The 1,153,433-nt window shown below is 43.8% G+C and overlaps 1 protein-coding gene, 1 long non-coding RNA gene and 1 pseudogene across 3 annotated transcripts; 2 read left to right on the top strand and 1 right to left on the bottom strand.

The window, feature by feature from the left end:
• Positions 1-92,355: 92,355 nt before the first annotated feature.
• Positions 92,356-93,200, top strand: LOC134970163 (uncharacterized). Its single transcript, XR_010189705.1, has 3 exons — positions 92,356-92,441; positions 92,909-93,005; positions 93,101-93,200. It is a non-coding gene; the product is annotated as an uncharacterized LOC134970163 (long non-coding RNA).
• Positions 93,201-155,121: 61,921 nt separating this feature from the next.
• LOC134969443 (cadherin-8) lies at positions 155,122-727,450 on the bottom strand. Of its 2 annotated transcripts, XM_063945395.1 has the most exons (12): positions 727,053-727,450; positions 716,094-716,545; positions 496,323-496,617; positions 369,934-370,053; positions 328,628-328,795; positions 286,915-287,102; positions 272,475-272,728; positions 265,955-266,091; positions 207,904-208,025; positions 199,252-199,369; positions 162,107-162,358; positions 155,122-157,161 (listed from the first exon to the last, which is right to left on the bottom strand). In XM_063945395.1, exons 2-12 carry the CDS (start codon positions 716,376-716,378, stop codon positions 156,668-156,670), a joined length of 2,433 nt encoding a protein of 810 aa, XP_063801465.1. In that variant the 5' UTR covers positions 716,379-716,545; positions 727,053-727,450; the 3' UTR covers positions 155,122-156,667. The 2 variants fall into 2 exon arrangements, with proteins under 2 accessions (XP_063801465.1, XP_063801466.1); XM_063945396.1 differs by lacking the exons at positions 496,323-496,617; positions 727,053-727,450 and having other exon boundaries at positions 716,094-716,179.
• A 4,494-nt stretch (positions 727,451-731,944) lies between these two features.
• Positions 731,945-732,063, top strand: LOC134971478 (5S ribosomal RNA; annotated as a pseudogene).
• Positions 732,064-1,153,433: the final 421,370 nt, after the last annotated feature.

The raw sequence follows: 1,153,433 nt of genomic DNA on the forward strand, positions 1-1,153,433 counted from the left end.
GCTTTACATATGTTTAATGCAGCCAGTGAGAGCATGATGCAGATTGTCACACTGTGCAGTATACTGCACATATATTTTATGAGGAGGAGGGCACAATTTATGGTGGAGAGGGCTGCTAGTCGCCGCCAGTATTTGGCCGGAGGAGAGGCCTCAATATCATCCAAAATTAGTACCATCCTGAGACTGAACACGGGGACCAACCGATCATTGTGGTCCAGAGATCGCCGGCACGTGGAAGCCTTTATGAGGACCGTAGAAGCTTACCAGGATGAAGAGTGGATGACTAACTTCCATATGTCTCGTGCAACCTTTGATTACATCCTGGACTTACTTACCCCAGCACTTGACATGCAGACCACCAGGCTTAGGAGACCCATCGGGGTACGCAGGAGGCTAGCCATTGCATTGTGGTGGTATGCTACCCCGGGAGAGTACCGCACAATCTAGTGCTTGTTTGGTGTTGGGATTTCCACAGTCTGTGTTATAGTCCACCAGGTGACTCAGGCAATGGTGTCTACCTTATACAAGCACTTAATTTCTTTACCACAAGGACAGCGCTTACAGGATACCATAAAAGGATTTGTGAAGCGAGGCTATCCGCAGTGTGCATGAGCTATTGATGGGACACACATCCCCATTATTGCCCCATGTTACAACCATGCAGACTATTTTAACAGGAAAGGATGGCACCCAATCACATTACAGGCTGTTGTGGACCACAAATATTGGTAAGTGGGTTTTTTTGGGGGTGGGATGTGTTGCATGTGTGTTTTACAGTATCATTTTTTAAATTTAACTGTATTTTAGTTTTGTAGATGTGTTTATTGGCTGGCCAGGACAATCTCATGACTCCCGAGTTCTTGCCAATTCAGATCTATTCAACATTGTAGAGGAGAAGCAGGATGGCTGGCTGTACCCCAAAGAGGTAAACATTTTTTACATTATCTCCTATGTGCTGTATTTTAGCTGTAATGGTTGCATATAATTGCCTACATCATTTTTTTATCCCTATCTTATTATACTTTTGACTGACTCTTCTGCAATATATTCTTTTCCCCATTTTAAAACAGTATTCTAAGATCATGAATGGGGTGGAGATTCCTGTTCACATCATCGGGGATGCAGCATACCCTTTACGCCACTGGATTATGAAACGCTACACCCAACAGGTCCAGTTGAGCCCTGAAAAACAAGCCTATACACACACACTGAGTTCGGCAAGGATGGTGGTAGAGAACACCTTTGGCAGGTTAAAAGGAAGATGGCGTTGTTTGATGAAGCAGAATGGAGTTGACCTAAAGATCATGCCTAATGTAGTAGCTGCGTGCTGTATATTGCACAACATCTGTGAACTTAAAAATGAACTACTGTATTTCTTCCTGAGTGGACTGTGCAGGACCCTGAGGTTGAAAACCAACTTGGTGATTGTGGATTTTTTGGTGCTGACACAAACTCCACAGCAGAACAAATCCATGACACTATTATGGCAAACCTTGCGCACTGTTACAATAGTAGTTACAACATTTTCATCGTTATTAGAAAAGTTGAGTATTATAAAAGTCATCACAACATGTTAGGTTAATTATATTATGTTTATTTTGTTTACCACCTGTTTGTTTTAGGTGCAATTTGTAGGCACAAAAATAAACACATAAACTGCATGTGTATATATGGTGAAACAATAGTTTCTATATTAGTTCCCAAACAAAGAAAACATGGTATACTGATACGCACATTTGGGTACATTATGCATATAGTTTCACATAACTTTTGAATTCCAAAAATAAAAGCACACTGGTAGGCTTATAGATACAATACACCAATGTATAGCCACAGTGTCCTTGCAGTATATTACTGTATAAAATACAAAAATAAGTGTTTGTTTGGAGGTTTGGACACACTATACAAAATAAACATTAGAAACCACCATATAAAACATTATAATTTAACATAATGCACAAACAGTTGTGCATAAACACTTTGTTATTAACCACACTGTGGTTATTTATCAATACGTGATAATATCCACCTTAGTTGGTAAGGGTGTAGTATGAGTGGCTGACGCACGGGATCCCGGTGCCCAGCATACCAGCGCTGGGATCCAGCCTGCCGGAATGCCAGCGCAAAAGAGTCCAGCGGGGCAAGCGCAAAAGAGTCCCTTGCGGGCACGCTGCTCTCGCCATACTGCGGGCTACACGCACCACGTTATTTATTCTCCCTCCAGGGGTGTCGTGGACACACCAACAGGGAGAAAAGTTGTCGTTATACTGGCTGTGGGAATTCCGGCGTCGGTATGCTGTGCGTCGGGATCCCGACAGCATGTATATCGAGTGCTACCCGTTGGTAACTCCTAAGATCAGGTCAGTGCATCCCTCCTATTGGAAAATGCAACACCTGGTCCTGATCCTTTATATAATCACCAGTATTTTTATATATATATATATATATAGCTAATTTGCATAAAAATAGCTACATAAAATCGCAAAGGAGATTTGTGCTGCAGGTTAACGCAATTGCGAAATGGTCCTTCTAATCTACCGTATTCTAATTTCTAATTACTTTATGAGGCTGAATAATCAGCAAATTGCAAAACATTTTAATGCAAGATAAAGAGAAACCATCAAGAACGGATTCCACAGACCTTGATCCAGAGCTCCCCCCCCCTTCCCCTGACATCAACACATTCTAGATATTGCTAGCCTACATGTTAGTTTTCATTCAAAAATGATCATATTGTATGCATCCAGCTGTACATATACCCCACAAGCCTTCTCACCAGCGAAACAATTTTAACCAACAATAAAGATAACGTAACTATGTAAACAGCATTGTGTTATTTGTACTCTAAAGCACAGCATGCACCTGAAGTGTATCCAAATTAATCAGAAATTATGTTGCAATGCCCAAACAGACTGAGGTTCCGAGCCAAGTGGAAGAAACCAGAAATGAATAATGTATATATAAAAATTTCTGAGACTAAATGTGTTTCTATCTGTAGCAGATCAATATTATATAAATTTCACAGTGTTATGCAGAATGTGAATAAATAATTTAGAGTAAATCCTAGTGTTTTATTGGTGAGGATATTGTAAGTAACCTGCAGTGTGAATTATATAACAAATTCAGCACCTGAGGTCTGTTTATATTCTAAGGGATAACATTTCCGTATTGGCTTTGAAAGCATTACCCCATGCACATATTATTGTTGCTGATTTCTCAAATTTGAGAAAATAGGAGTTTATCAGTTTCATCCCTTCCCTTGGTGAACAAATAATTTTAACACTGCTCAGACATCAACCAAACAGCACCAGCTAATAGTTATTCTTATCTTCTTAAGCACAGGCAACAAAAAGCACTAGCGGTAAAAAGCTGCAAAATTCATAAAACAATCAATATTATACTATATGGACAAAACAGGTTTTTATGTTTTGCTCAGTTTATTAATCTATGACGTTTTCTATAAAACACCATATACAATTTTCCATTAGGAAAAGCACAGTGAACTAATGATTTGAAATGAGGGAACTTTTCAGTCAACCTGAAATTGTATCGGGTGCAGAATCTTAGAATGGATATGATATAGTGTTACGCATAGGATTATGGGGTATTAAATATTTATGTGACACACATTTGTTTATTAGTATATTTATGTTGGGTTATATAGTATATGGAAAAATATAAGTCCTACAATGACAGAAAGTTGGACTTTCCACTACTATACATAATATAAGGGTCACAAATTCCAAGATGATGTCTAAGAAACATTTGAAGACATCTATGAAAAGGTTAATGAGAAGACCATAGTATGTTTAAAAATGACTAAAATTCACCAAACTTTATTGTCACTCTCGCTCATAACAAAAGCCAAATTCTGCTACAACAAGCATTTAGTTTTAGATGCTTGTAAGTCTCTATTCGGTTGCAAAATTATGTATCCAAAAATGCTATCACAACTTGAACCAATCACAGCTACTGTAAACAGTCACCTGCATAAATGTAGTATTATAAAAGCCAAGTCTTTCAAATATTCTTTAAGAAAACAAAAACAGAATGTTTTTCTGATTCCTTTGGGAGATACATTTTACTTATATTTTCTTTATGGGCTTAGTATATTCTGTTAGTATATAAAGTTAAAATGGTTGTTGAAATAGTGGTTAGCATTATTGCCTTAAATCACTGATATCTTGGGTTAGATTGTCTCCAAGGCCTCAACAGGGTGCAGCTTGTATGTTCCCTTGTGTTTTTGTGGGTTTCCACAAGATATTTTGGTTTCCACGCACAACTAAAAAAACATATGATTAGTTATTTGCAGTGCTTAAAGTGGTCCTAAAGAGGTGGTGGAACTCACCCCCCTCTCCCCGGTGCTCATGTAATAAAGATATTGCTCGTGCCGCAGACGCGCTCCCCAAAAGGGGTGTGGACTCAAAAAATGGGTGTGGTCACACAATAGTAATAATTCCCACTGTAGTAGCACCCCTAATACACATAATGTCCACAGTAGTAGCACCCCATAATACACATAATGCCCACAGCAGTAGCGCCCCTTATACAATGCCCACAGTAGTAGTGCTCCTTATGCAATGTCCACTGTACTGGTAGGGCCCACAGTGGTAATGTCCCTTATATAGATCCCATAGTAGTGGTGCCCCTTATGCAATGCCCCCAGTAGTAGTGCCCCTTATGTCCCCAGGAGTGATGCACCTTATGAAGTGTCCCCTCTACAATGCCCTCATTAGTAGTGCCCCCATCAGTAATGCCCTTAATGGTAATGCTCCTGTGTAGTATTGCCACAGTAGTAATGTCTAGTTAACCTCTTGCGCTATTGAATTAAAGGTAACATGACTTGAAGACACTTAATTAATGATTGAAATAGATTTAATATCCATAAAATAAATTATAAACATAAAAATGAATAGTTAAGTATGCGCATACACATAAAAAGATAAATACTAAACTTTACTAATGAGCATAAGAGGTGGATCATATAATTAATTGTGACCATGTATGACTAATCAGTATTCATACGTTGACAGTGTCCTTTAATTGGTATTTTCAACATGGAACAGTCCCATTAATTGTGCTCGTAGAAATGAGTTTAGGTGTATACCAAGTGGGTAAACCGAACCACTATATCAGTTGTAAATGGTCCTTTTGTACATGGAGAAAATCTCCAAACAGCACGGAGAGGATAAATGTCACCTGGGGTTTGGTGCACAGCCAGCACCTATGTGAAACTCCCGGTTACCACTGTCCGTGGATGGTGTACTCCGTCTTCTGCTGTGTCAGGTTATCACACACACACACCTTACTTCGCATTAGGGGATGGAGGTCGTATCCGGCTCCCGGAGCTTTGCGCACTGCAGGTGCTGATTAGATGATTCCGCTCCCGTCTTCAAGCCGCCGCATATAGCGTCCTCCCGTCTCCCGCTTATCGGTCTCAGGCAGTATTGTGCATCAATAGGACCTACTGTCAATTGTCCGTTAGGTCACACAGGGCTCCTTCTCTGACGCGTTTCGCTTCTAATTGAAGCTTCCTCATAGAGTAATTACTCTATGAGGAAGCTTCAATTAGAAGCGAAACGCGTCAGAGAAGGAGCCCTGTGTGACCTAACGGACAATTGACAGTAGGTCCTATTGATGCACAATACTGCCTGAGACCGATAAGCGGGAGACGGGAGGACGCTATATGCGGCGGCTTGAAGACGGGAGCGGAATCATCTAATCAGCACCTGCAGTGCGCAAAGCTCCGGGAGCCGGATACGACCTCCATCCCCTAATGCGAAGTAAGGTGTGTGTGTGTGATAACCTGACACAGCAGAAGACGGAGTACACCATCCACGGACAGTGGTAACCGGGAGTTTCACATAGGTGCTGGCTGTGCACCAAACCCCAGGTGACATTTATCCTCTCCGTGCTGTTTGGAGATTTTCTCCATGTACAAAAGGACCATTTACAACTGATATAGTGGTTCGGTTTACCCACTTGGTATACACCTAAACTCATTTCTACGAGCACAATTAATGGGACTGTTCCATGTTGAAAATACCAATTAAAGGACACTGTCAACGTATGAATACTGATTAGTCATACATGGTCACAATTAATTATATGATCCACCTCTTATGCTCATTAGTAAAGTTTAGTATTTATCTTTTTATGTGTATGCGCATACTTAACTATTCATTTTTATGTTTATAATTTATTTTATGGATATTAAATCTATTTCAATCATTAATTAAGTGTCTTCAAGTCATGTTACCTTTAATTCAATAGCGCAAGAGGTTAACTAGAATTATTTTTGCTACACCTGGTTTTAATCAGGTGTGATTGTGTTGGCCATTTCCACAGGCCATTTCACCTTGTTTGCGGCTATTTAAATTGTATGAACTGTAAGAGAATTATCTATTTATTTATACACTATTTATAACTGTTGATAGCGCCTGACATTAGTACTAGTATTTACAGTAGTAATGTCACCTGTAAAAATGCCCCCAGTCATTTAGCCCCAGTAGTTATGCCCCTGTAATTATGCCCCCAGTAGTTTAGTCCCCAGTGGTAATGCCCCTGCAGTTATGACCCCAGTAGTTTATCCCCTATTAGTTTAGCCTCCCAGTGGTAATGCGCCCAGTAGTTTAGCCCCTATAGTTTAGCCCTCATGTAGTTTGCCACATGTAGTTTAGCCCCCCCCTGTAGCTTAGCCCCTATTGGTAATGCCCCCTGTAGTTTATCCCCTGCAGTTATGCCCCCAGTAGTTTAGCCCCCCAGTTTTTTAGCCCCTGTAGTTTAGCCCCATGTAGTTAGCCCCCATTAGTTATGCCCCCTAGTAGTTTAGCCCCCAAGTAGTAATGTCCCCAGTGGTTTAGCCCCTGTAGTTATGCCCCCAGTAGGTTAGCCACTGTAGTTATGCCCCCAGTAGTTTAGCCCCCTTTAGTAATACCCCCAATAGTAATGCCCCCCTGTATATGCCCCCATGTAGTTAGCCCCCTGTAGTTTAACCCCAAGTAGTAATGCCCCAGTAGTTTAGCCCATGTAGTTATGCCCCCAGTAGTTTAGCCCCCCTGTAGTTTGCCCCCTTGTAGTTTGCCCCAAGTAGTAATGCACCCTTGTAGTTTTCCCCTTGTAGTTTGCCCCCAGTAGTTTGCCCCCTTGTAGTTTGCCCCCAGTAGGTTGCCCCCTTGTAGTTGTTTGCCCCCTATAGTTTGCCCCCAGTAGTTTTCCCCTTTGTAGTTGCTTGCCCCCAGAAGTTGCCCCTTGTAGTCTGCCCCCAGTAGCTTGCCCCCAGTAGAAGCACTCACACACATAAAAAAAACAAAAAACAACACACCATACTCACCAAGCCCAGCTCCCGCGTCCGACCGCAGCTGTCTTCCTGGCGTCCGCTTCTCTGCACTATGGGAGAGACATCATGATGTCTCTCCCATAGCGCACACTGACAAAGCCGGGAGCTGGAAGCCGGAGCTCAGTAGTGAGCTCCTGCCGCCGGCTTCCGCTATGGAAGGAGAGCCGGGTGCCCGCTGGTAACACAATCTCAGCAGGCACCCAGCATCTCCCTGTGTGGTGCCGGGCACACATAGGGTTAGGTGAGCCGGAGGAGGCAGAACTGCGTTACGTCTCCAAGTGGAACTGGTGGAATGCAGTTCTGCCCCGTTCTGGTTCACTTTAACCCCTGGTTATTTGGATTCTGATAAAAAATAACCCTAGTGTATTTACGAGTACATGTGGTAGGGAACATAGATTTTAAGCTCCATTGTGGGCAGGGACTGGTGTGAATGGCCAAGCATTCTCTTTAAAGTGCTATGGAATATGTGTGCACTGTAAAACTAACTAAATAAATACATTAATTAATTAATTAATTAAATAATTTGGCTAATTTTACAGGTAACTAATTTATACAGAGGTCAAACATGGTGTCAAAGTCGAAAAATATCCTGATACGTATGCCTTGTACTAACCTCTCATGCACATGCCCGCTGCACGTGCACACGCCCTGTCGTGCGTGCACATATCCGCAATTTGCGTAAGATCGCTCCGGCGATCACGCGCGGTGTATGCGCATTTACGGTAGAGTTTGTAAGCGTCTAGCGTGCGACTTGATCATAACATATTTTACCCACATAGTGTGTTTTATAGTGAATATTCCCCTTAACAATGTCAGAAAGTATGTTTAGTTTAAACGGTTCTTGGACAGAGAAATTCCTCTTTGCATGATAGGAAGGGTCAGATAAAGGTAGAACGGTGGTGTCTAGTATCCAGCTGTAGAGTATTTTATTGGTAACATTTCGGTGTTGGTTAGGAAGAGAATGCTCGCTCCTGCGCATAGTTATGTACAAAAGTAGTTTATAGATATTTACTGTATTTGCTGTTCATTACCCATGCGGTGGGAATCCTAAGGATACCTCCCACCTGAGCAGTTGGAGAAAGGCACAGCCCACCTGTTAGAACCCACCTATGACCTTTTGTTATAATGCAGAGACACATTCCTGTGTCCAATGAACTATGAGATTATAGGGACCATTGTATTGTTACTGTATGTTGTGTATATAAAGACCACCATTGCCTGTACAGTCACTCACTCCCTCTGCAAGGTTTTCACATTGAAGGCTGAGGGCTGGATTCAGGACGCGCCTGCGAATCATTCCCATGTGTGTAAGTTCTCTGTAGCCATTTTGTTATCCTCTGTGTTTGCCATTTGTTCTCATTGTGTACTCATTCTGTTTTCTTATATTGCGATCGTTCGCTATTGTTCATATTATTCCTCGTTATTCTGATTAGATTTTGATGTTAGTTTTGTAGTGTATAAGCTGTACTGTTTTTCCCCTTTTTATACTAAAAGAATTATCCACTGGGTGTTAGAGCCTAAGTGGTTTTTAAATCCTAACCAGGTCTTGTGTTTTCACTAGTTACTGTAAAGGGTTTTCTGAGCGTCTCAATCGCTCAAACATCTTTTCATATTATCAAGGTTTATAAGCATTACATCGTTATAATATCTCATTGCCAAGGTTTAAAGTGTAAGCATACCCTTAGGTGTGTTGTTACTAAGGGTTACTGTGTAACATTCCGTGAGCGTGCGTGTCGCTCGTGCGTCGCGCCCACGGCCTAGCGTCTGCTACGCTAGGTGCGTACCCTTATGGTACTCAGTGCACCAATAGCGTACTTAGTCCATAATAGAATATAGCTTAATGTTTTTAGGTAATAACTGACTTTATCAATGGTTTATGGAAAGTTGTGTTTTGATATACTGTATTATGGGGGTAATTCAGATCTGATCGTAGCAGCAAATTTGTCTGCAAAAGGGGGCAAATATAACATGTGCAGAGAGAGTTAGATTTGGGTGGGTTATATTGTTTCTGTGCAGGGTAAATAGTACTAGCTGCTATATTTTTACACTGCAATGTAGATGTCAGTTTGAACACACCCCACCCAAATCTAACTCTCTCTGCACATGTTATAACTGCCCTCCCCCCCCCCACCCCCTGCAGTGCACATAGTTTTGCACATTAGCGAACAAATTTGCTGCTGCGATCGGGTCTGAATTAGGCCCTATGTTTCTTATAAGGAATATACATTGACTTTTCAGACAGATTAATTTCAAGCTTCTGGAATCTTTGGACTGTACAATAAACAAATGGTTTACACACAGATAATCACTGACATTTCTGATGTAATACAATAGAAATAGTGTGGTTGGTTGAGCAAGATCTAGTGTATCTTCTGTAGTTGGGCTTATTCCCCCAAAGAAACAGCCTCTTGATGTACAAAGTGCACACAGAATTCCAAATCATATTTTCCTGTTATAGCTGGGAAATATTAATTAAGTCATCAAATTCAAATGAAAATCTTCCATTTTGCTGGATTTGTTTTGTACACAACTGCCCTCCCCCAAATCATTGCCTTATGTACCATTGCCGCTTCATCTGTGTAGCAAAAACCTTTATAACAGGGGGAGATATCTTAATTGCTCACAGTGGAGGCCATACTCTAACAGCGATTCTCTATCTAACATGGTGCTGGCACAGGTTTCAATGATAAGACCAAAGGTTGTGTCAAAAGATGCACCAAGCAGTATTACCAAGCTCAATGTGGCCATCTCAGCCCATGCACAGTCAGATGCACGCTTGTACACCAGGAGAAGGGCTAAAGCTAGTACTAGCATAAAGTTGGAGACTCGACTGTGGCAAAAGACACTAAAGGGGTCGCAGCATGGGTGTGATGTGTATGTGCATGCCTCTGTGACTAGACAGAAGAGGAATGGAAATGGCGGTGCAAGAATGATGAGATAGGAGGAAGAAGGGTGGAGACTGGAGGGGAGGTTGTAAAGTGGCAGAGATAATCAAGCAGCTACCAATTCTATTTATTTAGTAGTCTCTCTGTATAATCTATCTATCTATCTATCTATCTATCTCGCTCTCTATATGGCATTGTATTTAGTTAATTATATGGCAACAATAAGAGTGTAACTTTGGATGAGAAACTTATATAATTATTAGTGATGTGCACCTGAAATTTTTCGGGTTTTGTGTTTTGGTTTTGGGTTCGGTTCTGTGGCCGTGTTTTGGGTTCGGACGCGTTTTGGCAAAACCTCACCGAATTTTTTTTGTCGGATTCGGGTGTGTTTTGGATTCGGGTGTTTTTTTCAAAAAACCCTAAAAAACAGCTTAAATCAATTAATTAATTAATTTGGGGGTCATTTTAATCCCATAGTATTATTAACCTCAATAACAATAATTTCCACTAATTTTCAGTCTATTCTGAACACCTCACACCTCACAATATTATTTTTAGTCCTAAAATTTGCACCGAGGTCGCTGGATGGCTAAGCTAAGCGACCCTAGTGGCCGACACAAACACCTGGCCCATCTAGGAGTGGCACTGCAGTGTCACGCAGGATGGCCCTTCAAAAAAATACTCCCCAAACAGCACATGACGCAAAGAAAAAAAGAGGCGCAATGAGGTAGCTGTGTGACTAAGCTAAGCGACCCTAGTAGCCGACACAAACACCTGGCCCATCTAGGAGTGGCACTGCAGTATCACACAGGATGGCCCTTCAAAAAAATATTCCACAAACAGCACATGACGCAAAGAAAAATGAAAGAAAAAAGAGGTGCAAGATGGAATTGTCCTTGGGCCCTCCCACCCACCCTTATGTTGTAAAAACAGGACATGCACACTTTAACTAACCCATCATTTCAGCGACAGGGTCTGCCACACGACTGTGACTGAAATGACTGGTTGGTTTGGGCCCCCACCAAAAAAGAAGCAATCAATCTCTCCTTTCACAAACTGGCTCTACGGAGGCAAGATGTCCACCTCATCATCATCGTCCGATTCATCACCCCTTTCACTGTGTACATCCCCCTCCTCACAGATTATTAATTCGTCCCCACTGGAATTCACCATCTCAGGTCCCCGTGTACTTTCTGGAGGCAATTGCTGCTGGTGAATGTCACCATGGAGGAATTGATTATAATTCATTTTAATGAACATCATCTTCTCCACATTTTCTGGAAGTAACCTCGTACGCCGATTGCTGATAAGGTGAGCGGCGGCACTAAACACTCTTTCGGAGTACACACAGGAGGGAGGGCAACTTAGGTAGAATAAAGCCAGTTTGTGCAAGGGCCTCCAAATTGCCTATTTTTCCTGCCAGTATACGTACTACTTGGATACGTGCCTACTTGGATGCGGTCACTCATATAATCCTCCACCATTCTTTCAATGGTGAGAGAATCATATGCAGTGACAGTAGACGACTTGTCAGTAATCGTTGGCAGGTCCTTCAGTCCGGACCAGATGTCAGCATCAGCAGTCGCTCCAGACTGCCCTGCATCACCGCCAGCGGGTGGGCTCGGAATTCGTAGCCTTTTCCTCGCACCCCCAGTTGCGGGAGAATGTGAAGGAGGAGATGTTGACGGGTCGCGTTCCGCTTGACTTGACAATTTTGTCACCAGCAGGTCTCTGCACCTCTGCAGACTTGTGTCTGCCATAAACAGAGATCCAAGGTAGGTTTTAAATCTAGGATCGAGCACGGTGGCCAAAATGTAGTGCTCTGATTTCAACAGATTGACCACACGTGAATCCTAGTTAAGTGAATGAAGGGCTCCATCCACAAGTCCCACATGCCTAGCGGAATCGCTCTGTTTTAGCTCCTCCTTCAATGCCTCCAGCATCTTCTGCAAAAGCCTGATGAGGGGAATGACCTGACTCAGGCTGGCAGTGTCTGAACTGACTTCACGTGTGGCAAGTTCAAAAGGTTGCAGAACCTTGCACAACGTTGAAATCATTCTCCACTGCGCTTGAGACAGGTGCATTCCACCTCCTTTGCCTATATCATGGCCAGATGTATAGACTTGAATGGCCTTTTGCTGCTCCTCCATCCTCTGAAGCATATAGAGGGTTGAATTCCACCTCGTTACCACCTCTTGCTTCAGATGATGGCAGGGCAGGTTCAGGTGTTTTTGGTGGTGCTCCAGTCTTCTGTACGCGGTGCCTGTACGCCGAAAGTGGCCCACAATTCTTCTGGCCACCGACAGCATCTCTTGCATGCCCCTGTCGTTTTTTATATAATTCTGCACCACCAAATTCAAGGTATGTGCAAAACATGGGACGTGCTGGAATTTGCCCAGATGTTATGCACTCACAATATTGCTGGCATTGTCCGATGTCACAAATCCACAGGAGAGTCCAATTGGGGTAAGCCATTCTGCGATGATCTTCCTCAGTTGCCGTAAGAGGTTTTCAGCTGTGTGCCTATTCTGGAAAGCGGTGATACAAAGCGTAGCCTGCCTAGGAATGAGTTGGCGTTTGCGAGATGCTGCTAGTGGTGCCGCCGCTGCTGTTCTTGCAGCGGGAGGCAATACATCTACCCAGTGGGCTGTCACAGTCATGTAGTCCTGAGTCTGCCCTGCTCCACTTGTCCACATGTCCGTGGTTAAGTGGACATTGGGTACAACTGCATTTTTTAGGACACTGGTGAGTCTTTTCTGACGTCCGTGTACATTCTCTGTATCGCCTGCCTAGAGAAGTGGAACCTAGATGGTATTTGGTAACGGGGGCACACTACCTCAAGAAATTGTTTAGTTCCCTGTGAACTAACGGCGGATACCGGACGCACGTCTAACACCAACATAGTTGTCAAGGCCTCAGTTATCCGCTTTGCAACAGGATGACTGCTGTGATATTTCATCTTCCTCGCAAAGGACTGTTGGACAGTCAATTGCTTACTAGAAGTAGTACAAGTGGTCTTCCGACTTCCCCTCTGGGATGACGATCGACTCCCAGCAGCAACAACAGCAGCGCCAGCAGCAGTAGGCGTTACACTCAAGGATGCATCGGAGGAATCCCAGGCAGGAGAGGACTCGTCAGACTTGCCAGTGACATGGCCTGCAGGACTATTGGTTTTCCTGGGTAAGGAGGAAATTGACACTGAGGGAGTTGGTGGGGTGGTTTGCACGAGCTTGGTTACAAGAGGAAGGGATTTACTGGTCAGTGGACTGCTTCCGCTGTCGCCCAAAGTTTTTGAACTTGTCACTGACTTATTATGAATGCGCTGCAGGTGACGTATAAGGGAGGATGTTCCGAGGTGGTTAACGTCCTTACCCCTACTTATTACAGCTTGACAAAGGCAACACACGGCTTGACACCTGTTGTCCGCATTTCTGTTGAAATACTTCCACACTGAAGAGCTGATTTTTTTGGTATTTTCACCAGGCATGTCAATGGCCATATTCCTCCCACGGACTACAGGTGTCTCCCCGGGTTCCTGACTTAAACAAACCACCTCACCATCAGAATCCTCCTTGTCAATTTCCTCCCCAGCGCCAGCAACACCCATATCCTCATCCTGTTGTACTTCAACACTGACATCTTCAATTTCACTATCAGGAACTGGACTGCGGGTGCTCCTTTCAACACTTGCAGGGGGCGTGCAAATGGTGGAAGGCGCAAGCTCTTCCCGTCCAGTGTTGGGAAGTTCAGGCATCGCAACCGACACAATTGGACTCTCCTTTGGGATTTGTGATTTCGAAGAACGCACAGTACTTTGCTGTGCTTTTGCCACAAGTCTTTTCTTTTTTCTAGCGAGAGGATGAGTGCTTCCATCCTCATGTGAAGCTGAACCACTAGCCATGAACATAGGCCAGGGCCTCAGCCGTTCCTTGCCACTCCGTGTCGTAAATGGCATATTGGCAAGTTTACGCTACTCCTCAGACGCTTTTAATTTTGATTTTTGGGTCATTTTTTTACTGATCTTTTGTGTTTTGGATTTTACATGCTCTGTACTATGACATTGGGCATCGGCCTTGGCAGACGACGTTGATGGCATTTCATCGTCTCGGCCATGACTAGTGGCAGCAGCTTCAGCACGAGGTGGAAGTGGATCTTGATCTTTCCCTATTTTTTTAACCTCCACATTTTTGTTCTCCATATGTTGCGCACAACTAAAAGCCACCACAGGTATACAATGTAGATGGATGGATAGTATAGTATTATATTACTTATGGACGACGAGTGCACTGACGACACAGAGGTAGGTACAGCCATGGCCTACCGTACTGCTGCTTATATATATAATATACTGTATAACGGACCTGGTGGACACTGTCAGCAGACTGCTAAACTAGGATGAAGAAGAAAAAAAACAACACAGGTATACAATGTAGATGGATGGATAGTATAGTATTATATTTCTTATGGACGACGAGTGCACTGACGACACAGAGGTAGGTACAGCCGTGGCCTACCGTACTGCTGCTTATATATATATAATATACTGTATAACGGACCTGGTGGACACTGTCAGCAGACTGCTAAACTAGTATGAAGAAAAAAAAAACACCACAGGTATACAATGTAGATGGATGGATAGTATAGTATTATATTACTTATGGACGACGAGTGCACTGACGACACAGAGGTAGGTACAGCCGTGGCCTACCGTACTGCTGCTTATATATATAATATACTGTATAACGGACCTGGTGGACACTGCCAGCAGACTGCTAAACTAGTATGAAGAAAAAAAAAAACACAGGAGTGTTTTTCAGGCAGACAAACGTATACTGGACTGGTGGTCACTGTCAGCAAAACTGTGCACTGTACTCCTGCTATAACTGCTCCCCAGTCCCCACAATTAGGCAGTGTGAGCAGAGCAGTGCACTCAGCACAGATATATCATGCAGCAGTGCAGCACACTGAGTGAGCACAGATATGGTGGAGCGTTTTTTTCAGGCAGAGAATCAAAGGATTAAACTCACTGGTGTGGTATAATCAAAACCCTGCACTGTACTCCCTAACAGCTGCTCCCCGTCCCCAATCCTCCCCACAATTATAACTAACTAAGTCACTCTGTGTTCTACTATAACGGAGAGGACGCCAGCCACGTCCTCTCCCTATCAATCTCAATGCACGTGTGAAAATGGTGGCGACGCGCGGCTCCTTATATAGAATCCGAGTCTCGCGAGAATCCGATAGTGGGATGATGACGTTCGGGCGCGCTCGGGTTAACCGAGCAAGGCGGGAGGATCCGAGTCCCCTGGACCCGTGTAAAAAAAAGGTGAAGTTCGGGCGGGTCGGATTCCGAGGATCCGAACCCGCTCATCACTAATAATTATAATAAAAAAGTGAGTAGGAACAGGGTTACACTATTTTAATTTTTAGTTGGATGTCATTAGGTAAACAAAATGATTAAGATTGTTGACTATGCCTTTGATGGAGATAAAGTAGCAGCCAATCAGCACCTAACTGCCATGTCACAGGCTGGGTTTGAAAAATGACAGGAGCTGGTTGGCTGGTACTTTGTCTCCATCCACTTTACCTCCATCCAAGCCTTAGTAAATAGACCCCTTAATATCTTATTGAAGCTACCTAAAGCTAGGTAATATACTACATGTATTATATGAATGTCTGTTCTAGTTAATGTTGACAATATGAATATTTTTAAACATTTTGATACAGAAATGACAATATACTTCACTCTACATTCTGGATTTACCAAGCACAGCCATGTCCAGCCATGCACTGCTTACTAAATTGCAATGCCTGAAGCAGTGAAAAAATGTCTTCATGAAGTTTGCCGGTAATTTTGCATCTGAGCCCTAAAGCACAGATCTAGCTCATCAAATTCTTATATGTGTTAGAATCTTCCCTGAGTGCTCAGCTTACAGCCTTCTGCGGTTAACGTGTTTAAACAGTATCTCACGGAAGTAGCAGACTCACTATAGCTTTTATTGAAACCATTTATCTGCTGTGATTTACATGTTAATAAACATTTGGCTTATTTTCATCACAAATACGCTTTATCTTTTATCATCACAAAGCCAGACAAGGTAAGATGGTTATTTCCCCTAGTTAAAGAAATGAACAGAAACACACATCAACATGTTGTCATTACAAATTAAATTAAAGCAACTTCTTGTTACTTAAAAAGTGTATGTGTAGTTAAAGATTTAGATGTTTAGAGGCTGTAATAGTGGGAGATAGTTACCGATTGAGGATGGAAGACCATAAATAATTACAGCTGCCCTTATCCATGATAGCTTGGAAGGACTAAATAATTAAAGGAAGGTTAACACTAGATGTGTGACACTGATAAAATTAAGGGTTGTAGTGGGTCTTTAAAAAAAATCCATTGAGATATCTATAGCTTGAGCACTTTTCATCTATACACAGTTATATGGCTTGACCCAATATACAATCAATCAAATCACTAGAAAGTACTGAGGCATGAGGTACCCATTTCTAATAAAATAGTAAACTAAATATTGGTTCAGCTAATAAGATGCTTCTGTCCTCTATGGAGGATACTTGAATCGGAATTTCACTCTTTATGGAATTGCCAATTGCATCACTGTCTTGCAGTCAATGGCAACGAGCCATAATAGTTTCTGCCAGTTGAGTGAGAGGACACTGGACATGTTGCCAAAGTAAATTGTAATAATTAAACATTCCATAATATTAAATCCAAGTGCCTGCTCCCTATTTGTAACATAGTCTAGAACATCTTCATTAAAAATTGCTATTTACAGTAAGTGCTTATATCATTAGTGGTGAATGAAATTATGTTTCCTATTAATGTTCTAAACTTGGGATTTCACACATTGTGAGAGTTGTAAATGACACATCTCTTATGTAAATATTAGAGATGAGCGGGTTCGGTTCCTCGGAAACCGAACCCGCCCGAACTTCAGGTTTTTTTACACGGGTCCGAGCGACTCGGATCTTCCCGCCTTGCTCGGTTAACCCGAGCGCGCCCGAACGTCATCATCCCGCTGTCGGTTTATCGCGAGGCTCGGATTCTATCGCGAGACTCGGATTCTATATAAGGAGCCGCGCGTCGCCGCCATTTTCACACGTGCATTGAGATTCATAGGGAGAGGACGTGGCTGGCGTCCTCTCCGTTTAGAGAAGAGAGTGAGACAGTAGAGAGAGACACAGTAGTAGTAATTTTGGGGAGCATTATTAGGAGGAGTACTACTATACTACTACTACTTGCTGAAGTGATATAGATTAGATAGTGTGACTGTATTAATTATCTGACTTGTGGGGGAGACACTGACAGTGGGGAGCAGTTAGAGTCTGAGAGCAGGACTCAGGAGTACATATAACGTACAGTGCACACTTTTGCTGCCAGAGTCAGTGCCACACTGCCATTGTGACCACACTGACCACCAGACCAGTATAATATATTTTGTGATTGTCTGCTTAGGAGTACTACTTGCAAGTTGCTGATAGTGTGACCAGTGACATGACCACCAGTTTAATAATAATCAATCACCACCACCAGTTTAATATATATATATATATATATATATAATTGTATATAATATATATATATATATAATATTGTATACCACCTACCCGTGGTTTTTTTTTTTTTCATTCTTCTTTATACATACTACTATAGTAGCTTACTGTAGCAGTCTGCGGTGCTGCTGAGCTGACAGTGTCCAGCAGGTCCGTCATCAGTCATTACATAATAAATATATATACCTGTCCGGCTGCAGTACTAGTGATATTATATATACATATATATTGATTTCATCTCATTATCATCCAGTCTATATTAGCAGCAGACACAGTACGTTAGTCCACGGCTGTAGCTACCTCTGTGTCGGCACTCGGCAGTCCATCCATAATTGTATACCACCTCCCCGTGGTTTTTTTTTTCTTTCTTCTTTGTACATACTACTATAGTATAGTAGCTTACTGTAGCAGTCTGCGGTGCTGCTGAGCTGACAGTGTCCAGCAGGTCCGTCATCAGTCATTACATAATAAATATACATACCTGTCCGGCTGCAGTACTAGTGATATTATATTGATTTCATCTCATTATCATCCAGTCTATATTAGCAGCAGACACAGTACGGTAGTCCACGGCTGTAGCTACCTCTGTGTCGGCACTCGGCAGTCCATCCATAATTGTATACCACCTCCCCGTGGTTTTTTTTTTTTCTTTCTTCTTTGTACATACTACTATAGTATAGTAGCTTACTGTAGCAGTCTGCGGTGCTGCTGAGCTGACAGTGTCCAGCAGGTCCGTCATCAGTCATTACATAATAAATATACATACCTGTCCGGCTGCAGTACTAGTGATATTATATTGATTTCATCTCATTATCATCCAGTCTATATTAGCAGCAGACACAGTACGGTAGTCCACGGCTGTAGCTACCTCTGTGTCGGCACTCGGCAGTCCATCCATAATTGTATACCACCTCCCCGTGGTTTTTTTTTTCTTTCTTCTTTGTACATACTACTATAGTATAGTAGCTTTCTGTAGCAGTCTGCGGTGCTGCTGAGCTGACAGTGTCCAGCAGGTCCGTCATCAGTCATTACATAATAAATATACATACCTGTCCGGCTGCAGTACTAGTGATATTATATTGATTTCATCTCATTATCATCCAGTCTATATTAGCAGCAGACACAGTACGGTAGTCCACGGCTGTAGCTACCTCTGTGTCGGCACTCGGCAGTCCATCCATAATTGTATACCACCTCCCCGTGGTTTTTTTTTTTCTTTCTTCTTTGTACATACTACTATAGTATATTAGCTTACTGTAGCAGTCTGCGGTGCTGCTGAGCTGACAGTGTCCAGCAGGTCCGTCATCAGTCATTACATAATAAATATACATACCTGTCCGGCTGCAGTACTAGTGATATTATATTGATTTAATCTCATTATCATCCAGTCTATATTAGCAGCAGACACAGTACGGTAGTCCACGGCTGTAGCTACCTCTGTGTCGGCACCCGGCAGTCCATCCATAATTGTATACCACCTCCCCGTGGTTTTTTTTTTTCTTTCTTCTTTGTACATACTACTATAGTATAGTAGCTTTCTGTAGCAGTCTGCGGTGCTGCTGAGCTGACAGTGTCCAGCAGGTCCGTCATCAGTCATTACATAATAAATATACATACCTGTCCGGCTGCAGTACTAGTGATATTATATTGATTTCATCTCATTATCATCCAGTCTATATTAGCAGCAGACACAGTACGGTAGTCCACGGCTGTAGCTACCTCTGTGTCGGCACTCGGCAGTCCATCCATAATTGTATACCACCTCCCCGTGGTTTTTTTTTTTTTCTTTCTTCTTTGTACATACTACTATAGTATAGTAGCTTACTGTAGCAGTCTGCGGTGCTGCTGAGCTGACAGTGTCCAGCAGGTCCGTCATCAGTCATTACATAATAAATATACATACCTGTCCGGCTGCAGTACTAGTGATATTATATTGATTTCATCTCATTATCATCCAGTCTATATTAGCAGCAGACACAGTACGGTAGTCCACGGCTGTAGCTACCTCTGTGTCGGCACTCGGCAGTCCATCCATAATTGTATACCACCTCCCCGTGGTTTTTTTTTTCTTTCTTCTTTGTACATACTACTATAGTATAGTAGCTTACTGTAGCAGTCTGCGGTGCTGCTGAGCTGACAGTGTCCAGCAGGTCCGTCATCAGTCATTACATAATAAATATACATACCTGTCCAGCTGCAGTACTAGTGATATTATATTGATTTAATCTCATTATCATCCAGTCTATATTAGCAGCAGGCACAGTACGGTAGTCCACGGCTGTAGCTACCTCTGTGTCGGCACTCGGCAGTCCATCCATAATTGTATACCACCTCCACGTGGTTTTTTTTTTTCTTTCGTCTGTGTACATACTACTATAGTATAGTAGCTTACTGTAGCAGTCTGCGGTGCTGCTGAGCTGACAGTGTCCAGCAGGTCCGTCATCAGTCATTACATAATAAATATACATACCTGTCCGGCTGCAGTACTAGTGATATTATATTGATTTCATCTCATTATCATCCAGTCTATATTAGCAGCAGACACAGTACGGTAGTCCACGGCTGTAGCTACCTCTGTGTCGGCACTCGGCAGTCCATCCATAATTGTATACCACCTCCCCGTGGTTTTTTTTTTTTCTTTCTTCTTTGTACATACTACTATAGTATAGTAGCTTACTGTAGCAGTCTGCGGTGCTGCTGACCTGACAGTGTCCAGCAGGTCCGTCATCAGTCATTACATAATAAATATACATACCTGTCCGGCTGCAGTACTAGTGATATTATATTGATTTCATCTCATTATCATCCAGTCTATAATAGCAGCAGACACAGTACGGTAGTCCACGGCTGTAGCTACCTCTGTGTCGGCACTCGGCAGTCCATCCATAATTGTATACCACCTCCCCGTGGTTTTTTTTTTCTTTCTTCTTTGGACATACTACTATAGTATAGTAGCTTACTGTAGCAGTCTGCGGTGCTGCTGAGCTGACAGTGTCCAGCAGGTCCGTCATCAGTCATTACATAATAAATATACATACCTGTCCGGCTGCAGTACTAGTGATATTATATTGATTTCATCTCATTATCATCCAGTCTATATTAGCAGCAGACACAGTACGGTAGTCCACGGCTGTAGCTACCTCTGTGTCGGCACTCGGCAGTCCATCCATAATTGTATACCACCTCCCCGTGGTTTTTTTTTCTTTCTTTCTTCTTTGTACATACTACTATAGTATAGTAGCTTACTGTAGCAGTCTGCGGTGCTGCTGACCTGACAGTGTCCAGCAGGTCCGTCATCAGTCATTACATAATAAATATACATACCTGTCCGGCTGCAGTACTAGTGATATTATATTGATTTCATCTCATTATCATCCAGTCTATATTAGCAGCAGACACAGTACGGTAGTCCACGGCTGTAGCTACCTCTGTGTCGGCACTCGGCAGTCCATCCATAATTGTATACCACCTCCCCGTGGTTTTTTTTTTTCTTTCTTCTTTGTACATACTACTATAGTATAGTAGCTTACTGTAGCAGTCTGCGGTGCTGCTGAGCTGACAGTGTCCAGCAGGTCCGTCATCAGTCATTACATAATAAATATACATACCTGTCCGGCTGCAGTACTAGTGATATTATATTGATTTCATCTCATTATCATCCAGTCTATATTAGCAGCAGACACAGTACGGTAGTCCACGGCTGTAGCTACCTCTGTGTCGGCACTCGGCAGTCCATCCATAATTCTATTCCACCTCCCCGTGGTTTTTTTTTTCTTTCTTCTTTGTACATACTACTATAGTATAGTAGCTTACTGTAGCAGTCTGCGGTGCTGCTGAGCTGACAGTGTCCAGCAGGTCCATCATCAGTCATTACATAATAAATATACATACCTGTCCGGCTGCAGTACTAGTGATATTATATTGATTTCATCTCATTATCATCCAGTCTATATTAGCAGCATACACAGTACGGTAGTCCACGGCTGTAGCTACCTCTGTGTCGGCACTCGGCAGTCCATCCATAATTGTATACTAGTATCCATCCATCTCCATTGTTTACCTGAGGTGCCTTTTAGTTGTGCCTATTAAAATATGGAGAACAAAAATGTTGAGGTTCCAAAATTAGGGAAAGATCAAGATCCACTTCCACCTCGTGCTGAAGCTGCTGCCACTTGTCATGGCCGAGACGATGAAATGCCAGCAACGTCGTCTGCCAAGGCCGATGCCCAATGTCATAGTACAGAGCATGTAAAATCCAAAACACCAAATATCAGTAAAAAAAGGACTCCAAAATCTAAAATAAAATTGTCGGAGGAGAAGCGTAAACTTGCCAATATGCCATTTACCACACAGAGTGGCAAGGAACGGCTGAGGCCCTGGCCTATGTTCATGGCTAGTGGTTCAGCTTCACATGAGGATGGAAGCACTCAGCCTCTCGCTAGAAAAATGAAAAGACTCAAGCTGGCAAAAGCACCGCAAAGAACTGTGCGTTCTTCGAAATCCCAAATCCACAAGGAGAGTCCGACTCCAATTGTGTCGGTTGCGATGCCTGACCTTCCCAACACTGGACGTGAAGAGCATGCGCCTTCCACCATTTGCACGCCCCCTGCAAGTGCTGGAAGGAGCACCCGCAGTCCAGTTCCTGATAGTCAGATTGAAGATGTCAGTGTTGAAGTACACCAGGATGAGGAGGATATGGGTGTTGCTGGCGCTGGGGAGGAAATTAACCAGGAGGATTCTGATGGTGAGGTGGTTTGTTTAAGTCAGGCACCCGGGGAGACACCTGTTGTCCGTGGGAGGAATGGGGCCATTGACATGCCTGGTCAAAATACCGAAAAAATCAGCTCTTCGGTGTGGAAGTATTTCACCAGAAATGCGGACAACATTTGTCAAGCCGTGTGTTGCCTTTGTCAAGCTGTAATAAGTAGGGGTAAGGACGTTAACCACCTCGGAACATCCTCCCTTATACGTCACCTGCAGCGCATTCATAATATGTCAGTGACAAGTTCAAAAACTTTGGGCGACAGCGGAAGCAGTCCACTGACCAGTAAATCCCTTCCTCTTGTAACCAAGCTCACGCAAACCACCCCACCAACTCCCTCAGTGTCAATTTCCTCCTTCCCCAGGAATGCCAATAGTCCTGCAGGCCATGTCACTGGCAATTCTGACGATTCCTCTCCTGCCTGGGATTCCTCCGATGCATCCTTGCGTGTAACGCCTACTGCTGCTGGCGCTGCTGTTGTTGCTGCTGGGAGTCGATGGTCATCCCAGAGGGAAAGTCGTAAGCCCACTTGTACTACTTCCAGTAAGCAATTGACTGTCCAACAGTCCTTTGCGAGGAAGATGAAATATCACAGCAGTCATCCTGCTGCAAAGCGGATAACTGAGGCCTTGACAACTATGTTGGTGTTAGACGTGCGTCCGGTATCCGCCGTTAGTTCACAGGGAACTAGACAATTTCTTGAGGTAGTGTGCCCCCGTTACCAAATACCATCTAGGTTCCACTTCTCTAGGCAGGCGATACCGATAATGTACACGGACGTCAGTAAAAGACTCACCAGTGTCCAAAAAAATGCAGTTGTACCCAATGTCAACTTAACCACGGACATGTGGACAAGTGGAGCAGGGCAGGGTCAGGACTATATGACTGTGACAGCCCACTGGGTAGATGTATGGACTCCCGCCGCAAGAATAGCAGCGGCGGCACCAGTAGCAGCATCTCGCAAACGCCAACTCTTTCCTAGGCAGGCTACGCTTTGTATCACCGCTTTCCAGAATACGCACACAGCTAAAAACCTCTTACGGCAACTGAGGAAGATCATCGCGGAATGGCTTACCCCAATTGGACTCTCCTGTGGATTTGTGGCATCGGACAACGCCAGCAATATTGTGTGTGCATTAAATATGGGCAAATTCCAGCACGTCCCATGTTTTGCACATACCTTGAATTTGGTGGTGCAGAATTTTTTAAAAAACGACAGGGGCGTGCAAGAGATGCTGTCGGTGGCCAGAAGAATTGCGGGACACTTTCGGCGTACAGGCACCACGTACAGAAGACTGGAGCACCACCAAAAACAACTGAACCTGCCCTGCCATCATCTGAAGCAAGAAGTGGTAACGAGGTGGAATTCAACCCTCTATATGCTTCAGAGGTTGGAGGAGCAGCAAAAGGCCATTCAAGCCTATACAATTGAGCACGATATAGTAGGTCGAATGCACCTGTCTCAAGCGCAGTGGAGAATGATTTCAACATTGTGTAAGGTTCTGATGCCCTTTGAACTTGCCACACGTGAAGTCAGTTCAGACACTGCCAGCCTGAGTCAGGTCATTCCCCTCATCAGGCTTTTGCAGAAGAAGCTGGAGACATTGAAGGAGGAGCTAACACGGAGCGATTCCGCTAGGTATGTGGGACTTGTGGATGGAGCCCTTAATTCGCTTAACAAGGATTCACGGGTGGTCAATCTGTTGAAATCAGAGCACTACATTTTGGCCACCGTGCTCGATCCTAGATTTAAAGCCTACCTTGGATCTCTCTTTCCGGCAGACACAAGTCTGCTGGGGTTCAAAGACCTGCTGGTAACAAAATTGTCAAGTCAAGCGGAACGCGACCTGTCAACATCTCCTCCTTCACATTCTCCCGCAACTAGGGGTGCGAGGAAAAGGCTCAGAATTCCGAGCCCACCCGCTGGCGGTGATGCAGGGCAGTCTGGAGCGACTGCTGATGCTGACATCTGGTCCGGACTGAAGGACCTGACAACGATTACGGACATGTCGTCTACTGTCACTGCATATGATTCTCTCACCATTGAAAGAATGGTGGAGGATTATATGAGTGACCGCATCCAAGTAGGCACGTCACACAGTCCGTACTTATACTGGCAGGAAAAAGAGGCAATTTGGAGGCCCTTGCACAAACTGGCTTTATTCTACCTAAGTTGCCCTCCCACAAGTGTGTACTCCGAAAGAGTGTTTAGTGCCGCCGCTCACCTTGTCAGCAATCGGCGTACGAGGTTACATCCAGAAAATGTGGAGAAGATGATATTCATTAAAATGAATTATAATCAATTCCTCCGTGGAGACATTCGCCAACAGCAATTGCCTCCACAAAGTACACAGGGAGCTGAGATGGTGGATTCCAGTGGGGACGAATTGATAATCTGTGAGGAGGGGGATGTACACGGTGATATATCTGAGGATGATGATGAGGTGGAGATCGTGCCTCTGTAGAGCCAGTTTGTGCAAGGAGCGATTAATTGCTTCTTTTTTGGTGGGGGTCCAAACCAACCCGTCATTTCAGTCACAGTCGTGTGGCAGACCCTGTCACTGAAATGATGGGTTGGTTAAAGTGTGCATGTCCTGTTTATACAACATAAGGGTGGGTGGGAGGACACAAGGACAATTCCATCTTGCACCTCTTTTTTCTTTAATTTTTCTTAATTTAATTAATTAATTAATTTTTCTTAATTTAATTTTTTGCGTCATGTGCTGTTTGGGGAGGGTTTTTTGGAAGGGCCATCCTGCGTGCCACTGCAGTGCCACTCCTAGATGGGCCCGGTGTTTGTGTCGGCCACTAGGGTCGCTTATCTTACTCACACAGCTACCTCATTGCGCCTCTTTTTTTCTTTGCGTCATGTGCTGTTTGGGGAGGGTTTTTTGGAAGGGACATCCTGCGTGACACTGCAGTGCCACTCCTAGATGGGCCCGGTGTTTGTGTCGGCCACTAGGGTCGCTTAGCTTACTCACACAGCTACCTCATTGCGCCTCTTTTTTTCTTTGCGTCATGTGCTGTTTGGTGAGGGTTTTTTGGAAGGGACATCCTGCGTGACACTGCAGTGCCACTCCTAGATGGGCCCGGTGTTTGTGTCGGCCACTAGGGTCGCTTAGCTTACTCACACAGCTACCTCATTGTGCCTCTTTTTTTCTTTGCGTCATGTGCTGTTTGGGGAGGGTTTTTTGGAAGGGACATCCTGCGTGACACTGCAGTGACACTCCTATATGGGCCCGGTGTTTGTGTCGGCCACTAGGGTCGCTTATCTTACTCACACAGCTACCTCATTGCGCCTCTTTTTTTCTTTGCGTCATGTGCTGTTTGGGGAGGGTTTTTTGGAAGGGCCATCCTGCGTGCCACTGCAGTGCCACTCCTAGATGGGCCCGGTGTTTGTGTCGGCCACTAGGGTCGCTTATCTTACTCACACAGCTACCTCATTGCGCCTCTTTTTTTCTTTGCGTCATGTGCTGTTTGGGGAGGGTTTTTTGGAAGGGACATCCTGCGTGACACTGCAGTGCCACTCCTAGATGGGCCCGGTGTTTGTGTCGGCCACTAGGGTCGCTTAGCTTACTCACACAGCTACCTCATTGCGCCTCTTTTTTTCTTTGCGTCATGTGCTGTTTGGGGAGGGTTTTTTGGAAGGGACATCCTGCGTGACACTGCAGTGCCACTCCTAGATGGGCCCGGTGTTTGTGTCGGCCACTAGGGTCGCTTAGCTTACTCACACAGCTACCTCATTGCGCCTCTTTTTTTCTTTGCGTCATGTGCTGTTTGGGGAGGGTTTTTTGGAAGGGCCATCCTGCGTGCCACTGCAGTGCCACTCCTAGATGGGCCCGGTGTTTGTGTCGGCCACTAGGGTCGCTTATCTTACTCACACAGCTACCTCATTGCGCCTCTTTTTTTCTTTGCGTCATGTGCTGTTTGGGGAGGGTTTTTTGGAAGGGCCATCCTGCGTGCCACTGCAGTGCCACTCCTAGATGGGCCCGGTGTTTGTGTCGGCCACTAGGGTCGCTTATCTTACTCACACAGCTACCTCATTGCGCCTCTTTTTTTCTTTGCGTCATGTGCTGTTTGGGGAGGGTTTTTTGGAAGGGACATCCTGCGTGACACTGCAGTGCCACTCCTAGATGGGCCCGGTGTTTGTGTCGGCCACTAGGGTCGCTTAGCTTACTCACACAGCTACCTCATTGCGCCTCTTTTTTTCTTTGCGTCATGTGCTGTTTGGGGAGGGTTTTTTGGAAGGGCCATCCTGCGTGCCACTGCAGTGCCACTCCTAGATGGGCCCGGTGTTTGTGTCGGCCACTAGGGTCGCTTATCTTACTCACACAGCTACCTCATTGCGCCTCTTTTTTTCTTTGCGTCATGTGCTGTTTGGGGAGGGTTTTTTGGAAGGGACATCCTGCGTGACACTGCAGTGCCACTCCTAGATGGGCCAGGTGTTTGTGTCGGCCACTAGGGTCGCTTAGCTTACTCACACAGCTACCTCATTGCGCCTCTTTTTTTCTTTGCGTCATGTGCTGTTTGGTGAGGGTTTTTTGGAAGGGACATCCTGCGTGACACTGCAGTGCCACTCCTAGATGGGCCAGGTGTTTGTGTCGGCCACTAGGGTCGCTTAGCTTACTCACACAGCTACCTCATTGCGCCTCTTTTTTTCTTTGCGTCATGTGCTGTTTGGGGAGGGTTTTTTGGAAGGGACATCCTGCGTGACACTGCAGTGACACTCCTATATGGGCCCGGTGTTTGTGTCGGCCACTAGGGTCGCTTATCTTACTCACACAGCTACCTCATTGCGCCTCTTTTTTTCTTTGCGTCATGTGCTGTTTGGGGAGGGTTTTTTGGAAGGGACATCCTGCGTGACACTGCAGTGACACTCCTATATGGGCCCGGTGTTTGTGTCGGCCACTAGGGTCGCTTATCTTACTCACACAGCTACCTCATTGCGCCTCTTTTTTTCTTTGCGTCATGTGCTGTTTGGGGAGGGTTTTTTGGAAGGGCCATCCTGCGTGCCACTGCAGTGCCACTCCTAGATGGGCCCGGTGTTTGTGTCGGCCACTAGGGTCGCTTATCTTACTCACACAGCTACCTCATTGCGCCTCTTTTTTTCTTTGCGTCATGTGCTGTTTGGGGAGGGTTTTTTGGAAGGGACATCCTGCGTGACACTGCAGTGCCACTCCTAGATGGGCCCGGTGTTTGTGTCGGCCACTAGGGTCGCTTAGCTTACTCACACAGCTACCTCATTGCGCCTCTTTTTTTCTTTGCGTCATGTGCTGTTTGGGGAGGGTTTTTTGGAAGGGACATCCTGCGTGACACTGCAGTGCCACTCCTAGATGGGCCCGGTGTTTGTGTCGGCCACTAGGGTCGCTTAGCTTACTCACACAGCTACCTCATTGCGCCTCTTTTTTTCTTTGCGTCATGTGCTGTTTGGGGAGGGTTTTTTGGAAGGGCCATCCTGCGTGCCACTGCAGTGCCACTCCTAGATGGGCCCGGTGTTTGTGTCGGCCACTAGGGTCGCTTATCTTACTCACACAGCTACCTCATTGCGCCTCTTTTTTTCTTTGCGTCATGTGCTGTTTGGGGAGGGTTTTTTGGAAGGGCCATCCTGCGTGCCACTGCAGTGCCACTCCTAGATGGGCCCGGTGTTTGTGTCGGCCACTAGGGTCGCTTATCTTACTCACACAGCTACCTCATTGCGCCTCTTTTTTTCTTTGCGTCATGTGCTGTTTGGGGAGGGTTTTTTGGAAGGGACATCCTGCGTGACACTGCAGTGCCACTCCTAGATGGGCCCGGTGTTTGTGTCGGCCACTAGGGTCGCTTAGCTTACTCACACAGCTACCTCATTGCGCCTCTTTTTTTCTTTGCGTCATGTGCTGTTTGGGGAGGGTTTTTTGGAAGGGCCATCCTGCGTGCCACTGCAGTGCCACTCCTAGATGGGCCCGGTGTTTGTGTCGGCCACTAGGGTCGCTTATCTTACTCACACAGCTACCTCATTGCGCCTCTTTTTTTCTTTGCGTCATGTGCTGTTTGGGGAGGGTTTTTTGGAAGGGACATCCTGCGTGACACTGCAGTGCCACTCCTAGATGGGCCAGGTGTTTGTGTCGGCCACTAGGGTCGCTTAGCTTACTCACACAGCTACCTCATTGCGCCTCTTTTTTTCTTTGCGTCATGTGCTGTTTGGTGAGGGTTTTTTGGAAGGGACATCCTGCGTGACACTGCAGTGCCACTCCTAGATGGGCCAGGTGTTTGTGTCGGCCACTAGGGTCGCTTAGCTTACTCACACAGCTACCTCATTGCGCCTCTTTTTTTCTTTGCGTCATGTGCTGTTTGGGGAGGGTTTTTTGGAAGGGACATCCTGCGTGACACTGCAGTGCCACTCCTAGATGGGCCCGGTGTTTGTGTCGGCCACTAGGGTCGCTTATCTTACTCACACAGCTACCTCATTGCGCCTCTTTTTTTCTTTGCGTCATGTGCTGTTTGGGGAGGGTTTTTTGGAAGGGCCATCCTGCGTGCCACTGCAGTGCCACTCCTAGATGGGCCCGGTGTTTGTGTCAGCCACTAGGGTCGCTTATCTTACTCACACAGCTACCTCATTGCGCCTCTTTTTTTCTTTGCGTCATGTGCTGTTTGGGGAGGGTTTTTTGGAAGGGACATCCTGCGTGACACTGCAGTGCCACTCCTAGATGGGCCAGGTGTTTGTGTCGGCCACTAGGGTCGCTTAGCTTACTCACACAGCTACCTCATTGCGCCTCTTTTTTTCTTTGCGTCATGTGCTGTTTGGGGAGGGTTTTTTGGAAGGGACATCCTGCGTGACACTGCAGTGCCACTCCTAGATGGGCCAGGTGTTTGTGTCGGCCACTAGGGTCGCTTAGCTTAGTCATCCAGCGACCTCGGTGCAAATTTTAGGACTAAAAATAATATTGTGAGGTGTGAGGTATTCAGAATAGACTGAAAATGAGTGTAAATTATGGTTTTTGAGGTTAATAATACTTTGGGATCAAAATGACCCCCAAATTCTATGATTTAAGCTGTTTTTTAGTGTTTTTTGAAAAAAACACCCGAATCCAAAACACACCCGAATCCGACAAAAAAAAATCGGTGAGGTTTTGCCAAAACGCGGTCGAACCCAAAACACGGCCGCGGAACCGAACCCAAAACCAAAACACAAAACCCGAAAAATTTCCGGCGCTCATCTCTAGTAAATATGTGTGGCCTTTGGAAACAGTTTAAATAGATTGAAACCAGGTGCTAAATACTACACCAGTTGTGTTTAATAAAACACAATCTTTACATTTCTTTGTTACCAACTGAAAATAAATCTAATAAGTATAAATTAAATGATATCCGCATTCACATTAATGGAGTGGATGAATGAGGTTACTTAACAAGGGATAGCAAGAAAAAAGTAAACAGTTATTTCATAAGGTGCATTAAGGAACTCTAGAAAACTAAATAATTAATGTCAGTATATGCTTTTGTTTGTGAAATACAGTATACAATTGCTTGCACTCAGCATTGTATGCATAGCACCTTACTAACGTCATAGGTAGCCATGGTAATAATTATTTCACTCTTAGGGGCATATTTACAAATTATCAGGACTTAGACCAGATAATTATAGCTATTCGCTGCAATAAGAAATTATAACCTGCCAGCATGTATCGTTAATCACAAGCAGAGACAGTGGCTCTGAAATTAGCCCACCACTGCTATGTGTAGGAAATTAAATGATTGCTAATGCAATCATTCCACATCTTTCTGAAACTCGCAGCGCTTCTCCGCATGCATGGTCTACAGACCAAGCGTGTGCAGTGGCCATTGCTGGGTAGGGTACCTGCAGAACCCTCTAGTGGTAATTTCTGCGGTAAGTAACCCAAAGGCTACAGCGGCTAATGTCGTCTGAAAATGGGGTTAGCTGCTGGGCCCAAACCCTTGAATACTTTACTTTGCGAAGACATCTGCTGCGGTCCCTCCATATTACATTAGGGGAATACTTACAGACACAAAAAAAAATCTATGTTCGAGGAATATCCCACAAATACTTGAGAAAATAGGTCACATCACCCTGAGGTACCATCAATGCTTTAAAGACTTTGGGGGAAATGTAATGAACAGTGATTTGTAAAAAAAAAAACAAAAAAAAAAACAGTTTTCAGCATTTTATGCCAGATTTTTTTTTTATTTTTTTTTTAAAGGCAAAGCTTGCCTGGTTTTGCCTTTAAGATGACCTTAAAATCTTGCAGTAAACACAGCGAAAGATCTGTGATTTTTGACTTATTGCTGTTCATTACTGTGGAAATCTTAGATATTAAGGAGAGAATATAAATATTAGGAATTGTAGTTTACGTTTCTTTTAAGTCTGAGTAATGAACATGCCGCACACTTGTCAATAGACTGATTTATTTAGGCTCATGGCTTTGTTAACTATCAGAATAGACCTCTACAGGAAAACTTAGCACCTATGAGGTTACCATTAGCATGTCAATGCTAATTCAGTCCTAGGAAGGCTTCTAGGTTGATGTCAGATCATTACATCAAAGATAATTGAATTCAGAGGAAAAGACCAATTGCCTGACAGGACACAGACCTTTCATATGTGTTGGCATCTACAGGAAAGCAAGCCGGTGGGGTGTAATTAGGCCACATTTGTATTGTGACTAGTGATGAGCGGGTTCGGTTCCTCGGAATCCGAACCCCCCCGAACTTCAGCCTTTTTACACGGATCCGAGGCAGACTCGGATCTTCCCGCCTTGCTCGGCTAACCCGAGCGCGCCCGAACGTCATCATCCCGCTGTCGGATTCTCGCGAGGCTCGTATTCTATCGCGAGACTCGGATTCTATATAAGGAGCCGCGCGTCGCCGCCATTTTCACACGTGCATTGAGATTGATAGGGAGAGGACGTGGCTGGCGTCCTCTCCGTTTAGAATAGAAATAGATAGTGAGAGTGAGACACTTGATTTACTGGAGCTTAGGAGTACTCAGAGAGTGCAGAGTTTACTAGTGACTGACCAGTGACCACCAGTGCAGTTTTATTATATTATTATTTAATATAATCCGTTCTCTGCCTGAAAAAAAACGATACACAGTGACACAGTAACAGTATACCATATCTGTGCTCAGCCTCAGTGTGCTGCATCATCTATGTATATCTGACTGTGCTGAGTGCTCAGTGCTCACACAGCTTAATTGTGGGGGAGACTGGGGAGCAGTAGCAGGAGTACATATTATTTAACAGTGCACACTTTTGCTGCCAGAGTGCCACTGCCAGTGTGACTGACCAGTGACCACTGTCTGACCACCAGTATATTGTGATTGTCTGCCTGAAAAAGTTAAACACTCGTCGTGTGGTGTTTTTATTCTATAAACGCATTCTGCTGACAGTGTCCAGCAGGTCCGTCATTAATTATATAATATATACCTGTCCGGCTGCAGTAGTGATATATATATATATTTTTTATATCATTATCATCCAGTCTATATTAGCAGCAGACGCAGTACGGTAGTCCACGGCTGTAGCTACCTCTGTGTCGGCAGTCGCTCGTCCATCCATAATTGTATACCACCTACCTGTGGTGTTTTTTTTTTTTCTATCTTCTTGATACTAGTAGCTTACTTTAGGAGTCTGCAGTGCTGACAGTGTCCAGCAGGTCCGTCATTATAATATATACCTGTCCGGCTGCAGTAGTGATATATATATATTTTTTATATTATTATCATCCAGTCTATATTAGCAGCAGACGCAGTACGGTAGTCCACGGCTGTAGCTACCTCTGTGTCGGCAGTCGCTCGTCCATCCATAATTGTATACCACCTACCTGTGGTGTTTTTTTTTTTCTATCTTCTTGATACTACTAGTAGCTTACTTTAGGAGTCTGCAGTGCTGCTGACAGTGTCCAGCAGGTCCGTCATTATATAATATATACCTGTCCGGCTGCAGTAGTGATATACATATATTTTTTATATCATTATCATCCAGTCTATATTAGCAGCAGACGCAGTACGGTAGTCCACGGCTGTAGCTACCTCTGTGTCGGCAGTCGCTCGTCCATCCATAATTGTATACCACCTACCTGTGGTGTTTTTTTTTTTCTATCTTCTTGATACTAGTAGCTTACTTTAGGAGTCTGCAGTGCTGACAGTGTCCAGCAGGTCCGTCATTACATAATATATACCTGTCCGGCTGCAGTAGTGATATATATATATATATTTTTTATATCATTATCATCCAGTCTATATTAGCAGCAGACGCAGTACGGTAGTCCACGGCTGTAGCTACCTCTGTGTCGGCAGTCGCTCGTCCATCCATAATTGTATACCACCTACCTGTGGTGTTTTTTTTCTTTCTATCTTCTTGATACTAGTAGCTTACTTTAGGAGTCTGCAGTGCTGACAGTGTCCAGCAGGTCCGTCATTATATAATATATACCTGTCCGGCTGCAGTAGTGATATATATATATTTTTTATATCATTATCATCCAGTCTATAGTAGCAGCAGACGCAGTACGGTAGTCCACAGCTGTAGCTACCTCTGTGTCGGCAGTCGCTCGTCCATCCATAATTGTATACCACCTACCTGTGGTGTTTTTTTTTTTTTCTATCTTCTTGATACTAGTAGCTTACTTTAGGAGTCTGCAGTGCTGACAGTGTCCAGCAGGTCCGTCATTATATAATATATACCTGTCCGGCTGCAGTAGTGATATATATATTTTTTTTATATCATTATAATCCAGTCTATATTAGCAGCAGACGCAGTACAGTAGTCCACGGCTGTAGCTACCTCTGTGTCGGCAGTCGCTCGTCCATCCATAAGTATACTAGTATCCATCCATCTCCATTGTTTACCTGAGGTACCTTTTAGTTGTGCCTATTAAAATATGGAGAACAAAAATGTTGAGGTTCCAAAAATAGGGAATGATCAAGATCGACTTCCACCTCGTGCTGAAGCTGCTGCCACTAGTCAAGGCCGAGACGATGAAATGCCAGCAACGTCGTCTGCCAAGGCCGATGCCCAATGTCATAGTACAGAGCATGTAAAATCCAAAACACCAAATATTAGTAAAAAAAGGACTCAAAAATCTAAAATAAAATTGTCGTCGGAGAAGCGTAAACTTGCCAATATGCCATTTACCACACGGAGTGGCAAGGAACGGCTGAGGCCCTGGCCTATGTTCATGGCTAGTGGTTCAGCTTCACATGAGGATGGAAGCACTCAGCCTCTCGCTAGAAAAATGAAAAGACTCAAGCTGGCAAAAGCACAGCAAAGAACTGTGCGTTCTTCGAAATCACAAATCCACAAGGAGAGTCCAATTGTGTCGTTTGCGATGCCTGACCTTCCCAACACAGGACGTGAAGAGCATGGACGTGAAGAGCACCATTTGCACGCCCCCTGCAAGTGCTGGAAGGAGCACCCGCAGTCCAGTTCCTGATAGTCAGATTGAAGATGTCAGTGTTGAAGTACACCAGGATGAGGAGGATATGGGTGTTGCTGGCGCTGGGGAGGAAATTGACCAGGAGGATTCTGATGGTGAGGTGGTTTGTTTAAGTCAGGCACCCGGGGAGACACCTGTTGTCCGTGGGAGGAATAGGGCCATTGACATGCCTGGTGAAAATACCAAAAAAATCAGCTCTTCGGTGTGAAAGTATTTCAACAGAAATGCGGACAACATTTGTCAAGCCGTGTGTTGCCTTTGTCAAGCTGTAATAAGTAGGGGTAAGGACGTTAACCACCTCGGAACATCCTCCCTTATACGTCACCTGCAGCGCATTCATCATAAGTCAGTGACAAGTTCAAAAACTTTGGGCGACAGCGGAAGCAGTCCACTGACCAGTAAATCCCTTCCTCTTGTAACCAAGCTCACGCAAACCACCCCACCAACTCCCTCAGTGTCAATTTCCTCCTTCCCCAGGAATGCCAATAGTCCTGCAGGCAATGTCACTGGCAATTCTGACGATTCCTCTCCTGCCTGGGATTCCTCCGATGCATCCTTGCGTGTAACGCCTACTGCTGCTGGTGCTGCTGTTGTTGCTGCTGGGAGTCAATGGTCATCCCAGAGGGGAAGTCGTACTCGTAAGACCACTTTTACTACTTCCACCAAGCAATTGACTGTCCAACAGTCCTTTCCGAGGAAGATGAAATATCACAGCAGTCATCCTGCTGCAAAGCGGATAACTGAGGCCTTGGCATCCTGGGCGGTGAGAAACGTGGTTCCGGTATCCATCATTACTGCAGAGCCAACTAGAGACTTGTTGGAGGTACTGTGTCCCCGGTACCAAATACCATCTAGGTTCCATTTCTCTAGGCAGGCGATACCGAAAATGTACACAGACCTCAGAAAAAGACTCACCAGTGTCCTAAAAAATGCAGTTGTACCCAATGTCCACTTAACCACGGACATGTGGACAAGTGGAGCAGGGCAGGCTCAGGACTATATGACTGTGACAGCCCACTGGGTAGATGTATGGACTCCCGCCGCAAGAACAGCAGCGGCGGCACCAGTAGCAGCATCTCGCAAACGCCAACTCTTTCCTAGGCAGGCTACGCTTTGTATCACCGCTTTCCAGAATACGCACACAGCTAAAAACCTCTTACGGCAACTGAGGAAGATCATCGCAGAATGGCTTACCCCAATTGGATTCTCCTGTGGATTTGTGGCATCGGACAACGCCAGCAATATTGTGTGTGCATTAAATCTGGGCAAATTCCAGCACGTCCCATGTTTTGCACATACCTTGAATTTGGTGGTGCAGAGTTATTTAAAAAACGAGAGGGGCGTGCAAGAGATGCTGTCGGTGGCCAGAAGAATTGCGGGACACTTTCGGCGTACAGGCACCACGTACAGAAGACTGGAGCACCACCAAAAACAACTGAACCTGCCCTGCCATCATCTGAAGCAAGAAGTGGTAACGAGGTGGAATTCAACCCTCTATATGCTTCAGAGGTTGGAGGAGCAGCAAAAGGCCATTCAAGCCTATACAACTGAGCACGATATAGGAGGTGGAATGCACCTGTCTCAAGCGCAGTGGAGAATGATTTCAACGTTGTGCAAGGTTCTGCAACCTTTTGAACTTGCCACACGTGAAGTCAGTTCAGACACTGCCAGCCTAAGTCAGGTCATTCCCCTCATCAGGCTTTTGCAGAAGAAGCTGGAGACATTGAAGGAGGAGCTAACACAGAGCGATTCCGCTAGGCATGTGGGACTTGTGGATGGAGCCCTTAATTCGCTTAACAAGGATTCACGGGTGGTCAATCTGTTGAAATCAGAGCACTACATTTTGGCCACCGTGCTCGATCCTAGATTTAAAACCTACCTTGGATCTCTCTTTCCGGCAGACACAAGTCTGCTGGGGTTCAAAGAACTGCTGGTGACAAAATTGTCAAGTCAAGCGGAACGCGACCTGTCAACATCTCCTCCTTCACATTCTCCCGCAACTGGGGGTGCGAGGAAAAGGCTCAGAATTCCGAGCCCACCCGCTGGCGGTGATGCAGGGCAGTCTGGAGCGACTGCTGATGCTGACATCTGGTCCGGACTGAAGGACCTGACAACGATTACGGACATGTCGTCTACTGTCACTGCATATGATTCTCTCCCCATTGAAAGAATGGTGGAGGATTTTATGAGTGACCGCATCCAAGTAGGCACGTCAGACAGTCCGTACTTATACTGGCAGGAAAAAGAGGCAATTTGGAGGCCCTTGCACAAACTGGCTTTATTCTACCTAAGTTGCCCTCCCACAAGTGTGTACTCCGAAAGAGTGTTTAGTGCCGCCGCTCACCTTGTCAGCAATCGGCGTACGAGGTTACATCCAGAAAATGTGGAGAAGATGATGTTCATTAAAATGAATTATAATCAATTCCTCCGTGGGGACATTGACCAGCAGCAATTGCCTCCACAAAGTACACAGGGAGCTGAGATGGTGGATTCCAGTGGGGACGAATTGATAATCTGTGAGGAGGGGGATGTACACGGTGATATATCGGAGGATGATGATGAGGTGGACATCTTGCCTCTGTAGAGCCAGTTTGTGCAAGGAGAGATTAATTGCTTCTTTTTTAGTGGGGGTCCAAACCAACCCGTCATTTCAGTCACAGTCGTGTGGCTGACCCTGTCACTGAAATGATGGGTTGGTTAAAGTGTGCATGTCCTGTTTATACAACATAAGGGTGGGTGGGAGGGCCCAAGGACAATTCCATCTTGCACCTCTTTTTTCTTTAATTTTTCTTTGCGTCATGTGCTGTTTGGGGGGTGTTTTTTGGAAGGGACATCCTGCGTGACACTGCAGTGCCACTCCTAGATGGGCCAGGTGTTTGTGTCGGCCACTAGGGTCGCTTATCTTACTCACACAGCTACCTCATTGCGCCTCTTTTTTTCTTTGCGTCATGTGCTGTTTGGGGAGTGTTTTTTGGAAGGGCCATCCTGCATGACACTGCAGTGCCACTCCTAGATGGGCCAGGTGTTTGTTTCGGCCACTTGGGTCGCTGAGCTTAGTCATCCAGCGACCTCGGTGCAAATTTTAGGACTAAAAATAATATTGTGAGGTGTGAGGTGTTCAGAATAGACTGAAAATGAGTGGAAATAATGGTTATTGAGGTTAATAATACTTTGGGATCAAAATGACCCCCAAATTCTATGATTTAAGCTGTTTTTTAGGGTTTTTTGAAAAAAAAAAACCGAATCCAAAACACACCCGAATCCGACAAAAAAAATTCGGTGAGGTTTTGCCAAAACGCGTTCGAACCCAAAACACGGCCACGGAACCGAACCCAAAACCAAAACACAAAACCCGAAAAATTTCCGGTGCTCATCACTAATTGTGACACCCAAAAAAAATAACTACACCAGAGTAAATATATTGGATATGGTTTATGACTTGAAATGATATGTTCATAATAGTGTAGCTTGTGGAAAATAATATGACACAAAGCTCAGGTGGATTCAGAGGTTGTGTACATTTTTTTATTTCCCTCAGAAGTACGGTTTCCAAGAAATTAAGTATTTAGGCCAATCTCACCTCACAATGTATCATATTTAGTTGCAATTTTGTAGCTAAAATAGCAGAGAGTAACATGGACTTGGTGGTACACCTGTCAAACTGTAACACAGGAGTCCTAAGGTGAGCTCAATGAGGGAAGAAACCACCCATGGAGCAGAAGGGCTAGATTCTCGATCATCATTTCTCAGGGGAAGTTATGCCCAATTATGTGAATTTAAGTTAAAAGTGAGTTGAGCAGTTCAAGGCGTATCCCAGGCATAATTATGTAACCAGCCAATTGGCAGGTACTTGGATGACCTCCTGGAAGGTGTGATAGTCTGCTGATAAAAGGTATGACGAACTTTGGAGAATCTGGGTGGAACGTAATGTCCTCCAATTTGCCGGCTGAACTTGGACGTTTTCTTTAAAGCGACAATCATTTACAAGTCATGGATTTGCCTTGTAAGTGATTGTAGCTTAAAAAAAGAACAACCAAATTTGTCCGGCAACACGCACCTACAACCAACTCAGATGGCATTTCATCCTACCCTCTACGCTTGGCATTGAAATTTGCAACTTGCAGTCTCTGCAATTTACTTCCGTTTCTCCTGAACGCATCCTGATTAGCTGTGTTTTAACTAGTGAAGTGCACCCGACATTTTTCGGGTTTTGTGTTTTGGTTTTGGATTCGGTTCCACGGCCGTGTTTTGAATTCGGACGCGTTTTGGCAAAACCTCCCTGAAAATTTTTTGTCGGATTCGGGTGTGTTTTAGATTCGGATGTTTTTTTTTTCAAAAACCCTCAAAAACAGCTTAAATCATATAATTTGGGGGTCATTTTGATCCTATAGTATTATTAACCTCAATAACCAGAGTTTACACTCATTTCCAGTCTATTCTGAACACCTCACGATATTATTTTTAGTCCTAAAATTTGCACCATGGTCGCTGGATGGCTAAGCTAAGCGACTCAAGTGGCCGGCACAAACACCTGGCCCATCTAGGAGTGGCACTGCAGTGTCAGACAGGATGGCACTTAAAAAAATAGTCCCCAAACAGCAGATGATGCAAAGAAAAAAGAGGTGCACCAAGGTGCTGGATGGCTAAGCTAAGTGACCCAAGTGGCCGAAACAAACACCTGGCCCATCTAGGAGTGGCACTGCAGCGTCAGACAGAATGGCACTTAAAAAATAGTCCCCAAACAGCACATGGTGCAAAGAAAAAAAGAGGTGCACCGAGGTCGCTGGATGACTAAGCTAAGTGACCCAAGAGGCCGGCACAAACACCTGGCCCATCTAGGAGTGGCAATGCAGTGTAAGACAGGATGGCACTTAAAAAAAATTGGCCCCAAACATCACATGATGTAAAGATAAATTAAAGAAAAAAGAGGTGTAAGATGGAATTATCCTTGGAACCTCCCACCCACCCTTATGTTGTATAAACAGGACATGCACACTTTAACAAACCCATCATTTCAGCGACAGGGTCTGCCACACGACTGTGACTGAAATGACTGGTTGGTTTGGGCCCCCACCAAAAAAGAAGCAATCAATCTCTCCTTGCACAAACTGGCTCTACAGAGGCAAGATGTCCACCTCCTCCTCATCGTCCGATTGCTCACCCCTTTCACTGTGTACATCCCCCTCCTTACAGATTATTAATTCGTCCCCACTGGAATAAACCATCTCAGGTCCCTGTGTACTTTCTGGAGGCAATTGCTGGTGAATGTCTCCACGGAGGAATTGATTATAATTCATTTTGATGAACATCATCTTCTCCACATTTTCTGGAAGTAACCTTGTATGCCGATTGCTGACAAGGTGAGCGGATGCACTAAACACTCTTTCGGAATACACACCGGAGGGGGGCAACTTAGGTAAAATAAAGCCAGTTTGTGCAAGGGCCTCCAAATTGCCTCTTTTTCCTGCCAGTATACGTACGGACTGCCTGACGTGCCTACTTGGATGCGGTCACTCATATAATCCTCCACCATTCTTTCAATGGTGACAGAATCATATGCAGTGACAGTAGACGACATGTCAGTAATCGTTGGCAGGTCCTTCAGTCCGGACCAGATGTCAGCACTCGCTCCAGACTGCCCTGCATCACCGCCAGCGGGTGGGCTCGGAATTCTTATCCTTTTCCTCGCAGTCCCAGTTGCGGGAGAATGTGAAGGAGGAGCTGTTGAAGGGTCACGATCCGCTTGACTTGACAAGTGTCTCACCAGCAGGTCTCTGCACCTCTCCAGACTTGTGTCTGCCGGAAAGAGAGATACAACGTAGGCTTTAAACCTAGGATCGAGCACGGTAGACAAAATGTAGTGCTCTGATTTCAACAAATTGACCACCCGTGAATCCTGGTTAAGCGAATTAAGGGCTCCATCCATAAGACCCACATGCCTAGCAGAATCGCTCCGTTTTAGCTCCTCCTTCAATCTCTCTAGCTGCTTCTGCAAAAGCCTGATGAGGGTAATGACCTGACTCAGGCTGGCAGTGTCTGAACTGACTTCACGTGTAGCAAGTTCAAAGGGTTGCAGAACCTTGCACAACGTTGAAATCATTCTCCACTGCGCTTGAGTCAGGTGCATTCCCCCTCCTTTGCCTATATCGTAGGCAGATGTATAGGCTTGAATGGCATTTTGCTGCTCCTCCATCCTCTGAAGCATATAGAGGGTTGAATTCCACCTCATTACCACCTCTTGCTTCAGATGATGGCGGGGCAGGTTCAGGAGTGTTTGCTGGTGCTCCAGTCTTCGGCACGCGGTGGCTGAATGCCGAAAGTGGCCCGCAATTCTTCGGGCCACCGACAGCATCTCTTGCACGCCCCTGTAGTTTTTTTTAAAATTCTGCACCACCAAAATAATTGTATGTGCAAAACATGGGACGTGCTGGAATTTGCCCAGATGTAATGCACGCACAATAATGGTGGCGTTGTCCGATGTCACAAATCCCCAGGAGAGTCCAATTGGGGTAAGCCATTCTGCGATGATGTTCCTCAGTTTCCGTAAGAGGTTGTCAGCTGTTTGCCTCTTATGGAAAGTGGTGATACAAAGCGTAGCCTGCCTAGGAACGAGTTGGCGTTTGCGAGATGCTGCTACTGGTGCCGCCGCTGCTGTTCTTGCTGTCACAGTCATATAGTCCTGAGTCTGCCCTGCTCCACTTGTCCACATGTCCGTGGTTAAGTGGACATTGGGTACAACTGCATTTTTTAGGACACTGTTGACTCTTTTTCTGAGGTCTGTGTACATTCTCGGTATCGCCTGCCTAGAGAAATGGAACCTAGATGGTATTTGGTACAGGGGACACAGTACCTCAATCAATTCTCTAATTCCCTGTGAATTAACGGTGGATACCGGACACACGATTAACACCACCGCAGCTGCCAAGACCTGAGTTATCCACTTTGCAGCAGGAGGACAGCTGTGATATTTCATCTTCCTCGCAAAGGACTGTTGGACAGTCAATTGCTTACTGGAAGTAGTACAAGTGGTCTTCCGACCTCCCCTCTGGGATGACGATCGACTCCCAGCAGCAACAACAGCAGCGCCAGCAGCAGTAGGCATTACACTCAAGGATGCATCGAAGGAATCCCTGGCAGGAGAGGACTCGTCAGACTTGCCAGTGACATGGCCTGCAGGACTATTGGCGTTCCTGTCTAAGGAGAAAATTGACACTGAGGGAGTTGGTTGTGTGGTTTGCAGTAGCTTGGTTACTAGAGGAAGGGATTTAGTTGTCAGTGGACTGCTTCCGCTGTCACCCAAAGTTTTTTAACTTGTCAATGACTTCTGATGAATGCGCTCCAGGTGACGTATAAGGGAGGATGTTCCTAGGTGGTTAACGTCCTTACCCCTACTTATTACAGCTTGACAAAGGCAACACTCGGCTTGACACCTGTTGTCCGCATTTCTGTTAAAGTAATTCCACACCGAAGAGGTGATTTTTTTTGTAATTTGACCAGGCATGTCAATGGCCATATTCGTCCCACGGACAACAGGTGTCTCCCCGGGTGCCTGACTTAAACAAACCACCTCACCATCAGAATCCTCCTTGTCAGTTTCCTCCTCAGCGCCAGGAACACCCGTATCCTCATCCTGTTGTACTTCAATTTGACTATCAGGAATTGGACTGCGGGTGCTCCTTCCAGCACTTGCAGGAGGCGTGCAAATGGTAGAAGGCGCCACCTCTTCCCATCCAGTGTTGGGAAGGTCAGGCATCGCAACCGACACAATTGGACTCTCCTTGGGGATTTGTGATTTAGAAGAACGTACAGTTCTTTGCTGTGCTTTTGCCAGCTTCATTCTTTCATTTTTCTAGCAGGAGGATGAGTGCTTGCATCCTCATGTGAAGCTGAAACATTAGCCATGAACATAAGCCAGGGCCTCAGCCGTTCCTTGCCACTCCGTGTCGTAAATGGCATATTGGCAAGTTTACGCTTTTCATCAGACGCATTTAATTTTGATTTTTAGGTCATTTTACTGTACTTTTGTTTTTTTAAGTTTTACATGCTCTCTACAATGACAATGGGCATCGGCCTTGGCAGACGATGTTGATCGCATTTCATCGTCTCGGCCATGATAATGGCAGCAACTTCAGCACGAGGTGGAAGTGGATCTTGATCTTTCCCAATTTTACCCTCCACATTTTTGTTCTCCATTCTTTAATGTGTGGAATTATATGCCAGTAATATATCAATAGCAATGGCCAAATGTACCGTACTGCTATATATATACTGGTGGTCAGCAAAAATCTGCACTGTCCTCCTACTATATACTGCGCACAACTACAATGCAGCACAGGTATGGATGGATAGGATACTTGACGACACAGAGGTAGAGCAATGGCCTACTGTACCGTACTGCTATATATATACTGGTGGTCAGCAAAATTCTGCACTGTCCTCCTACTATATACTGCGCACAACTACTATGCAGCACAGGTATGGATGGAGAGTATACTTGACGACACAGAGGTAGAACAATGGACTACTGTACCGTACTGCTATATATATACTGGTGGTCAGCAAAATTCTGCACTGTCCTCCTACTATATACTGTGCACAACTACAATGCAGCACTGGTATGGATGGATAGTATACTTGACGACACAGAGGTAGAGCAATGGCCTACTGTACCGTACTGCTATATATATTCTTGTGGTCAGCAAAGTTCTGCACTGTCCTCCTACTATATACTGTGCACAACTACAATGCAGCACTGGTATGGATGGATAGTATACTTGACGACACTGAGGTCGAGCAATGGACTACTGTACCATACTGCTATATATATACTGGTGGTCAGCAAAATTCTGCACTGTCCTCCTACTATATAATGCGCACAACTACAATGCAGCACAGATATGGATTGTATACTTGATGACACAGAGGTAGAGCAATGGACTACTGTACCGTACTGCTGTATATATACTGGTGGTCAGCAAAATTCTGCACTGTCCTCCTACTATATACTGCGCACAACTACAATGCAGCACAGGTATGGATTAATAGTATACTTGACGACACAGAGGTAGAGCAATAGCCTACTGTACCGTACTGCTATATATATACTGGTGGTCAGCAATAATCTGCACTGTCCTCCTACTATATACTGCGCACAACTACAATGCAGCACAAGTATACAGGTATACTTGATGACACAGAGGTAGAGCAATGGCCTACTTTACCGTACTGCTATATATATACTGGTGGTCAGCAAAATTCCGCACTGTCCTCCTACTATTTACTGCGCACAACTACAATGCAGCACAGATATATATTGTATACTTGACAACACAGAGGTAGAGCAATGGACTACTGTACCATACTGCTATATATATACTGGTAGTCAGCAGAATTCTGCACTGTCCTCCTACTATATACTGCGCACAACTACAATGCAGCAGAAGTATAGATGGATAGTATACTTGACGACACAGAGGTAGAGCAATGGACTACTGTACCGTACTGCTATATATATACTGGTGGTCAGCAAAATTCTGCACTGTCCTCCTACTATATACTGAGCACAACTACAATGCAGCACAGTTATGGATGGATAGTATACTTGACGACACAGAGGTAGAGCAATGGACTACTGTACCGTACTGCTATATATATACTGGTGGTCAGCAATATTCTGCACTGTCCTCCTACTATATACTGCAATGCAGCACAGATATGGAGCATTTTTAGGCAGAGAACGTAAATATTTGCAGCACACTGAGCACAGATATTTGCAGCACACTGAGCACAGATATTTGCAGCACACTGAATACAGAAACTGAGACAACGCATCCACGTCCTCTCGCTATCATCTCCAATGCACGAGTGAAAATGGCGGCGACGCGCGGCTCTTTATATACAATACAAATCTCGCGAGAATACGACAGCATGATGATGATGTAAGGGCGCGCTCGGGTTAACCGAGCAAGGCGTGAAGATCCGAGGCTGCCTCGGAACCGTGTAAAATAGGTGAAGTTCGGGGGGGTTCGGATCTCGAGGAACCGAACCCGCTCATCTCTAGTTTTAACTCTTTAAGGTTTTCTTGAGTTCTTTTAATTGCTTGCCTGTATGTACTTTTTACCACTTCTTGTTAACATTCTTTTCTAAATAAACATTATACCCTTTTTGTAAATACATTTTTTCTTTGTTAGCTAATGCACATATTCTCTCAGAACACAATCCTTCAAATAAATTGTAGACTGCTAGACTATGCTATAGACTGTTATTGCTGAAGCAGGTGGCAAACCATGTACTGCATAGACATTGGGGTTGTCGTGCCCGTACAGTTGGGGATATTAATAATACACTGTTATAAATAAAGTAGGGTGCAATACCACAGACTGCGTGGATGTGCAGGGGCAAACGCAGGATTTCTGGAGGGGAGTTTCCAAATGTTTGATTTTAGAGCGATTGTAGCAAGCTCATGAAGGATGTATAATTAGCATGTAACAAGGTATAGTCTGCCCAAACAAAGTACAGTTTATGTAATATAGTACTTCAGAGATCTGCAGGTCAGGCTGTCGGGAAGGGTACTGATGCTAGCATTTCATGTGCTTCTGTGTACGACTCACAGTGGCGTCACAAGGGGAGTGCGGGCAAAACCAGGGTGTCAACTGCCGAGAGGTGACACCAAAGTTCCAGCTCCTGCTCATTGACAGGATCTGGGTGCTGCACTGTGCAGCATCCTGGCTCCAGACACCCTGTAGAAGCCAGCACAGCAGGTACACCAGCCTCCAGGGACAGGCCGCATCTACAGGATCATGGAGTGACAAAACAGGGATCGGGACGCTTAGCCCTGCCCCCTCCTGCGAAGCCCTGCCACCACCCCACAAAGCAATGCCCCTTTCTCGGCTGCTGCTGCACTGGGTGTAATTAGATTTAGTGACGCATCTGATGACTCAGTTACTATTTTGGGTAAAAAGGCAAAACACAGTGTTCCAATATGAGTTAAATGCACCCAGTCTTGTATCACATATCATTATACTTTATCTGTGACTTCATACCAAATCTTTTGTCACAAAAGTACTAATCAACTGTGTCAGATACACTGTAAGCAACTTCACATACAGCTATGGTGTGAATAAGATGCAAAATCCAGGAAAAAGTACAAATTACATACATGGTGGTGTGTTTAAGTAGTGCACAAGTGTCTTGTGCCATGTTGCACAAAAATGCAAGGTGAATGAGGTCACATCTGTAGGTTTAAGTAAAAACAAATAAAAATAAATTCAGACCCTAAAATGCCACTGATTGGCTAACAGACAGGACACTCACAGCCAATCAGAGGCCTGTTTACAAGGTAGAGGGTGCTGATAGGCTGGTGGCCTTACAAATTATGAAAAAAACGTAGGTTTCTGTCATTTGCATGGAGAACAGCTATGTGTGTATACACATACAGCAATTCTCAGTCCAGATGGATTGGGATTGCATTTTGTTTTTATTTTTGCAGTTGGGGATGCACACAGCAGAAGAGGAGTGACCTGCACCTAGGATTCCAACTGGAGAAGGGGACAAACGGACACAAGGTCACCGTGTATGGTGTGTGTGAATATGTGTGTGGGTAAAAGTGTATTAAAGAACTTTGAAAATTCAGTGTACTTGCGGTTCTCCAACTACCAGCATGTAGGGGAGGCTTGCTGGGACCTGTAGTTCCCCTGTAAAACACAAAATTCATATTTAAAATCTAAGTTTCCTGAAAGCTATCAACCCTGCATCCAATACTCAGGGGTTCAGGAGATAGCCCCTGGGCTTCAGGCCAGGCCTGGGGTAAACTGGTGAGAGGGACCCCTTTATTGGGGATTCCCACTTCTCCAGGAATCCCTGGCCTGGGCTGACTAGTTGGACAGATGTTAATACTTTGGCCGTTTCGACCCTGTTAAGTGTGTCCCCTGGTTGTGGCGTTACCCCCCTGCTAGTGGAACCAGGTGTGGGATCAAAAAGTATGAGGGACCCCTACTTATTTTTTTCCCATATGTCTAGAACCATGGCCAGCTTCAAGAGCCCAGTGCTGTTTTGTTAAATAAGGGGGAACTCTACTCATTTTGTGCTCTTAATTTGTTCAACCAGGCCCGCCCAAAGAGCCCGGGGATGGTTATGCTGGGGATAGGGGGGAGGTTGGGGGGAGGGGGGGATCCTCACGCATTTTTATTTTTCTTTCAATTACCAGAAAAGCATGGCACAGATTACACTGATCTCAGCAGGCTTCTGCAAACACTATTCAGAGGACGTCTTTTTGCAAAGTGTATTTTGGTCCAAGTTTGATCCGTGTTTATAAACATTTCTTAGTAAATTCCATGCTGAATTATTGTCTATTGAAAGTACTGTACTTGTGAGTTGGTGTATTGGATTAGAAGTCACTGACCTAAAAATAAACCCAGTCATCTGGTCAGACCACTACTCCCTCTGGTTCTCAGTTGCAACCCCTCAATTAAGATCTCTGCCCGTGGAGTTGACCAGGTATCGTCCAAGGAGGGGTATGACTCCCCAGGCTCTTGCAGCAAATCTGGATCTCTCTGCTATACTGGGTGCCTGTGAAGATCCCTGTTCCCTAGTCCGTTATTATAATAGGGATGTTATGGCTGCAATTGATATTATCGCCCCTGTGCATTTAAGACCTCGTAAACCACAACGTCAAGCTCCGTGGGTCGACAACAGTGTTAGTGAGCTCAAGAAAAGGGGGCGTAGACTGGAAAGACGATGGAAGAAGACTAACCTAGTGGATGACAAAATAAAACTAATAAAGCATAACGTAGAATATCAATCGACAATCACTCGTAAGAAAGCACAGTTCCTGTCAAATGAGATCACAGCAGCAAACAATAGGCCAGCTCAACTTTTCCGCACAGTGGAGATGCTTTGCAAGCCAGCATGCCTGCAGACTGATGAGACCCTCTCCCAGGCAAGATGCAACGAGTTTGCAAACTTCTTTGCAGATAAAATATCCACCATCCGGGCTGGAATCTCCACAGTGCCATCAAAGGAGTGCCAAACTACAAAACCTGCCAATATAAGCTACCTGCCTTCATGGACCAGCTTTGATCCAGTGGATGTAAAGGACACTGCTGAAATTGCTCAGATTTTACGTCCCACCACCTGTGATCTGGACCCAGCCTCAACCAAGCTTCTAATAGGTTGTATGGATATAATTGGTCCTGTCTTTACAAAAATTGTTCAATGCTCTTTGCAGACAGGCATTTTTCCTGGACCCCTAAAGGAAGCAATTGTTAGACCGCTTCTTAAAAAACCTAATTTAAATCCCGACTGCATGACCAACTACAGACCGGTATCAAACCTTCCTTTCCTAGGAAAGGTTATTGAGAAAGTCGTTGCAAATCAACTGGAAACCCGTATGACAACCCATGATATTTATGATCCATTTCAATCAGGATTCAGGAGAAGACATAGCACTGAAACAGCCCTGGTGTGTGTGTTAAATGATCTTCTGATGGCAAAAGACAGAGGTGACTGTTCAATATTAATCCTTCTGGATCTCTCGGCAGCATTTGATACCGTGGACCATGGGCTTCTGTTTGAGCGACTGATACATTTCTGTGGTCTGGATGGCACAGTCCTGAGCTGGTTCAAATCATTTCTCACAGGCAGGTCACAGAGAGTATCATCTGGATTATACTCATCACCACCAGTGCCATTGCCATGTGGTGTCCCACAAGGTTCTATACTATCCCCCATGCTTTTTGCAGTATACATGCTCCCATTGGGCGAAATAATCAGGCGCCATGGCCTGGTCTACCACTGCTATGCAGATGATACACAACTGTACTTGTCCTTTGCTCCGGGCACTGATAACCCAATAGCAACCCTAAATGGCTGTCTAGCTGAACTACAGGAGTGGATGAGCGCCAGTTGGCTGCGACTGAACCCGGATAAAACAGAGGTCCTTATGATACGACCGCAACATCAAAGGACAAGACTGCAGCATAGCCAACCAACTGGACTTACACTTGGGGATTCAGAATTACAGACCAGTGATCGTGTGCGGAATCTTGGCGTTGCCCTGGATGGTGGCTTGACACTTAAACATCAGATATCAGCCACAATCAAATCCTCATTCTTTCACCTGAGGAACATAGCCAGAATCAAGCACTTAATTCCCTCAGATGATAAGCCAAAAGTCATACATGCATTTGTATCATCTCGTTTAGACTACTGTAATGCCCTCTACCTTGGTCTACCAGCAAAAGAATTGCAGCGCTTACAGCTGGTGCAAAACACAGCTGCCAGGCTATTAACCAACCAGCCCCTTTCTAGCCACATAACACCCATCCTCTACTCCCTTCACTGGCTGCCTGTACGATGGCGAATCATCTTCAAGATTGGCTTACTGTTTCAAAGCATTACATGACCAAGGCCCAAGGTACCTGAAACAGCTTCTGACCCCATACTGCCCCACTCGATTACTGCGATCTGTAGATGAAGGACTTTTAGCAGTACCTAGAATCTACCGTAATTCATCTGGGGGTCGAGCTTTTAGTCATGCGGCTCCGACTCTATGGAACTCACTTCCCTGCACAGTGCGAGAGGCCCCAACTATAGAATCCTTCAAAAGTAGACTCAAGACTTTTCTGTTTACTCAAGCATTTCCATAATGTCCCTTTTAGTATCTTCATGCTTCTGTATTTTCTGAAAATGTACTTCATTATTTTCTGTACTATATTATGCTATGTATCTGTTAAGCGCCTTGGGTCCTATTGGAGAAAGAGCGCTATATAAATAAAATTATTATTATTATTATTATTATTATTATTGATGTTCGTTTGTAGATTTGGATGTGTTTTGCAGTTCAAATCATTATTATTTGCAGTTAATAAATCACTGAGTTTGAAAAAAAAAGCCTAAACATGTCCAAGAGTGCAAACTAGGGCAAACATGATTGTTAGTAAATTTACCCCTTAGTGTGTATACACAAGTTCTCAAAATGGATTGTAAACTCTGTATAATAAAATGTAACCAAGCCTGGAATACATTTTACTAGTGTCTTTCATAATATAACCTGTTGTAACTAATTTTCACTCTTTGTTGTTAAATCTTTATAGTTAAGTACAGTAAATTTGTCTTAGTTCTCTGAAAAAGCAAAGTTAATTTATATTTTGTATATTATTCAAATTGAGGAACCTATATATAACTCCTTCCTGGTGAATATATTGTTAAAGATATGGTTTATAGCACAACATTTTTTTTTTCTCAGAACCTTTTGATGCAAAAAATATAAGCTGTTTAGAAAAAGTGAAGGCCCTTTAGCATTACTGTAAAAGGATTTCACCCTTTGTCAGGGTTGTTCCAAGGAGCCATAGCGTCCTCTATTTACTTCCCTTGTAGGGTGCATAACCAGTGTACAATGGCAAAGATATCCTGCAGAAGAAGGGTATTTGATAGACAGAGGACATGTTGAACTGGGTGGTCTCTGGATGAACAGCCATGACAGCCATCCTTTGAAAACACTGCTGTTTCGGATGGTCATGATGGTCATGATTAACCAGATTTTCCCTTTCCTTAATTTTTTTTGGCAGTCTATCTCACCGTTTCTCCTTCTTCAGTTAAAAAGCTATATTCATGACAACTATCCTAGAATCTCTGGGAGAACTCTGAATTTCGGGGTGTACTCCTGTACTACTGAAAGAGTGTGCCAATCTCACTAATGTGGCCACTTTCTTAGCAAAGTGGGAGGCCTGATGATTTTTTATGCAGGCTGCATTGAACTTCATTATTGTGACCACACCCTCCACAATAAAATGCTGTGAATTGTGGCACCACACCCTCCTTGCACCTTTGACTGGGTTGTCCTTTCCACAAGGACATTTTGAGAGAGGAAGGGACCCTTGTGCAGCCTCTGTTGCAGCCCCCCTCCTCTCCAGCAGCTAGTAGACTCTGGCATAATGCCAGAGTCTACTGTGCATGCGCAGGTCTCCGGGAATATCTCACCCACGCTTTGTTCCCGGGGACATATTCCAATGCGCTTGCGCAAATCACTCGCAAATGGCCATGGTGGCCATTTGCCAAGTAATTTGTGTTTATGCTGCAGGGCTGATGCCGCCATGGGATTCTGGAGGGGTGACCATACTATATGGGTGCAGAGTGTGCGTTGAGGATCCCACTGGACCACACACTTTGCACCTATTACAGAAACGCCTAAGCCTTTCCAGGATGTTCTCATGGAGGGCTTTTTAAAACTAAGCAAATACAGTATAGTTACATTCCTCTCACACTATCGTCACCACATTATTTATTTTCTCTTTAATTTTATTTATTCTGCATATTTATTTGATTCTTCTATGCTTCACTACTTTCTCCCTTAACAACTCTGTACTATTATTATTATTATTATTATTATTCTTTATGTAAATGTTGCCACAAGGGTTCCACTGCGCCTATCAAAGTACATAAACAAATGAACAAAACAAGAAAAACAGTGACTTACATTATTGGACATGACACTGAAATATGCATAAGGGTGGCTGAAACTGAGTGCTATGTGCCGCTGTAAGGAGTATGGTGTAGGAGATAGTTTAAGTAAGAGAAGGAAAGCACAAGATGAGAGGGGGTCATGCTCGTGTGATTTTACATTCTAAAGGGGATGGGCAGACAGACAATGGTGACACAGTTGCTAAAGAGAATGAGCATGCAACAGAGGCTTAGCATGAGAGATGGCTGAGTTTGATAAAGAAGTGGGTCTTGAGAGTCCATTTGAAGTTTGTAGAGAGGTGGAATGTCTGATGGGGAAAGGTAGAGAATTCCAGAGATAGGGAACAGCACATGAAAAATCTTGGCGGCAGGAATGGGAGGAAGCAATCAGTTGGAAGTAGAGACATTTGTGGAGCAAAGAGGACAGCAGAAATGCAAAGGGCGATAAGATCAGAGATATAAATGGGAGAATAATGGGTAAGAGTCTTATAAGTGAGTGTGAGAAGCTTGAGTGGGATTCTGAAGTGGAAGGGGGGCCAATGTAGGGCTTTTAAGAGAGGGTAGGTGGAAGTAGTGCATTTGGAGAGGTAGATGAGCTGTGCAGCAGCCTTGAAGATAGATTGGAGTGGAGAGAGGCATTTGTTAGGGAGACCAGATAGGAGAAAATTACAGTAGTCCAATCTGGAGATGACCAGTCAATGTATGAAGGTCTTAGTAGTATCCATGGTGAGAAAGGGTCTGATCCTGCAAGGAAAACTCTACGGCAGCATACTTGAGGGCTAAAGGTGATAGGTTTGTCATCAATAGATAATGAACTAGTTGGAATTAGGTTATGCAGGAGGGTGGGAAGATGATCAGTTCAGTTTTCAACATGTTAAGTTTAAGAAAATGCTAGGACATTTAAGAAGAGAGAGCAGAGAGACAGAGATGAGAGTGAAGAGATAGGGGAGAGGTCAGAAGAGGAGAAGTAGATTTGGGTGTTAGCATCATAGAGATGATAATTGATGTCAAAAGAGCTAATAGGTTTACCTGAAGAGGATATATAGATAGAGAACATGTGAGGTCCAAGAACAGAACCTTGAGGTCACGGAGGAGACAGAAAAGAAAACATCATAGAGGTAGGAGGACAGTCATGAGAAGGCAGTATCACCCAGTGAATGAAGGATTTGTTGGAGTAGAAGGAGGTCCACAGTGTAAAAAGCAGCAGAGAGGTCAAGGAGAACTGCACAGATTATGGCCCTCATTCCGAGTTGTTCGCTCTGTATTTTTCATCGCATCGCAGTGAAAATCCGCTTAGTACGCATGCGCAATGTTCGCACTGCGACTGCGCCAAGTAATTTTACCATGAAGATAGTATTTTTACTCACGTCTTTTTCTTCGCTCCGGCGATCGTAATGTGATTGACAGGAAATGGGTGTTACTGGGCGGAAACACGGCGTTTCAGGGGCGTGTGGCTGAAAACGCTACCGTTTCCGGAAAAAACGCAGGAGTGGCCGGAGAAACGGTGGGAGTGCCTGGGCGAACGCTGGGTGTGTTTGTGACGTCAACCAGGAACGACAAGCACTGAACTGATCGCACAGGCAGAGTAAGTCTGGAGCTACTCAGAAACTGCTAAGTAGTTAGTAATCGCAATATTGCGAATACATCGGTCGCAATTTTAAGAAGCTAAGATTCACTCCCAGTAGGCGGCGGCTTAGCGTGTGTAACTCTGCTAAATTCGCCTTGCGACCGATCAGCTCGGAATGAGGGCCAATGTTTCTGCTCCTGGGGAATAGATTTAAGAATACATAAATAAAAAAATATGTTGTCAAAAACAATTTTACTATGGTACAAAGACAGAAAGATATATTACAGTATATATCATATTTAGCTATATAAAATTTAAATATACTTTTTTTTTGCCCATGTGTATAACAATATATAGCCAGATAGGTGGATTTCATTAAAATAATATGATATTAATCTACACATAAAATATATGCACAGCAGCCTTGTTTTATGCTGCCTGGTGTGACTCAACAAGCAACTGCCATCCAGTGTGCTGCCTATTCATGTAGTTCAAGCATTATGCTGAGCTTAATGACCCACAGGGCATCTAGAACCCAAAGCAGTTGCTCCACTTATGCTCCACCTTTGCTATTTGTGGTAAAGTCTATATCATTATTAGCAAAAAGTTTGCTCTTAATCCTTCAATGATCGTTATATCAAAGAAAACATAACATTGTGCATGAAAACATATCTAATGGATATAGATACTGAAAAATAAATGATTGGACTTCTAAAAGTAGGATTTTAATTACCTGCTGTAAATCCTTTTCTCGTAGTCTGTAGAGGATACTGGGGTCCACATTAGTACCATGGGGTATAGATGGGTCCACTAGGAGCCTTGGGCACTTTCAGAAATCAATAGTGTGCACTGGCTCTTCCCTCTATGCTCCTACTACCAGACTCAGTCTAGAAACTGTGCCCGAGGAGACGGACATACTTTGAGAGAAGGATAGTTAAGGATAGTGCTGAGATTCCGAACCAGCACACACAACAAGAGGAAAGCCAAGCTAACCAAACTTGAAGCAGGAACAGAAATGGTCGACTCAAAATTACTTAACCAAGTAACAGTGCAGGAAGAACGAAGCACTGGGCGGGTAATTAAAATCCTATTTTCTCTTACATCCTAGAGGATACTGGGTTCGACATTAGTACCATGGGGATGTACCAAAGCTCCCAAACTGGGTGGGAGAGTGCTGAGGTCCCTGCTGAACTGATTGACCAAACTGAAGGTCATCAGAGGCCAAAGTACCGAACTTGTAGAACTTAAGAAACGTGTTTGAACCAGACCAAGTAGCTGCTTGGCAGAGCAGTGAGGCTGAGACACCCCGGGCAGCCACCCAGGAAGAACCCACCGACCTAGTAGAGTGGTCATGTACAGATCTAGGAACCGGCAAACTTGCTGTAGAGTAAGCATGCTGGATAGTAAGCTTGATCCAGTAAGCAATAAACTGCTTTAAAGCAGGACACCCAATTTTCTTGGGATCATAGAGTACAAACAATGAGTCCAATTTTCTGTGATGAGCTGTCCGCTTGACTTTGAAGTGGAAGAGGTTGTTAGGCGCCGGGGTCCGCCCGTCCGTGCGGCCCGGCGCCTAGCAACTAGGGACGCCGCAGGCAGACAGCCGCCGGCTCCCTAGCAACGTCAGACGCCGGGCGCACGGAGCCGCTCTGACCATAGCAACGGGGACGCCACAGTCGGACCGCGTTCCCCGTTGCTAGGTCTAATTATCAGTGCAGTGTTTTCCTGGCCGTGCAGCATGCAGCTGCACGGCATATAGATTGATTGTCCTGTCTGGATCCTGATTGGAGGGGTCCTAAATAAAAGCACTCTTTGGACTCCTCTCAGACGCCGGTGATAGCTTCCTGTTTGCCTGATTCTGCTGCAGAGAGAGTTCCCAGTCCCGGTCTGTTCGTTTGTTCCTGTTCTCAGTGATCCTGTACTCGGAAGTTACCATCTGTTCCTGGAGTCTGACCGAGCACCTTTAACATCTGGTGGTGTTCGTGAGTCGCGGCTCTGCCGTGTGCTGCGGCTTGTCCGCTACTATTTATTATTGTGTTTATTTTGAGTTCTGGAGCTTTGCGGAGGATTCCGCTTCCACAAGATCCACTCTGGTGTCCAGCGGTGCCGGATAGGAGTGTCGGATCCGTGGATCTTTGGTTGTCCTTTTCCCTGGCGGCTAGTCCGCACATACCTTTTGATTTAGTTATTTAGCTTGTAACCCCTGGCTTGGTTGCTTAGTCAGAGGGCCCCTTGTTATCACCCTGTCTCGGACTTCCCCTTGTCTCCCATTAAGACCTGCGGGGGCATCGGGGTTGGGCAGACATAATCCGCCCTTCGAACGCGGCTGCCATGGGCTCAAGCAACCATAGTCTCGCAGGGGATTTCTGATAACACGGGCGAGACAACGGAGTTAGGGCGCCAGGGGTTACTAGGCTCTTCAGCTCCCACAACCTGTATTTCATTCCTGTACTCAGATCTCTGCCATTAGATCTTCTCCAGTCTGGAGTACAGGAATCGTAACATTATCACCGGCCCAAAACAAAAGAAAAAAAATTCCAACAGGAGTTAATTTTTTCACTTATCCAGTTGGGAGAATTTTGTCGGCCTCATGAATCCCACCGGTGTTGGGCCAAATCCTGGCCAGTTTTTGGTTAGTCAGATTCAGGAACTTACCCAGATGGTTCAGGATCTGTCCCTTCGGGTGAGCTCACAGGAAGATCTGTTACGGACTTCCCCGAGGGTCATCCCTGAACCAAAAATGCATCTGCCTGACCGTTTTTCTGGGGATAGAAAACAGTTTTTTAATTTTAAAGAGTCTTGTAAACTGTATTTTCGTTTAAGACCAGTTTCCTCAGGTACGGAGGCACAGCGGGTTGGAATTATAATTTCTCTGCTTCAGGGGGATCCTCAGACCTGGGCTTTTGGTTTAAAGACAGACGATCCGGCCTTATCGTCTGTAGACGCCTTTTTGAAATCTTTAGGGCTATTGTATGACGACCCTGATAGAGAGGCATCCGCAGAAAGTCAGTTGCGTGCTCTAAGACAGGGTAGGAATCCTGCAGAGAATTATTGTACAGAGTTTCGCCGTTGGTCGAACGACTGTGGCTGGAATGATACTGCCCTGCGCAGTCAGTTTCGCCTCGGCTTATCTGAATCTATAAAAGACAGCCTCCTTCAGTATCCCGCTCCTGAGAACCTTGATAAACTCATGGAGCTCTCTATTAAAATAGATCGTCGGCTCAGAGAGCGGAGGACTGAAAAAGGGGCATCAGTAGTTTCTTTTCCCTGTGTTTCTTCCGTTCCGGTAGACATGGAGGAGCCTATGCAGATTGGTCTCTCCAAATTGTCTCCGGAAGAAAGAACCAGGAGGCAAAATTCTGGTTTGTGTTTGTACTGCGGAGGTAAGGGACATTTTGCCCGTAGTTGCCCAAACAAGTCGGGAAACTTCCTGACCAAGTGAATAGTGAGGGGGTTCACTTTGGTCTACAGCTCATCTCCTCAAATAATTCACTATTGGTTCCTGCTAAAGTTTCTTATGACAGCCTCTGTTCCTCGGTCTCTGCTTTTGTGGACAGTGGAGCTGCAGGAAACTTTATGGACTTAACATGGGCCAAGGCCTTAGGTATTCCTCAGGTAACCTTAAGTAGGTGTATCACCATGCATGGTTTAGATGGGAGTCCCTTATCCAATGGGGTTATTTCTCTATGTACACCTCCTGTTTTGCTCTCGGTGGGAGCTCTACATTCTGAAAAGATTGAGTTTTTTCTTACCCATTGTCCAGCAGTTCCTGTGGTTCTGGGTCACCCTTGGCTGGCCTTTCATAATCCCATCATAGATTGGCAGTCTGGGGAGATCCTACAATGGAGTACCATCTGTGATAAAGAATGTATTACACTTCCTATCCGAGTAGCTACTGCCAGGTCCGCACATATTCCTGGAGAATACCAGGATTTTTTGGATGTGTTTTCCAAGGGCAATGCGGATATTTTGCCTCCCCATAGGCCTTATGATTGTACCATTGAGTTAATTCCTGGTGCCACGTTGCCTGAAGGAAGGTTATATGCTTTGTCTGGTCCTGAAACTGTGGCCATGAATGAGTATGTGAAAGAAAGTCTTGAGAAAGGGTTTATCAGGCCATCTAAATCCCCTTTAAGTGCAGGTTTTTTCTTCGTAGAGAAGAAGGATGGTTCTCTCAGACCCTGCATTGACTTTCGAGCCCTGAATAAAATCTCAGTAAAGAATACTTACCCTCTGCCTCTGATCTCTGTCCTCTTTGATCAGCTACGTTCGGCTGTTATTTTTTCTAAGATTGACCTGAGAGGAGCATATAATCTCATTAGAATCAGATCAGGGGATGAGTGGAAAACGGCATTCAGTACTCAATCAGGTCACTATGAGTATCTGGTCATGCCATTCGGCCTATCTAACGCTCCGGCAGTCTTTCAGGATCTCATTAATGATGTGCTCCGTGAGTTTCTGGGAAGATTTGTTGTGGTCTATTTAGACGACATTTTGATTTATTCTGACTCTATAGAACAACATGTTACCCAGGTGCGTCAGGTACTTAAGAAATTACGTGAAAATCACTTGTATGCCAAACCGAGAAGTGTGAATTTCACGTCACGGAGGTATCCTTTTTAGGGTACATTATTTCCCCTCGGGGATTCCGAATGGAACCTAAGAAGCTCCAAGCCATCCTGAGTTGGGCGCAACCCACCAACTTAAAAGCAATTCAGCGCTTTTTAGGGTTTGCAAACTACTATAGAAGGTTTATTCACTATTTCTCTGACATAGTTGCTCCCATTGTGGCACTCACTAAGAAGGGAGCAGATCCTACCAATTGGTCATGTGAAGCTAAAGTATCTTTTCAGGCTTTGAAACAAGCCTTTGTCTCAGCCCCTGTCCTTAGACATCCCAACCCAGAATTACCTTTCATCGTTGAGGTAGATGCCTCGGAGGTTGGTGTAGGGGCTATCCTTTCTCAGAAGGATCCAGATTCCCTTGAGTTACATCCTTGTGCCTTTATGTCCTGGAAATTCTCATCTGCTGAATCCAACTACGATGTTGGTAATCGGGAGTTGCTGGCTATTAAATGGGCTTTTGAGGAGTGGAGACATTGGCTTGAAGGAGCGACCCATACCATTTCTGTTTTGACGGATCACAAAAATCTTCAATACATTGAATCAGCTAAGCGACTGAATGCCCGACAGGCTCGTTGGGCTTTATTTTTCACCCGTTTCAAATTCATTATCACCTTCAGACCTGGTTCCAAGAATACCAAGGCAGATGCCCTCTCACGCAGTTTTCTTCCCGTTCAAGACAACAGTCCTGTTACACTCATACTTCCGCCTTCAGTCATTCAGGCAGGTCTCACACAGGATGTTTTTTCTCAATTGAAGCTGCTTCAACATCAAGCTCCGGGAAATACTCCTACTGGTCGTCTTTTTGTTCCCGAGTTTTTGAGAGCAACTGTTTTGGAGGAATTTCATGATAGCAAAGTTGCAGGGCATCTGGGAGTCGCTAAAACTTTTGAATTGGTGTCCCGCTCCGTGTGGTGGCCTGGTCTTTCTAAAGACATTAAAGAGTTTGTTTTTTCATGTCAGGTCTGTGCACAGCATAAAGTTCCCCGTTCTTTGCCTATTGGTCAACTTATGCCATTGAATGTTCCTCTTAGACCATGGTCGCATATCTCCATGGATTTTGTGGTGGATCTCCCTCTGTCAGCTGGATGCACAGTCATATGGGTGGTAGTGGACCGTTTTAGTAAGATGGCTCATTTTATTGGTCTTCCCCGATTGCCATCTGCCCAGGGATTGGCAGTCTTGTTCCTCCGTCATGTTTTCAGACTCCATGGGTTACCCACTGATATTGTTTCTGACAGGGGTCCACAATTCATTGCACAGTTTTGGAAGTCTTTTTGTGCTTCGTTAAAAATGAAATTATCATTAACCTCCGGTTATCATCCACAATCAAATGGACAGACTGAGCGAGTGAACCAATCCTTAAAACAATATTTGCGTTTGTACTCGGCCAAACTCCAAAATGACTGGTCTGAGTTCCTTCCATTGGCAGAGTTTGCTTATAATAATGCCTGTCATTCCTCCACCAATGTATCTCCATTTTTTGCAGTTTTTGGTTTCCACCCCAGAGCTAATTCATTTTTCCAACATTCCTCTGTCTCCTCTCTGGCCCTGACCTCTCATCTTAAACTTATTTGGAAAAAAGTGCACATAGCTCTCAGAAAAGCAGCTTTCAGGGAAAAAGATTTTTCGGACAGGTTCCGGCGGCCGTGCACTTTTAAAGTAGGAGACAGGGTGTGGCTGTCGACTCGCAATATCAAACTTCGACAAACCTCAGCCAGATTGGGTCCTAGATTTATTGGACCATTTCTCATTATCAAAAAAGTCAATCCAGTTGCCTTCCGGTTACAGCTACCAAAAACGTTACGGATCGGAAATACCTTCCATTGCTCTTTGCTCAAGCCATATGTTTCATCTAGCAGATTTCCTCGTAAAAAACCTCAGGGGAGATCACCAGTTAATGTACAGGGTCAGCAGGAGTTCGTGGTTGAGAAGGTTCTCGATTCCAAGTTGTCCCGGGGTCGGCTCTATTTTTTGGTACATTGGAGAGGTTATGGTCCTGAGGAAAGGTCGTGGGTCCTGGATGAGGACCTTCATGCCCCAAGACTCAAAAGGGAATTTTTTCAAGAATTTCCTCAGAAACCCGGATTTAGGGGTTCCTTGACCCCTCCTCAAGGGGGGGGTACTGTTAGGCGCCGGGGTCCGCCCGTCCGTGCGGCCCGGCGCCTAGCAACTAGGGACGCCGCAGGCAGACAGCCGCCGGCTCCCTAGCAACGTCAGACGCCGGGCGCACGGAGCCGCTCTGACCATAGCAACGGGGACGCCACAGTCGGACCGCGTTCCCCGTTGCTAGGTCTAATTATCAGTGCAGTGTTTTCCTGGCCATGCAGCATGCAGCTGCACGGCATATAGATTGATTGTCCTGTCTGGATCCTGATTGGAGGGTTCCTAAATAAAAGCACTCTTTGGACTCCTCTCAGACGCCGGTGATAGCTTCCTGTTTGCCTGATTCTGCTGCAGAGAGAGTTCCCAGTCCCGGTCTGTTCGTTTGTTCCTGTTCTCAGTGATCCTGTACTCGGAAGTTACCATCTGTTCCTGGAGTCTGACCGAGCACCTTTAACATCTGGTGGTGTTCGTGAGTCGCGGCTCTGCCGTGTGCTGCGGCTTGTCCGCTACTATTTATTATTGTGTTTATTTTGAGTTCTGGAGCTTTGCGGAGGATTCCGCTTCCACAAGATCCACTCTGGTGTCCAGCGGTGCCGGATAGGAGTGTCGGATCCGTGGATCTTTGGTTGTCCTTTTCCCTGGCGGCTAGTCCGCACATACCTTTTGATTTAGTTATTTAGCTTGTAACCCCTGGCTTGGTTGCTTAGTCAGAGGGCCCCTTGTTATCACCCTGTCTCGGACTTCCCCTTGTCTCCCATTAAGACCTGCGGGGGCATCGGGGTTGGGCAGACATAATCCGCCCTTCGAACGCGGCTGCCATGGGCTCAAGCAACCATAGTCTCGCAGGGGATTTCTGATAACACGGGCGAGACAACGGAGTTAGGGCGCCAGGGGTTACTAGGCTCTTCAGCTCCCACAACCTGTATTTCATTCCTGTACTCAGATCTCTGCCATTAGATCTTCTCCAGTCTGGAGTACAGGAATCGTAACAGATGTGTCAGTAAGATCCGGAACCACAATAGGCTGGTTGATGTGAAATGCAGACACCACCTTTGGAAGAAATTGCTGACAAGTTCTGAGTTCAGCTCTATCTTCGTGAAAAATCAAATAGGGGCTCTTGTGAGATAACTCCCCCAATGCTGCCACATGTCTTGCCGAAGCCAAGGCCAGCAATGTGACAGTCTTCCACGTAAGAAACTTTACATCAACCTCCTGTAAAGGCTCAAACCATTTAGATTGTAAACACTGCAACACCACGTCGAGATCCCAAGGTGCCGTGGGAGGCACAAAGGGCGGCTGGATGTGCAGAACACCTTTCAAGAATGTATGAACCTCAGGGAGGGAAGCCAACTGTTTTTGGAAGAAAATGGACAAGGCCGAAATCTGGACTTTTATGGAGCCCAAACGTAGGCCCACATCTACACTAGACTGCAGAAAAAGTAGAAACAGAACCAGTTGAAATTCCACCACAGGGTTTTCCTGTTTTCACACCAAGACACATATTTGCTCCAAATCCGGTGGTAATGTTTAAACGCAACCCCTTTTCTAGCTTGGATCAGGGTAGGAATTACCCTGTCCAGAATTCCTTTCTGGGCTAAAATTTGATGCTCAACCTACATGCCATCAAACATAGCTGCGGTAAGTCTTGATAGATGAACAGCCCCTGTTGCAGAAGATCCTCTCGGAGAGGTAGAGGCCACGGATCCTCCAGAAGCATGTCCAGTAGATCCGCATACCAAGCCCTTTTTGGCCAATCTGGAGCAATGAGAATTGCCTGATCCTTTTCCCTTTTTATTCTTTTGAGAATGTTTGGGATCAGTGGAATTGGCGGAAACACATACACCATCTGGTAAGCCCATGGAGCCACCAGAGCATCCACCACCACTGCCTGTGGGTCTCTCGACCTGGAACAATACCGCCTGAGTTTCTTGTTGAGACGAGAGGCTAGCATGTCGATTTGTGGAGTTCCCCACCGATGTGTCACGCACCTGAACACCTCCGGGGGAAGGCCCCACTCTCCTGGGTGGAGGTCGTGTCTGCTGAGGAAATCTGCTTCCCAGTTGTCTACTCCCAGAATAAAGATCGCAGACAATGCCACAGCGTGTCTTTCTGCCCAGAGGAGAATCCGTGTTACCTCTGACATTGCTGCTCTGCTCTTCGTTCCACCCTGTCGGTTTATGTACGTTACCGCCGTCACATTGTCCGACTGAATCTGGATGGCCTGATCTTGAAGAAGATGTGCTGCCTGTAGAAGGGCATTGTATATGGCCCTTTGTATATGGCCCTTAGTTTCAGAATGTTGATTGGAAGAATGGTTTCCTGACTTGACCATTTTCCTTGAAAGTGTTCCCCCTGGGTGACTGCTCCCTAACCTCTGAGGCTTGCGTCTGTGGTTAACAAAATCCAATTTTGAACCTCGAACATCCGGCCCTCGGTCAGGTGATAAATCTGGAGCCACCACAGTAGAGAAATCCTGGCTTATGGCGACAGACGAATCCTCTGGTGCATGTGGAGATGCGATCCGGACCATTTGACCAACAGGTCCAGCTGGCACTGCAATAAGGAAGGTTTCAAGCATGACCCAGCTGGAAGGGTCTTGCGTGAAACCTTCCTCATTGCAGTGCCTCGTAAACGGCTACCATCTTTCCCAGAAGGCGAATGCAGATATGCGCCGATATTCGGGTTGGTTTGAGAACATCACGCACCATGAACTGGATCACCACTGCCTTCTCCAATGTAATGAATACCTTCTGTACTTCTGTATCCAGTATCATCCCCAGGAACGGAAGCCTCCATGTTGGTTCCAGGTGAAATTTCGGTAGGTTCAGAATCCACCCGTGATCCCAGAGAAGCTGAGTTGAGAGGGCAATGCTGTCCAACAAACGCTCCCTGGATGGTGCTTTTATCAGCAGATCATACAGGTACGGAATTATGTTCACTCCCGTTTGTGGAGGAGGAACATCATCTCCGCCATTACATTGGTGAACACCCTTGGAGCTGTAGAGTGGCCAAATGGCAGAGCCTGGAACTGGTAGTGACAGTCCTGTAAGGCAAACCTGAGATAAGCCTGATGAGGTGGCCAGATCGGGATATGAAGGTATGCATCCTTGATATCCAGAGACACCAAGATTTCCCCTTTCTCCAGTCTCGAGATCACCGCTCTCAGAGACTCCATCTTGAATTTGAACACCCGTAAATACGGGATCAACGACTTGAGGTTTAAAATGGGTCTCACCAAACTGTCCGGTTTCTGTACCACAAACAGGTTGGAATAATACCCTCTGTTCCGTAGCTGAGGTGGAACTGGAACAATGACCTGAGTCTGTTTCAGTTTTTGAATTGCATCTTGTAAATTTATACTTGCCTCCTGAGAAGCTGGTAAGCCTGACTTGAAGAATCTGTGAGGTGGGAGGTCCTGAAACTCCAGTTTGTATCCCTAGGCGATGAGCTCTTTGACCCAGGAAACCTTGCATGATGTTGCCCATACGTGACTAAAATCTTTTAACCGGGCTCCCACCTTTTAACCGGGCTCTTTCAGGCAGAGAGGTCCACAGTCATGCTGAAGGCTTTGAGGAAGCAGAACCAGAGTTCTGTTCCTGTGAACCTGCAGTTGCTTGTTTTCTGGGTTTACCTCTATTGCTTTTGAAAGCTGTAGAAGAACCTTTGGCTTTATTTTAAAATTTTGCTGTCCAAAAGGACTGCAGAGTCGGAGCAAAATAGACCTTCCTAGCTGGAGGGGCTGCGGAAGGAAGATATATAGACTTACCCACCGTAGCCTTGGATATCCAAGTATCCAGTTCATCACCAAACAGGACCTCACCTGTGAAAGGTAGGCTTTCCACCCCCTTTCTGGAATCCACATCTGCTGTCCACTGACGTAGCTATATGCCCCTGCATGCAGACACTACCATGGCCGTGGTGTGTGCATTGAGCAATCCGATGTCTTTTACGGCTTCCACCATAAAATTTGCAGAGTCCTGTATATAGTGCAGGAGTAAAAGTATCTCAGATCTTGGCAAGGAATCTAACCCCACAATTAGGTTACCAGACCATTTTGCAATGACCCTAGTGATCCAAGCACAAGCTACAGTGGGTCTCTGGGCCACCCCTGCAGCTATGTATACAGACTTGAGAGTGGTCTCAATCTTGCGGGCAGCTGCATCCTTTAAGGAGGCTGCCTCCAGGACCAGTAAGACTATCTTAGTGGACAATCTAGATACCGATGCATCAACAATCGGTGGGTTTTCCAATTTTTTCATATCATCCTGAGGAAAAGGGAGGCATGTCAGTAACCTTTTAGGGATCTGAAACTTCTTGTCAGGATTAAGCCAAGTTTCTTAAAATAGGGAATTTAATTCCTTAGATGGAGGGAAAGTAGCTGAGGATTTCTTTTTTACAATAAAATAAGATTCCTCATCTTCCTCTGTCACTTTGTCAGGGATGTGCAGGACATATCTAATAGCTTCTATTAGGGCCTGTATTACCTGTGACAAAGCTGCATCTCCCCCTCCCGAGTTCACCTCACCTTCCTCAATGTCTGATACATCATCATCAGTATCAGCCAGCAGGATTTGGGCCAGTGTATGCTTTTGTGGACAAATGGCAGGGTTCTGAGACACCAGAATGGCCACTGAATCTCTATTCATCAAGCCATTTACAGACTGTCTTAAGTATTGCGTCTCCTTTTAATTTTGGAATAATTTATGGGAAATATTCAAAATCATCCGTTTCAATAAATCTAACCATACAGGTTCAGTTCCACTAGCCTGAGAATGTGTACTAAACTGAGTACACTGCAGTGATCCCCCTGAGTGAGAAAAACACTCTGCCGTGCATGAGACACACTCCTTTAATATAGTAAAATGTAAAATAACCCACACACACAAGACAATAGGTTAAAAGCACAGTTAACCCACACAGAGCCCCCTAGGGAGACACAGAGCATGATGGAGCCAGCCACACCACGCCCCTATAGCTAATTTCCAAGTTTAACTGGGTCGCAAACTAAGCACCCTTAATAGGGGCTTAGTATACTATTATTGTTCCACTTCCCTTGCTATGACTCCCTGGTACAGCTGAGGTGATCTGGAGTCTTTGTGGAGGAGCAGCGCTTTCCAGCCAGCCTGTCTGTGTATAGCTACAGAGGGAAAATGGCGCTGGTGAGCTGCTGGATCCACTTATAGTAAAGCCCCGCCCCCTTAATGGCACACGGTCTTCCCATTTTTTTACACTGGCTGAGGTAATATTTCTGCTATACAGTGGGTTAAAACCCCTGTAAGATGTACTGCCAGTGTGGGTATTAATAGTTATGGCTTCAGCTCGCCCCTCACAGCGGATCACGCAGCACCCTGCATGTTTCTGAAGCCTGGAGCTGCAGCCTGCTTCTCAGCGCTGCGCTCCAACCCTTGTGCCGCCATTACAACCGGCGACCCGCTAACCAGGACACTGGCCACCTACTCACCACTCTTCTTACTTCTGGCTCTGTTAGGGGAGGCAGCGTGCTGTGGGTCTGTACGCTCGCCGTGGTGGAGCTTGCGAATAGGACCCTCAGGAGCTCAGTGTCCTGTCAGCGGGGAACGGGACCATTAACCCTAAGGAGGTTGGGCCGCTTTCCCCCCTAAGTCCCATGCAGCAGGCAGTCTGGTGCCAGCCAGACCTGCCTGAAAACAACAAAAAAGAAAATAAATGCAGAAAACTCTTCAGGAGCGTCCCAAACGTGACCAAAACCTTCGAGCACATTTTCTAAACTGAGTCTGGTAGGAAGGGCATAGACGGAGGAGCGAGTGCACACTATTGATTTCTTAAAGTGCCCAAGGCTCCTAGTGGACCCGTCTATACCCCATGGTACTGATGTGGACCCCAATATCCTTTAGGACTTAAGAGAAAGATCATTATTGTTATCTTTTATTTATACAGTGCCACAAGAGTAATATAGTGCTGGACATAGTGATGCAGCATACAAGATTATTTAGCTACACTGCGAATAATTTAGACAATTACAGACACAAATGAAAAACATGCATAATGTCATAGGTACATAAAGCAAACAAAAGGAGAAAAGGCTTATGATTCCGAGAGCTTACATTCTAATGGGGAAATGGGCAGACCTAAAGAGGTGGTGAGGTGCAGAAGCGGGAAAGGCCAATTTTGATTGAGTTTGGAAGGGCATTCCAAAAGTTGGGGACAGCTGGATGTAGTTAAAATGCTGGCTGTCGGGATCATGGCATTCAGGATACTGACGTGAAATCCCGCCAGATGACAATGCCATTAGCTGGAATCCCGGTGCAAAAGGGTTATTCCCACTCATCACTTGTCCTGCTGCCGGCATTATGGTGGCCAGGATGCCGCTGTCGGGATAGTGACAGCCAGCATCTTGTCCGTCGGTATAACGTATCACACCCGGACACCACCAGAGAAATACTGAAGTTAGGTGTGGAAAGAGGAAATTAGAAAGAAAGAGAGCAAACTTTTGTTGCTATCAAAGTAAGCAAGAGGTAGGGTGTGTGTAGATGAAGTGAAATATGTAGGGGGGAGGAGTTTTTGAGTCTGTATTGGATAAGTAGAGACAGAAGAGTGACTGACAGAAAGCGGCAAAAGAGATTGAGTGGTGTTGGTATTGAATTGGGCAGAAGGTGGTATTAGTTGGATTAAACAGTGGCAATGGAAGAGTGAGGTAGATCAGATAGGCGTAGAATACAGTAATTAAGGCAGGAAATAATAAGGATGACGTAATAGCAACATTATCAGGAGAGGTAGTGATTATCGGGGGCGAATAAGAGGGAGGTGTCAGAGGATCACCAAACTGGACATGGACGATGGAGGAGTGTGAATGTCATGCACTTGTAAGAATAAAATTGTTATTGCATTATTCAGGACTAGATCACAGGTCATGTGATTTCTGGACCAGTGATCCTGTAGTGACTCTCCTACCATTTTTAGTGAATGTAGGGAGAAGAGTATTCCTATTGACCAATGACTGGTAGAACAAGAGGGATCATGTTTCCGTCACTGTCCAGTCCATGCCTGCTGTTAAGCTGAACACATGGCTCTAGACATATGTTTCAAGGAAGAACCTATATAACAACAGATGAGAAGTAGTCCTTTGCTTCTTCAGGACATTTCATCCGGAAATGCAGTCCAAAAACTTACCAGTAATCCACCTAAGAAAAAGACTGCTGTAGATACAACTTCCAATAATATCTGTGCCTTCCTTATATGCCTGTAGTGTGCTTTTAGAGCCCAGAGACAACGTTTTAATTTAACTGTGAAGACCTAGAACTTAATCTCAGCTTCTGTAACCCGTTTGCAGAATCTAAGATGACTTCTGGTTTCAGTAAACATTCAAAGGCCTTTCAAACCAAGAGTAACACTTAGTGCCCCATGCTCCGGCACAGTGCTGCACTGTAATTATGGTGGTTTCCAACTCAATCTATGATTCTTGCTAGCAGTTTTGAAAATGAGCCCATTCACTCAGATAAATAAATGGTCTTGTACAAGTACTTGACTAAGAAAGCATGGACACCTATGATTCCTCAGTATAGAGAATGCTGTACTCCTTTATCCTAGAAAAAATACTCAAAATAAGAAAAGTTGTAGGAACCTGCATGGGTCATTGATCCTTATCCTGATAAACCATGACTTGAGGTGCTAGATAAACTAATGATACAAGCTCATGTATTAAAATAATAGTGGCACCTGTGGAAAAAACTAGGTTTAGTAAAATAATACCTACAGCTCTTCTTTTGGAGATTTTTGTCAGAGACGATAATGTGCTTAGTAAGTTCCAGCTGGTTAAAAGGTTAATATAACTCACCCTGTCTTACACTACTTCTGCATATTTTAGTCCTCTGTGACCAGCCTCTGTGAGTCTGTGAGTGTGCCTGGTTGCGTCCGGACATTTGCAATGATGTCACTCTGATCCCGGAAGTTTGTCACATGTGGTGATCGATAGTCATGCTTCCAACATGTTTCGTGCATCAGCACTTGGTCAAGGATGCCTGTAGTGGGCTAGCTTGCTCCTTTTATACTTTAGTTTATTTCAAAAACCCCATTATTGATACAACTGTAAAAAATGGAAGTCAGTCTGGAAGTATCACTGCAATTGCGGCAAGCATATGTTTCCTCTATAACAAGTCTTCTTCATAAGCAAATTTAAATAAATAGTTATTAAAATTACTTTATATATACATAAAAGGGTGCAACAATAAATATATATTAATAAAAAAGGTATGTGATAATCAATAACATAGTGTGTAAACAATGCAGTTTTAAAGGGATTATCAGAAAACATTGAGCTGTATTTCAATATTCAATCCTGAAGGCTAAAGTTTATTTAATTCATAGATCCATGTGGTCTCTTGTTGTTTTACGTTTGCAATCTTGTTTACTCCTCTCAAGTTCCGTGTTCCTTTCTGGATAGCGATGAAAGTCAGTCCTGTGGGATCTTCATTTTGCGCTTACAAAAAATGTTTTTGAGAATTCTCCTTTGATTATATATATATATATATATATATATATATATATATATTAGTGATGTGCACCGGAAATTTTTCGGGTTTTGTGTTTTGGGTTCGGTTCCGCGGCCGTGTTTTGGGTTCGAACGCATTTTGGCAAAACCTCACCGATTTTTTTTTGTCGGATTCGGGTGTGTTTTGGATTCGGGTGTTTTTTTCAAAAAACCCTAAAAAACAGCTTAAATCATTGAATTTGGGGGTCATTTTGATCCCATAGTATTATTAACCTCAATAACCATAATTTACACTCATTTCCAGTCTATTCTGAACACCTCACACCTGACAATATTATTTTTAGTCCTAAAATTTGCACCGAGGTCGCTGGATGGCTAAGCTAAGCGACACAAGTGGCCGACACAAACACCTGGCCCATCTAGGAGTGGCACTGCAGTGTCAGGCAGGATGGCCCTTCCAAAAAATAGTCCCCAAACAGCACATGACGCAAAGAAAAAAAGAGGCGCAATGAGGTAGCTGTGTGAGTAAGCTAAGCGACCCTAGTGGCCGACACAAACACCTGGCCCATCTAGGAGTGGCACTGCAGTGTCAGGCAGGATGGCCCTTCCAAAAAATAGTCCCCAAACAGCACATGACGCAAAGAAAAAAAGAGGCGCAATGAGGTAGCTGTGTGAGTAAGCTAAGCGACCCTAGTGGCCGACACAAACACCTGGCCCATCTAGGAGTGGCACTGCAGTGTCAGGCAGGATGGCCCTTCCAAAAAATACTCCCCAAACAGCACATGACGCAAAGAAAAAAAGAGGCGCAATGAGGTAGCTGTGTGAGTAAGCTAAGCGACCCTAGTGGCCGACACAAACACCTGGCCCATCTAGGAGTGGCACTGCAGTGTCAGGCAGGATGGCCCTTCCAAAAAATACTCCCCAAACAGCACATGACGCAAAGAAAAAAAGAGGCGCAATGAGGTAGCTGTGTGAGTAAGCTAAGCGACCCTAGTGGCCGACACAAACACCTGGCCCATCTAGGAGTGGCACTGCAGTGTCAGGCAGGATGGCCCTTCCAAAAAATACTCCCCAAACAGCACATGACGCAAAGAAAAAAAGAGGCGCAATGAGGTAGCTGTGTGAGTAAGCTAAGCGACCCTAGTGGCCGACACAAACACCTGGCCCATCTAGGAGTGGCACTGCAGTGTCAGGCAGGATGGCCCTTCCAAAAAATACTCCCCAAACAGCACATGACGCAAAGAAATAAAGAGGCGCAATGAGGTAGCTGTTGGAGTAAGCTAAGCGACCCTAGTGGCCGACACAAACACCTGGCCCATCTAGGAGTGGCACTGCAGTGTCAGGCAGGATGGCCCTTCCAAAAAATACTCCCCAAACAGCACATGACGCAAAGAAAAAAAGAGGCGCAATGAGGTAGCTGTGTGAGTAAGCTAAGCGACCCTAGTGGCCGACGCAAACACCTGGCCCATCTAGGAGTGGCACTGCAGTGTCAGGCAGGATGGCCCTTCCAAAAAATACTCCCCAAACAGCACATGACGCAAAGAAAAAAAGAGGCGCAATGAGGTAGCTGTGTGAGTAAGCTAAGCGACCCTAGTGGCCGACACAAACATCTGGCCCATCTAGGAGTGGCACTGCAGTGTCAGGCAGGATGGCCCTTCCAAAAAATACTCCCCAAACAGCACATGACGCAAAGAAAAAAAGAGGCGCAATGAGGTAGCTGTGTGAGTAAGCTAAGCGACCCTAGTGGCCGACACAAACACCTGGCCCATCTAGGAGTGGCATTGCAGTGTCAGGCAGGATGGCCCTTCCAAAAAATACTCCCCAAGCAGCACATAACGCAAAGAAAAAAAGAGGCGCAATGAGGTAGCTGTGTGAGTAAGCTAAGCGACCCTAGTGGCCGACACAAACACCTGGCCCATCTAGGAGTGGCACTGCAGTGTCAGGCAGGATGGCCCTTCCAAAAAATACTCCCCAAACAGCACATGACGCAAAGAAAAAAAGAGGCGCAATGAGGTAGCTGTGTGAGTAAGCTAAGCGACCCTAGTGGCCGACACAAACATCTGGCCCATCTAGGAGTGGCACTGCAGTGTCAGGCAGGATGGCCCTTCCAAAAAATACTCCCCAAACAGCACATGACGCAAAGAAAAAAAGAGGCGCAATGAGGTAGCTGTGTGAGTAAGCTAAGCGACCCTAGTGGCCGACACAAACACCTGGCCCATCTAGGAGTGGCATTGCAGTGTCAGGCAGGATGGCCCTTCCAAAAAATACTCCCCAAGCAGCACATAACGCAAAGAAAAAAAGAGGCGCAATGAGGTAGCTGTGTGAGTAAGCTAAGCGACCCTAGTGGCCGACACAAACACCTGGCCCATCTAGGAGTGGCACTGCAGTGTCACGCAGGATGGCCCTTCCAAAAAATACTCCAAAAACAGCTCATGACACAAAGAAAAATGAAAGAAAAAAGAGGTGCAAGATGGAATTGTCCTTGGGCCCTCCCACCCACCCTTATGTTGTATAAACAGGACATGCACACTTTAACCAACCCATCATTTTAGCGACAGGGTCTGCCACACGACTGTGACTGAAATGACTGGTTGGTTTGGGCCCCCACCAAAAAAGAAGCAATCTCTCCTTGCACAAACTGGCTCTACAGAGGCAAGATGTCCACCTCATCATCATCGTCCGATTCATCACCCCTTTCACTGTGTACATCCCCCTCCTCACAGGTTATTAATTCGTCCCCACTGGAATCCACCATCTCAGGTCCCCGTGTACTTTCTGGAGGCAATTGCTGCTGGTAAATGTCTCCATGGAGGAATTGATTATAATTCATTTTAATGAACATCATCTTCTCCACATTTTCTGGAAGTAAACTAGTACGCCGAGTACACACTGGAGGGAGGGCAACTTAGGTAGAATAAAGCCAGTTTGTGCAAGGGCCTCCAAATTGCCTCTTTTTCCTGCCAGTATACGTACGGACTGTCTGACGTGCCTATTTGGATGCTGTCACTCATATAATCCTCCACCATTCTTTCAATGGTGAGAGAATCATATGCAGTGACAGTAGACAACTTGTCAGTAATCGTTGGCAGGTCCTTCAGTCCGGACCAGATGTCAGCATCAGCAGTCGCTCCAGACTGCCCTGCATCACCGCCAGTGGGTGGGCTCGGAATTCGTAGCCTTTTCCTCGCACCCCCAGTTGCGGGAGAATGTGAAGGAGGAGATGTTGACGGGTCGCGTTCCGCTTGACTTGACAATTTTGTCATCAGCAGGTCTTTGAACCTCTGCAGACTTGTGTCTGTCGTAAAGAGAGATCCAAGGTAGGTTTTAAATCTAGGATCGAGCACGGTGGCCAAAATGTAGTGCTCTGATTTCAACAGATTGACCACACGTGAATCCTTGTTAAGCGAATGAAGGGCTCCATCCACAAGTCCCACATGCCTAGCGGAATCGCTCTGTTTTAGCTCCTCCTTCAATGCCTCCAGCTTCTTCTGCAAAAGCCTGATGAGGGGAATGACCTGACTCAGGCTGGCAGTGTCTGAACTGACTTCACGTGTGGCAAGTTCAAAAGGTTGCAGAACCTTGCACAACGTTGAAATCATTCTCCACTGCACTTGAGACAGGTGCATTCCACCTCCTTTGCCTATATCGTGGCCAGATGTATAGGCTTGAATGGCCTTTTGCTGCTCCTCCATCCTCTGAAGCATATAGAGGGTTGAATTCCACCTCGTTACCACCTCTTGCTTCAGATGATGGCAGGGCAGGTTCAGGTGTTTTTGGTGGTGCTCCAGTCTTCTGTACGCAGTGCCTGTACGCCGAAAGTGGCCCGCAATTCTTCTGGCCACCGACAGCATCTCTTGCATGCCCCTGTCGTTTTTTAAATAATTCTGCACCACCAAATTCAAGATATGTGCAAAACATGGGACGTGCTGGAATTTGCCCAGATGTAATGCACTCACAATATTGCTGGCGTTGTCCGATGTCACAAATCCCCAGGAGAGTCCAATTGGGGTAAGCCATTCTGCGATGATCTTCCTCAGTTGCCGTAAGAGGTTTTCAGCTGTGTGCCTATTCTGGAAAGCGGTGATACAAAGCGTAGCCTGCCTAGGAACGAGTTGGCGTTTGCGAGATGCTGCTACTGGTGCCGCCGCTGCTGTTCTTGCAGCGGGAGGCAATATATCTACCCAGTGGGCTGTCACAGTCATGTAGTCCTGAGTCTGCCCTGCTCCACTTGTCCACATGTCCGTGGTTAAGTGGACATTGGGTACAACTGCATTTTTTAGGACACTGGTGAGTCTTTTTCGCCTGCCTAGAGAAGTGGAACCTAGATGGTATTTGGTAACGGGGGCATACTACCTCAAGAAATTGTCTAGTTCCCTGTTAACTAACGGCGGATACCGGACGCACGTCTAACACCAACATAGTTGTCAAGGCCTCAGTTATCCGCTTTGCAACAGGATGACTGCTGTGATATTTCATCTTCCTCGCAAAGGACTGTTGGACAGTCAATTGCTTACTGGAAGTAGTACAAGTGGTCTTCCGACTTCTCCTCTGGGATGACGATCGACTCCCAGCAGCAACAACAGCAGCGCCAGCAGCAGTAGGCATTACACTCATGGATGCATCGGAGGAATCCCAGGCAGGAGAGGACTCGTCAGACTTGCCAGTGACATGGCCTGCAGGACTATTGGCTTTCCTGGGTAAGGAGGAAATTGACACTGAGGGAGTTGGTGGTGTGGTTTGTGCAAGCTTGGTTACAAGAGGAAGGGATTTACTGGTTAGTGGACTGCTTCCGCTGTCGCCCAAAGTTTTTGAACTTGTCACTGACTTATTATGAATGCGCTGCAGGTGACGTATAAGGGAGGATGTTCCGAGGTGGTTAACGTCCTTACCCCTACTTATTACAGCTTGACAAAGGCAACACACGGCTTGACACCTGTTGTCCGCATTTCTGTTAAAATACTTCCACACTGAAGAGCTGATTTTTTTGGTATTGTCACCAGGCATGTCAATGGCCATATTCCTCCCACGGACAACAGGTGTCTCCCCGGGTGCCTGACTTAAACAAACCACCTCACCATCAGAATCCTCCTTGTCAATTTCCTCCCCAGCGCCAGCAACACCCATATCCTTATCCTGGTGTACTTCAACACTGACATCTTCAATTTCACTATCAGGAACTGGACTGCGGGTGCTCCTTTCAACACTTGCAGGGGGCGTGCAAATGGTGGAAGGCGCAAGCTCTTCCCGTCCAGTGTTGGGAAGGTCAGGCATCGCAACCGACACAATTGGACTCTCCTTTGGGATTTGTGATTTAGAAGAACGCACAGTTCTTTGCTGTGCTTTTGCCGCAAGTCTTTTCTTTTTTCTAGCGAGAGGATGAGTGCTTCCATCCTCATGTGAAGCTGAACCACTAGCCATGAACATAGGCCAGGGCCTCAGCCGTTCCTTGCCACTCCGTGTCGTAAATGGCATATTGGCAAGTTTACGCTTCTCCTCAGACGCTTTTAATTTTGATTTTTGGGTCATTTTTTACTGATCTTTTGTGTTTTGGATTTTACATGCTCTGTACTATGACATTGGGCATCGGCCTTGGCAGACGACGTTGATGGCATTTCATCGTCTCGGCCATGACTAGTGGCAGCAGCTTCAGCACGAGGTGGAAGTGGATCTTGACCTTTCCCTATTTTTTTAACCTCCACATTTTTGTTCTCCATATTTTGCGCACAACTAAAAGCCACCACAGGTATACAATGTAGATGGGGGGATAGTATAGTATTATATTACTTATGGACGACAAGTGACGACACAGAGGTAGGTACAGCCGTGGCCTACCGTACTGCTGCTTATATATATAATATACTGTATAACGGACCTGGTGGACACTGTCAGCAGACTGCTAAACTAGTATGAAGGGAAAAAAAACAACACAGGTATACAATGTAGATGGATGGATAGTATAGTATTATATTACTTATTGACGACGAGTGCACTGACGACACAGAGGTAGGTACAGCCGTGGCCTACCGTACTGCTGCTTATATATATAATATACTGTATAACGGACCTGGTGGACACTGTCAGCAGACTGCTAAACTAGTATGAAGAAAAAAAAACACCACAGGTATACAATGTAGATGGATGGATAGTATAGTATTATATTACTTATGGACGACGAGTGACGACACAGAGGTAGGTACAGCCGTGGCCTACCGTACTGCTGCTTATATATATAATATACTGTATAACGGACCTGGTGGACACTGTCAGCAGACTGCTAAACTAGTATGAAGAAAAAAAAACACCACAGGTATACAATGTAGATGGATGGATAGTATAGTATTATATTACTTATGGACGACGAGTGGCAACACAGAGGTAGGTACAGCCGTGGCCTACCGTACTGCTGCTTATATATATAATATACTGTATAACGGACCTGGTGGACACTGTCAGCAGACTGCTAAACTAGTATGAAGAAAAAAACAACAACACAGGTATACAATGTAGATGGATGGATAGTATAGTATTATATTACTTATGGACGACGAGTGCACTGACGACACAGAGGTAGGTACAGCCGTGGCCTACCGTACTGCTGCTTATATATATAATATACTGTATAACGGACCTGGTGGACACTGTCAGCAGACTGCTAAACTAGTATGAAGAAGAAAAAAAACACAGGAGTTTTTTTCAGGCAGACAAACGTATACTGGACTGGTGGTCACTGTCAGCAAAACTGTGCACTGTACTCCTGCTATAACTGCTCCCCAGTCCCCACAATTAGGCAGTGTGAGCAGAGCAGTGCACTCAGCACAGATATATCATGCAGCAGTGCAGCACACTGAGTGAGCACAGATATGGTGGTCGGAGCGTTTTTTTCAGGCAGAGAAACAAAGGATTAAACTCACTGGTGGTATAATCAAAACCCTGCACTGTACTCCCTAACAGCTGCTCCCCGTCCCCAATCCTCCCCACAATTATAACTAACTAAGTCACTCTGTGTTCTACTATAACGGAGAGGACGCCAGCCACGTCCTCTCCCTATCAATCTCAATGCACGTGTGAAAATGGCGGCTACGCGCGGCTCCTTATATAGAATCCGAGTCTCGCGAGAATCCGACAGCGGGATGATGACGTTCGGGCGCGCTCGGGTTAACCGAGCAAGGCGGGAGGATCCGAGTCGCTCGGACTCGTGTAAAAAAAAGGTGAAGTTCGGGCGGGTCGGTTTCCGAGGATCCGAACCCGCTCATCACTAATATATATATATATTAGAGATGAGCGGGTTCGGTTCTCCGAGATTCGAACCCCCCCGAACTTCACCTATTTTACACAGTTCTGAGGCAGCCTTGGATCTTCCCGCCTTGCTCGGTTAACCCGAACGCACCCGAACGTCATCATCCCGCTGTCGTATTCTCGCGAGATTCGAATTCTATATAAAGAGCCGCGCATCGCCGCCATTTTCCCTCGTGCATTGGAGATTGAACGGAGAAGACGTGGCTACGTTCTCTCCCTGAAAAGCTCCGTAATCTGTGCTCATTGTGCTGCAAATATCTGTGCTCAGTGTGCTGCAAATATCTGTGCTCGGTGTGCTAAAAATATCTACGTTCTCTGCCTGAAAACGCTCCATATCTGTGCTCAGTGTGCTGAAAATATCTATGCTCAGTGTGCTGCATTGTGGGGACTGGGGACCACCAGTATATAATTATAGTAGTACAGTACAGTAGGCCATTGCTGTATCTCGCAGCTCTGTGTCACTGCAAGTATCCATTCCATATCTGTGCTGCATTTTTGTGAGCAGTATATATAGTATTACAGTGCAGCATTTTGGTGACCAACAGTATATAGTTGTACAGTAGGCCATTGCTGTATCTTGCAGCTCTGTGTCACTGCAAGTATCCATTCCATATCTGTGCTGCATTTTTGTGAGCAGTATATATAGTATTACAGTGCAGCATTTTGGTGACCAACAGTATATAGTTGTACAGTAGGCCATTGCTGTATCTTGCAGCTCTGTGTCACTGCAAGTATTCATTCCATATCTGTGCTGCATTTTTGTGTGCAGTATATATAGTAGTACAGTGCAGCATTTTGGTGACCAACAGAATATAGTTGTACAGTACAATAGGCCATTGCTGTATCTTGCAGCTCTGTGTCACTGCAAGTATCCATTCCATATCTGTGCTGCATTTTTGTGAGCAGTATATATAGTAGTACAGTGCAGCATTTTGGTGACCAATAGTATATAGTTGTACAGTACAGTAGGCCATTGCTGTATCTCGCAGCTCTGTGTCACTGCAAGTATCCATTCCATATCTGTGCTGCATTTTTGTGAGCAGTATATAAAGTATTACAGTGCAGCATTTTGGTGACCAACAGTATATAGTTGTACAGTACAGTAGGCCATTGCTGTATCTTGCAGCTCCGTGTCACTGCAAGTATCCATTACATATCTGTGCTGCATTTTTGTGAGCAGTATATATAGTATTACAGTGCAGCATTTTGGTGACCAACAGTATATAGTTGTACAGTAGGCCATTGCTGTATCTTGCAGCTCTGTGTCACTGCAAGTATCCATTCCATATCTGTGCTGCATTTTTGTGAGCAGTATATATAGTATTACAGTACCACATTTTGGTAACCAACAGTATATAGTTGTACAGTACAGTAGGCCATTGCTGTATCTTGCAGCTCTGTGTCATTGCAAGTATCCATTCCATATCTGTGCTGCATTTTTGTGAGCAGTATATATATAGTAGTACAGTGCAGCATATTGGTGACCAACAGTATACATATATAGTACAGTACAGTAGGCCATTGCTATTGATATATTACTGGCATATAATTCCACACATTAAAAAATGGAGAACAAAAATGTGGACGGTAAAATAGGGAAAGATCAAGATCCACTTCCACCTCGTGCTGAAGCTGCTGCCACTAGTCATGGCCGAGGGGATGAAATGCCATCAACGTCGTCTGCCAAGGCCGATGTCCAATGTCATAGTAGAGAGTATGTAAAATCCAAAAAACAAAAGTTCAGTAAAATGACCCAAAAATCTAAATTAAAAGCCTCTGAGGAGAGGCGTAAACTTGCCAATATGCCATTTACGACACAGAGTGGCAAGGAATGGCTGAGGCCCTGGCCTATGTTCATGGCTAGTGGTTCAGCTTCACATGAGGATAGAAGCACTCATCCTCCTACTAGAAAAATGAAAAGACTTAAGCTGGCAAAAGCACAGCAAAGAACTATGCGTTCTTTTAAATCACAAATCCCCAAGGAGAGTCCAATTGTGTCGGTTGCGATGCCTGACCTTCCCAACACTGGACGGGAAGAGGTGGCGCTTTCCACCATTTGCACGCCCCCTGCAAGTGCTGGAAGGAGCACCCACAGTCCAGTTCCTGATAGTCAAATTGAAGATGTCACTGTTGAAGTACACCAGGATGAGGATATGGTTGTTGCTGGCGCTGAGGAGGAAATTGACAAGGAGGATTCTGATGGTGAGGTGGTTTGTATAAGTCAGGCACCTGGGGAGACACCTGTTGTCCGTGGAATGAATATGGCCATTGACATGCCTGGTCAAATTACAAAAAAAATCACCTCTTCGGTGTGGAATTATTTTAACAGAAATGCGGACAACAGTTGCCAAACCGTGTGTTGCCTTTGTCAAGCTGGAATAAGTAGGGGTAAGGATGTTAACCACCTAGGAACATCTTCCCTTATACGTCACCTGGAACGTATTCATCAGAAGTCATTGACAAGTTCAAAAACTTTGGGTGACAGTGGAAGCAGTCCACTGACAACTAAATCCCTTCCACTTGTACCCAAGCTCCTGCAAACCACACCACCAACTCCCTCAGTGTCAATTTCCTCCTTAGACAGGAACGCCAATAGTCCTGCAGGCCATGTCTAACTGGGATTCCTCCGATGTATCCTTGAGTGTAACGCCTACTGCTGCTGGTGCTGCTGTTGTTGCTGAGAGTCGATTGTCATCCCAGAGGGGAAGTCGGAAGACCACTTGTACTACTTCCAGTAAGCAATTGACTGTCCAACAGTCCTTTGCGAGGAAGATGAAATATCACAGCAGTCATCCTGCTGCAAAGCCGATAACTCAGGTCTTGGCAGCTGTGTTGGTGTTAAACGTGTGTCCGGTATCCACCGTTAATTCACAGGGAATTAGAGAATTGCTTGAGGTACTGTGTCCCCGGCACCAAATAACATCTAGGTTCCATTTCTCTAGGCAGGCGATACCGAGAATGTACACAAACGTCAGAAAAAGAGTCACCAGTGTCCTAAAAAATGCAGTTCTGCCAAATGTCAACTTAACCATGGACATGTGGACAAGTGGAGATGGGCAGACTCAGGACTATATGACTGTGACAGCCCACTGGGTAGATGTATTGCCTCCCGCAGCAAGAACAGCAGCGGCGGCACCAGTAGCAGCATCTCGCAAATGCCAACTCGTTCCTAGGCAGGCTACGCTTTGTATCACCGCTTTCCATAAGAGGCACACAGCTGACAACCTATTACGGAAACTGAGGAACATCATCACAGAATGGCTTACCCCAATTGAACTCTACAGGGGAATTGTGACATCGTACAACGCCACCATTATTGTGCGTGCATTACATGTGGGCAAATTCCAGCATGTCCCATGTTTTGAACATACAATTATTTTGGTGTTGCAGAATTATTTAAAAAAACGATAGGGGCGTGCAAGAGATGCTGTCAGTGGCCCGAAGAATTGCGGGCCACTTTCGGCATTCAGCCACCGCGTGCCGAAGACTGGAGCACCAGCAAAAACTCCTGAACCTGCCCCGCCATCACCTAAAGCAAGAGGTGGTAACGAGGTGGAATTCAACCCTCTATATGCTTCAGAGAATGGAGGAGCAGCAAAAGGCCATTCAAGCCTATACATCTACCTACGATATAGGCAAAGGAGTGGGAACGCACCTTACTCAAGCGCAGTGGAGAATTATTTCAACGTTGTGCAAGGTTCTGCAACCCTTTGAACTTGCCACACGTGAAGTCAGTTTAGACACTGCCAGCCTGAGTCAGGTCATTCCCCTCATCAGGCTTTTGCAAAAGCAGATGGAGAGATTGAAGCTAAATTGAAGCAATTCCGCTAGGCATGTGGGACTTGTGGATGGAGCCATTTATTCGCTTAACCAGGATTCACGGGTGGTCAATCTGTTGAAATCAGAGCACTACATTTTGGCCACCATGCTCGATCCTAGGTTTAAAGCCTACGTTGAATCTCTCTTTCCGGCAGACACAAGTCTGCACATGTTCAAAGACCTGCTGGTGAGACACTTGTCAAGTCAAGCGGAACGTGACCCGTCAACAGCTCCGCCTTCACATTCTCCCGCAACTGGGGCTGCAAGGAAAAGGCTAAGAATTCTGAGCCCACTTGCTGGCGGTGATGCAGGGCAGTCTGGAGCGAGTGCTGACATCTGGTCCGGACTGAAGGACCTGCCAACGATTAATGACATGTCGTCTACTGTCACTGCATATGATTCTGTCACCATTGAAAGAATGGTGGAGGATTATATGAGTGACCGCATCCAAGTAGGCACGTCAGACAGTCCGTAGGTATACTGGCAGGAAAAAGAGGCAATTTGGAGGCCCTTGCACAAACTGGCTTTATTTTACCTAAGTTGTCCCCCCTCCAGTGTGTACTCCCCGAAAGAGTGTTTAGTGCAGCCGGTCACCTTGTCAGCAATCGGCGTACGAGGTTACTTCCAGAAAATGTGTAGAAGATGATGTTCATCAAAATGAATTATAATCAATTCCTCCGTGGAGACATTCACCAGCAATTGCCTCCAGAAAGTACACAGGGACCTGAGATGGTGGATTCCAGTGGGGACGAATTAATAGTCGGTGAGGAGTGGGGTGTACACAGTGAAAGGGGTGATGATCAGACGATGAGGAGGAGGTGGACATCTTGCCTCTGTAGAGCCAGTTTGTGCAAGGAGTGATGGATTGCTTTATTTTTGGTGGGGGCCCAAACCAACCAGTCATTTCAGCCACTGTCGTGTGGCAGACCCTGTGGCTGAAATGATGGGTTTGTTAAAGTGTGCACGTCCTGTTTATACAACATAAGGGAGGGTGGGAGCGCCAAAGGACAATTCTATCTTGCACCTCTTTTTTTTATCTCTGCATCATGTGATGTTTGGGGCGAATTTTTTTAACTGCCATCCTGTCTGACACTGCAGTGCCACTTCTAGATGGGCCAGGTGTTTGTACTTGTTATGCACACCAGTGCCTGCAGGAATGTACTGGTGTTTGAACTGTTATGCAAAACAAATGGACTCACAGACAGACTGGGGAATATGACATAACGTACACAGAAGGTGATAGGGTAACAAAATACACACAAAGTGAACAGAGAAGCCCAGAGGCTAAGGAACTGGGTGTCTCCCTTGTATTAGTAATGCTCAGATGAGAAAAGCAAGATGTTGTGTCTTAATACGTAGAGAACCCGAAATGCTGTTGCTAAGGGCAACAGCAAAACCCTAAAGGGTTACCAACGGGTGTGGCAGTAAACTCCTTGGTCAGAGATGGAATGATAGACACAAGGAGAGTCTCCACAATCCTAATTCTTACTTGCAGTGCACAGGTTCAGCTTACTGCCACTAAACTGACCCCTGACACCTAGCACAGTGAGACAGGATTAGACAGGCAAGTCTTAGAATACAGCCGCAAACTTGCTAAGTTCACAGAGTAGTAACAGAACCCCAGCAAGCTAAACGACTGACTCCAGTCTTACTGCTAGGTCTGGATTGGCAGAGTGTAATACCAAATCCCCAGGCCTATTTGCAGTAAGCAACAAACAAATACAAAGCTACACAGTACTGGCTAACTTTCAGGAACTGACTAACCAACAAAGATTCAGCAGCATCTGCTTACCCTAAGAAGAGGCCTTATAAAGCAGGTGCTGTCCACGCCCCACTCAGACCTCACAGACTGTGAGCACAAAAACCAGCACCGGATCCCCTACCATGCACAGAGCCTGTAACCACTGCACAGCAAAAGACCCGAACCGGAGTATCAGCTGCGCTCAGGTTACTCTGCTAGCACTTGTCTCCCGGTTGCCATGACGACGTGGCAGCACAGGGCAGGAGACCCTAACAGTACCCCCCCTCTGACGAGGGGTCAAAGAACCCCTACCACCGGGTTTATCGGGGAACTGCGAGAAGAAAGAGCGTATCAGTCTGGGGGCATGAAGATCACAACTGCGCACCCACGACCGCTCCTCCGGGCCATACCCCTTCCAGTGCACCAAAAATGACAGCCGACCCCGAACCACCTTGGAGTCAAGAATCCTTTCAACAACAAACTCCCTCTGGCCACGTATCAGAAGAGGGGAAGGTCTTCCACTGGAAGAAGGATTACTAATCGCCCGTTTTAAAAGGGAACAATGAAATGTTTTATTGATACCCAAAGAACGGGGCAGATCTATCTGAAATGCCACCGGATTGATAACCCTGGTGATCTTATAAGGGCCGATGAACCGGGGGCCTAACTTATGAGATGGCTGTCTCAACTTCAAATTCTTGGTAGACAACCAGACGAAGTCTCCTAATTTGAAGCTGCAGGGTCTTTTCCGCTTATCAAAAACCCTTTTGGTCACTAATGACACAGACACAAGGGCTTTCTTCACTTTCCGCCAAATACCTCTAAGGACCGAAACCACAGAGGAACCACCAGGCGTGGAGTCCAGGGGGTCAAAAGAATTGGCCTTAGGATGATGCCCATACACACAAAGGAAGGGAGAGATCCCTGTAGCAGAGTGAGCCGCGTTGTTATAGGCAAACTCCGCCATGGACAGATGAGCAACCCAGTCAGTCTGACACTTGGAGACATAACACCTGAGGAACTGCTCCAAGGACTGGTTCACCCTTTCAGTCTGCCCATTAGACTGCGGATGGTAGCCTGACGACAAGCTGACTGAAATCTGGAGATCGGAACAAAATGCCCTCCAGAATTTGGCCACAAACTGGGATCCGCGGTCAGAGACCACATCAAGTGGCAACCCGTGGAGACGCACAACATGCAGCATAAATAATTCAGACAGGCGTCTGGCCGATGGCAGCCCAACCAGTGGAACGAAGTGCGCCATCTTCGAAAACCTGTCAACGACAACCCAGATGGCTGTCATCCCCGAGGATTTGGGCAAGTCCACCACAAAATCCATTGAAATGTGGGTCCATGGCTTAGATGGGATAGAGAGTGGATGTAATGGGCCAACAGGAACCCCTCTAGGAGTCTTATTTCGGGCACAGATGTCACATGCCCGAACCCACTGATCCACATCCTTAGCCACCGAGGGCCACCACACCGCCCTAGATAGCAACTCCCGAGTTCTGGCAATACCCGGGTGACCTGCCGACTTCTTGGCATGGAATTCCAGGAACACTCGCTGTCTTAACCTAGGAGGCACAAACAAAAGACCTACCGGAAGGTCTGGAGGAGCCTGCTCCTGTGCTCTAAGGACTAATGATAAGAGGTCCTGGGTAATGCCCACTTTAATACATGATGGGGAAACAATGGGCAACGGCTCCTCGGTGGTCTCCTGGATTGGAGCAAAACTCAGCGAGAGCGCATCAGCCTTGATGTTTTTTGACCCAGGGCGATATGTTATCAAAAAATTAAAGCGAGCAAAAAACAAAGCCCATCGTGCCTGCCTGGCATTGAGACGCTTCGCTGACTCTAAATATGCCAGATTCTTATGGTCAGTGAGAATTGAGACCACAAACTTAGCCCCCTCAAGCCAGTGTCTCCACTCCTCGAGTGCATCCTTAATAGCCAACAATTCCCGGTTACCCACGTCATAATTCATCTCGGCAGGCGAAAATTTACGGGAAAAGTAAGCACAGGGATGAAGGCGATTATCAGACACTCCCATCTGAGAAAGCACTGCCCCAATACCCATCTCAGAGGCATCCACCTCCACCACAAAAGGACGCTCTGGATCTGGGTGTCGCAGCACCTTGGCCGAAACAAATGCCCTTTTGAGACGGGCAAAAGCCGCTTTAGCCTCACAAGACCAGTGAGCAACATCCGCCCCTTTCTTAGTGAGTGCCACCAAGGGCGCCACTATAGACGAAAATCCAGCGATAAATCGTCTATAAAAATTCGCAAAGCCCAGGAAACGCTGAAGCGCCTTCAAACTAGTGGGCTGCACCCAATCCAGGACTGCCTGTACCTTGGAACCCTCCATTTGGAAACCTTCTGGGGAGATAATATATCCTAGAAATGCGATTTGCTGAACTTCAAATTCGCACTTCTCCAGCTTCGCCCCAAGCCGGTGGTCTCTGAGTTTCTGGAGGACTAAGCGTACATGCTTCCGATGTTCCTCCAGGGAATGGGAGAAGATTAGGATGTCATCTAAGTATACAACTAAGAATCTATCCAAATATTCCCTGAGCACATCATTCATGAAATCCTGGAAGACTGCCGGGGCATTACAGAGCCCAAAAGGCATCACCAAATATTCATAATGCCCTGAGTGGGTATTAAAGGCAGTCTTCCATTCATCCCCCTCTCTTATTCGGATTAGATTGTATGCACCGCGTAGGTCAATCTTAGAAAAAATGGTGGCAGTACGAAGCTGGTCAAACAAGACCGAAATGAGAGGCAGTGGGTATGAGTTTTTAATCGTGATACGGTTCAATTCCCTGAAGTCGATGCAGGGTCGCAACGAACCGTCCTTTTTACCCACGAAGAAGAACCCCGACCCAACTGGAGACTGTGAAGGTCTGATAAATCCCTTAGCCAAGTTCTCCTGAATGTACTCTGCCATAGCCTGAGTCTCAGGACGTGACAGGGAGTACAACCTGCTCTTGGGAAGCTTAGCATTTGACAACAAATCAATGGCACAGTCATAGGGGCGATGGGGAGGTAGTACCTCTGCAACTTTTTTGGAGAACACGTCCGCAAAATCTGCATAACACCCTGGCAATCCTGGCAAACTTAGCTGCGAGAGCCTGACTGGAAGGCTCAAGCAACTCCTGAAACAATCAGTACCCCAACTAAGAATCTCCCCAGAGACCCAGTCAAATTGAGGATTGTGGGCCCTTAACCAGGGTAACCCCAACACCAATGGGGCAAAAGTACAGACAGTCACATAAAAGGACAATTTTTCAGAGTGTGTGGCTCCAATAAACAAAGAAATCTGGCTAGTGCAAGAGGTAATTTTACCTTGGGATAATGGTTCCCCGTTTAACCCACAAATCTCAATTTCCGATGCCAAGGGTACTAAGGGAACAGAGTGTTTCAGGGCGAATTGGCGGTCCATAAAAACCCCGTCGGCCCCACTGTCCACAAAGGCCTCAGTCTTGACAGTTTGACCGAGGATCTTCAAGGTCACCGGAATGATAAAAGTCTTCTTGGGAAATTCTGACTTCTGGCCTGACAGGATATTTCCCATCACCCTCAGGCCCTGAAGTTTTCCGGCTTTTCTGGGCATGATACTACCACATGACCTTTATTCCCACAGTACAAACACAACCCCTGCTGTCTCCTCCGCGTCTTCTCACGCGAGGAGAGGCGGGTAGCCCCAATCTGCATAGGCTCCTCGGAAAATTCCTCAGAGTCTGAGGTTCCCTTGGGAAGGAAGGAAATCTCAGTCTCCCTTTCAAGCCTACGCTCTCTCAGCCGTCTATCCACCCGGATGGATAACTGCATGAGCTGATCCAAGCTATCAGGCAAGGGATATTGTACCAGTTGGTCCTTTATCTGGTTAGAAAGACCTCTTCGGTACTGGTGTCTCAGGGCTGGGTCATTCCACTGGGTATCATGGGCCAACCTCCGAAACTCCGTACAGTAAACCTCAACTGGCCTTCGCCCTTGCTTAAGGATCGAAATCTGAGCCTCGGCTGAGGCCGTCTTGTCAGGGTCATCATACAACATGGCCAGTGCCGTAAAAAAAGCATCAACACTTTTAAGCGACGGACAGTCAGGCTGCAACCCATATGCCCAGACCTGTGGGTCTCCTTGTAGCAAGGAAATCACTATGCCCACCCGCTGAATCTCCGACCCAGAAGACTGAGGCCTAAGCCGGAAGTATAGCTTGCAGCTCTCCTTGAAACAAAAGAACTGCGAGCGATCTCCAGAAAAACGATCCGGGAGATTTACTTTCGGCTCCTTAACCCCTGCAGGTGCTGCTGCTGCGGGAGCTCCGCCAGCAGCCTGGGAGGTGTGCATTTTAATGGACAAATCATTAAATTGTCGAGTCAGGACCTGCACCTGATCGATCACCTGTTGCAACGTATTTTGAGGGGTATGCTCCATATTCCCACAAAATTTCAACAGGAGTATTAGGCTGCTGAATATGTTATGCACACCAGTGCCTGCAGGAATGTACTGGTGTTTGAACTGTTATGCAAAACAAATGGACTCACAGACAGACTGGGGAATATGACATAACGTACACAGAAGGTGATAGGGTAACAAAATACACACAAAGTGAACAGAGAAGCCCAGAGGCTAAGGAACTGGGTGTCTCCCTTGTATTAGTAATGCTCAGATAAGAAAAGCAAGATGTTGTGTCTTAATACGTAGAGAACCCGAAATGCTGTTGCTAAGGGCAACAGCAAAACCCTAAAGGGTTACCAAAGGGTGTGGCAGTAAACTCCTTGGTCAGAGATGGAATGATAGACACAAGGAGAGTCTCCACAATCCTAATTCTCACTTGCAGTGCACAGGTTCAGCTTACTGCCACTAAACTGACCCCTGACACCTAGCACAGTGAGACAGGATTAGACAGGCAAGTCTTAGAATACAGCCGCAAACTTGCTAAGTTCACAGAGTAGTAACAGAACCCCAGCAAGCTAAACGACTGACTCCAGTCTTACTGCTAGGTCTGGATTGGCAGAGTGTAATACCAAATCCCCAGGCCTATTTGCAGTAAGCAACAAACAAATACAAAGCTACACAGTACTGGCTAACTTTCAGGAACTGACTAACCAACAAAGATTCAGCAGCATCTGCTTACCCTAAGAAGAGGCCTTATAAAGCAGGTGCTGTCCACGCCCCACTCAGACCTCACAGACTGTGAGCACAAAAACCAGCACCGGATCCCCTACCGTACACAGAGCCTGTAACCACTGCACAGCAAAAGACCCGAACTGGAGTATCAGCTGCGCTCAGGTTACTCTGCTAGCACTTGTCTCCCGGTTGCCATGACGACGTGGCAGCACAGGGCAGGAGACCCTAACAGTACTGCCCACTTTGGTCGCTTAGCTTAGTCATCCAGCGACCTCTGTGCAAATTTTAGGACTAAAAATAATATTGTGAGGTGTGAGGTGTTCAGAATAGACTGGAAATGAGTGGAAATTATGGTTATTGAGGTTAATAATACTATGGGATCAAAATGACCCCCAAATTCTATGATTTAAGCTGTTTTTGAGGGGTTTTTGAAAAAAACACCCGAATCCAAAACACACCAGAATCCGACAAAAAATTTTCAGGGAGGTTTTGCCAAAACGCGTCCGAATCCAAAACACGGCCACGGAACCGAATCCAAAACCAAAACACAAAAGTAAAAAAATTTCCGGTGCACATCTCTTATATATATATATATATATATATATATATATATATATATATATATATATAAATAAATATATATATATAAATATATATATATATATATAAAATGTATGCAGTCAGCAGCACTCCACTTCCTATGATGTATATAATTAGTAATGGCCAGTGCCATTACTAAGTGTCAGCTAAGCATGTTGATAAATATACATCACCAGGCAGCGGCACTCACGGCTCACTTGAAAGACAGACCACAACCACGGTTGCTTATATCAACATTTCAATGTTCATACAGACATTTTCATCAGGACAAATACAAAATACAACCACTCACCTATAAATCTCCATCCAACTCATCAAGGCGCACACCGCACGCCACATCCCGCTCAGTTAATCATGATGTCATCACAAGAACATCGGCGTTGGGAGCAGCATCGGGAGCAGCGTCAGGGGGAGGGACCGGAGCATCTGTGTAATTATGTATTACATATTATGAGTCTACAATATAAATACGTAGAAACACATTAATGACACATTTAGTGAAAAAACACATATACAGTATATATTTTAAAAAAATAGAAAGTTACAAGGAGTAGCCACATCAAAGCACGTACCGCTGAAAGCTGCACTTTATCAAGTATGGCAACATTATAACCTAAAGTTAGTATGAAAGCCACATTATTACCACACTAAACAGCCTACACGATACTTATCAAGATAGTAATCCGCAACATACCAGTCATATTAAAATCCGACATCAAGACAGACATAGCCATACTCTCAGCATATAGACAAGAACTATAACAATGTTTCCCTCACCGCACAGAAACACTGACAGACCAGAATGCTCATTTAACCCCCTAGGGGAGAGCATATCTAAGAGGAAAATCCACTTGGATTCCGCTTTGCGGAGTAACAAACCACGGCCACCTCCTCACCTTAATGGGGGTATATAATCGATAATATGATTTCTGAGTACCGAAATAGAATGATAGGCATTGAGAAAATGTTGAACCACAGGCTGATCACTATGGGCTGAGCCAAGAGCTGATCTCATCGCATGTCTATGTCCTGCCATTCTTTCCTTCAACATACACTTCAACATACACTCCGTCTTACCGACATAGTGCAGGCCACATGGGCAGTTCAATAAATATACCACAAACTTAGTGGTACAAGTGACTCAGTGACGTAATTTTAATTCTTTGCCAGAATAAGGGTGACAAAAGTTTCCCTGATTAACATCTGGCTGCAAGTGATGCAACTTAGGCATCTAAAGCAGCCAGGACGTTGGGGAGTCAAACCACTAAGTTTGTGGTTTATTTATTGAGCTGCCCGTGTGGCCTGCACTACGTCGGTAAGATGGAATGCATGTTGAAGGAAAGAATGGCAGGTCATAGACATGCGATCAGATCAACCCACCCACATAACCTTCAGTGCTTCCCTATCTAATTACATCCTCACTGTACAGTGCACATAACATCACATATCTTGTCTTTCCTAACTCTCACACCCTCCTGACACTTGGCCAACATTGCTCGGTGATCATATCATACAACCCATTAAGAACCTAGCATTCTGGTGGACCATTATGCAATAGGTAGCATCTATCCTTGTGCATCAATGCCTATTTCCCCATAGATTGTAAGCTTGTGAGCAAGGCCTTCCTACCTCTATGTCTGGCTGTTTTTACCCAGTTTTGTTCTATTACTGTATTGTTATAGTTCTTGTCTATATGCTGAGAGTATGGTCATGCCTGTATTGATGTAGCATTTTAATATGTCAGCTATGTTGTGGATTACTATCCTGATAAGTAAAGTATAGGCTAAGTGTGGTAATAATGTGGCTTTCATACTAACTTTAGGTTATAATGTTGCCATACTTCATTAAGTGCAGCTTTCAGCGGTACGTGCTTTGATGCGGCTACTCCTTGCAACTTTCTATTTTTATATAGGTTTTTTTTTTACTAAATGTGTCATTAATGTGTTTCTGTGTATTTATATTGTAGACTCGTAATATGTAATACATAATTACACAGGCGCTCCGGTCCCTCCCCCTGATGCTGCTCCCGACGCCGGTGACATCATGATTAACTGAGTGGGACGCGGCGCCATGTTGAGTTGGATGGAGATTTATAGGTGAGTGGTTGTAATTTATATTTGTCCTGATGAAAATGTCAGTATGAACATTGAAACGATGACATAAGCAACCGTGGTTGTGGTCTTTCTTTCAAGTGAGCCACAAGTGCCGCCGACTGGTGATGTATATATATATATATATATGTATATATATATATGTGCGTGTGTGTTCTGCCTAGCGTACTTTCTTTCTTATTGTCTGTCCTATGTATATATATCCACATCTACATTCCATACAATCTAATAAGTAAATGGCACCATCTGTCTCACATGATATACTATATTTAATTTTATTAACATTTTTTGCTGCCACTAGAACTCTTTTGTTGGTTTTTTGCTTTTCTTCCCCTGGATTTTACATGCTGCACTGTTTATACAATAATAGTGTCCATTTTTCTGGAACACTCCCTTGAATTTTCTTTTGGGATATAGCTTCTTTCCAGTTCTTGCTTGAGGTTCTTTTATTTTTATGTAAATGATTCTCAGTTTATTTGGATATTTCTTAACTCATCATCCAGGAGCAGTATGTTCTAATTGTTTTGCGATATGGATTATGTTGTTTCATGTTTTCCATTAAATTGGTTGATGAATGACGTTCCATGGGTTTCTTGGTTGTTGTTTTTTTATTTATTCTTGTATTGTATAAGTTCTCTTCTGTAATGTTTTGCTGTATTTGTAATTTCTTCTTCCAAATATTGTTTGTTGAATCATTTTTTAAGAAATTGATCTTTCATTTCTTCACTTTGTATATGGTAATTCTCATCTTCCATATAGTTACATCATACTCTCCTGAATTGTCCTCCAGGTATGTTTGAAACCAATTTTCTATGGTTATTACTGGTTGTTAGTAATACTGCATGTTATTTCCATCGACCTACTTTGTATGTGTTTTCGTGTGTATTTTGTTATTCTTGATGAATATCTCCAAATCGAGGAAAGTTACTCTCTTTTCATTTGTTTTGGTCACAAATTACAAAATATTTTCATTGTTGTTTATATATATATACAGCCTCCCTTTGTCCAATTTCTGCCCACCGTACACAAAAAAGAGGTCCAACTGGGACCCCAACTCCCTAGTATGTCTTCTGGGATCCAACCAACATGTGGACAAGTTCAGCTTATATGTTGATCTCAATAAATATGTCCGTAATTTAACCTTGTAGAGACACTATTTGAAAAACCCAGTGCGGAAATTGGACTTTGAACCAAGAAAAAAAACATTAGTAGCACCACCTTCAAGGTACTACCCGGTGGAATCTAGAGGTAACCATATAGACTTCTTCTTTGACTCAGTCAAAGAAGATTTCAGGAAACTAAAAATCAAGGATGACAGATTTTGTGATAACCTTACTCCACAAGAGAGACTCGCGGTTAAACAACTCAAGAATAATGACGAAATAATCATCAAAACTGCAGATAAAGGAGGGGCGGTGGTACTACAAGAGAAGTCGGCATATGTCAAAGAGGCTTTGAGTCAAATTAATGATACTAGGACCTATGAACAGCTTATAGGTGATCCTACCGAAAAGTTTGCAGAGGATCTTTACGATCTTCTACACACCGCTAAAAACAGAGGTATCCTGTGTAAGGAAGAATTTGAATATCTGTACAATAAGAAACCGAGGATTCCAGTTTTTTACCATCTGCCTAAAGTGCACAAGGGCACGATCCCTCCCCCAGGAAGACCCATAGTGGCAGGGGTTAATTCCTTGACATCCTGTTTGTCACATTATCTGGATTTAAAACTCCAACCATATGTAAAAAAAACAACTGTCCTACTTGAAAGACTCCACCGGTCTACTGAATTCACTCAGGGACCTCCAATGGCAATCCACATACCGGTGGGTCACGGTGGATGTACAGGCACTTTATACATTCATCCCCCACGATAAAGGATGTGAAGCAGTGAGTAAGATCCTGATTTTAGACCATAATGTCAGCAGAGAAGAGAGAGATTTCCTTGTGGATAGTATTAGGTTTGTCCTTAACCATAATTATTTTGAATTTCAAGAAAAATACTATCTACAGAAACAGGGTACGGCGATGGGTACCAAGTTCGCCCCTTCATATGCAAACATCTATATGGACTGTTGGGAAAATGAAATTCTGTATGTGGATGGAAATTTTAGATGTACTAACATCAAATTCTACAAACGATACATTGACGACTTGATCTTCATCTGGGACGGTGAGGTTGAAACCCTGATGAGTTTTATATCTGACATTCAAATTAATCATTATAACCTAAAGTTTACTTACAAACAACACCCTGTAGCCATTGACTACCTGGATGTTCTTTTGAAAATTGAAGAAGATGGCTCTTTAAGTACTAAAACCTTTTTCAAGAAAACTGATGCCAATAGTTTCATTCCTTCCGACAGCTGCCACCTTTCCCGGTGGAAAACCGCGGTACCATATTCCCAATTTATACGGATTAGGAAAAACTGCAGCAGTATGGATGCATATTGGGAACAGTCATCTTCATTAGTTCTTCAGTTCATAGATAGGGGTTACAGTGAAAAGACTCTACGAATAGACCAAGCCCGTGCTTCCGAAATTGACAGGAACAGCCTCTTTATGACGAGAGATCGTATACAGGATGGACACCAGGGAGAGAGACCATTTGTAACACAGTTCAATCAAGAAAACAGAACTATCAAACGTATTATGAATAAACACTGGCACCTTTTACTTAAAGATCCAGTTTTAGGGCCTCATCTACCCAGTAGACCAAGTATTGTCTTTAGGATATCTAAGAACCTTAAAAGTATCCTTGCTCCTAGTCAATTACAGACAGAACATCGGAAAAAAGAAGATAATTCCAACCAACACCCACTCATGAAGAGAGCAGGGCTGTTTCCCTGCAATAAGTGCAATTGTTGCCGCTTCATCGACAAAAAGAGTTTCTGCTGGAAAGATGAGACTAAAAGGGTTTTTATACTAAAGTCCATTGTTACGTGCAATACCAATTACGTCATCTATAAGATAGATTGCAGTTGCAAACTCTCTTATATTGGTAAAACAAAGAGGTGTCTCAAAATTAGAATACAGGAACACTTACGAAACATCAAGAATAAGGTCCAGAATCATAGCCTCCCCAGTCACTTCCAGGAAAAACATAGGTCCGAAATTCAGGGCTTAACATTTAATGTGGTGGAACATGTACCCGAAGATAAGAGGGGAGGAGATAGGGACCTCCAGCTTGCTCGAAGGGAATCTTTCTGGATTTATACTTTAAATACACTTATACCGAAAGGGTTGAATGAGAATATCGATATGATAGCATTCATTTGAAGTAGATAAAGTGTATTTAGTGTGTAGAGATGGAGATATTGTCAGTGTAGTTAATGGCCAGTACTGAATTTTCATACTAATGTAACGTAGTTTCATTATATATCATGTGCACATAGAGGAATTGAATGTCAGATGATCTTTAAAAAATCATAAGATTTCCCCGGTGTATTTATCATTGGTTATTAAATTTTACCACTTGACATATAGACGTGTACAAGTGGGGCCATTTTCAAGTTGATAACTCTTCATCTCATTCATTTTTTTCATACATACATTTAAAAAAAAAAAATTTAATTTTCATTTATTTATTTATTTATTATCGCTCCAGCGTCATGCAATACGATCAAGGGGAATTACCCACAGGGGATCAGTCAAATATCTAGGACATGAAACTGAGTTAAATGAGATGGGGTGTGTCCAACATCATTCCTGGCATTTAGCCAGGTTTGGTTTCCCTAAATAGTAACCAGAGAGACAGTGAAAAGCATTATGGGTGATATTAATCAATTAGGTATTTCCTCCTAAGGAGTTATTCTCATAATAATACCGTTAATACACTTAGTTTGATTATTTGAAAATTATAAATTTATGCACTTTTGGTTAAGTAATCTCCATTCTAATATAGTAAATGGAGCACATATATATAGAGCACCAATCACTTTGCAAGGGAAGTGATGTAATCACTTTTCCCTTTATAAAGGGTGGTTATCAGGTCCAATGCCTCATTATACAGAGACTTGGCTGTCAGCACTGCACTACTGGAGGGTAAGGTTTTGTTTTTGTTTTTACAATAGTATATTATCTGCTGAAACATCAACTTTGAAAGTTGTCCCATTTATTAGTATACACTTTGTACCAACTATATGTATTTAATTGACTGGTTAACCACCAATCATTTATACATGTAATTTTTTAAAGAGTATATGATATGCACTAATTATATATATTCACTATATAAATATGACAGATTTATTCATGAATATGAAACTAAGTTGTATGAGTTATACACTCACTTATATAATTTTTATAGTTAATAGATCTTCCCCTTACTAAGTGAAAGGAGTATTTGTTTTTCCATGGGGTGGGAACTCTTTGTACCATACTGGTACTTTAATGGATGGTCTAATTGATATCAACCCAATTAATTTACCAGGTCTACTACGTGTTCTAAATTGGTTAGACATTATACCCATTTGAATTGCCTTCACTCCTGAGTCTCTGAGTGTCAGGTTCAAGCTGCTGACCGATGAGGTATGTGCTATATTATAGAGATTTCTTTAATGATTGGCACTAATGAACTACACCCCCTGTGGGTAGCACTTAGAGTAATTTGTTTGAATTATTCGATCATAGACCAGTGATACCGTCCATAAAGTATGGGTTTCCCGAATAAAGATATCATGTGGGTTCACTATACTGATGGTTAATACAATTACTCCTGGGTTTTCCAAATATGAATAAATGGCTGGTTATAATCAGATCATTTAGTAGAGGATCGTTGTATAGTGGTAACATTGGTGTTTGTTATAGCCAATTCTGTCGCTTTGTTCTGTATCATATATAGAAACCACACGGGTTAGTCATGAGATCTGTTCATTAGTGATCAGACATTAATGATACCAGAATTTTTATAATTATGGGTGTCAAAATAAAATAGGGGTCTATTTATGAACTCATAGGTGTTCTTATAATTAATACCCAATTAATCAATTTATTAGGTTCCTTATGCTTGTGAACCAGTTAGATTCTATACACATATGAATCTTCCCCATATTCGAATATCTGAATGTCAGACTCAAGCTGATGATATATGAGGTATGTGCCGTTCCATTGGATTAATCCCAATCTCTGCCTAATTGAACAAAAAGTGTCCTTTAATTAATAAAGGTTATTAAACGTTTTTTAATTAGGTATGGTCATCGCTGTATCAATCAAGTCCCATTGAAATATTGAAACGTTGTTCATACATCTTTGAATGACCTTTTATGTGCTGACAATATATTCTGAAATGAAGAGGTATGTTTTTCACAACCTGTGCTTTTTGGTTCTCTTTTTTCCTCTTTCTTCATGTTATTTATTCTGTTTTCCTCCTCATGTTGCTATGTCATGTTCTTTTGATACCAATATGTCATGTTATATGTGAGTGTAAGATGCTTATTGCTATGTATTTGTTTTGACTTATTATTCTACAATTGTAGAGTTTACCCCTGATGAAGTCTTGGAACAAGACGAAACGCGTTGGTTTATTTATCGATCTATTATCTGATGTTACCTCCGAATCTACAATAAGGAGAAGGAGGAAATCGTAGTGATATATCTACGCTTTTTCCTCATCACTACAAACTGATTGTTCAAATTTTGCGAAAAATTTAAATGTATCAACTCTGTATACTTATGAACATTTGTGTCGGGTTTATATGTTGTTTTAATAAATTTTTATGTTAGTATTTGTTATCTGACGTAATTTATCTGGAGAGTACTGTAAGGGTCCGTTTTTAGGTAGGGCGTTGATATAACTCCCTTGGCGCCATCTCCTCTATTTCGTTTCATATATATATATATATTTATTAGAGATGAGCGGGTTCGGTTCATCGAGATCTGAACCCCTCCGAACTTCACGTGGTTTACATGGGTTCGAGGCAGCCTCGGATCTTCCTGCCTAACACGCAAAACCCGAGCGTGGGAAAACGTCATCATCCCGCTGTCGGATTCTCGTGAGATTCGGATTCCATATAAAGAGCCGCGCGTAGCAGCCATTTTCACTCATGCATTGTCGATTGAGCGGAGAGGACGTGATTACGTTCTCTGCCTGAAAAGCTCAATATCTGTGCTCAGTGTGCTGCATTGTTGTGACCAGTATATAGTAGTACAGTGCTGCATTGTCAGACTCAGTTCTAGTATCCTGATCAGTGCTCAATATCTACTGCACTGTTGTGACCAGTATATAGTTTTACAGTGCTGCATTGTGGTGACCACCAGTATATAGTAGTACAGTACAGTAGGCCATTGCTGTATCTTGCAGCTCCGTGTCAGACTCCGTTCTAGTATCCTGATCAGTGCTCAATATCTGCTGCATTGTTGTGACCAGTATATAGTAGTACAGTGCTGCACTGTGTCAGACTCAGTTCTAGTATCCTGATCTGTGCTCAGTGTGTATGCTTTGTTGTGACCAGTATATAGTAGTACAGTGCTGCATTGTGGTGACCACCAGTATATAGTAGTTCAGTACAGTAGTCCATTGCTGTATCTTGCAGCTCCGTGTCAGACTCAGTTCTAGTATCCTGATCAGTGCTCAATATCTGCTGCATTGTTGTGACCAGTATAAAGTAGTACAATGCTGCATTGTGGTGACCACCATTATATAGTAGTACAGTGCAGTAGTCCATTGCTGTATCTTGCAGCTGGCATATAATTCCACACATTAAAAAATGGAGAACAAAAATGTGGAGGGTAAAATAGGGAAAGATCAAGATCTACTTCCACCTAGTGCTGAAGCTGCTGCCACTAGTCATGGCAGAGACGATGAAATGCCATCAACATCATCTGCCAAGGCCGATGCCCAATGTCTTAGTAGAGTGCATGTAAAATCCAAAAAACAAAAGTTCAGTAAAATGACCCAAAAATCTAAATTAAAAGCATCTGAGGAGAAGCAAAAACTTGCCAATATGCCATTTACGACACGGAGTGGCAAGGAACGGCTAAGGCCCTCTCCTATGTTCCTCATGACTAGTGGGTCAGCTTCACATGAGGATGGAAGCACTCATTCTCCCGCTAGAAAAATGAAAAGAGTTAAGCTGGCAAAAGCACAGCAAAGAACTGTGCATATTTCTAAATCACAAATCCGCAAGGAGAGTCCAATTGTGTCAGCGGTTGCGATGCCTGACCTTCCCAACACTGGACGGGAAGAGGTGGCTCCTATCACCATTTGCACGCACCCTGCAAGTGCTGGAAGGAGCACCCACAGTCAAGTTCCTGATATTCAAATTGAAGATGTCACTGTTGAAGTACACCAAGATGAGGATTTGGGTGTTGCTGGCGCTGAGGGGGAAATTGACCAGGAGGATTCTGATGGAGAGGTGGTTTGTTTAAGTCAGGTACCCTGGAGACACCTGTTGTCCGTGGGATGAATAAGGCCATTGACATGCCTGGTCAAAATACAAAAAAAAATCACCTCTTCGTTGTGGAATTATACCAACAGAAATGCAGAAAACTGGTGTCAAGGGTAAGGACGTTAACCACCTAGGAACATCCTCACTTATACGTCACCTGGAGCGCATTCATCAGAAGTCATTGACAAGTTCACAAACTTTGGGTGACAGCGGAAGCAGTCCACTGACAACTAAATCCATTCCTCTTGTAACCAAGCTCCTGCAAACCACACCACCAACTCCCTCAGTGTCAATTTCCTCCTTAGATAGGAAAGCCAATAGTCCTGCAGGCCATGTCACTGGCAAGTCTGACGAGTCCTCTCCTGCCTCCTGCATCCTTGAGTGTAACGCCTACTGCTGCTGGCGCTGCTGTTGTTGCTGCTGGGAGTCGATCGTCATCCGAGAGGGGAAGTCGGAAGACCACTTGTAATACTTTCAGTAAGCAATTGACTGTCCAACAGTCCTTTGCGAGGAAGATGAAATATCACAGCAGTCATCCTGTTGCAAAGCGTATAACTCAGGCCTTGACAACTGTGTTGGTGGTAGATGTGCGTCCGGTATCCACCGTTAGTTCACAGGGACTTACAGAAGTTCTTGAGGTAGTGTGTCCCTGGTACCAAATACCATCTAGGTTTCACTTCTCTAGGAAAGCGATACCGAGAATGTACACAGACGTCAGAAAAAGAGTCACCAGTGTCCTAAAAAATGCAGTTGTACCCAATGTCCACTTAACCACGGACATGTGGACAAGTGGAGATGGGCAGACTAAGGACTATATGACTGTGACAGCCCAGATAGATAGATGTATTGCCTCCCGCAGCAACAACAGCAGTGACGGCACCAGTAGCAGCATTTTGCAAACGCCAACTCATTCCTAGGCAGGCTACGCTTTGTATCATCGCTTTCCATAGGAGGCACATAGCTGACAACCTCTTACGGAAACTGAGGAACATCATCGCAGATTGGCTTACCCCAACTGGACTCTCCTGGGGATTTGTGACATCAGACTGTGCGTGCATTACATGTGGGCAAATTCCAGCATTTCCCATGTTTTGCACATACAATTAATTTGGTGGTGCAGAATTTTTAAAAAAATGACAGGGGCGTGCAAGAGATGCTGTCGGTGGCCCGAAGAATTGCGGGCCACTTTCGGCATTCAGCCACCATGTGCCGAAGACTGGAGCACCAGCAAACACTCCTGAACATTCCCAGCCATCAGCTGAAGCAAGAGGTGGTAACGAGGTGGAAATCAACCCTTTATATGCTTCAGAGGATGGAGGAGCAGCAAAAGGCCATTCAAGCCTATAAATCTGCCTATGAGATTGAAGGAGGAGCTAAAATAATGCGATTCCGCTAGGCATGTGGGACTTGTTGATGGAGCCCTTAATTTGCTTAACCAGGATTCACGGGGGGTCAATCTTTTGAAATCAGAGCACTACATGTTGGCCGCCGTGCTCACTCCTAGGTTTAAAGCCTACGTTGTATCTCTCTTTCCGGCAGACACAAGTGTGCAGATGTTCAAAGACATGCTGGTGAGACACTTGTCAAGTCAAGCGGAGCGTGACCCGTCAACAGCTCCTCCTTCATTTTCTACCGCCACTGGAGCTGCCAGGAAAAGGATCAAATTTCTAAAACCACCCACTGGCGGTGATGCAGGGCAGTCAGGAGCGAAAACTGACATCTGGTCTGGACTGAAGGACCTGCCAATGATTGCTGACATGTCGTCTAATGTCACTGCATATGATTCTGTCACCATTGAAAGAATGGTGGAGGATTATATAAGTGACCGCATCCAAGTAGGCATGTCATACAGTCTGTACGTATACTGGCAGGAAAAAGAGGAAATTTGGAGGCCCTTGCACAAACTGGCTTTATTTTACCTAAGTTGCCCCCCTCCAGTGTGTACTCCGAAAGAGTGTTTAGTGCAGCCGGTCACCTTGTCAGCGATCGCGTACGAGGTTACTTCCAGAAAATGTGGAGAAGATGATGTTCATCAAAATGAATTATAATCAATTCCTCCGTGGAGACATTTACCAGCAATTGCCTCCAGAAAGTACACAGGGACCTGTGATGGTGGAATCCAGTGGGGATGAATTAATACTCTGTGAGGAGGGGGATGTACACAGTGAAAAGGGTGTGGAATCGGAGGCTGATGATGAGGTCAACATCTTGCCTCTGTAGAGCCAGTTTGTGCAAGGAAAGATTGATTGCTTCTTTTTTGGTGGGGGCCCAAACCAACCAGTCATTTCAGCCACAGTCGTGTGGCAGACCCTGTCACTGGAATGATAGGTTTGTTAAAGTGTGCATGTCCTGTTTATACAACATAAGGGAGGGTGGGAGGGCCCAAGGACAAATCCATCTTGCACCTCTTTTTTTTATTTATCTTTTCATCATGTGATGTTTGGGGACAATTTTTTTAAGTGCCATCCTGTCTGACACTGCAGTGCCACTCCTAGATGGGCCAGGTGTTTGTGCAGGCCACTTGGGTCGCTTAGCTTAGTCATCACTAATACAATAGAGATGTGCACCGGACATTTTTCGGGTTTTGTGTTTTGGTTTTGATTTCGGTTCCGCGGCCGTGTTTTGGATTTGGACGCGTTATGGCAAAATCTCCCTGAATTTTTTTTGTCAGATTCGGGTGTGTTTTGGATTCGGGTGTTTTTTTTCAAAAACCCCTCAAAAACAGCTTAAATCATAGAATTTGGGGGTCATTTTAATCCCATAGTATTATTAACCTCAATAACCATAATTTCCACTCATTTCCAGTAGAGATGTGCACTTGAAATTTTTCGGGTTTTGTGTTTTGGTTTTGGGTTCGGTTCCGCGGCGGTGTTTTGGGTTCGACCGCGTTTTGGCAAAACCTCACCGAATTTTTTTTGTCGGATTCGGGTGTGTTTTGGATTCGGGTGTTTTTTTCAAAAAACACTAAAAAACAGCTTAAATCATAGAATTTGGGGGTCATTTTGATCCCAAAGTATTATTAACCTCAAAAACCATAATTTCCACTCATTTTCAGTCTATTCTGAACACCTCACACCTCACAATATTATTTTTAGTCCTAAAATTTGCACCGAGGTCGCTGGATGACTAAGCTAAGCGACCCTAGTGGCCGACACAAACACCGGGCCCATCTAGGAGTGGCACTGCAGTGTCACGCAGGATGGCCCTTCCAAAAAACACTCCCCAAACAGCACATGACGCAAAGAAAAAAAGAGGCGCAATGAGGTAGCTGTGTGAGTAAGCTAAGCGACCCTAGTGGCCGACACAAACACCTGGCCCATCTAGGAGTGGCACTGCAGTGTCAGGCAGGATGGCCCTTCCAAAAAACACTCCCCAAACAGCACATGACGCAAAGAAAAAAAGAGGCGCAATGAGGTAGCTGTGTGAGTAAGATAAGCGACCCTAGTGGCCGACACAAACACCTGGCCCATCTAGGAGTGGCACTGCAGTGTCACGCAGGATGGCCCTTCCAAAAAACACTCCCCAAACAGCACATGACGCAAAGAAAAAAAGAGGCGCAATGAGGTAGCTGTGTGAGTAAGATAAGCGACCCTAGTGGCCGACAATTATGGATGGACGAGCGACTGCCGACACAGAGGTAGCTACAGCCGTGGACTACCGTACTGTGTCTGCTGCTAATATAGACTGGATGATAATGAGATAAAATTAAAATATATATATATATCACACTAGTACTGCAGCCGGACAGGTATATATTATGTAATGACGGACCTGCTGGACACTGTCTGTCAGCACTGCAGACTCCTAAAGTAAGCTACTAGTATCAAGAAGATAGAAAAAAAAAAACCACGGGTAGGTGGTATACAATTATGGATGGACGAGCGACTGCCGACACAGAGGTAGCTACAGCCGTGGACTACCGTACTGTGTCTGCTGCTAATATAGACTGGATGATAATGAGATAAAATTAAAATATATATATATATATCACACTAGTACTGCAGCCGGACAGGTATATATTATGTAATGACGGACCTGCTGGACACTGTCTGTCAGCACTGCAGACTCCTAAAGTAAGCTACTAGTATCAAGAAAATAGAAAAAAAAAAAACCACTGGTAGGTGGTATACAATTATGGATGGACGAGCGACTGCCGACACAGAGGTAGCTACAGCCGTGGACTACCGTACTGTGTCTGCTGCTAATATAGACTGGATGATAATGAGATAAAATTAAAATATATATATATATCACACTAGTACTGCAGCCGGACAGGTATATATTATGTAATGACGGACCTGCTGGACACTGTCTGTCAGACTCAGCACTGCAGACTCCTAAAGTAAGCTACTAGTATCAAGAAGATAGAAAAAAAAAAAACCACGGGTAGGTGGTATACAATTATGGATGGACGAGCGACTGCCGACACAGAGGTAGCTACAGCCGTGGACTACCGTACTGTGTCTGCTGCTAATATAGACTGGATGATAATGAGATAAAATTAAAATATATATATATCACACTAGTACTGCAGCCGGACAGGTATATATTATGTAATGACGGACCTGCTGGACACTGTCTGCAGAATGCGTTTATAAAAACACCACACGACGAGTGTTTAACTTTTTCAGGCAGACAATCACAATATACTGGTGGTCAGCAGACAATCACAATACTGGTGGTCAGTGGTCACTGGTCAGTCACACTGGCAGTGGCACTCTGGCAGCAAAAGTGTGCACTGTACTTAAAATATGTACTCCTGCTATAACTGCTCCCCAGTCTCCCCCACAATTAAGCTGTGTGAGCAGTGAGCACTCAGCACAGTCAGATAATGATATACAGTATTACATATGATGCAGCACACTGGGCTGAGCACAGATATGGTATGTGACTGTGTCACACTGTGTATCGTTTTTTTTCAGGCAGAGAACGGATTAATTAAACTGGTGGTCACTGGTCACACTATCAGCAGCAAGTAGTACTCCTCCTAATAATATGCTCCCCAAAATTTGTGTCTCTCTCTAGTACTCTAGTCTAAACGGAGAGGACAACAGCCACGTCCTCTCCCTATCAATCTCAATGCACGTGTGAAAATGGCGGCGACGCGCGGCTCCTTATATAGAATCCGAGTCTCGCGATAGAATACGAGCCTCGCGAGAATCCGACAGCGGGATGATGACGTTCGGGCGCGCTCGGGTTAACCGAGCAAAGCGGGAAGATCCGAGTCGCTCGGCCCCGTGTAAAAAAAACCTGAAGTTCGGGCGGGTTCGGATTCCGAGGAACCAAACCCGCTCATCTCTAATTTCCAGTCTATTCTGAACACCTCACAATATTATTTTTAGTCCTAAAATTTGCACCGAGGTCACTGGATGACTAAGCTAAGCGACCCAAGTGGCCGGCACAAACACCTGGCCCATCTAGGAGTGGCACTGCAGTGTCAGACAGGATTGCACTTAAAAAAAAATTGGCCCCAAACATCACATGATGCAAAGATAAATTAAAGAAAAAAGAGGTACAAGATGGAATTGTCCTTGGGCCCTCCCACCCACCCTTATGTTGTATAAACAGGACATGCACACTTTAACTAACCCATCATTTCAGTGACAGGGTCTGCCACACGACTGTGACTGAAATGACGGGTTGGTTTGGGCCCCCACCAAAAAAGAAGCAATCAATCTTTCCTTGCACAAACTGGCTCTGAAGAGGCAAGATGTCCACCTCCTCCTCATCGTCCGATTCCTCACCCCTTTCACTGTGTACATCCCCCTCCTCACAGATTATTAATTTGTCCCCACTGGAATCCACCATCTCAGGTCCCTGTGTACTTTCTGGAGGCAATTGCTGGTGAATGTCTCCACGGAGGAATTGATTATAATTCATTTTGATGAACATCATCTTCTCCACAGTAACCTTGTACGCCGATTGCTGACAAGGTGATCGGCTGCACTAAACACTCTTTCGGAGTACACACTGGAGGGGGGGCAACTTAGGTAAAATAAAACCAGTTTGTGCAAGGGCCTCCAAATTGCCTCTTTTTCCTGCCAGTATATGTACGGACTGTATGACGTGCCTACTTGGATGCGGTCACTCATATAATCCTCCACCATTCTTTCAATGGTGACAGAATCATATGCAGTGAATGTAGACGACATGTCAGTAATCGTTGGCAGGTCCTTCAGTCCAGACCAGATGTTAGCACTCGCTCATGACTGCCCTGCATCACTGCCAGCGGGTGGGCTCGGAATTCTTTGCCTTTTCCTCGCAGTCCCAGTTGCGGGAGAATGTGAAGGAGGAGCTGTTGATGGGTCACGTTCCGCTTGACTTGACAAGTGTCTCACCAGCAGGTCTTTGCACCTCTGCAGACTTGTGTCTGCTGGAAAGAGAGATACAATGTAGGCTTTAAACCTAGGATCGAGCACGGTGGCCAAAATGTAGTGCTCTGATTTCAAAAGATTGACCACCTGTGAATTCTGGTTAAACGAATTAAGAGCTCCATCCAAAAGTCCCACATGCCTAGCGGAATCGCTCCGTTTTAGCTCCTCCTTCAATCTCTCCAGCTGCTTCTGCAAAAGCCTGATGAGGGGAATGACCTGACTCAGGCTGGCAGTGTCTGAACTGACTTCACGTGTGGCAAGTTCAAAGGGTTGTAGAACCTTGCACAACGTTGAAATCATGCTCCACTGAGCTTGAGTCAGGTGCATTCCCCCTCCTTTGCCTATATCATAGGCAGATGTATAGGCTTGAATGGCCTTTTGCTGCTCCTCCATCCTCTGAAACATATAGAGGCTTGAATTCCACCTCGATACCACCTCTTGCTTCAGATGATGGCGGGGCAGTTTCAGGAGTGTTTGCTGGTGCTCCAGTCTTCGGCATGCGGTGGCTGTATGACGAAAGTGGCCCGCAATTCTTCGGGCCACCGACAGCATCTCTTGCACGCCCCTGTCATTTTTTTTTTATTTTGCACCACCAAATTCAATGTATGTGCAAAACATGGGACGTGCTCGAATTTGCCCACATGTAATGCACGCACAATATTGGTGGCGTTGTACGATGTCACAAATCCCCAGGAAAGTCCAATTGGGGTAAGCCATTCTGCGATGATGTTCCTCAGTTTCCGTAAGAGGTTGTCAGCTGTGTGCCTCTTATGGAAAGCGGTGATACAAAGCGTAGCCTGCCTAGGAACGAGTTGGCGTTTGCGAGATGCTGCTACTGGTGCCGCCGCTGCTGTTCTTGCTGCGGGAGGCAAAACATCTACCCAGTGGGCTTTCACAGTCATATAGTCCTGAGTCTGCCCTGCTCCTCTTGTCCACATGTCCGTGGTTAAGTGGACATTGGGTACAACTGCATTTTTTAGGACACTGGTGACTCTTTTTCTGACGTCTGTGTACATTCTCAGTATTGCCTGCCTAGAGAAATGGAACCTAGATGGTATTTGGTACCGGGGACACAGTACCTCAATCAATTCTCTAATTCCCTGTGAATTAATGGTGGATAGCGGACACACGTTTAACACCACCGCAGCTGCCAAGACCTGAGTTATCCGCTTTGCAGCAGGATGACTGCTGTGATATTTCATATTCCTCGCAAAGGACTGTTGGACAGTCAATTGCTTACTGAAAGTAGTACAAGTGGTCTTCCGCCTAACCCTCTGGGATGACGATCGACTCCCAGCAGCAACAACAGCAGCGCCAGCAGCAGTAGGCGTTACACTCAAGGATGCAGGAGGCAGGAGAGGACTCGTCAGACTTGCCAGTGACATGGCCTGCAGGACTATTGGCTTTCCTGTCTAAGGAGGAAATTGACACTGAGGGAGTTGGTGGTGTGGTTTGCAGGAGCTTGGTTACAAGAGGAATGGATTTAGTTGTCAGTGGACTGCTTCCGCTGTCAACCAAAGTTTGTGAACTTGTCAATGACTTCTGATGAATGCGCTCCAGGTGACATATAAGGGAAGATGTTCCTAGGTGGTTAACGTCCTTACCCCTACTTATTACAGCTTGACAAAGGCAAAACACAGCTTGACACCTGTTGTCCACATTTCTGTTAAAATAATTCCACACCGAAGAGGTGATTTTTTTTGTAATTTGACCAGGCATGTCAATGGCCATATTCGTCCCACGGACAACAGGTGTCTCCCCGGCTGCCTGACTTAAACAAACCACCTCACCATCAGAATCCTCCTTGTCAATTTCCTCAGCACCAGCAACACCCATATCCTCATCTTGGTGTACTTCAACAGTGACATCTTCAATTTGACTATCAGGAACTTGACTGCGGTTGCTCCTTCCAGCACTTGCAGGGGGCGTGCAAATGGTGGAAGGCACCACATCTTCCCGTCCAGTGTTGGGAAGGTCAGGCATCGCAACCGACACAATTGGACTCTCCTTGGTGATTTGTGATTTAGAAGAACTTACAGCTTTTGCCAGCTTAAGTCTTTTCATTTTTCTAGCGGGAGGATGAGTGCTTCCATCCTCATGTGAAGCTGAACCACTAGCCATGAACATAGGGCAGGACCTCAGCCGTTCCTTGCCACTCCGTGTCGTAAATGACATATTGGCATGTTTACGCTTCTCATCAGATGCTTTTAATTTAGATTTTTGGGTAATTTTACTGAACTTTTGTTTTTTGGATTTTACATGCTCTCTACTATGACATTGGTCATTGGCCTTGGCAGGCGACGTTGATGGCATTTCATCGTCTCGGCCATGACTAGTGGCAGCAGCTTCAGCACATTGAGGAAGTGGATCTTGATCTTTCCCCATTTTACCCTCCACATTTCTGTTCTCTATTTTTTAATGTGTGGAATTATATGCCCGTAATATATCAATAGCAATGGCCTACTGTACCGTACTGATATATAATTATATATATATATATATATATATATATATATACTGGTGGTCAGCAAAATTCTGCACTGTCCTCCTACTATATACTGCGCACAACTACAATGCAGCACCGATATGGATAGAATGCTTGACGACACAGAGGTAGAGCAATGGACTACTGTACCGTACTGCCAGAGCCGGATTAATGGGGGGGTCCCGGGGATACGTACCCCGGGCCCCCCTTTCTAAAAGGGGCCCCCTTCCACAGAACGGATCGCTTTTACCGATCCGCTCTGTGGTGCTGCTGCGCTCCCGGCTCCCCGCAGTGGCGCTGCATAGCAGAGAGTATAGGACAGCTGAGCAACGGCTCAGCTGTCCAATAGCGGTTTAAGCAGCAGCCTGCAGCTCAGTCTTTGGCTGGGCGCGCAGGCTGCAGAGGGGAGGAAGGAAGAAGAACCCGAACCCTGGCAACATGTGGAGCCAGCCCAGCACAGGAAGCCTGGAGCTCTTAACGGAGACTAGAGGCAGAGATGATCGAACTCTCGAACTCCCCTGTCTCAGCAGACACTGACAGCAGCCTGAGCAAGTAAGGCAGACTATCTTTCATTGTTTTTTCCCTGCTGCTGAAAATGAAAAAAATGTAGGCTCTGGGTTATATATATATATATATATATATATATATATACATATATATATATATATATTTATTATATATAGTATATATATATATATATGTATATATGTATATATGTATTTATATATATATATATATATATATATGTGTATATATAAATGTAGTAGTCAGCGGCACTCACGGCTCCCAGTCAGGGAATGAAAGAAGACACAGGCGTTGTATAGTCAGTCAACGTTTCAATGTTATTCAAGTGAACATTTTCCTCAGGATGTTCACTTGAATAACATTGAAACGTTGACTGACAGTGACTATACAACGCCTGTGTCTTCTTTTATTCCCTGACTGGGAGCCGTGAGTGCCGCTGACTACTACATTTGTTTATGGATATCCACCACATGGATATTACTGGGAAGGCACCGGCCTTACTTTATCACTTATAATTGAATGGAGTGCTGCTGATTTCTACATTGCATATGTAATTAATCTACTTCCTCTTTAGTAAGGGCCCCACACTCTGAAGTGCCCCGGGCCCCCCATAGCCTTAATCCAGCTCTGCGTACTGCTATATATATACTGGTGGTCAGTAAAATTCTGCACTGTCCTCCTACTATATACTGCGCACAACTACAATGCAGCACAGATATGGATAGTATATTGACGACACAGAGGTAGAGCAATGGACTACTGTACCGTACTGCTATATATATATATATACTGGTGGTCAGCAAAATTCTGCACTGTCCTCCTATATACTGTGCACAACTACAATGCAGCACAGATATAGATAGTATACTTGACCACACAGAGGTAGTGCAATGGACTACTGTACCGTACTGCTATATATATACTGGTGGTCAGCAAAATTCTGCACTGTCCTCCTACTATATACTGCGCACAACTACAATGCAGCACAGGTATGGATGGATAGTATACTTGACGACACAGAGGCAGATCAATGGAGTACTGTACCGTACTGCTATATATATATACTGGTGGTCAGCAAAATTCTGCACTGTCCTCCTACTATATACTGCGCACAACTACAATGCAGCACAGATATGGATAGTTTACTTGACGACACAGAAGTAGAGCAATGGACTACTGTACCGTACTGCTATATATATACTGGTGGTCAGCAAAATTCTGCACTGTCCTCCTACTATATACTGCGCACAACTACAATGCAGCACATATATGGATAGTGTACTTGACGACACAGAGGTAGAGCAATGGACTACTGTATCGTACTGCCATATATATACCGGTGGTCAGCAAAATTCTGCACTGTCCTCCTACTATATTCTGCGCACAACTACAAAGCAGCACAGATATGGATAGTATACTTGACGACACAGAGGTAGAGCTATGGACTACTGTACCGTACTGCTACATATATATATAGACAAGAAAGAATGAGCGGCACTCAGCGTCTTAATCAAAAGTTGAAAAAGTGTATTGACATCACCAACGTTTCGGGACGCGCAGGTCCCTTTGTCAAGGTGTATAACTGTTATACAGTTATTTCTTGTCTGTTTATCCACTATTGCTGAGAGGGCACCAACGCAATCTATATGCTGTTAACGGAGTGCCGGTCCACAACCAATCCTTGTATATATATATATATATATATATATATTGGTGGTCAGCAAAATTCTGCACTGTCCTCCTACTATATACTGCGCACAACTACAATGCAGCACATATATGGATAGTATACCTGACGACACAGAGGTAGAGCAATGGACTACTGTACCGTACTGCTATATATATACTGGTGGTCAGAAAAATTCTGCACTATCCTCCTACTATATACTGCACACAACTACAATGCAGCACAGATAAGGATAGTATACTTGACGACACAGAGGTAGAGCAATGGACTACTGTACCGTACTTCTATATATATACTGGTGGTCAGCAAAATTCTGCACTGTCCTCCTACTATATACTGCGCACAACTACAATGTAGCACAGATATGGAGCGTTTTCAGGCAGAGAATGTAGATATTTGCAGCACACTGAGCACAGATATTTGCAGCACACTGAACACAGAAACTAAGAGAACGCTGCCACGTCCTCTCGCTATCATCTCTAATGCACAAGTGAAAATGGTGGCGACGCGTGGCTCTTTATATGCAATACGAATCTCGCGAGAATACGACAGTGGGATGATGACGTTCGGGCGCGTTCGTGTTAACCGAGCAATGCGGGAAGATCTGAGGCTGCCTCGGAACCGTGTAAAATGGGTGAAGTTCGGGGGGGTTCGGATCTCGAGGAACCGAACCCGCTCATCTCTATAATATATATATATATATATATATATATATATATATATATATATATAATATGCAGCTTGTATATAATGTTTTGCATACATTCCCAGGAGTTTTCTTAGATTTCATGTAATTGTATTTTGAAATCTAAATTGACATATACCTGTATACAGATGTAACCGTGCTTGTTGCCACGATGGCAGCGAAGGCATGGTAAGTTTGCCCACGTCTGTGTGTGCGCGTGTCAGTACACACACGCACCCACTGAATCCTATAGAGGGAACACCAGCTGTGACCAGTCGAAGCCAGGTGCATTCGCTCTGTGCCGCGATGCATATGCCTCATGTGTGCAGCAGCAGTTTTCACAATTGTCTTTATGGATCGTAGTGCTATTTGCACCAGGATAACCTATTTTCTTCACCAGAACAGACTCCTGGGGGTAAATTTACTAAGATGGGAGTTCTATTTAAGATGGGATGTTGCGCATAGCAACCATTCAGATTCCTAGAAGGTGCCTGATAAATGAGAAGTAGAATCTGATTGGTTGCTTTGGGAAACATCCCATCTTAAGTAGAACTCCCATCTTAGTAAATTTACTCCCTGGAGTCAAAATTCTGCCCTGCACTTTCTGCTGTGAGGTCCAGCCGGGACCCTAACCCCCCTAAAACATGTCCAGGATTCAACTGGACTACCTCCCCCTCCCCTGTATAAGTTCAGTGCAGTGGTGCTGTGCTGTATTAGTCCAGTGGAGGTGTCCTGTGTTGCCATAAGTCCAGTGCTGCTGCCGTATAAGTCAAGGGGTACTGCTGTATAAGTCCAGTGGTACTGCCATATAAGTCCAGTCCAGTGGTGCAGCCATATAAGTTCATGGGTACTGCCGTATAAGTTCAGTCCAGTGGTACTGTATTGTGCTGCATCAGTCCAGTGGTGGTGTCCTGTGCTGTATATTATTTATTCCAAATAAAAGTGTTATATACTGATATTATTATCCAATTAATTTTTACAGGGTTTGCCCTGTGTGGTGTAGGGGTACACTCACCTTTGGTGCATATTATTATAATAACTCCAAATAAAAGGGTTATCATTATCCAAATAATTTTTACAAGCTTTGCCGTGTGTGTGTGTGGTTTAGGGGTACGCTCTCCTATGCTACCAATATTGTGCGTGTATTACATCTGGGCAAATTCCATCACGTCCCATGTTTTGCACATGCAATTAATTTGGTGGTGCAGAATTTTTTGAGAAATGACAGGGGCGTGCAGAAGATGTTGTTGGTGGGCCGAAAAATTGCAGGCCACTTTCGACATTCAGCCACTGCGTGCCACTCCTAAATGGGCCAGGTGTTTGTGCCACTCACTTGTGTCGCTTAGCTTAGTCATACAGCTGTCTCATTCACCTCTTTTTCTCCTTTGCATGATGTGCTGTTTGGGGCCTAGTTTTTAAAAGTGCCATCCTGTCTGCCACTGCAGTGCCACTCCTAGATGGGCCAGGTGTTTGTGCCGCACACTTATGTCGCTTAGCAAAGTCGTCCAGCAACCACGGTGCAACGTTTTGGCCTAAAAACAATATTGTGAGGTGTGAGGTGTTCAGAATAGACTGGAAATTAGTGGAAATGAATGTTATTGGTGTTAATAATACTGTAGGATCAAAATTACCCCCAAATTCTGTGATTTTAGCAGTTTTTGTGTTTTTTTCAAAAATCATCCAGATCCAAAACCAAAACCAAAAAGGGTGGTTTTTTGGCAAAACCAATCAAGTTCCAAAACACAAGTGATGATCCAGATCCAAAACCAAAACACAAAACACGAAAAGTGCCCGCAGCACATCTCTAATATATATATATATTATATGGCCCTGGCCCTGTAAGGGGTGGACCAGTATTTTAAGTTGAATAATGAAGGGTATGTGTACCAAGTTTGGCCCAGACCCATCAAGCCATGAAGGAAACCGATGGAGAACAAACATCTTTTCACTTTTAGTATATAAATAGTTATTTTCAGTTAATTACATAATTGATGTGATATATTTATTTATTTAGTTGTTAATCAAGAAAATTAAAGATGGTATTTTATAAAATATCAAGCTGATTACTTCTTTTAATACATTGTCATTAGATTCTATACTATAACTGTATACTATATCGACAGTCACAGAAGATACACTTTATACTTGTATGAGGTATTTTGTTGATACGATCCAGCACTGTTCTATCTTTGTGTCCTTTGAGTTGTGGTCCATGGAGACCAAGCCTTTTCCATACATCTTTTCTATATGCTAATGTGTAGGAAATTTCATACATCTTATGCACATAGGTGAATAGTAATATCAGCTACACCATTCATGGTGAGTCATTGTGCTTTCAAATAAAAGGAGAAAATCAATCTCTGGGAGGTTATTAAATGGAAATATGTTGTGAACCTTTCCAGATATCTTGAACTGGGACATTCTTATGAAAGACAATAATGTCTAGAGAGTAAGAGGTTGGAACTTGAAACCTTCATTAACCCTTTAAATATCACAGACATTGGTAAGCTGGATTTCCAAATACTAACACGCATAAACAGAGCCTTTTCTATAATGCTTGGAATCCTGTTAGCACATCCTAAAACATATTTTTATTATTATTATTATTATTATTATTATTATTATTATATTATGTTTTCATTTTTTAATAACTGATGGCATAGAGAAACACCAAGTTATAAGATCAGAGCAATAAATTTGTAACAGAAGCTGAAATTTATCTTGATTTTATTGCTGAAATACACTTCAGTGCACATTCTGGGGCAAGCTTCAAATGTCACAGCCACAATCCTTCACATTAATGGAAGGTACGAGATACTGATCTATCTGAATGGTGAACCAAGAGACATGATGTAACACAGTCTGCCCTATCTGTTAATGTTTATGTTATACTGCAGTTCCTTTACAGTGAGCTGGATTGTATATGTCTGTAGCCAGACATTGTCACTTTAACAGTCATCATCATCATTGTCATATACATACAGTATATATATAGAACATATATATTCAGAACATCTGAATTATTGATATCAAGTTAAAGTTGGAGTAGGAATACCAGGTTCCTAAGAGTTGTTAAAAGAAAATCACGTGCAATGAACGTATTTCAAGTAAACATCCAAAAGCTCTCACATTTAGGCAAAAAAGGTCAATCTGTCAGCAACCCTGTCTCTGTATATGCCGCATAATGATGGTATATATAATGAATGAGAGATATTACTTAATGGCCCTCATTCCGAGTTGTTCGCTCGGTATTTTTCATCGCATCGCAGTGAAAATCCGCTTAGTACGCATGCGCAATGTTCGCACTGCGACTGCGCCAAGTAACTTTACTATGAAGAAAGTATTTTTACTCACGGCTTTTTCTTCGCTCCGGCGATCGTAATGTGATTGACAGGAAATGGGTGTTACTGGGCGGATACACGGCGTTTCAGGGGCGTGTGGCTGAAAACGCTACCGTTTCCGGAAAAAACGCAGGAGTGGCCGGGGAAACGGTGGGAGTGCCTGGGCGAACGCTGGGTGTGTTTGTGACGTCAACCAGGAACGACAAGCACTGAAATGATCGCACAGGCAGAGTAAGTCTGGAGCTACTCTGAAACTGCTAACTCGTTTGTAATCGCAATATTGCGCGTACGTCGGTCGCAATTTTAAGAAGCTAAGATTCACTCCCAGTAGGCGGCGGCTTAGCGTGTGTAACTCTGCTACATTCGCCTTGCGAGCGAACAACTCGGAATGAGGGCCTATGTTATAAACAGGTATTGCTTGTAAATTCATCATTTAAATACCCTGTTAGTTCAGCCAACATACAGATGGATACAGGGCTCTTTAAAATATAAATAACTTGACAGGCCAGAAATGTAACTTTTAAGATGCTGTAGAAAATTATTTCATACTATGGGCGGGATGTACTAAAGGGAAAATGCTGTAAAACCCCGTTTTACCGCATTTTCGTATGTACTAACCCCCGACCGCCGCGTTTTTGCCCCATAGGGTATCGCCATCTTTTTATGGCGATACCCTATAAAAGCCTATGGGATTCTTACCGCCGCATCCCGACGCTCCCCCCCGCGCCGCACACGACGACCCTTCTCCCCCGGCATACCTGTGCTGCTGCGGCCCCCCTCCTCCTTTCTTCCCCGCAGCACAGCCTTATCTCCTTCGGGCTACAGGGGGGAGGAAGAGGAGCCCGGGGACTCCCTGAACACGTCACCTCCCGGGTCTGGGAGGTGACGGAGACCCGTGCTGACCCCCAACGACCCCTGCACACATCATCGCGGGGGCCTCCTATACCGCATTGCGATACTAATCGCATATGTTAGTACATATGCGATTAGTATCACTGCGGTAGGCGGCGAGGGGCGGCGATGACGTATAGTACATCCCGCCCTATATGATAATTCATAGTTTCCTTCATATTGTGGGTTTTTTTATATAAAAAAGGTATCATACTGTATATTTATACATGATGTGATGTCTTTGTATAAACACTTATCTATATATATATAAATGTGGAAGCCCTCACTGACTGAATGACTGACTGACTGACTGACTGACTGACTCATCACTAAATCTCTTACTTCCAGATATGTCAGGAAGATGAAATTTAACATAAGTATTCTGCAGGTGGGAAATAGGAAAACTACATAATTCAAATTTTAATAAACCTCCCTCAAGAGGATGAAAAGGGGGTTAACATCATGATGTCATTACCGAAGCGTAGCTTGCGTTTCGTGAACGATAACGCCCAAACGGACAATCAGATCTAAATTTGGATTGCACCTCCAATGTGTAGAATCTAATAAACTACAAAAATGTGAAAGCCCTCACTCACTCACTCATCACTAAGGGGTATATTTACTAAGCCTTGGATGGTGATAAAGGCGCTAGAGATAAAGTACCAGCCAATCGGCTCCTGTCATTTTTCAAACACAGCCTGTGACATAGCAGTTATGAGCCAATTGGCTGGTACTTTATCTCCATCCAGGGCTTATTAAGGGGTCTATTTACTAAGCCTTGGATGGAGATAAATTGGATGGAGATAAAATACCAGCCAATCAGCTCCAAGCTGTCATTTTTTAAACCCAGCCTGTAACACGGCAGTTAGGAGTTGATTGGCTGGTCCTTTATCTCTTTTCACTCTATCTCCATCCAAGGCTTAGTAAATAGACCCCTAATTCTCTTACTTCCAGATATGTTAGGAAGCTGAAATGTAACATAGGTATTCTGCAGGTGGGAAATAGGAAAACTACGTAATTAGAATTCTAATAAACCTCCCATAAGGGAATGATAAGGGTGTTGACATAATGACGTCATTAATGATGCGTGGCTTGCGTTACATGAACGATAATGCCCAAACGGACAATCAGATAAAAATTTGGATTGCACCTCCAGTGGGCAGAATTTAATAAACAACAAAAATGCGAAAGCCCTCACTGACTGACTGACTGACTGACTGACTGACTGACTGACTCATTACTAATTATTTTACATCTCTATAGATTTACCAAATTTGTAACACTCATTTATATTTACTAGCGTGTCAATCAAAAACTCCCGTCCAAAGAACGGGTTGAACAGCTAGTACTATATATTATTGATATTGTTTTAACAAAATGTAGTATTAATTACAGTAGGTTGCTACTTTGCATAAGAGGGATTATACAGTATTTATTATATAATGCTTCAAGGGGTGTGTCTAACAGCGGTGCACTAAACAGCTGCAGGGAGGCCCCACCCCTTCCCTCTAGTCACTGCTTTCATTGGCTGCCCAGAAACCACAGTCTCATTTCTCAACCAGCTAACCAGCCCTGCCCCTTTACACCACTGAATTTCCCATGAAGCATTACCCAAAAAGTCCCCACCACTCCATGGACTGAGGATCAACTAACTTAGCACCACACCCACGCAGCCAAAGGTCCTGTGCATCAGCATCTCCCACAACTCAAACCATCAACAGAGGCCATGTGAATTGGCACCAACCACAACCTTGTGAATCAGTACATCTCACACAGGTACTGAAAAAAACAGCTCCTCCCAATACCTACCTGAAGGATCCAGCCTGCTGTCACCTGGCTTAAGAAATAAGATATCAACCTACTGTACAATTAACCACTACCGTCTGGCTGTGCTGTATAGGATAATGTATAGACGTTGGTATAGAAATAGTGACATATAGACTAATTTTACTTCAGCTCAGTGCATTTCCAATGTTTAAAAACGACATCAGTTGCATTGACATCACTCAACTTGCATGGCACTCAGGTGCTTCTACAGTTTGAAAGCGATGTAGATTGATTTATTGGGATTGGTTCCAGGTAGCTTTATAAAGCAGTCAGCAGCACACGGTCATTGACTGTTATAGCAACAGCTTGCTTAGGCTCGGTGCTCTGTGTCTGTTTGGTTATCTGCTGGATTTTTATCCCTGCTCGTTTATGACATTCCTGTTAAGCTGCTTGCCTTGATCACAGTTTGTGACTTCATATCATTCTTCTCTGCCACAAGCACTGACCTTAGCCAAATTATTGATTATCCATGTCTGCCACCTCCCCTGACCTCGGTTTGTGACATTCTACTATTCTGTTTGTTGTATGCTGCTCTTGTATTACAACTGCCTATGCTCGGATACAATTAGTAATTTCATCTGTGCTATTCAAAGCCCTAAGACTAGTATTCTTTGTATGCACTGCAATAGTGATATAAACTCATACTATTGCACCAGAAATTAAAGCATCTGACTAACAGTGAGCAAATACAGTTTTATGGAAAAAGCAGTTTCTTTATGTAAAGACCTATTATTTTATTCTTTATGTTTATTATATAACTAGGTGCTTCATCGCGCCCTACGGGCGCTCTTCACACCATCGCAAGGGGCTACGCCCCCTTAACCCTTGCATGCCTTTCTGGGGTTCAATATTTGTTTTATATGGAGTATTACCTGCATTCCTTTGTTAGTGTTTAAATATTGCACAATGAAAGGGCGTGCGATGGTGAAGGAGGCGCAGCCCCTTGCGACGGCGTGAACAGCACCTGCAGGGCACGATGTACAGAATGTAGGGGGTGCGGGGGGGACTACGGATGGGGGAGGGTGTCTGTAGATGTTGCGGGTGGAGAGGGGCGGAAGCGGGGGGCACGGACAGGGAAGGGTCGGGAGGTGCTACGGGTGGGGGAGGGGCAGTGGAGTGGGGGCTGCAGATGGGGGTGTCCAGAGGCACTGCAGGTGGGGGAGGGGCAGGGGTGCCACGGGTGGGAGAGGGGCAGGTGTGGGGATGTTGCGGATGGGTGAAGGGTTCCGGAAATGCTGTGGGATGGGAAGGGGCTTGGGTGCCAGGGGTGGGGTAGGGGTCCGCAGGCGCCGTGGGTAGGGGAGGGGCAGGTACGGGTGTCTGCGGAGGATGGGGAAGGAGGTCCGGAGGTGCTGCAAGTGGTGGAGGGGCAGGTGTGGGGGGGCCATGGGAGGGGTGGGTGAAGGGGGGACCGTGGATGGAGGAGGGTGTCTGCAGATGCTGCGGGTTGAGGGTCGCAGGTGTGGGGGGAGACATATATGGGGGGGTGGATGGTGTAGGGGGTTTGGAGGTGCTGTGGGTGGTGAAGGGGCAGAGGAGTGTTAGCCGTGGGTGGTGTAGGGGGTCTGGAGGCACAGCGTGTGGTGGAGGGGTGGAGTGCCGCATGTGGTGGAGGGGAAGGTGCGGAGGTGTGGTGCATTGGGGAGGGGTCTGGAGTCGCTGCGGGTACTGTATCTGCCAGAAAGGTAGTTGGAGGGTATGCAGTATCAGGGCCAGGACAGGGGTGACAGGGTCAGAACAGGGGTGACGGGGCCAGGACAGGGGTGACAGGGTCAGAACAGGGGTGACGGGGCCAGGACAGGGGTGACGGGGCCAGGACAGGGGCGACGGGGCCAGGACAGAAATGACAGGGTCAGGATAGGGGTGACAGGGCCAGGGTAGGGGCGGCAGGACCAGGACAGGGGTGACAGGGCCAGTATAGGGTTGACAGGGCAAGCACAGGGGTGACAGGGCCAGGATAGGGGTAACAGGGCCAGCATAAGGGTGACAGGGCCAGGATAAGGGTGAAAGGGCCAGGATATGGGTGAAAGGGCCAGGATAAGGGTGACAGGGCAAGGCCAGGGGTGACAGGGACATGACAGAACACAGGGCACGGGAGAGATTGGTATTAGGGACAAAACTGTGATGACAGACAGATGTGTCTAACCGGAGTCACTGCTGCTGGCTGCTGCTGTTCCACTCCAACCTGTTGGGATCTGCTGCTGGTGGAGACTTGGCATGGCTGACTCTCTTAGGCTGGAGTCCTGCTTCCTCAGCCCGTCCGCATCCCTTCCCCCCTCCTCAGTCACACACCGCAGACCTCGTGCAGCTGCCGGGCACTGTGGTAAGGGGAGACTGGGAGTGACTGGTTAGCCCCCAGGAGACGCTGCGGCTGGAGGGATGAGGGGGTCATAGCATGCACGCGGCGTGGACCTCGCGGCTGCTGGGCACTGTGGTAAGGGGAGACTGGGAGTGACTGGTTAGCTCCCAGGAGACGCTGCGGCTGGAGGAAGGAGGGGGTCGGAGCCTGCAAGCAGCTCAGACTTCTACAACGCTACCCGCCGGCTAAAGTTTGTGAAGGAGCTGGGCGCACCTCACTGCGGGTGGCAGCGCTGCAGCTAGCGGTGGGGTTGCCGGGGCTGGAGATAACAGAGGCAGTACGGAACCTGCACAGCGGCAGGTGCCCACAAAACTGCAGCTAAGAAGCGTGGAGTGTGCCAGAAAGTGAAGCTCCTCCACGCCAGAGAGCCCCTGCTGAGTATGCTGATGTGGGGGGTCAAGCACACAGTGAGCCGGTGCCCTTCTGTCTGTACGGCATACCTCCTCACACACCCCCATACCTCCCAACTGTCCCGATTTTCGTGGGACAGTCCCATTTTTTGGGGTCTGTCCCGCTGTCCCACCCGTGAGTCGCAGTGTCCCACGGTGGGGGGGGGGGGGCAGTTGGAAAGCTCCTGTACTCGCTGTTCTGCTTAGCAGAGCAGCGGTGAATAGTGGAGACAGAGGGAGAGGGGGCATCAGGGGGTACGGATTAAGGAAGGGTTCCAGCAGCAGAGCCGGATTAAGGGGGGGGGGCAGGGGGTACGTACCATTGGCCCCACAGTTTTAGGGGGCCCCTGGCTGGAGTAGCTCTGTCCCATCTCAGAAGCTCCCCCGTCCTGCCAGCAACAGCGGCAGCATTGTGCTACAGTCAGCACACGCTGCTGCGTATTGGTAGGTCTGTGGTGTTGCAGGGAGGCAGCAGTCTCCCTGCTTTCTTCTGCCTGTGCGGGTGTGTAGGGGGGCGCGACAACCTCCTCTGGATTTAGCCCTAGCTGAGGGGCCAATATTCCATGAAAAAAAAATATCCTGGAATTTGCATAAGGGGCGTGGCCTCACATCCCGCGATTAGGCCACGCCCCAGCCCCACAGCAGGCACAGCAATGAGATAGGGCTCCCCTGTCTCAAGTGCCCTGGGCCCCCCGGACTCCTAATCAGCCCCTGGGGGCATGCCAGCAGCTCACAGAGCGCTGGGCATGCCCTCTCACTGACGAAAATGGGGGCCCTCCCGTGAAGCCACGCCCCCTTTTGTTGACCACACCCCTTTTCACCACGTGTGTGTCCCTCCATCTTCCTGAAGAAAGCTGGGAGATATGCACCCCTGCCTGTGCCATGCCCATACTATCTGCTTCTGCTCCTGGTCTCCTATAGATTTGGCCAGATCTGTGACTCATTTGACTAACTCCGACCAGTGTTGTGACACCGCCCAGCGTTAGCAAATGAGTCACAAAGTCACAGATCTGGGCTATTATATAGGAGATTGGTGGCATGCATTACAAGAGACCACTTTTCATAACATCGGAAAAGTTTCTATTTGCTTATTTCCACAACAGCTAAAAGTTCCATAAATTTGCAAAAACCTAGCATAATCTATTTTTTTCCCTTTATGTTTACCGTCTTTAAGTACTATAATGACAACTCCCTGTTTTTCAGAATTCTGTTATTGTAATTCTACTGCCTGTCACAGGAACCCTTTTGTGAAGTTTCTTCATTTTCTCTACTACCTCTCTATCATCTTCACCTCCTCTAAAATTCACTGTCAGATTCGCTCAGCGCTCTTCTCTGAACTGCTCTGTCAACCTACCTGAACATACAGCGTATAACTCTAATCTCTTTTCCCTGGCAGTTTTTCTCAGCAGTCAAGAAGTCTGTACTGCATTACTAAACGGCATGCTAGTGTGATTACGCAAGGGTGAAAACAGCAAAACTGTAGAAGAAATAACATGGCTGCTTACTGAAAGCAGCATAAGGGAAATGTCATTTATTATGATAAAGCAAAATAATCTCACGCAATATGTTATTTAATTCACTCTAAGTTACACACAGTGAATAGATTACAAGTGCCTACTACCAGCCTCATCCTCTTCTCTTCACAAAACGTATCGACTGTGAACTCCCTTTTCAATATTCTCTCTCTCCCATTGTCAGTGTGTGATCCTGCTACATAAATAACTGCTGAAAGCCTTCGATGAAAGGCAGCTAAACATTTGTGAAATAAGATCAATTCTGTCTGCTACATTTATTGGATTTTTGGGGTTATACAGGGAAAATGACATGAAATAAATTAGATACTATAAATTGTATATTTTTAAAGATCAGACACACAGAGGCGAGTACGCAATGCTAAGACAGTAGAAAGTATTTCAGATTCTATCCAATCCACACTAAGGTATATAAGTCTACAGGGTCACAGACAAGCTCACTGACATTTGATTGATGCATAAGGAATTAATGATATAATGTCCTTTGTTTTCTGTAGATCAAAGGGATTTGCACAAGCTGAGCTATGTAAGTAGCAGTGGCTGTATAATGCAGTGTATATGAAACAAAAGAGGAAGGGATTTCTTACACCCGATATGCTATTATGTGTTAGATTCAATTAGTAGTGTGTGAAGTTAGCTAGTGCAAAGTGGGTATTATCTAAAAGGTTTTTCAATAAATGATTCATTTACTTAACAGATTTAAAAACCTGTAAGAAAAATGTATGCTTTAAGTAGTCTCTATTAAATAATATTATATTATCAGAAAGAGCTACAAAACACAATACAGTACAGAGATGAGAAATATTAAACTAAAAATTGTATTAGTTGTTTGTATAGGTACGTGTTGTTTGCTGATTACTTCTGAATGTGTTATACCCCCTTTACACCAAAATTCCAGGTTATCTATTGGACACATGTTAACACTCTGGGATTGGCGGGTATGTCTAATTGGTTAAAAGATGTATCACAGGTGTTGGGTGGCTATGTGACAGACCTTTCCCCTTGAAAGGTTCTTCCCTGTACCTTGTTTTTTAGTAGCTTGCTCAGAGAGGTAGGATGGATTGATACAAAACAGGAGTGTGTCAGCAATTCCAATAAGATGTCTTTTTATTGAGCCACAATGAACGCTGGATTGAAGATGATGATTTGATAAATCTGCAAAAATATTAGATAATCACAAGAATAATATAGCAATAAAAGAAGATAAAGCAATGACAATTGGCTACAGTTCACACCACATTAAAAAATGCAGATGACAATCAATTAAATCACGGATATTGGCATATTACAATCACAAACTATAATGTGATGAGAAGAGTAATGAAAAACACAATTTTACAAGCAGAGTTGCTAAATTCCTAGCTTTCCCTACACAAATTGTTATAATCTTCACCGGCAAGTAACATTGGAGCTCTTTTTCAATCCTGTGGTGCCACAGTTTTGCAATAGGGGAAGGGCCCATGTGAACACAAGTAATCATGGGTTAGTAAGAATGTCACTGCAACTCAGTCTTATTCAAAAAGGATGTATCTAGTGAAGGTATTGAAATATCTCTTTACAAATACAGCTCAGGGTGTGTACACACAGTAAGATATTTTCTTTCGATTTTGACTATATAGTCAAAATCACAAGAAAAGTTAGTGCAGAACGCAAGATGAAAGTCACCTTGCGATCCCGATTCGATCCCGATGCGAGGTCCCGCCAGGTCGGCATCGCAAGAAAAGAAAGACTGTGCAGGCAAGTCAATCCTTGCTAGATCGGTGTACTATATCTAGTTCATCTCACATGTCAATGACATCTTATATAAGCCAAAATCTCACATAAGCCAAAATCGTAAGCACACATAGTCCATATCTCAAGAAAAGTTAGTCAAAATCAGTGGTGCTGGGCTCCAGGGAGTTCAAGGGAAATCGCAAGTGAAAATCAGGCATAGCAAGGATCTCACCGTGTGTACACACCCTTACTTAGTAGTAACGGTTCCTTGGGAAAATAAATGAGTCTTTACCAGATAAAGTAACTCACTGTAACTTGCATAAATGACTCAGTCTCTTTCTTTACCACAATCATTAACCACTTAACTGACGATTTTTTCCCCAAAAATTGCTCAGAAACTGTCATGTTTTTTTTATGAGTGAAATAGGTGAAGAATATGAATTTAACCCTATCCAAAATGATTTTAGTAAAAAGAAAAGAAAAAAAAATATATTTTTAAATTTTTCAAACATCAAAACATCGATCTGGAAAATCGCGACCATCGGAATATCGGAAACATCGCAACCATCCCGGCTTTCATTTTGAAAGCTGGGACAGCCTCTAGCTACACAGGTGGGGCTTGAGGGGGTTAATTTACACTTCCCCAGCGGCTGCTATTGTCTGCAGCCACTGGAGATGGGGGTCCTGTCGTGCTGACTGATCAACAGTGATCGGCAGCATGGCAATCAGTAGGGGAGAGTGAAGGGAGGCAGAGGGACCTTCCGGTCCCTCTGACAGCCTTAGTGGAGGGAAGTTTCCATTTCCTGCCACTGCTAACACAGTTTATCTGACTGGTCACATCCTCTGTGACCAGGTCAGATAAAGCACTTGCTGGCATGGTCGCATCTGATGTGTCCCTGCCAGGCAAGTGGTTACTATATCTTCCAACAGTACCTAAGCATGGAGCAGTTGATTTGTAAGATGTTGTGCTATAAGGCTGTATTACACTGCCTGCTCCCTTTACACTGCAGCATGTGACAAATTGGATATTTGGGCTTGGTACTTGGTTTGTCCATGGTTCATGACAATAACAGTCTCTGTAGTATCAACTTCTGTAGTAAAGGTGTTCACTAGCTGGACCTGTTTCAGCGGTTCCTCACTGCACAAGATGGCTGCAGCGTCTGTGCCATTCAATAGGCCTGGCGGTGTCTGGTCTCCGGCTGTGACGTCTCACACTCACTCACGTGGCTCTCTGCTTTCTGGTAGCACCCTGCTGCTTCTGCTCTGCAACGCCGCTCTCTCCACCCAGCGTGACCATGCTGTTCTCATCTATTACTCAGCTCCCGCTCCGCTCTTCACTCAGTGTGTCCAGCACCTCCAATCACTTCCATCAGACTCATCCTTCTTCCCACAGGGTTCCTCTGCTCCCAGACTGTCTTCTCCAATCCTCATTCAGCATTTGGACCATGTGATTTCCTTAACCCCAGCTGTACCAGCACTTCACCTTAACTGCACAGATAGCTTTTAAATGGACACACTTTCTGGGGTGCTACACATGGTTCCAACCTGGGTCAGACTTGGAACAGACCCTTATCCCCGGCTTGGCACCTTTTACACTGCAAATGGGTGCAGTGTTAAACACCAGGTGTCTGGCTCTTCTTTTGCTGCACCTTAACTTGGGTCCTACCATGTTGGATTTAACGGTCACTGGACATGGGTTATTTTTCAGGGGCCCTTTTACACTAAGTTGTATCCCAGGTTAACCCAGCAATAAATCAGGTTATTACAGTGGTGTGAAATCGGTATATTGTTTGCGATGTACTGTAGAACTTATGTCTAATTTTTTTACCTGTACAGAAATCCCAATCACGTAAATTACTATTTTATTCTGAAGTTGCTGACTGAATATGCCATCCCACACCACTAACAAAGTTCTCCACCCACTAAAAAAGTTCTCCACCCAAGTGAACACTTGCCCTCTCCTGCATTTATGACCTTCAAATAATGGTATTTTTTTTAATTAATACAAAACTATTAGGTGATTCTGCATACTGTTACTGTCACTTAGCTACCTGGTCTCTGTTGCCATGGAAATCATTTGGCCATACCTCATAACCTTCCCAATTTTATCAGGACAGTCCAGCTGTCATGATCTGGACTGTAATATCCCACTTGCTAGAAGTTGGAGATGTACTGTATGTTTGCCCCAGATGCATACCTTCCATCATGACACATTCTATTAAGTACAAAATGCTTTGTTCCAAGACTACCTTTCCAGTGGCAGCTCCAGAGGTGGGGCTGTAGTGCAGTCCAAAATTCAAATAGGGGAGCCACACCAACTGCTTGTGAGTTCCGGCTGGAGATGCTTGGTAGCGTTTGGGTCATACTGGAGAGTATGCAGATGTCGTATGCACATACCACTAATGCGCACAACAGTTTAAGGTTTGCAGGAGTGAGACTAACACAAGTGAAGGGGCAGGCTTGCACTGAAAAGCAGAAAAACAGTATTTGTGGCTTTGTGAAGTTCCACCACATGCTCTAAAGGGAAGTTCTTTTGTGCCCTTCAACCAAGAGCAGATCAAGGGGGATGTGATCAGTTTAATCGCTCCCTCAAGCACAGCCAGAGGAGACTGCTGCTGCTGCACAGCCCAGCACATAGCAGCATGTGCTGGACTGAGGAGACTGGCAAAATCCGCTGGCAGGTAAGGACTTGGCAAGCAGGATTCCCAGGTAAATAGTACCCACCCCCCTTTAGGCATCACTGTGTGTAAGGTACTGGGAGGTTATGTTTTTTGATGATGTGTGGTGCTAGTTAGGAACACGGGTTCCTCAAAGGACTACAGACACACTGCTGAGTTGAAACGTTGTTATATTGCATAGTCACAGGCACTTGTAACAATGGACCTAATTTAGACCTGATCGTAGATGTGCTAAATTTAGAACATATATGATCAGTCACACTGATTTGAGAAGGGACGCCCAGCACAGGGCTAGTCCGCCCCGCATGTCAGGCCCGACCCCTCCGCACAAGTACAAAAGCATCACGCAGCAGCAATGCTTTTGTGTTGGAAGAGTAGCTCCCTACCAGCGCAGCTCCTGCATGCTGGCAGGAGCTACTCATTGCAGTGAGGGTCGCAGTGGCTGCATGTGACATCACGCAGCCAACGCAGCCTGCAGCCCCAACGATACAGGCACGCCTGCGTTACCCAGACCACGCCCCCTAAATGGCGGCCAAATGCCGCCGACCCACCCCCTCCTGCCCAGCGACCGCCTTTGTCTGTCAATCAGACAGAGGCAAACGCAGGGCTGAGACAGCCGTCGGCGAAGACGCACAGCAGCGATCAGGTCTGAATTAGACCCAATATGATGTAAACAGCAGGTCATCAGTTCCGCATGATAAATAATAGGTGGTAAATGTTGAATGGGTTTCAATGAGAGACCATTCTAATGCAGGAGTAATTACTGAATATCAAAGTTGTAGTCTTTGCTTTTTTGGATGTAGACAGTGAAGAGAGATAGCTCCACTATTGCAGAGAGGAACACTGAACATAAAAATCATATAAAGTTTTTAACATTCCAGGACGATGCAGTTCAAGACAGGGAGTACTTTCAGTTTTATTGCTTGGTTGTGCATGCAAAAAAACAAAATAAGCTTTCTAGTACAGTAAATAGTTGCTGGTGCGGGACCTCTTTCAGCAAGAAGGCAGTACTGTTGTATGCAGTGGGGGGAATCTGTTTTTGTAGGTGTACAGTATCATATGGGTGTGGAGTAGATTTGGAGAGATCATACTCCAAAATGCCAGTGGTGTTATTATTGGCTCCCAATCTGGAATTTTATGTTTACCTGACCCCGTGGGGTCCTTAATAGTTAAGTGATGGTGCACCTGAATTCTCTCTTTTCCAGGTTGTAGCTCTTTGATCTGGGTGCCCAACTGCTCCTCTAGGGATCAGGTTCCAAACTGTGGTGTTGAATTATACATGAAACATATGTTACCTTACACTACAAAGGACTATGGTGTGTTCTCTACGGGTGTAGTAGGGTATGCCGGCGGCCGGGCTCTTGGCGGCCAGCATACCAGCACTGGAATCCCGACCGCCGGCATACCAACAGCTGGGTGAGCGCAAATGAGCCCCTTGCAGGCTCGCTGTGCTTGCCACGCTGAAGGCACAGTGGCTACGCGCACCACGCTATCTATTCTCCCTCCAGTGGGGTCGTGGACCCCCAAGAGGGAGAAAAGGTGTCGGTATGCCGGGTGTCAGGATTCCGGCACCGGTATACTGTGCGCCGGGATCCCGACAGCCGGTAAACTGAAGACCACACGTTCTCTACAATGCATTGTTGTTATCTGGTATATTATGCATACGCTAGCAGAAGATATTTATTTATAAAGGGGCCCAGATCATGTACAGAAGTTAGCAAAGACTCTGTGGCAGTTGGCCACACCCCTTCTGAAGACTGGACACACCCCTATACATGGGCCCCTACTACTACATCCCCAGGTGGGCCCTTCATGCCCCAGTCTAACGCTGGATAACAGGACTTGAATCAGGAGCAAACTACACTTTTAACCATATGCAAACTACTAACCATTGAAGATCAAAGGCAATATGTAACAACCTGCAATGTGCTGTTCAGGAATCCCTGCATTTGTAAAGTGGCAATCATTTACAATGTAAAACCAGATCGGATTTGCTTTGTTAACGATTACCACTTTCACAATTTGGGCAGACTCGCAGAAAATCCTGAACAGCCTGCACATCACAGACTATTAAATATTACACCTGTAGCTGGAACACCACCAAGTGCTGCTTAGCACTGATGTACAGTAACTTGTTACAGAAACAAGTGCAGAATCTTAGAGCAAATAAAAATAGTGCTGACACAATCCCGGGCTTCTAGAAGCAGTGAAAGGGCTGAGATCATGAACAATACAAAGAGGCTAGACTCCAGGAGCCAAGCTACTGATCATGTGGAAAGATGAGTGTATTGGCAAAGGTCTGATCCCAGCTCAGGGTGTAAGCAGGGTGCCCTTGGATGACCAGCACATGGGACTATGGGGCACATGTATTAAGCCTGGAGAAGTGATAAAATAGTGATAAGTAGAAGGTGATAACGCACCAGCCAATCATAACAGGTTTGAAAAATGACAGGAGCTGATTGTCTGGTGCGTTATTGCCTTCCACTTGTCACTGCTTTATCACCTCTCCAAGCTTAATACATCTGCCCCTTTAGTTGTCGGCACCTGATGTCATCCAAGATGGTGGCATGCCTGTCCCAGTAGCACAGGGAATGATAAGAAGAGAATGCAAACAACACTTGCTCTATCCAGGCTTCTGAAACATGGCACTGCCAAGTATAATCTTTAGAAATGCCTTCTGTGGCCAGGAGAGGCATGGATATCCATGATTCGACACAGACTAACCAGATAATTGGGACTTGAACCCTGATGAGTGACAAAGGTGAGAAACAGAGGAAGAACTCTAGTGGTGATTCCAGCATGGATAGTTGTATGTATGGTGGTCAATGGAGGTACAGAGTGGCTGATGGCAGAGAATATACATTAGTTGGTTGATCTCCAGATCTTAACGCATTAGATAGCCAATACCTTGTTCAGATACAGATTTATTCATTCAAGTTTACATACTCCTTCAAAGCCTTTGGAATTTCTAGGCTACATATTCCATGTGCAGTTGGTTGGAGATGTAATGTTGTCTTCTTATTGCCACTCTGCACTGATGACTCAAATTACATGGGTCTGGTATCGCCTCACACCAGTTGGTAATTATGGGAGACATTCCGTACTACTGCTGCTCCTTGAAAAAGAAACTAAACTGGGTTTATATTTGAACAAACCTCATTCTCAGATTGTCTCTATTGCAGTATATCACATTATGTCATATATAACCAGTGCTGAAAGTAGGGTGGTACGGGGTGGTATGGAGTAAGAAATATGGTGGTGGTACTCAGTACCACCAGCCCACAGCTGGGGCATAATTTATATGGGGCATTTTTGTGTGTGGGACATAAAGTGGTGTCAGTGCCATAACTCTGTGTGGCATAATATGTAATAGGAATTACGGTGTGTGGTATAAAATGTAAGGCACTATAGTGCGTAGCATAATGTGTAATGGGCATTATGGTGTGTGGCATAATGTGTAATAAGCATTACGGTGTGTGGCATAATGTGTAATAAGCATTATGGTGTGTGGCATAATGTGTAATAAGCATTACCGTGTGTGGCATAATGTGTAATAAGCATTATGGTGTGTGGCATAATGTGTAATAAGCATTACCGTGTGTGGCATAATGTGTAATAAGCATTATGGTGTATGGCATAATGTGTAATAAGCATTATGGTGTGTGGCATAATGTGTAATGGGCATTACAGTGTTTGGCATAATGTGTAAGTGGCATTATGATGTGTGGCATAATGTGGCCATGCCCCTAATGTCATGTAGCCACTCCCCTAGTTTCATGTGACCATGCCCCCATGACACATGGCCACGCCCATTTTTTTTATATCAGTGCCACTCAGAAAAAAATTCTACTAGCAGCACTGTATATAACACACACTAACTTTATCACTATGTACCAGTGAGCACATAGGTACTGTTACGGAGTCACACATAAAGCGGCCAACAGTTCGGGCATTTCCAGTGATATGTAGTCTAATGTGACCAACTGCCTGTGATCTGAGCTGGCTAAACCTAGGTGACCATCTGCCAGTACTCTGAGCTGTCTGTGCCTATGTAACCATCTGCCTGAGCTCTGAGCTTGCTGCACCTATGCGACCATCTGCATGTGCTCTGAGCTGGCTGCACCTATGTGACCATCCAATTGTCCTGTGCTCTGAGCTGACTACATCTATGTGATCAACTGCCAGTGCTCTGAACTGGTTGCACCTATGTGACCATCTGTCTGTGCTCTAAGCTGGCTGCACTTACGTAGCCATCTGCCTGTGCTCTGAGTTAGTTGCACCTATGTGACTGTCTGCCTGTGCCCTGAGCTGGCTGCACCTATGTAACCATCTGCCTGCGCTCTGAGCTGTCTGCACCTATGTGACTGTCTGCCTGTGCTCTGCGCTGGCTGCACCTATGTGACTGTCTGCCTGTGCTCTGCGCTGGCTGCACCTATGTGACTGTCTGCCTGTGCACTGAGCTGGCTGCACCTATGTGACCATCTGCCTGTGCTCTGAGCTGGCTGCACCTATGTGACCATCTGCCTGTGCTCTGAGCTGACTGCACCTATGTGACTGTCTGCCTGTGCACTGAGCTGACTGCACCTATGTGACTGTCTGCCTGCGCTCTGAGCTGTCTGCACCTATGTGACTGTCTGCCTGTGCACTGAGCTGACTGCACCTATGTGACTGTCTGCCTGCGCTCTGAGCTGGCTGCACCTATGTGACCATCTGCCTGTGCTCTGCGCTGGCTGCACCTATGTGACTGTCTGCCTGTGCACTGAGCTGGCTGCACCTATGTGACCGTCTGCCTGTGCACTGAGCTGGCTGCACCTATGTGACCATCTGCCTGTGCTCTGAGCTGGCTGCACCTATGTGACCGTCTGCCTGTGCTCCGAGCTGGCTGCACCTATGTGACTGTCTGCCTGTGCACTGAGCTGGCTGCACCTATGTGACTGTCTGCCTGTGCTCTGAGCTGGCTGCACCTATGTGACAATCTGCCTGTGCTCTGAGCTGGCTGCACCTATGTGACCATCTGCCTGTGCTCTGCGCTGGCTGCACCTATGTGACTGTCTGCCTGTGCTCTGAGCTGGCTGCACCTATGTGACTGTCTGCCTGTGCTCTGAGCTGGCTGCACCTATGTGACCATCTGCCTGTGCTCTGAGCTGGCTGCACCTATGTGACCATCTGCCTGTGCTCTGCGCTGGCTGCACCTATGTGACTGTCTGCCTGTGCTCTGAGCTGGCTGCACCTATGTGACTGTCTGCCTGTGCTCTGAGCTGGCTGCACCTATGTGACCATCTGCCTGTGCTCTGAGCTGGCTGCACCTATGTGAATGTCTGCCTGTGCTCTGAGCTGGCTGCACCTATGTGACCATCTGCCTGTGCTCTGAGCTGACTGCACCTATGTGACCAACTAGTGGGGGTATGGAAAATACAAAGAAATCTAGTGTTCATTCCAGGATGTACTGGTGCTTGAGCACTGGATATATACATATAGTCATTTTGGACTTGAGGAGCCAGCACACATGATGCCGGAACTAAGAGACAAACCAAAATCCCCCCCCCCCCCCCCCAAAAAAAAATATCTTGTTTCCATAGTTCATACACAGGGCGATATGTATTAAGCGGAAAATGCGGTAAACTCCCTGTTTACCGCATTTTCCTGATGTACTAACCCCCAGCCGGCAGGACAGCGCCGCGGCGGGGTACGCCAGCTTTAGCTGGCGATAGTCCATAGAAGCCTATGGGCTTCTCTCCGCGGTGCTGTGTGAGGGATCCGATCGGATCCCTCCCAGCATGCCCTGCGGCCGCCGCCGTCACCCCGCGCATGCGCAGTCTGACTTCTTTGGCCGAATCCCGGAAGTCAGGCTGCCGCTGCGCATCGCGGAGGACAGCTCTTATCGGAAGAGCTGTCCTCCGCAATGCTGATCGCATATGTTAGTACATATGCGATCAGCATCGTGGCGCAGGGTGGCGATGGGCGGCGATGTACATTAGTACATCCCGCCCACATCCCAAGTAATATATTTCTCAAAAAAATGTTCTATGTACAGACACAATCATTACAACTTTATTATGACTTTATATAATGCAGAAACATTTTTTTGTCTCCATAATTTATAAACAGTCCCTAGCAGTACTGTATATTTCACAGAAAAAAAATGCTATTTACAGACACAGCCCTTAGAGTTTTTTTTATACAGTTTGTATAGCTATCACTTTTGTGTAAAGGGCCTTATTCAAATGTGGACATAGTATGCACAGCAGCTGCATTGCGTATATATGCTAATGCATACCCGGGAGTGGAGAAGGAGAGTGATTTGTGAGAACGGAAGGCTAACTACATGGGACCGAGTAGGGCTGCTGTCAGAGAGAGAGGTGGAGCTGCTACAGATCCCTGACCAGCCATAGAGTGACAGAACTACTCTGCTGCTTGTTAGTTAAGTGTGTGTGTGTGTGTGTGTGTGTGTGTGTGTGTGTGTGTGTGTGTGTGTGTGTGTGTGTGCAGTAGAGGGGAAGATGGCAGTGTGTGGGATAGTGATGAGCTAGTGAGGTGCGATTGGAGCAATGTAAGCAGTAGGGGGCATTGAGGAGTCGGGAGCAGTGAAGTAGTAGGGGGGGCAATGAGGGATGGGGGGAATGGTATATGAGCAGTGAGGTGTGATGGAGTAATGACTGGGGGGGGAGGGGGCAGGACCAGTAAGGTGTGAGGGGGGAAAGTGTGAGCTGTGGGTGGCAATGAAGTGTGGGGAGATCAGTGTGAGCTATGGAAGGGGGAGGGCATTAAGATATGGAGGGAACTGGAGAGAGCTATCAAAATGGATAATAAGAACAAGGGGGCTAATTCAGACCTGATCGCTAGGGTGCGTTTTTTGTATCCCTGCGATCAGGTAGTCGCCGCCTACAGGGTGAGGGGGAAATCGCTGTGCAGGGGTGCTATCGCATGTGCAGGAGAGCTGCACAAACAGAAGTCTGTGTAGTCTCTGCACCACCCAGGACTTACTCTTCTAGTGTGATGACCGGGGCAGGAGCTGACGTCAGAAACCCTCCCTTCAAACGCCTGGTCCCTCCTGTGTTTCTCCGGACACTCCTTAGAAACTGTCAGATGCCACCCACAAACGTCCCCTTCCTGTCAGTCACCATGCGATCGCCCGTGCAATCAGTTTTCTTGCACCATCCCGTCACTGCCCGTCGCTGAGGGCCGATGCCCCTCCGCATTGTGGTGAATATGCATGCGCAGTTCAGACCTGATCGCAGGCTGTATGAAAACGAAGCCTAGCGATCAGGTCTGAATTAGGCCCAGTTTGTTTGTTTTTTGGAGTGTGAGGTTAGCGGCCAATAATGTTGTGCCTAGGGACAGCCTGACCCCTAAATTCACACATCCCCGTGAGTCCTATTGCACATGCGTGGCCACTGGCAAGCACATCTGCAAGCCACAACAGGAACAGAGAGGTAATGCATCTGTCAGATGATGATCCCTCTCTACGGATCTGTGTGGAAAGGAGCTCATAGGCTTCTATAGGCAATACCATCTATAGCAGGCATTCCCAACCACGGTCCTCAAGGCACACCAACAGTGCGGGTTTTAGTGATATCCAGGCTTCAGCACAGGTGACTTACTTAGTAGCTCAGTTATTTTGATTTAATCATCTGTGCTGCAGCCTGGATATCACTAAAACCTTCACTGTTGGTGTGCCTTGAGGACCGTGGTTGGGAATGCCTGATCTATAGCATTGCCTGTAGAGTACAAGTTCCAGAAAGTTTAGCTTTCCGGATCTTGAAACTGTACATATGGGGATTGCGACAAACCTTAGAAAATTACTTTTAGTACATCCCACCCTGAGTGTAAGAACAGATGCTCTTATATTTTTCAATATTGTCATAGCCATTACTCAGCTATTGAATAGGAAATACTTATATCAGAACCATAGCAACTTTTAGTGAATGGATGGAATGAAGACTCTCTTGTCAGCTGCCTGTGATATCTCCATCAGCCATAAGTGACTCTAGTCTGATTACACAAAGAAATGCTGTATGTCTGATGAATATGGCTGTGTGCCCGTACATTTAAAGAGAATGTGTTTCTAAATGAAGAATAGGATTAAATGGATGTTTTCAATAATACATTGCTCCTGTAATTACCACAGACTGAGCGTTAAGTGAATATAGTGAGTGTGGAATTGAAATGATGAAATGATGTGTCCACCTTTGTGAACCCTTTTTATATTTTAAATAAATGAAATACACTTTTTTCACCTGTTTTCTGATTATAACCTAATGCTTACCTTTAGTTCTTTGCTAGACACACTCTCTGATAGGTTAAGTGGACTTTTATTTTGTGCCTTAGCGATGTCACCAGTACCTACAAGGAGGTCTAGAAAGTCTCCTAAAGAGCGGACACGTTAGAGACAGTGATGAATTTCCTATTAGGCATGGCATGTGAGCAGGGGCAGATTTAAGGGAGAGGGCACCCCTCTAGGCACAACAGTAACGACTACCCCCCCCCCACCTGCCTAATTTTATTATTTTCATTGATTGTTTATAGGCCCTCATTTTATGATCTCCAATTTAACAGAATAATAAATATTAATTTTTATGTATATATATATATATATATATATTTTTTTTTTTTTTTTTTTTTTACTAAGTAGGACAGCTTAGAGAGGCAGTATATGCATGTCCTATTCAAGATGTCGTATGATACAGTACAGTGGAAATATTTTGCAGTTATTGGTGCTTTTTGGGCTGACAGTACCAAAACAAGTGTCCAAGTGCCACTCCCCGATAAGTGCCGCCCCTAAGCACATTCCTCACGTGCCTAATGGGAAATTCGTCACTGCATGTTAGACGTACCTAGGGGCGGCACATTTTGGGGGCAGCACTTTGATGCTTGTTTTAGTACTGTTAGACTGAAATTTACCGGTAACTGCAAAATATTTCCACGCAACTGTACCATATGGCATCTTGAGCAGAGTGTAAATGTGTAAGACTGAACCTGTAAGCTGTCTTACTTAGTAAGGATTCCATATAAGGAGCCGCGCGCCGCCGCCATTTTCACTCCAGTCCTGGAGAGTGTAGCAAGAGGACATGTCTCCTCAGTGTCTGTCTGTGCAGGAAAGTGGTGTTGCGACCTGCTCTTATGTGTCATTCCAGTGCTGTCTTGTGCTGCATCAGTCCAGTGGTGGTGTCTTGTGCTGTATCAGTCAAGTCACAGTGGTGTGTCCTGTGCTGCCTGCCATAAGTCCATAGCTGATGTATAAGTTCAGTGCAGTGCTGCTGTGTTGTGCTGCATCAGTCTGGTGGAGGTGTCCTATGCTGCCATAAGTCCAGTGGTGGTGTCCTGAGCTCCATAAGTCCAGTGCTGCTGCCGTAAAATTCCAGGGGTACTGCCGTATAAGTCCAGTCCAGTGGTGCAGCTTTATAAGTTCAGGGGTACCACTGTATAAGTTCAGGGGTACTGCTGTATAAGTACAGTGGTACTGCCGTATATGTCCAGTCCAGTCGTGCAGCAGTATAAGTTCAGGGGTACTGCCATATAAGTTCAGGGGTACTGCCATAAAAGTCCAGTGGTACTGCCGTATAAGTCCAGTGGTGCAGCCGTATAAGTTCAGGGGTACTGCTGTATAAGTCCAATGGTACAAGGGGTACTGCCGTATAAGTCCAGTCCAGTGGTGCAGCTGTATAAGTTCAGGGGTACTGCCGTATAAGTCCACCAATATTGTGCGTGTATTATATCTGGGCAAAATCCAGCACGTCCCATGTTTTGCACATACAATTATTCAAGTGGTGCAGAATTTTTTTTTAAATGACAGGGACGTGCAGGAGATGCTGCCGGTGGCCTGAAAAATTGCGGGCCACTTTTGACATTCAGCCACTGTGTGCCACTCCTAGATGGGTCAGGTGTTTGTGCTGCACACTTGTGTCGCTTAGCTTAGTCATCCACCTAACTCATTGCACCTCTTTTTCTTTTTTGCATGATGTGCTGTTTGGGGCCTAGTTTTTTTAAGTGCCATCCTGTCTGCCGCTGCAATGCCACTCCTAGATGGGCCAGGTGTTTGTGCAGCACAGTTGTGTCGCTTAGCTTAGCCATCCAGCTACCTCATTGCACCTCTCTTTCTTCTTTGCATGATGTGCTCTTTGGGGCATAGTTTTTAAATCTGCCATCCTGTCTGCCACTGCAGTGCCACTCCTAGATGGGCCAGGTGTTTGTGCCGCACACTTGTGTTGCTTAGCTTAGCCATCCAGATACCTCATTGCACCAGTGCAGTGGTGCTGTGTTGTGCTGCATCAGTCCAATGGTGGTGTCCTGTGCTGCCATAAGTCCAGTGGTGGTGTCCTGTGCTCCATAGGTCCAGTGCTGCTGCCATATAAGTCATGGGGTACTGCCGTATCAGTCAAGTCCAGTGGTGCAGCCACATAAGTTCAAGGGTACTGTGGTATAAGTTCAGGGGTACTGCCATATAAGTTCAGGGGTACTGCCATATAAGTCCCGTCCAGTGGTGCAGCCGTATAAGTTCAGGGGTACTGCCGTATATGTTCAGGGGTACTGCCGTATAAGTCCAGTTGTACTGCCATTTAAGTCCAGTCCAGTGGTGCAGTTATATAAGTTCAGGGGTACTGCCGTATAAGTCCAGTTGTACTGCCGCATAAGTCCAGTCCAGTGGTGCAGCCATATAAGTTCAGGGGTACTGCCGTATAAGTCCAGTGGTACTGCCATATAAGTCCAGTCCAGTGGAGCAGCCGTATAAGTTCAAGGGTACTGCCATATAAGTTCAGGAATACCACTGTATAAGTCCAGTGGTACTGCCGTATAAGTCCAGTCCAGTGGTGCAGCCGTATAAGTCCAGGACTACTATCGTATAAGTTCAGGGGTACTGCCATATAAGTCCAGGGGTACTGCCGTATAAGTCCCGTCCAGTGGTGCAGCCATATAAGTTCAGGGGTACTGCCATATAAGTCCACCAATATTGTGCATGTATTACATCTGGGCAAATTCCAGCATGTCCCATGTTTTGCACATACAATTAATTTGGTGTGCAGAAGTTTTTGAAAAATGACAGGGGCGTGCAGGAGATGCTGTCGGTGGCCTGAAAAATTGCGGGCCACTTTCAAGATTCAGCCACTGCGTGCCACTCCTAGATCGGCCAGGTGTTTGTGCCACACACTTGTGTCACTTAGCTTAGCCATACATCTACCTCATTGGACTGCTTTTTCTTCTTTGCATGATGTGCTGTTTGGGGCCTAGTTTTTAAAAGTGCCATCCTGTCTGCCACTGCAGTGCCACTCCTAGATGGGCCAGGTGTCTGTGCAGCACCCTTGTGTCGCTTAGCTTAGCCATCCAGCTACCTCAGTGCACCGCTTTTTCTTCTTTGCATGATGTGCTCTTTGGGGCAAAGTTTTTAAATCTGCCATCCTGTCTGCCACTGTAGTGCCACTCCTAGATGGGCCAGGTGTTTGTGCTGCACACTTGTGTCACTTAGCTTAACCATTCAGCTACCTTATTGCAACAGTGCAGTGGTGCTGTGTTGTGCTGCATCAGTCCAGTGGTGGTGTCCTGTGCTGCCATAAGTCCAGTGGTGGTGTCCTGTGCTCCATAAGTCCAGTGCTGCTGCTGTATAAGATCAGGGGTTTTGCCGTATAAGTCCAGTCCAGTGGTGCAGCCATATAAGTTCAGGGGTACTGCCGTATAAGTACAGCGGTACTGCCATATAAGTCCAGTCCAGTGGTGAAGCCATATAAGTTCAGGGATACTGCCATATAAGTTCAGGGGTACTGCCATATAAGTCCAGTTGTACTGCTGTATAAGTCCAGTCCAGTGGTGCAGCTGTATAAGTTATGGGGTACTGCCGTATAAGTCCAGTGGTACTACCGTATAAGTCCAGTCAAGTGGTGTAGCCATATAAGTTCAGGGGTACTGCCACATAAGTTCAGGGGTACTGTCGTATAAGTCCAGTGGTACTGGTGTATAATTCCAGACCAGTGGTGCAGCCATATAAGTTCAGGGGTACTGCCGTATAAGTCCAGTGGTACTACTGTATAAGTCCAGTCCAGTGGTGCAGCTGTTTAAGTTCAGGGGTACTGCTGTATAAGTCCAGGGATACTGCCGTATAAGTCCAGTTCAGTGGTGCAGCCGTATAAGTTCAGGGGTACTGCCGTATAAATCTAGTGGTACTGCCGTATAAGTTCAGTCCAGTGGTGCAGCCATATAAGTTCAGGGGTACTGCCGTACCACCAATATTTTGTGTGTATTACATCTAGGCAAATTCCAGCACGTCCCATGTTTTGCACATACAATTAATTTGGTGGTGCAGAAATTTTTGAAAAATGACAGAGGCATGCAGGAGATGCTGTTAGTGGCCTGAAAAATTGCAGGCCACTTTTGACATTCAGCCACTGTGTGCCACTCATAGGTTGCCAGGTGTTTGTGCCGCACACTTGTGTCGCTTTTCTTAGCCATCCAGCTACCTCATTGCACCTCTTTTTCTTCTTTGCATGATGTGCTGTTTGGGGCCTAGTTTTTAAATCTGCCATCCTGTCTGCCACTGCATTGGCACTCCTAGATGGGCCAGGTGTTTGTGCCGCACACTTGTGTTGCTTGGCAAAGTCATCCAGCCACCTCTTTACAACCTTTTGGCCTAAAAACAATATTGTGAGGTGTTCAGATTAGACTGGAAATGAGTGGAAATGAATGCTATTGATGTTAATAATACCGTAGGATCAAAATTACCCCCAAATTCTGTGATTTTAGCTGTTTTTATGTTTTAAAAAAAAAATCATCCAGATCCAACACCAAAACCAAAATCCAAAAGGGTGGTTTTTGGAAAAACTAATCCAGATCCAAAAAACACGAGCGAGGATCCAGATCCAAAACCAAAACACAAAACACAAAAAGTGCCTGCCGCACATCTCTAATATATACAGTATAAAACAAAATAAACTATACCACATAAAATCAGTAGAACTAACTGTGCCAGTCTGCATTTCTTTATTTTCCAATAATTCATTCTTGAACAATGTCACTTGTAATGCACTTGGATTTTAGGCTATAGCAGCAATCGTACACTATTGCATATATTTAGGATGGGATGTAATGCCGCCCCAGTTCGGCAGCCGTGCGGGATGACGGACGAAATTGGATGTTTTTTTAAAGGGGCAATCCCTTACAAGGCATGGGTTTGCCTTGTAAGCGATTGCGCCTTTTAAAAAATGTCTGCATTTGTCCAGCATCCCGCTTGGCCACCGAATTTGTGCAGCATTACATCCCGCCCTTATTATGTAATTATCATCAATGTTTCTATTTGATATACAGATGTGTCTTCATTTACCCAACTTAGACTCTGTCATGGGTAGCGATTCTTGCACTTTCATACCTACTGTATTTCTTAATTTAGCATCATATAGTAGCATATCGTAGCTACAGTACATCCAAAGTCTTTTGCCCAGGTTAGTGTTTGAGTTGCACATTTCTACGGTATGCAATGCCAGCATCAGTGTCTTTTGTCGCATCACTGAAGAGACTAGAGATTTGCGGAGGACACTTTTTGGGTTTTGGGTTTTGGTTTTGGATCTGGATCTCCGCTCGTGTTTTGGATCTGGATTGGTTTTGCCAAAACCACCCGTTCGGGTTTTGGTTTTGGTTCTGGATGGTTTTTGAAAAAAAAACATAAAACAGCTAAAATCACTAAATTTGGGGTCATTTTGATCCTACGGTATTATTAACCTCAATAACATTCATTTCCACTCATTTCCAGTCTATTCTGAACACCTCAAACCTCACAATATTGTTTTTAGGCCAAAAGGTTGCACCAAGGTCGCTGGAAGACTAAGCTAAGTGACACAAGTGGACGGCACAAACACCTGGCCCATCTAGGAGTGGCACTGCAGTGGCAGACTTGATGACAGTTTTAAAATCTAGGCCCCAAAGAGCACATAATGCAAAGAAAAAAAAGAGGTGCAAGATGGAATAGTCTTGGGCCCACCCACCCACCTTATGTTGTTTAAACAGGACATGCACAGTTTAATTAACCCATCATTTCAACAGGTGGTCCCCATGGAAAAAGCTTGCCAAGTTCTCCGAATCATAGCTTGCTAAAAACATGCCACCTCCTTCTTTGATGACCTTTCACATTATGAGAAGAGGCAAGAGGAAGAGGACAGTGTCAAGAAGGTGATTAAAAATTAGAGAGGCACACGCAATCTGGAACAACACACAGGCTTTCCCGTCCACTCCTATATTGAGCCCACAGCATGCCTCAGCCTGGCAAGCCAGACATCTTCCTGGCTGTAAGCCACCATGATACTCCATACTGGGCCTTATTCAGTAACTGTGCCACACAGGAGCTCCTGACACATTGAGTGCTGCAGTGCAATGGAAAGCTGATGCAATGCAAGATCACTGAAACTCTGTTCTTCTAACACCACAAGGTCTTGCGATAACCCCCTTCGGAAAAGAACCCTGTACAACAAATGTGCATCTTGTAAATAAATAATCCCAAAATGTGGAACATCAATAATAAATCAAATCAAAATTAAGGTTGACTTATTGAAACCATTCATTTGAGTGAGTGCCTAAGATGAAATAATTGAGAATAACCTCTCTCTAATGCTCCGGCAGACAATTTCACTTTTACCTCTACAGAAGTTGCGCTGGATTATGATTCAGTCTCTAATAAATCACATTGACTTTGGCCACAAATATGGTCTCATTGGAAAACACTTTGTCAAAATTGCAATTTCCCTTTTCACCTTTAGGGCTATGTTTTCACAAATCTGTTTGTGGTGTTGAAGCTTGTTTCATATCTGCTCTAGGCTTTAATTAAAACCTAGGATCAACTACAGCAGCACCCCTGGCTTATACATCACAGGCAGCACCCCTGGAGAATTACACAGCATAGCAGACAGGCAACAGCACCCCTGGACTTAAACAGCAGTGGGGCAGCACCCCTGTACTGATAGGGCAGAGGGGCGGCATCCCATATAAGGCAGCACCCCTGGAATGATGTGCCAAAGAAAAGATGTGCAAGATGGAATTGTCCCTGGGCCCTCCCACCCACCCTTATGCTGTATAAACAGGACATGCACACTTTAACAAACCAATCATTACAGCGACAGAGTCTGCTACATGAATGTGGCTGAAATTATTGTTTGGGCCTACACCAAAAAAGAAGCAATTAATCTCTCATTGCACAAACTGGCTCTACAGTGGCAATATGTCATCTTCATCCTCCAATTCCCTACCTCATTAAGAGTTTACATCCTCACAGAGAAATAATATTCAAACAAACCACATAATTTAGGTGTCAGTGGACTGCTTATGCTATTACCCAAAGTTTCTGAACTTGACAATGACATATGATGAATGCGCTGTAGGTGACGTATCAGGTAGGATGTTCCTAGGTGGTTAACGTCCCTACCCCTACTTATTATGGATTGACAAATGCAACACATGGCTTGGCACCTGTTGTCCAGATTTGTGGAGAAATAATTCCACACTGAAGAGTTGGCTTTTTTGGTATTTTGGCCAGGCATGACAATGGGCTTTTTCATCACATTGCAAACAACTGTCTCCACTGGTGCCTTATTCAAACAAACCACATCACCATCAGAATCCTCATTGTCAACTTCCTCCTCAGTGCCAGCTACACCCATATCCTCCTCATCCTGGTGTACTTCTACAGTGATATCCTCACTCTCTATATTAGCAAATGGACTGGTGGTGCTCCTCTCAGCACTTGCAGATGTTTTGCAAATGGTGGTAGGAGCCACCTCTGCCATACAGTGTTGTGAAGGTCAGGCCTAGACATCACAACCGTGGACAGTACCAGCACTCCTGTTTTTTCACAACACCCCTGTAATTTAACAGCATACAAGACAAGGCCAGTGTACATTTCTTTTCACTGCACATCTGTATTTTAAAGCATACAGGACCAGTGTAGATTTATTTTCAAAAGCAGCACCCCAGAATTTTTACAGCATAAAGGGACAGTGTACATTTATTTTAACAGCAGCACACCTGTATTTTTACAGAATACAGGACCAGTGTACTTTTATTTTAACAGCAGTACCCCTGTATTTTTAAAGCATTCAGGGCCAGTGTACTTTTATTTTCACAGCATCACCCCTGTATTTTTACAGCATACAGGACCAGTGTATTTTTATTTTAACAGCAGTACCCCTGTATTTTTAAAGCATTATTTTATAAAGCATTATTTTAACAGCATCACCCCTGTATTTTTACAGAATACAGGACCAGTGTACTTTTATTTTAACAGCAGTACCCCTGTATTTTTAAAGCATTCATGGCGAGTGTACTTTTGTTTTAACAGCAGCACCCCTGTATTTTACAGCGTACAGGACCAGTGTAAATTTATTTTTTACAGCAGTACCCCAGAATTTTTACAGCATAAAAGACAGGGCCAGTGTACATTTATTTTCACTGCTTCTCTGTATTTTAAAACATACAGGTCCAGTGTACATTTATTTTAAGAACAGCACCCCTGTGTTTTTATGGCATACAGGACCATTATATTTTTATTTTAACAGCAGCACCCCTGTATTTTTACAGCATACAGGACCAGTGTACATTTATTTTCACAGCAGCAACCCTGTATTTTTACTGCATACAAGGCAGGGCCAGTGTACATTTATTTTAACAGCAGCATCCTGTATTTTAAAAGCACACAGGACCAGTGTAATTTTTATTTTAACAGCAGCACCCCTGTATTTTTACAGCACACAGGACCAGTGTTCATTTATTTTTACAGCAGCACCCCAGAATGTTAACCGAATACAAGACAGGGCCAGTGTACATTTATTTTCACTGCACCCCTTAATATTTACAGCCTGCACCTCTGTATTTTCACAGTATACAGGAGGACAGTGCCCCTGCCTCCTTTACAACATAGTGACAGCCATGACAGCAACACCCATGTATAGCTGCAGCACCCCTAACAGCACATGAAACACCAGTGACAGCCAGGACAGCACCCCTAACAGCACAGGGACACCAAAGTGACAGGAACAGCACCCCTACAGAGCACACACTGACCCCACCCGATGCCACCACCAACAGAAAGAGACAGAGGTCTGTCTCCCTCACTCTCCAAGTCCGGAGTGAAAATGGCGGCGATGATTGGCTCCTTATATGGTATCCAAAACCCGCAAGAATCCGACAGTGGGATGATGACATTTTGCCTCATTCTGGTTTCCGAGTCTGGCAGATCTGGGTTCGGAGTGTGAAGTTCCGGGGGGAAGGGGGGTTGATTATATGAAAACCGAACCCGCTCATTTTTAGACTAAGGGGTCTATTTACTAAGCCTTGGACGGAGATAAAGTATTAGCCAATCAGCTCTTTACAGCCATGTCACAGGCTGGGTTTGAAAAATAACAGTTGGAAGCTGATTGGCTGGTATTTTATCTTCGTCCACTTTCTCTACATCTAAAGCTTAGTAAATAGACCCCAAAAGACGCATATTTGGTACAAAACTGTGTGGTGGAGTTTAGTCACATAATTTGTGGCATGCAACATGAGGCTACAGATGTGTCCTCCATGGTTGTTGCAGTCATGTTTAACAGCCCTTCTAGTCGAACATGAGTTTACTAATGCTTTTTGTACGTTTTTCCCAAAAATATTTGTCTTTTTGCAATATGATGCTAATAAGACACACTAGCAGACTGTGCTGATTAACATGATATGCAGACACACAAGCAGACTACGTTGCTTAATATGATATGTTTATAATCTGTACAGCGCTGCGGAATATGTGTGCGCTATATAAATAACTGGTAATAATAATAATAAATAATAATCTGTGTGACTGCAGATGAATCTGCATATGAAATGCTACGTTACAGTTTCAGTGTGGAAAACGGTAATGTAGCATTTCCTATACAGATACAGCAGCTGTCATACAAAGAACATACACATGCAGCAAATCATATTAATCAGCATAGTCTGTGTGTGCATCTTATTAGCATCATATCGCGCATAAGATGCATTTTTGTGAAAAAAACATTGTCTGGTGCTGACTCAGTCACATGGGAGCAAGCCGCTTTCATGCGCCCTGTGTAACGCAACTCATAATGTATGGAGGCTAGAAGGACGCATCTGTATTTGGTATGATTTAATGACAGGGTAGTATGGAAACATCTGCAGTATATAGCAAAAGTTAAAATGTATTGACTGCAGTTTGACGGCTGTAGTCAAGTACATGAGAGTGGCTTTTGTATCAATCATAGGCGAGAGGCAGGTCGGGGCCAACAAGTAACCCTCCATGGTGTCAAATATTAACCAGAGTAGTTTTGTATCTTTGGTTCTCCTTCTGGAAATTATATTCACATTATCATTGTAGCAGGTGAAGACATGAATTGATAGAGGTGTCTTTTCATCAGTTTGACTATAAACCCATAAAATAATACTGTGCACAGAACTCGACTACTGTCAGATTATTCTAGTGTTCTGTCCCTTAATATCGTCTGAGCCTTCTACGTAAGGGAAATTTTGTCCAACCATCTAATGAAAAGGTTCTCTATAATTTTCCTCCTGCCAGCCCATTTGCACGATTTGTGCCACCAACATTTGCAAAGTAATACACCTCTAATGAATATAATTGCTATTAGATAAAGGGGGAGCTGCAACAAGCATTGGAGATAGATAAAGGGGAGCAGTTGTCTAAAGTAACCAATCCTCTTACAGTATAACTGTCATTTCAAAGTCTGTGCTAGATAAAATACAGTAAGAAGTGGATTATTTTCTTTGGTCAACTATTCCACTATATCTCTATTTAACGGCCTAATTCAGACCTGATCGCCAGGCTGAGTTTTCTCACAGCCTACGATCAGCTCTGAACTGCGCATGCGAATACACCACAATCGCGCAGGCACGTCGGACCGCAGCAACGGGGATCGCCGGGCAGAGACAGGATGGTTCAAAAAAAGCGATCGCACGGGCTATAGCAAGGAGATTGACAGGAAGAGGGCATTTGTGAGTGGCAACTGACCGTTTTCTGGGAGTGTTTGCAAAAAAGCAGGCATGTTCAAGTGTTTGCAGGGAGGGTTCCTGACGTCAATTCTGGTCCCGGACAGGCTGATGTGATCGCAGCGGCTGAGTAAGTCCTGGGCAGCGCCGAGACTGCACAAAATCTGTTTGTGCAGCTCTGCTACACATTCAGTCGCACATCTAAAATACACTCCCCCAATAGGTTGCGACTATCTGATCGCAGGGCTGCAAAAATCACTGCCCAGCGATCAGGTCTGAATTACCCCCTAAGTCTTAATACATCTCCTCCCAAAATGTGTGGGTGCACTATTAATATAAGTAATAAATGTGCTACAAGCTCGATTTAAAATAAATGACACAATAATAGAATGAATTTCTCACAAATTCTAATTTAATATTGACAAATAAACTATAGCCCACATATCGTATGCTCTATCTTAGAAAGTTATAGGTATAGACTTTTCAGTTTGGTATTAGAGCCCTACTTTAATGCATGGGGCTAGAAATCACTAGGACACTACTTTTCTACTGTCTAGATGTCCCACGTTGATAATCATTGGCCTAACAGAACAGGGGAACTCTTCAAGTTGCCAGCCACTACTAGTCTATGGGACAAACTAAACAGATGGGACAAAGGCTGCGAGCGAGACATGAGAAAAGATAAGTAATGGAGGAAAGAGAGTGGGACAAGGATGACCAGGTGGAGAATGAATTGAAAATGGAACGAATAAAGTGTGACCATGGATTTCTTTTTCTTTTTTTAAGAACTAAAATAAAAGGTCAGTGGTGCTTCAACAGATTCTCTGCCATGAAGGCTGTTCCTTTGTCGCACACTGCACCCTGCTCTATCAAATACAACTTATTAACAAGCTCACCAAGTTTACATTGATGAAATGACATTTGCCCGCAGCCAGGTTATCGTATCCACACACCGTTGGGTAGTGAAATAATGCTCGAGAAGGGATTGTTTAAAGACAAATCTATCTGTTTGTATGCTGCTAACAGCAACATTTTTTTTCCAAAAGTGATATCAAAAGGTGACCGGGGTCATTGCCTCATTTAAAAAAAAAAAAATTCAGAACTAAGAATCCGCTTTCCACCAGCCTTTCCTTTATTGTGATTTTTTTTGTGTGTGTTTAAAAGCTCTATAAATACACAATTTAGAATGACACTCGCGTGTAGTGGTTACCTTATCCTTTTGACTAACAATGATGGGATTGCTGTCATGCTTTACCTCTCCTACAGAGCCTCTGATGGGATTTTTTGAAATCCTATTATTGGTTGCACTGTCGTGGTCTCAGATGGGACTTTCAATCAAAAAGGCAATCAGAAGGTTATGCATCTGTAAGCTCAACGACAAAAAAATATATAAAAAAAAGAAGAAAAAGCCCTCAGCAGCTTCCAAGCACTCCAAAATTACGCATGATAACACCTGCTGGTTAGAGAAACGGTGTGCAACCTGAATCTATCAGCTGTTATTAAACGAAAGTATAACATGAATTGGAAATCATAAATTCAAGCCATTAGCCGTATTAGTTATCTGTTGGTTTTTTTAGTTTTGTTTTTTTGGAATGTGAAGTAATGAGGTCATCATTGTCAGCAGGTATTACTACAAAATAAATGATAATAATTGAAAACTGTACTGTATATTTTACAAAAAGGTAAGCAAACATATATTATATAGGGATCTGAGAGGCAAATGAAGAATATGAAGAATTGTGATATGCATTTCTGAATATTTTTCCCTTATATATTGAAGAATACTGTATGAAGTAAACATTCCTGATTTAATCATATTTAGTGTTACCTATACTGTAACTTACATAGTTAATTGTTACAGAAATGTGTATTTCTTAATTGAAATCTACATGCAAATGAAAGGGAGAATCTATATTCAGCAGCACCCTACTTGTGTAATATATATATATATATATATATATAGCTGGTTATGCTACTGGGTCTCCGCCGCCTTGTCCTAGCTGCTGGCTAAGTCCCGGCACCTGTATGTACAGTTCACAGATGCTGTGACCTGGCACATGCGCAGTAGCGGTGATGGTACTGCGTGGTACTGCTCATGCGCAAAACCCAGCTTCCATTAATTGTATCGGCTGCAGCCCATAGAAGCCAGCTTGGGCTAATGAGACATGGAGCTGGTTTCCTACAGGAAACAAGTTTTCTGCCTAGTGCAGCCCGGTCTGGCAGTCCCGGTGGGAGGAAAAACCTCCCAATGGGACTGCCTGTAGTGTCTGTGACTGGCAGGTAGGACTTCCAATAGGAAATCACTGCCAGTCTCAGGCAGTCCCGGTGGGAGGAAACACCTCCCAATGGGACTGCCTGTAGTGTCTGTGATTTGCAGGTAGGACTTCCAATAGGAAATCACTGCCAGTCTCAGTGAAGCCAGTGCAGTCTCATGGACTGCATCTGGCTTCACTGACAGGGTGCTGGGTGGTGGATAATACAGGGGGGATGTTGTAGTACAATAGGTAAACATTGTCACTGTAATATATTTATATATACATATATATATTTATTATTGAAAGGTCTTGACCAGACTACAGGGTAGACGTATGAACCAGTGAAAAGAGTTCAGAAGTGTGCCAGTGGAGAAGTTGCCCTTCAGCTTTGAAGTAAATGTTATCAAGTGTTTTCTATAACTTATAGGTAGCAGCTTATTGGTTGCCATAGGCAACTTCTACACTGTCTCACTTCACTCTTCACTGCTTCATACATCTACAATCTGAAGAATGGGAAGCCTCGTGACTGCAACTTGTACTCCCAATTTGTGCTGGAAGAAATTTTTACATTCTGTGAACCAGAGTGAATCTTGCATGGAAGACCCCAGGAGCTATAGAGGGCAAAGTTAATGCCTCTTTTACCCCTCTCCCTCAGAGAAAATGAGATATCAGCCTAATCTCATGTTTTTACTAGTTTGGGAGATGGTCATTATTTTAATGGGGGACAGCATAGTGCTCCTATCCATGTTATACTGAAAATCAGCACAGGCTGCAGGGGTGAATGCAGGATTTCTAAAGGAGCAGAGAGGGGGAGTTCCATTTGCTTTCCAATCCTGGCATGGCTGAGCCAGTCTGAAAGGTGTAGTATACCATCCTTTTCTTTACATTTTGCGTCTTATTCACATTGCAGACACAGCAAAGCACCGCTCACAGTGCACAAGAGACATTGTGCTGCAACTTTAACTGCACAGCAGTTAGAGTGTAAAAATGCTCCAAAGTGGCAGATGTAGCACAACGGAACTTGGCATGAGAAAAAGTTGTGGTCGCTGCATCATAGCACTTTGTATACAGATTCAGACTCATTCACACACAAATGTACAAGTATCACGCATCACATTGATCAGTGCAATCTAGCAAAGTAGTTTTGTATTTTTGCCCAGCTGTTTTGTTGATTTGAATAAGATGCAGATTTTGAGCAAGGATGATGCTTGGTGTGGCCGAGTCGCCTGGGACTGCGAGGGGCTGTTTAGCATGACAGCAGCCACTGTGTATTAGGACACACCTGTATGATGATAGACTCTATGAAGACTGTTAGACCTGGGGATGATGACAAGCACACAACGACGACCATGAGGTAATGAAGTCAGGACGTCTTCTCAACCGGTAGTCACTCTAAACCAATCCTTCCTGGTCATTAAATCATAACCTAATAATGGGATTGACATTAGGCTAGATCTAAGCAAACTGACAAACAAAAATACCAAAAGGAGGTTGATACAGGCTCTGATGTGGTTAGTTTCCTCCTAGCAGGTGCTTAATGGAGATAGTCTCCTACATAAACAAAAACACAATACTTGGAGCAGCACTGAATATGTATGATAGATGTACTGTATAACACATGGATGAATATAAATAAATGTTTACTAATAAAAGCAATTAAAATTATACATCAGATGATCTTCATGCAGGTATTAATAAAATAATTAAATACTGTACATGATGTCATGTATTACAACATATTAAAGAGCAGATACCCTACCTATGGGTTCACTACGGCTGGCCGGCGGTCGGGCTCCCGGCGACCAGCATCCCGGCGCCGGGAGACCGACCGCCGGCTTACCGACAGCGTGGCGAGCGCAAATGAGCCCCTTGCGGGCTCGCTGCGCTCTCCACGCTACAGGCACGGTGGCGCGCTACGCGCGCCACACTATTTTATTCTCCCTCTATGGGGGTCGTGGACCCCCACGAGGGAAAATAAGTGTCGGTATGCCGGCTGTCGGGCTCCCGGCGCCGGTATACTGAGCGCCGGGAGCCCGACCGCCGTCATACAGAAGACCACCCCTACCTATAAGGAGTTCATATATGGAATAGTCAATCAGAGTCTCTGATAAGGCCTGATTGAGTCTCTGATAGGTATTCCAATGGATAGTTATAGTAGGTATGCTCTATTGGACAGCATTGGTGTACTTATTATACCTACCCATTGGACTACCAAGCTGCATCTAGAAGGACTGAACCAGCTCCCAGATATATCTAAAAACCTTAATATGAACTGTACCAGCTTCCCAGTTGCTTGATGGAACAGTGTTGTGGATAGAGACTGCACTAAAACAGAGGACTTCAATATAAGTGTTGTCTCTTCATCAGTGTTGGACTGGGGCATGAAGTGACCACAGGGGCCCATATTTAGGAGTGTGGCCAGCCTCCACAGAAGCTTGGCTAACCATTAGGGAGTGCATGGTCTGGGCACCTTTATAAATATATTCCATGCACGATAATTTACCATATTAATGCACTGTAGAACATTCACCATATTCCTGTGCAGCATAAGGTAACATGTATAATGTATAATTCAAGTGCACAGTCTGGAACCCGATCCCTAGAGGAGTAGGTGGGCCCCCAGGCAGTGGGACCCACCGGAGGTTTCCCCTGTCCCCCTACGGGCCAGTCCGACACTGCCCTTCATGCCCAGGAGAACATCCCTCTAGAGTGAGCAGAAAGGACACACCATATTCAACATTGTCTGGGAAATTCAGGATAAAAGTTTTACCTTAAACAAGAAGAAAAACAGGAACAAGCCTTGTCAGAGACTCTGATGGACTTTTCCATATGTGAAATCCTTATAGGTGGGGTATCTGCTCTTTGATATGTTATGCATGAGCATCATCTGGTGTGTAGTTTTAAATGCTTTTGATTAATAAACATTTACTTATATGAAATCCATGTGTTATACATCTATCATACATATTCATAGCTTGCTCAAGTCATTGTGTTTTAGCTCTAGGCAAATAAGCCTGGCCTTCCGGTAGAGGAAAGCCCCACTGCAAAAAAAGCTTTTTTAAACCCATTTATTAACAAATACTGAAGCTGAGGGTTACTGGCATTACAGTAGATATCCTGCCCTGTTAAACAACATTGTCACTTTGTCCTTTAGTCCTGTTCCTGCCATTTCCTGCTATGTGCTACAGGGAACACTGAAGAGATGGGAGTACCTCCCTAGAAGCACCAACACCAGTCAACACACAATAAAAGCAATGACATAAGCACAAGGGTGTTTTGGCCAATCAGAATCCTACATCTGGCAGCTAAGTGTTAAGGCAACACATCATGAATTGACTGCCTGGTCAGACAAGTTGGCGACAGTGCAAGGACAGTAGCAGGCAGTGGATGTGGGTGGTAAGAAGAAGACTTCAGACTGTAGAGTGAAGTAGCTGTGACACTACTCAAACATAGAGCCAGCTCTGCAGCCACTGTACTTTCTCTTTAATGGCTGAAACAGAGCATAAGGTTTCAATCTGTATGCTAGGAAAGTTGTTTGCAGGCAACTGGAAACCACACCTAGATGTGTATCTGAGCAATCCTTCTCTGTAACCAGTTTCTGATCATATACTTTAGGTATGCAACCATACAGTATGATATGTTTTCATAGCATTATTTATTTTTATTATTCTCGGGTCCTATGTAGATGGCTCCTGTGACGACTGTATTCAGTAATCAGGAGATATTTGTGATACCTACTGTTTCAATCATGTTACAGTACATTCTGTTTATACTTATTTGTGTACTTTAACGTGCAGAAAGAACAATTTTCGCAGATTGTGAGGGCAGAAATAGCTTAATAAATATTCCATGAAGAGTAACTAGACATCTAATGATATTGCTACCTTCCAATATATTTCATAATTGTGTCCATATTCTTAAAGCATGTCATGTTTTGAAACTGATTTAAGGTAATGACTTCAAAACAATTAACTCCTGACTATATGTCTTAATCTTAATTAATACAAAAAACATTTACATGATACAGTAAATCATTTAAAAAGACATAATGGAGGAACATGTGTAATAAGACGTTTCTATGTCTAATTCAACTGCTGAGATAAATGGTATTTAATAGTGGACATTTGTGGAATAGTATGTATACTATGGGCAAGTGCATGAAAGCCAGTGGGGTAAGTTCACCTAAACAATTAATAAAATATATAATTTACTCTCTATTTACACTTTGTTTATGGATTTGGCAAATCGGAACATTCATTACCTACGCTGACGAACTGTGTCCTGAAGAGTTCACAAATCTAGTAAAGAAGTGATGCTATTGGCTGTAGAGTACCGCAGGTCACACAATGTAAATTGCAGTAAACTCTGCCCTTCTTTAACATCAGGGAATATTTAAGGAATGTATTTTCGCACCTCTTCCATCATCACTTTGATATTATACTCTTACACTTGGAGCAATGCTTAAATGGGATGTTCACCTCAATGCAGCTTTCTTCTTTTACAAATTTCTCTCCCATAAAGGTAGTGGTCTGCAAAGTTGAAGTCTATCCATATACAATGGTTCTCTTAGGCACAAGTGTTGTTTTATCAATGTACAGTATTATTGGTGATATTGTTCAAAATGGAATGTGACCATCTTATGAATTAGTACTGGGTTGAGTCAGTGATGTCATATTCACCTACCTTTCAATTAGGTCAATACTCCTTGTCCAATCAAACTCCCAAACATTATATTGTCCACTTAGATAATTTTGGTGGTCATAGGCTGTGAAATCATACTATTAGCGTTGGTTATGGATTTATATTCAAAAACATGATACAGTAGCTTACTACTTATACTGGTTATAGGCTGTAGATGTATACATAGAGCAGAGTGGTGTTTTTGAACATCAAATCCTTAGCAAATAGATCTTAAACCCAATGAAAAACATGGGAGTTACTTCTATACCACAGATAGGCCCAAATGTATTAAGCCTTAAAAAGTGCTAAAATGGAGAGTGACCATGAGTGATAAAGTAAGCACTGATTAGCTCATGTCATTTTTAAAACACAGCCTGTAACAGGGCAGTTAGGAAGCTTATTGGCTGGTACTTCATCACTCTTTTATGTATTGTATACTATCTCTTTATCAACCAGTCTATATTAGCAGCAGACACAGTACAGCGCGGTAGTTCACGGCTGTGGCTACCTCTGTGTCGGCAGTCGGAACTCGGCAGGCAGTCCGTCCATCCATAATTGTATTACAATATATACCACCTAACCGTGGTATTTTTTTTTCTTTCTTTATACCGTCGTCATAGTGTCATACTAGTTGTTACGAGTATACTACTATCTCTTTATCAACCAGTGTACAGTGCGGTAGTTCACGGCTGTGGCTACCTCTGTGTCGGCAGTCGGCAGGCAGTCCGTCCATCCATAATTGTATTATTATTATAATATATACCACCTAACCGTGGTTTTTTTTTCATTCTTTATACCGTCATAGTGTCATACTAGTTGTTACGAGTATACTACTATCTCTTTATCAACCAGTGTACAGTGCGGTAGTTCACGGCTGTGGCTACCTCTGTGTCGGCAGTCGGCAGGCAGTCCGTCCATCCATAATTGTATTATTATTATAATATATACCACCTAACCGTGGTTTTTTTTTCATTCTTTATACCGTCGTCATAGTGTCATACTAGTTGTTACGAGTATACTACTATCTCTTTATCAACCAGTGTACAGTGCGGTAGTTCACGGCTGTGGCTACCTCTGTGTCGGCAGTCGGCAGGCAGTCCGTCCATCCATAATTGTATTATTATTATAATATATACCACCTAACCGTGGTTTTTTTTTCATTCTTTATACCGTCGTCATAGTGTCATACTAGTTGTTACGAGTATACTACTATCTCTTTATCAACCAGTGTACAGTGCGGTAGTTCACGGCTGTGGCTACCTCTGTGTCGGCACTCGGCAGGCAGTCCGTCCATCCATAATTGTATTATTATTATAATATATACCACCTAACTGTGGTATTTTTTTTTCTTTCTTTATACCGTCGTCATAGTGTCATACTAGTTGTTACGAGTATACTACTATCTCTTTATCAACCAGTGTACAGTGCGGTAGTTCACGGCTGTGGCTACCTCTGTGTCGGCAGTCGGCAGGCAGTCCGTCCATCCATAATTGTATTATTATTATAATATATACCACCTAACTGTGGTATTTTTTTTTCTTTCTTTATACCGTCGTCATAGTGTCATACTAGTTGTTACGAGTATACTACTATCTCTTTATCAACCAGTGTACAGTGCGGTAGTTCACGGCTGTGGCTACCTCTGTGTCGGCAGTCGGCAGGCAGTCCGTCCATCCATAATTGTATTATTATTATAATATATACCACCTAACCGTGGTTTTTTTTTTCATTCTTTATACCGTCGTCATAGTGTCATACTAGTTGTTACGAGTATACTACTATCTCTTTATCAACCAGTGTACAGTGCGGTAGTTCACGGCTGTGGCTACCTCTGTGTCGGCAGTCGGCAGGCAGTCCGTCCATCCATAATTGTATTATTATTATAATATATACCACCTAACTGTGGTATTTTTTTTTCTTTCTTTATACCGTCGTCATAGTGTCATACTAGTTGTTACGAGTATACTACTATCTCTTTATCAACCAGTGTACAGTGCGGTAGTTCACGGCTGTGGCTACCTCTGTGTCGGCAGTCGGCAGGCAGTCCGTCCATCCATAATTGTATTATTATTATAATATATACCACCTAACCGTGGTATTTTTTTTTCTTTCTTTATACCGTCGTCATAGTGTCATACTAGTTGTTACGAGTATACTACTATCTCTTTATCAACCAGTGTACAGTGCGGTAGTTCACGGCTGTGGCTACCTCTGTGTCGGCACTCGGCAGGCAGTCCGTCCATCCATAATTGTATTATTATTATAATATATACCACCTAACCGTGGTTTTTTTTTCATTCTTTATACCGTCGTCATAGTGTCATACTAGTTGTTACGAGTATACTACTATCTCTTTATCAACCAGTGTACAGTGCGGTAGTTCACGGCTGTGGCTACCTCTGTGTCGGCAGTCGGCAGGCAGTCCGTCCATCCATAATTGTATTATTATTATAATATATACCACCTAACTGTGGTATTTTTTTTTCTTTCTTTATACCGTCGTCATAGTGTCATACTAGTTGTTACGAGTATACTACTATCTCTTTATCAACCAGTGTACAGTGCGGTAGTTCACGGCTGTGGCTACCTCTGTGTCGGCAGTCGGCAGGCAGTCCGTCCATCCATAATTGTATTATTATTATAATATATACCACCTAACCGTGGTTTTTTTTATACCACCTAACCGTGGCAGTCCGTCCATAATTGTATACTAGTATCCAATCCATCCATCTCCATTGTTTACCTGAGGTGCCTTTTAGTTCTGCCTATAAAATATGGAGAACAAAAAAGTTGAGGTTCCAAAATTAGGGAAAGATCAAGATCCACTTCCACCTCGTGCTGAAGCTGCTGCCACTAGTCATGGCCGAGACGATGAAATGCCAGCAACGTCGTCTGCCAAGGCCGATGCCCAATGTCATAGTACAGAGCATGTCAAATCCAAAACACCAAATATCAGAAAAAAAAGGACTCCAAAACCTAAAATAAAATTGTCGGAGGAGAAGCGTAAACTTGCCAATATGCCATTTACCACACGGAGTGGCAAGGAACGGCTGAGGCCCTGGCCTATGTTCATGGCTAGTGGTTCAGCTTCACATGAGGATGGAAGCACTCAGCCTCTCGCTAGAAAACTGAAAAGACTCAAGCTGGCAAAAGCACCGCAAAGAACTGTGCGTTCTTTGAAATCCCAAATCCACAAGGAGAGTCCAATTGTGTCGTTTGCGATGCCTGACCTTCCCAACACTGGACGTGAAGAGCATGCGCCTTCCACTATTTGCATGCCCCCTGCAAGTGCTGGAAGGAGCACCCGCAGTCCAGTTCCTGATAGTCAGATTGAAGATGTCAGTGTTGAAGTACACCAGGATGAGGAGGATATGGGTGTTGCTGGCGCTGGGGAGGAAATTGACCAGGAGGATTCTGATGGTGAGGTGGTTTGTTTAAGTCAGGCACCCGGGGAGACACCTGTTGTCCGTGGGAGGAATATGGCCGTTGACATGCCAGGTGAAAATACCAAAAAAATCAGCTCTTCGGTGTGGAGGTATTTCACCAGAAATGCGGACAACAGGTGTCAAGCCGTGTGTTCCCTTTGTCAAGCTGTAATAAGTAGGGGTAAGGACGTTAACCACCTCGGAACATCCTCCCTTATACGTCACCTGCAGCGCATTCATAATAAGTCAGTGACAAGTTCAAAAACTTTGGGTGACAGCGGAAGCAGTCCACTGACCAGTAAATCCCTTCCTCTTGTAACCAAGCTCACGCAAACCACCCCACCAACTCCCTCAGTGTCAATTTCCTCCTTCCCCAGGAATGCCAATAGTCCTGCAGGCCATGTCACTGGCAAGTCTGACGAGTCCTCTCCTGCCTGTGATTCCTCCGATGCATCCTTGCGTGTAACGCCTACTGCTGCTGGCGCTGCTGTTGTTGCCGCTGGGAGTCGATGGTCATCCCAGAGGGGAAGTCGTAAGCCCACTTGTACTACTTCCAGTAAGCAATTGACTGTTCAACAGTCCTTTGCGAGGAAGATGAAATATCACAGCAGTCATCCTACTGCAAAGCGGATAACTGAGTCCTTGACAACTATGTTGGTGTTAGACGTGCGTCCGGTATCCGCCGTTAGTTCACAGGGAACTAGACAATTTATTGAGGCAGTGTGCCCCCGTTACCAAATACCATCTAGGTTCCACTTCTCTAGGCAGGCGATACCGAGAATGTACACGGACGTCAGAAAAAGACTCACCAGTGTCCTAAAAAATGCAGTTGTACCCAATGTCCACTTAACCACGGACATGTGGACAAGTGGAGCAGGGCAGGGTCAGGACTATATGACTGTGACAGCCCACTGGGTAGATGTATGGACTCCCGCCGCAAGAACAGCAGCGGCGGCACCAGTAGCAGCATCTCGCAAACGCCAACTCTTTCCTAGGCAGGCTACGCTTTGTATCACCGCTTTCCAGAATACGCACACAGCTGAAAACCTCTTACGGCAACTGAGGAAGATCATCGCGGAATGGCTTACCCCAATTGGACTCTCCTGTGGATTTGTGGCATCGGACAACGCCAGCAATATTGTGTGTGCATTAAATATGGGCAAATTCCAGCACGTCCCATGTTTTGCACATACCTTGAATTTGGTGGTGCAGAATTTTTTAAAAAATGACAGGGGCGTGCAAGAGATGCTGTCGGTGGCCAGAAAAATTGCGGGACACTTTCGGCGTACAGGCACCACGTACAGAAGACTGGAGCACCACCAAAAACTACTGAACCTGCCCTGCCATCATCTGAAGCAAGAAGTGGTAACGAGGTGGAATTCAACCCTCTATATGCTTCAGAGGTTGGAGGAGCAGCAAAAGGCCATTCAAGCCTATACAATTGAGCACGATATAGGAGATGGAATGCACCTGTCTCAAGTGCAGTGGAGAATGATTTCAACGTTGTGCAAGGTTCTGATGCCCTTTGAACTTGCCACACGTGAAGTCAGTTCAGACACTGCCAGCCTGAGTCAGGTCATTCCCCTCATCAGGCTTTTGCAGAAGAAGCTGGAGGCATTGAAGAAGGAGCTAACACGGAGCGATTCCGCTAGGCATGTGGGACTTGTGGATGCAGCCCTTAATTCGCTTAACAAGGATTCACGGGTGGTCAATCTGTTGAAATCAGAGCACTACATTTTGGCCACCGTGCTCGATCCTAGATTTAAAGCCTACCTTGGATCTCTCTTTCCGGCAGACACAGGTCTGCTGGGGTTGAAAGACCTGCTGGTGACAAAATTGTCAAGTCAAGCGGAACGCGACCTGTCAACATCTCCTCCTTCACATTCTCCCGCAACTGGGGGTGCGAGGAAAAGGCTCAGAATTCCGAGCCCACCCGCTGGCGGTGATGCAGGGCAGTCTGGAGCGACTGCTGATGCTGACATCTGGTCCGGACTGAAGGACCTGACAACGATTACGGACATGTCGTCTACTGTCACTGCATATGATTCTCTCAACATTGATAGAATGGTGGAGGATTATATGAGTGACCGCATCCAAGTAGGCACGTCACACAGTCCGTACTTATACTGGCAGGAAAAAGAGGCAATTTGGAGGCCCTTGCACAAACTGGCTTTATTCTACCTAAGTTGCCCTCCCACAAGTGTGTACTCCGAAAGAGTGTTTAGTGCCGCCGCTCACCTTGTCAGCAATCGGCGTACGAGGTTACATCCAGAAAATGTGGAGAAGATGATGTTCATTAAAATGAATTATAATCAATTCCTCCGCGGAGACATTGACCAGCAGCAATTGCCTCCACAAAGTACACAGGGAGCTGAGATGGTGGATTCCAGTGGGGACGAATTGATAATCTGTGAGGAGGGGGATGTACACGGTGATATATCGGAGGGTGAAGATGAGGTGGACATCTTGCCTCTGTAGAGCCAGTTTGTGCAAGGAGAGATTAATTGCTTCTTTTTTGGGGGGGGTCCAAACCAACCCGTCATATCAGTCACAGTCGTGTGGCAGACCCTGTCACTGAAATGATGGGTTGGTTAAAGTGTGCATGTCCTGTTTTGTTTATACAACATAAGGGTGGGTGGGAGGGCCCAAGGATAATTCCATCTTGCACCTCTTTTTTCTTTTCTTTTTCTTTGCATCATGTGCTGATTGGGGAGGGTTTTTTGGAAGGGACATCCTGCGTGACACTGCAGTGCCACTCCTAGATGGGCCCGGTGTTTGTGTCGGCCACTAGTGTCGCATATCTTTCTCACACAGTCAGCTACCTCATTGCGCCTCTTTTTTTCTTTGCGTCATGTGCTGTTTGGGGAGGGTTTTTTGGAAGGGACATCCTGCGTGACACTGCAGTGCCACTCCTAGATGGGCCCGGTGTTTGTGTCGGCCACTAGGGTCGCTTATCTTACTCACACAGCGACCTCGGTGCAAATTTTAGGACTAAAAATAATATTGTGAGGTGTGATGTGTTCAGAATAGGCTGAAAATGAGTGTAAATTATGTTTTTTGAGGTTAATAATACTTTGGGATCAAAATTACCCCCAAATTCTATGATTTAAGCTGTTTTTTAGGGTTTTTTGAAAAAAACACCCGAATCCAAAACACACCCGAATCCGACAAAAAAAATTCGGTGAGGTTTTGCCAAAACGCGGTCGAACCCAAAACACGGCCGCGGAACCGAACCCAAAACCAAAACACAAAACCCGAAAAATTTCAGGCGCTCATCTCTACACTCTTTATCACTCTCCACTATATCACTATTTTAGGCTTAATACATTTAGGCCTAGGGGGGTATTCAATTACCTGCAAATAAGTATTCAGAGCAAAAAACAGATTTTTCCTAATGTTTGTTCGCTTTTTTTTTTTTAGACGTATCCAATTAGGTCACCCGAAAAAAAATCCAATTTACCTAAAAATACACAGGTTCAGTGAAACCTGTGTGTTTTCAGCAGAAACAGCCCCATGGGGAATTTGCTTTTCCTGCCTCAGGCAGGTGAAACAAAATCCCTGATAAGCCACGTCTCATGCCAGTTTATCGGGGCTAATTGAATTGCCCCCGCTGACACAATTACCTACGATCAATGATTGTGGGTAACTGAATACCCCCCTTAGTGAGCTAAATGTTGCTGATCTTCTATCCTAATAGAACATAGGAAGCAAAGATGAATACATATCTTAATTACTTCAACATACAGAATAATGTTTTTGCCTTTCAGAAGTGCGAGCTGGTTGAAACAAATATTAGATAATAGCGTCAAAATATTTAGATCTTTAAAAGATATTCAATTAAAATGTGTTACACATACAGTACATCAGATGCATAATTGTTATTAAAAAAAACAATTTTCCTGAAATTCATTGAAATTACTGGAACCCAAATCACTGTTTACACAATTTTGTCATTTAGAAAAATCACACAACATCCATTTTTAACACTTCCAATCTACAAGGAAAAGAGACCAAAAAGATATTTATAAAAATATATTTCACCATGTAGTAAACAATACAGGAATTTTTCAATACATGAAGTAAATAAACAAATGATAATATAGCCTCAGAGCAAAGTATAAAATTAAAATGTTCTGCATGTGATACTTCAATTTATAATACAATTTCTACTTATAATTGCAATTTTATTATGAGTGCAGCCGCTGGTGCTGCCAGATTTTATGTGCAAGAATCCCTGTGCATAACTACCAAATATCATAGAAAGAAATGCTGACAAAAGCACTAAAATTATATATACACTGATTTTTGCTCTAGAACACTGGATAACTACAAGCGCGATTTCTGTCACTGTACAGTGTAATGTGTAAAACTCTAAAATTCTAAAGTTTAAATATTCACATGAACCTGTTTACTTCCAGATGTTTGTGCTTGTAATAAAAAACACCATATATCATACTGTAATTTTGAACAAAATATAAAAACTGACAAAGTCCTTCGGAAAAAAAGTTTTTCTCCTATCAGCCTTCCATTAAAATTCAACTACTGCAAATATACATTCCCCCTTTATTAAATTACCTCTTGCGGTGGTAAAAGCCGCATACAATTTTAAAGTGTATATGAATTTTAACATTTAATATGTGCGTACAAAAAAATAAATGATCAATTAATTGATATAGATTACATATATTTTTTTAAACATATTTCTTTCTTCCATAAATAAAGACATGAAACAAAATAAAGGCAATAAAATAGCAGTTTGAGAAATTAACAAATAAATAAGGTTTGAAACAACATACAGCAATTACATATATATATATATATATATATATGTATATTTAATTATTTCTTCTTTATTCAAATTTATTTAGAGGTGCTTGCAAATTCTTGGCAGTAAGGCTCAGGAAAAGCAAGCCTTATTAAATTACCTCTTGTGGGGAGATGTCCGTTCACCTAAACACCATAGTTGAACTTTATAATTTTTTCATTAGTGATAGGACATGAGAATCTTTTAAGGCTCAAAAACATGTAAGGACGATGTGTAGTTGGTGGCTTGTTGACCACCAAATATGTACAATGTATAGTCATCGCACAGTGGAAGTCAGTTGGGAATTAGTAAGTTATCAAAATTCATCAGAAGACCAAATATTGCTTTTGTAAAAAGTGGTTAGTTCCTTTTTTATTTTTTTTCAAAATGTTGCAGTAGACTTTATTGGTAGAAGACATTATCACAGAGCAACAATCCACTTGCCTGAAGTTCAAACTTTTTGTAAGTGCTCTGTTTTCCAGACATCCCAGATGCCAAAACTCCACTCTTCATGGTGGTCCAAGTGAATATTGAACATCCAATGACTTGACTTCTAGATACTTCACAAACTTTACTCCACAAGACTGACCCCCTAACGTACACAATTTTTGGTTCAACATTACAATGTACTTGATTTTTTCTTATAGATGACTGGTGCTAAATTGTCTCTAAAACATGTTGGCCATATTAGTCTTGACTAACAATGACCCTAAAATATTACAGATTTGTAAAGTCCAGGATGCAAAAGTGTTGATTCATTGTCAAGTTTCTCTGTCACTTTCTCCAACTGAGTAAAGTTCTCCAAGTCTTTTAAAACGAGGACCCCAATCATTGAGGTAGTCAAAATTTTGATCTGAGTCTGATGTTGAAGACTCCAAGGAACTTAGAGAACCAGCCACTGATCCTCGTCCTTCATAACCATAAATCTGGATTGAGTCATAAGGAGGTGCAGTGGGATCATTGTCAGCCTCATGCAGCCTTACATTAATAAATTCATCCACGTCAACGCCATTAGGAGTAGATGTATGACCTTGTCTGGGCATAAACTGGAAATCAGGCTTGATATCCTTACGAGGTAAGTATCCATTAATTCCATCAGGATTTTGCAGAGTTGCAATATCAAATGCCTCTGTATCTTCTTCTCCCCCCCCTTCATCATCATAGCGTATTATATTTTCACGAACATCTTCGTCATCCTTTATTATTAGTGGCTCATTTTTGTGTCTTCGGAGGGTGACAAAGAGCACAACAATCACTGAGGAAAAAAATATATTGTGAGCCAAACAATAATGATGAAGTACTTATACTGTGTTGTCCTGTTTATTTCTACTACAAATTACTTGCACAGTTAGATTGAATATATCAAACCCTTTCATAACGTTGACATGAGAATGTAAATGCTGATTGTTAACATGAAGTCAGTGATAAAAAAAATTGCCATTTTAGAATGTCAACATTTCAGCTTGGTGGCCCAGCGGTGACTTACCTTCACGTGACAGCTGCAGCAGCTCCAGCGGTGTCTTCCGGGTCCTGGCAGTCATGTGACCATTACTTCCAGGTCAGAGCTCCGATCCTCCCACTTTCTGGTATTTCTCCCTAACCCTAGTTCCTAACCCTCCCTCTAGTGCCTAACCCTTATTCCCCTTGCAACCTAACCCTAACTTCCCCCCGCAGCCTAGCCCTAACTCACTCACTCACCCACAGCCTAACCTTAATGTCGACATTCTGAATGTCAAAATTGCACCTGTGGCCATTCTGAGAAAGCTGATATGTTACTTGTTGAGATTTTAACAATGTAAACATCATAAATGTAATTGTCGTCTTTTTGTCTACATCCACTTTCTGATATCTCCCTGTTTTCTCTATGCTATCCTGTGGCTTAAGCATACACACTTGTATGTATGTGGTAGGCCTGGTACAAATGCTACTCTGCTCAAACTGGACACACCTTCATATTCAACATATGCATTTTAATTCCTCTTTTCCATAATACACATGTTACTTTACCTCCAAATGATCCCCATTACAGTAGATCCAAAGATGTTGCAATGTGAATACGGTTTTGCTTTACATCATCTTTAAATAAAATAATTATCTGACTAAATAAAACTGTTTTAGATTTGTTTCTAGAAGTTAGCGTTTTGTGGCGCCACCCCAGAGTGGCTTACTTTGATAATATAGTAGCAGGGAATATATCAAGTATGTTCCATTTTTGTCTACATTATTTTAATTCATTGGTTGGTTTTCATTAAACAGTGTGAGGCTGCTTAAAAGTTTTATGCTCTTTTATGCTCTTACGTTCCCCCAGCATGGGGTCCACCTACAATAAACTTCTGTACAAATGCCGGATTCAGAGAAGCATAATTCAAAGCTCCCAACATCTTTCCTCTATTGTATATTTCTATGTACAATAGATGAGAGATATTGGGAGCTTAGAATGACGCTCTCATCTTGCAGACCTATGTTTTTTAAATAGATCATTTCAATAAATTTCAACACTTTTAAGAAGAAAAATCAGCTCTTTTGTTTTCAAATAAAAGTTATATATTTAGTTGTTTTGCCCTATAAGTAATATCGGGCAACAAGATAAACAAGCACATTTTTGCTGAAGGAAATACCTGTCATATGCATTCTGTTCTATTGCTGCCTCGATAAAACAAACAGTCAAGGAAATACAGTTAAAAATAGGAAAATGTTTTGACCTGGCTTATTTCCTGTCTCATATAGCAGCTCAGCTTACAGAGGATAATCTATGATATAGTGAGAGTTCTATTGTAAGTTCTATTGCACACATTGGTCTCACAAGAGGAGAGTTCTCAGCATGCACCATTGAACCACTGCATGCTCAGTAAAGACCCCTGCTCTAGCTTACCAGTGGTATCTAGAGAGTGACCCGGAGACCTATTGTTGGGTCCCCCTTAATACTTGGCCCCACAGGGGCAGTACCTGCTCACTGAAACACTGGCTAGGAATAGGGACATTTCTAAGCTACACTCTTTACATGCTTAATGAAGACCCCTGCTCTAGCTTAGTAGAGGTATCAGGAGAGTGACCCAGAGACCCACTGCTGGGCCCCCTTTAACTCCTGACCCCATAGGGACAGTCCCTGCTCACTGAAACAATATCTAGGATTAGGGCAATTTCCAAGCTACACTATCTGTGAATATAGTATGCAAATAAATATATTTAGCTTGCAAGTATGCATCCCTGCAAGTTAACTGCCCCGGTCTGCATGTCTGAGCTGATGCCTATAATCATCATAAGTAGATACTTGCATTAGCTCTGTAGCTCTATCCTTAATTCAAAATATCTATCTGAAAACAGGCATATTTATGTATACACATAACTGTATGCAGCACATATACAAATGCCATGCTAAGTTCTGCAGCAATGTAACATGTAAGAGGGGGATGTAGTTGGCATCTCGACGCATGAGAAGCTAGTGGTCCGGAAACCGGCACCAAAATCCCGACGTCTGTAAAAATGCCAATGCCGGAATCCTGAATGCAAGTATCTGGGGGAGGCTAGGGTCAGGCAGTGTGTGTGTGTGTGTGTGTGTGTGTGTGTGTGTGTGTGTGTGTGTGTGTGGGGGGGTTATGGTTAAGCTGCGGGGGTAGGGTTAGAGTTAGGCTGCGGGGGGGAGTGTTAGGCTGTAGGGGAGGCTTACGGTTAGGCTGCAGGGGAAAGATTAGAGTTAGCCTGTCGGGAATATAACAATCAGGATGCCAGATTGGTATTTCGACCACTGGCTTCCTGACTTCCAATCTCCCGAACCTAACCCATACGAGGATATGCTACAAACTCTTCATCAGGCCCATTCTTGTTTGAGCTTCTCAGTGAAGAGTAAGTGGCTCTGGTCAGCATGTGAATTGCTACAGAGAGGGATATTATGCAAATGGTATTACCGGGAAATCCATTTCCTATAGGAGTGGCTTATTTGTACTGTTGAATAGACAGGTTCTGTTGTACACAGTGTGACAACTGCAAGATAGGTGATGCCACAATAGCTTCTACGCATTCATATTCAGGAGTTTTAGATGTTCCCACCATCATTTAAAGGGTGTTTGGCCAACCCAGAGCTCATAAAGCTCAGATAAGAATGTGGAGCTATAGTTGGCCATGCATGAGGCATCATTCTTAAGAGAGAAGTTGCAGTGTAGACCAGGATATAGTGTTAGAAAGAGAAAAGGTCTGTTCTCTAAGGAGCAGATTCAACTAGCCACTTAGATTTTACTGCCCTGACCTTTTTAATTGTAAGACCATTTACTGTACTTGCATGATAAGTCCATGCCTAACAACTGTTAACCCATGGATACCACATTGAAGTAGGTACACACTGAGCAATATATATCAGCCTTTCAAGCAAACAGCTAACATATTGTGAGCCCGATGGTGGGTGTACCCCCGATATGTTTGAATGATGTCGTTCAAAGACATATTGGTGGTCATTCCGAGTTGTTCGCTCAGTAATTTTATTCGCATCGCAGCGATTTTCCGCTAATTGCGCATGCGCAATGTTCGCACTGCGACTGCGTCAAGTAAATTTGCTATGAAGATTGGTATTTTACTCACGGCATTACGAGGTTTTTTCTTCGTTCTGGTGATCGTAATGTGATTGACAGGAAGTGGGTGTTTCTGGGCGGAAACTGGACGTTTTATGGGAGTGTGTGAAAAAACGCTACCGTTTCTGGGAAAAACGCGGGAGTGGCTGGAGAAATGGAGGAGTGTCTGGGCGAACGCTGGGTGTGTTTGTGACGTCAAACCAGGAACGACAAGCACTGAACTGATCGCACTGGAAGAGTAAGTCTCGAGCTACTCAGAAACTGCACAGAGAAGTCTTTTCGCAATATTGCGAATCTTTCGTTTGCAATTTTGATAAGCTAAGATTCACTCCCAGTAGGCGGCGGCTTAGCGTGTGCAATGCTGCTAAAAGCAGCTTGCGAGCGAACAACTCGGACTGAGGGCCATTGTGTCAGCTCGATGGGCGATATATCGGGGCATATGGCTGTGTGTGCATGCGGTCCGCTGACCGCCCAGTAGAGTATCTATAATGGGTGCAGTGTGTGCGGTGGCCCACACCGGACACCATGCACTATTTTTTTCAATACTTATCCCTCCGGCGATCCACATCGGTGGCAGCAGCACTGCAAAAATCACTGGAAAATGACAGCCATTTTCCCAGTTTTTCGCTCACGTGCAGTATATCACCTGGAATATGCACTATACTCTGTGACAGAGTTTCCAAGTATCCATAGTGCTTGAGTCAACTTCTCTGCCAGATACAGAGGAGGGGGCCTGGATGGAGGCTTCAGATGGTCACCTCCTTTCTAAATAGACTCCTGCGACCGCCCTGATACTTGTTGCAGGAACAGCCAGTGACTGACATCTTAACTGGGTGGGCACATTTAAATGCCTGCCCAGTTATGAGGTCGGGCACAACATATCAGACAGACAATTGCTAAGTGTGTACTTATTTACAATCATCAGATTGGTTGGCGGATAGGCCAAATTGTACTCTTCAACTGCAAGGCAGATCTGGACAAGCAGTACCGAATGTGATGGATAGGACAGAGTGCTCATATTAGGAGAGTTTATCCAAAAACTGGGACAGTTTCGTGGTATGCATTACCTGTGTTGGTTAAGTCTGTAACTTTCCTATAAATGGGTCTTTTTTTTTTCCTTTCTTTCTTTCTAATACAGATGAATAACATTTATTTGTACCCAGCACCTACAACTTATGTGTGCCATACATTTATGGCCTGATTCCCCATTCTGCTGATTCAACATCGATGATCGGCGATCCCTCAAGGAATTGCTAAAAAACAGAATTGACAAAAATCCTAGACTCGTCGATCCCGATCATTTTTCGGTTGGAATCAGCGAATTGAGGATTTCCAATAATTTGAATTTCCCCAATCCACTGAGGCAGGCATCAGCAGAATGGGGAATTGCCCCAATACCTCGATGATGTGCTGTTTGGGCCCCTTCTGTCACTTCCCAAAGACTGCAGCCTTTGAGGGTCACAGTTAACTAAAGATAATATTAATTTATTCCTGAAGACAATGTTACTGTCATACTAACTCTTTAAAGTTCTTGGAGGAATTTTATTATTTTTATTTTCTCCTGTCAATAATAAAGATATGTGAAAACATATATTCCGTGTGGCAGTGCTTTCGGCATGCAATAAGAACATTACGTACCTAGAAGCAGAACAATACATGCCAAAATGGCTATCAGTGCTCCCATGCTGAGTCCAATTGGCAGAACATATGCTTCAGCGTTACATGACTGCACTATGCCATCACTACTACAACCACAGACCCGTATAGTAAGGGTACTGGTGCTGCTCATTGGAGGGTTACCGCTGTCACTTATTATGATTGGTAGGAGGTATACTTCTTGCTTCAAGCGGTTAAATCCATTGTGCCGAGCCAAGATACTGAGGGAATTATCTAGGAAAAGGAAGAAAAAAACAACAAGACAATTATGCAGTAATAAATAAATGCACAAAAATACATTTTAACGACAATAGGAGAGATAGTTATTGTTTATAAAGGGAAATCAAGTCTCGTATTCACAGGTGTGAGTTGCATTTATGGATAATTTGTTTGTTCATTGCCAGCTAACCCTGAGTGCATAGATAAGCACAGAGCAATACCCAAATCTTCATTCTGGGGAACATTTATGAATCCATGATTACTGCTGGTTCTTTAAGCACACTGGTAGCGCTAGGACTCCTCAGAGATTTAACTAACATGCCTAAAACGTAACACAAACAAAGTTGTCTTACACGCTGATCACATGTCTAAGCCCTTTAGGATTCTCCCATTCAGATTATATTATTGGATGTACAGTGTTAATTCTTCAGTCAAGATCCTTTGTATGGAATAATGGGCATTTTCACCCATATAATGCTGATCCCATCTCGTGATGTCTATTCCTCTTTATTGGCGGCATACAGTATGTGGCTGGTTTATGACAAGACATTGGCCCTCATTCCGAGTTGTTCGCTCGCTAGCTGCTTTTAGCAGCATTGCACACGCTAAGCCGCCGCCCTCTGGGAGTGTATCTCAGCATAGCAGAATTGCAAACGAAAGATTAGCAGAATTGCGAATAGAAAATTCTTAGCAGTTTCTGAGTAGCTCCAGACTAACTCCTACATTGCGATCAGTTCAGTCAGTTTCGTTCCTGGTTTGACGTCACAAACACACCCAGCGTTCGGCCAGACACTCCCCCCCGTTTCTCCAGCCACTCCCGCATTTTTCCCTGAAACGCCTGCGTTTTTCCGCACACTCCCAGAAAACGGTCAGTTTCCGCCCAGAAACACCCACTTCCTGTCAATCACTCACCGATCAGCAGAACGATGAAAAAACTTTGTTACGCCGTGAGTAAAATACCTAACTTTTGTGTAAAATAACTAAGCGCATGCGCTATGCGAACCTTGCGCATGCGCAGTAAGCGACTAATCGCAGTATAGCGAAAATCGGCAACGAGCGAACAACTCGGAATGACCCCCATTATTATCAGTGTTTATTTGCACCTGATCTCTAGCAGGTAAAAAAGAAACTCCTCCTTTCAGGAGTATACAGTATGTGTGTTTCTACAGGTCTGCATGAGCCCTGTTTGCATAAATATGCCATAAATGTACTCTAGCTATGTCATCATGCCACCTTCGCTGCGCCCACATGACTGTAACTAGGGGTGTGTGAGCACTATCATCACACAGGGTGCAAGGCCATGGGGGTGACAAAGTGGCTGCTCCATGGTACCTTCATGTGGCTTTCAGGGTGTCAGGAATGGCACTCTGTAGCCAATGATACTAATGCAGAGCCAATCGTAGTGTCCAAGGGAACTCTGCAGTTTGTAGAGATGCCTGTGTCATTCTTTGGATGCTCTGTGCAGTTCTCTTCAGCCTAGAGCCACCCCATAGGTATGGTGTCATGATATCATGGGCTTAGGGGGTAGAGTTGGCACAGGTGGCATAGAACCAAGTTCCGGCCTTGCCATCCCACCACTCTGGATGACATCATGCAAGATACCAAATGTAAACTGTAAAGGGCCCCATACATGATAATGCCGATTTCATCCAATTTCAGGCATTCGGGCCAATATATTGGGTGAAATCGGGCAATTTGGATGTGTTTTCGATCCAATGCACATTCCCAAGAGGGTCAGATCAGCTCCCCTAGATCGTTAGTGCTGCACTCTTGGCTATATACTGTTACCAGTGATGCTGCTACATACTGTTACCAGTGATGCTGCTACATACTGTTACCAGTGATGCTGCTACATACTGTTACTAGGGATGCCGATACATACTGTTACCAGTGATGCTGCTACATACTGTTACTAGGGATGCTGCTACATACTGTTACCAGTGATGCTGCTACATACTGTTATCAGTGATGCTGCTACATACTGTTACCAGTGATGCTGCTATTTACTGTTACCAGTGATGCTGCTACATGCTGTTACCAGTGATGCTGCTACATACTGTTACCAGTAATGCTGCTACATACTGTTACCAGTGATGCTGCTATATACTCTTACCAGTGATGCTGCTACTTACTGTTAACAGTAATGCTGCTACATACTGTTATCAGTGATGCTGCTATATACTGTTACCAGTGATGCTGCTACTTACTGTTAACAGTGATGCTGCTACATACTGTTACCAGTGATGCTGCTACTTACTGTTACCAGTGATGCTGCTACATACTGTTACCAGTGATGCTGCTACATACTGTTATCAATGATGTTGCAACATACTGTTACCAGTGAGGCTGCTACATACAGTACTTTTACCAGTGATAACTAGCATATACAATTATACTGTTATCAGTGATGCTGCTAATTACTGTTACCAGTGATGCTGCTACATACTGTTACCAATGATGATGCTACATACTTTACCAGTGACGCTATGTGCTGTTATCAATGATGCTGCAACATACTGTTACCAGTGATGCTGCTACATACTGTTACCAGTGATGCTGCTACATACTGTTATCAATGATGCTGCAACATACTTTTACCAGTTATGCTGCTACATACTGTTACCAGTGATGCTGCTACATACTGTTATCAATGATGCTGCAACATACTTTTACCAGTGATGCTGCTACATACTGTTACCAGTGATGCTGCTACATACTGTTATCAATGATGCTGCAACATACTTTTACCAGTTATGCTGCTACATACTGTTACCAGTGATGCTGCTACATACTGTTATCAATGATGTTGCAACATACTTTTACCAGTGATGCTACTACATACTGTTACCAGTGATGCTGCAATATGCTGTTATCAGTGATGCTGCTACATACTGTTACCAGTGATGCTGCTACATACTGTTACCAGTGATGCTGCAATATGCTGTTATCAGTGATGCTGCTACATACTGTTACCAGTGATGCTGCTACATACTGTTACCAGTGATGCTGCTGCAGGGCCCACTCCCCACTGAACATGCGCCGGTCTGGTCCACCTATTAGAGGCTCTGCTCTCATGAGAGACCTGTGAGGCTAGAACGGCATGACTGGGCCCAATCCCAAATTTTGCTATGGAGCAAGGTGATGCTTTGTTCTGACCCTTTAGCCCCGTACACACGGGGAGAGATGTTTGGTGAGGGATCTGTCACAGACAGCTCAGCACACATCTCTCCCCTGCTCAGCACACCCAGTGGTGAAATGAGCAACCTGCTAGATGCAGGCCAATCTAGTACCAGCGATAGCGAGGCACGGGGCCACGCATCGCTATCACTGTGGGGCGTACACACGGTGAGATCCGTGCCTAACTTCTAAGCAATCTAGTCAGATTGCTTAGAATTTAAGCACAGATCTTTCCGTGTGTACCCTCCTTTACTGTTGCTAAGTCCATCTGCTGTCATCACTGAAATATACTGTGTTATATAGGCAGATCATGCTGAAATATACTGTGTTATATAGGCAGATCATGCTAATCTCAAATGTCTGGTAATCGGGCCCAGTATATTTCGGCGGGTTGAAACAGTCTATAAGTGATGATTGATGAGTGATGTCCTGTATTTATGTCATTGTTTGTCTTTAGGAACAAACTATGTGTTTCTTATTTTCTGTCTGTATGTATTTTGGAAAGATGTACAGGAGAGGGTGGAATAAGGCATGTCAGAGCCTGCAGCACACAATACACAGGACGCTATGCTCTGGTACTCCAGTATATGATGAGTCACAAAATGTCTCTGCACTGCTTAAAGATCCTCTGTCACCTACACACAATTTGGACAGACAGTTCGTGGGCTGAAGTGATGTTTATGTAAATCATATCAATTCACTAGCAAACAGCAGCTCGTGCACTTTGGGGCTAGATCAGAGGTGAATGCAATTACAGCCTGGACTGTATCTTTTAATTAATGCTGTAGCTGAAGGTCTCTTAATGAGACACCCAACGGCTTGGGTACTAATCCACCATTCTGCACATAGAGAAGCACAATCAGTCGCACCAATACTTGCCTAATCTCCTGCTAGTTGCAGAAGGCTCCCCATTTTTCGGCCAGTCCCACGCACCCACAAAAGAGTGTCCAGATCTCCTTTGAGCAGGCAGGATAAGGAGATTTTACAGATAATTGTGGCGCCACTTTGGGGTGGGGCTTAATAAGACGCATTCACATAATTTAGCATTGCCCCCACCCTGTGGACTCACGAATCACTGCATTTTAGGGGCCAGGCCTGGTGACTCCTCTCTGGGCTTCTACCATGGACTTAAAATGTGGCAATTATGGTTGCACCAGCCCTATGAAGACGCAAAATCCCAAACTGGACATACAGTAGCTGTCGTGTTAGTGCAACTGCCTCTTTAGAAGTAGCCACTGACCACCCAGGAACGTACAGCAAAAGTGCATGGTTATGTGTGCAATTTGGATCTGTGTCTCAGATCGTTAATCATCATGAAGCATGGGCGAACTGAAAACATCGTCCATTTGTATCCGATGCTGTCCCAGCATCCGCCTGTATCAATGATGGCATCAGTTCCTAATTGAGCATTAAATTACATTTGAATATTGTCTCACCCTACTTAACCCCGTACAATATTGCTGCCTCCACTGGATACCTCATAATGGGATCCTGTAAGGTTACTAGTTCCTAGTGAATTAAGAAGTAGCACTTTAAACTCACAAAATGGCTCATTCAAATGTGTTTAGGAGACAGTTGCAAATTACCACTGTGAAACTGTATAATAAAATTGCCAAGAAAAGGGTGAAAATGTGATCTTCATATGTTTTTAAGACACTCTATTGTTGCCTCAGTAATGTCATTCAGCTTTGGTGCTATCAGCCTCAGACATAGAGAATTATCGTACAGCCTGGAGCTTTTTTAATGAGAATGTAAAAACATTTCTAATAAAATTTCAAATTGAGATGGTTCATGGTAATGTAGTAAAGGTTATGTTGCTGGCTTCTCAACAATACACAAGAAGAATGTAATATCATTAAATTGATATACAGTCGTCCAGTTGCAATATTAAGTACATTTTAAACCTTTCACTGTAACCTCGGAGGTGACATACTGAATGTTAGAATATTAACTGTCAATGTGTTTAGTAACAGTACTCAGAGTTCCACTTGACAATTATTATATAGTTACTAAACAAAACCACTCAAAATTTTTATCAGTTTAGCACTCAGGTCCAGATTAACAATGGGCGGATAGAGCTACATCTCCAGGCCTACATATAAAAATAGGACCATCATCAGGACAGCACAGTGATGAACAGCCACCAGCTGGCCACACGGTTGACCATAAATCATAAGTACTAAAATAGTCGTTTTATTCTCCTCACACACTAATGCAATTTTTAGACTTTTACATCTTTAGGGAGACATTGGGGATAATAGAGTAGGGGTTGTACTTGCCCATATGGCACTGGCCACCTCCACACGGAAGTAGTCATACCCACATGGCACTGGCCACATACTGTAGTGTTGCCCCTGCCCCATAACATTTAATGTCCCAACAAAACACTGGATAGGACGGTCCACCGGTTACCAGGAAGAAAAGAACTGCCTGGAGTGTCCTCTGAGTGGCTCCAGAGGCTCCACGGTGAGTGTCCAAAGTATCATTTGGATGCTCTGGGCAACTCTTCAGCAGTTATACTGATGCTAGGCTGCAATTCAAGACACCCTACCAGCCAAATGAAGGTGCCATAGGGCAGTCACAGTGCTGCCTACAGGGCCCTGCATCTGTGTGGCAGCACTGCTCACACACATATTTCTGGTCCGGGTTGTACGACCATTGTTTGACTGTCATTGTTAGTGTTCATTTGCAGACACTTAGGACAAATTGAACACCAGTGTGAAGATATTGGGTTTCAGATCACTCATTCATGGTGATAGATGAGAACCAATGGTGGTTTATTAAACAGAATGGGTGATAAATAGCTCAGCACACCTATTATCTTAACGTCAGTGACTCTTTATAGCCCTCACAGTAGCCCACCTTTACTATACTTCTATTACCACCACCCAATGGGAATGCCCTACCCAGAGGAGTTATATAGGTTGAGTATCCCTTATCCAGAATTGAAAATCCCCAATTTTTGAACCCCCTACTGAGATAATGACATATATATTATATACATAATATAAATTTATATACAATTTATATATATATATATATATATATATATATATATATATATATACAATGCTCAAAAAAATAAAGGGAACACTAAAATAACACATCCTAGATCTGAATGAATGAAATATTCTTATTAAATACTTTTTGCTTTACATAGTTGAATGTGCTGACAACAAAATCACACAAAAATTATCAAGTGGAAAAACACACTACAGGCTGATCCAACTTTGATGTAATGTCCTTAAAACAAGTCAAAATGAGGCTCAGTAGTGTGTGTGGCCTCCACGTGCCTGTATGACCTCCGTACAATGCCTGGGCATGCACCTGATGAGGTGGTGGATGGTCTCCTGAGGGATCTCCTCCCAGACCTGGTCTAAAGCATTCGCCAACTACTGGACAGTCTGTGGTGCAACGTGGCCTTGGTGGATGGAGCGAGACATGATGTCCCAGATTTGCTCAATTGGATTCAGGTCTGGGGAACGGGCGGGCCAGTCCATAGCATCAATGCCTTCGTCTTGCAGGAACTGCTGACACACTCCAGCCACATGAGGTCTAGCATTGTCTTGCATTAGGAGGAACCCAGGGCCAACCGCACCAGCATATGGTCTCACAAGGGGTCTGAGGGTCTCATCTCAGTACTTAATGGCAGTCAGGCTACCTCTGGCAAGCACATGGAGGGCTGTGCGGCCCCCCAAAGAAATGCCACCCCACACCATTACTGACCCACTGTTAAACCGGTCATGCTGGAGGATGTTGCAGGCAGCAGAAAGTTCTCCTTGGTGTCTCCAGACTCTGTCATGTCTGTCACATGTGCTCAGTAAGAACCTGCTTTCATCTGTGAAGAGCACAGGGCGCCAGTGGCGAATTTGCCAATCTTGGTGTTCTCTGGCAAATTCCAAACATCCTGCACGGTGTTCGGCTGTAAGCACAACCCCCACCTGTGGACGTCGGGCCCTCATACCACCCTCATGGAGTCTGTTTCTGATCATTTGAGTAGACACATGCACATTTGTGGCTTGCTGGAGGTCATTTTGCAGGGCTCTGGCAGTGCTCCTCCTGTTCCTCCTTGCACAAAGGCGGAGGTAGCGGTCCTGCTGCTGGGTTGTTGCCCTCCTACGGCCTCCTCCACATCTCCTGATGTACTGGCCTGTCTCCTGGTAGCGCCTCCATGCTCTGGACACTACGCTGACAGACACAGCAAACCTACTTGCCACAGCTCGCATTGATGTGCCATCCTGGATGAGCTGCACTACCTGAGCCACTTGTGTGGGTTGTAGACTCCATCTCATGCTACCACTAGAGTGAAAGCACCGCCAGCTTTCAAAAGTGACCGAAACATCAGCCAGATAGCATAGGAGCTGAGAAGTGGTCTGTGGTCACCAACTGCAGAACAACTCCTTTATTGGGGGTGTCTTGCTAATTGCCTATAATTCCCACTTGTTGTCTATTCCATTTGCACAACAGCATGTGAAATTGATTGTCAATCAGTGTTGCTTCCTAAGTGGGCTATTTGATTTCACAGAAGTGTGATTGACTTGGAGTTACAGTGTGTTGTTTAAGTGTTCCCTTTATTTTTTTGAGCAGTGTGTATATATATATATATATATAAACACACACACATATATATATATATATATATATATATATGTCATTATCTCAGTATGCAACCTAAAAATCAGGGATTTTGAATTTTGGATAAGGGATGCTCAACCTGTAAAAGGTTTAGATTGGTAGGGTTTTTGCAATATCCAGCCCCCACTACATCCCCCAAGTGTCATCTGTCAGGTGACAACATGCTGGGTCTGACTCCTTGGTGTCTGGAATAGCTCGCTGTTGGACAATAAGGAGTAAACAGAAGTGACAATGGTACTTTATATCAAACAATCTTTGAGTGCCCCCTGTGGAAGATTGCTTCTTTTACATAATAGCCTGGTCTGTATGACCTGAGAATCTAATTATTGGTGTACACAGACCTGTTCCATTGGCATAGGTAAAAAATAGAAAACTAGGGCTAACACGAGTACCTCACTTATAGTACAGATAATGTAACACAATTGCTTATACAGTATTACTAATATGGTGAGCAGTAACATACTATGGGGACATGGGTATCAAAAATAAATATTCAACTGGTTTTGTTACAACCTCCAAATAAGTAGATTCACACTTCCATCCAACTCAGCATAACCTACAATTCCGTTGACAAACCCTACCAGAATTTAGCCCAGTTAAAACTAGTGATGTGCACCGGAAATTTTTCGGGTTTTGTGTTTTGGTTTTGGATTCGGTTCCGCGGCCGTGTTTTAGATTCGGACGCGTTTTGGCAAAACCTCCCTGAAAATTTTTTGTCGGATTTGGGTGTTTTTTTTACAAAAAACCCTCAAAAACAGCTTCAATTATAGAATTGGGGGGTCAATTTGATCCCATAGTATTATTAACCTCAATAACCATAATTTCCACTCATTTCCAGTCTATTCTGAACACCTCACACCTCACAATATTATTTTTAGTCCTAAAATTTGCACCAAGGTCGCTGGATGGCTAAGCTAAGTGACCCAAGTGGCCGACACAAACACCTGGCCCATCTAGGAGTGGCACTGCAGTGTCAGACAGGATGGCAAATTTAAAAAAATAGTCCCCAAACAGCACATGATGCAAAGAAAAAAAGAGGTACAATGAGGTAGCTGTGTGACTAAGCTAAGCGACCCAAGTGGCCGACACAAACACCTGGCCCATCTAGGAGTAGCACTGTAGTGTCAGACAGGATGGCAGATTTAAAAAATAGTCCATAAACAGCACATGATGCAAAGAAAAAAAGAGGTGCAATGAGGTAGCTGTGTGACTATGCTAAGCGACCCAAGTGGCCGACACAAACACCTGGCCCATCTAGGAGTGGCACTGCAGTGTCAGACAGGATGGCAGGTTTAAAAAAAGTCCCCAAACGGCACATGATGCAAAGAAAAAAAGAGGTGCAACGAGGTAGCTGTGTGACTAAGCTAAGCGACCCAAGTGGCCGACACAAACACCTGGCCCATCTAGGAGTGGCACTGCAGTGTCAGACAGGATGGCAGATTTAAAAAATAGTCCACAAACAGCACATGATGCAAAGAAAAAAAGAGGTGCACCAAGGTCGCTGGATGGCTAAGCTAAGCGACCCAAGTGGCCGACACAAACACCTGGCCCATCTAGGAGTGGCACTGCAGTTTTCTAGCTAGAGGATGAGTGCTTCCATCCTCATGTGATTCTGAGCCACTAGCCATGAACATAGGCCAGGGCCTCATCCGTTCCTTACCACTCCGTGTCGTAAATGGCATATTGGCAAGTTTACGCTTCTCATCAGATGCTTTTAATTTAGATTTTTGGGTCATTTTACTGAACTTTTGTAGTATACTTGATGACACAGAGGTAGAGCAGTGGACTACAGTACCGTACGTATATATACTGGTGGTCAGCAAAATTCTGCACTGTCCTCCTACTATATACTATGCACAACTAGAATGCAGCACAGGTATGGATGCATAGTATACTTGACGACACAGAGGTAGAGCAGTGGACTACTGTACCGTACTGCTATATATATACTGGTGGTCAGCAAAATTCTGCACTGTCCTCCTAATATATACTGCGCACAACTAAAATGCAGCACAGGTATGGATGCATAGTATACTTGACGACACAGAGGTAGAGCAGTGGACTACTGTACCGTACTGCTATATATATATACCGGTGGTCAGCAAAATTCAACACTGTTCCCTCCTACTATATACTGCGCACAACTAAAATGCAGCACAGGTATGGATACATAGTATACTTGATGACACAGAGGTAGAGCAGTGGACTACTGTACCGTACTGCTATATATATACTGGTGGTCAGCAAAATTCTGCACTGTCCTCCTACTATATACTTCGCACAACTAAAATGCAGCATAGGTATGGATGCATAGTATACTTGACGACACAGAGGTAGAGCAGTGGACTACTGTACCGTACTGCTATATATATACTGGTGGTCACAGCAAAATTCTGCACTGTCCTCCTACTATATACTACAATGCAGCACAGATATGGAGCGTTTTTCAGGCAGAGAACGTAGATATTTTCAGCACACTGAGCACAGATATTTTCAGCACACTGAGCACAGATATTTGCAGCACACTGAGCACAGATATTTGCAGCACACTGAACACAGAAACTGAGAGAACGCAGCCACGTTCTCTCGCTATCATCTCCAAAGCACGAGTGAAAATGGCTGCGACGTGTGGCTCCTTATATAGAATACGAATCTCGCGAGAATCCGACAGCGGGATGATGACGTTCGGGCGCGCTCGGGTTAACCAAGCAAGGCGGGAAGATCCGAAGCTTCCTCGGAACCGTGTAAAATGGATGAAGTTCGGGGGGGTTCGGATCCCGAGGAACCGAACCCACTCATCACTAGTTAAAACCCCACTACATAATTCAGTTCTAGGTGGAGATGTGGTCTAAATCAGAGGTTCTCAAACGCGATCCTAAAGACACCCCAACGGTCCAGGTTTTAAGTATGTCTATGGCTCAGCACAGATGCTTAAATCAAATTGACTGAGGTACTAATAAGTCACCTGTTGCCAAGCATGGATAAATGTAAAAACTGGACCATTGGGGTGCCTTAAGGACCGCATTTGAGAACTTCTGCTCTAAATGCTTACTCCTTTGCTTTGCATAAACTTCCATACTATTGGTTCTAGCTCATGTGCAGTGTGAAAATATAGAAGATACGTTTTGCAAACAGCTCTGGAATTACATCTTCAATTAAGATTCAAGGGTTAGAGAGGGTTAGGTGGTTACATTTTTGTGTGGCACTGGTGGGTGAGCGGATAGCTACAGAGTCTTTTTTACTGCAAATAGTCCTGCCTTTTGTTGGTGCACTGTAGTGTTAAGGTACAGGAGGGAAACATTCTTCAAAGGAAGAGAAGCATTCAAACAAGAGGACATGCGCTGAAACTGGAAGGAGACAGGTTCTGAGGACATTTGAAAAACAAACTGACTTCACAGAAAGAGTAGCGGACAAGTGGAATAGGTCTATCAGAGGTGGGAGAGGCTAATATGAGTAGATTTTAAACATGCTTGGAATAGACATAAAAATATTTTAAAAAAGAAATAAGGATCAAATAGGGTTTGATGCTATTATAAGGTTAAAAAGGGATCAGACTAAATGGGCCAAGTGGTTCCTGTCTGCCATCATATTCTATGTAACTAATAGGGAGTGATCCTATACTTTGCATATTTTGCATTATGGACCTTCTAGAAGGTAAAATAATTTTTATGTAGACAACACTGGTGTATATATAATGGGTGCAAGATGTGCGGTTCACACGGTCCCCTGAGCCCAGGGGAGACCAACACTGCACCCATTTTATTATACTTACCCTTCTGGAGTCCTGTTGTGGTTGGTGCTGCAGACAGAAATAACCAAGAAAATGGCACAGCGGCCATTTGCCTGGGGATTTGAGTATGCACGGTACAGACGTCCTGGGAAGGAAGAAAAGGGGCCATGTTCCCAGAGACCTGAAATGCACAATAGACTCTGGCACAAAGCTAAATCTACAGTGCTGCAGCCACTCCAGAGAGAAGGGGACCTGCACAGACACTGCTAATGGTCTCCCTCCTCTCCTAATCTTTCCCTGGTAGACAAGACAGAATAAAGGGGGTAATTCTGAGTTGATCGCAGCAGCAAGTTTGTTAGCAATTGGGCAAAACCATGTACACTGCAGGGGGAGCAGATATAACATTTGCAGAGAGAGTTAGATTTGGGTGGGTTATTTCGTTTCTGTGCAGGGTAAATACCTGCTGCTTTATTTTTACACTGCAATTTAGATTTCAGTTTGAATACACCACACCCAAATCTAACTCTCTCTACACATGTTATATCTGCCTCCCCTGCAGTGCACATGGGGGGTAATTCCAAGTTGATCGCAGCAGGAAATTTTTTAGCAGTTGCCCTGCAGGGTAGGCAGATATAACATGTGCAGAGAGAGTAAGATTTGGGTGTGGTGTGCTCAATCTGCAATCTAAATTGCAGTGTAAAAATAAAGCAGCCAGTATTCACCCTGCACAGAAACAAAATAACCCACCCAAATCTAACTCTCTCTGCAATGGTTATATCTGCCCCCCTGCAGTGCAAATGCTAAAAAATGCCCAAATGCTAAAAAATTTGCCCAAATGCTAAAAAATTTCCTGCTGCGATCAACTTGGAATTACCCCCATGGTTTTGCCCTACTGCTAACAAATTTGCTGCTGCGATCAACTCAGAATTAGGCCCAAAGTGTACAAGCACACAAAATCAAAGTGCCAATGTCATGTTAATGACATAATTTTTCTTAATTTATAAATTAGGCTTAAACACAAAAATGTAAAAAAAAAAAGAAATTGTAAGTGGGGTGGGTAAAAAGTAAGAAAATGTAGGGCTTAATAATGATATTTTTTACATTTTTGACCATGTTGTTTCTCAGTTCTGCTGTTTAAGATTAGAATGACAACCATTAAAGTATGAAAAATTTAGTGAAATGAATATATTGTATGCTCACATGAAATCAAACCGGTGCGAATGCTTAAAGTTATATATACGGTGTGTGTTGTTTTGTTGTTTAAATGACCTTATTTATAACAGTCATAATGTCTTTTTGTATTGATTTAAACTAAGAACTTGTCAAATCCCTGTGCTGATGAAAAAGACATTAAAAGCCATATAAAGCTATTACAATAATAACGTATTTTCAAAACACTGTTCGAGCAACTTAACGGCAGGTATTACTATCAGTGGAAAGAGCCTGAGGGAATTTTGCTGGGGAAAAAAATACAATTAAATGCATACGGTATAATGAAACACATACACACATGTCAGCATCTATTGCATTCCTGTCTAATACAGTAAATGATTGCTCATTTCAAAGCTGGAATATGAATATAATAGTTGCTGCATTTGAATCTTTAAACTCAGCTGCAGACACGGTTTAAAATGCATTTTGATTAAATGGATGCAGTATGATACTTTTGTTAATAATACTTTTGGTCGATAAACTGATATCTACCTGTCACACTTTCTTATAGACAGGAAATACAGTATCTACCTTTCTAGGTCAACAAGCAATAGGTCCACACCAAGTAATCATTTCAAATGGTCGACATGTTCAAAAGGTTGACAGGTTCAAATGGTCAACATGACAATGATCAACACATGATATGGTCGATATGAGTTTTTTTTGGCTTTTTTAATTTTTTGTTACTTTTTCATACTTTACAATCCACGTGGACTACAATTCAAAATGGCAACATGTTCCGAGCACAGTAGAGCAAGGCACCTTGCCCGAAGCGAGGGGACGCGGTGCACTAATTGGGGGTCCACATGCTGGAAGGGCAATTTTGACACCAAAAAACCCTCATGTCAATCTTTTCATGTGTCGACCATTTTGTGTCGACCTTTTTACCATGTCAACCATGTGCAAGTCGGCCATTTGGTGTTGAACTCCCGACTGTCGACCCTTTGATCCATAACTGTTTCTGAGGTTTGTGACTAGGAATAAAGCACCTATGGAACACAATTTTTTAAACTGGTTCAGGAGAACTGGGTGGCACTAGAACAACACACAGTATAGTTTGTTATACCATTTCATTGTGTGACTGCCTAAAATCCTGAAGGGGCTTGACTTTTAGCTAACAGCAGCACAGAGAATGATGTGTACTGTTAAAATGGAGTATGAAGAGTCTGCTAATGGTTAGAAATGAGTTTATAATAAAAGTATTTGCAAGAGCATGTATCATTAATGTACACACAGATCTTACAACACATAAAAAGCTACCACTGTAAGTTACACAAATCTAAATGTATCTATGTTGTCAAAATAATGGGAGCGGATGATGGGGGATGAGTGGTTACATGCAAAAAAAAATATATGTATACTGAATATATATATATATATATATATATATATATATACTGGACAAATCGACTGGCACTCCCCCGTGGGCTATTTGAGCAAGGCTCACGCTCCGGTGCCCTCCCAGACTGGGCAGTCTGTGTATCTATAGCATCAGAAAAAAGAGGCGGCACTCTGGAGACTCAGGTAAAGCGGCAAACTCTGTCGGTTGAGACTTTATCAACGTTTCGGGGTGCAAGCCCCCGTCTTCAGGACACACAGACTGTGTGTCCTGAAGACAGGGGCTTGCACCCCGAAACGTTGATAAAGTCTCACCCGACAGAGTTTACCGCTTTACCTGAGTCTCCAGAGTGCCGCCTCTTTATTCTGATGCTATATATATATATATATATATTAGACCATTTTTGGCACATTATAGCACTGTAGCACTTTTTTGCACGATTACTGCACCTTTTTTGCAGTATTAGCACAGTAACACTTTATATTTTGATCTGTGCACTTTATTGATATACTGTCTTCCATCTCACATCCACATGAAACACCACGTAAATATCCGGATGGATATAAGAGGAGGAGTCTAACGAGGTGGAAGACTGAGATGAAAAGAAATCCTTTATAAGCACATATTCATGTGCATCTGGTACGCATATTTGGTTATTATTTGAGGACACTGTGTTGAGTCACTTTTGAGAACACTGAAGGCGCGTGGCTGATTTACTTTTAGAACATCAATTAGAGTTCATCTTTTTGGTAATTGGACTGTTTTGAAATTTGGCGGCTGCCACTGAATATACTGGAGTGTTTTTATATATTTATATGCTTGACTAGCTATAAGCTAGTGTTTATTTGTTTTAATGCACCTGAGTTCTTTTTGAGTATAAGGTTGTAGCGCTACTTGCACCTTCCATATATATATATATATATATATATATACTATCGCTGAGGTCCCTTAGAGAGGGGTAAGCATCGGCTCACTCCCTATGTTTGAAGAACCAGGCGGCACTCTGAGGACTGCTGTAGAAATGATGTAGGTTTTAGTGAAAAATCACAAGTGAAAATGGCATAGCTTTGCCGATGTTTCAGCGCCGCACAGGGCGCTTTTTTCAAGGCTGTGTGCTGTGTTTGTTCTTTGTCTCACAGCTTACAGCCTTGAAAAAAAGCGCCCTGCGCGGCGCTGAAACGTTGACAAAGCTATGCCATTTTCACTTGTGATTTTTCACTAAAAACGACATCATTTCTACAGCAGTCCTCAGAGTGCCGCCTGGTTCTTCAAACATAAGGAGTGGGCTGATGCTTACCCCTCTCTAAGGGTCCTCAGTAATAGTGTATCTACATAAGGAGGGCACCGGGGCAGTTGTCTTATTTTTTGTAGTGCCGACCTATTCAGGTCTCTCTCTCTCTCTCTCTCTATATATATATATATATATAAGATAAACACCTCCAAATTTTTACCCTTAGTACATGCCACCCAGAGGGACTAGAAGATGATCAGGAGTGTATGTTCCTGGTAACATATCAATGGTTTCATTGCTATAACCTTGGGTCAGTCACGTTTCTTTTCCTACATAATTTATTGTGATATTTGAAATGAAACAATGTAAATATAAAATATTAAGAGATTTAAATGTTTTATAACAAACTGAGTACATTTCCAGTAAACAGTAAATAGCGTGAACCGTACAGTATGTGTGTTTGTTGTATGGCTATCAGCAATAAAGTGTTCTTTTGTTACCTTCAATTACCTTCCAGATCTAGAACACCTCTATTGACCAAGATCCACAGAAGCAGTGGTGCTCCTTAGGTATTTATCTCACGTCTGAAAAATGAATAAGCTCTAAGTTGACATTCACCCACTGTGCAATTGATTGACCCTCTCACAGTAATGCCAGCTTGGCTTTGTTCCCATGTGAAGGTAAATGAACGTGCAAAATGTCAGGTTATGAAATAGCAAAGAAATCCTTATCTTTTGCATCTCATTTTCCTTGGGGAGCTGCCAACAGACAACTGGCATGTGAGCCGCACTATTAGAACTGTATTACATAACGGATCCCAGGTTCCATTGTTAGTAACAGCCTCGCAAGAAGACACATACAGTATGACTAAATCAGACACTTCAGTATTTGCTGAGTTTAGATGTTTTCAAGTTGAAATATGTTTTTTTAATTAATATGCACAAAAGATACAAGTGATAAGATTGAAGAAAACAATGATGCAAAGCCATTGTACATTTTGTCAGTGAATTTTCATTAATGGACAATTAGTTTCATTTGTATTTATTTGATTATTATTGTTATAGGATGTTGTGAGAAGGGCTGTAGCCATGTGATAAGTTCCAGGAGCTGTAGCTTAACAGCTTCACGGCACCCTTGGTCAGGGCAGCTAAATCAGATTTCTGTTTGAGCCTCCTTGAGTGGGCTGCAGCATGCTATAAACGCACAGCCCTGGCAGATTAGTTAGCGAGCGGTAATTAATCATGGATAATTGAATTCATCCCTAAGTGTACATTGGTTCAGATTTAGTATTTGGGCGGCTGTGAAGGCGATATCTTTTCTTATATTTTCTAAATGGAGGTTTTGGACAATTGCACCAAACAAATATGCCCAACCCCAGTCAACAGTGCGTTCATGCCATATTGCTGCCTGAATTATACAATCTGTACATTGCATACTGTATTGTACCCCATTTACTATGATGTATTGTATCTGATTTCACACACACACACACACACACACACACACACACACACACACACACACACACACACACAATTTCTGCCTTTAATTCTCATGGATCATACTCATTGCCTTATCAATCATTAGGCTGACTAGGCTGTAGCCTAGGGTGCCAGAACTTGAGGGGGTGCCATGCAGTTGGCAGCCGAGGAACAAAATGAAGATCATTGTTGAGTATTTCATGTTGGTGGCAGCTGCACACTTCAATAAATAAGCTGGCTGCCCTATGGCAGTGGCGCCAAGAGAGGAGGGGAGAGGGTACAAATGACCTGTGCCCAGGTCTGATGAGGGGCCCAGTGAGGGCTCAGGTCCTGCCCCCCATTCCTGGAAGCAGCAGCTGCAGCTTTTCTTCTCAGCCCAGCACACGCTACTATATGCTGGGCTGCAGTGTGACCAGGAAAGTGCTTAAAATACAATTTCTTCTGTATTTTTTTCTAAGGGTGCATGGCCACGCCTCCTGTTATTACGCCATGCCCCATGAAAAGTAACTGGTCCCAGCCAGGCTTTCTATTGCCCTGGCTAGGAGGCATGCCATGCTTTTCTGAGTGGGTACGTCTCATGTGCTAGACATGCCCCCAAAGAGTTGTGGCCAGGCCCCCAGCATGCTGTGGTCACACCCCCACCATGGGGGCCCAGGAAGTTGTTGTACCAGGGCCCAGGATTCTCTTAGCAGCCCTGCCCTAAGGTGGTTTTGAGGTGTTAGCTCTTAAAGTGACTGCCAAACAGCTGTTGCAAAGTAGCCTTCAAGTATATTGTGCTATAGTTCCATCTAGGCAGCACAAAGAGCTGCAAGGGAATATCTTTAGAGTCTCCCTTGCATTCTCCAGAAGCCATATTCTCCTTTACACTCCGCAAATTCTTGAGAGTAGATGTGAAGTTCAAACATTTCCGTTGTATATAACCTTCATTACCTGCTGCACATGTGCAGTATGAACGGTAACTTCCAGAGAATGCACTCACTGTGCTCTGTATTTAGCAGCATTACAGGTGGCACTACAAGTGGATTAGCCTAGGGCATATGGAAGGCATGCAGTCTATAGATCCACAGTGTACAGATAGACAATCAATAGGTCGACACCAAATTGTCATGCATTAGGTCAATAGCGTCATTAGTTTGACCTGTAAGCAGTCAACAGTGCTTATGGTCAACAGGTGCAAAAGGTCGACAGGTTCAATGGTCGATGTGTCAATGGTTGACAGAGCATATGGTCAACACAAGTTTTTTTTTCTTAACTTTTTCATACAGTACTTTACCATCAGTCTACAATTGTTATGTCAACCACACTTAGATTGACACTATTGGTCGACATGCATTTGGTTGACCTGGTTAAAAGGTCAACATTGACTAATGGTCGACATGGCAAAGGTTGACACAGGAAAAGGTTAGCATGAGTTTTCCACATTTTTTTCTTTTGTGGAACTTTATGATACTGTACAATCCACGTGGACTATGACTGGGAATAGTAACCTGTGCTGGGCGCAGTGAGGCACCTTTGCTGAAGCTGCAAGGGGACACAGTGCACAAATTGGGGTTACTGCTCAATTTACGAAGTAAACGACACGAAAAAGTGAAAAAACTCATGTTGGCCTTTTTCAGTGTTGACCTTTTTCATTTACGCCATGCCAACATTTTTCCTGTGTCAACCTAGTGCATGTTGACCAACAGTTTCGACCGAGTGACTGTTGACCTAGTTAGGGTTGATCCAATGATCCACACCCCTGCCATCCATGTGGATTACTATTGGGAATAGAAATCCTGCCCACAGCATGGCGAGGGATGCGAACCATGCAAGAGGACTTTGTAGACTAATTGGGGGTCAACATGCTGAGATGGCGAAAAATGGCACCAAAAAAATAAAAAATGTTGTGTAGACCTTTTTTGTGGCAACCTTTTTAAATGTTGACCTTTTCATGTGTCAACCTTTTATAGGTTGACCTAATAACCATTTCGACCTAATGCAAGTCGACAATTTGGTGGCGACCTATTGACTGTGTATCTAGACCTGTGTTTCCAAACCACGGTCCTCAAGGCACACTAACAGTCCTGGTTTTGTGATATCCAGGCTTGAACACAGGTGACCTAAAGAGTACCTCAGTTATTTTGATTTAACCATCTGTGCTGAAGCTTGGATATCACTAAAACCTGCACAGTTGGTGTGCCTTGAGGACCGTGGTTGGGAATGCCTGATCTAGACACTGTAGATCTACTGAACCGAAACCCATATGGAACCCCTAATCAGTCCCTGTTCATATTGGTGCAACCAGAATGTGCTTTTGCCCACAATAACGAATCAGAAATTGATTTTTCAATTAGTGTAGTAAATACTAGATTAATAAAGGGACATATCTGATCAGTAACAAACTGGGGCATGAAGGGCCCACCAGGAGGAATGTAGTGATAGGGGCCCATCCTTAGGGGTGTGGCCATCTACCACAGAGGCTTGGCTAACTATTAGAGATTGTATGATTTGAGTCCTTTTATAAATAAATATGTAGTAAATAATGCTAGTACATGCATGATAATGTACCAGACTAATAACAGCAATGCATTGTTGTGAATGAACCATAGTCCTGTGCAGTATAATGTAACTTATGTATAATGTATAATTCAAGTGCACAGTCTAAACACTGATCCCTAGAGGTGGGCCTTCAGGCAGTGTGGCCTAGGGCGGGTTTCCTCTGTCCCCCTATGGGCCAGTCAGACCCTATCTCTGATTGGTTACTGTGGTTTGGTGCATATTGATGATATATATATATATATATATATATATGAGTTATTTGTTTTATGTGTATTCTAATGTAGCATATACTGTACTATAAATTAAAGATATCTATCTATTTTCAAAACTGTTACAATAAAACTGAATGTATAACACATAAAAGGTGAAAATAAAGGGACAGAGAGAACAGTAAATGCAGCTTGGGGAAAAAAAAAACCTTATAAAACTTAGAATAAGTAGATTTAACAAAGGTTTTTCAGCAGGATGCTAGAAAACAGCAGGAAAACCATTGTAACCTACAATTTAACTTTTGCATTTTTGAAACGTTACACATTGGTTCTTTTGTGTTTCCGAGAGCAATACAGTTCAGAAAATGTGTCCATTGTAAAAACACTAAGTGGGGTTGAAACCATAAAACAATTATAAAGCGTGTACATACAAAGTATGTTTCAAGGTCTATTCTTTTTGAAAGCCAAAATATACTCTTCAAAATACAATCACTTCACATGACTTTATATAGCAAGATTGCATCGATGCTGCCAACACCCACCAAATTGGCACATCCTATTTCTGATCTCGTTACCCTCAATTCTGCTTTTTAAAAGTCTTTCCAATATATTTCTATGCAGCAGTTCCAATTGTATGGGTGAAATTTAATAGCCTGTGAGTTGCAGGCTGTGCGGAACTTTGTGCAAGTCTGCCGTATTTTTACAGCAGCAATCATTTACACGGCAAAACCAACCTAGAAGTGACTGTGGGAGCCTGCAATGCCAGTGCATATGCCCTCGTCACTGATCCCTCTCCCACAAATACAGACAGAGCTGGACTGGCCCACAGGGGTAACCACCGGTGGGCCCTACTGCCTGACGCCCCACCCACTCCTCTGGGGATCAGGTTCCAGATTGTGCTGTTACTAATCTAGTACATTATCTTGCATGCATTACAGTATTTACTGTATATATTTATCTAGGGGACCAACACTTGCAAAATGGTGAGGTAAACCAATGTGGTGGCTGGGCACACCCCCTCTAGAGACTGGTCACACCCCTAAAAATGGGCCCCTACCATTGCTTTCCCCCGGTGGGCCCTACATGCGCCAGTCCAACACTTAATACAGATATTGGAATTGGTTCCTTTGATGGAATGCTACGTCTTTAGATTATGCATATATTGTACAGTGAGAATCACAGTAGGAAATAAACCTTGCATCATTTTTGTAGAACAAGAAAACTGGGACTATATTGTTTTAAATATGGACAGAATTAGTGAATAGTCTATACCCCTGCACCCCATTGATGTGCTGTGCTTTTATTATTAGGCCCTTCAACAGCAAAAAAGCAAGTCAGAGATACATGAAAAATTAGTGGTACAAAGAAAAAGAGCTTGCTGTCAGCTCTGCTAGTAACCACAGCTATGTATTATGCTTTATTAATCACAGTTATGTATTATGTAGAATACTTGTAGGATTCATACTTTACTTTGCTGTTACTGTCAAACTTTTCTGCAATCTAAATTTTGAACATTATTTGGATTTATCCGAGCCCAAATTATTTAATCTGTTTTCCACAGTCAAATGATTATATGTATTCAGGTACAGGGCAAATTGACATCACTTCAAATGAGCTGTTTATGGTCCTGATTCAAACATGAATATACCCCATACAGTAGCAGCTGCTACTGTGAAAATAATGCAGGAAATGTCTTGTGTGATCCACTGCTGCGTCCGAGAACACAGCATTAAATTACCTACATGAATATTGGTCATATGAGTAACATTTAGGTCGTTTTGGATGCCTATTAATAGAGATCAGCGGTACGGATTCCAAGGAATCCAAACCGCTCCGAACGGGGATATCCCCGGGTCAGGTGTTCCCGCCAGACTCGGATTCCCGAACGAGGCCAAATGTCATCTTCCCAACATCAGATTCTCGTGGGACTTGGATTCTATAAAAGGTGCAACGGCTGGGACTCAGCAAAATTTCCTGGAGATACTGTAGATGGTAGCACACTTCAGTCTGCCGCATGTATTTTACAAGCTTGAGGCATAAAGTGTGCATTGCAAACTGGATTAAATTAAGGGGGACAATATTTACTGCCAGCTCAGTGTACAGTATCTATCTTTTTATATATATATATATATATATATATATATATTATGTAGGGGATGCACTGCTGCTGCCAGCCTGCAACTGCTATGTGAGTCTCGCAAGGGGCTGTACTGTAGCTGTAGGGGGTACACTGTGTTGAGTCTGCTGTTAAAAATTGACTTATATAACTGTGCTGTGTCCACTCCAGAGACTCAGGGTCTCACAAGGGGGTGTGCTGTACCCTAGTGCGCTTTCCTCACATGCATCTAACCCTGTGATTTACAGTTTCCCTGTTACTGAAGTGCTAGGTTTGTTAAACTGTGCATGTCCTTTTTAATATCCAACATAAGGGTAGGTGGGAAGGGCCCAAGGACAATACCATCTTGCACCACAGCAAGTGCCGTGTGTTTGTGCAGCTGCTCTCTCGCTTAGTAAACCATGAAAATAACATTGTGAGCTGTGCTGTGGTCAAAATTGTCTGCAAATGATTGGAAATTAACGTTATTGAGGTTAATAATACTCTAGGGACAAAAAAAAGCCACAAATTAATTGATTGTAAATCTAGCCATGGCAATTTGGCAACTCCAAAGATGGCCGATGAATTAGAACCAAATCCAGCAAAAATGTCCCAGCGCTCATCTCTACCTATTATATTCACGCAGCTTTAGCCAGTGAAGCTGCAGCCAAGGACACAGCAACTGGCTTCAGCACGCCCAGGAAAAGGGGGCGACACAATCCAATTTTCTCTAATGCTCACCATCACCACCCGCCAAATAGCCTCGCCAAGTCAATCATTCTGGGGCTTGGGAGCACTGTGTTTGATCTCGTAGAATGAGAGCTGCACATGCGCAGAGTGGCATCAGAGCATGCACTGATTTCACCATCAAATATGTAAGCAAACCATCAGGCTTTGATGTTACAAATAAGAGTTAAATATTGATGAAGTAGCCATATGTCAATAATAAAAATACTGGAACGCTCAGTATGAAAACATCTCTATGGCAGAACTTTACTTCAATGGCGTTGGGTTTGTCCTGTTCCTTGATCTTTTCAAAATAATTAAAGGATGTACAATTTCTCCTTATGCTTTATTGCAGAGCCAAATCAATTTGGCAGGAGGACACTAGTTATAAAACTCACAATACATGGGTGAATTAAGTCATTCATCCCTTTAATTGCATCAGAATGAAGTTAAAGGACCTCTAAACTTACGATAAAAGTGGATCCAATTTAAAAAAAACTCATAACATACACAGATACACACATAGAAGTCAAATAACATCACAGAGCTTGAAATATTTTATATTATATAGCATTTCTTGTGCAATGGACAGAAGCTATTTCTCTCTGATATCAGTCATTTTAGACTAGTTTTGTTACATTTTCAGTAAAAACTGTCACCTACAAATAAGCTTTCTCACAGAAGTGGAAGTCTAAAGGGCCCCATACACTAGGACGATGATGCTCGATTTCATCCGATTTCGGTCATTCGGCCCAATATATCGGATGAAATCGGGCATTTTGGAGGTGTTTCCGATCCGATTCGATGTGCGATCCCATGAGCATCGGATCCTCCAGATTGAATGTGCTGCACATTCAATAATGTCCGACCCCGCAGGCATGGCTCGGATCACCCAGGATCACCCAAGATACATCGTATGCAAAAGGAGGACAGCATACAATGTATCTTGGGCGACCCTGCCCTCCGGGAGGCTGCTGGGGTGATTACCCGCGACTTGTCAGACGGACATGTCGCGGTAGTGTATGGGGCCCTTAAGCTATATAAAAGTATGCGCATGCTTCGCCACATAGTGGGGGACTTTGAAGGTGGAATGACATCCACTGAGCTTCCAGAAATGGAAATAAAATGTATGTAGACTGCACCGTAGTGTGGAGACTTCCTGCCGTGCTTACAGGACGTACTGTTTTCCACCACTTGCAGAGGTATGAAAAGTGCAAATAGTGATAAATAGAATATCAGTGTTGTAAGCCATAGCACTGCAGAGATACACATAATAGGGCTCAATATTTATAAATAGGGCTGTTCACTGTATGAGTAAGAGTGTAAAGGTGGGTGTGGTCTGGGAGGGGCATGGTTATAATTGCAAGAAGTTAGTTTATAGTCTGTGAATACAGATGTACTAGTTCGCACACAAACTGTATGAGTTGGAATCCACTTTGTACTTGGGAGCAGCATTAGTAATGAGGTGTCTAATGATCATGAACACCATTACACACATGTGGTACACTTGTGGGTAGTGACGGATCACTGTGTGCACCCTGGTACTCTGTAATAGGATAATGGTTGTGTAAATGGGTGGTGTGTGATGTAATGGTGTAACTCAGCTTCTAATGACTGCAGTTTAGAATTGTAGTAAATGGTCCTAAGATGATCCAATTGATAGTGTCAAGTAAATAAGTCCTGAACTTTAAATTATTCCCATAAATTCCTTTTATTAATGTTCAAACTAATAAGGTACCAGACAGTGTTTTGCAAAGCTGTATTTGCTGTCCATGTACAGTATAGGAGGTGCTTGATGTAATTCTGGTGGAAGCTTTTTATGATTTTTGATCCATAAGAGTGATGTTATTTACATAATGATTTATATTTCTTATCTTCCCTTTTATCACTTTTTCAAAATAATGCGTACAACTAAGCCTGCACAATTAGGGGACTTGACTCGACTGTTATTAATAGTGATATACATTTGCTATACTATTCTAAATGTAAAAAAAAAAAATTCAAAAAGACTTCCTGGGTCCATCTTAGCTAAAGTCACTTAAGGTTAACAATCTTTCGGAGACTGTTCCTTGCTCTGAGTGATGTTTTAAAATAAAGTTCAGCTGTGTCAGAATGACAGTCAAAACCATGTGGTGTTGTTAGAAAAGAATCCAACATGTCTCTGCCACTGTAAGGCCTTCCTCAGGGTTGAAAGTATATACATGTAGAAGCAGTGGTGCCGAGAAGGGGGGGAGAGCGTATGTGTGGGGGTAAGCGATCACACCCACCCCTCCCACCCCCTCTACCACCACCTCCTCCTCTGCTGTCCATTGGTCACGCCCCTATGTAGCGTCCGCACTCACTTTGCGGCTGTACAAAAGCTACCAGTTTAATATTTCCTTAGTGAAAGGGGCTGGCCTCACCTCACCTTGTTGGCCACACCCCATTCCCAGTACCTGGGCCCAGAACAGCTGTCAGTGTCCGCGTGTAGAAGGACATGGCTTACATATTTGAAGAACCAGCAGACTGGCCCCTTATACATAATTCATGTTAGATAATTGGCCTAATTGTTGATAGACAGATTTCAGGATGTTTGTTCCCATAGTGATGATTCTTGGTGCTGTTGCATTAGGCTAGCATGTATTTTTAGTAATACGGTTAGCCATACCACCCAACATCGGGGGGGGGGGGGGGCAATTGATCAGGTGGTGGCACGCAAAGAAAAGGTGGCTGTACTCACCTAAAGGTGATACATGATTTCTCATGTCTCATCTACTCTGGATAATTGTGCAGATGTTTTTTTCATTTATTGAATTATTGGGGTAAAGTGGTCCATTACCCTCTACAATTATTTCATCAACCACTGATTTCATGTTGTACAGAAGCACTGCTAAACAATATCTTGGTTTCTCTCCTTGATGTTGACATTTTGTAAAAACAAAAGGTCTCCATTCTGATTCTTATTGACCTTTTATTTGCAACTGAACCTTTTTCATTGCATCTTCTTTATTATAATATGAGCGTATTTACTTCCACTTACAAGAAATACTACAATTTCCATAGAAACTTAAAATGTATATGCTATAATGTTATCTAAACTAGAAGCTGTAAACATTTTCTTACTATATCATAATAAGCTCATTTTATTTGCATCATATGTAATATACAGTAAGGGGTGATTTGGATGTGAACGCTAAGCAGTAGAGGCTGCGACTTTTGTACATTTCAGTAACAGACCCATTCAACATTGCCGCAACGTATGAGACATCATGGCTATCGTCTGCGTACAGCACTGACTTGTATTACATGTCAGAACAATATATCAAGCTCAGGAAACTTAAACGTGGCATCAGCCCTCTGCACCCCACTGCTTCCTATAGGACGGAAACCTGATTTGCAAAGAGGGATACAGCTCTCTGCTTCCTCTAGCCCATGCAGTGCGCATGCAAAACCAAAGATTGTACATGCTCAGTAACAGAGCTGGGACAGAACCCGGTAGTGAAAACCTTCGCTTTGTTTGGTAATGCGGGGAAAATGCTATTCAGAGTAGCTTTCCCGGCACAGAAATTAAATTGTTCCGGCAGACTTGTCTCTGCTGCCACAAATTGTAGCTGATTAGATCCTTAATTTGCATGGGGCCACTGGATTTAATGATGAATAGTCACCTATATGAAAAATCACAATGTCTTATGCAAATTTTATATTGTATCCAGGGCCGGTGCTAGGGTGTTCGGTGCCCCCCTGCAAACTTTACATTTGCACCCTCCCATACTTTACAATGGGACAGCGCACATAATACCCCCTGTAGTGGTGACACTTACACACGTAACACCCTCTGTACTAGTGACGCTTACACACGTAACGCCCCCTGTACCAGTGACGCTTACACACATAACACCCCCTGTACCAGAGACACTTACACACATTACGCCTCCTGTACCAGTGCCACTTACACACATAACATACCCTGTAGTAGTGATGCTTACACACGTAACGCCCCCTGTAGTAGTGATGCTAACACACATAACACCCCCTGTACCAGAGACACTTACACACATTACGCCTCCTGTACCAGTGCCACTTACACACATAACATACCCTGTAGTAGTGATGCTTACACACGTAACGCCCCCTGTAGTAGTGATGCTAACACACGTAACGGCCCCTGTAGCAATACCGCTTACACATGTAACGCCCCCTGTACCAGTGCCGCTTACACATGTAATGCCCCCTGTACCAGTACCGCTAAGACACATAACGCCCCCTGTACCAGTGCCACTTAGACATGTAACGCCCTCTGTACCAGTGACGCTTAAACACGTAACGCCCCCTGCATCAGTGCCGCTTACACACGTAACGCCCCCTGTACTAGTGCCGCTTAGACACATAACGCCCCCTGCACCAGTGCCACTTAGACATGTAACACCCCCTGTACTAGTGCCGCTTACACACGTAACGCCCCCTGTACCAGTGCCGCTTACACACGTAACGCCCCCTGTACCAGTGGCGCTTACACACGTAACACCCCCTGTACCAGTGCCGCTTACACACGTAACGCCCCCTGTACCAGTGCCGCTTACACACGTAACGCCCCCTGTAGCAGTGCCACTTACCCACATAACGCCCCCTGTACCAGTGCCGCTTACACACGTAACGTCCCCTGTACCAGTGCCGCTTACACTCATAACGCCCCCTGTACCAGTGCCGCTTACACACGTAACGCCCCCTGTAGCAGTGACGATTAAACACGTAACGCCCCCCTGTACCAGTGCCGCTTAAGCAGATTTGGCCGCACTCACACATACACACACAGATACACACACAGATACACACACCAAATACACATATATATATATATATATATATACATACTGTACATACATTACACACGTACGTACACAGTCACACATATATACATTATACACAGATACTGTATACACATACTGTACACACACTCACTCTCTTTCCAGACACTTACCAAAGGAAGTCTGGCTGGCCAGAACTGTAGCAGCTCATCCTCCTGCTGCAGCCTGGTCCCGTCAAGCCCAGCCCCTTATTATCATCTAGCTCTGCCCCCTTTAGATCCCGCACAGCCACTGAACTGTCACACAGGGGAGGGGAGGGGAGGGAGAGAGGAGGCTTTGTGCTGCCGGCGCTGAGGGGGAGAGGAGGCATTGTGCTGCCGGTGCCGATGCATATCATAGAGTGTGACAACAGCTGGCAGCAGCAGGGACAGCAGCAGCAGCTCAGCACAGGGATGCAGAGCAGGGAGAGCGCCTCTCCAGTCTGGCGCCTACCTGCATTGCATCCCTTTGCTGAGCTGCTAGAGCCGGGTCTGATTGTATCTGTGCTTTACAAGAAAGACTGACAAGTAGTCGCTGTATCATTTATGTGTTAGTATATACTTTGACTAGATGTCACAAGCTGTTTTTTAGTTTAGCATATACACATATACATATACTTATTTCTCTGGTGCTGGGGGGTGGAGCATATTGATTTGTTGTCATAGCGTCACCTAATTAGAGATATAACTGGGAATTGGGCCTAATTCAGGTTTGTTAGCAAAGCAAAAAAGCACACAGCTTTGCAAGACCATGTTGCACTGCAGGTGGGACAGATGTAACATGTGCAGAGAGATTTAGATTTGGGTGACTTATATTGTTTCTGGGCAGGGTAAATACTGGCTGCTTTTGCAAGTAACCCACAAATGTTAAGACAGCTTTATTTTTACACTGCAATTTAGATGTCAGTTTGAACACACCCCACCCACATATACATCTTTCCGCACATGTTACATCTGCAGTGTAACATGGTTTTGCCCAGTTGTGTGCTGTTATTCTTGCTAACAACCCTTAGTCAGACCTATAATGGACATGATCTAATGTGTTGCAATGTATCCATATTGAATATTTGTTTGACTTCCAGTAAATCAGACAAAATGTTTCACTAATATAAGACAAAAAATATTTATTTCATACAATCCTACAGTAGCTAGCAACATGTGAATGAGTTACTGTCATGCTAGCAGACTTCATTTACACAGCATACAGTGCTTTAGTGCATATTTTCCCAACATTAATGGCAGGTGTCAAACAGGCACTAACAGTCTGACATACTGTAAAGGTTCTACTGCCAAAGTACTGCATGTGTCGTTTGGACAACACGATCATTGCAGTATGACTGGAGAATAGCCATCCTCCTTCACTTTCATGATACACTGATTTCTCTTTAGGACACTGTGATTTCATGGCCAGAAAACTGATGTATGCCACAGCTCTCGCCTGCCACTCTACAGGTCATGGCCCTCATTCCGAATTGATCGCACGCAGCAACTTTTTGCTGCTCGTGCGATCAACTTGACGCCGCCTATGGGGGAGTGTATTTTAGCATAGCAGGGCTGCGATCGCTTGTGCATCCCTGCTATGCTAAAAAAGTTTCCTGCAAAACAAGACCAGGGTCAGACTTACCATGTGCGACGGATCCAGCGACGAAGGACGACTTGAAGAATTGACGTCAGACATCTGCCCTCCAAATGCCTGGACATGCCTGCGCTCGCCTCACCACGCCTGGAAAACGGTGAGTTGACGCCTCAGAACGCCTCCCGCTTGTCAGTCTTCTTGCAATCGCCGCTGCAATCACTTTTTCCGCTGGCGGCATCGCTGCCCAGCGACAGCTGTCGTCGGGCAATGATGCGCATGCGCAATGTGTCTGCCGCACATGCGCAGTTCCGAACCGTTCGCACCGCTGCGACAAACTGCAGCGTGCGAATGGGTCGGAATGACCCCCTATGTTATGATTATCTCTTTTATTATTCTCATGCACTGAAACCAAATTAGCTCCCACAAAGCAATCCTCAAAACATTCCTACTGGAGATTCTTGGTTGAGAAACTATCATTTTAACTGAGGAAAATGACCAACCTCCCTGCGGCATGAGCAAATTGAATAGTCTCAACCAAGAATCAACTACTGTACGTTTCTGTTGATAAGACAAATTGTAATTGTCTAACCTAATTGACTGTACAGATCAGCCCGATTCACCACTCAGCAATGTTGGTTCTTGATTCTTCAGTTAACAATACATTATTTTGTACCTGAAGCTGCAGCTGATTTGCTCATCTATTATGGATGGAAGCTGGACATACAGTACTCATTTTTTTTATGTTTGTTATCTCATAGAATGAGACTTGTATCATACGGTACAGTAATCAATACATAGTGAACAATAGCAGATGGGCTATTGATCACTGCTTAAAGAAAAGATTATTGATCACCACTTCAAGACAGGAATAAATCATTTAAAGGATGGATGGTCCCTGCAAATCAGAGATAGTTGGCATCGCCAACTCTGGGTTAAATTTAGCAAGTGGTGATTCTTAAAAATCAATGCTTATTGGGGTGATGAAATTGCTAGCAATTTGGGGGTTTCAATCCCACTGCATATCACCAGTAATTTTCATTTTAGGCAGGTTTGGACTTGCCCACAAAGGTACAGGGGAAACCACCGGTGGGCCCCACGACCAAGAAGCCCACCTCCTCCTCTAGGGATCAGGTTCCAGACTGTGCACTTGAATTGTACATTATACATATTATCTACAGTGCATTGCAGTTATTAATCTGGTACATTATCATACATGCACTAGCAGTATTCAATATATATATATATATATATATATATATATATATATATCTCATGGGGCCCATACCATGGTTAGCCAAACCTCTTTGGTAGCTGGCCACACCCCTAAGCATGGGCCTCTGCCACTGCATCCCCCTGTGGGCCCTCCTTGCCCCAGTCCGACACTGATTGTAGGAATCTAAATTGCTGGATAATAAATCTGGTAACTTATGGGGACATTTACTAAGCAGTTATAAGATAAGTTAGCCAGGGGAGAAGTTGCCACATCAACCAATCAGCAGCTCTGTATAATTTTATAGTATGCAAATTATAAATGTTACTTCAGTGCTGATTGGTTGCCATGGGCAACTTCTCCACTGGCTCACTTCTCTGCTCTTATCACTGCTTAGTAAATGTCCCCCTTATTAGAGGTTTAAATCACTGGTGATTTTAAGCTGTTTAAAATCATTGGAAAAATTGCCCAATGTCTATTGTACCCCTATGTTGTAAATGTGAATTACAGGAAAGTTGTACATTACAAAAATGATCATAACGACTACCATAATATAAATTGATATTGTGAACTTTTAGTAACCATTATTTATAGGAATACTGTCTAGGAATTGTGTAGAGAAATGTAGAGAGGAACTTGAAAGAACATTTATGGCATATTGGTTCCCAGTCAATTTATTTATTCTTCAAATAATGGGGAAGCACACAAATGGCTGCCTTTGCTACATTAAGGGGAAAATGTACAAAGCCTTGGGGAGTGATATAGAGAGAGATAAAGTATCAGCAAATCAGCTCCCAACTGTCATGTTACAGGGGGTTGGGTATGGGATACCGGCATTCGGTATACCAGCGGTCAGAATACCTACACCGGCATCTTAACTGTTTGAAATCCAAACAGGAGGCATATAACCCTAATCCTCTCCCTCCAACTAACCCTAATCCTCTCCCTCCAGCTAACCCTAACCCTCCCTCCATGCAGCCTAAACCTAACCACTTCCTCTCTACCTCAGCTTAACTCTAATCTCCCCTGCCCGCAGCCTGACCCTTGCCCTCCCTTCCTGCAGCCTAACTTCTCCCGTCCCCATTCGCAGCCTAACCCTAAACTCCCAGGGATACTTTCATATGGGCCGGCATCAATGTTTCAACAGGTGTCGGGATTCCGGAGTCGACATTCTGACTTCCAGGATCACGGGCACCGGGATCCCAACTACATCCCGTTACAGGCTGTGTTATAAAAAAAATGACAGGAGCTGATTGATTGATTAATTGATTGTTAGTTTATCTCTCTCTCATTGGTTCTGTCACAATATGGCTGGCGCAGCTTTTTGTTGGTACATCTGTGTTTTCTGCCTTTACCCACTCACAACACTGTAATTAATATTATGGTTTTTACACACAGTAGAATTTTTTTCACACAGTACATAGAATAAAAGACACAAGTGGTCCATAAAATAGAAAAAAGGTATTGACAATTTATTACAAATTACATTGACAATCAGGTAAATTCAGCTGTTGCCCTTCTAAACTCAACGATCTGTAAATTGCTTACAGTATAAGCTGCAAGTGTTAACATTTGTGTTTGACTAGGAAAAGCATATTAAGTGCTGTAATGTAGTTTTAAGGCCATTAAATTTTAACGAGAATAAATTTCAAAAAATGTAATCAGATGTAAAATACTTTTCTGCTTATTCTCATGTAAATGTTAATATGTCGAATGTAAATGATACATATAACAGATGGATTTTTATTTCGGATGCCTTAATTCTATTCACAGAAAATGTTGGCATTGTGCTAAAGTTGCTATTAAGGCAATTAGCATTGCGGTGCATTATTAAAGCTAATTGTTTAAAGCTTAATGTTAGGGTGAAAGCCACTCTTTGACTTTTTGTCTTGAAAAATTTGAACTTTAGATAATTGTCTATATAATTACCAGCCAATTCCTATTGAAAAAAATGAACTTTAGACAACACTTTGAATACTCTAAAACTTCGAGGTGACCTTTCAGACTATATAGTAGTTACCCAACCTTGTCTGTTAGAGATGGTCACTAATGCTTTAGAGCAGGGGTGTCAAACTCAAATTCATCGGGGGCCGCATCAGCAGTTTGGTCCCCATCAAAGGGCCGGTTGTATCTGTAGGTCTATGTGTCCACTCTTTATTATCATAAATTAATGTCACTGCATTCAATTATTACTGTTTTTTGTAATAATGTAAGTAATAACTAGCTCTGAAAGGGGGAGACGCAGAGAGAGAGCGCGAGGGGGGAGACGCAGAGGGGGGAGAGACGGAGAGAGGAGCAGAGAGAGGGGGAGACAGAGAGGGGAAATGGATAGTGAGGAGATAGGGATAGAGAGGGGGGAGAGACGGAGAGAGAAAGGGGGGAGACAGACAGAGAGCGAGAAAGGAGGAGAGACGGAGAGTGGGGGGAGACAGAGAGGAAGGAGATGCATAGAGGGGGATACATGAAGAGAGAGGGGGGGCAGAGGAGCGAGAGAGAGGAGGAGCAGCACTTTCCACTTGTACAACAATAGTATTGCATTTTCCTGCCTGGCATCAGTAGTGCTTACAATCAGGGGTTGTCACTGTGCATGGAGATGGCTGCCAGTGACTCTATGCATCCCTCCCATGAACTTTTGGCGCTGGTGACAATCAGGACCAGGGTGTAACAGCCAGGTGTCCGTGTGAACAGCAATAGAGAGAGGGACTTGGAATAGTTAAACAAGTCGGGCACATGCAGCATTTGAGTCTATGGTGGAGGAGCTGAAAGCAGAGCATCTCCTTCTCCCCCTCCGGCCGGGAGTCGGGACCCGAGTCACTGACTGTCCAGTGACTGTCTTAATGCACAGGGCTCCGGGGCACTGGTGGTGGGCAGACAGGCGCAGCGTTGGTGGCGGCATTAAATGAGTCAGTGAGACTCATTGTAATGCCGGAAGCTCGGGGACCTGAACCAGCCCCCACCGCGGGAACAGTCAGCCCCCCTGTCACCGCTGATTGTAACAGCTCAGAGCTAAAGCAGCATCACCACCCGGAGCTGGCCGCGGGATCACGGAGTACCCAGCCCCGATCCCCGGCTGCGGAACACTGGCAGCTCTCAGACCCCAACACCCTCCTCCAGCCGCAGGTTATCCACTGTCCGAAGCACAACTCACCAAATCGAGGAGAGCTGCGCCATCAAGTCCGCACTGGCAAGGCTCCACCTCCTATTTTTAAAGTTTGCAGCCGGGCCACAGAGCCATCAATCAATCTGGCAGGCTAGGGATTGGCTGCAGCGAAGCGCGTCCCACGGACCCACCCATGTTTGAAATGTGAGTCCGCGGGCCATCAGACGAGGTCTGGCGGGCCGGATTTGGCCCGCGGGCCTTGTGTTTGACACCCCTGCTTTAGAGTTTAGACATAATAAAGTTAGTTTCTGTACGTCACTTCTGCAGGTCACATAATACGTTGTTGACTGTTAAGGTCTTTGCACAGTGTTTTTCATTTTTTATTTCATTAAGGCTCTCAAATTAGAGTTACCAGGCCTTAGGGACCAGTTTTTCCCAACTTTAGGATGCCTCTAATTAGTTTGCAACCAAATGACGGGCTTTTTAAAGTATAACAGCAGGAGAGAGGTCTGATCAGATGTGTTAATAGCGCTAAATGGGCATTTGCCTTGACCTCTGTTATACTTCCTATTATAGAAAACTTGGATAGTAGAAACTATAAAAAAACTTCTAACTAAGGCCCTTTGTATCCTTAAGATATCAAACATCTTTGCCATAAACCTTGCAAAGTCCTACACTTTAGTCAACGGCCTAGCAGGATCTCCTGGAGGCTTAGCATGTCATCTAAAATTAGTCCAAGCGCCCAAACCAAATCTGTCCTACTTGTTAGTTTAGGTCAGGCTCTAACATTATCTTACTTTACTTAAAGTGTATTGCTTCACTGCCTTTACAGCCCTGGGCCATAAAGTTAAAAACACTGTTATCTGGGTAGAGTTTGTATGTCCTCCAACTGTTCATAAACATAATGGTAGGTTATTGACTTCAATTCTAACTACATTGATCTTGGTGTGTATGCATCTATGGTAAGGAAATTAGATTATAGATTGCAGGAATTGACATGAAAATATTTCTGGTACAATGCTGAGTAATATGTTGATGGCAAACAAAAAAAACGGGTGTGGTATGCTTGACTGGCGGTCAGCATACAGATGGCGAGATCCCGGCGGGAGGGCAAGTGCAGCAAGCGGTTGCCACAGGTTCTATTACCACTCTCTGGGTGTCGTGGACACCCATGAGTGGAAATAGGCCCAGTTGGTCGGCATGCCGACGGTCGGGATTGTGAGGCTTCGGGATGTAGGGGGAGGTCATGTGACCGCTGGTCACATGACTACATCCCTTAAAAAACACAGTATTAATAATGATAAGAAGAGCAATTCTATTGATGGACTATTTTATTGCAGTAATCACAGCTTGATCATGTCATATAAGCGATAGTTGAGCTGTATTTTTTATTTGATACTCAACTTAAGTCCTCCTTTTAATTAGCATATCAGTACTCCATTTTGACAAACTTTCAAGTTAAGCTATCTCCATGAACTAGCCTTGAAATCACCTGTGTGTTAAGTTATATTGTTCTAAAAATGTTCCCATTTTGATTTATTTTATTTCTCTTAGTTTGATAAGAGCCCCTCTCCAGAGCAGTTGCATGTCATGCACATTACAGGGAAGTTCATTATATTTAGCAAAAATTCTGGTGGCAAAAAAGAAAGTTATCCCAGACACATTTTCTATGTATAGACAAGTTTTGCAATGAAAGCTCTTTTCCAATCCACAGTACTCTTCAAAACAATATTAGATGTTTGATGTTCTCATTATAATTTTGTAAAAACCCAGTCATCTTCCCCCTATCCCTGCTGTGGTGTGTGGGCAATGACACCTGCAGCTGTCGAAATCATCAGCTGCAGGTGTCGGAATGGCTGCATCCCTGTCACCTTGCACACACCACCAGTGTCATACATGGGGGAGTTGATACCGCTTCTCCCCCATGATAGAGGATCCTACATTCACCCCTAAATGCCCAGCTCCGCAGACACTGCCTTACTCTGTGATTGGCTTGAGTAAGAGTAGGAATTACAGCCGTAGCATTGTGTAACTAATTATAGTGCCTGATTCTGATTTGAAAGCAGAGCAAAAAAAAGCAAGTAACTTTATACTGGGAACAAACCACATTGCAATGCAAATGGAGGAAATACATTTGTTCAGTATTTTGTCTGTACAGGATAAATACTTGCTGCTTTTGCAGGTAGGTCACAAATGTTAGACAACTTTGTTTTTACAATGCAATTTAAATTTCAGTTTGGACACACTCCACCCAAATCTAGCTCTCTCTGCACATGTTACATCTGCCCCACTTGCAGTGCAACAAGGTTTTGTGTAACCTCTGCCTCTGAATCCCCTTTTTTTCATGGCATGTGGAGCTCTGCTTTTGAAAGGTATTAACCACTTAACTGACGATTTATTTCACCAAAAACCGCTCCAAAATTGTTGGGTTTTTTTTTTACGAGTGAATTAGGTGAAGAACATGAATTTAACCTATCCAAAATTATTTTAGTAAAAAAAAAAAGAAAGAAAAAATTATTTTATTTTATTTTTTAAAAATATTTTTCAAATATCGAAACATCGACCGGAAACATCGTAACCATCAGAACATTGGACATCGCGACCATTGTGGCCTCCAGGTATACAGGGGGGACTGGGGGTGGCTTAGGAGGGTGAATTTACACTCCCCAGCGGCTGCCATTGTCTGCAGCCGCTGGAGGGGGGGATCCTGCCGTGCTGACCAATCAGCAGTGATCGGCAACACGGCAATCAGCACGGGAGACTGCAGGGAGGCAAAATATATCCATACTGTATGTGTACTATTGTCTTAATATTTTTGCTTTGTTTGTTTTTAATTTAAATTGCATTTCTGCATTTACACTAAGGGGGTAATTCAGACCTGATGATAGCAGCAAATATGTTAGCAGTTGGGCAAAACCATGTGCTCTGCAGGGGGGGGGGGCAGATATAACATTTGCAGAGAGAGTTAGATTTAGGTGGGTTATATTTATATTGTTTCTGTGCAGGGTAAATACTGGCTGCTTTATTTTTTACACTGCAATTTAGATTTCAGTTTGAACACACCCTACCCAAATCTAGCTCTCTCTGCACATATTATATCTGCACCCTCTGCAGTGCACATGGGCCCTCATTCCGAGTTGTTCGCTCGCTAGCTGCTTTTAGCAGCATTGCACACGCTAAGCCGCTCTCCCTCTGGGAGTGTATCTTAGCTTAGCAGAATTGCGAACGAAAGATTCTCAAAATTGCGAATAGAAATTTCTTAGCAGTTTCTGAGTAGCTCGACACTTACTCTGCCACTGCGATCAGTTCAGTCAGTTTTGTTCCTGGTTTGACGTCACAAACACACCCAGCGTTCGCCCAGGCACTCCCCCGTTTCTTCAGACACTCCCGCATTTTTCCCAGAAACGGCAGCGTTTTTTCACACACACCCATAAAACGGCCAGTTTCCGCCCAGAAACACCCACTTCCTGTCAATCACACTCGATCACCAGAACAAAGAAAAATCCTCGTGATGCCGTGAGTAAAATACCTAACTGTTGAGTAAAATAACTAAGCGCATGCACTCTGCGAACATTGCTCATGCGCAGTAAGCGACTAATCGCAATATAGAGAAAATCGGCAACGAGCGAACAACTCGGAATGAGGGCCATGGTTTTGTCCAACTGCTAACTAATTTGCTGCTACGATCAGGTTAAAATTACCCCTTATGACAGTGCAAAATATTCAGTAGATAGGGAATACAGTTTGGTATATTTAAACCAACCAGCTCGGCACATTAATATTCACTTAATCATTTGATTGACTTGTTCATTAGTTCACATAATTACCTTCATTATTTTTGATGGTGAAGTTTGGGTTATTGACCATTTCAGGTAGAAGACTGTAGAAGAAGAAGTGGCCATTTCTTGGGTCATCCTTGTCAATAGCGCTGACTGTCTGAATAATCTGCAAGGATAGCAAAATTGTAAAATGGTTCACTGCTATATATTGAAAATTAAGACTTCAATACATCAATAGAACAACTAAAAGGGCTGATAAAGCTGTACAATCCATTAATGAAACAAAGTTTGTTTTAATGTGTAGAAAACAGTAGAATGCTTGCCTTTAAATCAATTTAATATATAAGAAAACCTTATAAGATTTACAGCTTATAAGAAAGCAGTTGAATTAAAGGTTAAGGCCCAGATTTATCAAAGCCTGGAGAGAGATAAAGTAGAGAGAAAGAGAAAGTACCAACCAATCAGCTCCTAACTGCTATGTAACAGGCTGTGTTGGAAAAATGGCAGTTATGAGCTGATTGGGTAGTACTTTGGGGGAGATGTACTAAGCCTTAAAAAGTGATAAATTGTAAGGTGATAAAGTACCAGCCAATCAGCTCCTTATTGTCATGTCACAGGTTGGGTTTGAAAAAAGACAAGAGCTGGTTGTTTAGTACTTTATCACCGTGCAATTTATCACTTTTCAAGTCTTAGTACATCTGGCCTTTTATCTGTATCCACTTTATCTCCAAGCTTTGATAAATTTGGTCCTTGCTTTTTTATTACAGTGTTACCAGGCTGGATTTAACACTGTATACAAACTGAAGTAATGCACTTTTTGACCTTCCCAATGGTTCAGTACAGTTAATGGGAATGAAACATCTTTATCTTACATGGATGGTTTATAATAACCCCACATTCGCCTTTGGGATGCATCCTTATAATTCAGGTTCACTATAAGATGTTCCTAACATATCCTTCCTTCCATCACACTAACAGAAATATGATGATTACTGTCCTGCTATTCTCATTATTCCCGAGATGCAACCCATACACTTCTCACAAATGACCATGGTGGTATCTATCTCGGGAGATTACAGGATGTTATTGGACGTGTAATATCACTAACAATTCACCACTGTAGCATCCAATTGGATCTCTCAAGTTTTTACAATGTATCTGCCTAGTATGGGGGAGGGGGGTAGTAATCTCTGTCAACTTTCAAATGTTCCCCTCATTTGGATGCAGCCGATCACTGTGTGTCTCGCCATTAGTTTTAAATTATGCAATTCTCTGAGAATCGTAACCCCCCCTCCCTTCTTGACACATTTAACTAAGAGACTATGCAAGATGTATGAAGGTGACCCACTGTTATGGGGACAAAATTTTAGAGAGTAGATAGGTATGCCAGGAGCAGCAAAGTATCAGTGATGGGACCATTACCTTTTCTCTAGACTGGTAGATATGTTAAATACTCTAGTACTGACATTCCTTGTTATTATAAATACAACCCTGTAGGTCTTTATCTGAAGCACTAGTTGTAGTTTTACTGAAACAGGGTGAGGTTGCTCTGGTCCCTCACTCTTACCGCCCTACCGTCCTATCTCCACAGATGTGAAAATACTAGCTATGGTCATTGCTCTTCGCTTGGGTCAGGTCATAACTTTGATTGTCCATCCAGATCAGACAGGTTTCACGCCGGGAAATTCACGACCATTAACCTGTGGTGCTTATTTTTCCATCTTCAAGCTTTCTATGGGGATAAAGTCAGAGCGATTGTTGTTTCTCTTGATGTTGCCAAAGCATTGATTTAATCAAGGGTCCCTTCCTCTGGGAAGCACTGATCCAGTTTGGTGTGTTGACCCAGTTGTTACTTAGAACATTTCCCTGTAATTGGAGTATTTAAAGTATAGATTGCATGGCTGGCACCAGCTGCAACTGGTAAGGTGACCCTTATTCAAATGGTTATACAACTTAAGTTATTATAAGTCTTTCATAATTCCCCAGTTTTTCTTCCTCTACGTATATTCCCACAAATTGATCCTCTCTGATATGGATGAACCATCGCCCTCACATTAAACTACATACTCTTAGAAGGCCCCATGCTTCTGATCATGATATAGCCTTACCTAATTTTAAATAATACTATTTTGCATCAGAGTTGGCACATCTCCAGGGGTGGGTGCAGGTTGGGGAGTTCATTATTGGTTGCCGAAAGTATATAATCCCAGGTAGCGCTTTATAATACATATGATGACAGTGAGTATAGATTAATGATATTTAATGAAAATGTATAAACCTCCCGGGGGAATATATATAAAAAATGCTCTTAACAGACATATAAAAATACCACGGTGTAATTCACAGAATAAATTCAAGAAATACAGAATTAAATAATTTGGCGCCTGGTTAGTAGACTACTGGGCTACTCTGCTTTAAACTTAGACTCTGATACTCCTTTATCGATAACAGACAAATTGAGGGAGTTGCGGAATTTGCAGATCGATTTTGCCTGGGGATATTGGTGAGTGGTGTCCATAGGGAAATTATACAGTATGAAGATGGCATTTTAAAATGTTTTTCTAATCTAATCTGAGTTCAGAATTTGCACTACCCTGGAGTAATTTTTTTTCCATTATTTGAAGCTACGTCATGCCGTACAAGTCCAGTTCCCTGAAGGCATGCCTGCTTTGTTGGAATCTCCCATAAAGAAATTTCTATGTACCCTGGGCCCTAGGCAACTGATTTCTTGCCTATAATTATCTATTGGTTTCCCTGCACTCTGACCCACTGACTATGCTCTGGGATCGGTGGGAGGTAGATGTGGTCCATTTAAGTGATACTGATTGGGATTTAGCACTAGGTGGTCCCTCAGAGGCCACTATGTCTGAACGTTTCCTGCAAATTCACACTTCCCTTTTTGCTTCATTTGGCACAAAATGTTTAACATGGCTAAGACGCTACACCATGAGTAGCCATTGGATGGATTCTCAATTTCTACTTTTTCTGTCACAAAACAAATTATATAAAGTAGCAGATTAAAGTAGCGTATCTTAAGAAAAATCATAGCAATACAGCTTAATTGGGGAAAGGTGTATGTGGACACATCTTTATCTCACCCCAACTCTATTATTTCGATTTGGCGGGAGAGACTCCTCTATATGTCCCAAATGCACAGCAGTGGAGGGTACATTTTGGCATCTCCTATGGACCTGCCCACAGGTTTCTGATTTTTGGGATAAAGTAACCAGGGCTATTTCCTCCACAGTAGTGTCTCTCTCACTGATGGATCCTTTGATGTGTCTTTTGGGTACCCTAGATGACCAACAACTTGATAAGTTTCTCAAACTATATATGTGCTTAATAACCTAGCTTTGGCAGAGGTTGCATCAAAAGGGTTTGGATGGCCTCTAGAGGTTCTGTCTTTAATAGCTGGGTTCTCCTGGTAAATAACACTGTCGCTCATGAAAAATGTATATATACCAGTCATAATACTCCATCAAATTTTGAGCGCACCTGGCTCCTTGGTTAAATTCCCCATATAACGCTGTTGTGCAAGTAGGGCGCTTCCTTTCACGAATCCCTGTCCACAGCCAGTCCCCTAATATGGCCCTTTAACACTGATGCTATTGCTAATCTTTAAGTAGGCCCACTGGATATTGCAGTTTCTTAAGTTGCTAATGTAGAAACCCTGTCATGTTTTCACTACTTTTTGACTTGTACAATAATCTGTATTTCCACTTTGTTCCTTGCAACAGTAATTCCTCATGTTTGGTATGTTATTGTTCTTTATTTCTTTTCTTTTTTTCTTATGTATTTCCTTACTAGGTTTATGTATAAAGTAGTGATGAGCGGATTCGGTTTTACTCGGTTCTTAAAACGGCATCTTATTGGCTCATGGATGTCACGTGTTTTGGATAGCCAATAAGATGCAGTTTTTAGAACCGAGTAAAACCGAGTAAAATCGAATCCGTTCATCACTAGTAAAAAGACAAAGGGGGTAATTCAGAGTTGATCAAATTTGTTAGCAGAAGGGCAAAACCATGGCCCTCATTCGTTTGCAGCGCATTGATTAGGTAAAAAAGCGGAACTTCTGCGCATGCGTATAGGGCGCAGTGCGCATGCGCAACGTACTTTCACAAAAGCCGATGCAGTTTCACACAAGGTCTAGCGATGCTTTTCAGTCGCACTGCTGGCCGCAGAGTGATTGACAGGAAGTGGGTGTTTCTGGGTGGTAACTGACCGTTTTTGGGGAGTGTGTGTAAAAACGCAGGCGTGTCGGATAAAAATGCAGGAGTGGCTGGGGAAACGTAGGTGTGGCTGGCCGAACGCAGGGCGTGTTTGTGACGTCAAAACAGGAACTAAACAGACTGAAGTGATCGCTAGCTAGGAGTAAGTCTTGAGCTACTCAGAAACTGCACAATCTTTTTTTGTAGCAGTGCTGCTATCCTTTCGGTCGCACTTCTGCTAAGCTAAGATACACTCCCAGAGGGCGGCAGCTTAGCGTATGCACTGCTGCAGAGAGAGTTAGATTTGGGTGTGGTGTGTTCAAGCTGAAATCTAAATTGCAGTGTAAAAATAAAGCAGCCAGTATTTACCCTGCACAGAAACAAAATAACCCACCCAAATCTAACTTTCTCTGCACATGTTATATCTGCCTCTTCCTGCAGTGCACATGGTTTTGCCCATCTGCTAACAAATTTGCTGCTGCGATCAACTCTGAATTACCCCCAAAGTAATAATCTTCCTGACTATTGCTCCATACTTAGGATTGCCAAACTATCGATTTAATCAGGGACACTTATGTTCAACACAGTATCTGTGGCTGGCTTAATACAAGCCTGCCTTTTGCCTGGTTTTAATCAACCACAGAAGGTGTGTAATACCCCTTTCACACCAGCACCTCTGAACATGGGTTTTTGGCACATGAACGCGCATAACCCGTGTTCATGTGCGGTATGAAAGGGTGCTTGGGTTGAAATACCGGGTCCAGTGACCCGGTATTTCAGCCCGGCTCACTGTGCGGTGTGAACAGGAGCCGAGTCTATGCGACCCGGCTCCCGTTCATTCTCTATGTATAGGCAGCGCTTGGAGATCATGTGAACTCTAGCGTCGCCCCCGCCGCATCACCGTTGATGTCAGCAACCCGGCAATATGCAAGGCTGCTGACTGCGGTATGAAAGGCGCCTAACCCGGGAATGTCCCTGAATGATCCCAGGACCGTATTCTCGGGTAAGTTCCGCAGCTTTTGGTATGAAAGTGGTATTAATCATAGGTGTCCAGAATTAAAGGGATAGTATGGCATGCCTACCCATACTTGATATGCTGCCGATTTGGCTATACTCTTAGGGGTTTATTTTCTAAAGGCCAATTTTCATCTATTTGAATTGATTTCAAATTGATGAAATTCGATCTCAGTTTATGTTAATGAGTTTCATGGGCTGGAACTAACAGATGATTTGTGTTACTAATTTTTAAATGTTAGTAAAAGTGTGTTTCAGCCCTGGAAATACAACATCGATTTAGGTTGATTTCTTTGATTTGGAACCGATAATCGACTTTAAGTAAATGGATTGGTAACACAGGGATCCTGGGATTGAGATGCTCCGGAAGGGGAGCGAGCGAAACAAAGCTCCTTGCGGGCTCCATGGCAAGCTGCCCTCGCCACAGGTTCTATTCCAACTCTATGGGTGTTGTGGACACCCAAGAGTGTGAACAGTCCCTGTTAGTCAGCATGCCAACTATAGGGATTGTGAGGGTGCGGGATCTAGGTGCCGGTATGGTGACTTGCAGTCTCCTGACCGCCGGTCACATAACTACATCCCTAAGTAAATATACCCTTAGAATCCATTGACATTTTAACGGATAATAGATATACACACAGGTCTCTGTTTCTTTGCAGAGGAAGAGGATTTAATTCTTAATGCTTGGTAGGAATTATAGAGCATATATACAATATGGGTTCAGTGTTCAAGCAGATACCTTTTAGTTGGTATACATTAGATGCATGTCAATGATTTACAGCCCTTTCAAACTCCCATAGGTTGCCTGTTTTTCGCTCTAGGTTGACCACATGAAGTATAAGCCTAAGGGTGTTTTGAAAGCTCTATAAACCAACAATATAAAACTACTGTATTACATCATCGCACTAAAAGGTACCTCAACCTACCAAGTTCATAAAAAATGTAATACATCAAGAAATGAGTTCAGAGATGAAGGATGTGAAGATTCCTTGTGTCATATCCAGCTTTAAAGCATTTAATCACAGTGAATACAATGAATGGATAGATAAGATGAGTAAATAAAAAAAAAAGCAAAATGTACACAGCTGAATGTTTTTTCATTGTTTGATTTTTAATTGTACCGTCAGCCTGTGTCCCTGTCTGGTAATTGGTTAATAATTATTACAGTCACATCGAGTATTTCCCAGTACATTTCACTGCTACATCAGTTTATGGAATGTAAAGAAATAGGAAAAAAATGCATATGTACCCATTAAATAACCTATGTCAATGAAGCACAAGCTGACACAATTATTGGCAGAGCTATTGTTGTGATTCTTTGTTCCGTTGTTAGGACGCTGGAAAGCAGTGGGTTAAGTAAGCTCTTATGACCACTCTGTGTAGCGCAAGTAGCTGGAAAGCTCATATACAAAACATTCTATGGCCTTTAAAAGCATCATCTCTACCTAAGAGTTTATTGATTTTCTCTTGACAAATTCTATTTTATACTAGTTAACATGGAATTTTTTCTCCTTCTTTGAATTTTAATAGAAATAACTATGAGCTCTCTATTTGTAGGAAATAAATGGAATGAAGTAGTCAAAACTCCCTAAATGTGACTTGTAAGTTTGCTAGATATGTAGTAGAGGGAGGGTTGGGAATATTTTGTTTGTGTGGAACATCTCCTATTATAGCAATGACATATTTTTAGATGTTTTATGATACAGGTTGAGTATCCCATATCCAAATATCCGAAATACGGAATATTCCGAAATACGGACTTTTTTGAGCGAGAGTGAGATAGTGAAACCTTTGTTTTCTGATGGCTCAATGTACACAAACTTTGTTTAATACACACAGTTATTAAAAATATTGTATTAAATGACCTTCAGACTGTGTATATAAGGTGTATATGAAACATAAATGAATTGTGTGAATGTAGACATACTTTGTTTAATGCACAAAGTTATAAAAAATATTGGCTAAAATGACGTTTAGGCTGTGTGTATAAGGTGCATATAAAACATAAACGCATTATGTGCTTAGATTTAGGTCCCATCGCCATGGTATCTCATTATGGTATGCAATTATTCCAAAATACGGAAAAATCCGATATCCAAAATACCTCTGGTCCCAAGCATTTTGGATAAGGGATACTCAACCTGTATCTCTGAAAACACTAAAAAGATCACAGAAATCGAAATATGGAAAAGTCTGTCTTCTATCTATTTGCCTGATGTTATAAAGTATATATTACTTATTGAGTGGGTGGTGCAGTGTCGAATGAAAGTAGTTTGTGTGTGTGTGTGTGTGTGTGTGTGTGTGTGTGTGTGTGTGTGTGTGTGTTGTGTGTATATATATATATATATATATAGAAATAACAATGTCCTTGTAGAGAGGGATTCATCCACTCCCAATAGTGAAGGAACAGGCGGCACTCCAAGGGTCTTGTGAAAGCAAACTTGTATTCAAAACAAATAAATTAAGTAAATGGCATATTGTAGCCAACGTTTCAGCACCGCGTAGGGCGCTTTTTTCAAGGCAATACGCTGTGAAACTCGTTATCGCTCTGTTTACTTTGCATTCCCAGCATGTTCTGTCACTGTGGTGTTCAAGTTACCTTGGTAACGTCCTCACGTTGGTGTGATGACGTCATCAGCGGGCGCCAAGCTCCGGAAGCTGCATGTGGCGCCGACGAGCGGGCTCTCTCCTATTCATGTGGTGGCGGGTATATAGGTAAGTCACTTGTCTATGTATGTTTGTGTATCCTGATGACAAACCAATAAAGGTCTGAAACGTTGATCTATACATTAGTATCGCTGTGTCTGTGTCCTGAGTGCCGCTTCCAAGTCCTGAGTATATATATATATATATATATATATATATAATATAGTGAATAGAAGTTTTGTATACAGTATTTTTAACTGATGTGGTAGTGTATATATGCTGTATACAGTAGGTGTTTTATGTACAGTACAGCATAAATCGGACATGGGTGTAGAACTGCAAGGTTGTGGCTGGAGAGAATCCAGGTCAGGTATTACTTGAGGCCATTGTTGAGTAGCAGCTGATTGCAGGCACCTGTCAGTTGCTGGTACAAGGGCTTCAGACACAAAGAACATTGCTCCTGATGGTGGGCAAGCTGCCCAGGTGATAGGCCAGAGGGAGGTTACTGTTAGGTGTCCTGGACCTTATTGTCTACTGAAGAATTGTGTTTGTTGTATTTGAAGACTCTGACATATCTTGGATTTTGCTCTGGTCTGTGTGATACCTGTCACATTATGCTATGTGTGTGTACAGCAGTATAGATGTAGAGTGAATAAATGCAATATACTATAGTTGTGTGATGTGAGTATGCAATGTTATATACTGTAGGTGTGCAGTGTGTATATGCCATATAGATGTACTCTCTGTGGATGGTCTAACGTTGCATACTGAAAAAGGAACACAATAGAAACTCACACATGAAAAATTTAGATATGGATTTTTTTCTACTTACTTGCCCAGGTTTGCCATTCTCACACAAAAATGCTTCATAATCTGTTGCAAATTCAGGAGCATTATCATTGACATCAAGAACCTTAATTGCAACTTGCACCCTTGATATTTGACTGTGGTTTCCTAAAGGGAAAAAAATGAGCAAAACATGTTAAGCTCTAAAGGATGGCAACGATTCTATATCAATTTAAATCAAATACATATAAAACATGTTTAACTTAAGTGAATTGCATTAGCTGTTAAATATCTGGAGTTAAATTGAAGGAATGAAATGAGCCAACATTTCGAATCCTCTGCATAAATCTTTAGTGCAAGCAGCGTTTATTTGGGTTGCAGTTGATGAAGACCTTCGAGGAACAAATAAGACATTTTTACGTGATAATATTTACCCTGTTTTACTGATAGTATTCATTATGCATCCAATTTGTTTAAAAATAAAATGAATGCTTTTTTTTTGCTTTATTTTTAGCACACTGCACAGATTCAATTTGAAAGTTGTTTTGACTGAACATACCTTATATTATATTAGCATAGCAAATAGCATTATGGGTAGTTGTTTACTAAAGATTTTTAATGAGTGATGAAAAGTTGTTTTTCTTTTTTCGAAGTGACAATAATGCCATGCAACACTAAAATCTGGCAACAACTCAGTTGATGTTTATAAACACTTTATTGTCTTTTTAAACATTTGAATTTTCCAATACAGTCAATTTATTATTGAAGATTAAATGGTTAACTAACAATACTGCGGTTATTAAAATAAAACACAAAACTAAAAAGTGTGGTCTGGTGTTTAACAAACTTATGCCCTTATTTATCAATGAGGGATAAATTTCAGTGTGAGCGATAAATTGCACCAGCCAACCAGCTCCTGTCATTTTTCAAACACAGCCTGTGACATGGAATTTAGGAGCTGATTGGTTGGTACAATTTGTCACTCACAGTGAAATTTATCACTCATTGATAAATAAGGGCATTAATGAACTAAGAAAAAGTAAAAAGTCTAAAGTTTTGTAAACCTATCACCTCTGAAATATACTGTGCACATTGACCATGCTGAATGCGTGCACGGTGCAGTGCTAATACTGTACTGTAGGCAGTGTCGGACTGGCGCATGAAAGGTCCACTGGGGAAATGCAGTGCTAGTGGCCCATGCTTAGAGGGTTGCCCTACCATTAGTGCTTCGCAGGGCCGGTGCTAGGGGGTTCGGCGCCCTCCTGCAAACTATAAATTTGCGCCCTCCCATACTTTACAAAGGGGCAGCGCACATAATGCCCCCTGTAGCAGTGACACGTATACACATAATGCTCCCTGTAGTAGTGCCGCTTACACACGTAACGCCCCCTGTACCAGTGACGCTTACACACATAACGCCCCCTGTACCAGTGACGCTTACACATGTAACGCCCCCTGTACCAGTGACGCTTACACATGTAACGCCCCCTGTACCAGTGACGCTTACACATGTAACGCCCCCTGTAGCAGTGACGCTTAAACACATAACTACCCCTTTAGCAGTGATGTTTACACAAGTAACGCCCACAGTACTATTGACGCTTACACACGTAACGCCCCCTGTAGCAGTGACGCTTATACACGCAATGCCACCTTTACCAGTGACGCTTACACATATTATGCCGCACAGTCACACATACACACACACACAGATACACACACACACACACACACATACATACTGTACATACAGTACACACATATACAGTCACACATATATTACACACACACACACACACACACACACACACACACACACACACACACACATACATACACACATACTTTCACTCACTCACTCTTTTTCCATCCTATTACCTAAGGAAGTCTGGCAGGCCGGAGCTGGAGCAGATCATTCTCCTGTTCAGCATGGTCCCATGAAGCTCCGCCCCCCAGTTCCATGTAGCTCCACCTCCTTTTAGGTCTGCACACTGCACAGACACAGGGGAGGAAAGAGGAGGCTTCATGCTGCCGGTGCCGCTGCCTGTCATAAAGTGTGACAGGCACAGCAGCAGCCGGGAGCAGTAGCCGGGGGACATCAGCTCAGTACAGGGATGCAGCACAGGGAGAGCGCCTCTCCAGCCCCTCGCGCCTCCCTGCACTGCATCCCTTTGCTGAGCGGCTTGCGCCGGATCTTGTGCTTGGTTTGAGCCCCTTGATAAACATACTGTATATAGTAAATACCTCTAGTGCATGCATGAAAATGTACCAGATTAACAACAGTAATGCACTGTACAATAAACCATAGTCCTTTGCAGTATATTGTAACATATGTATAATGTATAATTCAAGTGCACAGTCTGGAACCTGATCCCTAGAGGAGGGGGTGCCCTCCCCTCCCTAGGGTGGCGCAGGGCCCACCCTCTTCCCACCCCGGCAGTGGGGCCAACCGGTGGTTTCCCCTGTACCTCTGAGGGCCAGTCCGACCCTGACTGTAGGTATCTCACCTTCACTGTGCAGCTACGAATGCATGTTAGAAATCAATGCACCGAGGAAGCTGTATGCATCATAACTGTCATGTTCTCTGTTATTTTACAAGCCTTTTTAATTTTTTTTATTGAGAAGGCTATAAATCAACAAAACAATACAACAGTGTAAGAAAGAAGTACCAAAAACTACCAGCTCTGGTTACACCCCTGGCCTGGACTGCAGATTTGATAATTTAGTGTAGCTGACGCCAAAGGCTACCTGATTAAGGTAATTCAATCTTACCATAAGTCATCTGTAATAACATCAGAGTTCAACGGCCGTGCGGAAAAGCGCCCGAACATGGAAAAAATTTTTAAAGAGGCAATCACTTACAAGGCATGGTGTTGCTTTGTAAGTGATTGTACCTTTAAAAAAATGTCTGAGTTTAGCCGGCATCCCGCACGGTCGTCGAACTCGGGCGTAATTACATGTGGCCCCCACGAGTCTACACAGAGAAGGCCTGGGGATTCATTTTGAGCAGAAACAGTAGGTTGTTCCACAGAGGCTACAGTGAAGCTGTTCTGGAGAGAAGATGGTGAGTAGTTGTTACAACATCCCACGAACAAAAGAGAAAGAAACCACACAGAAAGCTAGTATAATATAATTGACTCAATATCCAGGGATGGAGTTAATACTGTATGTGCCATTATATATTTGAATATATGATATACAGATGTGTCCTCAAACATGCTGCAGTCATGCTAAACAGCCTTTGAAGTCACACCATGCCGTGGCAGAACTTGGTTGCGCCAAGCATCTTTTTTTGCATTTTTTTCTGTGAAAAGGCGTCTTAGATTCACAAGCAGCTTCTGCCGATTAAAATTATATGCGGCATGCCTTTATTCTTTATGTAATTGTGGCTCTATCTGCATCCGAAATGCCACGAATCATTGTATAGTATTTTGTATGCAAATACAGTTGCAGCCACACAAAGAATATAGGCAAGCTGCATATCATTTGCATCCTATTACATTACTTTGGTTCTAATACCCATTTTCATGAGAAAAAGTGCAAAAAAAGATGTTTGGCGCTACCGAGTCATACAGCACTCACGCGTTATGTGTAACAGCACCAAATTGAGTCTCGAAAACAAACTGTATTCCAAAAGGGCATTCTAGGTCACAAATAATGGGAAACCACTTAAAAAATAACTTTTTATTGAATGGATGTTAAAAAATAACACACACACATTATGCTAGAACACGTGGCATACGGCACAGCGAAATATCTAATGTGAATGAAATGTGTGAAAAATTAAAATAAATCAAAGTGACACAGATAACACAGTATATAATAAAATCACATACTGTACTATAGTAATAAATGTCTATTCCAGAAATAACTACAAAGACCCTATGTTTTTGTATTTGCACCAATTGCTTTGCCACATGCTTTGCTCCAGATGCTGTCAAAGTTCCTGTATTTTTTCTTTTGCTACAAACTTAGGGGTAAATTTACTAAGGTGGGAGTTTTTTTAGAACTAGTGATGTTGCCCATAGCAACCAATCAGATTCTACCTAACATTGATCAAGCTGCTTCTAGAAGATAATAGATAGAATCTGATTGGTTGCTATAGGCAACATCACTAGTTCTAAAAAAAACTCCCACCTTAGTAAATTTACCCCTTAGAGTCAGCTGTTTGTTTTTTTAAAGTACCCACATGTAAACATTTAGGGAACCATTTAGGGAAATGTTGGTCCAGATGGATACGCCCATGGCAGAAGAAATAAAAATGTAACTTGAAACGTAAGTCTACTATTCGCTCTTAATTGCCTATTGGTTAATTCATTGATTTTATATTGTTTTAAGGGACAAAAGGATTATCTCATAACATCCATCCGGATGATGCAAAAGAAAATGTCAATAAAAGTATTTGCAAGCAGAAGGAACCTGATGCAGAGTGGAATTTACTGTATGTCTGTTTGCAAAGTGTATCATGAGTGTATTCACATTGCGCATGCTCCTGAACTGAGTGTTTGCAAGTAAGGACAATGCAGAGCTTTATGCATTTCGATTGTGTGTCCACTTCTGAAGGAAGATCAGTAACTGGGCTGTAACAGGTGAACTCACATAGGCAGGGCCGCTGATACGCCTTGCAAGCCTAGGTGATGTGGGGGGCGTAGCTACAGGAGGGCCGGGGTTATAGCCCCATCTCTTAGGGGTCTATTTACTAAGCCTTGGAGAAAGATAAAGTGGATGGAGATAAAGTACCAGCCAATCAGTTGCTAACGGCCATGTCACAGGCTGGATTTGAAAAATGACAGATAGGAGCTGATTGGATTGTACTTTATCTCCATTCACTTTATTTCCATCCAAGGCTTAGTAAATAGACCCTTACGTCTCTTAAATGTTTAGGTTAGACACCTCTGCAAAGTGGCATGGGCACAACATTGCAGGGAAACCTTCATGTCATAGTGAGGGTATAGCTACGCCTCTCTGCAATTCCCAGGCCCCTACAGAGATCAGTACCAGCATAGCTCGCCATCTCAGTGCCACCTGCACATAACTGAAGATCAATAAGGCTGTGTTAATGGAATTACAGGCTATGCAGAGTTGGGTGTACAGTAACATGCGCGTTTCCAGGAGCATCTTATGCATCTAGTATAGCGCAAGTGTGATCACATTTATTGATGACTAGTAATAAAAACCTGTTTGAACAGGGGAAAAGGAACCGAAAGACAACTCTGTATACCGGTGAATAAACACATTTGTTTCTGTGCAAGATATGCAGGGGCACATACAGATGTGTCTTCATAATATACACATAGCATCTATACGCCATGGGTGGTCTTCAGTATGCCGACTGACGGGATCCCGGCGCACAGTATACCGGCGCCGGGATCCCGACAGCCGGCATACCGACACACCGTGCCCGTAGCGTGGCGAGTGCAGCGAGCCCGCAAGGGGCTCATTTGCGCTCGCCACACTGTCGGTAAGCCGGCGGTCGGGCTCCCGGCGCCGGTATGCTGGTCGCCGGGAGCCCGACCGCCGGCATATCGTAGTGAACCCATATGCCATACGGCATGAAATGCCCGAGTAACACACTGTATATTTCTTTATAATTTACATCTCAATCCCAGTTGTTTTATTAATGCGAATACGATGCACATTTTGAGTGAGAAAGACACTGGCGCACCGAGAAGGGCTATTTGCCATGACTTAAGCAACTGTAAATGAGGACACACCTGTATGACTGTTTTTTTTTCAACCCCATATTAGGCCGCCAAGTTACAATCCTGTGCGCTGCCTGCATACAGTATATATCAGGAGAAAACATATCCGTCCTACACAATATCTACCTTGCTGTATTTGCACTGCAGGATGCAAATGGTATCCGGATGATAGGTTGACAGTTAAAAGGTTGACAAACAATAGGTCGATACCAAATTGTCGACTACATATGGTTGACATGGTCAAAAGGTTGACAGGTTCAACTGGTTGACATGACAGTGGTCGACACATCATATAGTCAACATAAGGTTTTTAGTTGTTTATTTTTTAGGACTTTTTCATTCTCTATCATCCACATAGACTACAACTGAGAATTGTAAACTTGCCCAAAGCATGGCGAGTGTAGCCAGCCATGTGAGGGGACGTGGTGCACTAATTAGGGGTCCACATGCTGGAAGGGAAATTTTAACACAAAAAAACTCATGTCGACCATTTCAGGTGGCGACCATTTCCGTGTCGACCCTGTCGACATTTTCACCATGTTGATCTTGTGCATATTGACCATTTGGTGTCAACCTTCTGACTGTCGACCCTTTGATCCATAACAGATGCAAACACAGTGCCAATGAGTAGAGAGCCTTAGATAGGCAACTTACGAGTTGCCGGCAAGCTTATACAGCTTACCACAAGTAGAAAAAAATCTAACAACAATTGCATAGTAATAACATAAAAAGACGTAATAAGTGTACCCTATGCTGTTTGTCATGAATAATATTTTTCTTTTTTCCAGCAAACAACAGGACAGTTTTGAGATTAATTCCATGAAGTACCTTTTTATCAATCTATACTTTGAATGCAATTTCCTTGACATACTCTGCTAAAATTGAGACGAGTGACTCGGATCATTTTTGATCTTAGTCATGATTCATTCAATGATTTGATCCAAGGTCTGCTCCCAGAATGAATAGCTTCTCCGAACAAAATATGTTAGAGACTTTCTTTTCCATAATAAAAGACACAAAATGTCAATAGTAATGGCTAAAATGGATCTCTCTTTTGATTTATGAAGCATAGGAAGCATAACATGAGTTTGAGTAATGTATACGACTAATTTGGTCCATTACACTATCACATTTTTTCCTTGGCATACTGTGCTTAATCCATTTTCGTTGTATTGATAGGATACAAGTTGTGTTAAAGCTTTTGCATTGCGGTACCTCTTTACTAGAGATTTGTTTCATGGTGAGAAATTTGGCCTGTAGTATTGTCAGATCCAGTCCCATAATGACTTGCCCAACATCATCTCAGCTCTTGTTCATTTCACATAATGCATAAGCTACAAATACAGTGTAAAATGGCAAAGCAAAAAAGAAACCCACTTTATCCAATGTCTGTAATATAGACTGGAAACTAAATATTTGCAGAGTTTCAAATCATCTGTACTGTCTACTATATATTTCCATTCATAAATGTCTTTTTGTGGTCTTTCTCAATGGACTCCCACCCAGGATGATCCATCTTTAGTTTTCACTTATTGTCCTTCCCACTCTTCACAACTTCCTTTCCTTCAGACTCACCTTCCCTTCATACTCCCCCCCCCCTGTACCTAGTTTCACACGCCAACAGTAAAAACCAAGTGCTTTACTTCACTCATTTAATATCCACTCAATCTTCTTATTCCCAATGTCCCTTTATCATCTCCAATGTATGTGTCTTCTTACCTGCCCAATTACTTCATTTCTCTCTCACACCATAACATTGTCATTCTCTCTTGTAACTGAGAACAAAGTCTCATTAACATCAAACATGATCCGCCAATCATATTTACACCCAACCTCCCCACTCCCTCTGCCTGCTATTTGCCTTCCTGTAGCTCACCTGTCCAGTGGCACATTCTGCTGTGTTCTTATTTCAACTGCTGCCTGTGTACTCTGTCTCTGCTTATTGTCTGCTGTCTGGATCATTTGCTATACAGTACATGTTTACCCCACCTCTGCTTATTGTGTGCTGCCTGGGCCATCTGCTTACACTTTACTTTCCTCTGCTTATTGTCTGGGCCAACTGCTACTCGTGTACACCATCTCTGCTTACTGTCTGATGTCTGGACCAGATGTGACTTGTGTACACCAACTCTTCTTATTATCTGATACCTGGACCAGCTGCTACCTGTGTACACCAACTCTGCTTACTGTCTGCTGCATTGACTGACTGCTACCTGTGTACACTAACTCTGCTTATTTTCTGCTACCTAGACTGATTGTTGCCTGTGTACCTAGACTTTTCTTACTGTCTGCTGCATAGACCAACTGTTGCTTGTGTACCACTATTATGCTTACTGTTTGCTGCCTAGACCAACTGCTACCTGTACAACCTACAATAATATACTCATTCTCTTCCACCTGGATTGACCCCTTGCTGTGGTACAGTAAGTGACTCTGCTGACTGACTTTTGGTTATCACTGAAATTGTGCCCTGCACATTATCATGGTCAGTCATCTGATGTTATATAGCAGTCTATGTACAATGCCGTGGAGAGAGGTAAAGTGGATGTACAGTAGATAAAGTATAAGCCAATCAGCTCCTAGCTGTCATTTTCAAACACAGCCTGTAACATGGCAGATTGGCTGGTACTTTATCTCTGTCCACTTTACCTCTCACCAAGGCTTAGTACACAGACCCCATAGTCTTCTACTTATATCTCAAATAGCACTTGATAAGTTGACACTGCCTCTAGTTAAATTGCTGTGGACAAACAAGTATCAATAGACATTTATGCCTTTATTTATCAATGAGTGATAAATTTCACTGTGAGTGATAAATTGCACCAGCCAATCAGCTCCTAACTTCCATGTCACAGGCTGGGTTTGAAAAATGACAGATAGGAGCGGATTGGATGGTGCAATTTATCACTCCCAATGAAATTTATCACTCATTGATAAATAAAGCGTTCTATGGGAATTGGGATTTCTACAACTGAAGGCTTAATCAGCATCGGTTCCGGTGACTTATCAAGTGCAGGTTGTTTTGTGACCATGAGATATAGAATTATTTTCTATAGTTAATACTTTGCTCTGATTTTACATTGAGTATTGTAACATGTACATTAATAAGTACAGCTGACAAAGACTGCCATTGAATACATTAATGTCAGTAGGTGAATTTATTGGTACAAGCCTGCAGAATGGTCTTTCATAAAAATATGGAAGTATACATTGAGCTTTTGAATTACTTTATAAGTCAACAGAGCTAATCTAACATCCTTGGACAAAGAAGACAATTTTATCCTCCTCTAAAGCATGTAAATATATTTTCCATATTTATCACATTAACTCTTCCAGTGCTGAATCTGACCTTCACTCAATATTTTAGAGATGGCATAAAAATTTTCACCATTTTTTTCTATTTTAAATTGAATATGAATTCACTTTTTGTAAACCTGGATAATAGAATATATTAAAGAAAGAGACCAGAGAACATTTAATAAGTAACTAGGAAACAATGAAGTCAAGGTTATAGTTTATTCCTGATAATGTCCACCAATCATAACCTTCAAAAGTAAATAAAAATAGTTCCAATTTATTCAATACAAATACACATAAGCATTTGTGTAACGTTACTGGGGTACCTCCTTGTATATCTGCACCCTTTCACCATTGGCTAGGCACCTTCTTTTCCGTAGTTGGTCCGCTACAGTCTGTCCCAGTTACCACCAACGCGCTTCAGCTCCTGAGAGCCTGAGGCATCTTATGACACCACTCGTATTTTGGTACGCACACTCAACCTAGAATTTTGGTGGATTTATATTTAGAACTGATTTTATTGAAGTTGTTCTTCTTCATTTTATCTTTATTACAATAAACTGTACTTCACTATTATCCCCTACCTTTGTTTTGTTTGAGGAAAATGGATATGGGAAATAATAGCCTAGAGAAGAGCTGACTTCATTTTGAGATTGAACGACTCTTGAAGATTTTCCAGTGTTTATATATTGCAAACTATTCCAGAAGGAGCGCGCATCTGCAAAACTGTGTATTTGTATTGAGGACTTTTGGGAGTGGAGGTGACCACTTCAGCAGCTACTGCAGCACCATTGAGTCTGAGCACGGGTTTGAGACTATATCTTTTATACAGTTCCAATTTATTATTTCTACTATTGTTAATTATTAATATTATACAGTATACGTATCTGATTAGTGCAACTATGATAACTTTGCATGTATGGGATTGTATAGTTCATCATTGTTATATTGTTCAAGATGGACCTTACAAGGCTAACTTTCATATAATGCAACAACAAAGATGAATTTGGAATAATATTATGTTTTAAACAAATGCCTTATCTGATGGTTGTACTGTAGGACACAAAGAAGGTAATATGAATCATTTTGACTGCTCTGCTACGGGCTGCAGGCTCTGCTCGCCGTTAAAATTTGAATGTCTGTTTAACCTTTTGAAATGTAAAGGATGAATAGAAAACTTCTGTATAACAATAGAGTTTAAAGCCAACACAGATTCATTTGTGTGTGTCGCTGCCCTTCACATTATACCCATTCACTTATGCTATAGCTTGGGCTTCCAAATTAACTCAAGCTACAGTAATTGTTCTTGACAGCTGATGACACCTGGGCTTCCATGAAGGTTGTAATCTCAGTGATTTAGTAGTTTAGCCAGAATGGGCCTGATTCATAGATGTATGTTAATACCACCCCTGCTGCCAAAGGGAGTCATTCAGGTGCAGTTGCAGTGAATGGGTCCTGCGACATACGACTCAGAGCGGCAGCAGACTGTGAGTGAATGACAGTCTGCTGCCATCTGGGGGGTGGAGATGGGGGTGGCGACAGCCTCCGTTTGTGAAAACGCTGCCATTTAGAGGCTGGGAAGAGGTCAGGAATTTCTGTTGTTGGTAGCAGCAGTGATCGCAACTCTATCCAAATCTGAATGACCCCACATGTGCGAAAATATGCAAATGTCACAGACTCCGAGACTTGTATTTGGAGACTTAGTAGATCCAAAGAAGTGCGTACAAAGACTCGGCACCTGTTGCATATCCTTCGATAATCTGTCATGTGAGTAACCTTTTGGTCATGTAGAGTGGCTACCTGCACTGAGACACTGGAACCATTTTTATTGCATATGGGTTCACAGATACAGGATGTGACACTTCCTCTTTGATGCTCTAGATCAGTGATTTTCAATTTTTTTTTTACTTGCGGCACACCGAACAATATTTTAAAATTGCCAAGGCACACTATAAGTTCCCCACAGAAAAAAACAAAACACACACATTTGCCCTCACAGCAATAAAAAATCCACACATGCATTGGCCTACACAGAAAAAACAATCACATTGCTCCCCACATAAATCATGTTGCTCAATACATAAATCCTATTGTTCCCCACATAAATCAATTACATTGCTCCCCACATAAATCATGTTGCTCACACATAAATCAATCACATTTCTCCCAACATAAATCCTATTGCTCCCCACATGAATTATTCACATTGTTCCCCCCATAAATCCTTATTCTCCCCACATAAATCCTATTGTTCCCCACAGGGGAACTAATATAACAAATATTAGCCCCTACCAGTCAGCTGTCCTCCTCCCTGTCCCTCAGTGGTGGGGGCTGTTCATAGTGGATTTCTGCGAATACTGAGCAGGGGGCGGTCGGGCAGGTGTTTATGTGGGTGGGCAAGGAAAGTTGTGTATGCAGGCGGGAACTGGAAGATGTGTATGCAGGCTGGTGGGTTGGCTGGGTGGTGAGATGCGGCGGACGTGACCTATGATATTACACCGCCGCATCTTAAAGGCACAGGTCACAGCCGGAGCACGACTAATCCTCTTTGAAGAGCCCGGGCCAACAGTTCACTCCGAGTGTGCAGGAAGCTGCTCTGGCTCCGCGGCACACCTTGCAACTGGTCTTGTGCCACGGCACACTGGTTGAAAAAGCCTGCTCTAGATATGCAGTAGGAACACGTGTGATATAAAAAGCCGACATTTAGAATGTTGACATTCAGAATGCTGACATGGTCAGCATGTTGACATTCACATGTTGGTAATATGTCGACATTCACATATTCTTGCCATTGCTAGAGTGTTGATATTTTGAACGTCAATAGTCAGGATGTCTATATTGTGAACGTCAATAGATGGCATGGCTAACATGAACCCCAGCCTATCCCTAACGGCAGCCTTACCCTAACTCTAATCCTAACTCTGAGCCTAAATTGTCTGTTGACATTCTGACAATGTTAACGTTCTGTCAGTGTTGACATTCTGCCTATGTTAACATTCAGAATGTCAACACCCTGAACAAATACCGTCGGAACCTCTTAATCCGGATTTCCCAATATTATAGAAAGAAGGGGGTTGGGGGTGATCCTGCACCAGACTTTGAAATGTGTAAAAAATAAATCATAACCAACAATACGTATGAAATTAGGTAAGGAATTATACCTTGTTTAATTGGTATTAGTTGGTTGTGCTCCCAGAGGTTTCGTAAACTGACTTAAAAGAAGAAAGTCTTTCGCTGAGGGCAAAAGCCAAAAATGTGAAGCCTCTTTTTGAGGGCACGCTTATTGGTAAATTATAAAAAAAAAAAAAGAAATGGTTAAGAACTTGTATGAAATAATACAAGGCAAAGGGTATGTACATATAGTGTATTGGAAGTAAAAAAAGAGACATTCTTCTTCATAAATAATATCCTCCTATTTAAAATTCTCCCAATACAATATTTGTACATACAATACCATAAATAATTTACCAATAAATCTGCTCCCTAAAAGAGGTTTCACTTCTTTGGGGGGTATTCAATTAGCTACGATCTGTTTTAGGCAGGTGAAAATGTATGGATATCGCGATTAATGGCTGATGGTCATTATCATGGTATGCAATTAGGGTACATTTTCATTGACTGAAAACGGACCGCGATTGCGCAAAAACACAAGGGATTGGGGATAAGTCTCCGATCCAATGTGTTATTGCGGCTCCGGCAGCCACTTAGCATGGATTATGATTTCCTCTGGTGATACAATTAGCTACAGATATCGGCCGCAGGTAATTAGATACCCCTTTGTCTTTTTACCATAATATATGACACATCATCCCCAAATTATCAAGGTCTTGATTACTTAAAGTGCTTTCAACTGGTGTAGAGATATCAATCATAGTCGCATTCATAGATATTACCCCTATGATAAATACAGATACATCCAAAAGGATTCAGTTTATAGTGATGCGCTTTACTGTAATTAATAATAAAAAATACATATTAGTAAATGAAATCTGTATGTGTGTGCAATCATCTGATAAATTCACTTTGGGATAATTTCTGCCCCCAATATAATTATAGATATTTAACTATTTAAGATTACATGGTGCCTTCTTACACAATACTTTTTATATTACTTTTTCCCCAGAAAGAAGTTTTGTTGAGATAACCAATGTATTTATAGATTTTATGTGCACTGCTTTTGGGAAAGTGATATTTTGTTGCAAGATAAATATAGCTAACGTCAAAATGCATAATCTATCAGAGCCATGACATACTGCTCCTTAATATTATTAAAGTTCTTCTGTTCTTTAGAGGTGTACATTGTTTTTTAAATCTTTGAGTGCACTGAAATGTATTTAACTGCACGGATGCCAAATTTCTGGACCCTCCAGTTGCGCCAATCTTTTGAGACAAATCAGCCAACCATGCAATACTGCAATACTCTTTACCACTATGGCCAAGCTGATGAGTCTCTAAGAAGGATCAGTCTGAAGGTTTATTATAAATTACTACAATCCTGGTGGTTTTGAATGCATTCGCTTTATGTGTCAGCCGTGCAGTCATGCAGCAAATAGCTCTTCAGATTGAAAGTACAGAGAGTTGATGTGTTACTTAGTGTATTCTTGCTATAGCAAGGCTGCTGCCAGTATTCCTACATGAATAGGCTGTGGTTTGGAAGCTCATAGTACCTCGTAGTACCCATCAATTTTGAACCATGTCTCAAGGGCAAATTGATCGACCAGATAGAAGTACTTAGTGTAAAGCCTTATATAACACATTAAAATATATGTCTTGTGGAAAACACGGACAATGCTGTTTAATGTCTATAATTACAGTGCACTGATGATTATATCAGGTAATAAATATAATTTATTAATAATAAACATTTCCTGTTATCACATTTCTCTTATGCTGATATATGAACCATGGGGGTCATTCCGAGTTGTTCGCTCGTTATTTTTTTGTCGCAACGGAGTGAATAGTCGCTAATGCGCATGCGCAATGTCCGCAGTGCGACTGCGCCAAGTAAATTTGCTATGCAGTTAGGAATTTTACTCATGGCATTACAAGGTTTTTTCTTCGTTCTGGTGATCGTAATGTGATTGACAGGAAGTGGGTGTTTTATGGGAGTGTGTGAAAAAACGCTACCGTTTCTGGGAAAAACTCGGGAGTGGCTGGAGAAACGGAGGAGTGTCTGGGCGAACGCTGGGTGTGTTTGTGACGTCAAACCAGGAACGACAAGCACTGAACTGATCGCAGATGCCGAGTAAGTCTGGAGCTACTCAGAAACTGCTAAGAAGTGTCTATTCGCAATTCTGCTAATCTTTCGTTCGCAATTTTAATATGCTAAGATTCACTCCCAGTAGGCGGCGGCTTAGCGTGTGCAAAGCTACTAAAAGCAGCTTGCGAGCGAACAACTCGGAATGACCCCCCATGTTTTATAAGTCAACAGCAATGATTTACTAACCCAGTGCAAATGTGCAGTAACGCACTGCAACCCATCAGCCTTTAATGTATAACTTGCAATCAATTGATCACAGGCAATTCTATGTAGATACTATATAGGGCACACCACAAACATGGCATGACCTGCCCATTTTACATGTCATACAGTATTACATTCTACTGTTCTATATAGATATATTGGGGAAGCAGTTTGCTTCCCGACAGATGGGATCCCGGCGGTCGATATACAGATAGGTCCATGTTTATCTTGGCCTTTAATAGGATTAACTGAAACTGGGCAGTCGGACTTAATCCCCTGCTTTAATAATTTCATCCCCTGCTGTATTGTTCTCTGTATTGTATTGCCGCTGAGAACAATAGATAAAGGGTTTATGTAAATAAACCATGGTGTGCCTAGGCGCAGCAGAGAAGCCAAGATAACCGTGAATCTATCTGTATCGACGTCAGGATCCCAAAACAGGACTCAGTGCCGGCATCTAGATACCGTCGCCACTCGGGATGCCAGTGTCACAATACTGACAGCCTGTGTCCCGATCGTCCTACCAGCAGGACGTGCTGGCGTCCTACCGTGCGGGGTGGGGGTGGGGGGAAGTTAAGTTTAGGTATGAGAAGCGGGGTTAGGATTACAGTGCTGGGCCGGGAAGGTTAGGGATAGGGACCGGGGAAGGAGGGTTAGGCACATACAAGCAGAAGTTAGGGTTAGGCATCAAGCAGGGAAGGTTAGGCTTAGGCAGCGGGGAAGGGAGGGTTAGGGTTAGGTAGCGGGGAAGGGAGGGTTAGGTAGCGGGGAAGGGAGGGTTAGGGTTAGGCACCAAGCAGGGAGGGTTAAGGTTAGGCACCCACACGGAAGGGTTAGGGTAGGGGGTAGAGGAGGGTTAGGGGGTTACTGCTGGCCTGTTGGGATTATAATGGATGGGATGCCACTGTTGGTATACTGACAGCCGGCATCCCATCCATTGGCAAATCATACTGATCCCATGTAATGAACTATATACCGTACTGCATAGCTACACTGCACCTCCCTACATGACCTGTCTACTGGACATAATTATATTACACTTCTATTATACTCTATACAGAAATAGTACACTACCCCCCCCTCCCTGCATATGACCTGACTACTCTGAAAATGAGTGTCATGCCACTCTATTACACTTTGAACAGACATAGTACACTATACCCTCCAATATGGCCTGACCTACTGTACATGATCATAATATTACTCTATTACATTCTATACAGAAATAGTACACTACCCCTCCCCCCCCAACACCTTTCCCCAATATGACCTGACCACTCTGAAAATGAGCATCATGCAATTCTATTGCACTCTATACAGGCATAGGACACTACCCCCCCCCCCCCCTCCCCAATATGACCTGACCTGAACCACTGATAATAATACAATTCTATTACACTGGATACAGACATATGGCCCAACTACCCAATATGACCTGACCACTGGGCATGAACACAATACAAATCTATTGCACTCTACAGACATAGAACAATAAACCCCCAACATGACATGAACACTGAAAATTAGCTTTATGTAAATCATTTGCACTTTATACAAACATACAGTAAAGGCCCATACACACTGGGCGATTTTGAGCTGAAAGCAGGTCACTTTTGGTGTATTGAGCTGCTTTCAGCTCAAAGCCGCCCAGTGTGTATGCCCAAACGATGAGCGCTGATGCGTGCTCCCGCTTCATCGCTGGTGGCCGCCGTTCATCTACTGGTATTTTCAGTAGATGAACGGCGGGGTTAGCGGTTTTCCATAGCGTCCTGCTATGGAAAGCCGCTCACCCCCGCTGACATCGCTGGCCAGCGGGGAAAAGCGCTCAGTGTGTATGGACCTTAAGACACTACACCCCAATATGATCTGACCACTGGACATGATCATAACACAATTCTATTACACTCTGTACAGACATAGGATACTGCACCCCCTAATATGACCTGACCACTGGACATAAATAAAACCAGGTGAAAATATTAAATGCCAAGATCAATCCCAGGATAAATTATGTACTGTATACAGCATTTTTAAAATGTTTATTTATTACCAACTAAGGGGGTAATTCCAAGTTGATTGCAGCAGGATTATTGATAGCAATTGGGCAAAACCATGTGCACTGCAGGGGAGGTAGATATAATATGTGCAGAAGGAGTTAGATTTGGGTGGGTTATTTTGTTTCTGTGCAGGGTAAATACTGGCTGCTTTATTTTTACACTGCAAATTAGATTGCAGATTGAACACACCACACCCAAATCTAACTCTCTCTGCACATGTTATATCTGCCTCCCCTGCAGTGCACATGGTTTTGCCCAATTGCTAACAAAAATCCTGCTGCGATCAACTTGGAATTACCCCCTAAATTGACTCTACACAAGTACATTTTGAGTTTTAAAACTGTAATATAAATCTTATAAATTAGAGCTCTCCATTGTTTATTTAAAAAACAACAACATAGCAACAGTAATAATAATGAGATATACTTTGTTCTGTAAACCGAGGTAACAACTCTTCCAATTTTGACCTATTTAAAGATAGTAAGAGCATACCGGATGGAGAATTCATAACATATAAATGAACACAATTAAATGTAATATGAAATTCGTGTTGTAGCGGAACCTTTTAAAACTCATCAATACTATCTAAAACCACCAGCCATTAGTGCCTTTGTGAAAGCATAATTAGATGAAATTGGGGTTACCCTTGAAAGGGTCTATAAATCACTGGGGAATTTGTATTTACTTTCAATATCTAACCATTATATATTTCCATAGCTCATGGACCAGGTTATGCATTAAGGTAAGCTTGTAGATAAACTACTTAATTATTTGGGGCACTCCAGAGCTTCCACTACAGGTTTCGGCAACTAGAAAAATGGTCCAACTATTGCATTTTCTGGCCTTGGAAGCGTATCAATTAACTAGAGTGTTCCAAGGAGTATGTATTATTTTCAGACAATTACCATTTCTAATAATTTGACAGATTTTTGACATGCTTTAGAGTTTTTTATGATTTAAACACTGTATCTGGGGAAATGAATTGGCAAGAATATTTATAATACTGTTCCTAAGGGAGTGAAGCAGCTCCAGTGAAACTATTTTTTATTTCATTTTTTTTATAATGAGAAAGAAAATGTATCTTATGTTTAAAGCAGAATGCCAGCCAGCTGCATTTATCTTCCCTTCATTGTAAGGCTGTGTGGCATCTTGCAAAATGAAAACCAAAATAAGCATATTGTCGTTAAATTGATCTTCTGCTAAATCTTATTTTGCTTATTGTAACATATTACTGCTATAGATATCATAGGCTCAAAATAACTGAACTTCTGTATTGTGTTATAGGCCTATAGGTGGAAATGTAGGTATCCGGACTCTGGGTCGACACATACTTAGGTTGACACCCATAAGGTCGACACCCTTTGGTCGATAATGAATAGGTCGAACTAGGAATAGGTCGAAAAGACCATTAGGTCGACATGAACAAGGTCGACTTGCAAAAGGTCGACATGAGTATTTCACTTTTTTTATTTTTTTGAACTTTTTCATACTTTACGATCCACGTGGACTACTATTTGGAATGGTAACCTGCGCTCGGCACCTTGTCCAAGGCATGTCGCGCGAAGTGAGCCATGCGAGGGGACACGGTGCAGTAATTGGGTTTCCCGGTCACTTTACGAAGAAAACGACACCAAAAAAATATGAAAAAATCATGTCAAACTTTTTTCATGTTGACCTTGTTCCAGTCGATCTAATGGCAGTGTCAACCTATTTCTAGTGTCGACCTATCCACTGTTGACCAATAGGTGTCGACCTAATTGGGTGTCGACCTAGACACAGTTGACCCTGAGTCCCATACCCGGAAATGTATACTATATTATGGACTATAATTTATTTCTCTCTCTCATCTCTATCTTTCCTCCTTAACTCTCGCTCGCCTCCCCTCTATCTCTTTTCTCCTCCTCCTCTCTCCTCTTTTCCTCTTTCTCTCCTACTTCTACTCTTTTTCATCTCCCTCCTCTCTCCTCTTTTTTTTCCTCCTTCTCCTCTGTCGCCTCCCTCTCCTTTTTTCTCTTTGTCAGGATGAACCTAGGCACAATATTATTGCTGCCCCCCTTCCCCTTTCACAACTGCCCTCAACCTCAGTGGCCACGATAGTTAAGCATAGCTGCAGAGCCACCAACAGCAGCAGTGGAAGGTGGCTCTGCATAGACATAATGAAAGTGTCACAGCCAGCTCAAACACAACCCCCTGGTCCTGAAGTTGAAGCATCCAGGTAAAGAGCAATTAGGCAGGTAGCCACAACATCTTCAATACCTACTACATGTAAATCACCCCCTTCTCTCCCACAACTCCCCTTTTCCAGTAGGTTCTATATAAAAAATGGATTAGTTGTTCTTATTCATGGGGGTGGGGTGAATAGACTGCTGTGCCACACCCAGCTGGTGGCTCCCCTAGGCACATGCCTCACATGCCTAGTTGGAAATCTGCTACTGCTCTCTGCACTCACCTCCCTCTTCTCCTGCCCCTCCCTTTCTTATCTCCCCGCTCTCCCTTTTTTCTCCCCTCTCATTACTGTCACCCACTAGCTCTCACTTGAAAACTTTCTCATAAGCAATTTCTTACAGTAGTTCTCTTGGTGGACAAAAAATATGTTATTATGGCAGGCATGGTGCTAACGTGCTGAAGGGATGGCTGCGGTTTAAGTATTTTTAAGTATTTTTCCTCCCCTGATGTCATCACTACTGCCCCTATGAAAAAATGGACTGTCCCAATTTATGTGGGACAGTCTCATTTTGATGGGGATTGTCCTGCAAGCTACAGTAGCACACTTTTCCCTACTCACAGAAAGATTGGATATTGTACTGCTAGAAATTTGCACTAAATATGTCCTTTTCTGTGTGAAATGAAACTGCAACTTTGATCATCTCAGACCAACAGCAACCAGATATTTAAACTACTAATGGTTGGAGTGTTTGAGCCACCAGCTACTTAATTAGAATGGATTCAAATTCAATAAAGTGCATAATGCATGGATAATATCATGAGATTAAAAGTTACAGATTGTGGAATCCAATGACAAAAAAGCTTGTCAAGTCATTGTATTAAAGAGACAATACATGTTAACAGAAAGGCTAGATTTTGACATCTAGAGCAAATATGTGTCATTGGACATGCCAGTAACTGGAAATAAATCTGAACCAGAGACTACCAGCATGGCAGTTCAACCACAACAAAGTAATCTGCCATATAAAACAATAGTAACTAACTAAGCCACTCAGATATGATGATGAATTTGCATACATTGCATTCTGTTTATCTCAGGAGATCCAAAAGCCAAAGTCAAAGACTGGTTGATGTGAATGGAAGACTACAATAGGATAAAAGACCTTTCAAGAGTTAGGAATCCAAAAAGTACAAAAGACATCAAGGATCATGACAGTGATAACAGTAAAAAGACTATTGCTGAGGCCTATGTTGCTAGTGAGATGGACTTTTCTAAAGTTCCAGTGAAGAATGCCAAACCAAAGTTGTCTGATATAATGATGTTCATTTGTGTGCCTAATCTCACATTTTTTTTACAGGTTATGATGTGATAGCTTCATTTGTAAATTTGTGTAACATTGACAAGCTAGAAGCGAGGGGGGATGTTAAAAGTGTGATACTTCATTCCTGTACCAAGATGGCCACTGGTACTATATTTGTGTATGCACAACACCATCTAGTTTACTGTGTATGAGTGAAATAGTGGAGGATGACTCCCCTTAGCTCCTGAGACCAGCAGCTTCATTACCGATATTCCAGAACCCTGCACCACCACCTGATATCAGAAGACAGTTACCGACTGGTGAGCTGTCTGCAACCCGCTCCACTACAAACTCTGCTTTATCAATCAAGCAATTTAACAGTGAGTATGGCTATACTATCATTTTTGCTAAAACACCACACTGCCTGGTTCAGCCACTGGATTGGTTTTTGCCTAAATTACAAACCGCTGGTGTTTATAGTACTCTGCTAAACCACCAAACTGCACACACATTTCCAACACAAACAGATGTAGCAAAATGTAAGGTGGCAGAAAGGATGGTCAGCCCTACAGTACAGCATGTCTGACTGTGTGCACGGTGATCCACCACCCACCTGTACACTGGCTGCAGGGACCGCCGACATGGATGTCACAGCTAGGTGGTCAAATTCAAATGTCCGCCCAGCTGTGATGTCTGGTCTGACATAACAAGCAGCCAATTGGTAAGTGTGCACAGCTTACCTAGTCGGCTGCTCAGTCGGCATGACAGTGGGTAAACAGATTTTTTTTTTGCAGTACTGTACTCAGCCTTAGGGTGGTGGTGCTGCCATGTAAGTGTTGTACAAACTTCAGATTAAAGTGAGTATACCTAAGCAAAAACATCTAACAGGCTAACAACCAAACATGTGGCCTCCACACAACACCCCCCACCTTGTGGTTTAACCCACATAATGCTTACTCAGCCTCTGTTAACTTTTAGGGGCTCATTTATCAATGAGTGATATAACTCATTCCGGCCCAGATTTATCAAGCTTAGGAGAGTGATAAATAGCACTGTGATAAAGTACTAACCAATCAGCTCCTAACTGTCATTTTTCAAACACAGCCTGTAACATGGCAGTTAGAAGCTGATTGGTTGGTACTTTATCACCATGCAATTTATCACTTTCCAAGACTTGATAAATCTAGGCCTCTAAGTGATAAAACTCATTTCATATGATTAATGGCGCTTCAACCAATCAGCTCCTAACTATCATCACTTGAAGATTGAATTGTCAGAACTTCGTTTGACTCTGAAATGGACTATTTTGCCACAAGTTCCTCAGAAAATTGTCTCTTTTGCAATTCAAAGTAAGCTTGCTCTGGATAATGCCACTTGTTTCCCTTTTGTACCAGTTTTCACACTTGTCCACCAATGTGGGGGAGCTGAGAGTGAAGACTAGTTCTGACTAGTGCTGAGTAGCTACAGTACTTTACTTATCAGATATACATAAAGCTAGAAAACACTTCATTAAATTATATTTTACAGCAGTTTTTTTAGCATCATATTTTAAATTCCTCACAGGATCTTAATGCATCATTTCCTCTCCTCGGGAGAGAGATATCATACTGAGATGCATCCCCAAAGTCACTTAAATTCTTCTTCCTTGATTACACACAGGTGAATCCCATTAGCTTGGAAGGAATAGTACAGCTAGTCTCAATGCCTTAGTACAAAAGCATGACTAATATATGTGATGTCTGTAAAACCTGTGCTTTTCCCAGTACCAGGGCTGAGACAGGTGAGCTAACCTACGCAACTGATCCTCAAATTAACTATTAAGAAAGGAATTATTTAAAATGCTACAAACTTAAAATATTGTAAAACTGGCCATCATTTAAATGTTTTACCACTGCAGACCTTAGCACCGCCACCCACCCAGAGCTGCAGAGAGCAGTTCCGGGCCCAGGGAATGGGGTGGCTCTGGGAGTGGTGGTGATGGTGGGGAAGGGGGGGGGGGGGAGGAATTCACATGGCCTAATTGGGAAGGTGTAGCCCTACCCTCTACCATCATTTTTTTTAATATTATGAGCTGGGAAGGGGTGAGATCCAGGGGGAGCAATAAGTATGATCTGTCACCCCCTCCCCATGACACTAACAGAGCGAGAGTACCTGCTACCCCAGTCTCGAGGCTCCTGTACCCACCCTAACTCTGTAATGAAGAACTACTATCATAGCAGTTTGACTAGTGAAATACACCTATCAAACTGTAAAACAGGTATCCTTAAGCGAGCTTAGTGAGAGCAGGAACATTCTATGGAGTAGAAAAGCAGACCCTCTTAGAAGACCCTTTTTACAAAATTCTCAAAATCTGAAGGACCAACTAGTAAGGCTGCCAATGCATGCTGGGACTTATCGTTCCACAATAGCAAAAATAAAATAAAGTTTAAGTGTATAGAATAATCCTAAAACATTCATATAACAATTTTTTCTTCTTCATTGTCATATAATGGAAATAATTCTTCTATTATTTTATCCAATTCAAAATGAGGAGGGGAAAAACATCCAATAAAAGTTGATGCAACCTTTCACTGTGAATTACCTCAGTTGAATGACGGTGAATTTTCTAGGGCAGTGTTTTTTCTCAACCCTGGTCGCAGGGCCAGATTAACAATGGGGAGGATGGAGCTCCAGATCCAGGCCTCCACATAAAAATAGGCCCATCATCATGGCAGTATGATGATGAGCAGCCATCAGCTGGCCACATAGTTGGCCATAAATCATAACTATTAGGATTATATTTCTATTTTTCTCACAAAATGATGCAATTTTTATTCTTTTACAGACATTGGGGCTGATATTGTAGGGGGCATACATGCCCATTTGGCTTTGGCCACACCCACACAGAACTTGTCACGCCTCCCCGATTCTCACAATAGGCCCTTGGATATTTTCAGCCCCAGGCCCATGTGGCCTTTAATCCGGCCCTGCTTGGTCCCTAACACTTAACATTTTCCAGACCATCTAGCAGGTGCACAGGTGTATTACCGATTGTCACAGTTTAAAGATCCAGAGGTGACTTGGAATACATGGAACTGTTTGGGGTCCTGAGGACGAAGTTTGAGAACCACCGGAATAGGGCTTACAGTACCTTAGTCAATTAGTAGCAGTTAGTTTGGGAAAAGTTTTGTCATTTATCACAGTCATCCATTAATGGGAAATTGTACGAAGATTTTTATCGTCATACTGGATAACAAAAGAAGAATTTCCCATTGTATATCAATACATAAAGATCAATATTTTTATTTTATAATAAAGTAATAAGGGTTTGAGGAAAGTTTATGCAAATAAACTTTGGGCTGTATTTATGAATGGACAATAAACCCCAATTTCTAGTGTAAATGCTCAGTTTTGCCACTTGTGATAACATAATTTCTACTTCTCATGGTTAGACTGAATGTAGAATCTATTTATCAAGCATCATGCACCAAATGTGATTCCTGTTCTAATACCATCTCAAGATAATTTTTTTTCTTCATGATGTAATATTTTTTAAATGATTAGGCCTGTCTCCATAAAATAGTTTTTTTTTTAACTGTAAACAGTGGAACAGTGAGATCAAACCAATTTCCCACCTCCACATAAGCTTCGGGCCCCTCTATATGCACAGCAAAGCTGCACAGGGGCCCACAGGGCAATATGTAACCTTTATGACACTAGATATTTTTGGGAGTTGTAGCTATATATACGGGGCTCATTATACTGTAGGAAAATATAATTTTTTTATTGCATGCTGATAACTTTTGTTCTGTAATGATATACCAGCGGCTTTGTGAGAAAAGATGGCAGTTTTCGCAAAGTATAACTTCAAATTATGTGGACTGTGGCCATTCCTTATCCCAGTAGTTCCCAAACTCAGCCCTCAAGGCACCCTAACAGTGTAGTTTTTCAGGGTATCCATGTTTGAGCACAGGTGTCTTACTGTACTGTACTTACTGTAGTAGCTCGGACAATTTAATTTAACCATCTGTGCTCAACCATGGATATCTGTAAAACCTGGACAGTAAGGGTTCCTTTAGAAACCAAGTTTGGGAACCACTGTTCTATGCTCAAATTCTATATTTCTATAGTTACTAAAAGACTAAAAGAAAAAGGTGCAGACTAGAAAAACCAAGAGGTTCTTATCTGCCATCAAAATTCTATGCTTACTACACGGACATTATAATAAGCAAATAGAGAATATGGATGTTCTAGACAAAATATAAAGCAAAGGCCAGGATTTCTCTTACTTCCTCAAGTTCAGTAACACTATGACATATGCTATTTAATAGCAGCAAAGTGGATATGATGTAATATTTAGTGAAAAAAATATAACAGTATACCAGTGTGTACAACAATGAGTACGGTTGTGCTGCTTTATCTTCAATAAAACCACTCCACTGGTTATGTAACAGGGCTGTTTGTAGTTATAAGGAATTCGATGCTGTGTACACGAAATCTGCTACATCGCCAACTCTGTACACCTATATTTCCAACAGAATGGAAGTAGGAAAGTTGAATAAAAGGGTCGATTTCAGATGTGGTTGAAGGTGGCATTGCTACTGCTTACTTGGAAGCAGCAGTGATACACTAATACAGTAATGCAGCAGGGGTCATCTGATATAAGAAGACACCTCCTACTTGCATTAGTGATCTGTGCTGCATCCTAGGAAGACCCTTTTTACAAAATGCTCTGAATCTGAAACACGGAAGTCATCAACGCCCCCTCCTGTGCCTCCTCTCTTGAAGCCTAGTCAGTCAATGTTCAGGAGTTCAGCAGGCGGACCAATTGGGGAAAGAAACTTTTGAGGCTTCTGGTGGACCTGGTGGGGACGGCCCTGTAACGCCTGCCTGAAGGAAGCAAGTTAAACATGCTGTGGCCGGGGTGTAGCTGGTCCTTTACTATCTTCGTTGCCCGCTTTTTTGCTCTGGACAGGTATAGGTCCTGGACTGAGGGAAGGTCACCCCTGATGATCTTCTCTGCAGTTCTGACCACCTTTTGTAGCCTGTCCCTTGTGCTGTCGGAGCCGTACCATACCAGTATAGAGGAGCACAGTACCGACTCCACAATCGCGGAATAGAAGAGAAGCAGAAGTTTTCCTGACAGTGGCATCCGCGTTGGACCCCCATTTAAGGTCCCGGGAGATTGTGGTCTTGCACTATGTGCTTCAGATCTGACAGGATCATGAAGCAGTGAAAAGAGTAATAAAGCGAACCTGTGGAGAAGTTGCCCGTGGCAACCAATCAGCTGCTCTGTATAACTGTATAGTATGCAAATTATAAAAGTTACATCAATGATGATTGGTTGCCATGGGCAACTTCTCCATTGGCTTACTTCTCCACACTTTTCACTGCTTCATGAATAGACCCCTTAGTTAGCCCCATCATGTGTAAACACACACAAACACACACACACACACACACACACACACACACACACGTATTTGAAATAATATAGGGCATAATAAGTAGTAACTCATAACATCTAGAGCAGCGTCAACTGTAATCACAGGAGTTTGTGACACAAGATGTACTATTACACATTGTGCTGTGCAATCATGATCGAACCCAAGAGGCTATAAAAATATATATTTTAAGCCTACACAAAAGTTATAGAAGAATTCACCACATTTGTAATCTACCACATTTGTCATATGTCATGGTTAATACAATTAAACTGTGAAAATAACAGAGAAAGAGCATAAAGATATGTTTTACGACCAGCCAAGTAATGTATTCTCTCCGGTTTCTAGCATTTGTGACATTAACATAATTTATAATAAGTGCTGGCTTCTGACACTTCAGAGAAAACACTTCTCATAAATAATATGTTTTTCTTTCTGCACAACAAGCGATGTAGCTGAATGGATAAAGGAAACTAGAGACTATTCTTTACAAACATTTACGCACAATTTTGGCACAAAATTGCTTATACAATAACTAGTAAATATTTAAATCTCTCAGATGCAGTGTGCAACATTGGGGAGAATAAGGTAAAATAAATGTCCGCCAATATTTATAATGTCAAAATGTATTTTTAGCTTGGGTTAAAAAAAATACCCTGTCTAAGGAACAGTACTCTCCCCAATGCCAGCAAAACACTTCTACTATTATCAAGACACAGTATTATTATTATTATTATTATTATCCTTTATTTATATGGCGCCACATGGGATCTGCATCGCCCAATTAAAGAGTAAACTAATAAGCAACACATGAAGACAGTGACTTACAGTTCAATACAATATATGACAAGTACAGGGTATATAAACATTGCTGCCTCAGTAAACCGCACTGAAATAAGTATCAGGGTGGCAGAAAACCGAGGGATTTGGTGCCGTCAAAGGGAGTATTGAAAAGAGGATAGGTTAAGAGATGTAAAAGCACATGAGGGAAGAGGGCCCTGCTCGTGAGAGCTTACATTCTAAAGGAATTGTGTTTACATTCTGATGGAAAAATCACACAGATATGTACTCAGGATGGCAGAACATTCGAGGTAATAACCAAAGATGACCAATGCCGCCACCACTGGACCCTGTGTCTTATAAATTCAGTAACTTGTAACTAAGAAAATCTAAAGTGCTTGCTTTTGACATAATGTGAAACAAGTTCCCACACACAAGTATCGAAAAATAAAATAATAATAATAATAATAATAATAATAATAATAATAATAATATTATACACAGCATAATGCAGAGTTTTAAATAAAGCATAAGAAGAGAGCACGTAAAAATGCATATATTTGCCCACTTGCCACTTGTATGCATTCTGAAATGCGACTGTGTGCTGATTTACTTAGGACCTCCTCCAATAAGAGTAGCACATTCTGTTTTTAAGCAGAATCTGCTACTCTTGCAATCGCATGCTGGCGGCTACCCATCGCAGGGCAAGGCTGACCAGCATGCTGGCAGCTACCCATCGCAGAGCAAGGCTGACCAGCATGCTGGCGGCTACCCATCGCAGGGCAAGGCTGACCAGCATGCTGGTGGCTACCCATCGCAGGGCAAGGCTGACCAGCATGCTGGCGGCTACCCATCGCAGGGCAAGGCTGACCAGCATGATACCCGCCGCCTGCAATCAGGCTCTAATTGTGATCGGGCCGCAATTAGAGCATGGTCGCAGAAACTATAGTAGCCTCCTGCTGGCGCAGCCTGGCTGCTCCGACAGGGGTCCCGCCGCCATTTTTTCAGTTGGAGCGGTGTTTGCGATGTGACCTGAATTTGGCTCTTGGTACTGTATCATCGTCAGTACAGATTTACTACAGTCAGGGGTGTTTTAACAGAGGAGGGGGCCCATGTGCTGACTTCGAGTGGGCCCCCTCCGCTCCATGGCACAGTAAGCTCTGGCATAGTGCCGACATCTACTCTGCATGTGCAGGTCTCTGGAAACATGGAGCCCGCCATTTTCTGGAGACTAATTTCAGTACTGCGCATGTGCAGAGGCCATTTTGTCTGTGATTTTTGACACGGCTGCAGCGCCCAATGCGGAACTCTGGAAAGTTAAGTATTAAAGCAGTGTAGGCCCCCTGGTCCCAGAGACCCGTAAGCACCGCTCACATAGCTCCCATGATAGAAACGCCAATGACTACACTAGGTGCAAAAGATCCTCCTACAAAGGGACTTATTTCCTCATATGTCCCGGTCTACATAACCCATATTTGCATGAACACACACTCATCCCCCATGAGAAGGACTGTTATTTATAACCCAAATCTGACTCTTTGGTCGACCCAGTAGTTGCAACTGGAATGCGTACGACTGTGCAATAGCCTTTTTTGTGTGCATCCATACAGTGTAATAGAATTGTATTATGATGATCATGTCCAGTGGTCAATTTATGATGGGGTGTAGTGTCCTATGTTTGTACAGCATATAATAGAATTGTATTATGATCATGTCTAGTGGCAGGTCATTTTGGGAGGTGATGTGCCCTGTGTCCACCTACAGTTTAATAGAATTGTATTATGATCATGTCCAATTATATTATGATCATGTCCAGTGGCCAGGTCATGTTGGGGGTGTAGTGTACTAATTGTATACAGTCTATGTAATTGGATTGTATGATGATCATGTCCAGTTACTGGGTCATGTTGGGATGTAGGGTCCTATGTCTGTAAAGTGTGCAATAGTATAGTATTTTGATCATGTCCAGCGGTAGGGTCATGTTGGGATGTACTGTCAAATGTTTGTATTGCATATAATAGAATTGTATTATGATTATGGTCAGGTCATTTTGGGAGGTGTTGTGCCCTGTGTCTGCATACAGTGCAGAGGCGTAACTCTGGGAGGCAATGGAGTCAACTGCCGCCGGGCTGAAGCTCTGAAGAGGGGGCACCTCTCCTCCTTCTCTGACTATTATTTTGCAAGTGTCATACCCAGGATTAGAGCCCACAACATATTACACTGGAAGCAGACACCATACTGATGGAGCTATTTGCTCCTGTCTAGGAAGCATGAGAATTCTAACTATATATGAAGTTATGTATAGGAAGCATGAGAATTCTAACTATATATGAAGTTACTTTGTGAAATATTTCACAAAAGTGAGGGGTGTGAGGTGAATTACTGCGCTGTGATGGATCTTTTAGCAGCCTGGAAGAATGCTGGAGTTCCCCAAGAAGGCTCCCAACAAGAACATAAATCAAACATAAAGAGTCTCCCTGTAGGCGCTGATCCTTGCTCAAAAAGGTCATAAGGGTGTGATAATCCTTATCAATTGAAATGCACCAAATAGTGGGATACTCTTGTAAAATCAGATTTATTACACATAACATTTCCCACATGTGGACACTTCTGAATGGTCAAGACTTCCATTAAATACAGGGACTTTGGGCACACAGGTTATTCAGCCTTGACAATGGGACCTGGAGTCCCGAAACGCATAGGCATTATCCTGTTTCATGCGATCACGGATTACTGGACCTGTGGATGCTGTATCGCTTTGGGAAACTATCACTGGGAGCCAATGCAGGGTATGTCCCGGGGTACTCTGCATTACAACACCTGCGGCTCCTTCTACCGGCACTGGTAGGATCCATTTCCATTGCCACACCTTTTATTCATGTTATGTGTAATAAATCTGTTTCAAATATGTTTGACTTTGTGAAATATGTACACACACACATATATAAATATATATAAAGTATATATAATATATATATAAATATATTAAGTATAGATATAATATATATATATTAAGTATATATATATATTAAGTATATATATATATATATATATGAGTATATATATATATATATATATATATATATACACACACACACACATATATATATATATATATATATATATATTTTATATATATATATATATATATATATATATATGGGGGGGCGCCAAAATGTATCTTGCCTCCGGACAACTGGCAAGAACCTACGCCATTGATACAGCATAGTAAGATTTTTATTATGATCATGTGCTGTGGTTGGGCCATGAGTTCTATTTTTGCAGAGTGTAATAGGATATGATTATAATTATACTTGATGGTCACATCATGCTGGGTTTATGCAGTGTATTTTGTCTGTACAGAGTTCTCTCCCAGAGTAATGTAGGATTAAATAACAATGGAAAAAAAAACTTGTTTAAATTAAATAAAAGTAGCCTGGATACATTTGTGTAGTCATAGGGCAGGTCTGCTTCGCCTGTAATCAAGACACAATTTGTGTGGTCAGAATTTAATCCACCACCCTTACAGCTTTCTATTTTATTGAAGCTGCACTAAGACATGTTTTGGTTTTTGGATGCGCCTAAGGTCAATAAAATTTCACTGTGAGCAGCGGTGGTGATCCAAGCTTTTATTGCTGTAGAACCCTAAGCATTAAAACAATCGAACATTTCAAAATTGTCTTTTTGTTGCACAATACACAAAGGTTAATTTTCAGACTCCATTGCAGTCTCCTGAGAACAGTCATACAGTATACCGCAGAGTGCTATATGGTGTTATTAATGGCCAGATTCCTGTGCTTGCAGGCACTGCTTTAACATCCAAGCTAGAGCACTATGGCTTGTGGTGATGTGCTGTGTGTTATCAGGAAAGGTAAATGGGTTTTAGCCAAAATGGGAATTAACAATTAATGGATTCTCGTATTTTCTCACCTCTCTATCTCTCTTATATTCCACAAGCCTGACTGTAAAATTGAAATTGGTTTCACAGGGACTATTTTCATGCTGAATCCTATTTTTCAAATGTCAGAAAGGTAAGTAGATAGTGAGGATCTGAACAAAGTATCGCCTATCATACAGAACCCATGGAATAAAGTTTCAATTACATTTGGGCTGTGTGAATGGATAGACTGAAAAGTCCATTTTACAGAAAGGTATTACACTAAATTTAGAGGTTGAACCTCTTTGTTACCCTCTGGCTTGTCTTTTATTTTCATTAAATGGAATAAAGATATCATATAATGGGTTCAACAGCATTTGATCTGTAGTTCTTTTTTTGAACCAAATGATAAAAAAAAAAATAGTCTTATACTATGAACAAATTCTTAGTGGACGTATTCATTTTAGAAATAAGTGACAGTAAAAATGTTTGCTAATACAGTATATGCCACAATATATGACTAAAACAGAAAAAAAAATGCATTAGTCTGAACTCCTGTAATTATAGCATTCTCCTTTTTATGTCTTCGCTGAGTTTACCTTTCTCCGAATTGATTATGGGGGTCATTCCACGTTGATCGCTCGCTAGCTGTTTCTAGCAGCCGTGCAAACGCTATGCCGCCTCCCACTGGGAGTGTATTTTAGCTTAGCAGAAGTGCGAACGAAAGGATCACAGAGCGGCTACAAAGTTTTTTTGTGCAGTTTTAGAGAAGCTCAAAACCTACTCAGCGCATGCGATCACTTCAGACTATTCAGTTCCTGTTTTGACGTCACAAACACGCCCTGCGTTCGCCCAGCCACGCCTTTTTTTTTCCTGGCACGCCTGCGTTTTTTCAAACAAACTGAAAACGGTCAGTTGACACCCAGAAACGCCCACTTCATGTCAATCACTCTGTGGCAACCAGTGCGACTGAAATGCTTCGCTAGACCCTGTGTGAAACTACATTGTTCATTGTACTTGTACGTTGCGCGTGCGTATTGCGCCGCATGCGCAGAAGTGCAGTTTTTTTGCCTCATCTTTGCACAGCGAATGAATGCAGCTAGCGATCAACTCGGAATGACCACCTATGTTCTCACTTTGGGAACAGCAAAGCAGCTTTGCGCGGGAAGTGGCGTCATAAATGGGATGGGTACGGGCAGTCGTGTGACATTACGTGCGGAACACTGCAATAGGGAAAATGGCGGCATTACGACTGCCTTCACAACCAGTCTGCGCAGGCAGGGGGGCTTCCCTTATTCAGCAAAATGATCGCAATTGCGATCACTGCCCGCCATTAGCATGCTGGGTGGCCTTGTCCTGTGCTAGCCGGCCGACACCATGCAATCGCAAGCAGTTGCAGTTTTGCTACTTTAGCAAAATTTCAACTGATGCTGAATATAGGACATTGGGGCAGATGTATTAACCTGGAGAAGGCGTAAAGAAGTGATAAACCTGTGATATGTGCAAGATGATAAAGGCACCAGCCAATCAGATCCTAACTGTTAATGTACATATTGGAGCTGATTGGCTGGGGCCTTTATCACCTTGCATATATCACTGGTTTATCACTTCCTTATGCCTTCTCCAGGTTAATACATCTGCCCCATTGTTTTTTTCTTGCAAACCTAAATAAAGTTATTATTATTATTTTTTAAATAGAATAACATTTTTTGATGTGGCGCAAATCCCAGAGGAAATAAAAAGAACTGGAATCAGCTCCTATATGTTGACTGTAAAAAGCCAATTTGTAAGGAAAGGAAGAGTTGGTAATATATGAGTATCTGATTTCACCTGTACTTAATATTTGTTTAGCTATGTAAAGTTTTATATGACTGTATGAGTCAATAAAATTCAGTCACAAAACCACGGAGATGCTATGGCACAGATTTATTAATCATTGGAGAGTGATAAATTGCACGGTGATAAAGTACCAACCAATCAGCTCCTGTCATTTTTCAAACACAGCCTGTGACATGGCAGTTAGGAGATGGTTGGCTGGTACTTTATCACCGTGTAATTTATCACTCTCCAAGGCTTGATAAAGCTGTGCCCAAATATTGTGATGACTCTGCACACCCGAGTTTTGCAGGAAGCTCACATCCATTGTGAAATGTGAGCTCTAACCTGCAAATACAAACTATTTACAGAGATGGAAAATAATGCATTTTATATGCCTGTTGGAATTTAAACTACTAGGTTCTATCAGAATACATTTAGGAACAAGGGTTAAACATTTCAGGTGTGTCCCTTTATTATGGTCTGATTTCTGTAGTCCTATTACAGTTAAGGAGTGGGGTTTTGGAGCCTCGACCCTGAGTTTAGGCTGATTCTACCCTACTGGTCTCAGAAATACCACAAGTCCCAGTGGGCAATTTGTGTGTCATTTGCATAGGAGTTAGGATACCTTGAGTTGTTTATGATGGGCTGGCAGTTGGCCCCCGATCTAAGCATAGACTTTGTGGTGATGGGTTTGCAGTTTGTCCCCATCTAAAACTGGGTACACACTAGAGCAATATTGGCCTGATATCTCATTTCTGACTGAATCGGAATGACATATTGTGAATATCGCTCACTGTGTATACCCAATATGAGGGTGCCCAAAGTTGTTAGCAATGTCGCCCAGTCAGCACTGCTGCACAGCCAACCAGGCACTAACATAGAAACATAGAATTTGATGGCAGATAAGAAAGCATTGGCCCATCTATTCTGCCCCTTTAGGAAATCTTTTTATCCTTTAGGAAATCTCAACTCTTTTGATCCTTTGTTCTTAGTAAGGATATTCATATGCCTATCCCAAGTATGTTTAAATTGCGCTACTGTCTTGGCATCTAACACCTCTGACAGGATGATATTCCTCTTATCCACTACCCTTTCTGGGAAGTATCTTTTCCTTAAATTTCTGCTGGACCTCCCTCCCTCCAGTTTCAGTGTATGTCTTTGAGATCTAATACTTCTCTTCCTTTGAAGAATGTTTTCCTCTTGTACTTTGTTAAAACCCTTGGTATATTTGAAAGTTTTTATCATGTCCCCCCTTTCGCTTAATGCTCCAAACTATACATGTTAAGATCTTATAGTCTTTCTGGGAAAGTTTTGTGATGTAGGCCATGCACCATTTTAATTGCTCTTCGTTGTACACACTCTAATGATTTTATATCCTTCTAGATATATGGTCTCCAGAACTAGACACGGTATTCCAGATGAGGCTGTACCAATGACCTTTACAGTGACATTAATACTTATCTAATCCTGCTACTGATTTGTCTACCTATGCAACAAGCACCTGACTAGCCTTCCTCATTGCTTTGTTGCATTGATTACCTGCCTTTAAGTCACTTAAAGTAATGACTCCTATATCCATTTCCTCCTCAGTAGCTTCCATCATAGAACCCTTCATAGTATATTTAGCCTATGGGTAGTAATGACTCCTATATCCATTTCCACCTCAGTAGCTTCCATCATAGTACCCTTGATACTATATTTAGCCTATGAGTTTTCGAGACCAAAGTGCATCATTTTCCATTTTTTAGCATTAAACTGTAGTTCCCTCTACTCTATCTAGATCATCTTCATTAGTTTTACCCTGTTGCACTTGGATATCTTTGTGTCATCTGCAAAAAACAGGATTTTAATTACCTACCGGTAAATCCTTTTCTCGTAGTCCATACAGAATACTGGGGTCCACATTAGTACCATGGGGTATAGATGGGTCCACTAGGAGCCATGGGCACTTTAAGAAATTAATAGTGTGGCTCCTCCCTCTATGCCCCTCCTACCTGACTCAGTCTAGGAGACTGTGCCCGAGGAGTCGGACATACTTTGAGAGTAGGATACAAAAGGATTGTGGTGAGATTCCGAACCAGCACACACAAACTAGAGGAAAGCTATGCTAACCAAACTTTAAACCAGGAACCAACAATACTTAACCAAGTAACAGTGCAGGAAGAAACGAAGCACTGGGCGAGCACCCAGTATCCTCTACGGACTACGAGAAAAGGATTTACAGTAGGTAATTAAAATCCTATTTTCTCTAACATCCTAGAGGATACTGGGGTCAACATTAGTACCATGGGGATGTACCAAAGCTCCCAAACTCGGTGGGAGAGTGCTGAGGTTCCTGCAGAACTGATTTACCAAACTGAAGTTCCTCAGAGGCCAAAGTATCGAACTTGTAGAACTTAGCAAACGTGCTCGAACCTGACCAAGTAGCTGCTCGGCAGAGGTGTAAAGCCAAGACACCCTGGGCAGGCAGCCAGGAAGAACCTACCGATCTAGTAGAGTGGGCCTGTACAGATTTTGGACATGGCAAACCTGCCATGGAATATGCATGCTGGATAGTAAGCCTAATACAGTGTACAATAGTCTGCTTTGAAGCAGGACACCCAATTTTATTGGGATCATAGAGAACAAACAGCGAGTCAGATTTTCTGTGATGAGCTTTCCGCTTCACATAGATCTTCAAGGCCCTCATGACATCCAAGGACTTTGAAGTAGCAGAGGTGTCGGTAACCACCGGAACCACAAAAGGTTGGTTGATATGAAATGCAGACACCACCTTTGGAAGACATTGCTGATGAGTTCTGAGTTCAGCCCTATCTTCATGAAAAATCAAATAGGGGCTTTTGTGAGACAATGCCCCCAATTCCAACACACGCCTCGCAGAAGCCAAGGCCAACAGTGTGACAGCCTTCCACGTAAGAAATTTGACATCAACATCCTGTAAAGGCTCAAACCATTCCGATTGCAGGAACTGCAATACCACGTTGAGATCCCGAGGTGCCGTAGGAGGCACAAAGGGCGGTTGGATGTGCAGAACCCCCTTCAAAAATGTCTGAACCTCAGGCAAAGAAGGCAATTGTTTCTGGAAGAAAATGGAAAATGGATAAGGCCGAAATCTGAACTTTTATGGAGCCCAAACATAGGCCCACATCCACACCTAACTGCAGAAAAAGGAGAAAACGTCCCAGTTGAAATTCCACTGCAGGAAATTTCCTGTACTCACACCAAGAGATGTATTTTTTCCAAATACGATGGTAATGTTTAGACGTTACCCCATTTCTGGCTTGGATAAGGGTTGGAATAACCCTATCCAGGATCCCTTTCCGGGCTAGAATTTGACGCTCAACCTCCATGCCATCAAACATAGCCATGGTAACTCTTGATAGATGAACGGCCCCTGTTGGAGAAGGTCCTCGCGAAGAGGTAGAGGCCATGGGTCCTCTATGAGCATCTCCAGTAGATCCGCACACCAGGCCCTTCTTGACCAGTCTGGAGCAATGAGAATTGCTTGAACCTTTTCTCTTTTTATTCTTTTGAGAATCTTTGGGATCAATGGAGTGGTGGAAACACGTACACAATCTGGTAAACCCATGGAGTGACCAGAGCATCCACCGCCACTGCTTGCTGGTCCCTCAACCACCGCTTGAGCTTCTTCTTGAGATGAGATGCCATTATGTCAATTTGTGGCATTCCCCACCTACGTGTCAAGCACCCAAACACCTCCGGGTGAAGGCCCCATTCTCCTGGGTGGACGTCGTGTCTGCTGAGGAAGTCTGCTTCCCAGTTGTCTACTCCAGGAATGAAGATCATGGACAATGCCACCACGTGTCTTTCTGCCCAGAGGAGAATCCTTGTTCCCTCTGACATTGCTGCCCTGCTCTTCGTTCCACCTTGTCGGTTTATGTACATTACTGCCGTCACATTGTCCAACTGAGCCTGAATGGCCTGATCTTGAAGTAGATGTGATGCCTGTAGAAGGGCGCTGTATATGGATCTTAGTTCCAGAATGTTGATTGGAAGAATGGCTTCCTTACTTGACGATTTTCCTTGGAACTGTTCTCCCTGGGTGACTGCTCCCAAACCTCTGAGGCTTGCGTCTGTGGTTAGCAGAATCCATTTTTGAATCCCGAACCTTAAATAATTTGAATTCTCAAACGGGCTCCCACCTGCCTGTCTTCAAGGCAGTACGGTCCGCTGTCATGCCGAAGGCTTAGAGGAAACAAAACCGGGGTTCTGTTTCTGTGAACCAGCAGTTGCTGGTTTTCTGGGTTTACCTCTATTGCCTTTGAAGGCCGTAAAAGAACTTTTGGTCTTGTTTTTAAACTTTTCTGTCCAAAAGGACTGCAGAGTTTGAGCAGTGTAGGATTTTCTTGCCGGGGGAGCTGCGGAAGGAAGGTACTGTATGTAGACTTACCCGCCGTAGTCTTGGATATCCACGTATCCAGTTAATCTCCAAAGAGGGCTTCACCTGTGAAAGGTAGGCTTTCCACACCCTTCCTGGAATCCACGTCCGCAGTCCACTGGTGTAGCCACAAGCCCCTGCGTGCTGACACTGCCATGGCAGTGGTGCATGCATTGAGTAAATCAATTTCCTTTATGGCCTCCATCATAAAGTTAGCAGAATCCTGTATATGCTGTAGGAGTAAAATTATCTCCCCCCTAGATAAGGAATCTAACTCGTCAATTAGATTACCTGACCATTTAGCAATGGCCCTAGAGATCCATGCACAAGCTATAGTGGGTCTCTGGGCCACCCCCGCAGCTGTGTATAGAGATTTGAGAGTGGTCTCAATCTTGCTGTCTGCAGCATCCTTCAAGTAAGCTGCCCCAGGGACAGGTAAAACTATCTTACGTGACAGCCTAGAAACCAATGCGTCAAGTATCGGTGGGTTTTCCCATTTTTTTGCTATCATCCTGAGGGAACGGGAAGGAGGTGTGTAACTGTTTTGGGACCTGAAACTTCTTGTCAGGATTTACCCAAGTTGCTTCAAATAGGGAATTTAATTCCTTAGATGCAGGGAAAGTAGCTGAGGATTTCTTTTTTACATTAAAATAAGATTCCTCATCTTCCTGTGTCACTTTGTCAAGGATGTGCAGGACATCTCTAATAGCTTCTATCAAGGCCTGTATTCCCTGTGTCAAAGCTACATCCCCCCTTCCCGAGTCCACCTCACCCTCCTCTGGGTCTGATACATCATCATCATCGGTATCAGCCTGCATGATTTGGGCCAGAGTATGCTTATGTGGACAAATGGCAGGGGTCAGAGACATTGTAATAACCACTGAATCTCAGTTCATCAGGTCATCAACATATTGCCTTAAGTATTGCGTTTCCTTCTCATTTTGGGATAATTTATTTTAAATCATCCCTTTTAATGAATCTAACCATACTGGTTCAGATCCACTAGCCTGAGAATGTGTACTATTCTGAGTACATGGCAGTGATCCCCCAGATTGAGAAAAACACTCTGCTGTGCATGATACACACTCCTTTGACATATTAAATGTGAAAGAAAATAAATACACACACACACACACACACACACACACACACACACACGAAATTAGGGTAAAACACAGTTGACCCACTCAGAGTCCTCTAGGGAGACACAGAGTATATTGGAGCCAGCCACACAGCGCCCCTATAGCTAAAGTACAAATTCAGCTGGGTCGTAAACTAAGTACCCTTAATAGGGTTTAGTACACCAAATATTGCTCCCCTTCCTTTGCTACAACCCCCTGGTACCGCTGAGGTGCTCTGGAGTCCTTGTGGAGGAGCTGCACTTCCCTGTCAGTCTGTCTGTGTTCAGCTGCAGAGGGAAAATGGCGCTGGTGAGCTGCTGGATTCACTCATAGTGAAGCCACACTCCCTTAATGGCACGATGTCTTCCCATTTTTTTTAAACTGGCTAAGGTAATTTCTGTCCTACAGTGGGTTAAAACCCTTGTAGAATCGTTGCCAGTGTGGTTATATTGTTGTGGCTTCAGCTCGCCCCTCACAGCGGAACACACACCCTGTATGCCTCTGAAGCCTGGAGCTGCAGCCTGCTTATCAGCGCTGCGCTCCTACCCTTGTTATGCCATTACAGCCGCCGACCCACTAACCGGGACGCCGGCCACCTACTCACCACTCTTAATTCTTCTAGCTCTGATAGGGGTGGCGGCATGCTGCGGGTCTGTACTCTCGCCGTGGTGGGGCTTGCGAATAGGACCCTCAGGAGCTCAGTGTCCTGTCAGCGGGGAACGGGACCATTAAGCAGGCAGTCTGGTGCCAGCCAGACCTGCCTGAAAACAACAAAAAAGAAAATAAATGCAGACAACCCTTCAGGAGCTTCCCAAGTGTACAAAAGGGGGGATTTGGTCTAGGCGCTGACTTAATTTGGGAAAAAAATTCCCTACTACCATCTGGGTGTATTGCTGCTCCAAATAATAGGGAGATCACCGTTTCTCCCAAAAAAGTGCAACCAAACAAAACTGAATGAAGCGCTATACAACCAGATTCTCTAATTTTTTAAAATTTATTCTCACAAATAGACAACATTTATAAACAAACAAACAACACTTAACACACTAGTTATTTAATTAATGAATAGTCCCAACGGACTGGTGGTCTAACTAATGCAAATTATTCCTTGAAGGATTATAAGTATATATATATATTTTTTAAATATTTGTATACACCGGCCGTGTGTTAAGTGTTGTTTGTTTGTTTATAAATGTTGTCTATTTGTGAGAATAAATTTTAAAAAATTAGAGAATCTGGTTGTATAGCGCTTCATTCAGTTTTGTTTGCTTCCCAAGTGTGACCGGCTCCTCCGGGCACATTTTCTAAACTAAGTCTGGTAGGAGGGGCATAGAGGGAGGATCCATCCCACACTATCAATTTCTTAAAGTGCCCATGGCTCCTAGTGGACCCTTCTATACCCCATGGTACCAATGTGGACCTCAGTATCCTCTAGGACGTAAGAGAAAAGCATACTTTTCCTTAAATACCATTTGCAACGTCACTAACAAGATATTAGAGAACACTTTTTGCAGAGTATGTCATATATGCTTTTTTTTTTTTATTAAAATATAGTTGAAACAAAACCAGATAGACTGGCATATGTATCAAACCTTCTAAAGAGAACCAGTTGAGATGTTGCCCATAGTAAAAAATCAGCTTCTAGCTACAATATCATTTTATAGCATGTACTAGATAAATGATAGCTAAAAGATGATTTGCTATGAGCAACTTCTCCACTGATCTTCTTTAGAAGCTTTGATATGGCTCCTAAAGAGAGTCTCTCACAGGTTAGCAATCGTGCCACCTGACCCTGTATATGCACTGCAGACCTTGTGTTACCTGTATTCAAATAATTACAGCTGTGTTGATCTACCATCTTGTGCCAAAATATTCTGCACCAGTATCAGATTGATAATAGAGCGGCCACACGTTCGCCACAGGGCTCCCCACACACAGCTACATCATCTCAGTGTTGAACACATTTGTGGTACTGGAAGTATTTACACATTATGCTTTCTAATCACAGACTCTTTAAGAAAGGTAGGGGCCCATGTGCAGTCTCAGATTTGGCCCCCTCCTCTCCAGGGGTACAGTAGATGCTGGCATAGTGCCAGAGTCTACTCCGCATGTGCAGGTCTCTGGGAACATGGCACCCTTGCCGCATTCCCGGAGATATCTCTATTGCACATGCGCAAATCACCGGAAAATAGCAGCTGTGCCCATTTACTGAGTGATTTTTGCTGCTCTGCAGTAAGCGTCGGGCCGGCGGAGAGATGAGTATCATTAAATGGGTGCAACGTGTGCGGTGTATGGGCCCACCAGGACACAGGGGCTCATGTGCACCACACACCTTGCACCCATTATAGATACGTCAGTGTTTCTAATAACATCGCCAGCATATCATATTGAAACTTTTATTGGTAGGACTCCACAAAGGTTAGTTGCCATGGGGCCCCCACAAACCTGATTCTGGCCCCTGTTCTGCACTGTTATACTATAATTTTCCTTATGATGTTCTATGAAGCTACAGAAGATGATTTTTTAAATCATGGGAAAGTAGAAGAAAACTTTAAAGCTGGGTAGACACTAGGCTATTTTTATTAATGATATGGACAATAATGACATTTCTGAATGATATTGTCCAGATATTGTCTATTTTGTCACCATTACACTGTCCCGCGTGTTTTTGACGAGCTCTACTGTCATCTACTGTACATGCAGATCAATTTTGACTATGGGGGTCATTCAGATCTGATCGCTGCTGTGCGTTTTCACACAGCGGACGATCAGGTACTAACTACGCATGCTTATGCACCGCCATGCGCATGAGCATCAGACAACAACAATTGCTGGTCAGCGATGGGATGGTTCGAAAATTCCATTCGCACAGGTGTTCGCAAGGTGATTGACAGGAGGAAGCCATTTGTGGGAGGCAACTGACTATTTACTGTGAGTGTGCCCAAGCATTTTCAGGGAGTGTGTCTGACGTCAGCTCCGGCCCCGATCAGCCTGATGTGATCGAACTGGAGGAGTAAGTCCTGGGCTGTGCAGAGACTTCACAAAATGGATTTTAGCAGCTCGGAGTACACATAGTATAACACACTTGCATGGCAAATATACATTCCCCCTGGAGGCAGCAACTATCTGAACGCAGGACAGCAAAAAAAGATCTGAATGACCCCCTATATCATCTGAAACTGCATGATCGGGGTGGTGGCAGGATAATTTCACTAAATGATGTTGTTAGTGATATTGGCCCTCATTCCGAGTTGTTCGCTCGCTAGCTGCTTTTAGCAGCATTGCACGCGCTAGGCCGCCGCCCTCTGGGAGTGTATCTTAGCATAGCAGATCAGCGAACGAAAAATTAGCAAAACTGCTACTAAATAATTCTTAGCAGTTTCTGAGTAGCTCCGGACCTACTCACAGATTGCAATCAGCTCAGTCCGTTTAGTTCCTGGTTTGACGTCACAAACACGCCCTGCGTTTGGCCAGCCACTCCCCCGTTTCTCCTGACACTCCTGCGTTTTTCTCTGACACGCCTGCGTTTTTTAGCAAACGCCGGGAAAACGCTGAGTTGCCGCCCAGAAATGCCCCTTTCCTGTCAATCATTTACCGAACAGCAGTGCGACTGAAAAGCGCAGCAGAAGCCACAGCAAAACTGCTAAGTTTTATGTTAAATAACTGAGCGGATGCGCCCTGCGTGCCTTGCGCATGCGCAATTTGCAACAAATCGCAGCATAGTGAAAATCGGCATCGAGCGAACAACTCGGAATGACCCCCATTGTTCAGTGTGTATGCACTATCTTGTTTGCCAGGGAGTTCAAGGGCAAACACTCATGATATCGCTCATGGAGCATATTGTCTAGTGTGTACCCAGCTTAAATGTTCTAGTAAACCAACTGAGTCTATAGAGCAGAAAGATTTTTAGACAAGCAGACTTTTTCTTCCTCAACTGCAGACAAGGGGGGTCATTCCGAGTTGATCGCTCGCTAGCAGTTTTTAGCAGCCGTGCAAACGCATTGTCGCCACCTATCGGGGTGTGTATTTTCGCTTTGCAGAAGTGCGAATACCTGTGCAGCAGAGCGCCTGCAAAAACATTTTCTGTTTCAAAATACATGAATCATAATTTGGAGTATAAATGACCAGTATGCTGTCTGTGAGCAGTTAGTATGTCCTCTTTTCAAGAAGCAGTAAATAAGTCAGAGCTGGTAAGTGATATTTCCCAATATGTACAGAAAGTTTGCTACTCATCGCTGTGAGGGTCACAGCAGCTGCGTATGACGCCACACAGCCACCGCAGCCTGCCCCCTCAATGATCTGGGCACACCTGCATTGCCTGGACTGCGCCCCCTAAACGGTGGCCAAACGCCGCTGGCCCGCCCCCTCCCACCCAACGATCGCAGATCTGAGACAGCCATCGGCTGTCTGGCATGTGCCGGCGCATGTGCAGTGCAGACCTGATCGGCTGCTGTGTGAAAACGCACAGCAGCGATCAGGTCTGAATTAGGCCCTAGGAGAAGAACTCAAATGTTATATCCACCACCAGCCACTAGATGATGTCGAACAGAGCTATCCAAATGTAGCTCAGTGCGGACACAATCGAGTTTAGATGATGATGGCCAATTAGTGTGGTTTGGTTGGAGTGGGACTTGAGGCCAAATTCTACCCTCAAACTTTACAAAATTAGCCAACAGCAAAATACTGTAAACATTTTTAAAAAAATGTTTTGAAAATATTGCTAATTTCTGCTCAAGTTGTTACTTACCTGGCATCTGGCCTGTAGGCTGTCTAGTGGTCATCTGATGTCCTACATCTGACAACTGCTGCTCTGCTATCTCCTGCGTGCTCCATGTAGCAAAGTGTTGTTGGATAGCAAAGCATTGCCTCTATTTGGACAAAGATCGAGCCAGAAAGTGTAAGCAGAGTTCACTTCTGCCTAAAGCTCTATCCTTATTTTGGCAGAACATGTCTTTTCTCACCTGCCAGCGGTACTGTAACGTAGCGAGCAGAGCATCAGAGTACACATAAAACATGTTTGGGGCTGCATATAGGGGGTCATTCCAAGATGATCGCTAGCTGAAAATGTTCGCTGCGTAGAGATGATGCAAAAAAAACGGCACTTCTGCGCATGCGTATGCGGTGCAATGCGCACGCGCAACGTACTTTCACGACGGCCGATGTAGTTTCACACAAGGTCTAGCAAAGCTTTTCAGTCGCACTGCTGCCCGCAGAGTGATTGACATGAAGTGGGCGTTTCTGGGTGTCAACTGACTGTTTTGCAGGGAGTGTTCGTCAAAACGCAGGCGTGCCAGGAAAAACACAGGCTTGGCTGTGCGAACGCTGAGCGTGTTTGTGACATCAAAACAGGAACTAAACAGTCTGAAGTGATCGCAAGCGCTGAGTAGGTCTGAAGCTACTCGGATACTGCACAAAATTATTTTGTAGCCGCTGTGCGATCCTTTCGTTCGCACTTCTGCTAAGCTAAAATACACTCCCAGTGGGAGGTGGCATAGCGTTTGCACGGCTGCTAAAAACAGCTAGCGAGCGAACAACTCGGAATGACCCCCATAGTCTGTACACCAAACATCAAATATGCAAACGTTTGGGAGAATACTGTACCCAAAAACGTTAAAAAGTTATCCTCCACAAACATTAATATCATGTTCATGTGTTTGGATTAATATTATATATGTCTGGATTAGCCTCAAGATAAAAAAATAAAACTTCCACTGTATTCGTCTTTATGCTGCATGGTTTTTTTTCACTATTATAGGCAGCCCAAAGAGCTAGAGAACCTCATTATAGTTAAGTTTTACATTTCTGTATCATAAAACTTTTACTTTTCTCAGTCACCTCTATTTTTTATTTCTCCAAAGGTAAAGACTACAAAATCACACATTTTCTCAGTGGTACTTGAAACAAAGTATAATGAGTGTGATCTATTCATCTTAGCAGAATATTAACCACCGCTTTCTGTTTTTATTAGAATATTTTCTTTTCCTCCACTCAATGTAAAAACTGTGACTCCTAGAAACATAATGCTTCCAGATTTAATATGCAATTGGAATTACATAGCACTGTGTCCTTTGACTAATTTCGTAACAGGGAAATTTAAATTTACCAAACCAAAAAACAAATGATATAAAACAAACATAAATAAAAAAAAAAAAAGCCACGGAAGAAAAAAAGAAAGAAAAAAAAAACAGAAGAGAAGATAAAACAAAATGGACAGCCGCTCTTTATGTCAACAACACTTCTTCATAAGTCAGAGATAAATAAGTAGCACAGATTGCTGCGCATAGGACAGCAGACATTACAAATGAATAGGCAGCCTATGCTATGAAATGATGTGCTTAGTGACTAGAGAGTATAACAGAAGGTACGATTATCAATTCATGCTTTCATTCTTGCAGTGGTATAGGAATCTGTGCAGCATTTTGCCATTTGCAAACACCTCCAGACATGCAATAGGTAAAACATAACGAGAACAAAAATCAGACAATCTAATTAGGCAGGTTCCCTTGCATCTATACTTAGGCACTCATTAGCTTTATGTACAGGATACAGTAATTCTCATCCAATAGAAATGAGCAGACAACAAGAATTAGCAGTACCCAGCATGACGTAAAGTTGATGGATATGGCCGTAGAAGAAGTATACATTTTCAAGGCAATTTACAATAATTATATAGCTTTACAGTGTGTAATTCGTTTTAAAGATTACCACTGTGTTTCAGAAAAGAAAGCACTTTTGGAATACGCGTTCACTCAGACGGATAGCAGAAGGTCTAACTGACATTTTAGGGTAGCGATGTAAAGCAGTAGCATTTTCTGACATTTTCCAAGGAGGACTAGGAAAAAACAGCATTTTTTTCTGTTAAACATTAGATGAAATGAGCCATAGGTAGAACAGACGACAAAGTTTTTTTTTGGCTTGTTTCAGATCTCGAATAGTCTTGATATAATATCTTTTCAGGAAATGTATAATCTTCTGTAAAGTGTAATACTCTTCATTCCCTTCTCCTCAAGCCATTCCAGTAATGTTGGGTGGTTGATATTTATAATCTTCTATATGGTGTAATACACTTAATTCCTTTCCCCTGAAGCCTTTCCAGTAATGTTGGGTGGTTGGTGGTCTTCTAGAGTCTTTATGATCATAAAAGTAATATTATTCAAGCTGGACGTGTAGATAAAGCCAAAAGAATGGACAGTAAATACAGTAGTAGCCATAGTAATAATAATAATATTAATAATAATAATAATAATAATAGCAACCAATAGTAATGTAAAACATAATGTGTATGTAAAAATCCTGTAGTGTAATGTTCAAATAACAGAAAAACTGACTTAAATATAGAGAATAAAATTAAATGTCACTGATCAGCTTTCCATGCCTTAGTTATGTTAATGCAACTGCCCCCCCCCCTTCAACCCCCCATTCCATACACCTCATTAAAATAAGCTAAAATAACAGCCCTCACAGAAGTGGCCTAAATGGTGGAAAGCAAAAAGCTGAAGTGGCAAAACATGGCATGCCATTTACAATTGTTTCAGAGTACAAAGAGAGATCCTGCCGTCATGTATGAAAGGACATACATAATAGTGTCCAGAAGCAGATCCTGGCATGATAGTAGTGCACAAGAATACTTATAAATAAGGTTGCATATGTACTAATGGAGCAGGTTTAATTAAGATGAAGTTGCAAGTGAGAATGCAGCTTAGTTAAGACACAGCTGCTTAGTTGAGATAACTGCAACAACCATGGGCTGTGTGTTTTGAGGGGATCAGTATGAAATCCCGCCTGACGTGATCCCCGCGGTCGGAATTCCGACACCGGAATCCCAACCGGCACAATCTTGACAGGGGGGCGAGGGCAATGCAGCCCCTTGTGGGCTCGTTACGCTCGGCACACTAATTTATTCTCCCTCTATGGGTGTTGGTATTCCGACCGCCGGGATTCCGTCCGGCGGGATCTTGACCGCATCCCGTTTTGAGAGTTATGTCCTTTTAGAGCACGTACCAATCTTAAAGTATCCCCAGACTATACCTAAATAGCTACATTTAATTCAGTACTGAAGCCACTGATTGTCACATTACAGTATATTTAATCATGGCTGTATTGTCCATAGGTTAGAGCAGAACTGTGGTTGGCTTTGTATGGTTAAAATACAATTTTTACTATTAGTGTACTTAATCTTTCTATCTTGTCCTATATATAAAATTCATTGGTCTGTTTGTTTGTTTGTTTGTTTGTTTGTTTATTTGTTTGTTTGCTTGTCCAGTAATGCATTCAGATACCCCTGCACCGATTGGGATCATGAAACCAATGTGAGGTGGTCCAGTTAGATCCTGGCCAGGTTTTAAGGGGGTTAGGTTTCCGGTTGGACCTCCCGTTTGTGTAGGCTGGTCAGAACTTTCACCATAGGAGCCTGTTCTGAGCCTTATGCTGGATGGATTTGGACAAAAACTTCACAGAGTGGTAAAACTGGATCCCAGAAGATATACTAGGGAGATGGAGTCCCAGTTGGTGTACGCTTGGCAGAACTTTGACCCAGGGAGTCTATTCTGAGCAATGCACTGGATGGATTTGTCCAAAAACTTCACTGAGTGGTAATATTGGATTCCAGAAGACATACTAGGGGGTACTTTTCACCAGGCAGAACTTTGACCTAGTGAGCCTGTTCTGGGCTTTCCACAGGATGGATTTGGATGAAAACTTCACAGAGTGATAATATTGGCTCCAAGAAGACATACTAAAGGATTAAAGAGGTGAGGTCCTGGTCAGACCTCCCGTTGGTGTACATCAGAAAGAACTTTGACACAGGGTGCCTGGATTTGAATGAAAATATTAATGAACTATAGTAAATAACAGAAATAACCATAATTCAATGACCTGAAATAACTGCATGAAATAACCATAAATCAATTAAGTAAAATAACTGACAGAAATGGAGGTGGTAAGGCAATAAAAAAATAGTGTATCCAAAAGCCTTAGAATACCAACATTGATAACAGAAGGAAAACTTTAAACTAGTGATGAGCGGGTTCGGTTCCTCGGAATCCGAACCCCCCCGAACTTCACCCATTTTACATGGGTCCGAGGCATACTCGGATACTCCAGTATTGCTCGGTTAACCCGAGCGCGCCCGAACGTCATCATCCCGCTGTCGGATTCTCGCGAGATTCGGATTCTATATAAGGAGCCGCGCGTCGCCGCCATTTTTCATTCATGCATTGGAAATGATAGTGAGAGGACGTGGCTGGCGTACCCTCAATTTGTTTCAGAACTTTCAGGGGGCTGCAAATATCATTATTCTGGGAACCAGCAGTATTATAGGAGGAGTACAGTGCAGAGTTTTACTGACCAGTGACCACCAGTATTATACGTTCTCTGCCTGAAAAACGCTCCATATCTGTGCTCAGTGTGCTGCATATATCTGTGCTCACACTGCTTTATTGTGGGGACTGGGGACCAGCAGTATTATATAGGAGGAGAAGAGTGCAGAGTTTTGCTGACCAGTGACCACCAGTATTATACGTTCTCTGCCTGAAAAACGCTCCATATCTGTGCTCAGTGTGCTGCATATATCTGTGCTCACACTGCTTTATTGTGGGGACTGGGGACAAGCAGTATTATATAGGAGGAGTACAGTGCAGAGCTTTGCTGACCAGTGACCACCAGTATTATACGTTCTCTGCCTGAAAAACGCTCCATATCTGTGCTGCATTGTAGTATATACAGTAGTAGGAGTACAGTGCATAATTTTGCTGACCACCAGTATATAATATATAGGAGTACGGTACAGAAGGCCACTGCTCTACCTATCTCTGTGTCGTCAAGTATACTATCCATCCATACCTGTGGTGCATTTCAGTTTTGCACAGTTTGCTGACCACCAGTATATAATATATTTCAGTATGGTACAGTAGGCCACTGCTCTACCTACCTCTGTGTCGTCAAGTATACTATCCATCCATACCTGTGATGCATTTCAGTTATGCACAGTTTGCTGACCACCAGTATGTAATATATAGCAGTACGGTACAGTAGGCCACTGCTCTACCTACCTCTGTGTCGTCAAGTATACTATCCATCCATACCTGTGGTGCATTTCAGTTTTGCACAGTTTGCTGACCACCAGTATATAATATATAGCAGTACGGTACAGTAGGCCACTGCTCTACCTACCTCTGTGTCGTCAAGTATACTATCCATCCATACCTGTGGTGCATTTCAGTTTTGCACAGTTTGCTGACCACCAGTATATAATATATAGCAGTACGGTACAGTAGGCCATTGCTCTACCTACCTCTGTGTCGTCAAGTATACTATCCATCCATACCTGTGGTGCATTTCAGTTTTGCACAGTTTGCTGACCACCAGTATATAATATATAGCAGTACGGTACAGTAGGCCACTGCTCTACCTACCTCTGTGTCGTCAAGTATACTATCCATCCATACCTGTGGTGCATTTCAGTTTTGCACAGTTTGCTGACCACCAGTATATAATATATAGCAGTACGGTACAGTAGGCCATTGCTCTACCTACCTCTGTGTCGTCAAGTATACTATCCATCCATACCTGTGGTGCATTTCAGTTTTGCACAGTTTGCTGACCACCAGTATATAATATATAGCAGTACGGTACAGTAGGCCACTGCTCTACCTACCTCTGTGTCGTCAAGTATACTATCCATCCATACCTGTGGTGCATTTCAGTTGTGCGCAGTATATATAGTAGTAGGCCATTGCTATTGATACTGGCATATAATTCCACACATTAAAAAATGGAGAACAAAAATTTGGAGGGTAAAATAGGGAAAGATCAAGATCCACTTCCACCTCGTGCTGAAGCTGCTGCCACTAGTCATGGCCGAGACAATGAAATGCCATCAACGTCGTCTGCCAAGGCCGATGCCCAATGTCATAGTAGAGAGCATGTAAAATCCAAATCACAAAAGTTCAGTAAAATGACCCAAAAATCAAAATTAAAAGCGTCTGAGGAGAAGCGTAAACTTGCCAATATGCCATTTACGACATGGAGTGGCAAGGAACGGCTGAGACCCTGGCCTATGTTCATGGCTAGTGGTTCAGATTCACATGAGGATGGAAGCACTCATCCTCTCGCTAGAAAACTGCAGTGCCACTCCTAGATGGGCCAGGTGTTTGTGTCGGCCACTTGGGTCGCTTAGCTTAGTCACACAGCTACCTCAATGCGACTCTTTTTTTCTTTGCATCATGTGCTTTTTGGGGACTATTTTTTTGAAGTGCCATCCTGTCTGACATTGCAGTGCCACTCCTAGATGGGCCAGGTGTTTGTGTCGGCCACTTGTGTCGCTTAGCTTAGTCACACAGCTACCTCATTGCGCTTCTTTTTTTCTTTGCATCATGTGCTGTTTGGGGACTATTTTTTTGAAGTGCCATCCTGTCTGACACTGCAGTGCCACTCCTAGATGGGCCAGGTGTTTGTGTCGGCCACTTGGGTCGCTTAGCATAGTCATCCAGCGACCTCGGTGCAAATTTTAGGACTAAAAATAATATTGTGAGGTGTGAGGTGTTCAAAAAAAAACTGGAAATGAGTGGAAATTATGGTTATTGAGGTTAATAATACTATGGGATCAAAATGACCCCCAAATTCTATGATTTAAGTTGTTTTTGAGGGTTTTTTGTAAAAAAAAAACGAATCCAAAACACACCCGAATCCGACAAAAAAATTTCAGGGAAGTTTTGCCAAAACGCGTCCGAATCCAAAACACGGCCGCGGAACCGAATCCAAAACCAAAACACAAAACCCGAAAAATTTCCGGTGCACATCACTACTTTAAACCCATCTCGCAATGTAAAAGTGATTCGAAACATGAATAGAAAGGAAAGCTGTGGATATGGCTACCAGCCATGTGCGGTTGGGTGAGGCAGGTGAGGCAGAGCCTTTCCTGTCATACTAACGTCCTGCCAGAGTTATGACTGTAAAAAGTATATGAAAAATACAAAGAATATGTATGAAATATCTTCTTTGCATTATTCTAATCATTTTTATAGCCAAAACTCTGGAGTAAAAAGTCTATGGCAGGTGAGGCAGTGCCTCACCTGGCTAACTTTTCCGCACATCTCAGATCAAAATGCTCCATATTTCCAGGAGATTATACTGCTGCACCTGTGTACAATGCGCAGATGTATGCTTTGACTCATATTTTGCATGTAAATCTGGCTCTGGTGCTAGACAGTGCCTCCTGAGCCATTTAGCTCACCGCACATCCCTGATGGCTACTGATGACAACCAAAAACAACGCTGAGCAGCCACCTCATGGGAGTGCAGGAAGAGCTGATAAGCTACTAATTTTTTTTTAAAATGTTGACAGTTACATCCAACTTAAAGAATAAAACCCTTTCAAAGCCGTGGTTCATTAGCTAGTATGAAATAAAAACTGCTATGTATTTATTTACATGTGTGACTTTGATACACTTTTATCTCTGCTTATGTTTTGCTAGTAGTTACACCTACGGACAGTCTGTAACATTCCACTAAATTTCTGTGTGCATTTGTGAAATTTGCTTACACAAATCCAGCGGCAGTGGTTCTACAAATTGCAAACTAAGGGGGTAATTCTGAGTTGATCACAGCAGGAACTTTGTTAGCAGTTGGGCAAAACCATGTGCACTGCAGGGGGGACAGATATAAAATGTGCAGAGAGAGTTAGATTTGGGTGTGCTGTGTTCAATATGCAATCTTAATTGCAGTGTAAAAATAAAGCAGCCAGTATTTACCCTGCACAGAAACAAAATAACCCACCCAAATCTAACTCTCTCTGCACATGTTATATCTGCCTCCCCTGCAGTGCACATGGTTTTTCCCAACTGCTAACAAAGTTCCTGCTGCAATCAACTCAGGATTACCCCAAAAACACCTATCAGCTATGGTCCACTAGTGGTAGTCATCTGTAGTAATATATGCCTTGGTTTACATACTGTATGAATGGCGTCATGTTGACAGGCAAGCCCAAGATCTGGCATTTGCACCTGCTCTTCTCCAGAGTATGTAATTTGGTAGTTACTGCCAAACCCTGAGTTGTTGCCACCAGAGTGGCTCCATGCCCTCTTCAGCTCTGCTCTCTACTGTGAAAGTAATGACTAAGAATATCTGAATATCATGGATTTCTAAGTCAACAGGGAGTTTAGTAATCTCCCTTTTGTGCAACAGCAAACACTGCAAATCATCTGAAGCCTCAAAATGCATTATACACATGTAGGGAAGCCAAGATCTTTCGTAAAGCCAAGTGCTAAGGGACATGACCAAACAGAGTGGTTACATCTGCTCATTGAAACTTTGACTAAAAATACTATGCTCTTGCTGAGAAGGGCCTGGGTAAGTAGTATCTGCCCCACCTCAATCTCGCGACACTGGCCCTCATTCGAGTTGATTGCTAGCTGCCGTTGTTCGCAACACAGCGATCAGGCAAAAAAAAATCGGCATTTCTGCGCATTCGTACGGGCCGCATTATGCACGCGAAGTACTTTCACACAAAACTATGCAGTTTTACACAAGGGCGAGCGACGCTTTTCTGTCACTCTGCTGATCATTGAGTGATTGACAGGAAGTGGGTGTTTCTGGGTGGTAACTGACCGTTTTCTGGGAGTGTGCTAAAAAACGCAGGCGTGACAGGTGAAAATGCAGGCGTGCCTGGAGAAACGGGGGAGTGGCTGCCCGAACACAGGGCGTGTTCGTGATGTCAAACCAGGAACTAAACGGACCGAGCTGATCGCAATCTAGGAGTAGGTCTGGAGCTGCTCAGAAACTGCATGAAAAATTTCACGAGCAGTTCTGCTAGCCTTTCGTTCGCACATCTGCTAAGCTAAGATACACTCCCAGAGGGCGGCGGCTTAGCGTTTGCACTGCTGCTAAAAGCAGCTAGCGAGAGATCAACTCGGAATGAGGGCCACTGTACACATGATGTTGGCATTCTATAGCTCCAAAATGAAATTGTGATATCGCCTTCTTTTCTGAACTAAAAGTGCAGAGCAGCTTGCAGTCAATCAGCCGGTAAGTAGGGCAAGTGAAAAATATTGGGGACATTTTAAAACATTTTGCTGTGAGTACCCCAAAGTTTGTAATTATGCTTCTACTTATATACCATATGTTCTATAAATCTACAGTTTACATCTGAATGCACTTTGAAATAAGATGCAATTTTTTTTTGACTTTGCAGTTTTCATTTTTAGAACCTAGATTGAGTTTTTGCTTTACATAAAGTATCTTTCTCCCTTCTTACTGGAGCAAATATACATGATGCCGAAATTAAAATTCAAAGCATTCCGCTTCACCGTCTAAATAAAACAGCTTTTTTGAAAACGATTGTATTGACATGCAAAGATGTTCTCCATTATATTGTAAGGTGAAGTGAATTGTATATCAAGCTTGCTCAATCGTGATTCATCTTTAACATGGATCTCCAGCTGGGGGGTTTATACAAGGAAGTACTAAATATATTCAGTACTAATGCATTTTTTTTTTAAATGGAACTTTATAGCACAAACTATACCCAGCTAATTAATTCTGACCCATATCAACACTCTGACACAGAGAAAAGTATTTTCCTTTCCCTGTTTCGTATAACATCCTAAAATACTCTAAGAACTGAAAAGTAGCCTCGGGCACCCCCTTGGTAGTTGCCCATTTGAACACAGGTAGAATATGAAATTGGCTGTTACAGATTTTAACCTCTTAGGCATAGTTTCAGTAAAGAACATGGTAGATTAAATAAACTCAAGGAAGATCACGTAAAATGAGATGTACCCTGCTGGTTGGAGTGGATTATATTCATTTGACTACTAATATACAGAATAGTTATCATCTGCAGAACTAGAACATATCATTATGACAAGATATTTTGCTAATGTATAATTTCTGTATTTTAAAATACAGGTTTTGTATAAAGTAATAAGTCAATTTGAAAATAAAACTATTTTGGTGTTTTGCAGGATAATTCAATGCTGGAAAATAAAGTTGCTGTGAAGCTAGCTTGTAAATCTGAAAGCATGTTCTAGCACAAGTTGCATGTGTGATTTACTTTTTCATGTACAGCAGAAGTGTATATGGTGGAGCATACTGTATGACACCACAAAACGCTTTAATGGCATTAAACATTATCATTACTTTATGCTATAAGGGGACAATGCTCTTTCCAATAATACCATACCAGTTTCTGGATTTCCATAACTCCCAATATTTAAGCATATGAAACTGTGACAAAGTAAAGACACAACTTAACTTACCAAGCTCCGCCATGATCTGCCCTAGCTCCACCCACCAAGATCAGAAATGCCCACTTTTGGAGAAACCCCACCCCTTTCAAAAAGTCTGCAACGTATTTAAATTATTTCTGAATAAAATCGTACATGAAAATATTGTGAAGCGTACTGGTCATTTATGGAAGTTTTACCAACCTCTCTAGAGTTCTGCCCTGTTCCAATCCCCCCCCGCCCCCTGCCAGATACATAGACGTTGTTTATCTTTCATAACATCTCACATTTAAAAAAAAATAATAATACTATAACTACTCAAAAACTGGATTAATTTTGATCCCGAACATTGCACTCTGTAGGAGAGCTCAATTCCCACAGATAATTTCTCACAGGAACTTTCTACCACTTTATTATCTTTTACGCATTTATGTTTGAATAGCTTGAAAATGAATTTCAAAAGCCAATTACATTTTTTTTACCCAGACCAACTGCTTGGTTTGTGCTTGAATATAAACAGTGGCTAATTTATCCAACAAGCACATTACTAGAGGTGACGGTTCTAATGATCTCAATAGCCCTCTACATAATTGGATTGCATTGATTTTTCTTACTGGAATTATATGATTGGAGAAATAAAAAAAAAATTTATAACAACAAAAACAACAACAGCATCCAATGATGTTATTACTGTAAATTAGTATTTTTGGTAAATAAAATAAAATTCAAATATATATATATATATATATATATATATATCTATCACTTTATTGTTTAGTTCTCCGTAAAGTTTAGCTTTTTTTTTTAGAAAAAAAAATCTATTTTTATGAGTTTCAGAGTATGTATCACAGCGTAATCCTCTGTAATTGGAGTTTTTAATTGGGCACCTTCTAATTAAAAAAAAAAGTAAAAAATAAATAAACAAGCCGTCTGGTACATATTGTAAAAATGATCATGTATATATGCAGGAAGCTTTCTTGTACTGCCAATTAAAATCACATTCTAGAAAGCGGTCAGGAACGTAATTAACTATTAGTTTCACCTTCAGCAGAACCATACTTATAGTGCTCAATCTATGGCTGTTTATATGCGTAAATTGATGGGTAATCAGTGAAAGTATCAATGGGTCATTTCTACCAGAGTGCACTAATGGGATTTTTATAAAATAGGTTGAAATAAACATTTACTGTTTACTTAAACTGAACTTCATTTCTATATTTTTAAAGTGGAAAACCAAATAGTTTTGTGCATTCTTCAAAACCTTTTACATTGTTACATTTTTACAAACCAGCCAAAACTTCTGAATGTAGGTTGTGCGGATTACTTTGAAATTCATCACATACAGTATACTGTACTTCAGGCCGACTGCAGTGATAAAAGCATGCAATTACAGTACACACATAGCATTATAAGTCTATAAATGTCAGATAGTGGGCCAGATGCATCATCGCTTGGAAAGTGATAAAATGGAGAGTGAAAAAGTACCAGCCAATCAGCTCCTAACTGACATTTTTCAAACACAGCCTGTGACATGGCAGTTAGAACTTGATCGGTTGGTACTTTTTCTCTCTCCATTTTATCACTTTCCAAGCGATGATGCATCTAGCCCTTTATATTTTTGGACTCCCACAAAAAGTGTTTGGTGCAGTACAACCAAACGTGATTGAATTGTATGACCACATTGTGACCTATGTGGGTAATAGACAACACTATATTATCAGCGCTGTATTGGGATTTGTCACATTGCTAGGTACAGTACAGGAGGATCTGAGGACCATAATTCTGAAAGTAGGCTCAATGAAAATATTTTGGAACAGACACCGCTGTAACATGGTGACAGTGCGCCGTGGGCCAACCCCTCCCACTTTACCCATAATGTTGTGATGTCACTCCCAGGCGGCTGGGCTACTGGCTCTGGAAAGTAGAGTGCTGCCTGGAGTATCCTAAGGATACTCCCAGCAGCTTCACAGGTTGAAAGGTGCTTGCCCGGATTACATGGCTGCTGCATCAGGCACCCTGCAAGCCACATGCAGGTGCCGTGGAAAAGTGACGGTGCCGTCCCAAGGCCCTGCACCCTGGGTGACAGCTCCGCTGTCACACACCTAATTGCAGAGCAGGGAACAGAAGGTCAGACAGATCTGTTGCTGTAGCCCTATGCGGTCAGTCATGTTGCATAGCAGTAAATAAATATACAATTGTATTTTATTTATTTTTGTTGCTAAATGTTAACTGCTATTGGTTTTGTTATGGAATAAGTCTTAATGAATATGCATTTAAAAGGATAGTAATGAGAAAACGGAATTGCTATCCGGAACAAACCTTCGGCATAACATTGGGTGAACATGCAGTAAATAAAATAAAATTTCTGGTAAATGTGCAAATGAGCACTTGGGTAGGTCCGTTATACTGAATCACTCTTATGGTATGGGGATGCTTGATTTCATCCATTCCGTTGTCATTTTAGTGGTGGTCTGTTCTAAGTTTATACTGGAGAACTTTCAAAATGGGAATCCCTGGTCCATATAATGAATTAACCATGTTTCAGTACACAGACAGATTTTATAACATTTGACAGACTCGAAATAAAGAACATGCTACATTCCCTGTACATTAAACTGACCACATGTCTACAGATATACCGAGTGATATCAGCCAATGGGCCCAAATCGCACATTGGGGTCTATTCACGAAGACAGTGAAAAGAATGGAGAAACAGAGCAGCGGAGAAGTTACCCATGGCAACCAATCAGCATCTCCCTTACATTTTATAGCATATACTTGACAAAGGCTTCATTCAAAGCTGATTGGTTGCTTTGGGAAACTTCTCCACTGGACCTTTTCTCCGCTCTTTCCAATGCTTCATGAATAGACCCCACTGTCTGATAGTAATCAAAATAAAACACATGTTTAATAAATAAATTGAATTATGTAAAGTCAGATTGGGAAGTAATCTACAGATACAAAGCTGTACTGCATGCATCACAAAACATGGCTTACAGTGCCTTGCTAAAGTATTCACCCCCCTTGGCTTTTAACCTATTTTGTTACATTACAACCTATAATTGAATTTTTTTAATCTGAATTTTATGTGATGGATCTGCATAAAATAGTTGGTAAAGTGAAATGAGAAAAATGTATATAAAAAATAATTTTTATAAATAAAAATTTGAAAATTGGCATGTACATATGTATTCACCCCCTTTGCTATGAAGCCCCTCAAAAGTTCTGGGGCAATCAATTACCTTCAGAAGTCACATAATTAGTGAAATGAAGTCCACCTGTGTGTAATCTAAGTGTCACATGCTCTGTCAGTATAAGCACACCTTTTCTGAAAGGCCCCAGAGGCTGCAACACGACTAAGCAAGAGGCGTCACACCATGAAGACTATGGAGCTCTCCAAACAAGTCAGGGACAAAGTTGTTGAGAAGTACAAGTCAGGGTTGGGTTATAAAAAAATATCCAAATATTTGATGATTCCCCAGAGCACCATCAAATCCATCATCTTCAAATGGAAAGAACATGGTACCACAACAAACCTGCCAAGAGAGGGCCGGCCACCAAAACTCACAGACCGGGCAAGGAGGGCATTAACCAGAGAGGCAGCACAGAGACCAAACGTAACCCTGAAGGAGCTGCAGAGTTCCACAGCATAAACTGGTGTATCTGCGCATGTGACCACAATAAGCCATACACTCAATAGAGCTGGGCTTTATGGAAGAGAAAAAGACATTACTGAGTGTTAAAAATAAGAAGGCATGTTTTGAGTTTGCCAAAAGGCATGTGGATGACTTCCCAAATGTATGGAGGAAGGTGCTCTGGTCAGATGAGACTAAAATTAAACTTTTCAGCCACCAAGGAAAATGCAATGTCTGGCGCAAACCCAACACATCCCATCACCCCAAGAACACCATCCCCACAGTGAAACATGGTGGTGGCAGCATCATGCTGTGGGGATGTTTTTCAGCAGCAGAGATTGGGAAACTGTTTCGAGTCGAGGTAAAAATGGATGGTGCTAAATACAGGGATATTCTTGAGCAAAACCTGTTTCAGTCTGCCTGCAATTTGAGACAGGACAAAAAATTCTCAAGTGGTTTAAGGTGAAACATTTACATGTGTTGGAATGTCCTAGTCAAAGCCCAGATCTCAATCCAATTGAGAATCTGTGGTCAGACGTGAAGATTGTTGTTCACAAGCAGAAACCATCCAACATGAAGGAGCTGGAGCAGTTTTGCCTTGAGGAATGGGCAAAAATCCCAGTGGCAAGATGTGGCAAGCTTATAGAGACTGTTCCAAAGTGACTTGCAGCTGTAATTGCCACAAAAGGTGGCTCTACAAAGTACTGACTTTAGGGAGGTGAATAGTTATGCATGCTAAAGTTTTCTGTTATTTTGTCCTATTTGTTGTTTGCTTCACAATAAAAAAAAAACTTCAAAGTTGTAGCCTTGTTCTGTGAATGAAATGATGCAACCATTTTAATTCCAGGTTGTGAAGCAATAAAACATGAAAATTACAAAGGGGGTGAATACTTTAGCAAGGCACTGTATATACAGTAGCAAATAGACTATTATATAAATAGTGTGTTAGCACAGAGGAAACATTTCTCAACATCATTTTTCAAATTTGTGTATAATAAATAGCTTATCAAACAAAATTATTACATTGTAATGAATCCAGTAGACAATAATATATAGACTATAAAGGTATCAAAATGCAACAAACAGATCAATGAAAACTCAATGTATTTAGCGAACACAACACTGATTTTCAGAAACATGGTGATATTATCCAATTATAGATCTGAAGAAGGATCCTATTACCCATTTGAGGACATTTCATCGACGCTGTAATTAGAAATGTTAGTGTTTGGGGCTTAAAGAAAAGAGGATCCTCCAACCCAAGGGCTTCAACTGTAACCAAGTTAACCTAAAATATTAATTTCCTCTGCCTCCCTGCCCATTTTGCACAGTTGTAGATATGTTCCTGAATCTCACTGTTTAATTGTTCAAACTTTGCACAGTATCATTCACAGTGATTCATTGTTATTGTACTGTATGCATACTTGACTATTCTCCCAAGGTTTCCAGGAGACTCCTGAATTTTAATGGAGTTCTTCCAGGATCCGGAGAGAGGAGTCTACCCTCCCGCATACCACCGACTTGACGCAGTTGGCCATGAAATGCGACATCACAGCCCTGCCCCTGTGGTGCAGTGCAACAAATGGCTATGATGGGCAGGACTATGATGATGTAATTTCTTTGCACCATGCCCCCTGCATCTGGACCTACCCCTTTGGATCTTTCAGTAGTCACTATTAAAAAGTAGGTAAGAATCAAAAAGAGTTAACTAGTTTACTAGATATCACCACAAAAATAAATATTTACGTAGTACAGCCAATAATAGTGCAATGTGCATTCCAGCCATCTAGTTACAATTAACACTGGCAGACCTTGTAAAAAAAATTGTGAACTTACTGGCTTCTGTAGCTACAACTGTGATATTATGCCACATGCTGGTCTCTCTGTCAAGGGCCGTTGCCAGAGTTATTTTGCCGTCATCGGCATTAATGTTAAATTGTCGATCTAGATCTGTATGTCGGTCAATGGAAAATCTGTGAAACACAATAAAACACATAGAGTGATATATTTTATTTCAATCATTCATAAGATATTCAGATTTGAAAACGAGCATCAGCTATTTACTCTGTAGCACCATATGTTCTGTTTCACAAACACTCAATAAATCAACTACAATGTGATAAATAGACGTCCTCAATAAAGAAATGATAAACTGCCTTGCATTTCAGCTGATGACATGTTTTAAACCTGTTATTAATTAATATTTAAATACGTAATCTATGTAATTTAACGTAATCAAGTAGATTAAACCTGCTGCATGCCATTCAAACAAATTACACGTATGTCTCTGTAGTTTAGTACTTAAGGCAATGACTTATTGGTGGATTATTTAGCTTAATTTATAGTATAACGAAAAGAAAGAGCTAAACACACGAAGTACATTTATCTTCTAATAGAAGAAAAACTTCCCATTCACCTTCTGTCCCAGCTAGAGATGTATTGCTTTGGATTTACTCGGTTCTTAACTCCAAATTGAACGCAAATACAGATTTATCTGGATTTTTCTTATCAGCTGTTCAAAACACGTGATTTTCGAGAGCCAATAAGATTCCGCTTTGAGATCTGGGTAAATTCAAGTAAATCCAGGTAAATCTGAACCCGCTTATCTCTAGTCCCAACACAGTGATCCACTCTGAGTGGCCAATCAACTTCCTGGAAGTTCCATAATTAATAACACTAAGGAATATATTTAAGGCGTTAGGTCATGGTGTCAATATGCCTATGGTTTACTGTATTTGTGCACAGTTAGAACCTACCATTAAAATAATAGTAAACTCATTTCAATACTCCCAGTGCTAGGAATAAAAATGAGTTCTTCCCTTCGACACTTGTGCCCAATGGTGTACTTATATTTGTAGTGCCACAAGAGAGTACAATAAATGGTGGACCTACTGTGAATAAATTAAATTGATCGATTTCATTAATAAATTATTACTAATCATAGATCAAACAATATTGCATTTTTAACAAATATTGGCTCCTTAATAAATGTATTATGTATCCTAGAATTAAAAATACATATTTGTCTCCCTAATAAATCCTTATAGTACCTTCATTTTGTTTCTCTCCAAACAGGCCAGGTAGACCAAATGACGGTTGTTCTAGCTTGTCCAGAGTTTAAGCAAGGTAGCAATGTGCTCTGGACTGGCCCCACCCCACACAAATCTTATTTCATGACTTTACAAAGAGGTGACATATCCTGGAATGTCCTCAGTACACATATGGGGCCGATTCATCACCATCCACAGATGCGGATGGGATGTGCTAAAATCGACCCACTCCACACTGCAATAATTGATTACATTGCACAGAGGTATCAATTATCGCATGCAGGGACAGAGCCTGTAAGAAAGCTTTGTCTCTGCGATGCCATTTTGCAGCATAATCTTTCGTATTACACTGATTATGTGCTGCAGATGCGCCGCCACCAATGACATTGCTGCTACCATGGCTGCCAGGTCAAACCCCCATCAAGACTAATCTCTGCACCGCGGAACCCACCCCCCACCAATAATCATACTCACCAACCCCCAGGATCGGTGATCGGAGATCCTGGATAGCTGCCAGTCATCAGGGCTTCCTGCTGCTGTGACCTCCGGTGCTGTAAAGTGAGCTGCCGCTTTGCAACATCACTTTACTGCACTGGAGGTCACAGGAGCAGAAGGGAGCCCCGATGACAAGCATCACACACCGGCAGGGCCAGATTAACAATGGGGTGGATGAAGCTTCAGCTCCAGGCCTCCACATAAAAATAGGCCCATCATCATGGCAGCATGATGATCACTGGCCACACGGTTGGCCATAAATCACAACTATTAAGATTGCATTTCTATTTTTATGACAAATTATTCAATTTTTATATTTTGACATATTTAGGGCTACATTGGAGCTGATCGTGAAGGGGATGTACACGCTGACTTGGCTCTCACCACACCCACACAGGACTGATCACACCTCCCCCGTTTCTCACAATAGGCCCTTGAATATTGTCAGCTCCAGGCCCTTGTGGCACTTAATCTGGCCCTGCGCAATGGACCCCCCATTCACTGGTCCCTGTGTAGGTGAATATGTTTTTTTACATTATTTTATATATTTTTTTTAAACACAATGATTAGCTTGTGTGTCCATCAGACTCACAGAGCTAATCACACTGCCAGCTCCCTGAATAGCTATCCGTAGTGAGCCCTGTGATTACTCCAGCTAGTGCTGGCGTAATTATCACATGGCTCACTGCTGTGTTTTTTTACATTTTTTTTTTTTTTTTAATCTTGTCAGATCGCATTTCCCATTATAAGTATGGGAAATGCGATCTGGGTTACTAAAAAAAATGTGAATGAATGGGTTCGGCGCAGTTTTTCATAAAAACTGCTCCAAAAGCCCTTTAATACATTCAGATGGTACTAAAATAATGTGAAAAGGGTGTGAAAACACTTTTTTTCCCATTATTTTAGTTTAAAAAAGTTAATAAATTTCCCCTTTAGTGTGGCTCTTTGGTGGATCTACGGGCTGCAGTTCTAGGAACTTGCTAGCCCAATACAGGTGTTACACAGCAGTGATGGTGCACTCCATTGGCCTTGCACCCTAGGCGGTGGAACCGCTTACACATCCTTAGTTAAGACCCTGATCTTGCTTTTCAGATACATGTCTTACATTAAATAAAAAAAACTGTTTTTCTTTCTAGCGGTACAAAATTAGTATTCTTAGCATGTAACATTGGGGGTGGCTGTTTTAGTTAATGCATTCTGAGCAGTGGTTTTGCATTTACTAAATTTGCATTTAAACAGCTAAAACAACACGCAATTTAGTAAAAAACACACTATAGAAAATCTTGCCCTTAAAGTCATAATTGTAAATGGGCCATAAACCATCTTGCAATGAAACAATTAAATGTCCTTATATCACTTATAACTACACAGTCGCCACACAGTCATGTCCTTCAATTTTTGTCTCTGCATCCAAAAAAATCAAAGTATAGAAAGATCAAGCAACTTTTTGAGGGCAAAGTCTGTGCTCCGCTGTTCCTTGATTAAGACACTCTAGACGACACATCAGCCTCAGGTGTAGATTTAATAGGGCAGTATAATGGGCCTAACTGTAAACCACGTACACACAATACAGTAAATTGTAACCTCTCAAAAGCTAAGATGTGCACAGATAGTTTTAAGAAGTAAAACATCACTATATCATGCAAACTACATATATAATGGTATAATAAAAGCAAAGTAATACATAAAACAAAATTATATCAAATAAAAAAAAATAGTACACATTGATTGCAAACACAACCAAATTGTATATACTCAGTGAAATATCAAATGAAATATATTTAGCATATGGTGTTTTTCTCAAATTGCTACATGGATTAACTGATAGCATATGTTTTGCAAATGTGCTGTGAAATTTCAACACCTTTTTTGTCTTTTTAAAACCATCACTTTAAATCACATAAACACAGTACTTCTTATCTTCGCTATGTATGATATGTATATTCCTTGGTTTAAGAAATTAGGTAAAGGCACGCTATCCTGAAATACTGTGGGGGAGATTTATCAAATCGTGGAGAGAGATAAATAAAATGGAGAAGAAAAAGTACCAACCAATCATCTTTTGACCTCCATATTGCTAGCACAGCCTGTAACATGACTGATAAAAGCTGATTGTTTGGTACTTTGTCTACCTCCGCTTTATCTCTCTCCAATATTTGATAAATCTTTATGTACGTAGCACATGGAGTAATGAGCTAAACATACTGTAGTTTTACCCAGTGATGTCACAAGGGGATGAGGGGGGTGCGGCTCGCATCCAGGTGTCACCTGCTGAGGGGTGACACCAAAGCTCAGTGAAAGGAGCCAGGAGCTGCACTGTAACATTACGTGCTGCAACCCAGCTCCTGTCACTCTGTAGAAGCCAGCACTGCAGACACGCCAGTCTCCGGGGCAGTCCGCATCTCCCAGATCCCGATGGTGACAAAAACAGGGGTCGGGGCACCTAGCTATGCGCCCATCCACTGAGGCCACACCCCCATCTCACGAAGCCAAGCCTCTTGTATTGTGTATTGTAGGTGAGTGACGCCTCTGGTTTTTCCTACTGGTCCATGCAAAATGACGGCATGGTGATGGGGTGTGACCACCTTACTATGATGCATGTAACTTCCCAAGGGACAAGGCTGACTCCAGCCACCCTACTCTCAATGCAACACCCAATCACCAAAACAGCCACCCCTTCAATGCTGTTCATACCTCCAAGCAGTATGCCTAAGATTACATGTCAGTGGTACAGATATCCCACAATCCAGAAATTAGGACAAAAGTCCTGATCCATGGAACAGTGTGAAATATTACCTAGATGGCAGTGCCGTAACTAGGTGTGTGCCAGTGGTGCACCCATTATAGAATCGGGAATGATCACATGTATGTTTTATGTGTGCTGACCGGTACCTTCCTTCAATGTGTTGTTGGAGCTTCAGCCCAGGGGCAGTAGCTGCCACTGGTCACACCTACTGTATCTATAAGCTAGGAAAATGCTGGGATCATTAATATTATTACTATTCCTTCATATCGGAATATTCACATCAGTCAAATACAAATGGAAAAACTGAAGATGGCATATGTGAAAATATATATAAATGTTCTTTTTGCCATTACCAAGCCAAATCAAACTAAAGTATTTATAAAAAATATGCTGCCAAAGAAATAAACATTTTTATTGCAAAGACACAATATTAAATTGTATTCTGAGAAATTGTAAGTTTTTTTTCTAATGAGACAGTCCACAAAAATGTGTAAATGTATCATTTTACCTTTACCTTTATTTATCCAAAATTAAGCCCCATTACCTTAGGTGCTTGGGTTCACTTTGGCATCTTAAGGATATGCAGTTGGTCTTTAGGAGAAATGCATCAATAATAAAACAAATGAAATTCAATTGAACAGTTCCCATTGTTAGGTGACTACAGTATTTCATTTTTTTAAAATTTTTGTATTTATTTTGTTTTGAGTTGGCGATTGTGTTAGCTTTGGATGTTTTATTTATGCCAAACTCAACCCCTCCCCCCTTTAAAAAAAATACAGCAGGGAGTATATCTTGTTACAGATGTGTTCCTCTTTTTATGATGAGTTTTCATATTGTATCATAAACACAAATGTCAGAAGTGTATGATTTGTTTTTGTACTACCATTTGGCCCACTGTTTTACTGTATGTCATTTTTTAAACGCCTACACAGTCTTTCCAAAATGTACAGATGATGTAATGGTTAGCATGATTGTTTCACAGCACTGAGGTCATGGGTTCAATTCCCACCATAGTTCTAACGGTGTGGAGTTTGTATATTCTCCCCGTACTTGCATGGGCTTCCTCCGGGTACTCTGGTTTCCTCCCATAATACAAAAACATACTGCTCGGTTCATTGCCTCCCAACAAAAATGAAACCTAGTTTGTAAATGTGTGCATGTATATGTGTTTAGGGCAGATGGCCAAGTGGTTCTTATCTCTCATCAAATTCTATGTCTTCCATTCAACTGTTTTTGTGGTCATAGATTCAAAACAGATACAGACTGACATCTTAAACAATCTTCCTATTTATTTTTGCCCACTTATGCTACAGTTTAATTAATTGCTAATTTGTTTAGTGGTAAATGCTCCAATAATCAGAATTTCAAGTTGTATACAACCCTTTAAGTAGAGCCCTGGCACCACAGCACTTATACTGGAAGTAGTAAAACAATTCTGTTATAGGGGCCTCTTCAATGCTGGGCAAACAGTTGGCACCATAATATGAACTGTCATAATGTTGCCATCAGTGACGTGCGGTGGGGTAGAGCCTTTTCTGTCATACTAACGTTTGCGGCAGAGTTTTGACAGTATAAAGTATATGAAAAATACAAAAAATATGTTTGAAATATCTTCTTTGCTTTTTTCTAATTATTTTTATAGTCAAAACTCTGGAGTAAAAAGTCTATGGCAGGAGAGGCAGTGCTTCCCTTCCTATCTTTTCCACACATCTCTGATCAAAACTCACCAAATTTCCTGCAGTATATACAGCTGTACCTGTGTATAATGCCCAGATGTACCCTTTGGCTCATATATTGCATGTAAATCTGTCTCTGGTGCTAGCCAGTGTCTCCTGAGCTATTTATCTCACCGCATGTCCCTGGTTGACAGGGATAAAATTAAATTAAAAATGTTTTTTGTTGACATTATGAATGTTGAGATAAATTCCAAACCCAGTGCGAGGGCCCACTGTGCCCACCCTAAAAGCCATCTCTGCTAGGATTGTACACAGTACACAACAAGGGAGCATGAAATATGTGGGATCTACTTTATATTGTTCATACAAGTGCCACTTGGCAATAATACCTTATAGGACTTGACGTCACATCCGGGTCTCGAGCTGTCACCTGGCCGATCACACCATTGATGGCTGCATTTTCATGGACTTCCAATAGATAAGTAGGTGATGAGAACACAGGTGGTTCATCAGCATCCTCCACCGTAAGTTTTACTGTTGCGGTATCTCTGAACGGTACTCCACTGATGAAATGTGGATCAATATAAACATTGACTGCTTCTACCTTCAGAGTATAGGATTTTTTGCTCTCGAAGTCCAGAGGCTGTTAAGAATGACAAAGATGAATGTCTTTCACTAATGACCACAGAAGCAAGAACAAATGAATTTAATGCTGATGGATGAAAGTTATGTTCATTTAAGCACATTGACTGAGTTTTAATGCAACCACAGTATCTGCCATCTACTCGCTCAGACCGAGCCTGTAAATTGTGTGGGCATTTATTGATATGTGTTTATTATGTTGCCTCAATAAAGTCAATCTTTTTGTTCCCTGTCCTTTTTACCTTTCTCTTCTAATTTGAAATTCACAAAATGTTCTATGTCTGGGGCTTGAACATCAGCACTTCACAACAGATACATAATAAAACTTTATCAGTGATTACAGTACCTGCATATTGCTGGAATTCCTAATCACGATCTTGCTAGTAAAAAAAATAAACAAGGTGATTTCTAATACAGCCTCTAGGTGCGATAAATATTTTAGTATTTCTAAGACAATGCATAAAAGACAAGGGACTATGTGCAGTCAAGGTAGTATTATGCACAGAAATAAACTATTATCTATCATGTGCATTATTTTTTAACAGTGTAACACTTTTATTTTGTTTATTACTAGGTAAAATCAATTTTAATGATGGCGTTTCTTAGGCTTTCATTGTTTTACACTTTTACAGGGAAATTCTGGAAACACATTTGTACACTATATAATAAACAGTGTAATACTCCCATACTCGTCAATATTTAGTATACTCTCAATAAATATATATATATATTTATAAATAAATATATATATATATATATATGTGTGTGTGTGTGTGCACGTATGTACATATGCGAGAGAAGCAATTCGTATATGGTCCCTGTCCGCACTTTCTCTTTTTGAACTGTTTAATGTACATATTTTATTTCCTTTTAAATTTGTACAACTCATCTGCAATTAACAGCTGACATGAGAAATTAATAATGTGCAAATTTGATGTAATATCAGTCTTCTATTAACTGTTAGACAGTTCCTCATATTTTCTAATCTAAGGTGTCTCTTACATCCCCTCTGTCTGCCTAGAAATTTTGTTTTAAGTATAGAAACATATTGATTACATTCATTAAAAACACACACGGGTCAACTTATCAATCAACAACTATACTGTATGGCATAAAGGTTATTGCAGTTTACTTGGCATCACACTGTCACATTGAACACTCGATAAGTAGCTCTAGTTTCCTCCCACACTCCAAAAAACATACTGGGACAGATGTGTACATCTTTGCTGCAGTCACTCCAAACAGCCCTTGAAACTATGCTAGTGTCAGGCCTCTTTTTTGCCAGGAGACTGTGCTGATTAATTGGATATTGAATGCCATGTTTGTATACCTGTGTGCGAATCTGCATACGAAGTGCTACGTTACAGGGGTCGTGGCTTTTTTATGTCAAGTTCCTTTGTGCTTCATATACAGACTCAGCCACGCACAGATAGACAAGTGTCACAAATGAATCAGCACAGTCTCCTGGTGCATCCTAGTCACATCACACTGCATCTAAGACACATTTTTAGAAATAAAAGATGCCCAATGCCAGTGGGGTTGCATGCGACCTGTCAGCTCATTCATGCTAGGCATCACCCGCTGGGTGGCTTATTGAGGCTAGATGGACGAGGAGACATCTGTAAGTTACCTTTATTTGTGTGTGTGTGTGTGTGTGTGTGTGTGTGTGTGTGTGTGTGTGTGTGTACTGTATGTGTGTATTTGTGTGTTAATGCATTTAGATTGTAAGCTCTGCTGGTACAAGGACTGTAGTGAATGACAAATATACTATTTATACCATTGCGCAATTGGTGGCACATCTACACATCTCTTTACATCTCTTCCCTTATCTACATTTCCGAAAATGCAACTTCTACCTTTTCTCTTATTTGATCATTGCTTCATAAGTTGTTATTACTTTGGACGGCTTCTGCGATTCATGGGCAGTTCAGGGAGGAGTCTGGAGAGTGACGTAAAGTCTACGCAAAAAGGGGAGGTGTCATGTGCTTTTTAGGGGAGTGTCATGGGTGTGTATTAGCATATTGCTTTGATCTCATTTGCAGAACCACAGCCACAGTGGCCATATCTTTAAAAAGTTACAAGGGAGGCTCTGTGCAAGGCAGGGGCTACTCAAGAAGTAATCACTGCTGCACATGAACTCCACACCTCTGAATCAGGCACAACATCTCCAAGCCTCTGAATCAGTGGCGTATCTATAATGGGTGCAGAGTGTGTGGTGCTCACAGACCCCTGAGTCCAGGGGGTCCCACACCTCACACTATGCCTCTCCGGATTCCCCTGCTGGTGGCAATAGTGCTGCACAAATCACTGGGAAAATGTCACAAAGGTTATTTTCCCAGTGTTTTGCGAATATCACCGGGAAAATGGCAGCCGCGCCATTTCCTCATAGACCTGCACATAAACACTAGACTCTGGGACAGTGCTGTGGTCTACTAGTGACCCTAATGCCAAGAGTCTCTGTGCTGCTGGCTAGAGAGGTGGGAGCCCAGACAGAAACTCCTCTATTAGTATGCCCCTCCTCTAAATGCTCCTGTTTTCAAGAATTCACACAGCTAAAAATTGGCTTCCTTAATATAGCCTGTTTGTCCTGTTTGTTTTACAACAAACCCTGTACTGTAGGTTCCACTTATGTTTAATTCAAATCATTATATCAGAAGTAAACCCATTTATTTTGTTTTCCAACACCTACTAATCTCTTTAATGGTTAACCTTTATGGCACTTTACAAATCAGTAATAATAATATGTTATGTTACGTTGTTCCACAGATGGAAATGTGATTGATTGATTTATTTAAAATATTGTATTTATTGAGTGAATGAGGGGCAAATATGTGTGTTATTCCTGTGGGGGCCAATGTGTGTGTTATTCTTGTGGGGCCCAATATGTTTTTTTCTTTTCTTGTGCAATCTTTTTTCATTTGTGCTTGCATCTGAGTTGCACCACGCATGCTTGCACCATGATAGTGTTCATACAGAGTTGCAGTGCAGAGTCAGACACATACACCAAAAAGTGGAGTACGAATGTGTTGGGCAGTTCATGCGTGGTTAAAGGGGGTTGGCTAATCAGATGCAGATATAACATAGTGTGGGTGTGTTGCTGAAAAAGGTTTCAAATAGAGATATTGAATCGATCACATTGGCACCTAGCATAAGGCTGGTTAAAGTTTCAATGGTGCGACTGATTATGGTGTCTAAAGATGCACAATGCATGATTGCAGCATCTGTAGACACTGAAAGTGGGAATCTCAGTACTTGCATATTTGGATGCACAAATGGACATTAGGGAACTGGACTGTAGTGCCATTAACATAAAGTCACAGACGGAACTGCAGCAAAAGATGCAAGGAAGGCTGCAACTGCATCCAACTGAGAATCAGACTCTATGAGGAGTAATTCAACCCCCACAACAGACCCCACCCCCATTAGGGCTGCTTTCATAAATTTCCCAGACTGGTTTTTCAACCCAATCCGCCCCTTACCACATGAAATCAAAAAGTGCAATTTCCAAAAGGCAAGCTACAGAATTGTCCAATAGCAAAAACAAAAAGAGCAGAGCCATCATCCAGTCCCGTTTTTCCTATTTTGAAAGAGAGCTTAAGATACTCAAGAGAATGAATAGACAAAAAGAAAGGAAAACAAATAAAGAAAAGGAAATAAAAAATGTGTAAGGATAGAAAGTAAGGAATAAACATAGAGAGAGAGTGAGATTGAGAAAGGAAGAAGCAATGAGCTGAGGAAAGGGGGATCCAAAAACATAATAGGGTACCTATCAGGTGGTAAATAATATGGTAAGGGTAGAGATCATTTCCACCATATCCATGCTTGAGGAGACCAGGGAAGTAAAAGGAAGAGTACAGATAGAGAACCCCTCCTTTCAGAGACACAGAAGAACCAAAAAGCTGCCAAATCTGTATCAGAGGATCCCACAATTACATTAGGGTCACATACCACTGTGTGGTCTGAAAAAGCAAGTTTGAATTTGAGATTTTGTAACATCTGGCAAAGAGTTAATATAACTTTCCCTAATGGTGAAAATGTTTTCAAACTGCCTCTCTTTGTGTAAAGAGACCTCAATCCAGTCCATCTTGAATATAAAATAGAGTTTCTCCATAAAGAGGGCGATAGACAACGGGAGACAATATAACCATGGTTGTAATATAAATTTAAGAGCTAAAATAGAAAAAAGGGTTAGAAGTTCCTGGCTACCATGGGTCAAGCAAATTTCAGAGCTAAGAACACCCAGCACCGCCCATTCCAGGGTTAGTGGGAGAAAGTTTATCAAATTGTTTAACTTGGGCCCAGAATCTCTTAATCAGGTGTCAGTCACAAAACAGTGGAATAATGTGGCAGAGGAGAAAATGTGGAATTAATACTGTATCCCACGTTTGTCCTAATTGTAAGACTAACTGATACTACTATTTATTGTTATTATTACTGTGTTCCAGTCCAACCCTGCATTAACATCAATCCTTCCCTTAGTGGAGCTTACAATATATGATTCCTGCCACATGTACAAACAAAACATACAAGGGTTATTTAAGTATTGTTGGAGTGTGGGAGGAAACAGGAGTACCTGGAGGAAACCAAAGCAGACACAGGGAGAATATCTGGAAATTGTTTCTTATGTTATAAACCCATGTATACAGTAGCCTTGTTTATATTCCGACCACTTCTCCCGCTTACCCTATTACCTTCTATTATATATCACTCATACTTCCTCTGAGTGAAAAGGGCATTCTGTAATCCCAAATAGAGATGAGTAGTGTTCGCCCAGGGCTATACAAGGAAGTCATCGAGGCACTGACTTTTGACATTTGTAATCAATTGTAATGGCAAATTGTTTTATTACAAAGAACTGGGAAATCGTGCAGTACCATTCCTTATTTCATTTGCTATTTGCTGGCACAAAATATAATATATTTGGTTGTATATAAAGGTGTTTTTTTTATCATCAAGACAGCTCTGATGTATAACACAATGTTAGCTAAAATATTAGTAAACCAATGGGTTTGACACACGTACCAGGGGTTAAAGTGAGGGGGAACGAGGTGAAACTGAGTTCCACCACCTCTAATTGTAGGGGGAACTAGTTCCACCACCTCCATTTCCCTGCACAGTAATTCCAACAGAAAAACCTGCCCCATCACCTACATCAATAGATGTGTTACTGATGAGCTGCAGCCACCTCCCCCTTCCTCAGGTCCTAGTGGCTCCATGGTCCTCCTCCATCTACAGCCCACCCCTCCTGGTACTCATACTCACACACACTGTGTCTATTGGACAGCATTCATCCCAGTAGCTTCCTTTTCAGTCACGGCATATGTGAGGTCATTCTGTCACCACTGCTGAAGTGAAGAGGAGCCATGAAGAGGAGCAGGTTCTGTGCATCATGAAGACAAGATGAACAGGGGGCTGGAGCGATAATAGAAGTGGGGAAGCTGCTGGAGGGATACAGGGCATGGAGCTTCTGGAGGGACACAGGTGGTGAGCTGCTGCAGTGACACTGGCAGAGAAGTGTATAAGGGGCACTACTATTGTGGCCATTATGTGTAAGAGGCACTACTCCTGTGGGCATTCTGTATATAAGCGGCACTACTACTGTGGGCATTATGTGTAAGGGGCACTACTACTGTGGGCATTCTGTATATAAGTGGCACTGCTAATGTGGGCATTTTGTGTATAAGTGGCACTACTGTGGTCATTATGTGTAAGGGGCACTACTACTGTGGGAACTGTGTATAAGGGGCACTACTGTGGGTACTGTATATAAGGAGCACTACTGTGTGGCATAACATGTATAGAGGGTACCACTGTGTAGTGCAATGTGGATAAAGGGCACTACTGAGTGATGTAACCTGAATAAGGGGCATTACTATGCGGTGTAATGTGAATAAAATTGTACTACTGTGTTGTGCAATTTTAATTGAAAGTACTATTATGTGACCATGTTGCTTCTTTGTGAGATCAATGTCCCTTTATAAATTATGGGAAGTAGGGCACTAATTTATAGTTTGCAGGGGTGTGCCGAAAACACTAGCACTGGCTCTGGCTCAGCTTAAGCACTTGTCTGGCATGGTCAGATGAGACCATGCCTGCAAGTGCTTTATCTGACCTGGTCGCACAGGATGCGACCAGTCAGATACACTTTGTTAGCAGCGGTAGGGAAGGGAAACTTCTCTCCGCTGCTGCTGTCAGCACGGTAGGTTCGGGAACAACGGGAACATCGCAACCATCGCGTCTTTCATTTTGAAAGCCGGGACAGAACCAGGTATACTGGGGGGGTCTGGGGATGGCTTAGGAGGGTTAATGTATACTCCCCAGCGGCTACTATTGCCTGCAGCCACTGGAGGGGGGCTCCAGTGGCTGCAGGCAATAGTAGCCGCTGGGGAGTATACATTAACCCTCCTAAGCCATCCCCAGACTCCCCCAGTATACCTGGTGCTGTCCCGGCTTTCAAAATGAAAGACGCGATGGTTGCGATGTTCCCGTTGTTTTGATGGTCGTAACATTCCCAATTGATGTCTCAATGTTTGAAATAAAATAATAAAAATATATATATATTGTGACAAGAACACTGGAATAGTGTTTGAGGGCAGGTATGTTTGTCCCAGGTTCTTGTCTTACCTGTATTAGGAAAATGATTTGTTTTGTCAGAACCTTTTCAGTTTATTGGAAAAGCTGGCTAAGGGCCCTGAAATAAAGATAGGGCAAGTTCCAGACGTTGGGCCCAGTTCGGGTCTTTGGCCTCACAGAGGGCTAATCAGGGTTTCAGCTGTGTAAGTGGGTTATAGGGCTGCTAGCCTGATTAGTGTGTGCAGACTACCTGGGAAGACTGCAGGATCTCTGTGAGAGAAATACGCTTCCTTATACAAGTGAGCCATACAGTGTTGACTGGAAAACTTTTTAGAGACAGTTAGGAACGTCTTGTGTTTAGTTAGTGCCAGACAGGCAAGGTATTTTCTTTTGTTTTGTTTTCTGCCTAATAAAACTGGTCGTGGCCAGTTGCACCACACACTGGACTTGTGTGATTCCTCAGCTGCTGCTTGCTGCCATTTACCCCATGAAACGGCACCTTGTTCCCTTACAGTGTTACAATATATATTTGTTTTCTTTTTTTAACCAAAATCATTTGGGATAGGGTTAAATTCATGTTCTTTACCTAATTCACTCATTAAAAAAAGACGATTTCGGAGCGGTTTTTGGTGAAATAAATTGTCAGTTAAGTGGTTAATGGGGGGGTGGGGTGGCTGGGTAAATGAGTTCCACCACCTCTCCAGGACCACTTAAAGCCCTGCTTCTAACAAAAGTATAACTATCCATTGATTGGAGAATTTATATTCAAATAACTTGAAAATACTTTAGGTCACAGTTTCTCAAACCCCACCATTTCATTCCAGGTTATAAGTGAAACCATGCTTAAATACAGATGTTCAAGCAAATGAGGTACTAATTAAGGTCATCTGCGCTTAAGCATGGATAGCCTTAAACCTGGACTGCATTGGCGGAGTAGAGTTATACCCAAGGCAATTCCTTGGGTTAATCACACGGTAAAGTACGTACAGTATGTATTTAGTATCAACTTAAACATATTTTCAAGTTTCACCAATTTAGTGCACTAAGAGGCGACTGTTGGTCTCATTTGTGCTAATATATATATATATATATATATATATATATATACATACATACAGTGGTGGCCAAAGTTGTGGACACTTTTTGAATTACAAGGTAAGTTATGCAGTGAAAACAACACTTGCGGCGAAAATCCCTGGGTACTTATGATGTCACTGTTCTATCAGTGTTTCGTTGGGTATCCTTTATTTTTCAAGACAGCAGCACAGCGACGTGGCATTGAGCCAACCAATGTTTGAAGCTCTTCCTTCTTTATTATGTGGTGCCATGAGACAATTATAGCCTCAATTAATTCTCTTTTATTGGATGGATGCCTCAGATGTACCAGTTTTTTCAAACAGAACCACAAATGTTCTATGGGGTTCAGGTCTGGGCTGTTTCCTGGCCATCCAGTACCTGTATGTCATTCTCCGTGATCCACTGTTTGTAAATCCGTGCAGTGTGCCAGGGAGCTGAATCCTGCTGGAAAAAAAATGGGGCATTATCTGGAAAAAGATCCCTGATTGAAGGTAGAAGTTTTCGTTGTAGGATGGTGTCAATGTACTTTCTGCTGTTCAGTGTGCCATTTATGACATGAAGGCGGCCTACAGCATCTGCTGTCATACATGCCCAGATCATAACACTTGAAGGATTCTTTGTTGTTGCTTGAATGCAATCTGGATGTACCTCTTCCCTGATGCGACGTCTCACATATTCTCTCCCATCACTACCCAATATCGATATCTTAGTTTTGTCACTCGATATCACTTGTTTCCTCTGACTTTCTGTCCATGCAATGTGTTCTTTTGCCCACTGTATTCATTTGTGCCGCTGCTTTTTATTCAGGAATGGCTTTTTGGGTGGAATCCTGCCTTTTAGGCCAACCTCCGTTAGTCTTCTCTGTACCATTCTTGCACTGACAAAAACACCAGTTGCACTGAGTTCATTGCTAATGGCCGCAGATGACATCCATCTGTCCCTGACGCAAATTAGTTTTATTCTCCTATCATCAACAGCTGTTGTGCACTTTTTCCATCCTTTTCCTTCTTTGTTTTGGTTAGATTGTGTTTCCAGATAGCGTAAACAAAACTTTCGTACTCCTGATGTTGTCACATTCCCACCAACTTCTCTTGCAATTGCTGCATATGAAAGACCATTTTCACATAACACCACAATCCTGGATCTGTTCCTGGGTGACCAGTCACCACTTTGCCTGAACGACATTGTTGTATTTATTTTTTACACTGTCAATAGCACTAAACAATACACACAAACATCCAACCGTAATTGCACTTCAGTAACCAACTTTATTCTGTAAAATGAAACAGCCAAACTGACCTTTTCCACCTTTGAACATGACCTTACGCCTGCTCATAAACGACAGATGATTGGTCTTCAGAACAATTCCGATTAGCTGGTAGTAGCTGTTACTACAATCCGCTTCTTGAATTTCACGCATCAGTGCTTCTTTGTCTGACTGAAAGTAGCATAACTTCCCTTTTAATGCAAATATTTAACCTCTGTTTATTGTGTTGAATTCAGCATTAAATTTCCTTTCATTTGATATATGAATCATTGTACCGCGTGAAGTGAAACAGTTTTTATAAGCATTCAAAGTTGAAAAACTTTAAAATGTCAAAAAGTGTCCGCAATTTTGGCCACCACTGTGTGTGTATATATATATATATATATATATATATATATCTTTGATACAAGACAAGCTTAAATGTACAGTACACAGAAAAAGTTATTCATACTTTTCACTTAAGTGGATGTGTATCTGAGAAACGCAGCAGTGTTTCGTGTAAGTTGTTATTTGTATTCATCATTTGTATGCAGTTCAGTAAATAAAGAATAGGCTACATATGCCAATAAATGCACATATATTACAAATCAGGGTTCATTGTTTATCTTTCTATATGCTGTAAACATTTATAGCTATTTTCTTGAGTACAGCATCAGTGATTTGTATCAAGGTTTAGAGAAAATGGGAGAGTGAAGTAAAAGAATACAAATCCCTATTGGGACTCACATAAGAGAGTGAGTTAATGTGCTTTAATCCACCAAATTTTCGGGATATTGCAGACTAGAGACAATGAGCTGTAAAATTGCCAGAACTAATGAATATGTAAATATCAAGCTTACATAAAACATATTGCAGTATAAAGATATTAACTGTCTTGCGTGGCTCTTATTGAAAGAGCCTACACCTGTTATGTAATGAGAGCGTACGATACAGAGTGTGACATTGCTTTACTATTCCACAGCAATATCAGTACATGGCAGGACTTATAAGATTGATTATTTAACAACATAAAATTAGTTTTGAGATAAGATTAGTATTTAACTATGGATCCGATTCAGAGACGTACATTAATATGATGTTCACACATCTTTGATGTTTAAAGATCTGCACATGTGCAGAGGCTGCAATGCGCAATGGGTCTGTGATGTCACTTGCAGTGCGCCAAAATGCTGCAGCATAATTGACCTGCGGTTTGGAGGCGGTGACGGGCAACATTCCAGAAAACGTGGACATGTCGACCCCATTTTCTTCCAAATGTCCTAATTTCTGCTGGACAGTCGAGTTACCTGGGACTGTTCTGCTGTCCCACCCGCAGACTGCAATGTCCCATGGGCAGGGAGAGGTTGGGGGGGGACACTATCATTGCACTGCAAAGTAGCGGAGAATGGATGACAGGTGCATGCTCCCCTCATCTACACACAAGCTGCAGACACTGGAAGAGGATGGGGTCTCTCCAGCTGCTACCTGAGCCCCCAGCATGGCAAAAAACAAGGGCATGACTGGCGGGTTCAGCACTCCAGCAAGCCCATGCCCTCTCACCGCTAAGTCATGACCCCTAATTTCCAGCACACACCTTTGGCACGTGCACTTGTCCCGCATAGAAAATATCAGGAATTTGGAGGTATGTGGATGACATATCAACAATGTCAATATCATAAACGTCGCCATGGTGACTGTACCCCTAAATATACAATAGCGGTCGGATGTAATAACGCCCAAGTTCGGCGGACGTACGGGATGCCAGCCGAACTCAGACATTTTTAAAGCGGCAATCACTTGCAATGCAAAACCATGCCTTGTAAGTGATTGCCCCTTTATAAAAACCATACGAGTTCGGCCGGCTTCCCACATGACCGCTGAACTCGGGCATCATTACATGGGTTACACACAATTGTCTATTAGTGGCATACACATAAAGCTTTTACACGTCAGAGGGTGCTCAGGGAGAGTTACAATATGTAGCGAATGTCTACACAAGCTGAGCTGGTGATGGAAGTGACTAGCACTCCCTTCATGCGCATGTCTCTAAGTAGACTCCATTACTATGTGTAATTTACTAGCATTTCTCTGAGTTAAACGTCCTAGACATTTATCATTTTCTGTTTGGGGAATAAAACTTTTTTTTTCTCCTCAGACAACTATTGCAGATGAAATAATACTCTTGATTGATTACAGATTTCACTAATATTGTATTTTACATTTTAAAGGCTTGACAATAAAATGAACTGGAGAAAGTCATTGTTAATGAGGTTCACTTCTTCAGATATCTGATGTCAAGATGTGTAAATTAAAGCTACTTTCTGCTTCATTGGTATGAATCTGTCCGCAAAATTGCAAAGTTTGGAGACCAGAGATAAATCTGTCTCTGGGCTATAAAATCTATCATTGCTGGGTGTGATATAATTGGATAAAGGGAAAAGTTGGACTCAAAACATATTTTATTACAAAATAAAATATTTTTGCTTTTTTTTTTTAATAGAGCATTTCCAATTTTAAGTAGCAGTATGTAACACATAACTTATTTCCCAACCACAGTGCACCTGACTAATCAAGCTTGCATCGTCTCTCAGTACTGGCACGCTAAGAGTTAGGATAAAATGTCAAGGGATATAAGAAGGCAACGCTGACATTTTAACTGGAGTCACCTGTGTCTAACTTCATTGTTTGAAATCGCTAAGACAGAATTACAAAAATTCAAAGCATGCCTGAATTTCTAATCGTACATGGACTTTTGTAAAGAAAATTGTAAAAAGTGTCTTAAGATCTATTTTAGGCCAATGGGCCTGATTAAGAGATGGACGGATATTACACAGCCGTTGCATCTCTGTACGAAACAGCTGTGCGATAATATGCTAATTCTGCAACAGGTGTCTTATGTAAATAAATGCCTCCTGCTGCTAGCTTCTCTGAGACGCTGCTGCATTGTTCCATACCTTCCTGTTAGATTGCACATGCACAGTGGACTCACCCAACTGACGCACAAAATTAATATAGTTTATGGGCAGCCCCAATCTCTCTCCACTGCTCCCAACATTTATAAATGCCAAATTGGGTCAGAATAGACTCCACCCCCAATCTGCTCAAACTCTGCCCTGAAACACCCTCTTTTCATGAAACTCTGCCCCTCACAAATCAGGAATACAGTATAGATCAGTATAGATTATTTACTAGGAACACAGTTATGTGCATTTGTTATGGGTATGATTAAAAGCTAAGTTTTCCCCTTGACAATAAAATAAATTAATGGAAAGCTGAGTTATACAGATTGTAAAATGCTGATTATTTATTCACCTAATTATAAAAGAGCCTCTGTTAGACCTTTGTGAAACTTAGCAAAAACAGAATAAATACTTTATTGAGCTTGATAGATTGCAGACTACCTGGGATCCCTAGTGAATATCAACCAGTGAAAGTTTTTTTTTTTGTTTTTTTTAACTTGGCTGTGTAATGATCCTTCCAAAGTGATTTAGGGAATGTGAATGCTTACTAACCTTCTGTAGCTTACAGCTCTGTTCCCCAGACTAGTAAATTTATGGCCTTTTTTATCTCCTCGGGTACACTACTCTTCTCTCTGTGATAATGTTTTACCTTTAGTAACAGCAAGATTATATTTGTATACCCGTAATAATAAAATGGTCCATATTTACATTTTTTAAAGGGACATGATCATTTTTTAGTATTTTCTATAAGAATATTTATCATAGAAATAAGGGAATAAATATATTAATGTACAGTAAAGGTTCTTATATAAAGGATACATGTGGCTATACTAGCGAATTTTTCAATTTTATTGATCTGGACAATGAATCTGAATAGCATGCAGATAACTCATCACAAAAGAATTAAAAACATACTGAATCTTAAAAACAAATGCATTGAACAATATTAGAAAGTATTTTTATACCCTTATAATATCTTTCTAAATCGCACCTTGTGTGTCTGCACCATTAACAAAAGTTTGGTTAATTCCTTTCCTAGTATAGATATATTGGCTGAATATCACGATTAGTTAAGAGAACTCAACTGCAGAAGATTCACTCAATCCTTATCTTATGCATCATTTATTGAAGCTGATTATTGAAACTAAAACAGAATTGAAATCTAAATGTGTCCAATATTTGGGCTCTGTTGTATAGAAGGTGCTTCATCTACCTAAAATATGGCTTTTACGGAATATACAATCATCACTGTCAGCAATCAATAGTGCAAATAACCTTTTTTTATCTTTTTAACATGGCAACAGTGTTATCATAGTTGGCAGAGCATCATTTATATTCTCTAAAGCCTTCAACTCAAAAATAATTGAGGCTTAAGACAAAAGAATACTGCCTTTTTGGAAGGTCTTGAAACAGCATATGAAATTTAAAATACATGTACAGCCTGAGAAATGTAAAGACCCCTATAGCTAAAGAATAAAAAAAATACTTTATAGTACAGAAAGATCATTGATTAATCTGATTTCACAGGTTATCAATGGAAGCAAACCGTAAACGGGTGGTCTTCAGGTGGCCGGCTGTCGGGATACCGGCACACAGTATGCCGGTGCCGGAATCCCGACAGATGGCATACCGGCACTTTATCTCCCTCTTGGGGGTCCACAGCCCCCCTAGAGGGAGAATAGATAGCGTGGCGCGCGTGGCGCACGTGGCGCGTGTAGTGCGCCACCGTGCCCACATCGTGGTGAGCGCAGCGAGCCCGCAAGGGGCTCAATTACGCTCGCCACACTGTCAGTATGCCGGCGGTCGGGCTTCCGGCACTGGTATGCTGGTCGCCGGGAGCCGGCCGCCGGCATACCCTACTACACCCCCGTAAACATATCTAATTAGCTTTATGCTACCTGTTCTACCTGTCTCATTGCTACCTCACAAGACTATGAAAAATTAAACTAACTGTCACCTGTCAAAAACCTATCATGTGTTATCATCCAGTTTACCCAATTTCTTCCCACCACATCTGTGGATATACCTTGGGTCTCATATCCACCTTTCAGTCATCTTGTTATATATAAGGTTCCCTGTGGTTCTGTTACATTTTTTTTTTTTTACATTCTTGAATATTAATATTACATATCGAGAGATAGTCTAGCTTCTTTTAGGATAATTAGGGCTGGGTTGCATTTGTATTTCTGAAAATTGTCAGTAGCAATATTACGCAATAGAAAACACAGAAGGTCACATAAATCACATCAGCCACCAATTTTTCTTTACTGTTCTGTAGACTGTGTTGACCGTTTAATTGATAAAAAAGTCTTTAAAATAATTAGTCATTACCTTTCGTAATCGAATTACTCCATCCTGTGTCTGGGAATCAGTAACGATTTCAAACATATCTTTCCCATCACCATCAATGATATCAAACGCTGATTTAGCATTGTCTCCAGTATCTCGATCATTTGCCTTCACCCGTCCAAGTGCATCACCAATAGCAATGTCCTCTGGGACTACAAACTGATACTGACCTTACAAATAAGGGAGAGAAAATATTACAACTAAAGTTAATGCAGCAAAAGCCCAAATTAACAATCCCTCATTTTGCGTTTAGATACAATTAGGCATGCTTTACTGTATGTATAACAATGCAAATGTATGTATTTTGTACTGTAAACACACTAGCGGATGATTACAGGTATTACTCCAAATGCATAATGAATAATTATTAGACTTAAACATTATATAAATACAAATATAAATTAAAAAAATAATATAATAATACATTTTATAATATTATTATTTAAATAAAATATATAGTAGTGGAAGAACGTATGGCCAGATAATCAGTGGATCCACTTGATTTAATGCAAGTTCACTTCAAACCACAACTGCCCTAACTACAATGTCAGAGAAGTGAGAGGTCTCCAATTTCCATACCAACAACACAGACAAAGCCCATCAAGTCAGGTTAAGCTGCTGAGGTAAGGTGAAATCAGCCTACCCAGTGTATATAAGAGGAGAGCACCTCACCAGTGCAGCAAATTGACTACTGGACTGCCTTCTTTACCGCCAACCACTTACAAAGCTGACAAAATTACATACCAAGCCAACCACCCACTATGAACCTTAAGACACACCCAATATCTGCCTCTACACAGCTACAGGCTGATCAATGTAATACCACACCACAATCCCAAAATAGAATCAACAATATAAAGGGCATCTTACACGTGACCTGTCCCAGCCTTGAGGTTCATAGGTCACCACATTTACTTCAACACAGCATTATTTTTATCACCACAACTGTAAAGCTCTACAGGTTGAAGGGCTGTGAGGAACATAGAACCTGTACACAAATCAACTATTCAGATTTTTTTTAAATAATTTTTTGAAAATGGCACATTGACCACTGGTGTCAACATTTTCTACTCAGTTCTCCTTCATTTCTAAAATTGTATTACCATCTCCCACATGGGCAATACAATCAATGCAAATGGTATCTCCTTATTAAATTGACTGAACCATGTCATGCATCCCACAATGCAGTGATAAAAGGACAAATGCTAAGCACCTTGTACACGTTAATTGTATTTGTATGCAGCTGCAGTGCAAAAAGACACTGTGAAGTGCATGATTAAGGAAAAGTGCTTAAGTCAGAAAGCTGCTACCAATGGCACAGCTTTTCAGTCATGCCATACGGCATGAAAGCTATGTGTAAATAAGGACTCGTCATCCAAAAGAAATGGAGTCACTTTTATGGGGCTGAAATTAATTAATCCTATTGATTACTCCTCTGAACCATCTTCTTCATATAGTGATATTGGGGGTCATTCCGAGTTGTTCGCTCGCAAGCTGCTTTTAGCAGCTTTGCACACGCTAAGCCGCCGCCTACTGGGAGTGAATCTTAGCTTATCAAAATTGCGAACGAAAGATTTGCAATATTGCGAAGACTTCTCTGTGCAGTTTCTGAGTAGCTCGAGACTTACTCTTCCAGTGCGATCAGTTCAGTGCTTGTCGTTCCTGGTTTGACGTCACAAACACACCCAGCGTTCGCCCAGACACTCCTCCGTTTCTCCAGCCACTCCCGCGTTTTTCCCAGAAACGGTAGCGTTTTTTCACACACACCCATAAAACGGCCAGTTTCCGCCCAGAAACACCCACTTCCTGTCAATCACACTCCGATCACCAGAACGAAGAAAAAACCTCGTAATGCCGTGAGTAAAATACCTAACTGCATAGCAAATTTACTTGGCGCAGTCGCACTGCGGACATTGCGCATGCGCATTAGCGACTAATCGCTCCGTTGCGAGAAAAAAATAACGAGCGAACAACTCGGAATGACCCCCATTGTGCAGGAGAGCCCCAGGATATACCAGTGAATGCCATATCCACACCACCAGAGAGTTGCTATACACAGCCTGGTGACCTGAATGCTCTGCACAAGCTCTGCTCCATGTTACATGTCTGTATATGCATTACTGTGAGTATGGCTGTACCTTGACTGGTTTGTTTGTTGACTCAGAGCATCAGCTTTTGTGTACATTCACTCTGCCATACCACCACCACCACCACATATTCCAAAATAAATAATACTATAGGTGAATTAAATTGGGCCCGAAAAATTTCCGGTAAACAAAAGGGCTTTACCGCAATATTTTTTTCCTGATAATATTTCCAGGCGGTTCACATGAAAAAAAATCCCATTTCCAGGCAAAAACACATAGGATAAGTTTGAGGACCTATGTGTTTCTGCAATCGTAGGCATGAAAAAAACTTCACTAGTCAGGTATTTTGTATTGGGACCTCAGCAGGTCCCGGGATAAAAAAAAATGCCAGATAAGTGCCAGCATTGGGGATAATTGGATAGCACCTGGAGGCAGGGACGGATCTAGACTTTTCTTTAGGGGGGGGCGGTTTACTGTTTAATCTTGACTCCTCCCTCTACAGTCCCAACTCCTCCCATCTGCAATCCTAACTCCTCCTCCTCTCAATTCTGACAGCTTTTTGAGTGAGACTGAGCTAGAGCTTTGTGATTGTTCTATGTACATGTGACTGTGCTATGGTGTAATTGTATTTATTAGCCCTAGTACCCACACAACAGCAAGTGAGGGGCAAATGCTCTGTAACCCTTGCTCTCCTTGCTCCTCTGTGCTGCTGTGGTATAAGCTGCAGCACATCGTTCTGCCTCAGGCTCTCCCTGGAGAGCTCTCTTCTGCTCAAAAGTGGGCATGGCTATGACTGTGTTAGGGGGGGCGATCGCCCCCTTCGCCCCCCCCCCTAGATCCGGCCCTGCCTGGAGGATCAATTCGCTGCAGAAAATTACTTTGGATAATTGAATTCCCCCTTAATCTATTGAAGCCTAAATTGTTGAAAGGAAATACTTTCTTATCTGTGTTCCTGCTTCCACGTCCCTATTGTAGTAACAGTAATCAGCCAATATAATATATCATCAGGAACAAACACAGAAAACATGACATATGTGTGCATAACACAATATAGAAACTGACGAATGTGATTTATATGACTGGTAAACATTTTGAACCATACTTCTTATTCAAACACTTATAAACTGAAAGGTTTTATACTCAGTAGTTATAGAATGCCATTTCCTGCGTTGAACATTTAAACAAATTAGAAACATAAACCTCTGGTAATCAGAAAAGTGTGAATAGGGGGATTTACTGTAGAAGCATTGGTGTGTACGATCCACACTAAACATGATAGAGATGTACTGTGACCCAGCTCTGCTTCCCGGGAGCCGGATGCCAACTATAACAGCAGCATGTTAATTAAGCAGCTGCTGACTACAAGACTCTTGCAGCTGGCACTCTCACCATGAGCATAACTTTAGCTATATGTTTATGTGTATTCTATATAATAAAAACTGCAATAGACATAAACTATTTTCTAAACCATTGTGGAATTCACCAATCCTTATAGCGTAATTACTACACTATACACTATATGTCTTTGTGGTGCTAAACCTAACATTTCCAGTTGGTTGTACAATCTGTAGTCAATATGTTGCATATGTATATATTTGTTTCCTTCAAGGTGTTTACAGACGCGGAAATCCTTTCAACTAAATCTACCAGTTCCCTTTATCATGCTAAGCGGATGATGGAAAGATTGGTGTTCTTGTTGCTAATATGACACTTCGGTATAATATATCTGCATATTTTTTTAATTTTTTTTAATAAATGCGTCAGTATTTTTTTTTTATTGTTGGTTGTGACACCAGAAATAACTCTGTCTGTGAATCCCAGTAACAGTGTCTGTCATTGTGGGAGATGTCTCAAACCTTAGAGAGAAATAAAGTAGAGAAGTTGCCAACAGCAACTAATGGGCACACTGTCAACATTATCTCTCTCTAAGGGTTAATTTACTAAGGTGGGAGTTTTTTTTAGAATTGGTGATGTTGCCTATAGAAACAAATCATCTTCTAGAAGCAGCTAGATAAATGTTAAGTAGAATCTGATTGGTTGCTATGAGCAACATCAACAGTTCTAAAAAACAACTCACCTTAGTAATTTACCCCTAATATTTGATACATCTACCCATTTATATCTTACCAAAATGCAGTCACAGGTTGGGAGAAGTGTAGCCTGCAGCTACTACATGGTTGTGTATGTAGAGATTGTGGTAATAAACCACACCTGTCACCATTCAGAATAACAATGCAAGTGTACAACAAGGTAAAGTCAAAGGTTTCCTTTGGCGCATAGGGGGAACTTTGAAAAATTAGGAAGTAATGGTACTTTCCTCACTCAAATGGTACGAGGTTTTATTCGGCGTACCCCCACTCACGCTGATATGAAGTAAAATATGCACATCAAGGTATCTTTAATAATCTTATATCAAGATAGTCCTGGATGTCGTACCCCAACTCACACGAAAATGGGAATTTGGACTCCTATTACGGTTTCTTTCAAGTATCCTCTCGTAATAATTCGTAAGAATTTGTCCTCAATGCAAGTGTGTTACATAGCAGCTCTTGACATAGTCTCTAAGCTGGTTCAGGATGGCTGAAGTAGCTAGTGCTTGAATACGGGCTTTTGTCAGAGCTGATACTTGCAGAGAAGATGCCACAAAATGGAGTAAGAAGTGGGAATAGTGAGCAAAATCGATTATCTGTTAGACAGCTGCCTAGAGCATTGTGGATCCTAAGGGGACCACAATATATAGGCATTGGGGCCTAGTTTCCAGTTGGGGGTGTTTGGGTGGAAAATGTTTGCTCCATGGGCCAGAGCCTAATTATTAATTGCATTATAAAATCCCTACAGGCCTGACAGCTTTATTAATAATGCAGCAATGATGCACCACCTCTAGTAACTCAGCCTCAATCAGGTGAGTATCAGGGGTCTGAAGATTGTGAGCTGAGCTCTGATTGGAGGAGCTCAGAACATACTACTCTGATCACTGGTGTGCAACCTCATGTGATTGAGACTCAAAAAGAGCATACAAGAGCCATCTTTGATTGTGAATCGTAATTTTGAGAAAAACCTAAACCTCCTGCACCAGTAACTCCAGGGAAGACTGAGACGGGCTGCCCGGCATCGTCCAATTTGTCTGGAAAAGGTATTTTTTGCAAGGACAGATCAGAGGGGTGTGGAAGGGAGGAAGGGGCCCAAATTAATTTTGTCTGGGATTTAAGTCATTCATAAACTGCACGATTAGTGCAGATGACCCAGCAGATGGAGGTGGGGAGGTGTGACAACCCAATGATCGGAATGCCTCTATAGACTGTATGGAGGTGATCTCCTTTAATAGCATGAAGTTAACTTAATAGCGGACCGGTGGACAACTTCAATAATTAAACTACATTTTCCAGACTATTTTCAGCCTGTGAAAAATTACTGTTCATGGCCATTCAATGAATGACTGACATTCAAAACAGAAGTTTGTGGCCATCTTAAATCTGGCTGTAGGTGAGACAGTGCATGACAGTATCTGCTACCCAAGGCAAACGACATTACCAAGAGCAATGTAAACAGAAACATAGAAGTTGACAGCAGATAAGAACTACTTGGCCCATCTAGTCCACCCCCTTTTTTAATCCTTTAGGTAACCTCAACCCTATTTGATCCTTAGTTCTTTGTAACATTGCTCTACTGTCTTAACCTCTACCACCTCTGATGGGAGCCTATTCCACTTATCGACTACCCTTTCTGGCAGCAATATTTTCTTACATTTTCCCTGAAACTACCTCACTCCAGTTTCAGTTTATGTCCCCAAGTTATTACTCTATTGGAGGCCAGGTATTTTGTACCTTCTAAGCAAAGCATGATATACACCATGTGTCTGGTTAAACATGAATAGTAAGGGTGATTAAATGTAATAGAAATAAATTGATTGAAATTGGAAATGTATTTTCATGCAGTCATGAACAATTCCCAACTCACTTTTCTAAATCTCTTGGCAGAACATGATCATGGATTGTGTGTATATTCTGGTGTGAAATATTTCACTGTCCAATTAAGAAAGATTTAATATTCTCCTAATTTCTAAGTTTCCTTCCTTAGTCTTCTAATAATAACACATCAGGGGGAAAAAAGTGCAAATAAGCTTCTTAGAATGACTTATTACATAAGAAAAAGATGCACAGATACCCTTGTCGGTTTATAACTCAATTCTGTGGGCAAAAGCTTCCTACTGTCTGCAGGACTAGACCCAGCATGAGAATCATTGATGCCTAATATTAAAAAACCTCTGAGATAATTAGAGATTTGGGAACTTTAATTTAGAACCATTAGACACTATTAATACACTGGATAATGAATAGGAATGGGTACTTATTTGCATATTTGACTGTGCCTTTACAAGGATGAGTTACAAAACGAAGTTGAACATCAACTCTCATTTTCTGGTTCATACATTAATCTGCTGATGCATTAGTGTGAAAAATGAGGACTGGAGCTGAGAAGCAGCATCAAGAAAGTGGGATGGCTGAAATCTTAGGTGGAGATTTAGCAAAGAGATAAAGTGGTCTATTTACTTAGCCTTATAGTGAATGGAGATAAAGTACCAACCAATCAGCTACTAACTGTAAATTTTCAAACACAGGCCCAGATTTATCAAGCCTTAGAGAGTGATAAATTGCATGGTGATAAAGTACCAACCAGTCAGCTCCTGTCATTTTTCAAACACAGGGGCAGATGTATTAACCTGGAGAAGGCATAAGGAAGTGATAAACCAGTGATAAATGCAAGGTGATGAACACAGCAGCCAATCAGCTCCCATATGTAAATTAACAGTTAGGAGCTGATTGGTTGGTTCATTATCACCTTGCACATAACACTGCTTTATCATTGGTTTATCACTTCCTTATGCCTTCTCCAGGTTAATACATCTACCCCAGAGCCTGTTACAGGAGTTGGTTGGTTGGTTGGTTGGTTGGTTGGTTGGTTGGTTGGTACTTTATCACCATACAATTTATCACTTTCCAAGGATTGAAAAATCTGGACCACAGTCTGTGATTTGGCACTTAGGAGCTGATTGGTACTTTATCTCTCTCCAGTTTATCAATACAGGGTTTGATAAATCTAGCCCTTAGTTTCCAAAATAAATGTACATGTATTGAATGTACTGTACATATATATATATATATATTTATTTATATGGATATTTATAAAAAATTGATTCTGGTGCTTAATACAACAACGTGGCACCATGTGTGAGAGATTGCTGACATCACTGATTAGTTAATACACTCAACGGGCTGATTGGACTCCTGTAAAAAATGTGATTTAAAAAAAACCCAATTATTTAGAGTATTGAATTCCATATATGGGGCACACAATTTACATATTTTCTCCTGCAGAAATTGATCATAAGTATTTTGTACAAAATGTCTCCCATTTTTTTGTTCCAGTTAAAAATGAATGAACTGAGACCATCGTCATCCCTGCAGAAGTTTATACATTGTTCAAATGGGAATGTTGAATTTGCAAATATACTGTAGAATGTCCATTCTGTGGTTTTAAGTCTGAACTTTGTTTTTTGTTTTACATAATTGCCTGAAAATTATAGACTAAACTGCCTGACAGTTATGTATAAGACTAACAGATGTTGGAGGAGATTTATCAAAGCTTGGTGATAGATAAAGTGGAGAGAGATAAAGGGGGACATTCAATCAGTCGGAAGTTCCGACACGGCGGAAAGACGGCACTTTCTGCCGATAATCGGAACTTTCCAACACCTCAATATTCAATTGAAGTGCCGCATTTCCGTCCTGTCGGATTTTCCGACAAGTCGAAAAACATATGAATGAGAGGACTCCATGTGTTTTTGACCCCGCCGCAATCGAAAACATTCCGTTTTCTCCACCATTTATTTTCGCCTATAAGAGAGGGCAGAAATGAATGGGCGGAATGGGAGGGGAAACCGGCGGAAATGGCCCACTACTCAATACTGAAGTGTCGGATCCTCTCCGCCGGAGAGGATCCGACTATCATTGAATATTCCCCAAAGTATTAACTAATGAGCTGCCATGTTACAGGTTGTGTTGCAAAATAACAGAACTGATTGGTTGGTACTTTCTCTCTTTCCAAATTTTGATAAATCTCCCCCATTAGTTATTATATTACTTGGAGTATACTCTAGATAACCCCCTAACAGTCATCATTCAAAATGGGGGCAGAAACAATCGTTTGTAGGAGGAATTTCAGTAAAATCTCAGTTTATCTATCTTTACTAGATCAGGTGAGTGTAAAAGCTGTTTCTTGCTTTGGGCAAAGAGCACAAAAAGCAAAATCACTCATTGCCAGGATGTCAGAATATTGTATTAGCTAGTCCATACGTAGATTTACTGCATCAAGCTCGCTTTTATTTCATTGTTTATATTGCCTGACCAATCAATATAAAATGTTGCAGCCAGACGCTTCCAACTAATTCAGCGTTCCTTATTTACTACTGAGCTGCGCAAATGTCTTCTCTTTTCTTTAAGATTCCAATGCAATTATTTGTAAATCATGCAAGACATGTGTAAATTGTTCCGTGCTTGCTTTTATCAGTAAAAGGCATTTTATAGTCAAAAGAATTCACATGAAGCTCTCCAACTGTATTACTCTACTTGTACCTACCGTTATTTCAGTAAACATTACATTTAAAGAATTGCAATACATGATGGGCAACATATATACAAAATGCACTAAAACCAATTTTACTCAAGCATATGGTTTAATATTTTTACGTATACAGGTTAGAGATGAGCGGGTTCAGTTCACGGAGAACCAAACCCACCCGAACATTGGTATTTGAGCCAGGATCTGAGCCTGGCTTGGGTTTTCCCGCAGCCTCAGATCTGAAAGCGAGGTAAAACGCCATCATTCCGCTCTCGGATTCTCAAGTGTTTTTGATTCGGCATTGGAGAGTATACTGCACGAATGTGTCCGTGCTGACTTGTGCTCTGTGTCCTTCCATGTGCTTTGTCCTCCATAGGCCTGCTGTTTAGGAGTAATTCAGGGGCTCTGCTGATCTGTCAGGGGGCTCTGCCCTCAAAAAGTTATATAGTTAAATAAAAAAGTATTGTGCTTTCCTCTCATTTGTGCTCTGTCCTCCACAGGCCTGCTGTGCTTTATGGGTAATTTAGGGGCTCAATGCTGATCTGTCAGGGGGCTCTGCTCGCTGCCAAAAAAAATCATATCTTTAACAAAAAACCATTGTGCTCTCCTGTCATTTGTGCTCTGTCCTCCATAGGCCTGCTTGGTTTTAGGGGTGATTTAGGAACTCAGCGCTGATCTGTCAGGGGGCTCTGCTTGATGCCTCCCTCCCAAGAAATCATAGATTAAAAATAAAAAAAATGTGTGCTCTCCTCTTATTTGTGATCTGTCTTCCATAGGCCTGCTGTGCTTTAGGGGTGATTTAGAGGCTAAGTGCTGATCTGTTAGGGGGCTCTGCTCGCTACCCCCTTAAATATAATATATTTAAAATTAATATTTTGAGCTGTATCATCATCCCAGGCCAGTACACATCCAAGTACTGCTGCTTTGTGCATCCATCTAGTCCCTAGGGGTCTTTTGCGCTCCGCCCATCAGCGGGCTTCACCCAGTGTTTTATTTAAAATAAATGAAAGTAAACTAAGATAACAAAACACTGTACTGTAGGTGAAAGTGATCTGCAGTGCATCATACTCTGTGACTTATTCAGATGTCTTGATAAAGGCCTATGCTAGGCCGAAACATGTTGACCAGCTGAGAGTGTGGACTTTCTCGTTGAACCTTTTAGGTATGAACTATATCTGTTTTTAGGAAAAAAGACTTTCTGTTTCATTTTTAGGATTTTATATTTTTATTTGTTCATGTACAATTTTTTTTGATGCACAAGTCCTGATATTTCAACATCTGATGTACTTTTGCACATTTTTCATTACCTGGTATTCACACCCTGAGTGTATGGGTTTTTTTTAACAATAAATGGTTTTTTATGGACTGATCGTGATTCAAATATTTTTTTGACGTTTATGTCGGAATATCCCCACATGAAATCGATGCAAATGATCAACACAATTGTCCATCAAAAGAAACCCAGATGTGTTTGAACATAATCTTTAATGCCGTGAGTAGGGTATGCCTTACATTTCCTCTATGCAGTGCAAAAGATACCTTTATACGTTTCAAATACACCTCTCTTGTGTGAGTGAGGTACGCCTATTTTCTTGGTGAAGTGGGTTTTACATTCAAATCCATGTTTTCTGACACAGAGGTGGATATAAAGATACCTTTATAAACTTTTTCCTTTTGTTTGGAAAGTGAGTTTGGGTACGCCTCTACTGTGGATGTGCAGTGTCTTTGCTGTGTGAACGTCTCCATATTGAAAAAGACTTGTCTATCATTCAAAACATTACTACACACCTATATATATATATATATATATATATATATTATCTTCCTTTTCATGTTAAACCTGAGAGACAGAATAACTTTCCGGAAAAAGGAAGAAAGCCATCCGTGTTGCAGTTTGGAATTCTACCACTCCCATATACTCCAGGGATGTTCTTTTTGCTGAGTATATCTATATTAAGATATTTTAGCGCCTGTTAGTTCGGTGTCCCACATAATGTGCATTTAAATTTACGTATTGTTGTGTGATGCTGTCAGTGAAAGTTAACCGCAGTGCATCATACTCTGTGACTTATACACATATTGTTATGTGATGCTGACTGTGAAAATTAACTGCAGTGCATGATTCTCTGTGACTTATACAAGAATTGTTGTGTGATAGTGTCGGTGAAGCTATACCACAGTGTGTAATACTATTAATATATATTTCTGACTCATTTGCACAACACTGTTGGTGAAGCTAAACCACAGTGTGTAATAATATATATTTCTTACTCATTTGTGCGACATTGTAACCTCAGTGTATGATATTAAAAATAATAATACATATTTCTGACACATTTGTGCAACACTATCGGTGAAGCTAAACCGCAGTGTGTAATAATGTATATTTATGACTCATTTGTGCAACACTGTAACCGCTGGTGTGCGACATAAAAATATTAATACATATGTTTTACTCATTTGTGCGACACTGTAACTGCAGTGTGTGACATACAAAATAATACATATTTCTGACTCATTTGTGCGACACTGTAACTGCAGTGTGTGATATAAAAAATAATATACATATATTTATTTAAATTAATATTTTGTGCTGTGTCATCTCAGTATACATCCAGGGACTGCAGCTGCTCCATCCCTCTAGCTCCACCCAAAATAAAAGAAATTTTATATTCCCACTTTACATCTAGGCCTGCTCCATCCATTTCAAGGTGCTGTATCCATAGCTCATATTCTTATGTTATAACTTATTGTCCTATTTTCATAATTCTTCTTATCACATCATTTTGATTCATTAAAATGTATATTATTATTAATAATTATAAATAAGCTAAATTTAAATTAAATTAATCTAACTAAACTCTCCATTTTCTTCAGCAACAGAAGAATTTAATCCTAATTTGAAAATAATTTTAACAGATGATTAGCGAACCTTCTCCATGTCGAATATTTCTTTGAGGAACAGAATAAATGAATCCTAATTTGAAAATATTTTTTAACAGACAATTAGCAAACCTTCTCCATGTCGAATATATCTTTGAGGAACAGAAAAACGTAATCCTAATTTGAAAATAATTTTTAACGGATGATTAGCAAACCTTCTCCATGTTGAATATATCTTTGAGTAACAGAAGAACTTGATCCTAATTTTAAAATAATTTTAACAGATGATTACAGTATTTACACATAGGGGTATATTTACTAAGGTCCCGATTTTGACCGAGATGCCGTTTTTTCTTCAAAGTGTCATGTCGGGAATTTACTAAGCAAAAATCTCGGCAGTGATGAGGGCATTCGTAGTATTTTGGAAGTTCTAGGAAAAAATCACGAATCAATACACCATCGGTCAAATACGCCTGCAATTTGGTAGAAATCGGGAATTTACTAAAAAGTGCAAATCACAAACACTGCCGACAATAGCCAAACACTGCCGTGCTGAAATACAATTCGTGAAAAAGTGCTAAAAAAAAACAGAGCTGCTTTTTTTCCCCCCGTGTTTGGATAGGCATGCATGGATCCATGAGATCCGTGCATGTTTTTCAGTGGGAAGGGGATGGGAAAGTGTTTATTTTCTGAAAAAAAATTGCGTGGGGTCCCCTCTCCTAAGCAAAACCAGCCTCGGGCACTTTGAGCCGGTCCTGGTTGAAAAAATAAGGGGGAAAAAATGATAGAGGTTCCCCCATATTTCAACAACCAGCACCGGGCTCTGCGCCTGGTCCTGGTTCCAAAAATACGGGGGACAAAAAGCGTAGGGGTCCCCCGTATTTATGAAGCCAGCACCGGGCTCCACTAGCCAGATACATAATGCCACAGCCAGGGGACACTTTTATATAGCTCCCGGCGGCCCTGGCATTACATAACCAACTAGTCACCCCTGGCCGGGGTACCCTGGAGGAGTGGGGACCCCTTCAATCAAGGGGTCCCCCCCCTCCAGCCACCCAAGGACCAGGGGTGAAGCCCGAGGCTGTCCCCCCATCCATGGGCTGCGGATGGGAGGCTGATAGCCGTTGTGTAAAAAAATGAATATTGTTTTTAGTAGCAGTACTACAAGTCCCAGCAAGCCTCCCCGCAAGCTGGTACTTGGAGAACCACAAGTACCAGCATGCGGAGGAAAACTGGGCCCGCTGGTACCTGTAGTACTACTATTAAAAAAATACCCCAATGAAAACATAAGACACACACCTTGAAAGTATAACTTTAATACATACATACACACCTCCATATACACATACTTACCTTATGTTCACATGAGGGTCGGTCCTCTTCTCCATGTAGAATCCATGGTGTACCTGTGGAAAAAATGATACTCACATACTCCAGTGTAGAAGCATCTTCTTCTTGTAATCCATTTGTAATCCAGGTACTTATCAAAATTAAAAAACGGACACCCGACCTCGCACTGAAAGGGGCCCCATGTTTTCACATGGGACCCCTTTCCCCGAATGCCAGAAACCCCCTCTGACTTATGTCTAAGAGGGTTTCTACAGCCAATTAGGGAGCGCCACGTTGTGGCACCCTCCTGATTGGCTGTGTGCTCCTGTACTGTATGACAGGCGGCACACGGCAGTGTTACAATGTAGCGCCTATGCGCTCCATTGTAACCAATGATGGGAACTTTGTGGTCAGCGGTGAGGTTACTTTCGGTCACCCGCTGACCACAAAGTTCCCACCATTGGTTATAATGGAGCGCATAGGCGCTACATTGTAACACTGCCGTGTGCCGCCTGTCATACAGTACAGGAGCACACAGCCGATCAGGAGGATGCCACAACGTGGCGTTCCCTGATTGGCTGATGGAACCCACTTAGACATAAGTCAGAGGGGGTTCCTGGCATTCGGGGAAAGGGGTCCCATGTGAAAACATGGGGCCCCTTTCAGTGCGAGGTTGGGTGTCCGTTTTTTTATTTTGACAAGTACCTGGATTACAAATGGATTAAAAGAAGAAGAGGCTTCTACACTGGAGTATGTGAGTATAATTTTTTCCACAGGTACACCATGGATTCTACATGGAGAAGAGGACCGACCCTCGTGAGAACATAAGGTAAGTATTAGAGATGAGCGGGTTCGGTTTCTCTGAAACCGAACCCGCACGAACTTCATGTTTTTTTTACGGGTCCGAGCAGACTCGGATCCTCCCGCCTTGCTCGGTTAACCCGAGCGCGCCCGAACGTCATCATGACGCTGTCGGATTCTCGCGAGACTCGGATTCTATATAAGGAGCCGCGCGTCGCCGCCATTTTCACACGTGCATTGAGATTGATAGGGAGAGGACGTGGCTGGCGTCCTCTCCATTAGAAATTAGATTAGAAGAGAGAGAGAGATTGTGCAGAGTCAGACAGAGTTTACCACAGTGACCAGTGCAGTTGTTGTTAGTTAACTTTTATTTATTTTAATATAATATATCCGTTCTCTGCTATATCCGTTCTCTGCCTGAAAAAAAACGATACACAGCAGCAGCCAGTCACACAGTGTGACTCAGTCTGTGTGCACTCAGCTTAGCCCAGTGTGCTGCACATCAATGTATAAAAGGCAAAGCTTATAATAATTGTGGGGGAGACTGGGGAGCACTGCAGGTTGTTATAGCAGGAGCCCCCAGGAGTACATAATATTATATTAATTTAAAATTAAACAGTGCACACTTTTGCTGCAGGAGTGCCACTGCCAGTGTGACTAGTGGTGACCAGTGCCTGACCACCAGTATAGTAGTATATTGTTGTATGTATTGTATACTATCTCTTTATCAACCAGTCTATATTAGCAGCAGACACAGTACAGTGCGGTAGTTCACGGCTGTGGCTACCTCTGTGTCGGCAGTCGGAACTCGGCAGGCAGTCCGTCCATCCATAATTGTATTACAATATATACCACCTAACCGTGGTATTTTTTTTTCTTTCTTTATACCGTCGTCATAGTGTCATACTAGTTGTTACGAGTATACTACTATCTCTTTATCAACCAGTGTACAGTGCGGTAGTTCATGGCTGTGGCTACCTCTGTGTCGGCAGTCGGCAGGCAGTCCGTCCATCCATAATTGTATTATTATTATAATATATACCACCTAACCGTGGTTTTTTTTTCATTCTTTATACCGTCATAGTGTCATACTAGTTGTTACGAGTATACTACTATCTCTTTATCAACCAGTGTACAGTGCGGTAGTTCACGGCTGTGGCTACCTCTGTGTCGGCAGTCGGCAGGCAGTCCGTCCATCCATAATTGTATTATTATTATAATATATACCACCTAACCGTGGTTTTTTTTTCATTCTTTATACCGTCGTCATAGTGTCATACTAGTTGTTACGAGTATACTACTATCTCTTTATCAACCAGTGTACAGTGCGGTAGTTCACGGCTGTGGCTACCTCTGTGTCGGCAGTCGGCAGGCAGTCCGTCCATCCATAATTGTATTATTATTATAATATATACCACCTAACCGTGGTTTTTTTTTCATTCTTTATACCGTCGTCATAGTGTCATACTAGTTGTTACGAGTATACTACTATCTCTTTATCAACCAGTGTACAGTGCGGTAGTTCACGGCTGTGGCTACCTCTGTGTCGGCACTCGGCAGGCAGTCCGTCCATCCATAATTGTATTATTATTATAATATATACCACCTAACTGTGGTATTTTTTTTTCTTTCTTTATACCGTCGTCATAGTGTCATACTAGTTGTTACGAGTATACTACTATCTCTTTATCAACCAGTGTACAGTGCGGTAGTTCACGGCTGTGGCTACCTCTGTGTCGGCAGTCGGCAGGCAGTCCGTCCATCCATAATTGTATTATTATTATAATATATACCACCTAACCGTGGTTTTTTTTTCATTCTTTATACCGTCGTCATAGTGTCATACTAGTTGTTACGAGTATACTACTATCTCTTTATCAACCAGTGTACAGTGCGGTAGTTCACGGCTGTGGCTACCTCTGTGTCGGCACTCGGCAGGCAGTCCGTCCATCCATAATTGTATTATTATTATAATATATACCACCTAACTGTGGTATTTTTTTTTCTTTCTTTATACCGTCGTCATAGTGTCATACTAGTTGTTACGAGTATACTACTATCTCTTTATCAACCAGTGTACAGTGCGGTAGTTCACGGCTGTGGCTACCTCTGTGTCGGCAGTCGGCAGGCAGTCCGTCCATCCATAATTGTATTATTATTATAATATATACCACCTAACCGTGGTTTTTTTATACCACCTAACCGTGGCAGTCCGTCCATAATTGTATACTAGTATCCAATCCATCCATCTCCATTGTTTACCTGAGGTGCCTTTTAGTTCTGCCTATAAAATATGGAGAACAAAAAAGTTGAGGTTCCAAAATTAGGGAAAGATCAAGATCCACTTCCACCTCGTGCTGAAGCTGCTGCCACTAGTCATGGCCGAGACGATGAAATGCCAGCAACGTCGTCTGCCAAGGCCGATGCCCAATGTCATAGTACAGAGCATGTCAAATCCAAAACACCAAATATCAGAAAAAAAAGGACTCCAAAACCTAAAATAAAATTGTCGGAGGAGAAGCGTAAACTTGCCAATATGCCATTTACCACACGGAGTGGCAAGGAACGGCTGAGGCCCTGGCCTATGTTCATGGCTAGTGGTTCAGCTTCACATGAGGATGGAAGCACTCAGCCTCTCGCTAGAAAACTGAAAAGACTCAAGCTGGCAAAAGCACCGCAAAGAACTGTGCGTTCTTTGAAATCCCAAATCCACAAGGAGAGTCCAATTGTGTCGTTTGCGATGCCTGACCTTCCCAACACTGGACGTGAAGAGCATGCGCCTTCCACTATTTGCATGCCCCCTGCAAGTGCTGGAAGGAGCACCCGCAGTCCAGTTCCTGATAGTCAGATTGAAGATGTCAGTGTTGAAGTACACCAGGATGAGGAGGATATGGGTGTTGCTGGCGCTGGGGAGGAAATTGACCAGGAGGATTCTGATGGTGAGGTGGTTTGTTTAAGTCAGGCACCCGGGGAGACACCTGTTGTCCGTGGGAGGAATATGGCCGTTGACATGCCAGGTGAAAATACCAAAAAAAATCAGCTCTTCGGTGTGGAGGTATTTCACCAGAAATGCGGACAACAGGTGTCAAGCCGTGTGTTCCCTTTGTCAAGCTGTAATAAGTAGGGGTAAGGACGTTAACCACCTCGGAACATCCTCCCTTATACGTCACCTGCAGCGCATTCATAATAAGTCAGTGACAAGTTCAAAAACTTTGGGTGACAGCGGAAGCAGTCCACTGACCAGTAAATCCCTTCCTCTTGTAACCAAGCTCACGCAAACCACCCCACCAACTCCCTCAGTGTCAATTTCCTCCTTCCCCAGGAATGCCAATAGTCCTGCAGGCCATGTCACTGGCAAGTCTGACGAGTCCTCTCCTGCCTGTGATTCCTCCGATGCATCCTTGCGTGTAACGCCTACTGCTGCTGGCGCTGCTGTTGTTGCCGCTGGGAGTCGATGGTCATCCCAGAGGGGAAGTCGTAAGCCCACTTGTACTACTTCCAGTAAGCAATTGACTGTTCAACAGTCCTTTGCGAGGAAGATGAAATATCACAGCAGTCATCCTACTGCAAAGCGGATAACTGAGTCCTTGACAACTATGTTGGTGTTAGACGTGCGTCCGGTATCCGCCGTTAGTTCACAGGGAACTAGACAATTTATTGAGGCAGTGTGCCCCCGTTACCAAATACCATCTAGGTTCCACTTCTCTAGGCAGGCGATACCGAGAATGTACACGGACGTCAGAAAAAGACTCACCAGTGTCCTAAAAAATGCAGTTGTACCCAATGTCCACTTAACCACGGACATGTGGACAAGTGGAGCAGGGCAGGGTCAGGACTATATGACTGTGACAGCCCACTGGGTAGATGTATGGACTCCCGCCGCAAGAACAGCAGCGGCGGCACCAGTAGCAGCATCTCGCAAACGCCAACTCTTTCCTAGGCAGGCTACGCTTTGTATCACCGCTTTCCAGAATACGCACACAGCTGAAAACCTCTTACGGCAACTGAGGAAGATCATCGCGGAATGGCTTACCCCAATTGGACTCTCCTGTGGATTTGTGGCATCGGACAACGCCAGCAATATTGTGTGTGCATTAAATATGGGCAAATTCCAGCACGTCCCATGTTTTGCACATACCTTGAATTTGGTGGTGCAGAATTTTTTAAAAAACGACAGGGGCGTGCAAGAGATGCTGTCGGTGGCCAGAAAAATTGCGGGACACTTTCGGCGTACAGGCACCACGTACAGAAGACTGGAGCACCACCAAAAACTACTGAACCTGCCCTGCCATCATCTGAAGCAAGAAGTGGTAACGAGGTGGAATTCAACCCTCTATATGCATCAGAGGTTGGAGGAGCAGCAAAAGGCCATTCAAGCCTATACAATTGAGCACGATATAGGAGATGGAATGCACCTGTCTCAAGTGCAGTGGAGAATGATTTCAACGTTGTGCAAGGTTCTGATGCCCTTTGAACTTGCCACACGTGAAGTCAGTTCAGACACTGCCAGCCTGAGTCAGGTCATTCCCCTCATCAGGCTTTTGCAGAAGAAGCTGGAGGCATTGAAGAAGGAGCTAACACGGAGCGATTCCGCTAGGCATGTGGGACTTGTGGATGCTGCCCTTAATTCGCTTAACAAGGATTCACGGGTGGTCAATCTGTTGAAATCAGAGCACTACATTTTGGCCACCGTGCTCGATCCTAGATTTAAAGCCTACCTTGGATCTCTCTTTCCGGCAGACACAGGTCTGCTGGGGTTGAAAGACCTGCTGGTGACAAAATTGTCAAGTCAAGCGGAACGCGACCTGTCAACATCTCCTCCTTCACATTCTCCCGCAACTGGGGGTGCGAGGAAAAGGCTCAGAATTCCGAGCCCACCCGCTGGCGGTGATGCAGGGCAGTCTGGAGCGACTGCTGATGCTGACATCTGGTCCGGACTGAAGGACCTGACAACGATTACGGACATGTCGTCTACTGTCACTGCATATGATTCTCTCAACATTGATAGAATGGTGGAGGATTATATGAGTGACCGCATCCAAGTAGGCACGTCACACAGTCCGTACTTATACTGGCAGGAAAAAGAGGCAATTTGGAGGCCCTTGCACAAACTGGCTTTATTCTACCTAAGTTGCCCTCCCACAAGTGTGTACTCCGAAAGAGTGTTTAGTGCCGCCGCTCACCTTGTCAGCAATCGGCGTACGAGGTTACATCCAGAAAATGTGGAGAAGATGATGTTCATTAAAATGAATTATAATCAATTCCTCCGCGGAGACATTGACCAGCAGCAATTGCCTCCACAAAGTACACAGGGAGCTGAGATGGTGGATTCCAGTGGGGACGAATTGATAATCTGTGAGGAGGGGGATGTACACGGTGATATATCGGAGGGTGAAGATGAGGTGGACATCTTGCCTCTGTAGAGCCAGTTTGTGCAAGGAGAGATTAATTGCTTCTTTTTTGGGGGGGGTCCAAACCAACCCGTCATATCAGTCACAGTCGTGTGGCAGACCCTGTCACTGAAATGATGGGTTGGTTAAAGTGTGCATGTCCTGTTTTGTTTATACAACATAAGGGTGGGTGGGAGGGCCCAAGGATAATTCCATCTTGCACCTCTTTTTTCTTTTCTTTTTCTTTGCATCATGTGCTGATTGGGGAGGGTTTTTTGGAAGGGACATCCTGCGTGACACTGCAGTGCCACTCCTAGATGGGCCCGGTGTTTGTGTCGGCCACTAGGGTCGCTTATCTTTCTCACACAGTCAGCTACCTCATTGCGCCTCTTTTTTTCTTTGCGTCATGTGCTGTTTGGGGAGGGTTTTTTGGAAGGGACATCCTGCGTGACACTGCAGTGCCACTCCTAGATGGGCCCGGTGTTTGTGTCGGCCACTAGGGTCGCTTATCTTACTCACACAGCGACCTCGGTGCAAATTTTAGGACTAAAAATAATATTGTGAGGTGTGATGTGTTCAGAATAGGCTGAAAATGAGTGTAAATTATGTTTTTTGAGGTTAATAATACTTTGGGATCAAAATTACCCCCAAATTCTATGATTTAAGCTGTTTTTTAGGGTTTTTTGAAAAAAACACCCGAATCCAAAACACACCCGAATCCGACAAAAAAAATTCGGTGAGGTTTTGCCAAAACGCGGTCGAACCCAAAACACGGCCGCGGAACCGAACCCAAAACCAAAACACAAAACCCGAAAAATTTCAGGCGCTCATCTCTAGTAAGTATGTGTATATGGAGGTGTGTATGTATGTATTAAAGTTATACTTTCAAGGTGTGTGTCTTATGTTTTTATTGGGGTATTTTTTTAGTAGTAGTACTACAGGTACCAGCGGGCCCGGTTTTCCTCCGCATGCTGGTACTTGTGGTTCTCCAAGTACCAGCTTGCTGGGGAGGCTTGCTGGGACTTGTAGTACTGCTACTAAAAACAATATTCATTTTTTTACACAATGGCTATCAGCCTCCCATCCGCAGCCCATGGATGGGGGGGACAGCCTCGGGCTTCACCCCTGTTCCTTGGGTGGCTGGAGGGGGGGGACCCCTTGATTGAAGGGGTCCCCACTCCTCCAGGGTACCCTGGCCAGGGGTGACTAGTTGGTTATGTAATGCCAGGGCCGCCGGGAGCTATATAAAAGTGTCCCCCGGCTGTGGCATTATGTATCTGGCTAGTGGAGCCCGGTGCTGGTTTCAGAAATACGGGGGACCCCTACGCTTTTTGTCCCCCGTATTTTTGGAACCAGGACCAGGCGCAGAGCCCGGTGCTGGTTGTTGAAATATGGGGGAACCTCTATCATTCCCCCCCCCCATATTTTTGCAACCAGGGCCGGCTCAAAGAGCCCGAGGCTGGTTTTGCTTAGGAGGGGGGACCCCACGCATTTTTTTTTTTTAAATTTAACACTGATTTTTTTTTTTTTTAAAAAGTGCACAATGAAGCCCAGCACGGATCTCTCAGATTCGGCCGAGATTCATTGTATTAAAGTCGGCAGTGTTTTACAAGTCACTCACGTAAAACACTGCCAAAAAAAAACGAATGACATCGACATCGGAAAAACGGAAAATGCAGAATACGACAGCTTAGTAAATTAGCCGTAATAAATTCAAAAAGTTGCAAATTTACACTTGCGATGTCATTCATGATTGAACTTTGACCTCAAACCGGAAAATACGAATCTTAGTAAATTTACCCCATAGTGTATATTGTTAACTGCCACATGTCTGCTGCCCACTGCTGTTGCTTATCTTAGTCATCCAGCTACCTCGGTGCAACATTTTGGCCTAAACTGAATAAAAACAATATTGTGAGCTGTGGTGTGTTCAGAATAGACTGGAAATGAGTGGAAATGAATGTTATTAAGGTTAATAATACTGTAGGAACAAAATCACCCCCAAATTATTTTAGCTGTTTTATTGATTTTTAAAAAAAAAACAGATCCAAAACCAAAACCTGCAAGGGCAGTCTTGGAAAAACCAAAACAGATCCAAAAACCTGAAGGAGATGCATATCCAAAACAAAACAATGGCCTTGTGCACACCCCTAGTTAGTACAGGTTGAGTATCCCATATCAAAAATGCTTGGGGCCAAAAGTATTTTGGATATTGGATGTTTCTGTATTTTGGAATAATTGCTTACCATAATAAGATATCATGGCGATGGGACCCAACTCTAAGCAGATAATGCATTTATGTTTCATATACACCTTATACACACAGCCTGAAGGTCATTTAATACAATATATTTAATGACTTTGTGTATTAAACAAAGTTTGTATACATTGAGCCATCAGAAAACAAAGGTTTCACTATGTCAGTCTCACTCAAAAAATTCAGTATTTCGGAATATTCTGTATTTTGGAATATTTGGATATGGGAAACTCCACCTGTACCACAGCGGCTGGTTTGCCATAAGCTGATTTCTGAGGGAATAGCATTGTGCATGCGTAAACACGCAACAAGTCATGTTACCCATATAGTCATATTTCCCTAAATGCCACATAATAAAAATCATTGTCACTCCCATAAAGAATTGTGCACTGACTAACTGCACACCCATTATGTGCGGTAGTGCTAATCACCTTCATAGTTGCAATAAAAAAATTACAAGCAATGCGTGTAGACCTACCTATATTTTACCTGAAGGTTAAACTATCTGCAGTTACCTATAGTTTGATTGTCTACATTATGTCCATGTTTACAATATATACATGTCTACTGTGATAATATCATTGAAAGAGTGGTGGAAGGCAGGTATATTTGCCCCAGGTTTCTTACATATGTGTTTTAAAAACCCGGGAATATTGTGTTGGTTCTGCAGTGAGCTTTTAGCTTTTGGTAAGAACTGGATTAGGGTCCTGGGGTTGACTGTGAGAAGAGAGGGGGGGTTATCCATCCATTTAGGACCACTACGGTTCTTTGGGCTTTTAGTCTCACAGAAGGCTCATTATGGCTTTCAGAATGATCATTGCTCTCTCACACTGCTTGGGGAAAAGAAAGACTATGAAGTCCCTGTGAAGGAAACCTGCTCTTGAAATCCAGTGAACTATGCCTGGTAAAAACTTCTTATATTGTTTTTTTAGTGAGTAAGGCTTATCTTGTTTATGGTATGCGGTTGTTAGGTCATCCACACTTAAGTCAAAAGTCAATAGGTTGACCACTATTTGTCGACATGCATTAGGTCGACATGGTTCAAAGGTTGACATTGACATTAGGTCAACATGGTGAAGGCAAACACAGGAAAGGGTCGACATGAGTTTTTAACTTTTTTAATTTTTGTAACTTTTTCATACTTTACAAACCATGTGAACTACCATTGGGAATAGTAACCTTGCCTGAAGCATGGCAAGCAAAGTAAGCTATGCAAGGGGATGTTGTGCACTAACTGGGTTTCCCGCTGATTTTACAGAGTAAATGACATCAAAAAAGTAAAAACACTCGTGTCAACCTTTTCCTATGTCAACCTTTTCCTATGTCAGCCTTTTCCATGCCGATTTTTAGTTTATGTTGACCTTTTCCCTGTCGACCAATAGTGGTCAACCTAGTAAGTATGTATATGCAGTGGTCTAATAGTTCTATATAGTACTATAAATTAGAGATGTGTGCAGATTCCTATGTTTTTGGATTTGGTAAAACTACCATCAAGTGTTTTGGTTGGGATTCGGTTTGGTTTTAGATTTCTTTAAAATTGTCGAAAACAGCTAAAACCATATAATTTTGAACCTTTTGTTGTCCTATAGAATTATTAACATCAATACTTTAACATTAATTTCCAGTCATTTCCAGTGTGTAATGGCACCTTAATCATGAGGGAGGGACTTACATGCCATCAAAAACACGCAAGATTTGTTTTTTAGATCCGACCCCAAAGTGACCTGAGCCGGGACTCGATTCGACCCGAAAACCCAAAGCTTGGGTATATTAGGTTTTCATCAAAACCGAACAGTTCATTTCCCTCCTGACTTTCATTTACATATTGATATAAAATGAGTTTATTGCACTGAGCAGAGGATGAGTACAATATTGTGAGATAGATGGCTTTATTTAGGAAACAGCAAAAACTCTATTTAAAAAGATGTTACTCCAAGTCATAGGAATAGAGAGGATTTTACAGTGATATTTTCCTTTTTATTAAGGAAACCCTAATAATAGTCATATAATATAATATAATATAATCATGACTTAATAAAAGTCACGATTGCTGTGATGCAAATACCTCTTGCTATATTATTGTCATCTCCGAAAATAAATGAAAAAAAATGTAAATTAATAAACAGATAGAAAATTAGATTTATGGACCACACCATATATCTATAATAAACATGTTAGATTTTGAGTAACCACAACTCCTTTGGATTGTACGATTTTACTATCTTTAATGGTATAAAATGAAGCATATCATAAAATATTTGACTCTATGTTAGTCTCTAATGCTAAATCTACTATATGTAATGTTGTGTATATTTTCTACAAATAAAAAGAGCATTAAAAAAATAAATTCCCTCTTTTATATTTATATTTTTTTATGCTTTGTAATGTGCTCAAAAAGGTTTATGGTCAGTGCAAGTATCAACAGCACTCTCTGGACATTAAAACAAATGGTACAATAATGTAAAGTGAATCATACTGTAGTAGATTTCTATGATATGCAAATTAATTTAGATACTTTGAATGGAAAGAACATATTTCCACGAGCAACAGACTTAAGGGCAAATAAAACAATTTAATTGGGGTATTTCATCATTCCAGCTTCTGTCTATCTAGAACGAATACATTATACAGTGTTTTGCAGATTTGTAGCAAACATATAATAGACATTTTTAAATATTAGGGTGGACTAAACCTGAAAAATAATTTTACATAATGTGCTACAAAGTAGGGTTAACTTTCACTCACTAGGCGGGATTCAATTCTTTTCACCCCTTTACACACCCGTTCTGTTTCTGCCCTCAGGGATGTTGTATCATTATTTCAGCTCGCTACCCCCGCAGTAGCGAAGCACCCAACCCTTTATACAGCTTTATCTGATTACTATGGGCGCAATATGCACGATAATGGAGATCATTTTAGAAAGGAAATTGGGCGTAATATATCATTTGAATCTCACCTAGTGAATATAATACCATGACCACTACATGCTGCCATTTTCCCTAAAAATTATTCCCATGCCAAAGTCACTCATTTAAATCACGTGTTTTAAATGGTTTTCCCTAGTTACATAACATATTTATAGAAAGACAATGGGGGAAATGTAATAGGGTGTGAGAATCAAAAAGGGAGAAATTTTGGTAAAATTCTCCTTTTTTTTTACAGTGGCAATCATTTACATGACAAAACCAGGTTGATTTTGCCAAGTAAATGATTGCCACTTTAAAAAAAAACAGGAGAATTTTACCAAAATCTCTCACTTTCTGATTCTCACACCCTATTACATTTCCCACAATAACTTTAAAAGCTATTGCCATGGCAGGCAGTTTTCAAAAAACAAACAAACAAAAAAAACAATCATCTCAACCTTATTTTTTTAATTTGGGTGGTTTATATGTGAGTCGCATCCAGGCCAATCAGTAATGTTACGTAGGCTGGCAGCGAACATGCCTTCACCCACCAGTCGACCCTGACCATGCACACAATTTGTTTTTGTTTTTTTGCTTACACTTTACAGTATTTACGCCAAACAGATTAGTAAAGGTTTTATCAAAGTTGGTTCAATAGCATGTGAGAGCAGTCCCTAAAATTAGTCATTATCTGGAGCAAAGGAAATGAAAAAACAAAACAAAAAACAACAGTAATAGTGTAGATCACAGTCAGGGGCGTTTCTAGAGAGAAGGGGCCCATGTGCAGGATCCATCTGGGCCCCATCCTTTCTAGCCGAATTAGCTGTGACTCTGGACACTACGGTTCCTAGGGGACCCTAGCGCTGTCTCAGAGTCTAGAGCGCATGTGCAGATCACCGGGAAAATGGTGCAGCAGACATTTTCCCAGTGATTTTTCTACTGTGCATGCACGAAACACCAGGAAAATGGTGCCACGCCATTTTCCCTGTGAGCTTTGGAGCACTGCTGCTGCGCTGTGGGACTCTGGAGGGTAAGAATTAAAATAATGGGTGCAAGGTGTGTAGTGTGGGCCCCCTGTATCCCGGGGGCCCGTGTGCACTGCACACACTGCACCCTTTATAAATACGCCAGTGATCACCATGCTATTGTACTGTAGTTAGTCCTTTTTATACACTTTGTAGAAGGCATTTCATTATAAACATTTGTTGTGTTACATTCTCCTTTTAAGATGACTATGGACAGAAGCAAGTGGATATGAAAGCTGGACTCATGCACAGAAAAACGGGACTGTCCCACCAAAATTTGGACAGTTGGGAGGTATGTACATACACTGTCCATAAGAACCTTGTGGAACAGCTGAATATGGATATACTGTATGGACTTTCTGCTCCTATAGACATACATACTGTATGTTATGCACACATATCAATTGTATTGTATAACGTACGTAAACCTTGACCTAATATATATATAGACTGGTCTTCTATTGACATCTGCCGTCTTCTTCTACCCCTTATTTTAAAATTCCTGTAGGAGAAGTTGCGGTGACATGAAAGTTCCACAGCTCTCTGTTTTTATCAGCCTCTTACTGCGGCATTATATATGGCATGTCAAAAATGCCATCGAAAATAAATACACAATTGTTTAAAATTTAACAGTAAAATATTCAATGTATTTATTTTCTCTGTGTCTCCTTTGAAACACCGTAGACAGTGCAGTTATGTATTCTCAGCGTTGTTTTGAAATCCAGCAGCATGCACTGGTGTTTTCAAACCATCACTGTAGGGCACAGAGTCCACTGTAAAACAAAACAAGAAGTATTTCTATGGAAAGGATGTATGTAGCTAAAAGGCATTAGAATATATGTCTTTCTTTCTAACAATCAATTCTCCTTTGTACATTGAATATAAGTGCAAAATATTGAAGACAATCTCTGCTGGAAGTGAAACCATTTTAACCTAGCCCAGCAAGGCACAGATTGGAGCCCTAGCGAGGAAAAATAGATTTTGGACTCGAGATCATTACTTTACTACGTGTAAACGTGTTTTGTTTTCTCCTCCTCATTTGTATATACTGTAAGCCTTGTTTTATCTATTGTGCTAAATGATCTTACTGTAACTTGTAAATATGCGAACAGTGCATCGAGAACTCTTAGCACATTTTCTCCTCCCCCAGCAGTCTTCCCACAGCAACAAATTATCTACATTTCTCAATAAAAAGACGCTACTTTAAGATTTGGAAATTAACAAATAACTTCACAAAATGATCATAATTAGTACCGCTGGGTTTTGCACGGGGCAAAGTTACTGCCTCAAAGGTGTCAATAAAAACTATGAGCAGATTGAAATATATCTCTACACATTTCATATGGTAATGATACCGGAAATAAAAAATAGCATGGTTTGCAAATTGCGGTTTAGATTTGTTTTTTTCTGCTGCTTGGTGGAAAAATAAACATCATTATTTATAGGCTCTGGGTTTTTAGTATCTAAAAAACTAAAATTAGTTTTTTCAAGCCATGTTTTAGGATTTTATAAGTTCTAAAAATTTCAGTTTAAGACATGGGGCGGGATGTATTAAGATACATCGCCGCCCCTCGCCGCTTAAAGCAGCGATGTTGATCGCATATGTACTAACATATGCGGTCAATATCGCAATGCGGTGACGGAGGCCCCCCGCGATATCTGTGAGGTGGTCTGTGGGGGGTCTCCGTCATCTCCCTTGGCTCTCCAGACTCCTCCAACACTGGGAAGCAGCAGCAGGCTACCCCCGGCGCCTCCTCCTCACCCCTGCAGCCAGAATGACCTCCGGCTGCGTTGCTAGGGGGAGGAGGAGATTACCTTCCTGGTCCAGGGCTGCCTGGAGTAAGGTATGCCGGGGGAGGGGAGACGGTCGGCGTCTGCAGCGGGGGCGGCGTTTTCAGGGGTTTTACCGCATTTTTCCTTTAGTACATCCTGCCCTTTATACGTTGTATGAGAAGAAAACAAAAGTATGCAACATATACTGCATAGCTCATCTTGGGGAGGCTGTGATCCATCTGCAGCCATGACTTTCACATAGAAGCGAATGGATATTATGGGTGCGTGCATATGTACCCTTAAATCTCGGGAGCCTGGCAGTCACTCTGCATATGCTACGCAGCAAGGCTGTAACAGGACACATCTGTATATATGATTATGTAGAGGTTTCCAACGATGTTGAAAGGGGCACTCACTAATAGACATTATCCATTTTAAAAGTTAATTTTATTCATATGGTTCATATACTGCCATTAATGTCAACGTTTCGATCCCCCAAAGGAATCTTTCTCAAGACTGGCGTAATGTCAAAATTCACAATATAGATGATGGTACAAAGTAGATTAAAAAAAAGTGGATTCATAAAGTAAATATCTATCAAAAAAAGAAAAATACATAGGGGTATATTCAATTAGAGTAGGAAACTGCCGTCTTGTCAGAAAGACAGCAGTTTCCGACTGGAATAGGTCGGAAGGGGTTCTGACATATTCAATTCAGGCTCAGTTTTTCCGACAAGTCAGGAAATCCGAATTGTTGGAATGCTGTCGGAATACACACGGAACGGCGGCTTCAGCTGCCGATCCGCGTGTATTGTCGGAAGCAGGGCCAAACATGACAGGTTTTAGCTAGATATTAGCGGGTTCAGATCATCCAGAGCCCGGATCCGAGCCCGGCTCGGGTTTTCCCGCCTGATTCGGAAACCAGAACAAGGCAAAATTTCATCATCCCGCTGTCGGATTCTTGTGGGGTTTGGATACCACATAAGGAGCCGCGCGTCATGGACATTTTTACTCCAGTCCTGGAGAGTGTAGTGAGAGGACGTGTCTCCGTTCTCAGTGTCTGACGGGCAGGAAAGTGGGGTGGTGATTATAGTGCTGTCTTGTGCTGCTCAGTCCAGTGTAGTGTCTTATGCTGCATCAGTCAGTCCAGTGATCAGTCACAGTGGTGGTGTCCTCTGCTGCCATATATCCAGTGCTGCTGTATAAGTCCCTTACAGTGTTGCTGTGTTGTTCTGCATCAGACCAGTGGTAGTGTCCTGTGCATCAGTCAGTCGCGTGATCAGTCACAGTGGTGGTGTCCTCTGCTGCCATATGTCCAGTGCTGCTGTATAATAAGTCCCTTACAGTGTCGTTGTGTTGTTCTGCATCAGACCAGTGGTAGTGTCCTGTGCATCAGTCAGTCCAGTGACCAGTCACAGTGGTGGTGTCCTCTGTTGTCATATGTCCAGTGCTGCTGTATAATAAGTCCCTTACAGTGTCGCTGTGTTGTCCTGCATCAGACCAGTGGTAGTGTCCTGTGCATCAGTCAGTCCAGTGACCAGTCATAGTGGTTGTGTCCTCTGCTGCCATATGTCCAGTGCTGCTTTATAATAAGTCCCTAACAGTGTCGCAGTGTTGTCCTGCATTAGACCAGTGGTAGTGTCCTGTGCATTAGTCAGTCCAGTGACCAGTCACAGTGGCGGTGTCCTCTGTTTTCATATGTCCAGTGCTGTTGTCTAATAAGTCCCTTACAGTGTCATTGTTTTGTCCTGCATCAGACCAGTGGTAGTGTCCTGTGCATTAGTCAGTCCAGTGACCAGTCACAGTGGTGGTGTCCTCTGCTGCCATATATCCAGTGCTGCTGTATAATAAGTCCCTTACACTGTCGCTGTTTTGTCCTGCATCAGACCAGTGGTTGTGTCCTGTGCTGCATATTATTTACTCCAAATAAAGGGGTTATTAACATTTAATCCAAATATAATTTTTACAGGGTTTGCCCTGTGTGGTGTAGGGGTATGCTCTCCTGTGCCGCATATTGTGTTATATAATGCCAGAAAAATAATGGAGAACAAAAATTTGGAAGATAAAATAGGGAAAGATCAAGAACCACTTCCTCTTAGTGCTGAAGCTGCTGCCACTAGTCATGACATAGACGATGAAATGCCATCAACGTCGTCTGCCAAGGCTGATGCCCAATGTCCTGTTGTGAGCATGTCAAATCTAAAAAAGAAAAAGTTCAGTAAAATGACCCCAAAAAAATTAATGTAAATGGTCTGAGGAGAAACGTAAACTTGCCAACATGCCATTTATGGCACAGAGGGCAAGAAACGGCTAAGGCCCTGGCCTATGTTCATGACTAGTGATTTAGCTTCACATGACGATGGAAGCACTCATCCTCCCGCTAGAAAAATTAAAGAGCACAGTAAAGAACTGTGCGTTCTAAGATAGTATCACAAATCCCCAAGAAGAGTCAAAGTGTGTCGGCGGTTGCAATGCCTGACCTTCCCAACACTGGACAGGAAGACGTGGCTCCTCCCATCATTTGCACTCCCTCTGCAAGAGCTGGAAGGAGCACCCACAGTCCAGTTTCTGATATTCAAATAGAAGATATCCCTGTTGAAGTACACCAGGATATGGGTGTTGCTAGCACTGAGGAGGAAGTTGACAAGGAGGATTCTGATGGTGATGTGGTTTACTTAAATCAGGCACCAGGGGAGACACCTGTTGTCCATGGGATGAATAAGCCCATTGTTATGCCTGGGCAAAATACCAAAAAAGCCACCTCTTCGGTGGAATTATTTCTCTGCAAATCTGGACAACAGGTGTCAAGCCATGTGTTGCCTCTGTCAATCTGTAATAAGTAGGGGTAAGGACGTTAACCACCTAGGAACATCCTCCCTTATTCGTCACCTGCTGCGCATTCATCAGAAGTCAGTGTCAAGTTGTGAAACTTTGGGTAAGAGCATAAGCAGTCCACTGACACCTAAATCCCTTCTTCCTCTTGTACCCAAGCTCCTGCAAGCCACACCACCAACTCCCTCAACATCAACTTCCTCCTCAGTCAGGAACGTCAGTAGTCCTGCAGGCCATGTCACTGGCAAGACTGATGAGTCCTCTCCTAACCAGGATTCCTCCGAAGGATCCTTGAGTGGTACGCCTACTGCTGCTGTTGCTGCTGCTGTTGTTGCTGCTGGGAGTCGATCGTCATCCTAGAGGGGAAGTCGGAAGACCACTTGTAGTACTTCAACTAAGCAATTGACTGTCCAACAGTCCTTTGTGAGGAAGATAAAATATGACAGCGGTCATCCTGTTGCAAAGCGGATAACTGAGGCCTTGGCAACTATGTTGGTGTTAGACGTGCTTCCGGTATCCGCCATTAGTTCAGTGGGACTTAGAGAATTGTTTGAGGTAGTGCGTCCCCGGTACTAAATCCCATCTTGGTTCCACTTCACTAGGCAGGCGATACCGAGAATGTACAGAGACATCAAAAAAGTGTCCTCAGTGTCCTAAAAAATGCAGTTGTACCCACTGTTTACTTAACCATGGACATGTGGACAATTGGAATAGGGCAGACTAAGGACTGTGACATCCCACTGGGTAGATGTATTGCCTCCCACAGCAACTACAGCAGCGGCACCTGTAGCGGCATCTCGCAAATGTCAACTCATTCCTAGGCAGGCTACGCTGTGTATCACCACTTTCCGTAAGAGGCACACCACTGACTACCTCTTACAGAAACTGAGGGACAACATCGTATAATGGCTTACCCCAATTAGACTCTCCTGGGGATTTGTGATATTGGACAACGCCCCCAATATTGTGTGTGCATTACATCTGGGCAAATTCCAGCACGTCCCATGTTTTGCACATACAATTAATTTGGTGGTGCAGAATTTTTTGAAAAATGACAGGGGTGTGCAGGAGATGCTTTTGGAGGTCTGAAAAATTGTGGGACACTTTTGACATTCAGCCACCGCGTGCCGAAGCCTGGAGCACCAGCAAACATTGCTGAACCTGCTCTGCCATCACCTGAAGCAAGAGGTGGTAACGAGGTAGAATTCAACACTCTATATGCTTCAGAGGATGGAGGAAAAGCAAAAGGCCATTCAAGCCTATACATCTACCTACAATATAGACAAAGGAGGGGGAATGCACCTGACTCAAGCGCAGTGGAGAATGATTTCCATCTTGTGCAAGGTTCTCCAACCCTTTGAACTTGCCACACGTGAAGTCAGTTCAGACGCTGCAAGCTTGAGTCAGGTCATTCCCCTCATTAGGATTTTGCAGAAGCAGCTGGAGAAATTGAAGGAGAAGCTAAGATGGAGTGATTCCGCAAAGTTGTGGGACTTGTGGGTGGAGCCCTTTATTTGCTTTGCCAGGATTCAAGAGTGGTCAATCTGTTGAAATCAGAGCACTACATTTTGGCCACCGTGCTTGATCCTAGGTTTAAACACTACATTGTATCTCTCTTTCTGGCAGACACAAGTGTGCAGAGGTTCAAAGACCTGCTGGTGAGAAAATTGTCAACTCAAGTGGAACGTGACCCGTCAACAGATTCTCCTTCATTTTCTCCTGCAACTGAGGCTGCGAGTAAAAGGATAAGATTTCCTAGCCCACCCACTGGCGGTGATGCAGGGCAGTCAGGAGCGAGTGCTGACATCTGGCCCAGACTGAAGGACCTGCCAACGATTACTGACATGTCTACTGTCACTGCATATGATTCTGTCACCATTGAAAGAATGGTAGAGGCTTATATGAGTGAGAGCATCCAAGTAGGCATGTCAGACAGTCCGTATGTATACTGGCAGGAAAAAGGCAATTTGGATGCCCTTGCACAAACTGGCTTTATTTTACCAAAGTTGCCCACCCTCCAATGTGTACTGCGAAAGAGTGTTTAGTACAGCCGGTAACCTTGTCAGCGATCAGCGTAGGAGGTTACTTCCACAAAATGTGGAGAAGATGATGTTCATCAAAATGAATTAGAATTTCCTCCGGGAAGACCTTTACCAGCAATTGCCTACAGAAAGTACACAGGGACCTGTGATGGTGGATTCCAGTGGGGATGAATTAATATTTGTGAGGAGGAGGATGTACACACTGAAAGAGCTGAGGAATCGGAGTATGAGGTCAACATCTTGCCTCTGTAGAGCTAGTTGGTTCAAGTAGAGATTAATTGTCTTTTTTGGTGGGGGCCCAAACAAACCAATCATTTCAGCCACAGTCGTGTGGAAGACCCTGTTGCTGAAATGATTGGTTTGTTAAAGTATGCATGTCCTGTTTATACAACATAAGGGTGGGTGGGAGGGCCCAAGGACAATTCCATCTTGCACCTCTTTTTCATCTTTGCATCATGTGCTGTTTGGGGACTAGTTTTTTAAAGTGCCATCCTGTCTGACACTGCCATACAACTCCAGGGGTTCTGCTGTATAAGTTCAGGGGTAATGCCATATAAGTCCAGTCCAGTGGTGCGGTCTTGTGCTGCATCAGTCTAGTGGCGGTCTCTTGTGCTGCCATAAGTCCAGTGGTGGAGTCCTGTGCTGTATATTATTTACTCTAAGTACATTACTTATATTATTAACCAAATAATTTTTACAGGGTTTGCCCTGTGTGGTGTAGGGGTATGCTAGCCTGTGCTGCATATTATCATAATAGCTCCAAATAACAGAGTTATTATTATCCAAATTAATTTTACAGGCTTTGCTGTGTGTGTGTGTGTGTGTGTGTGTGTGTGTGTGTGTGTGTGTGTGTGTGTGTGTGTGTGTGTGTGTGGTTTAGGAGTACACTCTCCTGTGCCACCAATTTTGTGTGTGTATTACATCTGGGCAAATTCCAGCACGTCCCATGTTGTTTGTGCCGCACACTTGTGTCGCTTAGCTTAGTCATACAGCTACCTCATTGCACCTCTTTTTCTTCTTTGCAAGATGTGCTGTTTGGGGCATAGTTTTTTTAAGTGCCATCCTGTCTGCAACTGCAGTGCCGCTCCTAGATAGGCCAGGTGTTTGTGCCGCACACTTGTGTTGCTTAGCTTAATCATACAGCTACCTCTAGCACCTCTTTTTTTTCTTCTTTGCATGATGTGCTGTTTGGGGCCTAGTTTTTTTAAGTGCCATCCTGTCTGTAACTGCAGTGCCGCTCCTAGATAGGCCAGGTGTTTGTGCCGCACACTTGTGTCGCTTAGCTTAGTCATACAGCTACCTCATTGGACCTCTTTTTCTTCTTTGCACGATGTGCTGTTTGGGGCATAGTTTTTTTAAGTGCCATCCTGTCTGCAACTGCAGTGCCGCTCCTAGATAGGCCAGGTGTTTGTGCCGCACACTTGTGTCGCTTAGCTTAGTCATACAGCTACCTCATTGGACCTCTTTTTCTTCTTTGCACGATGTGCTGGTAGGAGCCTAGTTTTTTAAGTGCCATCCAGCCTGCCATTACAGTGGCACTCCTAGATGGGCCAGGTATTTGTGCTGCACACTTGTGTCGCTTAGCTTAGCCATCCAGCTACCTAATTGCACCTCTTTTTCTTCTTTGCATCATGTGCTTTTTTGGGCCTATTTTTTAAATCTGCCATCCTGTCTGCCACTGCATTGCCACTCCTAGATGGGCCAGGTGTTTCTGCCGCACACTTGTGTCGCTTAGCTTAGTAATCCAGCCACCTCGGTGCTACCTTTTGGCCTAAAAACAATATTGTGAGATGTGAGGTGTTCAGGATAGACTGTAAATGAGTGGAAATGAATGTTTTTGAGGTTAATAATACAGTAGAGTCAAAATTAATTACGTGATTTTAGCTGTTTTTATAAAAATCGTCCAGATCCAAAACTAAAACCAAAACACGAGAGGGTGGTTTTGGCTAAACAAATCCAGATCCAAAACACGAGCATGGAACCAGAACCAAAATTAAAGCACAAAACACGAAAAGTGCCTGCCGCACATCTCTAGTTTTGGCCCAGTTTTCGACAATGTGAATCTGACTAAAAAAAAGTCAGATTGACACTGTCGGGAACGAGCCAAACCTGTCGGGTTTGGCCCGGCAGTGAATAGAGAGCGGTTATGTCCTTTCCGCTGGAAAGGACTCAACAGCAATTGAATATATACCATATAATACAACGTAGTCCCCGCCTCCCATGTCCCCAGGGGTGCCATAATTAATTAATAATTACCACTCTAATTACCAGCAAGTATCTCTCTCCCACTATTACCAGTGAAGAACCATATATAAATGTAAAAGGGTCACCAAATGTGAACTATGTACCAAAGTGCAATTGTATATAGAAATACAACACTCACAGTCATGTTAAAAGTGGCATCATATATAAAGTACAACAACAGAGCAGTCAGCATCAAAGCTATAAAGGACAAAATACATATGTATAAATATATTGGTAGGATAGCACAACCAGAAGACACTCAAATACCATCAGGCAATAGTCAAACTGCAGTTGAACACTTACTGGTGTAGAAGTCAGATATTACTCCTTCCATCATAGGCAACAATCCAAATAGGTGATACTATACAAAGGAAAACACATTCTTTATAGATCAACCTAAAAAATGACACTAGAAGTTAAATAAAATAAGGGTATAGTGTACTTACTGAAGCATATCATCACCAAGAATAAACCATGCTGTCAGCTCAATAGGTGAACCACTAATCAAATTGTTTATAGCACCATGACCGGAAATCGAACCCCGGACAGGAAGTGCTGAAAAGTTCACTCAAAATAACCTTAAATCAACCAATTAAACAGCGCAGCGGGAGAGGATAAAGATAATAATATGGTTTTTCACTGGTAGTAGTGGGGGAGAGAGATACTTTCTAGTAATTAGTGTGTTAATTATTAAATTATTATGGTGCCCCTGGGGACATGGGAGGCGTGGCCTAAGTTGCATTATATGTATTTTTCTTTTTTTGATTGATATTTACATTATGAATCTACTTTTTTGGATTTCCTTTGTACCATCATCTATATTGTCGATTTTGACATTACACCAGTCTTGAGAAAGATTCCTTTGCGGTTCGAAATGTCGACATTAATGGCAGTATATGAACCATGAATAAAATTGTTGGAAACCTCTACATATACAAGTGGATCTAGATTTTGGGCCTCTGGTTTATTTTTGATGTGGATGAGAGTGTGGGACATTTGGGAATGTGTATACTGTATGATTATATATGAAAACTACTCATTCCACACATTTCCACTGTAAAGTTATATAGTTTCAACTTAAGTAACAGAATTAGGTCTTTTTAGGTTCTAAAGGTCAAAATACTGTGGGTCATTTTAGGTACTAACACCCAGTTTTGGTCATTTTAGGTTCCATAGTGATTAAGGGTGTGTACACACGGTGAGATTCGGACTTAACCGATTCTCACTGTGCGACGGGGGGCCGGGTCGGCACTTAGCCAGTATCGCAAGCACATAATGAGTGTGCTTGCGATCCTGGTACTGTGCGATTTTGGCTAAGTGTCAATCTTGACTATCTCTTCTATAGAGATAGTCAAGATTGACTTGCCTGCACAGTCTATTTTTTCTGCAGATGCCGACCGTGCGGGGCCGCGCATCGGGATCGGATCGGGATCGCAAGGTGACTGTCACCTTGTGATCTGCACTATCTTTTCTTCCGATTCTGACTATATAGTCAGAATCGGAAGAAAAGATCTCACCGTGTGTACACACCCTAAGGGCGGTATCCTATTATCCACGGTAAAACATCCTATTAGATCGCCTGTAAAAAAAAATGCCCTTTCTCCCAAAAACACACAGGTACAGTGAAACCTGTGTGTTTTTGCTTGAAAGCGGGGCTGTTTCCAGGGATTTGGTTTCGCCTGCCCGAGGCAGGTGAAACAATATCCCCGATAACTGTGGTGACCTGCAGTGTCTCATGCCCGCTGCAGCAACAGTAGGCTTGAACTGCAGGGAGGGTGCTGCAGCCTGGGAGCTGTCACTTGGCGTTGTGACACCAGGCGGGGAAGCCGGAGCAGCGCTGTGACCTGCATCCCCACCTCTTTCCCAGGCATCAGTCACATGACAGTGGAGTGGTCATGTGACCAGGTGTGGGGGGGGGGAAACGGAGGTTTATATTTGTGTCTTGAAATCAATAGAATAAAAACAACTTCTAAATATGTACCCACTATTTTAATTATTACTTTCAATTAGAGATGTGTGCGGACCCCTGTGTTTTGGTTTTGATTCTAATTCATCCTCGTGTTTTAGTTTTGATTTTAATTTTGGTGAAAGCATCCCCAAGAGTTTTGGTTTGGATTCCGTTTTTGGTGCAGTTTAAAATTGATTTTAAAAAATTGATAATCATTGATAAAAACAGCTAAAATTATGTAATTTTTGCAATCCAACACCCAAAATTTGGATTTAATATCCGATTTAAAATCAGAATTCTGAACCAAGGGAGGATCAAAACCAGGACTTGGTTTAGATCGGAACTCCTCAGGGGATCTGAACTGGGTTTTGGTTCAGTTCGCATCTACAAAATTGGGGTGGATTCGGATTTCTGGAGAACTTGAACTGCACATCTCTACTTTCAATACAAACTGAGTCTAATAAAAACTGTAATAGCCATATTATATTTTCAACCTGTATATTTTTCACTGTAAGGATGTGGTAAACTCTAGCAAACAGCAAAAAATGGGATGGAGGTGGAGAACAATTCAGACAAGTTTCCATGAAGATATTTTCCCATAAGCCTGTAACAACAGCCGCATGCATCCATGCCTTTATCCATAATCTTGGTTAAATTACTGTAATCAGAACACGTACACCAGCCCTATCCTTGGTATAAGATATGCATCTGACATCAGATGCTTCACTGCATTCACACAACTCCCTCTAGCCCGCAGTTTAGCCTACACACCCTCACTAAACTTACAATACCACATTATCACCCACTGTTTCCCTTTCAGACAAAAAGTACTGTGGATTTGCAACTGATATGCTCATGACTCAGATTCGCCCATAGATGCCTATGCTCAGCTATGGAGCATACACAGAGCTTAAGATCACAAGAACCATTTTTGCGTGCAACTCTGGAAAAGCCCCAGGACCAGGAGAGCCTGATTACACAGACCAGTCACAGTGATGTACAGTAGGACAGCACAACAAACCCTCAGGCAATTTCAACCTTCAAACAATTGCTTTTCTTGTCCTGTGAAGAATAGTTCCCGGTGATACACATATATTAGGATGACAAAGGTTGTAATCGAGCATTCATCTGTTTACAATGAAAGACAGAAAAAAGAGAGAAAGAAAGAAAGAAAGAAAGAAAGAAAGAAAGAAAGAAAGAAAGAAAGAAAGAAAGAAAGAAAGAAAGAAAGAAAAATGCTTATCCTGCAAGAACTAGATTCCAACCAATACAGACGTGTCCTCAAATAATTGTCCTTCTGTCCGACATAACTTAGTTAGAGTGGCAAGAATTGGTACAAGTGATGAGGTGTAATAAGATTTTGTTCTACAGAACCCTATTGTTTAGCTTGGAATGCTGCACGTGTCGTGATAAGGTATCATGGAAAAACCATGTGTGCTATATGTCTGCAAAGAAGGATAGTTGGGTGTAGAAAAATCTGTACACTAATATTAGATCACTACTAGACTCTCTAACAGTTCTCATTAAATATTAGCATGCCCAGAAAGGTCTTTATACAGCCTCTAATATATTAAAACCCTTTGAAAAATCCTTAATTGCAGTCTATTTTATAGTCTTTGAAATTATATTGAAAATCACATATAACACATTATATTTCATTCCCCATGGAAATATTCATGAAAAAGTCACACAATACTCAAATTTAAAATGAGGTTCTTCTTCTTCTTCTTTATATTATTATTATTATTATTATTATTATTATTGTTTAATTGTTACTATTATCCTTATCCTTTGTTCATATGGCAGTACAAGTGCCCAATAAAACACATAAAAATATGAGCAAAACAATAAAACAGGAACTTACAGTACAATGCAAGAAAACTACATGGTATATTAACATTTCTGCATCAGCAGTCATAACACGCAAATAAGCAGCAGGGTGGCAGAAACTAAGTGTTAGGTGCCATTGTAGGAAGTATAGAGCAGATGATAGCATTAGTAAGGGAATGCAGAGCACGTTAGGGAAGATGGCCCTACTACTGAAAAATTACATTCTAAAGTGTGGGGGGGGGGGTTGAAAGACAGGGGTGACATAGATGGGGTAAACAGTGAGCATGGGGCAGTGGGTTAGTATGAGAGTTGGATAGCTTAATGAAGAAGTGGTCTTAAGATGAATTTTTTTTTTTTTTTAGAAAGGTGGAGAGTATTCCAGAGGTAGAGAGTAATCCAAGCAAAATCTTGGAGGCGGGAATGGGAAGATGTAATCAGTTGGCAGAAGAAATAACATTAATTTGTGGCGCAAAGAGGGAGGGTGGGAGTGTGAATGGAGATAAATTCAGAGATGTAAATGTGGAAAGTTTGGGTGAGGGATTTGTAAGTAAGTGTGATAAACTTGAATTTGGATTTGAAGGGAGGGGGAACCAGTGTAGGGCTTGTAGGAGATTGGTGGCAGATGTACAGTATGTTTGGAAAGGAAGATGAGCTAGGCAGCAGCATGGAGTACAGATTGGAGTGGAGAGAGGTGGGAGTCCAGGAGCTCAGAAAGGATGAGGTTACTGTCGACCAATATGGAGATAACCAGTGAGTAGATGAGGGTCTTAGTAGCCTGGGTGAGAAATGTTAGAATCTTAGAAATATTCTTGGGATTGAAACTGAAGGACTGCAAAAGGTAGTGAATGTGTAATTAGAAGGAGAGGGAGAAGAAAGAATAACTCCAGGACAGTGCACTTGTGGGCTAGAGGAGATGGTGGTGCTGTCAGTAGATAATGAATTTGTGGCAGGTGAGGTTATGCGGGAGGATGGGAAGATCTTAGATATGAGTGAGGGAAGAGTGGGGAAGACATCAGGGGAGTAAAGGGATCTTAGTATCATCAGCATAGAGATGATATTGGAGTTCAAAAGAGCTGATGAGCTTAATTAAAGAAGATGTATAGAGGGAGAATTTGAGAAGTCCAAGAACAGAATCTTGGGGGACACCAACTGTTAGTGGGAGTAGGGGAGAAATGGAGTCCTGTTAGGAGACAGAGAAGGAATGGTCAGAGAGGTCAGACAGCCAGGGGAGGGCAGAATCACATAGACCAAGAGATTTAAGTGTTTGTAGGATGAGAGGGTGGTCCGCAATGTCTACAGAACAGTTGTAACCATCCAGAATGTATTAACCAATAATCTGTTTGGAATTGGATAGTGGTATCAGAATATGCCATCATTAAATTGCATAGCATGCTGAGAATCTGCAATATTTATTTTATTATTACTATTAGTACAAACTAAAAATTTGAACAAAGATATTTTATCCAGTCACTTTTCTCCACACTTGAATCCTCAGTTCTTCTGTATGAGACATAAGACTACGCAGATGTATGCCAGCTTTTGTGAGCAGTATAAAGCAATTTGACAATCACTTGACCATGACATGATCATGATCAAGAAGTGAATAACCTAGTGACCTAATTGCTTTACAGACTTGTGGAATGTGTAAATAAGACTTTACCTAGAGACATGCAGAAAATAGCATTATACTGTATTTTTATATTTCTAGGGAATCAAACTTATGAAAATGAATTCAGGCCTCTCACATAGCTTGGAACATAACTGATTCACCTTGAACCGATCAGCTGAAAATAATTTTTGAAATTCACAGTTTTTCTCACTCACTATAAAAACAGCCTCTTTGAATTACATGGTAAAGGGTCTGAACACTTCAGATATGGAAATGCTTTCCGTCTTGAGTATGTTAATATTTGTTGTACAAAGGACTGTTTGCACAGACCCTGCAGCATTTATCATACCCCAAAGTTGTATTTATAATGACTGTATCCTTTGTCTGCCAAGAAAATGAATATTTAAAATCGAAATAAAGTGAAAATATCAAAGTGGTAAGATGACCACAAAATCCTGGTATCATTTGTCTGTGTGATTGGGTTAGGTAAATTTAGAGTTTCTAAGAAATAAATGTATTTTAAATGTGCGTAAGAATTGTGTGAATGCAATTTGGAAAATCTGGAACAGGGTCAGGTATACCAACTTTACATGGTCCCTGTGATATAACTATAGGTTTGCCATAATATCCCTTTAACTATGGAAATCAATGATTTACTTGGGTTCTGTGGCTGATTAAAACCAGGTGAAATGCAAGCATGAATTTTGCAAGCCAAACCTGTGTAAATCATAGGTGTCCCAGATTAAAGAGATGTACTGTACGAAGCTCATATGGCTTTTTATTCATCTTACTTGTTATTTTAGTGTGCTTTCCTTTCTAGCTCTGGCTGGAGACACCCACAACTAATTGGGTATATAGGGTCTCATGTAATGACTTGCGAGATAGCCGGAGCTTCGAGACTCCGGCCAAACCCGTAGGTTTTTTTTAAATAAGCAAACATTTACAAGGCATAACCAACCAGGTTTTGCCTTGTAAATGTTTGCTGCTTTAAAAAAAAACATATGAGTTTGGCCGGAGTCTTGGAGCTCTGGCCGTCTTGCAAGCCATTACATCCGGCCCATAGTGTGAGAGCAGACAGAAATCTGCAGGTTGGTAAAATGCAGAATTTAACCAGCACAATGACAGAATATCCCTGGTCACAGCATCCACTGGCCATATCTGATAAGGTCCACGGCAGGGGTTTGAGTCAGAAGAGCTCGTCTGTAGGGTAGTGGAGACCTGAGCACGCTAGATCCATCTATTCATTTTCACTAAGGTAGCTGTTTAGTGTCTTAGAAGAAGACTTTATTACCTGCCAGGTGGAGTAGGGAGACCTTGCCTTTCATTTTGGCTGAGTGTGCAGTATATTTTAATATATTGTGTACAGATCTGTCAGACTACAATTTGTATTCTTTTCATATTAATGATCACCTAACTGCCCAAAGGGGGAACTCTTACATGTGATCACACAATTTTTTTACAAGTGGTAGAAGAAACAACAGGGCCATAGACGGCAGTGTTAGATGTGGTACTAACAAGGTGGGATTTAGGAAACACTGATCACACAATGTGGTAACAATTGACTTCAGTTTCAATTAAATATTTTATACAACAATTATGAATTCTTGAAAGGCAAAGGTTAAACAGCTCAGAAAAACCTGTAGACTGGGGGGAGGGGGGGGGGTGTACTCGTAAATAAATCACAGAGAATAAATGGAGGCTACAGAAAACATTTTAAATAAATACTGTAGGTACATATTGAACGGAAACAACATTTCTAGAAACAAAAAACAACCAATGTGGCTGCATAAGCTGAAAGGAAAAAGAGAACAATTGAATTGTTAAAAAGGGTTTTTTTTTTCTGATGTTATTCTTTGATCATATGTCTAAGTACAGTAGAACAAATGAGCCTTGTCTGGAATGAAGAGAACCCACAACATTGGCTTCCTACAAACAACTTGAGAAACACTGTTCTAGACCATCTGCTTCTGCAGTATGTTAAGACCACCCAGCAAGACTGATTCTTCTGTTAATGCACACATCCGCTGCAATCAGCGGAGTCAGCTATTTTAGAATATCACATTTTATTCCAATATGCTTAGAATTATTAAACCAAGAAAAGTATAATCTTATCTGTACTTACTCATTGCAAACTTTGGAGGGTTGTCATTAACATCAGTGAGGGTCACAGTAACAGTTGTTGTTCCGGAGAGTCCTCCCATGTGGCCACCCATGTCCTTGGCTTGAATGACAACAAGATATTCCTCTCTTGCTTCTCTATCCATGTTTGAAAGTGCTGTCTTAATGATTGCTAGAGTAAGACAAAAGAAGAGTCTTTATTAAATGTATTCATGTGACTAGGTAATGTAGCCAGCCTTAGAATTTGAGACCATGGTGAAACCTATAAGGCATAAGGAATAGGGGATTGCTGCACTCAAGTATGAGGCTGAAGGATCTAGTAGTCAGTGTTCCCTTTGAATTTCAATATGTTACTTTCCATGATTTGATGAAAACTGTGGTTGTGCCATTGGTTGTTCTCATGGAATCCGAGCCATTAATCAATCATCTATTATTGTTTATGTGTCACAATAAAAAAGCCTATTGTGTCTAGGGTTAGAGGCAATATATGTAATGGACCATTTGCACAAACTGTGTTTTATTTGTAAATAGCACACATTTGATATAATTGACTTTATTTTTCAAATAATCACGAAGTTCAGTTTTATTTATAACGGGTTACGACTCATCTGTCACAATAAATACATGTTGTGGTATCTACAGTATGTTAGTAAAGATATCAACACCTAAACATTGGAGAACCACTTCTCTGAACTGTGTTATCTTGTCTGCTGATTAATGTTTTATGTAAAATACAATGTGCAGGGTTGCACAGGTCAGCAGAATGTCAACGAACTCCTTCAAGGTGAAATTATTATTAGATGGAAGTTTTAATCTAATTCTCAGAGGATCCCTTTAGAGGAAACAATGATGTCCAATGAGCTATCATGAATGCTGTCATGATTAACATTGAATAGGGCATTTGTACAGTAAATAAACCATTTTTCTAATGTGTCTTTATTAAATACACAAGTATCAAGTTTTAAAAATGTTCAGACTGTTCAAAAGCATTTTCTTGGTCTGATTCTGTGCCTTATTCACAATTCAAGCTTTGCCTTCCTCAGGACCTACAATCAAGACCAACCGACTTTGGACTGAGTATAACTTGACCTTTATTTTGGCACTAGACTGAGCGAATATACCTGAAAAATTGTTCATTCTCAAGTTTTGCCCTTCCCTCCAGCACAGATCATCTGTGGTTGTGTGATATTTTTCACCGATGTTCTGGCATTACTAGTGACAAACACAGTGGATTGATTTTTTTACACCACTGGACATGTGTACAGTACTGTATGTCACAGTGTGCCTGTGCTGTGATGATCATGCAATGATGGTCGCAGAGGATATATTTCCACAGCAATTGACAATAAGGGACCGTTTATTTGGTTGTGAGTTTTTGCATTGACATTTTGCTAATTTCTTTTTATAATGTGGAAGTGATATATATAAAGAACTTGAACTTAAAGGGAGCTAAGGGGGGAATGGGGTGTAGCGACTGTTTCTGGGGAGTGTGACAGCTTGTGACTATCACCCCATATGCAGTTACAATGGCTACAGCGTCTTACTGCCAGTGTCTATGCTGCACAATGATAGGGTTAATCAGATGTTCAATGTTTGTCCCATATTTGCATCTTTGTGCATAAGTGACAGTTCAGAGACACAGCCAATGGGTGTCTCAATGGGTGTAGTATGTCTGACCGGCGGTCAGCATACCGACGCCGGGATCCCGGCAGCATACCGATGCCGGGATTCCGGCGGGGAGAGGCGAGTGCAGCAAGCCCCTTGTGGGCTTGCTGCGCTCGCCACACTGCGGGCTCGGTGGTGACCTGCCGTCGCCACGGGTTCTATTCCCACTCTATGGGTGTCGTGGACACCCACGAGTGGAAATAGTCCCTGTTGGTCGGCATGCCGACCATCGGGATAGTGAGGGGGCGGGATGTCGGTGGAGGTCATATGACTGTTGGTCACCCTACCGCCGGTCACATGAATACCACCCGTCTCAACATACCTTTGACATTCTCATACTTTTACACATCCTTTTCGTACAAATGCACTGCTGCAGTGTTGTTGTTATTATTATTATTATTATTATTATTATTATCTTTTAGTTATATTGCGCCACAAGGGATCCTCAGCGGCCATTACAGAGTACATAAGCAAATGAGCAAAACAAGAAATAAAGCACTTACAGTTTGAGCCAATATAGGACAAATACAAGGTATATACAGAAAACCAGGGGTTAAGTGCCATCAAAGGGAGTATTGCGTATAAGATGTAAGTGTAAGTAAGAGACGTGTAGGCACATGAGGGGAGAAGGCCCTGCTTTTGTGAGCTTACAATTAGCACAGGTCCCTGAATCAGGCCCTAGTGTATGGTAGAGATATTCTGGATCTTACTTGGAAGCATTAGAGGTGATTCAGGATCTTACTTGGAAGCGGAAGCGAATCTCGGATATGTTAATGCAGCAGGAGGCTTCTGGTATAAGTAGAAGCATCCTGCATGCATTTGTGATCCAGTGCTTTGGTGGAGACTACATAATCTGATCACTTGTGACACCTTCAGTCATCTTGGTGAACCATGAGGTCATGCAGACTGGCAGCCACAGCTCTGTCCTTTGGGTCAGGAAGTCTCCATCAAGGGACGTGGTTCCTGGCCTGGGCACTCACACAAAATGAAGGCAACAAGTCTCAGTTTTGTGAAACTGTCAATCACTTGACATCTGCAGCCATACTGGGTCCCAGATTGATCAAGCCTTGGAGAGTAATAAATAGCATGGTGATAAAGTACTAAACAATCAGCTCCTAACTATCATTTTTCAAACACAGCCTGTAACATGGCAGTTAGTAGCTGGTTGGTTGGAACTTTATCACCCGTGCTATTAATCACTCTCCAAGCCTTGATAATGGGGGCCTGAGTCTGACATGTGCAGTACGGGTCCAGCGCATAATCAAAGTACCAAACATTGGTACTTTGTGTCCTATGTGCCACTTTGTCTGGACCTGAATTAGGCCTATTCTGTGGCTGCTGTAATTTTTGGTATCTCAGGAATTTGAACACCCACAAAATTATAATCAAGTTAAAATAGTCAAGAAAAGGACTGACATAATAGGGGTAAGTGTAATAGGGCCGGAATTTCAGCTAAGAATGAATTTGGCTTTGGAGGCCCTGTTTTCAGTCAGATAGCGGCAGGGGTTAGAACAAGTAATTTAAATCCCAAATATATACAGAGATATAATTAAACTTTGGGCCTAATTCAGATTGGATTGCAGTGTGCAATCCAACTGGAATTTTTGAGAAAATTATGCGGGCACCATCCTGCACATGCACCAGCATTTTCTGCGGGAGGGGGGGGGGGGCGCAGAAAATATGATTGCCTCTACCTGTTAATCAGGCAGATGCAGTAGCGGGGCTGGGGGGGCGGGCAATGCTCCCTTTTCCAGGGAGCAGATGGAGCATTGCAGGGGAGGAGCCGGATGAACGGGGGTGGTGCAGTGCGAAAGGGGCTGTGTTGGGGGCCTGATTGCGACAGCTGTGTGACATCACATGAAGCTGCTGTGATCGGGAAGATGGCAGAAGGTCTCCTGTGCGCACAGCTAAGCTGCGCCGGCAGGAGGCTTCCACTACTTCTGCTAACAAGCAGAAATTGCGATGCAATAGCAATTTCTGCTTGTTGAAGGGGGGGGGGGAGGGAGGGAGGCTCCAGTCAGCATGCTGGGTGGCCTTGCCCTGCGATGGGCGGCCCCCAATATGTGATCCAAAGGATAGCAAATTCTGCTAATTAGCATAATTTGCTATCCTTACTGAATTAGGCCCTTTACCTGTTGTGATTAGGGGGTAAATATAATAGTCTGCATGATGCAGGCATTGGCTACTATCCAGTGATTTAGCCCAATGTTTTAAAGAGATAATAATTTAAAAGGCAAAACTGATCTAGTTAAGATTTTAATGTGCCTGTTCATTTCACTGTAAAATATATGGAGATTTATGTCTATATCACATTGAACATACAGGTCTGTCAGGGCTTAGCACACATTGCATACAATGCTGTACCTAAATACAGACTGGAATCTATGATAAAAGCATCTTATTTGTTTATAACGTTCTGGCAGACATTTTGGAGGGACTGTTCAGAGTTATATTTTGCAGATTAAAACCAAAAATTCTGAGTAGCTGTGCTAATTGCTACCGCAGGTCCTTCTGTGTCTGAAATCCCACATCGCTACCTCATGCCCAAAATAAGATGAAGACACTCTCATACACCAACTGCTGTTCCTGTGATACCCCATTAAAAAAAGGAAATTTTCGAAAACAGTGTAGTGGCCAGTGCCATTTTAAATAAAGTTTCTTTAAAAAAACAAAACAGTATGAGGAGTGACAGTTGGAGCCGTTGTGAGGGGAGAATTGGTGACGCCATATTTTAGCAGAGATGTGCAGCTAGGAAAGGGGAGACATATAAGCAGAAAGCTGATAAGCAGCAGAGAGAGTGTCCCACCATGGGTGCTGTGTAATAAAGGATCCAGCCACTGCTCCCCTCACCTCAGAGAGCTGCAGTGTAAGTGGAGGGAAAGACTGTGAATGGGAAAAACACTTTGAGGAGTAGGAGAGCTAGAGGCCGGGGCAGGGCGCAGAGGAGCAGTCATCGTGGCAGACCGTACGAGTACCTGTCAGAGTGCAGTCAGCTTATTGTGAAAGGAAACGCCTCATGTAAAGTGGACACTTAAAAGACCAATTAGAGAAATTGATAGGAACCCATCGGTACTAAATATAGTGTCCTCTTTCTTTTACTTGCTGTTGTGCATACAGAGATACTAAAAACAAGTGTGACTGCAGCCTGACATATAGGAGGAAATGTAATTTCACTTAATGTGGGATTGATACACAGAGTTCGTCTTCCCTACAACTTTCATACTGTTTTTCCTAAACCTGTTTTAAGTATACTCAATGTAGTTATTGGTCCCTATCATCACTGGCCTCACAGTCCTCCATTGGAAACAGAGTTACTACAATTTACTACATGGAACATTTGACCAGGGTCCAACCAATTTACTTCATTGTGTGCACAAAAGATATATTGGCCATATATTGCATGCACGGTATTAAGAATATATAGGTCTGTGAAAATGATTTGTACATGGTTTATTTTCTTTATGTATGGGATGCTAAACTAATCTGTATAATTAATAAGTAATCATTTGTGGTGTTGTTTGCAATTGTTATAAGAAGTATGGCCCTCATTCCGAGTTGATCGCACTAAGCAACTTTTTGTTGCTGGTGCGATCAACTAATCTCCGCCTATGGGGGAGTGTATTTTAGCATAGCAGGGCTGTGAACGCTTGTGCAGCTTTGCTATGCTAAAAAAGTTTCCTGCAAAACAAGACTGGGGTAAGAGTTATTTACCCTGTGCGACGGATCCGGCAATGAAGGTCCCGGTCCTGACGTCAGACATCCGCCCTCCAAATGCCTCAACACTCCTGCATTGGACTCACCACGCCCGGAAAACGGTGAGTATTCGCCCGGGAACGCCTCCCACCTGTCCATCTTTTTGCGATCGCCGCTGCAATCACATTTGTCGCTGGCGTCATCATTGCCCGGTGAGGATCGTCACCAGGCAACAACGCAAGTGCACAATACATCCACCGTGCATGCGCATTTCAGACCCGTTCGCACCGCTGCGTGCGAACGGTTCGGAATGACCCCATATATCCTATAGCAATATAATTCCCTTGTTGCAAGATGTTAACTAAAATTGTTACACTGTTGTGGCAAAAATGTGTTCTTAATAATTGTATGAACCTTTATATTAGTGAAGTAAACAAAACTTACACTTGATAAACTTAAATATTACAGATTTGCTTGTCAATTACTGTGTCTTAGGAAATTCTGGTAGTCCTTGCCTCTCTGCCCAAGAAAGAAGGAACCGTCTAAGAATCTGTGACTTCCATAGCTAGTCAGGAGGTAAGACCTGAAGGAGATAGACTTACAGCAAAGGTGCTGCTACTTTTCCTATACCCTCTTTATAAGAAAATGCATATTCTCCAATGGGACATACTAAACCGATTATAATGTGGACCATACATCAGAGCTCCGATTCCCTATTCTGCCCATGCGGATCTGTTCTGCAGATTGGCAGGCATCAATGATCATTGATCCATTGGGAAATCAGCAAAATCCTGCATGCTGAAAACCCCCGACTCGCCAATCCTAATCATTTTTTGCTCAGAATCGGCAAATAGGGGATTTATAACATATTGAATTTCCTCGATACCCTAACCCAGGCATCAGGAGAACAGGGAATTGTCCCAATTATCTCTTAATGTATGGGCCCCTTAAGACCATACATATAGAAGGCAAGAACAATTGGTTCTGGGAGTGTGGCCTGACCAGCAAACAGGAGAGACGTGTCTGTGTGGAGCTCCAGGCATTTGATAATTAAAAGCCGTTTCCATCATCTATTTAGCCCACACTCAGCTCCATCTGCCCCCTATATAGCTCCCTTCTCCTATCTGGACCAAGTGTGCATGGTCTCGGAGCGCGCACTAGAATGATCCTTCCTCATAACCGTGGAGGCCTTGCTCTCCATGATTTGGCTTTATACCATGACGCTTGTCTGCTAGCTCAATTAAAATACTGGAGGTTAACTTATTCTCAGTCCCTGTGGGCACACATTGAGGGTTTTGGATGTTTAAATTATCCCCTAGAACACTTGCTATGGACTCCTAAAGCCCTCCGTCCCTTAAATTTATCCACTTTACCTTCTACGATCTCATCTTTTTACGAGTGTGGGATAATTTAATTGGCAAACTTCCAGGATTTACTGCCCCATATGCAGCACTTTCATTGAAAGCTGTGAGTAAGTTAATACCCAATCTGAATATTTCTGCTTGGAGTGCCTGCAGTATTTCTATAATAGGAGATTTGATGGATGGAAACACTCTCCTCACGTTTCCCCAACTACACGACCGAGTATCTCTCCCTCATAACGAACTTTTTTACTACTTCCAAATTAGACACTGGTTTAAGAGCCTGCCCCATTCACAAACCTGTCCCAGCTACAAAACTCAATCTGTTCTATCCCTCCCGTGTCTCTCTGACTGCTTCCTCTAAAGATATAGCCTTTTGGTATAATACACTTATAACATTAGCCCCATCCCAAAAGTCTAGTGTCCAGCAATGCTGGGAGACGGACTTAAACGTCACCATAACTGATATGCAATGGGAAACATTGTATTGTTTAACATTCCGTATGTCTAGATGTTTAAATCATTCAGAAATGCATGTCAAACAGATTATATCTAACCCCAGAAAGGATACACTCCTTTTGGCCTTCATGCTCTCAATATTGCTGGAGGAATTGCGGAGAAATAGGCCACTTGTTCCATGTTTTTTGGTCTTGTCCCTCACTACGAACTTTCTGGTCAGATGTTTTCTGATAAATAAAGTTTTACAAATAACCCTAACCCCATCCCCCACTTTAGCGTTGCTTCATATTTACCCTACGGAAGTTCCAGCTCATCATAGATATTTACTGGGACACCATAGCTCAAGCTTGGAATAGGTCGGTAGCACCTCCTGTTATAAAAGTTTTTCATAAGTTTCACTTTCATTGTACCATGGAGACTGTATACATTCCTTATTCCCCTTTTGCCTCCTCACCCATTGTGAGGTGGTTACCCTGGCATGACTACGTCACAGCGGGAGTCAGTGCTACCCTCATATCTCACCCTTCTATGTCCTCTCCTTTACAGTTTAGTCTAACTGAAAATACTACCTCTTAATGTTTCCTTGGTCACAACAACTGTATTACTATTCCTTGATTCGTTAAATTGTGTCTGATCTTGAGGTTGTTCTCCTCTATATGCTTTTACTATGTAGTGTTTTTTTTTTTGTTCATTTATTGATCCACATTATTTGGTCCACTAACATGTTCCTCTCTCTATCCTTTTTTGAATATATGTATGATGTTATTGGTGTGTACTACCCCCCCACCCCCCATTTTCTCTGTACCCCCATATCTGTATAAAATTTCAATAAAAAATATTGATGTTAAAAGATCAATTGGTTCTAAAAGAGTGAGATGATGGCAAAGATAAAAACAATAAAATGCCTTTAAGAAGTTTATGTAAAAGAAGGAAATATTGTAAACACTCAGAGTCTTTGAGAATTAACCTTGAAAGGCTGCAATCTCATAAATATTGGTTGGACCTCCACTAAATGACAAATTCACTTTAAGGGCACAGAAGCACATGGATATCTTTGTTTGAGGTTAACTTTAAGGTCAGCTGCCATAAATAAGCCTATGCAGGTAACCTCTATCCAGAAGGACAGTACTGGTTTAACTGCAGTACTTCTTTTGTTTTTTAAGACTACGCAATGCACGAGTCAATATGCATGGATCAAACATTGCTTCAATACAACACCCTGCTCAATCTAAATAACTTACTTAAAACATATTTTTTGGACTTTGCAAAAAAAAAGAAGGAATATCTGAATTTCAAAATTGGTATACTGTTGGTATGGTAAGTTTGTTTAGTGTTGTGCCTCCTGCAGCAGTTTCATTTTGACATGTAACATAGCTTCATGCAGAGTAGCAACAAACACTTCATTATGCAGAAAAAGGATCAATTTCTCATGATTTGCTGTTGGCGGTGTACATGTTCATTTATCAGGAGGCTGTTGATAAGGGCAGAACTGCGGAATTTGCATTTATGAATTTAGTTTCATTTAAGGTAAATCATATTTAATACTAAAGTGATGATCTGATTGAATGCTTTATATATATATATATATATATATATATATATATATTTAAATCTTGCTTCCTCTCACATACTGACATTTATTTATATAGTAATAAAAGTTCTGGTAAACATAATGCTTTCATACCAAGATTGTGGGGCCCATTTATCAACGAGTGATAAAACTTGTTGTGAATGATAAAACTCGTTATGTATGAAAAATAGTGGCCCACCCAATCAGCTCCCAACTGTCATGTGTTCAGCTCCTAACTCTGATGTGTTTTTGATAAATGACAGTTGAGAGCTGATTGGCTGGAGCATCCTTTATCATATGCAATGACTTTCATCATTCCCAATGAGTTTTATCATTTGTTAATAAATGTGCCCCTATTTTCACTAAATTAAGGAACATTATGATATTTATGTGACACTTTGGGGCCTATTTATAGACCAGAACGAGAAGTTTGTATTTAACATCCAGTCAGACTCCTAGGGGGAGATTCAAATGTTTGAAAAGTCGGTTGGGTGTCTGTTTTTTCCTGTCTATTAGATAGGAAAAAACAGACTCCCAATTGACTTTTCAAACATTTGAATCCCCCCCCCCTAGGGTCATATTTTTTATTGAAACTGTGGGTAGAGCTCACCAATGTTCCTCAAAAAGATCTCGCTATTTAGGAGAACTTATACGTTGACTTTCCGGTCATAATTGGGACATTTTCTCAGCACCACCAAATATCATATATCAGTGAAACAAACAATCAAGAAACTCTAATTTCTTGAGGATTTAAAAAGCAAGGCAACAAAAACAGCTATAGCTGATAAGTGCCAATCAGTATTTAATGCCTCTATGCCTCTATGTGTTAAAATAGTGTGCTTGCACACAATAACAACTTATTATTATTAATTACTTGTTCTATCAAATATGTATTATGGCAATGGCTAACATTAACCAATAAATCATTTGTATAATTACCATCCCATAGAGGGCAGCACTCTAATGTATTAAGGTCAATAAATGGAATACATACCAAATAACAATATTATGTTAAATGCTATAAAAATAATAAACTAAAGAAAACACAATTTTATATGGTATGTATAGTGCGATAAGCGTAAGCATTTTATTCCTCCTCCTAAATGTTCTTTGCCTAACTTTGACAAAGGTTAGATATTCCAAAAATAGTACAGTATGTGCTTATAAACAACCCATCAAAAATATCTTCCATGCAAAACTAATGCTGTGTTGATTGAATTAGACTTAAATAATTAGAATTGCATTGTTTTTCTTTTCGCCACAAGGAAACTGCTCGCTTAATTGCCAGCTGTTGGTGTTAATGGTGTCACTTTCATCAGCAGAAAGTAAAGCTATGTAACTCAACCACAAACACATGTTGAAGCAACCAATGAAAGTTTCACCATAGAGAGTGATGTAGGGATTAGTAGATTATAAAAATAAACAATGTATTTTTCTGATCCTTTTTTTTTTTTAAATGATTACTTTTAACAGTGCAGTTATAAATCTTAACCAGTCATGTCTTACTTAGAAATGTTGTGTTTGGCTCCTGGTATTATGAACACAATGGATATTTAGAGGGTAGTGCTTGTTTTTTAGACTATTTTTTTTATTGTTTTATATTTTAACTAGTAAGGAAATGAAGAAACATAAAATATAAACTGAGGAAAAGACAAAATGTGTAGAGTTGAGAAACTGAGAGGATCATTGCTCTCTATAAGGGAGTCTGTTTGTGTGTTTGTGGTTATGTAGAAATGAATGAAGGCAGGAGATTGCATGCTTATATTTGACGTTTCTGCAGAATTGCTTTTTAGAGATGAAATGCCGAGATTTTCTACAATCGTTTTTCCACTGTATGTAGTTTTACTATCAACAACACATGGTTCTTTTCTAAATTAATTGGATACTTTATCTGGCCTAGTAAGATTTTTCTTGCAAACATGAATGTATTATCTATTGCTAGCCAAAGACCTGTAGGTGAAGACCCAAATATGATTCCCATCTTCCATGTCATTGATTATGTGTCCAAATAATCCTATTTTTTTTAAATAAAAAAAATAAAAATCATACTACAATTTAATTAAATGGACGTATTTTGTATAATTCCTTATTTTCCAGCAGTTATAGTTTGGAACTGAGTAAGGAGCTAGTAGCTAGCAGTGAAATAATTGGGGGAAAAAAACACATTATTATACTAAAACAAAATTGTATGTGTTGAAGTTGGATCTTGGTTACAATCAGGGTCAAGTGTAAATAAAAGTTGAGAACCTCTGATTAATGACATATATTCATCTCAAGGTCACTAGCTATTAATTAGATGGATATAGCTGATCTGCTATGGGCCTATTTGTTTTATTTTTTTTCCAGATTAATTTGTATGTAATAATAGAGGTTGTAGATATATGTTGTTTTGCTACAGTATATCTGACCTCACATATAAGCTAAACATATTGTTGTTGTTCCTATTTGCCTAATGCTAATGTCAAGAAAATACACATTAACCGTTATGTGGCATGGCTTCATCTGGCTTTTACAATGGTGTGCAAAAACCTGCAGAGACCATTGCATTCGATGTAGAGTTATTATGTCTGTTCCATAATCTAGCTCACAAATTACATGTTTTCTCAAGATGGTGTAATGGTTAGCCTTACTGCCTCACAGCACTGAGAAAATGGGTTTGACTCCCACATTTTTATGAAGTGAAACAATGTTTGTGGTATCCAAGCTCTATTTTCTCTATGCAATATTGTACCCAACGCGGCTGTTTCTTAGTGTGCAACCTGGTGATTGTTTATTATTATAAATTAGCAACCACATTCAGGCCCATGATGACATCATATAGGGCATGACTTTACGCAGCTTGGACACCGGGACCATGAGCTGGAGGTGTAGTCCGCACTTGGGTGTTGGGGATATAAGGTAAGCTGTTTACATGTACAGTATCTGTAACGTCTAAAGAAAATTTCAATATGAAATTGAAACGTTGAGAAACCTTTGAATTTTTTGTTATTTATTTGTTCATAATTGCCATGAGGGCCGCTCTCCAAAATTGGCATTATATCTTTTCTACTGAAAGCACCCTGCCATGTTGCATCTGAGGAGAGGAGAGTGCCAAATATGGATTGAAGTGTATTTGCATTACTACCACTCTAAGGCACCCCTGCACTTTAAGAAGTATCAAGACTCTTGCACGGAGCACTTTCCTCTACAGCACTTTTCTGGATATAACACTTTGCACTAGTGCACTTTTGCACATTCGTGATAGAACCAGTTGGAATGTGGAAATCGAAAGGATTTTATGCAAAGAGAACTTTTTGAGTACAGCACAGGATGAACCAATGCCATACCTGAATCTACTAATTCTAAAAAAAGGTGAAGTGGACTTTTACATACATGGCATGACCCTGACTGAATATTTCAGGGAAAAGAAAATCCTGAGGGGGTTTTGCATCCGCAGCTCACCTACCATTAGCCGTAATAATGCCGACTTCTGTAGAAAATGGGCAGCTATTCTAAACCGTGCCTTCTTTGACTTAATTCTGCTGGTGATTGAAGAAGCTACCAGGGAATTAGGTGTTATCAGGGTAAAACTGAAGAACTTTGAAACTTTACATATTCATAAATTTAAAGAGAACAAGTCCGAAGACTAGATTAATAAAAGTACAGGTTGATAAATATTGCAGTGACCTGATTCAATTTAAGTGCAATAAATTGGCAACAGTAAACAAAGATTATGAGGATAAAAGAGACTACCATTGGGCAAACAACCAGGCAGCAAGTCGCAAATTCCAGCGGCCTCACTTTCAGAGGAAAAAGATATTCCCGTTGGAAAAAGAGTCCTCTACAGAGATGTTAACATCTAATAGTGACCAAGATGAGATGCCAGAAAATAAAAAAACTCTTCAGCCCACTCACCCCTAGAAGTGAAACCACAGGGCAAAAAGGACATAGAAAAAGAGCCCGTACTAGGCACATCCGCTAATGTGAGAGGCAAAAAAGGGCCAAACTCAAAGACCAAAAATTAACATATAGTCATTCAAAAAGAGTAATTACAATGGAGAAAGAATCTGTCTTGAGAAGCGGTTTAAGTTTTGTACCAACAAATAAATACAACCCTTTTCAATGTAAAGTTAATTTATGCAGGTTCAACTGGCAAAACTGATTGGAGTTTTTTGACAACAAGCAAACCAGCATGGAAATCTTAACAACTAGCAAGGATTACAAATTTAAGTCTAAAGCCCTTTTCAATCCACTATCCAACAACAGATCCATTAAAAGTTACAATAAGGTCTTGTTGGGAGCAATTGAGGATCTCCATACTAAGGATTCAACCCATTGTAACAACTTGTCTAAAAAAGAAAGAAATGCCCTTCGGGATCTGTCTACATACATAGACATAGTTATCCACCCCGCCAATAAGGGGGGTGGGATTGCTGTTTAAAACAACAAGGATTACATTGCAGAAGGCAATAAACAACTGGATGACTTGTCTGTATATAAAAAATTGCAAAAAGATCCCACTGACATTTTTATTAATGAATTGAGGGTGACCCTTAAACGGGCTGAGGAAGATCATTTGATAACCCCACAAGTACAAATGGAAGAATTCCCAGTTATACTGGTGTTCTATCTAATCCCCAAGTTGCACAAGAACAGCAATAATCCCCCGGGCAGACCTATCATCTCGGCCCGGGGGTCACTTTATTATGAAGTATCAAAGTACCTTGACCACTATCTACAACCAGCAGTCCAGGTGCAATCTACATACCTACAGGATACCACTATGTTCTTAATTGAACTAGCACTGGATGACCAATCTACCACCTGATATTTTTCACTGCACGGTGGATGTGGTCTGTCTATATACCAATATACCGCATACAAGAGGTATTGAGGCTACAAGAATGCTCCTGACCAATAATTGTAAATATACTGATCCAGACTTATCTTTATTCCTGGAATTACTTGAATTGGTTTTGACTCGAAGTACTTTATTTTTAATGGTGAATATTTTTTTACAACTACAAGGGTGTGCAACGGAGGCTTGTGTGGCCCCCACATATGCGAATGCTTTTATGTTTGATGTGGAACAACACCTATTTTTTATGGATGTGAGAAACTTCTAAAATATCTGTGCCTACAAGCGTTTTATCAATGATATTGTTATGCACACCAGTGCCTGCAGGAAAGTACTGGTGTCAGAACTGTTATGCACTCCAGTGTCTGCAGGAATGTACTGGTGTTTGAACTGTTATGCAAAACAAATGGACTCACAGACAAACTGGGGAATATGACATAACGTACACAGAAGGTAATAGGGTAACAAAATACACACAAAGTGAACAGAGAAGCCCAGAGGCTAAGGAACTGGGTATCTCCCTTGTATTAGAACTGCACAGATGGAAAAAGCAAGATGTTGTGTTTTAATACGTAGAGAACCTGAAATGCTGTTGCTAAGGGCAACAGCAAAACCCTAAAGGGTTACCAACGGGTGTGGCAGTAAACTCCTTGGTCAGAGATGGAATGATAGACACAAGGAGAGTCTCCACAATCCTATTTCTCACTTGCAGTGCACAGGTTTTAGCTTACTGCCACTAAACTGACCCCTGACACCTAGCACAGTGAGACAGGATTAGACAGGCAAGTCTTAGAATACAGCCGCAAACTTGCTAAGTTCACAGAGTAGTAACAGAACCCCAGCAAGCTAAACGACTGACTCCAGTCTTACTGCTAGGTCTGGATTGGCAGAGTGTAATACCAAATCCCCAGGCCTATTTGCAGTAAGCAACAAACAAATACAAAGCTACACAGTACTGGCTAACTTTCATGAACTGACTAACCAACAAAGATTCAGCAGCATCTGCTTACCCTGAAAAGAGGCCTTATAAAGCAGGTGCTGTCCACGCCCCACTCAGACCTCACAGACTGTGAGCACAAAAACCAGCACCGGATCCCCTGCCGTGCACAGAGCCTATAACCACTGCACAGCAAAAGACCCGAACCGGAGTATCAGCTGCGCTCAGGTTACTCCACTAAGCACTTGTCTCCCGGTTGCCATGACGACGTGGCAGCACAGGGCAGGAGACCCTAACAGTACCCCCCCTCTGACGAGGGGTCAAAGAACCCCTACCACCGGGTTTATCGGGGAACTGCGAGAAGAAAGAGCGTATCAGTCTGGGGGCATGAAGATCACAACTGCGCACCCACGACCGCTCCTCCGGGCCATACCCCTTCCAGTGCACCAAAAATGACAGCCGACCCCGAACCACCTTGGAGTCAAGAATCCTTTCAACAACAAACTCCCTCTGGCCACGTATCAGAAGAGGGGAAGGTCTTCCACTGGAAGAAGGATTACTAATCGCCCGTTTTAAAAGGGAACAATGAAATGTTTTATTGATACCCAAAGAACGGGGCAGATCTAACTGAAATGCCACCGGATTGATAACCCTGGTGATCTTATAAGGGCCGATGAACCGGGGCCCTAACTTATGAGATGGCTGTCTCAACTTCAAATTCTTGGTAGACAACCAGACGAAGTCTCCTAATTTGAAGCTGCAGGGTCTTTTCCGCTTATCAAAAACCCTTTTGGTCACTAATGACACAGACACAAGGGCTTTCTTCACTTTCCGCCAAATACCTCTAAGGACCGAAACCACAGAGGAACCACCAGGCGTGGAGTCCAGGGGGTCAAAAGAATTGGCCTTAGGATGATGCCCATACACACAAAGGAAGGGAGAGATCCCTGTAGCAGAGTGAGCCGCGTTGTTATAGGCAAACTCCGCCATGGACAGATGAGCAACCCAGTCAGTCTGACACTTGGAGACATAACACCTGAGGAACTGCTCCAAGGACTGGTTCACCCTTTCAGTCTGCCCATTAGACTGCGGATGGTAGCCTGACGACAAGCTGACAGAAATCTGGAGATCGGAACAAAATGCCCTCCTGAATTTGGCCACAAACTGGGATCCGCGGTCAGAGACCACATCAAGTGGCAACCCGTGGAGACGCACAACATGCAGCATAAATAATTCAGACAGGCGTCTGGCTGATGGCAGCCCAACCAGTGGAACGAAGTGCGCCATCTTCGAAAACCTGTCAACGACAACCCAGATGGCTGTCATCCCCGAGGATTTGGGCAAGTCCACCACAAAATCCATTGAAATGTGGGTCCATGGCTTAGATGGGATAGAGAGTGGATGTAATGGACCAACAGGAACCCCTCTAGAAGTCTTATTTCGGGCACAGATGTCACATGCCCGAACCCACTGATCCACATCCTTAGCCACCGAGGGCCACCACACCGCCCTAGATAGCAACTCCCGAGTTCTGGCAATACCCGGGTGACCTGCCGACTTCTTGGCATGGAATTCCAGGAACACTCGCTGTCTTAACCTAGGAGGCACAAACAAAAGACCTACCGGAAGGTCTGGAGGAGCCTGCTCCTGTGCTGTAAGGACTAATGATAAGAGGTCCTGGGTAATGCCCACTTTAATACATGATGGGGAAACAATGGGCAACGGCTCCTCGGTGGTCTCCTGGATTGGAGCAAAACTCCGCGAGAGCGCATCAGCCTTGATGTTTTTTGACCCAGGGCGATATGTTATCAAAAAATTAAAGCGAGCAAAAAACAAAGCCCATCGTGCCTGCCTGGCATTGAGACGCTTCGCTGACTCTAAATATGCCAGATTCTTATGGTCAGTGAGAATTGAGACCACAAACTTAGCCCCCTCAAGCCAGTGTCTCTACTCCTCGAGTGCATCCTTAATAGCCAACAATTCCCGGTTACCCACGTCATAATTCATCTCGGCAGGCGAAAATTTACGGGAAAAGTAAGCACAGGGATGAAGGCGATTATCAGACACTCCCATCTGAGAAAGCACTGCCCCAATACCCATCTCAGAGGCATCCACCTCCACCACAAAAGGACGCTCTGGATCTGGGTGTCGCAGCACCTTGGCCGAAACAAATGCCCTTTTGAGACGGGCAAAAGCCGCTTTAGCCTCACAAGACCAGTGAGCAACATCCGCCCCTTTCTTAGTGAGTGCCACCAAGGGCGCCACTATAGACGAAAATCCAGCGATAAATCGTCTATAAAAATTTGCAAAGCCCAGGAAACGCTGAAGCGCCTTCAAACTAGTGGGCTGCTCCCAATCCAGGACTGCCTGTACCTTGGAACCCTCCATTTGGAAACCTTCTGGGGAGATAATATATCCTAGAAATGCGATTTGCTGAACTTCAAATTCGCACTTCTCCAGCTTTGCCCCAAGCCGGTGGTCTCTGAGTTTCTGGAGGACTAAGCGTACATGCTTCCGATGTTCCTCCAGGGAATGGGAGAAGATTAGGATGTCATCTAAGTATACAACTAAGAATCTATCCAAATATTCCCTGAGCACATCATTCATGAAATCCTGGAAGACTGCCGGGGCATTACAGAGCCCAAAAGGCATCACCAAATATTCATAATGCCCTGAGTGGGTATTAAAGGCAGTCTTCCATTCATCCCCCTCTCTTATTCGGATTAGATTGTACGCACCGCGTAGGTCAATCTTAGAAAAAATGGTGGCAGTACGAAGCTGGTCAAACAAGACCGAAATGAGAGGCAGTGGGTATGAGTTTTTAATCGTGATACGGTTCAATTCCCTGAAGTCGATGCAGGGTCGCAACGAACCGTCCTTTTACCCACGAAGAAGAACCCCGACCCAACTGGAGACTGTGAAGGTCTGATAAATCCCTTAGCCAAGTTCTCCTGAATGTACTCTGCCATAGCCTGAGTCTCAGGACGTGACAGGGAGTACAACCTGCTCTTGGGAAGCTTAGCATTTGGCAACAAATCAATGGCACAGTCATAGGGGCGATGGGGAGGTAGTACCTCTGCAACTTTTTTGGAGAACACGTCCGCAAAATCTGCATAACACCCTGGCAATCCTGGCAAACTTAGCTGCGAGAGCCTGACTGGAAGGCTCAAGCAACTCCTGAAACAATCAGTACCCCAACTAAGAATCTCCCCAGAGACCCAGTCAAATTGAGGATTGTGGGCCCTTAACCAGGGTAACCCCAACACCAATGGGGCAAAAGTACAGACAGTCACATAAAAGGACAATTTTTCAGAGTGTGTGGCTCCAATAAACAAAGAAATCTGGCTAGTGCAAGAGGTAATTTTACCTTGGGATAATGGTTCCCCGTTTAACCCACAAATCTCAATTTCCGATGCCAAGGGTACTAAGGGAACAGAGTGTTTCAGGGCGAATTGGCGGTCCATAAAAACCCCGTCGGCCCCACTGTCCACAAAGGCCTCAGTCTTGACAGTTTGACCGAGGATCTACAAGGTCACCGGAATGATAAAAGTCTTCTTGGGAAATTCTGACTTCTGGCCTGACAGGATATTTCCCATCACCCTCAGGCCCTGAAGTTTTCCGGCTTTTCTGGGCATGATACTACCACATGACCTTTATTCCCACAGTACAAACACAACCCCTGCTGTCTCCTCCGCGTCTTCTCACGCGAGGAGAGGCGGGTAGCCCCAATCTGCATAGGCTCCTCAGAAAATTCCTCAGAGTCTGAGGTTCCCTTGGGAAGGAAGGAAATCTCAGTCTCCCTTTCAAGCCTACGCTCTCTCAGCCGTCTATCCACCCGGATGGATAACTGCATGAGCTGATCCAAGCTATCAGGCAAGGGATATTGTACCAGTTGGTCCTTTATCTGGTTAGAAAGACCTCTTCGGTACTGGTGTCTCAGGGCTGGGTCATTCCACTGGGTATCATGGGCCAACCTCCGAAACTCCGTACAGTAAACCTCAACTGGCCTTCGCCCTTGCTTAAGGATCGAAATCTGAGCCTCGGCTGAGGCCGTCTTGTCAGGGTCATCATACAACATGCCCAGTGCCGTAAAAAAAGCATCAACACTTTTAAGCGACGGACAGTCAGGCTGCAACCCATATGCCCAGACCTGTGGGTCTCCTTGTAGCAAGGAAATCACTATGCCCACCCGCTGAATCTCCGACCCAGAAGACTGAGGCCTAAGCCGGAAGTATAGCTTGCAGCTCTCCTTGAAACAAAAGAACTGCGAGCGATCTCCAGAAAAACGATCCGGGAGATTTACTTTCGGCTCCTTAACCCCTGCAGGTGCTGCTGCTGCGGGAGCTCCGCCAGCAGCCTGGGAGGTGTGCATTTTAATGGACAAATCATTAAATTGTCGAGTCAGGACCTGCACCTGGTCGACCACCTGTTGCAACGTATTTTGAGGGGTATGCTCCATATTCCCACAAAATTTCAACAGGAGTATTAGGCTGCTGAATATGTTATGCACACCAGTGCCTGCAGGAAAGTACTGGTGTCAGAACTGTTATGCACTCCAGTGTCTGCAGGAATGTACTGGTGTTTGAACTGTTATGCAAAACAAATGGACTCACAGACAAACTGGGGAATATGACATAACGTACACAGAAGGTAATAGGGTAACAAAATACACACAAAGTGAACAGAGAAGCCCAGAGGCTAAGGAACTGGGTATCTCCCTTGTATTAGAACTGCACAGATGGAAAAAGCAAGATGTTGTGTTTTAATACGTAGAGAACCTGAAATGCTGTTGCTAAGGGCAACAGCAAAACCCTAAAGGGTTACCAACGGGTGTGGCAGTAAACTCCTTGGTCAGAGATGGAATGATAGACACAAGGAGAGTCTCCACAATCCTATTTCTCACTTGCAGTGCACAGGTTTTAGCTTACTGCCACTAAACTGACCCCTGACACCTAGCACAGTGAGACAGGATTAGACAGGCAAGTCTTAGAATACAGCCGCAAACTTGCTAAGTTCACAGAGTAGTAACAGAACCCCAGCAAGCTAAACGACTGACTCCAGTCTTACTGCTAGGTCTGGATTGGCAGAGTGTAATACCAAATCCCCAGGCCTATTTGCAGTAAGCAACAAACAAATACAAAGCTACACAGTACTGGCTAACTTTCATGAACTGACTAACCAACAAAGATTCAGCAGCATCTGCTTACCCTGAAAAGAGGCCTTATAAAGCAGGTGCTGTCCACGCCCCACTCAGACCTCACAGACTGTGAGCACAAAAACCAGCACCGGATCCCCTGCCGTGCACAGAGCCTATAACCACTGCACAGCAAAAGACCCGAACCGGAGTATCAGCTGCGCTCAGGTTACTCCACTAGCACTTGTCTCCCGGTTGCCATGACGACGTGGCAGCACAGGGCAGGAGACCCTAACAGATATGTTCATTGTGTGGAGTAGCAACAAAGATGAGTTGGTTAACATGATGGAACAGATCAATTTGCAGGACGAGAACATCAAATTCACATAAAATATAAGCAATATTGAAATCAATTTTCTTGATGTAAATATCTTTTGTAAAGAAGGAAAATTATCCACCACACTTTACACTAAACCCACTGTCGGTAATTCATTATTGCTGGCTTCCAGTAATCATCCTGTCCCACACAAGAAGGGACTACCGTATTCACAACTCCTGAGAGTCAGAAGACTTTGTGACACCGTGGAAGAAGAGGAGGAACATATGGGCAGGATGATCGATAAATTCTTACAATGAGGATATTCCAGATCTGATTTATTGAAAGCTAAAACTAAAGCACAGAGAATTCCCAGGGACGTACTCCTGCAGAAGGCCAACAATAGAGAAAGGAATAAAGATATTATATGGATAAATACATTTTTTTCCACGGCCCCAACGGGATCCAGTCTCTAGGTCGACAAGACCTAGGTCAACAGTGTCTGGTTAACCACTATTGGTCGACAGTAAGTAGGTTGACATGGTTTCTAGGTTGACAGGGACTCTAGGTTGACATGTACTAGGTCGACATGACAAAAGGTCAACATGAGTTTTTAATAAAAATGTTGGTGTCGTTTTCTTCGTAGAGTGATGGGGATCTTTGAAGCGGTCCTGGTTGTTAAAATACCATGGAAAAATTGTGTAGGGATTCCCAGTATTTTAAAAATCAGCACCAGGATCTTGGACTAGTCCTGGTTCCACAAATATGGGGTAAAAAGGATGTAGGGCACCCATATTTTTTAAACCAGCACTGGGCTCCACTAGTCAAGGAGATAATGTCACATCCAGGGGACACATTTACACTGGTCACTGCAGCCTTGGCATTACCCCCCCCCCCCCCAACTGGTCACCCCTGTCCGTGGTTCCCTGGTGGAGTGGGGACACCCCCAATAATGGGGGTCCCACCCTCCAGGCACCCAAGGGCCAGGGATGAAGCCCGGGGTTATGGCCGCCACCCCTGGGCTGTGGGTGGCGACTTCATGGCTTTTGTGTAAAAAAATAAAATGAAAATAAAATATTGACTTTTGCGGTGGAACTACAAGTCCCAACAAGCTTCCCTGCACACTGGTACTTGGAGAATCACAAGTACCAGCATGCGGGGCATTAAAGGGCCCTCTGGTACCTTTAGTACATACAACAAAATAAATATTCAAATAAAGACAATACACACACCGTGATAGCATAGCTTTAATAAATCACACTTGCATACTCACACTTACACATACTTACCTACATCCCACGCCACCATTCTCATCCACTTGTCCTTTAGAATCCATAGGGTACCAAAAAAATAAAAAAATGCCGGGACCCCTTGTGACTCCTATCACTTGAGGTCCTGCCTGCCAACAAGTATGCTGACCACGGACAGGTGAAAGAACAGAGAGGTGGGAGGCTGCCCTGCTCTATGTTGCTGCACTGACCCAACAGGCCATAGCCCATTTGCCAGAAGTGCCAGATAGCCAATCAGGCCCTGCCTGCAGTTAATTTTTGGCTAGTATCAGTGCCATCAATATTTAAATGGGTAAGATGACACAATGGGGTCTATATGTCATGGATGGAGATAAAGTAGAATGAGATAAAGTCCCAATGAACCAGCTCCTAACTGTAATTTTTCAAACACAGCCTGTGACATGGCAGTTAGGAGGTGATTGGCTGATACTTTATCTCCGTCCACTCTAGCTCCATCCAAGGCTTAGTAAGTAGACTCCAATATCACCAGCCTATAAAATGAAAGCTTAAGGATGTATCATGTATCAAATTTTTATTGTGAAACATCCCTTCCCTATTTGCATACATCCTGGCTTTGTTTTATGTCCGTATGCCTGATTACTTACCTGCTGGGATAGCTCTTCCAATGTAGAGCTGTCCCAATTATGTAATGGCTTCTAAATTTAAGTCCATGGAGTCCTACTGCACACGTACGGTCTTCAGCCAGTACATGCGTAAGCTGCAGGGGGACTTCCTATGAAGACTTTCTTCTATTGGCAGCGCTCTATATAGACATGGGGCTTGCTTTGCTATGCCGCAGGTCTGCAGAACTTATTTCCGATATCTGCTTTGAACTATTTTAATACATATGGGAATCTATATGTATATGGCAAAACCACCGAAAACAACAGTGGTTTTGCCACATGTTCCTATATATGTTCTTATATACTATAAATACATGTTCCTATATACTATAAAGTACAGAGAAATAAAGTACAAACGAATCAGCTCTTAACTGCCATTTTTCAAACCCAGCCTGTAACATGGCATTTAGGAGCTGATTGGCTGGCATCTTATCTCTCTCCAAGGTTTAGTACTGTATAATATGGAATGAAGTGTTGTTACGTCTTACTTAAAAAATGCCCAAAAGACGCATTATGGAAAAAAATTATATATACAGAATATAGTAGAGAGTCTTTTGCAGAGAAAATGTAAGTAAAATTACCACAATGAATGCACTCACCTGAAATTACAGTATATTGCTATGAAACCAAAAAAGGCTAAATAAAATGAGGCAAAGGGGAAAATGTAATAGAGTGTGAGAATCAGAAAGTAAGAGATTTTGGTCAAATTCTCCTGTTTTTTGAAAGTGGCAATCACTGACAGTACATGGCAAAACCAGGTTGATTTTTCCATTTAAATAATTGCCACTTTCAAAAAAAACAGGAGAATTTGACCAAAATCTCTCACTTTCTGATTCTCACACCCTATTAAATTTCCCTAATAATGTTCCAAACAGTGTTCCAGTACATAACATAACATATTTATTTCCTCTACAATATAAAACTCAGTAGTGTAAAATCAACAATATACAGTTAATAATAATTAAAGCAGTAACAGCGCTCACCCAAATGCAAACAGTCAGAAGATTTGTACCAACTCAAGATCCTATTTTGTCCTTTATAAGAAAAGTGATTACATGGCAACATGAGTCTGAGGGGCAAATTTATTAAGCCTGGTGAAGTGATAAATTACACTGTGATAAAGTACCAGCCAATCAGCTCCTTACTTCCATGTTACAGGCTGGGTTTGAAAAATGATAGTGAGGAGCTGACTGGCTGGTCCTTTATCACCTTCTACTTTATCACTTCACCGAGCTTAATAAATCTGTCCCTAAGTGCGAAAGTCCTGTTAGCGCCTAGTAATGACTGAGTTTCATATGGCTAAAGCATCATCACCTACAGATGTGTATGTTCAGCTCTAGTTTGAAAACACGTAAGATACGTCTAACAAAAGTGTCTTGCGTTCAACTCTGCATCGCCCGCCATCATGTACTTATAGTATTTGTTCAGAATTGTTTAAATATACCGTACATAGGCCCCTAATGGGTCTATTTACTAAGCCTTGGAGAGAGATAAAGAAGACGGAGATAAAGTACCAGCCAAGCAGCTCCTATCTGCCATGTTTGTTACAGGCTGTGTTTGAAAAATGATAGTTTGGAGCTGATTGGGTGGATCTTTAGATCTGTCCACTTTCTCTCTCTCTCCAAAGCTTAGTAAATAGACTCCTAAGTCTGATACCGTAGGTTTTTGCACAAGAATAGGAAACGGAAATTCTCATCTGTCTATAATACTGAAAGACAATTCATTTGTGGTTGTTTTAGCAATCATGGTACTGTAGTTTTTATGATAGTAATCAGATATGGCATTAAGTGGAAACATTTAGCAAGTTGCAATAACCTAGATCTCTTATGGTGCCCATACATTTGTGCGATGCCCTGTGACGCGACATCGTGGAGTATCGCACTGGCAGTTCAGGTGCGATTTCAGTAACTGGATGGAGACGAAGGTCGTACCTTAACAGGGACCATGTTAATTTGTCAAACGGAGACTATCTATACCGCTCAGTGAGGGTAAGATCGAACACGCTCACCCAGCATTCAGTTTACAGCCGGGACGCCGGCTTCGTTTTTATTACAACACAGCATAGACTCTTTTCAGTAATAAGCCCATGGATACACAAATGTTTCTTTACTCTTTTTGATTGTTGCAAACTTCCAGCATTAGCAACAACTTCAGAGTGATTGATATACTGTTTCCACTCAGGCCTTATCTATAAGCTATTTCAGCAGCTGAAATTTATGTTGTATGAGTCATTTTTAAATTAGAGATATGTTATATGTATGTATATTTTAATAAAGTCCATTTGATTTTTACAAAGCAGAGGTCTCCTAGCAGTATATGTGTGCAGCCTATTACACTGATGGTATTATTCTTTTTAGATATTTATATTTTAAAATATACCTATACCCTAAGCGCAGTGCTTTTCTTTGGATTTTCTATTATAACTGCTTAAGACCTTAAACCAGTCTCTAAGCACTTGCAGCTGGGAGAAGTGGTGAGTAATTAATTGTTTAATTGTTATAAAGGAGTGCCTGAAGGTGGTGTAAGCTATCACCAACATTGTTGGAATTTAAGTGTTCTTGCAGATGATGCGACTAAAACTCTTACAAATTCTCTCATTGGCCTGATGCTAAGTTGGACAGAATTCGGGCGTACATTGGGGTTAATTTAGAGTTGATTGCAGCAGCAAATTTGTTAGCAGTTGGGCATAACCATGTGCATTGCGGGTGGGGGCAGATATAACATTTGCAGAGAGAGTTAGATTTAGGTGTTATTTTGTTTCTGTGCAGGGTAAATACTGACTGTTTTAGTTTTACACTGCAATTTAGGTTTCAGTTTGAACACACCCCACCCAAATCTAACTCTCTCTGCACATGTTACATCTGCCCCACCTGCAGTGCACATGGGTTTGCCCACTAAAGGAAGATTTTGCTTTTGCAATCAACCTTGAATTAGGCCTTGTGTGCGAGTGTTTTTCCATAAAACTGGTCCTGAACTGTTCAAATTTAAAACATTCCATCTGGTTGCAGGCATATTGTATTTCTGTGTAGAGAAGTACAGAACTAATTATTAGTTTTTGTAACTCAATTTTTTTGGGATGATTTACTGGTCTTAAATATATAGAATGAAGGTAAAAGTCATGAGTAGAAATATAACATTCAGGCAAAATTGCTATTTGGTGTTTACAGCTTCCTTTATAAAATTTGGACGAAGTCTGAGCATACTCCGGAGGTAAGTAGAAGTATTTTTCTATGGACAGTGCGGTTGGACAATGGTTAACATTTGTTGCCTTCCAGCATTGATTTTGGCTCTATACCAACTAATGCACGATCTGTGTGGAGTTTGTAAGTTTTCCCCAGGTTTACGTAGCCTCATCAAAAGTGGAACCTAGTTGTTTGTGTGTTAGGAATTTAGGGGGTTATTCAGGTTTGTTAGCAAACCAAAAAAGCACACTAATGGGCAAAACCATGTTGTGCTATAGGTGGGGCAGATGTAACATGTGCAGAGAGATTTAGATTTGGTTGGGTTATATTGTTTCTGTGCATGGTACATACTGGCTGCTTTATTTTTACACTGCAATTTAGATTTGAGTTTAAACACACCACACCCAAATCTTAAGGGCCCTACACATTTGTTGATCCGCGGCCGAGCTGCCCGACGGCGGATATGGCCGATGGGTGACCCGTCGGCGGGGAGGCAGCGACGGGGGAGTGAAGTTTCTTAACTCTTCCCGTCACCTGGCTCCTTAGAAGTGCAGGCAAATATGGACGAGATCATCCATATTGGCCTGCATGTACTTCCGACGGGACACCAGCGATGAACGAGCGAGGGCCGCGCATCGTTCATCGCTGGTGCCTCCACACTCAAAGATATGAACGATCTCGTTCATTAATGAACGGTATCTTGTTCATTAATGAACGGTATCTCGTTCATTAATGAACGAGATCGTTCATATCTTTGACTGATATCGTCCAGTGTGTAGGGCCTATTACTCTCTCTGCACATATCACATCTGCCCCACCTGCAGTGCAACATGGTTTTGCCCATTAGTGTGCTTTTTTTTGTTTGCTAACAAACCTTAATAAAGCCCTTAGATTGTAATCTCCAAAGGCAAGGACTAATGCAATTGAGTGTGAATGATTCAATATTCTCTGAAAATGGTGCTATATAAATAGACAATAATATACTGTATATAACACATAACTATATATATATATATATATATATATATATATATACATACAGTATATACAGGCAAAATAAAAATGGTTGCTTGCTATTTCTCATGGAGAGATAATAAAGAAACCTTCTTTAGCTGTGCAGCAAACAGAGCATTGAAATTCCTCTACCAGTAACTGCCAATGAAATACTGGGACGCATTATTCATTACTATGGTTAAATCTATTTCACCTAAATATTAAGTAAAGCGAGCCCTCGAGCAAGACGGCTGCAAGCATATCATAATCTTAAACTCTTTCAAATACTACTAAAGGAGATCAGCAATCATAGTTCAGATGTCATCTAAGTAAGACTGCATCTGGAAAGTAGAACAAGTAATACCACAAGATAACATATCTTACACTACAGTAATGGTATCTTTTTTGTTCACTGGAGAACTTGACTGTGAGGGAGAAAAAGAAGGAGCGCATTACTTGAAAATGCAAGAAAGTGAGAGTCAAACAGAGAGGGTCCTATTTTAATCAAGTTTAATGCGGATGTTTTTTCTCATTAGAAAAGGTATTTGTCAATGTATGAACCACAAGTGTTGAAGATGTCAGTCATTTTCTCACTGCCCCCACCATTTTTTTCCCTTCTCTGTTATTAATTTTCATACAGACTTGAAGCATTTTTATACATATTTCAAACACTGTATTACAGTTCTAGTACCTTAATTGAAGAGGTGACTAAGCCTGAAGGAAGTGTAGGGAGCGTGATGGAGCAACTGTCTGCAAAATGTAATAAGCATTATTGGCAACAGTCTGCTTAGAATACATTTAAAAGCCCAGTGAATCTAGAAAAACAAAACTTTACATTGAATGCAGTGTTATTGTTATTTGTTTTAGACAGAAAAATTCATGTATACTGTTGATATATGATAGAGGTATATGATTGGGAGATTTATGTAAATCCAATATTTACATAAATCTCTGGTATAAATGAGGGTCCGGTATCGAAGATCTACACTGTCTAGATAGTCATTAGGTCGGCCCCCATATGGTCGACATGCATTAGGTCAAAAGCAGGGGCGTTTTAACAGAGGATGGGGCCCCTGTGCAGACTCTAGGTGGGTCACCTCCTCTGCATGGCGTAGTAGTCTCCGGCATCGTGCCGGAGTCTACTTTGCATGCACAGGTCTCCGGAAACATGGCGCCTGCGATGTTCTGGAGATCAGTTCCACTATGGTGCATGCGTGGCTGCCATTTTGGATGAGATTTTGGCTGCGGCTACAGCGCCCGACGTGGAACTCCAGAAAGGTAAGTATTAATATGGGTGCAATGTGTATGCTGTGGGCTCCCCCTGGACCCAGGGGTCCATGTGCTCTGCACACATTGCACCCGTTATAGAAACGCCAATGGTTGAAAGGGTCAACGGTCGACAAATATAGATAAAGCCACAGTAATCGTGGCTCCATCTGTGCCTGGGTACACTCACCTAGGCGCACCCATCTCAGCGTCTGGGGCGCGCATGCATCCGTGATGCCCACTCACCCCATTAACTTTAATGGGAGCGTCTCTGTGTACTCCTGTAACGGGGCTGGTCGCCGGACCGCCTAGTCCCGCCGGGAGTGCACGCCTGTGATGGAGCCGCACTAGATGAATGCGGCTCCATCTGTAAAGTAGACAATGGGTAAGGTCGACAGGTATAAAAGGTCATCAGGGTCAAAAGATGAACGTGACAATGGTCGACACAGACTAGGTCGACACAAGTTGTTGTTTTTTTGTGTCATTTTGTATGCTTAACCATATCTAAACACAACCAGTTATTTTGCCAGACATCCTGAGTAAGCCGATGGTTACTCTCATGCAGGGGATCTGATGTTGAGTCTTGAGATGGAGCCACTGGACCACCGATCTTGCCATGGGTGTCTATTTACTTAAGATGCCTCCTGCAGCTTTTTTGCGTATTTCATGCGCTGCTGTGTACAATTGTGAAGCCGAGAGGAAATTAGTTTCCATCTCTTAATCAGGCCCAAAGTTAATTATTTTTGGAGTATTTCATTATCTTGTTCATTTTAATATCAGACAATTAATATATGTATTTGTCTTCCCCACACCTTCTGTAGGTGTGATATATATCACAAAATACCAGCATGATCACCACTTAAAGCAAAGACCTGCTAAGAACAGGCTGAGCGCATTTAGATGTACTGGCATAATGGGTTAGCAAAGCACAATGGTGGATATGCAGAGTATCAGAGGTGAGGATAAGAATTGGTGGAGTGAGGGTGATCCCTGCAAGCTACAGAGTAGGCAAAGTGGGGGTCATTCCGAGTTGATCGCTAGCTGAAAATGTTCGTTGCACAGCGATGATGAAAAAAAGCTGCATTTCTGCGCATGCGTATGCGGCGCAATGTGCACGTGCGACGCACTTTGACAATGGCCGAAGTAGTTTCACACAAGGTCTAGCGATGCTTTTCAGTCGCAGTGCTGGCCGCAGAGTGATTGACAGGAAGGGGGCATTTCTGGGTGTCAACTGACCGTTTTCAGGGAGTGATCGAAAAAACGCAGGCGTGCCAGGAAAAACGCAGGCGTGGCTGGGCGAGCGCAGGGAGTGTTTGTGACGTCAAATCCAGAACTAAACAGTCTTAAGTGATCGCAAGCGCTGAGTAGGTCTGGATCTACTCTGAAACTGCACATTTTTTTTTATTTACTAAGCCTTGGAGAGAGATAAAGAAGACGGAGATAAAGTACCAGCCAAGCAGCACCTATCTGCCATGTTTGTTACAGGCTGTGTTTGAAAAATGATAGTTTGGAGCTGATTGGTTGGGTCTTTAGGTCTGTCCACTTTCTCTCTCTCCAAGGCTTAGTAAATAGACTCCTAAGTCTGATACCGTAGGTTTTTGCACAAGAATAGGAAACTGAAATTCTTATCTGTCTATAATACTGACAGACAATTCATTTGTGGATGTTTTAGCGATCATGGCTCTGCAATCCTTTCGTTCGCACTTCTGCTAAGCTAAGATACACTCCCAGAGGGCGGTGGATTAGCGTTTGCACAGCTGCAAAAAACAGCTAGCGAGCAATCAACTCGGAATGACTCCCAATGTGTATATCCAATTAGATGAGGTTTTTACCATGTGGGTAAAGCATTGGGTTTAACCAGTCAGCTACTGAATTATTAGTCAATTTACCCAAAAGTAATGCACACTAATCCATATATTCCACAATCAGTTCTGGAACCAACAGGCTAAAACCCAGCAGGTTCATTTACTGCAGATTTTACCTTACAGCTCCTGGGGTTGAGGGGAAAAATCCTTTCCATGCATGGAGCTGCTGGACCAATCTGAATAGGTCTGAGATCACAAATATGATCTAATTGAATATGCCTCATTATGTACTTAGGCCCTCATTCCGAGTTGTTCGCTCGTTGCCGAGTTTCGCTATATTGCGATTAGTCGCTTACTGCGCATGCGCAAGGTTCACAGAACGCATGCGCTTAGTTATTTTACTCAAAAGTTAGGTATTTTACTCACGGCATAACGAGGATTTTTCATCGTTCTGGTGATCGGAGTGTGATTGACAGGAAGTGGGTGTTTCTGGGCGGAAACTGGCCGCTTTATGGGAGTGTGCGAAAAAACGCTGGCGTTTCTGGGAAAAACGCGGGAGTGTCTGAAGAAACGGGGGAGTGTCTGGGTGAACGCTGGGTGTGTTTGTGACGTCAAACCAGGAACGAAACTGACTGAACTGATCGCAATGGCTGAGTAAGTCTCGAGCTACTCAGAAACTGCTAAGAAATTTCTATTCGCAAATCTGCTAATCTTTCGTTAGCAATTCTGCTATGCTAAAATACACTCCCAGAGGGCGGCGGCTTAGCGTGTGCAATGCTGCTAAAAGCAGCTAGCGAGCGAACAACTCGGAATGAGGGCCTTAGTTATAAAGATAAGCATAGAAATTTAAGCTCTTGAAAAGAGCTAACATTTATTTAATTCATTTCTACTTTTCAAATGGACTTGAGTTTTGTAGATGTGTTCTATAGCTGTAAAAATATGTACAGTAGAAGATAGCTTCATTGTTACATGTTATTTTAATTCTATTTACTATTAGAGATAAGCAGGTTCGTTACCCTAAGAACTTAACCCCCCCAAACTTCACTACCCGAGCCCAGATCCGAGCCTGGCTCGGGTTTTACCACCTGACTCCGAAACCAGAACGAGGCAAAATGTCATCATCCCGCTGTCGTATTCTCACGGGTTTTGGATTCCATATAAGGAGCCGCACATCGCCGCCATTTTCTGTGCTACTGTATAAGTCCAGTGGTACTGCCATATATGTCCGGTGATACTGCCGTATATGTTCAGTGATACTTCCATATATATGTCCAGCGGTACAGCCGTATAAATCCAGTGATACTGCCGTATATGTTCAGTGGTACTGCCATATAATTCCAGTGATAGTGTTGTATAATTCCAGTGATACTGTCGTATAAATCCAGTCTAGTGGTACTGCCATATAATTCCAGTGATACTGCCGTATAATTCCAGTGGTACTGGCGTATAAGTCTAGTGATACTGCCATATAAATCCAGTCCAGTGGTACAGCCGTATAAATCCAGTGGTACTGCTGTATAATTCCAGTGATACTGCTGTATATGTACAGTGGTACTGCCATTTAATTCCAGTGATACTGCCATATATGTCCACTGGTACTGCCGTATAAATCAAGTGGTACTGCCATATAAGTCCAGTGGTACTGCCATATAACTCCAGTGGTACTGCCATATAATTCCAGTGATACTGCCATATAATTCCAGTGATACTGCCATATAAATCCAGTTCAGTGTTACTGCCGTATAAATCCACTGGTACTGCCGTATAATTCCAGTGATACTGGCATATAATTCCAGTGGTATTGGCGTATAAATCCAGTGATACTGCCATAGAAATCCAGTCCAGTGGTACTGCCATTTAAGTCCAGTGGTACTGCTGTATAAATCCAGTGGTACTGCTGAATAATTCCAGTGATACTGCTGTATATGTCCAGTGGTTCTGCCATATAATTACAGTGATACTGCCGTATATGTCCAGTGGTACTGCCGTATAAATCCAGTGGTACTGCCATATAAGTCCAGTGGTGTTGCCATATAACTCCAGTGGTACTGCCATATAATTCCAGTGATACTACCATATAATTCCAGTGATACTGCCATATAAATCCAGTTCAGTGTTACTGCCGTATAAGTCCAGTGGTACTGCCGTATAATTCCACTGATACTGCCGTATAATTCCAGTGGTACTGGTGTATAAATCCAGTGATACTGCCATATAAATCCAGTCCAGTGGTACTGCCATTTAAGTCCAGTGGTACTGCCGTATAAATCCAGTGGTACTGGCATATAAATCCACTGGTACTGCTGTATAATTCCAATGATACTGCCATATAATTCCAGTGGTACTGTTGTATAATTCCAATGATAATGCCATATAATTCCAGTGGTACTGCTGTATAATTCTAGTGATACTGCCGTATAATTCCAGTGGTACTGCCGTATAATTCCAATGATAATGCCATATAAATTCAGTGGTACTGCCGTATAAATCCAGTGGTACAGTCCTGTGCTGTATATTATTTACTCCATTTAAAGGGGTTATTAATATTTAATCCAAATAACTTTACAGGGTTTGCCCTGTATGGTGTAGGGATATGCTGTCCTGTGCTGCATATTGTGCTATATAACTCCAGAAAAAAATGGAGAACAAAAATTTGGAGGATAAAAAAGGGAAAGATCAAGAACCACTTCCTCCTAGTGCTGAAGCTGCTGCCACTAGTCATGACATAGATGATGAAATGCCATCAATGTTGTCTGCCAAGGCCAATGCCCAATGTTATAGTAGAGGGTATGTAAAATCCAAAAAGCCAAAGTACATTAAAAGACCCCAAAAAATAAATTGAAATGGTCCGAGGAGAAACATAAACTAGCCAATATGCCATTTACGAGACAGAGTGGCAAGGAATGGCCAAGGTCCTGGCCTATGTTCATGACTAGTGGTTCAGCTTCACATGACGATGGAAGCCCTCATCCTCCCACTAGAAAAATTAGTTAAGCTGGCAAAAGCACAGCAAAGAAATGTACACTGGACGGGAAGAGGTGGCTCCAACCACCATTTGCACGCCCTCTGCAAGTGCTGGAAGTAGCACGCACAGTCCAGTTTCTGATATTCAAATTGAAGATGTCACTGTAGAAGTACACCAGGATGAGGATATGGGTGTTGCTGGTGCTGAGGAGGAAGTTGACGATGAGGATTCTGATGTTGATGTGGTTTGTTTAAATCAGGCACCAGGGAAGACAGTTGTTGTCCGTGGGATGAATAAGCCCATAGTGATGCTTGGGCAAAATACCAAAAAAGCCACCTCTTCGGTGTGGAATTATTTCTCCAGAAATCCGGACAACAGGTGTCAAGCCGTGTGTTGCCTCTGTCAATCTGTAATAAGTAGGGGTAAGGATGTTAACCACCTAGGAACATCCTCCCTTATAAGTCACCTGATGCGCATTAATCAGAAGTCAGTGTCAAATTGTGAAACTTTCGGTAAAAGAGTAAGCAGTCCACTGACACCTAAATTCCTTCATCCTCTTGAACCCAAGCTCCGGCAAGCCACATCACCAACTCCCTCAACGTCAACATCCTCCTCAGTCAGGAACGTCAGTTGTCCTGCAGGCCATGTCACTGGCAAGACTGAGGAGTCCTCTCCTAACTGGGATTCCTCCGGAGGATCCTTGAGTGGTACGCCGACTGCTGCTGTTGCTGCCGCTGCTGTTGTTGCTACTGGGAGTCGATCTTCATCCCAGAGGGAAAGTCGGAAGACCACTTGTACTACTTCCAGTAAGCTATTGACTGTCCAACAGTCCTTTGCGAGAAAGATTAAATATGACAGCAGTCATCCTGTTGCAAGGCGGATACCTGAGGCCTTGACATGTTGGTGTTAGACGTGCATCCGGTATCCGCCATTAGTTCAGTGGGACTTAGAGAATTGTTTGAGGTAGTGTGTTCCCAGTACCAAACCCCATCTAGGTTCCACTACACTAGGCAGGCGATACCGAGAATGTACAGAGACGTCAGAAAAAAATGCAGTTGTACCCACTGTCCACTTAATCACGGACATGTGGAAAAGTGGAACAGGGCAGACTAAGGACTATATGACTGTGACAGCCCACTGGGTAGATGTATTGCCTCCCGCAGCAACAACAGCAGCGGCACCAGTAGCAGCATCTTGCAAACGACAACTCGTTCCTAGGCTGGCTACGCTATGTATCACCGCTTTCCGTAAGAGGCACACAGCTTACAACCTCTTACAGAAACTGAGGGACATCATCGCACAATGGCTTACCCCAATTAGACTCTCCTGGGGATTTGTGATATCGGACAACGCCACCAATATTGTGCGTGCATTACTTCTGGGCAAATTCCAGCACATCCCATGTTTTGCACATACAATTAATTTGGTTGTGCAGAATTTTTTGAAAAATCACAGGGGCGTGCAGGAGATGCTGTCAGTGGCCCGAAAAATTGCAGCCGACTTTTGACATTCTGCCACCGCGTGCCAAAGACTGGAGTGCCAGCAAACACTCCTGAAACTGCCCTGACAACACCTGAAACAAGAGGTGGTAACGAGGTGGAATTCAACACTATATGTTTCAGAAGATGGAGGAGGAGCAGCAAAAGGCCATTCAAGACTATACATCCACCTACAAAATAGGCAAAGGAGGGGGAATGCACCTGACTCAAGCGCAGTGGAGAATGATTTCCGTCTTATGCAAGGTTCTCCAACCCTTTGAACTTGCCACTTGTGAAGTCAGTTCAGCTTGAGTTAGATCATTCCCCTCATCAGGCTTTTGCAAAAGCAGCTGGAGAAATTGAAGGAGGAGCTAAGACAGTGTTCCGCAAAGTATGTGTGACTTGTGGATGGAGCCCTTCATTCTCTTTGCCAGGATTCAAGGGTGGTCAATCTGTTGAAATCAGAGCACTACATTTTGGCCACCGTGCTCGACCCTAGGTTTAAAGCCTACGTTGAATATTTCTTTCTGGCAGACACAAGTCTGCAGTGGTTCAAAGACCTGCTGTTGAGAAAATTGTCATCAAGTGGAACAAGACCCGTCAACAGCTCCTCCTTCATTTTCTCTCACAGCCGGGGTTGCGAGGAAAAGGATAAGATTTCGTAGCACACCCGCAGGGCAGTCAGGAGCGAGTGCTGACATCTGGTCCAGACTGAAGGACCTGCCAATGATTACTGACATGTCTATTGTCACTGCATATGATTCTGTCATCATTAAAAGAATGGTGGAGGATTATATGAGTGACAGCATCCAAGTAGGCATGTCAGACAGTCTGTATGTATACTGGCAGGAAAAATAGGCAATTTGGAGGCCCTTGCACAAACTGGCTTTATTTTACCTAAGTTGTCCCCTCTCCAGTGTGTACTCTGAAAGAGTGTTTAGTGCAGCCGATAACCTTGTCAGCGATCGGCGTAGGAGGTTACTTCCACAAAATGTGGAAAAGATGATGTTCATCAAAATGAATTATAAATTCCTGCAGAAAGACCTTTACCAGCAATTGCCTCCAGAAAGTACATAGGGACTTGCGATGGTGGATTCTGGTGGGGGACAAATTAATACTCTGTGAGGAGGAGGATGTACACAGTGAAAGGGGTGAGGAATCGGAAGACGAGGATGAGATCGACATCTTGCCTCTGTAGAGCCAGTTTGTGCAAGGAGAGATTGCTTCTTTTTGGTGGGGGCCCAAACTAACCAATCATTTCAGCCACAGTTGTGTGGCAGACCCTGTCGCTGAAATGATTGGTTTGTTAAAGTGTGCATGTCCTGTTTACACAACATAAGGGTGGGTGGGAGGGCCCAAGGACAATTCCATCTTGCACCTCTTTTTCTTCTTTGCATCATGTGCTGTTTGGGGACTAGATTTTTAAAGTGCCATTCTGTCTGACACTGCCGTACAAGTCCAGGGGTGCTGCCGTATAAGTCCAGGGGTACTGCCGTATAACTCCAGTCCAGTGGTGCTGTCTTGTGCTGCATCAGTCCAGTGGTGGTGTCTTGTGCTGCCATAAGTCCAGTGGTGGTGTCCTGTGCTGTATATTATTTACTCCAAATAAAAGGCTTATATACATTACTTATATTATTATTCAAATCATTTTTACAGAGTTTGCCCTGTGTGATGTAGGGATACACTTGCCTGTGCTACATATTATTATTAGCTCCAAATAAAACGGTTATTATTATCCAAAATAATTTTACAGGCTTTGCTGTGTGTGTGTGTGTGTGTGTGTGTGTGTGTGTGTGTGTGTGTGGTTTAGGGGTATGCTCTCCTGTGCCACCAATATTGAGCGTGTATTACATCTGAGCAAATTCCAGCACATCCCATGTTGTTTGTGCCACACATTTGTGTCGCTTGGCTTAGTCATACAGGTACCTCATTGCACCTCTTTTTCTTCTTTGCATCATGTGCTGTTTGGGGCCTGGTTTTTAAATCAGCCATCCTGTCTGCCACTGCAGTGCCACTCCTAGATGGGCCAGGTGTTTGTGCCGCACACTTGTGTCGCTTAGCTTAGTCATCCAGCCACCTCGGTGCAACCTTTTTGCCTAAAATCAATATTGTGAGGTGTGATGTGTTCAGAATAGACTGGAAATTAATGTAAATTAATATTATTGAGGTTAATAATACCATAAGATCAAAATTACCCCCAAATTCTGTGATTTTAGCTATTTTTATGTTTTTCTCAAAAATCATCCAGATCCAAAACAAAAACAAAAACACGAAAGGGTGGTTTTGGCAAAACCAATCCAGATTCAAAACAGGAGCATGGAACCAAAACCAAAACACAAAGCATGAAAAGTGCCCACTGCACGTCTCTATTTACTATTAAAGTTAATTTAAGCCATTCATGATGCTAAACTGAGCAGTATTCCAGGAGGAGAATAGCTAATGAAATCTTATTTCTAAAGTCATGTCTCCAATAATTAGGGAGTTTGGAATCAAGACCTGTGCTTAATTACACCATTTATCATCGGCATGAGATGTTGGCGGTCAGCATCCTGATGGTCAGAATACCAACAGTCAGAATGCCAGTGGATGCTGGTGAGTATTCTAACCCTATCCCCAACTATAACTCACCCATCCCACAATATAACCCTAACCATCATCTCCTGCAGCCTAACTGTCCTTTACCGCTGTCTAACCCTAACCTTTCCCTCCCACAGCCTAACACTAACTATTATTTCCCTCACCCTAACACTAACTGCCCTTTCTCTCAGCCTAACCCTTACCTTCCCCTCCTGCAGCCTAACCCTAACCATCCTTGTTAAAGCTGTCTAAAACAAATCTCTTCAAAGCAACTGAAACCAAATGGACCAATATTAACAAGTTTCACACACCTAACATGTTATCACATTTTCCTACTTACTACTACGAGCCTTACTGCAATGTGCACCTTACTGTATGTTAAAATGCACTTTTCTTTAAGATAAAAACCTCCAGCAATTAAAGCCCTTTGACACCACAATACCCACCCCCACCCACATTCGTTTGATAGAAGTCTAAAATCACTGCACTAATCATTCCTCCTTCTGCCAACTAATGTTTTTCTCCCTTCCCTACCCTTCCATTATTATATTGCCTCTGTGAGATGAAGATGGATCCTCAATATCCTTGTCCTCCCAGAAAAACAGCAAACTCATCACTGTGGCCACCTCAAACTCAACATTTCCAAAACAGAATTAATTATTTTCCAACCAGCCAAGAGTAGTTACCAACCTGATATCTCCATAACTGTTGGAAATGCGTCTATCCACCCTACCCCACAAGCTCGCTGCCTAGGTGTCATCCTTGACTCTGAACTGTGCTTTGTTCCACACATTCAATCTATCTCTAAATCATGTTACATGCACCTAAAAACATATCCAAATGTCCATGTCCTTATCTTACACAAGACACTGCAAAACCTCTAATCCATGCACTGATCATCTGCCGCATTGATTATTGTAATAGTCTCCTTACTGGTCTTCCCAAACATAGGCTCTCATCACTACAATCCATTTTAAATGCAGCTGCGAGGCTAATCTTCCTCGCTAGACGTTCTTCTTCTGCTGATCCGCTCTGTCAGTCCATCCATTGGTTACCGGTATTCTACCGTGTTAAATATAAAATACTTTTACTTACATACAAGGCTATTAACCAAACTGCGCCGTCATACATCTCTTCACTCAGTTCAAAATATCTCCCTACCAGACGTTACCACTCTGAACAAAAGACCTGCATCTCTAATCCACATGTATTCAGTGGCGGATTTAGCGGGGGGCGATTAGGGCGAACGCCCCCCCTACACATACCGGCACCGGGATTGAGGCCGGGTCCCGCCGCGGTGTTGGGAACGAGATGGAGAGCGGTGCAGCGCGGCGGGGGAAGGGGAGAGAGAGAGCGTCCTGACGCGCATACAGCGGCTGAGCGGCCTCTGTTCTGACCACGCCCCCTCCTTCCTGTACGCGCGTCAGGACGCTCTCTCTCTCTCCCCGTCCCCCGCCGCGCTGCACCGCTCTCCACCTCGTTCCTAATGCCGCGGCGGCACCCGGCCTCCATCCGACTCCTCATGCTGCTGGCTGCAGCAGGTGTCACTGTCAGTGTGTATGCCATGTCTCCTACCCTCCAAACTAAAGTAAGTGTGTGTGTGCCCCCTCTGTGTTCCATGTCTCCCCCCTCCGCTCCTAGCTAAAGTGTATATGTCCCTGCATTATTTTGGCTAATTCAGTGTACTGTAATGTGAATTTCGGCTCATTCTACATGCTGTAATGTGAATTTCGGCTCATACATTGTGCTATGATGTGAATTTCGGCTCATTCTGCGTGCTATGATGTGAATTTCGGCTCATTCAGTGTGCTATAATGTGAAATTCGGCTCATTCAGTGTGCTATAACGTGAATTACGGCTCATTCAGTGTGCTAAAACGTGAATTTTGGCTCATTCTGCATGCTATAACGTGAATTTTGGCTCATTCTGCGTGCAATAATGTGAATTTTGGCTCATTCTGCGTGCTATAATGTGCATTTTGGCTCATTCTGCATGCAATGATATGCATTTCGGCTCATTCTGCGTGCTATGATGTGCATTTCGGCTCATTCTGCGTGCTATGATGTGCATTTCGGCTCATTCAGTGTGATATAATGTGCATTTCGGCTCATTCTGCGTGCTATGATGTGCATTTCGGCTCATTCTGCGTGCTATGATGTGCATTTCGGCTCATTCAGTGTGCTATGATGTGAATTTTTGCTCATTCTGCGTGCTATAACGTGAATTTTGGCTCATTCTGCATGCTATAATGTGAATTTCGTCTCATTCTGCATGCTATAATGTGAATTTCGGCTCATACAGTGTGCTATAATGTGAATTTCGGCTCATTCAGTGTGCTATAATGTGAATTTTGGCTCATTCTGCGTGCTATAACGTGAATTTTGGCTCATTCTGCGTGCTATAATGTGAATTTCGGCTCATACAGTGTGCTATAATGTGAATTTTGGCTCATTCTGCGTGCTATAATGTGAATTTCAGCTCATACAGTGTGCTATAATGTGAATTTCGGCTCATTCTGTGTGCTGTAGAAACAGAATTTGTTGGCAGATAAGAACCACTTGGCCCATCTAGTCTGCCCCTTTTTTTTTTTTTTTACATTATTTTTATCTCTAACCTTATCTGATCCTTATTTCTTTGTAAGAATATCCTTACGTCTATCCCATGCATGTTTAAATTGCCCTACTGTCTTAGCCTCTACCACCCCTGATGGAAGGAATGGCGATTCGCCAGTCTATATCACCAGTGCGCAGGGTTCTCTCCACTAACTGGCAACATTTTATTAGTAATGGCAACAATAGGAAATTTAGAAGCGAACGGGAAGGGCATTACTAAGTGGGAGGGGCTATGATTAGGGGGAGGAGTCATAATTCTTAAACAGCCCCCCCTAAAAGTTAAGTCTAGATCCGCCACTGCATGTATTACTTGTTCCCACTCAAAATTACAGGACTCTGTGGAATGCCCTCCCATGTAAGCTTGCGAGCAGGGCCTTCATACCTCTTTTGCCCAGTTTTGTTCTATAACTGTTGTTCTAATTGTAAAGCACAGCGGAATATGCTGCACTATATAAGAAACCGCTAATAAATAAATAGTAATTATGAACAATCAGCTCTTTTGATTGGCTACAAGTTTTTCTATCCCTGCCAAGTCAGAGCTGGGAAAACACTGATGATGATCAGGTGACTATAGTAGGAGGAGATTTATCGAACCTTCTAAAGAGCACAAGTGAAAATGGTGTCCACAGCAACCCATCAGATTCTATCTATCATTAATTTAGACTATTCTAGATAATTGACACCTAGAATCTGATTGGTTGCTATGGGCAACACCTCTACTTATCCTTTTTAGAAGAATTGATAAGGTCCCTCTCCCCCCCCCCCCCCCCCCCCCGGGAAATGTGATTACATGAAGTGTGAATGTTAAATTAATATTTTTGACTTTAGTGTACAGTAGTTGGTATTACTAATCATTTTCCTTTATGTTAATAGCTTATTTTTTATTTCTTATACTGTATTTAATTAAATTTTGACATTTAATTTTACATTTGATCTAAATCCTTTTAGGAAACATCATCCTCTTCATGCCATCATACATTTGTTCAGTATCTTCCATTGTACTATATAAGGCAATTATTACATTGTAACAGAACTTACAAGGAATCAATTTGAGTAGTAATGCATTACACTATTTAGCTGAAGTCATTGACCTTTCAATAATTGTCTGCCAATTTTCTAGTTTCCTGAATCCTTCTACATATACAACTTACTTTAATGGTAATTATCATTAAATAATTTTTTATGCTCAGTATTTAGTCCAGTACTGTATGAATTGTTTTCCTCTCTACAGTTCTCTTATAACTGGGTTACTTGTAAGTTATGAACCCTATGAGGGGTGTGCAATAAGTTTCCAGATGCACAAAAAGTATTATAGTAATAACCAAACTGAACATTACATTTTCTTAAAGTATTTGCCAGATGAGTCTATGCAAAGTTGCATTTACACAAAACAGTTGTTGAGCTGCTGGACTAGTCCAAAACAGGGATGTCTTCTACATGCTGGATAAAGGACTCCGCTAGAAGACTCAAAACGAATCCCACGCATCTTGCACTTGATTTATGGGAAGACATAGAAGTCACAGGAGGATGTCCAAGCTGCTGGGCCAGAAAATCCACCACTTTCCTCAACTTGTGGCAGGTGCTTTGTCTTGATGGAAAAGACACCAGGATCGTGAGTTCTTGATGGTGCATGCACTTGCGGCATGCATTGGTTGGCATACTAAAGTTCTCAGTGATTGTGTGCTGCTGCATATGTGGTACAGTAGCTACATGACCACAAAAACAGAAACCATCTGCTTGGCAATCCTGTTCTCACATTGGAACTTCTGCAGCAGTGAACCTCCAATTGGCATCCACTGGACTGACTGGTGGTTGGCCTTGAGGATGAAACTGTAGATCCAGGATTCATTGCCACTAATTATCTCCAGTTTGAGTGACTATCCAGTTTGAGCGACTATGGCCAATCACCTAAGCCTCCTTATGCTATGGAGTCAGCTGATGTGGCACCCAATGTGCAGAAACATTGCTCAGGCCTATCTTTTCATGGAGTGTCAAGTGGATGGATCCTGTTGAGATGCGTATCTCATTCTCTATCTGGGCCATGGTCACCCTAGCATACATCTCAACTATGGCCTGCATTGCAGCAATGTTATACTTAGTGATGGCGAACACAGGTTGGCCACAGCATTTCTTGTCTTCCAGAAACCATCTCCGGTGTAGAAATTCTGCAAACCATTTAAACACAGTGGTTCAGGTGTGCTTCCTCCTCAAAAAGCAGTTCGCAGTCAGTGAAAGCACTCCTGCTGTCGCAGACCACTCTTGCAGTCGTAGAAGGTCATGGCTCTCCTGTGGCCTCTGTTGAGCTCCATAATAAGTTTGTGAAGGAAGTGAACATGCTGACTTCTTCATTGTGCAGTGATGTTTATATATGGTTCTGTGCCTTGACATTTCATAAAACTTTAGTCAGAGATTACAGTTCACAATCAGACAGCAGATTGTGTCTACTCTACCTACTGTATGCACTGCACATCCAGCAATTTATTACACACCCCATGTAATGTTAATCATTTGTGAAAAAGGCTACATAAATTGTAAACAGAAAACATACCTGTATGAGGTTCAATAGAAAAATAAGGCTGGCCTTCCAAAATGCTGTAAACCAATTTAGCACTATTTCCGTACACTGGGTCATCTGCGTCAGTTGCTGTTACCTTGGTGACAAATGTACCTGGTGGATAGGAAAAAAGTAAACTTATTGACTGTCCATATCAACAGATATATATTCAAATTTAGTGCATAATTACCTACTGTGTATAAAAGGAAATTGTTTAAACACATATAGCATATAGCTTTTTAGCAGAATCTGCAATCCAACCTGAATAACACCCCAAATGCATTAATGCACCATACACCTTATACACATAGGGGTCTATTCAATGTATGTTGGATCCTTTCCAATGGAAAGGATCCGACAATGCAGTATTCAATTTTCGGCCAAATTCAACAGGTTTTGACCGTTCTCGACAATGTCAATCCAACTTTTTTTTTAAAGTCGGATTGACAATGTCGAAAACGGGACTAAAAGAAGTCGGATTTGGCCGCAAATCTGACAAAACACGTGGATCCACAGCTAATCCACCGATCCATGTGTTTTCCGACAAGTCGGAAATGCTGACCTGTAGGAAAAATGGCAGCCCCAGTGAATAGGTAGAATCACGTTTCGACTTAAAAAAGTTGGAGACTGCCGTCTTTCCGACAATACGGCAGTTCCAACTTCCGACTATAATTGAATACACCCCAAAAAAACCTGTAAAAAGTAAGTTTTACAATATTTTTAATACTTTTGTGTTTGAAACAAAGTTTGTATAGATGCTTAAAATTTATTTATGGGTGATATCCAATTAGCTGCAGTAATTTATTGTAGCTAATGGATTTGCCAGGGGCTATCCAATTAGCCCCAAAAACTGGGTCTTTTTTGGGATTACTCTTCACATGCCATAATCCCCAATAACCAGCTCTCCCAGATCTCATGTGTATCAGCCAAAAACAGGACATTTTGTAGCTGATAAAAATGGGCTATAATTGAAAAACCTGGCAATGGCCATCATGCTGAAATGACAATAATAGCTCATTTTTGTTGTCTGAAAAATTAGCTCAGGTAATTGGATACCCCATAATGTTTTATCTACACCTTATACACATAGCCTGAAAGTAATTTTATACATTATTTGTAATAATTTTGAGCATTAAACAAAGTTTCTGTACACTGAACCATCAGAAAGCAAGGATGTTATTATATCACACCCAAAAAATTCCATATTTCAGAATATTTTGTATTTAGGAATTTTGAATATGGGACATTCAACCTGTAGTAGTGAAATAATAATTCTGTACTAGTCGACAACTGTGCAAATCACATTCAGAGCTGCACATTATTTATTTTCTGCACAGTTATTTATTAGTAGCATTACACCACAGAAAGCAATAAGCAATAAATCTGATGACTGGTCCCCTAACTGACATATTATTTTACTATATTCTAACTTGTGTTACAATGTTACAAGCAGCTTTTACACAAGAGACATTAAAAAAAAAATCCTTAGATTTCCTTTATTAACCAGTGATGAAAGTATGCATTGGCTTGAGTGAAGTTGGCCCTTGAAATGGAATATGCATCTTTACTGCTACCATGGGTAAAGGTTTATCAATATTTTGATATAAGAAGATATAAGTACTTCTTTATTACAATTATTGATCACCAATAAAATTTACCATAGATGTAAAGACAATCTTTTATTAAACTTTTATTGATTAGTTAAAGGTGCATGTTTTTTTAAAAATGAATGTTAGCATTAAATAAATCAACAGATGTAAGATACAGATATTATGCCTGAATTACAGTTAGGAGCAACTCAAGTAATAAGGTGCAAATTTGCACTTGGACAAACCTTTCCTTCTTTATACTGTCTGGGAATACTGCTTCAACTGTTTGCAGTAACGTTATCTGATCAAAGCGCAAGGAGGTTTCATTACAACAACTAAGCTTTAGCAAATAATGCAGAACTGAGCCGAGGATGTGTAATGAATGTAGCAACTGAGTGTATACAAACTGTGACTTCGCCCATCAGCTGCAGAACATCCCGTATATAGTGGGTTATTAAGGTCGCATTGAAACGCGATGCGACCGCAATATCCCGTTCTCGGTGCTAATGCTCATGCACAATCCCGTCCCGCACGTGTGCGGTCTGGCTAATGTGATTGCATTGCATTGGCTGCGAATGCCTCAACTTGATTGACAGGTAAAAGCATTTGCGGGGCGGTGTGGGGAAAACGGTAGCAAGTCGGTGGCATTTTCAGGGTGACTGTGTGACGTCACACGCAGCCGCTCCAATGGAAAAAAATTGCGGCTCTGCGGAGGCAGGGGGTCATCCACAGTTGCTGCGACCTCAATTATATTGCGCTCGCAGACACTGGGCAGGACATTCAGGATGCTGGGCGACAGTGCCCACTGCCCTGCGATGGGCGGCCCCCAGCAGGCGAACAAAAGGATTGCAGATTCTGCTTTTTAGCAGAATCTGCAATCCAACCTCAATAACCCCCATAACACATAATGCTATGGATAGTAGCAGCATTCCTATTATGAGTAGGGATTCACTCATCACTGTTGCATATCTTTTCTTGATCACTTACATTATTGTTTTCCATAGACGGTAGAAATGATTCTTACTTAACAAGAGAGCTCTTGAAAGTTTGAGTTGTTGTCTAAAGCAAAAATGGTTGAATCAATTTACAGCATCTTGTAAAGTAGACTTGCGGTCGCATTTAATAATGAGACATAGGGGGACATGTACTAAGCAGTGATAAAAGTGGAGACATGAGCCAGTGGAGAAGTTGCCCATGGCAACCAATCAGCATTGACCTAACATTTCTAATTTGCATACTATAAAAGGGTGGTATTCATTCATGTGACCGCCGGTCAGCTGACCGACAGTCACATGACCTCCTCCACGAGCCCGACGGCTCACTTTCCCGATGGTCGACACCCATACAGTGGGAATAGAACCTGTGGCGACCGCAGGTCGCCACCGAGCCCGCAGCATGGCGAGCGCAGCGAGCCCGCAAGGGGCTTGCTGCACTCACCCCTCCCCGCCGGGATCCCGACGTCGGTATGCTGCCGGGATCCCGGCATCAGTAAGCTGACCGGCGGTCAGGAGACCGCCGGTCAACCATACTACACCCCTATAAAATTGTATGAAGCAGCTGATTGGTTGCCATGGGAAATTGCTCCACTGGCTCACTTCAACACTTTTATCACTGTTTAGTACATGTTCCCCATATTCCTTTAAGCACACACTAATCTATAGATTGTAAGCTTGTGACAGGGCCTTCCTACCTCTATGACTGTTTGTTATTACCCAGTTTTGTTATATCATTGTTATTTCCAATTGTAAAGCGCAACGGAATTTGCTGCGCTATATAAAAAAAACTGTTAATAAATAAATAATAAATAAATAAAGGGGTTTTATCCTCCTTTCAGTATTTGACTTGCCGCTGCTTGTCATTTTCCTGATTGCGCCACTTATAGGTGGTGAGACCGATACATTCCCCATTGCTGGCAATATGACCCAGCAACAGCATTTCAGGCTTCAGTGAAGCCTTCCCTGTATTGCTCAGTCCTCGGGACTTTGGAGTCGATACCGCATAGATATTTTCTCAATATTAATCAAATAGTATATTATATGATATTATTAAGCAACATAACAATATTGATTTCTGCTCATAAAGTCTAGACAGATAACTCAGTTGGTGGTCCTACCAGGAGTAAAAAAATTACATAGGTAATTGTGGACAGAAAAGAAAACTCTTTGGGTTTGGGGCATGCTTTGTTGTATTATAACACTTTCATTTTTATTTATATACATTAAAAAGATGTACAAAACGTCATCTCTCAATATACACATGACGGTAAGATGCTAATCAGTACAGTTCTTGATAACCCTATATCTTTGCAAACTGTACTGATTAGCATCTTACCGTCATGTGTGTATTGAGAGACAGCGTTTTATAAATCTTTTTAATGTATATCAATAAAAATTAAAATTTTATAATACAACAAAGCGTGCCCCAACCCAAAGAGTCTTCTTTTCTGCCCACAATTACCAATGCCCATTCCTTGCCAGATGAAAGTGTTGTGTGCATGAAACAGCAGCACATCTCTGGCAGCAGAGGGCTGCCAGTAAAAGAGCCAAGGAGGACCATCACTAGACCTTGCCATAAACCTCATATTGTCTGAGGATTGTCCGTAACATAAACCATAACTTCTTAACACTTAATTATAATAAATAAAGACATGGAGACTTGAATTTGGCAGAAAATGTTAGCTATTTATTTAAGTGAACCATTAACTGTGGATAATTAAACTAAAGTATGGTGGCCAGAAAGAACGGCTAAAACAACCCTATCCCATAAACAAACTATCTTATAAAAAACTGACGTAAACCTTCCAACAAACAATAGGTATCCGCTCAACCTCCATCCTGACTACCCACACGTGAAGGTGATGAGGCTGCCACCCGAGAAGGCGGTCCAGCAGATGTAAAACCAGTCAGCGAAGGAGAGCGCACCTAAAATCAACCACCAAACGACCTCCAATCCACTCTTTAATACAACAAATGTTAACTTGCCGTTCTTTCCCGCCACCACCAAACCGTGACAACCCACATCACGAAAATAGCCAACGCAACAGCATAAAACAAACACCACCAGTAGGGAGGGAGGGTGGGACGACAAAAGCAGAAGAGGCTGACCCAGCCCCTTCACCAGGCTTAAGAACCCTTTCCACCTACCCCCAACATTCATTCCTATTGGCTAACCATAAACTCCCATAATGCCTTACCATCCTGCCTCCCAGACTAGCTGAGGTTTAACCCACTCCTCTCCTATTCTGTCAATTCGTTCTCCTAAACCTCATATTGTCTGAGGATTGTCCGTAACATAAACCATAACATCTTAACACTTAATTATAATAAATAAAGACACGGAGACTTGAATTTGGCAGAAAATGTTAGCTATTTATTTAAGTGAACCATTAACTGTGGATAATTAAACTAAAGTATGGTGGCCAGAAAGAATGGCTAAAACAACCTTATCCCATAAACAAACTATCTTATAAAAAACTGACGTAAACCTTCCAACAAACAATAGGTATCCGCTCAACCTCCATCCGGACTACCCACCCATGAAGGTGATGAGGCTGCCACCCGAGAAGGCGGTCCAGCAGATGTAAAACCAGTCAGCGAAGGAGAGCGCACCTAAAAATCAACCACCACACGACCTCCAATCCACTCTTTAATACAACAAATGTTAACTTGCCGTTCTTTCCCGCCAACAGCGAAGTTCTGCTCCACAGAAACTACGCACCGCCACCTTACCCCTAACCCACCGAACCAACCACCGAAAACAGATCCTCCAGAAATATAGATAGTCCCTGTCCTGTCAAGTGCACCCCATCAGGTCCAAACAAGTAGAAGTACCAGAACTTGATCCACTGGTGCCAAACTACCACACCGCCATGGGCCACCACAAACTTAGCAACCGCGGCATTCACTTTCCGGCGAGCCACATCGATCGCCTGACAATCCACCACTCCACTCCAACACAACCGCGGCACTATACAAGAGCAGATAAGCCTACAGCCTGGCCAAGCACCCGTAATCACTTGCAAATCCTGAATAATGGCCAATCGAAGATTCACCGCCTTCCTCTTACCCAGGTCGTTCCCTCCTAAGTGAATCACCAACAGCTTGGGGATGCCAAACCGCCGAACCTGCTCCATAAGCAAAGCATACCCCGAACACCTATCCACCGTACGTCATCCGATCCAACAAAGCAAGTAGCCCCTTCCGCAGCCAGAAACTCGGCTGCCCAATAAACATAGGAGTGACCAATCACCCACACACCACACACATCCTCCTGCCAACCTATAAAGGGAAAGATGGATAAACAAATGTGAATATGTGAGGTAAAACCAAACCCAGCCCAGAACAGGAACCAACTACCAAAACGAGGATCTGCCAAAAAGAAAAATTGAATAGAGGACTATAACTTTCCTCTTGGACAAGCTTCAGGCCAATCGAAGCAACAGAAAGAAACAAAAGGAAAAGCAAAATAATAAAAAGGGGGAGGGAAGGGGGGGGTTAGAGTTGGGGGGGTGTAGGTACACACAGGATAACTCGGCTGGAGGTGAAACGTAAAAACCTGCTGAGGAACTTGTAATTAGATGCCAATTAGCCGAATTGAATGAATTAAGCCAAATCAGTTCGTCAGTTCAGGCTAAAAATTGCGAAGCACTCCAGACCCCCACTGCCAGCAGTGGCGAGTAGCTAGCCATCCGAGTAGGGAGGACAGGGGAGACAAACAAAACAGCACGAATACACTGAACTGAAACACATAACGCAGTAAACGAGCAACAGGTTAGTAGCAACAAACTCGCTTACGCAACAGCGGGCAGAATGTAACGCTTATAAGCCGCCGACTTCCAGCGGCCCAAAGCCTTAATTTCGTCCACAGCGCGCCCTGCAGATGCTGCGGAAGTGGCGGCCCTGATTCTAAAGGAATGTGAACCAAAGTCCCGAGGGGAGAGGCCCAAACTGGACAGGCAGCGCCGCATCATCCATGTAAATTGGTACTTCGTCAATGGCGACCCATCGTAATGTAGCAGCCAAGACCCCTCAGACAAGGGCCTGACCTCCGCATACCGACTAGCCAATGCCACCGGACAACAGTCCTCACCACCCGATGGTGCCAAAGAGATCCAATGACCTCTACCCATCTGATCAGTTTTGGAGCGGCGCAGCCTGCACAGCACGGACCCCCCACCCACGACAACATCCACGCGCCGCATCATGGCCTCGGACTTCATAGAAGCCGCAACCAGCTCAGAAACCCTGAACGCGCCATGGAAAGCCATGGAAAAAGCCAGCTGAAACCGGAGCGCTTCAAAACGGGAGTCCGCCACCCCCGCCACCAAGAGGGAAGAAAGCAGGGACGCATCAATATGGCGCCGACCATCAGGAGGGACCGGTGCCAAGCGCGCCCAACCTCTAAGCGCCCTCACCAGCAGGAAACCATTCGTAAAATCCGGCATACCCTTCAATTTAGAATAAAAGGATATCCCGGCGAGGTATCGAGACACCACGGCCCTCGATCTCCCCGTTACGAAGAGTTGCCAAATGAAGTCAAGAAACAAGCTCTGACCCCTCTTTCCTCTTTGCCCTTGGTCACGGGAAAAGTCTTCCCACTCCTTCCAGGCCCGACGGTATCCAGCGAGAGTGGACGGAGCCAAAGACAGCTCTCCTAGCCCTTCCAATCCGCCATGATGACCTGCCAAACATAAGAAGGGCAGGGCAAACCTGCCGAATCAGCCTCCGGGGCCAGCAAACGGAACTTATCCCACTGCCCCCTGGACAATGCATCGGCGATCCCATTATTAACCCCGGGGACGTGTTGAGCCCTAAACAGAATATTGCAGCGCATACAAGTCAGCACGAGTCGCGACAACACTCGAAGGACCCGGAGGGCCTTAGCTCTTTGGTTGTTAACCGCGTGCACGACCCCTAAGTTATCGCAGAAAAAAGAGAAAACTGCGTTCGCGAAGGCGCTCTCCCCAAACCTCCAAGGCCAAGACTCGGGCCATGAGGCCGCGCACCAAGCCCCGTCTAGGTAACAACCGAACCCCGACGAGCCCGCCGCATCCGTAAACAACTGCAGGTCGAAACTGTCAACGAGCGGGGTCATCCAGATCAGCACACCATTGAAATCCACCAGAAACGAAACCCACATAGCGAGGTCCCGCCTAATCTCAGCCGAGAAACGGACAAAATGGTGCGGCCTGGACACCCCAGCCGTGGACCGTTCCAACTTCCGACAAAAAACCTGGCCCATGGGAATCACCCGACAGGCAAAGTTCAACAGGCCTAGGAGGGATTGAGCCTCCCGCAACGTCACCTAACGCCGCTCCGAGCACTGCGCAATGGACTCCCGAAGCTTCGGAACCTTGTCCTGAGGCAGCCGGCAAGCCCCCACGACCGTATCGATCTCGATACCTAAAAAGGACAAACAGGAGAGGGGCCCCTCCATCTTGTCCTAGGCCACATGGACGCCAAAATGCCCCAACAAGGCACGCAGCGAAAATAGCAGGAAACCACAGTGAGGAGAACCCGCGGGCCCCACGCACAAAAAATCATCCAGGTAATGTACAATCCCGCTGCCTCCGCAAGAAAACTCCACACACCAATGTAAAAAGGTGCTGAACTTTTTTCGAAAAAGGCACACGAAACGGAACACCCCATAGGCAGACATTTGTCTACAAAGTATTCCTCCCCGACGCGGAAACCCATGAATCGAAACGACTCCGGGTGCAAAGGGGAGCAAGCGAAAAGCCGATTCAACATCCAGTTTAGCCATGAGGGCCCCGGGGCCACAGCCCCGAACCATGTTCAAAGCATCCTCAAAGGACTGATACACCACCGAACAATATTCCGGTGAAATTGCATCGTTCACCGAGGACCCAGATGGATAAGACAAATGTTGAATGAGCCGGAACTTACCAGTAGCCTTTTTGGGCATGACCCCCACCGGGGAAATAATCAAATCCTCGACAGGCGGCAGCACAAAGGGGCCCGCCATTCTCCCCAGGCGAACCTCCTGCTCAACCTTTTCCCGAAGCACGTCGGGAAAAACCCGAGCAGACTGCAGGTTCCTGGCGGCCCGAACCAAAACCTCCCCCCACCACTGGTAAACGAAAACCCGATGCAAAACCCTCCCGCAGAAATTTTGCGTAGTCTATGGGGTATATTTACTAAGCTCCCGATTTTGACCGAGATGCCGTTTTTTCATCAAAGTGTCATCTCGGTCAATCTCGGTCATTTACTAAACACTAATCACGGCAGTGATGAGGGCATTCGTAATTTTTTGCTAGTTCAGGTAAAAAATTACGAATGAATACACCATCGGTCAAATTACGCCTGTTTAGATACGAATCTCGGTCATTTACTAAGCAAAAAAACACAAAACACTGCCGTGAAAAATTACAATTCGCAAAAAAGTCCTAAAAAAAAACAGACCTGCTTTTTTTATTCGTGATTTGAGATGCATGCAGGGATCCATGAGATCCGTGCATGTATATCAATGGGAAGGGGTGGGAAAGTGTTTTTTGTTGTTAAAAAAAATTGTGTGGGGTCCCCCCTCCTAAGCATAACCAGCCTCGGGCTCTTTGAGCCGATCCTGGTTGCAGAAATATGGGGAAAAAAATGACAGGGGTTCCCCCATATTTAAGCAACCAGCATCGGGCTCTGCGCCTGGTCCTGGTCCCAAAAATACGGGGGACAAAAAGAGTAGGGGTCCCCCGTATTTTTAAAACCAGCACCGGGCTCCACTAGCTGGACAGATAATGCCACAGCCGGGGGTCACTTTTATACTGCGCCCTGCGGCCGTGGCATCAAAAATCCAACTAGTCACCCCTGGCCGGGGTACCCTGGGGGAGTGGGGACCCCCTCAATCAAGGGGTCCCCCCCCAGCCACCCAAGGGCCAGGGGTGAAGCCCGAGGCTGCCCCCCCCCATCCAATGGGCTGCGGATGGGAGGGCTGATAGCCTTTGTTGTAAAATAAAAGATATTGTTTTTAGTAGCAGTACTACAAGTCCCAGCAAGCCTCCCCCGCATGCTGGTACTTGGAGAACCACAAGTACCAGCATGCGGCGGAAAAACTGGCCCGCTGGTACCTGTAGTACTATTACTAAAAAAATACCCAAAAAAACACAAGACACACACACCGTGAAAGTATAATTTTATTACATACACACATACATACATACATACTTACCTTAAGTTCCCACGCAGGTCGGTCCTCTTGTCCAGTAGAATCCAAGGGGTACCTGTTGAAAAAATTATACTCACGAGATCCAGTGGTCCAGGCTCCTCGGCAAATCCAGGGTTAATCCACGTACTTGAATAAAATAAAAAAACGCTGTCACGACCACGAACTGAAAGGTGACCCATGTTTGCACATGGGTCACCTTGCCCCGAATGCCAGAAACCCACTTTGCCTTCTGGCTAAGTGGGTTTCTTCAGCCAATCAGGGAGTGCCACGTTGTAGCACTCTCCTGATCAGCTGTGTGCTCCTGTCTTCACTGACAGGCAGCACGCGGCAGTGTTACAATGTAGCGCCTATGCGCTACATTGTAACCAATGATGGGAACTTTCTGCTCAGCGGTGACGTCACTTTAGGTCAACCGCAGGGCAGAAAGTTCCCATCATTGGTTACAATGTAGCGCATAGGCGCTACATTGTAACACTGCCGCGTGCTGCCTGTCAGTGAAGACAGGAGCACACAGCTGATCAGGAGAGTGCTACAACGTGGCACTCCCTGATTGGCTGAAGAAACCCACTTAGCCAGAAGGCAAAGTGGGTTTCTGGCATTCGGGGCAAGGTGACCCATGTGCAAACATGGGTCACCTTTCAGTTCGTGGTCGTGACAGCGTTTTTTTATTTTATTCAAGTACGTGGATTAACCCTGGATTTGCCGAGGAGCCTGGACCACTGGATCTCGTGAGTATAATTTTTTCAACAGGTACCCCTTGGATTCTACTGGACAAGAGGACCGACCTGCGTGGGAACTTAAGGTAAGTATGTATGTATGTATGTGTGTATGTAATAAAATTATACTTTCACGGTGTGTGTGTCTTGTGTTTTTTTTGGGTATTTTTTTAGTAATAGTACTACAGGTACCAGCGGGCCAGTTTTTCCGCCGCATGCTGGTACTTGTGGTTCTCCAAGTACCAGCATGCGGGGGAGGCTTGCTGGGACTTGTAGTACTGCTACTAAAAACAATATCTTTTATTTTACAACAAAGGCTATCAGCCCTCCCATCCGCAGCCCATTGGATGGGGGGGGACAGCCTCGGGCTTCACCCCTGGCCCTTGGGTGGCTGGGGGGGGGACCCCTTGATTGAGGGGGTCCCCACTCCCCCAGGGTACCCCGGCCAGGGGTGACTAGTTGGATTTTTGATGCCACGGCCGCAGGGCACTATATAAAAGTGACCCCCGGCTGTGGCATTATCTGTCCAGCTAGTGGAGCCCGGTGCTGGTTTTAAAAATACGGGGGACCCCTACTCTTTTTGTCCCCCGTATTTTTGGGACCAGGACCAGGCGCAGAGCCCGATGCTGGTTGCTTAAATATGGGGGAACCCCTGTCATTTTTTTCCCCATATTTCTGCAACCAGGATCGGCTCAAAGAGCCCGAGGCTGGTTATGCTTAGGAGGGGGGACCCCACGCATTTTTTTTAAAAAAATTACATTGTTTACTTTAAAAAAAAAACAAAAAAAAACCCAGCACGGATCACACAAATCCGGCCGAGATTGATTGTAAAAAAAAACGGCAGTGTTTTGCTAATCACTGCCGTTAAATTAGGTAAAAAAACACGAATGACATCGACATCGGAAGCAAAGAAAAACACGAATACGACAGCTTAGTAAATTAGTCGTAATCCATTCAAAAAGTTGCAGTTTTACACTGCCGATGTCATTCGTGATTGAACTTTGACCTATTTTCGGAAATTACGAATCTTAGTAAATATACCCCTATGTTTGGGTACCACACCGACCATTTTAGCATGGCCCCCAAACGAACCGGGGTCGGCGCCCTAACTAGCGGCAAGCCCCCCAGCTGTTTTTCCGGCTTGGCCCGCGGCCGCCCTGGCACCCGGTCGCCACCCCCGCAGAAGCAATTGGAAGCAGGGTGGGATCCGTTACATCGTAAGCAAAGGTGGCGAAAATGAAACCGTTGCCCGAGGGGGCACGTGGAATTGTTGAACGCGAAACACTTCCCCTTCGCCGGCGCCTGCTGCAGAGAACGGGCCGCGGTCCAAGGGCGGCACGGCAGAGCCTCAACCGCGGGTCGAAACTGACTCGCCGCCGCGGCCTGCGCCACAGCCGCCCCCTTAGTCACCATCTTCATATCCTGCGCTCGCGTGACCCAAAGCCATACCTCCACATCTTTGCATCCGAAGTCAATGATGTGCAGGCAATCGTGCTTCTGACGAAATTGCTTGTCATAATGCAGCCACGAATCGTCTTTAGACTGACGCTGCATGTCATGCACGAGGTGGCTATACCTGATGACGTTCATGTGTTCATCGGGGTGATCCTCCAAGTAGCACGCCGCGAAGACACAGAAACCCGCCAACCAGTTGTCATACGAGCGGAAGGCCTCCGCCCCAATATCGCCCTTCGCAAGCGCTTCCTTACCTTCCCTCTTGGTGTCCTCCGTCAATGTAAAAAGGTTGACGTATTCCCCCCGTCTAATCTTCCTCCTGCAACTCTCACGCAACCCTCGCAAGACTGCCGTGCACTCGCAGCGAACCACACCCGGCAAATTATGCCTCCTCCTTTCCCGACGGGAACTACTACTACTCTTCCGAGACCGTTTATCCCGGTGCCGCGCCTCCTGCCGCGCGTACTTGATAGCCCTCTTCCTAGCCTTTGCGGTGCTACTAACCGCAGACTTGCACGACGAAGAAGAGGAAGAAGATCTACTTGATGTACTGCAATACAAGGAAGAAGAGGACCCCAGCGACATAGCAACTGTATCGGCGTCCCACTCACCGGCAGGCCCGCCTACGGAAGGCGAAACGTCGGCCACGACTGGCTCCTCGTCCTGATCGCCATCCGGATCCACACCTGAAAAAGAATGGACAACCACCACAGGAGCCGAAGCCCCCCCGGCGGGAATGAAAGCAGACGCCCCTGCGGGCGATGGGGTAGCGCTACCCAGCAACGCAGCGGCGGAGCCCAGACTGCACACGCCTGTAGGAACTGCGCCATGGCGGGGCCAGAAGCACCTGGGAGGACGGCCGCATCGACCGAAGCGGCAACCACGGAAACGCCACCCGAAGACAAAGTTGACAAAAACGGTGCAAACGCCGCCGTCATGGCCGACATTGCCACCGCAACGGCAGAAGGATCCGGAGCCCCGGGTCCCAAAGCAGGGATGGCTCCAACTGCGTCTTCACGCTGCCCAGGCCGGCCCCACCTGGTACTGGCGCTAGCCGCCCTAAGAACCCCCATTCTCTCCTGCGGTGCACCACGAGCCACAGCGCTGCCCCGGCCCCCAGTGGCCCCCCCACCGGGAAAACTCGCTGACCCCCGCCTCCAGGCATCACCCCCCCCCCTCTGGTCCCGTGCCAACACCACCAAAGGCCCCCGGGAGCCTCCTGCTAGAGCGAGGAGAGCGCCCAGGGAGTCCAGCAGCCCCACGGGCACGCGCTCACGCCCGCGACACGGAAATCGCCTGGCTTAAGGGACGGCCAGTGGAAGAGCCACTGGCCTCATCCCTACAAGCAGTCCCCTCATTCTCTGGGGAGCCGCCGGTGACTCTCAGCGGTGGAGGGCGCAGGGAACGCGCGCGCACGTGTCCCCGCGCCGCAGCAGCTGGCGGCGGATTCACACCAGCGGACACCCCGGTCGGCTCCCCCCGCCGGCTGCCAGATCCAGTTCACTACCGGCCGCCGCCCTGTCCCCCGCCAGCCGCCGCCGCGCTGGAGGGTTCCCCCGGTGCCCGCGGCCTAGCCGGCGAAGGGGCGGACGCACGCACCGCCGCACACGCCCGTGGACGGGCACCCGCAGCAGCGCCAGCAGGCTCAGCCCCAGCCATGAGCAAAGTGCTCAGGCCCGGGGCACCGGACGCCGGCTCCCGAGCTGCATCAATATAGCGGGCAAGGGGGCTAGAGGAGCGGCGGGGACGGGGCATGGCAGGCCACAAGTTCATACCCTCCAACTGTACCTTTTTAATAGCTACAGTACCTTTTTTTTTATGGTCTGTACCGATTTTTGGCTCTCCAAACTTCCATTGAAAGCATAGGAAAAGTTCGGATTTGTACCGATTTTTCTGTGTAAAATGTTGGAGGGTATGCAAGTTAATCCCAGGTAATGGGGACAAAGGAGGCACAGTATAAAGCACACTGCCACAGCAGCAGCAACCTAATATTTCACAATGGCAAGCAGCACAGCAAGGAGACAAAGGGGGGAAGAGCACTTACCCTCACAATGACAAAAGCAGAAGAGGCTGACCCAGCCCCTTCACCAGGCTTAAGAACCCTTTCCACCTACCCCCAACATTCATTCCTATTGGCTAACCATAAACTCCCATAATGCCTTACCGTCCTGCCTCCCAGACTAACTGAGGTTTAACCCACTCCTCTCCTATTCTGTCAATTCGTTCTCCTTACCTTGGATGGAGATAAAGGCCCTCATTCCGAGTTGATCGCTCGCTAGCTGCTTTTAGCAGCAGTGCAAACGCTAAGCCGCCGCCCTCTGGGAGTGTATCTTAGCTTAGCAGGAGTGTTACCGAAAGGATCGCAGAACGGCGTCTAAATTTTATCAAGCAGTTTCTGAGTAGCTGCAGACCTACTCCTACCATTCGATCACTTCAGACTATTTAGTTCCTGTTTTGACATCACAAACACGCCCTGCGTTCGGCCAGCCACTCCCCCGTTTCCCCAGGCACGCCTGCATTTGTATCTGGCACGCCTGCGTTTTTCAGCACACTCACGGAAAACGGTCAGTTACCTCCAAGAAATGCCCCATTCCTGTCAGTCACTCAGCGGCCAGCACTGCGACTGAAAAGCTTCGCTAGACCTTGTGTGAAACTGCGTTGGCTTTTGTGAAAGTACGTCGCGCGTGCGCACTGTGCCCCATTACGCATGCGCAGAACTGCCGCTTTTTTTGCTAGACCTTGTGTGAAACTGCGTCGGCTTTTGTGAAAGTACATCGCGCGTGCGCACTGTGCCCCATACGCATGCGCAGAACTGCCGCTTTTTTACCTAATCGCCGCGCTGCGAACGAAAGCAGCTAGCGATCAACTCGGAATGAGGGCCAAAGTGGACAGAGATAAAGTACCAGTCAATCAGCTCCTGTCATGTCAGGCTGTGTTTGAAAAGTGACAGTTGGGAGCTAATTAGCTTGTACTTTATCTCCATCCACTTTATCACCATCCAAGGCATAGTAAACAGACCCCTGCAGGTAATAAGCATCATTATTAAGTGGTGCTCTTATAGGCCCTACACACATGCCGATTTTTTGAAATATATGAACGATCTCGTTCATAAATGAACGAGAACTCGTTCATATCTTTCAGTGTGGAGGCTCCAGCGATGAACGATGCGCAGCCCCGCGCTCGTTCATCGCTGGTCCCCCGTCAGCTGTGCATGCAGGCCAATATGGACGATCTCGTCCATATTTGCCTGCACGTCTATTGAGCTGGGTGACGCGGGGAGTGAAGAAACTTCACTCCCCCCGTCACTGCCCCCCCCGCCGCTGGGTCGCCCGTCGGCCGTATCGGCCGTCGGGCACCTCGGCGGCACATCGCCATATGTGTGGGGCCCATTAGTCTATAAAATACTATAAGAGTCTTTAAGATCAACAATTCTGTTCTATGTTGTCCTTTAAAAACACTGTAGTCTCTGGAATCTGAATTCAACACTTTACTCTGGCCTTAACCTCTGTTATTGCTTTTCAGCAGAATGTCACGAGCAATTATCTGGTAGAAGAGGTGTCTATTGCATAATTATAGCCATGGTATCATGCCTTAAAAAACCAGCATACGTATAATTATCCATCAGTGGAAACCAGGAATAACATTTGCACTAACACTGTATAATACATGGATTTTCCATGTATGACTGCAAGATGCTGAGTGTGAGTTTTTAGACAAGGGTAATCTCAGTAAATTTATATGTTTCTTTTTTTTCAGTTCATTAAATATACAGGAAAACTACTGGAAACACACTCTCAAGGGTTACATGGAAAATCCGTTATTCATTTTACTTAAGGGAAAAATAAATTTGCTCTTGCAAATTAAATTAGGTAGCCAATTTAAAAGTACGTTTTATGCAAAATGCATATATAGTGTAAAAAAAATGGCTGATTATACTGAACCGCAAACAAATAAAAATAATTGCATGTTAAATCCCAAATGTGCTATTAGTAGCTTTTGATTAATGTTATATAAGTTGGTTCAGCCATATACATTTGTTTCTGTATGGGCCATTCAGCTTAGAATCTGATGCATAGAAAAATTGTATTTTGGTAGTCCTCCAATATGACACAATGTTAGTCTATAGCTACAGTTGTATCCAGTTCAAATTGCAGAGCAAAGGTGTGTAGTATCCAAGGACTGTAGAAGTAAAGATCTTTAAATTCACATTTAACTTATCACATGCTCAGTGGCGCCTATATGGTGGGCAGGTACTAATTATCCGGGCCTGATGGAGGGGCCTGGTGGGGGCTCAGCCCCGCCGCCACCCCCCACCATGCCCCCTCTTACCTGGCAGCTGCAGCTATTTTCCTCAGCCCAGTACATGTTGCTCTGTGCTGCGCTGCAGTGTGACCATGGAGGCTTCTGCCACCGAGAAAAAAGAGAGTACTTTTTCTTCATTCCCCTAAATATTTAAAAGTGATAAGATGATACACAATGAGACCTGGATGACTTCATATGTACCATCCTTATTTATTATTAAGCTGACTATGATCAATCATGTTCATTCATTGTCTGTATATTCTGTAGTATGAATTCAAACCCATAAAACTATAGAACATTAAACGGATATAAACTGATCATGGGCCTAATTAACGATTGTGTGCAAACAACTAAAATGTTTAATGATCGGCAGATGCACAGGTTCTGAACCATACCGTGACTGCGAGTTTGCTCGCTGTGCCTCCTAAACTGTAGCATGATAACATGTTGTGACAAATAGGGGGTGGGCTGGTCCGGTGCTGGACCCCCGTTTTCTGGGAGTGCTGAGGCCAGTCTGCATCTTCCGATACAGATTTACTGGCCCTGGTAGCCTGAACAGTTCCGCCATCCTGATTAGCCAGTGTTTGCGAAAGTGATCCGATACTGCATCTTCTGACAGAGCAGCGGATCACACAGGCAAGCAGGAGGTGTCTATTTACACAAGGCACCACCTGGGACATTAGAATAAGTTAGTAGAAGCGGCTGTGACAACCACTGCAGGTGCTACTACTTAGCATACTAGGTTGAATCAGGCCCAGAGTGTACAGAAAATGTCATGTCACCAGGAAGGAAATTCTGAAGTTTTACTTCACAATACCAACATCAAACTGATAAAACAGATATTTTTAGTCTTTACTATCTAAGTTAACGTCCAGAGGCGTCACTTACCACGGTGACACCCGGTGCGCTGTGCGCCACAAAAAATGGGGTGTGGCTTTATGGGAGGGGTGTGGCCTTGCAGGATTGGGGGTGGCTTCACGTCCCGGACCCTGTTTTCAACACTCCATGGGTCTGGGACATGCAAACTGCCACCAGAGACTGCTGTGGTTGCAGTGCCGGCTTCTGCACTAGGGCTGGAGTCAAGTGCTGCATGTGCAGCACCCGGCTCCTGTCACTGTGCAGGAGCTGGCATTTTGGTGTCACCCCTCGGCAGGTGATACCAGGGTGTGGCCCGCGCCCACCTTGTGATGCCACTGTTCAAAACGTAGAATTACCTCAAATCATTTTCACAGCTTTATTGATACATTGACATATGCTATTTTTAGTTCACTTTGACTATAGTGAAAACAAGAAATGGTAAAATAGATAATAGTTTAACTGAAGGCCATATAAATACCAGGAAGGCCATGATTTCACATGTAAAGCTACCTCTTAGAAACTGCTAAAGGGAAGATGAATTTCCAAAAGAGCATTTGCAGTTGTACTAATTATTTTTTTTCACCATGTACTACATTTACCGTACAGAGGCCTTTCCAGCTGTCAGCCAGTCTGAATGCATACACCACTCCTTTAGCCCTGCGGGAAACTAGTTTTTTCCTGGGGGTTTAGTCTGTGCTTAATGTGAAGAAACTGAAAAGCAAAGGTGAAAGTGTACGGCCAATAATCTACTGAACGCCAGTTATATCTGCTACAGTGTATATAGTAACATTTCAACAATACTGCATGTATGTATAGTGCAATTTAATTCCAGTATTTACTGTATATTTTAGGCCACAATTAGGTGTAAGCCAAGAATTGCTTAAGGGTGGGGAAGGGGGGGATGTTACCGCGTGATTATGCTGCCATAAAACATATGCAATTCCTGGCATGAATCTGATTAAGTTATTTTGGAAAATTACATCATAACATGATCACTTTTGACCTGTGTTCCAACTTCACAGACAGGTGCTGTGCATGCTGGAAGTCATCTAATATTGGTTCAGCCCACAAAACAGCAGTTCCTAGTGTGTGTAGGTGATACAGTACATACACTTTAAGCTTCAGATATGTCATCATACACCTAGGGGTCTATTCATAAAGCAGCTAAAAGAGCGCAGAAAAGGACCAATAGAGAAGTTTCCCATGGCAACCAATCAGCTTTGAAGGAAGCCTTTATCAAGTACATTCTGTAAAATGTAAGCAAGATGCTAATTGCTTGCCATGAGCAACTCATACTTGCCTACTCTACCCAGGATCGTTTCTAGCCAATTTGGCTCCCAGTGCGAGATTTAAAAATGCGCCCCCCCCCCATATTCACATAAGAAAAAATGCCCCCCCCCCCCCATAGATATAAAGAGGAAAACCATGCGTGCGCTCCCGGCAAGGGGGCGTGGCCTCGTTAAAATGGCCATGGCTTTAAGATGGGCGTGGCCTCATCTGATCTCATCATCACGGCCACCACAGGATTAAAAAAAAAAAGGCCTCATTTTACACATTACAGCAGGCACGCGACTCCATTTTACACAGCACGGCAGGCACGTGCCCCCATTTTACACATTGCGGCAGGCACGTGTCCCCATTTTACACATTGCGGCAGGAAAGTGTCCCCATTTTACACATTGCGGCAGGCACGTGCCCCCATTTTACACATTGCGGCAGGAAAGTGTCCCCATTTTACACATTGCGGCAGGAAAGTGTCCCCATTTTACACATTGCGGCAGGCACGTGTCCCCATTTTACACATCACGGCAGGCAAGAGTCCCCAATTTACACATTCCGGCAGACTGCGTCCCCATTTTACACATTCCGGCAGGCAAGTGTCCCCATTTTACACATTCCGAAGACAGGTGTCCCCAATTTACACAATGCTGCAGGTGGTGGTGGTGAGGGGGGAGGGAGGGAGAGAGAGAGAGAGAGGGAGAGGGGCTGACTTACATTTGAAGCGGTTCTTCCCGCTCTTCAGCCGCCTCTCCCTCATCTGCGCGGCGCCGGCCGGCTTGGCTCCCCCTTCTCCCTCCTCCCGAGCGCCCAGCTGGGGGGCGGGGTTTCGCAGAATGACGCGATTGCATCATGACATCACGACGCAAACGCATCATTCCGTGAAACCCCGTTCCCCGAGCTGGTCACTCGGGAGGAGAGGGGAGGGGGGATTTAGTGTTGAAGAAGTGCCGCGGCGGGTGCCCCGTGCGTTGCACGGCTCGCCCGCCGCAAGAAACGGCACTGACTCTACCGGAAAGGCCGGGAGGCTTCCGAAAATTGTGTGGCACTCCCACCCCCCTCTCCCGCCCCCCCCCCCAGGAAAACAGGCAAGTCCCCTGCATGCCGCTCACCGCACACACACACCCACTCCCTGAGAGAGCAGCCAAAATATAGGCAAGTATAGGGCAACTTCTCCACTGGTCTGTTTCTCCACTGTTTTCACTGCTTCATGAATAAGCCCCCTAGTGTCTATACAACATACTCCAAGTAGTATAGGAAACCATCTTTTCTTTAAATCTGGAAAACACCTCCCAACATTTGAAGTCTTCAGTGTGGTACCCCACGTGCACCTTTGCTGAGACATGGCTTCAGGGGAAGGAGGTGTGACCTTACAGAATGTCCCCTGTTGTCATCACTATGAGGGCGCATGCAGTGCTCCGCAAGCACTGCCCCCAGGCTCTCCTCTCTGCACCATTTACATTCCGTGTGCATCTACTCAGTATTCCCCTGCTGCTCTGTTATGCAGGGCAGTGGTGAATGCTCCCCCAACCTTCCCCCATTCACGGGGCACCACAAGTCCAAAAAGTAAACCTGTCCTTCTGCAATTGGGGTGGTTGAGAGGTATGTCTTGCATGTTATCTACATTGCAATCATATCGAAATACCACTCCCAGTGTACCAGAGATGCTGGGCTGAGGCTATAACAGCACATGATGTAGGGCCTAATTCAGAGCTGATTGTAGATGTGCAAAAAAACGCACATATATGATCAAAATCTCTGACATGCGGGGGGGGGGGGGGGCACTCAGCACAGGGATAGTCCGCCCCGCATGTCAAGCCCTGCCCCCCTGGCAGAGGTGCGAAAGCATTGCGCAGCAGCCATGATTTCGCACTTGGCTTGTAGCTCCCTGCCTACGCAGCCTAGCTGGTAAAGGCAGATGGCTAAATACCATGTTTAGGGTCGCAGCTACTGGGTGTAATGTCATGCAGCCACCGTGGCCTGCCCTGCAAACTGTCCAGACACGACTCCATTATCCCGACCGCAACCCTCCCAATGCCGGCACGCCAACAACCGCCAATCAGGCAGAGGCGATCGCACAAGTGAGATGCCATCACTGTGTGAGCACGCACAGTGCGACTTCTGCGCATGCACACACATTTCACCGGCATTCAGCCTGTGAACGCTGTGCTGCAGCGTCCAGATCTGAATCACTACCCGCCTTGTTTTTGGTTGCAGTGGCTGCTGCACGTGCGCACAAGACACAGGGATTCAGCCTGTGATCGCTGCCGTTGCAGCATCAGGTCTGAATCACCCCCTTAGTTTTAAGCACATACTAAGCTGCAGATGAAGCAGAATGGGACTTGGCGTGACAAAAATCTGCAGCCGCTGCATCATAGCACTTCAGATTCAGACTCAGTCGCACACAGATTTAGAAATGTCGTGCAGCAAACTGATCAGTGTAATCTAGCAAAACAGTTTTCTTGTAACCGGTTGTATTATTTATGCAAACAGGATGCACATGCTGATTGAGAAAGATGCTCAGCATGGCCAAGCCACATTGTATAATGACACATCAGTATATCCATGACAGGAAGAGAGAGCATCTGCATGTCAGGGAAAAGCATAAGCTCTAATTCCTTGTGATAACAAAAAAGACCTAATAGATACATTATCTTATTTTTCATGCTGCATTAGTTCAAATTGATGTATCTACAGTATGCGATCTGTCTTCAGCATAAAATGTTAAAGTGTTACCAGTGACCTGGTCATAATGACTAGAACAATTTGCCCTTCCCCAGGCAGATATCTGCTTGCCAACACTGTACTCCTGCCAAATGGTCCCGTGGGCTGATCAAAAGCAAGGACCTTAGAGTATAGTTCCTGTAATAACGATGCATTCCCTCTGATTAAATACATTTGGAAAAAAAAATAACATAGGTAAAGCGTATTGCTCTGTCTCTGTGGACTGCAGTACAGGCTATTAATATTTGATTCTAGAAATGCAGTCTGTTTGTATAGCATGCTGCAGTGGGAAATATCTTATGTTCCTGAGTGACATCATTAAACACCTCTGTCCTTAGAACTAAGTGCTGCACACATGGATAAAATATTTTTCTTATGAAATATTAACCAAAGACCCTCTATTGAAGTAAGTTTACACGGTGTGAGGTAAACAGGATACGCTTTGTTAGTCTGCCATATATTCCATCAATTTGAGAGCTGACCTAAGACGCTGCCCTCTCCTGCGCTGAGATATATTGTGGGATAATGAACCATAATTATTGAATGTTTTGGTGATTCGGGAAATTTTCTAATACATCAGGTTTTGTGGTCACATCTGCAACCTAAGTAAGACCCTTTGTCCTTGCACAGACATCAATTTTATAGCATCTGTATATTCCATACACTGCCTGTAGAAAAAGATATGTACTGTATTGTACACATTTTGGGCCAGATGCATCATTTGCTTGGAAAGTGATAAAACGTCTGTCATTGCTTTATTTGTTGTAATGGGACAAGGGCCTTTTAAAGATCTAGGACCATCAATATTGTGTAACCATTACTGTGTTTTTGCTACATTTTTGGATAACTTGCTGGTGTCATGAACTTCCACATTCTTTAACCCCCATACTTCTCCCAATAGAGCATTTTAAGAATTATGCGTGGAAAGAATAACCTTTAAAATAAGACGTTTTTATTTTAAAGGTCACATATTTTTGGATTAGTTTTAAAGGGAATTTGTCCTGAAAATATTGTGTTGTAATTGTTTAATCACATTCTCAGGAGGTTTTTTTTAAACCCTTATGTACATATACCTTCTCATTAAACGTCAACACCAGTGCACTGTTTTTATGAAACTGTAGCTGTTATGTACCCCTGTAGAGTGGAGAATTCATTAGCTTACCAAAAGCTCATTAATGATGCCAGGTGACAGTATGATTAAACTTAAGGGGCTGAGATTAGCAACATTACAGGACGGACATTCCCAGTGAACAGCATTACAATAGGACTTGTACTATGTTCTAGACCAGGGGTTCTCAAACTCGGTCCTCAGGACCCCACACAGTGCATGTTTTGCAGGTAACCCAGTAAGTGCACAGGTGTATTAATTACTCACTGACACATTTTAAAAGGTCTACAGGTGGAGCTAATTATTTCACTTGTGATTCTGTGAGGAGACCTGCAAAACATGCACCGTGTGGGGTCCTGAGGACCGAGTTTGAGAACCACTGTTCTAGACCATACTTGCCTACCTGACCCTCTCCATGAGGGAGAAAATACTCTGTCCATGGACTTTCCTGGTAATGTGTGATTGCCATCACCTGTGGTGAAACACCTTTCTTATCAATTAACTAGCTCACCACAGGTGATGGCAATCATACATTACCAGGAAAGTCCAGGAACAGAGCATTTTCTCCCTCATGGAGAGGGTCAGGTAGGCAAGTATGTTCTTGACACATATGTTTCTTTGCACAGTTACACATCACATGCTGATCTACATTTAATCAGTAGACTGATTGCATCTTACAAGTGGTCAGTACTTGCAAGCTACCTGTAGCTGTTTCTCTTGATGGTGAAACAAAGGTGAAAACAATTTCCAAATAATCCTGTCATGTAGGTGTTAAATGTCTATTATTGCACAGCTCTCTGACTGCAAGCCTGAACAGCAATGTCAGACCCTCCAACATGACCCGCCCCACTAGGTACAAAATGCTCTGTTTCTGGACTTCCCTCTTAATTTATGATTACCAGCACCTGTGTTGAACTAGTTAAATGATAAGAAAGCTGTTTCTTCACAGGTGATGGCAATAATAAATTAAGAGGGAAGGCCAGAAACAGAGCATTTTGTACCTAGTGGGGCGGGTTATGTTGGAGGGTATGCAATGTATGGTTGCTTATACATATATAGCATAATTTTATACATTTTTACATATACATACTGTATGTGCTTCTCATGCTGTATCTGGTCTCTTCTGCAACCATACTTAGGGGTCTATTTACTAAGCTTTGGAAAGAGATAAAGTGAATGAAGAAAAACTACCAACCAACCAGCTCCTGATAGTTTTCTAACACAGCTTAGTTATAACATGGCAGTTAGAAGCTTATTGGTTGCTATGAGCAATATCTCCATTTTCTTTCTTTCTGGAGTTTGATACATATTCCCTGATAGAACATCAAATGTTGATGTAGGCTGGAAATCCTATGGCATTATTGTCATGTGACCATTTAGAACCAATGTGAGCACCATCAGTATACCTCTGCTAGTACATTCAACACAGTGGCATCACTATGGGGGCATAGGGGGTGCGTCCCCAAAGTGTGACATTCTCCTGCAGCACTTGGCTTCTGTAACAGCGAAGGAGCCGACAACAGTGCAGGCAGATTAGCATCTCTGGGGATGCTGGGCACATTCCTCGAGCAATGCAATCGGGATTTCACGTGCGGCCACACCCCATTTATGTCAAGCTAAACCCCCTTTCAGATGTGCATGTGGCGGGATATGGAGTTTGCACCGGGTGTCACCAGCCCCGGTGACACCTCTGATAGAATGTTCATTTTTTCATTACTGCTTATGAAAATTCGTAACAGTCCAAAATATTATTATTATTATTATTATTATTATTATTATTATTAGTAGTAGTAGTAGTAGTAGTAGTAGTAGTAGTAGTAGTAGTATTAAGTTATATAGCACCACAAATTTACACAATAAATTATTTGTCATTCATATCCAAGGATGTAACTAGAACTTTGTGTGCCCCATAGCAATGTCTTTAGAAAGACACCTGTCTCCACTCCATATTGGTGACCTAGATCATTTTGTACCCCATAGTATTGCCCTAGTACACATGATGCAACACATTGTGCCCTGTTCACATTATGCCACACACACTTTACCTCCAGCTCATATTATAGCACTTTGTAGTGCCCTCAGGAGACATTGCAGGTTTGGGCAATACACTGACAAGGCTGCTTTAGTTCTTCTTGCCATTTTTTTCTGCTTCCCTTTTAGCTCCTCTTTCCTTGTCACTTTATCTATTTGCTCAAGGCTGCCCTCTGCAGGCTCTTCGGGAACATCAGTGCCTCCATTAGCTATGACCCACAGGGAGGAGCATAACAAGTTGTCATTGAGCCCAGAGAAAGCACGTTACAACGCTATTCCCAGTACTAAAGTATGTCAGGGGAGGAGAGATCATGGGCAGACTCTGAGGGCACAGTGCCCCTGCAATATTCTACATAACCCTCTGTATGCATAACACATAACCCTCTGTATGTAAATAACCCTGTGTATACATAACTTAAATAACCCTGTGGTCAGCAGATAATAACTAAAACAGTGCACAAAATAAGAATGTCCACAGATGAGGGAGATTTAATGCCCATATTTCACCCTTTTGTGTCAAATAAAAACAGAGTCTCTCTCATCTATTTTAGTAGGTTTTCTAGTTTAATAATGGTGTACCAAATTGGGGTACCAGATTATTCCTAGGCATTGTAAGCAATTAAATGTAGATGGTGAAAATTAGCAAACCAAAATGCCATTAGAATTATAATTTTCAAGTACTTTGGAAAGTTTGTTTCAGGATCCGGCCAGGATTCTATCAGTCAGGATCCCAGCTCAGTGGCAAATGCAGGATTTCTGCAGGAGGGTTTCCAAATGAAGTCTGCAGAACATTGACGCAAGTGCGGGAGCCTGAGAGAGCGGTAGAAAAACCTAGTAACGACCCTGGACATTAATGTACACTTTGGTCTTTTTATACACTGGATACTGTATGGAATAATGTAATAATATTTAACACTATAGATGGTCTATAGTATAAGCTGTATCAAACATTTAAATAATATAAATTAGTGGTCAGGAAAAGTTTCACATCCAATAATAAATACACAAAATATAATAGAACCAGTACTACACTTTCTAAGCACACATTCTCCCACCTCATGGTAAGGCTCCTGTCTCTTCTTCCTGGCAGCTGCTCTCTGGTCCAGTGCACTGATTGAGGACTCAGAAGCACACACAGAACAAGCTTGGTAGAAGAAGCTGCTACCACTGGGCATGTGCAGCAGCTCTGCTCTGTCCCTTACACTGCATGACTGCATGATGTAACGGCAGCTCTAGTAATCGTATTATATACAATTGCTATTGCTGTCATAATTTGAGCTATTGGCCAAGAGAAGAGGGGTTTCTGGGCAACCAGAACCCCCCCTTTGATTGCCTATGCAGCTGTCAAAAGACTGATGCCAAAGCAAGTACAACAAAGTATTTATTCATGGTGTGTATAAAAAAAAAGTATATACAGTATTTCCTTTCCATTGATTGACTTGTAATTTGATGGGGGGGGGGGGACGACGACTATTTTTTGACCATTTTAGTAAAATGTTACTTTATTTGCTAGAAGAAGCTAATAGACTAATGGTACAGTTTTTTTTGTAGACACACAGTCTCCTGATAATAATATGGTATAAACTGTGATGGCACTACTTAATATAAATACTAATATTGATGTTGGTAAGTAGAATATTGGAAAAGTGGGCTCAGCACATGAGTGAGAAAACCCTCACCAGTCAAAGGGTTAAAGACATTAGTACAGCTAGTTGGAGTATGGCGGGCACATTTTAGCATATTTAATGTTCAAAGACCATACAGTATATAGAACTCTAGCTAAGACCATATATAAATCATTTTGGACATTACAAATTCACCTGATTGAGGTTGTCATTAATGAAACATAATTTAGATTTATCCTCTGCAACGCAATGGTGTGAAAGGTTAATTACATTGGTTGGCGTAAAAATCTCAGTTGAGGATCAGCTTTTGAATATAAGCCAGTGAAACGTTTATCCAAATTCCAACAAATGCTTATAGTAATTGACAATGATAGATGTACAGAATAACAATGTCATACTGTGAATAAAAAATGTAACACTATAATGTAACACTATAATGAAGAATGTTTAGTATATGAGTATATTAGATAAACATGCTGGGGGCTGTTTATTGAAAACATATAACACTATATAGATATTGTCATGTGCAAGAGGAGCCACTTGTGTTCACATGCAGCCTTAAGACCAACCTAAATCGCCCTCTTTGGTCGTCTATCCTATTGCCTCTAATGTTACAGATTCTGCATATTTCTTAACACAATTTATCTAGCTGGGTAGGCAATGAATACTTGGAGATGCCTGATGCCTATCCAACTTAGGGGTCTATTTACTAAACCTTGGATGGAGATAAAGTACCAACCAACCAGTTTCTAACTTTCATGTCTCAGACTGGATTTGAAAAATGGCAGCTAGGAGCTGATTGGCTGGTACTTTATCTCATTACACTTTATCTCCATCCAAGGATTAGTAAATAGACCCCTAATTCTCTACAGTACAAGTTAATGGAGTTGGAAACTTCAGTCAGACCGTATGATTTACTGTGATTGGTTGGAGGACAGCAGCAAGGCATACAGTACCTGTCTGAAAGGAGTGCTGATGGTATGATGCAATACCAACATCAAGGGATGCCCACTTTAGCCAGGATTGCCCTTCTGCTATAGATTTTCTCAGTCAATCTTAATATTACAATATGACCCGGAGCTGCCAAGTTCTCCACTTAACTTAGAGTTGAAGACTTGTTTCTGCTGTTACTTATATAGCGTAGCAAATTCCCGTTGCACTTTACAATTGGAGTAATCCCATATTATCTGATGCTTTTATCGAAAGGCAAAATGTGTACTTTCTATGAGAGGTATAATATGCCACAAAAAAAGAAAAATAGGGATGCATCAGCTCATATTTTACATTTTCTATGGTTTATTTTGAATGAGACCCTCTAGTTAGGTGACTCCACTTAAAATCCAGAAGACAAGGCTAGTCTGCAACAGCTTAGACTTGGGACCAACTGCGATTCAATTACATTTTCCAGGCTTCCAGAGCCAGTGTGGATGCACAGGTCCTGTACTGCGTGTGCGTTGGCCAATGTGATTGCATTGCATTGATGTGAACGCCTATTGATAGGCAGAGGGGTTCACGGGGCGGCAATGCGATATTGCGTGCATCGGATAGTTAAAACAGGGGCAGTTCGGCGCCATAATCAGGGCAGCTGAGTTACGTCATATGCAGCTGCTCCGATAAAAAATATGGCGTCTGTGTGCCTGCCATCGCAGCTAGGCTACTCTAGCGGGGGTCTATCATAGTTTCATGTGATCACAAACTTATTTCAGTGTGGTTACAATTAGACTGCGATCGCATGGCGGGTCTGATGCTGGGCGGTCTTGCCCTGCGTTGTGCGTCCCCCAGCTGATATTTTTTCAGTTGCAGTTTCTGCTAAGATTGCAGAAACTGCGACTCATGCTGAATAGGGTCTAAAATCGGTGTTTGGCCAACCGTAGCCAAACCCACAGGAACGTACTGTATGTCACTTCATGTAAAACTAGTAACACATTCTGCTCTCAGAACTTGGTGTAAAAACATTGCCTGTTCTTTGAATACTTCAAGAAAGCTGAACCCCATAACAAAAGAATTTATTGTCATCTAATATTGTACACATTACACCTATTGAATACTATAGGGAAATGCTTCTGCTAACTGACAAAACAAGATTAAGGACTGCCATGTGAAAATGTAGCTGTGGTGCTTGGTGTTGTTGCTTTGCTATATTTTATGTGCATTGCGAGCACTGTCTGAACATTATTCAAAAAGAATAATGCAACGCCTGACACAGGGACTACAGGAAAACAAAGACTTTTGCAACAGATATAAAATGTGTTGAAAAATTATCTTTCAAGGCTGAGGCTATAAAATCAACATAATGGACTGTTCACAATTCACAATGCTAATTTGTTAGATGTGTAGAGCAAGGCAATTATATAACATTAATAAAAACAGTGGACTAAGAAGCTAGTGGGGGCTTGAGGTGCAGTATATTGTCTGGTCCCTGTATTTCTCCTTCCAATAAATCTGATCTCTACATCTTAAGCGCTCAGCTCACACACACCAACCACAAATCACGTCCCAGCCACGTACCTTGCAGCTAAAAGCCACAGCGACCTAGACGTATGCCTCTGTGGCTTCATGAGAAAGCCTGACATAAATATAATGAATCAATAGCTTTATAAAAGACATTAATCCCAGAATGATTTTATTGGTTGCACTTTCTTTTAAATGTACCATAGGCTTTAAGGGTGAAAGAAAAGTAGCAGTTTTGTTTTCTTAAAGGAAATAATATATATAACACAGATTTCCACAAATTCTAAAATTCTAACCTACAGGATCGGTAGGATTTCTCAACTTTCATAATGTCAGCAATGAGACTGTTGACAGCGTAATGTTAATATCAGTATGCCGACATGGTACTAAAGTTTAAGCATTGTAACTGTGTAGGCATGATGGTATCTGGTCTTTAGGTCGACAACACTTAGGTCGACACTCATTAGGTCGACCACTATTGGTCGACATGCATTAGGTTGACACGGTCATTAGGTCGACTGGGTTAGTTAAAGCATTGTCTCCAAGGTCGACATGACAAATGTCACTAGGTCGACATGTCAAATGTCGACACATGGAAAGGTTGACATGAATTTTTCAATTTTTTTTTTATAATTTTTGGAACTTTTCCATACTTTAGATCCTTAAGGACTACGACTGGGAATAGTAACCTGTGCCAGGCACAGCAGAAGCGGAGCGAGGCACCTTGCCCAAAGCGAGCCATGCCAGGGTACACTGTGCACTAATTGGGGTTCCCGGTCACTGTACACTGTTTACAATGTATTTGTTAACACTATGAATGCCGACAAATTAACAACATGATATAGTTTTTGGCAAACACTTCTATTTTTATTTTATTTAAATATTTTTCATACTGCACATTTTGCCATCACGACTACTCTCGGACATAGGGGTAAATTTACTAAAGCTTCTAAAACAGAAAATTAGGGATGTTACTAGAGATGAGCGCCTGAAATTTTTCGGGTTTTGTGTTTTGGTTTTGGGTTCGGTTCCGCGGCCGTGTTTTGGGTTCGAACGCGTTTTGGCAAAACCTCACCGAATTTTTTTTGTCGGATTCGGGTGTGTTTTGGATTCGGGTGTTTTTTTTTAAAAACACTAAAAAACAGCTTAAATCATAGAATTTGGGGGTCATTTTGATCCCAAAGTATTATTAACCTCAAAAACCATAATTTACACTCATTTTCAGTCTATTCTGAATACCTCACACCTCACAATATTATTTTTAGTCCTAAAATTTGCACCGAGGTCGCTGTGTGAGTAAGATAAGCGACCCTAGTGGCCGACACAAACACCGGGCCCATCTAGGAGTGGCACTGCAGTGTCACGCAGGATGTCCCTTCCAAAAAACCCTCCCCAAACAGCACATGACGCAAAGAAAAAAAGAGGCGCAATGAGGTAGCTGTGTGAGTAAGATTAGCGACCCTAGTGGCCGACACAAACACCGGGCCCATCTAGGAGTGGCACTGCAGTGTCACGCAGGATGGCCCTTCCAAAAAACCCTCCCCAAACAGCACATGACGCAAAGAAAAAAAGAGGCGCAATGAGGTAGCTGTGTGAGTAAGATTAGCGACCCTAGTGGCCGACACAAACACCGGGCCCATCTAGGAGTGGCACTGCAGTGTCACGCAGGATGTCCCTTCCAAAAAACCCTCCCCAAACAGCACATGACGCAAAGAAAAAAAGAGGCGCAATGAGGTAGCTGACTGTGTGAGTAAGATTAGCGACCCTAGTGGCCGACACAAACACCGGGCCCATTTAGGAGTGGCACTGCAGTGTCACGCAGGATGTCCCTTCCAAAAAACCCTCCCCAATCAGCACATGATGCAAAGAAAAAGAAAAGAAAAAAGAGGTGCAAGATGGAATTGTCCTTGGGCCCTCCCACCCACCCTTATGTTGTATAAACAAAACAGGACATGCACACTTTAACCAAGCCATCATTTCAGTGACAGGGTCTGCCACACGACTGTGACTGATATGACGGGTTGGTTTGGACCCCCCCCAAAAAAGAAGCAATTAATCTCTCCTTGCACAAACTGGCTCTACAGAGGCAAGATGTCCACCTCATCATCACCCTCCGATATATCACCGTGTACATCCCCCTCCTCACAGATTATCAACTCGTCCCCACTGGAATCCACCATCTCAGCTCCCTGTGTACTTTGTGGAGGCAATTGCTGCTGGTCAATGTCTCCGCGGAGGAATTGATTATAATTCATTTTAATGAACATCATCTTCTCCACATTTTCTGGATGTAACCTCGTACGCCGATTGCTGACAAGGTGAGCGGCGGCACTAAACACTCTTTCGGAGTACACACTTGTGGGAGGGCAACTTAGGTAGAATAAAGCCAGTTTGTGCAAGGGCCTCCAAATTGCCTCTTTTTCCTGCCAGTATAAGTACGGACTGTGTGACGTGCCTACTTGGATGCGGTCACTCATATAATCCTCCACCATTCTATCAATGTTGAGAGAATCATATGCAGTGACAGTAGACGACATGTCCGTAATCGTTGTCAGGTCCTTCAGTCCGGACCAGATGTCAGCATCAGCAGTCGCTCCAGACTGCCCTGCATCACCGCCAGCGGGTGGGCTCGGAATTCTGAGCCTTTTCCTCGCACCCCCAGTTGCGGGAGAATGTGAAGGAGGAGATGTTGACAGGTCGCGTTCCGCTTGACTTGACAATTTTGTCACCAGCAGGTCTTTCAACCCCAGCAGACTTGTGTCTGCCGGAAAGAGAGATCCAAGGTAGGCTTTAAATCTAGGATCGAGCACGGTGGCCAAAATGTAGTGCTCTGATTTCAACAGATTGACCACCCGTGAATCCTTGTTAAGCGAATTAAGGGCTCCATCCACAAGTCCCACATGCCTAGCGGAATCGCTCCGTGTTAGCTCCTCCTTCAATGTCTCCAGCTTCTTCTGCAAAAGCCTGATGAGGGGAATGACCTGACTCAGGCTGGCAGTGTCTGAACTGACTTCACGTGTGGCAAGTTCAAAGGGCATCAGAACCTTGCACAACGTTGAAATCATTCTCCACAGCGCTTGAGACAGGTGCATTCCACCTACTATATCGTGCTCAATTGTATAGGCTTGAATGGCCTTTTGCTGCTCCTCCTACCTCTGAAGCATATAGAGGGTTGAATTCCACCTCGTTACCACTTCTTGCTTCAGATGATGGCAGGGCAGGTTCAGTAGTTTTTGGTGGTGCTCCAGTCTTCTGTACGTGGTGCCTGTACGCCGAAAGTGTCCCGCAATTCTTCTGGCCACCGACAGCATCTCTTGCACGCCCCTGTCGTTTTTTAAAAAATTCTGCACCACCAAATTCAAGGTATGTGCAAAACATGGGACGTGCTGGAATTTGCCCATATTTAATGCACACACAATATTGCTGGCATTGTCCGATGCCACAAATCCACAGGAGAGTCCAATTGGGGTAAGCCATTCCGCGATGATCTTCCTCAGTTGCCGTAAGAGGTTTTCAGCTGTGTGCGTATTCTGGAAAGCGGTGATACAAAGCGTAGCCTGCCTAGGAAAGAGTTGGCGTTTGCGAGATGCTGCTACTGGTGCCGCCGCTGCTGTTCTTGCGGCGGGAGTCCATACATCTACCCAGTGGGCTGTCACAGTCATATAGTCCTGACCCTGCCCTGCTCCACTTGTCCACATGTCCGTGGTTAAGTGGACATTGGGTACAACTGCATTTTTTAGGACACTGGTGAGTCTTTTTCTGATGTCCGTGTACATTCTCGGTATCGCCTGCCTAGAGAAGTGGAACCTAGATGGTATTTGGTAACGGGGGCACACTGCCTCAATAAATTGTCTAGTTCCCTGTGAACTAACGGCGGATACCGGACGCACGTCTAACACCAACATAGTTGTCAAGGCCTCAGTTATCCGCTTTGCAGCAGGATGACTGCTGTGATATTTCATCTTCCTCGCAAAGGACTGTTGGACAGTCAATTGCTTACTGGAAGTAGTACAAGTGGGCTTACGACTTCCCCTCTGGGATGACCATCGACTCCCAGCAGCAACAACAGCAGCGCCAGCAGCAGTAGGCGTTACACGCAAGGATGCATCGGAGGAATCCCAGGCAGGAGAGGACTCGTCAGAATTGCCAGTGACATGGCCTGCAGGACTATTGGCATTCCTGGGGAAGGAGGAAATTGACACTGAGGGAGTTGGTGGGGTGGTTTGCGTGAGCTTGGTTACAAGAGGAAGGGATTTACTGGTCAGTGGACTGCTTCCGCTGTCGCCCAAAGTTTTTGAACTTGTCACTGACTTATTATGAATGCGCTGCAGGTGACGTATAAGGGAGGATGTTCCGAGGTGGTTAACGTCCTTACCCCTACTTATTACAGCTTGACAAAGGCAACACACGGCTTGACACCTGTTGTCCGCTTTTCTGTTGAAATACCTCCACACTGAAGAGCTGATTTTTTTGGTATTTTCACCAGGCATGTCAACGGCCATATTCCTCCCACGGACAACAGGTGTCTCCCCGGGTGCCTGACTTAAACAAACCACCTCACCATCAGAATCCTCCTGGTCAATTTCCTCCCCAGCGCCAGCAACACCCATATCCTCCTCATCCTGGTGTACTTCAACACTGACATCTTCAATCTGACTATCAGGAACTGGACTGCGGGTGCTCCTTCCAGCACTTGCAGGGGGCGTGCAAATGGTGGAAGGCGCATGCTCTTCACCTCCAGTGTTGGGAAGGTCAGGCATCGCAACCGACACAATTGGACTCTCCTTGTGGATTTGGGATTTCGAAGAACGCACAGTTCTTTGCGGTGCTTTTGCCAGCTTGAGTCTTTTCAGTTTTCTAGCGAGAGGCTGAGTGCTTCCATCCTCATGTGAAGCTGAACCACTAGCCATGAACATAGGCCAGGGCCTCAGCCGTTCCTTGCCACTCCGTGTGGTAAATGGCATATTGGCAAGTTTACGCTTCTCCTCCGACAATTTTATTTTAGGTTTTGGAGTCCTTTTTTTACTGATATTTGGTGTTTTGGATTTGACATGCTCTGTACTATGACATTGGGCATCGGCCTTGGCAGACGACGTTGCTGGCATTTCATCGTCTCGGCCATGACTAGTGGCAGCAGCTTCAGCACGAGGTAGAAGTGGATCTTGATCTTTCCCTAATTTTGGAACCTCAACATTTTTGTTCTCCATATTTTAATAGGCACAACTAAAAGGCACCTCAGGTAAACAATGGAGATGGATACTAGTATACAATTATGGACTGCCTGCCGAGTGCAGACACAGAGGTAGCCACAGCCGTGAACTACCGTACTGTACTGTGTCTGCTGCTAATATAGACTGGTTGATAAAGAGATGTCTATGTAACTATGTATGTATAAAGAAGAAAGAAAAAAAAACCACGGTTAGGTGGTATACAATTATGGACGGACTGCCTGCCGAGTGCAGACACAGAGGTAGCCACAGCCGTGAACTACCGTACTGTACTGTGTCTGCTGCTAATATAGACTGGTTGATAAAGAGATGTCTATGTAACTATGTATGTATAAAGAAGAAAGAAAAAAAAAACACGGTTAGGTGGTATACAATTATGGACGGACTGCCTGCCGAGTGCAGACACAGAGGTAGCCACAGCCGTGAACTACCGTACTGTACTGTGTCTGCTGCTAATAATATAGACTGGTTGATAAAGAGATGTCGTAGTAGTATGTATGTATAAAGAAGAAAAAAAAACCACGGTTAGGTGGTATACAATTATGGACGGACTGCCTGCCGAGTGCAGACACAGAGGTAGCCACAGCCGTGAACTACCGTACTGTGTCTGCTGCGACTGGATGATAAATGATATAAAAAATATATATATATCACTACTGCAGCCGGACAGGTATATATTATATATTATATAATGACGGACCTGCTGGACACTGTCTGTCAGCAGAATGAGTTTTATTTTTATAGAATAAAAAAAACAACAACACACAAGTGAAGTCACACGACGAGTGTTTAACTTTTTCAGGCAATCACAATATAAGTATACTACTAACTATACTGGTGGTCAGTGTGGTCAGGTCACTGGTCAGTCACACTGGCAGTGGCACTCCTGCAGCAAAAGTGTGCACTGTTTAATTTTAATATAATATTATGTACTCCTGGCTCCTGCTATAACCTATAACTGGCACTGCAGTGCTCCCCAGTCTCCCCCACAATTATAAGCTGTGTGAGCTGAGCAGTCAGACAGATATATAATATATATAGATGATGCAGCACACTGGGCTGAGCCTGAGCAGTGCACACAGATATGGTATGTGACTGAGTCACTGTGTGTATCGCTTTTTTCAGGCAGAGAACGGATATATTAAATAAACTGCACTGTCTGGTGGTCACTCACTAGTAAACTCTCTGCACTCTCTACACTTCTACAGTACTCCTCCTAGTCCTAAGCTCCAGTAAATCTCTCTCTCTTATAATCTAAATGGAGAGGACGCCAGCCACGTCCTCTCCCTATCAATCTCAATGCACGTGTGAAAATGGCCGCGACGCGCGGCTCCTTATATAGAATCCGAGTCTCGCGATAGAATCCGAGCCTCGCGAGAATCCGACAGCGTGATGATGACGTTCGGGCGCGCTCGGGTTAACCGAGCAAGGCGGGAAGATCCGAGTCGCTCGGACCCGTGTAAAAAAACATGAAGTTCGGGCGGGTTCGGATTCCGAGGAACCGAACCCGCTCATCTCTAGATGTTACCCATAGCAACCAATCAGATGCTTCCTATCATTTATCTATTGCCTTTTACAAAATGATAGACAGCATCTGATTGGTTGCTATGGGCAACATCACCAATTGTCTGTTTTAGAAGCTTTAGTAAATTTACCCCAAAGAAGCAAAGACACTTCATAAATACAACATATAGTAGGCAGATCACAACACAGGGCCTAATTCAGACCTGTTCGCTCGCTGGGTTTGTTTTTGCAGTCCTGCGTTTGCATAGTTGCCGCCCATATAGGAGTGTATTTTCGCTTTGCAAATGTGCGAACGCATGTGTAGCAGAGATGTACAAACAGATTGTGTGCAGTCTCTGAGTAACCCAGGACTTACTCAGCCGCTGTGATCACATCAGCCTGTTCAGGGCCGGAATTGACGTCAGACACACTCCCTGCAAACGCTCGGACACACCTGCGTTTTTACAAACACTCCCAGAAAATGGTCTGTTGACACCCACAAACGACTTCTTCCTGTTAATCTCCTTGCAAAAGCCCGCGCAAATGGATTCTTCGCACAAATCCATCACTGAGCGGCGATCTGCTTTGTACCCGTGCATCGTACCTGCGCATTGCGGAGCATACGCATGCGCAGTTTAGACCTGATCGCCCGCTGTACGAAAACGCAGCCTAGCAATCAGGTCTGAATTAGGCCCACAGTGGCATAGGCGCCTATCAGGAGGTGCAGATGTAACAAGTGCTCAACTCCTGATTTAAAATAAACATTAATGATGATGATGATGATGATGATGATGATGATGATTACAATGGGCAGCTGCTTCTAATTGGCTGAAATTGTATTGGCTCCTCCCACTGGTGGTATATAAATGATCAGTTTGGCTGATGCAGTCTATCAGCATTATTGAATTGGGTCCATGGCTGGCAATAAGATTACCATTTATATTTTAAAGAAAAAGATAACGGATGTTTGTATTTTACTGAACTTAATTAGTGTTTTTATTTTGTGTTTGCATCCATATTTAATTGTGCCATACATGGGAAACGTGACTTTAGTATTTGTTAGTAACACTCTCCAGACACTGGAGTACTGTCTTTTGCATATGACAAGTCATTTAAGTAGAAATCGTATACTGTATTATTTACTACTCATGCTGTTAAGCATATATCCATCCGTGTATCAGATTGATGCTGGTGAAATCCTGGCGCATGTGATACTGTTCCAGAACTCAATGCATATTGAGATGTACCCATCTCGGCTTACTGTGTAAAATACGCCTTTTTACAGGTGCATTTTTCCATAAAACACGTTCAACTCTACATCAAGTCTTGTATATTTCAAATGTTCAATACTTTTACACAATGGAAAAATGGAAGCAATCAATTTGACATGTCAGACAGCATACACTTTTAAGTCTCATGTAAAAATGATCCGATTATGTATTTGCAGTAAAGGCTGAAGTTACGTTACCTTCATCAGAAAGGTCTACATTATTAGGCATGTGCAAGGCAGACTGTCTGCCAGAATGCAATATAAAATACTTAGGGCCTAATTCTGAGTTGATCACAGCAGCAAATATGTTAGCAGTTGGGCAAAACCACGTGCACTGCAGCTTGGACAGATATAACATGTGCAGAGAGAGTTAGATTTGGGTGGGGTGTGTTCAAACTGAAATCTAAATTGCAGTGTAAAAATAAAGCAGCCAGTATTTACCCTGCACAGAAACAAAATAACCCACCCAAATCTAACTCTCTCTGCAAATGTTATGTCTGCCCCCCCCCCCCTGCAGTGCACATGGTTTTGCCCAATTGCTAACAAACTTGCTGCTGCGATCAACTCAGAATTACCCCCTTAGTGTAATACAAAAGAAAGCAAACTAGAGATGAGCAGATTCGGTTTTACTCGGTTTTACTCGGATTTACTCAGTTCTCAAATCGGCATCTTATTGGCTCACGGATGTCTCTTGTTTTGGATAGCCAATAAGATGCCGTTTTGAGAACCGAGTAAATCCGAGTAAAACTCGAACCCACTCATCTCTAAAGCAAACACAAATCAAACTGTGGTGCTTAGATGTATAGGAGCTTATTCTGAATCGGATAGTTCTCTCATTATGAGTGCAAATGACAATTATTGCATACAGCGCATGCGGAGAAGCAACTGAATGTGTACGTCCGTTCTATTCTGGGTCGGATTCAACTTAGCCGGATGTGTCTTTCCATGAAATTAGGCATTTTGGGGCATGAACTGGGAGGTTGCAAAGTAATCAAACATTATAACACTTATTTGTGGGGGTGTCATGAGTGTGTCTCAAAAGCTCTGTGTTATTCTGAGTGATGCAAATGGAAAAGGGAAGCCAATGCTGCACAAAACCAAAACCAAGGGATTTAATAATCTACAAATCATTAAGTCATAATTCCCGAAGTAATTATTAAATCCTGTTTTCTCAATGTTGCTTGCAAGTCTCACTTAGCTATGATAAACAGTAAGTTTTAGGATGAGAGCTCCGTAGGGCACCACTCACTTCAAATTAGCCATCTGCAATCTCTGCACAACATAGCAAATGGAAGTTACAATAAGTAGGGTTCTTAACAGTTAAACTTTAAATGGAATTTTTTTTTAACTTGGATTATTTGAAAAATAGTTGCAACTAGGTACTTTATATCCCAGATCTGCATACGCCTTTGATTCCAGTCTTCAATGATTTCAGTTGGCTACAGTGGTCTGATAGTCTGAGATGACACACAAAACCATGTTGGAAGTAAACTCATTTCACCTCAGCACAAAGGCTTCATGAGATATTGGTAAGAATGATTTTTATCCACAGAATATCTTAGGTTGAAGGGTCAAAAGACATTTGACATCTATATTTTGTAGGTTATGTCTCTACTGGACACTGTTTACATTAATCACTTTCCCCAATAGGTATGGTGAGGACAGGCAGAAAATTATACTCAGCAAACATAACCGAGGCAGATAATATAGAGAAATATCACTTTTCTCTGTGGTATCTGTTAACATCTAATGATTTCGCTGTCACCATACTATTTATGGCAACAGAAAATCATTCAGATATATTAAAAAATGATTTGCGCACTTTTGCTGCTTATTGTTTTTCATCTATTGGCAGGATATGTGTACTAGTATAAAAGCCAGGGCCACTTGCTTGTGTGTGCCCCACAGGGCGAAAGTTGCCAGCCAGCCACTGCAGCTACTATATGTAAGTACCCAATAGTACTCAGACAAGGGGGCATATGTAATAGGGGGGTAAACGAATGAAGCAGTGATAAGAGTGGAGAAGTGAACCAGTGGAGAAGTTGCCCATGCCATGGCAACCGATCAGCAATGAAGTAATATTTATAATTTGCATAATATACAATTGTACGGAGCAACTGATTGGGCAACTTCTCCACTGGCTCACTACTCCACTCTTATCACTGCTTCATACATTTACCCCAGGGTCCAAGTTTGCCGGAGGTACAGGATGACGGATGATCTCTGACCTTTTTTTAAAGCGGCAATCATTTACAAGACATGGTTTTGCCTTGTAAATAATTTCCGCTTTAAAAAAATGTCCGAGATCGTCCGTCATCCCAAGAGCCGGATTAAGGGGGGGGGGGGGGGGGGAGCTCCGGGGTTAACCCCCAGGCACCACAGGGGCAGGAGAAGAGTGCCGCCGGCGGAGGAGGAGGTCTGGAATCAGGAGCGGGGATTAACAAGCACAGTTATATGACAGTTTTCTTGAAAGATTGCAACAAAAGAGCCTGAACATTTCTTCCAACCCAGCAATTGTTTCATCCTGCAGAACGTGTGTGGTTGTGAATATTGTGACATGCACAATGATGCACTGACCTTAGTGGGCTCTGACTGCAACAGGTGGGGACAGCCGATGTGAAAGACTGAGTTTGACAGGCCTAATTCCAAGACGTTATCCGGTACTTACCAAATTTTATCCAGCTTTCGGTCCTATTTGTGTCCTAAAATTACTACACCATATGGCGCTTGTTCTTCTTCCCTACCTCCATATATATATATATATATATATATATATATATATATATGGGTGGTCTTCAGTTTGAGCCCGACCGCCGGCAAAACCTACTGCACCATATATATATATATATATATATATATATATATATATAAACAGAAAAGGGGTACCCTTAGGCGCTACGTGGAACGGAACAAAGCTGCAACCTAGACGAACCCCCTGTTAGATGGGGCCCTAAGATATCAAAACAAACAATACAAGTCTAAGTGCGCTAATGGATAGTACTGTGTATCACATCAAAACAGATTTAAAAGATTCAACTTTCAGTTTTTAATACATAAAAGCCATGATAACAATAAAACATCTGTGAGCATATTAACATCTTTTTACAGAATGTATAAACAATGTATACAAACAATTTCTGTCAGATGGAAAGTTCAGATGAAACTTAAGATTCGTGACAAATCTTCCTTAGTAGCATAGGATACAGATGGAATACAGTACTTGAACACAACATATATATAATATATCCGAATTGCCCGGCACTCCCCTACTTCAAATTATACAGCGTGTATCATATGTATGTATGTATGTATGTATGTATGTGTGTGTGTGTGTATATAATATATATATATATATATATATAAAAAATATACTGTGTATGTATGCCTTTGTATTATGGTTTTAATTTTAGACCTGAGGGCCCCCCTGTCTTAAGTCCCCCGGCACCCCCTAAATCTTAATCCAGCTCTGGTCATCCCGCACCTCCGGCAAACTCGGACACTATTACATATGCCTCCTGGAATTTCACTTCTATGCTTTACAAAGGGAATAAACAAATATTCCTCAGGAAAGTAACAATGGCAGTCCGTAGTATCAGCAAAGGGTTTTGCAGCAAATTACTAGCTCTTGTCTTGAAATATCTTGTTTTGTGTTGGAATTTTGTTGCAGGCTATGACTTTAATGAAAGGTTTTGTACTGTGTGTCAATACACTTGTGAGCCTTGGGAAATTGTATTTTCTTTATCATCATACACACAAGGAATGTGCAGTGACCAATATTCATTATTTTGTATTATGTTTATAAAATGATTAGCAACATTTGTTGACAGTGAGGTCTCATCAAGCTTATTCTCAAACTGTTGTGAAAAGTCAGTGGCACATAACTAGTTTTATTATATTTTATTTTCATCACTGCTAAGACCTGACACATGGTCCTCAAAGCCTACAAAGTGTGACTTGACAAAGAAAGCATTATAACAAATGGAATGATAGATACCTGTATGTAGATAGATAGATAGAGAGATAGATAGATAGATAGATAGATAGATAGATAGATAGATAGATAGATAGATAATAAGATTTTACTCACTGGTAAATCTATTTCTCGTAGTCCGTAGTGGATGCTGGGGACTCCGTAAGGACCATGGGGAATAGACGGGCTCCGCAGGAGACTGGGCACTCTAAGAAAGATTTAGTACTACTGGTGTGCACTGGCTCCTCCCTCTATGCCCCTCCTCCAGACCTCAGTTAAGGAAACTGTGCCCGGAAGAGCTGACATTACAAGGAAAGGATTTTGGAACCCAGGGTAAGACTCATACCAGCCACACCAATCACACCGTATAACTTGTGATAAACTTACACAGTTAACAGTATGAACAAACAACAGAGCATCAACCAATGGATGCCAACATAACATAACCCTTTATTAAGCAATAACTATATACACGTATTGCAGAAAGTCCGCACTTGGGACGGGCGCCCAGCATCCACTACGGACTACGAGAAATAGATTTACCGGTGAGTAAAATCTTATTTTCTCTAACGTCCTAGTGGATGCTGGGGACTCCGTAAGGACCATGGGGATTATACCAAAGCTCCCAAACGGGCGGGAGAGTGCGGATGACTTTGCAGCACCGAATGGGCAAACACAAGGTCCTCCTCAGCCAGGGTATCAAACTTGTAGAATTTTGCAAAGGTGTTTGAACCCGACCAAGTAGCAGCTCGGCAAAGCTGTAATGCCGAGACCCCTCGGGCAGCCGCCCAAGAAGAGCCCACCTTCCTTGTGGAATGGGCTTTCACTGATTTTGGATGCGGCAATCCAGCCGCAGAATGAGCCTGCTGAATCGTGTTACAGATCCAGCGAGCAATAGTTTGCTTTGAAGCAGGAGCACCCAGCTTGTTGGATGCATACAGGATAAACAGCGAGTCAGTCTTCTTGACTCCAGCCGTTCTGGTTACCTAAATCTTCAAAGCCCGAACTATGTCAAACAGCTTGGAATCCTCCAAGCCACAAGTAGCCGCAGGCACCACAATAGGTTGGTTCAAATGAAAAGATGACACCACCTTTGGCAGAAATTGCGGACGAGTCCGCAATTCTGCCCTGTCCATATGGAAAACCAGATAGGGGCTTTTACATGACAAAGCCGCCAATTCTGACACACGCCTAGCCGAAGCTAAGGCCAACAGCATGACCACTTTCCACGTGAGATACTTTAGCTCCACAGTCTTAAGTGGCTCAAACCAGTGGGATCTCAGCAAACCCAACACCACGTTAAGATCCCAAGGTGCCACCGGTGGCACAAAAGGGGGCTGAATATGCAGCACAAGCCAGTTCTTTTTGAAAGAAAATGGATAGGGCCGAAATCTGGACCTTTATGGACCCTAATTTTAGGCCCATAGTCACTCCTGACTGTAGGAAGTGCAGGAATCGACCCAGCTGGAATTCATCTGTAGGGGCCTTCCTGGCCTCACACCAAGCAACATATTTTCGCCATATACGGTGATAATGCTTTGCTGTCACGTCCTTCCTAGCCTTTATCAGTGTAGGAATAACTTCATCCGGAATGCCTTTTTCCGCTAGGATCCGGCGTTCAACCGCCATGCCGTCAAACGCAGCCGTGGTAAGTCTTGAAACAGACAGGGCCCTTGTTGCAACAGGTCCTGTCTGAGAGGCAGAGGCCATGGGTCCTCTGTGAGCATTTCTTGCAGTTCCGGGTACCAAGTCCTTCTTGGCCAATCCGGAACAATGAGTCTTGTTCTCACTCCTCTTTTTCTTACAATTCTCAGCACCTTTGGTATGAGAGGAAGAGGAGGAAACACATAGACCGACTGGAACACCCACGGTGTTACTAGTGCGTCCACAGCTATCGCCTGAGGGTCCCTTGACCTGGCGCAATATTTTTTTAGCTTTTTGTTGAGGCGGGACGCCATCATGTCCACCAGTGGCAGTTCCCATCGATTTGCAATTTGCGTGAAGACTTCCTGATGAAGTCCCCACTCTCCCGGGTGGAGGTCGTGCCTGCTGAGGAAGTCTGCTTCCCAGTTGTCCACTCCCGGAATGAACACTGCTGACAGTGCGCTTACGTGATTCTCCACCCAGCGAAGAATTCTGGTGGCTTCTACCATCGCCACTCTGCTCGTTGTGCCGCCTTGGCGGTTTACATGAGCCACTGCGGTCTGACTGGATCAGAACCGGTTGGTCGCGAAGCAGGGTCTCCGCTTGACTTAGGGCATTGTATATGGCCCTTAGTTCCAGGATATTGATGTGAAGGCAAGTCTCCTGCCTTGACCACAGCCCTTGGAAATTTCTTCCCTGTGTGACTGCCCCCCACCCTCGGAGGCTTGCATCCGTGGTCACCAGAACCCAGTCCTGAATGCCGAATCTGCGACCTTCGAGAAGGTGAGCACTCTGCAGTCACCACAGGAGAGACACCCTGGCTCTGGGGGATAGGGTGATTAACCGATGCATCAAAAGATGTGATCCGGACCACTTGTCCAGTAAGTCCCATTGGAAGGTCCTCCTATGGAACCTGCCGAAGAGAATGGCCTCGAATGATGCCACCCTCCTTCCCAGGACTCGAGTGCAGTGATGCACTGACACCTGTTTTGGTTTTAATAGATTCCTGACCAGTGTCACGAGCTTCTGAGCTCTCTCTTTTGGGAGATAAACCCTTTTCTGGTCTGTGTCTAGGATCATGCCTAGGAGAGGCAGATGAGCTGTAAGAACCAACTGCGACTTTGGAATATATAGAATCCAGCCGTGTTGCCGTTTCACTTCCAGAGAAAGTGATACGCTGTTCAGCAACTGCTCTCTTGATCTCGCTTTTATGAGGAGATCGTCCAAGTACATGATAATAGTGACACCTTGCTTCCGCAGGAGCACCATCATTTCCGCCATTACCCTGGTGAATATTCTCAAGGCCATGGAGAGACCAAACGGCTACGTGTGAAATTGGTAATGACCATCCCGTACCGCAATTCTGAGGTACGCCTGATGAGGTGGATAAATAGGGACATGAAGGTATGCATCCTTTATGTCCCGAGTCACCATAAAATCTCCCCCTTTCAGGCTTGCAATAACCGCTCTTAGCGATTCCATCTTGAACTTGAACCCTTTCAGGTATATGTTCAGGGCTTTTAAATTCAATATGGGTCCGACCGAACCGTCTGGTTTCGGGACTACAACATGGTCGAATAATAACCCCCTCCTTGTTGAAGGAGGGGAACCTTGACCACCACCTGTTGAAGATACAATTTATGAATTGCAGTTAACACTGTTTCCCTCTCGTGGGGGGAAGCCGGCAGGGCCGTCGGTGAGGGGGCATCTTCTCAAAATCCAGCTTGTATCCCTGAGACACAATATCTATTGCCCAGGGATCTAACAGGGAGTGAACCCACTTGTGGCTGAACTTACGAAGGCGTGCCCCCACCGGGCCTAGCTCCGCCTGTGGAGCCTCAGCGACATGCGGTGGATCTTTGTAGAGGCCGGGGAGGACTTCTATTCCTGGGAACTAGCTGTGTTGTGCAGCTTCTTCCCTCTGCCCCCGCCTCTGGCAAGAAAGGATGCACCTCGGACTTTCTTGTTTCTTTATTCGAAAGGCTGCATTTGATAATGTTGTGCTTTCCTAGGCTGCAGGAATATAAGGCAAAATATCAGAATTACCAGCTATAGCTGTGGAGACCAGGTCCGAGAACCCTTCTCCACACAATCCTCAGCCTTCCACATGCCTCTTAAGTCGGCATCATCTGTCCATTGCATATTCTACAGGACACGTCAAGCAGAAATCGACATAGCTTTGACTCTAGGACCCAGTATACTCATGTCTCTTTGGGCATGTTTTATATATATATATATATATATCTATCACTTAAGACAGCATCTTTAATATATATATATATATCTATATATATACATATATATATATATATATATATCTATATGCATACTAGGGTCTCAATCTCTGCTGATAAGGTACCTGTCCACGCTGCCACAGCGCTATAAACCCATGCCGACACAATCGCCGGTCTGAGTAGTATACTAGAATGTGCACGCTATCTGCAGGATCCCTGAGAATAGCTAGTGCTACCTTCTGTGCAAACAGGACACCCTAGGGGAAGATTCCCAACACATCCTGGCCCTAGTGGGGAAAGGATACTGCCTGAGAATTTTTTGTGGGAAGCTGCAGTCTCTTGTCTGGAGATTCCCGCTCTTTTTCCTCATGAGAGGAGGGAAATTTACCTCAGCTTTCTGCCCCTTAACATGTGTACCCTTGTGTCAGGGACAAATGAGTCATCAGTGATATGCAAATCATCTTTTATTACAATAATCATATATTGAATACCTTTCTGCCATCTTGGCTGTAACTTTGCATTATCGTAGTCGACACTGGAGTCAAACTCCGTGTCGATATCAGTGTTTATTATTTTGGATAGTGAGCATTGTGAGACTCTGAAGGTCTCTGTGACACAGGGACAGACATGGGTAGATTTCCTGTCTGTTCTTTAATCTTTTGTGCAATAAATTCACCTCAGCACTTACACATATCCAAACAGGTGTCGGCGTTGTCGACGGAGACACCCTCTCACACACATATTTGCTCTATCTCCTCCTTAGGGGAGCCTTTTACCTCAGACATGTCGACACACACGTACGACACACCACACACACAGGGGATGCTCTATTTGAAGACAGTTCCCCCACAAGGCCCTTTGGAGAGACAGAGAGAGAATATGCCAGCACACACCCCAGCGCTATATGACCCAGGAATCACACAGTAACTTAGTGTTAACCCAGTAGCTGCTGTATATATTGTTTTTAAGCCAAATTTATGTGCCCCCCCCTCTCTTTTCCACCCTCTCTATCGTGCAGGGGAGAGCCAGGGGAGCTTCCCCTCAGCGGAGCTGTGGAGAGAAAATGGCGCTGGTGAGTGCTGAGGAAGGAGGCCCTGCCCCTTCAGCGGCGGGCTTCTCCCGCGATTTTGTGTAAAATTAATGGCGAGGGCTCATGCATATAACAGTGTCCAACTGTATATATGCTGCTTTTGCCAGGAGGTACTTAATTGCTGCCCAGGGCGCCCCCCCCTGCGCCATGCACCCTACAGTGACTGGAGTGTGTGGGTTAGTGTGGGAGCAATGGCGCACAGCTGCAGTGATGTGCGCTACCTCATGCGAAGACAGGAGTCTTCTGCCACCGATTTCAATGTCTTCTTGCTTCTGCCGGCTTCTGTCTTCTGGCTCTGCGAGGGGGACGGCGGCGCGGCTCCGGGAACGGATGACCAAGGTTAAGATCCTGTGTTCAAACCCTCTGGAGCTAATGGTGTCCAGTAGCCTAAGAAGCGCAACCTAGCCGCAGTTAGTAGGTTTGCTTCTCTCCACTCAGTCCCTCGTTGCAGAGAGTCTGTTGCCAGCAGAGGCTCTCTGAAAATAAAAAACCTAACTAAAATACTTTCTTATTAGCAAGCTCAGAAGAGCCCACTAAAAGCACCCAGCTCTGGCTGGGCACAGATTCTAACTAAGGTCTGGAGGAGGGGCATAGAGGGAGGAGCCAGTGCACACCAGTAGTACTAAATCTTTCTTAGAGTACCCAGTCTCCTGCGGAGCCCGTCTATTCCCCATGGTCCTTACGGAGTCCCCAGCATCCACTAGGACGTTAGAGAAAGATAGATAGATATACATCTCTATAGATTTACCAAATGTTTAACACTAATTTATACATACCCTCCAACTGTACCTTATTTAGTGCCTTTTTATATATGGTCTGTACCGATTTTTGGTTCTCCAAGCTTCCATTGAAAGTATAGGAAAACCCTTTACCCGTGGCCATGCCCCCTTTCCTAATTTGTACCGATTTTTATGTGTAAAATGTTGGAGGGTATGATTTATATGTACAACCGTGAAAATCAGAAACTCCTGTGAGAAGAACATGTAGAACAGCTAGTGAATTTAATACACCTGATACTGGGGCTCCCTAATACAAGAAGAGTTCATTTAGAGCGTGTTGACAGACTGACTAAAAATAGGGGGAAAATGGGGACTAAAAATTAGAGATGAGCGCCGGAAATTTTTCGGGTTTTGTGTTTTGGTTTTGGGTTCGGTTCCGCGGCCGTGTTTTGGGTTCGACCGCGTTTTGGCAAAACCTCACCGAATTTTTTTTGTCGGATTCGGGTGTGTTTTGGATTCGGGTGTTTTTTTAAAAAAACCCTAAAAAACAGCTTAAATCATAGAATTTGGGGGTAATTTTGATCCCAAAGTATTATTAACCTCAAAAAACATAATTTACACTCATTTTCAGCCTATTCTGAACACATCACACCTCACAATATTATTTTTAGTCCTAAAATTTGCACCGAGGTCGCTGTGTGAGTAAGATAAGCGACCCTAGTGGCCGACACAAACACCGGGCCCATCTAGGAGTGGCACTGCAGTGTCACGCAGGATGGCCCTTCCAAAAAACCCTCCCCAAACAGCACATGACGCAAAGAAAAAAAGAGGCGCAATGAGGTAGCTGACTGTGTGAGTAAGATTAGCGACCCTAGTGGCCGACACAAACACCGGGCACATCTAGGAGTGGCACTGCAGTGTCACGCAGGATGTCCCTTCCAAAAAACCCTCCCCAAACAGCACATGACGCAAAGAAAAAAAGAGGCGCAATGAGGTAGCTGTGTGAGTAAGATTAGCGACCCTAGTGGCCGACACAAACACCGGGCCCATCTAGGAGTGGCACTGCAGTGTCACGCAGGATGTCCCTTCCAAAAAACCCTCCCCAATCAGCACATGATGCAAAGAAAAAGAAAAGAAAAAAGAGGTGCAAGATGGAATTATCCTTGGGCCCTCCCACCCACCCTTATGTTGTATAAACAAAACAGGACATGCACACTTTAACCAACCCATCATTTCAGTGACAGGGTCTGCCACACGACTGTGACTGATATGACGGGTTGGTTTGGACCCCCCCCAAAAAAGAAGCAATTAATCTCTCCTTGCACAAACTGGCTCTACAGAGGCAAGATGTCCACCTCATCTTCACCCTCCGATATATCACCGTGTACATCCCCCTCCTCACAGATTATCAATTCGTCCCCACTGGAATCCACCATCTCAGCTCCCTGTGTACTTTGTGGAGGCAATTGCTGCTGGTCAATGTCTCCGCGGAGGAATTGATTATAATTCATTTTAATGAACATCATCTTCTCCACATTTTCTGGATGTAACCTCGTACGCCGATTGCTGACAAGGTGAGCGGCGGCACTAAACACTCTTTCGGAGTACACACTTGTGGGAGGGCAACTTAGGTAGAATAAAGCCAGTTTGTGCAAGGGCCTCCAAATTGCCTCTTTTTCCTGCCAGTATAAGTACGGACTGTGTGACGTGCCTACTTGGATGCGGTCACTCATATAATCCTCCACCATTCTATCAATGTTGAGAGAATCATATGCAGTGACAGTAGACGACATGTCCGTAATCGTTGTCAGGTCCTTCAGTCCGGACCAGATGTCAGCATCAGCAGTCGCTCCAGACTGCCCTGCATCACCGCCAGCGGGTGGGCTCGGAATTCTGAGCCTTTTCCTCGCACCCCCAGTTGCGGGAGAATGTGAAGGAGGAGATGTTGACAGGTCGCGTTCCGCTTGACTTGACAATTTTGTCACCAGCAGGTCTTTCAACCCCAGCAGACCTGTGTCTGCCGGAAAGAGAGATCCAAGGTAGGCTTTAAATCTAGGATCGAGCACGGTGGCCAAAATGTAGTGCTCTGATTTCAACAGATTGACCACCCGTGAATCCTTGTTAAGCGAATTAAGGGCTGCATCCACAAGTCCCACATGCCTAGCGGAATCGCTCCGTGTTAGCTCCTTCTTCAATGCCTCCAGCTTCTTCTGCAAAAGCCTGATGAGGGGAATGACCTGACTCAGGCTGGCAGTGTCTGAACTGACTTCACGTGTGGCAAGTTCAAAGGGCATCAGAACCTTGCACAACGTTGAAATCATTCTCCACTGCACTTGAGACAGGTGCATTCCATCTCCTATATCGTGCTCAATTGTATAGGCTTGAATGGCCTTTTGCTGCTCCTCCAACCTCTGAAGCATATAGAGGGTTGAATTCCACCTCGTTACCACTTCTTGCTTCAGATGATGGCAGGGCAGGTTCAGTAGTTTTTGGTGGTGCTCCAGTCTTCTGTACGTGGTGCCTGTACGCCGAAAGTGTCCCGCAATTTTTCTGGCCACCAACAGCATCTCTTGCACGCCCCTGTCGTTTTTTAAAAAATTCTGCACCACCAAATTCAAGGTATGTGCAAAACATGGGACGTGCTGGAATTTGCCCATATTTAATGCACACACAATATTGCTGGCGTTGTCCGATGCCACAAATCCACAGGAGAGTCCAATTGGGGTAAGCCATTCCGCGATGATCTTCCTCAGTTGCCGTAAGAGGTTTTCAGCTGTGTGCGTATTCTGGAAAGCGGTGATACAAAGCGTAGCCTGCCTAGGAAAGAGTTGGCGTTTGCGAGATGCTGCTACTGGTGCCGCCGCTGCTGTTCTTGCGGCGGGAGTCCATACATCTACCCAGTGGGCTGTCACAGTCATATAGTCCTGACCCTGCCCTGCTCCACTTGTCCACATGTCCGTGGTTAAGTGGACATTGGGTACAACTGCATTTTTTACACAGTTAGGTGGTATATATTATAATAATAATACAATTATGGATGGACGGACTGCCTGCCGACTGCCGACACAGAGGTAGCCACAGCCGTGAACTACCGCACTGTACACTGGTTGATAAAGAGATAGTAGTATACTCGTAACAACTAGTATGACACTATGACGACGGTATAAAGAATGAAAAAAAAAACACGGTTAGGTGGTATATATTATAATAATAATACAATTATGGATGGACGGACTGCCTGCCGACTGCCGACACAGAGGTAGCCACAGCCGTGAACTACCGCACTGTACACTGGTTGATAAAGAGATAGTAGTATACTCGTAACAACTAGTATGACACTATGACGACGGTATAAAGAATGAAAAAAAAACCACGGTTAGGTGGTATATATTATAATAATAATACAATTATGGATGGACGGACTGCCTGCCGACTGCCGACACAGAGGTAGCCACAGCCGTGAACTACCGCACTGTACACTGGTTGATAAAGAGATAGTAGTATACTCGTAACAACTAGTATGACACTATGACGGTATAAAGAATGAAAAAAAAACCACGGTTAGGTGGTATATATTATAATAATAATACAATTATGGATGGACGGACTGCCTGCCGACTGCCGACACAGAGGTAGCCACAGCCGTGAACTACCTCACTGTACACTGGTTGATAAAGAGATAGTAGTATACTCGTAACAATTAGGATGACACTATGACGGTATAAAGAATGAAAAAAAAAACCACGGTTAGGTGGTAGGTATATAATAATAAATAATACAATTCTGGTCGGACGGACTGCCTGCCGTGTGCCGACACAGAGGTAGCCACAGCCGTGAACTACCGCACTGTACACTGGTTGATAAAGAGATAGTAGTATACTCGTAACAATTAGGATGACACTATGACGGTATAAAGAATGAAAAAAAAACCACGGTTAGGTGGTAGGTATATAATAATAAATAATACAATTCTGGTCGGACGGACTGCCTGCCGTGTGCCGACACAGAGGTAGCCACAGCCGTGAACTACCGCACTGTACACTGGTTGATAAAGAGATAGTAGTATACTCGTAACAATTAGGATGACACTATGACGGTATAAAGAATGAAAAAAAAACCACGGTTAGGTGGTAGGTATATAATAATAAATAATACAATTCTGGTCGGACGGACTGCCTGCCGTGTGCCGACACAGAGGTAGCCACAGCCGTGAACTACCGCACTGTACACTGGTTGATAAAGAGATAGTAGTATACTCGTAACAATTAGGATGACACTATGACGGTATAAAGAATGAAAAAAAAACCACGGTTAGGTGGTAGGTATATAATAATAAATAATACAATTCTGGTCGGACGGACTGCCTGCCGTGTGCCGACACAGAGGTAGCCACAGCCGTGAACTACCGCACTGTACACTGGTTGATAAAGAGATAGTAGTATACTCGTAACAATTAGGATGACACTATGACGGTATAAAGAATGAAAAAAAAAACACGGTTAGGTGGTAGGTATATAATAATAAATAATACAATTCTGGTCGGACGGACTGCCTGCCGTGTGCCGACACAGAGGTAGCCACAGCCGTGAACTACCGCACTGTACTGTGTCTGCTGCTAATATAGACTGGTTGATATTTAAAGAGATATTAGTAGTATACAACAATACTATACTGGTGGTCAGGCACTGGTCACCACTCCTGCAGCAAAAGTGTGCACTGTTAATTAATATAATTGTACTCCTGGCTCCTGCTAACAACCTGCAGTGCTCCCCAGTCTCCCCCACAATTAATTATAAGCTTTTAATTTATACATTGATGACTGTGCAGCACACTGGGCTGAGCTGAGTGCACACAGACTGAGTCACACTGTGTGACTGACTGTGCTGTGTATCGTTTTTTTTTTCAGGCAGAGAACGGATATAGCAGAGAGAAGTGAACGGATATATTATATTAAATAAAAGTTAACTAGCAACTGCACTGGTCACTGACTGTGGTAAACTAACTCTGTCTGCGACTCTGCACAATCTCTCTCTATCTAATCTATCTATCTCTATTCTAATGGAGAGGACGCCAGACACGTCCTCTCCCTATCAATCTCAATGCACGAGTGAAAATGGCGGCGACGCGCGGCTCCTTATATAGAATCCGAGTCTCGCGATAGAATCCGAGCCTCGCGAGAATCCGACAGCGTCATGATGACGTTCGGGCGCGCTCGGGTTAACCGAGCAAGGCGGGAAGATCCGAGTCGCTCGGACCCGTGGAAAAAAAAGTGAAGTTCGTGCGGGTTCGGATTCAAAGAAACCGAACCCGCTCATCTCTACTAAAAATAGAGTTATTTATGCATCCTGAGGGTGTGAATGTGTATGCACTGACTGTCTGAAACGATGCACATGTCACAGCAGCATAGATTTGATTTGAGACACCCACCGGCGGCTTCACATGTTCCAGCAGCTGAATACAAAGATGCGGCATCGATCGCATATGAGTCGATGATCGAATTTCTAAATATCCCTATTGACATGCATCATGGCTGCAGGTAGTAAGACACCAGAGCCATTGCAGCAACGTACAGGATTGAGAACCACTGCTGTACACATTTTATTTCTACAAGAAGAAATGATCTATTAAAATATAAAGACAAAATATTCCAAAGCCAATGGTATAATATTCTGCATACCAACCCTCTTCACAGTGCAAACATTTCAATATGTGTAAGTGGTTAGAGAAAAGGTGATTTCATCTACAGCAAGGATCTTTACAGTCAGAGCATTAAAAATGTACTTCACAATGGAATAGACATCTGGAAAAAATGACTGAATACAGTTTTGTTACCTTTGTAACCTTGTAATAAAGAAATATACACAAGGTTATAACAAGGAATGTAAATAGGAGAGGATTGTTGGTTTGGGGAGAATGTGACTGATTTCTTTGCAAGGTAAATAAGAGTTTGGCTTGTAACTGTTATTTGTTATTTCTCTTCTTTTATGGTCAACAGAATTCCATTTGTAGAAGATTGCATTTAAGGTATGTGTCTACTATGAGATTAACAAACATAATGTAAACTGACAGTATCCATATATTTTTCTTGAAACTACCAGCATTGATAAAGAACATTTTTAATGACACGCTATGATGTTATGTATAAGGCAAAGGTTCTCAAATGCAGTCCTCAAGGCACCCCAATGGTCCAGGTTTTAGGTGTATTCATGGCTCACCACAGATGGTTAATCAAATTGACTGAGGTGCTCATTAAGTCACCTGTGGCCAAATATGGATATACTTAAAACCTGGACCGTTGGGGTGCCTTGGGGACCGCGTTTGGGAACCTCTGCTATAAGGGAATTAATGTGTCTTGTGCTGAAGGTATCATGCAGACAGCACACTTGTGGGAAACCCAAACCAGCTAATACTGTACCTGCAAAAATGCACCGTGGGCCTGCCCCACCCTACACATGTGATATCACATCCTCAGCATCCTTTAGGACCTAAAGGATGCAGAGTGCCTAAAGCAATCTAAGGGTATGCTGCTCTCTAGACTAGAAAGTTCTAGTCAAAGCCCCTTGCTAGTCAAATACAAGTGCCACAGGGAAACATCAGTGCCATCACCTAGGACCTGTGATCTGGTTGGCAGCATCACACACCCCTTTTTATGGCCCTGTCTAATACTCTTTCTGAAATAATCCAAAATACCTGTGGCAAGAAAAATGTTAATACCTTGGGGTCTATTCAGCAAGAAAGTCGATATTGCCCCGATCATAATAGCGCAATATCGACACGAAAAAAATTTTTTACCACTTTTTTTAACACGTTGTTCAGCATAAAACTTCACAGGAACAGCTGTTGTGGTAAAAGCTGTTCCTGCAAAGTTCTGCAAGGCTTTGCTTTCTCAAATCTGAAAACAAAACTTCTGGATTTCGTTCTGTGCATGCTCAGTCATACTTTTACTTAATACGAATAGTCTCCTAGTCACATGTTAAGTCTGCAGTATAACAATCAGCAATTGATAGCCCAATTGCCACTGGTTATAATATTCTGCAGGGACTGATGGGAAAAATCCCTTGTCCCTGCATTTTTGGTCAAAAATAAGAATTTTCTTTATATAAGGCTATTCTGAAATGGCGTTATATGAAGTAAATATTTTTCAGGAAGTTTAATGTTTTTATGCTTGCTGAATAGCATAAACATTAAACCACAGTAGAGATGAATGGAGTGATCCCTATTGTGCGATATTCAGTGAGATGGGTATGAAGGGAGAAGATAATTTTTGCTAAATAGGGTTACAATAAAAATTCAGAAACACTTGTTTCAGCATTTTTAGCATGAAAATAAATGTCCTGAATAGACCCCCTTATGGTATAGATTATGTGACAGGGCCCGAATTTTCAGAAGCAACGAGAGTCCGTGATATCTGCTACAGATTTAAACTGGCAATAATTTAACGGGCAAAACCAGATTGCTCATGCTTTTTAATCTGCTGCTACTTTAAATTTGTAGCCAAGATTGCCAGAATTGTGTTACTTCTAAAAATTTGCATTCTACACAACTGCTATACTGTATCTACAATTATATAAAAATGAAGCATGATGGAGAGTGAATATTATGTCCATTGTCAGCTGGGATGTATTGACGTTCGGCGGCCATGCAGGATGCCGGACGAACTCTGACTTATCTTAAAGGGGCAATCGTATACAAGGCTAAACCATACCTTGTACATGATTGCCCCTTTAAAAAAAAGTCTGATTTTAGTGACATCCTGCACGGCCACCGAACTCGGACTTCATTACATCCTGGCCCACATATCATATCTTGCATGAATTCCCATTTTGCATGTCCAAAGCAGTTTTGAGGGAATTTGCTACTCAATTTTGGGCCTGGATAGTGGAAAGGCATGACGTGGGGTGTTCTACCATAGTCTAAGCATTTTAAGGAGTGTTTGCGTAATTCTGATAGTAAAATAGAATTTAGTAGTGGCCAACACCACCACTCCTGGTGCTAATTGAAAAAAATGTTTTTTTCCTTTAAAAGGTCCACCTCAGCTGCATATAATTGTGGTGGCCTGTTTAGGACCCCGAAATGGCAGACATACATCAAATAAACATCTCTGCTCTTCCTTTACTCACACTACAAATGGTTTATGTTAATGGGTATGATCTGTATTTTTAATCTTAATTAAAAAAATTATAATTTTATAAAGAGGCACTAGTTTCTATCTTCTATTTTGGAAAACAGGCAGCTGTGGCCAGAAGTCCTGTGTGTACATTTTTATTTATATATATAAAAAAAGTTTTACTTACATTATCTATCCACCAAGCGCAGTCATTAAATATTTATTATATTTTGCGTAATTCTGGCCACATACAGACTAGGAAATTTTTTTTTATTTTATTTTTTAGGAACAGTGATGGCTAATTGATGTTATGCACAAGTTGTGTTATCTTTACTGATGTTATGCACATGAAATAAATGGTTTACAACCATGTGTGTGAGGTACAGTATTCCTGACATAAACCATCATATGTTACTGATACTGTCTCTGTGTATAGACAGTAATAGACTTTTTTTATTTCAACATTTTTCAGTCATAAATTGTGGACATTTTGCAGCTCCTTTAATTTTTTTTAAGAATTTTCTCACTTTCAAACTAATTCCAGAGAGATGGTTTCTTTAAAACTCTTTGATTGGGGTTACTGAATGAGTGTACTGGAGTAAGGTTCTTAGCCTTATTGATCATTCTACCAATAGGTGGCACTGTTCTATTGCTACAGGTGGATATTATTCCAGGAAGAAAGTTATCAAATATGTATTATTTCAGCAACAAACCTACTAGAGTGCTATGGGTTGGTATCAAAATCCTGGCATTGACTATGCCAACTGTCAAAATGCAGACAGCTGCATCCTGATGGTCAAAATCCTGATGGATCCTGATAAGTATCTTAACCCTACCCCTTGATACACTACTCCCACAGCCTAACCCTAACTGTCCCCTCCCGCAGTTAACCCTAACCACTTCTCCTCCCCATTCTCCCAACCTTAATACTCCCCTCCCCCACACAGCCTAACCCTAACGCTCCCCCTAGTACCTAACCCCAATACTTACCATTGGATTCTAACTGTCGGGATTCTGCTGTTGGGATTCTTACTGTCAGGATCCTGAGTGCCAGGATTCTGACCGATCCTGCCCAAATCACAGTGCTACTTGTGTCTTGTTCTTCATCCAGAAGCAAAAACGCAATGAACCTAAGTTATAATCCACATTTATTGTTCCTTATTTAATAAGTTGTGCATGTCATAAAACCCATATTTATATGGGCCCCCTAAAATGAAACAATAAAGTAACCTTTTTATACTACAAACATTGCTCTTTTGATGCATGTCTAGTTTGTTTTCATGATAAATTATAGCTGGCGTTAACAATTTACTATGATTCAATTCATGGCATTGTGCGCAAAAGTACCTAAAGTAAGGTATTATGGTAGAAGAACTTTGCAGTGATTATGTATGCAGATTGACGGTTGACCCTGGCAACTCACAGCCATCGTGACACTTAAGTTAATAACGTAATATGTGCACTGGGTGTATCCAATTAAAAATTAAAAACATAAGTAAAAAAAATAACAGTTGTACTATATTTTTTTTTATTTTTTTTTAAATAAAATACAATAATCATTCCTGGTAGAAAAGTTACAATATTTAAGCTGAATTTTACTTGGATGTTGCCACCACAATGATGTGAAGTATTCTCTCTCTTTTCACGAGCCACAGACCTGAATTAATTTGGTCCCATGAGCAACGTTAGATGCACACATGATTTCAGACTACACCACTGGGATTTTTGTGCATTTTAATATATCACAATTGGCTGTTACAGCAAGAAGAACGGGGGTTACTACTGTAATTTCCCCAGAAGTTAGCAGCGATGAAGTTAAGTAAACATTTAGCTTTCTTAATTAAATGTCAAGCTCAGTGGTCCATCCCTAAATCCATAATGTCAATTTGCTTTTTCAGCACAGTCTTAAAGAAAAATGTTTATAAAACATGCTCCTCAAATAGAACAAAAAAAAAAATACACACTAAAAGCCAGAACGAAGAACATTTCTAAAATTAACTTTTCAAATCTGCAAGGTAGCTTTGCTCATAAAACGTTATGTCGTTAATTCATTCCAGCATTTCACATTCTTTACAGTTGCCAGATTTGTTCTGTCTTTTTGTTCGGTGGGTGTTCAATATCAATATTTTCTTATAACTTGAAGCATAAGCCATTTGAAATTGTATTTCTTTTTTTAATGGAGCAAAATATTGGAGTGTTCATGATATGTAGTCTAACATATATTTTTGCTATGCATAGATATTTATTTTGTGTTGTAAAAAAAACAGTCAAACATTTATTTTTTTAATCAACTGATTACTTCAAATAATAGACAAACCAACAATGTTTAAGATCCCATCAGATCCCATTAATATCCTTTTAATGTCTACACCAGTGTTCCTAATGCAGCACCCTGAAGAACTTTGTGTGATTACATCAATGAAACGCGTTGGTGGGTATTAAGGCTAAATGACAGCTGTTCAAATTATGTATGTTTCCTGGCTTTTCTTTGGGAAGCATGATTGGCATAGTGGTTAGCATTAATTCCTCACAGCACTGTTGGGTTTGATTCCTGTGATGGCCCTAACTGTGATGAGTTTTTATATTCTCCTTCTGTTTATATGGGTATCCTCAGGTACTCCAGTTTCCTCTGACAATCCAAAAATATACTAGTAGGATAACTGGCTCCTGACAAAATAACCCTAGTGTGTACATATGGTATTGAATATAGACTGCAAGTTTCAATTGGGCAATGAATTTCTATGTGCTATATAAATAACTGTCAAATAATGAATTACTTTAATTATTAACCTGTTCTCTGATTACCAAACCCTTCTGCTGACTCAACCTAAATTAGCTGTGGATTTCTGCAGCCACCTCTCAAGGGGCTGACACATTGATCCTCTTGATTCATTGGCCTCTTCTAAGTTCTTTTTTTCCCAAGTAACTGAATAATCAGGCAGTTGAGAGGGTAACATAGTTTTATGTTGCCCAAATATGCCCCTGATGCATAAAATTTTAACATTTCAGTGAAATTATAAAGTTATGGGTACAATTACAAAATTGAAAAATTGTCACCTACCGTGCATTTCAAATGTGCCTCTTTGTCAACCTGACACTTACATAGGTGATTCCCACTTTCTGGTTTTGGAAACTGCCCATGAAATGACTCTGGTGGTCATTCCGAGTTGATCGCTAGCTAAAAATGTACGCTGCGCTGATGCAAAAAAAGGCACTTCTGTGCATGCGTATGCAGTGCAATGTGCACGCGCGATGTACTTTCACAACGGCCGATGTATTTTTACACAAGGTCTAGCGAAGCTTTTTAGTCGCACTGCTGTCAGCAGAGTGATTGACAGGAAGTGGGTGTTTCTGGTTGTCAACTGACCGTTTTCAGGGAGTGTGTGGAAAAACGCAGGCGTGCCACATAAAAACGCAGGCATGGTTGGGGAAACGCAGGCGTGGCTGGCCGAAAGCAGGGCGTGTTCATGACGTCAAAACAGGAACTGAATAGTCTGAAGTGATCGCTACCGCTGAGCATGTCTGGAGCTACCCTGACACTGCACAAAATTATTTTGTAGCCGCTCTGCAATCCTTTCGTTCGCACTTCTGCTAAGCTAAAATACACTCCCAGAGGGCGGCGGATTAGCGTTTGCATGGCTGCTAAAAGCAGCTAGCGAGCGAACAACTCAGAATGAGGGCCTCTGTACGGTATCTACTTTTGTATATTAGAGGAACAGCTGGAATTTACATTGCTGAAAGTGTAAATACATCACTTTCCTTTATTAATTATAACGTGTCCTTTATTCCACCAAAACCATTGATCACAACCATATTTATAACTTGAATTAATCTTGAGGTATTATTATCTCTGTATTTCTTACAAGTGTCATCAATACTGCTAAGAGATCTGTCAAGCTCCATTACTCATGGGTGTGGCTAAGCATATGTGAGCGTGGCCATGTCCCACTGTGAATGATGAACCCACTGCAGATGATACACACTGCCTACTGAACGGGTGCTGGTCATGGCTTCTTGGGGGTGTGGTTTCAGAATAAGAACACAACCCTGAGAACTGTATTCAGTACTTTAGTGAATATATATATATATATATATATATATATAAATCCAAAGAGGGTCGCACTCACAACTTCATATTAACCAACAACTGGGGTGTCCACTCCAATGTCAAAACATTGTACTTATAGAAAGTTTTTTACAGAGGCACTCTCCAGACTTTTCTCAAATATGCAAAAGAATTTTTCATTTATTATGATATACGTTACATAGTCCACTTGATGACATGATATAGTATCCTCAAGCGCTTTCGGCCCACACCGGGCCTTCCTCAGGAGGCTATACCCAGCAACATCATGGTAAATGATCAAAGTAGAACAACAATAATCCCAGGCATATAGCAGTAAAGCTGGTCATGCCTGACTGGCTCTATATACATCCTCTCCTAATTGTAGACTACCAGTAGACAACACCCTATTGTACTATAAGTGTGATGGTTACTATATTGCGGGTGTATTTCCTATTTGCGTGCCATGCAGTGTGGCCTTACTTCCGCCCAGATGACGTGTGCGCCTCATGGACCGGAAGGGGTCTGCATTGCTAGGGAACACTGGTGGAGTGATGGCCCTGTCCCACCTCTGTCCGGATGACGCGTGCGCCTCACGGACTGTAGGGGGTACGCGCTATCGTGGATGGCCTGCGGGTATCGCGGCGGCACTGCATCAGTCTCCGAGCTGTACGTTTTTGCTTTGCGCAATATGGATATGCATTGGATCAACCTTTTCTATACTGATTTGGCCTTGTGTATAAATATTGGATGTATATTAAAATACCATAGGTCGCACTGTGATGACATCATGATGGGCGGTTTTGGCGCAAATTTCAATTAGGATAGGGTGTATATAGAGCCAGACAGGCATGACCAGCTTTACTGCTGGATGCCTGGGATTATCGTTGTTTTACTTTGATCATTTACCATGCTGTTGCTGTGTATAGCCTCCTGAGGAAGGCCCGGTGTGGGCCGAATGCGCTTGAGGATGCTATTTCATGTCAACAAGGGGACTATGTAACGTATATCATAATAGATGAATTTTTTTTTTGCATATTTGAGAAAAGTCTGGAGAGTGCCTCTGTAAAAAAACTTTATATATATATATATATATATATATATATATATATATATATATATATATATATATCTCCTATATATTAGCCCAGATCTGTGACTTTGTGACTCATTTGCTAATGCTGGGTGGAGTCACAATGCTGGGCGGAAACAAGTCACAGATCTGCCCTAATATATAGGAGATATAGGAGAGTAGGATAATACATGGGAGAGGAGGATATATCGATAATAGCTGAATACTAGGCAAAATAGATATAATTAGTGAGTGAGTGCAGGAAATTGTGCGGAGACAGCAGCAGCGCCAGCTGAGCAGGTGAAAGCTCCGTCCAAACCCCGCCCCTCCACCCGCCAACCATTGGACAGTTGGCGGAAGGCCGCGCTGTGATTGGCCACCCCTGCAGCTAGCAGTGAAATGATTGACACCTGCTGGGTCCCTGCTCACACAGCAAGATGCTGCCGGACACTACGCTGCCAAGCACCTGACACAGATCCACTCCCGGCCTCACCCCCCCCCCCCCCTACATCCCCCCCGTCCCCGCTGTATGGAGGGAGCTGGGGATGCTCTGTAGCACACCTGCACGGATCCTGTGCTGCGGTTAGGAGGGCTGAGCACAGATTGAGCACAGATTGAGGCCGCCTCCCACCGCCGCGGCTGCGGCCACCGCTCCTCCCCGAATCCCCCCTCACTGTCAGCCACCGGAGGCGCACCCACTGTCACTGGGCGGCACGCTCCCTCTCATCACCTGCTGCAGACTAGCCACGACCCCGTCTCTAAGCCCCTGCCGCCGTTACCCGGACAGCAGGAGCAGCACCAGCAGCAAGTAAGCAGCAAGCAACTACTGTTGCTCCAGGAGATTGTGTGTGTGCTGTCTGGGGTATAGTGCGTGCATGGGGTATGTGGACAGTGTCTCATGTGTGAATGGTTGTCTACATATACAGTACCCCTCCCCCACCCACACCGCACCCACCCACCCACAGGAACCTCGCACCCGCCCCTACACCACCCACAGAGCCCCTGGACCCCCTCCCCATCCGCGAAAACCCCGCACCCGCCCCTCCTCCACCTGCGTCACCTCCTGGCCCCCTACCCTACCCGTGACACCCACACACCCACCCCTTTACCCTCCGCAGCGCCTCTGAACCTGCACCCCCCTACCTGCCCCTCCCCCATCTGCAGTGCCTTCAGACCCTCTACCCCACCCACCCCTTCCTCACCCGCAGCACCTCCGGAACCCCTCCCCCATCCATCGCAGTCCCGCACTTGCCCCTCCCACACACACGTCATGCCCATACCTACCCCACCTGCAGCCCCTCTGGACCCCTTCCCCCATTTGCCGCCCCCACACCCCTGACCCTGTCCCACCCGTAGCATCTCCCCAACCCCCTCCCACATCTGCGCATCCTCACCCCCCCATACGCACCTATCCCAACCATAGCACCTCCGGGCACCCTCCCCATCCATGATATCCGCTCACCTGTCCCTCCCCCACCCACAAAACCTCCACAACCGCCCCTCCCCCACCCACGGCACCTCCTCCCCATCCACGTCTCCCCTGCACCTGCCACTCCCCCAACCACAGCACCTACTAGGTGACTTATCGTGCGCTGTTCACACAGTCACAACGGACTACAGCCCCTTAACCATCGCACGCCCTTTGTCCATGCAATATTTCACCACTCACTAAATTATGCATGGCGCAAATACTCCATATAATAAAAATGTTGGGGCGTGCAAGGGTTAAGGGGGCGTAGCACCTACCGACGGTGTGAAGAGCGCCTGTAGGGCGCGATGAATCACCTAGTGTGTATATATATATATATATATATATGTAAATATTTATACCCAAACTCTGTATACCACATGACTTGCAAGGTCCATCTGTCGTCATGTGCATACAGTATCTGTAATAGGGACATCGAATGAAGAGATTTATATGTGCTATATAAAAGCAGCAGGACATGAAGTATCAAATTGCTGTGCTCTTATTGACCAACATAACACTCATTCGGTCAGGAGCTTGCCTATTAGGCTAATAAAAGTATGCAGCAATGGTCTGCACTACAAGTAAGTACAGGAGTGAAGAAATGAAGGTGTTTGTGGGTAATATTGTGCATGTGACATGTTTTGGCTAATAGGAACGCTTTGACAAAGTTTTGTTCATATTTGGACGATGTGTCCATTTTTAGTTGATTTTTGGCTCTATTGAGAGTGAATAGAACACATTTAGAACTTCAAATAGAATTCAAATAGACACCAATCAGAATGGAACAAAAAAAATCGACTGTTAGTAATTGTTATATTTTGAATAGAAACACTGGTCAATTTTTGGGTATGCTGATTCTATTTTGGTGGATTTTAACTAAACCCAAAATCAACTTTTAGTAAAATTACCCCCTAATATCTATAAAATACCGTAAATGGATAAAGAACTGCTGCTTTGCACACTTGGCACCATCTGATTCACTCTGGGTATTATATGTATTACTGTACCTTGTTCCCACACAAATGTCTGGTCTGCTAGTGGACGGTGCTAACTCTGTGCAATTTGCCATCTGCCAGATCTCACTGGGTGAAATTATTATATTGCCCTCCGTCTGTACAATATTTGCACTGTTTATAGTACAGTATTTGCCTATATAGGACAGAGCATGAGATTAATTTTCACTGCTCACTCATAAGATTTTTCTTCCAAAATACAATGCAATAGTCATTTATTTTTTGCTCATTCAACAATTATGACAGACATGGTAGGATACATTGCAGTTGTTATGGAAACAAGATTAAAAAAAATGACAATAACAACCTCAAATAACCCAGTACAGTACAGTATATGCAAATTCATGGATCTTATAGGATTGAAAAATATACTTGTAAAATTATATTTTCTATGGGTGATTGTGGCAAAAAGTATTTGATGTAAACCCATCACTGTAATGTCTGTACGTTTCTCACATGCCTGTTAAATGTAGAACAAGTCTAAAGTTTTTTGCAATAAATAGAAAAACCCAGCAAGAATGCTTAATGGGGAAGGCACAGAGCAGGCACAAATTATCTCTGTAATATAATATTTAGAGATGAGCGGGTTCGGTTTCTCTGAAACCGAACCCGCACGAACTTCATGTTTTTTTTACGGGTCCGAGCAGACTCGGATCCTCCCGCCTTGCTCGGTTAACCCGAGCGCGCCCGAACGTCATCATGACGCTGTCGGATTCTCGCGAGACTCGGATTCTATATAAGGAGCCGCGCGTCGCCGCCATTTTCACACGTGCATTGAGATTGATAGGGAGAGGACGTGGCTGGCGTCCTCTCCATTAGAAATTAGATTAGAAGAGAGAGAGAGATTGTGCAGAGTCAGACAGAGTTTACCACAGTGACCAGTGCAGTTGTTGTTAGTTAACTTTTATTTATTTTAATATAATATATCCGTTCTCTGCTATATCCGTTCTCTGCCTGAAAAAAAACGATACACAGCAGCAGCCAGTCACACAGTGTGACTCAGTCTGTGTGCACTCAGCTCAGCCCAGTGTGCTGCACATCAATGTATAAAAGGCAAAGCTTATAATAATTGTGGGGGAGACTGGGGAGCACTGCAGGTTGTTATAGCAGGAGCCCCCAGGAGTACATAATATTATATTAATTTAAAATTAAACAGTGCACACTTTTGCTGCAGGAGTGCCACTGCCAGTGTGACTAGTGGTGACCAGTGCCTGACCACCAGTATAGTAGTATATTGTTGTATGTATTGTATACTATCTCTTTATCAACCAGTCTATATTAGCAGCAGACACAGTACAGTGCGGTAGTTCACGGCTGTGGCTACCTCTGTGTCGGCAGTCGGAACTCAGCAGGCAGTCCGTCCATCCATAATTGTATTACAATATATACCACCTAACCGTGGTATTTTTTTTTCTTTCTTTATACCGTCGTCATAGTGTCATACTAGTTGTTACGAGTATACTACTATCTCTTTATCAACCAGTGTACAGTGCGGTAGTTCACGGCTGTGGCTACCTCTGTGTCGGCAGTCGGCAGGCAGTCCGTCCATCCATAATTGTATTATTATTATAATATATACCACCTAACCGTGGTTTTTTTTTCATTCTTTATACCGTCATAGTGTCATACTAGTTGTTACGAGTATACTACTATCTCTTTATCAACCAGTGTACAGTGCGGTAGTTCACGGCTGTGGCTACCTCTGTGTCGGCAGTCGGCAGGCAGTCCGTCCATCCATAATTGTATTATTATTATAATATATACCACCTAACCGTGGTTTTTTTTTCATTCTTTATACCGTCGTCATAGTGTCATACTAGTTGTTACGAGTATACTACTATCTCTTTATCAACCAGTGTACAGTGCGGTAGTTCACGGCTGTGGCTACCTCTGTGTCGGCAGTCGGCAGGCAGTCCGTCCATCCATAATTGTATTATTATTATAATATATACCACCTAACCGTGGTTTTTTTTTCATTCTTTATACCGTCGTCATAGTGTCATACTAGTTGTTACGAGTATACTACTATCTCTTTATCAACCAGTGTACAGTGCGGTAGTTCACGGCTGTGGCTACCTCTGTGTCGGCAGTCGGCAGGCAGTCCGTCCATCCATAATTGTATTATTATTATAATATATACCACCTAACTGTGGTATTTTTTTTTCTTTCTTTATACCGTCGTCATAGTGTCATACTAGTTGTTACGAGTATACTACTATCTCTTTATCAACCAGTGTACAGTGCGGTAGTTCACGGCTGTGGCTACCTCTGTGTCGGCAGTCGGCAGGCAGTCCGTCCATCCATAATTGTATTATTATTATAATATATACCACCTAACTGTGGTATTTTTTTTTCTTTCTTTATACCGTCGTCATAGTGTCATACTAGTTGTTACGAGTATACTACTATCTCTTTATCAACCAGTGTACAGTGCGGTAGTTCACGGCTGTGGCTACCTCTGTGTCGGCAGTCGGCAGGCAGTCCGTCCATCCATAATTGTATTATTATTATAATATATACCACCTAACCGTGGTTTTTTTTTCATTCTTTATACCGTCGTCATAGTGTCATACTAGTTGTTACGAGTATACTACTATCTCTTTATCAACCAGTGTACAGTGCGGTAGTTCACGGCTGTGGCTACCTCTGTGTCGGCAGTCGGCAGGCAGTCCGTCCATCCATAATTGTATTATTATTATAATATATACCACCTAACTGTGGTATTTTTTTTTCTTTCTTTATACCGTCGTCATAGTGTCATACTAGTTGTTACGAGTATACTACTATCTCTTTATCAACCAGTGTACAGTGCGGTAGTTCACGGCTGTGGCTACCTCTGTGTCGGCAGTCGGCAGGCAGTCCGTCCATCCATAATTGTATTATTATTATAATATATACCACCTAACCGTGGTTTTTTTTTCATTCTTTATACCGTCATAGTGTCATACTAGTTGTTACGAGTATACTACTATCTCTTTATCAACCAGTGTACAGTGCGGTAGTTCACGGCTGTGGCTACCTCTGTGTCGGCACTCGGCAGGCAGTCCGTCCATCCATAATTGTATTATTATTATAATATATACCACCTAACCGTGGTTTTTTTTTCATTCTTTATACCGTCGTCATAGTGTCATACTAGTTGTTACGAGTATACTACTATCTCTTTATCAACCAGTGTACAGTGCGGTAGTTCACGGCTGTGGCTACCTCTGTGTCGGCACTCGGCAGGCAGTCCGTCCATCCATAATTGTATTATTATTATAATATATACCACCTAACCGTGGTTTTTTTATACCACCTAACCGTGGCAGTCCGTCCATAATTGTATACTAGTATCCAATCCATCCATCTCCATTGTTTACCTGAGGTGCCTTTTAGTTCTGCCTATAAAATATGGAGAACAAAAAAGTTGAGGTTCCAAAATTAGGGAAAGATCAAGATCCACTTCCACCTCGTGCTGAAGCTGCTGCCACTAGTCATGGCCGAGACGATGAAATGCCAGCAACGTCGTCTGCCAAGGCCGATGCCCAATGTCATAGTACAGAGCATGTCAAATCCAAAACACCAAATATCAGAAAAAAAAGGACTCCAAAACCTAAAATAAAATTGTCGGAGGAGAAGCGTAAACTTGCCAATATGCCATTTACCACACGGAGTGGCAAGGAACGGCTGAGGCCCTGGCCTATGTTCATGGCTAGTGGTTCAGCTTCACATGAGGATGGAAGCACTCAGCCTCTCGCTAGAAAACTGAAAAGACTCAAGCTGGCAAAAGCACCGCAAAGAACTGTGCGTTCTTTGAAATCCCAAATCCACAAGGAGAGTCCAATTGTGTCGTTTGCGATGCCTGACCTTCCCAACACTGGACGTGAAGAGCATGCGCCTTCCACTATTTGCATGCCCCCTGCAAGTGCTGGAAGGAGCACCCGCAGTCCAGTTCCTGATAGTCAGATTGAAGATGTCAGTGTTGAAGTACACCAGGATGAGGAGGATATGGGTGTTGCTGGCGCTGGGGAGGAAATTGACCAGGAGGATTCTGATGGTGAGGTGGTTTGTTTAAGTCAGGCACCCGGGGAGACACCTGTTGTCCGTGGGAGGAATATGGCCGTTGACATGCCAGGTGAAAATACCAAAAAAATCAGCTCTTCGGTGTGGAGGTATTTCACCAGAAATGCGGACAACAGGTGTCAAGCCGTGTGTTCCCTTTGTCAAGCTGTAATAAGTAGGGGTAAGGACGTTAACCACCTCGGAACATCCTCCCTTATACGTCACCTGCAGCGCATTCATAATAAGTCAGTGACAAGTTCAAAAACTTTGGGTGACAGCGGAAGCAGTCCACTGACCAGTAAATCCCTTCCTCTTGTAACCAAGCTCACGCAAACCACCCCACCAACTCCCTCAGTGTCAATTTCCTCCTTCCCCAGGAATGCCAATAGTCCTGCAGGCCATGTCACTGGCAAGTCTGACGAGTCCTCTCCTGCCTGTGATTCCTCCGATGCATCCTTGCGTGTAACGCCTACTGCTGCTGGCGCTGCTGTTGTTGCCGCTGGGAGTCGATGGTCATCCCAGAGGGGAAGTCGTAAGCCCACTTGTACTACTTCCAGTAAGCAATTGACTGTTCAACAGTCCTTTGCGAGGAAGATGAAATATCACAGCAGTCATCCTACTGCAAAGCGGATAACTGAGTCCTTGACAACTATGTTGGTGTTAGACGTGCGTCCGGTATCCGCCGTTAGTTCACAGGGAACTAGACAATTTATTGAGGCAGTGTGCCCCCGTTACCAAATACCATCTAGGTTCCACTTCTCTAGGCAGGCGATACCGAGAATGTACACGGACGTCAGAAAAAGACTCACCAGTGTCCTAAAAAATGCAGTTGTACCCAATGTCCACTTAACCACGGACATGTGGACAAGTGGAGCAGGGCAGGGTCAGGACTATATGACTGTGACAGCCCACTGGGTAGATGTATGGACTCCCGCCGCAAGAACAGCAGCGGCGGCACCAGTAGCAGCATCTCGCAAACGCCAACTCTTTCCTAGGCAGGCTACGCTTTGTATCACCGCTTTCCAGAATACGCACACAGCTGAAAACCTCTTACGGCAACTGAGGAAGATCATCGCGGAATGGCTTACCCCAATTGGACTCTCCTGTGGATTTGTGGCATCGGACAACGCCAGCAATATTGTGTGTGCATTAAATATGGGCAAATTCCAGCACGTCCCATGTTTTGCACATACCTTGAATTTGGTGGTGCAGAATTTTTTAAAAAACGACAGGGGCGTGCAAGAGATGCTGTTGGTGGCCAGAAAAATTGCGGGACACTTTCGGCGTACAGGCACCACGTACAGAAGACTGGAGCACCACCAAAAACTACTGAACCTGCCCTGCCATCATCTGAAGCAAGAAGTGGTAACGAGGTGGAATTCAACCCTCTATATGCTTCAGAGGTTGGAGGAGCAGCAAAAGGCCATTCAAGCCTATACAATTGAGCACGATATAGGAGATGGAATGCACCTGTCTCAAGTGCAGTGGAGAATGATTTCAACGTTGTGCAAGGTTCTGATGCCCTTTGAACTTGCCACACGTGAAGTCAGTTCAGACACTGCCAGCCTGAGTCAGGTCATTCCCCTCATCAGGCTTTTGCAGAAGAAGCTGGAGGCATTGAAGAAGGAGCTAACACGGAGCGATTCCGCTAGGCATGTGGGACTTGTGGATGCAGCCCTTAATTCGCTTAACAAGGATTCACGGGTGGTCAATCTGTTGAAATCAGAGCACTACATTTTGGCCACCGTGCTCGATCCTAGATTTAAAGCCTACCTTGGATCTCTCTTTCCGGCAGACACAGGTCTGCTGGGGTTGAAAGACCTGCTGGTGACAAAATTGTCAAGTCAAGCGGAACGCGACCTGTCAACATCTCCTCCTTCACATTCTCCCGCAACTGGGGGTGCGAGGAAAAGGCTCAGAATTCCGAGCCCACCCGCTGGCGGTGATGCAGGGCAGTCTGGAGCGACTGCTGATGCTGACATCTGGTCCGGACTGAAGGACCTGACAACGATTACGGACATGTCGTCTACTGTCACTGCATATGATTCTCTCAACATTGATAGAATGGTGGAGGATTATATGAGTGACCGCATCCAAGTAGGCACGTCACACAGTCCGTACTTATACTGGCAGGAAAAAGAGGCAATTTGGAGGCCCTTGCACAAACTGGCTTTATTCTACCTAAGTTGCCCTCCCACAAGTGTGTACTCCGAAAGAGTGTTTAGTGCCGCCGCTCACCTTGTCAGCAATCGGCGTACGAGGTTACATCCAGAAAATGTGGAGAAGATGATGTTCATTAAAATGAATTATAATCAATTCCTCCGCGGAGACATTGACCAGCAGCAATTGCCTCCACAAAGTACACAGGGAGCTGAGATGGTGGATTCCAGTGGGGACGAATTGATAATCTGTGAGGAGGGGGATGTACACGGTGATATATCGGAGGGTGAAGATGAGGTGGACATCTTGCCTCTGTAGAGCCAGTTTGTGCAAGGAGAGATTAATTGCTTCTTTTTTGGGGGGGGTCCAAACCAACCCGTCATATCAGTCACAGTCGTGTGGCAGACCCTGTCACTGAAATGATGGGTTGGTTAAAGTGTGCATGTCCTGTTTTGTTTATACAACATAAGGGTGGGTGGGAGGGCCCAAGGATAATTCCATCTTGCACCTCTTTTTTCTTTTCTTTTTCTTTGCATCATGTGCTGATTGGGGAGGGTTTTTTGGAAGGGACATCCTGCGTGACACTGCAGTGCCACTCCTAGATGGGCCCGGTGTTTGTGTCGGCCACTAGGGTCGCTTATCTTTCTCACACAGTCAGCTACCTCATTGCGCCTCTTTTTTTCTTTGCGTCATGTGCTGTTTGGGGAGGGTTTTTTGGAAGGGACATCCTGCGTGACACTGCAGTGCCACTCCTAGATGGGCCCGGTGTTTGTGTCGGCCACTAGGGTCGCTTATCTTACTCACACAGCGACCTCGGTGCAAATTTTAGGACTAAAAATAATATTGTGAGGTGTGATGTGTTCAGAATAGGCTGAAAATGAGTGTAAATTATGTTTTTTGAGGTTAATAATACTTTGGGATCAAAATTACCCCCAAATTCTATGATTTAAGCTGTTTTTTAGGGTTTTTTGAAAAAAACACCCGAATCCAAAACACACCCGAATCCGACAAAAAAAATTCGGTGAGGTTTTGCCAAAACGCGGTCGAACCCAAAACACGGCCGCGGAACCGAACCCAAAACCAAAACACAAAACCCGAAAAATTTCAGGCGCTCATCTCTAATAATATTCTGCTCATGGTCCAAGGACAGAGCTGATAAACTTTACTGACATCGCTCCCATTGTGTCCAAATGAAAAAATAAATCCTTAGCCATTCTACAAACTACTCCCTGTCCCATTCATTTGTCATCAGTAGCAGACATTGATGTAAAACTGTTTGTTGTATGGATCACTATAGCTCCTAACATTACCAAATTGGGACCAAAATGGCTGCAACCCTTAACCAGTCCAGCAAGGTTTGCTGCAGAGGAGTCCACTCTCTTATCACCTGTAGTGAAGCCGGATGGACACCTTTACCAAGTTGGCCACCAGGTGTGTTACTGTGCATGTCACTGTGTTGAGTGTCACAGTGCTGCATGGATGTGCCGCACCTAGCTCCTCATAAGTGTGAGTATCTGTTACCGCTGTCATCACTATATGGTTTTACCATACTGTTACCAGTACCACCGTTACCATTAAACCTGCAAGCCTGGTTGAGGAGTACTGTGTGATCTAAACTCACTTTCACAATTCCGCTGGTGAATATTATTAACCTTCTACTGTAGGTTTTCGCCAACAAGGTTTACTCAGAACATCGCACTTGTGTAAGCACCCATTTTATGTAAGCACCCATTTTACTTACATGTCAGAAATCAGGGCTATCCTGGATAATATGCTGCATAGCTCTTTTGTACAATGGGGGTCATTCCGAGTTGTTTGCTCGTTATTTTTTTTCGCTACGGAGCGATTAGTCACAAACTGCGCATGCGCAATGTTCGCACTGCGCCTGCGCCAAGTAAATTAGCACAAAAGTTTGGTATTTTACTCATGGACTAACAAAGTTTTTTCATCGTTCTGGTGATCGGAATGTGATTGACAGGAAGTGGGTGTTTCTGGGCGGAAACTGGCCGTTTTATGGGAGTGTGCAGAAAAAGGCAGGCGTTTCAGGGAAAAACGCGGGAGTGGCTGGAGAAACGGGGGAGTGTCTGGGCGAACGCAGGGCGTGTTTGTGACGTCAAACCAGGAACGAAACTGACTGAACTGATCGCGGTGTAGGAGTAAGTCTCGAGCTACTCTGAAACTGCTAAGAAATTTCTATTCGCAATTCTGCTAATGTTTCGTTCGCACTTCTGCTAAGCTAAGATACACTCCCAGAGGGCGGAGGCTTAGCGTGTGCAATGCTGCTAAAAGCAGCTAGCGAGCGAACAACTCGGAATGAGGGCCTTTACCTTTACAATAACCTACTATATCGTACATATATATATACTGTATTACTAATGACTTTGCCAGTAACTCGACAATAAAGTAATTGTTCTCCTGTTTCCCTTCTATGATCAATGCAATAGGGGCACACTGTAATAGGGCACATTTCACATATCACACTTAAGGGGATGGTGGACAGCTGTACTTCACAGAATTGTGTACAGCTCACACTTCTCGGAATGATGCACAGCTCACACTTCATGAAATTGTGCACAGCTCACACTACACAGAGAGGTGTAAAGCTTGCACTTCATGGAATGGTGCACAGCTCACACTTCATGGAATGGTGCACAGCTCACACTTCATGGAATGGTGCAAAGCTCACACTACACAGAGGGGTGTACAGCTCACATTTCATGGAATGATGCACAGCTCACACTATACAGAGGGGTGTACAGCTCACACTTCATGGAATGGTGCACAGCTCACACTACACAGAGGGGTGTACAGCTCACATTTCATGGAATGATGCACAGCTCACACTACTCAGAGAGGTGTAAAGCTTGCACTTCATGGAATGGTGCACAGCTCACACCTCATGGAGTTGTGAACAGCTCACACTACACAGAGGGGTGTATAGCTCCCATTTCATGGAATGATGCACAGCTCACACTACACAGAGAGGTGTAAAGCTTGCACTTCATGGAATGGTGCAGAGCTCACACTTCATGGAATGGTGCAAAGCTCACACTACATAGAGGGGTGTACAGCTCACGTTTCATGGAATGATGAACAGCTCACACTACACAGAGTGGTGCAAAGCTCACACTACTCAGAGGGGTGCACAGCTCATACTTCATGGAATGGTGAACAGTTCATATTTCATGAAATGGTGTACAGCGCACACTTAATGGAATATTGCACAGATAATGGTGTACAGATCACAATTCACAGGATGGTGCATAGCTCATACTTCACGGTATGGTGCACAGCTCACTCTTCATGGAATGGTATACAGATCCCAATTTGTAGAATGGTGCACAGATCACAAGTTGCGGAATGGTGCAGAGCTCACACTTCACAGAATAGAGCACCATTCAAACTTCACAGACTGGTGTACACATCACAATTCAGGGAAAAGTGCAGAGCTCATGCTTCACAGAACAGTGCACATCTCATACACCACAAAAATGGTGCATGGCTCATACTTCATGGAATGAGGCATAACTCACACTCCAGGAATTGTGCACAACCCATATGTGAAGAAATGATGCTTAGCTCACACTTTAGGAGGATAGTGCACAGTTCATAATTCACAGAATGGTGCACAGCTCATACTGTACTTCAGGGTATACAGCTCATACTTCATAGAATGGTGTACTGCTCACACTACACAGAAGGGTGTACAGTTCATATTTCATGGAATGGTCCACAGCTCACACTGCACAGAGTAGTGTACAGCTCACACTTCATGGAATGGTGCACAGCTCACACTACACAGAGTGGTGTACAGCTCACACTTCATGGAATGGTGCACAGCTCACACTGCACAGAGGAGTGTACAGCTCACATAGCATGGAATGATGCACAGCTTACACTACACAGAGAGGTGTAAAGTTTGCACTTCATGGAATGGTGCACAGCTCACATTTCACAGAATAGTGCACAGCTTACACTTCACAGAATAGTGTACAGCTCACACTTCACAGAATAGTGCACAGCTTACACTTTACAGAATGGCGCACAGCTCACATTTCACGGAATGGTGTACAGATCACATTTTGTAGAATGGTGTACAGATCACAATTTGTGGAATGGTGCACAGCACACACTTTTTCAGAATGGTGTACAGCTCATACATCACAGAATGGTGTACAGTTGAGCTCATACATATTGGAATGGTACACAGCTCACACTTCATGCAATGGCGTACAGCTCACACTTCATGGAATGGTGTACAGATCACAATTTGTGGAATGGTGCACAGATCACAATTTGTGGAATGGGGCACAGCTCAGACTTTGCAGAAAGTTGTCCAGCTCATACTTCACAAAATAGTGTACAGTTGAGCTCATACACAGAGGGGTGTACAGCTCACAAATCATGGAATGGTCCACAGCTTACACTACACAGAGTGGTGTACAGCTCACACTTCATTGAATGGTGCACAGCTCACACTACACAGACTGGTGTACAGCTCACTCTTCATTGAATGGTGCACAGCACAGAATGGTGTACAGATCACAATGCATGGAATGTTGTACAGCTCATGTAATAGTGCACAGCTTACACTTCACGGAATGGTGCAAAGCTCACACTACACACAGAGTGGTGTACAGCTCATACTTCATTAAATGATGAACAGCTCACATTTCATTAAATAGTGTACAGGGCACACTTAATGGAATAGTGCACAGCACAGAATGGTGTACAGATCACAATTCACAGAATGGTGCACAGCTCTTAATTCACGGAATGGTGTACAGCTCACACTTCACGGAATGGTGCACAGCTCACACTTCATGGAATGTTATACAGATCCCAATATGTAGAATGGTGCACAGATCACAATTTGTGGAATGGTGCAGAGCTCACACTTAACAGAACAGTGCAACATTCAGACTTAACAGAATTGTGTACACATCATACTTCAGGGAAAAGTGCAGAGCTCATGCTTTACAGTACAGTGCACATCTCATATAGCACAAAAATGGTGCATAGCTCATACTTCATGGAATGAGGCATAACTCACATTCCAGGAATTATGCACAACACATATGTCAAGAAATGGTGCTTAGCTCACACTTTAGGGGGATAGTGCACAGTTCATAATTCAGAGACGGGGGAACAGCTCATACTGTACTTCAGGGAACAGAGTACAACTCTTAGTGCCTAATTCAGCTTCAGAAGCTGCAGCCTGCACATCACGCTGCACAGAAGTGATTTCTGCACATCAGCCCATGCGCGTAAGCATGTACACGCATGCGCAAGATCTTAAACTGCGTTCTTTTCAGTGGACTCTGGGCCTAATTCAGTAAGCGTCCTGTGCAATGCAAATGCAGGAGGAGGTGCGTATCACCTCCTTCTTGCATTTGTGATGCGATCGCATCTGTGATGAACATTGCGACCATTGGTCACCATGTTTATCTGCGACGGCAGGCTTTGTAATCCTGAGCTTACTCAGACTTGCCGTCACAGGGCGGCTGCGAGGCCAAAGAAACTATGGGGGAGACATGCCCCTGTTTCCAGCATCACCGGCCACACCCGCCCCGTCTCTCCCTGCGAATGTCGCTGCATATCAGAAAGGAGTCAAGCACATGCGCAGTTTCCCGACCATCAGGAAACTGCAGTAAGGATTGCATATGCGATTCTTGCTAAATTTATGCTTTCTATCTTTCAGATGTTTCTAGACTGGTCTATGGTATTGTCCATGTGAACATACAAGATCCATGTACTAGATATACATATATATATATATATATATATATATATATTTATTAGTGATGAGCGGATTCGGTTTTACTCGGTTTTACACGGTTCTCAAAACGGCATCTTATTGGCTCATGGGAGGACACGTGTTTTGGATAGCCAATAAGATGCCGTTTTGAGAACCGAGTAAAACCGAGTAAAACCGAATCCGCTCATCACTAATATATATATATATATATATATATCGGATGCTGCGGTCCGGCAATCCATGTAAGCCTTCACAGATAACTTTCACTGGTGCCCTCACGGTGTTAATTGAATATCAATACAAGGGTGCGGCACTCGTGCTAGTCTCATAAAGAAACGGACATCCGTCCAAATGTCCGTTTCTTTATGAGACTAGCACGAGTACCGCACCCTCGTATTGATATATATATATATATACATACAGTAAACTCTCAGGAAAAAAATCATGATCAGTTTAAAAATAGTGTTACCAAATGCAGATAAAAAATGATACAGAGTTCTAAAACTTCAAAACTTTGTAAGTAGCTTATTATTACCCAGGTGCCCATGATGATGCTGCATAGATAAAGGAAAATAAAATGTGTGCTTCAGATTGGAAATGCTGTATATTTAAAAATACATATGTATTCTGTTTCTACTTCCTTTGGGGAACTTGTTAATTTCTGAACCTTTGCTACGGTACCAAAAAACACAAAATAGATAAAAATTACTTTTGTTCAGCAGATTTATGTCCGGTGTAAGTCAATCTTTTTTTTTATTTTTCTGTCTTTTTTTTTGTTGTTAAAAAAAAATGAACCATACTAAAGGATGAATAAATCTGCCAGTGTTTTATGCTATGTTTCTTGATGAATGGCACAGCCGAAAAACGTATGTAACACCCATTTTCAAATTTCACCTTTGATTAATGTAGGCCACTGAGCTTGAAGCAGGGAAGATTAATTACATTCCTATGTCATATCCTTGTGACCTTAGAAAAGTAATTTTATTTCCCTATGTATTAGACACCAATAATTAAAATATAAGCTGAGCTTGGAAGTAATTTCCTCAGCAAAGGAAATTCCATATATATTGACATGTGTATTGTCAACTTTGTATATTTGCAGGATTATATATTGAATATATTATTTTATTAAGTAAATGACTGTCAACCTTACATTTATTTATGAGCATAATCTATATTTATAGGTTACTGATCTCTCTTTTACATATTTCACATCAGCATATATAAAAGTGTAATCTTTCCTAAAACAGAATAACCTATTTGGCAGGGGCAGGATAAGGACTACTGTACATATGACCCTTGTTACATCTTTACCAGGTCTCAAATGGCAACTTCTACTTGTGGTGATGCTACTACAACGGGAAGATAACTGGACACAGTAGATAATAGAGATGAGAAGATCGGTTTTGTTGAAATGTAAACACACCCTAACTTTGGGAATCTGAGTAGACCCAAGTCCTGTTTCAGATCAATTTTGGGGATCCAAGTGGACTGAGTCAGGTCATTCCTCGAGGTCAGAGCCAAATCACAGGTTTAGGATTAATTTTGGGGATCCAAGTGGACTGAGTCAGGTCATTCCTCGAGGTCAGAGCCAAATCACAGGTTTAGGATTACATGTCAAGCTGACCTAAAGATTGATTGTCCAATCTGGCTAGTTGGAACAAAAATCTGGTAATGTATGGGAGCAATATTCGCTCCCAAACACTGAAAAGTTGATAAACATGGTTAATCAGACAAATTGGTTAAATCCATTTGAATTACCCCAATTTGTCTGAGCGACTGTTTTTGTCAGTTTTCCGGCATTTCGGAGCAAATGTTTAATTGTCATTGCCTTACCCTTGGTGATACCTCATTTTTATGTGCTATATCAGGGATGTTCCTAAAAAACTTTCTCACCAAAGATAACCCAACACCAAAAAGGCCCAAAGGTCAATTTGTAAATAATTGTCAATTTTTTAATTCTGATAAAAAAATAATAATACCTAATTCATAAAAATTGCTTATAGAAGGTGACAAAGTACCCACAATCACTATACGGCTGAGATAATGGTATATTACTACCACCACATTTACTGGTGTGAGCTCAATTGGCAGGATCCACCCTTGGACACTGCACCAGAAACCTTACACGTTTTATCCATAAATTGACTTTTTCAGCAGTAAGAAATAAGAAATGACAATGTAATGTCATAATAGATGTACTGGAAATTGTCCATGGGTCATTTACAGCAATAAATCCAAACAGGAAACTTGGTTGGTTGCATGATCACACAAAAATGGGAATTCACATGTAGTGGATAAGTTAATCCCAAAAATTAACTGTATTCACGGAATCATTTTGAACAGTGTAAAAGTGCCTTCCAGACATACAGTATGTCTGTTCTCCAAGTGCAACTTAAACCACTAACAATTAAACGATGTACAACAGTGCTGGCGTTTAAATTTTTTTCTAATTTTATTGACAAATAATTAAATGTCTAAATATTATTTGAAATAGTGGCGGCAATAAAGAATGGACAGGACATGACAAAACAAACAAACAAACTAACAAACACGCTCACACAGACACAAGCATTGGTGGCCCACTCTCCATAAACTACAACCCAGCTGTTGAGGTGGTGTAACCGTTTCTTGTTCAGGACAATTGGTTCACGACATACCCCATTGCAAAGAGAGTGCACCCACTAAGCCTAAAACTTAACTGAAATAACCAAACTACTGTTCCTTGCTGCCTAGTGTAGCAACTAACAAAAACACACAACAAAGGGGTGAGAGGGTGGGAAAAATGGAAAAAAGAGGCAGAATACTCTACTCACACCATAATAAGCTCCTTAAATCCCTCCCCAACTTCTTCTATTGGCTGTGTCTAAGGTTACTATAGTAACGTAATGGGTAATGACTAGCACATTTTAAAGTGGCAACACTCACAACCCCTCATGGTTTAATGTCCCTCATGCTTAAGCTGTCAGCCTTTATCCATACAACTTAACAGTTCTGATTTTCCAGGAACAATCAGGACTTTTAGCAGTCAAAAAGATCAGAATTTGAACATTATTCTTTTTTTTTCTAAGGCATAAATAGATGGATTGGAGGTGTGACTGGGTAGGTGGTATGCATATTATTTTTAAACTGAATACACGCTATAAGATTATCTGTCCAATCTGTCTGATTGGAGGGAAAATTTGGTAATGTATGGAAGCAAATGATAATCAACAATTTGCTCCCAAAAACTGGAAATTGGGCAACAATGGTCGTTCAAATAAATTGGTTGCATCAAACAGATTTAACCAATTTGTCTGAACAACAGTTCTTGCCTCTTTTCCAGTGTTTTTGAGCAATGGGTTTAATTGTCATTTGCTCCCATACCCATACATTACTAGATCTTCATTCCAACCAGGAGGATTGGACAGATCATTTATAGTGTGTATCCAGCTTTAGGGTCGAGATCAGTTAGATATGTCATAAGAGAAACTTGTCATTTTTAAAAAGCTTTTCCATCTGTTTTTAGTTGTTTTCTGTAGAAATATTATATTGGTAGCAGGTTATTGGCATGTTCTTATTAATAATCTCATTTTCTCTGTCATAGTACCCAGTACCACACCCTCTTTTTATTGGTCAAATTGTTAGTTCTTATATACAGTTCTAGAAACAGGAAGAAATCAGTGAAATTGTTTCAGAAATGATAGAAATAGAATTCTGCATGGCATTTGATATGATATAACTGGTTTAAACTCCAGGTCCAAGTTTAGCCGCCGTGTGGGTTGCCGGCCAAACAGTGACTTTTTTTAAAGGAGCAATAATTTCCAAGGCATGATTTAGACTTTTAAATCATTGACACTTTAAAAAAATGCCCGAGTTCGGCCGACATCTTGTACGGCCGCTGAACTCAAACTTAATTGAATCCTGGCCCGAGACTGATTCAGGATGTAGTTCGAGCAGTTGGCAGCTTAAGTGTGTTTCTTAGTGGGGGTCAGTTGGGGGGTGGTATGATAGATTTCTGTGGGAAGTTTAAAGATACTCCCGTACGAGATATAAAGGTAATCCTATGGGAGGTACTGTATAACAATACTCATGTGAAGATATCATAATACCACTGTGGAAGGTATAATTATGTTACGGTTGGAGATATAAATAATGGCCTGTGGGATATACAGAGACACTTCTGCACTACATTCAAAAGATAATCCTATGGAAGCTACTGTATAAAGCTAATCGTGGGGAAGAAAAAAGCTACTGTTGAAGATATGATGATACCCCTGTGGGAGATATTAGTACTCAATGGATTGATATGCAGCTTTTTTAAATTTCTTTGCTTGAATCAATATGTAGGTGACTGAGGAAGGAGCTAAGAGACACAGCTGTTGGGGACATTATGGTCGCATTACCTTTGCAAAGTCTATTTATTATAACCAATGCTATTAATTCTCCTCTCTTCTTTTGACCAATATTTTTGGCCTACAGTAAGTAACTTCCGTTTTGTTAAAGATGAAACATGTGGTTAACCACACACATCAGTTATTTAAAAAAAAAAAAATACCAATAAGCTGCAAATGTTTTTTTTTTGTAAGACTGTACTGTATGTATAATTCTGCACAAATTTAAATAAAATTTAACATATTGGTGTATAATAATGGTTAAAATAGAGATACAAGTAATGTTACATAATGTATTTGTCTCAATCTGTATTTGGTTGCAAAATTTGAATAACAATTTCATGGTGGAATTTGGCTTTAAGGGATCCTAGTTGCACCCAAACTATAAACTGTAGCAAACACAATGAACTGGCTGTCGTTGTCACATTTGTATTCATAGACAATAAACACAGTAACATACCTCCGAACATGACCCATTTCAGGAGAAGCAAAATGCTCGTTCCTGAACTTCTCTCTTAAGGTGTGTACACACGGTAAGATCTTTTCTTCCGATTCTGACTATATAGTCAGAATCGGAAGAAAAGATAGTGCAGATCGCAAGGTGACAGTCACCTTGCGATCCCGATCCGATGCCGATGCGCGGCCCCGCGCGGTCGGCATCTGACGAAAAAATAGGCTGTGCAGGCAAGTCAATCCTGACTATCTCTATAGAAGAGATAGTCAGGATTGACACTTAGCCAAAATCGCACAGAACCAGGATCGCAAGCACACTCATTATGTGCTTGCGATACTGGCTAAGTGCCGACCCGGCCCCCCGTCGCACAGTGAGAATCGGATAAGTCCGAATCTCACCGTGTGTACACACCCTTAGTTTCTGATTGCCATCACCTGTGTTGGAACTCCTTTCTTATCAATAGACTACTGTAGTTCAACACAGGTGACGGAAATCATAAACTAATGGTCCAGGACACTCCTGGAATGGGTCATGTTCGGAGGTTTGCAGTAAACTGACAATTTACTGTATAATGACAATATAGAATACCAAAGCAGAAGAACTTGAAAAAGAACTATAGGGTCTATGTACTAAGCCTTAGTAAGGGATAAAGTGGACAGAGATACCACAATAAGTCTAAAACATTTTTCTGCAGGTAAATTATTTCACATACATATGGTTGACTCCTAATTTTTACTTTCTCACACAAGGGTCTATTTACTAAGCCTTGTGGAGAGATAAAGTGGAGAGAGATAATGTACTGACCAACCAGCTCCTGTCATTTTTCAAACACAGCCTCTTACTTAACAGTTAGGGCCTGATTGTTTGGTACTTTGAGGGTAATTCTGAGTTGATCGCAGCAGGAACTTTGTTAGCAGTTGGGCAAAACCATGTGCACTGCAGGGGAGGCAGATATAACATGTGCAGAGAGAGTTAGATTTGGGTGTGGTGTGTTCAATCTGCAATCTAAATTGCAGTGTAAAAATAAAGCAGCCAGTGTTTACCCTGCACAGAAACAAAATAACCCACCCAAATCTAACTCTCTCTGCACATGTTATATCTGCCTCCCCTGCAGTGCACATGGTTTTGCCCAACTGCTAACAAAGCTGCTGCTGCGATCAACTCTGAGGGGGTCATTCCGAGTCGTTCGCTCTGTATTTTTCTTCGCATCGCAGCGTTTTTCTGCTTAGTACGCATGCGCAATGTTCGCACTGCGACTGCGCCAAGTAATTTTGCTATGAAGATAGTTTTTTTACTCACGGCTTTTTCATCGCTCCGGCGATCGTAATGTGATTGACAGGAAATGGGTGTTACTGGGCGGAAACACGGCGTTTTATGGGCGTGTGGATGAAAACGCTACCGTTTCCGGAAAAAACGCAGGAGTGGCCGGAGAAACGGGGGAGTGTCTGGGCGAACGCTGGGTGTGTTTGTGACGTCAACCAGGAACGACAAGCACTGAACTGATCGCAGATGCCGAGTAAGTCTGAAGCTACTCTGAAACTGCTAAGTAGTTTGTAATCGCAATATTGCGAATACATCGTTCGCAATTTTAAGAAGCTAAGATTCACTCCCAGTAGGCGGCGGCTTAGCGTGTGTAACTCTGCTAAAATCGCCTTGCGAGCGAACAACTCGGAATGACCCCCTGAATTACTCCCTTTATCTCCATTCACTTTTTCTCTCTCTAAGGCTTAGTATACAGACCAATAAAAGAGGGAAAACATCTCAAATTTGCACTTTGCACGGGTACCACAGCAAAATCTGATGGACGGGAAATTTTGAAGCGTTGCAATAGTATTAAATTATTTTAACATCAAAGATGCCTGAAACACTGACTTTTACTGTCTTTAGTACCCATGGTATTGAAATAATGTATAACTCTAAACTCAATTATTAACATCATTCATTTTAAAATTGACATTTTGTTAAATAAGTCTGATTGGCCTTAACCTGCATTGTTATGTTCCAGTAACTGACTGGGCAATGCAAAACTGTTATACTAATATAACGCAGGGACACAACTCTGAACACATTCTAGCATGCTGAAGAGAACATTCTAAGATCCTGCCAACGCATGTCATTGTGACGGAGCAGGCCAGATGTGTCTGAAAGTGGCCACTGCAATAGATTTACAATAACCAATTGAAGTCTATAAATGTAATTTAAATTCTGTTTGACAGTGGTGCAGTAAGCTGTATTAGGCTGTGACAGCCTAATAGAGGACAGGGTTCTCTTTATTGCATAGCGACAAACAATAGTTATATTGTAGAAAATCATTAGAATCGCCCTTCAGAGCGTCACTCACTGTTCCATCTGTGCTGCTGGATACTGCAGCTCAATGCCTATTTGTGTCTATTACACAGTTGTTCTGCCACTTATGATAGTCAAGTAAATAATGTTTTGTACATACCAATCTTATTGTCATCATATGTTTTCCAAAATATTAAGGGTCCCATACACTAGAACAATATGTCTAGAGGCTGAAGTCGGGGCGATTTTCCTTGAACTCTCCTGGGAGTGGTTCCATACGATTACAAACAATTTGGTACATTTTGCATGCGATATATCATATGCGATCCCAGCCATACCTGCGGGAACCGATATATCGCGAGTGCAGCACTAGCAATCTCGAGGATCCAATCTAACGCTCACGGGGCCGTGCATCGGATCAGATCAGATACACAGCCAAAATGCCCGATTTCACCCAATATATTGGCCTGAATGCCCGAACTGGGCTGAAATCGGGCATAATCGCTCTAGTGTATGGGGCCCTTTACACTGAGTGGGTCGGGACAAGGGGCATGTCTGGACCACAAAGGAGGAATGGTCATGTCATGGAGATTGTTTGTTCACACGCATGAGGTCACTGTCCTTCTCTGCTACCCTCCAACCACACATTAAATGCACCTGCTAGTGGCACCTTTTCACTGCTGCTTTGCTCTGCTGGGCGCAGCTGTGTCTACCTGCGCTTCACCATAGGTAGTGATCAGTGGCAGTGTTAGAGGTAGTGCTGCCACACCAGACACTGCCAAACATCACCGCCCAGGACTCAATGGCAGTTGGTGTGGCTCCCCTATTTGAATTTTGGACTGTGGCTGCAGCCCCCATCCCTGGAGCTGCCACTGATAGTGATGTGTTTTTTTTACTACATTTTGCATCTTGACTGCATTATAGCGGCATTTGGAATAAAATGTGTGCAGTCATAGACTAAGCATAACGATATGTGGTGGGAGGTATGGCCACTTGTAGTATTGGAACTTTGTCTTTGTCTATTTTACCTAGAATTACAATTTAGTCGCACACAGAAGTACAAGTAATCCAGCCCCAGTAGTTAGTGTGCCCTTGCAACAGTGGCGTAACTACTGTAGAGGCAGAGGATGCAGCTGCTATGGCAGGCATGGCCAACCAGTGGCTCTCCAGATGTTGTGAAACTACACATCCCAGCGTGCCTGCCACAGTTCTAGCATTTCCTAATAGCAAAACTTTTTGCAAGGCATGATGGGACCTGTAGTTTTACAACAGTTGGAGAGCTATGGGGTCCTGGCTGCCCCTAGGGCATGCTGCTTCCCTTGTACCCAGTCACTCACTGATTGGGCCACAGGGAAAGGGACACACTAGGCAGGCTCAGATGTGCCCCACACAGGCTCAGTGTACTGGTATGTACTGTGCTGCACTGGTGGTACTCTAGGAAGGGTGGACCATTGGGAGGCGGTGTGGCCACAGCTTTAGACCACACACCAAGCCCTGGCTGCTGCATGGTGGAGAGGACGGGAACATGAGACCAGGGCATGATGGATCTACAGCGCTCATCGCAGACATGTGCTCCCCAGTCAGCGAACCTCTGTGAGCCCTGGGATGCGACACAATGCTGCTGGAGCAGGGGGGTATCTAGAGGGGAGGATAAGTCTGCGCTCCCTCCTCTCTAGCTGGCAGTGATGTAGCTCTTGGCACTAGGGTCCCAGAGGGACCTTAGCGCTGTCCCAGAGCCTAAGGCATATAGGCAGATCTCCAGTAAAATGGCGCGGTGGCCGTTTCCCAGTGATTTTCTTACTGCGCATGTGTGAAACACCAGGGAAATTGTGCTGCACCGTTTTCCCAGTGATTTCTGCAGCACTGCTGCTGTGCCGCGTTAAGTATTCAAAATAATGGGTGCAGGGAATGTGGTGTGTGCTCCCCTGGACCCCGGAGCTCATGTGCACTGCACACACTGCACCCATGATAAATATGCCAGTGTGCTAGAGACCCTGGCACTGCTGCTGGGGTGCCACCCGCTGCACCTCCACCAACTTCTCCTTCCTGCTCTGAATCTCCCCCGCTCAGGTCAGACAGTCCCAGCCTATCTCTCCGTCAGCGCACAAGGACATAGTGGGGCTCTTGCGGGTCTCTGACCCCAGTGGCCAGTTCATCTTAATGGCGATGGTGGATAACCTGAAGAGGGCACTGCGGAAGGTGTACTACCTGGAGCAGCCCATAGGGACCCCGGTACAGATGGTAAGGGCTCAGAGGTGGCAGGGTGCGGCCGTAACCATATTATATGGGGGATACAGTACCTAACCATCAGGGGGGATGGTGTCAAAGGCCACCCACACATCTATCGGCTCAACTTCAGAACATAAAACCCCCTGGACTAGTAGTTTTACTATCTATGTGGACATCTATTATCGAGCGAAGTATTTTAATATTTGGAACAAGTTTATTGATGAACCAGTTTAGTTAATGCTAGCACCCAGGTGGTCTCATATTCTGAACTTGAACTCTATCTCAGTTGTTGTGGGGCCAGTAATACAGTACCTGCATAGTGTGGCTACTTACCACAGCAGGTGGTGGCCACTAATATACATAGTGTGTCTGCTAACCCCAGGGGGAAGGCACCAGTAATGTATACATAAGGCGCTATTCAATTCTTATATCATGCCTAATCTCTCATCTAAAGTGACGGGTGATCACCGAGCGATATTCAATTGATCGCTGTTATCGCACATATTGCATAAAGTGGCTAAGCCCAACTAAACTAATGGGTGCGATCGCAAAAAGGCCTTTTGGGTGACCAAATGGATCACTTTTTGTGGATTTTAGCTAGGCCCCCCCGGGGGATAGCGAGCTGCAATGCCATTGTCAGAAACAAATGAATAGCTGCCGGTGGGCGTGTATGGGAGGGGGAGGAAATAATTGAATACTGCTCGTAGTGTGACTATGTAACCCAGCAGGTAAGTGGCCAGTAGTGCATACACAGTGTGTAGGTGAGGGGACATGACTGAGCCAAAAACCTGGCTGATTCAGCAGTGCTGGATGTTTTTGTTTATTTCTTGAGGAAGCCAATGTGTTTTTCTCTTGGGGGGGTGGGGGCCCTTTCAAGATTCTGCTATGGAGCTCACAAAGTTCTAGTTATACTCCTGCCATGCAATGTACTTTTGCTGCATTAGTAATGCGACCAAGACTCAAATTTAAAGGAAAGAGATGGTTGGCGTGGCTACTGTAAGTCGCAAAGTATGTGGCACCAAAAAAAGCTATTTGGGGTGATTTAAGCAAAGGTGTATGTGGACACTTCTGAAATCAGGACTGCCCGCAAAAATTGACACAGTACAGAGCATATTAGTGGACATACTATACTATAAAAAGTAGAGACGAGCGGGTTCGGTTCCCTGAGAACCGAACCTCCTCGAACTTCACTACCCGAACCCGGATCCGAGCCCGGCTCTGGTTTTCCCATCTGACACATCACCACCATTTTCACTCCAGTCTCAGAGAGTGTAACGAGAGGACGTGTCTATGTCCTCAGTGTCTGTGCGGGAGGGAAAGTGGGGTGGCGAATCCAGCACTGTCTTGTGCTGCTCAGTCCAGTGTAGTGTCTTATGCTGCATTAGTCCAGTCACAGCGGTGGTGTCCTCTGCTGCCATATGTCCAGTTTAGCTGTATAAGTCCAGTGCAGTGGTGCTGTGTTGTGCTGCATCAGTCTAGTGGTAGTGTCTCGTGCTGCATTAGTCCAGTCACAGTGGTGGTGTCATCTGCTGCCATATGTCTAGTGTAGCTGTATAAGTCTAGTGCAGTGGTGCTGTGTTGTCCTGCATCAGTACAGTGGTAGTGTCTTGTGCTGCATCAGTCCAGTCACAGTGGTGGTGTTGCTATACGCCACGCTGCACTCGCCAAACTGTGGGCACGGTGGCACGCTACGCACGCCACAATATTTATTCTCCATCCAGGGGGGGCGTGGACCCCCAAGAGGGAGAAAAAGTGTCAGTATGCTAGATGTCGGGATCCCAGCGCTGGTATACTGTGCGCCGGGATACCGGCAGACAGCAAACTGAAGACCACCTGTCCAATGGTACTGGCATTTAATTCCAGTGATACTGCCATATATGTCCAGTGGTACTGCCGTATAATTCCAGTGATACTGCCGTATAATTCCAGTGATAATGCCATATAATTCCAGTGGTACTGCCGTATAAATCCAGTCCAGTGTAAGTCCAGTGGTACTGCCGTATAATTCCAGTGATACTTCCGTATAATTTCAGTGGTACTGTCATATAAGTCCAGTGGTACTGCCATATAATTCCAGTGATACAGCCGTATAATGCTAGTGATACTGTCGTATATGTCCAGTGATACTGCCGTATAAATCCAGTGGTATTGGCGTATAAATTCAGTCCACTGATACTGCCGTATTAGTCCAGTGATACTGCCATATAATTCCAGTGATACTGCAGTTGCAAAGTGGATAACTGAGGCCTTGACAGCTATGTTGGTGTTAGACGTGCATCTGTTATCCACCATTAGTGCAGTGGAACTGCAGTGCAAACCCTAGATGGGCCAGGTGTTTGTGCCACACACTTGTGTGGCTTAGCTTAGCTATACAGGTACCTCATTGCACCTCTTTTACTTCTTTGCATGATGTGCTGTTTGGGGACTATTTTTTTAAGTGCCATCCTGTCTGCCATTGCAGTGCCACTCCTAGATGGGCCAGGTGTTTGTGCCGCACACTTGTGTTGCTTAGCTTAGTGAGACAGCTACCTCTTTGCACCTCTTTAACTTCTTTGCATGATGTGCTGTTTGGGACCTAGTTTTTGTTTAAGTGGAATCCTGTCTGCCACTGCAATGCCACGCCTAGATGGGCCAGTTGTTTGTGCCGCACACTTGTGTCACTTAGCTTAGTCATAAAGCTACCTCATTGCACCTCTTTTACTTCTTTGCATGATGTGCTGTTTGGGACCTAGTTTTTTTTTTAAGTGCCATCCTGCCTGCCTCTGCAGTGCCACTCCTAGATGGGCCAGGTGTTTGTGCCGCACACTTGTGTCGCTTAGCTTAGTCATACAGCCACCTTGGTGCAACCTTTTGGCCTAAAAACAATATTGTGAGGTGTGAGGTGTTCAGAATAGACTGGAAATGAGTGGAAATGAATGTTATTGAGGTTAGTAATGCCGTAGGATCAAAAGTACCCCCAAATTCTGTGATTTTAGCAGATTTTTTGTATTTTTCAAAAGTCATCCAGGTCCAAAACCAAAACACGAAAGGGTGGTTTTGGCAAAACCAATCCAGATCCAAAACACGAGCATGGAACCAGAACCAAAACAAAAACTCAAAACATGAAAAGTGCCCGCCACACATCTCTAATAAAAACAGAACTTCTTATATCCACTGGAACCATACTAGCATTTCACTGGCTTTCAAGTACATTGTGTTGATATATAAAACAGTAGGTCACTCAGATATAGATTCCAGGGGCCACCAAACATCCCATCAGGTCCTGGTTTTGATAGAAACATTTATTTTCATTATTTTATAAATAGGCTTAGAAATGTTAGTCTTAACTTTGCATTATTGAACTCTATCCCTTTCTGTTTACAGATTCCTTTCAGATAGGATTATGATGAGAATCCAATACATTGTCCCCACCTGCTATCCAAAACCAGGCTTTTATGCTGAATAATTACACAAAATATCTTTAATCTTTGTTAAAAGTTTCAGCGGAAATGTTTGCCAACTGTTAGGCAGCTGTATGGACGGTTATTCTGCTTTTTTACAAGATGTGGATGTTCAATTCAAGTCTCTTTTTCCGTTTTATTCTTTTCTTCCCCTTTACATAACACAGAATAAATCCTTAAGCACAAAAAGGCTTCCTTGCGGGGTGTCTACAGTCTTGGCTCCTTCCTATTAGCTAAGCTACATTTAGTTCTTTGTACTGTGAACAACACATTTGGTTGATGATGACCGAGCGCAGTGAGAAATTGAGGCCTCACATATGTTTTTGTTTGGAAAGAACATTTCTTAACAACATTCCTTTTCGTTAATACATAGTTCATCGAAACAACTGCACATAGTGTTTGTGAGATTTCTAAGGAGCCATTTATGCTGCTTTCTAGAGAGAGAGAGAGAGCGGTGTGATTGTCTACTGTCAGTAACTTTACTGGAATTCAATAAGGAAAGTTACAGATATATACAATCATTAACAATATTCTGTTTTATTCTGTTGTATTCTTAAACAACAGAAAAGTGAACACTATTTGTTATTCCATTATTAAACTTCCTATCTGCTAATGTTAGCCTCCATTTCTGTACTAAGTAAAAGGAGGAAAATACATGTACAGTAAAGAAATGGAGACATATTGGTGGGGAAAAGGGTCAGCTATATTCATTACCAGTTACTTATACAGCGCACACATATTCCGCAGCGCTTTACAGAGAATATTTGGCCATTCACATCAGTCCCTGCTCCAGTGGAGCTTACAATCTTTATTCCCTACCAATGTACAAATGGAGCCGCTCTCATCTGTGGCGGCTCCATCACAGGCGTGCACTCCCGGCATGACTAGGTGATCCATCCGCCTAGCCCCGCCTGGAGTGCAGAGACGCTCTCCCATTCACTAGAATGGAGCACGTCTCCATCAGCAGCTCTGTTAAGAACGCACGTGCGCTCCGACGAAGACGCTCTCCCATTCATGCGCCTACCCGGACAGAGACGCTGTAATCGATAGGCACGCCTGGGCGAGCGCGCCCAGGCACAGACAGAGCCACGACTAGTGTGGCTCCATCTGTATATGCACATATACACTATTGTTCATTTTTGTCAGGAGCCAGTTAATCTCCCAGTATATTTTTGGAGTGTGGGAGGAAACCGGAGTACCCGGAGGAAACCCACGAAAGTACGGGGAGAATATACAAACTCCACACAGGGCTATGGTGGGAATCAAACCCATGACCTCAATACTGTGAGGCAGTAATTTTAACCATTACACCATCCATACTGTCCCATAAAGAAATGGAGGCACATTGGTGGGGAAAAGTGTCAACTTTATTTATTTTTTTATTTAGAGGAGTGATAGGATATTGTGATGAAGGAAAATGGCTCAGCTCACAAAACAGGCTCTGCACACAAGGCATGCCTTAAATCCTGCCATGCAGTCTCTGCTGGTCTACTCTAGACCATATTATCTTGTCTGGGGACTGTTTTTTTCAGACATTCAGTTAGTGGTGCCGCCCTAGTGGCAAAATCACGAATTAATCTGCGGTGGTAACCCACAAAACCAAGGATAGAGGGCTGTACTTTCCCAAGTGGTAGAAGGGGATGAGTAACCCATCCTCTACCAAACCTGGAAATTGTTGCCCAGGGAACGCAAGTACTCAACTGTAGAACAGGAGTGCTGGACAATCAAGTGGGCAGTAGACTCATTAAAATATTATTTGTTGGGGTGGGAGATCTTACTAATTACAGATCATGCCTACAGTGAATGCATATAAACAAAGAAGTGAATGCTCATGTGACCCCGACCCGCTGATTTTTGATCTTGCAGCATAATCTGAGGGAAACAGCACCTGAATGATGATGTTCTTTCCAGAAAGTTTGTAGGACCCAATCCTCCAAGCAACCCTATGGTGGAGCAAGGAGAGGAGGAGGAAGATGTGAAGAAGGTGAACTCTTGAAAATGGTAGAGGGTTGTGTACCCATACAGATGGCACAAATAGATGTGGGCACAGCAGACATCTTGCCTGAAAAGTTTTTAGCTTCACCAGAGTGGTTGAAGCTAAGGGGAGTTGAGTGTGGCAGGGACAGCATAGTTCGACATGGAGTTAATGTGGAACATAAGGATTTCTCAGGTTTAGCAGAGCACCAGGACGGAAGAGTCCAGTTCAGGTTTGCCTGAATCAGTTGTCAGCCAGATGCTAGACTAATTAATTAACATAATCTGTAATCTGCCTTTAAGTATGTGTTCAGTGTTGAGACAGGTCTTCTGATGGTGATTAGTATCCAGAAGGGGGTGTGGTGATGTCAGGGCGACTGAATTGTACTGATGTGAACCTGTGCTTCTATGAACTGTACTGATGTGATATTATGCACTGATCTGATCCAGTACTACTGTGACTTTATGCTGATGAAAACCTGCAATGCTATACTGAGAAACTCCTATGCTGTCCTGCCTGCCTAAAGAAATAAAATAAACTGGTGAAGTTTTCTCCGGTCCATGTGATTCTTGTCACTATATATATATATATATATATATATATATATATATATACACACAGGTATATATATATAGCAAAGGAGAACAACGTGGCACTCACGGCAAATTTCAATAATCACAACCACAGCGTTAGAGTAGAGCAACGTTTCAGTGGCACCCCACTGTCGTCAGGCTTTAATAAAGCCTGACGACAGTGGGGTGCCACTGAAACGTTGCTCTACTCTAACGCTGTGGTTGTGCTTATTGAAATTTGCCGTGAGTGCCACGTTGTTCTCCTTTGCTATTATCCTATTTCCACGGAGGCACCGGCTTTCGACTTGTATAAGCTTTTTGGAGTGCCTTGTCCACCGATTTCTAGATATATAGGAGTGCCTTGTCCACCTTGATAAAGGAGTGGTCTATGCCCCGAAACGTTGGAATGGAATGCAAATTGTCACTATGCTAAATTAAAAGCACTTTTCTAAGATTTTACTCAAGTCTCCGAGTGCCGCTGTTTGGAAGTTTGTCGTCTATATATATATATATGTATATACCAGTACATTTGTAGTGCTAGGACTTAGAAGAGGTGCATCGATTTTGATAGTCTATCGCACATTCATTATCCCAAAATAGAGACATTGGCATCACGGCATTGCCAGGATTCACAGAGAAAGACGTCTGTACCATGAATTCTGTTCTATAAGTGGCACTGTTAATAGAACTTCTGGGTAATTATTTTCTAAGCCTTTTTTCCCTTCCTTTAGCGCTAGTACATTAGATCCTCTGCAAAAAAAAAACCCAGAGAGCTCTCAAAAAATTCAGACTGCAAAGGCTTTTATGCTCTTACCTTCAACAGCAGCAGGAAGCCTTTTTACATGAATACAAAGCCCAGGTTTTGTCTACCTATTAGTTTATGGAAAAAAAAAAAGATTTTCTTCTTATTCTCATATACAAGACCCATATCGCAGCAGGTCAATTATAATTTGTCCAAGTAATAATCACAGTGCTGTAACTACATTGAGCTGACAGAATTACAAAGTCGTCTTAAGAGTCTTTATTTACCCACTCAAGAAAACAAAAAAATAAATAAAAAAATCTAATTGCCGCTTAGAGAGACTAGGGTCCACTGTAGACCAGGAGATGTCTCTTTTCATTTAATGCATTTCGCTAAAAAACTCAGAAGGCTGCGTCAAGAACAATAAGTAGAGAGAGAGTGGGTTGTAATAATCTATACAAAATGCTTCCACTATAAAAGTTTGTAATATGTTATTAATGGGAGTTTTGTAGCTAAAATACAAGTTGTTCTTATATATAAAAACTGTTTCGTAACATTTAAGAACATATGAGTGTTTGAAAGTTTCTGTACTCTAAAAAAAGTAGAAAAAAAGTTTTGTTTAAGAGAAACTGCACCCATAATATGGTATAAGTTCTGTGTTTTACTTTTCTGTGTTCAGACTAAATTTAGTGACTAATACCCCTCTCAGACTGCCAGCAATAACCTGGGATATTGTGAACGACTGGTTTCCAGCGCAGTCTGAAAGGGACCAGTTGAAATAATCCGAGTCTAGCATCCCGTTATTACAACTCGGGTAGCGAGCAGAGTTGAACACAGGTTCAACCCAGCTCACAGTGCAGTGTGAATGAGTAAACTGGGTAGATGCGACCCGGAACCTGTTTACACCATAGGAATAGGCAGCGCTTGGAGATCATCTCCAAGTGCCTCCTCCGAACACGTCTGCGATAACATCACCAACCCAGCAATAAGGTTGGTCTGCATGTCTGAAAGGTATCTCGCCGAGCTGCACCTGGGAAGGACCCATGTATAAGTCCTGGTTGCGACTCCGATGTGAAAGGCGTATTATTTATCTGTGATGTTTGAGTACAAGCTCCGGAAAGTTTTGCTTATCAATGCTTGACACATGTGAGGAATGAGGCCATATTTTACCCTAAGTAAAACCCGCAAAATAGATCACGCGTCTGTGTATCTATACATATAGAGAGAGAGAGAGAGAGAGAGAGAGAGAGAGCAAGAGTGGTCAATGTGCTACTTTCCCTTTATCTACAGTCAGTATATAATGAGAAGTCTTTCTTTGTAACCTGTCGATATTCGCACCAAATCTCCACAGGGGGACCTATGGATGGCAGCTCAGTTCTTCAGAAGGCCACTAGGTATTAGTGGAAATGGAATCTAGAAAAAAAGATTGAAGGACAAGCGCCTAATGGTGCAGTATGTTTAAACTCAATTATATAATGCGACAATGCTCATATGGGTATTCTGCGTACCAGATGAGGGGTTTTCAGTCATGCACATCAACAACTGTTCGATCTTCAATCTGTTGCTTGCATCATAAGGGGTCCCGTCTCACTATAAGCAGCCGACTCCAAAGAGCTGCTTATAGTGAGACGGGACCCCTTATGATGCAAGCAACAGATTGAAGATCGAACAGTTGTTGATGTGCATGACTAAAAACCCCTCATCTGGTACGCAGAATACCCATATGAGCATTGTTGCATTATATAATTGAGTTTAAACATACTGCACCATTAGGCACTTGTCCTTCAATCTTTTTTTCTATATATATATATATGATGAACAAAAAAAAAGCTGCCATTTTGAATTTTTCCGCCATTTTTTTTTAATTTTAAAAGTTAAACAAGTTTGTGTGTTGATATTTTTTTAATTAATCAATAGCGGTTACAAGCAGTAAAAGTTATACTTTTAATGTGTTATACTGTATAACATAGTATAACACATTAATCACATCACCTCTTGCAAGTAAAAAAACCTCTCCTCTCTTAGCCCCCTCTCCTCTCTTCTCCCCCCTCCCCTCCTCACTCCCCTGTGTGCAGCCTTACCGTCGGCGGACTGAGGAAGAGAATGCCAAGCTTCACTCGCCCAGCTCTCACAGCCCCATAGGAAATGCCTGGGAGGATCTGCGCGTTGCAGCTACCCCTAGCTTCAGCCATCAGGCACTGCCGGCCGTCTCTCTCTGTGGATTCAAGGAAGTAGTTGTCGTGTCACTCCTCCGTCTCAATAAATAAATAAATATAAAAGCGGTCATGTGCAGGGATGAATCCGCGGCCAGGGGGCAGTTTCTAGGTACTCAGAAACCCCCCCTGTGTGTGCTAGTGATAACTCTTTAAGATAAAGATCTGAAGAGTGGCCACATCCAGGTACATGCTCTCTTATGTGCAACAGGTAAGATCTGAAGAAACATCAAATGCCCTGCAGAACTGTGCATTGGTTTTGTATCATTAGTAAAAGGTACAAGATTTGCACTTTTACTAACGATATATAGTTCCGATGTGCCTAAATTGTGCAATTGTCCCTGAAATCGTTCTTATTTATAGCCAACTTAAGAGTATATGTTGACTACATACAGTATAATGGAGGAAATGTGTTTGAGGTCTCGTGACTACTGGTTTTCGGTAATGCCTTATGAACAGGACTCTATGCTGTCCTGTGATGGCATCAGCTGCTAAAACTGTGAAGTCATAATGTTGTGCCCAGGGGGCGGGGCCACTGGCAGTAGGCTGCAGTTTGCCTGTCAGGAGCATCCCTTGGATGCTCTGAGTGGCTCTGCAGCAAAGCTGCTGGCTGCAGTGTGCCATTCCAGGTGCTGCGGGGTAGAAATAGTGCCACCCTCCAGGGACCTACGCCTAGTGTGGCGGCACCTCTCACACACACCTAGCTATAGCCTTGCTTATAAAAATTAGTCTTGAAGTACCTTAGTACCGTCACTGGTTCCTAGTGAATAAATATTATGCATTCTTATTAATGCTTGTACAGCTCATGAAAATACAAATGATTTAGACATCATTCCCCTGCAAAACATAGGAGACATCCAGGGCCGGTGCTAGGGTGTTCGGCGCCCCCCTGCAAACTATAAATTTGCGCCCTCCCATATTCCTTTGGCGCGCACCGGGAAAAGGGGTGTGGTCTCACAAGTAAGGGGCATGGCCACACAATAGTACCCCCATTTAAAATTACGCCACAATGTAGCACAATCTTATTAATCTTATACGTAATGCCCCACCCGTAGTAGTAGCGTCCTTATATGTAATGCACCCCAGTAATAGTGGCATCCTTATACATAATGCCGCCCAGTAGTAGTAGTGTCCTTATACATAATGCCCCCCCAGTAGTAGTAGTGTCCTTATACATAATGCCCCCCCAGTAGTAGTAGCGTCCTTATACATAATGCCCCCCCAGTAGTAGTAGCATCCTTACACATAATCCCCCCCAGTAGTAGTAGCATCCGTATACATAATGCCCCCTCCCGTAGTAGTAGTGTCCTTATACATAATGCCCCCCAGTAGTAGTAGCATCCTTATACATAATGCCCCCCAGTAGTAGCAGCGTTCTTATACGTAGTGCACCCCCAGTAGTAGACGCGTCCTTATACGTAATACCCCCCAGTAGTAGTAGCGTCCTTATACGTAGTGCACCCCCAGTAGTAGAAGCGTCCTTATACGTAATCCCCCCCTAGAAGTAGTAGCGTCCTTATACGTAATGCCCCCCCAGTAGTAGTAGTGTCCTTATACGTGGTGCACCCCCAGTAGTAGTAGCGTCCTTATACGTAATGTCCCCCCAGTAGTGGTAGCGTCCTTATACGTAATGCCCTCCCAGTAGTAGTAGCGTTCTTATACGTAATGCGCCCCCAGTAGTAGTACCGTCCTTATACATAATGCTCCGCGCAGTAGTAGCATCCTTATAAGTAATGCCCTCCCCCCAGTAGTAGCATTGTTATACGTAATGCCCTCTCAGTAATGATAGCGTCCTTATACATAATGCCGCCAAGTAGTAGTATCGTCCTTATACGTAATACCCCCCCCCCAGTAGTAGTAGCGTCCTTATACATAGTGCACCCCAGTAATAGTATCGTCCTTATACGTAATGCCCCCCCCCAGTAGTAGTAGCGTCCTTATACGTAGTGCACCCCTGTAGTAATAGCGTCCTTATACGTAATGCCCCTCCCCAGTAGTAGTAGCGTCCTTATACGTAATGCCCCCCCCAGTAGTAGTAGCGTCCTTATACGTAATGCCCCCCCCAGTAGTAGTAGCGTTCTTACATGTAATGCCCCCCCCCAGTAGTAGCGTCGTTATACGTAATGCCCTCCCAGTAGTAGCTTCCATAAAGCGCTCGCACAGACATACCTCACACACACACACACACACACACACACACACACACACACACAATTCACACATATATACACACGCATACACACCCACCATATACACACACACACACACACACACTTCTCTCTCACCCTCCACTTACCTAAGCCAGTCTCCCTCTGTACAGCAGCCTGGTCCGTGTAGCCCCGCCCCTTCTGGACCGTTTAGCCACGCCCCTTCAGTCCCGTGTAGCTCCACCCCCTTCTGTCCCGTACTCGGCGCTGTCACACAGCACAGGTGAGGGGAGGGAGGAGGCTTTTCATGCTGCAGGTGCCCGGTGCCAATGCCTGTCATACAGTGACAGACACAGCACTGGCAGCAGCAGCAGCAGCAGGAGGGGGGACAGGACGGCGCAGCAGGGAAGGGATGCAGAGCAGGGGAAGCGCCTATCCGTCCCAGCGCCTCCCTGCACTGCATCCCTTCGCTGAGCGGGTAGCGCCGGGCCTGGAGACATCATTTCCCTACAAAACATAAGCTAGTTAGAAATTATATAAATGCATATTTATGACCATTTTATAGATAACAATCAGAAATAAGGGGGGTCATTCCGAGTTGTTCGCTCGTTGCCGATTTTTGCTATACTGCGATTAGTCACTTACTGCGCATGCGCAAGGTTCGCAGAGCGCATGCGCTTAGTTATTTTACACAAAAGTTAGGTATTTTACTCACGGCATAACAAAGCTTTTTCATCGCTGTGCTGATCGTAGTGTGATTGACACGAAGTGGGTGTTTCTGGGCGGAAACTGGCCGTTTTATGGGAGTGTGCGGAAAAACGCAGGTGTTCGCGTTGCAAAACGCAGGAGTGGCTGGAGAAACGGGGGAGTGTTTGGGCGAACGCTGGGTGTGTTTGTGACGTCAAACCAGGAACGAAAAGGACTGAGCTGGTCGCAATGGCTGAGTAAGTCTGGAGCTTCTCAGAAACTGCTAAGAAATTTCTATTCGCAATTCTGCTAATCTTTCGTTCGCAATTCTGCTAAGCTAAGATACACTCCCAGAGGGCGGCGGCTTAGCGTGTGCAATGCTGCTAAAAGCAGCTAGCACTCGAACAATTCGGAATCAACCTCAATGACAATGAAAAATGTTGACATGGAAAATTTTAGATGAGCCAATTTATATAGATATAAAATATGTATTTTGATGTTTTCCGGCAATTTTCACCACAGGACCTAAACCAGCAAGGCTGCTGGGGTCGAAGTTATGGATGGAGTGCTGCTAATTTTTCAATACTACACACCCTAAGCGGTGTTCTTATAATTAAAAAGAAACTCACCATCAAATACTCCCTTAACAGTTATTCTAAAGACACTTCACACTATACAAAAACGTAATTAATAGTAAATATACAAATATGTTTCTTTATAAAATAATAGTGTCATGCAGCATACACTTTATTGATAAGATGCTGATATAATGATTTTCAGATGTGTCTGTGAATGTCCAACTACTATATAATTTTCCCTTGTCCATTGATTGTTTTTTGGGTAACGACCCATACACACTCGACAAGAAAGTAAAAGATATCGCTCAGAAGGGTAAATCTAAGCAAGATCTTTTACAAACTCGTCTAGTGTGTACACTTCAGGTCGTTAACGATGTGCGCTCCTGCACATCGATAACGACCCCCTCCCACATCTGAACATGTACAGACGAGGGAGGTCCTCATTAACAACAGCCATACTGCAGATGCAGCATGGTCATCGTTCCCCCTGCTGCCCCCCGCCATCGCTCCCTTCCCCACTGGCATCGGCAAGTGTGTGTGCACTTGCAGATTCTGGCACCCCGTCGCTGCCAATATCAGCGTCGGTGTGGGTCGTTTAGTGTGTATGGGCCTTAAGGGTCTCTAAATTTTCTCTTACTTCAAATACAGATGGAGCCACGCTAATCGTGGCTCCATCTGTGCCTGGTTCGGGGCGTGCATGCATCCATGACGCGCACGCTCCCCATTCACTTGAATGAGAGCGTATCTGTGCGCTCCCGGCGTGACTAGGTGGACGGATCACCTAGTAATGCCGGGAACATTGCTATGCGATGGAGCCGCTTCAGATGAGCATGGCTCCATCTGTATGTTGTTTATCTACAGATGGAGTCACACTCATCTAGTATGTGCATTCCCGGCTGGACTAGGTGATCTGGCGGTAAGCCCCGCTACGGGAGTGCACAGAGACAATTAGGCGGGTGCGGCCAGCCACAGACAGAGCCACCATTGCTGAGGCTCCATCTGTATGGCATGGTCAAAACTGGGGGGGTATAAGTTGGCTTGTGACTCTGGTGCCAAGTTAGAGAGGGCACCGGCGTGAGGCGGTAAGCGGGGGGCATGCACTGCAAGACAGTTCATGCTTGCAGAGGCGCTGTTCCCGCTCTGCCGCTCCAGAAATCTGCTGACGTAAACCTGCCCACACTCATGAAAAGGCACTGTCCCGGCTCCGCTTTGCCGGGCACCTCCGGAGATCGGCTGACGTAAACCAGCACACACACGTGCTATCCAATCCTGGCTCCACTTCAGCAGTTGAGACAATGGTGGTCATTCCGAGTTGTTCGCTCGCAAGCTGCTTTTAGCAGCTTTGCACACGCTAAGCCGCCGCCTACTGGGAGTGAATCTTAGCTTCTTAAAATTGCGAACGAAAGATTCGCAATATTGCGATAAGACATCTCTGTGCAGTTTCTGAGTAACTTGAGACTTACTCGGCATCTGCGATCAGTTCAGTGCTTGTCGTTCCTGGTTTGACGTCACAAACACACCCAGCGTTCACACAGACACTCCTCCGTTTCTCCAGCCACTCCCGCGTTTTTCCCAGAAACGGTAGCGTTTTTTCACACACTCCCATAAAACGGCCAGTTTCCGCCCAGAAACACCCACTTCCTGTCAATCACATTACGATCACCAGAACGAAGAAAAAAATGTGAGTAAAAATCCTAACTGCATAGCAAATTTACTTGGCGCAGTCGCAGTGCGGACATTGCGCATGCGCACTAAGCGGAAAATCGATGCGATGCGAAGAAATTTACCGAGCGAACAACTCGGAATGACCCCCAATGATGGCAGTTTTGAGAGATTAAAGCAAGCATATACTTTGGTTGCTATTTTAAAATGATAAATCATTAGCAACTTTTACAAACCACAGGTTAGGTGTACGGCTGACTTGTAAGACTGAGATCATTTTAACGCCAGAGGTTGAGTTGAAAGTTAATCCTCTTTAAGAAAAAAGTTATTGATACTTCCAGGTGAACATGTTTCTATTCTATAGTGATTAAGGAGCCTATTGTATTGTATTTTGTAAGTGTTATATTGTATTGACATATTGTATCACTCATCTTGTTTTCTGGAAATTCCCTTGCTATTATGGTTTTCATTGTGTTGTTGTTGTGTTACATTTGTACATCTGTGTGCGACTGTGCCTTAATCTGTACACGAAGTGCTATGATACAGTGGCTACAGCTTTTTCCCACACCAAGCTCTGTTGTGCTTCACATGTGACTTTGTGTTTCAAACTAAATCCTGTGCAGTTAAAGTCACAGTCCAGTATCCCTACTACACTTTCAGTGGTGCTTTGCTGCATTTGCAATGCGAAGAAGATGCCATATAGGTGATATACTATATGTCTCAGAGGTGTATAGATGCTAAGGGCAGTATTCAATTCTTTTCACCCCCTTCCACACCCGTTCTGTTTTTGCTGATGGGCGTGGTATAATCATTTCAGCTTTGTACCCCGGAGTAGCAAGGGTGCCCAACCCTTTACGCAGCTAAACCTGATTACTATTGGAGAGATATGCGCAATAACAGGGATTACTTTAGAAAGGAGATTGGATGTATATGCGGACACATCTGTAACTGCTGTCAGCAATAATTACTTTTAAGGCAAAACCATTCAATTTTGGCCTGAGAGTTAGACAGTGGATGGAGCAGGGTCTCCTTTCGCACAGTGGGCTATCAGATCTCAACTACACATGCGTCAGAGCCACACTGCGCCGGCGTGTCGCACACCAGCAACAGGCATCCTGCCTAGCGATGGGATGGTGCGAAAGATTTCTTACACACGGGCGTTCACAAGGAGAGTGACAGGAAGAGGACATCTGTGGGTGGCAACTGACCATTTTCCAGGAGTGTCCGGAAAACACAGGTGGGATCAAGCATTTGAAGGGAGGGTGTCTGACGTCAGCTCCAGCCCCGATCAGCAGGATTCCATCCTAGTGGCTGAGTAAGTCCTGGGCTGTGCAGAGACTGTGCAGCTCTGCTACAGAAGGAAATGCACACTTGCACAGCGATTTCCCCCTCTCCCTGTAGGCGGCGACTATCTGATCGCAGGGCAGTAAAAAACGCAGCCCAGCGATCAGATCTGAATTACTTCCACAGTTCAGACATCCAACTTGTTAGAGGGTTATTCAAAGCCTCTATTTAAGAACTAATTATGCTTCAGTTAATTTCATTGTTCAATATTTAGAAAAGGAGAATAATTGAAATAAGAAACGAAGGCAATATAATTCAAGGTTGATTCGCCAAAGACAACTGCTTATTTGGTGAATAGATATTTAAATTAGTGCTCTCTATGAATATATTATGAATTGAAAGAAAAATCACATCCAACTAAATGTAAATTCAATGATATCTAGGTGAATGTCATAACGAATGGATATTAATAATGGCAGATGCACTGCTAAAAAGTATTAGAAGCTATCTATCTATCTATCTATCTATCTATCTATCTACTCTTTAATTGGGCGCTGCGGAACCCTTGTGGCGCCATATAAATAAAGGATAATAATAATAATAATAATCTGTCTGTCTGTCTGTCTGTCTATCTATCTATCATCATCACTGGCGTATTTATAATGGGTGTAGTGGCTGCACCAATTTTTTAAATACTCACCCCTCCGGAGTCCCGTGCCGATGTCAGCAGCACTACTAAAAACGTGAAAATGGCACAGCAACACTTACAGTATACAGAGTTCTATGCATGCACAGTAGAGAAATCACTAGGAATATGGCCGCAACACCATTTTCTTGGAGATCTGCACATGCGCAGTACAGTCTGAGCACTCTAGGGCTCAGACTCTCAGCGCTGCCAGCAGAGAGGAGGAGGCATGAACGGAGGAGGCTGCACGTGGGCCTTCTCCTCTTTTAAATCACCCCCGATCATCATCATCTGATTCTCACAGAGAAAGATATAGGCACAGTGATACTGATTGCACCGTTCCACTGAAATGCTTAACCTTGAAACCTTTCACAGAAACCCAGTGTCATAATAGTTTAAATCTGACTTTAGGAGACCTTTACATTGATGTTTACAAACTGATGAATTAATCATTGGATAAGCACACACAGATATTGCATTCCGGAGGGTCAGCACCTATGTAGTTTATAGCTAAAAACACATTAATAGCGATGGCCTTTCACCACAGGGGCAGAAGGACTGTTGTGATGGGGAAACAGAGATCTTTTTTTGGCTATAGTCCATTGTGATAATTACATTATTTTAATAGTCAGATAATGTAAAAAAAATACTTAACCTTGACACTACTGGTTATATCCGAAGGAAAGACAAGGAGAACCATACGTACACATAGTGTACAGGAAAAACTAACAGGGGCAGAAGGACTGTTGTGATAGGGAAACAGAGATCTTTTTTTGGCTATAGTCCATTGTGATAATTACATTATTTTAATAGTCAGATAATGTAAAAAAAATACTTAACCTTGACACTACTGGTTATATCCGAAGGAAAGACAAGGAGAACCATACGTACACATAGTGTACAGGAAAAACTAACAGAGAATTTTAAAAGCTACATTAATATTAAATGTGTGTGCGATTTATTGTTCAAGTAGTTATGAATTTTTGATACACTGATGATTCACCTATTTCTTCAAGAACATCATGCCTTGCCATCATAATACCTTATTCAACACATGTCCATTGCAAAGTGTGGGATTAATTTGATCCCTGTATCCTTCATACCGAGCATATCAGAGACTCTGAATTATATAAACTAGTCTATGAAACAATACAAAATTACAGTGTGCATTTGCAACATCTGCTTCATTGCAAACATATTTTTTAACATCTGCCATCTTCTTTCCGATCATCTTCTTAATACACGTTAACCCTCTGGGCTAATTTCCTGCTGACCTCAGAAATATGGCCTGTTAATTAAGCAGTTTTGACTTTGCATTTGTGTTAAGGGGAACTAAACTCTCCTCTAGGAAATACATTAAGGCTTAATTACACTTAAACGTTATGTGATTTCACATAAAAAAGTGCAAATCTGGGGGGGGGGGTAACATTTTTTACCCCTGTTCTAATGGGAGGCGCTTGGCGGAACAAGGGGGCGTTGATAAGAAAATTCCGCTAAGCACGCTCCACATTTTATACCCATATAAAAAAATAAAAAAATATTATTTTACAGATCAATCTCAGCCAATAGAGGCGCAGCTATCAATAATGGCCTGAGCAACGTAAGAGACTACTCCTTATTGGCCACTTGAGTTTTTACTAGGCAAGATCACTGGGACTAGTGTCAATCTGGCTTACAGTAAGAGTTTTTCCGTGTAATTTTTTGTTTGCCTTATAGATTTATGCTGGAGCTTTCCACTGTGAGTCTGTGACTACACATAAGTGAAAAAGAAGATTTTAGGTATTGATTAGCAAAAGATAATGTGTGATTTACCAAAATAAATGTCCTTTACTGATCCAACCGGTATAGAACATTTATCATCTACACAAACTAGAAGGATCTATTGTGATGAGGACACGTACGAACTGTGACGTGACTCTAGCACCATAGTATACAGTTACTAAAATATTGTAGATTACTGTGCCTTTGTGATTCAGGAATCCAGAAGCTTTATAGAAGTGATTAATTGCAATCAATATTAACTAACGTCAGAACTCCATGAACAACAGTGAGATATAGTATGGACTTTTGAGTCCTAACAAGTACACAGTGGGGTGAGAAAATGTGGTCTTGTACGTGTCTGCTAGATACAGATGTGTTCTCTTATAACTTTGCTCCACGCGCAACAAGCCATGTTACACAAAACGCATGAGTGCCGTTTGACTTGGTAGCACTGCGCGCCTTTTATAGGCATGAGTGCCGTTTGACTTGGTAGCACTGCGCGCCTTTTTTTGCTTCTTTTGCTGCAAAAATGTGCCTTAGATGGAATATAATGCAATAGCATGCACAAGCAGATTCTGCTGATTAAAATGATATGCAGCATTCCTATATTCTGTATGTAACCGCGGCTGTATTTGCATGCAAAACGCTATGCTACATTGTCTTCCTGGAAAACACTGTAACGTTTCATTTTGGATGCAGATAAAGCTTCTATGACACACAGAATATAAGCATTCTGCATATAATTTTTTATCAACAGAAGCTGCTTGTGCATCCTATTACATTACATTGCATTTAAGATGTATTTTCACGTCAAAAGACGTAAAAAAAAGACGCTCGGCGCTACTGAGTCCCGCCACGGCATGGCGCGACTTGAAGGGCTTTTTAGCGTAACTGCAGCAAGGATGAAAGGGGATATATATTTGTAGTAAAACCTGCTATATTCATAATACAGTATATCATGAACCTTTTAAACCTATTCTAGTTGACCACCTTTCCCTTTGCCTCAGTTCCTTTTGCCTGCGGTATAAATTAATAAAAACATCAATGAATTGAAATGTACATTATACTTGTTTTCATTCCAGTGTGCCTAACCCACCTGATAGCATAGAATACATGTTGTTCCATTTGGCGCTGCTGTTGCAACATCTGGAAAGCATCTGCAATGTCACAAGGTGTGGAAGCCGGCCAGGAAGATAAGATAAATACAAATTTAGACTGTTTTGATTCCCAAACACAATTTTTCTGTCTTGCTACATTGCACTTACTTGTTCTTGCGTTCTCATTGAACATACACTTTAACCCTGTTTCCATTTATTACCTGTCAGCTGAGCAGCCGTTTGGAATAGTAAACTGGATGAAATATGTGCAGCGGTATATGGTAAATCAGACAGTGAAATAATGTAAGTGATAGAAATGTGTATGCTTATAATTAACTTGTATCTTATTTTTGTATACTTTTGGAATAACCCATACCCCTTTCACATCTCCAATGCCGAATCCCACCCAGGAATAGGAAACGGGTCCTTCCCGGGTGGGATCCGGCATTGGAGACTCTCCTACCTCTTCTGTTGGCTTCCAGACCCGGCAAATTGCCGGGTCGGTTGCCATAGCGGGGGCGGAGCCGGCAGCGGAGGCAGAGGTCAAGGCGGCGCTAGGAGATGCGCTCATCTCCAGCACCGCCTCTCCCTATCTTCTAAACGGGTCCCGGATCGGCTCGACCCGGGAATCCATTTACAGAGCCACTGACCCGGTATTCAACCTGGGAATAACACTGCTTATAACCCGGGCGACCCGGGAAATCCGACATGGCGCTTTCACACCACACACTGACCCGTGTCGACCCGGCAATATGCTGGGTCGACACCGGGTCATTTGTGCGGTGTGAAAGGGGTACTAGTGGGTTGTAGAGTCTAAGCGGTATATTTACTAAAGTGCGGGTTTATGAAGGTTAAGATGTTCCCCATAGCAACTAATCAGATTCTACTTATTTATCTAGCACCTTCTAGATCATAATAGCTGGAATCTGATTGGTTGCTATAGGCAACATCGCTATGTCTAAAAACTAGCACATTAGTAAATATACCCCTAGAACAGTGGTCCCCAAACTTTTTTGAATCATGGCACACTCGAGTATCATAATTTTTTTTTACGGCGCCCCTAGGCCAAAAGTTTCTTATTGAGAAATTTAGAAAGAAATATTAAATTAAGTAAAATGTGCTTATATGTCATCCTTAGGCTCACTTGTATGTGGAGAACAAGATATGCTTCTGTGTGTCCACATATTGTATGACTAACAGCCACCAGCACTGGTTTTGCCTATTACATTGGGTAAGGTGAAGTAAGACCAGATGTCATGCGCTTATAAGATTAATGAAAAAAGGGGTACTACTTTCCTCACAAGTCTTCTGCTAAATACTTCATATAAATTGGATCCATATGTGGGAAAAAAACTGAATTCCAAATATAGTGTAGTATATTCTAAATTTGAAAAATTAGTATATATGGATGATGTCAATGAAAATATATGGGGGATTACCAGAACTAAGTGCAATACAAGCCACGATATATGCCTTTCAAAAGTATTCCGCAGCTAGGATGGGCGTGTGTCAATCCCCTCAAAGGTCCTCTGTCGTCAACCTTTAACACAAACGCTCCCCAGAAACGAAATTCATATAGGGAAAACAGAATTCCAGATATAGTGTAGTAGGTTCAGAGAAAAGTAATTTTAATATATACAAATAAAAATTGCCAATACATAAAAGGTAATAGATGGAGAATTACCAGAAATAATAATAAAATCAGCGTTGAATAATGAGTCTCACTGGAAAGAATACAGCTCAAATATCCCCTGATATAAAAAGGTAAATTTGGAGGTTTACCGGATTTTCAAGAAATATGTGCCTTTGATGTTACGAGGAAGCTGGCTCCGGAAACCCGTCTCCCAAAGTGACACACAGTTCCGTACGTCCGGTGATGCTCTTTGCCACACAAGTTTCTCCTGTCATGCAGTGCCGACCGGTTTCGGGATCTCTCCCTTCATCAAGGCTGTATGACAGGAGCTATGCTAAGTCTGGGCTATTTATGCGCTGTATGTAAATCACTTCCGGGTCAACGAGGTCACATTGTATGTAAATCCCTTCCGGGTCAACAAGGTCACCTTGTATGTAAATCACTTCCGGGTCAACAAGGTCACCTATATATTCTTACATCAAGTTTTCCCTCCACAGATTCAAAATTGTTGTGTAGTCTAAACATAGCAGCTTTGCATAATAAAAACTATAAAACACAACCTATCTAATTTCATACAGCCTTGATGAAGGGAGAGATCCCGAAACTGGTCGGCACTGCATGACAGGAGAAACTTGTGCGGCAAAGAGCTTCACCGGATGGACGGAACTGTGTGTCACTTTTGGAGACGGGTCCCGAAGCCAGCTTCCTCGTAACATCAAAGGCACATATTTCTTGAAAATCCGGTAAACCTCCAACTTTACCTTTTTATATCAGGGGATATTTGAGCTGTATTCTTTCCAGTGAGACTCATTATTCAACGCTGATTTTATTATTATTTCTGGTAATTCTCCATCTATTACCTTTTATGTATTGGCAATTTTTATTTGTATATATTAAAATTACTTTTCTCTGAACCTACTACACTATATCTGGAATTCTGTTTTCCCTATATGAATTTCGTTTCTGGGGAGCGTTTGTGTTAAAGGTTGACGACAGAGGACCTGTGAGGGGATTGACACACGCCCATCCTAGCTGCGGAATACTTTTGAAAGGCATATATCGTGGCTTGTATTGCACTTAGTTCTGGTAATCCCCCATCTATTTTCATTGACATCATCCGTATATACTCATTTTTCAAATTTAGAATATACTGCACTATATTTGGAATTCTGTTTTTTTTCCCACATATAGATCCTATTTATATGAAGTATTTAGCAGAAGACTTGTGAGGAAAGTACCCCTTTTTTCATTAATCTTATAAGCGCACGACATCTGGTCTTACTTCACCTTACCCATTTTATCCTTGGTATTTGGGATACCTTTTAGACTAGCCTGTGTGCAGCTGATTCTTTGTTGGCGCCAAGGTACTGTTATCCATTTTCATTGCCTATTACATTGCCCATAAATAATTTGAATTGGTCCTGGACCATCAATCCAAAGCACCCCTGCAAGTGTCCCGAGGTACCCGAAGGTTCCGATGCACAGTTTGAGAACCACTGCCCTAGAAGTACTGTGGCTATCCAACAACTTCTAATGCCAATCTTAGAATGGCATTAGTCATGGATGTCCAAAGGTAATAATACTTTGTTATTAAAATAAATAATTTTTCCTAATTTTTTTTTAAAAAGAGATTTCAACATTTTTTAATTTTTTTTACAAACTTTATTATTATTATTATTATTATTATTACAACCAGACAACCAGTCTTTCAGTTCTATTGTGCATGCATGAGTCGATAATGTAATTGTTAGCATTGCTGCCTCACAGCGATGAGGTCATGGGTTTGATTATCACCATGGCCTTAACTGTGTGGGGTTTGTATCTTCTCCCTTGCTTGCGTAGGTTTCCTCTGGCCAGGAACTCCAGTTTGTTCCTACAATCCAAAAATATACTGGTCGAATAATTGGCTTAATCCTAGTATGTAAGTGTGTGCATGTACAAGAGTAGACTAGATGGGCAAAGTGGTTCTTATCTGCCCGCCGTCACATTCTATGTTTCTATGATAAGCAGGCTCATCCATGTGCTACTTGGCCCTTAATTTACTACAGTGGGGGTTTATCGAAGTGGAGGTGTTGCACATAGCAACCAATCATATATATTAATATCTTCTAGAAGGTGCTAGATAAAGGATAAGTAGAACCTGATTGTTTGCTATGGGCAACATCTTCATTTCTATAAACCTGCATCTTAGTAAATATACCCCAAGCTTGCCTGGCAAGAGGTAACACTGCTTCTCCCGCTGCTGGGCAGTGTTTCTGGGGACTAAGAATCGCTCATCTTCCAGAACCCTTAAGCTATCTACTTTTGTTTTTTTATAGCAGGGGTTTGAAGCCTATGGACCACTAGCTGCTGTGGAACTATAAATCTTAGCATGACATTCCAACCTCTCAGGGGTGAATTGTAAGACATGGTTCTACCAAGACTGTGGGCACAAAGTTCATTTCAAATCAAATCACTGATTGGCGGTGTGTGAATTGTCTACAGTGCTTTATTTCCCTTTCAGATACAGAGTATTTCAGTATTTTTATTTTAGGCTGATAAACATATTGTTTTGCATATATTTCTATTTCATTCCATGGTAGAGTGAAAAACAGATGTTCCCAAACCAGCCATAAAACCATTCCAATCAGGTTCATTGTTCTCTGTTCAACAAGTCAATCATAATACAAGCACAGAGATTCACAATTTGTCCTATTCTAAATAAAAATGACACAATTTGCGTCTTTATTTATATGGTTTTGCAACCTAAGATACATACACCTGCAGCTATGTCACATATGATACAGAAATGATATTTTCTCTTTATCTTAAAGCTTATTTACATTCTCATAAAGTACTGAATAGATCAGGCCTTTGGAATCTATTTATTAATGGGTAATGGGAGATAACACCCGTTTTCTCCAGAGTTAAGGCCCATATAGACGGGCCGATGCGGGAGAGATGTGTGCTGAGCGAACCGCTCAGCACATATCTCTCCCGCTGCTCAGCACAGCGCGATCTGTGCTGAGCGTGTGGGGGGAGATGGGTGGGGGCGCTCATTTCACCCAGCGGGTGAAGTGAGCGACCCGCTAGATTGGCCTGCATGCAGGCCAATCTAGCACCAGCGATAGCATTGCGCGGGGCTGCGCATCGCTATCGCTGTAGGGGGTACACACGGAGAGATAATGCTTAAATTCTAAGCAATCTAGTCAGATTGCTTAGAATATCGCTCTGTGAGTACCCCCCTTTAGAGCCTCTCCTAATACATCAAAGGGTTGTCAACAGCTATCACTGGAGACAGCCCCATGTTGGCAGAGTGTTTTATCATCCCTGAAAGCTTTCTGACTGAATTCTATAAAAGAATGGTAGTCCCGCCTTATCCATTTAACCATGTCAGGATTGTAGCAAATGCCAGGTCACCTCAGTCCGCCTCCCGCTCTGCCCTATGCCCCACTGATTACTTACCCAGTTTCCAGCACGTGCAGAGTGGTCTTCTGTCCTCTCTAGCTAAGGTCTGTCATCTGGCTCGCTGCAGTGGGAGCCCTTGGTGTCTTTGGGGTGTGCCCCGCCTCACACTATGCGTTTCATAGACTGAACAGACCTTAGTGCATTATGTAAATACGTTTAATATTCCAGTGTCTAACCACTATATTTTCAAAGACGGGGCACTGAAAGGTTTATGTTAAGATTTACTGCTACTAGTCAGAACCACTCTAAGGTGCTCCAGCATAATTTTAATAATAATATATTATAACTATAATAGAGTTTCTGTTATAAATGGCAATGGAAAAAATAGTGACAGATTTTTACATATAGGTTGCAGGAATCCAGCCCCCCCCCCCCCTCCCCCCCGCCCTCAGTAAAGTCAGCCACCTCTGCTAAGTAAAAAACGAGAAAGCGCTGTTCACTTTGGTAAAAATATGTTCTTTACTGATATATATAAAAAAACACAATGCTATAAATACAAGCATATACCGGCCAGTATAAAACTTATAGAACAATTAATACATGATTCCTAGATCACACAATAAAATATTTCTATATCACCCTTAATTAATGAATCTATTATTGCTTACACTGGATATATTTTCTTATATATTAAAGAAAATTCAGATAGATTTCACAATAGAGTAATCAATAATTTAGTAGGTTAGGCATGCATGCATTCCATAAAAAGACTGAAGAATGGGTTAGTATGTTTCCAGTTCCAGCTGCACAATGGGTTAATTTGTACCCAGCAAGTCCCTTATGCATATATTTGTTAGTTTAGAGGCAACGTGCAAGAATGTTACTATTTTTCATACGGAACCAAAACCTCCAACCACTTTTTCCTTTTTGTGGGAGATATAAATCACGGTTAGTCAGAAGTGTTAGATTCAGTCCAGAAAGAAATATAATAAGCAAATGCTCTCTATTTCGCCACAACCTCTAACCATCCACTTCTCACACGATTAGTTTGATTGATTTAGGTGAGGCACATATAATCAGGTGAATCATTATGCTGTGATCCGTTTCCACAAGGACTAGAGTGCATTTAGCAGAAGCACTCACTTGCAACTTTATCCTTGATGGCTGTTATAATTGCCAGCCTGATTAAAAAGTATATATATTCTCCTTCCCCTGTGCACTGGGGTTGGGAGAAAGCAGTTCACCAGCCGGTAATGAGGGTTAATGAGCCACACAAATGACTGTAGCAGGTAATGGAGAGTACTCTCCTGACTCACAACTCCTCTGGTATGCCCACAAACGCGTTTCTCCGCCTCCGGGTCCGTTTCAGCGGCTTCGTCAGTGTATAAAGGCTTTATACACTGACAAAGCCGCTGAAACGGACCCGGAGGCGGAGAAATGCGTTTGTGGGCATACCAGAGGAGTTGTGAGTCAGGAGAGTACTCTCCATTACCTGCTACAGTCATTTGTGTGGCTCATTAACCCTCATTACCGGCTGGTGAACTGCTTTCTCCCAACCCCAGTGCACAGGGGAAGGAGAATATATATACTTTTTAATCAGGCTGGCAATTATAACAGCCATCAAGGCTAAAGTTGCAAGTGAGTGCTTCTGCTAAATGCACTCTAGTCCTTGTGGAAACGGATCACAGCATAATGATTCACCTGATTATATGTGCCTCACCTAAATCAATCAAACTAATCGTGTGAGAAGTGGATGGTTAGAGGTTGTGGCGAAATAGAGAGCATTTGCTTATTATATTTCTTTCTGGACTGAATCTAACACTTCTGACTAACCGTGATTTATATCTCCCACAAAAAGGAAAAAGTGGTTGGAGGTTTTGGTTCCGTATGAAAAATAGTAACATTCTTGCACGTTGCCTCTAAACTAACAAATATATGCATAAGGGACTTGCTGGGTACAAATTAACCCATTGTGCAGCTGGAACTGGAAACATACTAACCCATTCTTCAGTCTTTTTATGGAATGCATGCATGCCTAACCTACTAAATTATTGATTACTCTATTGTGAAATCTATCTGAATTTTCTTTAATATATAAGAAAATATATCCAGTGTAAGCAATAATAGATTCATTAATTAAGGGTGATATAGAAATATTTTATTGTGTGATCTAGGAATCATGTATTAATTGTTCTATAAGTTTTATACTGGCCGGTATATGCTTGTATTTATAGCATTGTGTTTTTTTATATATATCAGTAAAGAACATATTTTTACCAAAGTGAACAGCGCTTTCTCGTTTTTTGCTTGCTGTATTCTGTTGTGGAGGGGTTAGGATCATCCCTCAGAGTGTAGCTGCTTTTCACTTTGGGTGTGACAGCGCCAGGTGCAAATTTGTATTTTAGTACCTCTGCTAAGTGTCTGTGAGTGCACTGGCTTCATTGTGAATGGTAGTGACTTCTTATTGTAAGTTCTGCCTGTTAGTTCCTAACACTTCAGGCAGTCCCAGGGAAATGTGTATCTCCCTCTGGAACTGCCAGAGTGGGCTGCAATTAGCAGAGACCGTGGTTCCAGCACAAAGCCACTCCTTGCTTTTCCTGCAACCAAATCCAGCTGCTATGGGCTGTAGCCAATGCAGTCCACAGAAGCTGGTGCTTTGCACATGCACAGTCTGGCCGCCGCTTGTGCAACGGTCCCGGCACCTGACAGAACCATTGCGCAAGCGACAGTTCCCGGCTGATGTGCTGACTTAATCCTCCTCTCCGAGCAGCACCGGTAGCATTCTGGAAATGGGAAGACCTAACACTGGTCATCGTGAACTCAACCCTGGGATTTGACAGTCAACATGCCTGTACAGCCTAGAACTTCCCTTTGACTTTACTCCAGGAACTTGAACCCAGGAAAATAACCCAGAAACTGTATTTTAGAATAAAGAGAATCGAGGACCTGTCAACATATCCTGTTGAGCAAATTTGTAACTGTCACCCTGACCACAGCCCTGGAACCAAACCCAATTGAGACACAGGACCAGCCCCAGATATCTATACCCAGACTGACTATGCCACTGACTGACGGTAAAGTGTGACCAGTGATCTTGTAGATCAGCTGAGCATTGCTGCTGCAGAGAGGATCAGTGATTCAGCTGACAGACTCCAATATGGCTACACCCATGTTGCTGTTCTGATGTTTACTTTCAATGCTGTGATGTTGGGAAGAAGCATGGAGCACAGTGATGTAGCACAGTTGGATTTGGTAAGTGGGACTAAGGAGTCTATTTACTAAGCTTTGGATGGAGATAAAGTCGCTGGAGATAAAGTACCAGCCAATCGGCTCCTAACTGCCATATCACAGGCTGGGTTTGAAAAATGGCAGTTAGGAGCCGATTGGCTGGTACTTTAACTCCAGCGACTTTATCTCCATCCAAGGCTTAGTAAATAGATCCCTAAGACCCCAATTTGTGACAAAGGGAAGGCAATGGAAAGGGAGGGTACAGATAAGGGAAGGAAATAAAAAGTGGCAACATGAAAGGAAAGGGAAGGGAAGGGAATGGAAAGAAGGAATGGTAAAGAAATGGGAAGGAAATGGAAAGAAAGGATAGAGGACAGGAAACAGTATGGTATGGAAAGGGAGGGATCAGGATAGCAAAGGGAAGGAGAAGGAAGGAACAGGATAGGAAAGAAAATGGCAGGAACAGTATAGTAAAGAAAAGGGAATGAACAGGATAGGAAAGAAAAGGGAAGTCAATGGAAATGGAAGGGAAAAGGAAACAGAAATACAATTGGTAATGTTTGTAACCTGTGGTACAATTTAATATACAAAAAAGATTCTTCCACTAATCATATATTTCCTTTTTGAATCTGTACATACAAAATGGCAATACAAATCTTATTACTTGCTTTGATACTACAGCATCTGCAGCTACAGTATCTGTAGATACATATGTAGCTACGCTCATCCTAGCCACGGCAAGACTGCACGGGCACACATGCTGTGCCGAGCTGCGTGTGCGACTAGGTACACAGCCCATTCTCTCTAGTCGTGCCAGCTTTGCCGTGAATAAGATGCTTGGCGACAAAGCTGAGTGTGACTACCACTGTAAGTGTTCAGAAATGGGCCCCTATATACTGTGTGCATAAAATGTACACTAGAAAGGGTGCAAGATGTGCGTTGCACACAACAAACAAACTTCACCCATATAATTATACTTAATGCTCTGTTGGCCTGATGCTGGCTGCAAAAATCACCGGGAATATGGCCGCAGCAGTCATTCTCCTGGTGATTCATGCATGTGCAGTAAAGATGTCCTCGGGCCGAGGCCGTAACACCATTTTCCAAGACCAAGACCTGCGCAGTAGACTCTGGCATCTACTGTACCACATGAGAGGAGGGGGCCTGATCGGAGCTTGCACATGGGCCCTGTTCTCTCTTAAACCACCACTGAAAATTTATTATAAGCTTGTATAGGAAATACGTTTAAAATGCTTTAATAAGTGCCACCTTTCCCAAATGGAAGATTAAAACACACTATTTCATGCCGCAGCCCACCCAAACCATGGCAGTTATTATGAGATCACACCCTATTTGGAGCCAGACACATGGGACTGTTGGAAAATCAGGACCTTCAATAAGCATGCTAACTAAGCTGTTATAAAGGGTGTAGTACAGTATGCCGGCACTCGGGCTCCTGGCGACCAGCATACCGGCGCCGGGAGCCCGACCGCCGGCATACCGACAGCGTGGCGAGCGCAAAGGAGCCCCTTGCGGGCTTGCTGCGGGCACGGTGGCGCGCTATGCACGCCACACTATTTTATTCTACCTCCAGGGGGGTCGTGGACCCCCACGAGGGAGAATAGCTGTCGGTATGCCAGGTGTCGGGATTCTGGCGCCGATATACTGTGCACCGGGATCCCGACATTCGGCATACTGAAGACCACCCGTTATAAACAGTTGGAAATGTACTGAGTAAAGTACATAGGAGCAGATTTTTACATCACTGCCTCTTGTTGTCTGTTATTAATAAACATTATAATGTACAAGATGTCATTGTTAAAGAACTTTTTCAAAAGTCAGTTGTAAAAATAGAAAACGTACAGTACAATATGCCCTGTCTGACTCTGAACAACAGCATCATCTTACTTACAGATGAAATGGTTGAGAACGAAACCTAGCCTAATGAAGCGACTCCGGAACATTTAAATACTGTGAGCAATAGTTCCTCACTTATTGTTCAATTAAAATGTATCATTCGCACAAGGTAAATAATTTAAATAACTATCCACAACAAATTACAACTGGTGGAAGAAAAGAATTTAAAGGGTAATTGTAAAAGGATTATTTTTATCTCACTTGATTTTTAACCCAGAATGCTTAGATTACACTCTGTCTGCATACAGATTATAACTAGAGATGAGCGCCGGAAATTTTTCGGGTTTTGTGTTTTGGTTTTGGGTTCGGTTCCGCGGCCGTGTTTTGGGTTCGACCGCGTTTTGGCAAAACCTCACCGAATTTTTTTTGTCGGATTCGGGTGTGTTTTGGATTCGGGTGTTTTTTTCAAAAAACCCTAAAAAACAGCTTAAATCATAGAATTTGGGGGTAATTTTGATCCCAAAGTATTATTAACCTCAAAAAACATAATTTACACTCATTTTCAGCCTATTCTGAACACATCACACCTCACAATATTATTTTTAGTCCTAAAATTTGCACCGAGGTCGCTGTGTGAGTAAGATAAGCGACCCTAGTGGCCGACACAAACACCGGGCCCATCTAGGAGTGGCACTGCAGTGTCACGCAGGATGTCCCTTCCAAAAAACCCTCCCCAAACAGCACATGACGCAAAGAAAAAAAGAGGCGCAATGAGGTAGCTGTGTGAGTAAGATTAGCGACCCTAGTGGCCGACACAAACACCGGGCCCATCTAGGAGTGGCACTGCAGTGTCACGCAGGATGTCCCTTCCAAAAAACCCTCCCCAAACAGCACATGACGCAAAGAAAAAAAGAGGCGCAATGAGGTAGCTGACTGTGTGAGAAAGATAAGCGACCCTAGTGGCCGACACAAACACCGGGCCCATCTAGGAGTGGCACTGCAGTGTCACGCAGGATGTCCCTTCCAAAAAACCCTCCCCAAACAGCACATGACGCAAAGAAAAAAAGAGGCGCAATGAGGTAGCTGACTGTGTGAGAAAGATAAGCGACCCTAGTGGCCGACACAAACACCGGGCCCATCTAGGAGTGGCACTGCAGTGTCACGCAGGATGTCCCTTCCAAAAAACCCTCCCCAAACAGCACATGACGCAAAGAAAAAAAGAGGCGCAATGAGGTAGCTGACTGTGTGAGAAAGATAAGCGACCCTAGTGGCCGACACAAACACCGGGCCCATCTAGGAGTGGCACTGCAGTGTCACGCAGGATGTCCCTTCCAAAAAACCCTCCCCAAACAGCACATGACGCAAAGAAAAAAAGAGGCGCAATGAGGTAGCTGTGTGAGAAAGATAAGCGACCCTAGTGGCCGACACAAACACCGGGCCCATCTAGGAGTGGCACTGCAGTGTCACGCAGGATGTCCCTTCCAAAAAACCCTCCCCAAACAGCACATGACGCAAAGAAAAAAAGAGGCGCAATGAGGTAGCTGTGTGAGTAAGATTAGCGACCCTAGTGGCCGACACAAACACCGGGCCCATCTAGGAGTGGCACTGCAGTGTCACGCAGGATGGCCCTTCCAAAAAACCCTCCCCAAACAGCACATGACGCAAAGAAAAAAAGAGGCGCAATGAGGTAGCTGACTGTGTGAGTAAGATTAGCGACCCTAGTGGCCGACACAAACACCGGGCACATCTAGGAGTGGCACTGCAGTGTCACGCAGGATGTCCCTTCCAAAAAACCCTCCCCAAACAGCACATGACGCAAAGAAAAAAAGAGGCGCAATGAGGTAGCTGTGTGAGTAAGATTAGCGACCCTAGTGGCCGACACAAACACCGGGCCCATCTAGGAGTGGTACTGCAGTGTCACGCAGGATGTCCCTTCCAAAAAACCCTCCCCAATCAGCACATGATGCAAAGAAAAAGAAAAGAAAAAAGAGGTGCAAGATGGAATTATCCTTGGGCCCTCCCACCCACCCTTATGTTGTATAAACAAAACAGGACATGCACACTTTAACCAACCCATCATTTCAGTGACAGGGTCTGCCACACGACTGTGACTGATATGACGGGTTGGTTTGGACCCCCCCCAAAAAAGAAGCAATTAATCTCTCCTTGCACAAACTGGCTCTACAGAGGCAAGATGTCCACCTCATCTTCACCCTCCGATATATCACCGTGTACATCCCCCTCCTCACAGATTATCAATTCGTCCCCACTGGAATCCACCATCTCAGCTCCCTGTGTACTTTGTGGAGGCAATTGCTGCTGGTCAATGTCTCCGCGGAGGAATTGATTATAATTCATTTTAATGAACATCATCTTCTCCACATTTTCTGGATGTAACCTCGTACGCCGATTGCTGACAAGGTGAGCGGCGGCACTAAACACTCTTTCGGAGTACACACTTGTGGGAGGGCAACTTAGGTAGAATAAAGCCAGTTTGTGCAAGGGCCTCCAAATTGCCTCTTTTTCCTGCCAGTATAAGTACGGACTGTGTGACGTGCCTACTTGGATGCGGTCACTCATATAATCCTCCACCATTCTATCAATGTTGAGAGAATCATATGCAGTGACAGTAGACGACATGTCCGTAATCGTTGTCAGGTCCTTCAGTCCGGACCAGATGTCAGCATCAGCAGTCGCTCCAGACTGCCCTGCATCACCGCCAGCGGGTGGGCTCGGAATTCTGAGCCTTTTTCCTCGCACCCCCAGTTGCGGGAGAATGTGAAGGAGGAGATGTTGACAGGTCGCGTTCCGCTTGACTTGACAATTTTGTCACCAGCAGGTCTTTCAACCCCAGCAGACCTGTGTCTGCCGGAAAGAGAGATCCAAGGTAGGCTTTAAATCTAGGATCGAGCACGGTGGCCAAAATGTAGTGCTCTGATTTCAACAGATTGACCACCCGTGAATCCTTGTTAAGCGAATTAAGGGCTGCATCCACAAGTCCCACATGCCTAGCGGAATCGCTCCGTGTTAGCTCCTTCTTCAATGCCTCCAGCTTCTTCTGCAAAAGCCTGATGAGGGGAATGACCTGACTCAGGCTGGCAGTGTCTGAACTGACTTCACGTGTGGCAAGTTCAAAGGGCATCAGAACCTTGCACAACGTTGAAATCATTCTCCACTGCACTTGAGACAGGTGCATTCCATCTCCTATATCGTGCTCAATTGTATAGGCTTGAATGGCCTTTTGCTGCTCCTCCAACCTCTGAAGCATATAGAGGGTTGAATTCCACCTCGTTACCACTTCTTGCTTCAGATGATGGCAGGGCAGGTTCAGTAGTTTTTGGTGGTGCTCCAGTCTTCTGTACGTGGTGCCTGTACGCCGAAAGTGTCCCGCAATTTTTCTGGCCACCGACAGCATCTCTTGCACGCCCCTGTCGTTTTTTAAAAAATTCTGCACCACCAAATTCAAGGTATGTGCAAAACATGGGACGTGCTGGAATTTGCCCATATTTAATGCACACACAATATTGCTGGCGTTGTCCGATGCCACAAATCCACAGGAGAGTCCAATTGGGGTAAGCCATTCCGCGATGATCTTCCTCAGTTGCCGTAAGAGGTTTTCAGCTGTGTGCGTATTCTGGAAAGCGGTGATACAAAGCGTAGCCTGCCTAGGAAAGAGTTGGCGTTTGCGAGATGCTGCTACTGGTGCCGCCGCTGCTGTTCTTGCGGCGGGAGTCCATACATCTACCCAGTGGGCTGTCACAGTCATATAGTCCTGACCCTGCCCTGCTCCACTTGTCCACATGTCCGTGGTTAAGTGGACATTGGGTACAGCTGCATTTTTTAGGACACTGGTGACTCTTTTTCTGAGGTCTGTGTACATTTTCGGTATCGCCTGCCTAGAGAAATGGAACCTAGATGGTATTTGGTACCGGGGACACAGTACCTCCAACAAGTCTCTAGTTGGCTCTGCAGTAATGATGGATACCGGAACCACGTTTCTCACCACCCAGGATGCCAAGGCCTCAGTTATCCGCTTTGCAGTAGGATGACTGCTGTGATATTTCATCTTCCTCGCAAAGGACTGTTGAACAGTCAATTGCTTACTGGAAGTAGTACAAGTGGGCTTACGACTTCCCCTCTGGGATGACCATCGACTCCCAGCGGCAACAACAGCAGCGCCAGCAGCAGTAGGCGTTACACGCAAGGATGCATCGGAGGAATCCCAGGCAGGAGAGGACTCGTCAGACTTGCCAGTGACATGGCCTGCAGGACTATTGGCATTCCTGGGGAAGGAGGAAATTGACACTGAGGGAGTTGGTGGGGTGGTTTGCGTGAGCTTGGTTACAAGAGGAAGGGATTTACTGGTCAGTGGACTGCTTCCGCTGTCACCCAAAGTTTTTGAACTTGTCACTGACTTATTATGAATGCGCTGCAGGTGACGTATAAGGGAGGATGTTCCGAGGTGGTTAACGTCCTTACCCCTACTTATTACAGCTTGACAAAGGGAACACACGGCTTGACACCTGTTGTCCGCATTTCTGGTGAAATACCTCCACACCGAAGAGCTGATTTTTTTGGTATTTTCACCTGGCATGTCAACGGCCATATTCCTCCCACGGACAACAGGTGTCTCCCCGGGTGCCTGACTTAAACAAACCACCTCACCATCAGAATCCTCCTGGTCAATTTCCTCCCCAGCAACACCCATATCCTCCTCATCCTGGTGTACTTCAACACTGACATCTTCAATCTGACTATCAGGAACTGGACTGCGGGTGCTCCTTCCAGCACTTGCAGGGGGCATGCAAATAGTGGAAGGCGCATGCTCTTCACGTCCAGTGTTGGGAAGGTCAGGCATCGCAAACGACACAATTGGACTCTCCTTGTGGATTTGGGATTTCAAAGAACGCACAGTTCTTTGCGGTGCTTTTGCCAGCTTGAGTCTTTTCAGTTTTCTAGCGAGAGGCTGAGTGCTTCCATCCTCATGTGAAGCTGAACCACTAGCCATGAACATAGGCCAGGGCCTCAGCCGTTCCTTGCCACTCCGTGTGGTAAATGGCATATTGGCAAGTTTACGCTTCTCCTCCGACAATTTTATTTTAGGTTTTGGAGTCCTTTTTTTTCTGATATTTGGTGTTTTGGATTTGACATGCTCTGTACTATGACATTGGGCATCGGCCTTGGCAGACGACGTTGCTGGCATTTCATCGTCTCGGCCATGACTAGTGGCAGCAGCTTCAGCACGAGGTGGAAGTGGATCTTGATCTTTCCCTAATTTTGGAACCTCAACTTTTTTGTTCTCCATATTTTATAGGCAGAACTAAAAGGCACCTCAGGTAAACAATGGAGATGGATGGATTGGATACTAGTATACAATTATGGACGGACTGCCACGGTTAGGTGGTATAAAAAAACCACGGTTAGGTGGTATATATTATAATAATAATACAATTATGGATGGACGGACTGCCTGCCGACTGCCGACACAGAGGTAGCCACAGCCGTGAACTACCGCACTGTACACTGGTTGATAAAGAGATAGTAGTATACTCGTAACAACTAGTATGACACTATGACGACGGTATAAAGAATGAAAAAAAAACCACGGTTAGGTGGTATATATTATAATAATAATACAATTATGGATGGACGGACTGCCTGCCGACTGCCGACACAGAGGTAGCCACAGCCGTGAACTACCGCACTGTACACTGGTTGATAAAGAGATAGTAGTATACTCGTAACAACTAGTATGACACTATGACGACGGTATAAAGAAAGAAAAAAAAATACCACAGTTAGGTGGTATATATTATAATAATAATACAATTATGGATGGACGGACTGCCTGCCGACTGCCGACACAGAGGTAGCCACAGCCGTGAACTACCGCACTGTACACTGGTTGATAAAGAGATAGTAGTATACTCGTAACAACTAGTATGACACTATGACGACGGTATAAAGAATGAAAAAAAAACCACGGTTAGGTGGTATATATTATAATAATAATACAATTATGGATGGACGGACTGCCTGCCGACTGCCGACACAGAGGTAGCCACAGCCGTGAACTACCGCACTGTACACTGGTTGATAAAGAGATAGTAGTATACTCGTAACAACTAGTATGACACTATGACGACGGTATAAAGAATGAAAAAAAAACCACGGTTAGGTGGTATATATTATAATAATAATACAATTATGGATGGACGGACTGCCTGCCGACTGCCGACACAGAGGTAGCCACAGCCGTGAACTACCGCACTGTACACTGGTTGATAAAGAGATAGTAGTATACTCGTAACAACTAGTATGACACTATGACGACGGTATAAAGAAAGAAAAAAAAATACCACAGTTAGGTGGTATATATTATAATAATAATACAATTATGGATGGACGGACTGCCTGCCGACTGCCGACACAGAGGTAGCCACAGCCGTGAACTACCGCACTGTACACTGGTTGATAAAGAGATAGTAGTATACTCGTAACAACTAGTATGACACTATGACGACGGTATAAAGAATGAAAAAAAAACCACGGTTAGGTGGTATATATTATAATAATAATACAATTATGGATGGACGGACTGCCTGCCGACTGCCGACACAGAGGTAGCCACAGCCGTGAACTACCGCACTGTACACTGGTTGATAAAGAGATAGTAGTATACTCGTAACAACTAGTATGACACTATGACGACGGTATAAAGAATGAAAAAAAAACCACGGTTAGGTGGTATATATTATAATAATAATACAATTATGGATGGACGGACTGCCTGCCGACTGCCGACACAGAGGTAGCCACAGCCGTGAACTACCGCACTGTACACTGGTTGATAAAGAGATAGTAGTATACTCGTAACAACTAGTATGACACTATGACGACGGTATAAAGAAAGAAAAAAAAATACCACAGTTAGGTGGTATATATTATAATAATAATACAATTATGGATGGACGGACTGCCTGCCGACTGCCGACACAGAGGTAGCCACAGCCGTGAACTACCGCACTGTACACTGGTTGATAAAGAGATAGTAGTATACTCGTAACAACTAGTATGACACTATGACGACGGTATAAAGAAAGAAAAAAAAATACCACGGTTAGGTGGTATATATTGTAATACAATTATGGATGGACGGACTGCCTGCCGAGTTCCGACTGCCGACACAGAGGTAGCCACAGCCGTGAACTACCGCACTGTACTGTGTCTGCTGCTAATATAGACTGGTTGATAAAGAGATAGTATACAATACATACAACAATATACTACTATACTGGTGGTCAGGCACTGGTCACCACTAGTCACACTGGCAGTGGCACTCCTGCAGCAAAAGTGTGCACTGTTTAATTTTAAATTAATATAATATTATGTACTCCTGGGGGCTCCTGCTATAACAACCTGCAGTGCTCCCCAGTCTCCCCCACAATTATTATAAGCTTTGCCTTTTATACATTGATGTGCAGCACACTGGGCTGAGCTGAGTGCACACAGACTGAGTCACACTGTGTGACTGGCTGCTGCTGTGTATCGTTTTTTTTCAGGCAGAGAACGGATATAGCAGAGAACGGATATATTATATTAAAATAAATAAAAGTTAACTAACAACAACTGCACTGGTCACTGTGGTAAACTCTGTCTGACTCTGCACAATCTCTCTCTCTCTTCTAATCTAATTTCTAATGGAGAGGACGCCAGCCACGTCCTCTCCCTATCAATCTCAATGCACGTGTGAAAATGGCGGCGACGCGCGGCTCCTTATATAGAATCCGAGTCTCGCGAGAATCCGACAGCGTCATGATGACGTTCGGGCGCGCTCGGGTTAACCGAGCAAGGCGGGAGGATCCGAGTCTGCTCGGACCCGTGAAAAAAACATGAAGTTCGTGCGGGTTCGGTTTCAGAGAAACCGAACCCGCTCATCTCTAATTATAACGATTCCTGGATATACTGTAAGTACCTCTAACAAAGGACATTGTTTAAGAACAAAGGGGGTGATTCAGACCTGATCACTAGGCTGCTAAAATTGTTGACCTGCGATCAGATAGATAGACACAGGGGGGTGTATATTCTCTGTGCAAGTGTGCAACATGTGAATGGCTGTGAGATTAGAATTTTTCGCACCAGCCTGTCGCTGACCGGCGATGCCTGTTGTTGATTGCCAATGCGCAAGAACATTGCAGTGAATACGCATGCGCAGTTAATCGCTGATCGCCCGCTGTGCGAAAACACAGCAGCAATCAGATCTGAATCACCCACAAAGACAACTTAATTTTACATAACGTAGTTATTTATATTAGACTTCAGATTCATAATAGTGAGTACTTTAAGGTGGGATAATATGCATAGTTCTCTAAAAACTAAGGCACCCCTTGACAACTGTTGCCATGATTTAGTAGTTACTAATGTCCCCTTTCTCCACTGGTTCAGGTGTCAGTTGGGACAAAAAGGAATGACAACTGCATAATGGTCAGAGTTGCTATGCAACAATCAAGATGGTAATCAGATAATTACTGTATATGGTTTTAGCAACTTTTAAATGATTAATTTCCTGGGAATAATTCAAGATTGCTTTAATTAACTGGAATAATAATAATAACAACAAAAAAACTTAATACGTGACAATAGTTTGACCTCTAAACCAGTCACATATCATTTGGTGATGTTTTAGCTTATTAAAAAACAAACAGATACTGTACAGACATCATGCAGTTTGAAATAAATACATAAGTGTATTATACATACTGTACTATACAATCAACTTTGCACATTCCAAGCCATGGCGTACTGACAAACTACAAGACGGTAACTAGCTTGCACAATAATTGTGAACATTTGATTTTATGACCAAACTTATTGATTAATGTGCGATCAGAAATAATGCTGTGACTATGGTGGAGATTTATCAAATCTTGGAGAGAGATAAAGTAGAGATGTTGCTCATAGAAACTTATCAGCTTGTTACTGCTATTTTTCTAGCACAGACTGTAAAATATCAGTTAGAAGCTAATTGATTGCTATGGACAATTCCTCCACTTTATATCTCTCCAAGATTTGATCATTCTTCCCTATGAGCAGTATCCAATGATTCCAATTTTGTTTTATTTTATCACCAATTTTTTTATCACCAGAATCCAATTACGCTGTGAAAAGAAAAAAAAAACAGTTTTTCTCGTGAAAATACAAAGGATCCGCTAAAAGCCGCAGACCTATGTATTTTTGGTGCACTTATTGCGGAAAAAATAGTCACTTATACGGAATTTGACCCCCTATAAATACCGGCACTGGGGGATAAGTGCCAGCTATCGGGGCTAATAGGATAGCCTCTGGTGAACTATTTAGTCACAGTAAATATTACCTATGTAGGGGCAATTTAGCTAAAGCAAATTTCATGATATACTAAACTGAGGGCTTTATGGATCTCTTATTTTAAACATGTATCCCCAGAGCCTGCCCTAGGCATAGGCAAACTAGCCAATTGCCTAGGGCATCTGGTATGCCTAGGGGCACAAGCAGCTTCTGCTGATTAAAATGATATGCGGCATGCCTATATTCTGTGTGTAGCATTTCCATTGAAGATACAGCCACAGTCGCACACAGTATATAGGCATGCCGCATATCATTTTAATCAGCAGAAGCTGCTTGTGCATCCTAGCCACATAGTAATGCAAATAAGATGCATTTTCATAAAAGATAGGCACCCGACATTAGCAGAGATGCCAGTTGACTCACGCCTGGAACTATATGTGTCATTATGTGTATAAGGACATTAATAATGTGTAACATATGTCTAAGGGCACTATGTGTGTCATTATGTGTATAAGGGCACTAATAATGTACGGCATATGTGTAAGGGAAATTATGTGTATAAGGGCATTAATAAGGGTTGGCATAATGTGTAAGGCGCATTATGTTTATAAGGACATAAATAATGTGTGTCATATGTGTAAGGGGCATTACTGTGTGGTATTATGTGTATAAATGCATTACCAATGTGTGGCATTATGTGTATAAGGTGCTCTACTGTATGGCGTAACGTATAGAAAGGGCACTGTGTTGTCTAATGTGAATAAAGAGCAATATGGTGTGGTGTAATGTGAATAAGGAGCAATATGGTGTGGTGTAATGTGAATAAGGAGAAATTCAGTATGATGTTATGTGAATGAAGGGCACTATTGTGAGGAGTAACGTATATAAGGTAAAGTGGTACTACTGTGTGATGTAATGTGAATAAGGGACACTATTGCATGATAAATTGTGAATAAAGTTGCACTACTGTGAGGCATAATTTGAATTGGGGGTACTATTGTTTGGCCATGCCCCTTGCTAGCAAAAACACATACCTTTTTGGGCTGTGCGCTGAATGTGCACTCTGTTCTTATTTAAATTACAGGGAGTAGGAAAAAAAAGTCTGCTATGGGAGGGGGATGATGGTGCTGGGAAAGGGGTGCAGGGACAGAGGCAGATGGTGCTAGGGGGCACCAGCCAAAATCTTGCCTAGGGCATCATATTGGATATGGCCGGCTCTGTGTATCCCAGTGTAGAGTACATTTTTACCAAGTACCCACTACAGCAGTGTTTTCAAGACTGTGGTCTTCTTGATGCAACCTAACATTTTCCAGTGCCCCTTGCAGTCATGTTGGAGGTACACAGGAAGGGGAGGGGGGATCAATGGCACAAAGTGGCTGTTTCCGAGGTGGGGCTGTAGTGCAGTCCAAAATTCAAATAGGGGAGCCACACCAACTGCCACTGCAAACACTTCCAAACATTGCAGGCCGGGACTCACTAGCTGTTGGTGTGGCTCCCCTATTTGAACTTAGAAATGTGCTACAGCCCCACCTCTGGAGCCACCATTGATGGTATGGCTTTTAAACCATCATGGTTCCACCTCCTGCTTTATGTTATCTAATTCCTGGCCCATCCACTGCACTCAGGAAGTTGGCAGCATGTGGCTTACTCTCTTGGCAGCCTGGAAGAATGCCCACAATGTGGAACACTCCAAGACATTCAAGAGGAGTTGATAAACCTGGACTTACTTAGTGTGCCAGTTATTTTGATTTATCAACCTCTGCTCATCAGATATTTTTCAAATCTGTAACCATTAGGGTGCACTGAAAACTGAATTTAGGAAATACTGCACTAAAGTGTTTACCCTAATTACCCATTAACATCTGTAAATGTTCTCAAAGAACCCCCTAATCTTGACTAAGTGATACTATGCCAGATATGTAGGTGTTGTAGAAAATACTGGGGCAGATGTATTAACCTGGAGAAGGCATAAGGAAGTGATAAACCAGTGATAAGTGCAAGGTGATAATACACCAGCCAATCTGTTCCTAACTGTTAATTTACACAATGGGTCTGATTGGCTGGTGCGTTATAACCTTGCACTTATCACAGGTTTATCACTTCCTTATGCTGTCTCCAGGTTAATACATCTGCCCCACTGTTTGTTATCCATGTTTATGTTTTGTTCTTTACTTTTAATGTTAGTTTCAGGTATATGTATCAGACTATTTACCTCCATGTTTATTTACTATACTATAGTTTGAGAAGCAATGTCACTAATCATATAACCATAGCAATAATTAAGGATGTGCGCAGGTCCAAATCTCAGGTTTTGGGTTATTGTTTTAGCTCAGTATCTCCTTAGTGTTTTGGATCTGTATTTGCTTTAGATCTGTATTATTATTATTTTTTTTCAAAAAATCATAAAAACAGCTAAAATCACAGAATTTGGGCCTGTTTTTGTTCCTACAGTATTATTAACCTCAATAACATTAATTTACACTAATTTCCAGTCAATTTTGACCACCTCACAGCTCACAATATTATTTTCATCCAGTTTAGGCCAAAAGGTGGCACCAAGGTAGCTGGATGACTAAGCTAAGCGACATCAGAGGGCGGCACAAACACGTGGCAGTTAAACTTCAAACATGGCACATCTAGGAAACAGAATGGCACTGCAGTGGCAGACAGGTTGGCAATTTAATAAACTATACTAATGTTTGTTGTCACAGTCAGCAATGATCCAAACAGCACATAATGCAAAGAAGAGAGGTGTAAGATGAAAATGTCTTTGGGGCCTCCCACCCACCCTTAGGTTGTATATTTTAAAAAGGACATGCACGGTTTAACAAACCAATCATTTCAGCAACAGGAACTGTCACTCGTGGCTGAAATGATTGGTTTGTTTGGGCCCCCACAAAACAATTTTTTAGAAGGACTACCTCCGATAAGTAATGACTCTAAGGAAGTTGTTGATGAGGTGTTAATTACATTATAACCTTGTACAAAAAAAATAATGTCTTTGCCGCAAATGACGTAACATGGAGAAGGTGCCTAGATGGCTAACGTTCCTACCTCTACTAAATTTGGCCTCACAAATGGAGCAGATGCTTTCACAAACTGTCAGGATTGGGGTAAAAATAATCCCACACCCAAGAGTTGGCTTTTTTGGCCTTCTGCCCAGGCATCGCAATTGCTTTCTTTTTATCATGGTCAACAACTGCAGCCACCGGTGGCTGACTTACACAAACAACATCATCAACATCCTCAATGTCAGATAGTACTAGTACACACATATTCCCCTTATCCTGTTCCACTTGCACACACAGATCCTCAACTTCTATTATGTCCTCCTCATCATCGCCATCTTTACTTGTACTGCTCCCTACATGTGCAGATGGTTAAAAAATGGTGGAAGGAGGTGAAAGAGACTTCTCTATGAGGACAGTGTGAGAAATGTCAGACTCACACATAGCTGACATTGACACACCTAAACGTTACTCAAGAATGTCTGATGGTTCTGATTCTGAATGCACAGTTTGTCTTACTGCCTCTGCAGATAACTTTCCTGTTGATGTTTTTTCTTTACCACTGTAAAGTTAAATGATTTGCCATACCCTGACATAAGCCCTCTATGCCCCTGGGCATCTGCCTTACTAGATGACGCTGACAGACTTGTATCATCATGACTGGTGGCAGCACCTGCACCACTATAGTAGTAGCATGTGCTTCCTACTCTCCTCTCAATTGCTCGTCCTCCATATCTATTCACAAACACAAAATTAAGTGGGGTACATAACACACCACAATTGTACAAAAAAATGTACCACCTGTCACACAATACAAATATGAGTCAGAAATAGTAATTAAACACTGCGGTTTAATTTCACCAACAGTGTTGCAAAAATATGTGTATGAATATGAAATAATAATAAAACACCCTGGTTTAATTTCACCAACAGTATCGCACAATATGTGTATGAGTATGAAACAAAATATATTACTGTGGTACCACCTTCACCCACAGTGTCACACAATACGAGTGTGCATCAGAAATAGTAATCGAACACTGCGGTTGACATTTACCAACAGTGTCGCACAATGGGGGTAATTCCAAGTTGATCGCAGCAGGATTTTTGATAGCAATTGGGCAAAACCATGTGCACTGCAGGGGAGGCAGATATAAAATGTGCAGAGAGAGTTAGATTTGGGTGGGTTATTTTATTTCTGTGCAGAGGTAAATACTGGCTGCTTTATTTTTACACTGCAAATTAGATTGCAGATTGAACACACCCCACCCAAATCTAACTCTCTCTGCACATGTTATATCTGCCCCCCCTGCAGTGCACATGGTTTTGCCCAATTGCTAACAAAAATCCTGCTGCGATCAACTTGGAATTACCCCCAATATGTGTATGAGTACAAAATAATAATATACTGTAATATACCTGCAGCGTTACAGTACTTATGAAAATAAAATAAAAATTGTATAGTACACTTTAAGATACAGCAGACAGAGCACCACTGGACAGATACAGCAGACAGAGCAACCCACCTGGACTCATACAGCAGACAGAGCACCCCTGGACTGATACAGCAGACAGAGCACCGCAGGACTGATACAGCACACAGGGCACTCTTGGACTGATACAGCAGATTGGGCACCCCTGGACTGATACAACAGACAGGGCACCCCTGGACTGATACAGCAGACAGAGCACCCCTGGACTGATACACCAGGCATAGCACCCCTGGACTGATACAACAGACAGGGCACCCCTGGACTGATACACCAGGCAGAGCACCCCTGGATTGAAAACAGCACCCACCCCACGCCAGACAAAACAGCACTGAGACGCACACATCCATTCAGTACACTCTCCACAGCCAGAGTGAAGATGGTGTCGATCACTGTGGAGCCTTATAGAATCCAAAACCTGTGAGGATCCAACAACAGGATGGTGACATTTTGCCCTTTTTTGGGCCCCGAGTCTGGCAGGAAATCCCAAGTCGGACTCGGATCCGGACTCTGACAGTGAAGTCTGGTGGTTCCGGTTCTCTCAGATCCGAAACCGCTCATCTGTAAGCAATATCAGTATAAATATTGTAGATAAACATAGCTGTATACATACCCACAACGGACATCTCAGGCACAGTGGCGTGATATGGTCCATTAAGGAACTCCGGTGCATTATCATTAATGTCCTGAACTTTAATTATAAATTCTGAAGGGGGTTCCAAAGGTTTGTTTGTATCCCTATCAACAGCCTGGGCTGTTAATGTGTATTCAGCCTTCTCCTCGCGATCAAGTCTTTTCATTGCATGAATATCTCCGGTCTTGTCATTGATCACAAAGATTGTGCCAGCTCCCTCTCCGGAAAGAATATACTTGATTTTGCTAATCCCAGGATCCAGGTCCGTGTGAAGCTAAAATGACAATTAGCATTCAGTTAGTGCTGAAACCATCAATAAGTTACATTTGCAACTGCATTACCTTGCCCTAGCGAGTTCTGATCAAAGATTAACGCACTATTGTCCAGGTAATTGACACATAACCAAACAAAGCAATCATTGATAATAGTACTCAAAGTACTTAAGTATACTGAAAACTGCCAGCAGTGTTAAAATGTCTAAAGGGGTTAAAGGTACAGTAGAATTTGCAACTATACAGTAGCAATGGACATTTTCACAGAAAGGGGGGAGATCCAGTGGCATATCTATAATGGGTGCAGTGTGTGCATTGCACACAGGCCCCTGGTTCCAGAGGGGGCCCACACCACACACTGCACCCATTTCTTCTATACTTACCATTCTGGTGTCTATCGGTCTCCATGTGTGGGCCCGCTCATCTCCTGTAGCCGGCAGCGCTGTTAGCGCTCTGAGCACTAAAGACTCTGGCACAGTGCCAGAGTCTACAGCGCATATGCAGGTCTCTGGAAAAATGGCCACTGGGCCATTTTCCCGGACACCTGCACAAGCGCTGTTAGCTCTGGCACAGTGCCAGAGACTATAGTGCTCAGAGTGCTATCAGCGCTACTGGCTATGAGAGAGGAGGGGGCCCACACACGGAGTCTGCACACGGGTCCCCTCCGCTGTAGATGCGCCACTGGGGAGATGAATCAAATCATCTAAAGAGGACAATTGGAGAAGTTGCCAAAGGCAACCAATCAGATTCTAGATATCATTTATACAATGTAGTGAATTCTATAAAATGATTGGAAGAAGCTTACTGGCTGCTTTGTCCAACTTATCCACCTGTGCTTCTTAGAAGGTTTGATACATTTCCCCCAAAGTCTCTTATCAATGCAATTTACTTTATGAGCAATACAAATAAAAGCATGAAAAACAATCACAGCTGTCTGGTTACAGGATTTAAGTTCTGAGGTTCAGTGGCGTATCTATAGCTATGGTGTATCAATACTTACCCCTCCTGAGTCCTACATTGGCGGCAGCAGCACTGCATCGATCACCAGGAAAATATCAAGTCGGACATTTTTCTGGAGTTTTGTGCATCACCGGGAAAATGGCAGACCAGACATTTTCCTGGAGTTTTATGCATGCGCAATAAAAAAATGTCCGCCACGCCATTTTCCTGGTGACCTCCACACTGAACTCTTGTACAGTAACAGCACTAGGGTCTCTAGTGACCATGGAGCTCAGATTTTCACTACGCTGCCAGCTAGAGAGGAGGAGGCTCAGACGGAGACTGCACACATGCCCCCTCCTCTCTTAAGACGCCTCTGCAGAGGTTATATGCAAACATGTGTGGCTCATCAACTTGTTGTTGCTGAATTATGCTACACTAGCTGTTAAGAGCAAAGACAAACATGTTTGCAGTCGTCTTTCCCGATACCCTATTATATATGCCAGACCGTGTAGAATAAACAAATGTGATTGTAAATGTCACTGAAATCTTCTGTTTATTGTTGCACATTAAAGTTTAACTCGCAAATAATGTTGACAGTCATGGTAGATTATATTTATTCAGTAGATTGTACATATTAATGATATGCTTACATTGATGATTCTGTTCAAATTAACTTTAGAATTAGTGATCTGCATGAGATGATATACTGTAAGTATTGTGATGCAGCTACGTGTCAGGGTTAATGGACAATCCCTGGGGCAGCCCCACACAGTTACTACCATGCTCACAAGCTCACAAATGGCCATTTTATTCTGTGTCTCATGGACTATTTCAGTGTCCTGATCTAAATACCCCTTCCCTTGCTCCCTTGATGTTTTGGATCTGTGCATGTGCCGAAACTGCACTTCGCCTATGCAATGTAATGTCGCTTGCAGTGCCCCAAATGCTGCAGTGTGATTGACATGCTGCTGACATTTGGAGGCAGGCTTGGACTGGCCCACAGGGGTACAGGGGAAACCACTGGTGGGCCCCACGGCTGGGGGCCCACCTCCTGCTCTAAGGATCAGGTTCCAGACTATGCACTTGAATTATACATATGTTACCTTATACTGGACTATGGTGTATATTCTACAGTGCATTGCTGTTAATAATCTGTTATTAATCTGGTACATTATCATGCATGCAGCATCTGAATTTACTGTATGTATTTATGAAGGGGCCCAGACGTTGCGCTTTCTGAAGGTTAGTCAAACCAATGAGGTGCAGACTGGCCACACCCCCTCAGCAAACTGACCACACCCCTAACATGGGCCTCTACCACTGCATTCCCCCGGTGGGCCCTATATGCCCCAGTCCGACACTGTTTGGAGGTGCTGATGGGGTGGGGTCAGTCAGCGTTGCAGAAAATGGGGGCATGTCAGCCCTATTTTCTGGCCATGCTGAAGCCAGTGATTGCATCCTTATACACAGCTTCACTGGCTTCAGCAGCATTAATTTCCCTGTCATCCTGAGTAACCTGAGGGTTACTCAGAGGAACGATTTCAACACAGTTCACAAAAGCTTCTTTCTACTAGAGATGCCCCCTGCTGCTTTTACATATTTTAACACAGCCGCTGCGTACACCTCTGAACCAAGGCCAGAGTCACCATTGCAGTTGCACTTTGTATTCAGGTTTATGTAGGCTACTGCAAATTCCCTTGGTGACTCTGGCCTGTATACAAGGTTATTCACAGCCAAAGGCATCTTGATCTATCTCCAGCTCTGGCAGCAGCAGTGTGTCAAGTGAGTGTTGCAGAGCAAGATCTTAATGTTTTATTTCTTTAGAAACAGGTCCCCTTCTATGCCTGCCTGCTATGTATGGGCGCTGAGAGAGCTTGTTTCTGCTAAATCAAAGCTTTGACATTTGCTGACCTCCTGACTGTCCATATTCAAAGAGTAAAAAGAATTAGATTATAAAATGTTGACTTTTCTAGGGCAATGCCCCTCATTTAATTAACAAGGGCAGGCTTAGGTGAACTGTGTCTTTTGTGTGTGTGTATAGTATTAAAAGGAAATATGTAGTGGAGCATCAGGCACCAAAATGACTCACTGTCTGCAGCTAGAGAATTACACTGGTGCATAAAATATATTTCTAATTATAATTGCTGATATTCAGTCAACCCATTCACAATCTGATTATGGTGAACTTCCCATCAAATACCACCCAATATCTGAGCTGTATAAATGAGGATCCCATGTGCGCACAAAAAGGGGTGTGGTCTCCCTGGGAGGGTTATCTGCCCCTTTTATATCACCCTGGGGGCTGCCCCTAGAGACTCTCGCTGCACTGTACAGTTCTGTTCTTCTACAGTATGCACAGCTGCAGTGTGCTTGCCCCCCCTATGCTGGTCAACTGAGTCTGAGTCTGTATACAAAGTGCAACAATGCAGAGGATGCTGCATTTTTTCCATGCCAAGTTCTGTTGTGCTTCATCTGCGACTTTGTACATGTTTAAAACTTACAGTATCTCTGCATGGTTAATGCTGTAGTGTCAGCATCTCTAGTACACTGTGAGTGGTGCATTGCAACGATTCCAAATTTCAAGAAAACTATGGCACACTATATTGCCTGAGCAACACCATAGCGCCTATGTGTCTAGTGATTTGTGGTGTAAAGATGCTAGGTGTATAAGCGAATTGGGTATGTGTGACCGGCGGTCAGGAGACCGCCGGTCACAATACTGACAATGGGATCCCAGCTGTCGGATGGCCGACAGGGGGCGGGCGAGCAGAACGAAGCCCCTTGCTGGCTTGCTGTGCTAGCCACGCAGCAGGCTCAGTGGCTCGCTGCACTCTCCACAGGTTATTTTCCCACTCTATGGGTGTCGTGGACACCCACTAGTGGGAATAGTCCCTGTTGGTTGGTATGCAGACTGTCGAGATTTTCAGATGCCGGGATCACATAAACGTAACCCATATGAGCACACATTTGTAGGTGCAAAAGGTTTATCATTAACAGTATAGTACAAGGACTGAGTTGCACCACTTATTATGTTGTGTAAGTAGTTTTGTTGGAAAAAAAAACAAAAAATGTTTAGCTGCTATTCATAAACTAAGGACCTCACTTGTAAATTCTAATTTTTCCACATATGTGATCCCATAACTATGCCAACTGCAAGTGTAAAATATAGAGAAAGAGTATGCCTGACATTAATTTAGCAACTGCCCTGAATCACTCATCTTCTCAAATAAAAGCACAGAAAATGTTATACACTAAAGCACTAAAGCTGGGTGCACTGTGGATCGATGTGAACTCAGCCGATATGACGACCCGACAGGCCGACATATCGGATCCAGGGTACACATTGAGCAATGTCAATGTAGTACTGAACAATTACTTTTCTGTCATTCATTACCATACATGTTGTCACTAGCAATATTGTCATGTTTGATGCGCAGTACATCGAACCTGACAACATCGCTAGCGACCGCGGGCACTCGCATATCGGGCATTCACACTGCCCGATATGAGCCGAGATGAGCGATATATCAGCCTGATCTGCCGAATCGGACAACATATCGCTCAGTGTGTACCCAGTTTAAGGCTATTAATGTGGGCTGCAGTGTTTTGCAAAAAGCATTTAGATTGCACAAAAATACTGTGATAGCATGGTTTGTACTGTATCCAATGGATGCCAGGTTTGTGGTCTCCTTTCTCTCCTCCTGCATGGACAATTACCCTCGCCGCCTCTCCTTTCTTTCTTACCCTCGAGTGGAAGCCTACTGCACATGTCAGTCTCTGGACTTGAGATCTTCAATACACATACACAAAACTCATTAAGGGGTCTATTCCTAATCCCTACATTTCTACAAACGTAGGTGAAAATGAACATAGAAATTGGCATTCATTATTATGGACTAGTGTGATGCCTTGTGGTAGTTTGCCTGTGCTGACTTGTGGGCAGAGCCGGCCATAGCTATAGGCAAACTAGGCAATTGCCTAGGGCATTTGATATGCCTAGGGGCATCTGCAGCTTCTGCTGATTAAAATGATATGCGGCATGCCTATATTCTGTATAGCATTTCATATGCAGATACAGCCACACTCTCACACAGTATATATACATGCTGCATATCATTTTAATCAGCAGAATCTGCTTGTGCACCCTAGCCACATAGCAATGCAAATAAGATGCATTTTCATAAAAAAAGGTGCCCGACGTTAGCATTGAGGCAAGATTTATGAGGACACATCTGTATCCAAGCAGAGGCAGAGGTCACAGTGTTAGTGGAAGAGTGAGTGCTGTGTGCATGTGAGTGGGTTGGTTGTGCAGTAGTGTTCAGAATATGTGTAAGGAGCATTATGTGTGTCATGTAAAAATGCATTAATAATGTGCAACACATGTGTAAGGGGCACTATGTGTGTCATTATGTGTATAAGGGCATTAATAATGTGTGGCATATGTGTAACAGGGTACTACTGTATGTGTGTCATTATGTGTATAGGGGCACTAATAATGTGCAGCAAATGTGTAGGGGGCACTATGTGTCATTATGATTTATAAGGGCATTAATAATGTGCGGCATATATGTAAGGGACATTATGTGTAAAAGGGCATTAATAAAGGTTGTCATAATGTGTAAGGCACATTATGTTTATAAGGACATTAATAATGTGTAAGGGGCATTACTGTGTGGAATTATGTGTATAAATTCATTACTAATGTGTGGCATTATGTGTATAGGGTGCTCTACTATGTGGCGTTGCGTATAGAAAGGGCACTACTGTGTCATCTAATATGAATAAAGGGCAATAGGGTGTGGTGTAATGTGAATAAGGAGCAATTCAATGTGATGTTATGTGAATAAGGGGCTCTACTGTGAGGAGTAATGTTTATAAGGTAAAGTAATACTACTGTGGGATGTAATATGAATTATGGACACTATTGCATGATCAAATGTGAATAAAGTTGCACTACTGTGAGGCGTAATTGGAATTGGGGGTACTATTGTGTGGCTATGCCCCTTGCAAGCAAAAACACACCCTTTTTGTGCTGTGCGCCAAATGTGCAAACTGTTCCTATTTAAATATAGGGGGTACAAACACCAAAATAAGGACTGCTATGGGTGAGGGGTGATGGTGCTGGGAAAGAGGTACAACCAGTAGTGGTGCTAGGGGGCACCAGCCAAAATCTTGCCTAGGGCATCATATTGGTTAGGGCCGGCCCTGCTTGTGGGTCCCATGCCCCAAAGCTGAACCTTAGTCTTAGGGACCCACCAGATGAGGTCACCTGGTCACGGTTGTGAGGCCATATATTTTTGGCCAAAAAATTATGCTGAGCATATCAATTTTGCTGTATGTTAGATTGCAAAGTTTACTGTAATTATTCTGATTAGCAGTGCTTAGTGCTATAGAGTGTGCATCTGTATTTTCTTTTTCCTGCTGTATCATGGAAATCTGCTTACCTTCCAGTACCAATCTGGCCCTCTGGCCCTATATACTTGTGTTTGGACCTAAATTCATGGAGCTCCAAAAACACACATTTTTGTAGCTTGCCTGTGGAAAGCTTCATCTTGGAAACAGAGTTGTAAAGAGAGATCCTTTTGAATCCCAATAACCCTTTTTGGCTCCCTCTGCCGAAAGTTGTGCATATGTGAACCAAAGTTTTACTTTTCACCGCTATTATCTTTAGATCAACTGTATTCACACCGTAGCAATGTTGAACTGCTCCAGTGGTTTTGTACCCACAGTTGCTACTCACTTGAATGAATAGGACCCAAAATATCTTCTTGATATAGAACTGAACTAAAAGTTGATGAAACCACCAAAAAAGCAATAAAAAAATGTTGCTGTTAGTTGGTGAGGTGTATGATTTATATGAAAAACTTTGAATGTGGGAAAGAATCAATTTAGCTTAAGAGGGTACACACGGAGAGATCCGTACTTAAATTCTAAACATTCTGACATGAATCTCTCCATGTGTATTCCCCACAGCGATAGCGATGCGCGACCTCGTGCATCACTATTGCCACATCGCTCATTTCACCGCTGGGTGAAATGAGCGACTACCCCCGTCCCCACCCCCTCGCTCAGCACACATCGTGCTGTGATGAGCGAGGGGGGGGGGGGAGAGATGTGTGCTAAGCGGTTTGTGCTAGATCGCTCAGCACACATCTCCCCCAACATCTCCCCCATGTGTACGGCCCATTAGACTATGATGATAGTGAGCTTGGAATATTTTGAAATCTTTAACAACTAATTAACACTTCAAACTTTATTCTAAAACTTTTAGCATGTAGCCGCGTCCCCCGGACTATCAGCCTTGATCATAACAACCACTAACATCAGAATTCTGTCACTAAGCTAATAATATACTGTACTGACATACTGTTTACTGCAGACTGCGCCAATTAAGTAAATACATTTGCTATTTGTTGTTTTTCTAGAAACTGTTGCAATGTACATTTACATTTACTACATTGTGGGGATAATCATATAAAAGATTATTATCTCCGCTGAAAAAAGTGCAGTACAGTACTTCCGAGACTGTTAATACATATGCCCCTTACAACATTGCAAAATGCTTATTATATATACTTTACCTACTGTTATATAAGTGTTAATAAAGCTGTTCAAACTTGCTGGAATATTGGCGGTGATATCCTTACATTACACTTGCTTCATCTGCCTGCATTATCATGAAATAATAAGTGTTGCTTACATCATAGATAACTTAATATATCTTAAATTAATTTGACCTCTCAATATATTCATCAAATATTTTTTTCGCCATACTTTACGTTGATTATGTTTGCCCCTATATTGATTGTACTCAGGGCTGGACTGGCCCACCGGGGTACATACAGTAGGAAATCCCCAGTGGGTCTCACTGCCTGAGGGCCCCACACCCTCCTCTAATATCAGGTTCTAGATTATGCACTAAAATTATACATTGTTGCTCTGTTAGAAGGTCAGTTTCCTGGTAAAGCAGGAACATGAATGAACGTGGGTGCTTGGTTTGTTTGTTTCTATACCAAACCCCTTAAGCATGGGACCACTGCATTCCCCCAGTGAGCCACACTCCAACAATGATTGTATTTATAAATAATAAAAGCACTGAACATCCTCTTACATCTTTAATAGCCAGATAGTATTACCACATATAATTTGAGCTATTGCAGAACCACCTCTGTTTGGCCACGGTCTCATAAATCTTATCGCATGTATACTTACTTACCATGTTAAAATGTTGGTCTGTAATGTGGTGATTTGATAAGCAGCGATTATGCCTTTAGTAAATATCACAGTTTGAATACTGCAATACAAATCACTTTAAAAAAATGGTTTCACTAAACAGATTTTTTTGTAGTTTGCATTTTAAGGAGCATTGTGCCTTTAAGGAAAGACAAAATGAGGTTGGCATGTCTTTATAGGATACAGCAGCTCCGTGATACAGTGTTCAGGAAAACTTCAGCTTGTTGATAATTTGAGAAGAAACCTCCCATGAGGTCTTAAATTGCCTCTAACACTTTCAATCAATTGAAAATGGTTTACTGCAGGACTGTGAGTATGTCTGTCGATTCAGATAGCATCAACTCAATAAATATGCTAGTTGCTGAGTCTCTTGTTACCACCAGTGTAAGAATGTGAGTGTAATTGGACAGATTTCATATTCTTCTATGTGGCATCTGTTCTGTGGGATGTCTTACTTCCATGCCAATTCTTGAGCAAACGAGATTATTCCCTGTGTGTTAATATCTAAACAGTTACAAAGAAACGCTTAAAATGATTTGAAAGGCAAAAGGAAGATTAAATGTCTCTAAAAGGTTGCTGATATTCCGTAACAGAAATTTTGAAGAACAAGCAAAAGATAAGAATTCAAAAGAAATACAGTATACAGAAATGGGCTAGATGCATCACCGCTTGGAGAGTGATAAAAATGGAGAGAGAACGAGTACGAGCCAATCACCTCCTAACTGCCATTTTTCAAACACATCCTTTAACGTGGCAGTTAAGAGCTGATTGGCTGGTGCTTTATCTTTCTCCATTTTATCACTCTCCAAGCGATGATGTATCTAGACTGAGCATAATAAAATGTTGCACTATGTTTAATAAAATAAAGATAACATACTGTATTAGACGAGGACAGGACGAACTTATGCAAGTAAAGTAACTGAGATGTAATGGTGTGGACCCACAGGGATGCAATCAATAAACCGGCTGTCAGGATCCTGGTGTTCAAGAGACAGTTGCCAGAATCCCGACAATTGGTTAAATACTGATGCCCAGAATCCCGACATATGCTCAGTATTCCCACTCGGTTGGTGGGCTCATGCCACCAACCGAGTGGGAATAGAACCTGTGGGGAGCTCAGCGAGCCACGGTGTCCGATACATGGCGAGTTCAGTGATCCCACAGACGGGATGCCTCTGTCTGTATACTAACAGCTGGCATCCCATCTGCCGGGATATCATATATATCCCGACCAACATAAGCAAAGTTCAGTCAGGGTGCATTGATGCAAATTCTGGCTTTGGAGAGATGGTTGTAAGCAGTGCCAGATTTTCCACCCTATCCTGGTCCTGCCCACTGAACATGTGACATCATGATGTCACACTGAAGGGGCAGGGCCGCCATCTCCAGGAAGTAGAGCACTGCCCTAGGTGGTTGCACAGCTTGCCCACACTTAGTTACAGCCCTGGATGTAAGCATAAACACACCTATTTCTTGGTGTTCCTATTGCACCTAGGCTAGCACACGTTGGGTTAAATTTACTAAGATGGGAGTTCTATTTAAGATGGGTTGTTGCCCATAGCAACCAATCAGATTCTACTTCTCATTTATCTAACACCTTTTAAAAGATAATACCTGTAATCTGATTGGTTGCTATGGGCAACATCCCATCTTAAATAGAACATCGTCGTAAATGAACCCCGTTGATGACTAGCAGCAATACCAAGCATACGGATGGTGACATTTGTACAGTAACATGAGTACAACTCTGCATATTAATGAATATACATAATTATGAATATGAATATGCATATTAATGAATATATATATATAATGAGTACACATTTTTCCTTACACCCAGTGTCGGAGCCTATGCTCCCAATTTCCATCCAACTCAACATCAGGCTCAATAATAATCACAATATACAATCACCTTTCTGTAATTAGTATATCTGAGGTGTCACATCTTTGTATACTCAGAAATTGCAGAAACCCATCCTTGCTGGGGGCCTGTAGTACAAAGATGATCAGAGATCACAGTATGGGGGGGTTTCAATGTAATCAGCTTTATACAGTATAGATCAGGGCTGGCCAAACCGGTCCTCGAGATCTACCAACAGTTCACATTTTCCAGATCACCTAGCTGGTGCACAGGTGTAGTCATTACTAATTAAGATGTGCTGCATTCATTCCTAACTGACAATTCTACAGATGTCCAGGAAGCCTGGAAAACACGAACTGTTGGTAGATCTCGAGAACAGGTTTGGCCAGCCCTGGTATAGGGGATGTCACTGGAAATGCTATGTTACAGTTTTTACTGAAACTGCAGACAATGACCTCTCTGCATAAAGCGTTATGAAGCTGCTAGCACTGTCAGGATTGTGTGTCCCCTCAAACATAATAGTTAAAAGCTTGGGACCTGCTAGATGTTGACAGTGGGCTTACTGTAAAATATATGTATTCATTTTACTTGGAAGTATTCTCTACTGGATACGTCTAGCTTTCTGGACTGTTTCCCGTGAAAGGGAGTACTAGACTGAAAGCTATTTTGTAAATTTAATTCTAATCCTTTCTTTATTGTTGTTTATATACAGTCGCTGGTTTATACAATAACAGGTATTTTCTATGCAATCCAATGCATATGAGTTGCATCCACTTTTAGCAATCAAAGAGCATGTCCCCCAAAGTACAGCTGTGTTCATACACTTATCCTAAAATCGCTCCAAATATCCCCATTTGGAGCCAGAGACATGATGTGACAAAGGTGCAATGCATGGGGACCCTGAATACTGATTATGGCATTTCATGTTATGTAGCTTCTGGGTAAAACATCAAAAGACAGAAGTCCATTATGAGTGAGCCGCACCATGCCTCGTGCCACATATTGTGATGTTTCATCTATAACTTTGTACCAAGTCCTTTGTGACAATTATATGAAACCAAAATACCTAGGACGTTCCACACAAATATGTGTGTAGCTATGACACGAATAAGATGCAAAATTCCATAACAAGTACAGAAATATTTCTACTAGTGGAGTATCGTCTAAGTCGTATCATGTAAAAAAAAAAAAGCCAGATGTCTGAAGACACATCTGTGTTGCTGTATTCCTTGTGCGAATATTTTAGAAAATAATAGCTGCCTCACATTACTGGGGTCTTGTGTTAAAAAAAAAAGCATTATACAGATGAGACCTTCCCCATCTCTTCTGCTACCCGCGGCAATCGCGAGTGGATTGCCGAGACTAGCATTCCAGCGGTTGTGCTCCTTGCTGGCATGCGTGGCTAGCTGCAATCGTAATTAGTACTTACGCTATATGCAAACTGTTTGTGGGTCAGATGAGGGAGGACACATCTCTATGTGTAGAGTTTGTGTGTCCTCCCCAATGTTTTTATGAATATTCTCCAGGAACTCTGGTTTTACTTCCACAAACTCCAAAAACCATACTGGAAGGTTAATTGGCTTTTGACAAAAATGGACCCTTGTCTGCTGTATGTCAATAAATAATAATTATTATTAGTAATAACATTATACATGCATTGAAAATTGGTCAACATTATGTGCTTTCCAAAAAAAAACCCCCAGTGTGCTGCTATAGGCTATTAAACATATCGATTATTGATCTCTGGGGTTAGATGGTTGGAGCATTGGAGACGCTTATTTGCAGCAGTCCATCATTTAATAAACTGAAAAATACCATGAGTATTGCTAATCAATTCTGTACGGCATCAAGATAAAGGAACACAAACTGTTTATACAGGACTATATTCTTATGTTATAATATGTACATTTTGATGGTATGTTTGGAGAATAACAGGAGCAGCTAAACAAAAGTAATGTCTATTTAAGCTTCATTTTAGAATTATTCATGAGAGTGAGCAGTAATATTTGAAATACTTTATTGGAAATGCAGCATTGAAGTAATACAATACACAATATCATTCACATTTTCTAAATATAATCTTAGAACTTCAAATAGTTATTTATTATTAATTGGCCTTTACCTTGTTATATAGCTATAAATGTTTTGGCTAACTTTTACAAGATATACAGACATCAGTTTATAAAACAGCCATGATCCAATGCTTTCTGCTATTTGATTCAGGAAAAATGGAATTAACTTTCTTTCACTGTTCTAGTTGGCAGAAGTAACAGCAATACATAATAGATGAACGGTGACAATGATCCAGTATTCAATAAGCGGGTTCAGGAAATTTTGTCAACATTCATCATGATGACATTCAGACAGTCGACATGAAAATGGCAAAATGGTACTTATGTCTTATGTAACAGCACGTTGACACTGTTGAAAAGTTGACACAGTAAGAATTTCAACACAGGAGGGGCAGATGTATTAACCTGGAGAAGGCATAAGGAAGTGATAAACCAGTGATATGTGCAAGGTGATAAAGGCACCAGCCAATCAGCTCCAATATGTAAATTAACAGTTAGGATCTGATTGGCTGGTGCGTTTTTCACCTTGCACATATCACTGGTTTATCACTTCCTTATGCCTTCTCCAGGTTAATACATCTGCCCCAGAGTTTTTAAGCTCAGTCTATCTTTAACCCTAACAGTAATGATAACACTAACCCTAATGGTAATCCTAACTCTAATGGGAACTCTAACCTTAATGGTAGCCCTAACCCTAATGCAAATGTCAACATTGTCAAAATTGTGTCCATGTTGACATTTTTCAGGTGTCAACATTTATAAATATTGATAAGCATGTCAAAATTCTGAATGTCATCTTTCTGGTGTCGGCATTATAAATGTTGACATTGTTACTGTTAACATGGCAACTGCATCTCTTAATAAGTGACAATATTTTATGCAGGGCTGTAGAGTTGGTAAAAGGTGAACATAACCAAAAAGGGTAAAGTACTGTAGGTCCTGATGCAGCCACAGTGAGAGGAAGTTACCTTTAAATTAGTTTCCCTGTAAGTATAAGTGATATAGCGCACCAAAAACACAATGCCACAGCATGATGCTAATATGTAATGAGCAAGACTCTTACCAGTCATTTATCTACCCAGAGCTAGAACTAGACATTTTGGTGCCATGTGCCAAAAAGAGAATCAGTTCCCCCCCATATTTAAAATAGGGACAGGGTATGCTGAAGGCGCATGCCAAAAATATAGAGGCATGGCTTCATGGAGAAGTAGCGTGGCCATAGAATATTACCAATTCCCATTGTACTTTACTGTAGTGTCCATTATTCACATTACACCACACAATAGTGTCCATTATTCACATTACACCAGGTAGAGCCATTTATACTCATTACATCAGGTAGTGCCCCTTATACACATTATGCCAGGTAGAGCCCCTTATACCCATTACATCACGTAGCGCCCCTTATACACATTACGCCAAGTAGAGCCTTTACTCCTCATTACTCCTCATAAGAGAGAGTGTGCGTGTGCATCTGTGTATGTGTGCCCTCTCCAGAGCCCATACCCACAGCACGTATTTCTCACTTACAGTTTCCTCCACACAATCACTGCAGCAATCTGCGACTCACTTCAGGACCTTTGCGCACCGCTGACAGGCCAAGTGGGTTGGACCACACAGAGCCTTCACACTCTCACTACCTACCCAGTGTCACCGCCTGTTATATAACACTATGGACACCGCTACAGCTGTCACCGCCACCACATGCAGGGCTGGACAATCAGGGAACATGCACCCCCCCCCCCAGTTACGGCCCTGGCTAGTAAAACTTATAAAGGTATTTCCTTTAAAACACAAATGTATACATTTTCCATTAATATCATTGTTCTTCTCTGTTTAAATCAGGTTCATATTGCAGCATACAAGCTTATACATGCATACATTTTACTTATCTTCAAGCCAGGAGCACAGAGAATATAAAGTGTGTGGATTGAGCCCAACAGCTCTACATTTTATTGTCACTTTTCAGGATTATTTTACTTTGGCACAGGTACATGACAATTACAGTACCTGATTTCATGATACCGAAGTCCTAAAATTCTTTTTATAATGTACACAGCACAGAGACTTGAAGACAGCGCTCTAGATAATATTACATGTGCAACATACCAGCATATTTGCAATAATTAAGTATATATTATTTCCAGAATTACATTAGACGCTGTCATCTGGTGGGATAGTTTGAGTTCTGACCTCATCCTGCAGTGCTACATTATGAACAAAATATGAACATTGCAGGTCAAAATTTACATTAAAACTGTATTTTGCTTGGACTCAACACAGTGGCATCCTGTTAGTAATATGCACGAAATGTATAACTCCTGGGAGAATACTAGACTGTATTCGAGCCAATTACAATCCAAGTTCTTTATCATGGCTACAATGTAAGCTGAGATATTTATTCATTTAATTAACGCTTTCTATGCAGGAAGTATTTTAAACGTGATTTTGTATCAGTTCATTGCCGGCTAAGTCAGCCCGCACACAGTTAATATATAAAATATTCAGCCCACTGTGATATCCAGTATCAGTTTGGTTTATTAATATCTGTCATAGCCAACAAATAAATTAAGCATGAACTGTCCAAATTTAAAGTTCTTTCCTCCACCTCCTGGAGATTTTTTTCTTGTTTATCTAGTGCACAGAACAGAGTCTCACTTTCAAATTGTGCAATGTAAAATGTAATGTGCTGAATAATAAAAAACAAACATGTTATATATGTTCCACAATATGAACTAGTGTTATCAAGATGAAAAAAAAGTGTAAAACACCACTGCTTAAAGAGAAGTACTATATTGCCTTTGGATGTATGTATATTTGTGCAGCACGGATACAGTATGCGCCATACTGGACAAATACATGCCACACTGTGCATGTTTACTAAAATGTGATTATACTGTATCTACTCGAGGTTAAAGCATATCTAAGACTTAGGTCTGGATATTGAGTACAGTAAGGTCAGGCCCACAAAAAGGTAGCACCCCACTGGAGATGCAACACAACCCAGATAAGGAGATTTATGGTAGACTTACCATAGTTATAGCTCTTTCTGCGAGGTACACTGGATTCCACAGGGAATAACATAGGGGTGTAGAGTTGGATCTTGATCTGAGGCACCAACAGGCTAAAGCTTTGACTGTTCCCAGGATGCATTGCACCACCTCCTCTATAGCCCCGCCTCCAGGCAGTGGAGCTCAGTTTCGTTAACCAGTCCAATGCAGTGGCAGGTGCAAGAGATGGCAGATGTTAGTCACATAGAACCCCATTCTCACGACAGGAGAAGGGACCAGCGGCTAGTGCCAAACAAACCCAAAGAAGCTAAGTGCGTCGGGGTGGGCGCCCTGTGGAATCCAGTGTACCTCGCAGAAAGAGATTTAACTATGGTAAATCTACCATAAATCTCCTGGTATTCCACAGGGAATAACATTGGGGATGTTCCTCATGGTAGGGGACGCACTGTAGCGGGTACAAGAACCCGGCGACCAAGAAGGTCACCCAAGAAGGTCCAACAGACTGAGTAGAATGGGCTTTGATAGCAGCAGGAGCTGGGAGACCAGCCTGCGCATAGGCTTGTGCAATCACCATTATAATCCATCTGGCCAAGGTCTGCTTATTCGCAGGCCAGACACATTTGTGAAAACCAAAAAGTAAAAAAAGGGTATCTGACCTCCTGAGGGAGGCAGCCCTCTCTATGTAAAAACGGGGAGCCCGTACCACATCCAAAGATGCTCTTTGGAGGACAAACTAGAAGAGATAAAGGCCAGAACCACAATCTCTTGGTTAAGATGAAAGGATGATACCACATTAGGTAGATAACCAGGGCGAGTTCGAAGAACTGCCCGGTCATGGTGAAAAATTAGAAAGGGTGGATGACAGGACAAAGCGCCTAAGTCTGACACCCTCCTAGCAGAGGCAATAGCCAATAAAAACACGACCTTAAGTGTAAGACATTTAAGATCCACAGACTCAAGAGGTTTGAATGGAGACTCTTGCAGGGCATTTAGGATGATAGACAGATCCCATGGAGCCACAGGAGGGAAATAGGGAGTCTGAATCCTTAAAACACCCTGAGTGAAAGTATGAATGTCAGGAATAGACACAATTTTCCTCTGAAACCACACCAACAAGGCAGATATATGAGCCTTGAGGGAAGCCAGACGTAGGCCTAAATCTAGGCCTTGTTGCAGAAAAGCCAAAAGATTAGAAGTTCTAAATGAATAGGCATCATAATTCTTAGCAGCACACCATGTGAAATAAGAATTCCAGACCCTGTAATAAATCTTGCAGAAGCCGGTTTGTGGGCCTTCAACATAGTTTGAATAATCGCCTCAGAGAATCCTTTGGCCCTCAGGAGTGAAGCTTCAGGAGCCACGCCATCAAAGACAGTTTGGCCAAATCCAGATAGACACAAGGGCCCTGAATGAGGAGTTCTGGGCATTGAGGAAGTAGAAGAGAACTCTCTATCGAGAGACCCTGCAGGTCTGAGAACCAATGCCGTCTGAGCCAAGCTGGAGCGACTAGAATTAGCATTCCTTTTTCTTGCTTGAACTTCCGCAGTACCCTGGGCAGGAGTGACACTGGAGACAACACGTATGGCAGCCGAAAGTTCTATGGAATTACCAGTGCATCTACGAATGCAGCTTGAAGATCCCTTGTCCTTGATCCGAAGACCGGAACCTTGTGATTGTGTTGAGACGCCATCAGGTCTACATCTGGTAGGCCCCACTTGTCCACTAGGAGTTGAAAAACTTCCAGATGAAGACTCTATTCTCCGGCGTGAATGTCCTGACGACTGAGGAAATCCGCTTCCCAGTTGAGGATTCCCGTAATGAACACTGCCGATATTGCTGGCAGATGGCGTTCCGCCCGAGGGGGGATTATTGATACTTCCAGCATTGCCATGCAGCTTCGAGTACCACTTTGATGATTTATGTACGCCAATGTGGTGGTGTTGTCTGATTGTACTTAATCAGGCCTGTACTGTACAAGAGGAAGGGCCAGTGTCAAAGCATTGAACACTGCCCGCAATTCCAGAATGTTTATTGGTAGGAGAGACCCCTCCCTGGTCCATCGACCCTGGAGAGAGTGTTGCTCCAACACCACACCCCAACCCCACAGACTGGCATCCATTGTCAGGAGGACCCAGTTGGAGATCCAGAAGGGACGGCCCCTGCTCAGTTGTTGGTCCTGTAGCCACCAGCTTAGTGACAGATAAACCTCCGGAGTCAAGGTGATCATTTGGGACCTGATCCGATGAGGCAGGCCATCCCTCTTGGAAAGAATTATCCTCTGCAGAGGGTGGGAATGAAATTGAGCGTACTCTACAATGTTGAAAGCCGACACTATGAGGCCTAGTACTTGCATCGCCAAGTGTATCGACACTCTTGGGCGAGAGAGGAAATATCTGATCCTGTCCTGAAGTTTCAGGATTTTCTCTGGAGACAAAAACAATCATTGGTTGTGTGTGTCCAGTAGTGCCCCAAGGTGACCCATGCTCTGAGCAGGGACCAGGGAGGACTTTTCCCAGTTGATGAGCCACCCGTGGGCTTGTAGGAATTGGACTGTAATTTCCAGATGACTGAGGAGAACCTCTTGGGAGTTCACCAGGATCAGAAAGTCGTCCAGATACGGCAGGATCCTGATACCCTGACGGCGGAGAAGAGCCACGGCCATGACCTTGGTGAAGATCCGAGGGGCCGTGGCCAATCCAAAAGGCAGGGCCTGGAATTGATAATGTAGGTTGTCAATAGAAAACCGCATATATTGCTGATGCGACATGGCAATAGGTATGTGCAGGTAAGCATCCTGTATGTCCAGGGATAATATATAGTCTTTGGGCTCCATGGCTAGCACTTTAGAGCGCAGAGTTTCCATACGGAATTTGGATACTCTCACAAATTTGTTCAATGATTTGAGGTTGAGTATAGGCCAGAAGGACACAATTGGCTTCGGAAATAGAAACAGGGTCGAATAGTAACCCCTGCCTATCTGAGAGAGAGAGAGAGGTAACAGCACTACCACTCCTGTATCCAGGAGGGATTGTACAACCAAGTGTAGAGCTTGTGCCTTTAACAGATTCGCAGGGATAACTGTCTTTTGAAAGAGATTGCGTACCCGTGAGAGACAACAACCCACACCCAGGTGTATGAAGTGGTCTTTAACCAGGCCTGGGCGAACTGCAGAAGTCAGACTCCCACCCTGGGGTCCCCCAGGGGGAGGCCCGACCCGTCATACAGCAGGCTTGTCTTGTTTGGAAGCAGGCTGACGGGGCCCAGGATTGTTTAGATTTAGGCTTAGTGGTTTTGGAAGCACAAGCCTGTCGCGAATACGCTCTGACCCTTTGCTTTTCCTGGAGGTCGAAAGGAACGAAAGGTGGTACACTTATCCTTCGGGACAGAAGGATTAGTACTTGGGAGACACGCAGTCTTGGCAGTAGCCAAGTCAGTCTCAATCTTGTTAAGATCCTCCCCATATAGGATGTCTCCCTTAAAAGGGAGCACCTCCAAGGTCTTTTTGCAGTCCAGGTCCACCTTCCAGGACCTCAACCACATAATTCGATGAGCCAGGATAGACGTAGTAGATGCCTTGGTCGCCATTACACCTGCATCAGAGGCCACCTTCTGAATATAGTGGAAGGCTGTGGTAATATAAGACAGATATTGTCTGGCAGTATCAGAAAAGTCCAGAGGCAGCTCATCCTCAATTGCCAGAACCCATGCTTCAATACCATTCGCAGCCCAGGAGGCTGCCATAGTGGGTCTATGTACAGAGCCAGTAAGGGAGTAAATAGACTTCAGGCATCCCTCTACACGCTTATCTGTCGGATCCTTCAGTGAGGTGACAGTGGTGACAGGCAGAGTAGATGACACCACAAGACGGGCGACATGAGAGTCCACCGGCGGTGGAGATTCCCATTTGTTACTCAACTCCGCAGAGATAGGATAATGAGCTAGCACCTTTTTAGACAGGGAAAATCTAGACAGAGGAGCATGGGGTAGATTTTTTGTCTAAACAAAGACTGATTTAATTGTTGTAATTGGGTATACAGAGTATCCGCCCAGGGCGGATTAACTACCGGGACAATATGTGGCTGCAATGGCACAGCAGGTCCCACAGGGGGGCGTAAGACGTGTCACAAGTGTAGTCAGCAGACTTGAGAATGCTTCCCAGGGTGGGTCCTGATTGGCCACAGGTGTTGCAGGTTGACTGGGTGTATGGCACTCAGCGCCTGAACCAGCAGCTAAAACTTCCCCCTCTGGTAAATCCGTGGTGCCAGTACTGCAGGATGCACAAGCGTCCGCGGATTTCCCGCCCTGTGTAGCAGACATTATAATGAATGTAGCCTTAGGGTGTAACAGTACAAGAAAGCCAGACAAACACAATACCTGCAAATAACCCCCTATGTTATGTGACAGTAAACACAGTACACAGAACAGAGGATTTAAGCGGTATGAGGTGACTGAAACACACAGTAAAAATACCAAATCGTATATTGTATATTCTGTGTAACTATAGTGATAGCAATATGTGATATAGGAGAATGGAATCCCACACAACAGCTACAGGCACACTCAGTCACATGCACAACACAGAAGTTATTACATATAAACAATAAAACTGCACTGGACTAGTAAAACTACATATAAATATGTGTGAGTATAGACAGAGCCGTAACTAGGTGTGTGCCGATGGTGCCTTGCCCACAGCGCAAATGCACTGAGGGCGCACCATCAGCCATCACACCCGCTAGCTCCGACTGACTGCTGATGGCGGCGGCGCCTGTGTACCGCGGACGGTGGCACCGCCTGCATGATCCTGCTGAAGTTGCCGCCGCCGCACGCCCGTGTCCCTCTGCAGCCGCTACCTGCTCACCCGCCCACCTCCTCTGAACTGAAGTTGAAGCCGTAGCCGCCACCGCCCGCCTGCCCGCCCGCCTGTGTCTAGTTGAAGACGCCGGCTTCAGCTGGACACGGGCGGCGGCGGCGGCTTCGGCTTCAATTTCATTTCAGAGGAGGTTTTCAAGCCGCCGCTGCTGCTGTAAGCTCAGTGCAGCACTGCGGCGTCAGTATAACAGATGGCCCAGCGGCAGCCCGGCCCCCCTACCCTGCAATTCGGGAGAGACGTCACATGATGATGTCAGACGTCTCTCCCACACTGCCCTGTGCCCTGACTCTCCTGCTGCACAGCGAGGAGCCCTGGAGCCTATAGAACGTGGAACTTGGAAGAGCCTGTGTGCTGCTGTCGACTCTGGTTAGTAAAGTCCGAGTCCCCACTGACAGCACATACACACAGCCGCTGATGCTGCGCTCCATTTCCTCCTGCCTCCTATTTCCCTGCATCTCCCCCTCAGCACCCTGATCCTCACCCTCCCTATGTCTCCCCCTCAGCACCCTGATCCTCACCCACCTTGTGTCTCCCCCTCAGCACCCTGATCCTCACCCTCCCTGTGTCTCCCCCTCAGCACCCTGATCCTCACCCTCCCTGTGTCTCCCCCTCAGCACCCTGATCCTCACCCTCCCTGTGCTCGGCACCCTGATCCTCACCCTCCCTGTGTCTCCCCCTCAGCACCCTGATCCTCACCTTCCCTGTGTCTCCCCCTCAGCAGCCTGATCCTCACCTTCCCTGTGTCTCCCCCTCAGCACCCTGATCCTCATCCTCCCTGTGTCTCCCCCTCAGCACCCTGATCCTCACCTTCCCTGTGTCTCCCCCTCAGCACCCTGATCCTCACCCTCCCTGTGTCTCCCCCTCAGCACCCTGATCCTCACCCACCTTGTGTCTCCCCCTCTGCACCCTGATCCTCACCCTCCCTGTGTCTCCCCCTCAGCACCCTGATATAACCCTCCCTGTGTCTCCCCCTCAACACCCTGATCCTCACCCTTCCTGTACCTCCCCCTCAGCACCCTTATCCTCGCCCTCCTTGTATCTCCCGTAATGTGTAAAAAGGGGGACTGGTGCCTCAATGTGTAAAAGGGGGACTCTGCTGCCGTAATGTGTAAAAGGAGGGCTGTCTGCCTGCCTAATGTATAAAAAGGGGGACTCTGCAGCCATAATGTGTAAAACGGGGACTCTGCCTGCCGTAATGTGTAAAAAGGGTACTATACCTGCCGTAATGTGTAAAAGGGAGCTCTGTGGCCATGCTCCTTCCCCATGAAGCCACGCCCCCTATATTTTGAGCGCACTGGCCCTGTTTTTGTATATGGGGGGGTGGGGGGGCGATGCTGTTTCTTGCACACAGCACTGAAATGTCTAGTTACGGCACTGAGTATAGATATAACAATGCACAGTAGATACTGAATGTATATCACAGAATACTTGTACTAAATATTCAGATAGCAGTACACTTGTTCTTAACTAACACTATCTAAAATGACATGTAGAATACTTAAGTGCCTGTAAATGCACAGCGCTGATGAAACAGGCGGCTTTACAGAGGAGACAGAGCCCTGCAGTTCTGGCATTGGTGCAAGTGTGCAGGTACGGTCCTAAGAATTTGACAGTGGGTACGCCATACCGCCATCCGCACACATTGCAGCGCTCCAGTGACCCGCCAGTGTTGGAGTGAGGAGAGCGTTCTCTCCTGCACCTCTCCTGCCTGAGTCCGGCAGCCACGGCGTGCACTGAAACGCCGGTTCGTGAGCCAATCAGAGCTCACGGACCGGCAGTCAATCAGGAGCTGCCGCTGCCAGACCGCGAGCCCTGATTGGCTCGTGGACAGGCACCAGATCTAATTAATTTACAGGATGCCGCCGCTGCAGGAGGACACAGAGACCGGACTGAGGGCAGGAGAGGGGCAGGAGGGGTGCGTGGTGTGATCTCCCCTCCCCAGCAGCAGCTGAAGGCGACAGTGCCAGCCCCAGGCAGCAGCAACAAAGGTGAGTTGCACTGCTGGGGCATATCTGGCTCTCTGGGAGATATGTGTATCTGGCACTGTGGGGGCATATCTACCACTGTGGGGACATGTGTATCTGGCACTATGGGGGCATATCTGGCACTGTGGGGGCATATCTGGCACTGTGGGGGCATATCTGGCACTCTGGGGGCATGTGTATCTGGCACTGTTGGGGCATATCTGGCACTCTGGGGATATGTGTATCTGGCAAAGTGGGGGCATATCTAGCACTGTGGGGACATATCTGGCACTCTGGGGGCATGTGTATCTGGCAAAGTGGGGGCATATCTGGCACTAGGGGCATATCCGGCACTCTGGTGGGAATATCTGGCACTCTGGGGGCATGTGTATCTGGCACTCTGGGGGCATATCTGGCACTCTGGGGGCATGTGTATCTGGCAAAGTGGGGGCATATCTGGCACTAGGGGCATATCTGGCACTCTGGTGGGAATATCTGGCACTCTGGGGGCATGTGTATCTGGCACTCTGGGGGCATATCTGGCACTCTGGGGGCATGTGTATCTGGCAAAGTGGGGGTATATCTGGCACTCTGGTGGGAATATCTGGCACTCTGGGGGAATGCGTATCTGACACTGTGGGGGCATATCTGGCACTCTGTTTAGAATATCTGGCACTCTGGGGGGCATGTCTGGCACTGTGGGGGCATATGTGTATCTGGCACTGTGGAGGCATTGTGGGGGCACTGTGGAGCATATCTGGCACCGTGGAGGCATATGTGTATCTGGCACTGTGGGGGCATATCTGGCATATGTGTATCTGGCACTGTGGGGGCATTTGTGTATCTGGCATAGGAGCATATCTGGCATGGTGGGGTCGTATCTTGCACTATTGGGGTCATTTGTGTATCTGGCACCCCGTATGTGTATCATGCCCCCATTTTCATTGGCCACGCCCCATGTGGCATTTGGCCACACCCATTTTTTTTTTGAAATTTTTTCTACTTGCACTACTGAGTCCCGGAGATCAATCAAGCTAGTAGTGAAGATGGCACCAAAATCTCTGTCAGGGAGTGGGGGAGAGAGAAATGCAGCTCCAGGGTGGGAACACCAGCAGTAGATAGCGCCCGGAGCTGGGTGAGGAGCTACAGGTTAGCGACTTATTCCCTATGCTGGGGCTCACCACCGGGTACTATGGAGCCTATATTAAATGGATTTTAGTAAATCCGACCTGTGGTCCCTGCCCTGGTGGATATAGTGGGGTTCCTGTGCAGTACAGTGTCCACGCCAGCGGCGCGGTCCATCTCCTGGGACCGCAACCAGATCATGATTTTCGGTGGGTCCCACCTGGGGGACTCTCTTACCTCCTCCCTAATGTGCAGCCACGCAATCCAGGAGAGCGTCAGTGGTGTGTGCCTGAAGTCTGGTGCACCTCCGCTACAAGTACCCGGGAACCAGGCCGCTGGAGTATGTAGCGCTGCTGGGGGAGGTGATGGAGCTGCAGCACAGCATGTCAGAAAGACATAGATAGTGCTGGTGCCCCTGAAGTCTTCTTAAAAAGCTCTTATCAGGGCTGCCTGGTGCTATGCAGGCACCAACTTACAAACTGAGCTCCAGTGCCTGGAGGCGGGGCTATAGAGGAGGCAGTGCAATGCATCCTGGGAACAGTCAAAGCTTTAGCCTGTTGGTGCCTTGGATCAAGATCCAACTCTACACCCCAATGTTATTCCCTGTGGAATACCAGTGTACCCCGCTGCAGAAATGTTATTTAGGATGCATATCTTTGTAGGTACTAGTGGCCTGGCTTAAACACATGAAATGATGATGACACAGTACTACGCAGAGGCGTCACAAGGGGGTTGTGGGCCGCACTGGGTTGTCACCATTCTAAGGGGGTGAAACCAAAATGCAGACTCCTCTGCAGTGACAGTAGCTGAGTGCTGAAGTGTGACATTCTCCTGCAGCACTCGGCTTCTGTCAGAGAAATAGCTGGCACTGCTGGAAGAGTATCTGAGAGCATCCTGAATGCCCCCTGGAATGAGGTAATTGGGGGCTTCCCCTGTGAGGCCATGCCCCCTTTAGTGATGTCAGTGGGGCTCCCGCAAATCCCCACTCTGTTCACGAAGCCATGCCCTCTTTTTGACCATGTACACTTTTGGCACATGGTCTCTTGGCCGCATCATGCATCACATACCCTGGCGCCGCCACTCGTACTATGCATCCGTTTCTGATTGGCTGCTTGCATGTTGACACATTTAGCAGACAGTATGTCATTTATTTTTTAGCTGGAGGCTATATTATGTCAAGTTGCAGCCATCCTTCCAAATTACTTAATTCTCACCTTGGTTTGGGCAATTGCAGGAAATAATATTTCCAATTGATTGATAATGCTATATATGACAGAAGTGGGTCAGTTTCTGCATTTCATTACATTTGAAATGAGATGTGTCCTCATAAAGCGATAATGTTTGAGGACACAACTGTTTATTGTGCTGTCTCTATGTCGCATGCCATGATAGGATATACTACGGAATAGGACAGATCCTTTATGGTGCAGGTTCCACTAATTGAATACTTGGTATCACTTCTTATAAATGGCTTCAAAGTTCATCTCAGTGGATTTCAACAATGGTGGAAATGTAATTAGCATTTTGAATGCAGAATACAAGCATAAACTACCCTCATGGCTAATTCAGCCCAATAACATTGTTTTAACCAACAGTTGGCAGGCAACAGTATGGCTCCTTGGTCAGAAATACTACAGTAGCTCTTCAAAATAACAAAATCCTCCCTAAAGCAATTAAAAGCTAGAATTCTGCAGGAAAAAAAATCAGCATTCTGTCCTAGAATTCTACAAGAAACAGCATTATATCCTGGATTTCTGAAACATACAACATTCTATCCTGGAATTTTGCAACACACAACATTCTATCCTGGAATTCTGCAACACAAAACATTCTATCCTGGAATTCAGCAACACACAAAATTATATCCTGGAATTCTGTTTTACCCAACATTCTATCCTGGAATCTTGTAATACACAGCATTATATCCTGGAATTCTGCAACACCCAACATTTTATCCTCGAATTCAGTAATAGCCAACTTCTATTTTTGAATTCTGAAAGAAACCGCATTCTATCCTCGAATTCTGTGATACTCAACATTCTATTTTTGGAATTCTGCAACATCTTATACTCTCCTGGAATTCTGTAATACTCAACATTCTATTTTGGAGTTTTGCAACACACAACATTATATCCTGGTATTCTACAATACCCAACATTTTATCCTGGAATTCTATAATACCCAATATTCTATTTTTGATTTCTGCAACACACAGCATTCTATACTGGAATTTTGCAACGCACAACATTCTATCCTGGTATTCTGCAATACCCAACACTCTATCCTGGAATTCTGTAATACCCAACATGCTATTTTGAAATTCTGAAAGACAAAGCATTCTATCCTGGAATCCTGTATTACCCAACATACTATCCTGTAATTTTGCAACGCCCAACATTCTATCCTGGTATTCTGCAACACCCAACATTGTATCCTGGAATTCTGTGATACTCAACATTCTAATTTGGAATTTAGAAAGACCCAGCATTTTATCATGGAATTCTGTAATAACCAACATTTTATTTTAAAACTCAAAAATTCACCACCTTTTATCCTGAAATTTTGCAACACCCAACATTCTTTACTTAAATTCTGCAACAAACAACATTCTATCCAGGAATTATGCAATACACAGCATTCTATCCTAGAATTCTGCAACACCAAGCATTCTATCCTGGAATTATGCAATACATAGCATTCTATCCTAGAATTCTGCAACACCCTAAATTCTATCCTGGAATCCTGTTTTACCCTACATTCTATCCTGAAATTCTGATACACCCAACATTTTATTCTGGTATTCTGCAATACCCTACATTCTATCCAGGAATTCTGTAATACCCAACATACTATTTTGTAATTCTGAAAGACAAAGCATTTTATCCTGGAATTCTATATTACCCAACATTCTATCCTGGAATTCTGTAACACCAAAATTTCTATTTAGGAATTCTGCAAGATACCGCATTCTATCATAGAATTCTGTAATACTCAGCATTATATTTTGGATTTCTGCAACACATAGCATTATATCCTGAAATTCTGCAACACCCAACATATGTACCAGAATTTTGCAACACCCAATATATTTGTACCAGCATTTTGCAACAGACAATATTCTACCCTGAAATTCTGCAAAACAAAGCAAGCTATCCTGGAATTCTGTAATAGCCAACATTCTATTTTGAAATTCTAAAAGACACTACATTTTAAACTGGAATTCTGCAAAACCCCACATTCTATCCAGGAATTCTGGAATACCCAACATACTATTTTGGAATTATGAAAGATGAAGCATTCTATCCTGGAAATCTATATTACCCAACATTCTATTCTGGAATTCTGTAACACCAAAATTTCTATTTAGGAATTATGCAAGATACCACATTCTATCATAGAATTCTGTAATACTCAACATTCTATTTTGGATTTCTGCAACACATAGCAATATATCCTGAAATTCTGCAACACCCAACATATGTACCAGAATTTTGCAACACCCAATATATGTACCAGAATTTTGCAAAACCAAAAATTCTACCCTGAAATTCTGCAAAACAAAGCAATCTATCCTGGAATTCTGTAATAGCCAACATTCTATTTTGAAATTCTAAAAGACACTACATTCTAAACTGGAATTCTGCTAAACCCCACATTCTATCCAGGAATTCTGTAATACCAAACATTCTATCCTAGAATTCCACAACACCCAACATTCTATTGTGTAATTGTGCAACACCGAACATCTATGCTGGATTTCTGTAACAGCCAACATTCTATACTGGATTTCTTAAACACACATCATTTTATCCTGAAATTATGCAACACACAGCATTCTATCCTGGAATTCTGTAATACCCAGTATTATATTTTGAATTCTGAAAGCAGCAGCATTCTATTCTGGAATTCTGCAACACAGCATTCTATCCTGGAATACTGTAACATACAACCTTCTATCCTGAAATTCTGTAATACTCAACTTTCTATCCTGGAATTCTCCATCGCCATACATTCTATCCGGGAATACTAAAACACAGAGCATTCTATCCTGGAATTCTGCAAAACCCAAAATTCTTTCCTGGAATTCTGTAATACCCCACATTCTATCCTGGAATAATCTAACACACAGGATTCTATACTGGAATTCTGCAGCCTCCAACATTCTATCCTGGAATTCTGTAATTGCCAACATTCTATTTTGGAATTCTTAAAGACACAGCGTTATATCCTAAAATTCTAGAATACTCAACATTCTTTTTGGAATTCTGCAACACACACTTTTCTATTCTTGAATTTTGAAACTTGCATCATTCTATTCCAGAATTCTACAACACACAGCATTCTATCCTGGAATTCTGCAACACTCAACATTCTATTCTGGTATTCTGTAATACCAAACATTAAGAATTCTGCAAGACACAGTGGCCCTCATTCCGAGTTGTTCGCTCGTTATTTTTTTTCTCGCAACGGAGCGATTAGTCGCTAATGCGCATGCGCAATGTCCGCAGTGCGACTGCGCCAAGTAAATTTGCTATGCAGTTAGGTATTTTACTCACGGCATTACGAGGTTTTTTCTTCGTTCTGGTGATCGTAATGTGATTGACAGGAAGTGGGTGTTTCTGGGCGGAAACTGGCCGTTTTATGGGAGTGTGTGAAAAAACGCTGCCGTTTCTGGGAAAAACTCGGGAGTGGCTGGAGAAATGGGGGAGTGTCTGGGCGAACGATGGGTGTGTTTGTGACGTCAAACCAGGAACGACAAGCACTGAACTGATCGCACTGGCAGAGTAAGTCTCGAGCTACTCAGAAACTGCACAGAGAAGTCTTTTCGCAATATTGCGAATATTTTGTTCGCTATTTTGATAAGCTAAGATTCACTCCCAGTAGGCGGCGGCTTAGCGTGTGCAAAGCTGCTAAAAGCAGCTTGCGAGCGAACAACTCGGAATGAGGGCCAGCATTCTATCCTGGAATTCTGTAATACTCAATATTCTATTTTGAAATTCTGCAACACATAGCATTCTATCCTGGAATTCTGTACCACCCAAAGTTTTATCCTGAAATTCTGCAACACCCAACAGTCTATCTTGGAATTCTGCAACACAAAGCGATCTTTCTTAGAATTCTGTAATACCCAAAATTCTATCCTGGAATTCTTTAACACACAGCATTCTATCCTGCAATTCTGCAACACCTAACAATTTATCCTGGAATGCTGCAACACACAGCATTCTATACAGGAATAATGCAACATGCAATATTCTTTCCTGAAATTCTTTAATAGCCAACATTTTTTTTTGGATTTTTGAAAGAAACAGCAGTCTAACATGGAATTCTGTAATACTCAACATTCTATTTTGGAATTCTGTAATAGTCAATATTCTATTTTGGAATTCTGCAACGTCAAACATTCTATCCTGGAATTCTGCAACACACTGCATTCTATCCTAGAATTCTGCAATATCCATCAATCTTTCCTAGATTTCTGCAAACACTCAACATTCTATCCTTGAATTCTGTAATAACCAACATTCTATTTTGCAATGCTGCAAGACTCAACATTCTATCCTTGAATTCCTTGTCACACAACATACTATCCTGGATCTCTGCAACAGCATTCTATCCTAGAATTTTGTAATACTCAACATTCTATCTTAGAATTCTGTAATAGACAGAATTTTATCCTGGAATTCTGCAACACCCAACATTCTATCCTGGAATGCTCCAACACCCAATATTTTTACCTGGAATTCTGTAATACTGAATATTCTATTTTGGAATTCATCAAGAAACAGCGTTCTATCCTGGAATTCTGTAATACCCAACATTCTATTTTGGAATTCGGAAACACAAAGTATTCAATCCTGGAATTCTGTAACACTCAACATTCTATACTGGAATTCTGCAACACAAAGCAATCTATCCTGGAATTCTGTAATACCCAACATTCTATCTTGGAATATTGTACCACACAGCATTCCATCCTGGAATTTTGCAACACCCAACATTCTATCTTGGAATGCTGCAATACACAGCATTCTATCCAGGAATTCTGCAACACTGAACACTCTTTCCTGGAATTCTGTGATAGCCAACATTCTATCTTGAAATTCTGAAAAAAACAGCAGTCTATCCTGAATTTCTGTAATACTTAACATTCTATTTTGGAATTCTGTAATACTCAACATTCTATTTTGGAATTCTTCAGAACCCAACATTCTATTCTGGAATTCTGTATCACACAGCATTCTATCCTGGAATTCTGAAATACCCAACATTCTACCTGGAATTCTGCAACACTTAACATTCTTTCCTGGAATACTGTAACATGCAACTTTCTATCCTGAAATTCTGTAATACTCAAAATTCTATCTTGGAATTCTGTAATACCCAACATTCTATCCTGGAATTCAACAACACACATCATTCTATCCTGGAATTCTGCAACGCCCAACCTCCTATCCTGGAATTCTTTCTCTCATGATAGAATTTTGTGCATGGACCAAAGTGAGAGATGTAATCAAAGTTGTTTTGCTCAATAAATTAAAATCCAAAGAGTGTAAGCTATCAACTGTTCCTCATAGTAGCTGCTACCAGTCATACCTCCAAGACCTTTTGTCAAGCAGAGAAATCAACAACACAAAGAGTTAGACTGAGGGTGTTTCTTACAAAGTACAGTTTAGACATGGTTGGTCTTGGTTTAGTTCACTTGCACCTAGTATTTATTAGCTCCACCTATTAGGTGCCAGGTGCCCCTAAACATTGTCCTGGCCTACGTGGCCAGGAAGCTCTGGTAAGCCAGTCCAATTCTGGCTATGCTTCTTCCTCTGAGCTCGTCACCCATTTTTCCTGTACTTGGAAATAAATGTGAATATTCATCTGTATCCACAGCTGGCACTGCCCCCATCCATCTGCTGTGAAAGTAGCTGTCATCACAATTAGCACACATTTGAAACAGCCCTACCCTTGGTGCAAGAGATCCACCTGAAATTGGATGGATCTCTGCATATACACAATTCTGAATAGTCCACTAGTACATCTACACAGCCACAACATGCTCAAAGCATCCGTATCCTACTTGCGGTTGTAATTCCCTTCGGACAATAGGAATCTTCAAATAAATTCTATTTATTAATGATTTCTAAACAATAAATCATTTACTTTTAATATAAAGGAAAAATGGAATCCAAGCTGCTTAAGGTAAATTGGGGTGCTCAGTACTGTACCTTTTAACAAAACACTGTCAGAAAATAGTATACTGAAACCAAACAATTATTTTGAAAAGCATGAAATAAGCACAGTTTTGTCTTAACAGAACAAATGCATTTGTTACAAATTTATTACCAAAGGTGTCCTACATTTAACCCTTGCTCAATATAAAGTCAAGCTAATTTAACCCCTTTGCTACCACACAAAACAAAACACAAGTTATTTTCAATTCAGTGTAAAGTTCCCATATGTTTGGAGGTGGGAGGCATTAGATATGCCGGCTGACGGGATCCCGGCGCTCAGCATACCGATGCCGCAGCTGGCATACCGACAACTATTCTCCCTCTTGGGGGGTCCAAGACAAGATGGGGGTCTCCCTCTTGGGGGTCTCCCTCTTGGGGGGTCTCCCTGGAGGGAGAATAAATAGCGTGGTGCACGTAGTGCGCCACCGTGCACACAGAGTGGCGAGCACAGCGAGCCTGCAAGGGGATCTTTTGCGCTCGCCCCACTGCCGGCATGCGGGCAATCGGGATCCCGGTGCCGGTATGCTGGATGTCGAGATCCCGACAGCTGGCATAACGTAGTAAACCCGTTTGGAGGGTAAGAATTGAAGAGTCTATTAAAGTGACACTTTCTTATATCCATTAAGGGTCCTGATGGTAGCTGCAAGTTTTCAGCACTTTAGTCCTCTTTGAGTCTAGTGCAATAGTCTATCCAAAATGTAAATATATATATATACACAGTGTGTCTATACTGTGTGTATATACATATGTTAGTGCACTAATGGCCTAATTCAGTATGGATCCCTATTTTGATCCCCTGCACACTTTCTCGATAGTCGAGAAACTGCGCACATGCAGGACCCATTCTGCACATGTGCAAACTGGGTCCTGCGATCACATTGCAGGATTGCAAACGCCTCTGCCTGATTGACAGGCAGAGGCATTCGCAGGAAGGGATGAGAGCCTGAGTGCCTGGCTTTGTCGGAAATGGCGGCATTTCACCTCCGTTTTCCAAGAGTGGTGAGCCCTGGGACTGCTCTGATACAGCTAGTCTGAGTAAGCTCAGGCTTGTTCGCAATGTTCATCCTGGACAGCGATTTCATCCATCACAGTGTTGCTATAGCAGGTGCAGGAAGGCGGTGCTATGCCCCTCCTCCTGCATTTGCATTGCTAAGGATTGCATTTGCAATCCTTACTGAATTAGAATCCTAAGTGGCAGATTTATTAAGCCTGGTGAAGTGATAAAGTGGAATGTGATAAAGAACCAGCCAGTCAGCTCCTGTCATTTTCAAATCCAGCCTGTAACATGGAAGTTAGGATCTGATTGGCTGGTCCTTTATCACCTTCCACTTTATCACTTCACCAAGTTTAATACATCTGCCCCTAAATCCCTTAAAGCGAAAGGGTAGTTAGTTACAGCATGAGCTCTATTTATCCTGGGGAAGACCTGTACCTCTTTGCTGAAGCTCTGATAACCTCACAGTGGACAATTTAACTTTGACTTGAAATAAATAGAGGACGGCTGGGCTATTTTGTTGAATACTACCAGAGCTATTGCAGAGAGAGCAGATGGGGAATGTTTCTAGTCTTTCTTGTATTCCTCTGGACACTGTCATGTAAGTTAACTAACTGATGGTATATAAGGAGCAGCTGATTTCTATAGCCTCAAGTTTTAACTTGCACAATATTAATCAGTAGTAAAAAGTAGCTCAGCCTGACATTTATCCAAAGAGGGGAGCGTGTTGCACTGTAGGGCTGGACGAGCGTGATCACGCACTTGTCCTGTCACTGTTACTGCCTCTGTGTAGCAGTTGAGGAGTGTCCCAGAGGGAAAGTATATACCCTCCTTCAGCAGCCCAGTATGTAACGCCTGCCTCCTGGCTGCTTCTTAGGCCACCTCTCAGCCGCTCCAATCTGGGGAGAAGGATCTGCCCTCTTCACTATAACACCAGCCTCCAGCTATGGGACTGCAGTGCCAGATCACTCACCTACGTGCTGCTCAGTGTACTGGGACTGCCGGGGCTCGGCTACTGTACCTCTCCCTGCAGCTCTGTTGCAGTTCCCACACCATGGTGTCTCTCATGACTCCTCAAAACTATCTCAGGCCTACAGTTCATCTGTCTTTTCTCAGCCCTTCTATCTACCAACAGTCTCTTAGTCAACATGTGTCGGGTCCTCCCGCCACTGACCTGGCTCTGTCCTAGCTTAAGACCCCTATACATCAGCAATTGATTGGGCCAATTTGTCAATTTGCAAATGATTGTATAAATAAATCTGCAATGTAGAAGGGTTCAGAGATAGCAGATTCACACTAAAAAACAATTGGGATTCTCAAATCAAGCTGTCCAACATGTTAGATTTCACAGATCAGTTGGGGCCGTAGATTGCTAGTGTATGATAACAATCAGCAGATTTGCAGACCATTTCTATTAAATTGATGTGCCTTTCAAAATTGGCAGATCTGTATTCGCTGAAAATGATCTTCAAATCATTGAAAAATATCTGTAATGTATGGGTGCAGATTGCTGGATTGGGGAATCTTTAAATCTGAGAATCTGCATATTGTTTTTTTTGTGATTACTGATGTGTAGGGGCCCAGGCCAGCTGCTGAGGAGGAGGGATGGCTTTACAGAATCCTGTGCAGCTTAGTAGCACTGCATATAGTATTTTTCAGTTATTTTCTTCTGGAGTAAGCACGGCCAAACCACCAGTTATCCGGGCCAGATACCACTGTTATCCGGGCCCCATTGAGCTCTCAGTGGCCATGTGACATATATGGTATTTGCATATAAATCAACAAGCACTGCATAGAATTTGCCAATGCCTGGTGTTTGTGAGGACCAACCCAAGCATTAAAAATACAATTATATTTACCTACAATTATTTTATGTACTGTTACAGAACTGCTTAATGTGACCTTATGGAATGCATGTGGTTTAAGACCTGTTTATAGAAGCCATATTTATCTACTTAAAATCCATGTTCATCCAAGTGTGAAAGCATTTGTAATGCAGCACAGCATATGAATCATTAGTTCATATATTGAATCACCATTTTTTTGTGGGCTGAATGCATGCTAAATCAAAGCTTTTTCTCTGTATTAATTTCCTTAAAAATGTCAGTATACACTGGCAATGGGGCATATGTATTAACCTGGAGAAGGCATAAGGAAGTGATAAACCTGTGATAAGTGCAAGGTGATAAACGCACCAGCCAATCATTACAGGTTTGAAAAAAATGACAGTTAGGAGCTGACTGGCTGGTGCGTTTATCACCTTGCGCTTATCACTGGTTTATCACTTCCTTATGCCTTCTGTAGGCTTAATACATCTGCCACAATATTTCCAATAGCATAGATTTCTGGTAGTTATAAATAATGGCCCACCTAAGTAAGATTGTGGGCAAGATTGTGAGTGGAGGATATGTCTCTTTGGATCAATAACTTGTTCCATGCCTCAAGCAATAACATGTTAATTTAATTAGTATAATAAATATAATACCTTAGCCCCTACAAGAGCTTCCTCTCTCGCAACTCGACATCTCCTATCATATTCTTCAAATCCTTATACTGTTTTCCATGTCCTCCAGAATACAATTGAAATCATTCACCTACAATGCCCTTAACACTATTATCCCTTCCATTTTTTAGCCCATCTAAAATCTCATCTCACTTTGAAATACTCTCCAGTTTACCCTCTGACTACATTTAATCTCTGGTAACCACCTTTCACTCTTATCTATAATGGGTTGTCCTATTCCGCTACCAACTTATTCAATTTCCTACCATGCCAGGTCAGAGTTTCTCCTTACAGTATATGCTCTCATCGCTTTTTTAGAGCTTACCAACCAGCCACATATACTACTCACACTACTGCGTCCTTACACCTGCTCCAATCTCCACTCATGCCTCTGTCTGGTTTCAATTGTCTTCTTCCTATTACAATATAAGACAAGTTCTCACATCACCTGGGTTCCTCCCTACCATTAATTTTGATTACCTTGTATTCTTGTATTACAACTTTTTATGTTTGTCTTGTTTTTAATGGGATCCGGTCAGGATCCCGACGGTCGGGATCTCTGGCAATCCAAATATAGACGCAGGAATCCCGACACGACTCGGAATGTCAGCGCCGGGATCCCACTATCCCAACACTGGGATCCCAGTGAGCGAGGATGTGGTGGCCCTGCAGAGAAGTAAGACGTGTGAGGGGGGTGGGGGGGGGAGGGATAGGTTTTGGCTTCGGGGGGAGGGTTAGGGTCAGGCTGTGGGGGAGGGATAGGGTTAGGCTGCAGGGAGGGGGATTTAGGGTGACACCCTCAGGGAGGGTTAGGCTGCTGGGGAGGGAGGGCTAGGTTCAGACTGCAGGAACAGGTGGTTAGGTTTAGACACCAACAGGGAGGGTTAGGGTTAGGCTGTGGGGGAGGGGTTAGAGTCAGGCTGTGGATAGGGAGGGTTAGGGTTAAGCTGCTGGGGAAGGAGGGCTAGGTTTAGGCTGCAGGAACAGGTGGTTAGGGTTAGGCACCAACAGGGAGGGTTAGGCTATGGGGGAAGGGTTAGTCTGGCTTTGGATAGTGAGGGTCAGGGGGTTTGGGGATTAGGGATACTATACTCACCTACTTGGTGTTGGGATCCTGAGCGTTGGGATGCCGCTGTTGGTATTATGACTGCCAGCATCCCAAGCACCGGGATCCCGATACCATCCTGCTCTTAACTATAGAATGGTGCTGCGCAGTACATTAGAGACTTACAAATCAACTATTCTACCAATAACAACATGTGGGAGAGTTTCACTTTTAGGTCAATTTCTGTCATGCTATGAATTTAACACTTTCAACGGCCTCATGTATTTTTAGAAGTGCATCAACAACAGGTTGGCTTGAGCCAAATTAAATAGCACAGAACATAATGTCCACAGTTAAAATAACAAGTTGTTTTCACAATGAAACACCGTTACAGGGCTCTGATGTACCCTATGCTGGCCCGCTCCCTGAACATCCGACGTCATAACGTTGCATGCATGGCGTCATTAGGTTGCGAAGCAAAGGCAGGTCAGCAGCAAGATACATTGATTGGCTGTACATATTCTAGGGTGCTAGTCTGGAGAGTCTAAATATATTGCCAGCAGTGATCCTGCAGCAGTCATCCTGGCTACATGGTGCCGATCCAGGCATCCTGATAGACAGAAGCAAGGACCATGGTGCAGTGACGGTGTCGCCTACAGAGCCTTGCACGCTGTGCAGCAGTTATGGTCCTGGCATGATGTGCATTTAACAGATAAACCTTCAAAAGCAATTTGTACAATCCAATGTGGTGCACTTTCAAAGTGAACCGTATTGACGTGCATGGAAACAAACTTTTTTTTTTTTTTGGGGTGGGGGGGGTTGGAGGACTACAGGCAGAGATGTCAGACATTGTTTATGGCTTTTGATAACGGATCTGTCACGAACCAGCCCTCATGTGAGTCTGTGTGATGTGGGCTTGACAAAGAGATATTCAAAAACAATCCCCTGGTCTATTTAAACATGATTATAATCCCTTGTATATGACACACTATGGGGCAGAGTTTTGCAACGAGTGACATTCTTGTTATCAATCGTTACTAATGTTAAATGGTGCTCCAGCCAATCAGCTCCTGCCATGTGTTTGACAAATGACAGTTAGGAGCTGATAGGCTGGAGAACCATTACCATTAGTACCGAGTGATAACAAGAATATCACTATTTGTTAAATCTGCCCCTAGGTGATTTTTGTGGTCAAACGGGCAGATTCTTCTTCCTGTAGTAGAGCTTAGAATCTGCGCTACACCATAAGCGATTTTTTATTTTATTTGCAATTTTCTGTCACACCACAATAAATTTATAAGGAGGATGAGGTTATCTGGATAAACCATAGGAAATTTTGGACAGATTATCAAGAATGCCCGCACACTGCACTTTATTGGGGTATATTGGCTGATATTTTCTGTCAAGGTCGACCTAACTGATAATTGCCTGCTCAGTAAAACAGACAGAGCATCCGAATATTGGCAAATTGGCCCAATAATTGTATAGTGTGTACCTAAAACACTGAATGCCCAATGTCTACCACCACTAAGATTTGATACAAGAACTGTCCACTCTTAAGATGGGTACACACCTGTACAATCATCAGCCCATTCTTCCGATATCGAGTGAACGGCCGTTGATTGTATAGGTGTGTATACAGTCCCAATGCAGGAACTTTAGCCAATAAACGGGTCATAACGCTCCTGCAATGGTTGGGATCGGGAGGTCGCATCTCATGTGCTGCACAGGCGACCTCGAGATCCCCATAATGGAGCCACCCACAGCTCCTGCCCCGCCTCACAGGAGGTCACAGGGGTCACTGCTGGATACACACACAGCCCGGCCAATCGGGGGCGTTTTACCCCATCAGCCAGGGAACAAATAAGTGTGTTTACTCAGGAAACTTTACTGAGGAAGCCTTACATTTCATATAACACCTAACTCTCACTACTTTCTTTAATCTGTGTTATCATAACCAAGATGTTTAAAATGAGAAAATACTCACAATGTTTAATGAACATACAAAAACAATAACAATGAAATAAAATTATATATTTTTCAAAATAATTACTTAAATACAAGAGATATACTGAAAAGAATTTACACAATTGCTTATGTCTGTTGTGGGTGAACTCAGAAATATGGATAATTACCATAATATACAATCTCTCTGTCAGACTGAAGATTCTAAAGTTGCAGCATATTTCACCTCAGCCCGTTACTAGTTCTGTCTCTCCTGTAGGTCTGCCCAAATGTGAATGAGGGCTTACGAGCCTTCATCTATAGTAGCCAGGAATTTTAATGAGGTCAAATCTTTTTCTTAGATTTAGTGGTGGCGCTGCCCGGACACAAGGCCAAGGGCTGCACCATTGCTGTCCTGGTGGCACCTGTATTTAGTTTGCAGGGATACTGAAATAGCAACCTGCCACCAGAAGTTCTGACTTGTGCCTCCACTGAATGAAACCATGCCTCAACTTACTGGTCCAGGCCCACTCTTCATAATGTCATGATGTCATTTATAGGAGGCCAGGGTTATGAGGGGAAGGGAGGCTTTGTTGGGGCATGAAGAGGCCAGATCATAAACTTTGCGTTCTTTATAGATTAAACTTGACTGTTATCTATAACATTAAAAATATAAATTCTTAAAATCATACAGGCTTAAACAAGCAACATCCACCTATTTCTACATAATAAACATTGGGGGCGCTTTCCTGTCTGTAAGTCAGAGCTTTCCTTAAACACTCTGGCAGTCCCCAAGCATACTGTAGAACGGTTGTGTTTTTGATTTTTGGCTATGCTAAACTTTAAGGGATTAATAAAGGGATGCTCCGCATTTATAACCTTGTTAGAAAGTATAACCAGTGTTCTATTACCACACAACTGGGTCATCTTTTACTAGGGATGTGCGCCAACCCAAATCTTGGGTTTTGGGTTCTTATTTTGGATCTGTATCTCCTTCGTGTTTTGGATCTGTATTTGTTTTGTCAGAACCTACCTTGTGAGTTTTGGATCTGTATTTAAAAAAATAATAATTATAAAAACAGCTAAAATCACAGAATGTGGGCCTGTTTTTGTTACAGTACTCCTACAGTATTTCCTACAGTATTAGTAACCTCAATAACATTCATTTCCACTAATTTTCAGTCACTTTTGACCACAACACAATATTGTTTTTATCCAGTGTCGGATCTTGAAGGTTTTGAATTTCATATAAGGTAGCCGCATCCGGGACCGCGATTGCACTCCCTTTGCCATGATGTCTGCAATAAAGTGGAAATATGTTAAATTAATACAAAAATTAGTTGTGTATATTGGTGTAAAAAAAAACATTTACATGGTACTACATACCTTTCATAAAGCTGGATGAAGAGGAACCTTCTCCAGGTCGAACATTACTTTCAGGAATTGATCCTACATTGAGGCTGAAAATAATCTGACCAGATGGTTACAGCATCTAAAAATATATATTGGCCCTCATTCCGAGTTGATCGGTCACAAGGCGAATTTAGCAGAGTTACACACGCTAAGCCGCCGCCTACTGGGAGTGAATCTTAGCTTCTTAAAATTGCGACCGATGTATTCGCAATATTGCGACTACTAACTACTTAGCAGTTTCAGAGTAGCTCCAGACTTACTCTGCCTGTGCGATCAGTTCAGTGCTTGTCGTTCCTGGTTGACGTCACAAACACACCCAGCGTTCGCCCAGGCACTCCCACCGTTTCTCCGGCCACTCCTGCGTTTTTTCCGGAAACGGTAGCGTTTTCAGCCACACGCCCCTGAAACGCCGTGTTTCCGCCCAGTAACACCCATTTCCTGTCAATCACATTACGATCGCCGGAGCGAAGAAAAAGCCGTGAGTAAAAATACTTTCTTCATAGTAAAGTTACTTGGCGCAGTCGCAGTGCGAACTTTGCGCATGCGTACTAAGCGGATTTTCACTGCGATGCGATGAAAAAGAACGAGCGAACAACTCGGAATGAGGGCCATTGTACAATATATATTTTTCATTGTTTGTACTGTGGTCAAAATTGCCTGGAAATGAATGTTATTGAGGTTAATAATACTCTAGGAACAAAAAATGCCAAATCATGTGATTTTCGTTGTCTTTGTAAATTTTGAAAACCAAAACTACGAAACCAAATTTAGCAAAAATGGTCTGACACAGATCTCTAGCAATAACTAGATCAGGGGGCCAACGGAGGTAGAGTATGTATGTAGTGAAAGGAAGGATTGATTAATAATTTCATTTAATTTGTTTGACTTAAAAAATGTAAATTAATCATTGGGGGGCATTGGTGATGGTCTTTAACACGAACTAAGTGGGTACAGCATACACTATATTTAGTACAAAAAATGTACCATCTACAGTGTCACAATAAGTGTATGAGTCAGAGATAATAATCAAATGATTCGGTTTAATTTCACCAACAGTGTTGCGCAATATGTGTATGAGTAGGAAATAAAATATATTACTTTGGTACCACCTTCACCCACAGCATCACACAATACGTGTATGAGTCAGAGATACTAATCCAACGCTATGGTTTAATTTCACCAACAGTGTCGCACAATACGTATATGAGACTGAGTAGGGAATAAAATATGTTACTTTGGTACCACCTTCATGCATAGCCACAACTGTCGATGGTACACATTTTTTGCTAATGAATACGCAGATTTACGAATGCAGCGGTGGGCGTCTTTTATCCTTTCTGGGCGGCTCTTCACATGCAATTTTTAGCAAGAGCAGTTTATGAAAATCGCTATCTCAGCCGCAATAGCGATCTATAGTGAATTAGGCCCTAGATCTGGTTAAATGCGGAATTCTGGTTTGTTTATGCATGTATCCTAAAGTGTAGTTGCTGTGCAAAACTAAACAGTGCTGACAAGTTGTTTTATTACTTAAATATTATGGAAGCGAAGAATGTTTGTGAAAAGCATGGTCTGTTTTGGTTTGTTCGTGTGGGCAAGTACATGGCTTTGGTGGCATCCTCAGGCATGGTCTAACCCATACTGCTCCCCAAATTCTGACCAGTATGTACTGTACCTACCAGTAGCAGTGCGGTTACTTGCGCTAAGAGATGTGTCCCCTGTGGCATATGCCAGTAGAGTGTGCAGTGCAGATCGTAGTGCAGCCCTTCCCGACATGCTCCTCTATCAGGTTCATGTATTTGTGTGTAAATATGGCTCTGATACTGGCCAGTGACTAATCCATTTATCTCATCGCATGACACTGTCAGATACAGCAGACAGAGCACCCCTTTCAGATACAGCAGACAGAGCACCCGCCCAATGCCAGACTACACGTCCATCCTGTACAGTCTCCATAGCCGGAGTGAAGATTGCGCCAATCACTGGGGACCTTTATAGAATCCAAAACCCGTGAGAATCTGCCGGCGGGATGATGACGTTTTGCCTCGTTTTGTGAGCCGAGTAAGGCGAAAAGTCCCGAGCCGAACTCGGATTGCAAAAATCGGGTGGGTCCGATTCTCGAAAAACCGGACCCGCTCATCTCTATCTTTTATGTACCATCTTAGGCAAATATAGAACACTGGACTTTCAGTGGAGACATCAAATGACATCAGAAAAAATGTAAATCCAAACATTACTGTATTTCAAATTTGCCCTACTCATGTGTATTGTCCACGAGTATCATGAATACAAAGCCTGCAGAAAAGCATTTACAAGCCTGAAAAAGGATGGGAACCTGTCATGCTTATGCAGAGGGTGTCATAATTCCCCAATTCTTGAATACTTGGAGATGGAATTGCATGATGAAAGGGCAGTGTAATGGCCTTTCATCATGATGTTCACCCTTGATGTTTTAAATGACATCGCCAAGTCATGCCCTCTACATCTTCCAGTGAGATGCTGTTAATATACTGCCAGTTGGCATTTCACAGTCAGAAGACCAACAGCGAGAACCAAAAATATCCCTGAGGTAAGTACCAAGATTGGGGTTAGGGTCAGGCACTATGGGGAGGGTGAGGCTGCGTGGGGGGTGGCGGAAAGTGTTAGGCTGCAGGAGGGGATTATTAGGGTCAGACTGCTGGAGTAGTGGTTTAGGATTAGGAGTAGAGTTAGGGGGAAATACCCTGAAGTGTTGGGATTCTGCCCATCGGGATCCTGCTGTCAGACTTCTGACTGTCGGGATCCTGACTGCTGGGATTTCATACCCAAATTCTTCCAGTGGGCAAACATAAAAGGCTACATACTGTAAATCCTTCTCTTACCAAAAAATGAAAAAGAAATAATGTTAGAGTTGCAACTGCAAATGCAATATTTTATACGAGCTTCTTTCCCGATGCATTAAACAAGCACAAATACAGCACAGTTTTCTTTGTTTTTTAACAAAGATTCAAAATTGTATGGAATGCATTTAGCCTTTTGACTTAGCACTTGCTGGATACGGTAAAACAAAGATTAGTGTGGTGGTTTTAGACAGATTAAAGATGTTTTGAATAATAGAGAAGCAAAATGAAACCATCTACAGAGTTGTCACATCATTTGAAAATTAATGAATATTGAAGGAATATGGTATAGCCACTGACATGCCAACTTGCGCTCCCAGGGGTGCTGATGTGACGGTAGATGACAGACACATGCAGACTGTGGTGCTCTCATTGATGAGAAAATAAGGAAAAATTAAGTGCACAGATTGTCGACAGGAACCTTATTCCCACTCGAGAATAAATTTGGCCTGTTGAAGGACTTTGATCAGTGAGTGTGAAAATACAAATGAAAAGGAGCCTTTGATCCATTACTACCTTGCAGTGCACACTTTATTTTCAAGGAAAGTCAAATGTTTAATCCATTAACATCTATTTTACCCCAACCACAGAAGGGATGGAAAAAAATATAAATTAAACATTTTTATTTTAAAAATAAAGACACTACATTATATCATCATTGTAAATAAACCGCTCCATATGCAGCTTGTCAGAGCCATATCATACTAAAGATTTTTTTGTGCCATAGGAACCGTATATATATTCTCTATGCCAGCAAATTTATTAGATAGGAGCTGATGTACAGTAGTGTAGTGTTCACTCTAGGAATTTTTTAGGGCAGGGTGCTGATCACGGGTAGGGCACATTTTTCATTCGGGAGGGCACATTTTTCGTTCGGGAGGGCACATTTTTCAATTAGAAGGGCAAAATTAGGTACATACTATAATGCTTGGTCCTCCCATTCCCACATGATAAAGAATGGGCAGTGCGCGCCAAAGGCGAAAATTTAGGGGCGTTGTTTTTCGTGGGGTTAGGGGCATGGCCACATAATAGTGGCAATTCACATTACACCACACAATAGTGCAGCTAATACACACTGCACCAGGTAGAACCTCCTATACACACTGCGACAGGTAGAGCACGTTATACATATTGCGCCAGGCAGAGCACATTCTACACTTTGCGCCAGGCAGAGCACGTTATACACATTGCGCCAGGTAGAGAGCACTGAGACACACTGCACCAGGTAGAGAGCACTGAGACACACTGCACCAGGTAGAGAGCACTGAGACACACTGCACCAGGTAGAGAGCACTGAGACACACTGCACCAGGTAGAGAGCACCGAGAAACATTGCACCAGGTAGAGAGCACTGAGAAACATTGCACCAGGTAGAGAGCACCGAGAAACATTGCACCAGGTAGAGAGCACTGAGAAACATTGCACCAGGTAGAGAGCACCGAGAAACACTGCACCAGGTAGAGAGCACCGAGAAACATTGCACCAGGTAGAGAGCACTGAGAAACATTGCACCAGGTAGAGAGCACTGAGAAACATTGCACCAGGTAGAGAGCACCGAGAAACATTGCACCAGGTAGAGAGCACCGAGAAACATTGCACCAGGTAGAGAGCACCGAGAAACATTGCACCAGGTAGAAAGCACTGAGACACATTGGAGGAGGAGGGGGGGGGGGGGTAGATGGTTCCGCACACACATAAGACAAGGGGTAGTGGGGCCACACACAGGGGGTTGGGGGGGGCAGGAGGGCACAAGGTGTCACACACACGGGGGGGGGGGGGCGCACAAACCAGGGTGAGGGGGGTAAAGTGTGCCACACACAAAGGCTGGGGGTAAATGGGGTCACATGCAGGGGGTGGGGGCAGGATATGGCAATGCATTAAAATACATGTTCATTACTTTGTGTGTATCTACTTACTCACACTCTGGCAGCTGAGGGTCACACTCCGGTAGATGGGTACGCTGGCCAGTGGCACTGGCTGGTGGGAGATGGGGGCTGCCCGCGGGTGTCTGGCCATGCACACAGAGAGGAGGGAGGGCTGGGTTTGCCTCGGCGGGAGAGGCAAACCCAGCCCTCCTGTCTCTCGCAGAGGAGGGGAGATGCGGCGGATGACAACTAAGGACGGACGAGGTGGGCGGGCGGGACGGACGAGGTGGGCGGGACAGATGGGGCGGTACAGACGGGGCGGGCCGCGGAGGTCTCTGTCTCTCATGCAGGGAGACAGTGTGACTGTGATTAAGCACACTGGATTACTGCAGTAATGTGTCCGGTGGCTTGGCGGGGTCCGGCGGGCAGCAAAGTGCGGGGCGGGAGGGCGCACACAAATGGGCAGGGCGGCATTCAGGTGTCTAAAAAAGGGGCAGGGCGCAGCGCCCTGTGAAAGACACCTAGAGTGAACACTACAGTAGTGTTAGACGCATTTTTAAAAACGTACACATTTTGTGCTTGTTGTAAAGGTATATTTTTTGCCACATTTACACCGGGACAAAACAGTAGAGTTTGCACCTGGTAGAACTTGTGGGAATACATATGGAACTATCATGCACTGTACATAATTAAAATAGAGATGTGCAAGGAGTTTTTTAATTATAATTCATCATGTTTTGGTTTTGGCAAAGCCATCCTCAAGTGTTTTGGTTCAGGTTCGGATTTCAGTTCGGTCTAAAAAATATAAAAAAAAACGATATTCATTGACAAAAATCAATGAAAACAGCTAAAATCATGAAAACCTGAAGTTCGGGTTAAAATCTGAATTTTGAATCGTGGGAAGATTCGAACCAGAGGAACCTTGTGGGAATCCAAACCGAGTTTTGGGTCAGTCCGGATCCACAAAATATGTGTGGATTCGTATTTCTAGAGAACCGAGCCACACACCTCTAATAACTAAGATAGTCTGTGTCTTGTCACATGACCGACACCGGCATCCTGACAACTAGAATGCTGACAGGGGATGGGGTAAATATTTTACACCTCCCCTGCCCACTACCCTAACCCTAACCTGCCTGGGGAGGCCACTAGGGCTAAGATTCGGGGGGTGGAGGCTAGGTCTAAGAACCCTGGGGTGGCGGCTAGGGCTAAGACTCAGGGGGTGGTGGCTAGGGCTAACCCCCCCTCTAGTGCCTAGCCCTACACTCCCCCCCACTGGGCCCTAACCCTAACAGTAACCCTGATACTTATCTTTGGGATGTCGGCATTCAGTGTTCCAGAGCTGGGATTCCAAGTGGTGTCGGGATTCCGAGTGGTGTCAGAATTCCGGCGTAGGTCACATGACCGCCCACATCCTGACCACTAGGATGCTATCTGCATCCCCTTGCTACAGTGGATTGATCCAACAAGCGAGGAATGTAAAATATGTTGTACGTTTGTAATTCTGTACACTAACAAATATGCTTTTTACATGAAGGGAATTTAAGTAAAAAGTGTCCTCCCATATTTCAGCTAGCATTTTCTGATTGTTCCAATTTAAATAGTGGATGCTCAGTATCATTATTTGTGATGTGTATGTAAGTATAGTTATATGCACATTTCCCATTCTCAGAATAGTGTCTGTTTAACATTTGCTAATAATATCTTTGTATTGTTCACTTTCTTTATTTTTCTATTGTTAGTTAGCTACGTTGGTAGCTCTCATCAAGTTGGAGCCTGTTTAAAATTCCAACACGTTATCGTTGTGTATTATTAACTTCTAATGTCTTTATTCTGTTGTCTGGTGATGACATTTTTGGCAATTTTACTTGCTTCCTCATTAGTTCATCTGTTAAATGCAAAAGAACTGCCATGTTTTACTGCGTAATGAAGATAAACTTCTGTTTCTTCTTTTAAAGGGGAGAAAATTCAGCGGCTAATGTATTTCTCTGTATTCTCTGCTATCCCTGCAGTTCCTATTTGGGATACAATGCATACATTATATTAAAAATATCAAGTTAATTTACAGTATGTGTGGATTTACTTTGTCTTCATTATAACCATTAGAAGACTACTATGCTGTAATAATCTGTGATTGTGTATTGCATTACTCAATTTTATTATTCATAGATGATATTCATCATTTGTCCCTCAGAGGGCATGCTGTAGAACCAATATGAGATCAAAAGTGATCTATCGGTTGCTGTTCTACTAATGAACCGTATATTATGCCAACAACTTGTGATCCGATGATTGTTTCTTCAGTCTACAGATGATTGCGGAGTCTTGTGTTTTGGTTCTAATTTCAATGTCGTGTTTTGGTTTTGCAAAAGCACCCTCATGTGTTTTGGTTTGGAATTTGGATTTAAAAATACGAATCTTGAGTTTTGGATTTATTGAAAATGGATAAAAACAGCTAAAATCATGTAATTTTTGCAATCTAAAACTCAAGATTTGAATTTAAAATCCAAATTCCAAACCGTGGATAAGATCGTATTCAAAACTCGAAAATTTCGTGTAGGTTTGTATTTTTAAAGAATCAAATCGCACATCTCTACCTCAGTCAAGTAACTGAAAGCACAATGGTTTTCCACATGACACATACAATGTAATATTTTATCAATTATTTATTTAAATAACTACAACCAGGGCTGGAATGTGGGAAGGGAAACAGGGGTGGTTATCCGGAGGCCTTCGCGCGTTAAGGGCCCTCACTCACTGCCCCAGACCCCCAAGCGCTATTCACATAAAACTGGAGTACAGCATTTAGCTGTCTCCAGTTTAATACTCTTCGACGGCTCAGATGTTTCCTAACAGCTGCGCCAAGGAGATTCAGTGAATACAGTCTCACGACTCATGAGTTAATAAGCAGCTGCTTAGCCAGAGTGTGTGCTCACATGCATTGCTGGGAGGTGTCAGCGGGGGTCGAGTATCTCTCGTGAGATCCTGACAGCATACTGCACCAGATCATGATGCCTCCCACCAACCCTAAAGCCAGCTAAAGCACTGCTGCCAGGATGCGGGAAGTCTCACAAAGCCACTGCACATCACAGAAAGACAACGCGGTGGCTCCCACAGGCCTCCAGGTAACTGCACTCCAGGGCTCCTGAGTGCAAGCTCTTCTGCCCAGTCTCTCATTCTGTCTCTCCCCATGCCGCTCTCTTTCCCCCATGCCTGTCTCTATCCCTCTAAGCCCCCTTTCTCTCCCATGCCCCTCTCTTACCCCTTGCCCCCTCTCTCTCTTTCTCCATGCCTCTCTCTCTCCCTCCATGCACCCTGTCTCTCCATGCCCCCCCACACACATATTTGGAACCCCCTAAAAATCCTGTGCATAGCTATATATATATATATATATATATATATATATATATATATATATATATTTAGAGATGTGCGCCGGGCCATTTTTGCTGGATTTTGATTTGGTTATAATTCATTGGCCATCTTTGGATTTGTCAAATCGGCGTGACTGGCTTTGGATTTTGATTCAGATTTTCTTCATTAATTTACAAAAAAAGCTAAAATAACTTAATTTAGGCCCCTTTTCATCCCTAGAGTATTATTAACATCAATAGCATTAATTTCCAGTCATTTGCAGACAATTTTGACCACCTTACAGCTCACAATGTTGTTTTCATCCACTTTAGGCCAAAGTCTGTAGCAAGCTGGCTGGTTTACTAAGTGACAGAACAGCTGCACAAACACGCAGCAGTTTATAGCATATCTATGAAACACACAAGATGGAATGTCCTTGGGCCCTTCCCACACACACTTATGTTGGATATTAAAAAGGACATGCACATTTTAACAAACCAAGCCCTCCAGAGACAGGGACTGCAGCTTTTGTGGCTGAAGTGCTTGGTTTGTTTGGGCCCCCACTAAACAAGCTACCAGTTGGCTTAAGGCAACAGCTCTACAGTGGCTAGTTATAATTGTCATTGCCATCCTCATCCTCACCCTCATCAGTTTGTACATCCTTCTCACACAATATTAATAATCCCCGCTGGAATCCACCATTACAGAAGACTCTGTACTTTGACGTAATTGCAGGGAAAGGTTGTCCTAGTGGAATTTCCAATTAATTTTGATAAACATAATCTTTTCCATATTTTCAGGACGTAGCCTCCTACACCGATCGCTGGCAAGGTTCCCGGCTGTGCTGAAAACTCTCTCCGAGTACACACTGGAGGGTGGGCAGCTTAAGTAATGCAAAGCCAGTTTGTACAAGGGCCTTCAAATTGCCTTATTTGCCTTTCAGTACTTGAAGGGACTCTGTGACATGCCAAGTTTTACTGTGTCGTGAAAAAAATCCTCCACCATTCTTTGGATGGTGACTGTATCAGATGGAGTTACGTTAGAGGTGTCACAAATTTTGGGCAATATATTTATACCCGACCAGATGTAAAAATGTTTTTTTCCTGGCTGTTGCCAAAGAAATTGAAAGAAATGTTGTAGTGCCACGTGTCACCTGAGCTGCCAACTTGCTCACCATGAGCTCTTTGCATCTCTTAAGATCTGGGTCAGTTGGAAAAAAAGACACAAAATACAACTTAAACCTAGGATCAAGTACGGTTGACAAAATGTAGTGATCCGATTTCAAGATATTGGCAAATCAAGCTGATTTTCCAAAGGCCTAATTAGGGGAATCACCTGGCTCAAGCTAGCACTTACTTCACAGGTGGCTACTTAAAAGGGTTAGAGCACCTTGCACAAGACAGAAAGTATTCTCCACTGTTCTGGGCTAAGGTACATGAACCCTCCTCTCTCAAAGTCATGGCTTGTTGTATAGCTATGGATGGCTTTTTGCTGTTCCTCCATCCGCTGAAGCATATAAAGGGTGGAGTTCCACCTTGTTTCCATCTCTTGCTTAAGTTGTTGACAAGACAGATTAAACTGTTCTTGCAGGTGCTGCAATCTCCTGCATGCTGTTAATTAATGCCAAAAATGTCCCAAAATCTTTCGAGCCACAGACAACATCTGCACGCCCCTGTCATTTTTTTTAAAAACCCTGTACCACCACGTTAATCATGTGAGCAAAACATGGAATGTGTTGGAATTCACCCAGCTGTAATGCTTTCACAATATTTGTGGCATAATCAGAAACCACAAATCCTGAGGAGAGTCCAAGTGGGGTAAGCCATGTTGCTATGACATCCTAATTTTTTTCTAAGAGGTTGTCAGCGGTATGCCTCTTGGTGAAGCCAGTGATACACAGAGTAGCCAGCCTCTGAATGAGCTGGCATTTGTTAGATGCTTCTGCTGCTGCTGCTGAGGGCGATTCACCAACTCAATGGGCTGTCACGGTCATATAATCTTTAGTTTTCCCACTACCGCTTGCCCACATATCTGTGGTTAAGTAGAAAGTGGGTACAATGGCATTTTGTAGGGCAATAATTGATTTTTTTTTTAACGTCCTGGTACAGACGAGGAATCACTTTTCGACTGAAATGGAACTGAGATGGAACTTGGTACTGGGGACCCAAGACCTCAATTAAAAACCCACTGCATTAATGGCGGATAATGGATGCAGATATAACACTAGCATAGCAGTCATGGCATCAGAGATCCACTGTGTGACTAGGTAAGAACTAGCTCCCCATTGAAAAGGAATGTTTAACAGTTAATTGTTTTGTGGAACAACTACTAGCAGTCTTCTTCATCCACTTCTGGGATGAAGATCCACCCCCAGCAGCAGCAGCCCTAGCTCTCAAGGATTCTTATGAGGAATCCAGAAAGAAGAAGAGTCACCTAGCATTAACAAATTGGTTGCAGAACTATCTCTGATTATTAATGAGGGTATTGAGGATGAAGGTGTTGGTGGTGGAGATTGCAGGTGCTAGAATCTAGTAGAGAGAAAGGAGCTAGCTGATGCTGGACTGCTTGCTGTTATTTTTTTTAGCACCAGTTGTGGATGTTATGAAATACTTGTTATGAACTCGCTGCAGATGACATAATAGGGTGGAGGTTCATAAATGCTTTACATCCCTACCTCTACTTACTGTGGTTACACAAAGGCTACAGATGGCTTGACAAAAGTTGTCAGGATTTGGGTAAAAATAAATCCATACATCTGAGGTGGATTTGTTGGTCCTCTGCCCAGGCATGACAATGGAAAAATGACAAACAACATCCTCATCCTCAACATTCTCATTGGTGCCTTTGTCAGCTACACAAATCTCAACCTCATCCTCTTGCAATTCCACAATGGCATCCTCAATTTCTATGTCATCAGCAACACTTACAGTATGCTGCTCATCCTCACATATGCAGAGGGTTCAGAAATGGTGGAAGGTGACTTCTCTGCAAGTACAGAATCTGAAAGATCAGACTCACACATAGCACTCGGGGACACACTTATACTCTCCTCAGGTATTTGTGACATTTCTGTTTCTGATTGCACAGTTTGTTCTACTGCCTTAGTGGTTTTCAGTTTTTTTATACCTCTTCTAGACTCTAAGTGTGAGGCAGAAGAAGAAGCCTCACTGACAGGTGCAAAACCACCACTCAGAAATAAAGGCCAAGGCCTGAGCCTTTCCTTGCTAATGCACGTGGTGTATGGTATGTTGACAATTTTATGTTTTTCTGCACCAAATCTTCCCTTTATAAGAGGTGTTTTTTCTTTACCATTTTATTTTGGTTTTTTGGTTTTAGATGCCCTGACTTAGTGGATGCCCTTCAGCATCAACATTAGTAAATGTTGGACTGTCGTCATTATCATGAATGGTGGCAGCAGGTTAGTGTTCTCTAACCTGATAGTTATCCATTATAAGTGTGTGAATCACAGGGTTATATGCACGTGAGGGAAGCACACTAGGGTACAGTGCACCAAATAGTACAAACAATAAAAATTACAATATATTTTTGTATAACTCACAGCTCCTTTTATACTGCGTGAATCACAGGGTTAGATGCATGTGAGGAAAGTGCACTCTGACTCTGGAAATAGCAGTTCATCACCTACATGTCATATAAATAAATAATATAATATACTATAGTATACTACTGCACTGTAAAACTAAAAATGTCCCCCCAATTTATATGTTATATATGCTGAATTGCAGAGTTTACGCAGCAAACTTCAGTGTGCTGCCTCAGGGAAATGGCGCCGAGTCCTGACTGCGGCGCCTTTTATATTATCCAAAACCCGCGAGAATGACAGATGACATTCAGCCTTGTTGGGGAATACGATTCTGGTGGGACCAGCTCAGGTGCACTCAGATTCCCCTGTTCGGAGCAGTCCGGATTCCTCAGAATCCAAACTGCTCATCTCTATATAGAGTATATATACTTAGATCATTTTATTTATAAGGGCACCCACAAGTTTATTGCCCAGGGCTCCTACAGACCTTAATCTGGCCCTGACTGCAATGGTGTACATCATGACTAATTTTACTACTTCTGTTCATTGGGCACCACCAGACAATAATTATATAAGTACTTGCTGCTTCTTTTAGTCTTTGCACATGATGCAGAGGTGCAAACGCATCTGAACTGCTCAGTGATTTGTTAGGTAGATTATGTAATGTCATATTGTAACCTGCTCTAAAAATAGCAGAAAGCAGAGAAAAGCCTTGGGCACTGTGGAGGTGGGGGTGCCAGAACAAGGGCTAGGCCGCTTATGCATAGCCATCAACGCCAAGTCAGTAACAAAAATAGCAGTTATCTGTGGTCAGTGATTCTGCAGAGCTGCAGATTACCTTCGCCACTTCTGACTTTTCCTGAGCTGAGCTCTGCAGCCTTTCTCCCTAGTCCTACCTGAGATTAGAGATGAGCGCCTGAAATTTTTCGGGTTTTGTGTTTTGGTTTTGGGTTCGGTTCCGCGGCCGTGTTTTGGGTTCGAACGCGTTTTGGCAAAACCTCACCGAATTTTTTTTGTCGGATTCGGGTGTGTTTTGGATTCGGGTGTTTTTTTCCAAAAACACTAAAAAACAGCTTAAATCATAGAATTTGGGGGTCATTTTGATCCCAAAGTATTATTAACCTCAAAAACCATAATTTACACTCATTTTCAGTCTATTCTGAATACCTCACACCTCACAATATTATTTTTAGTCCTAAAATTTGCACCGAGGTCGCTGTGTGAGTAAGATAAGCGACCCTAGTGGCCGACACAAACACCGGGCCCATCTAGGAGTGGCACTGCAGTGTCACGCAGGATGTCCCTTCCAAAAAACCCTCCCCAAACAGCACATGACGCAAAGAAAAAAAGAGGCGCAATGAGGTAGCTGTGTGAGTAAGATTAGCGACCCTAGTGGCCGACACAAACACCGGGCCCATCTAGGAGTGGCACTGCAGTGTCACGCAGGATGGCCCTTCCAAAAAACCCTCCCCAAACAGCACATGACGCAAAGAAAAAAAGAGGCGCAATGAGGTAGCTGTGTGAGTAAGATTAGCGACCCTAGTGGCCGACACAAACACCGGGCCCATCTAGGAGTGGCACTGCAGTGTCACGCAGGATGTCCCTTCCAAAAAACCCTCCCCAAACAGCACATGACGCAAAGAAAAAAAGAGGCGCAATGAGGTAGCTGTGTGAGTAAGATTAGCGACCCTAGTGGCCGACACAAACACCGGGCCCATCTAGGAGTGGCACTGCAGTGTCACGCAGGATGTCCCTTCCAAAAAACCCTCCCCAATCAGCACATGATGCAAAGAAAAAGAAAAGAAAAAAGAGGTGCAAGATGGAATTGTCCTTGGGCCCTCCCACCCACCCTTATGTTGTATAAACAAAACAGGACATGCACACTTTAACCAACCCATCATTTCAGTGACAGGGTCTGCCACACGACTGTGACTGATATGACGGGTTGGTTTGGACCCCCCCCCAAAAAAGAAGCAATTAATCTCTCCTTGCACAAACTGGCTCTACAGAGGCAAGATGTCCACCTCATCTTCACCCTCCGATATATCACCGTGTACATCCCCCTCCTCACAGATTATCAATTCGTCCCCACTGGAATCCACCATCTCAGCTCCCTGTGTACTTTGTGGAGGCAATTGCTGCTGGTCAATGTCTCCGCGGAGGAATTGATTATAATTCATTTTAATGAACATCATCTTCTCCACATTTTCTGGATGTAACCTCGTACGCCGATTGCTGACAAGGTGAGCGGCGGCACTAAACACTCTTTCGGAGTACACACTTGTGGGAGGGCAACTTAGGTAGAATAAAGCCAGTTTGTGCAAGGGCCTCCAAATTGCCTCTTTTTCCTGCCAGTATAAGTACGGACTGTGTGACGTGCCTACTTGGATGCGGTCACTCATATAATCCTCCACCATTCTATCAATGTTGAGAGAATCATATGCAGTGACAGTAGACGACATGTCCGTAATCGTTGTCAGGTCCTTCAGTCCGGACCAGATGTCAGCATCAGCAGTCGCTCCAGACTGCCCTGCATCACCGCCAGCGGGTGGGCTCGGAATTCTGAGCCTTTTCCTCGCACCCCCAGTTGCGGGAGAATGTGAAGGAGGAGATGTTGACAGGTCGCGTTCCGCTTGACTTGACAATTTTGTCACCAGCAGGTCTTTCAACCCCAGCAGACCTGTGTCTGCCGGAAAGAGAGATCCAAGGTAGGCTTTAAATCTAGGATCGAGCACGGTGGCCAAAATGTAGTGCTCTGATTTCAACAGATTGACCACCCGTGAATCCTTGTTAAGCGAATTAAGGGCTGCATCCACAAGTCCCACATGCCTAGCGGAATCGCTCCCTTTTAGCTCCTCCTTCAATGCCTCCAGCTTCTTCTGCAAAAGCCTGATGAGGGGAATGACCTGACTCAGGCTGGCAGTGTCTGAACTGACTTCACGTGTGGCAAGTTCAAAGGGCATCAGAACCTTGCACAACGTTGAAATCATTCTCCACTGCACTTGAGACAGGTGCATTCCACCTACTATATCGTGCTCAATTGTATAGGCTTGAATGGCCTTTTGCTGCTCCTCCAACCTCTGAAGCATATAGAGGGTTGAATTCCACCTCGTTACCACTTCTTGCTTCAGATGATGGCAGGGCAGGTTCAGTAGTTTTTGGTGGTGCTCCAGTCTTCTGTACGTGGTGCCTGTACGCCGAAAGTGTCCCGCAATTTTTCTGGCCACCGACAGCATCTCTTGCACGCCCCTGTCGTTTTTTAAAAAATTCTGCACCACCAAATTCAAGGTATGTGCAAAACATGGGACGTGCTGGAATTTGCCCATATTTAATGCACACACAATATTGCTGGCGTTGTCCGATGCCACAAATCCACAGGAGAGTCCAATTGGGGTAAGCCATTCCGCGATGATCTTCCTCAGTTGCCGTAAGAGGTTTTCAGCTGTGTGCGTATTCTGGAAAGCGGTGATACAAAGCGTAGCCTGCCTAGGAAAGAGTTGGCGTTTGCGAGATGCTGCTACTGGTGCCGCCGCTGCTGTTCTTGCGGCGGGAGTCCATACATCTACCCAGTGGGCTGTCACAGTCATATAGTCCTGACCCTGCCCTGCTCCACTTGTCCACATGTCCGTGGTTAAGTGGACATTGGGTACAACTGCATTTTTTAGGACACTGGTGAGTCTTTTTCTGACGTCCGTGTACATTCTCGGTATCGCCTGCCTAGAGAAGTGGAACCTAGATGGTATTTGGTAACGGGGGCACACTGCCTCAATAAATTGTCTAGTTCCCTGTGAACTAACGGCGGATACCGGACGCACGTCTAACACCAACATAGTTGTCAAGGACTCAGTTATCCGCTTTGCAGTAGGATGACTGCTGTGATATTTCATCTTCCTCGCAAAGGACTGTTGAACAGTCAATTGCTTACTGGAAGTAGTACAAGTGGGCTTACGACTTCCCCTCTGGGATGACCATCGACTCCCAGCGGCAACAACAGCAGCGCCAGCAGCAGTAGGCGTTACACGCAAGGATGCATCGGAGGAATCCCAGGCAGGAGAGGACTCGTCAGAATTGCCAGTGACATGGCCTGCAGGACTATTGGCATTCCTGGGGAAGGAGGAAATTGACACTGAGGGAGTTGGTGGGGTGGTTTGCGTGAGCTTGGTTACAAGAGGAAGGGATTTACTGGTCAGTGGACTGCTTCCGCTGTCACCCAAAGTTTTTGAACTTGTCACTGACTTATTATGAATGCGCTGCAGGTGACGTATAAGGGAGGATGTTCCGAGGTGGTTAACGTCCTTACCCCTACTTATTACAGCTTGACAAAGGGATCACACGGCTTGACACCTGTTGTCCGCATTTCTGGTGAAATACCTCCACACCGAAGAGCTGATTTTTTTGGTATTTTCACCTGGCATGTCAACGGCCATATTCCTCCCACGGACAACAGGTGTCTCCCCGGGTGCCTGACTTAAACAAACCACCTCACCATCAGAATCCTCCTGGTCAATTTCCTCCCCAGCGCCAGCAACACCCATATCCTCCTCATCCTGGTGTACTTCAACACTGACATCTTCAATCTGACTATCAGGAACTGGACTGCGGGTGCTCCTTCCAGCACTTGCAGGGGGCGTGCAAATGGTGGAAGGCGCATGCTCTTCACGTCCAGTGTTGGGAAGGTCAGGCATCGCAACCGACACAATTGGACTCTCCTTGTGGATTTGGGATTTCAAAGAACGCACAGTTCTTTGCGGTGCTTTTGCCAGCTTGAGTCTTTTCAGTTTTCTAGCGAGAGGCTGAGTGCTTCCATCCTCATGTGAAGCTGAACCACTAGCCATGAACATAGGCCAGGGCCTCAGCCGTTCCTTGCCACTCCGTGTGGTAAATGGCATATTGGCAAGTTTACGCTTCTCCTCCGACAATTTTATTTTAGGTTTTGGAGTCCTTTTTTTACTGATATTTGGTGTTTTGGTTTTGACATGCTCTGTACTATGCCATTGGGCATCGGCCTTGGCAGACGACGTTGCTGGCATTTCATCGTCTCGGCCATGACTAGTGGCAGCAGCTTCAGCACGAGGTGGAAGTGGATCTTGATCTTTCCCTAATTTTGGAACCTCAACATTTTTGTTCTCCATATTTTAATAGGCACAACTAAAAGGCACCTCAGGTAAACAATGGAGATGGATGGATTGGATACTAGTATACAATTATGGACGGGCTGCCGAGTGCCGACACAGAGGTAGCCACAGCCGTGAACTACCGCACTGTACTGTGTCTGCTGCTAATATAGACTGGTTGATAAAGAGATAGTATACTCGTAACTAGTATGTATGTATAAAGAATGAAAAAAAAACCACGGTTAGGTGGTATATACAATTATGGACGGGCTGCCGAGTGCCGACACAGAGGTAGCCACAGCCGTGAACTACCGCACTGTACTGTGTCTGCTGCTAATATATAGACTGGTTGATAAAGAGATAGTATACTCGTAACTAGTATGTATGTATAAAGAAAGAAAAAAAAACCACGGTTAGGTGGTATATACAATTATGGACGGGCTGCCGAGTGCCGACACAGAGGTAGCCACAGCCGTGAACTACCGCACTGTACTGTGTCTGCTGCTAATATATAGACTGGTTGATAAAGAGATAGTATACTCGTAACTAGTATGTATGTATAAAGAAAGAAAAAAAAACCACGGTTAGGTGGTATATACAATTATGGACGGGCTGCCGAGTGCCGACACAGAGGTAGCCACAGCCGTGAACTACCGCACTGTACTGTGTCTGCTGCTAATATATAGACTGGTTGATAAAGAGATAGTATACTCGTAACTAGTATGTATGTATAAAGAAAGAAAAAAAAACCACGGTTAGGTGGTATATACAATTATGGACGGGCTGCCGAGTGCCGACACAGAGGTAGCCACAGCCGTGAACTACCGCACTGTACTGTGTCTGCTGCTAATATAGACTGGTTGATAAAGAGATAGTATACTCGTAACTAGTATGTATGTATAAAGAATGAAAAAAAAACCACGGTTAGGTGGTATATACAATTATGGACGGGCTGCCGAGTGCCGACACAGAGGTAGCCACAGCCGTGAACTACCGCACTGTACTGTGTCTGCTGCTAATATATAGACTGGTTGATAAAGAGATAGTATACTCGTAACTAGTATGTATGTATAAAGAAAGAAAAAAAAACCACGGTTAGGTGGTATATACAATTATGGACGGGCTGCCGAGTGCCGACACAGAGGTAGCCACAGCCGTGAACTACCGCACTGTACTGTGTCTGCTGCTAATATATAGACTGGTTGATAAAGAGATAGTATACTCGTAACTAGTATGTATGTATAAAGAAAGAAAAAAAAACCACGGTTAGGTGGTATATACAATTATGGACGGGCTGCCGAGTGCCGACACAGAGGTAGCCACAGCCGTGAACTACCGCACTGTACTGTGTCTGCTGCTAATATATAGACTGGTTGATAAAGAGATAGTATACTCGTAACTAGTATGTATGTATAAAGAAAGAAAAAAAAACCACGGTTAGGTGGTATATACAATTATGGACGGGCTGCCGAGTGCCGACACAGAGGTAGCCACAGCCGTGAACTACCGCACTGTACTGTGTCTGCTGCTAATATAGACTGGTTGATAAAGAGATAGTATACTACTAATATTATATACTGGTGGTCAGGTCACTGGTCACTAGTCACACTGGCAGTGGCACTCCTGCAGCAAAAGTGTGCACTGTTTAATTTTAATATAATATTATGTACTCCTGGCTCCTGCTATAACCTATAACTGGCACTGCAGTAGTGCTCCCCAGTCTCCCCCACAATTATAAGCTGTGTGAGCTGAGCAGTCAGACAGATATATAATATATATAGATGATGCAGCACACTGGCCTGAGCCTGAGCAGTGCACACAGATATGGTATGTGACTGACTGAGTCACTGTGTGTATCGCTTTTTTCAGGCAGAGAACGGATATATTAAATAAACTGCACTGTGTGTCTGGTGGTCACTCACTATATAATATATTATGTACTCCTGGCTCCTGCTATAACCTATAACTGGCACTGCAGTAGTGCTCCCCAGTCTCCCCCACAATTATAAGCTGTGTGAGCTGAGCAGTCAGACAGATATATATAATATTATATATAGATAATAGATGATGCAGCACACTGGCCTGAGCCTGAGCAGTGCACACAGATATGGTATGTGACTGAGTCACTGTGTGCTGTGTATCGCTTTTTTCAGGCAGAGAACGGATTATATTATGTACTCCTGGCTCCTGCTATAACCTATAACTGGCACTGCAGTAGTGCTCCCCAGTCTCCCCCACAATTATAAGCTGTGTGAGCTGAGCAGTCAGACAGATATATATAATATTATATATAGATAATAGATGATGCAGCACACTGGCCTGAGCCTGAGCAGTGCACACAGATATGGTATGTGACTGAGTCACTGTGTGCTGTGTATCGCTTTTTTCAGGCAGAGAACGGATTATAAATAAAAGTGGTGGTCACTGGTCACTATCAGCAAAACTCTGCACTGTACACTACTGAGTACTCCTAATGCTCCCCAAAATTAGTAAATCAAGTGTCTCTCTAATCTATTCTAATTCTAAACGGAGAGGACGCCAGCCACGTCCTCTCCCTATCAATCTCAATGCACGTGTGAAAATGGCGGCGACGCGCGGCTCCTTATATAGAATCCGAGTCTCGCGATAGAATCCGAGCCTCGCGAGAATCCGACAGCGTCATGATGACGTTCGGGCGCGCTCGGGTTAACCGAGCAAGGCGGGAAGATCCGAGTCGCTCGGACCCGTGAAAAAAAACATGAAGTTCTGGCGGGTTCGGATTCAGAGAAACCGAACCCGCTCATCTCTACCTGAGATGACCTGAAATGACCTCACTGACTACTGGAACCAATACTCCTTCCTTCACTGCTGACTTGCCTAGGGATGGTGCCATTTATTGGTAACTTTGATGGTGTGAAAGCATCTGCAAGGGAACCATCAATGGTTTCATTCACCAATGGTCACCCCTGCTTTACTATTCATTAAGCTGCAGGCCAATCAGAACCTGGGGGGGCAGGCCTTAGCTGGAGTGTCGGAAGATGAAGCTAGGATCCATGTCTCGACACCTTGAAAAATAAAATATTTGGTGGTTGTGTATCATCGATGGCATGGAACCACTTGGTTCTCCCCATTGATGGAAAAACTATTCTACATCGGCCATAGACCATCAAGGATTTTGAATCATCGATGGTCGATGGCCATCCCAAGACTGGGCTGCTAACAGCTTATGAACCTCTTCACTCTGGTGAGGAACAGCACAGAATGAAGTAAAACAAAAGCACTTACAAAACATTGACAAATAGTCAGTGTTACGCATCAGCTGTTGTACAGTACAAGTAATAGGTTATTAAGAGACACTTCCTTCCTTTATCTCTATACTAACCAGCATCCCTCATTCATAGATGAATAATGCTGGGGTTAAACGCATTGCTTCTTTATGCTGCTCATCAAAATGTTGTTTAGTAAATTACAACATTAATTGGAGAGATGCTACAGTGGTCTAAAGGATACCACCTAAATTTAACCAAATCTGGAGGCTACTTGCTCCAAATTTGTAAACTTGACAGAAAAGACATTAGCAATCTCCAGAATCCAAGATTGATATTATACAACCATTAATTTTGTTTTGTTCTATAGAGAATTACAGAAAAAAAAACAAAAAACAGAAAAAAGTGAATTAACAGAGAGAGAGAAAAAATTAGAGGGGGGGGGGGACGACCAATTTTCATTTCACGACAGTGTGTGTGAGAGAGTTTACGTATTGTTATTTATTGTTTTGGTACAGGTGTCATGCATTTTTTTGCATTTACATTATGCTGGGTATAAATGCTACAATAATCTGTCCGGATCAGGCATGTGGCAGACTGCCCTGAAAATATTGATCGATTGGGCATTCTGGATCATCCAGCATGTCCCTCCGAAGTGATATTTTCAAGTGTCCTGTCAGCAACATCGGGCAGTGTATGCCCTACCACGGCCGACTGACGGACATTCCCCTGTTCTTTCACATGGGAAGGAATGGGGAAATGTCTCCTCCCTGGGTCTGACAGGCATTTTATCTGACCGTATATGCCCAGCATGGTATACATTCAATTTGCCAGCTGTCAGGATCCCAGAGTTCAAGATACTGACGCCGGAATCTCGACAGCTGGCAATGCCGTCAGGCAGAATACTGGTGCAACAGGGCTATTTCCACTCGTAGGTTTTCACAACACCCATAGAGTGGGAATAGAACCTGTGGCGAAGGCAGCGAGCCACCGAACCCGCAGCATGGCGAATGTAGCAAACCAGCAAGGGGACTCTTTGCACTCGCCCCGCTGCCGCCAGTATGGCGGCTGGGATGCCATTGTCGGTATATTGACGGCTGGCATCCGGCCGATTGTAAATCCTACTGAACCACCCAGCATAATGTGTGTTTCCATTGTGGTTTTATTTTTTGGGCACTATCTATCCTGGTTACATCTCTGAGCTAAGGGAAGGGTTAATTCCTGTCTAATTTAGGCAAACTTTATTACTTTTAATTATCATTTCAATTAAATGGATTATGATAATGCTTTCTTTTGAGCAGCATATTTATATAAGTAGTGGCATGCACACAATAAAGTAGAATAAATAGTCTATTTAAAACATAGTACTAGCTTTTTTCAAGCAGAAATGTGAATATTTCAGACTGATTACATAGATATTTCCATTTACTCTTTTATTAAGGTCTCATTATTCCATCTCTGCTATGTCACCACAACATGCTATTATTTACAGCTTGGATCAAGCCTTCAGTTCTGTCACCATCAAACAGAAGATGCGATTGTTTGTTCCAAGTGAAGCTTTCAATATTGTCCACTTACTGGCCAAATGGACGTCATGTGGCATTGAACTCTAAGCAATGTTCAATGCAAATTATGTTCCTTCCATTAAACAGTGGTTTTTAAAAAGAATAATGAATTATTTTCCTGATAAACTACTGTGGCTCTGCAAATTATAACTTAAATGCAGACATTCCAAAGACAATGACATGGCATTCATTGAACAATCACTGCACTAGATCTGCAAATGCTATTTTGCTTTTTTCAATTTTGTGCAATTAAAGGGAAAAAGACAATGGGATGATAATAAAAGATAGAGGCTACCATTGATCTCTTTATAAATGTAAAAAAATATATACAGAAAAGAGTCAGCACCTATTGTAATAGTTTTCAAGGCACAGGTATCTGTGGCTCCTCATTTTGTGATTTGTAAATAAACCAGAGATGTGCACAGACCTCAGTGTTTTGATTTTAAATCATTGTCATGTTATGGTTTTGCAAAACCACCCACAAGTGCCTTCAAAATCGATAAAGATCTATAAAAATCAATAAAAACAGCAACGGTCATGTAACTTGGACCTGTTTTTGTTCCTATGGTATTATTAACATCTATAACATTAATTTTCCATCATTTCCAATACGTTTCCCATGTCACCATACACTCTTCTAAGTGAAATAAAATTGCACCTGAAATCACAAAGGAAGGAGATACGAGCAATCCAATCCTGAGATCTGGTGTTTAAATATGTATGGAATTTGAGGAAAGACCTGACTCGGAACTTGGTCCACTCAGGTCCCCAAAATTGATCCAAGTCGGAGACTCAGTTCTATTCAACAAAACAGAACCTCTTCTTTCTAAAATAAACACAATGCATAGTACATACGAATCAGTGTCATCTTGCACTCCCTTTTCCCTCTCAAGCTGCAAGATACAGGTACTTCAAATAGCAGCACACCACAGAGGAGGACATAAGGAGGACAATAATTATGTATTCATCTGCACTCCAAACTAGGGAGGCCAATCCCGGGATCGGAATTGTCGGGATCCCGGGATTTAGGCCCAAAAATGCCGGGATTTGAATCCCAGGATTGGAGCCTCCAATCCCGGGATTACATTGCACATGTGCAGGGAAGGTGGGTGTAAGTAATACTACTTACTATTAGGAGGGCGGCAGCCATGGACACACATTGAACGGGGCGGCACTTCAAATGTAGCGCTGGCCGCTAGCCAATTAGAGCTGGCAGACTGGCAGCCAATCAGGGAAATTGAGCAGCAGCGGCAGCCAATCAGGAGCAATTGCTGCGGCCGCTTCCCTGATTGGCTACCGATCCGCCAGCTCTGGTTGGCTGGCGGCCGGCGCTTCATTTGAAATGCTGCCGCGTTCAGTGTGTCCATGGCTGCCACCCGCCTAATAGTAAGTAGTATTACTTACACCCACCATCCCTCCCTCTGTGCAGTGCTCTCTAACAGCCTCCCTCCCGCGCCGCTACCTACACCCTCCCTCCCTCCCACGCTGCTACCTACACCCTCCCTCCCGCGCCTCTACCTACACACTCCCTCCCTCCTACGCCGCTACCTACACCCTCCCTCCTGCGCCGCTACCTACACCCTCGCTCCCGCGCTGCTACCTACACTAACCCTTCCACGAGGCTACCTACACCAACCCTCCCGCGCAGCTACCTACACCAACCCTCCCGCGCCGCTACCTACACTAATCCTTCCGTGCAGCTACCTACACCCTCCCTCCAGCGCTGCTCCCTACTCCCTTCTCCACTGCCCTTCACTGATCCCTACTGCAATCCTGGGTTCCCGGGAATCCCGTGATTGAGCGTTTTTCAATTCCGAATCCCGGAATTGAAAAAACGGCCCGGGATTGGCCTTCCTACTCCAAACCTTCCACCTCTACCTTATCATATCTTCCAGAAAGAACAATTTAATAGAATAAACAGTTTATAAAAATCTATCACAATACACATGTCAACTATGCAAATTAATGTGAGTAAGAAACAAGTGTCTTTGATATACCTGTTTATGCTCTTGGCAAGACTCCATCGTGTCATATGAAATCTACTGATATGAGTGTACTTTTCTATGGTGTACACAAGGTGGGGAATAGTACTCACCGGCAGAAAGAACTGTTGGAGCCAGGGTCAGACTGGCCCACAGGGAAAATCTCCAGTGGCCCCACCCCTTCCTCTCATGTCAGGTTCCAGATAGTGCACTAAAATTATACATTGTTACTCTATTAGAGGATGAGATACATGGTCTCCAATGGCTGTCCAAGCCTCTGCGTGGGCTGGTCTCTTCCTGTGGTAACTGGCAACACCCCTGAAGCATGTGCCTTTACCACTGCATTCCCCCAATGGGCATTTCATGCCTCAGTCCAATACTGGTTGGATCAAACCAGCCAGATAGACTTAACCAGGAGCCTTGGTTTATTTGTAGTGCACAGATATTGTACAGCCATGCTCACAGATACACATATGGATAGCAGTGATGGAATGAAGCATACAGCGGACCAGCTGGTCATGTATGTAGGCACTGGCAGCAGGATTTGCAGGGTCCCCCACAGCTATGTATCACCACAACATTTAACCACAGTGAGAAGATGGTGCCATGCATGAGCAGACTAAGTATCGATGACCATCTTGGTTATATATGGTCAATGGATGGAAGTGCAGTAGTCTAGGCTAGTAGTAGTAGCGCAGTAGTCTAGTAATCTAGTGGGAGGGCTCTGTTTTTTTCTGGGAATTAGAAAAATTAAACTGTATAGACATCTATTATCCAGTTTCAAAATGGATGCTCTGCAGTTCAAACCAACTGACATTAAAAAAATTTACTTGACAATAAAATAAAATAAATAGGTTCTCAGGTTTGTCCATGCATCAAAAAAATCATAAAAAGTGACAATAATTCATAGTAAAAAAAGAAATATGTTTACACTTCAGCACTTGCTGAATATTCTGCTAATGTTTATGGATCCCTGTAAATACTCATGTGCAACACCCAGTGATGCCCCAAAGAACATCATACATCAGCCACATAAGAGACAGTCTCAAACAACTGTAATGCATCACTGTGCACTACAATTGGTATAGTCAAAATACCAGTTGTTATTTGTTTTTATTTTTAATACGCTAAAGGAAATAAATCCCTTTCAGCCCTTCTTCACATCATTTCTTGTCACATTTTATTCTGTACATCATTTGTAAGTTTTCATTGCACATTATAGTAAGAAACATCTCCACATTGCTCTTACCACAACGCTATGTTCTGCTTGGAAATCTATGGTTGGAACATGAGAACATTTATTACGACTGTCAAAGATTTCATTGAGCAATATCTAATAAATCATTCAGTTTGTTGATGCCCAAAAACATTTACAAATTTTCTTAAGGAAACAAAACCAAATGGCCACAACATTAACAATGACACATAATGTTTTGTCTAATTCCCTGCTGAACAGTTTAAACCAGAGATGAGCAGGTTCGGTTTTACTCGGTTTTACTTGGAATTACTCGGTTCTCAAAACGGCATCTTACTGGCTCACGGATGTAACGTGTTTTGGATAGTCAACAGAAAAAATCCGGATAAAACCAAACTGGCGTTATTTCTGGCGTTACATACGAACCCGCTCATCTCTAGTTTAAACATTCAGGAGCTTGTTAGATTTAGGAGCAAGCCGATCTTGAGTCAGCTTTGTGCTAGAAATCTAATCAGTCAACTACAGTAGATTATTTAGTTTTAGTACATACAGTAATGCATTTTCAAGAATAAAAGGTCCAGTCACTGTTTTTGAAAATAATCAAGCTATGGTCAATTTGAAGTTGGGGTGGCGGGATTATCATTTCAGTAGTAAACTCTGGTTTCTGCCTAATCTATAATATATATATATATATATATATATATATAATTCCATTGTTTGTTCTGGTAATTGCGTTTACCTAAATAGAATTATACTGCAGTATGTCTGTTTTATGTCTGTATTCTCCTGAGCCTTATTAAAAAATAACTGTTTTCAGGATGATTATCTAAGGAGATACTGTGAGATTTCATATAAGCTTTATCATTCTTTTATAGTCATACAGGGCCACATTATTTAAAGTTTTTGCACCTTGGTGATTTTTATACGTTCTTGCAACAGGAGGTACCTTTTTCTTTTTGTCTGATTTTAGATTTTTGTGGGGTTCATACGAGATTGGCTGCCCTCCTAAAATGAGGAATTTACTAGACATTCAATATCACTATTTATTTGGGAATTATTTTGAGCTGATTGCTGTGCACAGTATATGTTTTCATTTAGCACCACAGTATTTCTATCTATCTATCTATCTATCTATCTATCTATCTATCTATCTATCTATCTATCTGTCTGTCTGTCTGTCTGTCTGTCTGTCTGTCTGTCTGTCTATCTATCTATCTATCTATCTATCATGTGTGCTGGCCCATTTTTTATGGTTTTGGTTCTAATTCGGCGGGGGGGTTTGGTTTTGCAAAAACCACCACACTGGTTTTGTGTTGGATCCGGATTTAAAAAATGTTTTTTTTGGTTTTTTTTATAAAAACAGCTAAAATCATATTATTTTTGCAAACTGAATCCAAAACCCAAAATTCAGATTAAAAATAAAAATTCTGAAATGCAGGGAAGATTTGAATTGATACCCGGTTCAGTTCAGATCTTCCCCAGAGAATCGGGCATGGTTCTGGTTCGGTTGGGAAACACAATTTGTGTTGGTTTGGAGTTCTAGAGAACCATACTGCACATACTGTAATATATATATATATATACACAGAGTGGTCGAAGTGGAAATTTTGAAGGGGGGTATGCAAAAGTCAAGGATGTAATTATGCTCGCGCCGAAGACGCGCGCGCTCCAGAAAAGGGGGCGTGGTCACCCAAAGGGGGCATGTCCCGTGTAGTAGAACCCCTTATACTATCTAGTACTGGTACCCCTTTCACTTTATAGCACACGGTACAAGCTGAAATTCACATGATAGCACACGGTACGAGCCGAAATTCACATTGAAGCACACTGAATGAGCCGAAATTCACATTGTAGGACACTGAATGAGCCGAAATTCCCATTGTAGCACACTGAATGAGCCGAAATTCACATTGTAGCACACTGAATGAGCCGAAATTCCCATTGTAGCACACTGAATGAGCCGAAACTCACATTTTAGCACACTGAATGAGCCGAAACTCACATTGTAGCACACTGAATGAGCCAAAATTCACATTGTATCACACTGAATGAGTAGAAATTCACATTGTAGCACACTGAATGAGCTGAACTTGTGACAGCAGGGACAGCCAGAGTGACGACAGGGAGAGAGACAGTGACGACAGGGAGAGAGACAGTGATGACAGGGAGAGAGACAGGGAGAGAGAGTGACGAAAGGGATAGAGAGACAGTGACAACAGGGAGAGAGAGAGTGACGACAGGGAGAGAGAGAGAGTGATGACAGGGAGAGTGACGACAGGGAGAGAGAGTGATGACAGGGACGACAGGGAGAGAGAGTGACGACAGGGATGGCAGGGAGAGAGACAGGGATGACAGGGAGAAAGACAGGGATGACAGGGAGAGAGACAGTGACGACAGGGAGAGAGAGAGTGACAACAGGGGGATTGAGAGTGACGACAGGGGGATTGAGAGTGACGACAGGGGGATTGAGAGTGACGACAGGGAGATAGAGAGTGACGACGGAGAGAGAGAGTGACGACAGGGAGAGTGACGACAGGGAGAGTGACGACAGTGACGACAGGGAGAGTGACGACAGTGACGACAGGGAGAGTGATGAGAGTGACGACAGGGAGAGTGACGACAGGGAGAGTGACGACAGTGATGACAGGGAGAGTGACGACAGTGACGACAGGGAGAGTGATGAGAGTGACGACAGGGAGAGTGACGACAGTGACAGCAGGGAGAGAGGTGACAGCAGGGGAACATTACCTCATTTGTTGCTGGCAGCAGTGAGCGGTGTGCTGCTGGTGGCGTCGTGCGGCTAGTGGCTGGCGCCAGGCGGCTGGTGGCTGGCGGCTGGTGGCGGGCGGCTGGTTAACAGTGGCGGCTGGCGGCGGTGAGCGGCTGTGAGCTACTAGAGTGCTCTACACAGCCGCTGGCCACCGCGCAGGGACGGGAGCACCATGTACAGATGGATGGTTACTTCCCTCGCCTCCTGCTGCACTTTCATGGGCTCATTTCCGGGTCAGTGGAAGAAGTGGCGGTATACCGCCCCACTTCGACCACTATATATATATATATATATATATATATATAATAAACAGAAAAAATGTATAGACTCGTGCGCTTCTTTAGGGATCGACCGTAAAGGAAAATCCTTATCTGAACAGTTTATAGATTTGTTAGTAGAGTAGCCATAACTGGCTGATATCACAGTTTTGTAGGCTTAAATAAGTCTTTGTCAGCACCTTCCACTCTTCATGGTGGCAGCTCAGTTCCTCAGTGTACCAATGGTATATGGCATAAATTCTGTAGCAAAAAAAGGATGGAGAAGAACAAGCGCCTATGGTGCAGTAAGTTCCTTAAAGTGTAAAATAACACTTGAGAAAATATAATTGCGTACCGGATGAAATCTTTATACCACGCCTAATAGTAAGATGTCAGTCAGGATATTTCTTCACCAACAACACCATCTAGAATTAGAGAAGACGGAATCGCCGCATAGCGTAATACTGCAGGATTAACAATGATATCCCAGCGATCACCCAGTTAAGCGTACCAAATCTAGATGAATAGTCAGCATGAACATCTAATGGTCTTGTATCCAGAACCTCTCATCAAATCCAGTACACAGGGTAGTCGTAGTATCAGTCAGATGACTAGAAAATGTATTCAAAATGTAGGCTAAAGAACAACATCCAAATGAACAATATAGTAATTAAAGAGAATAATCAATATAGCTTAGCTTAGCAGCCGGGTAAGATTCTGCTCAGGTCTCAATAACAATAATTTCCACTCATTTCCAGTCTATTTTGAACACCTCACACATCACAATATTGTTTTTAGGCCTAAAAGTTGAACCGAGGTGGCTGTATGACTAAGCTAAGCGACCCAAGTGTGCGGCACAAACACCTGGCCCATCTAGGAGTGGCACTGCAGTTGCAGACAAGATGGCACTATTCGAAAACTAGTCCCCAAACAGCACATGATGCAAAGAAGAAAAAGAGGTGCAATGAGGTAGCTGGATGGCCAAGCTAAGCGACCCAAGTGTGCGGCACAAACACCTGGCCCTCTAGGAGTGGAACTGCAGTTACAGACGGGATGGCAGATTTAAAAAATAGGCCCCAAACAGCATATGGACATATAGAAACAAACAGCAGTGGACATATAGCAGCAGCGTATATCAACACTGGAATTACTGATGACACAGGACACTGGATATATGGCAGCAGAGAACACCAACACTGTGAATGGCTGGACTGATACAGCACAATACACTGACTAACCTGGACTGGTCTGCACAACACAGCCCCACTTTACAGCTACACTGGATATATCTGCCTGGACTGATACAGCACAATACACTGACTACACTGGACTGGTCTGCACAACACAGCACCACTTTATACAGCTACACTGGATATATGGCAGCAGAGAACACCAACACCGTGACTGGCTGGACTGATGCAGCACAATACACTGACTACACTGGACTGGTCTGCACAACACAGCACCACTTTACACAGCTACACTGGATATATGGCAGCAGAGAACACCAACACTGTGACTGGCTGGACTGATGCAGCACAATACACTGACTACACTGGACTGGTCTGCACAACACAGCACCACTTATACAGCTACACTGGATATATGGCAGCAGAGAACACCAACACTGTGACTGGCTGGACTGATGCAGCACAATACACTGACTACACTGGACTGGTCTGCACAACACAGCACCACTTTACACAGCAACACTGGATATATGGCAGCAGAGAACACCAACACTGTGACTGCCTGGACTGATGCAGCACAATACACTGAGGGCGGGATGTATTAAGATACATCGCCGCCCCTCGCCGGTTACCGCAGCGATGTTGATCGCATGTGTACTAACATATGCGATCAATATCGCGATGCGGTGACGGAGGCCCCCCGCGATACCTGTTAGGTGGTCTGCGGGGGGTCTCCGTCATCTCCCAGGGGTCCCCACACTAGCTAGACGCTGGGAAGCAGCAGCAGGCTGCCCCCGGCGCCTCCTCCTCCCCCCTGCAGCCAGAAGGACGTCCGGCTGCATTGCTAGGGGGAGGAGGAGACTACCCTCCGGGTCCAGGGCAGCCTGGAGAAAAGTAAACCGGGGAGGAGGGGGGTCGGCATCTGCTGCGGTGTCGGCGGGTTGCGCCGGTCGGCGATAAGAAGCCCATAGGCTTCTATAGGGTATTGCCATCCAGAGATGGCGATACCCTGGACGGCAAAAACACTGCGGTAGGGTGTTAGTACATTTGAAAATGCGGTAAAAACCCCGTTTTTGGGGGTTTTACCGCATTTTTACTTTAGTACATCCCGCCCTGAGTGACTACACTGGACTGGTCTGCACAACACAGCACCACTTTACAGCTACACTGGCTATATGGACTGGACTGAGCAGCCCAACACTTGTCACCCCACTTTCCTGCCCCAATAAACAGAGACTGAGCACACTGAATAGTACACGTCCTCTCACTCTCCGAGACTGGGGTGAAAATGGCCGCGACGCGCGGCTCCTTATATGGAATCCAAACATGGAAATGACTAGTTGCATTCTAGTACACAACATTATGCTAGCTTACATTGACTGCTTAAGTATATACAATATAGCAAATGCTGCAACAATTGAAACTAACTTTCCCTGTTTATTTTAATAATGCGGTCACTTACCACATGCACCCCAAATATAGTAGTGGTGAGTACAGTGGATCAATGCCTTTTGTTTATTTGATTATTTTAAGCAATATTTTTGAATTCACATCTTCCCATGCAACTCAGTGCAAGCTCATTAAAATTCAACGTGTGTCCGTAGAACCGGATCCACCCAAACTTCCCGATCCGAGACCGGTTCCGAGTCCAGCTCAGGGTTTCCCGCTAGACTCGAATCCCAAAACGAGGCAAAACGTCCTCATCCCACTGTCGGATTCTTGCGGGGTTTCGGAATCTATAAAGGTCCCAGTGGTCAGCGCCATTTTCACTTTGGCTGTGGACTCAGTGGATGTGTCTGTCTCAGTGCTGGGTTGTGTGGCATGGGGTGTAGGGCTGGTGGCTGCAGAAGGGATGGTGTATTAGTCCAGGGGTGCTCTGTCTGTCGTCTGATGGTGTATCTGACAAGGGTTGATCTTTCCATAATCCATATACATCCAGGGGCTCTGCCCCAATGTTAAAACCAAGAATACTGTGTGTACATCAAGGGGCTAGTGTGTCCTATCAGTATCAGTACAGGGGTGCTCTGCCTTTTGTCTGGTGTATCTGACAAGGGGTGATTTGTCCATATACAACCAGGGGCTCTGCCCCAGTGTTAAAATTAAAACCCAGTATAATGTGTGTACATCCAGGGGCTGGTGTGACCTATCAGTATCAGTTCAGGGTGCTCTGTCTGCCATCTGGTGTATCTGACAAGGGGTGCTCTGTCCATATACATCCAGGGGCTCTACGCCAATGTTAAAACTCAGTATACTGTGTGTACATCAAGGGGCTGGTGTGTCCTTTCAGAATCGATCAATGGGTGATATGTCTGTCATCTGGTGTATCTGAAAAAGGTATGCTCTGTCTGCCTAGAGGTGATTTGTCCATCCATCCAGGGGCTCTGCCCCAGTGTAAAGTTAAAATAATTAAAGCTAAAAAGCCTACAATATACTGAAAGTCTCTAAAAAAAATATATATATATATTTTTTTTTTGTTTGTGCTGTTCCCCAGTGTACTATACAATTTTTATTTAATTTTCATAAGTACTGTGACACTGCTGATCAGACCGCAGTATATTATTATTTTGTATGCATACATGTACTCTGCGACACTGTTGGTGAAATTAAACTGCAGTGTTTAATTACTATTTCTGACTCATACACGTATTGTGTGACACTGTGGGTGAAGGTGTAACCACAGCAATATATTTTCATACTCATACACATATTGTTAGAAACTGTGGGTGAAGGTGGTACCACAGTAATATATTTTCATACTCATACACGTATTGTGCGACACTGTTGGTGAAATTAAACCACAGTGTTTGATTACTATTTCTGACTCATACATGTATTGTGCAACACTATTGGTGAAAGTATACCATAGTGTTAGATTCTTATCTCTGACTCATACACGTATTGTGACACTGTAAGTGGATTTTTTATTTTTTTACAAATTGTGCTGCATCCCACTTGGTTCATGTTTGTTGATCGATATGGAGGGCAAACAATTTTGAGGAGAGGCATAGGGGGTAATTCAGACCTGATTGCTGGGCAGTGATTTTTGCAGCTCTGCGATCAGATAGTCACCGTCCACTGGGGCAGTGTATTTTAGCTGTGCAAGTGTGGGAACACATGTGTAGCAGAGCTGCACAAACTGATTTTGTGCAGTCTCTGCACAGCCCAGGACTTACTTAGCCGCTTGCGATCAATTCAGCCTGTCCAGGACTGGAATTGACGTCAGACACCCTTCCTTCCAATGCTTGGACACACCTGCATTTTTCCAGACACTCCCTGAAAACATTCAGTTGCCAGTTGCCACACACAAATGCCCTCTTTTTGTCAGTCACCTTGCAATCGCCCGTGCGATCGCTTTTTCTGAACCATCACATCGCTATGCATTGATCCCCATTGCTGCAGTCCATCGCGCAAAAATGGACCTGCAGGCTTTGAGAAAACGCAGCCTAGCAATCAGGTCTGAATTATCCCCATAGATGTCTTAATTCAGGTCATGTAAAATCAAAGAAAAAGTAAAAGTCGGATTAGTGAAAGTCAGATTGGTGCAATAATATTAATAACCAATAAAAATTGTTGTCTATGCAATAAAGACCATCACCAATGCTTCCAATGATTAATATAATTTTTTTAAATAACATTTTTTAATTAAATTACTAATCAATTCTTCCTTCTACTACACACATACTCTACCTCCCTTGGGCCCCCGATCTAGTTATTGATAAAGATCTGTGTCAAACCATTTTTGCTGATTTTCATTTCATATTTTTTTCAAACAATTTACAAAAACAGCTAAAATCACATGATTTGGCCTTATTTTGTTCCTAGAGTTCTATTACCCCCAATAACATTCATTTCCAGGCAATTTTTACCACAGTGCAAACAATGAAAAATAGATATTGTACAATATATTTTTTAGATGCTGTTCATCTCTACATATTATTTTCAGCCTCAATGTAGGATCAGTTCCTGAAAGTTATGTTTGTCCTGGAGAAGGTAACTGCTTCACCCAGCTTTAAACAAGGTATGTAGTACAATGTAAATAAACATGTAATGTTTTGACCAATATACACAACTAATTTTTGTATTAATTCAACATATGTCCACTTTATTGCAGACATCCTGGCAAGAAAGGGAATTAAATTGTGCCGAGTCCCAGATGCGGCTCCCTTATATGGAATCCAAAACCTACAAGATACGACACTGGATGAAAACGATATTGTGATATGGTCAAAATTAACTGGAAATGAGTGGACATTAATGTTATTGAGGTTAATAATACTATAGGAACAAACACAGTGCAAAATTCAGTGATTTTAGCACTTTTTATGATTTTTTCTAAGAAAAAAATACAGATCCAAAACCCAAACCAGTTAGGACGTTTTTGGCAAAACCAATTCAGATCTAAAATACAAAGGAGTTACAGATCCAAAACCAAAAGCCAAAACCCAAGATTTGAGTCGGCGCACATCTCTACTGTACATATATGATCTGTTAACATCATGTTTAGTGAAATGACCATGACTTGACACAGGTATTCCATGACGTTAACTACATGCAAATAGGCTTCCACTTTGCATAGAATTTTCTTAGCATACACATAAGACTGCTAATTTCTTGTTACATTACATGCCCTGACATTTATGACATATAGTACATTGAGTTTAAGTATAAAAAAATTCAGCTGCATACACTTCTGTTCGCAGCAAGTGTCCTTTTTCCTACAGGCTGCGCTGGTCTATCTGAATAGAATAGCATAGAAAAAAAATCTTCATTTAAGATTGCAAGAACATACAGATGTGTTCTTCTCATATGCCGTGGATGCAAATGAAGCAAACATCCTGTTGTGGCGTGCCAAGTCCTATGCAACTCAGCCGTGCTGAGCATATTTTTCTCTCAAAATTGCAGAAAAGATGGCAGTTGCGCCATTGTCGACCTAGAACATGTTGACTAGTAACCATGTCGACTTAGTGCATGCCAACCAATAGTGGTCGACCTAATGCATGTCGACCTAAGTGTAGTCGACCTAGAGACCAGATACCTTCATTTGCACATGCCCACCCTTAAACATGCACACATTTTTACTAGGGATGAGCGGGTTCGGTTGACCCGAGCGCGCCCGAACGTCATCATCCCACTGTCGGATTCTCGCGAGATTCGTATTCTATATAAGGAGCCGCGCGTCGCCGCCATTTTCACTTGTGCATTGGAGATGATAGGGAGAGGACGTGCAGCGTTCTCTCAGTTTCTGTGTTCAGTTGCTGCAAATATCTGTGCTCAGTGTGCTGCAATTATCTGTGCTCAGTGGGCTTGCAAATATCTGTGCTCAGTGTGCTGAAAATATCTACGTTCTCTGCCTGAAAAACGCTCCATATCTGTGCTGCATTGTAGTATATAGTAGGAGGACAGTGCAGAATTTTGCTGACCACCAGTATTATATAGCAGTACGGTACAGTAGTCCACTGCTCTACCTACCTCTGTGTCGTCAGGTATACTAACCAGCCATACCTGTGCTGCATTTTAGTTGTGCGCAGTATATATAGTAGGAGGACAGTGCAGAATTTTGCTGACCACCAGTATAAATATAGCAGTATGGTACAGTAGTCAACTGCTCTACCTACCTCTGTGTCGTCAAGTATACTATCCATCCATACCTGTGCTGCATTTTAGTTGTGCACAGTTTTATATAGTAGGAGGATAGTGCAGAATTTTGCTGACCACCAGTATATATATATAGCAGTATGGTACAGTAGTCCACTGCTCTACCTATCTCTGTGTTGTCAAGTATACTATCCATCCATACCTGTGCTGCATTTTAGTTGTGCGCAGTATTATATAGTTGGAGGACAGTGCAGAATTTTGCTGACCACAGTATATATATAGCAGTATGGTACAGTAGTCCACTGCTCTACCTACCTCTGTGTCGTCAAGTATACTATCCATCCATACCTGTGCTGCATTTTAGTTGTGCGCAGTATTATATAGTAGGAGGACAGTGCAGAATTTTGCTGACCATCAGTATATATATAGCAGTATGGTACTGTAGTCCACTGCTCTACCTACCTCTGTGTCGTCAAGTATACTATCCATCCATACCTGTGCTGCATTTTAGTTGTGCGCAGTATTATATAGTAGGAGGACAGTGCAGAATTTTGCTGACCACCAGTATATATATAGCAGTACGGTACAGTAGTCCATTGCTCTACCTCTGTGTCGTCAAGTATACTACAAAAGTTCAGTAAAATGACCAAAAATCAAAATTAAAAGCATCTGATGAGAAGCGTAAACTTGCCAATATGCCATTTATGACACGGAGTGGCAAGGAAAGGCTGAGGCCCTGGCCTATGTTCATGGCTAGTGGTTCAGATTCACATGAGGATGGAAGCACTCATCGTCTACCTAGAAAACTGCAGTGCCACTCCTAGGTGGGCCAGGTGTTTGTGTCGGCCACTTGGGTCACTTAGCTTAGCCATCCAGCGACCTTGGTGCACCTCTTTTTTTCTATGCATCATGTGCTGTTTGGGGACTATTTTTTAATTCTGCCATCCTGTCTGACACTGCAGTGCCACTCTTAGATGGGCCAGGTGTTTGTGTCGGCCACTTGGGTCGCTTAGCTTAGTCATCCAGCGACCTTAGTGCACCTCTTTTCTTCTTTGCATCATGTGCTGTTTGGGGACTATTTTTTAAATCGGCCATCCTGTCTGACACTGCAGTGCCACTCCTAGATGGGCCAGGTGTTTGTGTCGGCCACTTGGGTCGCTTAGCTTAGCCATCCAGCGACCTTGGTGCACCTCTTTTTTTCTTTGCATCATGTGCTGTTTAGGGACTATTTTTTAAATCGGCCATCCTGTCTGACACTGCAGTGCCACTCCTAGATGGGCCAGGTGTTTGTGTCGGCCACTTGGGTCGCTTAGCTTAGTCATCCAGCGACCTTGGTGCAAATTTTAGGACTAAAAATAAGATTTTGAGGTGTGAGGTGTTCAGAATAGGCTGGAAATGAGTGGAAATTATGGTTATTGAGGTAAATAATACTATGGGATCAAAATGACCACCAAATTGTATGATGTAAGCTGTTTTTGACGTTTTTTTGTAAAAAAAAAAAACGAATCCAAAACACACCCAAATCCGACAAAAAATTTTCAGGGAGGTTTTGCCAAAACGCGTCCGAATCCAAAACACGGCCGCGGAACCGAATCCAAAACCAAAACACAAAACCCGAAAAATTTCCGGTGCACATCACTAATTATTACCAAACCTGTGTCATGGCTTCATGTTTTTGGAAATACACAACTGTCACACTCTCGGCGCTGCGGCTGCCGCGCTTACCGCTCCGGTGCGCTGGGTCTCCCGGCGGTCGTCGCCCCCCCCTGGGGGCTCCGGGTCGTCGCGTCTTGCTGGCGCTGCCTACGGTGGGTTCCCGGGGTGTGGGCGCCGCCATTGTGCCTGGCATCCACGAGAGCGTGGTGAGCGGGTGACGTCATCGGCCCCTTCCGCCAATCGGGAGAGGGCGGGAAGTTCAAAGGCAGACGCCGTACAGAGCCCCGGCGCCTGAGTATCGTCTTTCCAATGATCACCAGTGCTAGCAGCATTCAGCGTGTTCTCAAGCTGAACGTCTCCTGTGTTCCAGCGTTACGGAGTATCTTTCAGTGGGACATTCCCTGTGCTACCAGCGTTACAGTTTATCACTCAGTGGAACCTTCCCTGTGCTACCAGCGTTACAGTGTATCACTCAGTGGAACCTTTCCTGTGCTACCAGCGTTACAGTGTATCACTCAGTGAAACATTCCCTGTGCTACCAGCGTTACAATGTATCTTTCAGTGGGACACTCCCTGTGCTACCAGCGTTATAGTGTATCACTCAGTGGGACATTCTCTGCGTTACCAGCGTTACAGTATCTCTCAGAGGGACACCTCCTGTGCTTCCAGTATTACAGGGTATCCCTGAGTGGAACGCCTCCCAAACTTCCACTGAATCTCAAATCCTCATTCATCTCTTCAGCATCGCTCACAAGTTCTTCATTCTTCTGTGTGCTTCAACATTGTTCTCAAATCTTCATTCATTTCTTCAACATCGCTCACAAGTTCTTCATTCTTCTGTGTAGTTTGCATCGCCCCCAAGCCTTGGCCACAACTAATTCTTTAGCATTACACGTCGGTTACAATGGCTAAGTTCTGCATGAGGAAAACCTACATCCGGCCATCCCTGCTCCGGCCCAGCGTGGTTCCTCTTCCCGATCATCGGAAGAACCCCCGAGTTCTCAACACTCCCAACCCAGGTCAGTGACAGTATACTCTGGCCACATGGACCCGGGGGATCGGAACCCAGAGTCAAGCGCCATCCAAAACTTGGCTACCCGAGTTCAGAGTAAGGAGGCGGCACAGAGCCAGGTGATGCAGTATCTCCAGGAATTATCCGGCTGGCTGGATCAAATTCAGGCCTCCCTGGCTTCAGTAGTTCCGGCTCCTGCTCCAGTACCCGCTCCAGTAGTCGTCTCCAGTAATGTTTAATCCTCGTCTGGAACCAGGTCACGCCTTCAGCTTCCCACTCCCTCTCGCTATAATGGGAATCCAAAGAATTGCCGTGGTTTTCTCAACCAATGCGAGGTGCATTTTGAACTTCTCTCACATAATTTCCCCACGGATCGTTCCAAAATGGCATACATTATTTCCTTGCTTGAAGGTTCAGCGTTGGATTGGGTGTCTCCGTTGTGGGAACGATCTGACCCATTGGTTTCCAGTTACACTAATTTCATCACGTCATTCTGAAGGATTTTTGATGAGCCCAGCAGAACGACCGCTGCTTCCTCGGACCTGCTCCGAGTCCGTCAAGGCTCCCATTCTGTGGGACAGTATGTGGTTCACTTCCGGACCATTGCCTCAGAAGTACGCTGGAATAATGATGCTTTCAGGGCCGCTTTCTGGAACGGGCTCTCTGACCATCTGAAGGACGAGCTGGTCACTAGGGATCTGCCGGATCCTTTAGAAGAATTGATCTCACTCTGTGTCAAGGTGGATCTTTGCATGCAAGAATGAGGTGGTGAACGTAGTCGGTCGGATCGATCCAGATTCCGGCTTCTCCCGCCTAAGCAAACAGTTACCCCGAGTCCGGACGAACCCATGCAAATCAACCGATCCCGGCTGTCCCCGGAGGAACGACAGCGCCGTCGTGAGGGTAAACTCTGCCTCTACTGTGGAGCCGCAGATCACTTTATCAAGTTCTGCAAGTCCCGCCCGGGAAACCGGCGGGCCTAGTTTGTTCCGGAGGAGTCAAGTTAGGGGTTACATTTAAATCTTATCCGACAGTGGATTGTTTACTCTCTGTGTCTCTGTTTTCTGAGTCTATAGCCAAACCTGTTAAGGCCCTGCTGGACTCTGGGGCTGCAGGGAATTTTGTTTCTCTTTCTTGTGTTCAGAGTCTTGGTTTACAGTAACAGTCTGTCAAACGACCTATTACGTTGACTGCCATCAATGGTACCAAAATATCTAATGGTCTTATTACAAGTCGCACAGAGCCAATCAACCTGCAGGTTAGAGCTCTGTATCTGTAACATTTGGAGTTTCTAGTAATTCCGGAGATGCCTCACGATCTTGTTCTTGGTCTACCTTGGCTTAAAATTCACAACCCTCACGTCGACTGGAAGTCGTCACAAATATTGTCCTGGAGTTCGTTTTGTCACTCTAGTTGTCTCACTCCTGTTTACCCGCTCCGTGCATCTTCCAAGTCGGATGAGGAGCTCATTCCGGAGGCCTATCAGGAGTTCACAGATGTGTTCTCGGAACAGGCGGCCGATCAATTACCACCCCATAGACCCTGGGACTGTCCTATTGAGCTTATCCCAGGGAAAATGCCACACCGGGGACGCACATATCCCTTGTCATTACCCGAGACCGAAGCTATGTCGGACTATATCAAATCTAATCTACTGAAAGGATTCATTCGCCCCTCTACCTCCCCGGCTGGAGCAGGTTTCTTTTTCGTGAAGAAGAAGGACGGGGGGTTAAGACCATGTATTGATTATCGTGGCTTAAACGATATCACCGTTAAGAACAAATACCCTTTGCCGCTAATCACTGAGCTATTTGATAGGGTTCGTGGAGCCCATGTCTTCACTAAGCTCGATTTAAGAGGAGCCTATAATCTGATACGTATCCGACAGGGGGACGAATGGAAGACGGCCTTCAATACCAGGGACAGGCATTACGAATATCTGGTAATGCCGTTTGGCCTCAGCAATGCCCCTGCCGTTTTTCAGGGATTTGTAAATGAAATCTTCCGAGACATGTTATACCAAAGCGTAGTGGTGTACTTGGATGACATTCTGATATTTTCTAAGAGTCTTGCAGAGCACAGAGTACAGGTCAAAGAAGTACTTCTTCGCTTACGAAGGAACCGTCTTTATGGCAAGATTTCCAAATATATCTTTGAGGTCCCTTCAATTTCGTTCCTCGGTTATGTCATCTCGGGTACGGAGCTTTGCATGGATCCGGAAAAACTCACTGCCATTCGGTACTGGACTCAGCCTCTCTCCTTGAAAGCGGTACCAAGATTCTTGGGCTTTGCAAATTACTACCGGAAATTCATTAAGGGATTTTCTACCATCGTTGCACCCATTACTGCCCTAACCAAAAAGGGGTCTGACCCAAGTCTCTGGTCTTCCGAAGCTGTAGAAGCGTTTGCCCGGTTGAAATCAGCCTTTATGTCTGCTCCGGTACTCCGGCAACCGAATTTCTCAAAACCATTCTTCTTGGAAGTCGATGCTTCCTCAGTAGGCATCGGTGCCATCCTTTCACAGTACTCTTCTGATGGGAAGTTGCATCCATGTGGTTTCCATTCTCGTAAGTTCTCTCCTGCTGACCGAAACTACACCATTGGAGATCAAGAACTTTTAGCAATAAAATCTGCCCTAGAAGAATGGAGGTACTAAACATCTAATTACTATTTACACCGATCACAAGAATTTGTTGTATATCAAGACGGCCCAGTGCTTGAATCCCCGTCAAGCTAGATGGGCGCTCTTCTTCACTCGGTTCTCGTTCGTTATTAAGTACCGGGCCGGGACTCTTAACGCTAAGGCTGATGCTCTGTCTCATTCTTTAACGGCCTCGGATGAGGAGAATTCCTTTGAAAAGAGTTTAATTCTCAGTCCAGTCTCTATTTCAGCAGATACCACCTCTCTGGGTACTCCTCCTGGGAAAATGTCTGTACCAGTTGAATTTCGACCAAAGTTACTGCAGTGGGCTCATACCTCCAAGTTTTCCGGTCATCCTGGAGTTCAAAAAATGTGTGAATTTCTATGAAGGTCATATTGGTGGGACACCATGAAGAAGGATATACAAGATTATGTCAATTCATGTCCTCAATGTGCTCAGCACAAAACTCTTTGTCTGCCTCCTGCGGGGTTGCTTCGTCCACTGTCCATTCCTAAGAAACCCTGGACCCATATTTCTATGGACTTTATTACCGAATTACCCCTCTCCAAGGGTTACAATACCATCTGGGTGATTATTGACCGCTTTTCAAAAATGGCACATTTCGTTCCGTTGACCGGTTTACCAACGGCTCCCAAGTTGGCTTTACTATTTATTTATGAACACTTCCGCATGCACGGGTTACCTCGGGAGATAGTCTCTGATCGAGGGGTACAGTTCACTGCAAGATTTTGGAGTGCCCTCTGCTCAGCCTTTCAAATAAAACTCAAGTTCTCATCTGCTTACCATCCACAAACCAATGGGCAAACTGAACGTGTCAATCAAGATTTAGAGACTTTTCTCCGCGTTTATCTCTCTCCTTCACAGGACGATTGGGTGGAACTATTACCCTGGGCCGAGTTTGCCCATAATCATCTGTACCACTCTTCCACTGGTGAGTCCCCATTCTTCATTAATTATGGATTCTATCCACGAGTCCCAGAATTACCAATTTTTCCTTCGGAGGATGTTCCTGCTACAGCTTCCACTCTCCGGAACTTCAGTCAAATCTGGAGTAGGGTTCATGCTAATCTCAAGAAAATCTCTGGCCGCTACAAATTCTTTGCGGATAGAAAATGGCGAGCAGCTCCTCAATACAAAGTTGGTGACAGGGTATGGCTCTCTACCCGCAATCTTCGTTTAAGAGTACCCACTATGAAGTTTGCTCTGAGGTTCATCGGTCCTTACCCAGTTTTGCAAGTCCTGAACCCTGTTGTCTGCAAATTGGGATTGCCTTCCCACTTTCGGGTACCAAATTCTTTCCATGTTTCTCTCCTTCGTCCCCTCATTTTAAATTGGTTTCATTCGGAGTCTCCTAGCCCAAGCTCGGTAGAGACTGAAGCTGGAACAGAATTTGAAATCAAAACTATTGACTCTTGTTATCTTCACAAGAATTTGCAGCATCTGGTAGAATGGAAAGGTTATGGTCCTGAGGAGAGGAGCTGGGTCAAAGCTTCTGAAGTCACTGCTCCCCGACTAGTCCGGATCTTTCATTCTAAACATCCAACGAAACCAGGAAAGTGTCCAGGGGCCACTCCTAGAGGAGGGGGTACTGTCACACTCGCGGCGCTGCGGCTGCTGTGCTTACCGCTCTGGGTGCGCTTGGTCTCCCGGCGGTCGTCGCCCCCGGTGGGCTCCGGGTCGTCGCGTCTTGCTGGCGCTGCCTCAGGTGGGTTCCCGGTGTGTGGGCGCCGCCATTGCGCCCGGCATCCACGAGAGCGTGGTGAGCGGGTGACGTCATCGGCCCCTTCCGCCAATCGGGAGAGGGTGGAAAGTTCAAAGGCAGACGCCGTACAGAGCCCCGGCGCCTGAGTATCGTCATTCCAATGATCACCAGTGCTAGCAGCGTTCAGCGTGTTCTCAAGCTGAACGTCTCCTGTGTTCCAGCGTTACGGAGTATCTTTTAGTGGGACATTCCCTGTGCTACCAGCGTTACAGAGTATATTTCAGTGGAACCTTCCCTGTGCTACCAGCGTTACAGTGTATCACTCAGTGGAACCTTTCCTGTGCTACCAGCGTTACAGTGTATCACTCAGTGGAACCTTCCCTGTGCTACCAGCGTTACAGTGTATCACTCAGTGGAACCTTCCCTGTGCTACCAGCGTTACAGTGTATCTTTCAGTGGGACACTCCCTGTGCTACCAGCGTTATAGTGTATCACTCAGTGGGACATTCTCTGCGTTACCAGCGATACAGTGTATCTCTCAGAGGGACACCTCCTGTGCTTCCAGTATTACAGGGTATCCCTGAGTGGAACGCCTCCCAAACTTCCAGAGTAACACTGAATCTCAAATCCTCATTCATCTCTTCAGCATCGCTCACAAGTTCTTCATTCTTCAGTGTGCTTCAACATCGTTCTCAAATCTTCATTCATCTCTTCAGCATCGCTCACAAGTTCTTCATTCTTCTGTGTGCTTCAACATTGTTCTCAAATCTTCATTCATTTCTTCAACATCGCTCACAAGTTCTTCATTCTTCTGTGTAGTTTGCATCGCCCCCAAGCCTTGGCCACAACTAATTCTTTAGCATTACACGTCGGTTACAACGGCTAAGTTCTGCATGAGGAAAACCTACATCGGGCCATCCCTGCTCCGGCCCAGCTGTGGTTCCTCTTCCCGATCATCGGAAGAACCCCCGAGTTCTCAGCACTCCCAACCCATGTCAGTGACAACAACATCTACATGAGTGTTATAAAGGAAGGTGTTCCAGCAAGATTTCACCTTTTTAATTTATGGTTAATAGTAAAACTAGGTAAACACGCTATGATCTCTTGTTCTACTTGATTCTCATCCAACTAGATCTCCTTCAACTTGGCCAATTCCTATAATACTCGATCATCAAATGATTACCACATAACAAACACAGGGATCATCAAATGATTACCACATAACAGACATAGAGATCATCAAATGATTACCACATAACAGACATAGGGATCATCAAATGATTACCACATAACAGACATAGGGATCATCAAATGATTACCACATAACAGACATAGGGATCATCAAATGATTACCACATAATAGACATAGGGATCATCAAGTGATTACCACATAACAAACACAGGGATCATCAAATGATTACCACATAACAGACATAGGGATCATCACATGATTACCACATAACAGACATAGGGGTCATCAAATGACTACCATATAACAAATATAGGGATCATCAAATGATTACCGATAAGAGCTGTCCTTTGCGATGGCCGCACTTGCAGGTTTCGGTCCCGGGAGCCTCTCTGCACATGCATGGGAGCCGCATTGGATGCTGGGAGGGAATAACATACTCCGGGGTAGATGTACTAAGACGTGGATGGAGATAAAGTGGCGAAAGATAGAGTACCAGCCACTCAGCTCTGAACTGTCATTTTACAGTCTTTGTTTGTGAAATTACAGGAACTGATTGTTTGGTACTTTATTCTTTTAACTTTATCTCTTTTCTCAAGGTTTAGTACATCTGCCCCATAATAATAGTCACTATGGCATTTTCAGCACAGGTGGTTTCATATACGGCATGGCTCTGTAAGGAAATCTCTAACATCATTTACAGTACAGAGGGGGAGATGTACCAAGCCGTGGAGAGTAACAAAAGGGAGAGAGATAAACGACCAATCATCTCCTAACTTGATATTTTTCAAACACAGCTTGTAACATTGCAGTTTAGAGCTGATTGGCTGGTACTTTGGGGGTCATTCCGAGTTGTTCGCTCGCAAGCGGATTTTAGCAGATTTGCTCATGCTAAGCCGCCGCCTACTGGGAGTGAATCTTAGCATCTTAAAATTGCGAACGATGTATTCGCAATATTGCGATTACACACCTCGTAGCAGTTTCTGAGTAGCTCCAGACTTACTCGGCTTCTGCGATCAGTTCAGTGCTTGTCGTTCCTGGTTTGACGTCACAAACACACCCAGCGTTCGCCCAGACACTCCCCCGTTTCTCCGGCCACTCCTGCGTTTTTTCCGGAAACGGTAGCGTTTTTTCCCACACGCCCATAAAACAGCCTGTTTCCGCCCAGTAACACCCATTTCCTGTCAATCACATTACGATCGCCAGAACGATGAAAATGCCGTGAGTAAAATTCCTAAGTGCATAGCAAATTTACTTGTCGCAGTCGCAGTGCGGACATTGCGCATGCGCATTAAGTGAAAAATCGCTGCGATGCGAAGATTTTTACCGAGCAAACAACTTGGAATGACCCCCTTTATCTCTCCACTTTATCACTTTCCAATGCTTAGTACGTATACCCTGGAGTACATTATTCTTTATAACCCTTGTGTTGGTTAATACTAAAGTTAATTTACTACTAAACATCATTTATAGTGACAGAATACTATCTGAATATTATCTATTTATATTCATGTTAATTATAAACCTCTGTTTGCAGGATGAGATAATACAAACACGAGGTTTCAGGTAAATCTTTACATAATGTGTTAAGATTCTTTAGTGTAAAGGGGCAGAAATGTATTCCAACCAAAAAAAGGTAAAATCATGTTACAGTGCATGAGGGGCAGATGTAAAATGTGCAGAAAGATTAATACCCCTTTTACACCAGAATCCCAGATCCGATTTGGAACACATCTCCAAGCTTAGCCAGATCCGGGACTTCCCCATTTTACACTGCAGTGCCAATCTGGGACATTCCCGGATCGGCACAGTTCATGCTGCACGCGGGTGCAGTATCTTTTGGGCCGGCGCTTAGAGATGTCGTAATTTCCAAGCACTGGGAAATCCATCAGATAGAGACTCCAGTGAGCCACGCAGGGAGCAAGTCCAGCAATCTGGAAGTTGCTGTGCTGCACCCAGCCTCCGCCACGTACCCAACACGGTGCTGCTGTCTGCACAGATAGCATGCGCTGTGTCCCCAGCCTCAGGTGCTGCATGGCAACCAGCACAGCACTGTCTGCATAGACAGCGTGCGCTGTGACCCCATGTCTCCTGACTGCCCGCCGTACACTGTGGTTCAGGAGGTCTGCCCTGCTGTAAATGGGTACCGGGCGGAATGATCCCGTTTACCCATTTACACCACCTCCTACCCAAATCTAACCCACGTCCAACCTTGGTTGTTGGCCGGGTTGGAGTCCCAGAAAAATGGACCAAGGGATTTGGAGAGGGAGCCCTTTTACACCGCCTGCTATCCAGGGTTTTACATGCTCCCGTGCAAAAAAAGCGGAATATTTCAGGTGATGTAAAAGGGGTATTAGTGGTGGGAAGGAGTGTGTCCTAGACAGGGCCGGATTAAGGGCCACATGGGCCAGGAGCTGAAAATTTTCAAGGGCCTATACTGAGAAGGGGAGGAGCTGTGACTAGTGTTGTGTGGGTGTGGCCAGAGCCATATGGGTGTGTACACCCTATACACTATGAGCCCTAATGACTTCCTAAATACATAAACATAGATAATATGCATCATTTTGTGAGAAAACTAAAAAAACTATTTTAATACTTATGATTTATGATTGTTTGGCTAGCATGATGGGCCTATTTGTATGTGGAGGCCTGGAGCTGTAGCTCCATCCGCCCCATTGTTAATCTGGCCCTGGTCCTAGATTGATACTAAATTTCAGTGTAACACAAAGTTTCCCAGTGTGTCTACATACAAAAACAATTAGTATTGTATATTCCCTGCATGCAAAATAATAAATGCATGTGTACCCCTTTGCTCTTAATCTAGTACCATAATGCACATTCTTAAAGACTATTAAATTAAACAGACATTAATGTTGGTTATCTCAAAGATGTTGTAAAGAAAAAGACCTGTCTGCACATACTTCCTGAGAACCCTGTGAGCTATTTGCGTCAATTTCAATGTTGCCTGCCCTGCACAGATACATTAATGCATCTGTAAAAGACAATGGAATTCTGTGGGAATGTTCTTTTAATACAGAGTACACAATACTGCAGGGATGCTTACAGATCAGATGTACTGTATTAACAAACTTGCTAATGCTCTTTTAAGTGAAGACAAAGTTCAAGGCTTCTGATGTGCGCTGTTTTCCAAGCCTGAGCACACAAATCCTTATACTGTAAATACAGTATTGCAGAACTTTTTGTCTTCATTCTGACAAGTCTTATTCTATCTACTATAGTCATTTTTAGGAGCATTGCTTAGATTTTTTTCCCAGGTAGCCCCACTGCTGTGTTAATGTTAGTACCTGCTATCAAGCTTCTTGTGTTTCTAAAAATGAGAACTACTAAGAGATGTTTTCCCTGTGGGATCCACTTACAGTATCTAGCTATAGCTTCAACTTTTATCTTCTATACTGCCGATTCAACTTGCACAGTATTGTCCCGATCGTCAACACTGTCTATTCGGATCAGCTCAAAGCTTTGTGCTACAATGACTGCATGATTAATGTTCCCTAGTCTACAGTCTCTCTCTGGCTTTTGTGGTTTTTGTAGTTGTACTACAACTACCTTACTACCTTTTCAATGTTGCTCTCATTTTAACAAAGCATTAGCAAGTTTGTTATATACAATACACTGTACTGTAAATACCTTTAAGCTTTCCTGTATCGGGATCTGTTTATGTGACCGGCAGTTAGGACACCGCCAGTCACAGTAACGACGCCGGGATCACGGCATCTGAAAATCCCACTGGTTGGCATGCCAACCAACAGGGACTATTCTCACTCATGGGTGTCCACGATACACTTAGAGTGGGTATAGAACCTGTGGGGAGACACCTAACAGCCGGGATCCCGCCGTTGGTATTGTGACCGGCGGTCTCAATACCCAACCCCCTGTATCATTGTGTTCTTTTGTGTACTGGATTTGTTAATGTAGCTGCACTACTACTATTATTCCGTCTATCAAGCTTCTTGTGTTTCTAAAAATGAGAACTACTTACAGACTTTTCCCTGGGGTTTCCACTCAAGGCGGTTTACTATTAACCCTGATGCCATTTCGACCAATCAAAACAGGCAGATATCGAGCAAAGAGCAATGGTCATTATCACAGTATCCAATTAGAGGCCATTTTGATTGCCCGAAATTGACCCACGATTGCACGAAAACACATGGGATTGGGGATAAATCCCCGAGCCCATATGTTATCGGGCTCCAGCGGCCCCTTATTGCGGATTATGCTTCGGTTGCCTGAGGCAGTCGAAACATAATCCCTGATAAGTGCTGGCATTGAGGGAAAAGGATGCCAGCTCCGGGTTCCCGGCGATCCTGTTAGCAGTGGTAAAGTACCAAAGCTAATAGGATACTGCCCATATTGTCTATAGCATAAACTTTATTCTCTATATTCTCTATATTGTAGCTTAAACGTGCACATCATAGTAGAATAGTAGTAGTCCAACCACTTTAAGCAGGAAAGCCTTAGTGATACTGTAGACAGAGGGACATCAGGTCATAGTCATACAAACTCATGGAGGAGTAGGGGACCCTCCCAATACTGCAGACTTCTAAATGAAATGGGTAAGACAGAGAGCATAATGCCATGAATTGTGGCTCACTGAGGAGGTAGCCGGGGCCAATATGACCCGATTCTATGAAAAAAAGTCCTGCCCAACTCCCATCAGAAATCAGCTGCATCTACCCTCGGAGCAGATGAAAATAAATGTTGACAAGTATGATTTATCTCAGTTTTGATGGCTTGCATTACAATTTGGCTATGTTAGATGAGAGTTAGATTTATTGTCTTTTAAACTTGAAGAGTTCAGAGGCAGACTTTTAAATGGACCGCCAAAGAGCAAATTCAGATGAGACAAGCAAAACTAAACAGCACAAGGACAAGTAGAGACAGACTGGTTATGCCAAAGACACAGGGCATGAATGCTTGTTTCCTGATGGCACACTATTTCATTTATCTTATATTATATATAGGCCTACTGTACGTCCTCTACTTGACCCTTTCATATCTGTGTTGGGCAATCCAAAAATTGCACTCTGGCATTTGCAAGCCATTGGAGTGTTTCCAAGATTTCGTCTTCAAGCACTTATATTGCACTTCCCCCACAGAAAAGGCACTGCAAGACATGCACTCGTCAGCACTACACATCCCTTTTTATATCTCCTATTCCTGCTAGCAATGAACTGAAGAAATGCTTCTAGGCATACATTTTCCAAAGTAAATGAGCACTGACACCGCCCTGAATCAAACAAATTGTTGGCAAGTATGAACAAGGAACAGTACCAATCATAATGTATTATGCACTATATTGATAAGCAGTGGTCACAAGAAATATCTGTGAGCTGCTATGACTACAGTTGCAGAACTGGCCATCCCACTTGTCTTTCAGAGAGGGCAAAATCAGCTAGGCTATACCCAGCAACCACAAATACTGTCTAATGATACACTGTATATAAACTGTTATACAGTAGATAACAAATTAGAGGTGAGCAGAATCTCTAAACGATTCCACAGGAAATTTGCTTCATTGTCCATTCGGCCACAAAATATTTACATGATTTTCGAACAGAATTTACCATTAAGTGTTCGAAGTCCTTCCAAACATCACCCCACAGCAGAGTAAGCTTATGGTGTCCATACCTCAGGCAGCTATCAGGGCAATTTCCCATTTTGCCGAAGGCCTGGGTCAGGGGATTGTGAAAATTCAATATGTTGGAAATCCGTGATTCACAAATTCTAGCCTAAAAAATATTAGAATTGGTAAGTCAAGGATTTTTAATAGGCTGTACATGATTAGTAAATGATTCCCCGATGGATCGCTGATCATCGATGTCAGCCTATCAGATTAGACTGACGTCAGTAGAACAGGGAATCAGCCCGTAGATGTACAGAATAGGCCCCCTAGGCTTTTCTCTTGCATTAAATATCTCCTAAAGTATATTTTCTGCTACTTTCAGAAATTTTCTGCAAAGCACATGTATACACTAATCTGCACAGAGAACATTATGGGCCTGATTGGGAGTCAGAAGCAAAGCTACTGTATTTATGGGAAGCCGAGGAAGCCTGATGTTATAAAACCTTATGCTAAAATGAGTTTGCATTTAGCTAACGCAAGGATCCGCGTTGCTTTAAGCCGCTACACCCATTCTTTTTCCATCCACAGCTGCAACCATCATGATTAATATCCACACTTGCAACAGTACCATGATGGGTCGTGGAGTTCCATTGGAAACAGGACTCAGGGCAAGGCCATCTCAATGTGTAGACACACTAGGCAGCTGCCCAGGGACCCACAATTCTAGGGGCATTCAAGCAGGGATGGGTTGGTGCCTCCGGAGCTTCTTGGAAGGCAGGTGGGGAATGCTGCCTAGCCGCTCTGTGAAGTATACACAATCCAAGCAGCCAGACAGAATTCTCTACCAGCCTACCAGGCTGCAGTTATATATTGAATGACTGTCAGCATGCTGATTGGTGGATGGCTTGAGATATCCACTAATCAAATTGCTGTATGGATGCATGTGGAGAGACGGTGCCGGACTGCAGGAGGGGTAAGTTTTGATTTCTGATGTGTCACATTTTTGCTGAAACAACCAAAAGGCTTTCATAACATTGCCGAATACTAACCATTGATTAAATAGAGAATCTTAGATTCCACATTGAGGTAAACGTCATCCTCCTAGTATCAGATTCTCACTGTTATTGCATTCTATGTAATGGCACCGCCGATGGGACTATACTTCATTCAGACACACTGGTGTCTGCTGTGCTGTACTCTGCTGTAAACTGGCTGAGCTGTGTGTATAGTCACTAGTCAGTGTACGCAAGGGGCATGCTGTTGTGTGCTGTGCTGTACTTTGCTGTAAACTGGCTGAGCTGTGTGTATAGTCAGTGAATACAAGGCGCATGCTGCTGTGTGCTGTGCTGTACTCTGCTGTAAACTGGCTGAGCTGTGTGTATAGTCAGTGTATACAAGAGAGCATGCTACTGTGTGCTGCACTGTACTCTGCTGTAAATTGGCTGATATGTGTGCATTGTCAGTATATATAAGAGAACATGCTGCTGTGTGCTGCAATGTACTCTGCTGTAAATTGGCTGAGCTGTGTGTATAGTCAGTGTATAAAAGGCAGCATGCTGCTGTGTGCTGCACTGCACTCTCCTGTAAATTGGCTGTGCTGTGTGTATAGTCAGTGTATAAAAGGGAGCATGCTGCTGTGTGCTGCGCTGTACTCTCCTGTAAATTGGCTGAGCTGTGTGTATAGTCAGTATATATAAGAGAACATGCTGCTGTGTGCTGCACTGTACTCTGCTGTAAATTGTCTGAGCTGTGTGCATAGTCAGTATATATAAGAGAACATGCTGCTGTGTGCTGCACTGTACTCTGCTGTAAATTGGCTGATCTGTGTGCATAGTCAGTATATATAAGAGAACATGCTGCTATGTGCTGCAATGTACTCTGCTGTAAATTGGCTGAGCTGTGTGTATAGTCAGTGTATAAAAGGGAGCATGCTGCTGTGTGCTGCACTGCACTCTCCTTTAAATTGGCTGTGCTGTGTGTATAGTCAGTGTATAAAAGGGAGCATGCTGCTGTGTGCTGCGCTGTACTCTCCTGTAAATTGGCTGTGCTGCATCCATCTAAAGTGGCTGTGTGTTCATAAGCAGCACTACAGTGTATATTGTTATTGTCACTTGTCAGTTGCGAAAAAAGCACAAAAAAAAAGGAAAATAAAATGAGGTTTTTTTTGTGTGTGTGCTGTATCCATAACATAAAAGTACTGTTACTCCGCAGGCCATACCCCACTGTATATCCATAACATGTAAGGATTGTGACTGCTGTGTGGCAATGTTTCATAGATATGCTATAAACTGCCGTGTGTTTGTGCCGCAGCTCTGTCGCTTAGAAACCAGTCAGCTCACTGCAGCATTTGGCCTGAAGCAGATACAATATTGGGGGTCATTCCGAGTTGTTCGCTAGTTATTTTTTTGTCACAACGGAGCGATTAGTCGCTAATGCGCATGCGCGATGTCCGCAGTGCGACTGCGCCAAGTAAATTTGCTATGCAGTTAGGTATTTTACTCACGGCATTACGAGGTTTTTTCTTCGTTCTGGTGATCGTAATGTGATTGACAGGAAGTGGGTGTTTCTGGGCGGAAACTGGCCGTTTTATGGGTGTGTGTGAAAAAACGCTACCGTTTCTGGGAAAAACGCGGGAGTGGCTGGAGAAACGGAGGAGTGTCTGGGCGAACGCTGGGTGTGTTTGTGACGTCAAACCAGGAACGAAACTGACTGAACTGATCGCAGATGCCGAGTAAGTCTGAAGCTACTCAGAAACTGCTAAGAAGTGTCTATTCGCAATTCTGCTAATCTTTCGTTCGCAATTTTACTATGCTAAGATTCACTCCCAGTAGGCGGCGGCTTAGCGTGTGCAAAACTGCTAAAAGCAGCTTGCGAGCGAACAACTCGGAATGAGGGCCATTGTGAGTTGTGAGGTGGTCAAAATTGACTGGATATGAGTGGAAATTAATGTTTAATACACACAAAAAAGGCCCAAATTATGTGCTATTAGCTTATTTTGTCAATCTTTTAAAAAAAATACAAAACCAAAATCAGTCACGGTCGAAATCCAAAACTGAATCCAAAACCAGACGACGAATTAGAACCAAAATCAAATCTAGCAAAAATGGTCCAGGGCACATGTCTAATTAAAGTATCGCTAACATATTATTATATGAGCAGGAACTATACAAAAACACATAATGGGTGGACATTTCTGAATACTGGTGCACATAAAAAGGTGCTATAATTTAAAGCAACTGTTTGTTCTCTTAATACCATATAGAAATATGACACTAAGGGGGAGATTCAAATGTTTGAAAAGTCGGTTGGGTTTCTGTTTTTTCCTGTCTATTAGATAGGAAAAAACAGACTCCCAAATGACTTTTCAAACATTTGAATCTCCCCCTATATGTCTGATTGGTTGCTGTGAGATGCAGCACCTGTGCACCAGTTTTATTCAATCTCCTTTATTAATCTCCTTTTATTAAGAGGGTTTTCATTCCTTTTTTATTTCCATTATAATATATTACCCTTGATTAATAAGACTATTAGGGGTAGATTTACAAAACTATTGTCTCTAAAACATACTAGTGATGGTTTACCCATAGCGACCAATCAGATTCTATCATTTTCTAGAGACTACAATAGAGAAATTATAGCTGAAACCTGATTGGTTGCTATGGGCAACACCGTCAATAATCTGCTATAAAAACTTTAGTAAATATACCCCATAGAGTCAAAAGTTCCTCTTTTAGATTTTTCACTAACATCATTACTTATTAAATGGCTTTGATTACATACATTCCCTAATATTATAACTATATTAACATTCTTTTATATGTTTATAAACTGAATGTGTTATGTATTTTACATCCTTATCAAATATATCAATTTATGTCTTAAAATAAAATGTAAAACACTTAATACTGTCCGTGTGAATATTCATATTCCTTGAATTGTAATGGCTTACGACAATCCTGTATAATGAGTACACGGAAATGATGTATGCAAACAAAGTCCTCTGCTAAGGTACAGGAGGTAAAATGCAAAAGATAATGTTTGCATGCTACTCTATGTCAACATTACCTCACACTGCAATGCAGGGCTGAAAACACAACCATTTAACACACTAAAATGTATAGACAAATATAGTAGTAGTAATAATAATAGTAATAATAATAATAATAATAATAATAATTTTTCTATAGCACATTTCTCCCAATAGGAGTCAAAGTGCTTCACATTTGCAGTGGAGGCCTCATGAACTGTGTGGGGCAGACAGACAGTTGGAGTTGCAAAGCTAAAAGCTCGACTTCCAAATGAATTCAGGGAGATACTAGGTACTGCTAATAGTCCTTCATTTACAGATCATAGTAATTGAGCCGGGCAGTATGGAATCAGAAGCAGCTTCAGGCACCTTGGATTCTGGTTATGTAGGGCTTTCAAAGTCAGTAAGCCAACCTTGAAATAGATTCGCCATCTTACAGGCAGCCAGTGAAGGGAACAGAGAATGGGTGTTATGTGAACAAGACTCAGGGCTGCCATCAGGGGGGACTGCCAGGACTCCAGACCACGAGGGATCCCGAATAGCAGCAGTGTGTATTTAGGTGCACCATAGGCTGCTATAAGGGGACAGAGCTTGCGGACCGGCAGCCAGGAGCATCCGCTCCTGATTGGCTAACGAACCATGAGTTCCGATTGGCTCGCACCAGATTCTAAATTAGAAATACTTTTGGCACTGTCCCTCTATGACTGCCTAATCCAGGCTCCTTTCCTGTTGTGCTGCTGTGATCCCATTCCGCCGTGGTTGTGCCTAGGGGCGCCACCTGATGTCCTGTGGCAACCAGCACCCAGAACAGTAAATTGGGGGGGGCTGCAAGGAGAGTAGAAGCTGAGGTGGGGTCCCCTGCCTATTCTAGCATTCCTGGGCCCCACAATTTCTGATGGCAGCCCTGATCAGGGCTGGTTAGTTAATAGCCTGGCAGCTGCATTTTGACCCAACTGCAAGCTGTCCCAATTCTTTTGCAGGGAGACCCAGGTAAAATGGTCAAGAAATATGCCATGTTTTAAAGCTCTTAAAATGCCCAAGTGATGTATGCTTGCAATTATTGAATCCTTTTGTTGCTATTTTCAAATAATTGTTCTCTTAGTGCAGATTGATGAATTACAGATCTGTATGTGCTAGTCTAATGAACGTCACATTACTCCAAATAATGAAAGCGTTTTCTCAGTTTGGTGTATTAGAACATTTCTACCTACAGTTTAAAGGGGATCCGGTCTGAAGATCGATAGTGTCTAGGTCGACAATGTTTAGGTCGACCACTATAGGTCGACAGTCACTAGGTCGACAGGGTCAGAAGGTTGACATGGTCAGAAGGTCGACATGTTCTAGATCGACAGGTCAAAAGGTCGACATGAGTTTTTCAATTTTTTCTCTTTTTCTTTCTTTTTTCATACTTAACGATCCACGTGGACTACGATTGGAACGGTAATCTGCCCGAAGCATGGCGAGCGAAGCAAGCCATGCGAGGGGACACGGTGCACTAATTGGGGTTCTCGGTCACTCTACGAAGAAAACGACACCAAAACCCCCTATAAAAAACTCATGTCGACCTTTTGGCCTGTTGACCTAGAACATGTCGACCTTCTGACCCTGTCAACCTTCTGACCCTGTCGACCTATAGTGGTAGACCTAAACATTGTCGACCTAGACACTGTCGATCTAATGATCCACACCTAGTTTAAAGTTCTATTACAAAAGCCTTGCTGTTTTATGGTGTTTACTGGATTAAATAGCATATGCCTGTATAAGATTAAGATGCAGTAAAATAAATAAATAAATAAAATGCAGTAATACACTAATGGCTTCCACGGAATTGAAGGGGGGGGGATGGGGAGAGTATTCTATTTTAGGAAATCTAGAGTGTAGCATCCACTGGAGCAGAGACTGATGTGAATGTCTAAATATTCCCTGTAAAATGCTGTGTAAATAACTGTTAATAAATAAATAAGTAAGAAAGCTGTCTTCAGAGACTTTTGAACTCCACCATAAAGAGGGAGTTTCTTCCAATTTAACAATAAAACAACAATACGGAGACAAAAAGTATGTAGTATTTTATTCGCTTGCATTCCATCCATCTAACAGACTACACCATCTGCGCTCTCTCAGTTCTTTTACTTTAATTTTTAAACAGGTCCATTACTGGTTGGGGACTCAACAGGATTAGCAGCAATTTTTATCCATCTTCTTAGGCATTCTGTTATTGTTTCAGACACCAGTTTTACAGTAGCTATTTATTATTAAGGTGTAAGGGCATGCAATAGTTCCAATTTTGTTCACTATGAATAAATCTGGTAATCTGACATGCTCCTTGAGAGCTGGGCGGCGAGGCTCGGGTTCCCCCCACTCGCAACTTTCACTGCCGTCAGTGAAGGACTGTATATTAAACACAATACTGTTCAATACACCTACATGGGGATAAAGCGAGCGGTAGACACCGAGGGAGGAATTCAATACAGCGCAATGTTGAATAGCATCGGGATGAGTGCCCAAAACTATTAAATTAGCAACACCTTAAGTCAAAACCAGGGAATTACTGCTCGTACCCTCCTGAGGTGTGAGCAGAAATCCAACCAACCTAGTGCTACAATGCTAATTGCTTACCGTGTGCGCTAACAGCATTGTACCTGGAACATAAGTTGGAGGATGCCATTTTCCGCAAACTGCATATTCAGACTTAAGTCAGATGCCACCCGGACAATTGAGTAGCTCCGGCAGAGCCAGCCTTAGGCATAGGCAAACTAGGCAAATGCCTAGGGCATTTGGTTTGCTTAGGGGCACCAGCAGCTTCTGCTGATTAAAATGATATGCGGCATGCCTATATTCTGTGTGTGACTGCGGCTGTATCTACATACGAAATACTACATTGCACTGTATTCCTGGAAATCACTGTAATGTAGCATTTCATATGCAGATATAGCCGCAGTCACCAGAGCCGGCCCTAACCAATATGATGCCCTAGGCAAAATTTTGGCTGGTGCCCCCTAGCACCACCGCTGGTTCCGCCTCTGACCTTGCACCTCTTTCCCAGCACCATCACCCCTCACCTATAGCAGTCCTTATTTTGGTGTTTGTACCGCCTATAATTTAAATAGGAACAGTTCGCACATTTGGCGCACAGCCCAGAAAGGGTGTGTTTTTGCTGGCAAGGGGCATGGCCACACAATAGTAACCCCAAGTCCAATTACACCACACAGTACAGCAACTTTATTCACATTTGATCATGCGATAGGTCCATAATTCATATTACATCCCCAGCAGTATCACTTTACCTTATAAATGTTACTCCTCACAGTAGAGCCCCTTATTCACATTACATCACACTGAATTGCTCCTTATTCACATTACACCACACCATATTGCTCTTTATTCACATTAGATGACACAGTAGTGCCCTTTCTATATGCAACGCTACATAGTAGAGCACCTTATACACATAATGCCACACATTAGTAATGCATTTATACACCTAATTCCACACAGTAATGGCCCTTACACATATGAGACACCTTATTAATGTCCTTATAAACATAATGGATCTTACACATTATGACAACCTTTATTAATGCCCTTTTACACATAATGTCCCTTACACATATGCCGCACATTATTAATGCCCTTATACACATAATGACACACATAGTGCCCCCTACACATTTGCTGCACATTATTAGTGCCCCTATACACATAATGACACACATACAGTAGTACCCTGTTACACATATGCTGCACATTAGTAATGCCCTTATGCAAATAATAACACACATAGTGCCCCTTACACATATGTTGCACATTAGTAATGCATTTTTACATGACACACATAATGCTCCTTACACATATTCCGAACACTACTGCACAACCAACCGACTCACATGCACATAGCACTCACACTGTGACCTCTGCCTCTACTTGGATACAGATGTGTCCTCATAAATCTTGCCTCAATGCTAACGTCAGGCACACCTTTTTTATGAAAATGCATCTTATTTGCAGTGCTATGTGGCTAGGATACACAAGCAGCTTCTGCTGATTAAAATGATATGCAGCATGCCTATATACTGTGTGAGACTGTGGCTGTATTTGCATATGAAATGCTACACACAGAATATAGGCATGCCGCTTATCATTTTAATCAGCAGAAGCTGCTGATGCCCCTAGGCATATCAAATGCCCTAGGCAATTGCCTAGTTTGCCTATGCCTATGGCCGGCTCTGGCAGTCACACACAGAATATAGGCATGCTGCATATTATTTTAATCAGTAGAAGCTGCTTGTGCATCCTAGCCACATAGTAATGCAAATAAGATGCATTTTCAGAAACAAAAGGCGCCAGACGTTAGCAGAGCTGCCAGATGACTCATGCCAGGCATCTCCTGCAGAACAAGTGGCGGTGCTAGGGGGCACCAGCCAAAATCTTGCCTAGGGCATCATATTGGTTAGGGCCGGCTCTGAGCTCCGGGCACTCTTTCCTGGCTCTATTCAACATCATACTGAATTGCCCCCAGAGAGAGAGATGTTGGAAGAGAGAGACTCAGAAAAAGTTAGAGAGAGAGAGAGAGAGAGAGAGAGAGGGAGATGTGGGGTGGGGGATATGATAAGAGAGGAGGAAAGAGAGAGGAACAAGGGAAGAGGAGGAGGGAAATGGTAATGTAGGGGAAGACAGAAAAAAAGCGCTGGTAATGACAGACAAAACATCAAGCGACCCAGTAACTGACGGGTTCAAAACGTTTATATATTTATATAGTCCTGTGGCTTAAGGTGCCAAAGCAATGAGTAAATATATTTATTAGGCAAATTTACATCATTCATTTATAATTTGGTGAAATTAAGATTAATAAAAAAAGTAATAAAACTACTATTAAAAGTTTATACAGTAATAATATATACCATAGTTACTGGTTCCTACAAACCATTTGCAGAGTACACATATTTTATCGCACTATGGGGGTCATTCCGAGTTAATCGCTCGCTAGCTGTTTTTAGCAGCCATGCAAACGCTATGCCGCCTCCCACTGGGAGTGTATTTTAGTTTAGCAGAAGTGCGAATCAAAGGATCGCACAGTGGCTACAAAATAATTTTGTGCAGTTTCATAATAGGTTCAGACCTACTCAGCGCTTGCGATGACTTCAGACTGTTCAGTTCTTGTTTTGACGTCACGAGCACGCCCTGCGTTCGCCCAGCCACGCCTGCATTTTTACTGGCACGCCTGCATTGTTTTTTTAACACTCCCTGAAAACGGTCAGTTGACACCCAGAAACGCCCACTTCATGTCAATCACTCTGTGGCCAGCAGTGCGAATGAAAAGCTTCGCTAGACCTTGTGTTAAACTACATCGCCCATTATGAAAGTACATCGCGCGTGTGCATTGCGCTGCATATGCATGCGCAGAAGTGCCATTTTTTTGCATCATCGCTGCGCAGCGAACATTTTCATCTAGCGATCAACTCGGAATGACCCACTATAATACGGTAAATTAGATGATTGTATGTGGGATAAGCTGATAGGGTTGTCTAGTTGTGTAAAATTATAGACCTTATGAGAATATATTTTTTCTCTTTTTAAATCCCTATGATCTGATTAATGGCAGTATCCTATTACCTGCAATGGAGCATTGAGAGGATTTTTCTCGATGCTTCACCAATATTTTTTTATGGGGTAATTAAATCTTCTGTAAAAAAAAATAGTTTTTCATGTGAAAACACACAGGTTCCATGAAACCTGTGTGTTTTTGCCGCAAAGTACCCGAAAATCAGGCGCTTATCTCGGATTTTGTTTCACCTGCCTGAGGCAGGTGAATCAAAATCCTGTTAAGCTGTGGCGTCACCTCCAGTCAGAACCCCACGCCTGCTACAGCTTCGGCCACAGACTGCACGGAGGGCGCCCGGGAGCCGGCATTCAACCTCATGACCCACAGCATCATATACCCCTCTTTCTCCGTCACAAATGCACTGCACAGGTAGGAGTCGGAGCTGCCAAGTAGCTGCATCTCACATGGTAGCAGGAACCGGAGCTGCCGGGGATTTACTGGTGCTGAGGTAGGTGACAATCCCTGATAAGTCTCGCTCGTGCCAACTTATTGGGGCTAACAGGACAGCCCCAGGCGATATCAAATGTCTGTTCTTTAAAAGAAAGTTCTATCCATTGTTAGTGATGCTGGGCAAACACTATACAATTATCTGGTCAATCCAGTTATTGGCAGATTGGCTAGATAATTATACAGTGTGTGAGTGCTATTGATCGAAAATATAAATCCGTAAGCATGCTGGATTATCCAGCATGTCCGTCTGATGCAATATTCTGAAGTTACATGTTCAGCCCTGGTCACTAAACACTGGTTTCAAACTGTGTCACAGTTGTTTTAAATCCATTCACACCGCAGACTGGACCCAGGATTTTGCCAGGGCTCCTCCTCTGCTAGCGCTGTTGACTTTATTTCCAAGCACCGGGGAGGAGGCTCTCCATGGGATTTGAACTGGACCTGGGTCGGATGACCCTAGTTATCCGTTCACACTGCCACGTAACCCAGGTCCTTCCCAGATCAATTCAGGTAGTTACCAGGGCAGTCATAACAGCAGTGTAGTCCCCTGGGTAAAGCACTGTACTGGTGCCGCCACCCATCCTCCAGCGGTAGGGGTGGGGGTGCTACCAGCAGCAGCTTTGATGTCCCATGGGTGGTAGGGAAATTGGCGCAGGGGGGAAATGGGTGGGTACAAATTACTCGGGACCAGGCTCGCTAACTCTCCCCGCCCCAGAATACCTGTACGCTGAGGGTGGCGCCATCTTCCCGGTGATATCAACAGGAAGATGGTGCCGCACATAGTAAGCAAAGACTCTGGCTCTGTGCCAGAGTCTCTGCTCTCTAGTGGCCAGTGTCATCTTTCCAAATATCACTGGCCGGGGAGGAGGGACCCGCTTCCTGATCAAGTAACATAGATAGCCGGTGCCCTCCCCCATGCCCCCCTATGTTAAAACAGCGCCCAACCACCTTATAGTGAACACGGGCCTACGCGATTATTTTATTATTTAAATATTTTTATACTAAAGGCATAGTCACGCCCACTTAATAAGCCACACCCCACCCCTTTACCGGGGCTCAGCATGGCTTTCTACAGTCCTGGGTAAAAGATGTTTTATATTCCGCTCAGCATGAAGGATCTGGAGCAGTAATTTCTGCTTATTACTCCTTTACTGCACAGATGGTGGGAGCTGGGGCAGTACAGAGAACACTAAACTGTAGAAGGAGGCATTGGGTTGAATGTAGGGGCCCCGGTATATGACATTCAGGGTGGTAAGGGGTGTTTAATACGCAGATGAGGGGTGGATAGTAGAGATGAGCGCCGGAAATTTTTCGGGTTTTGTGTTTTGGTTTTGGGTTCGGTTCCGCGGCCGTGTTTTGGGTTCGACCGCGTTTTGGCAAAACCTCACCGAATTTTTTTTGTCGGATTCGGGTGTGTTTTGGATTCGGGTGTTTTTTTCAAAAAACCCTAAAAAACAGCTTAAATCATAGAATTTGGGGGTAATTTTGATCCCAAAGTATTATTAACCTCAAAAAACATAATTTACACTCATTTTCAGCCTATTCTGAACACATCACACCTCACAATATTATTTTTAGTCCTAAAATTTGCACCGAGGTCGCTGTGTGAGTAAGATAAGCGACCCTAGTGGCCGACACAAACACCGGGCCCATCTAGGAGTGGCACTGCAGTGTCACGCAGGATGTCCCTTCCAAAAAACCCTCCCCAAACAGCACATGACGCAAAGAAAAAAAGAGGCGCAATGAGGTAGCTGTGTGAGTAAGATTAGCGACCCTAGTGGCCGACACAAACACCGGGCCCATCTAGGAGTGGCACTGCAGTGTCACGCAGGATGGCCCTTCCAAAAAACCCTCCCCAAACAGCACATGACGCAAAGAAAAAAAGAGGCGCAATGAGGTAGCTGACTGTGTGAGTAAGATTAGCGACCCTAGTGGCCGACACAAACACCGGGCACATCTAGGAGTGGCACTGCAGTGTCACGCAGGATGTCCCTTCCAAAAAACCCTCCCCAAACAGCACATGACGCAAAGAAAAAAAGAGGCGCAATGAGGTAGCTGTGTGAGTAAGATTAGCGACCCTAGTGGCCGACACAAACACCGGGCCCATCTAGGAGTGGCACTGCAGTGTCACGCAGGATGTCCCTTCCAAAAAACCCTCCCCAATCAGCACATGATGCAAAGAAAAAGAAAAGAAAAAAGAGGTGCAAGATGGAATTATCCTTGGGCCCTCCCACCCACCCTTATGTTGTATAAACAAAACAGGACATGCACACTTTAACCAACCCATCATTTCAGTGACAGGGTCTGCCACACGACTGTGACTGATATGACGGGTTGGTTTGGACCCCCCCCAAAAAAGAAGCAATTAATCTCTCCTTGCACAAACTGGCTCTACAGAGGCAAGATGTCCACCTCATCTTCACCCTCCGATATATCACCGTGTACATCCCCCTCCTCACAGATTATCAATTCGTCCCCACTGGAATCCACCATCTCAGCTCCCTGTGTACTTTGTGGAGGCAATTGCTGCTGGTCAATGTCTCCGCGGAGGAATTGATTATAATTCATTTTAATGAACATCATCTTCTCCACATTTTCTGGATGTAACCTCGTACGCCGATTGCTGACAAGGTGAGCGGCGGCACTAAACACTCTTTCGGAGTACACACTTGTGGGAGGGCAACTTAGGTAGAATAAAGCCAGTTTGTGCAAGGGCCTCCAAATTGCCTCTTTTTCCTGCCAGTATAAGTACGGACTGTGTGACGTGCCTACTTGGATGCGGTCACTCATATAATCCTCCACCATTCTATCAATGTTGAGAGAATCATATGCAGTGACAGTAGACGACATGTCCGTAATCGTTGTCAGGTCCTTCAGTCCGGACCAGATGTCAGCATCAGCAGTCGCTCCAGACTGCCCTGCATCACCGCCAGCGGGTGGGCTCGGAATTCTGAGCCTTTTCCTCGCACCCCCAGTTGCGGGAGAATGTGAAGGAGGAGATGTTGACAGGTCGCGTTCCGCTTGACTTGACAATTTTGTCACCAGCAGGTCTTTCAACCCCAGCAGACCTGTGTCTGCCGGAAAGAGAGATCCAAGGTAGGCTTTAAATCTAGGATCGAGCACGGTGGCCAAAATGTAGTGCTCTGATTTCAACAGATTGACCACCCGTGAATCCTTGTTAAGCGAATTAAGGGCTGCATCCACAAGTCCCACATGCCTAGCGGAATCGCTCCGTGTTAGCTCCTTCTTCAATGCCTCCAGCTTCTTCTGCAAAAGCCTGATGAGGGGAATGACCTGACTCAGGCTGGCAGTGTCTGAACTGACTTCACGTGTGGCAAGTTCAAAGGGCATCAGAACCTTGCACAACGTTGAAATCATTCTCCACTGCACTTGAGACAGGTGCATTCCATCTCCTATATCGTGCTCAATTGTATAGGCTTGAATGGCCTTTTGCTGCTCCTCCAACCTCTGAAGCATATAGAGGGTTGAATTCCACCTCGTTACCACTTCTTGCTTCAGATGATGGCAGGGCAGGTTCAGTAGTTTTTGGTGGTGCTCCAGTCTTCTGTACGTGGTGCCTGTACGCCGAAAGTGTCCCGCAATTTTTCTGGCCACCGACAGCATCTCTTGCACGCCCCTGTCGTTTTTTAAAAAATTCTGCACCACCAAATTCAAGGTATGTGCAAAACATGGGACGTGCTGGAATTTGCCCATATTTAATGCACACACAATATTGCTGGCGTTGTCCGATGCCACAAATCCACAGGAGAGTCCAATTGGGGTAAGCCATTCCGCGATGATCTTCCTCAGTTGCCGTAAGAGGTTTTCAGCTGTGTGCGTATTCTGGAAAGCGGTGATACAAAGCGTAGCCTGCCTAGGAAAGAGTTGGCGTTTGCGAGATGCTGCTACTGGTGCCGCCGCTGCTGTTCTTGCGGCGGGAGTCCATACATCTACCCAGTGGGCTGTCACAGTCATATAGTCCTGACCCTGCCCTGCTCCACTTGTCCACATGTCCGTGGTTAAGTGGACATTGGGTACAACTGCATTTTTTAGGACACTGGTGAGTCTTTTTCTGACGTCCGTGTACATTCTCGGTATCGCCTGCCTAGAGAAGTGGAACCTAGATGGTATTTGGTAACGGGGGCACACTGCCTCAATAAATTGTCTAGTTCCCTGTGAACTAACGGCGGATACCGGACGCACGTCTAACACCAACATAGTTGTCAAGGACTCAGTTATCCGCTTTGCAGTAGGATGACTGCTGTGATATTTCATCTTCCTCGCAAAGGACTGTTGAACAGTCAATTGCTTACTGGAAGTAGTACAAGTGGGCTTACGACTTCCCCTCTGGGATGACCATCGACTCCCAGCGGCAACAACAGCAGCGCCAGCAGCAGTAGGCGTTACACGCAAGGATGCATCGGAGGAATCCCAGGCAGGAGAGGACTTGTCAGACTTGCCAGTGACATGGCCTGCAGGACTATTGGCATTCCTGGGGAAGGAGGAAATTGACACTGAGGGAGTTGGTGGGGTGGTTTGCGTGAGCTTGGTTACAAGAGGAAGGGATTTACTGGTCAGTGGACTGCTTCCGCTGTCACCCAAAGTTTTTGAACTTGTCACTGACTTATTATGAATGCGCTGCAGGTGACGTATAAGGGAGGATGTTCCGAGGTGGTTAACGTCCTTACCCCTACTTATTACAGCTTGACAAAGGGAACACACGGCTTGACACCTGTTGTCCGCATTTCTGGTGAAATACCTCCACACCGAAGAGCTGATTTTTTTGGTATTTTCACCTGGCATGTCAACGGCCATATTCCTCCCACGGACAACAGGTGTCTCCCCGGGTGCCTGACTTAAACAAACCACCTCACCATCAGAATCCTCCTGGTCAATTTCCTCCCCAGCGCCAGCAACACCCATATCCTCCTCATCCTGGTGTACTTCAACACTGACATCTTCAATCTGACTATCAGGAACTGGACTGCGGGTGCTCCTTCCAGCACTTGCAGGGGGCATGCAAATAGTGGAAGGCGCATGCTCTTCACATCCAGTGTTGGGAAGGTCAGGCATCGCAAACGACACAATTGGACTCTCCTTGTGGATTTGGGATTTCAAAGAATGCACAGTTCTTTGCGGTGCTTTTGCCAGCTTGAGTCTTTTCAGTTTTCTAGCGAGAGGCTGAGTGCTTCCATCCTCATGTGAAGCTGAACCACTAGCCATGAACATAGGCCAGGGCCTCAGCCGTTCCTTGCCACTCCGTGTGGTAAATGGCATATTGGCAAGTTTACGCTTCTCCTCCGACAATTTTATTTTAGGTTTTGGAGTCCTTTTTTTTCTGATATTTGGTGTTTTGGATTTGACATGCTCTGTACTATGACATTGGGCATCGGCCTTGGCAGACGACGTTGCTGGCATTTCATCGTCTCGGCCATGACTAGTGGCAGCAGCTTCAGCACGAGGTGGAAGTGGATCTTGATCTTTCCCTAATTTTGGAACCTCAACTTTTTTGTTCTCCATATTTTATAGGCAGAACTAAAAGGCACCTCAGGTAAACAATGGAGATGGATGGATTGGATACTAGTATACAATTATGGACGGACTGCCACGGTTAGGTGGTATAAAAAAACCACGGTTAGGTGGTATATATTATAATAATAATACAATTATGGATGGACGGACTGCCTGCCGACTGCCGACACAGAGGTAGCCACAGCCGTGAACTACCGCACTGTACACTGGTTGATAAAGAGATAGTAGTATACTCGTAACAACTAGTATGACACTATGACGACGGTATAAAGAAAGAAAAAAAAATACCACAGTTAGGTGGTATATATTATAATAATAATACAATTATGGATGGACGGACTGCCTGCCGACTGCCGACACAGAGGTAGCCACAGCCGTGAACTACCGCACTGTACACTGGTTGATAAAGAGATAGTAGTATACTCGTAACAACTAGTATGACACTATGACGACGGTATAAAGAATGAAAAAAAAACCACGGTTAGGTGGTATATATTATAATAATAATACAATTATGGATGGACGGACTGCCTGCCGACTGCCGACACAGAGGTAGCCACAGCCGTGAACTACCGCACTGTACACTGGTTGATAAAGAGATAGTAGTATACTCGTAACAACTAGTATGACACTATGACGACGGTATAAAGAAAGAAAAAAAAATACCACAGTTAGGTGGTATATATTATAATAATAATACAATTATGGATGGACGGACTGCCTGCCGACTGCCGACACAGAGGTAGCCACAGCCGTGAACTACCGCACTGTACACTGGTTGATAAAGAGATAGTAGTATACTCGTAACAACTAGTATGACACTATGACGACGGTATAAAGAATGAAAAAAAAACCACGGTTAGGTGGTATATATTATAATAATAATACAATTATGGATGGACGGACTGCCTGCCGACTGCCGACACAGAGGTAGCCACAGCCGTGAACTACCGCACTGTACACTGGTTGATAAAGAGATAGTAGTATACTCGTAACAACTAGTATGACACTATGACGACGGTATAAAGAATGAAAAAAAAACCACGGTTAGGTGGTATATATTATAATAATAATACAATTATGGATGGACGGACTGCCTGCCGACTGCCGACACAGAGGTAGCCACAGCCGTGAACTACCGCACTGTACACTGGTTGATAAAGAGATAGTAGTATACTCGTAACAACTAGTATGACACTATGACGACGGTATAAAGAATGAAAAAAAAACCACGGTTAGGTGGTATATATTATAATAATAATACAATTATGGATGGACGGACTGCCTGCCGACTGCCGACACAGAGGTAGCCACAGCCGTGAACTACCGCACTGTACACTGGTTGATAAAGAGATAGTAGTATACTCGTAACAACTAGTATGACACTATGACGGTATAAAGAATGAAAAAAAAACCACGGTTAGGTGGTATATATTATAATAATAATACAATTATGGATGGACGGACTGCCTGCCGACTGCCGACACAGAGGTAGCCACAGCCGTGAACTACCGCACTGTACACTGGTTGATAAAGAGATAGTAGTATACTCGTAACAACTAGTATGACACTATGACGACGGTATAAAGAAAGAAAAAAAAATACCACGGTTAGGTGGTATATATTGTAATACAATTATGGATGGACGGACTGCCTGCCGAGTTCCGACTGCCGACACAGAGGTAGCCACAGCCGTGAACTACCGCACTGTACTGTGTCTGCTGCTAATATAGACTGGTTGATAAAGAGATAGTATACAATACATACAACAATATACTACTATACTGGTGGTCAGGCACTGGTCACCACTAGTCACACTGGCAGTGGCACTCCTGCAGCAAAAGTGTGCACTGTTTAATTTTAAATTAATATAATATTATGTACTCCTGGGGGCTCCTGCTATAACAACCTGCAGTGCTCCCCAGTCTCCCCCACAATTATTATAAGCTTTGCCTTTTATACATTGATGTGCAGCACACTGGGCTGAGCTGAGTGCACACAGACTGAGTCACACTGTGTGACTGGCTGCTGCTGTGTATCGTTTTTTTTCAGGCAGAGAACGGATATAGCAGAGAACGGATATATTATATTAAAATAAATAAAAGTTAACTAACAACAACTGCACTGGTCACTGTGGTAAACTCTGTCTGACTCTGCACAATCTCTCTCTCTCTTCTAATCTAATTTCTAATGGAGAGGACGCCAGCCACGTCCTCTCCCTATCAATCTCAATGCACGTGTGAAAATGGCGGCGACGCGCGGCTCCTTATATAGAATCCGAGTCTCGCGAGAATCCGACAGCGTCATGATGACGTTCGGGCGCGCTCGGGTTAACCGAGCAAGGCGGGAGGATCCGAGTCTGCTCGGACCCGTGAAAAAAACATGAAGTTCGTGCGGGTTCGGTTTCAGAGAAACCGAACCCGCTCATCTCTAGTGGATAGTGGAGTGGGCTTAATATTCATTATTTTCCGTTGGGATGGCAGCCTGCAGATATCTCCAGTTCCTGAAAATAAATTTCTTAGCTTTATTTGGGGGAAAAAAAAGCTAGAGTGTCCCACCTTTTAGGAAGTACTGGGGACTTGGGGATCAGAGTTCAAGAGCCAGAGCAATCCACTGATGACAATGGAACACTGCATACCAGACTTGTATAGCTGAAGCAGGGACCAGCTGCTGGAAAGCTGATACCTCTGGTTCTGGGCATAGTAGAGACAAGCTGCCAGTGTCCCCCGAAACGAAAGATTTCTAGCTTTTGAAATATACCCTCAGAAGTAAGACAGAACCGAAGATATCTGGCTGGGAAGAGCAATTAACAGGCTCCGATGGGGACCACTGCTTTGAAGTTGGATAGCTTTGGTTCCACAGGGCCGATTTTATAAACTCTGGTACCTCTAGAAAAAGGAGACCCTCAACTATCAGCCTAGGGCCATTATACTCCTGGAGCCCTTGGGCAACTGTCCATTGAGCACATACAAAAAGTCTGTCCTGGTAGCTACAGTTGTTGAAATGCTTGGGCACTGTACCCGGGATTTTTTCCAAGGACCCTTTCATACCTAACCGTGACCTGGCAATATCCTGTGTCGAAGCAGCAGCGTGAAAGGGGTATAATAGATGTCACAGATTTCCAGGTATCACTAAATTGTTACTGATGTGTGATGCTTGTCGTTCCTCATGCAAAAGAAACAGATAAAATATAAGAAGCATTAAAGCAGATATTTATCTATATGTTACATTAAAGTCCCCGTGTTATGGGTTAAATTTTGCTTCTAAGTCATCTTTGTGTTTTGGGCTTGGCAAAATGGCCCTCAAATGTTTTGGTTTGGATCTAGTTTTTGGTTTGGTTAAAAATCAATTTAAGATAAAAAATTGATTCAATAAAATCGATAAAAACAGCCAAAATCATGCAAGTTTTGCAATCCAAAATCCAAATTTCCGATTTAAAATCAGAACCGCTGGAATTTCCGAACTGGGACTCAGTTCGGATTGGATCTTCTCGGGTTTTGGTTCTCAACTGCGGTTCGGTTCTCTAGAAATCCGAAACCATCCGAATTTTGTGGTTCCGAACTGCACACCACTAGTTAATACTTGGCTACCCTACGTAGCCCCGCCCCTATTCTGAGTCACAACCGCCCTCCCTGCCCCCTGCTGTGTCAAGCTGGCTGCCCTCTCCCAGGGTAATTAGGTGGTCCTTTTATCCTGTTTGCTATGTCTTTTATATGTATTTTATGCACTTTTTTTTTTTTTTTTTTTACTATAGCCATCTTCTAAGTAACCTAATAATGTCATAAAAGTTCTATGCAGTATAACGTGTATTATAGTAAGGAGCTAGTATCAAACATTCCTTTGGTTTCATGTGATTAGACTGCCAGCTCTGCCCTTTCACAGCTGGGTCTATAATTCAGTTTTGATGGTCTCTGTTCAGTCTACATTTCTAAACCTCCACACACAGTTTGACAATATGGTCAGTCCCTGCACAGTCGAGACCTGGCTGCTCGCATGAATACTGAATTACTTCGATCCCCTATAGAACAGAACTGCAGTTATTCACCAGGCAGAGTGATGAAACTTCAGTCCTAACTGGTGTGTAAATAAAAGAGAGGGTTTCAGTATAAGTGGAGACCTGACGGTTACCCTTTTCCAGCAGGAGGGAACAAGAGCGTACAGCTGCAGCAAAAGATATCAAGAAATGAAGAGAAAAAAAAAAGCTTGAAGAATAATAAAAGCATGACAGTCCCTAAGCTCCCATTTATTTCTACCAAGGATAACAAAGAAACAATATGACTAGGAACAAAGGTGAAACGCAATTATAGAGGACACAATAAGTTAAAGCTAGTATTACATTTATTTATAAAACGTGAACACGTGAATACTCCCAAAAGAACTGTGCTGGGAGAAAATTGCATCAAAGTGGAAGATCGTTTTAACTTGAGTTTATAAAATCTCACGTGTTACTAAAGTGCCCGACATGTTCCTAGCAACTGCATGATGCTCAATAGAGATATACTATCAAGAAAAGAGATTACATTGTGTATTAACAGATTTATTGGACAGTAGATAAAGCTGATTGAGGTTCTTAATAGGATACATTATTTATAATTATAGGCTGATAGAATTATTAGGCAATAAATAAATAAACCATTCCCTCCCCTCCTTGGGAGCTGCCAGAAGGGGGGGCTGCCGGGACTTGTGTCCAGGGCCTGGACAGAGAAGGGGGCCGCTGCTGAAGAAAAAGGCGTAGCATGCATGCATGCTGATCGCCCCAGGGCACTGTGTTGTCGGCGCATGCAGCAAAATTTCACCAACACATTCTTCTGGCGCCACTGCGCTGCATGTATTTCTCACAGTGGCAGATCTAGGTGGATGGGGATCTCCCCCTGTAACTCACATCAACCGATGTACTGTTGGAATTAGCTGCCAATGCACGGCACCAGAGCCTGCTGTAACGAAGATCTAGCAGCCGGTGGTCTGAACGTTGTGCCAGTACTTCCTCAACCAGACCTGCAAGCATATCTGCCCGGGGCCTGCTGTGATGTATTGTATTTTAGCGGCTCATCCAGCTCGCTTTTTCCATGTCCCCGACTTAGCTCTTCTTCCCGCATTCTACGGGGAGAGACAGATCACAGGAGCAATCAAAAGGAGGAATCTGCGACCCCAGCCAGACCACCACTGGAGCAGGTGAAATGATTGTCTCACTCTCCTGTGTCTTTCTCTTCTCCATGTCTCTGCCATGTTTTCCGCCCTCTCCCCATGTCTTTCTCCCTCTCCCCATGTCTCCCTCCCTGTCTGTGGTCTCTCCTGCTCTCTTGCCCTCTGTCTCTCTCTATCTGGCCCAGGTCTCTCTCACGATCTCTCTCTGCCCCAGATGGGAGACCCTGCCTATTTTTTCAGTCCTAAGCCACACAATTTTTGATGGTAGCCCTGAATGTCAGTAGCCCTAGCAAGCCTAGTTTGATAACTTATTTGCTAGGCATCTACTGTCTCTCTCTCTCTCTCCCTTAATCCACTCTAACACTCCCTGATGTCACAGAGGAAGAATGGTGACGTGAACTGGGCTGACATGAACATATACTTTTGTTAGACAATCACTATGGACCTGATTCAGAGATGTAAGCAAACCCGATTTTTACACTTTTGAGCGATTATCAGCTGAATCCACATGTTCTGGACTTATGATGGCAGTCACAGAGAGGATTTATGTGCTAAGTGACTGACAGCCAGCCTCTGTTTGGGGGAGGTAATGGGGAGTGGCGGAAAAGCACATGCATCTTTTGACCATTTTGGGGGTGTGACTGCGATCTCGTATGTAGTTACTATGGCTCAGGCATCTTACTTCCTGCGTCCACGCTTTACGATCAAATAGGACTACTCAGAACTTTGATGGGCGAACGATCTGCAACCAATGCTGCATCTTTGTACGCAGCCGCTGAGATTTGCAAAGCCGCTGGTGGGTGTATCTATACAAATCCAAGCAGCTGCAGCATTTGCAGATTTTCACAGGGTGCGGGCGAGCGGAACACGGGTGGGGGTGAGCGGAACGAAGCCTCTTGTAGGCTCGGTGGTTCTATTCCTACTCTATGGGTGTCGTCAACAGCCACGAGTGGGAATATTCCCTTCTAGTCGGCATGCCGACTGTTGGTATTCTGAGTGTGCAGGATGCAGGGGGAGGTTATGTGACTGTCGGTCTCCTGACCGTCGGTCACATACACTGTAACTACATCCCGGATAGATGACTTAACATTCACACAGTACTAATAGTTAGTGCAAGAAATTTCTTGTTCATCTTTTTATTGCACTGGCTAGTACAGTCAATGATAATGATTGAGCCAGTGGTTGGAAGCCATCATATGATGTTATATTTCTTAGTAACGATGTCCGACAAGGATATGCCAGATAGATATATACATATGCCAGAAAGCAAGAGTAACCACAGACTTGGTCAGTAGCTGACTCAGTGGTCAGCTTTGTAGCCAGGAGGCTTGGTGCACAGTTTGTACTTAAAGCAGTCACATGCAAAACAAGGATTGATATTTGTGAACCAAGCACAGTTGTACTTTGGAATAAAACAAAGACATCTTACATGATAATTAAGCAGTGCAGTAGCATGGAACAGAGCCAAAGCCTGAGGCATAGCAAATTAACATGGGTGGCAGTCAGGTATAGAGCGAAAGATTTACTGTACATGGTAATACAGCATAGGTGGTAGTCAGGTATAGAGTAAATATCTGGTACGCAGTAATTCATCATGAGTGGTAGTCAAGTATAGAGAGAAAGGTTTGATACATGGTAATACAACATGGGTGGTAGTCAGGTATAGAGAGAAAGGTTTGATATAGTACATGGTAATACAACATGGGTGGTAGTCAGGTATAGATAGAAAGGTTTGATACATGGTAATACAACATGGGTGGTAGTCAGGTATAGAGAGAAAGGTTTGATACATGGTAATACAACATGGGTGGTAGTCAGGTATTGAGAGAAAGGTTTGATACAGTACATGGTAATACAACATGGGTGGTAGTCAGGTAAAGAGAGAAAGGTTTGATACAGTACATGGTAATACAACATGGGTGGTAGTCAGGCATAGAGAGAAAGGTTTGATACATGGTAATACAACATGGGTGGTAGTCAGGTATAGAGAGAAAGGCTTGATACATGGTAATACAACATGGGTGGTAGTCAGGTATAGAGAGAAAGGTTTGATACAGTACATGGTAATACAACATGGGTGGTAGTCAGGTATAGAGAGAAAGGTTTGATACAGTACATGGTAATACAACATGGGTGGTAGTCAGGTATAGAGAGAAAGGTTTGATACATGGTAATACAACATGGATGGTAGTCAGGTATAGAGAGAAAGGCTTGATACATGGTAATACAACATGGGTGGTAGTCAGGTATAGAGAGAAAGGTTTGATACATGGTAATACAACATGGGTGGTAGTGAGGCATAGAGAGAAAGGTTTGATACATGGTAATAGAACATGGGTGGTAGTCAGGTATAGAGAGAAAGGTTTGATACAGTACATGGTAATACAACATGGGTGGTAGTCAGGTATAGAGAGAAAGGCTTGATACAGTACATGGTAATAGAACATGGGTGGTAGTCAGGTATAGAGAGAAAGGCTTGATACAGTACATGGTAATACAACATGGGTGGTAGTCAGGTAAAGAGAGAAAGGTTTGATACAGTACATGGTAATACAACATGGGTGGCAGTAAGGTATAGAGAGAAAGGTTTGATACAGTACATGGTAATACAACATGGGTGGCAGTAAGGTATAGAAAGGAAAGCTTGATTCATGGTAATAAGACATGGTTGACTGTCAGAAATACAGCCAATGTATGGACTGTATCTGTACTGTATCCAAAACTCTTCTATTGTTATCTAGCATTGTTAATAATCCTAATATTACTACTTTAATATAGGAATATTATCCAAATGTTGCTAAATTTCTGGTAAGGTTAAATCAATGTTCTGATTTGCTAGTGACTCTGTGCTATTACTGCGATAGTTTGTACAGTAGAAGTGTCAAACCAGGATGAGATGTCAAATATATTCAACTATTGTTTTAATATGTAGCATCTTGTTTCTCTTTTAATAGAATATTTAATAGCTGCACGTCTACTTTCATTAACTATAGGTGTCACCTAAGAGACTATATCAATTTCCAGTTCTGCCTTTTTTTCCCCTAGTCTTCATTACAAAATGTAACTATGGGAACATTAAGTAATAACAGGTAAAAATTGTTTTGCAACACATATAAAACAATCCGATATTAGTATTCATTATTCTAGTACTTGGCTGATGAAATCTCTTTTTTGCTTTTGCACATTGTGACTTACTGGGCTCTATTTATCATTGATGGTTCAGTGGCAGACAGGGCACCAGTGCTTGCACTGGTGGTGGGATGCGGTCAACATCCCACTGGACGGAATCCCGGCAGTCGGAATACCGACACTGGAATTCCGACCGGCACAATCCTGACATATTCTCCCTCCGTGGGTGTCCACGACACCCATAGAGAGAATAAATTAGTGTGCCAAGTGTAGCGAGGAACCATGCTCGCAAGGGGCTGCATTGCGCTCGCCCACCTGTCGGGATTGTGCTGGTCGGGATTCCGGTGTCAGGATTCCAACCGCCGGGATCCCGTCCAGCGGGATTTAGTACTGATCTCCGTTACCTAGAACACAACTTCATTGCTGAGGATGACAGTGCAGGCAGCCATGGCAGAGACCCATACTTGTCTACATTTGAATTCTCCTTTCTTGGAGAAGCCCGAAGGGGAGTAGAAGGTGAGCAGTAATGGGGGTGGTGTCAGATCAGTCGTGTCATTAGGATCCGCCCCTGCAATAGAATGATACAATTTGCATAGAGGGTGGGGCTAAAATGGCACAATTACAATAGAATTGTGTCATTAGGCTCTGCCCCCTCTCCACGGACTGGGTATTCAAGGTATTTATCTCCCCCACTTCACTAGGCAGTGGTCAGGATGCAGGAGGGTTGCCTACTCTTCTAGAGGTGTGGGGAACTGCCCAAAAAATTGGGTGTCTCCCACAGGATCTGGGAGAGTAGGCAAGTTTGCAGTGTGAGGTGATGATACTGTAACTGTCCCAGTGCAACCATGCTGGATAGGAGCTGCTGATTAGACCTGGCCACCATGAGCACAGTGAGACTCAGGGCCTAATCCAGATTTGTATGCAAACCCAGTGGTTTATTTACAAATATGATGTTTGTGGGTCTATGCAGGCACAACACCCGTTGCGCATGGGCAGAACAGGCCTGCAATATCACTCGCAGGCCCCCCATTAACCACAGCATGATTGGCTGCAGTTTTTGGGGTAGATCAGGGGCACCATTGTTCAAAATGGTGGCGTGTTAGCCCCATTTTATAGGTGTGCTGGGCACAAGGTCTATGTTGTTGGATGCCGACTTCCTGGATTTGGCTGTCCGGATCCTGTCTCTAGTCTGAATATTCTGGATATGGATCAATTGTTTGACAGTCAGAAGGTTGACACCAAATGGTTGACATGCTCAAAGTCAACATGGTCAAGAGGACGACATGGTTGGCAGGTTGATGCGGATACGGTTGACACAAGAAAAGGTCTACATGCGTCTTTCATGTTATTTTGTTGTCAAAACCCCCAATTAGTGCAGCGCGTCCCCTCGCATCGCTCACTTCGCTCACCATGCTTCAGGGAAGGTTACCATTTTGAATTGCAGTCCATGTGAATGGTAAAGTATTAATTAAACAGTCCTAAAAATAAAAAAATGAAATAAAAACAACTCATGTCAACCATATATTGTGTTGACCATTGTCATTTTGAATGTTCAACCTGTCGACCTTTTGACCATGTTGACCATATGCATGTCAACCTATTGCTTGTCGACCTTTTAACTGTTGTTCTATCATCCATATACCAAGTAAGCTTCAGCTTACACAGACTGACCGAGGTCTGCTACCATCACGAACAACGGTTGCGATAGGGATCCAATGCTGCATTCTCAGACGCAGCACTCGGATTTCACAGATGCATGCAGGAAGTATCTATCTCCTACAGATGCATCCTGCTGCATTTGCATTTTATTTGTACGGAATTGCACCGCCGCTTCCCTGCAGCTGTGTATTCCATACAAATCGGAATCAGGCCCTCAGTGGTGCCCTTCAGGGGCCAGCCCCCCCATGCAGCTGCCTAAGGCTTCCTAATTGTAGTGCATGCCCTGCATGTTGTCATTTAATGCTTCAGAACTTTTTACAAATCACTGAATCAATTTCACCATGAAGATGAGAAAAATGCTGCTTGAGACTTAGAAATATTGTTCAGTGTATACAGCCTTTTATCAACCAGTTTTATTTTTGACAAGAAAATTAGATATGCGATAACTTTTATATAGTGGTGGTAGTATAAAATCATGAGTCACCCAATGATTTGTTCAACCACTTCTGCAGGCTGCCTTTAGAAAAGAAAATGATGGATAACATTGTTTAATCTCAGATGAGTCAATATACATGCTAGCGTCCTTGTTTAACTATTTCAGTCTAGCCAATCTGAAAATCACAATGAATCTAAACCCAACTGCCAGGGACACTGTCAGCCCTGAATGTCAGCCTGATGCTACTACACTGATCACTATGATAGGAACGTGCTTATATTTTCAGTGATGCATGGTGGTGTATCGTCTGTCAATTGTTCAATTGCCTTTATCTATATCTGTCTATCTCAACAGAAAATCTTGAAATATTTCTTTCATCCAAAAATGTTCTCCATTACTGCAACTCTCACTGAAACTTAAATACGCCCAATATATCAGTCTCTGAATGTGTCACTGGAAAATCCACCTTAAAACAGTCATATTTATAAATTTTTACTAGTACAACTTTAGTATAGGTCATTTATTAACTACCAAATTTGGGAAAGACAGGCATACAGTACAAAGCACCAAATGGTTGCCCATACTTATGAATACTGATGTACTTATACAAATGTGCTGTTTGTAATTGTCTAATTTGGTTACCTCTGTCATTTTGGGTTGGGGCTTAAATGCAGGCAGTCGGAATACCAGCGGTCAGAATACCGACTGCGGCATCCCATTGTTTAGAATCCAGACAGGGTTCAGTTACGCCTGCTACCCCTCACCCCCTAACCGTAACTCTCCCTTACTGCAGCATAAACCTAACCTTCCACCACCCCCCACCTCCCACAGCCTAACCTTCTCCGGTGGTGCCTAAACCTAACTCCCCCATAGGCAAACGCATGGGGGGTTTCCGGTTGCAAGGAAACCCCCCTCCTCTTGGCAAGTGGTTCAAATTATGACAATAATAGCAATGGTATATAATATGGTTACTAGAGCTGCGGCCACATCATGCAGTTTAAAGGACAGAGCAGAGCTGCTGCACATGCCCAGTGGTTGCAGCTTCTTCTACCAAGTTTTCTGTGTGTGTGGATCCTGAGGTGTCCCCAATCAGTGCTCTGGATTAGAGAGTAGCTACCAGGGAGAAGAGACAGGAGCCTTACCATGAGGTGGGAGAATGTGTTCTTAGAAAATACAGTTCTGTCTCCAACTGGTTCTATTATGTTTGTGTATTTATGTATTGTGGAATGTTTAACCTTCCATAGTGTTAAATATTAATACTGTATGCTATACAGTATACAGTGTATAAATATTAAATAGACCAATGTTTACATTAATGTCTAGAGTTATTACTAGGTTCTTCTGCCACTCCCGCACTTGCTCCAATGTTCTGTAGAGTTGGAGATTGTGGACTGCATTTGGAAACCCCCCTCTAGAAATCCTGTGTTTGCCACTGACTCCCCCTTCCCAATCTTTTGGCCAACAACTTCTGGATCTTGCTTAACAACAATGCTGCTGCTCACACGGCACTGTCTCTGAGGGAGTTTTAAGCTAGTAAACAAATAACTGTGTTGGAACACCCTCAATATTCACCAAAACTAGCCCCGAATTACTTTTTTCTGTTCCCGAAGATAAAGGAAATATTCAAAGAAAAGCAGTTTGATGACATTGATGACATCAGGAGTAATACAATTGCAACTCTGAAGGCCATTCCACAAAACCAGTTCCAAAATTGTTTTAAAGGGTGGACTAGGTGCATTGGTGCATAGCTTCTCAGGGGATGCACTTTGAAGGCAACCACAGTGATATTCAGCAATGTGGTATGTAGCACTTTTATCGTAATGAGTTTGCGTACTTAATTGTCAGACCTCATACATGTACAGTAGGTAAAGACAAAGCCACCGTTTTAGTGAAACAGTTAATTACAATCTTCTTAAATAATTATGTGATCTAAGGTTCTCTGTTTCAACGACAATCATCGTAATGAGAAAATTGCTAAAAGAAAGTACGCTATACTCGTATCATTGCTCGTTTGTGACTAGCAGCATGTGCCTCACTGTCTTAGCATAACCAAATGCAAAATACCTGTGGTTGAAGGTCATGGCTCATCCAATGTGTTTTGTGTACACAGAATAATACACAAATCTAAGTCTGTTTGACAACATTGCCTATCGGCATTAGCGGTACATTAGACAAATTGACCACTTAAAGAAGCAATAATGTCAGGTTCACCATTTATTTTAAAGCCTCAAATAACGACAAGGCCGACTGTGACTCTGGACATCAATGAAAATCATTAGCTCCTCCCGGATAGATTGTTAAACCATAGATACCTCATTTTCTTTCAGGCTCCTAATTTTCAGGATGAACAAACACAATTTTACTAATCTGTAAAACATGACTTCACAGCCTAAAAGAAGCATTAAAACACTTTAAACGTAACAAGGTTAATGAAAGCAGCTATAAATCTGGCTAAATAAATTGAAGTATTTAAGGTGAACGATAAGTTTCCATGTTGGAACTGAAATATATCCGCAGCTCAGGTTGGTGTCTGAGAAGCTGTTAGTTCATTTACTTTCAATTTGTCATTGACTTTTAGAGCAAAGGAAGCAGCTAGTTTAAATAATATATTATTTTAATCAAGAGGAAAAAGTAGTAATAAGCATATTACGTGCCAACATTGAAAAATCTTACTACTGAAATGCTTCAGAAGATTACCATAAGAGCAAGCCACATTAAATAATGGTATAATAAGGATTAGTTTACCCTGCCCCCTACTCAGGTGTTGCATCCCCACCTCTGCCATAGGCAAACGCGAGGGGGGGCTCCAGTTGCCCGGAAACCCCCTTTCCCACAGCCTACATGTGTATACAACATCCCTTATAATATATGTGGCAGGCAAGTCTTAAGGTGCATACACACTGGGCGTTTTTGCCCAGCGTGTATGCATAGCGATGATCGCTGACATCGCTGGGCTGAAAAGCACTCAGTGCATACACACTGAGTGCTTTTCCCCCCTGCCCAGTGATGTCAGCGGTGGTGAACGCTATGACGCTATGGAAAGCCGCTCACCCCGCCGTTCATCTACTGGTAATACCAGCAGATGAACGGCGGCCGCCAGCGATGAAGCGGGAGTGCGCAACAGCGCTCATCGTTGGAGCATACACACAGGGCGGCTTTGAGCTGAACACACCAAAACTGAGCTGCTTCCAACTCAAAATCGCCCAGTGTGTATGGACCTTAACAGTTATATTCCCAGAGAGCATGCATTAATAACAGTAATAGTTTTGCATCTACAGTCATTTCCATCAGTGATGATTTTTTTTTACAAAACTGAGTCCGTTATTTTTAAAGCAGATTGTGTTTAATATGTTAAGTTATAGAAAATGTAATATATTAGCTGCTGGGACAATTTAGCCTCGGTGTCCAATGTAACTACCCAGTGTTAACAACAGCAACCATGTTTTCAGAAAACTCGTAAACCCATTTATATGAAGAGAACACTGTTTCAGTTTGATTCTACCAACCATATAGCAGCTGTTGATATGAATATAATTAGTTTTAGAATTTTAATCTTTGAAGGTCACAACCTGTTACACTGCTTTATTAATTGCTTTGTGTTTTATCCTAAAAGGAGAAATTATTGCAAACTGGGGAGAGAGACCATATGTGAGGTAAAAAGAATGTCTGTGATTCTTATCACATGCCTGGGTCTTGTGCCCAGAATGCATTCCCAGTTACACTGAAATTCCAGATACAGGGGCACAACGAAAGAATTAATAGATTGTGCCGAGATTAATAGCTATATGAATGCCATATCCTATTTTCAGGACACAAAAGACAATTTGTCACTGAGTTTTACGAATTAATACAGAAAGATTTACTTTTTTTATGTCTACAAGTGAATTGGGCACAGTGGAGTACTTGGTCTGGCATGCAAGGAAAAAGAAAGGGGTAGAACAGATGGCATCAATGCCTGTGCTGGTGGATTGGATGCTGCAGAAACTCCCATACTTCTGGGGGTGCAGGGGACTACCCTAAAAATGATGAGTCTCCCACAGGTTCGGAAAGAGTAGTTACAGATGGAGCCATCTTTATCTTGGCCTTTAATAGGATTAACTGAGCCAGGGCAATCAGACATTGGGGCAGATGTATTAAGCTGGAGAAGGCATAAGGAAGTGATAAACCAGTGATATATGCAAGGTGATAAAGGCACCAGCCAATCAGATCCTAACTGTTAATTTACATAATGGAGCTGATTGGCTGGTGCCTATATCACCTTGCACATATCACTTGTTTATCACTTCCTTATGCCTTCTCCAAGTTAATACATCTGCCCCGTAATGACTTAATCCCCTGATGTGTTGTTCTCTCTTTATTGCATTGCAGCTGAGAACAATAGATGAAAGGTTTATGCTAATAAACCATGGTGTGCCTAGGCGCAGCAGAGAAGCCAAGATAAACGTGGCTCCATCTGTAATTATGGTGTAGATCTGCATAAGGAAACGGCCTAATGACTAGAGATGTACAGTTCGGTTCTCCAAAAATCCGAATCCACCCAAATTTTGTGGATCTGATCGAACTAAAACCCGGTCTGTATCCCCCAAGTACAGTAGATGTAATATTCCCTTGGTTCGGAATTCATATATTAAATCCGAAATTCGTGTTTTGATAGCAAAAATTACAGAATTTTTCTGTTTTCATAGATTTTTATTAATGATTATCGTAGGTTTATGATGATTTATCAATGATTATCGATTTTAAACTGAACTGAAATCCCAATCCAAACCAAAACACTTGAGGATGGGTTTGCCAAAACTAAAACACGATTATGAATCAAAGTAGAATCAAAACCAAAATATGGAGGTCCACGCACATCTCTACTAATGACCTGCTGCTGGTAATGACCTAAAACTTGTTACCACAGGATCAGGACTATTATAAGCAGCGTCTTGTGAACACTTTCCTAATTGTTGAGTCTTGTCTTTGTTCATCAGCATTTTAAATCCTGTATCATCTGATTTCCAAAGATGTGACCGCTGACTCTCAGACAATTTAGACTTGATCTCAATGCGCCGCCTCTACCTATGTAGTGAATGGGTGTCGGATTGCACCGACCTGGGTTACCCGTTCACACTGTACTGTGAGCTGGGTTGAAAACGTATTCAACCCTGCTCGCTACCTGTGTTAAAATGTCAGGTCTCTCGTCCTGGGTTATTTCAACATGGTACTTTCACACTGGACAATGGTGGTCATTCCAAGTTGATCGCTCGCTAGCAGTTTTTAGCAGCCGTGCAAACGCTATGCTGCTGCCCACTGGGAGTGTATTTTAGCTTAGCAGAAGTGCGAATAAATGTATCGCAGAGCGGCTACAAAGTTTTTTTGTGCAGTTTCAGAGTAGCTCAAAACCTACTCAGCGCTTGCGAGCACTTCAGACTATTCAGTTCCTGTTTTGACGTCACAAACCCTCCCAGCGTTCACCCAGCCACGCCTGCGTTTTTCCTGCCACGCCTGCGTTTTTCCCAACACTCCCTGAAAACGGTCAGTTGACACCCCGAAACGCCCACTTCATGTCAATCACACTGCGGCCACCAGTGCAACTGAAATGCTTCGCTAGTCCCTGTGCAAAACTACATCGTTCGTTGTGCCCGTACGACGCGTGTGCGCATTGCGCCGCATGCGCAGAACTGCCATTTTTTAGCCTGATCGCTGCATTGCGAAAAAAAAGCAGCTAGCGATCAACTTGGAATGACCACCTCGGGACTGTAGGCGCGTCAGACTAATACTTTTAGGCACGGGCTGACCCCACTATACCGCGCAGGTGGGAGTTTTTCATTATAAATAATTTTTATATTCTATTTATAGAAACTAATTAGTAATACAGTACTCCCCATATGTGACCCATACACAAGGGCTTATATAAATTAAGGAACGATTTTAAAACTACACAGTATTAATAAAACACAAAATAATTGGAAAAAAAGAAAAAATAACTGTCAAACAAGTAAAATAATAGGCAGTTTAGGACCAACTGGGTCTTTTCTGATGAACAAACTGTGTTTTTCAGTATAACATGCAGATTCTCATTCTGTTGCAATCCTCACAAACACCTTTCAATCACAATAGCTGAAAGAAGAAAAACAAAAAAGCAGAAGCAATTAAGTATAGCAAAGTCAATTTGAATTAAATATGAAATAGATGTTATGAACAAAAAGAAAGCAAACACTCCCAACCAATAAATAATTATCTCTGCAGGTGTGATGCTGTGCTCTTATTTTATGGCAGACAAGTCAATAGGGGAATCTATTTTTAGTCTGAATTATTGCCCTTCATTATGTACAGTGCTGTTGAAATGTCTGTGGGATATTATCATTCATTACAAAATGCAGTATTGCATGTCTTCCAGCTCTTCAGGTAAATGAGATTATTGAATAGAAAATCACTTTCCAAAGGGATAAAAGAGAAAAGTAGCTTAACAGGTCCGGTATTTTAGCTACAACTAATACCACGCGGCCCCTTGTCATTATAGATGTCATTATTCTTTCCACCTTAAGGTGCGAGATGCTCTGTGTGACATGAGACACCACACCTTGGATAGCCAGTTTCCTACTTTTCAATGTTAACGTCTTTTTTGCACTGCAGACACACCTCAACAGGCTTGTAGAGAACTGAGGGCATAATATTTGCAATAAGCCGCTCATAAATTTATTGTGATTACATAAACCTTGTATTTAAGCTAGCTTATCACTAAATAAAACCACACCACACACTGAAATAAAGACACGGACACAGTAGCTGGAGTTAAAGGTCAGACGATGTTTATTAATCGCTGACCAACTCTTTAAACTAATAATTGAGGCCGAATTAGAATTGAAATTGAATATATAATTAACTCTAGTTTGGAGGATGGCAAAAACAGAAAACCGCTGCCAAACCACCAGCACCCGTCACCTAGATGGAAACCACCAAACCAAGGAGGGGAGTACACATACCCCGCCTCCTTCCCGCATAACCCGCATTGTGCTGGCCTTACCCCTCTTTCTCTGGCAAACGTTCGGTTCCCGCAGGGGAACGTCTAAATGTCCAACCGCAAGAAAAGGACACACCTGCCGTCCATTTAAAGAGGGAGCCCCACAATGACCACTTATGCCTGTGTGACAGCTGGTTGGCAGCGATTTCCCGCCAATCTGGCTTTCAATAGCCCACAGCAAAACAAAACCTATCCGCATTCTGGGAGGGCGGGCGGGCAAAACTGAATTGCAAGAGGAAGTCTGGCAAAATGGCCACCCCTTATATACTAAACTAAGACCCTCCTCTCCATCTTGATGCACAACCCTCTAATCCAATAGGAAAAAACCCAAATGGGAAAACTGATCTGCCTAGCAACTGCTTAGTCATTTAACAACCAATCACAAAAAGTTGATCGCTTATATTGCCTCAGGCTTATGCAGCCTTCAGCTTATCTAAGCCGCTCATAAATTTATTGTGATTACATAAACCTTGTATTTAAGCTAGCTTATCACTAAATAAAACCACACCACACACTGAAATAAAGACACGGACACAGTAGCTGGAGTTAAAGGTCAGACGATGTTTATTAATCGCTGACCAACTCTTTAAACTAATAATTGAGGCCGAATTAGAATTGAAATTGAATATATAATTAACTCTAGTTTGGAGGATGGCAAAAACAGAAAACCGCTGCCAAACCACCAGCACCCGTCACCTAGATGGAAACCACCAAACCAAGGAGGGGAGTACACATACCCCGCCTCCTTCCCGCATAACCCGCATTGTGCTGGCCTTACCCCTCTTTCTCTGGCAAACGTTCGGTTCCCGCAGGGGAACGTCTAAATGTCCAACCGCAAGAAAAGGACACACCTGCCGTCCATTTAAAGAGGGAGCCCCACAATGACCACTTATGCCTGTGTGACAGCTGGTTGGCAGCGATTTCCCGCCACCAAGGTTTACCAAACCGCCACCGCCATCCACAGAAACTCAACCAACCAGAAACTAACTAGCTCTAACGAAAAAGACCGAAAATATCTTCCAGAAAAAACTGCACACCTTCCGGGGAAAGGTGAACCCCATCGTCTCTATAGAACTGTCTGTTCCGCAGCACCAGCAGAGGATGCTTAATTGCCACTCCGCCTATGGCCTTGACAAACAGAGACACCGTCGAGTTCACCTTTTTGCGTGCTTTCTCCAGCGCCGAGAAACGCACCGCACCACGCCAATGGAAACGTGGCACCATTTCCGACCAGACAATGCATACCCCAGGCCAGTGACAACGTATTGCCACTACATCCGCCTTTATAGACAAAATCAAGTCTATACCTTTAACTCGGCCCAGATCATTACCACCCAGATGAATGATAATACAACTGGGGCGACCCCAGCGGCGCTCCCGTGCAAAAAGGACGCGCAACAGATCACCCCATAACATGCCCCTAACGCCTAGCCATCTAAACTGCCTGGACCCAAAAATCTCATTCGCCCTAGACGCCATGGGATGTTTCTCCGCCCAAAAAACATATGAATGACCAACCATCCATATGTGGTCTCCAAAATTGATGACAGCTGTAAAAGAAAATATCCTAATGTCAGATTATGCACATAATCTGCAACTGAAACACAACGTAAACCAATTAAACCCAAGTGAAGGAGAAAACTCAAAAAACCTCCCGTGGACCTTGGTAGAACAGCCAATTGAAATTAGGCCCCCTCGGAGGAAAAATTTTAAAAATTCGCTTCACACCCTCGATTCCTGAACGGTAAGCGTTCAAAAACCGACGAGTAAACTCGTTTTTGGGTTAGCGCAACAGGCGCACTTATATCTTATCTATACGGACATAGGACTTATAGGAGGCCGACTTCCAGCGACCCAACTCCCGAATAGCCGCTGGTGATGAACCAGAGGCCGCCGCATGGGTAGCCGCCCCAATCCGAAAGGAATGAGTACCGAAGTCCGCCTCCTGCAAGCCCAACGCCGTTAAACATTTCTTGAACACAGATGAAAACTGAAACTTTGTCAGAGGGTCCGACTGCGCGTGTACCAGCAACTGGTTGCCCCCCGGAGGTCTTAACCGCACGTACTCTTGCGTCAGCCGCAGCGGGCAAACGCCCATACCCTCCTGAGCCTCTAAGGACAACCAGCGACCCCGACCTGTTTGATCTGTCTTGGATCGCACAATCCTACAGAGCAACAGGCCCTCCTGCAAGCGCACATTCTCGTAGAGCAGACCCGATTCCCGGGACGCCTTGCTGCTCGCCACTAGCTCGCTCACCCGAAAAGCCCCGAAAAAGGCCAGGGCATACGCGCTACTAAACAAAGCCACCTCAAATTCCGAGGACGCAATCCGAGGTAGCACCTGCAGCAAGTCCGCTAGCAGCTGCAACGTTATAGGCCTACGTGAATCCACGGGCGCCGGGTGCAACCTAGCCCAACCTTTCAGCGCTCTGGAAAGGACAAACGACCCCGTGGGGTCCGTTGTCCCGTGGAGTCGCGAATGAAAGGCGATGCCCGCAAGGGCAGTAGCCATGGCCGCTTTTGACCTACCGTTTTGGTAATGCTCCCAAACAAAGGTCAACAGGGCGTCGGCCGAGGACTCACCTGCTACCCCGTACCTACTCTGAAAGGCTGACCAATCCCGCCATGCAGCATCGTACGCACGTAGCGTGGAGGGAGCCAGTGCACACCTGGCCAACGCCGTTAAACCGCTTCGACCATCTGCCAGACAGAAGGTGGGCACTGTAACCCCTCTGCCTCCGCTCCCGGAACCAACGTCCTGAATTTGTCAAACTGGAACCGGGACAATGCATCCGCAATTCCATTGTCAACTCCGGGAACGTGGCGAGCCCTAAAATTAATATTACGCTGTAAACAAACTAGCACTAAATGCCTTAGCAATCGCAGGGCCTGCGGAGATGAGGAACGCTGATTATTAATCGCATGCACTACCCCTAGGTTGTCGCAAAGAAACAAAATGTCCCTATTTGCGAACCGTCCGGCCCATAACTCAAACGCCACTAAGATTGGGAACAATTCCAGCAGCAGCAGGTTCTTGGTAAACCCACGCGTTACCCAAGATGCCGGCCAGGCCGCCGCGCACCACGCGCCAGCAAAGAAAGCTCCGAAACCACGACTGCCTGAAGCATCCGTGAACAACTGCAGCTGCTCACTGGAACAACAAGGAGCGGGCCACAACACTTCCCTGTTGAAGGACACCAGGAACGAGACCCAAATCCGCAAATCATCCTTGATCTCGCGGGACAGGTAAACGGAGTGATTCTGTCGAACCGTCCCCGCAGTGGCCCGCTCAAGTTTGCGACAGAAAATCCTACCCATGGGGATAATCCGACACGCAAAATTGAGAGAGCCAAGCAAGGACTGCACCTGCTTAAGCCGAACCCTGCGTTTCCCTAAACAGTCTGTAATCAAACCCAATAGCTTCCGCACCTTATCCTCGGGCAAGCGACAGCACCCCCCTACCGTGTCGATCTCGATACCTAAATAGCTAAGACAAGTGCAAGGACCCTCGCACTTATCCTGCGCAACAGGTACCCCTAAAGCGCCGAATAACGACCTGGCCACCGAGAGAATGTCCCCACAGACCGAACTGTCCCCGGGTCCTACAAAAAGAAAATCATCCAGGTAGTGAGCCACCCCCGTTTGCCCGGAGGCGGTCTGGACGCACCAGTGTAAAAATGTGCTAAAACACTCAAAGTAGGCGCAGGAGACAGAACAACCCATGGGGAGACACCGATCGACGTAGAATTCGCCCCCTATTTTGAAACCCAGAAACCGCAAGGAATCTGGGTGCCGCGGGAGTAGGCGAAAGGCTGACTCCACGTCCAATTTTGCCAACAGACTCCCCGGACCCTCATCCCGCACTAAGCGCAGCGCGTCGTTAAACGACTGATATCGAACTCTGCACTGGGCTTCCGGGATAGCGTCGTTGACTGACACCCTCCGAGAGAAACGATGCGGCCGTCCGATCGGGATATAACGCAAGCCAGCGCAGCAACTCGGAAACTATAATCGGGGAGAAGGCCTTACTTGCCAATTCCACCGGCCTCGGTGGAAGTGGCAGGCTTACTGCCTGTTGCCGCGGTGCATTCCTTGGCCGGGTGATTGGATCCGCACAACCTACATGAGTGGCGAAAACGACAGCTCGTTCCTTTGACGCATTTACCGTCGTTGTAGGCGAAACACTTCCCTTTCCCCGTCAATCGGGAAGCCGCCACCCCGGACGCCCCGGGCTTCTTGGCCGTGACGTCTGGGGTGGGTTTGACCTGTTGTATGACCTCCAACCACACCTCAACGTCCTTAAAACCCGCGGGCAGGATGGGGTTGCCATCCTGATTGCGATGAAACTTCTCGACGTAATCCCGCCACGCAGACCCTTTGGATTTTAAGTACATATCGTGTACTAAAAACAAATATTTCACCAAGTTGGCATACTCCGAGGGACGGGATTCCGTGTAACAAGCCATGAACACCAAAAACCCACGCAGCCACTGGTGGAAATTGCGAAACGCACTTTCCCCCATACCGCCCGGTTTCTTGGCTGCCTCAAAACCCTGCTTGCGAACTCCCCTTGTAACTGCCGTGTTGGCGCAATGCACCATCTCGCCGAAACGGGGAGGGTCCGAAGGGACCACCTGCGCAGGAGCGGCCGCCTTATGCGCCTCCTTAGCCATTCGCCGCGCGATGAGCCTAGCTAATTTACGCGGGCGCCGCGGAGAGCCGGATGATACGCTGCTGGAAGACGATGAACTACAGGTTGAAACGTGTAAGGAATATTTAGCTCACCGGAGTTCGAAGGACCCGGAACTTCGTCGTCCGCTGCACCCGCCTCCGCCGATGGCCGTACCTCCACGTTCGCTGTCCCGCTTGTCCGTGATCTTCGCCTCATGCCGGTTGTAGCCCCTGAACTAGGCGGGACCTGTGAGGGAGAAAAAGAGGGGACAACAGGCACAGGGGGAACCAAAACATCATTAACACTTGCCTGCAATTGCGGCGGCGGAGGGACCGCCCCTCCGCTCCGCGGCGGATGGCCGCCCGGCAGCTGCAGGGAGGGGGCCCCCGCCGAGGTGTACCCGATCGACTGCGTAAAGGCCGACCCGCTTGCTGCGCCAAAAATTGCGGGGTAAGACGGCCGCCAAGCCGCATGCGGCGGGCAGACGCCTGCTCCCGCCCCTCCGTATGATGCCGGAAGGAACTGAGGGGGCGCCGGGAGAGGGGGCCAACCCTGTGCCATCTGATACCCCCCGCCCGGTGCCTGTCCTGGCTGCAGGCCCGCAAAGGCCGGCATGGGCACCGCGACTCGGGGTCCCCCGACCGACCACGTGGACTGCACGCCGGCGCCCGCGCTGGCCCCACGCGGGGAAAAATGTGTGTCGGCCGCGGTCAAGAAACCCATGGAAGGCATACTGGCGGCAAAGGGGAATGCTGAAGCCGGAGGCCACGCAAACCCCCCGGGGAAGGACTGGCTCCCCGCGTAGCCTTGCTGCGCTGTTACCGCGAGCGCCCCGCCGTGCGTAAAATAAGCCGCCGACACGGACGCCTGCGTGGACCCGCATTGCAAAGGACCGTGGAGGGCGTGGGGAGTCTGATACCCTGTAAGCGAGGGCGCCGCCCATGGCGGCGGGGCGGCCGATGCCCAGGGGGCGCCCAAGCAGGACTCTGATGCCGGGGGGAAAACCTGCCATGCTGATGCAGCCGGGGCGGGCGTGGCGGCTGCCGCCGCCACGTCCCCCGTCCCAGACACCAGGGGCCCCGCGTCACCACCAATCATCAGGGGTGCGCTGGACTACCTGATGTAATTTGGCAGCGTGCGGTCTTGAACTATCCCAGGGCCAGCGGGAGACGCTACCCGCTGCCCTGGGCTCATGTTTCCCTGAACATGAAATCCCCCCTCCCCCCCCCCGCAGCTCTGCTGCGGTCGTCCTGTGCCACCAGGACGCCGCCGGGAGCCACGAGCGAGGGTGGAGGAAGGGAGACGTCCGCGGTGCCTGACTGAGGGTGAAGGGACACAATTGCAGCCGGAAGCGCCGGGTCGCGCGCACCTGCGCACTGTGACATGCGGCTGCTGGCGGGAGACGGCGGAGTGATGAAAGCGCCCGGAGCCGGAGGGCGGGGAGAGGCCCGTCCCGCTGCGAGCGCCGGGGTGCGCGGCTCGGCCGAGCCGCGCGCCCCGGAACCACGTGACGAGCGGCCGCTGGCCGCCCGTCTACGTGCGGCAGGGGAGCGGGCTGTAACTGCCCGCCCCCGCCGCCTGTCAGCAGCGGGGGAAAGGCCACTCTGGGGCGCGACGCTCGGGGAGCGGGAGCGGAGGGAACTCCCTGCCTCCACGAGGCGCCTGGGGGGGAGGGGCAGAGCGGCGAGGACGAGGCATGTCAGGAGGGGACAAGTCTGCACCACAAACAAAGCGCACAGCAAAGGGATAAGACTGCTAAATAATGCCCAGTGAAGGCAACTCTAACTCACAAGTTTACAGCAATGAAAAAACAAGCAGTGTTATATACTTATCCTTCCTGGGCAAAACTAAATGACAAGAGGAGGGGGAACAAGTCTGCACACACAAATATACTGCACAGCAAAAGGGCAAACCTGCACTAATAATGCCCAGTGAAGGCAAATGAAACTGAAACCAGTTTACAGCAAGGAAAACAAGCAGTATTATATACTTATCCTTCCTGGGCAAAACTGAATTGCAAGAGGAAGTCTGGCAAAATGGCCACCCCTTATATACTAAACTAAGACCCTCCTCTCCATCTTGATGCACAACCCTCTAATCCAATAGGAAAAAACCCAAATGGGAAAACTGATCTGCCTAGCAACTGCTTAGTCATTTAACAACCAATCACAAAAAGTTGATCGCTTATATTGCCTCAGGCTTATGCAGCCTTCAGCTTATCTAACATGTATTGATTTAAGCATCTAAACATTGTCTAGTGTGTTTTAATGTCTTATTTCCAAACTGTGAGCTACAGATTTAAGCTTAAAAACTTATCTTACAGCTGAAAGCAATTGTTTGGGAGCATAAATGAAAAACATTGCATTCCATACATGTCATCTTTTTCGGTTAAAAGACAATTTTACTTCCTTATACAGTATATGTACAAGTATATATACATATATATTCTCTTTTTATTAAGTGGTTAATTAGATCCCTAATCTCTCACCCCTTTATCTAAACCTTTGCAATCATGAGGGATTGCATCTCCATACACAAGACCCAATCTACATGGAAGCCTACAAAAACTTCAAGTGATGTTTAAAGAGGTTGCCCAGGACTAACCACCTCTTCATTTATCTGAAGTTGGGAGAAGGGTTGTGCTGTGATCTTACAAATTGTCTTCCGGCTCATATATAACTTAACTTCAAGAGGAGAATTAGGGGAAAAATTAGGAGTTGCAACGGCAATGAAACCTCATCAACAGCACTTTATCATTCATGCCCCATTCTCACCATCATCTCACCACAGACTTGCAGATTCTTGTACAGTTCACTATAGGTCTGCGACCAAAACTGTGCAAGCCTCAGGATACCTCACATGTGGCCAGAGCTAGACCTAACCAATATGATGCCCTAGGCAAGATTTTGGCTGGTGTCCCCTAGCACCACTGCTAGTTCTGCCTCTGACCCTGCGCCCCTTTCTCAGCACATTCTCCCCTCACCCATAGCAGTCCTCATTTTTGTGTTCCTACTCCCTATATTTTAAATAGGAACAGAGCGCACATTTGGTGCACAGCACAGAAAGGGGTGTGTTCTTACTGGGAAGGGGCATGGCCACACAATAGTACCCCCAATTCAAAATACACCACACAGAAGTGCACAAATTCACATTTTATCATGCGACACTGTCCCTTTTATATATATATATATATATATATATATATATATATATATATGTTACTCCTCACAATAGTGTTCCTTATTCACATTACACCACACCATATTGCTGTTTATTCAGAGAAGACCACACAGCAATGCCCTTTCTATACGCTATGCCACACAGTAGAGCACCTTATACACATAATACCACACAGTAATGACCCTTACACATATGACACACATTATTAATGTCCTTATAAACATAATGCACCTTACACATTATGCCAACCTTTATTAATGCCCTTATACACATAATGTCTCTTACACATGTGCTGCACATTATTAATGCATTTATACACATAATGACACACATAGTGCCCCTTAAACATATGCCACACATTATTAATGCATTTGTACACATAATGACGCACATAGTGCCCCTTACACATATGCCGAACACTACTGCACAACCAACCCACCCGCACACAGCACTTACATGGCCACTAACACTATGACCTCTGCCTCTGCTTGGATACAGATGTGTCCACATACATGTTGTCTCAATACGCCATGCAGCAGGAAAAGCCTGGCGTGGGTCAGCTGTCAGCTCTGCTAACACATTTTTTTTTATGAAAATGCATCTTATTTGCATTACTATGTGGCTAGGATGCACAAGCAGCTTCTGCTGATTAAAATGATATGTAGCATGCATATATTCTGTGTGCAACTGTGGCTGTATCTGCATACGAAATGCTACGTTACAGTGATTTCCAGAAATACACTTTTATGTACAGTAGTAGGCATGCCGCATATCATTTTAATCAGCAGAAGCTGCGTGTGCCCCTAGGTATACCAAATGCCCTAAGCATTTGCCTAGTTTACCTATGCCTAAGGCCGGCTCTGTGTGTGTGGCAAATGGTCACACTTACTCGTGCCACAAGCAGTCCAGTGGCTACAATTTAAACCAATTCATTTCTACTAGCACATAGAGATGAAGATGTAACCACGAGCCAGTGTTTCTTTGCTTCGTTTTTATTTTATTTATCCTTATTGCAGTCTTTTCCAAGTCCAGACTTCATCCCTATCATCCAACAGCGCACGATTTAATTAACAGTCTCCTCACATACCATAGTCGCAAGAGAATCAATCAGAGGATGGGACCTTCTGTGATAATGATAGATCCACCTGTGCCCACAGGAGGACATCCTAAAAACACTGCTGCTTGGATAAGAAGGAGCTGGCATAGAACAGACTCTGCAAACCACTGCTGTTAATGCACACTGATTTCACACAAGCCAAACGCTTTCCTCTTCTCTTATTGTATGCTACAGTGACATTTACAGATGTAACAAAGATCCCTATGTAAAATCAGTCACTTTGTGACACAAGACAAGATTATTTTACACTTAAGCATTTTTTTAACCTGTGAGAATAGATGTACATATTCAATAAATGATGCATCGTTTGTATACTTGCTTTACTCATTTTACTAATTCATGCTGTTAGAAATCTAGTTCAGACTGCGTTGGACCAATCTCTTGTGGCTCCTTTAATATTCAAGCCATGAACATTAGAGGGGGGGACTTCAAATATTTATATGTGGGGGTTAAAAACCCAGGCTCCTCTTTAATGCAGTTGCGACGGCCACCAGCAGAAGAGAACATTTTCCCTGTTTGCTGAGGATAAGGTCTATGTCATATCAAACTTTGGCACAGAATGAAGAATGTATCGTTAAAGTGCATTCGATTTTAAATTGCATGAGTATAGTGTAATTATTTGAGCAGCTTCCCTAATGAGAATTAAAAATGGCAAATGTAGTATTTTTGTCTGGAAATACATTGACAGTAACAGCACCGGTCATTTAGAGTTTGGGTATGCCTTGCCATGCCATCAGGGTTTGGGGGTGTACTTGTTTGGATAAAAATCTAAGCCCTTAGAAGCCGCTGCACATGGACATTTTGCAAGATGCGTGCAGGTCAGCACTAGTTTGCATGATATACATCTTTTCCCAGGTTTTTAAGCATTTGCTTTGCTTAAAAAATATGCACTCGCTATTGGGCTTCAATAGAACTTAGAAGACTTCTCTAATGCATCAGAAAATGCTTAAAAACACACATCAAAACACCTGCAAAAAGATATGACTTGGAGAGGAATAGATGGGTTTTTAAGCTTGCTTGCCTATGGGGTCTATTCATGAAGCAGTGAAAAGTGTGGAAAAGTGAGCCAGTGGAGAAGTTTCCAATGGCAACCAATCAGCATTGAAGTAACATTTATAATTTGCATACTATACAATTGTACGGAGCAGCTGATTGGTTGCCATGGGCAACTTCTCCTCTGGCTCACTTCTCCACTATTTTCACTGCTTCATGAATACCCTTATTGTACTCATCTTATGTTAATCTACCTCTTCAGTCCCTCGTCCCACCATTCCAAGTTCAAGTACTGTAGGTGTCACCCATATTTGTCAGATTCATATCTACAGCATGTGGCATATTTTATGGGCATTCAAAGACTGCTTTTACACATTGTACAATATAAAAACTGTCCATAATTACAGTAGCTACTTTTCTGAAGGAGTAGCCATAGAAGAATGGGTGGGTCTCCTACATCCAGCCCTGGTCCTAGTGAAGTGGGTGCGATGGGCAGACAATACTGGAAATCATGGGGCAGTATGGAGGGGACAAGGCTAAAATGGAGTGAATTGCATCATTTTAGACCTTCCCCTATATCAAGGACCGCAATTAATGGCATTTTGCTGTGGCGGAGGAGGTGTGGAGCTAATGACACAAGAGCCCCTTCCAACACACACACACTAAATGGCTTCTCCCAGAGAAAAAGCAACAAAAACTCAAGTACTGTATGAAACTAGCTTATTATCTCAATCTTCATCAGCCCCATAAAGTACTATTATATAAACTTTACTATACTGTAAGAAACTAGTAACATTTGTACTAGAAGGTATGAGCTGCTCATGTTTACAAAGTATCTACTATGATTAATAGCAAACCTATTGTCCTGCAACACAACTTTGTGTGCGTGTATGTGTGCACACATGTTTCCGTGTATCAAAATGGAATATTGAAATTCCTCCCAAATTTGAATAAATATTTTTTGTCTCTATGGGGTAGATTTATTAAACTCGGTGAAGTGATAAATTGGAAGGCGATAAAGGACCAGCCAGTCAGCTCCTAACTGTAATTTTTCCAACCCAGCCTGGGACATGGTAGTTAGGATCTGATTGGCTGGTCCTTTATCACCTTCCACTTTATCACTTCACCGAGCTTAATAAATATGCCCCTATGTGACATGGCCAGGTTTGTCATGGAATAATATTACATACAATCTCATTAATACATTCCTGTAAGCTACTGTATGTCTCCGGATTTCTGTACTATTCCATGTCATTTAATAATTGAACAAATAATTTTCATTGTTGGTCACAAAAAGTTGTAATTTTATTATGGACATTTTTTTAAGGGGCTCATGTACTTTACAGTCAGATAAAAACACAATTGCCACTTTTTCCCTGACAAATTGTGTTTTTTTTTTTTTTTTTTTTTGTGAGTGCACACTAGAAATGATTATACAGTACATCCATCCATGTGGAATTTTTTGGTTACAATGCCTAAAGGGGTGAAGCGGAGGTTGAAGGAGGCATGTATGCATGGACAAAGCACAGTAGGGAATTGGTTGCGTAAAATGTGTCCTGTTCTGACCACAAGAAAGATGCAGGAGATTAATCACTTTCTGGAGCTTGAGTCATGATGCTAAACACAATCTATTTTGAATAATTTGGGTTATTCTTCTTTTACATGTAAAATGTGCTGAAAGAGGAGTGCTCTGCTAGGCAGACTCCAGCTTCCTGTTCTCCACTGAGGCTTCATGACCTATTCCAAGATGGCCAGCGATATCTCTAGTGAGCATGCACAGGAATCATCTTGTCTCTACTGTGTGAGACTGTGAAGAGTAACAAGGTGTGAGCAGTGGCGGTTCTTGCCACGGGCAAGCAGGACTTTTGCCCGGGGCGCCGCCTTCCGGAGGGCGCTGGCGCCATCCGGAGGGCGCCGCACCGTGGCAAGATCCGCCACTGCTGCCCGCTGTGTCCCCCGTCCGCCTCCGCTGCCCGCTGCCGTCCCCGTCCTAGGCGCCTCCTGTGAAGGGAACTAGACGCTATGCGTCTAGTTTCCCTTCGTGGAGAGTAACTGCTGAGCGGTGCGCGATGACGTCATCGCGCACCGCACAGCAAAGGTCCTCTCCACGAAGGGAACTAGACGCATAGCGTCTAGTTTCTCTTCGTGGAGAGGACCTTTTGCTGTGCGGTGCACGATGACGTCATCGCGCACCGCTCAGCATTCAAGCGGCGCTTTCAATGTACAGGGGGCGTGACTCACCACGCCCCCTGTATTAGGCCACGCCCCTTTCCTGCCCGGGGCGCTCTGCGCCCTTGAACCGGCCCTGGGTGTGAGACATAAATCTCCTGCATAGCTCCCTTGAGAGACCTGGTTTTTACCTGCTATAAAGCTGTTCCAGCATACCTGCATCACTGTAGCTGGGCTGTTCATAGTTTGAGTCACACCACTGGTGTGTGCCTATACAACAATAGAACACCTGCAGACACATCGGCTGGGATGTAATGGGAGCCAATAATGCCGCCCGGGAAATTATCACACCACATTGGACATTACAAATTTGCGTCCATTTTCCGGAACTTACGCAATGTAATGGCTGGTGTCTACTTCCTCGGCTTCTGCGTATCGGATCCGAGATGTCGCTGTATTTAGACTAGAAAACATCCAATATTTTGGACCAATGGAAATGCATCTTTTAGTATAGGAGGACCACAGTGTCAGAGAAAGTCACACACTGGGCCCCAAAAGTCCCATTATTAAAGCAACACACATCCCAGTCCTCCAGGACGCACAAGCGTCCTACTCACAGCGCTTCATTTTAGAAGAAAAATTATGCAAATAAGACGTATAAGCAACCCCTGCTGTTTAACCACTTAACTAATTATTTTCCGAAAAACTGCTCAGAAAATGTCGGGTTTTATTATGAGTGAATTAGTTGTAGAATATGTATTTAACCATATTCAAAATGATTTTAGTAAAAAAAAACATCAGTCTCCAACATCGGAACATCACGTCCATCGGAAACATTGCGACCATGGTGGCTTTCAGCAATGACAAACACTGGGGGAGGGTACAGGGAGGCAGAGGGACCTTCCGGTCCCTTTGAGAGCAGCAGTAAAGGGAAGTTTCTCTTCCCTGCAACTGCAAACACTCTCTATCTGACTGGTTGCATTCTGTGCGACCAGGTCAGATAAAACACTTGCTGGTATGGTCGCATCTGTTGCGACCATGCCAGGCAAGTGGTTAAAATGACATGTAGCATGCCAATATTCTGTGTGTAATAGCAACTGTATCTGCATACAAAATGTTATGCTACAGTGTTTTCCAGCCAAACTCTGTAACATAATTTAGTATGCTGATACAGTCGCAATTACACACAGAATATAACCATGCCACATATCATTTAAATCAGCATAAGCTGTTGGTGCATTCTAATACATCTCTTTGTGTATCAGGTGCATTTTCCTATGTAAAATGTGCAAAAATGACATGTACAGTACACAAACTATTTTTACTAATGAGATTTTATTTTTCTTTAAGTGTCAAAATGTATTGAAAAGTGTTTATTTTTCATGCAAATGTGCTTGAAAAGTGTACTTATAATTGATTTAAAAAATGATAACAACCAACCCAGCCCCCCTCAAAAAAACACCTCTAAATTCTTTGACAGTTTTAGAGCTGTTCTGTGTCTGATTTGCAATATTGGACTCTATTACATTGGCCAAGTTGTATACGTAACATGGGCAAAACATCTAAATCCAACTTTTTATTGAGCTCTCTATTTTAAAACAGAAAGCTTCTGAAAAATCTGTTTTGGGGCCAAATTTCCCAGTATTTGCAGCTATGTTCGCAAACATCCGACATTTTGTCATTATCGGCTCTAGTGATGTGCACCGGACATTTTTCGGGTTTTGTGTTTTGGTTTTGGATTCGGTTCCGCCGCCGTGTTTTGGATTCGGACGCATTTTGTCAAAACCTCCCTGAAAATTTGTTGTCGGATTTGGGTGTGTTTTGGATTCGGGTTTTTTTTTACAAAAAACCCTCAAAAATAGCTCAAATCATAGAATTTGGGGGTCATTTTGATCCCATAGTATTATTAACCTCAATAACCATAATTTCCACTCATTTCCTGTCTATTCTGAACACATCACACCTCACAATATCATTTTTAGTCCTAAAATTTGCACCGAGGTCGCTGGATGACTAAGCTAAGCGACCCTAGTGGCCGACACAAACACCTGGCCCATCTAGGAGTGGCACTGCAGTGTCAGGATGGCCGATTTAAAAAATAGTCCCCAAACAGCACATGATGCAAAGAAAAAAAGAGGTGCACCAAAGTTGCTGGATGGCTAAGCTAAGCGACCCAAGTGGCCGACACAAACACCTGGCCCACCTAGGAGTGGCACTGCAGTTTTCTAGCGAGAGGATGAGTGCTTCCATCCTCATGTGAATCTGAACCACTAGCCATGAACATAGGCCAGGGCCTCAGCCGTTCCTTGCCACTCCGTGTCGTAAATGGCATATTGGCAAGTTTACGCTTCTCATCAGATGCTTTTAATTTTGATTTTTGGGTCATTTTACTGAACTTTTGTAGTATACTTGACGACACAGAGGTAGAGCAATGGACTACTGTACCGTACTGCTATATATATACTGGTTGTCAGCAAAATTCTGCACTCTATATAAGGAGTAGTGATGAGCGGGTACGGTTCCTCGAAATCCGAACCCCCACGAACGAATACAAATCTCGTGAGAATCCGACAGCAGGATGATGGCGTTCGGGCATGCTCGGGTTAACCGAGCAAGGCGGGAGGATCCGAGTCTGCCTCGGACCCGTGTAAAATGGGTGAAGTTCAGGGGGGTTCGGATTTCGAGGAACCGAACCCGCTCATCACTAATTTCCATCAAAACGTGATTTTATTATTTACACTGGGGGTCATTCCGAGTTGTTCGCTCGCAAGCTACTTTTAGCAGCTTTGCACACGCTAAGCCGCCGCCTACTGGGAGTGAATCTTAGCTTATCAAAATTGGTAACGAAAGATTAGCAGAATTGCGAATAGACACTTCTTAGAAGTTTCTGAGTAGCTCCTCACTTACTCGGCATCTGCGATCAGTTCAGTCAGTGTCATTCCTGGTTTGACGTCACAAACACACCCAGCGTTCGCCCAGACACTCCTCCGTTTCTCCAGCCACTCCCGCGTTTTTCCCAGAAACGGTAGCGTTTTTTCGCACACACCCATAAAACGGCCAGTTTCCGCCCAGAAACACCCACTTCCTGTCAATCACATTACGATCACCAGAACGAAGAAAAAACCTCGTAATGCCGTGAGTAAAAAACCTAACTGCTTAGCAAATTTACTTGGCGCAGTCGCACTGCGGACATTGTGCATGCGCATTAGCGACTAATCACTCTGTTGCGAGAAAAAAATAACGAGCGAACAACTCGGAATGACCCCCACTGTCCAGTGATGGACTTTTTTGTAAATTATACTGTAACTTTAGCATTTGATACTACCACGGTAAAACCACATCTGCTAGTGTAACTGCTGTTCTGCCCTTTAGTAATCCAGGCGCATATTCTACCTTTGCAAATCTGCTTGCATTTTAGGATACAGACAGCTCAGCAAGCTATGCAAAACACGTCATTTTGTGAATAAGATTTAGGCACAAAACCCCCCCAGCTCAGGATGAGCCCCTAAGTCTGTATTTTAAATATACCTTTATATGATTCTATAATAATAATAATAATAATAATAATAATAATAATAGTTATGCTATTTCATAATTTAAATAAATTCTATACACTGTTCCTTAAAAAAAAATATATTAAGAAGAACAGAATTTTTGTCTGGCACCAACAGCCTTAGAGAAAAACCCATCAAGTGCCGTATGGCTATAGTACACAGTTAAACATACTGAAGGCAAGCTGAGACATAATGGCAAGTATACAACCTTATTCTCTTTAGAAGATAGGCAACATGTAGAGCATACAAAATATATGAAGGAGAAAGGTATTGTACAGAATTGCAATTCAGCACATCAATCTGTGCATTTTCAAAGATAGGTATCAACACTGAGAAAGATGTAATGCAGAACAAATAACTTTTGAGAGTTGTTTTTTTGGTTCATCTTCCTCTCATATGTTCCTACCAACTCATAAATATCTCCACTCATTATTCTCACATAATCACGGAGCTTTTCCACTTCCTTAGATGTCATGTTTGGTGTTTTAATAAACTATTAGCTGTGAATGAACAATGAGCATATCCTAATCGGATACGGAATACCAATGTAGATGTCCTTAGCAAGGAAACATTAATAGAGACATAAGGAGATCAGCTTATGGGAAAACAATAACAAGTATTGTGCAGAACTGAATCTAACTTGTCATTGCAGGGTGCTGTATAAACACTGGTACAGCTTGTCATAAACAGAGTATTGGAGATTTTAGATACAGGGATACAGTGCCTGAAGTAATCAGCGAGCCTGTTTATATTTATGAAGCCTACTTCATCACAAACATTTATCTATTCAATTCTCCAAGCATCCCTGCCTGGAGTCCATGCAGACTGCCATTGTCTCTGCTGGAGAGAGCAATTGGGTGAGTGCAATTATGCTTCCTACACACACTGATGCACATTTACAAGTAGGGGAGGAGAAAGGAGAAAGCCTGTGTGCAGTGTCCCCTGTCCGCAGAGGCGCACTTTGGGAGAGGTGTACTAAGCAGTGAAAACAGTGGAGAAGTGAGCCAGAGGAGAAGTTGTATAGTATGCAAATTATAACTGTTACGTCAATGCTGATTGGTTGCCATGGGACACTTCTCCACTGGCTCACTTCTCTATTCTTTTCACTTCTTAGTACATCTCCCCCTTAAAGCAGCAGACTCAAATTATTTATGGCCCTAACCAGTGATAGTGACTGCCAAACAGCGGTGTCTCCAGAGGTGGGGCTACAATGCAGGACAAAATTCAAATAGGGGAACCACACCAACTATCAGTGAGTCCCGGATGGTGATATTTGGCAGCTTTTGGGGTAGCAGTTGATGTGGCTCTGGAGTACCACTGATGCTAATCATAAAATGTGTGGTCAAACAGAAGTGCAACCCCCAGTCCACCACCACATAACTGAACCTAAGGTACAGTAGGCACAATTTACTTAGGGGCCTATTTACTAAGCCTTGGGGAGAGATAAAGTGGCTGGCGATAAAGTAACAGCCAATCAGCTCCTAACTGCCATGTTACAGGCTGTGTTCGAAAAATTACAGGAGCTGGTTGGTTGGCACTTTCTCTCAGTCCACTTTTTCTCCCCCCAAGGCTTAGAAAATTGACCCCCTTAATGTAATGTTTTTTTCTAAATTTCTCAATAAGAAACTTTTGGCCTAGAGGTGCTGTAAAAAAAATGGTGATACTATAGGGCACTGTGATTCAAAAACATTTTGATGAGGGTTAGGGGAGAGATATATTCACCAATGGAAGTGCAGCACGATGAGTCAGAAGTAATCAGGACATCACTGCTGGTCCCAGAAGACAACACTGCAGCCACTGGACCCACCGTACCAGCGGAGTCACCACTAGACCAGGGACGTTTTGTAGACATTCTAATCATGTCAACATTTCATTAGTGTCAACATGATGAATGTTTTATGTGGTCAATGTCAACATTACAAAAATGCTGACATTCTCACGTCAACATTATGAATGTCAGCATGATGAATGCTGACAACAATGAACACACCGTATTGTCACATGAGCAGAAGGTGGGGACTGCCCAGGGCACATTTCTACCTTGTTACCCCACTGGTTGACCCCATATAAAAAAGATAATAATGATAAGTCTAGAGACTTGGACACATTATTGGTATTGGCAAACTGTAAAATAATTGCAAACCAGTGAAGAGTCTTCAATGATAAATACTATCCTTACAAGTATTATTGGGTCACACTGCATGACCACAATTGTGTTAATCACACTCTTGTCTATTTTACTGTAGTATATACAAGTTTAAGTATTGAAGATAAGATTTTCCATTTGATTAAAACATTTCAACCCTACGCATTCTACTTAGGGCAGGGGTGGGGAACCTCCGGCCTGCGGGCCGTATAAGGCACGCAAAGCCGTTTGCTCCGGCCCACCCGCTTCTGTCAGTGAGACACGCCGCCGCTCAGTCCGGCGGCAGCATGTCTCAGCTGTCAGGACAGGGAGGAAAGCGCGGCTATGTCGGGTGGAGGCGGCGGCGTGTAGGACTTCAAACCAGCCGCCGGTTCATGAGCCAATCAGAGCTCGCGGACCGGCAGCCAATCAGGAGCCGCGGCTGCCAGTCCGCGAGCTCTGATTGGCTCTCGAACCGGCGGCAGGTTTGAAGTACTACACGCCGCCGCCCGATATAGCCGCACTCTCCTCCCTGTCCTGACACATGAGAAAGGCCGCCGAATGGAGAAGCAGCAGCGGTAAGCAGGTGGGGTGGGGGGGCATCTGTATACCTGGTACTGTGGGGGCATCTGTATACCTGGCACTGTGGGGGCATCTGTATACCTGGCATTGTGGGGGACATCTGTATACCTGGCACTGTGGGGGGCATTTGTATACCTGGCACTGTGGGGGGCATTTGTATACCTGGCACTGTGGGGGGCATTTGTATACCTGGCACTGTGGGGGGCATCTGTATACCTGGCACTGTGGGGGCAATTGTGGATCTGGCACTGCATTATTGGGGGCATATGTGTATCACATCCCATTTTTACTGGCCACACCCATTTTTTTGGCGCGCGCGCCTCCGGCGCGCACACACAGTACCACACAGTACCTCTAAGGGGCAGACTTATTGGGGGGCAGGGTAATTTTTTCAATTGAGAATTTTTGTATGGCCCCCGAAGGATTTTATAAATATCCAAATGGCCCTTGGTAGAAAATAGGTTCCCCACCCCTGACTTAGGGGATGCTATTGTGTTTTTTGTTTTTCAGTAATAAGCGAACATACTGTAGGCATTTTGGGGTGAACATACCAACAACACAAAGACATACAGGTTCTTTCATATTTACTTAAATCCTACTCTGAAAAACTGCAGGCATTGGGATTGCATGGGTGACATAAAAGCATTGGAAAGGTTTCCTTTCATATCTTTTAAGTCAGAAGTATCCAGAGAGAGAGAGATAAACAGAAGCTAGTCAATTCATACTGTTGTGTCTCCCGTGACCAGCTCTCCTTTGTATCCTCTGACAGCAAAGCATGGAGGGGCAGGTGGTAGTCAGTTCTAGGGATGGAGGAGAATTTAACATGACATGCAAGAAGAGAAGAGAAAATATAACTTTTTTGGTAGATAGCATTTGATGTTGGAAAAGAAACAAGTTGATTGTATGAGCTGATCCTCATATACTGTATGTTATGACATTACTAGCGGATCATTATGTTGTACACCTGCAACCTGATGCAAGTGGGTGGGGCTTAGTTATTTAATATTTTTTAACAATAGATGCTAAGGTACCTTGGTTTCAAATGTAATATATAGGGATTAATAAAAGTGTGGCTCTGCTACTGTAACACAACTAAAGAACTCTTGTCTTAAAATCTCTGTTAAATTAACAGCAGGGTTACCGGGGTGGTCCCAGGTGGCACCAATGATAACCAGTAGCTGCAAGCTGTAGGTTGCAAGATTTGAGATCACAGGGAGGTAAGTAGCAATGAGGATAAAAAATGTCTACTGGTGGCATTGTGTGGCATAATGTGAACTAGGAGCGCTGTGACATAATGTGAACTGAGGACACTTTGTCATAATGTGAACTAGCATCTCTGTGTGGCATGAACTGGGGGTATTATAGCAAAATGACACATGGGCACTAGGGTGTGTTCAGATTATTTGTGGTAGTGGGAATATTTACACATTTTACAGGGAGTTCAAAAAGTCCCTGTCCCTGTAATGACTGTGTGCTAAGCAAATCTCCCCGCAGAGACTGTGTGCTAAGTAATATGACAACATAATTCCTGTTAAGCACTTTATTTACATTAAGTGATGAAAGTGTTGTCCCTCTCTGGCCTACCCAAGCTGCATAAGAGATCTGCAGCCTTTGACAGCGGAGGGACTTTTTGAACTCCTTGTACTTTTTAATGTCAGCATCAGTATATAATTTTGACAATGTTATTTGTAGATACCTCTGCGAGTTAGTTACACTTGGTCACCAAAATCATTAATGCTGTCCTAACAATCACACATAGGTAGAGCGAATCTCCCAACAGATTTCTCAAAACATTTTGCTATTCATTTTGAAATTTTGCTTCTCATGCAAATCATCCCTCTTAAATGTTGTTGTCTCTAAAACCAGAAAGTTTGATCTCTGTTATACAAGCTATTTATGAATGAATAATCATATTCACTATGAAAGGTTGCCATGTCTCAATCAACCACATACTGTACCTTCTCCAAAATCAATCTTATCATATGTTTAAACTAATTTATCCAACTGTGCATCTGAGAAGACCACTATCTCTTCCTTTATACTGTCAGTGCCATATTCTAGAAAGGGCAAGAGAGAGATACTGAAGTCTGACATTTGCTAGGCTTTTGTTTATATTTAACATATTTGACAAACTTTTTATGTGTCTGAGCATTGATGGAGTGACTCACTTATCTACAGTATATGCATGTGCCATATGAACCTAATGTTATTTTTTTGTGTATGTTTAGGTGGGAATTATTACTGCTCATTGGTGCTGTTCTCGTTGGTGAAGCAAGCTCTACATGTGCCTTGACAAAAATTATACAGGTAGGACTGCATCGGAAAGCAGGTGAGAGTGATCTTCTACCGATGCATAGAGAAACCTTGTGATAAGGACTGCAATACAGAAACGGCAGTGGGTAGCCAAGTCCTGGGCATATATCTGACTTAGCACGATCATCTGTTAAAGCCATCTCTTCGCGCAGTTAAACTTGCAGGAGAGAAGTTCTTTTTAAGAAGAATGTATTTTTAATAGATTGTTTTTAATTAACTTTAATCCTCTTTCCTAGAGGTAATGTTTTACTTCCTATTGAGAGTATACAAGGAGCAATGGGAGAGTGGTATGTGTTGGAAGTAGAAGAGAAAAAGAAATTTGGAGGATAATAAGACTGTGGGCCTAAGTCAAAGATGTATGCAAACCTAATACTTTGCGTACATCTGCAATGGTGGGTGGCCTGCACATGTGCAGGACCCATTCTGATCACACTCAATGTCCCCTGAACCGCAGCATGATTGACAGGCTGCCAACGTTTGGAGGCAGGGGTGGGCCAGTGTTTCCATAGAAACATAGAATTTGACGGCAGATAAGAACCTCTTGGCCCATCTAGTCTGCCCCCTTTTTTTTTTGTTACATTATTTTTATCTCTAATCTTGTCTGATCCTTATTTCTTTGTAAGGATATCCTTATGTCTATCCCATGCATGTTTAGATTGCTCTACTGTCTTAGCCTCTACCACCTCTGATCGGAGGCTATTCCACTTGTCCACTACCCTTTCTGTGAAGTAATTTTTCCTCAAATTTCCCCCCTGAACCTCCCCCCCTCCAGTCTCAGTGCATGTCCTCGTGTCCTATTGCTACTCTTCATTTGGAGAATGTTTCCTTCCTGGACTTTGTTAAAACCCTTGATATATTTGAAAGTTTCTATCATGTTCCCCCTTTCCCTTCTCTGCTCCAAACTATACATATTGAGATTTCTTAGTCTTTCTGGGTATGTTTTGTGATGTAGGTAATGCACCATTTTAGTTGCCCTTCTTTGTACAGTTTCTAATGTATTAATATCCTTTTGAAGATATGTCCTTCAGAATTGAACACAGTATTCTAGATGAGGCCGTACCAATAACCTATACAGTGGCATTATTACTGCTTTCTTTCTGCTGCTGATTCCTCTCCCAATGCAGCCAAGCATCTGACTAGCCTTCCTCGTTGCTTTGTTACATTGCTTACCTGCCTTTAAGTCACCTGAAATAGTGACTCCTAGATCCCTTTCCTCCTCAGTAGTTTCCAGTATAGTATATTACGACGCAGATAAGAAGAAAGAATGTCTGGACCTAGGTGTATTTAGGTGCTATGACATGGGATGTCTCACTGAGCAGCTGCCTTAAAAAACGTGGGGGAGTCAGCCCCACAAATATCACAATAGAAACAAAAAGGAGGCTGCGCTCTATTTGAGGGAAATTTAACAATTAGTAATTACTGTTTATTATTAAAAATGCACATATACATCCAAAGCAGTATGTATAAAAAGCATAAATTCATAAATGTTAAAAAATCTTTTACCCAGGTAAAAGTCAGGATAAATCTTCTGGACCGCCACAATCCATGGAAATATTTCATGCTGGCCATTGAACATTCATCTACTATATAGGAGAAATATAGGAATGGTCTTCTCTGGTGAGAGATCTCATTTATCCTGACTTTTACTTGGGTAAAAGATTTTTTTACATTTATGAATTTAGGCTTTTTATATAAACTGCTTTGGATGTATATGTGAATTTTATTAATAAACAGCAATTACTAATTGTTAAGTTTCCTTCAAATAGAGCGTAGCCTCCTTTTTGTTTCTATTCCGACGCAGATATCCTGGCCCCCAATGAGCAGTTCTAGTGGTCATTCTGAATAAGTGGAGACTTACTAAGATTGAAGAGGGCTGCGACCAAGAATAGCCATGGTGCCAGAAGCCATACTGTATAATAGGTGTATATAAAACGAAACAGCGGCACTCAGTGGACTTCCATATAAAAATCAACAAAACACATCCATTAGTTTGTATATGTATATATATATATATATATATATATATATAGCTACACACACACTTTACAATGCTGGTAGTCTTGACATTGTCTAGCCGGGGTGTGCCCACGATGATATAGTCAGTTTTATTATTATTATTATTATTATTATTATTATTGTTATTATATCTTATCAATTCTTAAAAGGAATGTTAAGAATTGCCAAAAATTATATCCAGCTTCCACTCTATTACTGCATATTCCAAACTATTACAAAAGTCATTTTCTACAACATTGAGTTTCTATTATATTTGCATTCATTTGTACTAATGGGATAGGAACTTGCAATCATTGTTAGTATAGATTAGATGAATAATCTAAGAAAAAGAATCAGAATTATTTTTTCTATTTCCTCTGCATCTGCCTTTGGATAGAGATGTTAAATAATTCTGTTTTACATACCATAGCAAGTCATAGTAAGTGGCCAAGTAATCGTCTTCTAATCAGCAAATAGTCTTAAATTGCAGTGATATTTGAGTAGATCATACACACACACACACACATACACAAAAAAAAGAAAATAACTGAACGTCATAGTGCCTTCCACAAGTAGATAACAGGGTCATGTAAATGCATCAGCGGTATGTCATACATTCTAGATATTTTTTTATACTTTCTAATAAGCTGTAACTGTGTAATACCCATTTCACACTGCACAAATAACCCGGTATCGGCCTGGCATATTGCCGGGTTGGGAATCCAGCTGTTAGGGTCCAATGCCAGATCCCACCCGGGAAGGACCCGTGTCCAATTCTCGGGTGGGATTCGGCATTGGCAGTGTGAAAGGGGTATAAGACACTTTGGTAAGAATAGTAAGTGTAGTGAAAAATGCTTAAATATTATTAGCCATATGAAAGCATGTAGATGCAATAGCATCTCACTTTCTTTGCTCACATTACATTAAACTGTATTAAATTCAGAGATCTCTGATCATATTTAAAGGGCAGTATCCATGCATATGTGTTTTACATAGAATGCATGAAGAAATAACTTGGATGTGTGATCTTAGTTTCATATAGAGGAGCAGTACACACATCAATTAGACAGGATGTAGCTGACTACTACAGGTCGGCTCAGAGGGGGGGAGGGGGGCGTGGCTCAATATAGGAAGCTGTCTGGGGTGTGTGTGATGTGGCTAAGGATATTGTGGGGGGGAGTGGCTGCGCGATCACATCATCATGGCCACATCCCTGCTATACAATGTCAAGATTACAGGTATAGTAAAGTGTTTGTGGCTATGATGATGAGATTCAGCATGAATCACATCATCGTTAGCCAGGTCCGCCCACTTCAATCGGCAAGTGGCAGCTGGGCTGCGGGTGGAGGTGAGATCTGGAAGACTTGCCCACTCTTCTGGGCAGCCAGGAACGCCATCTGATTATGTGCACTTGCACCAGCCCTATACCTGCTACAAAGGAATCCATCTTAAAACAGATGGCTCTCTGCATACAGTATACACAGTTCAACCCTGTTACAGCCCAATTACACACCTTCACATACATTCTACATCAATATCTGTCATCCCAAGTCTGATCAGTTTAGCATCTGGTGTCATGTTATCTGGCAGGCATCTAATAAGACAGCTGCCTTTTCTTGTCCAATCAGCTGAAGTTAAAATCCTTACACCATGCTCAGGAGCCTAGCCCAGAATAGCTTGGCCCGATAGCTAAATGTGTATGTGGGGCCTGTTACCTCAACAACTCCTAGGTCTCATCTCAGCTTTTTTGAGCATGTGTGGGGACAGTATGCGTCTAACATACCACCCGTCGGGATCCAAGCTTTTTCAATACCCCCGCCGGGATCCCGACAGGGGTACTATACCGCCCCGGAATACCAGTGAAGTAGGTGATTCCCCCTCTATGGGTGTCCACGACACCCATGGAGGGAGAATAGATCCTTTGGCTTCGCTGCACTTGCCCCCCATGCCCACATACTGGCGCATGGGATGCCGGTATCCTTAAATTAGTCATCCTGTGCGCCGGTATCACATACCGATCCAATGGGGACTGATACATGTTCAGGGAAACCTCATTTGTGTTTTCGGTTCCTATCAGAAGGAGAAGCATCTGCAGGCCCTGCCTCAGTCACCAAGCACTGTAAGCGTGACACTCCCTGCAATGGCTAGAGTCCCATCTCTGAACGTGCTGCTTACATTTAATCTTTTGCTTGCCTTTAACATCGACGAGAACTCGCTAAAATCAGTTTAAGCTGTGTGATGATTTTAAATTAGGATTTTAACTCCCAATTCCAAACCGCAGGACGATCCGAACTGGTACTCGGTTTAGTTCGGATTCTCAAAATCCGGGTGGGGTCAGATTCCTAAAGAACCGAATCGTACATCCCTTCTTCATATGCAAGTTTCTTGTCTGACAGTGACGTGCTGCAGTTACCAAGCAGGACAAAGGAAGAAATTATTGTACAAAAACAAACAAAAAGTTTCTTTTCCGAATGAGGATTGCTGTAGAATATATGCCACTCGAATTCTCCAGTGTTCCTGTGCAGATTTATATCATCCATTACTATAGAATGATTTTTCTCCTGTGCAGCTTAATTCCTCCAGCAATGAATTTTGCTGCCTGACTTCTAATCTTGTGGTGTATGACATATTTCATAAAACACTTGAAGTAAACTAACAAAAGAAATTTAGTACCCTACAAAATGTACATTGTACACCAAAAAGTACACTTGGAACATTACCAACATACATATTCATAAGTGTATAGAATATTCCATTCGTTTTGACATAGAATCCAACATTAATTTAATTTATCACCACATTACTATTTAATTAATATGTGTAAATCAATGGCAAATCTTGATTTTATTCAAACTAATATCATTAAAGTTCTAATATTACTCAAGCAACTGTCCCTCAGAGTGTTCCACATTTTGACTAATATGATCCACTGTATACACTGAATGAAATGTGTATACCCTAAGGACTGCATTCTAGATAAAGTGGCACGCACCCAAATTTTCCCAAAATGGGTGAAAGGCGAGGTTTTAACAAAAATGCAGTCAACTAAGTATTAAAATGTCACAAGACCCAACATAAATCATTGCAGCTCAACTTAAAAAATGTACTTGGAAAAAAAAATCTATGATGTTTTGCTGTGTGAAGAAGCAAAGTGTTCCCACTCGTTGAATATATCTGACTTAATTATTTTTACAGAATTACAGTGTTTGAAGTACAAAATAATCCTTCTTGTGTCAAACGAGAAACTGTTATGTGACTGGTACAAAAGTTTACCAATTAACTGCGAGGCCTATCTGTAGATCTTGAAGAACGTACTTTATCCATGACTGAGAACCACAAATAGTGTACATTTAAAAACACTTGTAACAGCATAATCTAAGCAAAGTAACTTTAAGTCATCACTAATTACATTAAATGTTACAAAGTACAATTCTAATGCAATGTTATATATTTAGAGTCTGATTCAGAGATGTACGCAAATCTGATATATTTGCAGTTAAGTAATTATCGGCCGACTACGCATGCTTGTAAGTGACACTTTGCATGTGCTGTGATGGAGAATTTATTTGCAAAGTAACTGACGGTCAGGGACCATCAGGGGGTGGTTATGGGGATGCATTATCCCATACGCAGCTGTAATTGCTCAGAGTCTTACTTCCTGCGGCCGGGCTGCGCCACCATACATCGGCGCGATTCAAAAGTTTTATAATCGACCGACCTGCATCCAACACAGTGTTTTTGTAAATGTAAATGAAAACATGTAAGCATTGCAAGAAGTTTGGGCTTTGTTAATGGTCCCTACTTTAAAATGTATCTCTGGGCTATGGCCCATGGCCACATCATAGTACTTTGTCAAATTCCATATTGCCTACAGCATTCATTAATGTTGATGCTCTGTGTGGACACCAATTAAGTACACAGTACACTAAGCTGGAAAAAGGCTTTGGGAACATACGTAAGAGATACGTAGAAGGCTTTGTCTAAAATTTTACCAGGTATTGTATTTTATTGGCTGTGTGTAAAAGCCTTAAAGCAGGACAGTCCGAGGTCATCTTGCTGCTGATGTGTGGTTGCAAACATGAAATAAGATAACCGATACATTATGGGGAAGTTTAACTTTAAAATACACAACATCATGTCTCCCCAACATTCCAATTTCTGGTACTCGGACAGGTCTACAGCATACATGTAGCTGCCTCACAATGTGCAAGTGCTTGGACCATGAGGGGTCATGATGGAGATATGACCACTCTCTCTGGTAACCTACTTAGCTCTTCTGAACCTCAAGTTGCTCTAACTATCTTACGCAACCCTAAAATGCCCTTTCACCACTACACAAACCTGTTCCAGGTCTGCCCTTTGTACTCCCATCATTTCCACTAATTCGGATAAACATCCTTGTTGTCCGGATTGCAAGTAAGCCCTCTAAAATTGGGGCTATGCCCAAAGCAGTAGAGATCCTGGCCGAGCCCAGGTACTTTTCAGGGGTGTGGCCTAACCACATGAGGCATGGTCCTGCACCCTTAGAAAAAAATATAGAAAAAATAGTACTTTAAGCACCTCCCTGGCCACAGTGCAATCCAGCACATAGCAATGTATGTTGGGCTGGAGAGAAGAGCTGCAGCTGTTGTTGCCAGGTAGTGGGGGACATGACTTGGGGCCCTGCAGGGCCCATCCAGCAGTCCTGGGCCTGGGTAAATAGTACCTGCTCCCCTTTCCTCTCCGCACCTTTGGCTGTGCCACCTAAATCGGGACACTTGAGAGGTATGCAACTTCACAGTATGCATCAGCACAGTACTGTATTTAAAGAACCAATGCCCAAAAAACAAAACAATGAAAAAACAAGTTTCTCTTCAAACGCAACCTACCTGCACTAGGCATCATCATAGTCCTGCAAATTACTACACAATGCCAAAATTCTCTTTAACAAGACTTTTGCACGACCACCTGGACCTACACCCTACGGGATCTTCTAGAGGGGGCAGGAAAACATTGGCAAGTATAACCCATTGACGATTTAGGTCCTAATTCAGACCTAATCACTGTTGTGTCATTTCGCATGACGGGCAATTATTGAACGACTGCGCATGTGTATGGATCGCAATGCACAGGTACTAAGCCAAACTGTAAAAGAATAGTGTGAAAATTTAAATCACTACGTGTACGCAAGTTGATTGACAGGAAGGGGACGTTTGTGGGTGGTTACTGGCCATTTTCTGGGAGTGTCAGGAAAAACGCAGGCATTCCCAAGTGTTTTCTGGGAGGGTGTGTGACGTCAGCTCCGGCCCCGATCAGCCTGTTTGTATTGCACTGTAGGAGTAAGTCCTGGACTGCGCACACACTGCAAACACTGGTAAAACCATTCACTGGTGAGTGAGTTGCGAACGGATTTGCAGATATCCGCTGTCTGGCAAAGTTTTTGCACGGCGTACACCTGCATTCGCACACTTGCACGGGGTGGGTTTTCACTCTCTATGGGTGGCGGCTATCTGATCGCAGACTTCTGCAAAAACGCAGAGGAGCGATCAGGTCTGAATTAGGCCATTGGTTAGAGAAGCCAACACACTACCTATGGTTACAGTGTCACAAATGACCACAGTTGTTTTTCTCATGCTAAAGATGACATATGAATGAATCGTTAATGAAATCAATTATGACTGCGAGATAACGTTAATGTATGCATGCCATTCTTATTCCAAAATAAATGTTACGACAGCCCAGAAATGCATTTGCATAATGTTTTTGTTGCCTTTGAAAGATTTGTTTAATATTTGTTATTTCAACAGTGACAATGTTTACATATAGGAGAGGACTTTGCACTGCTTGATTAAATCAAAACGGCTTATTTTCCCAGCAGTAATCAATTAATATTCATATCCAACAAAAGGAAGCTGCTCACAGCTAGTGGTAAAGACAATGGTTATATAGTATATACCATTGATTCACACCTTTCTGACGTCCACAGTTTTATGTCAGTCTGGAAAAACAATGCAACGTAGAGTTTCTCTGAGATCAGAGACCATTTACATCAGACCTTGATACTATAATTTCTAGTCTATAAAGATCATTTGTGGAATCTGCCATACTTGTCAGGCATTACTGCAACCTGTAGACTTCAAGATTTATTCATCTTATAACTGCAGTAATGAGAAAGGAAATCTTGATGCTGAGTTGATGGGTCAATCATTTCTCATAGTTCAGGGGAAAGGGAAGACTCAAGGGGTAATGCCTTTCTTGGATTAAGAGACAAGACAAATGCAAGGTCATCAAAATTGGACCCGGGGAGAAAGAATACCTACAATTGGAGAGTTCATTTGGGAACAAAGGTCTTGAGTCTTAATAATTGTAAAACTACCTTCCCCTGATGTGCCGTATGATGTTCTGTAATACCTTGACTCTGGAATCTCCAATGAACACTATTTTATTTATGACCACAGGATCACTTTAATCTCTATTCATATTACAGTTCATCTTTTTTTTTCCCCTGCAGTGTTAAGTAACTGATATAACCTCTATATAGTCCCCATAGACATTCATGTCATGCAAAATATTAAATATATATCACACAGAGATTGCTGGAAAGAATATAATTCTGATATCTGTTTTCATATGCAAATATTTATCAGGCCTCCTGGAAATAAAATCTGTATTGTTATTTCTGTATTAAAAAATTGTATAATGGCTTAGCATATTGCAATCATGTTTACACTGATCAAAATATGCAATTCTGTCGGATAATTAGTGTAGATTAGTGTGAAGAATTGCTGGAGCACAGGGCTCCCTCTAGAGGTGAGTGTCTGGCATTTTTAAGTAAATATTGTGGACCTCAGGGACTGATTCACAGCTGTATGCAAACACAGTGGTTTGAATACTCTCCCGCTAGTTACTGATCAGCACTGCACATGTGCAGATCAGTGGATGTGAAGACAAACACAGTGTAGCCATTTGGGGGGTTGGGGTGGGGGGGTATTGCGGTGATGGTGAGCATTTTACAAAGTAGAGGCATGTTGGCTCCATTTTTTATACCTGTCGCGGCCAGGGTCTGTGACTTCCAACTAGTGTAAAACCGAGTAAAACCGAATCCGCTCATCACTACTTCCAACGCAGATTTCATGGCCCCTTCAGAAACAGCAGCAGATCACAAAAGCCGAGTCATTTATTTAAACGTACCTTAATATGGCCATTTTTGACATCATTATCTAATTGATGGCAATGGCAGTTTTTTAATTAAAAAGATAACAATACATATAAATAACAAAGAAATTGACATCACCACCAAAAACATGAAATCAGCAACAGTGAAAAAAGCCTGGACTGGTTATTATCAGACAGAGGGTATTATACATACCCCTCAAAAGCAGCAACCATTGTGGACTCCCCCTTATGTCAGTGTGGGCAGAGTTCCATAGAGGTCTATTTTACCAAGCCTTGGATGGAGATAAAGGCTGTGTTTGAAAAATGACAGTTAGTAGCTGATTGGCTGGTACTATGTGGGACATTTACTAAGCAGAGATAAGTGTGGAGAAGTGAGCCAGTGGAGAAGTGGCCCAATCAACCAATCAGCAGCTCTGTATAATTTTATAGTATGCAAATTATAGATGTTACCTCAGTGCTGATTGGTTGCCATGGGCAACTTCTCCACTGGCTCACTTCTCCGCTCTTATCACTGCTTAGTAAATGTCCCCCTTTATCTCCAGCGACTTTATCTCCATCCAAGGCTTACTAAATACTATAGACCCATTTGAGAGAAAACCAGTAATGTGCTGAAAATCCTGGTCCTCTGTTCAAACCCTCTAGGTCAGGGATGGGGCAGCGGCGGCTCCTGATTGGCTGCTGGTCCACGAGCTCTGATTGGCTCATAAGCTGGTTTGAGATCCTACCCGCCGCTGCCACCGGACATAGCTGCGCTCTCCTTCCTGCCCTGACAGCTGAGACACACCGCAGCCGGACTGAGGGGCGGCGTGTTTCCCTGACACACAGCAGCGGGTGGGCCGGAACAAATGGCTTTGCGGGCCTTATAGGGCCCACGGGCCGGAGGTTCCCAACCCCTGCTCTAGGCGGTAGAAGTCAGAAAATAATGTGTTACGTTTAAAAATAAGTAGTTCATTTTGTGGGACCACAAGTTCTAGAAAACCCTGGTAGCTAATAACTTCATGGATATTTAGGTGCTTGTTGAACTGAAACTTTTTGCATTGACAGCCGCGCTCAGGGGGTAATTCAGAGTTGATCACAGTAGCAAATATGTTAGCAGTTGGGTAAAACCATGTGCACGGCATAACATTTGCAGAGAGAGTTAGATTTGGGTAGGTTATTTTATTTCTGTGCAAGGTAAATACTGGCTGCTTTATTTTTACACTGCAATTTAGATTTCAGTTTGAACACACCCCACCCAAATCTAACTCTCTCTGCACATATTATATCTGCCCCCCCCCCCCCCCTGCAGTGCACATGGTTTTACCCAACTGCCAACAAATCTGCTGCTGTGATCAACTCTGAATTTCCCCCTCAGTTGGAACTTGCACAGCTACAAACCTAATGTTGTTTCAAAGGAAGTTTATTTGGTACAGGGGATGTGTTGTTACAGGGTAACGGGAAGAATGTGTTGTTACAGGGGAAGAGGGAAGTACTTGCTGTTACAGGTTAAACAGTAAAAAGTTGTGTTGAGATAATAATGTGCCATTACAGCATACTTGCCTACCTGACCCTCTCCATGAGGGAGAAAATGCTCTGTTCCTGGACTTTCCTGGTTATGTATGATTGTCATCACCTGTGGTGAGCTAGTTAATTGTTAAGAAAGGTGTTTCACCACAGGTGATGGCAATCATACATTACCAGGAAAGTCCAGGAACAGATTATTTTCTCCCTCATGGAGAGGGTCAAGTAGGCAAGTATGAATTACAGGTGTAATACTGAAGACCACCCTCTGAGGGAGTACACCAGTTCTTAATAAATTGACAGCTTGCCTTCTCTAATTCTGACAAGCCTACAAAATGGCTGCCACCTCTATGTTTCTTTAGGAAGTCATAATATAAATGAAAGATATCCACTTATAATATAAAAAAATATGTTCTCGATAATCTTTTCCTTCTGACAGATTTGAAAAGGTTAAAGAATACTGCAGCTATGGTCTTAGGCAAGGTAAAGTGGAAAGAAACATTATTTTAAAGTAATTAAACCTATGAAAAATTGGTGAGATTCAATTGTATCACTTTTGTAGGAGAATTAGGTTGGTGATGCAGCCAAGGTAGCAAATGTTAATTACGTTAAAAGCAAATAATTAACTACTATTCAATTGATCCAATCCTACATAAAACTGTGTACAGTATGTTATAGGCCAGTGACTGATGCAATGTTCACTATTACAACACATGGTTTCCTGGTTATCCTGCAGCTGAGCTCAGCTTCCAAATATAGCTATTTCTATAATGGACAAGAAAAAAAGATTGAGATCTTAAATGTGAAATGTTCATGCCTCAAATTGAATGTGTCTGCTCTCTGGTTAAAGTAATGAAATTAATTTAAAGTTGCAGTCTCAGGTAATGTACTTTTATTTACTTTACACTTTTTGTAGATATTAGCTAGCCTCTATCTGAAATGCTCTCAGGCTTATCTCTGCAGCAGTGTAGGAACTACTATTCTCAGCATGGCATGCTATGCCCTAATTGACAGGAAATGTTGGTCTGAGTATGGATCATCAAATCTACATTACAAAGGTCTACAGTTATTAGGCTGACAGGGTCAAAAGGTTGACACATGACATGGTCGACATGACATAAGGTAGACAGTAGGAAAGGTCAACAGGATCAAAAGGTCAACATGGAAAAGATGTCGACACAGGAAAGGTCAACACGCCATTTCTAAGATTTTTTTGTTTCGTTTTCCACCAATTAGTGTAGTGTGTCCCCTCACATGTTTCAGGCTCCGCTACCGCTGCGCTCCGTACAGGTTACTATTCCCAGTTATTGTCCATATGGATGTTAAAGTATGAAAAAGTTGATTTAAAAAAAAAACCTGTGTAGGCCATAAGTGTGTCGACAAGTTGAACCTGTTGACCTTTTGTACATGTTGATCATAAGCACTGTCAACCTTTTACATGTCCATTCATTGTCCAAGTCAATCTTTTGAGCATGCTGACCTACTGCATGTCAACCATTAGTGGTCGACCTAATGACTGCCGACCTTTACATGGTTGGCCTAGAGTCCAAACACCTGTTGCATTTTATATATATATATATATATATATATTAGTGATGAGCGGGTTCGGTTCCTCGGAAACCGAACCCCCCCGAACTTCCCCCATTTTACACGGGTCCGAGGCATACTCGGATTCTCCCGTATGGCTCGGTTAATCCGAGCGCGCCCGAACGTCATCATCCCGCTGTCGGATTCTCGCGAGATTCGGATTCTATATAAGCAGCCGCGCGTCGCCGTCATTTTCACTAGTGCATTGGAAATGTTAGGGAGAGGACGTGGCTGGCGTCCTCTCCGTTTATTAATAATATTTGTGCTGCTTATTGCTTAATTGTGGTGACTGGGGAGCAGCTGTATTATATAGGAGGAGTACAGTGCAGAGTTTTGCTGACCAGTGACCACCAGTATACGTTGTCTGCCTGAAAAACACTCCATATCTGTGCTCAGTGTGCTGCATATATCTGTGCTCACACTGCTTAATTGTGGGGACTGGGGAGCAGCTGTGTTATATAGGAGGAGTACAGTGCAGTTTTGCTGACCAGTGACCACCAGTATACGTTGTCTGCCTGAAAAACACTCCATATCTGTGCTCAGTGTGCTGCATATATCTGTGCTCACACTGCTTAATTGTGGGGACTGGGGAGCAGCTGTATTATATAGGAGGAGTACAGTGCAGAGTTTTGCTGACCCGTGACCACCAGTATACGTTGTCTGCCTGAAAAACACTCCATATCTGTGCTCAGTGTGCTGCATATATCTGTGCTCACACTGCTTAATTGTGGGGACTGGGGAGCAGCTGTATTATATAGGAGGAGTACAGTGCAGAGTTTTGCTGACCAGTGACCACCAGTATACGTTGTCTGCCTGAAAAACACTCCATATCTGTGCTCAGTGTGCTGCATATATCTGTGCTCACACTACTTAATTGTGGGGACTGGGGAGCAGCTGTATTATATAGGAGGAGTACAGTGCAGAGTTTTGCTGACCAGTGACCACCAGTATACATTGTCTGCCTGAAAAATACTCCATATCTGTGCTCAGTGTGCTGCATATATCTGTGCTTACACTGCTTAATTGTGGGGACTGGGGAGCAGCTGTATTATATAGGAGGAGTACAGTGCAGAGTTTTGCTGACCAGTGACCACCAGTATACGTTGTCTGCCTGAAAAACACTCCATATCTGTGCTCAGTGTGCTGCATATATCTGTGCTCACACTGCTTTATTGTGGGCACTGGGGACCACCAATATATTATATAGGAGGAGTACAGTGCAGAGTTTTGCTGACAGTGACCACCAGTATATATAGCAGTACGGTACGGAAGGCCACTGCTCTACCTAGCTCTGTGTCGTCAAGTATACTATCCATCCATACCTGTGGTGCATTTCAGTTGTGCACAGTATATATAGTAGTAGGCCATTGCTATTGATACTGGCATATAATTCCACACATTATAAAATGGAGAACAAAAATGTGGAGGTTAAAATAGGGAAAGATCAAGATCCACATCCACCTCGTGCTGAAGCTGCTGCCACTAGTCATGGCCGAGACGATGAAATGCCATCAACGTCGTCTGCCAAGGCCGATGCCCAATGTCATAGTAGAGAGCATGTAAAATCCAAAAAACAAAAGTTCAGTAAAATGACCCAAAAATCAAAATTGAAAGCGTCTGATGAGAAGCGTAAACTTGCCAATATGCCAATTACGACATGGAGTGGCAAGGAACGGCTGAGGCCCTGGCCTATGTTCATGGCTAGTGGTTCAGATTCACATGAGGATGGAAGCACTCATCCTCTCGCTAGAAAAATGAAAAGACTTAAGCTGGCAAAAGCACAGCAAAGAACTGTGCGTTCTTCTAAATCACAAATCCCCAAGGAGAGTCCAATTGTGTCGGTTGCGATGCCTGACCTTCCCAACACTGGACGGGAAGAGCTTGCGCCTTCCACCATTTGCACGCACCCTGCAAGTGCTGGAAGGAGCACCCGCAGTCCTGTTCCTGATAGTCAAATTGAAGATGTCACTGTTGAAGTACACCAGGATGAGGATATGGGTGTTGCTGGCGCTGGGGAGGAAATTGACAAGGAGGATTCTGATGGTGAGGTGGTTTGTTTAAGTCAGTCACCTGGGGAGACACCTGTTGTCTGTGGGACGAATATGGCCATTGACATGCCTGGTCAAAATACAAAAAAAATCACCTCTTCGGTGTGGAATTATTTCAACACAAATGCGGACAACAGGTGTCAAGCCGTGTGTTGCCTTTGTCAAGCTGTAATAAGTAGGGGTAAGGACATTAACCACCTAGGAACATCCTCCCTTATACGTCACCTGGACCGCATTCATCAGTAGTCAGTGACAAGTTCAAAAACTTTGGATGACAGCGGAAGCAGTCCACTGACAACTAAATCCCTTCCTCTTGTAACCAAGCTCCTGCAAACCACACCACCAACTCCCTCATTGTCAATTTCCACCTTACACAGGAAAGCCAATAGTCCTGCAGGCCATGTCACTGGCAAGTCTGACGAGTCCTCTCCTGCCTGGGATTCCTCCGATGCATCCTTGAGTGTAATGCCTACTGCTGCTGGCGCTGCTGTTGTTGCTGCTGTGAGTCGATCGGCATCTCAGAGGGGAAGTCGGAAGACCACTTGTACTACTTCCAGTAAGCAATTGACTGTCCAACAGTCCTTTGCGAGGTAGATGAAATATCACAGCAGTCATCCTGCTGCAAAGCGGATAACTCAGGTCTTGTCAGCCTGGGTGGTGAGAAATGTGGTTCCGGTATCCACCGTTAATTCAGAGGCAACTACAGACTTGATTGAGGTACTGTGTCCCCAGTACCAAATACCATCTAGGTTCCATTTCTCTAGGCAGGTGATACCGAAAATGTACACAGACCTCAGAAAAAGAGTCACCAGTGTCCTAAAAAATGCAGTTGTACCCAATGTCCACTTAACCATGGACATGTGAACAAGTGGAGCAGGGCAGACTCAGGACAATATGACTGTGACAGCCCACTGGGTAGATGTATTGCCTCCCGCAGCAAGAACAGCAGCGGCGGCACCAGTAGCAGCATCTCGCAAACGCCAACTCGTTCCTAGGCAGGCTACGCTTTGTATCACCGCTTTCCATAAGAGGCACACAGCTGACAACCTCTTACGGAAACTGAGGAACATCATCGCAGAATGGCTTACCCCAATTGGACTCTCCTGGGGATTTGTGACATCGGACAACGCCAGCAATATTGTGCGTGCATTACATCTGGGCAAATTGCAGCACGTCCCATGTTTTGCACATACATTGAATTTGGTGGTGCAGAATTATTTAAAAAACGACAGGGGCGTGCAAGGGATGCTGTCAGTGGCCCGAAGAATTGCGGGCCACTTTCGGCATTCAGCCACCGCGTGCCGAAGACTGGAGCACCACCAAACATTCCTGAACCTGCCCTGCCATCATCTGAAGCAATAGGTGGTAACGAGGTGGAATTCAACCCTCTATATGCTTCAGAGGATGGAGGAGCAGCAAAAGGCCATTCAAGCCTATACATCTGCCCACGATATAGGCAAAGGAGGGGGAATGCACCTGACTCAAGCGCAGTGGAGAATGATTTCAACGTTGTGCAAGGTTCTGCAACCCTTTGAACTTGCCACACGTGAAGTCAGTTCAGACACTGCCAGTCTGAATCAGGTCATTCCCCTCATCAGGCTTTTGCAGAAGAAGCTGGAGACATTGAAGGAGGAGCTAAAACAGAGCAATTCCGCTAGGCATGTGGGACTTGTGGATGGAGCTCTTAATTCGCTTAACCAGGATTCACGGGTGGTCAATCTGTTGAAATCAGAGCACTACGTTTTGGCCACCGTGCTCGATCCTAGATTTAAAACCTACGTTGTATCTCTCTTTCCGGCAGACACAAGTCTGCAGAGGTTCAAAGACCTGCTGGTGAGAAAATTGTCAAGTCAAGCGGAACGTGACCCGTCAACAGCTCCTCCTTCACATTCTCCCGCAACTGGGGGTGCGAGGAAAAGGCTAAGAATTCCGAGCCCACCCGCTGGCGGTGATGCAGGGCAGTCTGGAGCGAGTGCTGACATCTGGTCCGGACTGAAGGACCTGCCAACGATTACTGACATGTCGTCTACTGTCACTGCATATGATTCTCTCACCATTGAAAGAATGGTGGAGGATTATATGAGTGACCGCATCCAAGTAGGCACGTCAGACAGTCTGTACGTATACTGGCAGGAAAAAGAGGCAATTTGGAGGCCCTTGCCGAAACTGGCTTTATTTTACCTAAGTTGCCCACCCTCCAGAGTGTACTCCGAAAGAGTGTTTAGTGCAGCCGCTCACCTTGTCAGCAATCGGCGTACGAGGTTACTTCCAGAAAATGTGGAGAAGATGATGTTCATCAAAATGAATTATAAGTAATTCCTCTGTGGAGACATTCACCAGCAATTGCCTCCAGAAAGTACACAGGGACCTGAGATGGTGGATTCCAGTCGGGACGAATTAATAATCTGTGAGGAGGGGGATGTACACAGTGAAAGGGGTGAGGAATCAGAGGATGATGATGAGGTGGACATCTTGCCTCTGTAGAGCCAGTTTGTGCAAGGAGAAATTGATTGCTTCTTTTTTGGTGGGGGCCCAAACCAACCAGTCATTTCAGTCACAGTCGTGTGGCAGACCCTGTCGCTGAAATGATGGGTTCATTAAAGTGTGCATGTCCTGTTTATACAACATAAGGGTGGGTGGGAGGGCCCAAGGACAATTCCATCTTGCACCTCTTTTTTCTTTCATTTTTCTTTGCATCATGTGCTGTTTGGGGACAATTATTTTGAAGTGCCATCCTGCCTGACACTGCAGTGCCACTCCTAGATGGGCCAGGTGTTTGTGTCGGCCACTTGTGTCGCTTAGCTTAGTCACACAGCGACCTTGGTGCGCCTCTTTTTTTCTTTGCATCATGTGCTGTTTGGGGACTATTTTTTTGAAGTGCCATCCTGCCTGACACTGCAGTGCCACTCCTAGATGGGCCAGGTGTTTGTGTCAGCCACTTGTGTCGCTTAGCTTAGTCACACAGCGACCTTGGTGCGCCTCTTTTTTTCTTTGCATCATGTGCTGTTTGGGGACAATTTTTTTGAAGTGCCATCCTGCCTGACACTGCAGTGCCACTCCTAGATGGGCCAGGTGTTTGTGTCGGCCACTTGTGTCGCTTAGCGTAGCCATCCAGCGGCCTCGATGCTAATTTTAGGACTAAAAAAAATATTGTGAGGTGTGAGGTGTTCAGAATAGACTGAAAATGAGTGGAAATTATGGTTATTGAGGTTAATAATACTATGGGATCAAAATGACCCCTAAATTCTATGATTTAAGCTGTTTTTGAGGGTTTTTTGTAAAAAAACACCCGAATCCAAAACACACCCGAATCCGACAAAAAATTTCAGGGAGGTTTTGCCAAAATGCGTCCGAATCCAAAACACGGCCGCGGACCAGAATCCAAAACCAAAACACAAAACCCGAAAAATTTCCTGTGCACATCACTAATATATATATATATATATCCAAAAAAGGCTGTCACTCAGATAATGAATAAGCTTGATGGGGAGCCAGACCGAAGGATAATCTTAGCAAACTGAGACGGCACTCCTAATCGGTTATTATGGACCAAAAAGTACGCAAACACTTTGAATACTGTATGTAGTGAATACTTAGGCAAATGCAGGAAGGGGTTTCAAGTTTTCAAACCAGTGGCACAAATCAGGACCACAATATCAGTAGTTCACAATATGATTGTAATAGGACTGTGGCCATAACATACAGTATAAGGTAAACAAAGTCTGCTGTGTGTGCAGCACTCGATCAGTGCATCGGAATAAAGCCAGAGAGCAGCTGCCAGCAAGCAGAGATAGGTGTCCTGCTATGAGATAGGAGAATGCGTGCTTAAAAAGCTCAGTTTTGTCTACTACTAGTTATATTATGTATGTGTATTTATTTGAGGAAGGTTAACATTTTCCTGACCAGTTACGTTATTTATATAAAATAAATATGTTCATTTTTTTGTCTCTCTTCTCTGCAGCCTTCACTATAGACCAATTTTTCCCACACTTGATTTTTTCTGATCTCCTCAGTATAACAATAGAGATGAGCGCCTGAAATTTTTCGGGTTTTGTGTTTTGGTTTTGGGTTCGGTTCCGCGGCCGTGTTTTGGGTTCGAACGCGTTTTGGCAAAACCTCACCGAATTATTTTTGTCGGATTCGGGTGTGTTTTGGATTCGGGTGTTTTTTTCAAAAAACCCTAAAAAACAGCTTAAATCATAGAATTTGGGGGTAATTTTGATCCCAAAGTATTATTAACCTCAAAAAACATAATTTACACTCATTTTCAGCCTATTCTGAACACATCACACCTCACAATATTATTTTTAGTCCTAAAATTTGCACCGAGGTCGCTGTGTGAGTAAGATAAGCGACCCTAGTGGCCGACACAAACACCGGGCCCATCTAGGAGTGGCACTGCAGTGTCACGCAGGATGTCCCTTCCAAAAAACCCTCCCCAAACAGCACATGACGCAAAGAAAAAAAGAGGCGCAATGAGGTAGCTGTGTGAGTAAGATTAGCGACCCTAGTGGCCGACACAAACACCGGGCCCATCTAGGAGTGGCACTGCAGTGTCACGCAGGATGGCCCTTCCAAAAAACCCTCCCCAAACAGCACATGACGCAAAGAAAAAAAGAGGCGCAATGAGGTAGCTGTGTGAGTAAGATTAGCGACCCTAGTGGCCGACACAAACACCGGGCCCATCTAGGAGTGGCACTGCAGTGTCACGCAGGATGGCCCTTCCAAAAAACCCTCCCCAAACAGCACATGACGCAAAGAAAAAAAGAGGCGCAATGAGGTAGCTGACTGTGTGAGTAAGATTAGCGACCCTAGTGGCCGACACAAACACCGGGCACATCTAGGAGTGGCACTGCAGTGTCACGCAGGATGTCCCTTCCAAAAAACCCTCCCCAAACAGCACATGACGCAAAGAAAAAAAGAGGCGCAATGAGGTAGCTGTGTGAGTAAGATTAGCGACCCTAGTGGCCGACACAAACACCGGGCCCATCTAGGAGTGGCACTGCAGTGTCACGCAGGATGTCCCTTCCAAAAAACCCTCCCCAATCAGCACATGATGCAAAGAAAAAGAAAAGAAAAAAGAGGTGCAAGATGGAATTATCCTTGGGCCCTCCCACCCACCCTTATGTTGTATAAACAAAACAGGACATGCACACTTTAACCAACCCATCATTTCAGTGACAGGGTCTGCCACACGACTGTGACTGATATGACGGGTTGGTTTGGACCCCCCCCAAAAAAGAAGCAATTAATCTCTCCTTGCACAAACTGGCTCTACAGAGGCAAGATGTCCACCTCATCTTCACCCTCCGATATATCACCGTGTACATCCCCCTCCTCACAGATTATCAATTCGTCCCCACTGGAATCCACCATCTCAGCTCCCTGTGTACTTTGTGGAGGCAATTGCTGCTGGTCAATGTCTCCGCGGAGGAATTGATTATAATTCATTTTAATGAACATCATCTTCTCCACATTTTCTGGATGTAACCTCGTACGCCGATTGCTGACAAGGTGAGCGGCGGCACTAAACACTCTTTCGGAGTACACACTTGTGGGAGGGCAACTTAGGTAGAATAAAGCCAGTTTGTGCAAGGGCCTCCAAATTGCCTCTTTTTCCTGCCAGTATAAGTACGGACTGTGTGACGTGCCTACTTGGATGCGGTCACTCATATAATCCTCCACCATTCTATCAATGTTGAGAGAATCATATGCAGTGACAGTAGACGACATGTCCGTAATCGTTGTCAGGTCCTTCAGTCCGGACCAGATGTCAGCATCAGCAGTCGCTCCAGACTGCCCTGCATCACCGCCAGCGGGTGGGCTCGGAATTCTGAGCCTTTTCCTCGCACCCCCAGTTGCGGGAGAATGTGAAGGAGGAGATGTTGACAGGTCGCGTTCCGCTTGACTTGACAATTTTGTCACCAGCAGGTCTTTCAACCCCAGCAGACCTGTGTCTGCCGGAAAGAGAGATCCAAGGTAGGCTTTAAATCTAGGATCGAGCACGGTGGCCAAAATTTAGTGCTCTGATTTCAACAGATTGACCACCCGTGAATCCTTGTTAAGCGAATTAAGGGCTGCATCCACAAGTCCCACATGCCTAGCGGAATCGCTCCGTGTTAGCTCCTTCTTCAATGCCTCCAGCTTCTTCTGCAAAAGCCTGATGAGGGGAATGACCTGACTCAGGCTGGCAGTGTCTGAACTGACTTCACGTGTGGCAAGTTCAAAGGGCATCAGAACCTTGCACAACGTTGAAATCATTCTCCACTGCACTTGAGACAGGTGCATTCCATCTCCTATATCGTGCTCAATTGTATAGGCTTGAATGGCCTTTTGCTGCTCCTCCAACCTCTGAAGCATATAGAGGGTTGAATTCCACCTCGTTACCACTTCTTGCTTCAGATGATGGCAGGGCAGGTTCAGTAGTTTTTGGTGGTGCTCCAGTCTTCTGTACGTGGTGCCTGTACGCCGAAAGTGTCCCGCAATTTTTCTGGCCACCGACAGCATCTCTTGCACGCCCCTGTCGTTTTTTAAAAAATTCTGCACCACCAAATTCAAGGTATGTGCAAAACATGGGACGTGCTGGAATTTGCCCATATTTAATGCACACACAATATTGCTGGCGTTGTCCGATGCCACAAATCCACAGGAGAGTCCAATTGGGGTAAGCCATTCCGCGATGATCTTCCTCAGTTGCCGTAAGAGGTTTTCAGCTGTGTGCGTATTCTGGAAAGCGGTGATACAAAGCGTAGCCTGCCTAGGAAAGAGTTGGCGTTTGCGAGATGCTGCTACTGGTGCCGCCGCTGCTGTTCTTGCGGCGGGAGTCCATACATCTACCCAGTGGGCTGTCACAGTCATATAGTCCTGACCCTGCCCTGCTCCACTTGTCCACATGTCCGTGGTTAAGTGGACATTGGGTACAACTGCATTTTTTAGGACACTGGTGAGTCTTTTTCTGACGTCCGTGTACATTCTCGGTATCGCCTGCCTAGAGAAGTGGAACCTAGATGGTATTTGGTAACGGGGGCACACTGCCTCAATAAATTGTCTAGTTCCCTGTGAACTAACGGCGGATACCGGACGCACGTCTAACACCAACATAGTTGTCAAGGACTCAGTTATCCGCTTTGCAGTAGGATGACTGCTGTGATATTTCATCTTCCTCGCAAAGGACTGTTGAACAGTCAATTGCTTACTGGAAGTAGTACAAGTGGGCTTACGACTTCCCCTCTGGGATGACCATCGACTCCCAGCGGCAACAACAGCAGCGCCAGCAGCAGTAGGCGTTACACGCAAGGATGCATCGGAGGAATCCCAGGCAGGAAAGGACTCGTCAGACTTGCCAGTGACATGGCCTGCAGGACTATTGGCATTCCTGGGGAAGGAGGAAATTGACACTGAGGGAGTTGGTGGGGTGGTTTGCGTGAGCTTGGTTACAAGAGGAAGGGATTTACTGGTCAGTGGACTGCTTCCGCTGTCACCCAAAGTTTTTGAACTTGTCACTGACTTATTATGAATGCGCTGCAGGTGACGTATAAGGGAGGATGTTCCGAGGTGGTTAACGTCCTTACCCCTACTTATTACAGCTTGACAAAGGGAACACACGGCTTGACACCTGTTGTCCGCATTTCTGGTGAAATACCTCCACACCGAAGAGCTGATTTTTTTGGTATTTTCACCTGGCATGTCAACGGCCATATTCCTCCCACGGACAACAGGTGTCTCCCCGGGTGCCTGACTTAAACAAACCACCTCACCATCAGAATCCTCCTGGTCAATTTCCTCCCCAGCGCCAGCAACACCCATATCCTCCTCATCCTGGTGTACTTCAACACTGACATCTTCAATCTGACTATCAGGAACTGGACTGCGGGTGCTCCTTCCAGCACTTGCAGGGGGCATGCAAATAGTGGAAGGCGCATGCTCTTCACGTCCAGTGTTGGGAAGGTCAGGCATCGCAAACGACACAATTGGACTCTCCTTGTGGATTTGGGATTTCAAAGAACGCACAGTTCTTTGCGGTGCTTTTGCCAGCTTGAGTCTTTTCAGTTTTCTAGCGAGAGGCTGAGTGCTTCCATCCTCATGTGAAGCTGAACCACTAGCCATGAACATAGGCCAGGGCCTCAGCCGTTCCTTGCCACTCCGTGTGGTAAATGGCATATTGGCAAGTTTACGCTTCTCCTCCGACAATTTTATTTTAGGTTTTGGAGTCCTTTTTTTTCTGATATTTGGTGTTTTGGATTTGACATGCTCTGTACTATGACATTGGGCATCGGCCTTGGCAGACGACGTTGCTGGCATTTCATCGTCTCGGCCATGACTAGTGGCAGCAGCTTCAGCACGAGGTGGAAGTGGATCTTGATCTTTCCCTAATTTTGGAACCTCAACTTTTTTGTTCTCCATATTTTATAGGCAGAACTAAAAGGCACCTCAGGTAAACAATGGAGATGGATGGATTGGATAGTTTACTAGTATACAATTATGGACGGACTGCCACGGTTAGGTGGTATAAAAAAACCACGGTTAGGTGGTATATATTATAATAATAATACAATTATGGATGGACGGACTGCCTGCCGACTGCCGACACAGAGGTAGCCACAGCCGTGAACTACCGCACTGTACACTGGTTGATAAAGAGATAGTAGTATACTCGTAACAACTAGTATGACACTATGACGACGGTATAAAGAATGGAAAAAAAACCACGGTTAGGTGGTATATATTATAATAATAATACAATTATGGATGGACGGACTGCCTGCCGACTGCCGACACAGAGGTAGCCACAGCCGTGAACTACCGCACTGTACACTGGTTGATAAAGAGATAGTAGTATACTCGTAACAACTAGTATGACACTATGACGACGGTATAAAGAATGGAAAAAAAACCACGGTTAGGTGGTATATATTATAATAATAATACAATTATGGATGGACGGACTGCCTGCCGACTGCCGACACAGAGGTAGCCACAGCCGTGAACTACCGCACTGTACACTGGTTGATAAAGAGATAGTAGTATACTCGTAACAACTAGTATGACACTATGACGACGGTATAAAGAATGGAAAAAAAACCACGGTTAGGTGGTATATATTATAATAATAATACAATTATGGATGGACGGACTGCCTGCCGACTGCCGACACAGAGGTAGCCACAGCCGTGAACTACCGCACTGTACACTGGTTGATAAAGAGATAGTAGTATACTCGTAACAACTAGTATGACACTATGACGACGGTATAAAGAATGGAAAAAAAACCACGGTTAGGTGGTATATATTATAATAATAATACAATTATGGATGGACGGACTGCCTGCCGACTGCCGACACAGAGGTAGCCACAGCCGTGAACTACCGCACTGTACACTGGTTGATAAAGAGATAGTAGTATACTCGTAACAACTAGTATGACACTATGACGACGGTATAAAGAATGGAAAAAAAACCACGGTTAGGTGGTATATATTATAATAATAATACAATTATGGATGGACGGACTGCCTGCCGACTGCCGACACAGAGGTAGCCACAGCCGTGAACTACCGCACTGTACACTGGTTGATAAAGAGATAGTAGTATACTCGTAACAACTAGTATGACACTATGACGGTATAAAGAAAGAAAAAAAAATACCACGGTTAGGTGGTATATATTGTAATACAATTATGGATGGACGGACTGCCTGCCGAGTTCCGACTGCCGACACAGAGGTAGCCACAGCCGTGAACTACCGCACTGTACTGTGTCTGCTGCTAATATAGACTGGTTGATAAAGAGATAGTATACAATACATACAACAATGAATATACTACTATACTGGTGGTCAGGCACTGGTCACCACTAGTCACACTGGCAGTGGCACTCCTGCAGCAAAAGTGTGCACTGTTTAATTTTAAATTAATATAATATTATGTACTCCTGGGGGCTCCTGCTATAACAACCTGCAGTGCTCCCCAGTCTCCCCCACAATTATTATAAGCTTTGCCTTTTATACATTGATGTGCAGCACACTGGGCTGAGCTGAGTGCACACAGACTGAGTCACACTGTGTGACTGGCTGCTGCTGTGTATCGTTTTTTTTCAGGCAGAGAACGGATATAGCAGAGAACGGATATATATTAAAATAAATAAAAGTTAACTAACAACAACTGCACTGGTCACTGTGGTAAACTCTGTCTGACTCTGCACAATCTCTCTCTCTCTTCTAATCTAATTTCTAATAGAGAGGACGCCAGCCACGTCCTCTCCCTATCAATCTCAATGCACGTGTGAAAATGGCGGCGACGCGCGGCTCCTTATATAGAATCCGAGTCTCGCGAGAATCCGACAGCGTCATGATGACGTTCGGGCGCGCTCGGGTTAACCGAGCAAGGCGGGAGGATCCGAGTCTGCTCGGACCCGTGAAAAAAACATGAAGTTCGTGCGGGTTCGGTTTCAGAGAAACCGAACCCGCTCATCTCTATATAACAATTGACATAATAATCCCAAAGTGTGGATCTTTTAAAATGTGTCAGCCAGTAATGAAAACACCTGTGTACTTAGGAAATTTGGAAAACATGCAATGTTAGTGTTACCCGAGGATTACGTTTGGGAAACACTGATATAGACCATCTATACCGCTACTCATTGATTCTGTATAACATACACTATCTAGGTTATAACAAGGAGATCATTGTGCACATACAGTACTGTGTATGTCCAGCTCAATGCTAGGTTCTTCTGCTACTCCCCCTGACTCCTGCCTAGCGCCAATGCTCCACAGAGTAGGAGACTTTGATTATGGAATGGTCTCACATCCAGTAAGAAAAACATCAGCTCAGGCAGGCTGACCCTACTACTGCATCTAAAGGCTTACTGTGATAGATGGCACTATGCTCTTGCCTCTTTGTATGAGGCAGATTATAACTTAAGTGCTAATTATGCCCACTTCATCTGCTGGACACAATTGCCCTAAAATCTAGCATTTGGAAAAGCCCTGCTGCATTTGTCTCTGAACCAATCTTCCAGGTCTTGCAATGTGGAAACTCCTGACCAACTACAGTGTACTCAGACAACTGCTCAATGTGATTTACCTAAACAGTGATATCAGAATCTACACAATATCGATAAATGTAAAAGGTAGCTGTACATATCCACTTAGATGTATGCAGGGCCGGCCCATTAGGCACGTTTCGCAGCTGTGTATGGTGCCATGCTGTAAGGAGGACACCGTCACTGTCTGCAGCACATGTGACAACTCTAGCCACTGCTGCCAAACACCGACTGGTCACCTGCGGTTGCCGCTGCTCGCCCCTGCCTCCAGTTTGCTGGCCAGTTCAGTTAAGTTGTTTCTCTAATATCTCTCCATTAATTATCCCTGTCATCCTTTTCCTAGCACTCACTATCTCCCTGTCACCCACAGTCTCCCTGTCACCACTGCCTCCACAGTCACTTACTCTCTCCCTGTCACCCGCTATCTCCCTGTCTCCCATGCCTCACTAGTCACTTACTATCTCCCTCTCATCCACTATCTTCCTGTCATCCCTGTCTCTCCTGTCACTTACTATCTCCTTGTAACCCACTATCTCCCTGTCCCCCATGCCTTCCTAGTCACTTACTATCTCCCTCTCAACAACTATATCCCTGTCACCTCTGCCTCCCCAGTCACTTACTGTTTCCCTGTCACCCACTATCTCCCTGTTACTCACTGTCCTCCCTGCCATCCCTGCCTCCACAGTCACTTACTATCTCCCTGTCTCCCACTATCTACGTCTCCCATGCCTCCCTATTCACTTACTATCTCCCTCTCATCCACTATCTCCAAGTCACCCCTGCCTCTCCAGTCACTTACTATTTCCTTGTCTCCCATGCCTCCCTATTCACTTACTATCTCCCTCTCATCCACTATCTCCTTGTCACCCCTGCCTCTCCAGTCACTTACTATTTCCTTGACACCCACTATCTCCCTGTTACTCACTGTCTCCCTGCCATCCCTGTCTCCACAGTCACTTACTATCTCCCTGTCTCCCATGCCTCCCTATTCACTTACTATCTCCCTCTCATCCACTATCTCCCTGTCACCCCTGCCTCTCCAGTCACTTACTATTTCCTTGACACCCACTATCTCCCTGTCCACCATGCCTTCCTAGTCACTTACTATCTCCCTCTCATCCACTATCTCCCTGTCACCTCTGCCTCCCCAGTCACATACTATTTCCCTGTCACCCACTATCTCCCTTTATCCTTGTGAGACCACACCCCTTTCTTGTGAAACCACACTCCTTTTTTGCAGCTTATGAAGCTCATTCCATCAAGGGGTGCCAAAATCTATATTTGCTTAATCTAAAAAAATTAAGTTCGGACTGGCCCTGGGCTTACATTGCACATGGACTTACAACATGAGTTCTAGTAAAGGGGTTAACAAATGTTCCTATGGCTGTTCCACCTATCAATGGGGTAAATTTACTAAGGTCCCGATTTTGACCGAGATGCCGTTTTTTCATCAAAGTGTCATCTCGGTAATTTACTAAGCAATAATCACGGCAGTGATGAGGGCATTCGTAATTTTTTGCAAGTCCAAGAAAAAAATTACGAATGAATACACCATCGGTCAAAACGCGGCTGTTTAAGTATGAATCTCGGTAATTTACTAAGAAGTGCAAAGCAAAAAACAAACAAACACTGCCGTGAAAAATTACAACTCGTAAAAAAGTGCTAAAAAAAAACAGACCTGCTTTTTTAATCCGTGATTGTATAGGCATGCAGGGATCCATGAGATCCGTGCATGTATATCAGTGGGAAGGGGTGGGAAAGTGGTTATTTTCTGTAAAAAAATTGCGTGGGGTCCCCCCTCCTAAGCATAACCAGCCTCAGGCTTTTTGAGCCGATCCTGGTTGCAGAAATATGGGGAAAAAATTGACAGGGGTTCCCCCATATTTAAGCAACCAGCATCGGGCTCTGCGCCTGGTCCTGGTTCCAAAAATACGGGGGACAAAAAGAGTAGGGGTCCCCCGTATTTTTAAAACCAGCACCGGGCTCCACTAGCTGGACAGATAATGCCACAGCCGGGGGTCACTTTGATATAGTGCCCTGCGGCCGTGGCATCAAAAATCCAACTAGTCACCCCTGGCCGGGGTACCCTGGGGGAGTGGGGACCCCTTCAATCAAGGGGTCCCCCCCCCAGCCACCCAAGGGGCAGGGGTGAAGCCCGAGGCTGTCCCCCCCCATCCAATGGGCTGCGGATGGGGAGGCTGATAGCCTTTTGTGATAATAAAAAGATATTGTTTTTAGTAGCAGTACTACAAGGCCCAGCAAGCCTCCCCCGCATGCTGGTACTTGGAGAACCACAAGTACCAGCATGCGACGGAAAAACGGGCCCGCTGGTACCTGTAGTACTACTACTAAAAAAATACCCAAAAAAAGACAAGACACACACACCGTGAAAGTAAAGATTTATTACATACATGCACACAAACATACATACATACTTACCTTATGTTCACACGCAGGTCGGTCCTCTTCTCCAGTAGAATCCAAGGGGTACCTGTTGAATAAATTCTACTCACCAGATCGCGGGTCCCAGGCTCCTCGTAGCATCCATTTGTAATCCACGTACTTGCATAAAATAAGAAAACGGAAAGCCGAGCCATGAACTGAAAGGGGCCCCATGTTTTCACATGGGCCCCCTTTCCCCGAATGCCAGAAACCCACTCTGACTGATGTCTAAGTGGGTTTCTTCAGCCAATCAGGGAGCGCTACGTTGTAGCACCCTCCTGATCGGCTGTGTGCTCCTGTACTGAGTGACAGGCGGCACACGGCAGTGTTACAATGTAGCGCCTATGCGCTCCATTGTAACCGATGGTGGGAACTTTCTGCCCTGCGGTTGACCTAAAGTGACGTCACCGCTGAGCAGAAAGTTCCCACCATTGGTTACAATGGAGCGCATAGGCGCTACATTGTAACACTGCCGTGTGCCGCCTGTCATACAGTACAGGAGCACACAGCCGATCAGGAGAGTGCTACAACGTGGCGCTCCCTGATTGGCTGAAGAAACCCACTTAGACATCAGTCAGAGTGGGTTTCTGGCATTCGGGGAAAGGAGTCCCATGTGAAAACATGGGGCCCCTTTCAGTTCGTGGCTCGGCTTTCCGTTTTCTTATTTTATGCAAGTACGTGGATTACAAATGGATGCTACGAGGAGCCTGGGACCCGCGATCTGGTGAGTAGAATTTATTCAACAGGTACCCCTTGGATTCTACTGGAGAAGAGGACCGACCTGCGTGTGAACATAAGGTAAGTATGTATGTATGTTTGTGTGCATGTATGTAATAAATCTTTACTTTCACGGTGTGTGTGTCTTGTCTTTTTTTGGGTATTTTTTTAGTAGTAGTACTACTACAGGTACCAGCGGGCCCGTTTTTCCGTCGCATGCTGGTACTTGTGGTTCTCCAAGTACCAGCATGCGGGGGAGGCTTGCTGGGCCTTGTAGTACTGCTACTAAAAACAATATCTTTTCATTATCACAAAAGGCTATCAGCCTCCCCATCCGCAGCCCATTGGATGGGGGGGGACAGCCTCGGGCTTCACCCTGGCCCTTTGGTGGCTGGGGGGGGGACCCCTTGATTGAAGGGGTCCCCACTCCCCCAGGGTACCCCGGCCTGGGGTGACTAGTTGGATTTTTGATGCCACGGCCGCAGGGCACTATATCAAAGTGACCCCCGGCTGTGGCATTATCTGTCCAGCTAGTGGAGCCCGGTGCTGGTTTTAAAAATACGGGGGACCCCTACTCTTTTTGTCCCCCGTATTTTTGGAACCTGGACCAGGCGCAGAGCCCGATGCTGGTTGCTTAAATATGGGGGAACCCCTGTCATTTTTTTTCCCATATTTCTGCAACCAGGATCGGCTCAAAGAGCCCGAGGCTGGTTATGCTTAGGAGGGGGGACCCCACGCAATTTTTTTTATAGATTTTACAGTGTTTAATTTAAAAAAAAAAAAAAATTAACCCCAGCACGGATCACACAGATCCGGCTGAGATTCATTGTAAAAAAGTCGGCAGTGTTTTGCTAATCACTGCCGTAAAAATAAAAATAAAAACACGAATGACATCGACATCGGAACAAAAGAAAAACCCGAATACGGCAGCTTAGTAAATCCGTCGTAACAAATTCAAAAAGTTGCAGTTTTACACTTTCGATGTCATTCGTGATTGAACTTTGACCTGAAACGGGAAAATACGAATGTTAGTAAATTTACCCCAATGTGTACAAATGAAATGTAAAGGTCAGGGATGGATTTACTTCATTGGGAAATGTAGACACTCAAATCTTTGCATCATAAATCACATCCATTCACTAGTCACATGTGCAGATTTGCCAGTCCAGAGCAGAATGTATAAAATGTTGTTTTTGGTTTTACACTCAGTTACTCGGGTCTGGTTAATGTAAAACTGAAAGACAAAAAGACTACTTATTATTTGGCATTAATGGAAAGCTGTTAATCATATACAAATTATGTGAATCTAAACTCCAAAACCAGTTCAGATGGTGTAGTTTTCTTTTGTCCTGGTCTGTGGAAGATGATCTGTAATGTTTTTCATTTTCTTGAACGTCAGATCACCTCTTGTTTCCCCACACATCATAATAGCAGCTTTCCGTCAGCCAATGCCAGCACCAACAATTAGTGTATACTGTATTACCCTTTTATTACTTTTAAATAAATGATGAAGGGGTCTATGTACTAAGCCTTACAGAGAGATAAAGTAGAGAGAGATAATGTACCTACCAACCAGCTCCTGTAATTTTTCAAACACAGCCTGTAACATGGCAGTTAGGAGCTGATTTTCTGGTACTTTATCTCTCTCCACGTTATCTCTCCCCAAGGCTCAGTGCATAGACTACTAAATATTTGACTACATGTATTTTTAAAATAAAGACTTTATTTATTTGGTGAATGTTTTTTGTTTGTTCATTTGTGTATTATTACCATTAATTGGTGTTTTATTTACTTCTTATAGGTCCATTTTTTAATCTTCGCGAGTGCAGAGCAATTTACATCATTGAATCTTGAGGGACAATAATCCTTCATCTCCTTTTACCCCAGTCCATCCACTAGCTCTATCCTTTAAAAATCACATATGCTAGCTTCACCAGACTGTCACAGATCAGAATATAATGGCACTGTCAACTCCGCTAACAAGCTGATCGTTGAAATGTCCTTATTTCGGTTGCTTATTCTGTAGAGCAGCCTCTTAGCCTCTAGCAATCACAGACCCAGGTTTACCACACCTAATGCTAAATCCAGCGCCAGTGCAGATTGAGTACTTTAATTGAATATTTCTTTATTTTGGAAAAGTGAATGTTGCAACTTTTTGAACTATACAAAAGAAAATCTTAAGTTGTTAAAAGTTCCTAAAGTTAGCAAGTAGGCAGAACTGACTGTACCTGCAAACAAGGCTCAAGCAGACAACTATGGTGTAAATTTGGCTTTGTGATAAAGAATAGCCAAAGAGAGACCTCCCAAAGATTCACATAACAAGTGAAAAAATTTCAACTAATATTAGCTGTTGAGCTGGCTATTTGCCATACCTCTTTTGTGAGGCTATAAAAATATGTCCCCAGGACTCTTAAAAGGGATTAAACAAATTGACTTCTCAGCTCTGCAGTAAAGCTGAGGGAATGCTAAACACTTTCAAGATAGTCCAAGAATTATTATAGTCTTTTATTGTGTTTTATTTGCCCTTACACCTTGCAAATAACATAAGCAACAAATTACATTTTGGCAACAGGGAGTTTAACTGTTTCCCAAATGAGCCGTCCCAATAACACGTACATAAATAAAATCACAATGTATAACAATAAGAAAAACATTGACCACACATAAAAAAAAAAATGTTTCTATAATGAAATAAATCACTGGGTATTTCTCTGCAGTTTCGCTGCATTAGTTTTGAAATGTTCCGTTCTTCTGGGGATACAGTACATTTACTCTGAACCAACATTTCTGTTTACATCCCTTATTGGAGTTTTAATTGTGTCTTACATTGCTTTATTTTAGCTTGTTGTTCTGTTTGAAGACTTTTATCCCATAGAGATCAAGGAGAAAAAAATCAAAATAAAAACTGAATATTGGAAAGTTTTCATTACATGTGTAAAATCCCTTTCTCCCTGTTATTCTTCACATAGGTACTCTAGGGTAAAAAATACAATATATTAAAGAAGGAAAATTAATTGTGTATATTCCATAAAAAATATTTTTCCAATTACAGCTACACTTTACAAAATGACGAAAATGTTGCGATAAATAGCGGGTTATGAACAAGATAATTACTTAGGTTTTATAGCAACATAAAGGTGAAGACAGATAAAAAGTTCATTTGTGATTGTTTGCTGTGGATTGCCACAATAATCTCTGCACTTGCCATTCCCAAGGACAAATCTTTGTAATAAAATAGTTAAAATGACAAAGCTTTGCCAGAGATATAATTCTAAATAAAAAGATTGTGGCAAGTACAAATAAAACACATTAGCAAACCTGTATGTGTTCATAACAATGTAAAGTCATTGTCATTTACTAGAAGACAAGTAAAGGGCATTGTACAGTATCCAGGCTTTGATTTGACAAACCACTGTAGTGGCAACCTGCAAACTGAAGAAATTGTATGTTAACAATGATATTGCAGACTACTACTTCAATTACAGTATGTGTTCTCCTAATGGGTAAGAAAATAAAGTTTTTGTATTTCAATTCTGCTATTTTTTTCTTCTGATATATATGGTAGAGACATAAGAGGCACCTGCTATGGGTGCAGGAAAAGCTTGGGGGCTCTTGTAAAATACAAAATACATTTTTATGCTGCATTTGCCAATGACCAACTCCAAGGACCAGATGTACTAAGCCTTGAAACGAGATACATTTTACAGTGATAAAGTACCAGCTAACCAGCTCCTAACTGTCATTTTTCAAACATTAGTTACAGTTAGGAGCTGATTGGCTGGTACTTTTATCACCGTGAAATGTATCTCAAGGCTTAGTACATCTCCCCTATATGTAAACTCTCTCTCTCTCTCTCTCTCTCTCTCTCTCTGTGCTTCTCTATCTATCTATCTATCTATCTATCTATCTATCTATCTATCTATCTATCTATCTATCTATCTATCTATCTACCGAGATGTGTGTGTCTGAATTAATCAGACTGCTGATTGGTGGGCTTCACAAATGTTTGTGATCTCTCTAAAAAAAAATGCGTTGGATTTCCACATTGCTGTCCATCTCTGATGGGTTTGGTATAAAAATGCTGGCGGTCAGGACCCAGATGGTCAGAATCCCGACAGCAGATTCCCGATGATCACAATGCCAATGGATAACAGTTAGTAATCGAACCCTAGCCTTAACCCTAACTAACCCCTCCTGTAGCCTTACCCTAACCATCCCCTTCAACAGCCTAACTGTAACATTCCCCTCCTAAAGACTAACCTTAGAACTCCCTCTAGTGCCTAACCTTAAACTAACCCTAATACTTACCGTCAGAATGCATAGGCATTGTAACCATCGTATTCTAACCATCGGGTTCCTGGCTACAGCCATCTCTAACACCTACAGTATGCCAGGTTAGCATTAGCAGATTAGCTGCCTAATCTTTGACTTCATGTTATCTTCTATCTTCAATAGCAGCAAAGATGGCTGTCTTTGTCTTCAGAATGTTTGTTCTCTCAAATTACACAAGCTGTTTTAACTTATTTCTGTAATTTTATTTCTATCCTCCTTTATGTTAACAAACGTGGTTTGCGGTTTTACACTATTTATTCTCTACTGAAGTGTACAGCTGCTGGGATCTGTTCCAAGAAGTGATTGAACTGTTTGGATGAAACCTGGGACTTTAGGGACAGCTAACCCTACAGGATCTCTAGATTTAGCTCTGCATTTGTACAAGTGGGCCACTCAATCATTTTGTGTTGCGCACAGTACTGTATATGTCATTATATAATTTTGCCATTATGTTATTTAATTGACTAGAAAACGCTAAAGAGCCCTACACAGCTAGTAATAAGACAGTTTGCTATTTACTACTCTAGTCTGAGGGAAGGATAAATGTAAAGGATGCTTTGCATATCATTTATATTCTTTATTCAGTTAATGTATTATGGTGGCACTCACAGTGCTTAGCATTGCAGTCCTAGGGCATTACAGGTGTTGAGTTTACATGTTCTCCCCTTGCTTGCATTGGTTTTCTTAGGGTGTTCCAGTACATCCCCACAGTCCAAGGTTAATTAGCTGTTGACAGTGAGTGAGTGAGTGAGTGAGTGAGTGAGTGAGTGAGTGAGTGAGTGAGTTTGTAGGTTTGGTTGATCATTAATACTGTAATCTCCAATAGTGAAGATATTAAATACTCTCTGCATAGGGCTGCATAATATTGTGGGGATATATGAATAACAATAACATTTCTGAGTGAAATTTAAGTACTCTTAGCTTTCACATAACCCCTCCCTTCTCTAATAATTACACTAGAACTTGACAGGCATTTGAGACTATTATTGTTAGTAGTTATTTTTGTACTTCAGCTGTGTTGCAGCTGTGTGCAAAACAGTTAACCCTGAAGCTACAGAGCGTTAGAGGACCTGTGATAAAATGTAATGCTGTACTTAGTGACCTGTGAACCCTGTTGTTAACTAAAAGAATAGTTTCTTATCCAGCAGACAGAGAATATTTAATCTAGCATTCTGTTTATGTGCTATGCTCCCTCCAAGAAAAGCTTCTTCAAGCCAACTCAGTAATGAGCTCTGTGCAGTGACAGTGTACAGTCAGGGCCGTTTCTAGCCAATTTGGCTCCCAGTGTGAGATTTAAAAATGCACCCCCCCCCCCCCCCCCATTCACATAAAAAAAAATGCGCCCCCCACATAGATATAAAGAGTGCTCCCCGACAAGGGGGCGTGGCCTCGATAAAATGGGCGTGGCTTTGTTATGATGGCCGTGGCCTCATCTGATCTCATCATTACGGCCACCACAGGATAAAAAAAAGTTCTCATTTTACAAATTGCAGCAGGAAAGTGTCCCCATTTTACACATTTCGGCAGGCACGTGCCCCCATTTTACACATTGCGGCAGGAAAGTGTCCCCATTTTACACATTGCGGCAGGCACGTGCCCCCATTTTACACAGTATGGCAGGAAAGTGTCCCCATTTTACACATTGCGGCAGGAAAGTGTCCCCATTTTACACATTCCGGCAGGCACGTGCCCCCATTTTACACAGTATGGCAGGAAAGTGTCCCCATTTTACACATTGCGGCAGGCACGTGCCCCCATTTTACACATTGCGGCAGGAAAGTGTCCCCATTTTACACATTCCGGCAGGCACGTGCCCCCATTTTACACATTATGGCAGCGTGCATCCCCATTTTACACATTCCGGCAGGCAAGTGTCCCCATTTAACACATTCCGGCAGGCAAGTGTCCCCATTTTACACATTTCGGCAGGCAAGTGTCCCCATTTTACACATTCCGGAAGACAGGTGTCCCTATTTTACACATTAAGGCAGGCAAGAGTCCCCATTTAACACATTCCGGCAGACTGCATCCCCATTTTACACATTCCAGCAGGCAAGAGTCCCCATTTTACACATTCCGGCAGACAGGTGTCCCTATTTTACACATTAAGACAGGCAAGAGTCCCCATTTAACACATTCCGGCAGACTGCGTCCCCATTTTACACATTCCGGCAGGCAAGAGTCCCCATTTTACACATTCCGGCAGACAGGTGTCCCCATTTTACACAGTACGGCAGGTGGTGGTGGGGGGGAGGGAGGGAGGGAGAGAGAGGGAGAGGGGCTGACTTACATTTGAAGCAGTTCTTCCCACTCTTCAGCCGCCTCTCCCTCGTCTGCGCGGCACCGCCGCCGGCCTGCTTGGCTCCCCCTTCTCCCTCCTCCCGAGTGCCCAGCTCGAGGGGCGGGGTTTCGCGGAATGACGCGATTGCGTCGTGACGTCACGACGCAAGCGCGTCATTCTGCGAAACCCCGCCCCCCGAGCTGGGCACTCGGGAGGAGAGGGGAGGAGGGATTCAAAGTCCTCAAGAAGTGCCGCGGCGGGCGCCCCTTGCGGTTGCACGGCTCGCCCGCCGCAAGAAACGGCACAGTGTACAGTATATTGCCTTCCAAGTCCACTGTAACCAAGGGTGTAAATAAAAATGTGTGGCCCCCATAGCACCATTTTAAAATGGTCCCCAAATGCTTTGGGAGATCACCTTTCTTTGCAGTGATTGCACATTTTATGCCCCATAGTAGTACCCTAAATTATTTCACAATATTCCACACAGGGGGCCAGATATATTAAGCTTTAAAAAGTGATAAATTGCACGGTGATAAAGTACCAAAAAGCTCCTGTCATTTTCAAACCTGGCATGTGACATGGCAGTTAAGAGCTGATTGGTTGGTGCTTTATCACCATTAATTTTATCACTTTTCTAGGCTTAGTACTAGGGAGGCCAATCCCGGGATCGGGATCGGCGGGATCCCGGGATTTGGGCCCAAAAATGCAGGGATTTGAATCCCGGGATTGAAGTATCCAATCCCGGGATTCACGGGATTATACTGCGCATACGCGGCGGCGGGAGGGTGGTTGTGTAAGTAATAGTACTTACTAATATTAGGCGGGCGGCAGCCATGAACAAGTTGAACGCGGCGGCATTTCAATTGTAGCGCCGGCCGCCAGCCAATCAGAGCTGGCGGACCAGCAGCCAATCAGGGAAGCTGCAGCGGCAGCCAATCAGGAGCGACTGCTGCGGCCGCTTCCCTGATTGGTTGCCGGTCCGCCAGCTCTGGTTGGCTGGCGGCCGGCGCTTCATTTGAAATGCCGCCGCATTCAGTGTGTTAATGGTTGCCGCCCGTCTAATAGTAAGTACTATTACTTACACCCACCCTCTCTCCCTCCGTGCAGTCAGTGCTCCCTATACAGCCTTCCTTCCTCCAGCGCCGCTACCAACGCTCCCTGCCGCGACATACACCCTCCCTCCTGAGTCCTGCACCGCTACCTACACTCTTCCTTCCTCCCGCACCGCTACCTACACCCTCCCTACCTCCCGCACCGCTACCTACACCCTCCATACATCCCGCACCACTACCTACACCCTCCCTCCAGCGCTGCTCCCTACAACTTTCTCTGATCCCTACTGCAATCCCGGGATCCCGGGAATCCCGGGATTGAAAAAACGGCCCGGGATTGGCCTCCCTACTTAGTACATCTCCCTCAAAGACATATCCAATTATCTCTGGATTTTGTTTCACCTACCACAGGCAGGCGAAACCAAATCTCCGGAAACAGTCAGTTTTCCTGCGAAAACGGGCTGTTTCTACCGAAAACACACAGCTTTCACTGAACCTGTGTGTTTTCGGAAGAGAGGTCATTTTTTTACAGGTGTTCAATTAGGATAGCCTGTAAAAAAAATCAGTGAAACATCTGGAAGAATCGTGAAAAACATTCGTTTTTCGGACCTGATGTTTTACCGGGGCTAATTGGATCTCCCCCTCAGTATCTCCTGCAAACATTATACTACATTGTTATACCCACAGTTCACTTTATGCCTTCCAGTGACCCCAGTTCATACTGTATTATATCAGATCGCTAGTACCCCACCTCACATTATGCCACACAATGACGTCAGGTTTTATTATGATACACAGTGACCCTAATTCATTATACCGCAGCCACTCAGTACTCCCAGTTCACATTGTTGGGCTCCCGCTTACCTCATTCTTCAAACTGGGCTTTTTCTTCTTCCCTTCGTAATCTAAGCACTGAATCTGCTGCAGGTGATCCACTGCATGGCAGCAGGCTGGTAGAGTGGGACAGTTCACGCAATCTACTGTATTCCTTACACTGCATTGAAAAAACTTGAATCGTGATAAGTAGTTTGTATACTGTCTTTGTATTCAGTACAGCATCACCTGTTCTTATCATGTCATTCTTCTCTAATGTCAATGTAAGCTGACTGCAAGGAAGACAGGATCCTAAGCTTCAGGGCCCCATAGCAATATCACCCACTATAGTGACGCTCTGGCTATATAACACTGCAATATGTCTGCTACTGGCCGGTTCCACTACACCATACAGCTCTCCTGCCAGGTGAAGAGATTCACAGGAGAACCCCATGTACTTTGAAGGACAGTATATAAACTACAAAGCCCAATAGATAAAGCAATCAAATGACCTATAAGAATTTAGTAAAATGTCCACTATAAATATTGAGGGTAATATTATATGAAAAGATACTATTTGTAGATTGCCTTCCTAGCAATTGGGAATCACTTGGGAGTACTGGGCTTTTTCTTCACATAAAATGTTCCATAAGCATGTGAAAGATGTGCATTTGGACAGAAATGAGGCTCAAGGGAAATGAGATTGGGACATAAATTACAAAACCAGCTCAAAAAGTTGTAGAAAAGTTAAGACCTAGTTCAACGCAGGACCAAATTATCAATGGAGTGGATGGAGATTTACAAAGTCTACAGCGCATGCGCAGGACTCTGAAAAAATGTCTGCCGCACCATTTTTTCAGAGTCCTGCGCATGCGCTGTAGACTCTGGCACTGTGCCTGAGTCTCTAGGGCTCAGTACGCTAGCAGCGGCGGTGACAGCTACGGGAGAGAAGGGGGCCCACACACAGTCACCGATGGATGTTGGAAAGGTAAGTATAGTAGAAATGGGCGCAGTGTGTATGGTGTGGGCCCCCTCTGGATCCAGGGGCCCGTGTGCACTGCACACACTGCACCTATTATAGATACGTCACTGAGTGTAAGGGTTGTACAGGCCTATATTTCCCTGGCAATACCCAAACAGGACTGGTCACACCCCCTAGTGTGAGAAGATCATCCTAATACTTGGCTTGAGTATATGAACTGTAGTATATTGAGTATAGGAACTCTGTGGGGGTTATGAATGAACTTTATTAAATAAATTTATAAATAAGGTCTATAATGTATCTTGATACGGTAACATTCCAACCCAGTACTCTGAGCTGCACATTTCTTAAGATGAAGTAAATAGAGTATGAACTATATTATTAGCATCTGTGCACCACACGTGGCTATGTCACTGTGTCAAACCTATAAAATGATATTATATTAAAGACCAAGGGGCAGATGTATTAAGCCTGGAGAAGTGATAAAGAAGTGATAAGTGCAAGGTGATAACGCACCAGCCAATCATCTCCTGTCATTTTTCAAACCCGTAATGATTGGCTGGTGCATTATCACCTTCCACTTATCATTGCTTTATCACTTCTCCAGGTTTAATACATCTGCCCTCAAATATCTTACTATACCAAAATGAAATACATACTGACTGCAAACCTTTTGGTTGGTTATACAATGTTTCCTTAGGTGTGCACTTAGTTTGGCTATGGGTTTTATAGCTCTGATGCTTCCCACACACAAAAAAATAATTCCTGGTTGATTGAAAAAAATAAAATACTTTTGTAATGTATGCAATGTGTCTCACAGGTGGGACAGAAGACTTGCCCACAGTGAAATGGGGGTTAGCCATCAGCTGATGGGTGTTATTTAAAAAAACCAATAAGGTTTTAATGCTGAGCACTTTGGAGACACCTGCCTCCACAGTGTGGAGCATTGTAACACCTCCCCACCAGTGGTGGCTTCAGTGGTGGGGCAGTCCCAAAGTCAAATAGCGGAACCACACCAACTGCCACCCCAAACACTGCTTGCTGGGACTCACTAGCAGTGGGTGTAGCTCCCCTATTAGAATTTTGGACTGTGCTGCAGCCCCACTTCTGGAGCCGTCACTGCTTCCTACTCCCCAAATCAGGAAAAAACGCCTTCATACAAGGACCATGGGACAGTCCTTCAAAATCCAAACTTTGCTAAGAAAATCAAGACTGTCCTATGAAAACTGGGAGTGAATACTTATTTTGCGTATTTGAACTGTATTTAACACCCAAAAAACCCCCACATATAACGCCATCTTTGGAACAAGTGGAGTTTGAACTTGGATATTTTTCCTCTACCATGTAGTTTCACTTTAAATGATGCTTTAGAATTGATCCCTTTCTAAACGTATTTTGTCATGAGCAGATGCACCCTTTCATGCGCAGCATTTGGACTCTGTTTCAAACAAAATATAAATAAATACATCATTACATGTCACATTTCTGATCAGTTCAACAAAAAGTTTTCCAGAAGGCCCTAAGCTTTAAAAACAGACCCATACAAAGTGTTAAGTTCTGAAACATTAATCTTCAAAATGTAGTTGAGAAATGACTAATAACAGCTGGAACAGTTACATTTATCAAATATCTGGATTATTCCTTTTCTTCAGAAAAGCTACAGCAATGTTGAACCAGTCTGTAGCATAAGGTGTCTTTCAACTTAGCGATGTCTCATACATATGTCCCCTGTCTTTATAGTCGAAACCGCATCTGGTCTGGGGTTTGTGCCAAGAAGTGCCAATTCCAAAGTCTAGTCTGAATATAAAACCTAAAATATGTAGTATACAGTATGTGAGAAGTTACTCATAAATGGCCGTTAAATCTAATAAAAATATTTAGTATTTTATATCCTAGTAATATTAGCATAGTTGTGCTGAGATGAATAATGTGAAATAAACAAGGCGTGTCTTTACTGTGCACGGCCAGTGCATTCTTAGAAGAGGTCACTGCAGCATTTTTCTGACAACAATCCAGGCTGGAACTTACTCTAAATAACAGATGTGTCCTCTTACATCTTTGATCCGTGAGCTACAAGTCGCGTTACACAAAACGCCTGAGCGGCATGTCACTCGGTAGCGCCAAGTGACTTTGTTTGCGTTTTTGCTCAAAAATGTGTCTTAGATGCAAAGTAATGTAAAATGAGCCACAAGCAGCTTCTTCTGATGAAAATTATATGCAGCATGTCTATATTCTGTGTGTGACTGTGAATGTAATTGCATACCAAATGTAACGCGGCATTTCTGATGCAGATAGAGCCGCTGTTACACACAGAATATAGGTATGCTGCATATCATTTTAATCAGCAGTAGCTGCTTGTGCATTCTATTACATTCCTTTGCGTCTAAGACTCATTTTCATGGAAAAGAACACAAAAAAACTATCAGTGCTACCGAGTCCCGCCACGGTATGGCGTTACTTCAAGGGCTGTTTAGCGTTACTGCAACAAGGATGTAAGAGGACACATCTGTATTTCTTCTTGGGAAGACTGTACTTACCTAATTGGTTCCAGAGCCAGAACGGATTCCCAGCTAATTTTCAGTGAGTCGCCATAATCTCCACCGCCAAAAAATATGTTAATGACTGGTCATGATTTAATATTATTATTCATTAAAAGTCCAAAACTTCCAACTTAATATACTGTAACATAACAGCAGTATTATTCTGAAATAGCATTCCCACCTTCAGTTAACTTTTATCATCATACAGTACATGCACCCTCCAGCCATTTCTTTACTGAATATATTGCTTCATCTTTCTGACTTATTTCTGTACTATTCAACCATGTACTGTATATATATCTATTTATTTATTTATTTTTTTCAACTGACAGACCTAATTTTTTTTCCGTTGCCCCAGGTTATGACACAGCTCTATAAGCAGGTTAAAATGATATCCATAACACAGCTTTATGTCATATTCCAGCCCATGCACAGAACATATAATATGAGTCTGATTCCCATTTGTAAGTAAAGTAAAAAAGCAAGCAACTGGACAAAACCATGTGCACTGCAGGTGGGGCAGATGTAACTTGTGCAGAGAGATTTAGATTTGGATGGGGTATGTTCAAACTGAAATATAAATTGCAGTGTAATACAGATGTCTAACATTTGTGGGCTACATGCAAAAGCAGACAGTATTTACTGTACGTTGCACACACAAAATTTTTTGTATTTGCTCCCGTTTCATGACAACATGGTTTGTTCTAGACTTGCTTTTTGTGCTTTACTTACAAACATGAATCAGGTCCAATGTTGTGTAATTTCAAATACATTTTGTAATGTTATATTAGCTATTTTTTATGTTTCAAGTACAGAGGTGCAGCTAGGCGCCATGGTGCCCGGAGCAAGGGTATGTTTTGGTGCCTCCCTCCCCTGTACTGAATTGGGGACCTAGCCAACATGTGGTGGCATGTTACATGTGAAAAGAAACAATATTTAAAAATCCTAAATTCCCAATAGGGCTGTTGGTAGACCTTGTGGAGCTCATGGCGAAAGTTTCATTTGGGTGCCCCCCATGTTTAAAATAGGGTCAGTGTGTGCCGAAGGCTTGCAACAACAATATAGAAGCATGGCAGTATGGACAGTCTATTGGTTATCATTACTGCCTCACAGCACTGAGGTCATGGGTTAGATTCCTACCATGGCCCAAACTGTGAGGAGTTTGTATATTCTCCCCGTGTTTGCGTGGGTTTCCTGCAAGTTCTCTGGTTTCCTCCCACAATACAAAAATATACAGTACTGGTAGGTCAAATGGCACCCCAAAAAAATGAAGCTCCCATGGGGCAGGGACTGATGTGAATGGCGAAATATTCTCTGTAAAGCGCTGCAGAATATGTGTGTGCTATAAAAATAACTGGTGATAATAAATAATGGTTTTATTGGGAAGGTGCGTGGCCACAGAATAGTACCAATTCACATTACACCGCACAGTAGTACCCCTAATGTACGTTACGCAACACAGTAGAGCTCTTTATACACGTTATGCCACACAGTATACATGTTACACTATGTTGAGCCCCTTATACACATTACACCATGGCAGAGCCACTTTGAAAGTAGCTGTATTTAACTATTTACTTGTTTAATTCAAATAACTTTAAAACACTATATATGTCCGCCGACTGACCTGACCCCACAACCCCCCAAATTTCTCAATGAAAACAAAGCCCCAAATGTGACCCCCCCCACAGACCTGATAACCCCCAATCTCTGAATTAAAAAAATGCCCCAAAATTGACCCCCCAGGTCTGATCATCTCCCAATGCCTCAATGAAAATAATGCCCCAAATGTGAACCCTCCAGACCTGAAATCCCCCCCAAACGCTTTTTGAAAATAATGCACCAAAATGGCCCCTCATTTGATAATCCCCCACTGGCTCCATGAGGGGCAGAGAGAGGTGCTGCAGCAGCCTGGAGGGGCAGAGAGAAGTGCTGAGGCAGCCTGAGAAACAGCTGCAGCTTCTAATACAGAGAAAGATGCTGCAGCAGCAGCAGCTGGGTCAGAGTGAGGTGCTGCAGCATCAATTTAGAGAGACGTGCTGCAGCAGTTGGGGCAGAGAGAGGTGCTGCTGCAACCGGGGCAGAAACAGGTACTGCAGCAGCTGCTGCAAATAGAGATGCTGCAGCATCAATGTAGAGAGATATACTACAGCAGCCGGGGCAGAGAGAGGTTATGCAGAAGACAGGGCAGAAAGAGGTGCTGTAGCTTCCAGGAAAGAGAGAGGTGCTGCAGCAGCTGAGGCAGAAGGTGGTGCTACAGGACAGAAGTAACCCTCGTGCACAGCTACAAGCAGACAGTGAAACTGTCAGTGTCTTCTGCTGTCACCTCTGGCCTGCCCTGTTCCCTACCTAGTCTCTGAGTCCAAGTCAGTGTGCACCCCCTCTGCTTCTACTCCTCCAGCTCTGTGGCTGTTAACCCTCTAACTTTTCTGACGCCCGTGAGTATAGTGTGTTTTATATTGTTTATTATTCTATTAAGGCATCTTTATACCAAGTTGCAGTAGAGTTTCTGTTTATATGAATTTGTTAACGACGACTAAAAGGGTGCTAAGAATTTGCTATTATTCAGGTCATCTGTGTTACAGTGCTGTACATCTTCCTTCTCTTTGATCCAGCCTTATTTTATGAGGACAACATAAAGACCAGTTGATGCTACAATACCAAGCACCTGCATCCTGCGGCTCCGTAATGATTTCTATTTGTATCGTTCAACACAAACTTTCAGCATATGCAAGGAAAGAGGAACCCAGACAGGCATATTTTTTCATTAAACTGCAAAAAAAAAAGTTCACCATTTCCCTACTTTATTGTCAGCTTCATTTTAAATTCTGTTATTGTCTCCTGCAGAAGAACGGTGACATTTGATTCACCACAGATTTCCAAGCCCATCTGCCATGAAGTTGTAATGCATGCAGAGAAGGCAAGGAACATACAGTAGCATATATCAAGTAAAAGTTCCGTCTAACTAATCAAGTCCGTGGGGACACTCTGCTGTGTCATAAGACATATCATTCCACAGTTGAATGAGATTGTCAGTCATAGCAAGGCAGACTGCGGTACAGCTTTTGTCAGCAGTCAGCAGTATGGCAGTGTTTAAAAGTAGATTGGGGCATATTTTAGAAACAGCTAAGCAACCCTTGCACGTACCAATTCCGCTAGGCGTAAATGGTCTCCCAATAACATTTCAATTTGCAAATCGGAAGTAACAGATTGCTGATAGCTTAAAGGAACATAAGGAGTTTTTTAATGGTATCGTTCCGGACGGTTAAGGAATATCTAGAAGATTAACAGTTTTGCCTATTTGCTTACAGTGAGGTTTTTAAAGACTTTTCTTTTTATGGCGTTAGAAGGAATTGTTCTGTTTCGGAGATATGGATGACAACTACTAAAATAAACAGTTAGTCAAGCTGGAATAAGGCCATCTCAACTGGTTTAGTGACTCAGATACAAAGATACATAACAGACATACTGATCTAAGCATGAGGGAGAAAAACGCTATGGGAGAATGTAATGCCACGCACAGCTCACTGTAAGATTTATGTGTTGACTATTTACTGTGCATGTAGTTTATAATTCTGGTGGCTAGTAGACAATACAGAGTACTTGGTGGCTATTAGACACGGGATCAGTATACGAACCTGGTGGACGGGATGATGGTGGTCACAATAATGAAGCCGGCATCCTGATGGTCACGAACCTGACAGGGGAAAAGTAAGTATTCTACCTCCAACCCCTACCGCCCTTACCCTAATCTTCCCTTACCGCAGCCTAAACCTAACCTCCCCTCCTTAGTGCCAAATCCTAATCTCCCCGCTCTCCACAGCCTAACCCTAACCATCCCCCTTAGTGCCTAAACCTAACACCCCCCCCCCCCGGTGGTGTCTAACTCTAACCCTTCTTCCCCGCAGCCTAAACCCAACACCCTCTTTCGCAGCCTATCCCGAAACCCCCCTCCCGAAGCCTAACCCTAACCTTCCCTCCTTAGTACAAAAACCTAATCACCCCCCTCTCCACAGCCTATCCCTAACCCTCTCCTCTTAGTGCCTAAACCTAATCCACCCCCAGTGGTGTCTAATCCTAAAACTCCTTCCCAGCAGCCTAACCCCCCCTCCAGCAGCCTAATCCTAACTTCCCCCTCCCCCTGGTGGCACCTATACCTAACGCCACCTCTGCAGCCAAATCCTAACCCTCCCGGCAATACTTAGCATTGGGATCCCGTCTGTCGGGATGCTGACCTGGTCAGGATTCCGGCGTCGGTGTTCTGACAGGTGTCAGGATTCTGGTGTTAGTATTTCAACTACTGGGATCCTGACAGCCAGTATCTTGAACGTATACCGTAGGCACAGCAGACCACATATGCCTTACAGGTAGTATATAACGCTGTCCTTGAGGCTAGGACACAAAGAAGCCTCTTTATTCCTTTTAGTTAGTACACAGTACAGTGCAGCCCCCAATTTCCTGGTGGACAGTAAACAATACAGATTAATTGGTGGCCAGTGGGAAAAGCAGATCCCACATGCCCTACAGCTAGTATATAAAGTTGTCCTTGAGGCTAGGGCACAAATCAGTCTGCAGTATACAATACAGCTCCCAATTTCCTGGTGGCTAGTATACTGTAAAAACTAGTAGATCTCAACCCAGACCTCATTACTGTACTTGTCACTCCTCTGTCCTGTCAAGTGATTAAACATTGAAACTATGTATCAAAATCCAAAGTATATGCTTTCTAACCATAGGCTCTTGTAAAAGCACAATCATTTGGCTGCTTTGACACATTGGAAACCAGTTTTTACATCTCGGCTGTAAAACATAATGGATCTGCAGTTAAGTATTTATGTAATAATTTCTTATTAGAATAAACCCCTGACTTAAAGCATCAAACAACAATCTGTCTATTTTGATGCCTCATTTCTCACATAAAGTACCCCCAGTAGGCTGTGTATTGAGGATTGCCTTAATCATTCGCAGGTGAATTAATCTAATTGACTAAGCCGGCTATATTCCCATCTGTTACTATGCAGACTTTCTTAAAACATGACCTGATACCAGGGGTGTCTTCAGAGAGGAGTCTCCTTCTGAGCCTCCTCCTCTCTACCTGGCAGCACTTTTGACTCTGTACACTAGGGGACCCTAGCGCATAGTTACCGACATTCTGGCTGCTCTCTGCGGGAGAGAGCAGCCAGGTCGGCTCAGAGGGCAGGCAGGGGAGGCTGTGATGAAGAGGAGGGGGTGGGCTGGAGGAGGGATGGGGGCGGAGCAAGGGCGGGGCCACAATGATGCCTCCTTTAAGCCACGCCCCCGCTCTGTAATATCGCGATCACGGCATTACACTGCAGGGGGCGTGGCTATGATGACGCGATTCTGCAAGAATCGCGTCATCGACTGCCCGGACCGCCCACTTTACACACTAAGTGGGCGGACGGGCATGGGGGACCCCGCGAATCGGGAGACTTGCCTGATCTTCCGTGGGGCAGGGAGGGTCACCCGATTTTCGGGAGCCTCCCGGCCATTCCGGGAGAGTAGGCAAGTATGCCCTAGCGCTGTCCCAGAGTCTAATGTGCATGTGCAGAACACTGGGAAAATAGCTGCTGCACCATTCTCCAAGTGATTTCTGCAGCGTTGCAGCTGCGATGTGGGCCCACCTGGACCCTGGGGGACAGCCAGTGTCTGATACAGAAGGTTGAAAAACTCGAGTCTAAATTACTTTTAAAAATCCAAATCCAGTTTTTTTTAATTATTTTTTCAGTCCTGTCTCTAAACCACCATAGCTAAGGTCATTATTCTTTTCAAACTACTAGAGTGCTGCATACACCTACCGTACATGGTTTTTGAAAATTAAGGGGGGAATTTATAAAAGTTGGTAGAGAGAAACAGAGGAGAGAGATAAAGAACCAATCAGCTCAAAGCTGTCATTTTTCAAACAGACTGTAACATGGCAGTTAGAAGTTGATTTCCCCAAATATCAGCCAGATATGAAGTAGACAAATGAATAATAATAATAATATTAATAATAATAATCATAATAATAATAATAATCTATGGCCTATAGGAATAGACACCACATACTGTAAGTATTCTGTGACATACTGTAACTAGCAACCCATATACACCAATAAAACTCTGAAACCCTCATGTACAGTATTGTCCACTATATACAGTAGTACTTATATATTACCGAACGCATCTATTTCATTATTTTTGTGTTTTTTAATCTCTTCACAATATTCTTTAGTTAATCAAAGGAGATCTTGGAAAATCATCTAAGACTTGAAAGTGTCGCTGATATTTTCAGTAGAATTATATTCAGCATAAACAGCTCACATCTTATATAATGCTTCCCAGATGGAGGTACCAGATGATCAGGGATACCAACCCTTGAAAATATTCATTACTGACACTTTAATAAAAATATACTGACAACCAATAATTTTTATTGACACATATTTTGTGCACTTCTAAATGATATCAAAGAGTGTAATCAGTAGCATCTAGATGAAAACGTGTCCAGGCAGTGAAAATAGTGAGAGTATAATCCGAATCAGATTTAAGAGCAATAGAGTGGTGAATGCTAATGATGAGAGTACTGCCAGAGTTTCTCAGAGTTTTTTATTTTGCTCACTGATTTTTTTCTTACAGCAGGCAGTAATTTGATCATGTTAAATGACTGCCAGTAGATGTACTGTTGTCTCACACAATCAGTCTTCAGTCTGTACTTCTCTCAGGGCTGTAACTAGGGCTGTGCAAATGGTGCTTTTGCAGAGAACACCAGTCCTGCAGCATACTTGCCTACTCTCCTGGAATCGGTGGGAGGCTCCCAAAAGTCAGGTGGCAATCCCAGCCTCCAGGAAGAGTGGGCAAGTCTCCCAAACGGATGCCACCTGCATCTACCAACACCCTCCACCCCTGTGCAGTTGTTCACGAGGTGGCCTAAGGTGAGTATGGTGACACGATTCATGTGATGGATTATGTAATTTTTGCCCTGCGCCCTCAATTACCCAATGCTGGGAATCTCAGTATTGTGTAGAGCATGGTGATGTGTTCGTAATATATTCAGCATCCCGTTCCCTCATCACCAGGGCCGTCTTTTCGTATGAGCTCAATGGGCACTTGCCCAAGGGCCCCAGTAGTATAAGGGCCCTATGCTGATAGCTGAGGGTCCGCTCTTTCCAGGGGTACCAGATTTTTGAAAACCGGCCCTGGGGAACCAGAGATATCCAACTTCAAAGCAGTGGTCCCCATCCGTGCCTTTAATTGCTCTCCCACTCCCCCAGATATCTCGGGCTCTATCTGACTTAGTTCTGATGGTATATTCCAAAAGCTGGGACTCTCCCCTTTCACTTGACACTGGCACCTTGTCTCTACTATGCCCAGAACCAGAGATATCAGCCTTCCAGCAGCTGGTCCCTGCTCCAGCTCCACATGCCTGGTATGCAGTTTTATAATTTCGTTGGTGGATTGCTCTGGCTCCTGATCTGTGATCCCCAAGTCCCCAGCAATTCTTGAAAGGTAGGACTCTCTACTTTTATATCCCACTGAAAGCTAAGAAATCCATTTCCAGGAATTTGAGATATCTGTAATCAAGCAAGCTGCCCTCTCACCAGAAAATTATGAATATTAAGCCCACTCCACTATCTACCCCTCCCCTGCGTATTAAACACCCCCTACCGCCCTGGAAGTCAAGTACTGGGGCCCTTTCATTCAGCGCAATGCCCCCTTCTACAGTTTAGTGTTCTCCCTCTCACCGCATCTCCCACCATCTGTGTAGTAAGGGAGTAATTAGCAGAAATTACTGCTCCAAGTACTACATGCTGAGTGGAAGATAGAACACCCACTACCACCCGCAGGTCCTCAAAGCTGCTGCTGATAGCACCCTCCTCCCCTACTGATGGAGGATGGGTAGGGGCCACAGTGCATTGCTGTGCCCAGGGGCCTACACTGCTGTTAAGACAGCCCTGCTCATCACGCCCCCCCTCATGCTGCGACACGCCCCTGCTGTGCTGCTCTGGTTCAAAAGGAAACCTGCGGAGCATCCCGAAATGTCTTTAGTGCCTAGGATGCTCCAGGCAGTGCTCTACTTCCTAGACCTAGGGGGCAGGGAGATCTGGGCTGCGCCTTCTAAACCAGTGATGGCATGATGCCACGCCTAGGGGGCAGGGCCAGCACCAGGTAGCATACAATCCTTGTTCAAGCCCTGGCTTCTCTCACCTTAAGAGCTGCTGTGGTCAGGGCTGGCCTATACAAATTCAATCAGTGCAAAGGGGTTGATGCAGAACTGATTATGTTGAGTATGCTACTACGTAGGAAATCTTGTGTCAATGTTGTAACTTTAGGTGAGTACCAGTATAGTACATTTTTGTTGCTTTTTTTTTTTTTTAGAATTGTTTTCATTGTTAGTAAACACAATAGATTTGAGCTTTTACTAGTGTTTTAAGGCTCCCTGTAGGCTTTCTAATAAATGCAAAGAATAAAATTAGTTGAGGTTCAAAAATACCTACTGTAAAGTCACTGAAATGCAGGAACCGCCAACAATAACAATTGCTCAGTGTCAGGTCCGTGTAAATGTGTTAAAACTTATGTTAAATGAATTTAAATTGTGGCAGTAGGTATGAGCCCTCAGGTAGTTTTCCTAAAACACTTAACAAGAAAATTCAATTAATTTGTGCAGACGTGTTTGCCTTAAATACTTTATTTTTATCCATCTTGCATGCAAACTTTGTTACTTTTAGTTTTTGCTAGAGATGAGCGCCTGAAATTTTTCGGGTTTTGTGTTTTGGTTTTGGGTTCGGTTCCGCGGACGTGTTTTGGGTTCGACCGCGTTTTGGCAAAACCTCACCGAATTTTTTTTGTCGGATTCGGGTGTGTTTTGGATTCGGGTGGTTTTTTCAAAAAACCCTAAAAAACAGCTTAAAACATTGAATTTGGGGGTCATTTTGATCCCATAGTATTATTAACCTCAATAACCATAATTAACACTCATTTTCAGTCTATTCTGAACACCTTACACCTCACAATATTATTTTTAGTCCTAAAATTTGCACCGAGGTCGCTGGATGACTAAGCTCAGCGACCCTAGTGGCCGACACAAACACCTGGCCCATCTAGGAGTGGCACTGCAGTGTCACTCACGATGTCCCTTCCAAAAAACCCTCCCCAAACAGCACATGACGCAAAGAAAAAAAGAGGCGCAATGAGGTAGCTGTGTGAGTAAGATTAGCGACCCTAGTGGCCGACACAAACACCGGGCCCATCTAGGAGTGGCACTGCAGTGTCACGCAGGATGTCCCTCCCAAAAAACCCTCCCCAAACAGCACATGACGCAAAGAAAAAAAGAGGCGCAATGAGGTAGCTGACTGTGTGAGAAAGATAAGCGACCCTAGTGGCCGACACAAACACCGGGCCCATCTAGGAGTGGCACTGCTGTGTCACGCAGGATGTCCCTCCCAAAAAACCCTCCCCAAACAGCACATGACGCAAAGAAAAAAAGAGGCGCAATGAGGTAGCTGACTGTGTGAGAAAGATAAGCGACCCTAGTGGCCGACACAAACACCGGGCCCATCTAGGAGTGGCACTGCAGTGTCACGCAGGATGTCCCTTCCAAAAAACCCTCCCCAAACAGCACATGACGCAAAGAAAAATAAAAGAAAAAAGAGGTGCAAGATGGAATTGTCCTTGGGCCCTTCCCACCCACCCTTATGTTGTATAAACAAAACAGGACATGCACACTTTAACCAACCCATCATTTCAGTGACAGGGTCTGCCACACGACTGTGACTGAAATGACGGGTTGGTTTGGACCCCCACCAAAAAAGAAGCAATTAATCTCTCCTTGCACAAACTGGCTCTACAGAGGCAAGTTGTCCACCTCATCATCATCCTCCGATATATCACCGTGTACATCCCCCTCCTCACAGATTATCAATTCGTCCCCACTGGAATCCACCATGTCAGCTCCCTGTGTACTTTGTGGAGGCAATTGCTGCTGGTCAATGTCTCCGCGGAGGAATTGATTATAATTCATTTTAATGAACATCATCTTCTCCACATTTTCTGGATGTAACCTCGTACGCCGATTGCTGACAAGGTGAGCGGCGGCACTAAACACTCTTTCGGAGTACACACTTGTGGGAGGGCAACTTAGGTAGAATAAAGCCAGTTTGTGCAAGGGCCTCCAAATTGCCTCTTTTTCCTGCCAGTATAAGTACGGACTGTGTGACGTGCCTACTTGGATGCGGTCACTCATATAATCCTCCACCATTCTATCAATGGTGATAGAATCATATGCAGTGACAGTAGACGACATGTCCGTAATGGTTGTCAGGTCCTTCAGTCCGGACCAGATGTCAGCATCAGCAGTCGCTCCAGACTGCCCTGCATCACCGCCAGCGGGTGGGCTCGGAATTCTGAGCCTTTTCCTCGCACCCCCAGTTGCGGGAGAATGTGAAGGAGGAGATGTTGACAGGTCGCGTTCCGCTTGACTTGACAATTTTCTCACCAGCAGGTCTTTGAAACCCAGCAGACTTGTGTGCGCCGGAAAGAGAGATCCAAGGTAGGTTTTAAATCTAGGATCGAGCACGGTGGCCAAAATGTAGTGCTCTGATTTCAACAGATTGACCACCCGTGAATCCTTGTTAAGCGAATTAAGGGCTCCATCCACAAGTCCCACATGCCTAGCGGAATCGCTCTGTCTTAGCTCCTCCTTCAATGTCTCCAGCTTCTTCTGCAAAAGCCTGATGAGGGGAATGACCTGACTCAGGCTGGCAGTGTCTGAACTGACTTCACGTGTGGCAAGTTCAAAAGGTTGCAGAACCTTGCACAACGTTGAAATCATTCTCCACTGCGCTTGAGACAGGTGCATTCCACCTCCTATATCGTGGTCAGTTGTATAGGCTTGAATGGCCTTTTGCTGCTCCTCCAACCTCTGAAGCATATAGAGGGTTGAATTCCACCTCGTTACCACCTCCTGCTTCAGATGATGGCAGGGCAGGTTCAGGCGTTTTTGGTGGTGCTCCAGTCTTCTGTACGTGCTGCCTGTACGCCGAAAGTGTCCCGCAATTTTTCTGGCCACCGCCAGCATCTCTTGCACGCCCCTGTCGTTTTTTAAAAAATTCTGCACCACCAAATTCAAGGTATGTGCAAAACATGGGACGTGCTGGAATTTGCCCAGATGTAATGCACGCACAATATTGCTGGCGTTGTCCGATGCCACAAATCCACAGGAGAGTCCAATTGGGGTAAGCCATTCCGCAATGATCTTCCTCAGTTGCCGTAAGAGGTTTTCAGCTGTGTGCGTATTCTGGAAACCGGTGATACAAAGCGTAGCCTGCCTAGGAACGAGTTGGCGTTTGCGAGATGCTGCTACTGGTGCCGCCGCTGCTGTTCTTGCGGCGGGAGTCCATACATCTACCCAGTGGGCTGTCACAGTCATATAGTCCTGACCCTGCCCTGCTCCACTTGTCCACATGTCCGTGGTTAAGTGGACATTGGGTACAGCTGCATTTTTTAGGACACTGGTGACTCTTTTTCTGAGGTCTGTGTACATTTTCGGTATCGCCTGCCTAGAGAAATGGAACCTAGATGGTATTTGGTACCGGGGACACAGTACCTCCAACAAGTCTCTAGTTGGCTCTGCAGTAATGATGGATACCGGAACCACGTTTCTCACCACCCAGGATGTCAAGGCCTCAGTTATCCGCTTTGCAGTAGGATGACTGCTGTGATATTTAATCTTCCTCGCAAATGACTGTTGGACAGTCAATTGCTTGGTGGAAGTAGTAAAAGTGGTCTTACGACTTCCCCTCTGGGATGACCATCGACTCCCAGCAGCAACAACAGCAGCGCCAGCAGCAGTAGGCGTTACACGCAAGGATGCATCGGAGGAATCCCAGGCAGGAGAGGAATCGTCAGAATTGCCAGTGACATGGCCTGCAGGACTATTGGCATTCCTGGGGAAGGAGGAAATTGACACTGAGGGAGTTGGTGGGGTGGTTTGCGTGAGCTTGGTTACAAGAGGAAGGGATTTACTGGTCAGTGGACTGCTTCCGCTGTCACCCAAAGTTTTTGAACTTGTCACTGACTTATTATGAATGCGCTGCAGGTGACGTATAAGGGAGGATGTTCCGAGGTGGTTAACGTCCTTACCCCTACTTATTACAGCTTGACAAAGGGAACACACGGCTTGACACCTGTTGTCCGCATTTCTGGTGAAATACCTCCACACCGAAGAGCTGATTTTTTTGGTATTTTCACCTGGCATGTCAACGGCCATATTCCTCCCACGGACAACAGGTGTCTCCCCGGGTGCCTGACTTAAACAAACCACCTCACCATCAGAATCCTCCTGGTCAATTTCCTCCCCAGCGCCAGCAACACCCATATCCTCCGCATCCTGGTGGACTTCAACACTGACATCTTCAATCTCACTATCAGGAACTGGACTGCGGGTGCTCCTTCCAGCACTTGCAGGGGGCGTGCAAATGGTGGAAGGCGCATGCTCTTCACATCCAGTGTTGGGAAGGTCAGGCATCGCAACCGACACAATTGGACTCTCCTTGTGGATTTGGGATTTCGAAGAACGCACAGTTCTTTGCTGTGCTTTTGCCAGCTTGAGTCGTTTCATTTTTCTAGCGAGAGGCTGAGTGCTTCCATCCTCATGTGAAGCTGAACCACTAGCCATGAACATAGGCCAGGGCCTCAGCCGTTCCTTGCCACTCCGTGTGGTAAATGGCATATTGGCAAGTTTACGCTTCTCCTCCGACAATTTTATTTTAGGTTTTGGAGTCCTTTTTTTTCTGATATTTGGTGTTTTGGATTTGACATGCTCTGTACTATGACATTGGGCATCGGCCTTGGCAGACGACGTTGCTGGCATTTAATCGTCTCGGCCATGACTAGTGGCAGCAGCTTCAGCACGAGGTGGAAGTGGATCTTGATCTTTCCCTAATTTTGGAACCTCAACTTTTTTGTTCTCCATATTTTATAGGCAGAACTAAAAGGCACCTCAGGTAAACAATGGAGATGGATGGATTGGATACTAGTATACAATTATGGACGGACTGCCACGGTTAGGTGGTATAAAAAAACCACGGTTAGGTGGTATATATTGTAATACAATTATGGATGGACGGACTGCCTGCCGAGTGCCGACACAGAGGTAGCCACAGCCGTGAACTACCGCACTGTACACTGGTTGATAAAGAGATAGTAGTATACTCGTAACAACTAGTATGACTGACTATGACGGTATAAAGAATGAAAAAAAAACCACGGTTAGGTGGTATATATTATAATAATACAATTATGGATGGACGGACTGCCTGCCGAGTTCCGACACAGAGGTAGCCACAGCCGTGAACTACCGCACTGTACACTGGTTGATAAAGAGATAGTAGTATACTCGTAACAACTAGTATGACTGACTATGACGGTATAAAGAATGAAAAAAAAACCACGGTTAGGTGGTATATATTGTAATACAATTATGGATGGACGGACTGCCTGCCGAGTTCCGACACAGAGGTAGCCACAGCCGTGAACTACCGCACTGTACACTGGTTGATAAAGAGATAGTAGTATACTCGTAACAACTAGTATGACTGACTATGACGGTATAAAGAATGAAAAAAAAACCACGGTTAGGTGGTATATATTATAATAATACAATTATGGATGGACGGACTGCCTGCCGAGTTCCGACACAGAGGTAGCCACAGCCGTGAACTACCGCACTGTACACTGGTTGATAAAGAGATAGTAGTATACTCGTAACAACTAGTATGACTGACTATGACGGTATAAAGAATGAAAAAAAAACCACGGTTAGGTGGTATATATTGTAATACAATTATGGATGGACGGACTGCCTGCTGAGTGCCGACACAGAGGTAGCCACAGCCGTGAACTACCGCACTGTACACTGGTTGATAAAGAGATAGTAGTATACTCGTAACAACTAGTATGACTGACTATGACGGTATAAAGAATGAAAAAAAAACCACGGTTAGGTGGTATATATTATAATAATACAATTATGGATGGACGGACTGCCTGCCGAGTTCCGACACAGAGGTAGCCACAGCCGTGAACTACCGCACTGTACACTGGTTGATAAAGAGATAGTAGTATACTCGTAACAACTAGTATGACTGACTATGACGGTATAAAGAATGAAAAAAAAAACACGGTTAGGTGGTATATATTGTAATACAATTATGGATGGACGGACTGCCTGCCGAGTTCCGACACAGAGGTAGCCACAGCCGTGAACTACCGCACTGTACACTGGTTGATAAAGAGATAGTAGTATACTCGTAACAACTAGTATGACTGACTATGACGGTATAAAGAATGAAAAAAAAACCACGGTTAGGTGGTATATATTATAATACAATTATGGATGGACGGACTGCCTGCCGACTGCCGACACAGAGGTAGCCACAGCCGTGAACTACCGCACTGTACACTGGTTGATAAAGAGATAGTAGTATACTCGTAACAACTAGTATGACACTATGACGGTATAAAGAATGAAAAAAAAACCACGGTTAGGTGGTATATATTATAATACAATTATGGATGGACGGACTGCCTGCCGACTGCCGACACAGAGGTAGCCACAGCCGTGAACTACCACACTGTACACTGGTTGATAAAGAGATAGTAGTATACTCGTAACAACTAGTATGACACTATGACGGTATAAAGAATGAAAAAAAAACCACGGTTAGGTGGTATATATTATAATACAATTATGGATGGACGGACTGCCTGCCGAGTGCCGACACAGAGGTAGCCACAGCCGTGAACTACCGCACTGTACACTGGTTGATAAAGAGATAGTAGTATACTCGTAACAACTAGTATGACTGACTATGACGGTATAAAGAATGAAAAAAAAACCACGGTTAGGTGGTATATATTATAATACAATTATGGATGGACGGACTGCCTGCCGACTGCCGACACAGAGGTAGCCACAGCCGTGAACTACCGCACTGTACACTGGTTGATAAAGAGATAGTAGTATACTCGTAACAACTAGTATGACACTATGACGGTATAAAGAATGAAAAAAAAACCACGGTTAGGTGGTATATATTATAATACAATTATGGATGGACGGACTGCCTGCCGACTGCCGACACAGAGGTAGCCACAGCCGTGAACTACCGCACTGTACACTGGTTGATAAAGAGATAGTAGTATACTCGTAACAACTAGTATGACACTATGACGGTATAAAGAATGAAAAAAAAACCACGGTTAGGTGGTATATATTATAATAATACAATTATGGATGGACGGACTGCCTGCCGACTGCCGACACAGAGGTAGCCACAGCCGTGAACTACCGCACTGTACACTGGTTGATAAAGAGATAGTAGTATACTCGTAACAACTAGTATGACTATGACGACGGTATAAAGAAAGAAAAAAAAATACCACGGTTAGGTGGTATATAATTATACAATTATGGATGGACGGACTGCCTGCCGAGTGCCGACTGCCGACACAGAGGTAGCCACAGCCGTGAACTACCGCACTGTACTGTGTCTGCTGCTAATATAGACTGGTTGATAAAGAGATAGTATACAACAATATACTACTATACTGGTGGTCAGGCACTGGTCACCACTAGTCACACTGGCAGTGGCACTCCTGCAGCAAAAGTGTGCACTGTTTAATTTTAAATTAATATAATATTATGTACTCCTGGCTCCTGCTATAACAACCTGCAGTGCTCCCCAGTCTCCCCCACAATTATTATAAGCTTTTATACATTGATGTGCAGCACACTGGGCTGAGCTGAGTGCACACAGACTGAGTCACACTGTGTGACTGCTGTGTATCGTTTTTTTCAGGCAGAGAACGGATATAGCAGAGAACGGATATATTAAATAAAAGTTAACTTAACAACAACTGCACTGGTCACTGTGGTAAACTCTGTCTGCACAATCTCTCTCTCTCTCTCTCTCTTCTAATCTATTCTAATGGAGAGGACGCCAGCCACGTCCTCTCCCTATCAATCTCAATGCACGTGTGAAAATGGCGGCGACGCGCGGCTCCTTATATAGAATCCGAGTCTCGCGAGAATCCGACAGCGTCATGATGACGTTCGGGCGCGCTCGGGTTAACCGAGCAAGGCGGGAAGATCCGAGTCGCTCGGACCCGTGAAAAAAAAAGTGAAGTTCGTGCGGGTTCGGATTCAAAGAAACCGAACCCGCTCATCTCTAGTTTTTGCCAGACAGATGTTGGAAGTACTTAGAATAAAATGACCTCTCTATGGTAACAAGTGAACAAGCAGACGTCTTGCTACAATCCTGCTGCTACTGCTTCCGAATGTGAATTTGAGGACTGCTACTATCACAGCTTGTGGAACAGACAAGAATCATAATTTTGTTGGTCACATAAAGTTTCCAAAATTACTTAATTTTGCTTGACATGCCTGTCTTTCTTTAGGTAAAATGCTAAACATAGTAAATATAACACAGCTAGCCAAAATGTAGAAATCTTCACACCCTACAGACAAAAATAGAGACTCCTCAGCGGAAATCTGTATTATAACATTCACATATTTTTCATTGTAATACTGCATACTGCATATGCAGCTGTTCCTAGCTATTTATATGTACAGGTATATATATATATATATATATATATATATATATATATATATATATATGTATAGAAAGTAACAGCGGCACTCCAGGATTTAAAAGGTCTAAAAAAATATTTGTATTCAAAACCTCACATGGAAAACCAACGTCTCGAGGCCCGTATCCCCTTTGTCAAAGTGTAGAACCACATATGGGCTATGGGTCCCGAAACGTCAGTTTTCCATGTGATATTTTGAATACAAATATTTCTTGGCACCTTTTAAATCCCGGAGTGCCACTGTTCTTTTCTATACTCCTGTCTACATTCCCTACGGAGGGCACCCGGGTATGTAAGTCTTCAACTAATGAGGAGTGCCAGGCACCAGATTCCTGTTTATATATTTATATATATATATATTAGTGATGAGCGGATTCGGTTTTACTCGGTTTTACTCGGTTCTCAAAACCGAATCTTATTGGCTATCCAAAACACGTGACATCAGTGAGCCAATAAGATTCGGTTTTGAGAACCGAGTAAAACCGAGTAAAACCGAATCCGCTCATCACTAATATATATATATATATATATATATATATATATATATATATATGTGTACCAAAGAAGCCATCAGCGCCACAGATGCAGTATCTCTAATAACAACACTAGTATCAGGACCAAATAGTAAAATAACTAAAAAGACTAAAAAATGAATAAAAAATGAAATAAAAAAGAGAACTGCTTAGTGGGCACTCCCTATAATTTGTTAGGGCATCAGCCTATTTACCTCAGGTAGAATAAGGCACTGGTATGAATGCCTTGAGAAAAAGTGTGTGGACAGGGAATGAGGTACTGAAGGCGACCACTGGTGCCAAATAGTATTATAAAAATTAGGCAGTTTTTTTTAAAAAAGGAACAACATTTATTTATGAAGCACTAAAACAAACCCAGGTCTTAAAAAGGTGGGAATCAATATAGGAAAAATACATACACAAAAAAACGCATAAAATGCTCATAAAAAAACTTCAATAGAAAAGGAGCATAAAAAGTAGGACATACAATCTATAGGAATAAAAACAATCAAATTTCAAAAGAAAAGAGGAGTAAATATCTTAACTTAGTGTTTGAGGTTAGATCAAGGTAGCACCCAACGCGTTTCGTCCTGTGTGGACTTCATCAAGGGGTCCACAGGATGAAGTCCACACAGGACGAAACGCATTGGGTGCTACCTTGATCTAACCTCAAACACTAAGTTAAGATATTTACTCCTCTTTTCTTTTGAAATTTGATTGTTTTTATTCCTATAGATTGTATGTCCTACTTTTTATGCTCCTTTTCTATTGAAGTTTTTTATGAGCATTTTATGCGTTTTTTGTGTATGTATTTTTCCTATATTGATTCCCACCTTTTTAAGACCTGGGTTTGTTTTAGTGCTTCATAAATAAATGTTGTTCCTTTTTTAAAAAAAAACTGCCTAATTTTTATAATACTATTTGGCACCAGTGGTCGCCTTCAGTACCTCATTCCCTGTCCACACACATATATATATATATATATATATATTTCTATAGTACACAGAGGTGCAGCACTCATTGAAGAAGATCATGCCGTGATTTTGAGTGTTTTCTTCATCCGATGCTGTACCTGAATGTACTATATTGCTATTTTGTGCTGGCACCGACTTGAGTTGTTTATTGTTTTACGAATCAACTAGGATTGTATATACAGTATATATATATAAATATATATATATGTATATATATATATCTCGGTGAAAAGGTGGTACTTAGCGCTAACCAAATGAGTAAAAATAAAGAGAGTCTTAGTCCAGAGACAGTGGTAATGTCCAATTTCTCTGTCTCCAATCCACACTCCCTCTGACAGGGTGGCAGCCGTAATCCAGGAGACCGGTGTTCAGTCAGTCTGCTTTAATGGATCTAGAAGGAAGGTTAAAACAGCGCCTGCTAGTGCAGTATATTAGGATCCTTCAAATGAAAACCTCCACCAGTTCAATAACACCCTTAGAAAAACGCAAGTACCATCATGAGTGGAATTAACCACTTCATTAAATCGCACACTTTCCAAATGGGAATTCCCGAACTAGATAGATCTCTCCCTTCAGCTCCAGAACTTCATAGTACTTCTCTGTATTTTCTAGTTTTGCCTCTCTCCCAGATTCAGGAGCAGATCTGAATCTCCTGTCACTTTGCAGTCACCTCTCCCCTCTTGTAGTAATGCTGATCTCCAAAACGATGGCTAAAGACTCTGTAACTCCACGGGAAGGGGAGAGGTGACTGCAAAGTGACAGGAGATTACGGAAGTGGCTGCACTAGATCACATCACCAGCAGCATCACAGTCACATTTGCAGCTCACCAGTGCATCTGGGTAACAACATACTGCACTGGTAACACAGAAAACAACTAGACTGGACAGAAGTCTGAGCTTGAGATACACCCGATCTCCTGGTTAAAGCTTGTTGAGATTCAGATCTGCTCCTGAATCTGGTAGAGAGGCAAAACTAGAAAATACAGAGAAGTACCATGAGGTTCTGGAACTGAAGGGAGAGATCTATCCAGTTCGGGAATTCCCATTTGGAGAGTGTGCGATTTAATGAAGTGGTTAATTCCACTCATGATGGTATTTGCGTTTTTCTAAGGGTGTTATTGAACTGGTGGAGGTTTTCATTTAAAGGATCCTAATATACTGCACTAGTAGGTGCTGTTTTCACCTTCCTTCTAGATCAGGGCTGGCCAAACCAGTCCTCGAGATCTACCAATAGTTCACATTTTCCAGACCACCTAGCTAGAGCACAGGTGTAGTCATTACTAATTAAGATGTGCTGCATTCATTCCTAACTGACAAATCTTCAGATCTCCAGTAGGCCTGGAAAACATGAACTGTTGGTAGATCTCGAGGACTGGTTTGGTCAGCCCTGTTCTAGATAGATATATATATATATATATATATATATATATATATATATATGTTCTGTGCAACTACTGTAGTCTATCATAAATTTTAGCTTCATTTACAAGCATAACTATACCTGATTTTAACAACAGTTGACCTTGATTAAAGTTTATTTGACATGTCTTGTCTCCTACTAATAACTTAATATTAATAATGACATATTAATGAGGATAAATTACTCATAATAAAATCATACTTGCAACAGCTTAAGATAGGTCCCAGGGACACTGAGCATGTAAATTTGAGTACATCATAATTTGCATTATCAGTGCAGACCTTGGTGTCCTGCAATGATATGTTTAATAAATTTAGTTCAAACCTAATTTTTTTTTTGCATTTTAAAAAAGCCTCTCCAACTATGATTAACGTAGAAACAAAACAGAATAAGGGTATGCAGAGGGAATTTCATCTAGTATACAGAACATAAGAAATTGTTCTGTGCATATCACCATTATTGAAAAATAGAAGTATTTTCTAAATAAATCAATTTAGGGTCAGGTCTTGGCTACTCTGAAAATTAGGAACATTTAACAAGAATGTAAAGTAATGTTATCACAGAAGCCATAGAAAGGGAAATATTTATTATGCTTGACATGTCATGGTACTGGTATATCCAAATGTATATAACATATATTACACTGTTTGACAGCACCTCCAGCTCTGGTACTGGTTTACTGCAGTTGAGTTATGAGTTATTTCAGCATAGTTTCCTATCCTTTTCCCAAAGTGCACTAGCAATGGCCATTTTTCTTTTTTAATAGAGTACCTATACCCTATACGCAGTGGATGTAGCAATACTAAGGGCTAAACCAATATTAAGGAGAATACATCAATTCACTTGGAATTAATGACCTCACAGAGGCATGAGGCACATATTGAGGCATGAGGCACACAATGGAGTTAGCCATGTTGTGGGATGATCTGGTTTTCACAAGACTTCAGCCTCTGAAAAGAGGCGGGCTTTGGGTGAATGTAGGCATGGCCTTGAGTGGGTGGACATGGTCTCAAAGCATGTCCCCCATTTTCCTAATATTGGGGGTGTGCCCAGTACTCCCTGAGCACCTGGGTAGCCCCCTGTCTCACTTCCTGCACTGTTTAGCTGTTGTGCGCATATGCACGGCATCTATTCAGGGATCATCCACTGCTTTGCTTAGCAGTGGGTGATCAAAGCTTCCTCCAACCTTCCCCCAACCCATGGGACTCTGCTGACAGCGGAAAAGTGTTTGAATAGTGGGACAGTCTCACTGAAATAGGGACAGTTGGGAGATATGCAGTAGGTGTTATTCTTACTTTATTTCAGTCAATATAGAAATTACAATATATTAAATATTGCACTTAATGGACCTGTGTCTTTTAAAAATATATTTTTTTAAAACAACTACATCCCTTTTCACCTGGGTAAAAAAAAAATGACTAAGTTCCTACATTGTTAATTGGTCAATATTTGAATGACTTGCTTAAAACATGACAATATGAAATTCTGTGCATCTTCTTTGATTTGATTTAAATATAAACTCATATTCTCTCAGTGAGTGACCCGTAGATGTACAATGTCTTTAGTACAGCAACCTTTATATGACCCCTAAAATCTAATTACCCAGAGTTCTTGCTGTTAATTTCTTAGGCCAGGTTCCAAATTGCTAATCACATCCTGTCCTACCATTTGATCTTACTTCGATTTACAGTAACAGTAATACAGTGAGTCCTGGAGAAGTGTCCTCAGAGACAGAATAGCACTCTGGCTAGGGACTGCCTTGTCATATAGTATTTCAAATTTAGTGTCACTTATTTTGTCCAGAAACAAAACACAAGAGGCTGTGTGTATTATAGCCCATGTTGCATGATCACACAAGGACGGCAAAAAGTCTTCACAAAAAGATGCCCAGATACATGACCACTTAATATAAATAGCTACATGTACAAAAGAACAACATCATTCATATTCATATTAAAAAGTTTCAAACCGTTGTTGTTATGAAAGCTACTTTTAGGAGTCACTATGAGATTTTCAATGTAGATCTAAACTTTGGAGACGCAAGAGGAATAGTTCAAAAGGAAATTGGGTCCTGAATCACCTAAAGAAAGACAATCCAGATACATATTGTGCTGTAAAACTATTTCAAACGTAGGGGCATGATATGGTGCGAGTGATGGTGAATAGCTCATTGCACAGATGCAAAAAGATCATTTAATCAAGTCAACAGTGGTGAGACGGCAATAGTGCCGCAGCCAGAACCCCCGGTTGCTATGGGAAGGAATACAAAGAAAGTTAGCCATGACAGTTAGACAGCCATGTTATCCTGTGCAGTCGTTACAACTATTTCCTTTCCAGAGGCCTTGTAGTAAAATATCCTATAGGGAGTAGGAGGACAACACTGTGTGCAGGGGGTGCGACTGCATTGGGTTCTTGAGGTGTGTGTTGCCTGCAATATCAGGTCACCTGCACTCCTGCACCTGCTCCTTCTATTTGTCACATAAACAGGAGACACTTTAGCCAACCACACAGTTTCAATCCCGGCGCTGGGGTCTCTTTCAAGGAATCCTCAGTGTGTACATGTGGAGCACTCCCAATACTCCCTGATCTCCTGCTGTGCTTGAAATTCTGTAAACAAATTTGTTTACAGAATTTCAAGCACAGCAGGAGAGCAGGGAAAAGGCTTGCTCTCCGGTATGTACTCACCATAAAAAGTTCTCAGCAGCCCTGAGTGTATTGGAAGTGCTCCACATGTACACACTGAGGATTCCTTGAAAAAGACCCCAGCGACGGGGTTGAACGCATTGGAAGTAGAGACATTTGCAATTGTTTGCCGGGGGAGATGGTGATGAGTGGACCCAGGGAGGTGGATTCAGCTCAAAGACTTGTGGATGCCAGGACTCACATATTGAATGCTGTATCTGAACTGTTTACATCAGTTCCAATATCTCTCCCGTTCCCCAACTCCGCTGCTTGGGCGTCACTCTTGACTCCTCCCTCTCCTTTGCACCCCACATCCAAGCTCTGACACAATCCTGTCAGTTCCAGCTACGCAACATTGCTCGCATCAGGCCATTCCTCTCCCAGAGTGCAACAAAACTTATCATCCACTCACTGGTCATCTCACGACTCAACAACTGCAATGTTCTCCTCACTGGCCTCACATGCTCCCATCTTGCTCCTCACCAATCTGTCCTGAACTCCGCAGCTAGGCTTATCTTCCTCTCCCACCGATCCACATCTGCCACTCCCCTTCGACAAAATCTGCACTGGCTCCCAAACTCCGCACCCTCACATACAAGGCCATCTCTAATTCTACTGCTCCCTACATCTCCAACCTCCTTTCCCTTCATACTACCTCCTGCCCACTATGGTTGACCAATGACCGTCACCTCTCCACCACCCTGGTCACTGCTTCCCATGCTTGAGTTCAAGACTATGCCCGTGCTGCACCCCTTCAGTGGAATTCACTCCCCCACTCCATTAGACTCTCCCCGACCTTGCAAAGCTTCAAACGGGCACTAAAAACCCACCTATTCATCAAAGCATACCCTCCCGATACATAGCATAGTCCTGAGGCCACTCCTCCATCCCCCTGCCTCATGCCTTGAACATCTCAGCATTGCTTAAATACTGCCATCAGGCTACCTCCCACTTGCTTGCACCTCATGTCATCTGTCTGTCAACCCTTCCCACTAGATTGTTAGCTCTTCAGAGCAGGGCCCGCTTTCCTCTTGATATCTAAGCCCTCTTCTCGACACATTTCACTTGCAGCTCTCCCCTACTCAGCGACCATCTTTACCCGCCTTTTCACCTGCTGGTAAAGGCTCATCTCCATCTATGGCCACCAGCCCCTAGTAGTATGATAATCACTCCCTCACTACTTACATCTTAGCTGTATTATGTCTTGAGAATTGTGGTGCTCTTTTTTACCTGTACTCTATTTCTGTTATTTATTTACTGTAATACTAAGTTTTGTCTCCCTGTACTGTCCTATGTATGGCGCTGCTAAACACTTGTGGCGCCTTATAAATAAAATGTAATAATAATAATAATAATAATAATAATCAGTTCAAACTGTTCTGGTAATTCCATTTGATCATGGCCACTCAGGCTACCGTTGTATATTGCTTGTTATGTGTGGAGTAATTTTATTTGTGTATTATTTATTGTGACTGTACGTCACTATGTATATCCCCTTATGATTTTTTTTTTTGGGTGGATTTGGATCCAATTCCATTTTACAAAGGAGTGTCAGTGGAGAAATTCTGCTAGGACGCCATTCACACAGTAGCGCTGGATAAGTTATACCATTTTTTTTCTTTTTTCCCTAAGCTATTCTAATTACCTCTACACAGTTCAAGCAACATTTGCATGTGTTCTTTCCATCCTTAAGCAACCCTCTGATTCCATATGGCTGGATACTACAGCTCACTAAGCAAGTTCTAAAAGTAGAATTTAACCTCATGTACCAAATTCCTATTTCCATATAGATAGTAAGCTTGCAACCAGAGCCTTTTTTCTCTCTGTCTGTGTCTGTCAGTACTCAGTCTTATTTTATTAGTGTGTTCTCAGTTGTAAAGCGCAATGGAACGTGCTAGTGCTATTTAAATATAGGCTAATCAATATGAGACTATTTAAATAGCAGAGACAGGAGCCCAGAAGAAGTATCCTAAAGTTTGGTATTGGGCTAGGTGATGCACAGATACAAACCTGCCTATATGAATGATTATATGGAATGAAGATCTTCATACTCAGTTGAGTCAACCACTTAGTACTGGACTTCTTCTTTTAAAAGTAGCCCATTTGGGACATTAATGTACTCCTGATCCCATACCAGACAATACTGTAAACAAGCTCCCAAATTGTACTCTGTAAAGCAGTTATGTTGAAGTTCATTGTAATCAGCAAAACATTACAAAAGTACATTTAATGTTGGCATTTTCAGTAACGGGTATATACAGAACAAGCACTAATCAAAACAAGAAAAACAAATGAAGTAATTAAGCTAGGTAAGAACAAAAGGTGATGGAAGTAATATATGATTACACAAGGTCATTAGAAGAAGGCTATGTGTTTGAAAAGAAACATTTATTAAGATAAGTTGTTTGATCATCTATTTTAACTCCAAGCGGAGTATGGAATGCAAACTTCCTATTAGCATGACCTTGAAGGTAGCATCATATTTTTTAAATGCTGGAAGAATTTGTGTTCAATTAGTTTTATGTACACGAAGTCTTATTACAATTATGCAGCATTTTAAAGACAAGGGGTGAAATATGGTTTCTTGAAAAGTGCTGTAGTGTAAATTGTCTCATTTGCCAACATTATAAACTCTGGAATATGTCAGCTTCTTTTATTTCTTTTTTAATTAATGTCTTAATAATTATTTATTTCTTAACATTTATATAGTGCAAACATATTATTCAGTACATGCCGTAGACCATTCAATCATTCACATCAACCTTTGTCCCAGTAGAGCTTACAATCTATATTCCCTACCATAGTGGTTCTCAAACTCGGTCCTCAAGACCCCTCACAATTCATGTTTTCCAGGTCACCTGGCAGGTGAACTGCGTATCACCAGCTGTTACATGATAAAAATCTGCAGGTCACCTGGAAAACTTGAACTGCATGGGGTCCTGAGGACTAAGTTTGTGAACCTGTGCTATACCAGATGAACACAGACTAGGGTAACTTTCACCACAAGTCATTTAATCTACCAGTATGCTTTGGAGTGAGGTGTAAACGAGTGTCTAAAGGAAATTCACAAAGGCATGCTGTAGGCGAACAACATACAAACTCCACACAAATAGAGCCCTGGTTGGAACTGAAACCATGTAGTGAGGCAGTAATAGCTAGCCACTGTGCCACCATGCTACCAAGCAATAGGTAAGAATTACTGTGTGAGACTTATGCTATCTTATGTTTGCAGGGAATACATACTATATCCTGGTGGTTGGGATGCCGGCGGTCACATGACAGACCACGGCATTCCAACACTGAAGATCCCTACATCAGATGGGTTAAGTATATATACCCTTCTCCTGTTCCCTACCCTAACCCACTGGGGATGGCAGCTAGGGCTAACCCACTGGGGGTATCGGCTAACGCTAACCCTCGTGGAGTGGTGGCTAGGGCTATTCCCCCCCTAATGACTAACCCTAACCTTCCTGGGCCATAACCCTCACACCAACACTTACAGCACAATCAGGATGTCGGCTGTAAGTGATCCGGCGCTGGTCTCCTGTGTGGTGTTGTGTTTCCAGTGTCGGTCACATGATCACCGGCATCCCTATAGCCAGGGACGCTGAACGCATCCCGTTTGCAGACTAGCTTCCATTTATAGTTAGATTCCAAGAAGTGAGGTAGTGCCCTGCATGGGGGCTAGGCTTTTGTTATATTCTCTTTTTTTGTACTGACGACAGTAAAATCCAATTTTGTTTAATAAAACCTAAGCAAGCTGCATGGAAACGCTTATGTAAGAATATAGATACTGCGCCACTGACTCCTTTATTGAGCTAAAAAAAAACAGATCATATTATATATATATATATATATATTAGTGATGAGCGGGTTCGGTTCCTTGGAATCCGAACCCCGCCGAACTTCACCCATTTTACACGGTTCCGAGGCAGACTCGGATCTTCCCGCCTTGCTCGGTTAACCTGAGCGCGCCCGAACGTCATCATCCCGCTGTCGGATTCTCGCAAGATTCGTATTCTATATAAGGAGCCGCGTGTCGCCGCCATTTTCACTCGTGCATTGGAGATGATAGCGAGAGGACGTGCAGCGTTCTCTCAGTTTCTGTGTATAGTGTGCTCTCAAATATCTGTGCTCAGTGTGCTGAAAATATCTACGTTCTCTGCTTGGAAAACGCTTCATATCTGTGCTGCATTGTAGTATATAGATAGAGGACAGTGCAGAATTTAGCTGTGACCACCAGTATATATATAGCAGTATGGTACAGTAGTCCAATGCTCTACCTCTGTGTCGTCAAGTATACTACAAAAGTTCAGTAAAATTACCCAAAAATCTAAATTAAAAGCGTCTGATGAGAAGCATAAACTTGCCAATATGCCATTTATGACAAGGAACGGCTGAGGCCATGGCCTATCTTCATGGCTAGTGGTTCAGATTCACATGAGGATGGAAGCACTCATCCTCTCGCTAGAAAACTGCAGTGCCACTCCTAGAATGGGCCAGGTGTTTGTGTCGGCCACTTGGGTCGCTTAGCTTAGTCACACAGCTACCTCATTGCACCTCTTTTTTTCTTTGCATCATGGGCTGTTTGGGGACTATTTTTTAAATCTGCCATCCTGTCTGACACTACAGTGCCACTCCTAGATGGGCCAGGTGTTTGTGTCGGCCACTTGGGTCGCTTAGCTTAGTCACACAGCTACCTCATTGCACCTCTTTTTTTCTTTGCATCATGTGCTGTTTGGGGACTATTTTTTAAATCTGCCATCCTGTCTGACACTGCAGTGCCACTCCTAGATGGGCCAGGTGTTTGTGATGGCCACTTCGGTCGCTTAGCTTAGCTATCCAGCGACCTCTATGGGATCAAAATGACCCCCAAATTCTATGATTTAAGCTGTTTTTGAGGTTTTTTTGTAAAAAAAACACCTGAATCCAAAACACACCCGAATCCGACGAAAAAATTTCAGGGAGGTTTTGCCAAAACGCGTCCGAATCCAAAACACGGCCGCTGAACCGAATCCAAAACCAAAACACATTTCCGGTGCACATCACTAATATATTTATATATATATATATATATATATATATATATACTGTATATATATATATATATATATATTTGAACATAAAATAGGTAAAGTAGGGTTGCTCAAGTACAGATATCCAATGGTACAGTAAGTAGTGGTTTTCAAAGCCATACTGCAATACAGTGTACAGGGAACACTACGAGTTTTGGAACATTGTTTTTATCCCATGAGAAATCTCAGTTGATGCTATTCTAGGAGAAACACAGATACGGTCCTCCCCACCTGGCTCCCTACAGTTCATCTGTCAACCACCAGACCTGAACATTGATTTCATGAGAAAGTGCTTTGTGTCACTAATCACCTGTACTTTATCTACCAATCATTGCAACAACAGCAGCTCATTGTCAGACAATGACAATGTGACATAAGGTTGCACAGCATGGGTGGACTGCTGCAACCTCTAAAATCACTGCCAATCACCAAGCTGTGTGTATATGTGGGAGTAAGGAAAAATCAATCAGGTTGAGGTTGAGGTAAAACAAATGATCTATTGGAAGGAGACATAGAGTTATTGAAAAGAAGGAACCTCTACAAGGAAGAGGTACAGCAGAGCTGGCATTCAAAGGGTAGTACAGTATATTATATGCCAGAATGTTGCTGGAACCCATCTTCCCCAGCTGTATGAAACTAAAAAATGGTCCATCTATTACCTTCAACAAAGTTTAGTAAGTTGAAAAAAAAAAAACATGATAAATGTAATGTTTCGATAAGATCATTTTCTGTATTAAATTGTACATATTTCTATTGCAGTTTTTTTAGAAGGTGTAAAACACAGTATTGTATAAACCAGTGGTTCTCAAACTGGAGTGCCTCTGGACACTTGCACGGCTGCCTTGGACTGATGGTCCAGGACCAATTCAAATGATTCATGGACAATGTAATAACCAAAACCAGTGCTGGTGGCTGTCAATCATAAACTATGTAGACACACAGAAGCAAATCTTGACCCTCACCACACAATTGAACCTAACAATGACAAATCCACACAATTTACTTAATTTGATATTTCTTTCTAAGTTTCTCAATGAGAAACTTTTGGCTTAAGAGTGCTCTGAAAACAATTCTGATACTTTAGGGTGCCATTATTCAAAAAAATTTGAGATCCACTGGTATAAAAACTGTACTAATTTCTAAAACATTTTTACAAGTCTTCCTTAATCTTACTAGGGAAACCATTAACTTGCATACATGCTAATTTGTACAGCAATTATTGTTATACTGACATACTGTACAAGTGAAAGATATTTACTTAAACAATTAAACGTCTTTATTTTCATGGCCAAACAGATGTAGCAAAAAGAATGTCTCTAGACAATTCGACCAGCCTAAGGGTCAATCACAAGCTATTTCTGAACGAGTAAAACTGGGTCAAACATCCTGTAGCAGTATATATTTATACTATGTGAAAAGACCCAATAACAGTTAAAAGGCAGATGGCAAATTTGGAGCGTGGCGAGCTTGAAGCTCCATAAATGTAAAAAAAGCCAACATTGAAAGGATGCAAAATAAACTGTTGGAACAGAAAAACACTGCACTTAAGTTCCTTTCTTCCATGTCTTCTACAAGAGTTGGGTCATATTAAGGGAGAATCGTCCAAAAGTGGACAATGTCTTTAAAAATAATTTATGGCAGGGTTTTTTGCTGGCACCATTACAGTTCTGAGAAAAACACACCATTATAAAGTTTTCCATATTCTGGGGCAGCCCATTTACTGGCAGGAGCATGCCCAATGTGCAATCAAGAAACATTTTGTGACATCCTCAAGAGCAGTGGTGGCCGTGATGCTGGGGCTGCAGTGCAGTACAAAACAAAAAGAGGGGAGCCATACCACCACAACTGCCAAATGCCATCCAGGAGTCAACAGGAAGCCATGGAGGACCAGATGGATAACACAAAGGACAGCAATGACAAATCAGTTCATCCTCTAAACTAACTCTCTGCCACTCCCAGACTCCTGTGACTATGTGACAGGAGTCTGGCGGGCAAATAGTTAGCTAGCTTATGGAAGCTTGTTGGCAGCAGAGCCTAGGTGGGGTGGGATGATCCATCGCTGCTGTCCTGTCCTGCACCTGGCTGGTCCTCAGTGGTCTCCAACTGACTCCCAGTCAGAGTTTTGGGGTCCAGTTGGTGTGGATCCCCTCTTTTAGTTTTGTACTGCACTGCAGCCCCAGCTTCATGAGAGCCAGGTTTCAGTACACTGCCTTTGAGTGATCATATCATGTCATAGGTACTTCAACCCACACCATCAGATACTTTAAATAATGCCTACGTCCTTCATGAGAGAGTAGGAGTAATACAGTTCTATAGGTGATTTTTTTTCTTTTTTCTGATATATTTGACAACAACTGCCTCTAGTGTTTTGAAAACAAAATACAGATGTGATCTCATGCATATTTGCGGCAGTCACACCAAACAGCCCCTCTTAGTACACCAGGTCATGTGAGACTCTGCTAGCGCCATGCATCTTTTTCTACCAAAATTGCGTTGTAGATGCAACAAGATGCAACTATGATGCATGAGTAGACTGTGCTGATTAATTTGATATCTGATAGTTGTATATCTGTGTTCGACTGAGACTCTGAATCTGTATAGAAAATGCTACGATGTAGCAGCCGTGGCTTTTTTCCATTCCAAGTTCTGTTGTGCTTCATAAACAAGGGTAACTCTAAAAAACAGATTTCACCCCAACAATTTAAGTTGAACCTCATTTGTTAAACAGGTACTCAGGTTTCTGAATCAATTTGTACAATTGCAGTACTTACATTTTATACAGTAAAATAATAAAAGTTAGGTTTTAAAAAATTACGTACATACATTATGAATTCAACTTTATTGTAATCATTATATTTTCAAATGAGTGCTCCTAAAAAGAGTTTTTTGTCTTTTTCTTCTACCTTTGTATTCATGTTTACAAAATATTGGGAGCACCGCCAATAAAATACTGTTTTGAAGTTTATCAATACAATATTTTTCAAACTAATTCCAGATTAGTGCGGATCCAAATATTTTCTATATGTGCTTCATAAGCAGACTGAGTTGCATACAGATATACAAGTGTCACATATCAAATTAATCAGCACAGTCTCCTGGTAAGCTAAAAAGGCACCCAAAAGTATTAGAATTGCACTCTACCAGACAGCTCACTTCCACCAGGCATCTCCCCTCAAGGCCGGATTAAACCCTCGGAGGGCCCACGGCACCCAAGACAGAGGGATCCACCCACTTCTGCCAGCAACCACCCTCGGCTGCACCTGTCTAGTGCCTCTGCCCTCCATCCGAATGATGTATGCACCCCCAGACCAGGAGCCCCTTCCCCCGGCGCCAAAGCTCTGCTATGCAACTCCGCAACATCCATGCTGCAGACCCATCCATGCAGCCAGCAACAGAGATATAAATATATCTCTAGGTTAGCCAGCATTGGAATCTAAGATGTACAGGATATAAAAATTTAGAGATTAGAAAAATGTGGGGCAACAGTAAGCCTCAAAATTAAATTAACAGAGCTCTTTGGTTTGTGTTTATTTAGAAATACAGATATAGTACTTACAATTTTATTTAAACTGTGACTTGTAACTGACATATTAATTTAACTGACATTGAAACCAATTAAATTTTTACATAATTGAGTTCTCTTGTAAGCTTGATCCCTAATGAATGAGATGATGTGACATTCCACTGAAGAAGGTGACCATCTGACAAACTAGTCTAATTAGCCTAGGTGAAGACAGTGGTAAGGTATGGAACCATTATAGTACAGTACAGTACAGTACAGTACAGTATGTATGTCTATAATGACCTTGCCCTACTTTTGGTATAAGTACAGTCTCCATGTGTACAGCTTCCATACATAAGTTTGTATGAAGTTAGCAAGTGAACATACTTTATGTCAAACATATTTATGATGGAGGCATTATCAAGAAAATGCATTGGGGTGGTGGTGGCGGTGGGGATATCTGATAGTATGGCATGATTTGGAAGCTAAAGCAAACATACAGATGTGAAAGGGCTCATCCTACAAGCTAATTGTGGTAAACGCTGGTCGTTTGCCATGCATATGTGCATGCACAAACTATCCTTAGGCTGACGTGGGTGCAAGGTCTCCTGCAAAAGAATCACAGCTGTAAGGCAAATAGTCACAATCGCAACACATTCACACCTGTGACACATTCATGGGTTAGATTAGCCCTGTCACATCTGGATTTTACTCTGGGCTGGGTTATAACAGAGGCAGGTGACGATCGGGCACCCTTGCCTCTCCTATGCAGAGAATGAAATGGTGCACTAATACCGTTTCTGCGATTTAAGACTTGGAAGTAGTACTCAGATGACAGAAGGACTTAGCCTCAGAGCTGCCACTTGTTCATGGCTTGGACATTGCCTGACAGTATTTCTGCTCACTGTCTCACACTGAACTTTTAGACCAAAGTGGATCAAAATTACACATCTGGGCTAAATGTTTCAGCTGTATCTTGAAAATCCAGACAAATCATCTGGCAGCAAGGGTTCCATAATAACTGGTAGCTTGGCTTGTTCGTTAAGAGACCAGTTCTGAATAAATAAATAAATACATTTCTTCTATATATATATAGAGAGGACAATATTAATGTTAACACTTTGGGTTATGTTGCTTTAACAAACTAATGTATTCCATTATAGTGTATTTGCAGATTTGGGAATATTCCCTAAATCTGAAATGTTACCAGTCAACAAAAGAAAATATTTTGCTTGATATGTCAGTAGGCTCCTTAAACTTTTTTTTTAAAATGTGAATTGAATTTAATTACTAGCATTTTATTCCTAAATGCAGATTTTGTGCCTATTCTATCCCTGTCTTGAGATATAAAAATGGTAATTCTGTACCTCCACCAAGGGAACCAGCTTTTGTCTAAATTTCGTCCTGACAAAAATCAAACATTTTAAATATTTACAATACCCAAGAAACCTGCTGGGTTCTGACTTTTTCTAGGTTGCCTACATTACACAAAATGTAATATCTGTAGGTGAGTGAAAAACCTGCTCTACTAAAACTCAGTAATTAATAATTGCATTGGCTGTGACTGTAGCAAAATACAGCTCTCATATAATTGTCAAGTTTAACGAGCAATAAGTTCGATGGCTAGTATTTTCCAGAGGACGAGGGCTCTAATGTGAAGAATCCTGAACATCATTTTTATTATGGGATATGATTATGCCTTGTTATGTGTATAAAATCATTGAGTGCCTTAATTTTATCCAGGACAGTTCATTCTTTATTCAGACTTTGGTATCATTAAAATATCTTAGAATTAAGACTTTCTTCAGTGCAGTACAGCATGAGGTGTCTGATAAAGAGAGCTGAAGGAATCTCTAACAAGGCTAAGCCTGCACTGGAAGTCTAATTTCCGGCATCCATATTTCCAGTCTGCTTTATATTTATAATTACATTTTTTCATATTAGTTTTTTTTTGCATCCTTCAGCTCAAGAGCACAGATAATTAAATATCAACATCTGCTGATTGTAACATTTTTTGAACAAGATATTTTAACTTTATAGGTTTACCTACAAATATATTAGGATCTGCTGAACTTCCCTCCTTCACATAAATTTACTGTAGACAACGGTGATATACCTGTGTTGCCGCTTATTTGTTATATTTTAACTTCAATGAAAATATCCACTATGGTTATATGCAGTAAAAACAGTAAATAACTAATGTCACTGGTTCGACCCATAAATAGCTGATTCTACTGTGCAGGCGATGAATGCACTTTAAAGGACCATTAAAGCTTAACACTGGAATTTTCTGATATGAAACATGATTATCCATTAAGCTGTTCACTGGTACCCTGTTATTCCACTGCAACCTTATGTACAGTTGTAATTTAACCACACACAGTTGAAGCTCTTTCCACATGTTTTTGTCACTTGCCTGGCATGGTCGCATGAGATGCGGCTATGACAGGGGGTCCTCCTAGTGACTTCTGCAAGCTAATCTTCCAGCAACTACCAGCTAAGCTCACCTGGTTGGCCTCTTAGTTGCCTCCCCGCCACCTCCTCCTGCCAGCTAGGCAATAGAAATATGGGCTTTCCTTCTCTTCCCTGCCACAGGCAATGGCAGCAGGCAGCTGTGACTGCCGACCCTAATAGGATCACTTAACAGCCTGGTCTAACTGCACTGGAGCAGCCCCACCTCCCCCACTTTCTCCCCTTCCCAGCCGGCGGTGAGTCCTTAGGATTGCCCCCTGATGCTGTATTAAAAGAGTTGTGTTTTACATTATATATATATATATATATATATGTAGCCATGATCATCCAGCCTGCAGCATGGCCACAAGGGCACAATCACCGCGTCCAGGCATGCGTTCGCCTTAGTATGTTGAGCTGCGCATTAGTATGCCACCCATGTATTCCTATGGGCGTGTGTGTACTTAGATTCACATCCCAGTCACGGGCACACTTGCTGCGCATGGCATGCTGTGAATACAGCAAGCTGCAGGCTAGATGACTGTGACTACATCTATCTATCTATCTATCTATCTATCTGTTTATCTATGTGTATAAAGTTTTTTTTAAACGGTGGAAAACATTTTTTTCCAAAAATGTGCCCAAAATTGGTGATTTAAAAAAAAAATGATCAAATGATGTAAGTAAAAGCTATTTAACCCTTATTCAGTATTATTAACAAATCTGCATATATGTCAATAAAATTATACTGAGTTTGGTAGCTATTATTTACATAATTTGATAATAAAAAGAATCCACAATTGGGGTACAGTTTTGGAAAAAATATTAGTTAAGTGATTAAGACTGTACTGTAATATTGCTGCCCCTAGCACTGTGTGTGTATGAATGAATGAGCGAACCATCCAACCAACCAACCAACCAACTAACTAACTAACACAGTGCATTTCTTTATAGCAAGCGTGGGAAACTATCATTCAAACTCTGCCTACTTACAGTAGGCAGAAGCCCTTGGCTATTATCATGGCATCCTTCTGCAAAAGAGTGACAGAGAGCATGGTGGACATACTGTATATACTGTAACTAAATATAAAGAATTTTGTTATTGTATAGTATTCTTCTCAGTAATATACATTCTTTGCTATTTATCAATGTCAAACAGTGGCTCTTTAAGTAACACCTCTGAGTAAAGTGAAATAGGGTAAGCTGGATTCGTAGATCACATTTTTCTTTCCATGCCAAATTAAAAATATTTTTAGGATTCCTCAAGGGTATTCCGATCACTGTAGCCCTGAGTGACTTAAGGAATCAAAAATATTTTTTCATGTAGAACAATGTTAAAGAATTTTGTTTTATTGTTCCCCTAACTAGGCAACCTAACTATGGGGGTCATTCCGAGTTTTATCACTAGCTGCATTTGTTCTCAGCGCAGCGATCAGGCTAAAAACATCAGTTCTGCGCAAGCGGCGCAATGTGCATGTGCGACGTACGGGCACAACGAATGATGTAGTTTTGCACAGAGTCTAGCATTTCAGTCGCACTGGTTGGCGCAGAGTGATTGACATGAAGTGGGCCTTTCTGGGTGGCAACTGACCGTTTTAAGGGAGTGTTTGGGAAAACGCAGGCATGCCAGAAAAAATGCAGGCGTGGCTGGGCGAACGCTGGGCGGGTGTGTGACGTCAAATCCAGAACTGAATAGGCTAAAGTGATCGCAAGCGCTGAGTAGGTTTTGAGCTACTCTGAAACTACACAAAAATTTTTGCAAGCGCCCTGCGATGCATTCGTTCGCACTTCTGCTAAGCTAAAATACACGGCTGCTAAAAACTGCTAGCGCGCGATCAACTCGGAATGACCCCCTATGTGTCTCCTGCTATAATGACTGCCTCAAAGTTGTATTCACTAAATTTGCTGCAGAATTATGTCAGATAAAGTGTGACCTTTGCTATCAACTTGTGCATGCCCATAAATTAGAAACACAGTAAATTTGGATCTGATAACTTTAGTGAAAACATTAAATATTGCACCGTCTATTTTACCAATTATGGCTCATGGATCCTGGTACACTGTACTTGGCTATTTCAGCCATAAACAAACTAAACATCTTAATAATTTATTAGTACTAGTAAATGTGGAACAAAATTGTGTGGAAATACAGCAATTTTACTAATGGCTATGAAAGGAAAGATATTTCAGTTGTACTATACTGTAACTTATGATGTGTCAATGATATGTTTATAATGTTCATTTATGCATTATCCACACTGAGAAAAAACAGACAGAATATTTAAGAAACTTCTGATAACATGCTCCTAATTTAGAAAAATTCCCGTTTCGAGATATATGAGATCTTGTTGACATTTGCAGTAAGATGAACATTGCACTTTAAATATATGTTTCTTCACACAACAATACCCAGGGCATAGGGGGTAATTCCAAGTTGATCGCAGCAGGAAATTTGTTAGCAGTTGGCCAAAACCGTGTGCACTGCAGGGGAGGCAGATATAACATGTGCAGAGAGAGTTAGATTTGGGTGGGTTATTTTATTTCTGTGCAGGGTAAATACTGGCTGCTTTATTTTTACACTGCAAATTATATTGCAGATTGAACACACCACACCCAAATCTAACTCTCTCTGTACATGTTATATCTGCCTCCCCTGCAGTGCACATGGTTTTGCCCAATTGCTAACAGAATTCCTGCTGCGATCAACTTGGAATTACCCCCATAATGCAGAACATTACCATGTCCATGGAAGTGATTATGTATATTTGCCTGTTTACAGATTTCTATGCATTTTGGCAGTGCACTTACCCACAATATATACACATACCTCCCAATTGTCCTGATTTTCGCAGGAGAGTCCTGTTTTTTGGGGACTGTCCTGCTGTACCACCCGCGGGCTGCAGTGACCCACGGTGGGAATGCATGTGTAGACAGACTTACAACTGAGTGGACTGTGTTACCTTACACTATATTTGAATGTGACGGCAGCTATGACTTGTGAGAAAATAATTTAGAAGTTGCTTAATGCAAGTTGCCATATTTCTTTGAAAATCCAGCCATGACTAGTCATTAACAGTAATATTTTAGGAATTAATGCTGCTACAAGATCTTTTTTATACTTTTCTCACTCACCAGTTTATGTATCATACTTTTTATGCAATAGACAATGAGAACAGGTCATTTACATTATTACAGATTATTATTACAGTTCCTTGCTGTCAGGATATACAGCAAAACAGCCACGATAAGTGAGATGAACATTGCTGTCAGCACAGCTGAGGCTGAACAGCTTAAGTCTATCAACATAAAATCTATATAGTAAAATTGACCGCTGATAAAAATGTTGTCATAACATGGGCATGTAGTGACAGTTGGTAGAGAGAGACAGTAAGGGAAGGAAAAGGAGATGTGGGGAGAAAATACTGGGGAAAGGGAGAGAAAAAGAGAGAGTGAGGAGAAAAAAGTTTGGGGTAAAGTGTTAAGGAGATAGAGACTCTACTACTAAATCACTTGTGCAGGTGATAAAACATTCCTTACTAAAAGTATATACCTTTTCATATTTTCATAGATTCTCCATTTGGGATGTAGTCAGGATCCCGTTGGACGGGATTCCGGCGGTCAGAATATTGATGCTGGGATCCCAAACACCAGAATGCTGGCAGTTCCGCCACAGCTATTCCCACTCCTGGATGTCCACGACAGCCAAGGAGCGGGAACAGAACCTGTGGCGAGCGCAGCGTGGCTTCATTGCGCTTGCCCCCCTGCCGGCATTCTGGTGGTTGGGATACTGGCATCGGTATTCTGACCGTCAGGATACCAACCGTTGGGATCTTGACCACCGGGATCCCATTGACAACCCATCCATACATAGTTTACAGTAGATCTTATATAGGCTTTATTTGGGGGGTAAAAATTATTATTGTTATAAGACTGTAAACCAAAAGAGATATTAGATCAAACTGTTTTGGAAGTAGACAATCTACTGTACGTGGATTAATAAATTAGTCTAGGGCTATAGTAAACTTTAGACTAGTGTATTATTCCAAAGTGGACAAGGAATGTAAAGCAGAGAGTACTACGCTGTCCATGGTGCTGAAATAGTTTCTAATTCTGTGGGGAAAATGTAGTAGGGTGTGAGCATGAGAAAGTGAGAGATTGGGGGAGTTTTCTCCTGTTTGTTTAAAGTGGCAATCATTTACATGCAAAATCAGATTGATTTTATCATGTAAATGATTGGCACTTTAAAAAAAAACAGAAGAACTCTTCCAAAATCTCTCACTTTCTGATTCTCACACCTATTACACTCCCCCTGAACCTTACATTTTCCTGATTTATTTAACATGTAAGGATAGTAATACTCTTGACATATCTATTATAAGGGAGAAACTATATTTATACACATAACAGTCCCAATATTAACTTATATAAAAGTGTAATAGAATATAAAATTATATTATTCTCACATTGTAGGCACAGTAGTCTAAACTTGCCAATAAGCTGTTATTTTGGCCAAATGTGAACAATCACATAATATGTAGGCTCTTAAATGATAATTTTCACAATCCAAATCTCTAATGCTTGCTTTGTTTGAAACAATGGCCTCTTCATATTAATCATGTATAGCGGTGCATCGTTCAACCAAAATGGGTAATAGAAACTTTCCTCCAAGTTGATTAATGACATGGTCATTCTTTGGTGACAATCAACTAGACTTTAGTATGTGGGCACCTTTTATTTAATATCATGTTTGATCAAAGTTCCGTAAAACATAGATACATAAGGGCCAATTCTGCATGAGTTGCAAAAGTGGTAAAATCACTATTTGGCTATTTTAGCACTTTTGCACATGTGCACACACTGTTGTGTGCATGCACAAGGACTTAAACTGCGATTGCATGTGATCACAGTCTAAGTCCTGTTGGGGGGTGGTGATGGGGCTCCGATGCCGCATTTTGTGGGGGGGGGGCATGGTCCAGACAATGCAGGCATGTCCAGACCGCTTGTGGGGTGTGCCGTGGCATCTACATGACATCACACACAGCCGATGCAACCCAAAAGAACTACAACCCATGCTCTCCAGAGCCTAATAAACGTTTACGTTTATTAATAGGTATAGGTGCTGCCATATTATTTGCTCAGTGCAGTCAAATAAAATACTGATCATCAGTAAGCAAACAACCCTCTAACAGATTATTATAAAAATGTATATCTTACATAAATAAAAGATGATAATAATAATAATAATAATAATAATAATAATAACAATAATTATATTAATGGTAAGTATTTTTCAAGGTATTACTAAATAATAAAGTGAGCAAAGTTTTATATAAATGAAGAGTTGTACATTATTTAAATGAAGAGCTGTACATTATTTTTCAAACAAGAAATTTTCAGAATAAAGTAAATCAACTTTACTATGTAATGTGATATCACTAATAAAATGAATTACTGAAAATCCAGTACATACCCTTCCAACTAGTATTGGTTCAGGTCCAGAAAACTCTTCCAACACGAACATTTGATTCCATACCCAGCCTCTCTTGGATCTGTTTAACACTTTATGTTCATCAGCGACTCCATCAAGTTCCATTGTGGCATCAATCGAAAGTACATAGGAATCATTCCTCGGAGCCATATAAACATGAGGAAGAACAGCAATCCATAATATGATGAATGGAGTCCAAACATCCATGAATGTTTCCCCAAGTCTTTCAGGCATTTTGACACAAGTTACAGGAAGCAGGGACAACATGAAATGATGGTTCTGCTTACATCCAGATTGCAGTCATCCAATTCATCACGGAGGGAGAGATATTTACTTGCAGCTGAACCGAGTGTTTACTGCTCAATAAACACAAAAACAAATGATCCACATTCGCAAGACATGATGTGTTTGGAATATTGTTCATTGATGCTTCCCTTCAAATAAAAAAAAAAAAACAGAAAGTCAAAGGAAGTGAATGAACAACATTTATAAAGCATAACATATCATGTTTTTCACAGTTAACAGTAATTATAAAGCCAAAACTGAAGCTGTTATATCTGACAGAGAGAAAAAAATGCAATAGCGTAGGATAGAATAAAACGAGAACTGAGCTTAAAATGCTTGATGAGATTCTTCACATTTGAAAGAATAACTATAATTAACAGATCACCCTCCAGATTTATTTATTTGGGAAATAGTGTCTCAGTTGCTTATGGCCTGCTACCATATTTACATGACTGTCCATTCCCTGGCCTAATAGAGCTACATTTTTAAAATCTCAAGCAAAAAATCCTTATTATTAGAATATAGTACACAAATTATGTAAATATGTGTATATGATAGATTCTGATGTTGTCACTATTCTTTTGGAAAACTTCAGCCACTTCTCATAAACAGCTTTAGACTGTATATCAGAATCTATAAATTGTATATATTATTTAATAAATGTCCCCACCTTAGCATGAAATTTAGCTTGTGCAGGGTAACATACCCACATGAGCTGTATACATTGGCGTACAGTATCTATAATGAGTGGAAAGTGTGCAGTGCACAAAGGCCCCTGGGTCAAGGGGGGCCCACACCACACACCCTGCACCCAAATATTTATACATCACATACTTCATCACATACTTCATCATGTAGTCCCGCGACAGAAGGTAAGTATCCCGGTGATTTGCACTGGCTGCAAGGAATACGGCATGGGCACCAAGTTCCTGGAGACCTGTGCCAGAGCACTAGACTCTGGCATAAAGCTATAGCCTACTTGCCGCCAGAGAGGAGTGGCCCCACAAGAAGCCTGCATGTGGGCCTGTTCCACTCTTGAAATGCCCCTCTACAAAAGTACTGTTAGTGGACAGTTCCAGGTTCTAACTGCTCAGAGAAACATCTTCTGAATGGAGGAGCGCTGCACTCATTAAATCTGGAGGTAGATGCTTCTTTTAAGTCCCACATCCTTCCAGAACCTTCCCAATATTGCCTTAGCTCTGAAATCATTGATTTAATAAGGTTTTATATTGTGCTACTACTTTCATCTCCAAGTATTGGATTGGATTCTAGGAGATGCTTATAAAATGCACTTACAATTAACAGATATTTAGGTTCCCTGGGGCAATAGACATTTAGGGACTAATTCAGATCTGATTGCAGCAGCAAATTTGTTAACTAATGGACAAAACCATGTGCACTGCAGGGGGGGGGGGGGGGGGGGCAGATATAACATTTGCAGAGAGAGTTAGATTTGGGTGGGTTATTTTGTTTCTGTGCAGGGTAAATACCGGCTGCTTTATTTTTACACTGCAATTTAGATTTCAGTTTGAACTCACCACACCCAAATCTAACTCTCTCTGCAAATGTTATATCTGCATCCCCTGCAGTGCACATGGTTTTGCCCATTAGCTAACAAATTTGCTGTTGCGATCAGATCTGAATTTCCCCATTAGTATGACAGAGATTTGCACCTTTACAGTATGTGTATTTAAACATATCCTTGCATGACTATGATGCAAAGGGCTAACTGACATAATGTCCTCCATTTTGTGGCTAGAAACACATTCTTTTGTGTGTTTGTTTCAGTTATCAAGATTTGTTTTGGAATTGTTAGTAATTTAAACTTCTGGCCATAGCTGGCTAAAGCGTTCCACAAATTTTACAGTGATGACTTAATGCCTCTCTACTGCAGACTGAATATTTGCCATAGCAATTCATTATTTTTGTGAGCAACTCAGCGTGCATTTGTTATGTATTATAGCCATACAACCGATCTTCAGCATATAGTTCTTCTTATTCTATCATTGTTATTAAAGTGCTTTGTCATGTGAGAAGACAGAGAGCTCTGGTGTCTCTGGTTAGGAAAATGAAGTGGCTTTGTGCTTGTGCAAGCATATTCAACAGTTAACCAACATATGACTGACAAGCCTAACCTTAAGAGGTCACAAGAGATGCAACCCAGATGCCCAGGTGAACTTACAGTAATCGCCAGAGTTTTATGAAAGGACATGAAAGACTGCTAAAGCTATTTTATTCAAAGGCAATTTTCCACTGTTCTATTGGAATCTATTACATGAGCAGAGGACTGTTTACCTTAAAAAAAAAAAAAAGGGGGCAGACTAGATGGGCCAAGTGGTTCTTATCTGCCATCAAATTTTATGTTTCTATGTTTCTATCTGGCTGTTCTCATATGACTTTAGGGTGGTTATTCTACCTATCCAATGCAAATACAAAACATTTATCTCTCTGGACCTACAAACTAGTATTGAATATTGTATTGAATAATTTTGTACAAATTTCTGTTAGAATTTCTTTTTCTGCCTCAATTCGCAACATGGTGCTAGTCATAGAGACATAAAAAAATGTAACAATAAAACATTTTGATGATACACAAATATTTCTGTACATCCATAGAAGTACTGAAAGCTTTCTTTCTTAGTTTATATATTTATTGTGTGACTAATGCATGGAACAACATTCATTTATTATACACCGCAAAGTTTTTAGTTAAGAAGTGGATGAGTACAATTTTCCTTACACTTCTAATTGACCATTGCTTGACCACTGCTTCTCAACCTCAACTCTCAAAGTCATCCAAGTTTTGAGGATGTCTGTCTGTGGACGTACTGTGGGTTGGATAATTATTGACTCAGCAAAATAGATTAACTCACTTGTGCATAATGAAATAAATCCACAACACATGATTTGTCAGTGGCACTTGAAAACTGGAGTTGAGAACTTCTTCTCTTGACTAATTCTTCTTAACACAAGTGGGTGCCAGTTGGAAGGCGTGAAGTGACATTTACAGATATGAATAGTTAGATATTGTAAGTTATAAATGTATCTCAAAACAACTAATTATATGTGTTCCTCTATGATATCAAATATCCCCCCTTCAAGATTCTCCTACAGACATCTGTCAAAAACAGTGTTTAGCATTTGATGGGTTGGAGATATGGGTGGGGGATTGGTAACACTTCTTTCAAATTATTTGGGCACATGTCAGAGGAAAGTATGATAACTGTATTTATTGAAAGGTAAAAATATGGTTTAAAATAGATTTTATGGCTTTTCTGCTATTTTGTACAGCTACACTTTTTAAGTTTTGAATACTTCATTTCGACAGTGGTGTGTAACAATGCTAGATCACTGTACAATTGTAATTTACAGTAAAACTGGAAGGCAATTATAAAATACTGCAGAAAGATGGGCTAAAAGGTAGAGCTATTGAGAATACTGCAGAAAGAAGGGCTAAAAAGTAGAGCCATTAAGAAGTCATTATCCACAATTATAATAGTCTCAAACACTGTGTTGCCAAGTGTTACAACATTTTCAGATCCCCCACATCCCCAACCACACAGTTTAACACAGGATTCCAAACTATTTTCTCACTTCATTTAACTCTTTTACATATCTAGTCTACATTCATTATATAAAGCAATTCATTTACTAGCTGTTGTTTTCTTCAAAACAGACAGATCATATTTAAATGGAAAAAAAAATCAATCCCACAAATGATTTTGATCATTATGTATATCAACAAATATTCCTCACATTGCCTTGCTGGAAGTCCCCGAGCCCTAATGAAACTAGATAATCATTACTCCATACATGTAAACCTTGTACAGAGGTTTCCTTTAATTATTGTGTTTTATGAGGTGGTAGAAATTTTCATTCTCTTTCTTGTGACTTAAATACATGTACTTAATTAATAAACACAAAGCTTTGCCAGGGAATCTAATTGTAGAGTACACATGTTTAAATAACTCTGCGCTAATACGATTCAGTTTCAATACCCCTTGCCTTCTACTAAATGAACAGAACTGTAAAAGAGAGATCTGTTTATATGTAACTCTTTCACTTTTCTCTCTCTCTCTATCCCTTTATATTCTCTCTCTCTCTCTCTCTATATATATATATAAATATATATATATATATATTATATGTACATATGCTATATCACCGCATCAAACACTACCTAAGCAACTCAAAGATCAATAGACAGGTTTGGAATTGGGCAAACATGCTTGGGGATTCCCTTCCATAGGAGGAAGTGAGACCAGGCCATGGTATAGATAGACATTAATAGATAAAATGTATTTCTTTGAGATGCATGAACATACATTGGTTGTCTTGTAGCTGTGGAAGAACACTATGCCTTGCATGTCTGATTTGTATTGCGCTGACAGCTATGCTTAGAAAACTATTGTTACAGATGTTCAACGATAACCTTTTCCTTTTAAGAAAATCTACTTTTCCCACCATGTATTTCAATAATGAATTAATATGTACTGTAGGTAGGAGCCCTGCAAGCGGTGATGGGCATCTGGAAGAGAACACAGTCATGTTTAATGTATGTTCCCCTGGAAGGAGAGAATAAAGTGTTCCTTCGTCCTTCAAATTAAATAAAATTTTATACGTTTTACAAATGAAATAGAATTTATGGAATGCTTCTGCCCACACATACAGTATCGTAGTATGTGACCCCTTCTGACATGAAAGGCAAGCACTATACTGCATGGGATCTACATAGTATATTTTTAATTAACATAATATGCACATTTATATCAGTAGAGCTGAAATGTGGGCAATTATATTCGATGTTAATAGAACAAATACATATAACCACCAATCAGGGAATGGGGCATTGAGATGTATTGTACACTCTCTCACGCAGAGAGGTAGGAAAAACCATTTTGAGAGCATTGTGAGTAAAATATGACTCAAAGCAGAGAGACAGTGCAATCAGCCTGCATTTATTGCACTACATGTGCTGACAGTACAGGGTATGGCGGTACGCTACAGGCAATTCTGGTAGTTGTAGTCCTTGAAAATATTACTTTTAGTGTGTTCATCTAAATCAAAGGTAAACTGTATTACTGTATGTATTATACATTTTGCACAACCAAGAACTAGATCATAACTACTACTAATATGTGTAGATGACAAAATAAGAAGAAAAAAAAAGAGTCACATACTGTACAAAACATGATAGATAGATAGATAGATAGATAGATAGATAGATAGATAGATAGATAGATAGATAGACATGTAGATGGATAGACAGATAGTATTATTGATACTTAGAAACACCTTGACTTCAAAGACCCAATGGAAAAAACATAGAACATTACACAAAAGGACCTTACTTTGTTGTTAGCATTTAGAAAGGGCAACTGTACAAAAATGGTGCCCTCTTGTGCCACCCATAGCACTTTATGACATTACTGCAGTAGTGCACAATGTATCGAGAACAGATCTATGGACCACTGCAGAGAAATGTCATTCTGAATCACCTCTGTGTCTATCTTTTTCTTTCTTTTTTTTTTAGTTGCTCTCCAACAAAAAGTATTTTTTGCATCAGTTAAAAAAAACCCTATGAAAAGCAAAACAACTGTATAAAACCAAGTAATAAACCACCCAGGTTCGACTGAAATTTTGTATTGTTGACAGTCTTCAAATGAATCTATGCAGGTATACTAGAACCTTGACCCATACATTTGGATCTCTTTAATGGCATATTATATCTTTTATGACTCCATGTTAAGAGGTTTTAAGATATTTCTACACTCACAAGTCACAATAAACCTCAAGGAACCTATGCTTCTCCCAATAACTACAGTATACATTCAAACCTAGACGTTTACTTTGAGTATGGATGAAGGTTCAGTATACTGTAGAGAACTGAACAACTATCACTTTAAAGAGTAATAATGTGTATATTTGGGATAACAAAATAACTTTTATAATAAGAACTGTTTGAAGAGGTCAATACAGGCATGATAATATAGCTGTGTAGGGTAACTCAGGTGATAGGAAATGCAATTCAAATTAATACATTTTTAATACAAAAAATAACATAAATAGGAAATCTACATGTGTTCTGGTTACAATGATTTAGAATAGGATCATCAATTATGGTTATTGACAATCCTAACTTAAGGAATATCAATAATTGCACGAGGCATTAAATTGTTTATAAGGGTAACATTTCACTTATAGAGTAACTCAAGTGGAACCAAGGAGGTCTTAAAATTATTCAGGGTTTTAAACTACATACGTGTACCCATGTAGAAGGACAAGATGAATCTTAATATACAATTCTCTACTTTTTGAGCTAAGAATTTGTAGGCTATTAATTTGCTAACTCTTCACAGAACGAATCAACAAGGACCAGGTCATACTGTACATACTTTTCAAGCAATAAGTATTGTTGCATTTCATTTTAGAGCAGCTCAGTTTTCCAAAATAAGAATAAAAACTGAATGACCTGAAATAGCTATTTCAGAACCCTGTTCCTGCAAATTTTTACCTCCATGAACTCTGACAAGCTACTTTATACATACAAGAATGCAGTACTCACATATTTCAATGGAAATAAATCAAGCTGTGTGTATCTCCTACTTAACATTGAAAGCCCTTATGGTGCGTTGAACTATGTCTGTCTATGTTGGACTTCACTGTAATTTGGAAGACCTGCTGAAGGACACATTGGTGTATCAAAACCAACGCAGTTCACATGCTGGTTTTGTTATGTCTGCAAAATTAACCATTTTCTTTCTCCATGAATATACTGCCCAACCCACAGCCCTTTTTTATTTTTTTCATCAGAAAATTAGAGTTTTGATCTATTGAAGCTGAATAGAAACTCTGTCAGAAATCAGGTAAAGATATATCTGACAGCCTTTGTCAAATATGCAGAGGTACCTGGTTATATAAAGACACTGGAACAAATGAACAAGCTGACACAATAATGCTTTAGAGTTATAAATTGTTTTAATTGTATTGCCTAGTGGCAAAGAAGATGTATTCATTATAACCAAGTATTTAATCTGCATTGTCAACAATGATTTATATCTAATATTTTTCAAGAAAACATTTTATAAGTAATTGCATCCACTAGAACCAGCTTTAAAAGTTCAATCACATCAGCGGTGTTGAAAATATAATGAGACGAGATTTGTACATTTTTCACACCAGTTAATAGTACACTTTGTCATGCACAAAGCCAGCTGTTGTAGAAATTGAACATACACATTGAAAGTCCTAGCACCCTACCACTCTTTACAAACTTCAGATTGGTAGCCCTTTGTTTGCATCCAAATCAGAAGCCCATTGAGCTTACTATTTCCGGTTGGCATGTAATTCTGAAAGTGTTACACTTCAGCCTTTTCCCCAAAAGGCCCTTATTAAAAGAAGAAAAAAAACTTTGTAAAATTAGACTGAAGATATAATTATGGTATTACAACAATGTGTGACAAAAATGGAACAACACAATTGGCTTTAGAGCACTTTTGATCCTTTGCCAACTAAAAGGACTTCTAACTAGGACTTTGGTTGCTATTCATAAGTAAGATATGAGTTACAATGCTAATTCTTTCATGCTTAGGAATATATTAAATCTGTAATATGGTGTGACTATTACACCTAGAAAGCTACTGTAACTTTCCTTTTCGAAATCAGAATAAGAGAAAATTAATATATCCTGGGGATTGTATTGTATGAAAAGTTTATCTTCGGTCACTTCACTCCTTCCTTCCTTCCCCATAGTGTGTGTGTGTGTGTGTGTGTGTGTGTGTGTGTGTGTGTGTGTATATATATATATATATATATATATAAAGATATATATATAAAAAGATAGATAGATGATAGATAGATAGATAGATAGATAGATAGATGATAGATTAAATGTCAGTGTTTTTTATTTCATGAATTTAAATAATTGTTTCTATTATTATTATTATTATTATTATTATTAACACTACTTTGAATTTATTGAATATGAGACTATAAAACTCCAAATTACTCCGGTGGTGCTTAAAACTCTCCTATGATAATATGAAGGTATTTTGGTTAAAGTCTTTCAAATTCCATTTATGAAAAGTAATCAGAAGAATTTTGTATCAGTGGGGTGACCTACAACACTGAATATGACAGGGTTTCCCTAAGGTTCCACTATCTGTCTCTACTTTTTCATTTAAAAATAAGAATCCAGAACTTTTTACAGACCTTAGAGGTGCTTATTTCATTGCTGAACAGCGGCAGAGAATCGATAATTATGTATGAGATGACAGACAGTAAATGCCTTTCTCTCAGGCATGACTCAAAGCATGTTCCCGAAGCTGCCACCAGAATCATACTTTAGAAACTGAAGGTAATGGAAAGTAGAACATTTATTTATTTATTTATTTATTTATTTATCTTTCCAATATGTCCCAAAATCGGCAACACCGTTAACAGGATTAAAAGCAATGCATTTGCCTTATCGTTTTCCAGATTGACCTACGATCTTAATATGTAAATTATTGTGTCCTTACTTTATACTGTGCGTAGAGATGACTACGTTATGTTATACTTAGACACTGAATGGGTTAATATATAAATACCATGTACCATTTTATCGCTTCCATTTTTGGTGTCAGGCAGCTTCATTTTTGTCTGTAATCATATATCCAGTTTGATATGAGATACCATATTGAGATTAAATATCTCATTATGGCAAAAGTATATGGATATTTACATTTCTTAAAGTATATCAAGACCCCTTCCCTATGTACTGTACACCAACTTTCATCATATAGTTTTAAATGCAAAATGCAACTGATTCAAGTTGCCTATATATTGAGTCTCAGAAAGGTCTAACATCTGATGTCGACTGTGCTCTACTATGCCAAAAATAATCAAGCAAAGGACAGACCACTACTGGTAAATTGGAACTGGTTGGATTAAGTCTATGCTCTTCATGAAGAAGGGAACAACGCTTCTTAAATGTAATGAATCTCAAAAATCATCCAACTACACTTTTATATGTGCGGAAGTTCATAAAGTTAAAAAAGCTGTTTTCCAAACAATTCAGAAACCTAAACTATTGTCTTGAATGTCTGTGATTATAATCACCTAGATTAACAGGATCAATCTAGTGAAACACAATCTATAAACCAATTGGTCAAAATAAATGTCTGGCTACTGCTCTGTGTCAACTTTTTGTCCATCTCTGACAGATCCATGAAGCTCAATGTGTTCATGGAACCATTATGTTGATGATAATAACATGCTTTAGTCTGTAACTACTGCTGAAGGCTGAGCACAGAGACACAACACAAATCTCTTTATGCATCAATAAACCCAACAGGTTTTAAACTAAAATAAATTTGCTTAGATTCCCCATGTCCACCCAAAATAGTTCTTTGTCTTGGCATTCTGCACTGATATGTTAATAAATACAGTGTCTGGGATACTGCTTTATATTTGGAAACCTGTTGAAATATAAACACTGCCAAACGTTCATGCAAAAAACCTGACATTTTATTTGGCTAATGTTCATATGTTCATATGTTGTTTTATTATTTATTTTCCTTTTGCCCTTTAGATGGTTTTCCATAATTAAATTAGATGCTCATACACTGTCGTGCATTTATAGATTTGCATGGTGCCGCAGCAATGTGGAACTCAAAATTTGAACCCTTTAGGTGCCTTAGGAGTCTGCAGATACTTCGTAAAGCGTTACGCGTTGGAAGGGTGTCTAAGACCGACCATGTTAAAAAGAAGATGCCACAGGTCTAAAGGAAGAGAGGTGCTTTCATTTTTTTAATGCACCATTTTGCAAATGCCATTATATGAAGACAAGGTACTGTACAGTGATCACACTACACAGAAAACTCCAATGGAGAGTGATCTGTAAGTGTTTAAATCCATGTCTAGCCACCGCTCCATATTTTGATTATGCTGCTAACCTGCCAGAGACTAGCTGGACTAAGTTTGGACTGTTGTGTTTTCTAAGCTGCCAAGGGGATGGAGAAAAAAAAAATAGGAACTTGTTACCTGTAGCAAGAACCTGACAGGCACCTAACTGTCTGCTGCATGCTGCAATCAAATTATATAAGATGTTCTAAATGTCTAGTTCCCTCTATGTAAGTGTCATGCAGTAGGTGTAAATCTTACAGGTCTCTCATTGCAACTGGTTGCCCACCTATACCGGTGCACCTTATCAAAAATAAAAAATGATGACACTAATAATATTCACAACTCCCCCCCCCCCATGCACATAACTCTCCAGCAATTAGCATATGAGGATGTTGGATATTATTTATTCTCAGCACGGACACTGCAAACCATTTCAGGGCATAAATGCATACTGACATCTGGTCAAAAAATGTGTAGGGTGATTTACTCAAAAATAAAAATAATATAATTGCAGGATAGCAGCACCCTGCACACCAGAAGCCCGACAAAGTCCCTCCGATACCTTGTAAAATAGATTGGTTATCACCTGCTAACAGGGACTGATGTTTTCATCAGCACTTACTGCAGGGAGGCTGAATAATCCCAGACAGTGGCAAACAGACCTAGCCATTTATCAAAATAACTCTCAGTGTGAGGGAGATTGTGCGAGACCCCCGCAAAGTAGCATCAATTGCCCAACAAACGTAAGCAATGAAAAGGGTGAATACTTACTGTGGCAGTGTTCAGGCAACGTCTTCATCTGCAGCCCTCAGTTAAGAATGAATGAAAAGGGATCTACTTCACAGAGATGAGGGTAACAAGCCGGATCCCTGGTGTATGGGCAGCCCTCAGTCACTGTGCGCTCCTGCGCCTTTTCATGCTGATGGAGAGACTGACACTCTCAAGCTCTATATGTCCTGATGGTAAGATGCAGTTCCAGCTCTCTCTCTCCGTACACATCAGCAGTGTATCTCCAGACAGAGAGAGCGAGAAGAAGAGAGAGGGAGAGAGAGAGAAAAAAAACAGAGAAGCAGGGATATTCCCAGTAAATCCTTGAATTTTATCAGTGAGCTGTTCCAATGTGCCTGGCTGCTGAGCAAAACAGTGAAGGGTTGTGAGAAAGTGATCTTACAGAGCCTCCCCTGACAGCTCTTATTGGGCTGCTAGGCTAGGAGGCTGGTCTGCTGTTTGGAAATTCATGGATGCATTTTTCTTTTTTTCTTTCTTTCATTATTATCATTTCAAGTGAAGTGCCCAACTTTTCTTGTCGCTGTTGATTCAATGATCGCCTGCCCTGTCTACTTGTATACAACTAGTAACCCTTCACTTTCTACCAGCTTCAAAATTCTTTGTACAGTATACTGGATTTATACACCAATATGTCCCTCTCTGTCTCTTTCTGCATATGTATACTGTATATCTATATATAATGACTGTAAGTTTATTTTTTATGTGCAATTAAGCAGTCTTATCTCTTTAATGCAACCTGTGCTAAACAGCAAGAGCAGGTTGGCAGATTTGCAACTGGTAGGCAATCATGTCTCCTTTAACTAGATTGCTGACAGCGAAGCTTGCGAAAAGGGCAGAAATCAGCTGCTGCAGAACCTCTTTTCTAAGCACAGCTGTCATTTAACATCAATGTTGTTTGGTTGGTTTGTTTTCCATCATAGAGTATGTTTTCATGAGACAGATATGTAAGTAATAGTGTCGGTTTCCCAAGAGGTTGTGCAGCAGCTGCTGGTTTTACAGTGACCTTGTTGAATGATTTGACCTCTCATGTGACAGCAATCATTAAAAACCTCTTAGCCTAGGGGGCAATTGAACCCCAGCCACCTCAGTCAATCTGTCACGGCTGGAGACAACAACAAAACTACAATCAGAGAACATAGAAGGGTTGCTCTATGAATCCTTACTATTTAAAGGAAGTAATTTAATCTGTAATAATTAAGCAACTGTTCTTGGTGTCATCCGACTGTGGCATTTTCATCCGACTGTGGCATTTCAGAGCCCACTCTTTGGCACTTAAATGGTTAACTTGTTAAATACTGTATGTGCAAGCAATCAGTATTGTTTTATACCTGGATAGACACACACATGATATCTCTTAACCCCTTGTTCTCCAAAACATCATCCTTCCCTAAAAAGAAACAAAGCCAGGTGCAGTCTCAAAATTAAAGTGTTGTATATCACTATTACAGTATCTCATTATCTCACGTAATAAACAATCGCTGGGCCAACATCATCATTTAAATTCTTCCTCTCATTTGCTTGCAGAGTGCTCATGCAGTGCCTATTAATTCTGTGTTAGATTTAAATAGTAATGATTGTGAAATAATATTTACTACACCCATAACATAAATTCCAAGAAATTTAGGCATTTACCTTACGCATTTACCTTACTAGGTTTTCCATTCATTTGCATATGTGCAGTTTTTTATTTGCATGTATGATTATTATAATTATATTATTATTATTATTATTATTATTATGATTATTATTAATAATAATAATAATAATAACAACATATAATAATAATGTTCTTATGTATATTATAGGTTGTTTTATGTATTTTGGTTGATTTTATATTCACATGGAATGTTTTAACTCCTGTTGCTTGTTTGTAACATATTATTTAGGTATATTTTTCACCTTCACCAAGACTGTTTTACAGTCTTAGTTTAATTATAATCTTGATTATAACTTACTTCTATAATAGAACTCAGAATAAGCTATTCCTTTTATTGCAATCATGTTTGAATATGTTCACTACAATCAGAAATGAAATTGAATGATATTATATTAAGTTACACCAAGATGCTCTAATGCTACAGAATTATATAAATATGGTTCATCTATTGATTTTATACCTGCTATATTCTTTAGGTATTAAAAGACACACGGGAAATATCCTTCTCAGATCTGAAACATGAGAAACAGTGCAGCCAATGTAGGGACCTGGAACATGACAGAATATGTTATCCGCTTAAATGACCTTACTTGCTTTCTGCCAACAAAGACCACCTCTGTATCCACTAGGGGGAGCTAGAAGACACATACAGGCACACACACTGCACATAGCAGCAGATACAATGCCATCTGTCTCAATACAGAAGTACGGTATTCTTGTGACTGCTAGTTCTCGCAAACATGCCAAAGACAAAATGATAAGGGAACATCAAACACTAAAAATAACACATAAATAAGTAATACGCTGCATATGGAAAGCATTAATCATTTCACACAGTGGATGATCTTGTCCAGAGTGTGCATCTGCTCCCATTAAAAAAAATCTTTATTGTTTAATGTAGCATTATTGTAATAAAGATGAACTCTTTGTATAAGTATAATGTTGATAATACTTTCATGAATACATTATGTGTATTGGCAGATACAGTACTTGCATAAGTTATAACTCTCTGCTGTGCTACTTTTAGATCTGTTGTACAAACCATCAGCCACAACATGCTCCATGGCTGTAACAAATGTGAATTATTTCTTAAATTCCAATAAAATAATATATTTGCATTTTAAGTGGCTGTCTAGTTCAGACAATCTTTCATATTTTTTTTACTAGTTACCAGCCCGCCAAAATGATGGAACAACATAACAGTAATGTGCGCGCCTGAACAGAGCAACACTTGAATTGCTCCATTGGGCGCCATCTAGTGGCCGCTGGTGCACAAAACACTTTAATTTCCCCCATAGAGGTGAGGAGTAGCGTTTGCCTTTTATTATATAGGATAAGCGCCAACACTACACTGAGTGAGCTTTATCAAGCTATGATGCCAGGGGCAAAAGATCTCCATTCATCTCTTCTAGTCATTTACAGTTCTACTATAGTGGAATGCTTAGTGGAGAATGCGTTCATAGCTATTCAAGAGCGCTGTAACAAATTGAGGCCTCATGCACTGGAAGCTCACAGTGCAATATGTTGTCTAAGTGGCTCACAGTAAAATACTTCTTCTAAAGGCTCCTTACTTTAGATATCAGAAGTGTTTGCAAAAGCACAGGGGCAGATTAAGAGAGGATAGGGCATGGGGTAAGGTGAGGGTTACGCTGTGGTAATGGAGGGTTAGGGTGAAGGGTGGAGGTAGAATACTTACCTCTCCCCTGTTCGGATCATGAACATCCGGATGCCGGCATCTTTATTGTGACTGCTGGCATCTCGTTTGCTGGGATCACATACCAATGCCCCACATCGCACACCTTGCCCCCATGACTGGCGCTGCAGACAGAAATGATGCAGTGGTACTTTTCCGATGGATTTGCTCATGAGCAGTAAAGAGGTTTCTGGGAACACAGTGTGTGCGCTATGTTTGTGTAGACTTCCACATTCGCAGTAGACTCTGGAACAAAGCCAAAGTATACTGAGCCACCAGAGAAGAGGGGTCGTGCGGACCCCTCTTCTCTGGCGGCTCAGTATACTTTGGCTTTGTTCCAGAGTCTACTGCGAATGTGGAAGTCTACACAAACATGGCGTCGTAAGTGCAGGTCCAAAAAGGTACTTTGTTTTTCCATCCAATCATTGCCAGCCTGGGTTAACCCACAACCCAGCCGCACATAAAATCCGTAGGTTACGGCATTAACAAACTTCCGGTCTTCGAAACCGGAAGTGACGCACCAATGCCCGGTGATGCACCCACAAGAAGTCCGGGGATTAAAGGACTTCCGGTCACGGAGCTGATGCTCCGATCTTGGCCACAGTATCCTCCAATTTTAATAAAACTTTTTCCTAACCCAATTTTAGTTAAAAACTTTATTTTCTAGTTAACTATATACAGACTTCTGTGGCTAATATGTATTATTCCAACTTCCGGGTTTTGAGACCGGAAGTAATGCGCAGGATGTTACATCGACATCATATTTACTTCTTCCTCCTCCCCATGAATGGTCCCCATATTTAGACCACTCCCATCTTTGCCTTAAATAGACTACCTTCCACCACTTCCTCACACAGTGAACAAGCCACCTTCCGGTGAAACGGCCGTCTGTGTTAAGTGGAGCTGAGCAGTGCACGGCTCAGCCCACTCACCTCCTGGTATCGTATATATGATGAAAATTTTGATCATTTAATTATCCAAGATTTGTTTAATCTGCTACTCATTTATAATGTGAAACGTCCAAACGCTCCTAAAATGTTTTCCAATTTTTCTTATTTTTATGTTTCAAGCAGTGAAATATAAATTATACATCATATGTATGATTATGGGAATTCATTAATAATTAGCTTCAGCTTATTTTCATTGCACTCTAAAGCCTTCGCTAACAGCGATTAATTCTTCCCTCCTCCTTCCCCCAATTTTTTTCTTTTTCCCACTGTTGTTAGGACTCAAGATATCTGTGTCATTTCACACTTATATTCATTAGGCACAGGCAACCCATCTCTCTCATCCAATGTCCACTATATGAGATATATGTATGACAGTGGACAGCAGAAGACCGGCCCTGAACCTATACGTTTCCTAGATTCTATTTTTTCCAGTACTCTCTCATCTTGATGCCAGTCATACAACTACTCGGCAATGCAAAAGCAACAGAGAGACTGTGCACAATAATGAACAATAGAAGTACTTCCTATGGTATATGCCAATAACCACACACCATTGCATTCACAATCTATGTGATATTACTGCCATATCTTACTGGTTATGCCCAACCTCGCCTGATCTTGGAAGCTAAGCAGTGAACAGCCTGATTAGTACCTATATGGGAGACTGCTAGGGAATATCAGGTGCAGTAATAAATACCTCTGTGTTTATGTGAAAAGCAGAGGTGTTGGAGCAACCTTTGACCATTACCGATTTCACACCTATATTTCTCTCTTCTTATTCAATTAGTTTCTTTGATCATTTATTTATTTGTAAAAAGTATTTGCCTCCTCACCTATTGCATTTGATTATCATAAATTCTAAGGTAGCAGATTAACCTTTACCAGGATACATTACTTCTATAGGCAATTGTTGAAGGACTATAATCGTAGTCTAATTTTACTATATTTAATGCCTATGTACCCTATGTTAAGGATTTCTTATTATCCTGTTATACTGAAATCCAATTTCTAATATTTTCACCTCAGGTGTCACTGTCATCTTTAATAGTTACACCAATTGGAGATTGATTACTCTTAATTACCTTATGAGTGAGAATTATTTATTTTATTAAAGAACACTAGTGGAGAAAGGCTATAACAATTTTATGGCCTTTTCCTAAAGTGTCATAAAAAATGTATATATGTGTGTTGATCTTGTGTACCATAATTTAATCAGACTCTAATTAAAAGTTAAGTTTTAGTTTTCAAGCGTGCCCCAACAAAGAGTCTCTCTTTTCCTTCGCAACCCTGACATGTATTATTGACTCTGGGTGCACCACCAACAACAGTAACTCCTTGATTACCGATACAGGCATTTCTTATGCATATGCACTGTTGGTTCACAAGGGACAAATTCTTTAAGAGCCCATTATAAAGAAATTTTTACAGTCCTGTGCGGCACCAAATTAACCTTTTCCCCCTCCCAGTGTTGCCTAACGCTAACCCCCACCTCCTGCAGCCTAACCCTAACACTCCCCCCCCCCCCGTTGCAGCCTAACCATAACCTCCCCGTATAGCTCTTAAACCTAGAAATAGCCTAACCCTCTCGGCTATACTTACCTTTGGGAACCTGATGTCGGGATGCTGACCTAGTTGGGATTCCAGCGTCGGTGTTCTGATGGTTGTCGGAACTCCGACATCGGTATTTTGGATGCTGTGATCCTACAGCCAGGTTTCTGAACGTATACCCGATGTGGACCTTCTGGATCTAGGGGCCTACCCTGCCTCCATTAAAAAATGCCAATGCAAAGTAGGTAAGCCCATGTATGCAATCAGGGCCAGTTCTAGACCTTGTGGTACATGCAGTACTACACATACCAGTATGCCCTGACTCAGTTTTAGCATGCCTTAATAGCAAAACTGTGGCAGGGCTTGCTGGGATATGTAGTTCCACAGCATCTGGAGTGCTGCATGTTGAAGACCCATGCTTTAGATCATAATTATTTGCATTTTCTCCCAGGGATCAGGGAGGGGCACACGAATGTGATACAAAGAATTGTCACCATACCCCAATGCCAGCAAAATTGTTCCCCATAAAGTACCGGGTTCCGGAAGGGTTGTCTACACTCCCAAGATCCAGGGGAACTCTATCAAAATAAAAAAGTCTTTCAGAAACACTGGAAGATTTTGCAAATATTTTAAAGACTTTTTTGCTCAGTTTATGCTCTTTTTGCTACAATTCTGTTTAAAGGTAAAGTGGCATACTGCACAATGGTTTGTTCCCCTCCATAAGTGAGATGTAGTTAATATCACGGAAGTCACCATACCGACTGTCAGAATACAGACATGGTAACATAGTAACATAGTATCTGAGGTTGAAAAAAGACAATTGTCCATCGAGTTCAACCTATTTGTGGTCTCCTATGCATGATGATTTGACTAAAATTTCTGACTGATGCTGCTGTCAGCCGTTGCATTTTATCCCTATTTATAGTAACTATAATGCATGACTATGCACCATACCCCTGGATATCCTTATCCATTAGGAATTTATCTAACCCATTCTTAAAGGTGTCGACAGATTCCGCCATTACAACTCCCTCGGGCAGGGAATTCCAAACACGTATTATCCTTACCGTGAAAAAGCCTTTACGACGTATTGTGCGGAATCTCCTCTCCTCTAACCTGAGCGAGTGTCCACAAGTCCTCTGTGTTGATCTAACCAAAAACAGGTCCCGCACAAGCTCTGAGTATTGTCCCCTTATATATTTGTAGATGTTGATCATATCCCCTCTTAGTCTCCGCTTTTCCAATATAAACATGCCTAGTCTTTCAAGCCTTTCCTTGTATTCCATTGTCTCCATGCCCTTAATTAGTTTGGTCGCCCTCCTCTGTACCATTTCTAGCTCCAGGATATCCTTTTTGTAGTACGGTGCCCATAATTGTACACAGTATTCAAGGTGTGGCCTCACTAGTGATTTATATAACGGGAGTATAATACTCTCGTCCCTAGCATCAATACCCCGTTTTATGCATGCTAATATCTTATTAGCCTTCTTTGCTGCAGTCCTACTTTGGGTACTACTGCTTAGCTTGCTATCTATGAGGACACCTAAGTCCTTTTCCAGTACAGAATCCCCTAATTTTACCCCATTTAGTAGGTAGGTGTAATTTTTGTTCTTGTTACCACAGTGCATTACCTTACACTTGTCTGTGTTGAAGCGCATTCTCCATTTGGCTGCCCATGCTTCTAATTTAACTAAGTCGTTCTGAAGAGACTCGGCATCCTCCTCTGTAGTTATAGCCTTACACAATTTGGTATCATCTGCAAAATTTGACACCATGCTCTCTAGACCTTCTGTTAGGTCGTTAATGAAAATATTGAACAATAGCGGTCCTTATACTGAGCCTTGCGGCACACCACTTAGCACTTCAGTCCAAGTTGAAAAAGATCCATTAACCACAACGCGCTGCTCCCTAATATCTAACCAGTTTTTGACCCAAGTGCATATTGTGCTTCCTAGCCCTGATTCTTGTAGACAGTGATATCCTGATGGTAAGAATCCTTATAGATCCCAATGGTATGTATTGGGGTTATGGGTTGGGTTAGGCACTAGAGGAGGGTTATGGTAAGACTCCGGGGGGTGGTCAAGTTAGTGTTTGGCTGCAGGGGGGCAGTTAGGGTTGGCTATGGGAGGGGTGCATTAGGGTTAGGCAGCTGGAAAGGTGGGTTAGGGTGAAGATTAGGGTTAAAATACTTATTGGCATCCACTGGGATTTTGAACGTTGAAATGCTGCTGTCGACATTTTGACCGTCGGAATGGTGTCTGCCAGGATATTGATTACATCCCCATAAACAACATTAAATGCTTACCATTGTCTGCAGACTCAATGTCGGAGATGTCTTTCTACAGGGGATAGGTGGAGAAGTTGCACATAACAACCAATGGGGTAGATGTATTAACCTGGAGATGGCATAAGGAAGTGATAAACCAGTGATAAAGCAGTGTTAAATGCAAGGTGATAATGCACCAGCCAATCAGCTCCTAACTGTTAATTTACATATGGGAGCTGATTGGCTGGTGTGTTTATCACCTTGCATTTATCACTGGTTTATCAGTTCCTTATGCCTTCTCCAGGTTAAAACATCTGCCCCAATGTGCTTATAGCTAACCTATTATAGAATGTACTTTATAAATGACAGCTTGAAGCTCATATGCGGTATGGGCAACTTATCATTGGTTGTAAAGCGGTCTGTGTGCAAATTACCACAGGACTTTGAAGAGCTGCAGAAGTGTGTCTTTACTGCCTCATGCTGAATAATGGCTGCAAATGCACTTTCTGAATAACAAGTGGAGAGCAGTGATGCAACTTCCTGCCCTGAACTTTAAAGCAACACAACATTCAGTACATCTACACTGGTCCACTTCAAATGTGTAATGTTTGATACTTTTCCTCCCTCATCTCCTAGATTTGCCAAAGAAGGAAGCTTAGAAATTACCTTTCTGATTGGTAATTATCTCTTGGTTTATGATGTTTTGTTTGTAAAGTAATTCCAAGAATCATATAAGTCATTTTGTTATCTAGGAAACTGCAGTCCAATCACACAAGAAGCCCCACACAAATACATCAGCATACATATGTCTGCTCTAAGCTAGATAACACACTGAAAAGACATCGGAAATGATATGTAGAGTATGTATGTTCAGCCTCTCACTAAGCCCTTTCTGGCAAATTTGAAGCCTACAGTATAACCACCTTTACTTTTCAATAATCTGTTCAGAAGAGGTGTTTGTAGAACGGTGTTTTATTATTCAGTAAAGGGATCACAGATATGATGCGTTGATTTGATGTACAATACGATATGATGATATGTGATAATGAGGTAAAACTGTTAATGAAACAAGAATATGCAATTATGATATGCATGTGAAAAGCAAAATGGATATACACAAGTACATATAACATGGGCTGTGCAAACATGTGATTACATGTGCAAGTATAAACTACAGTGCAGCTAACATTACTCACTGGCTAAACAGGTTGAGATGAGACATTTAATATACAAACTCACCATCGAATGCTATATGAGAGTTGGACCCATGTAAAGCATGACTGTCTGGGACCATGAGGGAAGTAGAAAGGCTGATCCCAGCTTCTTCATCCCAGAATGCATTGCAAGACTGGCTACAAGAGGCTATGAGGGTCAAATTAATTGATGGGACTGACCACCAGATGGGGCAATAATACAACTTTCTGTAGTAAAAGTAATCAGATCTACACAAAGCAAATGCTGAAGGCATGACACTCCCCGTCTGGTATCACTGGTACCATATTTTAAACTCTAAACAGATAACAATAAGAATAGTTCAGTCACTGGTCTGAGGAACAACTTAGTCTCTCCTCGCTTACAGATCTTGACCTCAACCTTACGAACCTTCCCATCCTTGCTTGGGAACGTCTTGGTGACAAGACTTAAAGGCCATTCGTTGCGTTGTGACTGGCAATCTCTGACGAGCACAATGTCACCTGGTTTTAAGTTGGGTTTGGCAACTTGCCACTTGCTCCTTGACTGCAGGGTAGAAAGGTATTGTCTTTTCCATCTGTCCCAAAAGGTGTTTGCAAGGCTTTGAACTTGTCTCCATTGACGTTTGAACAGGTCTTTGGTATTGAATTCTCCAGGAGGAGCATAGGTAATCCCGGTCTTCTGTGTAAGAAGAGTGGCCGGAGTAAGTAGAAGTGGGTCTTCTGGGTCATTAGACACTGAAGTCAATGGTCTTCCGTTGACAATAGCTGAGACTTCAGCCATGAAGGTTGTTAAGCTCTCGTGAGTAAGTCTTGCAGTTCCCACTTGCAAGAATATGGAATCAAGGATTCTGCGTATCATGCCGATCATCCTTTCCCAGGCACCTCCCATATGAGAAGAATGAGGCGGGTTGAAGGTCCATGTACAACCTTGCTCACTGAGATATCTCTCTATGCTTTTAGTGTCAATGTTCGAATTAATTTGTAATTCTTTGGCTGCTCCAATGAAGTTGGTACCTCTGTCGGACCGGATGTGTTTTACTGGGCCACGGATAGCAATGAAGCGTCTAAAGGCATTGATGAAGCTTGAAGTGTCCATTGATTCTATAACTTCGATGTGAACAGCTCTGATGCTCATACAAGTGAATACAACCACCCAGCGCTTGCTGTTCGCATTCGCACCTCTAGTATGTCGTGTGATGACAGTCCATGGACCAAATACATCAAGACCAACATTGGAGAAAGGAGGGTCTGTACTAAGTCTGTCTGTTGGAAGATTAGCCATCTTCTGAGTTTGGGAAGTACCACGAAGTCTACGGCAAATGATACATTTGAAGATTGTGCTGCTTACACACCTTTTCGCTCCAATAATCCAGAACCCAGCTGATCGTAGAGCTCCTTTGGTAAACAATCGTCCTTGGTGTTTGACTTCGTTGTGATAGTGTTGCACAATTAAAGAAGCTATGTGGTGACTCCCAGGAATGATTAAAGGATTTTTCTCATTTGTCTCCAAGTTTGCTTCTTGAAGACGGCCTCCTACTCTCAATAAATGATTTTCTTTAAGAAAAGGGTATAGCTTTTTTAAGGTGCTGTCTTTGGGAATAGGATTTCCACTGTTAATGCAGTCGATCTCTCCGGAAAAGATTTGGTGCTGCACAACACGGATGATAAGGTTCTTGGATCGTTGTGTTTCTTCTGGTGCGTAAACATTTTGACAGTGGTGCCAACCTTTACATCCATTCACACTTACAGATGCGTTGCGTTTAAATGAATGGACTATGTGAGTTAAGCAGGTAATGGCTCTGACAAGTGATTTCCAAGTTGAAAATCTTTGGAATCTGTGAGGCTGAAGTTGACAATCTGAAGTTACGGTATGGATTGTAGTTATTTGTGGACGAATTTCAACATCTGAGTCTGCGTCTACTAGCTTGAATATGCTACTTTCAGGATTGTTCGAATCTGCCTTGTACAGGAATTCAGGTCCTCTGAGCCATGTAGTGTCTTTGAGGATACTGGCTGGGACAGCTCTTGTAGTGTGATCTGCTGGATTGTGAGCAGTAGATACATAGTGCCACTGTTTTGGATTGGTGGATCTTCTGATTCTTAGCACACGATTGCTGACATAAACATGGAACCGTCTGGTCTCGTTGCATATGTAGCCTAATACTACCTTACTGTCTGTGTAGAAATCTGCTTCAGAGAGTCCAATTGGTAACTCAGATGAAATGAGCTCAGCTAATTCTACAGCTAGTACTGCAGCACAAAGTTCAAGTCTGGGCACTGTGTGTTCTGGACGTGGAGCTAACTTTGCTTTGCCCATGACAAATCCAATATGACATTGTCCCTTGATGTCCATGGTCTTAAGATATGCAACTGCAGCAATTGCTTGGGTTGAGGCATCAGAGAATACACATAGTCTCTGGTTTTGTACTGCTGTAGAAGGCACGGGGGCATATGGACGTGTAATGCGGAGGTTGGTTAAGGTAGATAGAGAATCTTTCCACTCTTGCCACAAGTTTCTTTTCTGGGGAGGCAGTGGGGCATCCCAGTCAATTGACTCACAGGTTAGGTCTCTGAGCAAAGCTTTACCTTGGATAGTGACAGGAGCTGCAAATCCTAAGGGGTCGTACAAGCTGTTTAGAGTAGGGAGAACACCTCTGCGAGTGAAGGGTCTTTCTTCGCTGTTTACTTGGAAGGTAAAGGTGTCAGATTTTAAGTCCCACAAGAGTCCAAGACTACGTTGAGCTGGTGGGGAATCGGTTCCTAAATCCAAGTCTCTTAAATCGCTGGTATGATCTTGGGAAGGGAAGGCTTCCATCACTACTTTGCTGTTGGAAGCTATTTTGTGAAGCCTCAGGTTTGAACAAGCAAGCATTTCCTGAGCTCTTTTGAGGAGGCTGATTGCTGTCTCGGCTGTTGGCATAGATTTTAGGCAGTCATCCACGTAGAAGTCTTTATCTACAAGTTGTCTAACATCAGAACCATACTCTAGCTCACCCTCTTGAGCTGAACGTCTGAGTCCATAGATGGCAACTGCAGGTGAAGGGCTGTTACCAAAGATGTGTACCTTCATGCGATACTCCGTGATGTCTTTTGAGGGGTCATTGTCTCTGAACCAGAAGAATCTTAGGAAATTCCTGTCTTTTTCTCTCACAAGAAAGCAATGAAACATTTGTTGAATGTCAGCTGTGAAGGCAATAGAGTCTTTTCGGAAACGGATGAGTACTCCTAGGAGTTTGTTGTTAAGGTCTGGTCCTGTCAGGAGTACGTCATTTAAAGAAACACCTTCAAACTGGGCACTGGAATCGAACACCACTCTTATCTGACCTGGTTTCTTCGGGTGATATACTCCGAACATTGGCAGGTACCAGCATTCTTCTGTGTCTTTAAGAATGGGAGCTATCTCGGTGTGACCATTCTCAAATATTTTAGCCATAAAGGAGAAGAAATGATCTTTCATCTCTGGTTTCCTGTGAAAGTTGTGTTTAAGTGAAGAGAAGCGTTTGAGTACTTGTTCTCTGTCATTAGGAAGGCGTTGTCTGGGTGTTCTAAAGGGTAGAGGAGCAACCCAGCTGTTGGCATCATCCTTGACTAGTCCTTTCTCCATTATTTCCAAGAATAGTTTGTCCTCTATGGACATTGCCACCTGGTCATCCTTCTTTGTTCTCTGGAAGACTGCGTGTCCCAGATGATCTTGATAGTTGTCACAGATATGGTTGTCACTAGTTGAGTCTATGAAGGTACAGTGTGGTAATTCCTTTATGAGGAAATGGTTATGACATGGCTGGAACAGAGAAGGGCGTCCATTTTCTAAAGTACAGGTAAGCATGCTGTTGACAGAATCTGGTTTATGCACATCTCCAAGACATACTTCTCCTATTATTACCCATCCCAGATCCAGTCTTTGAGCGTAAGGTGCGTTATGTGGACCATTAATCTGACTTCTGGCTTTGTGGACTTGTAGGATATCCCTCCCAATGAGTAGATTTATTTGGGCATGTGGATCCAGTTCTGGTATCAGATGTGCTATGCGTTTCAAATGTGTATGGTGTTTAGCTACATCTGGTGTAGGAATCTCACTCCTATTGTCTGGAATCTCGTCACACTCTGTGATAGTTGGTAAAGAGAGACATGTCTTCCCATCCAAGGACTCAATTTGATAGCCAGTTGCTCTCCTTCCTGTTGTCTCAAAACTCCCTGCGCAGGATCTTAAGGAGTAAGGAGTGCTGGGTCCTTTAACATTAAAGGTCTCAAAGAAGATTGATCTGGCTAGAGACCTGTTACTTTGGTCATCTAGGATTGCATAAAGTTTAACGGCTTTGTCTGGATGTCCTTTGGGGTAAACTTTGACTAAACATATTTTGGAGCAGGATCTACCGCTAATGGCATCTTTGCAGACTTCGGTACATTGTGAAGTTATTTCTGGTGTGACTGCAACAGTGTCTTTTTGTTCTACACTGTGCTCCCCGCCATGCTCTGTATCGGTATAACTGTGTTGCAAAGCCCATGGGGGAGGACCAGGGTGTAGAGCGGTATTGTGGTCTGTGCTGTGGCATTCTGTGCAGTTAGCACTAACCTTGCAGTCCTTGGCGAGGTGTGATGTGGAGGAACAGCACTTGTAGCAGATCCTATTCTCCTTTAAGAAAGGCTTTGCGGTTCTCCAGGGACTTTTCTCTGAAGGTTCTGCATTTCAGGAGAGGATGCGGTTTGTGATGCAGAGGACATTGCTTGGCTGGATCTTTGTCTGTGGTCTCTTGGCGATTAAAGCTGGTAGACCTGCGGAAAGAATCTGAATAATGCACATTAGTCTTGTGAACTGCAACTGATGTTTTGCGGGGGTTAGGTACCATAGGTGCAGTATTTGTCAAGGTAAAGGCAAAACTAGGATCATTCCTGGTCATAGCTTGCTGGTGTACAAAGTCCACGAAAACTGAGAATGGTGGAAATTGCACTTTGTTCTGCCGCTTATATTTGGAGCCATGGTTGATCCATTGTTCCTGCAGATTATACGGTAGTTTCTGCACTATAGGGTTAACGCCTCTGGCTGTGTCAAAGAAGGCAAGTCCTGGTAAATCTCCCTCACATTTAGCTACTTGAAGTTCTTTTAGTAAGTCACTTAGTTCTCTGAGTCTCTGATAGCCTTTGTTGGGTAACCTGGGGAAATCGTCTATTCTTTTGAACAGAGCTCTCTCTATTATCTCTGGTGAGCCATAGCACTCATTAAGTCTATCCCAGATCATCCTAAGTCCATTCTCAGGGTGGTTAATGTTAATCACTCTTATCCTTCTAGCATGTTCTGCAGATTCATTCCCAAGCCATTTAATTAAGAGGTCTATCTCTTCACTATGTGAAAGGTCTATTCCTCTGATAGCATTTTGAAAAGAGGACTGCCAGGCTCTGAAGTTCTCAGGGCGATCATTGAACTTTGAAATACTAATCGTGACTAATTCACGGCGGGTGAGAAATTTAGCAAAGTCTAATGTGTCCTGATTGGCTCTTGGAGATGTCGGTACATTAACACGGTAGGTATATGGTGTGTAGTCATACCTGTTAGTGTTGTCTGGTTCCCGACGGTTGGTATCACGCCGCTTCTGTGTGAAGTAGGCTGTGTCTTTCTTGGAGTTTGCAGATTCAGACATCTGAGGTGGGGAAGAGTTGTCCCTCATAGGTTCACAGTGTCTAGGATTCTCTTGCTTGCAAATGTGTGGTCTGTTGTCCACTGGTGGTGGCGCTGTAGAGTGTACTTGATTTGTTTGCATGAGGTCTGAATGCGTACCTTGTAAAGATGGAGGGTTGCTACTCCTTTTTGAGACTTGACGTACGTATTCTGATGTGCGTTGCAGTGAATCCTGAGATCCATTCTCTGTGTCAAGTACATTGGTTCTTCTTATATCAGGGAGTTCTGCAGTCTCCAAGATTTCTGCTTCAGCTATGGCAGCCGCTGCCTCCTTCTCTGCAGCGAGCTTCTCGCCGATTGCTTCTAAGCGTTTGCTCTCGATTTTTAATTGCATCTCCTGCTCGGCAAAGTTAGCCCTTACTTTTGCGGCTTCCGCTTTTGCACGTGCCATGATGGCTGTATTACTGACAGACAAGGATTTGGAGGAACCAGAGACTTGGGACCTTGTTTTGTATGAGGATATCGTTTTCTGTGACATGGTGATCTGGTAGAGATGTTTGATTGTGTAGAGCAGGCTTTCCCAACCACGGTCCTCAAGGCACACCAACAGTGCAGGTTTTAGTGATAGCCAGGCTGCAGCACAGATGGTTAACTCAAAATAACTGAGCTACTAATTAAGTCACCTGTGCTGAAGCCTGGATATCACTAAAACATGCACTGTTAGTGTGCCTTGAGGACCGTGGTTGGGAAAGCCTGGTGTAGAGACTGCTGTAATGCTGTCTGCAAGTAACTGTTCAGACTGTGTCGCAGATCTCTGAGGAGTCAGTATCTTTGAACTGTTATGAAGCTGCTTGACTGTGAAGAGACTGTTGTGTTGCCTTATAAGCGTGGCTGCACTGACTTGTACAGGTTTCTGTGTAGTCAAATGGCGGTACTCCTATTGCTGAGCTGCCATAGTTGGTAGACTGTATAGAAACTGTGTGGCTGTCATATGCAGATAGCTGTGGCTGGCAGTGTAACGGCTCTGTAAGTCAGTATATGTCCCCACTGCTGACAGGCAATGATTTACTGACGGAGTCAGTGTAAGAGAGTCCATCTGCTTGTAGCATTCGATGTTTTACTGTTCAGCCTCTCACTAAGCCCTTTCTGGCAAATTTGAAGCCTACAGTATAACCACCTTTACTTTTCAATAATCTGTTCAGAAGAGGTGTTTGTAGAACGGTGTTTTATTATTCAGTAAAGGGATCACAGATATGATGCGTTGATTTGATGTACAATACGATATGATGATATGTGATAATGAGGTAAAACTGTTAATGAAACAAGAATATGCAATTATGATATGCATGTGAAAAGCAAAATGGATATACACAAGTACATATAACATGGGCTGTGCAAACATGTGATTACATGTGCAAGTATAAACTACAGTGCAGCTAACATTACTCACTGGCTAAACAGGTTGAGATGAGACATTTAATATACAAACTCACCATCGAATGCTATATGAGAGTTGGACCCATGTAAAGCATGACTGTCTGGGACCATGAGGGAAGTAGAAAGGCTGATCCCAGCTTCTTCATCCCAGAATGCATTGCAAGACTGGCTACAAGAGGCTATGAGGGTCAAATTAATTGATGGGACTGACCACCAGATGGGGCAATAATACAACTTTCTGTAGTAAAAGTAATCAGATCTACACAAAGCAAATGCTGAAGGCATGACAATGTATGTTAGTTTGTATTCAGCTGAGTTTGAAGGCTTTGTTACAAACAAATCCAGTATTGAGTTTTCTTACCTTTTGTGCTGTTCCAAGAATGCAGGTAATGTATTTATCAGCACTTGGTAATATGACAAAGCAACGAAATACAGTAGATGGGAGAAGGGCAGTAGAGAGCCTGGCTGGGACCAGGTCCTTTTCCTTTCAGGGGGCGTGGCCTAATCAGAGGCGGCGTGTCCATGCACCCTTAGAGAAAAATACAGATTTTTTTTAATTTTTAGCGCATCCTAGGTCACACTGCAGCCCAGCACTCAGCAGTATGTGCTGGGCTGAGGAGAAAAGCTGCACCTGCCAGGTAAGGGAAGGGGAGGAGGGGGCACCTGGGTCCCCACCGGGCCTCTCCATCAGACCTGGGCCCAGGTAATTAGTACCCTCTCCCCCCACTCTCAGTACCTCTGGATGGAAGCACACTATCATACCTTTTTCATGCAATGCCACATATTGACCTCTGAGTGTGATTTAAAAATGTACAGTACAATATATTGTATATGGCCAGAATTCCTAATAAACTGCTAGCAAGGCTCATGTTTAAACTGACATAAATAACTGTGCTAGCAGAATAATACCTGGAATGCAATTATGTCATCTGGGGTTACAGAAAGCTGAATGCTGATAAAAATTAAAATTTCAAATATATCTGTTATTTTGCCTTTAGGATGTAACTGTGTAGGCTGTGATACCTTGTATTGCACCAATCTAGCAATCTGGTTATATCAGCTTTTGCAGACATTTGTTGGGCCTTCCGCATGAGATTATACAACAGGCATGTTATAAAAGTGCTGTGTTTGACCATGTAAATAAAGAATGGAATGAATTATTTATAACTTTTTCTCCCCACACTTACTTCCTTTGCTGCATTATCACACATATTAAGTTCCTACTACTGTACATGTCTAGAATATCTTAAATGCGAGTTCCAAGAGGTTCTGCTCTCAAATATTCAATCAGTTTGCACTACACCTGCGGTTCATTCCTGGGAAATGCTGAGGTACAGTAAACAGGGCCCTCCCTGTAATCTAGACACCAAGGTCCGAAATAAGGTTTAATGTAGCATAGTTAAAAAAGTCCAATAATAATAATAAACTGTGATACAGACTTATTTCTTGTGTGATTTTGTCATGTCAGAGGGCAATTTTCCAATGCATTTCTTGTATTAAACATGCAGTATGTGACTATGTGACCAGATAAAGTATTTTTCCAACAACTGGCAGAAATCATTAGAAGATGATCCTAATGACTACAGGGGCAGGTTGGGATGGAATACCAGCCTGGGAAATTTATGGAAGCAGCCCTTGTAAAGGTGAGGTCTGATGACATGGTGGGGTCTTTTGAGGGATCTCAAAATAGCACTACAGAGACCAGAATACCCTCCAAACACTGGCCCCATCCATGCCCTGCATACTAACAGAACAAAATGTAAGTTGCTCATATCAGTTGGAAAATACAATTCAGGTGCGTGAAAGGGAGAAGATAGTCTAAACTAGAAATACATTGTGGATTAACCCCTGGTGTCCGTACCAAGACACGAAAGACTATATATACATAAAATAGAAATCCGGAGGTCTTAGTTACATACATTTGCAAATATATGATAAAGCCATATTTGGATATCCCGGGGGGTATCTTCAAGTAAGTCACAGTAGCTCTCAATTTGGATACATTTTCTTAGATGCCATTATCATGTGGCATTACGTTATATTACCCAAAAGGGTTGTTATTGCTATTAGTAACTGGGTCGGGTCTGGGGTGTGGTTCCCCCTGGATTGATGGGGATAAGCTGCCTTGGGGTAGCACACTGCGAGATCTTATTTAGCACCCTTTTAACACATTTATTAATCCTTCTGATCTTTTAATTACACCTTATCTAGTATATTAATTTTTGTATATTGATTTTGCTTTCCTTTTATTAACACGTACAAACACTTTACCCTCTCACATTGTGCTGCCCTGGGGTAGCTGGCCTTTGCCGGTTTGTGGGGTTCTGCACCCAAGAGCCAGACCTAGAGTTAGGGACATTCAGCATCAGAGGAGCCATGTTGGGGCCTGGTGGCTTTATCATATATTTGCAAATGTATGTAATGAAGACCTCTGGATTTCTATTTTATATATACTGAATAGTCTTTCATGGCTTGGTACATGTATAGCTTGGTGTGCTGGCCGACACCAGGGGTTAATCCCCAATGTGTTTCTAGCTTAGACTATCCCCTCCCTTTCACGCACCTGAATTGTATTTTCTAAATGATACAGTATGAGCAACTTACATTTTGTAATTCCAGTTGGATCTTGGCCAGATTTTAGGGTCATTAGGGTCCTGATCGATTGGTGTATGCTGGGCAGAACTTTGACCCAGGGAGACTGTTCTGAGCTTTCCACTGCATGGATTCGGGCAAAAACTTCACAAAGTGAAGACAAACTAGGGGGTTGAGACCCTGCTTGGACCTCCTGTTGGTGTATGCTGGGCAGAACTTTGACAGAGAGAGCCTGTTCTGGGCCTGCCACTGGATGGATTTGGATGAAAACTTCAATGACCTGAAATAATTGACTGAAATAACTATAAATTAATGAACTGAAATAACTGACAGAAATGTAGACGGGAAGACAAAAAATATTGTGTACCCAGAAGGCTTGAAACAGCAACATTGATAACAGAAGGAAAACTTTATACCCATCTCGCAATGTAAAAGTGATTATAAAACTGAACAGAAAGGAAAGCTGGGGATCAGGGATACTGGCGTGCCACCCCCCCAAAAAAATGAAATGAAAAATATAAAAAAAATAACCATTAATGGGCTGTCACCTCATGGGTGTGATGGAAGAGCTGCTAAGCCGCTATTATTTTTAAAATGTTGACAGTTCCATCCAATTTATTGATAAAGTAAGAACTTGCAAATTTAAACCTGGGCAATGATGGGTACGTCAGCTAGTATGTATATAATTATAATTTTTGGGGGGAGAAATACTGTATACTTCAAGGAGATGAAAACATTTTTTTGTCAAATGTCTTTATTTCCTGTGAACAAAGGAATCTCATCTTAAGCATAATAGTACAAAGTCGATAAATCAAGACCAGCTACTGTGTCCACTTTACTGTTATTGCAAATGTCCACAGAATTACGTAAACCACCTGCAAGTTATAAAAACAAGTTATTTCAATTAACATTGAACATATTTATTAAAAGGTCCAGCTTGACCAAGTGATGTGCTTTTTGTCAAGCCTTTTGTACCTTACCCATCATGATTGCAAAGAATCTTATTGAATTGTGTTGGTCAACAGAAAATATTTCCCAGTGCTAACATACTAATGTGAATATAAAAATTGCAGATGCAATGTACACTTATTAGTTACAGTTACTGACAGCTCTGACTATAGAAACTGTAAGTATGGCCAAGTTGTATTTTGACAGATTGTAATTCCCTAGGCCAAATGATGTTTCTTTTACTTTCCCCATGCTTGGTTTTACTAAAACAGTGAGTTGTAGAAACTTTTAAAACTTTCTTTGAAAAATACAGTAAGTAGGTGAATCTACTTCTGGGCAATGTCATGTAACTAGCAGGACTTTGAGTTTGTGCCATGATGACTATTGGTTTTAGCATACTGAAAATGATAGATGTCAGAGAATCTGCTTATCATTAATATTTAATCCACTCACCTAGCTGTGCATATTAGTGATGAGCGGGTTCGGTTCCTCGGAAACCGAACCCCCCCGAACTTCACCCATTTTACACGGGTCCGAGGCATACTCGGATTCTCCCATATGGCTCGGTTAACCCGAGCGCGCCCGAACGTCATCATCCAGCTGTCGGATTCTCGCGAGATTCGGATTCTATATAAGGAGCCGCGCGTCGCCGCCATTTTCACTCGTGCATTGGAAATGTTAGGGAGAGGACATGGCTGGCGTCCTCTCCGTTTATTAATGTTGCTGCAAATATTTGTGCTTATTGCTTAATTGTGAGGACTGGGGAGCAGCTGTATTATATAGGAGGAGTACAGTGCAAAGTTTTGCTGATCAGTGACCACCAGTTTTATCCGTTCTCTGCCTGAAAAACGCTCCATATCTGTGCTCAGTGTGCTGCATATATCTGTGCTCACACTGCTTTATTGTGGGGACTGGGGACCAGCAGTATTATATAGGAGGAGTACGGTGCAGAGTTTTGCTGACCAGTGACCACCAGTATAAGTTGTCTGCCTGAAAAACGCTCCATATCTGTGCTCAGTGTGCTGAATATATCTGTGCTCACACTGCTTTATTGTGGGTACTGGGGACCACCAGTATATTATTTAGGAGGAGTACAGTGCAGAGTTTTGCTGACCAGTGATCACCAGTATACGTTGTCTGCCTGAAAAACGCTCCATATCTGTGCTCAGTGTGCTGCATATATCTGTGCTCACACTGCTTTATTGTGGGTACTGGGGACCACCAGTATATTATATAGGATGAGTACAGTGCAGAGTTTTGCTGACCAGTGACCACCAGTATATATAGCAGTACGGTACAGAAGGCCACTGCTCTACCTACCTCTGTGTCGTCAAGTATACTATCCATCTAGATTCTATACCTGTGGTGCATTTTAGTTTTGCAGTTTGCTGACAGTGACCACCAGTATATATAGCAGTACGGTACGGAAGGCCACTGCTCTACCTACCTCTGTGTCGTCAAGTATACTATCCATCTAGATTCTATACCTGTGGTGCATTTTAGTTTTGCGGTTTGCTGACCAGTGACCACCAGTATATATAGCAGTACGGTACGGAAGACCACTACTCTACCTACCTCTGTGTCGTCAAGTATACTATCCATCTATATTCTATACCTGTGGTGCATTTTAGTTTTGCAGTTTGCTGACAGTGACCACCAGTATATATAGCAGTACGGTACGGAAGGCCACTGCTCTACCTACCTCTTTGTCATCAAGTATACTATCCATCTAGATTCTATACCTGTGGTGCATTTTAGTTTTGCAGTTTGCTGATAGTGACCACCAGTATATATTGCAGTACGGTACGGAAGGCCACTGCTCTACCTACCTCTGTGTCGTCAAGTATACTATCCATCTAGATTCTATACCTGTGGTGCATTTTAGTTTTGCAGTTTGCTGACAGTTACCACCAGTATATATAGCAGTACGGTACGGAAAGGCCACTGCTCTACCTACCTCTGTGTCGTCAAGTATACTATCCATCTAGATTCTATACCTGTGGTGCATTTTAGTTTTGCAGTTTGCTGACAGTGACCACCAGTATATATAGTAGTACGGTACGGAAGGCCACTGCTCTACCTACCTCTGTGTCGTCAAGTATACTATCCATCCATACCTGTGGTGCATTTCAGTTGTGCGCAGTATGTATAGTAGTAGGCCATTGCTATTGATACTGGCATATTATTTCACACATTAAAAAATGGAGAACAAAAATGTGGAGGTTAAAATAGGGAAAGATCAAGATCCACTTCCACCTCATGCTGAAGCTGCTGCCACTAGTCATGGCCGAGACGATGAAATGCCATCAACGTCGTCTGCCAAGGTCATTACCCAATGTCATAGTAGAGAACATGTAAAATCCAAAAAACAAAAGTTCAGTAAAATGACCCAAAAATCAAAATTGAAAGCGTGTGATGAGAAGCGTAAACTTGCCAATATGCCATTTACGACACGGAGTGGCAAGGAACGTCTGAGGCCCTGGCCTATGTTCATGGCTAGTGGTTCAGATTCACATGAGGATGGAAGCACTCATCCTTTCGCTAGAAAAATGAAAAGACTTAAGCTGGCAAAAGCACAGCAAAGAACTGTGCGTTCTTCTAAATCACAAATCCCCAAAGGAGAGTCCAATTGTGTCGGTAGCGATGCCTGACCTTCCCAACACTGGACGGGAAGAGCTTGCGCCTTCCACCATTTGCACGCCCCCTGCAAGTGCTGGAAGGAGCACCCGCAGTCCAGTTCCTGATAGTCAAATTGAAGATGTCACTGTTGAAGTACACCAGGATGAGGATATGGGTGTTGCTGGCGCTGGGGAGGAAATTGACAAGGAGGATTCTGATGGTGAGGTGGTTTGTTTAAGTCAGGCACCCGGGGAGACACCTGTTGTCCGTGGGACGAATATGGCCATTGACATGCCTGGTCAAAATCCAAAAAAATCACTTCTTCGGTGTGGAATTATTTCAACACAAATGCAGACAACCAGTGTCAAGCCATGTGTTGCCTTTGTAAAACTGTAATAAGTAGGGGTAAGGACGTTAGCCTCTCCTGCCTGGGATTCCTCCGATGCATCCTTGAGTGTAACGCCTACTGCTGCTGGCGCTGCTGTTGTTGCTGCTGGGAGTCGATCGTCATCCCAAAGGGGAAGTCGGAAGACCACTTGTACTACTTCCAGTAAGCAATTGACTGTCCAACAGTCCTTGCGAGGAAGATGAAATATCATAGCAGTCATCCTGCTGCAAAGCGGATAACTCGGGTTTTGTCAGCCTGGGTGGTGAGAAACGTGTGTCCGGTATCCACCATTAATTCACAGGCAACTAGAGACTTGATTGAGGTACTGTGTCCCCGGTACCAAATACCATCTAGATTCCATTTTCTAGGCAGGCAATACCGAAAATGTACACAGACGTCAGAAAAAGAGTCACCAGTATCCTAAAAAATGCAGTTGTACCCAATGTCCACTTAACCAAGGACATGTGGACAAGTGGAGCAGGGCAGACTCAGGACTATATGACTGTGACAGCCCACTGGGTAGATGTATTGCCTCCCGCAGCAAGAACAGCAGCGGCGGCACCAGTAGCAGCATCTCGCAAACGCCAACTCGTTCCTAGGCAGGCTACGCTTTGTATCACCGCTTTCCAGAAGAGGCACACAGCTGACAACCTCTTACGGAAACTAAGGAATATCATCGCAGAATGGCTTACCCCAATTGGACTCTCCTGGGGATTTGTGACATCGGACAACGCCAGAAATATTGTGCGTGCATTACATCTGGGCAAATTCCAGCACATCCCATGTTTTGCACATACATTGAATTTGGTGGTGCAGAATTATTTAAAAAACGACAGGGGCGTGCAAGAGATGCTGTCGGTGGCCCGAAGAATTGCGGGCCACTTTCGGCATTCAGCCACTGCGTGCCAAAGACTGGAGCACCAGCAAATACTCCTGAACCTGCCCTGCCATCATCTGAAGCAAGAGGTGGTAACGAGGTGGAATTCAACCCTCTATATGCTTCAGAGGATGGAGGAGCAGCAAAAGGCCATTCAAGCCTATACATCTGCCCACGATATAGGCAAAGGAGGGGGAATGCACCTGACTCAAGCGCAGTGGAGAATGATTTCAACGTTGTGCAAGGTTCTGCAACCCTTTGTACTTGCCACACGTGAATTTAGTTCAGACACTGCCAGCCTGAGTCAGGTCATTCCCCTCATCAGGCTTTTGCAGAAGAAGCTGGAGACATTGAAGGAGCTAAAACAGGGACTTGAGGATGGAGCCCTTAATTCGCTTAACCAGGATTCACGGGTGGTCAATCTGTTGAAATCAGAGCACTACATTTTGGCCACCGTGCTCGATCCTAGATTTAAAACCTACGTTGTATCTCTCTTTCCAGCAGACACAAGTCTGCAGAGGTTCAAAGACCTGCTGGTGAGAAAATTGTCAAGTCAAGCGGAACGTGACCCGTCAACAGCTCCTCCTTCACATTCTCCCGCAACTGGGGGTGCGAGGAAAAGGCTAAGAATTCCGAGCCCACCCGCTGGCGGTGATGCAGAGCAGTCTGGAGCGAGTGCTGACATCTGGTCCGGACTGAAGGACCTGCCAACGATTACTGACATGTCATCTACTGTCACTGAATACGATTCTCTCACCATTGAAAGAATTGTGGAGGATTATATGAGTGAACGCATCCAAGTAGGCACGTCAGACAGTCCGTACGTATACTGGCAGGAAAAAGAGGCAATTTGGAGGCCCTTGCACAAATTGGCTTTATTCTACCTAAGTTGCCCTCCCTCCAGTGTGTACTCCGAAAGAGTGTTTAGTGCAGCCGCTCACCTTGTCAGCAATCGGCGTACGAGGTTACTTCCAGAAAATGTGGAGAAGATGATGTTCATCAAAATGAATTATAATCAATTCCTCCGTGGAGACATTCACGAGCAGCAATTGCCATCAGAAAGTACACAGGGATCTGAGATGGTGGATTCCCGTGGGGACAAATTAATAATCTGTGAGGAGGGGGATGTACACAGTGAAAGGGGTGAGGAATCGGAGGATGATTATGAGGTGGACATCTTGCCTCTGTAGAGCCAGTTTGTGCAAGGAGAGATTGATTGCTTCTTTTTTGGTGGGGGCCCAAACCAACCAGTCATTTCAGTCACAGTCGTGTGGCAGACCCCGTCGCTGAAATGATGGGTTCATTAAAGTGTGCAAGTCCTGTTTATACAACATAAGGGTGGGTGGGAGGGCCCAAGGACAATTCCATCTTGCACCTCTTTTTTCTTTCATTTTTCTTTGCATCATGTGCTGTTTGGGGACTATTTTTTAAGTGCCATCCTGTCTGACACTGCAGTGCCACTCCTAGATGGGCCAGGTGTTTGTATCGGCCACTTGTGTCGCTTAGCTTAGTCACACAGCGACCTTGGTGTGCCTCTTTTTTTCTTTGCATCATGTGCTGTTTGTGGACTATTTTTTTGAAGTGCCATCCTGCCTGACACTGCAGTGCCACTCCTAGATGGGCCAGGTGTTTGTGTCGGCCACTTTTGTCGCTTAGCTTAGTCACACAGCGACCTTGGTGCGCCTCTTTTTTCTTTGCATCATGTGCTGCTTGGGGACTATTTTTTTGAAGTGACATCCTGCCTGACACTGCAGTGCCACTCCTAGATGGGCCAGGTGTTTGTGTCGGCCACTTGTGTCGCTTAGCTTAGCCATGCAGTGACCTCGGTGCAAATTTTATGACTAAAAATAATATTTTGAGGTGTGAGGTGTTCAGAATAGACTGAAAATGAGTGTAAATTATGGTTATTGAGGTTAATAATACTATGGGATCAAAATGACCCCCAAATTCTATGATTTAAGCTGTTTTTGAGGGTTTTTTTGTAAAAAAACACCCGAATCCAAAACACACCCGAATCCGACAAAAAATTTTCAGGGAGGTTTTGGCAAAACGCGTCCGAATCCAAAACACGGCCGCGAAACCGAATCCAAAACCAAAACACAAAACCCGAAAAATTTCCGGTGCACATCTCTAGTGTATATAAGTAAATAACTAGCCTGAGGCTTTGATAATTAGGATATAGGCAACAAGTCAGAATAACATACAAAAGATTGAAACAGGCTATTCTGATTTGCTTTATATTAAGATAGATAGATAGATAGATAGATAGATAGATAGATAGATAGATAGATAGATTGTTGGGTACAGCTATTTGGTGTTTTTAAAAATCTGGAAGTTGGTATTACATTACTGACTATTGATACACCCCTGATAAAGCCTGCCTAACACCAAAAACACATTGGGTGGCGGAGCTGTTTGTCCCCAATACTGAAAGCAACCAATGTCAAGGGCTCACACCTTATTAGTAGGGTGGTACAGGGAGTGTCCTATTTTCCATCTTCTGTAAAGTGTGAACACAACTCCACGTGCACGTAAGCTGGAATTTGTATTTTTATTGTACGATTTTTCAATAAAATGTATAAAGATCTTCTAAGGTTTAAACTGTTGACTTTTGCCATTGTAGGGTGTCTCTATCTTGGTATGAAGGTCTAATTACAGGAAATATAATTTCTTAAACCTGCCCCTATAAATAGAGGACTTTCAGAGTATTGACTGTTTCCATCATCATTGTACTGAAGAGAATTGACTACCAACAACTTATGATGAATTATTAATTGAGATAAACATCTATGGGCTAACATCATCAACTTGGTGGACATTTCCTAATTAAAAAAATAAATAAACACATTTTAATAATTATATATATATATATATATATATATATATATATATATTTATATATATGCAGCAAAAAAGAATGGGGATAAGTGACCAATGGTGCAAAAGATAATTAATAAGGGAGCAATACCCAATGTATATAAAATATACAATTTATTGTAACAACAGGAGCGTAAAGGTAAAAAATATATATAAAAACTTCACATGTGACATAAATTTATTAAAAAAAATTAGATTTTTTGTGAAAACACAGATAAAAAATGTAAAAAAGCATATATATGATTACAAATAAATATATATATATATATATATATATATATATATAAATCTCTTATCTCAATTGGAGGGCATCTAAGGGGTTGGCCCAACGCGTTTCATCATATAGACTTCTTCACCCCTTGAAGTTTTTATATATATATATTTACCTTTATGCTCCTGTTGTTACAATAAATTGTATATATTCTTATATACATTGGGTATTGCTCCCTTATTAATTATCTTTTGCACCATTGGTCGCTTATGCCCATTCCTTTTTGCTGCACACATTTTTTATGGGGACCTACCACCCCCAGGTACTTTGGGGAACAGCTGGCTCCCCTATATATTAGGGAGTGCTTTTTTACATCTAGTACACACACATATATATATATATATATATATACCTTTTCTACGAATTTGAAATGTCCTAATTATTGCCTGATAAAATCCGATCCATTTCACAAGTGGCGCAGTATTTTTCTATGATAGACTATATATATATATATATATATAGAGAGAGAGAGAGAGAGAGAGAGAGAGAGGGACAGAGTAATAGGAAATGCTCCGTATAGCTGGTCATTACTAAAATCAAGGATATTTCACGGGATAAATCCTAAAATCCTTGGGAAATCCCTGTAAACCAGGAAAGTTTGGGTTTATGTCTATTACAGTAACGAGCATGGGCATTCCAGCAACAGACATGTTCACACTAGATGAGGAATAGAATTGATGACATTTCATTTTTGCTTATGGAAAATGCAATTTTAACATATCTCAGATATGTTGGATCCCTGCAGTGTACCGCCATAACTTTCTATCATTCTGTACTTGGCATATGCTTTATACATCACAATAATGCAGTAATCACATCATGTGAAACCGAATTTGGTGCCATGTTGCTCGTCATGTAGCTTACAGGTGTCTTGTAGTCACACAAGGGTTCCTGAAGCTAAGGCTGTTTAATGGGATTCCCTGTAGTGCTTCCCTTGATCTTTGCAGTCTAGAAAGAAGCAGAAGGTGCAAAAATGGCTTCTAATGCCTATTCAGATGTCGAAAGTGTCAGAAGTTTTTAATTAACTGGAACAAGTTGTAGACCAGAGATTAAATTTGATCAGAGACTGGAGATTTAAATATAAAAAAAAAACTTCAGTAAATCTCTGCTAATAGCCTCAAATATAAAAAGAATAGACAATTAGCATAACTAGCAGACTTTGATAAAGCTTTTTTTTCTAAATTATATAACTTTTTAATTTGTAAGGTGCATTTTGCCAATGTCTAAGAAGCCTGCTGTATCATTTTTTTTTAAACTGGTTGTATCATGGTAATGACAATATCAGTTATTTTAATGTTTGGTTTAATTGATGCCTTATTTCTTGTTGGTGTTAGAAATTCTCACCCAGGAACAAACAGGATGTCCTCAGAATTCCCAGCTTTTCTTTTAGCCTTCTTTTCCTGCTATACCTCAAATCCACCAGCCTTCCTCTCCAGCTATGTACCTCCAATACACCAGCCTTCCTCTCCAGCTATACCTCCAATCCAGCAGTCTTCCTCTCCAGCTATACCTCCAAAACACCAGCCTTCCTCTCAAGCTATACCTCTAATACACCAGCCTTCTTCTCCAGCTATTCCTCCAATACACCAGTCTTCCTCTCCACCTATACCTCCAATACACCAGTTTTCCTCTCAAGCTATACCTCCAATACACCAGCCTTCTTCTCCAGCTATTCCTCCAATACACCAGTCTTCCTCTCCACCTATACCTCCAATACACCAGTTTCCCTCTCAAGCTATACCTCCAATACACCAGCCTTCCTCTCCAGCTATACCTCCAAAACACCAGCCTTCTTCTCCAGCTTTTCCGTCAATACACCAGCCTTCCTCTCCAGCTATACCTCCAATACACCAGCCTTCCTCTCCAGCTATACCTCCAATACACCAGCCTTCCTCTCCAGCTATACCTCCAATACACCAGCCTTCCTCTCCAGCTATACCTCCAATACACCAGCCTTCCTCTCCAGCTGTACCTCCAATACATCAGCCTTCCTCTCCAGCTATGCCTCCAATACACCGTCCTTCCTCTTCAGCTATGCCTCCAATACACCAGCCTTCCTCTCCAGCTATACCTTCAATACACCATCCTTCATCTTCAGCTATACCTCCAATGCGTTTCAGCTGTATAAGTCTCTTTGTAAATAATGCTCCTAACGTCTATTATACAGTATGCTCACCAGGTAATGGTGGATAATTGTATTATCTTTCATTGCTTTGTATCATATTCATATCATTGTTGTTCGTATGATTTTTGATCCAACAAATTCAAATTAATACTACATTATGAGGACATGCACATTGTAACCTGTTTGATGGCTATGGTATTTTTAAAGGAGGACCTGATGGTTTAAGACCTCTTAAGCTGGGTACACACTAAAGCAATGTCAGCATAATATGCCGTTTCGTAGCGACATTTCACCTACATAGTTCAGTGTGTATGCATGATTGCGTGCTCCAGCGGTCGCTAGCGATACACGCTTGGTTGTATGTTCTGCACATAAAACCAAGTGCTGTCGCTAGTGTCCTGTAGTATGCTAATAAAGGATGGAACATGTTTGTTCTGACTTTCATTAGCATCGCCCTAGTGTGTAAACACAATCTGGGCTGATAGGTATTCGTTCCAGTGTTGGAATGAATCCCTGTTGCTCTGTACAAGAAGACACTTTCTGAGTAATTTGAATACAGTGTTCTAATAGGAAAAAAATCTAAACAGAAGCAGTTTTTTTTCTATTTTGGAGTATTCAAACGCAGGTGCTTTTGAATGGATTTCTAATCTGGACATTTTATAACCGGGCTGTACGCCATACCGTCATTGTTGTTTGTTTTAAATTATATGTGTATAGACTGGAATATAATTGTTTTATGATCAGGTCATTTTGGAAAATAAAGTGTAGTAGATTTAGATTTATGTTCGTGTTCACTGGTCAGGTCATGGTGGAGCTGTAGTATCCTGTGTCTGTATAGAATATAATAGAATTGTACTATGATAATATGTATCCAGTGGTCAGGTCATGTTTGGGGTGTAGTATCCTACAGTGTATGCCTCTATATTATGTAACAGAATTGCATTATGGTCATGTCCAGTGGTCAGTTCATGCTGCGAGTGTAATGTCCTATGTCTGTAAAGTGTAACAGAATTGTATTTTTATAATAAATCCAGTGGTTAGGTCATGTGGAAGGTATAGTATCCTACAGTATGCCTGTCAGAGAAGCATAGTATGGCCATGTGAGAAATAGGTCATATCAAACTAATTTGATTAGCTTCTATGAGAAAGTAAGCAACAATCTTGACCAGGGTAACACAGTAGATGTGGTCTATCTGGATTTTGCAAAAGCTTTCAACACAGTGCCTCACAGGAGGCTGATTTTCAAATTAAGGGAGCTCAGTATAGGAAACACTATCTGTACTTGGGTGAGTAAATGACTGAATAACAGGGAACAGTGAGTGGTGGTTAATGGGATGAATTCCACCGGGGCTAAAGTAATAAGTGGAGTATCACAGAGTTCCATGCTGGGTCCACTATTGTTTATCATATTTATAAATGATCTAGGAGTAGGACTAGAAAGCACAGTGTCAATTTTTGCAGATGATACTAAAATATGTAGGGTAGTCAACTCAGATGTGGATGTGGAGTCTCTTCAGAGAGTCTTATTTAAACTGGAAGTTTGGGCAATGAAATGGAGTATGAGGTTTAATGTGGAAAAATGTAAAGTTATGCACTTTGGGACTAAGAATAAACATGCAACCTATCAATTAAAGGGAGAATATATAGGGCAAACGGTATTAGAAAATTATTTGGGGGTGCTCATTGATAATAGATTTAGTGGCAGTACACAATGTCAAAGTGCAGCAACAAAGGCAAATAAGGTATTAGCATGCATAAAAAATGGAATTGAGGCAAGAGAGAAGAGTGTAATCTTCCCACTGTATAAATCATTGGTGCGACCGCATCTTGAGTATTGTGTACAGTTCTGGGCACCGCACTATAAAAGAGACATGTTAGAACTTGAAAAGGTTCAGAGGCGAGCTACCAAATTGATTAAGCGGTTGGAGTCACTGGACTATGTGGAGAGACTATCTAGATTAGATATGTTTACACTAGAAATGAGGCGACTAATGGGCCCTACACACTGGCCGACATCACTGCACGATATGAACGATATTGTTCATTAATGAACGAGATAACGTTCATATCGTGCAGTGTGGAGGCACCAGCGATGAACGATGCGCGGCCCCACGCTCGTTCATCGCTGGTGCCATGTCGGCTGTGCATGCAGGCCAACATGGATGAGATCGTCCATATTTGCCTGCAAGACTACGGAGCTGGGTGACAGGGGGAGTGAAGTTTCTTCACTTCCCCCGTCACTGCCCCCCCGCCGCTGAGTAGCCCGTCGGGCACCTCGGTGGCCAATCGTCAATTGTGTAGGGCCTATAAGAGGAGATATGATTAATATTTACAAATATATAAAGGGACAATACGCAGAATTATCAGGTGATTTGTTTATTAAGAGACCTCTACAGAAAATACGTGGACACCCACTAAGGCTTGAGGAGAGGAGGTTTCGTACTCAGTGAAGGAAGGGATTCTTCACTGTAAGGGCTATACAAATGTGAAAATTCACTGCCAGTGAAGGCTGTAATGGCGGAGTCAGTCAATACTTTAAAAAAAAGGGTTAGATAAATTCTAACGGAAAGAGATATCCGAGGATATAGCCTTTAACCAGAATAGAATAGGCAATATAATTTAATTCAGGTTGAACTCGATGGGCTACTGGTCTTTTTTCAACCTCACCAACTATGTTACTATGTTACCATGGGGCAGATGTATTAACCTGGAGAAGACATAAGGAAGTGATAAACCAGTGATATGTGCAAGGTGACAAAGGCACCAGCCAATCAGATCCTAACTGTTAATTTACATATTGGAGCTGATTGGCTGGTGCCTTTATCACCTTGCACATATCACTGGTTTATCACTTCCTTATGCCTTCTCCAGGTTAATACATCTGCCCCCATGTCCAGTGATCAGACACGCTGGAGAGTGTAGTGTCCCAGGTCTGTCGAGAGCATAACAGAATTGTATTATGAGTATTTACGGTGGTCAGATTATGTTATGCAGTATTGGAGTCTATTTACTAAGACTTGGATGGAGATAAAGTGGACTGTGATAAAGCACCAGCCAGCCAACTCCTAACTGCCATGACACAGGCTGTTTGAAAAATGACAGTTCGGAGCTGATTTGCTGATACTTTATCTCCATCGAAGCCTTAGTAAATAGACCCTATATATAGTTTTTTAGCTATAGAGTATTAAAGAATTGGAATATATGGTAATGTTCAGTCGTCATGCATGTTGAGAAGATTATTTTGATATGTCTGCATAAAGTATACTAGAATTGGAATGTGATCATGTGCAGTGGTCAAACAAATATTATATACTGTAATGTAAAAAGATGAATGTATTATTAGAGCAGATGTTTTTGCCTTGTACATACTCACTTCCCTGCATAGTTGCAGACACAAGCAGACAGCACAGAGAGCACTTCAGCATTCAAGCAAGGCTTGTCTGTAATCATCCATTCCCAGGTTAAAGCTGGATAATTACTTGCAAGTCAAAAGCCTGCTACATGTTATTGTGCAAGTAACTGATTATGATGCTGCAGACGGAGCTGCAGAACAGAACCCTCTTCCTGGTTGAACTGCCCTCTAGCGTGCAGTAGCTACAGGAACCAGCTATGTGTCGACTAGAAGGATTACTTTGTACACTTTACTCTGCAAATCTCAATGTAATATATCATTCCACATTTCTCTTGGGATAATTCTACTCTCTTATAGATCTACTCAGTATCTATTTATATCAAGCCTCTCAATCATAATATAGATAGGGCAGCTGTATCTATTTTTCTGTGGAAATGTTACATTACTGTAAATGGGCTGTAGCATTGCATACTTGCATATTTCACCAATCTCATAGGCACATCAGAAATTGTTACCGTGACATGCGAAAATGGAACAGAATTGTCCTGCATAGAAATCACAAAACATGAGAAAAAACAGATCTAAATAAGACTGTGATGTTTATTGTAAATGTTATATACAGGTTGAGTATCTCATATCCAAATATTCCGAAATACGGAATATTCCAAAATACAGAATTTTTTGAGGGAGAGTGAGATAGTGAAACCTTTGTTTTCTGATGGCTCAGTGTACACAAACTCTGCTTAATACACAGGATGCAGTCAAGATCCCGCCGGACGGAATCCCGGCGGTCGAAATACCGACACCGGGATCCCGACCGGCACAATTCTGACATATTCTCCCTCTGTGGGTGTCCACGACACCCATAGAGGGAGAATAAATTAGTGTGCTGAGCGTATTTCGTACTGATCCCAAATACACAAAGTTATTAAAAATATTGTATTAAATGACATGGAGTGCATTTAGGTATCCGAGCACCCCTGGCAAAGTGAAGGACTGGTGCCCCCCCCCCCCCCATATTTGAAATAGGGAAGGCACGTGTGCCAAAAAAAGGGGCGTGGCAACTCAATAGTACCCCAATTCAAATTACACCACAGTAGTGTGCCTTACTCACATTACACAGCACAGTAATGTACATTATTCACATTATGCTACACAGTAGTACCCCTTATACACATTATGCCACACAGTAGTGCCCATATATATATATGGGAGGCGGATATATATATATATGGGAAAGCGGAAGGCTCCTGGGAAAGTGGGTGTGGCCTCACAATTTTATATTATGATATCAAACTATAAATATATAATCACACCCCCTACACATGCGAACCCACACAATTAGCAGCCTTAAACACAATACCCACAGTAGTTCTCATTACACATAATGTCCCCGGTATAGTGTCAGATGCACATAATGTCCCCCAGTATAGTGTCAGATGCACATAATGTCCCCCAGTATAGTGCCAGTTACACATAATGACCCCAGTAGTGTAGTGCCAGATACACATAATGCCTCCGAGTATAGTGTCAGATACACATATGCCCCCACAGTTCCAGATACAAATATGCCCCCACAGTGCCAGCTACACATGTCTCCACCGAGCCAGACACTCGTATGCACCTACAGTGCCAGACACTCGTGTGCCCCCACAGTGCTGGACACTCAAATGCCCCCGCAGTGCCGGACACTCGAATGCCCCCACAGTGCCAGATACACCTATGCCCCCACAGTGCCAGACACACATATGCCCCCATGTTGTTTTTACTATTAAAGGCAGCACTATTAGGCAGATTCACTTTTAGAGGCAACAGCTATCCCCCCCCCGTGTAGTTCCTCAACAGCAGGGATGCCCATTAATGATCAAAGAATGCAGCATCAGCAGCCACTGTAATTGGCGCCGGGGTCCAGCACCGCACCGCAATACAGACAAGAAACGCTACATAAACTACACCCCCCGGCAGCCGCTGCTGCACACCGTGATCATTACTGGGCATCCCTGCTGGTGAGGAACTACACGGGTTGGGGGGATAGCTGCTGCCTCTAAAAGTGAATCTATCTACTGCCCGCGGGTGGCACCTCTGGACGGCACCCCTCCTCGGCTGGCGCCCCTGGCGAGGGCCATCCTGGCCAATAGGAAGATACACCCCTGTGAATGACCTTCAGGCTTTGTGTATAAGGTGTATATGAAACATAAACATAATAGAATTGTGTGAATGTACACATATTTTGTTTAAAGTACAAATTTTTTAAAAATATAAAATATTGGCTAAAATTACCTTGAGTCTGTGTGTATAAGGTATATATGAAACATAAATGCATTCTGTGCTTAGACTTAGGTCCCATTGCTATGATACCTCATTATGGTATGCAATTATTCAACCTTCAATTACTCAACCTGTGTGTATATATATATATATATATATATATATATATAAATCAATATGTATTCGGCACTCCAGTTAGTTATTAAAAATAAATGCCCGGTGCCTTCTCAAATAGGGAATTCCCCTGAATCATATACAGACATGCACTCACAGGACTTACATAAATGAATGGGACCTCAACCCATCAAATGCAACGTTTTGGTATTTATTACAACCGTCGTCAGGCTTTACAAACATGAACAGTACATTCTTACCTTTATAGCAAACAAACAACCACATGTGCAAAACGGTCACAGGATGTCCAGAGCCCAGGACTTCCGCTGACATCAGTGACCACACCCATTAACCCTTCACCATGTCAAAACATTTACAGAGATCTGGAATACATGAAAAAATATAAATATATACTGAATTAAAACAGCATAAATACTATTGAACATATGTACTAACACAGATGATTTAAGAGATACTCCCATATATAAATCCTATTACAATAATAAAGATATTTTTTACTAATATTTTTAATACAGTTATCATAAAAAAACCTACAACTGATATTGTAAGCCTGTATACGAACATCCCCCATGACAGGGGTTTAGTTGCTGTACAGGATCTGTTAAATGACAATTCATTTTACTCTGGTCCCCCTGTAGAATTGTTTTTGGAGCTATTGAAAATGGTTTTGACTAGTAATTACTTTCTATTTAACAAAGAGTATTATCTACAAATACTCGGGTGTGCGATGGGGTCCCCTGTGGCCCCTGCTTATGCGAATGCTTTCATGTTTCATCTTGAACGTAAACTTTTTTTTTAAGTCAATGAATATCGCTGCAATATCCCATTTTTTACTAGGTATATAGATGATATCTTCCTTATGTGGACAGGGACCAAGGAGAGTTTTATTGAAATGATGACGGATATTAATACTAAAGATGAGAATATTAAATTTACTTTCAATATTCAGAGAGATAGCATTCACTTTCTAGATGTTGAAGTAGATAAAAAAGATTTTGGGTTTGCCACTACAATCTATAGCAAACCTACGGATTGTAATAAATATTTAATGGCATCTAGTTTTCATCCGGCTCCCCTGAAGAAAGGGTTACCTTTCTCTCAGCTGCTCAGGGTACACAGAATATGCAGTGATCCTAAGGAAGAAATAATACAGATGGATCGCATGATACATAAATTCCTAGAGCGAGGTTATAATAAATACCGAAACGTTGCAATTGATGGGTTGAGGTCCCATTCATTTATGTAAGTCCTGTGAGTGCCGCTCGTTCATGTCTGTATATATATTTATATATATATAAAATTAATTGTGAGGGGTTTTTTTTTACATAAAGGCATACTTGCCTACTCTCCAGAATGTCTGGAAGGCTCACAAATTTTGTGAGGTACTCTCTGACTCTTAGAACAGCCGTCCGACAATTTGCCAGGTACTGTACATCTAGTCCTCAGACTGACAAAAATGTCCCGGGTTATTGCACATGAACACGCATCAACCCGGGAAATTGCTCAGTGTGAAAGGGTACCGGAACAATATCCCGGGACTCGACCAGGGTTTAATCCGGGATCGTCCCGGGATGCAGTGTACTGTGAATGGACTAGTGATGTGCACCGGACATTTTTCGGGTTTTGTGCTTTGGTTTTGGATTCGGTTCCGCGGCCGTGTTTTGGATTCGGACGCGTTTTGGCAAAACCTCCCTGAAAATTTTTTGTCGGATTCGGGTGTGTTTTGGATTCGGGTGTTTTTTTACAAAAACAGCTTAAATCATAGAATTTGGGGGTCATTTTGATCCCATAGTATTATTAACCTCAATAACCATAATTTACACTCATTTTCAGTCTATTCTGAACACCTCACACCTCACAATATTATTTTTAGTCCTAAAATTTGCACCGAGGTCACTGGATGGCTAAGCTAAGCGACCCAAGTGGCCGACACAAACACCTGGCCCATCTAGGAGTGGCACAGCAGTGTCAGACAGGATGGCACTTCAAAAAAATAGTCCCCAAATAGCACACGATGTAAAGAAAAAAAGAGGCGCACCAAGGTCGCTGTGTGACTAAGCTAAGCGACACAAGTGGCCGACACAAACACCTGGCCCATCTAGGAGTGGCACTGCAGTGTCAGGCAGGATGGCACTTCAAAAAAATTGTCCCCAAACAGCACATGATGCAAAGAAAAATGAAAGAAAAAAGAGGTGCAAGATGGAATTGTCCTTGGGCCCAACCACCCACCCTTATGTTGTATAAACAGGACATGCACACTTTAACGAACCCATCATTTCAGCGACAGGGTCTGCCACACGACTGTGACTGAAATGACTGGTTGGTTTGGGCGCCCACCAAAAAAGAAGCAATCAATCTCTCCTTGCACAAACTGGCTCTACAGAGGCAAGATGTCCACCTCATCATCATCCTCCAATTCCTCACCCCTTTCACTGTGTACATCCCCCTCCTCACAGATTATTAATTTGTCCCCACTGGAATCCACCATCTCAGATCCCTGTGTACTTTCTGGAGGCAATTGCTGCTGGTGAATGTCTCCACGGAGGAATTGATTATAATTCATTTTGATGAACATCATCTTCTCCACATTTTCTGGAAGTAACCTCGTACGCCGCTTGCTGACAATGTGAGCGGCTGCACTAAACACTCTTTACGAGTACACACTGGAGGGAGGGCAACTTAGGCAGAATAAAGCCAGTTTGTGCAAGGGCCTCCAAATTGCCTCTTTTTCCTGCCAGATTACGTACGGACTGTCTGACGTGCCTACTTGGATGCGTTCACTCATATAATCCTCCACCATTCTTTCAATGGTGAGAGAATCATATGCAGTGACAGTAGACGACATGCCAGTAATCGTTGGCAGGTCCTTCAGTCCGGACCAGATGTCAGCACTCGCTCTAGACTGCCCTGCATCACCGCCAGCGGGTGGGCTCGGAATTCTTGACCACCCGTGAATCCTGGTTAAGCGAATTAAGGGCTCCATCCACAAGTCCCACATGCCTAGCGGAATCACTCTGTTTTAGCTCCTCCTTCAATGTCTCCAGCTTCTTCTGCAAAAGCCTGATGAGGGGAATGACCTGACTCAGGCTGGCAGTGTCTGAACTGACTTCACGTGTGGCAAGTTCAAAGGGTTGCAGAACCTTGCACAACGTTGAAATCATTCTCCACTGCGCTTGAGTCAGGTGCATTCCCCCTCCTTTGCCTATATCGTGGGCAGATGTATAGGCTTGAATGGCCTTTTGCTGCTCCTCCATCCTCTGAAGCATATAGAGGGTTGAATTCCACCTCGTTACCACCTCTTGCTTCAGATGATGGCAGGGCAGGTTCAGGAATGTTTGGTGGTGCTCCAGTCTTCGGCACGCGGTGGCTGAATGCCGAAAGTGGCCCGCAATTCTACGGGCCACCGAAAGCATCTCTTGCACGCCCCTGTTTTTAAATAATTCTGCACCACCAAATTCAATGTATGTGCAAAACATGGGACGTGCTGGAATTTGCCCAGATGTAATGCACACACAATATTGGTGGCATTGTCCGATGTCACAAATCCCCAGGAGAGTCCAATTGGGGTAAGCCATTCTGTGATGATGTTCCTCAGTTTCCGTAAGAGGTTGTCAGCTGTGTGCCTCTTATGGAAAGCGGTGATACAAAGCGTAGCCTGCCTAGGAACGAGTTGGCGTTTGCGAGATGCTGCTACTGGTGCCGCCGCTGCTGTTCTTGCTGTGGGAGGCAATACATCTACCCAGTGGGCTGTCACAGTCATATAGTCCTGAGTCTGCCCTGCTCCACTTGTCCATATGTCTGTGGTTAAGTGGACATTGGGTACAACTGCATTTTTTAGGACACTGGTGACTCTTTTTCTGACGTCTGTGTACATTTTCGGTATCGCCTGCCTAGAGAAATGGAACCTAGATGGTATTTGGTACCGGGGACACAGTACCTCAAACAAGTCTCTAGTTGCCTGTGAATTAACTGTGGATACCGGAACCACGTTTCTCACCGCCCAGGCTGCCAAGGCCTCAGTTATCCGCTTTGCAGCAGGATGACTGCTGTGATATTTCACCTTCCTCGCAAAGGACTGTTGGACAGTCACTTGCTTACTGGAAGTAGTACAAGTGGTCTTCCGACATCCCCTCTGGGATGACGATCGACTCCCAGCAGCAACAACAGCAGCGCCAGCAGCAGTAGGCGTTACACTCAAGGATGCATCGGAGGAATCCCAGGCAGGAGTGGACTCGTCAGACTTGCCAGTGACATGGCCTTCAGGACTATTGGCTTTCCTGTGTAAGGTGGAAATTGACACTGAGGGAGTTGGTGGTGTGGTTTGCAGGAGCTTGGTTACAAGAGGAAGGGCTTTAGTGGTCAGTGGACTGCTTCCGCTGTCATCCAAAGTTTTTGAACTTGTCACTGACTTATGATGAATGCGCTGCAGGTGACGTATAAGGGAGGATGTTCCAAGGTGGTTAACGTCCTTACCCCTACTTATTACAGCTTGACAAAGGCAAAACACGGCTTGACACCTGTTGTCCGCAATTGTGTTGAAATAATTCCACATCGAAGAGCTGATTTTTTTTGTAATTTGACCAGGCATGTCAATGGCCATATTCGTCCTACAGACAACAGGTGTCTCCCCGGGTGCCTGACTTAAACAAACCACCTCACCATCAGAATCCTCCTTGTCAATTTCCTCCCCAGCGCCAGCAACACCCATATCCTCATCCTGGTGTACTTCAACAGTGACATCTTCAATTTGACTATCAGGAACTGGACTGCGGGTGCTCCTTCCAGCACTTGCAGGGGGCGTGCAAATGGTGGAAGGCGCAAGCTCTTCCCGTCCAGTGTTGGGAAGGTCAGGCATCGCAACCGACACAATTGGACTCTCCTTGGGGATTTGTGATTTAGAAGAATGCACAGTTCTTTGCTGTGCTTTTGCCAGCTTAAGTCTTTTTATTTTTCTAGCGAGAGGATGAGTGCTTCCATCCTCATGTGAATCTGAACCACTAGCCATGAACATAGGCCTGGGCCTCAGCCGTTCCTTGCTACTCCGTGTCGTAAATGGCATATTGGCAAGTTTACGCTTCTCATCAGACGCTTTCAATTTAGATTTTTGGGTCATTTTACAGAACTTTTGTTTTTTGGATTTTACATGCTCTCTACTATGACATTGGGCATCGGCCTTGGCAGACGACGTTGATGGCATTTCATCGTCTCGGCCATGACTAGTGGCAGCAGCTTCAGCACGAGGTGGAAGTGGATCTTGATCTTTCCCTATTTTAACCTCCACATTTTTGTTCTACATTTTTTAATGTGTGGAATTATGTGCCAGTATCAATAGCAATGGCCTACTACTATATATACTACGCACAACTGAAATGCACCACAGGTATGGATGGATAGTATACTTGACGACACCGAGGTAGGTAGAGCAGTGGCCTACTGTACCGTAATGCTATATATTATATACTGGTGGTCAGCAAACTGTGCAAAACTTAAATGCACCACAGGTATGGATGGATAGTATACTTGACGACACCGAGGTAGGTAGAGCAGTGGCCTACTGTACCGTAATGCTATATATTATATACTGGTGGTCAGCAAATTGTGCAAAACTGAAATGCACCACAGGTATGGATGGATAGTATACTTGACGACACAGAGGTAGGTACAGCAGTGGCCTACTGTACCGTAATGCTATATATTATATACTGGTGGTCAGCAAACTGTGCAAAACTGAAATGCACCACAGGTATGGATGGATAGTTTACTTGACGACACAGAGGTAGGTACAGCAGTGGCCTACTGTACCATAATGCTATATATCAGACCTGGCCAAACCAGTCCTCGAGATCTACCAACAGTACACATTTTCCAGACCACCTAGCTGGTGCACAGGTGTAGTCATTACTAATTAAGATGTGCTGCATTCATTCCTAACTGACAATTCTACAGATCTCCAGGAGGCCTGGAAAACATGAACTGTTGGTAGATCTCGAGGACCGGTTTGGCCAGCCCTGCTATATATTATATACTGGTGGTCAGCAAACTGTGCAAAACAGAAATGCACCACAGGTATGGATGGATAGTATATTTGACGACACAGAGGTGGGTACAGCAGTGGCCTACTGTACCGTAATGCTATATATTATATACTGGTGGTCAGCAAACTGTGCAAAACTGAAATGCACCACAGGTATGGATGGATAGTATACTTGACGACACAGAGGTAGGTACAGCAGTGGCCTACTGTACCGTAATGCTATATATTATATACTGGTGGTCAGCAAACTGTGCAAAACTGAAATGCACCACAGGTATGGATGGATAGTATACTTGACGAGACAGAGGTAGGTACAGCAGTGGCCTTCTGTACCGTACTCCTATATATTATATACTGGTGGTCAGCAAAATTATGCACTGTACTCCTACTATATACTACAATGCAGCACAGATATGGAGTGTTTTTCAGGCAGACAACGTATACTGGTGGTCACTGGTCAGCAAAACTCTGCACTGTACTCCTCCTATATAATACTGCTGGTCCCCAGTCCCCACAATAAAGCAGTGTGAGCACAGATATATGCAGCACACTGAGCACAGATATGGAGTGTTTTTCAGGCAGACAACGTATACTGGTGGTCACTGTCAGCAAAATTCTGCACTGTACTCCTCCTATATAATATACTGGTGGTCCCCAGTCCCCACAATAAAGCAGTGTGAGCACAGATATATGCAGCACACTGAGCACAGATATGGAGTGTTTTTCAGGCAGACAACGTATACTGGTGGTCACTGGCAGCAAAACTCTGCACTGTACTCCTCCTATATAATACAGCTGCTCCCCAGTCCCCACAATTAAGCAGTGTGAGCACAGATATATGCAGCACACTGAGCACAGATATGGAGCGTTTTTCAGGCAGAGAACGGATAAAACTGGTGGTCACTGATCAGCAAAACTCTGCACTGTACTCCTCCTATATTAATAATACAGCTGCTCCCCAGTCCCCACACTTAAGATATAAGCAAGCACAAATATTTGCATCAACAATGAATAAACGGAGAGGACGCCAGCCACGTCCTCTCCCTAACATTTCCAATGCACGAGTGAAAATGGCGGTGACGCGCGGCTGCTTATATAGAATCCGAATCTCGCGAGAATCCGACAGCGGGATGATGACGCTCGGGCGCGCTCGGGTTAACCGAGCCATACGGGAGAATCCGAGTATGCCTCGGACCCGTGTAAAATGGGTGAAGTTCAGGGGGGTACGGTTTCCGAGGAACCAAACCCGCTCATCACTAGTATTCAGTACCCGGAACTGTTAAAAAGGCTTTTCATTGGAGCTTTCCCGGCTCAGAAAAGATGGTGTCATCATCCAGAGCCGGGGAAGCGTCCAGGAAGTGGAGGAGACAGTCATGGCGACCTGGACAGATCAGGAGGTGAAAGATCTGCTCAGCATAAGGGGTGAGGAGGAAAGTAAAAAACAGACCACAGGCACAGTGAAGGATGCAGTCATTTATAAAAATATTGCAAAGCTGCTTGAAGCAAGAGGCATTATACGTACACAACAGCACGTTGTAAAAAAATGAAGACTCTAAAGAAGCAGTTCTTGAAGGTGCATGATAACAACCGTGAAAAGAATGGGGCTGGCCAGAAAAATGTCCATTTCTAATGACATACATATGCATTTGCAGGGATTTCCCGGGAGCAGTGTGAATGGGGCTGTCCCTGGTCGATCCCAGGTCTAAGTGTGGTCTGAAAGGGGTCAATCCCGGGATACGTCCCGGGATGCGTCCCGAAACACATTTGCGGGTGTGACCTGGCTCTGTCAGTCTGAAAGGGGTATTACTAAGCGTTGGATGGAGATAAAGTGGGCGGAGTTACCAGCCAACCAGCTTTCATTTTTCAAACACAGCCTGTAACATGACAGTTATGACCTGATTGGCTGGGACTATATCTAGCACTATACCTGGCACTATATGTGTATCTGTCACTATATTTGGTGAAGATGTATTAAGCCTGGAGCAGGCATAAGAAAGTGATAAACCAGTGATAAGTGCAAGGTGATAAACGCACCAGCCAGTCAGCTCCTGCCAATTTGCATATTGGAGCTGATTGGCTGGTGCGTTTATCACCTTGCACTTATCACTGGTTTATCACTTCCTTATGCCTTCTCCAGCTTAATACATCTGCCCCATTATGTGTACCTGGTACTGTATTGGGGGCATTATGGATATCTGGCACTATACTGGGGACATTATGTGTATCTGGCACTATATTGGGAACATTATGTGTATCTGTCACTATATTGGGGGCATTATGTATAACTGGCAATATATTGGGGCATTATGTATAACTGGTACTATACTGGCACATTACATGTATCTGATACTGAGGCATAACGTGTACCTGGCACTATACTGGGGCATTATGTGTATCTGACACTATACTTGGAGCATTATGTGTAACTGGCATTATACTGGGGGTAATAATATGGATGGGGGTGATAATAAGGGGTATAATAATACAGTATATATATTTATCATTTGATAACATAATATATAGTTGCAAGGCTATGCCCACTTTCCTTCGGCGCACGCATGTGGGAGGGGGGCGGCAACTAAAAAAATCTCACTCAGGGTGCTAGTAGGCCTGGAGCTGGCCCTGCTGCGAAGGGTCTAAGAATAAAACACAGGCTTAAATTTATATTTATGTAGCAACAAGTACAGTATTATGCACATTTGGGTTGGAGCTGATATGCCGGTGTTGGGGATGCCGGCAGTCAGAATACCAACCATGGCATACTAAAGGTTAGAACCCCCAACAAGGGTCGGTAGGTATATTAACCCTCCCCCCCACCCCACTAACCTTAACCCTCCTTTTCTGCAGCCTAAACCTAACGCTAACCCTCCCTGGTGGTTCTTAAGCCTAACCCGACTTCTCGCAGCCTAAACCTAACCCTCTCATCCTAACCCTAACCCTCCCCAAGGGTGCTTAAACCTAACTGCCCTCCACACAGGTTAAACCTAACTAACCCTTCCCACAGCCTAAACCTAACCCCCCACCACCTCCACCGCCGCTTACCTGTCTGGCAGCCCAGCAACAGTCATTTGGGATCCCAGCAGTCAGGGTTACGGTGCTGGGATTGTGATCCTAATCAGGATGCTGGCACTGGCATTCTGAGCAGTGTCGGGATTCCGGCGTAAGTATTTCAACTGCTGAGATCCTGACTGTCAGGATCAGGATTAACCAGGCAAGAACTAGGATGGGAGTTGTAGAGCACAAATGTATAGATAAGTGGAATGTACAATTAGTAAGGAGACCCACTGAAGCACTAAGATGCAGACATAAGAGCAGATTCATGGAATGGAATTCTAGCAAAGTAGGAACATAGAAGTCACTGGGTACCACAGTAATTTGGAGAGCTCAGAGACAAAGCTGCGCTGTTGCTTGGAAACACTGAGTAGCTGCAGTTTGCAGAAATAAATCATGTGGACTAATGCATAAAGTTGCAAGAGTAATCACATGACAAGAGTCAAAATGGCCGCGCCCATACTGAGAAAGGATCACACTCCAGCATATCTATCTAGGGGCAGATTGGGATTGAAAACCAGCCTGGGAAATTTATGGAAGCAGCCCTAATAGGGGTGGGGACTGTTGAGAGGGGTGGAGTCTGTCAAGAGGGCGGGATTACTGCTCAGAAGGCCTGAGTAAATGCATGTATTGAAAGTATTTTAGGGGTGTGGCTTCATGAGGAAGGGGCGTGGCCACATAATAGTGCCAATTCACATTACACCACACAGTAGTGCCGCTTATACACATTGCACCAGGTAGAACCCAGGGACGTGCGGTGAGCTAAATTGCTCAGGAGGCACTGGCTTGCACCAGAGCCAAATTTACACGCAATATACAAGCCAAAGGGTACATGGGGGCATTATACACATGTGCAGCAGTATAAACTCCTGAAAATTTTGTGCGTTTTGATTAGAGATGTGCTGAAAAGATAGGCAGGTGATGCACAGCCTTACCTGCCATAGACTTTTTACTCCACAGTTTTGGCTATAAAAATTATTTCCCTTCGTGGAGAGGACCTTTTCTGTAATGATGTGCGGTGCGCGTTGACGTCATCGCGCACCGTACAGCAAAGGTCCTCTCCTCGAAGGGAACTATACGCATATCCCGGCATGCCAATCCGCCTGTATCCCGGCATGCCAATCCGCCCCTGTTTCAATCTGTCTATTTATTAACATTAATTAACATTATTTTTAATAAAATAATGTGAAAAAATGTGTTTTCACACCATTTTAACATTATTTTAGTATCACCTGAATGTATTAAAGGGCCATTGGAGCAGTTTTCATGAAAAACTTCTCCAACCCCTTTAATTTACTTTTTTTTTATTAAGCCACATCGCATTCCCCATACTTATAATGGGAAATCTGACCAGATTTACTAAAAAAAAATGTGAAAAAATACAGCAGTGTGCCCTGTGATAATCTCTCCAGCTCAGGCTGGTGAGATCACAGGGCAGCACTGCGATAGGGAGGCATTTGCCCAGCTTTCTCTGCCCCAGACAAAAGCTGAGCGGGACACAGCTCCAGTGATCAGCTATGTGTGTCCAATGGACACACAGGGGGTCATTCCGAAATGTTCGCTCGTTATTTTTTTCTCGCAACGGAGCGATTAGTCGCTAATGCGCATGCGCAATGTCCGCAGTGCGACTGCGCCAAGTAAATTTGCTATGCAGTTAGGTATTTTACTCACGGCATTACAAGGTTTTTTCTTCGTTCTGGTGATCGGAGTGTGATTGACAGGAAGTGGGTGTTTCTGGGCGGAAACTGGCCGTTTTATGGGTGTGTGCGAAAAAACGCTACCGTTTCTGGGAAAAACGCGGGAGTTCCTGGAGAAACGGAGGAGTGTCTGGGCGACCGCTGGGTGTGTTTGTGACGTCAAACCAGGAACGACAAGCACTGAACTGATCGCAGATGCCGAGTAAGTGTGGAGCTACTCAGAAACTGCTAAGAAGTGTCTATTCACAATTCTGCTAATCTTTCGTTCGCAATTTTGCTAAGCTAAGATTCACTCCCAGTAGGCGGCGGCTTAGCGTGTGCAAAGCTGCTAAAAGCAGCTTGCGAGCGAACAACTCGGAATGACCCCCACAAGCTGATCACAGTGTAAAAAGAATAGAAAAAGTAAAAAAAAAAAACATACTCCGCTGAGCGCTGCTGGGCGCCAGGTCCCCCATATGCTGCAATGTGACCCCGGTGCAGTAAAGTGATGCTGCAAAGTGGTAGTGCACTTTACAGAACCGGGGGTCACTGCAGCACACAGGAACCGGTGCCCAGCAGTCCAGCAGAAGCAGCGCGGACCGGCTCCCTGTACAGGTGAGTATATTATACTGCTGGGGGGCCGTCTGCGGCGTGCGGGGTTAGTTGCGATGGGGGTCGGCGCAGCAGGACATCAGGGTATTTTTTACGAATAATACCCTCGTGATGCTGCAAAGAGGTATCGCAGGGACAGAGCTTGACCGCAAGCTCTGTCCCTGCATGGGATAATTGATACATCCCTGCGATGTAATCAGTTATCGCAGTGCGAGTTTGGGCGATTTTATCACATGACATCTGCATCCAAGATGCAGATGATGATAAATAGGCCCCTAAGAATTAGCCTCCCAAAAAACACACTGTTATAAGCTAAGATAGGGTTCGTTGTGTATCAGTGAGTTAGACAAGAACAGAAAGGCTACACTGTTTGCAACCCTTTAGAAACATAGTAGTGATATAATGTAAATGGTATCACTAGCCACTATTACTCTGCCACTATAAATAATATTCACCTGTTACAGCTGTATTTTAGAAATCCATTAAAGAGCAACCCTTTTCCCATGGCTAGACCATATTTTACAAAACATGGTGCCTCTACCTAAACCCCTTCCCACAGCCTAAACCTAACACTCACTCCTCTGCACCCTAACCCTCCCTGATGGTCCTAAAACCTAACCCCCCCTCCCCACAGACGAAACCTAGCAACCCCCCTCCGCGCACCCGTAGCCTAAACCTAACCCTCCCCCGGCAGCCTAAACATAACCACTGTTGCATTAGCCTGTAATCCAGTGCTTGCAGTGTCAAAATGCTAATTAAGGCCCTGTGCCACACAGCCCGGGAGATATACTGTAAGCCCACCATTGTCTGTGGTGATGACTCATCACTATCGTTACATGTCGTGCCACTAAGCTTGGCACAGTCACACGCATTACTCTGCATATACCCTTACCCACCGTAACCAACCACACCACCAGCTCTTTGTGTCTACACCAAAGGCCCCACTGTAGATGCTACAGTACCTTGTAGCAACCCACTGAAGATGCCTCCTTGTTGAGCCCTCCTAAATGACCTCTTTATTGTACTAACATAGATTAATCTAGGGTTAGGATATTAGGGTTAGTTTAGAGGTTTGGGTTAAGGTATTTGGGTTAGTTAGTGGATTGGGTTAGGGTATTAGGTAAAGGGTATTAGGGTTAGTGTAGCAGATTGGGTTAAGGTATTAGGGATAGCATTTTGGGTTAGTGTATCAGATTGGGTTAGGGTATTAGTGTTAAGTTAGGGTATCAGGGATAGGGTAGTAGGGTTGGGGAAAGGTTTAGCGGTTTGGGTTAGGGGCCTATGTTTAGGGTGAGGCTTGGGGTTAGGGATGAGTAAGGGTCAGGATTAGGGTAAGGATGCTATGCATCTTTGATTTACATATTTAAATATCTTTATTTATTTATTTATTTATTATTTATTTATTAACAGTTTCTTATATAGCGCAGCATATTCCGTTGCACAATTAGAAAACAGTAGTAGAACAAAACTGGGGAATAACAGTAATAGAATAAAACTGGGTAAAAACAGCCAGACATAGAGGTAGGAAGGCCCTGCTCTCAAGCTTACAATCTATAGGGAAATAGGCATTGATACACAAGGATAGAAGCTACCTATTGCATAATGGTCCACCAGATTGCTAGGTTTTTAATGGGGTGTAAGATATGATCACCCAGCAATGTTGGCCAAGTGTCAGGAGGGTGTGAGAGTAAAGAAAGACAAGATATGTGATGTTATGTGGACTGTACAGAGAGGATGTAATTAGACAGGGAAGCACTGAAGGTTATGTGGGTGCGTCTGGAATTTGATAGGCTTGCCTGAAGAGGTGCATTTATGTAGATTCAGGCACAGGCTACACAGTTTTCAACTGCTGTGTACTGTAAGGTAAAATTGCAGTCTCTGCATTCTACATCTCCTTGAAGTTGCTCTGCACATAATTTGTCTTTCCATTTATGTTCTCCTCTAATATGCCAGGCCTACCCCTACCACACTTCACAGCAGACTGAATTGACTCTTGTAATCACAACTCTAATACTGGACTATAAATTCTGTGAAATGGCTGGTCCACAGCAAAACGCAGTTTGCACTAAATTTCTCCACAATTTTGCTTATCTATAGCTCCAGGCAACCAATGACCTGGCATTGAAGAGAAGATTAATTATCTTTAGAAGAGGGTTGTTGCCTTGGGTATGCATACAATAACATACCTATGCAACATATTCAGTCCACTGCACTGTCACATGCTTCACAATACCCCATGATCATCACCGTAGATTTAGTGTTTCTCCTGTATATTTTGTAATTTTCTGCTCTTTTCATATTCATTTTTTTTAAATGCTCCTCATATTGATCTCATCCACCTTCTCATGGATAATCCTTGCAGTGTTTATATGTTCAGAGGCCTGAACCCACTTACCTTTCGCCTTGGTTTTGTTTAAATCGTTGACATTTGTTATGTTCCCCCATCAGCCGAATATACGAGACTCTTACAAATACAAAATAATTAGAATAATAACTTCACTTCTGCGGCTCGGCAAGCTGTTCTGAAATTCTTTTATGTTTTTTTTTTCCTATTTGATTGGCCCTTTTTTATTCCACTTTATGTTGTCTCTAATGTAACATTGTTACTTTTATATCTTGGCAGAATAGAGAATCGTGGTGTTCTAGAATAATAAGGGCATCTAGTGTTCTACATGGATAGAGGCTCTTTTTGCATAGATAAAACTGCAAGGAATATAAAAGAATAATGCAAATCAGTGTATTTGGACCAATCTTGTTTTCCTTTGATAACTTTTTGCGATTTTGCCTCTTTTGCTGAGATAGGTTTGCTTTCTTGCACATCACAAAGTAACATTAATTTTCACTTGACAGTATGAGAAAGCACAATGGTTGTAAAACCTTCTAATTAAAAGGTATGATGCTCAAATATACAGAAAAAAACCCACTATACTATGAACAAATACTGTCTGTGCATCACTAACAATATTGATTTAAGATGCATCCATATTGAGACTAAGAGTATTGCAGAATATACAGTAAAAAATATAAAAAAATCCATAAGTTAAATAAATAAAATACTAAATATACATAACCCTAAAAGATAAAAACATCATTTAATAAATATGGATTTTTTCAAAAGGGATTTTTTTAAATAACGTATGACAGAAGTCATTGACCTCAGGATCAATGCGATAAGAGGAGCACTAAATAAATAAGGGTTTAGTGTCCATCTTTTGCGCATTTATATATTTTTATTTCCCGAGGTATTATGAGAAATAATGCGATGTGGTAGAAAGCAAACTCTGACCCTACAAATTAAACATAAAAAGAAAATATGACTAAATAAATAGGATGTTTTCCAGACAGACCTAAGATATATTCTACTAATTTAATGGAAAGGTATGTCCTATGCTGTAAGGTAATAAATAACGTGTATATAGATGACCTTTATAGACGGTTCCTTCTGCTCTTTGCTTTTATAAATGTTATGTTTATGGGGCTGTGATGCCTTGGTGTTTCAAGCCTTGTACAGAATGTATAACTAACATGAATTTAGTATCCTAATAAGCCATGTGTAGATTGCACACTCAATGGAACCATTTGTCAGAGACAGTAAAACAGCTTCTGGAAGTATGGCATTGACAAATCTTTATAGTCTTAAATCATAAAGAGTTATATAATGTGTATATATGTATCTATGTAATTACATTTAGTTTCAAAAGGGAATACAGAATATTGTTGCCGCTCTCTCATGGCTAGAAAACTACAACTGCTATCATTCCCACAGAATTTTAATGGTATTTCCAATTCAAATTAAATTGTTTCCAACTGCAGCTGCCTTTTTACTTTTTACCATCAATACTTTGGTGTTGGTTGCTTGATTTTGTAGGGTACTGGTTCTTACAACTAAAGGATTTCTGTTGGCCAGCTTGACTAATCAACTCTGAGTGGCATTTTTACTAAAGTTTACAAAACAGACAATGGGTGGTGTTGCGCATAGAGACCAATCAGATTCAATCTATAATTTTTTAGAATTCAATAGACAAATGATAAGTAGAATCTGATTGGTTGCTGTAGGCAAAACCTGCACTTTTCATAGTTAAAAACTTAGCAAATAAATCTACTCCGGAGTTTTGGAAAATTTCACCCAGAGATGGAAATGGTAGTCAGTCCCTGCTCGCTGGCCACTTCACTGTCAGGAGAAGTGTCAGCCCTGGATTAAACTGTTCCTTCCTATGATGTTCAGAAACTATCCAGTAAAGGTTCTCTAAATACCAAGGCCTTGTTAAGTAGTGGTAATCAGTGCTTAAAGTGGTCCTAGAGAGGTGGTGGAACTCACCCCAGCGTCCACCACGGGCATGAAATAAAGGGATTGTGTGCACCGCAGGTTCTCACAGCAAATAAAAGGGGCATGGTCTCAAAAAGAAAGTGGTGTGATCACCCAATAGTATCCCCAATTCATATTATGCCGTACAGTAGCACAATCTTATTAACATTACACCACACATTAGTGCCCCTTATACACAAAGCCCACAGAAGTAGCACCCCAAATACACATAATGCCCACAGCAATAGTGCCCCTTATACAATGCTCTCAGTAGTACTTCTCCTTATGTCCCCAGGAGTGATGCCCCTTATAAAGTGCCCCCTATGCAATGACCTCATTAGTAGTGCCCACAGTAGTAATGCCCCCAGTGGTTAGGCCCCATGTACTGTTGCCCCCAATAGTAGTGCCCCCAGAAGTCAGTAGTTATGCCCCCAGTAGATATTCCCCCTGTAGTTATGCCCCAGTAGATTTGCCCCCAGTAGTTACGTCCCCCATAGTTATGCCCCCAGTCAGTAGATATGCCCCTAGTAGTTATGCCCCCTGAAGTTATGCACCCAGTAGATATGCCCCCAAGTCAGACATTATGCACTCAGTAGTTATGCCCCCTGTAGTTGTGCCCTAGTAGACGTGACCCAGTAGTTGTGCCCCCAGTAGATGTGCCCCCAGTAGATGTACCCCCCTGTAGTCATGCCCCCAGTCAGAAGTTATGCCCCCAGTAGATGTGTCTCCAGCAGATGTGACCCCAGTAGTTGTGCCCCCAGCAGTGTGCCCCCAGTAGATGTTCCCCTAGTAGTTGTGCCCCCAGCAATTGTGCCCCAGTAGTTATGCCCCCAGCAATTGTTCACCCAGTAGTTGTTACCCCAGCAGATGTGCCCCTAGTAGTTGTGCCCCCAGAAGATGTGCCCCCAGCCATTGTGCCCCAAGTAGATGTGCCCCCAGCCATTGTGCCCCCAGTAGATGGGCCCCCGATTACGGGTCATCGTTGCTGCTTAAAATGAATGATGTCCCTAGCACAAGGGGAAATACTTATCTTAATTGTAAGTATGTAAATGCTAGAAGCCTTACAGGTAAGAAGGGCGAACTAGAAATACTTGCAGCAAGCAAACAGTATGATATTATAGGCATTACTGAAACTTGATGGGACGAATCTCATGATTGGACAGCCAATATTGAGGGTTATACGCTGTTCAGGAGAGACAGATTAAATAAAAGGGATGGCGGGGTATGTCTTTATATAAAGCCGTTTTTAAAACCTGATATGCGGGAAGATATTCAGGAGGGTACTGTAGACACTGTTGAGATGTTATGGGTAGAAATTGCAAGCGGGGGTAAATGAATGAAAAAGTTAGTATTGGGTTAATGCTACAGGCCGCCTGGTATTAATGTGTCTGATGAGGTATTTTTACAGAAGCTAATTGAAAGAGCAGCAGGAGTAGGAGACATAGTAGTGATGGGAGATTTTAACTATCCAGAGATTAACTGGAAAAACGATTCATGTGATACTGCTAGGGGTAATATTTTTTTAAACACACTAAATGATAACTACTTAGTTCAACTAATCGACGAACCTACTAGGTACAATGCAATCTTAGATCTGGTATTAACAAACAATGGGGAATTGGTATCAAATATTATAGTAGGGAGCCCATAGGAAACAACGACCACAATATGGTCACATTCAATATCAGTTTTCATAAGCAGTCCTATACTGGCTCAACTAGGACTCTAAACTTTAGCAAAGCCAACTTTTACATGATGAGGGAAGCTTTAAGGGATATCAAAGGGGAAATTTTGTTTCAAGGAAAAAATACTATGGAGAAATGGGATATTCAAATCTCTGCTAGTTAAAAATACTCTCAAATTTATTCCCACAAGCAGTAAAAAAAAGGAATAAAAATCCCAAACCAATGTGGCTTAACAAAAAGATAAAGGAACTTATGGGCAAGAAAGGGCGAGCATTCAAAAAATACAAATCTGACAGGAATGTGGAGTGATTTCAGCAATATAAGGATTGTAACAAAATATGCAAAAAAGAAATGAGCAGCTAAAGTAGAAACTGAAAAACTAGTAGCAAAGGAAAGCAAAGCGAATCCCAAAAAATTCTTTAAATACATCAACCGCAAGAGATTAAAGAAGGAGTGTATAGGCCCTTTAAAAGACAAGTTGGGAGTCTTAATCAAAAATGATAATGGCATAGCTGACAAACTAAATTAGTTTTTTCAATGGTATTTACAAGATAGGACCAAATTCAGAGACTAGTACACAATGTCAATAATGATAATGTCCCACTGATAAGTGCTTATTTAAGTGAGGAGGTAGTCTGTGACCGATTAAAAAAATAAAAGATTAATAAGTTTCGATGGAATTCATCCAAGGGTTCTAATGGAGCTTCACTCTGAACTGGCAAGACCACTATTTTTGATCTTTAAAGATTCAGTTATATCAGGTATGGTTCCCAAAGACTGGCGTATAGTGGAAGTAGTGCCAATATTCAAAAAGGGAAGTAAGGCTGAACCGGGTAATTATAGACCAGTTAGTCTTACATCTACAGTGGGGAAAGTATTGGATGGTATTCTAAGGGATAGTATTCAGAAGTTCCTTGAAGCCAATAAGGTCATTAAAAGGAATCAACATGGGTTTGTGAAGGACAGATCATGTCAAACCAACTTACTTGGCTCTTATGAAACAGTAAGTGCAAACTTTGATTAGGGTAAGGAGGTGGATGTAATATTTTTAGACTTTGTCAAAGCTTTCGACACAGTACCACACATGCGACTTATCTATAAGCTACAAGAAATAGGGCTAGGGAGCACAATATGCACTTGGGTCAAAAATTGGTTAGATAATAGAGAGCTGCGCATTGTGGTTAATGGATCATTTTCAAATTGGACTAAAGTGCTAAGTGGTGTGCCACAAGGGTCTGTACTAGGACCACTATTGTTCAACATTTTCATTAACGACCTAACAGTAGGTCTAGAGAGCATGGTGGCAATATTTGCAGATGATACCAAATTGTGTGAGGTTATAAATACGGAGGGGGATGCTGAGTATCTTCAGAATGACTTAGTTAAACTAGAAGCATTGGCAGCCAAATGGAGAATGCGCTTCATTACAGACAAGTGTAAGGTACAGTAATGCACTGTGGTAGCAAGAACAAAAATAACACTTACATACTAAATGGGGTAATATTAGGGGATTCTGTACTGGAAAAGGACTTAGGTGTTCACATAGATAGCAAACTAAGCAGCAGTACCCAAAGTTGGATTGGAGCAAAGAAGGTTAATAAGATATTAGCATGCATAAAATGGGGAATTGATGCAAGGGACGAGAGTGTTATACTCCCATTATATAAATCACTAGTAAGGCCACATCTTGAATACTGTGTACAATTTTGGGCACCATACTACAAAAAGGATATCCTGGAGCTAGAAAAGGTTCAGAGGTGGGCGACCAAACTAATTAAGGGCATGGAGAAGCTGGAATACGAGGAAAGGCTTGCAAGGCTGGGCATGTTTTCATTGGAAAAGAGGAGACTAAGAGTGGACATGACCAACATCTACAAATATATAAGGGGACAATACACAGAGCTTGCTCGGGACCTGTTTTTGGTAAGATCAGCACAGAGGACTCGTGGACACTCTCTTAGTTTAGAGGAGAGGAGATTCCGCACAATGCAGCGAAAAGTTTTTTCGCAGTAAGGACAATACGTGTTTGGAACTCCCTGCCTGAGGGAGTTGTAATGGCGGACTCAGTCAACACCTTTAATTAGTTATGGTGCGTAGTCACGCAATATAGCTAATATAAAAAGAGGAATATAACACAATGGCTGACATCAACATCAGACAAACTTTAGACCAAAATACTCCTGCATAGCAAACCACAAATCGGTTGAACTCGATGGACAAATTGTCCTTTTTTCAACCTTAGATACTATGTTACTATGTTACATACAAAAAACACAAAACAAAAAAAAACCCATTATACTCACCAGCCCCGCTCCTGCTTCCGGACCACTGCTGCCCTCCGGCTGGCCGCCCGCTCTTCGGATCTATGGGAGAGATGCCATGACGTCTATCCTATAGCGCCGCACGCGCACACTGCCTGAGCTGGAAGCTGGATCTCAGGAGTGAGCTCTGACGTCTGGCGGCAAGTGAGAGGAAGAAGCCGGAACGCTCCCTCTGGTAACAAAATCTCAGCAGGCGCCCATCTTCTCCCTGGGTTAGGTGTGCCAGAGGAGGCAGAAGTGTGTTCCGGCTCCAAATGCAACTGACAGAACGCAGTTCCGCCCCGTTCCGGCTCACTTTAACCTCTGGTGGTAATGCAAAATGGGCTTGGGTGAAAATAGCATAATATTAGGTGAATAAAAATTTAAATAAGGCATGTTATACTCATAATTCCAACTGGGCCGAATAATCAAGGTCAGTCTTGTGTGGGCTGCAAGAAAAAGAGTCGTATGCAATTTTCAAAGGTTTATGATACCACATATCAGTGTGAGCTGGGAGCTGCATTATTCCCCCTCATATATCACTGTGCGGTCCCCCCCTCCCCTTCTTAATAATAATACCACATATCAGTGTGAGCAGAGTGCTGTGGTATTCCCCTTCATATATCACTGTGCGGTCCCCTGTCCCCTATATAATAATACCTCATATCAATGTGAGCAGAGAGCTGTTGTATCCAACTGTTTGGAGAGGCAGGGATATCACACACAGAGAGGAAACAGGGTAACATACTGTACACTGTTTGTGGGCTTTGGAGTGAAGGGCTATTAGCTGTAAAGAGCTCTGTGTGCGAGACTCACAGTCTTCAGTGTCCGCATAGGCACTCTTTTTTCTGTCAGGGCAGCTTCCCTCCTCCCTCCTCACAGGACAGATGTTATCTGACATCATGTCTGTAGGCATGACGGGCCATATGTTAATATGCGCTCCGGTGGTCGGTGCAGCTATTGGTAAACCCTCCCAGAACCAAGCCTTCTCTCTTTCTGCAGCAACCATGACTGAGTGCCGTGAGCGGTACAGACAAGTGGAGCAGGCAAACGAGGACACAGTGTGGGCAGACGGAGGCAGAATGATGGTCCTTGCCAAAGGGCTGCTTAAGGATTCCTGCCCGTGGTCCTTATGCGCAGGGGTGTCAAACTCACAGGCCGCTGTCCTCATGCAGCCCCTACTGCATCATTTTGACACCCCTGCGCTAAATAAACAAACTAGGTTTAACATGATTATATACACAGCTTAATTTATGTACATGTCAGACGGGATCAGTACGAGATCCCGGCGGTCAGGAGACCCCGGTGGTGGCGCAGCGTTTCCCCTCGTAGGCTCACTGCACTTGCCACACTTCGCGCCCTTAGGACCTTAGGTCGCCACAGGTTTCTATTCCCCTCTGGGTGGTGGCGTGGACCATCACCCTAGAGGAGTAACCAGACGGCAGTCAGGACTCCGACTGCCGGTAATTCAGCTGGTGTTGGGATTCCGGCATCGGTATCCTTAACGCCTGGATCCTGACAGACGTTCAATTGACTGCCTCCCTGTCAGCCATGTCTTTGCGATATCTGTGCATGTCAAATTTCCACTTTGACGTAAGCTGGCTTAATATTAGAGATGAACGGGTTCGGTTCCTCGGGATCCGAACCCCCCCAAACTTAACCTATTTTACACGGTTCTGAGGCAGCCTCGGATCTTCCCGCCTTGCTCGGTTAACCAGAACGCGCCCGAACGTCATCATCCCGCTGTCGGATTCTCGTGAGATTCGTATTCTATATAAGGAGCCGCACGTCACCGCCATTTTCACTCGTGCTTTGGAGATTGAACGGGGAGGACATGGCTGCATTCTCTCCCTGAAAAGCTCCATAATCTGTGCTCAGTGTGCTGAAAATATCTGTGCTCAGTGTGCTGCAAATAATCTGTGCTCAGTGTGCTGAAAATATCTACGTTCTCTGCCTGAAAAACGCTCCATATCTGTGCTCAGTGTGCTGCAAATATCTAATCAGTGTGCTGCATTGTGGGGACTGGGGACCATCAGTATATAATATATACTTTTCTATAGCTTCTATACTGCTTGTCAGGACACATGGTCACAGTTACACTGCTCTGTACTGATATATACAATAATATATATACTTTTCTATAGCTTCTATACTGCTTGTCAGGACACATGGTCACAGATACACCGCTCTGTAGTGATATATACAATAATATATATACTTTTCTATAGCTTCTATACTGCTTGTCAGGACACATGTGTCACAGTTACACCGCTCTGTACTGATATACAGTAATATATATACTTTTCTATAGCTTCTATACTGCTTGTCAGGACACATGTGTCACAGATACACCGCTCTGTACTGATATATACAATAATATATATACTTTTCTATAGCCTCTATACTGCTTGTCAGGACACACAGTCACAGTTACACTGCTCTGTACTGATATATACAATCATTTTAAATACTTTTCTATAGCTTCTATACTGCTTGTCAGGACACACATGCGTCACAGTTACACCGCTCTGTACTGATATATACAATAATATATATACTTTTCTATAGCTTCTATACTGCTTGTCAGGACACATGGGTCACAGCTACACTGCTCTGTACTGATATATACAATAATATATATACTTTTCTGTAGCTTCTATACTGCTTGTCAGGACACATGGGTCACAGTTACACCGCCCTGTACTGATATATACAATAATATATATACTTTTCTTATTTTCTATAGCTTCTATACTGCTTGTCAGGACACATGTGTCACAGTTACACTGCTCTGTACAGCAAAAGCACAGCAAAGAACTGTACGTTCTTCTAAATCACAAATCCCCAAGGAGAGTCCAATTGTGTTGGTTGCGATGCCTGACCTTCCCAACACTGGACGGGAAGAGGTGGCACCTTCCACCATTTGCACGACCATGTAAGTGCTGGAAGGAGCACCCACAGTCCAGTTCCTGATAGTCAAATTGAAGATGTCACTGTTGAAGTACACCAGGATGAGGATATGGGTGTTGCTGGCGCTGAGGAGGAAATTGACAAGGAGGATTCTGATGGTGAAGTGGTTTGTTTAAGTCAGGCACCCAGGGAGACACCTGTTGTCCGTGGGACGAATATGGCCATTGACATGCCTGGTCAAATTACAAAAAAAATCACCTCTTCGTTGTGGAATTATTTTAACAGAAATGCGGACAACAGGTGTCAAGCCGTGTGTTGCCTTTGTCAAGCTGTAATAAGTAGGGTTAAGGACGTTAACCACCTAGGAACATCCTCCCTTATACGTCACCTGGAGCGCATTCATCAGAAGTCATTGACAAGTTCAAAAACTTTGGGTGACAGCGGAAGCAGTCCACTGACAACTAAATCCCTTCCTCTTGTAACCAAGCTCCTGCAAACTACACCACCAACTCCCTCAGTGTCAATTTCCTCCGTAGACAGGAAAGCCAATAGTCCTGCAGGCCATGTCATTGGCAAGTCTGACGAGTCCTCTCCTGCCTGGGATTCCTCCGATGTATCCTTGAGTGTAACGCCTTCTGCTGCTGGCTCTGCTGTTGTTGTTGCTGGGAGTTGATCGTCATCCCAGAGGGGAAGTTTGTACTACTTCCAGTAAGCAATTGACTGTCCAACAGTCCTTTGCGAGGAAGATGAAATATCACAGCAGTCATCCTGCTGCAAAGCGAATAACTCAGGCCTTGGCAGCTGCGGTGGTGTTAAACGTGTGTCCGGTATCCACCGTTAATTCACAGGGAATTAGAGAATTGATTGAGGTACTGTGTCCCTGGTACCAAATACCATCTAGGTTCCATTTCTCTAGGCAGGCAATACCGAGAATGTACACAGACGTCAGAAAAAGAGTCACCAGTGTCCTAAAAAATGCAGTTGTACCCAATGTACACTTAACCACGGACATGTGGACAAGTGGAGCAGGGCAGACTCAGGACAATATGATTGTGACAGCCCACAGGGTAGATGTATTGCCTCCCGCAGCAAGAACAGCAGCGGCGGCACCAGTAGCAGCATCTCACAAACGCCAACTCGTTCCTAGGCAGGCTACGCTTTGTATCACCGCTTTCCACACAGCTGACAACCTCTTACAGAAACTGAGGAACATCATTGCAGAATGGCTTACCCCAATTGGACTCTCCTGAGGATTTGTGACATCGGACAACGCCACCAATATTGTGCATGCATTACATGTGGGCAAATTCCAGCACGTCCCATGTTTTGCACATACATTGAATTTGGTGGTGCAGAATTTTTTAAAAAACGACAGGGGCGTGCAAGAAATGCTGTCGGTGGCCCGAAGAATTGCGGGCCACTTTCGGCATTTAGGCACCGCGTGCCGAAGACTGGAGCACCAGCAAACACTCCTTAAACTGCCCCGCCATCAGCTGAAGCAAGAGGTGGTAACGAAGTGGAATTCAACCCTCTATATGCTTCAGAGGATGGAGGAGCAGCAAAAGGCCATTCAAGCCTATATATCTACCTACGATATAGGCAAAGGAGGGGGAATGCACCTGACTCAAGCGCAGTGGAGAATGATTTCAACGTTGTGCAAGGTTCTTCAACCCTTTGAACTTGCCACACGTGAAGTCAGTTCAGACACTGCCAGCCTGAGTCAGGTCATTCCCCTCATCAGGCTTTTGCAGAAGAAGCTGGAGACATTGAAGGAGGAGCTAAAACAGAGCGATTCCGCTAGGCATGTGGGACTTGTGGATGGAGCCCTTAATTTGCTTAACCAGGATTCACGGGTGGTCAATCTGTTGAAATCAGAGCACTACATTTTGACCACCGTGCTCGAACCTAGGTTTAAAGCCTACGTTGTATCTCTCTTTCCAGCAGACACAAGTCTGCAGAGGTGCAAAGACCTGCTGGTGAGACACTTGTCAAGTCAAGCGGAACGTGACCCGCCAACAGCTCCTCCTTCACATTCTCACGCAACTGGGGCTGTGAGGAAAAGGCTAAGAATTCCGAGCCTACCCGCTGGTGGTGCTGCAGGGCTGTCTGGAGCGAGTGCAGACATCTGGTCCAGACTGAAGGACCTGCCAACGATTACTGACATGTCGTCTACTGTCACTGCATATGATTATGTCACCATTGAAAGAATGGTGGAGGATTATATGAGTGACCGCATCCAAGTAGGCACGTCAGACAGTCCGTACATATACTGGCAGGAAAAAGAGGCAATTTGGAGGCACTTGCACAAACTGGCTTTATTTTACCTAAATTGCCCCCCCTCCAGTGTGTACTCCGAAAGAGTGTTTAGTGCAGCCGCTCACCTTGTCAGCAATCGGCGTACGAGGTTACTTCCAGATAATGTGGAGAAGATGAAGTTCATCAAAATGAATTATTATGAATTCCTACGTGGAGACATTCACCAGCAATTGCCTCCAGAAAGTACACAGGGACCTGAGATGGTGGATTCCAGTGGGGACGAATTAATAATCTGTGAGGAGGGGGATGTACACAGTGAAAGGGGTGAGGAATCAGAGGATGAGGAGGAGGTGGACATCTTGGCTCTGTAGAGCCAGTTTGTCCAAGGAGAGATTGATTGCTTCTTTTTTGGTGGGGGCCCAAACCAACCAGTCATTTCAGCCACAGTCGTGTGGCAGACCCTGTCAATGAAATGATGGGTATGTTAAAGTGTGCATGTCCTGTTTATACAACATAAGGGTGGGTGGGAGGGCCCAAGGACAATTCCATCTTGCACCTCTTTTTTCTTTAATTTATTTTTGCATCATGTGATGTTTGGGGCCAATTTTTTTGAAGTGCCATCCTGCCTGACACTGCAGTGCCACTCCTAGATGGGCCAGGTGTTTGTGCCGGCCACTTGGGTCGCTTAGCTTAGTCATCCAGCGACCTCTGTGCAAATTTTAGGACTAAAAATAATCTTGTGAGGTGTGAGGTATTCAGAATAGACTGGAAATGAGTGGAAATTATGGTTATTGAGGTTAATAATACTATAGGATCAAAATTACCCCCAAATTCTATGATTTAAGCTGTTTTTGAGGGGTTTTTTGAAAAAAACAAAACACCCGAATCCAAAACACACCCGAATCCGACAAAACATTTTCAGGGAAGTTTTGCTAAAACGTGTCCGAATCCAAAACACGGCCGCGGAACCGAACCAAAAACCAAAACACAAAACCCGAAAAATGTCCGGTGCACATCTCTACTTAATATCAATTCTAAAAGTTAATGCAGCCATTTCAGATACATCCATTGTATTATCTCCCAGCAGGTAAGGGATAGCACAGTAAATTAATTAAGAATGCATTGGACAATATATTGCTATCATTAAGACATATAATATTATGAAGATTAAATAAACAAAAATATGCAAAAATGCAGACAAGATTCTCTCCCGAGCAATTGATCTTATCCACATTAATAAGACATGTAATGTTATGTCATGTTATACTGTACATGTTTATTCAAATATTAGGATTTAAAATGAGCCAAATAATAAGGTTTGGGTATATGTAATCAATCAGATCTTTATAAGTGATCAATTTATTTCAAGTTGATACAGTAGGGGTTACTTTGGTACAGTAGTTGATGTTATTTGAGCTGTCTATTCAGCCAATGGGGAGTTCATAGGAGGGGTTATAGAGTGTAAGTTTGCAGGAAAAGGAGACAACTTTGATCATTTCAGTGTTGATACCTAGAGACATGATGTTATTTTTAGTCTTTTTGATTTTCTATTTCCTTGTGTCTCCTTCCAGCAAGGGAGGTGCAGCTAGATGGGAAAGCAGTATTATTCAGTGCACACTTGTGGTACAAAGGCGATCGAGTAGCACTTCTGCTTTGATATTGGTGAGTTAGTCTGTATCTCAAGTAAAGATTTGTTTGCCATCTTATGGAGGAACCAGTACAAGACCAAATAAGGGGCAATGGTTCTTTCCAATCCAGGTTGTGCCAGGGTAGGTAATATAGCTAATGTGAATTATTATACAGTAGCACTAGCCAGGGGTGTGGCTATGCCAGACAGGGCCCCATAGCATACTTCCATGTCGCGGAACAGGCCCGCCCCCCACTGCTGCCACGTGTGCTCTCCCCCCCCTGGATTACTCCATAGAAACCCCTTCCTCGCAGCACTCACCATTGGGGCTGCACTGCCGCCTCATCTGCTCTCACGTCCGTCCCGGCTCCACTTCGTGTCTCCTCACAGACACTGGGAGGGGGGCGTGGCCGTGGTCCAGGGATGTCACTGCAGACACAGTCACGCCTCCTCCCAGCATTATTACTCAGGAGAGGCAGAGCTGGCGGCCGGGTGAGCAGGTATGGCTGCAGTGCAGCAGCACACCTAAAGGTAAAAGATGCCGAGGCTCACTCAGTAACTACAGTAGCTGCAGGGGAAGGCTCGGGCCCAATAGACAACTTGGGCCCCATAGCAGTTGCATCCCCTACACCTATGGTAGCTACGCACATGGCACTAGCTATAACACAATAATTCTGTATTGTTCTTATTGCAGACTGGGTGGACCTGTAGGGTCTTCTCTGACATCAATTTCAGTGTTTGTATGTATGTGTATTTTGTGATCTGATGCAATAGACACAATATTGCAACTGTTCTGCTTTTCACAGGACAGTGTGGGGGAGGGAGAAGGAAGGCTCTCTGTCACTTGTATGCGCACAGCGTCTATTCACGTGAGACAGAGGGGCTGGGGGCATGGCCCGCTGCTCACAAAGCTCTGTGTGGTTTCCACTTTGAAATCTGTTGTGCTACTCAGGGATGTGTCTAGAGAGGAGGAGGCCCGTGTGCGGGTTCCATCTGAGCTCCCTCCTCTCTAGCTGGCAGCGCAGAGACTCTGGGCATTAGGGACCCTAGAGGACTGTAGCGCTGTCCCAGAGTCTAGGACGCTTGCACAGAGTGGCTATTTTCCCAGTGATTTTCCTACTGCGCATGCATGAAACACCAGGAAAATGGTACAGCACCATATTCCCAATGATTTCTGCAAAACTGCTGCTGCACCATGGGACTCTGGAGGGTAAGTATTAAAACATGGGTGCAGGGTGTGCAGCATGGGTTCCCCCTGGACCCCGGGGGCCCGTGTGCACCGCACACACTGCACCCATTATTAATATGACAGTGGTGCTACTACTACTAGTAAACTTTATTACCACTTTGAGGAAATGAGGTCTGTGACAATTAATATAGATATGCCTCATTTCCCATGTCAAATATGTCAAATATGTACTTTTTATACCCATATCCATATAAATCAAATTCATCTGTTTGTTCATTCTCCATAACATGTCCATTGCTGCTCACCCAATACTGTGTTTAAATCAACCTTAATATTAATATATGCAATTGTGTTATATTATCTGTTACCCTTTAGATCATGTATTTATGTTAGACCTAGTTTCCTATTGTTTTCATACACCACAGTGGACACTCAAAGGTTGAGTCATATAAGGTAACATTGTCCCTTTTTGTTTATTCCCTATTGTCCAAAAGTGAGCTGACCAAACAGGGTGGCTCTCTGGCTGATGTAATCACCTTGTTTAGAATATGTATTTTATTTCAATGCTGTAAGATCCTAAGACACAGAGGTCACACACACCCCTGCAATATGAAGCTTCTGGAGGTATAAGTAGAGCTACCCAGAGAGATGGAGGGGAGATTCTTTGTCCCTAGGTTAAGAAGTAATATTCTGCCAGGGATCTGCTGTGAAATACATTATATTTGATTTATCTTGGATTGTGTGTTGCTGGAAGAGATGCTCTACTCCAAGACTAAGAAGTAATGTTCTGTCAGGAGTATGTGGTGAGAATTGCCGTGTGGAATTGGATTACAGAAGTGTGCAGATCTGTTTATAACCAATTCTGTTCAATAAACCACTGTTGGTTTTTCATCTACCACTGTGCCTGAGTGATTTGGAACCCGGTATCTTCACAACCACCATTGTGTATGTAGAGCTTGTGCATTCATTTCAGATAATTTCTCCCATTTAATCCTTGTCCTATTTTACTGTAAGACGCATTTATTATGTATTTTATCTATAAAGTTTTTTCTGTACTGCCACATTTACATTCCTCCATGGGCAGATAAATCCCTTTAGATGATTTAATTAAATCAGTTCTCACCTGAAGGCTTTAAAATTGTACGCTGAGTCTAAAAATATAACTTAAGGTGCATACACACGGTGAGATCCTTGCTATGCCCAATTTCCCTTGAACTCCCCCAGAGCCCAGATTGCACAGATAGTACAGATTTTGACTATCTGTGCTTGAGATTTTGTCTATGTACGATTTGACTAAGTGCCAATTTTGACTATACTTTGTACTAGATAGTACACTAGATTGACTTGCCTGCACAGTCTATCTAGCCTTACGATACCGACCCCACGGGAGCACGCATCGGGATCGAATCTGCCTAACACCATGAGATATACACTAACTTTTCATAAGATTTTAACTATATAGTCAAAATCTTACAGATTTATCTCACCATGTACACAGCTTTAGAATATAACTTGATCTTTACAACTGTAACTTTTGAGTGCATAATTACATTGAAAGAGCCCCAAAATTCTGTTAAAATACAAAAAAAATATTCTACTTTGTTTATTATTAGTTATTATCATTTGTTAATCATAACTGTATATTTGTAACTTTTTTGTATTTTGCCAGCTGTTCATTTTTGTTAAAAATGTTTCAATTTGCTTTCTAAAAAAGTATGTTACTAACATCCCATTGTTCCGTCTGCCGCTACAGACTCAAAATATATTGAATCATTTTGTTAAGTAGTATTTAAGCTTTGAAACTCTTCATTATTACTTGGTCCAGAATGCCACCACCTACAACTTCCTGGCAGCCGTGAATGTCTTAAATACATTGATTGCATCACTAGCTCAGTGGATAATTTATTGGTGTGGTTCCAAACTCTGTTGAATTTTGGCATTTTAACTACAAATTAATATATTTCTTAATGCGATCTACTGTATAATAACAGATTGAACAGGAGGAAAATACACTTTTTATTGTTCATGATACTTAAGGTACTATTTACTATGTAAAAATGGATGCATTAGACAGTATCACTGCTATACCATCACAAATGTGAACTGAGATAGTAACCCATCATCCACAGGAAGACTTGAGGGACAAGGGTCAATGGGATTTACCATAATGCTCAGCATGTAAATGGTTAAGAAAAAATTATTGACGACAAAATGTTCTTTAACCACTTAACTGGATAATATTTTTTATACAAACTGATCAGAAACTGACTTTTTTTTGTTGTGATTGCGTTAAGTCAAGAATATCTTTTTTAAACTTATCCAACACAATTTTATTAAATACACTATCTATCTATCTATCTATCTATCTATCTATCTATCTATCTATCTATCTATCTATCTATATATTTATTTATTTTTTACTCAGTATACCACAATAGCATTTTCTTCAAATACATGTGGTGGTTGCTGACCCTGATCTCCCTCAATCTTCCTGGGAGCCCCATTTTCTCAGACTCCAATAGAATGGGAGAGAGAGTAGGTTACTGACCATGAAGATGCTGTGCTACAGGAGCCCACAGGGAAGTATGCGGCTGCACCTGTTCTTGCAGCTGACCATGGTGATACAGAGTACCCATGATCTCATCCTGTCCTGTGCCCAGGCTCCAGAGTCCAAGCTGGCGCCACTCCTGACTGCAGGTGTGGTCCAAGAAAATCGTAGTAAGCTCTGATGTCTCTACATTTCCCCAGTGGCTGCACCTTTGTTCATGCACTGGGGGCAGTGTTGGTTTTATTGGTGGCTGCTCCTCTCTGCAGCTGCAAGTATACACTGGGGCAGCACTAAATTTCCCCTAGCAGTAATTTAAAGACATTGGGGTAGGATTCAAAGGTGCAGAGCATCCAGGAGATCCCTCTGAGATTGTCGGCTGATGGAAAATTATTTTCGGCAAGGCAAATATGGCCCTCATTCCGAGTTGAACGCTCGCTAGCTGCTTTTAACAGCAGTGCAACCACTAGGCCGCCACCCTCTGGGAGTGTATCTTAGCTTAGCAGAAGTGCAAACGAAAGGTTAGCAGAACTGCACGAAAATCTTTTCATGCAGTGTCTGAGCAGCTCAAAACCTACTCCTACCTTGCGATCACCTCAGTCAGTTTAGTTCCTGCTTTGACGTCACAAACACGCCCTGCATTCTGCCAGCCACTCCCCCGTTTCCCCAGACACGCCTGTGTTTTTACCTGTCACGCTTGCGTTTTTTAGCACACTCCGGGAAAACAGGCAGTTACCACCAAGCAACACCCATTTCCTGTCAATCACTCACCGATCAACACAGTGACAGAAAAGCGTTGCTCGACCTTGTGTAAAACTGCATAGTTTTGTGTGAAAGTACTTCACGCGTGCGTACTGCGGCCCGTACGTATACGCAGAAATGCCGCTTTTTCAACTAATCGCCGCGCTGCGAACGAAAACAGCTAGCGATCAACTTGGAATGAGGGCCTATGTCAGAGTGGATGCTTAATCAAGGAAACAGTGCTGTTGTCAATAATAAAGAAGGATGGACAGTATCCCACATAAATACAGTACTGTTTATACAGAAAAAAGGAACTATATTGCACAACTTTTGCCACAAAGAACATAGAGGTAGATGTATGAAGGCTCAATATGGGGAGCACCATGTATGAAGGGTAAAGTGAGTGTAAGGTGACAGGGGCGCTATGTTCATACATCTCAGTAAAGAGACGAAGCAGAACACATTATACCTTCATGATACTTGTGGTTTTCATACATCTACCCCATAGTGTCAAATGCTCTCAAAGACCCCTTCAGTCTTTGTGCTGAGCCATGCTTAAGTGTATGCCGGACGCTAATGTGTAAGCTTGGCCCGGCTGATATTATACTGGGTCCCGGCTGAGAAACTCTATGGGGGTTAATAGACTGGTTCCCATGTCAGTTGGGCAATTGGATAATTGTTTATCTCTGCGCATAGTGTATGAAATCCCAGCTGGGGAACTCTGTACTCACAAGATGATACAGGCTTGTTAAAATGACATATCTTTTATCATGTGGATATGAAGATGGGCAGAGTCCCTCTTGTCTTGCACTGGTCTGTAAAACATGTATTTTTTGTTTCCATGATGATTTTTTTATTTTTATTAAATACCCACTCTATCTTATATAGTATAAATGAATGTTATCCTAAACATGGGCAAATAATAGGATTTTAGTACCTACCGGTAAATCCTTTTCTCTTAGTCCATAGAGGATGCTGGGGACTCCGTAAGGACCATGGGGTATAGATGGATCCGCAGGAGCTTGGGCACACTATAAAGACTTAAACTGGGCGTGAACTGGCTCCTCCCTCTATGCCCCTCCTCCAGACCTCAGTTAGAACACTGTGCCCAGGAGAGATGGACATTTCGAGGAAAGAATTTATAAACACGGTGAGTGTCATACCAGCTCACACCACGAACACACCGCAGAACGTGGCATTCAACAGAAAACCAGCCGACGGCATGAAAAATACACAGCCACATGCTGAGAGAATATGCAACATAACCTGTGTGGCAACACAACCAATAATAAGACACCGCATGCCATGGCATGAAGAACGTCCGCAACAGCCTGACAGAAGAAACAACACTAGAGTGTAACCAAAACAATAACTGCAGACACAGTACACACTGGGACAGGTGCCCAGCATCCTCTACGGACTAAGAGAAAAGGATTTACCGGTAGGTACTAAAATCCTATTTTCTCATACGTCCTAGAGGATGCTGGGGACTCCATAAGGACCATGGGGATTATACCAAAGCTCCAAAACGGGCGGGAGAGTGCGGACGACTCTGCAGCACCGAATGAGCAAACAAATGTCCCCAAAAAAAAACAGGGCATCAAACTTGTAAAGCATAGCAAAAGTGTTTGATCCCGACCAAGAATCCGCTCGGCAAAGTTGAACCACCGAGACTCCTCGGGCATCAGTCTAAGAAGAGCTTATCTTTCCATGAGAGTGGACTTCCACCGACTTCGGTAACTGCAATCCAGCCGTAGAACAAACATGCCAAACCGCATCACAGATTCAGCGTGTAACAGACAGCAGAACGCAGACTCCCAACCCATGTTGAGAACATACCAGACAAAGAGAGCCTCCGTTTCTCCAAACTGAGCCCAAATCGGCAACCTACATACTCAAATCCCTGGCTAGACCAAGTGAATTTGAATCAGCTAATGCCTAATAAACCACCGGCATCAAAATAGGCCGATTTCTGCGAAACCCAGAAACCAGTCTTGGTAGAATTACCAACCGAGTACACAATTCCTCTCTATCCACCTGAAAGATCAAATAAGGCACTTGTGAGACAAAACCACTACTTCCGACACCCGCCTTGCGGACGTCAACGCTAATAGCAAGACCATTTATTAAGAGAGAAATCTTGTACAGAAACTTATGAGGCTTGCATCCACACCGGCTAGTAAAGTATGGATAAGTACGACCTAGCTGAAAGTCTGCCATAGGAGCCCTCCTGGATACACACCAATACACATAACTACTCCAACTACGATGGTAACGCTTTGCCGTTAGTTCTCTCCTAGCCTGAGAATGGAGGAAACGCCTTCACTGGGAACACCCGTTCGGCTCAGGATATGGCATTCAACTGCCCCGCCCTCAGACGCAGCCGTGGTAAGTTATGATACACGCCCTGATCTTGTTGTAACATAAACTCACGTAGAGTAAGAGGGCAGTAATCTTCTATGAGTAAACCCTGAAAAACTGGATAGTCAACCCTCGCTGGCTAGACCGGATTCAAGAGGATCGCCGGAACCCTTTGATTCTCTTATGCTTACCATCGTCAGAAAATTGAAAGCGGAGAGGCCACATAGACCGACCAAGACCACCCACGGTGTCACGAGGATGGCCACTGCTATATCTTGTGTGTTCCTTGACCTGGAGCAATCTCCTTGAGGCCTCTCATTGAGGCGAGACGCCAACACGTCCAATTGCGACACTCCTCAAAGACTTGTCACGTCTGGGAAAGCTTCCCGATGATGACTGAATTTTTCTCGGCTGGATATCGCTGCAGCAGAGGAACTCTATTTCACGGTCACTTACCTCCGGAACGAAGACTGCTAACATAGCGGTTACCAGACTTCCCACTCAACTGCAAACTGTGCATCTTCCGCCATTGCTGCTTTGCTCCTTGTTCCGCCATAGCGGCTTACTTACGCCACTGCTGACAAGTCGTCTGGCAAAACTAACACGGGCAGAACACGAAGAATACGTTCGTCGAAAAAAGCTCTTAATTCAAGAAAGCTTATAACAGACAAGCTTCCCAACATGACCTTATCCTCCGGAAATATGTCGCTTGCAAAGGACTGCTCCCCAGCTTCGGAGATCTGTATGCACGGACACCAGGATCCAAACCTTCATTCCTCTAGAATGAGAGAACCGAGCAGACACCACAGGAGCGATGTCCTGGCCGTTAGGATTATATTCCGGTGCATGCGCATGTGAGACCCGGATCACCCTTCCAACTGGTTTTTTGAACCCCACTCTGGTATTAGACCTACTTACCGAAAAAGACCTCTTAGGCCACACCCATCTGTTTTATTAACAGAAACATATTGATGAGATGTCACCTCAAAGCCGATCCAACTCTGGATCCTCAGACCTCTTTCCACAGGAAAAACACTGACCTTAACCAGTCAGTATCTACTCTGAAACCCCCTTTCGACCTCTGCGTCGTTGGGAACAACAGTCAATCCCTGTGCCGAAGAACAGTCAGAGAGAAACAACAATTTGCACCTTGACACAGGGACAATCAGTCAATGTCCTGAACCTGACGCACCTTTGTATGGCGTCGCGTACTACCTCCCCTTCCTGAGGGGAACGGCAAGATCTATTAGAAACAACAGTAAGGGAAACAACCGTAAGTCAGAATGTCCCCCTGTGGATTCTATAGATAACTCACTGGTCCTAGTCTATTCCTGGACTAGCTGAAAATTAGTAGACGAGTGCTCACCGGAGTGAGGACCAGCCCGATAGACTCAGCGACAAGAGGTGGATGTAGTGGAAACAGAAACGACATCCACTTCTGCGAACCTAACAAGGCTGCAGAACACTTACCTTTTCACCTTCCACTGTCTGCACAGAAAATGAAAAGAAAGGAACGGCATTGCACCGGTTAAAATGACTGCATCCCACAAAAGAATGCGTCACCCACCGTTGCGAAGGAGGCTAACTCACGAAGTTAGACTTACTAGTGGTATCCGCCGAGATTGACTGACCAGAGGCCACACCAAACAGCTGTATACCGTTGATGCCGACAGGGCATCCACAAACGACTGTATCTTCCCTATCGTGTTTACTGTTTTAAGCACACAAACACCAATCTGCTAATACTTAATTTTCCAAATCAAGTATCGCCATGCACTGGCGAAGCTGTCATTTATCCCCACAGCAGCTCGTGACCAAGCCCTCACGCCTGCCGACATATGTCGACTAACCGATAGTGGGTAAACAAATAGGGAAACAGTGAAATTATGTATTACAACAAGGAATATGCGTCCATTATCAAAGTTAATGCTATATGACACCCCTATAGCATTAAAACCACAGTGCCCCCCCTCCATCTTACTATACAGCAAGTCCTGGCGGGGATCTTGAAGAAAATGGCGCCGACTCCTCTGAGAGGCTAAGCTCCGCCCCTTCTCTTCCGGGCACCGAACACGTTTTCAAAGCCAGTCTAATTAAAAAACAACAGTACCTGCCGCCCAGGGCGCTCCCCCCCAGCGCCCTGCACCCTGTGAGTGCCGTTGTGTGGGAGCATGGAGCGCAGCGCGACCGCTGTACCTCCGTTACTGATGTCTTCTGTCATCACTGAAGTCTTCTGTTCTTCACATACTCACCCGGCTTCTTTCTTCTGGCTTCTGTGAGGGGGTGACGGCGTGGCTCCGGGAACAAGCAGCTAGGCGCACCAAGTGATCGAACCCTCTGGAGCTAATGGTGTCCAGTAGCCGAGAAGCAGAGCCTTGAAACTCACAGAAGTAGGTCATGCTTCTCCCCCCTCACTCCCACGATGCAGGGAGCCTGTAGCCAGCAGGTCTACCTGAAAATAAAAAACCTAACATAAAGTCTTTTAGAGAAACTCGGAAGAGCTCCTCTAGTGTGTGTCCAGTCACTCCTGGGCACAAAGTCTAACTGAGGTCTGGAGGAGGGGCATAGAGGGAGGAGCCAGTTCACACCCAGTTTAAGTCTTTATAGTGTGCCCAAGCTCCTGCGGATCCGTCTATACCCCATGGTCCTTACAGAGTCCCCAGCATCCTCTAGGACGTATGAGAAAAAGAGTATCCAGGGGGTAATTATACATTTTAATAGTATTCTGTTGCTTTATAATCCTGGGTTGTGTACAACCCAAGTGTGCTACAGTATTATAATTTATTATTTTCTTTTATTTATATGGTGTCATATAATGTTATTAGCATATTAAGTGAAACAGTGAAACAATGATTTAATATAAAAAGGGTACAAACAGAATGTATAATGAGATATATTAAACAGTGAAAAAATAATATGACAAAGGGTGGACCGAAAGGATTATAGACATTGGCTATGAGTAGGGATTCACTGATAATAGGGATGGTGCAGGTAGAGAACTAAAGGACGGAGGGCCCTGCTAGTGAGAGTTTGCATACTATGGGATGCAGAGCAATCACTAGACACTTTTCTTCATAACAAGAACACATTTCTGCATAACGCAGCTGCACTTCCAGTGCTGGGATCCAACACTTGATTTCAGCACCGGCTGCCACAGCATACACACTAGGGCACATCTCCACATGCCCTGTAAGTCATGCACAGAAGGAGCCTTGTGCACCAGTAGCAACATACATCAGCAAATAGAGTTTGCGGAGGCAAAGCCGTCCCTAACCAATATGATGCCCTAGGAAAGATTTTGGCTCCGCCTCTGACCCTGCACCCCTTTCCCAGCACCATCATCCCTCACCCATAGCAGTCCTAACTTTAGTGTTCCAACCCCCTATATATTAAATAGGAACAGTGCGCACATTCGGCGCACAGCCCAAAAAGGTGTGTGTTTTTGCTGGCAAGGGGCATGGCCACACTATAGTACCCCCAATTCAAATTATTCCACACAGTAGTGCAACTTTAATCACATTGTATCATACGATAGTGTCCCTTATTCACGTTACATCTCACAGTAGTACCACTTTATCTTATATACGTTACTCCTCACGGTAGTGCCCCTTATTCACATTACACTACACCATATTGCTCTTCATTCACATTAGACCACACAGTAGTGCCTTTTCTATACGTTGCGCCAACAATAGAGCACCTTATACACATAAAGCCACACATTAATAAATCATTTATACACATAATACCACACAGTAATGCCCCTAACACATATGACACATATTATTAATGTCCTTATAAACATAATACGCCTCACACATTATGTCAACCCTTATTAATGCCCTTATACACATAACGTACCTTACTTATATGCCGCAATTATTAGTGTCCTTTATACACATAATGACACACATATTGCCCTTTACATGGGAGACATTTGATATGCCGGCTGTCGGGATCCCGGCGCTCACCATACCGGCTCTGGGATCCCGACAGCCGGCATACCAACAACTATTCTCCCTCTTGGGGTGTCCACGACATCCCTGGAGGGAAAAATAAATAGCGCGGTGCACGTAGCGCACCACTATGCCTGCAGCATGGCAAGCGCAGCAAGCCCGCAAGGGGATCTTTTGCACTCACCCCGCTGCCTGCATGCCGGAGGTCAGTATTCCGGTGCCAGTATGCTGGGTGCCAGGATCCCAAGCGCCGGCATAACATAGTAGACCCCCCTTACACATATGTCACACATTTTTAATGCCCTTATACATATAATGACACAGATAGTGCCCCTTACATTTGCCGCACATTATTAATGCATTTATACACATGACACGCATAATGAACCTTAAACATTTGTCGAACACTATTGAACAACCAACTCACTTACACACTGCATACACACGGCCGCTAACACCGTGACTCCTGCCTCTGTTTGGATACAGATGTGTCCTCAAAAAATCTTGCCTCAATGCGCCATGCAGCAGGAAATGCCTAGCGTGAGTCAGCTCTGCTAACGTCAGGTGCCTATTTTTGATGGCAATGCATCTTATTACCATTGCTATGTGGCTAGGAAGCACAAGCAGCTTCCGCTGATTAAAATGATATGCAGCATGACTATATAATATGTGCAACTATGGCTGTATCTGCATACGAAATGCTATACACAGAATATAGGCATGCCACATACCATTTTAATCAACAGAAGCTGCTTGTGCCCCTAGGCACACCAAATGCCCTAGGCATTTGCCTAGTTTGCCTATGCCTAGGGCCGGCTCTGCACGGAGGCAGGTTCTTCCCACAGGACATCCTGAGCTCTGTGCGGTGGTACCAACTGCACCAACTTAAGGGGGGTGCACACGGAGAGATCCGTGCTTAAAATCTAAGCAATCTGACTAGATTTCTTAGAAGTTAAGCACGGATCTCTCATGTGTATGCTCCCCAGCGATACGCTATCGCCAGTACTAGATTGAGCCTGCAAGCAGGTCACTCACTTCAGCACTGTGGGAAGTGAGCGGCCCCCTGCCTCCCCCATCTCAGCACACATCGTGGTGAGTGCTGGAGCGGGGGGAGAGATGTGTGCTGACCGCAGTGCCGTAACTAGGTGTGTGCAGAAGGGGCATTGCCCACAGAGCACACCTAGTTAGAGCGCATATTCCTCCTGCACTCCCACTGCCCGCATACTAGTTCAAGGGGCACAAAGTGTGCAGCATTGTAATGAGTCAGACTGACTCATTACAAGCCGACTGTGCCCTGTGATGTGCGCTGTCACCGAAGCGAGGGGAGGAGGAGGAGGGAGAGGGACTCTGAAACCTGCAGACCCTGAGAAAGCAAGGCGGAGACCCCGCCCAGCAATACCTGTTGGTCACGCCCCCACGCCGGCCCAGCTTGAGAGGGGCATGTGAACTAATGTGCTGCTGGCCTTGCCTGCATTGCCAGAACTCCTGCTCTCCCGGCCAGGTCAGCAGCTGGAGGTGCCTGCTCTATGGTTCGGGGATTTTTAAAGGGGGCGTGGCCACGGGGGTCCCAGCATAGGCCACGCCCCCGACTTGGCCTTGGCAGATTGTGTGCAGCCCTACCTCCTCAGTGCTCTCTCACCTTCTGACTCCTGCAGTCATTCACCATGGAGGTAAAGTATGTGTGGTGACTACAGGGGACAGAGAGAGAGGGAGAGAGAGAGAGTGTGTGTAGGGACTGGGGGGATGACAGTCTGTGTGTGCATAACCTGCAGCGCCGTAACTACGTGTGTGCCAGGTGTGCCTGGCACACAGCGCAGTCGCACTGAGGGCGCAACGGCCAGCAGCTTGTAATGAGTCAATTTGACTCATTACAATCCGCCTGTGCCGGAGGAGGAGAGGAAGCAGGAGGGAGGGAGCCACAGCAGTGCTATGTAATTGGTAGCGGCGCCGCTGCAGCAGTCCTTCCACATTGGCTGGCCCAGCACTGCTGTGAATGCTGAGATGCGCTTCCTCATCCCAGCATTCACAGCGGCGGCCAGCCAATGCTGAAGGAGAGGTACAGCTGCATGCGGCGCTGCCGGTAATTACAGTGCGCTACTGCGGCTCTCTCCTTCCCTTTCTTCTCCACTGCCACCCGGAGCTGCCAGCACCGAGGAGCCTGACTGCCTGAGAGATGGTAAGTATCATCTATTCTATCTATCTATCTATCTATCTATCTATCTATCTATCTATCTATCTATCGATCGATCGATCGGTCTGTCTACCTAATGTGTAAAAGGGGGACTCTGTCTGCTGTACTGTGTAAAAAAGTGGACGCAATCTGCCGTAATGTGTAAAAAGGGGACATTGTCTGCCGTAATGTGTAAAAAGGGGGACGCTGCCTGCTGTAATGTGTAAAAAGGGGGACACTGTCTGCCGTAATGTGTAAAAAGGGGGACGCTGCCTGCTGTAATGTGTAAAAAGGGGGACGCTGTCTGCCGTAATGAGTAAAAAAGGGGACGCTGTCTGCCATAATGTTTAAAAAGGGGGACTATCTGGCGTAATGTGTAAAAAGGGGAATCTGTCCGCCGTAATGTGTTAGAGGGGCTGTACCTGGTGTAGTGGCGCTACTGTGTGGCGTAATTTGAATAATGGAGACTACTATAATATGTAATGTGAATTGGTATTATTTTGTTGCCACACCCCTTCCCCATGAAGCCACGCCCCCATATTTTTTGCACGCCCCTACGGCACGCACTGCCCCTACGGCGCGCACTGCCCCTTTTTTACATAGAGGGGGCGCCAATGCCCTATCTTGCACACAGCGCTAAAATGTCTAGTTACGGCACTGGCTGACCGGTCTGTGATAGATCGCTCAGCACACATTTCTAGGTGTGTACCCCCTATAGTTACAGACCTGTTGGGAGATACCTATCTATCAAATGAGGGACTATGGAAAGTTTTTTTAAGATGTTAACAATCACATACAAGTACTGTATAGTAAGAAACTCTTTGTAGCCCCATTGAAAGAAACACATTTCAAAATAGCAAAGGTTTTCAACAAAAGCAGACAAACATTTGCTGTAATCTCAAGGCGCTGGCTATAGACTTTAATTGCTGAAACGTCAAGAGAACAGTTGAATCAGTGGATCACAAGTTCATGAGCCCCAGTGAGAGATCTGTAACAAGTTTACACACATTCTCAACTATGAGTTCAGCGGCTTGTTCTTTATATTTTAGTGGTGTATTGCTAATTGCAAACTTGAGGTTTTGTATTTCAACCTCTGAACTAGAGATGAGCGGGTTCGGTTCTCAGAGAACCAACCCCCCCCTGCCCCCCCCCCCCCCAACAACCCGTTCCGAGCCGGATCCGAGTCCGGCTCCGGACTTTCCACCAAACTCGTAAACCAGGAGGCAAAACATCATCATCCTGCTGTCAGATTCTTGTTGGTTTTGGATTCCATATAAACAGCCGTGTGTTGCCGCCATTTTCAGTGAGGGAGACAGACCTCTGTCTCTCTGTGGGTGGTGGCATCCGGTGGGGTTAGTGTGTGCTCTGTAGGGGTGCTGCTGCAGTCACTGTAGTGTACCTGTGCTGTGTTAGGGGTGCTGTCCTGGCTGTCACTGGTGTTTCATGTGCTGTATGGGTGCTGCAGCTGTACATGGTTGTAGCTTTCCTCCTGTATGCTGTTAAATATAGGGGTGCTGCTGTTAAAATAACATTACACTGGCCCTGTATGCTATAAAAATTCAGGAGTGCAGTTGTTAAAAATAAAAAGCACGTAAAATATAGGGGTGTAGTTGTTAAAATAACATTACACTGGCCCTGTATGCTGTAAAAATTAAAGGGTGCAGTTGTTAAAAATGAAAAGCACACTGCTCCTGTATGCTGTAAAATATAGGTGTGCTGCTGTGAAAATAACATTACACTGGCCCTGTATGCTGTAAAAATTCAAGGGTGCAGTTGTTAAAAATTAAAAGCACACTGCTCCTGTATGCTGTAAAATATAGATGTGCTGCTGTTAAAATAACATTACACTGGCCCTGTTTGCTGTAATAATTCTAGGGTGCAGTGAAAATCAATGTACACTGGCCCTGTCTTGTGTGCTGTAAAAATTCAGGGGTGCAGTGAAAATCAATGTACACTGGCCCTGTCTTGTATACTGTAATAATTCTAGGGTGCAGTGAAAAACAAAGTACATTGTTCCAGTCTTGTATGCTGTAAAAATTCAGGGGTGCAGTGAAAATATATGTACACTGGCCCTGTATACTGTAAAAATTCAGGTGTGCTTTTGTTAAAATAAAAGCACAGTACACTGGTCCTGTATGCTATAAAAATACAGTGTGCAGTGAAAAGAAATGTACACTGGTCCTGTGTGCTGGAAAAATTCAGTGGTGCTGTTTTTCAAATAAAAGTACACTGGTCCTGTATGCTGTAAAAACACATGGGTGTAGTGAAATAATTGTACACTGGCCTTTTCTTGTATGCTATAAAATTACAGGGGTGTTGTTAAAATACAGGGGTGCTGGAACTGTCTGCGGTTGCGATGTCTAGGCCTGACCTTCACAACACTGTATGGGAAAAGGAGGCTCCTACCACCATATGCACGCCCCTGCAAGTGCTGGGAGATGCACCCACAGTCCAGTTGCTGATATTGAGATTGAAGATGTCATTGTAGAAATACACCAGGATGAGGAGGATATGAGTGTAGCTGGCGCTGCGGAGCAAGTTGACGATGAGGATTCTGATGGTGATGTGGTTTGTTTGAATAAGGCATAGGTTCTCAAACTCGGTCCTCAGGACCCCACACAGTGCATGTTTTGCAGGTAACTCAGCAGGTGCACAGGTGTATTAATTACTCACTGACACATTTTAAAAGGTCCACAGCTGAAGCTAATTATTTCACTTGTGGTTCTGCAAGGAGACCTGCAAAACATGCACTGTGTGTGGTCCTGAGGACCGAGTTTGAGAACCTGTGGAATAAGGCACCAGTGGAGACAGTTGTTGGCCATGGTATGAAAAAGCCCATTGTCATGCCTGGACAAAATACCAAAAAAAGCCACCTCTTCGGTGTGGAATTATTTATCCACAAATCCGGACAACAGGTGTCAAACCATCTGTTGCCTTTGTCAATCCATAATAAGTAGGGGTAAGGACGTTAACAATGTAGGAACATCCTCCCTTATACGTTACCTGCAGTGCATTCTAGAGATGAGCGCCTGAAATTTTTCGGGTTTTGTGTTTTGGTTGTGGGTTCGGTTCCGCGGCCGTGTTTTGGGTTCGAACGCGTTTTGGCAAAACCTCACCGAATTTTTTTTGTCGGATTCGGGTGTGTTTTGGATTCGGGTGTTTTTTTCAAAAAACACTAAAAAACAGCTTAAATCATAGAATTTGGGGGTCATTTTGATCCCAAAGTATTATTAACCTCAAAAACCATAATTTACACTCATTTTCAGTCTATTCTGAATACCTCACACCTCACAATATTATTTTTAGTCCTAAAATTTGCACCGAGGTCGCTGTGTGAGTAAGATAAGCGACCCTAGTGGCCGACACAAACACCGGGCCCATCTAGGAGTGGCACTGCAGTGTCACGCAGGATGTCCCTTCCAAAAAACCCTCCCCAAACAGCACATGACGCAAAGAAAAAAAGAGGCGCAATGAGGTAGCTGTGTGAGTAAGATTAGCGACCCTAGTGGCCGACACAAACACCGGGCCCATCTAGGAGTGGCACTGCAGTGTCACGCAGGATGGCCCTTCCAAAAAACCCTCCCCAAACAGCACATGACGCAAAGAAAAAAAGAGGCGCAATGAGGTAGCTGTGTGAGTAAGATTAGCGACCCTAGTGGCCGACACAAACACCGGGCCCATCTAGGAGTGGCACTGCAGTGTCACGCAGGATGTCCCTTCCAAAAAACCCTCCCCAAACAGCACATGACGCAAAGAAAAAAAGAGGCGCAATGAGGTAGCTGTGTGAGTAAGATTAGCGACCCTAGTGGCCGACACAAACACCGGGCCCATCTAGGAGTGGCACTGCAGTGTCACGCAGGATGTCCCTTCCAAAAAACCCTCCCCAAACAGCACATGACGCAAAGAAAAAAAGAGGCGCAATGAGGTAGCTGACTGTGTGAGTAAGATTAGCGACCCTAGTGGCCGACACAAACACCGGGCCCATTTAGGAGTGGCACTGCAGTGTCACGCAGGATGTCCCTTCCAAAAAACCCTCCCCAATCAGCACATGATGCAAAGAAAAAGAAAAGAAAAAAGAGGTGCAAGATGGAATTGTCCTTGGGCCCTCCCACCCACCCTTATGTTGTATAAACAAAACAGGACATGCACACTTTAACCAACCCATCATTTCAGTGACAGGGTCTGCCACACGACTGTGACTGATATGACGGGTTGGTTTGGACCCCCCCAAAAAAGAAGCAATTAATCTCTCCTTGCACAAACTGGCTCTACAGAGGCAAGATGTCCACCTCATCATCACCCTCCGATATATCACCGTGTACATCCCCCTCCTCACAGATTATCAATTCGTCCCCACTGGAATCCACCATCTCAGCTCCCTGTGTACTTTGTGGAGGCAATTGCTGCTGGTCAATGTCTCCGCGGAGGAATTGATTATAATTCATTTTAATGAACATCATCCTCTCCACATTTTCTGGATGTAACCTCGTACGCCGATTGCTGACAAGGTGAGCGGCGGCACTAAACACTCTTTCGGAGTACACACTTGTGGGAGGGCAACTTAGGTAGAATAAAGCCAGTTTGTGCAAGGGCCTCCAAATTGCCTCTTTTTCCTGCCAGTATATGTACGGACTGTGTGACGTGCCTACTTGGATGCGGTCACTCATATAATCCTCCACCATTCTATCAATGTTGAGAGAATCATATGCAGTGACAGTAGACGACATGTCCGTAATCGTTGTCAGGTCCTTCAGTCCGGACCAGATGTCAGCATCAGCAGTCGCTCCAGACTGCCCTGCATCACCGCCAGCGGGTGGGCTCGGAATTCTGAGCCTTTTCCTCGCACCCCCAGTTGCGGGAGAATGTGAAGGAGGAGATGTTGACAGGTCGCGTTCCGCTTGACTTGACAATTTTGTCACCAGCAGGTCTTTCAACCCCAGCAGACTTGTGTCTGCCGGAAAGAGAGATCCAAGGTAGGCTTTAAATCTAGGATCGAGCACGGTAGCCAAAATGTAGTGCTCTGATTTCAACAGATTGACCACCCGTGAATCCTTGTTAAGCGAATTAAGGGCTCCATCCACAAGTCCCACATGCCTAGCGGAATCGCTCCGTGGTAGCTCCTCCTTCAATGTCTCCAGCTTCTTCTGCAAAAGCCTGATGAGGGGAATGACCTGACTCAGGCTGGCAGTGTCTGAACTGACTTCACGTGTGGCAAGTTCAAAGGGCATCAGAACCTTGCACAACGTTGAAATCATTCTCCACTGCGCTTGAGACAGGTGCATTCCACCTACTATATCGTGCTCAATTGTATAGGCTTGAATGGCCTTTTGCTGCTCCTCCAACCTCTGAAGCATATAGAGGGTTGAATTCCACCTCGTTACCACTTCTTGCTTCAGATGATGGCAGGGCAGGTTCAGTAGTTTTTGGTGGTGCTCCAGTCTTCTGTACGTGGTGCCTGTACGCCGAAAGTGTCCCGCAATTCTTCTGGCCACCGACAGCATCTCTTGCACGCCCCTGTCGTTTTTTAAAAAATTCTGCACCACCAAATTCAAGGTATGTGCAAAACATGGGACGTGCTGGAATTTGCCCATATTTAATGCACACACAATATTGCTGGCGTTGTCCGATGCCACAAATCCACAGGAGAGTCCAATTGGGGTAAGCCATTCCGCGATGATCTTCCTCAGTTGCCGTAAGAGGTTTTCAGCTGTGTGCGTATTCTGGAAAGCGGTGATACAAAGCGTAGCCTGCCTAGGAAAGAGTTGGCGTTTGCGAGATGCTGCTACTGGTGCCGCCGCTGCTGTTCTTGCGGCGGGAGTCCATACATCTACCCAGTGGGCTGTCACAGTCATATAGTCCTGACCCTGCCCTGCTCCACTTGTCCACATGTCCGTGGTTAAGTGGACATTGGGAACAACTGCATTTTTTAGGACACTGGTGAGTCTTTTTCTGACGTCCGTGTACATTCTCGGTATCGCCTGCCTACAGAAGTGGAACCTAGATGGTATTTGGTAACGGGGGCACACTGCCTCAATAAATTGTCTAGTTCCCTGTGAACTAACGGCGGATACCGGACGCACGTCTAACACCAACATAGTTGTCAAGGACTCAGTTATCCGCTTTGCAGTAGGATGACTGCTGTGATATTTCATCTTCCTCGCAAAGGACTGTTGAACAGTCAATTGCTTACTGGAAGTAGTACAAGTGGGCTTACGACTTCCCCTCTGGGATGACCATCGACTCCCAGCGGCAACAACAGCAGCGCCAGCAGCAGTAGGCGTTACACGCAAGGATGCATCGGAGGAATCCCAGGCAGGAGAGGACTCGTCAGAATTGCCAGTGACATGGCCTGCAGGACTATTGGCATTCCTGGGGAAGGAGGAAATTGACACTGAGGGAGTTGGTGGGGTGGTTTGCGTGAGCTTGGTTACAAGAGGAAGGGATTTACAGGTCAGTGGACTGCTTCCGCTGTCACCCAAAGTTTTTGAACTTGTCACTGACTTATTATGAATGCGCTGCAGGTGACGTATAAGGGAGGATGTTCCGAGGTGGTTAACGTCCTTACCCCTACTTATTACAGCTTGACAAAGGGAACACACGGCTTGACACCTGTTGTCCGCATTTCAGGTGAAATACCTCCACACCGAAGAGCTGATTTTTTTGGTATTTTCACCTGGCATGTCAACGGCCATATTCCTCCCACGGACAACAGGTGTCTCCCCGGGTGCCTGACTTAAACAAACCACCTCACCATCAGAATCCTCCTGGTCAATTTCCTCCCCAGCGCCAGCAACACCCATATCCTCCTCATCCTGGTGTACTTCAACACTGACATCTTCAATCTGACTATCAGGAACTGGACTGCGGGTGCTCCTTCCAGCACTTGCAGGGGGCGTGCAAATGGTGGAAGGCGCATGCTCTTCACGTCCAGTGTTGGGAAGGTCAGGCATCGCAACCGACACAATTGGACTCTCCTTGTGGATTTGGGATTTCGAAGAATGCACAGTTCTTTGCTGTGCTGCTTTTGCCAGCTTGAGTCTTTTCATTTTTCTAGCGAGAGGCTGAGTGCTTCCATCCTCATGTGAAGCTGAACCACTAGCCATGAACATAGGCCAGGGCCTCAGCCGTTCCTTGCCACTCCGTGTGGTAAATGGCATATTGGCAAGTTTACGCTTCTCCTCCGACAATTTTATTTTAGGTTTTGGAGTCCTTTTTTTTCTGATATTTGGTGTTTTGGATTTGACATGCTCTGTACTATGACATTGGGCATCGGCCTTGGCAGACGACGTTGCTGGCATTTCATCGTCTCGGCCATGACTAGTGGCAGCAGCTTCAGCACGAGGTGGAAGTGGATCTTGATCTTTCCCTAATTTTGGAACCTCAACATTTTTGTTCTCCATATTTTAATAGGCACAACTAAAAGGCACCTCAGGTAAACAATGGAGATGGATACTAGTATACAATTATGGACTGCCTGCCGACTGCAGACACAGAGGTAGCCACAGCCGTGAACTACCGTACTGTACTGTGTCTGCAGCTAATATAGACTGGTTGATAAAGAGAAGATGTCTATGTAACTATGTATGTATAAAGAAGACTGAAAAAAATCCACGGTTAGGTGGTATACAATTATGGACGGACTGCCTGCCGAGTGCAGACACAGAGGTAGCCACAGCCGTGAACTACCGTACTGTACTGTGTCTGCAGCTAATATAGACTGGTTGATAAAGAGAAGATGTCTATGTAACTATGTATGTATAAAGAAGAATGAAAAAAATCCACGGTTAGGTGGTATACAATTATGGACGGACTGCCTGCCGAGTGCAGACACAGAGGTAGCCACAGCCGTGAACTACCGTACTGTACTGTGTCTGCAGCTAATATAGACTGGTTGATAAAGAGAAGATGTCTATGTAACTATGTATGTATAAAGAAGAATGAAAAAAATCCACGGTTAGGTGGTATTACAATTATGGACGGACTGCCTGCCGAGTGCAGAGACACAGAGGTAGCCACAGCCGTGAACTACCGTACTGTGTCTGCTGCGACTGGATGATAAATGATATAAAAAATATATATATATCACTACTGCAGCCGGACAGGTATATATTATATATTATATAATGACGGACCTGCTGGACACTGTCTGTCAGCAGAATGAGTTTTATTTTTATAGAATAAAAAAAAAAAAAAACACACAAGTGAAGTCACACGACGAGTGTTTAACTTTTTCAGGCAATCACAATATAAGTATACTACTAACTATACTGGTGGTCAGTGTGGTCAGGTCACTGGTCAGTCACACTGGCAGTGGCACTCCTGCAGCAAAAGTGTGCACTGTTTAATTTTAATATAATATGTACTCCTGGCTCCTGCTATAACCTATAACTGGCACTGCAGTAGTGCTCCCCAGTCTCCCCCACAATTATAAGCTGTGTGAGCTGAGCAGTCAGACAGATATATAATATATATAGATGATGCAGCACACTGGCCTGAGCCTGAGCAGTGCACTGCACAGTGCACACAGATATGGTATGTGACTGACTGAGTCACTGTGTGTATCGCTTTTTTCAGGCAGAGAACGGATATATTAAATAAACTGCACTGTGTGTCTGGTGGTCACTCACTATATAATATATTATGTACTCCTGGCTCCTGCTATAACCTATAACTGGCACTGCAGTAGTGCTCCCCAGTCTCCCCCACAATTATAAGCTGTGTGAGCTGAGCAGTCAGACAGATATATATAATATTATATATAGATAATAGATGATGCAGCACACTGGCCTGAGCCTGAGCAGTGCACACAGATATGGTATGTGACTGACTGAGTCACTGTGTGTATCGCTTTTTTCAGGCAGAGAACGGATATATTAAATAAACTGCACTGTGTGTCTGGTGGTCACTCACTATATAATATATTATGTACTCCTGGCTCCTGCTATAACCTATAACTGGCACTGCAGTAGTGCTCCCCAGTCTCCCCCACAATTATAAGCTGTGTGAGCTGAGCAGTCAGACAGATATATATAATATTATATATAGATAATAGATGATGCAGCACACTGGCCTGAGCCTGAGCAGTGCACACAGATATGGTATGTGACTGACTGAGTCACTGTGTGTATCGCTTTTTTCAGGCAGAGAACGGATATATTAAATAAACTGCACTGTGTGTCTGGTGGTCACTCACTATATAATATATTATGTACTCCTGGCTCCTGCTATAACCTATAACTGGCACTGCAGTAGTGCTCCCCAGTCTCCCCCACAATTATAAGCTGTGTGAGCTGAGCAGTCAGACAGATATATATAATATTATATATAGATAATAGATGATGCAGCACACTGGCCTGAGCCTGAGCAGTGCACACAGATATGGTATGTGACTGAGTCACTGTGTGCTGTGTATCGCTTTTTTCAGGCAGAGAACGGATTATAAAGTAAACTGCACTGTCCTCACTAGTAAACTCTCTCCACTCAGTCTCTACACTTCTACAGTAACAGTACTCCTCCTAGTCAGCTCCAGTAAATCTCTCTCAGTCTCTTATAATCTAAATGGAGAGGACGCCAGCCACGTCCTCTCCCTATCAATCTCAATGCACGTGTGAAAATGGCGTCGACGCGCGGCTCCTTATATAGAATCCGAGTCTCGCGAGAATCCGACAGCGTCATGATGACGTTCGGGCGCGCTCGGGTTAACCGAGCAAGGCGGGAAGATCCGAGTCTGCTCGGACCCGTGAAAAAAACCATGAAGTTCTGGCGGGTTCGGATTCAGAGAAACCGAACCCGCTCATCTCTAGTGCATTCATCATAAGTCATTGTCAAGTTGTGAAACTTTGGGTAATAGCATAAGCAGTCCACTGACACCTAAAGGTGCATACACACGGAGAGATTTTGACTATGAGAGATTTTGACTAACTTTTCCCTTGAACTGGCAGTAGGAGATTTTGACTAACTTTACCAGAGATTTTGTCTAACTATGCAAGAGATTTTGGCTATGGGAGATTTTGACTATCTCATTTAAATAAGGGGATGAGTGTCATATATAGGACGATTTTACAGGGTGGCTGGTATTTAAATAGCTAAAAGTAAAAAAAAAAAATTTGCGTGGGGTCCTCCCTCCTATGTAAAACCAGCCTCGGGCTCTTTGAGCCAGTCCTGGTTGTTAAAATACAGAGGAAAAAATGAGTAGGGTTCCCCCATATTTGGACAACCAGCACCGGGCTCTGCGTCCGGTCCTGGTTTAAAAAATACGGGGGACAAAAGACATAGGGGTCCCCCGTATTTTTAAAACCAGCACCGGGCTCCACTAGCCAGGGAGATAATGCCACAGCCGGGGGACACTTTTATATTGGTCCCTGCGGCCGTGCCATTACCCCCCCAACTAGTCACCCCTGGCCGGGGTACACTGGAGGAGTGAGGACCCCTTAAATCAAGGGGTCCCCCCCCCAGCCACCCAAGGGCCAGGGGTGAAGCCCGAGGCTGTCCCCCCCCATCCAATGGGCTGCGGATGGGGGGGCTGATAGCCTTTCAATAGTAATATTGTTCTTTACAGGTGGCCTACAGGTCCCAGCAAGCCTGCCCCAGCATGCTGGCACTTGGAGAACCACAAGTGCTAGCATGCCCGGACATAAAGGGCCCGCTGGCACCTGTAGTCCACCTGTAAAGAAAATATTGAAAAAAAAACACATTCTTTAAAAAATCCTTTATTAAACTGGGTCTTCACCTGGGGGCGGCGGCCTTTAAGCTCTTTTGCATGGCCGCCGCCTTCCCAGGGCTTCCGGCGTCTTCACCTGGTGGGCGGCGGCTGCTAAGCTCTTTTGCATAGCCGCCGCCCATCCAGGACTTCCACGGCGTCTTCAGGATTCAGGAGCTCTTCTCCGCTCCTCCTCCGCCGTCGGACTGAAAGCCGCTGCCTCGCGCTGACTTATATAAGTCAGCGGGAGGGGGCGGGGCGATGACGCGGCGAGCCGTGATTGGCTCGCGGCGGCCATCTTGAATTTCAAAAATGACGCTGAGGCGCCATTTTTGAAACTGGTACCGCTCCGCTGCCAAACTCTGCAAGATAAAGATAAAGGTAAATTTCCCCCGCCCGCACCGCTGCCGCAACCCGCCGCCGCCCGCACCGCCGCCGCCCACACCACCACCGCAACCCACTGCCGCCCACACCGCAACCCGACGCCGCCCGCACCGCCGCCGCAACCCGCCGTCGCCCACACCGCCACCGCAACCCGCCGCCGCCCGCACCGCCGCCACAACCCGCCGCCGCCCGCACCACCGCCGCCTGCAAAATCGCTATCGCTGGGAAAAATCACTGGCCTCTTAAAGTATAGCGATTTTGACTAACTTTAGCAGCGACATAGCCAAAATTGACTTGCCTGCACTGACTATTTTTCCCTGCGATAGCGACCTAGCGGGGACGCGCATCGCTATCGCTGCCTGTATACACACGGAGCGATCTGCACTAACTTTCTGAGCGATTTTGACTATATAGTCAAAATCGCTCAGTTATATCGCTCCGTGTGTATGCACCTTTAGTGATGTGGTTTGTTTGTTTGTTTGTTTGTTTGTTTGAATAGTATTTCTCTGTGAGGATGAGGATGTAAACACTGAGGTTTGGGGGGGGGGGAAATCTTAGGATGAGGACTACATCTTGTCACTGTAGAGCAAGGTGCAAGGAGAGATTAATTGCTTCTTTTTTGGTAGGGGCCCAAACAAACCAATCATTTCAGCCACAGTCGTGTGGCAGACCCTGTTGCTGAAATGATTGGTTTGTTAAAGTGTGCATGTCCTGTTTATACAACATAAGGGTGGGTGGGAGGGCCTAAGGATAATTCCAACTTGCACATCTTTTCTTTGCCACATCATTCCAGGGGTGCTGCCCTATATGGGGTGCTGCCCGTCTGCCCTATCAGGCTGTATTGTATAACATTGGATATTGGATTGGACATTGATTAACATCTGCCCTATCAGTCCAGGGGTGCGGCCTCACTGCCGTTTAAGTCCAGGGGTGCTGTTGCCTGTCTGCTGTGCTGTGTAATTCTCCAGTTTTGCTGCCTATGCTGTATAAGTCCAGGGGTGCTGCCATATAATTCCAAGGGTGCTGCTGTACTTGATCCTAGGTTTAAATAAAAGTCTAGAGCAGATATGAAAAAGCTTCAAAATCACAAACAGATTTGTAAAAACTAGCCGCAAAGGTGGAAATAAAAATTGCTGAAGTGTTTTTAAATAAAGTGGGGAAGGACCACATTTGTGGCCAAAGTCAGTGTGACTCAGAAGAGACTGACTCATAATCCAGCGCAACTGCTGAAGAGGTAAACGTGATGTTTTCTGTTGGAGTATTAGAGAGAGGTTCTTCTCAATTATTTCATGTTAGAGACTCACTCAAATGAATGGCTCCAATTAGTCAACCTTAATTTTGATGTATTATTGATGTTACACATTTTGGGATTATTTATGTAGGAGATGCGCATTTGTTGTACAGGGATCTTTTTTTCCTAAGGGCTGCGTCGGGTTATTGCAAGACCTTGTGGTGTTAGAAGAACAGAGTTTCAGTGATCTTTCATTGCATCAGCTTTCCATTGCACTGCAGCACTAGATGGGCCAGGAGTTCCTGTGAGGCATAAACAGTTACTGAATAAGGCCCAGTATGGAGTCTCATGGTGGCATACAGCCAGGAAGATGTCTGGCTTGCCAGGTTGAGGCATGCTGTGAGCATTGCTTACTCCCACAGTCCTACTTATAGTATAAAATGAGTTTGGACTGTAGAGTGGTAAGATCCACTAGGGCAGGGGCTCAATAACAAAAAAATGAACTGCACAGTCGTGCTTAGTACTTTACCAAACCCACCCGAACTCAACTTCACCATCCGTGGCTGCTGTAGGGGCTCAGGAGCGGCTGCTTAAACATCTAAGGGGCTGCTTTATTTAAAAATAAAATAGGAATAAATTAAACAAGACACAAGTATGCTCACACGCGTGTAACTGGGACACAGAGGTATGCGCACATGCGTGTAACTGGGAGCTGTGAAAAACAAAAATAAGGCATCTGCCACAAAATATGTAAATAAAAATGCAATTAAAAAATGGAAAAAAGAAACCCACAAGATTTTTACAAAATAAGTCTCCAGACTCCATGAGGAGGAAAATATCCAATCTTGATTCTGTGGTATACACCAGTTTATTTGCATCCCAGCATTAAATCTGAGATTATCTTAATCCCTGAACATGGAGAAGGGGGTACAATTTTGGAGGCTTTGGTCCCTAGTTTTTCTGTTTGTCCAGCAATGTGGTAATTAAGAATGATATATTTGCTTGATTGAAGTCCTTTCTGTTCCACACCAATATAGGAGTGGAGGTGAAAGCCTGTGTGTTGTTCCTGATTGCATGTGCCTCTCTAATTTTTAAACACCTTCTTTACACTGACCTCTTCCTCTTACCTCTTCTCATAATGTGAAAAGTCATCAAAGAAGGAGGTGGTATGATTCGGAGAACTTGGCGAGCTTTATCCATGGGGACCACCTGTCGCTGAAATGATGGGTTTATTAAACTGTGCATGTCCTGTTTAAATAATATGGGTGGGAGGGCCCAAGGACAATTCCATTGTGCACCTCTTTGTTTTCTTTGCATTATGTGCTCTTTGGGGCCTAGTTTTTAAAACTACCATCCTGTCTGCCACTGCAGTGCCACTCCTAGATGGGCCAGGTGTTTGTGTGGTCCACTTGTGTCGCTTAGCTTAGTCATCCAGCGACCTTGTTGCACCTCTTTTTTTCTTTGCATATGTGCTCTTTGGGGCCTAGTTTTTAATACTGCCATCCTGTCTGTAACTGTAGTGCCACTTCTAGATGGGCCAGGTGTGCCGTCCACTTATGTTGCTTAACTTAGTCACCCAGCAACCTCGGTGCAACGTTTTGGCCTAAAAACAATATTGTGGGGTGTGAGGTGTTCAGAATAGACTGGAAATGAGTGGAAATGAATGTTATTGAGGTTAATAATACCGTAATCAAAATTACCCCAAAATTCAGTGATTTTAGCTGTTTTCATGTTTTTTTTCTTCAAAAATCATCCAGATCCAAAACCAAAACCCGAAAGGGTGATTTTGGCAAAACCAATCCAGATCTAAAACCCGAGCAGAGATCCAGATCCAAAATCAAAACACAAAACCGGAAAAGTGTTCGCCGCACATCTCTACTCTGAATATTTGGTTACTAAAAATGAAATCAATACAATGAAAGGGTTAATGTTATAAATTTTGGTTGAAAATTGTTTTTCATAGATCTTAAAAATGTAAGTCAATTATAAAAATGCTAATAAAATGATAATATTTATCATGACAATAATGTTAGACTTCCATGTAATAATTATATTGTCTCCTAAACAATTAATTACTTAGTAAATAGTTAAAATTATGTGTGTGCTGTAGATTGTAATTGAGGGACTATAGAATTTGAAACATAGAATTTGACAGCAGATAAGTATCTCTTGGCCCATCTAGTCTTTCCTATTTCATTTATCTTATTGGCAACTATAAACCTATTTGTTTTTTACTGTAGGTCTTTGTAAGGATATTCTTATGTCTATCCCAAGCGTGTGTAAATTGCTCTACTGTCTTAACCTCCACCACCTCTAACAGGAGGCTATTCCACTTATCCACTATACTTTCTGTGAAGTAATTTTAACTCAAGTTTCCTCTGAGCCTACCTTCCTCCAGTTTCAGTGCATGACCTCAATTTCTTGTACTTCAATTGAAAAATCTCCCTCCTGTACCTTGCTAAAACCCTTGTTATATTTGAAAGGGGTAGGGAGTGAAATACCTGCAGTCGGGATGCCGGCGGTCAGAATACTGACGCGGCATCCCGATGTTTATGGATGGATCTAGGGGTGATGGCGCACCTAAGCACAACAGTAACTGCCTCCCCCCAAACAAGTCCCGTCTTTCACATGCCTAATGGGGAATTTGCCACTGCCGATGATGAGAATCCCAACAGGGTAAGGTAAAGATACTTACCTTCCCCCAGTGGCCCACTATCCCTAACCCTCCTTTACAGCAGCCTAACCCTAATCCTGCCTAAAACTAACCCCCCCCAGTTTAAACCTAACCCTTCCCGCCACACACAGCCTAACCCTAACCCTACCTGGGGGTGCCTAAACCTAACCTCCCGCTAACCGCAGCGTAAACCTAAACCCACATCTATGCAGCCTAACCCTAACCCTCCTCTCACAGTCTAAATCTAACATCCTCCCCCAACCAGATACCTTTGAAAGTTTCTATAATGTCCCCCATTTCCCTTCTCTGCTCCAATCTATCCATATTAAGATATTTTAGTCTTTCCTGGTAAGTTTTGTGCTGTGGGTCATGCATCATTTTAGTTGCACTTCTTTGTACAGTCTCTAATGTATTAATATGCTTCTTGAGATATGTACTAATAATGATAATATCAGAGATGAAAGAACATTGCTTTTGTACCCCTTGTGTTTGTATCACACCTCGTTGAAGATATGCAAAAATGTTCTGCCCTTTGATACTTTTGAGCCACAATTTCCATTAGGCCATGCACTGTGTAAATGTAGATATATTTGTAACTGTATCTCCTTAGCTACTAACATTTTAAAATGTTTTACAAGGTGACTTTATTGCTGAGCCATTATGTCCATTATGTCCATACAGGTAGCAAGTACTATTCTCTCTTTAGACCCCAAAGCTCTACAACCTTCACCCAGGAGAGCTGAGAGGGTGCTGGAGTGGGTACTAATTACCCAGGCAAAAATTAGGGGCCCAGCTATTTGCCAGGATCAGATGTGCAAGGGGTATAAGGGCACCCTCAGCAGCACACATGCTAATATTCATTCTTTTTTTTTGTACAGTAGGTGTTCGTGGCAATCCCCCTGCCCCAGGATTTGGTCACACCTCCACCATCATCCAGACCCATCAGTTCTTTGTGCAGAGATGATCTAAGACAAAAAAATGGGAAACCTGTCATGAGCATGCCTTGGTGGGGGTAGGCTTCAGAGGTTACGGATAAGGGGGGTGGCAAAGTGGACGAGTACCCCTGAGCCCCATTCTTTCAGTTGGCACTCCTGCTGGAGGTCTCCTGATCCATCTTTAGCTGACCAGTCCTGACTGGTGATTGTGAATGGGATCTGTGCCTGCGCTGCTGAAATAAACAGCAAGGCACAAGCATAGAGGAACCGGAATCACCCAGCACAGTAAAGTTTTTCATTATCTATCTGCACTGCGCGTGTGACATCATGACATCACTTGTGCTGAAGAACAGTATGTGAGGACCCTGTCGCTGCTGCCGTAAGGATGAGCAAGGAAATGTCCAGATAAGAAGTGGTAGGAGAAGGGTTAATATAAGCTTCTGCTGCTGCAAATAAAGAGGGGAAGACACACAGGCTGCTGCATTGTTATGGGAAGGGGGGGGACACACACGCATACAGACTGCTAGGGAGACACTGGGGGGGAGGGGCATAGGATACTTCAGAGACAATGGCGAGGGGGAGGTGTGTGTGTGGGGGGGGGAGGCACACAAAAATCCCTTGGTGACAAAATCCTAGTGTGGACCCTGACATGCATACAGAATTTGTTTATAGATACATATTTAACATTATGAGGAAGGAGGGAGAATTTTTTCTAAGTATCAGTCAAATTCTGAGATACTGTACAATGAGTACTACTTAAAGACATAAAACATAATTTGTATGTGATACATTTTCTCTAAAATAGACCTTAGTGGCACATTAAATGCCATAATTTCTTTTGAGTATATTTCAGTAACATTTATATGTGATATTTCTACATTAATTTTAAGTAGTTTGTATGGTAACGTTGAAAAACTGTTATTTTTACTGAAGAAACTAGACAAATTAATTCCATATCAGGTATAACATAATAGGTAAATTGAAGATTTGAGTGTTTTATTTCTTTCATAGCACTCAACATTTCTGTGCTTTAAAAACAAATTACTGTGTTTGATGGAGAAAATATGAAAACCTTTCAAAAGAGATGTTCATTTGATATTTATAGGTTTCCTTTTTAACCTTTTATCATTATTCAACAAGTGCCTATACGATAGAACAAAGCAAGTTAGCACGTTCCGTTTACAATAAATTAAGAGGCGTTGAATACTTCAGTAGTTGTTCAAAACTGGGAAATTGATGCGCGATGCAAGAAGGATAAATATTTTACTGATGGTGGAATATTTTAAAGCAGAGATGGAGATAGGAAATGTCTTCATATTTCTGAAGGGACCATGTGGACTAATGCTCATTTCTTGAAAAACCGCACAATTTATGTTACGAAAATACAGTTAATTTTTTTTTCCCTTTTATCATTGGTATTGAAGTTCTTTGCTAAACTAAAATTGGAAAGTCTATTCTCTTACTGCCATTAAACCACTCTTGTTAATTTAAATGTTCTTTTTTTCTCTAAAATATTGCTCAATACTGTATGGTGCATATTCAATTGCGAGTGTTATTTGTTTTCCCCTCGACGCGAGGTCTTTGCCACATCCATGAAGAATAGGAATTAATGTAGCTTATTTTTTGCAGCCTCAGAACAGATGCAAAGTCAGTGAAAATCCGTATTTTAAGTTACAAATGCTGGGACTTGCTTCAGAGCTTCTTTGACACCCTCCTAATGATCTAATGCAGGGGTGGGGAACCTCCGGCCCGCGGGCCGTATAAGGCCCGCAAAGCCGTTTGGTCCGGCCCACCAGCTTGTGTCAGTGAGACACGCTGCCGCTCAGTCCGGCGGCAGTGTGTCTCAGCTGTCAGAACAGGGAGGAGAGTGCGGCTGTCGGGTGGGAGCGGCGGCGTGTATGACTTGAAACCAGCCGCCGGTTCGTGAGCCAATCAGAGCTCGCGGACCGACAGCCAATCAGAAGCCGCGGCTGCCGGTCCGCGAGCTCTGATTGGCTCTCGAACCGGCGGCTGGTTTCAAGTCCTACATGCCGTCGCCGCCCAACATAGCCGCGCTCTCCTCCGTGTCCCGCCGAAAGCAGCATGGTAAGCAGCACGGAGGGGAGGTGGGGGCAGGGCATCTGTATACCTGGCACTGTGGGGGGCATCTGTATACCTGGCACTGTTGGGGGCATATGTATACCTGGCACTGTGGGGACATCTGTATACCTGGCACTATAAGGGGCATCTGTATACCTGGCACTGTAGGGGCACCTGTATACCTGGCACTGTGAGGGGCATTTGTATACCTGGCACTGTGGGGGCATCTGTATACCTGGCACTGTGGGGGCATCTGTATACCTGGCACTGTGGGGGCATCTGTATACCTGGCACTGTGGGGGCATCTGTATACCTGGCACTGTGGGGACATCTGTATACCTGGCACTGTGGGGACATCTGTATACCTGGCACTGTGGGGACATCTGTATACCTGGCACTGTGGGGGCATCTGTATACCTGGCACTGTGAGGGGCATTTGTATACCTGGCACTGTGGGGGCATCTGTATACCTGGCACTGTGAGGGGCATTTGTATACCTGGCACTGTGGGGACATCTGTATACCTGGCACTGTGGGTACATCTGTATACCTGGCATTGTGAGGGGCATTTGTATACCTGGCACTGTGGGGGCATCTGTATACCTGGCACTGTGGGGGCAATTGTGGATCTGGCACCGCACTATTGGGGGCATATGTGTATCATGTCCCATTTTAACTGCCCACACCCATTTTTTGGTGCGCACACAGTACCTCTAAGGGGCAGACCTACTGGGGGGCAGGGTAATTTTTTAAGTTGAGAATTTTTGTATGGCCCCTGAAGGATTTTATAAATATCCAAATGGCCCTTGGTAGAAAAAAGGTTCCCCACCCCTGATCTAATGAATTGGAAGTTTCCAATTAGCTTAATTACATGTCATTATTGGTGACAAAAAATGGCCTCAAATTACCCCACAATAAACTTTTTGGTTACTTTACACATTCCAGATTTTATTACTGTATTTCAGTGGTTCTCAAACTCGGTCCTCAGGACCCCACACAGTTCATGTTTTGCAGGTAACCCAGCAGGTGCACAGGTGTATTCATTATTCACTGACACATTTTAAAAGGTCCACAGGTGGAGCAAATTATTTCACTTGTGATTCTGTGAGGAGACCTGGAAAACATGCACTGTGTGGGGTCCTGAGGACCGAGTTTGAGAACCTGTGCTGTATTTATTTAAATATAAAATAATAGCTTTTTTTATCTTTTTTTTAAATATTTTTTATTCATTAAAAGTGTCCGTAAATTACTCCAAAATCACCTTTTCTTCTACTTCTTTTGACCGTTCTAATTTTTTTCTTTTGTATTTACTGTAGATGAAAAAAATGGCTTTGTATAATTTTTTTCATTTTTAAAAAACATGCAAAAATCAGAATTTGTAAGAAAATTTGGTAAGGGACAAACATTTTACTTTGGGACTGTAATATACTTTTATTATGCTACATAGGAGAGTGCATACTACATTAAAAATGGTCAAGCTAGCCGCAGTTATTTTTGGCATGAAATCTTGCAGGCCAGTTGTATATGCCCCTATATCTTCATTTAGGACTTAAATTTATGATAATAGTAAAGTGGCATTGAGATTGTCTTAATGTGTCACTTTGTGCATTTGCAAGACACCACTTGCAGCAGACAGCAAAAGCTTCAAATAATAATAATAATAATAATAATAATAATAATAATAATTTCATTTATATAGTTCTCTCCAGCAGGATACAAAGTCGCTTTGCAAGCATCAAAAACATAGCATAGAGGTTTAGTATAACAGCACATGAAAACAAACCAAAAAGACAAGTACAGTAGAAGGCATTGGTTATATAATAAACCCTGGCGGTTGGGATCCCGGCGGTCAGAATACCGACGCCAGGATCCCGGACCACCAGAATGCTGGCAGGGGGGCGAGCGCAATGAAGACCCTTGCAGGCTTGATGCACTCACCATGCTGCAGGCTTGGTGGCACGCTGGCTTGCCACAGGTTCTGTTCCCACTTTATGAGTGTCGTGGACACCCACGAGTGGGAATAGCCCTGACACAGCTGCCGTAATTCTATCAGGTAGGATCCCAGCGTTGGTATTCTGACTGCCGCTATCCCGACCGCCAGGATCATAACTACATCGCAGTAGAAGACAGCATCTCCTACCTGTTCTTCTAGCAAATCCTTGCTGCTTCTTGTAACGTATACTGTTTGGCCAGATCCTGAAATGTTGGGGTTTGTTCGCATGGAGATATTATTACATCCTGGAAAGCTGAGCAACAGGAAAACATAATATTGAAGGGGAAGGGGGATATTAAATCTGGAGGAATTCTGGCAATGTGCACTTGTATGTGCATATTCATTGCAGCAATCATGAGGGGGGGGGGCATGTCTGTACAAATGTCTATGGCTGGGGTGTAGCCTGAACTTTGTGGGCCCCATAGCGACACTTTGAAGTGGCCCCTGTCCCAATACTTCTAGAGAGACACCTCTCCGCAGCAGGTGTTCATTTTATGCACCATAATAGTGCCCCAGTTCATTTTCTGAGTCATAGTAATGCCTTAGTTAATGTTATGCCCATAGTAGTGCCCTAGTTTATTTTATGAATTATGTTCCCTTTTTCGCGTTATTTCACATTTTGGGGCTGCCAATACACATTATGCAACTCAGTACCCCAATTCACATTATGACATACAGTGCCCCCAGAGATATATATATATATATATTTATATATATATACATACACTGTATGTATGTATATATATATATATATATATATATATATACACATACTGTATGTATATATATATATATATATATATATATGTTTCTCAAATGTAGGAGAGGTTGGGGAAGATAAGCCCTTTCGTACGCCAATATGAAGAGGAAGCACAATGTCAACATAAAAAAATTACAGTATACTACTACTGCAATAACTTGGTCCTTCTGTACTGGGGATAAGGTCTTGATTGGAGTTTCAACCCAGGAGAGTAAGCTCTTTACACATTGCTAGAGGTCCTATGAGGTAGTAGAGGTGGTTGGCCCTGTGAACTGAAAAGTCCGACAAGCCAGGAAGAGGAAGGAAGAGCAAGTATCTCATGTAAATTTAATGAAACCATGGTATGATACGAATTTGGTGACAGGGTTATTGAGTATGGTAGTGGAAATGTCCTACCTTATCCGCAGAGCAAAAGCGGAAGGTAGAGGAGATGGTACAACAAAACAAGAATGTGTTCTTATCCCTACAAAGGAACACAGCCTTGATTGAACATGATATCATGGCTTCCCTGGTAGTGGTGAAAAAAAAGCCCTATCGGATCAGTGAGACTAGGTGGAGTGCAGTTAGAAAAGAGATGGAGTACATGGTCTAGCTGGAAGTAATTGAGGAGTCTACCAGTGAGTGATGCTGGTTACAAAGCCCAGTGCAACTTACGGCTCTGCAATTACTTTAGAAAGTTAAACAGCATGTTTCATACATATCTGATGCCGTTGGGGGACAAACTGGTGAAAGTTTGGCCGAAGGCAAATATTTGACCACTCTTGATCCCACCAATGGCTATTGGCAGATCCATCTTACACCAGTGGCTAAGGAAAAGACTGCTTTTCTACTCCTGAAGGTCTGTCCCAGTTCAAGGTCCCACCCTTTGGTTTGCATGGAGTGCCAGCCACTTTCCAAAGGGTGGTGAATAAGGTACTGAAACCCCATACTGCCTATATGGCCATCTATGTAGATGATATTATTACACTCATAAGACTGGGAATCGCATCTGCCTCAGGTTGAAGTTGTACAGGCGTCATTGAGATTTTCAGTGTTCACAGCTAACCATGAGAAATGTGCAGTGGTACTGAGAGAAGCCAAGCATATAAGTTACATAGTTGAACAGGGTCAGGTAAAACCTCAAATAGGTGAGGCCGTTAAAAATTGGATGAACAATAGTATGCTACAGTAGAGAAGGGGTGCCTGGCTATAAAATAGGCCATAAAGGCACTTCTGTACTATTTGCTGTGGAGAGAGCTCTCCTTAATCATGGACCATGCTCCATTACAGTGAATGCAGAGAAACCTAGAAGTGAATGTCAAGGTTACAAGGTGGTTCCTGGTATGTCGGGAACATTTTATGGGCATTCCCCAGTCAGCCACTGCTAAATCGTTCTTTTAGGAGAGCAGCTCTCTCTGAGACATCATATATAGCTCAGAGGTCTGATGTTCCAGCCACTGTGCGCCGATATTCACGCTTATGTACATGAGCGGCAGATGTGAATCATTTCAGTGTACAAGATCGTAGCTGAGTCATAAGCATATTATCACAAGATCCTTAATCTTAAAATCGCAACTGTGCATGTAACTGCACACAGAACTGAATCATATTTATTGTACAAGAGTTTTAGCATCACATACAGTATTATACGGTATATACTGTATGTTTCAGCATGCTGCAGATCTGAATGGTAACTTTGAGATGTACAGTAGACCATATACGACATGTTACAAACTGTGCAGCATGTGTGTTTTCACTTTATTACATCTTACACATGTCCTGCTAAGTGGTCCTGGATCCATGAACACTGTAAGTAATTCTAATCAAAATAGCTTTAAATTTACTGTGTAGCAGTTTGTCAGGGTGTCACATTTGTGCCTTCAAGTAATCACAATTAATTTGAATTGTATATTGATTTTACAGAAATCATTAGAAACCTCATGCTGAAAAGTTATCCCTCACAGCGACAATTAGTAGGGCCCCAAATGAGAGACATTTACAAAGGAATTAGCTTTTCTTTACAGCAGAGTATTATTAAAGGCTGAGAATATCATAACTGTAATGTCACTCGTATAATTCCTGGACAAAGAAAGCGATATAGATGTTCAGGTAATTAGTATGAGTACACCCTTTGACTTGGAGCAAAAGAAAATAAAGAATTTAAAAAAAAAAATGAAGTAGACAAACCAGCCTGGCCTGTCATTGCTCTGCTCAGATACATATTCTTACAGAATTAATTCCACAAACATAAAACTATGTACTGTAGATACTGAACATTGTATTTTTTTCCAGATCAAATTTGTGGCATTCAGTATAAGTGAAAATCCCTGTACTTTTGACACGATGTAGAGGGGAACACTAGCTGTAAAAGAATGGTGTTCAACAACTGTCATGTGTAACTACCCTAATATACATAGTCAAATGTTGGAAGGGTGGGTTTCCAGTTGACCGGGAAACCCCCTCCAAGCCAGCGGCTCAATCATGACCATAATAGCTATATTGTATAATATAGAGATGAGCGGGTTCGGTTCCCTGAGAACCGAACCCTACCAGACTTCACTACCAGATTCCGAATCCGAGCCCGGCTCGGGTTTTCCCGTCTGACTCAGAAACTAGAATGAGGCAAAACGTCATCATCCCGCTGTCGGATTCTCGCGGGTTTTGGATTCCATATAAGGAGTAGAGATGTGCGGTGGGCACTTTTCGTGTTTTGTGTTTTGATTTTGGTTCTGGTTCCATCCTCATGTTTTGGATCTGGATTGGTTTTGCCAAAACCACCCTTTCGTGTTTTGGTTTTATATCTGGATGATTTAGAAAAAAACATAAAAACTGCTGAAGTCACAGAATTTGGGGGTAATTTTGATCCTACGGTATTATTAACCTCAATAACATTCATTTCCACTACTTTCCAGTCTATTCTGAACACCTCACACCTCACAATATTGTTTTTAGGCCAAAAGGTTGCACCGAGGTGGCTGTATGACTAAGCTAAGCGACACAAGAGTGCAGCACAAACACCTGGCCCATCTAGAAGTGGAACTGTAGTGGCAGGCAGGATGGCAGATTTAAAAAATAGGCCCCAAACAGCACATCATGCAAAGAAGAAAAAGAGGTGCAATGAGGTAGCTGTACTGTATGACTAAGCTAAGCGACACAAGTGTGTGGCACAAACACCTGCCCATCTGGAAGTGGCACTGCAGTTGCAGACAGAATGGCACTTAAAGAAAAAATAGTCCCCAAACAGCACATCATGCAAAGAAGTAAAAGAGGTGCAATGAGGTAGCTGTATGACTAAGCAAAGCGACACAAGTGTGCAGCACAAACATCTGGCCCATCTAGGAGTGGCACTGCAGTGGCATACAGGATAGCACTTAAAAAAAACTAGGCCCCAAACAACACATCATGCAAAGAAGTAAAGAAGGTGCAATGAGGTAGCTGTATGACTAAGCTAAGTGACACAAGTGTGCAGCACAAACATCTGGCCCATCTAGGAGTGGCACTGTAGTTACAGACAGGATGGCACTTAAAAAAAATATAGTCCCCAAACAGCACATCATGCAAAGAAGTAAAAGAGGTGCAATGAGGTAGCTGTATGACTAAGCTAAGCGACACAAGTGTGCAGCACAAACAACATGGGACGTGCTGGAATTTGCCCAAACGCAACACACGCACAATATTGGTGGAACAGGAGAGCGTACCCCTAAACCACACAAACACAGCAAATCCTGTAAAATTAATTTGGATAATAATAACCCTTTTATTTGGAGTAAATAATATACAGCACAGAACACCACCACTGGACTTATGGCATCACAAGACACCACCACTGGACTGATGCAGAACAAGACAGCACCACTGAACTAAACTTATACGGCAGAACCCCTGGACTTATACGACAGTACCCCTGGACTTGTATGGCAGTGTCAGACAGGATGGCACTTTAAAAAACTAGTCCCCAAACAGCACATGATGCAAAGAAGAAAAAGAGGTGCAAGATGGAATTGTCATTGGAATGTTGTATAAACAGGACATGCACACTTTAACAAACCAATCATTTTGATGAAAGGGTCTGCCACACGAATGTGGCTGAAAAGACTAGTTTATTTGGGCCCCCACCAAAAAACGAAGCAATGAATCTCTCCTTGCACAAACTGGCCCTACAGAGGCAAGATGTTGACCCCATCATCATCCTCCGATTCCTCACTCCTTTCAGTGTGTACATCTTCCTCCTCACAGAATATTAATTCGTCCCCACTGGAATCCACCATCACAGGTCCCTGTGTACTTACTGTAGGCAATTGCTGGTAAAGGTCTTCCCGGAGGAATTTTTTATTCATTTTGATGAACATCATCTTCTCCACTGGACATATATGGCAGTATCAGTAGACTAGATTTATACGCCAGTATCGCTGGAATTATACGCCAGTACCGATGGAATTATACAGCAGTATCACTGGAATTATACGGCAATACCACTGGAATTATACGGCAGTAATACTGGACATATACTGCAGTATCACTGGACTGGATTTATACATCAGTACCGCTGGAATTATAAACCATTACCATTGGAATTATACAGTCATCTCACTGGATTTATACGCCAGTACCACTGGAATTATACGGCAGGATCACTGGAATTATACGACAGTACCACTGAACATATACGGCAGTACCACTGGACATATACGGCAGTATCACTGGACTGGATTTATACGCCAGTACCGCTGTAATTATATGCAATTACCACTGGAATTATACAGTCGTATCACTGGATTTATACGCCTGTACCACTGGAATTATACGGCAGGATCACTGGAATTATACGGCAGTACCACTGGACATATACGGCAGTTCCACTAGACATATATCGCAGTATCACTGGACTGGATTTATACGCCAGTACCGCTGGAATTATATGTCAGTACCACTGGAATTATACGCCACTATCACTGGAATTATACGGCAGTACCACTGGAATTATACGGCAGTACCACTGGACATATACGGCAGTATCACTGGACTGGATTTATACGTCAGTACCACTGGAATTATACGCCAGTATCACTGGAATTATACGGCAGTATCACTGGATTTATATGCTAGTACCACTGGAATTATACAGCAGTACCGCTGGACATATACGGCAGTATCATTAGATATATATACGGCAGTATTACTGGACTGGATTTATATGCCAGTACCGCTGGGATTATACACCAGTACCACTGGAATTATATGGCAGTATCACTGGATTTAAATGGCGGTACTGCTGAACATATATGGCAGTATCACTGGATATATACGGCAGTATCACTGGACATATACGGCAGTACCACTGGACATAAACAGCAGCACAGGGACACCACCACTGGACTGATGCATCACAACACAGCACCAATGCAATGGACTGGATTTATACAGCAGCACTGGACATATGGCAGTAGAGGACACCACTACTGTGACTGGACTGATGCAGCACAATACACCACCACTGGACTTATGCAGCACAAGACAGCACCACTGGACTGGACTTATACAGCAGCACTGGACATATGGCAGCAGAGGACACAACCACTGTGAATGGACTGATGCAGCACAAGACACTACCACTGAACTGATGCAGGACACTGAGGACGGAGACACGTCTTCTCTCTACACTCTCCAATGCCGGAGGGAAAATGGTGGTGACACACGGCTCCCTACATGAAATCCAAACCCAGTGAGAGTCTGACAGCGGAATGATGAAGTTTTGCCTTGTTCTGGTTTCCGAGTCAGCTGATAAAACCCGAGCCTGAGTTAGATACGGGTTTGGGTAGTGAATGTCCAGAGGTAATGCCACTGGATGTATAAATCCAGTCCAGAGATACTGCCGTATATGTCCAGTAGTACTGCCGTATAAATCCAGTGATACTGCTGTATATATCCAATGGTACTGCCGTATAAATCCAGTGGTACAGGTGTATAAATCTAGTACAGTGATTCTGCCGTATATGTCCAGTGGTACTGCCATATAATTCCAGTGATACTGCCCATATGTCAAGTGGTACTGCCGTGAAATCCAGTGGTACTGGCATATAAATCCAGTCCAGTGATACTTCCATATAAGTCCAGTGATACTGCCGTATAAATCCAGTGATATTGTTGTATATGTCCAGTGGTACTGGTGCATAAATCTAGTGCTACTGCCTTATATGTCCAGTGGTATTGCCATATAAATCCAGTGGTACTGCCATATAAATCCAGTAAGAGATACTGCCATATATGTCCAGTAGTACTGCCGTATAAATCCAGTGGTACCGGCGTATAAATCCAGTCCAGTAATAATGCCGTATAAGTCCAGTGGTACTGCCATATAATTCCAGTGATACTGCCGTATATGTCCAGTAGTACTGCCGTATAAATCCAGTGGTACCGGCGTATAAATCCAGTCCAGTGATACTGCCGTATATGTCCAGTGGTACTGCCATATAATTCCATTGATACTGCCGTATATGTCCAGTGGTACTGCCATATAATTCCAGTGATACTGCCATCCAGTGCATGGGTGCTGTGTTGTCCTGCATCAATACAGTGGTAGTGTCTTGTGCTGTATCAGTCCAGTCACAGTGGTGGTGTCTTCTGCTGCCATATGTCCAGTGCTGCTCTATAAGTCCAGTCCAGTGGTGCTGTGTTGTGCTGCATCAGTCTAATGGTGGTGTCTTGTGCTGCATCAGTCCAGTCACAGTGGTGGTGTACCTCTGCTGCCATATGTCCAGTGCTGCTGTATAAGGCCAGTCCATTGCAGTGGTGCTGTGTTGTCCTGCATCAGTCCAGTGGTGGTGTCCCTGTGCTGCTGTATAAGTCCAGTGGTACTGCTGTATAAATCTAGTGGTACCAGTGTATAAATACAGTACAGCAATTCTGCCGTATATGTCCAGTGGTATTGCCATATAATTCTAGTGATACTGCTGCATATGTTTAGTGGTACTGCCGTGAAATCCAGTGGTACTGGCATATAAATCCAGTCCAGTGATAATGCCGTATAAGTCCAGTGCTACTGCCATATAATTCCAGTGATACTGCCGTATTTGTCCAGTAGTACTGCCGTATAAATCCAGTGGTACCGGCGTATAAATCCAGTCCAGTGATACTGCCGTATATGTCCAGTGGTACTGCCATATAATTCCAGTGATACTGCCGTATATGTCCAGTGGTACTGCCATATAATTCCAGTGATACTGCCATCCAGTGCATGGGTGCTGTGTTGTCCTGCATCAATACAGTGGTAGTGTCTTGTGCTGCATCAGTCCAGTCACAGTGGTGGTGTCTTCTGCTGCCATATGTCCAGTGCTGCTCTATAAGTCCAGTCCAGTGGTGCTGTGTTGTGCTGCATCAGTCTAGTGGTGGTGTCTTGTGCTGCATCAGTCCAGTCACAGTGGTGGTGTACCTCTGCTGCCATATGTCCAGTGCTGCTGTATAAGGCCAGTCCATTGCAGTGGTGCTGTGTTGTCCTGCATCAGTCCAGTGGTGGTGTCCCTGTGCTGCTGTATAAGTCCAGTGGTACTGCTGTATAAATCTAGTGGTACCGGTGTATAAATACAGTACAGCAATTCTGCCGTATATGTCCAGTGGTATTGCCATATAATTCTAGTGATACTGCTGCATATGTTCAGTGGTACTGCCGTGAAATCCAGTGGTACTGGCATATACATCCAGTCCAGTGATAATGCCGTATAAGTCCAGTGATACTGCCGTATAAATCCAGTGATACTGCTGTATATGTCCAGTGGTACTGGCATTTAAATCCAGTGATACTGCTGTATATGTCCAGTGGCATTGCCATATAAATCCAGTGAGTGGTACTGCCATATAAATCCAGTACAGAGATACTACCGTATATGTCCAGTAGTACTGCCGTATAAATCCAGTGGGTCTGGCGAATAAATCCAGTCCGGTGATACTGCCGTATATGTCCAGTGGTACTGCCATATAATTCCAGTGATACTGCCATATATGTCCAGTGGTATTGCAGAATAAATCCAGTCCAGTGGTACTGCCATATAAGTCCAGTCCAGTGGTGCTGCCATATAAGTTCAGTGGTGCTGTCCTGTGCTGTATATTATTTACTCCAAATAAAGGGGTTATTAATATTTAATCTAAATAATTTTTACAGGGTTTGCCCTGTGTGGTGTAGAGGTACGCTCTCCTTTTCTGCATTTTGTTATATAACTCCAGAAAAAAAATGCAGAACAAAAATTTGGAGGCTAAAATAGGGAAAGATCAAGAACCACTTCCTCCTACTGTTGCTGCTGCCACTGCTGTTTTTGCTGCTGGGAGTTGATCGTCATCCCAGAGGGGAAGTCTTAAAACAACTTGTACTACTTCAACTAAGCAAATGACTGTCCAGCAGTCCTTTGCGAGGAAGATGAAATATGACAGCAGTCATACTGTTGCAAAGTGGATAACTGAGACCTTGACAGCTATGTTGGTGTTAGACGTGTGTCCGGTATCCGCCATTAGTGCTCTGGGACTGCAGTGCCAACCCTAGATGGGCCAGGTGTTTGTGCTGCACATTTGTGTTGCTTAGCTTAGCCATACAGCTACCTCATTGCACCTCTTTTACTTCTTTGCATGATGTGCTGTTTGGGGACTAGTTGTTTTTAAGTGACATCCTGTCTGCCACTGCAGTGCCAATACTAGATGGGCCAGGTGCTTTAGCTTAGTCATACATGCACCTCTATGCAACCTTTTGGCCTAAAACAATATTGTGAGGTGTTCAGATTTATAGAGATGTGCGGCTGGCACTTTTCGTGTTTTGTGTTTTGGTTTTGGTTCTAATTCCACTTTTGTGTTTTGGTTTTGGCTTGGTTTTGCCAAAACCACCCTTTCGAGTTTTGGTTTTGGATCTGGATGATTTTTGTAAAAAACATAAAAACAGCTAAAATCACAGAACTTGGGGGTAATTTTGCTCCTACAGTATTATTAACCTCAATAACATTAATTTCCACTCATTTCCAGTCTATTCTGAACACGTCACACCTCACAATATTGATTTTAGGTCTAAAAGTTGCACTGAGGTGGCTGTATGACCAAGCTAAGCGACACAAGTGTGCGGCACAAACACTTGGCCCATATAGGAGTGGCACTGCAGTGTCAGACAGGATGGCACTTTTCAAAAACTAGTCCCCAAACAGCACCTCATGCAAAGATGTAGAAGAGGTTCAATGAGGTAGCTGTATGACTAAGCCAAGCGACACAAACAATTCCCACTGGAATTATACGTCCAAATCACTGGAATTATACGTCTAAATCACTGGAATTAAATGTTAAAATCACTAGAATTAAATGGCAAAATCACTGGAATTATACTGCAAAATCACTGGAATTATACTGCAAAATCACTGGAATTAAATGGCAGTACCACTGGACATATACGGAAGTGTGAGACAGGATGGCACTTTAAAAAATAGTCCCCAAACAGCACATCAAGCCAAGAAGTAAAAGAGGGCAATGAGGTAGCTGTATGACTAAGCTAAGTGACACAAGTGTGCGGAACAAACACCTGACCCATCTAGGGTTGGCACTGCAGTCCCACTGCACAAATGGTGGATACCAGATGCATGTCTAACACTAGCATAGTTGTTATGGTCTCAGTAATCGGCTTTGCAACAGGGTATATAAATATATATATATATATATATATATATATATATATATATACAAACGAATATATATATATATATATATATATATATATAATATATAAAAAAAAAACCACAGCACTCGCCACCCCAGAAGCGGGGTGCAGTATCTGCACTCACCACTCATAGGGTGGGGTGCATGCAGCCCATGTCCACCTACCCAAATACATACAAATAGAAAATTCAGCACTCACCATAGCAAGCTCACTTATCCTCACAACATCAATAAATAAATTATGGGGGTTTAGTTAGTGAATTGGCCAATGCACGGAAGCCTGCAAACCGCTCGCCAAGGTACCCCACCTTCATGCAGGTCCTACACTATCACAAAGTCTCAAAAACTTAAACCTGGCAACTATCACACATAATATAACTGCAAACATGCCCACTAGGTTTAATGTGTATCTGCCACAAATCATATGGCTTTTAAAGGTACATTAGTCACCTGACACTGGCTGATAAATTACTAAGGAACAGCTGACACAGGTTTAGAACAAATGAGATTACACAGGGGTGCATGAAAAGGCCTGTGCATGCACCCCACCCTATGAGTGGTGAGTGCAGACACTGCACCCCGCTTCTGGGGTGGTGAGTGTTGTGGTTTTTTTATATATATTTTATATATATATATATATATATATATATATATATATATATTCGTTTGTATATTGTGGGGTTAACCTTTTGTTAACTCTAATTAACCATGGTCATAGGCCTTTTCATGCCCCCCTGTGTAATCTCATTTGTTCTAAACCTGTGTCAGCTGCTCCTTAGTAATTTATCAGCCAGTGTCAGGTGACTAGTGTACCTTTAAAAGCCATATGATTTGTGGCAGATACACATTAAACCTAGTGGGCATGTTTGCAGTTATATTATGTGTGATACAGTTGCCAGGTTTTCGTTTTTGAGACTTTGTGATAGTGTAGGACCTGCATGAAGGTGGGGTACCTTGGCGAGCGGTTTGCAGGCTTCCGTGCATTGGCCAATTTACTAACTAAACCCCCATCATTTATTTATTGATGTTGTGAGGATAAGTGAGCTTGCTATGGTGAGTGCTGAACTTTCTGCTTGTATATATATATATATATATATGGCAGTATCACAGGACTGGAGTTATATGCCAGTACCACTCTAATTATACGGCAGGATCACTGGACTTATACATCAGGATCACTGGATTTATATGGCAGGATCACTGTAATTATACGCCAGTACCACTGTAATTATACGGCAGGATTACTGGAATTATACGGCAGGATCACTGGAATTAAATGGCAAAATCACTGCAATTATACGTCCAAATCACTGGAATTAAATGGCAGTACCACTGGAGATATACGGAAGTGTCAGACAGGATGGCACTTTAAAAAAATAGTCCCCAAACAGCACATTATGCAAAGAAGAAAAAAGGTACACCGATGTTGCTGTATGACTAAAGGTGGGTACACACTAATAGATATATCTGCAGATCAATTGATCTGCAGATATATCTATGGACGGATCGGGCAGTGTGCTGTGCATACACACTGCCCGATCCGTCGGGGACTGACGTCATGAACTGGGTGGGCGTGTACACACGCCCGCCCAGTTCAGCTGTCAATCACCGCCGGCCGCCGCAGCATGTGTACGGGCGGTCGGCCAACCGCCCCGTACACACACAGCGACGCGCCAATATATCGATAGATATATTGGCCGTCGGCTGTGCTGCGCGGCCGACGCGATACGTCTGTGAACGACGGAGTTCACAGATGTATCGGCCGTACACACTGGCCGACGGTCCCGCGATATATCGGCCGTTCAAAAGAACGGCCGATATATCGACCAGTGTGTACGGGCCTTAAACTAAGCGACACAACCACCTGGCCAATCTAGTAGTGTCACGCAGTGGCTGAATGTCGAGAGTGGGCCGCAATTGTTCGGTCCACAGACAGCACCTCCAGCACGCCCGTCATTTTAAAAAAAATCTGCAATTGGTGGATTTATACGGCAGTACCCCAGGACTAATACAGCAGTACCCCTTGACTCATACGGCAGTGTCAGACAGGATGGCACTTTTCAAAAACTAGGCCACAAACAGCACCTCATGCAAAGATGTCAAATAGGTGCAATGAGGTAGCTGTATGACTAAGCCAAGCGACACAAACAATTCCAACTGGAATTATACGTCCAAATCACTGGAATTATGCATCCAAATCACTGGAATTAAATGGCAAAATCACTGGAATTAAATGGCAAAATCATTGGAATTATACGTCCAAATCACTGGAATTATATTTTAAAATCACTGTAATTAAACATCCAAATCACTGGAATTATATGTCCAAATCACTGGAATTAAATGGCAAAATCACTGGAATTATTCAGGTTGAGTATTCCATATCCAAATATTCCGAAATACGAAATATTCCGAATTACGGAATTTTTTAAATGAGAGAGTGAGATAGTGAAACCATTGATTCCTGATGGCTCAATGTCCACAAACTTTGTTTAATACACAAAGTTATTAAAAATATTGTATTAAATGACCTTCAGGCTGTGTGTATAAGGTGTATATATAACATAAATGCATTCTGTGCTTAGACTTGGGTCCCATCACCATGATATCGCATTATGGTATGCAATTATTCCAAAATACGGAAAAATCCGAAATCCAAAATTCTTCCAGTCCCAAGTATTTTGGATAAGGGATACTCAACCTGTACTTCCAAATCACTGAAATTAAATGGCAAAATCTCGGTATCGCCTGCCTAGTGAAGTGGAATCTAGATGGGATTTGGTACCAGGAACACAATACCTCCATCAGTTGTCTAAATCCCACTGCACTAATGGCGGATACCGGATGCTAGTCTAACACCAACATAAGTGTCAAGGCCTCAGTTATGAGGGCTTCCATCGTCATGAGAAGTTGAACCACTAGTCATGAACATAGGCCAGGGTCTCAGCCGTTCCTTGCCACTCCGTGTTGTAAATGGCATATTGGCAAGTTTACGTTTCTCCTCAGACCATTTAAATTTCTTTTTTTGGGTCTTTTTACTGAACTTTGGCTTTTTGGATTTTACATGCCCCCTACTATGACATTGGGCATCGGCCTTGGCAGATGACGATCTGCCAAGGCCGATGCCCAATGTGATGGCATTTCATCATCTATGTCATGGCTAGTGGCAGCAGCTTCAGTACTAGGAGGAAGTGGTTCTTGATCTTTCCCTATTTTCTCCTCCAAATTTTTGTTCTCCATTATTTTTCTGGAGTTATATAACACAATATGTGGCACAGGAATGACTGATGGCTGATGCACAGGACACTACCACTTGTCTGATGCAGTACAACACAGCTAATTATACAGCAGCACTGGGCATATGGCAGCAGATGCCACCACCACTGGGAATGGTCACTGGACTGACTGATGCACAGGACACTAGCACCGGTCTGGTGCAGGACAACACAGATCATTAATTATACAGCAGCACTGGGCCTATGGCAGCAGATGCCACCACCACTGTGAATGGTCACTGGACTGACTGATACCCAGGACACTACCACTGGTCTGATGTGGGACAACACAGCAACACTGTAAGGGACTTATTATACAGCATCACTGGACATATGGCAGCAGAGGACACCACCACTGTGACTGATGCAGCACAACACACCACCACGGAACTGATGCAGGACAACACAGCACCACTTGACAGCACTGGACATATGGCAGCAGAGGACACAAGCACTGTGACTGGACAGATTGAGCATAAGCCACGGACACTGAGGACACTGAGAGAACAGAGACATGTCCTCTCTGTACACTCTCCAATGCCGGAGTGAAATTGGCGGGGACGCGCGGCTCCTTATATGGAATCCAAATCCCGTGAGAATCCGACAGCGGGATGATGACGTTTTGCCTAGTTCGGGTTTCCGAGTCAGGCGGGAAAACCCGAGCTTGGCTCGGAACCGGACTCGAATGGTGAAGTTCGGTATTGTTCGGTTCTCTGAGAGCCGAACCCGCTCATCTCTAATTTAAATGCTTCGAAAGTACGCCTCTTATTAGCCATTTCTTTTTTGACATCCTTATTAAGCCACATTGGTTTGTGTTCAGTACTCCTGCGTTTATTGCCCACGGGAATGAATTTGTGAATATTGCTATCAAGCAACCCTTTTAAAGCATCCCACATTTCTGAACTGTCCTTAACCATAAACAAAACTTCCCAGTCAATGTTGTTTAGTCACGCAGTGCCGTAACTAGACATTTTAGTGCTGTGTGCAACAAACGGCATTGGTACCCCCCACTTTACGTAAAATTGGGGCAATGCGCGCCTTAGGTGCGCACAAAAAAAGGAATGCGCGTCTTCATGGGGAAGTGGTGTGGCCACAAAATAATACCAATTCATATTACGGTGCACAGTAGTCTCCATTATTCAAATTATGCCGCATAGAAGCGCCACTACACCAGGTAGAGCCCCTTTTACACATTACGGTGGCCAGATTCCCCTTTTTACACATTACAGCAGACATCATCCCCTTTTTACACATTACGACAGACAGAGTCCACCTTCTACACATTACGGCAGACAGAGTCCCCCTTTTTACACATTACGGCAGCCAGTCCCCCTTTTTACACATTACGGCAGACAGCGTCCCCTTTTTACACATTACGACAGAGTCCACCTTTTACACATTACGGCCGACAGAGTCCCCCTTTTTGCACATTATGGCAGCCAGTCCCCCTTTTTACATATTATGGCAGCCACAGTGGTGCACCCAGTGGGGGTTTCCGAGCACCCAGAAACCCCCCTCCACCAAAAAAAACAAAACATTTTTTTTTTGCTGCATGAGTATTATTAATGGCTATCTAGCATCCTCTGCAGCCTGCTGTCTACCTGGTGGCACTTGTAAGTGCTTAATAAAAGTTTACTTTATTTTAATTATAGTACATACAGTATATATCCATGTGCATGCATATATATACACACTTGTATATATATATATATATATATATATACATACATATAAACACACACACACACACACATGATATATATACATGTGTATACATATGTGTACAATTCATAAACCCAAACCCCATTGTTTATTCAGATGTATATTAAAGCATTAAGGTGAATGAAGCTGCTTAGGAGAGTGCAGGGTTTTCTGTTTGTGTATATTTGAGTTCGGTGGTCACAGCCCACCGCACCCCAACCCCTGGGAATGGCGAGTGCAGTGGTTCCTTGTGTTTGTTTATATAACAGGGTTAATTTATAATTGGCCCATTTGTGACCATATCTCTCTCTCATGCACCCCTAAGCTCATTTACCTTTAACCTGGATCAGCTGCTACTTAGGTGTGTTGGTGACAGACTGTCTCACTTTGAAAGCCAGTAGTCTGTTGGCAGGTGAGCTGTAAACCAGGTATACACACTTGTATAGTTGTTATCTGTGTTGGTGACTGTCTTACCTTTTAAAAGCCATAAGTGTGGCAGGTAAGCTGTAAACCAGATAAGCACATTTTCCCCTATGAGACAGCAGTTGCCAAGTTTCTATAAACTCTATGTGAAAGTTTATATGATAGAGTAGGACTTGCGGTGAAATAGGGTCCCGTGGAGTGGGCCGCAAGCTTACATGCATTGTACAATTCATAAACCAAAACCCCATTGTTTATTCAGATGTATATTAAAGCATTAAGGTGAATGAAGCTGCTTAGGAGAGTGCAGGGTTTTCTGTTTGTATATATATATATGTATGCATGTTTAATATGCTATGTGCATATATATATATATATATATATATATATATATATGTGTGTATATACGGGTGTAGTATGGCATACCAGCGCCGGGAGCCCGACCACCGGCATACTGACAGCGTGGCGAGCGCAAATGAGCCCCTTGCGGGCTCGCTGCGGGTACGGTGGCGCACTATGCATGTCATGCTATTTATTCTCCCTCCAGGGAGGTCATGGACCCCCACGAGGGAGAAAATCTGTCGGTATGCCAGCTGTCGGGATTCCGGCGCCGGTATACTGAAGACCACCAGTATATACGGTATAAATATATATGTGTAGATATGTGTGTGTATATATATATATATATATATACACACACAGACACACTAGTTCCCACCCCCGTGATTGTCTCCACCCAGTTCTGGAAACCCCCCATGCAAATCCTGCATTTGCCATTGAGCCAGTCCGCATTTTTACACATTACGGCAGATAGCGTACCCTTTTTACACATTACGGCAGACAGCATCCCCCTTTTTACACATTATGGCAGACAGCGTCCCCCTTTTTACACATTATGGTAGACAGCGTCCCCCTTTTTACACACTACAGCAGACAGCGCCCCCCTTTTTACACATTATGGCAGACAGCATCCCCCTATTACACATTACGGCAGACACCATCCCCTTTTTACACATTATGGTAGACAGTCCCCGCCTTTACACATTACGGCAGACAGCGTTCCCTTATTACACATTACGGCAGACAGCATCCCCTTTTTACACATTATGGTAGACAGTCCCCCTTTTTACACATTACGGCAGACAGCGTCCCCTTATTACACATTACGGAAGACAGTGTCCCCTTTTTGCACATTACGATAGATAGATAGATAGATAGATAGATAGATAGATAGATAGACAGGCAGACTGTCAGAATAGATGATACTTACTGTTTCTCCGCTGGCTCAGGCAGTCAGGCTCCTCTGTGCAGCAGCTGCTGGCAGATCCCGGGCAGGCAGGGAAGGAGGAGGAGGAGGGAGGGGGAGGAGGGAGCCACAGCAGCGCACTGCAATTGGTGGCGCCGTCACATGCAGCTGTCCCTCCCCTTCCACATTGGCTGGCTGCCACCGCTGTGAATGTAGGAATGGGGAAAGCGCATCCCAGCATTCACAGCAGTGGTGGCCAGCCTATGTGGAAGGAGAGGGACAGTTGCATGTGGCGGTGCCACCAATTACAGTGCGCTGCTGCGACTCCCTCCTCCCCCTCCCTCCTCCTCCCCTGCCCCCAGAGCTGCTCCTCTCCTCAATCCGGCACACACAGGCGGCTTGTAATGAGTCAATTTGACTCATTACAATGCCGCTGACTTTAGGGAATGCAGGCTGTTGTGCCCTCAGGATGACTGCGCTGTGTGCCAGGCACACCTGACACACACATAGTTACGGCCCTGCTGTAGTGCCTGCCTCAGCATATTGAAGTTAGCTTAGTTAAATGTTTTAGTTGTTCCCTTATAGCTATGTTTCTTGAAACAGATGTTGAATGTGATCATATAGTGGTCACTGTTTCCCAAGGTCTCCCCAACTTTAATGTTTGATATAATGTCCACATTATTGGTCAGGGCCGTAACTAGCTATGGGCGAGTGGTGCGTCGCACACAGCGCAAATGCGCTGAGGGTACAGCCGCTGCCATCTCTCTTTGCCGGCACCCGGGCCGGCTTCAGTAAGTTTCCTGCAAGACAGCATCAGGTGGCCGCCCGGGGATAGTGCTGTGTGGGTGTTTGTTCCCGGGGATAGTTATGTTTGTCCCTTAGCTGGCTGCAGGTCCTGGAGTCTAATTGGTGCACAGGGTAAGGTGAGGTTTGTCCTGCTAGTATCATTGTCAGCTGATGTGCACGCCTGCTCGGGGCTCTGGGGGAATAGGCAGGGAGGAGAGAGTGGCCATGTGTGCCTGCGGCTCTATGGTGCTATGTATGTATTTAGGTATGTACAGAGTACTGTATATGTGTGTATGTAAATATATTGTCTACGTATGTACAGTGTATATGTGTGTACAGTTTATATGTATGTGTATAGTGTATATGTATGTGTGTATAGTGTATATGTGTGTTTAGTGCATATGTGTATATGTATGTACAGTGTATATGTATGTGTGTATAGTGTATATGTGTATGTACAGTGTATGTGTGTACAGTGTGTGTATGTATATATATATATATATGTGTGTGTACATGTATGTGTGTACAGCAGCGATTTTCAACCACTGTGAGCGGTCTCTAGGTGTGCCGCCGCCCGCCAGGGAGATCCGCTGCCGCTAGCCAAAGAGACCAGCCACCGCCACCCGCCGCAATCAATAACTGGCTCGGGCAGCGCTGTGCACTTCCGCGAGCGGCCTGTGACCTATGGGGACTCATAGGTCACGCAGGCCATGTCGCATTCGTGCCTGCAGTGCCCACCCGCCCACTGGCTAGTGCTACTCCTCAGTCCATGCTGCTCCATGCTGCCTTCACAGCTGCAGGTATATATTTAAATAAAAAAATATTTATGTGTGGAATTACTGGGGTGGCAGTGAGTGGAAATATTATGTGGGGCAGCATGTGGAAATACCATGTGGGGCAGCATGTGGAATTACTGGGGGGGGGGGGGCAGTGAGTGGAATTATTATGGGAGGCAGTGAGTGGAATTATTATGGGAGGCAGTGTGTGGAATTACTGGGGGAAAAGTGTGTGCCATTATTATAAAATTGATATGTTTTACTACAAACGGGATGCTGGCTGTAAGTATACCAACAGCGGCATCCAGTCTTCCAGAATCCCAGCAGTGAGTGCCCTCGTGGGCTCGCTGCGCTCACCACACTTCGAGCCCGGTGGCTTGCTTAGGTTATATTCCCAGTTCGTGGCGTGGACCCACCAACCGATACCCTGCAAATCTCGGGATTCCACTGTTTCCACTTTCACTGGCTGTCGGGATTCCGGCGTCGGTCTCCTGAACTCTGGAATCCCGACAGCCGGTATTTTAACTGCATCCCATTATTATAAATCTGTGGGGGTGAAAGCATATTTTCTTTATTACCGCAGGGTCCAATGTGTTTGTATTACTTTGGGTCCCAATGCGTTTGTGCTACTGTGGTGGCCTGTGTGTTTGTTTAATTACTATGGGGACCAATGTTTTTTCCCCCCGTGGGGCACTGATGGTGTGCCTTGGCAATTTTAAAGTCTTGCCGGTGTGCCGCGAGTTGAAAAAGGTTGAAAATCACTGGTGTACAGTGTATATGTATGTGTGTATATGTGTATGTACAGTGTATATGTATGTGTATATAGTGTATATGTATGTACAGTGTATATGTATGTGTATATAGTGTATATCTATGTACAGTGTATATGTATGTGTGTACAGTGTGTATGTGTGTACAGTGTATATGTATGTGTGTACAGTGTATATGTATGTGTGTATATGTGTATGTACAGTGTATATGTATGTACAGTGTATATGTATGTGTGTACAGCGTGTATGTATGTACAGTGTATATGTGTGTATATATGTGTATATAGTGTATATGTGTATGTACAGTGTATATGAATGTGTGTATAGTGTATATGTGTATCTACAGTGTATATGTATGTACAGTGTATATGTATGTATGTACAGCGTGTATGTATGTACAGTGTATATGCATGTAGGTCCAGTGTGTATACTGTATATGTGTGAACAGCTGGGCCATAGTTGCCTACTCTCCCACCTTCTGTGGCAGACTCCCAGATCATGGTGGAGTCTCCCGCTGCCCCAGATTTTAAATCAAATCCCCAAAATTAAATTGCACCATCCTGAAACCGGATTGCTCAAGTGTGAGTTCTTATACGACAGGGTGGGTCCCGGCTGAGAGGACTGGACCATAAGCTTTGACACCAGAGGCAAACCCTATCTAGGAGTCTGCTGATTCCCCCACCCACCTCTGACCAGAAAGTATCTGACAAGAGCCGTCAAGGAAGTACCCACCTGCACCCATCTACTGCTGCACCGGTAAGTACTTCTTATCACCTGTGGGTACCCACCTGCTTTACCAACCCTCCAGACTTGAACTAATGTGTAAAAGGGAGCTCTGCCTGCCATAATGTGTAAAAGGGGACTCTGCCTGCTGTAATGTGTGACGAGCTTTACGTGGCATAATGTATGTAAGTGGCGCTACTGTGTGGTGCAGTGTGACTAATGGAGACTACTGTACAGCGTAACATGAATTGTTATTATTTGTGGCCACAACCCCTTCCCCATGAAGCCATGCCCCTATATTTTTGACCCGCACCTGCGGCGCATACTGGCCCTATTTTAAATATTATGGGGGGGGGGCGCCAATGATCTTGCACACAGCTTTACAATGTCAAGTTACAGTACTGTTATTGGTAATAACTAGGTCTAGGATATTATTACCTCTGGTTGGGTCCTCGACTAATTGAGACAAGTATTGATCTTTTAATGTGTTTAGAAATCTGATGCTCCTAGCTTTTACACACGAATCATTACTTCAATTTCTATCAGGATAATTGAAATCCCCTATCACTAGGATGTCCCCCATTCCCGCAGCTTTTTCAATTTGCTGTAAGAGTTGTTCCTCATCATGTACGCTGATATCCGGTTGTTTGTAGCATGTGCCAGTGACCAGTTTTTTTGCTTACCGTACTGTTGAACCATAATCGTCATAAGTTAATAATTTAGGGATACCATGGGCAATACCTTTGTCGGTAATTCGTGTGTCAATAACCCTGCAATTACCCTTGCCGGCTGAACTTTTCCTCCCCCCTTCGCCACCCCCATTGTGTTCACTACCCCATCCTTACTAGCTAAACCCTCCCCCCAAGCACCTAGTTTAAAAGCTCCTCCAACCATGTAACCATCCTGCCCCCCAGCACTGCAGCCCCTTCCTCATTCAGGTGCAATCCATCGCAACAAAAAAGATGGTGCCTGACTGAGAAGTCCGCCCAGTGTTACAAGAACACAAACCCCTCCTTCCTACACCAGTTTCTAAGCTGCACATTAACCTCTCTAATCTCCCTCTGTCTCCATGGACAAGCACATGGCACTGGTAATATTTCAGAGAATATTACCCTAGATGTCCTTGCCTTAAGTTTCTTGCCTAATTCCCTATAGTCTTTCTTAAGCACATCCCACCTACCACTAACTTTGTTGTTGGTGCTGACATGCACCAAGACCGCCGGGTCTTTACCAGCCCCTCCCAACAATATGTTTACCCAGTCCGCGATGTGCCGTACCCGAGCACCCGGGAGACAACAGACCATATGGCGATTATGGTCCCAGTAACAGATTCCCCTGTCTGTCTTCCTGATATTAGAATCCCCCACCACTATCTGAGTAGGTACTTCACTATCTTTTTTCCCATCTGTATCGGGGGGACTGCTCCTTCGGTTGCTAGAGGGAACATACTTCTCTGGCTCCATAATTTCCTCACTGCCAACCTTAAAATCCTCGTCCAATCTGGCAAATTTGTTGGGGTTTGGCAGATCGGAGATGTCCTGTCTCCCCATTCCCCTCTTTTCTTCCCTCTAACTGTTACCCAGCTGTCTACCTGATCATCCTAATCTACCAGTGTTCTCCCCTGCAACTCCTCCCCCGTTCTATCTAAACTTTGCTTGAGATTGTGAATGTCCCTCAGTCGCGTAACGGTCTGCTCTAGATCTGTTACCTGGGCTTCCAGGGTGGCCGTTCACTCACATCTCGCACAGATGTACACACAATCAGCCCGGCCTCAGCAGCATCACCTGGCAGCCCTGGTAAACACTCACACACACACAAAGCTTATTACAAAACTTCCACACAGAGTGGAAGCGGCAGCTCTTACCCTTGCTGCATGCTCCGCACAGCTCTGGCTCTGTCCCACTCTCCAGCACCTGCTACCCCTCTCCGGCTCTCTGGCTCTTGCACCGGCTCCGACCACCTTCACCGGCACCACTCACACACCACTCACACACGTGCATCCACTTCTGTTTCCGTGTCACAGACTCCTGGACTCAGCACTGCTCCATTGCTCCTCCTCCACTATACACCACTCTGTCAGAAAGGTGCACCAACAGGTGATAAGGTTGTGATCTGAGATATGGAAAGGAGTGTTAGAAAATTCAGAAAGTGAGCATAGTCTGGTGACTACAAGATCAAAGCAGTGGCCCTCCTGATGATTAGAGGAGTCATTCCATTGGAAGAAGCTGAAAGAGGAGGTTAGAATGAGTAGTTTGGAGGCATGAGCAGCAGATTTTGGACTATCGATAGCAATACTGAAATCACCAATGATGATGGTGGAGATGTCAGAGGATAGGAAGTGAAGAAGCCAGGAAGAAAAATCTTCCAGATGTTCTTTGGGTTACTCAGATGGGCGATAGATAGCTGCAACATGCAGAGAGAATGAAGTGTAAATTCTGATAGAATGAATTTCAAGTGATGTGATTGTGAGTGATGGAAGCTGTGGTAGAACTGTAAATGTGAAAGATTGGGATAGTAATAGTCCAACCCCACCTCCTTTACTGTTACAAGGCCTGGAGTTGTGTGTAAAGTGAAGATCACTGTGCAACAGTGCTGCAGGGGAGTTTGTGTCTGATTGTATGAGCTATGTACCTGTTATAGCCATCAGGTTGAAATTGTCAGATATGAAGAGGTCATGGATGGATGTTAATTTTTTACAGAGTGTGCAATAAGGCACATTTTAGTAATTTGGGGGTGATGGAAGATGTGGGGCTAAATGTAATGATGACCTGAGATCATAGCAGGTGTGAGATGCCGGCTGATCGTGGGTCAAACACAAAGGAAAAACCATATGTCCAAGATTGGACAGCATCTCATACCTCCATCAATCTTGGGCATCATAACATATGGCCCCTGATGTTTATGAGGTTAGCTGCATTTATATATTGCTGTGCATTAGGTGGAGCATGTGGTTAGGGTCCGGATTTGGTGAAATGTCACCAGCTAACAGAAGCAGGAGAGAGAGGTAAATAGCTGTAGGATGTTTGTGAATGTTTTTTATTGGGACAGATTGCGGATGTTATTGTCAATGTATAAAGATAAGTAAAAAGATCATGAGTGTTAACATGATGGGATTGGATAATTGAGGCAGCAATTTTTTACAGAAGTATGAATTGCAGGGAGCATGAATGATGTCATTGCATTTAAGAGAATACCATGGAGTGCCCTGAAAAAAAGCAATTTGTGGTACATGGTGTGTTTCAAATAAAACTAAACTTTTTTAGACTTAGAGAGTAATGAAGTTGCGGTTGTTAAAGTTAAATGTTCAAATACCTGTTTACTAATGTTGTTAAGCTGTTTATTTTCAAACACAATGGGTGGGGGAAGGGGGGGGTGCACAGCACCACGAGGCCATGCACAATCAAAATAGCATGTGTTTAACTCCTGGTATGGGCAAAAGAGTTCCATTTTTTATCTGTGGATTGTAGGCTCATAGCTTCTGATGAAATGGTGACTAAACCACAGAAATGCATCAAGAATTTGGTCATTCGCAAGAAACCACAACAAATAATTATTTATGCTTTGACCAGAATCAAAATTGACAACAATGTGGAAGTGTACAGGGTAATCAGGATTTTTGTCATCAGTCACATGAGCACAGATTGAGAAGACACCAGATCTTGTTACAAAAGCACAATAAGTGTGCTTAACATGAGAGATATATTCGCCCTAATTGCTTAGTAAAACTGTCTGACTACTACTTTCTCTGCTCTGGTATAATTGGCATCTGCCCGCATGCAGTCTATGCGGCTCCTTCCATTCACCAAAATGATCTATGCATAATTATTAATTATGTGACTCTAAACCCAGTTAAAAATACAAACCCTATTTCTTCGATTGTAGATGGTTTGATGAAAAGGAAATCTCCATTGCTCTCTCACTCACTCTGCAGGATTTTCATAGCATAGTGAAGCTCAATTAACATGAATCTTTACAGCTGATTTTATATTTCAATGTATGCATGTCATATTGATGTTAAACGTGTCTTAAATTAAAATGTTCAGATTTTAATTACGGTGTTGAGTGATTACTTAGACAAGATAGCACTGGTTTTGTTCTGTTCTATTCTATGTGGCTATATACTTTTATATATTTTGTCTGCTGATATTCAGACAAATTTTGGATCACATTTTTGGAACTCATGCTGAATTATTTTTTCTATGTGTTTTAAATCTGCAGATTGTAATTCACTTTATTTTACTCTTATTCACTGGATGCAACCCTTATTTCAGGACAAACTTGGCTAATAAATTTGTAGCGCCCCCTGTAATGCTGCTAACACAGAGCACAGTGCATGTGTGTATGCACAGGAAATCATCATTCAAACTGCACATGTGCAGGTAATGAAGGATATACAATTGACATGTTTGATCTTGGCATCTATTGATGTGTGGAGAATGTATAGAAAACTTTGGCTTTTGAGGAATACAAGGAAGACTGCAGCTTAATGGTTGATCAGGTAGTGAGAGAATTCCTAATACAATTATGATAGCCAGACTATGAGGTGTATTCAATAATTGTGGGAAACTACCGTCTTGTCGGAAAGACAGCAGTTTTTGACAGGAATAGGTTGGAAGGGGTTCCAACCTATTAAATGCTGGTTATTTTTTTCCGACAAGTCGGGAATTCCCGACTTGTTGGAAGCCTGTCAGAAAGCACGCGGATCGTTGGCTTAAGCCGCCGTTCCACGTGTATTGTCGGAAGCACAGCCAAACCCGACAGGTTTCAGTCCCATTTCCCACAATGTGAATCTGACTTTAAAAAAGTTGGATTGCCATTGTTGTGAACGGCCCAAACCTTTCGGGTTTGGAAGGCCATTGAATACATGGAAAGGATCCGACATGTATTGAATAAACCCCTAAATATAGCGACAATTCCAGAAAAAAAAAGTTTCTTGCACCTGCCAATATGGTGTAAACACTAATAACAAAAACAGAGAATGTTGCTATATGTGCACTGGTCAGTGCATTAAAAATGAGAGTTGAGCAGGTTCGGATCCCTGAGAACTGAACCCCCCCCAAAATTCATGCTCCGAGTCCGGATCCGAGTCCGGCTCGGGACTTCCCACCAGACTCGGAAACCAGAATGAGGCAAAACGGCATCATCCCGCTGTCGGATTCTCGCAAGATGAGGACTTTGTATATTTTGCGCCTCCCTCCCCGCCATCTTCACTCCAACCCTGGGGAGTGTAGCGAGAGGACGTGTCTCCTCAGTGTCTGTGTGGAAAAGTGGTGTGGCGAACTGCTCTTTCGTATCATTCCAGTGGTGCTGTCTTGTGCTGCATCAGTCCAGTGGTGGTGTCTTGTGCTGCATCAGTCCACTCACTCCAGTTGTGGTGTCCTGTGCTGCAATAAATCCAGTGGTGGTGTCCTGTGCTGACATATGTCCAGTGGTGCTGCTGTATAAGTCCAGTCCAGTGGTGCTGCCGTATAAGTTTAGTCCAGTGGTGCTTCTGTATAAGTCCAGTCCAGCGGTACTGCCGTATAAGTCCAGTGGTACTGCTGTATAAGTCCAGCGGTACTGCCATATAAGTCCAGCGTACAGCCATATAAGTAAAGCGGTACTGGCATGTAAGTCCAGTGGTACTGCCGTATAAGTTCAGCGATACTGCCGTATGACTCCAGCGGTACTGCCGTATAAGTCCAGTGGTGCTGTCCTGTGCTGTATATTATTTACTCCAAAAAAAAGGGGTTATCAATATTTAATCCAGGGTTTGCCCTGTGTGGTGTAGGGGAATGCTCTTCTGTGCTGCATATTATTATAACTCCAAATAAAAGGGTTATTTTTATCCAAATCATTTTTACAGGGTTTGCCCTGTGTGGTGTAGGGATATGCTCTCCTGTGCTGCATATTATTATAATAACTCCAAATAAAAGGGTTATTATCCCAATTTTTTTTTACAAGCTTTGCCGTGTGTGTGCGGTTTAGGGGTACGCTCTACTCTGCTGCATATTATTATAATAACTCCAAATAAAAGGGTTATTATTATCCAAATCATTTTTACAGGGTTTGCCCTGTGTGGTGTAGGGATATGCTCTCCTGTGCTGCATATTATTATAATAACTCCAAATAAAAGGGTTATTATCCAAATATTTTTTACAGGCTTTGCCCTGTGTGGTGTAGGGGTATGCTCTCCTGTACTGCATATTATTATAATAACAACTCCAAATAAAAGGGATATTATCCAAATAATTTTTACAGGCTTTGCCCTGTGTGGTGTAGGAGTACGCTCTCCTGTGCTGCATATTATTATAATAACTCCAAATGAAAGGTTTATTATCCAAATAATTTTTACAGGCTTTGCCGTGTGTGTGTGGTTTAGGTGTACGCTCTCCTGTGCCGCATATTGTTACATAACTCCAGAAAAAAATGGACAACAAAAATTTGGAGGATGAAATAGGGAAAGATCAAGAACCACTTCCTCCTAGTGCTGAAGCTGCTGCCACTAGTCATGACATAGATGATGAAATGTCTTGGCCAAGGACATTTGCCAAGGACATTGCATGTTCAAATATCAAGACATCTGCCAAGGCCAATGCCCAATGTCATATTAGAGGGCAAGTAAAATCCAAAAAGCCAAAGTTCAGTAAAATGACTTACATTTTTTTTTAAAATGTCCGAGGAGAAACGTAAACTTGCCAATATGCCATTTACGACACAGAGTGGCAAGGAACGGCTAAGCCCTGGCCTATGTTCATGACTAGTAGTTCAGCTTCACATGACAATGGAAGCTCTCATCCTCCCACTAGAAAAATGTAAAGAGATAAGCTGGAAAAAACACAGCAAAGAACTGTGCATTCTGAGGTATCACAGATCCCCAAGGAGAGCCAAGTGTGTCGGTGGTTGCGATGCCTGACGTTCCCAACACTGGACAAGAAGAGGTGGCTCCTTCCACCATTTGCCCGCCCTCTGCAAGTGCTGGAAGGAGCACCCACAGTCCAGTTTCTGATATTCATATTGATGATGTCACTGTTGAAGTACACCAGGATGAGGATATAGGTATTGCTGGCGCTGAGGAGGAAGTTGACAATGAGGATTCTGATGGTGATGTGGTTTGTTTAAATCAGGCACTGGGGGAGACAATTGTTGTCTGTGGAATGAATAAGCCCATTGTCATGACTGGGCAAAATACCAAAAAAGGCATCTCTTCGGTGTGGAGTTATTTCTCTACAAACCCGGACAACAGGTGTCAAGCCGTGTTGTTGCCTATGTCAATCTGTAATAAGTAGGGGTAAAGACGTTAACCACCTAGGAACATCCTCCCTTATACATCTCCTGCAGCGCACTCATCAGAGGTCATTGTCAAGTTCAGAAACATTGGGTTAGAGCGTAAGCAGTCCACTGACGCCTAAATACCTTCTTCAGTTGTAGCCAAGCTCCTACAAGCCACGCCACCAACTCCCTCAACGTCAATTTCCTTCTCAGTCAGGAATATCAGTAGTCTTGCAGGCCATGTCACTGGAATGACTGACGAGTCCTCTCCTAACCAGGATTCCTCCGGAGGATCCTTGAGTAGTACACCTACTGCTGCTGCTGCCACTGCTGTTGCTGCTGTTAGGAGTCAATCGTCATCCCAGAGGGGAAGTCAGACTACTTCAACTAAGCAATTGACTGTCCAACAGTACTTTCTGAGGAAGATGAAATATGACAGCATTCATCCTGTTGCAAAGCGGGTAACTGAGGCCTTGACAGCTATGTTGGTGTTAGACATACATCCGGTATCCACCATTAGTTAATTGGGATTTAGACAATTGATGGAGGTATTGTGTCTCCGGTACCAAATCCCATCTAGATTCCACTTCACTAGGCAGGCAATACCAAGAATGTACAGAGACAACAGAAAAAGTGTCCTCAGTGTCCTAAAAAATGCGGTTGTACCCACTGTCCACTTAACCACGAACATGTGGATAAGTGGGACAGGGCAGACTAAGTACTATATGACTGTGACAGCCCACTGGGTAGATGTATCGCCTTGCACAGCAACAACTACAGCGGCACCAGTAGCAGCATTTTAGAAACGCCAGCTCGCTCCAAGGCAGGCTACGCTGTGTGTCACAGGTTTCAGTAAGAGGCACATGACCGACAACCTCTTAGAAAAACTGAGGGAAATCATCACACAATGGCTTACCCCACTTAGACTCTCCTGGGGATTTGTGATATCAGACAACTCCACCAATATTGGCCCTCATTCCGAGTTGATCGCTCGCTAGCTGTTTTTAGCAGCAATGTAAACGCTAGGCCGCCGCCCTCAGGGAGTGTATCTTAACTTAGCAGAAGTGCGGTTGAAAGATTAGCAGTTCTGCAACGAAAAAGTTTCATGCAGTTTCAGAGTGGCTCAAGACTTACTCCTAGCTTGCGATGACTGCAGTCTGTTTAGTTCCTGGTTTGACGTCATAAACACGCCCTGCGTTCGGGCAGCCATTCCTCCATTTCTCCAGCCACTCCTGCGTTTTTGCCTGGCACGCCTGTGTTTTTTAGCACACTCTCTGAAAACGCTGAGTTGCCGCCCATAAACACCCACTTCCTGTCTATCAAACAACGAACACTCGAGTGACTGAAAATCGTCGCTCGAGCTTGTGTAAAACTACAAAGTTTTTTGTGTGAAAGTACTTAGTGCATGCACGCTGCGTACCATGCGCATGCGCCATTTTTCCACCTGATCGCTGCGCTGCAAAAAACGGCAGCAGGCGATCAACTCGGAATGAGGGCCATTGTGCAAGCATTAAATCAGGGCAAATTCCAGCACGTCCCATTCTTTGTTCACACAATAAATTTTGTTGGTGCAGAATTTTTTGAGAAACAACAGGGCCGTGCAGGAGATGTTTTCGGTAGCCCAAAAAATTTTGGGACACTTTCGCCATTCAGTGACTGCGTGTCGAAGACTGGAGCACCAGAAAACACTCTTGAACCTGCCCTGCCATCACCTGAAGCAAGAGGTTGTAATTTGGTGGAACTCAACCCTCTATATGCTTCAGAGGATGGAGGAGCAGTAAAAGGCCATTCAAGCCTATACATCCACCTATGACATTGGTAAAGGAGGGGGTATGTACCTGACTCAAGTGCAGTGGAGATTGATTTCCGTGTTGTGCAAGTTTCTCCAACTCTTCGACCTTACCACACGTGAAGTCAGTTCAGACACTGCCAGCTTCAGTCAGGGCATTCCTCTCATCGGGCTTTTGAAGAAAAAGCTGGATAAAGTGAAGGAGGAGCGAAGATGGAGTGATTCCACTCGGTATGTGGGACTTGTGGATGAAGCCCTTCATTCGCTTTGCCAGGATCCAAGGGTGGTCAATCTGTTGAAATCAGAGCACTACATTTTGGCCACCATGCCCGATCCTAGGTTTAAAGCCTACGTGTTATCTCTCTTTCCGGCAGACACAAGCCTTCATAGGTGCAAAGACCTGCTGGTGAAAATACTGTCAGCTGAAGTGGAACATGACATGGCAACAGCTCCTACTTCATTTTCTCCCACAACTGGTGCTGCCAGGAAACTACTTAGATATCTGATTCGTAAACAACCCACAGGCGGTGATGCAGGGCAGGCAGGACCAACTTTGGACATCTGGTCTGGACTGAAGGACCCGCCAACAATGTCTACTCTCACTGCATATGATGCTGTCACCATTGAAAGGTGGAGGATTACATCGGTGACAGCATCTAAGTAGACATGTTAGACAGTCCATACCTGTACTGGCAGGAAAAAGAGGCAATTTGGAGGCCCCTGTACAAACTGGCTCTATTTTACCTAAGTTGCCCCCCTCCAGTGTGTTCTCCGAAAGAGTTTTTAGTGCAGCCGGTAAACATGTCAGCGATCAGCATTGTAGGTTACTTCCACACAATGTGGAGAAGATGATGTTCATCAAAATGAATTATCAATTCTTCCAGGAAGACCAGTCTCCAAGTACAGTGGAACCTGTGGTGGTGGATTCCAGTGGAGACAAATTAATACTCTGTGAGGATAAGGATGTACTGAAAGGGGCGAGGAATCAGAGGATGAGGACGACATCTTGCCTCTGTAGAGCCAGTTTGTGCATCATTTCATACACAGTCATGTGGCAGACCCTGGTGCTGAAATGGTTGGTTTGCTAAAGTGTGCGTGTCCTGTTTATACAACATAAGGGTGGGTGGGAGGGCCCAAGGACAATTTCATCTTGCTCCTCTTTTCTTTCTTTGCATTATGTACTCTTTGGGGCCTAGTTTTAAAACTGACATCCGGTCTGCCACTGCAGTGCCACTCCTAGATGAGCCAGGTGTTTGCGCTGCTCACTTCCAGCGACCTCGGTGCAGTCTTTTGGCCTAAAAACAATATTGTGAGGTGTTCAGAATAGACTGGACATGAGTGGAAATTAATGTTATTGAGGTTAATAATACCATAGGATCAAAAATTACCCCCAAATTCTGTGATTTTTAGCTGTTTTTACTTTTTATGTTTTTTTTTTAAATCATCCAGATCCAAAACCAAAACCCGAAAGGGTGGTTTTGGCAAAACCAATCCAGATCCAAAACACGAGCAGGGATCCAGATCCAAAACCAAAACATAAAATACGAAAAGTGCCCGCCGCACATCCCTATTAAAAATATATCATTTGAGATAGCATTGCTTGCCTATTTATACAATTAGATTGCTAATGATGCTAATGACAAGTCGTGGAAGGAATATGTTTTGTGTCAAATGATACAAAAGGGCACATTTACGTGGTGGCTTCAAGCTGCTGCTTCTTGGAGGATTTGACGCTGCAATTTAAAATAGCAATGATATAAAAAGCAAAAATCGATATTTTACATACAACAATAATTAAAAACACCAGATCCACTTCCCCTGTTTATCCCTTTAAAATGGTGGTTGTCTTGCCTGCAGCAGTCTGTGCAGAAATTAATGTGGCTGCTAAATTATTTATTTGATGTAATAAAGCTGCAGTGCTGATGAATGAAGCGCTATCAGCTGTGGGTCAATACACAACCAGAAGCAGCTAGATAGTGCGGCTGATAGTCATCATCATTGAGTATATTGCACCAGCTCTGGTGGTAATTCACAAGAAATACAGTACACCTACAGTACAGTAAGTAATATCTGTGTCTGTGTTCACATCTAATTGAGTCACACTTATGTGAAGAATGTGCTCATACTATGAGCCTAATTCAGAGCTGATCGTAGATATACTAAAAATAGCACATCTACGATCACAATCTCTGACATGTGGGTGGACGCCCAGACCAGGGCTAATCTGCCCCGCATGCCAAACACTACCCCCCCTCCCCCACCGCAGAGGTGCGAAAGCAGATGCAGGCTGCCACCTGACATGTCTTGATTCACAGCGGCTGCGTGTAAAGTCACACAACCACCGCGACCCGCCCAAGCAATGGTCCAGACACACCTGTGTTGTCCAGACCACGCCCCCCCCCCCCAACACAGCAACACCCTCCCTAACGCCGCTGACGTGCCCACAGCCGCCTCTTCCTGCCAATCAGGCACTTCCTGTCAATCACTGTGCACGCATGCGCAGTGTGGTCGCTGTGCTTCAGCACAACACACCAGACTGCGAACGCTGACGAAACAGCTTTCCAGTCTGAATCACCCCCATTTTTGGTCTATGATTTCTCACCCTTTCCTTCCCCCATTGTTTTTCTCAATCTGTCATAAGTCAGTTATAGGCAAAGATACAGCTAATGACTTATACACACCAGTGTTTGTGTGCATGCAGTGTGTGAAAGTACATATCTTACACAAACTTACCTGCAGTGATTTAGGGGCAGATTTGCTAAAAATATCTAAAATGACGGAGATATTTCCCACAGCAACCAATCAGATTCTGGCTAAGATTTTCTAGAAAGTACAAGACAAATAATAGCTAGTATGTGTTTGGTTACTTTTGGCAACACCTCTACTTTTCCTTCTTAGAAGTTTTCGGAAATCTATATATATAAGAAACGGATGAATGGCCTACGACCTATGACCTCTTTGTCCATTTACTCACTGAGTTATTCATTTATTAATTTTGTAAGTCAAACTGGTAGAACTGCGAATTGTTAGAGTTGCTTTCAAGTGGTTCATGTGAGGAAGTATGAGTATAAACTACAGTATATACATTTTAAATCTGATTTATTACTGCAGAATTAATGCAAGGCATTGATCTATCAAAATGCTTAATATTTTTCCAGCATCTCTGGATATCTCTAACTCTTTTAATCTTCCATTGCTTTTCACCGTTTTACATTCTGCCGGATGAAAGTTATATGTTCAGCGCCATAAATTAGAATTATCTCCCAGATATTTCCATGGTGACATTCAAAGACTTTACAGAGGGTATAACTTTCAGTGCAGGTCATAAATAGCAGATTTACCTCAGTGCTACAGTATTTTGTACAGTTGTACAGATCTGAGTTTGTTTGTCTGTAAGAATTGTTACAGAATGATTATAACGTAGTAATGGAAATTTCTGAAAGCAAAAAGAGTTCAGTTTGTTTCCGTAATTTAGGCTGATTATCCACCTACTTGCATCGTGGGACCTGCTGAATCGCTGGGTACAGAACTCCTAGTGAAAGTAAGTAATTCACTAATCAAAAACAAAAGTCACAAAGGCTTTAATTATGAAGCCCACTGGCATATCTATAATAGGTGCAGTGTGTGCAATGTACATGGGCCCATGGGTCCAAGGGAGTCTACATTACACACCCAGCAACTATATCTAATTACTTACCTCTCCAGTGTCCCACGTCAGCACTGCCATAGAAATCACCAGGAAAATTGAGCAGCAGCCATTTTCCCAGTGATTTGCACATGTAAAGTAGATATTAGTCAACAAGAACATGGTGGGCGCTATGTTCCCAGAGACCTGTGCATGCACAGAACATTCAGCCACAATGCCAGAATGTACTGAGCCGCAGAGAGGGGATGGGGCCACAAGAAGGGGGTCATTCTGACCCGTTCGCATGCAGCGGTTTGTCTGATGAAACAGCCCCGGGATTGAGGCTGAGAAACGCGTCAAGCACCCCGCCTGGCAATTTGCCCGTCATCCTGCTGACCATTTACATATGCACGGCTCACATCCAGCAGTACGGCTCGGACGTTTTGGACGGCAAATTCACTGCCCGGCACTCTGCACGGCATAATGCTGACTGCCACGGAGATACAAGATACAGGCTGCTTCCGACAACCGCTCACAAATTACAGAGAGGGAGCGGTCGGTTTCACCCACACCATGGAGTAAAGTCTTTTCAGCCATCCACAGCTCCGGTCAGATCGTTCTCGGCTTTAGTGCCGTCAAGTGGGTAGCCGGTGCCCACAAATCACTACACGATCATTTGCACCGTCAGAGGCTGGGGTAAACATAATTAACAGACTGCTAAATAGCATTCCTGCTTAAAACTGTTATTGTGCCGCATACAACAAATATACAAAATCAATTACCCCCTGCTAAGCCTCTTTAGTTGTGTTTAATATTACCGGAGCACTGGAAGAGTGGAATTATTAACTGTGGACTTTGCAAATTTTCCCATTATTGATGGACTTTCACGTACATTTTTAGCAGCATTCGATGGACCCTTTTTGTCCAGTGAATACAAGTGTGGAGTTTTATATAAAATAAATTGGACTATTGCAGAGTGTCACATTATGTCATTCTAAATATGAAATGGATACATTGTCATTAGGAGCATTTTTCTAGTGAGTCACAGTAAATTGTTACAGTGTTTTGTGCATATTACGAAGAAGTTTTACATGTTTTTAGTTACAGGATGTTTAATAATACGTTTAGAATTTTTAAATAAATAATTATATCGAAAATGATAGCGCTTCAATTTGTTTGATCTTCAGGGTCTGGAATGCGCTTGCACAGCGGCCGCACTGCACACGCGCATCGTTACCTGGTGACAGGGGTCGACGGGTTACGTCGCGTCCAGCGAAGAAAGCGGTCGCAGAGACAACCGCAAGAAGATTGACAGAAAGAAGGCATTCCTGGGCGGATTCGGACCATTTGGAGCCGTTTTCGGGGAGTGGAGAAGAAAACGCAGGCGTGTCCAGCAGAACGGAGGGCGGATGTATGACATCAAAGCTGGCCCCAGCATCGCAGAGATCGTCGCACAGGGTAAGTATGTCCAGGGCTAGTCATGTTCTGCTTGAAAAATGCTTAGCTTAGCAAGGCTGCACAAGCGATCGCAGCCCTGCTAAGCTAAAATACACTCACCCATAGGAGTGGACTATTTGATCACAGCAGCAGCAAAAAGTTGCTGGCTGCGATCAACTCGGAATGACCACCGAAGTCTACACTCAGGACCCTTCCTCTCTTAACCTTTTAATTAATACTGGGTGCTAAGAAAGATTTTTGCTCATTACTGCAGCAGTTGGAAAGCTTTTTCAGCCCATTTGCTAAGACAGTGCTGCAAATTAGCCCCAAAATATATTTTTTCTTGCAGGTCCTTTGACTCCTTTGCGTGACACACGTAATCTTCAGAGTAAGCCTGGAGCTTGCAGTTACGGATTCTTTAAAAAATATATATAATAACACTAATAATAATAATAATAATAATAATAATAAAACATCAGTAATTGGAGAGAAATAGCATATCGAACCCAAATAAACCAATATAAAACAGTAAATGACAGCCCAGATACATTTTCCATTAGAAATTTCCTTGCCATGGTTCCAATGACCCAAAGGGGGCATGATTCCTGCTTGTTCTCTTTTAAGTCAAATGCCTTGCTCTACTGCCAAGAGCTCTACTCTACCATCTTCGTTCTTCAGTGTCACTCAGCTCAGTGTTTCCTGTGACTTCCCATTTGTCCAATATTGGAATCGCTGCTTTCTCTTCTTACCACTAGCTGCCTTTTAGTGAACCTCCATGAGTTTAAAACATATCACTCTTCATGGCAATGACCTTAACTCACCTAGTAAACATACTATGGCCCAACTGTGGCAACAGTGATTGGAAAAATTGTGTGCAGAGCCAAGGTGTAGATAGGCCAGGAGGTCTCAAGAGATTGGCGACTGCTGGAAGATTATCTTCCATCAGCCACACAGTGGGTGCTTCTGACTGGTAATATCAGATGTGACCATGTCATGTCAGGGAAAGTCCAGCCTGGTGTGGTCGCACTAAATTATAAATACCAATATAATCCCACAGTAAAGGATGGAGGGTGCTCTAGTATATATTAAGTGGATCTCTAATGTGAAACCTCTCTAATGGAATCAACTACAGTTGGATTTATTCTAAGTAAATATTGTGAATTTAAAAAAATGCATGTGCATGATGAGTAGGACATATCAAGATGCTTTCAGGTCTGCACCGCAAGCATATGTACATACATCTAAGCAGGGTTGGACTGGACCACCAGGATACAGGGGCCCAGTCCATGCACTCTCTAATTGGCAAACCAATGTGGTGGCTTGCCACACCCTCTCTGGGACTGGTCACACCCCTAAGCATGGGCCTCTATGACTGCATTCCCCCAGTAGGCCCTTCATGTCCCAGTCCAACACTGCATCTAAGCATATGCAGCAGTGCAATTTGAAGGTCACGAGCAGGGTGTATGTCACAATGCTTATGCCATCTTTCCCATTGAAGGCAGGTCCTAGAATCTAGCTCACAGTTTATAAATTATTACCTCTTATATATTCAATTGTTTCCATACAGAATATTGTGTACGAGCAGGGTACTGCAACATCAGCCATGTGTAAGATTACACTCAGGGGAGCCAATATTTATCAAATACAGTTTTAACATAAATGATCTGTCCTATAATGTGTGCTTGCAGAAAATGCTGTGATTGCACTTAAGCAATACAATTGTCATTAGTTGGAGATATCACGTATCAGTGCAGTCAGAATCTTCTTCTTGTCTGTGAATCTTACAAATCCAAAATATGAACAAATATCATAGACACATAATGCAAATGAATGAAGAACAATTAGCTGGAGTGAGTAATCTGTGATCAGCCAATCAGAAGCCAGTCTATAAGGAGTAGCTAGCTACAACTACTGATTGTCAACTTCATCTGTTTGTACTGTACAGTATATTGCACCAGCTCTCAAGCACCTGCAAGAGATAGATATATATGCATCTGTGTCCAGGTCTGTCTAGGGGGTGTGGTATAGAAGAACTACAGTTATTAGATCGAACCCATATGGTCAACATGCATTAGGTCAACAGAGTTAAAAGGTCAACAAGGAAAAGTTAGACAGTAGAAATGTTTGACTGGTGCAAAAAGCCAACAGGGTCAAAAGGTTGACATAGAGATAATCGACACAGAAAAGATCGACACAAGCTTTTACATTTGTTGGGTGTCATTTCATGTTTCATCATCTCTGACCACAATCAGTGTAAACGTGTACCTTCACGGGCTCACTTTGCTCGCCGTGCTGTGGGCAAGGTGTTTTGCTCGCCGCTGGTTACTATTTTCAAATGTAGTCCACGTGTTTTAAAAATCAAGCAAAAGTTAAAAAATCTGTTTCAAAATTCCTGAAAACTTGTGTCAACCATTGTCATGTTGAACTTTTGAAGCAGTTGACCTTAAGCAAGGTCTGCATTTTAACTGTCGACCTTTTGAACCTGTTAACATTTTGACCATGTCGGCCTAATGCATGTCACCCATATGGTGTGGACCTATCGACTGTCTGTGTAGACACTTTTTATAGATTGGAACCCTTGTTTAGGAACAAGCCTATACTGTACATGTTCTATGCTGGCTACGCCCTTCCCTTCCTTGTTCCACCTCTCTATGTAGTCACAATTTTAAGATGTTTCTAAGGAGCTGTTTCTTAGTTAGACACAGCTGTACCTGGGCCTGTATTCTTTGCCAGAAGCTCATCTGTGACGTTATCCAAATGTTGCTACAAAGCCCTTCCCTGGTGTATATCTATGCTTACAGATGTTCAAAGACTGAGATGGTCACTGTCAGCATCCATAGATGTTGAAATACTGATTGGTAAACCCACTTAACTGACGATTTTTCCCTCCAAAAGCGTTAAAAACATTGTTTGTTTTTTTTTTAAATGTATTTAATAAAGTTGAAAAAGTATTTTTTTTAAATATTTAAACATTATATTATGTACATCTGCAGAACGGATCTCCTCATCAAAAACGGGTTGACAGGATGGGACGGCACAGTTGCATGAAATCTGACCATGCCAGTTAAGTGGGTTTACTGTTGGTTGCACCATCAATATTTGAACCAGCCTGTGGCAGGTGCAGTGTATGGACTTCTATGTGGGCGGTGGAACATCTGTTTACGCAACCACTATCGGCGATATGGCCCCAACACTCCCATAAACACACCCATAAGACGGACCATCTCTGTACGTCTGCTAAGCCACCTACCTGTACCAGGAAAGGCCGCTACTTTTTGAACACATTTCTGAGACCCCATGCATCTCAGTCACAACTCTGACTTTGTGTGCACACTATCTGGACAAAGAAAACAACCCCTCCAGTGTGTCCGACATCGCCAGTGTGTGCAACTCAGACCCATACCCTAAACCTGTATATACTGTAGAAGTATGTGCAGTAAGAATTTTTTTTTATTTTTGCCAAATAAATTGAAAAAAATAAATAAAGATTTGTCCAAATCCATATAAGCCCTTGAGTAAATATCTACATTTCTTTGAATCTTGATTTATTCTGCACTACCTACCAATTATGGTGTAGCTGAAGCACTAAAAGCTTGAAATAGAAGTTAAATACTACTTTTCAAGTGTCATTGTCTCAAAGCATAATTCTTATACTGCTTGATAGGAAATCATGAAGTGGAATGTCACATACACACACACACACATACACACACGCACACACACACACGCGCGCATGCACGCACACACACACACACACACACACTACCTATAGGGTTCCAGAAAACTGGACCACCCCCTTATTATCATCACGCTGTTTGCAAAATGACTCCTGCTGTCTTATGATTAACATTGTCATTTTATCAATCATGTATATAAGGCTGACTACATACAGTAACCACAGCTTGTTCTTGATCTGCATTGCATTTTGTTTTTGTGTTCAAATAAAATTACTGCCCTTCAAAACAGTGACATGTTTTCCAGACGTTAAGTCCTGAGTTTGTTAAGCATCTAATTTATAGTACACATGTTTATACCTACAGCATAGCTAGAACATTTAAACTGAAAGGTCTAGTGAAAGTATTATTATTTGGAGCAGCATTGAATCACCTTGAAGGAGACGTTGCCACATAAGATGAAAAGTGTAAACTCTCACTGTGCTGCTATCCAGCTATCATGATGTACAGTAAAAATAAGAATTTACTTACCGATAATTCTATTTCTCGTAGTCCGTAGTGGATGCTGGGAACTCCGTAAGGACCATGGGGAATAGCGGCTCCGCAGGAGACTGGGCACAAAAAGAAAGCTTTAGGACTACCTGGTGTGCACTGGCTCCTCCCCCTATGACCCTCCTCCAAGCCTCAGTTAGGACACTGTGCCCGGACGAGCGTACACAATAAGGAAGGATTTTGAATCCCGGGTAAGACTCATACCAGCCACACCAATCACACCGTACAACTTGTGATATGAAACCCAGTTAACAGCATGATAACAGAGGAGCCTCTGAATAGATGGCTCACAACAAGAACCCGATTAGTTAACAATAACTATGTACAAGTATTGCAGACAATCCGCACTTGGGATGGGCGCCCAGCATCCACTACGGACTACGAGAAATAGAATTATCGGTAAGTAAATTCTTATTTTCTCTGACGTCCTAGTGGATGCTGGGAACTCCGTAAGGACCATGGGGATAATACCAAAGCTCCCAAACTGGCGGGAGAGTGCGGATGACTCTGCAGCACCGAATGAGAGAACTCCAGGTCCTCCTCAGCCAGGGTATCAAATTCATAGAATTTTGCAAACGTGTTTGCCCCTGACCAAGTAGCTGCTCGGCAAAGTTGTAAAGCCGAGACCCCACGGGCAGCCGCCCAAGATGAGCCCACCGTCCTTGTGGAATGGGCTTTTATTGATTTAGGCTGCGGTAATCCTACCGCAGAATGCGCCAGCTGAATAGTGCTACAAATCCAGCGCGCAATAGACTGCTTAGAAGCAGGAGCACCCAGCTTGTTGGGTGCCATCAGGATAAACAGCGAGTCAGTTTTCCTGACTCCAGCCGTCCTGGAAAAATAAAATTTTCAGGGCCCTGACTACGTCCAGCAACTTGGAATCCTCCAAGTCCCCAGTAGCCGGAGGCACCACAATAGGTTGGTTCAAGTGAAAACCTGAGACCACCTTCGGGAGAAACTGAGGACGAGTCCTCAACTCTGCCCTCTCCATATAGAAAATCAGATAAGGCCTTTTACATGACAAAGCCGCCAATTCTGACACACGCCTGGCCAAGGCCAAGGCCAACAGCATGACCACTTTCCACGAGAGATACTTTAGCTCCATGGTTTTAAGTGGCTCTACCCATGCGACTTTAGGAAATCCAACACCACGTTGAGATCCAAAAAGTGCCACAGGAGGCACAAAAAGGAGGCTGAATATGTAGTACTCCTTTAACCAAAGTCTGAACTTCAGGCAGTGAAGCCAGTTCTTTCTGGAAGAAATTCGACAGAGCCGAAATCTGGACCTTGATGGACCCCAATTTGAGGCCCAAACGTCACCCCTGCTTGCAGGAAGTGCAGGAATCGACATAGTTGAAATTCCTCCGTCAGGGCCTTCATGGCCTCCCACCAAGCAACAAATCTTCGCCAAACGCGGCGATAATGTCTTGCTTCCTGGCTATGATCAGGGTAGGGATGACTTCCTTCGGAATACCCTTTTACTTTAGGATCCGGTGTTCTACCGCCATGCCGTCAAACGCAGCCGCGGTAAGTCTTGGAACAGACAGGGTCCCTGCTGCAGCAGGTCTTGTCTAAGCGGCAGAGGCCAAGGGTCCTCTGCCAGCATCTCTTGAAGTTCCGGGTACCAAGTTCTTCATGGCCAATCCGGAACCCCGAGTATGGTTTTCACTCCTCGCCTTCTTATTATTCTCAGTACCTTGGGTATGAGAGGTAGAGGAGGAGACACATAAACCGACTGGTACACCCATGGTGTCACTAGAGCGTCCCCAGCGATCGCCTGAGGGTCCCTTGACCTGGCGCCATATCTTTTCAACTTCTTGTTGAGGCGGGACACCATCATGTCCACCCGTGGTCATTCCCAACGGTTTATCCGCATTTGGAAAACTTCTGGATGAAGTCCCCATTCTCCTGGGTGTAGGTCGCCCATTGGAGAATCCTTGTGGCTTCTGCCATCGCCATCCTGCTTCTTGTGCCGCCCTGTCTGTTTACATGGGCGACCGCCGTGATGTCGTCTGATTGGATCAGTACCGGCTGGTTTTTAAGCAGGGTCCTTGCTTGGCTTAGGGTATTGTAAATGGCCCTTAGCTGCAGAATATTTATGTGAAGCGAAATCTCCTTGGAAATTTCTTCCCTGTGTGACTGCACCCCAGCCCCGAAGGCTGGCATCCGTGGTCACCAGGACCCAGTCCTGTATTCCGAATCTGCGGCCCTCTAGTAAATGAGCCCTCTGCAGCCACCACAGCAGCGACAACCTGTTTCTTGCTGACAGGGTTATCCGCTGTTGTATCTGTAGATGGGACCCGGACCATTAGTCCCACAGGTCCCACTGGAACGTCCTTGCGTGGAGTCTTCCGAATGGAATTATGCTTCGTACGAAGCTACCATTTTTCCCAGGACTCGTGTGCATTGATGTACCGACACCTGTCCTGGTTTTAAGATGTCTCTGACTAGAGATGACAACTCCTCGGCTTTTCCCACTGGAAGAAACACTCTTTTCTGGTCTGCGTTCAGAAACATTCCCAGGAACAGAAGACGTGTCGTCGGGACCAGCTGTGACTTTGGAATATTGAGAATCCAGTCGTGCTGTTGTAGCACTTCTGCTACCCCCACTACCAACTGTTCTTTGGACCTCGCCTTTATCAGGAGATCGTCCAAGTACGGGATAATAAAAACTTCCTTCTTGCGAAGGAGTATCGTCACTTCGGCCATTACCTAGGTAAAGACCTTCGGTGCCGTGGACAACTCCAACGGCCGCGTCTGGAACTGATAGTGACAGTCCTGTACCACATATCTGAGGTACTCCTGGAGAGGGGGGTAAATGGGGACATGCAGGTACGCATCCTTGATGTCCAGGGAGACCCTGTAATCCCCCTCGTCCAGGCTCGTAATAACCGCCCTGAGCGATTCCATCTTGAACTTGAATCTTCTGATATAAAAGTTCAAGTATTTTAATTTCAAGATGGGTCTCACCGAACCATTTCGGTACCACAACCACTGTGGAATAGTAACCCCTTCCTTGCTGAAGGAGGGGTACCTTGACAATCACTTGTTGTGATTATAGTGTTGAATATCCACCAACACCGTCTCCCTGGCAGAGGGAGGTGCCGGTAAGGCAGATTTTAGGAAACGGCGGGGGGAAGAACGTCTCGAACTCCAGCCTGTACCCCTGAGATCCTGCTTGAAGGACCCAGGGATCCATGTGAGAGAGCCCACTGTCCGCTGAAATATCTGAGATGGGCCCCCACCGTACCCGGGTCCGCCTGAGCAGCCCCAGCACCATGCTGTGGACCTACCGGACGCAGGGAGGACTTCTGCTCTTGGGAACTAGCTGTGTGTTGCAGCTTTTTCCTCTACCTTTGCCTCTCGGCAGAAAGGATGAGCCTCTAGCCCTCTTGCTTTTCTGGGGCCGAAAGGACTGTACTTGATGATACGGTGCTTTCTTTTGTTGTGGGGTAGCCTGTGGCAAAAAAATCGATTTCCCAGCAGTAGCTGTGGAAACGAGGTCTGAAAAACTATCCCCAAACAGTTTTACCCCCTTATAGGGCAACTTCCATGTGCCGATTCGAGTCGGCATCGCCTGACCATTGTCAAGTCCATAACCCCCGTCTGGCGGCAATGGACCTAGCGCTTATTTTTGATGCCAGCCGGCAAATATCCCTCTGAGCATCACGCATGTATAAGACCACGTCTTTTATATGCTCTATTTTCAGCAAAATATTGTCCCTATCCATAGTTATTTTCCGACAGGGAATCTGACCACGCAGCGGGAGCACTGCACATCCATGCCGAAGCAACGGCTGGTCGCAATATAATGCCCTAGTGTGTGACCATATCTTATAGGGTAACCCCCTGCTTTCTATCAGCAGGCTCCTTCAGGGCGGCCGTATCCGGAGACGGTAGTGCCACCTTTTCTAATAAGCGTGTAAGCGCTTTATCTACCCTATGGGGTGTTTCCCCACGTGACCTATCCTCTGGCGGGAAAGGGTACGCTGCCAATAACCATTGTAGAAATTATCAATTTCTTACCGGGGGAAGACCACTCTTCCTCACACACCTCATTTAATTTCTCAGATGCAGGAAAAACTACTAATAGTTTTCTCTCACCAAACACAATACCCTTTTATGTGGTACCTGGGGTATAATCATAAATGTGTAATACATTTTTCATTGCCTCAATCCTGTAACGGGTGGACCTATTTGGAGGGTACACCAGTCTCATCGATGTCGACACTGGAGTCAGTATCCGTGTCGACATCTGTGTCTGTTATCTGAGGTAGCCGGTGATTTTAAAGCCCCCCATGACATTTGAGACGCTGGAACAGGCACAAGCTGAGTAGCCGGCTGTTCCGTGTCGTCGACCTTTTATGTAAGGAGTTGACACTTTCACGTAATCCTTCCATAAGTTCAACCACCCCGGTGTCGACCCCGCAGGGGGTGACAACATATTTACAGGCATTCGCTCCGCCTCCACCTCATTATCCTCCACATACCTGTCGACACAGCCGTACCGACACACAGCACACACACAGGGAATGCTCTGATAGAGGACAGGACCCCACAAAGCCCTTTGGGGAGACAGAGGGAGAGTATGCCAGCACACACCAGGGCGCTATATATCACAGGGATAGCACCTATAAAAAAGTGTTTTCCCTTATAGCTGCATATATTTGTATACTGCGCCTAAATTGTGCCCCCCCTCTCTTTTTAACCCTTTCTGTAGTGTATTAACTGCAGGGGAGAGCCAGGGAGCTTCCCTCCAACAGAGCTGTGAGGGAAAATGGCGCCAGTGTGCTGAGGAGCTTTTTTCTGGAATCTGGCAGGGGTTAATATACATCCATATAGCCCTGGGGGTTATATGTGATGTATTTTTGCCAGCCAAGGTGTTTATATTGCTGCTCAGGGCGCCCCCCCCCCCCCCCCCCAGCGCCCTGCACCCTCAGTGACCGGAGTGTGTGGTGTGCATGAGGAGCAATGGCGCACAGCTGCAGTGCTGTGCGCTACCTTGGTGAAGACTAATGTCTTCTGCCGCCGATTTTCCGGACCTCTTCTTGCTTCTGGCTCTGTAAGGGGGCCGGCGGCGCGGCTCTGGGACCGGACTCCGAGGCTGGGCCTGTGTTCGGTCCCTCTGGAGCTAATGGTGTCCAGTAGCCTAAGAAGCCCAAGCTGGCTGCAAGCAGGCAGGTTCGCTTCTTCTCCCCTTAGTCCCTCGATGCAGTGAGCCTGTTGCCAGCAGGTCTCACTGAAAATAAAAAAACTAAAACTAACTTTTTCTAAGAAGCTCAGGAGAGCCCCCTAGATTGCACCCAGCTCGGTCGGGCACAAAAATCTAACTGAGGCTTGGAGGAGGGTCATAGGGGGAGGAGCCAGTGCACACCAGGTAGTCCTAAAGCTTTCTTTTTGTGCCCAGTCTCCTGCGGAGCCGCTATTCCCCATGGTCCTTACGGAGTTCCCAGCATCCACTAGGACGTCAGAGAAACATAACATAGGATAATCACTCCATAGAAGCTCATGCTACTGTAAGCTAGTTTGGGTAGACAGCATAATAAAGTAACCCCTATGGGGTACATCATCTTCTGGGCTAATAGTAACCGCCCACATCCCTTTGAATGTATTTCCCGTCCCCATTGGCAGCAGTTGGGAAGCTAGTGTTCAAAACTGCCCTAACCTTAGTACTGTGAACACTATCCAAATCTCTCTAGTGGGTGTTGTAATGGGCTGAGATTGATTTGACAGCGGTCAGATGCCGGAAGTCAGAAAACCAACCACGGCATTCCGATGGATCCCCCCCCCCCCGGTCCCCTAATCCTCCTTTTCATAACCTAAATCTACACCGTCCCTCCCCGCAGCCTAACCCTAAACTTCCCTGTGGGGTGCCTAAACCTAACCCCCTCTTCCCCCAAACCCTAAACCTAACCCCCCAGTTGTGCAGCCCAACCCTAACCCTCCCCAGTGGCGCCTAAACCTAACAACCCCCACCCCGCAGCCTAACCCTAATCCTGCCTGGAGGGTGCCTAACCCTAACCTTCCCCCCAAAAAAATCCTAAACCTAACCTCCCCCGGTGGTGCAGCCTAACCTTAACCCACCCCAGTGGCGCCTAAACCTAACAACCCCCCCGAACCCTAAACCTAACCACCCCAGTGGTGCAGCCTAAGCCTAACTCTCCCCTTGCAGCCTAAACCTAACCTCCTCCTCCCGGCAGCTTACCTCTCTGGTGTGGTAGTGTCTGCTTGTCCAGGATCCTGGCTGTCAGGATTCTGGCGCCGGACTGGAGACCCTATTAGGGATGCCAATGTCGGCACTCCGAATAGTGTCAGGTTTACGGCATTGGTATTTTGACTGCCAGGATCCTGACCGGATCCCGTTATAATTAGAGATGAGCGGGTTCGGTTCGTCGAGATCTGAACCCCCCCGAACTTCACGTATTTTACACGGGTCCGAGGCAGCCTTGGATCTTCCCGCCTTGCTTGGTTAACCCGAACGAGGCCGAACGTCATCATCCCGCTGTCGGATTCTCTCAAGATTCATATTCCATATAAAGAGCCGCGCGTCGTCGCCATTTTCACTCGTGTATTGAAGATTGAACGGAGAGGACATGGCTACGTTCTCTCCCTGAAGAGCTCCATATCTGTGCTCAGTGTGCTGAAAATAACTACTCAGTGTGCTGCATTGTGGGGTCCACCAGTATATAATAGTAGTACAGTACAGTAGGCCATTGCTGTATCTTGCAGCTCCGTGTCAGACTCAGTTCTAGATAGTATCCTTATCAGTGCTCAATATCTGCTGCATTATTGTGTGACCAGCATACTATATAGTAGTACAGTGCAGCATTTTGGTGACCACCAGTATAGTACAGTACAGTAGTCCATTGCTGTATCTTGCAGCTCCGTGTCACTGCAAGTATCCATATCTGTGGTGCATTGTTGTGAGCAGTATATATAGTAGTACAGTGCAGCATTTTGGTGACCAATAGTATATATAGTAGTACAGTACAGTAGGCCATTGCTGTATCTTGCAACTCCGTGTCACTGCAAGTATCCATATCTGTTGTGCACTGTTGTGAGCAGTATATATAGTAGTACAGTGCAGCATTTTGGTGACCAACAGTATATAGTTGTACAGTACAGTATGCCATTGCTGTATTTTGCAGCTCCGTGTCACTGCAAGTATCCATATCTGTGCTGCATTGTTGTGAGCAGTATATATAGTAAGACAGTGCAGCATTTTGGTGACCAACAGTATATAGTTGTACAGTACAGTAGGCCATTGCTGTATCTTGCAGCTCTGTGTCACTGCAAGTATCCATATCTGTGCTGCATTGTTGTGAGCAGTATATATAGTAGTACAGTGCAGCATTTTGGTGACCAGTATACTACAGTACAGTAGCCCAGTGCTGTTCTCACTGCTCAGTGTCAGTTCTCCGTAGAATCATCAGTGCTCAGTAAAATCAATGCTCAGTATAATCAGTGATTGATCAGTATAATCAGTTTTCAGTATAATCAGTGCGCTGTTAGACGGGCGCCCGTTTTCCGCCATTAGTGCATTGGGATTTAGACAATTGATGAAGTTATTGTGTCCCCGGTACAAAATCCCATCTAGATTCCACTTCACTAGGCAGGCGATAGCGAGATTTTACCAATTAATATCAGTGATTTATAATTAATTATTAATTACAGTGCTCTTGCCAATTGATTCCAGTGATTTTGTCATTTTCTTCCAGTGATTTGGACCAATAATACCATTGATTAGAACAAATAATTCCTGTGATATTGAGGTGTTTGTGTCGCTTAGATTAGCCATCCAGCGACTACAGTGCACCTCTTTTTCTCTTTTCTTTGCATCATGTGCTGTTTGGGGCCATTTTTTGAAGTGCCATCCTGTCTGACACTGCAGTGCCACTCCTAGATGGGCCAGGTGTTTGTGCCGCCCTCTTGGGTCGCTTAGCTTAGTCATCCAGCGACCTCGGTGCAAATTTTAGGACTAAAAATAGTATTGTGAGGTGTGAGGTGTCCAGAATAGACTGGAAATGAGTGGAAATTATGGTTATTTAGGTTAATAATACTATAGGATCAAAATTACCCCCAAATTCTATGATTTAAGCTGTTTTTGAGGGGTTTTTAAAAAAAAACCACCCGAATCCGACAAAAAATTTTAAGGGAGGTTTTGCCAAAACGTGTCCGAATCCAAAACACGGCCGCAAAACCTAATCCAAAACCAAAACACAAAACCCGAAAAATTTCCAGTGCACATCTCTACTTATAATGCAAGCCCTGGAAATGGCTTTGAATTTCTCCTGCAAGGTTCTCTCTGTTCCCTCTGGCATTTGGGGATGAGTGAGTTTGAGATGCCAGGACCCTCCATCTATTTTGACACTACACAATTCAAATTCTTTCCCTGCCAATAATCTTATTGTGGGATGATTACTGCTACTTCAGCTCCTGATAACTTCCAGGGCATAGGAAAGAGGGAGGTAATTGTATTAATTTACCCGACTTCAAAACAGTGGGGGCTGATGCATTACTGATCCTGCAGCAGGACCTGGTGTTACAGTTCCCAGCACAAAGCTGGGGCTATATTATTATTAGATAAGGAAAGTGCCTGGCTAGGCACAAAATCTATATAAGAGTCTTACATTTTTGTGATTGGTCGAAGATGTCCTTTGTTGCTAGGCAGATCAGAGTTTGGAGTGAGGTTATGGCCAGCCTATCGGTGAGTGTAGGGGAGGTGATTTAGTGCATGAAGGGTAGAAACTTTCAGATCTGCTTCCTCTTGTCAGTTGGAAGACCACCCACCCACCCCATTGGCCCTTTGATTTGGCTCTCCAATTTGTCTCTTTTCAATTTGGCTTACTATTATCTTTCTTTCAGACTTAGTGGGCGGGAAGGCGCTACTGGCCAGCAGTCACTTGTAGCATGAGTGGTATTGTGGGGCACTTACCCCTTTTGAAGGACGGCGAGTGTGTCCTGCCCTTGTGGGGGGGCGATGGGTGCTTCCTTGGGGAGCATCCTCACACTGCTATAGGAGGGGGTGGTGAGACCTTCACAACACAGGTCATGCTAATATATATAGATGGGGCATTTCAGTTGCACCGATGACAGTTGGGGCGTTTAGTCGCCGCCATTTTGTAAGATCTGTGACTAGAGCTGGTTAGTGGTAGCATCTTCCTGGTCACCCACTACGAGTGAGGACATTCCAATTAATAAATTCAATGACCATTTAATCCAACGCAGTTGTGTCCACGTCTTTATTTTAGTTGATAAGCTAGCTTAAAGTGTATAGTTAATGTCAAGCACAATAAATGAATAGACGGCTTATTGTTATTATTATTATTATTATTATTATTAGTAGTAGTATTATTAACACTACAACTATACTGTTGTCCTTCTATTTTAGCAGGGAGTATCTGAATGAGTGTCCTGAAATCACTATGCTGCATTCCAAGCACTGTAAAGAAAGATTCAGCCATCTGACCTCAGGAGTCTGGATTTTAACTCCTACAAATTAAGCTGGGTACACACTGGATGACCTCCCCTGGTTAGCAATCAGTGCTATATTGCTGATTGCTAATTAGGGGATATCGCTTATTGCTAATTAGTGGATGAAAAATATCGTTCAGTGACATCATCCCCCACACTCCCGGAACATGTAGCTCAACAATATAGTTAAAGTTGAGCAGCATGCTCAGTAGATAATGCCCAAACAAGAATGACCCACGGGTGCGCGTATCGTTCATCTTTCAAGCATACACACTAGACGATATGAACAATAGATCATTTTTTTTAAATTGTTATCGTTCATATCATTTAGTGTGTCGCCCAGTGTGTACGGAGCTTAAGGCTAGCTCAGTCAACTAATTTAGGGCAGGATGTAACAAACGTAATACAGCAAAATCTCTGAAACCTACCATTTTTACAATACCATTTCACAATACATATGGATCCCTAGATTTATCAAAAAGGTCCAGAGATATCTACTGCAGACTCACGGGACAGCAGTCCCTATAAAATTCTATGGAGATGCGATCTCACCACATAAACCAAACTCCATAAAGCGTAACTTTCCATAGTTTGTAACTGATAGGCAATCTCATCAATAGATGGCGTTGAATAGAATTGTAGAAACCCAGGGGCTTCTTTTTGAAAAAGAAAATAATCACTGGAGTTTGCACATTCGCAGACGCTCATGCACATTTGGTCTCCCGGGTCATAAATCCGGAAGTCTTTGCATCGCCGTGACTGCTCTATATTGCAAGAGCTGTCCTGGTAGGTAAGTATACCTGCATGACAACAATAAAAAAAAGCTAGAATGCTAGTGAATAATTGTGGGATGCATCACAATGTATTTGCAATAAATACCACTCTTATTAACCTTTGTATACAGATGTAGACACACTCATCTAACCGCTGTGTGGCGTGCAGTTGGAAAACCCAGTCGCATTACATATACCTGCGTCTGGGCGCAGGACTGCGTATGCAGCTTCATTTTAAAGAACTTAGTATCTTAGTATCCAGTGAGTGTACCCGTGTTCGTCTACCAGGTGTTGCTTTTGAAAACTGTCATTGTGCATGTACAAAGTCTCCACTGTAACAACAAATGGTGCTTACATTTTAAGAGCTACTTTTTTAGATACCTTTTTATTTCCATCGCATGCCTTACAAATGTGCCGTGCTCATGGACTTTTGGTAATGATTTGCTGCAGAGATGCAGTGATACTGTAGCATGCCTTACAAATAAATGGTGTCATCCAGGGGTCCATGATACTGTCATCACTTTATATATGTCATGGAATAAAAAGGACTTGTTCTATCAGGTGCTGAGTGTGTGTCTATTGACGCAAGCAAACAAGCAGTTACAGTACTATTGTTTATACAGTATATAGTTGGTGCTTGCGTTCACTTAACGGTAAAAAAAAATCACTCCTGTGTGGACTGTATTACTGTACATAAAGAACTTTATTTACACTGTAACGTTTTACAGTATTTACATTATAAGTGACTGGTTCGCTTGTCAGGGCTTGCTGCTGTATACATTAGTATTTTGTAATGCCAGGTTAGATATGTGTGACCGGCGGCCACCATACCGAATCCTGGCTTGCAGATTGCCAGCGGGTAGGGAAGGGGGCGAGCTGTGTTCACCACAGGTCATATTCTCACTCTATGGGTGTTGTGGACATCCACGAGTTAAAGTAGTCCCTGTTAGTCAGCATGCCGCCTGTCGGGACTGTAAGGAGAATCACTGCCTCCCGTAATGCCATATCCATCCGCTGCTATGGTTTTAAGCTCTGTAGTTTTCATTAGTGGAGCAATTGCCACCAACTGGTGAAGATGTGTATTGCATGTTGTGGATCCTCTTGCACCTTAGTATGCCTTACCACTCTTTACCATGCCAACCTTTGCTATATTCATGCCATGACTAAAATGCATGTATGGCGAAACTATAGCAACAATGAGCGTGGCTACTTCTGTACAGCAGTTTACATTCAAACTATAAGCTTTGAGCCCTGATGCATTTTGGGGGCAGCAGGAGCAACCAAAGAGGGTACTCCCCTGTGTCACCATCTCTCTACCCATTGAACCTCTAGGGCCAGATGTAATGAAATCTTGAGTTCAGCATGCATGCAGGATGCCAACCGAACTGTGACTTGTAAATGTTTGCCCCTTTAAAAAAAAATCCAACTTCATTACAGCCTGGCCAATATGTTGGACGAAACAGTTTTAATTGACAAATATACATTGACTCATAAAGGAACAATGATCTGCATGCACAGTGCAAGTACAGTCTGGAAAGTATTTGTATCCCTGTGTGTAACTGAAATTGATAGAATTACAGTGCATCCGGAAAGTATTGACAGCGCTTTACTTTTTCCACATTTTGTTATGTTACAGCCTTGTTCCAAAATTGAATAAATTAATTTTTTCCCTCAAAATTCTACACACAATACCCCATAATGACAATGTGAAAAAAGCATTCCTCTGTGGAGAGAGGAGAATCTTCCAGAAGGACAACTATCTCTGCAGCAAACCACCAATCAGGCCTGTATGGTAGAGTGGCCAGACGGAAGCCACTCCTTGGTAAAAAGCACATGGCAGCCCGTCTGGAGTTTGCCAAAATGCACCTGAAGGACTTTAGGACCATGAGAAACAAAATTCTCTGGTCTGATGACAATGATTGAACTACTGTATTTGGCGTGAATGCCAGGCATCATGTTTGGAGGAAACCAGGCACCACTCATCACCAGACCAACACCATCCCTACAGTGAAGCATGGTGGCAGCATCATGCTGTTTTTCAACAGCAGGAACTGGAAGACTAGTCAGGATGGAGGGAAAGATGAATGCAGCAATGTACAGAGACATCCTGGATGGACACCTGCTCCAGAGCGCTCTTGACCTCAGACTGGGACGATGGTTCATCTTTCAGCAGGACAACGACCCTAAGCACACAGTGAAGATATCAAAGGAGTGGCTTCAGAACAACTCTGTGAATGTCCTAGAGTGGTCCAGCCAGAGCCCAGACTTGAATCTGATTGAACATCTCTAGAGATATGTGAAAATGGCTGTGCACCGACTCTTCCCATCCACCCTGAGGGAGCTTGAGATGTGCCGAAAAGAGGAATGTCCGAAACTGCCCAAAGATAGGTGTGCCAAATTTGTGGCATCATATTTAAAAAGACTTGAGGCTGTAATTACTGCCAAAGGTGCATCAACAAAGTATTGAGCAAAGGATGTGAATACTTATGTACATGTGATTTCTTAGTTTTTTATTTTTAATAAATTAGCAAAAATCTAAAAAAAAACTTTTTTCATGTTGTCATTATAGGGTGTTGTGTGTAGAATTTTGAGCGAAAAAATTAATTTATTCCATTTTGGAATAAGGTTGTAACATAACAAAATGTGGAAAAAGTGAAGCGCTGTGAATACTTTCCGGATGCACTGTGACTCTTAAATAAAAAAAAAAAAACATCAATAACTTTATTACTTTGCTTGTTAAAACTCAAGGCCATTCGAAAAGTACTAAAAAAGTTTTGGTAAGTGTTCTAATGTGGCCGTAATATAACCTTGCACAGACATACTGACAATTTCATTAGCAATTCCTAAATTATGTTAAAGCATTAGGCTTTTTGGGATATTCAAAATTACTGTACAGGCATCTTTTGACAACAAAAAAATCTTTCTAGCATGTGAATGAGAGTTCAAGGATGAAATAAAGATTTGGGTTTACCTTTTTATAGAAATCCTTCGCCATGTGTATATTGCTTAATGGGCTATCCTGAATTAAATTGAATCTACAAGGAATTTTTTTACATTCATTTTTTTTCTCTCTAAATGGAAAAGATGTCACTTTCATGAAAAAGAAATGTAGAATCTTTAGCCAGTTCTTAATACATTCATGAATATCAGACGTTAATAGCAATGAAAATTGCACTCTAGCAGACTCTGAAACTTCAATCTGGTTTAATTCACTCATTCGTTTTACTACAATTTTACTGTCTTTTTTTATTTTTAAGTTAGGTAACTGTGCATATTGCTAAGATATAAAAACATTAATATGACTGTCTCAAATAAATCACCTCAGATGATCTCTCAAGGTTCATAGATACATACAGAACAGAGTCATGTTCTCCAAGACAGTTGGTCTTCCAAATACCCTATGGGGATGGGTCAGAATTTTTAACTAACACCTTCGCTATTCTCCCCCAGTGATCACTAGCTCCTCCCTTCAACCAACTTACTACAATGTTTGAATTACTATACAATGGTCAATGGAATATTGGTTATAGGCTGCACCCTGAGATTTCCTGGTAGGCTGGTTGCTTCTATGATGTCATGTGTCTGCCCTAGGTTTGCTTGTCTGTTCTTTAATTAAGTGGCAAAGTCAAGACCCCATAGCCAAGTTATAAAAGGGGTAGGTGAGTTAGCATTGCTGGGCCGTCTTGTAGGTCTCCTAACCACTGTTGCATTATGGGGGCAGCCAGTGGGAGGGAAGGGGGACCTTAACCCGGGCCCAGGCCTGTCCTTCTCACTGTGTAGACAGAGCCAGCACTTGGAGTGGGGAGAAAGAGAAGTGACTGCTTCTGCAGCAGGCTCTCTCCCAAGCCCAGCACAGATGCTGCTGTGTGCTGCTCTGGGGAGATAGACAGCTGCAGAAGCAGTCACTCCTCTTGCTCCCTGCATGATTTGTGCGTGGGGGGTGAGTAATCAAACCCGCTTGGCACTGCCGTCGGGGCTCCTCGGTGCAGCACGCATCCACTTCACGGCCATACAGAGACTGTTTTTAACAATTTAACACTAAGGGAACTGGACACATCTTGTGGATGGGCACAGCACAGCACAGCCATTAAGATTGACACAGTTGCAGCACAGCCACAAAATGGACACAGTGACAGCAGCACAGCCCCTTACATGGACACAGTGACCACAGAACAGCCTCTTAGATGGACACAGTGACCGCAGCACAAGCCCTTAGATGGACAAAGTGACAGCAGCACAGCCCTTTATGGACAAAACGTCAGGGCATCTAAAATCAAAGAAGAAATATAATTTTACAGTGGTAAAGAAAAAACATCAAAAGTAAAGTTAGCTACAGAGAAACATAAAATTGGCAATATGAAATTCACCACATGAAGTAGCAAGGAAAGGCTAAGTCCTTGGCCTTTATTTATGACTGGTGGTTCTGCCTCTTATGATGATGCAAGCCTATCTTCCTGCAGAAGTGTCAAAAAATGAAACTTGTTAAGGCACAGGACCCAATTGTGTGCTCAAAAACATCACAAATCCCTGAGGAGAGTCTAAGTGTGTCCACAGATGCCATGGGGTACATTTACTAACATTCGTAATTTCCGAAAAAAGGTCAAAGTTCAATCACGAATGACATCGAAAGTGTAAAACTGCAACTTTTTGAATTTGTTACGATGGATTTACTAAGCTGTCGTATTCGGGTTTTTCTTTTCTTCCGATGTCGATGTCATTCGTGTTTTTTTTGTGTTTTTTACGGCAGTGATTAGCCAAACACTGCCGACTTTGTTACAATTAATCTCGGCCGGATCTGTGTGATCCGTGCTGGGGTTCTATTTTTTTTTTTTTTTAATTAAACACTGTAAAATTTAAAAAAAAAATTGCGTGGGGTCCCCCTTCCTAAGCATAACCAGCCTCGGGCTCTTTGAGCCGATCCTGGTTGCAGAAATATGGGAAAAAAATTGACAGGGGTTCCCCCATATTTAAGCAACCAGCATCGGGCTCTGCGCCTGGTCCTGGTTCCAAAAATACGGGGGACAAAAAGAGTAGGGGTCCCCCGTATTTTTAAAACCAGCACCGGGCTCCACTAGCTGGACAGATAATGCCACAGCCGGGGGTCACTTTTATATAGTGCCCTGCGGCCGTGGCATCAAAAATCCAACTAGTCACTCCTGGCCGGGGTACCCTGGGGGAGTGGGGACCCCTTCAATCAAGGGGTCCCCCCCCCCAGCCACCCAAGGGCCAGGGGTGAAGCCCGAGGCTGTCCCCCCCATCCAATGGGCTGCGGATGGGGAGGCTGATAGCCTTTGTTGTAAAAGAAAAGATATTGTTTTTAGTAGCAGTACTACAAGGCCCAGCAAGCCTCCCCCGCATGCTGGTACTTGGAGAACCACAAGTACCAGCATGCGACGGAAAAACGGGCCCGCTGGTACCTGTAGTACTACTACTAAAAAAATACCCAAAAAAAGACAAGACACACACACCGTGAAAGTATAATTTTATTACATACATACACACATACATACATACATACTTACCTTAAGTTCCCACGCAGGTCGGTCCTCTTCTCCAGTAGAATCCAAGGGGTACCTGTTGAAGAAATTATACTCACGAGATCCAGGGGCCCAGGGTCCTCGGAGAAATCCTTTGTAATCCACGTACTTGGAAAAAAAAAAAAAAAAAACGCTTACCCGAGCCACGCACTAAAAGGGGAACCATGTTTGCACATGGATCCCCTTTTCCCGACTGCCAGAAAACCCACTCTGACTGATGTCTAAGTGGGTTTCCTCAGCCAATCAGGGAGCGCCACGTTGTAGCACTCTCCTGATCGGCTGTGTGCTCCTGTCCTAACTGACAGGCGGCACACGGCAGTGTTACAATGTAGCGCCTATGCGCTCCATTGTAACCAATGCTGGGAACTTTCTGCTCAGCGGTGACGTCACTTTAGGTCAACCGCAGGGCAGAAAGTTCCCACCATTGGTTACAATGGAGCGCATAGGCGCTACATTGTAACACTGCCGTGTGCCGCCTGTCAGTTAGGACAGGAGCACACAGCCGATCAGGAGAGTGCTACAACGTGGCGCTCCCTGATTGGCTGAGGAAACCCACTTAGACATCAGTCAGAGTGGGTTTTCTGGCAGTCGGGAAAAGGGGATCCATGTGCAAACATGGGTCCCCTTTTAGTGCGTGGCTCGGGTAAGCGTTTTTTTTTTTTTTCAAGTACGTGGATTACAAAGGATTTCTCCGAGGACCCTGGGCCCCTGGATCTCGTGAGTATAATTTCTTCAACAGGTACCCCTTGGATTCTACTGGAGAAGAGGACCGACCTGCGTGGGAACATAAGGTAAGTATGTATGTATGTGTGTATGTATGTAATAAAATTATACTTTCACGGTGTGTGTGTCTTGTGTTTTTTTGGGTATTTTTTTAGTAGTAGTACTACAGGTACCAGCGGGCCCGTTTTTCCGCCGCATGCTGGTACTTGTGGTTCTCCAAGTACCAGCATGCGGGGGAGGCTTGCTGGGACTTGTAGTACTGCTACTAAAAACAATATCTTTTCATTATCACAAAAGGCTATCAGCCTCCCCATCCGCAGCCCATTGGATGGGGGGGACAGCCTCGGGCTTCACCCCTGGCCCTTGGGTGGCTGGGGGGGACCCCTTGATTGAAGGGGTCCCCACTCCCCCAGGGTACCCCGGCCAGGGGTGACTAGTTGGATTTTTGATGCCACGGCCGCAGGGCACTATATCAAAGTGACCCCCGGCTGTGGCATTATCTGTCCAGCTAGTGGAGCCCGGTGCTGGTTTTAAAAATACGGGGGACCCCTACTCTTTTTGTCCCCCGTATTTTTGGAACCAGGACCAGGCGCAGAGCCCGATGCTGGTTGCTTAAATATGGGGGAACCCCTGTCAATTTTTTCCCCATATTTCTGCAACCAGGATCGGCTCAAAGAGCCCGAGGCTGGTTATGCTTAGGAGGGGGGACCCCACGCAATTTTTTTTAATAAAATAACAACTTTCCCACCCCTTCCCACTGATATACATGCACGGATCTCATGGATCCCTGCATGCCTATCCAATCACGGAAAAAAAAAGTAGGTCTGTTTTTTTTTAGCACTTTTTTACGAGTTGTAATTTTTCACGGCAGTGTTTGTTTTTTTTTTGCTGTGCACTTCTTAGTAAATGACCGAGATTCATACTTAAACAGCCGCGTTTTGACCGATGGTGTATTCATTCGTGATTTTTTTCTTGGACTTCAAAATATTACGAATGCCCTCATCACTGCCGTGATTATTGCTTAGTAAATTACCGAGATGACACTTTGATGAAAAAACGGCATCTCGGTCAAAATCGGGAGCTTAGTAAATTTACCCCCATGTGTGAGTGTGACCTTCCAATACTGTATTCAAAGAGGAGGCTCCTTTTACCATTTGTGCACCCTCTGCAAATGTGGGGATGAGCAGCACAAGTCAACACGCTGACATCAAAATTGAAGATGCTTCTGTGGAAGTGAACCAGGATGAGGAGTATATTTGTGTAGCTGACACTAATAAGGAAGTTGATGATGGGGATGTTGAAAAGGATGTTGTTTGTGTAAATCAGTGACCTGTGCAAACAGTTATTGCCCATGATATGAAAAAGCTTACTGTCATGCCTGGGCAAAAGACAAACAAAATCCACCTCCTATGTGTGGAATTATTTCTACCCAATTCTGGACAGCAACTGTCGAGCAATCTATACCTTTTGTAAAGCCATAGCAAGTTGAGGTAGGGACCTTAACATCTACTGCAGGAACCTCCTTCCTGTTATGTCAATTGCAGCGCATTTATCAAAAGTTTTTGACAAATTTAGAAACTTTGGCTAAAAACATAAAACAACCAGTCCAGCGTAACCTAGCTGCCTTTTCTGTTAGAGCCAAGCACCTGCAATCTCCACCACCAACTCCTCCATCATCAATATCCACAATCATGAACGGAAGCAATCCTGCATCCAATTTCATAAGCATGATTGACTCCTCTCCTATCGGGGATTCCTCAGAAGAAATCTTAAGTGCTGCACCTTTTGCTGCTGCTGCTTTGAGTGGCTATTCATCCAAGAAGGGGACCAGGAAGACTACTTGTATTAGTTTAACAAATCAATTGACTGTTAAACAATCCTTTGCAAGGGGAAGCAAGTATGACAGCAGTCACTCAGTTGCACAGCGGATTACTGATGCCATAATAGCCATGCTGGTATTAAATGTGCATCCAGTATCCACCATTATTGCAATAGGTTTTAGACAGTTAATTGTGTCCCTGCTACCAAAACCAATCTAGATTCCACTTCACTAGAAAATCATTCCTAGTATGTACAAAGACGTTAAAAACAAAATGATTAAGTGTCCTCCAAAATGCCGTTGTACCCACTGTCCACTTAACCACATTATCTTGATGTGAATATATCCATCAGCGATGGCTATGTCCATACATCGCTGTTCAGTAAACCTACTGATAGAAATAACCTCTTACATTTTTCAAGTTTTCATCCCCCTTCATTGAAGCGGGGCTTGCCCTATTCCCAACTATTGCGAATCCGGCGGATTACATCTGATCCTGAGTTAGCTGAGGCACAAATGTCTACCATGATCCATAAATTCCGCTGTAGAGGTTACTCCGCGCAGCTACTCCAACAAGCTAAATTAAAAGTCATGGCATTAGATCGAGCCCAATTGCAACAGCAGGAATCCAAAAGCCTTAAAGCTAATAAGATTATTCCATGGGTAGGCCAATTTAGCCCCGCTAGTAAAGAAATTAACCAGGTATCTAAAACACTTTGGAATATTGTACAATCTGCTCCTGAGCTAGATCTCCATGAAACACGCCTCATGTCTTGTTACACCCGGCGACGTAATATAAGGGACATTTTGGTCAAATCAGATATCACACCTAAACCCCAAATCAGTATGCATTCTAACCCTCGTGGGTGCATTCGATGCACCTGTATTACTTGTCAGTTCATGATTGGTGGCAGGACCTTCCAACATCCTCTCACTGCCCGTTCTTTGACTATCAATTTTACCTTGACATGCTCTTCGAAATTCGTTGTGTACCAGCTTCTTTGCCCCTGTGGGCTGTCATAAATTGGCAAGACCGAACGTATGTTCAAGGAATGTATGGCAGCCCACAGGTCGGCAATTAAATCAGCTATCACAAAGGGTTCGAGCGACCAGTCGGTCGCCAGACACTTTCTGATGGCACGGCATCCACTAGCGGCGTTACGCTACCGCGTGATTGACCATGTCCCCCCCCTTATTCGTGGGGGTGATAGAGGACATAAATTGTTGGAATGTGAGGTCAGGTGGATCCACCGTCTGGGGACCCACCATCCGAGGGGACTAAATGAACAGCTAGGTCTGCATGCGCTACTATGAGGATTGTAGTGCCATTAAAGTTTAGCCATTTATTGTATGTCAGTACTATTCTAATTAGGCTGGTGACTATATACTAATCCTATGTAATATATTTATATATGGTATTAGTGCCTTATGTGATGCATTTGCTCATTTGTTAGTGCTCATTTAGCTGACATTCGTTCCATTGTGTATTTACTTGATTTTTGCCAATTTTTTGTTGTGCAATATCCATTATGTTATTGCCGGATGCTATTTGTCCATCTTTGTGTCTTGTTTAATGTGTATGTATACAGTGTGCAGTTTTTGTACGATACGTTGCTATGGTGACGGGCACTGGCCGATTGCATCATCACATAGCGCTGACGAGCCTGGCGGGTGCCTGAGCACCGGAAGCGCGTGGTGAGCGTCGCACATGCTGGGTATTTAGTTGAGTGCACTTTGTTTGTTTTATATGACCTGATGAAAATGCTATATTAAACTGCATTGAAACGTTGTCCATACCGAGGACTCTATTGCCTATTTGTGTCCGCCGCTTGGAGTGCCGCACCAGCCCGTTGTATGTATCCATCCCATGTGAGGGCACCCAGCGCTTTTGATGTAATGGGAGAGCCGGAACCTGCTTGCTGTGTGTATATATATATATATATATATATATATATATATATATAACCTTGTCGCAATCTGGTATGTGATCCATGTCTAAAACCTTGTTGCAACATTGTTTTAAACGGCTAGATTATGGACTGTAATGAGCCAAATTCTTTTTCTGACTGTTACCAAGGTGACGGGTATACACTTTCTGTTAGACTAACGCTGATGTAGATGCGGCAGATGCTTTTCCTCTGCAGATGACTTCAGCGGAGGTCAAAACTGGTGCGCTTGGGCACCAATACACTGGGTTTTTGAATACTACTTAAGGTAGAAATGATCTGCACTATTTATTCCTGAAGACGGTTTTGCACAATAAAACCGAAACATAGAAATTATGGTTTAGTACGTCTTGTGATTTATACCCAGGAGTGCAGCTGATGGAACCACTCTGTACATTAATATTTATGTGGATGGCACCGGGTTATATTAAGCAAGGAGGCAAGGAGTGCCGGATCTAAGAATACGCTATATATATATATATATATATATATATATACAGTATATATGTGAAAGCCCTCAATCACTCACTTACTCACTGACTCATCACTAATTCTCTTACTTCCTGAAATGATAGGAAGCTGAAGTTTAACATAAGTATTCTTCAGGTGGGAAGTTGGAAAACTGCAAAATTAGGATTTTAATAAACCTCCCCTGAGGGGATGAAAAGGGGGTTGACATAATGACGTCATTACTGGTGCGTGGTTTGCATTGTGTAAACGATAACGCCCAAATGGACAATCGGATCAACATTTGGATTGCATTTACTTACATTAAGATGTCTCTGATTTACCTCGCTATAGCTTCACCAAATGTTTAACACTCACTTACATATGTGCCCTCACATCCATAACTAGGTTTGTAGGTATAGTCACAGGCATGAAAAAAGATACCGGACACAGCAGTATGGTGCAGTACTGCTGTGCCCAGCATCTTTTTTCATGCCCGTGAGTGCCACACTTTGACTATATATATCTCTCTTGTGTATTGTATATGACAATAAATTACTTTTCTCTCTTGTGCATAGTATATGATCATTATTTATTTTATTTTATTATATTCAGTGTTATTTAACAATGAGGTGGATGAGACTACAGCCCCAGACTTCCATATTAAAATAGGCTCATCATCTCGATAGCCACATAGTATTAAAATTATATTTCTATTTTCTTACAAAAATAATACAATTGTTCTACTTTTATGTTTTTAGGGAGACATTTTGGGTGATAATGCTTGCCCTCAGGGCTCTGACCACACCCAAATTTTGCTGGTCACACCCATGCAGTACTGGCCACACCCACACAGTACTAGTCACTGTTCCTCTGCCTCTCACAGTAGGCCCTTTATTATTTTCAGCTCCAGACACATGCGGCCATTAACCCGACCCTAATAATATTGTGCACAAATAGATTTTGCGACAATGGATTTTATTACCAAAATTATCAAACCACAGCTCTACGTTATTTCTATGCTACTGTTGTTTGTTAGTATAGTATGCGCACGTGATTTGCTAGAGTTACACCTGGCGCAAGTGCTACTGCTATTCTGCTGATTGGGACTTTAAGTGTCTCTAACTCAACATATGTACTTTAACATTATATTTTATGTGTATCTGAAAGTACAGAGAAAAAGTTCAAAGTTCATAAAGACATAGGGGCATATTTATACACAATTTTTTTTACTAAAGTAATGTGAAAATGGGGTGTTTTTACATCCTTTTCACATTATTTTATTTTTACCAAATGTTTTAAAAGGCTTTAGGATCAATTTTTGTGAAAAGCTGCTCTTAACCCTTTAATTGTCTTTTTTATTTAGTAATCCAGATTGCATTCCCCATATTATAGGGGTATATTCAATTGCTGCCGACAGCACTCTTTTCAATGTCGGGCCAAACCTAACAGGTTTGGCTCGTTACCGACAGTGTCAATCTGAATTTTCAAAAGTCGGATTGACATTGTTGGAAACAGGGCTAAAACCTGTTGTGTTTGGCCCAGCTTCCGACAATACACGCGGCTCGGCGGCTTTGCTGCCGATCTGCTTGTTTTACGACAGCATTCCGACATGTCGGATTTCCCGACTTGTCAGAAAAACTGAGCCCAGATTGAATAGGTCAGAACCCCTTCCAACCTATTCCAGTCGGAAACTGATGTCTTTCCGACAAGACGGCAGTTTCCTACTCTAATCAAATACACCAAATAAATTTTCATTATTTTTTTTAAATACCGCAGTGAGCCCTGTGATAATTATGCCAACTGCAGCTGGCGTATTCACAGGGCAGCACTGTGATATACAGCCTTCTGCATAGCTTTCTCTGCCCCTAGGCAGAGGAAGCTGTGTGGGGACCCGGCAGCGTGATCCGCTCTGTGTGTCCGATGTACACACAAGCTGATCACTGGGTCTGGTGATCAGTGCTCTGGTGGTGGCTGACAGTCATCGGGGCTCCCTGCTGCTCCTGTGACCTCCTCTGTAGTAAAGTGATGCTGCAAAGCTGCAGCTCACTTTACGGCACCGGAGGTCACAGCAGCACGGAGCCCCAAGGACTGGCAAAGCGCACTGGAGCACCGATCACCACTGGGTATGATCAGCGGTTGGGGGGGTTGTCGCAACAGGGATGGGGTGCTGGAGGCGGCGGTAGCTGCGGTGATGTCAGTCAGCAGCGCACGCGCTGCACACACTTGGGGTATTTTTTTTTACGAAAAATACACTGATACTGCTCTGGAGTGTCATCGCAGGGACAGAGCTTGCTCGTGAGCTCTATCCTTGCATGCAATTATTGATACATCCATGCAATGTCATCAATAATCGCATGGCGAGGTGGCCGATTTTATCACCTCACATCCGCATCCTCAGATGCGAATGGTGATAAATCGACCCCATAGAACAGAGGTTCTCAAACTCGGTCCTCAGGACCCCACACAGTGCATGTTTTGTAGGTAACCCAGTAGGTGCACAGGTGTATTAATTACTCACTGACACATTTTTAAAGGTCCACATGTGGAGCTAATAATTTCAATTGTGATTCTGTGGGGAGACCTGCAAAACATGCACTGTGTGGGGGAGGATCGAGTTTGAGAACCTCTGCCATAGAATATTGGTAGGAAATGACTCCTTTGAAACTCAAGGTACTTTATGCATAACACAGATGCCACCGCAAAGGATTTGATTACACTTATGTGATCATAATGAATTCATTGCAAGTTGTAATTATGCATCTGGTCTAGTTTGCTTACTAGTAGGCACAGAGGCATAGCCCTTTACACACCATCTGTTAAGAGGAGATATTAAAGTCACAATCATTTACACATATAGATTCCTCAGATAAAGCTGCAGAGAGTTCCGGGTGACCCAGAGCAGACACACAGTATGTCTTTCCATTTTGTACACTTAAAGATTAATTCAGTTGTTATTTTGTTACCTACTGAAAAAAAATAAGGCAATTTGAGAAAAACATACAAGACCAAACTGATATCCTTTATTCTTTAAGTTTAAATTGGGTGTACCCAGCTAATAGCACGGCCAATAGAACTATATATCTGTCATGCTGTACACAATGAGTGACATATCGCGCAATATATAATTCACGGCCGCATCCACCCGTATCCCGTCTCTTGACGGGTAGTCCCGCCGGGAGCACAACACAGCCGAAGGGACGACCCAGCAAATGACCTGCGGTAGCACACAGTTGTGGGCCTACACTAGACTATGTTTTTTTGATTCATAAACTGTTCATCAGATCAACTTCAATCAGGTTTTCTAGGAAAGAAACTGGTCACATCTGAAGTAGAGATGTGCGAGTTCAGATTTAACGCCAGAATTAATGCCAGTTGGTTGTATCCGGTTTTTCTTATTGGCTATTCAAAACAAGTGACATCCGTGAGCCAATAAGATGCCGTTCTGAGATCCGAGTGAATCTGAGTAAAACCGAACCCGCTTATCTTAATCTGAAGTACAGGTTTCATGTACAGGTTCATTTTCATCAAATGTCATGTTACAGGTTGGGTATGCGTGACTGGTGGTCAGGAGACTGCCAATCACCATACCGACACCGGAATCCCGGCTTGCATATGCCGGGCGCGTGGGGGGGATTGGCGAGCGAAACCTAGCCCCTTGCGGTCTCGCTGTGCTTGCCATGCTGGGGGCTTGGCGGGCTCACCACAGGTGATATTCCCACTCTATGGGTGTCGTACAGGTGCATAGCCAGAACTTTGTGGGTCCCATAGCAACATTTTGAAGGGGCCCCCTTCCCATTGCTTTTAGAGAGACACTTCCCTGCAGCAGTTGTTAATTTTATGCCCTATAATAGTAGAGACTTATTTATTGTTATGCCCCATAGTAGTGACCTAATTTCGTTTATGAATTGCAGTAGTGCTTAAGTTCACCCTATGTCACATTTCTTAGCTGCCAGTACACATTATGCCTCACAGTACCCCCAATTCACATTATGATATATAGTGCTCCCCGTTCATATTGTGCCTCATTACAGTGCCCCGGTTCATATTATATAACAGTAAAATGCCCTCCAGTTCATTTTATACCACACTACAATGAGCAGGTCTAGGGGCATACCTAGATATATTGCAGCCCGAAGGAAAAAGTTTGAAAGGACCCGATGTACTGTACCACCCAATGGCGAAAAATGAATATAACACGTGTAACTTTGACAGGGAAGGTAGGTCCATCTCAGCCCTGGGCCCCATAGCAGCTGCACTGCCTGCACTAATGGTAGCTACGCCCTTGGTGTCGTGGACACTCTCGAGTGGGAATCATCCCTGTTAGTCGATATGCCGACTGTTGGGACTGTAAGGGGACGGGATTCCGGCATCGGTATTGTGACTGGCTGTCTCCTAACCGCCAATCACGAAATTGCCTCCTGATGGTACAATATCAGACAAAAAGTATGTATGCAATTTCGACTGATCTGTATATATATATCTGGGTTGGGCACGCGTTGCCGGCTGCTGGGATCTCGGCGGTCAGCATACCGACCCCGTGATCCCGACAGTGGAATGCTGGCATGGGGGGCGAGTGCAACAAAGCCTCTTGTGGGCTCAGTGGCTCGCTGCGCACACCACATGTTCTATTCCCACTCTATGGGTGTCGTGGACACCAAAGAGTGGGAATAGACCCTGTGGGTAGGCATTTCAGATGGCGGCATTTTGAGCGCTCGGGATTCCAGCATTGGCAGTAAAGTTTATAAACTTATAAATATAGTGGTGCTTGAAAGTTTGTGAACCCTCTAGAATTTTTTTTTATTTCTGCTGAAATTTGCCCTAAAACTACCTTAGATTTTCACAGAACTCCTACAAGTAGATAAAGAGAACCAAATCAAACAAATGAGACAAAAAATGTAGACGTGTAATTTTTTTTATTAAAGAAAATGATCAAATATCACATATCTGTGCGTGGCAATAGTGTGTGAACCTATGCTTTCAGTAATTGGTATGAACCCCTTGTGCAGCAATAACTGCATGTAAACGTTTCCGGTAACTGTTGATTAACCCTGAACATTGGCTTGGAGGAATTTTGCACCATTCCTCCATACAAAACAGCTTCAGCTCTGTTACGTTGGTGTGTTTCCTTCCATAAACTGCTCGCTTCAGGTCCTTCCACAACATTTTGATTGGATGAAGGTCAGGACTTTGACTTGGCCATTCCAAAACTTTAAATTTATTCTACTTCAACCATTCTTTGGTCAAATGACGTGTGTGCTTTGGGTCGTTGTCTTGCTGCATGACCCATATTCTCTAGAGAGGCAGCTCATGGACAGATGTGCTGACATTTTCCTTTTCAATATTCTGCAATAATTCAGAATTCATTGTCCCATTGTCTCATTTATTTGATTTGGTTCTTTGTATCTACTTTTAGGACTTGTGTGAAAACCTGAGGTAGTTTTAGGCCAAAATTCAACAGAAATATAGAAAATTCACACACTTTCAAGCCCCACTGTGTTTGTGACATGTGTTTGTAAAGGTATTAAATGGTTAGAGGGGCACCAATTAGAACATTTGTTAACAAAATTGCTAGAAGGAGCTAACAGAGTTTGAAAAGGGGATCATTGTAGGAATTTGCAATGTCATGTTTCTAGGGCAACACTAAACTGATATACGGAACATTAAGTAAACTGGATGGACTCGCACGCTCAGAGTACAGATCTTAAACCCATTGAGAACCTCTGGGACAAATTGGAGTGACAGGTGCATTCTAGACCGACTCGACCTACAGTCTTGCAGTTTGTCACTGTACTGTTGTCCAGGAACTTGTGTATAGTATGCCAAGAAGGGTGTCTTCACGTGGTGGACCTACAAAGTATTGATGTCAAGAAAATGTTGGTAATCTATTTGCTGTTAGTACCGTGTCCAGTCACTTTTGTCTATATGGCACTAAAATATATATATATATATATATATACACACACATAAATATATATATATACATATTGTAACCCTTGTCTCAGGGATTAAAATGACAGTAAATTTACACCTGAATGTAGTGCCTCCACCCAAATATTTCTCCTTTTCACTATTAATGAAATAGGGTCAGGGTATATTTGGGAACACCCTATATTACCACTGTATGCATATATCTAAAATAAGTTAGCTATTCCCTACTTATATCATATACCTTCTTTCTTCACAGGTTATCCGGCTTTGTATCACTGGTTGTCACTTCATCTCCACTTCAATGACAGAGGTAAATAATGTACTAGACACCATCCATTTTTTTTTTTTTTTTTTTTAGAATTTACTCACATGGATAAAAGATACCATACATAAATATTTTACACTATCTTTCATTCCAGCCACAAAATAAGGAAAAAATAATTATATTAAATTAGAATATCCACTTGAGATTCCACATTTCATATCCGTAACTTGTTAAATATATCCATATATATATACATAAACATACAACCACAAGTTATAACACATACAATATATACCTATATAGAGAGATTTTACTATAGAACTACCATAAAATCCCACACCTAGATATAGTCCCAACAGTTAATTGACTCCTCCCTTAGATAACTTTACCTTATCTGCTGTAATCCTCCCTTGCGTGGATATGGGATTAGTTATATATGCATATATAATCTATTGATGTTGATACAGAGCCACGTATTTCTTCCAAGTTAAATAAGCAGATACTCTGTAACAAATAATTCTATAGCTGGTGCTCCTGGGTAATAAAGACTTCTATCTGCTGTGTGGAGTTTCCATATATCTTAACTGTAGTAAACTGTGAGCAGAAGTAAGATTCCTGCACAATAAATACTTTGTTTCTATTGAAGTAAGGTGTATCCATACGATGTTACACTGAATTTACATGGATACAAATAATGTAACGGTATCCATTCTGACTAGACTAGCTGGATGCACTTGAATGACTTATAAATCCTGTGCTTGTCTGGAGTTAAATCCTCCCGAGCAGTGTACTAAGTATATAGTCTATATCCACATATGTACTGATGAACAGCAAGTTATAGATTGGAGCTGATTAGTATTATTTCCATAGTTTACTGAGGGATATCAGTTAACACAGTCAGTTTGTTATAGCTCACTAATTAAAGTTAATTAGAAAGTAGCGGTGAGCTGGTTGTGAATAATAATATAGGGTGACTATAGCTGCCACAAAAGTATTGTGTTCCTATATTAGTGTCTATTGTGAATAGGTGCACCGTAAGAATAGCGTTACAGACCTTAGATGTCTTCAGTAAGTGCCTCCGGACACTTACTACAACTCAAATAGATAGCCCCGTCCACTTGATCTCTCATTGGTGGCAGTGGATTTGTAGAAGGATACTTATTAGAGTAGTGCTGTACTGGGGTTCAACGCCGCTGCAGGCTCTGTGTAAGCGGTTAATCTTCGTCAGCACTTGAGGATCTCCCAGCCGCCGCTTCTGTGACTAGGTAACTGTTTCTAGTAAGGCACCGCTACACAACTTACTGCTGGCGCCGGTCACCGCTCCCCCGGCTCTCCACTCTGCTCGGCTCCTATTGATAGCCGCTGATTGCGCCGGTCACCGCTCCCCCCGGCTCTTCACTCCGCCGGGTTCCTGCTGCTAGCCGCTACTTGCGCTGGTCACCGCTCCCCCGGCTCTCCACTTTGCCCGGCTCTTTTTGATAGCCGCTGCTGACGCCGGTCACCACTTCATGAGCTCTTCACCCTGCCGAGCTCCTGCTAGTAGCCGCCGCTGACGCCGGTTACCGCTCCCCAAGCTTGTCACTCCGCACGGCTCTTACAGGCGGGTCGCTGACTACTCAGGTCTCGGCTTCTTTCAGGCTCTTCACTCCGCCCGGCACCTTCCGATAGCCGCTTCTTGCTTCGGTCTCCTCTTCTCCGGCTCTGGCCGGCAGCAGCGGGTAGCTTTAATCTCTTCAGTGTGCTATCGCTCGTTAGGGAGACCCCTCCTCTCCACTGCGCCGCCAATGTCTACAGCACAGCTCTTGGTGGCGAGCAGTGAGAGATAGAAGTATCTCCCACAGAGGCGCACACACACAAGTCCCCCAACAGCGCTTCAGCTACCCCTTTTATACCGGAGCCCCAGGGGCCACGAGAGCAGGCTCAGTCGTCATGGGGTAAAGTTTCCCGCCTACAGCTCGAGCTATGTTGATCTAGTCCTCGTGCCTTGCTGATTCATGAAACAACACTGTAGTCACCATTTGATCCACACAGCGTCCACTAATACAGTTCAGTGAAGGGTTATAAATAAGGGTCCCTATTCCATATCATTAGGATATGTATGAGACACTTGTATTTTGGGTACAATTAACAAAAGCACGTTCAATCTCCAGGCTCCCTTATATTTACCTCAATATAAGTAAATACATCACAATCCATTAAATAAATTTAAAAACACTACTATGCCCATATATATATATATATATATATATATATATATATATATATTATACAGCTATATGCATCTACCTATATACACACTTTTAAACATTACTACATTTCTCCCCCTGGTGATCCGACACACTTAATAACTTCTTTATTCGGAGCACCATGTAAAGAAACCTTCTAAGAGTACAAGGTTACCACCCAGTGAGGGTTTGACTTTCCATATACCCAAAGTAGGGCCAAGTATATACAATGCTAGGATGCACTACTCTGGGTTCATTGCATGAATGCCCCAGCTGGTCATAAGTGAGAATCATAGGGGGTTTACGTTCCCTTCGAGGTCTGGGGTGTTCATCAATCTCCACAGCACCAGAAGGAGTAGGTACTTCCACCTCAGGGCTGGAATAAGGTGAGGCATCCTCCCAGGGAGGATCATTAGGTTCATTTATATTTCATGGCTCTGTTCTCAACTCAATGATAGAATCAGATGGTAGTGAAGGACTGTCTACTGTTTCACCTAGACTCCCACTTGAGACCATTGGAACCTCTCTATAGAAAAATCCTTGGTCCACTCTTTCTGGTTCAGACCAGTCCGTTTGTGGAGAATTTGGAGAAGTATGGACGGTAGAACTTGAATCTCCCAGTACATTAGGAAGAAATATATCTCTCTCTACAGAGAAAGAAATGTCTTGACTTATGGGCAACAAATGTTGACGGTGGTACGTGAGTATAGGCACTTCTTTATCTTTGGGTACTAACTGATAAACAGGAATGTCAGGTAATTGTTTAAGTACTCGATAGGGAATTTCTTTCCATCGGTTAGACAATTTTTGTCGTCTAGGAGCCCCTAGTCGCCTTAATAGAACTCGATCGCCAGGAACTAACAAGTGTTCTTTGACTTTAGCATCATACCGCTGTTTATTCTTTTCACCATGTCGTTCAGATGCTCTTTTAGCAATTTCATGAGCAGCTTTTAGTTCTTTCCTCAAATTGTTGACATAGGTATTATAAGTGGAAGGTTGTTTAGGGGAAACAGAAAGGCCCAGAGAAACGTCTATAGGCAGTCGTGCTTCTCGTCCAAACATAAGGGAATAAGGAGAGTACCCAGTAGATTCATTTCGGGTACAGTTGTAGGCATGCACAAGTTGGGTTATGAAATGCTTCCATTTTAGTTTATGCTTTGGATCCAATGTTCCTAACATATCAAGCAGGGTTCTATTGAACCTTTCCGGTTGCGGATCCTCCTGGGGATGATACGGTGAGGTTTGTGACTTCTTTATTCCGCAACAAATACACAGTTCTTTTATCAACTTACTTTCAAAGTCTCATCCTTGATCCATATGGATGCGAGCTGGAAGCCCATAATGTACAAAGAAATGATCCCAAAGGGTCTTAGCCACAGTCAATGCTTTTTGGTCCCGAGTGACATATGCTTGGGCGTAACGGGTGAAATGATCAGTGATCACAAGAATATTACTTTCCCTCCCATTGGGCCCTTCTAATGATAAAAAGTCAATGCAGACTAATTCCATAGGTCCAGAGCTACTTAAATTGACCATGTGGGCTGTAGGAGTGGGTAACTTCTTTCTAAGAACACAATTTTTACAAGTTTTACAATAATAGTCGATATCCTTACTCATATATGGCCAATATACTCGGTCTTGTATTAGATGTAAAGTTTTATCTACCCCCAAATGTCCATGTTTGTCGTGCAGGGAATAGAGAACCATATGGATATGGATAGAAGGGAGAACCAGCTGATACTTATCATGCCCCTCTCTGGTAGTGGTTTTTCTATAAAGGATTCCTTGCTTGAACACTAATCGCTTTCTCTGTCGTAGCAACGCTTTGCTCTTTGAAGAAAGATTGCACCTCAGAGCCCGTTCAGAATCCCTTAAATGTTCCATTACAAAAGCAATCTCATGATCCTGTTGTTGGTCTTCTCTCATTTGATCTTTAGAAATGATAGGTAAGTCTTCCAACTCAGAAGCGTTAATCCAACAGTACATGGTGGGAATGGAGGCCTCAGTGGCTCCCACCGAGTGTACTGCTCCCGAAGAATTACTAGGTAGCAATCTTATTTGATGACACAACCCTTGGAGGGCTGGAGCTGGTATTTCTACCCATTCATCATTCGAAGTTACAAAAGGAGGATGGGGTAATCTGGATAGGGCATCAGCCTCTATATTCTGTTTTCCATGCTTGTATTTTAAAGTAAACTGATAATTGGACAGAGCGGCTAACCACCTATGTACAGTGGCATCTAATTTGGCGGTAGTATTAATGTAGGTCAAAGGGTTATTATCTGTGAGCACAGTGAAGTGCACGCCATATAGATAATCATGGAACTTATCCACTACCGCCCACTTCAATGCTAAAAACTCTAATTTGTGGACAGCATAGTTCTTTTCACTGGTGGATAGGCCCCTGCTAACATAAGCTATGGGTTTCAATGCAGCTTCTTCTTGTTGGTATAATACTCCACCAATCCCATCGAATGAGGCATCGATATGTAGTTCATATGGAAGTTCAGGATTTGCATACACTAGAACAGGAGAATGAGTTAGAAGAAATTTCAAGTTCTCAAAGGCCTCATCACAGGCTGGCGTCCACCGATCACCGAACACCTTTTGTGGCTTATGATAGTCTTTCAGTCTTGTCTCACTGTGCTTCAGTCGCCCATATTGGTGGGAAGGGTATCCCTTTGTTAAGTCAGTTAAAGGATGGGCAATTCTGGAATACTGTGGCACAAACCTCCGATAGTAACCGCAGAAGCCCAGAAAGGATCGAAGGTCCTTCAAAGTATTTGGTCTCGGCCAATTCTGTACAGAGGATACTTTGTCCGGATCAGTAGCAATTCCATCTCGACTAACAACATGGCCCAGATATTTAACGGTGGTTTGACAAAATTTGCATTTGTCAACAGACAACTTTAGTCCCCTTTTCTGTAATCTGTCCAGAACTTTTAACAATCGGTGGTTATGTTCTTCCAGATTTCGTCCAAACACAATAAGATCATCTAGATACACTAGGACTTCTCGATAACACATGTCCCCTACCGTTTGTTCCATGGTCCTCTGAAATGTGGCTGGGGCTCCTCTGATCCCCTGGGGCATTTTTAAAAACTCAAAGAACCCAATAGGACAAATGAAAGCTGTCTTAGGTCGGTCATCAGGATGCATAGGTATCTGGTAGTAGCCACTCCGCATATCTAGAACAGAGAACCATCGACTGCCCTGCAAACAGTCCAAAGCTTCCTCCACTCTTGGTACGGTATACTGATCAGGAATGGTACGATTATTTAAAGTACGGTAATCTACACATAACCTGATATCTCCATTCTTCTTTCTGGCTACTACTATAGGAGATGCATAAGGACTATCGGAGTCAGAGATTACTTGATTTTCCAGCAAACCCTTTAAATGTTGCCTGACGTCTTCAAAATCAGCAGACGCCAATCGACGAGATCGTTCTCTAAACGGGGTCTCATTGGTCAGATGTATGCGATGTTCAATTCCAATGGCTGTTCCCAAATCCCATTCACTTAAGGAAAAAACAGGCTTCCTGAGCTTTCTCTGCAAAATTAGTTGATCTTTCTGGGCCACGGGTATATCACTATTCAGAAAACACCCTGACACTTTAGCAAGAAATTCAGTTTCAATGTTACACGGATTATCACTTAGTGTTGATGGAGTGGGGTCACACTCTACTCGGTTTACTTCAGCAAAATCTAGATTAGGGATACCAGGGGATACAGAGGTATAGGTATTTTGTTGTTCCAAACACCAGTCAGATAGCATCTTAAACAAATTTGAATTAGTGCCTACAATTACTGACACTACTCCTTTATCCCCAGGGGGGTCAGGGCATACTAAGGCCAGAAAAGGTAAAGGGTCTTGATATCCGGATGTTTGTTGGGGAAATTCTATCTGAGTGGTTACATATCCCAGATATGGATACTTCTGCTCACTCAATCCCCAAATAGTTAATCCATCGAAGGGCATTAAAGGAACATCAGATAGATATTGATAATACCAACTTTCAAAAATAATGGACACTTGAGATCCACTATCAAGTAGAGCGGTACACAGGTGTCCATTTATCAAAACATGCATCAACGGAGCCTGTCCCATCATTCCCTCTGGAATGATAGTAGGCCATTGGGTACTCCCCATTTTGCAAACAATTATGGGTTGGGAGTCGGTGCGGGGTTCATCGACATCCCTTCTATGTTTTCCGACTGCACAAGTTGACGTCTATCAGATGAAGCTGCGAGTGAGGAGAAGATTCTTCCTTGACTACACTCAAAGGACCTATGTCCTAATTGCCCACATTTGAAGCAGGTGATATTAGAATTATACGCAGGCGTCCTGCTGAATCCTCTAACCCGGCCAGAAGAGGATACTCTTGAAGTTGCAGATGAAGCATTCTGTAGAGAAATTAACTGATCTAATTTCTTATTCTGTTCCTCTGTTAGCTTGAGTAGTTGTTCATTTACTGAAGGAACTTCCGCAGCAGGAGCAATTATTTTAACTCGTTTTAAATTTTTCTCTCTGTTTTTAATCTGTACTTCTTCCAGTTTGACTTCTTTTATCAAGTCTCCTAGAGTGGGAGCAGGCTCCCTAGGCAAACTACACCGTAATCGTTGGGCTACCGGGTTAGTAGTCAGAGCTCCTCTCAAAATATGTTTCAATCGTCTTTCATCAATTTCTTGTGGATTAATTCCTCCTTTATCCAGAAGCTTGTAGAGAATTTTGTCCAAGTGGTAAATGTAATTGGTGAGAGTTTCATTAGGTTCTTATTAAGTTTGATTTAATCGGGATAGAATGTCCCCTATATCTTCCAGAGTTCCAAAAGAATAGTCCAATGCCTCAAAATAATCTTTCAAAGTAGCTTGGGTGTTACTTCTCCTGGTGGCATGAATTATTCCCATGGAGGGTCCCCTCAAACTCTCCACAATTCTTTGCTTTTTAATATGCTCTGGACATCTACACTCCTCCGAATGTTGTACCGCTGCCTCTCTCCATACATCATAGCTCTCTTCTCCTGTGGGAACTGGAGTTACCCCTGAAAAGATTCTCAGTCTCCTATACCCCACTTCATAATGCCATCGTTCAAAATGACTAACCACTTTATCCATCATACAGTATTCTCCACTTGGGGATCTATTTTGTCATTACCTAATAATTCTTCTTCGGAGGTATTACTATTATTATGGTAACATCCTGCACTTGTACTCTCAATTTTACTATCCTCTTGCATTATGGTCTTCTGCTCTCCATCTACATACTTATCCACTGGCCACATTACTTTCCATTTCTTACCAGGGGCCTTTTCAATTAAAATATTAGCTGGTATTACCGAAGCATCTAGTTGATTATCATTACTAATTAGAATTGCACAGATTTCATCATTAACTCCTTTCCATTTATCTACAATATATGGGTGTTTTATTCCATACATTTTCTTTACTTCACTTACAATATCTTCATCTATTATCTCTATAAAATTTCCCAAAATGCTTACACTTTTCTGTGCATCTACACCTCTGCTTCTACACCAGCTATATATATCTTCTCCCTTTATAAACTCCATTTCTATCTATCTGTTCGGATCTCAGCCGCAGTGCCTCCAAATGTAACCCTTGTCTCAGGGATTAAAATGACAGTAAATTTACACCTGAATGTAGTGCCTCCACCCAAATATTTCTCCTTTTCACTAATAATGAAATAGGGTCAGGGTATATTTGGGAACACCCTATATTACCACTGTATGCATATATCTAAAATAAGTTAGCTATTCCCTACTTATATCATATACCTTCTTTCTTCACAGGTTATCCGGCTTTGTATCACTGGTTGTCACTTCATCTACACTTCAATGACTGAGGTAAATAATGTACTAGACACCATCCATTTGTTTTTGTTTGTTTTTTTGTTGTTGTTTTTTTTAGAATTTACTCACATGGATAAAAGATACCATACATAAATATTTTACACTATCTTTCATTCCAGCCCCAAAATAAGGAAAAAATAATTATATTAAATTAGAATATCCACTTGAGATTCCACATTTCATATCCATAACTTGTTAAATATATCCATATATATATATACATAAACATACAACCACAAGTTATAACACATACAATATATACCTATATAGAGAGATTTTACTATAGAACTACCATAAAATCCCACACCTAGATATAGTCCAAACAGTTAATTGACTCCTCCCTTAGATAACTTTAGCTTATCTGCTGTAATTCTCCCTTGCGTGGATATGGGATTAGTTATATATGCATATATAATCTATTGATGTTGATACAGAGCCACGTATTTCTTCCAAGTTAAATAAGCAGATACTCTGTAACAAATAATTCTCCTTTAAAGAACGATAGCTGGTGCTCCTGGGTAGTAAAGACTTCTATCTGCTGTGTGGAGTTTCCATATGTCTTAACTGTAGTTAACTGTGAGCAGAAGTAAGATTCCTGCACAATAAATACTTTGTTTCTATTGAAGTAAGGTGTATCTATACGATGTTACACTGAATTTACATGGATACAAATAATGTAATGGTATCCATTCTGACTAGACTAGCTGGATGCACTTGAATGACTTATAAATCCTGTGCTTGTCTGGAGTTAAATCCTCCCGAGCAGTGTACTAAGTTTATAGTCTATATCCACATATGTACTGATGAACAGCCAGTTATAGATTGGAGCTGATTAGTATTATTTCCATAGTTTACTGAGGGATATCAGTTAACACAGTCAGCTTGTTATAGCTCACTAATTAAAGTTAATTAGAAATTAGCGGTGAGCTGGTTGTGAATAATAATATAGGGTGACTATAGCTGCCACAAAAGTACTGTGTTCCTATATTAGTGTCTATTGTGAATAGGTGCACCGTAAGAATAGCGTTACAGACCTTAGATGCCTTCAGTAAGTGCCTCCGGACACTTACTACAACTCAAATAGGTAGCCCCGCCCACTTGATCTCTCATTGGTGGGCAGTGGATTGGTAGAAGGATACTTATTAGAGTAGTGCTGTACTGGGGTTCAATACCGCAGCAGGCTCTGTGTAAGCGGTTTATCTTCGTCAGCACTTGAGGATCTCCCAGCCGCCGCTTCTGTAACCAGGTAACTGTTTCTAGTAAGGCACCGCTACACAACTTACTGCTGGCGCCGGTCACCACTCCCCCGGCTCTCCACTCTGCTCGGCTCCTATTGATAGCCGCTGATTGCGCCGGTCACCGCTCCCCTCGGCTCTTCACTCTGCCGGGTTCCTGCTGCTAGCCGCTACTTGCGCTGGTCACCGCTCCCCCGGCTCTCCACTTTGCCCGGCTCTTTTTGATAGCCGCTGCTAACGCCGGTCACCACTTCACGAGCTCTTCACCCTGCCGAGCTCCTGCTAGTAGCTGCCGCTGACGCCGGTCACCGCTCCCCAGGCTCGTCACTCTGCACGGCTCTTACAGGCGGGTCGCTGACTACTCAGGTCTCGGCTTCTTTCAGGCTCTTCACTCCGCCCGGCACCTTTCGATAGCCGCTTATTGCGTCGGTCTCCTCTTCTCCGGCTCTGGCCGGCAGCAGCGGGTAGCTTTAATCTCTTCAGTGTGCTATCGCTCGATAGGGAGACCCCTCATCTCCACAGCGCAGCCAATGTCTACAGCACAGCTCTTGGTGGCGAGCAGTGAGAGATAGAAGTATCTCCCTCAGAGGTGCACACACACGAGTCCCCCAAAAGCGCTTCAGCACCCCCTTTTATACCGGAGCCCCAGGGGCCACGAGAGCAGGCTCAGTCGTCAGGGGGTAAAGTTTCCCGCTTACAGCTCGAGCTATGTTGATCTAGTCCTCGTGCCTTGCTGATTCATGAAACAACACTGTAGTCACCATTTTATCCACACAGCGTCCACTAATAAAGTTCAGTGAATGGTTATAAATAAGGGTCCTTATTCCATATCATCAGAATATGTATGAGACACTTGTATTTTGGGTACAATTAACAAAGGCACGTTCAATCTCCAGGCTCCCTTATATTTACCTCAATATAAGTAAATACATCACAATCCATTAAATAAATTTAAAAACACTACTATGCCCATATATATATATATTTTTATACAGCTATATGCATCTACCTATATACACACTTTTAAACTTTTTTCTATATGGCACTAAAATATATATATATATATACACACACATAAATATATATATATATATATATATATATATATTAGTGATGAGCGGGTTCGGTTCGTCGGAATCCGAACCCCCCCGTACTTCACCCATTTTACACGGTTCCGAGGCAGATTCGAATCTTCCCGCCTTGCTCGGTTAACCCGAGCGCGCCCGAACGTCATCATCCCGCGGTCAGATTCTCGCGAGATTCGGATTCTATATAAGGAGCCGCGCGTCGCCGCCATTTTTCACTCGTGCATTCGAAATGATAGTGAGAGGACGTGGCTGGCGTCCTCTCAGTTTTATTCAGGTGGCTGCAAATATCTGTGCTCACTGCTTTATTGTGGGGACTGGGGACCAGCAGTATTATATAGGAGGAGTACAGTGCAGAGTTTTGCTGACCAGTGACCACCAGTATTATACGTTCTCTGCCTGAAAAATGCTCCATATCTGTGCTCAGTGTGCTGCATATATCTGTGCTCACACTACTTTATTGTGGGGACTGGGGACCAGCAGTATTATATAGGAGGAGTACAGTGCAGAGTTTTGCTGACCAGTGACCACCAGTATTATACGTTCTCTGCCTGAAAAACGCTCCATATCTGTGCTCAGTGTGCTGCATATATCTGTGCTCACACTGCTTTATTGTGGGGACTGGGGACCACCAGTATTATATAGGAGGAGTACAGTGCAGAGTTTTGCTTACCAGTGACCACCAGTATTATACGTTCTCTGCCTGAAAAACGCTCCATATCTGTGCTCAGTGTGCTGCATATATCTGTGCTCACACTGCTTTTTTGTGGGGACTGGGGACCACCAGTATTATATAGGAGGAGTACAGTGCAGAGTTTTGCTGACCAGTGACCACCAGTATTATACGTTCTCTGCCTGAAAAACGCTCCATATCTGTGCTCAGTGTGCTGCATATATCTGTGCTCACACTGCTTTATTGTGGGGACTGGGGACCACCAGTATTATATAGGAGGAGTACAGTGCAGAGTTTTGCTGACCTGTGACCAGTGACCACCAGTATTATACGTTCTCTAACTGAAAAACGCTCCATATCTGTGCTGCATTGTAGTATATAGTAGGAGTACAGTGCATAATTTTGCTGACCACCAGTATATAATATATAGCAGTACGGTACAGTAGGCCACTGCTCTACCTACCTCTGTGTCGTCAAGTATACTATCCATCCATACCTGTGATGCATTTCAGTTGTGCGCAGTATATATAGTAGTAGGCCATTGCTATTGATACTGGCATATAATTCCACACATTAAAAAATGGAGAACAAAAATGTGGAGGGTAAAATAGGGAAAGATCAAGATCCACTTCCACCTCGTGCTGAAGCTGCTGCCACTAGTCATGGCCGAGACGATGAAATGCCATCAACGTCGTCTGCCAAGGCCGATGCCCAATGTCATAGTAGAGAGCATGTAAAATCCAAAAAACAAAAGTTCAGTAAAATGACCCAAAAATCAAAATTAAAAGCGTCTGAGGAGAAGCAAAACTTGCCAATATGCCATTTACGACACGGAGTGGCAAGGAACGGCTGAGGCCCTGGCCTATGTTCATGGCTAGTGGTTCAGCTTCACATGAGGATGGAAGCACTCATCCTCTCGCTAGAAAACTGCACTGCCACTCCTAGATGGGCCAGGTGTTTGTGTCGGCCACTTGGGTCGCTTAGCTTAGTCACACAGCTACCTCATTGCGCCTCTTTTTTTCTTTGCATCATGTGCTGTTTGGGGACTATTTTTTGAAGTGCCATCCTGTCTGACACTGCAGTGCCACTCCTAGATGGGCCAGGTGTTTGTGTCGGCCACTTGGGTCGCTTAGCTTAGTCATCTAGCGACCTCTGTGCAAATTTTAGGACTAAAAATAATATTGTGAGGTGTAAGGTGTTCAGAATAGACTGGAAATGAGTGGAAATTATGGTTATTGAGGTTAATAATACTATGGGATCAAAATGACCCCCAAATTCTATGATTTAAGCTGTTTTTGAGGGTTTTTTTGTAAAAAAACACCGGAATCCAAAACACAACCGAATCCGACAAAAAATTTTCAGGAAGGTTTTGCCAAAACGCGTCCGAATCCAAAACACGGCCGCGGAACCGAATCCAAAACCAAAACACAAAACCCGAAAAATGTCCGGTGCACATCACTAATATAAATATATATATATATATGTATATATATATATATATATATATATAATTGATTGGTCTCCTGTTGTTTTTGTCTTTGTCAATATTCACTTTATGGAATTTTTGTCTGCATTTGCAATATGCTAAAAAACATAAAAATTGAATCGGATGTTGCTGGCTTTGATTTTCTCTAGAGATGAGCGGGTTCGGTTCTCAGAGAACCGAACCCTATCAAACTTCATGTCTCGAGCCCGGATCCAAGTCAATATCAGGTTTTCCTGCCTGACTCGGAAACCCGAATGCGGCAAAACATCATCATCCCGCTGTCGGATACGCGCGGGATTTGGATTCCAAATAAGGAGCCACGCGTCACGGCCATTTTCCCTCCAGTCTCGGAGTGTGTATAGAGAGGACGTGTCTTCAGTGTTCAGTGTCTGTGTGTTGGGGCGGGAAAGTGGGGTGGCAAGTGTTGTGCTGCTCAGTCCAGTCCAGTGTAGTCACTCAGTGTATTGTGCTGCATCAGTCCAGCCAGTCACAGTGTTGGTGTTCTTTGCTGCCATATATCCAGTGTAGCTGTATAAGTGGTGCTGTGTTGTACAGACCACTGCTGCAGTATAATAATTATAACAACAACCTGTTGTGCTGCGTCAGACCAGTGGTAGTGTCCTGTCTCATCAGTAATTCCAGTGACGATATACGCTGCTGCTATATGTCCACTGCTGCAGTATAACAATTATAACAACAACCTGTTGTGCTGCATCAGACCAGTGGTAGTGTCCTGTCTCATCAGTAAATACAGTGACGATATACGCTGCTGCTATATGTCCACTGCTGCAGTATAATAATTATAACAACAACCTGTTGTTCTGCATCAGACCAGTGGTAGTGTCCTGTCTCATCAGTAAATACAGTGACGATATACGCTGCTGCTATATGTCCACTGCTGCAGTATAATAATTATAACAACAACCTGTTGTGCTGCATCAGACCAGTGGTAGTGTCTTCTCTCATCAGTAATTCCATTGATGATATACGCTGCTGCTAGATGTCTACTGTTGCAGTATAATAATTATAAGAACAACCTGTTGTGCTGCATCAGACCAGTGGTAGTGTCCTGTCCCATCAGTAATTCCAGTGACGATATATATGCTGCTGCTATATGTCCACTGCTGCAGTATAATAATTATAACAACAACCTGTTGTGCTGCATCAGACCAGTGGTAGTCTCCTGTCTCATCAGTAATTCCAGTCATTCCTGTGCCGCATATTGTCTCATATAACTCCCAAAAAATAATGAAGAGCAAAAATTTTGAGAAGGAAAATACGGAAAGATCAAGAAGAACCACTTCTTCCTAGTACTGAAGCTACTGCCACTAGCCATGACATAGATGATGAAATGCCATCAACGTCTGCCAAGGCCGATGCCCAATGTGATAGTAGAGGGCATGTAAAATCCAAAAAGCCAAAGTTCAGTAAAAAGAACCAAAACATTTTTTTTAAATAGTCTGAGGAGAAACGTAATTTTGCCAATATGCCATTTACGACACGGAGTGGCAAGGAACGGCTGAGGCCCTGGCCTATGTTCATGGCTAGTGGTTCAGCTTCACATGACGATGGAAGCCCTCATCCTCCCGCTAGAAAAATTAAAAGAGTTAAGCTGGAAAGAGCACAGAAAAGAACTGTGCGCTCTGAGATGGTATCACAAATCCCCAAGGAGAGTCCAAGTGTGTCAGCGGTTGCGATGCCTGACCTTCCCAACACTGGACGGGAAGAGGTGGCTCCTTCCACCATTTGCATGCCCCCTACAAGTGCTGGAAGAAGCACCCACAGTCCAGTTCCTGATATTCAAATTGAAGATGTCACTGTTGAAGTACACCAGGACGAGGATATGAGTGTTGCTGGCACCGAGGAGGAAGTTGTCGATGAGGATTCTGATGGTGATGTGGTTTGTTTAAGTCAGGCACCGGGGGAGACACCTGTTGTCCTTGGGAAGAAGAAGCCCATTGTGATGCCTAGGCAAACTACCAAAAAAGCCACCTCTTCGGTGTGGAATTATTTCTCCACACATCCGGACAACAGGTGTCAAGCCATCTGTTGCCTCTGTCAATCTGTAATAAGTAGTGTTAAGTATGTTAACCACCTAGGAACTTCCTGCCTTATACGTCACCTACTGCACATTCATCAGAAGTCAGAGTCAAGTTGTGAAACTTTGGGTAAGAGCATAAGCAGTCCACTGACACCTAAATCCCTTCTTCCTCCTGTACCCAAGCTCCTGCAAGCCACACCACCAACTCCCTCAACGTCAAATTCCTCCTCAGTCAGGAACGTCCGTAGTCCTGCAGGCCATGTCACTGTCAAGACTGAGGAGTTCTCTCCTAACCGGGATTCCTCCGTAGGATCCTTGAGTGTTACGCCTGCTGTTGCTGCCGCTACTGTTGTTGCTGCTGGGAGTCGATCGTCATCCCAGAGGGGAAGTCGGAAGACCATTTGCACTACTTCCTGTAAGCAATTGACTGTCCAACAGTCCTTTGTGAGGAAGATGAAATATGATAGCAGTCATATTTTTGCAAAGGGGATAACTGAGGCCTTGACAGCTATGTTGGTGTTAGAGGTGCGTCCGGTATCCACCATTAGTTCAGTGGCACTTAGAGATTTGATGGAGATAGTGTCTCCCCGGTATCAATTCCCATCTAATTTCCACTTCTCTAGGCAGGCGATACCGAGAATGTACACAGACGTCAGAAAAAGTCACCAGTGTCCTACAAAATGCGGTTGTATCCAGTGTCCACTTAACCACGGACATGTGGATAAGTGGAACAGGGCAGACTAAGGACAATATGACTGTAACAGCCCACTGGGTAGATGTATGGCCTCCAGCAGCGGCACCAGTTGCAACATCTTGCAAATGACAACTTGTTCCTAGGCAGGCTACGCTATGTATCACCGCTTTCCATAAGATGCACACAGCTGACAACCTCTTACAGAAACTGAGGAACATCATCGCAGAATGGCTTACCCCAATTGGACTCTCCTGGGAATTTGTGATATCGGACAACGCCACCAATATTGTGCGTGCATTGCATCTGAGCAAATTCCAGCATGTCCCATGTTTTGCACATACAATTAATTTGGTGGTGCAGAATTTTTTGAAAAATGAGAGGGGTGTGCAGGAGATGCTGTCGGTGGCCCGAAAAATTGCGGGCCACTTTCGGCATTCTGCCACTGCATGCAGAAGACTGGAGCACCAGCAAACACTTCTGAACTTGCCCCGCCATCAACTGAAGCAAGAGGTGGTAATGAGGTGGAATTCAACACTCTATATGCTTCAGAGGATAGAGGAGCAGCAAAAGACCATTCAAGCCTATACATCCACCTACGATATAAGCAAAGGAGGGGTAATGCACCTGACTCAAGCGCAGTGGAGAATGATTTCCATTTTGTGCAAGGTTCTCCAACCCTTAGAACTTGCCACACGTGAAGTCAGTTCAGACACTGCCAGCTTGAGTCAGGTCATTCCCCTCATCAGGCTTTTGTAGAAGCAGCTGGAGAAATTGAAGGAGGAGCTAAGATGGAGCGATTCCGCAAAGTATGTGGGACTTGTGGATGGAGCCCTTCATTTGCTTTGCCAGGATTCAAGGGTGGCCAATCTGTTGAAATCAGAGCACTACATTTTGGCCACCGTGCTCAATCCTAGGTTTAAAGCCTACATTGTATCTCTCTTTCCAGCAGACAAAAGTGTGCAGAGGTGCAAAGACCTGCTGGTTAGTAAATTGTCAACTCAAGCGGAACGTGACCCGTCAACAGCTCCCCCTTCAATTTCTCCCGCCACTGGGGCTGCAAGGAAAAGGATAAGATTTCCTAGCCCACCCACTGGCGGTGATGCAGGGCAGTCAGGAGCAAAAGCTGACATCTGGTCTGGACTGAAGGACCTGCCAATGATTACTGATATGTCTACTGTCACTGCATATGATTCTGCCACCATTAAAAGAATGGTGGAGGATTATATGAGTGACAGCATCCAAGTAGGTATGTCAGACAGTCCGTACGTATACTGGCAGGAAGAAGAGGCAATTTGGAGGCCCTTGCACAAACTGGCTTTATTTTACCTAAGTTGCCCCCCTCCAGTGTGTACTCCGAAAGAGTGTTTAGTCAGCGATCGGCATAGGAGGTTACTTTCACTAAATGTGGAGAAGAAGATGTTCATCAAAATGAATTTCAAATTCCTCCGGGAAAACCTTTACCAGCAATTGCCTCCAGAAAGTACACAGGGACCTGTGATGGTGGATTCCAGTGGGGACAAATTAATAATCTGTGAGGAGGGGGATGTACATAGTGAAAGGGGTGAGGAATCGGAGGATGATGATGAGGTGGACATCTTGCCTCTTTAGAGCCAGTTTGTGCAAGGAGAGATTGATTGCTTCTTTTTTGGTGGGGACCCAAACAAACCAGTCATTTCAGCCACAGTCGTGTGGCAGACCCTGTCGCTGAAATGTTTGGTTTGTTAAAGTGTGCATCAGTGGCGTGCGGTGAGGTCAGTGGCTGGTGAGGCACTACAGCCATAATGTACGCCGCATCCTGCCGATGACCCCTACCGCCTCCGAGCCAATGCCCGCTGCCACCGCCAATGGCTTACAAACTCGCCCACCATCAACTGACCCAGCCCTCCGACACTAATTTGCATCTCAGTCCGATGCCGCCAATGCCCGCTGCCTGCCTGCTCATCATACTTGTTGTATATTGTACATTTTTATAGAAAAAAAAAAAATAGTGTTTGGGACTGGGAAGGGAGTGGGAGGAGGGCATGAATGCAATTTTTTTGTCCAGGGCTTCCATTAACTTAATGGAAAAGGGTCTGAATGGGTTAAAAAAATGTAAAAAAAAATGCTTGAGGTCCCCCCTCCTAAGTATAACCAGCCTCGAGCTCTTTGAGCCGGTCCTGGTTGTTTAAATACTGGGGAAAAAATTGGACAGGGGTTCCCCGTATTTAGACAACCAGCACTGGGCTCTTAGTCCGGTCCTGGTTCCAAAAATATGGGGAACAAAAGATGTAGGGGTCCCCCGTATTTTTAAAACCAGCACCGGGCTCCACTAGCCAGGGACATAATGCCACAGCCGGGGGACACATTTATGTAGGTCCCTGTGGCCGTGGCATTACCCCCCCCCCAACTAGTCACCCCTGGCCGGGGTTCCCTGGAGGAGTGGGGACCCCTTAAATCAAGGGGTCACCCCCCCTCCAGGCACCCAAGGGCCAGGGGTGAAGCCCGAGGCTGTCCCCAGCACCCCTGGGCGGTGGGTGCCGAGCTAATAGTCATGTGTGTAAAAAAAAATAAGAATTTACTTACCGATAATTCTATTTCTCGTAGTCCGTAGTGGATGCTGGGAACTCCATAAGGACCATGGGGAATAGCGGCTCCGCAGGAGACTGGGCACATCTAAAGAAAGCTTTAGGACTATCTGGTGTGCACTGGCTCCTCCCCCTATGACCCTCCTCCAAGCCTCAGTTAGGATACTGTGCCGGACGAGCGTACACAATAAGGAAGGATTTTGAATCCCGGGTAAGACTCATACCTGCCACACCAATCACACCGTACAACTTGTGATATGAAACCCAGTTAACAGCATGATAACAGAGGAGCCTCTGAATAGATGGCTCACAACAAGAACCCGATTAGTTAACAATAACTATGTACAAGTATTGCAGACAATCCGCACTTGGGATGGGCGCCCAGCATCCACTACGGACTACGAGAAATAGAATTATCGGTAAGTAAATTCTTATTTTCTCTGACGTCCTAGTGGATGCTGGGAACTCCGTAAGGACCATGGGGATTATACCAAAGCTCCCAAACGGGCGGGAGAGTGCGGATGACTCTGCAGCACCGAATGAGAGAACTCCAGGTCCTCCTCAGCCAGGGTATCAAATTCGTAGAATTTTGCAAACGTGTTTGCCCCTGACCAAGTAGCTGCTCGGCAAAGTTGTAAAGCCGAGACCCCTCGGGCAGCCGCCCAAGATGAGCCCACCGTCCTTGTGGAATGGGCTTTTATTGATTTAGGCTGCGGTAATCCTACCGCAGAATGCGCCAGCTGAATAGTGCTACAAATCCAGCGCGCAATAGACTGCTTAGAAGCAGGAGCACCCAGCTTGTTGGGTGCCATCAGGATAATCAGCGAGTCAGTTTTCCTGACTCCAGCCGTCCTGGAAAAATAAAATTTTCAGGGCCCTGACTACGTCCAGCAACTTGGAATCCTCCAAGTCCCCAGTAGCCGCAGGCACCACAATAGGTTGGTTCAAGTGAAAACCTGAGACCACCTTCGGGAGAAACTGAGGACGAGTCCTCAACTCTGCCCTATCCATACAGAAAATCAGATAAGGCCTTTTACATGACAAAGCCGCCAATTCTGACACACGCCTGGCCAAGGCCAAGGCCAACAGCATGACCACTTTTCACGCGAGATACTTTAGCTCCATAGTTTTAAGTGGCTCAACCAATGCGACTTTAGGAAATCCAACACCACGTTGAGATCCAAAAAGTGCCACAGGAGGCACAAAAGGAGGCTGAATATGTAGTACTCCTTTAACCAAAGTCTGAACTTCAGGCAGTGAAGCCAGTTCTTTCTGGAAGAAAATCGACAGAGCCGAAATCTGGACCTTGATGGACCCCAATTTGAGGCCCAAACGTCACCCCTGCTTGCAGGAAGTGCAGGAATCGACATAGTTGAAATTCCTCCGTCGGGGCCTTCATGGCCTTCCACCAAGTAACAAATTTTCACAAAACGCGGCGATAATGTCTTGCGGTGACATCCTTCCTGGCTATGATCAGGGTAGGGATTACTTCCTTCGGAATACCCTTTTCCTTTAGGATCCGGTGTTCTACCGCCATGCCGTCAAACGCAGCCGCGGTAAGTCTTGGAACAGACAGGGTTTCTGCTGCAGCAGGTCTTGTCTGAGCGGCAGAGGCCAAGGGTCCTCTGCCAGCATCTCTTGAAGTTCCGGGTACCAAGCTCTTCATGGCCAATCCGGAACCCCGAGTATGGTTTTCACTCCTCGCCTTCTTATTATTCTCAGTACCTTGGGTATGAGAGGTAGAGGAGGAGACACATAAACCGACTGGTACACCCACGGTGTCACTAGAGCGTCCCCAGCGATCGCCTGAGGGTCCCTTGACCTGGCGCAATATCTTTTCAACTTCTTGTTGAGGCGGGACGCCATCATGTCCACCCGTGGTCATTCCCAACGGTTTACCCGCATTTGGAAAACTTCTGGATGAAGTCCCCATTCTCCTGGGTGTAGGTCGCCCATCGGAGAATCCTTGTGGCTTCTGCCATCGCCATCCTGCTTCTTGTGCCGCCCTGTCTGTTTACATGGGCGACCGCCGTGATGTCGTCTGATTGGATCAGTACCGGCTGGTTCTGAAGCAGGGGCCTTGCTTGGCTTAGGGCATTGTAAATGGCCCTTAGCTGCAGAATATTTATGTGAAGCGAAATCTCCTTGGAAATTTCTTCCCTGTGTGACTGCACCCCAGCCCCGATGGCTGGCATCCGTGGTCACCAGGACCCAGTCCTGTATTAAGAATCTGCGTCCCACTAGTAGATGAGCCCTCTGCAGCCACCACAGCAGCGACACCCTGTTTCTTGCTGACAGGGTTATCCGCTGTTGTATCTGTACATGGGACCCGGACCATTAGTCCCACAGGTCCCACTGGAACGTCCTTGCGTGGAGTCTTCCGAATGGAATTATGCTTCGTACGAAGCTACCATTTTTCACAGGACTCGTGTGCATTGATGTACCGACACCTGTCCTGGTTTTAGGATGTCTCTGACTAGAGATGACAACTCCTCTGCTTTTTCCACTGGAAGAAACACTCTTTTCTGGTCTGCGTTCAGAAACATTCCCAGGAACAGAAGACGTGTCGTCGGGACCAGCTGTGACTTTGGAATATTGAGAATCCAGTCGTGCTGTTGTAGCACTTCCCGAGAGAGTGCTACCCCCACTACCAACTGTTCTTTGGACCTCGCCTTTATCAGGAGATCGTCCAAGTACGGGATAATAAAAACTTCCTTCTTGCGAAGGAGTATCATCACTTCGGCCATTACCTAGGTAAAGACCTTCGGTGCCGTGGACAACTCCAACGGCCGCGTCTGGAACTGATAGTGACAGTCCTGTACCACATATCTGAGGTACTCAAGGTGAGGGGGGTAAATGGGGACATGCAGGTACGCATCCTTGATGTCCAGGGAGACCCTGTAATCCCCCTCGTCCAGGCTCGTAATAACCGCCCTGAGCGATTCCATCTTGAACTTGAATCTTCTGATATAAAAGTTCAAGTATTTTAATTTCAAGATGGGTCTCACCGAACCGTTGCGGTACCACAACCACTGTGGAATAGTAACCCCTTCCTTGCTGAAGGAGGGGCACCTTGACAATCACTTGTTGTGATTATAGTGTTGAATATCCACCAACACCGTCTCCCTGGCAGAGGGAGGTGCCGGTAGGGCAGATTTTAGGAAACGGCGGGGGGAAGAACGTCTCGAACTCCAGCCTGTACCCCTGAGATACTACTTGAAGGACCCAGGGATCCATGTGAGAGAGCCCACTGTCCGCTGAAATATCTGAGACGGGCCCCCACCGTACCCGGGTCCGCCTGAGCAGCCCCAGCACCATGCTGTGGACCTACCGGACGCAGGGAGGACTTCTGCTCTTGGGAACTAGCTGTGTGTTGCAGCTTTTTCCTCTACCTTTGCCTCTCGGCAGAAAGGATGAGCCTCTAGCCCTCTTGCTTTTCTGGGGAGGAAAGGACTGTACTTGATGATACGGTGCTTTCTTTTGTTGTGGGGTAGCCTGTGGCAAAAAAATAATTTCCCAGCAGTAGCTGTGGAAACGAGGTCTGAACAACTATCCCCAAACAGTTTTACCCCCTTATAGGGCAACTTCCATGTGCCGATTCGAGTCGGCATCGCCTGACCATTGCCAAGTCCACAACCCCCGTCTGGCGGCAATGGACCTAGCGCTTATTTTTGATGCCAGCCGGCAAATATCCCTCTGTGCATCACGCATGTATAAGACCACGTCTTTTATATGCTCTATTTTCAGCAAAATATTGTCCCTATCCATAGTTATTTTCCGACAGGGAATCTGACCACGCAGCGGGAGCACTGCACATCCATGCCGAAGCAACGGCTGGTCGCAATATAATGCCCTAGTGTGTGACCATATCTTATAGGATAACCTCCTGCTTTCTATCAGCAGGTTCCTTCAGGGCGGCCGTACCCGGAGACGGTAGTGCCACTTTTTCTGATAAGCGTGTAAGCGCTGTATCTACCCTATGGGGTGTTTCCCCACGTGACCTATCCTCTGGCGGGAAAGGGTACGCTGCCAATAACCGTTGTAGAAATTATCAATTTCTTACCAGGGGAAGACCACTCTTCCTCACACACCTCATTTAATTTCTCAGATGCAGGAAAAACTACTAATAGTTTTCTCTCACCAAACACAATACCCTTTTATGTGGTACCTGGGGTATAATCATAAATGTGTAATACATTTTTCATTGTCTCAATCCTGTAACGGGTGGACCTATTTGGAGGGTACACCAGTCTCATCGATGTCGACACTGGAGTCAGTATCCGTGTCGACATCTGTGTCTGTTATCTGAGGTAGCGGGCGATTTTAGAGCCCCTCATGACATTTGAGACGCTGGAACAGGCACACGCTGAGTAGCCGGCTGTTCCGTGTCGTCGACCTTTTATGTAAGGAGTTGACACTTTCACGTAATCCTTCCATAAGTTCAACCACACCGGTGTCGACCCCGCAGGGGGTGACAACATATTTACAGGCATTCGCTCCGCCTCCACCTCATTTTCCTCCACATACCTGTCGACACAGCCGTACCGACACACAGCACACACACAGGGAATGCTCTGATAGAGGACAGGACCCCACAAAACCCTTTGGGGAGACAGAGGGAGAGTATGCCAGCACACACCAGGGCGCTATATATCACAGGGATAGCACCTATAAAAAAGTGTTTTCCCTTATAGCTGCATATATATTGTATACTGCGCCTAAATTGTGCCCCCCCTCTCTTTTTAACCCTTTCTGTAGTGTATTAACTGCAGGGGAGAGCCAGGGAGCTTCCCTCCAACGGAGCTGTGAGGGAAAAATGGCGCCAGTGTGCTGAAGGAGATAGCTCCGCCCCTTTTTCGCGGACTTTTCTCCCGCATTTTTATGGAATCTGGCAGGGGTTAATATACATCCATATAGCCCTGGGGGTTATATGTGATGTATTTTTGCCAGCCAAGGTGTTTATATTGCTGCTCAGGGCGCCCCCCCCCCAGCGCCCTGCACCCTCAGTGACCGGAGTGTGTGGTGTGCATGAGGAGCAATGGCGCACAGCTGCAGTGCTGTGCGCTACCTTGGTGAAGACTGATGTCTTCTGCCACCGATTTTCCGGACCTCTTCTTGCTTCTGGCTCTGTAAGGGGGCCGGCGGCGCGGCTCTGGGACCGGACTCCGAGGCTGGGCCTGTGTTCGGTCCCTCTGGAGCTAATGGTGTCCAGTAGCCTAAGAAGCCCAAGCTGGCTGCAAGCAGGCAGGTTCGCTTTTTCTCCCCTTAGTCCCTCGATGCAGTGAGCCTGTTGCCAGCAGGTCTCACTGAAAATAAAAAACCTAAAACTAACTTTTTCTAAGAAGCTCAGGAGAGCCTTCTAGATTGCACCCTGCTCGGTCGGGTACAAAAATCTAACTAAGGCTTGGAGGATGGTCATAGGGGGAGGAGCCAGTGCACACCAGATAGTCCTAAAGCTTTCTTTAGATGTGCCCAGTCTCCTGCGGAGCCGCTATTCCCCATGGTCCTTACGGAGTTCCCAGCATCCACTAGGACGTCAGAGAAAGAATATTGTTTTTTGTTGTGGAACTACAAGGCCCAGCAAGCCTCCCCCTCTTGCTGTTACTTGGAGAACCTCAAGTACCAGCATGCGGGGAAATAACGGGCCCGCTGGTACCTGTAGTTCTACAACAACAAAAATATCCATATAAAAACACAACTCACACACCGTGAAAGTAAAAATTTATTAAAACACACTTACACACTCACACATACTTACCTACATCCCACGCCGGTCACGTCCACTTGTCCAGTAGAATCCAATAGGGGTACCTGTAAAAATGAGAGACAGATTACTTACCTACATCCCACGCCGATCACGTCCACTTGTCCGGTAGAATACAATAGGGTAGGGGTACCTGTAAAAATGAACATTATACTTACAAACTTAGAGAGAGAGAGAGAGAGAGAGAGTGTGAGGGCGGGATGTACTAAGCAGTAATATAGCGGTAAAACCTCTTACCGGCCCGATATCTTTTCCCCGTATGTTCTATTAATCCTCAGCCTACTGCGCTGTCAGTTGCTTCTGCATCTCCTGTTACACGTGACTTCTTCGGCACGGTACCTGCTGTCATAGGTAGCCTATTGTTCCACCACGGGCACCGTATGTACGAACGTACAGGACCTGTCACCTCCAGGCATATGTGCCATCGTTTAATGATCGGAGGTGATGGGTCCCGTACGTTCGTATATACGGTGCCCGCGGTGGACCAATAGGCTACCTATGAGAGCAGGTATCGTGCAGAAGTCACGTGTAACAGGTGCAAGTGACAGCGTGGCAGGCTGGGTGTTAATTAAATACGGGGAAAAGATATTGAGCTGGTAGGACACACACACACCCCTACCTGCTGCTGGGGAGAGCCGCACGTGGCTGACACACACACATACACACACACACACACACACGCACACACACACACACACACACCCCTACCTGCTGCTGCACACACACACACACACACACACACACACACACACCCCTACCTGCTGCTGCACACACACCCCCTCCCCCCTACCTGCTGCTACTGGACACCCATCCCCCCACACACACACCTGCTGCTGCTGGACACACACACACACACACACTACCTCTGCTGCTGCTGCTGGACGACCCCCACCCACCCCCACCCCTACCGGCTGCTGCTGGACACACACACAGACACACACACAACACACACAAACACTACCTCTGCTGCTGCTGGACACCCCCCCCCACACACACACACACACACCTGCTGCTGCTGGACACACACACACACACACACACACACACACACACACACACACTACCTCTGCTGCTGCTGGATGACACCCCCCCACCCCCACCTGCTGCTGCTGGACACACACACACACAGCACACACACAAACACTACCTCTGCTGCTGCTGGACCCCCCCCCCACACACACACCTGCTGCTGCTGGACACACACACACACACACTACCTCTGCTGCTGCTGGACGAGCCCCCACCCACCCCTCCCTACCTGCTGCTGTTGGACACACATACACACACACACACACACACACACAACACACACAAACAGTACCTCTGCTGCTGCTGGGGAGAGCCGCTCCGGTCAGCGGGAGGGTGGAGGAGGGGGAGAGCCGCAGATCACGGCGCTTTGGTCAGCAGGAAGACGGAGGAGGTCGGGGGAGAGCCGCACTCCCGCCTACCTCCAGCGACACTCACCGCCGGGACCCGCCGCCTCCAGCGCCGCATGTGTGGGATTGGACAGCAGATCCAGCACTGGATCCGCTGTCCAATCACAGGTGCCTCGCTGACATGGGGCTGACATGTCCCTGTCAGCGAGGCACTTGTATAAGTGCAGCTTCCCCATCTGTTTTGAATGGGCTTTTACAGCCCAGTGCTTGGCCCCGCCCCTCCGCTCAGTCCCGTTTCAATTCTGTATGAGAGGCACCTGCTGTCAGTGCCTCGCAAGCACATTAAACTGCAAAAATTATTAGAATTAATTAAAGAAGATACTTATGACACAGAATATGTGTCATAAGTATCTTCTTTATATTATTTTAATAATTAATCACAGGGGAGGCACTGCCTCCCCTGCCTCCCCTGACTGCACGTCCCTGGTGTGCATGTCCTGTTTATACAACATAAGGGTGGGTGGGAGGGCCCAAGGACAATTCCATCTTGCACCTCTTTTTCTTCTTTGCATCATGTGCTGTTTGGGGACTAGTTTTTTTAAGTGCTATCCTGTCTGTAACTGCAATGCCACTCCTAGATGGGCCAGGTGTTTGTGCTGCACACTTAGCTTAGTCATACAGCCACCTCTGTGCAACTTTTAGGCCTAAAAACAATATTGTGAGGTGTTCAGAATAGACTGGAAATGAGTGGAATGATTGTTATTGAGGTTAATAATACTGTAGGAGCAAAATTACCCCCAAATTCTGTGATATTAGCTGTTTTTATGTTTTTTTCAAAATTCATCCAGAGCCAAAACCAAGACACAAAAGGGTGGTTTTGGCAAAACCAAGCCAAAACCAAAACACGAAAGTGGAATTAGAACCAAACACAAAACACGAAAAGTGCCAGCCGCACATCTCTATACTGAACACCTCACAATATTGTTTTTAGGCCAAAAGGTTGCATCGAGGTGGATGTATGACTAAGCTAAAGCACCTGGCCCATCTAGGATTGGCACTGCAGTGGCAGACAAAACCAATGCACAAAACACGAAAAGCGCCCACCGCACATCTCTAATTCTCTCTCTCTCTCTCTCTCTCTCTCTCTAAATATATAGGAAAGCCCTTACTCACTCACTCCTTCACTGACTGATTAACTAATCACTAATGCTCTTACTTCCCAATATATTAGGATGCAGAAATTTAACATAGGTATTCTTCAGGTGGAAATTAGGAAAAATACATAATTAGAATTATAATAAACCTCCCCTAAGGGGATGAATAGTGTGTTGACATAATGACGTCATTACCAATGCGTAGCTTGCATTGCATGAACGATAATGCCCAAACGGAAAATCAGATCAAAATTTGGATAGCACCTTCAGTGTGTAGAATTTAATAAACTACAAAAATGTGAAAGCCCTCACTCACTCACTCACTCACTCACTTCCGCACTGACTGACTCATCACTAAGTCTCGTACTGCCCGATATGTTAGGAAGCTGAAATTTAACATAGGTATTCTTCAGGTGGGAAATAGGAAAACAACATAATTAGAATATTAATAAACCTCTCCTAAGGGGATGAAAAGGGGCTTGACATAATGACATCATTACTGATGCATGGCTTGCGTTTCGTGAACAATAACACCCAAACAGACAATTGGATCAAATTTTAATTGCACCTCCAGTGTGTAGAATTTAATAAACTACAAACATGGTCATGTCACTTTTTACCGTATCTGCTACGGGTGCTCCTCAAAATTACAGCTCCTCAAATTTACATCTCTATAGATTTACCAAATTTTTAACACTCATTTATATTTACAAACATGGAAATCAGAACCTCCTGTGCGAAGAAATGGCAGAACAGCTTGAATATATATAACAGCTATATATATATATATATATATATATATAATATAATATATATATATATTATATATATATATATAATGGTATATTTAAAATATCATCACAAAAACCTGACACACCTTGACAAAGGGGCTGCGGGCCCCGAAACGTTGGTTTTTGTGATGATATTTTAAATGTACCATTTTTGATGATTTCACCATTCTAAGACCTGGAGTGACGCCGCTTTTCTTTGATTGCTTATCTATGCAAGTTTGGAGGGCACCCAGGCAATTTAACACCATATGGCCAGGAGTGCCGGGCACCACCGCTACTATATATATATATATATATATATATATAAACAACAATGGTGTTCGGCACTCCATTAATCATGGAAAACTGTTGCGGGTGCCCTCACAGGTGTAATCTGAATCCTCACACTTACATATGTAGACCAGGGTGCGGCACTCCGTCAAATAAATCAATGTAGTCGGTTTGATAGTCAATCAACGTTTCAATGTTAGTACATTGTCATCAGGATTACAAACAAAGTAGAAAAACACATACCTTAAATAGTAACCACCAGTGCTCATATCGCGGCTGCTGGCGGGATTTCCGCCCTGGTCTGCCGCTTTAGGATGATGTCATCACGCAATTAGCGTGCGGCGTCAGTGTATACCCATCACCATAACAACCAATCGAACAGGAACTGTCAGAAATAGCAACATTTCATATATCTTACTATAATTCACTATTGCAACCAAATTAGCAACATATGACATATGTCTCGATGAGTATGTACCCAACTTCAAGATGAATCACTTAATTCTAACAGGCTAATATCTATCATATTATTAAAATCTTAGGTGGTACCCGTATTACCTCACAAAGCTGTGAATGATTTACTCAATCAGCAGTGCTGTCCCTATGATAAATATCAGAGATTGGCACTGCTATATTTTAATAAGGTATGGAAAAGAGCATGATAAAGTAAAAGTAGTGACATGTCCTAGCCACCTGAAAAATACTTATAATTAATCAGTCAAAGCATGAGAAAGAAAGGTATTCATTAAGACCTTTAGGGCTGATAACATCTAGCCGGTGTATCCACCGTGTCTCACACCTCAGTAATTGTAAACTACGATCTCCACCACGTCTTGATTGTGGAATATGGTCAATCATCCTATATTTAAGATTTGGCAGCCCATGTCCCTTCTCTGCGAAGTGGCGTGCTACGGGTTGTTCGCTGGTGCCACTTGCAATGGCCAGCCTGATAGAATGGCGGTGAGCAGCCATCCTCTCTTTAAATTTGCACTGGGTCTTTCCAATATAGGAAAGGCCACAGGGACAAATTATCTGATAAACAACATGGGTACTGTTACAATCATATATATAATGGTATATTTAAAATATCATCACAAAAACCTGACACACCTTGACAAAGGGGCTGCGGGCCCCGAAACGTTGGTTTTCGTGATGATATTTTAAATATACCATTTTTGATGATTTCACCATTCTAAGACCTGGAGTGACGCCGCTTTTCTTTGATTGCTTATCTATGCAAGTTTGGAGGGCACCCAGGCAATTTAACACCATATGGCCAGGAGTGCCGGGCACCACCGCTACTATATATATATATATATATATATATATATATACCAGCCTTTCAAAATGACGTAACAACATAACAGTAATGTCAGCACCGGTGGCTATGCATCCCTGAACGGAGCACTTGACTTGCTCTGCCAGGCACCATCTAGTAGTCTGGTAGCCCCTGGCATGCAAAACATTTGAATTCCTCCCATAGAGGTGAGGAGCAGTGTCAGCCTTTTTATTTTACAGGATATATATATATATATATATATATATGTACTGTGTATATATATACACACACACACACACACACACACACACACACACATTGTTTGCAGATAAATAAAAAAGAAAAATGTTTCAAGGTCTTTCTTCACTCCAGCTTTATGATACAAAGCTCAGTGTTTTCAACCAATGTGTACAATAATTAACTAGTGTGGGACTTCATTAATAGAACACTCCTTATAATTAATGAATACACTGGTGATGAATTATTGTGCAGTCATTCTCTGTGAAAGGAAAGTACTCAATGCTTATTTTCCTCTTTCCATAAAATCCCTTTGTTCTTTACTCCCACATAAAACTTATTTTGGGCAGGCATTGCATTGATGCCAGCAATAGTAATATATGTCTTATTCTACAAAGTTAAGACGTAAAGAACAATCATGCACGCTGCCCTTAAGAATTTAAGTCAGACTTCTTACTGTTTCAATAAGTAACTGGAGAAGAATAATATCCACATGTTTTCTTCACAGAACAATTTAACTTAAAGCGGAATCAAACCCTAGAAAAAAAAAATCTAACTTGCTGTAGAATGTTAAAAATAATTTACTTTGGTCCCTTACCTGACAAAATTTTAACCCTGGATAGTGATACCACTGTCAGACTTACGATCCAGGGAATTGCGTGGTCTATGACTGTAGCTGTCAAATTCCTGGGTCTCAGCCAACTCTGGTAAAGGTCATTTCCTTTCACACTTACTAAAATCCCAGGTTAATGCACATTCAAGTGCAAAAACCCAGAGTTTTGAAGTAAGTGTGAAAGGGTATTATTGAGAAAATTGTATGCATGGCCTGGTAGGCAACCAAAGCTCATGCTTAAGGCCCAGCATCTCACTGAGGTGGAAGAGATCTATCTAAACACATTTGCAAAACGCTGTATACTGTAGGCCACATGCGCAGGGCCATAACTAGGGCTGTACAGAATTACCGTCGCAGCCCCTCAGTCCCTGCATCTTGCAAGCAAGGCACCAAGTAGCCAGAATCGCAGCTGCAGTGCTGCTGGAGCAACCTTTGAGAGCTCTAGGCATGTAGACGACAGTGTGAAACAACCCCCTGGAGCATCCTGTGGATGATGCGGGCAGTTCTGTGCTGTCTGGCGCTGTCAGCCCCGCCCCTTAACATAATGTTATGACATCAAGCACTTGGGGGGGGAGGGGGGCTAGTAAGCCCTGTTATGCCGCTGCCCATGCAATCTCGCCCAGATACACCCTTTCAGACCCAAGTGCAGATGTGTATATATATATATATATATATATTCAAAGGGTAAAGCAGGCGGCACTCAGCAGTCTGAATTCCATATAAACTTTTATTCAACAACCGACATGTTTCGGAGTTTCCTCCGTCCTCAGGGCAGGACGGAGGAAACTCCGAAACATGTCGGTTGTTGAATAAAAGTTTATATTGAATTCAGACTGCTGAGTGCCGCCTGCTTTACCCTTGGAAGTATTCAGTGGGACACCATTCCCTCACGGAGGGCACCGCAGCACGTTTATCACTCTATTGCCTTGAGTGCCGGACACCATCACGATATTTATATATATATATATATATATATATATATATATATATATATATATGATTTTTCATGTCCACTTTAACTAGCTTCACATACACCAACTGCAATATTTGATGCATTATTTTAGTTTAATATGTATTACAGTATATATTAAACTGAAACTTTATGTGTTAAGTATTGAAGTGATGCTTCTGTGCCTGTTCAAGTACTCTCTAGCTCTTGACTGCACCCTTCATGCTCTGGCCTGTCACCGGCCAATAATCCTCATTGCCATGTTGCTCCATGCTTATATTATAGCTTATCTGGGCTCTCCCTGTCAACTAATAGATGCTTGGGCCTACTACTCTCTTGTGTCTGTATTATGATTGTTGAATTCAAAACCTGGAAATATGTTTTCTCTTACATACCATACATCCTCTCTTGCATTTATAATAGTCTCCTTTTGGATGTCTCAACACTTTCTTAAGCTTAATATGTTCTAGACTGAACTCATTGTCTTCTTATCAGCTTGAGTCTCATCCATTCCCTACCTATGCCTCACATTTCCTCAGAGCCTCATGTTTGCTGAATGGACAACACTCTCGATTTCATGCTCTCGTTCACACCACACATCCATTTCATAACACATTTCTGTCTGATCTATCTTTGGAACATTGCCAAAATTAGACATGTCCTCTCCCACTTTGCCTACTGCAACCTTCTTTTCTCTGGTTTCTCCCTTTATTCCTCCACTCCTCTCATTTTCATGCTACAACAGAATTAGTTTTCTTTCACTTCTACCTCTCCACTATGTCCACTGGCTACTTTCCCTTTCAGAATTCATTCTGAACTCCAGGAGCTGCAGCAGATGTTTGTGCCCCAGTGCCCTTAAAATCCACACCTCATGACATACATATAATCATTATTCTTTGTGTGATGCCGGGACACTTACATACATTAAAGTATGTAAACTGTTTCTATACCACAACATTTTTTGTATTTTCTGGTGTCCAAGTTTTAAATACTTTGTTGGTAGAAAATATACACCATAAAGAAAAATCCTGTGCATTACGCTGAGTTTTTATTAATTCCAGAAGGAATGGTTTACAGTAGTGAATTTAATACTGGTGCATACCAACAAAGTATGTAAGACTTGGGTCTGCTTTATCACCATCCACATCTGAGGATGTAGATGTGACGTGATAAAATTGTTCCAATCCGCATAGCAATAATTGATGACATCACATGGATGTATCAATTATTGCATGTGGAGACAGAGCTTGCAAGAAAGATCTGTCCCTGTGAATGCCCTCTGCAGCTTTATTGGGGGGGGGGGGGGGGTTTACACAAAAAATACCCTGAGTATGTGCTGCAAATTGCCGCCGCTGGGCATACCCCTCTGCCGCGACCATCCCCTTCTGTCGCGACCATCCCCGCACCGTGATTCCCTTCCTACTTCATCATTGCTCATACTCACCTGCACCAAGGAATCTGTGATTGTGTGCTCCGGTGAGGGCTGTTGGTCATCTGATCCTCTTCCTGCTGTGCCACTTCGCAGCATCACTTTACTGCAGCGGGAGTCACACAGCAGCGCAGGAGGACCCAATAACTTGCCGCCATCACCGAAGCACCGATCACTGGTCCCTGGCTGTAGGTATGGAGTGGGGATGAAAATCAATTAGAAACATTTGTTAACACTATTAATGTTAATGATTATAACCTCAAATTCACTCATACCTGTACATCGAATAAAAATAAAATTGGATTTTTGCACCTTATGCTTGATAGCTCTGAAGCCGCTGGTTCTGGAAAAATTAATACTTATACTCACTTTAAAAAGGTAGACTGTAATAGCTACCTAGAATTTGGATGTTGCCATCTGCCAAACTGGAAAATAAATATTCCATTCTCACAATATACCAGACTGAGGAGGAATTGTGCTAATATAGAGAAATATGATGAACAGGCATCTACCTACACTAGGAGGTTCTTGGAATGAGGATATCCTGAGAACCTCATAGAACAGTCTAGGTTACGGGCTAGAGAGAAATCCAGACAGGAGTTACTCATTTATAAGGATAAGAGATCCGCAATAGCCAAATTCGGAGTGACAGCAGAAGCACAAGAGATCAATTGTCCCTTTGTTACAGATTACAATGTGGAAGCCGGTGCTATCAAAAATGTGCTTAGAAAGAACTGGTACATTTTACAATTAGACCCGGTATTGGGTAATCTTCTTCCAAAATATCCAGGTGTGGTTTTTAGGAGAGCTAAGAATGTGAAGTCTTTTGTCTCCCGTAGCCGATTAGAACCGATAAAAGAACAAAAGGATAAACACTTTCTAGATAATCTGAAAGGGTGTCATGCATGTATGTGGTGTAAAGTTTGTAAATTAATAGATAAAAATAAGACCACAGTTTTGGATAGTAGTAATCTTAAATCCTTCTTTGTAAAGAGTTTTATTAATTGTAATACGAAGTTTGTGGTATATATGTTGACCTGTCCCTGTGGTTATAAATACATAGGGAAAACTGAAAGGATGCTGAAGATCCGCATTTTAGAACACACTAGAAACATTAAAAATAAAATTAATAATCATAGTGTTCCGCGGCATTTTCAGGAATGCCATTCTAGTGACCCTACAAAGTTATCATTTAAAGGTATAGAACATATCAGTTTTAAAAAAATGGGTGGGAATAGGGAGAAAGACCTGGAAAAAAGGGAAACCTTTTGGATATTAACCCTTAATACTATTAAACCGAAGGGTCTGAATTAAGGGTTTGAAATAACACCTTTTCTTAACTAGCTAATTAGGAATATACTCATAGGAACAAAAATGTAATAATACTATATATCGTTTACTAAAGAGGTTTACAATTTAGATGGTAGTGCAATAATGTAATGTATGTAGATAATATGCATTGTATGTAGTTGATAAATGTTATTCTGAAATAGCGGCTTGGAAGCATTGATTATAATAATCCTAATGGCTGATTGCTATTTATTTAAAGTTACATTTTTATTGCTTTGGTTCATTGAGGATACAATCTAAATTGCAGTGATACTGAAAAGTTTTCAAATGAATACATTGACATTTGTCAGATAATAAGGATCTGATTTGATTAAGGCCTCCAATGCCACTATTCAGGTAAAATGAATTGTAATTATGTATAACTTCACGGGTCTGATCTATAAAAGAGGATCGTAGCATCATGTACTCCAGCCTTCTGACGAAGTCGATGACGAAACGCGTTAAGGCGGAGTCAACTGACGTTTGTGCTCCCTGGGACTGTTGAATCCCGAAGTCCACGGCTGGTGTGATCCTACTCGCGGCTCTCCAGCGGCAGTGATTAACGGCGGGGTGAGGATTCCAATACAGACTGGGCGGATTCTGGTTCCAGCCTTTACCGGGAGATTATTGTGAAATCATGTGGTAACCAGCCCACACTGGTTGCCTATCGGTACGAGTTGAATCTTATTGTGTACGTCTGTCCATGTTATTTTATTAAGTACTTTTATGCACTATGGAGCGCCCCCTTTATATGCTTTTTTAACATATATATATATATATATATATATATATATATATAACAAAAAAACAATTGCGTTTAGTATGTAGCCTCCTAAAACACTTGGATTCTATTTTTCAATGAATATTCTTCCACGGCGTGGGTTCTTACACAAGATATCACCTCACATGTATACCCTCACACCAAAAATACACCCAAAACAGAATGGACAAAAGGCCTAATTAGATATGATACCAAACACTTTTATTAAAAGTACATAATAAAAATCCATACGTTCACATGAACATTAATAAAATACATCATGATACAGTCAAGGATTTTTTGTCAGTTTCAACAGTTCGAGAAATCACCCTCACCTTTACAGGTGTGAGCTCAATAGGGTGTAGTGGTGAACTGGACAAGAAACCGTAACTGATTTAAGCCAATGCGTTTTGTCAAAACGACTTCCTCAGGGGTTTATATAGAGATGAGCGCCGGAAATTTTTCGGGTTTTGTGTTTTGGTTTTGGGTTCGGTTCTGCGGCCGTGTTTTGGGTTCGACCGCGTTTTGGCAAAACCTCACCGAATTTTTTTTGTCGGATTCGGGTGTGTTTTGGATTCGGGTGTTTTTTTCAAAAAACACTAAAAAACAGCTTAAATCATAGAATTTGGGGGTCATTTTCATCCCAAAGTATTATTAACCTCAAAAACCATAATTTACACTCATTTTCAGTCTATTCTGAATACCTCACACCTCACAATATTATTTTTAGTCCTAAAATTTGCACCAAGGTCGCTGGATGACTAAGCTAAACGACACAAGTGGCCGACACAAACACCTGGCCCATCTAGGAGTGGCACTGCAGTGTCACGCAGGATGTCCCTTCCAAAAAACCCTCCCCAATCAGCACATGACGCAAAGAAAAAAAGAGGCGCAATGAGGTAGCTGTGTGAGTAAGATAAGCGACCCTAGTGGCCGACACAAACACTGGGCCCATCTAGGAGTGTCACTGCAGTGTCACGCAGGATGTCCCTTCCAAAAAACCCTCCCCAAACAGCACATGACGCAAAGAAAAAAAGAGGCGCAATGAGGTAGCTGTGTGAGTAAGATAAGCGACCCTAGTGGCCGACACAAACACCGGGCCCATCTAGGAGTGTCACTGCAGTGTCACGCAGGATGTCCCTTCCAAAAAACCCTCCTCAAACAGCACATGACGCAAAGAAAAAAAGAGGCGCAATGAGGTAGCTGTGTGAGTAAGATAAGCGACCCTAGTGGCCGACACAAACACCGGGCCCATCTAGGAGTGTCACTGCAGTGTCACGCAGGATGTCCCTTCCAAAAAACCCTCCCCAAACAGCACATGACGCAAAGAAAAAAAGAGGCGCAATGAGGTAGCTGTGTGAGTAAGATAAGCGACCCTAGTGGCCGACACAAACACCAGGCCCATCTAGGAGTGGCACTGCAGTGTCACGCAGGATGTCCCTTCCAAAAAACCCTCCCCAAACAGCACATGACGCAAAGAAAAAAAGAGGCGCAATGAGGTAGCTGTGTGAGTAAGATAAGCGACCCTAGTGGCCGACACAAACACCGGGCCCATCTAGGAGTGTCACTGCAGTGTCACGCAGGATGTCCCTTCCAAAAAACCCTCCCCAAACAGCACATGACGCAAAGAAAAAAAGAGGCGCAATGAGGTAGCTGTGTGAGTAAGATAAGCGACCCTAGTGGCCGACACAAACACCGGGCCCATCTAGGAGTGGCACTGCAGTGTCACGCAGGATGTCCCTTCCAAAAAACCCTCCCCAAACAGCACATGACGCAAAGAAAAAAAGAGGCGCAATGAGGTAGCTGTATGAGTAAGATAAGCAACCCTAGTGGCCGACACAAACACCGGGCCCATCTATGAGTGGCACTGCAGTGTCACGCAGGATGTCCCTTCCAAAAAACCCTCCCCAAACAGCACATGACGCAAAGAAAAATTAAAGAAAAAAGAGGTGCAAGATGGAATTGTCCTTGGGCCCTCCCACCCACCCTTATGTTGTATAAACAGGACATGCACACTTTAACCAACCCATCATTTCAGTGACAGGGTCTGCCACACGACTGTGACTGAAATGACGGGTTGGTTTGGACCCCCACCAAAAAAGAAGCAATTAATCTCTCCTTGCACAAACTGGCTCTACAGAGGCAAGATGTCCACCTCATCATCATCCTCCGATATATCACCGTGTACATCCCCCTCCTCACAGATTATCAATTCGTCCCCACTGGAATCCACCATCTCAGCTCCCTGTGTACTTTGTGGAGGCAATTGCTGCTGGTCAATGTCTCCACGGAGGAATTGATTATAATTCATTTTAATGAACATCATCTTCTCCACATTTTCTGGATGTAACCTCGTACGCCGATTGCTGACAAGGTGAGCGGCGGCACTAAACACTCTTTCGGAGTACACACTTGTGGGAGGGCAACTTAGGTAGAATAAAGCCAGTTTGTGCAAGGGCCTCCAAATTGCCTCTTTTTCCTGCCAGTATAAGTACGGACTGTGTGACGTGCCTACTTGGATGCGGTCACTCATATAATCCTCCACCATTCTTTCAATGGTGAGAGAATCATATGCAGTGACAGTAGACGACATGTCCGTAATCGTTGGCAGGTCCTTCAGTCCGGACCAGATGTCAGCATCAGCAGTCGCTCCAGACTGCCCTGCATCACCGCCAGCGGGTGGGCTCGGAATTCTGAGCCTTTTCCTCGCACCCCCAGTTGCGGGAGAATGTGAAGGAGGAGATGTTGACAGGTCGCGTTCCGCTTGACTTGACAATTTTCTCACCAGCAGGTCTTTCAACCCCAGCAGACTTGTGTCTGCCGGAAAGAGAGAACCAAGGTAGGCTTTAAATCTAGGATCGAGCACGGTGGCCAAAATGTAGTGCTCTGATTTCAACAGATTGACCACCCGTGAATCCTTGTTAAGCGAATTAAGGGCTCCATCCACAAGTCCCACATGCCTAGCGGAATCGCTCCGTGTTAGCTCCTCCTTCAATGTCTCCAGCTTCTTCTGCAAAAGCCTGATGAGGGGAATGACCTGACTCAGGCTGGCAGTGTCTGAACTGACTTCACGTGTGGCAAGTTCAAAGGGCATCAGAACCTTGCACAACGTTGAAATCATTCTCCACTGCACTTGAGACAGGTGCATTCCACCTCCTATATCGTGCTCAATTGTATAGGCTTGAATGGCCTTTTGCTGCTCCTCCAACCTCTGAAGCATATAGAGGGTTGAATTCCACCTCGTTACCACTTCTTGCTTCAGATGATGGCAGGGCAGGTTCAGTAGTTTTTGGTGGTGCTCCAGTCTTCTGTACGTGGTGCCTGTACGCCGAAAGTGTCCCGCAATTCTTCTGGCCACCGACAGCATCTCTTGCACGCCCCTGTCGTTTTTAAAAAAATTCTGCACCACCAAATTCAAGGTATGTGCAAAACATGGGACGTGCTGGAATTTGCCCAGATTTAATGCACACACAATATTGCTGGCGTTGTCCGATGCCACAAATCCACAGGAGAGTCCAATTGGGGTAAGCCATTCCGCGATGATCTTCCTCAGTTGCCGTAAGAGGTTTTCAGTTGTGTGCGTATTCTGGAAAGCGGTGATACAAAGCGTAGCCTGCCTAGGAAAGAGTTGGCGTTTGCGAGATGCTGCTACTGGTGCCGCCGCTGCTGTTCTTGCGGCGGGAGTCCATACATCTACCCAGTGGGCTGTCACAGTCATATAGTCCTGACCCTGCCCTGCTCCACTTGTCCACTTGTCCACATGTCCGTGGTTAAGTGGACATTGGGTACAACTGCATTTTTTAGGACACTGGTGAGTCTTTTTCTGACGTCCGTGTACATTCTCGGTATCGCCTGCCTAGAGAAGTGGAACCTAGATGGTATTTGGTAACGGGGGCACACTGCCTCAATAAATTGTCTAGTTCCCTGTGAACTAACGGCGGATACCGGACGCACGTCTAACACCAACATAGTTGTCAAGGCCTCAGTTATCCGCTTTGCAGCAGGATGACTGCTGTGATATTTCATCTTCCTCGCAAAGGACTGTTGGACAGTCAATTGCTTACTGGAAGTAGTACAAGTGGGCTTACGACTTCCCCTCTGGGATGACCATCGACTCCCAGCAGCAACAACAGCAGCGCCAGCAGCAGTAGGCGTTACACGCAAGGATGCATCGGAGGAATCCCAGGCAGGAGAGGACTCGTCAGAATTGCCAGTGACATGGCCTGCAGGACTATTGGCATTCCTGGGGAAGGAGGAAATTGACACTGAGGGAGTTGGTGGGGTGGTTTGCGTGAGCTTGGTTACAAGAGGAAGGGATTTACTGGTCAGTGGACTGCTTCCGCTGTCGCCCAAAGTTTTTGAACTTGTCACTGACTTATTATGAATGCGCTGCAGGTGACGTATAAGGGAGGATGTTCTGAGGTGGTTAACGTCCTTACCCCTACTTATTACAGCTTGACAAAGGCAACACACGGCTTGACACCTGTTGTCCGCTTTTCTGTTGAAATACCTCCACACTGAAGAGCTGATTTTTTTGGTATTTTCACTAGGCATGTCAACGGCCATATTCCTCCCACGGACAACAGGTGTCTCCCCGGGTGCCTGACTTAAACAAACCACCTCACCATCAGAATCCTCCTGGTCAATTTCCTCCCCAGCGCCAGCAACACCCATATCCTCCTCATCCTGGTGTACTTCAACACTGACATCTTCAATCTGACTATCAGGAACTGGACTGCGGGTGCTGCTTCCAGCATTTGCAGGGGGCGTGCAAATGGTGGAAGGCGCATGCTCTTCACGTCCAGTGTTGGGAAGGTCAGGCATCGCAACCGACACAATTGGACTCTCCTTGTGGATTTGGGATTTCGAAGAACGCACAGTTCTTTGCGGTGCTTTTGCCAGCTTGAGTCTTTTCAGTTTTCTAGCGAGAGGCTGAGTGCTTCCATCCTCATGTGAAGCTGAACCACTAGCCATGAACATAGGCCGGGGCCTCAGCCGTTCCTTGCCACTCCATGTGGTAAATGGCATATTGGCAAGTTTACGCTTCTCCTCCGACAATTTTATTTTAGGTTTTGGAGTCCTTTTTTTACTGATATTTGGTGTTTTGGATTTGACATGCTCTGTACTATGACATTGGGCATCGGCCTTGGCAGACGACATTGCTGGCATTTCATCGTCTCGGCCATGATTAGTGGCAGCAGCTTCAGCACGAGGTGGAAGTGGATCTTGATCTTTCCCTAATTTTGGAACCTCAACATTTTTGTTCTCCATATTTTAATAGGCACAACTAAAAGGCACCTCAGGTAAACAATGGAGATGGATGGATACTAGTATACTTATGGATGGACTGCCGAGTGCCGAAACAGAGGTAGCTACAGCCGTGGACTACCGTACTGTACTGTGTCTGCTGCTAATATAGACTGGTTGATAATGAGATGTAGTATGTATAAAGAAGAAAGAAAAAAAAAACCACGGGTAGGTGGTATACAATTATGGATGGACTGCCGAGTGCCGACACAGAGGTAGCTACAGCCGTGGACTACCGTACTGTACTGTGTCTGCTGCTAATATAGACTGGATGATAATGAGATGTAGTATGTATAAAGAAGAAAGAAAAAAAAACCACGGGTATGTGGTATACAATTATGGATGGACTGCCGAGTGCCGACACAGAGGTAGCTACAGCCGTGGACTACCGTACTGTACTGTGTCTGCTGCTAATATAGACTGGTTGATAATGAGATGTAGTATGTATAAAGAAGAAAGAAAAAAAAAACCACGGGTAGGTGGTATACAATTATGGATGGACTGCCGAGTGCCGACACAGAGGTAGCTACAGCCGTGGACTACCGTACTGTACTGTGTCTGCTGCTAATATAGACTGGATGATAATGAGATGTAGTATGTATAAAGAAGAAAGAAAAAAAAAAAAAACACGGGTAGGTGGTATACAATTATGGATGGACTGCCGAGTGCCGACACAGAGGTAGCTACAGCTGTGGACTACCGTACTGTACTGTGTCTGCTGCTAATATAGACTGGTTGATAATGAGATGTAGTATGTATAAAGAAGAAAGAAAAAAAAAACCACGGGTAGGTGGTATACAATTATGGATGGACTGCCGAGTGCCGACACAGAGGTAGCTACAGCCGTGGACTACCGTACTGTACTGTGTCTGCTGCTAATATAGACTGGATGATAATGAGATGTAGTATGTATAAAGAAGAAAGAAAAAAAAAACCACGGGTAGGTGGTATACAATTATGGATGGACTGCCGAGTGCCGACACAGAGGTAGCTACAGCCGTGGACTACCGTACTGTACTGTGTCTGCTGCTAATATAGACTGGATGATAATGAGATGTAGTATGTATAAAGAAGAAAGAAAAAAAAAACCACGGGTAGGTGGTATACAATTATGGATGGACTGCCGAGTGCCGACACAGAGGTAGCTACAGCCGTGGACTACCGTACTGTACTGTGTCTGCTGCTAATATAGACTGGTTGATAATGAGATGTAGTATGTATAAAGAAGAAAGAAAAAAAAAACCACGGGTAGGTGGTATACAATTATGGATGGACTGCCGAGTGCCGACACAGAGGTAGCTACAGCCGTGGACTACCGTACTGTACTGTGTCTGCTGCTAATATAGACTGGATGATAATGAGATGTAGTATGTATAAAGAAGAAAGAAAAAAAAAACCACGGGTAGGTGGTATACAATTATGGATGGACTGCCGAGTGCCGACACAGAGGTAGCTACAGCCGTGGACTACCGTACTGTACTGTGTCTGCTGCTAATATAGACTGGTTGATAATGAGATGTAGTATGTATAAAGAAGAAAGAAAAAAAAAACACGGGTAGGTGGTATACAATTATGGATGGACTGCCGAGTGCCGACACAGAGGTAGCTACAGCCGTGGACTACCGTACTGTACTGTGTCTGCTGCTAATATAGACTGGATGATAATGAGTTGTAGTATGTATGTATAAAGAAGAAAGAAAGAAAAAACCACGGGTAGGTGGTATACAATTATGGATGGACTGCCGAGTGCCGACACAGAGGTAGCTACAGCCGTGGACTACCGTACTGTGTCTGCTGCTAATATAGACTGGTTGATAATGAGATGTAGTATGTATAAAGAAGAAAGAAAAAAAAAAACCACGGGTAGGTGGTATACAATTATGGATGGACTGCCGAGTGCCGACACAGAGGTAGCTACAGCTGTGGACTACCGTACTGTACTGTGTCTGCTGCTAATATAGACTGGATGATAATGAGATGTAGTATGTATAAAGAAGAAAGAAAAGAAAAAACACGGGTAGGTGGTATACAATTATGGATGGACTGCCGAGTGCCGACACAGAGGTAGCTACAGCCGTGAACTACCGTACTGTGTCTGCTGCTAGTATAGACTGGATGATAAATAATGATATAAAAAATATATATATATCACTACTGCAGCCGGACAGGTATATATTATATAATGACGGACCTGCTGGACACTGTCTGTCAGCAGAATGAGTTTTTTAATTTTTATAGAATAAAAAAACACCACACAAGTCACACGACGAGTGTACTTTTTCAGGCAGACATTCAATCACAATATACTATACTGGTGGTCAGTGTGGTCAGGTCACTGGTCACAGTGGTCAGTGGTCAGTCACACTGGCAGTGGCACTCTGGCAGCAAAAGTGTGCACTGTTTAATATGTACTCCTGGCTCCTGCTATAACCTATAACTGCTCCCCAGTCTCCCCCACAATTAAGCTGTGTGAGCACAGTCAGATATTATACATAGATGATGCAGCACACTGGGCTGAGCACAGATATGGTATGTGAGTGTGACTGAGTCACTGTGTATCGTTTTTTTCAGGCAGAGAACAAGAACAGAACGGATTATTAAATAATAATAAATTATAAAACTGCACTGGTGGTCAGGTCACTGGTCATCAGTCACTAGTATAACTCCTCCTAAGCTCCAGTAAGTAAATGAAGTGTCTCACTCTCACTCTCCTATCTATTTTAATTTCTAAACGGAGAGGACGCCAGCCACGTCCTCTCCCTATCAATCTCAATGCACGTGTGAAAATGGCCGCGACGCGCGGCTCCTTATATAGAATCCGAGTCTCGCGATAGAATCCGAGCCTCGCGAGAATCCGACAGCGTGATGATGACGTTCGGGCGCGCTCGGGTTAACCGAGCAAGGCGGGAAGATCCGAGTCGCTCGGACCCGTGTAAAAAAACATGAAGTTCGGGCGGGTTCGGATTCAGAGAAACCGAACCCGCTCATCTCTAGTTTATATATGGTATCACTATAAGATAAAATGGGTGGTCAGATAGTCCACTCATTAAAGTAAGACTTCATTAAAGTTTTCATAGAGGAGGGGCAGGAGAAATTATACATACCAAAGGAATAAAGGAAAAAATAAATCCCTCATGGATATAAACATCCATAATCCATATACACAGCAAAACTCTCTGTTGGAACAATTGGAAATGAGTGGTCCCCCCAGTCCACTCATTTCCAGTGAACGAATGGATTTATATTATGTACTATTAATAAAAAGTGTTTGGTATCATATCTAATTAGGTCTTTTGTCCATTCTGTTTTGAGTGTATTTTTGGTGTGAGGGTATACTTACAGGTGACATTGTGTGTAAGAACCCACACCGTGGAAGAATATTAATTGAAAAATAGAATCCAAGTGTTTTAGAAGGCTACACACTAAGCACCACTGTTTTTTTGTTTTGTATGTATTATTCTGTGGGGGTCCACTGACAGGGTCCCTCTCCAAACTACTGCTGGTGATCTGAGCGCAAGTGTAAAGACAGTCTTTGTGTATATATATATATATATATAATTTCCCAATGAAGAAGACAGCGGCACTCAGGGTTTTGTAAAGGTGCAAAAAATGTATTCAAAACATGAATAAATAAGCCGACGTTTCGGGGCTTACCCGCCCCTTTGTCAAGGTGTGTGACAAAAGGGCGGGTAAGCCCCGAAACGTCGGCTTATTTATTCATGTTTTGAATACATTTTTTGCACCTTTACAAAACCCTGAGTGCCGCTGTCTTCTTCATTGGGAAATTGCACATTTATTACCAGAAGGCACCGGGGACACAAGCGTTCATTAGGAGGAGTGCCGGTCCGTAACCAAGAACTATATATATATATATATATATATATATTATTATTTTTTATTATTATTATTATTATTTTTTACACAGTGATCAGCCTGTGTGTCCACATAGCTGATCACACTGACCAGGTCCCTGCACAGCTTTTTCTGCAAGAGAGCAAAGAAAGCTCCGCAAGAGGCAATCCATCGATTATGCTATCTGGAGATGGCGTTATTATCACTGGGCTCACTGCCAAGTTTTTTACATTTTGTTTTCAGTAAAATCGGCCAGATCGCATTTCCTATTATAAGTATGGGAAATGCAATCTGGTTACTAAAAAGATTAGAATTAAAGGGTTTGGAGCAGATTGTCATGAAACCTGCTCCAAAATCAATTTAATATATTCAGGTGATACTAAAATAATGTGAAAAGGGTGTTAAACAATTGTTAATTGGACACCAGAAAACAAGAACAATTTTGTGGTACAGAAACAGTTCACGTTCTTAAATGTATGTAAATGTCCCGTACGTCACACAGAGAATCACACAAAGACTCAGGCACAATGCCATAGTCTTTGTTTTCTCTTGTAGAGGTGCAATCTTTCTGCAGACAATGTCATAAAGATTGCATCGCCAGCAGCTGGTAGAGAGGGGTCTCCTGCATGACACAGTGTGCATGTAGGGTGAGTGTCCCTTATGGACCTGTTTACTGCACACCCTGTGCCAGGGGCGTATTAAAAGAAGAGGGGTTCCATGTGCACTATCTATCTGGGCCCCTCCTCTTTAGCAGACATCCGCAGTGACTTTGAGCACTAAGTGGTGTGCAGGAATCTGGAAAATGGCATGGCGACAATTTTCCTGAAGATTTTCCCTACTGCGTCATTTTCCTGAAGGCCTTGCGCACCACATAGTGTTCATGGTCACTGTCACTGCCACAGGACTCCAGAGAGGTAATTATGGAATAAATTGGTGTAGGGTGTGCGGTATGGGCCCTCTGGACTCAGGGGCCCATGTGCACTGCACAAACCGCAACCACTATAGATACAACATGCAGTGTGTGACAGGGGAGAAGCAGTGGTTGATAATGGAAGAGGCTTTGGGTGACAGTGCAAGAAGCTATGTGGGTGACAGAGAGACTGGTGGTGACTGGGGAGTCAGTGAGTGACAGGTATAGGTGGCTGGGGATGGTGACGTGGAGAGTCAGTGGGCGACAGGGAGAGGGTGACATAAAGATAGTGGGTGATAGGGAAAGTGTGACGGAGACTTAGTTGGCCACAGGGAGAGGGTGACATAAAGATAGTGGGTGATAGAAAAAGTGTGACAGGGAAATAGTTGGTGACTGGGGAGGCAGGAGTGACAGGGAGATAATGGGTGACTCAGGAAGCATAGGTGGCTGAGACAGTGAGTTACAGTGAGACAGTGGGTGACAGGGAGATAGTGGGTGACACAGAGAGGGTGACAGGGAGATAATTGGTGACTGGGGAGGCAGTGGATGAAACCAGTGAGGTGGCTGCAGGCAGTGACATTCATACTGTAAGTTTACTTTCTTCAGGGGTTGGGTTGTTCCTCCTATCTGCCTGGCTTTGATTGTCATCCCCGGCACCATCAACTCCCCTCTCAGCACCAGCCAGCCAGTCTCTGGTAGTTACTCAGGAGGCAGGGAGGAAAAGCTGGGGAGAGATGAGAGGGAGGCACCCCTTCTGATGACCTCCATCTGGGATGTGTCCTCAGAGTCCTTTTAGTCACGACCCATGGAGCAGCGTGGCGGCGTTTAAATGAGTCTGTTTGACTCATTATAAAGCTGCCGGCTGTGGGCCCCTGAATAGGAGCGAGCCCCGGTGCAATGCATCGGATGCACCGCCACTAGTTCAGCATCTGTGTTACTGTACTATCCAGCTATCCCATTTGAAGAACACTGCTGCTAGCCTCATTTAAGCCTGTAATGGCTGAAAATAGAGAACAAAGGGGGACATTTACTAAGCAGTGATAAGAGCGGAGAAGTGAGCCAGTGGAGAAGTTGCCCCAAAGGCCAATCAGCAGCTCTGTATCATTTTATAGTATGCAAATTATAGATGTTACTTCAGTGCTGATTGTTTCCCATGGGCAACTTCTCCACTGGCTCACTTCTCCGCTTTTATCACTGCTTAGTAAATGTCCCCCAATATCTTGTAATCAACTTCACAGCAAATGTTAATACAATGTGAAAAAAAAAAGTTTTATTAGAACACACATGGAAGTTTATTCAATAGAACAAAAACAAGAGCAATTGTGTAATAAAACCTGTTGCAGCCAATCAGATACCAGCTTCTAACAGCTTAGTATGCAGTAGTCAGACTGCTATAGGTCAAAGCTCATATACCAACCATATTATAAAAGTATCCCCATACAGCAGCTAAGAAAACATGTAGCACTAAGTACAAAATATATAAGTATTACTTTTGTGATTCTAGATAGAGCCCTTCTGCCATGCAAATATTTTCTTTCCATTGCATATAGTTTAATACTATTACTGTAAAAATCATGAAAACATAAAGCAATTCAGTGCAAACAATATTATGTGAAATTAATAAATCTGAAAAAGATATGCCCTTCAAAAGTATGGAAGGAAACATAACCTGTTATTTTAGTTCTAAAACCTGTACTTTTGGGATTTTAACAGAGCGAATTTCAAAACGTGCCACCTTTACAACCTGATAAAGTCTTATTTCCCATGGTGCCTGGAAGAACTGATCATTACCGTACATTATTACATTAAACATAACATCTTAAAAGTGCTATTACATGCAATTTGCAAATATGTAATATCTCACAACGGAGAAAAAATATGTTAAAAAATATTTATATAATTTTAGAGTCAGCAGGAATAATAAGAATATCATAAATAAGGTGGTACTTTAAACAGTAAATACACATATTTGGTGTAATGAGAAACAAAGTAAAAATTTGAGGTACAAATTTCAAAGGAAAAACTTAAATTTTTCAATAAGTATATTAACAATCATATATATATATATATATATATATATACATACACACACATACTATATATATATATATATATATATATACACAGTATCTATCTATCTATCTATCTATCTATCTATCTATCTATACATATATATATATATATATATATATACAGTCAGTGGCGTAAGTTTGTCCCAGTTGCTCGGAGGCAACGAAAATATTGGTGCCCTCCCATATACATATATATACACATTTGCTCCTGCATAGCAAGCCTTCAGATTCTAACTACATGATGAAGCTACTACAAAACCATTGCAACTAGGCAGATCTATGTAGGGGTCCAGCCACACACTACATAGATATGCTCAGTCACTCACAATGCTGAATATTTCTCTGACAATTAATTTGCAAGTGTCATACCCAGGATTAGAACCCACAACCTATTACACTGGAAGCATGCACCTTACTGATGGAGATATCTGCTACTGCATAGGAAGTATGAGAATTATAACTATATGAAGTTACTTGTAATTGTCAGAGAAATAACTTCATATAGTTAGAATTCTCATGCTTCATTTATAGGAGCAAATAGCTTCATCAGTAAGGTGTCTGCTTACAGTGTATCTATAATAAAGAGGGTGTGATTTGTAAGGTGTGACTAGTGGGGAAGTCGACTACGGAATAGATACCGGCTGCTGTCAATGAACTTAATTGATTAATGTCGCTGAATACATGGAACAGGAGGAAAGGTGCCCCCCTTCAAAGCAGGAGCCCGGCGGCAGCTGACTCCGTTGCCTCCCAGAGTTCTGCCTCTGTATACAGTATATATATATATATGTATGTATATATATATATATATATATATATATAAAACAAGAGCACCTCTCCATAACCAAAGGAGTTTTAAAGATAATAAATAATAATGTGTTGCAAAGGAATACCCAGTCCCCAAGTTCAGCCTTCAAATTGGGGACAGAATTTCCAACGTCCTGTTATAAAACGCACATAAGGCGTATGGTCGCCTTAAATTGTGGTCCGTGTGCCTTTCGTTGATTCTTTGTGAATGTATTGTATTTTGACACAGACAATTTGCACAAGGAGGTGCTCTTGTTCTATATTTTTCAGAGAAATGACACTTGACAGCAGCACGTAGCCCATGAAGTATGTCATGTGCCGTGCACTGGCTTGGTGGGTATACAGATGTATCCCCTTGCAACTTGGCTGGTTTTTGCTGATTTTCATGGCACTGTACGCGTCGCAGCACGACATACCTATCTGTGTGTCTTTACTTGCCCCCCCCCCCCCCCCACCTGCTTATCTGATACCTTGGCTGTTGTATAGCAAACTGAAGACAAATTCCTAGTATACGGAAGTATACCTGGCCAATAAAGCTGATTCTGATTCTGATAACGCCCGCCTTTGAACTAAGTCAAGTTGTTCATCTTGAAGAAGACACGTTTTACTATGGGCCTTGTTTATGAAGCATACTGCATGCAATGTTTTAGTCTTATATTACACCTCCCCCCCTGCATTAGCAGTATCCGCCGCAACCTGAATCTGCGGCTGTATCAGAGAAATCTTTAGTAGGTGCAATATAAATGTGAAATTCAAATTCAACCTACTGTGTGGCCAGGGCTGGTTCAATGTTTGTCTGCACCTTAGGCAAGGCTCCAGCATATTGCCCCCTCCTCCCCCCAGTTCTGACTTCCCAGGCCCTTGCACACTTAACTATTGTAAAATAAAAATTAGAACTCTTACTTGCTCTTGGCTGGCAAGGCTTCAACCCAAAGTCTGGTTGTCCAGATGAAGTATGCTGTCAAGGGTCCATTTCTACCCAGAAGCAAATGTATGATTTCTAAAAAGAAGGGGTGTCCAAATGTTAGATTTTGAAAAAAGCACAAACAAATCTTCAAAAACTTGATACAATAAACCTGTGTCTTTCTAAAATCACACAAAAAAAATAATGAAAGCAGGAATTATATAATTATAACAGCTGCAGGTTATATAAGTGTGTACCTCCTGGGTGGAGCTTGGTTACTGCATGGTTAAGCCTTATTTATGGCTTATAAATAAGTAGGGTGAGGCAACATTTTGCCTGTCTTATTTGCAGTATATGCATCTCTGTGTATAACTTTTTAGTACATTATCATAAGAGTGTGCTTCAAATTATACTTCACTGAATACTTTTAATGGTATCAGTCAAAACTAAGTTAAGCTGGAGTAAAGGTGTAATTCCCTTTCTATGTACAAAAAATAAAAAATAAATTGTATTAAAAGGGAGGAAGAAGGGGGAGCTGAAACAACAAACTTTTGCGCAATCTTGCATACATATACTTCCTTTAAAGAAGAGTTTTAAATTATGTTTGTATTCATAAGCTCTTTGCAAGTCTGTGTATCTTTTTGTCTTTGTTGCAGATATTGGTGTAGTATACACTTATATTTATTAAGGATAATGGTTGTTTTTCCGCTTTTGTCCTAGACAAACAAGAAGTCTCTGCTTTCATTTATGGTTCAGTAAACAGCTTTTAATTTATGGTAACACTTTGCAGTTATATGTCAGGCAGCTTATCTCCTAGACTTATTCTCCTTATTTAGAAGAATATTGAATATTGGAGAATTGATCAGATATTCAAAGTGCAAGAAATAACATATTGAACATTCTGAAACAAATAAACAACGGTAGAAGTGAAGATGGTAAGCCAAGTAAATCTTATCATTGTAAGATTATCATTAATGTCAGAACACCAATTTCTTGGCAGGGTTCCATGACCACTTACCTGTCCTGTGCTTGAAGATCTTAAAAGGACGTTTTACAGAGAAAGGATTTTTTTAGCTAAATCAGACAGTTTAACTTTAAGATCGAGGAAATCATATTAACAGTATTTTTACAATTACATATAGTGGTATACATTTTGAAGGATCGGAAAAAAAGTTTTTCCATTTTCAATTTTATTTACATTTTACGGCACTTAAGACAACCTACATTATTAACACTATTCAAAAGCATTAAAACAGACTCCAGTGATATTTATAAATATTATTAAAACCTGCATAATCTTGCCTAAAGTCAACGATCTAAAACATAGGCATCCAAAGCAGCAGTGACAATGAGGAGGGATTAGCAGTGGGCAGAACCAGTGGAGAAACTTGTGAGTGGTGGGTCCAGGTGCAAAAATATAATTTGGGACCTCCTCCTCTACCGCAACCCATGTTCACAATAGTGTATGTCAAACAGCAGTGGGTGACAGGAAAAGGCAGAAGGGGGGCAACAGAAGGCAAGGGGAGGCAGAGGGTGACAGTGGAATGTAGGGCAGTGATGTACGGTGGGGTGAGGCAGAGCCTTTTTTTCTGTCATACTAATGTTTGTGACAGAGTTTTGACTGAGTAAAGTATATGAAAAATACAAAGAATATGTTTAAAATATCTTCTTTGCATTATTCTAATAATTTTTAGAGCCAAAACTCTAGAGTAAAAAGTCTATGGCAAGTGAGGCAGTGCCTCACCTGGCTAACTTTTCTGCACATCTCTGATCAAAACTCACCAAATTTCCAGGAGTTTATACTGCTGCACCTGTATATAATGCCCAGATGTATATTTTGGCTCATATATTGCATGTAAATCTGGCTCTGGTGCTAGCCAGTGCCTCCTCAGCTATTTAGCTCACCGCATGTCCCTGATGTAGGGGGAGGTAGAGGGTGACAGCAGGAGGCAGCAGGTTGAAGGGAGTGACAGTGGGTAACAGGGACAGACAGTGGTTGACAGGGGTAAAGCACAATGTCCTACATGGTGCAGAGAACAGAGGGCATGTACCCTAGTGGAGGCAGGATCACAGCGGCCTCTGTTCAGTTTGTGCTTTCTGCAGTCTGTCATTCAGGCGAACTCTGACTGTGCCAATCACACTGGTTGTGAGCTGCCTTAATTTCACAGACACCAATGAATCAGAAATAATGTACAGCTGTCTGTTAATTAGAGGCAGTGGGTGGGATGTACTAAATGGAAAATGCGGTAAACCTCGCCCATCAGAAGAGCGGTCCTTTGCAATACCAATCACATATGTTAGTGCATATGCAATTGGTATCAGTGCAAGGTGCGGCTATAGGCAGCGATGTCATTTAGTACATCCCGCCCATAATGTGTCTGTAATCGTGGCAGGACTCATCTGTCAGTCTGGCACACACAAAGTCAGCCCTGCCTCAATAAGGTAAGGGGCAGGTCTCTCAGTCAATGGGGCCCACTCTGCTCTCTGCACTGGGCCATTTATCTGACATTGCTCAAAACGGTCAGTGGGGGGCCAGGGGATAAGGCATTGCTGGTCTGGGCAGCAGCAGGGCCCCTAGCCATCAGGGGCCCCGGGGCAATGCACCTGCTGCACCAATGGTATTTCCTCCTCTGGGCAGAACTATATGGAATCAATTCAATTACCCGCAAAGGGCACGATCTGTCCTTGCAACAGCATTTCCACCCGGTTGTTGGTACTGCAACTCACGCCCCTTGTGGCGTGACATTCACACCAGACTCGTTCATTTTTGTTTGCAGCTCCATAGTCTGGAGGTAACATGGATGTGTATTTTGAGGGTGGGGTGGCAAGTAGATGCTGTGGAGGAATGATGCTACAGTATTATCATACCTTAGGTTTCTCTGTGTTTTGATGTACGGTTTGTAAGCCAAGCAATTTACTAAAGGCCAAATAGCACTTCAAGCATATGATTGTAAATTGTATGGAAGGTATAGAAATTGTTCCATGCATTAGGGCTCACTTTGTCATCCCCGTGGCAAACCAATGCTTTCCAGTGAACAAAAAAAAAAAAAAAGACAGTTGACACAGACGAGATACAGTAGCGCAAACTACGTGCATATTGCACTATTCTGATTATTAGAATTAGAAAAATCACATAAAGAAATTAAAAAAATAGGAATTTCCCCCTTTCTATTTTCAACAAAGCCTTGTAACACTTGTAATTGAACCAATTCCTCTAGGAGGGTCCGAAAAAAGCTTAATGTTGAGTAGCACTGTGCTTTTACTGGTACTCCTTGCCATTGGGTATCATGGAGAAAAGATTAAAATATGGTTCAAGCACTGGTGGCACTACAAGTGTCAGCATTTACTGGCAACTCATGACTGTGCCCCAAGAATTGTGCCTCTGGTGTTTTAAAACAAAATGAAATATTGGTACCCTCCACGCTAAAACATAATTGTAGTGCCACCAGTTTAAATAAATAAATTATTTGCCAATTGATTAAAATTAGACTGTGGTACCTCCTCCATAGGGAAAAAAACACATTTTGTACACATAATAAAGAAATAGGTATGTATCCATAAATATTTTTTTTATGTAAAACAGTGAGAAACTAGGACCCTTAGTAGAGCTATAATGCACATTTGACCGCACAGACTTCCAGGGCTTCAGAGAGATGAACAGGACCCAGGTACTAGGGAACATCCCAGGAATCCACCCCTCCCCCCAAAAAAAACCTATGTACAGTGTCATGAAATGATGGTGTGCCCTGCAAAAGGTGGCACTTGTCCGCCTCAGCAGCAGTGCAAAAAGTGACATTTGTGACCCCGGCCACACTGACAAGCCAGTCCTCGGTTAATCAGTAGCCACCCCACCCCCTTTTTGGTGCCCCTGCAAACTTTAGCCAATCAAGGCAGGCCTTTTGCTCATTTGCTCAACTCAGCAAACCATAGATAAAGGCTGGTCCTGTTTGACTGCATGGCTACTAACTAGTGGATGGGATATACATATATACAGTACATAATATAATATTAGATGTTTCCTACTATACATGGTTATGATGCAGTTTAGGTTTTGCAGTTTTAATCACAGAATAGTAAAAAGTTAAAAGAAAAATTAAAAGATAAAGCTTTGAGCAAGTTTATATTCTGTTTTAGCAGGATATGTCTGTTTGTTATGATCAACGCCCAGGAAAAGATTTCTTGAATGTGCTCAATACACTTTTAAGGAATTTAACCTTTAGTTGCTGTCTTACATTCAGTTCCAGAATTTAGATGGAATCAAGAATGAACTGCCACCAAAACCATGGACAAGTTGGAGGCCGTTGAATTGACCAATTTCAAAATTTTGCTCAAACAATTGCCCCAATCTCAAATGGATACACAGTATATATTTTGATGATACTACTGGATTTGTTGTATATTGTAATAAGTGAGAATATGGCAAAACAACTGAAATAATAATTAAAAAAAAGAGTTTTATGGTAAGAACTTACCTTTGTTAAAACTCTTTCTGCGAGGTACACTGGGCTCCACAAGGAATGGACAATGGGGTGTAGAGTAGGATCTTGATCCGAGGCACCAACAGGCTCAATGCTTTCACTGTTCCCAGAATGCATAGCACCGCCTCCTATATTACCCCGCCTCCCTGCACAGGATCTCAGTTTTTAGTTAACCAGTCCAAAGCAGTAGCAGGAAAAGAGACGACAACGGTTAGTAGCCACAACACCGCATACTCACGACAGGAGACGTGTCAGCGGCTAATGCCATAACAACCCAAAGAAGCTAAGTGCGTCAGGGTGGGCGCATTGTGGAGCCCAGTGTACATAGCAGAAAGAGTTTTAACAAAGGTAAGTTCTTACCATAAAACTTGTTTTCTGCTGCGGGGTGCACTGGGCTCCACAAGGAATGGACAATGGGAATGTACTAAATCAGTTCCTTATGGGAGGGGACGCACTGTAGCGGGCACAAGAACCCGGCGTCCAAAGGAAGCATCCTGGGAAGCAGCAGTATCGAAGGCATAGAATCTTATGAACGTGTTCACAGAGGACCTCGTAGCCGCCTTGCACAATTGTTCAAGGGTCGCACCACGTTGAGCCGCCCAAGAAGGTCCAACAGACCGAGTAGAATGGGCCTTAATGTGATCAGGAGCAGAGAGACCAGCCTTCACATAAGCATGTGCAATCACCATTCTAATCCATTTGGGCAGAGTTTGCTTGTGAGCAGGCCAGCCCCGTTTGTGAAACCCAAACATAACAAAGAGAGAATCAGATTTCCTAACAGAAGCAGTTCTCTTCACATAGATACGGAGAGCCCGTACCACATCCAAAGACCGCTCTTTGGGAGACAGATCAGGAGAAACAAGTGCCGGAACTACAATCTCCTGATTAAGGTGGAACGAAGAAACCACCTTAGGTAGATAGCCGGGACGAGTCCTAAGAACTGCCCGGTCACGGTGAAATATCAGATATGGGGAACTACCGGACAAGGCACCCAAATCCGACACTCTTCTAACTGAAGCAATAGCCAGCAGAAACACCACCTTAAGGGAAAGCCACTTAAGGTTAGCTGAACCAAGAGGTTCAAACGGAGACTCTTGTAACGCCTCCAAAACCACCGACAAGTCCCAAGGAGCCACAGGTGGGACATAGGGAGTTTGGATACGCAACACGCCCTGAGTAAAGGTATGCACATCAGGTAAGGTCGCAATTTTTCTCTGAAACCACACCGACAAGGCAGATATTTGAACCTTGAGGGAGGCCAGACGCAGGCCTAAGTCCAGGCCCTGTTGAAGAAAAGCCAACAACTTGGCTATACTAAACTTGGAAGTGTCATAATCGTTAGATGCGCACCAAACAAAGTAAGAATGCCAGACCCTATAATAAATCCGAGCAGAAGCCGGTATCCGGGCTCGCAACATAGTTTGAATGACCGCCTCAGAAAACCCTTTAGCCCTTCAGATGGAAGCTTCAAGAGCCACGCCATCAAAGACAGCCGGGCTAGGTCCTGGTAGACACAGGGGCCCTGAACGAGGAGGTCTGGGCGTTGTGGAAGTAGAATTGGATGCTCTGACGATAGGCCTTGCAGGTGTCACGATCCGGGTATCTGGATGCCGTTATTTACCTTTCAGGTGTCTCCTGAGGCTGGCTCAGTGTCCTAGGCCCGGTTCCCAGCTGTGTTGCTAGCATTCATATGTCACGTCTTATCTCTGCTGGTCCGTGGATATTGTCCTTCCAGTGCCCGGGCGACTGGCATGGCGTCACCTGCCGCCGGGGCCTCTGGCATCGTCTTTGTATTCTCAATGCATTACAGGTTATGTGGCACTCTTCATCTACTGCGGCCGAGGCCGTCCGCGCTGGGGGTCTGAGATGCAAGTCGGCGTTCCCTGTGTTCACCGCCGCCATTACAGAGGAATCTCCATGTGGTGTTCCAAACAAGGTTTCCCTCCACTAGCCGGTATGGGCGCAGCCATCTTAGTTCTAGTCACATGATCCTGTCTTCCAATCCATAGCTCCGCTGAAGTCTGCCTAATTGCTCATCCAATCCCTGCATACCTAAGGGTATAAAGGGATTGAGCCTGAACCAGGAGATCGTCAGTGCTTTGATTGTCAAACCTTGTTCCAGTCTCTCTCTGCTGTGGTTGTTTCCATTCCAGGTTTCCAACTCCTGTTTCCAGATTCCACTAAGAGACCCGCACCAGCCTAACACCTTGCGGTGCAGCCTGACTCCACAGTCTCCTGTGTTTGCTCCAGTCTCCAACTACAGTATCACCTGCTTCCAGCAGTCAGCTTCCAGCAGTGGTCAGCTATCTTAAAGAGCCGGTGCTTTTCCTGCGGTTACCTGCATACCATCGGTTACCTGCATACCATCGGTTACCTGCATACCATTGGTTATCGGTTACCTGCATACCATCGGTTACCTGCATACCATCAGTACCTGCAAACCATCGGTTTCTACATCTTCGCTCCCTAGCTTCATTTTACTATCTGGCTGGTTCCATCCAGCATCTACTCCATGTCTTAACACCTGGCTGGTTCCATCCAGCGTCTCCAGCAGCTACTTCAACTACAGTGCTACCAGCTTCCAGTAAAACACCTGCTGGTGTGTTCCTTGGCTATACTTCATACTACGGACGGGTCTGGTAAGGACATTTCATCTCTGGGACATTAAGAACTGTACCTATTGCTACCAGTACCCTGTGGCCGTTGCCAACCCGTAGTTCTCCAGGAACTGTTTTTACCAAATCTGCTGTATATCTTCATTGACTTATTACTGCTGTGATTACATGGAGTTCTGTTAAATAAATACTTATTGACTTTTAATCCTGGTTGTCGTGGTCACGCCTTCGGGTAACCTTTCTACATCCTACTCGTATGTCCAGGGGTCTGATAAAACCTCCGAAGTTTAGCTTCACCCCAGTCCCTACAACTGAGGCTTCCTCCTGTCAGCTCATTCCCTCAGTTGTGACAGTAAGCACTGACCAGATGAATCCAGCCGGAGACCAGGATCAAGCGGCCAGGCCAATGCAAGAACTGGCAGCCAGACTCGAACATCAGGAGGCTGCACAAGGCCACATCATCCGCTGTTTCCAGGATCTCTCTACTCGGCTGGATGGGATTCAAACGACCCTTCGTGGTTCAGGGGCGTCCGGTGCGTCCACCAAAGTGACACCAGTTGTAACCCCACCCACCATACCCATTTCTACTCCACGTCTTCTTCTTCCAATGCCAGCAAAATTTGATGGATCTCCAAGATCTTGCAGGGGATTTCTCAACCAATGTGAAATTAATTTCGAGCTACAACCTGGCAGTTTTCCTAGTGACCACACTAAAATTGCTTACATTATTTCCCTCTTCAGTGGCTCCGCTCTTGATTGGGCATCACCTTTATGGGAGAAATCCGACACCCTGTTATCCTCATATACTGACTTTGTAGCGACATTCAAGCAAATCTTCGACGAGCCAGGCGGTGTAACTTCTGCTTCCTCTGAGATTCTTCGTTTACGCCAAGGAACGCGTACTGTGGGACAGTACTTAATACAATTCAAGATCCTGGCATCTGAACTGGCATGGAACGACGAAGCCCTGTATGCTGCATTCTGGCATGGCTTATCTGAACGCATCAAGGACGAATTAGCTACCAGAGACTTGCCCTCTAAGTTGGATGAGCTAATATCCCTGTGTACAAAAGTTGATCTACGGTTCAGAGAAAGGGCAACTGAGCGGGGAAGGTCATCTATCCCAAAATCTTCTGCTCCTCCTCTGCGTCAACCGTCTCCACCTAAAGATGATCCCATGCAACTTGGTCGTTCCCGTCTATCTCCAGCTGAGCGTCGAAGAAGTCTTTCTGAGTACCTTTGTCTTTATTGTACAGCTCCGTCTCACATAATCAATGCCTGTCCCAAACGTCCGGGAAACTCCAAGTCCAAGCTCGCCAAGGAGAGGGCCGGCTAGGAGTAATGCTTTCCTCTCCATCTCCTCAAGATTGTAATCTCCCAGTCTCGCTTCAAATTGCTCAACATTATAGGAATGTCATTGCCCTCCTAGATTCCGGAGCAGCTGGGAATTTTATAACTGAAGCATATGTTAAACGGTGGTCCCTATCCACTGAGAGACTTTCCTCGTCCATATCTTTGACTGCTGTGGATGGCAGTAAGATTTTTGATGCAGTTATTTCCTCAAGAACTCTACCAGTTCGTATGAATGTAGGAGTTCTTCATTCAGAATTAATTTCTTTCCTAGTAATTCCAAGAGCCACACATCCAGTGGTTTTGGGCCTTCCATGGCTTCGTCTCCATAACCCTTTGATTGACTGGACGACTACTCAAATTCTGGCATGGGGTCCTTCCTGTACTGAGACCTGTCTGTCCAAAGTGCTTCCCGTATGTTCTTCCTCCTCCAAGTCGTCTGATGTTCCACCTCCTCCGTATCAAGATTACACGGACGTGTTCAGTAAAGCTTCTGCCGACATCCTTCCTCCTCATAGGGAATGGGACTGTCCAATCGATCTCATCCCGGGGAAGGTTCCACCTCGAGGCCGAACCTATCCGCTGTCTTTACCAGAAACGCATTCTATGGAGGATTATATTAAGGAGAATTTGGCGAAGGGCTTCATCCGACCTTCTTCCTCCCCAGCTGGCGCAGGTTACTTCTTCGTCAAGAAGAAAGATGGTGGCCTGCGACCATGCATCGACTACAGAGGCTTGAACGACATCTCTGTCAAGAACCGATATCCTTTACCTATGATTACAGAACTCTTTGATCGAGTTAGCGGAGCAACCATCTTCACGAAATTAGATTTGAGGGGTGCCTACAACCTCATCCGGATCCGAGAGGGTGACGAGTGGAAGACCGCATTTAACACCCGTGATGGACATTATGAGTACCTCGTCATGCCTTTCGGATTAAGTAATGCTCCAGCTGTCTTCCAGCATTTCATGAACGAGATCTTCAGAGACATCTTATATCATCATGTCGTGGTTTATCTCGATGATATCCTCATCTTTGCCAACAATCTGGAGGAACATTGTTTCTGGGTAAAGGAAGTTCTGACCCGTCTCCGTGTCAATCATCTCTATTGCAAATTGGAGAAGTGCGTTTTTGAAGTCAAATTCATTCCGTTTCTAGGTTACATTGTGTCCGGTTCTGGACTAGAGATGGATCCTGAGAAACTACAAGCTATTCAGAATTTGACGATACCTTTAACCCTCAAAGGGGTCCAGAGATTTTTAGGATACGCCAATTATTACAGAAAGTTTATACGAGACTTTTCCACCATTGTGGCGCCTATCACTGCGTTAACTAAGAAGGGTGCTAATCCGTCCAAGTGGTCTGAAGAAGCTATGCAAGCCTTTCATTTAATAAAACAATGATTGATCTCTGCTCCGGTATTGAAACAGCCCGACATCAACTCGCCTTTCATCCTTGAGGTGGATGCCTCTTCCATTGGAGTAGGCGCGGTGCTATCCCAGAGAGCAAAAGATGGTCATCTGCATCCTTGCAGTTTCTTCTCCCGGAAGTTTGCCCCAGCTGAGCGCAACTATGCCATTGGCGATCAAGAGTTGCTGGCAATCAAATTCGCTCTGGAGGAGTGGAGATACCTGCTGGAGGGAGCTTCTCATTCTGTTACCATACTTACCGATCACAAGAATCTTTTATATTTGAAAGGCGCACAATGTCTCAATCCTCGTCAGGCCAGATGGGCACTTTTCTTTTCTAGGTTCGACTTTAAACTTCAGTTCTGTCCGGGCTCTCAGAATCGCAAGGCCGATGCCCTTTCCCGCTCTTGGGAGCAAGAAAATGAGTCGGAGTCTTCTGACAAGCATCTTATTATCAATCCAATGGCATTCTCCACGGTAAGGATGGACTCTACGCCCCCACCAGGGAAAAGTTTTGTAAAATCGGTGCTAAGGAAGAAGCTCATGCATTGGGCACATGCTTCCCGTTTTGCCGGACATACAGGCATTCAGAAAACCCTTGAGTTCATCTCTAGAACTTATTGGTGGCCAACTCTGAAAAAGGACGTCATGGAGTTTATTGCTTCTTGCCCAAAGTGTGCCCAACACAAAGTATCCCGCCAGTCACTTGCAGGGCAACTGGTTCCATTATCTGTTCCCCGTCGACCGTGGACCCATTTGTCGATGGACTTCGTTACAGATCTGCCTATGTGCAACAAGTTTAATACCATCTGGGTAGTGGTTGACCAGTTCACCAAGATGGCACATTTCATTCCCCTCACCGGTCTTCCGTCAGCTTCCAAGTTGGCTCAAGTATTCATTCAGGAGATCTTCCGACTACACGGTCTCCCCGGGGAGATCATCTCTGACAGAGGAGTACAATTCGTAGCCAAATTTTGGCGAAGTTTGTGTCAAGCTCTCCAAGTCAAATTAAAGTTTTCTACAGCTTACCATCCTCAGACCAATGGTCAAACTGAGAGGGTGAATCAGGACATGGAGGCCTTCCTCCGCATTTATGTGTCTTCCCCTCAAGATGACTGGGTTCAACTCCTTCCCTGGGCCGAGTTCAGCCATAATAACCAATATCATTCCTCATCTTCTTCAACACCATTCTTCATCAACTACGGATTTCACCCTAAAGTTCCAGAATTCCAACCGCTTCCAGCGACTTCTGTACCAGCAGTTGATATCACTTTGCGCCAGTTTGCAAACAACTGGAAGAATGTTCGAGCGGCTCTGCTCAAAGCATTGTTTAGATACAAGAAGTTTGCAGATAAGAAGCGTAGGGCAATTCCTGCTCTCAAAGTGGGTGATCGTGTTTGGTTGTCTACAAAGAATTTGAGGTTGAGAGTTCCAAGCATGAAGTTTGCTCCTCGTTACATCGGTCCTTTTCAAATTGAACAAGTTATCAATCCTGTTGCTTACAAACTCCAGTTACCCCCATTCTTGAAAATTCCTAGGACATTCCATGTTTCCCTTCTGAAACCGCTGATCCTGAATCGATTCCATTCTGCATTACCTTCGGCTCCTAAAGTCCAGAGTATGAAGTTGCCAAAATTCTGGATTCACGTTTCCGTTATGGTCAATTACAATATCTTATTGATTGGAAGGGCTATGGCCCTGAGGAACGCTCTTGGACCAATGCTTCAGATGTCCATGCTCCTACCTTGGTCCGGAATTTTCACTCCAGATTTCCTCAAAAGCCTTCGAGGTGTCCTGGAGCCACTCCTAAAGGGGGGGGGGGGTGCTGTCACGATCCGGGTATCTGGACGCCGTTATTTACCTTTCAGGTGTCTCCTGAGGCTGGCTCAGCGTCCTAGGCCCGGTTCCCAGCTGTGTTGCTAGCATTCATATGTCACGTATCATCTCTGCTGGTCCGTGGATATTGTCCTTCCAGTGCCCGGGCGACTGGCATGGCGTCACCTGCCGGCGGGGCCTCTGGCATCGTCTTTGTATTCTCAATGCATTACAGGTTATGTGACACCCTTCATCTACTGCGGCCGCGGCCGTCCGCGCTGGGGGTCTGAGACGCAAGTCGGCGTTCCCTGTGTTCACCACCGCCATTACAGAGGAATCTCCATGTGGTGTTCCAAACAAGGTTTCCCTCCACTAGCCGGTATGGGCGCAGCCATCTTAGTTCTAGTCACATGATCCTGTCTTCCAATCCATAGCTCCGCTGAAGTCTGCCTAATTGCTCATCCAATCCCTGCATACCTAAGGGTATAAAGGGATTGAGCCTGAACCAGGAGATCGTCAGTGCTTTGATTGTCAAACCTTGTTCCAGTCTCTCTCTGCTGTGGTTGTTTCCATTCCAGGTTTCCAACTCCTGTTTCCAGATTCCACTAAGAGACCCGCACCAGCCTAACACCTTGCGGTGCAGCCTGACTCCACAGTCTCCTGTGTTTGCTCCAGTCTCCAACTACAGTATCACCTGCTTCCAGCAGTCAGCTTCCAGCAGTGGTCAGCTATCTTAAAGAGCCGGTGCTTTTCCAGCGGTTACCTGCATACCATCGGTTACCTGCACACCATCGGTTACCTGCATACCATCGGTACCTGCAAACCATCGGTTTCTACATCTTCGCTCCCTAGCTTCATTTTATTATCTGGCTGGTTCCATCCAGCATCTACTCCATGTCTTAACACCTGGCTGGTTCCATCCAGCGTCTCCAGCAGCTACTTCAACTACAGTGCTACCAGCTTCCAGTGAAACACCTGCTGGTGTGTTCCTTGGCTATACTTCATACTACGGACGGGTCTGGTAAGGACATTTCATCTCTGGGACATTAAGAACTGTACCTACTGCTACCAGTACCCTGTGGCCGTTGCCAACCCGTAGTTCTCCAGGAACTGTTTTTACCAAATCTGCTGTATATCTTCATTGACTTATTACTGCTGTGATTACATGGAGTTCTGTTAACTTATTGACTTTTAATCCTGGTTGTCGTGGTCACGCCTTCGGGCAACCTTTCTACATCCTACTCGTATGACCAGGGGTCTGATAAAACCTCAGAAGTTTAGCTTCACCCCAGTCCCTACAACTGAGGATTCCTCCTGTCAGCTCAGGCCCTCAGTTGTGACAGCAGGTCTGAGAACCAGTGCCGTCTGGGCCACGCTGGAGGTATTAGAAGCAGAATACCTTTTTCTTGCTTTGAACTTCCGAATTACCCTGGGCAGGAGTGACACCGGAGGGAACACGTACGGCAGCCGAAACCTCCATGATTCCGCCAGCGCATCCACGAATGCTGCTTGAGGATCCCTTGTCCTTGCTCCGAAGACCGAAACCTTGTGATTGTGTCGAGACGCCATTAGATCTACGTCTGGAAGGCCCCACCTTTCCACTAGGAGTTGAAACACTTCTGGATGGGGGCCCCACTCGCCGGCATGCACGTCCTGACGACTGAGAAAGTCCGTTTCCCAATTCAGGACTCCCGGAATGAATATTGCCAATATGGCCGGTAGATGGCATTCTGCCCACTGTAGAATCCGTGAGACTTCCTTCATTGCCAGGCGGCTTCGAGTGCCACCTTGATGATTTATGTAAGCCACTGTGGTGGTGTTGTCCAAATGTAGTTGTATAGGACGGTTCTGAATTAAATGCTGGGCTAGGTTCAAGGCATTGAAGACCGCCCGCAACTCCAGAATATTGATCGAGAGGAGGGACTCCACCTTGGTCCACCGCCCCTGAAGGGAGTGTTGCTCCAGCACCGCGCCCAACCTCTTAGACTGGCATCTGTCATCAACAGGACCCAGTCGGATATCCAGAGCGGATGGCCCCTGCACAGTTGTTGGTCCCGAAGCCACCAAAGCAGCGACAGACGGACCTCCGGAGTCAATGAGATCATTTGAGACCTGATCCGGTGAGGCAGGCCATCCCATTTGGCTAGAATCAGCCTCTGGAAAGGGCGAGAGTAAAATTGAGCGTACTCCACCATGTCGAATGCTGACACTATGAGGCCCAGCACCTGCATCGCCGAATGTATCGACACTTGCGGACAAGAAAGGAAGCAACGAATCCTGTCCTGAAGTATCAGGACTTTCTCCTGAGACCGTGTCCAATAGTGCTCCCAGATGAACCATGCTTTGAGCAGGGATCAGGGATGACTTCTTCCAGTTGATGAGCCACCCGTGGGCTTGCAGAAACCCGACCGTCACATCTAGATGATGCAGGAGAAGTTCTGTGGAATTTGCTAGGTTTAACAAGTTGTCCAAATACGGCAGTATCCTGAGTCCTTGATGGCGGAGTACCACCATCATCACCGCCATGACTTTTGTATAGACTCGCGGAGCCGTTGTTAAACCAAAAGGTAACGCCCGAAACTGGTAATGGCAGTTGCCAATCGCAAATCTCAGGTATTGCTGATGAGACACAGTTATAGGAATATGCAGGTAAGCATCCTGTATATCCAGGGAGACCATGAAGTCTCCAGGTTCCAAGGCCAGAACTATAGAGCGAAAGGTTTCCATTTGGAACTTGGAAAACTTCACAAACCTGTTCAATGCCTTGAGGTTGAGAATGGGCCGGGAGGACCCATTTGGTTTCAGGACTAGAAACAGCAGAGAATAGTACCCCCGGCCCCTCTGTGCAAGAGGCACCTGTACTACGACTCCTGTATCCAGGAGGATCGGTACCACCGAATGTAGAGTGTTTGCCTTTGTCTTGTCCAACGGGACATCTGTCTCGCAAAATCGATGAGGGGGGCGGTTTTTGAAGGCTATGGCGTAACCTCGAGTGACAACTTCCCATACCCAGGCATCTAAAGTGGTCTTCAACCATTCCTGGGTATACCCTAGAAGCCAGCCCCCCACCCTGGGATCCCCCAGAGGGAGGCCCGCCCCGTCATGCAGCCGGCTTATCTGTCTTGGAAGCTGGCTGATTGGCCGCCCAGGCTCTTCTGGGCTTAGGCTTACCAGGTTTGGAAGTGCGGACCTGCTTGTTGTACGCCTGACCTTTTGCTTTACCTGAAGGACGAAAGGGGCGAAAGGAAGTACTTTTAGCCTTCGACACAGAAGGAGCAGTACTTGACAGACAAGTAGTTTTGGCAGTAGCCAAGTCAGCCACAATCTTATTTAAATCCTCCCCAAACAGAATATCTCCCTTAAAAGGGAGTACCTCCAGGGTTTTTCTAGAGTCCAGATCCACAGACCAGGATCTCAGCCACACTATCCAGCGAGCCAGGACTGACGTAGTAGAGGCCTTGGCTGCCAGGATACCGGCATCTGAAGCCGCCTCTTTAATATAACGAGAAGCTGTGACAATATAAGACAAGCATTGTCTAGCATGGTCAGAGGAGATTTCAGCATCTAACTCCAAGGCCCATGCTTCAATGGCCTCTGCAGCCCAAGTAGCTGCAATAGTAGGCCTTTTGTGCAGCACCCGTGAGGGTGTAAATCGCTTTCAGACAACCCTCCACACATTTATCTGTAGGCTCTTTAAGAGACATGACGATGGTGACCGGTAGAGCTGAGGAAACCACCATCCTTGCCACAAGTGAGTCCACTGGAGGAGGCGTTTCCCAATTCTTAGACAGCTCCGGCGCGAGGGGATAGCGAGCCAGCATCTTCTTTTGAGGCACAAACTTTGTACCCAGGTTTTCCCAGGGTTCCTGACATATATCAATTAGGTGGTCAGAGTGAGGTAAAACTTGTTTAATCACCTTCTGACGCTTGAACCTATCTGGTTTCTTAGGAGAAACGGATGGCTCGGGATCATCCGTAATCTGTAAAATTAATTTAATAGCCTCCAAAAGATCAGGAACATCCACATGTGAACCACCCTCCCCATCAGCCGTATCCGAGTCAGAACCTGTGGGGTCAGTGTAAGTGCCGTCTTCATCCGGCGAGGTATCAGTGACAGCAGTGGATTGTGAGGAGACAAGCGCTCGCTTAAAGGACCCCTTGGATGTAGTCGAGCGACGGTCAGACTTTTTAGTAGTCAGGGACTGGTTCAACTTCTTTATTTGAGCAGATAAATCATCCGCCCACGGCGGGTTAGCTGCAGGGAACACAAACGGTTGCTCCGGCATTGAGGGTCCCATAGGGGGTGTTAGTTTATGAACAAGCGTATGCAGAAGCGTGGAAAAAGCGGCCCACGGCGGGTCATTATTTGCCCCCGTTGTCACCGTCCCACTGGGGGGCAAGGAGCCCCAGAACCAGAGCCCAAAGCTGCAATATTCTCCTCATAGGTATCTGCGGCTTCAGCAACACCAGCAGTGTGTTCAGCCCCAGAACCGTTACCCTCAGAAGCAGACATGAAATAACTTGCCGTATCAGGTAACACAGTACAATTTGTTAGCAGCACAATACCTCTAGCCCAAACCCCTGCGCAGTGTAGTCAGCACCAGCAGAGATAAAGGAGAGATATGGTGACTAAATCACAGAGAAAAATCCGTAATACAGTATATCTTTGTGAAAATCCTATATTAGATAAAACCTGACGCACCAAGCCCCCTCAGGTTATAGAATATAGGGATAGCAGGTTGAGTTAAAAGACACAAAATGGACACCACTCAGCTATCAAATGCACACACAAATAGTCACAGTCTGTACAATACAGAGGTTATTACTAACAATAATACTGCACTGGACTAGCTTACACAGCTATATAACAATAGATATAACAGTACACAGTAAGAACTGGATGTATATCAAAGGGCAATTGTACTAGGAAACCCTAAGTAAGTGCACTCTTTCTTAACTAACACTGACTAAAAAAAGGCAGGTAGAATACTTAAGTGTCTTGTAAAGTCACAGCACTGACAACCAGGTGGCTTTACATAGGAGGATTTGCCCAAGCATTCCCAGGAACAGTGAGCTGAGGGATAATGGCGCCGCAGACACTGCCAGGGAGTGATGGAGAGACAGTTATGCAGCTCCAGGGCGGGAACATTTGCAGAAAATGGCGCCCTGGGGCTGGGGGAGGGGCTTCAGGTCCAAGCTGTATCCCCCTGCTAGCAAAACCACTGGGTACTGCGGGCTCTAATAAAACGGTTTATAGAAAAAACCTGACCTGTCCCATACCCTGGTGATCTAGTGGGATAGCCTGTACTGCCACAGTGTCCACCGCCAGTGCGCGCGGCCCGCCTCCCACTGACCACACCGGATCGCGATAAAGACCTGGGTCCCACAAGCAGGCCGGGCTGCTTCCGAGCATCAGTATTGTAACACTTACTGTAACCCTTTATTACATTTAAACTGTTTTTTACTTACTGTATGTAACACTTTTTAACATATTAATTACTACTTCGCTCCTACAGTATGTAACACTTTTAGCACTTACTTGCTACTTCTTAATAATGTAACACTTTTTAACATTTAAACTGCTACTTCTTACTAGTGTGATTCCTTGGGGTGGTTGGGTTATGCTGACCTGATGGGTCCCGTACTCTCGACTTGAACCTCAGGGATGTTATGCACCCTCCTGATAAAGTCACCTGGTTGTGGCAGGTGGGTCCATATTTTTCAGCAGAAATGATGCAAGGAACCTCCATTTTAGTCTATGCTAAATTGCAGAGGTTATTATACTTGTTCTGATTATAACTGTTCTTTGGGTTTAGAGTGTGCACCTGCATTTTCTCTTTTTTTATGTAATTATTATAACATCCTGTCACTGTGCATTTAGCTGTATGTAAGATGCCCATGCTCAGGCTAGCTCATGGGTGTGGGCACTAAGGGAACAAGAGGTCCCTACACATGTGAGTTTTGCACCAAAGTCATTAAGATATAGACACAGGTATTTGTACAGGCGTGTTTCGATGCAGTGTAGCACAATAGATAACATAATACAGTACATCTCTTATGTCAAAATAAACTCTATTTACACTTCATACAGTGAATCTTGAGTTACAACAATTGAATGTGTACCCATTTTCCTTGGCGTACTCTCTCCCTCTATGTGGTCTCTAATACATTTTTCTCGCTGTCTTTGCTAGGCAATTGATGGGTACTGCAGTGTCCACCATGGCTTCACCCTTCTGCTTCGATGAAGGATTGCACCGTCCCAGCTCAGAAATTACTCCTTTGTATCTGCCCATACTGGCCATAATAGTCACTACTTGATCACATGCTCCTGGTTATTCTTGCCTCCGGCGCCACCAGGGGCAGTAGCCTCATGCATTCTATTAAGGGGAGGTTACAGATATCTCTTATACCCCTTTCAGACATAAGACCCGGGAATTTCCCTGCTTCAACCCTGGTCAATTGCAGAGCTGACGACCCGGATTACGTTCCCGGGTCGGTGCCTTTCAGACATACCAAATTCCTGGGTTGATGCGCGTTCATGTGCAAAATCCTGGGAATTTAGAGCATGTTTGAAAGGGGTAAGGTGACCTCTTGTAGAGGCTATTATTTGTTGCTTTTTATAATGTTAATTCAACATTTGTAGTGTTTAGGGCTTTTGTTTTTTAGGTAAAATTAGTACCTAAAAGAGAGGAGGAGACATTTCAGATGAACTGAAGATAAAGGAAACAAAATGGATCTTTGAATTAAAAACTCTAAAACCAAGAGGCCTAAACATTGATATTGAATTAAACACATTTTTATAATAAACATTTTTTATAGCATAACACATTTTAAACAATAGTAACACAACATCACAGTGGCACCTGAAATAATAACGCATATATGCATTTTTATATGATTTTTAATATAACGTAATGTAATGTAATGTACACAGTAGTGGATTATCAAAGATAATATATGGACATATGCTTCCCGCACTTATGACCATTTCCGGACGGAAGTTCCAGTTTTTTAACAATAAAGACACAAAGGAGTTTTTTGTTTTTAAATCATTCATCCTTGAAAAAGTGTACTTTGGACACATGAAACGCGTTGGGGGCAACAAAGTGACAGAAATACCCGCCATGCCATAACATCAGCAACTTGCCATTCCACTAGCTGCTTCACGAGCCGCTCCCAGCGCTGTCCGCGTGATGTCACTGGAAAGAACCCGCTACACACAACACCATCAGAAACGGAGAGCCGTAGTCAGCCAAACACCATCAGCTGGAAAGCGTCGCTGGCTGAGGGACAGGTAGGGAAAGTAAGATCCTTCTGGAGCTGGCAAAAACAACAACTAGGTGGACTGGTTTGTCACTAACAACTTCAGAAAAGGGGCTTTACACATTTTTAATAACCTTTTGGTGCCACTGTTAACATACAATAGAACACAGTTAGCGCTCTCTACCTTATAACAATTAGGTTAATACATCTACAGATGTGCCCTTATTTATTTAACATGTTTATGCCATATGGTGCAAGATGCATGGCGCAATTTAGAAGTTCCATCATTGGCAGCGATCCCCATACTTCCATACTTGAATTTTGCCGCTTTTTTGCTTCATAGCCATATACAAAGTCACTTGCAGTGCACTAGACATTAGGATTAGCACTGTTGTCACTAAGGGACTGGTATAAAGTTGCAGATTATGTATAACAACGTGTAGCACAAGGCATTTGTTAGAAAGTGTGTGGCATACCAAATTGGGCTATTTGGTGTGATTGCGGATAGGTACATGTGGACACTTCTGTACATTATACTAGCTTTTAATTTACTGTCCTTTAGCACCAAAGAGGACAAAGACTTTTTTATAGTGTTTTTGACATGTCCTGGGAAATGAAACTGTGAGAGAGATACTGTGGAGAAGTTGCCCATAGGAAGCAATCAGGGTCTAGCTATCATTCGATTAGAGGCGCCTATAAAATGAAGCTGGTTAGTTGCTATGGTCAAATACACTATAGCTCTCTGTAAGATTTGATACTCCCCCTAAGAGACAAATGTTACTACGTAGACTACCACATGACATTCTCCCCTCAAAAGTTTATGCGGCAAACACAGAACCTCACACATTCCTAATCAATGTTTGATACTTTATTAGCTTTCTCATGTGATGCACTCTTTCAAGAAAAGTATCCTTTTTCATTCAAAAACTTAAATGCCACAATTCTAATTTTCTAATTTTTCAGACTCGTCACTCCTGCATTGCCAAAACAAAAAGTATAAGTGTTTAAAAAACTCTGCCGTTACAGTCTATGTTTTAAGGATATCCATCCTTAAGCAGAAGGAACTTAATTAGTATAGTACCTCAGTCAATTTAATTTAACCATCTGGACTAAAGCATGGATCATTTTCAAACTTGGACTGTAAACTCTGTTTTAACTTTTTAGTGTCATGTGGTACCCAAAAGGACCCTATCACATGAACTAACTTCAATTAACACAAGAGCCCTGTTTTTATTTAAAAAAATATTAAACTATTAACTATTAAAGCCCTATTTTAGTAAAGTTAAAGTTTTTTTGTATTTCAGGTATGTTTTTGTGACCTCTTTTCTTTGATTATATTTTCAATGCCGAAACTTTTTAAGTGCTTATAAGATTTTCATACTTTTCTTAACAGCTGTTTCTCTTGTAGCACACACTGTATTATTTTTTGGCAAACTCAGTTTTATATGTGTTATGTTTTTCCTTTTGAGATTAATTTAAATTTCTAAATTTAAATGAAAGCAAAGAAAACATTTTGTTTCCAACTCAAATCTCCATCCTGGGAACAATATGTGTTTTACTGGGATTATTATGTTGAAGTCTGCTAAAGAAAAGTGATCACCTAATAGATTTAACATTTTTAAAATCATTTTTTTAATACAATTCTTACTCAGGGCATAAATAATGATCCACAACTCATAGCCACCAGTAAGATTTCAGCTGTCAGTACAGAAATAGAAACAATCATTTGATTGGCTGCTACAATATGTGTAACTTCACATTTTCCACATGTACAGTAAGCCATTTCTCTTTTAAATAAGTTCAATTGTATACCACTGGCAATCACATCCCAGAACAGGATTACCATGGCAAATTCAATTAGCATTTTAGGACACTAAATTGGACAAGAAAATTACTTAAGGATTATATGAAACCTAACCTCTTTAATGATGTACAGTTAGTCAAATTATAATAAACTGATGTCATAGGAGATTACAATCAATGCTCCTATATAATAGAGATGAGCGGTTTGGATTAACTAGTAACTGAACCCACCCACCGTTGTGTTTCTGAGTCAACCTGAAACCTACCGTAGCTTGGGTTTTTCCGCAAGGTTCGAATACCAAATCGAAGCAAAATGTCATCTTCCCGGCATCAAATTCTCACAGGTTTTAGATTCTATATAATTACCCTGCAGCGGTGACTTTTTACCATTTCATCCCAGTCATGCTGCTGTGTGCTGCGCTCTGCTCTGCTGAGTCAATCCACAAATGGCTGTGCTGTGTCCACTTATAAGTAGTGATGAGCGGGTTCGGTTCCTCAGAAACCGAACCCACCCATACTTCACCCATTTTACACGGGTCCGAGGCATACTCGGATTCTCCCGTATGGCTCGGTTAACCCAAGCGCGCCTGAACGTCATCATCCTGCTGTCGGATTCTCGCGAGATTCGGAATCTATATAAGCAGTTGCGCGTCACCGCCATTTTCACTCGTGTATTGGAAATGTTAGGGAGAGAACGTGGCTGGCGTCCTCTCCGTTTATTGAACTTGATTGATTGTGCTTTATTGCTTAATTGTGGGGAGGACTGGGGAGCAGCTGTATAATATAGGAGGAGTACAGTGCAGAGTTTTGCTGATCAGTGACCACCAGTTTTATCCATTCTCTGCCTGAAAAAAACGCTCCATATCTGTGCTCAGTGTGCTGCATATATCTGTGCTCACACTGCTTAATTGTGGGAACTGGGGAGCAGCTGTATATATAGCAGGAGTACAGTGCAGAGTTTTGCTGACAGTGACCACCAGTATACGTTGTCTGCCTGAAAAACACTCCATATCTGTGCTCAGTGTGCTGCTTTATTGTGGGGACTGGGGACCACCAGTATAATATTATATAGAGGAGTAGTACAGTGCAGAGTTTTGCTGACCAGTGACCACCAGTATACGTTGTCTGCCTGAAAAACACTCCATATCTGTGCTGCATTGTAGACAGTATATAGTAGGAGTACAGTGCATAATTTTGCAGACCACCAGTATATTGTATATAGGAGTATGGTACAGAAGGCCACTGCTGTACTTACCTCTGTGTCGTCAAGTATACTATCCATCCATACCTGTGGTGCATTTCAGTTTTGCACAGTTTGCTGACCACCAGTATATAATATATAGCATTACGATACAGTAGGCCACTGCTGTACCTACCTCTGTGTCGTCAAGTATACTATCCATCCATACCTGTGGTGCATTTCAGTTTTGCACAGTTTGCTGACCACCAGTATATAATATATAGCATTACGGTACAGTAGGCCACTGCTGTACCTACCTCTGTGTCGTCAAGTATACTATCCATCCATACCTGTGGTGCATTTCAGTTTTGCACAGTTTGCTGACCACCAGTATATAATATATAGCATTACGGTACAGTAGGCCACTGCTGTACCTACCTCTGTGTCGTCAAGTATACTATCCATCCATACCTGTGGTGCATTTCTTTTTTGCACAGTTTGCTGACCACCAGTATATAATATATAGCAGTACGGTACAGTAGGCCACTGCTGTACCTACCTCTGTGTCGTCAAGTATACTATCCATCCATACCTGTGGTGCATTTCAGTTTTGCACAGTTTGCTGACCACCAGTATATAATATATAGCAGTACGGTACAGTAGGCCACTGCTGTACCTACCTCTGTGTCGTCAAGTATACTATCCATCCATACCTGTGGTGCATTTCAGTTTTGCACAGTTTGCTGACCACCAGTATATAATATATAGCAGTACGGTACAGTAGGCCACTGCTGTACCTACCTCTGTGTCGTCAAGTATACTATCCATCCATACCTGTGGTGCATTTCAGTTTTGCACAGTTTGCTGACCACCAGTATATAATATATAGCAGTACGGTACAGTAGGCCACTGCTGTACCTACCTCTGTGTCGTCAAGTATACTATCCATCCATACCTGTGGTGCATTTCAGTTGTGCGCAGTATATATAGTATTAGGCCATTGCTATTGATACTGGCATATAATTCCAAATCATTTGCCAAAAATCCACAAAACCCTCACTTCACCTCCCGGGCGCCCTATAATTTCTGGGATTGGGTCCATCACTTCCAATTTGTCACACTTTGTGGATGCCCACCTACAGGGATATGTAACACAACTCAAATCCTATATCAAGGATACAACTCAATTTTTGAATTTACTTAAGAATATTAGATGGAAAAATACTTACCAATTCCTTACATGTGATGTAGAGTCTTTATACTCAAATATTCCACATGATAAAGGTATTGAAACAATTTCTAATATACTTGACAGAGACACAACAGTCTCTGAACATCTTAGAACCTTTCTGGTGGCATCCATAAAGTTCATATTAGAGCACAATTATTTCACGTTTGCACAACAATATTTTTTACAAACACGGGGTACGGCCATGGGGACCAGGTTTGCCCCGAGTTACGCCAACCTATATATGGGTGCGCTCGAACAGGAGCTCATCTGGGGGGCGGATCTCGGGGCACACCTGGTCCTCTATGGCCGCTACATAGATGATTTATTCTTTATTTGGGATGGGGATGACACAACCATTAGCACATTCATCATGCACCTTAATAACAATAACTATGGATTAAAATTCACACATACTTCTCACCCTCACTCTATTAATTTCTTGGATATTGCGCTCCTGTCTATTGATGACTGCATACATACGGAGACTTATTTCAAAACTGTCGATACCAATGGCTTCCTCATGTATAGTAGTAGTCACCTGCAAGCATGGCGTAACAATATACCTAAGAGTCAGTTCCTTAGACTTAAAAGGAATTGTTCAAGAGAAACTAGATACAAAGAACAAGCAAAAAAACTGTACTCAGCCTTCCAAGAACAAGGTTACCCTGACCATATTCTACGGAATGCTCTCCATGAAGTGGACTGTAGAAACAGAACCACTCTATTGGAGAAAAATAAAGTCCCAAAATATATAAAAGAAACTAATACTGAGAGTCTGGACACTTTCAGAGACAATTGTGTGTTTGTTACACAATACAACACACACGCTACACAAATAAGAAATATTATTCGTAAAAACACCCAATTGTTGAAAATTGATCCCTTATTAGAATCAGAATTAGGCAACCAAATCAAAGTAGTATATAAAAAATCTGACACACTCCAATCTAAATTAGCACCCAGCATGTTTAGGCCTAATAGGAATAGAAACATAAGTAAGAAGTCAACTAATACTACTGGTGGTTCTGCTAGTGTGCTGGCTATGAATACCAACACAATGGGGGCCATCTCTTCGAACTGGTTAGGGACAAAACCAAACGGATTCTTCAAGTGTGCTTCCTCAAGATGTTTAACGTGTAAGAATATAAATAATAAAAACAAGTCATATAAATCTAGAACCACAGGTGAGGAATTTAGTATAACACAGTTTTTGAACTGTAATTCCACCTATGTCGTGTACCTGGTAGAGTGTGGCTGTGGCATCCAGTATGTGGGACGCACAATAAGGAAACTGAAAGTGCGATTTCTAGAACACAGAAGAAACATACTTAAGAAATGTCCCCTCCACAGCCTTTCCAGACACACGAGCCTGTGTGAACATGGTGCCATTGCCAACATTCGTATAACAGCTTTAGAACAAATGAGAATCACAGACAGGGGTGGAGATCGGTTTACACTGTTGTGTAGAAGAGAGGCCTTCTGGATCTTTCGTTTGAGGACCCTGGAACCACTAGGCCTCAATGAAAATATAGAATTAAACAATATTTAGCATGCCGTGTAGCACCAGTATATAATATATAGCAGTACGGTACAGTAGGCCACTGCTGTACCTACCTCTGTGTCGTCAAGTATACTATCCATCCATACCTGTGGTGCATTTCAGTTGTGCGCAGTATATATAGTATTAGGCCATTGCTATTGATACTGGCATATAATTCCAAACATTAAAAAATGGAGAACAAAAATGTGGAGGTTAAGATAGGGAAAGATCAAGATCCACTTCCACCTCGTGCTGAAGCTGCTGCCACTAGTCATGGCCGAGACGATGAAATGCCATCAACCTCGTCTGCCAAGGCCAATGCCCAATGTCATAGTAGAGAGCATGTAAAATCCAAAAAGCAAAAGTTCATTAAAATGACCCAAAAATCAAAATTTAAAGCGTCTGATGAGAAGCGTAAACTTGCCAATATGCCATTTACGACACGGAGTGGCAAGGAACGGCTGAGGCCCTGGCCTATGTTCATGGCTAGTGGTTCAAATGAGGATGGAAGCGCTCATCCTCTCGCTAGAAAAATGAAAAGACTTAAGCTGGCAAAAGCACAGCAAAGAACTGTGCGTTCTTCTAAATCACAAATCCCCAAGGAGAGTCCAATTGTGTCGGTTGCGATGCCTGACCTTCCCAACACTGGACGGGAAGAGGTAGCGCCTTCTACCATTTGCACGCCCCCTGCAAATGCTGGAAGGAGCACCCGCAGTCCAGTTCCTGATAGTCAAATTGAAGATGTCACTGTTGAAGTACACCAGGATGAGGATATGGGTGTTGCTGGCGCTTTTGAGGAAATTGACAAGGAGGATTCTGATGGTGAGGTGGTTTGTTTAAGTCAGGCACCCGGGGAGACACCTGTTGTCCGTGGGACGAATATGGCCATTGACATGCCTGGTCAAAATACAAAAAAAATCAGCTCTTCGGTGTGGAATTATTTCAACACAAATGCGGACAACAGGTGTCAAGCCGTGTGTTGCCTTTGTCAAGCTGTAATAAGTAGGGGTAAGGACGTTAACCACCTAGGAACATCCTCCCTTATACGTCACCTGGACCGCATTCATCATAAGTCAGTGACAAGTTCAAAAACTTTGGGTGACAGCGGAAGGAGTCCACTGACAACTAAATCCCTTCCTCTTGTAACCAAGCTCCTGCAAACCACACCACCAACTCCCTCAGTGTCAATTTCCTCCTTACACAGGAAAGCCAATAGTCCTGCAGGCCATGTCACTGTCAAGTCTGACGAGTCCTCTCCTGCCTGGGATTCCTCCGATGCATCCTTGAGTGTAACGCCTACTGCTGCTGGCGCTGCTGTTGTTGCTGCTGGGAGTCGATCGTCATCCCAGAGGGGAAGTCGGAAGACCACTTGTACTACTTCCAGTAAGCAATTGACTGTCCAACAGTCCTTTGCGAGGAAGATGAAATATCACAGCAGTCATCCTGCTGCAAAGCAGATAACTCAGGTCTTGGCAGCCTGGGCAGTGAGAAACGTGGTTCCGGTATCCACCGTTAATTCAGAGGCAACTAGAGACTTGATTGAGGTACTGTGTCCCCAGTACCAAATACCATCTAGGTTCCATTTCTCTAGGCAGGCGATACCGAAAATGTACACAGACACACCAGTGTCCTAAAAAATGCAGTTGTACCCAATGTCCACTTAACCACGGACATGTGGACAAGTGGAGCAGGGCAGACTCAGGACTATATAACTATGACAGCCCACTGGGTAGATGTATTGCCTCCCGCAGCAAGAACAGCAGCGGCGGCACCAGTAGCAGCATCTCGCAAATGCCAACTCGTTCCTAGGCAGGCTACGCTTAGTATCACCGCTTTCCAGAAGAGGCACACAGCTGACAACCTCTTACGAAAACTGAGGAAGATCATCGCAGAATGGCTTACCCCAGTTGGACTCTCCTGGGGATTTGTGACATCGGACAATGCCAGCAATATTGTGCGTGCATTACATTTGGGCAAATTCCAGCACGTCCCATGTTTTGCACATACATTGAATTTGGTGGTGCAGAATTATTTAAAAAACGACAGGGGCGTGCAAGAGATGCTGTCGGTGGCCCGAAGAATTGCGGGCCACTTTCGGCATTCAGCCACCGCATGCCAAAGACTGGAGCACCACCAAACATTCCTGAACCTGCCCTGCCATCATCTGAAGCAAGAGGTGGTAACGAGGTGGAATTCAACCCTCTATATGCTTCAGAGGATGGAGGAGCAGCAAAAGGCCATTCAAGCCTATACATCTGCCCATGATATAGGCAAAGGAGGGGGAATGCACCTGACTCAAGCGTAGTGGAGAATGATTTCAACGTTGTGCAAGGTTCTGCAACTCTTTGAACTTGCCACACGTGAAGTCAGTTCAGACACTGCCAGCCTGAGTCAGGTCATTCCCCTTATCAGGCTTTTGCAGAAGAAGCTGGAGACATTGAAGGATGAGCTAAAACAGAGCGATTCCGCCAGGCATGTGGGACTTGTGGATGGAACCCTTAATTCGCTTAACCAGGATTCACGGGTGGTCAATCTGTTGAAATCAGAGCACTACATTTTGGCCACCGTGCTCGATCCTAGATTTAAAACCTACGTTGTATCTCTCTTTCCGGTAGACACAAGTCTGCAGAGGTTCAAAGACCTGCTGGTGAGAAAATTGTCAAGTCAAGCGTAACGTGACCCGTCAACACATCCTCCTTCACATTCTTCCGCAACTGGGGGTGCGAGGAAAAGGCTAAGAATTCCGAGCCCACCCGCTGGTGGTGATGCAGGGCAGTCTGGAGTGAGTGCTGACATCTGGTCCGGACTGAAGGACCTGCCAACGATTACTGACATGTCGTCTACTGTCACTGCATATGATTCTCTCACCATTGAAAGAATTTTGGAGGATTATATGAGTGACCGCATCCAAGTAGGCACGTCAGACAGTCCGTACGTATACTGGCAGGAAAAAGAGGCAATTTGGAGGCCCTTGCACAAACTTGCTTTATTCTACCTAAGTTGCCCTCCCTCCAGTGTGTACTCCGAAAGAGTGTTTAGTGCCGCCGCTCACCTTGTCAGCAATCAGCATACGAGGTTACTTCCAGAAAATGTGGAGAAGATGATGTTCATCAAAATGAATTATAATCAATTCCTCCGTGGAGACATTCACCAGCAGCAATTGCCTCCAGAAAGTACACAGGGACCTGAGGTGGTGGATTCCAGTGGGGACGAATTAATAATCTGTGAGGAGGGGGATGTACACAGTTGAAGGGGTGAGGAATCGGAGGATGATGATGAGGTGGACATCTTGCCTCTGTAGAGCCAGTTTGTGCAAAGAGAAATTGATTGCTTCTTTTTTTGGTGGGGGCCCAAACCAACCAGTCATTTCAGTCACAGTTGTGTGGCAGACCCTGTCGCTGAAATAATGGGTTCGTTAAAGTGTGCATGTCCTTTTTATACAACATAAGGGTGGGTGGGAGGGCCCAAGGACAATTCCATCTTGCACCTCTTTTTTCTTTCATTTTTCTTTGCATCATGTGCTGTTTGGGGACAATTTTTTTGAAGTGCCATCCTGCCTGACACTGCAGTGCCACTCCTAGATGGGCCAGGTGTTTGTGTCGGCCACTTGGGTCGCTTAGCTTAGTCACACAGCGACCTTGGTGCGCCTCTTTTTTTCTTTGCATCATGTGCTGTTTGGGGACAATTGTTTTGAAGTGCCATCCTGCCTGACACTGCAGTGCCACTCCTAGATGGGCCAGGTGTTTGTGTCGGCCACTTGGGTCGCTTAGCTTAGTCACACAGCGACCTTGGTGCGCCTCTTTTTTTCTTTGCATCATGTGCTGTTTGGGGACAATTTTTTTGAAGTGCCATCCTGCCTGACACTGCAGTGCCACTCCTAGATGGGCCATGTGTTTGTGTCGGCCACTTGGGTCGCTTAGCTTAGCCATCCAGCGACCTTGGTGCGCCTCTTTTTTCTTTGCATCATGTGCTGTTTGGGGACAATTTTTTTGAAGTGCCATCCTGCCTGACACTGCAGTGCCACTCCTAGATGGGCCAGGTGTTTGTGTCGGCCACTTGGGTCGCTTAGCTTAGCCATCCAGAGACCTCGGTGCAAATTTTAGGACTAAAAATAATATTGTGAGGTGTGAGGTGTTCAGAATAGACTGAAAATGAGTGGAAATTATGGTTATTGAGGTTAATAATACTATGGGATCAAAATGACCCCCAAATTCTATGATTTAAGCTGTTTTTGAGGTTTTTTTGTAAAAAAAAAAGGAATCCAAAACACACCCGAATCTGACAAAAAAATTTCAGGGAGGTTTTGACAAAACGCGTCCGAATCCAAAACACGGCCGCGGAACCGAATCCAAAACCAAAACACAAAACCCGAAAAATGTCCGGTGCACATCACTACTTATAAGTAGCTATCCTGTGTCCATCCATAAGTGGATGTGCTGTGCCTATCTACAGGTGGCTGTGTTGTATCCATTAAGTGGCGGTGCTGTGTCCATCCAAAAATGGCTGTGCTGTGTCCATCCATAAGTGCTGTGTTGGAGCTAATATATTTTAACCAATAAGTAACAAATCAACATATGTAGAGTCACCAGAAAACCAGTCAGCACTCTGATTTTTTTTTTTACTGTTCTGAATTTAAATTGCCAGTAATAAACATTGAGTACACGAGTCACCACCAACAAGGTGGAGAAAAATGGGAACTAATAGAGCTAACTTGCTCCAAAGATTCCTAACTGAGGGGGGCATTTACTAAGCAGTGATAAGTACAGAGAAGTGAGCCAGGGGAGAAATTGCCCATGGCAACCAATCAGCACTGAAGTAACATCTATAATTTGCATACTATAAAATAATACAGAGCTGCTGATTGGTTGATGTGGCAATTTTTCCACTGGCTCACTTCTCTGCTCTTATCACTGCTTAGTAAATGTTCCCCTGGTTAATAACCAGATGGATTGGTTTGTTACACTCCAACTCACTGGCTAATAAATCCTGCAATTGGGCCTCATTTAGAGATGTACACAATGCAGTTATTTAATCAGATGAGAGATTATTGGCCAATTCCGCATATGTCATGATCACACTGCTCACGTGGTAAAGCGCCTTAGTGATGCCACTTGCAGTGAAGATTTATTCGCAAATTCATTGTCTGCCAAGGACCATTTGGGGGAGGTAATGGGGAGTGGTGGCAAACACACGCATGTGTCACAACTGTTTTTGGGGCATGTCTCAGCCTATAAATGCAATTCTGTATCTAAACATGGTGCCGTTTCCATGGCCAGTCTGCAGACTATAGGGTTACACACTGAAATAAAAAGAGAAAATGCAGATTCACACTCTAATTACTAAACACTGCTAATTATAATAACACAGAATAATTATAATAAGCTGCAAATATAACAAATATGGGCCCACCAACTGCGACCAGGTAACCTCAACTACTGGGCTAGAAACACTAAGGTTCAAGTCCAGGGAACAGGACCCCCAGGTCAGCACAAGCCAACCACCACAAGGCATCACACTAGTGAGAGGTTTATGGGGTCTATTTACTAAGCCTTGGATGGAGATAAAGTTTATGGAGATAAAGTACCAGCCAATCACCTCCTAACTGTCATTTTTCAAACACAGGGGCAGATGTATTACCATGGAGAAGGCATAAGGAAGTGATAAACCAGTGATAAAGCAGTGTTAAGTGCAGGATGATAATGCACCAGCCAATCAGCTCCTAACTGTTAATTTACATATGGGAGCTGATAGGCTGGTGTGTTTATCACCTTGCTTTTATCACTGGTTTATCATTTCCTTATGCCTTCTCCAGGTTAATACTAGTGATGAGCGGGTTCGGTTCCTCGGAATCCGAACCCACCCGAACTTCAGCTTTTTTTACACGGATCCGAGCGACTCGGATCTTCCCGCCTTGCTCGGTTAACCCGAGCGCGCCCGAACGTCATCATGACGCTGTCGGATTCTCGCGAGGCTCGGATTCTATCGCGAGACTCGGATTCTATATAAGGAGCCGCGCGTCGCCGCCATTTTACACGTGCATTGAGATTGATAGTGAGAGGACGTGGCTGGCGTCCTCTCCGTTTAGAGAAGAAATAGATAGGAGAGTGAGAGTGAGACAGTGACACTTCATTTACTGGAGCTTAGGAGGAGTACTCAGACAGAGAGTGCAGAATTTTGCTGATAGTATTAGTTAGTTATACTAGTGACAGAGTGAGACAGTGACACTTCATTTACTGGAGCTTAGGAGGAGTACTCAGACAGAGAGTGCAGAATTTTGCTGATAGTATTAGTTAGTTATACTAGTGACTGACCAGTGACCACCAGTGCAGTTTTATATTATTTAATATAATCCGTTCTCTGCCTGAAAAAACGATACACAGTGACTCAGTCACATACCATATCTGTGCTCAGCCCAGTGTGCTGCTGCATCATCTATGTATAATATCTGACTGTGCTCACACAGCTTAATTGTGGGGGAGACTGGGGAGCAGTTAGGTTATAGCAGGAGCCAGGAGTACATATTAAAATTAAACAGTGCACACTTTTTTTCTGCAGGAGTGCCACTGCCAGTGTGACTGACCAGTGAACTGACCACCAGTATATAGTATACTATATTGTATTGTGAATGTCTGCCTGTAAAAGTTAAACACACGTCGTGTGACTTGTGTGGTGTTTTTTTATTCTATAAAATAAAAAACTCATTCTGCTGACATACAGTGTCCAGCAGGTCCGTCATTATATAATATATACCGGTCCAGCTGCAGTAGTGATATATATATATATTTTTATATCATTATTTATCATCCAGTCGCAGCAGACACAGTACGGTAGTTCACGGCTGTAGCTACCTCTGTGTCGGCACTCGGCAGTCCATCCATAATTGTATACCACCTACCCGTGTTTTTTTTTTTCTTTCTTCTTTATACATACTACATCTCATTATCATCCAGTCTATATTAGCAGCAGACACAGTACAGTACGGTAGTCCACGGCTGTAGCTACCTCTGTGTCGGCACTCGGCAGTCCGTCCATAATTGTATACCACCTACCCGTGTTTTTTTTTTCTTTCTTCTTTATACATACTACATCTCATTATCAACCAGTCTATATTAGCAGCAGACACAGTACGGTAGTCCACGGCTGTAGCTACCTCTGTGTCGGCACTCGGCAGTCCATCCATAATTGTATACCACCTACCCGTGGTTTTTTTTTCTTTCTTCTTTATACATACTACATCTCATTATCATCCAGTCTATATTAGCAGCAGACACAGTACAGTATGGTAGTCCACGGCTGTAGCTACCTCTGTGTCGGCACTCGGCAGTCCATCCATAATTGTATACCACCTACCCGTGGTTTTTTTTTCTTTCTTCTTTATACATACATACTACATCTCTTTATCAACCAGTCTATATTAGCAGCAGACACAGTACGGTAGTCCACGGCTATAGCTACCTCTGTGTCGGCACTCGGCAGTCCATTCATAATTGTATACCACCTACCCGTGGTTTTTTTTTCTTTCTTCTTTATACATACATACTACATCTCTTTATCAACCAGTCTATATTAGCAGCAGACACAGTACGGTAGTCCACGGCTGTAGCTACCTCTGTGTCGGCACTCGGCAGTCCGTCCATAATTGTATACCACCTACCCGTGGTTTTTTTTCTTTCTTCTTTATACATACATACTACATCTCTTTATCAACCAGTCTATATTAGCAGCAGACACAGTACGGTAGTCCACGGCTGTAGCTACCTCTGTGTCGGCACTCGGCAGTCCATCCATAATTGTATACCACCTACCCGTGTTTTTTTTTTTCTTTCTTCTTTATACATACTACATCTCATTATCATCCAGTCTATATTAGCAGCAGACACAGTACAGTACGGTAGTCCACGGCTGTAGCTACCTCTGTGTCGGCACTCGGCAGTCCATCCATAATTGTATACCACCTACCCGTGGTTTTTTTTTCTTTCTTCTTTATACATACATACTACATCTCTTTATCAACCAGTCTATATTAGCAGCAGACACAGTACGGTAGTCCACGGCTGTAGCTACCTCTGTGTCGGCACTCGGCAGTCCGTCCATAATTGTATGCCACCTACCCGTGGTTTTTTTTTCTTTTTTCTTTATACATACATACTACATCTCTTTATCAACCAGTCTATATTAGCAGCAGACACAGTACGGTAGTCCACGGCTGTAGCTACCTCTGTGTCGGCACTCGGCAGTCCATTCATAATTGTATACCACCTACCCGTGGTTTTTTTTTTCTTTCTTCTTTATACATACTACATCTCATTATCATCCAGTCTATATTAGCAGCAGACACAGTACAGTACGGTAGTCCACGGCTGTATCTACCTCTGTGTTGGCACTCGGCAGTCCGTCCATAATTGTATACCACCTACCCGTGGTTTTTTTTTCTTTCTTCTTTATACATACATACTACATCTCTTTATCAACCAGTCTATATTAGCAGCAGACACAGTACGGTAGTCCACGGCTGTAGCTACCTCTGTGTAGGCACTCGGCAGTCCATCCATAATTGTATACCACCTACCCGTGTTTTTTTTCTTCTTTCTTCTTTATACATACTACATCTCATTATCATCCAGTCTATATTAGCAGCAGACACAGTACAGTACGGTAGTCCACGGCTGTAGCTACCTCTGTGTCGGCACTCGGCAGTCCATCCATAATTGTATACTAGTATCCATCCATCTCCATTGTTTACCTGAGGTGCCTTTTAGTTGTGCCTATTAAAATATGGAGAACAAAAATGTTGAGGTTCCAAAATTAGGGAAAGATCAAGATCCACTTCCACCTCGTGCTGAAGCTGCTGCCACTAGTCATGGCCGAGACGATGAAATGCCAGCAACGTCGTCTGCCAAGGCCGATGCCCAATGGCATAGTACAGAGCATGTCAAATCGAAAACACCGAATATCAGTAAAAAAAGGACTCCAAAACCTAAAATAAAATTGTCGGAGGAGAAGCGTAAACTTGCCAATATGCCATTTACCGCACGGAGTGGCAAGGAACGGCTGAGGCCCTGGCCTATGTTCATGGCTAGTGGTTCAGCTTCACATGAGGATGGAGGCACTCAGCCTCTCGCTAGAAAAATGAAAAGACTCAAGATGGCAAAAGCAGTAGCACCGCAAAGAACTGTGCATTCTTCGAAATCCCAAATCCACAAGGAGAGTCCAATTGTGTCGGTTGCGATGCCTGACCTTCCCAACACTGGACGTGAAGAGCATGCGCCTTCCACCATTTGCACGCCCCCTGCAAGTGCTGGAAGGAGCACCCGCAGTCCAGTTCCTGATAGTCAGATTGAAGATGTCAGTGTTGAAGTACACCAGGATGAGGAGGATATGGGTGTTGCTGGCGCTGGGGAGGAAATTGACCAGGAGGATTCTGATGGTGAGGTGGTTTGTTTAAGTCAGGCACCCGGGGAGACACCTGTTGTCCGTGGGAGGAATATGGCCGTTGACATGCCTGGTGAAAATACCAAAAAAATCAGCTCTTTGGTGTGGAAGTATTTCACCAGAAATGCGGACAACATTTGTCAAGCCGTGTGTTCCCTTTGTCAAGCTGTAATAAGTAGGGGTAAGGACGTTAACCACCTCGGAACATCCTCCCTTATACGTCACCTGCAGCGCATTCATAATAAGTCAGTGACAAGTTCAAAAACTTTGGCCGACAGCGGAAGCAGTCCACTGACCAGTAAATCCCTTCCTCTTGTAACCAAGCTCACGCAAACCACCCCACCAACTCCCTCAGTGTCAATTTCCTCCTTCCCCAGGAATGCCAATAGTCCTGCAGGCCATGTCACTGGCAATTCTGACGAGTCCTCTCCTGCCTGGGATTCCTCCGATGCATCCTTGCGTGTAACGCCTACTGCTGCTGGCGCTGCTGTTGTTGCTGCTGGGAGTCGATGGTCATCCCAGAGGGGAAGTCGTAAGCCCACTTGTACTACTTCCAGTAAGCAATTGACTGTCCAACAGTCCTTTGCGAGGAAGATGAAATATCACAGCAGTCATCCTGCTGCAAAGCGGATAACTGAGGCCTTGACAACTATGTTGGTGTTAGACGTGCGTCCGGTATCCGCCGTTAGTTCACAGGGAACTAGACAATTTATTGAGGCAGTGTGCCCCCGTTACCAAATACCATCTAGGTTCCACTTCTCTAGGCAGGCGATACCGAGAATGTACACGGACGTCAGAAAAAGACTCACCAGTGTCCTAAAAAATGCAGTTATACCCATTGTCCACTTAACCACGGACATGTGGACAAGTGGAGCAGGGCAGGGTCAGGACTATATGACTGTGATAGCCCACTGGGTAGATGTATGGACTCCCGCCGCAAGAACAGCAGCGGCGGCACCAGTAGCAGCATCTCGCAAACGCCAACTCTTTCCTAGGCAGGCTACGCTTTGTATCACCGCTTTCCAGAATACGCACACAGCTGAAAACCTCTTACGGCAACTGAGGAAGATCATCGCGGAATGGCTTACCCCAATTGGACTCTCCTGTGGATTTGTGGCATCGGACAACGCCAGCAATATTGTGTGTGCATTAAATATGGGCAAATTCCAGCACGTCCCATGTTTTGCACATACCTTGAATTTGGTGGTGCAGAATTTTTTAAAAAACGACAGGGGCGTGCAAGAGATGCTGTCGGTGGCCAGAAGAATTGCGGGACACTTTCGGCGTACAGGCACCACGTACAGAAGACTGGAGCACCACCAAAAACTACTGAACCTGCCCTGCCATCATCTGAAGCAAGAAGTGGTAACGAGGTGGAATTCAACCCTCTATATGCTTCAGAGGTTGGAGGAGCAGCAAAAGGCCATTCAAGCCTATACAATTGAGCACGATATAGGAGGTGGAATGCACCTGTCTCAAGTGCAGTGGAGAATGATTTCAACGTTGTGCAAGGTTCTGATGCCCTTTGAACTTGCCACACGTGAAGTCAGTTCAGACACTGCCAGCCTGAGTCAGGTCATTCCCCTCATCAGGCTTTTGCAGAAGAAGCTGGAGACATTGAAGGAGGAGCTAACACGGAGCGATTCCGCTAGGCATGTGGGACTTGTGGATGGAGCCCTTAATTCGCTTAACAAGGATTCACGGGTGGTCAATCTGTTGAAATCAGAGCACTACATTTTGGCCACCGTGCTCGATCCTAGATTTAAAACCAACCTTGGATCTCTCTTTCCGGCAGACACAAGTCTGCTGGGGTTGAAAGACCTGCTGGTGAGAAAATTGTCTAGTCAAGCGGAACGCGACCTGTCAACATCTCCTCCTTCACATTCTCCCGCAACTGGGGGTGCGAGGAAAAGGCTCAGAATTCCGAGCCCACCCGCTGGCGGTGATGCAGGGCAGTCTGGAGCGACTGCTAATGCTGACATCTGGTCCGGACTGAAGGACCTGACAACGATTACGGACATGTCGTCTACTGTCACTGCATATGATTCTCTCAACATTGAAAGAATGGTGGAGGATTATATGAGTGACCGCATCCAAGTAGGCACGTCACACAGTCCGTACTTATACTGGCAGGAAAAAGAGGCAATTTGGAGGCCCTTGCACAAACTGGCTTTATTCTACCTAAGTTGCCCTCCCACAAGTGTGTACTCCGAAAGAGTGTTTAGTGCCGCCGCTCACCTTGTCAGCAATCGGCGTACGAGGTTACATCCAGAAAATGTGGAGAAGATGATGTTCATTAAAATGAATTATAATCAATTCCTCCGCGGAGACATTGACCAGCAGCAATTGCCTCCACAAAGTACACAGGGAGCTGAGATGGTGGATTCCAGTGGGGACGAATTGATAATCTGTGAGGAGGGGGATGTACACGGTGATATATCGGAGGATGATGATGAGGTGGACATCTTGCCTCTGTAGAGCCAGTTTGTGCAAGGAGAGATTAATTGCTTCTTTTTTTGGGGGGGTCCAAACCAACCCGTCATATCAGTCACAGTCGTGTGGCAGACCCTGTCACTGAAATGATGGGTTGGTTAAAGTGTGCATGTCCTGTTTATACAACATAAGGGCGGGTGGGAGGGCCCAAGGACAATTCCATCTTGCACCTCTTTTTTCTTTTATTTTTCTTTGCGTCATGTGCTGTTTGGGGAGGGTTTTTTGGAAGGGCCATCCTGCGTGACACTGCAGTGCCACTCCTAGATGGGCCCGGTGTTTGTGTCGGCCACTAGGGTCGCTTATCTTACTCACACAGTCAGCTACCTCATTGCGCCTCTTTTTTTCTTTGCGTCATGTGCTGTTTGGGGAGGTTTTTTTGGAAGGGACATCCTGCGTGACACTGCAGTGCCACTCCTAGATGGGCCCGGTGTTTGTGTCGGCCACTAGGGTCGCTTATCTTACTCACACAGTCAGCTACCTCATTGCGCCTCTTTTTTTCTTTGCGTCATGTGCTGTTTGGGGAGGGTTTTTTGGAAGGGACATCCTGCGTGACACTGCAGTGCCACTCCTAGATGGGCCCAGTGTTTGTGTCGGCCACTAGGGTCGCTTATCTTACTCACACAGTCAGCTACCTCATTGCGCCTCTTTTTTTCTTTGCGTCATGTGCTGTTTGGGGAGGGTTTTTTGGAAGGGACATCCTGCGTGACACTGCAGTGCCACTCCTAGATGGGCCCGGTGTTTGTGTCGGCCACTAGGGTCGCTTATCTTACTCACACAGCGACCTCGGTGCAAATTTTAGGACTAAAAATAATATTGTGAGGTGTGAGGTATTCAGAATAGACTGAAAATGAGTGTAAATTATGGTTTTTGAGGTTAATAATACTTTGGGATCAAAATGACCCCCAAATTCTATGATTTAAGCTGTTTTTTAGTGTTTTTTGAAAAAAACACCCGAATCCAAAACACACCCGAATCCGACAAAAAAAATTCGGTGAGGTTTTGCCAAAACGCGTTCGAACCCAAAACACGGCCGCGGAACCGAACCCAAAACCAAAACACAAAACCCGAAAAATTTCCGGCGCTCATCTCTAGTTAATACATCTGCCCCACAGCCTGTGACATGACAGTTAGACAATGATTGGCTGGTAATGTATTTCCATGCGCAGGGCCGGTTCAAGGCCGCTCTGCGCCCCGGGCAGGAAACGGGGTGTGGCCTAATACAGGGGGCATGGTCAGTTACTCCCCCTGTACATTGCTAGCGCCGCTTGAATGCTGAGCGGTGCGCGATGACGTCATCGCGCACCGCACAGCAAAAGGTCCTCTCTACGAAGGGAAACTAGACGCGTAGCGTCTAGTTCCCTTTGTGGAGAGGACCTTTGCTGTGCGGTGCGCGATGGCGTCATCGCGCACGGCTCAGCAAAGTTACTCTCCACGAAGGGAAACTAGACGCGTAGCGTCTAGTTCCCTTCACAGGAGGAGGACGGGGGACGGTAGCGGGCAGCGGGCAGCGGGCAGCGGAGGCGGACGGGGGACACAGCGGGCAGCAGTGGCGGATCTTGCCACGGTGCGGCGCCCTCCGGATGGCGCCAGCGCCCTCCGGAAGGCGGCGCCCCGGGCAAAAGTCCTGCTTGCCCGTGGCAAGATCCGCTACTGTCCATGCGCTTTATCTCCGTCCAAGGCTTAGTAAATATAGACCCCCTAAGTGTTGAAAAGTGTTATTAGTAAGAAGTAGCAGCTATAGGTTGAGAGTGTTACTGTACATAGGTGAGAGGTAATAATTAGAGTGTTAAGTGTTACCCTGGTAAATAAAAACAATTAGGTACTACAAGTGTGCTTGATTAAGTGTTACAATATGATGCCCCAACCCAGGGGGCCACATGCCCTGACCTCATCCATAGAACTGACAAATTGTATGAATTTGGGATTGTATATATTTAGGTTATTGTGGCCTGACTGCTTTGAGGCATCACTTAATCTAGCACTTTTTAGCATCTAATTGTTGTTGTTTTTTTTTTGCCAATGTAACACTTTTAAACACTCTAATTTAGTGATGAGTGGGTTCGGTTTCTCGGAAACCGAGCCCCCCCGAACTTCTCCCATTTTAAACGGGTCCGAGGCATACTCGGATTCTCCCATATGGCTCGGTTAACCCGAGCGCGCCCGAACGTCATCATCCCGCTGTCGGATTCTCGCGAGATTCGGATTCTATATAAGCAGCCGTGCGTCGCCGCCATTTTCACTCGTGCATTGGAAATGTTAGGGAGAGGACGTGGCTGGCGTCCTCTCCGTTTATTCATTGTTGATGCAAATATTTGTGCTTGCTTAAAATAAGAATTTACTTACCGATAATTCTATTTCTCATAGTCCGTAGTGGATGCTGGGGACTCCGTAAGGACCATGGGGAATAGCGGCTCCGCAGGAGACTGGGCACAAAAGTAAAAGCTTTAGGACTACCTGGTGTGCACTGGCTCCTCCCCCTATGACCCTCCTCCAAGCCTCAGTTAGGATACTGTGCCCGGACGAGCGTACACAATAAGGAAGAATATTGAATCCCGGGTAAGACTCATACCAGCCACACCAATCACACCGTACAACCTGTGATCTGAACCCAGTTAACAGCATGATAACAGAGGAGCCTCTGAAAAGATGGCTCACAACAATAATAACCCGATTTTTGTAACAATAACTATGTACAAGTATTGCAGACAATCCGCACTTGGGATGGGCGCCCAGCATCCACTACGGACTATGAGAAATAGAATTATCGGTAAGTAAATTCTTATTTTCTCTAACGTCCTAAGTGGATGCTGGGGACTCCGTAAGGACCATGGGGATTATACCAAAGCTCCCAAACGGGCGGGAGAGTGCGGATGACTCTGCAGCACCAAATGAGAGCACTCAAGGTCCTCCTCAGCCAGGGTATCAAATTTGTAGAATTTAGCAAACGTGTTTGCCCCTGACCAAGTAGCTGCTCGGCAAAGTTGTAAAGCCGAGACCCCTCGGGCAGCCGCCCAAGATGAGCCCACTTTCCTTGTGGAATGGGCTTTTACAGATTTTGGCTGTGGCAGGCCTGCCACAGAATGTGCAAGCTGAATTGTACTACAAATCCAACGAGCAATAGTCTGCTTAGAAGCAGGAGCACCCAGCTTGTTGGGTGCATACAGGATAAATAGCGAGTCAGATTTTCTGACTCCAGCCGTCCTGGAAACATATATTTTCAGGGCCCTGACTACGTCCAGCAACTTGGAGTCCTCCAAGTCCCTAGTAGCCGCAGGCACCACAATAGGCTGGTTCAAGTGAAATGCTGAAACCACCTTAGGGAGAAATTGAGGACGAGTCCTCAATTCTGCCCTGTCCGTATGAAAAATTAGGTAAGGGCTTTTATAGGATAAAGCCGCCAATTCTGAGACACGCCTGGCTGAAGCCAGGGCTAACAGCATTACCACCTTCCATGTGAGATATTTTAAGTCCACAGTGGAAAGTGGTTCAAACCAATGTGATTTTAGGAATCCCAAAACTACATTTAGATCCCAAGGTGCCACTGGAGGCACAAAAGGAGGTTGTATATGCAGTACCCCCTTGACAAACGTCTGTACTTCAGGAACTGAAGCCAGTTCTTTTTGGAAGAAAATCGACAGGGCCGAAATCTGAACCTTAATGGACCCTAATTTCAGGCCCATAGACAGTCCTGTTTGTAGGAAATGCAGGAAGCGACCCAGTTGAAATTCCTCTGTAGGGGCCTTCCTGGCCTCGCACCACGCAACATATTTACGCCAAATACGGTGATAATGTTGTACGGTTACATCCTTCCTGGCTTTGATCAGGGTAGGGATGACTTCATCCGGAATGCCTTTTTCCTTCAGGATCCGGCGTTCAACCGCCATGCCGTCAAACGCAGCCGCGGTAAGTCTTGGAAGAGACAGGGTCCCTGGTGGAGCAGGTCCTTTCTTAGAGGTAGAGGCCACGGGTTCTCTGTGAGCATCTCTTGAAGTTCCGGGTACCATGTCCTTCTTGGCCAATCCGGAGCCACGAGTATAGTCCTTACTCCTCTCCTCCTTATGATCCTCAGTACCTTGGGTATGAGAGGCAGAGGAGGGAACACATACACTGACTGGTACACCCATGGTGTTACCAGAGCGTCCACAGCTATTGCCTGAGGGTCCCTTGACCTGGCGCAATATCTGTCTAGTTTTTTGTTGAGTCGGGACGCCATCATGTCCACCTTTGGTTTTTCCCAACAGTTCACAATCATGTGGAAGACTTCTGGGTGAAGTCCCCACTCCCCCGGGTGGAGGTCGTGTCTGCTGAGGAAGTCTGCTTCCCAGTTGTCCACACCCGGAATGAACACTGCTGACAGTGCTATCACATGATTTTCTGCCCAGCGAAGAATCCTTGCAACTTCTGTCATTGCCCTCCTGCTTCTTGTGCCGCCCTGTCTGTTTACGTGGGCGACTGCCGTGATGTTGTCCGACTGGATCAGCACCGGCTGACCTTGAAGCAGAGGTCTTGCTAGGCTCAGAGCATTGTAGATGGCTCTTAGCTCCAGGATATTTATGTGAAGTGATGTCTCCAGGCTTGACCACAAGCCCTGGAAATTTCTTCCCTGTGTGACTGCTCCCCAGCCTCTCAGGCTGGCATCCGTGGTCACCAGGACCCAGTCCTGAATGCCGAATCTGCGGCCCTCTAGAAGATGAGCACTCTGCAACCACCACAGGAGAGACACCCTTGTCCTTGGAGACAGGGTTATCCGCTGATGCATCTGAAGATGCGATCCGGACCATTTGTCCAGCAGATCCCACTGAAAAGTTCTTGCGTGGAATCTGCCGAATGGAATCGCTTCGTAAGAAGCCACCATTTTTCCCAGGACCCTTGTGCATTGATGCACTGACACTTGGCCTGGTTTTAGGAGGTTCCTGACTAGCTCGGATAACTCCCTGGCTTTCTCCTCCGGGAGAAACACCTTTTTCTGGACTGTGTCCAGAATCATCCCTAGGAACAGCAGACGTGTCGTCGGAATCAGCTGCGATTTTGGAATATTTAGAATCCACCCGTGCTGTCGTAGCACTACTTGAGATAGTGCTACTCCGACCTCTAACTGTTCCCTGGACCTTGCCCTTATCAGGAGATCGTCCAAGTAAGGGATAATTAAGACGCCTTTTCTTCGAAGAAGAATCATCATTTCGGCCATTACCTTGGTAAAGACCCGGGGTGCCGTGGACAATCCAAACGGCAGCGTCTGAAACTGATAGTGACAGTTCTGTACCACAAACCTGAGGTACCCTTGGTGAGAAGGGCAAATTGGGACATGGAGGTAAGCATCCTTGATGTCCAGAGACACCATATAGTCCCCTTCTTCCAGGTTCGCTATCACTGCTCTGAGTGACTCCATCTTGAATTTGAACCTTTGTATGTAAGTGTTCAAGGATTTCAGATTTAAAATAGGTCTCACCGAGCCGTCCGGCTTCGGTACCACAAACAGCGTGGAATAATACCCCTTTCCCTGTTGTAGGAGGGGTACCTTGATTATCACCTGCTGGGAATACAGCTTGTGAATGGCTTCCAATACCGCCACCCTGTCGGAGGGAGACGTTGGTAAAGCAGACTTCAGGAACCGGCGAGGGGGAGACGTCTCGAATTCCAATTTGTACCCCTGAGATACTACCTGTAGGATCCAGGGGTCCACTTGCGAGTGAGCCCACTGCGCGCTGAAATTCTTGAGATGACCCCCCACCGTACCTGAGTCCGCTTGTAAGGCCCCAGCGTCATGCTGAGGACTTGGCAGAAGCGGGGGAGGGCTTCTGTTCCTGGGAAGAGGCTGCCTGCTGCAGTCTTTTTCCCCTTCCTCTGCCCCGGAGCAGATATGAGTGGCCTTTTGCCCGCTTGCCCTTATGGGGACGAAAGGATTGAGCCTGAAAAGACGGTGTCTTTTTTAGAGATGAGCGGGTTCGGTTTCTCTGAAACCGAACCCGCACGAACTTCATGTTTTTTTCACGGGTCCGAGCAGACTCGGATCCTCCCGCCTTGCTCGGTTAACCCGAGCGCGCCCGAACGTCATCATGACGCTGTCGGATTCTCGCGAGACTCGGATTCTATATAAGGAGCCGCGCGTCGCCGCCATTTTCACACGTGCATTGAGATTGATAGGGAGAGGACGTGGCTGGCGTCCTCTCCATTAGAAATTAGATTAGAAGAGAGAGAGAGATTGTGCAGAGTCAGACAGAGTTTACCACAGTGACCAGTGCAGTTGTTGTTAGTTAACTTTTATTTATTTTAATATAATATATCCGTTCTCTGCTATATCCGTTCTCTGCCTGAAAAAAAACGATACACAGCAGCAGCCAGTCACACAGTGTGACTCAGTCTGTGTGCACTCAGCTCAGCCCAGTGTGCTGCACATCAATGTATAAAAGGCAAAGCTTATAATAATTGTGGGGGAGACTGGGGAGCACTGCAGGTTGTTATAGCAGGAGCCCCCAGGAGTACATAATATTATATTAATTTAAAATTAAACAGTGCACACTTTTGCTGCAGGAGTGCCACTGCCAGTGTGACTAGTGGTGACCAGTGCCTGACCACCAGTATAGTAGTATATTGTTGTATGTATTGTATACTATCTCTTTATCAACCAGTCTATATTAGCAGCAGACACAGTACAGTGCGGTAGTTCACGGCTGTGGCTACCTCTGTGTCGGCAGTCGGAACTCGGCAGGCAGTCCGTCCATCCATAATTGTATTACAATATATACCACCTAACCGTGGTATTTTTTTTTCTTTCTTTATACCGTCGTCATAGTGTCATACTAGTTGTTACGAGTATACTACTATCTCTTTATCAACCAGTGTACAGTGCGGTAGTTCACGGCTGTGGCTACCTCTGTGTCGGCAGTCGGCAGGCAGTCCGTCCATCCATAATTGTATTATTATTATAATATATACCACCTAACCGTGGTTTTTTTTTCATTCTTTATACCGTCATAGTGTCATACTAGTTGTTACGAGTATACTACTATCTCTTTATCAACCAGTGTACAGTGCGGTAGTTCACGGCTGTGGCTACCTCTGTGTCGGCAGTCGGCAGGCAGTCCGTCCATCCATAATTGTATTATTATTATAATATATACCACCTAACCGTGGTTTTTTTTTTCATTCTTTATACCGTCGTCATAGTGTCATACTAGTTGTTACGAGTATACTACTATCTCTTTATCAACCAGTGTACAGTGCGGTAGTTCACGGCTGTGGCTACCTCTGTGTCGGCAGTCGGCAGGCAGTCCGTCCATCCATAATTGTATTATTATTATAATATATATCACCTAACCGTGGTTTTTTTTTCATTCTTTATACCGTCGTCATAGTGTCATACTAGTTGTTACGAGTATACTACTATCTCTTTATCAACCAGTGTACAGTGCGGTAGTTCACGGCTGTGGCTACCTCTGTGTCGGCAGTCGGCAGGCAGTCCGTCCATCCATAATTGTATTATTATTATAATATATACCACCTAACTGTGGTATTTTTTTTTCATTCTTTATACCGTCGTCATAGTGTCATACTAGTTGTTACGAGTATACTACTATCTCTTTATCAACCAGTGTACAGTGCGGTAGTTCACGGCTGTGGCTACCTCTGTGTCGGCAGTCGGCAGGCAGTCCGTCCATCCATAATTGTATTATTATTATAATATATACCACCTAACCGTGGTTTTTTTTTCATTCTTTATACCGTCGTCATAGTGTCATACTAGTTGTTACGAGTATACTACTATCTCTTTATCAACCAGTGTACAGTGCGGTAGTTCACGGCTGTGGCTACCTCTGTGTCGGCAGTCGGCAGGCAGTCCGTCCATCCATAATTGTATTATTATTATAATATATACCACCTAACTGTGGTATTTTTTTTTCTTTCTTTATACCGTCGTCATAGTGTCATACTAGTTGTTACGAGTATACTACTATCTCTTTATCAACCAGTGTACAGTGCGGTAGTTCACGGCTGTGGCTACCTCTGTGTCGGCAGTCGGCAGGCAGTCCGTCCATCCATAATTGTATTATTATTATAATATATACCACCTAACCGTGGTTTTTTTATACCACCTAACCGTGGCAGTCCGTCCATAATTGTATACTAGTATCCAATCCATCCATCTCCATTGTTTACCTGAGGTGCCTTTTAGTTCTGCCTATAAAATATGGAGAACAAAAAAGTTGAGGTTCCAAAATTAGGGAAAGATCAAGATCCACTTCCACCTCGTGCTGAAGCTGCTGCCACTAGTCATGGCCGAGACGATGAAATGCCAGCAACGTCGTCTGCCAAGGCCGATGCCCAATGTCATAGTACAGAGCATGTCAAATCCAAAACACCAAATATCAGAAAAAAAAGGACTCCAAAACCTAAAATAAAATTGTCGTCGGAGAAGCGTAAACTTGCCAATATGCCATTTACCACACGGAGTGGCAAGGAACGGCTGAGGCCCTGGCCTATGTTCATGGCTAGTGGTTCAGCTTCACATGAGGATGGAAGCACTCAGCCTCTCGCTAGAAAACTGAAAAGACTCAAGCTGGCAAAAGCACCGCAAAGAACTGTGCGTTCTTTGAAATCCCAAATCCACAAGGAGAGTCCAATTGTGTCGTTTGCGATGCCTGACCTTCCCAACACTGGACGTGAAGAGCATGCGCCTTCCACTATTTGCATGCCCCCTGCAAGTGCTGGAAGGAGCACCCGCAGTCCAGTTCCTGATAGTCAGATTGAAGATGTCAGTGTTGAAGTACACCAGGATGAGGAGGATATGGGTGTTGCTGGCGCTGGGGAGGAAATTGACCAGGAGGATTCTGATGGTGAGGTGGTTTGTTTAAGTCAGGCACCCGGGGAGACACCTGTTGTCCGTGGGAGGAATATGGCCGTTGACATGCCAGGTGAAAATACCAAAAAAATCAGCTCTTCGGTGTGGAGGTATTTCACCAGAAATGCGGACAACAGGTGTCAAGCCGTGTGTTCCCTTTGTCAAGCTGTAATAAGTAGGGGTAAGGACGTTAACCACCTCGGAACATCCTCCCTTATACGTCACCTGCAGCGCATTCATAATAAGTCAGTGACAAGTTCAAAAACTTTGGGTGACAGCGGAAGCAGTCCACTGACCAGTAAATCCCTTCCTCTTGTAACCAAGCTCACGCAAACCACCCCACCAACTCCCTCAGTGTCAATTTCCTCCTTCCCCAGGAATGCCAATAGTCCTGCAGGCCATGTCACTGGCAAGTCTGACGAGTCCTCTCCTGCCTGGGATTCCTCCGATGCATCCTTGCGTGTAACGCCTACTGCTGCTGGCGCTGCTGTTGTTGCCGCTGGGAGTCGATGGTCATCCCAGAGGGGAAGTCGTAAGCCCACTTGTACTACTTCCAGTAAGCAATTGACTGTTCAACAGTCCTTTGCGAGGAAGATGAAATATCACAGCAGTCATCCTACTGCAAAGCGGATAACTGAGTCCTTGACAACTATGTTGGTGTTAGACGTGCGTCCGGTATCCGCCGTTAGTTCACAGGGAACTAGACAATTTATTGAGGCAGTGTGCCCCCGTTACCAAATACCATCTAGGTTCCACTTCTCTAGGCAGGCGATACCGAGAATGTACACGGACGTCAGAAAAAGACTCACCAGTGTCCTAAAAAATGCAGTTGTACCCAATGTCCACTTAACCACGGACATGTGGACAAGTGGAGCAGGGCAGGGTCAGGACTATATGACTGTGACAGCCCACTGGGTAGATGTATGGACTCCCGCCGCAAGAACAGCAGCGGTGGCACCAGTAGCAGCATCTCGCAAACGCCAACTCTTTCCTAGGCAGGCTACGCTTTGTATCACCGCTTTCCAGAATACGCACACAGCTGAAAACCTCTTACGGCAACTGAGGAAGATCATCGCGGAATGGCTTACCCCAATTGGACTCTCCTGTGGATTTGTGGCATCGGACAACGCCAGCAATATTGTGTGTGCATTAAATATGGGCAAATTCCAGCACGTCCCATGTTTTGCACATACCTTGAATTTGGTGGTGCAGAATTTTTTAAAAAACGACAGGGGCGTGCAAGAGATGCTGTCGGTGGCCAGAAAAATTGCGGGACACTTTCGGCGTACAGGCACCACGTACAGAAGACTGGAGCACCACCAAAAACTACTGAACCTGCCCTGCCATCATCTGAAGCAAGAAGTGGTAACGAGGTGGAATTCAACCCTCTATATGCTTCAGAGGTTGGAGGAGCAGCAAAAGGCCATTCAAGCCTATACAATTGAGCACGATATAGGAGATGGAATGCACCTGTCTCAAGTGCAGTGGAGAATGATTTCAACGTTGTGCAAGGTTCTGATGCCCTTTGAACTTGCCACACGTGAAGTCAGTTCAGACACTGCCAGCCTGAGTCAGGTCATTCCCCTCATCAGGCTTTTGCAGAAGAAGCTGGAGGCATTGAAGAAGGAGCTAACACGGAGCGATTCCGCTAGGCATGTGGGACTTGTGGATGCAGCCCTTAATTCGCTTAACAAGGATTCACGGGTGGTCAATCTGTTGAAATCAGAGCACTACATTTTGGCCACCGTGCTCGATCCTAGATTTAAAGCCTACCTTGGATCTCTCTTTCCGGCAGACACAGGTCTGCTGGGGTTGAAAGACCTGCTGGTGACAAAATTGTCAAGTCAAGCGGAACGCGACCTGTCAACATCTCCTCCTTCACATTCTCCCGCAACTGGGGGTGCGAGGAAAAGGCTCAGAATTCCGAGCCCACCCGCTGGCGGTGATGCAGGGCAGTCTGGAGCGACTGCTGATGCTGACATCTGGTCCGGACTGAAGGACCTGACAACGATTACGGACATGTCGTCTACTGTCACTGCATATGATTCTCTCAACATTGATAGAATGGTGGAGGATTATATGAGTGACCGCATCCAAGTAGGCACGTCACACAGTCCGTACTTATACTGGCAGGAAAAAGAGGCAATTTGGAGGCCCTTGCACAAACTGGCTTTATTCTACCTAAGTTGCCCTCCCACAAGTGTGTACTCCGAAAGAGTGTTTAGTGCCGCCGCTCACCTTGTCAGCAATCGGCGTACGAGGTTACATCCAGAAAATGTGGAGAAGATGATGTTCATTAAAATGAATTATAATCAATTCCTCCGCGGAGACATTGACCAGCAGCAATTGCCTCCACAAAGTACACAGGGAGCTGAGATGGTGGATTCCAGTGGGGACGAATTGATAATCTGTGAGGAGGGGGATGTACACGGTGATATATCGGAGGGTGAAGATGAGGTGGACATCTTGCCTCTGTAGAGCCAGTTTGTGCAAGGAGAGATTAATTGCTTCTTTTTTGGGGGGGGTCCAAACCAACCCGTCATATCAGTCACAGTCGTGTGGCAGACCCTGTCACTGAAATGATGGGTTGGTTAAAGTGTGCATGTCCTGTTTTGTTTATACAACATAAGGGTGGGTGGGAGGGCCCAAGGATAATTCCATCTTGCACCTCTTTTTTCTTTTCTTTTTCTTTGCATCATGTGCTGATTGGGGAGGGTTTTTTGGAAGGGACATCCTGCGTGACACTGCAGTGCCACTCCTAGATGGGCCCGGTGTTTGTGTCGGCCACTAGGGTCGCTAATCTTACTCACACAGCTACCTCATTGCGCCTCTTTTTTTCTTTGCGTCATGTGCTGTTTGGGGAGGGTTTTTTGGAAGGGACATCCTGCGTGACACTGCAGTGCCACTCCTAGATGTGCCCGGTGTTTGTGTCGGCCACTAGGGTCGCTAATCTTACTCACACAGTCAGCTACCTCATTGCGCCTCTTTTTTTCTTTGCGTCATGTGCTGTTTGGGGAGGGTTTTTTGGAAGGGCCATCCTGCGTGACACTGCAGTGCCACTCCTAGATGGGCCCGGTGTTTGTGTCGGCCACTAGGGTCGCTAATCTTACTCACACAGCTACCTCATTGCGCCTCTTTTTTTCTTTGCGTCATGTGCTGTTTGGGGAGGGTTTTTTGGAAGGGACATCCTGCGTGACACTGCAGTGCCACTCCTAGATGGGCCCGGTGTTTGTGTCGGCCACTAGGGTCGCTTATCTTTCTCACACAGCTACCTCATTGCGCCTCTTTTTTTCTTTGCGTCATGTGCTGTTTGGGGAGGGTTTTTTGGAAGGGACATCCTGCGTGACACTGCAGTGCCACTCCTAGATGGGCCCGGTGTTTGTGTCGGCCACTAGGGTCGCTTATCTTTCTCACACAGTCAGCTACCTCATTGCGCCTCTTTTTTTCTTTGCGTCATGTGCTGTTTGGGGAGGGTTTTTTGGAAGGGACATCCTGCGTGACACTGCAGTGCCACTCCTAGATGGGCCCGGTGTTTGTGTCGGCCACTAGGGTCGCTTATCTTTCTCACACAGTCAGCTACCTCATTGCGCCTCTTTTTTTCTTTGCGTCATGTGCTGTTTGGGGAGGGTTTTTTGGAAGGGACATCCTGCGTGACACTGCAGTGCCACTCCTAGATGGGCCCGGTGTTTGTGTCGGCCACTAGGGTCGCTTATCTTTCTCACACAGTCAGCTACCTCATTGCGCCTCTTTTTTTCTTTGCGTCATGTGCTGTTTGGGGAGGGTTTTTTGGAAGGGACATCCTGCGTGACACTGCAGTGCCACTCCTAGATGGGCCCGGTGTTTGTGTCGGCCACTAGGGTCGCTAATCTTACTCACACAGCTACCTCATTGCGCCTCTTTTTTTCTTTGCGTCATGTGCTGTTTGGGGAGGGTTTTTTGGAAGGGACATCCTGCGTGACACTGCAGTGCCACTCCTAGATGTGCCCGGTGTTTGTGTCGGCCACTAGGGTCGCTAATCTTACTCACACAGTCAGCTACCTCATTGCGCCTCTTTTTTTCTTTGCGTCATGTGCTGTTTGGGGAGGGTTTTTTGGAAGGGCCATCCTGCGTGACACTGCAGTGCCACTCCTAGATGGGCCCGGTGTTTGTGTCGGCCACTAGGGTCGCTAATCTTACTCACACAGCTACCTCATTGCGCCTCTTTTTTTCTTTGCGTCATGTGCTGTTTGGGGAGGGTTTTTTGGAAGGGACATCCTGCGTGACACTGCAGTGCCACTCCTAGATGGGCCCGGTGTTTGTGTCGGCCACTAGGGTCGCTTATCTTTCTCACACAGCTACCTCATTGCGCCTCTTTTTTTCTTTGCGTCATGTGCTGTTTGGGGAGGGTTTTTTGGAAGGGACATCCTGCGTGACACTGCAGTGCCACTCCTAGATGGGCCCGGTGTTTGTGTCGGCCACTAGGGTCGCTTATCTTTCTCACACAGTCAGCTACCTCATTGCGCCTCTTTTTTTCTTTGCGTCATGTGCTGTTTGGGGAGGGTTTTTTGGAAGGGACATCCTGCGTGACACTGCAGTGCCACTCCTAGATGGGCCCGGTGTTTGTGTCGGCCACTAGGGTCGCTTATCTTTCTCACACAGTCAGCTACCTCATTGCGCCTCTTTTTTTCTTTGCGTCATGTGCTGTTTGGGGAGGGTTTTTTGGAAGGGACATCCTGCGTGACACTGCAGTGCCACTCCTAGATGGGCCCGGTGTTTGTGTCGGCCACTAGGGTCGCTTATCTTTCTCACACAGTCAGCTACCTCATTGCGCCTCTTTTTTTCTTTGCGTCATGTGCTGTTTGGGGAGGGTTTTTTGGAAGGGACATCCTGCGTGACACTGCAGTGCCACTCCTAGATGGGCCCGGTGTTTGTGTCGGCCACTAGGGTCGCTAATCTTACTCACACAGCTACCTCATTGCGCCTCTTTTTTTCTTTGCGTCATGTGCTGTTTGGGGAGGGTTTTTTGGAAGGGACATCCTGCGTGACACTGCAGTGCCACTCCTAGATGGGCCCGGTGTTTGTGTCGGCCACTAGGGTCGCTTATCTTACTCACACAGCGACCTCGGTGCAAATTTTAGGACTAAAAATAATATTGTGAGGTGTGATGTGTTCAGAATAGGCTGAAAATGAGTGTAAATTATGTTTTTTGAGGTTAATAATACTTTGGGATCAAAATTACCCCCAAATTCTATGATTTAAGCTGTTTTTTAGGGTTTTTTGAAAAAAACACCCGAATCCAAAACACACCCGAATCCGACAAAAAAAATTCGGTGAGGTTTTGCCAAAACGCGGTCGAACCCAAAACACGGCCGCGGAACCGAACCCAAAACCAAAACACAAAACCCGAAAAATTTCCGGCGCTCATCTCTAGTCTTTTTCTGCTGAGAGGTGACCTGGGGTAAAAAGGTGGATTTCCCAGCCGTTGCCGTGGCCACCAGGTCCGATAGACCGACCCCAAATAACTCCTCCCCTTTATACGGCAATACTTCCATATGCCGTTTGGAATCCGCATCACCTGACCACTGTCGCGTCCATAACCCTCTTCTGGCAGAAATGGACAGCGCACTTACTCTTGATGCCAGAGTGCAAATATCCCTCTGTGCATCTCGCATATATAGAAATGCATCCTTTAAATGCTCTATAGTCAATAATATACTGTCCCTGTCCAGGGTATCAATATTTTCAGTCAGGGAATCCGACCAAGCCACCCCAGCACTGCACATCCAGGCTGAGGCGATTGCTGGTCTCAGTATAACACCAGTATGTGTGTATATACTTTTTAGGATATTTTCCAGCTTCCTATCAGCTGGCTCCTTGAGGGCGGCCGTATCCGGTAACGCCACTTGTTTTGATAAGCGTGTGAGCGCCTTATCTACCCTAGGGGGTGTTTCCCAACGCGCCCTAACCTCTGGCGGGAAAGGGTATAATGCCAATAATTTTTTAGAAATTAGCAGTTTTTTATCGGGGGAAACCCACGCTTCATCACACACCTCATTTAATTTATCTGATTCAGAAAAAACTACGGGTAGTTTTTTCACACCCCACATAATACCCTTTTTTGTGGTACTTGTAGTATCAGAAATGTTCAAAACCTCCTTCATTGCCGTGATCATGTAACGTGTGGCCCTACTGGAAAATATGTTTGTTTCCTCACCGTCGACACTGGAGTCAGTGTCCGTGTCTGGGTCTGTGTCGACCATCTGAGGTAACGGGCGCTTTAGAGCCCCTGATGGTGTTTGAGACGCCTGGACAGGTATTAACTGTTTTTCCGGCTGTCTCATGTCGTCAACAGTCTTTTGTAAAGTGCTGACGCTATCACGTAATTCCTTCCATACGACCATCCAGTCAGGTGTCGACTCCCTAGGGGGTGACATCACTATTACAGGCAATTGCTCTGCCTCCATACAATTTTTCCTCCTCATACATGTCGACACAACGTACCGACACACAGCACACACACAGGGAATGCTCTGATAGAGGACAGGACCCCACTAGCCCTTTGGGGAGACAGAGGGAGAGTTTGCCAGCACACACCAGAGCGCTATATATATACAGGGATAACCTTATATAAGTGTTTTTCCCTTATATAGCTGCTGTATTATTAATCTGCCAAATTTAGTGCCCCCCCTCTCTTGTTTTACCCTGTTTCTGTAGTGCAGGACTGCAGGGGAGAGCCAGGGAGCTTCCCTCCAACGGAGCTGTGAGGGAAAATGGCGCTTGTGTGCTGAGGAGATAGGCTCCGCCCCTTTCTCGGCGGCCTTTCTCCCGCTTTTTTAAGGAAAAACTGGCAGGGGTTAAATGCATCCATATAGCCCAGGAGCTATATGTGATGTATTTTTAGCCATCTAAGGTGTTTTTATTGCGTCTCAGGGCGCCCCCCCCCCAGCGCCCTGCACCCTCAGTGACCGGAGTGTGAAGTGTGCTGAGAGCAATGGCGCACAGCTGCGGTGCTGTGCGCTACCTTATTGAAGACAGGACGTCTTCTGCCGCCGATTTCCCGGACCTCTTCAGTCTTCTGGCTCTGTAAGGGGGCCGGCGGCGCGGCTCTGGGACCCATCCATGGCTGGGCCTGTGATCGTCCCTCTTGAGCTAATGTCCAGTAGCCTAAGAAGCCCAATCCACTCTGCACGCAGGTGAGTTCGCTTCTTCTCCCCTTAGTCCCTCGGTGCAGTGAGCCTGTTGCCAGCACGTCTCACTGAAAATAAAAAACCTAAAACTAAACTTTTCACTAAGCAGCTCAGGAGAGCCACCTAGTGTGCACCCTTCTCGTTCGGGCACAAAAATCTAACTGAGGCTTGGAGGAGGGTCATAGGGGGAGGAGCCAGTGCACACCAGGTAGTCCTAAAGCTTTTACTTTTGTGCCCAGTCTCCTGCGGAGCCGCTATTCCCCATGGTCCTTACGGAGTCCCCAGCATCCACTTAGGACGTTAGAGAAATATATATTAATTGTGGGGACTGGGGAGCAGCTGTATATTAATATAGGAGGAGTACAGTGCAGAGTTTTGCTGATCAGTGACCACCAGTTTTATCCGTTCTCTGCCTGAAAAAAACGCTCCTTATTATCTCTGCTCAGTGTGCTGCATATATCTGTGCTCACACTGCTTATTTGTGGGGACTGGGGAGCAGCTGTATTATATAGCAGGAGTACAGTGCAGAGTTTTGCTGACAGTGACCACCAGTATACGTTGTCTGCCTTAAAAACACTCCATATCTGTGCTCAGTGTGCTGCTTTATTGTGGGGACTGGGGACCACCAGTATAATAATATATAGGAGGAGTACAGTGCAGAGTTTTGCTGACCAGTGACCACCAGTATACGTTGTCTGCCTGAAAAACACTCCATAGCTGTGCTGCATTGTAGACAGTATATAGTAGGAGTACAGTGCTTAATTTTGCTGACCACCAGTATATAATATATAGGAGTACGGTACAGAAGGCCACTGCTGTACCTACCTCTGTGTCGTCAAGTATACTATCCATCCATACCTGTGGTGCATTTCAGTTTTGCACAGTTTGCTGACCACCAGTATATAATATATAGCATTACGGTACAGTAGGCCACTGCTGTACCTACCTCTGTGTCGTCAAGTATACTATCCATCCATAACTGTGGTGCATTTCAGTTTTGCACAGTTTGCTGACCACCAGTTTATAATATATAGTATTACGGTACAGTAGGCCACTGCTGTACCTACCTCTGTGTCGTCAAGTATACTATTCATCCATACCTGTGGTGCATTTCAGTTTTGCACAGTTTGCTGACCACCAGTATATAATATTTAGCATTACGGTACAGTAGGCCACTGCTGTACCTACCTCTGTGTCGTCAAGTATACTATCCATCCATACCTGTGGTGCATTTCAGTTTTGCACAGTTTGCTGACCACCAGTTTATAATATATAGTATTACGGTACAGTAGGCCACTGCTGTACCTACCTCTGTGTCGTCAAGTATACTATCCATCCATACCTGTGGTGCATTTCAGTTTTGCACAGTTTGCTGACCACCAGTATATAATATATAGCATTACGGTACAGTAGGCCACTGCTGTACCTACCTCTGTGTTGTCAAGTATACTATCCATCCATACCTGTGGTGTATTTCATTTTTGCACAGTTTGCTGACCACCAGTATATAATATATAGCATTACGGTACAGTAGGCCACTGCTGTACCTACCTCTGTGTCGTCAAGTATACTATCCATCCATACCTGTGTGCATTTCAGTTGTGCGCAGTATATATAGCAGTAGGCCATTGCTATTGATACTGGCATATAATTCCACACATTAAAAAATGGAGAACAAAAATGTGGAGGTTAAAATAGGGAAAGATCAAGATCAACTTCCACCTCGTGCTGAAGCTGCTGCCACTAGTCATGGCCGAGACGATGAAATGCCATCAACGTCGTCTGCCAAGGCCGATGCCCAATGTCATAGTAGAGAGCATGTAAAATCCAAAAAGAAAAAGTTCAGTAAAATGACCCAAAAATCAAAATTTAAAGCGTCTGATGAGAAGCGTAAACTTGCCAATATGCCATTTACTACACAGAGTGGCAAGGAACGGCTGAAGCCCTGGCCTATGTTCATGGCTAGTGGTTCAGATTCACATGAGAATGGAAGCACTCATCCTCTCGCTAGAAAAATGAAAAGACTTAAGCTGGCAAAAGTACAGCAAAGAACTGTGCGTTCTTCTAAATCACAAATCCCCAAGGAGAGTCCAATTGTGTCGGTTGCGATGCCTGACCTTCCCAACACTGGACGGGAAGAGCTTGCGCCTTCCACCATTTGCACGCCCCCTGCAAGTGCTGGAAGGAGCACCCGCAGTCCAGTTCCTGATAGTCAAATTGAAGATGTCACTGTTGAAGTACACCAGGATGAGGATATGGGTGTTGCTGGCGCTGGGGAGGAAATTGACAAGGAGGATTCTGATGGTGAGGTGGTTTGTTTAAGTCAGGCACCCGGGGAGACACCTGTTGTCCGTGGGACGAATATGGCCATTGACATGCCTGGTCAAAATACAAAAAAAATCAGCTCTTCGGTGTGGAATTATTTCAACACAAATGCGGACAACAGGTGTCAAGCCGTGTGTTGCCTTTGTCAAGCTGTAATAAGTAGGGGTAAGGACGTTAACCACCTAGGAACATCCTCCTTTATACATCACCTGGACCGCATTCATCAGAAGTCAGTGACAAGTTCAAAAACTTTGGGTGACAGCAGAAGGAGTCCACTGACAACTAAATCCCTTCCTCTTGTAACCAAGCTCCTGCAAACCACACCACCAACTCCCTCAGTGTCAATTTCCTCCTTACACAGGAAAGCCAATAGTCCTGCAGGCCATGTCACTGGCAAGTATGACGAGTCCTCTCCTGCCTGGGATTCCTCCGATGCATCCTTGAGTGTAACGCCTACTGCTGCTGGCGCTGCTGTTGTTGCTGCTGGGAGTCGATCGTCGTCCCAGAGGGGAAGTCGGAAGACCACTTGTACTACTTCCAGTAAGCAAATGACTGTCCAACAGTCCTTTGCGAGGAAGATGAATTATCACAGCACTCATCCTGCTGCAAAGTGGATAACTCATGCCTTGGCAGCCTGGGTGGTGAGAAACGTGTTTCCGGTATCCACCATTAATTCACAGGGAACTAGAGAATTAATTGAGGTACTGTGTCCCCGGTACCAAATACCATCTAGGTTCCATTTCTCTAGGCAGGCGATACCGAAAATGTACACAGACCTCAGAAAAAGAGTTCCCAGTGTCCTAAAAAATGCAGTTGTACCCAATGTCCACTTAACCACGGACATGTGGACAAGTGGAACAGGGCAGACTCAGGAATATATGACTGTGACAGCCCACTGGGTAGATGTATTGCCTCCCGCAGCAAGAACAGCAGCGGCGGCACCAGTAGCAGCATCTCGCAAACGCCAACTCGTTCCTAGGCAGGCTACGCTTTGTATCACTGCTTTCCAGAAGAGGCACACAGCTGACAACCTCTTACGGAAACTGAGGAACATCATCGCAGAATGGCTTACCCCAATTGGACTCTCCTGGGGATTTGTGACATTGGACAACGCCACCAATATTGTGCGTGCATTACATCTGGGCAAATTCCAGCACGTCCCATGTTTTGCACATACATTGAATTTGGTGGTGCAGAATTATTTAAAAAATGACAGGGGCGTGCAAGAGATGCTGTCGGTGGCCCGAAGAATTGCGGGCCACTTTCGGCATTCAGCCACCGCGTACCAAAGACTGGAGCACCACCAAACATTCCTGAACCTGCCCTGCCATCATCTGAAGCAAGAGGTGGTAACGAGGTGGAATTCAACCCTCTATATGCTTCAGAGGATGGAGGAGCAGCAAAAGGCCATTCAAGCCTATACATCTGCCCACGATATAGGCAAAGGAGGGGGAATGCACCTGACTCAAGCGCAGTGGAGAATGATTTCAACGTTGTGCAACGTTCTGCAACCCTTTGAACTTGCCACACGTGAAGTCAGTTCAGACACTGCCAGCCTGAGTCAGGTCTTTCCCCTCATCAGGCTTTTGCAGAAGAAGCTAGAGACATTGAAGGAGGAGCTAAAACAGAGCGATTCCGCTAGGCATTTGGGACTTGTGAATGGAGCCCTTAATTCCCTTAACCAGGATTCACGGGTGATCAATCTGTTTAAATCAGAGCACTACATTTTGGCCACCGTGCTCGATCCTAGATTTAAAACCTACGTTGTATCTCTCTTTCCGGCAGACACAAGTCTGCAGAGGTTCAAAGACCTGCTGGTGAGAAAATTGTCAAGTCAAGCTGAACGTGACCCGTCAACATCTCCTCCTTCACATTCTCCCGCAACTGGGGGTGTGAGGAAAAGGCTAAGAATTCCGAGCCCACCTGCTGGCAGTGATGCAGGGCAGTCTGGAGCGAGTGCTGACATCTGGTCCGGACTGAAGGACCTGCCAACGATTACTGACATGTCGTCTACTGTCACTGCATATGATTCTCTCACCATTAAATGAATGGGGGAGGATTAAATGAGTGACCGCATCCAAGTACGCACGTCAGACAGTCCGTACGTGTACTGGCAGGAAAAAGAGGCAATTTGGAGGCCCTTGCACAAACTGGCTTTATTCTACCTAAGTTGCCCTCCCTCCAGTGTGTACTCCGAAAGAGTGTTTAGTGCAGCCGCTCACCTTGTCAGCAATCGGCGTATGAGGTTACTTCCAGAAAATGTGGAGAAGATGATGTTCATCAAAATGAATTATAATCAATTCCTCCGTGGAGACATTCACCAGCAATTGCCTCCAGAAAGTACACAGGGACCTGAGATGGTGGATTCCAGTGGGGACGAATTAATAATCTGTGAGGAGGGGGATGTACACAGTGAAAGGGGTGAGGAATCGGAGGAAGATGATGAAGTGGACATCTTGCCTCTGTAGAGCCAGTTTGTGCAAGGAGAGATTGATTGCTTTTTTTTTTGGTGGGGGCCCAAACCAACCAGTCATTTCAGTCACAGTCGTGTGGCAGACCCTGTCGCTGAAATGATGGGTTCGTTAAAGTGTGCATGTCCTGTTTATACAACATAAGGGTGAGTGGGAGGGCCCAAGGACAATTCCATCTTGCACCTCTTTTTTCTTTCATTTTTCTTTGCATCATGTGCTGTTTGGGGACAATTTTTTTGAAGTGCCATCCTGCCTGACACTGCAGTGCCACTCCTAGATGGGCCAGGTGTTTGTGTCGGCCACTTGTGTCGCTTAGCTTAGTCACACAGCGACCTTGGTGCGCCTCTTTTTTTCTTTGCATCATGTGCTGTTTGGGGACAATTGTTTTGAAGTGCCATCCTGCCTGACACTGCAGTGCCACTCCTAGATGGGCCAGGTGTTTGTGTCGGCCACTTGTGTCGCTTAGCTTAGTCACACAGCGACCTTGGTGCGCCTCTTTTTTTTTGCATCATGTGCTGTTTGGGGACAATTTTTTGGAAGTGCCATCCTGCCTGACACTGCAGTGCTACTCCTAGATGGGCCAGGTGTTTGTGTCGGCCACTTGTGTCGCTTAGCTGAGTCACACAGCGACCTTGGTACGCCTCTTTTTTTTCTTTGCATCATGTGCTGTTTGGGGACAATTTTTTTGAAGTGCCATCCTGCCTGACACTGCAGTGCCACTCCTAGATGGGCCAGGTGTTTGTGTCGGCCACTTGTGTTGCTTAGCTTAGTCACACAGCGAACTTGGTACGCCTCTTTTTTTCTTTGCATCATGTGCTGTTTGGGTAGTATTTTTTTGAAGGGCCATCCTGTCTGACACTGCAGTGCCACTCCTAGATGGGCCAGGTGTTTGTGTCGGCCACTTGTGTCACTTAGCTTAGCCATCCAGCGACCTCGGTGCAAATTTTAGGACTAAAAATAATATTGTGAGGTGTGAGGTGTTCAGAATAGACTGAGAATGAATGGAAATTATGGTTATTGAGGTTAATAATACTATGGGATCAAAATGACCCCCAAATACTATGATTTTAGCTGTTTTTGAGGGTTTTTTGTAAAAAAACACCCGAATCCAAAACACACCCGAATCCGACAAAAACTTTTCAGGGAGGTTTTGCCAAAACGCGTCCGAATCTAAAACACGGCCGTGGAACCGAATCCAAAACCAAAACACAAAACCCGAAAAATTTCCGGTGCACATCAGTACTCTAATTATTATTTTTCACTTATGTAACATTCTCAGCATACGTATAGCTGCTGCTTCTTACTAATGTTATGTAACACATTTTACCTCTTTAACCTCTCACTAGTCTTATGCCTTTCGAGGCGGTTGACTTATGCTGGCCTGGTGGATCCTGTGCCCTGGGCTCGAACCTTAGTATTAGGGTCCCAACATATGAGATCACCTGGTAGTGGTTGGTGGGCCTATATTTATGGGCAAACTTATGGTAAACACCTTAAATTTCCTCTAGGTTATATTGCAGAGTTTACTATAATTATGCTGATTAGCAGTGTTTACTATTTAGAGTCTGCATCTGCATTTTACCTTTTTTTCTGTGTGGAACTACAAGTCTCAGCATTTACTCAAAAAGAAAAATGCCCAAAACTAGCGCTCTATACACATGAAATGAAGATGTTTAATATTGACACGCAGAAATCCCCTGTGTGGTCTCTCTCCTGGAAAAACACTTACAGGTTGTTTCTTTCACGTGTGTCCATAAAGGTATCTTTAAAACAGCTTACAGATTTCACCCACTGGTATCACAGTTTTCTTTATATAATAGCTGACAGTATGTAACTTACATTAGATTTCTGTCCCGCGTTCCCATAAAGGTATCTTTATCCTCTCTGTGTGTTGGTATCCAATAGGAATTCCCAGCAGAACACACTTCCAAAAAGGATTTTTATTTAAAATACAAAGAGTCATAAAAACAAGTCCGCATACATCAATTGGAACTGGGTATCGGCAGTTGATGGAAAACCCCGTGAAAGAACGCACCGGCTGCAGACAGGTAAGCGCACCGCACGGAGTCCGAATCACCGATCTCCAGGACCTTCTGAACACAGACACAGGACGGCTTCAACGCGTTTCAGGGAGTCCACTCCCCTTTTTCAAGAAGTGCCGTCCCCTTCCTTTAGTCCGATATTTATACTCTCAATACTCATACAGCTGGTTCCGATAATTAGCAATACAAGTAATCATTTAAAAAACAGTTTAAAAAACATTAATAGTACATTTCAACCTTATGTTTCCTGGGTATTAATACTATTAGCTATCTGCTTAATCCAAGGTTTTACATATATTGCGCTGCAATCTGTATTTATATTCCAAATACCCATTATCCAAATCATTAATCATTATTGAAGTGGGCTGTCCTGTATTATATAATTGCCCCACAGACTCACCACAATATCCCTCTTTAATACAGTTTACATACATAACAAAAAACCAAATAAAACACAAAAAGGAAGAACATCCGTAATATATGAGCTGCCTCCGTATGCAGACCTGCACATTAATTTATATCAGATCCCGTGATCTGTGTTGGCCCGGACAGAAAAAAGACCCGTGGAGCCTAGAATAAAAATGTTTTATAATGCACACGGAGGCATCCCACAAACGGGCTTCCCCGCATTACCTAATTTACAAGTGTACCTGCTTTCAGTTACATAGACTGGAGATGTAGACACCCTCCTCCCGCGGACAATGCAACAACCAATATTCCTCGATCTATAAGGCTATTTTAAAGTTGCCATGGTGACTGCCCGATCATGTGACCGGCACCAAGCGGGTTTAACTGAAAGTATTCTATCACCTTACTTTCATTCCGCCGGCGTTTTACAGAATCTTCATATCGGAAGGTGCATCTCCCCCAGGATAAAAGAGTATCTATCCTCCAGCGCATAAAGATTACAAACATAATATGACTGTCTGATGTTATAAAGTCCTCCAAAAGGGCAGCCTTTTTCTTTCTTCCTTGGGAATTATGACCACAGTCCATAGCATATTCTTTCCAATGGTTAGATCTCTCATAGAAGTTGGGAGAAAGAAAAGACAAAACAACACCATACAAGTGTATTAATATACTGATTTTTCAAATGAACCATTTTGTTTCGAAATCCATATTGAGACCATTAGGTGTCAAAGTTCTCAATTCATATATAGTTTTCATCTCTAATTTTGCTAGATTAATTTCTGTATTTTTAGTTCTCCAGCTTCCCTTCCCAATTTTTATTCCGCAGAAGCTTTTTAAACCTTTTATGTTGCATTCATGTTTTTCCTTAAAATGGAGGGATACACTATGTCCTTCCAAACCATTTCTGATGTTTCTAACATGTTCATTCATTCGCTCCTTGAGCATTCTACTAGTCCTTCCCACATATTGGGTACCACACTGACATTCTAGCAGATAAATGACATTTTTACTACAGCAAGTGATAAAGTCCTTAATGAGTAATGTTTTTTGTGTCTGATTCGATTTGTAATGTGTTAGTTTATTAACCTCTGATTTACAGTTCTTACACATATTACAGCTTCCACAACGATAAAAACCTTTTGATGTTATCCTTGTTTGTCTTTTTTCTACTTCCAATGCACTTTTAACTAACATGGTTTTAAGGTTATCGGCCCTTCTGTAAATGAATTTCGGTGTGGTCATTATGTGATCCTTCAATAACGGATCCCTAGTAAGTATACCCCAATGTTTTCGTATAATCCCTTCCACTTGTTTATGTTGGGATGAGAATTTACTTATGAAATTTACACCTTTTATTTGATCTTTAACCTTTTTAACATTACTGATTAACTCCTCCTGTGATAGAGCTCGATTCTCTATTTTTGCTCTATGTACTGTTTCTATATTATAGCCCTTCTGAATAAAATCCATTTCCATAGAGGATGCTTCAATGTCAAACAATTCATCTGTAGTGCAATTGCGTCTGAGTCGTCTAAACTGACTCTTGGGTATACTTCTTACCCAATTTTGATGATGATTACTTTCTTGGTTAATGTAAGCATTACTATCTGTGGGTTTTTTATAATTTGTTGTGAGCAATTTTCCTCCTTCTGACATAATTGTTAAATCGAGAAAATTTACCTTTTCTTTACTAATTTCGAAGGAGAGTTCAATATTTTGGTCATTATCATTAAGATATGTACAGAAGGAATCCAAATCTGATCTATTTCCTCCCCACACAAAGATGATATCATCTATGTATCTAGCCCAGAGCACCAGGCTGGCACCCCACTGGTGTCCTGCCCATACTGACTTGTCCTCCCAGTGGGCCATAAAAAGATTGGCATAACTCGGTGCCAGCCTGGTGCCCATGGCTGTGCCTGATATCTGAAGGTAGAAGTCCCCTTCATACCAAAAAAAATTATTCTCTAATACAAGAGTTATGCCATCCATAATAAGATTTTTTTCTTGTGTATTAGTACCCCTATTTCTTAAATGATAATCAATAGCTCCTAAACCTAAATGATGCTGAATAATAGTATATAATGACTTGACGTCTGCTGTAACTAAGAAATAGTCCGCACTCCACTCTATTTCCCTCATTTTCTTTATAGTGGCACCTGTATCCTTCAAATATGATTTTGTTTCTAGTACAAGGGGTTGAATCTTACTATCTATGTATGCTGACAGATTTGACATTATGGAATTAATGCCTGCCACAATTGGGCGTCCTGGGGGGTGGGTAATGTTCTTATGGAGTTTGGGAAGAACATAAATAACTGGTATGGAGGGGTTATCTAATTTTATATACTCTGCTTCTGTTTCCAATAATGTCCTATTAGAAAGATATAAATTAAGGAACACCTCTAGTTTCTTCGATATGGTATTAGAAGGATCACCCCTCAATTTTTTATAAGTTTCTTTACATGCCAGCTGTTTAGTAATTTCTCCATGGTAATCATCTCTATTTAGAACCACCCCCCCCCCCCCCTTATCGGCAGGTTTTATGATAATTGAGTTGTTATTTTTGAGGGAGCCTATTGCCTTTCTTTGTGTATGGTTCAAATTTCCCTTTAGGGGTTTAAACTTGGTCTGTTCTAGGTCTTCCTTTACCAGACATTCGAACGTATCTACAAAGCACCCCTTTTTGTGTTTTGGGAAGAATTTAGATTTTTTCCTGAACACTTTCACACTTCCCCCCTCAAAATTATCCTCCTCGCCTTTCTCAGAAAAAAACCTTTTTAAGGACAACTTGCGTACGAACCTTTGTAGGTCCACAAATACCTCAAATTCATTAATCTTACTTGATGGGGCAAATTTCAGCCCTTTTTCAAGGACCTCAGTTTCCTCTTTTGTCAGAATATAATCACTCAGGTTGTATACCTTAGTTTTGCCTTTATCCTCTATCTCTAAAGGGGTCAGTATTTTGGTGGTGTCATTATCTTTTTTTCTTTTTATGCTTATCCTTTTCTTCTTTGAAATGCCCCGATATTTTCCAGCCCTACATCCTCGTATTTTTATATTTTTTGTTGTTATGTGTTTCTGGCATATCTGGGTCTTCTCTCTAAAAAATGTTGTCGTTTATTTTCACCTAAACTCCTTTCCGATATGTCCTCCTTCTGATTACTCCATCCTTGTTTTACCCATGACCTCTGCATATAATCATCCTCTCCTCTTCTGTCATTTTCTTTATATTTGTTTCTCTCTGATATGTGTCTGAAATTATCTCCATATTGTGTTCTTTGTTGTCTAACTTCTGTAGGTGGCCTCCTGTATCCTGTAGAATTATGTTCTCGCCTATTATGGATTGGAGTACCCTGATTATAAATCTCATTGTCCCACTGTGCATAATTTGGACGTCTCCTAGAATATTGCCCTTTATTATATCCTCTATTCAAATTTCTTCTGTCTCCAGATTTATTATTAGTTTCCTCCACCTCTTTCGTTACGTTCGTTATACATTCTTTGGAGCTTTGCGGTTTAACCCGTTGATAGACATTATTCTGTTCATAATCTTCCTTGTCTCTATAATATTTCTTTTGTTTTTTATTCATTAAATCCCTCTCATTTCTCTCAACTCTATTAAGGGTTCTATCCTCCAACTCGTTGTACTCCTCCAAATTTATGGAAGGTTTAATTAGTGAGTCCATTGTTTCTATTTCTTGTTCCAATGAACTCAATAATTTCTTTTTCTCCCTAATAATTAAGGCCATTAAACTAAACGAACATATATCTAAAACTTTACACCATTCCTTTCTAAAACCTTCTGTTTCTCCTTCAAATGAGGGCACTTTATCCAACCTTAACCCACGGGGAATTATATTTTCCTTAATATATTTTTCCAGGGTAACAATTTCCCACCATACTTTTCCCTCCCTTATCAGGAGTTTTTCTATTCTCCTCATTGCTCCCTCTAGGTCATCATCCTGTAGTGAGACATTTTCATTATCTTCAAATAAATTTTTCAACATATCCTGCCTGGTTTTTCTAAATTTCAACATTGTTGTGTATAACAAATTTAGTCTTATCTCACAGATCTTATTCAAACAGCAAGACCACTAAAAAGGGTGTATGCAGTACTTCAAAACGGAATTGATAGCAGCCTTGCGCTTGTTAATTGCTGCTAGTTCTAAGGTAATAGAGGAAACACCCAATACCTCCTATTTAACACAGATTTACCATCTGTGTTAAATAGGAGGTATTGGGTGTTTCCTCTATTACCTTAGAACTAGCAGCAATTAACAAGCGCAAGGCTGCTATCAATTCCGTTTACAAGTCTCAGCATGGTAGTACCTCTTATTCAGATTTGTCCAGCTTCAGCCTTGCTGCTTTTAGCAGCATGCTGAGGTGAGACCAAGATGTAAATGCAGAGCATATGCCACGCTCATTTGCATCACTGCAGATCCCGTGCATCACTGCAGATCCCGTGCATCGCTGCAGATCCCACAGTAGTGAATGGGAGGCAGGCGCATGTGCACGCTGGCACCAATTCAAGCCTATGGCATACAGTAGTGGGAGTTTGCGATCGCACGCACTCCACTATGCTGCGCTATCCTTGCTGTGACCACCTGTGCGGGCTTGTACACAGTTTCTTGAATCTGTGAAGCCACCAGGCGGTGCAGTCCAAAGCCCCGCCACCCATACAGACATTAGGGTTATTCGGATGGTCAATTATCAAAGAATATGTGACCGCCTATGCGAGCTTGTATAGTTTCTTGAATCTGTGAAGCCACCAGTGGGTGCCTCAATAGATTTCCAGATGGCTATAGCATGAGCATATTTTCGCACATCAGCCACGTACAGGATTGCAGATGCGAATCCATTAGTGTACATCTCTGATCAGGCCCCAAAATTGGCAGGAAATCTAAGTAAATGGCAATCAATTTATAAAAATCAAAATTCTCATTCTATTACATTCCATCCAATATATTGTTATATATGATAAAATTATAAATATGAATTATATCTAGTTATATATTCTTGTGTCCTATATAAAAAAATGACATCTGTGAATCATATTAAAGCAACACTGATTTATTTATAGTAATGTGCACCGGACATTTTTCGGGTTTTGTGTTTTGGTTTTGGATTCGGTTCCGCGGCCGTGTTTTGGATTCGGACGCGTTTTGGCAAAACCTCCCTGAAAATTTTTGTCGGATTCGGGTGTGTTTTGGATTCGGATGTTTTTTTACAAAACCCCCTCAAAAACAGCTTAAATTATAGAATTTGGGGGTCATTTTGATCCCATAGTATTATTAACCTCAATAACCATAATTTCCACAAATTTTCAGTCTATTCTGAATACCTCACACCTCACAATATTATTTTTAGTCCTAAAATTGCAACGAGGTCGCTGGATGACTAAGCTAAGCGACCCAAGTGGCCGACACAAACACCTGGCCCATCTAGGAGTGGCACTGCAGTGTCAGACAGGATGGCACTTAAAAAAATAGTCCCCAAACAGCACATGATGCAAAGAAAAAAAGAGGTGCACCAAGGTCGCTGGATAGCTAAGCTAAGCAACCCAAGTGGCCGACACAAACACCTGGCCCATCTAGGAGTGGCACTGCAGTGTCAGACAGGATGGCACGTCAATAAAATAGTCCCCAAACAGCACATGATGCAAATAAAAAAAGAGGCGCAATGAGGTAGCTGTGTGACTAAGCTAAGCGACCCAAGTGGCCGACACAAACACCTGGCCCATCTAGGAGTGGCACTGCAGTGTCAGACAGGATGGAACTTCAAAAAAATAGTCCCCAAACAGCACATGATGCAAAGAAAAAAAAGAGGTGCACCAAGGTCGCTGGATAGCTAAGCTAAGCAACCCAAGTGGCCGACACAAACACCTGGCCCATCTAGGAGTGGCACTGCAGTGTCAGACAGGATGGCACGTCAATAAAATAGTCCCCAAACAGCACATGATGCAAAAAAAAAAGAGGCGCAATGAGGTAGCTGTGTGACTAAGCTAAGCGACCCAAGTGGCCGACACAAACACCTGGCCCATCTAGGAGTGGCACTGCAGTGTCAGACAGGATGGAACTTCAAAAAAATAGTCCCCAAACAGCACATGATGCAAAGAAAAAAAGAGGTGCACCAAGGTCGCTGGATGGCTAAGCTAAGCGACCCAAGTGGCCGACACAAACACCTGGCCCATCTAGGAGTGGCACTGCAGTGTCAGACAGGATGGCACGTCAATAAAATAGTCCCAAAACAGCACATGATGCAAAGAAAAAAAGAGGCGCAATGAGGTAGCTGTGTGACTAAGCTAAGCGACCCAAGTGGCCGACACATACACCTGGCCCATCTAGGAGTGGCACTGCAGTGTCAGACCGGATGGAACTTCAAAAAAATAGTCCCCGAACAGCACATGATGCAAAGAAAAAAAGAGGTGCACCAAGGTCGCTGGATGGCTAAGCTAAGCGACACAAGTGGCCGACACAAACACCTGGCCCATCTAGGAGTGGCACTGCAATGTCAGGCAGGATGGCACTTCAAAAAAATAGTCCCCAAACAGCACATGATGCAAAAAAAAGGAAAGAAAAAAGAGGTGCAAGATGGAATTGTCCTTGGGCCCTCCCACCCACCCTTATGTTGTATAAACAGGACATGCACACTTTAACAAACCCATCATTTCAGCGACAGGGTCTGCCACACAACTGTGACTGAAATGACTTGTTAGTTTGGGCCCCCACCAAAAAAGAAGCAATCAGTTTCTCCTTGCACAAACTGGCTCTACAGAGGCAAGATGTCCACCTCCTCCTCCTCGTCCGACTCCTCACCCCTTTCACTGTGTACATCCCCCTCCTCACAGATTATTAATTCGTCCCCACTGGAATCCACCATCTCAGGTCCCTGTGTACTTTCTGGAGGCAATTGCTGCTGGTGAATGTCTCCACGGAGGAATTGATTACAATTCATTTTGATAAACATCATCTTCTCCACATTTTCTGGAAGTAACCACGTACGCCGATTGCTGACAAGGTGAGCGGCTGCACTAAACACTCTTTCGGAGTACACACTGGAGGGTGGGCAACTTAGGTAAAATAAAGCCAGTTTGTGCAAGGGCCTCCAAATTGCCTCTTTTTCCTGCCAGTATACGTACGGACTGTCTGACGTGCCTACTTGGATGCGGTCACTCATATAATCCTCCACCATTCTTTCAATGGTGAGAGAATCATATGCAGTGACAGTAGATAACATGTCAGTAATCGTTGGCAGGTCCTTCAGTCCGGACCAGATGTCAGCACTCGCTCCAGACTGCCCTGCATCACCGCCAGCGGGTGGGCTCGGAATTCTGAGCCTTTTCCTCGCACCCCCAGTTGCGGGAGAATGTGAAGGAGGAGCTGTTGACGGGTCACGTTCCGCTTGACTTGACAATTTTCTCACCAGCAGGTCTTTGAACTAGTGATGAGCGGGTACGGTTCCTCGGAATCCGAACCCCCCATAACTTCTCCCATTTAACACGGGTCCGAGGCATACTCGGATTCTCCCATATGGCTCGGTTAACCGGAGCGCGCCCGAACGTCATCATCCAGCTGTCGGATTCTCGCGAAATTCAGATTCTATATAAGGATCCGCGCTTCGCCACCATTTTTCACTCGTGCATTGGAAATGATAGTGAGAGGACGTGGCTGGCGTCCTCTTACTTTTTTTCAAGGGGCTGCAGTGCAAATATCTTTATTCTGGGGACCAGCAGTATTATAGGAGGAGTACAGTGCAGAGTTTTGCTGACCAGTGACCACCAGTATTATACGTTGTCTGCCTGAAAAACGCTCCATATCTGTGCTCAGTGTGCTGCATATATCTGTGCTCAAAATGGTAAGCTGCTCAATCAGATTGTCAGCATTAGGAGGGATTGCTGACTCCAGAGTGCAATTGGAGAAGCTAGGGGTATCTCCAAGTAAGCTGGCTCTCAGATGCTGTTGGAGCCATTACCATGTGGCCTTACACTGGGAATTTAACCCAGACATATTTGTAATTATTTATGGGGTGGGTGTGGGGTGCGGTGGCCCCTGTGTCGGTATGGCTGGGCTGCTTCAGGTCGGCACACCCTAACACTTTATTAACACTTATGATTTTCCCTATCACTTTGTATATATTTTTGTATTATTTTAATCACACCACTTACATAGCACTTCTGTGCTTCTTATTAACCCTTATTAATTCTCACCTGTGTGCTGACCTGGGGTAGCCGACCTGTGCCGACGTTATGAGGTCCTGCACCCAGGACCCATACCTAGTATTAGGGACCCCCAGTGACGGAGAAGCCTTGTCGATCGGCCTGGGGGCTTAACCCTATATCTGCAGATATAAGCAACTAAGATCTCTGTATTATCTGACTATTATGTAGTAATATTTTTCACTCGGTGTGCATACGGAACACAAATTGTTTTTTCTACACAGAATTACCCCTCCCTTTTAGCACCTGAGTGACATCACAATCTGATTGAGCAGCTTACCATTTTGTGCATTGTATTTAGAGAGGCATGGATGGGTCAGCATTAGGAGGGATTGCTGACTCCAGAGTGCCATTGGAGTAGCTAGAGGTATCTCCAAGTAAGCTGGCTCTCAGATGCTGTTGGAGCCATTACCATGTGGCCTTACACTGGGAATTTAACCCAGACATATTTGTAATTATTTATGGGGTGGGTGTGGGGTGCGGTGGCCCCTGTGTCGGTATGGCTGGGCTGCTTCAGGTTGGCACACCCTAACACTTTATTAACACTTATGATTTTCCCTATCACTTTGTATATATTTTTGTATTATTTTAATCACACCACTTACATAGCACTTCTGTGCTTCTTATTAACCCTTATTAATTTTCACCTGTGTGCTGACCTGGGGTAGCCGACCTGTGCCGACGTTATGGGGTCCTGCACCTTCGGACCCATACCTAGTATTAGGGACCCCCAGTGACGGAGAAGCCTTGTCGATCGGCCTGGGGGCTTAACCCTATATCTGCAGATATACGCAACTAAGATCTCCGTATTATCTGACTATTATGTAGTAATATTTTTCACTCGGTGTGCATTAGGGAACACAAATTGTTATATCTGTGCTCACACTGCTTTATTGTGGGGACTGGGGACCAGTAGTATTATATAGGAGGAGTACAGTGCAGAGTTTTGCTGACCAGTGACCACCAGTATACGTTGTCTGCCTGAAAAACGCTCCATATCTGTGCTCAGTGTGCTGCATATATCTGTGCTCACACTGCTTTTTTGTGGGGACTGGGGACCAGCAGTATTATATAGGAGGAGTACAGTGCAGAGTTTTGCTGACCAGTGACCACCAGTATACGCTGTCTGCCTGAAAAACGCTCCATATATGTACTCAGTGTGCTGCATATATCTGTGCTCACACTGCTTTATTGTGGGGACTGGGGACCAGCAGTATTATATAGGAGGAGTACAGTGCAGAGATTTGCTGACCAGTGACCACCAGTATTATACGTTCTCTGCCTGAAAAACGCTCCATATCTGTGCTGCATTGTAGTATATAGTAGGAGTACAGTGCATAATTTTGCTGACCACCAGTATATAATATATAGGAGTACGGTAAAGAAGGCCACTGCTCTACCTACCTCTGTGTCGTCAAGTATACTGTCCATCCATACCTGTGGTGCATTTCAGTTTTGCACAGTTTGCTGACCACCAGTATATAATATATAGCAGTACGGTACAGTAGGCCACTGCTCTACATACCTCTGTGTCGTCAAGTTTACTATCCATCCATACCTGTGGTGCATTTCAGTTTTGCACAGTTTGCTGACCACCAGTATATAATATATAGCAGTACGGTACAGTAGGCCTTTGCTCTACCTACCTCTGTGTCGTCAAGTATACTATCCATCCATACCTGTGGTGCATTTCAGTTTTGCACAGTTTGCTGACCACCAGTAAATAATATGTAGCAGTACGGTACAGTAGGCCACTGTTCTACCTACCTCTGTGTCGTCAAGTATACTATCCATCCATACCTGTGGTGCATTTCAGTTTTGCACAGTTTGTTGACCACCAGTATATAATATATAGCAGTACGGTACAGTAGGCCACTGCTCTACCTACCTCTGTGTCGTCAAGTATACTATCCATCCATACCTGTGGTGCATTTCAGTTTTGCACAGTTTGCTGACCACCAGTATATAATATATAGCAGTACGTTACAGTAGGCCACTGCTCTACCTACCTCTGTGTCGTCAAGTATACTATCCATCCATACCTGTGGTGCATTTCAGTTTTGCCCAGTTTGCTGACCAACAGTATATAATATATAGCAGTACGGTACAGTAGGCTACTGCTCTACCTACCTCTGTGTCGTCAAGTATACTATCCATCCATACCTGTGGTGCATTTCAGTTTTGCACAGTTTGCTGACCAACAGTATATAATATATTGCAGTACGGTATAGTAGGCCACTGCTCTACCTACCTTTGTGTCGTCAAATATACTATCCATCCATATCTGTGGTGCATTTCAGTTTTGCACAGTTTGCTGAACACCAGTATATAATATATAGCAGTATGGTACAGTAGGCCACTGCTCTACCTACCTCTGTGTCGTCAAGTATATTATCTATCCATACCTGTGGTGCATTTCAGTTTTGCACAGTTTGCTGACCACCAGTATATAATATATAGCAGTACGGTACAGTAGGCCACTGCTCTACCTACCTCTGTGTCGTCAAGTATACTATCCATCCATACCTGTGGTGCATTTCAGTTTTGCACAGTTTGCTGACCAACAGTATATAATATATAGCAGTACGGTAGAGTAGGCCACACCTCTACCTACCTTTGTGTCGTCAAGTATACTATCCATCCATACCTGTGGTGCATTTCAGTTTTGCACAATTTGCTGACCACCAGTATATAATATATAGCAGTATGGTACAGTAGGCCACTGCTGTACCTACCTCTGTGTCGTCAAGTATACTATCCATCCATACCTGTGGTGCATTTCAGTTGTGCGCAGTATATATAGTAGTAGGCCATTGCTATTGATACTGGCATATAATTCCACACATTAAAAAATGGAGAACAAAAATGTGGAAGGTAAAATAGGGAAAGATCAAGATCCACTTCCACCTCGTGCTGAAGCTGCTGCCACTAGTCATGGCCGAGACGATGAAATGCCATCAACGTCGTCTGCCAAGGCCGATGCCCAATGTCACAGTAGAGAGCATGTAAAATCCAAAAAACTAAAGTTCAGTAAAATGACCCAAAAATCAAAATTAAAAGCGTCTGAGGAGAAGCGTAAACTTGCCAATATGCCATTTACGACACGGAGTGGCAAGGAACGGCTGAGGCCCTGGCCTATGTTCATGGCTAGTGGTTCAGCTTCACATGAGGATGGAAGCACTCATCCTCTCGCAAAAAAAATGAAAAGACTTAAGCTGGCAAAAGCACAGCAAAGAACTGTGCGTTCTTCTAAATCACAAATCTCCAAGGAGAGTCCAATTGTGTCGGCTGCGATGCCTGACCTTCCCAACTCTGGATGGGAAGAGGTAGCGCCTTCCACCATTTGCACGCCCCCTGCAAGTGCTGGAAGGAGCACCCGCAGTCCAGTTCCTGATAGTCAAATTGAAGATGTCACTGTTGAAGTACACCAGGATGAGGATATGGGTGTTGCTGGCGCTGAGGAGGAAATTGACAAGGAGGATTCTGATGGTGAGGTGGTTTGTTTAAGTCAGGCACCTGGGGAGACACCTGTTGTCCGTGGGAGGAATATGGCCATTGACATGCCTGGTCAAAATACAAAAAAAATCACCTCTTCGGTGTGGAATTATTTTAACACAAATGCGGACAACAGGTGTCAAGCCGTGTGTTGCCTTTGTCAAGCTGTAATAAGTAGGAGTAAGGACGTTAACCACCTAGGAACATCCTCCCTTATACGTCACCTGCAGCGCATTCATCATAAGTCAGTGACAAGTTCAAAAACTTTGGATGACAGCGGAAGCAGTCCACTGACCACTAAATCCCTTCCTCTTGTAACCAAGCTCCTGCAAACCACACCACCAACTCCCTCAGTGTCAATTTCCTCCTTACACAGGAAAGCCAATAGTCCTGCAGGCCATGTCACTGGCAAGTCTGACAAGTCCTCTCCTGCCTGGGATTCCTCCGATGCATCCTTGAGTGTAACGCCTACTGCTGCTGGCGCTGCTGTTGTTGCTGCTGGGAGTCGAGCGTCATCCCAGAGGGGAAGTCGGAAGACCACTTGTACTACTTCCAGTAAGCAATTGACTGTCCAACAGTCCTTTGCAAGGAAGATGAAATATCACAGCAGTCATCCTGCTGCAAAGTGTATAACTGAGGCCTTGGCAGCCTGGGCGGTGAGAAACGTGTTTCCGTTATCCACCGTTAATTCACAGGCAACTATAGACTTGATTGAGGTACTGTGTCCCCGGTACCAAATACCATCTAGGTTCCATTTCTCTAGGCAGGCGATACCGAAAATGTACACAGACCTCAGAAAAAGAGTCACCAGTGTCCTAAAAAATGCAGTTGTACCCAACGTCCACTTAACCACGGACATGTGGACAAGTGGAGCAGGGCAGACTCAGGACTATATGACTGTGACAGCCCACTGGGTAGATGTATTGCCTCCCGCAGCAAGAACGGCAGCGGCGGCACCAGTAGCAGCATCTCACAAACGCCAACTCGTTCCTAGGCAGGCTACGCTTTGTATCACCGCTTTCCAGAAGAGGCACACAGCGGACAACCTCTTACGGAAACTGAGGAACATCATCGCAGAATGGCTTACCCCAAATGGACTCTCCTGGGGATTTGTGACATCGGACAACGCCAGCAATATTGTGCATGCATTACATCTGGGCAAATTCCAGCACGTCCCATGTTTTGCACATACATTGAATTTGGTGGTGAATTTCCTGGTTTGACGTCACAAACACGCCCTGCATTCGGCCAGCCACTCCCCCGTTTCTCCAGACACTCCCGCGTTTTTCCCTGACATGCCTGCGTTTTTTAGCCAACGCCGGGAAAACACTGAGTTACCACCCAGAAACGCCCCTTTCCTGTCAATCATTTACCGAACACCAGTGCGACTGAAAAGCGCAGCAGACGCTACAGCAAAACAGCTAAGTTTTTAGTAAAATAACTAAGCGCATGCGCTCTGCGTACCTCGCACATGCGCAGTAAGCGACTAATCGCAGTATAGCGAAAATCGGCAACGAGCGAACAACTCGGAATGACCCCCTATGTCAGCTTCTACTCTGTCTCCTGCAATGGGTTTCCTCAGCAATTACAATCTGCATGGTATACCCCTCCTATACATCCTCTCATTGTACAGAGTTTGGCTCAAACGTTTGTCACTTTTCAGCAAATGTTGCAAGGCATCAGACCATTAGCCGCCAGAGCGCAAAATTGTGCTGTAGCTTCACCACAGTCTGCATATGCTTCGGATTTTAAGGTACTGAACTGATCAGGAGGTAGATGACAAATATGTCTCTGATCCTGAATCTTCCTCTGTGTGGGAAAATCATCACTCTAAGTGGATGTTTCAGCCTAAAAGTTCCAGTGTTTAAATGACAGAAAGTCATTAAAGCAGAATTTCCTCAGTCGGATCAGTTTACCGAACTCATGCTGGAAATCTGGATTACGAAGCTACCTGAAAGACTTATGTCCTTTACCCCAGTGCCAGATTAAGGTCCTCATGGGCCTGGAGCTGAAATTTTCAAAGGGCCTATTGTGTGCTACCGCAGGGGGTATGGCGGTGTGACGGGGGCTACTAATATGGGTGCGTGACCAGTATATATATATATATATATATATATATATATATATATATATACTTGTGTGTATGCGTGTTTGGAAAATAGAAAAATCTATCTATAAATCTATATCTCTCTACATCTATCTATCTATCTATCTATCTAGCAATTGAGAGAGAGAGAGAGAGAGAGAGAGAGAAGGAGATAGAATGGAAAGAGTCACTGGGGGGGAATTTTTTCCCACAGGCACCTGACGGAACTATTCAGTTGTATTGCCATGACTGCATGATTTCTGCTCACAGCCACTTGAGGTGGTTAGCAGAAATCTGTGAAAAATTGGCTGTTGGAACACCCAAACTGTTGTTTTGGCAGCATGCCCAATAGTTTTAGACAGATTTAGGCACTTTACGCAGTTAAACCCAGTGCTTTTGGCCGTGATAAGCAATATGTGCCACTTCCATTTGCATTACAATTGAATAGCTGTCGGGCTGCCATTACTTATGGGCATGCAAGAAACAATTGGATTCCCCTTCCTATGTCCAATGACACAGTAAATCTTATCCAAAATATATATGTAAGTATGTATGTATGTATGTATGTATGTATGTATGTATGTATGTGTAAGTGTGTGCATACAGTGGCGTATCTATAATGGGTGCACACACTACACCCATTTCTTCTATATACTTATCTTTCTGGTGTCCGGGTGTGGGTCCCCTCCTCTCCCGAGTCCCGTAGCCGGCAGCCGCAGCAGCACTGTAAGCGCTCTGTGTGAGCACTAGAGACTCTGGCACAGTGCTAGAGTCTACAGTGCATGCGCAGGTCTTTGAAAACATGGCCGCAGCACCATTTTTTCTGAGACTTGTGCATACGCTGTAGACTCTAGCACTGTGCCAGAGTCTCTAGTGCTCACACAGAGTGCTAACAGCGCTGCTGCCGGCTATGGGATGGGAGTGGAGGGGTCCACACCCAGAGACTGCACACGGGTCCCCTCCCCTGTAGATACGCCCCTATGTGTATATGTATATCTATCTAATCTAATATGAAAAAGCCCTCACTCACTCACTCACTCACTCACTCACTCACTCACTCACTCACTCATCACTAATTCTCTTAGTTCTTCAGGTGGGAAATTGGAAAACTATGCAATTAGATTTTTTATAAACCTCCCCTAAGGGAATGAAAAGGGGTAATGACGTAATTACCGATGTGTGACTTGTGTTGTGTGAACAATAACGCCCAAACGGACAATTGGATAAAAATTTGGATTGCACTTACAGTGTGTAGAATTTCATAGAAATGGTCCTGTCACTTTTTACCGTATCTGCTACGGGTGCTCCTTGGGAAATGGCAAGAACCATGGATTAATATTAACTTACATTACGACGTTTCAAATTTACAGCTCTACATATTTTCCAGATTTTTAACACTCGTCTATATTCACAATCGAGAAAATTAGAAACACCCGTGCGAAGAACGGGTAGAACAGCTTGTGTGTGTGTAATATATATATATATATATATATATATATATATGGGTGTAGTACGGCTGACCAGCGGTCAGTAGACCACAGGTCAGCTTACCGACGCCGGGATCCCAGCAGCGGGGAGGGGTGAGTGCAGCAAGCCCCTTGCGGGCTCGCTGCAGTCACCACGGGTTCTATTCCCACTCTATGGATGTCGTGGATGGGCATGCCGACCATCGGGATAGTGAGCGGTCGGGATGGTGGAGGAGGTCATGTGACTGTCGGTCTGCTGACCGCCGGTCACATGAATACCACCCATATATATATATATATATATATATACACACACATAATGAGACGAAATTTGGCACTCTGTGATCTTGGTAATGTCAATAAATCACATCTACAAACCGGAGGTATGCAATGTTTTGGGAGTTTAACGCCCGTCGTCAGGCAGCACAAAAGATATGTATGTATGTATGTATAGCCACTTATAGCAAGATTACATTGGGTGCCCTCACAAATGGATACAGAAGCAGCAAAGACAGTGCGACACTCCAATGATTTACACTTGAGACTGAGATAAGTTACAACGTTTCAATGCCCGTTTTAATAATGTGGCATTTTCGTCAGGTAATCATTACCTGACGAAAATGCCACATTATTAAAACGGGCATTGAAACGTTGTAACTTATCTCAGTCTCAAGTGTAAATCACTGGAGTGCTGCACCGTCTGCTGCTTATATATATATATATATATATATATATAAAAGCAGCATATATATAATAAAAGTCATACATGCTCTATGTATTTTTAATATATACACATAGATATTTATAGTATATATTGCACACAGAGGCGGAACTACCGGCAGTGCAGGCAGTGCACTGCACTGGGGCCCGCCTCTGTCCAGGGGCCCAAGCATGTAATGAGTCAAACTGACTCATTACATGCCGCTGTGCGCTGCAGGCAACCGCTGCCCGCAGCGCACAGCCGCCCGGAGATAGGAGCTGAGCAGCGGTACAGACGGGGGAAGGAGGAGGGAGCCGGAGGACGGAGCCGCAGCAGCGCTTTGTTACTGGTGGAGGCGCTGCTGCTGCTGCTCCTCTGCTTCCCTATAGGCTGTCTTCCGAGAACAGCCTATAGGGAAGCAGAGGGGCAGCAGCAGCAGCGCCTCCACCAGTAACAAAGCGCTGCTGCGGCTCCGTCCTCCGGCTCCCTCCTCCTCATTCTCTACTGCCCGGGAATCGTCGTCTGACGCAGCTGCACCGAGGAGCCTGAGGGTAAGTATAATTCTTTCTTTCTTTCTTTCTTTCTTTCTTTCTTTCTTTCTTTCTTTCTTTCTTTCTTTCTTTCTTTCTTTCTTTCTTTCTTTCTTTCTTTCTTTCTTTCTTTCTTTCTTTCTTTCTTTCTTTTTCTTTCCTTCTTTCTTTCTTGTGCCTGCCTGCCGCAATGTGTAAAAAGGGGGGACTACCTGCCGCAATGTGTAAAAAGGGGGGACTGCCTGCCGCACTGTGTAAAAAGGGGGGACTGCCTGCCGCAATGTGTAAAAAGGGGGGACTACCTGCCGCAATGTGTAAAAAGGGGGGACTGCCTGCCGCAATGTGTAAAACGGGGGGACTACCTGCCGCAATGTGTAAAAAGGGGGGACTGCCTGCCGCAATGTGTAAAAAGGGGGGACTGCCTGCCGCAATGTGTAAAAAGGGGGGACTGCCTGCCGCAATGTGTAAAAAGGGAGGACTACCTGCCGCAATGTGTAAAAAGGGGGGACTGCTTGCCACTATGTGTAAAAAGGGGAATCTGCCTGCCGTAATGTGTAAAAATGGGGACGCTGTCTGCCGTAATGTGTAACAAGGGCACGCTGTCTGCCGTAATGTGTAAAAAGGGCACGCTGTCTGCCGTAATGTGTAACAAGGGCACGCGGTCTGCCGTTATGTGTAAAAAGGGGTAATCTGCCCGACGCTATGTGTAAAAATGGGGAATCTGCCTGCCGTAATGTGTAAAAAAGGGGGGCTGCCTGACGCTATGTGTAAAAATGGGGAATCTGCCTGCTGCTATGTGTAAAAAGGAGGAATCTGCCTGCCGTAATGTGTAAAAATGGGGACGCTGTCTGCCGTAATGTGTAACAAGGGCACGCTGTCTGCCGTAATGTGTAACAAGGGCACGCTGTCTACCGTAATGTGTAAAAAGGGCACGCTGTCTGCCGTAATGTGTAACAAGGGCACGCGGTCTGCCGTTATGTGTAAAAAGGGCACGCTGTCTGCCGTTATGTGTAAAAAGGGCACGCTGTCTGCTGTAATGTGTAAAAAGAGGAATCTGTTCGCTGTAAGGTGTAAAAGGGTCTCTACCTGGTGTGGTGCTACTGTGCGGCGTAATTTGAATAATGGAGACTGTGTTGGTATTATTTTGTGGCCACACCCCTTCCCCACGAAGCCACGCCACTATGTATTTTTGCGCGCGCCTACGGCGCGCACTGCCCCCGGGGTGGACTTGGATGGGGGGGGGCCCAAAGCATTTTGTCGCACCTGGGCCCACCGCTTGCTTGTTCCGCCACTGATTGCACATACTGCCGTATAAATCCAGTGGTACTGCCGTATAAATCCAGTCCAGAGATACTGCCGTATATATTCAGTGATACTGACGTATATGTCCAGTGGTACTGCCGTATAAATACAGTTCCGTGGTACTGCCATATCATTTCAGTGGTGCTGTCCTGTGCTGTATATTATTTACTCCAAATAAAGGGGTTATTAATATTTAATCCAAATAATTTTTATAGGGTTTGCCCTGTGTGGTGTAGAGGTACGCTCTCCTGTACTTTATTTTGTTATATAACTCCAGAAAAATAATGGAGAAAAAAAATTTGGAGGATAAAATAGGGAAAAATCAAGAACCATTTTCTCCTACTGCTGCTGCTGCTGCCGCTGTTGTTGTTGCTGCTGGGAGTCGATCGTCATCCAAGAGGGGAAGTCGAAGGACCACAGCTGGCCTTGACAGCTATGTTGGTGTTAGATGTGCATCCAGTATCCGCCATTAGTGCAGTGGGACTGCAGTGCCACTCCTAGATGGGCCAGGTGTTTGTGCCGCACACTTGTGTTGCTTAGCTTAGTCATACACCTACCTCATTGCACCTCTTTTACTTCTTTGCATGATGTGCTGTTTGGGGTCTAGTTTTTTTAAGTGCCATCCTGTCTGTCACTGCAGTGCCACTCCTAGATGGGCCAGGTGTTTGTGCCACACACTTGTGTTGCTTAGCTTAGTCATACAGCGACCTTGGTGCAACTTTTAGGCCTAAAAACAATATTGTGAGGTGTGAGGTGTTCAGAATAGACTGGAAATGAGTGGAAATGAATGTTATTGAGGTTGCTCATACCGTAGGATCAAAATTACCCCCAAATTCTGTGATTTTTGCTATTTTTATGTTTTTTAAAAAAATCATCCAGATCCAAAACGAAAACCCGAAAGGGTGGTTTTGGCAAAACCTATCCAGATCCAAAACATGACCAGGATCCAGATTGAAAACCAAAACACAAAACACGAAAAGTGCCCACCGCTCATCACTAGTTAGAAGCCCTACATTATCCTACCTCAAGGATGCCACTGACAGGAAAATTGAATATTTCCTCAAGTCTACTTACATGCTGGTGACATTACACACCCAGCTATGGCTTCAGGCTAGGTAGCTAAAGCTACAGTATTGAAGGCTGGATAGATGTGCTTGAAGACATCATATGCTACTAGGTAACAACTGACCCACATCTCAAATAATGGGGAAGCAGCTTGAGATACAGGAGTGCTCGCTTCTAAAAGGTCTGCGACCTCTTTGGCAGCTTGCCGAAGCAAACCACGCTCAAAACAATCCTGAGCTACCAGACATCTGGCTGCAAAGTCAGATAATAAACCCTCTGCTTCTCAACCTCAAGGCACTCAGCAAATCCTCAGCTACATTACCCTGGCAATGGGTAATGACCTGCCTGGATATTCAGGATGCGTACCTACATGTGTCTATCACTTCCAACAGTGATACCTCAGTTTTGCTATCCTCCAGCAGCATTTACAATTTCAGGCACTTCCCTTTGGGCTGGCCACGGACCCTTGGGTATTTAAAAAAATGGCAGTCAAGGCTGCACATCTTAGTCGTCAAGAGGTCTGACTTTATTTTACCACAGCATCTCCATCTCACCATTGCCTTACTGCATGTGTACGGCTTGATTATGAACTGGAAGAAGTCCTCCCTGTCTTCTTCTCAAGGGATGTTACATCTAGGAGCCATCCTAGATTATCGGGTCCAGAGAATTTTGCTACCAGCAGACAAGATAACATTGCTTCATGCTCGAATACACATGTTGTTTGACATTTGGTAAATGTCCATCCACTCATCCATGCAGGTATTGGGGCTCATGGTCTCCACCTTCGACATATTGAAGTACGCTCAATTTCACTCAAGACCTCTTCAATCATACTTTCCTTGGATGTCCAACTGTCCCTTTTGTGGTGGCTACAGACATCACAATTACAAAAGGGCTGTCCTTTTTTTTTGGGTTCTGGATTGGGTACTCCTCATAATGGATGCCAAATAAAATTGATACAGTTGTATATAACAAAAATTCATGCTACAGTTTCTGTTTTAATAAAAAAATAAATAGGAAAAATAAATACCCAAGAGGTTGATGAGCAGAACTACTGTATGAGTATAGATGCTTTTTCTCAGAATCTTTGGACCTCCTCCCTTAAGAAGAAGCAGGGCTCTAGGAATCAATGCCATTTTCAGATGGTGTTGGTTACCATATGGCAAATTCTGAATTGTTTCCATTTCCGGAGTTTTCTGAACACTAGGTAGCCCCATCAGCCCCTAATAATGGATGGTCCCATTACATAAACCATTACAGATCAGGGCTGTTACTAGGCAATTTGGCTTTGAATGCAAACATGAAAAATATGCACCCCCTCAGTCATTCTAAAAAGGACACATTTGTGCACGCCAAAGGTGCCATACTGCATGTAATACTGTACAGACACTGGCACCATGTGCAGTTGCACAGTTCGCCCGGCTCGCCTGCAGATCATGTATAGGCCCATAAAAAAGTTTTCTGCATCCGATCTAACTGCTCTGTTATGCCCATGAGACCTTTTACTATATGCCTTCTAAGTATGTACTAAAGAGTGTATTTCAGTTTGGTAGAGGCTACTTAAAAACATGCAGTCAACTCTAGTAAAGTGAGCATTTAGAAAAGCAGGTCATAGGGGTTCCAATGTATAGTTCGACAGTGTCTATGGCAACAGTCAATACAGTAGGTCGACTTTAATTGGTTGACATGCATTAGGTCAACAGGTACACAAGATCGACTTGGTCAGAAGGTTGACATGACAATGGTCAACAACCAAACGGTCTACACAAGTTATTTTTTTATGTTTTTCCAATTTCTGCTTGATTTACTAGCCATGTGGACTATGATCTTGCCTGAGGCATGGCAAATAAAATGAGCCACAAGGGTACACATTTCCACTGATTGTGCTTAGATGTGGTTACACATATAAAGTGATACCCAAAAAATGTGTGTCCACCATTGTCATGTCACCTATTTGACACTGTTGACCTTTTGTACCTGTTGATCTTACCCACTATCTACCTGTTGACCTTTTGACTCTGTTGACCTAATGCATGTCGACCATATGGGGTTGACCCAATGACGCATAGGCAGTGTAGATCATCAGTTAGCTTCTAAGTGCATTACATACAGTAGCAGTGAAGGCAGCTTTTGTGTTCAGTCTGAGATGCCCCCTCGTTGGAACAATACACAGTCAACACTTCTGCTGCTCAAGATGAAACAAAATGCTTTATGAACATTAGGTCATAAATCTACTGTAACTGTTTCTAAATGCAGCAGTACATTACTGAGCTGACCCAGAATCTCACCCAGTCAGCCACATATGTGGCACCACTGCATGCTCAGAAATAAATGTGAATCTTTGCCTGTATGTATCCAGATTTGGCCCCATCAGCCGCAAGTAGAGATGCAGCTGAGATGGTAATAATTCGGAATCACCTAAAGTTGTGTACATTCGGCTATCGAATATACACACTGTAATAAATAGCAAGATCCATCCACAAAACAGACTTGTGTGCAATGTCAGACTGGGCATGAAGGGCCCACCAGGTCAATCACCACAGAGGCTTGGCTAATAATTGGAGAGTGCATGGTCTAGGCCACTCAATAAATATACATAGTAAATTTTGCTAGCACATGCATGATAATGTACCAGAATAATAACAGCAATACACTCTAGGGAAAACACCAGAGCCCTGTGCAGTATAATGTAACGCATATTATATATATATATATATATATATATATATATATGTGTATATAGCAGTAGGGCCCACTGGGGGTTTCCCTGAATCCGCACCTAGGCGCAGATGTAAGCAGTGGGGAGGGAGGTGTGTAATATGAGGTGTGTTATGAAAAGTCAACGCTCAGAAAATCAACACGGCCGTGATGTTGACAGGGACAGGCAGTGTCGGGCTGGGGCATGTAGGACCCAACGGGGGAATGCAGTGGTAGGGGCCCATGTTAGGGGTGTGGCCAGCCTGCACCTCATTGGTTTGACTAACCATTACAGAGTGCAATGTCCAGGCCCCTTCATAAATATATACAGTAAATTCAGCTGCTGCATGCATGATAATGTACCAGATTAATAACAGCAATGCACTGTGGAAAATACACCATAGTCCAGTATAAGGTAACATATGTATCATGTATAATTCAAATGCATAGTCTGGAACCTGATCCTTAGAGCAGGAAGCGGGCCCCCAGGCAGTGGGGCCCACCGGTGGCTTCCCCTATTCCCCTGTGAGCCAGTCCAAGCCTGTGGACGGGAAGTCAAATGTTGACATTGCAAATGTTGACAATTATTATGTCAACCATGTTGTTTTCCATGGGGGGTCATTGTCACGGACCCAGTCCCAGCTGGCTCATGAGAAGTACTGTTTGCCAGCCTGTTTCTGGATTCAGTGCGTAAGTGTAAAGGGGCAGGAAAGAACTGTGTTATCACCTATAAATCATGCTGCTTGGATTCCCAATAGAACTGTAGAACTGGACATCACATATTATTGTGAAACATAATCCCTCTTGTTATATGTGTTTGTGCTTATCAGGGAATAATATCTCTAGCCTGATGTTTTGTACAGAATGCACATGACGATGTATATGCGTACATGAATGTATTGGTTATTGTGTTATAGTTTGTAAAATAATGTTCCCCCCCATGTGACTGCTCAGATAACCTGTGTGTTTGCTGTTGGGTAGATACAGCCAGTCTCAGATGTCAGCCCATACACCCCCCTCATTATTCCCCACACATTGGATTACAGGCCACATAATCAGATTAACTAAGCAAGTTTAATTTAGTCAATATCTAGTGTGGCCCAGGGGACATTCCTGAACATGTGAAAGTAGATCTGATCTGAAACTGTTCTGTAGTCAGTCCTTTAATATAACTCACCCAATACGCAGCCTGAGGGTGTCACCTCATGGTAGGACAGACAAAGGTTTTACAATAGTAAATGGTGGGGCTATTGAGGCTGTGCAGTGGAGTTCCTAGCCTGAGAGGAATGATGTGTTTTGCTTCTGAAAGCTACTGGTAGGATAGTGCTTCTAGTGTGCTGAGGCCTAGAAGCATTGTTTTATCCTCTGGTTTTAAAAGGCTACTGGACATGCACTGAGGATGAGGCTGCCAGTGTGCTGAGTGAGGGAGAGATCTGTACAGAAGGTTCAGAGAGTGGATGTACTTCTGAAGTGCAGGAGCTGACTAGGCATTACGGTGCCATCACTGGCGAGAATCTGTGGCAAATGATGATGTGTGAGCTGGTATCCCAGGCCATGGGACACAAAACTACTGCTGGTATGTAACAGCAGGAGATTGCAGGCATCTGTAATCCTATACTACTGTGGGGACTTAGTAAGTAAGATACCATCCTGGCTTACAATTTTTAATGTTATTGTGTACTCTGTGTATATTTACAATAAAGGGCATTTGCCATTTTACTAAACTGTTTACCTGAGTGATCAGAGAATCTGTATCTTCACAGTCATAACTAACACTAAATATAAAATTAACTCTAACCGCAGCATGGCCATAACCACAACCTTTTGCTAACCCAATCCGCAGCCTAGCCCTAACCCTAACCATAGCTTAGCACTAACCCTAACCACAGACTAGCCCTAGCCAAAACCTTGCCCTAACACAAACTAGTCTAGCCCTAACCCTAAGTGCAGCCTTGCCCTAACCACAGACTAGCCCTAACCGTAAAATCTGTTTACATTATGTCTACTGATAGTCACAATGTCGACATTGTCATATTAACATTTTGCCATTGTCGAATTGTAAATGTCAACATGTTGAATGTCCACCTCCCAATCATGCCAAAATCCTGAATGTCGATATTCAGACCTTTTAAATATTCTGGTGTCACCACACTGCATGTCAATATTCTGAATGTATACTCAGTGGCGCCCATGTCTGAAGGAGGGGCCCAGCGAGAGCCTTCCCCTTCCTTGTAGCAGCAACTGCAGTGCTTCTCCTCAGCCCAGTACATGTTGTTGAGTTCTGAGCTGCAGTGTGGCCAGGGAGGGGCTTAAAACTAGAGATGAGCGGGTTCGGTTTCTCTGAATCCGAACCCGCCCGAACTTCATGTTTTTTTTCACGGGTCCGAGCGACTCGGATCTTCCCGCCTTGCTCGGTTAACCCGAGCGCGCCCGAACGTCATCATGACGCTGTCGGATTCTCGCGAGGCTCGGATTCTATCGCGAGACTCGGATTCTATATAAGGAGCCGCGCGTCGCCGCCATTTTCACACGTGCATTGAGATTGATAGGGAGAGGACGTGGCTGGCGTCCTCTCCATTTAGATTAGGGTTGAGAGAGAGAGAGAGAGATTGACCTGAGGCTGTGATACTGTAGAAGAGAGTGCAGAGTTTAGTGACTGACGACCACAGTGACCACCAGACAGTGCAGTTGTTTGTTTTATTTAATATATCCGTTCTCTGCCTGAAAAAAACGATACACACAGTGACTCAGTCACATACCATATCTGTGTGCACTGCTCAGCCCAGTGTGCTGCATCAATGTATATATATATCTGACTGTGCTCAGCTCACACAGCTTATAATTGTGGGGGAGACTGGGGAGCACTGCAGTGCCAGTTATAGGTTATAGCAGGAGCCAGGAGTACATAATATTATATTAAAATTAAACAGTGCACACTTTTGCTGCAGGAGTGCCACTGCCAGTGTGACTAGTGACCAGTGACCTGACCACCAGTATATATAATATTAGTAGTATACTATCTCTTTATCAACCAGTCTATATATTAGCAGCAGACACAGTACAGTGCGGTAGTTCACGGCTGTGGCTACCTCTGTGTCGGCACTCGGCAGCCCGTCCATAATTGTATATACCACCTAACCGTGGTTTTTTTTTCTTTCTTTATACATACATACTAGTTACGAGTATACTATCTCTTTATCAACCAGTCTATATATTAGCAGCAGACACAGTACAGTGCGGTAGTTCACGGCTGTGGCTACCTCTGTGTCGGCACTCGGCAGCCCGTCCATAATTGTATATACCACCTAACCGTGGTTTTTTTTTCTTTCTTTATACATACATACTAGTTACGAGTATACTATCTCTTTATCAACCAGTCTATATATTAGCAGCAGACACAGTACAGTGCGGTAGTTCACGGCTGTGGCTACCTCTGTGTCGGCACTCGGCAGCCCGTCCATAATTGTATATACCACCTAACCGTGGTTTTTTTTACTTTCTTTATACATACATACTAGTTACGAGTATACTATCTCTTTATCAACCAGTCTATATATTAGCAGCAGACACAGTACAGTGCGGTAGTTCACGGCTGTGGCTACCTCTGTGTCGGCACTCGGCAGCCCGTCCATAATTGTATATACCACCTAACCGTGGTTTTTTTTTCTTTCTTTATACATACATACTAGTTACGAGTATACTATCTCTTTATCAACCAGTCTATATATTAGCAGCAGACACAGTACAGTGCGGTAGTTCACGGCTGTGGCTACCTCTGTGTCGGCACTCGGCAGCCCGTCCATAATTGTATATACCACCTAACCGTGTTTTTTTTTTCTTTCTTTATAGTCATACTAGTTACGAGTATACTATCTCTTTATCAACCAGTCTATATTAGCAGCAGACACAGTACAGTGCGGTAGTTCACGGCTGTGGCTACCTCTGTGTCGGCACTCGGCAGCCCGTCCATAATTGTATATACCACCTAACCGTGGTTTTTTTTTCTTTCTTTACACATACATACTAGTTACGAGTATACTATCTCTTTATCAACCAGTCTATATATTAGCAGCAGACACAGTACAGTGCGGTAGTTCACGGCTGTGGCTACCTCTTTGTCGGCACTCGGCAGCCCGTCCATAATTGTATATACCACCTAACCGTGGTTTTTTTTTCTTTCTTTATACATACATACTAGTTACGAGTATACTATCTCTTTATCAACCAGTCTATATATTAGCAGCAGACACAGTACAGTGCGGTAGTTCACGGCTGTGGCTACCTCTGTGTCGGCACTCGGCAGGCAGTCCGTCCATAATTGTATACCACCTAACCGTGGTTTTTTTTTCTTTCTTCTTTATACATACATAGTTACATAGACATCTCTTTATCAACCAGTCTATATTAGCAGCAGACACAGTACAGTACGGTAGTTCACGGCTGTGGCTACCTCTGTGTCTGCACTCGGCAGGCAGTCCATAATTGTATACTAGTATCCATCTCCATTGTTTACCTGAGGTGCCTTTTAGTTGTGCCTATTAAAATATGGAGAACAAAAATGTTGAGGTTCCAAAATTAGGGAAAGATCAAGATCCACTTCCACCTCGTGCTGAAGCTGCTGCCACTAGTCATGGCCGAGACGATGAAATGCCAGCAACGTCGTCTGCCAAGGCCGATGCCCAATGTCATAGTACAGAGCATGTCAAATCCAAAACACCAAATATCAGAAAAAAAAGGACTCCAAAACCTAAAATAAAATTGTCGGAGGAGAAGCGTAAACTTGCCAATATGCCATTTACGACACGGAGTGGCAAGGAACGGCTGAGGCCCTGGCCTATGTTCATGGCTAGTGGTTCAGCTTCACATGAGGATGGAAGCACTCAGCCTCTCGCTAGAAAAATGAAAAGACTCAAGCTGGCAAAAGCAGCACAGCAAAGAACTGTGCATTCTTCGAAATCCCAAATCCACAAGGAGAGTCCAATTGTGTCGGTTGCGATGCCTGACCTTCCCAACACTGGACGTGAAGAGCATGCGCCTTCCACCATTTGCACGCCCCCTGCAAGTGCTGGAAGGAGCACCCGCAGTCCAGTTCCTGATAGTCAGATTGAAGATGTCAGTGTTGAAGTACACCAGGATGAGGAGGATATGGGTGTTGCTGGCGCTGGGGAGGAAATTGACCAGGAGGATTCTGATGGTGAGGTGGTTTGTTTAAGTCAGGCACCCGGGGAGACACCTGTTGTCCGTGGGAGGAATATGGCCGTTGACATGCCAGGTGAAAATACCAAAAAAATCAGCTCTTCGGTGTGGAGGTATTTCACCAGAAATGCGGACAACAGGTGTCAAGCCGTGTGTTCCCTTTGTCAAGCTGTAATAAGTAGGGGTAAGGACGTTAACCACCTCGGAACATCCTCCCTTATACGTCACCTGCAGCGCATTCATAATAAGTTAGTGACAAGTTCAAAAACTTTGGGTGACAGCGGAAGCAGTCCACTGACCAGTAAATCCCTTCCTCTTGTAACCAAGCTCACGCAAACCACCCCACCAACACCCTCAGTGTCAATTTCCTCCTTCCCCAGGAATGCCAATAGTCCTGCAGGCCATGTCACTGGCAATTCTGACGAGTCCTCTCCTGCCTGGGATTCCTCCGATGCATCCTTGCGTGTAACGCCTACTGCTGCTGGCGCTGCTGTTGTTGCCGCTGGGAGTCGATGGTCATCCCAGAGGGAAAGTCGTAAGCCCACTTGTACTACTTCCAGTAAGCAATTGACTGTTCAACAGTCCTTTGCGAGGAAGATGAAATATCACAGCAGTCATCCTACTGCAAAGCGGATAACTGAGGCCTTGGCATCCTGGGTGGTGAGAAACGTGGTTCCGGTATCCATCATTACTGCAGAGCCAACTAGAGACTTGTTGGAGGTACTGTGTCCCCGGTACCAAATACCATCTAGGTTCCATTTCTCTAGGCAGGCGATACCGAAAATGTACACAGACCTCAGAAAAAGAGTCACCAGTGTCCTAAAAAATGCAGCTGTACCCAATGTCCACTTAACCACGGACATGTGGACAAGTGGAGCAGGGCAGGGTCAGGACTATATGACTGTGACAGCCCACTGGGTAGATGTATGGACTCCCGCCGCAAGAACAGCAGCGGCGGCACCAGTAGCAGCATCTCTCAAACGCCAACTCTTTCCTAGGCAGGCTACGCTTTGTATCACCGGTTTCCAGAATACGCACACAGCTGAAAACCTCTTACGGCAACTGAGGAAGATCATCGCGGAATGGCTTACCCCAATTGGACTCTCCTGTGGATTTGTGGCATCGGACAACGCCAGCAATATTGTGTGTGCATTAAATATGGGCAAATTCCAGCACGTCCCATGTTTTGCACATACCTTGAATTTGGTGGTGCAGAATTTTTTAAAAAACGACAGGGGCGTGCAAGAGATGCTGTCGGTGGCCAGAAGAATTGCGGGACACTTTCGGCGTACAGGCACCACGTACAGAAGACTGGAGCACCACCAAAAACTACTGAACCTGCCCTGCCATCATCTGAAGCAAGAAGTGGTAACGAGGTGGAATTCAACCCTCTATATGCTTCAGAGGTTGGAGGAGCAGCAAAAGGCCATTCAAGCCTATACAATTGAGCACGATATAGTAGGTGGAATGCACCTGTCTCAAGCGCAGTGGAGAATGATTTCAACGTTGTGCAAGGTTCTGATGCCCTTTGAACTTGCCACACGTGAAGTCAGTTCAGACACTGCCAGCCTGAGTCAGGTCATTCCCCTCATCAGGCTTTTGCAGAAGAAGCTGGAGACATTGAAGGAGGAGCTAACACGGAGCGATTCCGCTAGGCATGTGGGACTTGTGGATGGAGCCCTTAATTCGCTTAACAAGGATTCACGGGTGGTCAATCTGTTGAAATCAGAGCACTACATTTTGGCCACCGTGCTCGATCCTAGATTTAAAGCCTACCTTGGATCTCTCTTTCCGGCAGACACAAGTCTGCTGGGGTTGAAAGACCTGCTGGTGACAAAATTGTCAAGTCAAGCGGAACGCGACCTGTCAACATCTCCTCCTTCACATTCTCCCGCAACTGGGGGTGCGAGGAAAAGGCTCAGAATTCCGAGCCCACCCGCTGGCGGTGATGCAGGGCAGTCTGGAGCGACTGCTGATGCTGACATCTGGTCCGGACTGAAGGACCTGACAACGATTACGGACATGTCGTCTACTGTCACTGCATATGATTCTCTCAACATTGATAGAATGGTGGAGGATTATATGAGTGACCGCATCCAAGTAGGCACGTCACACAGTCCGTACTTATACTGGCAGGAAAAAGAGGCAATTTGGAGGCCCTTGCACAAACTGGCTTTATTCTACCTAAGTTGCCCTCCCACAAGTGTGTACTCCGAAAGAGTGTTTAGTGCCGCCGCTCACCTTGTCAGCAATCGGCGTACGAGGTTACATCCAGAAAATGTGGAGAAGATGATGTTCATTAAAATGAATTATAATCAATTCCTCCGCGGAGACATTGACCAGCAGCAATTGCCTCCACAAAGTACACAGGGAGCTGAGATGGTGGATTCCAGTGGGGACGAATTGATAATCTGTGAGGAGGGGGATGTACACGGTGATATATCGGAGGGTGATGATGAGGTGGACATCTTGCCTCTGTAGAGCCAGTTTGTGCAAGGAGAGATTAATTGCTTCTTTTTTGGGGGGGGTCCAAACCAACCCGTCATATCAGTCACAGTCGTGTGGCAGACCCTGTCACTGAAATGATGGGTTGGTTAAAGTGTGCATGTCCTGTTTTGTTTATACAACATAAGGGTGGGTGGGAGGGCCCAAGGACAATTCCATCTTGCACCTCTTTTTTCTTTTCTTTTTCTTTGCATCATGTGCTGATTGGGGAGGGTTTTTTGGAAGGGACATCCTGCGTGACACTGCAGTGCCACTCCTAAATGTGCCCGGTGTTTGTGTCGGCCACTAGGGTCGCTAATCTTACTCACACAGTCAGCTACCTCATTGCGCCTCTTTTTTTCTTTGCGTCATGTGCTGTTTGGGGAGGGTTTTTTGGAAGGGACATCCTGCGTGACACTGCAGTGCCACTCCTAGATGGGCCCGGTGTTTGTGTCGGCCACTAGGGTCGCTAATCTTACTCACACAGCTACCTCATTGCGCCTCTTTTTTTCTTTGCGTCATGTGCTGTTTGGGGAGGGTTTTTTGGAAGGGACATCCTGTCTGACACTGCAGTGCCACTCCTAGATGGGCCCGGTGTTTGTGTCGGCCACTAGGGTCGCTAATCTTACTCACACAGCTACCTCATTGCGCCTCTTTTTTTCTTTGCGTCATGTGCTGTTTGGGGAGGGTTTTTCGGAAGGGCCATCCTGCGTGACACTGCAGTGCCACTCCTAGATGGGCCCGGTGTTTGTGTCGGCCACTAGGGTCGCTAATCTTACTCACACAGCTACCTCATTGCGCCTCTTTTTTTCTTTGCGTCATGTGCTGTTTGGGGAGGGTTTTTTGGAAGGGACATCCTGCGTGACACTGCAGTGCCACTCCTAGATGGGCCCGGTGTTTGTGTCGGCCACTAGGGTCGCTTATCTTACTCACACAGCGACCTCGGTGCAAATTTTAGGACTAAAAATAATATTGTGAGGTGTGAGGTATTCAGAATAGACTGAAAATGAGTGTAAATTATGGTTTTTGAGGTTAATAATACTTTGGGGTCAAAATGACCCCCAAATTCTATGATTTAAGCTGTTTTTTAGTGTTTTTTGAAAAAAACACCCGAATCCAAAACACACCCGAATCCGACAAAAAAAATTCGGTGAGGTTTTGCCAAAACGCGTTCGAACCCAAAACACGGCCGCGGAACCGAACCCAAAACCAAAACACAAAACCCGAAAAATTTCAGGCGCTCATCTCTACTTAAAACACCATTTTTAATGCATTTTTTTCTAAGGGTGCATAGTCACGCCTCTTGTGATAAGGCCACACCCCTGAAAAGTACCTGGGCCCAACCATGCTCTCTGCTGCCCTGCGTATACTGTGTAATGGTGTCTTTACAATGTGGCAGGCAATGCAGTGTACAATAGTTGCCAGCTAAACTGTGCTCCAGTATTCATGTGGGTGCTATTGTTTTACTATGAAGTTATACCCACTATCCAATATTGCCTACTGTAAAACCATCACTAGTGTTTGTATCCAAAGCAACATTGCTGAGATTTTTAATGTTACACAGAAAAATAAAAATACTTTCACAGTTCCTGATTAACTTCAGTACCCAGTCTCACTGCAAACAAGAGTATAATATATAGGGCCTAATTCAGACCTGATTGCAGCAGCAAATTTGTTAGCTAATGGGCAGAACCATGGGGGTAATTCTGAGTTGATAGCAGGAGCAAGTTTGTTAGCAATTGGGCAAAACCATGGGGGTCATTCCGAGTTGTTTGCTCGCTAGCTGATTTTAGCAGCATTGCACACGCTAGGCCGCCGCCCTCTGGGAGTGTATCTTAGCATAGCAGAATTGCGAACGAAAGATTAGCAGAATTGCGAATAGAAAATTCTTAGCAGTTTCTGAGTAGCTCGAGACTTACTCCTACATTGCGATCAGCTCGGTCCGTTTCGTTCCTGGTTTGACGTCACAAACACGCCCTGCATTCGGCCAGCCACTCCCCCGTTTCTCCAGACACTCCCGCGTTTTTCCCTGACACGCCTGCATTTTTTAGCCAACGCCAGGAAAACGCTGAGTTGCCACCCAGAAACGCCCCTTTCCTGTTAATCATTTACTGAACACCAGTGCGACTGAAAAGCGCTGCAGACGCTACAGCAAAACAGCTAAGTTTTTAGTAAAATAACTAAGCACATGCGCTCTTCGTACCATGCGCATGCGCAGTAAGCGACTAATCGCAGTATAGCGAAAACCGTCAACGAGCGAACAACTCGGAATGACCCCCCATGTGCACTGCAGAGGGGAGGCAGATATAACATGTGCAGAGAGAGTTAGATTTCAGTGGGTTATATTGTTTCTGTGCAGGGTAAATACTGGCTGCTTTATTTTAACACTGCAATTTAGATTTCAGTTTAAACAGTTTGAACCCCACCCAAATCTAACTCTCTCTGCACATGTTATATCTGCCCCCGCCTGAAGTGCCAATTTCAGACATGATCGGTGCTGTGTGTTTTCGCACAGCGGCTGATCAGGTCTGAACTGCGCATGCGCCAGAGTGCGCCAGTGCATGCCACACAGCCTACGGCCGTCTCAGCCCTGCGATCACCTCTGCCTGATTGACAGGCAGAGGTGTTCGCTGGGCGGGAGAGGGCGTGCTGGTGGCGATTGGCTGCCATTTTAGGAGCGTGGTCTGGGCAACGCAGGCGTGTCCGGACCGTGCAGGGTGTGTAGCTCCCCCACCGTGCTGCGCTGTGGGGGAGCTACTCTTCACGTACAAAAGCATCGCCGCCGTGTGATGCTTATGAACTTGTGCAATGGGGTAGGGCCTGGGATGCGGGGTAGACTAGACCTGTGCTGGACGTCCACCTGCATGTCAGGGAAGCTAATCGTAGATGTGCTAAATTTAGCACATCTACGATCAGGTCTGAATTACCCCCATAGTTTTGACCATTAGCTAACAAATTTGCTGCTGCGATCAGGTCTGAATTAGGCCCATAGTCAATATAACTGCTTCAGAGCATCATTGAAGCAACATGTCCACTAAACTACTGTCTGAGGTTTGGAGCAAACCAACAATTTGTGCTTATTACCACTCCACCATTAACGCGTCCATAATTATATACAGTAATAGGCTTTCATTAAACTTTTGACAGTTGCACTTAGCTTTTTCTGAAAGTAGTCATTTTGGGGGAAAAAATAAAAAATAATTGTTTCTGTGAGCTAAACAACATAATAACTAGTGGTATAAAAGAATTAAAGGAATCCAGCATTTTATTTTCTAACATTAGGCCTATTGCGTGGCATGCAGAGTGCTAATTTCAGAAAGAATTACTGGAAAACTATTGTAAAGAGAATGCTACCGCAGAAGCCTAAATCAGGCAGCGCTCAAGCTGTCCTATACAATTAAACATCCACCTCAATCTGTTATATTTAAACCTCCTGTTTCTAAGGTTTCATTTAAGTAGTTTTTATAAAATAATACAATTGACATCAGTTATAATGGAACAATACAAAAATAATGTTAATGCAGAATGTTCTCTACTGTGAATGTGTAGACAAACAAACAGTGTCGTAAAATGTTCTGCAAACTTTCTTCTCCACTTGTAAGCAGTGGCAATTTTCTTAAGATAAGGGCTTTTGTTTCTGCATCATGTGGTACCAGCCTCAGAATGTAGTTAGAGAATCCACCAGAGGTTCTATGTTGTGATTGTTCCAAACCAGGGGTCAGTGAACTTTTTTACCTTTTACCCCAAAATATATTTACATACGCAAACGTTACCCCCTTGATTTGAAAAGAAGGAAATCATATTATTGCGCATATATACTGGTTATCACGGTTTATATGGCATTTCTGAGATACTGTGTGTATATATATATATATATATATATATATATATTTATTTCTTTTTCTTTATTTTTGCCAATTATTTTTTGGCAATGAATGGGTTAATTAACACTTTCTCCCCAAAACACCAAAATGAATGTAAGAAAGATGGATGAGGGAGGACACACAACTTTTAGTAGGCAGATGGTCACATCCTCACCTCAGGAATGTCAGTGGGAATTTCCCACTGTTATGTGGGCCACTGACTGATCCAGCGGTCAGCCACAGAACACTTCAAGTTCTGTGTGTGGTTTTGCAGGCCGCAGGGGGGAGGACAGGACAGCGCAGGGCGGGCGGGTATGAGAGAGCGCGGTGTGACGTCAGCATGTCACACCGCACAGGGTGGCCAGGAGCACAGCGCAGGGCGGGCAGGAGTGAGCGCGTTGTGACGTCAGCATGTCACATTGCGAGCCGGACTGTGCTGGAAGGGGCTGTGTCTCGGTAGTGCGACCGTCCATTACCCCCAGGAATTCAATTTTTACCCCATTTGGGGTAATTTACCCCTGCTCCCCGACCACTGTTCTAAACGATGGAAGCATGAGGGTAATTTCTGTAATGCAAAATAGCTGTTCTACAGTGCAAACAGAGAGGTCTATTTACTAAGCCTAAAGGCCAGTACTGAATGGGAGAGATGTGTGCTGAGCGATCTTAACACAGACCGCTCACCACACATTTCTCCCCCCGCTCAGCACAGCGCGATGTGCTGAGCGAGGGGGGACAACAACGGGGGGCTGCTCACTTTACACAGTGCTGAAGTGAGCGACCCGTTAGATTGAGCCTGCATGCAGGCTCAATCTAGCCTCGGCGATAGCGATGCGCGGCCTCTATCGCTAGGGGGCATACACACAACAGATCCGTGCTTAAAATCTAAGCAATCTAGTCAGATTGTTTAGATTTTAAACACGGATCTCTCCATGTGTGCCCCCCTTAAAAGTAAAGAGATAAAGTACCATCCAATCAGCGTCTTTCATGTCACAGCCTGCGTCTGAAAAATGACATTTAGGAGCTGGTTGGTTGGTACTTTATCTCTGTCCACTTTATCTCCCTCCAAGGTTTAGTAAATAGACCCCACAGATTTGTAACTACTGTGTGCCTCAATATGAGCAATGCACCCGGATTTAAACATGGGGCATATGGATACTTCATACTTGCTATCTATGACAAGTCCCTCTCCTAGAGGAATGTGGATAGGAAGGACAAGGCAGGTGGGATGTGGGAGGTGCCCCAAAAATCGTATAATTGCAGCCCGCTGACAATGATGTAATTCATAGCAAATCACTTCATATTGGGGGTCATTCCGAGTTGATCGCTCGCTAGCTAGTTTTAGCAGCCGTGCAAACGCTATGCCGCCGCCCACTGGGGAGTGTGTTTTAGCTTAGCAGAAGTGCGAATGCTTGTACAGCCAAGCTCTACAAAAACAGTTTGTCCAGTTTCAGAGTAGCTCTGAACCTACTCAGTGCTTGCGATCACTTCAGTCTATTCGTGTCCGGACTTGACGTCATACACCCGCCCAGCGAACGCCCAGCCACACCTGCGTTTTTTTAGACACGCCTGCGTTTTTGTAAACACTCCCTGAAAATGGTCAGTTGACAGGCCCCCTTCCTGTCAATCTTCTTGCGGCCGTCAGTGCGACTGAAAACTTTGCTACCTGTGCACAACCACAATGGGCTTTGTACCTGTACGATGTGCGTGCCCATTAGGGCCCATACGCATGCGCGGAAATGCCGATTCTTCACCTGAACGCTGCGCTGCAAAAATCGGCAGCGAGCGGTCAACTCGGAATGACCCCCAATGTTCTTCACCTTGCCCATTACCTCTAAGAAGTGTTGGCGGCCAGCGTCTCCTTATATAAGGTCAATGAGCCTAATTCAGATGTGGTCACATGTGATAGCGATCTCTTTTAGTAATAGCATCGCAAGTGTAGCAGCCGCCCACAAGGGAACAGCGATACCCACTGAAGCCATAGCAACATGCTCAGCAGCTGCATACTCCATCACAATTTCAATGCACATGCAAAAAACAACAGGGAGTGCATCCATGGCCATGCAGAATGGCCATGAGAGCTGCAACACTGGCGCCATGTTTTATGTATATGAGATTGTAGTCGCACGCCGAGACATGCCCCAAGAAAAGGTCACTCTCCATTATCTCCGCCTAACAGCCGCTTCCGTTCAATCACTCTGCGACTGATTCCCCACTGTGTGCGGCATCGCAAAGGAGCCTTGGCGCTTGCACACTGCAGCCATAACGCATGTGCGGTCTGACAAAAACCACTCAGTTGCGACATCAAAGTTGCAAATGCATCTGAATGAGGTACAATATGTGTGAATTTGGGGCTCTGTCACAGTTGAATGATAAACTAAGAGGGTTATTCAGAGTTGGTGACAGATTTTGCTATTTTAGCAAAATTTGCGACCACTAAAATCTCACGCTGAGGGCTGCTCAGCACAGGGTTAGGCCATCCTGCATGTGTGGCGCCGCCCCGAGAAGGGATCACAATTCAATTGCGATCACATTGCAAAAACTTAAAATAGAGGCGACCGCTGCCTATGCAGCAGGGCTGTGTAGGCAGAGGCACCGCTGCCATGTTTCCGATTGCAGGAAATGCATGCAACGTCATCAGCCGGCCCCGTCCTTCTGGGGCGCGATCACATAGTGAAGGATCGCTGATGAGCACTGCACCTGCTGCGCAAGCGCAGTGTCCTGAAAATCACCCGTTTGCAAATTTTCAGGACACTGCATCCATCTCTGAATAGCCCCCTAAGTACATGACACACCGTTTAGGGTGGTACACTCCGTCTTTACAGCCTGACACACGTCATACTTCACGGTTTTCCATAAATGCTTTATCTAACGTAGGCCAGTATGGGCAAGGGTGTGTTGACTAAAATAGTGCAGCTGGTTTTGTGGATCAGTGAAATAATGAGAGGTCATTTTGCAGGTCAAGAATAGAGTTGAGTGTTTTTTGTTTGTTTTTTTGGGGGGGAGGTCCTTGCTATGCCAGGGAACCGAGTAGACCTTGTCTTTCAATGTAATAAACATAGGGTCAAATTCAGACCTGATCGCAGCAGCAAATTTGTTAGCGAATGGGCAAAACCATGTGCGCTGCAGGTGGAGCAGGTGTAACATGTGCAGAGAGAGTTAGATTTGGGTGGGATGTGTTCAAACTGAAATCTAAGTTGCAGTGTAAAAATAAAGCAGCCAGTATTTACCCTGCACAGAAACAATATAACTCATCCAAATCTAACTCCCTCTGCACATGTTATATCTGCCCCCCCCTGCAGTGCACATGGGTTTGCCCATTAGCTAACACATTTGCTGCTGCAATCAGGTCTGAATTAGGCTCATAATTAAATGCACTATTCAAATGCAGTTGTGACTGTGTATTTGTATGCGGCGGTACTGCGAATATATACCAATGCCACAGCCACTGATAGGTATACAGAGATGCCCACAGGCTGTTTCTCTAATCCACTGCTTGCATAGATAGACTCTCCATCGGCACCATGGGCCGGACATCAGACACACCCCTGAAATTCTGAGCAACCCTATGGTTGCTATGAATGTCCCTCGAAACTAAAACACAGGGCAATTGCAGCTGCACACTGTCCCCTCCCCACCCTATGGACCTATGAATCACAGCATGATAATCCCCATTTCTCTAGAAAGTGGAGTGGATGCTGGATGACCACCCACTCTTTGGGGAGCTGGGGGCATCCTCGAATATTTGGGAACATTCAGGATGTTCCAGTAGAGTGGATAATGTAATGTGCCCCAGAGAAGATACAATGATAGGTTAATTCTTCTCACGAAATTAACCAATCTGGGTGTGTCTGTTCACATTAATATATTTGCCAAATTAGTTAATTCTTCCTCCTGTATGTATCAAGTAGGAAAGCCTGGGATACCTGGGATTGGCTTTTAACTATGTGGTCACCCCTTTGCCCCGCCCACATAACTCACCATATACCGGGGGCAGGCGGGTGGGGAACATCCTCCACTCTCTCCTGGCGGTTCCCAGTGGCTTGTGACGGCGCAGCTTGACCTCTCACGCTGCGCTGGGGAGCTGGAAGAAGGAAGCTGGGCAGCGTCTGAGCGTCCTGTGGATGCTCAATGCTGATCCCTCAATCCCCGGGATTGGAGCTTCAAATCCCGGGATTGAATCCTGGACATTTTTGGACCTAAATCCTTGGATCCCGCCAATCCCGATCCCGGGATTGGCCACCATAGTATCAAGGTGCCTGCTCAAGTGATAGTTTCCCCTTACAAAGCATAGGGCATTGGCATTTCTATAATGGGTGCAGTGTGTGCGGTGCACACTGGCCCTTAGGTCCAGGGGGGCGCACACCACACACATTGCACACATATTTTAATACTTACCATTACGGAGTCCCGCATCGGGTGCTGCAGCGAAAATCTCTTCCAAAGTGGTAGCCACACATGCTCAGTAGTGGAATTGCTCTCCGGAACATGGCGGGTGACATGTTTCCGGAGACCTGCACATGCACAATAGACTCCGGCACAATGACGGAGACTACTGCGCCATGCAGAGGAGGGGGCTTAACCGGAGTCTGCACAGGGGCCCCCTCTTCTGTTTAAATGCCTCTGACATAGGGAATCTAGCTGTACTGCAGACTGTCCTCCTATGCTACTGCCAAATAGAGCAGATGTATTAAAAAGAGAAAAATGCTTTATCAAAAAGTTTTAATAATGTTTTTTTTATTTAACATTTTTAATGATCTACAGTGTGACCCAGCAATGCAATATCCCAGCATGGCACTGTCACACATGAGAAGTAGGAGGGACTGGGTTTCTTAACTAGTGGCAATTTATGACCCTAATCAGTGTATGTGGGCACACTTTTGGCTGCATCTGGAAGGGGGGTCAAAGTTTTGCCATTGCCAAACTTTTCAGGCATTCATGCTTTACAGAAAGAAACGGAAATATATCAGATGAAAAGGCTGATGAGAAATCAGACTGCATTCTGGCAGTGTCTACTGAAGTAAAGTCCATTTGGCAATAAAGTAAGCAGCAGGCAGAAAGGAAGGCGCTTGTAAAAAAGTGTAAAGGAACAGTAATAAGAAGTATTCAGTTAAATGAGAAAACAAATGGCTTGCAGAGAGAACAGTGAAAGAGGGAAATGAAAGGAGAAATGCAGGAGAGTGAGATGGTAAAGAGTTTTCCAGTACACTTTAGGCAACATTCTACATAATACTGCACTACACAACAACATCACATCCATGTGTCATGAAAATTGTGCAAAGTCTATAGGATTCACTTTTTACTGGTACACACATGAACACACGCACAGTGGACAGCTGTAAAATACTATTGAGGTGAACAAACATATTTTAAACCTCCTAGTACTAACAGCTAATGTGTGTTCTGTGTAAAGGGTCACATGACCTTCAACCGTAATAAAACGACAACTCAGAGACAGGAACTGTTATTAAAAAGGTTATCTATTTTATAAAAATATTGCATATTAAGAATGTATGATGGCAAGAAAGGATGGCCAGTAATCACCAAAGCCCAGCAATGCACCAACACAAACACACAATCATGCATTGCGGGCAGAGTCACCCTAATGGACTTGACTTGATAGCGCTTTGTTGTTCAGTCACCCTGTCCTTTATTACATTTTGGAAAGCTGATGTGCCAGGGATTTAAACCCGTTGCCTATGGCATTGCGGTCGGACACTATATTCATTAAGCTATATGCCCTTGCATAGAAATCTAGAGAATTCCAAGCTGGACAGTTCTAACTATTTGAAGCTTACCTTGTACTTTGTGAAGGGGTGATCAGCGTTGCGGCTGGGCAGGTCTATGTAGTGTGTGACTGCAAGGGATTGGATGTGTGGCTGCACACTGCATGGATCTGCTCGATTATGGTGCTGGTTATTTTTTTATGGGGTACAGGTAGCTCAAATAGTTAGAAATCTCACAGTTTTTATGCAGGATCAAGTAGCTTGGTGGGTGGGGTATCTTTCATCTGGCAGTCTGTGGAAAATCTTCTCAGTTGGATATTTTTCTCATATCTCCATAATAAAGTTCAAATGACACCACCAAAGACAGTAAAAGGTCAAATTTATTCCAAAAAGAAATCCAAAGCACACTTTCAAAAACAGCAGGGACAGGTCAATCACATGGAGAAAATTACAAATCCCCCCCGCCCCCAAAAAATAAAAAATTAAATATAAAAAATAATAAAAGTTGGTTATAGCATACCTCTGAAGTAAAAATAGCAGAAATTGGCCTTTCAAACTCCTTGTCAACGCGTTTCGGTCGCAGTCCAACCTTTATCAAAATATGATAGGATGTCTTGATGGTGTGGAGCTGAGTGTAAGCAAGTACGGGCAATGGGCCTAATTCAGACCTGATCGTAGCAGCAAATTTGTTAGCAGATGGTCAAAACCATGTGCACTTCAGGTGGGGCAGATGTAACATGTGCAGAGAGAGTTAGATTTTGGTGGGTAATATTGTTTCTGTGCATGGTAAATAGAGGCTGCTTTATTTTTACACTGCAATTTAGATTTCAGTTTTAACACACCCCACCCAAATCTAACTCTCTCTGCACATGTTTTATCTGCCCCCCCCCCCCCTGCAGTGCACATGGTTTTGCCCATCTGCTTAAAAATTTGCTGCTACGATCAGGTCTGAATTAGGCCCAATGCCAAGTCAAGTGCACTTGCATGTAGGCAAATTTTAGCATGGGTGTGTCAATGGAATTGCAAGTCAGGGCCGGTTCTTGCCCTTGCGGCGCCCCGGGCAAAAGTTAGGAGCGTGGCTTAACATGGGGGCGTGGTCAGTCACGCCCCCCATTTGTAGCGCCGCTGGAAAAAAAAAGAAGAAAAAAAAAAGTATACTTACTGTACCCCGCTCCTGTTTCCAGACCCTGCAGACCGGTGCCGCTCTTCTCCTCGGATCTATGGGAGAGACGTCAGTCATGACGTCTCTCCCATAGCACAGCATAAGCGCTAGAGGTCAATTATGACCCCTAGCGTTTATGCCACAATGCTGTGCGGTGCGCGATGACGTCATCGCGCACCGCACACCAAAGGTCCTCTCCATGAAGGGAAACTAGACGCTTAGCGTCTGATTCCCTTCAGAGCGGGGGAGGACCAGCGCCACGAAGGGAAACCAGACGCATAGCGTCTGGTTCCCTTCTCACAGCGGGAGGGGGGGCACAGCGGGGGGACACTGCTGGGGTGCACACTGACAGTGGAGGATCTTGCCATGGTGCGGCGCCCTCCGGATGGCGCCGGCGCCCTCCGGAAGGCGGCGCCCCGGGCAAAAGTCCTGCTTGCCCGTGGCAAGATCCGCCACTGTTGCAAGTTATGCTGAGTTTTGTATGTGTAGATCCTTTTTTTATTTTGTGGGGTTAAATATTCATATTCTTTACTGCACTACAGCATGTGGACAAATAATTTGGTTTACACATGAGCAGGTGATAAACCTACATATTTACATGCGACAACGGAAAAGAAACATACTGTAAGATACAATGTTTGTTGTTTAGGTACAAACATCAGCACTTAACTGGTACCTGACACTTTAAACTGATTATACTTGTAACTTGTCCCACAGCCACACCCCTCCACCACAATTATATATTACAATACTAAACTAATGTGATGCCTTGTTTATTGGGGCACAACCATCCTGGAGACAACGTGGATGCATAATTTTCCAGTGCGGAGGAAAAGCACGAGAGCTGGGGATTTCTTAGCTGATTCATGGAAAGAAATGGTCCAAAAATCAACAAATAAACAGATTTAAACATATTTCTATTATGCACAAATTTTATTGTACTCTGTAAAGTATTTCTAATAACTGAGGATAGTACACTATTATGTGCATGCCTTTTTCTACCCTTTAATGATTACCCAGACTGATTCTCCTAATTGGTACAGTATTGTATATTGAAGGACGAGCTGCCAGTGCCACCCAAAATTATTTTGGGTAAGTACACTTCAATTTTATTCAAGACTTTTTATTATGATTTATTACTATATTTTTAAACCTGTTTTGTTATTGTAACATATACTCATATGGTACAGTGGGGGTCATTCCGAGTTGATCATAGCTGTGCTAAATTTAGCACAGCTACGATCACTCACACTGATATGTGGGGGAACGCCCAGCACGGGGCTAGCCCGCCCCGCATGTCAATGCCCCCCCCCCCCCCCCCCCCCGCAGAAGCGCAAAGGCATCGGACAGCCGGCGATGCCTTTGCACTTCAAGAGTAGCTCCTGGCCAGCGCAGCTTTAGCGTGCTGGCTGGGAGCTACTCGTCGCTCCCCGGCCCACAGCCACTGGGGCCCATCCCCCGTTCGGTCTGGCCAATCCTGCGTTGTCCGGACCGCTGCCATGAAACGGCGGCCAAACGCCACCGTTCTGCCCCCTCCCGCCTAGCTACCACCTCTGCCTGTCAATCAGGCAGAGGCGATCGCAGCCCTGCTATGGCCTTCAGTCATCTGGCATGCGCCGGCGCACTACGGCACCAGCACAAGCACAGTAGAGCCCCGTTCGCTCGGCTGCGACAAACTGTAACAAGCGAACGGGTCAGAATGACCCCCTGTATGTGTTAAGAAAATCTCTTCATTTACATACAAACTGAGGTAGGAGGTAAAGCACCACAACCCTTCTTAGTAGAATTCATTAGATCCAGCTCTAAGGGTGCTTGAGCATACTGTACTGTATGCTGGTTGTAATGTGAACACGCCAAATCATTTTTAAAAGCTATCTCCCATGCAGGTATGTGGAAATTACGCCTGTTCTCAGATAGATCTGTAGCCATGATCACTGATGATCATGGCTACAGATCCAATCCTATGGATTGGGGAGGGCAGGAAGCAGATATGCGTACAATGCTTCATTTGTATTATTTATTACCAGATATTTTTATAATGCACACATATTCCGTAGCGCTTTTCAGAGAATATCTGATCATTCGCATCAGTCCCTGTCCCAGTGGAGCTAACAATCTGTGGTTTCTATTTACTAAACCTTGAATGAAGGTAAAGTGGGTGAAGATAAAGTACCAGCCAATCAGCTCCTACCTGTCATTTTTCAAATCCAGTCTGTGACATGGCATTTAGATGCTGATTGGCTGGGACTTTATCTCTGGCCACTTTATCTCCATCCAAGGCTTAGTAAATAGACCCCATCCCTACCACATGTACACACACACACACACACACACACACACACACACACACACACACACATTCATGCAAGGCCCAAAGCAACCATGCAGATTATACCTATCATTTTATAGAATGTACTAGATAAATGATAGAAGCTTTTACCTATTATACAGTATGTGGCATTGCCTAATTGAAGCCTGTGGCCTTATAATCGTATACTTACATAATAGGGATCCTATAGGATCACTCCCTGTGTTCCCTACGGCACATGGATACATTGCAGAAATCACAAAACAAACATCTAAGGCGCCCATAACTTTATTGTGATTACATAAACCTTTCTAAAGCTAGCTTATCACTAAAATAAAACGACACACACACTGAAATAAAGACACGGACACGGTAGCTGGAGTTAAAGGTCAGTCGATATTTATTGATCGCTGACCAACTCTTTAAACTATAATTGTAATTGAAATTGGAATTAATTTAGATTGTAAAGTTAAATTTAGATTGGAGGATGGCAAAGGAAAAGTCGCTACCAGACACCAGCTCCAGTCACTTAGATGAAATCCAACAAACCAAGAAGGGGACTACCAAAACCCTGCCTACTTCCAGCATAACTCGCATTGTGCTGGCCTCACCACTCTTTTCTCTGGCAAACGTTCGGTTCCCGCAGGGGAACGTCTAAATGTCCAACCGCAAGAGAAAGACACACCTGCCGTCCTTCTAAAGAGGGTGCCCCACAATGACCACTTATGCTTGTTTGACCGCTGGTTGGTAGCGACTTCCCGCCAATCTGGCTGTCAATAGCCAACTGTAAAGGACAGAACAAATACAAATTTATCAGGGAGGGCGGGAGGGCATACAACAAATGGCAAGAGGAAGTCTGAGGCACATGACCATGCATTATATATAGTGATGTGCACCGAACATTTTTCGGGTTTTGTGTTTTGGTTTTGGATTCGGTTCCGCGGCCGTGTTTTGGATTCGGACGCGTTTTGGCAAAACCTCACCGAAAATTTTTTGTCGGATTCGGGTGTGTTTTGCATTCGGGTGTTTTTTTCAAAAAAAACCTAAAAAACAGCTTAAATCATAGAATTTGGGAGTCTTTTTGATCCCATAGTATTATTAACCTCAATAACCATAATTTCCACTCATTTCCAGTCTATTCTGAACACCTCACACCTCACAATATTATTTTTAGTCCTAAAATTTGCACCGAGGTCGCTGGATGGCTAAGCTAAGCGACACAAGTGGCCGACACAAACACCTGGCCCATCTAGGAGTGGCACTGCAGTGTCAGGCAGGATGGCACTTAAAAAAAATAGTCCCCAAACAGCACATGATGCAAAGAAAAAAAGAGGCGCACCAAGGTCGCTGTGTGACTAAGCTAAGCAACACAAGTGGCCGACACAAACACCTGGCCCATCTAGGAGTGGCACTGCAGTGTCAGACAGGATGGCACTTCAAAAAAATAGTCCCCAAACAGCACATGATGCAAAGAAAAAAAGAGGCGCACCAAGGTCGCTGTGTGACTATGATAAGCGACACAATTGGCCGGCACAAACACCTGGCCCATCTAGGAGTGGCACTGCAGTGTCAGACAGGATGGCACTTCAAAAAAATAGTCCCCAAACAGCACATGATGCAAAGAAAAAAAGGGGCACACAAAGGTCGCTGTGTGACTAAGCTAAGCAACACAAGTGGCCGACACAAACACCTGGCCCATCTAGGAGTGGCACTGCAGTGTCAGACAGGATGGCACTTCAAAAAAATAGTCCCCAAACAGCACATGATGCAAAGAAAAAAAGAGGCGCACCAAGGTCGCTGTGTGACTAAACTAAGCGACACAAGTGGCCGACACAAACACCTGGCCCATCTAGGAGTGGCACTGCAGTGTCAGACAGGATGGCACTTCAAAAAAATTGTCCCCAAACAGCACATGATGCAAAGAAAAATGAAAGAAAAAAGAGGTGCAAGATGGAATTGTCCTTGGGCCCTCCCACCCACCCTTATGTTGTATAAACAGGACATGCACACTTTAACGAACCCATCATTTCAGCGACAGGGTCTGCCACGCGACTGTGACTGAAATGACTGGTTGGTTTGGGCCCCCACCAAAAAAGAAGCAATCAATCTCTCCTTGCACAAACTGGCTCTACAGAGGCAAGATGTCCACCTCATCATCATCCTCCGATTCCTCACCCCTTTCACTGTGTACATCCTCCTCCTCACAGATTATTAATTCGTCCCCACTGGAATCCACCATCTCAGATCCCCGTGTACTTTCTGGAGGCAATTGCTGGTGAATGTCTCCACGGAGGAATTGATTATAATTCATTTTGATGAACATCATCTTCTCCACATTTTCTGTAAGTAACCTTGTACGCCGATTGCTGACGAGGTGAGCGGCGGCACTAAACACTCTTTCGGAGTACACACTGGAGGGAGGGCAACTTAGGTAGAATAAAGCCAGTTTGTGCAAGGGCCTCCAAATTGCCTCTTTTTCCTGCCAGTATACGTATACTTATATATAAGTATAATATATTATATATAAGTATAAGTATACGTGCCTACTTGGATGCGGTCACTCATATAATCCTCCAACATTCTTTCAATAATGACAGAATCATATGCAGTGACAGTAGACGACATGTCAGTAATCGTTGGCAGGTCCTTCAGTCCGGACCAGATGTCAGCACTCGCTCCAGACTGCCCTGCATCACCGCCAGCGGGTGGGCTCGGAATTCTTAGCCTTTTCCTCGCACCCCCAGTTGCGAGAGAATGTGAAGGAAGAGATGTTGACGGGTCACGTTCCGCTTGACTTGACAATTTTCTCACCAGCAGGTCTTTGAACCTCTGCAGACTTGTGTCTGCCGGAAAGAGAGATAAAACGTAGGTTTTAAATCTAGGATCGAGCACGGTGGCCAAAATGTAGTGCTCTGATTTCAACAGATTGACCACCCGTGAATCCTGGTTAAGCGAATTAAGGGCTCCATCCACAAGTCCCACATGCCTAGCGGAATCGCTCTGTTTTAGCTCCTCCTTCAATGTCTCCAGCTTCATCTGCAAAAGCCTGATGAGGGGAATGACCTGACTCAGGCTGGCAGTGTCTGAACTGACTTCACATGTGGCAAGTTCAAAGGGTTGCAGAACCTTGCACAACGTTGAAATCATTCTCCACTGCGCTTGAGTCAGGTGCATTCCCCCTCCTTTGCCTATATCATGGGCAGATGTATAGGCTTGAATTGCCTTTTGCTGCTCCTCCATCCTCTGAAGCATATAGAGGGTTGAATTCCACCTCGTTACCACCTCTTGCTTCAGATGATGGCAGGGCAGGTTCAGGATTGTTTGGTGGTGCTCCAGTCTTCTGTACACGGTGGCTGAATGCCGAAAGTGGCCCGCAATTCTTCGGGCCACCGACAGCATCTCTTGCACGCCCCTGACGTTTTTTAAATAATTCTGCACCACCAAATTCAATGTATGTGCAAAACATGGGACGTGCTGGAATTTGCCCAGATGTAATGCACGCACAATATTGCTGGCGTTGTCCGATGTCACAAATCCCCAGGAGAGTCCAATTGGGGTAAGCCATTCTGCGATGATGTTCCTCAGTTTCCGTAAGAGGTTGTCAGCTGTGTGCCTCTTATGGAAAGCGGTGATACAAAGCGTAGCCTGCCTAGGAACGAGTTGGCGTTTGCGAGATGCTGCTACTGGTGCCGCCGCTGCTGTTCTTGCTTCAGGAGGCAATACATCTACCCAGTGGGCTGTCACAGTCATATAGTCCTGAGTCTGCCCTGCTCCACTTGTCCACATGTCCGTGGTTAAGTGGACATTGGGTACAACTGCATTTTTTAGGACACTGGTGACTCTTTTTCTGACGTCTGTGTACATTTTCGGTATCGCCTGCCTACAGAAAAGGAACCTAGATGGTATTTGGTACCAGGGACACAGTACCTTAATCAAGTCTCTAGTTGCCTCTGAATTAACGGTGGATACCGGAACCACGTTTCTCATCGCCCAGGCTGCCAAGGCCTGAGTTATCTGCTTTGCAGCAGGATGACTGCTGTGATATTTCATCTTCCTCGCAAAGGACTGTTGGACAGTCAATTGCTTACTGGAAGTAGTACAAGTGGTCTTCCGACTTCCCCTCTGGGATGACGATCGACTCCCAGCAGCTACAACAGCAGCGCCAGCAGCAGTAGGCGTTACACTCAAGAATGCATCTGAGGAATCCCAGGCAGGTGAGGACTCGTCAGACTTGCCAGTGACATGGCCTGAAGGACTATTGGCTTTCCTGGGTAAGGAGGAAATTGACACTGAGGGAGTTGGTGGTGTGGTTTGCAGGAGCTTGGTTACAAGAGGAAGGGATTTAGTGGTCAGTGGACTGCTTCCGCTGTCATCCAAAGTTTTTGAACTTGTCACTGACTTATGATGAATGCGCTGCAGGTGACGTATAAGGGAGGATGTTCCGAGGTGGTTAATGTCCTTACCCCTACTTATTACAGCTTGACAAAGGCAACACACGGCTTGACACCTGTTGTCTGCATTTGTGTTGAAATAATTCCACACCGAAGAGCGGATTTTTTTGGTATTTTGACCAGGCATGTCAATGGCCTTATTCGTCCCACTGACAACAGGTGTCTCCCCGGGTGCCTGACTTAAACAAACCACCTCACCATCAGAATCCTCCTTGTCAATTTCCTCCCCAGCGCCAGCAACACCCATATCCTCATCCTGGTGTACTTCAACAGTGACATCTTCAATTTGACTATCAGTAACAGGACTGCGGGTGCTCCTTCCAGCACTTGCAGGGGGCGTGCAAATGGTGGAAGGCGCAAGCTCTTCCCGTCCAGTGTTGGGAAGGTCAGGTATCGCAACCGACACAATTGGACTCTCCTTGGGGATTTGTGATTTAGAAGAACGCACAGTTCTTTGCTGTGCTTTTGCCAGCTTAAGTCTTTTCATTTTTCTAGCGAAAGGATGAGTGCTTCCATCCTCATGTGAATCTGAACCACTAGCCATGAACATAGGCCAGGGCCTCAGCCGTTCCTTGCCACTCTGTGTCGTAAATGGCATATTGGCAAGTTTACGCTTCTCATCAGACGCTTTCAATTTTGATTTTTGGGTAATTTTACTGAACTTTTGTTTTTTGGATTTTACATGCTCTCTACTATGACATTGGGCATCGGCCTTGGCAGACGACGTTGATGGCATTTCATCGTCTCGGCCATTACTAGTGGCAGCAGCTTCAGCACGAGGTGGAAGTGGATCTTGATCTTTCCCTATTTTAACCTCCAAATTTTTGTTCTCCATTTTTTAATGTGTGGAATTATATGCCAGTATCAATAGCAATGGCCTACTACTATATATACTGCGCACAACTAAAATGCACCACAGGTATAGAATGTAGATGTATAGTATACTTGACGACACAGAGGTAGGTACAGCAGTGGCCTTCCGTACCGTACTGCTATATATACTGGTGGTCACTGTGTCAGCAAACTGCAAAACTAAAATGCACCACAGGTATAGAATGTAGATGGATAGTATACTTAATGACGACACAGAGGTAGGTACAGCAGTGGCCTTCCGTACCGTACTGCTATATATACGGGTGGTCACTGTGTCAGCAAACTGCAAAACTAAAATGCACCACAGGTATAGAATGTAGATGGATAGTATACTTAATGACGACACAGAGGTAGGTACAGCAGTGGCCTTCCGTACCGTACTGCTATATATACTGGTGGTCACTGCGTCAGCAAACTGCACAACTGAAATGCACCACAGGTATAGAATGTAGATGGATAGTATACTTAATGACGTCACAGAGGTAGGTACAGCAGTGGCCTTCCGTACCGTACTGCTATATATACTGGTGGTCACTGTGTCAGCAAACTGCAAAACTAAAATGCACCACAGGTATAGAATGTAGATGGATAGTATACTTAATGACGACACAGAGGTAGGTACAGCAGTGGCCTTCCGTACCGTACTGCTATATATACTGGTGGTCACTGTGTCAGCAAACTGCAAAACTAAAATGCACCACAGGTATAGAATGTAGATGGATAGTATACTTAATGACGACACAGAGGTAGGTACAGCAGTGGCCTTCCGTACCGTACTGCTATATATACTGGTGGTCACTGTGTCAGCAAACTGCAAAACTAAAATGCACCACAGGTATAGAATGTAGATGGATAGTATACTTAATGACGACACAGAGGTAGGTACAGCAGTGGCCTTCCGTACCGTACTGCTATATATACGGGTGGTCACTGTGTCAGCAAACTGCAAAACTAAAATGCACCACAGGTATAGAATGTAGATGGATAGTATACTTAATGACGACACAGAGGTAGGTACAGCAGTGGCCTTCCGTACCATACTGCTATATATACTGGTGGTCACTGTGTCAGCAAACTGCAAAACTAAAATGCACCACAGGTATAGAATGTAGATGGATAGTATACTTAATGACGACACAGAGGTAGGTACAGCAGTGGCCTTTCCGTACCGTACTGCTATATATACTGGTGGTCACTGCATCAGCAAACTGCACAACTTAAATGCACCACAGGTATAGAATGTAGATGGATAGTATACTTAAAGACGTCACAGAGGTGGGTACAGCAGTGGCCTTCCGTACCGTACTGCTATATATACTGGTGGTCACTGTGTCAGCAAACTGCAAAACTAAAATGCACCACAGGTATAGAATGTAGATGGATAGTATACTTAATGACGACACAGAGGTAGGTACAGCAGTGGCCTTCCGTACCGTACTGCTATATATACTGGTGGTCACTGTGTCAGCAAACTGCAAAACTAAAATGCACCACAGGTATAGAATGTAGATGGATAGTTTACTTAATGACGACACAGAGGTAGGTACAGCAGTGGCCTTCCGTACCGTACTGCTATATATACTGGTGGTCACTGTGTCAGCAAACTGCACAACTGAAATGCACCACAGGTATAGAATGTAGATGGATAGTATACTTAATGACGACACAGAGGTAGGTACAGCAGTGGCCTTCCGTACCGTACTACTATATATACTGTTGGTCACTGTGTCAGCAAACTGCAAAACTAAAATGCACCACAGGTATAGAATGTAGATGGATAGTATACTTAATGACGACACAGAGGTAGGTACAGCAGTGGCCTTCCGTACCGTACTGCTATATATACTAGTGGTAACTGTGTCAGCAAACTGCAAAACTAAAATACACCACAGGTATAGAATGTAGATGAATAGTATACTTATTGACGACACAGAGGTAGGTACAGCAGTGGCCTTCCGTACCGTACTGCTATATATACTGGTGGTCACTGTGTCAGCAAACTGCAAAACTAAAATGCACCACAGGTATAGAATGTAGATGGATAGTATACTTCATGACGACCCAGAGGTAGGTACAGCAGTGGCCTTCCGTACTGTACTGCTATATATACTGGTGGTCACTGTGTCAGCAAACTGCACAACTGAAATGCACCACAGGTCTAGAATGTAGATGGATAGTATACTTAATGACGACACAGAGGTAGGAACAGCAGTGGCATTCCGTACTGTACTGCTATATATACTGGTGGTCACTGTGTCAGCAAACTGCAAAACTAAAATGCACCACAGGTATAGAATGTAGATGGATAGTATACTTAATGACGACACAGAGGTAGGTACAGCAGTGGCCTTCCGTACCGTACTGCTATATATACTGGTGGTCACTGTGTCAGCAAAACTCTGCACTGAACTCCTCCTATATAATATTATACTGGTGGTCCCGAATCCCCAGTCCCCACAATAAAGCAGCACACTGAGCACAGATATGGAGTGTTTTTCAGGCAGACAACGTATACTGGTGGTCACTGTCAGCAAAACTCTGCACTGTACTCCTGCTATATAATACAGCTGCTCCCCAGTCCCCACAATTAAGCAGTGTGAGCACAGATATATGCAGCACACTGAGCACAGATATGGAGTGTTTTTTTCAGGCAGAGAACGGATAAAACTGGTGGTCACTGATCGCAAAACTCTGCACTGTACTCCTCCTATATTAATATAATGCTGCTCCCCAGTCCCCACAATGATATAAGCAAGCACAAATATTTGCATCGACTCAACAATGAATAAACGGAGAGGACGCCAGCCACGTCCTCTCCCTAACATTTCCAATGCACGAGTGAAAATGGCAGCGACGCGCGGCTGCTTATATAGAATCCGAATCTCGCGAGAATCCGACAGCGGGATGATGACGTTCGGGCGCGCTCGGGTTAACCGAGCCATACGGGAGAATCTGAGTATGGCTCGGACCTGTGTAAAAAGGGTGAAGTTCGGGGGGGTTCGGTTTCCGAGAAACCGAATCCGCTCATCACTAATTATATACTATCCTGAGACCAACCCCTTAAAGCTTGACGGACAACCCTCAGATCCTATAGGAAAAAACAACCGGAAACCATGATCTACCTAGCAACTGCTTAATCATAAAACAAGGCTTATGAAGCCTTCAGCTAATCTAAAGCGCGGATTATAGGGATTTAATGAAACTAACTTTTACCATGGTAAAATAAAAAATAAAATAAAAATGAAAATGGCTTAATTGCAACCGACCTTAGAAACCTATCTGCAAAGGTTTCAAATTGAATAGTCAGAAATATAAAGAAAGAAAAGTCGCGCTAAAGAGCCTTTATATTTATCACTGCCAGCGGTTTTGTACTCGAGAAGTTATTATATGCTATCTTCATATAAAACCTTTAAAAACAAACAGTTGAACTAATAAGCATACATTTAGAAAATATTTCATAAAATAGATTCATATGTATCAGAGCAATCCTCAGAGAGGAGTTATTTGTATGTTTTTCCTCCACTGGAAACAATGTTCAAAATGGTTAGTTCCTATCCCTGGTGGTAACAATAATTAGATCTTCAGTGTAAACAGGGTTAGTAACATTGGAGTCCAGGATGTATTTAGTAATTTATGGGTATGCAGTTTTTTGATACCCTCCTGGAGAGTGCTGTGTCGTATATCCGTGAGAAAACATGATGAATGGAAATGTCTGGTTAACATATGATGTTCGCTTGCAATTACTCACTTTATCCCAGTTCACAGGGACCTATTACAAGGTTGGAGGAGGAGGCCGTATGCCGGGCGTCCCTGGGTGCAGCGGCAGTTGGATGTTCAGCGTCTCCAGACGTCAGCGGGATAATAAATTACTCAGCGGGTCCTCTCCAGGCGATGCATACCCGAGCTCCAATAAAACCCCAAAGGATTGCAGTGACAGGTGAAAGCGGGTGGGAGTCCTAGACGCGTTTCGTCACCTCCGGTGACTTTCTCAGGAGGCGGTATTTTTTACCGACATACGTCATAGCACTCTCCAGGCGGGTATCAAAAAAACTGCATACCCATAATTACTAAATACATCCTGGACTCCAATGTTACTAACCCTGTTTATACTGATGATCTAATTATTGTTACCACCAGGGCAGTGGTGCAACTAGCGAGCGGTGGGCCCAGGTGCAACAAAATGCTTTGGGCCCTCCCCCCCCATCCCATCCAAGTCCACCCCCTCACCCCTGGAGAGGATCTGGTGAGGGGGACCTGCTCAGGGCCAGAGAAATGGATACCTAGCAACAGTGCCGTAACTAGACATTTTAGCACTGTGTGCAAGAAGCAGCATCGGAGCCCCACCCCTGCATGTAAAACAGGGGCAGTGTGCGCCGTAGGCGCGCGCAAAAATACATAGTGGCGTGGCTCCGTGGGGAAGGGGTGTGGCCACAAAATAATACCAATTCATAAAACGGTGCACAGTAGTCTCCATTATTCAAATTACGCCACACAGTAGCACCACTACACCAGGTAGAGACCCTTTTACACCTTACGGCAGACAGATTCCTCTATTTACACATTACAGCAGACAGCGTCCCCTTTTTACACATTACGGCAGACAGCGTCCCCCTTTTTACACATAACGGCAGACAGCGTGCCGTTTTTACACATTACGGCAGACAGCGTGCCCTTTTTACACATTACGGCAGACAGCGTGCTGTTGTTACACATAGCGGCAGACAGCGTACACTTTTTACACATAACGGCAGACAGCGTGCCCTTGTTAAACATAGCGGCAGACAGCGTACACTTTTTACACATAACAGCAGACAGCGTGCCCTTTTTACACATAACGGCAGACAGTGTCCCCTTTTTACACATTACGGCAGACAGCGTGCCCTTGTTACACATTGCGGCAGACAGCATCCCCCTTTTTACACATTACGGCAAGCAGATTCACCCTTTTTACAAATTGCGGCAAGCAGATTCCCCCTTTTTACACATTGCGGCAAGCAGATTCCCCCTTTTTACACATTGCGGCAAAGATTCCCCCTTTTTACACATTACGGCAGGCAGATTCCCCCTTTTTACACATTGCGGCAAAGATTCCCCCTTTTTACACATTACGCCAGGCAGATTCCCCCTTTTTACACATTGCGGCAAGCAGATTCACCCTTTTTACACATTGCGTCAGGCAGATTCCCCCTTTTTACACATTGCGGCAAGCAGATTCACCCTTTTTACACATTGCGGCAAAGATTCCCCCTTTTTACACATTACGGCAGGCAGATTCCCCCTTTTTACACAGTGCGGCAAAGATTCCCCCTTTTTACACATTACAGCAGGCAGATTCCCCCTTTTTACACATTGCGGCAAGCAGATTCCCCCTTTTTACACATTGCGGCAGACAGTCCCCATTTTTGAAGAAAGAAAGAAAGAAACAAAGAAAGAAAGAAAGAAAGAAAGAAACAAAGAAAGAAAGAAAGAAAGAAAGAAAGAAAGAAAGAAAGAAAGAAAGAAAGAAAGAAATAATTATACTTACCCTCTCCGCTGGCTCAGGCTCCTCGGTGCAGCTTCTATTCACGATTCCCGGGCAGGAGAGAAGGAGGAGGAGGGAGGTGGAGGAGGGAGCCGCAGCAGCGCTGTGTTATTGGTGGAGGCGCTGCTGCTGCCCCTCTGCTTCACTATAGGCTGTTCTCGGAAGACAGCCTATAATGAAGCAGAGGGACAGCAGCAGCAGCGCCTCCACCAGTAACAAAGTGCTGCTGCGGCTCCCTCCTCCACCTCCCTTCTCCTCCTTCTCCCGCATACCGCTGCGCTCCTCTCCTCTCTGTCCGGGCGGCTGTGTGCTGCGGGCAGCGGTTGCCCGAAGCACACAGCAGCATGGAATGAGTCAGTTTGACTCATTACATGCTTTGGGCCCCTGGGCAGTGGCGGGTCCCAGCAACGCACTGGTTGCACTGGCGGTAGTTCCGCCTCTGCACCAGGGATAGGAACTAACCATTTCTAACATTGTTTCCAGTGGAGGAAAAATATACAAATAATTCCTCTCTGAGGATTGCTCTGATACATATGAATCTATTTTATGAAATCTTTTCTAAATGTATGCTTATTAGTTTGATTGTTTGTTTTTAATGGTTTTATATGAACATTGCAGAAATCCCTGATCATAAACCCAAAAGTCCTTATATCACAAAGGACAGCTCTTCTGGGGTGACCAGTCCCTTGGGATTTTAATTGTAAATCTACATGCATAGAGTACCAGAATTATTTATGCCACTATGCATGTGGTAAGTAGTTGGTGAATTGCATTTGCACGATATATACTGCCCTGGGGCCCTTAAAGTGTATACACGAGTGAATGTCCAATTACAGAGCTGATATATAAAGTAGGAGCTATGTCTCTATATCACACATAGAACTTGCCTGTGTAATAATGGATTTCTCTTACCCAATCAGGTGACCTAATCCAGGAGGTAGCTTTCTCTCCAAAAGTCAGGCATAGCAACCAATTGAACAGGCCTCTCAGCTAGGCTTCCTATGTAGTACAACAATTCCCAGCCAAAATTGATTGCAATTTTTCTTCAGACAGTCCGTGGTTCTCCTCAGCAAATCTCCCGGAAACACTGCTGCCAATTTCTGCTTGTCTCTTCATCTCTGTTGCTGGTCTCTGTCTTTCCTCTGCCCACTCATCTCTCTCCGCTGCATATTTCTGCTCTCTGCCTTCTCCTAGCTCTCCTCTCTCCACAGCACTAACTATCACTACTCAAACTGCTTTTTATAAATCAACTTTATTTAAAATGACACTGGCCTCTACGCCATTTTCCAAAATGGCAGCTGTGGGGTATCACAATACTACAGATCACAGGTTCTCAAACTCAGTCCTCAGGCCCCCACATTGTTAATGTTTTCTAGGTCAACTGCGGATTTTTAAAATGTGCCAGTTAGTGTTATTATCATAAGGTCTATCTCTTACATTTTTTTACAATATCATTTTAGTAAATTTGTGTAGATCATATTTCCCATACTTGTAATGGGAAATGCAATCTGGTTACTAAAAAAATGCCTATTTAAGGGATTGGAGGAGAATTTTGTGAATTCTCCTCTAATTAGTCATTAGTACTTTCAGGTGATACTAAAATAATGTGAAAAGTGTGTGAAAACACCCTATTTCATATTATTTTGATAAATATGCCGTTAATGTTTTCTCTATGGGGCCTACAGCAGTGATGTATGGTGGAGCCTTTCCTGTCATACTAATGTATACGCCAGAGTTTTTAATATATAAAGTACTGTATATGATAAATACAAATAAAGTATACGACAAATACAAAGAATATATCAGAAATATCTTCTTCGTATTATTCTAATCATTTTCATAGTCAGAACTCTGGAGTAAAATGTCTATGGCAGGTGGAGCAGTGCCCCCCCCCCCCCCCCTGCTTATCCCTTCCGCAGATCTCTGATCAATATTCACCAAATTTCCAGCAGTATATACTGCTGCACCTGTGTATAATGCCCAGATAAACCCTTGGGCTCATATTGTAAATCTGGCTCTGGTACAAGCCAGTGCCTCCTGAGCCATTTACCTCACCACACGTCCCTGGCATACAGAATGTATAAAGATCTGAGCTCAGGCCCCAAATTTAACATTCCTTATTGCCAAATATCACTGGAATTTAAGGCACTATTGAGAGAGCTAAAGTACTAACCAATCAGCTCCTAACTGTCATTTTTCAATTGTAAAATGTAAGGCAAAAGCTGATGGCACTTATCTATCACAATTTTATATCTCTTTGAGGTTTGCTAAATACCCCCTAAGGCTTAAAGAGGTAAAGTGATATCTAAATGATCACTTACCTTCCCGTTTCACCAATGATGATGGGGCTTCCAATACTATAAGTACAGAAATAAATATTTTAAAAGGGCTTCCTCTAAAGTGCAGTTGTATTTTGGAAATATGTTCTGTCAACACTTACCTACATCCAGATTGTCACCACACAGGCTAATATCTGCAAATATCCATCAATGGCAAAATATACTAGACTATATTTCACAATCTGCAGTCATATCAGTAATCATACAGTATGAAGCACAGAAAATGTTGACATATGTTTGGAACACAAACTATTTTTTTTTTTTTTTTTTTACCCCAGTTACATTTTAATCTGTGAAACCTAGAAAGTATCTAATTTTAAGAATTGCTCTCCGCACTCAAAGAGAGACAATTCTGAAAATCTCTTGGTGTTTACATTTTAAAACAGCCGATAAGATGTTTAAATGACTTGAGTAAACGTCTGAGATCTTTATCACTTAATACAGTGACAGTCTACACTACCTGAGAACATTATTTGAAGCTCAGATAGGACATATATATTCACAATATACAGTAGGAATTCCCTAGATTTCCAACACTTCAGTGCAGTTTTTCTTTTTCTTCTTTTTTTTTATTTTTATGCCGGATAAATTAAAGTGTCATCTAGTGAATTATAAAGGAAGGTGAATTAATTTCTATCAATCAGAAAGCCAACTCTCCGTCAGCAATTCCCCAGATATTTGTATCTGAAAACCGTTAGGGAATTCTAGTAGAGGCAAGTCTATTAATTCTCCATGTACTTGTTGATGAAAAAAAAAGGCTATCAGGATTATGTGTTGAATATTTCTGGTGTAGGAAAAGTACGAGATGCAATTAATCTCTGTGAACTAAAATATACCTCTTTTCATTAATCTTTTATTGTAAATGAGCAAAGTAATTGAACCAGTACTGCACTATCAGAATAAATGCAATGCCTGAGAGATATGCATGAGAGAGTACAAACTGATTGAGTATTAAATATCTAACGGCAATAATCTATGGTTCATTACCTTTATTTTGAGATTCTTAGTTGCAGAGAACTTGAATTTTAAACAGCCTGATCTTTGAGACGAGCTACTATCAAACACTGAAAATTGCAAACGTACAAAGAAACCCAAAGTAGTTCTGCTTTCTTTGGGTCATTTTTATATGTACTTAAGACAAAATGCTTAATCTGCCCAAAATATTATGTATGTGTGCAGTTTGAATGCAGGCTGGTGAGGGAATATGGGGAATTGTAAAGTAAGATTGATGCACTGAGAGATTCTATTTTCTATCAGTTTTTTTCTCCATCCGCTGTGAAGATATTTTATAGTGCCCTATAAAAAGGAAGCTGTGGAAATTATCCACTGGAACCATTAGCTCCTGTTTTTACAGTTGATCTCCAGCTACGGAAAACAATCATTTGACATTAGTATTGCATAAAACTTGTGCCTTTTTAACTCCAGACAAAAATAAAAGGAGAAAGAATATGAATCTATGGCACATTAATTAAGATGATTGCTTATTTTCTGCCCATCTTATGTGAGGAGCATAGGACTAAGCTGTCTGTTTATAAATAACCATATTTTATAGTCAATATGCGAGTGCTGTGACCCAGCAAGCTACAGCATAATCTGAATCAGGATCTCAACAGGCTCTGTTGGGTCTCAGTAAAGATATATTAGATAAGTGGTTCAAGGAGCAATAACTACAGACCTAGGGGTGGAACAGGGCATTGTTGGACCTCATGGAAACATTTTGGGAGTAGGTGCTCCAACTTCCTTGGCCCCCATCCTTTTCTCGCAGGAGTTATGGGATCTGGGGACTCTTCTGCATATGTGCTGGTCCGTTACTTGTGTAATGGAGTCCAAATCAAGACCTTCTTATGCTCAAAAGGAGCCCTCATTGTGCTCTTCTGATATAAGGACAACCCTCCTCTCTGGGCATTGTACTGGTGCATCCCATTTATGTCACAGCTCTCACTGTTTTAATACAGTTTAGAAAATGAAACCTAAGATTGTATTTTTTATCGTAGGTTATACAGTATTTGTGCATTAATGGCATATTATTTGTACATGTGGTTAAGTATGGACCATGGTGTTGCTGAAGGGAGCACTAATGGAAGTAACAGCTACAGAAGGAGAACTTCTAATGAATTTGTATTAAATTATTATTCTCCTTTATTTATATGGCGCCACAAGGGATCTGCAACGCACAGTTTCAGAGTACATAACAAATAAGCAAAACAAGAAAAGAATGATTTACAGTTTAAGACAATAAAGGAGAAAAACAAGCAGATGACACTGAAATAAGTATCAGCTTGGCAGAAAACTGAGGGATTTGGTGCCGTCAAAGGGAATATGGAGTAGATGGTTTAAGTAAGAGAATGAAAGGCACATGAGGAAAGGGGTGGTCTTCTGTTTGCCGGCGGTCGGGCTCCCGGCGCTCAGTATACCGGCGCCGGGAGCCCGACAGCCGGCATACCGACACTTATTTTCCCTCGTGGGGGTCCACGACCCCCATAGAGGGAGAATAAAATAGTGTGGCGCGCGTAGCGTGGCGAGCGCAGCGAGCCCGCAAGGGGCTCATTTGCGCTCGCCAAGCTGTCGGTAAGCCGGCGGTCGGGCTCCCGGCGCCGGGATGCTGGTCGCCGGGAGCCCGACCGCCGGCCAGCCGTAGTGAACCCGAGGAAAGAGGGCCCTGCTTGTGAGAGCTTACATTCTAAAGTACCAACATAACGCTGATTGTGACTGTTTTTGAGCTTAATTCATAATCAAGCTTACAGTTTTTGTAAGGAAGGTCCATCTTAATGCTCTTTAGCAGTCAGACCAAGGAAAGATTAAAAGACAGGGAAATACATTGACAAATAGAAAATAGTTAAGTGAGTGTGGCTAGTTTAAGTACATATGGATGTAGTGTGGCTTACTCATATGGATATTGCATTTATACTGTACAAGTGAGAGCCTATTTGCTTAGTTCTGTACCACTGCCAGCTACCCACATGCACAAACTTTGCTCTAAATCCTCTCCCCTACAAAAACAGGCATTTGAGCTAGCAGTGAGACAGCCATAGAGGAGTGTCTAAGGGGTATATGTACTAAGCCTTGGATGGAGATAAAGCGGACAGAGATAAAGTACCAGCCAATCAGCTCTTAAATGTCATGGTACACGCTGCATTTGAAAAATGACAGTTAGGAGCTGATAAGTTGGTACTTTGGGGTCTATGAACTAAGCCTTGAAGAGACATAAAGTGGACAAGATAAAGTACCAACCAACCAGCTCCTGTCACGCCTGTAGCATGGAGCAGTGAAAAGAGTGGAGAAGTGAGCCAGTGGAGAATTTGCCCATGGCAACCAATTAGCTTTGAGGTAACATTTATCAGGTGCATTATATAAATGTAAACATACCTGTAGCAGCTGATTGGTTACCATGGGCAACTTCTCCACTGGCTCACTTTTCCATTCTTTTCACTGCTCCATGAATAGACCCACTTTGTCTCCCCCACTTTATCTCTCTCCTATGCGTGGTAGATAGACGGATAGATGGATGGATTCCTAGTATAAGTCTTGAAACTAGACTCTAAGTGCCGCAGCATTTACTTATATATATATATATATATATATATATATGTATATATATATACACTGGAAAACAGCCCGGCACTCCCCTTACGCAATACATATGGCTGTGATGCCCTCCTAGAGAAAACTGCTCTTCCTCAATGTTAGATTCGTGGAGCAGGCGGCACTCAAACAGACTCTTAAGTAGATATGATGAAGGTCAGTTTAATGATCCAACATGTTTCGGGGATATAACCCCATCCTCAGGGCCAGATTGTCTGGCTCTGAGGATGGGGTTATATCCCCGAAACATGTTGGATCATTAAACTGACCTTCATCATATCTACTTAATAGTCTGAGTGCCGCCTGCTCCACAAATCTTATATATATATATATATATATATATATATGTATATCTTTCAGCAATAAATTGCACACACTTCAATGTCTTAATCCAGGGGTGCCAGGTCAAAATTAATACACTGTCCGCACCTCGCGGAGTCCACAGGTGACAGACACAAGGAGACCAGCACACCACCAAGTATCAAAAATAGAAAAATGATTTTAATACAAAAATAGCATTTTAGTATCCTAGTGGATACTGGGTTTCTGTACTTTAGTACCGTGGGGTATAGATCGGGTCCACTTGAACCTGGCACTTTAAAACCTTTAGTGTGTTTATGTGTGTGCTGGCTCCTCCCCTCTATGTCCCTCCTACCAGACTCCGTTTAGAAAAATGTGCCCAAGTAGCTTTTTTATTTGAGTTATTTTCAGGTAGCGCTGGTCAGCAGCCAGGCTTCCTGCTTTGTGGGACTTAGAGGGAGAACGAACCAACCTCCTGAGGGTTAATGGTTCGTAATCCCAGCTGACAGGATACTGAGCTCCTGAGGTACTGATCACACATCGTTAGTATGTGTGCCCATACCAGCAGCCTGCCACCTCCCTCTAACAGATGCCAAAGTTTCAGGCGCAGTGAGTGTTACACCGGGGTCATGTGGCAGTCACGAGCTGCGGTGCTCACGGTCATTAAAGGCTTTGTGTGTATTGTTATACATATTCTGATGTTTTAATAACATGGGCAGTATAATAATCTATGAATCAGGGACCACACGCCATTACAGGTGGTGGGGCTTCATGGAGCGGGACCAGAGGCAGGAAGGCGCCATTTCCTGCTGCTGCGGATCATCCAGTCTGCATGAACGCTGCTCCTCCAGAGATCCACGTTGTTACAAGACTCTATACTGGTACCAAGGGGTCATAGAGAGGGGGGAGCACACCAGCGGTGATGCCGCTGCACTCCTGTCAAGTCATACACATATTTTACACTTTGTACTGCTGTGTTCTGTGTGCTGGTGTCCGCTGCTCAGTGTCACTCCAGGGTCTCTCTAGGGTCTGTGTGGAGGTGTTGGTCAGTGGGCTGCACTGTAAAATGCACATAAAAATAACCTACAACACACACACAACAGGGAAGCTTAAATGTTAATTTAACTTCACATGCAAACTTGCAAGTTAGTATAAATTCAGTTCTCTTTGTGCTCAACTGATTAGTATGCACATACAATTAGTATTTAGTGAGAAAGTATTGCTCAGTTCTTTAAGTATCAACAGAAGGGGTATTCAGTGATGGTATACCTCACCCTTCCATTAGAGTACCAGTTTTAAGGAGCGCTCCTGTTTAAATGTGCAGTCCCGTATACCTCCTTTTCCTCCATGTACTTTGGAGTCCCAGCGCTGTGTAAGGGAGAGGAGGGCTGTATCAGCAAGTACGGGGAGCGTGTACGGAAAGCATTCAAGCAATTCTAATGGCCCTGGATTGGCCTCGACAGGCGTGGTACTTGGACATACTACCCATGATTCTGGAGGATCCCTGGCCTCTTCCACTCCAAAAGGATCTTCTTCAACAAGGTCCATTCATCTATCCAGACTTACAGCTGCTATGTTTGACGGATTGGATGTTGAGAGGGAGATTCTAGCAAGAAACGGTCTTACCTACCGGGTGGTTTCCACCATGGTCCATGGTGATTTTTCATGAAGACAGGGCGGAACTCAGGACCCGTCCTCAGTTTTTGCCAAAAGCGGTTTCAGCTTTTCATGTCAATCAGCCCATTGTGGTCCCGGTGTTGTCTGATGTTTCCATTGGGCCAGAGTCCTTGGATGTAGTGAGGGCTCTGAAGGTTTATGTCAAGGAGACGGCTCATCATCGAAAGTCTGATTCGCTATTTGTCTTTTATGATGCCACAAAGATTGGTCGTCTGGCTTCTAAGCAATCAATTGCTTGTTGGCTCAGGTTGACCACTCAACAGGCCTATACTTTGGTGGCTCTGCCTTTGCTGACTTCTATTCAGGCCCACTCAACGAGGTCTGTGGGCTCCTTATGGGCGGCTGCCCAGGGTGTCTCGGCCTTACAGTTGTGCCAAGCTGCTATTTGGTCTGGTTCGATCACCTTTGTGAAATTCTATCAATTCGAAATCTTGGCCAAGGATGACCTTCAGTTTGGTCAGGCGGTTTTATAGGGGTCTCAGCACTCTCCCACCTGTTTGGAAGCTTTGGGACTTCCCCATGGTACTAAAGTACAGAACCCTAGTAACCACTAGGACGTTAGAAAAAATAGGAATTTGATACCTAGGGGTAATTCCTTTTCTCATAGTCCATAGTGGATACTGGGCACCCACCTCAGTGCTTCAATTCCTGCTTACTTGCATAAGTATTTGGTTGGTCTACCGTTGGGGTCCCGCTATGTTGTTGGGATAGCTGTGCTATCCTGGTTGGGTTGGTGTTGCTATCCTCTGTTCTGGTTAGCGCCCTCCTTTTGGTTATTGTTGTGTATTGGCTTGTTGCCTCACCGCTGTTGTATTTATTCCTTCTCTCGTGGTATGTGTCTCCTCGGGCACAGTTTCCTAGACTGAGTCTGGTAGGAGGGGCATAGAGGGGAGGAACCAGCACACACATACGCACACTAAAGGTTTTAAAGTGCCAGGCTCCAGTGGACCCGATCTATACCCAATGGTACTAAAGTACAGAACCCCAGTATCCACTACGGACTACGAGAAAAGGAATTACCAGTTGGTATAAAATTCCTATTTTTAGGCCTTTAGAACAAATAACTTTATATTTATCCAAATTCAGTGGATATAGTACATGGTCATCCCCACAGTCCATTTCGGTTATAACATCTTCATCATAGGGTCAGCTAAAACGGGCCTTAGGGATGGCCATGTACCTACTTATTGACTACATCCACTGAATTTGGATGAGTATAAAGTTATTTGTTCTAAAGGCCTAAAAATGCTATTTCTGTATTAAAATGGTTTTTCAATTTTTGCTACTTGGTGGTGTGCTGGTCTCTTTGTGTCTGTCCCTTGTGGACTCTGCGAGGTACGGACTGTATATATATATATATATATATATAATATTTCACAAACACACATGCATGCATGCACATTTACACACACACACACACACACACACACACACACACACACACACACACACACACACACACACACACCACCCCCCCCCCACCCCCCCAGGGCTGAGTTTGAGAGGAGACCGGCTGCCACTGTGAGTATATACGGAGCTGCTGACTCCGGACCTACTGCATGCAGAATGCTGAGAGCTCTGAAGATTTAAGCTCTCTGACACAGCAGCTGTAATCGTGGTTGCGGTTTGTACAGAGACGGTGAAACAGCTGTCTCTGGGGAAAAAATGCGGTCCATCAGGGGACGCTCAGAAACCTCACCCTGCATGCGCTACTGCCTTCAGTCAGTGGCTTTTTTGCTTTTAGCAGTTCTCTTCATTGTGGTGTAAGTAAGTGTTAAGAACCACAAACAGTGGTTCATTCCTGTTTGCATTCTGTTTATTAATTTCATGTATTGTAGTTCTGTTTGCATGCCAGGATTTCCATTGTATTTGTTCAGAGGACTCTTGTTGGCCGCCGGTGGTGAGTCGGTGTAATTGCAGCCTGTTTCTATGTGTTTAGCCTCACCTGTCTGATAGCTGATCATTATGTGGTGAGTCTCTGTACTGCAATCTGGCTCTGGTCTGTGTTACTCTCACCTGCAGCTGTTTTGGTCATTATCTTGTGCCTGGCTTCCAGCCATCCTGATTGGGGCGTGTTCCCTTATTATCTAGCTAGCTCTGCAGTTCTGAGCTGCTGACAGACGTTCTGTTAAGATACCTGTATGTTCCTGATTAGTGTCTTGTCCAGTATTGCATCTGTGTCCCGGCCCTGTCTGATACTGGTATCCTGTGTACTCAGATCTGTCAGAGTCTGGAGCTTCTTTTGAGCTGCTTCTTGTCCTGGAGCGTTCCTGTCCAGAAACCCAGTGATTCTGTCAACCTTTGATCCATAAGTCCTGTGGTATTGCCTGTTCCTGATCCAGTTATCCATTGTCTTGGTGTCCTCTGGCCTGTTGTCGGAATCCTGCATACCCTCCGGTTCTGTGAGCCTGTGTCTGCGGCTTTGTGGGTTCTTGTCCGTCCGCCTGTATTCACACCGGTATCGTGAGTAGCGGCTTTGCCGCATCTTACGCCTTGGCCATAGCTTCTTGTTATATTTGCTTTGGATTTTCGGCAGAGGGTTCTGCGTATGCTGTCTTCGCCGGTACACAACAGTATTGTGTCGGCGTGTGGTCAGCATTTCCTTTGTTGTAGTTCGTCTTGGCGGCAGAGCTGCACATACTTTTGTTTGAGTTCTGTAGTTGCCCCTAAATCGGGTTTCCCTTGTTCTCGCCCTGTCTCAGTTTACGCCTTGTCTCCAACTAAGACCGGGGGGCATCAGAGTTGGGCAGACATAATCCGCCCTTCAAACGCGGCTGCCGTGGGCCCAAACAAACATAGTCTCGCAGGCGTAGACTGACCACACGGGTGGAACGACGGAGTCAGGGTTCTGTAGGGGTTGCTGCTGAACTCCGTTCCCACTCCAGCATTACGTTCCTGTACTTGGGGCTCATCCGCCCAGTTTCAGGAGTACCCAGTACAGTGAACGTAACACTAAGATCCAGTGCAGGGCCTGTGGAAGGGTGTTTGGTGCCCCCCTGCAAACTATATACATAATGCTCCCCCCAGTAGTAGCATCCTTATACGTAATGCCCCCCTCTGTAGTAGTAGCATCATTATATGTAATAACCCCCAGTAATAGTAGCATCCTTATACATAATTCCTGCCAGTAGTAGCGTCCTTACACGTAACGCCCCCCTCAGTAGTACTGTAGTAGCGTCCTCACATGTAATGTCCCCCAATAGTAGTAGCATTCTTACATGTATTGCTCCCCCAGTAGTAGTAGCATCCTTATACGTAATGCCCCCCTCTGTAGTAGTAGCATCATTATATGTAATAACCCCCAGTAATAGTAGCATCCTTATACATAATTCCTGCCAGTAGTAGCGTCCTTACACGTAACGCCCCCCTCAGTAGTACTGTAGTAGTGTCCATACATGTAATGTCCCCCAATAGTAGTAGCATTCTTACATGTAATGCCCCCCCCACTAGTAGTAGCGTCATGGCCCTCCAGTAGTAGTAGCGTCCTTACATGTAATGTCCTTCCCCAGTAGTAGTAGTGTCATGGCCCCCCAATAGTAGTAGCCTCTTTATATGTAATGCTCCCCCAAGCAGTATTAGCATCCTTACATGTAATGTCCCCCCAGTAGTAGTAGTATCCTTACATGTAATGTCCCCTCAGTAGTAGTAGTATCCTTACATGTAATGCCCCCCCAGTAGTAGTGGCGTCCTTACATGTAATGTCCCCCTAGTAGTAGTAGTATCCTTACATGTAATGTCCCCCCAGTAGTAGTAGCGTCCTTACATGTAATGTCCCCCCAGAAGTAGTAGCGTCCTTACATGTAATGTCCCCCCAGTAGTAGTAGCGTCCTTACATGTAATGTCCCCCCAGTAGTAGTAGCGTCCTTACATGTAATGTCCCCCCAGTAGTAGTAGCGTCCTTACATGTAATGTCCCCCCAGTAGTAGTAGCGTTCTTACATGTAATGTCCCCCCAGTAGTAGTAGCGTTCTTACATGTAATGTCCCCCAAGTAGTTGTAGCATCCTTATGTAATGCCCCCCAGCAGTAGCATTCTTATATGTATTGCCCCCAGTAGTAGCATCCTAACATGTAATGGCCCCCCAGTAGTAGCTTCCATAATGTGTGCGCACACAGACACTCCTCAAACACACACACCCACCATACACACGCACACACACACACACACACACACACACACACACGCGCATACATTTCTCAGCCTGGTCCGTGTAGCTCCAACCCCTCCATCCCATGTAGCTCCACCACCTGCATCCAGTGTAGCTCCGCCCCCTCTTTGGATCTGTACACAGCCGCTGTCACACAGGTTAGGGGAGTAGGCTTTTCATGCTGCCGGCGCCGCTGCCTACCAGACCGTGACAGGCACTGCAGCCGGCAGCAGCATCAGGGGGGACAGGGTGGTGCAGCAGCAGGGAAAGGATGCAGAGCAGGGAAAGCACCTCTCCAACATAGCGCCTCCCTGCACTGCATCCCTTTGCTGAGCAGGTAGCGCAGGGCCTAATCCAGTGCATGTCCATCTAGAGGGTGTGCTGGGATATGCAATTCCAAATAGCTGGAAAGCCATGGGTTACACAGGTATCAAGACAGCCACTTAATACTGTACATCAGATGCGACCATGCCTGCAAGTGCTTTATCTGACCTGGTCGTACAGGATGCGACCAGTCAGATAAACTGTGTTAGCAGCGGCAGGCAGTGGCGTAACTACCACCCCCTCAGCCACTGCGGAGGCTTTGAGGCGCAGGTCCCTCCCAGGTCTCTGGCGGCGGCGTGTCTGTCAAATGAAGTGCTGGTTCTTGAGCCAATCAGAGCTCGCGGACCGACAGCCAATCAGGAGCTGCAGCTGCCAGTCCAAGAGCTCTGATTGGCTCACGAACCGGCACTTCATTTGACAGACACGCCGCTGGAGACACAGGACGGACACAGGAGAAGCGTGCGCTGTGCCCTCTGGCTCCTTCCCGGACTCAGACTGTACCCTCATTCTCGCACAGCAGCAGGGGGTGGGTGTGTACCTGACACTGGGGGGGAATATTTGGCACTGGGGGCATATGTAGAGCTGGCACTGGGGGGGCATATGGGGCACTGGGGGCCTATGTGTATCTGGCACTGGGGGGTGGCATATTTGGCACTGGGGGCATATGTATAGCTGGCACTGGGGGGCATATGTGTCACTGGGGGCATATGTGTTTCTGGCACTATGGGAGTATATATTTATCTGGCACTGTGGGGGAATATCTGGCACTGGAGGCATATGTGGCACTGGGAGCACAGCCCTAGCAACAAGCATTACCCCCTGGTAACATGCACAACACCGAGCTCATGAAATCCCTGGCAACAAGCATTACCCCTAGCAACGAGCATGACACCCAGTGCATGAAACCCCTAGCAATGAATATTACCCCCTGGTAACAAGCTTGACACCCAGCACATGATACCCCTGGCAACAAGCATAACACCTAGCGCATGAAACCCCTGGCAACGAGCATGACACCTCGAGCATGAAAACCCCTGGCACCGTGCATGAAACCAAGAGCATGAAACCCCTGGCAACGAGCAGGTAATTTAAAAGTAATTAGAAGCCTTACTGTAGGGCTTAATGTGTAATGGGCATTGCGGTGTGTGTCATAATGTATCACAGACATTGCGGTGTGTGTCATAATGTGTCACAGGCATTACGGTGCGTGGTATACTATATCACGGGCATTGTGGTATGTGGTATAATGACTCAGAGGCATTGCAGTGTTTGGCATAATGTATCATGGGCATTATTGTGTGTGGCATAATGTCTAAGGTCCATTGCAGTATGTGGCATAATGTATACTGGGCATTACTATAAGGAGGAAAAATTACAAATAATTTAAGGGGCATGAATCAGGATTATTTTTTTTTCCTGTGGTGGCCAATGTCTGGGCGTGCAGGTTGCAAAACTGGGGTATAAAGTAGTCTTTTCCTGCAATGCCACGCCCATTTCAGCAAGACCACACCCCTTTTTGCGGGGATGCAAATTCATCACTTTACCAGTGCCAATTATGGGAAGGGGGGAGAGAAATATTTCTAGTTACGCCAATGGCGTCTAGTTACGCTGCTGCTGTTAGAGGGACCACATGGTCCCTCTGTCTCCCCGCACCCCCCTCCTGTGTCTGCCGTGCTGCCGATTATTGCTGATCTGTCAGCACAGCAGGATCCCTCTCTCCAGCGGCCTCAGACAATAGCAGCCACTGGTAAGTATAAACCCCCCCCCAAGCTACCCCCAGACTTCCCACGTGTACCTGGCAGCTGTCCGGGATCTAGAAACTATAGTCATGATGGTCACAATGTTACCGATGTTCCGATGGTCGCGATATTCCCGATCAATGTTTCAATGTTTGGGGGAAAAAATAATACAAAAAAAATACAAAAATATGTATTTTTTTTTTTTTACCTAAAATCATTTTGGATAGGGTTAAATTCATGTTCTCCACCTAATTCACTTAAAAAAAAAAAAAAAAAGACAATTTTGGAGCAGTTTTTGAGGAAGAAATTGTCAGTTAAGTGGTATTTAAGGTGAAACTTGTCACCATGAGGTGTATCACTGATTTGTGTAGTGTACCTGTGGCCCTGACAAAGGATTATGGTCTGAGAATTAATAATAATAATAATAATAATAATGACTAAACTTGGGTTGCCTCGCAGCTCCATCACTAAAAAAAAAAATGGCTGCAGTGTCGGAAACCTGAATCAAGCCCAGTATGTACAGCAAATGCCTGACCATTAGTTCGATGATTTTTATTGGCTTAGCTGAAAAAAGGGTATTAATATAACTACGAATGTAATTAATAATAATAGCCGGGGGTGGTTTTCCCCGAAGTGGTCTCTGTGCTTGTGCGTAGATTTCCCAGAAGTCCTAACAGCATATCGCAGGAACCAGTGGCGTGCCGTGAGGTCAGTGGCATTATGACCGCAGCCATAATGTTCGTCGAGTCCCACCGAAGACTCCAACAGCCGCCAAGCCAATCCCCGCTACTGTCACTATTAATGGCCACTGCCCCATTGTTGGAGGGGGTACTATGTATAGGGGGCCAGTGTGCAGGGTTGGGAATGTGTGTTCCGCGGGCCGGGGGGGGGGGGAGAGGTAGTAAGGTGGGTAGTGTATATACTCACTGGCCTGGGGGGGGTACTGAATGTTAAGGAGGACAGGGGGTAGAGCATATTATGGGTATGTTCAGAGGCTGTTCGTTAGGATGGGTACTGTACTGTGAGGCATGGAGCACAAGCTTTACACACGCTGCTACACCAGGGGGCAGGGTGGGAGTAATATTTGGAAGCAGAGGGCAGGATGGCAGCAGTAGAAGTTCAGAGCAGGGGGCAGGCTGAGAGTAGTAGTAGTGAGGAGCAGTGGGGGCAGACTGGAAGTAGTAGTAGGGAGCAGGGGCCAGACTAAGAGTAGTAGTGGTAGGGAGCAGGGGGAGCAGGATGGAAGACGGAAGTAGTAGTGTAAAGTCAGGGACAGGATTGGATACGGTGAGCATAAGTTAGACAAGGATCTCACTTTCTCTTTACAGTTCCCGGGTCCCAGCCGCCGTTACTCCCTCAATGCTGACAGCAGGCTCACACAGGACGGATGGACACTCGGACAGCCTGAGTTGAAGTGATGGGTTACATTCCTCTGGTAGCTCACACCCATCTCTTCTCTGCATGGTCCAGGGGAGCTTGGACACGGTGGGAGGGGGGGGTGGACGCAGTCTACGATCAGGTTGGGGAGTTGGGTGGCGCAGCTACACCTATACAGCTTCAATGACTAAATGTCTGGCTGCAGCAATGTCCCCATCATCACTGGGGCTGGCCAATGGGCTTAATTCAGATATAATCGTAGATGTGCTAAATTTACAGTCACACAGACATGCAGGGAGACGCCCAGCACAGGGCTTGTCTGCCCTGCATGTCAGTCCCGACCCCCCCGCAATGGTACAAAAGCATCACACAGCAGGGAGCTCCCTGCGAGCACAACTACTGCATGCTGGCAGGCAGCTACCCACCGTGTCCAGAGTCGCAGTGGCCCGCCCCCGCAATGGTCCGGACAGGCCTGCGTTGTCTGGACCGCGCCCCTCCAATGGCATTCTAATGCCATTGGCACGACCCTCCTGCCCCGCGACTGCCTCTGCCTGTCAATCAGGCAAAGGTGATCGCAGCCCTGGTGATGCTGTTAGCATCTCACTGGTTTCTCAGGGTGCGCACGCGCAGTGTGCCCGCTGCACATGCGCACTCCAAAAAGAAATTCAGAGTGCGATCGCTGCCGCTGCAGTGATCCAGTCTTAATTACCCCCATTGTTTGCAGTACAGGCTGCACTGGCTGCACCTCACAGACATTCCCCTGAGCTGGCGCTGTCTGTGTGACAGTCGTCGGCGGGTGGCCCTGGGAGGGGGGCAGGACCTCAACTGCAGCCCTGATCTCCATGCATATGATGGGGCCTTAAAAGAGGGGTATACTCCAACGGGGAATGGCGGGAGGGGACAGTATTGGCAGACGCTAATGTAAGCTGGACGGGTGGCTGACGCTTGCGGCAGCCAGCCCGGGAAGGGGGGTGGTTTGGTGATGGGCAGTACAGATGAAATAATGGGACCTGAAACTGTCCTAGCATCCGGCCAGGCCATTCCACCCAGCTGCCGAGCACAGCATGTTTGCTACTCAGCTGGACCGGACAATCTCTATCCCCCCTCTCTCCCGCTGTCTCCTGTGTCCTCCTCCCTTCCCCCTGGGTTAGGCATCCGCAGGAAGGGGGGTGTGCCCCGGGGAAGTCTTGCGGTGCTGCCAGGCCCCCTCCTCCTCCTCCCCCCAGGGCAGAAGTAGTGACAGAGCGGAAAAGTGACACGGGTGTTCGAAGCAGGCAGGTGATGGAGTGGCGCAGCGAGCATCAGGCAGACGGAGAGTAGCAGCAGTAGGGGAGGAGAAGGCAGTAGGGAGGGCTATCTGCAGAACAGCCAGTCCGGCACTGCCCACTACCCAATTACATCTGCTCTAGTGACAGGTGCGTGCTTTCATATGGGTTGTAAGCACGCCCCTGTCAAAGAGGCACTACTAGAGGTGCCGCTTACAGGGCTTTTTCTAATGGGCTATTACTGCCCGATGCTTGGCCCCGCCCCCCGCTTCCAGCCCTTTCACAATGACAGCAGGAGGCACTGATAGAGGTGCCTCCGAAACACACTTAAAACGTTTTATTTCACACAGTAAAAATAATTAAAATGATATAAAGGCTGAAGCATATACTTATGACACAGTACCTGTGTCATAAGTATTTTCTTTGTATTATTTTAATCAATGACAGTGGAGGCACTGCCTCCCCTAACTGCACGTCCCTGGCAGGAACAGGCTACTTTCAGAGCCCCTGTCACCATGGGTGCTGGATAATACATCCAGCCGATATGATCGCATATATGATTGTGCTAATATCGCACCCACATCGCATTGCATATGCGATCTTTGATAAATCATGAAAGTGTGTGTGTTTTCTTTAACAAAAAATATCGTTGGACTTTACACTAAAAAATTATCTTTTTTAATTTCGATACATATTCATGGTACTGTAGGTAAAACCTCATTAAACAAAAAATTGACCCTTGCAAATGAATAATGGCTGAGTGCCTTGTGTTTGCCTCAAGGCTAAAATTTCCCAGTCAGTCCCTACTGATAAACAACATAAACAGCATTATCCTGACCAATATGCAGTACAGAGCACATTCTAGTGACTTCTATAAACTATATACTGTATATTAATATAGTGATGATGCAGGTTGAGTATCCCATATCCAAATATCCCAAAATACGGAATATTCCGAAATACGTAATATTATGAAATATGGAATTTTTTGAGTGAGACTGAGATAGTGAAACCTTTGTTTTCTGATGGCTCAATGCACACAAACTTTGTTTAATACACAAAGTTATTAAAAATATTGAATGAAATAACCTTCAGGCTGTGTGTATAAGGCGCATATGAAACATAAATGAATTGTGTGTAACTATGTACACACACTTTGTTTAATGCACAAAGTTATAAAAAATATTGGTTAAAATTACCTTCAGGCTGTGTGTATAAGATGTATATGAAACATAAATGAATTCTGTGCTTAGACTTAGGTCCCATCGCCATGATATCTTATTATGGTATGCAATTATTCCAAAATACAGAAAAATCCGATATCCAAAATACTTCTGGTCGCAAGCATTTTGGATAAGGGATACTCAACCTGTATACAATACAACATACCTCCCAACTATCCCAATTTCAGCAGGACAGTCTCACTTTTCAGGCAATGTCCTGCGAGTGGGGAAGAAATGGGGGGGGGGGGCACTCTGCTTGAATGGATGACGTGCACATCATCACAGGCAAGCACAAGAGCCGACACGGGGGTGCCACTCTGAGACTTCCCCCTACCTCCTCTATCCCTTTCCCAGGTAACCAGTCCATGCCCTGAAATTCTGTATTTGCCTTTGTTTACATACATGATGTGCTCTCCTACAGTATGGAAAGAAAACCTATAGAGAAATAAAATCTACATCTATGATTTTTTATTTTAGTTGCAATGTACTTTAGCAATACAGACAGTACAATAAAGCATATTCATGTGTCACATTCTTGCAGTCATACTTTACTGGTAAAATTGGGACATTGAGAAGTGTGGTGACTGTTCTATATATGTCAACGTAAAACATTGTATTGCTAATATGCTATTCTTACTTAGCAAGCACTTTTTCTTTAGATTTGCCCCAGTTTTTCTTTCATAAATATTGTTGAATAATATATTCTCAGCACTGCGCTTGTTACTAGAGATGTGCGGCTGGCACTTTTCGTGTTTTGCGTTTTAGTTTTGGTTCTAATTCCACTTTCGTGTTTTGGTTTTGGCATGGTTTGCCAAAACCACCCTTTCGTGTTTTGGTTTTGGATCTGGATGATTTTAAAAAAAAACATAAAAACAGCTAAAATCACAGTATTTGGGGGTAATTTTTCTCCTACGGTATTATTAACCTCAATTACATTTATTTCCAGTGTATTCTGAACACCTCACAATATTGGGGGTAATTCTAAGTTGACCGCAGCAGGAATTTTGTTAGCAGTTGGGCAAAACCATGTGCACTGCAGGGGGAGGGGCAGATTTAACATGTGCAGAGAGAGTTAGATTTGGGTGGGTTACTTTATTTCTGTGCAGGGTAAAAACTGGCTGCTTTATTTTTACACTGCAATTTAGATTGCAGATTGAACACACCACACCCAAATCTAACTCTCTGCACATGTTATATCTGCCTCCCCTGCAGTGCACATGGTTTTGCCCAACTGCTAACAAAATTCCTGCTGCGATCAACTCAGAATTACCCCCATTGTTTCTAGGCCTAAAAGTTGCACCGAGGTGGCTAATGACTAAGCTAAGCGACACAAGTGTGTGGCACAAACACCTGGCCCATCTAGGAGTAGCACTGCAGTGTCAGACAGGATGGCAGATTTAAAAAGTAGTCCCCAAACAGCACATGATGCAAAGAAAAAAGAGGTGCACCGAGGTTGCTGGATGGCTAAGCTAAGCATGAGAAGCCGAGCCACCAGTTATGAACATACTGTAGGCCAAGGCCTTAACCTTTCCTTGCCACTTCGTGTAGTGAATGGCATATTACCATATATTTTACGTTTCTCATCAGATAATTTCTTTTTTTTTTTCTAATTATTAATTTTTGCTTCTTGGATTTTACACGCCCTCTATGACATTGGGCATCGGCCTTAGCAGATGACGTTGATGGAATTGCATCGTTAATGTCATGACTGGTGGCAGCAGCTTCAGCACTAGTACTAGGAACTGGAAGTGGTTCCTGATCTTCCACTATTTTTTCCTCCAAATTGTTGTTCTCCATTTCACAGGACAGCACCCCTTTATTATTACAGCACACAGAACAGTGCCCCTTTATTTTCACAGCGCCCTTGTATTCTTACAGCATACAGGACCAGTGTAATGTTATTTTAACAGCTGAAGCACCCCTCTGTTTTTATAGCAGACAGGGCCAGTGTAATGTTATTAAGACATCAGCAGCACCCCTATATTTTACAGCATACAGGATCAGTGTGCTTTTAATTTTTAACAACTGCACCCAAATGTTTATAGCAGACAGGGCCAGTGTAATGTTATTAAGTCATCAGCACCCCTTTATATTCACAGTGCCCCTGCCCCCTATACAACACAGTGATAGCCAGGAAAGCAACACACATATACAGCTGCAGCACCTGGCAGTAACACCAGTGACAGCCAAGACAGCAGGGACAGCCAAGACAGCACCCCTAACACAGCACAGATACACCACAGTGACTGCAGCAGCACCCCAACAGAGCACACACTAATCCCACGCCACCACCAACAGAGAGACACAGGTCTTTCTCCCTCACTCTCCAAGTCAGGAGTGAAAATGGTGGCGACGCGCGGCTGTTTATATGGGATCCAAAGCCTGCAAGAATCCAACAGTGGTATGATGACCTTTTGCCTCGTTCTGGTTTCCGAGTATGGTGGGAAGTCCCGAGCTGGGCTCGGGATGTTATGTTCAGGGGGGGTTTCAGTTCTCAGGGAACCACACCCGTTCATCTCTAGTCAAAATACCAACATTTCAAATATCGACAAGGTCAACATACCGACATTTAAAATGTCATCAGGTCAAAAAGTCTACACAAGTTTTTCATTGCTTTTTGGTGTGTATGGCGACATAGCTTGACATGGACACCATATAAGTGTACCGTGTCCCCTTGCATGGTTTGCTGCGCTTGGCATGCTTTGGGCACAGTGCCTCGCACTATTCCCCCTCCAGGTCCACTGGGATAGTAAAGTATGAACAACTCGGTATCAGTAAAATATCATGAAAAACTCATGTTGACTTTTTGACCTGTCAACATTTTAAATGTGGTATTTTGACCTTGTCTGTATTTTAAATGTCGGTAGGTTGACCATGTCAGGATTTTAGCCATTGGTCAATGGTTGTCAGGATTTTGTCTGTCAGGATTTTTTTTGTAGGTAAATTGACTCCATCCCGTGGCCACACCGCCCCCCAACCATCCATAAGTTTTAGTAGCTTTTAGCTTTATCAGCACACACTTGCACCAGCCCTAAACCTGTTACAAGAGATTTACTCTCAACAGCATAACCTGCAATTCCGCCTAAATGTCCAAAACGTGTTCTCAGAACACACATCCTATAAGCTAGCTGCCCCGCAACTGTGACTTGTCAGACCTCAGAATTGAATTGCATGCAATTCTGAATCAGCTCTATAGTGTTCAGCTACTTTCAAAAGGTGACAATTACATACAGTGCATGCACAAGATGTAGCTGGCTTGCGGCATACTTCAAATAAATGTTAAGTCAACGAAAGTGACACTTGAAATAAAGGCAGCACCATTGTCCAATTACAATCAATGTGTTAATTAATATCTTGAATAGGGTCATGATATGCTCTTTGGAAAAAAGTTCCTTTTATGTATTTGAATAATAAAGATTAAAAGGGCCCCTGTGATCTTAACACAATTGAGGTGATTATATATTTTGTGCTGAACTATTATTTATAAGAATACAGCTTAATTAATTTTGTGAAAGCTATTTAAACCACATCATTTCATATTGCCGCTTATTTTAGAAATAATAAATGATTATTCAGGTGTATAACACAGATATCTGTTGTGTTATTCTTTGAAAACATGCAGTACCAATGATAATGTACCAATCTTCTGAAAATAGGAGGACATATATCATACCCTCCAACATTTTACACAGAAAAATCGGTACAAATCCGAAAAAGGGGCGTGGCCACGTGGAAAGGGGGCGTGGCCACGCCCCTTTTCCTATACTTTCAATGGAAGTTTGGAGAGGCAAAAATCGGTACAGACCATGAAAAAAAGGTACTGTACCTATTAAAAAGGTACAGTTGGAGGGTATGCATATATCAGTCCCTAAGTCATCAATGCCTCTGATGTCAGTTGTGTCTTCTGAAATGACAGGCATTAACAGTCAAATCTCATGCAAATAGTGTAGCCCACAAAATGGCTGCCTCCACTGCAGGGGAATAATTAGATAGTTACGCCCTTCAACCACTATGTCTGTGTGACTGGTTCATGTAAGAAACCATTCACTCTTGCTTATTTAGCTTGTGGAAAGGTTCAAGATGATGATTTGCTGGGACACTGGGAGGGTGCTGGGCACAAAAAACAAAGTACCTGGAACTAAGCCTCCTTTAGGGACTTTGGGGACATGTACTAAGCAGTGATAAAAGTGGAGAAGTGAGCCAGTGGAGAAAATTTCCATGGCAACCAATCAGCTGCTCTGTACAATTGTATAGTATGCAAATTAGAAATGTTATGTCAATGTTGATTGGTTGCCATGGGCAACTTCTCCACTGGCTCACTTCTCCACGTTTATCACTGCTTAGTACATGTCCCCCTTAGATGTGAAGATAATGGTGAGTGTGATTTGCACAATAGCCTTAACTACTCCTTCATGGGCCTAGTAGAATGGAGTGGGTGTGGAGAAAAATGACTGCATGGACCAATATTTTCTTATTGTAGCTTGTGATCACGCCCTCCCCTATATACAGTATATAGAATTGACATAACATATTTTGAAATGGGACACAAATTACACAAGTTCTGTGGCTCCCTAAATTCTAGCCTAAATTATACCTGGTTTTAATGAGCCACAAACCCTGTGTAAACCATAGGTGTCCCGGACTGAAGGGATTCTATGGCAACCTTATGTATACAGCAGTAGACAAAAAGGGTTGTGCAGAGTTGGACATGTCAGCCATAGTGGCTAATGCCTGGAAATATATAAATGTGTATACTTTACCAAATCCAGAGATTTAAGCATTTTTTAGAAACAGACCACCCATATCTGCACATTTGATGTGATACTCGTCATCGTCATCGTCATCAGTGTCTATTTGCACATAACCCTATCCTTGGTGTAAAAGATATGGGTGTGGTATGGAAGATCTACAATGTCTTAATAGACAGACATTAAGTCAACCCCATATGGTCGACATGCATTCGGTCAACAAGGTCAAAAGGTCCATAGGTAAAAGGTAGACAGTGGTCAAGGTCAATAGGTATAAAAGGTTGACCAAGTCAAAAGGTCAACTGTTGACCTTAACACTGTTGACCTATGCACTGGAACCCAAAAGATACTGTAGCCCTGAAGACAAGCATATTTATGCTTACAGACAACTCTGAATACCCTGCAATTATACTGACTAAACACTGCACAGGCGAGAACATTCAGTTACAGAGACATTATGCTGCTTCAGTCCCAAGTGGCTCTACATCGTGCTGATGATTGGTTCCATAGTGTGCACAATGCAAAAACACAAAACATAGGGGGTAATTCAGAGTTGATCGCAGCAGCAAATTTGTTAGCAGTTGGGCAAAACCATGTGCACTGCAGGGGGGGGGGGGGGGGGGGGGGGCAGATATAACATGTGCAGAGAGAGTTAGATTTGGGTGGGGTGTGTTCAAACTGAAATCAAAATTGCAGTGTAAAAATAAAGCAGCCAGTATTTACCCTGCACAGAAACAAAATAACCCACCCAAATCTAACTCTCTCTGCAATTGTTATATCTGCCCCACCTGCAGTGCACATGGATTTGCCCAACTGCTAACAAATTTGCTGCTGCAATCAACTCTGAATTCCCCCCATAATGTCTGCAAGAAGGTGGATGTTCAACTTAACTCCCAAAGATTTAAATGAAGTGCACCATGACTGAGGCTTGCAGCCATTCTATGTACATTAGCTGCATAAGGGAGTGCTTAGTGCAAAAGCAGTATAAGGACCAAGCTAGATGGGAAGAGATAAAGTGGAGAAGTTGCTCTTGGCAACCAATCAGGTTCTAGCTGTCATTTTATAGGATGTGGTAACTAAACGATAGAAGCAGATTAGTTGCTATAGGCAACTTCTCTACTTTATCTCTCCTTAATATTTGATACATCTGTCCTATGTGTGAATCTCTTCTATGTCATAAATGTCCTCTTCTCTGTAATGTAGCTCAAATTACCATGCTTGAGAACTTGCTTGTTCAAACTTATGTGCTAAAGCTAAACAGGTACTATAACTATTATGTGGGGTGGAATTCATGTGACTGGCGGTCGGGAGGCCAATGGTCACATGACCTCCTCCAGCATCCTGACCCCTCACTATCCCGATGGTCGGCATGCCGACCAACAGGGACTATTTCCACTCGTGGGTGTCCACGACACCCATAGAGTGGGAATAGGACCTGTGGCGACCGCAGGTCGCCACCGAGCCCGCAAAGGGCTTGCTGCACTCGCCCCTCCCCTCCGGAATCCCGGCGTCGGCATGATGCCGGGATCCCGGCATCGGTATGCTGACCGGCGGTCTCCTGACTGCCGGTAAGACATACTACACCCATTATGTGAGTCACTGATCTTATGCCTATGAACGATATGTCAGTTGACATTGTGCCATCACTGCACACATTCATATTCACCCATTCAGAGCACAAGTACAAGATCCACATTGGTGACTGTTTCAAACTTACATTACCATTGGTGCAAAACTTGCAGTGGTTAACATCCATGACTACTGTGTTATTAACTGTTATTAGTTGTGGCCAAAGAGCTACAGTGATATAGAAGCTTGAATTGCAATTTCAGTGTTGGCTTGAAGCTCATAATGACCTCATAGTAAACATTTAGGAACCAATAAACCGATTGCTTCGGACAAGGTGCTAACTCATTTAGACGTGTTTGCCTATTAAGCTGCTCTGTGATGCTTCGCCCTAAGGCATAGGAGTGTCTTATCTCACACCATGATAAATGGAGTGGAGAAACCAATTGCATTTGCCTGATCTATGACAATGACAGAGAAAATGTATGCACAAATTGATTGTGAGGCGCTTAGTCTAGTATGGGGTATAACATTTCTGTGTTGCCAAATGTTTACTCTGATCATGGACAGCCATGCCTTAATTAACAACTTTAATCCATGGAAATGGTACCAGCCATGACAGCAGCTCAACTACAATCAAAGCTGTCTAAGAAGAGAAAAATAATTGAAGCGCCTGTGTCTATGACTGACCAATATTATAAACTATAAAGTATCCATCAGAACCACGCTCGCTGTACTCAAGGGGCTGTATGGACCCCTAGATAGTGCAAAGATAACGAAAAAAGGGGAGAGAGAAGCGCTCATGTGTTCAAAATGGATACTCAATTAATCTATACAGAGCCGGTATAATGATATAAAAATTTATTAATTAATAAGTACACCAATAATAATGTGATTAGTAAACCTAATAAAATCAAAATGGAATAAATAAAATAATATATTTAACGTGCTGGCCAGCAGTTTTCAGTTGACACATATAATTCTAAAAAAGTGTCAGCGTATAATGAGCTGTAATAAAAGTTACTTATGTGTCAATGGTTCCACTAAATGTAATTGTCCTGGAGAGACATCAGCGTGTTGTTACTTTGTAGCGATCAAACAGTGGATGCAGTACGCTGGAATGATAAAGGTGAACTGGCAGATAGCAGCATTAGACAATTTAAGTCCGATTACCTCCGTGTTGGAAATGCGGTGTGGTCCTACCCCCGGTAACCGAGCGTCCTCGGTGTCGGGTGTTGCACGGGGGGTGCCTTTTTGGTATCACCGACTGTAGCTTCCTTCACACTTGTAGGAGGAATTGGTGCAACGGACTTCTGTAGTTGGAGCCTGCTTCGGCAATGGTGTTGCTATTGCTGGTGACTGACCACGGGTAATTCGTTTTGTGTTCCCGTGTGCTGCTCCCGCTGTACTGGACAGTTCACCTGTGGCTTAATGATGAACACTGCTGCAGCTTCGAAAAAGGGGCGGAGACGACGCGTTTCGTCACGGATCACGTGACTTTTTCAAAAGAGGAGGTACTACTTTGAAAAAGTCACGTGATCCGTGACGAAACGCGTCGTCTCCGCCCCTTTTTCGAAGCTGCAGCAGTGTTCATCATTAAGCCACAGGTGAACTGTCCAGTACAGCGGGAGCAGCACACGGGAACACAAAACGAATTACCCGTGGTCAGTCACCAGCAATAGCAACACCATTGCCGAAGCAGGCTCCAACTACAGAAGTCCGTTGCACCAATTCCTCCTACAAGTGTGAAGGAAGCTACAGTCGGTGATACCAAAAAGGCACCCCCCGTGCAACATCCGACACCGAGGACGCTCGGTTACCGGGGGTAGGACCACACCGCATTTCCAACACGGAGGTAATCGGACTTAAATTGTCTAATGCTGCTATCTGCCAGTTCACCTTTATCATTCCAGCGTACTGCATCCACTGTTTGATCGCTACAAAGTAACAACACGCTGATGTCTCTCCAGGACAATTACATTTAGTGGAACCATTGACACATAAGTAACAATCAAAGCTGTCCCTAGGCATAGACAGTATAAGCCAGAGGTTCTCAAACTCGGTCCTCGGGGGCACACACAGTGCATGCTTTGCAGGTAACCCAGCAGGTGCACAGGTGTATTAATTACTCACTGACAAATTTTAAAAGGTCCACAGGTGGAGCTAATTATTTCACTTGCGATTCTGTGAGGAGACCTGCAAAACATGCACTGTGTGTGCCCCCGAGGACCGAGTTTGAGAACCTCTGGTATAAGCAAATGCTAGTGGTATCTCAAGAGCCTTGGAGCATCAAGGTAGGCTGAACATCTAATTCTAATTAGTAATTTAGGGCTGTAGCTTTATTGCACTGGCCGCTACAATAAAGGTTGTTCTTTTTGTTCATTGCGACGCGTGTATGATGTCTTGACATCAAGCAGCACCACTGAGACAGGCAGAGCAGAGAAACCACTGCTGTGGGCAGCCAGAAGACAGCAGTGGTCAACCAGAAGACATTAAAAAAGGTAAGTGTGGTGGCTGGAGAGACACTTATGTGGGCTGGGGCCGGAGTCTGCAGGTATTCATTCATCTTGTTTGGGAGATTATATATATATATGTAAGTGTGCACTATTTTAACAACATTATGGAGCTGGGCTGAAGAATCACTTGTGTGGGCTGGAGAGACAAAATTGGTGATGAGGCTGTGTGGGATGGGAGCACAACACAATGGGGGAAGAGAAACTCAGCACGAAAAGGCTTTCCCTTCCATTATATCATGCCCTTTTTTCATGTGCGGGCACCAAAGGGAAGGGGGGCAACAGGCAAAATCTTGCCTAGGGCACCAAATTGGTCAGGGCCGGCCCTGCCTACATTTACTGTGGGGTCATTGATAAGTAATTCACTCTCCTTTTCCACCTTCTTTGGAGGGTGATAATGTGTTAGTTGATCAATTGCCCTTGACCAACTACCAAGTTGCCGGGAAGACAGGAGAATAATTTTTGATAAGGTATTAGACTTAACTTTAAAGGTCTGGCCAAAGTGAAAAAATATTTGTACCTCTGATATTCTGGTAGACTGGAACAAATATCTGTCTACCAGGGAACCTTGAGGTGCAGTTTTTGAGTGGTGGTGATACCACTCAAGCTTCAAAAGAAATTCCTAGGTTAACTGCATGAAGGCCATCTGGATATTATTACAATGAAGAATCTTAGAAGAACCTATCAATGGTGGCCTGGAATCGATTGGCAAATTGAGACTTTGGGGGTCATTCCGACCCGATCGGACGCTGCAGTTGTTCAGAGCTGTGCGATTGGGTCAGAACTGCGCATGCGCTGGCTCCGCAGTGCGCCGGCGCATGACGGACAGCCGAAGGCTGTCGTTGCCTAGCGATCTCCTCTGACTGATTGACAGGCAGAAGCGGTCACTGCGCGGGAGTTGGAGGCACGGTGGCGCTTGGCCGCCGTTTTAGTGGTGTGGTCCGGCCAACGCAGGCGTGATCGGACTGTGCGGGGGGCGGGCCGCAGCGGCTGCATGATGTCACATGCAGCCGCTGCGACCCAGGGCAGCAACGAGTAACTCCCATCCAGTCGCATGAGCTGCGCTGGCTGGGAGTTACTCTACAAGTACAAAAGCATTGCAGCTGCGCGATGCTTTTGTACTTCTGCGGGGGGGGGGGGGGGGGGCCGGTCTGACATGCTGGGCGGACTAGCCCTGTACTGGGCGTCCCCCTGCATGTCAGTCTAAGTGATCGTAGTTGTGCTAAATTTAGCACAGCTACGATCAGGTCATTCTCATTCAGTGGCTCCATTACAGCAATGGGAATGTCATCTTCTTTTTGGCAGTCTGTTCACATTGATTTTACAAGGCCATTTATACTGTAGGCAGTATATTCTTAATTCTAAATGACCAGAAGAAATTATAATTAAGTCTACCTCGATATATGTGCTGAGATATATTTCCCAGAAATGGATAACAAACAAATTTGTAGAAACAATGGGCCACAGTTCATGTTGACTAAATTTCAAAGGTGTATGAAAGAGAACATTTATTAAACATTTCACATCGACTCCACACAATACTGCCACTAATGGCTTGGATCTTCTCCATCAGGAGTCTTCTGTCGGTCATATGACCACTGGCATCACACCGCTGGTAAATGGTATCACACCCTTTTCAATTACCTACTGTAGTTAGTTTTGGCTTTGATGAGACGAGTGTGATGTCTGTAGTATTATAGCCAACGTTGGTTGAGGGTTTTGTTTGAGCATGATAGTGGTGCATTGTTCCTAGTGTAGCATTCCACTGTCTGCGTTTAATGTCATGTGACTTCAGTTTTTTTGCTGCACAGTAAAGACCTGCTAAATCATCACATCTAGGCATATTATAGTGACCTATATGTCTCTTTCTTCTATAACATTTTTAATTTATTTGAAATAAAATATACAAAATAACTCACAGTATTCCATCAGGCATTTGTTGTTATTGTTTGATACCTGTATTTCATCAATCGATGCTAACAGTTTATTGGATACTCTCGGTACTGTGTTAGTGAATTATGGTACCCCGGACTGCCTTTTCCATACAAGTTCTTTTACTAAATTAAAAAGACATAGGTTTGCATTAAGCAGTACATGTGAACTTTATGCGCAATGCTTTGGGCTAATTGCCGTAACTAATTATCCAGTGTGATAGTTACACACAAATGTTCCTGTACCTGACCTTTAAAACAACACAATAGTCTTTGGGGAATGTAAAAAGGTCAATTTTTGCTATTGACAGTCAGTTGTTAGGTTGTATTTATACTGGAATTAAAGACCTCTAAGCATTAGATGAAAGTTTATTCATATTATAAACGCACTGTTAACATTAATAAATAATATATCATGATAATGTGTTTAGGACTTCAAGAGTTTATGTGGAGGCGATGGACAGAGAATATTACATTAGAAAATGTTTAAGCAGAGTGTAATGAGCACTTAGAGTAGTCTTTTGCAGAGTCCATTTCTTCATGTGATATTTATTATCAGCAATTTATATAGCGCACACATAATCCGCAGAGCTTTTACATAGACTATTTGGCCATTCACACAAGGCCCTGCATCAGTGGAGACTTTGGGGGTCATTCCGACCCGTTCACTCGCTTCCTTTTTAATCAGCCGTGCAAACGGGTCTGGAATGCGCATGTGCAGTGGTTGCAATGCGACAGGGAACAACGGGCAGCGACTGAATTAAAGAAGAAAACGATCGCTGCTGCAATCGCACTGTGACTGACAGGAGGAAGGCTTTCCAGGATGTCAAGTGACCGTTTTCTGAAAGTGGAGTGGAAAATGCAGGTGTGTCCAGGCGTTTGGAGGGCGGATGTTTGACGTCAATTCCGGGACCTGACAGGCTGAAGTGATCACAGTGGGTGAGTAAGTCATGACCTACTCCTAAACTGCACAAAATGTTTTTGTATAGCTCGGCTGCACAAGCGATCGCAGGCTTGCTTTGCAAAAATACACTCCCCCATAGGTGGCGGCTAGTTGATCGCACGGGCTGCAAAAAGTTGCAGCGTGCGATCAACTCGGAATTACCCCCTATAATCTATATTTGCTACTACAGAGATGGATTTAGCTCTCATGGTAACATAGTATCTAAGGTTGAAAAAAGACAATGGTCCATCGAGTTCAACCTATTTGTGGTCTCCTATGCAGGATTATTTGATATAAAATTTTTACTGATGCAGATGTCTGCCATTACGTTTTATCCCTCTTTTTTATAATAACTATAGTGCGTGACTATGCACCATAACCCTGGATATCCTTATCCATTAGGAATTTATCTAACCCATTCTTAAAGGTGTTGACTGAGTCCGCCATTACAACTCCCTCAGGCAGGGAATTCCAAACACGTATCGTCCTTACCGTGAAAAAGCCTTTACGCCGTATTGTGCTGAATCTCCTCTCCTCTAACCTGAGCGAGTGTCCACGAGTTCTCTGTGTTGATCTTACCAAAAACAGGTCCTGCGCAAGATCTCTGTATTGTCCCCTTATATATTTGTAGATGTTGATCATGTCCCCTCTTAGTCTCCTCTTTTCCAGTGTAAACATGCCTAGTCTTTCAAACCTTTCCTCGTATTCCAGCGTCTCAATACCCTTAATTAGTTTGGTCGCCCGCCTCTGAACCTTTTCTATCTCCAGGATATCCTTTTTGTAGTATGGTGCCCAGAATTGTACACAGTATTCAAGGTGTGGACTCACTAGTGACTTATATAACGGGAGTATAACACTCTCGTCCCTAGCATCAATTCCCCATTTTATACATGCTAATATCTTATTAGCCTTCTTTGCTGCATTCCTACTTTGGGTACTGCTGCTTAGTTTGCTATCTATGAGGACACCTAAGTCCTTTTCCAGTACAGAATCCCCTAATTTTACCCCATTTAGTATGTAGGTGTTAATTTTGTTCTTGTTACCACAGTGCATTACCTTACACTTGTCTGTTTGAAGCGCATTCTCCATTTCGCTGCCCATGCTTCTAATTTAACTAAGTTGTTCTGAAGCGACTCAGCATCCCCCTCCGCATTTATAACTTTACACAATTTGGTATCATCTGCAAAAATTGACACCATGCTCTCTAGACTTTCTGTTAGGTCGTTAATGAAAATATTGACCAATAGCGTTACTAATACTGAGACTTGTGGTACACCACTTAGCACTTCAGTCCAATTTGAAAAAGATTCATTAACCACAACGCGCTGCTCCCTATTATCTAACCAATTTTTGACCCAAGTGCATATTGTGCTTCCTAGCCCTAATTCTTGTAGCTTGTAGATAAGTCTCATGTGCGGTACAGTGTCGAAAGCTTTGGCAAAGTCTAAAAAGATTACATCTACCTCTTTACCCTAATCTAGGTTTGCACTTACTGTTTCATAAAAGCCAAGTAAGTTGGTTTGACAGGATCTGTCCTTCACAAACCCATGTTGATTCCTTTTAATGACCTTATTGACTTCAAGGAACTTCTGAATACTATCTCTTAGAATACCTTCCAATACTTTCAGCACTATAGATGTAAGACTAACTGGTCTATAATTACCTGGTTCAGCTATACTTCCCTTTTTGAATATAGGCACTACTTTCTCTATACGCCAGTCTTTGGAAACCATACCTGATATTACTGAATCCTTAAAGATCAAAAATAGCGGTTTTGCAAGTTCAGAGTGAAGCTCCATTAGAACCCTTGGGTACCATCGGGACCCGGTGACTTATTAATCTTTTTAAATGTTTTAATCAGTCACAGACTACTTCCTTGCTTAAATAAGCACCTATCAGTGGGATATTCTCATTATTGACATTATGTGTTAGTCCCTGAATTGGGTCCTCTCTAGTAAATACTGTTGAAAAAAACTCATTTAGTGTGTCCGCTATGTCATTATCATTTTTGTTTAAAACTCCCAACTTGTCTTTTAAAGTGCCTATACTCTCCTTCATTAATCTCTTGCTATTAATGTATTTAAAGATTTTTTTGGGATTCGCTTTTCTTTCCTTTGCTACTAGTTTCTCAGTTTCTACTTTAGCCACTCTTATTTCCTTTTTGCATAATTTGTTACAGTCCTTATAGTGCTGAAATGACTCCGCTTCCCCGTCAGATTTGTATTTTTAAATGCTCGCCTTTTCTTGCCCATAAGTTCCTTTATCTTTTTGTTAAGCCACATCGGTTTATGATTTTTTTTCCTTTTTTTGCTGCTTGTATGAATAAATTTGAGAGTATTTTTAGCTAGCAGGAATTTTAGTACATCCCATTTCTCCGTAGTATTTTTTTCCTGGAAACAAACCTTCCCATTCAATATCCCTGAAAAATACCCTCATCTTTTCAAAATTTGCTTTGCTAAAGTTTAGAGTCCTAATTGAGCCAGTATACGACTGTTTATGAAAACTGATATTGAATGTGACCATATTGTGGTCGCTGTTTCCTATGGGTTCCCCTACTATAAGACCTGATAATAAATCCCCATTGTTTGTTAATACTAGGTCTAAAATTGCATTGTACCTGGTAGGTTCCTCTATTAGTTGAACTAAGTAGTTATCATTTAGTGTGTTTAAAAACATATTACCCCTAGCAGTGTCACATGAATCGTTTTTCCAGTTTATCTCTGGATAGTTAAAATCTCCCATCACTACTATGTCACCTACTCCTGCTGCTCTTTCAATTTGCTTTAGTAACAATTCCTCATCAGATACATTAATACCAGGCGGCCTATAGCATTCACCCAATACCAACTTTTTAATTCCTTTATCCCCGCATGCAATTTCTACCCATAACGTCTCAACAGTGTCTACAGTCCCCTCCTGAATATCTTCCCATATATCAGGTTTTAAAAACGGCTTTACGTAAAGACACACCCCTCCACCCTTTTTATTTAGTCTGTCTCTCCTAAACAGCGTGTAGCCCTCTAGATTGACTGTCCAATCATGAGATTCGTCCTACCAAGTTTCAGTAATGCCTATAATATCATACTATTTGCTTGCTGCAAGTATTTCTAGTTTGCCCTTTTTACCAGTAATGCTTCTAGCAATCACATACATACTACTAAGGTAAGTATTTCCCCTTGCGTTAGGGACATCTTTCACCTTATGTAGCAACGATGACCTGTAATCGTCATTGGTTAGTGCTTTGGTAAAATCTCTTTTAGTACCCATGTTAGTAACCTTACCGGCTGCTCTTACCCTCCCCCCAACTTCTCCCCCCATTTCGTTTACTACCGCCATCCCCACTATTCTCACTGCATGACCCGTAGTTTGTAGCTTAACCCTCCCCCCAGGCTCCTAGTTTAAAATCTCCTCCAACCTTCTAACCATCCTTCCCCCCAGGACCGCTGCCCCCTCCTCATTCAGGTGCAATCCATCACGACAAAAGAGATGGCGCCTGACTGAGAAGTCCGCCCAGTGTTCCAGGAACACATACCACTCTTTCCTGCACCAATCCCAAAGCCACACATTTACCTCCCTAATCTCCCTCTGCCTCCCTGGACTAGCGCGTGGCACGGGTAATATTTTGGAGAATATTACCTTAGATGAGCTTGCCTTAAGTTTCTTTCCTAAGTCCCTATAGTCTTTCTTAAGGACATCCCACCTTCCACTAACTTTGTCATTGGTGCCAATGTGCACCAAGACCGCCGGGTCTTTCCTAGCCCCTCCCAACAATCTATCTACCCGGTCCGCGATGTGCCGTACCCGAGCACCTGGGAGACAACAGACTGTACGGCGATCACGGTCCCGGTAGCAGATTGCCCTATCTGCCTTGCTGATGATAGAATCCCCTACCACCACAATCTGACTAGGTACCTCACTATCTTTTATCCCAACTGCGCCAGAGGGACCGCACCTCTGGATGCTAGAGGGAGCAGTCTCCTCCGGCACCGTCATTTCCTCACTATCATCCTACGATTCCTCGTCCAGTCGGGCAAATTTGTTTGGGTTTGATAGTTCGGAGATGTCGAGCCTCTCCCTCTTTTTCTTCCTTCTAACTGTGACCCGGCTAGCTACCTGTTCATCCTCTTCTACCAATGACCCCTCCCGCAACTCCTCCACCGTTTTATCTAAACTTTGCTCAAGATTGTGAATCTCCCTCAGTCACGTAACGGTTTGCTCTAAATCATTTACCTGGGCTTCCATGGCAACCGTTCGCACACACCTCGTGCAGATGTAATCACACTGGGCCGGCAGCTCCAGGTGTGCATACATTTTATTTATTTATTTATTAACAGTTTCTTATATAGCGCAGCATATTCCGTTGCGCTTTACAATTAGAACAGTAATAGAACAAAACTGGGTAAAAACAGACAGAGGTAGGAAGGCCCTGCTCGCAAGCTTACAATCTATACACAACATGCACTGAGTGAGGTCCCCAATCACAGCCTCCCCATATTGTTTGTACGGTCTAACTCCCTGTTACTCTCAAAGAAAAAGTAGCAAAAAAGAAAAAGTAGAAGCAAAACAATCTGGGCAAAACATTCACTTATACAATAATTAAGTTGGCTCATACTTATCTATCTTTGTGCGGTCCTTGGTCCTTCGCTGTAGTCCCCGGTACCTCCAGTGGCAGGAGCTGTAATGGCAGCAGTCTCTGTCCCCTTCTGTCCTCTCTTCTGATGACTGCAGCACCCGACTTCCTCGTCCCCTTGTGCAGCTCAGTAGAGGGTTCTGACCCCACAGGCAGGTGGTGAAGAAAACAATATGCAGCAGCGTCCCCAGAGATTCCTAGGAGATTCCTAGAACACACGCAAAAAGTGCACACACAAACAATTCCAAAATACCAAAAGAAAATACCAAAACAAACAGGCACCCTACACACCCAAAAACTCTGCCCCTCACACAAACTCCAAACTCAGCCCCTTGCTCACAAACTAGTCCCAACCCCACACACACACAGTAATCGCAGCCCCTCTCTCGCACACACAATTATCAGCCCCTCAGTCACACACTACTCTCTGCCCCTCACTTTTTTGTATTTTTTTGTATTCCTTTTTACACTCTCTTTTTTTTCACTGAGAGCAGCAGCAGCAGCTGTTTCACTTGCTGCGCTCCGCTCCGACCCCCTCTCTATCTCCGCTCTCATCGGATCCCAAGGCCTTGGGCCGATCCGGCACCCCCTCTCACGGCAGCTCCTCTGGCCGATCCGGCACCCCCTCTAACGGTAGCTCCTCCAGCTGATCCGACACCCCCCTCTCACGGCAGCTGCTTGTCCGACCGATCCGGCACCCCCCTTTCACGGCAGCTCCACTCACTCACTCCGCACTCTCCCCTCACTCTCACGCGCGCGCGCCTGACTCGGCTGTCACTTCTGGATCCGGTTCTCGCATCCTCCGTCTGCACTGCACACTGCTCTAAGCAAGACATCAATTTGGGGTCCCCCTTCCTCAAACACTCCATAGTGCTATATTTTTGTTCCTGATTTATGCCCGTTACATATCCCATCTGTACAAAACAGACACCGCTGTTGTATCAGCAAATAAAACTAGTAATGGATTTGCTTATGCTGCTAGCCATGTGTGATGTACCTCCTATACTTCCTTATGACATGCAAAAGGCTCATTGTAGCACCTATGGATTTATACATGGGACAATAAAGGCACACAAGCCCTTCCATAAAAGCCTGATAATAAGGGGGAAAAAAAGAGATTTATGGTAGACTTACCATTGTCAAATCTCTTTCTGTAAGGTACATTGGTTCCACAGGGAAACATTGGGGTGTAGAGATGGATCTTGATCCAGATACCAGCAGGCTAAAGCTTTAGACTGTCCCAGGATGCATTAGGGGCCTCCTCTATAACCCCGTCTCCAGGCACTGGAGCTCAGTTTCGTTAACCAGTCCAATGCAGTAGCAGGTAAAAGAGAAGGCAGATGTTAGTCACATAGAAACACGTTCTCACGACAGGAGAAGGGACCAGTGGCTAATGTCATACAAACCCATAGAAGCTAGGTGTGTCTAGGCGGGTACCCTGTGGAACCAATGTACCTCACAGAAAGAGATTTAACAATGGTAAGTCTACCATAAATCTCCTTTTCTGCAGCGGGGTACATTGGTTTCCACAGGGAAACATCAGGGATGTCCTAAAGCAGTTCCTCATGGGAGGGGACGCATCATAGTGGGTAAGAGAACCCGCGCGTCCAAAGGAAGCATCCTGGGAGGCAGAAGTATCAAAGGCATAGAACCTAATGGACCTAAGTTCACTAAGGACCACGTAGCCGCCTTGCACAATTTTTCAGTGGATGCGCCTCGGCGGGCCGCCCAAGAAGGTCCAACAGACTGAGTATAATGGGCTTTAATAGCAGCAGGAGCTGGCAGACCAGCCTGCGCATATGCTTGTGCAATCACCATTCTAATCCATCTGGCCAATGTTTGCTTGTTCGCAGACCAGCCACGTTTGTGGAAACCAAAAAGTACAAAAAGAGATTCTGACCTCCTAAAAGAGGCAGTCCTCTCCACGTAAATACGGAGAGCCCGTACCACATCCAAAGACCGCTCTTTGGAGGACAAACCAGAAGAGATAAAAGCCGGAACCATAATCTCTTGGTTAAGGTGAAAAGATGACACCACCTTAGGCAAATAACCAGGGCGAGTTCTAAGAACTGCCCGGTCACGGTGAAATATCAGAAAAGGTGGACGACAGGACAGAGCACCTAGGTATGACACCCTTCTAGTAGAGGCAATAGCCAGTAGGAAAAGGACCTTGACTGTGAGCCATTTAAAGTCCTCTGACTCAAGAGGTTCAAATGGAGACTCTTGCAGTGCATCCAAAACAACAGACAGATCCCATGGAGCCACAGGAGGGACATAGGGAGGCTGAATCCGCAAAACACCCTGAGTGAAAGTATGAACGTCAGGAATAGACGCAATTTTTCTCTGAAACCATACCAACAAGGCAGATATGAACCTTGAGGGAGGCCAGACGAAGGCCCAAGTCCAGGCCTTGTTGCAGAACAGCCAGAAGCCTGGAAGTACTGAATTTGTAACCATCGTAATTCTTAGAAGCACACCAGGTGAAGTAAGAATTTGAGACCCTGTAATAAATCAGGGCAGAAGCCGGTTTGCGAGCCTTCAGCATGGTTTTGATAACCACCTCAGAGAATTCTTTGGCCTTCAGGAGTGATGCTTCCAGAGCCACGCCGTCAAAGACAGTCTTGCCAGGTCCGGGACACAAGGGCCCTGAACGAGGAGGTCTTGGTGTTGAGGAAGTAGAAGAGTACGCTTTATTGATAAACCCTGCAGGTCTGAGAACCAGTGCTGTCTGGGCTATGCTGCAGCGACTAGAAGTAGTTTTCTGCCTTCTTATTTGAATTTCCGTAGTAACCTGGGCAAGAGTGACACTGGAGGGAACACGTAGGGCAGCCAAAAGTTCCATGGAATTGCCAGTGCATCCATGAATGCTGCTTGAGGATCCCTGGTTCTTGATCCGAAGACCAGAACTTTGTGATTGTGTCGAGACGCCATCAGGTCTACATCTTCTTGATGAAGACTCCACTCTCATGCGTGCACGTCCTGACGACTGAGGAAATCCATTTCCCAGTTGAGGACTCCCAGAATGAACACTGCTGATATTGCTGGCAGATGGTGTTCTGCCCAACAAAGGATTTTCAACACTTCCATCATTGACATGCGGCTTCGAGTGCCACCTTGATGGTTTATGTATGCCACCGTGGTGGCATTGTCTGACCGTACCTGAACAGGCCTGTTCTGTATCAGAGGCAGGGCGAGAGACAAAGCATTGAACACTGCCTGCAATTCCAGAATGTTTATCGGGAGGAGTGATTCCTCCATGGTTCACCGACCCTGGAAAGAGTGTTGCTCTAACACCATGCCCCAACCCCTCAGACTGGCGTCCGTAGTCAGTAGGACCCAGTTGGGGATCCAGAAGGGACGGCTCCTGTTCAACTGCTGGTCCTGTAGCCACCAGGTCAGCGACAAACAAACCTCCGGAGTCAAGGAATTCATGTGAGACCTGATCCGATGAGGTAGGCCGTCCCACTTGGAAAGGATTAACCTCTGTAGAGGGCGGGAATGAAATTGAGCATACTCTACCATGTTGAAAGCCGACACCATGAGGCCTAGTACTTGCATCGCCGAGTGTATCAACACTCTTGGGCGAGAGAAGAAGCATCTGATCCTGTCCAGAAGTTTCAGGACCTTCTCTGGAGACAGAAACAGCTGTTGACTGTGTGTGTCCAGTAGTGCAACCAGGTGCACCATGCTCCGAGCAGGGACCAGTGAGGACTTCTTCCAGTTAATGAGCCACCCGTGGGCTTGTAGGAAGTTAACTGTCAGTTGTAGATGACTGAGGAGGACATCGTGGGAGTTTTCCAGAATCAGCAAGTTGTCTAGATACGGCAGGATCCTGACTCCTTGGTGACGGAGATGAGCCGTCATCATGGCCATAACCTTGGGGACGATCCGATGGACCATGGCCAGTCCAAATGGCAGAGCCTGGAACTGATAGTGAAGGTTGCCAATAGCATACCGAAGATATTGCTGATGCAATATGGCAATAGGAATATGCAGGTAAGCATCTTGTATATCCAGGGATACCATATAGTCTCCGGGTTCCATGGGCAGTACAATTGAGTGCAATTTTTCCATACGGAACTTGGACACTCTCACAAACTTGTTTAGTGATTTGAGGTTGAGTATAGGCCGGAAAGACCAATTGGGTTTCAGGACTAGAAATAGGGTCGAGTAGTAATCTTTGCCTCTCTGGGACAGAGATACTGGCACCACCACTCCTGTATCCAGGAGGGAACGCACAACCAGTTGTACAGCTTGCGCCTTCAAAGGATCCGACGGGATAACTGTTGTGCAGAACTGGCGAGGGGGACGTCTCTTGAAAGAGACTGCATACCCGTGAGAGACAACTTCTCGCACCCATGCATCTGAAGTGGTCGTCAATCAGACCGGGGTGAATCACAGAAGTCGGCCTCCCACCCTGGGGTCCCCAAGGGGGAGGCCTGCCCCATCATGCCACATGCTTGTCATGTTTTGAATAGAGATGAGCGGGTTCGGATTTAACGCCAGAATTAACGCCAGTTCGGTTTTATCCGGATTTTTCCTATTGGCTATCCAAAACACGTGACATCCGTGAGCCAATAAGATGCCGTTTTGAGAACCGAGTAAATCCGAGTAAAACCGAACCCGCTCATCTCTAGTTTTGAAGCAGGTTGACGGGCAGCCCAGGATTGTTTTGCTTTGGGCTTAGTGGTTTTGGGAGAACGAGATTGTCTCGGGTATGCCTGACCTTTTGCTTCTCTTGAGGTTGAAAGGAGCGAAAAGTGGCACCTTTTGCCTTCTGTGCAGAAGGATTAGTATTTGGGAGAAAAGCCATCTTAGAAGCTACTAAGTCAGTCACAATTTTATTGATATCTTCCCCAAATAGGATGTCCCCCTTAAAAGGGAGTACCTCCAAGGTCTTTTTGGAGTCCAGGTCCACCTTCCATGACCTCAACCACAGAATACGGCGAGCTAGGATGGACGTAGTCGACGCCTTAGCTGCCAACACACCAGCCTCAGACGACGCCTCCTGAATGTAATAGGTGGCAGTGGAAATATGAGACAGGTATTGTCTGAAAGTGTCAGATATATCCTGAGGAAGCTCTTCCTGTAATACCTGAACCCACGCTTCAATTCCTTTTGCAGCCCAGGAGGCTGCTATAGTGGGTCTATGCAGAGCCATAACTAGGTGTGGGCAGATGGTGCCTTGCCCACAGCACATTTGTCCTGTTGGCGCACTGTCTGCATCCACCCTTATTGACCAGCTCTCTATCTGGAGAGAGCTGCAGCACTGTCTGCTGTAGATATGACAGCAGGCAGCACAGGGGACTGGTCAGGCAGAAAGTGAATTTTCTCCCCCTTGCTGTGCCAGCGCTGCAGATACGATATGAAGCAGTGCTGGAAAGTTCCTCTGTGTGTGTGGATGGCCCCCTCCTGATGTTCTGGTGCTATAAATCTGCTGTGTGCGCTGGGCATCCCACTTGCGGCTCCCCACCCTGTGTGCTGAAGTGAGTAAAGTTGGAGCCGGCCAGAGCCATTGCTGAGGAGGAGAGGAAACAGGATGTAAATTAACTGTGCACACTGATGGACCCCTCCACCCCCATCCTATGGAGCCTGGAGATGTGAGAGAAGCTCTGAGCTAGCCTGAAATGCTGTGTGACACAATGATGTAAGTGTGGACTACGAACACACATAATAAATATATATTATGACAATGCAAAAACATTTATTTCAGACTATTGACATTATGTACTTTTCCTAGATGTTCCTCATATACTTTCATTCTTCACCAATCCTCTGATAAACTGCAGGCATCCAGCCCCACTGTATCCCAGTCCAGGAACTCTGCTTCCGTAATGTGTAAAAAAGGGACTCTGCCTGCCTAATGTGTAAAAAGGGGGGCTCTGCTGCTGTAATATGTAATATGGGAGGACTCTGCCTGCCATAATGTGTAAAAAAGGGGGACTCTGCCTGTTGTAATGTGTAAAAGGGGGACTCTGCCTGTCGTTATGTGTAAAAAGGGGGACTCTGCCTAATGTGTAAAAAGGGGGACTCTGCTGCCGTAATGTGTAAGAAAGGGGGGCTCTGCCTTCCATAATATGTAAAAAAGGGGACTCTGCCTGTTGTAATGTGTAAAAGGGGGACTCTGTCGTAATGTGTTAAAAAGTGGACTCTGCTGCTGTAATGTGTAAAAAGGGGGACTCTGTCTGCCTAATGTGTAAATAGGGGGACTCTGCTGCTGTAATGTGTAAAAAGGGGACTCTGCCTGCCTAATGTGTAAAAAAAGGGACTATGCTGCTGTAATGTATAAAAGGGAGCTCTGCGTGCCGTAATGTGTAAAAGGGAGCTCTGTGGCCATGCCTCTTCCCCATGAAACCACGCCCCCTATATTTTTTGCGCGCGCCTAAGGCGCACACTGGCATTGTTTTATATAGGGGGGGCGCCAATGCTATTTCTTGCACACAGCACTAAAATGTCTAGTTACGGCACTGGGTCTATGTACAGCACCTGTAAGGGAGTAAATAGACTTCAGGCGACCCTTTACATGCTTATCTGTTGGTTCCTTCAGTGAGGTGACAGTGGTAACCGGCAGAGTAGATGACACCACAAGGCCGGTGATATGGGAATCCACCAGCGGTGAATTTTCCCACTTGTTACACAACTCTGTACAGAGCGGTTATCGAGCTACCATCCTATTAGACGGGGAGAATTTCTTCCCTGGAGAAGCCCAGGGTTCTTGTCGTATTGCCACAAGATGGTCAGAATGTCGTAAGAATGTTTTAGTTACCTTCTGACGTTTGAATTTATCAGGTTTCTTAGACACAGTAGTGGGATCCACGTCATCATCGATTTGTAGGATTTGCTTAATAGCAACCACTAGGTCAGGGACATCAACCTGAGTTGTAGATTCCTCGTCAGAAGCAGATGAGGACTGGACAGTTTTCACCCCATCATCATCATCAGAGGAGTCCTCTGAGATATTAGTGGATTGTGAGGAGTAAGTAGCCCACTTAGATGACCCCATGACACGAGAGTGACTTGGGGCAGTCTTATATCTAACCAAGGATTGATTTAACTGCTGCAACGGAGTAGACAAATTATCCGCCCAAGGCGGGTTTACCATAGGGACAATATGTGGCTGCAATCGCACAGGGGGTCCCATAGGGAGCGTAAGGCGTTGCACACGCATATTGAGCATAGGTGAGAATGCCGCCCAATGTGGCTCCTGATTGGTAACAGGAGCAGCGGACTGACTGGGAGATGCATCGCACATAGTACACAGACCGTCATACAAAACTTCCCCCTCAGGCAAATCTTTGGCGCAAGCGCTGCAGGATGCAGGAGCATTCTTGGATTTTCCGCCCTTTGTATTAGACATCTTTACAGTGAATGCAACCGCAGAGCGTCTTAGTACGATACAGCCAGACAGAGTACTAATACCTGCGAATAAATCCCCTAGTATGTGACCGCGTACACAGTACACAAACACCAGCGACAAAATCCGGTAATATGTGACTGAGGACACAGTACACAACACCAGCGAATAAATCTGGTATTATGTGATTGAGTACACAGTAGAATACACTGTAATCAGTAAATATTGTGAAGCACTATATGAGACCCTGACGCACCGAGTCCCTTAGGGTACAGAATACAGTGATAGGTATAGCTGGTATACACTGAAAGTAAGATCCACACAGCAGATACAGGCACACACAGTCACAGTGACAATGCAGATAATTATTTTAGTCAGACAATAAAACTGCACTGGACTAGTATATGTATATATATACATATATATACATATATATATATATATATATGTATATATATGGGTGTATATATATATATATGTTTATATACATATATATACGTGCAAAGAGAGTGGTATAGCGCCACTTGTGAGAAGGAATCTCAGTATAATATGTGAATATGGATAAAAGTATCATAAAAACATCATAGAAAAGCACACATAACCTTATTGCTAGGTGTCAGCCAGACCCTAAGTACTGCAATACTGGTACAGTATTGCATAAAACGTATGGAGAATGGAGGGATAGGGATGTCGGCGACCAGAGTTGCTACTAAAAGGTTATTAAACCATAAACGATTTGTAAAAAGCCAGAGATATATAAATAATGAAAAAGTTTTTTTAATACATATGAGAGTAAGTTAAAATAGTTGACAAGATAAAAAAGGTTCTATAAAAAAGATACAGGTTGAGTATCCCATATCCAAATATTCCGAAATACGGAATATTCCGAAATACAGACTTTTTTAAGTGAGAGTGAGATAGTGAAACCTTTGTTTTTGATTGCTCAATGTACACAAACTTTGTTTAATACACAGTTATTAAAAATATTGTATTAAATGACCTTCAAGCTGTTAGTATAAGGTGTATATGAAACATAAATGAATTGTGTGAATGTACACACACTTTGTTTAATGCACAAAGTTATAAAAAATATTGCCTAAAATGACCTTCAGGCTGTGTGTATAAGGTGTATATGAAACATAAATGAATTGTGTGAATGTACACACACTTTGTTTAATGCACAAAGTTATAAAAAATATTGGCTAAAATGACCTTCAGGCTGTGTGTATAAGGTGTATATGAAACATAAATGAATTGTGTGAATGTACACACACTTTGTTTAATGCACAAAGTTATAAAAAATATTGGCTAAAATTACCTTCAGGCTGTGTGTATAAGGTGTATATGAAACATAAATGCATTTTGTGCTTAGATTTAGGTCCCATCACCATGATATCTCATTATGGTATGCAATTATTCCAAAATACGGAAAAATCCCATATCCAAAATACCTCCGGTCCCAAGCATTTTGGATAAGGGATACTCAACCTGTATATAAAAAATGAAGCTTTTCTTTTTTTAAAAGGATAAGAAATCGAACTTAGCTTAGAAATCAGTAGGGGGTCAGTGCAGGAAAACCAACGCGTTTCGTCTCATCAGACTTCATCAATAATATATAAAACAATGCACGGTCTGAGACCGGATGTATATATCAGAATACTCGTACAATATATTCTGGCACAGGTACACTTGTTCTTAACTAACACTGTCTTAATAATGACATGTAAAATACTTAAGTGTTTGTAAGACCATGGCGCTGATGCACAGGTGGGTTTACAAAGGATACCTTGCCCTGCAGTCCCGGAGACCAGTTGCAGCTTTTCTAGAAAATGTCGGCCAGCGTCTCAGTCAGGAAGTGAGGGAGAGTGTAAGGCAGCTCCAGGGCGGGAACACCACTAGTAGATGGTGCCCTGGGCCAGGGGAGGGGCTACAGGTCAAGCGCCTTCTCCCCTATGCTGGACTTCACCACCTGGTACTATGGAGTCTTTTTAAAAGTGGATATTAATATAGCCGACCTGTACTCCTCTGCCCTGGTGGATATAGTGGGGTCCCTGCCCAGTTACAGTGTCCATGCCAGTGTCGCAGTCCATCTCCTATACTGTGACCGGAACGCAATTTAATGGTGGGTCCCGCTTGGGAGACCCTCTTACCTCCTCCCTTCAGTAGCAGCCACGCGAACCAGGTAAGCGTCTGCGACCGTGTGCCCAGAGCCGGAGCATCTCCGCCGCAAGCAGGGCCGGCCCGATGCATACGCGGGCTACGTAGCCGCGTTGAGCGCCGGGCCGTAGAGGGCGCTGCTGCAGAGAGTGAGTCACAGTGACTCACTCTCTACAGCAGCGGTGGCTAGCAAGCGGCTCGACCCGCTACCGGCCACCGCTGCCCGGCGCGTACTGACGTCTCCAGCAGCGGTGTGTATCTGAAATTCGGCGCCGGCCCGTGAGCCAATCAGAGCTTGCGGACCGGCAGCTGAGGCTCCTGATTGGCTGCCGGACCGCGAGCTCTGATTGGCTCATGGGCCGGCGTCGAGTTTCAGATACATACCGCCGCTGGAGACGGAGAGTAAGGAGAGGCATGCGCTGCCCTCTACTCCCCTCACAGCAGCAGCAGGTGAGCAGCACTTTTTTTTTCAGGGGAGGAGGCACTGTGGGGACATGTATCAACACTGGGGGCATATTTGGCGCTGTGGGGGCATATCTGGCACTGTGGGAGGCACGGTGGGGGCATGTGTATCAACACTGGGGGCATATCTGGCGCTGTGGGAGGCACTGTGGGGGCATGTATCAGCACTGGGGGAATATCTGGCACTGTGGGGGCATATCTGGCACTGTGGGAGGCACTGTGGGGGCATGTGTATCTGCGCTGGGGGCATATCTGGCACTGTGGGAGGCACTGTGGGGATGTGTGTCAGCACTGTGGGCATATATGGCACTGTGGGGGCATGTGTAGCAGCACTGTGGGCATATCTGGCACTGTGGGGGCATATCTGGCACTATGGGAGGCACTGTGGGGGCATGTGTAGCAGCACTGGGGGCATATCTGGCGCTGTGGGAGGCACTGTGGGGACATGTATCAGCACTGGGGGCATATCTGGCGCTGTGGGAGGCACTGTGGGGACATGTATCAGCACTGGGGGCATATCTGGCGCTGTGGGAGGCACTGTGGGGACGTGTATCAGCACTGTGGGCATATCTGGCATTGTGGGGGCATGTGTAGCAGCACTGGGGGCATATCGGGCACTGTGGGGGCATATCTGGCACTGTGGGAGGCACTGTGGGGGCATGTGTATCTGCACTGGGGGCATATCTTGCAATGTGGGGGCATGTGTAGCAGCACTGGGGGCATATCTGGCGCTGTGGGAGGCTCTGTGAGGACATGTATCAGCACTGGGGGCATATCTGGCGCTGTGGGAGGCACTGTGGGGACGTGTATCAGCACTGTGGGCATATATGGCACTGTGGGGGCATGTGTAGCAGCACTGGGGGCATATCTGGCACTGTGGGGGCATGTGTAGCAGCACTGGGGGCATATCTGGCACTGTGGGAGGCACTGTGGGGGCATATGTATCTGCACTGGGGGCATATCTGGCACTGTGGGTGGCACTGTGGTGGCATATCTGGCACAGTGGGGGCATGTGTATCTGCACTGGGGGCATATCTGGCATTGTGGGGATATGTGTATCTGCACCGGGGGCATAGCTGGCAGTGTGGGGATATGTGTATCTGCACTGGGGGCATATCTGGCACTGTGGGGGCATGTGTAGCAGCACTGGTGGCATATCTGGCACTGTGGGAGGCACTGTGGGGGCATATGTATCTGCACTGGGGGCATATCTGGCACTGTGGGAGGCACTGTGGTGGCATATCTGGCACTGTGGGGGCATTTGTATCTGCACTGCACTGGGGGGCATATCTGGCACTGTGGGGGCATGTGTATCTGCACTGGGGGCATAACTGGCACTGTGGGGATATATGTATCTTGCACTGGGGGCATAGCTGGCACTGTGGGGATATGTGTATCTGCACTGGGGGCATAGCTGGCACTGTGGGGATATGTCTATCTGCACTGGGGGCATAGCTGGCACTGTGGGGATATGTGTATCTGCACTGGGGGCATAGCTGGCACTGTGGGGATATGTCTATCTGCACTGGGGGCATAGCTGGCACTGTGGGGATATGTGTATATGCACTGGGGGCATAGCTGGCACTGTGGGGATATGTGTATCTGCACTGGGGGCATAGCTGGCACTGTGGGGATATGTGTATCTGCACTGGGGGCATAGCTGGCACTGTGGGGATATGTGTATCTGCACTGGGGGCATATCTGGTGCTGTGGGGATATGTGTATCTGCACTGGGGGCATAGCTGGCACTGTGGTGATATGTGTATCTGCACTGGGAGCATAGCTGGCACTGTGGGGATATGTGTATCTGCACTGGGGGCATAGCTGGCACTGTGGGGATATGTGTATCTGCACTGGGGGCATATCTGGTGCTGTGGGGATATGTGTATCTGCACTGGGGGTATATCTGGCGCTGTGGGGACATGTGTATCTGGCACTGGGACATCAGTCATCCACTATCTCAATGTCACCCTGCCTCAGTCACCCATTATCTCCCTGTCACCCCTGCCTCACCAGTAATCTATTATCTCCGTCACCCACTATCATCCTGTACAACGGGGAGTACAATTGTGTAACCACACCCCTTTCTTGTAAGACCACACCCCTTTTATCCCATGAAGGGGCGCCAAAATAGATTTTTGCTTACTAAAAAAAATAAGCTTGGGCCGGCCCTGGCCGCAAGTACCTGGAAATAGAGCCAGTGTGAGTATGTGACGCTGCTGAGGACAAGACAGAGCCGCAGCACAGAATGTCACCCTGACATGTAAGTGCTGCTGTCCTTGAAGTCTTCTAAAAGCTTTTTCAGGGCTGCCCAATGCAGCCCCACTGTTAAGTGACCTGCTACTGCAGGCACCAACTCGAAACTGAGCTCCAGTGCTTGGAGGCGGGGTTTTAGAGGAGTTCCCCAAAGCACCCTGGGACAGTCTAAAGCTTTAACCTGTTGGTGCCTGGATCAAAATCCATCTCTACACCCCGATGTTTCCCTGTGGAAACCAATGTACCCTGCTGCAGAAATAACAACGCCTCTACAAACGTGATGGAGAGACATCTCTGCATAGAGACCTAAGAAGGGGGGTCGGGGTGGGGGAATACAGGATTCACAAACACATCGAATTTTATATTTTGGGTATAGACAAATGTGTTATTCCCATGCTTGCTCCAGCTGTAATAGTATACTAATAGGGTAAGGATAGCTTAGTAATAGTACAGGGATTGTGTAGTAATAGTGTAAGGATAGCTTAATAATAGTGCAGTCATAGGCATGCGCAAACGTCGACACGGGGGTGCCGCTCCGGACATCCCCCTCCTCCGCCAGGTAATTGCCTACCTCTTCCACACCTTCCTCTGGGACATAAGACTGCTCACCTGGGCCGCCCAGGTAAGCAGTCTATGTCCTGGACAGGGGAGGAGAGAGTAGACCATAATGCGGCGGACCGGGGAAGTCAGGAGCGGCACCCCCGTGTCGGCGTCTGCGCACACCTATGAGTGCAGTCATAGTGAAGTAATAGGGTAAGGATAGCTTAGTAATAGTACAGGGATGGTGTAGTAATAGAGTAAGTATAGCTTAGTTATAGTGCACTGAAAGTATAGTAATAGGGTAAGGATAGCTTAGTAATAGTACAGGCAGTGGTGCCGAGAGAGGGGGGGAGAGGGTACAAATTACCCAGGCCCAGGTCTGCAGTGTGGCCATGAACATGCTTAAAACTATTTTTTCATTATTTTTTTCTAAGGGTGCATGACCACGCCTCCTGTGATTAGGCCACTCCCCCTGAAAAAGAACCTGGGCCCAGCCAGGCTCTCTACTGCCCTGAGTACAGGGATAGTGTAGTAATAGGGTAAGGATAGCATAGTCACAGTGTAGGGACAGTGTAGTTATACTGTAGTTTAAGAATAGGTTAGTTAGTAATAGTGTAATGATGGCATAGTAATAAATTAAGGATAGGTTAGTAACAGTGTAAGGAAGACATAGTAATAGTGTAATGATGGTGTAGAAATAGTGTAACAAAAAAAAGTAATAGTGTAAGGTGCTGCATAGTAACAGTGTAAGGATAGTATGAAAACAGTAGGGATAGTGGACCTCATTCACCTTGGATTGCTACTGAGACAAAAATTGTGATTTTCCCAGAACTGCTTTTGCCAAATAAATCGCACGTGAAGAGCTGGCCAGAAAGTTAAAAGATGCTCACCGGTGCATTGGGAAAAGTGTGTATGCAGTCACATAATGCAGAAATCAAGTACCATCAACAGTTGCGGTTGACCCGGTGCTACTCAGAATAATGAGAAAGCAGTCGCACCGGCGTCATGTTTTTAGTCTCAATCCATTGCAACTGACATCAGATACATGTGCTGAAAACGGCCATGACACACCTGCATTCTTCCAACCACCATGTAACCTCCCACAAACTGTCACTTCCTAGCAATCTCTGTGCCACTGGTTCTCAAACTCTGTCCTCAGGACCCCACACGGTTCACGTTTTCCATGTCACCCGGCAGGTGCACTGTGTGTCACCAACTGTCACATTTTAAAAATCTACAGGTGATCGCATTGCGGCTCTGACGCAGGCACAATGCATACGCAGTGCATGCGCAATCGTCCAACAATCGGATGACTTGCAATTTTGCTAAATTGCAACTGGAGCTGAATTAGGCCCATAGTGTACTAGTAACAGTATAACAATGGCACAGTAATAGTTAATATTGACCTAATAAAGAGAAATGTAGGAAATAGGATTGTTTTGGGGAACACTTTCATGGAGACATTTTTCCTCCATAAATTGGGCTTTGGATTCTAAGATACATTAGTAAAATATACTGTAGTTTTAATTAGTTATGTGTAAAAGGTCTAGGCACAGTGGTTACTAAACCATAGAACAAAGATATACAATTGTGATCTTAGTGACCACAAACAACACATGCTGTACAGTAAACAATAGAAAAAACGAGAATGAGATGTTGCTTATAAAGTATCCGTCTTTCAATGTACTGTGTGAAAAGACTCAGGCAATAATTGCTGTCAAGTAATGTTAAATCATCATATTAGACAGATATTACATATGTCATTCATATGCTGTTCATACTCTGGAACCCAGCAAGACGTGATACAATATCGCACATTTACAGAAAATTGCTTCTAATCGCTCCCAAGTCATCCAAAGAAACACAATAACTGAAAATGTTATAGCACATGCGTCAATGGTACTGAAGCTCCGATATAAATGTATCCAAACAGCGACAATCCAATGTGCTATAACTGCATCTGTAGCAAAGTGGTTTTTATATGGATAATAAATATCACTTTATGCAGGTTCCTGTAATAACCAATACGAGAAAAACAACAGTCAGTACACCATCAAGGGGTATAGTAGGAGAATGAAATAGACTTTACTGCCATCCCTTTTCTGCTTTTCTCCGATATGCCCTGGGTATACTGTAGGACGTAGAATGAGAGAAGCAGGAGAAGGAAGAAGAGCGGGAGGTATTTAGCAGGAGGCCCCTGGCTGCTTCCCCTGATGCCAGAGGCAGTGGAGGAGAAGCGCACCTCGGACTCGTAAAGCGATAACTGGAATGGTGAGTAGGGGGTAACCTGCAATGTCCTTGAGGCTGTTGTCCAGTATGGTGTTCACTTTTCTGGAACTTCTGTAGCCAGGAGACCTGTTGAGATGCGCGGGTATACTGTGGATGGCAGGAGCGAGCTCCCTGGGACCCACAAGGCCCTAAGTTGCCGCTTTTGTTACTTAGCGGTTAAATACACTAGAGATGTGTGCTGGCCCATTTTTGCTGGTTTTGGCTCTAATTTGTTGGATGGTTTTGGTTTTGCATAAATTGCCTCACTGTTTTTGATTTAGGATCTGAATTTTTATTTTTTACATTTTAAATTGATGAAAACAGCAAAAATCATGTTATTTTTGCAATCCAAACCAAATCCAAAAACAAATTCAGGTTTAAAATCTGAGTTCCAAACTGCAGGAACATTTGAACCAGGACTGGTTTCAGAACTTCTTCGGAGATCTGTGCCGGGTTTTGGTTCAGTGTGGATCCACAAACTTTGATTGGGTTCGTATTTCTGGAGAACCGAACTGCACATATCTAATTGTGACACAGCACTTCAAACATTCCACGGCTTCCTTACACTAGCTGAACCCACCAGCCCTAGCTATTGTCCAGCTATTATCAGCATTACCCACCGGATTCCACCGTCCTCTTATCCTCTCCACACCTCCCAGACCAATCACATCCATGTAGTGCAGCTTTGTGTAGAACCATTCCTGCAGGTAACAGCAGGATCCTTAACCCTGTCTGCCCCTTTTCTTAGGGAATGAGTCCTGTTCTGTTATCACAACATACATACATATATACAGTACTGGCATTCGATGGCACAATTCTTAGCTAAGCACATCATAACACACAAAACCCACCCCACTTGAGACGTGCAGGATGAAGGAGGGCTGCCAAATACTCAAAATACAAGAATCGTCCATAAATTTCGGAATAAAGCAAGCAAGAATTGAAGGTCCTTGCTTAATTTTTAAAAATATAGTAAACCATTTTAACTGAACAATAGCTATAATAAACCACCCTCGCTATACCCCTCTCCCCAAAATAAGGAGTTACTGTAGGTGACAAATTTATAGAATTCCTGTGTCTGGAATGTCAGTGTGTTAGCAGAACAGCAATGAAACAAAATTCTCCCAGTTATTTGCCGAACTAATAATTATTAGGCATGATTTTTTGAGAAAGGCCGGGAGCTTCATCAGCCCTTTGTTAATTAATTGAATAAGCCAACATAAAAGTGATTATTTGTCATAACCTCCGGTGAGTTTGTCGGATATTATTCTTCTACTGTGATTCATTCTGGCTGTCAAAGTAATTTCCCAGTATAATTCTCTTCTGAACCATAGTGATTCTGTGTGCTGGGTCACTAAGATTCAGTTGATTACAGTATCAGTATGTTATGCTACAATCCCTCTGCAACCACTACATCATCTTCAGCTGCACCTGTGCATTAATATGACTGACCTGTGACTTGCCCTTTGACATGAAGATGTTTCAAGCAAAGAGTATGTTGTCCATATCTACCAATCGGCTACTAGCTATAATTGTATAAACTGTGCTTGATAAATGATAGCTAGAATCTGATTGGCTGCTATTGGCAACTTCTCTTTAGAAGGTTTTATACATCAACCCCATTGTCTCCCTTTTGAGAATTCTCACTGACCTCTCACTGATTCATTCTTTTCCTGCTGCCTTCACATACTGGTCTCTGAATAGAGAAGGTGGGTCCACATGAGAACACAAAGGTCCAAGCCAAGTGTAAAATAAGCAGTAATGGGTGGTATTGTTCCATTAATCAAAAATGTATTATGCATTATGGGAGTAATTCAGATCTGATCGCTGGGCTGCTAACTTTGCTGTCATGGGTTCAGATAATCACCGCCTCCATGGTGTGTGTATATTCACTGTGCAAGTGTGCGATCGCATGTGTAGCTGAGCTGTGCAAATCCACTTTGTGCAGTCTTTGTGCAGCCCAGGACTTACTCCTCCAGTGCGATGTGAACAGGCTGATCGGGGCAGGAGCTGACGTCAGACACCCTCCCTAAAACCGCTTGGGAATGCCTGCGTTTTTCCAGACACTCCCTGTAAATGCTCAGGTGCCACCCACAAATGACTTCCTCCTGTCAATCACCTTGCGAACGCCCGTGCAATTGGATTTTTTGCACCATCCCGTCGCTGGTCGGCGATGGCCGTTGTTGTTGTCCGATGCATGTGCTCATTGCGGTGCATACACATGCACAGCAGTGATCAGATCTGAATTACCCCCTATGTTAGTCAAGGTCAGATGGAATGCACTAAGGAAGGAAGGGTAGAGATGAGCGGGTTCGGTTCCTCGGAATCCGAACCCGCCCGAACTTCATTTTTTTTTACACGGGTCCGAGCAGGCTCGGATCTTCCCACCTTGCTCGGTTAACCCGAGCGCGCCCGAACGTCATCATCCCGCTGTCGGATTCTCGCGAGGCTCGGATTCTATCGCGAGACTCGGATTCTATATAAGGAGCCGCGCGTCGCCGCCATTTTCACACGTGCATTGAGATTCATAGGGAGAGGACGTGGCTGGCGTCCTCTCCGTTTATAGAGAAGAGAGTGAGACTAGAGTAGAGAGAGACACAGTAGTAATTTTGGGGAGCATTAGGAGGAGTACTAGTACTTGCTGAAGTGATAGATAGATAGTGTGACTGTATAATGTATATCTGACTTGTGGGGGAGACACTGACAGTGGGGAGCAGTTAGAGTCTGAGAGCAGGACTCAGGAGTACATATAACGTACAGTGCACACTTTTGCTGCCAGAGTGCCACACTGCCATTGTGACCACACTGACCACCAGTATAATATATATTGTGATTGTCTGCTTAGGAGTACTACTTGCAAGTTGCTGATAGTGTGACCAGTGACCTGACCACCAGTTTAATAATCACCACCAGTTTAATATATATATATATATATATATATATATAATTGTATATAATATATATATAATATTGTATACCACCTACCCGTTTTTTTTTTTCTTTCTTCTTCTTTATACGTACTACTATAGTAGCTTACTGTAGCAGTCTGCGGTGCTGCTGAGCTGACAGTGTCCAGCAGGTCCGTCATCAGTCATTACATAATAAATATATATACCTGTCCGGCTGCAGTACTAGTGATATTATATATATATATATATATTAATTTCATCTCATTATCATCCAGTCTATATTAGCAGCAGACACAGTACGGTAGTCCACGGCTGTAGCTACCTCTGTGTCGGCAGTCGCTGGTCCATCCATAATTGTATACCACCTACCCGTGTTTTTTTTTTTCTTTCTTCTTGATACATACTACTATAGTAGCTTACTGTAGCAGTCTGCGGTGCTGCTGAGCTGACAGTGTCCAGCAGGTCCGTCATCAGTCATTACATAATAAATATATATACCTGTCCGGCTGCAGTACTAGTGATATTATATATATATATATATATTAATTTCATCTCATTATCATCCAGTCTATATTAGCAGCAGACACAGTACGGTAGTCCACGGCTGTAGCTACCTCTGTGTCAGCAGTCGCTGGTCCATCCATAATTGTATACCACCTACCCGTGTTTTTTTTTTTTTCTTTCTTCTTGATACATACTACTATAGTAGCTTACTGTAGCAGTCTGCGGTGCTGCTGAGCTGACGGTGTCCAGCAGGTCCGTCATCAGTCATTACATAATAAATATATATACCTGTCCGGCTGCAGTACTAGTGATATTATATATATATATATATTAATTTAATCTCATTATCATCCAGTCTATATTAGCAGCAGACACAGTACGGTAGTCCACGGCAGTAGCTACCTCTGTGTCGGCAGTCGCTGGTCCATCCATAAGTATACTAGTATCCATCCATCTCCATTGTTTACCTGAGGTGCCTTTTAGTTGTGCCTATTAAAATATGGAGAACAAAAATGTTGAGGTTCCAAAATTAGGGAAAGATCAAGATCCACTTCCACCTCGTGCTGAAGCTGCTGCCACTAGTCATGGCCGAGACGATGAAATGCCAGCAACGTCGTCTGCCAAGGCCGATGCCCAATGTCATAGTACAGAGCATGTAAAATCCAAAACACCAAATATCAGTAAAAAAAGGACTCCAAAATCTAAAATAAAATTGTCGGAGGAGAAGCGTAAACTTGCCAATATGCCATTTACCACACGGAGTGGCAAGGAACGGCTGAGGCCCTGGCCTATGTTCATGGCTAGTGGTTCAGCTTCACATGAGGATGGAAGCACTCAGCCTCTCGCTAGAAAACTGAAAAGACTCAAGCTGGCAAAAGCACCGCAAAGAACTGTGCGTTCTTCGAAATCCCAAATCCACAAGGAGAGTCAAATTGTGTCGTTTGCGATGCCTGACCTTCCCAACACTGGACGTGAAGAGCATGCGCCTTCCACCATTTGCACGCCCCCTGCAAGTGCTGGAAGGAGCACCCGCAGTCCAGTTCCTGATAGTCAGATTGAAGATGTCAGTGTTGAAGTACACCAGGATGAGGAGGATATGGGTGTTGCTGGCGCTGGGGAGGAAATTGACCAGGAGGATTCTGATGGTGAGGTGGTTTGTTTAAGTCAGGCACCCGGGGAGACACCTGTTGTCCGTGGGAGGAATAGGGCCGTTGACATGCCTGGTGAAAATACCAAAAAAATCAGCTCTTCGGTGTGGAAGTATTTCAACAGAAATGCGGACAACATTTGTCAAGCCGTATGTTGCCTTTGTCAAGCTGTAATAAGTAGGGGTAAGGACGTTAACCACCTCGGAACATCCTCCCTTATACGTCACCTGCAGTGCATTCATAATAAGTCAGTGACAAGTTTAAAAACTTTGGGCGACAGCGGAAGCAGTCCACTGACCAGTAAATCCCTTCCTCTTGTAACCAAGCTCACGCAAACCACCCCACCAACTCCCTCAGTGTCAATTTCCTCCTTCCCCAGGAATGCCAATAGTCCTGCAGGCCATGTCACTGGCAATTCTGACGAGTCCTCTCCTGCCTGGGATTCCTCCGATGCATCCTTGCGTGTAACGCCTACTGCTGCTGGCGCTGCTGTTGTTGCTGCTGGGAGTCGATGGTCATCCCAGAGGGGAAGTCGTAAGACCACTTTTACTACTTCCACCAAGCAATTGACTGTCCAACAGTCCTTTGCGAGGAAGATGAAATATCACAGCAGTCATCCTGTTGCAAAGCGGATAACTGAGGCCTTGACAACTATGTTGGTGTTAGACGTGCGTCCGGTATCCGCCGTTAGTTCACAGGGAACTAGACAATTTCTTGAGGTAGTGTGCCCCCGTTACCAAATACCATCTAGGTTCCACTTCTCTAGGCAGGCGATACCGAGAATGTACACGGACGTCAGAAAAAGACTCACCAGTGTCCTAAAAAATGCAGTTGTACCCAATGTCCACTTAACCACGGACATGTGGACAAGTGGAGCAGGGCAGGGTCAGGACTATATGACTGTGACAGCCCACTGGGTTGATGTATGGACTCCCGCCGCAAGAACAGCAGCGGCGGCACCAGTAGCAGCATCTCGCAAACGCCAACTCTTTCCTAGGCAGGCTACGCTTTGTATCACCGGTTTCCAGAATAAGCACACAGCTGAAAACCTCTTACAGCAACTGAGGAAGATCATCGCGGAATGGCTTACCCCAATTGGACTCTCCTGTGGATTTGTGGCATCGGACAACGCCAGCAATATTGTGTGTGCATTAAATATGGGCAAATTCCAGCACGTCCCATGTTTTGCACATACCTTGAATTTGGTGGTGCAGAATTTTTAAAAAAACGACAGGGGCGTGCAAGAGATGCTGTCGGTGGCCAGAAGAATTGCGGGACACTTTCGGAGGACAGGCACCACGTACAGAAGACTGGAGCACCACCAAAAATGCCTGAACCTGCCCTGCCATCATCTGAAGCAAGAAGTGGTAACGAGGTGGAATTCAACCCTATATATGCTTCAGAGGTTGGAGGAGCAGCAAAAGGCCATTCAAGCCTATACAATTGAGCACGATATAGGAGGTGAAATGTACCTGTCTCAAGCGCAGTGGAGAATGATTTCAACGTTGTGCAAGGTTCTGCAACCTTTTGAACTTGCCACACGTGAAGTCAGTTCAGACACTGCCAGCCTGAGTCAGGTCATTCCCCTCATCAGGCTTTTGCAGAAGAAGCTGGAGGCATTGAAGGAGGAGCTAAAAGGGAGCGATTCCACTAGGCATGTGGGACTTGTGGATGGAGCCCTTAATTCGCTTAACAAGGATTCACGGGTGGTCAATCTGTTGAAATCAGAGCACTACATTTTGGCCACCGTGCTCGATCCTAGATTTAAAACCTACCTTGGATCTCTCTTTCCGGCAGACACAAGTCTGCTGGGGTTCAAAGACCTGCTGGTGACAAAATTGTCAAGTCAAGCGGAACGCGACCTGTCAACATCTCCTCCTTCACATTCTCCCGCAACTGGGGGTGCGAGGAAAAGGCTCAGAATTCCGAGCCCACCCGCTGGCGGTGATGCAGGGCAGTCTGGAGCGACTGCTGATGCTGACATCTGGTCCGGACTGAAGGACCTGACAACGATTACGGACATGTCGTCTACTGTCACTGCATATGATTCTCTCCCCATTGAAAGAATGGTGGAGGATTATATGAGTGACCGCATCCAAGTAGGCACGTCAGACAGTCCGTACTTATACTGGCAGGAAAAAGAGGCAATTTGGAGGCCCTTGCACAAACTGGCTTTATTCTACCTAAGTTGCCCTCCCACAAGTGTGTACTCCGAAAGAGTGTTTAGTGCCGCCGCTCACCTTGTCAGCAATCGGCGTACGAGGTTACTTCCAGAAAATGTGGAGAAGATGATGTTCATTAAAATGAATTATAATCAATTCCTCCGTGGAGACATTGACCAGCAGCAATTGCCTCCACAAAGTAGTACACAGGGAGCTGAGATGGTGGATTCCAGTGGGGACGAATTGATAATCTGTGAGGAGCGGGATGTACACGGTGATATATCGGAGGATGATGATGAGGTGGACATCTTGCCTCTGTAGAGCCAGTTTGTGCAAGGAGAGATTAATTGCTTCTTTTTCGGTGGGGGTCCAAACCAACCCGTCATTTCAGTCACAGTCGTGTGGCAGATCCTGTCACTGAAATGATGGGTTGGTTAAAGTGTGCATGTCCTGTTTATACAACATAAGGGTGGGTGGGAGGGCCCAAGGACAATTCCATCTTGCACCTCTTTTTTCTTTCATTTTTATTTGCGTCATGTGCTGTTTGGGGAGTGTTTTTTGGAAGGGCCATCCTGCGTGACACTGCAGTGCCACTCCTAGATGGGCAAGGTGTTTGTGTCGGCCACTAGGGTCGCTTAGCTTACTCACACAGCTACCTCATTGCGCCTCTTTTTTTCTTTGCGTCATGTGCTGTTTGGGGAGTGTTTTTTGGAAGGGCCATCCTACGTGACACTGCAGTGCCACTCCTAGATGGGCCAGGTGTTTGTGTCGGCCACTAGGGTCGCTTTTCTTACTCACACAGCAACCTCATTGCGCCTCTTTTTTTCTTTGCGTCATGTGCTGTTTGGGGAGTGTTTTTTGGAAGGGCCATCCTGCGTGACACTGCAGTGCCACTCCTAGATGGGCCAGGTGTTTGTGTCGGCCACTAGGGTCGCTTATCTTACTCACACAGCAACCTCATTGCGCCTCTTTTTTTCTTTGCGTCATGTGCTGTTTGGGGAGTGTTTTTTGGAAGGGCCATCCTGCGTGACACTGCAGTGCCACTCCTAGATGGGCCAGGTGTTTGTGTCGGCCACTAGGGTCGCTTATCTTACTCACACAGCTACCTCATTGCGCCTCTTTTTTTCTTTGCGTCATGTGCTGTTTGGGGAGTGTTTTTTGGAAGGGCCATCCTGCGTGACACTGCAGTGCCACTCCTAGATGGGCCAGGTGTTTGTGTCGGCCACTAGGGTCGCTTATCTTACTCACACAGCTACCTCATTGCGCCTCTTTTTTTCTTTGCGTCATGTGCTGTTTGGGGAGTGTTTTTTAGAAGGGCCATCCTGCGTGACACTGCAGTGACACTCCTAGATGGGCCACGTGTTTGTGTCGGCCACTAGGGTCGCTTATCTTTCTCACACAGCTACCTCATTGCGCCTCTTTTTTTCTTTGCGTCATGTGCTGTTTGGGGAGTGTTTTTTGGAAGGGCCATCCTGCGTGACACTGCAGTGCCACTCCTAGATGGGCCAGGTGTTTGTGTCGGCCACTAGGGTCGCTTATCTTACTCACACAGCTACCTCATTGCGCCTCTTTTTTTCTTTGCGTCATGTGCTGTTTGGGGAGTGTTTTTTGGAAGGGACATCCTGCGTGACACTGCAGTGCCACTCCTAGATGGGCCAGGTGTTTGTGTCGGCCACTAGGGTCGCTTATCTTACTCACACAGCTACCTCATTGCGCCTCTTTTTTTCTTTGCGTCATGTGCTGTTTGGGGAGTGTTTTTTGGAAGGGCCATCCTGCGTGACACTGCAGTGCCACTCCTAGATGGGCCAGGTGTTTGTGTCGGCCACTAGGGTCGCTTAGCTTAGTCATCCAGCGACCTCGGTGCAAATTTTAGGACTAAAAATAATATTGTGAGGTATTCAGAATAGACTGAAAATGAGTGGAAATTATGGTTTTTGAGGTTAATAATACTTTGGGATCAAAATGACCCCCAAATTCTATGAATTAAGCTGTTTTTTAGTGTTTTTTGAAAAAAACACCCGAATCCAAAACACACCCGAATCCGACAAAAAAAATTCGGTGAGGTTTTGCCAAAACGCGGTCGAACCCAAAACACGGCCGCGGAACCGAACCCAAAACCAAAACACAAAACCCGAAAAATTTCAAGTGCACATCTCTAAGGAAGGGGGATTTTGCGCAGAGGTCTGTTGAAGGTATTGTGGGTTACGGAGAATTGTGTGCATGTACCTCTTTTCCATTGATCTCTTTCACCATGGAAGTTGCAAGTGTTAACTAGTAATAATTATGGATATAAAACCAAGCATATAGATAGTGATGGGTTGGGTACAGAGATGCCAACAACCCTGTGTATATGTAAAAATATACATTTACTTCCATGCGTGCAAAGTGGGTTCAATTACGGCCGATTTGCGTTCATCTCTGCATCAGTTACTGCTCATTAGGAACCACTTTATTGCCTGAGGTTCTCCTATCCTAATAGTAATCACTAACTTAGACTTTATGGGGTATATGCAATTGCGGTCGAATTCCCGAAAATGTCGAAAAACGGGACATTTTCGCCCCCCAAAAAAATTCGACAAAGCAATACAGTACTTTTCGCAAAAAAAACGGCCATTCCAAATTCGACTTTTTGAAATTCAACATTTGTCAAATTCGAGATTTCTGCAATGGTACAAATGCGGCATTTCGATAAAAGTATATTCAATTGAAGATTGTAAATTCGACAACAGTGCTTTTAGACAGTAAATTCGTCATTTTCAATCCGCCACACTTTGCTGGCGGAATCTAATAAAAAAATTTAAAAACATGTTTTTTTTTGTGGGTTTTTTTTTTGGTAATAGCATATCTATTTATATTAAAAGGGATTAGGTACTTGGTTTGTCTATTTAGGAGGCACAAGTATTATTTATATATTTTTAAAAATCTAATTTTTTTTTTTTTTAAATGGAATGGTGTAAAAATATGAAAAAAAAAATGTGTGGGGTCCCCCCTCCTAAGCATAACCAGCCTCGGGCTCTTTGAGCCGGTCCTGGTTGCCAAAATACGGGGGAAAAAATGCCAGGGGATCCCCCGTATTTTCACAACCAGCACATGGCTCTGCGCCCAGTCCTGGTGCAAAAAATACGGGGACAAAAAGAGTAGGGGTCCCCCGTATTTTTTGGACCAGCACCGGGCTCCACTAGCTGGACAGATAATGCCACAGCCGGGGGTCACTTTTATACAGCGCCCTGCGGCCGTGGCATTAAATACCCAACTAGTCACCCCTGGCCGGGGTACCCTGGAGGAGTGGGGACCCCTTCAATCAACAGGTCCCCCCCCAGCCACCCAAGGGCCAGGGGTGAAGCCCGAGGCTGTCCCCCCCATCCAAGGGCTGCAGATGGGGGGCTGATAGCCTTGTTGAAAATGGAAGAATATTATTTTTTGCAGAAGAACTACAAGTCACAGCAAGCCTCTCCCCCACAAGCCGGTACTTGGAGAACCACAAGTACCAGCATGCGGGGGGGAAACGGGCCCGCTGGTACCTGTAGTTCTACTGCAAAAAAAATACCCAAATAAAAACAGGACACAGACACCGTGAAAGTATAACTTTATTACATACATTCCGACACACATACTTACCTATGTTGACACGCCGACTCTGGGCTCGTCTCCAATGTTGACGTCCGGGGTACCTGAAAATAAAATTATACTCACCTTATCCAGTGTCCGGTTCTTTTATTGTAATCCACGTACTTGGCAAAAAAAAAAACGCATTAACCCGAACCAGACGGACTGAAAGGGGTCCCATGTTTACACATGGGACCCCTTTCCCCGAATACAGAGACCCCCCGTGACTCCTGTCACAGAAAGGTCCCTTCAGCCAATCAGGAGAGCGCCACTTCGTGGCACTCTCCTGATTGGCTTTGTGCGTCTGAGCTGGCAGACAGCGCATCGCACAGCTCCCTCCATTAGTTTCAATGGTGGGAACTTTGCGGTCAGCGGTGAGGTCACTCGCCGTCAGCGGCTGACCGCGGGTAACCCCACTGCTGACCGCAAAGTTCCCACCATAGAAACTAATGGAGGGAGCTGTGCGATGCGCTGTCTGCCAGCTCAGACGCACAAAGCCAATCAGGAGAGTGCCACGACGTGGCGCTTCCTGATTGGCTGAAGGGACCTTTCTGTGACAGGAGTCACGGGGGGGGGTCTCTGCATTCGGGGAAAGGGGTCCCATGTGTAAACATGGGACCCCTTTCAGTCCGTCTGGTTCGGGTTAATGCGTTTTTTTTTTTTTTTTTTTGCCAAGTACGTGGATTACAATACAAGAACCGGACACTGGATGAGGTGAGTATAATTTTATTTTCAGGTACCCCGGACGTCGACATTGGAGACGAGCCCAGAGTCGGCGTGTCAACATAGGTAAGTATGTATGTATCGGCATGTGTGAAATAAAGTTGTATTTTCACGGTGTCTGTGTCCTGTTTTTATTTGGGTATTTTTTTGCAGTAGAACTACAGGTACCAGTGGTCCCGTTTCCCCCCCGCATGCTGGTACTTGTGGTTCTCCAAGTACCGGCTTGCTGGGACTTGTAGTTCTTCTGCAAAAAAACAATATTCTTCCATTTTCAACAAGGCTATCAGCCCCCCATCCGCAGCCCTTGGATTGGGGGACAGCCTCGGGCTTCACCCCTGGCCCTTGGGTGGCTGGGGGGGGACCCCTTGATTGAAGGGGTCCCCACTCCTCCAGGGTACCCCGGCCAGGGGTGACTAGTTGGATATTTAATGCCACGGCCGCAGGGCGCTGTATAAAAGTGACCCCCGGCTGTGGCATTATCTATCCAGCTAGTGGAGCCCGATGCTGGTCCAAAAAATACGGGGGGCCCCTACTCTTTTTGTCCCCCGTATTTCTTGCACCAGGACCAGGCGCAGAGCCCGGTGCTGGTTGTTAAAATACGGGGGATCCCCTGTCATTTTTTTCCCGTATTTTGGCAACCAGGACCGGCTCAAAGAGCCCGAGGCTGGTTATGCTTAAGAGGGGGGACCCCACGCAATTTTTTTTCGGGTTTTTTCCCGTTTTTCCCCGTTTTTTTAACATTTTTAAAAATCTAATCAAAATCCGTCAAATCGGCCGTTTTTCGACAGCGGGACTGTCGAATTCGTTTTTTATTGAATATGTCGAATTCCGGCACCCACCTGCCGGAATTCGACGGTCGAATTTAAAAACGGCCGAAAAAGTGCCACAATTCGCCCGGAATTGCATATACCCCTATTTATGTAAAGTCATCATCAGAATTGGATCAAACATCTTTGAGCTGGTTCACCGGGGATTGGTTTCTGGTCCATTTATGCCAGGACAGTGTTTAAAGGCACCCGGTTCTCTGCACTCGCACCTGCATTCACCTGCGATGCAGGTAGCGGGTGTATAGAAACCGATGCTTCTAAACAATGGGGGTAATTCCAAGTTGATCGCAGCAGGAATTTTTTTAGCAGTTGGGCAAAACCATGTCCACTGCAGGGGAGGCCGATATAACATGTGCAGAGAGAGTTAGATTTGGGTGGGTTATTTTGTTTCTGTGCAGGGTAAATACTTGCTGCTTTATTTTTACACTGCAAATTAAATTGCAGATTGAACGCACCACATCCAAATCTAACTCTATCTGCACATGTTATATCTGCCTCTCCTGCAGTGCACATGGTTTTGCCCAACTGCTAAAAAAAATTCCTGCTGCGATCAACTTGGAATTACCCCCATTGTTCCAACATTTATGAATTGGAAGCGAGCCTAGAGGATGTATTTATCTATTACCAGTTATTTATATATCGCACACATATTCCGTAGCACTTTAAAGAGAATATTTGGCCTTTCACATCAGTCCCTACCCCAGTGGAGCTTACAATCTATAGTCCCTGCCACACGTACACACACACACACACACACACACACACACACATTCACACTAGGGTTACATTTGTAAGGAGCCAATTAAACCTACCAGTATATTTTTAGATTGTGGGAGGAAACCGGAGCACCTGGAGGAAACCCACGCAAACGTGGGGAGAATATACAAACTCCACACAGTTATGGCCATGGTGTAATTCGAACCCATGATCCCAGTACTGTGAGGCAGTAATGCTAACCAGTAATGGTTAATGGAAAAAATTAACTAACAGGTACGAATATACTGCAAAGTATATATCTGTACACTGCATGGGAGAGCCAGATCTCATAGGGTAATGTAACATATTCATATCTCAAGCATCTCGTAACATCTGAGTGAGCTTACTGGGGTCTATATAGCACAAAACGGTGGAAGTTTAGATCACTGCAAAACTAATGCTATAAAATGCAGATGAAATGCCTGTGTGGCATTTTATCGGGCAGCCTGACACCCTGAAGTTATATTGGCTACACAGTAAATACTGAGGTAGATATATTTAGAGATGTGCAGTGGTCATTTTTCGGGTTTTGTGTTTTGGTTTTGGATTCAGTTCCGCGGTCGTGTTTTGGATTCGGACGCGTTTTGGCAAAACCTCCCTTTTGAATTTTTGTCGGATTCGGGTGCGTTTTGGATTCGGGTGTTTTTTTTTTTTAAAAACCTCAAAAACAGCTTAAATCATAGAATTTGGGGGTAATTTTGATCCTATAGTATTATTAACCTCAAAAACCATAATTTCCACTCATTTTCAGTCTATTCTGAACACCTCACACCTCACAATATTATTTTTAGTCCTAAAATTTGCACGAGGTCGCTGGATGACTAAGCTAAGCCACCCAAGTAGGCGGCACAAACACCTGGCCCATCTAGGAGTGGCACTGCAGTGTCAAACAGGATGGCACTTAAAAAAATAGTCCCCAAACAGCACATGATGCAAAGATAAAAAAAAAAAAAGAGGTGCAAGATGGGATTATCTTTGGGCCCTCCCACCCACTCTTATGTTGCATAAACAGGACATGCACACTTTAACAAACCCATCATTTCAGCGACAGGGTCTGCCACACGACTGTGGCTAAACCAATCACTCTCTCCTTGCACAAACTGGAAGTTGTCCACCTCCTCCTCATCGTCCAATTCCTCACCCCTTTCACTGTGTACATCCCCCTCCTCACAGAGTATTAATTCGTCCCCACTGGAATCCACCATCACAGGTCCCTGTGTACTTTCTGGAGGCAATTGCTTGTAAATGTCTCCACAGAGGAATTGATTATAATTCATTTTGATGATGATGATGAACATCATCTTCTTCACATTTTCTGGAAGTAACCTCCTACGCCGATCGCTGACAAGGTTACCGGCTGCACTAAACACTCTTTCGGAGTACACACTGGAGGGGGGGCAACTTAGGTAAAATAAAGCCAGTTTGTGCAAGGGCCTCCAAATTGCCTCTTTTTCCTGCCAGTATACATACAGACTGTCTGACATGCCATTCTTTCAATGGTGACAGAATCATATGCAGTGACAGTAGACGACATGTCAGTAAACGTTGGCAGGTCCTTCAGTCCTGACCAGATGTCAGCACTTGCTCCTGACTGCCCTGCATCACTGCCAGCGGGTGGTTTGGGAAATGTTATCCTTTTCCTGGCAGCTCCAGTGGCGGTTCACGTTCTGATTGACTTGACAAGTGTCTCACCAGCAGGTCTTTGAACATCTGCAGACTTGTTTCTGCTGGAAAGACAGATACAACGTAGGCTTTAAACCTAGGATCGAGCACAGTGGCCAAAATGTAGTGCTCTGATTTCAACAGATTGACCACCCGTGAATCCTGGTTAAGCGAATGAAGGGCTCCATCCACAAGTCCTACATGCCTAGCGGAATCGCTCCGTTTTAGCTCCTCCTTCAATCTCTCCAGCTGCTTCTGTAAAAGCCTGATGAGGGGAATGACCTGATTTAGGCTGGCCGTGTCTGAACTGACTTCACGTGTGGCAAGTTCAAAGGGTTGGAGAACCTTGCACAACATGGAAATCATTCTCCACTGCGCTTGAGTCAGGTGCATTCCCCCTCCTTTGCCTATATCGTAGGCAGATGTATAGGCTTAAATGGCCTTTTGCTGCTCCTCTATCCTCTGAAGCATATAGAGGGTTGAATTCCACCTCGTTACCACCTCTTGCTTCAGCTGATGGCAGGGCATGTTCAGGAGTGTTTGCTGGTGCTCCAGTCTTCGGCACGCGGTGGCCCGCAATTCTTCGTGCCACCGACAGCATCTCCTGCACGCCCCTGTCATTTTGAAAAAAATTCTGCACCACCAAATTCATTGTATGTGCAAAACATGGGACGTGCTGGAATTTGCCCACATGTAATGCACGCACAATATTGGTGGCGTTGTCCGATGTCACAAATCCCCAGGAGAGTCCAATTGGGGTAAGCCAATCTGCGATGATGTTACTCAGTTTCCGTAAGAGGTTGTCAGCTGTGTGCCTCTTATATAAAGCGGTGATACAAAGCGTAGCCTGCCTAGGAACGAGTTGGCGTTTGCGAGATGCTGCTACTGGTGCCGCCGCTGCTGTTCTTGCTGTGGGAGGCAATACATCTACCCAGTGGGCTGTCACTGTCATATATTCCTTAGTCTGCCCTGCTCCACTTGTCCACATGTCCGTGGTTAAGTGGACATTGGGTACAACTGCATTTTTTAGGACACTGGTGACTCTTTTTCTGATGTCTGTGTACATTCTCGGTATCGCCTGCCTAGAAAAGTGGAACCTAGATGGTATTTGGTACCGGGGACACACTACCTCAAGCAATTCTCTAAATCCCTGTGAACTAACGGCAGATGCCGGACGCACGTCTAACACCAACATAGTTGTCAAGGCCTGAGTTATCTGCTTTGCAACAGGATGACTGCTGTGATATTTAATCTTCCTCGCAAAGGACTGTTGGATAGTCAATTGCTTACTGGAAGTAGTACAAGTGGTCTTCCGACTTCCACTCTGGGATGACGATAGACTCCCAGCAGCAACAAAAGCAGCGCCAGCAGCAACAGCAGCAGTAGGCATTCCACTCAAGGATCCACCGGAGGAATCCCAGTTAGGAGAGGACTCGTCAGACTTGCCAGTGACATGGCCTGCAGGACTATTGGTGTTCCTGTCTAGGGAGGAAATTGACATTGAGGGAGTTGGTGGGCTGGTTTGCAGGAGCTTGGGTACAATATGAAGAAGGGATTTAGTTGTCAGTGGAATTCTTCCGCTATCACCCAAAGTTTTTGAACTTGTCAATGACTTCTGATGAATGTGCTCCATGTGACATATAAGGGAGGATGTTCCTAGGTGATTAACATCCTTACCCCTACTTATTACAGCTTGACAAAGGCAACACATGGCTTGACCCCTGTTGTCCGCATTTCTGTTAAAATAATTCCACACCGAAGAGGTGATTTTTTTTTTGTATTTTGACCAGGCATGTCAATGGCCTTATCCATCCTACGGACAACAGGTGTCTCCCCGGGTGCCTGACTTAAACAAACCACCTCACCATCAGAATCCTCCTTGTCAATTTCCTCCTCAGCGCCAGCACCTGGTATACTTCAACAGTGACATCTTCAATTTGAATATCAGGAACTGGACTGTGGGCGCTCCTTCCAGCACTTGCAGGGGGCGTGCAAATGGTGGAAGGAGCCACCTCTTCCCATCCAGTGTTGGGAAGGTCAGGCATCGCAACCGACACAATTGGACTCTCCTTGGGGATTTGTGATTAAGAAGAATGCACAGTTCTTTGCTGTGCTTTTGCCAGCTTAAGTCTTTTCATTTTTCTAGCGGGAGGATGAGTGCTTCCATCCTCATGTGAAGCTGAACCACTAGCCATGAACATAGGCCAGGGCTTCAGCCGTTCCTTGCCACTCTGTATCGTAAATGGCATATTGGCAAGTTTACGCTTCTCCTCAGACGATTTTAATTTAGATTTTTGGGTCATTTTACTGAACTTTTGTTTTTTGGATTTTACATGCTCCCTACTATGACATTGGGCATCGGCCTTGGCAGACGACGTTGATGGCATTTCATTGTCTCTGCCATGACTAGTGGCAGCATCTTCAGCACTAGGTGGAAGTGGATCTCCCTGTTTTACCCTCCACATTTTTGCTCTCCATTTTTTAATGTGTGCCAGTAATATATCTGGAATTAGACGGCAGTAATGTCTGGAATTAGATACCACTAGATAGATACCAGATACCACTGTGACTGGAAAGATGATGACCTATGCACAGTGACAGGACACTACCACAGCACCCTACAGCAGCAAGATGCAGCACAAGACACTGGACTTTTAGTAATGTACTGTAGTATACTGAGCACCACAATGCAGCACAAGACAATGAGCAGTGATACTGAGCACTGATGAGGATACTAGAACTGACACTGAGCAGTAAGATGCAGCACTGGACTATTGTACTGTAGTATACTGGTCACCACAATGCAGCACAAGACAATGAGCAGTGATACTGTGCACTGATGAGGATACTAGAACTGACACCGGGCAGCAAGATACAGCACTGGACTATTGTACTGTAGTACACTGGTCACCACAATGCAGCACAAGACAATGAGCAGTGATACTGTGCACTGATGAGGATACTAGAACTGACACTGGGCAGCAAGATGCAGCACTGGACTATTGTACTGTAGTATACTGGTCACCACAATGCAGCACTAGACAATGAGCAGTGATACTGAGCACTGATGAGGATACTAGAACTGACACTGGGCAGCGAGAACAGCACTGGACTATTGTACTGTAGTATACTGGTCACCACAATGCAGCACAAGACAATGAGCAGTGATACTGAGCACTGATGAGGATGCTAGAACTAACACTGGGCAGCAAGATGCAGCACTGGACTATTGTACTGAAGTATACTGGTCACCACAATGCAGCACAAGACAATGAGCAGTGATACTGAGCACTGATGAGGATACTAGAACTGACACTGAGCAGGAGAGACACACTACTAGTATTACTGAGCAGCAATAAGTAAGCACTGATACTGAGCACTGATATTGAGCTTTCCACTGAGAGAACGTAGCCACATCCTCTCCGCTCTCTCTACAATGCACAAGTGAAAATGGCGGCAAAACAAGGCTATTTATATGGAATCCAAATCTTGCGAGAATCCGACAGCGGGATGATGACATTTTGCCTCATTAGGGTTTTCCGAGTCAGGCGGGAAGAACCGAGTCTGCCTCGGACCCGTGTAAACCACGTGGAGTTCAGGGGGGTTCGGTTCTCGGAGAACCGAACTAGCTCATCTCTATATATTATACCTACACGTACCTTTAACGAGACAAAGCAAGAATCAGCAGAAGGATGCCGAAGTGTTAGATTGAAAACTCCCCACTCCAGCAATAACTGCCAGACCCCCCACAGCATATCAGCTTAGTGTTGATGCGCTGTTTTTCACCCCCAGTCAGCTCACTGGCCATGCATGAGATCTCTTAAGTCTTGCGTAATCTCCTGTGCAGCCTGTACTGATACTGCTTCTCCCTCATAATGACCGGTCTAACATCTACCCCGCTGTGAGATATCTCAGAGTGGAGGATATCTATCAAAGCTTGGAAAGAGATACATTTGCAATCAATCAGCTGCTGTCAGTTTGCAGGCTGTGCTTGAAAAATAACAGGAGCTGATTAGTCAGTACTTTATTTCTCTCCAAGTTTTGATACATTTGCCCCAAAATATGGCATTAGATATCAGCATTCCTCCCCTGGATAAGAGACATCTCTCCCAAGACTTTGCATATGAAGAAACAGGAGGTATGTTGTCGGCCGCCCGCGTCAGTGCATACACTGCCCAATGTGGCTGACTTTAACGTAGAAAATATTGCACCGGATTTACGTGTTGGATGATCTGGCATGTCTGAACTATCAATATTTTTGGAGGAGTCAAATAATTGTAGCATGTACATCCAGCTTAATATTGATACAATATAGAAGGTCTTCAGTTCATTGCTCAACAAGTGTGAACGTTCCAGCTAACAGTCTCCTTTTTTCTATATTGATGTAAATGGCTGTTTTGTCTGCCTTGCTTTTTTCTCTCTCTTTTGTTCTTATTACCCACACTTAGGTCTAGCAGCTGTAATCTCATTACTGTTGCTAAAATCTTGCAGTCTTAGTATAATTACCCGAGCCAAAGTCTCACAGTCTCCCACTCATTACCAACGCTAAGACCTTAGGGTCTAACTTCTCATTTCCCGGTTAAGGTCCTGCAGTCATCTCTGATTACTAATGCTAAGATCTTGTGGTCTCCCTCTCATAACCACCACTAAGGTTTCATGACCTCTCTCCTACTACGTGTGCTAAGGTCTCATGGCCTACCTCTCATAATTTGCACTAAGGTCCCGCATTTTACCGCTCATTGGGGGTAATTCCAAGTTGATCGCAGCAGGATATTTTTTAGCAGTTGGGCAAAACCATGTGCACTGCAGGGGGGGCAGATATAACATGTGCAGAGAGAGTTATATTTGGGTGGGTTATTTTGTTTCTGTGCAGGGTAAATACTGGCTGGTTTATTTTTACACTGCAATTTAGATTGCAGATTGAACTCACCACACCCACATCTACTCTCTCTGCAAATGTTATATCTGCCCCCCCTGCAGTGCACATGGTTTTGCCCAACTGCTAAAAAATTTCCTGCTGCGAACAACTTGGAATTACCGCCATTATGTCCTTACAGATAAGTCTTAAGGAGTTCTCTCCAAGCTGTTTGTCTTATTTGCCACCCACTGTGACATTTTTACTTTCTATTCCTCCATGCTCTCTGTATTCTGTGCCCCCATCCATCCTGTCTGTGATCTCTTTCTCTTTTTGTCACCATCACAGTTTGCCATCTCTACATTGCATACTGACTACTACATACATGGCAATTTCTATATCAGAAGTAACTTTCTGTTAACCTCAAGACACAGTCAGATAGACCATGATGTGGCACTGCACAGTCCAGTGGGCCTCAACCACTATCAGGCATCTGAACTCAGCAACTGCACTCCTTCCGAAGCTGTGTTGACTTGGTCTGCTCCTCCTCCTCCTCCTCCTCCTCCTCCTCTTCCTCTTCCTCCTCCTCTTCCCTGGATTGTAGGAGTGAGATACCCATCCTGAGGAGTAAAGCAATGACTGTATAAGAAGACGCAATCCAGTTCTCTTACACAAGCACATGTGCATGCTACTGATGTTTACAAATCTGATTGAAGTGTCAGCTCTGTAGACAACAGTCTGCCTGTCTGAAAAAAGTCTAGGGGAGCATAGAAATAAATTTTCTTCTGTATTTTCATTGCTCCTTTTTCCCCCATAGAGTCAACAATGAAAGGAGTAGTAGTGGGCAAACTGAAGAGGTTGGGAGACGTGCTGAAATTACATAGTAGTTACATAATTAGTGAAGTTGAAAAGAGGCAAAATGCCCATCGGGTTCAACCTATATCCGTATTAAGCAGTGCATATTATAATGCACCAGCCAAAATAATGGTTTTGTACCTATTGACAACTATATTTCATATCATTCCCATATACATAATGTCAATATATTAAATGCTATAGCCTTGGTTGCCTTTTTCAGCTAGAAAACAGTCCAATCCATTTTTAAATACATTTACAGAGTCCGCCATTATTATCTTCTCTGGCAGGGAGTTCCAAATCCTTATTGCCCTTACGGTGATGAACCCTTTCCTACGTTGTGTATGGAATTTGCTCTCCTCTAGCCTCAGTGAGTGCCTACGTGTCCTATACAGAGTATTATTAATAAACAAATCCCTGCTAACTCTTTGTATTGACCCTTTACATATTTGAAGATATTAATAATGTCTCCTCTTAGATGCCTCTTTTCAAGAAAATACAAATTTAACACAGTAAGCCTTTCCTCATACTCCAGTGTCTCTAACCCTTTAATCAGTTTAGTAGCGCGCCTTTGAACTCTTTCGAGCTCCCCAATATTGTTTTTATAATATGGTGCCCAAAATTTAACAAATATTCCAGATGCGGATGTACCAATGATTTATACAGAGGCAGGATTACATCCACGTCCCTTGACTCAATACCCCATTTTATGCACGCAAGGACTTTACTTGCCTTCTTTGCTGCATTTTTACATTGCGTACTGTTATAAAGCCTATTATCTATGAGCACCCCCAAATCTTTTTCCACCACAGTTACCACTATCTTTTCCCCATTTAGAGTGTAGGATGCAAGTTTGTTTCTAATCCCAAAGTGCATAACTTTGCATTTTTCATTCTTGAATCTCATTCCCCATTTAGACGCCCAAGTTTCAAGTTTAAGTAAGTCATTCTGTAAAGACTCCACATCAATTTCTGAATGAATTACCTTGCACAGTTTAGTATCATCTGTAAAGATTGACACTGTGCTTTCCAGGCCTATTCCTAGATCATTAATAAATATATTGAACAGTATCGGGCCAACTACGGACCCTTGTGGTATTCTGCTAATTACTGGTGCCCAGCTGGAGAACATCCTATTAACCACTACTCATTGTACCCTGTTATCCAGCCAATTTCCTATCCATGTACAAATAGTATTTCCAAGTCCAAGTTCCCTTAATTTGATGATCAGTCTCCTGTGAGGCACTGTAGCGAAGGCTTTTGCAAAATCCAAAAAGACCACATACACTGCTTTACCCTGGTCGAGATTATCGCTCACTTACTCGTAGAAGCTAATTAAGTTAGGTTAACACAATCTGTCCCTCACAAACTCATGTTGGCTATTGCTAATAAACTTAGAATTCCACAGATAATCCTTTATGCTATCCCTCAAAATGCCTTCCAATATTTTACCCACTATAGAGGTAATACTAACTGGTCGATAGTTCCCAGGATGATTTTTAGATCCCTTTTTAAATAATGGCAATACCAAGGCTATACGCCAATCCCTCAGTACCATACCTGATCTAATTGAACTATAGAAAATCAAGTATAAGAGTTTTGCCAGCTGAGCCATAAGCTCCATAATAATAACCCTCCGGTGAAAGCCATCTGGGCCCGGTGATTTGTTAATCTTTATGTTGCTTAGTCTCTCCAGGACTAATTCCTCACTTAAACAAGTATCTAGCCATGAATCATTATCGTCTCTGTTGTTATGCATATGCACTACTGTCACTATCTGATCCTCCCTGGTGAATACTGATGAAAAAAAATTGTTCAGAATATCCGCTTTTATTCTGTCATCATTTATCAAGGCTCCCAGTTCATCTTTTAATGGACCTACATTCTTCTTTTTTAACCTTTTACTGTTTATGTATTTATAAAACTTTTTAGGATTGGCTTTACTGTCTATAGCTATTTGCTTTTCGTTCACAATTTTAGACCTTTTTGCGTCTTTTATTGCATTCCTTGTAGTACTGGAAAAACTCCTCCCCTCCAATTGATTTAAATGCTTTGAAAGCACGTCTCTTATTAGCCATTTCCTTTTGACCGCCTCGTTAAGCCACATTAGTTTGTGTTTAGTACTCCTTCATTTATTTGAATGGAAATGAATTTGTGAATATTCCTTTTAAAGCATCCCACATTTCCAAAGTGTCCTTACCCTGAAACAAAACTTCCCAGTCAATGTTGTTTATTGCCTGCCTCAGCCTATTGAAGTTAGCTTTTCTAAAGTTTAGTGTTTTGGTTGATCCCTTATAGCTTTGTTTTTTTAAACTAACGTCGAATGAGATCATATAGTGATCACTGTTTCCCAAGGTCTCCCCAACTGTAATGTTTGATATAATGTCCACATTATTGGTAATAACTTGGTCCAGAATATGATTACCTCTGGTTGGGTCCTCAACTAATTGAGACAAGTACTGATCCTTTAATGTGTTTAGAAACCTGTTCTTTGACTTTGGACTGTAAGTAAATTTTATTTGGGACCAAATACTGTATTTCTCTTATGTCCTAGAGGATGCTGGGGTCCACAATAGTACCATGGGGTATAGATGGGTCCCTTGGGAGCCATGGGCACTTTAAGAGTTTTATAGTGTGGGCTGGCTCCTCCCTTTATGCCCCTCCTACCAGACTCAGTCTAGAAATTGTGCACGAGGAGACGGACAAACCAGGCCAACCAGCCTGAACAACCTCAGCAACAGCTGAATAACAGTACTTAACCAAGTAACAACACAGTACTTAACCAAGTAACAAGGTAGTACTGAACCAAGTAACAACTGCAGGAAAATGAAGCGCTGGGCGGGCGCCCAGCATCCTCTACGGACTATGAGAAAAGGATTTACCAGTAGGTAATTAAAATCCTATTTTCTCTTACGCCCTAGAGGATGCTGGGGTCCACATTAGTACCATGGGGATGTACCAAAGCTCCCAGTATGGGAGGGAGAGCGCGGAGGCTCCTACAGAACTGATTGACCAAACTTTAGGTCCTCAGAGGCCAAAGTATCGAACTGCTTTGGGTGGCTCATTTCTGCTTGCATCATCATGGGATACAAGCAGGAAACTGACAAGACGCACACCCCATCAAATCAGAAACCATTCTGGTAGCTGTTGATAGATAACTGAATCTGTGAGTTTTACAATGTTGTTCTTGAGCAAAAAAGGAGATCTGCAGCTACTTGAAAAACAAATTTATGGGGCGTGGCCTGGATGCTGAGCGGGCAGGCAGCAAACTTAGTGAGCTCTCAGAGACCTGGGAGCAAAAAACCTTATAAATCCTCCCCAAACCTCCCAAATCAGACCCTGGATCATTTGTCTGCTGAGCTAAGACAGGGAGAAAGAGGGGAAGTAGAGCTGCGGAATCGGGGAGCCGGTTTTCTGGCTCCCGCGGATTGCGGCCTACTCCCTGTCACGAAGCCGGGGCCTCAAGTTTAAATCGCACCCATCAGCTGGGTGGCTACATCGCCGGGACGGTCGGAGGACCCGCTCGATCGCTACCCCCTTGGTGGATCCCCTGCAACTCACCAGTGTCAGTCGCCGGGGGACGAGGAGAGAGGAGTCCCGGATCGGAGCGGCCCGACGAGCCCCGCTACGCGAGCGGCGGCCATCTTGTGGGACGGGTGCAGGAGAAGCGACCCGGCGGCAGCGAGGAGGAGACGGCTGACGGCCCCCCGGGTGAGTGCAAACCCCAGACCCGGCTCGGACGAGCAGACGGCGGGCCTCTCCTCCCTCCCAGTGAGCTTACCCGGCGTCCGCCTAGCGCCGCTGTGGGCGCCTTCCCCCTCTACAACATCAGGCTGACTGGGGCTGACTGGGGCTGGCTGGGGCACAGTGAGAGGCGACAACTGCTGCAGGTGCGCTTCAAGCAGGCACCTGGCCTACACACGCCGCTGGCCCGGGCCCTGGAGCGAGTACTGCCCTTGGTGGGCTCTCCCCCCCCCCCCCCTGCGAACACCCTTGCACCTCACTCTCCAGGGTGACCCCCCACGGCAGTGGGTAGCTGGCCAGAGGTGCCTGAGGAGCAGCTTGACCTCCCACAACCATCACCCCTCACGGGGCTGCAATATAAAAGCCTCACATTTCAAGGCGGAAAAGGGGTAAATGAGAAGGGAGCAACTCCTGTCCCTACCGCGACTGCTTCATACATAGCCAGCCTCGATTCTTTCCTAACAAGGGGAGTACACCCCCTGGCCCTGCTCCTGAGACAGCCAGGAATACATTGATGAAAGCAAGGGCAACCAGCGCAATGGCCCTGTCTGCACCGCTCATACCGATGTAAACCAAGAGATTTCTCTCACCCCTGCCACTATCCACGTGATGTCTTATTAGCTTCTGGAAAAGTGGAGCCTCCCGGTTTCTCCATCCTCAGTGTTTGGATATATTAAGCTATCTTTATCTGGGCTTTACCATGCCCACTAGGCGCAGCAAAACGGCAAAACCGGCACAGCAGCTTTCTTTTTTCAAAGCATCCCCGAAAATGTCGGGCCCTAAAGCCACCGGGCCCTCCACAGCAGGAGCAGTTTCCCAGACCCCTCCGCCATTAGAGGTGCGTCCGTCAGCCACGTCCTTAGATAAGGTTGGAGATGGGGAGGCCCTTACGGTGGGCACTATGAAGTTGCTTTTGACACGCTTTAAAGAGGAAGTTGCAGCTGAGTTCCGCACCACCTTAACGGCGTGCCAACAATCTATAGATGATCTGGGTGGCCGTACGGACCACTTGGAAACTAAAATGGAGGAGGTCGTGGGGTCCCACAACAACCTTCTGGACTCTCATGATGCATTGGAGGCTGAGGTGAAGCTTCTACGGGACAAGGTCACAGATTTGGAAGATAGATCGCGTCGCAGCAACCTCAAGCTACGCGGAGTCCCCGAAACGGTGTCACACAGTAGTTTGCATGACTACACGATGACCATCTTTAAGGCCTTGACGCCTCAGTTTGCATCTACAGACCTCATTATAGACCGAATACACCGTCTACCGAAAGCCAGAGCGGCCCCAGGAGATGCACCGAGAGATGTCCTAATGAAGATGCACTACTTTCATGTTAAAGAGGCCTTATTGAAAGCATCTAGACCGACGTCTGACACATCTTCAGCCCTACAAGGACTTCAACTGTTTGGGGATTTATCTGCGGCCACTCTATTTAAGCGGCGATCATTTCAACAGATCACTACGGCCCTCAGAAAGGCTGACATCCCATACAGATGGGGTTTCCCCACCAAGCTGCTGATCCACCGGGATGGCTCCACTATCTCTGTCTCCACTGCAGATGAAGGAGAAAAGTTGCTTAAATCCTGGAACATCACGGAACCTGCGGAGGGCTCCTCCCCCCGACGTCTCCAGCAGGACTGGACGCCGGTGAAATGAGGATGCCGGCTCGGAGACAGATACCTTACTATCATAGCAATAATGTTAAGACCCCAGTGACTCTTCAGATAGAGACTTTACCCCATGCATAAGGGGCCACGGTATGTTGAGATGTGGGGCGCTAGACATAGCGAAAGTAATGCGCACGTTTTGAAGCATTTCAATGTCTCCCTGCTAGGCCAAATTAGTTGCTCTTTTTTTTTTTCTCTATGGGGAACTGTGCCTGGCGCGCCTCTGGATTTGACTGTCTATATTATGCTGACCTGTGGGTTTAGTTCTTATAGCGGGGTTAAACTACTCGAGCCACGGGCTTAATCCTCATGTTGGAAGTAATAGCTCTGGGTTTTACTTGACACTTTATATGTTGGAGCACTTGTGCTCCGCTGTATTTGCTCTCCAGGTTCCGTATGTACAGAAGTGCATACATCTGTTACTATGTTATTAAGATGTCCTTGTATTCTTGAGTTTAAAGTAAATAAGTTTGGCAGTGGGTGGGAGTTATGCCGCTAACCCCTCCCTTAGCCTACACAGCCGCCTTGGTATGGCGACTGGTTGTGATCTCACGAGAGATCAATTTAGTTTAGTTTTGTCCTATATTTTATGTTTGTCTCCCCACATGTATTCCTATATGTTTCCCCCTCCCTATCAGATATGCAGGTCTCAACGCAGGTATTGGACATCAGAGATATCAGTTTCCCCTATAATTGAAAATGGTAAAGATAGTCTCCATTAATGCCAAGGGGCTTAACTCTCCTCAAAAACGTAGAGTAGCTCTGAACTACTTCTACAAGCTGAGAGCACAAGTAGTAGCTGTTCAGGAAACCCATTTTCAGAGCCAAAATCCTCCCCTCTTCTCTAATTCACGCTACCCCCTTTGCTACACTGCAAATGGACCCGCCAAGAAAGCCGGCGTTGCCCTTCTCATAGCACAACACTGCCCGTTTGTCCTGTCCTCTAAATATGAAGACCCCGACGGGAGATACTTAATTCTAGTAGGACAACTAGACAATGTGGAGACCACTCTGGTCTCTTGCTACGCCCCCAATACCAAACAAATAAAATTCCTTAGATCCTTCTGTAAAACCCTCCAAGAGCATACGAAAGGAGCCCTGTTGATCCTCGGAGATTTCAACATGGTGCTAGACCCCAATACAGATCGCTCTCGCCCAACCCGACCTTTACGTAGCAGTCCAGCCCAAGACCCTTCAGGCAGATTCGGCCAATTGTTAGCTGAATATTCACTGTATGATGCATGGAGAGCCAAACACCCTGCAGAACGTGATTACACCTTTTTTTCCCACGTCCACAGTTCATATTCTAGAATAGACATGGCGTTAGTCGATAAATGGACACTAGCTACCATAAATAAGGTGGATATACTACCCATGTCTTGGTCAGACCACTCACCACTAGTTGTGAACTGGGAAGCTACTAAGAGAGTGGTCCCCTATGGCCCCTGGAGATTGGGCCCGCACCTTCTATCCCGCCCTGAGGCCTGTCAGGCCATTCAGCAATCGTTAGACCTATATTTAGCTACTAACTGCCCCAAGGACACAAACGTCTTCAACCATTGGTGTTCTCTGAAAGCAGTGGTCAGAGGCTCTGCAATCCAAATAGCAGCTAGACTTAAACGGGAGTATAAAAGTAGACAGGCCTCGGCCGAGCGAGAGGCTGCGCGCTTGGAAACTGCACACAAAAGTGACCCCAACAATAAACCCCTCTTTAAGGAACTCCTTGCGGCCCGCGACAAAGTGAACGTATTTGCCCTAGCAGAGGTTCATCGCAACCTGCAGCGACTTAACCAACAATATTATAGACTGGGCAACAGAGCAGGACGCTTGCTGGCGCGTAAACTAAGGGGACGTAGAGCTAAAGAACGCATACATGCAGTATATACCGCATCTGGTGTTAAAGTAACTGACCCAGGAGAGATAGCAAATGCGTTTGCCGAATACTATGCACAGTTGTACAACCTTAAAGATGATCCCAATACCCCCCAGCCATCCCTGGTTGATATTGCTGGCTTCCTGGAGAGGTTGTCCCTCCCCACTATCGACCCTCAAACCCTTGAGTCCCTCGGTTTACCCTGGTCACATGAGGAAGTTGTGGCAGCTATTGAATCCTGCCCAGTAAACAAGGCCCCGGGCCCAGATGGATACCCCGCTAACTTTTATAAAACTTTTAAATCTACTCTTGCCCCTCTTTTAGTGTCAGTTTTTAACGAAGCCTCAGACTCCACATGCTTCCCGAAAGAGATGATGGAGGCCCGTATAATCACCATCCCTAAGGCGGGTAAGCCTCCTGCGGTTGTCCAGAACTACCGCCCGATAGCACTCTTAAACACAGATCTTAAATTATTCGCTAAGCTAGTTGCAAATAGGATTTCCCCACTCCTACCCAATCTAATTAACCCTGACCAGGTAGGTTTTGTTCTTGGACGGCAAGCATCCGATAACACTAGGAGGGTTATCAATTTGGTTGAACGATGCCAAGCCCGGGAAGAGCCTCTTCTGCTTCTCTCTCTCGACGCGGAAAAGGCTTTTGATAGGCTGCACTGGGACTATCTAAGGGCTACCCTGGACTGCTTTGGATTTGCAGGCAGGATACTCAACTCCATATTGGCCTTGTACTCCTCTCCATCGGCCTCGGTGTTCACCAATGGTTGCAAGTCACATACATTTAATATCACAAATGGGACACGTCAGGGTTGCCCCCTTTCACCCCTAATTTTTGTGCTGGCTATTGAGCCCCTGGCGGAGAGGATCAGGACACTAGATCCCATTGTTGGCCCTGTGGTGGAAGGGATACACCATAAAATATGCCTTTTTGCTGACGATATCTTAGTATGCCTTAGCGACCCTGAATCGTCATTACCGCATTTGCACTCTCTCTTGGACTCCTATGCAGCGATCTCCTATTATAAACTAAATACCACAAAGACTGAGGCCCTTCCTCTGAACATGTCAGATGGCGTGCTTAGGCGTCTGAAGCTGACTTACAGATACGCATGGCAACTTAGGTCACTTAAATATTTGGGTGTGCAGATCTCCAGAGGGCAAGATTTAATGGGATGTAACTATGACCCCCTTTTTAGAGCATTCGAATTATTCATTAAAGACTGGATGATGCAGGAGGTTTCATGGGTCGGACGAATAGCGGCGGCAAAGATGGTGCTTCTACCCAAACTGATGTACCTTTTCCGTACCATCCCTAGGACCTTTCCTAAAGATATTTGCAATAGATTTAACCGTTTACTTTCAAATTATGTGTGGGGGGGCTCAAAACCGAGGATAGCAAAATCAACCCTAGTTGCGCAGAAGTGTGACGGGGGAGTGGCCTACCCAGATCTAGAGAGATACCATAATGCCTGTTTACTCGCCCAGGCCAGAGATTGGCTCACTCAAGACGCCCCAAAACCATGGGTATCACTGGAACGAAGCGCTGTCTCCCCCCTCACACTATCTGACTTGCTATGGCTCCCTACGGCTGCTATCCCTCCAGATGGGGTGGGAAACTCGGCAGTGCAGGCAACACTATTAGCATGGAAAATCGTAACTAAATCCCTCCCCTCCGGAGCCCTTCCCTCCCCCCAATTATCTCTCCACACCATAGCCACAATGATCCCGGACCTTCACCTACACCATTGGGGTGATAGAGGCCTAACCACCCTGAAGGATGTCCTGCAGGATGGGGTATTAGTCCCATTCTCCCTACTGCAGGAACAATTCCAGGTACCCAAGCAAGATTTCCACAGATATCTGCAATTGAGGCATTGGCTCCAAAGTTTTTCTCCCAACCGAGTCCCCCATACTGGCCCCTCTAAACTGCTGATGTCAATCCTACTGCCGGTCAGGAATAGAGGCGGTATCTCTAGATGGTACCAATATCTCGTGACCGAGGCCCGGCGGAGGCTATTCCCCTCACAGTCCAAATGGGAAAAAGACCTCCCTATGGTTTTCACTGAGGATATTTGGAAAACTATCTTTCAATCCTGCTTTAAAATCTCTAAATGTACAAACCACAGTGAAATGTATTACAAACTGGTTCATAGGGTGTACTTTACGCCGGAACGTTTGCACAAGATTTGGCCTGAGGTTTCCGCCAGTTGCTGGAGGAACTGTGGTATGGTAGGGGATATTCTACACATTTTCTGGCTATGCCCAACAATTCGGTCTCTGTGGAGAGATGTGTTTCTTTTCATGTCGCTTGTCCTGGGAGTTCCCCTTGCACCAGACCCCCTAATAGCACTATTCCATTACTACAGCGGGGAGATGTCTAGCAACGACAGGTACCTTTTAGGCCATATACTCATAGCAACTAAGGCCGCCATTGCCTCCAAATGGAAGACGGCAGTCGTTCCCACGCTATTAATGATAGAACAAAAAGTTCATCAACATTATGTGTTCGAATCGTCAGAGGGAGGATTTCCCCCCGGGACTCCCAGGACGAGCAGGAAATGGGATAAGTGGTTCCTATATAGAGAAAAATCGGGCCAAAGTAGTTTACCTGGTACCGTGACTGCCACACCCGACCCAAATGAGCTTAATTCCCCAAATCAAGATGGCTCCTAACTTAACTTAACTCAATCCATTACGGGTCTCAGACCTCCCCACTTCCATTTCATTAAGTATACACTCTGATGTTATTGCTATTCACTGATGTCCCCGATACCTAACCCTCCTTTCCCTTGTCTTAATTAGTTATGTTATGTGATGTATTTGTCTGTTCCCCTATTTCTGTTTTATTTTGTCACTTACATGTTCAATTGTATGTATAATTTGTACAAAATTTCAATAAAAATCTAATATTAAAAAAAAAAGAAAAACAAATTTATATGTACAAATATTTACATAAACAAAAAAGAGCAAACAGTTGCAGGATTTTACCAAAAAGTGAAAGGGATAAATTGGAAGACCTATGCACTAAAGACCTATCCAAAAAAGAAAAGAATAACAACTTTTACATTAAACCAAAACGGCTACCTTATTTGCCTCTCTGCTAAGAAATTCAGGGTAGCATTTAATTCAAATGAAGTACTAATTAAGATGAATTTGTTCCTCCACTACTGAAGATTTTGGACACAGTCCCTGCGTTCGTTGCTGAAATCAGTTGCCAAGATTGTGTCACAGTATAGACATGTGAGGATCAGCCACTACCTTTGCTAATTATGTGGATTAATGTAATGAATTTATTCTCATTAGACTTTGTGAATCACAAAGTTAGAAAATTGGAGAAAAAGCACATCAACAACATGCTGATATGATTCTTCACAAGTAATCAGGTTTTTTTTCTGTTTTAGTTACCAGAAAATGCTTTTGAGTTTTATTATTAAATGAAATTGAAAAAAAACAAACATAATATTTATTAGAGAGCAACTGCAAAGTTTACTATGCTTTGTATATATTTTAGCATCATAATATCTACAGTACTGTAGTACTATATACAGTATATGAGGGAATTGAATCAGCCCTGAAAAATTTTGGATGAGAAAACAAGATTTTTTGAATTTTTTTTCCGCATAACTCAATTAAACCCCATTTTTTGACCCTAGAATCATTTAATTTTCTGACGAAGATTACACAGACTCTGTGACAAGTTCACTAACCTACGTGTTTTCATAATCATGGACGCTAAAACGGGGCTGATAAAAAATCCCTGATGAGTAACGACTTTCAGGGCTAAATGGATAGCCTGTGGGGAATCAATTAGGGGGTTATTCAGAGTTGTTAGCAAACCAAAAAAGCACACTACTGGGAAAAACCATGGGGGTCATTCTGAGTTGATCGCTAGCTGCCGTTGTTCACAGCGCAGCGATCAGGCAAAAAAATCGGCTGTTGTGCGCATGCGTATGGGCCGCAGTGCGCACGCGCGATGTACTTTCACACAAAACTATGCAGTTTTACACAAGGTCGAGCGACTCTTTTCAGTCGCATGGGTGATCGGTGAGTGATTGACAGGAAAGGGGCGTTTCTGGGAGGTAACTGACCGTTTTCCGGGAGTGTGCTAAAAAACGCAGGCGTGTCAGAAGATAACGCAGGCATGCCTGGGGAAATGGGGGAGTGGCTGGCCAAACGCAGGGTGTGTTTGTGACGTCAAAACAGGAACTAAACAGACTGCAGTGATCGCAAGGTAGGAGTAGGTCTGCAGCTACTCAGAAACTGCATGAAAATTTTTCGAGCAGTTCTGCTAACCTTTCGGTCACACTTCTGCTAAGCTAAGATACACTCCCAGAGGGCGGCGGCTTAGCGTTTGCACTGCTGCTAAAAGCAGCTAGCGAGCGATCAACTCGGAATGAGGGCCTATGTGCACTGCAGATGGAGCAAATGTAACACAGAGAGAGTTAGATTTGGGTAGTGTGTGTTCAAACTGAAATCTAAAATGCAGTGTAAAAACAAAGCAGCCAGTAGTTACCTGCACAGAAATAATATAACCCACCCAAATCTAACTCTCTCTGCACATGTTACATCTGCACCCACTGCAGTGTGCATGGTTTTGCTCAATTGTAACTTTTTTGGTTTGCTAAGAACTCTGAATAACCCTCAATGTGCTGTGTAAATACAGCTAATAGAATTGGTCAGCATGGGTAATTAGTCACATACTGTATTTTAATTGGATTCACCCCATAGCATGAAAGCAAGCAGTAGCTAGAGATGAGGATTGCTGCATTAGCAGTAAATGCAAATTAATTGTGTACGATACCTTAATTGTACGAAAAATATTACTGAAATGAAGTGTCATAAACATAGGTGAAAAAATGTACTTGACAGTTATCAATAAATGCTGTAATTACATTTACTATAGTAAATAATTGCTAAAGAAAAACAGAAATTTAAAATAGATTAAATACAAACATTTTTTTCCTTTCAAAATCAAAGGGGGATGTTCTTTCCTAATGTAATGTGAGTAATACCTTACTATAAAATACCAGCTACCCTAATGATATAAGTTTGGTCAGCTAGTGAGGTTTATCAGCAATAAGCTAATCAGCGGCTACCTAGATCATCATAATCAATACATATTGTTGCATAAGCACTCCAATAACCGCAACAGATATGCCTCCTGACAGGTATATATGCGTCTGCGTCCAGGTGCGGTCACATTTCCATTTTAAACAAACTTGTAGCCCTAGAAATACATTAGTTTTATTTATGCAATTTGATCCCCTATATTGTATATTAATTTTTCACATAATAATTAACAAGTATTGAACCGGGAATGTAGAATTCATGTATATTGGCCCAACACCACCATTGAATCCTACTACAGGTTGAGTATCCATATCCAAATATCCGAAATACGGAATATTCTGAAATACGGACTTTTTGAGTGAGAGTGAGATAGTGAAACTTTTGTTTTTTATGGCTCAATGTACACAAACTTTGTTTAATACACACAGTTATTAAAAATATTGTACTAATTGACCTTCATGCTGTGTGTATAAGAACATAAATGAATTGTGTGAATGTACACACACTTTGTTTAATGCACAAAGTTATATAAAATATTGGCTAAAATTACCTTCAGGCTGTGTGTATAAGGTGTATATGAGACATAAATGCATTCTGTGCTTAGATTTAGGTCCCATCACCATGATATCTCATTATGGTATGCAATTATTCCAAAATACGGAAAAATCCGATATCCAAAATACCTCTGGTCCCAAGCATTTTGGATAAGGGATACTCAACCTGTAGTAATAATGCAGTTTTACTTATAAGATAGTTGCTTGGTGACATTATATTTTTTTCTTAACAGAATATTATTGCTATTATCTTTTATTTGTAATGCACTAAGGGGCTCTGAGGTGTGTGTGTGGGGGGGGAGGGGGAGAGGGGAGGATAGTACACAGTACCATGCCTGATCCTCTTTTGGGGACTGAGAGTACAGGGTATTTATAACCACATTCTCCAAGATGCCACAATCATGCCCTCCATCTGTGCATACTGGCGCTTTGTAACAATTCACAGCCAACAATGGGAGATAGCCACACTCCCCTGGTGCCACGCCCACCCCCTCAGCAGGGCCTATCCAATGTGCCCTGAATGCTCTGATGTACAGTTTTATCCAGCACTGTACATTGAGAGATCCCATGTTTTGTTCATGCCAGAATAAGAATTTATGGATTCCTGCATAAAGACTTACAATAGCCAGTGAGAGAGGGCTCCATATACAAATATTCTCCATAGTCTATTGTATTATGCCAGCACTCAAAATAACTGGAGATTTACAGAATAAGTGCACTTTTTGTGTTTTGTGTTTTGGTTCTGGTTCCATGCTCGGGTTTTGCATCTGGATTGGTTTTGCCAAAACCATCCTTTTGATTATTTCTTTAAAAAACATAAAAACAGCTAAAATCACAGAATTTGGGGGTAATTTTGATCCTAACGTATTATCAACCTCAATAACATTAATTTCCACTCATTTCCAGTCTATTCTGAACACCTCACACCTCACAATACTATTTTTAGGCCAAAAGGTTGCTCCGAGGTGGCTGTATGACTAAGCTAAGTGTGCGGCACAAACACCTGGCCCATCTAGGAGTGGCATTGCAGTGTCAGACAGGATGGCACTTAAAAAAAAAATAGTCCCCAAACAGCACATCATGCAAAGACGTAAAAGCGTTGCAATGAGGTAGCTGTATGACTAAGAAAAGTGACACAAGTGTGCGGCACAAACACCTGGCCCATCTAGGAGTGGCACTATAGTAGCAGATAGGATGGCACTTAAAAAAAACAGGCCCCAAACAGCACATCATGCAAAGAAGTAAAAGAGATGCAATGAGGTAGCTGTATAACTAAGCTATGCGACACAAGTGTGCGGCACAAACACCTGGCCAATATAGGAGAGGCACTGCAGTGGCAGACAGGATGGCACTTAAAAAAAACTAGTCCCCAATCAGCACATCATGCAAAGAAGTTAAAGAGGTGCAATGAGGTAGCTGTATGACTAAGCTAAGCGACACAAGTGTGCGGCACAAACACCTGACCCATCTAGGGTTGGCACTGCAGTCCCACTGCACTAATGGCAGATACCGAACACACGTCTAACACCAGCATAGCTGTCAAGGCCTCAGTTATCCGCTTTGCAACAGGATAACTGCTGTCATATTTCATCTTCCTCACAAAGGACTGTTGGACAGTCATTTGCTTATTTGAAGTAGTACAAGTGGTCTCCCAACTTCCCCTCTGGTATTACGATTGACTCCCAGCAGCAACAGCAGCAGCTGCAGCAGTAGGAGGAAGTGGTTCTTGATTTTTCCCTATTTTATCCACCACATTTTTGTTCTCCATTATTTTTCTGGAGTTACAGTATATAACAAAATGCAGCAAAGGAGAACGTACCTCTACACCACACAGGGCAAACCCTGTAAAAATTATTTGGATTAAATATTAATAACCCTTTAATTTGAAGTAAATAATATTCAGCAAAGGACAGCACCACTGAACTTATATGGCAGCACCACTGGACTGGACTTATACGGCAGTACCAGTGGACATATATGGCAGTATCACTGGACTTATACGGCATTATCACTGGACTGGATTTCTATGGCAGTACCACTGGATTTCTATGGCAGTACCACTGGATTTATACGGCAGTATCACTGGAATTGTATGGCAGTACCACTGGACATATACGACAGAATCACTGGACTGGACTTACACGGCAGTACCACTGGACATATATGGCAGTATCACTGGATTTATACAGCAGTATCACTGGACTTATATGGCAGTTTCATTGGACTGGATTTATACGGCAGTACCACTGGACATATACAGCATTACTACTGGACAAATACGGCAGTATCACTGGACTTTCATGGCAGTACCACTGGACTGGAATTATATGCCAGTACCACTGGATTAATACGGCAGTACCACTGGATTTATGCGGCAGTACAACGGGACATATACGGCAGTATCACTGGACTGGATTTATACAGCAGTAGCTCTGGACATACGTGGCAGTATAACTGGACATATACGGCAGTACCACTGGATTTATATGGCAGTACCACTGGATTTATACGGCAGTACCACTGGACATATACGGCAGTATCACTGGACTGGATTTATACAGCAGTAGCTCTGGACATACGTGGCAGTATAACTGGACATATACGGCAGTACCACTGGATTTATTCGGCAGTACCACTGGATTTATACACAGTACCACTGGACATATACAGCAGCATCACTGGACTTATACGACAGTATCAGTGGACTGGATTTATATGCCAGTACCACTGGATTTATACGGCAGTACCACTGGACATATACAGCAGTATCACTGGAATTATATGGCAGTACTACTGGACTTATACAGCATTATCACTGGACTGGATTTATACGCCAGTACCACTGGATTTATATGGCAGTATCACTGGACTTATACGGCTGTATCACTGGACATATATGGCAGTACATTGGTCTTATACAGCAGCACTTGGACTCCACCACTGGACTGATGCAGGACAACACAGCACCACTGCAATGGACTGGACTTATACAGCAGCACAGGACATATTGCAGCAGAGGACACCACCAATGTGACTGGACTGATGCAGCACAAGACACCACCACTGGACTGATGCAGCACAACACAGCACCACTGGACTGGACTTATACAGCAGCACTGGACTTACTGTATGGCAGCAGAGGACACCGGCACTTTGACTGGACTGATGCAGCATAAGACAGGTAACCGAACCTTTCATCTCTACTTTCAGAGCAATGTGAATTGTATGATGTGGCTTGATTTGCAAATGAAAACATTCCCTCTAATGTGGAGAGGATGTTTCTTCTTATATTGCTTATTACAAATATAAGATCACTGGTTTAAAACATAATTGTTTACAAATGTGTGAAACTAGACTTAAGTTTTCAAGGTAATGTCCGTCAACCAGGCACAATTCACTGGCTGCAGCTCTAAACTTTATAAGGGCCACAAGTAACATTCAAATGATGCAGAGGAGATCATGTGATGTGGGCGGCAGTGATGCATGGTGGGGTGCGGCAGAGCCTTTCCTGTCATACTAATGTATAAGCCAAAGTTTTGACTTTATAAAGTATATGAATAATACAAAGAATATATTAGAAATATCTTTTTTGTATTATTCTAATCATTTTTATAGTCTAAACTCTGAAGTAAAAAGTCTATGGCAGGCAAGCACCTACCTTTTCCGCACATCTCTGATCAAACCTAACCAAATTTCCAGCCGAATCATTGGTTTTAAAGTACAGTATGCACTCACACAATTTGTAGGTTTAAGATGGTTTTTGGTGAAACGTAAATGGTCTTAATTGTCCCTGGCCATGGTGCTGAAATACGTTACATTTATAATAATGGGGTAGACCTGATCGTAGCAGCAACTTTGTTAGCAGTTGGGTAAAACCTTCTGCACTGCAGATGTGGCAGATATAACATGTGCAGAGAGAGTTAGATTTGGGTGGGTTATATTGTTTCTGTGCAGAGAAATACTGGCTGCTTTATTTTTACACTGCAATTTAGATTTCAGTTTGAGCACACCCCACCCAAATCTAACTCTCTCTGCACATGTTATATCAGCCCCCCCTCCCCCCCTGCAGTGCACATGGTTTTGCTGCTACGATCAGGTCTGAATTACCCCCATTGAGCCTAATTCATATGTGATCGCACTGTGATCAGATAATCGCCGCCCAGGGTTTGTGAAAACCCGCCTCGTGCAAGTGTGAGAATGCATGTATACGCCTTGTGAAAACGTTGCCATACAGCGGACAGCTGTAAATTCATTCACAACTCACTCACCATTGAATGATTTTTCCAGTCTGTGCAGTCTGTGTGTAGCCCAGGACTTACTACTACAGTGTGACAGAATCAGGCTGTTTGGGGCTGGAGCTGATGTCACACACTCTCCCAGAAATGCCTGCGTTTTTCCTGACACTCCCAGAAAAAGGGGCAGTTACCACCCACAAACATCCGCTTCCTGTCAATTACCTTGGGTACGCCTAGCTATCAAAACTTTCACACCATTCTGTCGCTGTTTGGCATTGCACCTGCATATTGCGATGTATATTAGAGATGAGCGCCTGAAATTTTTCGGGTTTTGTGTTTTGGTTTTGGGTTCGGTTCCGCGGCCGTGTTTTGGGTTCGAACGCGTTTTGGCAAAACCTCACCGAATTTTTTTTGTCGGATTCGGGTGTGTTTTGGATTCGGGTGTTTTTTTCAAAAAACCCTAAAAAACAGCTTAAATCATAGAATTTGGGGGTCATTTTGATCCCATAGTATTATTAACCTCAATAACCATAATTTCCACTCATTTTCAGTCTATTCTGAATACCTCACACCTCACAATATTATTTTTAGTCCTAAAATTTGCACCGAGGTCGCTGTGTGAGTAAGATAAGCGACCCTAGTGGCCGACACAAACACCGGGCCCATCTAGGAGTGGCACTGCAGTGTCACGCAGGATGTCCCTTCCAAAAAACCCTCCCCAAACAGCACATGACGCAAAGAAAAAAAGAGGCGCAATGAGGTAGCTGTGTGAGTAAGATTAGCGACCCTAGTGGCCGACACAAACACCGGGCCCATCTAGGAGTGGCACTGCAGTGTCACGCAGGATGGCCCTTCCAAAAAACCCTCCCCAAACAGCACATGACGCAAAGAAAAAAAGAGGCGCAATGAGGTAGCTGTGTGAGTAAGATTAGCGACCCTAGTGGCCGACACAAACACCGGGCCCATCTAGGAGTGGCACTGCAGTGTCACGCAGGATGTCCCTTCCAAAAAACCCTCCCCAAACAGCACATGACGCAAAGAAAAAAAGAGGCGCAATGAGGTAGCTGACTGTGTGAGTAAGATTAGCGACCCTAGTGGCCGACACAAACACCGGGCCCATTTAGGAGTGGCACTGCAGTGTCACGCAGGATGTCCCTTCCAAAAAACCCTCCCCAATCAGCACATGATGCAAAGAAAAAGAAAAGAAAAAAGAGGTGCAAGATGGAATTGTCCTTGGGCCCTCCCACCCACCCTTATGTTGTATAAACAAAACAGGACATGCACACTTTAACCAACCCATCATTTCAGTGACAGGGTCTGCCACACGACTGTGACTGATATGACGGGTTGGTTTGGACCCCCCCCAAAAAAGAAGCAATTAATCTCTCCTTGCACAAACTGGCTCTACAGAGGCAAGATGTCCACCTCATCATCACCCTCCGATATATCACCGTGTACATCCCCCTCCTCACAGATTATCAATTCGTCCCCACTGGAATCCACCATCTCAGCTCCCTGTGTACTTTGTGGAGGCAATTGCTGCTGGTCAATGTCTCCGCGGAGGAATTGATTATAATTCATTTTAATGAACATCATCTTCTCCACATTTTCTGGATGTAACCTCGTACGCCGATTGCTGACAAGGTGAGCGGCGGCACTAAACACTCTTTCGGAGTACACACTTGTGGGAGGGCAACTTAGGTAGAATAAAGCCAGTTTGTGCAAGGGCCTCCAAATTGCCTCTTTTTCCTGCCAGTATAAGTACGGACTGTGTGACGTGCCTACTTGGATGCGGTCACTCATATAATCCTCCACCATTCTATCAATGTTGAGAGAATCATATGCAGTGACAGTAGACGACATGTCCGTAATCGTTGTCAGGTCCTTCAGTCCGGACCAGATGTCAGCATCAGCAGTCGCTCCAGACTGCCCTGCATCACCGCCAGCGGGTGGGCTCGGAATTCTGAGCCTTTTCCTCGCACCCCCAGTTGCGGGAGAATGTGAAGGAGGAGATGTTGACAGGTCGCGTTCCGCTTGACTTGACAATTTTGTCACCAGCAGGTCTTTCAACCCCAGCAGACTTGTGTCTGCCGGAAAGAGAGATCCAAGGTAGGCTTTAAATCTAGGATCAAGCACGGTGGCCAAAATGTAGTGCTCTGATTTCAACAGATTGACCACCCGTGAATCCTTGTTAAGCGAATTAAGGGCTCCATCCACAAGTCCCACATGCCTAGCGGAATCGCTCCGTGTTAGCTCCTCCTTCAATGTCTCCAGCTTCTTCTGCAAAAGCCTGATGAGGGGAATGACCTGACTCAGGCTGGCAGTGTCTGAACTGACTTCACGTGTGGCAAGTTCAAAGGGCATCAGAACCTTGCACAACGTTGAAATCATTCTCCACTGCGCTTGAGACAGGTGCATTCCACCTACTATATCGTGCTCAATTGTATAGGCTTGAATGGCCTTTTGCTGCTCCTCCAACCTCTGAAGCATATAGAGGGTTGAATTCCACCTCGTTACCACTTCTTGCTTCAGATGATGGCAGGGCAGGTTCAGTAGTTTTTGGTGGTGCTCCAGTCTTCTGTACGTGGTGCCTGTACGCCGAAAGTGTCCCGCAATTCTTCTGGCCACCGACAGCATCTCTTGCACGCCCCTGTCGTTTTTTAAAAAATTCTGCACCACCAAATTCAAGGTATGTGCAAAACATGGGACGTGCTGGAATTTGCCCATATTTAATGCACACACAATATTGCTGGCGTTGTCCGATGCCACAAATCCACAGGAGAGTCCAATTGGGGTAAGCCATTCCGCGATGATCTTCCTCAGTTGCCGTAAGAGGTTTTCAGCTGTGTGCGTATTCTGGAAAGCGGTGATACAAAGCGTAGCCTGCCTAGGAAAGAGTTGGCGTTTGCGAGATGCTGCTACTGGTGCCGCCGCTGCTGTTCTTGCGGCGGGAGTCCATACATCTACCCAGTGGGCTGTCACAGTCATATAGTCCTGACCCTGCCCTGCTCCACTTGTCCACATGTCCGTGGTTAAGTGGACATTGGGTACAACTGCATTTTTTAGGACACTGGTGAGTCTTTTTCTGACGTCCGTGTACATTCTCGGTATCGCCTGCCTACAGAAGTGGAACCTAGATGGTATTTGGTAACGGGGGCACACTGCCTCAATAAATTGTCTAGTTCCCTGTTAACTAACGGCGGATACCGGACGCACGTCTAACACCAACATAGTTGTCAAGGCCTCAGTTATCCGCTTTGCAGCAGGATGACTGCTGTGATATTTCATCTTCCTCGCAAAGGACTGTTGGACAGTCAATTGCTTACTGGAAGTAGTACAAGTGGGCTTATGACTTCCCCTCTGGGATGACCATCGACTCCCAGCAGCAACAACAGCAGCGCCAGCAGCAGTAGGCGTTACACGCAAGGATGCATTGGAGGAATCCCAGGCAGGAGAGGACTCGTCAGAATTGCCAGTGACATGGCCTGCAGGACTATTGGCATTCCTGGGGAAGGAGGAAATTGACACTGAGGGAGTTGGTGGGGTGGTTTGCGTGAGCTTGGTTACAAGAGGAAGGGATTTACTGGTCAGTGGACTGCTTCCGCTGTCGCCCAAAGTTTTTGAACTTGTCACTGACTTATTATGAATGCGCTGCAGGTGACGTATAAGGGAGGATGTTCCGAGGTGGTTAACGTCCTTACCCCTACTTATTACAGCTTGACAAAGGCAACACACGGCTTGACACCTGTTGTCCGCTTTTCTGTTGAAATACCTCCACACTGAAGAGCTGATTTTTTTGGTATTTTCACCAGGCATGTCAACGGCCATATTCCTCCCACGGACAACAGGTGTCTCCCCGGGTGCCTGACTTAAACAAACCACCTCACCATCAGAATCCTCCTGGTCAATTTCCTCCCCAGCGCCAGCAACACCCATATCCTCCTCATCCTGGTGTACTTCAACATCTTCATCTTCAATCTGACTATCAGGAACTGGACTGCGGGTGCTCCTTCCAGCACTTGCAGGGGGCGTGCAAATGGTGGAAGGCGCATGCTCTTCACGTCCAGTGTTGGGAAGGTCAGGCATCGCAACCGACACAATTGGACTCTCCTTGTGGATTTGGGATTTCGAAGAACGCACAGTTCTTTGCGGTGCTTTTGCCAGCTTGAGTCTTTTCAGTTTTCTAGCGAGAGGCTGAGTGCTTCCATCCTCATGTGAAGCTGAACCACTAGCCATGAACATAGGCCAGGGCCTCAGCCGTTCCTTGCCACTCCGTGTGGTAAATGGCATATTGGCAAGTTTACGCTTCTCCTCCGACAATTTTATTTTAGGTTTTGGAGTCCTTTTTTTACTGATATTTGGTGTTTTGGATTTGACATGCTCTGTACTATGACATTGGGCATCGGCCTTGGCAGACGACGTTGCTGGCATTTCATCGTCTCGGCCATGACTAGTGGCAGCAGCTTCAGCACGAGGTGGAAGTGGATCTTGATCTTTCCCTAATTTTGGAACCTCAACATTTTTGTTCTCCATATTTTAATAGGCACAACTAAAAGGCACCTCAGGTAAACAATGGAGATGGATACTAGTATACAATTATGGACTGCCTGCCGAGTGCAGACACAGAGGTAGCCACAGCCGTGAACTACCGTACTGTACTGTGTCTGCTGCTAATATAGACTGGTTGATAAAGAGATGTCTATGTAACTATGTATGTATAAAGAAGAAAGAAAAAAAAACCACGGTTAGGTGGTATACAATTATGGACGGACTGCCTGCCGAGTGCAGACACAGAGGTAGCCACAGCCGTGAACTACCGTACTGTACTGTGTCTGCTGCTAATAATATAGACTGGTTGATAAAGAGATGTCGTAGTAGTATGTATGTATAAAGAAGAAAGAAAAAAAAACCACGGTTAGGTGGTATACAATTATGGACGGACTGCCTGCCGAGTGCAGACACAGAGGTAGCCACAGCCGTTAACTACCGTACTGTACTGTGTCTGCTGCTAATATAGACTGGTTGATAAAGAGATGTCTATGTAACTATGTATGTATAAAGAAGAAAGAAAAAAAAACCACGGTTAGGTGGTATACAATTATGGACGGACTGCCTGCCGAGTGCAGACACAGAGGTAGCCACAGCCGTGAACTACCCTGTGTCTGCTGCGACTGGATGATAAATGATATAAAAAATATATATATATCACTATTGCAGCCGGACAGGTATATATTATATATTATATAATGACGGACCTGCTGGACACTGTCTGTCAGCAGAATGAGTTTTATTTTTATAGAATAAAAAAAACAACAACACACAAGTGAAGTCACACGACGAGTGTTTAACTTTTTCAAGCAATCACAATATAAGTATACTACTAACTATACTGGTGGTCAGTGTGGTCAGGTCACTGGTCAGTCACACTGGCAGTGGCACTCCTGCAGCAAAAGTGTGCACTGTTTAATTTTAATATAATATTATGTACTCCTGGCTCCTGCTATAACCTATAACTGGCACTGCAGTGCTCCCCAGTCTCCCCCACAATTATAAGCTGTGTGAGCTGAGCAGTCAGACAGATATATAATATATATAGATGATGCAGCACACTGGGCTGAGCCTGAGCAGTGCACACAGATATGGTATGTGACTGAGTCACTGTGTGTATCGCTTTTTTCAGGCAGAGAACGGATATATTAAATAAACTGCACTGTCTGGTGGTCACTCACTATATAATATTATGTACTCCTGGCTCCTGCTATAACCTATAACTGGCACTGCAGTGCTCCCCAGTCTCCCCCACAATTATAAGCTGTGTGAGCTGAGCAGTCAGACAGATATATAATATATATAGATGATGCAGCACACTGGGCTGAGCCTGAGCAGTGCACACAGATATGGTATGTGACTGAGTCACTGTGTGTATCGCTTTTTTCAGGCAGAGAACGGATATATTAAATAAACTGCACTGTCTGGTGGTCACTCACTATATAATATTATGTACTCCTGGCTCCTGCTATAACCTATAACTGGCACTGCAGTGCTCCCCAGTCTCCCCCACAATTATAAGCTGTGTGAGCTGAGCAGTCAGACAGATATATAATATATATAGATGATGCAGCACACTGGGCTGAGCCTGAGCAGTGCACACAGATATGGTATGTGACTGAGTCACTGTGTGTATCGCTTTTTTCAGGCAGAGAACGGATATATTAAATAAACTGCACTGTCTGGTGGTCACTCACTAGTAAACTCTCTGCACTCTCTACACTTCTACAGTACTCCTCCTAGTCCTAAACTCCAGTAAATCTCTCTCTCTTATAATCTAAATGGAGAGGACGCCAGCCACGTCCTCTCCCTATCAATCTCAATGCACGTGTGAAAATGGCGGCGACGCGCGGCTCCTTATATAGAATCCGAGTCTCGCGATAGAATCCGAGCCTCGCGAGAATCCGACAGCGTCATGATGACGTTCGGGCGCGCTCGGGTTAACCGAGCAAGGCGGGAAGATCCGAGTCGCTCGGACCCGTGAAAAAAAACATGAAGTTCGGGCGGGTTCGGATTCAGAGAAACCGAACCCGCTCATCTCTAATGTATATGCATGCGCAGTTGTTTGATAATCTGCCGCTGTGCGATTTTGCAGAACTGTGATCAGGTCTGAATCAGGCCGATTGTATTTGAAAGTAGTTAAAAAGTTCTAAAATTATGGAGGTGATTTATCAATACTGTGAAATTTCCAAAATTACTGATACATGAACTCCAAAAAGTATTCCCCAGTGAACTAAAGAGATAGCTTATGTGATCACTTAAATACCGAGCAAGCCTAATATGCATACATGCCCATCAGCCTGTACATGTGTGAAAGTAGTCTAATGGAGAAGGATCTGAGGGATCCAACTCTGCAAATATTGCAATATTATAGGGGGTCATTCTGACCCGATCACATGCTGCAGTTTATGGCAGCGGTGCGAATGAGTCAGAACTGCGCATACGCCGGCGGGCCACTATGATCACCTCTGCCTGATTGACATTTGGCCGCCATTTCGTGGGCACGGTCCGGCCAACGCAGGCGTGACCGGATTGAACGGGGGCGGGCCGGAGCAGCTGCGCTGGTCGGGAGCTACTCTTGAAGTGCAAAGGCATCGCCGCTGTGCAATGCCTTTGCACTTCTGCGTGGGGGGCCGGCACTGACATGCGGGGCGGGATAGCCCTGTGCTGGGCGTCCCCCCGCATGTCAGGGAAGATGATCGTAGCTGTGCTAAATTTAGCACAGCTACGATCATCTCGGAATGACCCCCATAGTCCATAGGTTATAGTGGGCTAATGACAAACTAATCTTTTGGTGCTGGGTAAATTGCCTATTACTGCAATCCCCATAAATAGCTACAGTATGAGGAATGATTTTGTGAGCTCTAACAGAGGGAAAGCAGCAGGCATCTCCAACATCTGCTCCAATTATCCCCTAATACATTTACAGAGCAACAACAGAAAAAACTTCAATAAATAGACCCCTATGTGTCTTATGCAGAGTTGGATTCATTTGCACCTCAAAGATCAGCATAAAAAGACACACTTGAAAATAGCATGTTCATATTCACTTGAGTGCATGTCAAGAGTATATATGCGCTAGGTATACCTCAGAAGTAACAAGTGTTACTTACGCACCAGAGAAGCGTGGAGATACTGCTTGGCAATGTTAATAGTAAATGCACAAGTCACGTTACTCTATGTATACAAAATATAACAATATAATGAAGTGTCACATGCACAAGAGAAAATAGTGCCTTGACAATGTTACTACTAACCATGAAAGTCACATGTATCATAAGATATAATTGAATATAAACACAAGCAAAGACAAATTAAATATAAATGTCTGTTATTTTTCCCTTGAGCAATCAAATGAGAATCATCTTTCCTGTTCCAGTACAATTGGAAATATCAATTTAGTAATGGGAAAAGACAGCCACAACTACATATGGGTTGGGTATGTATAACCAGCGCGGTGGTCAGCATACCGACCGTGGGATCCCAGCAGCAGAATGCCGGCGGGGGTTGGGGGGGGGGGGGCAAGCGCAACGTGGCAGCAACACTAATGAATGAAGAGCTATCAGCTAGAGGGGAAAATCTGCAATCAGCCAATTTATTAATGCTGCTGAGTGTCATGATCTTTCCAAATGATTTCACCAGCACCCCAATATCCACGCTAGATACACCTTCTGAGAGGTACGTATTGTATTTATGTGCCTGTATCCAGGTTACGTGGACACACCCTGTTTTGGGGGGGTATCCGGATGTTAGGTTGATAGTCAATAGGTCGACCACTATTGGTCAACATGGACAAGTTCAATATGGGAAAAAGGTAGACACAGTAAAAATGTCAAAACATGAAAAGGTCGACATCAATTTTTTAATTTTTTATTTTTTCATACTTTACCATCCACATGGACTACGATTGCGAATAGTAACCTTTGCCAAGAGCAGCAGCAGCGGAGAGAGACACCTTGCCCACAATTCACTTACCGTCCAAGGGGACATTATGGACTAATTGGGATTCCTAGTCATGTTATGCAAAAACGACACCAAAAACATTAAAAAACCTTATGTCCACCTCTTCATATGTCAACTTTTTTATTGCGTCAAACTTTTTGACCATGTCCATGTCGACCCATTGACCCATAACCATATTGGGGCTATGCTTGCTAGCCCTACAGTATCTTACAAATTCTGCCCCTCCAGGTGTAAGTAGATATAAGTGTAAAATGTGACAAAATCTTCATACATACATATGCTCACCCTTTTTTTTTTTTACACATCTGCAACACATAAATGCATATTGGGGGTCATTCCGAGTTGATCGCTCATTGCCGATTTTCGCAACGGAGCGATTAAGGCTAAAATGTGCATGCGCATGGTACGCAGTGTGCATGCGCTAAGTATTTTAACACAAAACTTAGTAGATTTACTCACATCCGAACAAAGAATTTTCATCGTTGAAGTGATCGGAGTGTGATTGACAGGAAGTGGGTGTTTCTGGGCGGAAACTGGCCATTTTCTGGGAGTTGATAATGGTGATATTATCTTAAAACATAAAGCTATACCTCTAAATACACTTTTACCATGGAGCCGCTGCGGCCGCTAGACTTTATACACATGCTACGCACTTCGCACGCTATTTGCGTACAGAGTCCCGTACCGTGGTGGTCATTCCGAGTTGTTCGCTTGGTAATTTTCTTTGCATCGCAGCGATTTTCCGCTAATTGCGCATGCGCAATGTTCGCACTGCGACTGCGCCAAGTAAATTTGCTATGAAGATTGGTATTTTACTCACGGCATTACAAGGATTTTTCTTCGTTCTGGAGATCGGAGTGTGATTGACAGGAAGTGGGTGTTTCTGGGCGGAAACTGGCCGTTTTATGGGAGTGTGTGAAAAAACGCTACCGTTTCTGGGAAAAACGCGGGAGTGGCTGGAGAAACGGAGGAGTGTCTGGGCGAACGCTGGGTGTGTTTGTGACGTCAAACCAAGAACGACAAGCACTGAACTGATCGCACAGGAAGAGTAAGTCTCGAGCTACTCAGAAACTGCACAGAGAAGTCTTTTTGCAACATTGCGAATCTTTCGTTCGCAATTTTGATAAGCTAAGATTCACTCCCAGTAGGCGGCGGCTTAGCGTGTGCAATGCTGCTAAAAGCAGCTTGCGAGCGAACAACTCGGAATGAGGGCCAGTGTACGCACTTAGCGAACAAATGCAGCGCTGGGGGTACAAAGTACACACAGCGCGCGCACACACTCTTGATAAACTTTAAAACTTATTCGTAATGCAATGCAATGATATTATTACACTAAACCTTGTGTTGCAAAGCACTGCAAAGATGTTACACCTTAAACCTTACACAGCGCTGACGGTATTAAGTACCCGCAGTGCGTACACATCTTATCAATACACTCTTAAACCTTATACAGTTAGGTAATGTAATACACTTTAAACCTTAGCAGGGAAATGAGGACACAACACCGATTTGTAGTTAACCGCTGGGTTCTAACGCCACAGTGGATTATTTGAAAGGGGATAACAATACAAATTATACACTACAAGGCTAACAAGATAAATCTACAACAGAATAATGGCTACAGTCAATGTACATACGTAAGAATATTTGCTTGTGCAACCTGGACCAGTCCTACGCTCATCAGGTAGATAGCGTTCAGAGTCTTCTGACCAGCCAGGCAGCAACAGGCTTTTTACACACTACTTCCATAAACAATACAATGGTTACTGTAATCCCTTTGTCTATTGGACACAGAGATGCATCTTTACATTACAGGAGAGGTCATAGGTTGATTTGAAAAGGTGGGCGATGTCTTTCCCAACTGCTCTTGTGGGTGGTCTCCTCTGGATTCCCGCCACATACATAATATACAGTAAATACAGTTTATATCTATATTCTACTTCTGCACATAACTATACGCAGGAACATGCGATCTTCCTCTAACCAACACCGGAATGTTACCCTTAAAATACCCTACAGCTGGATACTAGACATCGCCTTCTAACCTTTGTCTGTCCCTTCCTATCATGCAAAGGTGAATCCCTTAGTCCTGGAATCATTTAAACTGTTGATACTTGCTGATGTGGTGCAGGGAAGCTATGTGTACAATGGGGGTCATTCCGAGTTGTTCGCTCATTATTTTTTTCTTGCAACGGAGCGATAAGTCGCTAATGCGCATGCGCAATGTCCGCAGTGCGACTACGCCAAGTAAATTTGCTATGCAGTTAGGTATTTTACTCACGGCATTATGAGGTTTTTTCTTCGTTCTGGTGATCGTAATGTGATTGACAGGAAGTGGGTGTTTCTGGGCGGAAACAGGTCATTTTATGGGTGTGTGCGAAAAAACGCTACCGTTTCTGGGAAAAACGCGGGAGTGGCTGGAGAAACGGAGGAGTGTCTGGTCGAACGCTGGGTGTGTTTGTGACGTCAAACCAGGAACGAAACTGACTGAACTGATCGCAGATGCCGAGTAAGTGTGGAGCTACTCAGAAACTGCTAAGAAGTGTCTATTCGCAATTTTTCTAATCTTTCGTTCGCAATTTTGATAAGCTAAGATTCACTCCCAGTAGGCGGCTGCTTAGCGTGTGCAAAGCTGCTAAAAGCAGCTTACAAGCGAACAACTCGGAATGAGGGCCAATGTGCACTATTTGGGTTAAATATGTAATGTTCTGATAACCCTCTATGCGCTCACAAACTCCGCCGTAAATACCCATACCACGCGCACGATCGCGGGAGCGATCATACGCAAATTGCGGATATGTGTACGCAAGGCGGAACAAGTGCACGCGCAGCGGGCATGTGTGTGTGTGTTAGTATGTGGTGTGTGTGCTACAATATTTTTCGACTTTGACAGAGTGTGCGGAAAAACGCAGGCATGTCAGGGAAAAACGTGGGAGTGTCTGGAGAAACGGGGGAGTGGCTGGCCGAACGCAGGGCGTGTTTGTGACGTCAAACCAGGAACGAAACGGCCTGAGCTGATCGCAATCTGTGAGTAGGTCTGGAGCTACTCAGAAACTGCTAAGAAATTTCTATTCGCAATTCTGCTAATCTTTCGTTCGCTATTCTGCTAAGCTAAGATACACTCCCAGAGGGCGGCGGCCTAGCGTGTGCAATGCTGCTAAAATCTGCTAACGAGCAAACAACTCGGAATGACCCCCATTGTACGTAACTCTAACCTGGGATTGGGTTATAAAAAATATAACAATAAGGTATTCTGAAGACTGGACTGGCTCCCTGGAGCTTGTAGTGCCCATCCACATCCCAGAGGTGTCCCATCTGGGGGAGGTCTATGAAAGCTGTCACCGGGGAGGGAGAGATTAAAGCCTCCCCTTATGGTCCAGGGATGGGATAATAACCAGAATGGTCTGGACCATAAAGGGAAACTGTAATCCGTCCATCCATGTCCGGACACGGGCCGTCGGGAGGACGGACAGGGATGAGCATTACAAGCTTCAGAATGGCAGAGTTTGCTGCAGGGAGCTGGCCCAGTACAGTGTTCCTGGACTCAGACCGTTCCAGTTTTTATCCAATACCACTCTACTGAAGCCCCTGTGCCTCCAAGCCATTATGAGGAACACTCTAAATATATTTATTTTTTTAAAACTGTTACTTTTCTGCAAATATTATATGCGGTAGGAGGAATATATTTCAGTTAACAGTATAAAATAAATAATTTTATCCTTTGTTTTACTGAATATTTCTGTTTATTCTGATCAGCGTGATTCATATTATACAGATGAAGTGGAATTTGTTGCAAAAGAACAATAAGGGCACCAATTCAAAATATATAAATAAGAACACTTTAGAATATGCCTCAAATACGTGAGATTTTCATTTAAATCAATCAGAGATTCACTTAAGTTTTCAGCTGTGTTTAAGCTTTTGGTGTAAAATTCAGAGTGGCATCTGCAATTAGCGTGAGCTGGTATATATTTGATTCTGGGATTGGGTAAAAACTAGAGATGAGCGCCTGAAATTTTTCGGGTTTTGTGTTTTGGTTTTGGGTTCGGTTCCGCGGCCGTGTTTTGGGTTCGAACGCGTTTTGGCAAAACCTCACCGAATTTTTTTTGTCGGATTCGGGTGTGTTTTGGATTCGGGTGTTTTTTTCAAAAAACACTAAAAAACAGCTTAAATCATAGAATTTGGGGGTCATTTTGATCCCAAAGTATTATTAACCTCAAAAACCATAATTTCCACTCATTTTCAGTCTATTCTGAATACCTCACACCTCACAATATTATTTTTAGTCCTAAAATTTGCACAGAGGTCGCTGTGTGAGTAAGATAAGCGACCCTAGTGGCCGACACAAACACCGGGCCCATCTAGGAGTGGCACTGCAGTGTCACGCAGGATGTCCCTTCCAAAAAACCCTCCCCAAACAGCACATGACGCAAAGAAAAAAAGAGGCGCAATGAGGTAGCTGTGTGAGTAAGATTAGCGACCCTAGTGGCCGACACAAACACCGGGCCCATCTAGGAGTGGCACTGCAGTGTCACGCAGGATGGCCCTTCCAAAAAACCCTCCCCAAACAGCACATGACGCAAAGAAAAAAAGAGGCGCAATGAGGTAGCTGTGTGAGTAAGATTAGCGACCCTAGTGGCCGACACAAACACCGGGCCCATCTAGGAGTGGCACTGCAGTGTCACGCAGGATGTCCCTTCCAAAAAACCCTCCCCAAACAGCACATGACGCAAAGAAAAAAAGAGGCGCAATGAGGTAGCTGTGTGAGTAAGATTAGCGACCCTAGTGGCCGACACAAACACCGGGCCCATCTAGGAGTGGCACTGCAGTGTCACGCAGGATGTCCCTTCCAAAAAACCCTCCCCAAACAGCACATGACGCAAAGAAAAAAAGAGGCGCAATGAGGTAGCTGACTGTGTGAGTAAGATTAGCGACCCTAGTGGCCGACACAAACACCGGGCCCATCTAGGAGTGGCACTGCAGTGTCACGCAGGATGTCCCTTCCAAAAAACCCTCCCCAATCAGCACATGATGCAAAGAAAAAGAAAAGAAAAAAGAGGTGCAAGATGGAATTGTCCTTGGGCCCTCCCACCCACCCTTATGTTGTATAAACAAAACAGGACATGCACACTTTAACCAACCCATCATTTCAGTGACAGGGTCTGCCACACGACTGTGACTGATATGACGGGTTGGTTTGGACCCCCCCCAAAAAAGAAGCAATTAATCTCTCCTTGCACAAACTGGCTCTACAGAGGCAAGATGTCCACCTCATCTTCACCCTCCGATATATCACCGTGTACATCCCCCTCCTCACAGATTATCAATTCGTCCCCACTGGAATCCACCATCTCAGCTCCCTGTGTACTTTGTGGAGGCAATTGCTGCTGGTCAATGTCTCCGCGGAGGAATTGATTATAATTCATTTTAATGAACATCATCTTCTCCACATTTTCTGGATGTAACCTCGTACGCCGATTGCTGACAAGGTGAGCGGCGGCACTAAACACTCTTTCGGAGTACACACTTGTGGGAGGGCAACTTAGGTAGAATAAAGCCAGTTTGTGCAAGGGCCTCCAAATTGCCTCTTTTTCCTGCCAGTATAAGTACGGACTGTGTGACGTGCCTACTTGGATGCGGTCACTCATATAATCCTCCACCATTCTATCAATGTTGAGAGAATCATATGCAGTGACAGTAGACGACATGTCCGTAATCGTTGTCAGGTCCTTCAGTCCGGACCAGATGTCAGCATCAGCAGTCGCTCCAGACTGCCCTGCATCACCGCCAGCGGGTGGGCTCGGAATTCTGAGCCTTTTCCTCGCACCCCCAGTTGCGGGAGAATGTGAAGGAGGAGATGTTGACAGGTCGCGTTCCGCTTGACTTGACAATTTTGTCACCAGCAGGTCTTTCAACCCCAGCAGACTTGTGTCTGCCGGAAAGAGAGATCCAAGGTAGGCTTTAAATCTAGGATCGAGCACGGTGGCCAAAATGTAGTGCTCTGATTTCAACAGATTGACCACCCGTGAATCCTTGTTAAGCGAATTAAGGGCTCCATCCACAAGTCCCACATGCCTAGCGGAATCGCTCCGTGTTAGCTCCTCCTTCAATGTCTCCAGCTTCTTCTGCAAAAGCCTGATGAGGGGAATGACCTGACTCAGGCTGGCAGTGTCTGAACTGACTTCACGTGTGGCAAGTTCAAAGGGCATCAGAACCTTGCACAACGTTGAAATCATTCTCCACTGCGCTTGAGACAGGTGCATTCCACCTACTATATCGTGCTCAATTGTATAGGCTTGAATGGCCTTTTGCTGCTCCTCCAACCTCTGAAGCATATAGAGGGTTGAATTCCACCTCGTTACCACTTCTTGCTTCAGATGATGGCAGGGCAGGTTCAGTAGTTTTTGGTGGTGCTCCAGTCTTCTGTACGTGGTGCCTGTACGCCGAAAGTGTCCCGCAATTCTTCTGGCCACCGACAGCATCTCTTGCACGCCCCTGTCGTTTTTTAAAAAATTCTGCACCACCAAATTCAAGGTATGTGCAAAACATGGGACGTGCTGGAATTTGCCCATATTTAATGCACACACAATATTGCTGGCATTGTCCGATGCCACAAATCCACAGGAGAGTCCAATTGGGGTAAGCCATTCCGCGATGATCTTCCTCAGTTGCCGTAAGAGGTTTTCAGCTGTGTGCGTATTCTGGAAACCGGTGATACAAAGCGTAGCCTGCCTAGGAAAGAGTTGGCGTTTGCGAGATGCTGCTACTGGTGCCGCCGCTGCTGTTCTTGCGGCGGGAGTCCATACATCTACCCAGTGGGCTGTCACAGTCATATAGTCCTGACCCTGCCTTGCTCCACTTGTCCACATGTCCGTGGTTAAGTGGACATTGGGTACAGCTGCATTTTTTAGGACACTGGTGACTCTTTTTCTGAGGTCTGTGTACATTTTCGGTATCGCCTGCCTAGAGAAATGGAACCTAGATGGTATTTGGTACCGGGGACACAGTACCTCCAACAAGTCTCTAGTTGGCTCTGCAGTAATGATGGATACCGGAACCACGTTTCTCACCACCCAGGATGCCAAGGCCTCAGTTATCCGCTTTGCAGTAGGATGACTGCTGTGATATTTCATCTTCCTCGCAAAGGACTGTTGAACAGTCAATTGCTTACTGGAAGTAGTACAAGTGGGCTTACGACTTCCCCTCTGGGATGACCATCGACTCCCAGCGGCAACAACAGCAGCGCCAGCAGCAGTAGGCGTTACACGCAAGGATGCATCGGAGGAATCCCAGGCAGGAGAGGACTCGTCAGAATTGCCAGTGACATGGCCTGCAGGACTATTGGCATTCCTGGGGAAGGAGGAAATTGACACTGAGGGAGTTGGTGGGGTGGTTTGCGTGAGCTTGGTTACAAGAGGAAGGGATTTACTGGTCAGTGGACTGCTTCCGCTGTCACCCAAAGTTTTTGAACTTGTCACTGACTTATTATGAATGCGCTGCAGGTGACGTATAAGGGAGGATGTTCCGAGGTGGTTAACGTCCTTACCCCTACTTATTACAGCTTGACAAAGGGAACACACGGCTTGACACCTGTTGTCCGCATTTCTGTTGAAATACCTCCACACCGAAGAGCTGATTTTTTTGGTATTTTCACCTGGCATGTCAACGGCCATATTCCTCCCACGGACAACAGGTGTCTCCCCGGGTGCCTGACTTAAACAAACCACCTCACCATCAGAATCCTCCTGGTCAATTTCCTCCCCAGCGCCAGCAACACCCATATCCTCCTCATCCTGGTGTACTTCAACACTGACATCTTCAATCTGACTATCAGGAACTGGACTGCGGGTGCTCCTTCCAGCACTTGCAGGGGGCGTGCAAATGGTGGAAGGCGCATGCTCTTCACGTCCAGTGTTGGGAAGGTCAGGCATCGCAACCGACACAATTGGACTCTCCTTGTGGATTTGGGATTTCGAAGAATGCACAGTTCTTTGCTGTGCTGCTTTTGCCAGCTTGAGTCTTTTCATTTTTCTAGCGAGAGGCTGAGTGCTTCCATCCTCATGTGAAGCTGAACCACTAGCCATGAACATAGGCCAGGGCCTCAGCCGTTCCTTGCCACTCCGTGTGGTAAATGGCATATTGGCAAGTTTACGCTTCTCCTCCGACAATTTTATTTTAGGTTTTGGAGTCCTTTTTTTACTGATATTTGGTGTTTTGGATTTGACATGCTCTGTACTATGACATTGGGCATCGGCCTTGGCAGACGACGTTGCTGGCATTTCATCGTCTCGGCCATGACTAGTGGCAGCAGCTTCAGCACGAGGTGGAAGTGGATCTTGATCTTTCCCTAATTTTGGAACCTCAACATTTTTGTTCTCCATATTTTAATAGGCACAACTAAAAGGCACCTCAGGTAAACAATGGAGATGGATGGATTGGATACTAGTATACAATTATGGACGGGCTGCCGAGTGCCGACACAGAGGTAGCCACAGCCGTGAACTACCGCACTGTACTGTGTCTGCTGCTAATATATAGACTGGTTGATAAAGAGATAGTATACTCGTAACTAGTATGTATGTATAAAGAAAGAAAAAAAAACCACGGTTAGGTGGTATATACAATTATGGACGGGCTGCCGAGTGCCGACACAGAGGTAGCCACAGCCGTGAACTACCGCACTGTACTGTGTCTGCTGCTAATATATAGACTGGTTGATAAAGAGATAGTATACTCGTAACTAGTATGTATGTATAAAGAAAAAAAAAAAAACCACGGTTAGGTGGTATATACAATTATGGACGGGCTGCCGAGTGCCGACACAGAGGTAGCCACAGCCGTGAACTACCGCACTGTACTGTGTCTGCTGCTAATATAGACTGGTTGATAAAGAGATAGTATACTCGTAACTAGTATGTATGTATAAAGAAAGAAAAAAAAACCACGGTTAGGTGGTATATACAATTATGGACGGGCTGCCGAGTGCCGACACAGAGGTAGCCACAGCCGTGAACTACCGCACTGTACTGTGTCTGCTGCTAATATATAGACTGGTTGATAAAGAGATAGTATACTCGTAACTAGTATGTATGTATAAAGAAAGAAAAAAAAACCACGGTTAGGTGGTATATACAATTATGGACGGGCTGCCGAGTGCCGACACAGAGGTAGCCACAGTTGTGAACTACCGCACTGTACTGTGTCTGCTGCTAATATATAGACTGGTTGATAAAGAGATAGTATACTCGTAACTAGTATGTATGTATAAAGAAAGAAAAAAAAACCACGGTTAGGTGGTATATACAATTATGGACGGGCTGCCGAGTGCCGACACAGAGGTAGCCACAGCCGTGAACTACCGCACTGTACTGTGTCTGCTGCTAATATAGACTGGTTGATAAAGAGATAGTATACTCGTAACTAGTATGTATGTATAAAGAAAGAAAAAAAAACCACGGTTAGGTGGTATATACAATTATGGACGGGCTGCCGAGTGCCGACACAGAGGTAGCCACAGCCGTGAACTACCGCACTGTACTGTGTCTGCTGCTAATATATAGACTGGTTGATAAAGAGATAGTATACTCGTAACTAGTATGTATAAAGAAAGAAAAAAAAACCACGGTTAGGTGGTATATACAATTATGGACGGGCTGCCGAGTGCCGACACAGAGGTAGCCACAGCCGTGAACTACCGCACTGTACTGTGTCTGCTGCTAATATATAGACTGGTTGATAAAGAGATAGTATACTCGTAACTAGTATGTATGTATAAAGAAAGAAAAAAAAACCACGGTTAGGTGGTATATACAATTATGGACGGGCTGCCGAGTGCCGACACAGAGGTAGCCACAGCCGTGAACTACCGCACTGTACTGTGTCTGCTGCTAATATAGACTGGTTGATAAAGAGATAGTATACTCGTAACTAGTATGTATGTATAAAGAAAGAAAAAAAAAACCACGGTTAGGTGGTATATACAATTATGGACGGGCTGCCGAGTGCCGACACAGAGGTAGCCACAGCCGTGAACTACCGCACTGTACTGTGTCTGCTGCTAATATATAGACTGGTTGATAAAGAGATAGTATACTCGTAACTAGTATGTATGTATAAAGAAAGAAAAAAAAACCACGGTTAGGTGGTATATACAATTATGGACGGGCTGCCGAGTGCCGACACAGAGGTAGCCACAGCCGTGAACTACCGCACTGTACTGTGTCTGCTGCTAATATATAGACTGGTTGATAAAGAGATAGTATACTCGTAACTAGTATGTATGTATAAAGAAAGAAAAAAACCACGGTTAGGTGGTATATACAATTATGGACGGGCTGCCGAGTGCCGACACAGAGGTAGCCACAGCCGTGAACTACCGCACTGTACTGTGTCTGCTGCTAATATAGACTGGTTGATAAAGAGATAGTATACTACTAATATTATATATACTGGTGGTCAGGTCACTGGTCACTAGTCACACTGGCAGTGGCACTCCTGCAGCAAAAGTGTGCACTGTTTAATTTTAATATAATATTATGTACTCCTGGCTCCTGCTATAACCTATAACTGGCACTGCAGTAGTGCTCCCCAGTCTCCCCCACAATTATAAGCTGTGTGAGCTGAGCAGTCAGACAGATATATAATATATATAGATGATGCAGCACACTGGCCTGAGCCTGAGCAGTGCACACAGATATGGTATGTGACTGACTGAGTCACTGTGTGTATCGCTTTTTTCAGGCAGAGAACGGATATATTAAATAAACTGCACTGTGTGTCTGGTGGTCACTCACTATATAATATATTATGTACTCCTGGCTCCTGCTATAACCTATAACTGGCACTGCAGTAGTGCTCCCCAGTCTCCCCCACAATTATAAGCTGTGTGAGCTGAGCAGTCAGACAGATATATATAATATTATTTATATATAGATAATAGATGATGCAGCACACTGGCCTGAGCCTGAGCAGTGCACACAGATATGGTATGTGACTGAGTCACTGTGTGCTGTGTATCGCTTTTTTCAGGCAGAGAACGGATTATAAATAAAACTGGTGGTCACTGGTCACTATCAGCAAAACTCTG

The sequence above is a fragment of the Pseudophryne corroboree genome, chromosome 11 (assembly GCF_028390025.1).
Source record: "Pseudophryne corroboree isolate aPseCor3 chromosome 11, aPseCor3.hap2, whole genome shotgun sequence".
Taxonomy (NCBI): Eukaryota; Metazoa; Chordata; class Amphibia; order Anura; family Myobatrachidae; genus Pseudophryne; species Pseudophryne corroboree.

Bases quoted from the DNA above. Each gene is read 5' to 3' on its own strand.
- LOC134969443 (XM_063945395.1), bottom strand. From the start codon at position 716,378: ATGTTGTCCCTGCTTCCTGTAACTTGTGTCAAAATGCCTGAAAGACTT. The intron at 370,054-496,322 runs GTATGTATACAG...CCTATCCACCAG, and splicing joins GCCTGAGATGTCCGTTGTGG to GTACATTTGTCACCAAGGTA. The intron at 272,729-286,914 runs GTAATGACTAAT...CATTCTTAACAG, and splicing joins GAGTAATTCGATTACGAAAG to CCTCTGGACTTCGAGAGCAA.